The sequence below is a fragment of the Aotus nancymaae genome, unplaced genomic scaffold (assembly GCF_030222135.1).
Source record: "Aotus nancymaae isolate 86718 unplaced genomic scaffold, 86718_ANA_hifiasm-v0.15.2.pri h1tg000059l, whole genome shotgun sequence".
In the NCBI taxonomy this organism is placed as follows: Eukaryota; Metazoa; Chordata; class Mammalia; order Primates; family Aotidae; genus Aotus; species Aotus nancymaae.
In genome coordinates this window covers 71,826,992-72,864,457 of record NW_026988473.1, presented here as the reverse complement: position 1 = coordinate 72,864,457, position 1,037,466 = coordinate 71,826,992, and the positions used below count along the sequence as shown (strand labels likewise).

The window sequence follows — 1,037,466 nt, the reverse complement described above, 5'->3', positions numbered from 1 at the left end:
ACATACATACTTTTGGGACTTCATTTGCTTTTTTAAAAATTTCAGGTTAAAAGTGAAATGCTTGATAGTTCTTCATTTAGAGACTTTAAAATGCCAGTGGGGTGACTGTGGTAGTGTTGGCATTTAAAACAACATTAGCAAAATGGCTATTGCTATAGGTCTTTCTACTCATATACCTCTTTTCTTTTTCTTGCCTTTTCTGAGACAGGGTCTTCCAGCCAGACTGGAGTACAGTGATGCGATCTCGGTTCACTGCAACCTCCACCTCCTGAACTCAGGTGATCCTCCCATGTCAGCCTACCAAGTAGCTGGGACTACAGGCACATGCCACCACACCTGGCAAATTTTTGTATTTTTAGTAGAGACGTGGCTTTAGCTATGTTGGCCAGGCTGGTCTTGAACTCCTTGGCTAAAGTGATCCTCCCACCTTGGCATCTCAAAGTGCTGGGATTACAGTTGTGAGCCACCATGCCTGGCCCAAACTGCCAATATTTATAGGGTTATACTAAGACATTTATTTTGTGGACAAGGGCATTCTTGTTATATGTTCCCAAACAGAGAATCCTATGGGACTTTCCATTCGTTTTTAATCTTGCTGGATCTCCTGATTTATGCAAGGGAAGGCTATGATTTTTACATATAAATAATTCTAAAAAACTAAGATTCATACATACACATTCATACAACCCTATTTAGTGCCATGTGAAAAATAAGATACTGAGTGCTAATTCCAGATTCAGATTCAGAGAATTATATTTTTCTTACAAATCTATCTTCTTATTCTAAATTTGTTAGTCTTATATGTTTTACCTATTAAAATCCATTTTCGTGTACATGCATATATTTGGGACTTCATTTGCTTTTTTAAAAATTTCAAGTTAAAAGTGAAGTGCTTGATAGTTCTTCATTAGGTGACTTTCAAATACCAATTGGGTGACTGTGGTATTATAGGCATTTAAAACAACAGCATAAAAGCAAAGTAAAGAAGGAACAGAGCGAATCGATTTGATCTACACAGCCATGTGATGTATAAACCCACAAATCAGTGTTTACTTAGAGCGTTCACAGTGGATGATGGATTTAAATTATGAGCCATCGTTAAAGAGACTCAATGGAGGCAAATGGACTGTTGTCATTAACAGATAATGGGAGTGATGAAGAATATTCATTATATAAAAGAGAAGATATTTTAAGAAAAAACCGTTTTCTGTCTTAAGGATGATTATATAAGCCAAAAGGTGAGTTTTCTTAACAAACCAAAGGGAAGATTTTTAAGTTGCTGTTCACTTTAAGCAGTTTCTATTTTTTATGCTACCTAGGACCTTTTCATCTCCAGTTATATTACTGAATATAAAATATTGAAGGTAGGAGTAGTCTTATTTTACTATTGGAAAAACTGAGAACCAAATTTGCTTCAAGTCATCCGTTGAGTTTGTAGCAGAGCTGAGACTGATGCTCAAATGTTTAAATCTCTTCTAACGAAAGGCTCTTCACCTTCCCCATGAAATCATCATCTAAGAAAAATATCTTGCCCTGTGAGTTTGAATCTCCCATTAAACCTTGTTTAGTGCCATGTGGAAAACAAGATACTGAATGTTAATTCCAGATTCAGATTCAGAAAATTATACTTTTCTTACGAATCTTCTTATTCCAAATTTGTTAGTCTTACATGTTTTTCCTATGAAAATCCATTTTCATATACCTGTTTTTAAGTGTGATAATTGTGCTAAAGGGGTTGTGTTCTCCAGAGTTTTACATTGGAAAAATCTGTAGTAGTGTAGTTTCTAGGAAATGCTCATACTGTAATTTTAAATTGAAGTTCATAGATGAAAATCATAATTTCACCAGCTATCTAACCACCCAGGAAAAGTTGGTATCAAAACAAATGACTATTGTTCACTTCATTACTCACATGACCATAACTCGCATTTTGTCCAAGAGAAAAGGGTCAGCCTTTTGTGAACTAGTGAGACAGGAAGTAAATGAAATCTAGTATAATGAGATTGGCATTTACTTCAGCCACCTCAGGACAATGAGAACTCACTGTTATTTCTCTTCTAAATATCCTCTCTATTGCCCTAACTTTATTATTCTATTCTGTACGACTGTTTATTCTATTCTATACTATTATATTCTTTATTCTCAAAGGACAGAATTGCGACGACTAGCTAAACTAAGCTTTTTAAAGAGAAAATGCAGAAGACATCTAATACTTAGCAAAGAAGGGTTTATTAAAAGATAAGAGAAAAAAAGACCATGTGGATCTTTTATTAAACTTAGCAGAAAGTTTAATATTGTTTTAGAACAGAGACCAACAATCTGATGCAAATTGTTAAAATTCACATTTCAGAACTAGTAAGGGCAAGAAATGTCTCATAGGAGGAAAACTAGGAGGAAGAAAAGTTATCAGAGAAAGCAAAATTATTTAACACATCAGGACATAATAATGCATTTCTTTTTCCAACTCAAAACAGGCTCAAATATATGGCAAACTGGCTATTACTCTGGTTTGGAAGAATGTAAAAAAATGTGATGTTTGGCCAGATTTTAGGACACCTTTCACATTTTCACTGACATTAGAATTTTAACAAGCAGCTTTATCTTAGATTAAAATTATATCTAGGTTCTTTAAGAAATAAAGCATTGATGAGCTGCTATTTGACCTAGAGAAGACCCCGAGACTTAGATGAGAGCCAGCACTGCAAAATGTTCTAATATACATAGCAATAAACAAGGCCAGGATGCCACGCATTGCCTTAGTCACATACTCAATGCGTTAAAACTGTCGTTGCAAGGTCACATTTCACAACCCTTATGCTTCCACCCAGGGAACGAAAACCTTCTTAACAATTGCAGACATTGAGAAACAGATGTTGTCTCTGTTGCATCATAACAGTGTATCTATTCATTCACATCAGCATATTCACTTGAACTTAGTATCAATTTAGTATGACCGTGTAACTCATTTTAGTGTCGAGAAATATCCGCAGTGCATAAAATGGGAGCTTTGCTTATTTGCTTGAAAATTTACTGCAGCCAACACACTGGCTAAAGACAAAGCTGTTAAATTTTCTAGGTTTTCCTCTGCAGCTGAACCTCAAAGGAATGTAAAATACCTTCTTACCACGTGTATGTTGGAACGTGTCCTGGGACATACCCTGCACTCTGTGATTAGATGTGCTGCACAGTTTCTTCTTTAGGTTCCCAGGGACTATAAGGTTTAGGAAAATACAATCTCTTGAGTCGGCTTGGCATCTTTCCTGGCAGAACTGGGTGCCCACCAGGTGCAATTACACCTTTATTTAAAGATGACAGCTGTCTGCTCTCTGAAAGGCATTAGCAGAAGATTATCTTTTTTTTTCTCTTCTCATTAAAATTTGTTTTAACATCAAAGGTGGGAAGAGTAGAAATCACTTTAAAAATTTGGCATACAATTGGATGGCATGCTGAGAGTGTGCCAGTGTTACCATTCTATTCAGGCACATCCAATGGTGATGGAGTGAATAGGCTTCTGAGAGAGAAATCTGAAAAATTGGAGCCTTCATCCCTGAAATATATTAGGCTACTTTCATAAAAATGGGAATAATATCTACCTCTGCTTAATGGACAGGGATGCAGTGTGGCAAAAATGTGGAAGAGGGGAGGAGAAGTGTGGTAAAGAGAGAGATTTCCTAGGTAAATATTTCTTAGTAGGTTTTTTATAACAGAGATCAAACATTGTTGTAAGAAAGCAAAACTCAGGCTTTTATGAGTCACAATCCATTGTACCTGAAAGACTGATTCTTTAATTTTATTTTCTAGGCAAGTAGAGAAATACCTACAGCAAACCAGCACCACTATCTGTCTTTGTTCTGCTCCCCATAAAGAAAGTCTTTTGTTAAATCTAGTTTATGCTTTCTGAATTCCCCTTATACAATAGTAGTAGCATAAGTCTACTTAAAGTGATTTTTAATATAGTGGTTTTCCTCAAAAGCATTAAACCCAGGCGATATAATGTTCAGCAACAATGCAAATCACCAAGAGTGTGTTAAAGACTTAAGGTCCTCTTCCAAGAGCCCTCAAGTCTATATGAGGTGCTAGAACACACGTTCTCAACCACTTTCTTACTTCCATATTATCAAGTGTGAGATTGTCCTCCATGTGTTTCCTTGTTCATATTAAGGAGTATGACAGTTTTTTTCCTTTCTGCCCCTTTTTGAGGTCATGGGTATTTTTTTAAATTTATTTTTTGATTGACAAAGACTGCATATTTTATGGTGTACAACATGATGTTTTGATATATGTATACTTTGTAGAATGGTTAAATCAAGCTAATTAGCATATTCTACAGGCATTTTTGTCGCTGTTGTTGCTATGGCTACCAGCGTTGTTATTTCTAATACCTTCTTCATAGCAAATGAGACCAAGGCATTCCCAAGTGTGATCTTGAATTCAATAAAAACTAAAAAACTTATTAAGGCTTAGAGTTGAAAAGGAGTTTAGAAGTCATCCAGTCCAAATCATTCAGTATACAGATGGGGAAACTCAAGTCTAAAGAGGTGAGATGAAATGTAATAAGGATGAGAAGATTCTTAGGAACAATGCCCAAATGGGCAAATGTAAATAAATTTTAGTGTAGGTACCAGGTCTCTTTTAATGTGATAACTGAATTCTCTGGGTTTTAAAATATTTGCTGATCCAACCATCTGCATGATCACATTTCATCTATTTCTTCTTAGGATCTGAATTCCTAGGAAGTCTGTATTCACCTAGTTTTCAAATGCCTCAGCTCTCGGTCTGCATGCACTGTGGTGAAAACTACAAGGTATCTGTGACGCATGTTCTTGTTCTCCAATTCCCACTAAACTCAAAAAGCATTTCCATGTTTTCCCATTTTTCTATAATGTCCCTATCTTTTTTAAAAATTTATACATATATATATATATATATATATATATATATATATATATATAAGTTTAAAAAAGATAGGGACAACTTTATATTTTATATATATTTATATAAAATATAATACCATAATATATATATTATTGCACTTTAGGTTCTGGGGTACATGTGCAGATCATACAGGATTGTTGCATAGGTACATACATGGCAATGTGGTTTGCTGCCTCCATCCCAACATCGCCTATATCTGGCATTTCTCCCCATGTTATCCCTCCCCAACTTCCCTACCCCTCGCTGTCTCTACCATCGTCCCCGGGTCCAGCTGCACTTGCTGTGAAACTCTCAGTCCAGAGTGTTTCAGATTGCTGGTCTTTGTGGGGCTGGGACCCACCAAGCCAAATCACCTGGCTCCCTGTTTCAGCCCCCTTTTTTTCAGTTGAATGAGCAGCTCTGTCTCCCAGGCGTTCCAGGCACCAGTTGAAACAGCCACCCAGATTTGTGTGAGTTTTGTGCAGAGACCTACTGTGCCAGCTGAAGCAGCCATACTGGAAACTTATGGCGCTTTTCAGCCCAGGAATCTCCTGATCTGTGGGCAATAATAACTCGTTTGGAAATGTGGTGATCACTCACCCTCTGCATTGTTCTCACTGGGAACTGCACTCAAGAGCTGTTCCTATTCAGCCATCTTGGATCCACCCAGGATTCTTATATTTAAATTTAACATGCCAGGTTTGGGATTTTGGTTTTATTTTTGGTTTGTTTTTTGGCATTATTCTTAAAGCTCATAATTGTGCACAGTAAGATTGTAACATTCAATATTTATATAATTTTCAAATATAAAAATTATATATATTTTTGCACAAAAAATTAATAAAACATAATATATTCATTATGAAGTTTAAATATTTAGTTTTTATGTTTGATCTCTGAGGAGTCAGTTTTACCTAAATATTGTGTATACCATACATATTTACACACATGTAATAACTCCTGCTTAAAGATTTTTATTTTATTCAGCACATCACAATCTTCCTCTTTTGAAATTTTCAAATTATGTAAACTAAAGAATAATAGTAGAGATACTATAGGTGCACCTGGTATTTACCAAGGTGGGATATGAGCCATTTGCCATAAGCCCTGTCCTGGAGACCAGTGTTTTCATACCACCTGAAAACTGCTTTTCCCATCAGTAAAATGTAGATCAGATTTTTTTCTAGAAATGTTCTCTGAGAATCATTATATTTTGTGTTTCTATGTTAACTTTGACTCTCAGTAGAGTTGATAATTTTATAGTAGAAAGGATGACTAAAAATGCTTCAATAAACAGATATACTAAGATATGTCTATGGTATATTAAGTTGAAATGCCTTCCTGCATCAGCAGCATGAACATATATTTGCTGGCTGGACGTAGTGGCTCACGCCTATAATCCCAGCACTTTGGGAGGCTGAGGTAGGCAGATCACCTGAGGTCAGGAATTCAAGGCCAGCCTGACCAACACGGTAAAACCCTGTCTCTACTAAAAATACAAAAATTATCTGGGCATGGTGGTGCACAATTGTAATCCCAACTACTCAGGAGGCTCAAGCAGGAGAATTGCTTGAAGCTGGGAGGCGGAAGTTGCAGTGAGCTGAGATCAAGCCATTGCACTCCAGCCTGGGTGACAAGAGCAAAACTCCGTCTAAAAAATAATAATTTAAAAAAAGTTTTTAAAAAAAGAAAATGTATTTGCTTCAGAATACAAGACATTTTATTATTGATGTTTCTAAACCTATGCTCTTTACATTAAATTATTAGTCATTATTTTGTTTAAGAGTCATTCTTGGATTAAGTTAGATGCCACTGAGCTCTAATTAACAGAGCTTTTAGAAGTAGTTACTTGTTTTACAGGGTTTAAGCAGGTTACTTCACTATGTGGTACTGCATTTTTTCAATCAATTCCTACCACACTGCAGTCTTTCAAGTGATTTATTTTCAAAGCGTCTGCTTTCCTGAGATGGTGTCTTGCCCTCTGTATTTGGCCAAGCTGTCATGCATTCTGTAATGGGCATTTTAAAAAGTCAAGTTCAAATGCATTTAAAAGGCAAGATTAGCAGTTATGTGCTTGCATTCCCTGTGAGCACTATTTGCTTTGTGTCACAATGGGGTCATGAGTGCATGCTTTAATAGCGCTGGCGTTAGAAAATTACTCAGCAGTAGCTAGTGAGAGAAGAACACAGAAGATAATTGGGGAAAAAATATTTAAAAGATGCACAAAGCAGTGAGGCATTGATGCAAATCTCAATTCTGAAGACTAAAATTTCCTCTAAAATGTCTTCCTTTATTCATATTGATTCGCCTGTCAGGAATGTGTTTCCTAGGGCTAAAAAATATGAAAATGTGTGACAGTACAAGTTTCTTATCAGACTTGTTATTAGGTAAGAAAATCTCTGAGAAATCTTTTTAAGTGTCTTGTGTTGCAGAGGCCATGTTTGCAACTTGCTGATAACCGTGTAACCAACTGGGAGATGTAAGCGTATAGGCCAGAATTGGCTTTGCATTTCAGATATAGACTCAAAGTATTGTGTGAAAAAATACACTTTAGAGTAACTGCTAATTATGACAGATTTCACATGCACGTGCATTTTGATAAGGTGATTTCTGAAATTAAATTTTTGTTTTATTTTGACAAAAGACTTTAATGGGAGGTTTTGACTGGTAGACAAAGTCAGATTTCAAGATTTTTAAATAGCCTCTGTGCCTTGGGTTTCTCTTATAGTGATGGTAGAAAGTGGTTTGTTTATTTATTTATTTTAAATCTCTAATGGGATACTTGAAAAATACTGAGGGGCATAGTTACCTTGTACCTGTCTTCCAAAGCAGATTGAAACAAAATATCTAGTAATATATGTTATAACCATGTGGACACTGATAAGTCTTGTCTTTTGAGGCAGTTGCCCCTTTTCTTTAACCCTTATCTGCCAGTAACGAGAAGAGTGCTTCAAATTAGAACCAACAGATAGAGCCCTGAGAGCCACAGCTGCACCCTGAAACTATACTATGACTACATCTTCTCTTTTGTTCTCTAATATAAACTCTTTTCCTCACCTATTTCCTTGAACCTAGCTTTAACCCTGAACTTTGTTTTTCCCTGTTGGTTAATAACCCAGCTACAGACTTTAGGACCCAAGGTCTAATCCCACACTTGGCAAAAGCCTATTTGTTTGGATTTTTGGATTAATCTCAGCTCTGTGTTTGTCTGTTCCCATTTCAGCACTTGAATTAAACTTTTATCTTTGATTATGGGTTTTTCTTTGCCCCAGGGCTTAGAGGAGGCACTGAGGCACTGGCCCTTCCCAGTCACTGCCCTTCTGTGCTCATGGTTGCTATAACTCCTTGAAATGCAGAACTCGGTGACTTTATGGTAGGTAGAGGTTCTTTGTGTGAAGTAATGTTTAAAGTGGAGTCAATTCTCGTTATTTATGGTAGTTTTGTTCTATAAAGTTGCCACACAGACTGAATTAGTGAATAGCAAACCGTTAGCCTCAGATAGGCTCCTGTGAGCCCTGATCAAATTTCCATCAACCTTTTAATATATAATCTTGTACATGTGTGTTTCTCTTTAAAGACACCTTATTTAATATATATTGTTGATTCATTAACGTTGAACTTATTCCTGAAAAAGCTTATCATATATGTGTGTGTGTGAGTGTGTGTGTGTGTGTGTGTATTATCCACAAGACAGGAAGACAGACTTTGTTTTATTCTGACAAAATACTTCAATGGGAGGTCTTTAGAAACCCTAAACAGAACTTCATTACAATTGGGGCTCAGCTGGGAATGTCAACCTGGGGAGATGAATGTTTGGCTGCTCTTCTCATGACTGCAAATAACAATCAATGTGCAAAAATCACAAGCATTCCTATACACCAGTAACAGACTTAAAGAGAGCCAAGTCAAGAATGAACTGCCATTCACAATTGCTACCAAGAGAATAAAATACCTCAAGGAGAACTACAAACCACTACTCAATGAAATAAGAGAGGACACAAACAGATGGAGAAACATTCCATGTTCACGGTTAGGAAGAATCAATATTGTGAAAATGGCCATACTGCCCAAAGTAATTTACAGATTCAATGTTATCCCCATCAAGCTACCAATGACCTTCTTCACAGAACTGGAAAAAAACACCTTAAACTTCATATAGAACCAAAAGAGAGCCCGCATAGCCAAGTCAATTCTAAGCAAAAAGAACAAAGCAGGAGGCATCACACTACCAGACTTCAAACTATACTACAAGGCTACAGTAATCAAAACAGCATGATACTGGTACCAAAACAGAGATATAGACCAATGGAACAGAACAGAGGCGTCGGAGGCAACACAACATATCTACAACCATCCGATCTTTGACAAACCTGACAAAAACAAGCAATGGGGAAAGGATTCCCTGTTTAATAAATGGTGTTGGGAAAACTGGCTAGCCATATGCAGAAAGCAGAAACTGGACCCCTTCCTGCCACCTTACACTAAAATTAACTCCAGATCAATTAAAGACTTAGACATAAGACCTAACAGTATAAAAACCCTAGAAGAAAATCTAGGCAAAACCATTCAGGACATAGGCATAGGCAAGGACTTCATGACCAAAACACCAAAAGCATTGGTAACAAAAGTAAAATAGACAAATGGGACCTAATCAAACCCCACAGCTTCTGCACAAGAAACCATCATTAGAGTGAATCAGCAACCAACAGAATGGGAAAAAATTTTTGCAGTGTACCCATTTGACAAAGGGCTGATATCCAGAATCTACAAAGAACTAAAACAGATTTACAAGAAAAAAAAAACAAGGCCATTCAAAAGTGGGCAAAGGATATGAACAGACACTTTACAAAAGAAGACATACATGAGGCCAACAAACATATGAAAAAATGCTCATCATCCCTGGTCATTAGAGAAATGCAAATCAAAACTACATTGCGATACCATCTCACGCCAGTTAGAATGGCTATCATTAAAAAATCTGGAGACAACAGATGTTGGAGAGGATGTGGAGAAATAGGAACACTTTTACACTGTTGGTGGGAGTGTAAATTAGTTCAACCATTGTGGAAGACAGTGTGGCGATTCCTCAAGGACCTAGAAATAGAAATTCTATTTGAGCCAGCAATCCCATTACTGGGTATATATCCAAAGGATTATAAATCGTTCTACTATGAGGACACGTGCACATGAATGTTCATTGCAGCACTGTTTACAATAGCAAAGACCTGGAACCAACCCAAATGCCCATTGATGATAGACTGGACAGGGAAAATGTGGCACATATACACCATGGAATACTATGCATCCATCAAAAACGATGAGTTCATGTCCTTTGTAGGGACATGGATGAACCTGGAAACCATCATTCTCAGCAAACTGACACAAGAACAGAAAATCAAATACCACATGTTCTCACTCATAGGTGGTTGTTGAACAATGAGAACACATGGACAAAGGGAGGGGAGCATCACACACTGGGGTCTGTCAGAGGGAAATAGGGGAGGGACAGTGAGGGGTGGGGAGTTGGGGAGAGAGAGCATGGGGAGAAATGCTAGATATAGGTGATGGGGAGGAAGGCAGCAAATCACACTGCCATGTGTGTACCTATGCAACAATCTTGCATGTTCTTCACATGTACCCCAAAACCTAAAATGCAATAAAAAAGTGCAGCAGGTATTAATTTGGGGGGGATCACAAAACTTTTTAGCAAGTAGGTGATTTGCCAATATGGAATCCACATATAATGAGGCTTCACAGTACCTACTGTTTTTCTGGGTGTGGTAAATGGGAAGGAAGATCCTGTGACTTTTTATACTTTTAGTTTTTATTCTTCACTTACTGGTTTTGAACCAACTCCAGCATTTCTGTAAGAGAGAGAGATGCTTTTCTACTTTGACTAGTCTACCTTTTTCTCATTCTTTTCTTTCTTCTGCCTTCAAGAATAGAGAATAATAATTTGTTTGGACAGGGTGCGAAATTTTTATTGGCCCACATTTATTAATAGGTACAATTCTTGTGTGTAAAAGATTACACATATATCTATGTTCAGAAAAAAAGTTAATATGCCAGGACTGAGACAGCTCTCCTTCTTAGAAAAGTGTGCTTGCAGGCTTATCTCTTGGCTGGCATTTGGGAACCTTAAATTTCAGCAGAATTCTCACTACCCTAACTGATAACAATGACTGAATATTACAGAACTTTTGTGCATACAATAGGGTTTATACTAAACACCTGCTTTCTTTCTGGGACTCTGGAATTTCTATAAGTGCTAGGCAGGATGCCTATGCGATCAACCTCCAATACAAACCTTGGGCACTGAGTGTCTAAAAGAGCTTCCTTTAGAGACAACACTCCATGCAAGTCACAACTTGTTGCTGGAGGAATTAAGTGTGTCCTGTGCCACTCCACTGAAGAGGACTCTTGGAAGCTTGTGCCTGATTTCCTCTGGACTTCACCCCACGCACTTTATCCCTTTGCTGATTTTGCTTTGTATTCTTTCACTGTAGTAAATCATAGCTGTGAGTAAAACTGTACCAAGACCTTTGAGTCTTCTTAGAGAATTAGTAAACCTAGGGGATACTGGCACTCTGACACAATTTGCTTGCCTCTTACTTAGTACCTTCATCTCTCGTTGTCTTTCGTCCTTGGGAGGAAACTGGATACAGGACCTTATCCCATATTCTCACTCTCTCTTCCATTTCCTCTATGCCATTCATATGCTAGACCATTAATGAGGTTGCTGTCATCTTTGTTGTGTTTCTTTTCTCTTTGCCTTCCTTTCTCAATTTGATAGACTAAGGGTGATAAGTGCCCCAGATTTGGAGTCATTTTCTTCTAATCGTTGAAAGTTTCACTTGAGATTATTGCTTAAGTCTTGTGCACCAACCTAGCTTTACCAGAGAACCCCAAACTGGGGTTAGCCACTGACATAGCTGTTAATAGAAACTTCGCTCCCCTTTGCATATTGTTTATAATATTTCTCTGTCAGTTCCCTAACACCAAACAGAGGTGAATGGCAGGGCAGAATTAAAACATTACAATATCACTAACCCCCTAATATTCCTTGCTTTTTTCTCTCCTTTTTCTACTCAACCCATCTCTTCCCATCTTTTTCAAAAGTGGATTGTGGTAGATGTCATCTGTGTTGGTAGAATTAGCTTTTCCAAGGTATTCTTTCTTCTCTTAGTGATCTTTCCTGCATTCTACAACCTATCTCATTTCACTGAATCTCGTAATTCTAACTTTAACCTAGACAACAGGTTATATTCCTAGGAAAAATAGAATATACCTAATCAGCTGTTCTTTATTATGGTTTTATAAACTACTAGTGCCTAGTTTTTCTGCCAGTCTTTATTTTTTTTAATTCAGAATAAACATTTTGCCTGAGACAGAAATTTTAAGGTCATAAATGGCACACTGATGCTGATTCAGGAGCTTTTAGGTTTCTGTCAAGGTGATGGCTGATGATTTCTTTCAATTGACTTTATAGACTGATGTCTTTCTGAACCTATCGTATTCCAGAATTGACCATAAAATGTGGTGGTTATAATTTCTTCTGAGACAAATTCTCTAAATTTTAAAGTCACACTGCTTGAATTAAAATCCTGCCTCCACCAATGTGAGTTCTGTTGAGGTCTGTGAGGGGGGAACTAGGGGAGGGTCAGTGGAGGGGTGGGGAGTTGGGGAGGGATAACATGGCAGAAATGCCAGATATAGGTGATGGGGAGGAAGGCAGCAAACCACATTGCCATGTATGTACCTATGCAACAGTCCTACATGTTCGTCACATGTACCCCAAAACCTAAAACACAATAAAATATATATTTAAAAATATATAAAATGAAAAAATAAAATAAGAACAATTCTCAGGTTTAGTTTTTTATCTATAGGAGAAGGGTTACATGAGTCAATAAGATGTAAGGTGCCTAGGTCACAAAGTCAATTTTACATGCTATTAATAATTTATTATTATACTTTAAGTTCTGGGGTACATGTGCAGATCGTGCAAGTTTGTTCCATAGGTATACACGTGCCATGGCGGTAAGCTATTTTTGTGAATTGTTTCAGTATTGCCTATTATTAATACCTTTATGAATTATCATGCTATGGGAGCTTTGTCGGAAATGTTCACCATCTGCATCTAAGAACATTGTTTTTTAGAGTCACTGGAACATTTATCACATCAGCATGCCTTCAACTCCTACTGAGGATTTTTCTATAAGCAGTTCCCACTTCTCAGTGTCACTGTGTTTACCAGTTTGAGTTCTGTATTTCCTTCTAGTTGAAGTATACCTCGTTTAGTGCAACCTGGACTTCTTTTAGAACTATCAGCAGCCCTCACTTTTTGGATGTCCTTGACATACTGAAGTGAGAGCTAGATCTTATTGTTTTTTAAGCATAAGGTTTGTTTATTGTTTTTACTTTTCTCTATTTGCTTATATTTAATTTTTTGATGAGTTTCGCTTTCTTCTGTTTAATATTTATCCTATTCTTAGTAGGGATCAGACATTTGGGAATATAAATTCTCAAAATTAGTGCAGAATTTGTCTTCATGAAATTTATTATCTAGTCGAAACGAATGCACTGAATTTACTTGCCAAAGTAGTACACGTAAGGTGCAGAGTAGCATAAAATAAAACCGGAAAGGCAGGCAGGGGCTAAAACAGGAGCTCTTTGTTTAACTGGAGAGAAATGTCAAACTTCTGAAGTGTTATAAGCATCCTTCCTTTGTTCATTTTTTTTTTTTTAGATGGAGTCTCGCTCTGCCACCTAGACTGGAGTGCAGTGGCATTAGCTCACTGTAACCTCTGCCCCCAGGTTCAAGTGATTCACCTGCCTCAGCCTCCTGAATAGCTGGGATTACAGGTGCGTGCCACCATGCCCAGCTGATTTTTGTATTTTTAGTAGAGATGAGGTTTCACCATGTTGGCCAGGAGGGTCTTGATCTCCTGACCTTGTGATCGGCCCACCTTGGCCTCCTAATGAGCTGGGATCACAGGCGTGAGCTACCACGCCCAGCCACAAGCATGGTTACTTTAATTGCTATGTGGATGAGAGGAAGGCAAGTGAGGGAGTTAGAATTAAGTCAAGTCGCTATTGCCGTAGTTTCAACAACAGAAGTCTTAGTCTAGAACTGAAATAGAGATATTGCTGTGATGTGACAGTGAGGGCATGTTAGAATGAAGTGGAGACATGCCAAAGTTATTGTATATTGCAGGCAGAAATAAAACCACTGCAAATAGATTAGATATGGAAAGCAAAGGGGGGAACTATACCAGAGAAGACTTCCAAGTTTATTGCGTGAGAAATAACCTGGGTACAGGTGCCATTTATTAAGTTGTGGAAGTTTGGAAGAGAAACTTTTTTTTCCAAAAATTTTAGGGGTACAAGTATGTTTTGGTTATGTGGATAAATTGTAAAATGGTGAAGTCTGCGTTTTAAATGTACCCATCACCCGAATAGTGTGCGTTATACTCAACAGGTGACTTTTTAAATCCGTCATCCTGTTCCCATCTTCCCACCTTCTGAGTCTCCAATGTCCATTGTACTATTCTATATGCCTTTGCATAGCATGTGGCTTAGCTCTCATTTATTAGTGAGAGCATATGGTATTTGGTTTGTTCCTGAGTTATTTCACTTAGGATAATAACCTCCATCCATGTCGCTACAAAAGACGTAATTTCACTGGGAGTTGATTTTTAGAATGATAGTAAGAGTTCACTTTTAGATGCATACAGTTTTAATTGTCATACAATATTTAAGTAAATTTTAAAATAAGCAATTGGATATATCAATCAGAAGCTCTAAGATGAAGCTTGGACTAGAGACATAAGCTTGGGTGTCATCAACAATTCTGGAATTTTGGAAAAGAATACTCAAGAAGGAAGTAGAATGGAAAGATGAGAATGATGAGATCATTCACTCGTAGTGGATGCTCTGTTGTACTGAACAGATTGTTCCTTAAGGACCAAAGCACTCATTCCCCAGCTACTGTTGATGTTGGCTGCTGATTACTCATAGCTGAGTCCCCCTTCAGGAGCTGTGCCCACAGAAGGGAGTCTCTTGCCTGAGTCTCCTGCCTGGTGCAGCTCATATGCAATGATTAGACAATGTGGGAAAAAAATACTGAAGCTCCTTGCTTTCATGTGAGACAGTTCTAAAAGACCATCCCAGCTGCAGATAGCTATCGGATCACCTGAGACTTCTGGGGAACCCGAAGACTGCTGGTGCCAAAAGTAGTCTTAGGACACAGTCTCTGAAATAGGATTTTGTTGCTGGATAATCCACAAGTTAATGGCAATGAAAACTCCATCACTAGTAGTAGTTGGAATATGGATAGTTCCTAGCATGCTATAGTGGGCATTTGTTAAAATCTTTACCAGAATTAACTGGAATGGGCTTAGAGGCTTAGAGAAGAATTGAATGCACCTGTAACAAAAGCATAGGGATTTGGGAAGTTCAAAGGAAGTGGCTCTCTGAGTGCTATTGATATATTGATGCTGAAAAAAACAATGAAAGATTAGGAATGATTAAAGTGAATTGTGAACCCAAGGGATCTACAATTTAAGCTGAAATGTGAAGCTTAATCCTTTGGAAAGTCTTTAAAAAAGGGGTTTGGCCTTCCTTGGTCAAAGAAACCCTCATCTATGCATAACTGATTTTAGCTCATGTCCTTGAGGTTCCAGTTTCAGTCAGCTTATTATCTTCCCTTCCTGTTTGTCCTACAAAATTCAGACTGGTATAGTCAACCCCTAAAATCGTGTGAGACAAATTTCTTATAAAAAGTTTATACATATGCTTTTGTGTGTGTGTGTGTGTGTGTGTGTGTGTGTGTGTGTATTCATATTCCTCCTAGGTGCAGAGCTTCCCATAGGGTTGACTGAGGTCTCTACTACATTGCTTTTTCTCTTCCTTCCACATCATACTTCTCTTACTCTCTAAGAGATATTAGTTCTGCAAGCATTTTCCCTTTTCTTCTTTTATTATTTTCTTTTTTCTTTTGAATTTTTATTTATGTATAATCATGGGATATAAGTGCAATTTTGCTACATTGACATATTTCCTTGTGGTGAAGTCAGGGCCTTCATTGCATCCATCCTGGAGCAATGTGCATTGTACCCACCAAGAAACCTGCCATCATCCATTCCCCCGCCAACCCCGTGGGTTCCTTGTAGTCCATTATTCTAAACTCTGTGTCCATATGTACACATTATTGAGCTCCTACTTATGAGTGATGATAAATTTTACAAGCACATTCTAAAAACCACCAGCATGCAAACTACTGCCTTAGAGAACCCCAACTAAGATACCTTCTACATCTAGAGGTAGAAGAGTTGAAGCTTTTGGAAATGCCAAGAAAGGAAAACCAGAAAGGAAGAAAATGCCTACAAGGTGGGTTACTGCTCAGAAACCATAAAGAAAAAGTGTTCAAGTAGACGAGAGAATCAGGTAAAATGAGTATGAAAAAAGTCATCTGATGCGTCAACATAGACACCTTTGGTGACTACGGTAAGGAAAGTTCCTATGGAGAGGCAGCACAGAAAGCAAATTGAAGTGTGTTAAGTAGTCAGCAGGAGACATAGCAGTAAAGACCATAAACATAAGCAGCCTTATTAAGAAGCTTGGCTATAAAAAGAATAGGGCAAATGCTGAATGGAAATGTGCTATTAATGGAGAATGATTTCCTTTTTTAAGTAAAGCATGTCTGAATGCTGAAGTGTTAAGGACCCTATAGTATGGGAAGAGTTGAAGACACAGGGAAGAATGAGGAAAACGAATGAAATAAAAACCCAGGGGCTGGGCGCAGTGGCTCACACCTGCAATCCCAGCACTTTGGGAGGCCGAGGCGGGTGGATCATGAGGTCAGGAGATCGAGACCATCCTGGCGAACATGGTGAAACACCATCTCTACTAAAACGCCAAAAAAAAAAAAAATGATTTGCGCGTGGTAGCTTGCACCTGTATTGGAGAGGCTGAGGCAGGAGAATTGTTTGAACCTACGAGGCGGAGGTTGCATTGAGCCGAGATCGTGCCACTGCAATCTAGCCTTGGGACAGAGGAAGACTCCATTTCAAAACAAAACAAAGCAAAAATACAACAACAACAAAAAAACCTCATAAAGTTCAGAAGGGTTGCGATCCTAAGCTTACAGAGATGGATCCTCAGTAGGAAGGACACCTAATGGCAATAGTGAGTGAGTGAGTGAGTGATATGGTTTGGCTGTGTCCCCACCTAAATCTCATTTTGAATTCCCACTTTTTGTGGGAGGGACCCTGTGAGAGGTAATTAATCAAGGGGGCAGGTCTTTCCCATGCTGTTCTCGCGATAGTGAATAAGTCTCATGAGATCTGATGGCTTTATAAGGTGGAGTTTCCCTGCGCGAGCTCTCTTTTCCTGCCGGCATCCCCATAAGATGTGACTTGCTCTTCCTTGCCTTCTGCCAAGATTGTGAGGCCTCTCCAGCCACATGCAACTGTGAGTCCAAGTAAACCTCTTTCTTTTGTAAATTGCCCAGTCTCAGGTATGTCTTTATCAGCAATGTGAAAATTGGCTAATACAGTAGGAAATAAAAAGATGAATAAAACAAAAATTTAGGAAGTTTGTAGATTTGATGGCAGAAAAATATTTAAAAGCCCACATATCTTATTCATATAATTCAATGTGTGTCTGTGTGTGTTTGTGTATCTGTTACTATATTTACATATCTGCACCAAAGCATTTTATATCTTTAAAATAAGCCAGCAAAACAACAGAGTAACAAAAACCCTAATTAAATATTGTTGTCTCAGTTATTAAGGTGAAGTTTTCTTTCGTGATTTTTTTACCTACATTGATCAGTCCTCACCTAATCTAAATTTTTCTGATTTAGTTTATGCCGGGGTCAACAGACTTTTTCAATCAAGGGCAATATAGTAAATACTGTAGGCTTTGGGCCATGTGGTTACTGTTGCAACTACTTAGCTCTACCATTGTAGCATTAAAACATCAATAGACAATATGTAATTTAAATGAATGGGTTTGACTGTGTTCCAATAAAGCTTCATTTACAGAAACAACTGGCAGGCAGGATTTAGCCCGTTAGCCATAGCTCGTTTGCACTTATATTTGCTCGTGTTACCATTTTGCTCAGATTATTGATCACCTCATCTACCTGGCGAACTTCTGGGAATATAATTCAATTATTAGCTTTTCTTTGAAATCTTCTATAGCTCCCCTGATGATATTGTACCCCTGTCGTATTCATTACATTACCTCTATAAGACATGAGATATTCCTTTATGATGGTATTTATAATTTTGTGATGATTTGCTCATAGTCTTGTCCCTCAGAGTACTGTGATTTCCCCGTGAATGGAGACTAAATCTTATTAACATTTGTATCTCTAGCACAGTGCCAAGAGAGAGGGGGTGTCCTGTAAAGACTTGTTCTTTGAATGAATGAGTGAATGATTAAAAGTGAACCGCCATTCTTTCACTCAAAGGAGTTTTTCCTGCTAGGGGATGTTGACCTAGGGTGTGCATTAGGTTCAAACCTAGTATCACATCATAGGTGCTTTAATAGCCAACTTTTGTTTATGATCTACAAGTCTGTTACTTACATGATTAATATTTCTATGCCTCAAATGTTTCTGTCTTTAAAGTACATTTATCACAAAACCATTTTATTAAACAGGTACATTACCATTCATGATTTTGTGAAATTATTGAAAAACAAAATGTGTGGTTATATATTTTTTTCTTTGTTGTTAAAACAGGCAGCATGCTGAATTAACATACTCTATGAGAACTTGTGAAATAATAATGAATACTTATGCACTCTGTAAAGGCTTTGCATTCACTCTTCAGGACATGTTGAGGAAAGTACTATTATTACATGAATTTTAACAATGGTAAAACTGAGGCACACAGAGGTAAGATAATTCACACAAGGTTATACAGCTAATAAGAGATTGAGCCAGGAATCGAATTTATGGAGTCTGACTTGAGATCCCACATATGTTAAAAATTTTCTCAAATCTTTAATGCACTTAATGTCACAGCCTATACCATGTTAAATTCAAATGAAGTTAAGGCTCTAACTTAAGGAAATAAGGCTCTTCAGTTCCCCTCAAAGAGAATTGCAGCATGTCTTCTTTCTTCCACATTCTTTACCTTTTCGCCTTTATTCTTTCTGATGTCTTGTTTTTAGACTCTTTTCTTTCCATTTTTAAGTCCACACAATCCTTTTCAAAAGCACTGTGGCAGTCCGTTAGAAAAGTTATGAAAGCATTCATGTGCTTTGACCCAGAGAACCTACTCCTGGAAAAGAATTTAAGAGAAATAAAATGGTATGTGCACCAAGATGTGCATTACCATATTAAACCCAGCAACCATAACAACAAAAGCTAAATCAAAACTGTTGAGTAGCAAGGAATTGGTCATTACACTTCAACATAATTGAGTAAAATATAACAAATTTATTATAAGAATTACCTAGGAAGAACTATATTCAAATTCAATAAAAATTACCTAAACTACTGAGCAGCCATGTAAACTTGGGAAAGTGTTTACCCTATTTCAACCAATTTCCTCTCTTGAGAATATGCATAGTACTTATTCTTACATTGGCAACAGGTAGATTATTAAAGAGGTTAACATACGTGAAAGTGCCTAGCACAGTTCTTTGACTTTCACAACTACCCACTAAATTGTAACATCGTTGTTATTTATTTCTAATTAACAAACTAGAAATCATAAGAATATGCCTTATGATCATGATTATGAAATATAAAAATTGGAAGATGAACATGAAGTTATAAGAATAATTTCTTACATTGCTATTAAGAAAAGAAATCATAAAACGATAAGATAAACGTAAACTATATAGAGTTTTGGTAAGACTTTCTTAAAAAAAATACTTGAATTCTTCCGATATTGTTTTAAATAGCTGAACGATTTGAAAGCTCTTGAGGTCTAAGTGGTTTTCACAGTCAATTTTAGTTTTCATTACATTGTTCAAAATGGCAAATGCTTTTGAAAATAAGCAATAGAATGTTTATTAAGAAACAAAAGCAAAATTCTTTTCACATTTGCATTTCAGCAGCTTTCGGAAGGAATCTAATCAGAGAGGGAGTGGAACTTTGTTCTACTGACATGCCCTCCGAAACAAGCTCACAGTAGGTGGCCCCAGCAAGGCCCTTTTTATGATGACAAAGAAATCCCACAAAAATGAAAGCCTATGCAAACAAGAAAAAGGCTAAAAGCATCCACCATTAATGCCAGCTGTTAGCCGGTTGGAGAAACTGGCTGAATGACTTGTACTAATTGCAAATGTAATTTCTACAGATGTGGAATTATATATTTGACTTGTTGGACAGGTTGGGTACTAAAAATACATTTTTTTTCAAAACACAGAAAGATTAAAAAAAGAGCAGCTGCTTATTTCTCTTTTTTTCAACAAAATGTGGCTTATAAGGTAGCAATGGAAAATAAAGCAGAAGCATAAAGTGAAGCAATTTATAAAGGCCTCAGTAAAAAACAAAGCCATAGAACATAATGTTGATTATAATTTAAAGGAACTGTCAGTCATGTAATTGATTTTCTATGCCATATTGAGAAAACCATGGGTTTTATCATAGATGCCGCTTCTATACAAACAGACATCTCAAGTCTCTAGACAAAACAATATTCTGTATTGAGGTGCAGTGATGAAGAAAGGAATTGCCTGTGACAAAGGGAAAAAATGACTTTATATGGCTCCCTGTCAATAACAATGACAATTTCGTAGGTGCGCTTTTATTCAAGATGCGTTGTAAAATGATTTAAAAATACCACCCTGGACTAAAATCTTGCCTTCACATCAGTCCTAGATGAGTAGACCCATGCATAGTTGTTTTGCAGCGTCCACAACACCTTGGCCCATTAGGTAAGCTAGACCCACCCACACATGTGTGATCTGAGACTTAAAGTGCCCCAATCACTCTTATTCCTTCTTCAGAATCTTCTACAAACTATTGTGCAAATTTCTTTTCTCATTCCTTCTTGTTCTTCATTTAACTAGTTCAATCCCCATATGTAATTGACTCTAATCCTAAGACACCATTGTGAATGGTCTGTTTGAAGTCTTTTTTGCTGGTTATGTACTAATTGAGAACATAATCCCTGGTATTTATGTTTCCTCCCACAGACTTCCATTGTGTCCATGTGGGCTGCTCCCCACTTCTTGCCAGATTTTCCTCCACTAGATATCAGAAATTAGACATGCTAGCTTATGTGTAACAAGTAATAGGAGTCAGAGATGACTGCTTCTCTATTACCGAGTTTAGTAATTGTTAGTAATTTCTGATCATTAGTAAGATAACTTCAGAAATAATTGTAAATTTTTATTTATAGATTTTAAAATTAGCCAAAATCACTTGACCCGTGTGTAAAGTAGGATGATTTTTGCCTCTCTTTGAAATCTAAAATGGGACTAAATGAAAAATAATCATTTAAAAAATTGTGTTCTTGATTTTCAGTCAGTCTTACAAAGATAAAGGTGTTTCCAAGAGCTCAAATTTTTCAGCCAATTTATTTTTAAATGCATTTTTACACTGTCAGAATTCTATGCTTCAGAACTTTTAGTGATTGTAGAATATTGTGACTAAAAGGAACCCCATAAAGACCTGCTGGCCTTCTCTTAAGTACCTTTCTGGAGATGTAGAGGTTCAGATGCCAGACCCAGAGAAGTTTCTAGGAGCCTGGATTGAGTAGGTCTGCCTTTAATATGCCACTGAGGGATAGAGAAAGTATGGTGTTCAGAGATGATCCTTGAAACAATAGTCAAACTGAAATACTATTTGAAAACCCTAAGCAGACAAGCACAACTAGGTGTAAGGAAACTGCAGAGACTGGGGACACCTGGACAAAGTAAATGAGTTTGGTTGGAAGGCTGGAAGAAGGAATGGTGAAAAACCCTGAAATAATGTGGGAGAGTAACAGCCACTTTCTATAGAGCACGGTTAGCTTTGCTTTACGGTGGGGAAAGAGTTGGTAAGAATCCTGAGCCAATATATATAAATATATTCTAGACTCACCGCTTAAGTTTTCTTTCTCCCTAGATTCCAAGTCGAATCAGCCCCCCAATCCAATATGTGGAGCCTTCCTGTAGTAAGCACTTGTTGTTTTCCAAAGATGTCCATTTCAATTTTAGAACTCTCTGAAGTTCTAAATTTCAGTTTCCTCTTATTGAACTAAAATGGGCCCACTATAACTACCCACTGGTCCTAGTCTTTTATGCTATGCATAGCTATGATATAAATGTAATACCAATTGAACTGTTTTTGGAAATCAATAGGGCCCCCAAATTTAAGTAGTAGGAACATCTGAACATCCTAATTTAAAATCTTAATAGCCAAGGAAAATGGAAATGAGTTATTTTACTAGAACTGCAGAAAAGCTAATATTCAGATAATTGTTCAACCTTCAAATGTTTGGTTGCATTTAAACTTTCCCTAATAAAATAAAATACTTCTTAGAAGTTGAAAAGATGTTAATATAATTATCATCATTAAAGTATTTAATGGACACATCTTGAGACAGGCACTTAGCTGGATGTGTTGTAGAGGCTGGGACCTTGTTCTCGGTGACCTTAAAAAGTATCGTCAGAGCTATGACAGGAAAGAGCTGAAAGTTGTTTTCTATTGGAAGTCCATAATATATTTTGGAGCAGAAATGTAAAATATAGGGAAATATCATACTTTCTGAAGAAAATAAAAATGTGTTTTTCAAGCCTAAAGGAGTCAGTTAAAGTAGATTTGTCACTGTTTTCTTAAAATAAAAATGGGGCCAATAAAAAACACGTATTTAAAAATAATCAGAAGGCAAAAATTAAAATTATTTCAATTTTTTAATAAGAGCACTTTAATTCAGATACAAGCAACAGTTCCTCATTACTAAATAGCATCCTTTCCTTAGAAGTATGGGCTTAGGGGAAAACTGTTAAAAGGGCCGAGTGAAAACAGCAAGACAAAAACAGATGTGTTCCACCTGAGTTGGGAGAAGGGTACACCTTGTATTAGGTCACAGTTTTGCAAATGGTCTTTACAGAAAGATACCAGCAGATATCCTCGGGGAACCTGGACATTACTTTGAGTTAGCGTGGTCAGGCTTTCTGGCCCTACTTTATTGCCTAAGCCTTTTTTATACATGGCTTTGATACAACAAGCTGTGGCAATCCTCTTTCTCCATGAGGAGTGGCTGCTTTTCTTCAGGAAGCTCCTTTGTCTTGCGACGACACAGCAAGCTGGCGAGCCCTGCCAGCAGGGCAGTGAGGACAGCCCCTACCATTGCCGCCCCAAGGAGCCATGACCAGATCCGACTGGCTTGTTCCAAATAGGACTTAATGTAGTCTTGAAAAGAGTCTGGGTCTGAAATAGAAAGACATCCCATTGTTTTTAGTAGTGTTACCACCATTGTTGCTACCACTATCGTCCTCATCCTTTCACAGTCCTTTGAAATAGACACCTGCGTTTGAAGGCCAGCTCTGCTACTTACTACCTGTAAGAGCTTAGGAAAGTTACACCCAATATTCCAAAGCCTCAGTTGCTTCATCAGAAAAATAGGAAAATAATACCCCCCTTGTTGGAAGATTTGAATATATATAGATAAATCTGTAAATGATTCAGTGCCTGGTATATAGTGTGTACTCAAATGTTACCTATGATTTTTCCATCTCCTCCTGTAAAAAGCATCTTGCAACAATTCCAGTTATCAATGGAACACTGTTATATCATTAACCATTCACTAATCCAGTCTTTTAATTATTTGACGAACATTAACAGTAATGTTGACAAATGCTCAGTAATCTTAGAAGCCTCCCTAGAACTCCAGGGCATTTGAACAATCTGTATTCACAGAGGTCACAGTCTTAAATCTTGAAACAACAGATTTTGGCCCTTGGCGCTGTCCTCTGTCCCGAGGCTTTGCGGGTGAGGGGCACTCTTGGTTTCTGGGCTGCAGGGGCATAGGTGTGGGCCCTGTGGCGGCGCCCTGCGGCACGGACATTCTGAACCTCTGGTCCTCTGGGCCTTTGTTTCTCCTCGCGGATGCACGGGCCACGAAGACAGCGCTCCCTGGTGGAGGGCGGCGCCTGGCCTTTAAAGGCCTCAGGACGCTGAAAGTCTAGCCTGGAGGGGCAGGGCTTAGAGGACCTGATATATGTAAGAATAATAGTCCTTTCTGCATATGGCTAGCCAGTTTTCCCAACACCACTTATTAAACAGGGAATCCTTTCCCCATTGCTTGTTTTTATCAGGTTTGTCAAAGATCGGATGGTTATAGATATGTTGTGTTGCCTCCGACGCCTCTGTTCTGTTCCATTGGTCTATATCTCTGTTTTGGTACCAGTACCATGCTGTTATGGGAATATGGACACAGGGAGGGGAGCACTATACACAGGGGTCTGTTAGGGGGGAGTCGTGGGGGACAGCGCGGGGTGGGGAGTTGGGGAGAGATAGCATGAGGAGAAATGCCACATATAGGTGAAGGGGAGGAAGGCAGCAAATCACACGGCCACGTATGCACCTATGCAACAATCTTGCATGTTTTTCACATGTACCCCAAAACCTGAAATGCAAAAAAAAAAAAAAAAAAAAAATTCCACTATACTATAGGTTTATTGAAATAAAACCTCATTGTAACTTGAGAATCACCTGTAATAAATGAAATAACAAGTGGTGAAAAAATAAAATAAAAAATAAAGTAAAAAAATAAAATAAATTATAATATAAATGTTTTCATACCAAAAAAAAAAAAAGGATAATAGTCCTTCAGGTCTGCCAAAAACAAACAGCAACAACCAACCCCTGCCGCCGCCCACACACAAACTCAAAAGCCTTCAGTGAAACTGCATTGCAAAACATGTAAATAAATAAATAACTGTAAAAAGTGGAGAAAGAAAAACAGAATGAAAAGGGTAAAAAGGCGAAGAGGCAGAGCCTGAAGAACTTGTGGAAAAAGTCTGGATGCAGGTGCAGCGAAAGGCAAGGTGGAGCATTTCCTCCAGTGGAAGGGATGTCAGGTGTTAACAGTACTTGGGAACCCACAGAAAATTTAGATTGTCCAGAGTTAAGTGAAACATGCAATTCTCAAAAAGTTGATTTAAAAAAAAAGGTACAAAAAGAAAATCTTTATCTGACACTGACTCGAATGACAGCAAATCCAAGCAGGAAAGAGGTGCTGCGGACAAAGCAGGAGGCCTCACCGCAGATCTTGATCCTGAAAGAATAATTGGTTCTACAGGCAGCGGTGGAGAACGGACGTTTCTCCTGAAATGGAAATACTCACAGCAGGCTGTCTTGGTGCTGGCAAAAGAGGCAAATATGAAGTGTCTTGAAATTGTCATTGCCTTTTACAAAGAGAGACTAACTTGGCATTCTTGTGATTCTTGTGCAGAAGATGAAGCTTAATAATTGCTTGCATTGTGTCATGTATATAAATCTGGGTCTTGGCTTTTAATTTACAAGTGGGGAGAAATAACTGCATTCTAATGAAAATCACTTTTGATATGTTCATTTTAAAAGTAGTATTGGGAGAATTGGGTTTTGTGTGTGTGTGCTTTTTTTTTTCATCGGTACCACTGTTACTTTGAACAAATAAAAGCTTTCTGTAGTTGCTTCCTTTATCATAAAAGAACATTTGATATCGTAATGTATTATTTACTCTGCATTAGAGAACAGCATTTCTAAATGTTGGGGAAAATTTCCATAGTCATTACTCAGTCAGAACTTGTGTTTAGCCTAAGGACCATTCTGGGTTTTCTGTGTGTGTGTGTGTGTATGCATAAATTTCATATGTGAATGGTTTTTTGTGTTGTTGTTTAAACATTCACCAAAACGAAAATCATGGGTTACCCGCCCATGTTTTTGTGATGTCATCAGTCTGAGCAACCTAACAAAGAAATCACATCAAGTTAAATTCAAAATTTTCCATACCTTTCAAATTAAACAGATGATTCTAAAATTAATTGGACAGTTTAAATTGAATCATTTAAAAGCAACCAGATAAGAATCCCTATCTATACCTTCAGTCAGAGAAATGATCAGTTTGTTTGCAAAATTCCTAAAACGAATAATTTTATTACTACCAACAACCTCCCCAACCAGATGAGGGAACTAGACAGATCCTGCTGTGTTTTAATTATCTAAACAAGACTTAGTTTAATGGGCATTTAAAGATTCCTCTAACAAGCCATTCCTTGACAAAAAGTTGAAATCCATGTGCTATATTGACTGAAAGGTAATGATTCATGGGATGTGTAAGACTTGGCTTATAAGAACTCAATCAGATGGCTGGAGAAGTTGGCAGTTTAGAACCTGCTGCCATAAAGACAACAACTTTTGTCATATATGGACTTACACATTTTTTCTTTACCTTAGCTCATTCCTTACATGTAGACTCAGTCTACATGTATATACATATATATATATATATTTCTTTCTTTTTGGAAACTTCATGGGAAGTTCCCTTAAAAAGAAATATATATATATATTTTAATATATATATTTTTTAATTTAAATATATATTTATTTTTAAATATATATATTTATTTTTAAGAAATATATATATTTTAATATATATATTTTTTAATTTAAATATATATTTATTTTTAAATATATATATTTATTTTTAAGAAATATATATATTTTAATATATATTTTAATTTAAATATATATCTTTTTAAATATAATTTATATATATAAATAAATATATAAATTTATTTACATATTCATATATATGTATATATTTATATATTTATATATATTTATTTATATAATATATATGTTTATTATATATTATAAATAAACAAACTTATTTATATATATAAATTTAAAATATATATTTAAAAATATATATAAATATATATATTTAAAAAGAAATATGTTTAAAAAGAAATACATATATTTAAATATATATATTTATAGAAATATATTTAAAAAGAAATATATATATTATATATATTTAAATAAATATTATATATATTTAAATATATATATTTAATCCCAAAAAGATATATATTTATATATATATCAATATATATTTTTAATATATATATTTATATATATATTTAAATATAAATATATATATTCATATATATATATATCTTTTTTGGGGAACTTCCCACAAAGATTTATACATATAAAAAAATACTTTGTGGGAAGTTCCCTTGAAAAGAAAAAAAAATGTGTCTTTGACCATTTACCTTTTCCTTTCTCACTAGCTAGAATACAGACAAAATATTGGTGAGCCCTCAGGAACTGTATGAGCTGGAGTAAACCCTACACCTTGGAAATTACTGTTTTAAATATATATTAAAATTATTTTGAAAATGGGACTACAATACCTAGCTTAGATTGCTGTTAGTGACTTCAATACATAGTACATTTAAAATGTCCAACAAAAGGCAGGATACATAAAGGCTACGTGATAAATATTTTCTTGTTTGTTAAAGGCTTGGCTCAAGTGCTTTCACAGCTTTTAAATACTATTTCTATGTTTGTCCTGTTCTCCAGCGTCTGTTATTATTTCTCCACTTCAATTCATTCCAAGTGGGCTCTATTTTTACTGTTACCAAGGGACTGTCTTCGAAACACTTTTATTTCTCAATGGCTTTAAACTAAAATTCAGACTTTCTTTCTAAGCTATCCACTTTTGAGCCTCAACAGTGCACCTTTTTGTTTTTCCCCATGTTAAAATTTTTCTATCATCTTTCCCTGTGTGAAATTCTGTTCTTCTTGTCATCCATTCTTTTCAGAATAATTATGTAGATTTTTATTTGTTTTATGCTCTATCATTTCCAAAGCACGTTAACATGCCCATTTATTCACAAAACATGCATGAAGTAGTTAGGGGCCATTACTCTAATTTAAGAGTTAGGAGTCTACCTGCGGTAATTGAACTAGACAACCTATGTGTAGCCCTTGGTACAATGTCTATCATATAGAAAACAATCTACAACTGCTGTTGATTCTTATTGTGACAAAATGATAATTTCATCAATATGCAACTAAACTAGCTTCCATAGGAGTTTTTCTTTCCAAACTTGCTGCAACTGCTGACTCAGCCCCATTCTCTCCTCTGGATTCTCAAACTACTTTCTTTGCTGCCTTGTGACATTTGACACAAATGTCCATTTATTATCATATTTATTTATATATGTCTTACTTTCAGGCTTGTCACAAACACTGAAGAGGAAATACTATGTCTTATCTTTCATTCTCCTATTCATTTATTTAAAAATCACATATTCACTGAGATACACTACCTGCCAGAGGGGCACTCTGTCTCATTTATCTTTTCACCCTCGGCATCTGGCAGGTAAACAAATCATTTCGAGAGTAATGTTGTTCTGGTGAAAATGTGTAAAAGATACAAAGGGATCATGGAGAAGAGAACACCTACATCGGTCTGTGACGTCAGGGAAGGCACCCCAGAAGACTGTCCCATGGAGTAAAAGACTGAGTTAGACTTTGAGTGTATAATGTTGGTGGTGATCCATCCCAGGCAGAAAGGAACAGCATGCACACAGGTATACACATAGCCAAGCAGAGCTATTGAACAAATCCATGAATGATAGAAGTCTCATCAATTTCCATTGGCAGAATGGGACAGTGCAGTTCCTGTGAACATTGTTTTTCGTTCTCATTTTTGAAATCAAATTTCCCGATCTTAATACATGGGAAGAAGGAAGCTCTCAACAGAGAACTTTTCTGCTATGCAGAAAGCAAGATTACATTTATCACCAGCATTGAGGCCACAACCCTTCATTGCCAAAGCTGTTTGGTCTCACCTTGTAAATTAGTTACGCATACAAGAAAATCACCTGCTACTCAATTTTTTAAAGAATCACTAAATTAAATTATAAGAGAAAATGTTTGATAAATGGCAGACATCAGCTGCCTTTTTACAGAAACCACTTAAGTATTTATAAACATGAGTACCTGGATGACGAATCATAATCCTCTTGAACAAAATTATATCAAGAAATTTTAAAGAATTTGTTGGTAAGCTTAAAATTTAGCTATTAATAGAGATAAATTTTAAACTCATTGAAAGTACATCAGAAGCAACAATATGGAAAAATTCATAAAATAGAAAATAGGCAATTGCGGTTACTTTAGCTGTTTTGTTTTATTTTGTTTTTAGAGTCGAGTGTCGCCGTGTTGCCCAAACTGGCCTCACACTCCTGGGCTTAAGTGAACCTCTTGCCTCAGCCTCCCCAGTATCTGCTGTTGCTTATTTTAAACACAAACTTCTCTAAAATTAACTTTTAGAGAAATTTTCAAATTTACTCTAAATGCATCGCAAATAAATTTTATTTCTTTTAATTTAATTAGAAATAAATACCTTCAAGCCTCTAATATGACTCATTGAGCCTCCTCTCCCCTGGCTCATCCAGGAAATTTTGTTGCCTTTGTAGTAAAAACTATCCATTTGGTTACTAGGGAAGGAACAAACAGGTGGAGCATATGTGTAGAAGATGATATGGGGGTTACAGGGAACACTTTTCTCTGTGCAGTGATGGGGTGATGTAGTTTTGGATTAAATATTTGACACTTACTAGCTTTGTAGTTTAAAATTAATCATTGCATCCTTCTGATTTTCTATTTACTTACCTGTAAAACAGAATAAAAATCACCCCTCCATAGGATTTTAAAAATTAGTTTAGTTAACAATTTATATGCTGATATCTATTGCATTCAGATCTGAGGGCCAGATACCACTTTTGAGTTTCAGGCCTGTGTATCCAGCTTCTCAAGAGACACATTTACCATCCCATATAACTTCATTTCATGTAACAAAACCGTAAATGTTCTCCATGTATTTCTTTGCTCCTCTTGTTATTATATCAGTGAATTGTAATACCATTCATCAGTTTCACAGGCCGGAAAGCATAAAGCCATTCCTAATCTCCTGGTATATAAATCATTTGCCAAGTTCTGTAAATTTTGCCTTCAAAATAATGTCAAATTATTTCATGCTTTCTATCTCCTTTCCTTCCACCACCACTGCGATTTAAACTACCTTCACCTCTTCTCTAGACTTTTATAATAGCATTTCGCTGCCTTTCTGCATGTGCTTTGCTAAAATGCTAAAATGTTTTCTCCACACTGAAGCTGTGATAACCTTTTGAAAATTCAAATTTGATTATAACCTTCTTAAAATTTATCGATGACTTGCATCATTCTAACAATATGGCCCAAATTTATCATGCCCTTCTTTTCAACTAGTTAATTCTACCTGTCATATTGATGTCATCTGAAATATCACTTCATCGACCCCTGGAGATAGGCATATCTCTAAATAAATGACTTTTTAAGCAAGCAGTTGTTTAAGATATTTATCTTCCATTATAAAATTTGTGAAGATATTTAACTGAAATCTTGTCCCTTTCAATTTGAAAGAATTGAAATCTTGCTCCTCTACATTTTGGTTTTTGATTTTGGGAAAGCCATTTAAGTTCTCTGGGTATCAGTGTTCTCACCTCTATATGGTTGATTAATAATGTGTGTAAAGAATAAACAACTCGATACAGACACATAAAAAACACCTGGTGTGATAGAATACTTGAAAAGTGTTTTAAAATATATATCCAAAAATTACCTGAATGTTAAGAGATGTAGCATTTTTTCTACCAAGTTTCACTTATGTTAGTTAAGAGGAATGACACTTCATGATAAATATCACTTACACTCAAATTGATTATTTATTTCAGTCCATACCAGATCAATGTGATACTTAGAATGGAGATGCTTGCAAGATAAACTCTGATTTTGGGGGTTTGGGGGAGATTAAAACCCAGGAAAGATTCATACATAGAAAAAAATACTATGTAACTCTGGGAATGATGTGATTAAACATCATGCCTATGTTTAAGTATAGGATGGTTTTTATATCTGAGAGTTTGACAAATGGAGAAACAGAGTCAGAATTCAGGCAGAAAAAAGTGGCATATTCAAAAGTGTGAACCCATGGAAGTCTAGCATGTTTTGGAAGTGGAAACAGAGACTAAATCATAAAATCTGAAATGGAAAATCTTTGAAAAGTAATTGCCAGTAAGCTCCTTTCTTTATGTACTGTGGTTTTCATAGAAGAAAGGGAGGACATGTTACTTGAGATGTACAGGAAGCCCCTCCTCTTACCACACTTCCACCCTTTGCAACATTCTCGGTTCTTAGTGATCTTAAGATTTTCCAAAAACTGATCTCCTTTGTCAGCTGTATTAGCATTTAGTTTATTGGCTATAGTATTCAGACAAAGCAAAAAAGTTCAGTTAAAACCATTATCTTTTCAATTAATTGTCCCTCAAAGGGCAGAACAAGGTTGATGATCTATAGGCCCTCCTGTTAGCCCCAAATTATTTATGTACTATACTATATACCAGGTAAATGGCCTGGGATGATTTCTTTATACTCTTGAAGACTCTATTTCCTTATATATGAAAAGGAAAAAGAAGTAATAATACCTACTTCATAGAGTAACTATGAAGATTTAAGGAAATAATGCATAGAGCACATTGAGAAGAGTTCCTGGGAAATAAAAATTCTTAGTATGTGTTAACTATTATAAACTGGGTCAACTTATCTTCTTCGTGTCATTTTCCACTGTTCATACTACTCAAATAGAATAATTCAGCGTTCCGTAAATATACTGTACATTTTTCACCTCTATTGTTCTTGCTGTTCTCTTAGCCTAGCTTATTCCTGGCCCTTTGCTATCTCCCACCTGCCTACTCATTCTCAAGGCCCTGTCTTCTCTTTTTAGGATGAACCCTTCGTAGTTATGGCTGTCTCTTCAGCACTGCTTTGGGATTTTCTTTATGACTCTTTTACTGCACATAACACAGCCTGATGATTTTTACTTCCTTGCACAGTTGTCTGTCTTCTACGCTGGAGCTTCTTCAGGTCTGAAACTATGCCAGTCATGTGTTACTGAATTCGACCACAATAGTGAGAGAGTAAAGTTTCATTCATTTGTTTATCTTCTTTATTTTTTTTTATGTTTCATGAATTATCAATGAATACACTGAAACATCAATGCTTGTTAAATACCTCCTGCCCACAAGCCACACAGTTTTTGATAATTAACCCTTATGCATTAGGTGAATTGCAGTGTGATGAGATGAGGAGGACCTCCTAGAATTGAAGTCTTGCTCCTCCACATATTGGTGTTTGATTTTGGGAAAGCCACTTAAATTCTCTGGGTATCAGTGTTCTCACCTCTATCTTGAAAGAATAATACCTCATATATGGTTGATTAATAATGCATGTAAAGAATATGTACATAGTGGACTTTCAGATAGAGGCAAACACTACAATTGGTTCCTTATTTTGTCAGAAGATACTGACATGGTTCTATGCAGGAAGATTGTTTTATACTGATATCTTCTATGCAGGAATATTGTTTCATGTTGATATTTTCATCATAGAGCAATTAACATTATAATAGCTATTATTATTATTAACTATGCCTAAAATCAAGATTTCTGCAAATTTTCTTGGTAACCCTAGCAAGAAACTCCCAAAGACGATTCCAAAACTGCTGTATGTTTACCCTGTGCCACACTGTACTAGGCTCATTAACATATCATTCTCACAATAATTATTCAAGGTGTTCTGATCCCAATATTTTAGGTGAATAAACTGAGATTAAGGGATGCAGAGATAATTTCCCAAGATCCCACTACAATCAGTTGATAAGAGTCAGGGTCTCAAAACCCTTTTATTTTCCTTCTGATTCTACTGTTCTTCCCATGGTTGCTATGTACAAAACACCCTGTGTTAAGCAAAATGAATACAACTTTAAAGATCCTCAGAATTTGATTCCTATGATAATAAACTGGTAATAAATTAAGGATTGGAATGCGCTTTCCCAATTTAAAGGGTTCAGGAATAACATTGTAGAAGCATAAGGTTTTATACTATTTCAAAAGAAATTGGTAACACTGGATTCAGCAATTCCTCTGGAAGAAAGTAAACTTTACCTGAATCTTGTAGGTAGCTATAGTCATAGCCCAGATCTTTGGATGAAATAAAGAAATCGCCATTTCTGTAGAGTGGTATAAAAGGAACCATGTAGGATTCCCGGTTATGTCCAATGGGTGCATTAGCTTCTGGATAAACTTCTAGAAGAGGGCGATGCCTTCGGAGCCACTGCTCAAAAATACTGCAGAGGAAAGGGTTATTCAGACTAAGAAACATTTTGTGTAAAAGAAATATTTGAAATTGTTAAAGTAGAATAAGGCATCTATTAAAACCCCAAGACATGGAAAGATGTTGAATATATTCTTTATACTTCAAAAATATTTCATAAAATATCAATTCATTCTTTCAGGCCTTGAAGAAGTTCACTCGTTTGAAAAAATATTGAGGCTAGCTTTGGAAACATAATTTCTTAGGAGGTGAATAAAACACATTGAGTTTTGAACCCTCAGAATGCTGAAAAATAAAGGTAATTATTGGTTGAGGGACAGTTGAGTCTTAGTTGTAAATTAAATATATTGCTTGTCCCAAAGAAAGTTAGGCCAGAGAAAGAACATATAAACTAAATTGGAAACGTTGCTGGAATTTGGTCATTTTTCTTGGTTCCGGTGGGAGGCTTTCAATGATTTAAACATTTATGTTATGGTAGGTGAAGTGGAGGCTTAATGATTTTTGATGGGAGACAGAGCTTCCCTCCGATGATAGTGGTTTAATTACTTTGTTTCTCAGCATTTTCTGAAGTGAGGGTATGACCATACGATCAACATTCTGCCAACTGGACATATTCATTCCTTCAAAGTCATGACTTTGAAGTCAAGAAGATACTGACATGGTTCAGTATCTTTGAAGTCATGACTTTGAAACAGAGATAGTGACACAAAGAAGCAGGGACAATCAAAACCCATCCTAGAAATGGGCATTGCCAGTTGCTATAACAATATTCAAATCTAAATGTCAGGGGCAGCAAAGCCAGACTTACCAGCAAAGGAATCTGTTGCCCAGGAAGTGCCCTGTGTTCTATAGCATGGTTTTGATGGCTGTCTTAGCTGATGCCCTTCTCCCTTGTTCTCACCTGATTCTGAACATGCTGCTCCACAATTTTGTGAGCTACCCAATAGCCTCTCAGCACGTTCTTCTCCCATTTAAATCAGCCAGAGTTAGTTTCTGTTTCATAGAACTAAAAACTCTGACTAGAACAAAAGCTAAAAAATTAAAGGATTGAAAAAATCCAGTAAAAATGAAGTAGAAACTCAAGTTGCAGGATAATTTATAATGGACCATTAACAATATGACAAAGGGAATGGCTTTGCACTATCAACTCATATAACAGAAGAAAGAACACAATAATTGGAGTTGCGGAACTCTTCTTGTAGCCTCGCCCCGTGTTTTAATATGGCTGTATAACTCTAAGCAAATCACTAAACGTGGAGACAGCCTCCTCATCGTTAAAATGAGAGTAATAATATCTGTCCTACCTGTTTCCAACATGGTATTTTTTATTGAAGTTCTAAATAAGTAAGCTATCATTACTTAGCTCTACATTTTAAGCTAGCAGGTCAAAGGTTGGTACATGGTAGAAAAGGTGGTATTGAAAAAGAAGACTGGTCATGCTTCAAACAAAATGAATAAAATTTCAGAAAACCATTTTCAACATTTTGAAGTACAATAAAGAAGAGAACAAGAAAGCCAAATGGCAGAAGTGGTGATCATCTTTTCCATGACAGAAAACAATTTTGTTTATTAGAGGATCCGAACTTCAGATACTTGTGGTCAAAGCTGGTTTTCAGCTGTGAATTTAGTAAGGGATCGTCAGTCCATTGATAAACACTAAAAATCTAGTCCATGCAAACCAAATGCTTTCTAAATTAGTTCAATTATTAAACAAGTATTTACTGCGTATCTACTGTAGGTCACGTTACACATAGATCTGTATAAACATCTGAGTTGTTTAGGTTGCTACAAGAAAGATTTGTAAAATTTTATAATCTGTTTGATCTTCCTTTTCTTATTCTACACAATGGGAATCATATCTATGTCATGAAGGTAATGTGAGGATTAATTAAAATGACACAAAATACATAGCTTGACAAATGGTACATGAAAGGTATTATCTTTATTACAGCTCCTCTCTCCTCTTCTTCCCCCTCCTCAGTATTATGGCTATACTGAAGAAACTTTAAAGTTGGTGAGATATAACATATGCTGTAATAGAAATGCCAAAGCCGTGTATATGTGAGCAGTGCCTTTAGTGAATACTATGACAGGCAAAAATGAGAAATTACAATATTTAAGAAGGTTAATTTTTCTGTGCTTCAGTTTCCTCAACAGAAAATTTAGAAACTGGCTTAACAAATAAACCCCAAATTTTATTACAGTCCTGATTTTATAAATTAGTCCTTTTGTTTTAACTTCTACGATTTTCTTTGCTTCACAAAATCGGTACTTGTTATGTAAAACAGAAAACATAAACAAAAAGGAGAAAAGAAAAAATCACATGTACTTGCTCTATGCTTTTGTTATATCTAGTTTTTAAAATATGCATACACAACATTCTACATGTATTGTAGCAGAAAAGGAAATCGTATTACAAATAATATTTTAGTAGCCATTTTATTTGTACTAACCCATGTGTTTTTAATTGGTAAATTAATTTTTTTTTAATGAGAAATAGGCTGTCTGATAATTAACGTCCCCACCACCCCGTCAAACTTTGACTGATTTAGGAACAGCCTGTTATACAATGAGCCACTAGATAAGGGCTTGAGGCAAAAATTGTACCTTTCGTCAACTGAGGAAAATTACTACTGTAGTTCAATTTATAAATAATCTTGTTTCTGCCATGAAATAAAAATTATTTACCTAAGTAGGACAAGGACATCAATTCTCGGCACCAAAAGATTTAATGGATGAAGCCATTAATGTGCTCACCCACCTTATCAGCCTTCTCAAATGAAGGTATTAATCTTGATTAAGTTCTTCACCAGTGATTCTCAACTTCAGTTAATTTCACCAAACCATGTCTAGAATAGCTCACATGGGAATACTGATGTTTAACTTAGATAATTACATTGACATTTTGGAGGGGAGAGCTGGGTCATATTTTTAGCAAAACTTCATTTGAACTGAATCTAGATAGTTTTCTGAAAATCTGAGTAATAGTGAAATTCACAACAGAAAAATTAGAAAAAAATAAAGATGACCACAGATGGAAATATGGAGAGATGTGTTTTATAAATAAAAGCTGGCATGTGACCTGTTTTCGGGTCTGACACGTTAAGACCGGTCACTCTTATCCTTAAAATAAGAAAAAACTTAGACAAATTAATAATCAATAAATTTTCTTGGACCCAAGAGAGAATTGAAGTTACAGGGTAAACTGCCATCCTCAAAAGTGGAGAGATGGGTTCATCCAGAGGCACACAGCTGAGATCTGTTTACTAGGAGCAGGAGCAGCTAGATTCCTAAAATGGTCGGAACACTGAAACATTTCAATGAATGGCTGGAGACGGAGTCTAGACTAGTGATGATAGTGGGAAATTCCTGGGAGCTGCTGTCTTAGGGGAACTTCCGTATGTTTGGGGGCTTTGCCTCCAGGAACTCCACCAGGTTTTTATGGTGAAGACGTGAGAAAGATCCTCCCCTTGCTCTGTCACAGGGAGGAGGAGAATGACCGTTGTGAAATATGCCCAGGACATTCTCCGTATCAAAACCCTGTGATCCAGGGGAAATTATTGTTAGAGTTTTATCCCAGTTTCAGGAAGAGAATTCCTTTCAATCCAGCCTCTTTCAGTCTTCCTGTCTCACCTAAGGGGAAGTAAATGTAAGCCACAGGGGTCAAATAGAAATACTGCAGCCAGGGAAGCAACAGAGGGCAGAGGCAAGAGGTTAAAATAAATAAAAAAGCTGTACTGTGAAGATCACAGCCCCAGTACACTGTCTCGCTAAAAGACTAAGATTTAATTAAAATATTTGGAACACTTCCCCCTCTCTCATGCTTTACCACCATCCAACAAAGCTCTAGTATAATAACCGTGGCTTACAGCTAAAAGAGCTGAAAGACATAAACCGTCTCTAAGGAAGAGTATATAGGGGAACCCAAAATCAAGAATAGAGAGAAAAACAAATACACTAGAGAAACTTGAGGCCTCTGATCTCAAAACTGTGACAACTATGACAAACATGTAAACATTGTCCAGCTCCTTGCCAGATGAACATAAATCTGTACACTAAACGCCCATTTACCTCAGTTCCTCTTACCTAATAAAACATACGTGACTTTTAGTTAAAAATTATAAGGCACGACACAGAGAAGAAAAAAAATCTGAAGAGACAAAGCAATCATTAGAACCTAACTCAGATATGACATAGATTTTGGAACTATGAAACATGGAATCTGAAATAATTGTGAATAATATAAATTTAAAATAACTATGCATAATATAAAATTAATAGAATAAAATTTCTAATAGAAAAACTTAAGAATATGCATAAAAAACCATGAATAATGTAAGCAGAAAAATGGAAATGCTAAGAAAGAATAGAAAGGCTAGAAAATCAAGAACACTTCGACAGTGTTGTATATACCACTGGACTTGATATGGCCAAGAAAAGAGTCGGTGAGCTTGAGGCTAGGTTAGTAGAAACTTCCCAAACTGAAATACAAAGAGAAAAAAAGAATAAAAAATAACTAAGAATTGTGGGATAATTTCAGAAAAATATATGCATAATTGGAAAGCCAAAAGAAGAAAAAGTAGTCACAACAGAAGAAATATTCCCCACTAAAGGGAACTGGGGCTCCTTGAAGAAATAGCAGGCTCTATGGCTAGGGTAAGAATTATACAAGATGAGTATTGAGCGTCTTGCAGTGTCATAAAGTAAGGGTATGTTCAGCCAGGTGCGGTGGCTCATGCCTGTAATCCCAGCACTTTGGAAGGCCAACGCAGGTGGATCACGAGGTTAGATGTTGACGACCAGCCTGACCAAGACAGTGAAACCCCGTCTGTACTAAAAATATAAAAATTGGCTAGGAGTGGTGATGGGTGCCTGTATTCCCAGCTACTCAGGAAGCGGAGGCAGTGAATTGCTTGAACCTGGGAGGTGAAGGTTGCAGTGAGCTGAGATGACGCCACTGCACTCCAGCCTGAGTGACAGAGCAAGACTCTGTCTCAAAAAAAAAAAAAAAAAAATATATATATATATATATAGGATATGTTCAAAGAAAGGAAAACCACCCACAATGTTAGGGATATAATAAAAGGACAGAAAAGTCAACTGAAATAACGCCTAAAGGCTAAAACTGGAAGGGTTTGAGCCACAAAATAAGTTGTATAAAATAAATATAGAGGAGTCTATGCAGATATAATCTATAAATATATAAATTAATACATAGATGGAAAGAAATACATAAATCTATCATGCAAAAGAATTCATGTAATTATGTAGATACTCTGCCTTGAAGATACTATATATAACTCCTCACTCACTAAGTATGGGATGCACATAGTGACTTCTTTTCTGAGAGTACCGTACAGAAGCATGGTGAAATCATTTAACAGTTTGAGAAACTTGACAAACACTACCTCTGCCAGGTGATCAAGGTTAACATTCACAATGGCAAGTCATGTTAATAACATAGCCCTTTTGGGGTGATAGAGGTGTGATAATTTCTCTCTACGCATTGTAAGGGTCATGACCAACACTCCTATAACAAAAGATTAACAAGAGAAAAGCGTAATAAATTATTGAATCAAAGTTTTATATGACATGGGAGACTTCAGAAAAGAAGAACCAAAGGCCCATGGAAAATTGTCTATTTTTATGCTTAGATTTTATGCGATGGCCAGTGATGTAGAAATTTGACTGGAGACTGTGTGCAGCAGTCCCTCCTCCCAGGTATAGGGCAGGACCTTAGAAATGAGGGTTTTATGACCTACTACCAAACAAGGTAGATCAGAGAATTTCTTTATGGCCAGCTGCTACACAGAAAGGTGAGAGAAGGTAATAGTAATATTTTTTAGGGTTTATGGCTTGTTTTGGAAAAGAAGCATTATAGTTTTTATGATCTGCCTTGGGAAAGAGGTAGTTTTATGACTTGTTTCACAGGAGAAATAGGGGCCAGAGAAGGCCAGAGACTTGGTTTCTGAGGCCTTCCAATTTCCTTTAGTTCAAAATACTCAGCATGCCAAGGCACCATAGTTTGGGGTATGTTCTTGAGCACCTATACACCTTTGATCTGCTGTGAAGAAAATGGTGCTTTACCTCTATGGGTGTCCTTCCCAAAACACATGTCCCAGTTTAATCATGAGAAAAAGTCAGACAAATATCAACTGTGGGATATGTTACAAAATACCTGAGCAGTACTCCTCAAAGTTGTCAAGGTCATCAAAAAACAAGGACAGTCTGAAAAAATATCATAGGCAAGAAGACCTAAGGAGACAAGATGATCAAATGTAATGTAATATCCTGGGTCGTGGATCCTGAAGGAGAAGAAGATATTAGATAACTACTTAGTAATCAAAATAAAGTATTGACTGTGGTTGATAATAATTTAGCAACATGGTTCATTAAGGTTGACCAATGTTCCATACCAAGGTAAGATGATAATAATAGGGGAATTGGGTATAGAAAATGTGGGAACTCTCCATTCCATCTTTGCAACATTTTTACAAATAAAAATAATTATAAAATAAACATTGATTTAAAGAAAAGAACAAACAAAAAAGCCTTAAGATGGTTGGATATTTGGGAACTGATTAACACATCTACCACCACCATGACCACACATACAAAAAGTTATGTACACATATGTAATAGACCTATTTATTTATTCATTTATCTATTTCAAAAATGAATGAATATATCCTAAACATATATAATAACCTGACTGTGTGCCCAGCATTGGTGAAGTTTTCCACCCTATTGTACCTGGAGTCTAGTGGTGGAGATAGACGCTAACTAGCAATTTCAGAAATCAACTTATAGTTATGGACTGGCAAATACGGAAGGATGTAACATGGTAACAGGAGTTAATGGGGACGCCTCATCTTGCCTGTGGCCTGGGGAAAAGTCTTTGATGGTGCATTCTTCAAGAGTTGAAAAATGACTATTTAGAGAAATGGTAGCAGAATATTTCTGAAGGGCAGAATGGAATTTGGAAAGGATCTTTGATGGGAAGTATCAAGTTCCTTGACAAATTCAAGGCAAAAAGATGATGTTCCTTGACAAATTCAAGGAACTGAAAATGGACCAACATGTCTATGGGGAACAAGGAGCAAATAGCTCCAGATGAGGCTAGGAGGGGAACTGAGGCCAAATCATAAAGGGTAGCAGAGGCCATGTTTAGGGAGATTTGCGTTTTTTTCCTAAGAGAGGTAGAAAGTCACTGTTTGTTTGTATCTGGGATGGTGAATGATAGATAAACAGATTATCATTTGTTAAAGGCCACATAGATTTCATTGCAGAGAAGGAACTGAGGAAGAGTTGGTAAGAGTTGGTGGATATGCAGGCATCAAGGGGGATAAAGAAATCAGTGAGAAAATTATGTCCAGGCAAAAAGATGATGTCTGGAAATCCAAGCAGTACAACTGAGGGGCCAGGTACCACAGATAATGCCTAGTTTTCTGGCTTATGCTACTGAGCAAAATGTTTGTATTACCAGATACAGAAATTCCTGGAGAAGAATTGGAATATGAAGCGAGGATGTTAATGTCGTGATTCCGGATGTGCTGTGCTGCACGATGTTTTTGAGACATTCCAGTGGGGATGTCAAGTCGTGAGCTAGATATTTGGGTCTGGATTTCACAGTAAGATTGACTTTGGCATTGAGAAGTCACCAAGCTACGGGAATAGTGAGATAATGAAAATACAAGAGAATCTGGGGTTCTATTTCTTAGATGTCATCTTTCCGAAAGGCCGGGACAGATGACGTGACAATCACATTGTCTTTGGGAACTACAGCTTGAAATGCCTCTAGCCTCTCAAATTTCTAGTCACTCGAAATTTATTGAATTACAATTGTATAATAGGCCAGTGCTTTTCTGTGTTTTTTATTCTTTTTTATTCTTGGTTTCCTCATGTGGTACTTGTTTTGAAACACTTGTTGAAACAAACTTGTAATTTTTAAATGATAATAAACATCTCCCTTTAAACTTAATCCAATCAAACTCTCTAAACCTCAGTATGCTCATTTGTAGAAAGGGGATTGTACTATCTACTTTAATGTAACTATGAAAACAAAAATAAAATAAGGGAGTGAAATGTCAACTAACAATACTTAAGGATAAAATGAAGCAATGTAAATGATTGGCTCAGTTCTGAAAAAGCAGTAGCTTATGTTTTCTTCCCTTCTAAACCCCTCATTTTACTGAGGGAAAACAAAATTAGAATCCAGTTAGTTAACAGTACAATCAAGATCGGAATCAAGGGGTCTTGACTACAACTCTGTTGCTAGTAATAGTAAATACCCTGTTCTCTGTTTACACAGGGTGATGGGGGTTTCTGCAGTTTCGAGTATGCGTATGCTACTACCAAAGTCTGATGTATAGATTTTCTCTCTCTTCTAAGACACTCTGCTTGACCTTCATCTTGAATGGTAAGCTGTTTATCCAACAGACACCTGCATTAATTAGCATTAAACACCTTAAGTGTTCCTTTTCTCAGAAGACTCAGGATTGGCTTTATGCTCAAGGAGCAGCAATGAATACATTATAACAAGATCAGGAAAGGCTATGTATTATCATAATAAATACAACCAAGGAGATAATATGAAATCGTACTAAAAAATAAAATAAGGCATAGAAAGAGGAAGTAGTGAACAAAGTTGGCACAGGACTGAGTTAAGATGAGAACCCAGTTCTTCTGGCTGGCTTATCTGGGCTGCTTCTCTGACACTCTAGTGTTCCCTGTCTAGGTTTCTGTTCTTTCCTTTCTTTCTCTCTATGAGGAGGCTTCTGTTATTTTCTGACTAGGTAACTTGTGTTTCTTTCTAACTAATGCTTCTGTTACTTTCTGACTCAGCTTTAAGCTATGCAGATGGAGAATTTGTCAGCAGGGTGGGAAAGGTACAGAAAACAGATGCTACATTATCAGTTAAACAGGCTACTTACTTCAGAAATGCAGAATCACAATCACTCTTTTTTCTTTCACTGTGAGGGATCAAATCCAAATAGAGGAAGAGGTATTGTTTTCAAAGCAGACACAAGTACATTGGGGGAATAGGAATGCTGCCAACCAGCTGAAGAATAACAGCTTTTTCTTTTTTTTTTCCTCAGTGCCATGCACATAGTAGGTGCCAACTATTTACCCAATAACCTTGAGTTTATAATCTAAACCAGCAAATGAAGTTAGCAATAAAGCAATTTCTATAAAACAGACTCTTAATATATTGTTAAATCAAGGTTAGCCGAAAGCTGTCTCCTACATATTATAAGTTAAGCCTAAAGGTTTCTCTGTACATTGTGAACTATAACCTAAATGGAGTTGTAAACTGACTATAGTCTACTCTTGTGCCAATCACCGAGTTTTGGCCAATCAAAGGCGGCCGGCTGTTCAAACCGTGTTCAAATACGTCAAACACCAAGCTATAACCCATCTGTTTCTGTACTTCCCTTCCATTTTTTTAATGTTATTTTTCTTTTTCTATCCATAAATCTTCTTCCATCAGGTGGCTGTGCTGGAGTCTCTGAACCCACTCTAACTCAGTAGGTTACCTGATTCGTGCATTGTTCTTTGCTCAAAGTGTTTTAAATTTAATTCGGCTAAAATTTTTCCTTTTAATAATATCTTGTTTAATATTTGATTCCATTTTACAAAAGAGAAAACTGAGTCAAAGAGTTTAAGAATTTACAAGCAGTAGAAGATCTGGGCTTCCATTGTAAATTCCTGTGACCTTTATTATATCACCCAGCTGGCAGAGCTAGGACCAGAATCCAGGTGCTCTGTTCCACATTTAATGCTTTTCCACTAACATGCAAGAAATTAGTAATTAGGAATTAAAACAGAAAGGTAGACAAGGAGTTCATGTTTTGTTCCAAGCATTAACAAGCCTTTCACAGCTATGCACAGAAGTGAGAACTAGGCATCTTCTGTGATTTCACCTCACCTGACAAACAGACATTTGATTACAAAATCTCTCAGCATATGCAAGAAAGGGTGACTGCACAGTTGTGAAACACTAACATCAGTACTCTAAATACATGTGATTTATCTTTGTAGAATTGAAACCCTTTTTTATTCACAGGCCAGGAGGACCTGTAGACCAGCACTAGCTTAGTAGGGTACGAGGTGGCAACAGAGAAGTGGGTCAGAGGAGATGCCAAGAACATGAGATTATGGATCTAGGCCTAGACGTATCCATAATGACGAGCTTAGAGTACGCTCCTGAGGGGGGCCACAGAGTACCTGGAAGGTGACTCTGAGAGTGCTGAAAGGGTCCTAAACAGCTCACATTCACAACAGCCAGTGAAAGTGAAGGGAATTGAGGAGAGAAGTACGTTAGATCTTGTTGTGAACGTAGGAAGAACCTGCCAGATGAACATACAAGAGGGGAAAGTCCAATTTCCACAAATACAAAGGCTTATACAAGGCATCCTAACTTTGGCTTTGGGATATGGGAGTAAGAAGAGAAGCCAGAAATACAAAACCTCCTCCTAAGAAACCTTGTTTCAAATTCCTGGTGTTGATTTCGTGAGGAGAGAAGAGATAATCTCTGGAAGTCTCAGTTTGCTCTTGTAAAATGTGGATAATAACAGACTTCAAAGAGCTGTGAGACATAAATGAGACGAGGTGTACAGCGCACAAAGGACGGTGCCTGACCTGCAGGGGGCGCCCGCTCATGGTTTGCTGTGGCCATTATACTTGGCCGGAGTAGAACCATTAGTTCTACAGCTTACTACAGGAGCCAATTTAATTTCCTTAGACAGGACATTTTGGTTAGGTTGCTGTTTGGTCTCCCATCCAAGTACTAACCAGGCCAGACCCTGCTTAGCTTTCAAGATCAGATGCAATCAGGCACATTCAGGGTGGTATGACCACAGGCAAATATTTGCTATTTGGGAATTTTGGTGTAGCACAAACAAAGGAGACATCCTAAAAATTGATTCAGTAGGTCTGTGAATTTTATTTCTCATTTTAAAAGAAAATACGTGAATAGAGAATGTGACAATCCAAAGGTTAGCCTCATACATTCTGGAGCTAGATGATTGTGCTGGTTAATAATTCTGCAAACTGGGGCAAGCTACTTAACTTCATGTGCTCCGCTCTTCTTCTCAGGGAAGTGGGGATTATAACATGTTATGAGCTAAACTGTGTCCCTGTAAAATTCAAATATTTAAGTTCTAACTCCTAATACTTCAGAATGTTACTTTATTTGGAGATAAGATCTTTAAAGAGATACTTAGGTTGAAATGAAATCATTAGTATAGGCCCTAATCCAATATGAATGATGTCCTTAGAAGAAGAGGAGATTTGAGCATGGGCAGGAACAGAGAGAAGACTGTGAAGACATAGGAAAAAGATGGCCATCTACAAGTCAAGGGAGGAAGCCTTAAAAAAAAAAAAACCAACCCTGGTGACACCTTGATCTCAGACCTCAATTTTCCAGAATCATGAGGAAAAAAAAATGTCTGTTGTTTACCCAATCTGTGGCACAGGTGTATCACATTTTATTGCAATTTAGTTTGTTGCTTTATATAAATGCCACATTTTTACAAATTGAAGGTCTGCAGCAATCCCACATTGCAGAATTCTCTCAGTGACATTTTCCCAACAGCATGTGCTCACTTCATTTCTCTGTCACATTTTGATAATTCTCACAATATTTCAAACATTTTCAATAATACTAAATCTCTTATAGGGATCTGTGATCAGTGATTTTTGACGTCATTCTTGTAATTGTTTTGGGTGCCACAAACCACTTCCATATAAGATGGTGAAGTCTCGCGTGTGTTCTGACTGCTCCACCTACCAGCCGTCCTCCTTCCCTCCCCGCTGCCAATAGTCCTTCTGCCTCTGTTCAGGCCTCCCTATTCTCTGACACATAGTAATATTGAAATTAGGTCAATTAATAACCCTACAGTGACCTATAAATGTGCAAGTGAAAGGAAGAGTCACACATCTCTCACTTTAAATCAAGAAGTAGGAATAATTACCTAGAGGTAGGAATACTATTAGATAAATATTAGATAGACAAATATTAGAGGTAAGAATAATAATGAGCAAAGCATGTCCAAAATAATGAGGAATCATGCCCCTTCCTTAGGGGTTCTTTAGACTTTTATATTCTCCTACATCTTTTGCTCCTTTTAGATGAGCTCAATGGCCACATCTATGAAAACTTTTAGCAGTTGACATTTTCCTCCTTTGATTATCACATTTGTCATATTGCATTGCAGTTATTTGATCATGTGTCATTCTTCAACTATATGGGAAATTGGCTGAAAGTAATGATATTGCCCTATTGCTCATTATATACCCTGTGTGCATTACAGGACTGCTAGTGATAAACAATATGAATTCAACCAGTGTGGGTAACCCCCCATATAGGCACCGGGGAAGGAGAGCTAAGCAGATTCCTGTCACAATTAAGATCTGGAGATTATCTCAGTTTGTAGTGTTACTACTCACTTATTTCCTTTTATATAATCCTTTATATAACCATATATTAGTTTATAGAATTAGGGCTTGAAGATTATCTCAGTTTATAGTGTTACTACTCAGTTATTTCCCTTTATGTAATCCTCTATATATAATCATATTCTTAGAATGAGTGCCTAAAGAATATCGTATATGTGTATATATATATATACACACACATATATACACACACACATATATATATAAAAAACTGTATCTTAGTTCATAATCGGAGAAATGCCCAGAGTAGACACAGTACAGAGCGTGAATTAAGGAATAAGCAGCTTATAGTTAGAGGAATGTCTGGAGAAGACACAGTGCAGAGCATGATTTAAGGGAAAACAGTTATACCAGGACAAGAACTCATGGCCCAGGTGGCAGCGTTCAGTATCGTAAAGATACCCGCTGTATGGCAGGCTTGGGGCAAGAGCCACTCCTCCCGATAAAGGAGTTGTAGGACCTTGCTCCAGTTCTTGTGGAAGGCTGCCCTCAGACCTGCAATCTCACCTTGGTGACTGTGAACTTCATCAGCTCTTGCTACTGTGCTGCTCGAAAAGCATTCCCCTATAGAACTCATTGGAAGCTGCCAGAAGGTGGCAGTAACACTGACAGCTCTGTCATTGCTGCGTGACTTAAAGCATCCTCCTGTAAGTCTTAGAAGTAGCTTGCCGTAGATAGAGGTATTGAACACTGTACCCTCTTCACTGCTCATGGCCCACCTCCATGCCTCGGTGACCTAATGGGGGTGGACCCCTTGTTTTATTGCTCACGACACTATCACTATCCTTAAAGATGATTTTACTCACTGCCCTGCCCCCTAACCTATACACAAGAAATACACACACTTCTGGACATTCAGGGCCTCACCTGACTCCACTCATAGGTGGTGTGGCCCCTCAAGCCCAGCTGCGTTTTCCTTGTACTTCTGTGTCCTGTCTCTTTATTTCTCAGATCCTGCACCTCAGTACAGCATAAGGGACACCCCATGACCCTGTGGGGCCCTCATCCCTACAAACCGGGGGATTGAATTCATATTATTTATAAGGTTTCATAAACTGTATATAAAATACATAGGAATTAGGTATTTTTCCCTAGAGTCCTAAATTTTATCAAATTATTTAAAAGAATATGAATTAAACATCTTATGAATCACTTATTTAGTGTTTAGATATCAGAACCTGGAGAAGAAAGAATCTCAGAGATGCTGATGGTTTTAGTTTGAATCTTGGTGGATTGTACCATTCACTAATCCCCATCAGTTAGCACAGTGCCTGGCATGTAATAAGCATTGCACCAGTTGCTGGAAATACAAAGCCAAATGAGGAAATGTGCCTGTCTGACAAAGAGCTGAAGTCTGGTCAATAATTCAGCACAATGTGGTGTGAATGCCAGCAGAGAAGGGCCCTTCATGCCTTGGGAAAACAGAGAAAGAGGAGATAGGATCTGCTTAAATGAGGGATGAGTGGTGTCGGTCAAGGTGCTCCTTAGGCAACAGTTGAACTTAAGTTCTGAAAACTGAATAGCAGAGATCTGGGCAAATTAAGGAGGGAAAAAGGCACTGTAGGAGGAGTAAAGCACAAGCATGAAGGAACAGAGGTATATGTGTAGGTATATGTGGTTTAGCCCAGATAACGTAGGGCTTTGTATGAAAGGTAATTAGTCAATGTTAGTTTAAAAACTGTGAGAAACCATGGGTGGATTTTAAGCCATGGAATGACATAATCATGCCTGGTCAATGTGTCATTCAATCGACCAACAGCTGAGTTTGGGGGCTCAAAGGGAGCAATACAGTAGGAGATACACAGTCGACTTCTACTGAGACCACTGGGAAAAACTTGGAGCCTCTGTCTGGGTTTGAAATAACAGCATCCCAGGAGTTCTAATTCCTCCTGGCTCCTGGCTAATGATGGAACACCTTTGAGGAGTATCTGGAAATTTTCACTGAAAAACAGCCCTTTTAAGAGAACTCCACACTCGAAGAGTGGAGATTGTCAGGAATAAGTAGCTTCAAATGAAAATCCTGTTAAACACCTAAGATATTCAACTGGAGCCAACCTCAATTAACTATAATTTCGAGTATATAGTCTACAACTTCTTAACTTAGTTGAGAAAAGGGGAAACAAACCCTTGGGGAATCAGTAAGGGAGTTAAAATCAGATTAAAATCACTTAAACTAATGATGAAACTTACAGGAACTTAGTATAAGAAACAAAAAGACCTAAAGAATTAAAAGTTTAAGAAAGAAAGGCAGTTTCAGTGTTTTTTCCCCTCTTTTTCCCATAAACATTTAAGCGTATCATTAAGTGGCAGGCACCCTGCTATGAACTATTTAATGTGCACCCTGGATTGAGAGATACTGCATTAGGCAGAAATTGCACTCGAATCAAATGAGTCAGGCTGCACTGGCCACAGTAATCAGGATGAATCTGGTAAAGGTGTCCTAAAGGGCCAGCCCCTCCAGACAATTCTGGGTATAAATAGGAGGTCTGCTATTCACTTCCTGTAAAGTAGTGATAACAAAAATCACCTCTCTCCCTTCACTGAGTTGTCCATTTATTTATTCAATAAATATTTTATCACGTTAAGAGTCATGACACGTCAAGCTCCAGTGATGGAGAAGCACAGTCCCTATCCTCATTGATATCCCTCCATGCTGTGCTAAATACATACATAAAGCGTTAAGGCAATGTAAACAATGCTTTTAAAGATGTGTATAAAACCTGTGGGATTACAGCAGGAGCAACTAACCAGATGGGGAAATGAGGAAGTCTTCCCAGCAGGATGGTATGTAAATTGGATGAGTAAATTATGGGAACGGTATCACATAAAAAGTGTAGAACCATAGGGACCCTGGGCACTAATGAAATTGAAAAATGAAAGTGATTCGGTGTGGGATGCCATGTAGAGCAGTGCAGGATCAACAAAATTTGAGCCCAGAAAGGTGGAGGTGGCTCACACTGTGAAAGGCCTTATGGGTATCAGGGTGGAGAGTCTGGGCTTGATCCCAAGGATTAACGTGCACCTAAGTACTTTAGGTAAGGAGTGACCATGCCTGGATCTGAATTTTAGAACTATGATTATAATGGATGTGTGTATTATATTAAGTTATAATAAATCAAAATATAAGGCTTCTATTTATTGGAGATCATAGTATGCCATGGGAGCAAGAGTGACTAAGACAACTTTCACATATGACAAATAGCTATTACTTAAGATAACTAGGTTGCCTCTGTGTCTTCCAAAATGTATCTTCCTTTAACATAAATTATTATCCTCCTATTCCTCTCTAGAGTGATGCTATTGAGGCCTTTAGAATAATGTAAAATGACTGATCGCTTCAGTAATAATTTCAATTTATTGGACAACTGTCATGCATCCAGTGCTATGCTGAGAACTTTGATATATATCATGTTTATTTCTCTAACAAAACTGCAAGAAATGTGTTAGTAATGGTAGCAGCAGTGAGAGTTAGCTCATAGAATACTATATGCCAAGTCTTATTCAAGGTACTTAACATATAGGAACTCATTTGATCCTCAGAACAATCCTGTGAGGTATGTTTTATTATATTTATGTTTAACAGATGAGAAAACTGGAGGACAAAAGGGATAGAAAACTTGCCTAAGGTTACACAGCCAGTAAGTGTGACGTGGCAGAATCAAGATTTGAAACCGTGCAGTCTAAATATGATAAGTATTCTTAGCCTTAGTGAGGTATTGTATTACAACAGTATTCCCATTAAAACACGTATAAAAATAGGCAAACAAAAAGTGATGGTTCAGGCAGCTTTCTTCTACGTAGTTAGAAAATGGAGCAGTAGGAATCAAACCCGAGTCTTTTGTACTTGGCACTTTCCAGGACACCAGTGCTTCCAATTATGTATTTTGCGTGCACACCCCCCACCACACACACACCCTACAAGACTTGCCAATTTTCTTAATTAATCAGGAAAAAGAAAAACGTTGAAAAAAATCATAGAGTGGAAAACTATGTGGCATTTTACATTGGAAATAAAAACTTCATCTGTTCACTGCTTTACTCATAGAAAAGAGAATAGGGCCTGTACACAGTTGGTTCTCAATACGTATTTGATAAATAACTATCCCAGAGGGTTTTCAGAATGTATCCTCTGGGAATGAGGAGACTTTATTATGTGTTTCTTCAAAACATATATTCAGAAAATAGATACTAGGAAACTATCTCCCACAGGCAAGTACAGGCAGTGTATACGATAAAATGAGAGATGAAAAGCTTCAGAAAGCGGAGTTCTTCCCTTAAGGAATTTTTAGGAAACAAAGCCACTTAAACCATTTATATCTATTTATTTCTTTTTATATCTTTAATATTTAATCATTTATGTCATTTTTATATCTTCAATCAAAGACCAAGAACCTGTATCTGATGGGGAAAGGTGTTTTCAAGTGCTATAAAGTAAAAGTCATTATTCATGGTAGTAACAAGTGAGTTCAAAGTGAGCATATGTAGGACAGACACTCTCACATACCCAATGCTCTTGTCATATCAGACAATACTTTCTAGTTTCCAACATCCTCACTGAAATATTCCCAGTACTATGTCCCTAAGCCGTAAGCATCGACTTCTAATGTGACATTAACAGCCTAACCGCTCTCCCCCAACTGTGGTGGATTTCACTTGATTTTGAGAATTACAGTGGAACGGTTTATCATATACCTACTATCTGTACAGATGTAGAACTCCTTTATTTGGAATGACAACTCTTTGCCCCAGAAAAAAAGAATATTATTCCTTTTGCGCATGAGGCCCTTCAGACACAAACTCAAACACTTGTCGCCTTACCAGTAATTGACATGGTTTGGTAGGAATCCAGAGGAATTACTTGTCATGTAATCTACATGAAAATCTTCATGTAATAAGCTACATGATAATCTGCATATCTACACTCCAGGTTTCCACCTCTGCTTCAGAACATAAAATGAGAAAAATGAATGCTTAGTTTGGTGCTTATAGACTGAAAAAAAAAAAAAAAAGTGTTCGGGCAAGAACAAAATAGCAAAAATATATGAGTATCAGCCTAAAGTTTTTGAATTTATTCTGTATGTAATATATGTGCAATGGAAGACTGTTCCTATTTGAAAAGGGGAATTGTGTGAAAAAATAGTGCATAGAAAGAGTTATATGGAAGTGTTATGCAGAATGGATTTTTTTGTTGCAGAGATTCCAGGAAGGGGCCCAATACATGAGATGGGGCTAAGTACCTATGGCCCATACTAAATGTAAGAAAAACCTGAAGTAGGCTGGGCACAGTGGCTCACCCCTATAATCCCAGCACTTTGGGAGGCCGAGGCAGGTGGATCACCTGAGGTCAGGCGTTCAAGACCAGCTTGGTCAACAAGGTGAAACCCTGTATCTACTAAATATACAAAAATTAGCTGGGCGTGGTGGTGGGCGCCTATTATCCCAGCTACTCAGGAGGCTAAGGCAGGAGAATCACTTAAACTCAGGAGGGGGAGGTTGCAGTGAGCCGAGATCATGCCATTGCCCTCCAGCCTGGGGGAAAGAGCGAAACTCTGTCTCAAAGAAAAAAGAAAAAATCCAGAGGTAGTATCTGTAGATAAGAAAGCAAAGAAAGTAAAAAATATATGAACCCAGAGATGCCATCTAGGAGAAGAAAAATTCTCTATGAATTGTCTGTGAACTCAAATGCTTCTTTCCAAAGGACAGCAAATATTCTATGCATGACTAAGAGTATTTATGATGTACAATTATAGAAACATACAGCACACCAACACATAAATAATTTATGCGGTAATAACACTAATGTCATTGGAAATTTAGATAAGAAAAAGCATGATGTGTTCAAGTCTAGCCTAATGAATGAAGAAGATAATGTAAAACATTCTTCAGAGAGCAAATTCAACTGAAGCTGACAAACTGACATCTTAATCACAGCAAATGATCTGTACTGCTTGGAAAAAAGGAGCCCAAGAAAAGATTGATCTAATGCTAAAAAAAATAAATAAATACATAAATAAATAATATAAAGACTATTTTCTGTGTGTTTTGCCCAAAAATAGTAGTTAGATATTCCCACACGTATTTACCATTTATTTCCTTCTCTAGCCAAAATTTTCATCTACATAATATTTCCTTTTCTACTCTTCTAATCCTCTATTCCAACTGGAAAAATTGACAAACTAAATTATGCCTTTAAAAAGCTAGTGATCTGAACATCATTCAGTCTGGAGTTAAAAATACAAATTGCCACTTTCAGGAAAGGAGAAACTGATTATTTCTTTTTTATTAAATCTCCACTCTGGAAAGGGAGATAACATGGAGAAAAGGATTCGTATTTCTTGTGTTTAGGAACAATTTGTGAAAGAATGAGAGATTAGTGAAACCCTCTCTGAGGACAAACAAGTAACAGAGGGTAGAAGATAAAAAGAGAAAACTCAGAAACATTTCAAGAAGAGTCCAGAATATAAACATAAGGGACTTATGACAGTGAAAATTTTGAAATTTCTATTAAAATCCCAAGTTGATTAATTATTGCCTATCTTCCCCAAATGATTAGTAGTAAAATTCATTAAATGAGAAAGGCACAATTAAGAAATATCCAGTGTGATAGGAGCTATGAAGACATATTTCACTCCAGAGCCAAGTGGTGAAGGGAGAAGTATTCTGAGGGGTGGAGTGGATGTGGCAACTGTATATGCAAACTCCTCCTAGGGACCGTCTGACCAAGCTTATGTTTTTATCAAAGGTAAAAGGAATGAACTCCTTGTTTGAAGGCTTTCCCCAGCTACTTACAAATCTTGGCCAGTGAGAATTAATAATTGTTTTTATTTCCCATATTCCTGAGTTCTTATGATTTCTTTGTTTACTTTTAAAAGAGTCAGTGAGGGTCTAATTTATCATTTTTTTTTGTTGTTGTTGTGCCAAAAACATTTAAGAATCTGTAGTCGTTTAGAAGTTATTATTAGGTATATTCATTGGAAAAAGAATAGTTCCTTAGAAGCCTGATTATCTAATGGGCCTAGACTCAAAACTGACATAACTATCAATAAAGCTTGAAAGAATTAAATAGGCACTAAATATATAGATACCATTTACTGAGAAGAAAAGGAAAAGTGAACAGATTTTCCTGAAGGAATGGAAGAAAAATGTCACTTAAAAGTGATCTTCCTTACAAAGGAGAGAGGAGAGTTCTTAGATATATAAATAACATATTTGACACTTCAGAAATATTAGGGCTTGAGAAAACACTGTTCCTCCATATCCCTGCAAAGGACATGATCTCATTTTTTTGCTTGACTGCATAGTATTCCATGGTGCATATGTACCACATTTTCTTTATTCAGTCTGTTATTGAATGGCATTTAGGTTGATTCCATGTCTTCACTATTGTGAATAGTGCTGCAATGAACATATGTGTGCACGTTTCTTTATAATAGAATGATTTATATTCCTTTGGGTATATACTCAGTAATAGAATTGCTGGATTGAATGATATTTCCATCTTTAGGTCTTCGAGAAATTGCCACACTCTCTTCCACAATGGTTGAACTAGTTTATACTTCCACCAACAGTGTACAACAAATTTCCATGACCCAGGTTTACCTGTGTAACCGATCTGCACATGTACCCCTGAACTTAAAACTTAAAATATATATATATATATATATATATAGTCATCTAATCCAAGAGTTCGTAAATAAATCGCCTAGAGTTCTTAAAGTGTTTGAGGACTTGCCACCCAAATGGACTTTGGAGACTTAACCCCAATCAGAATTATAACAGTTCTACTTATATTCTTTTTACGTGTTGAAATGCCATTCACTGTTGAAATTGTTTTAAAATAGGGTTTCTGGATTTCCACTTCTGGAATGGCAGTGGGAGAAGCTTCATGGATCTTCTCCCTTGCAAAACAAGCATAACTGGTAGAAATTATGAAAAAATAATACTCCCCACTTAAAGTCTCTAGAAATTATTCTAAGGGTTCACAGCAAATGCTGAAACATTTATTCAAGAAAATCTAAAGCATTAAGAGCAGTGAGACTCTGTGGCATTTGAATCATGATCTTCTAACATCCTCTCACTTGTCAGAGATTGTGTTGAATCTATAGACTAACTTAAAAAGTATTGTCATGTTAATGATAGTGAAATCTTTCAATCTGTGAACAACGGATATCTTCCTGTTACTGTTTTCAGATCTTTCTTTCTTTCTTTCAATAGTGTTTTATAGTTTTCAGTATATAAGTCTTGTACTACTTTGGTTAAAATTATTCCTTAAGTAATCTATTCTTTCTGATAGTACTAAAAATTGTTTTCTTAATTTCCTTTTCAGTTTGTTTATTGCTAATGTTTAGACATACAACTGATTTTTATATATTGATTTTGTATCTTGCAACTTTCCTAAATTCATTCAAACAGTTTATTTGTGGATTCTTATGTTTTAAGACAATATTATCTGCAGAAATAGTTTTAATTTTTCCTTTCCAGTTTGGACAATTTTTGTCCTTTGTCTTGCCTAATGGCCCTGGCTTAAACTTTCACTACAACGTTAAACAGAGGTAGTATGAGCAAACATCTTCACCTTGCTCTTGACATTAGGAAAATTATTTGAGTTTTTATGAGTTTTTAATAAGTAAGTAATGTTAGTTGTGGCTTTTTTATAGGTGTTCTTCTTTATTAAAATGAGAAAGCTCTTTTTTATTCCTAGCTTGATGCATGTTTGTTTTTTAAATCATGAAAGGTACTATCTTTTTGTGCACCTATTGAGATGACCATAGCTTTTTATTTTCCCTTTATTGTATTGATATGATGTAATAAATGGATTGATTTTAATATGTTGAGCCACCTTTGTGTTCCTGAAATAAATTCAGTTTGGCTTTGGTATAAACATTTTTATATGCTGCTGTGCAGTTTTTCAGTATTTTGTTTAGAATTTTTTTCCATTTATATTTCCAAGTGTTATTCTGTAGTTTTCTCTTATGATTGCTTTGTCTGACTTGGCTCGAGGGATAATACTGGCCTCAAAGAGTGAATCAGGAAATGTTCCCTCCTATTCTATTTTTCTGAAAGGCTTTGATTAGTCTTCTTTGAACATGTGAGAAAATCAGTTAATTAAGTTATCTTGTCCTGGGATTTTCTTTGTTGAATTTTTCCTTTTTTTGGATGAGTAGCTTGTATCTTTACTTATTACAGGTATGTTTGGATTTCTATTTCTTCTTGAGTCCATTTTGGTAATTTTTATGTTTCTAGGAATTTGTTTATTTTATATGGTTTATCTAGTATCATTGCAGCCATGCAATTGTTTATAATATTCCCTTATAATCTTTTTCTCCTGTAAAGATGGTAGTAATGTCCCCTCTTTCATTCCTAATTTTAGTAATTGGAATCCCTTCTTCTTTTTTTTTCTCCGCCAGCCTAGCTAAATGTTTGTCATTATTTTTGTTGATTTTTTTTTTTTTTTTTTTTTTTGAAACGGAGTTTTGCTCTTGTTACCCAGGCTGGAGTGCAATGGCGCGATCTCGGCTCACTGCAACCTCTGCCTCCTGGGTTCAAGCAATTCTCCTGCCTCAGCCTCCTGAGTAGCTGGGATTACAGGCACGTGCCACCACGCCCAGCTAATTTTTGTATTTTTAGTAGAGACGGGGTTTCACCATGTTGACCAGGATGGTCTCGCTCTCTTGACCTCGTGATCCACCCACCTCGGCCACCCGAAGTGCTGGGATTACAGGCGCGAGCCACCGCGCCCAGCCATTTTTGTTGATCTTTTTAAAGAATCAGCTTTTGGTTCCATGGATTTTTTCCACTGTGCTTCTATTCTCTGTTTTGTTTATTTCTACTCTAATTTTTACTGTTTTTCTTCTTATTTGAGTTTCATTTGATATTTTATTTTCTTGTTTCTAAGGCTGGTGGTTATGTTATTAATTTGAGATATTGCCCTATTTAATGTAGCCATTAGTAACCATAAATTTCAAGTTGGGCACGTGGCTCATGCCCGTAATCCCAGAACTTTGGGAGGCCAAGGCAGGTGGATTACCTGAGGTCAGGAGTTTGAGATAAGCCTGGTCAACATGGTAAAACACTGTCTCTACTAAAAATACAAAAATTAGCTGGGTGTAGTGGCAGGTGCCTGTAATTCCAGCTACTCAGGAGGCTGAGGCAGGAGAATTGCTTGAACACAGGAAACGAAGGATGGCGCCATTACACTCCAGCCTGGGTGACAAGAGCAAGACTCCATCTCAAAAAAAAAAAAAGAAAAATTCTCTCTGATTGCCGCTTTTGCTATTCTCCATGTCTTTGGTATATTTTGTCTTTTATTTCATTTATCTCTAAGTATTTTCTAAATCTCTTGTGATTCATTCTTTAACTCAATTATTATTTAGCAGTATGTTGCTTAATTTCCCCATGTATTAATAAGTATTTCAAACTTCTTTTATTAGTTTCTAATTTTTTCCCATTGTGGTTGGAGAATATACCTTGTATGATTTCAGTCTTTTTAAAGTTTTGAGACTTTTTTTATGGTCCCACATGTAATTAATCCAGGAGAATACTCCATGTGCACTTGAGAAAAATATGCACTCTGTTGTTGGGTATGGTGTTCTATACACATCTATTAGGTCTCATTGGCATATAGTATTATGCATGTTTTTTCTTGCTGATTATTGGTTTAGACCTATCTGTCATTAAAAGTGGGGTATTAAGAAGTCTCTATTATAGTTGACTTGCAAATGTTTCCCTTCAATTTTTCAGCTTTTGCTTCATGGGTTTTGGGGCTCTGTCGGTAAGTGCATATGTTTATAATTCTTGTATCTTCACCAACTGACTTTTTTATCATTATATTATATCTTCTTTTGTCTCTTGTTAAAAGTTTTGTCTTAAAGTCTGTTTTGTTTGGTATTAGTTTACCTATTCAAGCTCTCTTTTGAATATTTTTTACATAAATTATCTTTTTACTTTTTCTTTTCAACCTATCTGTGTATCTAATGTGAGAGTTTCTTGTAGACAACATATATTGAGGTCATTTAAAAAAAATCCAGTTAGCCAATTAGTGTCCTTTCATTGCAGAACTTAATCTACTTACATGTCATGTAATTGCTGATAAAATGCCATCATTCTTGACATTTTTCTATTTGTTTTCTGTATGTCTTACGTCTTTCTTTATTGTTCTTCAATTCTTCCATTACTGCCTTCTTTTGTGTTAAGTACTTAATTCCTAACTGTCCCCAACCTTTCTGGTGCCAGGAACTGGTTTCATGGAAGATAGTTTTTTCATGGATGGAGGTAGAAGGAATGTTTTTGGGAAGAAATTGTTCCACCTCAGATCATCAGGCATTAGATTCTCATAAGGAGTGTGCAACCTAGGTCCCTCACATGCACAGTTCACAGTAGGGTTCACCCTCCTATCAGAATCAAATGCTGCCACTTAGCTGACAGGAGGCAGAGCTCAGGTCATACTCACTTGACTACTGCTCACCTCATGCTGTGCAGCCTAGCTCTTAACAGCCTGCAGACCAGTACAGGTCCATGGCCCAAGGGCTGGGGAACCTTGTTATATAGAGCATGCTCTTGTTTTTATGCTGTTGTTGTCCTACATTTTACCTGTATAAATTATATGCCCACCAACCTAGATATATAATTATAGCCTTATGTATTTTCTGTTAAATCAGATAGAAAAAATAAGTTACCAACTAAAAGAGAATTTAGTAATCTTTTATATTTATCTATGCAGGTATCTTTCACAGTGCTCTTTACTTTTTCTTGTGGATGAGTTACTGTTTAGTGTCCTTTCTTTTCAGCTTGAACTACTTCTGTTAGCTTGGTTGTAGGAAGTCTGCCAGTAATGCAGTCTCTCAGTTTTTCATTTACTAGGAAATTTCATTATTTCTCTTTCATATTTGAAGAATACTGTTGCCAGATATAGAAGTCTGGGATCATAGTGTTTTCTTTCAGCACTTTCAATATTTTAGTCCTTTGTTTTCTGGCCTTCTGATAAGAAGTCAGCTCTCTCTCCTCTCCTTCTAGCACTTGTGTTACATATATGTTGATATGCTTAATGATGTTGCTCAGATCTCTTAGGTTTTGATCATTTTTAAATTCTTTTTTTTTTAAATTTTATTCTTCAAAGCAACTAATCTCAATGGAATGAGAAGTTCAGGGACTTGTGTATTGTGATATAACTGACTGATAGTAGATGAGAAACTACGGCACATGTTCTTGGCTTAACCCAGGTACTTGCTCATTCCATAGAATTAAAAAGAAGACAAACTAAAAATGTGTGAGCTCTTTTTAACCACCAAAGAATACCTACAAGAGGATAATTTTAGTTATCAGACAAAACATAGCACCGGGAAAATAACATGTCCAAAATCACATGAATGGTAAATGGCAGGGCCAGGAATTAAACCAATGATCCTCTGGTTCTTAAGCCCATAAACTCCTAACTAAAAATAATGATATAATTAAATAAGAGAGAATAATTATTAATCAAATTAAGATAGATTCAGTGTAACAATAGTGGTATGTATTTTTAAGAAGTTACATATGGTTCTATCATTATGCATTGATGATTGTCCAGCAGCTATTCTGGGAAATTGGTAGAATGCCAGCTTGGAAGGATGTGGGGTTACAGGTAAAGTGTGCCTAGAATATTATTCTGATTTTAGGTAGGGTAAGTCCCTGAACAGGGGATCCAGGGATCTAAACATGAGCATTCAAGGAATTTCATGAACACTGGTTTGACTTTGGCTTACTGTTTTATTTCTTGGCCCTATTTCTTCCAACTGCTTATATATATATTATTAACCAAACTACATTAACTACTTCAGTGTAGTAATATTTGGTGTTATTTCCAAAGGGACCTAATTTAGTGTGAGATCTATTGTTCAGAAACAGGTGGTTGAGGTTATACTTTTGGGTAGTCGACATGTTTGGCATTACTTTCTCAGTGATATAAGTTTAAATAATGTCAATTTTCTTGGGAAAAATACTAAAAATAATAAGGCAAAATCCTAATATTCTAGCCAAATATTTTACATAACAGGGCAGAATTTGATTCTTAGTATGAGAAGGAAAGTGCTAAGCTTGCAAGGAAGATGTCTAGGATGTGTAAAGAAGAGATTAGGAGAATGCTATAAGTCATTGTGTTATTAGAATTTATTTTTGACACATCTGTGGTTATGTAAATGTTACTAATTCTAGACTCATTCATTTTGGGCATGAATGCAATGCCCATTATAATACTGATGCCCAGACTGCCATATCTGTTAATTCAGAATTTCTGTGTTTGGGGCTTGCACATGGGTATTAAAAAAAACACCCCTGGATTCATGCAGCAGGGATTGAGAAATACTTTTGCAATAGATTACCTATTTTGTTAGGTATGACTTAGAAAATGGCAAAAACAGACATAATAACAATGTATTAAGTAATTTCAGCTGAGTGAGGGTGGCAAGGGCACTGGCTCATCACCACTCTGCTCTGAAGGAATGGTGTTTTATCAGAACCTCGTAGTAGGCTTCTGGTATTAGATTTGGCACTGTATAATGGGAATAGATAGGTCAGCCTTTCTAAGGAAGTAAGCCTTATTGTTGAACCTATGCAGAGGCTTAGAAAACAGGCCAGTGCCTATTTACTTTGTTTACAATTAAATGTACAATAAAAATATTTTGTTTTTCTCAAATTCACCCAATATATGTCCACTTATATTTGTTTTTGCGTTTCATCATAATTTCATGGGAATTTTTTCCCATATATTCTACAATGTACGTTATCAAAAGTGCCAAAGAAGATGATCATAAATCTTCATTTTTTCAAATCTAACACCTAACTTTAAAATCTTTTCATACTTCACACTGAACCAGAAACAGACCCAATTTATTTCACTGTGTGTGTGTGTGGTTTTTTTTTTTTCTGTTTTGCACATTTTCATTTGGCCAGATGATGGCATATAGGTAAAAAGAGATTTCCTTTATTTTTACTTTAAGGAAAAGTTATGTCCATCAGGCTCTAACAACAACAACAAAAAATCAATTTTCTTTTTTGTTCTTGCCTGATTTGATATAGATAGCTAATATGAAAACAAAGTTTTTCTCCTTCTTTACCTTCCAGGTATCAGGTGTCATAATTCTTCAAGTTATAAATAATTTTAAAAAACATAAAATGTTTCTCATCTGTACTCAGACAGAATCCATCTGAGAAGAAAATTTTTCACCTTTCACCATAGCAATCAATATACACTCCATTGTCATAATGCCACACTTTCAAAATGAATTTAAAGGCATAAAAATAAATATTCTAAAATCAATTAGCATAATATTTTGAGACTTTTTATCAAAACACAATTGTACATTGTTCAATTTTATGAAGAACATGAATTTTTTAAAACTCCATATTCTCAAAGTACATTTGGGGTGTTGCTACATAGTAGGGCAGGAAAGACTCTGCATGAAATTCAACGCCTTCTTTGCGGAGTTTTTAGCATTTCTGTGTTCAGTAATTTAATAGAAGACTACAATAACCAAAGAAAGGTGAAAATCACTCAAAACTCAAATTATCTGGGAAACAAAGTTTGAGTCATTTGAAAGGGAAAGAACCTTAGCCAGCTGACATGCTGGCCGAGTGCAAACGTAGCATTTCATGGTGGTCTGCAGCAGTTATGCATCTTTTCTTTCCTGGTCTTTCTGTGTTTTGATACATAGCCTAATTCGTGTCTGTCTGTGTGTATGCATATACAGTATTTTTATATATTAATTTGTTTCATGTCTCCTTTCTTATTTCCTGTGTTATTAATGATATTTAATCATATAATTTAGAGTACAGAATGTTTATATAGGCCATGATAAAATTTAAAGTATATGTAACATCTCCCAGAGAATGATAATATAGCTATTAATCAGAAATGGATAATTAGAAATGGCTTTTGGGACATTTGTTACCTCTTTGTGGGGATAAACAAGAGAATCTTGGTTTGAAAAAAATAGCGTTGTTTGTTATCGTGTGAAATTTAACAATGTGTGGGAGGGTAAATGTGTTTCAATGCCTGATAGCCATGAGGTGGACTGTGCCAGTTTTTAAGCTATTGTTTCTAGCCCCAAAGATGTCCTACTATATTCCTCTTTGGGATTTTGGGGTTGAGAATGTGTAAACTGCATTTCTCTTTTGCTGGCTGAATCCCTGACAGACGCCACATATAGACTAAAACAGCAAAGGACTTGTTCCTTCTTGTTTATTTCAGTGACTGTTCTTGACCGTAAGAAAAGGAGTAGAGTCTAGCTTCTAAGCTTTCTTATCAGCACTCCCAGAATCAGCATTATCATTTCACTTAAGAAGTTTCAACATGCTTTAGACCGTATTCCCCATTCCCTCACACCCCTACATCCCCTTCTGCTCAAAAATCTGAGACCGAGTTCTGTAGAGCACTGGCATACACCTGGGCGATCAGTATCAACTAAAGCCTCTTCCTCAGGGGTTTGAATTCCTGCCCTGTGAGGCTCCTCCTCCAATATCAAGTGATGTGAGATATCACTACTAATTAAACAATGTCCTCTCTTTAGAAATATGAGTCCAGGTTTTTGAAGCCCTTCCCAAAACTGCTTGATTCTAATATCTCTTACCACTTTGTTATTTTTCCCCAGCACTAGGGGTGGTACTGCTTCGTCCACTGCCTATCTCTGTATTTTTTCAGTTTTTTTCCACTTTTGAATTTTCAAATATCTATTTAAGCTATTATTATTATATAAACAACTGACATTATTAAAACAACTAGCATTGTTTCTGTTTTTCTCTCATGACTCGACTAATACAAAACACAAACACACACACACACACAAGAACACACACATACCTCTATCATTTTGTGTAAAACTACAGAAAATAAAGTTCTTTATAGCTAGTTGAATGTGAGTTAATGTGATTTTTTTAATACAAAGTTAATAAAAACCTAGTAATGATAGAGTATACTTTGAAGGCATATGACATAGGACCATATCAGAAATATTTGATGTATATTTAGAATTAATACATTTTACAGAAGAAAATTTCTGTTCACAAATTTGAGTTACTCTAAAAATATTTGTAAGCTTTTCAGTAACATAAACACATATCAGATTTGAAATTAAAATTTAAAATTATATTCTTGATTTTATTAGCAGTATTTTAAGTGCTCATTAGCACATGTGCAGATATAGGTCATTGTCTTAATTACTCATATTTCACTCTGATACTATAGCAAACAATATGCAAAATTTTTGAACAATACATGGCAGTTTAATGATGTCAAATATGAGAACAGAAGTAAAATGACACTGTTTAATTAAAATATGTGACTCATTTTATCAGAAGATACTAAACCAGCAAATAATAATAATAATAAATATCAAAAATTACTGAAATGTATAATGGAAAAACAATAGAGATAATTAAACTAAAGTTCCCTCTTAGAAAAAATACAAATAAAATTAATAAAGGTTTAATTGGGCTAGTTATAAAAAATTAGAAGAGATAGAAGTTGCCACTATCAAGAATGAATGAGAGGCATCACTACAGAACTTACAGATACCAACAGGATAAGAAGTAGACATTGTGAATTATTGTATGCCACTAGTTTGACAATTTAAACAAAATGAACTACTTCTTTGAAAACCACCAACTACTAACATTCATTCAAGAAGAAATAGATTGGTTGTATAACATTAAATTTATTAAAGCAGTTGAGTTTCAATTTTAAATATTTTCTATAAGGAAAATTTCTAATCTAGCTGATTTTATTGGTGAATTCTACCAAGCATTTAAGAAAGAAATACTGCCAATTAAATATGAGCCCTTCCTAAAACTTAAAGAGAAAAGAACACTCATTTTATTTATTTATTTAATTTATCTATTTTTCACTAGATAGGTCATCAAGACAGAAAGTCAACAAAGAATGGATTTAAACTATACCCTAGAACAAATGGGCTTAACAGATACTTGTGAAACATTCTACCCAACAGCCACAGAATATACATTCTACTCATCAGCACATGTAACTTTCTCCAAGATAGATAATATGATAGGCCACAAAACAAGTCTCAATAAATTTAAGAAAACTGAAATTATATCAAGTACTCTCTTGGACCACAGTGAAATAAAATTGGAAATCAATTCCAAAAGGAACCTTCAAAACTAGGCAAATACATGTAAATTAAGTAATCTGCTCCTGAATGATCACTGGATTAACAATGAAATAAAGATGAAAATTAAAAATATTTTTGGAACTGAACAATAATAGTGACACAACCTCTCAAAACCTCTGGAATATAGCAAAAGTGGTGCTAAGAGGAAAGGTTACAGCCTTTAATGCCTACATCAAAAAGTCTGAAAAAGCACAAATAGATAATCTTGGGTCATACCTCAAGGAACTAGAGAATCAAGAACAAACCAAACCCAGCAGAAGAAAAGAAATAACCAATATCGGAGCAGAACTAAATGAAATGGATACAAAATAAATACAAAAGATAAATGAAATGAAAATCTAGTGCTTTGAAAAGATAAATAAATTGAGAGACCATTAGTAAGATTAACCAAGAAAAGGAGAAGATCCAAATAAGCTCAATTAGAAACAAAATGGAAAATATTGCAACTGACACCACAGAAATACCAAAGATCATTCAAGACTACTATAAACACCTTTATGCACATACACTAGGAAACCTAGAGTAGATGGATACATTCCTGGAAATATACAACCCTCCTAGCTTAAATCAGGAAGAATTAGAAAGCCTGAACAGGCCAATAACAAGCAGTGAGATTGAAATGGTAATAAAAAAAAATTACCAAAAGTTCTGGACCAGACAAATTTCACAGCGGAATTCTACCAGATGTTCACGTAATTGTTATGAATTCTACTGACACTATTACACAAGATAAAGAGCAAATTCTCCCTAAATCATTCTATAAAGACAGTATCAGCCTAATACCAAAACCAGGAAAGAATATAACAACAAATAACTATAGACCAATGTCCCTGATGTACATAGATGCAAAAATCCTTAACAAAATACTAGCTAACTGAATCCAACAGTGTATCAAAAAGATAATACAGTATGATCAAGTGGGTTTCATACCAGGGATGCATACACAAGTCAATAACTGTGACATACCACATAAACACAATTAAAAACAAAAAATCACATGATCATCTCCATATAAGAAGGAAAAGTATTTGACAAAATCCAGCATCACTTTATGATTAAAACCCTTATCAGAATTGGCATACAAGGGGTATGCCTCAGTATAATAAAAGCCATATATGACAAACCCACAGCCAACATAGTACTGAAAGAAAAAAAGTTGAAAGCACTCCCTCTGAAAACTAGAGCAAGACGAGGATGCCCACTCTCCCCCTTCTAATCAACATAGTCCTTGCCATGGAAGTCCTCGCCAGAGCAATCAGACAAGAGAAAGCAATAAAGGGCATACAGATTAGTAAAAAGGAAGTCAAACTGTTGCTGTTTGCTGATGATATGGTCATTTACCTAGAAAATCCTGAAGACTCCTTTAAAAGTTCCTAGAATTGAATTTAGCAGAGTTTTGTTATACAAAATTAATGTAAACAAATCAGTAGCTCTGCTATAGACCAACAGCAACCAAGCTAGGAAATCAGTAATTCAACCCCTTTTACAATAGCTGCAAAATTGAAATAAAATACTTAGGAATATACCAGACCAAAAAGGCGAAAGGCCTCTACAAGGAAAACTGCAAAATACTGCTGAAAGAAATAATAGACAACACAAACAAATGGAAACACACCCTATCTCATGGTTGGGTAGACTCAGTAGTGGAACATTCATTTTAAATGGTTAGCATTACCTAGATACCAATACTTGGCAGGGCTCTGTGTTACCTGAATGAAGTATTATGTAAGAGCAGAACTCAACAATACTAAATAAATACCTTAATAAAAACAGATTAAAAAAAATTTTTTTTCAAACAGTTATATTTGTAGTTGGCAAATTCTTGCCACCTGTATGCAATGCTTATAGGCTAAGAAGTCTACTTTTGCAACAGGTACTGAATTAACTACAGAGAAAGAAAAAGGATCTTCTATTGATAAGTAAAGAAACAGACCGTAAAAATTAGGAAAAATTCTAATCCAGCTGAAATGAGTTAGAATTCTGAAGCTTAAATTTGGAGGCATGACTAATTTGCTTATTTTGAGAGGAAATAAAGTCATGTAATATAGAAAAAGTAACCTGGATTTGGGATCAGAAGATTGTGGTTCAATTTACCACTTAACCACTTTGTACTTCAGAAGCATTTTCCAAAACACTTCTCAATTTTTTCATTTTAAAAATTACTGTATGAGACTGTTTCTATAATTAAATGAAATAACAAATGAGTATTTCCTAAATGTTGGTTTTCTTCTCATGCTGAAGCGTGAAACTCCTTAAAATGATCCTCGAGGAGCCTCATTACATCTCCAATCTTATTTCCCTGTACAATCTCCTTAGTTTAAACTAGTCCAGTTATTCTAATCTATCTGTTTCTCGAAATTCTTAGTTTAATTTCAGAGGTTTTGCACTGGCGTTTTCTGAATCAGTACTTTGTTTAATTTCAAAACACAAACTTATGTGGAGTGCAAACACCAGGTTTCTAATTCTCCAGGAAATTATTTTTCTATCCAGGTCTTCAAGGCTAAAATCATCCTTTGACTTGTAGTGGATTCTGTTTTTCTACTATATTCATTCATAAATGGTGCAGATTTCTAGGGTCTTTGATTATGTGGACATTTTGGTCGGTCTGAGCCTTGGATGGGGTCAAGTCTTTCATTTCTGCCCCATCGTGGGCTTTAAAATCCTATCCCTTAGGATATTGAGACCAAAACCCCAACAGCCAAGGTTAGGTACAGGCCAGCTTCCTAGCTCAGTACTCCTGTTTTTATTTATTATTTCTTTCTGAAATCAGATTAGCCTTACTGTTTTGAGAAATAGATATGCATGTAAAATATATTTTCCTATTATGTTTTTCTGCCTTTGTATTGTTGATCTCCAGGGAATTTTCAGATTCTTATAGTGTAATATCTTGCTAGAACAGAAAGCCATATATCAACTTTAATACTTGCACTTAAAATATCTTAAAAATAAATCAAATGTCTTCCTTACTCATAAAACATGAAAAAAATAAAAGGACATTGGAAATCAGAAAAGCCAATGTCCTCATTTTGTAGTGAGGAAGAAAGGAAAGATATGGGGATGGTGTAATTGAGGGCAATGCAACTTAAGAGTGACACTACTGCAGTAAAAGCTTTTCTCCCTCTTTTTTTTTTTTTTTTTTTTTTAAATGAGTTTGTGTCCTTTGCAGGGACATGGATGAAGCTGGAAATCACCATTCTCAGCAAACTGACACAAGAACAGAAAACCAAACACCGCATGTTCTCACTCATAAATGGGTGTTGAACAATGAGAACACATGGACGTAGGGAGGGGGACATCACACACTGGGGCCTGAGAGGGGGTTGCGGGGACTAGGGGAGGGATAACAGGGGGTAGAGGGATTGGGGAGGGATAACATTAGGAGAAGTACCTAAAGTAGGTGACGGGGGGATGGATGCAGCCAACCACCATGGCATGTGTATACCTATGTGACAATCCTGCACGATCTGCACATGTACCCCAGAACTTAAAGTATAATTTTTAAAAAAAAGCTTTTCTCAATGCCTGCTTCCCTCAACTCCATACCTCAACACTGAGTACTTACAGTTAATTAAATTTCAGTGATTTAACTGATATGAGCAACTGTCTGATTAGTATCTGGGGACCTCACAGAACAGGGATCATTGAGGTTAAGGGATTTCAAAATGTTATTTCCATTCTCCAAAACAATTTATTCCTGGTTTGGTAAAAGGAAAAACCCCATAATGTGAATCTTGAAGCTTGTCTGCTGTCTTTTTTACCCTGAGATACAGAAGCTGTGCTGCTGCTTTTTCCTGTGGGAAAGCACTTTAAACAACAACCCAAAAAAAAAACACACCAAAAAACAACTTTTTTTTCCCCAATAAATATATTTTGTGTAAGAACACAGCTAGAAAACTTCTTTCATAAAGAAAAGTTCTTTCATTTCTCCGTTGACTTCTCGAATTTGGTAATATTTCTTTCCTGAGTATTAAACAGATTCTTATCCTTACTGTTGTACTAGATTATTGTGACATTTTGCACTTGACAAGATATATCTTGGGCATGTTTTACTTTAGGATAAAAATAACATTTGTGTTGTGCATGCATGTTATTCTTTGTCCTCTGCTGTGCCAATCTGACATGCAGAAATTTGTTTTGATACTTCAGGAAACCCTTATGTCATCAAAATTACATTAATAGTCATATGATAAACAGGTATGTTATGAATAAGAGGTTTTCAAAATAGCATTTCCTATAGATATTTTATACATTAGTTATTCTTTCTTTTTTCCTTTGAGAAAATGATATCTTTTAGAATTAAAGCCTTATGTTTTATAGTACCTATTTAAACATTTCAACATGCTTTAATGTTTTATTCTCTTGTTTCTTCAGCAAATTTTACTTAAACTATAAATTCAGTTGCCTATCTCTTAAAATTAAAAAAAAATTGTAAAATACTTTTTTTCTCAAGTTTTGCTCCCTTCAAATAATTTGTTTTCTTATTTCTCTGTTTTATCATCACAATTTTAAAAGCTGGATCTGATTTAATATTTTCAACTTCAAGTCTGTCATCATTCCACTACAGTTTGACTTTCATTATTATTACGTGTTATGGGCTAAATTACATCCCCACAAAATTTGTATGTTGAAGTCCTAATTCCAAGTACCTCAGAATGTGAGTGTATTTTAAGATAAAGTTTTTAAAGAGCTTGTTAGGGTAAACCCTAATCCAGTATGACTGGTATCTTCATATGAAGAGGAGGTTAGGACACACACACACACAGAGGAAAGATCCTGTGAAGAACCAGCAAGATGGCCATCTACAAGTCAAAGAAAGAAGACTTAGAAGAAATTAACCCTGAACACACCTTGATCTTAGATTTCTAGTCCCCAGATTGTGAGAAAATGAATTTTTGTTGTTTAAGCCACCTAGTCTGTGGTATTTTGTTATGGTAGCCCTGGCAAACTAATATACCACCTATAAATAATGTTTTTGATATGATTATCAGTTACTTTCTAATTGATATAATCACAGAACCAAAACACAGGGGCTTTCAAGTAAGACAGAAGTCAGTTAAAGTCCTAATTTCAGTCAATTAATAGCGCTAAAACTTTGGGTGAATTATTTAATTTTTCTGAGCCTCAGCCTTCAGATTTTAAAAAAAGAAATATTAAATATTCATTTTTAAGGATTAAAGAGGATGGTTATATGGAAATGCCTTGTGTAATATCAAGCAGTTAAAATGAAACTCATGACACTACAGTTCTTTCCTGTTCTTCAGACCAGCATGCTTCCTAAATTCGGACTATTGCTATATTTAATGACATAAATAACGGATGATTTGTCTAATACTGTTTTCTCTAACTTTCACAAACTCTTCCCTTCTAGTTCTTATTCTCCTAGTCAGCCCCCAGCCTTTTAAGAACTGATGACCTTGCTTCACACTTGAATAAGAAAATAGAAGTAACTAGATCAGAATACTCTAATTTTTCCAAGAACAATACATGAATCTGTACTGTATCCTTTGTCTCCATTTAGGCATAAAGGAAGGTTCCTCCCAACTCATGGCAAAGGCTCATCTCTCCATTGGGCTTTAGATTTCACATCTCAAGTACCTTCCTGTGGCAGTTTTTCCCTTTTTCTCCTATGTCTCTTTCCCTGAATGTTTTAATTTTCTACAACATATAATCATTCTCTAAGACGTATCCTCTCTCTTAAAAAGAAAATCTCAAATCCTCCTTTGATCTCACATCCTCTTTCCTGCTTCCCACTTAAAACTGCTGCCTTTTTTGTGAAAACTTTTCAAAAGAGTTTGTTTAGCATCTGCTTCAGTCTGGCCCCTGAGGCTTCCATTCTACTGAAACTTTTCTGTTGCCAAGGGCATGATCATCCTTTTCTTCTTTGTTTATATTCAATATCTGTGACCTCATTCACTCCACTGATTTTAAATAATGCTAAATAATTAAATCAAATTTGAAAAATTAAATGATTAAATTATGAGAAGTGATTAAATAATGCTGAATAAATAATGCTAAAACTACCAAATACATGTATCTAACATGGTTCTCTCTTATGAGCTTTGATACTCCAGGATTCAGCTGACTGCTTGGCAGCCTCTTTTGGGTATCTATTTGCCCTATCATAAAAGACCCCAAGATGTTGAAAAAGTACTTCAATTCATTTTCTTTGCTAAATTTATTACTTATCCATCCTTTCTACTTCAGTAAACGTCTCCACTCTTCTCTCTAATGCTTCTAATTATTGGAGTAATGCTTGATTCCCCTTTTTTCTTTATTTTTAAAATTACTAACTGTATCTATATTATTACATAGTCCATTAACAAGTCCTGTTGGTTTTATCTCTGAAAATACACATGGTTCAGTTTTTTCCCAATAGCTCCATTGTCACCTCTGTGATTGAAATTGCTATCATTTCTCATTTGGACCAGTGCAATAGAGTAATCCATGTCACAATTGAAGTCCTTACTCTAACAATCTATTTGTCACAACAGCCAAGACAACTTTTAAAAATGTTGATCTAAAAATTATTTCAGTACCGGGATTAAAATAATTTAAAGTCTTTCCTCTGTACTTTTCTTAGGGCTCTGCTGTTCTCTGCTGATCTCTTCAGTCTCATATTGCACCAAGTTCCTCTTGTTTACCGTATTTAGCTTCGCTAGTCTCCTTTCCAACCTTGAAACAAGACAAGCTCTTTTTTTTTGCCATAGGGCCTTTGAATGTGTGCCTTCTGTTTCCTAAAAAAAAAAAACTTGTTCCACAGGGTTTTCTATGGCTTCCTCTTTTCCATGGCCCCAGTGTCAAGTTATAGGTCATTTCCTCAAAAACACCAGCTACAAGTAGCCTATCTCAACTGGAACCTTCTCCCAAGTAATTTTTAATAAAATACACAGATATTATATCACATCATTGTGCTTAATTGAATTTTATGCTTATTTATTTATTTTCTGGTTTGTTTATCTTTCTTCTCACTAGAATGCAAATATTTTAATGGCGGATTCTTTATCTAGTCATTGTGTGCTAAGAACGTTTTTATATACTTTTTAAAATATTAAAAATCAAAGCTGTAACTTTAGACAGCTACAGATATTAGCACCATTTTATGGCTGAGAAAAAGAAGGCTTAGGGAAGAATAAGCAGCTTGCCAGAGATTATGTAGCTAGATGTAGCAGCTTTGGGATTTAAAATGAGGCATGCCTGAGGCTAAAATCTATAATCTTAATCTCATGATTTACTGCCTCTTAGTCTCCTGATTTCTGGCCTTTTGATTTACTTTATAGCCCTGTTCATCCTTTGGATCTGATATTTGGTGCTATCTCAGTGAGTCTGACCTTTGACCCTGTAAATAATTATGATAAAGATCTGTCCTACAATTGTGCTGCTTCTGACTGCCTAAATATCCTCCTGCTATGTTAAGCATATTCCACACTGCCCCCAGGATCTCCCCGTCTTCAGGGCAAAAGGTTGACACACTCTTCCCTCTGCTTTGCAGAAAACTGTGTGCCTTCAGACACATCATACTCTTTGGTCCTCAATTTCCTTATTTGTAAAGTAATAATTTGAATTAGGATCTTGAAATTGTCTTTCAGATTTCAGCAATAATGATGACAAGTCATGTTTCTTATCCTTCCTTTAAGCTTTTAAAGTTATCAATATTTTAATGTAAGCAATTTAACTTTCCTAGTACTAAAATACATTAATCCTACAGAGAGCAGCTGCATTGTTGCAGGAAGGCTCTTTAGGTTGTTAGGTATAGTGCATGATGTCTTCATCACTTGATAGAAAGCAATTCAACTCTCTTAGATTAATATTTTACTCCACAACAAAGTGTTATTGATAACCCAGTTGATGCCTGCCTGCCTCAGAATTATCAATTACACAACACATTAGTCTAATAAGTATTTAATGAATATCTCCTGTGTGATAGGTTCTGTGCTAGGTGCTAAAAATGATCTATACATAGATCCTGTCTACAAAGAACCCATGATTTAGTGGGAGGGATAGACAAACCATAAATCAATCTAACGCAAAGTGGTGTAAGAGCTAAATCCAACAATAACATCAAAAAGAAAAACAGCTGTCAGAATATAGACAAGTATGACTATAATGGTGTAACTGCTCTTTGTTTTAGGGCATTAATTCTGCTTTAGAGAACAAATCAGGGAGCAGTTTTTAAAGCTGGTCACAATCCAACAGTGTGAAAAGAAACCCAGAAACAGACAGGTCCCCCTCTGCTAGCCCATCTGATTGCTAGATTAGACTTTAAGACATTTTTGCTGGTTTCCAAGTTTACCTCCCCACATAACCCTGAGATTTCTGCCTTTCTGAGTAAGCTTCAACCTTGCAATCACCAGCAAGGAGGCAATCTGCTGTTCATTCCTGAAGCCCCAGGGACCTTCCTTGCTGCCACCCTTCCGGTTGGACTGTTTCTGGCCTGCCAAGCTGGCAAGGCATCCAGTTTGAGGGCATGTGGGTTAGGACAGTTTTCTTAGCAGGATGGCCCAGGGGAGGCTTGGGGAGCAGAGTAGAAGGGAAACCTCATTGGCAAATACAGCCAAAATGTCACTCCAGAAGATGTAATCAATCTGTGCTGAGGAGTGAGGCAGGCTAGCCATCCCTGGAATGTATTGTTTCAGGTTTGCACCTATCCTAGATTCCCACACATTTAAGAGGCATGCTATGGGTTGATCAGTGAGGTGTTGCTAATACTGGAGAGCATGTAGAATACAGTTAGTAAAGAAGAAAAGCACTGTGTATTTTTTAAGCCCCTTATACTGCTCTCTTTAGAAGAGCTAGTCTTTGTTAATGTGTTATAGTTTATAAAATATGAACTCAGGTCTTTATGAGGGAAGTAGTAGTATTGCCACCTTTTTCTTTTTTTTTTTTTTTTTTGAGACGGAGTTTTGCTCTTGTTACCCAGGCTGGAGTGCAATGGCACGATCTTGGCTCACCGCAACCTCCGCCTCCTGGGTTCAGGCAATTCTCCTGCCTCAGCCTCCCGAGTAGCTGGGATTACAGGCACGCGCCACCATGCCCAGCTAATTTTTTGTATTTTTAGTAGAGACGGGGTTTCACCATGTTGACCAGGATGGTCTCGATCTCTTGACCTCGTGATCCACCCGCCTCGGCCTCCCAAAGTGCTGGGATTACAGGCGTGAGCCACCACGCCCGGCTTTGCCACCTTTTTCTAAGAGAAGAAAATGAGGCTTGGAGATCCGCAACTTTCCCAAGATCTCACAGAAGAAGCATGAAGCAGACCTAAAAGCTAATCACAGAACTTCTGACTCCAGATCTCATGATCCTTCCTCTTCACAGTTAGAATTTAGTATCTGGACTGTGAGCTCCTAGTGGTGGAGGTCAGGTTCTGCCTTTTCTACCTTGGTTTCACTTAGTTCCTAAGCCAGTGTCTGTCCAGTCAGGTTGACTCTTAAGAGCTGCAGCCACATCAGAGTATGTAAGAATTAGTGAAAACTGCTGGCCCGAGCTTCTGAGCATGCTAAATGGCAAATCTCCCCACCCTCAAATTTTGGCCCAGAGTTTGTCCTCTTCAGATTCTTCTTAATCCTCATTTCCCTGCCTGCCAGCCCTGAGCTTGCTAAATTTTTCACCAACTTGTTTGTAAAACAATGCCTCCTGCAGCAGTAACGGCACTGCTTGACTAATGTTCAGAATGATCACTTTTCCTGACAGTTCCTCCTGCCTTGTTGGGGGAAAAGTATACTTTCTCTGTCTATATCCAATATACACATTCCTTCTATTAATCCTCTATCTAAACCTTTTATGAAGCAGTGTTTAGTACAGGTTACTTAACCCCTCTGAACTTGAGTCTATTCATCCATAAGACATAAGATAATGGCAGTTAACCGATAGGATTTCTGTAAGTATTGATTGAATGAGTCAATTCATCTGATACACTTAGAATTTGGTGGGTAGTCACTGGGGTCTGTTGTGGGGTAGGGGGATAGGGGAGGGATAGCAGGGGGTGGGGAGATTGGGGAGGGGAACATTAGGAAAAGTACCTAATGTAGGTGACAGGAGGATGGAGGCAGCAAACCGCCATAGCATGTGTATACCTATGTAACAATCCTGCACGATCTGCACATGTACCCCAGAACTTAGAGTATAACAATAATAATAATAATAAAAGAATTTGGTATGTAGTAAGCACACAATAAACCTTAGTTTCGTTTTCAGTATTTTCGTAATGTTCTAACTATTGACGGTTGTCTGTAGCTTCTTTCAACCACACACTTCTGTACCTTTTGGTTTTGTTCTCTAGGCATTGACTGTTTTTATACCCAAATGTCACAAGTAAAAAATTTACTCATTCTTCAGAAAAACACCAGTCATAAAATTGTATTGCAAACGATAGTATCAAACAGCTATTCATCGAGTATCTTATGCTAGACATAGTGATAGGTGCTGCAGATTCAGGGGTTAAAGAGGACTACTCTTGTGGTCCCTATTCTTTGGTGCTCTTTTATTCACATCCAAAGATTCTGTCCTATTGAGTCACTATTGCTGAAGAAGTTACATTTTGCTTTATATTACTTAGTTATTGACATATCCGCCCTGGGGGAAACTAGGTGAGAATAATAGTAATTGCTGCATCCCCATGATGTAATATATCACATGACACGTAAAGGGTACTTAATGTTGAATTAACAGATGAATGAATGCATACGTGCAGAGGTGTGCTTGTTTTTGTCTGTATAAGCCATTCTTGAATAGGAATGTGTAAAGGAGGAAATAAGAAGGAGTTACTGAATACGTGGTTCTCACCGTAAGCAGGCCATGCTAAGCTGAGAGGGCGTTTCAGAGGCTGGAGGAGACAGACAGTAATACAGAGTGTGTTAGGAAAAATGCAGAACCTGGAGCTCAACTGCCTAATAAAACTCTTTGCTCAATCTATGAAAAATATAATTCTGGAAAATATGAGTCACCAATAATTACTTTAACAAAAATTAGATGAAAGGAAAGGAACACAATTTTAAGCAACTTTAAGAGTGTAGGCAAATGATAACATATCCCTCTCTACCCTTTTGTTTGTTTGTTTGTTTATGTGTACAGTTTTGGGAACTGGCTGTATTTTTGATATTGTTGCAAAAGTATACACATCCATTGCAAAATAGTTTTAAAATTTGTAAAACACAAAGGAAATAAAGTTTATGCTTAATTCTACCAACCAGAGGTCCATTACCAACATTTTTTTATACCCTTCTCACCTCTATTAATAGATAAATTTGCCTATGTGAATACACATGCATATGCTTTTGAAATGGAATATTATTAAATATCCTGTTCTGTAACCTTTCTTCCTTATTTAATAATACATAATAAACATTTAAAACCCAACAATTATAGACATAATTTTAATGGTTACTGAATTTTCATTGTATGCCTTTATAGTCTACTTTGAGAAATGACAGCAGAGAATACATTTCAACTACATTTCTTAGCCAGTTTGCTAGTTAACACACTGCAGTTGAACATTGTTATACTTTATTCATTCAACTAAACATTGTGTGCTGAGAATTGCCTTGAGCACAGAAAATACAGATAGAAAGATGTGATAGATAAAATGAGAGTTGAAATTATAATTCAAGATATTGCTAGGTAAACTAGACAATTATAATTCATAATAATACAATTCTAATATAATCTCTTAAGCTCTACATAAAAAGTCAGCCCCAAAATTCTTGGAGACCCAAAAGATTGGAGTAAGGACCTTGGGGAGGTAGAGAAAGCTGCACTGACAAGGTGATGCTTGAACTACCTCTTGACTTATAAATATAGGTGGAACCCCCAGCTGCATGTACATTAACAAGCCCCTTTAGGAAGGATACAGAAGCTGGTGTCCAGTGATTGGCCCACACATGCTAAATAATGTAGCGTGAATAGATACAATAATAAAAATGAATCTTCTAAAACATTAATACTACCCTGAAACATTTATATCAATTTACTGGGACCTCTAAGCCCCAGCAAAGCACTATATTGCTTTGACATGCCCACTCTGGAATCATCTGAAACCTACAAACTTTTGAGAATAATACAATTTTTGAAGAATAGGTATTCAAATTATTGGAGAATGATAATTATTGTAGCATGTTATTATTCAGTATCAGCTAGGTATTATTTAAAATACTCCCAACACCCTGACAAAGGTGATATTATATTATATCCATTATATAGAGCAGAGGTTCCATGATTGAGTCATTAACGGACTCATATCTGAGTCTAGGTCTCTCTGACTCTTTAATTCATTACCACACTATGCTCCCTACTGTTTACAGAGAACATTTAGATTCATGTCTTCTTTGATTTCTTTGACTGCTGAGTTGGTCAAGACCTGTTTAGAGACTCCCATTTTAGCAATGAAGAAAATAAGTCTCAAAAAAGCTACATGATTTATCTGAACTTCCAGGGATACTAATTAACGGATTATAAATGTAAAAAGGTTTTTATTCTACTGGCCCAAGCTGCCATTAACCACTCCCAACACATTGTTCTATATGGAAAAATTTCTGAAATGCTAGTTGTCAGAATAGAGCCCTCCAGTTAATCTCCAAGGTCCAAATGACCACCTTCACCAAAGTCCTCCCACACCAGTAGGTCTTTGTGCTATCAATAAGGAGGCCAGGCATGGTGGCTCATGCCTGTAATTCCAGCACTTTGGGAGGCTGAGGTGGGTGGATCACCTGAGGTCAGAAGTTTGAGACCAGCCTGGCCAACATGGCAAAACCCTGCCTCTACTCAAAACAAAACAAAACAAAACAAAATTAGCTGGGCGTGATGGCAGGTGCCTGTAATCCCAGCTACTTGGAACACTGAGGTAGAAGAATCACTTGAACCCAGGAGGCAGAGGCTGCAGTGAGCTGAGATTGCACCACTGCACTCCAGCCTGGGCAACAGAGAAAGACTGCATCTCAAAAAAAAAAAAAAAAAAAAAAAAAAACAGAGCCAAAGAAGTCCCTTCTGAAATTTTATCCTGGATACTCAACTTCCTCTGAAATAATAACATGTCTTTTCTTCAGAAGTCTATCTGCACCTGGGTTTTTCCATGCTCTTCACTATGCCAAAATATTTATAATGTAATCTATGGTGGGAAACAGCATAATGCGATTTAAATCGCTCAAAAAATCTGGGTTCAAAACCTGGTACCATCTTTTAGCATCCATTTAAAGAAAAATGAATTATTTTTTCTATTTGTCTTCACTTTGCTCATCTATAAAAATGGACTGCAATATCTTAATAATTGTAGTGAGAATTTCACATATTAATATGAAATATTATATGACAATATATAATATAAAATATTATATGATATTAATGTATTAAATTATATTAACATCTATACAAATGGACTACAATACTGCATATAATTGTAGTGATACAATTTCAGTTAATTGTAGTGAAAACTAACTGAAATAATATTGATAATAATTTAAGCTTATGAGCTTTTTGTTCACTGCTATAACCTTATTGCCTAGTATAGTGTCAGGAGCTCAATAAATATTTTCTAAATGAATTAATGAGTAAATAGATTCATTGAATTAATAAATAAGAATGAATGACTGAATACAATATTTAAAGGGCTTAAATATTTATTGGACACATATCATATTTCTTGACATTTTGCTGGATCCTAGCAATAAAACTATGAGCAAACTAGACGTGATCCATGCAGGACTAATGGGAACACTGTTAAGAAAACAGGCAAGTAAGCAGAGTACAGCATGATGGCAACGCACATGGTAGATAAGAGTACATATGAGGGTAATTTAAGTGTAGGAGGCACACATTTCTTCCTGAGACAGGTCACATCTACAGAAATAACAAGTGAAAAGTTCCTGTCACAGGACCTGGAACTTAGTAGGTTCTTAAATAGTTCTTAATACTTTCTGCACCCTCTCTCCACCATCCAAGTTGAAGAGCATTTGCAGACACAGTCTGCTTTGCTTGATGGCTATTGTAGTGTTAGGCTGATTTAAAGACCCAGATGCTGTTGTATTTAGTTTTTCCCAAATCTGATCTTTGTATAGAAACAGAGTAAACAACTCTTCAAACTATTCTCTCTTCTGGAATCATCAGTCTTCTCAAACTTTTCAACCCCTTCTCCATGCCAGAAAGATTTTTCTTTCTTTTTTTTTTATTTTATTTTAACAAACCTGAGAATAGCTTAGAGTCCCTTGTCAAACCTTAATCTGAATAAAGGAAAAAAATAATTTTAACTATATATAAATTGAACTTTTTGTGATTTACCTAATAATCATAACTAAAAGCATGATTATGCTATAACTAAAAATCCCACTAAAGACTTGCAATTGTACTAATGTATTCTACTGTCATTTCTTCAAAAGAGATTATCCAGTTGTAAAATCCAGAAAGGAACTTAGAGATTTAGAGTAATTCACTCTGTTTACAGATAATACTACTGTATAAGGAACAAATATTTATGAGTTTAAAACCATGAACAAACAACTGAATTAAAAAATATATGAAAAAGAATAACTTCTGAATAGCAAAAAGTACCATTAAAACACTAAAAATAACTAAAGAAAATATTTATAATGTTTATGACCAAAAGAACTCATTTTAAAAAATTGTAAACAACCTACACAATGCAATAATAAAAATCTCATATAAAATAGCAAAGAAAGTAAACAGAAATTTCACAAAAAGGAAATATTATTAATTTTGTTATTTTGTTTCTTTCTCCACTTTACATATTTTCTGAAATTTTTTAGTGATAGTATAAATTTTAGATAATTTTTCCCAATTGGGTCCTTTATGTTTTATTTTTATGTTTTGATTTCCAGCTTTTATTTTAAGTTCAGGAGTACATGGGTAGGATGTGCATGTTTGTTACATAGGTAAATGTGTGCCATGGTGGTTTGCTGCACAGATCAACCCATCAACCAGGTATTAAGCCCAGCATCCATTAGGTATTATTTCTGATGCTCTCCCTTTTCCCCACCCATAGACAGGCCACAGTGTGTGTTGTTTCTCCCTATGTGTCCATGTGTTCTTATTATTCAGCTCTCACCTATAAGTGAGAGACATTATATTATAGTGAAATAAGAAGGATAAAAATGGCATGTTCTTACTTATCTGTAGGAGTGAAAAATTAAGCAGTGGAACTCGTGGAGTTAGATAGTAGAAAGACGATTACCAGAGATTGGGAAGTGGTTGGGGAGTAACTGGGAATGTTTAGTGGACATGAAACTATAGTTAGAAAGAAAGAAAAATACCTAGTATTTGCTAGCACAACAGGGTGACTGTAGTGAAAATAATTTAATTGTACATTTAAAAATAATTTAAATGGTATAATCTTATTGTTTGAAACACAAAACATAAATGCTTGAGGTAATGGATAACCCATTTACCCTGTTGTGATTATTATGCATTGCATGCCTGTTTCAAAATATCCCATAGACCCCATAAGGGTATACTCCTACTATGTACCCACAAAAATTTATAATAAAAATATTTTAAAATATCAAGAACAGAGAGGATTATAAAAGTAGCAATAGAAAAGAAGCAAATACCATATAAAGGCGTATCAATGAGACTAGCATGGAATTTCTCAAAAGAAACTTTACAGGTCAGGAAAGCATGGGATGATACATCAAAATACTGAAGGAAAACAAACAAACAAACAAACAAACAAACAACTGCCAACTCAGAATACTGTCTCCAGCAGAGCTGCCTTTCATAAATGAAGGTAAGTTAAAGAGTTTCCCAGACAAAGCAAAAACAGAGAGTTGATCACTACCAGACCTGTCTTATAAGAAATCATAACATGAGTTATTGAAGCGGAAACAAGATAATACCAATTAGTAATACAACAATATATGAAAGGATACAGTAAAACATTGATTAAAAATATGTAGTAAAATTCAGAATGCACGACTGCTTTCATAATGGTGTGAAAATCACATATCTAGTGTGAAGGTTAAAATACAAAATTATTAAAAGTAACAATAGCTACAATAATTTGTTCAGGAATACACAATATTGAAAGATGTAACTATGACACCAAAAATTTAAAATGTATGCCAGAAGTTTAGTAATAGTGTAGGGTTTTATTTTTAATGCTATCAAAGTTAAGTTGTTGTTAGTTTGACCTGTGATAACTACAAGATGTTTTTTGTAGACCTCATAGTAATCACAGAGCAAAAATCTATAATAGATTCACAAGATAAAAAGTAGGGAATCAAATAATATCATTAGAAAAAATTAATCACAAAGGAAGACAGCTAAAGAGGAAGAAATAAATAAAGGATCTATAAATTTCACTAATAAAGTCCTTATAGTTCTATAATTACCTTGTATGTAAATGGGTTAAATTATGCACTTATAAAACAAGGAGTAGCTGAATGAAAAAAGAAAGAAAAAACCAAGACCCAACTATATGTTGTCTATAAGAGACTCATTTCACTTGTAAGAACATATATAAATTGAAAGTAAAGGGTTAAACAATTTCTATAGAAATGGAAGCCAAAACAGAGCAAAAGTAGACATACTTCTAACAGATAAAATAGATTTTATGTCAAAAACTGTAAAATAAGACAAAATGATTATCATATAGTGATATAAAGTCATCTTATCAAGAATATATGTACCCAATGCCAGAGTACCTATATATAAAGCAAATATTAATAGATATAAAGGAAGTGATAAACTATAATACAATAAGAGGAGGAGACTTTAATATTCCCTTTTTAGCAATGAATATATTATCTGGATTAAAAAAATTAATAGAGAAACATAGGGCTTACACCACATTTCAGACCAAATGGACCCAACAGATATGTAGAAAACATTCTAACAGCAACAGAAAATGCACATTATTGCCAACCACACATGGATTATCATAAGGATAGATCATATGGTTAGACACAAAACAAGTCTTAACAAATTTAAGATTTAAATCATCAAGTATCTTTTCTGACCAAAATGGTATGCAACTAGAAATCAACAATAGGAAGAATTTTTTAAAAATTCACAAAAACATGAAACCTCAAAAATATGTTTTTGAACAACAAATTGATCAATGAAAACATTAAAAGGGAAATTTAAAATCTTTAAAGAAGAGAAAATGGAAACACAAGTTACTAAAACTTATGGGATACAGCAAAAGCAATTTTAAGAAGGATATTATAACAATAAATGCCTACATTAACAAAAAGAAATATCCCAACTACACAACCCAATGCTGTACTTCAAAACACTGAAAATAAAAAGCAAACTATGCCTAAAGTTAACAGAAGGAAGGAAGAATAAAGATCGGAGAAGTAAATAAAAATAATTCAAAAGATAAATGAAGCTAAGAGTTAGTTTTTGACAAGGTAAACAAAATGGGCATACCTTTATCCAGAATAAGAAAAAAAAAAATAAGATGCAAATATATAAAATCAGAAATGAAAGGGGAGACATTACAACTGAAACCATAGAAATATAAAAATCATAAGAGACCACTAAGAACAATTATATGCCAATGAATTAGGTAGACTAGAAGAAAATGGATAAATTCTAAGAAACACACAATGTCTAAAATTGAATCCTGAAAAAATACAAAATCTTAATAGACCATTAATGAATGCAGAGAGTGAATCAATATGAAAAATTCTTCCATCAAAGAAAAGATTGGGACTTGATTGCTTTAGAGATCAATTCTACCAACATTTAAAGAACTAATACAAATATCTGAAATTCTTCCAAAATATTTAAGTGGATGGAATACTTTCAAACTCATCTCACAAGGCCAGCTTTACCTTGATACCAGAGCCAGACTAGGAGAGTATGATGAAATAAAATTACAGGCCAATATTCCTGATGAACATAGATGCAAAAATCCTCAAAAAATACTGAAACACTGCATTCAACAGTGTATTACAAGGCTGATTCACTATCATCAAGAGGGATTATCTCAAAGATGCAAAGATAGTTTAACGTACAAATTTCACAATTATAGTTGAGAAAAATCACAATAACAATGAACGGCAAAAGCTATATGATCATTTTCATAAATGTATTAATTGAAAAAGTGTTTGACGAGTTTAATATCCTTTTATAATACTCTCAAAAAATTAGGTATAGATGGAATGTACCTCAATATGATAAAGTCTGCATATGACAAACGCAGTGCTGACATCATATTTCATGGCAAAAAGTAGAACTTCTTTTGACTCATATCAGGAAGAAGACAAGGATGCTTACTCTCACCACTACTATACAACAAAATACTGGAAGTCCTAGCCAGAGCAATTAGCTAAGAGAAAGAAATAAAAAGTATTCAAATTAGAAAAGAAGAAATTAAATGATCCCAGTTTGCAAATATGGTTGAATATACTGAAAACCCTTAGAAATCTGCCAAAATTCTATTAAAAATAAAAAATGACTTCAATAAGGTCACAGAACACAAAATCAAGATACAGAAATTAGTAGCATTTCCATTCACTAACAATGAAAGAAAACAACCAATTTATATTAGCCTCACAAAAATATGTAGATCAAAACATTGCATTGTACTTAGGAAATATACACCATTATTTGTCAATTAAACATAAGTAATTTTTTTTAAATTTAGGAATAAATTTAAACAAGGAAGTAAAAGACCTATACTGAAAACTATAAAACATTGATGAAAGGGATTTAAGGAGACACAAATAAACGGAAATATATCTCTTGTTCAAAAATGGGAAGAACTAGGTGGGCGCGGTCGCTCACGCTGGTAATCCCAGCACTTTGGGAGGCTGAGTTGGGTGGATTACTTGAGGTCAGGAGTTCGAGACCAGCCTGGCCAACATGGTGAAACCCCATCTCTATTAAAAATACAAAAAATAGCTGGGCGTGGTGGCATGCGCCTGTAATCCCAGTTACTCAGGAGGCTGAGGCACGAGAATTGCTTGAACCTGTGTGGTAGAGGTTTCAGTGGGCTGAGATTGTGCCACTGCACTCCAGCCTGGGCAACAGAGCAAGCTTCTGTCTCATAAATAAATAAAAATAATAATTTTTAAAAGTAGAAAGAATTAATATTGTTAAAATGTTGATACTACCTAAAGCAATCTGCAGATTCAGTGCAATCCATACCAAAATTCTAATGATGCTTTTCACAGAAATGGAATAAACAGTTCCCTAATGTATGTGCAACTGCAAATGATCCTGAATAGCCAAAGCAATCTTGAGTAATAAAAACAAAGCTGGGGGAATCACAGAATCTGCCTGCAAAATATACTACAAAGCCGTAGTCATTATCACAGCATAGTACTGGCATAAAAACAGACACATTGACCAGTGGAACAGAATAGACATGCCAGAAATAAAGTCAAGCATTTATGATTGATTTTCAACAAAGGAGCATAAATACATAATGCATAGGCTCTTCAATAAATTGTGTTGAGACCACTGGATAGTCACATGCAGAATAATAAAATTAGATACTTACATCACACCATATATAAAAATCAAATCAAAATGGGTTCAAGACTTAAATGTAAGACCTGGAACTGTGAAACTGCTGGAAGTAAATGGGGAAAGCTCCATTGGTCTGGGCAATGCTGTTTTTGGAAATGATCCTCAAAGCACAGGCAATGAAAGCAAAAATAGACAAGCAGAATTAAATTAAACTAAAAAGCTTCCTGCAGCCAAGAAAAAAGTTAACAGTTGAAGAGACAAAAATAAAAATATAATTGATGTGTCCAAAATAAGGGACATAGAAAGAATGTGGTGTAAGTTAATAGATTAGAGCAGTGGTGTGCTGGCCATTATTTTAACAACTAGGTCTTTTGGAATAAAAGCCCTGATGTGTACCATTTGCCAATTTCATTGTATGAATACTCCCACCATGGCTGATTTCAGCCTACCAACTTGAGGTCGCTGAATGCAAAGTTGGAAATGGATATTCATAATTAGATTTTGGAGTGATAGTTATAAACAGCCATGACCTGAGCATAGTTTATGGAGGAGGTCATAACTGAAACTAGTCTTGAAGATTGTGTACAAACTAGATAGGTCCAGAAAAGTAGGCTACAGATTTGAGGAATAGTCTAAGCAGAACACAGAAACAGGAATAAATGTGGAATGTTCAAGAAAATACACTCAGCACACAGTAGTTGCCCAATAAATATATTTGTTCATAATTGAATGGCAGTCAATATACCTGTCTGATCAGAAAAATGAGTCTCCATAGGTAGAAACTTGAGAGGATAACTCAGATGCCATGCGGTGTTCTGTGGTAACCCACAGTTCTCTAGCTTTCTGCATAATGATAATTCAGTCATCAGAATCTTCATCAGCTTTGTTATGAGGGCTCGTGAGAAATTACCTTGATATTTGCTTATTATTTTTGAGTTATTTTTATAATTATGCAAATGTCTAATAGTAAAATAGAATTAATAGAGGATCCTAAGAGGGCAGAAAATTCTAATTTTCAAAGGTGGCAGAGTGGCTTTTCACAGCTGTATATCCACAGAATGATATTATCTCTACTAAAAAACTATGCCTCCAGACATTGAATTTAATGATTGTATTTTCTTTAAATATACATGGGCTACAGAAAAAACAACTTTTTTCTCTTATCTGGTATATACATACATATATATAAAATATATATATATATAATATATATATATTTATTTATATATATGTAGAGTTTGGTGGATTTTCTGGGGTCCCCAAACTTTTTCTGCAAAAGGCTAGATATTAAATATTTTCCACATTGCAAACAATGTGGTCTTGGTCACAGCTACTCAACTCTGACATTGCAGCCGGAAAGCATCCATAGACAATATGTAAATGAATGTCATGGTTGTGTTACAATAAAACCCCCTTATTTATAAACAAAAGTGGGAGACATCAAGGGTATCTAGACAAATTCAGACTTTTGAAAGTTTTATTTTTACTTGACAAATAATTATATGTATGTATGGGGTATAATGTGATGCTGATATATATATATGTGTATATATATATATATATATGAATGATTGAATCAAGCTAAAATATCAATCACCTCACATATTTATCATTTAATTGTGCTAAGAACATTTAAAATCTACTCTCCTAGCAATTTGGAAAAATACAATATATTATTATTTACTATAATCATCATGCTGGGTGGAAGACCACTAGAACTTATTATGAGAAACTAAAACTTTGTACCCTTCCTGGCTTATTTCACTTAAGGTAATGTCCTCCAGTTTCATCTATATTATGATAAATGACAGAATTTCTTTTTAAAGGCTAAATAGTATTCCATTGTATACATATACCATATTTTCTTTACCCATTTGTCTAATTGTGGACACTTAGGATGACTGTATACTTTGCTTATCGTGAATTGTGCTACAACAAACATGGAAATATAAATAACTATTTGACATAGTGATTTCACTTCCTTTTGATATATACTCAGAAGTGGGATTAGTGGATCATATGATGATTCTATTTTTAGTTTATTGAGGAAGCTCTATACTATTCTCCAATGTGCACTAACTTATATTCCCACCCAAAAATATGCATGTGTTCCCTCTTCTCCAAATCCTTTCCAGCATTTGTCTTTTATCTTTTTGATAAGAGGCATTTGAACAGGTAAGAGGTGATATCCCATTGTGGTTTCAGTTTGTATTTCATAGGCGATTAGTGATACTGAATATTTTTTCTTCTGCCTATAGCCATTTATGTTTCTGTTAAGTAATGTTTTAACTGACAGATAAAAATTATATATTATGCATAACATGTTGTTTGAAAATACAGGCATTATTGTTTTATTGTACTTTGCTTTATTGTGCTTCACAGATTTACAAATTGAAGGTTTCTGGCAACCCTGTGTTTAGCAAGTGTATCACTCCCATTTTTCCAACAGGTGCTCACTTTATGTCTGTCACATTTTGATAATTCTTGCAATATTACAAAGTTTTAAATTATTATTATATGTGTCATGCTGATCTGTGATCAGAAATCTTTGATGTGACCATTGTAATTGTTTTGGGACACCATGTACTCTGTCAATACTAAAAAGACGAATTTAATTGACAAATGCATGTGTTCTAACTGCTCCACTGACCAGTCATTCCTCTGAATCTCTCCTTATCCTTGGGCCTCCCTATCCCCCAAGACACAAAAATATTGAGATTGAGCCAATTAATAACTCTAAAATGGCCTGTAAGTATTCAAATGAAAGAAAGAGTTGTATGTCTCTCATTTTAAATAAAAAACTAGGGATGATTGAGCACAGTGAGGAAGGCATATTGAAAGCTCACATAAGCTGAAAGCTAGGCCTCTTGTGCAAAAGTTAGTCAAGTTGCAATTGCAAAAGAAAAGTTCTTGAAGGAAATGTAAAGTGCTACTCCAGTAAACACACACAATCTGAAAGATAAACAGGCTTACTGCTGATAAGAAGAAACTTTTAGTGGTCTGCATAGAATATCAAACCAGCGACAACATTTCCTTAAACTAAAGCCTAATTGAGAGCAAGGCCCTGACTCTCTTAATACTATGGAGGGTGCAGGAGAGGAAGCTGCAGAAAAAATGTTTGAAGTGGTAGAGATTGGTTTATGAGATTTAAGAAAAAAGCAGTCTTCGTAACATAAAAGTGCTAAGTGAAGCAACAAGTGCAATAGAAAGCTGCAGTAAGTTTTCCAGAAGATCTAGATAATAGATGAAGGTGGCTGCACTAAACAACAGATTTTCCATGTAGACAAAACAGCCTTCTACTGGAAGAAGATGCCATCTAGAACTTTCACAGCTACTACGGAGAAATTAATGCTCAAAGGATAATAAAGGATTAAGCTTCAAAGGATAGTCTGATGCTCTTGCTGGGTGCTAATGTAGCTGGTGACTTTAAGTAGAATCCAATGCTCATTTACCATTGTGAAACTCCCAGGACCAGTAAGAAATACTCTAAATTTACTCTGCCTTTGTTTTGTAAACGGACAACAAACCACACCTGTTTACAGTATGGTTTTCTGAATATTTTAAGACCACTGTTGAGAACTACTCCCCTGGAAAAATAATTTCATTCCAGATATTACTGCTCATTTATAATGCACCTAGTCACCCAAAAGCTCTGATGGATATGTACGAGAAGATGGATGCTGTTTTCATGCCTGCTAACACAGTATCTGTGTTGTAGCCCACGGATCAGTGAGTAATCTGGACTTTCAAATCTTATTATTTAAGAAGCACATTTTGTAAGGCTATATATTCCATAGATAGTGATTCCTCTGATAGATCTGGGCATAGTAAATTGAAAACATTTTGGCACAGATTCATCATTCTAGATGCCATTAAGAATATTTCTGATTAATGGAAGGAGAATAGAAGATTAATGTTAACAGAAGTTTGGAAGAAGTTGATTCCAATACTCATGGATGACGTTGAGGGGTTCAGCATATCAGTGATGGAGATAACTGCCGATATGATAGATACAGCAAGCGAACTGGAATTACAAGTGCAGCCTGAAGATATGACTGAATGGCTACAATCTCATGATAAAACTTGAACACATGAGGATTTGATATTTTATGGTTAAGCAAAGAAAGTAGTTTCTTGAGATGGAATCTACTCCTGGTGAAGATCCTGTGAATGTTGTGATATTGCAACAAACTATTTAGTATTTTAGATAAACTTAGTTGATAAAGCAGCAGCAGGCTTTGACAAGATTGCGTCCAATTTTGAAAGAAGTTTTACTATAGATAAAATGCTCTCAAACAGCATAGTATGCTACAGATAAATCTTTTGTGAAAGGAAGTATCAATTGATGCAACAAATTTCATTTTTGTCTTATTTTAAGAAATTGCTGCAATGACCCCAGCTTTCAGCAGCCATCACCCTGATCATTCAGCAGCCATCAACCTCAAGGCAAGATCCTCCACCAGGAAAAGTTTTACTTGATGAAGGCTCAGATGATTGTTAGCATTTTTTAGGAATAAAGTATTTTTAAATTAAGGTATGCAAATTGCTTTTTAGGCATAATGACATTGTACATTTAATAGTCTACAGTACAGTGTAAACATAATTTTAATTTTTAATTTTTTTTTATTTTTCAACTTTTATTTTAGAATTTGGGGAGATGTGCAGGTTAGCTACAAAGGTATATTGCATGATGCTGAGGTTTGGGTATGAATGAACCCATCATCCAGGTACTGAGCATAGTACACATTAGGTAGTTTTTCAGCTTTAATGCCCCTCTTTCTCTCTCCACTCTAGTAGTTTCTAATAACTATTGTTCCCATTTTTATATTCATATGTAGCCAATGTTTCCCTCCCACTTATAAGAGCAAACATGCAGTGCTTGGTTTTCTGTTCCTGTGTTAATTCATTCTGGATTATGGCCTTCAACTATAACCATGTTGCTTCAAAGGACTTCATTTTGTTCTTTCTTATACTATTCCATGGTGTAAATGTACCACACTTGCTTTGTCCAGTCCACCATCCATGGGCACCTGGGTTGATTTCATAAACATGACTTTTATATGCACTGGGAAACCCAAAACTTTGTGTCTCTATTTATTGAGATATTCACTTCATTGTAGTGGCGTGGAACTAAGACCACAGTATAGTGATGTGTGCCTGTATACATACATTGTGAATGGCCTATTCAAGCTGATTAACATTGCATTACTTCACATACTTATTTTTTATTTTTCATGTGCTAAGAACAGTTATAATCTTTCTTAGCAATTTTCAAGAATACAATATATTGTCATTAACTTTAGTCATCATGCTGTATAATAGCTCTCTTAATTTACTTCTTTTCTTATTTATTTATTTATTGAGATGGAGTCTCGATCTGTTGCCCAGGCTGGAGTGCAGTGGTGCAATCTTAGCTCACCACAACCTTGGCCTCCCAGGTTCAGGCAATTCTGCTGCTTCAGCCTCCCTAATAGCTGGGATTACAGGTGCGTACCACCACACCTAGCTAAATTTTTGTATTTTTAGTAGAGATGGGGTTTCACCGTGTTGTCCAAGGTGGCCTCAAACTCCTGAGTTCAGGCAATCCACCCATCTTGGCCTCCCAAAGTGCTGGGATTACAGGCATGAGCTACTACCCCCAGCCTACTTATACTTAACTGAAATTTTGTATCATTTGACAAACTTCCCTCCAACCACACCAGATCCATCCACTGGTAACCATCCTGTACTCTCTAATTCTAGGAATTTGACTTTTCTTTTGACTCCACAATTAAGTGAGACCATGCAGTTTCTGTATTTGTTTGCCTGACTCATTTTATTTCACATACTGAACTTCAGGTTCGTTCATGTTGTTACAAATGACAGGATTTTCCTTTTTTTATGGCAGAATAGTGTTCCATGGTGTATATATATCACATTTTCTTTATCCATCCATCGTTATCAATATTTGGGTTGGTTTTGTATCTTACCTTATAAAATGAATAATGTTGCAATGAACTCGAAAGTCGAGATATATTTCCCTTTGGATATATGCCCAGGAGTGGAACTGCTGAATCATGTGGTAGTTCTATTTTTAATTTTTTAAGAAACTTCCATGTTTTCCTGAATGACGATATTAATTTACATTCCCATCAACAGTACACAATAATTTCCTTTTTTTCCATAGTATCTAACACTTCTTATCTTTATCTTTTCATTAATAGCTATTCTAAAATGTGTGAGGTAATGTTAATATTATCTCATCGTGGTTTTGATTTGTGTTTCCCTGATGATTAGTGACGTTGAGTATCTTTTCATGTACCCATTGGACATTTGCATATCTTCTTTTGAAAAATGTCTATTCACATCCTTTGCCTATTTTTTAATTAGTTTTTCTGTTTTCTAACTATTAAATTGAGTTCCTAATATAGTTTGAATATCAACCCCTTATCAGAGGTATGGTTTACAAATATATTCTCCTATTTTGTAGGTTGTCTGTCTATCACATTAATTTTTTTTGGCTGCATGGAACTTTTTAGTTTGATATAATCTTATTTGTCTATTTTTGTGTTTGTTGCCTATGCTTTTGGGCTCATATCCAAAAAAAATCATTGCCCAGACCAAAGTCTCGGAGCTTTTATCATGTATTTTCTTCTAGTAGTTTCACAATTTCTAATTTTATATTTAAGTCCTTAATCCATTTTGAATTGCTTTTGGATACGGTATTAGATATAGGTCCAGTTTTATTCTGCTGAATGTGGATATCCAATTGTCCCAACATGATTAATTGCAGAGACTGTTCTTTCCCCATTGTTTTTGGCATCTTTGTGAAAAGTTAATTGAATGTAAATTATTGGATTTATTTCTGGGCTTTCAATTCTGTTTCAATGGACAATGCATCTGCTTTTATGCTATTACCATGCTGTTATAATTACTACAGTTTTGTAGTATATTTTTGAAATCAGGGAATGTGATGCTTTGTTCTTTTTGCTCAAGATTATTTTGGCTATTCAGGTTCTTTCATAGTTCCAAATGAATTTGAAGACTGTTTTTCTATTTTTTGTGAAGAATGTCTTGATATTTTGATAGGATTGCATTGAATATGTAGATTTCTTTGGGTAGTACAGTAATTTTAACAATATTAATTCTTCTAATCTATGAATATAGGATATCTATTTATTTTTGTGGTCTACAGTTATTTTTATCAATGTTTTATAGTTTTCAGTGTACATGTCTTTCATTTTCTTGGGTAAATTTACTCCTAAGTATTTTATTTTTGATGCTGTCATACATGGGGTTGGTTTCTTAGTTTCTTTTTCAGATAGTTTACGGTAAGTGTATGGAAACACTACTAATTTCTGTATGTTGGATTAGTATCTTGCAAGTTTACTCAATTTATCAGTTTTAACAGTTTTCCAGTGGATTCTCAGGCTTTTCTGTGTTTAAGGTCAGATCATCAGTAAACAGACACAATATCCTCTTTCTTTCATATTTTCATACCTTTTTATTTTTCTTGCTTAATTGCAAATTGGGTAGAACTTTTAATATTATATTGAATGGAAGTCGCTGGGTGGTCATACTTAAATCTTTAGAGTTCACTGAGTGGTTCTAGAGATTACAAATGGCAAAAATTTACACCAAAAATGGTATAAAAAGACGTCTTAAAAAGCATTCAATTTATCTTTTCTGGTAACATTTTATTCCAGCACTGTGCTTTTCTCTCTTATATATGGGTATAGGCGGTTGTGATGTTGGTATTGATATCAACATTTTGATGTTCATACACATTTTTATACACTGATTTCTAAATAAAACAACATACTTAGTTCTCATTATTTGAGAGTTCTCATGAAGTCAATGAAAATCTGCCTAATGATTTTCCTGGATAATGGTCACTTTCTTATTTGATATTATATCCATGTTCCTGTGGACATGAGTGAAGTGAAGATGTTGGTAAGTTAAGTAAAATCCTTAATTCTCAGTTTCACTTTCCTTATCTTTAAAACAGGAAAAATAAATCCTCTTATTTTTACTTAAGAGGATGATAGTATTATCTTAATGGGAGGTATAAATCTGTGCCTTATTCATTAGCTGTTGTGAGGAAATTACTGCAAAGGGGACAAAGAAAGCTCCGCAGCATTTTTCAGTCATGATTTGATGCTTTATTTTCTCCTTTCTTCTTGAAAAATTTCAAGAGTAGACAGCTGACCTTCCTCTGAGTACTTTCCTTTCTGCTATTATCACCTACAATTAAGTCTAAAACCTAATACGTCTAAGACATTACACATATAATGGAAGAGGGTTAATAAGGGGAATAAAAGCTCCAAGAGAATTAAATCACATTAAATAGGGCAGTTGGGCCATAGTGCACTCTGTCTGGAGAATTAATCATATACTGCTCATGCCAGTGGAAGAGATCAGTTTGTACTTATATGTGAGTGTCTTAGATTAGAAAAGAGAAGAAATAACAACACAATTTCCAGAAGGAAAAATATACTGATGACTGATGGAGTAGGTTAGTGACAGCCCCACATGGCCTTAAATTCCTGTATCAGTTATGTGTGTCCCTCCCCCTGCTTTTTCATTCTTTACTCTTCATCATTTTCTCCTGAAGCCTTTAGAAGGCGCCCTTGGGTACTGGAGCCACAAAGACTATCTGAAATCAAGCTCCTGGGAGTCCTACAGCCCCTACCTCAGGGAAATGGGAGTAGAAAAACTCATCTCTTTTTTTCTTAAGTAGGACAAACTAGGGTATACTTTACACTCTACCAAGATTTAGTGGAGTCTGGGATTTCAACATTGTACCCTAATTTGGCTTTTCTTCCTTTTGTACTCTGCCTAACCTGCCTTCTTACCAATTTATCTTTATAAATACTTTCTTTATTATACATTTGCATGCAAATACTTAGCCTAAGGTCTGTTTTGGGGACAACCTGATCATAGACAATAGACTACTGTAACTTCTTAGCTTTTATTTAATAACTTAAGTCACATTTGATAGGTACTGTCTACATAGAAATCCAATAAGCATGTAGTTTATAAAGAAATATTAACCAACCTGTCAACAAATGCATGGTGAAGAAGGAAGATGGGATCATTGGCAGATCCCTGTACCTGGGACATCGTTCCATTCATATAGATGTGCAAGGCATTGTGCATGCTGCTTTGAGAGGCATCTGCTATCCCAGTAAGTGGACTAGCAAATCCTGTTCATTAAAAAAAAAAAAAAAGTAGTGTTTACTTTAATGACTGAAAACCATAGTGAGTATCCCATTTGATTTATAACCATAATTTAAAGCCCAACTCAAAATATAAAATTAAAAATTAAATTTATTTCATATTGAGACTCTTTACATTCTGGATACCCAGTGTGTATTCAATAAATATTTGTGGAATTAAATGGCTTAAATGTAGGTACAATGGACGCTTAACCAGATAAAAGAGGCTGAGCCAGTTTGTGCTCCCTTCTGTTCCTTCTGCCTATAATTTCTGTTTCAATATGAACAAGTCATAAGAACATTTTATAATAACCAGCAGTCACTTTCACTTCAGTCTGTAACAACACTCAGAGCAGATCTTTTCAGCCTGTTATGTGTCCCATTGCTTTCCATTTCTGGAGAATAATTTTGGTTTCTGCTTCCAGAGAAAGCATAAAATTGTGACTTTTCACATTTTAATTCATCTTTCACTGGAACATCTTTGCTATAAGTTCATAATGTGTTTTATTTTATAAAACATTCATTTCAAAAATAATTAGAACTCCAATAAATGTTTCCATGTATTGCATCAGCAACAGTAATAATGGGAATATTTTAATAAGAGCTATTATTTTCTAAATGTTGAGTATGCAAACTGTTTATTGTGACATATGTTCTCTAACCTTTACAGCAATTCTGTTGATTAGAAATTATTATCCCTGTTGGAAAGAAAACTGAGATTCAGAGAAGGTCTGAGTTTACCAAGCTACCCAGATAGAGCTGGAATTTTAATCCACACCAGTTAGACACTAAAATATGAGCTCTTGGAATTTTGTGTTCTCTCTCATATGCCCATGAAGAAGAGGAAGATTAAGATAGCTTTTTAGTACCCACTCAGGCAAAACTGAGAGTTAGGATCAGAAAAAGATGTTTTAATAACAAAATTGAATTGTAAGCAGGAACCAAGTTGGGGGAATATGACGAAGGACACACTATTGAATTTCAGAATTTAGAAATGTCAAGCAAGTAGAAATTACGAATAAGATTATAATGTAAACCAGAGTTATAACAGAAGCAGTGAAACCATTAGGATTAGGGAAGTTCTAGCTTTATTTCATACAAGTAGAACTATTTTATTGGTAACATCTTCATTATTAAAGGTGCAGTTCTTAATTCTTGCCTCACATGCATTGTGCTCTCCCACTATCGTGGCGCATAGAGTTTCTGCCCCTTCGGGTAGTGATTTATTTCCCTCCTTTTACCTCCTTTTGAATTTATTTTATTTACTCTTGGAGACCATATGAATCCCTGACCCCTCTGGAAGATTAGCCTAAAAATATGCATGTCCCTTTCTTTTACACAGTTTTGTCTATGACTACTTCTGTAAATATACATATATGACACTTGATCTGTGTAGAGATTTTTCTAGATCTTGACATAATTTTATGTGACATTTAGAAGGATCTGACAAATTAAGTACTACATTATTATAGAGATGGAAAAAAGGGCTTAGAGGGGGCAAAGAACTTGTCTAAGGTAAAATAACAAATTGGAGGCTAAGGTTAGAGCAGATGTCTGTTTTAGTATAAAACTTATGCTCCTAAATACATGGTTTACTTCCTTTGCTATGTAGCAATAAATCACATCACTAAGGACAATGTTCTACACAGAAGTTGTCTTCAAGATTTTATCTTTGAGTAGCACTAAGTGAGAAATTTAAAACCACTTTTTATGTCTACTCTCACACTTTTTAAAGTAGGTCCCAAACTGAGTTTTTATTATTTAAGACAATTTTTTAAGTTGTTTATTTTTCATTGATTTGTAATAGTTGTACATATCTTTGGAGTACATGTGATATTTTGATACCTATAATGTATAAGATGTAATGATCAAATCAGAGTAATTGGAATATCAATCACCTCAAACATTTATCTTTTCTTTGTGTTGGGAATCTTACAAATCTTCTCAAGCTATTTAAAAATATATAACAGAATTAACTATTGTTAATTATAAATTTCCTACTATACTATCAAATTTTCTAAATCATAAATAATTTCAGAGGATATAATTCAAGAGTATTGCAAATAGTGTCAATTTAAAAATTAATATATTAGTTTCAAAAAATGTATCCTACTTAATTATTTGATATCATCATCCATATCAAAAACAACTTAAACTCTTCTCTGATAGTCTGTAACTTTCTGGAGTTACCTTTTTATACTTGAACTTGTATTTGTATACTATTTTGCTACACAATTACATCTAGATGTTATATAGGTTATGCTTAAATATTTTTAAAATATTGATGAGGATTAAGGAGATGTTCGTCTAAAGATACAAAATTTTAGTTAGATAGGAGGAGTAAGTTCAGGAGAGCTATCATACAACATGGGGATTATAGTTAATAACAATGTATGGTATACTTGAAAATTGCTGACAGAGTAGCTTTTAAATGTTCTTACCACCCAAATAAATATGTGAGGCAACAGATATTTTAAGTAGGTTGGTTTAGACATTCCCCAATGTATACATACATCAAAGTATCATGTGACACACTAAAAATATATAGAATTTTTATTTGTAAAATTTAAAAGGGAAAAAGAATAATTAGCCTACCAAACTTCTCTGTAACAAAAATAGGTATATAAATCCTATTGGGTCAAAGATAAATAACTGCCAGGAAACCTTGTTCTTATAAATAGCTAGATAAAGGTAAAGAAATTTTTATACAAATTTTACTTACTTTTTTGAACTCATTTGAGCTAGATACGCTAATAATGGTACAATCCAGCAAAAAAAATTAGTTTTTACAATTTGATCCATCAACTGACAACTCAACCAAGAATTATTTGATAAAAGCAATTTTGCAAATGATGAATTTATTTATAAACTACTCAACATGTAAGAAATTTGTTGCCTAGTAATTAAAGTTATGTGTGTTGGCAACACTAGTACCAATATTTTGAATTTCCCACTTGTTTAACACCCTGGAAGTGTTTCCCATTCTCGGAGCAGACTGTATTGAGAATGAGTTCAGGACAGGGGGAAGATAGGCTCTTCTTCTGAAACATTGTAGAAAGGAGATTTTGAAAGCAGAGTTGGTGAAGGAAAATCTTTAGGAGTCTTCTCAATCAGATTTATTTTGAAAAGTATACTTGGAAAGATGAGCTAAAAGTAAATTTTCTTAAAAATCTCTGCACCATGTATCCCTTATAAAGTCTTTGTGAACCTGCAGTAGTGTATCTATGCCACTTTGAAGATACTGCTGTAGAAAAGATTTTTAGAACTGAGTAGAACTTGGCTTAAATTCTATGTTACTTACTGGAAGTATGATCTTTGTCAAATTATTTATATTTTTTGAACTTCGGTGATAAGAGAGGAAGTAAATAATGTCCACTTATCAGTTAGTGGCAAAAATTAATTTTGATAGCAGGCATAAAAGCATCTAGTATAGATCTGGTGCTAAATGAATACTTCCTGAGTAGTAACTATCATTTCTATAATCATGTTGCATGTGATAAATGGGTGCTGCTAACCAAGGACATGGTGTACTCCCAGTGCAAAAGTGTGTCTTTTGCTGCAACTCCACACCATTAGGTATCACCCTGGCATCAAGCATCTCCTCCTTGCAAAACTGCATTTTCTGTAGAAACGTGCCTGCTGCCTGCCCTCATCCGATGTCAGGTGCTCTTAGGTGTCCTAGGAACTAGAATGGACTACCATTTGAAGAGCATTTTCAGCAAGGCTAGTGTTTCATTTCTCACTACTAGACTGACCTGACAGATGTTGCATCTAGAAAAGCTTCCAATATTATTGAGGAAACAACAGCTAAAGGAAAAGCACATGGAGTTTGTCAGAATACATTGTGATATGTGTTTAAAATAATGGAAAGGCCCAGGTTGAGACAAGATTCTTTGTGATATAGACCAGATTGTTAATATAATCAGTTGTAAACAGTTGTATTATAGTTACAATTTTAAATAAACTATGTATATATTGTCTCTTCAAATAGACTAGAAACACCTCAGAATTAGAGATCAAATTGTTTGCTTTGATTTTCAATAATCAAAATCAGAGCCTTGGACATCTTCATATTTAAAAGAAAAACAAATATGAAATACTTCTCAGCTGTTCACTTATATATCCTACAGAGATTGGAAATAGGAGAGATAAATTTCCATAAAACCTACAAGGAAATCTGGCACCTGTCAAATGACAAAACATAGAAAATGTTATGAATGACAAATAATATTATAATGTGAACAAATTATTTTCTATTTTACCTTTCCACAGAGTTCATTTTCTTGGCTGGTGAAGTCAAGTTGAAAAAAAATGGAAATAATTTCTTCAACATCGGTAGCTTCTCTGGCTGATATTTTACTGTTTTGCAAGAATCAGTCAAAGAGGAAATTCTGGGTACCCCAAAATAATGCCCATATACATCCACCTTTTCAAATATCTTTCATGTAAATAATCTAATTTGAATCGCAGGGCTACTTGTGATATGAATATTATCATCTCAATTTTACAAATGTGAAAACTACAGTTTATAGAAGTTATATAACACATAAATTAAAACTAGTAATTGGAGAATCAATGAATTGAACAATCGATTTCAATACCTGTGCTCCTTTTTGTATATGACAGTTGGGTAGTATTTGTACTAACTTACCCTTGGAAATTTCTTTGCACTATACCCCTGCAATAAATTGTCAGCTTGTCATTTTTAGCTACCAAATTACAGTAAGGTCCAGAATGTGTTATTACCTCAACCATGTCCAAGAATTCCTCATGAAAAGAAATTTTAATAAACCAATGGGGACCTTGTAAGTCACAGATGCCAAAACAGCTCAGTGTTCTTTGTGAAGGGCAGTAACAGCTCCCCCAAATTATGTTATGCCATAACATTTGCAAGCTACATTTCTATTGGAAATTAATAAACCCAGTTCGGTCGATGGCAAAAATACAATTTTTTTTTTTCTTTGAGAGGGAGTCTTGCTTTGTCACCCAGACTGGAGTACAGTGGTTTGATCTCGGCTCACTGCAACCTCCACCTCCCAGGTTCAAGTGATTCTCCTGCCTCAGCCTCCCGAGTAGCTGGGATTACACGTGCACACCAGCATGCCCAGCTAATTTTTGTATTTTCAGTAGAGACGGGAATTCCCCTTGTTGGCCAGGCTGGTCTCAAACTCCTGACCTCAGGTGATCTGTCCACCCTGGACTCCCAAAGTGCTGGGGTTACAGGTGTGAGCCACCATGCCCAGCCCTCAACAGTAGAAAATTTCAACTATTTGATTCTTTTTACTTCTTCCCTAATACTACTCTGAAAAGTTTTTGTTTGTTATTAATATTGATGCTTATCTCTCATACCTGGAGATTCAGATGTAACTGGTTTAGAATGGGACTCAGGCACTTGGAATTTGAAAAACACCCTGGGTTGCTCTAAAGCTTGACTAGGCTTGCACTAAACTGAATTAAGCTAAATTGGTGTCCACTCTCTAAACCTGAGTTCATGCTTCAAAACCTTTACCTCTGAATATATTATTTCCTTGTTGTGAAATGTTTACCTTCTGTATTCTGACAGTCCAAAAATGCTTCTGCCTTTAAAATCCGACACTATAAACTTACACCTGAACATATTTTCTTACTAGTAACTGTTCCATTTTCCTTTGAAAATTATGATTTAAGAAATTGAGCAACTACTGTGTAACAGGCACTGGCTAGCCATTGGCACATACATCACCTCATATACTTCTGTATCTTTCTTTTTAGAAAGGGAAGTTACAGATGTTGCACTTTAATCATACCTGTTAAGAGTTTGAAATGTGAAAAGGTGTGTAGTTAAATCGTCAGAAGAACAGAGCACAGTTAATTTATTAAATTTGATTTGAAGTGCATTTTACACCTATTTTAACATTTCATAGTGTTTCAGAGATTAAATTGGAGAAAAGAAAATAAAAAAGATAGAAAATGTACACCAGTGCATCTGAAGATTTTTTGAAAAGTGACTTTAGACCCACTGACTTACATCCCTTCAATTTACTCTCCTGTCGTGCAATTTAATTGAGGAATTAAGTCCACAGCTTCCAAAGGTTACACAAATTGTTTTAGGTGGCTGCAGTTGGTGTCTGAGTACTTTGAAAAGACTTGTGATTTAAACTACTTACAGAAGAAATACAGAATTGCAGATCAAAAGAGGTTTCTGGATCTAAGCAAGTCCCTAGATAGACGAGAAGCATTGACTTTCAACCAACTTCCAGTTCTCTCAAATAAAATGCTAAATCTACAGCCATAAATGTAATCAATTAGCATTTATGTTGATTAGAAAATACTTTCAATTTGACTCGGGAGATTTCTTTGATTATGAGGAATAGAGTGCCAGAGCAAATGCAGTGCTGCATGAGTGTTTCCTGCTATATAATTCTAGCATAGCTCAGGTCACAAAGGCTCCACATTATTTTGTGGTTTTCAAAAACGTGGTCCCAGCGTCAGCAGCATCACCTGTAAATCTGTTACAAATAAAAATACTCTAGCCCTGGTAGTGAATCACTGAACAGAAAGTCAGGTGGGGACCCATCATGGGTATTAGCCAGTTCTCCAGGTGATTCTAATGCACCCAAATGTTTCAAAACAGCTTGTCTCATTCTTTTTATGGTTTGCACAAAGACAACGATGAATCACAATGAGTCATAAGTCATCTCTATACATTCAATAAACTTTTTTGTGTGATTAAGGTGTTTATTATTTTAAGTTGGGTTTCTCCACTTGTTAACCTCCGTGTTTGTGTTTTCTCTTCCTTACTACTTAATTGCCACTTTACAACAAAGATTGGCGTTATTACTACACCTGTACCTACGTGGTAGGTGCTAGGCTGTGTTTCCTTAGGTTTTTATACAACTTTATAGTAACTCTGGTTTTTTGTTGTTGTTGTTGTTTGCTTGTTTTTGAGATGGAGTTTCGCTCTTGTTGCCCAGGCTGGAGTGCAGTGACATGATATCTGCCTCCCAGGTTCAAGTGATTCTCCTGCCTCAGCCTCCCAAGTAGCTACGATTACAGGCAGGCACCAACACGCCCAGCTATCTTTATAGTAGCTCTGTAAAGAAGCTATTATTTAACCAACTTTCAGGTGATGAAACTAAGGCCGGAAGAGGATAGGTGGTTTATCTAAGGTCATTCAGTAGTGATATAGTTTGGATATGTGTCCTCGCCCAAATGTCATGTTGAAATGTAATCCCCACTTTTAGAGGTGGGGCCTGGTGGGAGGTGATTTGATCATGGGGGAGATTTCTTATGAAAAATTTAGTATCATCCCTTTGGCACTGTTCTCACAATAGTGAGTGAGTTCTCACGAGATCTGATGATTTAAAAATGTGTGGCACCTGCACCTCCTACTCTTCACTCCGGCTCTTGCTCTGGCTACGTAATAGACGTGCTCTCTCTTTGCTTCCACCATAATTGTAAGTTTCGGCCTCCCCAGAAGACAGGCAGATGCCAGAACTATGCTTCCTGTACGGCCTACAGAACTGTGAGTGAATAAACCCTTTTCTTTATAAATTACCCAGTCCCAGTCTCAGGTACTCAGGTGTTTCTTTCTTTTCTTTCTTTCTTTTTCTTTTTTCTTTTTTTTTGAGACAGAGTTTCGCTCTTGTTGCCCAGGCTGGAGTGCAGTGGCGTGTTGTAGGCTCACCGCAACCTCCTCCTCTTGGGTTTAAGCAATTCTGCTTCGGCCTCCCGAGTAGCTGGGATCACAAGGATGCCCGCCACTCCTGGCTAATTTTGTATTTTTAATAGAGACGAGGTTTCTACATGTTGGTCAGGCTGGTCTCAAACTCCATACCTCAGGTGATCCGCCTCCCAAAATGCTGCAATTACAGGCACGAACCACACAGCACCGGGCCTCAGGTATTTCTTTATAGCAATGTAAAAATGGCCTAATACAAGCAGATAAGTGGCAGAGTCAGAATTTTGGCCAATTACCTGCCAAGCTTCCAACCTTTGCTCTTAATTATTCTGTTACAGTCTTTCAGTTAATATAAAGCCATTAGTTGCAATGAAATCTAAAATATACAATAGATGTTCTGTTCCAGTTATGATCATCCTTTTATTTCCCTTAATTCTTGTCATGTCCATTGGAATAAAAAGCTAAAACCCAGCTTTTTCATAATGTACTCTCTTGGGATATAAAAGGCTCTTTCATGCTGGTTCTCACTCTCTGAATGAGAACTGTATCAGCTTCCTATCACAGGACTCCAGGGCATACAGTCAAGGATAGGATCAGTCAGACTCCTATCTTAAATATCAGAGAAGGCAAGAATTTTTGATAGTGTCACCAAGATATTGTATAAGACCCAGCGCCCACATACTTATGGGTATTTTTTATTCTTATCAAATTTAATTTTTTACTAGGTTGTAAGAATTTGTAGAAGGATGTAATTTCATCCTAAATGTTGCTTCTCAAAGTTATTCTATCAGGCTGGGTGCAGTGGCTCATGCCTGTAATCCCAGCACTTTGGGAGGGTGAATCACTTGAGGTCAGGAGTTCAAAACTAGCCTGGCCAACATGGTGTCTCTACTAAATTACGAAAATTAGCTGGGGGTAGTGGCGCATGCCTGTAGCCCCAGCTATCTGGGGAGGCAGGAGAATCGTTTGAACCTGTGAGACAGAGGTTGCAGTGAGCCAGGACTGCCCCACTGCACTCCAGACTGGGCAACAAAGTGAGACCCTGCTCTTTGGATATGTTTAATTTAGGACTAAATATTCTGCTGAAACAACTTTTGTCCAGTTTGAGTCTCAAGTACTACTCTACTGTATTGTTTAGAATTTGGTTTCTATATAGGCCTTGAAAATTACAGTGTGTGCCTCAGCATGCAAGACAGTAACTTCTAGAAACTTTCACAATTGTGGTAAAAGGATGGTTCTAAGTAATTTACAGATATTGACTCATGTAATCTTCACAACATCATATGAGGAAGGTATTGTGATTATCATCACTTTGTAAGTGAGGGACCTCAAGCAAGGGCAGGTTAAACTTACCAAAGCTCATCCAACTAGTAAGTGTTAGTACTGGAATTTAAACCCAGATAGTCTGACTCTTAACCACTTCTCTTTAGCTGCATTTAAAACTCGGCTTTTTTATTTGGAACACTTGAAGACATGACCTCCCTTGCTGATGATCCAAGTTTTCTACCTTTCAGCTCTGTGACATTATCAAATTAGATAAATTCTCAGTTTCCTCATTTATAAAGTGTACATAATGATAAATACGGTATAAAGTTTTTAAGAGAAATAATTAAGATAATGGATGTGAAAGATTTTTAGAAGAGTAGGATTGTGGTGATGTTAACAGTTGTTATTAATTACAGAGGCTATCTGGTAATTTGTAAAGTTATTTCGTAAAGATATAGGAAAGAATTTGTCAATTTTCCTTTTTTATGTCTTTACTGAAACTCTTCCAGCTCGTTCTTGGTGATGTCAGATCATCAATGAAAGTTTCTCTGACAAGAAATATTTGGTTAGATTTCTTCATTTAATGACACTTATATTTGCCTCTTTTAATCATTTATTTTCTTTTGATTATAATTACTTTTTCACAATCTCGTTCTTAATTATACTGTAAGTTTCAAGAGAGAAGAATCTGTCATTAGTTATTCCCAGTATATTGCAAAGTATCTGTACACAGTAGATACTCTATAAATGTTTTTAATAAGTAGGAGGCATGTATTTCTCTTTCTGAAACATGTAGCCTTAGTTGCTGGCTTTTCAAAATTTAAAAAAAAGATGACTTTTTAAAAAAATATTCCCATACTGTTCTGAGGTTTATGTCTTTGAGCAAGATTGACGATGACTTTGAATCTGACCCTTACGTTTTTATGTTATAAGCTTTTCTCTCAATAGTCTCCTGATGGAATAATTAAGTGAATATAGAGAAAGCCCTGAACAACCCACACAAGAAATAGTTTTGGTGTTGTTCAGGATGGAGGAGATAACAGTAGATATTAAGATAGAAGAGACAGGTGATTCTTCACTCTAAAAAAGGTGATTAATAGAGATAATTATTCACCCATAAAACATGGAATAAATTTTTGGGAAATACCCTGGGGAAAGAAGAATGTATAATGATGATGGAAAACAGGATAGCATGACCTTTTTCCAGGTGGTAGAAAGTAGATAATTTGTAATAGCCAGTTAGATCAAGTTTGGAAAACACAATGACCTGCTATTTACTATCAAAACTGCCTCATTTTGATAGCTCAGCAGTGCTTACTTAGGTGAGATTTTCATGCTGTCCCTCAACTTTCTGAATACTCGATGGTTGTATCTGGACCTCATTCTGTTGAGGGCCCTCAGGATGCATCCAATCCACTGTAGACCATCTCAACAGCCACCAGAGAGAAGCAAGGTGACTAGTGTTCCACTGCAGAAAACACCTTTTACTTACGCCCCCGCAAAATACGTGCGTGTGTGTGTGTGTCTGCTCTTTGTATTGATAATAAGGTTTAACGTATAAACAGTCAGAAATAATTATGTGTATGTGCATATATAGAGTCTGATCATAGATAACATTATTATATAAGTCAGTATGGCTCACTGGAGGTCATAAACATCCCCACTTCCACTCGCAGACCTACTGAACCAAAACCTTTAGAGAAAAAACCTGATAATGTATATTGTTAGCCACCATCGCTTTGGATTTAGCAAATGTGCCTTTAGATAACAACTTTCTTTGACACTTCATCCTGAAAATGCAGAATTATATTTGTAATTAATAAGGTCTTCCCAGATTCCCTTATTTTTAAAAAGAAATTATTCTACAATCAGTGTTTTATTAATTAGCAAAATGTGGCCAACAGACCCCTTGAAGCCACGGAAGCTCTTCCAGAGAATTTGCAATGTCAAATGTATTTTCCTAATAATACTATGATATGATTTGCCTTTTTCTGTGTACACATTTGCACGGATGGTGCAAAAGCAATGTTGGGTAAATCTTTTGGTGTCTTAGCACAAATCAAGGTAGTGGTAAGCAACTGTACTGTAATTATTGTATTCTTTACCAGCCATTGACTTGCAGTAAAAATGAATGAAGGAATGCTAGTTTCACTTAATGTCCTTGAGGATGCAAAACAGTCTTTTAAACCAATCTTTTTTTACATGCCTTAATTTTCTGTTTGACAGAATGGAACATAAATATGCACTATTTATGCTGCATTCTGAAATAGGTTCATCTAGGGAAGAATCATTTGTGCCATTATTTGTGTCAGAGCTGAAATAATCGTGTTTCCCACAGGAAATCATTTTCACTTCAACGTAGAATTGAGAGATAAACTGGCTATTTAGACAGGCATTTGACAGGTTTCTTCTTAAGTGAACAAAGCAAGTCTGTCACTTAAAAAAAAAAGCTAATGATCCTTTTTTTTTTTTTGGCCAGTGATACAATTTGAATTTTCAAGCAAAATATAAAATTATGAAAAATTGATTCCATCACTGTGAGCTTGACAGAGTCTTCATACTTAAGGATATGTCTGGTGAGATTGGTGGTGATATTAATAATGTGATTTTGAATATTGTATAATGAGGTATTTTAACATTTGGAAGATTGCATAACTCAGTATTTTGCAAATGACCAACGCATGATATTATAAAATCACTAATAGGTAAAATACTCATTCGTGCTGCTAGACAGATCAATGGACTTTAATGTGGCAAGGACAAAAAATTCATTGACATGATTTCAGATTTGACAGTGTAATTAAACTCCGAGGAAAGAGTTTAATTGTGAAGTCTTAGTATCAAAAAAGAAAGGATCCACAATTACCTGAAAATGTTTTTAAAAATACTTGTCTCTATTCTGATTACATAGTTGTGTAAGGTAGATTCTTACCAAGTTCTTCAACCAAACTATAAATTATAATATATTGAATGTAGAAGTAGTCATAAAATCCAGATGTAGCCTGTTTGTAAATATAAAAACAGTTTCATTCCACTTACTATTTCTGAAATTACTATTAAAATTGTTATTTATACTATCATGTAACAAATTTATTTTTTAAATAATACAAATATGCAAAATCTTTTTGTTTCAGTTTTACAAATGAGAAGTGCTCATAAATATAACCCACATAAACAAAAGCTGGGAGAAATTTTTCATATTTTTAAGAGTTGTAAATGGATCTTGAAACCAAAATACTACAGATCATTAGTGTGAAAGATTATAAAGCAGTCCTATGTATGCATCAGATATTGCTAATTTGTCTTTGATACCCTGACGTTAGGCCAGGTGTGGTGGTTCATGCCTATAATCCCAGCACTTTGGGAGGCTGAAGTGGTGGATCTCTTGAGGTCAGGATTTCGAGACCAGCCTAGACAACATGGAGAAATCCCATCTCTACTAAAAATACAAAAAAATTAGTAAGGCATGGTGACACACACCTGTAGTCCCAGCTACTTGGGAGGCTGAGGCTTCAGAATCCTTTCAATCCGGGAGGTGGAGGTTTCAGTGAGCCAAGATTGCACCATTATGCTCCAGCCTGGGTTACAGAATGAGAATCCAGAAGTCTTTTAACTCATATTTGTTTAATTAATAAATGCATAAAATAGAATTATACATTTTTTTGCAATATGTATTGCTAGTGTGTAGTGATATTTTTCCCAACACTTACACCAAGGAAATGAAGTGTCTATATGTCTTAATGCCTGACTCTATACTTAGAAAAGGTATATTATTATTTTTACTCCGTAAAGATCTTCCTGGACCCTCAATTAAAGTTTTGGAAAATGAGATTATTCCTTTGTAAATAGCCATTTTCTGTAGCAGTGAGATCAAATCATAAAAACTTAAACGAAAGCTCTTTAGCATGGATAAATACACATCATGAAGACTGATAACCTATGCTAAATTATAAGAAAGGTTGAGAAGACTATTGAAGGTTACAGAGAAGGCAGGAGGAGAAAAAGGGAAACACTTTTTGTGTATGTAATAGGAGCTAGATGTACATAAATTTTCATAAAAACCCAAACGTAATTATTGAACAAATTTTACAAATGAGAAAGCAGATGCTCAGAATTTTAGAACTGATACTGAAATCCAGTTCTATATGTCTTCAGTATCAGTGTTTTCATTGACCTCAAAGAGCTCTGCACTAATCTGACAAGTTTCTGTCTCTTTTTCCAGTGAAGCTTCTTAAGATGGTACTTGACATAACATAATACCTGCACCTTTTAATTCAGAGCAAAGATGACACAAAGCTTACATAAATTCACTTTACTTTCTCTATATTCATACTTGATAAGAACAACAAACTGCATGCCAGTACAACTAGAGGAGAAGAGGAAAGAGGTAGAAGAATCATTTTAAAATGTACAAATACGTGAGGACGCATGCTTATTGTTTTTTACAGAGAGAGCACCAGTGATATTATTATTGCACTTACTGCTAAAATGTTACTGCGTATCAAGCAATAATACCCTCAAAGTTTAATCTAAGTTCTCTCTGAAAGAAATAGAAAACCGTGACTTTCTACTACTCAGATGTCTCAACAATGTCACTACTTCTGAAGAACTCTGTCTCTGCAAGAATTAAAATGACCCCTTATGTTCAAATAGTGATAATTTCTAGTAGGCTACTACTGCACGCTAACTAGAGAATTTCTATAATAACAACCAGATGTGATAAACATATTCTGGTCCTCTCAGCCTTCTGCTTTGGGAAATAAGACATTGATTAAGAGTTTGACAGAGATTTTCATATGTAGTAATTACACTTGACTTGTGGTCGTGTGTGTTATGTGTGTGTGTATTAAGTGTGTGAGTGTGGATGCGTGTGTGAACCTGTTACATAAATATTAACTCTTTCCTGAGAGCAATTCTGCCTTAGATAATTTAAAATATACAGAAATATCTGCAATTACTCACAATAGAACACTCCCTATTTTGTTTCAGAATTTTAAAAACAGTAATGTTATCTTCTGATGAAAGAACTACATTTAAAGCAAATCCACTTGGATAACAATACAATTGTCACTTGTTGAATTCCCTACATGTTTTAGGAGGGGTTCTGTTTGCTCTGAGAACTTGAAGAAAACAGAAAAAAGTTAGCTTTTGAGTAGAATGAACTTACAATGTAAGGACAAAGACTGTCTCCTAAATGTATTGGAATAATTACTTTGCTGAGAACGGTGCTTTAGTTTAATCAATGAACTATCCTAGGACTATTGTGAGGATTAAATAAGATAACGTGTGAGAAGTATCAGTGTCTGGAATTGGAATTTTATTGTTATTATCAGGATCATTGCCTGATCAGAATACCAATATGGTTATCAAGGTGGTAACTCTGAAGGATTAAGTAAAACAGACCTAGAAAGGTTTTCCTGGTCTGGATGAATCATTTTTCAAAACCCTCTGCCTCTCTTCTGCATCAGAGTACACCAAACTACTGAGTTTCTAATTCCCTTAGAATTGATGAGGAAGATACTAGGGAAATAATTTAGCTTTCTAACTATTAGAAGGTGTCGCCCCATGTTAACTATCCCCTTGGCTATCTAGCTTACACAATTAGTGTCAAAGGAATTTATTTTTTGAATCTGTGTGACCGTTTTTTTTGTGTGTGTGTGAGGTAAGAAAGTCCATTTCTCATGCAGGAAGAGTGAAAACTAGATTGTCTGTGGAGGCTTCATTGTGGTTGTCCAGCTAACTTTTCTCTGCAAATACAACACTATTCATGTTACAATTTCATAACTTCCATTGTTTCTCATTAAAGCCCAGAGCTCATTTACCCGTCTCTGGATTGCTCCTTAAATAATCCTTGCATGTGAAGTCGTGAGATACTTCCCAGTGAAGTGTTTGACAGTCAGTCACATTGAAACAAAAGGGGCTGAAGGGCTGCAGAAAAAAATTAAGGTTCTAGAGAATCATAATATCAGTTTTATAAGGGCTGTTATAAGAGAAATTACATTTTTACATGATGTATACCTTACTAGGACAAAAAAAAAAAGGACCAGTTGTTAGAAATCAATCACAGAGGGCCGGGCGCGGTGGCTCACGCCTCTAATCCCGGCACTTTGGGAGGCCGAGGCGGGCGGATCACGAGGTCAAGAGATCGAGACCATCCTGGTCAACATGGTGAAACCCCGTCTCTACTAAAAATACAAAAAATTAGCTGGGCGTGGTGGCGCGTGCCTGTAATCCCAGCTACTCAGGAGGCTGAGGCAGGAGAATTGCCTGAACCCAGGAGGCGGAGGTTGCGGTGAGCCGAGATCGCGCCATTGCACTCCAGCCTGGGTAACAAGAGCGAAACTCTGTCTCAAAAAAAAAAAAAAAAGAAAGAAAGAAATCAATCACAGATGTGTCAGACTCATCCTGAACTTGTTTTTCTTTCTGCCTTGCAGTTACCGAGAGCCTCTGATTCTATGTGCTAACCAACTCATCTTCATCCTCATTCTCGCTACTTCAGATCAAGCCTTTACCATCCATGACTCCCAATAGCTCACTGATTACCTTTCTGCATTCTGCTAATGCCACTAGCATCATATCTTTTGAAGTATAGGTAGGATAATATCAATTCCCTGCTTAACAACCTATCACAACTACTGTTGTCAATGGCAATGTTTCCAAGACAAGTTTTTCAGGCATACTTTTGAAGATATGGATGTTATATTATGTTTTTTAAACATTGAGTTTTCATGGTGATGACAGCTAATGTTTAATGTATTACTAATGAAATTATACCTCTTTGACAGTGAAGATTTTAAAGAATCTTAGAATAAACTTCAGTTTCTTAATTCTCTAGGGATTTGTGAGGTCTATATTGTGTTTTTTCCTTCAAGAAGATTGAGAGACGCTGGTATACATGGTATTTTCTAAACTCCTTACAACTCTTCTTATTTCCCACTACAGACTCACTATTCTAGCCACGCAGAACTTCTCATCTTTTGGTAACTAGTCTGACACTTTCACACCTCTATGTCATTGCATATGTTTCCCTCTGCTGGAAATGCCTCTCCTCCTCTTCTCTGCTCAGTGAACAGTTACTGATATTTCAAGATCCAATTCTATTCTCACCTCCTTGAGAAATATTTCTATTGTATCTGGGTTCTTACCTCATTTTATGTCAGTCACCATTTTGTGTTTTCCTTCTGTATTTGTGTGGTGTTTCCTGACTTGATGGTGAGCTTTTCGGTGGGATAAACTGTGTAAGTTATCTTTGTATTTCTTTGTACTTGAATAGTATACCATAATACCAGGTTCATGGATGGCTGTTTAAGTTGAATGAAATTAGATTTTGGTTTAGCCTCAGGAGCTTGCTATTTTCCCTTGTGGGGTAGGTTTTCCCTTGATGGGTCACATAGGGGTGTTATCCCAGTGGGCATCTTAGCATAGTGTGGGATGTTGGACTGAATATGCTGAGAAGTCTCTTCCAGTCATAAGTCTCCATGGTCATAAATTGCATTTGTTAGAAGGAGTGTGGTTTGAAACAGTGTATGATCACCCAAGATTAGCTTGGTCCTACCTATGATTAATTTGATTTTACACTATTATTGGTATATGTAAGTTTTACAATGAAGGTAGCTTTCTTTTATTTATTGATTTATCAGTCTGTCAATCAGTACTTAATAAGCACCTACTATAGGCAGCCACTGTGCTCAGAGTTGGAAACACATTATTAAACACCAACAAATTGTTCCTTGTTCCTATCTCCTTCTTCCCTTTTGGGTACCAGAAGATATCTTTGCTCCTGCTGTTACCTCATTTTTGAAACTTGCCCTGAAATCCTATCTGTCTCCAGAAACGTTTATTTTTGGGTCTGTCTTCATGAATTTTCTTTTCCATCCTCCTCTCCCTTATTTTCCACTAAAGTTAGGTCATTATAATATTTTCTCAGAACTCACTGTTTCCTTACTTTGTAAGCTAATTGCTAGAGAAGTTAATGATTGCTAACTAAGTTGTCAGTAACTAACCACAGCTTAACACAAGAGTGGCTGACCTTTGTTGAAAAAATGTTGTAGGTACCTTACATGTAATATATCATTTAATTCTTTGAACCTTATACATTATTATTATCCACATTTTATAGATAATAAGACTAAGAACCAGAAAAGTGAAATAATGTACTCAAGGTCACACTTCTAGGAAGTGGCTGAGCTAGGATCTAATACTAGTCAGTTTGGTTGCCTTTAAGCAATTCATTGAATTTCCAGGCCCCATGTGCCACTCTCCAACAGTGCTATTAGAAAACAAAACATACAAAAAAAAACAACTTTTGTAAACTGTGAAATACAAGACACAAAGGATGGATAGTCACAGATTTTCATGAGATAAAATTCCTGTTTGAATGTGGTAACTGCACAGGGGCCCCTATTTAACCTAATCAGAAGACTACTGCTTATAATACAGACTTATTTATTTATTTATTTTGCTTTATCTAGGAACATGAGGTCGGTCTCTCTCTCTCTCTCTTTTTTTTTTTTTTTTGGAAAGAGTCTTGCTCAGGCTGGAGTGCTGCAGTGGTGTGATCTCAGCTCACTGAAACCTCCACCTCCTGTGTTCAACCGATGCTTCTGCCTCAGCATGCAGAGTAGCTGGGATTACAGACATGTGCCACATGCCTGGCTAATTTTTGTATTTTTAGTGGAGATGGGGTTTCTCCATGTTGGCCAGGCTGGTCTCAAGCTCCTGACCTCAAGTGATCCGCCTGCCTTGGCTTTCAAAATTGCAGGGATTACAGGTGTGAGCCATTGCGCCCAGCCATGAGGTCTCTCTTATACAGTTCACAGATTGCACATCTTCACTTCAGTAGACTAAATCAGAACAGTTACTTTGTCCTAGGAATGACTGTGAATATTTTGTTCCATGGGAAGTGCATTACACACCTCTCACAAGACCAAGAGAAAAAAAAAAAGCAATAACTTGGAGGTTTAATCAAGAGCAACAATTCCACTTCATATGCATGTATTGAAAGAGCAGAGCATAATGGTGACATTTGCTCTTTTCTCAAGTCCTGCTCTCCTCACTGCTATACTTGACCACTACTTGTAGACCAAGACACCCCACATTCCTGCCCTATTCATGTTGTGAGATAAAATATGTCTCTCTGGGGAGCAAAAGTTTCTTCCAGATCTTGACCTTGAATTTCCTAGCCCGTGAAAGAAAACGTTATTCCTTGAAGTCATGGCTAATTTCAGGCCTAGAGCTGAAAGATGCTCTAGAATAATTTGCTTACCAGAGAGAATGTTTTAAAAAGGTGTATATGAAATGGAGACATAGAACCAGCTTGAAGGTATGCCATGAGCAAGTTCTGGAACCATTGACACACAAAGATAATTAAGCACATCAATGAGTTACATACCATTAAACAATGGAAAGCTTTTACTCCATACCATTAATAGATAGGTAGATAGATAAATAGATAGAAAGAATGGAGAATTCTTGCTAATAGAATTTTGAATATTGGCTAATAAATTTAAAAGAAGCGCTGAAGTTGAAAAATTAGAAATGTGTAACCATCAGTGGATGCTAACTGCAGGAGAAATTTTGATAAGAGGCAGGCTATTTACATAGTCTTAAAAATGTCTCCATATAGACAGGTTATTAGTTAAATGGGGAAAAAGTAATTATACAGTGGGAAAATTGGACCACATCTGGAGCAGGTGACCAAAATTAACATTACCAACAAGACAGATGGCATCATGTGCCTCCAGATGTGACACAGTCTCAGAAAGATACACAATCACCTGCGTAGAATTCTGGCTAAAGTGCATTACCTGGATCCAGTCATGAGGAAATATTAGACACACTCAAAATGAAGAACATTGTATTAAAAGAAATGTAGAGGAGGGAGGAGGAGGAGCTATATCCTCCAGAGCAGTCAATCACATAAAGACACATATGTACAAGGATATGGAAACATTTTAGACTAAAAAAGTCTAAAGAGCCATGAAAATTAACTGCTATTTGACCCTAGACTGGATTGTATTTTGGAGAGGAAAAATACTAAAAAGGATATTATTATATCTATTTTTAAAAACTGAAATATATACAGTAGATTTGATAAAGGCATCATATCAACATAGAGTTTACTGATGTTGAAAACTGTTCTGTGGCTATGAGTGTATTCCTCTTCTTAGGAAATACACACTAAAATATATGGGAGTAAAGAGTTACAGTCTATGCAATTTACCTTCAGAATGGCTCAGACTGGGAGAAAGAGAGAGAAACAGGATAAAACGTACATAGCAAGTAAAAGGGTAAAAGATATATTCATGGTTTTTTGTTACGCTTTTATCTTCACAGCATTTCTGTGAGCTTAAAATTATTGCCAAATAAGAATGTAAGGAAAAGTAAAAAATGTGCACTTGATAAAGAAAAGTTCTTCTTAGTAGCTCAGAATAATGATTTCCAACATTTTCTCTAATGACATGAAGTTTATACAACAGGCATGGATAAAGTAAGTTGTGGGTTAGGTACAATTGGAAAGTTTCTAGCTATTATTCAGTTATTAGATATTTATTGAATACCTACTATGTGCCAGACAATATGCTATGTTACATCTCTTTGCCTCTCACACATTTTGTCTACTAAAGTATGTAAGAATGAGAATAAATTATGGAAAAATTCACACACACAAATTATTTGCAGTAGCCACTTATTTGCAGCCAATCTGCTGCTCCCTCCTTACCTCTGTGTATTAGACTCTCACTTGAAAACCACTGACTGAGCTGACACATGTTGAGCTACTTTTTTTCTTTGACTTAAGGCCCTAGATAAGTGACATTCCCCTGCCTTATTTCTGTGACCAGTCCGTGTTTCTTAATGATAAAATGTATGTTTTGTCACTCATGGCTGAAAACTTTGCCTGAAAAAAACAGCAAAATATTCCAGTTCCCTTAAAGATGGAGCTTTGCTTTGCAACGTCATTAATATCAGCATTTGGAGTACTGTTGTTAATCTCTGAAGAGTCCAGTGGGACACCCAGTCCTCCCAGATGGTAACTTTCAAATTGTGTACCTTAGACTCACTAGACAGGCTCTGAGATTTCCTGGCACCATGTCTTGCCTTCATATCTCAAAAGACCAGACTGATATTATCCACTTTAAAGAAACTCTCAACCTATTGTTGATTACGGGAGTGCAATGGAAAGAACTTGGACTTTGGTACTGGATAAAGCTGGGTGCAGATTATCTCTGCCGCTTATTCATTGAGAAGCAATAACCAAAAGATGAATATCTGTTTCCTCTCTTAAAAGTGGGAATAATAAATGCAGTCTTCCTCAGGGGATGGTTATAAGAATGGAGTGAGAGAATGCCATACAAAATGTTTGACACAGTGTCTTGAACTATGGTGATTACTTAAAAAGGTTAATCATGAATGTTACTATAGAAGAATAAACATAATTTCTGTTTCCATGCTGGCAAACAGAATTCATCTTTAGGATGCGACTCTCCTTGCTTAAATGGATTCTGGGTGTAAGACCCTGAGATTATGATTTTGAATAAAACAGGAAAATGAATGAACGTAAAACCACTCTGTACAGTACAGTAACAAAAGTTAGGGTGTTAAACCATGAAAAAAGAAAAAGTTAAGGAGAAAGGATTACAAAAAAGGGGAACGTTTTTCTACATGGTAAGGTGTCACAGGCCTTTAAGGAGGTGGAATGTCTAGTATCAGATTTTGAGTTGTCTGCCTTGCCACAGTTAGTGCCTATGTCTTTGCCAAACTCCTGTTGAATTTGTGACTTGAATGAGTGTTTTTGTTTTTGTTTGTTGTGTTTGTGACTTTATTTACCTAATGCAAATTTTTGTGAATGGGATGGGTTTCTGGGTCAGCTATCAACAGAAAGAATGAATGGATGTTGAATGCAGAATGCAAGCAAGATGAAAGCATTTGTAGGAGAAATATTTAGGAGTTAGAAAAGATCATGAGATGTAATCTCTGATGGAGAACAGAAAACTTGAGGGATACTAAAATGGAGGCTTGGCCTGTGAGCTGTGTCCTTGCCACAGTAAATGAATAAACTTACCTCAAAGAGCCACTGCCTAGAATATTTTAAACAGGAGAAAACTAAAATACTAAAATGTAGGAAAGTACTATCAGTCCATAGTCTTATATCCAAAATTTTACAATACAAAATTGTTCTGAAAATGAAATTATTTTGTTTTTCTCTTTTAAGGAAAAACCTGATTACTCACCATTAGGTTGCCGATTGCCTGTATTTATTCTCATGATGAATATATTCATATATTTAAAGGTTCTTGTTCCTCTCCCTCCCCCTCTCCCTCCCCCTCTCCTCCCTCTCCCCTCCCTCTCCCCTCACCACCCTCTTCCTCCTCCTCTTCCTCCTCCTCTTCCTCCTCCTCTTCTTCCTCCTCCTCCTCCTCTTGTTCATCTTCATCTTTGACAGAATCTCTCGCTCTGTTACTCAGGCTTGAATGCAGTGATGCAGTTATAGCTCACTGCAGCCTGAAACTCCCGAGTTCAAGTTATCAGCCTGTCACAGCCTCCCTAGTAAACTGGGATTACATGCATGAGCCACCATGCCTGGCTTCTGAAGCTAACGTGCTGGATTATAACATGCTGACCAGTGTCAGCTAGGGTCATTGTCAATAATAGGTATATACAACACATATTCTTTGTCAACTCAGAAAATTCTGAACTCTCCAACACCTCCTAGGACTTTGGATAAGAGACTGTAAATATGAATTCAGAAAAAAAATTAAAAGTGAGTGAAAAAAAAGAGATTACCTTCCAGTGTATTTCTAAAGCTGAAATTGGCAGATTTGTCCATGGAACCAGATTCATATTGGGTCAAACTCAGGCAAAATTCTACATCAGCTGAAGAGGGGAGCCTTGGGGTCCTGGATTTGTCATGGTTTCCAGGATTGCGCCGTAAAGGTCCCTCAGGCGTTCCATTGCATAAAGTCTGATGGCTGTTGTACTCCTCCAATCGGCTACAGATAATCTGTATAAAACACCCTCATGTTAAAGAAATTGTCACCACCTCTGAGTCAGTAGGAGAAGGTAGAAATGTTGGAATTCCAGATTACCATTGTTAGACTTCCATTATTAGGAGATTAATATAATCACGTGTTCTTAATGACAGGGTTATGTTCTGAGAAATGCATCATTAGCTGATTTTTTCATTGCGTGAACACCATAGTCAGTGTACTTGCACAAACTTAGATGGTATAGCCTACTGCACATCTTGGCTCTATGGTAAAACTATTGCTCCTAGGCTACAAACCTGTCCAGCACATGAATACTATAGGCAATTGTAAGATAATGGCAAGTATTTGTGCATCTAAACCTATCTAAACATATAAAAAGTACAGCAAAAATACAGTATAAATTTTTTTTAATGGCATGCTTGTATATACAGGACACTTACCATAAATGGAGATTGCAGGACTAGAAGTTGCTTTGGGTAAGTCACTTAGGGCGTAGTGAGTGAATGAGAAGGCCTAAGATACTACCGTACACTACTGTAGACTTTATAAACACTATCTATATAGGCTACATTAAATTTATAAATATTTTTTCTTTTTTAATAATAAATTAACCTTAGCTTCCTGTAACTTTTTTAATTTTTTAATTTTTTAAAACTTTTTGACTCCTTTAGTAATAGCATTTAGCTTAAAACACAAATACCTTGTATAACTGTAGGAAATACTTATTATATCTTTAGTCTATAAGCTTTATGCTTTTTGATTTTTTACTTATAATAAACATAATTGAAATTTTATGTTTCGTTAGAAATGAAGACACAAGCATACACATTAGCATAGGCCTACACAGAGTCAAGACTGTCAATATCATTGTCTTCCACCTCCACATCTTGTCCCAGTGGAAAATCTTCAGGGGCAGTAGCACACATGGAGCTGTTATCTCTATGATAACAATGCCGTTTTCTGGAACACCTCCTGAAGAGCCTGTCTGAGGCTGTTCTACAGTTCACTTACTTTTTTTTATAAGTGGAAGAAGCACATTTGAAAATAGTGATAAAAATATAGTCAATTCATAAACCGTTAGCATAGTTGTTTATTATCAAGTACTATGTAATATACATAATTGTATGTACTAGAGTGTTATACAGCTGGCATTTCAGTAGGTTTGCTTACACCAGCATCACCATGAAGACACAAGTAATGCTTTGTATATAACATTATGACTGCTGTGATGTCACTGGGTGGCAGGAATTTTTCAGCTTCATTATAGTGTGGGACCACTGTCAAATGTGTGGTCCATCCTTGACTGAAATGCCTTGTGTGTCATATGACTGTATTTTAAAATGAACTGCTGAAGAAATTAGCTTTTTGAAGGTTGCAGAATAAGCCATAAAAGTTACAACCTAGAACAGGATTCTAGTGTTGCATCTACCACTTAAGAAAATGACTTAAACTGCATGGGCCTCATCTATCAAATGAAGATAATAACTATTTCACATAGTTATTGAAAACAAAATATTAAACACCTATTATATGTTAAGCACTGTGCTGAGACTGGTGTTGCTAACAATAGTCATTTATCTGTATATAAAGCCCATAGCACATGGCACCATCAACAGGAAACACTCAATAAACAGTAGCTTTAAAACATTAATCTATATTATATTCAGAATGCCATGGACTAGACATAGTTTCACTTTGTGCTCTTTGTTCATAAAATGTCCTATCATTAATGGTTTTTTTTTTTTTTTGATGTGCAGTACAATACTCGTGGTCAATCTTTTTTTAAATAAAAATTTCTCTGATTCTTTAGCCAGAAAAGGTGATTTTCATTGCAGAAATATCATCTTAAAAATAAGAATTCGCCACCTTTTTATATAAACAACTTTTAAAGAAAATATGGCACATGGATTGCTTCATTTAAATCACACAGCAATACTTTCCACTTCACAAATAAGGAAAATGAGACTCAGAGAGGGTAAGTGGCATTTCCCAGGTTATACGGCAAATTAATGGTACTGTTGTGACTGCAACCCAAGTTTTCTATCTTCATCATTAGTGTATTTTGTGCTTTTATAACTAGTCTAACAGAGTACAACATTGAACATTTTGCAAAAGTAGGTTCTAGGCTAAAATAGAGAGTTGTAGTCCTGTTTCTAGGTTGTGGATGATAATAGGATGTCCTTTGTTGGTTTCCCTAAACCCTGATTAATTTTTCTAAATAAATTGTCTTAATATAACTGGTTTGGGTATCTATTCCCTGCTGAGATCCTGACTGATGCAGGCATTATTTCCTACTGATCTTTCCCTTTCCCTCTCTCTCTTTGCAGTTTCTAGAACTCACCAATTACTCTTGCGCAACATGTTCTTGTACTGGTTATTTCTTCTGGGCAGACTGCTTTCCCCTGATACCTCCATGGGTAATTCAGATCTTCATTATCTTAATGAGATCTACACTAAACATCTATTTAATATCATATTCAGCCTTACTCATCCACTTTAGCAGTGTTGTATAGCTGGCTAGCACTAACTAGCAAAAGTTCAGTATATGCAATCCTTCTCAATATTGGAATGTTCAGCAATATCCCATCATTAGACAGAGATCTACTATTGTCAGAGTATTCACACCACAACAATTGGTGTGAATTGTTTGGTCAGATGATTCTGACCAAACAATTCGTCATCTCTCCCCACTTCCCGACTCCCTACTGAGAACAAGTTATTAATCATTTATTGTACACCACTAATTTCTGCTTTATCCATGCACTTAGCACCTTGTCACATACTATATAATCGAAAGAACTCCTCTCATAGAATAATTGATATATTGTTGCTGCATTTCAAACCAAAGTTTTAAAATGTCTAATATGTGTCAGGCATCATAGCAGACTACAAGAATACATAGTGAACAAGATAAATACAGTTTTTGTTTTGATAGAGTTTACAGTCTAATAAGAATGGTTATGAAGGTTAAGTGTATATATCATATTGTCTTATTCACTGATGTAAAAATTCTTTTTATAAAGTATTAGCACTTCAAGTATTGAGTACTTTCTGTAACTTACCTTCTAGTGGAGTAGGTCTAGGAAATGTGTGTGGGGTAAGACAGTAAAACAATATAACATTTTAAAACTCCTTTAACTTTTTAAAATAATAAAATAGTCATTATTTTATATTACATATATAAGGTATTATATATATTGTTTTACCGTCTCACCCACAGACACTTCGTAGACCTACTCCACTAGAAGGTAAGTTACGTAAAGTACTCAATACTTTATAGTGTTATTTTTAAATGAATTTTTAAATTAATGATTGAGGCAATGTGGTATACACATTTAATCTTTATAACCACACCTGTTAGACCATACAATCTGTCAAAATAAAAACTGTATTTATCCTGTTCACTATGTTTTCTTGTGTTATGTTATGGTGCTGGGCACATAGTAGACATTTTAAAACTTTGGTTTGAAATTCAGTAACAATAAATCAATTATTCCATGAGAGGAGTTCTTTTGATATTTCTGTCTCATCAATGAGAAAACAGGCTTAGAAAACAGGTTAAGTGACTTCATCAAACGCACATAGTTTATAAAGCTAGGGGAGTTAAAATTTGAATATAGACTGTGTGATTAAAAACTCAGATCTTAACAAGTATCTTAAATGAAACTTCCATTTCCTGATTTCCTGGCTACTCATTGCTATATATAAGCACTCCAGTCATCTTCCCCTGTCATCTCTTGACCAATGACTTTGTTATGAATCTTCAAAGACTCCATGTTATAAAATCCAATTACCCATGCAAGTCCTCGTGTTAACATAGCATTGTGCACAGTTGACCCGTTCCGCTTTCACAAAACACATCCCTCTATCTATTGATTTCTTTTCTTTTTTTTTTTTTTTTGAGACGGAGTTTCGCTCTTGTTACCCAGGCTGGAGTGCAATGGCGCGATCTTGGCTCACTGCAACCTCCGCCTCCTGGGTTCAGGCAATTCTCCTGCCTCAGCCTCCTGAGTAGCTGGGATTACAGGCACGCGCCACCATGCCCAGCTAATTTTTTGTATTTTTAGTAGAGACGGGGTTTCACCATGTTGACCAGGATGGTCTCGATCTCTTGACCTCGTGATCCACCCGCCTCGGCCTCCCAAAGTGCTGGGATTACAGGCTTGAGCCACCGCGCCCGGCCTCTATTGATTTCTATAATCGCATCCCCTTTGCTTTTGGCCTTTCTCTCTTCCTGTTACTACTTGGTGTCGTACTAGCGCTTCCTCATTAGTCTTACCTGTAAATGTTGTTGTGCTCTAGGCAGGACTAGCTATGCAATTTGCAGCATTGGGTAAATTTGGAGGCTTTTGCTGGGAGTGGGAAAATCAGTATTCACTTTCTCAATCTACAGGGTATAGGTGTCCCACAGTCTCAATCTTCAGCGAATAGGTAATTCCCTAGGGATTGAAACCTCCATGCTAAGACTTGTTTGAATAGGTGGATATATTAGTTCAGGCTGCCATGATAAAATACTGCAGACTGGGTGGCTTAAACAGCAGACATTTATTTTCTCAAAGTTCATGAGTTTGGAAGTCCAAGATCAAGATATCTGGTGAGGCCTCCTATGTCTTGCAGAGGGTACCTTTTCTCTGTCTTCACGTGACCTTTCTCTGTGCATACACAGAGAAAGAGGCAGCTCTGTGTTTATCTTCTTATGAGGACATCAGTACTATTGGATTAGGACCCCACTGTTATGACCTCATTTAACCTGAAGTACTTCCTTAAAGCCCTAACCTCCAAATACAGTCACACTGGGGATTAGGGATTCAATACACACATTTTTGGCAGACACGATTCAGTCCATAATACTGGGTGAGAGGCCCGTACATAATCACCTCTGCACCATGCTAAGGTGTAGCCAGCCTCGTCAGAGAAGACGTCTGATTTACCCTGAACCAACACATCATGGGACCAACACACAACCTCACACCTGTTCTTGCTTGCACCTAGGTTCCCACCAGAGATAGAGAGTGACAGTGGAATATCAACCTCTTTCCTCCCACCAACAGTCTTAGGGAGAGAGCGAGGAGGTAGAAATTAGATGATGCTCGTGGATGGGTAGTGGTAGTCAAGACTCATCCCAGGAAACCATCTGTCCTCAGGAGGCAGAAGGTCTGCAGGACACATATGAACCAAGCACATGCTGCATTGTCTCTCTAACTTCACTTATAAAACACAAACTAAAAGATAAGATTAATAAGAATTTCAACGCCAAGACCACAGATCATGAAACCTTAAATGTGGGGTCTACTTACGAGCATGGAGCATTGTGTGATGGGACTGTTTTTATCTTGTCAATTCTACCTCTAGAACGTATCTCGAGTCAGGTAACCATTCTCCATTTGCCCACATCCTGTGCGACCCTGCTGCTAAAGTCAGATAGCCTACTCTTCTCTGGATACTGCTTCTGCTTTTCCATTCTGTGACTCCAATTGTGGCTAAGCATGCCCACTCTTTGCCATACATCTAATATCCTACCCATTCTTTAAGGCCAAGGCAAATAATTTGTGAAAACAGACATTGTTGACTCTGACTTAAATAGTAACTCAAAAGAGGCTGACTCTGAATGTAAAAAATATTCAGGAATCCTTCACCGAATTGTTTTGCTTGTAGTTTCATTTATATGTAGATAGAAGAATAAACTATGGTGAAAATATGTGACTAATAAGCTAAAAATGGCTCTTAAATATAAATTTTTATTTTTCTTAGTGGTACATAAATTAATGCATCACTTAAATTCATTGATCCCTTAGATTTAATAAAATAATTGGGTAGTGAGATATAAATTCTAAGCAAAATGTGAAATGCAGGAGAGCCCATTGACTCTTCACCATAGGTACATGCTTCCATGGGAGGCTTGCGACCACTGGGGAGATAACGTTGTTCTTTACCCAATTTAAGCTTACTCATTTCAGTCTCTAATTGGCAATGATTATTACATCCCTTGTAAAAACTTATCCTTCGTGAAGACCCATTCATTTTTACATTGTTTATTTCTTTACTTTCAGAATCTAGTACAGTTTCTAGCACTCTGTAGAGGTGCAATAAATATTTGTTGGATGAATGAACAAAGTCAATGAATGAGCCGAAGAATCTCCTACCAAAAGTGTGTGTTGAGTGCTCATTTTTCTTGGTCATGTTGTTGGTACCACTTCTACCACAGAATAAATTTCTAGAACTTATTTTTTTAAGCATATGTTGAGTCCCTACTCTGTCCTAGGCCATAAGGGATATAGCTCTGTGTACATTTAAAACTGAACTTCTCACTGCTACCCTGTAGATTTTTATGATTTTATCTCTTTTTTTATGACGAAGATACCAAACCTGAGTGTAGAAGACTACAAAAGGCTAATAGGATATAAAGCCTCATGTTATGATTCATAATTCTGTGAACAATAGGGAAGGTACATAGAATAATAATTTAAAGATAAAATGTCTTCCTGGTCACCTGTTTGCATCACATTTGAAAATAAGACTATTTTATTGGTCTCCTGTCCCACTGAATTTGCTATCTGTAAGCATGTATAAACAAAGTCAGTCATCTGAAATAGAATTGAATGGGCAGTCCCCCATCACAGATGGCTGCCACTGTGTTAGATAAGAAATGCTTAATTTTTGGTTACTAAGATATAACTTATGAATTGATGCATTGTGTGGCAGAGAAAAAATTGGGCTTCATAATGCAGGTAGATGAGACTTCAATTCTGGCTAATTTTTCTTACTAGCCATTTGTCAATGAACGTGTTTTTTAGACTTGCTAAATCTTAATTTTTTTAACTGTACGATGATATAATATATGAAAAGAAACTATTCAACAAATAATTCTTGGCTCAACAAATATCAGTTTCTTGTTTTTCTTATACGTCACAACATTCCTCAATTCTTTTATCCATAAATAATTGAGAACTAGAACTGCTGAGTGACTTGCCTTAGGGTCATATGATGTTTGGAATAGAACTAAAGGACTAAAACACAAGCCTCCTGATTCTGAAGCAATACCCGCTACATTTATTATGACGTGTTAATGGTTTAGGAATGGTTGAATAAAAGTAACCTAACGTTTACATTGAATTTAGTTTGTTGGATGCCTTTATAATTTTGGTTAACTAGACAGTACATAGACGAAATCATTTTTGTTCTTCTTTGAGTAATAATTCTCAGGATATTTTCAAAAGATCCTGCTGCCTTAAAGACTCCTGTAGCCGACTCAGTTAAATTAGAGAGGCTTGAATGAAACTATTTTTGCTGAAATGCCAACTGCCAAGTGACTAAGTGTGTGGATTACTAACAAGGAGAAAATCTACCCTGGTTCCAGAAATAATTTAAAAAACTCTAAACCTTAGTTTTTACACTGCGTGTAGGAGAGGAGGTAGGCTTGGAAAAACTGTTAGCATTGTGCTTATGATCATGAAGATTCTAGTCAGAAAGACCTGGTTTCCAATACTGACCCTCTTAGTTCCACGACCTTGGGCAAGTTACTTAAGCTCTCTGAGTATCAAGATTTTTCATTTGCAAATGGGGATTTTATAACTTTCTATCAAAGATAAAATAATCTAACATGTATAAAGCACTTAGCATAGTGCCAGGTGTAAAATGTTAAATAATGACAACTATTAAAATTATTTTTGAAAACAAAACCATTGGGCAGGTCACCAAATTCTTTTTCACCTCGGATGTGTAACACTGTTTGAATATTCATTATTATAATATCTAATTTTGATGTATTATTTAAAAATATATTATTTCCACACATGGAACTCAAATGATATGTCATATCCTAAACAAGGCATACAAACACATTTTATTGAATTCCTTCACAGTAACGCTTTAAACTATATTACTCTAATTTTAGGGACAAAAATGGTCTCAGAGTAATTAAGTGACTTGCTTAGGGTCTTGTAGCCAAGTAAGTATGAAAATTCACTCAAATTTATTACTACATTATTCTGTTTTCCATTCCATTTAATCCTCTTACACACACACACACACACACACATACACACACAGCATTTATGGTAATTCTACCTCACTTTTTTCTCTTGGGAAAAAACAAAGGTCAAAGATTTTAAATAACTGGTCCAATGTCATCTACTAAATGGCAGGGGTAGAATTTGAGCCTGGATGTTCTGATGATAACTGTATTCTTTTTCTATTTCAACACAAGTGGTTTATAACATATGCTGGGTGTTGGGGGGACAATCAAGTATCTTAAGTCACAGGAAAAAAGAGGAGATACAAAGAAGAACAGATAACAGATACATTAATGAGGGAGGTGAACCTAAATACTGTTCTCTTAAATTCAAAGAAAAAACACTAAACTGCCAGCTATTAAAAGCGTTTGGGAGAAAATATTTTGTTACAGCATTAGAGGTTTATCTGGGGAAAAAAAATGTAAACCATATGACATTCCACAAAATCTTTTTCATAAAGAAAAAAGAGAAGCTGTTATTTCACTGAGCTGTTGTCATGGTTACCTAAAACCCATGACTCTCTGCTGAAATGTGACTTTTTTTCTTCCAACCGTTTGCTTCCATGTGATGTGCTTTTCACCTGATGAGTGAATTCCCTGGTCACAGTTTGCTCATGTCTATCAGCTAGGAAATGTTTTTCCTCTCTGTTTCAGTTCATCGTGACACCTATTCCTGATACCCTTTTTATTTTTATGCCTAGCTTATCTGTTGGTTGCATCACATTAGAACTAATTATGCTGAGCACAGGTAGTTTGTACTTAAATGTTATTAAGCAACCCTCCACCTACAAATACAAACAACTATTTTAATTGATGACAAACATGGCTTCTACTTTAAAACTTTGAGACGTTAAATGAATAAATGAGCAAACAATCAACAGACATGAATTAAGAACATAGGCTTTCCAAAAAATTTAATTAATCACCTGATTTTAATATATTTTATTTAATAGAAAACTCTGACCAATAAATATTATTAAGCACATTTAAATTACCCTCAGATATGTTGCAACTTGCTTCATCTTCTTTCTTGTATTCTGTCTTTCTTTGTATGCACACACAGACATATGGAACTACCAGAGAGAAATATATAAAATATGTGATATACAAATTTGGGTAAATGGCTGATACTGATATTGTTGTATCCTGGGCACTGGGAATCCAGTGCTATAAGAAAACTGCAGTTAACGGTCCTCGCAATCTACTCATGCAGAGTTTAATATTTTATCTATGTTAGCGTTGGAGCTAACATTTCTTTGATGTTAAATTTTATTAAATTCAGCATTTATTTATAAAGCCTGTTCCATGTGTATATTATAGTCCTGAGCTCTGTGGATGCAATAATATTTAGAAATGATCACTACCTTGGAGCAGCTGACAGGCTGGTAGATACAGACAGGGTTGAAAAGCATTACATGTAATGAAAAGTTACAAGTGCTGTGATATAAATCTGTAGAAAGTATAATGAAAGCACAAATGGGAGTGGGTCAACTCTACCTGAGTAGTAGAGGTGGATCAGTAAAAGTCTCAGAGTATTTTCATTATGATACAAATTAAAAGGACTACATCACCGTGTCTGCCCATTTTGTCTGGGGCAGGAGAATTTTAAGGGAATCAAAGTGATTATATATCAAATTATACATTCAGAAATTATGGGGTTATTTGACCCCTTCTGAACCTAAATGGATCCTTATAAATAAGAAATAACGTGGGTGACTTTAAAAGCACAGCAGTCAGAGCCAATTGGTTTTAGTCCTCAGATGTGTGACTCTGGACAATCATCTTACCGTTTTAGATTTTTCTGTAGTTTTCAAATAAAATGCACAGGCTACCCTAGATATCATTGCAGATCTCTCAGCTCAGAGCTAATAAATGCTATCAAATCTCTAAAATCTCAGTTTTGGGGCCAAGTAAAAAGATATCTGAAACCAATAAAAAAAGAAGGCTTTATGTGAAGGGGGCATCGGTCTAGCTGATTTGGAAGGTACTAATTAACTCAATCTAGAAAGTATTTGATCTCATCTCACACAAAATAGTCTATTTCTTAATTTAAGAAATCAATTTGGGCAAAGGCATTCAAATTAATGATGTGTTTATTATAAAACCTGTGTTTTTGTTAAGTGAAAGTAAATAGATACCAAAACAATCTCCATATTCATTAACTCAAGGATTCTCAGTGCTGGCTACACATTAGAGTCACAAAATGAGGTTTTAAAAATGCAGACACTTAAAGGCCCGGGGTGGTGGCTCAGGCCTGTAATCCCAGCACTTTGGGAGGCCAAGACGGGCAGATGACTTGAGGTCAGGAGTTTGAGACCAGCCTGGCCAACAGGGTAAAACTCCATCTCTACTAAAAGTACAAAAAATTAGCTGGGTGTGGTGGCGGACCCTTATAGTCCCAGCTACTAGGGAGACTGAGGCAGAAGAATTGCTCGTACCTGTGAGACGGAGGTTGCAGTATGCCAAGATTATGCCAATATCATGCCACTGCACTCCATCCTGGGTGTCAGAGCGAGACTCCGTCTCAAAAAACAAAAAAATACAGACACCTGGACTTCACAACTTCACAGAAGACCACTTGAATCTGAATTTCTAGCGAAATTAGGTGTGTGAAATCCTTGCAATATTAAAAAAAAAAAAAGGTTTTTGGAAGCTTCCTAGGTGATTTTGACATTAAGAACTCTGAATTAAATCAATGTAAGCAATTGATCTTAACTTTTTTAAGAACTTTGTAACCAGCAAGGCTGTGCAAAGGAACGGAAATAGTCAGTGTGAGGCAGGTTTGACGGTCAACCTCTGTCGCTGATAATCCCTTGACACTACTAAAACACAGTAGATGAGCAGCAGACGTTCGTTCATTTCACCTTTCTTATTTACACTGTGGTTTGCTTGTTCCCCTTCAGTCATCTTCCGTCCCCTCTGTTTTCTAATTTTTTTTTCGAAACCTGTTCCTACACAGCACTTTAGTCATAGAACAAGGTTGAAGTTGATAATTGTAAAATTTCAGTTCAAGGCTTACCTATTCGACATAAAATGTTTTTTTTTTGGTTTTGCTTTGTTTTTTGTTTTGTTTTGTTTTTTCCCAGACAGTATTACAATTGAACACATTCATGAAGAGGGAAAGAAAGGAAACAAGTTCCACTCAATAATTAATAAGTAATTTGGAAAGATGATACTCATCTAGTTCTGGATAGCATCTGGTATTACACATCTCATGTAATTAAAAATCAATGTGTATCTATCTATTAAGCTTTCTTGTGGATGTTGCAGCTTATTTTTGTAATTTTGACAGTCCTCCAACCTTTCTGGGCAAGTGAAGCCACATAGTTAAAGAAAGCTTTATAACTGACTGAAAATCCCATGTGCAATCCTGGCAGTTTTTTAAACCAGAACAGAGGATATAAGAGCTAGATGAGAGTTTGCACTTTAAGGTGGGAGTTCTGAAAGCCTATTGAAATATTTTTTTTTCCAGGCACATTTTTTTTTCTAGCCTTTCCTGCACAAAACTCATTACTTTTGGTAAGCAACTGACTAATAACACCAAAAATTATACAGTGGCCTTTTTAAAATAAATTGCAATAGACTCCATTGGGATGGAGTACAAACTTGGCTGGGCAGAGAAGGCCATCTACCTTTCAAAACTGCAGATTGTCAGAAATTGAGTGCAAGACTCTTCCCATCCCATTCACATATTGGGCTTAATTTCATAGAACATTGCTAGTCAAAGTACTGCATTAGAAATTTTTGGAAGACAGGCAGAAAAGCATTCATTTCACATATGGTTTTAAGAAGATAAATAATTAAACACACGTTTCTTTGGTTGCCCTTTGCTTCTAATTCAGAATGAAAAATTCAGAATAGATGAAATAGGAATTTAATTTCAAAATAGTAATCTTTCATGCTGTATCTAAAGTTTTCAAGGACTGAGAAAGAAAGCTAACTTCTGCAGGCTAAGGAAAAAGACAGAAGGAGCCAAATCATTTAGCTAAAGAGATCACAGCTGTCAAATCCTTGAAAATAGGTTACAGTGGTCATACAGCCAGACTATTGGAGAATAAATAAGATTTTTTGCTGCTTATTACCTGTGTAATCTTACGCAAGTTACAAAGTATCAAGCTTTACAACCGCTAAAATGGGGAAAGACTGATGATGAGCATTAATGAATGAATGCACAAAAACACTTGCAGCAGGGCTCACACATGCTAGATGTTCAACGAATATTAGCCATCCTGATTATTTACCTGTTTAAGCCTCAGGATCTTCATACTTTAAAAAATGAAGATCTAGCCCAATAATTATTTATCAAACATTCCTGATGAAAAGAATCACTATAGATATTTAGTAAATTGTGCCTTCCCAGGACCCTCTCTTGAAGATGCTGACAAAAGAGTCTGGGATAGGGCCAGGAATTTGCATTTTTCATTTGTACACCATATGAATTCTATTGTGAGTAATAATTTTATAATTCAGAAACATTAGCCTATATCATTTAATCATCCAAATATGCATTCATTCGTTCATTTATTCAATTCACAAAATACATAATGAGCTATTGTCATTTTTAAAGGCACCATACTGTGTTCTGGGAAATGCAATAATGAATCAAGTACTCTGTTCATTGCAGTTTAGAAACCTAGTAGAAGACATGAGACAACTAATCACACAAATATCTAAAGTGTGCTATAAAGTAAAAATACAAGGTACATTGAGAGTTCTTAACGGGGCATCATTTCTATACCTTGCTTGAAGAAGTGATTGTTAAAGGTTCCTCTCTGCTCGGACATTGTATATCCAGCACATCTTACCTGCCAAGAGGAGAAGAATGATGCTGGACTGAGTAGGTTAGGATTTGCTGGGTGCTGAGCTCCCATGTACTCATCTGTGCAAATGTCACACTTTTCTGCATCCCGCCAGTCCCAATATGGAATAGTGAAGTTTTCGTCTCCTGTCATCTTCTGGATTTCTTGTTCCCACCGCAACAAGAAGAGTCTGTGCCAAGGCAGAAAACCTGGTGCTTCATGGGCAAAATCAATGTCTTTCCAGATTTTAGATCCCCCAAGCAGTGCATCCATTGACACATAATAATGCATCCAGACAAAGAGGTCATAAATGTTGATGTCACTGAACATGGGTGTTGATCCGTTTTTCATTTGGCCATAGGTGCCTGTGGGGATGACATAGTCTGAGCTGATAGTATGCTTTGCTAAAGTGAGGTAGGCCAAAAATTTGTCCTTCTCTGGGACACTCAAATCAAAGATATTTCTTCTCACCAAGAGTCGTCTCTCTGTGCAGTTCGGTCCCCAAAAGCCAAACTTGCAGTTTCCACAGTCGAATCCCATGAAGTTGCCAGAGCACTGGCAGGTCCTATTATAAAAGATAGAAGGCCATGACTCCCGATCATCCACTCCTGTGAAGGGAAATTGAAGCCCAAGTGGTGCATTGGACAGAAGAATATTCTGACAGGCACCTCTGCCTGAAAGCTGGCCACAGGGACTCCCGTCACCACTCCACGGCGGGCAGCATTCCTTCTCCATCAGGTTCTTAGAGGAGACACAGGCTCGAGGGAAATGACCAGCAGACGTCTGAAAACTCCACAGCAGGCAGTACAAAACAGCCAGGAGCATTATTCCTGTAGGCTTCACAAGGTCTGCTGGAACTGGTTAATTGGAGTCACGGACTTCTCTTTCCAGCTACTCCTACAGTGACTATCACATGTCTTGGCTGAGACCTATATAATGCCACTCCCACCTCCAGCATCAAACACTTTCAGTCTTTATCTTAAGCTTTCATCCTCTGAAGAGCACATGACTGACTTTTCTTTGGAATTGGCACATATCCCACCAGTGGGATAGGCCTATGTTAAGGTGAAAAACTCTATTCACCATTAATAGTTTAATTTTTATGGTTAGAATATTAACAGTGAGATTAACTATAATAATAATGCCTGACCTGAACACACCCAGCTAACAGACTACAAAATTAATGATGATTTGAACTTGCAAATGAGAGGTAGTATCAGGAATAGAACTTCTTTTAAGAAAGTTTAGGAAGTATTAGAGATTATGGGTTTAAGGTTGTTGTTTCTCAGAGACCATAAATAGGCTACAACATTTCAAGAACTCAATTTGCAGAAAGAGATTGTCTTCAGAGTCCAAAGATAATTTGTTGTATATTATTGAATTTCAGTTTACTTATTTTCCCTGATAATCCTGATGCATTTTCTGACAAGTCCTAAGAATAGCTGACTTTGATAGCTAGGTGATCTTCATTGTGGGGCTATCCCACAGCAAAGAGCTCTTTCTTTCTCTCTCTCCTTTTCTTTGTGTGTCTCTCTCTCCAATGCTGTAGCCATGTGGTTTTACATACAAATTCTAGAAATTAGGAATTTATTTGAAAATGTTTTTGCAATGTGTTTTGTGCAAAGAAATTCTCAATTAGTGAATCAAAAAGAGAGATTTTTGCAACAAATATATTTTGATCATCTCAATTATTTCAGAAGTTTCTTCTTTGTGTGTACAGTGAGCTAAAAATACAACTTAACTATTTATGTTATTTTCCAATGAATAGTATAGATAATATGTAAATCAAACTTTTAATAGAAGAGAAGTATTTGTGGGCTGATGATATTAGAAAGAATTGCATAACTTAGGATAATAATATGCAAGTGTTATCAAGGGAATGCCCTTGATTAATTCCTCAAAGAGTGGGCATGAGTTGGACAGACAATTGAGAATAGATTCAACACCTGAGGCAGGGGAAACACTTGGAGGTAGGAGTTGTGTTTCATCTGTTGAGTTGGAGCATTAAACTCACATAGGCCTCCACACATCATAGGATATTAAACCTGGGACCAATCCATGGAGGAACTTAAAGACTTCGTGGTTTGAACTAAGGTGAGCCCTTTTGTGAGCTGAAGAGCGACAAAATGAGAGTAGTCAAATCAATGTTGCCCATCTGAAGCTTTCTTGTTTGTCCTCCTCCATACTTAAAGCTGGGTGGTCCCCTGAAATTAATGAAAAAGGGGAAGAAAGTGGAAGCTTTGAGGAGATCATCAACGTTTGGGCCCTTAGCTGAAGGGTTCTAGGAAAAGCCATCACTATTTTGATGACGCTGGAGTGTCAGCCTGCTCTGCTTTCTTCTCTTTTTTCTGGAGTTTGTCTCATTATTTAAGGAAAAAAAAAGAAAAAGTCAAGGCTACTCCATACAACTTTTTTGAGAACTAGAGGAGGCTTTGCAGTATATGGAGCAGTGTGTGGGTGAAGAGGAAGAGAAGTTTCCATGGAAATGCTGCCTCTGGCTGGGATCAGGAAGTCATCACATGATCTCCACAAGGAAGCTTAATCTTTTTTTTTCTCTCTCTCTCTTTCAGAGCCACAAAGAGATTAACACAGGGCTTCGTGTCCCTGTGGAGCCTTGGTTCTGCATTACTTGTAACCACATGTGGCATTTTGTAATTCTTTTCTATTTGCAGACAGAATTCAACTTCTTATGTTGAGTTTAATTAAGAATTTTGCCTTACACTTGCCCCACTATCAGACTTCCAGTGAAATAACTTAGAAAGTCTTCATCGTGTTCTATAAGGGCCTTTGTGTCTGCTGTCCCGTCTATTTTCATAATCTTTAGAGCCTTCTTAGAGGAATTACCAAAATGCACCTTGTCCTATTAATTTCCTTTACAGAGTTGATTTTCTTAAATAGACCTCTTCATTTGTCTGCAATAGAAGCTACTGTCTCCTCTGCCCTACATGTGTTGTAGTCTTCAGTGTTACTGCCAGTCCTGGGTTCCAAAGTACTAAATCCCACTTAGAGTGCTTCCTGACTCAGATGTACATTTTTTTTTTTTTTTTTTTTAAGATGGAGTCTCACTCTGTCACAAGGCTGGAGTGCAGTGGTGTGATCTTGGCTCACTCCAACCTCTGCTTCCTGAGTTCAAGCGATTCTTCTGCCCCGGCCTCCTGAGTAGTTGGGACTACAGGTATGCGCCACCACACCTGGCTAATTTTTGTATTTTTAAGAGAAACCGGGTTTCATCGTGTTGGCCAGGATGGTCTCAATCTCCTGACCTCATGAGCCACCCACCTTGGCCTCCCAAAGTGCTGGGATTACAGGAGTAAGCCACCATGCCCAGCCTAGATGTACATTCTTTAGGTGTCTTCAGGCTATAGGATTTGAAAGGGTCTTATCCTATTTTGGGAGACTTATTGTATGACCTGACATGAAATTAATGCAGTACTCCATAAAGTAGGATTAGGGGTTCGGTAAATACTCTGCAAGTATTTACTGAGCACCACCTATCAGACATACAGGGAGAGATGGGAATGCTAAGAATGACAAAAATATCACAATGGATATGGTCCCTTAAAATAATATTTTAATTTTGGTAATTTTAAATAATATTTTTAACTACATGTACTTTAACTTTTTTTTCTGGATTAAATTACTTTTTAAGTTGCTATAAGAGAAAATTAAAGAGAGAAACTAGAGAACATAACAGAAGTGCCTTTCTAGTCTCGCGAGGGGAGGGATAGTCCGGGATTATTTTATGGGAGAAGTGACATTTCAAGTGACACTTGAGGGATCAGTAGAAGTCTGTTTGATGAAGAGGAGAGCAGTGGGAGTGTGAGCTTTCCAGGCGGAGACAATACCATAAGCAAAGTCTCCAAAGTGGAAGGAGGTTGGTATATTCAAGGGATTTAAGGATAGTTAACCTGGCTGCAACCTCCAAAATGGTAGCGGTGTGATATAAGTATGATGGTGTATGTAGGGACCACCTCAGCGTCCATAAAGGCTTTGGAGCAAAGTTTTGGGTAATCATACATGAGTTTCAAACTTTTCACTGTAGCTATAGAGGTGAGAACAGATGTGGGGTGGAGCTAGACTAAATGTAGAAATAACAGTTAGGAGATTATTGATGTAAACCAGGCAAAAATGATGTTGCTTAGACCAGAGTAATGATCCCTGAGATGGACGTAAGTTAATGAATTTGAGAGATACGTAGGTGATAAATTGAAGAGCAGTAAGAAGAGAAGGGAAAGAAGATTTGCGGCTATAAGCTAGGTTTTTGGCTTGTGTCATTAACTCAAATAAGGAACAATAGAGGCTAAATGTTTGTGGGAATTGAGTATGGGTTCATTTTTAGATACGTTGAGTTTGAGTATAAACCAGCCACAATCACTGGTCCTCTATTTCTGGTATTTATGTAGATCATTCACTCACTCACTGGTTTTAACCTAGTCAATCTTCCTCTTTTTCCTCACTCAGATCCTTCCATTTGCTCTTTTATTTGGTGGTGGTTTGAATCCATTTTCTGGTTTTGTTTCTCAGGCTTCCTTTCAATTATAATAGCAGCTACCATTTGTTAAACTCAGTATCAACAGGTACCATTTAAAGAAAAAAATTACTGTGGAAATATGTAGCCATCAACTCTTTATATTTGAAGTTTAGATTCATTCATTTGTTCAATAAATATTGAGTATCTATTATTCCTAAGACCTTATAGTAAATACCTGGAGCATATAAGTTGTATAAGTCATTGACCCTTAATTTGATGTTATGAAGTCGGATTCTCCAATGTAATACACCAGGTCTGCCAGTTATTAGTTCTCAGGCCCCATGGGAAGAAAAAAAGTGGGGAAAGAGTTAGCATATACTTAATATTTGTTCAGTAATTTTGCTTATCACAACCTGAGTTTGCTCAAGTCTACCACACAGGGCTGTTTGGACTTGTAAATTATTTAATAGATATTAAACATTCAATATAAGGTCTGACACATATTAGGAACTTAATAAATATTTACCGTTTTCATTAAAGACCACAAATTTGGTGCCAATAGTGTTCATCACTACAGTGCTCTCAATACTTTTAGGCTATTTTTAGTCTTAAAAGCTTGGGAATAAGTATTTTATTGGCTATAATTAAATATTGGCCCCTCCTTCTCTCCTTAGCAACCTCAATTGCCCTTTTCTCCAGTTAAGACCTTATTCCTTAGAATATTGAACGTCTGCAATTACACTGAGATGTCATACAATTTGACATAGAATTTGGAAATTGACACATATTCCTTCTCGTACCAATAATGCTTTTCTTTTTTATTGACTTGCATAATTTCTGTGCATACTCTAAGATACATCTCAGGTGTTATAACTTCAAGAAAGCCTTTCCTGATCTTCAGACCTTCTCTAAAGATAAGCTGGGGGACTATCTTGTATTTTCTCATTCTACCCTGAATTCACCTTTGTCATGGCACTCACAACAGTGTATATAATCTACTGATGTTTCTCATGCCCTTTCTATATCATAAATCCTTTAAGAATAAAAATGTGGTTTCACACTAAATGCCTAGAACATTGCATGTCAAGTGTATCTTTAGTACATGTAGAATGGATGGATGGATGAATCAACAGTTCAATTTCTTCTTTTATTTTCCTCATTTTGTAAAATACATGTTCTAAAAATATTTCAAACATGCAGAAAAACAGCACTTATGAATTCTTTACACTTATTTAATAAATTTTAAAATTTTAGACAAATGGATTCATTTTTAAGATCACATAGTATCATTTTAGATGCAAGAAAGGCAGAGCTAGAGGAGGAATGGTAAAAGTATTGTGCTAATCTACCCTGTGTTAGCCAGACAGATTCCATTTTGCTGAGAGCCAGATAGACTCCATCTTGACCTCTGCCTCACCCCTCCTGCCACTCTTCCCTTAAGCGCATACCTGGGTCTTGCTACAGTGCTGGGTCATGCTGTACTTAGAACTACAGAAACATATAACCATTGTAACCACAGCCTGCTTGGCAAGCCCACTTGCCATTGTGAATGCCTCCCCCTTGACTGGTTATATGACAAGTATCAAATACCCACCTTGGTAACTGGCAATCATGGGAACCACTTGTGTATACCCTCCTTAAAAGTCAACAATCATGAGAACCTCCTGCCTCCTAGTTACCAGCCCCCTTATCTAACTTGCTTGTTCTGCTTCTGTAAACTCTGCTCTATAAACTCTGCTCCAGCTAGGATCCTCCTCCCCTACATGAATCAAGGTATAAAAGATAATCAAGCCCCTTCCTTGGGGCAGAGAAAATTTTGAGCGTTAGCTGTCTCTTGGTTTCTGGCTAAAAGTAAAGGACTCATAATTTGAAACTCAGAGCGTGGTGCTATTCCATCTAACTCTCCTGGGTATAACAGTATGAATGAGACTAGCCTTTATTTCGAATGAAGTATCACACAGGGCAGAACTTATGCATACATTCAGCATACAGCAGAGATGAGAAGGCCCAATAGGAGAAAAGACTGACAGAACAGAATTAGGGATGCATTATACCTTGGTAGAAGTCTAGTTAGAAGGAGGGGACTAGTATTTACCTAGGATTTATTCAACTGTAATTTTCATTCAACATTATTTATTGGATATCTACTTTGAGATAGACATTTTGCATACATTTTTTTCTAATTCAGTCTTCAAGCCTGTGAGGTACATATTATATCCCTTTATAGTTAAAGAACATGATGTTTATGCTTAAGATTAAACAACTAATAAATTGCAGAGCCATGTCTTTCTGCATACTTCCATGTCCCACAGATACTGTATTTCATTGTGTTATTTTCCATGTTAATGTGTTTTACTTGCTGATTGCATTTTACTATAACTAATCCTGCTTCTAGTTTTATATTTTATATGTCATACTTTCATGTTCTATATTCTCATATCTGTTCTGAAGGTCAGCTTTAGGTACATGGCTACATTTTTTGATAGGCTTCTAGAATACAGATGGATCTTTGGTCATCCCCTGCTCCACTGCTCCAGTTTCAAAATGTTCTTTTTAAGTGGCATACAATCTCACTCATGCACTGAAACACCTCCCCAAACTGATCCTCACAGGTTGTTGAAGTGTTAAGAAAATTGTGGCCACCACAATGTTGAATGACATATTTTTTTTTGCTTCAGTTGAACTGTCTATAATTGTTTTAAGGGTAGAGGATATTGATCTCCAGGAAGCCAATTTCCTGATTATGTATAATTCTACATGCAGAACTCATTTTGTCATCAGTTAACGCATATAACACTTGTAATTAAATTTATTAAAAATTATTTAAATAGCATTACCAAAGAGCAAAATATGCATTACAAGAACAACGAGAATAATCTAAGACACGTTTTAGGGAAAATGGGCTAGTAGGAAAATATAACTGTAGAGTTGAAGAGTGACTGCTGAGAGACAGCACAACTTCTGATGAATTCAGAACAGAGCTAGCTGATGAACCAACATGTAGAACTAAAATGTGCAAGCTTCACAAGTTTAAAAAACCCATTTGTAGTAATGTTACTAAACTGTGCAGATCATCTAGGAGAAATAGGAGAAAGCACATGGCTTTCAATATTTATCGAACATCAATAATGACACAAACTGTCAGTAAAATAATTCTCTCATCTCAGAGCTCAGAACGTGATGCCCCCAAAGGATGACTTCCGGGCGTGCTGAGTATTTTCAGTTGAAGGAGACTGGAAGTGCCACAGAAGCAAGAAGGTCTCTTTATACTTCCCCTACCCGCTTTTCTTCTTTGAAGTGGGTCATAGAAACCAGAACTCCTCTCCCCAAAGCAAGCCATAAAACCCGGGAAGGTCATTCTCTGTCCTCCTTCCTTTTCCCCAGAGAACCTTCATGTGACAGGTGGGTCTTCAAGGGGAGAAGACCTTGCTTGTTTACATTCTTCTTTACCCTAGAGGTTTAATTCTCGGCATTACAATCTCTATGTATCATAGAGATTATTAGACACTCAGGCACAACAGGAATTTCTTAGGCATAGATGAAGGACAGCAGGTTTTGAGTAGCCAATCAGAAACTGTGAATTGTAATGGGGACTCAGATTTGGGAAGTAGTAGTTTAAACTTTCAACGTTTAAAATATCTACCAAATTAGCAAAATTAACATACATTTATGATGAAAAGAATTAATCTCAGTGATTAAGCTTCAAGTAATATCTTTTCAAATAGATACACCAAATATTGTTATGCAAGACAGTGGCTGAAAAGCATGTTTACCTAAATAATATCATGCTTATTTCTCACTCATTTTTCTCCCAATAATTCCATTAATTGCCAAACTAAGTTTGGATTTATAGAGATACTTACCTGTTAACTTTAGCTTAAAGCTGCCTCCTTAACATATTTTAAGTTCAGATTAACGGTTTCTCCAAAAATAGTGAACTGAAACCTAACTAAATGTGTAAACAGACTGTAATCTTCTCTTGTGCCAAACACCAAGTTTTGGCCAATCAAAGGTGTCAACTGTTCAAACCGGGTTCAAATAAGGCAAATGCCAAGCTGTAACTGATTCGGCCGTTTCTGTCTCTCTCCTCCATTTTCCATAGTTCACATTCCATTTTCTGCGGCTGCACTGGAGTCTCTCAGCCTTCTCTGGCTCAGGAGGCTACCTGATTCACAAATCATTCTTTGCTCAAACTCTGTTAAATACAATTTGCCTAAAATTTGTCTTTTAACATGCCTAATGTCAACTTGTGTGCCTTCCTTGGAGTTCAGCCTGCCCTGCCTATTTTCCTAAGCTGATTTTATATGGCACTTAACCTGATGGCCTGTTGATTGTTCACAAGATTAATTTGCCCTGAAACATTGCTTTTTACCCTCTCACACTTTTAATTCTGAACAAATTGACATCCATTGTAGAAAACATTTATTTAGACCACCCAGGTTCAGGTAAAATAAGAGGCAGTGACTATTTTTAAGGTGTCAGAATAATATGCATTTCTTCCCTTCCTTCGTTTAATCAAACAACATTCAGTGTTAATTTTTGTGCCAAGCAATGTGCATGACGACAGAAAATAACAGCAACAAATGAGCCATGGTCTTTGTCCTGGAGTGGTTCACAGCTTGGCAAGGAAGTCAGAGAAATCAAGAGACAATTTTAGGACAGTTTATTAAGTGTATATTGTTTATAATAGGGAATATGGTATCAGTCATGGCCCTGGCAGGAAACAGCTGACACACTCAAGCTGTTTTTTTTTTTTTTGGCTTGTTTTTTTGAGATTGGCCTAACAAAGAGACTATTTACAATTTTGGGAGTAGGGTTTAAAGAATCAACAAGTGATCATGCAGTACCCTGGGCATAAAGAGCAAGGGCAATGAACAATCACTGGAATACGGAGAAGATCACTGTATTGACTGAGCCAGCTGTCAGGAACTGTGGACTTACAGAAAGATGCAGGCAACCGCTGGCTACATGTCAGAGAGAGATTTGAGAACTAAATACCCTGACCACAGAAGTCACTTTTCCCTGCCCTCTGATCTTCTAGTCGTGCACCTCTGGCGATGAAGCCAAGCTCAAGCCAGAGGAGCAAGAAGCCCATTGATGCAGTTCTCACAAGTCAGCCTCATGGGACCCAGAACACAGTGGAGAAGGGAGAAGAATAGGTCCAGGGGGCCAAAGGAGTGATATCTAACACGAATACCCACTCTATGCTTTTCGTATAATGTTATTCATCTTTGTAACTACCCTGTATGAAATGGTTACTTTAGTTTAGCAAATGAATAAAATGAGGTTCAGAAAGTTTAAATAACTTAATCGAGGGCATACACTGGCAACTGAGGGATTCAGGGTTTGAACTCACCAGTGTGGCTACATCTCTAGGTCTGTGTATTGAGATTTATGTGCAGGAAATGATGGGACCACAAGAGAAACATGTAGCCCATACTATCAGCAAATGGGCCAAGGAAGAGAAGAGTGCCAGGAAATTGCTTCCTAGGGAGAGATGATATCTGAACTGAGCTTTGAAGGAATATTGATATAAGAAAATAGATAAACAGGAAAAAAGGGACAGAAAGTATTGCCCAGGTAAAGGAGGCAGCCAAATACAGGATGACAAAATACATTTAAGACTTCAAGTAGTTGATTATGTTTGAAACAGAGAGGGCCTAAGGAATAGAAGATATGACCTCTATAGTAGCATTGTGAAAAGTTAACATAATTAAGGGACATTTAGATGAGTTAAAGATTTCACGGTTTATATCTCACAGTGTATAGGTATTAAGGTTAATAGGAACAAATGGATACAATTATTTTAGGTGAAAATAAGAAGGGAGGTAGAAAAATTTTTATAATAAGACATAATGTGCTTGCTTATTACTGAAACTCATCTTTTTCAGCATTGGCCCTGAATTCACTTTTGAGGTCTGTGCCAACAATTTACAGAAGTTTTATTATTATAAAATTTATAACTCTTACTACTGCATACAATAGAATAATTTTGTGTCATTGATGTGGCTCACAGCTCCATCATAAATCCTGCATATGTAAAAAAGTCAATAAGGCAAAGGCTACGAAGATATTATGAAGACTATTGTTCTAGAAATTCTGTAATAGTACATTTGTTATAATGTGGTCCCCATATCACTTACATATAAACTCTACTGTTTTTGTCAAACATGTCTCTTTCATCCATTAGCCAAAAATATAGCCTTTTATCTAGAGAAAATCATGATACATAGAAATATCAAGCAAACAAACACACAAAAAATAGCCCTTGAAACAAAGTAGACCATCATACAAAACTAAAGTTTTGTCATATATAAACTATAAAACTCATTTGTTGCACAGTTTCTCTTTAAGCAAAATAGGAATAGTAATATCACCTCATAGGATTAGATAATGTCTTCAAAAAAGAAAGCTTCTGCTTCCCAGATCCCCGAAAGTCCAGACACTTCACTTTGTATTTTATACATCACCTTTCTGGAGGACATGTCATTACTTGACTTAGGAAGGACAGGGTAAACAAACAGATATGGAATCCTATTTCTTTGAAGAATGCCATTAGTATTTTGATGGGATTGGTAGTATTAACATTTTAACAGTATTAACTGGAGTATTATGCTAATCCATGACAGGGAAGATCTTTTTATTTTTTTGTGTTCTGTTCAATTTATTTCATTGTTGTTCTATAGTTTTTTTTTTTTGTAGAGCTCTTTAAATTCATAAATTTATTTCTAAATATTTTATATTTTTTCGTATTGTTAATGAAGTTGATACCGTGATTGTTTTTCAGATGTTCACTGTTGATATACATAAATGATACTAATTTTTGTATGTTGATTTGGTATACTGTCACTTTAGTGAATTCATTTATAAGTTCTAACAGTTTTTTAGCTGAGTCCTTAGGTTTTTCTACATTTAAGATCCTGTCATCTTCAAACAAGAGAGGCCGCTTAATGTGTTTTAAAAAAAAAAACAAAAAACAGAAGGAATAAGAGCTAGTGTTCTATAGTTCAGTAGGATGAATAGAGTTAACAATAACTATTACATATTTCAAAAAAGCTAGAAGAGAAAAATTTGAATGTTCCCAGCATAAAGATAAATGTTTGAGGTGATACATATCCCAATTTACCTGATATGATTATTACACATTATATGAATGCATCAGAATATCACATGTACCATGAAAACATGTAAATCTATTATATGTTAAAAAATTAGAAAAAATTTTAAAGATATAGAATCAAACTACATCCAGTTTTCTTTTTATGGGAATTCTTAAAATTTGTTAGGCAATGATATAAAAGAATATACAGAATTTTGGATTATGAACTCTTTTTCCATCTCCCATTGTATCAATTTATTAATAAAGTTAAAATCTATATTTGTGCTACTAAGTTTTTATAATATTTTTATTTTACATGCTAAGAAAACAGGATAAGGGATCAAGAAACTTTTTCTTGATTCTTTGAGAATTTCGGAGTTGTAACTAGATTCCCAGGCCTAGACTTCTCAATTCATTTTGATCCCTTTATCACCTAAGGATCTTACATTTGTAAAGTGTTTTATATCATCAGATGAAAATTGCTACCGTACAGGAAGATACATTTATATCATGAGATCAATGGCACTGAGAATCAGAGAAAACATGTTTCATGCCATAAGCAGCAACTCTGATGTAGAGTGAATTTCTTGCCTTGTGTGAGTACAGAAGAAGCTAGAGAGGAGGCAAATGCCTCACATCTCATTTATTGTATGATGGAGTTCCAGGGAAAGAGAAACTTAGGAAAAATCCAGGTTTCAACATCTACATTCACTGTCCATCTATTCAGAGAAGCAGGAACTTCTACCTACATCATGTTATACACAACTTCAATTCCTTCCAATAACTATAAAACCAACCTGCTTCCCATCTTTTACTTTGTTAAGAGATGATAGTTTACTGTAAAATAGGAAGATATGAAGCACTGACAGCTTTCAGATCTACTTTTATCCTAACTGTATAACTCAGTTTCACTTCGTTGGGCTATAATGATTAAATACAAAGCTTTAGAAAACGCCAAAATATGCATAGGGTGAATTAAGGAAATCAGGGCTATTTCAGAATGACAGAACAAATGGGGGCTTTGCTTTGATTTGATTGCCTAGGACCTACCTCAGAGTTATGCTACCTTGACAAAGCTGTTACTTAATGGTTTCAAATTTTTCCGTCCAAGGACCGGCTAGCAGACTTATTTTCTTTATAAAAGTTACACAATCTTCTTTTAGTAACTACATTAAGAATACATAAGAGAAGATATCAGATTCAAGCTTGTGGTTATCAAGCTCCTTGGAATTCATGTTATTATTTTTTTCTAGATTATAAATATAGTATACATTTACAGAAACATGATCCAGACAGAAAACTGATCCAGATTATCACCATTTAAAAGTAAATGTAGCTTTTGGAAAAATATTTAAATATATATTAATTATTGAAAGTCAAATTAAAAAAAATTCTTGGTTTTAGAAATGAATTAAAAGCCAGTACATTAATTCTTAAATTTGAAGTACTTAGTTCCTAGGAGGTTAATAATCCATATATAGACTCTTCATGTTGGGATATGAGGCCTTGATGCCCATGTAGAACAGGAGATTTGGCCCTAGCCATGTAAGAAAAGGAAAATAGAAAACCTTGTAGAAACATGGCATTGTAAAAAGGCTGCCCTTCAGGGAAGAGTTAGATGGGAAAAACACCCACCAGTACAGGAAAGTTACAGCTGCAAATGATTGAAACTTTTATAGAATCATGGAACCTGAGCTCCCAATTTAAGAAGCACATTGCATTGCAAGCAGAATAAATAAAATATACTTGCCAGGCATGGTGGCTCACTTGTAATCCCCCCACTTTGGGAGGCCAAGGCAGGTGGATCATGAGATCAAGAGATTGAAACCATCTTGGCCAATATGGTGAAAGCCCATCTCTACTAAAAATACAAAAATTAGCTGAGCGTGGTGGCATGTGCCTGTAGTCCCAGCTACTCAGTAGGCTGAGGCAGGAGAATCACTTGAATCCAGGAGGCAGAGGCTGCAGTGAGTTGAGAGTGTGCCACTGCACTCCAGACTGGTGATAGAGCAAAACTCTGTCTGAAAAAAATATATATATATTCTCTTCTAAAATATTATAGTAAAACACAAATCTTAGAAACCTCACAGAAAAGAGAGATTATTCCTCCCCACCCCAAATTAGACAATTAAAAAGACAATAAAAGAAAATATACAATGTACTAAGAAAAAATAGCATCAAAACATAGAATTTCAGTTTAATGTATTATGATTTAAGAATGGAATTAAATAAAGGTATTTTGAAGGGAAAGGCTGAGAGTATTTACCATTCACAGCTTTTCAATGAGAGAATAACTAAACCTTGTACATGATTGTGGAGAAAAACCTCAGGAATAATAGTGAGCAAAAATAACTAATTAAAAACAACCTGCTACCCTTTCCCTCATCTCCTAGCAACGAATCACTCTAATCTCTGCTTCTGTGAGGGCTTGAATATTTTAGATACCTTTTAAGTGGAATCATGGAACATTTTTCTTTCTGTGACTGACTTATTTCTTTAACATAATGTTATTCAGGTTCATCCATGTGGTTGCAATTGGCAGGATTTGTTTCATTTTTAAGACTCAATGGTATGCCACTGTGTATGTATACCACATTTTCTTCATGCGTTCATTTCAATGGACACATGGGTTGATTTTGTATCTTGGCTGTTATGGATAGTGCTTCAATAAACAAGGGAGTGCACGTATGTCTTAATGATATCAATTTCATTTCCTTTGGATATATAGGATTGTTAGTAGTAGGATTGTTGGATTGTATGGTAGTTCTATTTTAATTTTTTGAGTAACCTCCATACTGTTTTTCATAATGGTGGTATCATTCTACATTCTCAATGTTCAGTTATGCAATATAAAACAGTTTTGAAAATCTGTTATACTATAACATAGTGCCTATAGTTAATGATACAGTATTATATACTTAAACATACATTAAGAGAGCAGATCTTAGTTAGGTTAAGAATTTCTACCACAATAACAAAACAGACACACACACATACACACAAAGGGACATCCATAAACTTCTGAAAGTGATGGATTCTTTTTTTTACCTTGATTGTAGTGATGGTATCCTAAGTGTATATGCATGTCTATCATCTTAAAATTGTATACATTAAGCATGTGCATTTTAATTTTATATCAATAATATCTCAAAAAACTTTAAAAAGCAATTTATAATTTCACTAGCAGGAAAATGGTGACTGTGTCCACTAGGCTTTCTTCAATTCTGTGGTTTATCTATTAAAAATTCCTTGAAATAACTGAAATGATGGGTTTCCCTTTGTAGTTTCCGGCACTCATCTATTTTTTCCTATTTTTAATTTGATGTTCATGTCCATGGAAACCTAATAAAAAACTACACAATAAATTTTCTTGTATAAATTTTAAAAATAAGTAAGTAAAAATGTGGGAAATACACTGACCATAAAAACAAGAGTGATGACAAATAATTTCAGTGGTTTAAAAATGATGTGAAACCACAACATTATACATAACACAGAAAATGACTTTAAAATTGTTATTAAGGATTAAAAAAAGCCATTATTACAGGTGAAAGAACCAATTCATTTACCAGATAGACATTTTCTAAATTTGTGTGTACCTATTTATTGCCCCAATCTAGAATACAAATGTAAAAATACCAAAATGTTAAAAGTATAAGGATAAAAAAAGAAAACTAGGAAATTATTCGCCAAGCTAAAGCTGTTATAACTTTATTGTTATTACGTAAGGTAGTCTTTAAGCCAAAAATATTTCTTAAAGATAATATCGTTTCTTGACAATAAAAGCTATAATTCTTTACCATACAAATTAAAGGCTACTAAGATTCAGTAGCCTTGAATCTTAATATTTATTATTTATTTTTCTCATACAAAATTTTAATTGTAGTGTTTCTGTTGTTTAATTCTAAATATTTAACAATTTTGTACCAGAAATAATACACATTCCCTAAATATTTTTACTGCTGTCAACAAAGCTACAAAATTGAACATTGATAGAGAAGCATCCAGAACTGTAGCACAAAATTATGATGAATCTCTCAGAAAGTGATACACCAAACTTTATTTGTTTAGTAAAATATAAAACATTTTAACAAATGGCCATCAACCTTGCCAAAAATTCAATATTAAAAAATACTGATTAAGCAAAATTATGCAGATGTGTTTTCTGGCCATTTTGAAATAAAAGTAGAAATTAATTACAAAAAGCCAAAGCCACAAACCACATATTTGTAAATATATAAATTATAAAAGAAGTAAAAATATATTTCACTATATGTTTAGAATTGAAAAGCATAAACTTTAAATATCAGAACTTGGAGAATGAACTTCTTTTTTGATAGGAACTCATAGCTCAAAGAACATATATTACAATAGAGGTAGAACTGTAAAATTATATTTTTTAATGTTAAATACACAATGTTAAAGAGAAAAGGAAACCAAAAAACATAGAACAAAAGAAAAACATAGCCGGGCATAGTGGCTCACGCCTGTAATCCCAGCACTTTGGGAGGCCGAGGTGGGTGGATCACGAGGTCAGGAGTTCGAGACCAGCCTGGCCAAGATGGTGAAACCCATCTCTACTAAAAAGAATACAAAAATTTGTCAGGCATGGTGGTGTGCACCTGTAATCTCAGCTACTCAGGAGGCTGAGGCAGGGAATTGCTTGAACCTAGATGGGGAGATTGCAGTGAGCAGAGATCATGCCACTGTTCTCCGGCCTGGGTGATGACAGAGTGAGACTCCTTCTCAAGTAAAAAAGAACAAAAGAAACGTAAGATTAATAATTTTTAAAATATTTTAAAGAGAATATATTTTTGAGAACTATGAAATAGATTTCTGAGAAATTTAATCAAGAAAATCAAGAGAAAACACAAATTAACTCTTAAATTATAAAAGCATTATGATTATAGATGCAGTCATCATTAAATAAAAATCATAAGAATTCTACCAAAAATTTTATTAATAAAATTATAAATCTGAGATGAAATGTATATATTTAAGGGTAAATACAATTTACAACATTGACTTTTAAGAAATAAAAAAATCTAAGTAAACCCAAATTACTAAAGAAATTTAATCAATATTAAAATGTTTATTTGAAAAAGCAACATTTCCTGATGGTTTTACAGTTGTGTTTTGTCAAAATATTTAGGAACACGTATCTTCTATATTAATCTGTTACAGACAACAAAAATGGAAGACGTCCCTTTAACTAATTGTATGAATCCAGTTTACCTTATTTCAAAACCAAATCAAGACAACAAGATAAAAGAAAACTATAGGGGACTATCACTTATGGCCGTGATGCAAAAATCTCAAATTTTTGCAAACAAAACTAGCAAGGAAATCTTTTAAAAAAGCACATGACCAACTAAAATTCATCTGTCCCTCTTCTAGTGATATAAAATTGGAAAATTCATTAATAGATTTTGGTTAAGCCACATTTAATGTTACTTTCTGCTAAAATTAAACAAAAACATGATAAAGGTGATTCTAAATGAATAAACTCACAAGGATATGCCTAAAAGAAGAGGAGCTCATACTCGTCTGGGAAGGTGAGATGTAAAAAGTGAACAGTGATGGTGGTAGTCCTGATGAAGCTGAACCCTACACTGGGACAATGAATAGCAACAAAGCTGTGCAATGTGCACTGCAGAAATTCTGAAAGGCTCAGGAATCGAACAGTATACCTCTGGAATGGGTGTGGATGGAAATCCAAAAACAATGTGCTTATTCTAAAGTCTTTTTACATGCAGTTTGCTGCTGGATCTGACACCCCAGTTTCTGCAAAGGTAGAGGTTGTTTCCATTGCAATACATTGCCTTCAGAAGCACAGACATACCCTCCAAGGAGGGCCTCGGTGCAGTTTCTCCTTTGAAGGACACAAGACACAGTGGAAGACAGGAGTATAGCTTTGAAAGCAGAGGAACTGGAAAACACTCCTCAATTGGCAGATCAGCTACCAAACCTCAATCTTCATCCTCAACTTAGTTCTTAGATTTCTGGAAGCTTTTTCTTTATTTTCTTTCCCTCCCTCCCTCCCTCCCTTCTTTCTTTCTCTTTTTCTCTTCTCTCTCTCTTCTTCTCTTTCTTTTCCTGTTAGTGAAGAGATTGAAAGTTTTTTTCTGAGAAGTCTAACCATCCCTAGAAAACAAGTAATTAAACAAATTACTAGTGGGTTTCCCAGTAAAATCATTCCTTCAGACCTCTCCATAATTAAGCTCGTAGATTATGGTCTACAAGACTCTTCCAGGTGTCCATATTGTCCAACAAACTTTATAGTGATTCAAGTTTAAGTATAAAAAAATGCCCAATTCCTGAAGAAATTTCCAATATTAAAGAAAGCAAAGATGTGGCAGAAGCTGTAAACCCTAACTAACACAAACAATAATTTATTTGGACAGAAACTCTTAAATTGGAAGCTTACTCCATCAAAATCTAAAGAGTAACATCTGCTGACTTCAGACATTTGGTTCTATAGGGAAGTGTGAGGCCAGCCTCATTTTTATTTATTTACAGGTAACTTATCAGTTTGAATCCTTACAATTCTTCTCTTCATAGGAAGGAAAAAATTTCATAAAGATCTTATAGGGGAGGGGAGGGACCAAAATGTTCAATTAGAAGCAGCTGCAGTCTGCCACACTCCTGCAAAGGAATGAAAGGGATGAGTGAATACAGCACCTTCAACTGAAATATCCAGGTTCTCGCACTGGGACTTATTAAAGAGACAACTTGCCCACCCAGGATCAATACAGAGCCAAAGGAATCCCCATACCCAGCCAATGGAAGTGGTAAGTGATTGATTAAAGTCTGTTTTGTTGCCTGGAGACCACTGGCAACCCCAGGAAATCATCAATCTTTGCAACCCATGGATCAGGAGACCCCCTTGTGAGTGAGCCCATGCCACCAGGGCCTTGGGGCTGACACACACTGCTGTGTGGAGTCTTGGCAGAGCAGCTGCTTAGACATGCACAGAGACTCAGCCAGCTTTACATATTCCAGGATTCCCAGCAAAAGGTGTCTGCAATTTAGGCAAGGTGGGAGGTCTGCACATACCCCTAGGAATGGGGCAGAATCCAGAGAACAGAGCAGTGCTGGCCAGAGGGTCACTGTCCCTCACAAGGTAAGATCCACTGGCTTGGAATTCCAGCCAGCCACCAGCAACAGTGTGGAGCCTGCCTGAGACTGGATAAAACCCCCAGAGGGAAAGGTGGGTGCCATTTCTGCTGTTTGGTTGACTTATCTATTTCAGCTTGAGAGCTCTGGAGAGTCCAAATAATCTGGACAAGGAAGGGTCCCCCTCAGCAGCACAGCACAGTAGCTTTGCCAGACTGTGGCCAGACTTCTTCTTTAAGCAGGACCCCAATCAATTACTCCTCACTGGGCAGGACCTCTCAGCCAGGCCCTCCAGCCACGCCTGCCCTCGCCTATTATGGACAGCTTTGATCTTTCCCTGGGATTAAGTGCCTGGGGGAGGGGAGGACTATAGTTGGTTGGATGACTCAGTCATTCCAGCCTGCTGGCTTTGGAGAATCCAAGCCTAAAGGAGCAGAGATCGTTTCCCACCACAACACAAACATTTTGTCAAGGTGTGGCCAGACTGCTACTTTAAGTGGGAACCTGATCTATTCCTTGTAAGGCAGATCCTCCCAGTTGAGGCCTCTTGCCACCTCCACCCATGTTCTACAGGGCTGACAGAGCTCTAATTTCTCCCTGGGACACAGTGCCTGAGGAGCAGGGAAGGCCACCACCTTGGCTGTTTGGGATTCTTAGCTGGTCCAGCCTGTGGGCCTTGGAGAGCCCAAACCAATTGGAGGCAGTAGGGGTCTCCAATACAGTATAGCTGCTCTACCAAAAAGCAGCCAGACTACTTCTTTAAGCACATCCTTGATCCCATTCCTCTTGACTGGGTGAGGCCTCCCAACAGTGATCTCCAGCCAATAAAACAGACTTCAAGCCAACAAAGATCAAAAAAGACAAAAGCATTGCATAATGGTAAATGGTTCAATTCAATAAGAAGAGCTAACTACCCTAAATATATGCACCGAATATAGTAGCACTCCGATTCATAAAGCAAGTTCTTAAAGACCTTCAAAGAGACTTAGACATCCACATAGTAAAACTGGGAGACTTCAACATCCTACATAGATCGTCAAGACATAAAGTTAACAAAGATATTCAGGACCCCAACTCAGCTCTGTATCAAGTGGACCTGATAGATAGCTAAAGAAGTCTTCACCAAAAAGCAACAGAATATGCATTCTTCTTATCACAACATGGCATTTACTCTAAAATTGATAATATAATCAGAACTAAAACACTCCTCAGCAAATGCAAAAGAAGTGAAATCATAACCAACAGTCTTTCAGAAAATAGCATAATCAAATTACAGCTCAATATTAAGAATTCACTCAAAACCACACTACTACATGGAAATTGAACAACCTGCTCCTGAATGACTCTTAGGTAAATCATGAAATTAAAGCAGAAATAAAAAAGTTCTTTGGAACTAATGAAAACAAGTAATGTATCAGAATCTCTGGGATGCAGCAAAAGCAGTATTAAGAGGGAAATTTATAGCAGTAAATGCCCACATCAAAAAGCTAGAACTATCTCAAGTTAACAACCTACCTGACATCAACACTAAAATAACTAGAGAACCAAGTGCAAGCAAACCCCAAAGCTAGCAGAAGACAAGAAATAACTAAGATCAGAGCCAAACTGGAGGAGACAGAGACACGAAAAATCCTTCAAAATATCAACAAATCCAGGAACTGGTTATTTGAAGAAATTAACAGATAGACCCACTCACTAAACTAATAAAGATGAAAAAAGAGAAGATTCAAATAAACAGAATCAGAAAAGATAAGGTGGATATCACCACTGACCCCACAGAAATACAAACAGACATCAGAGAATACCATAAACACCCCTGTGCACATAAACTAGAAAATCTACAAGAAATGAATAAGTTCCTGCACACATACACCCTCCCAAGACTGAATCAGTAATTGAATTCCTGAATAGACTAATATTGAGTTCTGAAATTCAGGCAGTAATAAATAGCCTAACAACCAAAAAACAAAAACAAAAGCAAAAACATAAAAGCCCAGAACTGGACAGATTTCTGGGGAAACCATTCCAAAACATTGAGAAGGAGGGACTTCTCCTCCCTAACTCATTCTATGAGACCAGCATTATTGTGATACCAAAACCTGGCAGAACTTCCAATACAGTATTGAATAGCAGTGGTGAGAGAGGGCATCCTCGTCTAGTGCCAGATTTCAAAGGGAATGCTTCAAAGTTTTGCCCATTCAGTATTATATTGGCTGTGGGTTTGTCAAAAATAGCTTTTATTATTTTGAGATACGTTCCGTCGATACCTAGTTTATTGAGAGTTTTTGCATAAAGGGCTGTTGAATTTTGTCGAAGGCCTTCTCTGCATCTATTGAAATAATCATGTGGTTTTTGTCTTTGGTTCTGTTTATGTGGTGAATTATGTTTATAGACTTGGGTATGTTGAACCAGTCTTGCATCCCAGGGATGAAGCCTACTTGATCGTGATGGATAAGATTTTTGATGTGCTGTTGCATTTGGTTTGCTAGTATTCTATTGAAGATTTTTGCATCTATGTTCATCATGGATATTGGCCTGAAGTTTGCTTTTCTTGTTGAGTCTCTGCCGGGTTTTGGTATGAGGATGATGTTGGTCTCATAAAAATATTTGGGGAGGACTCCCTCTTTTTGGGATTATTTGGAATAGTTTCAGAAGGAGTGGTACCAGCTGCTCCTTTTATGTCTGTCTGTAGAATTTGGCTGTGAACCCGTCTGGGCCTAGGCTTTTTTTGGTTGGTAGGCTATTAATTGCTACCTCAACTTTAGCCCTTGTTGTTGGTCTATTCAGGGTTTCAGCTTCTTCCTGGTTTAGGCTTGGGAAGGTGTAAGTGTCCAGGAATTTATCCATTTCTTCCAGGTTTAGTGGTTTATATACATAGAGTTGTTTGTAGTAATCTCTGATGATGGTTTGTATTTCTGTGGAATCTGTGGTGATATCCCCTTTATCATTTTTTATTGCATCTATTTGATTCTTCTCTCTCTTGTTTGTTATTAATTTGGCTAGCGATCTGTCTACTTTGCTGATCTTTTCCATAAACGAGCTCCTAGATTTACTGATTTTTTGAAGAGTTTTTTTGTGTGTCTGTCTCTTTCAGTTCTGCTCTGATCTTATTTATTTCTTGTCTTCTGCTAGCTTTTGAGTTTTTTTGATCTTGCTTCTCTAGCTCTTTCAATTTTGACCATAGGGTGTCAATTTTAGATCTTTCCTTGCTTTTCATGTGGGCATTTATTGCTATAAATTTTCCTCTAGACACTGCTTTAAATGTGTCCCAGAGATTCTGGTATGTTATGTATTCATTCTCATTTGTTTTGAAGAACATCTTTATTTCTGCCTTCATTTCATTGTTTATCCAGTCAACATTCAAGAGCCAGTTGTTCAGTTTCCATGAATACGTGTGGTTCTGAGTTAGTTTCTGAATTCTGAGTTCTAATTTGATTGCACTGTGGACTGAGAGACTGTTTGTTATGATTTTTCTTCTTTTGCATTTGCTAAGGAGTGATTTACTTCCAATTATGTGGTCAGTTTTGGAGTAGGTATGATGTGGTTCTGAGAAGAATGTATATTCTGTGGATTTGGGGTGGAGAGTTCTGTAAATGTCTATTAGGTTTGCTTGGTCCAGGTCTGAGTTCAAGTCCTGGATATTCTTGTTAATTTTCTGTCTCATTGATCTGTCTAATATTGACAGTGGAGTGTTAAAGTATCCCACTATTATTGTGTGGGAGTCTGAGACCCTTTGTAGGTCATTAAGAACTTATTTTATGTATCTGGGTGCTCCTGTATTGAGTGCATATATGTTTAGAATCGTTAGCTCTTCTTGTTGCATTGATCCTTTTACCATTACGTAATACCTTTCTTTGTGTCTTTTGATCTTTGTTGGTTTAAAGTCCATTTTATCAGAGACTAGGATTGCAACTTTTGCTTTTTTTTGGTCTCCATTTGCTTGGTAGATCTTTCTCCATCCCTTTATTTTTAGCCTATGTGTATCCTTGAAAGTGAGACAGGTTTCCTGGATACAGCATGCTGATGGATTTTGACTTTTTATCCACTTTTTCCAGTCTGTGTCTTTTGATTGGGGCATTTAGCCCATTTACATTTAAGGTCAATATTGTTATGTGTGAATTTGATCCTGCCATTTTGATGCTAGCTGTTTTTTGTGCCCATTAGTTCACGCAGTTTCTTCATTGTGTCGATGCTCTTTACCATTTGGTGCATTTTTGGAGTGGATGGTACTGGTTGTTCCTTTCTGTTTGGTGCTTCTTTCAGGAGCTCTTGTAAAGCAGGCCTGGTGGTGATGGAATCTCTGAGCAATTGCTTGTTCATAAAGGATTTTATTTCTCCTTCGCTTATGAAGTTTAGTTTGGCTGGATATGAAATTCTAGTTTGATGGTTCTTTTCTTTAAGGATGTCAAATATTGGCCCCCACTCTCTTCTGGCTTGTAGGGTTTCAGCTGAGAGATGGGCTGTGAGTCTGATAGGCTTCCCTTTGTGGGTAACCCGACCTTTCTCTCTGGCTTCCCTTAGCATTTTTTCCTTCATTTCAACCCTGATGAATGTGACCATTATGTGCCTTGGGGTTGCTCTTCTTGAGGAATGTCTTTGAGGTGTTCTCTGTATTTCCTGGACTTGAATATTGGCCTGCCTTGCTAGGTTGGGGAAGTTCTCCTGGATAACATCCTGAAGAGTGTTTTCCAGGTTGGATTCATTCTCTCCATCACATTCAGGTACACCTATGAAACACAGTTTAGGTCTTTTCACATAATCCTGTATTTCTTGGAGGTGTTGTTTATTTCTTTTTACTCTTTTTTCTCTAATCTTGCCTTCTCATTTTATTTCATTGAACTGATCTTCGATCTCTGATATCTTTTCTTCTGCTTGGTCGATTTGGCTGTTGAAACTTGTGTATGGTTTGCAAAGTTCTCGTGTTGTGTTTTTCAGCTCCATTAATTCATTTATAGTCCTCTCTAAGCTGTTTATTCTTATTAGCATTTCATCAAACCTTTTTTCAAGGTTCTTAGTTTCTTTGCATTGGGTTATATCTTTTAGCTCAGAGAAGTTTGTTATTACCCACTTTCTGAAGCCTGTTTCTGTCAAATCATCAGACTCATTCTCCATTCTGCCTTGTTCCTTGCTGGTGAGGAGTTGTGATCCCTTGGAGCAGGAGAGACATTCTGGTTTTGGATATTTTCATCCTTTTTGCACTGGTTTCTTCCCGTCTTTGTGGATTTATCTACCTATGGTCTTTGTGGTTGGTGACTTTCAAATGGGGTCTCCGAGTGGACATCCTTTTTGTTGATGATGAAGTTATTTCTTTCTGTTTGTTAGTTTTCCTTCTAACAGTCAGGCCCCCGCTGCTGTAGGACTGCTGGAGGTCCACTCAAGACCGTGCTTGCCTGGGGATCACCTACAGCGGCTGCAGAACAGTAAGGGTTGCTGCCAGTTTCTTCTTGTTATCTTTGTCCCAGAGGTATATCCGCCAGATGTCAGCTTGAGCTCTCCTTTATGAGGTGTCTCTTTGGTATACAGGGCTTGGGGAACTGCTTGAGGAGACAGTCTGTCCCTTATAGGAGCTCAAGTGCTGAGCTGTGAGCTCCATCATTCTGTTCAGAGCTGCTGGGCAGGTACATTTAAGTCCGCTGCAGTGGAACTGATAATTGCCCTTTTTCCCTAGATGCTCTATCCCGGCAAGGTGGGACTTTATTTATAAGTTCTTGTCACTCTGCTGCCTTTTTTCAGAGATGCCCTGCCCAGCAAGGAGGTAGTGTAGTCACAGTTTGCCAGCAGATACATTGCTGAGCTGTCGTTGGCTCTGCCCAGCTGCTGTGTGAACTTCCTGGCAGTTTTGTTTATAGGGTATAGTTAGAACTGCCTCGGTAATGGCGGTCTGCCTCAGTGATGGCAGACTGCCTCGGTAATGGTGGACTGCCTCAGTAATGGCTGACTGCCTTGGTAGTGGTGGACTGCCTCAGTAATGGCAGATGCCCTTCCCACCACAGAGCTGGACCATCCCTGGTCCAGCTGTGCTTGCTGTGAAACTCTCAATCCATAGCGTTTCAGATTGCTGGTCTTTGTGGGGGTGGGACCAGCTGAGACAGATCACCTGGCTCCCTGTTTCAGCCTCCTTTTGTTCAGCTGAATGGGCGACTCAGTCTCTCAGGCATTCCAGTCACCGGTTGAAATGGCATCCAGACTTGTGTGAGTTTTTGTGCAGAGACCCACTTCACTGGCTGAAACAGCCATGCTGAAAACTGTTGGTGCTTTTTTGCCTGGGAATCTCCTGGTCTGTGGGCAATAAAAATTCATTTGGAAATGTGGTGATCACTCATCTTCTGAGTTTTCACTGGGTTCTGCAATTCAGAACTGTTCCTGTTTGGCCATCTTAGATAAAAGATAGTATTTCAAGCGTCACTCCTCAGTTACTCTCCCATCATTGGGAGCTCTCAGTGTCCATTATTTCACTCTGTATGTACATGTGTACCCATTGTTTACCTCCCATTTATAAGTAAGAACAAGAGATATTTGACTTGCTGCTTTTGAGTAATTTCAGTTATGATAATGACCTCTAGCTCCATCCATGTTGCTGCAAAAGACATGATTTTATTCTTTTTTATGGCTGAATAGTATTCTATTATATATACATACAATACATTTTTTAAATCCATTCCTCCCTTGATAAATACTTAGGTTGATCTCATATTTTACAAATAGTCCTGCAATAAAGATGCAAGTGTCTCTTTGATATAATTTTTTTTTCCCTTTGGGTGTACATTCAGTAGTGGGATACCTGGATTAAATAGTAGTTCTGTTTTTAGTTCTTTGATCACCATACTGTCTTCTGTCAAATGTATAAGACTTATATTTAGGTCTTCAATTCATCTTGAATTAATTTTTGTGCATGATGAGAGGTATGGGTCTAGTTTCATTCTTTCACTATCCAATTTTGCAGGCATCATTTATTGAATAAGGTGTCCTTTGCCCAGTATATGTGTGTGTGTGTGTGTGTGTGTATTTACTGTGTCAAAGATTAGTTGATTTTAGGTATGTGGCTTATTTCTGGGTTCTCTAGTCTGTTCTGTTGATCCGTATGTCTATTTTTATACCAGTTTTATCATGTTTTAGTTACAATAGCCTTATAGTATTATTTTATGTGGGGTAATGTGGTGCCTCCAGCTTTGTTATTTTGCTCAAGATTTCTTTGTCTATTTAGGGCCTTTTTTTTTTTAGTTTCATATGAATATTAGAATTGTTTTTCTAGTTGTGTGAAAAAGGATGTTGAAAATTTAATAGGAATTATGTAAATATGTAGATTGCTTTGGGAAGTATGGTCACTTTAATAACATAAATTTTTCTAGTCTGTGAGCATGGGATGTTTTCCACCTGTTCATGTTATCAGTGATTTCTTTCAACAGTAATTTATAGTGGTTTATAATTCTCCTGATAGAGATCTTTCACCTCCTTGGTTAAATATATTCTTAGGCAATTTTCTTTAATAGCTATTGTAAATGGTACTGCCTTGATTTGGTCTAAAGCCAGATGGTTAGTGCCAAATCAGAAATTAACTCCCATTCACAATTGCTTTGGAGAGAGTAAAATATCTAGAAATATAACTAAGAAGGAAAGTGAGAACTTCTCAAGGAGAACTGTAAACCACTGCTCAAGGAAACCAGAGAAGGCACAAAACAAATGGAAAAATATTCTGTGCTCATGGATAGGAAGCATCAATATAGTGAAAATGACCATACTGCCCAAAGTAATTCATAGATTTTATGCTGTTTTCATTAAGCAACCATTGACATTCTTCAGACAATTAGAAAAATGGTTATAAAACTCATAAGGAACCAAAACAAACAAATGAAAACCATTATCCTCAGCAGACTAACACAGGAGCAGAAAACCAAATAGCACATGTTTTCACTTATAAATGAGAACTGAACAATGAGAACACATCAACACAGGGAGAGAACAGCACACACTGGGGCCTGTTATGGTGTTGGGGGAGGGAGAGGATTAGGAAAAATAGCTAGTGCATGCTGGGATTAATATCTGGGTCATGGGTTGATAGCCACAGCAAACCATCATGACATGTTTACCTGTGTAACAAACCTGCGTATCCTGCACATGTATCCCAGCACTAAAAATAAAAATTAAAAGTAAATTTAAAAACACCTCGAAGTAGCATAAGATAGCACAGCTTTTTCACATAATAAATGTGGAAGACTTTCAGAGATTACATTTATGGTAGGCTTTCCTGAAATACTGCTTTGGAAGATGTTCCTTATGCTTAAATAGTTCATCTTCAAATAAAAGCCATGTTTTATCTATTTATGAATTTCATTTTTTAATGCATCTTCAGGTAATATGACCTTATTGGCTTGTATAACCTCAATGAGGATTGAAGGAAGGGGATATGAAGGAAGAAGACTCAGTGTCTACTGCAGCATGGTAGGCAAGTGGCATTAGGGTTTGAAAAATAACACTGAAGTGGAAATGTAAAGGAAACAGTTTACATAAGTGATTGTAAAAGATGAATGAAAAATATGTTTTATGTGACTGAATTTTAGAACAGAAGAATCCATCATGTAGTCAGTAAGTTTGCTTATTATTACAGAAGTAGTACAGGTACACTATAGATTACTGTAAAATAAAGAAACTGAATAATAAAAGAGGAGAAAGTCATCATAGACCTATCATGCTTTTTCTCTTGTATAGTTTTCTGTTTATTTTGCTTATTTTTAAAAAATTGTGGGCATACAATATACATAATTTTTCTATCCTCCATTTCAAGCATTATGTTTTATGACATTTTTAATAGTAGAAAATCTATTTAGAAATATTATCTTAATGGCTAAATAGTAGTTCATAGTAGAAATCTATCCACTTCTACTTGATATAGTAAATATCTGACACATTTTATCATAAATTAGATATTTACATAGTTTCCATATTTGCCATGTTATAAACAATGGTACAAAAATATTTTTGTACACAACTTTTTATTCATTCATATTTTTAAGTTTTTAAATGGAGAGATATTATAATATGTCATAGTTGGATTTTATTTTTCTGGACACATGTTAATAATGTACTTTCTGCGAATTGCCATTACTGGCCTGTAATACCAGCTTTGGGTATTATCATTTTAAGGAATATTTGATAACTTTTAATAAATACCAAGGTTTTGAACCTGAGAACCAGGAAATTAAAGTTATTTTGGTGAATGTCTCAAATGCGGAAAATAGCTGATTTAAAGGAAACAATGAGGTCATAGAGTACTTCCTTATTATATATGTTAAGTGAAGAAAGAGTGGCAATGATTATAAGGACTCTACCATTGAGAATAGGGCTGACTTGTCCAGGCATTTAAAGAAAACAACCTACCTACCATTTACTGGTGTATCCCTGCTCTGCCTCACCTTTGAGATAAAATTGAAAGTCTACTTGAAAACTGTATTTAGGATATAATTATTAAATGCAATAATTTACATTTCTGAAAAGTAAACATTTGCTTGAAAAAAAATTAAGACTCTTATATAATTGACACCTTAAGTTCTTAAGTTTTGTACGTCATATGTCTCCAGGGGCATCTAATGGCCTGAGTGGTGAGTAAAGAAATTACTTATAATTTGACTTGACTGAAAGCTTTTTTTTTTTGAGATGGAGTCTCACTCTGCCACCCAGGCTGGAGTGCAGTGGTGCATTCTCTGCTCACTGCTGCAATCTCTGCTTCCCAGGTTCAAGCCATTCTCCTGCCTCAGTCTCCCAAGTAGCTGGGACTACAGGCATACACTACCACATCTGGCTAAGTTTTGTATTTTTAGTAGAGACTGGGTTTTATTAAATTGTCCAGGCTGGTCTTGAACTTCTGACCTAAGGTGAGCTGACTGCCTTGGCCTCCCAAAGCACTGAGATTATAGGCATGACCCACCATGCCTGGCTGAAAGCTTCCTAAATTAACATTTAAGGCAAACCAAATGACATTAAAATTTGAGGAGCTATGCCATCCAATAAAATAAATTTTAGATGACATGAAGTGTTTGATGTAAAAAATGAGTTTACAAATAAAAAATCAAAAGCAAGCATTTTATTGGCTCTAATTTAGAAAATTACCCTGTATTAATAAATGCAATAAGTAAAAAGTATACAAAAATTAATAGTTATGCACATGCATAAATTTAAAGTATATAGTGTAAAAATAACAGTATAATTAAAATTTTTGAAAATGTTTGTAATATGTTTTATAAAAAATCAATATATAAAATTAATTACTATTAAAAATAACAATTTCTCAAAAGCAGATGGATCAGTGGATATAAACATCATTTCATAGAAAAGAAAAAGAGAAGTAAAGGAAATATAGTTAATTCACTTAAAGACAAAATCACACTTTCAACCTAACCAATCTCAAGTTACACAAATCATTATGTAGCTTCATTATAATTTTTTAATCTATAAAAATTTTTTTTAGAGAAGATTAATATATTTTTTAAAAAGAAAATGTTTGTGAGACTGTTGTGATACAAGCTGTCTTAAATACTGCCTGGGGAAAGATAGAATTTGTCTGAACTTACTGAAAACAATCTTTCAATTAGTATGACAATTAGTATGTGAAATAAATACTTTTAAAGTCTCTGTAAAGGTATTAGTCAATTTTAGAAATATTTTCTAGGAAAACAAGTGATGAAATTTATTTTAAATTTTTAGTGATTTCCTGAGACGTGCCGACAAGGCAATCCTGGTGACTACACTTTTGGGAATCACTGCTATAGAGAAACTCTGTATTTCTACCTAAAGACATGTACGAACTTCTTCACTACAATATTGTTTGTTGCAGACGTCAAAATTGTAATTAAAAATAAAATACCAACCATAAAAACATGGGTAGTAGGTGGCAGTATAATTATAAAATATAACTTAGATGTTAAGAAGAATGGAATAGATGCTGAAACAATATTGCAGGATCTTGAAGGTGCGCTGCGAAATAAGATTCCGAAGGATACATATAGTATGCTATTTATTTAGCTTAGAAAAGCTTAAGATAGTGTATATGACTTACAGGTACACAGCAGCAAATATAGAACAAATAAAATGACTGAAAGATAAGAATAAAATTCATGGCAATTTTGCCCCAGAGAAGGATTTCACAATGAGACTGGAAATGGAGGCAAAGGCACTTAAACTTTATCCGTAAATACTTTCTATTATGAAGTAGGATTTGAAGCAAATACATAAAATGAGCATTTTCAAAACTTGGTGTTGGGAATAGGAGATAAATTTATCATTTCAAGTAATATTTAGCATTCATCTACCAGAAGCAGGCAGTTTTCTAGGTTCTGAGGATACAGAAATAAATATAATGCAGTTTAGATTCTAGTGGAGAGAGACAATCAGGAAACCAGTAAGTGACTGTAGTAACTAAACATCAGATGGGGATTAAGTACTACAGAGATAAATGAAAGCAGAGTAACTGAAACAGAAAATTTAGAATGAAGAAGATAGGGAAAGTGTTATGTATTATTTAGAAGAATTAGGCAGTGACAGGAGTATTTGAGAAAGGAAGAGAGCACAGGAAGAGCACTAGGTAGAGGAATAGCTCTTGTAAAGGGTTTGAAACTTGCATGTCTGAGGAAGAGCAAGAAGCCTCGTGCAATTTGAGTGGACGGATATAGGGAGAGAGGAGCAGGCGATGAGGTCAGGAAAGTAGGAAGTCATCAAGTTGTTTTTATAATTAACTCTTTTAATCAAAATGTAGTACATAAAGATATAAGTGAACAAATCATAAGTGTTTGGGTAGATAAGTTATCCAAAAAAAGACGTGGATTTATGGACACAATGGCCACCCCTGGCTTCACTTTGATAACCACTGGGGCTTGGTTTACTGCCAGCCCTAGGGGGTTGTCCTCTGCCCAGACCCATGGCCATCACTTGGCTAGAGCAGGGGTTAATTCTCATCCTGGTTAAGTCAGGAAGAGTCTCCACTCCTCCTCCCAAGGGACTGTGAGAACCATGATAATCCCTACCTGAGGCAGTTTAAGCTGTAGGGAGCCCATATCACTGAAGGTCATAGTAGCTCTTAGTTTGCTTAGCAAGTCTCTCCCCAAGAGGGGTAGGGGGCAGTCCGGCATGTACAAGAACTGATATATAATCTCAAGGCCTCCCACTGAACAGGTCCAAGGTAGGCAAAAAGCCTGCTTTTCCGTAGTCCAAGTTGCCCCAATTATGTCTATTGTCTTGCTAGCCAAAGGGGTCATGGGTTGTATCACCACTGAGTACTCTGTCCTGGTGTTGACCAAGAAATCGGTGCCCTTGCCCCTCACTGTCATTGTGACCCTGGGCTCTTTGGGGGCAATTGAGCCCAGTCCTGTTCAGTCCAGTGGCCTTTCCATTAGATTGAACAGAGCTGCTTCACTTTTGTCTGAAGCCTCAGGCTTAAGACCTCCCTGTTTTCTTGTGAACTAGGGGCACTTACCCTTCCAGTGTCCCACTTCCTTATAGTAAGTACACTGGTTACACTGCAGGTGTGGGCAATTAGACTAGGTAGGCTTCCAGGAGCCCCACTTTCCCCACCCTTTTGGGGGCACTCCTCTAATAGTGGTAGCTATCAAGTTAGCACTTCATCAAGCTTGATGCTCATTTCGTCTACGACTTTCTCTATGGCTTACTGCATCTCTGTTCACAAACACCTGGTTAGCTATTTCTAGTAACAGGATTTCTGCAAATCCTGCCTGCTTCTGTAGTTTTCTCCTAATGTATTCTGCACACTGACTGACTAATACCTTATTCACCATGTGTTGGTTTTTGGGGTTCTTAGTATTGAAATGAGTATACATGCGGTAGGCTTCGCATAGCCTCTTATAGAACTGTACTGGGCTTTCCTCTTCCTTTGAATAACCTCAGAGACTTTATTGATATTGGTAGCTTTCTGGGCTCCCTTTTTCAATCCTTCCAGTAAGGCCTCTCTGTACCAGATTAGCCTTTGCATGCCCTCCGGGTTGTTTGGATCCCAATGGGGGTCAGTCCCCGGTAGTTGGGCCTGGACATATTCTTGGGGGTTCTGGTAATCTGCTGGAACGTGCTCCTCCAACCATTTGGAAGCAGCTTGGAGTATTCTCTGCCTTTCCTCAGTGTTAAAAAGATACATAAACAGCTGGTGGTAGTCAGCCCAAGTGGCGTTATGAGTCTGGATAATAGTTTGCAGTAGGTCAGTGAGAGCTTGTGGCTTCTTATTTTTTCAGTTGGTAAGATCAGCTGAGGTGAACAGCAGGTACGTGAAAACACATCTTTCCACCATGTGGCCATCCTCATCCACTCCCGTATACTTCTGCTCTCTTACAGGTATCTGTACCCCTGCCTTGGGTTGCAGACCGGCTGATAGAGGGGGAGTTCCTCCTGGGAGGTGGATGGCTATGAGAGGAGTCCCTCTGCATTCTTTCTTGTCTACCCTGGGTGGTTTAGGGGTGTGCAATTCTAGCAGGGAAGCTGAGGTTTCAGGCCCGGGGGCAAGGACTCCTTCCTCCTGATAAGGGGGAGGTATCATCTGCAAAGGCTCTACTGCCATTGGATCTGTCAGGACCTTAGGAACCTGCATCCTTCCGGAGGTGGAGCGGGGTTTTTCCCTAGCTGCCTGCCCCTTTGCCATCGGTATGACTGCTTCCTGTCCTTTTAGTCACTGTAGGGGGTTTAGAACTAGCTGCAGCCATGAGTCTATATACAGAAATTGATCAGGGTGTTCTGGCTTGCATGTAATGTTATGCCATGCTTTGGAGACAAGGGACCTGTCTGAGCTTCCCTCTGAGGGCCAATCCAGCCCTAATGCTGCCCAGCCTACCTCTCATAAGGTCCTCAGCTTTCCTGGTGTCATAGTTACTCCATAATCTCCACTAAATCCCTTCTTGAAATTTTTCAGCATGGTCCCCAGAGAAGTAGGCTTGCTATGAGTATGACCCATGATTTTTGCATAGAAACAGTACTCAGCGGCAGTAAAGAGAGTCTTACTCCACCCTCAGTTTCTCCTGCCCTGCATGATGGGACACACTCTCTTTCACCTTTGCTTCAGGCCGGTAGGGCAGTCTCCCTCTTGGGAGTGTTTCAGACACAGCTTGGCATTGGAGAGTTTATGACCCCCATAATACCTAGATTGGGAGGATACTTCCTTCTAGCCATATGCAGATCACCCCTAATCCCAGCCGGCCCCACAGTATGCTCCGAGTTTGCGGTCCCGTCTAATGGACTTGCCACTCCCACATTTCATGACTGATGAGTCCAACTGGACCCCTCCAATCACTTACACAGTCATACACCTCCCACCACCTAAACTGAAACCAAAAACAAGACTTCCAAGGTTAGTTACAGAGAGAGACAGAAAGCTGAGTTCAGGAGTGCCAAATCTGGCATACGTGAGTGATCAGGTCACGCTTCAACCTAAAGAAGGTGGGCAAGTTTCCCAGAACTGGTCCTACCATGTTTCTGTCATCCAGATACTTCAGGCACCTATTCCTTCTTGGTGTGCAGCCACTGGGTGGATCCGCTCTGGGGGCCTACCCTGTTTTGCTCTGGTGAGGCGTTCCACCAGGGCCAATGCCTACCCAGGAGCACTCTCAGGACTCACTCATGTGGCCGAAGCAGACTGGAGTCCCCCACAGGATGCTTCTCAGGGCAAGGCAAAACTGCCTTGGAGGCTGTCCTGGCTGTCCACCAACTGCAACTGGCTTCACAGTTAGGGAACTAAATAATGAAGCAGGAAGACCTCAAACAAACCTCTCAAACACTAAACAGGGAGAGAAGTGGTAATTTTATTTGGCCGGGAACTGTGATGGCATAGATGCGTCAACAGCCAAGCTCCCTGGCAAAGAAAACTATGGCTCTTTTACAGCCTTGCAGTCTTAGAGGGTACATGTGAGAGGGTCGTGAGCATGGGGGACATGACTTAGGTGGGGGTTCTAATCGTGATTAAGCAAGAACAGTACCTTCTGTTGAAAATTACTCCATATCATATCCGTGATCTATAGAGAGGATTGTGGTTAGCAGTAGGGGGTTTAATCCCTTAGACCTGACCAGTGGCACCAACCGGTCCCTCCTCTGGCTGACTTTTAATTTCTCATTTTGAGATGCAATATAGAAGGCTAAGGGGGAAATGGCCTTAGAAGTTTGGCGGGGGCGGGGGGGGGGGGTCTCCTTCCTCACTACAATTAAGCAAAGCCTGATTATAGCCATCTGGGCAGCTTGGGCAGCTCTAAGGAGGACAGAGAAAATAAATGTTTGTTATTTATACTTGTAAATTCCTGTTTGACACATATCTGTAAAAAATCCTGGTTTCTTTCTCTCTCTCCTTTTTTAAACTGCCACCACAAAAGTCACAGGATGATGTATTGTAAGTCTGTAACAAATTGACAAACTATCTCTGTGTCTGTTACCAGTGGAGAGATTACCTCAGTCCTGAAACTCCCTTATGCCCCTCTCATCCCATATAAAACCCTCATTTTGTAAGCTTGGGGCTGCCTCAGAAATTCTGATTGTGACGAAGCAGCATGGCAGGTTAATAAAACTTGCTTGCCTGATTTTGGGTCTATTCTCCTTTCTCTCAGCTACCCTTTCACTCTGCTGGCATTCATTCTGTCCCCTGCTGTGCTGTGAATGGGGTACCTTTCACCACACCACGATTGTAAGTTTCCCAAAGACTCCCCAGTCATGCAGAACTGTGAGTCAATTAAACCTCTTTTCCATATATATTACCCGGTTTTGGGTATTTCTTCATAGCAGTGTAAGAATGCACTAATATAGTAAACAGGTGCCAAGGTAGTGGGGTGCTGCTGTAAGGAGACCTGAAAAAGTGGAACTGACTTTGGAAGTAGCTAACAGGCAGAGATGGGAAGAGTTTGAAGGGATTAGAAGAAGACAGGAAAACGTGGGAAAGTTTGAAACTTCCTAGAGACTTAGAGGGCTCAGAAGGCAGGAAGATGCTGGAAGGTTTGGAACACCCTAGAGATTTGTTGAATGACCTTGACCAAAATTCTGATAGTGATATGGACAATGAAGTCCAGGCTGAGGTAGTCTAAGATGGAGATGAGAAACTTGTTGGGAACTGGAGTAAAGGTTACCCTTGCTATGCTTAGCAAAGAGACTGGTGGCATTTTGCGCGCCACCCCCCCCCCAGTGATCTATATAACTTTGAAATGGAAAGAGATAATTTATGGCATCTAGTTGAAGAAATTTCTAAGCAGCAAAGCATTCAAGAGGAAGCAGAGCATAAAAGTTTGGAAAATTTGCAGCCTGACTATAAGACAGAAAAGAAAAACCCATTTTCTGGGGAGAAATTCATGCCTACAGGAAAAATTTGCTTAAGTAACAAGGATCCAAATGTTAATTACCAAGATAATGGGAAAAATGTCTCCAGGGCAAGTCAGAGATTTTCATGGCAGCCCCTTCCCTTACTGGCTCAGAGGCCTAGGAGGAAAAATTGGTTACATGAGCTAGCCTGGGACCCCCTCATCTTTGCAGCTGCAGGACATGGTACCCTGTGTCTCAGCTGGTCAGTTTCAGACATAACTAAAAGGGGCCAAAGTATAGCTTGGGCCATTGTTTCAGAGGGTGCAAGCTCCAATCCCTGGCAGCTTACACCTGGTGTTAGGCCTGTGGGTGCATAGAAGTCAAGAATTGAGGGTGGGGAGCCTTCATCTAGATTTCAGAGGATGCATGGAAACACCTGGATATTCAGGCAGGAGTGTGCTGCAGGGGTAGAGCCCTTATACAGAACTTCTGCTAGGGCAGTCGGGAAGGGAAATGTGTGGTCAGAGTCCCAAAACAGAGTTCCCACTGAGGCACTGCCTAGTGGAGCTATGAGAAGAAGGCCTTCTTCCTCCAGACCCCAGGATGATAGATCATCCAACAGATTACACCATGTGCCTGGAAAAGCTACAGACACTTAATTCCAGCCTGTGAAAGCAGCTGGGGGAGGGCTTGTACCCTGCAAGGTCATGGGGGCAGAGCTGCACAAGGCTGTGGGAGCCCATCTCTTGCATCAGTGTGACCTGGATGTAAAACATGGAGTCAAAGGAGATCATATTAGAACTTTAAGGTTTAATGACTGCCCTATTGCCTTTCTGAGTTGCATGGGGTCTGCAACCTCTTTGTTTTGGCCACTTTCTTCCATTTGTAACAGATGTATTTACTCAATGCCTGTACCTCCATTGTATCTGGGAAGTAACTTGCTTTTGATGATACAGGTTCATAGGCAGAAGGGACTTTCCTTGTCTCAGATAAGATTTTGGGCCTGGACTTTTGGGTTAATGCTGCAATGAGCTAAAACTTTGGGGGGTTATTGTGAAGGTGTGATTATGTTTTGAAATGTGAGTACATGAGATTTGGGAGGGTCCATGGATGGAATGATATGGTTTGGCTGTGTTCCCACCCAAATCACGTTTTGAATTGTAGTTCCTATAATCCCCATGTGTTTCCAAAGGGAATCTGTGGAAGGTAATTAAATCATGGGGCAGTTCCCCCATGCTGTTCTCATGATAGTGAAAGAGTTCTCATGAGATCTGATTGTTTTATAAGTGTCTGCCATTTCTTCTGCTGGCACTCATTCTCTCTCCTGCTGCTCTGTGAAGAGATGTCTTCTGCCATGATTGTGAGTTTCCTGAGACTTCCCTAGCTATGCAGAACTGTGAGTCAATTAAACCTATTTTCTTGGTAAATTATCCAGTCTTGGATATTTCTTCATAGCAGCTTGAGGACAGACTAATACAGGCTGCTAGATAGATTAAGAAAAAAGAATATTCAAATAAGCACAATGAGAAATGACAAAGATGACATTACAACCAATCCCATAGAAATACAAAAAATCCTCAGAGATCATTATGGACCACTTTATGCATACAAAACAGAACATCTAAAGAAAATATATAAATTCCTGGAAACACACAACCTCCCAAGATTGAACAAGGAAGAAAGTGAAAACCTGAACCAACCAATAGCAAGTTCCAAAATTGAATCACTAATAAAAGACCTACCAGCCAAAAAACTCCCTTGATGAGATGGATTCAGAACTGAATTCCATTAGATGTAAAAAGAAAAGCTGGTACCAATCCTGCTGAAACTGAGGCTCCTCTCTACTTATTCTCTGAAGCCAGCATCAGCCTGATAAAATCTGACATAGAACAACAAAAAAATATTTCAGGCCAATATGTCTGGTAAATATAGATACAAAAATTCTCAAGAAAATATTAGTAAACTGAATTCAGCAGCACATCAAAAAGTTGATAAAGAGCAGGATCAGCCCAGAATGAAAGGCTGGTTAAACATCCACAAATCAATAAATTTGATTTATCAAATGGAGAAGGTTAAAAGCAAAAACCATCTGGCCAAAAATAATCTTAATAGACATGGACAACACTTTTGACAAAATCCAACATTCCTTTATGATTAAAAAAAAAAAATCTCAACACAGTAGGCAGAGAAGGAACAAACCTCAAAATAACAACAGCCATAACAAACCCACAGCCAACATCATACTGAATGAACAAAAACTGAAGCCATTCCTCTTTAGAACTGAAACGTGATAAGGATTCCCATTCTCACCATTTCTATTCATCATAGTACTGGAAGTCCTAGCCAGAGCAATCAGTCAAGAGAGAGAAAGCAATATACATTCCAATAGAAGATAGGAAATCAAACTCTTTCTTTTTGCTGGCAATATAATTCTATGCCAGGAAGCCCTAAAACTTCACCAGAAGGCTCCTAGTACTGACAAACAACTTCAGTAAAGTTTCAGAATACAAAATCAATGCATAAAAATCAGTAGCACTTCCATATAACAATAATGTTTCTGCTGAGAGTCAACTCAAGAACATAATCTAATTTAAATTAGTCACCAACCTAGGAATACAGCTAAGCAAGAAGGTGAAATGTTTATACAAGGAGAACTACAAATCACTACTGAAAGAAATCAGAGATTACACAAATAAATTTTAAAAAGCCATGCTCATGAATTGGAAGAATCAATATTGTTAAAATAATCACAATACCCAAAGCAGTTTACAGATTCAGTGCTATTCCTTTTGAACTACCAATCTCACTTTTCACAGAATTAGAAAATGTATTCCAAAATTCAGATGGAACCAAAAAAAGAGCCTGAATAGCCAAAGCCATCCTAAGAAAAAAAAGCAAAGCCAGAGGCATCAGGCTACCCAATTTCAAACTATGACATAAGGTCACAGTAAGCAAAACAGTATGGTACTGGTACATAAACAGACACATAGACCGATGGGATAAAACAGAGAATACAGAAATAAAGCTATACCTACAACCACCTGATCTTCAACAAATCCCACAAAACAAGCAGTAGGTAAAAGATCCTAGTCAATAAATGGTGTTGAAATAACTGGCTAGCCATATACAAAGTAATGAAACTGGACTCCTAACTTTTACCATATTCAAAAATTCAAAATTAATTCAAATATTAATTCAAGATGGATTAAAGATATAAATGTAAGACATATAACTATAAAAATCCTAGAAGAAAATCTAGGAAACACTCTTCTTCACATTGACCGGGGAAAATAATTTTTGGCTAAGTTCTCAAAAGCAATTGCAACAAAACCAGTAATGGACAAGTAGGACCTAATTAAAGAGCTTCTAAACAGCAAAAGAAACTATCAACAGAGTAAACAGAAAACCTACACAGTGGAAAAAAATATTTGCAAACTATGCATGCTTCAAATGTCTAATATCTAGAATCTACAATAAACTTAACAAAGTAACAAGCCAAAAATAAATAACCTCATTAAAAAATGGGCAAAGGTCATGAATAGACAGTTCTTAAAAGAAGACATAGAAGCACCCAACAAACATGGAAAAATGTTCATCATCACTAATAATCAGAGAAATGCAAATTAAAACCACACTGAGAGAGCATTTCACATCAATCAGAATTACTATTATTAAAAGCCAAGCAATAGCAGGTGCTGGCAAAGCTGTGGAGGAAACACTTACACACTCTTGACGCCTCAGTTGAAAATTACTTCAGCCACTGTAGAAAGCATTTTGGAGATTTCTCAAAGAACTTTAAACAGAGCTACTATTTGACCTAGCAATCCCATTACTAGGTATATTACCCAAAGAAAACAAATTATTTTACCAAAAAGATACTTGTATGTTTATTGCAGCACCGTTCACAATAGCAAAAACATGGAACCCATCACCTAGGTGCTGATCAATGGTGAACTGGATAAAGGAAACGTGGTATATACTACATAGCCATAAAAAGGAACAAAATCATGTCCTTGGCAGTAACATGGATGTAGCTGGAGGTCATAATCCTAAACAAATTAATGTAAAAACAGAAAACCAAGCCCTGCGTGTTACCACTTTTACATGGGAGATAAACATTGACTACTTCAGTACAAATAGAGATAAAGATGGGAACAATAGACACTACAGGTCTACTGGGGGGAAGTAGAAGAGTGGAGCATAGATTGAAAAACTACCCATTAGGTACTATGCTCACTACCTGGGTGATGAGATCTGTCATTTTTCAGTTTTGGGTCATAGACTGGCTCTCCCTGTTCCTCAGCTTGCAGGTAGCCTATTGTAGGACCTTATGATTGTCTAAGTTAATACTTAATAAGCTCCTTTATCTATCTATCTGTCTTTCTGTCAGTCCATCCATCTGTCCGTCCGTCCATTCGTCCATCCATCTATCCATCCTCCCACCCACCCACCCACCCATCCATCCATCCTATTAGTTCTGTCCCTCTAAGAGAACCCTGACTAATACAGATGGGAAGAGAGAGTGGTGGAAAAAAAGAGAGATTGAGAACAGTGCAACACCCGAAATCTCCTTCTATGCCTCTTACCTCTTACCAGTCACTTATTACTATCCTTGTCACAGGTGACCACTATACTTTCACCATCAATTCATTTGGCCAATTTTTGATGTAGTTCTAGTTCATTCATTTTCATGATGTATAGTAATAAAATACATACAGCACAATTTCTTAATTCTGCTCTTACTGTTTTTATGTTCATTGTTCATTTGAGGAGGACAGCCTTTTCTAGTTTTTTACCACCATGAATAGTGCTGTGATAAACATGGTTTTTGTGAACAAAAGGGGCACATTTCTGTTGGGAATATGCCTAGGAATTACATTGGTGCAGCATATTGTTTACATAGGTTTCAGTCTCACTTACCACTTCTACCAGTGGTATATGGCACTCCTAATAACTTTACATTTTGACTTACACTGGAATTATTAATATTATTAAGCCATGCTGGTGGGTATATAGTGATATCTCATAGTGATTTCAATTTACTTCCTTCTGATAGACGAAATTGAGCACTATTTTATGTTTTTTAATAATTATGACATCTTCTTTTAAAAGGTAGTTATTCAAGTAATTTTCTTTTTTTTCTCATTTGATTTGTAGGTATTCTTTGTAGATCTTAAATATGTTATTGGTCGGAAATATAGCCTGTGTAAAAAATAGTCTCCTATCCTTCTATTTGTCCTTTTTACTCTCTTAGGGGAATAATTTGTTGACCAGATAACTTTAAATTTAATGTATCACAATTCATTGTTAATTTTCTTTATTAGTAATACATTTTTTGACCCTTTAATAAATTGTTGCTTAACTCAAGACTGTGCTAATATTCTCCTATGTTATCATCTAGAAGCTTTGCTGTTTTCTATTTCACTTTTAAATTTAAAATCCACTTGGAATTGTTGTAAAGTAGGAATTGAAGTCTATTTTCTCTCATATATAGTTGGACTCCTATATTTCATTTAAAATGTCCTCTTTTACTTTAATCATTTGCAGTGTATCTTTATCAAATATCAAGTGACCATCTTTGAAAATCTTTTTCTGGACCGTGTAGTAAGTGCTAGGGATCTGTGTAGCTTTTCTTGCACCAATGTCACACTGTCATAATTAAAGTGTGTTTTTAGTAAGTCTTGATATCAACAGAATTAAAAAAAAATTCTTCATGTATGTCCTGGCTGTTCTTTGTGTTTTATATTCTCATACAGATTTTAGAATAATTTTGTCATTTTCTGTAAGAAAGCAGCTGGGATGCTTTTCTGGGAATTATTTCCAATCCAGAGAACATTTGTAAGTTGATAAATTTACAATTCTAAATATTTCTGTCTATAAACAGAACATATTCATTGAAATATTCAATCTTAGTTATCTCAATCATGTGTTGAAGTTTGGTTATACGGGATTTTAATCTATCATTTAAGTATATGATGCCTTTTTACACTCACATAAATGTATTATTAAAAATAGTTTGCTCTATAGTCTTAATGTATGTGTCCCCTTAAAATAAGTATGTTGAAATGTAATCACCAGTGCAATAGTATTCAGAGTAGGAAGGATCCTTTGGAGAGTGATTATATCATGAGGTCTCTGCTTTCATGAATGATATTACTACCCTCATTAAAAGAAAAAAATCCTAATAAATGAGAGCAGTCTTGCTTCTTCACAATGTGAGGATGAAGAAACAGACCCTCATCAGACACTAAGTTTGCTAGTGCGTTTGCCTTAGACTTCCCAGCCTCCAGAACTATGAGAAATCCATTTTTACATTTTTAAATAAATTATCCAGTCTCAGGTATTTAGTTATAGAAGTCTTAGTAGACTAAGTTTGTTTTTTTCTTTACTGTCAACATATTATTTTAAATTTGATCTTATATCCACTGATATTGGTAAATTCAGTTATTAATTATATGTTCTAAATACATAATCATTTTTCTATGAATAATGACATTTACACTATTTTTATTACAGTTTTTGTACTTCTTTTTATTTAATGTGCTGGCAAAGACTTTATGTATAGTGCAACATATAAGCACATATAATTCATAATGGAACACATTCTAAGGGGAAATGTTTTTATTGTATTACCATTAATTATGCTTTTCAATTTGATTAGATGATCTTCATCAGATTGAAAACATTTTCTTCTCTTTCTAGTTTGCTAAGAGGTTTTGGGTTTCTTTTCTTAAAATGAATGCAGTTGTTATGCATTTTATCAAAATACTTTTCTGCTTCTATTGATTTTAATGTTTCTTTTGTCTATAAATGATGCAGTTTACTTTTTAAAGTACCAATTACAAAAAAAAAAAACTTACCTTTAAAAATTTTGAAAAACATTTAGTCATTATCATCACTATAAATAAGATTATTTTTATTACTTCTGGAAGTTTCCTCACACCTCTTTGTACTGAGTATCCTCCCTCGCCCCACTAACCTTTAGGAACAGCTGATTCTCTCAGTATAGTCTGTGTTTTCTAGAATGCCATGTAATTGAATCATATATTAATTATACATTAATCCATTCAAACCTGGCTTTTTCACATAATGTATTTTCAAGATCCATTTATGTTATGTCATATATCAGCAATTCCTTATGGATAGAGAAAATTTACTGTTCACTGGTTTATGAATTTGGGGTTGTTATTATTTTCTGACTATTATGAATAAAATTGCTGTAAACATTGAGGTACAGATCTTCATGTGGACACAAGTTTTTGTTACTCTTGGATAAAAACGGATTGAGATTGCTGGGCCATATGTTAAGTATTTGGTTAAATTGGTTAAACTACTACGTGTTTTAAAACTGGCTCTGTGACTTTCCATTCCAACCAGAAATATATGAGATCTCTACAACTAGACAATCTATTCTGTTCCATTGAAATCTATATCTATGCTACGCCCATGCCACACTGCTTTAATTGCTCTTTTCAAAGGATATCATAAAGTCATATAAGTTCTCCAAATTTGTTCTTATTTTAAAATTATTTTGATGATTTGAGGTCCTCTGTTTTTCCACACATTTCTAAAAAGTCTAATGTAGTTTTGATCAAAATTATGTTGTATCTATAGATAGATTTTGTGGGAACTGATATATCACCTATTTTAGGACTTTGAATTTGTGAACATGGTCTATTATTCTATTAATTATTTTATTTTTTATTTCTCCCTTCAATGTCTTAACAGTTTTTAGCACAAAAATTTTGTACGTTTCTGTACCTGTTTTGTTAGATTTATCCATAAGGATTTTATACATTTTAATATTATTTTGTAAATGATACTTTTTATTATCCAAGTAATTTTTGCATGTTGAGTGCAGTGTTGTGATCTTTGCTCACTGCAACCTGTGCCTCTTGGGTTCAAACAATTCTCCTACCTCCATCTCCCAAGTAGCTGGGATTATAGGCACCTACTACCCGCCTGGCTAACTTTTGTATTTTTAGTAAAGACAAGGTTTCACCTTGTTGGTCAGGCTGGTCTTGAACTTTTGACCTCAAGTGATCTGCCTGCCTTGGCCTCCCAAAATGCTGGGACTACAGGCGTGACATACTGGGCCTGGCCAATTTTTAAATTAGTATTAATAATTTTTGTGGTTCTTTGGAATTTTTGGTATGTTGTATCATGTCATCTGGTAAAAAAAAGATAAATTTTATGACTTCATTTCCAATCAATATGTTTTTACTCTCTGTGCTATACTGGCTACCATATCTGGCACAATCTGGAATATGAGTGGTGAAATAAGAAATCAGTGTCTCGTCCCTGATATTAGGAGCAAAGCATTCCATTTTTGAAAACTAATTATGACTTTAGCTATAGAATTTTTGTAGATACACTTGATCATTTTTTGGAAGTTTTCTTCTATTCATAGTTTTTAAAAAGGTTTTTTCCTTATTGTGGTTATCATAAATGGATGTTGATTTTTGTGAAATATTTATTTTTGCATTGAGATGATCACGTGATTTGTCCCTTTCAGTCAATGAGTATGGTGAATTTTAGTGTTTAATTTTTAAATTGTTTTCTAACCATATATTCCTGGGATAAAGTCTATGTTATGATGAGGTATTACACTTTTTTTGTGTTGCTGTATCTGATGTATTTGTTAGAAATTTTTGTGTTCCTGTGATCTAAATATGATCATATAGTTCATAGGCTCAATATTTTAAAATAAGATAAAGATGGAATCCTGGGCTAAATTTTGACCCAGAATCTGGTATATGATTCATTATAAACCATCACTTCATTTTAACAATATTAAAAAATGCATTACATTTATTATCAATTTACAGTTTAACGTTTTTTCATAAGCATTATTTTATAATATTGTCATAATAATCCTGCATAAAAATATAATTTTCTTCATTTTTTAGATAAAGCAACTGAAATGGGGAAGATAAAACGCCTCGCTCAATTTCTCACAATTTATTAAGTTCATTAGTACCTAGAGGTCTGCACTTTAACATAGCTATTAGCCTGAAACATAAATTTCTAACTCCAAATCAATTTTCTTAACCTCTTTGCAAACAGCTTGACTTTTAAGCTCCACTAGACATTTTGATGTAGATGGTTATTTTTGTGCTCCTGGTCACCCTGTTCCATACCCTCCTCCTTGTCACTGCTTACCTCCTGTCCTGCAACCCTACCTATTTACGCTTTGCATAATCTGCATACCAAATCCTCCACACATACCCCAACACGTCTCAATCACCACAGCTGTTAGACTTTTCCTTCTCAGCATCATGAAAATTGTATTTCATTGAATTTACGATACCATTCATTATTAGATGTACTGCTTATAAATTGAACCATTAATTTATATACTGCTAAGAGAGAAAAACATTATTGCAAATGACACTAAAATATCTTCTTACCACATTTATTGTAATTCTACTAGCAGAAAATTCAAAGTATGAAAAGGCTGTTTCAACTATCTGTTACACAACTGTGCAATAACCGACCCACAACTGAGTGTCTTAATACAAAAAAAAAAAAAAAAAAGTATCTTTCATGGTTCTGTAGGTTGACTTGGCTAAACCAAGCCATCCTTTGGGTTTTCTTAAGCATATTACTTCAAGCAATAGTAATGATAGCAGTAATTGGAGGGCACCATGATAGGCATCCCGTAGATGGCAGCTGATGCTACTACTGAAGGGGAGCTCAGCTGGAGCTGTTGAAGAGATTGCTACACTAGACATTGCTATATGTATAGGCTTCAAAGAACATGAAAACTTGGTTCAGAGAGGGAGCTTCCAAAGCATGTTCCAAGAAAGAGAAAGTAGAAGTTGCCAGTATAATTAAGGGCTGGACCTGTAACCAGCGTAGCATTATTTCATGTATCATCTATTAAAGAAGTTACAGGGTCTCCTAATTAACCTGAATAGAGAAACAGACTGCATTTTGATGAAAGTTTGGCAATTACAAATATGTTATGAATATAAATATGCTTCTGCGAGTTCAAAAAAATTGAAGTATATACATCAACTTTGTTAATAGTTATTGCCTCTGGGCCTAGAGGATTGAAAGAGCTAAAATTCTTAAAATTTAAATATTGGAATTATAACAGATTTTTACTTTTTATGATTTTCTCAATATTTTTAATACATTTTAAAGAGTATTAAAGAAACATGTTTTGAATTAATATTGACTAACTGCCCTCTCCCAATTTTCCCAAGGTTCCTCAAAGGATAACAAAAGGGAATAACTACTATTGGAATGAGAATTTATCTGGACAGTCCTCAATTTTTTCTGTTTTTCTAAAAAAATTTCCTTTAGAACACCACTGCTAAATGTTCTTCTTCACTCCTACACTGGAAATAATTCTTACAACAAGAGGTTGCTTCTCTAAACCATAGTCCTTAAATTTTCGGTAAAGGAATAATTCTTGCAAAGATAAAGGAAGGTCATGGGACAAGTTAGGTTTAAAAAATTTTTAATTGTTTGTATTATATGGGATGATAGGTGAAAGGAATTGTGGGATACTGGTTGTATTATTTTGCTATTTCAACATCTTAACTCTTAAGCAGTGAAATCTCTTTTTTAAAAGACTTTGTCCAGGTAAGGCCATGCATTAGTAAAAGTTCCTAACATCTGTCAGACAAATGACTTCCACTTCTTTTTGTGTTATATTTTCACCTAAGAGTACCTTGATCCCTCAAAAGGCTACATTCATTAAAAAGGGAAGGGATGATGTGGGTAAATGTAACAGGAACACAATTGATTCCTAGTTAGAGGAAAACATAGTGATGATTATTTCTGTGTGGCTACTATAGGCATCAATAATTACTATTAAATTAACTTTAATTCTTCATCACATTTTTAGTAAAACCTCATTGGGCAAAGAACTGTAAATTGGAATGAAGACTTTTGCAGACTTCACAGAGAAGTCTCTGGGAATTTGAAGATTGTCATGCTCCAAATCTGTCACTGAGGACTTTGTAATTGCCTTGGCTATATGAGTGATTTCATCTACTAAATGCTCTCTCCTTGGACCACACTATGTTTTGAACTTCTTTTCAAACAAGCTATTACAGTAGACACTGGACAAAGGAGAAATGGATTTTGCAGTGTTTACAGTTACCTTCTTTCCTGATTTTCTCACTCTATGTCTATAAAACTTCAGGAGTGCCACTTACCTTTTTATAGATCAGATTGACACTGAGTAAGGTATACCTAGAATTTGAGCCTGACTCTGTTATGACAGGCAATAAATCACCTAAAATGTCTTTTTGTATTTGATGAGCAGTCAAAATCACTCTTATAGGAAGCCGATGACAGAGATTATTTTTTTCCCCTCAGTTGGCACAAGTTTTCACACTCACACCAGTTTTAAATTGGTTACTAATGACCCAATTCAATCAGATGCTTATGATATTTCTTGTCATCAGCTTTGTGATCATGAAGAGGATATAATGTTAATAGTTCTGACATTTGTTTTCTCCTATCTTTTAATATACTGCTAAAGAAAAAAATTCTCTCTAATATTAGAAAAACTTATTTTACATTGTTTTTTATTCAAAATAAATGAGAAATTCAGTAACATTTCTTAATAATATTTTTCTTCTAAATTCCCAGAATTACACCACTAGGAAAAAGACATCTTAGGTAAATACAAGATAAATTTGTTAAACTTCAACTGGACCTTCAGTACTTCTATTCTTTTTTTTGCACAATAGATACTCTATACCTATCTCTTATACCCTTTCTTCTTCTTGGCAGATAACCTGGTTTATTAGTTAAGGTTTTTCAGAGAAACAGAACCAATATGATGTATACGTATGTGTTTTTATACACACAAAAACACAGTTGTATGTTTATACACACAAAAACAGATCTATGTTGTGTGTGTGTATGTTTGTGTGTGTACATATACACAGAGAAAGAGATATATTTTTTACTTTAAGAAATTGGCTCACGTGACTGTGGAAGCTTGGCTTATCCAAAATCTGATAGAGTAGGCCAGCAGGCTGGAGACTCAGGAATTAGTTGCAGTTAGAGTCCAAAGGCAGTCTGCTGATTGAAATCCTTCTTGTTCTGGTAGAATTCTCAATCAGTCTTTGTTCTAGTAAGGCCTTAGCTGATTGTATAAGATTATGGAGGGTAGATTGTAAAATTTTTTTCCCATTCTGTTGGTTGCTGATTTACTCTAATGACCGTTTCTTTTACTTTACAGAAACTGTGGAGTTTGATTAGGTCCCATTTATCTATTTTGGCTTTTGTTGCCCATGCTTTCGGTGTTTTGTTCATGAAGTCCTTGCCTACACCTATGTCCTGAATGGTTTTGCCTAGGTTTTCTTCTAGGGTTTCTATGGTGTTAGGTCTTATGTTTAAGTCTTTAATCCATCTGGAGTTAATTTTAGTGTAAGGTGTCAGGAAGGGGTCCAGTTTCTGCTTTCTGCACATGGCTACCCAGTTTTCCCAAAGAACTAAAACAGATTTACAAGAAAAAAACAAATAAGCCCATTCAAAAGTGGGTGAAGGATATGAACAGATACTTTACAAAAGAAGACATACATGAGGCCAACAAACATATGAAAAAATGTTCATCATCACTGATCATTAGAGAAATGCAAATCAAAACTACATTGAGATACCATCTCATGCCAGTTAGAATGGTGATCATTAAAAAATCTGTAGGCAACAGGTGCTGGAGAGGATGTGGAGAAACAGGAACACTTTTATACTATTGGTGGGAGTGTAAATTAGTTCATCCATTGTGGAAGACAGTGTGGCGATTCCTCAAGGACCTAGAAATAGAAATTCCATTCGACCCAGCAATCCCATTACTGGGTATATATCCAAAGGATTATAAATCGTTCTACTATAAGGACACATGCACACACATGTTCATTGCAGCACTGTTTACAATAGCAAAGACCTGGAACCAACCCAAATGCCCACTGATGATAGACTGGACAGGGAAAATGTGGCACATATACACCATGGAATATTATGCATCCATCAAAAACGATGAGTTCATGTCCTTTGTAGGGACATGGATGAACCTGGAAACCATAATTCTCAGCAAATTGACTCAAGAACAGAAAATCAAACATTGCATGTTCTCACTCATAGGTGGGTGTTGAACAATGAAAACACATGGACACAGGGAGGGGATCATCCCACATTGGGGTCTGTTGGGGGAGAAATAGGGGAGGGACAGTGGGGGTAGGGAGTTGGGGAGAGATAGCATGGGGAGAAATGCCAGATATAGGTGATGGGGAGGAAGGCAGCACATCACACTGCCATGTGTGTACCTATGCAACAATCTTGCATGTTCTTCACATGTACCCCAAAACCTAAAATGCAATAAAAAAAAGATTATGGAGGGTAAACTACATTATGTAAAATTCACCAATTTAAATGTTAATCTTATCTCAAAAGCACCTTAACATACACATCCAGCGTAATGTTTGACTGCATATATGAACACCGTGGCCCAGGCAAATTAACATAATAAATTAGCCATCATACTTGGTGTCTTACTTTTCTAAAAGCTTTCTTCTTCAGAGGAAGGAGATTTTCTATCCTTCAGAAGGTAATGCTCTCTTCTACCCTTACCCATGTTTTTTTATTTCTCTTACAACTTGTTCTTTTATCTGTCCTCCCAAACCCCACCTCCATCCCCTTATGACACCCTACATCAGTCCTTTTAGTTTTCCCAGAAATTCATCAGTTCTCTCCATTGATAAGCTTTCTTTTGACCTTTTCAGGGTAGCTATTCCTTGCCTCATTTCACAGCCCAACTCCCCATTTCTTGTGTTTTCCAATGTGACCGTAGTTCCCTTCAGCATAGGAAACCCCACTCTCACAGATCAGCAGTAGGTTCCTAGTGGCTAGAACAATGAGTTTTTCTTTGTTCTCGTTCTTTGACATTTCTGTGTACCTGGCTCTGTTATCTTTCTCCTCCCCGTTGAGTCTCTCCCCATTTGGATTTTCTGTAGTTTTGTCGTCCTCTAATCATTTATCTAGTTCTCCTTCACTTGGTTTTCTTCTCCTTGTCATCACTTATGTAGATTTTTCTCAAGTTCTATTCTCCATCTTTCCATTTAACTTTTTTCTTTTCTGCCTGGATGAATACATAAATTTTTATGGTTTTAAATATCTACTTTAAAAAACACATTTCTAAATGTATGTCTTATAAGTTATTTCATTCTCCCGTATTTTAGTTTCCCAAACTAAAATTCTGGGAGATAGATGTACACATTTTCATTTGCTCATTTTCCTCATTTAGATCAATAAGCATTCCAGCAAGATCCTAACAAAGAAATACTTCTTCTACTTGAGTCATTTCCTTCATTCTTAGTGCCCAGCCATAATTTGAAGCTTCATAATCTCTTCTCTGGTTATTTGTAAGTCCCACAGATCATTCCCACCTCCAGTCTCTCTTTTTACATCCATTTCTGTAATTTATTGGAGACTTCTTTCTAAATATGTGCCTAAACATGTCTCTCCTTGGCTTGTAATGATTTTTGTAATGCCTCTTCAAACTGTGCTCCATACAACATAAGCTCTATTTCTCTTTCAATTTATTATTGCCATGTGATAAGCTGATACATGCTTATTTTGTCATTTCATAAATAAGAAAAATGAAACTTGAAAGACATAAGCCTGTGCTTGCTCTGATATCTGAAGATAGACTTGCAAATATGATTATAGGTCTGATTTTAATTTTTTTGCTTATCATGTTATATTAATTCAAACTAAGACAACTTCTAAATAAATAAACAAATGCCATTGGCATCTGTCATGAGAAATGAGTGTCTCTTGACTAAAGTCAGTGATAATTTGAAGCAGTGGTTGTCAACCTGGCTGCATGTTAAAATCACCTAGGGAGTTTAAACTAATGTTGACGCATAGGTATCACCAGAGTCTCTGGGGGTGGGACTCTTACACAGGATTTTTTTGTTTTAAGATCCCTAGTTGAGTCTAATTAAAAGCAGAGTTGAGAACCAGCAGTTTTTCTTGACATTTGAAGTGTACATATTTGGAAGTGGTCCATAGGCTGTTATAAACACATATGTTTTTAAAAATCAAATTACTTAAAGCATAACAGAAGTGTTTAGTTCTCTATGCAAATGTATGGATTTCTCTTAGGAGGAAGGATAGTATTCAGAATTGGCAAACTTACTTATTGCAAAACAGTTTCTTTGTTTTCCCCCAGGTTTTTGAAGTATGATTGACGAATGAAAATTGCATGCATTTAAGGTGGATAAACTTATGTTTGGATATGCATATACATTGTGAAATAATTACAATACAGATAATTAACATATCCATTATCTCAAATAGCTACCATTTGTGTCTATGTGGTGAGAATACCTAGATCTACTCTCAGCAAATTTCAAATATACAATACATTATTATTAGCTATAGTCATTATGCTCTACATTAGGTCTATGAAACTTATTTATCTTTAAACGAATCTTTGCATCGTTTAACTAATATGTCCCCTTTTTCTTCACCTCCCAGCTACTAATAACCACCAAACTACTCTCCATTACTGTGAGTTTGACTTCTTTTTAAATTCCGCATATAAGTGAGATGATGAAATTTTTTTTCTTTCTGTGTCTGGCTTATTTTACTTAACATGGTGTCCTCCAGGTTCATCATCTTGTCACCAAAGATGGGATTTCCTTTTTTAAAGCTGAATCATATTCTGTTGACTAATATATTCCATATTTTATCCATTCAATTGTAGATGGACGCTTAGTTGTTTCCATATTTTACCTATTGTGAATAATGCTGCTGTCAACATGAGGGTGCAAATATCTCTTTGATACAGTTATTTTATTCTCATGGCTATATGCCCAGGATTGAGATTACTAAATCATATGATAGTTCTATTTTTAATTTTTTAAAGAAACCCCATACTGTTTTCCATAATGGCTCTAAACAATTTACATTCTCACCAAGAGTGTTAAAGAATTCCCCTTTCTCCACATTTGCCAACACTAATCTTTATTTTTTAAAAAATAATAGCCATAGTAACAGATGTGAAGTAACAACTCATTGCAGTTTTGATGGGCATTTCCTTGATGATTAGTGATGTTAAACATTTTTATATATACCTGTTGGTCATTTGTAGGTCATCTTTGAAAAAGTCTTTTTAGGTCCTTTGCCTATTTTAAAATTGAGTTTATTATTATTCTTGCTATTGAGTTGTGTGTGTTCCTTATATATTTTGAATATTGGCTCCTTATTCAGATATATGGTTTGCAATTTTTCTCCCATTCTTTTGGTTGCCTTTTTATTTTGTTGATTGTTTCCTTTGCTGTGCAAAGACTTTTAGTTTACTGTAATTTCACTTATTAATTTTTATGTTTTTCACCCGTACATTTTGTATAAAAAGAAAAGCATTGCCAAGACTCATGTTAAGGAGCTTTGCATCATTTTCTTTCAGAAATTTTATTATTTCAGGTCTTACCTGTAAGTTTTTAATTCAGTATGAGTTGATTTTGTGTAAGATGTATTACAAGGGTCCAGTTTTATTCGTTTTCACGTGGACTTCTAGTTTTCACAATATGATTTACTGAATAGACTATACTTTCCTTATTGTGTATTCCTGGTACCTTTCTCAAAAATTAGTTGACTGTATATGTGTGAGTTTATTTCTGAGTACTTGTTTGCTTTTCACAGAAGTCGTTGGGACTAACATGTTCCCCAGAACACCTTGGAAAATATTAATGTAACAATTTTTCTCGTAGGAGCACTATTGGCATTTTGAATCAGATTCTTGTGATGGTAGTTATTGCTAAGGAGCTGACTTACATGTTTCAGGAAGGTTAGCATTCCTGAACCCTGTTAAGTAAAATTTAGGAGCACTGCTTGATGATTTCAGTAATCAAACACACTCCCATAAGTCACCAAGCACTTTCAAGTCAGTGATGCCATCCGAGGTTGAGAACTATTTTGTAGCCGGTCACTGGGCCCAAAGAACAGGATGGTTAAGTTTGCCAATGGAATATTATTCACTGCAGCTCTCTGCATCTAGATCTTTCCTATTGTCTTTGGCCTGTTACATAAAGGATTGAACTTCGCTGGTATCATAGCTAGATTTGTCAAAGACTCATTCAGAGCGTTACCAAAAGCTACAGAGGCCCAAAGTTGTCAGAGAGGTTCTGTCTTGTGCAGATGATATAAAAACTCATCCCTCATGAGGACCATTGTACCAGTGATATGGATGAAATTGCCTGGGCCAAAAAGACCTTGAGATCACGTGAACTTTTTCTTTTCTTCCTCATACTTGAAACGGCCATCAGAGATATTTTTCTTAAATCACTCATCATATTCTGTCATTTTTCTACTGAACATTCCTTTATTGGTTTTCCATTGGTAAAGACTGAGAAATTAAGGTATAAATTCTTACCATGACTTTTAAAATAAATATAGCATAATAGCAAGTAGCCTTCTTCACATACCTTAGCACCGTCGCATGCATACACCACCTCTCCGTTTCTCCTTTTCTGTCAATTCCAATAACATGACCAACCATTTTCTGACAGAGTCTTACTATTTGCTAAACAAGCCATATACTTTACATCTCTAGGGTTTCGCTCTTATTACCTGGAATGGTCTTCTCAATTTGACAACCTGATGAAAATCCTACTTAATTTTTTATAAATTCTTACAATTGTTACCTCATCTGCATTAAGTTCTCCAACATTTCTATTTATCAGCCACTTTTCTGTTCGTGGCTGCAGACGCTATTATACCATCTGCCATAGAAATTCACCTTAAAATCTACAAAGTGGTGTGTATGGTAGACAAAATCTTTTTCCTTTCCCTGCATTCCCATCTGGGCTCTTAGAGGAGAGCACTTCTCAGATCGTGTTTCTTGTGGCATCATGCTAAAAGGCACTTTCCATCTTCTAGGAATCTCTTTATTGCCCCTGCCTATAAGATAACGAGTAAGTTAACATAATTTGTGAGACTCAGATGTATAGTGAGCAACATTGGAAATATACTTTACCCTTTTCCTTGCTCTGACCACCTCATAGATGAGTAAGAATATCAATAGAAGGACTCTTCTCTGTTTTCTGCTTCCATGTGGTATGAACACTTGGGTCAAAGTCCTGCAATCGCTTTCTAAAGGCAGGCCAAATATCCTCAATTACCCCAGCCCTCATCTCTCTCTCTGTCTCACTAGCTTTTTACCTGTCTCTATCCCTTCATCTGTTCTGCATTTCTCTTTGTTTCCTTTCTCTTTTCTTATCTCTGTGTGGGTTTTCTGTTAGTTTCTCTCTGTCTTCCTCTCTACTTAAGTAACTGGTGAATATGGAGGATCTCAATTATTTGTACCTGGCAAAGTCAGCTCCTTCCATAGGTGAGTGTTCCAGACTGAAAACGTGGGTGAATATATAAGGGTCCTAGCTGATGTCTATCTAAACCACATCTTCAATCCACTTTTACCATAAACACTGTGTGCTTTGGGGTTAGTAGGCGTATGCTTGGCCCGTTAAAATGTTTTCACTTTGTTTTTATTTTTTTGTTTCTAGTTTTCCCATTAGGAAGAACCAGTAGGACACCCTCCCACCTGATCTCCAGCATGTTGGGGTATTGGAGGGAGGTGGTTGCAGAAAGTATTGGGAAAAAGAATGGTAGCAGCCATTTTATGGTTATATTGATTCTGATTCTTTTAAAATGCAGGATAAATGAGAAAACTTGAGTCTTTCAGAGGGCAATTATTACAGAGGAAACCACATTCTAGTTAAATAAGACTCTTTTTGGATTAGACCAAAAAAATGAAATATTGATGGGAGAAAGATATCTGGGAAGGAAGGCAGCCTCAGTAAGATTTGGTGTCTGGATGTGACATGTTTGCAAATGTTTAAGTTTTGAAAGAATATAAGTGCATTTGAGATTCTTTACATGCTTTTTTTCTCTAATTTCCATTTTTCCAACAAACATCCAGATGTCTTTGCTATGGACTTTTAAAAATGACAATCTAAACTCTTTTAAGTCCTAGTTTCTGAAAACAAAATCCTGTTTAGCATAATTTTTGAAAGTACTATAATTTTTTTTTGCATTTTTCTAACAGAGAAAAAGCATGTGTAGTTGAAGAGATAACTGTGCGATATCCTTCTAAAGATGCTGAAGGAGTCAGAGTTGTGGAGAGAAACTCAGATACTATTTAAGAGAAATTATTTGGGTGGAGACTGAGCATATTAAGATATTAAATGGTTAAAAACCTCTGATTTGAATTTCTTTTAACTATAATGAGTCAGTAATTTAATTTTTTCACACTTAAATGTTCTTATTGAGAGGAGAGGTTTGATTTTTTTTCCCTGTGTGCCTTTATATTGTAAAATTGTATTATTTTAAATACTGTTTGTTTCTTTTTAATGGAGTTTGATCGGGGGCGGGGCGGTCTCACTTTGCTGCCCAGGCTAGTCTTTAACTCCTGGCTTTAAGCAATCCTCCTGCTTCAGTCTCCTAATGTGCTGGAATTACAGGCATGAATAAAAGGAGTGAATAAAAGAATACTTTTATTCTGCCTCATAGTGTTGATTGTCCTGTATCCCCTGGCCAGACACACTGAACTACATGGCAAGGAAAATTTCAGACAAAAAATGAAATTGAAATAAAATACAACCAATATTCCTTTATTGTTCATTTTAGACTCATCTTATTATAAACACTGGACCACCCATGCCTCATCCTAGGATAACACAAAGACTTACTGGTAGTAGAGATTAGGGAATAACACGATAAAGGGGACTTTGGAACAACCAGGATTTTTTGTTGGTCTTTTTGCCAATGTATGTGTACACACGCATGCGCGCACAGACACAAACACACACACTCACTCATTCACTCCTGGCTGACCATAGATGATGTTATTGTCTATTGGGATAAAATAACAATATTTGAGGAATGTCGAAGGAAAACGTTTCTCTAATATTCTCACTTCAGCTTGTCTGAAGAAATACTTAAGGAAATTTCTATAATGTCTTGCTATCTATCCTACCTTTCCCCTTACTTTTCCTTTTGGCAATAAAAACAAATGATTGGACTGGGAGAACTTGTCAATAGGCTTTGTTTCCCCTAGAGGTGGGTGCTCAGTATTCAGAAAGTCACTGCTTATGTAAGACATAGTCTCTTGTTTGAACTATATTATATTTGCTCTCCAGTGGGTGCACATATTATCTGATCTTTTCAAATATGCATTGTGTCCATGCAATTAATACATCGTCAGAAAAAGATCAATTCCCTGACCCGCCAGAATGTAACCTGTTATTCCCCCTCAGAATTTCACTTGCCTGAGCTGTCCACTTTTCAGGCAGTTTGGTGCACGACCAGGTGCCTTGCAAAATAGATGAAACTTGTGATATCAAACCGTGGTGCCCATCAGTATGCTTCAAGGTTTAGATTCAAGGAGAGAGTAAGATGGTCCTTTCACTACCAATTTAAATCCATACTTTCTAATTCATCATTCCAAAAATCCTAAATTTAGGGATAATCGAACATTTTCTTAGCTGTTAATAAACTTATTCTTTGATCTCTCTTTAGACTGCATTTGTGTTTGTTGTCTCCATTATTTGGGAACTGGATGAGAAGATGACTGAGAACAGGTTCTTTCTGCTCTCTCTGTAGTGATTGTGTCCCAGATACCTGCTCGGCTTACTCCTTTTCCTCATTCAGTCCTCTATTCAAATGTCCATTATTCAGAATATCTGTATCTGACAATCGCCTCTCAGTCCATGTGGTTATTTCTCTCTGGCTCCTTCTTTTGTTCTAATTTTTCTCATAGCACTAATCATGCTACCTAAAATTGTATTTTACATTGATTTGATTATTATATCTTCCTTTTTAAAATATAAATTTTAGGAATTCAGAATCTTGTATTTATAGTTGTATCCACAAAGCCTAGACAAAAGGATGAGACACAGAAAACACCATATACATATTTATTAACTGAATGATCAAAAAATTAACCTTTTGATTATGTATCTGTCTGATACATCATCAATACTTAATATTTTGAATTAAAATGCAAAATGCTAATGCTCTAATTTCAGGGAAATTTATTTAACCAAATTTGTGGTTTAAAAAATAATTCTAATTCTTGAAGATTGTTTTTTCTCCATGCATCTGATATAAAGAGAGCTAGTGACTCAGTCAACACGTTTTAACCTATGCTTGGCAATGTTCTGCTAAATAAATAAAAAGACTGCTGTGGTCCCTACGCCCATAAATTTTGCAGTCTAGCAAAACAGATAGCTCAAATAACTGCAATATAAAATCAATTTATGTTTCCTTATTGTGATTCTATGTAGATTTAAAAAAAAATTTGGTTACTCACCAAATATACAATTGATGAATTTTTTTGAATTCAAGGTCAAAAATAAATAGCAAATATTATATTACACATACTTGAGATAATCCTTGTCATTTTTCTTTAAACATAGAATAATTTTCAGTCTAACTTATTCAAATAAGTTATCAGAATGTTTCTCATGCAGAGATGAATCATATTCGTAAATATGTTAACTCTATAAATCCTTTCAATCAAGGTACAAACATTTTCAGAGAATTACGTTACCCTTCATTGTTAAATAAATGATATTAAATATCTTAATAATTGGACTAGATAATTTAGTGTGATTATATGTCTATCTTTCCACCTGCTCAGTCTCATATGTGGTGGCTAGTGGCAAACATTAGACATAGTCAAAATAAACTTAGAATGCCTCTAAGAAAGGTACACTCAAGGAGATGATTATCTTGCATTTCAATTCCAACAAAACTTGTACTTCCCAAATATTAGATTTCTCTTTTGTGAATAATGAATGGTGTAGTTAGCTTATGTTCAGGGCTGTGCAGCAGGTTTAACTCTTGTGATATTACTCTTATATTATCAACACCACTGTGTGGTCTTTGAAAAATGATCATCCCTCAAGTCTCCTTAAGCTCTACCCAGAATCGAGCTATCACCACTAGACTGTCCTATCACTTTGTTTTACCTTTGTTTCCCCTCAGAGTTTCCAATTTCTACCCTCAAATTTTGTTTCAAGTTTAGACTTTTTCTTGGATAGCTTATTGAGAGTCCCTCTCTGCTTTAGGAAGCTTGCCTGATACCTCACCCAATTGACTCTCGTCCCTGTCTACCCCCTTGGTTTTGATACCATCCATGTCTACAGACAACCACACTTATCTTCTTATCTATCCCTCTCCCTGCTTTGGGCATGAATTGTTGTAAATAATTTCTAAAATTATGATCTGATGAGCCAGTGATCTCATGGCAATATCACTAACTTGAAAAAGATTATGACACACACACATATATACATAAATGAGCATATATTTATATAGCTATTTAATATTATTGCTGGATGTGCATAATTTCATCTCCTGCCCTGTATTCCAAGGAAGAGATTGGATATACATTGTTGCATTGTAATTATTTCATAAGAATTCTGAATTTGAGTCCCTATCTCCCCACTGTTGCCTCAAAGCAAGTCATGATCAACACAGAAAAGATATCTTCTTCTTCCTGAGATAAATCTCTGAAAATTAAGGTGGGCAATGATTTGAAATGGAACTTAACAAGCTGGGAGCCCTATTTGTAGCTTCTTGTTGCTTCCTGTTGGGGAATTCTGAGTGATTGACCTCTCCAGACAGCCGGTGTAGCCAAACTGCCAAGGATCTATTTGTAAAATGGAAAACAACTCATTCCAAGAGGTAATCTGACAAGCTAAACTGATGGACAATGAAGAAAGTAGTTATAAGTATGAGAATGTGATCTCAGATTCCACAAAAGCAGCATTAAGTAACTTAAACTATGCATAGGTCAAATGATACACTACAAATGCTTGTCCTAAAAAGTCTTTGGCCATTACATCAATGTCCTTGGTTTTCTTTCCTCTTCTTCTACTTACTTTTTCTCTAATCCTTTCTTTCTGTTCAGTTCTAAAGTATGCAGTTTAACTGTCTTTTCTGACACCTTGCCATTTACTGTCTACTCATGCCTTCAATGCCAAGTGATTTTTGAAAATGATTTCCTAAACACAAGTATAATTAACTCCTGAAGGGGAAATATGTTGTGAGCTGTTAAGATCATAACTCTTTCTCAGCGTGGTAAAACAACCCTCTCAAGTTTTTGCCCTGTATATTCTCTACAATACCCGACATGCTGAACAGTAATGCAGGTGTTATACCCAAGCAAGTTTCAAACAGAAGCACCATGCTCTGAGTTTGTTGACAGTCCACCTTTAATGGCTGGTGTCCGAGTCAGCTAGAGCTCAAACCTCTCGGCCCAGAACAAAGGGCGGTCAACATTTTTATACCAGTTTAGGGTCATGGGTTGCTAAGCAGATTATTACAGAAGCAGAAGGAGCAGGTTAGGGGAAGTGGGGTGCCTAACAAAAAATTCTATTTAAAGTTGTTTTTTACTCAGGATGTGAGGTAAGCAGTTGCACAGTTGCAGGTACAGGATGTATGGGCCAGTGGGCCCTGTTTCTCAGAAAATTGGTTACAAAGATGCCAGGTGTCTCAGACCACAAGCTCTTGGAATGGAATGCCCTACATAGCTCAGGGTGGGCAAAATGGAGTTAGTGGGATTGTTTAAAATGTATTCATTACAGCCAAGCTAGGGTATTTCACAGGGACTTCATCATTATCACTCCAGGTTGTTATGGCCTGTTGAAACAGAGTACACAAGTACGTATTTTGTGGTGACTATGCTGTCTCTTTGCCTGAGTGAAAGGATGCCCCTGGTAATAGCTATTTAAGATTATTGCTGGAGTTGTATAATTTACTTATTATAATTATTCAGGGAAACAGTACTTGTAATTCAGTAATTCACTTTAACATCTGAATGCTTCTAGGCTTGATTAATGGGCCAATTTTGTAGTTATAGTAAGGCATTGTCTTTAATTTATTTTGTATGCATAACTATATGAACATATAGTCTTATATACCTATGTGTATGCATGTGTGTATGTATAAATATATGCTCATACATGTGTGTGTGTAATAATCTCTTTCAAGTTAGTGATACTGCCATGAGACCATCAGCTCATCAGATTATAATTTTGGAAATTATTTACAATTCATCCCCAAAGCAGGATCTACATAAGGTCTTTGGGCGTAGTTCTCAACTAAAGCCTAATTGTTATGTTTCTATTTGTATTTATATTTGTAGGTACATTGTAACTTTTTAAGGTATTATATATTACATAATGTATTATATTTACTTTAGTGTATGTTTATTTTTTAAGATATATAATCTATAATATATCTGCTATAAATTAATCTTTATCATAGGTCACTTTTTTTAGATGTAATGGTAAATATTTTACAGGCTTATGTTATTCTGATCCATTTTTACTTTTTATTTATCATCTCGCTCTGTGTCTTAGCTAGTTTTTTGGTTTTATAAGGAACTATAGAATTTTAGAGTGGGAAATCCAGTTTTAGAGCGGGAAACTGAACATCAAAAGACTAGAGCCACTTATCTTTGAAGCAGTCACATGTTTTGTGACTTGCCCGTAGGTTCTGTTCACCCAGCCTGAGTTGTCTGACTTAATCATGGGGAAGGCTTTAATTCACTTTTCTGCCCTACTACCCTCAGAAGACTGTTACTTCCTCTATATTCTGAAGATGGAAAAGAGAATGAAAAGAAAATAATGGAATGCAAATTCTTATTTGTGTGAACTGTGATGCCGATACCTCAAAATTTCTTTATAGCTTGATTTTTGGAGCAGTAATCTGGTGGCAGGGTCAGTCAAGGCAGTTTTAAATCTGCATGTGCCTAGAAGGCACATTTTTATTTAGATTATATGATACAAATAAAAACAGCAAGGACATCTTCTAAAAATGCTTTGTTTTTGGTTTTATGTAAAATGTTTAAAATGTCAATGTGTTTATAAAATAAACTAGTACGACTTTATAAAACAATATTTAATTTCACCTTGGGTTTTTATGTAGATTATTTAGGGACAGGTGCTAATGACGGAATGTGTTCCCTTTCTGGGTCCACTAGGAGGCGTAGTTTTAAGGGCAAGAACTTCCCAGCGCCGCACCCTCCTCCCATCTCTCTCCATCTGGGAGATTTAACTGTCTTTGTTTAAATTTTCGCTGGCGCTGGAAAGGGTCAAAAGTCAATCACTCCAGGGGAAGTTGTAAGGAACTTCTTTCATTGGCCAAGCCACTTGGAGAGGGTGTGAATTCCTCACAGGTTAAAAGTCCCTGTCTCCCTCATCCGGGCAGATTTTCGCTCTGGAGTCCCCTTCCACACACTCTCGTGGAAGCCTGTGTTCCCCTCCTAAACTCCATCTCTCTCTCAGTTCCTTTCCACTCAGTGTGGAAGCTGCTTGCCTCTCCTGATTTCCGTCTTTCTGGATTCTCTCACTCAGTGTGAGAGGAGCTTTCCTATTCTGGTTTTCCCCCTTCTGGGAACCCTTCACACTCAGTTTGAGAGCAGCTTTTCTTTCTCTCACTCAGCATAAGAGTTAGCTGTTTCTTTCTCTCTTCTCCTTTTTATCTTTCTCTACCTAAATAAATCACTTTTCTGCACAACTTTTTGAGTCTGGTATTTTACTTTAAGAGCACTCTGTGTCGTGGTCTCCTCTCCCATTCTTGAGAGAGTGATAGACCAAGAACCTGGAGAAATGTCCTCTCAGGGGACCTGAGGGCTCCCCTGAACCCCAAAACCCAGAAGCACTAAAGCTCCCCACAGATGATTTCTAGGCCTTATCAATAACCAAGCAACTTGGTTTATTTGAAAATAATTTGTTTTATATAAAATATTTTATATATATATATGCTGTTTTAGACAAATATATATATATTAACATGTATATCTTGTTTTTTAATATGGCATTAAAAAACATGTACATATATGGTGTTTTTTAATGTCTTTTTTTTTTTTTTTTACAGTACCAACTATCAAGGCTTGAAAACTAAGAGTACTCAGATTAACATTATTTTTAAGTAACATTTCGTTAATGGAGAGTCATCCATTATACCAGTGATTTTTTTCTTTTCCTCTTTCCTTCCCTTCCCTTCCCTTCTCCTCCTTCCATCCTTTCCCTTCCCTTCCCTCCCTTTCCCTCCCCTCCCCTCCCTTTCCCTTTTTCTTTCCCTTTCCCTTCCCCTCTCTCCATCCCTCCATTCATGCATTCCCTTCCCTCCATCCTTCCCTTTCCTCCATCCTTCCCTTCTCCTCCCTCCATCCCTTCCTGCTTCCCCTTCCCTTCCTTTTCTTTTCTTTCTTTTTGATTGAAAAATAATAGCTGTGTACATTTATGAAGTACAATGTGATGTTTCGATCTATGTTTATGTTGTAGAAAGATTTAATAAAGCTAATTAACTTATCTATCACCTCACTAATATTATCATTTATTTGTGGTGAGAATGTTAGAAATCTATTTCTTTAACAATTTAAAATTCACAATACAGAATTACTAACTGCATTTACTGTGCCATATCATAGATCACTAAAACTTATCCCTCCAGTCTAACCACAACTTTGTATCCTTTTATCAGCATCTCCACTTTTCCTACCCCTTGGCCTCCCTCAACCTATCCTCAGTCTGTTTTTATATCAGCCTTTTGAGATTCTACATAGATGGGAGATTGTAAATCTTTATCTTTCTGTGCCTGCCTTATTTCTCTTAACATAATGTCCTCCATTTCTATACATGTTGTTACAAATGACAGGATTTTATTCTCTTTTAAGGTTTATTATATTCCATTGTGTGTATACCACATCTTCTTTATCTTTTCAACTGTTGGTGGACACTTACATTACTCTCATATCTTGACTATTTTAAATACTGCTGAAATGAAAATGAAAATGGAAGTGCAAATATCTTTTTAACATACTGATTTCAATCTCCTTGGAAACATGGGACTGCTGGATCATATGGAATTATATTTTTAGTTTTTTGAGGAACCTACATGTATTCTCCAAAATGATTGTACTAATTTACATTTTCACCAACAGTATATAAGAATTCCCTTTTCTCCACATCCTCATCAACAGTTATCATACATATTTTTTTAGCAGCCATTCTAGCAGGTGTGAGGTGATATCTCACTGAGGTTCTGATTTGCATTTACATAATAATTAGAGATGTTGAGCATTTTTCATGTATCTGTTGGCCCTTCATATGTCCTCTTTTGATAAATGTCTGTTCAGATCCTTTGGCCATTATTACTAATTTTGTTTTCTATTGAGTATTTGAGAGATAAATTTTGAATATTAGCTCCTTATTAGATATGTGGTTTGCAAATATTTTCTTCCAATCCATAGATTGTCTCTCTACTCTGTTGTTTACTTTGCTGTGCAGAAATATTTCAGTTTGGTACAATCATGTTTGTCTATTTTTGCTTTAGTTGCCTGTATTTTTGATGTTGTATCTATGAAATCAGCGCCAAAAACAATGTTATAGAGGTTTTCTCTAAGTTTACTTCTAGCAGCTTTACAATTTCAGATCTTATGTTTAAGCATATGTTAATTTTTTTCCCAATGCTATTGGAGTACAGGTGGTGTTTGGTTTCATGAGTAAATTCTTTAGTGTTTTGTGAGATTTTTGCGCACCCATCACCTGAGCTGTATACACGGCACCATATTTATAGCTTTTTATGCCTCCCCTCCTCCCACTATTTCCCGTCAAGTCCACAAAGTTCATTGTATCATTCTTATGCCTTTGTGTTTCTCATAGCTTAGTTCCCACATATCGGTGAGAACATATGATGTTTGTTTTTGCATTCCTGAGTTAATTCACTTAGAAGAATAGTCTCCAATCTCATCCCATTAGTTCATTCGTTTTTATGACTGAGTAGTTTTCCATGTTATAAATATGCTACAGTTTCCTTATTCAGTTGTTGATTGATGGGCGTTTGGGTTGTTTCCTTGATTTTGCATTCGTGAATTGTGCTGCCATTAATGGGTGTGCAAGTATCTTTCTCATATAATGGCTTCTTTTCCTCTGGGTAGATACCCAGATGTGATATTGCTGGTTCAAATTTAAAATACATTTGAAGTTTATTTTTGGATATGGTATCATAGGAGGGCCTGATTTCATTTTTCTGCATGTGGATATCCAGTTATCTCAACATAATTTATTGAAAAGACTGTCCCTTTCCCCATTGTGTCTTCTTGGCATCGTTGTCAAAAATCACTTGATTATAAATTCTTGGGTTTATTTCCAGGCTTTCTATCCTGCTTTATTTATTGATGTGTCTACTTTTATGGCAGTACCATATGTTTTGATTATAATATATTATAATGCCTTAAAATAGATTTATATTTTGAAAAAAAGTTAGTGTGATGCCCACAGCTTTGCTCTTTTTGCTCAAAATTGCTTTGCCTATTCATGTTTTTTTTTTTGTTGTTGTTGTTCCATACAAGTTTTAAGAATTTTTCTTTATTTCTGTGGAAAATCACATTGGAATTTTAATAGGAATTGCATTGACTCTGTAGATAGCTTAGTTTGCATGGACATTTTAAGACTTTCTCCAATTTTATGTGACATAATGCTAAATGCTCTAGCCAGAATATTAGGCAAAAAAAAAAAAGAAATAAAAGTAATTCACTCATGAAGGGAAGAAGGAAAATTGTGTCTGTTTTCTGAGGACATGATCTTATCCATACAAAATTTTCAAGATTCCACCAAAAAACTGTTAGAACTGATAAATTAAAAAAAGTTGTAGGTTACAAAATCAATATACAGAAATCAATAGCATTTCTATACACTAACAACAGACTATCTGAAAAAGAATTTTTTAAAAATTCTGTTTACAATAGCATAAATAAAAATATTTAGGAGAAAATTTAACCAAGGAGCTGAAGATTTATACACTAAAAACTATAAAATGTTGATAAAAGAAAGTGAAGAAGATACAAGTAAATGCAAAAATATCCTGTTTATGAATTAAAATAATTAATATTGTTAAAATGCCCATAGTACCCAAAGCAATTTACAGATTCATTAAACCAATGATTTCTAACCTTAGATTTAAATGCACATGGGACTTCAACAAGGAGAGAAATACCCAAAAATTTAGACAAAATTCACATGGATATGCACTTTACTGTAGAAAAGGCCTATAATTCCATAGAGGCATACTGGATTATACTAGTTCATATGAACTACAGATACTTAACAGAAACCCCCAATTCTGAATTCTTAATATGATAGCAAGTTATTTCTTCCTCACATAAAATTTCAAGTTCATATGTAGCCCTACTTTTTGAAATGGTTACAGGTTTTTTTTAAATTTTTTTCCACACCATCTTATGATATTTATTGTTAGGTGGCCCATTAAAAGATCAGCATTTCAGCCAACATAGAGATGCAATTCCTTTAAAGGCAAGTCTGAATGTTGTACCATGCTTTTGATGGACTCCCCATTAATTAGAACTTAGAAATAAAATTCTCATTCTGGGTGGCCATGTGTTGAGGATAGAGGTTCTATTAACAGTAAAGGAAGTAAATAGTAGATATTAGGGACAACCAGCACTTTCTGGCACAAACATGCATTGTAATGTGTTTAGAGCAATAACTTTTTCCCTCAGTGCTTGGTATACAATAATAGAATTGTTAGTTTACACAATTTCTATGAACTAACTTTGATTTGTGATAATTGAAACAGCATCCTATCTGGTATGACACTTTAGCCTTAGATATTATTTCCCTACATAGGAATAGATATTCTAGATTTCAACTAAAAGAACAATTGTTTGACAGTGATTATCTTGTGCCACTCACATCCCACATTGTTCTACTCAGTGCAAGAAAAAGAGTTCTGAATATTAAAAAGAAATTTCATGCCAACTGAAATATATTTTTATATATCTGAAAGCACAAGTCTGAGATTTAATATGTCAATATTTCTAAGCTGTCATAAGAATATTACATAGATATTATTATTAATGTTAACTATTTCTATATGACAAATTTGGTGACCAGCCATCTAATCAAGACTATGGAGCATCTTTAATTTTGAACTTTGTAAAACCTATTTATAAATTCCATAGAAAATTAGATCCATTACTTTATAGACACACCACATGTCTAGCACAAAACAGCATTACTATTTTCCTCATTTGAAATACTTAGAATTAGATATCACTTATTTTTCCCATGAGGATGAAAGGCAATGTGTCATAATAAACATGACATATTAATTTAATATATGTTACCAAGAGGATTCGTTGTTAGATTGGGAATTAGAATATGTGAGTTTTCTTGCTTTTACTCCAAGAGATAATTTATATGTTTTTTTAAAAATCAATTTACAAGCGTTGTTTCCTAATTCTATTTCTATTTATAACTTTGTGGTCATGGATGGGTGATCCAGATTTCCAATTTTGTATTGTCGAATAATCTAATTCTTAAAAAAATCTAAGATTTAGTATCTACACTTAATTTTTAGGAGTATTACTTTGAAAAAAAATTTTTTTAAGAAAAGAAGGTATTGACCAAAACTTTCACATTTCAGTTGAAGTTACAGAAAAGCAATTTGAAATAAATTATTAAAATTTGTAGGGGAGAAGTTTCTTAGAAGGCAACAAAAGCATTTGTCCTGAAGACATTTGATGACCAGATAAATCATAGTGCTAGGTGCAGGAGATAACTTATCAGTCAGTCTTGGGTTTATGTCCAGTCTTGTGCTTGCAGTCCAAGTTTTCATCTATAACCAGGGAAGCAGAAAATGAGAGTATTAGATGCTGACAATACAACTAAAATTAGTTTCTAAAATGCTTTTGATCAATAACTGCATCATTGGTGTGAGCTATCTCCTCTAATAAGGGTAAACTAAACATTTGCAAATAGAAATACTTATGATAATACTACAAATACATTAAGATTTTATATAGTATTTGTGCATTTATGTGTTCTTGTAAGTCTACATAATTAACTTGTCCAAATAAAACCTCATACATTGATTTGTTAGGGTTGCCGTTAACAAAATACTAAAAATTGAGTGGCTTAAAACAACAGAAATTTATCTTGTGGTTCTGGTGGTAGAAGTCTGAAACCAAGATGCTGGTATGGTTGGCTCTTTCTGAAGCCAGTGAGGAAAGGCTCTTTTCCAGGCCTTTCTCCTTAGCTTGTTACGCCTGCCTTCATATTCACATATCATTCTCCCTATACACATGTCTGTTTTAAAAAGTTCCGTTTTTTTTATAAGGACATCAATTATTTTGGATTAGAGTCACTCAAATATTCTCATTTTAATGTGATTACCTTCAGAAAGACCTTGTCTCCAAATAAAGTCATATTTTGAGGCACTGCAATTTAGGAGTTCAACATGCTAATTTGGGGAGGCACAGTTCTACTCATAACAACTAGAAGGAGACCACATTAAAACTTCAGTTATTAATATATAAAGTTCAACTCTCTTTTCTGTAATCCACCCTTCAGTTCAGGCTTTCTAGTTGGTAGAAAATATACTATCTCTTTTTGCATGACTTTCTCTCTTGAAATATATGGTTTATGAACCCTACCATTTATTCAGTCCAGAAGTGCCAGTCTGCATGGGAATACCTCAGAACACAGACTTAATGGATTTGATGTATTCTAGTATAGTCTCTTTTTCCTCCTGGTGCCATTTCTTCCTTCACTGACATATATGCCATTGTTGTAAGGAGAACCCCCGACCCCCTGCCCACATAGAGAGGATGTCCGCATTGTCCACGACTCCAATAGCTTCTCTATTAGTCAGGCAGGACTTACCCAGCTTATACAAGGCAGGGCAAAAAATAAAGTCTTCTTCAAAGTGTGATGCTTGGTAGCCATATGGACTTTAGTAGTGGTGGCCATATGGACAGTTTGGTGTATCAAACTGATTGTCCCTGAGCATCTCATACTGGTGCATATCCCTCCACAGTCTGTGGCAACTCTTAGTTGGAAAATATCCAGAGGTGCCCTCCCTGTTGTTTCCAAAATCATTGTTTTTTACTTGGCCTTATATGCTGAATGATTATTTCCATATCAGTCCCTCAAGACCAAAGTAATGGGAAACAGAGATTTTCAGCCTTTTCCACACTTATTTTATTTTTGGATACTTTCTTTCTCCACAACCATGCAGCTCTGGAAGTGAGCCCGATTCACCTGCCCAGACTATTCCAAGTGCGTATCCCTTGGATGACCTTGATTTATTTTCTGCCAGAATTCTTCAGCCTAGCTGATTCAAGCCATGAGATCAGAGAGATTTTACTGAAATTGAGTCTCAAAAGAGAAAGATTGACCGTAAATATATGGTCCTACCTGGAAAAACTAAGAATAAAAAAAAAATTAAAGAAAGGTTGAAATCTAAGACCTATGTTTTTCTCTGAGGCTTCTTGGTTTCTATGTAGCTATTTTGAGCCACTCATCAATGATATGAAGTAAATAGACATTATCAATTAACTACCACAACTCTCCAAAAATAATCTATTCTACACTTTTTTGCTATTGTTCCAAGGACCCTCTTTCCTTATTTGACCTTAGCTAGAGAGAAGCAGTCAAGAGATTTTTCCTAGAACAATAAAATGAAAAGCCCCGCTCCATCAAAATATAATTTAAAAAATATTTATAGAGATGGCTTTCATACAAGTATATATTGAACACATTTCAAAGTGTATTTAATTCTCCAAGGGAGCCAGCAAGATGTTAAAGTAGGTTCAAAAAACATTTGTACAGACTTTTGCAATTAGCCAGAAGAGAAATGTATAAATACATTTTGCCAAGTTAATACACAAAACTGGCTAATATCATACATGCCAATTACACTATAACCTTTGGAGTTATCTTTTCTACTATACAAAAATAATCTCCATTTTCTCTAAAAAAATAAATTGCAAGTTCAGAATCTTTTTTAGTTTAATGAATTTACAATCATTTTTTATAGACTCTGTGAATAGTGTCCTAATCAGTAGCAAGAGAAATTTACTTATGAGTATATTCACCTTGAAAATAAAATAACCTTTAATTATGTGTTTTATTTAGCAAACGATTTTCACATTACTTTTTTAATGGCTATATAAGTTTGCATTTTTTAAATACTCTTAGAAAATTTGGGTAGGTCTATCATCTTTTTGTGGTGTTCCCATATTTTAGATATTTTTTTTTCTTAACTACTCTGAAGTTACATAATGCTTATCATAGCTTCATGAGAGAAATCTTTAAAATGATGTTTTCTCATAAAAGAATTAAAAAATTTTTCATTGCCTGGCATTCAGTTATATGTTAATATTACAAGCAACTAAGGTTATATATATATATGTATATATATAGAGAGAGTTTGTTTTTTCAGACAGAATCTCACTCTGTCACCCAGTCTAGAGTGCAGTGGTGCTATCTTGGCTCACTGCAACTTCTGCCTCCCTGGTTCAAGGAATTCTCCTGCCTCAGCCTCCAAAATAGCTGGGACTACAGGTGCCTGCCACTACGCCCAGCTAATTTTTGTATTTTTTTTTTTTAGTAGAGACGGAGTTTCCCCATATTGACCAGGCTGATCCTGACCTTGTGATCCGCCCACCTTGGCCTCCCAAAGTGCTCGGATTACAGGCGTGAGCCACCGTACCTTGCCAAAGCCTTTTATTTTATTATCCAATTGTATGACCACCTTCACTTTTAGCAATGTAGTGGACTATAATAAATAAAAAAATTTAAAAAAGAGTGACATGGAGATGGCACAGTAGGAGGCAACCTGCTCAGATTCCCCAACAACAAGAATTCTGTAGCCATCCACAGGTAAAAGTCTCTCTGCAGTAGCATTGGGATTTAAGTAGGAAGCTGTGAAACCCTAGTAAAGCAAAGGACCCAGGAAGACTGTTTTGAGATTGCAGAACAGCAACCAGGTTGCAGACTCATTCATTATGTTCTCAGGTTCAAACCCCAAATTACTTCCATTCTCCAAAGAGTTTGGCTACAGCATCATTTGGCCTTAAGCCTCTACAACCAAAACTATTTGCCAAGGGATCCAGAGGGAATCACAGACACCAGTGCCTCGCAGGAAAAGATCATCTTCCTGCTCACACTGATCTCTTCAATGGACCTGAAACTTGTCCTGTGGCTCAATTTCCAGCCCAGCACAGTTGAGGTTCCAGCTTAGAACTGTTCAAACAGTAACTACAGAGAGACTTTTCCATATGTTGCAGCCAGAATCTGAGCCTCCATAAGGGACTTACCAGCCTTCATTCCATAGCAGATCTTGACAGAGCCCAGTCTCACCTCTGGCATCTTCTGTTGCAGTCAGAAAACTATCTCACCTGTGCAGGGACCTGCTGGGAGACACATACTTGCCTGAGCCAAGGTGATGGGTGTAACAGACCCCATCCCATAGCAGATCTTGAGTGAGCCTGATCTCACCTCTCGCACCTCTTGTTGCAGTAAGAAAACTGTCAAAGAAACTATCCCACCTATGCAGGGACCTGAGGGGATATGTGCATGCAGTAGAGCTAGTGAAACAGGCTCATTGCCTGTGTGTCACAGCATATTGTGAGGGGGCCCTATTTTGGCTCCACCTCCTCTCTATATAGTCCTTCAACTATTTTGCCTGTGCAGTATCCTGCTGGGAAACTCATGCCTGCTTTATCCAATGAGAGGGTCTTGAAAGCCACCATCCTACAGGAGATCCAAAAAGGGCCCTTTCTCACATCCATTTGTTTCCTGCTGCAGTCAGAGACCTATCTCACCTGTGCCAAGACCTCCTGAGAGACACACAGCCATCTGAACCAAGGAGGTAGACTCCTCAATCTCCATTTCACAACACATCACAAGGGGGCCAAGCTCACCTCCTGCCTTACACACTGCAGTCAGGAACCTCTCCTGCCTGTTCAAGGTGCTGGTGAGATACATGCATCCATCTGAGTCAAAGAAACAGGCTCACAGATAGCCATCCCACAGCAGATCCCAAGGGGGCCCTGTCTTGGCTCTGGCCCTTTCTGCTGCAGACACCAGTCTCACTGCTGGAGAGACATGTTAGGAGATGCATACCTATTTGAACCTAGGAGATGGGTGCACCAATGTCTACCCCATAGCAGATTCTGAATGGGCCCTCATTCAGTTCCAGGCCTTTTCACTGCAGTTGGTGAACTATCCCACCTCTGTGATAAGTTTTAGTGAGATGGATACCTGGCAGAGCCAATGAAACAAGTCATCAACCTCTGTATCACAGCAGGTCCTGAAGGGGCCCAATCCCTGCTCTAACCCCTCTCACTGCAGCTGAGGGACCATTCTGCCTATGAAGGGTATTGCTTGGGGATGCACCTGTCTGGGCTGTTGGGAAAATCTCTGAGCTCAAGTTTTTGGCCAGCTTTCCCACAAAGCCAAGATACTCCCCTTGAGTTTTCCCCAAGTCCTTTTGGGCCAGAAAACAGTAGTAATCACAGAGCCCTTGCGAGACTCGTGGCAAACCTGTGCTTAGAGCACCAGACCACCCTCTAGGGTTTAGATGGCTGCAGTGGTGATAGGCTCTGGCACACAATAATCTGCTTGAAACCTCTAGAAGACCCAAAGAGAAGAATGGGCACAAGCAAAGCCAGAATTTAAAGGTTGAAATAAATACACAATACCTTGACATGCAGGCAATATCACATGTCCACAAGAATCAACATTAAAATAAGTATAATGTCACTAAAGCATCAAAACAAAATACCAAAGACTGACCCTGAATTGATGAAGATATGTGATCTCTTAGAACATAAAATCAAAGTGGCTGTTTTAAGGAAACTCAATAAAATTCAAGAAAACAAAGAAATAGCCAGAAACTCATTAGAGAAATTCAATAGAGTTAATAATAAGAAACAAACAACATTGGAGCTGAAAAAGACAATGAGCAAAATAAAAAATACAATAGAGACCATCAGCAGTAGAGTCAAACAAACAGAAGAATTAACTTGAACATAAGCTATTTGAAAATACATAAAGGAGAAAGAAAAGAAAGCTCACTGGATCTATTGGACAATATATAAAAAATAAGATACAATTTTCCAAACATGAAGAAAGATATAAATATCCTGGTACAGATAGGTGAGAGGCCACCAGTAGATTCAACCTAAAGAAGACTACCCCAAGATACATTATAATCAGACTCTCAAAGGTCAAAGACAAAGAGAGGATTCTGTAAGATGTGAAAGAAAAGAGGCAAATAACATATAAAATAATTCCAATACACCTGGCAACAGACTTCTCAGCAGAAACCTTGCAGGCCAGGAGAGAGTGGGAACATACAGTCAAGGTGCAATACAAGGAAACAGAAAACACTGTCGACCACTACTACAGCACCTAGGAAAGCTATCTTCAGAAATAAAGTAGCAATAAATACGTTCCCACATAAACATAAGCTAAAGGAATTTATTACTACCAGACCTGTCCTACAAGTAATGCCAAAAAAAGGGGGAGGAGGTTCTTCAAATTGAAAAAAAAATGATGCTATCATGTAACAAGAAAACTTGAAGGTATAAAAGACATTGGTAAAATAAGGTATATAGATAAAATATACTTACTTTAATACTTTACTACTGTAATCATTGTAAAGTGTATCTTTAGTATAAAGACTACAAAACTACTAAAAAAAGTATTTACATTTTTTTTTTATAAAATAAGCAGTATAAGAAACTGTAAAGTATAACATCAAAAATTTAAAAGGACAAAAGGAAGTTCAATGTGCATTCTTTGTTGTTTACTTTTCTTTGCATTCAAAGTTAAGATGTTATCAGTTTAAAATAATTTGCTATGACAATAGGATGCTTTTTGTAAGCCTGATAGTAACCACAAAACAAACACCTATGAGAGACACTAAAAATAAAAAGTGAGGAATTGAAACATACCCATTTGAGAAAAAACACTTTTGCACAAGGAAAGACAAAAAGAGAGAAAGAAAGGAAGAAAGCGTTTACAAAAGCACTAGAAGACTAGTAACAAAATGGCTGTAGTAAGTTCTTACATATCAGTAGTTAACCTTGAATAGAAATGGATTAAATTCTCCAATTAGAGGACATAGAATAGCTAAAATGATTTTTTAAAAATTATATGCTGCCTACAAAATCTTACTTCATCTGTTAAAAACATTGAGACTAAATGTGAAGAGATGGAGTAAGATATTCCATACAAACAGAAATCAAAAGAAGGCAGGAGTAGATATACTTATATCAGATGAAATAGAGTTTAAATCAAAAACTGTAAAAAGAGACAAAGAAGGCCATTATTTAATAATAAAAGGGTCATGACAGGAAGAGGATTTAACAATTATAAATATGTATGCACCCAAAATGAGAACACTTAAATATATACAGAAAATATTAATAGATCTAATGACAGAGACAGACAATATACAGGAATGACAGACACAATACAGGAATATCAGGAGATTTTATCACCCCATTTTTTGGCAATTGACAGATTATTCAGAAAAAATATCAACAAAGAAAGATTAGTGTTAAACCACAGTCTAGACATAACGGAACCAATAGACATTTGAAGAACATTCCATCCAGCAACCTCAGAATGTAAATTGCTCTCAACAGCTCATGGAACATTTTGCATAATAATCTATATGTTAGGTCACAAAACAAATCATAAGAATGTTTAAAAAATAAATTTGTATTAAGTATCCTCTCTGACCACAGTGGACTAAAGGAAAAAATTAATAACAGGAGGAATTTTAGAATCTATAAAATTCATGGAAATAAACAGCATGCTGTGCAATAGCCAATAGGTAGATAAATAAGAAAATTTTTAAAAATTGAGATACATAAAAACAATTTAACAAAACCTATGGGATACAGCAAAAGCTGTACGAATGACTAAAAATGTACAAATGACATGGTTTGTGTCCCCACCCAATTCTCATCTTCAGTTCTCACATGTTGTGGGAGGGACCCAATAGGAAGTAATTGAATTACAGGGGGAAGGTCTTTCCTGTGGTGTTCTTGTTATAGTATGTTTCACAAGATTTGATGGTCACTATAATGGGGAGTTTTCCAGCACAAGTTCTCTTTGTCTTGTCCACAAAATATATGACTTGCTCCTCCTTGCCTTCTGCTATGATTGTGAGGCTTCCCCAGCCACATAGAACTGTGAATTCTCCACTAAATCTCTTTCCTTTGTAAATTGTCCAGTCTTGGGTATGTGTTTATCAGCAGCATGAAAATGGACTAATACAATCAATGAAGCAACAAGTTGGTTGTTGCCAAACTAGGAAGAAAAGAGAGAAGACCCAAATACATAAAATCAGGAATGACAAAGGAGTCATTAAAAATTATACCTTGGAAATATAAAGAGTTATTAGAGACTACTATGAATAACCATGTATCAACAAATTGGAAAACCTGAATGAAGAAGGCAAATTCCTGGACACAACCAACTTACTAAGATTGTTATGAAGAACTGAATACCTGAATAAACCAATAATGAGTGACAAGATTGAATCAGTAATAGAAAAGTCTCCAACCAAAGGAAAGCTCAAGACCTAATGGCTTCCCTGCTGAATTCTACCACACACTTAAAGAAGAGCTAATACTAGTTCTTTTCAAATTATTCCAAAAAATTGAAGGGGAGAAAATTATTTCAAATTTATCCTAAGAGGCTAGCATTGCCTTGATACCCAAACCAGAAAAGAACACAACATAAAAAGAAAACTATAGGCCAATATCCCAATCCTCAACAAAATACCAGAAAACCAAATCTAACAGCACATCAGAAAGATTACTCCCCTTATAAAGTGGGATTCATTCCAGGGATGCAATGATGGTTCAACAAATACAAATCAATAAGTAATACATCACATTTATAGAATGAAGGACAAAAATCATATGATTATTTAATAGACACAGAAAAGCATTTGATAACATTAAACATCTAATTCATGATAACTCTCTACAAATGATGTATGGAAGAAACATACCTCAGCATAATAAAGGACATATATGACAAATCCACAGCTAATATTATATAAGAACAGAGGAAAGTTGAAAGCTTTTTCTGTCAAATCTGAAACAAGAAAATGTTGCCTACTTTCACCACATTTATTTAACAGAATAATGGAAAGCCCAGCCAGACCGTTAAGCAAGAGAAATAAATAAAGGACTTCCAAATTGGAAAAGAGGAAATCAAATTGTTCCTCTTTGCAGATGACATAATTTTATGTAGAGAAAAACCTAAAGATGCATTAAAAAACTGTTAGAATGAGTAAACAAATTTAGTAAAATAGAATGATATAAAATCAACATATAAATTTTAGTACCTTTTCTGTATGCTAATAGTGAGCAATCTAACAAAAATAGAAAAAAAAGCAATTCCATCACAATAGATATCAACACAAATAAAATACATATAAAAAATTAACCAAGAAATTAAAAAATCTCTACAATGGAAAGTTATAAAATATTGATGGAAGAAGTTGAGGAGGACACAAATAAATGAAAAAGATACCATGTTCATGAATTGGAAGAATTAATGTTGCTGAATTATCCGTACTTTCTAAAGCAATCTACTCTCACAAAATACCCAAGACATTCTTCACAGACACATAAAAAAATCTTAAAATTTGTATGAATCAAAAGTGCCCTATAGTAGCCAAAGCAATTTTGTGAAAAAGGAACAAATCTGTAAGCATCACATGATCTGACTTCAAAATATAGTACAAAGCTATAGTAACCAAAACAGCATGGTACTGGCATAAAAAGAGTAGCATAGAGAACCCAGAAATAAATCCATGCATTTACAGCTAACTGCTCTTTGACGAGAACACAGATGAGGGAAACAACAGTGTCATTAATAAATGGTGTTGAGACAACTATATATCCACACACACAAGGATGAAACTAGATACCTATTACCCAGTACTTATAAAAATCAACTAAAAAAAAATAGATTTAAATGTAAGATCCTGAACGATGAAATTCTTGGAAGAAAATATACAGAAAACATTTGTTTTGTGACATTAGTCTAGGCAAGCATTGTTTTGATAAAACCTCAAAAGCACAGGCAACAAAATGAAAAACAGACAAATAGAATAATATCAAATTAAAAACCTCTGCACAGAAAAGGAAAAAACAGAGTGAAGAGACAATCTACATTATCTACATAATGTGATAAAATATGTGCAAACTTTAAATCTGGAGAGGATTAATATCGAGAATGTAGAAGGAACTCAAACAATTCAATAGCAAAATATCAAATAATGACTTTAAAAAGGCCAAAACATATGGGTGGACATTTCACAAAAGAAGACATACAAACGGCCTACAGGTATATATAAAAAAAGTTCACCATTACTAATAATTAAGGAAATATAAACTAAAGCCACTATGAGATATAATCTCAGTCCAGTTAGAATGATTGCTATTAAAATGACAAAAATTAACAAATGAAATGAATGTGGAGAAAGGGGAACTCTTGTACACTATTTGTGGAAATATAAATTTATAGAGCCATTATGAAAAATAGTATGGAGTTTCCTCCCCCAAAATTAAAAATGGAACTAACATTGGATCTTACAGTCCCATTACTGGGCATATAGCCAAAAATAAATGAAATTGATTTGTCGCTCACCTATGTTCATTGCAACTGTATTCACAGTAGCCAAAATATGAAATCAACCTAAGTATCCATAAAGGAATGAAGGGATAAATAAAATATGGTATATTTACACAATGAAATATATTTAGCCATAAAAATAATGAAATGTTGCCATTTGCAGCAACATGGATGAGCCTGGGGGATGTTATGTTAAATGAAATAAAATAGGCATAGAAAAAAAGAATCTCTATCTCATCCATATGTAAAATCTAAAGTAGAGAGTAGAATAATGGTTACCAGAGGTGAAAAAGTAAAGGATATGGAAGGGTAAGAAGAGGTTGATTAGTCGGTACAAAGTTACAGTTACCTGGGAGGAATAAGTTCTAGTGTTGCATTTCACATTAAGGTGACTTTAGTTAGCAATCAAATATCGTATATTTCAAAGTAGCTAGAAAAGGATTTTGAATGTTTTCACCACAAAGAAATGATAAATGTCAGAGTTGATGTGTAATTAGCATATTTTTATGGGGTACAGTGTGATGTTTTAGTACATGTGTACATTGCACAGCATCAACAATATGTTGTATGTATTAAAACATCATACTGTACCCCATAAAATGTACAAGTATTGTATGTAAATTTAAAATAAATAAATTTTTTTCAAGAGGAAAAACTTAATTTCTCCTAAAGTATGTGCTGAACACAAAAATAAACCTATTTATCACGGTAGGAGTTTCATACAACAACTTGGCGACTTTGGTATTTAATGCCACCACCAATTCACTAAAGTATTAAATAATTGGTCCAAATCACTTGACCTATAGGTAATGGAACAGGACCACAAGCCCTGCTATCTAGGCTCCTAAATCCACAATCTTTCCCCTATACCATCTCAAACATGCCTTCTTGACAGTTCTCAAGGGAGCTTATTAGACGAGTGAAATTTAATGAGGTAATTATCAGGCATTTGGTCAAAAAGCTCTAATAGGATGCAAGTAATTCTGTTTGAAATGACTAAATGAGCATGAAAGAATGCCAACTATTTTAATTCCATGTAATGGAAAAGCAGTGTTTGCTGCTTTTGTGTTTTAAAGTGCACAATAGATATGATGCATTTGAAAAACAAAGGGAAGAAGGAGATGCCCTTAGGGTCAGCGTTAGAGTCATTGCAGCTGGTTTGAACAGATGAGCTTAAAAAAAAAAAAAAAAAAGCCGGGAAGAGAGTGTTGATGAAAGAAGTACAGCATAAAGATGCAGGATAAATCTGAAGTCCTTGATTATAATCATACTCTGCTACCACATCTGTATGGCCTTAGAAGATTAATGTGCTTCTTAGGCTCCAGCTCCTTATTGTGTAAATTTAAATGGGTGAGCTAGATGGTCACTAAGGCCCATTATGGCTTTAATATTCTGTGAACTCGTTTAGGAGTCAGTAATAGAGGCCTAACAATATATACACAGTAACATCATTTTCTTGCTTAAAAATTTCAATGAGTCTTTATTGTAGTAAAGCACTGTTAAGAATTTGCTTTATTTCTCTGAGTTGAAATTTTCTTCAATTTTGTGAATATTTAAGTAAGATGATGTTTAAAAGTGTATCACAATACTCAGAAAATGGCAAGCATTCAGTAATGCTTGGCTACTGTTATTGACTGTAGGATTTAGTTAATTCTTTCCATGACTTGCGTAATTCCCTTTGATCTGGATTTTGTCCATCTTCCTAGCATTGTCTGTCACCGTTATCTGCCTTACATATCATGCTGAAGAAACACAAACTGCTTATAGTTCTCTTCTGTTCCTTCTTATGCTCTCTCTCAGTAATACTCAATTTTATTTTTCTCCGTGAGGGAAAAGAATAAAGCTTTCATAAAATAAAGGGCATAGAAAGTATGTAAAAAGGACTGTTCAAAGGCCCAAAGTGATCCTGGGTGTTTATTTCTCATTCTTGACAAGTTAACATAAAATTTCTTACGTTGGTTTTCCTCTCTAGTCTAAAGATTTGACCCATGAAGTTGTGTTGAGAAGCCTATTATGGTAAATATTTCTGTGACATTAAATAAAACCTTTGTAGCAAACACACGTTATTTAATGACACAATTTGCATGAAAAATCAACAACTCTTAGCGTAATAATCTCTTTACACAAATCTTACAAATATTCTTGACTTCACTGATACTCTAATTATCAAGTGACATGTCTAGTCCCAAAGTAGAGAGTGTGCATAATCAGTCATTTCACTTCACGTGTTGTCACTAATCTTAATACCGTACTTGACAACTTCAAAATCTGTCCTCTCCTGTTGCGGGCAGCAAGATAAAAGGTCTAATGTACCTATCATTTAACATTTTGACTAATTTCTTTCATGATAAATTTAAAACTACGGCAAATGTTTTGAAGAAGGATTTTTCATTTATTTTAATACGGATATTGATATCAGCATTTAGATGTCTTTGACTTTTTCTGTCAGAATAATCAATTTGCTTGATTTTACCTTTCATGGTCCATTTAATTTCATATTGAAAGATTTCTTTTCTTGCCCCCCTACCACACTGTTCTTTGCAGTGATTACATCAAACAAGCATCTATTTTCCTATTTGTGGACACCATAAGACTACAAAGTTATTTATTTGGTTGGTGTTTGATGCTCCGTTCTCCTTCAAGTCCCCCCAAATGATATGATGTAGTTTATGAGATTATTTAGATGTAGTGGATCTAGACTTGGAAATAGCATCTTTTTCCTCATAGAACTAAATTTCAAGAGGAATTTAATACGTGGTTTCTTAGAAATGAACAACAAAATAGAAAATGCAGATACCTTGGAGATACTGCAGGTTGGGTTCCAGACAACCACAATAAAGGAAAAATCATATGAAAGTGAGTCACAAAAATGTCCTGGTTTTTCAGTACATATAAAATTATCTTTATATGGTACTATAGTCTAAAAGGTGCTCAAGTCTTTAAAAAGTACATACCTTCATTAAAAATACTTCATAGCTAAAAATGTTAATGATTGTCTGGGCTGTTAGTGAGTCATAATTTTTGCTGGTGAAAAGTTTTGCCTCAATAGTGATGGCTGCTGACTAATCGTGGCAGTGCTTGCTGAAGGCTGGGGTAGCTGTGTCAATTTCTTAAAATAAGACAAGGAACTTTGCCACATTGATTGACTTAACAAAAGAGTTTTCTGTAGCACTGGTGCTGATTGATAGCATTCTACCCACAATAGAACATACTTTAAAATTGGAGTCAATCCTCTCAAACCCTGTCCCTGCTTTACCAACTAAATTTATGTAATACTCTAAATCCTTTGTTGTCATTTCAACAGTTTTCACAGTATCTTCACTGGGACTGAATTTCATCTCAAGAAATCACTTTCTTTGCTCATTCACAAGAAGTAACTCCTTATCCATTCAAGTTTCATCATGGTATTGCAGCAATTTAGTCACATCTTTAGATTGCACTTCTAATTCTAGTTTTCTTCCTATTTCCATAACATAGGCAGTTATTTCCTTCATTGAAGTCTTGAACCCCTCAAAGTCATTTATAAGGATTGGGGTTAACTTCTGAACTTCTGTTAATATGATATTTTAACATTCTCCATGAATCACAGATGTTCTTAAAAGCATCTAAAATGAATCCTTTCTAGAAGGTTTCCAATTTACATTGCCTGGATCCATCAGTGGAAGAACTGCTATCTATGCCAGCTATAGCCTGATGAAATGTATTTCTTAAATAATGACTTGTAGGTTGAAATTACTTCTTGATCCATGGGCTGAAGAAGGGATGTTGTGCTGCAGCTTCTATATGAGCACTTCCTTCTTCACCCTACAACTTTATGTTACGAATACAGCTTCTTTCCTTAAACCTCATGAACCAACTTCTAATAACTTCACATTTTTCTTCTGCAGCTTCTTCATCTCTCTCAGCCTTTGTAGAATTGAAGACAGGGCCTTTCTCTTGATTAGTCTTTGACTTGAGGAAATGTGGTAGCTTTGATCTTCTATTCAGACCACTAAAACTTTGTCCATGTCATCAATAAGGCTGTTTTGCTTTCTTATAATTTGTATGTTCACTGGAGTAGCACTTTTAATTTCTTTCAGAACTTTTCCTCTGCATACATAGCTTGGTTAACAGTTTGGTATAAGGGGCTTTCTTTCAGTCTTTATTGGCTTTCTTCATGCTTTCCTCACAAAGCTTAATCATTTGTAGCTTTTAATTTAAAGTCTTGTAACTCTTTCTTTCATCTGAACACTTAGAGGCCCTTGTTGGGTTATTAATTGACTTAATTTCAATACTGTTTTGTTTCAGGGAATAAGAAGGCCAAAGGGGAGGGAGTGCTGGGGGAAGGGCTGGCTTGTGGAACAGGCAGAAGATACATACACAGCATTTGTCAACTGAGTTCACTGTCTTACTTGGGCATGATTTGTGATGCTCTAAAACAATTACAATAGTAGCATCAATATCACTGATCACAGATCACCATAACAGATTCAGCACCAATGAACACATTTGCAATATTTTAAGGAAAATGTGACACGGAGACATGAAATAAGTACATGCTGTTGGAAAAATGCTGCCAATGGACTTGCTTTGTGCAGGGTTGTTCCAAACCTTCAATTTGTTAAATACACTATATATATATGCACACGCACACACACACACATATATGTATGTACATACACATATATATGCATGTGTGTATATATATATGAAGTACAATAAAGCAAAGAAAATGAGGTATGCCTGTACCTAACACCCTAATCTAAACAACCTATGTTTCTGCCATGAAATGTGTGAAGCAAAGCAATATTACAGGAAAGAATATCTCAGATTTCCTCTTTGCCTATTATCTGGTTGACTTAGCCACTCCATTTTTGCTTGTTGTCAACTGAACAAGCAATTGTATCAACCATCAATGAATAAGTAAAGTTATTTTGAGAGACAGATGTTAAATTTTCATATTCCTTCTATTTACATACCTCAAGAAATAAACTTGACAGGTTCTATGCTCCAAATTTTGTCTCAGCATTAAAGCACCAGCCTTGAATGTCAGGTGCTGGATGCTTTTGCTGGATAAAGCTGAACCACTGACAGCCAAGCAATGATGTATAGACTAGAATAGTATTCAGGAAATACTTCAGTACTGACAAGACCATCAAGCTTAAGTTGAATATTTACTTTGTGTCAAGTTATTTTATTGTAAAGTAATGAAATAATTTGATTGCCATTTTTCAGTATTTCTAAGAGAAAATCAGTGGACTCACATGAGGTGGAGTGAAGTGGAGGGAACAAGCAAGATGTGAAAATTTGGACAAACTTTATAGCAGTATTCCAGGAGCAAATATAAACTTTCAGAGGACATTTCTGTAGGTTGGTGAGAAGGTTTTATAACCTTACGTACATGAGGGTTATAAAACTATGTGCTAATCTTGGTTGACAGAAAGTTCACAAGAATAGAGAAACAGGAAGAATAGAGTAGAATGCATTAAAATATGCTCAAATTAATATGAAAGTCTATTGAGTACATGACAAAAAGAGCATTTCAAATCACTGAGTTAAAATTGACTATTTAATAGACGGTACTGGAACAATTAGTCATTTGAAATATAATTTTGATTCATCCTTTGCCCTGTCCTTAAGAATACACTCTGGAACGGTCGGCAGTGTAATAGTAAAACATCACACCACGACGGTAGTGGAAGAAAGCAACATTTGTTTTATTCCCCTTTAAATGAAACATGTTAAATTGCAGTGCATTCCTCTTTAACACAGGTGTAGAGAATGGCATTCTAACTATGAATCAAAATCCAGATACGATTAAAAAATTGATAAATTTGAATACATATAATTTCTAAAAACATTTTTCATGAACAAAAACAAAACCCATTACAAATGAAGATAAAAGACTGAGAAACTGGAGGAATGCATTTGCAATATGTAATTGAATCATACAGGTGATAATTGAATAACGCAGGTTTGAACTGTGCAGGTCCACTTGTATGTGTATTTTCTTCTGCCTCTACCACCACCGAGACAACAAGATCAAACTCTCCTCTTCCTTCTCCTCAGACTACTTTATGTTGATATTTGTGTAAGAAAAGGAGACATTAGAACAGAAACCCATGTCTGTTCATTTGCATGAAAAGAAATACAGGAAAATTAAACAGAGTTTGATAACATTTAGGTGTTTCCAAGGTTTGGCTAATAAGAATAAAGGTGCTTGGATATTTTATATACAAATCTTTGAGTGTGTGCTTTTATTTTTCTTAAGTGAATCTTACTAATCCAATGGCTAGAATGCATCGTATGCTTGTTTAACTTTTGGAAAATGGAAAAACTGTTTTTCTAAGGGTTTATATTTTATATTCCAATTTGCAGTGTATTAAAGTTCTAGCCTGTCTCCAACACTTGTCACCATTCAACTGTAGATATGTTAGCAGTTGTAGTGCATTAACTTATTGTGGTTTTAATTTGCATTTTCCTAATGGCTGATGTTGAGTTCCTTTTTACATACTTATTTGCCAGCTTAATATCTTCTTTTAGGTGTCTGTTGAAATACTTTTCCAGCTTTAATATTGGCCTTGCGTTTTTACTTATTGAAGTGTTCTTTTTAATATAAGTTCTTTATGAAATGTATGTTTTGCAAATACTTTCTTCCAGTCAATGGCTTGCTTTTTTCCCTTGTCTAATGGAGTCTTCTAAAGGACAGAACATTTAAATTTTTATAAACATCTATTTATCCTATGATGTTTTATATTTTTATGTTCTATTAAAACACCTTTGCCAAATCCAAAATCTTCTATTTTTAAAATCTAGATATTTGATAGTTTTAGCTTTAGGTCTGTAATCTATTTTCAGTTAATTTTAATACATGCTGTTAGGAAAGGTTTCAGATTTACTTTGTTGTAAATAGTTTGGGGGCAACTTGTTGAAAAGGTTATCTTTTCCCACATTGAATAACTTTAGTACTTTTGAACAAACATCAGTTGACCACCAGGCCTGCTTTGCAAATGCTCCTGAAGGAAGCACTAAATATGGAAAGGAAAAACCATTATCAGCCACTACAAAAGCGCACTAAAGTACACAGAGCAGTGACACTATGAAGCAACCACATAAACAACTCTGCATCATAACCAACTAGCATTATGATGACAGGATCGAATTCACACAAAACAATAGTAACCTTAAATATAAATGGGCTAAAAGCCCCAATTTAAAAATGCAGAATGCAAACTAGATGAGTGTAAAGCTCCATGAGTATGCTCTCTTCAAGAGATCCCTCTCGCATACAAAGACACCCACAGGCTCAAATAAATGGATACAGGAAAAAGAACAAATGAAAAAGAGAAAAAAGCAGTGGTCACAATCCTAGTCTCTGAAAAAACAGATTTTAAACAAAGATCAAAAGAGTCAAAAAAGAGAATTGTATAATGGTAAAGGGTTCAATTCAACAAGAAGAGCAACTATCCTAAATATATATGAACCCAATACATGAGTACTCAGATTCATAAAGTTAGAGACCTTCAAAGAGACTTAAACTCCCACACAATAATAGTGGGGGACTTTAACACTCCACTGACTACATTACACAGATTTTTGGGACATAAAATTACCAAAGATATGGAGGACCTGAAATCAGCTCGGGATCAAGTGGATCTGACAGATGTCTATAGAACTCTCCACACAAAAATAAAAGAATATATATTCTTCTCCTCTCCACATTGGCAGTACTTTAAAATCGATTACATAATTAGAAGTAAAACATTCCTCAGAAAATGTAAAATAACTGAAATCATAACAGTCTTGCAGACTACAACACAATCAAATTAGAACTCAAGATTAAGAAATTCACTCAAAACCACACACCTTCATAGAAATTGAGCAATCTGCTCCTGAATGACTCTTTGGTAAATAATGAAATTAAGGCAGAAATCAAGAAGTTCCTTGAAGCTAATGAGAACAAAGATACGCCATACCAGAATCTCTGGGATGCAGCTAAAGCAGTGTTAAAAGGGAAATTTATAGCACTAAAAGCCCACATCAGAAAGCTAGAAAGATCTCAAATCAGCTGCCTAATATCACAACTAAAAGAAATAGAGAAACAAGGCAAAAAATCCCCAAAGCTAGCAGAAGACAAGAAATAACCAAGATGACAGTGAAACTGAAAGAGAGACACCAAAAAAAAAAAAAAGCAAAAACCCTTAAAAAAAATCAATGAATATGGGAGGTATTTGTCTTTTTTTTTTTTGTATGAATAATTCAGGTGTTTATTAGCAGCTTATCAGGTGGACAAAGTTCAAACATAAGTTGTAAATATCTTCCAGGATCTCAGAGATTTAGAGTCAAATGAGAGGAATAGTATGAAATTGGACATAGTTGACATTTTTTAAAAGAATAATTCAGAACCAAAAAACAAATTGTAAACAAAACCAGAAAACAAAAATCATGAAAGTCCCCATTGATGAAAGATGGGACAATCTGAATATAGAAAAGAATAATGCCTGAGATGGATTAAAAAGCATCAAGTATATAAATAAAAGTGATGAGTTTCTAATAGGAAAAAAGGTCACTAACTCACTGATCATCTCTGGAGATTTCTAGGTCACTGACTGTGATTTATATACATATATTTTAGAGATATGGTCTTACTCTGTCACCCAGGCTGGAGTGCAGTGGCATGGTTCACTGCAGCCTTGACTTCCTGGGCTCAATAGATCCTACCACCTCAGTCTCCCAAGTAGCTGGAACTACAGGCATGTGCCACTACACCCAGCTAATTTATTTTAAATTTTCTTCTTTTAAAATTTTTCGTAGAGATGAGGTCTCACTATGTTGACCATGCTGTCTTGAACTCCTGGGCTCAAGCCATTCTCTACCTCAACCTTCCGAGGTGCTAGGCTACCAAGTGTGAGCCACTGTACCTGATCCAACTCTGAAATTTGATAAAAAGAAATAAGATTTTTTTCTGCCTTTCCTATACAAACTGTATTTCAAAATAACCAAATAGTCAATGAGGAAATGTTCTTCTTTATAGAATTCCAGTTAATAAATGCATAAAGAATATTAAAATCAGGAAATTGCTGTTTTGCGACCACTAATGAAATAATAAATTATCTAGGTAACAGTAACCAATCGATGTTAAAACTGTTAGATGAAACACTAGGAATTTAATAAGAGGGATTAGGCTAAAGTCACCTAAAATGACTGATTAATCTTTAAATGATTAAAGTTAGGATTAAACCAGAGATGTCATTTATATGTTGTCTTTTAGCTCCTCTTCCATACTTCCTATAATTTATTCCCTGATGCTGAGGTTAGGCCCTGGAAGCAAAATTTCTCCTTTCATAGCTGGGTCACTGTTAGGTTCCACCAACAGAAGCCACTAGAGACTGAAGGATAAAAAGGGGACAGAGAAAAGGATTAATCCTTCCTCTTTTTTCTGTTCTTGTCTGGATTGCTCTAACAGTGGCACTTCCTCCTGGCGGCCGCAGTTTCTTTTTTTTTTTTTTCTTTTTAATTATACTTTACATTCTGTGGTACATATGCAGGTTTGTTACATAGGTGTACACGTGCCATGGTGGTTTGCCACATCCATCACCCCATCATCTATATTAGGTATTTCTCCTAGTGCTATCTCTTCCCTACCTCCCCTACCCAAAACAGGCCCTGGTGTGTGATGTTCCTCTCCCTGGGTCCATGTGTTCTCATTGTTTAACACCCACTTGTGAGTGAGAACATGAGGTGTTTGATTTTCTGTTCTTGTGTTAGTTTGCTGAGAATGATGGCTTCCAGATTCATACATGTCCTTACAAAGGACATGAACTCATCATTTTTTATGGCTGCATAGTATTCCATGGTGTATATGTGCTACATTTTCTTTATCCAGTCTCATATTGATTGGCATTTGGGTTGGTTTCATGTCTTTGCTATTGTAAACAGTGCCACAATAAACAACATATACATGTGTCTTTATAATAGAATGATTTATAATCCTTTGGGTATATACCCAGTAATGAAATTTCTGGGTCAAATGGTATTTCTATTTCTAGATCCTTGAGGAATTGCCACACTGTCTTCCACAATGGTTAAACTAATTTACACTCCCACCAACAGTGTAAAAGGGTGCCTGTTTTTCCACATTCTCTCCAGCATCTGTTGTCTCCTGATTTTTTAATGATCGCCATTCTAACTGGTGTGATGTGGTATCCCAATGTGGTTTTGATTTGCATTTCTCTAATGACCAGTAATGATGAGCTTTTGTTCATATGTTTGTTGGCTGCATCAATGTCTTCTTTTGAGAAGTGTCTGTTCATATCCTTTGCCCACTTTTTGATGGGGTTGTTTGTTTCTTTTAAATTTGTTATTTGTAGATTCTGGATATAGCCCTTTGTCAGATGGGTTGACTGCAAAAATGTTTTCTCATTCTATTGGTTGCTGATTCACTCTAATGATAGTTTCTTTTGCTGTGCAGAAGCTCTTAAGTTTAATTAGATCCCATTTGTCTATTTTGGCTTTTGTTGCCAATGCTTTTGTGTTTTAGTCATGAAGTCCTTACCTATGCCTATATCCTGAATGGTTTTGCCTAGGTTTTCTTCTAGAGTTTTTATGGCGTTAGGTCTTATGTTTAAATCTTTAATCCATCTGGAGTTAATTTTTTGTATAAGGTGTAAGGAAGGGAACCAGTTTCAGCTTTCTGCATATGGCTAGCCCGTTTTCCCAACACCATGTATGAAATAGGGAATCATTTCCCCATTGCTTGTTTTTGTCACATTTGTCAGTGATCAGATTGTTGTAGATGTGTAGTGTTATTTCTGAGGCTCTATTGTGTTCCATTGGTCTATATCTCTGCTTTGGTAATGCAATCAAATTAGAACTCAGGATTAAGGAACTCATTCTTGAGCTTAATCTGTGGTCCTCTGATGCAGATCAATTTCTTAGGATCAGTTTTTTTCCTCTGAAGCTTGCTTTCTTAGCTTTGTTAAGTTGGTGTAGAACAGTGTCATATTTTTCCACCCTACTCAGGTCATAGCATCCTGAGTCCTCTACTTGATGCTTCATGAATTATGATGACATTTTCCACCCTGTTTAGTGGTAACACAAACTGTTTCTGGCCATTTGTGAGCTTTACAGCTTCTTCCCCTTGCCCCTTTGTGGTGTTTCTTTCCTTGCTCTTCAGTAATTCTTCACACTCATGCACAGCCATTACTCAGCTGAAGATTCATGTGGAACTCTCTGTACATCTTACCTGCTTTTTATGTAGGCTGTAGTGAATTCCTGTAATTTTATGTTACCATGGTATCCGTTTTGAATATAGGTTTAATTTTCTCATACCAGAAGCAAAGCTTAGTTACTCTGAACACAATTTACACTTCTGTGCTTCCTCCCAGTTTTGCATTATAAAGGACAGATATCTGCCTTATACAACCATGTCTGGTGATCACCTCCCTGTGGGATATAGAGATACAGTCTACTTGACTTGCCCCACTGACTCCCACACTCCAGATGGACTGCACAGATATGTCTTAGTGATCACCTCTTAGTTACAGCCTGACCCCACGGAATGCTTGTTTCCTTGTTCTAAACCCACGAATTAGAACTCTCCACAGGAAAGTTCCTTGGGTAACACTCCAATAAAGGCCTTGGCCCCTAGGTCCCTCTCTCTCTCTGGCTCCCCACTTTCAGGTTGAGCACATGGCTCCTATGATCTTCCCATTGGCCCTTGTTGGTACTTCTCTTTTGTTGACCTATAAGTAATAAATGGCTTCTGTTATTTCATGTGTTTTTGTTCTGTTGCCTCCTCTGTGTCTCATTTGACTGACCAACCTGGATCTAACTTTTCTCCTGATCAAGACTCTCCTAAAGAGTAGCTATCTTGGTGGAAATAAACTGGACACAAATAAGATAAGATCTACAAGGGTATTTGTGAGTATAAACAATACATTTTGAAAGGAACACCTGGTCATGGGTCAGATAGTTAGGCATTAGGTTATTTGCCAGGATATAACTATAACCCTCAAAAGGCAAACTGCAAACACTGAAAACCATATCCCTTGGAGCCCCATGAGAGTAAAGCTACTGTTTATAGTCACTATCCAGAAAAAGACCTCAATACCAAATTAGAGCACATAACAGATCTCTTCACTCTATGCCACTCTCTTTGCTCTGATACCTGCCCCCCAAATTGTAGCCACCATAACCTCTTCATATTTCAATCCTCTCTCTTTGATAGATAGAAAGAGTGCCAGGCTTTCCCAGGACTCCAATTCCCATGCTGCAACTTGGAAGTTACCCAGAAAGCAACCTGGGATGATAGTAGGTTTCACCTTGTAAGTTTCACATCTCTTGGTGATTACTTGTCCTCAACTGTGGTTGCCAAATAACTGAAAACTTTTGTTTTATATATTACTTCCATTTCAAAAGTTGTTTTAGGTGAAAAGGAAAATCAGTCCCTATTATTCTATAATGGTTGTAAGTGAAAAGTTTATGGTTTAAACTAAGTTTCTCAACTTTTCATAGCTCTATTTTCTGGAAGTATAAGATAAAGGATATTATCAACGCCTTTACAGTGTTATGATAAGGATTAAATAATATTGACCTTGATACAGACGTGGTATAATGTCTCTGCTTTTCAAGGGTTTTATCAAATGTAAGTTTCTCTCTTCCACTCATTCTCCTTAATCAAAAATAAATTAGCATAATTTGAGTATGTACTTCAGCCGATATGGTAACATAATTCATTATTTTATGAGGAAGAAATAGAGGATAATCTCCTTAAAAGAACTGCCTGAAATAGCCAGGCATGGTGGCTTATGCCTGCAATTCCAACACTTTGGGAGGCAGAGGCAGGCGGATTACCTGAGGTCCGGAGTTTGAGGCCAGCCTAGCCAGCGTGGTAAGACCGTGTCTCTACTACTAAAAATACAAAACAATTAGCCAGATGTGATGGTGCATGGCTGTGGTCCCGGTTACTCAGGAGGCTGAGGCTAGAGAATCTCTTAAACCTGAGAGGTGAAGGTTGCAGTGAGCTGAGAGCGCACCCCTGCACTCCAGCCTTGATGGCTGAGCGACACTCTGTCTCAAAAAAAAATTAAAAATAAAAATAAAAGAAAATAATTGCCTGAAAAGTGTTGCAGCATAAAATACTTTTTACTATGTTTCGTTGGATTAGACTCATGGCTCTCACCTTTGCCCCCCAAGTTTTATAGGAATCAAACAGAATTAACCTGCTGAATTAACTCCCTGTGTTGTATGCAACAGATATAAAACTGCTGCTTTCACATATGAAAGCATTGAAGGCAGAGACTGTGACTATACCCATGTGTAGTTGCCAGACATGTGTATCCCCTTTTCTTAGTTGCCTCCAAAAATATATCAGGGCTGGTCTGTGTGTCCAATAGAATAAAGTGGAACTAAAGAAATGCCATCTTGTGACCCTGGAGACTTTCTCAAATAACTCACTCTGGCAAAAGCCAACTGCCATTGCATAGGCAGCCATATGGAGAGGTCCATGTCATAGGGAGCAGAGGTCTGCCATGCAAGTGACTTGGACTGGCTCCTCTAGCCCAGTCAAGCTTCCAGGTGACTACAACTTTAGCATATATCTGGCTGCAACTTCCTGAGTGATCTTGAGCCAGAATCACTAGCTACACTACTCTCAGTTTCCTAATATTCAGAAATTGTGTTAGATATTAAATGTTTATTGTTTAATCACTGATGTTTTGGAATAATACTTTATGCAGGCTAGATAAATAATACTCATTCTGCTACTGCAATGTGGTTGTTCTTCCCTAACAAATATTGAAAAACTTGAGAAGTAGGCAGTGGTTACAAGCTGAAATGATATTAAGAAGAGTGCTGGTTGAAATGTTGAGCATGTGTTCTTTTTTTTTCCTATTACTTATAGCAAATGAGAAATGGGGGAAGTAAATAAAAGGAAAGGCTAATATATGTTAAAAAAGTTGAGATTTCATAATTTTACATTTTTAAGCTTCCACAAGAAGTAAGAGATTTTAAAATTAAGACATGGCTTCTAAACAAACAAAATCCATGGTACTGCCAGGAAAACAAGGTCCAAAGATGCAGTAAATACCATGACTAAAAAGTATGTTTATCTTAGATCATTTGAAGGTGGTACTTCCACATACGCCTTTCCGTCAGGTAAGAGTCCCTCCAGAAAGACTGGACTTCTAGGAAGGTTACCTGTAGAGGTCCAAGGTAAAGCAGGGCTTATCTCAGAGAGATTTGTGGGTGTGGATTTTACCTAATGGAGTGAACTCCAAGAAGGTTCACAAGAGATTCAAAAAGTTTTTAAGATAATATATCAATAGAAACAATGCCATCTTGGGTGAAAATGGGCAGAAGGAGTATAAAATGAAAGACTTTTGGGCCTGCCAAATTTCTCCTAGCAGGAAAAAGGCTCAAAAGACTACTCACCTGCAAATACATACTACATCTCCTATAAAAGGGAGAGTGGTTCTGTGGACACAAGAACCCAGAAGGGAAAGCCAAGGGCTATGACTTCTGGGCATAAGCAGACTGAGACTTAATCAAAGAACTTGCTACATTTCCCAGTTGTGTCTCAGAATTGCTAGAAACCAAGACAACTATGTACCACTCATTTCCCTCTTTTATTGAAAAGAAATTGTAAATGTGCATGGAAGTGTGTGTTTCACATGTGGGAAGTACACATATCATTACAGCCAGAGGGAAGACTGTGGTGGTGTCAGACCCCCCACTAATCCCCACCTCCTTGTACTCGGGTCCCATGCATTTCTTTCCAACATGAGATTATGGAAGGTCTGTGTGTCTGATAGAGTAAAACAGAAGAGACAGTGTGAGACTTTGGAATCTATAGGACATAAAAAACACTGAAGATTCTCTTTCTCTCTCTGGAGGAAGCCATCTGTTATATTATGAAAAACTCTATATGACTGATTTTTTTTTTTTTTTGAGACGGAGTTTCGCTCTCGTTACCCAGGCTGGAGTGCAATGGCGCGATCTTGGCTCACCGCAACCTCCGCCTCCTGGGTTCAGGCAATTCTCCTGCCTCAGCCTCCTGAGTAGCTGGGATTACAGGCACGCGCCACCGTGCCCAGCTAATTTTTTGTATTAGTAGAGACGGAGTTTCACCGTGTTGACCAGGATGGTCTTGATCTCTTGACCTCATGATCCACCCGCCTCGGCCTCCCAAAGTGCTGAGATTACAGGCTTGAGCCACCGCGCCTGGCCTTTTTTTTTTTTTGAGACAGAGTCTCACTCTGTCACCAGGCGCCAGGCTGGAGTGCAGTGGCACAACCTCGGCTCACTGCAACCTCCGCCTCCCGGGTTCAAGCAATTCTCCTGCTTCAGCCTCCTGAGTAGCTGGGACTATACTACGCCCAGCTAATTTTTTTGTATTTTTAGTAGAGACCGTGTTTCACCACGTTGGCCAGGATGGTCTTGATCTCTTGACCTCTTGATCCACCTGCCTCGGCCTCCCAAAGTGCTGGGATTACAGGTGTGAGCCACTGCGCCCGGCCACGACTGATATTTGAAGCACATTCTCCAGCTGGTGTCAAACTTCCAGATGATTGCAGTCCCAGCTGACAGCTTAACTGCTACCTTGTGTGAGACCTTGAGTTCAAACCCTTCACAAATCTGCTCCAGGATCCCTGCTCCTCATAAACTATTAATATGGACAAAATATTAATTTAAGCTGATAAGTTTTGGGGGTATTTTGCTCACCAAAAATAGATAACTGGTATACCACATGTCCAAAATAATGGTATGTGTGTAACTGATCTGAGCATCACCCTGTGTTATTGTCTCACCTGATGAAAACTGAAGTGAAAAGCCAGGTACAGTGGCTCACACCTGTTAATCCAGCACTTGAGAAGCCGAGGCAGACAGATCACATGAGGTCAGGATTTCAAGACCAGCCTGATCAACCTGGTGAAACCCCATCTCTACCAGAAAATACAAAAATTAGTCGGGTGTGGTGGTGTGCACCTGTAGTTCTAGCTAGTTGCTGGGCAGGAAAATCGCTTGAACCTGGGAGGTGAGAGGTTGCAGTGAGCCAAGATAGTGCCACTGTACTTCAGCCTGGGCGAGAATGAGGCTCCATCTAAATAAATAAATAAGAATCCATTATGATCACTAAACAACAGTAGCATCTACACATGGTTTCTGCTACTTGATTTTCCCTGAGCTATTGTCTACAGAAGGACTGAAAGCACCTTGAACTGCTGTGTTGTGCAATGACTTATTGACAACTTACTATGTTAACTTGGCTTTTATCCTCCTTTGTTGCCATTCATACTTAGCACACATAGAATTATTTGTATTTCCCCAAAGTGTCATCTCTTTTAACATCTTTATATCTAATTTTTCCTTCTTCGTATTACCTTCTTGTCTATCTGATAAAATTCTTATCCTCCTTCAAGATGTTGATCAAATAATTTCTCTTCTAATACCTTCCATAGCAGCCTAATGAAAAATCAACTCCTTCCTTTGCCTATTAATGTGCCTTGAATATAATTCTTCTTAATGGTTATCCTACAACATCTTTATATTCCCAGTGTGTTTTATAGTGAGATACACAGAATATGTTATTATTAAGTATTTTACGGGTAAAGGACATAATTAACAAATGAGACAGCACTCTGAAGATATCTGGTGAATATGAAATAGATAAAAAGCTTAATAACTTGTAGTTCTGGAGTAAGGAGATGTCATGTGCAACTAGATAGGGACAATTATTACTATATTGTTTTTAAAAGTATCAGTACTACCCACTGGGGGAGCACTACACACTGGGGTCTGTTGGGGGGAAATAGGGGAGGGACAGCAGGGGGTGGGGAGTTGGGGAGAGATAACATGGGGAGAAATGCCAGATATAGGTGAAGGGGAGGAAGGCAGCAAATCACACTGCCACGTGTGTACCTATGCAACAATCTTGCATGTTCTTCACATGTACCCCAAAACCTAAAATGCAATAAAAAATTAAAAATACAAAAATACAAAAATTAGCTGGGTGTGGTGGAGCATGCCTGTAATTCCAGCTACTCGGAAGGCTGAGGCAGGAGAATTGCTTGACCCTCGGAAGCAGAGTTGCAGTGAGCCAAAACTGCACCACTGCACTCCAGCCTGGGCAATGGAGTGAGACTCTGTCTCAAAAAAAAAAAAAAGAAAAGAAAAAAGAAAAAGAAAAAAATTTTGTGGTATTTTTAAAAGACCAAGAATTCAATGAAGGTGGTACTCTTAAAAAAAAAGTATCAGTACCTTATAAATTTACAAATACTTAATATACCACAAAGACAGACCACTTAATTGTTTTACAAAATTGGACTTTCACTTATGAATGGGGAAAAAAAGCTGTTTTTTTTTTATTCTGAAGATTATACTGAGATTAGCTGAGTATAATAGGCATTGAGTTATCATATCTGTATTCATATTTCTAGAAATCATAAATTATGTTTCATGACTAGCGTATCTAATCAAAAAAGATTCAAAAAAGAAGACAAGCAATAGGACTTAGCCAAATGAAATCGCAGCCTCCAGCATACTTTTTAAAATGGCCCTAAGATAGTGCAGGACCAGAGGAGAGGGGTTTCAGCTGACTTCTCAACACACACTTACTAAACACCTGTGACATGCTGGAGCTTAATAATGAACGTGGATCCTGCCTACAACGTTCTTCAAATTGAATCTGAGAAATAAGAAAATGTGGGAAGTGACAGAGTAAAGAATACAGTGCTGTTTTAAAATATGTGACAAATGCATAGCAAATAAAAAGAGGGACGAGAATTTGCAAGTGTGGTGGATCACGAAGGGCTTGATGGAGAAGCAGACATCTCAAACAGACTCTAAAGGTTAGGTTCACAACCACATATTCAAGCCCTTATCTACTAGTTATAAGAATCAGCATAGCACAGGATTAAAACACCACATTTAGAGCCAGAAAGAACGGAGCTACAATCTTGCTTTTTGTTATGACTGATTATAGGACCGTGACTGTATGGCATTACCTTTCCACATCTCAATTTTATAACATATAAAATGAAGATAATAATAGTGCCATCTCATTTTATAATAAGAGTTATGTGAAACACCATTGGAAAATATTACATAAGCTGGCAAACAGGCAGCAACAAATGCATTGAAGTTATTATTATGATTATTATTCTTGTTGTGATTTTAGCTACTTGGAGACCCACAGAGACGAGCTGATCCCTTTACTCATACTTACTGCCATGAAAATATGATACTTGAAGTTGGGGCAGCATCCATGTCACCATGGGAAACAGCAAAGAGAATAACAGAATGTCGATTCAGCTTTCATTGAGCCTTTGAACCATACTGGCAGCATCTTACTGCCAGACTGCTTGCTATGTGAGAGCTGTAATCCGTGTATCTTAAGTCATCATTTAACGGTTTTTTTTAACCTGCATCCCCAAACACTCCTGATACATTGACCAGTCAACAAGGCAATTTTAGAGTGACTATCACACGGCAGGTACTATAAGACCTTACATGATTTTGATAGGTAGAAGTAATTTTATATTTGTTCTAGAAGATAATATTACAAAGACCCACTAGATTCTAGCTTGAAAGTAGAGAGGAAGCCAAGAACTTCATAGACTCAAACTAAATGCCCACACCTTTTATTCCCAAAATATCCATGACCATGACAGAATCTCGGTTTCCTCATTCATAAAATGAAAGTAAAGAAATATCTTACAAAGCTGTTGTGAGGATTAAGTAGTGTATGAAAATTTTCTTTCATAATGCCTGGCAGTAGAAATCACTTATGAATTGACATCTATTACATTATTAAAGCAGCATATTATTACCTAGGGAATTTTCTTGAAAACCTTTCCAGTTATTTAATATGTAATGAATTAGTCTCTTCATTTGAAGTATACATTCTTCCTGGATAGAGTCCAAATCTTCTCTTTATTTTTGGTCTTTTCCCCTATACCCAATAGCACAACCAACACAGCCCAACTCAGTTTTGTTTTGTGGAAACAGGATCTCACAATGCTGCCTGGTTTTAGTCTGGAACTCCTGGCCTCAAATGATCCTCCCGCCTCAGCTCCCAAAGTGCTGGGATTACAGGCATGAGACACCACGCCCAGTCACAGAGGACATGCTTGTTGAAATAACATTTTCAAACTAGCTGTAGGTAATGAACCATCATGATCTCTTCTCATATTGAGTCTGCTTCCCACTTTCATTACAGAGATGCAGATAACCTGAGAGTTGTTATTAAAACAATTCTATCATACCAATTTGTCCTTGGAAGTCAACATTTCTAAAAGCTAAATGGGAAGGCCTCACCTAAGCTTTTCCTTAACATATACGTTTGGTTCCCGGGTATAATGAAGAGAAACTTGCAAACTGTGAGATGACTTCATTGAAATAGCTCGTTTTGATTATAAATTAAGTGGTGATAATAAGGCATCCTAAGTAATAGCTTTATTAGCATAATTTTTGTAAGTTGTGTTAACTCTATGTGACAGAGTTGAATATAAATTAATGAATAATTTAGAGATAAAATGTTTCTGCTATAAATTATATTTCCAAGTTATTGAAGTTATGAAGAATAATAATTAAGGTCACAGGCACTCGGATCAGATAGAGCTAACTATTCCCAGCCTGATTCTATTTCCCATGGGATTTTGAGAAAAATATTAACTATTATCTCCAAGTCTCATTGTTCGTTTGTACAATGTTGATGATCATTGTATTTACTTCATAGAATTGTAATAATTAAATTTAAAAATGTACGGAAAATGTATTAAACAAGGCTGGCATACAATAATTGCTCAATAAAAACTGAGTAATCATCTTGAGATTTGCGAGTATAATCTGTACTTCAGGCTCTCCCGGCTTCTTAATTTCTGCGCTGCATTAACTTCAACCCCACATTCCATATTTGAGTTTCTCTCTAATATTGCTGACGTTATGAGGAAGGTCAGTTCTCATCATCACGTTTCAATTTGAATTTTGGGTCTGCTGAATGATTATTCTTTGCTATTAATTTTGGGATTTTCCCTTTATTGCTGCCTTGTATTAATTCAAGTAAAATCAAATATATTCTCCTAATTTTCTTACGTAACTAATTTAATCCTTATAAAATCCTATTGCCAAAGTAAGCCCTAACATTCACTTTTTTAAAAAAAATAACCAAATAACCAAAAATCTGTGAAACAACTGGGCCAATTCTATGTGGTCTGTAGTCATCGTCTACTTATCTGCTAATAATGATGCTAATGCTATCTGCAACCTCCCTCCCCAGCAGACACATGAGAGAGCAGCAGGGACTGTGATTAGATGACAGTGTTAATTTTTGTTTTCTTTTCTGCATTTTGAATAAAGAAAATGCAATTCTGTGTATATTTTTACTGCCTTATGTGTGCACAGGTTGCAGTTAAGCACCCATGTAAGACTAAAAGGACAGATTTTACCTTGCAAAGACCTGCTTTTGGCCTATTCTTAGGTTATAATTTAAGCAGACCAAATCATTTTGCAAGGTAGCTCCTTTGTTCAAGGAAGACCATATTTCATGTGTTCTTGCTATGACTTCAGTATCCTCATCTGTTTAAAGATAGAACTCGTGTGTTATCTATACAATAGGGTACTTATGATGGATAATTTAGAAAATCAATGTTAGCATGTTTTATAAATTATAAAACATGATACTTGGGTTACTCTGAATTAAACTGAGGCAACATGGCAATACAGAAACAAACAAACCTGGGCTCTAAAATAAAAAGACTTCAGTGGCTGACCAAACAAGCCCTTTTACCTCCCTTTATTTCACTGTCTCTCAGAAATGAGGCAAATGATAATAATTAAAATAATAATACCTTTTTACAGGTCTCTTATAAAGGTTAAGAAAGATAAATGCTTTTCATTTTTTTTCTTTTGTTTTTTATACAACATTGTTGGAAAGAAAAAAAAATACCTCAATCCTTATTCCTTTCTCTGTTTTATTTTTTTGGCTTCAGATGGTAAGAATATTGTGTGGCTTCTAACCCAGAATTCTTGTTAGTTTTGTTCTGAAAGAGATTCTGGCAAATCTGCTGTAGTTGACAGGTGGCAGTGTCCTGGCCGTGAGGAACACAAGGGACAGTGCTGACCTCTGGCTTGTTTGAACCAAGGGTCGTGGGTGATGATCGTATTAAGAACATACTGCTTTCCTCTAATACATTTCCAACTTTATCTGCTTGATATCCCTGTCAGGAGACTGCTCAAAGTGTTCAGTATGTGGGAGGCTTCCTCCTAGGTATGCCTGACAGAGGAGGTACTATATCTGGTTTCTGCAGAGCATAAGGTAGAAATAAAATTTGTCATGCTGCTGCCCTTTTAAGAAAGAAGAACTGTAAAAATTGCCATTTGTGTTAATTGCCTATTATAATAAAGTGATGAATTTTTGCCATAAAATTACTGAGTGTTTATAAGGTACCGGGTACTCCGCTAGTCCCTGGGATTGCAGAGGTAAGCCCCACCCACAGGTGGTCTTGAGTCCCACCTTCATGTTATTCCTAAATCAGGGAATGATTGGAAACTTGAGTTTTATATGCTCAGTTTAAGCAAAGGACTTGAGATGAGTAAATGTTTACTATGGGAAGGAAGAAAAATAAGGTCTGACTCTTGAGATCTCATAGTATGCTTAGAAGCCATTGTTTTTCACTGAGTGGAATTTAACAGGGGTTGAGTGGGTAAGAATGACCGGAACCTGAGAATAGACAGAGGCCATAGTAGGAGTAGACAGTCACGTCATGGGATATACTTTAGGCATCTATTTTATCACTAGAATCATCTCTGATACACCATACTCCCCATTTCAAATTCAAGACCAGTCGCAGTAACGTTCTTCTCAGGCCAATGCTTTAGTCAGTAAACTCACCTCTTGACTGACTATATTAATGTTTGTTTGAAGACCACCTCATTCTTTAGTAGGGGAAGACCTATGCCAGCCACAGCTCTTACTCTGCAACCCTCTGCTACCCTCTTCTGGTGGTAGTCTGTCAGTGCAATTAACCCTTCAAATCCAGGTGAATCTATTCTCTCTAGGTGTGGCTGGTAAATGTCAAATTAGGAAAAGTGACATGGGGCAGAAACTATAGCCAGACCCAGCTCCTGGCTCTAGAAAACCAAGTACTGTCGCATAATTTGACATCTTAAGGCAATGGCAAGAGATTTCATGTAGTGAGCCAGGCAAACAGTTTGTATCAGGCCAAGGACATGCTAAATTACTGTCATGCTTCCAATAAGAGGGTAGGCATGTCAATAACAATAAAAAGATTACTTTTAATTCACATTTTACCACTTAACATGCTGTGTTTGTTTTTAGTTTTTCTTTTGTCACTACTATATCCCCGCTTATTTTAGGACCTGACACTCATTAGTTGCCCGATAAATACTTTTAGAATAAAGAGATATCAGTAGGAAACAGACCTCATTCACTGGAATGCAGGTTGGAGACAAAATTTGCCAGTAAAAATACAATGAGGTCTCCCAGTCTGCTGCTTAGATGGTGAGGGCCAGGAACAGGGCAGTAGATATGAATTAGGTTGCCATAACTAAACCCAAATATCATTAGGGTTTGGAAACTGTGATTGATGGGTTTGCTTAAAGTTTTCAAATGTTATGGAATTTAAGAATCACCTGGGAGGCTTGTTTAGATGAAGATTCCTGAATCCCTACCTCCTCAAATTATAATTCCAGTAGGTCTGGATTGAGGTTAAAAATCTGGATTTTTAACAAGCACCCCCAAAATAATACAGAAGACTCTTTGGTGACACTTTAAGGAAAACAAAACCCATTTATAGTTCAAGATTACAATTGTTTTTACAGGTTAAGGGAGATTCTGCAGGTGGGAGTTTTGCTTGTGGAAAAAAAAAAAAGAAAGGGGGCAGAAGATAGAAACTAGTGAAGCCTAGGGGCATCAGATGATCACTGCATGCCCAATTTCAACGCTTATTACAATGTACTTTCTGCAGTCATGTTCTCAAAGATTAGATTTTAATATGTAGCAAGTGATTCTGATGCCCAAAGCTCAGAAGTCATACTTCAGAAATGCTGGCATAAAGGGAAGGAAAGGGAAAATATTTTATCTTCTATTATGTATATGTGCCAGACACTGTGCCAAGAGAGCTTGACACAGAGGTAGATGTTACCATTATGTTGCAGATGAAAAAACATGAGAATCACACATGGTATAACTCCATGAGGTCGCACTGATAGGATAGAGGTGAACTGTGACTCAGATAGTTCCCTTAGGTTATTCTATGATGCACAACGATCGTCCTGCAGCACACACATAAAGAAGATTTGTCGAATAGATACACGTGAAAATGATTTAGTAAACAAGTGAATGAATTAATAAATAAATGATAGCATAGTGAGCGTTAAAATAGGCGAATATGAGAAAGCTGATAGTTACTATGTGGTGTAATTCTGAACCCAGATGGTCATTTGAAGCACTAATATAGTAATCTGATATGATTAACCAATTCTAGGTTTTATGAAATTTAGTTTTTTCCATTGACATATTTTGTAGATGAGGTCAAGTTTATTGATGTTTAATGTGCACTGAATATAAACTCTTATGAACAATTTAGTTATATAAATTTGGCCAACTGTATGTGGTTTTGTAACCCCTTCTATAGTCAAGACATAGAATCTTCCCTGGTTTAGTTTTGGAATTATTCTTTCCAAGCCACTAGCTCTTACCAAAACAACAACAAAAAATATCTGATTCTACCCTTATAATGTCAACTGCGTATCTTATCTTACAGATTCATCACTAATTATTTTAGGGTTCTTATGGTTTAGACATATTTAAAATTTGAATTTAAAATTGTTTATTGCTAGTACCACAGCCTTGAAAGTCATTGCCAACTTAAATTTTCCACCTTAAATTAAGCACCTCTTTTGATGTATTTTAATAACACCATGGATAGTATAGAAAAATACAACTATAGGACTTTGTATATTAACTTTGTGTCCTGTGATTTTGTTAAACTGATTATTTCTAGTAGCTTTTGGGAGGGATATTTTTGGTGAATTTTACATAGACTATCATGTCATCTATAAATAAACACTCATTAGCTTTGCGCAGTGGCAGTATCGTAGCCAATGAGGTTTATCCGAGGCGCGATTATTGCTAATTGAAAAGTGTTCCCAATACCCCGCCATCACAACTTGAAATATAGTCGGCATTGGCAATTTTTGACAGTCTCTATGGAGACTGAATTATAAGAAACAAAAAACAAAACAAAACAAAAAATCACTCATTAATTCCTTTCAAATTTATATACGCTGTCTTTGTCTTGTCATATTGTTTTAGTAATGCTCTGTCTCCAGTACAATATTAAAGAGATTTATAAAGAAAACATATTTTTGACTTGTTTCTGAGTTTCAAGAGAGAAAACATCTAATCCTTTACTCGTAGGTAAGTTTTTTTTATAGAAACACTTTATTAGGTTGAGAAAATTCTCTTCAATTCTTACTGTGGTGAGAGTTTTTATTATGAATAAATTTTGAATTTTTGTTAAATATTTGTGTACATTAATTGAGATAATTATTACTTTTTGTATTTTCTTCATATACTTAATTAAATTCTTCTCCAATAATTTAATCTCCTATGACACAATGCTGCATGTATAAAATTAAACCTACTTAATGATCTTATACTTTAAAAAATGTATCAGGCAAATATTAGCCAAATTATAATCAAATTGACTTTGGAATAAGAAACACAGGTGGTAATTATGTGATTATAATGAGTTCATTCCAGTAAGAATATGTGATAATCCAGAATGGGTATATGCAAAATAATAGGCTTCAAAATACAAAAAGCAATACCTAATAGAATAAATAGACTATGCACAATTATATTTGTAGAGTCCTATGCTTCTCTCAAAATAATTCATAAAATAATTAGAAAAACGTTTTTAAGGATGTAGAAGATCTATACTAAGCTATCAGCGAACTTGACCTAATTGTTATTTATAGAACACTATAACAAAGAAAACATATAAAGCATTATTTCAGATGTGCACAGAACACATCAAAATATAACATATCCTGGACCTATACAACTATTTATAAATTAAAATGATAATCGTATAAATATGTACATCAAACACAATAGAACTAAATTGAAATACATAAAGAAAAAAAGAGAAAATCTTCAAATATTTGGAAATGTAAGTAATACATGGATAAAGAAGGAATCTCAAGAGAAATTTAAAAATATTATAAAATACATTGAAAGAAAAGTACAATATATTAAAATGCTAGATACAACCTAGAGGTAAATTTACAGCACTAAATACTAAGAGGAGAATAAAGCAACGAATCAATGGCCTAAGCCTCCAGTTTAAGGAACTATAATAAGAAAAGCAAATTAAAATCAAAATAAGGAGAGAGAAGAAAATAATAAATATAAGGGAATAAATTAATGAAATAGAAATCAGTACTATAAGACTAGAAAACTAAAAACAATTGAGAAAGTAAGCTGAAACCAAAAACTGTTTCTTCAAAAAGATAAACAAAATTAATCTCTGTTCAAATAGATCAGTAAGAAATACAAATTACCAATATTAGGATAAAAAAGACACTGCATATATTAAAGAGACAATACATTATATGAAAAAGCAAAAAATCTAAATAGCCAAACCATTTTAATAATTTTTTTGTAGTAAACACATAATAGAATTCAACATTGTAACCATTTTTAAGCGTATAGTACAGCAGTGTTAACTCTACGCACACTGTTGTGCGACAGATTCCTAGAATTTATTTTTATTTTGCAAAACTGAAAACACGTACCCATTGAACAACAGCTCCTGTCCCCTCCCCCAGCTTCTGGCAAGCACCATTATACTTACAAGGGTTTTACTACTTTAGACATCTCATCCAAATTGAAACATGAACTATTTGTCTTTTGTGACTGGTTTATTATACTTGGTATAATGTCCTCAAGGTTTATGCATGTTGTAGAATGTGACAGGATTTCCTTCTTTCAATGCTGAATGTTCCATTGTTGATGAGCATCGAGACAGCTTTCAGAAATCTTTTAGCTCATGTGAACACTGCTGTATTAAACTTTGGTGTGAAAATATCTCTTCCAGTCCCGGTTTTTAATTATTTTGGATACGTACCCAGAATTGAGACGGCTGGATTGTATGGTAGTTCTGTTTTTAGTTTTTTGAGGAACTTCCATACGGTTTTCCAAAGTGCTGTACCATTTTACATTCCCACCAATAGTATAAAAGAATTTCCATTTCTCTGCATTGTTTTTCATACTTGTTATTTTCTGCCTTCTGTTTCTGTTTTCTATGGTTACCATTCTAATGGGTATCAGGTGGTAACTTATTGTGGTTTTCATTTGCATTTCCCTGATGATTAGTGATGTTGACCATCTTTCCCTATAGGGATCGGCCATTTTACATCTTTGGAGAAATGTATGTTTAAGTCATTTGTCTATTTTTCCCCCAAGTTATTTGTTTTGTCGTCATTGGTTACTGAATTGTAGGAGTTGTTTTTAGATTCTGAATATTGACCCCTTCTCCGATATATGCTTTGTAAACACTTTTACATATTCCATCAGTGGCTTTTTTAGTTAGTTGATTGTTTTCATTTCAGTAGAGAAGTTTTAAAATTTGATGTAGTTCAATTTGTTAATTTTTTCTTGTTGCTATACTTTTAATGTAATTTTCAAGAAATTATGTCAAGTTCAAGGTAATAAAGATTTTTTCCTAAATTTTATTCTAGAAGTTTTATAGTTTCAAGTTTTACATTTAGATCTTTTCTTTTCTTTTCTTTCTTTCTTTTTTTTTTTTTTGAAATGGAGTCTCACTCTGTCGCCCAGACTGGAGTGCAGTGGCGTGATGTTGGCTCACTGCAACCTCCACCTCCTGGGTTCAAGCGATTCTCGTGCCTCAGCCTCCCTAGTAGCTGGGACTACACGCACGTGCCACCCCGCCCGGCTAATTTTTTGTGTTTTTAGTAGAAATGGGGTTTCACTGTGTTAGCCAGGATGGTCTGGATTTCTTGATCTCGTGATCTGCCTGCCTAGGCCTCTCAAAGTGCTGGGGTTACAGGGGTGAGCCACCCAGCCCAGTCATGTTTGGGTTTTTAATCTATTTTGAGTTAATTTTTGTACATGATATAAAGTAAGGGTTCAACTTGATTCTTTCATATGTAGATATCTTGGTTTCCTGACACCATTTGAAAAAGAGACTATCCTTTTCACAGTTTGTAACCTTGGCATCCTTTTCAAAGATCAATTGACCATATATGTGTGGGTTTATTTCTGGGCTCTCTATTCTGTTCCATTGGTCTATATGTCAGTCTTTATAGTAGCATCATATTTTTGTTCTGTAGCTTTATGTTTCGAAACCAGAAAGCGAGATCTCTAGCTTTGTTTTTCTTTCTGAAGATTGTATTGGCTGTTTGGGGTTCTGGAATTCCATATGAATTTTAGGATTTTTATTCTATTTCTAAGAAAAAGATGCCTTTGGGATTTTGATAGGAATTGCATTGAAACTGTAGATCACTTTGGGTAGTATGGATATTTTAACAATGATAACTATTCTGATTCATGAACAGTTCATGGTATTTATTTGCATCTTTAATTTATTTGATCAATATTTTATAGTCTCTGTAGTGTACAAGTCGTTCACCTTCTTGGTTAGTTTATTCCTAGAAAATTTATTGTGATACTATTGTAAACAAAAATTGTTTTCTCAATATCCTTTGTGAATTTTTAATCATGAGTGTATAAGAACAGAATTTATTTTTCATGTTGATTTTGTATCCTTCAAGTTTACTGAATTTATTAATTTTAACACTTTGCAGAATCTTTAGTATTGTCTATAAATAAGATTATTACAACTATAAACAGAGATAATTTTGCTTTCTCCTTTCCAATTTGGATGGCTTTAATTTTGTTTCCTTGCCTAATTATTTTAGCTAGAACTTCCAGTACTATGTTGAACAAAAGTCACACAAGTGGACATTCTTGCCTTGTTTCTCATCTTGGAGGAATAGCTTTTAGTTTTAACTGTTGAATATGATGTTAATTGTGGGCTTTTCCTATATGACCTTTATTATATTGACAAAATTTCCTTCTATTTTAGTTTTTTGAGTGTTTTTATTATGAAAGTGTACTCCATTTTGTCAAATGCTTTGTTTGCATCAGTAAGATGATCATGTGGTTTCTCCTCCCATTATTCTGTCTCTTTTTACAGTTTTTGACTTAAAGTCTATTTTGTCTAATGTAAGCAGTTAGTCCTGCTCACTTTTGGTTTCCATTAATTTGGAATATCTTTTTCAATCCCTTTACTTTCAGTCTTTGTGTATCTTCAGTGGTAAAGTGAGTCTCCTGCAAGCAGCATATAATTGTATCTTATTTTATCCATTCAGCCAATCTATATCTTTTAATTGAAGAACTTAATCCATTTACTTCAATGTTATTATTGATCAGTAAACACATATTCCTACCCTTTTGTTAATTTTTTTCTGGTTCTTTCATAGATTACTTATTCCACTATTCCTCTCTTACTGTTTTTGTCTGTGGTTTGGTGGTTGTCGCACTAAGCTTTGTTTTCTTTCTTATTTGTGTATTTCTTGTAATTTTTTTTCTTTGTACTTATCATGAAGCTAAAAGAGTCTTGTAGTTACAATAGACTATTTTTAATTAATAAGACATTAACTTTGGCCATATAAAAATACCATATAAATTTTCTTTCTCATAGTCTACAATTTATATTTTTGTGGCCTTCATTTACATCTTTATCTACTGTGGGTCCATTGGCCACTAATTGTAGCTATTGTTTTTGACCATTTTGACTATAAACCATGATACTAGAGGAATAAAAGATTTACATGGCTCATTACAGCACAAGGTATTCTGAGTTTGTGAACTTTACTGGTGAGCTTTATACTTTCACATGTTTTTATGATAGTAATTACTATTCTTTCATTTTTGGTTGTAACACTCCCTTAAGCATTTTGTGTAAGACCAGTATGGTGACAATAAATTTCCTAAGATTTTGCTTGTCTAAGAAGGTCTTTATTTCTCTTTCAGTTTTGAAGACTAGCTTTGCTGAATATAGTATTCTTGAGTACCATTTTTTTATTTTACCGATTTGAATATAGCTCCCTATTCTTTACCAGCCTGCAGTTTTCTGCTTGCAGAAATATGCTGATAGTGTAATAAGAATTTACTTATGTGTAATTACATGCTTTTATGTAATTACATCTCTTGCAGATAGTGTAATAAGAATTTACTGATATGTAATTACATGCTTTTATGTAATTACATCTCTTTTATGTAATTATATCTCTTGCAGCTTCTAGAATTCTTTGTTTTCAACTTTTAAAAAATTGTTTTTAATTGAAACATAATTATATATATATATTTATGGGGTACAGAGTGATATTTTGATACATGAATACAAGAGGTAGTGACCAAGTCATGGTAATTAGTATATCTATCATCTCAGACTTTTTTTTTGTATGTTGAGAACATTCAACACCCTCTTTTTCAGCTATTTGACAATATACAATAAATCATCATTAACTATAGTTACCTTATAGTGATATAGAACCTAAGAACTTATTTCTCCTATCTAGGTGTAATTTTATATGTATTAATCACCTCTCCCTATCCTCCACTTTCTTTTATTTTTCTTAGCACCTAATAACCGTAATTCTATTTTCTACTTCTGTGAGCACAACTTTACTACAGTACTATTCACAGTAGCCATGATACGAAATCAACCTAAGTTTCCATCAAGAAACAGAGGAATATACAAAGAAAATGTTATACACACACACACACACACACACACACACACACACAGAAACACTATATCTGGATACACACACACACTGGAACACTATATCTGGATACACACACACCCACACATACACACTGGAACACTATACAGCATAAAATGAATTAAATGCTGTAATTTGCAGCAATGTAAATGAGTCTGGATGATATTTTATTAAGTGAAATAAGTAAGGCACAGAAAGACAAATACTGCATGTTCTCACTCATATGTGGGAGCTAAAATTTGTCTTTGACAAATGACAGTTTGATTACAATATGCCTTAGAGAGAATCTTTTTGCATTGAGTCTAATTGGGGAATTTTTAGCTTCCTGGATTTGAATGTTCATAACTCTCCCAAATATTGGGAAGCTTTCAACCATTATTGTGTAAAATAGGTGTTCTGTGCCTCATTCAGTAATATGATGCTCCAAGTATTTGTTCATGTAATGATGTTTCATAAGTCCTTTAGACTTTCTTTTTTCTCTTTTATTTCTATATTTTTCTGACTTTGTTATTTCAAAGGACTTGTTTCCAAGTTCAGAAATTCCTTCTTCTGTTTGAGCTAGTCTTTTTCTGAAACTCTCAATTGTGTTTTTTATTTCATTCATTGAATTATTCAGCTCCAAGATTTCTGCTTGGTTCTTTTATATTTATTTTATTTTTGAACTTCTTATTCATATCATGAATTATTTTCTTGAATTAATTGAATTGTTTGTCTGTATTTTCTCGTATCTTGCTGAGTTCCTGTAAGATCGTTATTTTTATTTCCTGTTACGGCATTTCATAAATACTTTTCTAAAAAAATCTGTTTCTGAAGACTTATGTTTCTTTGGGGTGTCACATTTTCTTGACTTTTTATGTGTCTGGTGCCCATGTGTTGATATCTGCAAATCTAGTGGAACAGTCATTTTTCCCTCTATTTTATGGAGTACTTTTGTAAGAAAAGATTTTTCCCTGAAGATGGGTCCTAGGACGTCAGTTGGGTATGGTGCATTGCCTTTAATTGTGGATGGATTCTGTAGCATGATCTCCAAGCAGTTACTTCCATTGAAATTTTTGTTCATGATGTCTGTGATGGCCTCTGTGGTCTAGGCTATAGAAGTTTGTGATGGTGGTGGTCTGGTATTGCTTGGGACTAGGACTCTGGGCTGTTCATCATACTGGGTGCATATGAGTACAATGTGCCAACAGGCTGTGTGGTGGGCTCCCCGGGGGACTGGGCTGCAACAACATTGGCTGTTAGATTAGGCACAGGCATAGGCATAAGCTTTTTTCTTGTTATAGAGAGAAAAGTGAGATGTCACCTTCTTTCGTGTCTAGTAAAGGGTGTTCCAGGAGAATCTCTAATTAAGAATGGATTTGTTTATGGGAAGAGGATATTGGTATCTTATTTATTTATTTTATTTTATTTTATTTTATTTTTTGTGCATTTCCAATACTACTGCCATTTCTACTCTTTGGACAAGTCACTTTTTTTTTTTTTTTTTTTTTTTTTAAAGAGAAAGAGAGAGAGAATAGGAAGGAGGAAAAAGAAAGAGAGAGAGAGAGAGAATGGGGAGGAGGGAGAAGGAAAAGAAAGAGGGAGAGAGAATGGGAGTATTGTTTCTTGCCCAGGCTAGAATGCAATTTAGTAATGGGTATTGAAAACCTCTTTTATACTGATAATTATACTTAATAATGTAGTCAGGAAGGAATAAGGGAAGAAGATAACAAACAAACAGTCAACCAATATTTAATTTAAACCTATGAAATGCTATGCGATTACTGAGGAGTGATTTACTTCCAATTATATAGTCACCTTTGGAATAGGTGTGAGGTGGTAATGTATGTTTTGTGTATTTGAAGTGGAGAGTTCTATAAATGTTTATTAAGTTTACTTGTTCCGGGTCTGAGTTCAAGTTCTGAATGTCCTTGTTAATTTTCTATCTCGTTGATCTATAGAATCGTTAGCTCTTCTTGTTGCATTGATCCTTTTGCCATTATGTAATGTCATTCCTTGCCTCTTTTGATCTTTGTTGCTTTAAAGTCTACTTTATCAGAGGCAAGAATTGCATCTCCTGCTTTTTGTTTATTAGTTTATTTTTACTCTCTGTTTGATTGGTAAATCTTCCTCCTTCTCTCTGAGTCTTTGTGTATTGTTGCATGTAAGATGGGCCCGGATGCAGCATACCGATGGGTTTTGGCTTTTTATCCAATTAAAATATATATAAGTTTAATACCGGCGTTTGATGCTAGCTGGCTGTTTTGCCCATTAGTTGATGTAAATTTTTTATTGTGTTAAAGTTCTTTGCTTTTTGGTATATTTTTGGAAAGGCTGATATTGGTTGTTCCTTTATATGTATAGTGCTTCTTTCAGAAGCTCTTGTAAAGCAGGCCTGGTGGTGGTGAACTCTCTAAGTACTTGTTTGTTCGCAAAAGATTTAATTTTTCCTTCGCTCATAAAGCTTAGTTTGGCTGGTTAGGAAATTCTGGGTTGAAAGTTCTTTTCTTTAAGGATGTTAAATATTGGTCCCCACTCTTTTCTAGCTTGTAGGGTTTCTGCTGAGAGATCTGCTGTAAGTCTGATAGGTTTCCCTTTATGGGTAACCTGACCTTTCTCTCTGGCTGCCCTTAGTATTTTCTCCTTCATTTCAACCCTAATAAATCTGGCGATTATGTGCCTTGGGGTTGGTCTTCTTGAAGAATATCTTTGTGGTGTTCTCTGTATTACCTGGAGTTGAATATTACCCTGCCTTGCTAGGTTGGAAAATATTTCTCTTCATTACATTCAGGTACACCTATCAAACGTAAATTAGGTCTTTTCACATAGTCCCATATTTCCTGGAGGCTTTGCTCATTCCTTTTTATCCTTTTTTCTCCAATCTTGTCTTCTCGTTTCATTTCATTGAGCTGGTCCTCGACTTCTGTTATCCTTTCTTCTGCTTGATCAATTCGACTGTTTAAACTTGTGCATACTTCGCGAAGTTCTCGTGTTGTGTTTTTCAGCTCCATCAATTCACTTACATTCCTCTCTAAATTGTCCATTCTCATTAGCATTTCATCAAATCTTTTTTCAGGGTTCTTAGTTTCTTTGCATTGGGTTAGAACAAGTTCTTTTAATTCACAGAAGTTTCTTATCACCCACGTTTTGAAGCCTGCTTCTGTTATTGGAACACACTCATAATCTATTAAGCCTTGTTCCGTTACTGATGAGGAATTGCGATCCCCTGTAGAGGGAGAGGCACTCTGATTTTGAGTATTCTCTGCCTTTTTAGGCTGCTTTCTTCCCTTCATTATATATTTATCCCTCTGTTGTCTTTGTAATTACCGACTTTCTAACTAGGTCTCTGAGTGGACGTCCAACTTTTTGATTCCCAGCGCCGAAATCTGAGCAATCCACTGCGCCGGCCAAAACAGTGGTGCTAAGATTGATGGTGCTTTTCTGCCCGGGAATCTCCGGACTCTGCACCAAGAACTGCCGCTCTAAGGTGCCAGCTAAACTGCCGCACCGGCCACAAGAGTCGCCCTGGTGACCCGTGGGGCTCCTCCACTGGGAATCTCTTGGTCCATGAGCAACAAATATTCGTCTGAAAGTGTGGCGTCCTCTCGTTCTCTGCGCTTTCACTGGGAGCTAAGTGCCTGAGCTGCTAGTGATCAGCCATCTTGGATCTCTCTCCTCGATATTGGTATCTTATTAACTACCTGAGTAGTGGTGGTTAAGAACCAAATTATCTGGGTTGTCATTCTGGGGCAGGGTGAGATTGTTTTGGAGAGAGTTTGACCTAAAGTGTAGGTATACATATGAACATAGATATATTTAGTGTCTGTTTATGGTATGGACACTTCTTAAAGCTAGAGCCTTCTAAAACAACCTAGGCCAGCAGAACTCTAAGACAAAATATAGTGTCTGAAGAAAATATGTTGGTGACCCTACAACATTTAAATTCTTTGATAATCTCCAAAGTGCAGAAGCAGGCTCCAGTGTTGCAGTAGCTCCACATAAAGATAATGTAACTTACCTGGGAGACTTAATTTAGGAAGCATCCTAGCCAGCTGACTGGCCAAGCAATAAATTTCCCAACCTAGAGAAATGGTTGACAGTATATATCTTTGGTGAAATAGTTGAGGAGTTTGGCTGTATTCTATGAGTGGACTCTTAAAGGCAGAGACAATTAAATGAAGTTAGATACCATCAGAAAACTAGGTTCATGAAAAATATAGAATCCAACATACCCCTGGAAGATCTGAGCATGAAATTGAATAAGGTCAGGGGTGCCTCCTTTATATTACCATATCAGCAGCCACAAAAGATGATTTTTTTTCTCTCAATTCTTCTTCTTTGTCTCAGTGGTAAAGGAACTAGAAACCAGGATGGAGAGAAAACATGAAAGATATTTAAAGGCAAAGTCATCTACTTCTTTTCCAGGTGCTAAAACAGGGCAAAATGTTCAAAGACTAGATCAACCATCTTTGTCTTCTCCTAGTCTTCCAATTTCAACTCTTTCCTGAACTAAATGGAGAGAATGAAGATTTTGATATAACTATGTTTTAAACTGAAAGGAACCATTTTAATAACCTGATGTAAACAAAATGATTTTGTATTTAACATCAGCTTTCCTGAAGGGTTCTTCCACCTTATAGGGAAGAAAGGTTCACCATAACACACTGGGAAGAAATAATTTTAATTACATGTATTAAATAAACATGTATTTATATTAATACTTCAAATATTGGAGTTTCTCCAAGGAACTAATGACACTATTTTAATGTTTTTGTTCTCCGATAAAAATATGACCTTGAAGCTAAAATTTTGGATATGTATACTGAGAACTTGGAGGAGAATTAATTTATATGCAACTTAGCTAAGCAGTTTAAACATGAAAAACTTATTAACCATCATTCACTTAAACGGTTAAACCACAAAAGAGGACACAGAACACCTTGATTATACTTCCAAGGTATTGGTGTTAGATTGTTTCAAATAATTGTACCTGCATCTTATTTATCCTGAGAAGGCATATATTTTTGTTGGGCCTTAGTTGATAAATTCAACTTCACCTTTATTCACAGTATGAACTATTCTTTCAGCAGAGTATAGACATTTTGTGTCAATATTTCATTGCTGCTTACGTACAAGTATTTGGTAGTTTTTTTGAATGGACTAAATCTCCCTTTTTAGTCCTTGCATGCATACTTCTTATCTGAAAAAGGAACAAAATAATTGTAGAAATCTACTTGGTCACCTTATTCTGATGATCTAGTCCTATGACATGTCTTTCCATCTTCTCTCAGTAATTTAGAAGAAAGTCCGTATCCATGTCATCTATCAGATAATTCTTAGACAAAATATAGACATTTCATCTCTGATGACCACAGGTAGAGGCCCCCTACAGTCATGTTGGTTTCATAAATATCAGTGTTCATGCTGTGTGTGGGCTGATTCAGAGATTTCATACACCTACACTTCTATGCTAAAAATAAGAGGAAATGATTTGTTTCCTAGGCAACAATTTCATGGAACATGTATAGTTCTCCTTTGAAGGTGTCCTAAATGGTGAAGTTTACTATTTGCAATATTAACATGTTCACTTTAAAAAAATATATAAATCATGTACTTTAACATTCATAGATTGCTAAATTAGGCAACTATTAGTCAATGCCGACAAAGCTGAAACTTGTGTACAAGGCGGGCAGGTGTTCTCTCTGTATAAACTACGTAGAATATATAAAAGGGGATAGGGCACAAGGATAGAAGGAAGGAAGGAAGGTAGGAAGTAACAGAGAGGAAACAAGCAAGAAAGAACCTACAAATAAATACTAAACCCACAGGAGGATTTTCAGATTAAAACAAAATGCTTAGTATGATGATTGGTAGTTATATGTTCAATCCATGGTAACTTTTAAATTTTGTTAAAAACTATTATTTCAGTGTAAAATACTTAGGAAAGCACTCAAGTGTTAAATGTATCATGAAACATAAGCTCATTGTCTGTTATGATCAGGCCAAAGACACCAATGAAGGCAAGACATTGATAGACCAGGAAAGGCAAATCCTTCTTTTGTTGGCTTAAATTTTTATTAATATGTAGAGATACAGCCTAGGTAAATTTTACCCACTTTTGCGAACTATTTAGAACCTCCTACCTAGAAGGTTTTATATAGAGTATTTATATGCATTAACTCTTTAAATTCTGAGAACTCTCAAAGAAAGATATGATTGTTGATATTTTAAAGATACGAAACAGCTGCTCAGAGATTTTAAGTGATCATCTCAAGCTTGCACAACCAGTAAGTCTAGGATCTAGAATTCAAATTCAGGTCAGAACCTTGGCATTCAACCACACACTAACCCAGAGGTCCTCTGCTTTGTTTTTTCCCTAGAAGAGTAGATCTAATATTTCCCTAAAAGCAAAAAGCAGCTAATAGAATCAGACAAAAAAAGTTTAGATAAATCAAGCTATAGTTTATCGACTAGAAAGGAATCAAAAACATCTGATGCCCCAGGCTATGAGTAGGACATATGTCAAAATTATAAATTATTTTGTTACTGCTTTTTCTCCAGAGAACTTTAGAGCTAGGTTAATAACACAGTTTGATAAATACATCTAATAGCGTTTCATGGTGGTGGTATTTCAAATCTGAAACTTTTCTGGACTCATACAGATGCCTAGGAAACACAGCTGCTACAGAACAAGTTCATTGAGTACTCCTGGGGAAAGCCATATCCTGCCCCCTTTATTACTTCCTCCATCTCAAGTCTCTTTAAAAATAAGCCTCAGAAAAGGATCCATTAAAACAAGATGTGAAAAATAGCCCTTAAGTGAATTAAAACTCCATATTCAGTTAGTTGTATAAAACTGTAAAATTATTTCATTGTGTTTATAGTAGGCTTTCTTACTTTGACATAGTTGCATATTTTACAGGAAAAAGCTTATAATAAATTTTGTCTTCTTGATTTATTTTTTTAACTCTATATTGGATTGTCACAGATATGATAATTCTATATTAATAATGTGATATATTAACCAGGGTCATGTCTAGCAGGAGAAACATATGTAAAGAAATGATAATACATATTCTTATTTCATTTCAATTGAAAGGGTTGCAGAAGTAACAAATACAATGTAATTAGTGTATATTAACATGGAGATCTCACTTGGCCTGAAGAACTATGAATGGCTTCCCTGATAAAGTAATCATTTAAGCTGAGATCTAAAGGACAAGTAGGAAGGACTCATTAAATATTTTCACTTTACTTCAGTATTGTTCACCACATTTCTAAAAGTGATTTCAATTGTTTAGTGATATTCACATGATTGAGGCATCAGATGGTTTTTAAATTTAAAAACGCTACTCTGGAGTGAAAACGAGAATGCTATGCAGGAACACAGTGTTGGTATTCTAAATTTCTTGTTTCCAAATAACTGTTTTACAAAGACTACATGTAATTATATATTTGCCTTGTTTTATAGGAAATAGAAAAGAATTTTAGGGAAGTTAGCAGTGTCCATAGTAGTGTTGCATTGATGACGTGATACTCTAGTCTTGAAGTTGTTAAGTATATAAACTTACAGTTGGTTTTCAAAAAATTGGTTAAGTAAATGTTTATTTTATTGCATGTTGTCCAAATATGAACACCTGCATTGTAATCAGTTACATCATATGTACTAACAGGAATTGCTATTTATGATAGTTATTGTGTATGTCCTATAGGGAGTCTTTTGAAAGTCACATAAAATAATGAATGTGAAGAGCCATGGACAGGTTATAGCATTAAGCAAATAACATGTTATATTTGTGACATTCTTTTCCAATTTTCCTGTTGTTTAAATGTAAAAAGATGAGAATTTTAAAGTGTTTCAAGAGAATAATTTAATGGTGGATCAAAGTTAACAAGAAGAAAAGAAAGAAGATACAAGATAAAACTCTAAATAAGATAAATAGTTTGATAAAATAATCAGCAATGGATATCTTAAAGATTCCATTAAAGTTATGAGTAGCAGAGTAAAAGTGATTGGATAACTCAAACATGTAAATGTAACTAATGTCACTGAACTAAACCTTTAAAAATGGTTAAATAATAAAGTGTTACACATATCTTACCACAATATAAAAAAAGATAACATCTTATCTTTTTTATATTGCTGTAATATTTTTATGTTATGAATACTTTATCACAATACAAAAATTTAAATAAAAGCTTAATAACAGATTCTAGAAAAATATTAAAAGCATAATAAATCATTACCAGCTGTGGTTTTCCTAGGAATAAAATAATGTTTTGTTATTGGGTAACCTATTAACAAATTTCACTAGGAATGACAAATTACAATAAAATGTTATAAAAATTGTCAGAATTTAACATTTATTTTGTATAAAATAGCAATAGTTTGAGATATAGTGTGCTCATTGCAAAACAGCATTCTCATTAAAGCAAAAAACAAAACAAGGAAACTATTACCACCACTACATATCATTGTGAGTTATAAGGCAATGTGAATAGATAAAGGAAAATAAGAGGTGTAAAAATTAGAATATAAAATTCTCTGTAGATCTTGTAATTACTTACTGTAAAACAAAATTAATTTTTTCAAAACTTTGTAGAGTCAAAAATATTTGTAAAGGATAAAATAATTTATTAAGCTGAAAATTAATTTACAAAAACCAATTAGTTTTAAACATGGGGAGAAATGCTGGATATAGTTTACACCTAAAGTAAAGCTAAAAAAAGAAAAAAGTAAACTATCATGAAGGTAGATTCCTATTTCAAATAAAACTTAAAAGGTAGTCAATTTAACAAGTACAGGAGGACTCAATAAAGAACATTTTAGAGGACAAAAGGGGTACAAAAGAAGGTGCTGAGAAATGCAGACAATGCTTTGAAATATGAAGTGTTAAAATATAAAGACAATAATTCTGCCTAAATTGTTTAACATCTAACACCATGTCAGTAAAAATGTTTTGAGATTTATTTGTTGGTTTGAGGGTAGGGAGACAGATCTTTTTTCTGTTTTTTTGGTAAAGTAAACAATCAGTAATAGCAGAATTAAAAACAGATAAAAAAGATATATACAGAGGAGAGAATAGCCTTATTAGATGTTGTGTTAGGGTTCTCTAGAGGGCAGAATTCATGGAATATATATATATATATAAAGGGGAGTTTATTAAGTATTATTAACTCACATGATGACAGAGTCCCACGATAAGCCATCTGCAGCCTGAGGAGCAAGGAGAGCCATTCTTTTTATTTTTTTATTTTAAAATATATATTTTATTGCACTTTAGGTTCTGGGGTACATGTGCAGAACATGCAGGACTGTTGCATAGGTACATACATGGTAATGTGGTTTGCTGCCTCCATACCGCCGTCACCTATATCTGGCATTTCTCCCCATATTATCCCTCCCAAACCTATTCTAAGTTCCAAAACTGAAGAACGAGGTCTGATATTCAAGGGCAGGAAGCATCCAGCACAGGAGAAAGATGTAGGCTGGGAGGCTAGGCCAGTCTGTCTTTTCACACTTTTCTGCCTGCTTATATTCTAGCCGTGCTGGCAGCTGATTAGATGGTACCCACCCAGATTAAGGGTGAGTCTACCTTTCCCAGCCCATTGACTCAACTGTCAATCTCCTTTGGCAACACCCTCACAAACACACTCAGTATCAATACTTTATATCCTTCAGCCTGATCAAGTTGACACACAGTATTAACCATTAAAGATATTGTGTCAGAAAACTACAATAGTTAATACTGTATAATATGAACACACAGATCAATGGGCCAGAATATAAAGTCTAAACAGCAGTGAGAAACTAGAACGTCAGTAAAGTCTCAGCACTATTGTGATGGATAATTCTTTTTTGTCTGATGATGTCTGGTACATTATAGGATGTTTAATCACATCCATGGCCTTTACCCAGAAATGCCAGTATCACTCCCAAGTCGCAACAATCAAAAACATTTCCAGACATTGCCAAATGTCCCCCAAGGGGCAAAGTTTCCCTTATTTAAGACCTACTGATATAAAAATAGATCCAAATATAATTGGCTATTTATATACAGTAAATATGGCCTTCAAATTAGTAGAGACAAAATAGATTCTTTAATTATATGGTTGGTACAAGAGGATAGAATTCTGAAATAAATAAAAATAGATCTATACCTCACACTTTAGAGCAAAATAAATTCTGATAACTCACAGATTGAAATGGAAATAGAAATGGAATACAAACTAAAAAAGTCCTAGGAGAAAATAAACCACTTGATTATTTAAAATAATCTTTCTAAATATGAATCAAACTCAGAAGTCATATTAGAAAAGGTTGATAAGTTTTATTCCTTAATTTTAAAAAAACTCATTTAATCAACAAGATGAAGTCAAGAGATAAATGGGAAACCAGAAAAATAATTTCAACTTGAATCACAAGAAGCTACTTTCCTTGTTAAGAAAATAATTATTGTAAATGAATAAGGAAAACAGGATGAACTGAAAAGGAAAAGTAGCAAAGGGTAGGAGTGGTTGACAGAAAAGTTACGGCTGGCTCTTAAGCATATGAAATAGTATTTTGACATATTCATAAAAAAGAATTGCAAATTAAAATCCTATTGATATATAATCTTTCTTATGTCGTGTGTGCCAAGATCGCATGTGTGATGACATGCTGCACTGGTGGATGTAGAGGAAGTAAGCTGATCTTGAAAGATGGATATGTAGTTATTAGGAAAAGAAGGAGATAAAATGAAAAGCATTTCAAAAACATGTAATGTGTTTTTGAACTGCTGATGTGTAAACTAAAACAACTACTAAAAGAAATTTTGAAAATACCTTTCAAAATAACTGAAAATACCATTTGGATATATTCTAGAACATAATCACAGTTGTGGAAAATGGTGTATTTAATGACAATAGGTGTTGTTTTATTATATGTTAGCTTATCTGGAATAATTTATAGGCACTGGTAAAACATTAGAGTATATCACTTCAAAGAAATGCTGTACATTCATGAATCCACTATAGTTGTACTAAAAAATAAAAAAATAAGGTGCAGAACAATGTGCTTCATGTACTATACTCAATTTGTATAAAAATAAAGAAAACATATACATTTCAGATACATCTGAAAGGACACAGAAAAACAGGAGATATACTTACTTTTACCTATTAATGTATTATATGTTTTAAATGTTATATCATGTGCATTTATAAGATATTCACGATGAGTAAACACAATTTTTAAATGCGTTAAGGACATAGTGACAAAGCATCCACAGTCAGCACACAGGTATATCCTATGTGACTGCCTCTGTTGACTCTCGAATGGAATTACCTATCTCAGAATCACATGTTACCAAGGGAGGTGTCACAATTCTAGTCTGGGTTCTGTAGTAGGAAGGGACTCGCTAGAGTAAGTTTTGGCATCTTAGACCCACTCCTGGGCTACTTAAATGGCAGACTGATCATAAGCATTGCAGGAGAATGAAAAACATCCACTATTTTTAAAAAGATCTGTTTTATACTTACTATTTGAAAATAAATATTGAAGCATCTATCATCAGGATAAATCAAAACATGGTAGGACTTTTTGGCACTTTTAAAAGATAATTTTTAATTTTTTTTTGAATTTTTATGGGGTTGAACCTTAAGCATTTCTTTCTTTCTTTCTTTCTTTTTTTTTTTTTTTTTTTAATGTGGGAAATTTAGGACCATTAGTCATCCTGAAATAAATATTTCCTGGTGTCTGATGAATCTCATTTGCTAGATAACATTATTTTCCTACACTTTTATGTCACAGTAACCATATACTATCCACACTGCCATTTCTTGCTTGGGTTGAATACTGTTATGAACCTTAGTATACCTCTCCTGTAATGAAAATGTCATAACCTGAGCCTGATCATTTCCACTAGGGGAAAACAGGTGTTTGCTACTCTTTAGGGTTCTGGTAATTCAGGCAGAATTAGAATGACTCCATCTATCTGACTTCAAGGATCATCAGCCACCTCAATGCCATTGTTGGGTATGTACCAGGCTGCGTCTCAAAGAAGGTGATACTCATTCGAGGTGATACAAGAGATTCTTGTTGCCATTTCTTCCTTGAAGGAAGCTCTATGACTTAGTTATTTTCCATAGTCCCTGTAAGTTTGACTTTTAATTGAGATAATCCCAATTATCATAAAGAAGGAAGTAGACCAACCATTAGACAAAGTGAAGTTAAAGCAGAGAGGATAAGCAGAATAATTAAGGGAATGAGAAAGTATTCATTCATTTATTCTAAAAATATTTTTTACATGCTAACTCGGTATCGGGCATTTTCCTAAGTGTTAGAAATATTGAGATAGGTAAGGCTGAGTTGCTGTTCTTAGATGCTCAAATATTATTAGGGTAACTTTGATCAAAATTACTTTCAAAATTTCATAGACACTGCCGGAGGCTTCATCTACTGATGCTTTCATGCATTTTAAAAAATTCATCAACGGCTACGTTGTATTAGTCTGAATGTTGCTTTTTGATGATGCCGCTTTGATATCTACTGTAATTAATTACCACAGGATGGAGGTTCTTTGATTTCACAATTCAGCTTAAAGAGGAGAAAGGACTTTTTCAAAACACCTGAAAGAATTTTGCTATTACTCTCCACTATAATCCCACTCCTGTTTGCCAGTTACATGTTTTCGACTTTTAGTATATGTAACTGCACACGGTACTGTGGCGTTCTAACATTTAGCCTCAGGATCTTAAATTTGTGTTTTGTGAATCCTTCCAAAGTGCTTGTAATCTGCTCTCATGTAGCAGCATGGACGTTATCTTGGCGCTGGTCAGATCGTATTATCACTGTTTTCCCTGCAAAGACTCACAGTTAAATTTGAATTTCAGAAAAACACTCTTATTTTTAGTGTAAAAATGTCCCATGAAATCTTTGGGGAACAGAATTATGCAATTTTTATTATAAATGTATACCTTAAAACATTAATCTAGAATTCAAATTTAACAGCTTCCTATATTTGGTCTGGAAACCCTACTTTAAAGATGTATCATAGCCTGAAGATTCTATGATTTTATCTTTAAATAGCATTTAACAATAAAGGACATGATTTAATCTATAGCAATTAGAATTTCTAAAAAGTATTCAATCCTTTTATCAAGTACTGTAGTCTGGGTTACATTCTTATATCTATGTATATATATAATACTTACATATACTTATATATGTATAAATATGTATATATACATATAATCTGTTAATTTTTAAAACTATAAATCTTAATAGGTATTCATTTCAGTTTTTTCTCATGAATTCATGGGTTATTGAAATACATGAAAGGAAACTTTAAGATGTCAATTCATGTATTCATTCAGTAAAGAATTATTAGGGGGCTAAAATGTGGCAGAGGTGTTCTAAGCAGAGATGGTGACATGACAAAAAAATGAACATTCATAGAGATAGAATTGGCTATATGTTCATAGAAATGACATGAAATCATCAAAATAAACAGTAAATGACCAGTTTAAAATTGTGTGATGGTAGAAATTTGTTGTACTTTAGGACAAAGTCGATGTGACACATGCTTTAAGGCCAGGAATTTGTCAAGATATATGAGTGAGGTGGAGATTATTAAGCTTATATCAGGAAACCACTACTGTTTACTTATATACATTCATTTAATGTATTACTTACTTTGCCTAATTGGAAATTGACTGTAATACAAGATACATAATGATCAAATAGAAAAAGAGTTAGGTTAAATTTTTGAACTAATAATTATAGATCTGACAAAATTGAATTGAAAGCTCAAATTTAGATAGTACATGTTTCTAGCTGAATAGGCCAAGGTTTCTAGGGAACTTTCTAAATTGTATTTTTCAGATTACTTAGTGCAGGAGAGTTATATTTAGACTATGTTGCATATAAAACTCAAAGGCAGTTATTGGTTATTAACTTATCCCCCAGTAGCAAAACTTATCCTCCAAATACATTTCTGTTTTCTCTCTAGCACTCAAGAAGAGGAAGGAAATCCAGGTTTATAATCACTTAATTAGAGGAATAAGTGCAAGGCTATTGTAGTCTATCTATTTATATATCTCTAAATATTTAATTTATGGTGCTCACTACCTCTTGTTTATTTCTTTTCCTTCGAATGCATCATCAATAGCTTATTCATACCTAACTTAAAGGCATCTAAGTAAAAGACAATTGTCCTCGGATTGCTAAGGGGACGAAGGAAAGATTTTAAATCCAAGATTCTGAAAGGAAGTAATGATAGAAAATCAATTTTTCTTATCATTTAAAAGACTCATGAAAACAGTCCCTATGGAAACCAGACATGAGTCCATGGAACATCAAGAGATCAGAAGAGAGGTCTTGAGCTGAGACTCTGAGTCTTAAATTTGGAATTCTGACATAAATTTTAACCCTCACTTGAAGACAACATTTTTTTTTTTTTAATAAATTATAAGGTTTATTAGATTACTCAGTCCTTGGGTTTTGAAATACGTGCATAATTTTCTGTGGTATTTGCTTTCTCTTTTTCTCCCTTCTTACCTTCCTCCCTGTCTTCTTTCCACACTTTATTCTTACACTCTTTTTTCCTTTTTCTTTCATTCCTCCCTCCCTTCCTTCTATGTCTCAGTTTAAATTTTTTTCTCCTCTTTCTTCTTTTTCTGTCATTGTTCTTCACTGTTTTGAGTGACAGTGTGACATGTGAAAGGAAAGGAGATGGCAGGAAACTGACTTACCTTTTCTACACTCAAAATATTACTAAGAAGTGGGGAAAATAATACATTTCATTAAAAATTGAAGTGAGCGCAGTAATTGGAATATAGATTGCTTACATGTTCTAGGTAGTTCAGAGTAAACTTATAAATATGTATTTTTTAAATTTTATCACTTGCTTGAAGATATCCTTATATAATTATGCACAAATAAAATAGAAAAATTTGTGGTTGAAAATAACTAGAAAAAATTGTAATTTAAAATAACCATTAGCCACTGTATTTACAAATATAGGAAATCATTTAGAAAAATATTTCAAGTAAAACAATTAAAACTAAGATTTATGTAGAACATATTCAACTAGACTTTCAGGATCTTGAAGTTATTGCTTTTTGTAACCTCTATACATAGTACAGGGTGTAGCATAGAACAACTGCTCAGTTAATATTTGCTTAAGAAGTACATGGATACACAGAAGTACATACATAAACAGTTGAAAATAAAATCCAAAAAAATAAATATTCACTTAATCTTGAATTTACTGGACAATAAAATTAAATACTTGTCATTCTGTTTCTTTTGTTTCTACATAAAATATTGAACAAATGATCTTGTAATATTTTGAACACTATAATTCCTAATATATTTTTATATAGTGAATTGCTAATATGACTTTGCTTTTCAAATGTTTTCTAGAAATACAGTAATGTCTACTTGAGATTTTATAACAAAATTATTCTAGTATATGTGAATTAAGTATGTCAGTATTCAAAATTTACACAGTTTAAGTATCAACAGGGAAGTGTGTTTACAGGGTTAGGATGCAGCATAAGATAACTGGAAATAGCACAAGTTTGAGGTTCTAGGATATATGATTTTACATATTGGAGTTGTTATTTTAAAATTGTATGGTAGGCAGGGTGTGGTGCCTCACACATGTAATCTCAGCATTTTTGGAGGCTGACGTAGGAGAACCACTTGAGGCCAAGAGTTCAAGAACAGCCTGGGAAATTAGTGAGACACCATCTCTCCAAAAAGTAAATAAAATTAGCCAGGTGTGGTGATTCACATATGTAGTCCTAGCTACTGGGAAGGCTGAGACAGGAGAATTTCTTAATCCCAGGAGTTTGAGGTTATAGTGAGCTATGATTGTGCCACTGCACAGCCTGAGCAACAGAACGAGAACCTGCCTCTTAAAAAAAATATGGTAAGTGCTAACAACTTCACCTCTTCGGGTCTCATCATTTACTTCCCATGGCTGATATGAAGAATATTTAAGAAACATGTCTATGACATAAAGTATGCCTTAAAATTTTTACAAATGTGAAATGAGGGTATCCACTGTAAAAAAAATTCTCATTCTCAGAAGGGGCAAACAGAGCATTAATCATATAGAAGTGAATTTATTCTTTTGTTGAAAAACTGCTTTACTTGATAAAATGGTACCTACACTCATATGTATGTCATTTATGTGAAATTAATTTAAAACAAACACAAAGGGTGTAAAAAAGACTGAAGAGTGGTTCTGAATTTTGACAGTACGTTGGCATCATCTGTGGAACTCTTTAAACATTAACTGAGGCCTCACTTGATATCAAATAAGTCAGTGGTTTTAAAAGATCTCCCACGTGATTCTAATATGTAGCCAACGTTCAGAATCTTTGCACTAGAAAGCCTATGTATCTGAACTAGTTTAAGCTACTTTGGAATCTAGCTTGTGAAAATCTGGATTGATTGCTAGAGCACATTAATTTACTCATTAAAAATGTATTTGGTAACCACTGCATGTGAGCTACAATAGCAAATGCAGAGAATGCATAAAATATAATGCCTGCCTAAGAAGTTTATGCATTATATAAGGCAACCTGATGAAGCAGGAACCTGATGAATAATTACCATATAATAGGATACATCTTATGCTAGGGCTTTTTAGTAAAGTTTTATGGTAATTCAAAGAAATGGGGGGCCGGTCCTCCAAGGGAGTTGGACAGTGTTTCATTGAAGCTAATCTTGAAGGATAAACATGTATTCATTAGAGGTAAAAAAGGAGATTAATATTAATTATCTTTCAAAAAGATAAAAAGTCATGATAAAAATACATATTGTATTAGGGAAAGTCAAGTGGGTTATGAAGAGATTAGAAAAAGAGGTTGGGACCAATCATCAAACCCAGGTGCCATAAGCTTCAGAGGTTGAACTTTATCTTACGGGTACTGTGGAAATGAGAGTACAACAGCAGGGGAAAAAGGGGAATTAGAGATTAGTGAGAACTTCGTCTCTTTCTGAGTATTCTGAGGATATTCATTCCAGTGTAAGGTTTAGAAGGCCCACTGTTTCCCAGTTCCTGTGACTTGAATTATCAGGTTCAATTTGATTATAGGACTCATTTAAGTTGAATGATGACTGGATCTAAAAGACTTACTAAGTTATTATATGCTATTAACTAATTGTATGATTACTACTAGCAAGGCACTGTTCTAATGCCTTAGCAGGAGTTAACAGTTAATGATAATAATGACATTATAAAGTAGTTGTCATTAATTTTTCTATTTATAAATAAATAAACTAAGATACAGAAAGCTTAAATAATTAGTCAATACACAACTAGTAAGCAACATAGCCAAGTGTTAAATCCATGCAGATTGGCTTCAGAGATCATGCTTTTACTTACGTGCTACAGAATGTATTAAATGACCACCATGTACCAAGCTCTGCACTTTGCAAATGTAACTAACTTAGGTGTCACAATTAACTTATGGAACTAGAATTTTCTTCCCATTTTACAGATAAAATGCCAAGAAAGAGAACTGAATGATTTACCACTTCAACTATCACATGGGCTCTTGGTCTATACATCAGTGTTTCTGATAGATCCGTGTGTCTAGCCCAGCTCAACATTCTTACTAAATCTTAGAGAGGTATAAAAAGCAAATATTTAGTAATGTAAAGAAGCTCTCACTTCATCAATTTTCAAAATTCTGGCTTGCGTTGCTTACTACATAATTTAAAATAATTACTGGCTTTAGCTCAATGAACTGCTTCTAGGAAATGTAACACTGAAAAACAAAATAAATGTCCCAAATTACTAGAGTTATAGTGTGTTAAACATAATGTTGGATTTCAGGTGGCTCAGATTCCTCAGGACTAAATGTACTGTAAATAGTTGCAACAGCTGTATCTAAACCATTAAGGGCATAATTGTCTCATATATATAGTGAAACATTCCCAGGAATTCTATTAAGCAATGATTCTGAGGTTCTGTTAAGAAGGACAAAAACTTCTGTATACCCTACTTGGTCATTTACATGCAGTTCAGAATGCTGCTGCCGTTATATTTCATCTATTTTTTATTGTAAGTGAAAATTGTACTGTCTTTGCCAAAAGTATTGAAGAAGAATTACCATAAGATCTGGTCTTATAATTTAAATGCATATACAAATAGATGAGCTCTACTAGACTAGAAGGTAGTTTTCAAATTTCCAAGTATCCTGAAAAGTAGACTTTATGTCCCAGGCTATATGTCTAGTGTCTTGGCCATGCTAATGTGGGATATAAATAACTGGGAATTAAACTAATCATCATTCCCATCTTCATCATCATCATCACCAACTACCCTGTACCTACCACATTTCAAAGACTGTGCAATTGCTTCACATCTGTTATTATTTATCTTAACAGCAACCTCTATATAGGTACTATTATTCACATTTTAGAGAAACAAAACAAGAAATTTCCTATCAACATAAAAACAAAATTTAGAAAGAGATTTTCTTTTATTGTGTATGACCCTCCCTAGTAATCCAACACCATTATTCAAATTCTTGCCTACACATCTCATTGTACTGGAACAAGAGAGTTACATTGTGAGGAAATGTGAAGAAAAAAAGGACCACGATTTGCTGAGACCTTATAGCATTTTTGATTTCCAAAGTGACTTTATGTATAACAAAGAGAACTAGGTAATTTTTACATTACCTTTTAGATTTTGCCATTTCCAGAGAAGGAAAGGAGGTTGCAAGGTTCAGTAGCTTGTCTAGGACCTCGACTCAAGAAAGAGCCAAATTCAGTTTCTAAATGCAATCTGTTAGGACTGAAATCCAGTGGACCCTTGGATGAGTGCTCTGTGTCTTCACCTGGGATATAAGGGAAGTCCTTTGCCTCTCGTGATGAGACAGTTACTCATACACACACACACACACTACATTTTTTGTGCACAGAGTGAAGGTGAATATCTCTGTGTTTGCCGTACATGTGCCAAGAGTCTAGCTGGACAGAGGACTTCATTTTGGAAAACACTGACTAAAGGAGTTGTAGTTCCAAAGCACTGAGGGGCTAAATATTTTTCTTACTGTATTTTTTATCAAGTATCATGACAAAATTAAATATTCACAGGGCTTTATTTCTAGGTCTGTTCTGCCTGAAGAATAGAGATGAATAAATATAGGTTCATAAATAACAACTTATTTGAGTTAAATTTACATGTTATGTCTAAATCTTAAATTGAAGCTTTATATAAGTGCATAATATAAAAAAAGTTCCTGTTTTTGCTATAAAATCCTTTTTGAAGATAGTGAGTTTTTAGGGACCATGTATATAAGGGTGTGTATAATAGTACTAGCATTTAGTAACAGCAGCAGGAACAAAATCCTTTGAACAGACTAAATTTCTTATATCAGATGATTATATAACTAAATATTTTCTGGCAAACCACAGATGTTACTTTAGTCAATATGATGGGAGTATTTGTCATTTCCTTTTTTCTGCCCGGTTTTCATTTTCTTTCTTAATGACATACATGATTGCCTCATTAACATCTGGAAAGTAGGCAGGTTAAATTTAGTAAATAAATGAGATAAAATTACCTTCATTTGGGAGTTGAACAAGTTGAGATATGGTTAGGATTTGTCAAGCTCTACTTCATCTACCCCGATGTCTTTTCAGTTTCTAAAGCACAGCCAATGTTGTCCTGCCTCAGAGCTTCCACATATTGTTCCCTCTGCCTGTAAACCCCCATAATTTTCTTCCCACTCTGATCAGCCACCCTTTGTTGATCACATCTCTTAACTCACATAAATAGAAACATAAACTCACGTCACATTTTTTGCATAATACACTTTTTTAGGTCTTGATTTAATATTTCTTAGAATTATTTTTACTGTCTAATCAAAACAAGATACCATGCCCCCTCCTCATGTCCTGCTATTCTTTATAACTGTACCTTGTTATTCACTGTATTTCCCATAAATTGTGAAACATTAATTTATTCATGTGTTCCTTACTTTAAGCCTCACAAGGACAGGAGACGAACTGTATTTCATCCATCATTGCATCCCAAACACCTAGCCATTCCTGGTACATGATAGTTTCATAAATACTTAATAAATGGCATGAATGAATACATTAAAACATGTAAGCACTCATAAACACATATGTAATAACTTTAAGTTTTCTAAGGCCAAGCAAGTATATATATATATGAATATTTTATATATTATTCTATTATACTTTGTACAGTAACTGGCAAAAAATAATAGCAATAATAGATGCTTAATGAGTGTTCATTAAATTAATAAAAACATTCTTTTGGAAATTACTTTTTAAGCTACTTGTAACCTTTAATGAGTTCAGATAACTACATATTTGCAACACATTTAGATTTCTATAACCCCCTTGAAGTCTCGAACATGAGCTAGCTAAGTCTGAGAATCACAAATGCAAAAACACAATGTAAGAGGTGGTTAGATGTGCCCATATTAGGAAAAGGTGCTGTCACTCGGTAGTCTTTCAGACCGCCTGCAAGCATTAACATGATTTACCATCAATGTTGCCAACTTGGACAATGAAGGGCAGCATATAACAGGTGTAGCTCTATTTTCATAAATATTCACTTAAATATTCTAAATATTTTTTTAGAGGACTTAGGCTTTTACTCCAAGTGAAATCAGAAGTTACTGGAGGGATTCAATTTAAGGTAACTTCTTTAAAGGATCACTCTGGATGCTGTGCTGAATATAGCCTGTACTAGTTTGAAATCTATTTCTGTAAGGCAGGTAAAAGATGATAGTCGATTGATTCAACATGGTATCTGTGAAGGTGGTTAGAAGTGGTAAGATTCTAGGATATATTTTAAAGGTAGAGCTATCAGGATTTCATGACAAATTCTCACATATAAGACCGGAATGAATGAAGATTTCAAGTTTTAAGCTTGATCAATTCTGAGAATGAATGAGCTTTCCATTCTTTTTTTTCTACTGTTCTATATAAGAATTAAAGTATTTTATTCATTGATAGCTCATCCTAAGGCAAAAGTTATACCCGTGAGCCATTTTAATCAGGACTTACTTTTGGGACTTAAAACATTGCTCCTGTATTCCTTTTAATTCTGCCTAATTCAGCACTTTACAATTATGAGACAAAGCTATATTTTAAAATGTCACTGAACAATTTTAAGATTATATTATCATGTTTTCCTTCTCATCTGAAAATATTACTATTGTTAAACATAGAGAACGTCCTTCAGCTTTTTGTCTTTAGAGCATAAGAAGCGGATATATCTTGGTAAGCAGATATTACATTTATGGAGTGCTTTGTCATTTTTTGACATACTTTGACATGTCTTATCTCATCCCACTCTCTTCATAACACTGGGAGACAGGAGAGAAGGAAATATGTGTAGGAAATTGAAGAATTGAAGTGATTAAGTGACCAACATGAGAACTCCTTCTTTCCCATTCATTAATGTATTTTGATGCAGCTCCAACTGATGAAGAAAAATAGAAACTTGGAGTGCCCTATGCTTATTCAAAGCTAAGTGTCTCATACAAGGACTCAGATTTGACCTTATCTTTATTTTTAATTCCTCAGACAGTTGGATAAGCAAATCACTTTATTCATTAGACTTAATCACATCACCAGAATCATCTAGTCATGTTACCCTCCATTCTTCTATAAACTCCATTTTTTTTTGTATTTTCTCACCTATGCTATCTTTCTATTTGCTCCTCTATGCCATCTTTCTTTCTTTTTTTTTTTTAAATTAAGGACGATCACTCACAGCTTTCCTGGCCTCTCTCTAAAGTTCTAAAACTTGTTTTGTGAATTGCAATCAAAGAACTACAAAACATAACAACGATCCCATCGGTAGACATGAAAATGCAAGAAGATGCCATTGTAAAACTCAACAAGATGTAGTAGATACATCTCTTTCTTTTTCTTGTTAAATCCTGAAGCTATCAAACAGTAACTTACCTTATTGACAAGGGTCTGGTGGGAAATCTAACGAGCATTATTGAATGCATCAGCACCAGTCCCCTCGTCTAGTGCACTCATCTTTTAATCTTTCACCCAGCTGCTGCAAGCACCTGGTTCCTAAAATTCAGCTAGGGAAATACGATGGGAATAATAATAATCATATTACCGCAATATCTTTCTTTTCTTTAAATTAAGCCATGCAAGTAATTTATACCAATCTCCTTTTCAGAGGCAGAAATGAAGTCTTTTTTTTTTTTTTTTTTTTTGTATTTAAAGATAACAGCATATCTGACAATTCTGGGCAGTTATGGGGGTGGTGAAGGAAGGGGAGCAAAATCATTTGAGAAAGTAAAAGACATCCATCTGCCAACGAAGAAGAAATTTTAATGGACGTAGAAAGAATCGTTTGTAAGAAGTGCAGACAAATGAGAAATGGTATTCATAAGTAACATCATTAGAGGCCGTTCTTTCTAACCACTCACACCTCTGAATCATCTCGGGGTTCCCTGACTTCCTACCTCTCTCTACCCTCCAGCAGTGACGCCCCTTCTCCCAATCATTGTCAGGGGTTTAAGTGCCATAGTCAAAAAGAACCTTATTATCTACCTGTTCCCCCAGCTTCTGCGTGACACACCACCCACGCCTCCCCCGCACAGCTTTCCTCCTTCCATGGCTCTCGGAGGGAATGTGAGGAGCAGGAGAGGGAGCCCAAGGCTACCCTCGCCTGAACCCCGAAACGACGAGGCTTCAAGACTCTTATTCACCCACTGAGTCTTTGCCCTGGCCGTTCTGCCAACCCCCGCCGCGCGCTGCAGGAGTAGAAGCCAGCCCAGCGCTGCGCTTCCAGCTGCGTCTGCCCGAGCGCGGCACGTGCTCCCGGCGCTGGCGCGAGAGAGCGAGCGCCACCGCCGCGGGCCCCGCAGCCGTTCTGCCTGCTGTCACCGCTGCCTCCATCGCCGACACTAGCGCTCCAGCTGCAGCCAAGGCCGCTACGGGAGCGCAGGAAGCCCTCGAGGAGCGGCTGGCTGGGGGCGCAAGGCTCAGGGCGCGCACCTGGTAAGCACAGCGCCTTTTTCTTTCTCTTGGCTGTAGTTACCACGGATATAGGATACCGCTGGAGCCCCTCCCCCAGCTCAGGGATGGAGAGCAATCAGGCAAGGGGCGGGAGCTGAGGCTAAGAGACCCAGGAGGGCAGGTGGTGGGCAGGTGGAGGACTGGTGGAGCCAGGAACGCTACGAGGTCCTGCAAGTTTAGAAAAGTCACCCTGCAAGGACGTGTGCTGTGTGAATCAGACATAAATTTAAGTCAGGAGCCTGGGCTACCGCGGCATCGCTCCAATGGGAGGTTTATAAAGATCATTTTGCTTTTATTTGCATAAGTGAGGGATTTAAGTGGGCTCGTTTCCATAGAAAACGAACTAAAAAAAAAAGAGGAGGAAAAAATAAAGATCTGAGCCAAAGGATACGTTTGGATCTGTGTGTGTGTGTGTGTGTATGTGTTTGTGCGTGCGTCTGTCTGTCATACCGACACAAGTGCATGGAAGGCATGCATTTAGCAAGGGAGAGAGGCTTCTCTACCTTTGAGCCCCATTAGGTGTTTGGGGGAGCTAATAAGATCACTTGCTGGTGCTTCACCCCAACAAGAGGCAGCAAAGAAAGGACCCGATTGGGTGTGAATGTCAGTGTTCCATTTCTAAAAGGACTACAGTACTAGGAGGGAGAGGTTTTTCTAGAACTGTGGGTCATGTAAAGATGGTACACCTGCAACTCTGGACCTATAAACTCAAGTTCATGTACTCCTAGTGGAGCTAGGAAGACATGTTTACTCTTGGTTCCTTTATGGAACTTTGGCAGAGGATGATCTCTGTCTCCCCCTGCCCCCGCCCGACACACACACAGGGAGAGAGAGAGAGAGAAATGAAGAGAGAGGGGGAAGAGAAGGGAGCTGAAAATGACTGAATAGGCTGAGTAGGGTAGTGGAAAGAACAAGAACAGGTGGATCAGGTTTGACATCATTGTGTTCATTCAGTTCTATGCTAGGTAGCCCTGGGCTGGTCTGTAAAGAAATGTGACCTTGAACAAGCCCCTTAACCTTCAGGTACTCAGTTTCTTTACTGAAAAATGTAGAGATTCTTCTGCATTTGGGAACATGAAGTTCCCATGCAGTAGTGTCTATGTATGTGTTTGAGGATCTGCATACTAAGAAGTAAGAATACTCATAAAATATGGATAAAGAAAGCTTTAGGGGATTCTTCCTCAGAGTATTAAAGGCAGTTGGCAAGATCCTGACTGTGCTGTTGGGATAATGCATGCTGAGAGGTCTGTGGAAATGAGTGAGGAAAATCAGACATCCAGCCTGCATCTCAGTGAATTGGAGTTCTGAGAGCTGTTTAGAAAGGTTCAGATTCAGAGAGCCTAAAGTCATAAAGTCATATGTTATTATTAAGGTTAGTATTGAGGAAGAAGGTTTGATGGCAAAGAAAATAAGTGCCAATTCAGTTTAAAGATTAGGCAGTCAGGGTGGCAAGAAGGTTTTAGAGTAAAACATGAATGCAGTGTAATCTGGGCAGAGGGGTTAGGAAGAAGAAGGTAATGGATATTCCTCCTGAGACAAGGATGCCTATACTCCTAGGAGACAACTGGGACCTACCATGTCCTTGACACTTCTTCCACCTGTCTGAGGAAGGCACAGGTACCCTTTCTCAGTACAGAATTATTCTTAGAATTTAGGAATTTGCATCACAGGTGCTGAGATATGATGGTAAACATGTGAAAACTAAGTCCTGGGAGTGCCTCCAGCTCCCTTGCCATGTGAGCATCTGTTTGCAGAGCTGGTCTACCCATGCAGATTCACCCAGGAGTCTGTGTTCCTAAAGGAGCTCACTGTGCCACTTGGTGGCACCAAAAAGTTGCGCAAAGAACTCTGTTCTCTATAAATACAAACTACCACCCCTCCCTCCCCCGCTCTCTCCCCTTCCCCCCTTCCCCCCTTTCTCAGTAGCGGGGAGATTGCTGCACACGCCGCCCTCAGCTCGGCTGTTCTGCGCACGCTGAGTGGAGGGGATGAGCTTGAGATCATCTTGGGGGGGAAGCCGGGGACTGGAGAGGCCGGCTCTGCCCCGCTGATCCCCGTGGCCCAACTTTTCGGGGGGCTAGCTAGACCGAGTCTCACTGCTCGCTGCGCAGCCAACAGGGGGGTAAGCTTGCTAAGTGTCTGTGTGCCCAGGTGTCCCCTGGCCAGAGAAGGATTGAGGATCTATTAGCTTGCTGAGTAGCTCATAGTTTGGTTTGGGGGAGGAGGACGCGGGTGGAGCGGGGGTGGCCAAAGCCGACAAGATGCAAGTCTACTCCATTTGCAAACAGTCTTCATTAAACCTGTTGGGGGAAAAGACGCGAGCAATGGGGTGAAGCAGGGAAGAACTGCAAGGGTTGAAAAGGGGATTGATTCTGCATGCCTTTGGATCCGAGTTCCCGCTCTCTAAGACCAGGTGCGCGTGGTTTCGAATGCAGAGTGTTCTCCTGCAAACCACCCGAGGGCTCGGAATTGTGAGAAGCAAAGGTGGAGAGGGAAAGAGGACGGAGAATTGCTTTTCAATAGACCGGTTAGCGGCCGCGCGTGGCGCCTGCTACAGGAAGAGGGGGGACAGCGGGTGGTGCTGAAAGCACATCTCTTTCACTCAGGCTCTGTTGCCTCTCTTTGAACACCAGCCGGAGCCCTCCCGCTCTTTCCTCTCCCATGGATTTATCTTTCCCCTCGGACACAAAGCCTGCTAGTTACCCCAAGGCGGCAGCGTGAGCGGCATGCCAAGGAGGGAGCCCAGGCTGCAGCGACTTAGGGAAGAAAACCCAGGGCAGGCCCATGAGTGCGAAGGCTGGCCGGTGGCCGTGAGCCTAACCTGCGTTAGGACCTCTCGAGGGAAGCGACGGGTCCGCCTGGAGGGCTCTTTCACCTGTGCTCGAATTTACAGCTGCCCTGATTTCCCTTCAGAGCAGTTGCTGTGTGGAAGGGAAATTTAGGAGAGGATGACAAGCGCCTGTGCTGATTTAGACCTAATCTTGACGCTGCCTTAGCTGGACTGTAACATCGAGTAGCCAGGCAGAGAGGTTCTCCAGTACTTTACTTTTCAATAAGAAATTGATGCAGACCAGTGAAAAGGCAACTCCTCCTTTCCACCTTCTTCTCCATTCCCTACATGGTATTTTATTGTTCCGAGTTTCTCAAGACAAAGCTAGAGCTAATTTGTGTCGCTAATGCCACTGGCCGTTTGAAGCAGCCAAAGGTGCATTGACTGGGACTACGTGCAGCCCTTCCTCCAGTGGGGCATAAGCCGGGGTTTTCTGTGGAAGCCCTAGTTGCATGACATTCTTCTGTCAGCTATGGAGTGTTCAGGTATGCTACCTCTTGCTAGGTGTGCTTCTTGCTGTTTTCTTTATGGAGAGCAGGGAGTTTTCTCCTTTAATTTCTCAATTACCTCAATGTAATCACACATTTAAGAATCAGTTGTGTCTATTTCTGTCCTTTTTGCATGTTTACTTTCATTTAAAAACGCAATTGGTTTGGAACTTGAAAATACTGCTTTCTGAACTCATTGGGTGAATAGTGTGCATCCCATCAAATTTCCAGCCTTCTCCCGCTGAAACCTCGTCAGCACTCTGGACAGATCTTTCAAGGTTTCTTAGGAGAAACACTTCCTAAATAACAGCTTCTTTTAAGAGAAAAAGCTTTCCCTAGTCATTTACACTCCACATGATAAAATATACAATCCAGATATTTTAATTGCACCCCCTAGAGGTTTGTGCTATCACACGGCAATGTTTTGGCTGTGGGCTGTATGCTCACAAAAAGCCCAAACTCTTCAATGTTCACTTATGAAAGGATATGTTGAGATTATTTGGGAGAGGGGGGTGGTATTTGAATAATTCAAGTTTTTCACTTTATTTCCATAGATAGACACAGGCCTTGATTATCACTTTATAGTATACATGATGGACATGATGGCAAATACCCAGGGGAAAATTGAAAAATTCACTCACAACTGGCACAAACTATCCAGACTTTAGGAATACTTTATTAATTATATGCCATTTTTAGTTTTGGCTCTGATTATTGACATTGTTTTTTTCCTGATAAAATAACTTTTTTCATTAAAGATGCTTACTTTTGTGACAAGCATTTTAATAATTCTATTTTTCTTATTTCTTTCTAAAACTCATTTAATATTTTATAGGAGTCTTACTATATTGTATTCTACAGAATGATCATTTTAGTTAGAGAAACAAAATTAAGTGCCAGTAAAAGGTAAGTGATACTACAGGTAGAAATTGTGAAATGAATTTAATCATAAAAAATATTTTACTTATTTTTATACCAATTTTATCCAAGGTTTTCTATCTCATGGAATAAAGACAGACATATCTAAATATTCTATCTTATATATTCTTACTGTATTACATATGTACATATGAAGCATTTTTATGTATATCTCAGTTTAGATAGGTAGATCATGTATGATCTAACTTTATAAAATATTAGATACTACCTTTTGACATATGTTGATGTATATATGATATATGGTAAAGTTGATATGGCTTATTTAAAGGTTGGATTTACTAAAGATGTATTATGACAAAGCAGGAAGGTTCTGTAGTTTAGAAATATGTGCTATTTTTCATATTCAGAGAAATATTAATTCTAGTCTTGAAGCATCATTTACTTGTCATTTTAGTCAGTGAGTGAAACTTATGAGAATGTAAGAAGACAGGATCATCAAAAAAATATTTTTAGTTTATGATATATTTATGTAACCCCAGAAAAGAAACTTTAATTTTGATTTTTTAATTTTCAATTATTTGTAAATCAGATAATATCTTGGTATTCCTTTATCTTAGTTATTTAAAATGTGTTTCTGAAAAACATTAAGGCATAGACTTGCTTCCATGTCCTTTAAATTCATAGAAAGGAGATGAAAATCTATATTTTACCAGTCCTAATTATATTTGAACTATATATGACTTTTGTCAGAAGGACCACGAGGTGAAAGTCTTGGTTCACACTCATCCCTGCTCTCATAACTAGTATTTATGAAGCACATCAGGTATCATGCTAAGCAGTATGCATGTTATTTTATTTAATTATCATATCAACAATACAAGGCATTATTTGTTTTTCCTTTTCTGTTGTAAAAAGTAAGTTTTTTCTTTTACTGTCAAAGAAGAGTGCATAGTTATGCAGTGTTCACTGTGGGTCATACACTTCATTTTTATTTGTGCAATTCATTATACTCACTCCATGACATGTACTGCTATAACCCATCCCCCATTTTGAAAATAAGGAAACATTTCATATATATTTTTTTACTACATATGTAAAAGATAACTAATATAAATATGTGTATATATATATTACATATATATATGTACATATGCAAAAGATAGAGAGATTTAATTTGTTTGGCACTAAAACTTACCCTGTTTTCTTTGTACGAGCTGCTTTATGGTGTGACTAAACACTAAACATCATGGGATTATTTGATTGTGGTTTCCAGTGAGTTGTGGTATAATTGCAACTACAGGCCATGGCTCCAAATTGCCTGAGTTTGAATCTCAGCTTTGTGGCTTACTACTTGTGTGACCTTAGGCAAGTTACTTGAATGTATGTACCTCAATTTCCTTATTTTCAAAATGGGGGATGGGTTATAGCAGTACATGGCATTGAGTATGATGAATTAATTGCACAAATAACAAATAAAAAAAAGAAAACCAATAGGTGCGGAAAAGCACCATGGTACATATAGATGTATGTAACAAACCTGCACATTCCACACATGTATCCTATTTTTTTTTTATTAAAGAAGAAATAAAGGAAAAAATAAAATTTTAAAAATAAAATTATCTGACTCATAGAGAACAGTGTATAAACTATCAGTCCTATCAGGCCTTTGGATGTTGAGTTTTCTGCATTTCCTGTGTTATTACATTTAATGTTAAACAGCCTATGGATTGCCTTTTATTTTTATTTTATGAATTTAATAATAAAACATGAGGCTAAAATAGATTAAAGAAGTTGTCCAATGTCCCACAGTACAAACAAAGATGACAAAGCAGATATTTAAATATAGGATCATCTCTTTTGATGATGATGTAAAACTTAGACACATATCTCAATTTTTTTTTTTGAATTCTACTAATTTTGAGTCAGCAGTAATTTCTTCCTCTACAAGGGAGTGTGCAAAATTTATTTTTCTCATATATTCAAGAATATTTAAAAATAAATGTGAATGCTTGAAGATAATCAGAAATCAATACATAATTGCTGCCTCAAATATCTTCTTCTACAGTCAGACTGAAGAAGAAATGTAAAGGAAAGACTTAGATGCAAAAAACATATTTTGTGTATATATAATTCTATTGGTCTTGCAAATATATCAGATCTAAGAACAATTCCTTAATGATTAGTTGTTCACAATAATTCTTGTTTAAGCCATGGGCTTTAAAATTTTGAGTATAAGTGCTCTGAGGAAAATGAAAACTTAAAATTACAGTGATACTAGTGAGCAATTTAATAATGCAATCTTCTTACATTTATTACATTTTATGGAAGAATCATGAAAACTATATTTTCAAAAGTCAATTCGTTTTAATACATAGTAATGTAGAATTTTTCAAAGATATAGAAGTAAATAATACACTATTATATCATTTGTTTAAAAACACAAATTTGAAAAATCAATGTGTAAATTACTGCACAAAGTTATTGTTATTGTTGTAGTCTTGTTAAAGTTATAATAAACTTTGCATTTCATATCAAAAGCAGCCTTTGAATTTGAGAAGTATATTGTAGGATACTCTCCTCAAATTCATTTGTTGTAATTTGTGATACTTAGAACTATGCATATTTAATGTAAGTCAATATCAACCTTGACTTTCATTTTAAATTTGTCTTTCTCAAATTGAAATTTCTACCTTTAAAACAAGATAATACCGACAAATAACAGTGTGAACACTGAGTAAAGCAAGCCTATTTCAACCGTTTCCTTTTAGCATTATTTGGGCGTTTCAAGTAGAGGCTTTGTAAGGCTGATTTATCCAGGTTCTTGGTTATGTTCTTCTTTCATGATTATGTCATCCTTGCCAGGACAACTTTCATGTAAATTAGTGTTTTTCAGCTGGAAGTGACTTTGACTTACTGGAGACGTTTGCTAACATCTGAGTGCATATTTGTTTATCAGAGCTGAGAGGGGATGGCATTGTCATTTAGTGAACAGAAATCAGGGATGCTGCTAAACAACCAACAGTACACAGGACAACATCCACCCACAACAAAAGACTATCCAGTCCAAAATGTCAGTAGTGTTTGGATTGAGCAACCCTTATCTAAATGATGCTGGGAAACAGATTTTCTATATTTACTTGATTTGTTTGTATGTATGCTTTCTGATGAATTTATGGGCATTACATAAGAATTTAATGGAAAGCAGAATCTCCAAAATGCTTTGCAATCAATACGCAAGGTTTAAATAATCCTTTCATTTGCTTTTTGGGGGAGACCGTATAATTTGTTTATAAGTATGGTCTTTGGAACCAAAAAGAGTTGGAATCATGTCCTGATTCTGTCATTTATTATAGGTTTGATCCTTTGGATAAGATTCTTGGCCTCTAAACTTTGATTTCTAGAGGTAGTTACATAAGTAATAATCATACCTACCCTACAGGGTTATTGTGAGGCTTACATTAAATAATTGTTATACATTATTTAACAGAAAGAAGTCACTTGATAAATATTAGCTTTTAATAAGTAAGTGGAGATCAACTTACAGAAATGCAAAACCACAGTCTCAAGCATTTGATATTAGGTAATATAATATATACAATAATGCTTTACAGTCTTCAGAGGTATACTGTAAATAACAAGAAATCAGCTGAAGCCTACAGGATGGATAAAACTCTAAAATACTTGCTTGATAATTAAATTGAGACTAGTTAACAGTGGATTGTATCGTTTTTATTGTTTTGCTGCAGAAAGCTGTTGCAGGTCTTCGTAGACTACTAAACCACTTGTTTAAATGATTTACAATGATTTAGTGAGCTTTATTCTACTGCCAGAACTTTTTAATTAATGCAGAAAATTGCAGATTTCATCTTTGTACAATAGTGTTTTATGGCCCTTTTTCATTGAGGGGGTTTCAGTTAAAATACGGCCTATTCTTTGTGGGGCTAATAGTAAGGATGCTGCATTTTCTTGCTTACAAGGTCACAAATGTGTGATTGCGATAGCAATGACAATGGGGCTTTCCTCAGACTACAGGGTTCTCTGTATCATCGCACCTCAGAGTGTCTCTTATCTATGATATGAACTTGTTTTCAGAAAAATATGTCAAGTGCATTGATGGCATATTCAGTATTGACACCCCTGACTGTTGATGAAGAGGCCACTGATCAGGCAGAAGAAGTCATTTTAGCATTGATGTCCTGAGCTGTGTGATTTGCTTGTGTGGAGATTAAGTTATATAAGAGACATCTGTGCCAGAAAGATGGTCAGTATTTTAGAAGATTGTTGAAAATAAAAGACAGTTTGAGTTGTGAATCTGATTATAGTGTAGGTTGTAATTTATGGCAAAGTTTATCCATCAATATCTCTTTCTCATATTCATTTAGGATAGAATATGAGACTATGTGTTTACCTGATGAAAATACTTTTATACATATTAAAGTGTGTCTATTGTTTTCTATAATGTGGTAGTAATTAATTTACTATGCTAAGGACCCAGAAATATAACGTTGAATAAAGCATACTTCTGAAAATAGGTACTTGAACTAATATACTATGTAATGAAACTACTAATACATTTAACCACTTTTTAGTGAATTAAAAGTCACTGTATTATTAGATTGTAGATCTATAACATTTTAAAAGCCTTTTTACCATTGCATGTGTTAATGCCTCCCCATTATCTATAGCATAAACCTCCCCCTTTATTTCTACTGACCTATTATCCCACCATCTAAAAGCTATAACCTAAAGAAAAGAATGTATTTTCTTTGAGACTTTGGTTTTTAATATATGAAAGGGTGAGTTATTAGACATTTCTAGAAGTATAGCTTTTTGGTAGATGTGAGATCAAGAATGAAGAAAAGGCTCTTTACACTGAAAATAAAGTATTGTGGTATTTTTCCTTGTCTTTTCTTCTGTTAGACACTTGTTAAAATAATGAATGAATCTTGTGGTGAGATTACACGGGAGAAATCTTACCACAAGGAGAAATGGCCTTACCCAGGCACTTACCTAGAAGCAAGAGAGAGTATTGCTTGCTCACAGAAAGAATATTGGATAGTTCTCAGAATTTATGATGTTAATGAGATAGATCTTGGAGTGAAGTTGATATCATCTTTTAAACTCTGCATTCATCAGTTGTAAACTATGTTATGCCAGAAATATCATTTTTAGATAATTGTGCCACGAAGATACTTTCAAAAGCAAAATGCAACATTGTTCGTGATACTAACACAAATCTATAAATAACAATAATATCTGACAAGGAATTATTAAATATTGGTGCACACATTTAATTGAATACTATGCAACTGATAAAAAGAAATAAATGCTCTAAATGAGACTCTTGGCTCTGATACTCACTTGCTTGGGAATGTTGGCCAAGCCTCTGTATCTCCCTGAGCTTCAGTTCCATCCTCTGTGAAATGTGCATAAATTGCTTATTTTACAGTTTGTATTTATTTAATACAATTACATGTCATTTCATGTGAGACATTTAGCAAAGTGAACAACGCTCTGTGTATTTTAATTGTTGTTATAATTGCCCCCATCATCCAAATGAGCTGATAAGAAAGATATTTATATTATACAGAGAAAATAAAAATATGAGATTTTATATTAAAATTTTATTTAAATAAAACTATATAAAAGACTATGAGCTTAGAAAATTATATATAAGAGCTGATACCAAGTTGTAAACTGTGATTACAGTTGTGTTTTGAGTGACATTTTGTTGAACTGAAGATTCTGGTCTGCTTTGAATCATTTACTTTTCATGGGTTTCAGTTAAATGGAATCATTTCCAGGGCCCTCTCTCATTTCATGATACTATTTTCCCTAAATGTGCTACAATATTAGCTTGGTAATGAATACTGTAAGAAAGTATAAATAAAATTTGCCAGGTGAGCTTGGTGGATAGAGCAAACATTGCCAGGTGAAGGAAATGGGAATAATTTAGGAAGGGACTAGTTTTAAATATTAGCTCATTTGATATTCACTAAATCTCTTTGAGGCAGGTACTACTGTCACTCCAATTGCCAATAAAGGCATGAGGCTCAGAAAAGCTAAATGCCTAAGTACACACCGCCAATAAATGGGAGTGCCAGGATGCAAACTCAGGTCTATTGGACTCCAAGCCCATGCTCTTAACAATTCTACCATGAAGGCCGTTGGAACAACTGCTTATTAGGGATCAGAACCAGCATGCACAAAGCCATTGGAATGACACCGTGTATACTTGGATAAGAGCCTAACATAACTTGACTAGTAGGCTCCCAAGGAGGAATGTATGGAGGGAGGTAAGTTCAAAAGGGAGAAAGCTGCAGAAATTTAGAAAGCAGATCCCTCAGTTCCAAGGTTAAAAAATAATAATGAATATGAAATATATTGTATTACTTTATACATTTAGAAAACACAGATGAAGACAAAAAATAAAAGTACTATATTTTTACTACCCAGAGAACACTCTATTAATGCCAATGTATATGTTTGCAGTCTTCATGTGTGCATATAGGCCCACTCATATTTCTTGAGAAAAAGCATACTTTCCCTTTATTTCTGCATAATATAACATGAATACTTCACATTTTACTGCCTCTCTCCCCTCACTTCACAAAAGGAAGTTTCTGTTCAAAAAACAGTTCAGTCTCCTTTGCTGCCTTTTCCTTATTATGGAACCTTGGAATTCCCTGGGGCACAATCTCTGGCACTAGTTTCTTTTCTCTTTCTACTTCCTAGGTGATTTAATCCAGTTTCATGGTTTACAAAACGGACTTCTATATACTCACACCTTCAACACTTTATCTATTCAGACCTGTCTTCAGAATTCAGCCCTTACACACACCTGCTTATTCAAGGATCTCTTCTTGAGTTTCTAGTGTCTGCAATTTGATACATGAAAACTGAACTTAAGTTGTTTCTATTCACATCCTCGCCACAGCGTTCTCCACCACAGCCAATGCGACTCCATCCTTTTTCTGTGCTCAGGCTGAAAATCTTGGCATCCTCATTGATTTTCCTCTTTCTCCCACATCCCTAGTCAGCTCTGATAGCCAGTCTGTTCACTCTACCTTCAAAATATATTCATAATCCCAGCAGTTCTCACCACTTGAACTTACCATATCTCCAATCCAACCGCTGTCATCTCTCTCACCTAAGTTAGTGCGAATTTCCTAATTGCTCCTCGTTTTCTGCCTTTGAGCCCTTATTCTTGTTAAAATGTTATGTAGAATGTGTTCCTCCTCTGTTGGAATCCTCCCAGAAAAACGTTCTCATGCAATGTTAAAGCCAAAGTCTTTTAAAGTCCAAACAGGCTCAACATCGCCATATTATCTCTCGTTCTCCGTGCCTTCCTTTCTCTGCATTTTCACTTTTCCACAGACACAGGGGCCTGTTTGCTATTCCTCAGCACGCTAAACATAAATCTGTCTTAGGGGCTTTGTATTTGCTTTATCCTTTACCTGGAATGTTGTTTTTCTAGAGATCTGTGTGATTCATTTCTTTAATTCTTTTAGCTATTTACTCAAATGTTACTTTTTTCAGTTTATGCTTCTTTGGCCACATTACTCAAAATTTCCCACATCTCCACATTTTTTTTTGCTTCTAAACACTACCGCGTAGCGCACAATCTTTTACATATTTATTTTCTTTATTGTCTGGCAACCCCCCTTAGAGTACAGGCTCCATAATTGTGTGAATTTATGCCTATTTTGTCCATAACTGGATCATTGGTGCATAATAGAGTGTTGGTACAGAATAGTTACTCAATAAACATTTATAGGAAACACACGAGTGATGCTAATAGATTTGATGTATCCCTTTCAGGTCTATTTGGAATTTTTACTCTGAATTTCTTGTATTTTGAATGCACGTAAAATGACTTTCTATTTAGTCTTATAATAAGCTGAGTTATAGCACAGTTCGGTCACATTTCTATGTCATAATTTTTTAAAGTATTTTCCAAGTATCTAAATTCATAACTAATATCTGCCTCATCAAGTTCTAAAGCCGTAATGCTTCATAATCTGATGGACCATAATTTGTGGGTGGATATCAGGGCAATGTAAATACTCCTGTACCAGATAACCTACACACTTGTCCCTTCTGTGTTTGTATGTGCTGAATCACCTTTTTCCCTGGGATGCTCTTTACCATGTAGTTTGAAAGGTGACTCCTGCAAGATTCTATATCTCCAGGATGTTCGAATTGCATCTGGGTGGCCCTTCTCATTTACATAGACACTGGTAATATCTTTTCTTTAATTTGGTAGGAAGAGGCTGTGAGGCAGCAAGGAATAGTTAAAACAATGTGTTAGAAAGTCAACAGGCATAGACAAAAGTGATTGATTGGCTAGTTTTTAACGTATCAAAACCCATAGTCATTTGTAAAATAAAAGTAATATAATTCAAACATCCCAAATTCAAAAACTCAGAGTCTGAAATGCTCCAAAATTACAGCATTTTTGAATACTCACATGACACTCAAAAGAAATTCTTATTGGAACATTTCAAATTTCAGATTTTAGGATTTGGAACGCTTAAGCAATAAATAAATATAATGTGACTATTCCAAAATCTGAAAGATTCTGAAATCTGAATTCTGGTCCTAACCATTTTATGCAGGGGTTGCTCAACCTGTACCTACATTTTAGGGCTGTTATAAGGATTATTGATATACATATGCCACTGACACAGACTCAGTGAGAGACATAGCCATTGTGTCAGAAATCCTCAAGGTATAGAGTGCACATGGAATATAATATCTTCCATGCGAATCAGATGCATTTTTCTCTGAAATATATAAGCCTTGTATATGTCTTTGAAAATAAAGTGCCTAAAACATTATCTTTTGGCTTCTATGACACCACATGCTCTTATTTTATCTTACTTTTTGGGGTGCATCCTTTTCGTAGTTGGCTTTTCCCAAAACTGGCTCCTCAGGAGAGTTTACTTTGTAGCTCTACCTTTGTGATATTTATACTTCCTCTCCAGGCGATTTCATGCATTCTAAATATTTTATATATTGATGACCCCCAATTTACATCTCTAAACCGAAACTCTCTCCTGAGGCCAACCTTACATATCTACTTTTTTGTTTGAGATCTGTACCTGGATACCCCAAAAGACATCTGAAATTTAGCATTTTCAAAAGAAAATCATTAATTTTCTTCTGCCCCTCACCTGTTTATGTACTAATCTATCCTATCACTATTAATGCTGTCAAAATTTACTAGGTTCTCAAACTAGAAGCCTAGGAGTAGACTCTGATTCCTCTCTCTACTTTGCTACTCACATTTAGTCCATCAGCAAGTACAGTTGATTCTATCTGGAAAATATATCCAACTGTGACCACTTCTCTCCATATCCACTGTTACCAATCATAGAGAATCCACCACCACTTCTTGCTAGATTATTACCAGTTTCCTTAAAAGATTTCTCCAATTGATTATCCAGAAAAATGGGCAGGCAGTTAATCCTTTCTAAAATTAATTTTTATCAGTCGTTTGCTTAAATTTCCTCAATGGCTTCCTGTTGTGCTTAACATTAAAATTCTTTTTTTTTTTATTTTCATGAGATAGAGTCTCACTCTCTCACCCTATGCTGGAGTGCAGTGGTATAATTTTGGCTCACTGCAACCTCTGCCTCCTGGATTCAAGTGATTCTCCTGGATTACAGGTGTGCACCACCACATCTGGCTAATTTTTCTATTTTTAGTAGAGATGGAGTTTCACCATGTTTGTCATTCTGGTCTTGAACTCCTGGCCTCAAGTGATCCACCTGCTGTGGCCTCCCAAAGTTCTGGGATTACAGACATAAGCCACTGTACCCGGCCAACATTAAAATTCTTTATAAGTGCCTACAACACCCTACATGGCCTGGACCATTTGTCTTTCCATTTTCATCTTGTATCACCATCCCTCCCAAGTTCTTCATGTTCTAGACACATTTTTTATGACTGGCTTTTTTTTTTCATTATTCTGTTTATTTTTCTTGCCTTTCGTTAACCTTTAAGTTTAGGAGTAAATGTGTACATTTGTTTAATAGATAAACTTGTATCATGGGGATGTGTTTTACATATTATTTTGTCACCCAGGTATGACGCCAAGTATCCACTAGTTATTTTTCCTGATCCTCTCTCTCTTCCCAGCCTCCAATAGGCCCCAGTGAATGTTGTTCCCATCTAAGTGTCCATGTGTTCTCATCATTCATCTCTGAATTATAAGTGAGAACATGCAGTATTTGGTTTTCTGTCCCTGTGCTAATTCGTTAAGGTTAATGGCCTCTAGCTCCATCCATGTCCCTGAAAGAAACATGATCTCATTTTTTATGGCTGCATAGTATTCCATGGTATATATTTACCATACTTTCTTTATCCAGTCTATCATTGATGGACATTTAGGTTGATTTCATGTTTTTGCTATTGTAAATAGTGTTGCATTGAACAAATGTGTGCATGTTTCTTTATAACAGAATGATTTATATTTCTTTGGGTATATACCCAGTAATAGGATTGCTGGATTTAATGGTATTTCTGCAGTGGGGATATAAATTAATTCAACCATCATGGAAGACAGTGTAGTGATTCTTCAAAGACCTAAAGATAGAAATAATATTTGATCCTTATTTTTATTTGCATTCATCAGCTTTCAGCTAAAAGTTACCATGTAGAATACCAGCAGGTAAGGCCCACAAGTATAGGGAGCTTGTATACTTTGCTCACTCTTGAATATTCACTTCCCAGACCAGAATTATAGTGTATGTATACCATAAATATTTGTTAAATGAGTTAATAAATAGATGGGGTATGATAGGTGCCCAATGAAAGATAATGATGATACTTATCAATGCCTATTATTACACTTTGTTACATTAGTCTCTTCCACTCAATAGTGATTTTTTTTGTTAAATGAAATAAGTAACAAATTTAGCATAACTTCAAAAGGCAATATTTTAGTGTTTTAGTATGTATAATGTATCTCATATGTAGGGCTTTCATAAAACAACTTAAATGAATAAAATGCATGGGATTGATATTTCAGCTACACAAGTTTGATGGGATCAAAGTGATTGTTTTCTCATATCACTTTGATGTTCTTACATAAAAAATTAGTCTTGTTTTGTTATTTGTTTGCTCACTAGCATTCTGATTTAATAAGAAATTGTGCTTTTTTTAAACTTCAGATTTTTCTTTTTGTCTGCAGTAGAATTCACATTACCATGAGAATAATTATTTTAGGTCTAAGGAAATTGAAAGAAAATTTGGTAACATTCAGGAGAAAACTAACATTAGTTTTTATTTCTTCCCCTTTATCCACAACACCAGCTTTTGTGCTAAAACTGTTTTTTCTATATGTTTCCAAATGTCTCATTATTCTGGAACATTGGATTATTTGATAAAATTTTTAAAATTTAAGTATTTGGTGCTGTACAGAGGAAGACTTTCTCTGTTGCCATAGAAAACAGTACAAAGAGATAGTGAAAATGATGATAGGAATGATTAGAAATGTGATTCAAGTTATATTCATTTTGTGTCTGGGTTTGACTTTTTGTAGATTTGATGAGCTTTCAGACCATTAGTGTTCCTGTAAAAGTGTGACATTTACATACATTCCTGAAGAAACATCACCTGTTTTTGAAAGTCAGTGCTTAGGAAGTTAGTCACTTTAAAATAATTTGAGATCCTTGGCTGGCAGAGTTGATAACAAAATAAACCTCTTACACAATTCCCTTAAGTAATCAAATCACTAATTTGCCAGTTCTCTTTTACAAATTATGCTAGAATTTGACATAGAAAACTTGGGACAAATTTTCCTTCTTCCTAGGAATTTTAATTGAAATAGATGATGACATTCCTAGCTATCCTAAACTTTTACCTGGCAGAATAGTTACAAACATATATCCTTTTAGCCCTTTGAGCCTTAGTGATGTGGACTTTTTTTTGGATCAGGGCTGGAGGACTGATTACTGTGAATTTTATTACAAGACTCTGTAATTACTTTGAAGACTCTCTGGAGGACCAAGTGGGTTGCCAGAGAATTTTCTGTTCTCACCACCTAGCCACAGAATGCCCTTGAAAATTTAATAACAGAAAAGTCGTTTTAAATATATATAGCCCAATTTAATTTATAAATCATTTACGTAGTTGATATCTTATATTGATTCCCATAAGGGACAGCCTAGCACATAGTATCCCCATTTTTCAGGTGAGCAAATTCTGGTACTGAGAGGTTAAACAGTTTACTACTACTTCTTAATAGAAGAACAGGGATTAAAATGTGAATATTCTTTTTTCTAAAAGTTGGTGCTAATTTCACTGTTTCTTGTGCCTATTTGGGGGGCATTTTACTCTCTAATATCCCAACCTTTTCCTTTCTCTTCTACAGTACATTTACCATGAAACACCTACTTTTCCTCATTTGTTTTTGTTATATCTTCTACATTAATTCAACACAGTACTCATTTATTCCAGGGAAGATTGTTCAACTTGCTTGACGTTGCCTTGGGAGAGAGAACATGTGGAGTATTTTTGAAAAGATAATTTTGTTTTTGTAATTGCACAATTAATTACATGATCAATGCTAAATATTTCAAAAGAAGAGAAAGCATGATGAAAATTTAAAAACAGTTATTCACACTTCCATTACCGAGAGATCAATGCTGTTTAATCCTCTGGGGTGCATACGTCTTGAAGTTTTCTGTTCATGGCGTAGTTTTGCTTCTAGGATGCTCTCCGACCTCTGCCTGAGAGTACGGTTCTGCCTGCCACATACGAAATTTGGTTTTGTGTATTGCAGGTGAACAAATAAAGAATATTAATCTAAGCAAGGCAGGGTCAAGAAGCTACATCAGCTACTTCATCAAATCACGAAGGAAGCAGGCAATATAAAGTCAGAAACAATTTTTGGATTTTTTTTTGTTGTTGTTATCTGCATCATTAAAACGTTCTTTCTCTGCTGACATGAATCATAGAACTTCTCCAGACTAGTTACGCTTATGTTTGTTAAAGACCCATGTTATTTTTTTTTTCAGGTTTTGAAGATTATGATCATATGGATCATCTAACTAAATGGTACATGGTGACACAATGGTCCTTTAGAGAATACATCTGAATTGGTGGCTAATTTCTTGATTTGCAACTCAGCATAGGACATTGCTTGTTCACATCTATCAGAACTCTCCTGAATTTTCCCCACCATGCTATCTTTGTTAGCTTGAACTCCTTTCCTAAAATGGTCCTTCTGTTGATCCTGTCAGTCTTACTTTTGAAAGAAGATGTCCGTGGGAGTGCACAGTCCAGTGAGAGAAGGGTGGTCGCTCACATGCCAGGTGACATCATTATCGGAGCTCTCTTTTCTGTTCATCACCAGCCTACTGTGGACAAAGTTCATGAGAGGAAGTGTGGGGCGGTCCGTGAACAGTATGGCATTCAGAGAGTGGAGGCCATGCTGCATACCCTGGAAAGAATCAATTCAGACCCCACACTCTTGCCCAACATCACACTGGGCTGTGAGATAAGGGATTCCTGCTGGCATTCGGCTGTGGCCCTAGAGCAGAGCATTGAGTTCATAAGAGATTCCCTCATTTCTTCAGAAGAGGAAGAGGGCTTGGTACGCTGTGTGGATGGCTCTTCCTCTTCCTTCCGCTCCAAGAAGCCCATAGTAGGGGTCATTGGGCCTGGCTCCAGTTCTGTTGCCATTCAGGTCCAGAACTTGCTCCAGCTTTTCAACATACCTCAGATTGCTTACTCGGCAACCAGCATGGATCTGAGTGACAAGACTCTGTTCAAGTATTTCATGAGGGTTGTGCCTTCAGATGCTCAGCAGGCAAGGGCCATGGTGGACATAGTGAAGAGGTACAACTGGACCTATGTATCAGCTGTGCACACAGAAGGTAAGTTTCCTTTGCATACATTGAATATATATTATGCACTCAACAGTTAAACTTTCAGGTTTGGAAAGACTAAACTATCCTTAATTATTTTAGATATTTTGAATTGTCCCAGGTATACCATACGACAGGAAGGGACTGGATGGCAGATATCTAGAGAGGCATAGACTTAAGCTATAGAAGGGTGTATGTGGCCAACATTTGGTGAAATCAAATTTTGTCTTAAATTATGAATTTCATTATTTACTTCTGCTATATTAATGCTATATTGTACTTCTGCTGTGATTTCTTATATATTCGTTACTAGAGATTTTTAAGTCTCTATATCTTTATTGAATGCCTCACACTTTTGTCATTTCAAGATTGTTCTAGATGCCTATTGTTTCTAATGGTTAAAGCTAGGTATACGCAAATACACCTATGACTGAAGGTAGCAGCCCGCTCTTGCCTAGGTGTGTTGTTAGAGAGAATTCCCAAAAAGTTTACCTTTACATCAAGTTTTCAGAAGAATGTATGGTCAAGTCCAAAATGGAAATAAGAATAAATTAATTTTATCCTTGTATAGGACGTATTCGAGAAGTATAATTTTAAATAATTCAACACATTTGCTTTGAAATTTACTGCTTCTTTATGCTCCAAGAATAGTGAGGAGAGAAAGTACTGACTGATGATTTATAACAGTGAATAATAAGTAACCTTTGTTTTTTACGGTGTTTTAAAAATGCTTTGTATACATGATTTGTTGGCTCTTGACCAAGGCTGTTCGGAAAAGTTTTGTTTTGACCTACAGAGGTTGTGACCCAAAGGGGGAGACTCACTTGTTATGCAGCACTTCTAGAAAAAACAAAATGTGTATATTAAACACTATAGAACACTGAAGAAGATACAAAATACTTTTTATAAGTTATTGAATTATTATATTTGTTGAGATTTTAAAAGTCTGCAATAACATATCAATGTAGTTCAAATATTTCAGTCTAGTACCATGTGGAATTAAGTTACTTACCCCACTTCAGAGGTTAGGAATGTATTTATGCAACACATATTATTGTGCACAAATATATATGCAAAGCTCTTTGACAATCCTGTGAAGGATACTCCTTTGTTTTCTATATCACAGACCTCAGTGGGTTTGCAATCTGGCAAAGGAGAGGAGGCATGCACAAATACATATATAACCATAATTCAAGATGACACAATGTTACAAATCTAAGTCTAAAGGAAATGGATGGAGAAAAAAATCACCTCCTATTCTGTGGTTATGGGGGTCATGGTGGGAATCTTACAGAAAACAATGGAATTTGACAATTGAAATTTAACAAGAATAATACTGACAATTGATGAAAATTAGCAGGGATGGCTTTCAGTGAAAAGCATAAGAAAATATGATGAGGTGAGAAAGTAAAAATGTGTTTGAAAAGGCCAATTATAAGGATATGTTTTGATTTGCCTCAAATAAATCATACATTTTATTAGGGACTTCCTTCTAGCTTCAGAAGAGCAGGGCTTGGTCACTATGTGACAAACGCTAATTTGATTGTGCTCCAAGGGAAACTCTTAGTCATGACCCTTGGCTTTTACTAGTTTAAACTGTTGCTTTATCCTGAATTTATCCCAATGGCAATCTAATAACCTAATAAAATAAGTTATGATGCATTCACACAATGCATTATCATGTAGCTATTGAAATAAATGAGGCACTCTATTAGGTAATGATTACAATCTCGAAGATCGTCTTAGGTGGAAAAAAAACAAGGTGCAGTTCTGTATATATGACATTTTATTTTTTCTAAAAGGAGTTTTTATACAAACAATTTGATTAGATATTCATAGAATTATTCTCAGGGAAGAGCAAAATTAAGAGTTGCTGCTTCTGAGAGGAAATCTAAGTTAAGAGATAAGGTGGAATATTTTAATGCATACTTTTTATATACATACACTTTAAACTCTATATTAAATATATAATTTACCTCCTGAAATAATTACATGAAAACATTCTATTTGTGGGCAAACAAAAGACAATAGAAATTGCATTGCCAAATTCAGGCAAAACATTTAGGTTGTACTACCAGGATTCAGGAGAGAGCAAACCTTGGAATTGAACATTCAAAGGCTGGAAGAAATACTCCTTGGCTTACTGTTCATATGGTTGTGTCAAGAAATGTTTATCTTGCATTGATCCCAAGCAAGTACATGGATAATGAGGTTATGTTGTGTTAAGTCTTATGATTTATCTGTATAAGAACGGCATGGTAGGAATTTTCACAAGGTGAAACTCACCTCCGGGATCAGAAAAGTGAGAGTCAAACAGGATACAGCTCTGTTGGCTACCATGGAAACTCTCCAAGGTGATGCTTGGTTTTTGCAGCTTGGTTTTTCAGAAATTCTTGGTGGGATCTCCCATGAAATGAGTGTCAGTTATCATTCAGTCTTTTTCTCTGGCTGGGTTGAGGTGATTTTCTCTAGCATTAGGAGAATTAATCCCAGTATCTGATAATTTATCCTCGTGTTCTTCTAATTATTCTCCTTCGTTCAGTTAATGTTCTCTTTCCTGAAGAGTGTGGAAATTTCCAAATGCTTTCACATGAACCATTAAGGTCTATGAAAAGATGTAGTCCTATTTTTAAAAAACGTTTATCATCCTAATTGCCTATGTATTTTATGCTTAAACCTGACCATATTGTGTCACCGGTTCCACAAGATGTCCCTTCAAGAAAGTGTATGTTATTGCAGAATTCCAGAGGAGTGTACAAGGAAAACTGGGTTTCAGCTTCAGTGTTAATGTCTTACACTTGCTATTTCCTGTGATTTATGGTTTTAGTAGGTTATGTGACTGGGTATTTACTGTGGCTTGTTCTATTATACTGAAATTATGCCTAGAATTTCCAGGCAAAGAGATTCATAGTATAAAACAGAAGATGGAGAAAAAAAAAAGCATTTTTAAAGAGCAGATCAAACTAGCTCTTCAGCTGAGCAGAGGAAAGGAATATGCAATGACTCAGAAGAAAAATCATTTTTTTAAGGGAGTCACAACTCTGTCTGCACTAAGGAAATGTAAGGGGTCCTTTGTCTTAGTACCTTTGCAAACCTTGGTACATGTGCCCTTGATGACACAGGATTGATGGTGCTTGCCTGTTTAGCAGTGTGGCAGATTGCATGGATGACTTCCACTAATGGTGCCCTTGTATTCACATCATTTGCTTTTGACCTGATAATTCCCCTTCACTTTCATGTGGCGCTGACCATCTGACTACTTTGACCAATAGCACTTGGTTGATGTGAGAACTGTCTTCCTACTTTGTGTTGGAATCCTATCATCACCCTGTGAAGGATGAGAGCACCCAGGTTTTCCAAATGAGTGCATCTTAGACCACTTGACCTCAAACATGTCTTTTTGAAGGCAACAAAATTGCCTTCCTGACCCACAGCTAATTGCAATCACGTAATTAAGCCTAGCTGAAACCCTCAACATTACCTAGCTGACTACTATTGTGAGCAATAAAAAATGCCTTCAGGATGGAGTCCAGTATAAACATATTCATCCCTCTCACTTTAGTCTCCAACCCCCCTCCTCTCAAATAAGATACTACCTCTTAAACTTCAAAAGCAAAACGAAATAAATAACATGCATTAATATTCTTGAAATTTGAATGTGAAATAAAACAATAAATGCTGTGGGTAAGAAAGAATATTTAAAATGCTTTACCCAAACTTCTGTGGCCAGAAATGTGATAGTTTCCTTAAAGTCTGAATGTTTTAAATAGTTAAGCACTTGCATATATTTTATTATTATATGCTTTACCTTGATCCAGTTCAATGTTATCGAGAAAAGTAATTATTGTATTGCGTTTCTTACAAAAAAATCCATGTATATTGTACTTTTTGGCTGATTGACAGAATTTCACACTTCACTAGTTTTCCTGACTTTAGTTGAAAATCTACAGTATATCCACAGGGCCTATTAGAGTGCCCAGCATATAATAGGTGTTCAAAGACTATCTGCTGAATAGAGGGATTTGTGTTAGCATAGTACCTAGCTCGATATTTATGAATATATAGCATGTGAATAAATAGCAGGTACTTGTAAGTTTTTAGTTTTTCCTCTTTATAAAAACGAGGTGTCAAAATGACTCCCTTGATTAACTATGAAATCATGTTCATACTACACTCCATTTTTTGTTTTCACTGTTTCTTGAATTTATGATTTCTGTCTAACAATATAGGAATGTTAATTTGTTATAGCAAAAAAAAAAAAAACAAACACGTATCAGTGATGTTCTGGGGAGAAAAAGGTACCAATAAATTGTACTGGTAGATACATCATTAAAAATATTGTCTACAAGTTAACCTAGAGATTGCAATTTCAGGTTATGCTATGACTTCCCATCAATTATTTACTTAAAGATGTGATAACAATCCAGCTTTGATTGAAGGACCTTCAGTGTGATTCATAGACTATATGCTTGTTTGACTTCTAAAAAGTGGGAGTACGCTTTTTCCATCTTAGCATTTCTACTAATTATCACTATATCAAGGCAACAATTTAGCTTGGAAAAATAGTAAATGCCACTGTGGAAGCTACTGAATAATTTTTAAAAGGAATTTATTTTGTTTGTCCAGGAGTGGAATAGTGCTGAGAGCTGAAACAAATTTTGGGATGATCATGGTAATAATAAAGACCCATAAACTACTATTCATTTCAAAGAATTTTAACACTGGAAGGTCTGAGGCCAACATTTAATCTTCTGTATTTTACAGTTAAGGAAACTGAGATAGAAAGATGACGCAACTCTACCTTGCTTGTCAGATAATGAGTTGCAGAGTTGAGTCTTGGAACTCAAGATTCCTGTGCAGAACTTGGTTTCCACAACATTGTTGGAGACTGTTACTCAAGGTCCTTTTTGCCATTTTTCTACCTCTCTATTGCATTGTTTTATTCCTTCTCCCTTTATCTCAGTGGCAACAATATTCCTAAACAATTGACTGAAAGTTTTAATAGCTATCTGAAATAGTAGAAAGGGCAATAAATGAAGTAGTTCATCCAAAAACTAGCCTTGACAGGAGAATCGCTTGAACCTGGGAGACAAAGGTTGCAGTGAGCCAAGTTTGCACCATTACACTCCAGACTGGGTTACAAAGTGAAACTCAAAAATAAAAGTTAGCCTTGAGAAACAGCATGATCCCTTTGCTCTTGATCTGTAAATTAGATGAAGTGCTCCTTTTCCTGGGTTATATCGAAGATTTGCAGAAACTCTGAAAGATTTTCCTTTGGTTCACAAAAATTCTGAAAACAGATCCCCAGAAATCTTTGAAATTATGGATTTATTATATAATTGTATTGGTTATCATTGACCTAAAAATACATGAATTTAGAAGATGCAGAGACTTTTAGGGGAATTCTTCACTAAGTTGGATCATGAATCCATAATCTGGGAAACACAGTGGGCAACTCTAGTTGTAAAGAAATAGTTGTTCATATTCATATATCACTGTCAGAAACTTCATTGCTGACAGTGAAAGAAATACAGATGATCCTGGAAAGAGTGTTCAAAGGAGCACTCCCTCCTCTTCCCTTCCAAAAGCAACAGCCTATGGATTCAGTCAATAATTTCTAAGTGAGTTATTATTGCCTCTTTCAGAGAAAAACATAGAATCCACTGACATATCCCCATGTGACTTGGGCAGTATTTGCTGTATATTCAGATTCATTTCTGATGATAGAATTTCTGGCTTGGACTCTGGCTCACCTGTAAGACTCATGCCTGGGATAACATGCCACCTTCCTCTCTCTTAGGCACCACTGCGTCATCAATTGTTGAAAATACTAGAAATCTCTCACAACTACTCCATGTCCAGGATGACTAAGCTTAGTTAAAAGGAATTTTGTTTTCAGCAGATGTCATTGTACTGCTCCCCCATGATGCACAAATATCTCTGGTGATGTGCAAATGTGCACACTTTTACAGCGCTAAATAATCGAATGCTTACCTAAATGTGAAGGACATATCTGAGTATGTAGCCTGTCAAGTATTCAGTATTTACTCATTTTATAGATGGCAGCTGCACACATGCATGTTTTCCCTTCATCACCCTTATTCCAGATATCATTATAACCTTTTAGCTTCTATGTTTATAATGTTCAGCCACTTCTGTTGAAGTTGCTTCTGCATAAGGAAAGCTGGGGAATGAGAGGGCATGCTGTGAGATGTTTATGTTCCAATGTACAGCTTGAAACACATAAAACACAGAAAGAAAAGCAAATTATGCACAGCAAATTCTACTCAACATAAACCAAGCAAGCATATAAAAAGAAGTAAGAATAGAGATCCTCAAAACTCCAGAGGAAGTAGCTTGAAAATTTTTTTTCTTCCTTCCCTCCTCCTTTTCTTCCATCCTCCTTTTCTTTCAATTCCTTCCTCCCTTTATACCTTACCTTCCTACCCTCCTTCCCTTCTCTTTTTTATTCTTTGAGACAGGGTTTCTCTCTATTCCCCAGGCTGACGAAGAGTGGCATGGTTATAGCTCACTGCAGTCTCAACCTCTTGTTCTCAAGCAAACCTCCTCACTCAGCCTCCCAAGTAGCTGAGACTACAAGCACATATCACCACATGTGAATAATTTTTATTTTTTAATTTTTTGTAAAGATGAGGCCTTACTGTATTTCCCAGGCTGGTCTCAAACTACCAGGCTCCAATGACCCTCCTGCCTTGGCCTCCCGAAGTGCTGGGATTACACAGACATGAGCCACCACAACTGACATTGTCTTTCTTTATTATTTATCATTTTCCTTATCTCTTTTTAACTGGAAGGGTTTTTGTTTTGTTTTGTTTCATTTTGTTTTGTTTTTATTTTGGAGGCTCTTGTGTAAGCCTGGTCATTATCCTATTAATTTGAGAGTGGATAGATAAAATATGATTACATTAATAGTATTTTGGGGTTGGAAAAATAAGTTAAAATGACTGTGCTAACAGTAAGATAACTGACATGAGCACTAAGGATTTTACTCTGTGACTCTGGAAAGTCATTTCAACTCCTTGCATCATTTTTTTTTTTTTTAATACTGAAAGGCACTACAAAGAATGTTCTTACAGATTTCTTCCAAGGCTAAGTGTCTGTGACTTGCTATGCTCAAGCTTTTGCAGACTACAGTTGGGCTACATTAAATGTTGGACATAGGATGGGCAACACAATAAGGCTTCATCTCTACAAAATGTTAAAAGGAATAAAAAAGAAAAAGAAAACTAGCTAGGCATGGTGGCATGTACCTGTAGTCCCAGCTACTTGGGAGACTGTGGCAGGTGGATCACTTGAGGCCAAGAGGTTGAGACTGATTAATTGCGCTCAGCTTGGGTGACAGGGCAAGACCCATATCAAATGCAGCCAAGCAGGGGCTGTTCAAAGGAGAGTAGCCTGAATGGTTATGCGATTCGAAACCAGATCATCAGAGAATAAATTTAGTAGAGAGAAGACGATACATGGCAGGGTCCTGACGGCTACTTTAGGTATCTGATATATTTACATATTTTTATTTATTTAGGTATTTGTAAATTAGATGGGAAAGAGCTAGGTTCACTCTATATAGCCAGCAGTTGCCAGAGACAGCTAATTACTGAAATACCAGAGTAACAAAATATGGTTTAATTAATTTTTTTGATGTTGTTTATTAGCAAAACTGTTCAATAAAGGAATTACCTCGCTTAGGAGGTAGTGAGTTAGTTCTTTGTAACTCCTGTGCCCAAGCCTGGAATGGACAGTCACTTGGAAGTCTCTGGAAAAATGGACTTAAACCTCAGTTGAGGGAGGAACGATGTTGGATTATTTGTTATTTTGATAATTCGCAATGTTGACAGTCAAATGCCATCTCACATTTTATAACTCTGTGAGTTAAAACATAATCACATATACTATGTCTCAAAATTTGTTATTTTGTTCATTTATTTCATAACACAGTCTGATAAAATAGCCATTTCAGTACAATGGACAAGGAAAGTGATTTTTTTTCTGCAGCTAAAGTTACTGGCAGAGCAAGGATTTGGACCCAAGGCCAACTCTTTGGAAACAAATCTATATCTCATTCCTGTGCACTGAAGTAGGTGTGGCTCCAAGGAAAAGTAGAATGGACATCTCTTGGTTCATTTTCCTCTCCTGGGAAACTAACGAACAAACAAAAACACTATTTGTTTCCCTACTGAGAGTATCTTTTGGGCATATTTCTGTGTCTTTTTATGTAGCTTTGAAAGCAGCACCTTTCCTTGTTCCCATGGAATGGGTTAATTATAGTGAGAGGAGAACAAATTAAGGAGGAGGCCTGTGGCAACAAGTTGACCTCACAGGAGACCTCTTCGTGAGTCTGATGACAAGCACAGACTCTGCCTGGTTGTTTCTATTCACATCTCCATCACAGGCTCCACATTCTGTCCTTAGGATGCCAATAATAGCAGAAAGCAATATGATACAGAATTTTTTAAGAGCAGGAGGACATATTGTAAATGATGTAGCCTTATATATGAAAGACAATTCTTTGGAATTCATCAGGGCTGTGAGTTATGAAATCTCATTTTGGCACATTTGCAGATACTCCAGAAAGATTTATCAAACATTAAAATGTTGAATTGAGAAGATGCTTTGGCAAGAGGTGTAATAGTCAAATACATTTATTTTAAGGGACATTGTAAAGAGATTTCAGCCCAATGTTACAGTTACACATTGATTTTCACACACACACACACACACACACACACACACACACACACTGAGATTCTAAATAAAGAGATTATCTAGCCCGTGGGCTTTTTTCAAATAGTGGATCATAACTCATAAATGATTTGTAAAACCAATTTACAGGGTTGAAATCAGAATTTAATGTAGAATGCATTAAAATAGACTATAGTACAATATAAATATCAACATGTATTACATCATAGTAAGGTTAGATATTTTGTAAATTTTCACTTTAGTTACACATAGCCATATATAGCCTGTGGGTTACCATTTAAAATATATTTATTTTATGCCTTGCAGCTGGAAAATAAAAGTTTAAAAGTGACTTACTCAACTTCTTTTTTTTCATGTTATTCATAAATACTTTGCTAGAGAAATGTAACCCATTCACGCAAATTTATTCTTCTGTGACAATGTTTGATTTATATTTTCTGGATCAATGTCCTTTAGGTATTATTAAAAACAAGCAAAAATTTTAAGCACCCATGGTAGGAAATGATAAAAGCATTGGACAACATGTAAATCATGGATATAACGTTGGTAAATGGGATACACATCAGTAGAGGACAATAGTGTGGACACTAGCCAAGGAGTTGAGGGGAGTTTCTAGTCCCAGTTTTTATCAGTGATAAAGACAGTCTGGGAACATTTTAATTTTTAATACCCCAATATAGTACACTAAGAAATAAATGCCAAAAATATTATTGTTTTGACATTAAACATTTACATTTAACAAATTAACATTTCTAACCCCCCATACACATACAGAGACACACAGGTACAGGCACATAAAATATAATGTAAGGCATTTGTGCCATTTAAAAGATAACTTTTTGGCTATATAAACAAGTCATAGTGCATCACATGTGGTGTGTTGTGTAATAAGCCATGAGTTTAAATATATAAAGTGGCAATCTTCTTCCAGTTTTCTCTGAGTATTCCAACAATTATATGAATAATTTCATTTGATATTTAGTCAAGTCTAAAATTTAGACTTCTTTTGAGAATGGAATGCTTGGACAAAATACCATTGGTAAAATATAGTGCGGTAATGTATGAGGGTGTACTTTTAAAAGTATTGTAAAAGTAGTTAATAAAATGAGTAACCTACAGTGGAGCAGTAACAAGTTCACAGTTTGTTGCAAATATATCTTTGGAATCTGTTTTTTGACTCTTTGACATAATTTTTATTTAAGTAGCATGATGAAGTCAGGCAAATTTGAGTACAAATATTGATTAATAATCTTGCTAGTTGAAGGGCTTTGGACAAGTAAATTTGATTTCCTCATTATCAAATTGAGATAAAAATACCTGCCCTGTAAGATTGTTGTGAAAACTAAATATAAAGCACTTAGTATCAAGCTTGGCACATAGAAAATCTTCTAAATTTTCCTGCCAAGAACCTGTCTTGCCTTATCTTGGCTATGAAGAAAAAAAAGACCCATAAATGATGTTTTAATTCAGCTTTGCCTGGTTATAACTGACAACCTAATGGAGTGGAGAATTGGTCAGGAAAGTGACCAATATATGTAGTCAGCTTTGGATTCTTACTAATTTTCCTTTTACAAGTTAAGTTTGCAATTGCACAATAAAAGGTAGGGTGCTTATTGCTTTGGCGTAAGTACAAATACATCCCACACTTTCCTCCTCCAATTGCTGATGTATGTTGAGAGGCATTATGCTGTGGTAAGTTGAGCGAGATCTGGACAGTTCCAGAGCTGTGAACGTGGTTATCTTTGATGTGTGTGGGTGTAGGGGATGAAACTAGAGGGGATTAAAGATGAAAAGTTAATGCCATAGTTTAAGTACTTTTGAAGTTTTTTTACATTTTCAACAAGCATAAGCAACTTTTTAGTGAAAAAAGTAAGTGGAAGCAATAGATACATAACTTCTTTGTAAATTTCACACTGGGCATGCTCATGGACCTTTACTAGTCCAACTAGAAGCTTTGTTAATAGAAATAAGTGGTAGCACATTGAGGTATGCCATGGGCCTGAGGTTAAAACCAAAAGAAATAACGTGGACCCTAGTAAATGAAACAGGCAAATTACATTTAATTGCTATGTTAGTTTGAAAACTGATGCTATGCCAGATTGTTGTAGTTCCAATAATAATAAATATATAACAATGACTATGTAACTTTTACTGACATTGTAAAAGTTATTCTATAAAGTGATACCAAGGTAGATTTTTATGGTGTTATTAGTATATTATTAATACTACTTGAAAGTCAGTAGTCTCATTCATAGATGCAATGAAAAGTAGATAGAATAAAAATAAAATAAAAAAGATATTTCTGCATTCCTTTCCTCAAGAACAATAAAAAGATAATTATTTGTAATTTTAACAGTTTCTTCAGAAACTGTCTTCATATAGCTTTGGTCGTGTAACCTCTTTTCAGCTGTCATATATTTGACTTTTACTAGATTTGGATTAGTATTTCAAGCCTTGACCTCTCCTAATAAATTTAGAGACCCATTTTTGCTAATGAAAAATCTATTACTGAATTATCATGTGATAGCATTTTATCCTTCAGAGAAGTTGAAAAAATGTAAAAGTTAAGTAAGAGATCCTGAAGTACCTGACAGTTTGATTTTAGTTTTGTGGAATTAGAAAACAGTTACAAATGATGTTGACAATTAATATGTTTTCATGAAAGTGATTTGAGAAAAAAAAGTAAATATGTGAAGACAGAGAAATATTATACTCTCTGGCTATATTATTTGTAATCAAATCGAATTTGATTATTTACAGTTCTCAAATTAGTACACCCGTTTCTTATAATTTGGATGATTGAGAATAATTGATATTAATTTTTTGCTCAGAGGATATAAATACATTAAATAACCATAAATTCCTATGATATATTATGTTAAAACTATAGGTTTTATTAAAATTTATATGCTAAAAATCAAGCTCACAATATTATAGGAATTTGTATTTAAATAAAATTAATAACAGCACAGTCTCTTATGCATAATACATTGCAAAAAAAAAAAGAAAAGAAAAAAGGATTTGAGGGCTTGGTGGTACTTTAATTTGCCAAGATTTTGAACTTATAACCGAAAACTTGTAGCAACACTTGGTGCTTGGAGAGAAATTTTTGCACAAAATATAATTTTCAATGGAATGCGAATATTTACATTTCAATGTAAATATATAGTACATGAAAGCATACCAAGTAGAGCTTGACATCCATGTGATTCTATCACAAACAAATTATTTTATTCATTAGTCTACAAATATTTATTGAGTAGATACTCTGTACTCAGCTCGGTGGTAGATACTGTGAAAAAAGGGAAATTGAAGCACTTGCTAGCACATGAGTTTTCTCAGATATATACCAAGCCATGGTTTCATAATAATAGAAAATTTCCCCTTATAGAAAGAATATGTTCATATATAAGCAGAAACTCACAAAGTTATCTATATGGCAAGAGATAAATAAAATATGTATAAGGAGCTTTGGTTGAAATAAAAAAATCATTGTGTTGTCTTTTTGTTTAATACAATGTTATTCTATATCATTTAGAGCCCTGTAGATGGTCTAGTAATTCCTGTTTCTGTGCTATTGAATGGCTCTGATCTAATATGAATATCATCAGTACTTTTCCATTTGAGACAGGAAGTCTGAGTTGCACACCATTACTACCTTTTTTTAAATAAAAGAGTGAGATTTTAAATCTTTCTCATAGCAGATATAGGAAACAACTTTAAACAATAACCTATATGATCCATGAGAGGTAATTAAGATATTCTCTGGCTTATTTAACAAAAATGAAATAATTTATATTTAGGACTATTAGATCTCTGCTAACAATGATCTAAGAATCTGTGTGGAACAATGGAAAGACTTAAACACTTTTTATATTTTAACCACACTACATTTTTCTTGGTGTAAATTTAACATTCTTTGACTGAATTTATTCATAATCTCAAATGTTTCTTGGTATCTGCCTCTCTTTTGAAATTCTCAATCTTATTTTTGAATTTTAACCTCTAACTTTTTCATTTCTTTTGAGTAATCAATAGAATTGATGGCTGGATTGAACCGCTTTCACTTATTTGGAATATACCTTCTTTATAGGAGACTGCGTTATTTGTGACTTTAGGGATTAGCAATTTGGGTATGTTTGGATGGAATTTTTTTCTCCTAGCTTCAAAACCTGTTACATACTTTTGCTTTTACCTTCAGTCTGTCAATAGATGAAAAATTAATACTTGCAATTTAAAAATTTGAAGACGCTGAAGAGAGTATAACATTTGTGCCAATAACAGGATTTTAAAAATGACCTTTAGAAACACATAAAAGAAAAATGTAAAACTCAAGTTTTTATATATGAAATTCTAAAGTGGCCAAGAGTGGAGTTTTGTAAATTGTAAACAATTTCTAACCATAGGCAACTGAAATAAATTTTAACCATTCCCAAGAAAGAGAAGAAGTTCATGCTAAAGCAATTCAGCTTGAATATGTAAAGGTTTGTTTCCCATCCTTTTATAAAATAAAAATAATTTGGTTTCAAGGTCAGTGGAAAGAGTATTCATCTTGGAATTGCTCTGGAGACCATATTTTATTTTCCACTTTAGGGTGACCTTGGGCAGCTCACTTAACCTTTATGAATACACAGATCTTCGTTTGCAAGATGACAGATGGCTGTACCTGCACTTTCTGTACTAATGTGTTGTTACGATGGTCAGTTGAATAATCAGTTAATGCACTTTGTAAGTCTAAGGCTGCCTGATAAATTAATAATTAAGTGAACACTCACTATGCGCCAAGATCTATGTACTTGGACTATGCTTTTAACTTTTCTTACAAAATATTGGGTACAGTACTTTGAAAATGAGGTGCTAATCAAGACTTCATTAAGGGTGTCTCCATCACAACAAAAGCAGTGAGATTTTGATTGGCTAGGGGAAGAAGTTAAATTCCTTTTCACATTATATTTATGCTACATCAGTAATTAACAATATTAATAGGTTGTCAGATCTGGAAGGGGCAGATCTGGGAGTTCTAACAGTAGGAGCACTGAATATTGAATTCAGATACACTTGGGTTTAATTCCCAGGTGTATCTTATTTGCTGGTCCCTAACTATTTGCTATGGAAATGAGGAAAGTTCTCTAAGCCTGAATCACCACATTTCAAAAAAGGGATGATTATCAATATTGTTGGCTCATAGGACAGTTATGATCATTAATTTAGTGTAATACTTGGCACACAAAAAGGGTTCAAAAATGTTAGTTCCTGCTAGTGTGTGTTCTTTTTCCACCTCCTCGATTTTAGAAAAGAAACTCAGGCCTAGGAAATTTAAGCAACTTGTCTAAGGTCACAGAGCTAGTGTGTAGGAGTGCTTGCACAGAACGAGGCTTCTGGTGCCAGGTACTGTTGGGATAGTATGCTTAATATTCAGATAATTTTTATTTTAAGGCACTCATTCTCACAACAAATATATGTTTATTCTAATTGAAATATATGTAGACGTTAATATATGTATATGTATTTGTATTATACTCTATGGTTAAATAGACCAGAATTTGAACAAGTTATTTAACTTTGTAAATCTCAGCTTGATCAGCTGTAAAATGACTGACACTGGTACTGCTAGAAAACAATCACATGACACATACCAGGTGTCCAGGCACTTTCCAGAGAACATGCATTCATTAATTTATTTAAACTGAGTCACAGAAAATGAGAATAATGGTAGACAAACATCAAATATTTACGCAAATTAAATTAGTAGTATTTTTAAAAATATGTACACAATGTTTATGATTTGTAATATAATATGCAGTCAATAATGCTGTTAATACTAATTTCCTTATTATTATTATTTTTGGCCTACCCGTTATTTGCACTGTAACTTCTTGAGCTCTATATTTGCACCTTTGAATTATTCTCCTAATATTCCGGTGACTGAGAACAACTTAAACTATATGTGTTAAGTTAAAATAACTAGGATGCAAATAATATATTTTAAAACATACATGATTTCCAAATATAAAAGTGATTTAATAGCTAGATATTATTTAACATTTAGAAAAGAAACAAGAGAAGAAAATTTTTTAAATCACCAATATTGCAACAGAAATAAAACTTTTTAACATTTTATTATTTTAATTATCATATGCACGATTTTAAAAATTAGCTATACACATAATATTGAGTGTCTTTGCATATTTTTCATTTTACTGAGCGTTGTAAGGAGCACATTTTCTTGTGTTAGTCATACTTATTGTAAACATTGTTATTCATGGCATTATAATATCCTATCTTTTTTCCACAGTATTGCAAGTTTGGGGGCCCTTAGATTCTTTTTTATTTTTCACAATTCCAAAAAGCACATAAAGAAACATAAATGTGATGTTTATATTTTTTTTAAAAAACTTTTAGCTAAATAAATAACAAAAAATAATCAAAAAGATTAAATTATTGTACCACTTGAAAATACATTGACAATGTTTAAGATTTATTACTTATAACAGCAATATTATAAATAAGTAAATAATTGCTGGCATAAAAAGTTTAGGTAGTATAAGAACACTCATCTTACTACTGGCTTAAGAAACAAAACGTTATGCCTGTCCCTTCCCATGGATAACCCACTTTAAGTTGCTTTTGTAATAAAGTTTTTGTCCTACAAAATATAATTTTGAAGTTTGAAGTATATACTGTGTCCGTATATCCAGAATAAGATTGTTACTAAACTTTCGTCAGACCTCATCTCTAGAGTAAGTCATCCTTTAATCTTTCCTCATACATTCTAATCTTAACTCTACAGGTAATTTTTATTTCAACTCTTGTGATGATTTTTTAAATAATCTAATTGACACTTTTTATTTATATTTAAAATCATGTTTAGTTTTGCTTTCACCGTGGACTAGTTAGTCAAATACTCGTAAACTGGAGGGTGTTTGTCCATAGTATTAGAATATGTTACCTGTAATTCTGTGTTCTTAAATATAATAGGGCATAAGATCATAGAATTTTTAATCAGATCATTTGTTCCTAAGATTCTTAATTTTATAATAACTTGGGAATATCACACAACCCATTTTAAGGACTTAGTTTATATATATTTTAAAGAGTTATTCTTTAAATATATGATTGCTTTTATTGTTATTTTATTATCATAGGTAATATGTTCCAGGCATTGTGGTTGTATTTTATTTAGTCCTTTCAATAATGCCATGAGTTAAGTACTTTTAACTATCATTTACCAGATGAGGAAATGAAGGCACAAAGACATGAAATAAAAGAACATATTTATCACTGATAAATGACTGAGAAAGTCGACCGCACATGGCCTTAACCTTGCTTCTGTCTTGCTTTTTCTCCTTTTGCTGGAGACAATACTTCCCCAGGATGGATGGATGTTGATATTTTGAGATTACCGCAAAGCTCTGTAACCACTGATAAAGTCAAAAAGACAATAAATTTTATGAGAAGAAAAAATCATTTCGGCTCTCTTGTAAAGGCCAAACGTTCTGAAGATGCTTTTACTGAAAAAGAAATTTACTGGAAGAATTAGGGAAGAAATCAAATATCCAAGTTTTATCATTTAGGAAATACATTAGGGTCAGCTGATCAAAAAATAAGTTTCGTAATTGCACCCATTGTCATTTATTTGGAAAAAAAGATGAATTTTGTTGATAGATTTTATACTAATGTCATGCTTTCTGTGTTATTATTGGTGTCAATTTTAGAGTTTTTAAAGAAGACAATGTCTCTCTTTAAGAAAGAAGAAAAAACCTAAGTGAGAATAGCAAAGTATAGCAATGTAACAGGAGTAAAGAATGGTGGCGTAACACAACATAATCAGCTTCGGTTGTCTCTTTCGTTGCTTCTCCGGCACTGTCTCCCCGTAAACCCAGCATTCTTTAGTGTCTGCTACCCAGCTAACCACCTTACCGTGATTATTCAGTAAAGAAGCTTTGTAAACAGTTTAGTAGGAAATCGTGAATAAGGGATGTAAGGACTTTTTAATATAAGGCAATTAGGAAATAAGAAAAAGTTTCAGCATGCCTCATCCTTACCCTGCACAACCACAATGACGTCTATAAAATGTCATTAAGGATGCATCTGGAATAATCAAGTATACAGCATTCTGGTGTTGAGAAAATTTGAAGAAAGCTTCAATAAACTCGATGCTTAAATTTTAACATGTGTAATGTTAATGTCCAGAGTGCTTGTGATAGAAAACTAGAAAAGTATTCTATAGATTTCTTGAAACATATGCCATACATTATGTATGTGGCCTGCTATCAAATTATACCAGAGTCTGAAGAACAAGGCACTAGTATTAAGGAGACTTAAGTTTTCTATCAACCTTCTCACTGAGTATGGCTGAGTTAATTTATCTGACTTTGTCACTAATTATCATAGCTTATTTCCTATTGTATTGAATGATTCCTCTAAATACTATATTGACAGAATAATCCTAAAAGTTTTTTAAGTGTTTCTACCAGATAGCTTGTAGTTTTTCTTTTCTCATTAACATCTTAAGCTTATTTATATTACAAATTCTATAATGTTTTGATTAGAAAAAAATTCGACCACCTCGTTTAGAGGTGTACTAAGATATCTTTCCATTTTACATTTAACATAACATTACGTGTTTATTAAGTGTCACCAAACACTTTGGTCATGTGATATATGGCTAAAAATTATAGTACTTCTAATCTGTTTTTTTTTGTTTTTTAAATGTTTGTTTGTTTTTGAGACAAGGTCTTATTCTGTCGCCCATGCTGAGTGCGGTGGCATGATCATGGCTCACTGCAGCCTTGACCTCTCAGGCTCAAGTGATCCTCCTGTCTCAGTCTCTTTCTCAGTCCCAGAGCTGGAACTACAGGTGCACACCACCCCTCCTGGCTAATTTTTTATTGTTATTTTCTGTAGTGACGAAGTCTCACTATATTGCTCAGGCTGGTCTCAAACTCTTGGACATAAGCAATCCTCATACCTCGGCCTCCCAGAGTGTTGGTATTACAGCCATGAGCCAACATGCCTGCCAAAATTTGGTACTTAAATTGTTAAGAAATAGTAATAATAAAAATTTTATTGGGATAAGGTGTTGCATGGATATCAAGATGGGGATTTGGTGATTTTGATTCTAAGATAGTACCTTGAATGCTGTGTTGTCCTCCCGGGAAAAGAAATACTTCATCTCACATGGCAGAAGATGCAAGGAAAAGAGGACAAATGGGGGCCTAATTCATTCTTTTATAATGATATTAATTCTACAAATGAGTGGAGAGCCCTGATGGCCCTCTTCCCTTCCAAAGTCCCACCTGTTAACACCACCACAAGGGTGATCAAATTTCAACATGTGTTTTGGAGAATATATTCAGACCATAGCAGTGATATAAAATTTCTTTGGCATTGTTCATAGCAGTTGCCATAGTTTGAGTGCATGGATGTCAAGTAAATACATGCTGAATTATATTTATTCAATGTTGAATTTAAATATAGCCTAATGAATACAAAAATGCGAAATAATACAGAAGTGTTTCCTTTCAGGATTTAGATGTGATGGTCTTATTTTGTAGACTAGATCAGGGTGACTAATCTATGAGAGCTTCCTCAGTACTGCAACCCCAGGGGTTCCTTACTTAATGTAGAAGTGTGAAAATCAGAAACTTTGTCGTAAACTAATTTTATCTAATGAACCCAACTTCCTAATCTTCGTTGTTTCAGTAGCCTGTTTGGCACTGTAACTTAGTTACTAATTCTTTCAAGCTTTGAAAAATATTTGGGTGAGTAAGAAGATGTGGTGTGGCCTTGTGGGGGTGGCCAGTGAGCAAGCATCCAACATGAAACAGAAGGCAAACACCTGGAAAGGAAAACTTGTCCTCGGCTCTTGAGAAGGTGGAATGAAGCCCTTTTCCTTCTGTCCCATGTACAATCATTTGACCGTTCCTTGCTTCAATACCTCCGCTTAGTTACGTGGGTTACTTAAAGCATATGACTTCAGTAGGATGTGAGATACTGTGAGAAGGCAGAAAAAACTAATCAGAAGACTAATTTTCCAGGGTGAATTTCCCTGTTGCTCTGTAGAGTTCTCTTTTTTTAAAAAAAGCATTTAATTCGGAGGTAAAGAAAGAGTGATTAATCTAATGTATTCCTCTTCCTTCCTTCCAACAGCAGCCTAGAATATGAGAAATAATAGTAGATTGCACACACTTGATGACTCTCAAGTGTTAGTGTTTTTACATATGGAATCTCATTTTCCTATTATAAATGCAGATATAATTGTCTTTTATGGGAACCAAGGAAACTAAGATACAGAGAAAATAAGGAATATTACAAAGTCACAGTAAGCTTGAGACCAAATTTCATTTTAGATGTTTCTGACTCCAGTGACTCTTTCAGTGACATCATGCTATATTCAGTGTTTCAAATGCAGATGCTACCGAAGTGTAAAGTGTCTATATGAAACTCTGGCCGTCAATTCTACTCATGGAGACAACTACTACTGGCAGTTTCTCATTAAATTTTCTAGCTTTTCTCTGTATTTTTCACATTCAGTTTTTATTTAGGTTCGGGGGGTACGTTTTCAGGTTTGTTACATGAGTAACTTGTGTGTTGTGGGTATTTGGTGTACGGGTTATTCTGTGATCCATGTAATGTGCATAGTACCCAGTGGGTATTTTTCTGATTCTCACCCTCTCCTACCCTCCACTCTCAAGTAGTCCCCAGGGTCTATTGTTTTCTTCTTTGTGTCCATTGGCTTTCAATGTTTAGCTCACAGTTACAAGTGAGAACATGTGGTATTTTTCTATTCTGGAGTTAATTTGCTTAGGAAAATTATGTTTAACTTCATCTGTGTTGCTGAAAGGGCATGATTTGTTATTTTTGTGACTGTGTAGTATTTCAACGTGTATCACTTTTTTTTAAATCCAGTCCATTGTTGATGAGCGTCTAGGTCGATTCTATGACTTTGCTATTGTGAGTAGTGCTGTTGATGAACATATGCATGAATGTATCTTTATGGTAAAAACAATTTATATTCCTTTGGTTGTATGTCCATTAATAGGGTGGCTGGGTTGAATAGTAGTGCTGTTTTAAGTTTTTTGAGAAATCACCAAACTGTTTTTCACAGTAGCTAAACAAATTTATAACTGTACCAGTGTACCAGTAGTGTATAAGTGTTCTTTATTCTCTGCAACCTTGCCAGCATAACTTTTCACAATCCATTTATTTTCCTCCTTCCCTCTCTATCTCCATATCTTATTTAAAAATATTTGAACAAAAGATTGATTATTGCACCTTCCTTTGTGACTTAATTTAAAAAACAATAATAATATATCGTGAACAAATTTTCAATTCTGTCTGATGCATTTTGTAAGCATAGATCACTTCCAGGTCATTGCGTTGTACCTATGATTACAAACTTCTTTATAATTAAAGAGTGTAGAGCATATTGACTCTACATTCTTCATTTTTGCATTAACCGTTCTCACATTTTTACTCTCACTGAAGTCTTTAGCAATCTGACCTATCTTTCCGTTTCCATGTTGTCTCTTGTTGCTATCCTCAGCAACTTCCAAACAGAAGTTTGCTGTCCATCTCAGCTATCGAGCTCACAATTCATTGTCAGCCACCAGGACAAATCCAGTCAAGTGTTATCTCATGAACAGAGTTAAGGTTTCTTCCCGGTAATTAGAGACACAAATGGAGGTTTTCTCTTCAGACCAGAAAAGGATGGCTCATAATATTTTTTTCCTTATGCCACTACTCCCACATCCTCACATCACAAGATATGGGAGGGAAAATGAAGCCACCATAACTTGAAGATGACTTTCTCGAGTTTATTCTCACTACATCTCATCTTTGGCTTCTCCTGCTAACTAATATCGACTAGATTTGTGGCTCGAGGAAGATGTTAAGAGAGAAATAAATCTTTTTTAGTGGAAAACTTACCTATTAGTGGTGTAGAACTCATTTGATGACCTGTCATTTGAGATATTCACCTGTTTAACAGTCAGTTATGGTTATTTAGGCGGGTCTACTGCGAAGCAAGGCTGGGCCAAGGTGTGGATAATTTGTCATCAGACTGTGAAGGTCCAGTATTATATTGCAAGTCTTGATCCATATTTCAAGCTTAATGGCCAAGGAATTAGATTTTTTTTTCTAGTAATCCACACAGCAATTGAAAATGTGTCATTGAAAGTTGAACAAAGTAAAAAATAATATTTTCCCAATATTTTGGCCATAATATATTGTGATAGAATACAAATATTTTCTGTTATTTTGATCTTGAGATCTTTGAGCTAAAGAGGTGATATGGTATGTGTTCACATATAATCACTGCTGGTATTATATGTTTTATAAGCTCTATCTCAATTGAAAAATTCTATTATTTGAAAAAAATTAAAAATTAATTTAATGCTGAAATAAGCTTCTTCATTAATTTGATCATAATGATTTTTGCTATGAAGATCCTGCTATGAAAGTGTGAAATTAAAGGAGGCTGAAGATACCTTAAAATAGTGATGGCACAGTTGAGGGATCACTAGGCATATTCTCCTCAGTATCTCTGGCATGGCAGGGCCAGCTGTTTGAGTCTTTATTTGTGTAATGTTTCAGTGAGTATCTTTGGGATTAAAAAAGATACTTGGCATCTGATGAATAACTTATTTATTTATTTATTAAGATTGAGTCTCACTCTGTCCCCTAGGCTGGAGTGCAGTGACAATATCAACTTACTGCATCCTCCACCTCCAAGGTTCAAATGATTCTGCTGCCTCAGCCTGCTGAGTAGCTGGGATTATAGGTGTGTACCACCATGCCCAATTAATTTTTACATTTTTAGTACAAACGGGGTTTTACTGTGTTGGCCAGGCTAGTCTTGAACCTGACTTCAGGTGATCTGCCTGCCTCGCCCTCCCAAAGTGCTGGGATAACGGACATGAGCCACTGTGACTGGCCTCTGACCAACAACTTTAGTATTAAGATCATTATTTTAAAATTTATTTTTTATTTTTATTTATTTACTTTTTGTTTTTGAGATGAAGTCTCACTCTGTTGTCCAAGCTGGAGTGCAGTGGCGTGATCTCGGCCAACTGCAACCTCCACTTCCCAGATTCAAGCGATTCTCCTGACTCAGTCTCTCGAGTAGCTGGGAGTACAGGCACGCGCCACCATGCCCAGCTAAATTTTTTTTTAATTTTTAATTTTTAGTAGAGACGGGTTTCACTATGTTGGCCAGGCTGGTCTTGAACTCCTGCATCTCTACCTGCCTCAGTCTAAATTCCAAATCCACCGGACTCAGCCTCCCAAAGTGCTGGGATTACAGGCATGAACCACCCCGCCCCCTGCCTTAAAATTTATTAATTGACTCAACCTAAGGTAAAATATTAAGGAAATGATGAACACACATGGCTGGACAAGGAAAGACCCTGGTATGTCTGGGACTAGAGTTGTGATCCAATCTGTGTCACTACAGAATTTCTAAGGACCGAAGCAGCTTTTAAGCTCAACTTGACAGCAATGATCTATTGGTTTAACATTATAATAGGTGGGATGAGTCTGGGAAGTGGGGGAAGAGAGCAGAAGAGTGTTTGGGGTTTCCTTGTATAAGATGAAAAGCAGAGATAAATGAAAGGGATAACTATTTCTCCTGATGGTATATGAAACATTCTTTATCATTATTCCGGTATTCTGCATGTACCCATACAATGAACACGTGCACGCACACTTTGGATATACTTCATTCATGCCGCGTAATAGTGCAGGAGGGTGCAGTGATACTGTAACTGTCCAACTATGATACATCACTGTTTGGAAAAAAGAAAAACTGGAAGCTTGCATGAAAGTTACTTGGGGATGTCAGAAATAGACATTCTCGGGCCCCACCCCAGACTTTGTGAATCAGAAACTCTGGAAATTAGACATTTTAAACATTTCCTGCAAAGCATTTGCACCTACATTTTGATTTTTAAATCTAAGACCTAGTTCAAAACTCACTTCTTGCTTGAACCCTCCTGCAGCCCCATGATAAGTGATCCACTTCTTGACACAGAAAACATTTTATATTAAGGAACTTTGTGATGCACTGTCATGTATTACAGTTCCATTTGAGCACATTTTACCTCCCAGGCCAGACTAGTAAGGAAGGTAAAAAAGAGTAAGATACTTTTAATCTTTTATATTTAAATCTTGCATAACTCCTACCTTGTGGTAGATCATATTCATATTTAAATAGTGTTTAAATATTCATCTTTAAATGGTGAATACGGAGTAAAGGTTCTGTAATATCAAAATACTTGAAGTTTTGGTTAGTGTGTGGAGTGAATATTGGCTTCTTTAGGCTTTAAAAACCAGCTTTCACAAGTATAGAAAGAAAATGCATGAAATGAGCATTTACTAGAGTCCAGGCATGTGTTTACTTGAAATGTAAATGGAATAACTCCTATAAACCAGGCCCTATGCAATACGCTGGGGAAAAATATTTATCAGCCCCTCCTAGGACACTATCTATCACAAAACTCTGTTTTATTTTGTCATCATCTCAAATTCTCATGTCCTTTTAATTTGTTCTCTTGTTTATTGTCTGCCCCTTTCCCTAATCCATGAGATAGACTTTGTCCCATATATTAAATGCTGTATCCCAAATGACAGTGTCAGCCTGGTACATAATGTCCACTGAAATAAATACTTCTTAATGAGTGAGTGACTTAAAGAGTGAGTAGCATTCTGAGGAACATTGTAACCTCATCATAGGCAAAGAAACTGAGGCTCTGCCAACTTCAGTGACATGCCCAAATGATGTAGAGCCTAGAGTTTGCACTCAATTCTTTCTAGTTCTCAAATTGCATTTCTTAGCTCTACTGGCCATTTTCACATGATTTTTCCCCTTTTAACATCTCTGTCTCCAGTTTTTTCAAGGGATCACAGGAGTTTGAGCTGCAGGATTTTAGTACTGACTGCCTGAACTTGAAAACTTCTCAAAACTGTAGTGAGCTGTGTAGTTAATCCTGTTCTTGAAATGAATGCTGCGACCTTGCATACCACCGGCTCTCCCAGTAATTTTGGCATCTGCAGCCCCAGCTTTTGGAAGCATCCTTGAGAATCAAGGTAGCAGAAAGATAGGATTAAGGAAGCAGTTATCCAATGAGTTGCCAGTCCAGTGAACTGACAGCAGGAACCTTGGCCATGGGCTGATTTTAAGGGGCCTATGCAGGTGATAGAGTGACCTTGATAGTGATACTTTCTTTTTTACTTCTTCCTACACATTTTGTTTTCCATTTATGATGTTGAAGGAAGCAGAAGACTCATGTAGAACTTCCTAAACATTTCTCTTTTTGCCAGGACTCCAAATATCCACTGAATCCCTTTTGTTCTTTTTTTCATTAGCTTCAAAATATTGAATATCAGACTGTTTTAAGAACAAATCCATTTAGTATAAACTTATGAAATTGTATAAAGATAAGTATGACCTGGAACTTAGATGGTAAAATGAGGTGATTGTGGTGAAATATATTATGTGTGCTTTTTCATGGAGACTCTCACGGGGAATTGGAAAGGAAATAGGCTCGATAAACAGAAAATTCTGGATTTGAGCCCTAATTCTGCCACCATTAGAAAGCACTAATCTCAAGTCAGTTTTTTCTTTTTCCTGCCAAATAAGACTCGTTGTGATTACATGGAAGGATATTTGAGAAATAAGTGAGATAATGATTGGTACGGCCCTTAGGATCACGCTTGGAACATAGTAGATATTGCATAAATGTATGTCAACTTATTTTTAACATAGAATAGTATGTAATGAATGATCTAACACGGGTAATGGATCAATAATTCATCATAAACTGGATAGGCATGAAGCTGGAATTGATGATTCCTTCAGTTCTGTGTCTAGGCCATGCAGAACAGATTATATGGAGGTCTTTAAGGAGACTACCTACTAGTCTAATTGAATTGAGGATCATCATGGCCATAATTTGGCTTGGTTTTACTCCTCTAATAGTTTTATAGTTTTAATTCTCTGACTGTCAGCACCCACTGATCTTTAGTAATTCCAAGAGTCTGTCATTAAATAATGCTGTGGTCCACGTTCTTAGTGTGGACGTCTATTATTTCTCCAATTACAGGAAAGATGATGACTTAGCTTAAGAATGTTCCCTGTAAGTGAGCATGCTCTGAACCTTCTGTGGTGGTAAAGTGGATGCGACATACTATTAATGTTGGATTGTTGCTTAAAATGTTTTTTTTGGTGCTACAAACATGAGATTGGAAGTCCAAACACCTGGACTTCAATTCCAGTTCTGCACTTACTATTTGGCATTATCTGAGACTTTCACTACTGCCCTGTAAATAGGACCAGAAATGCTTGACTCACATGCTCATTATGTGGGTTAAATTAAATTAGATAAGGTATATTCAGCACCTGGAATAGTGAGAATTAACAATTGGTAATGCTTTGGCTTACCTCCCTGTCCTTCCTCCCTCTCCTTCCATAAACCATGCATGGCTGCACTCACCCTCTCTCTGCCCAGATTTTGCACTGACGAGATTATGAGGTACTTCCTCATGTTGCTGCAGCTGCAGTCCATAAAACAGAGCTCTTTGTATGTGTGAAGAAAATCGTAGTAAGGAGGGCATCCAGAGCCCTGTCACATCTCTCAGGCAGTACAGCGTCTTTCATTAAATCATGTGAATGATTAAACCAAGGGTATCTGATTTGCCTCCCTGTTTTATAGCAGAAAGTTTTGTTTACAGATTCTGGCATCAGAAATAATCTTCCCACTCTGAAATTCGGGAAGTATTTAGATGAAAGGATATGTTTGTTGTCCTTGTTGTTGTTGCCGTTTGGCCGAGTGTTGCTCTGTTGCCCGGGTTGGGAGTGCAGTGGCTCGGTGTTCTCAGGTCACTGAAACCTTTGCCTCTAGGGCTCAAGTGATTCTCGTGCCTCAGCCTCCAGAGTAGCTGGAATTACAGGCACGCACCACCACGCCTGGCTATTTTATTTATTTATTTATTTTGTATTTTTAGTACAGATGGGGTTTCACTACGTTGGTCAGGCTGGTCTTGAGCTCTTCACCTCAGGTGATCCACCTGCCTTGGCCTCCCAAAGTGCGGGATTACAGCTATGAGCCACCGCGCCCAGCCAAAAGAGTTTGCTCGTTAAATGATGTTTTTCTGCACGAAGCCTAGATAGTATGGGATAGTGAAATAGAGTAACTTTACAGTGGAAAAAGCTGACAAACACTACTACCAGGTGATCAAGTGTAACATAAACAGTGATATTGATAAGAATGGCACTTTCTTCTGTGATCTTCCTTCCCAAAACATATAACCCCAATGTAATCTGAGAGAAAAACATCAGACAGATCCCAATGGACGGACGTTCTACAAAATACCTGATTAGTGTTCCTCAAAACTGTCAAGGTAATTAAAAACAAGAATGACATGGTAATCGCTCACAGTTTTGAGGAGCCTAAGGCGGCACAACAACTAAATGTAGTGTAGTAACCCGGATGTGATCTCAGAAAAGAAAAAGGATACTAGGTAAACACTGAGGAAGTCTGAATTAACTATAGGCTTTAGTTAATAATAATGTATCAATATTAATTTACTGTTTGTGACAAATGAATCATATTAAAGCAAGATGTTAACAATAGGAAAAATTGGATATAGAGTATATAGGGGCTTTCTATGCAATACTCACAGTGGTTCTGTAAATCTGCAACTATTCTGAAATGAAAAGTTTATTTTAAAGTATTATCATTGTTCTTATTTATCCTTCAAAATTCTGGGCACTCTTAGGAAGCCTAACCTTTTATATAATCCCATAGCCCCATATCTTCCCACCCTCCCCATCACCATAGGTTGTATTGGCCTCTCCTGTCTAGTTCTTATTGCATTGTATGACCATTTTTTTCACAGGACTAAATGTTCTTCAAGGACAGGTCTTTTATTTCCACATCCCAGTGCCTCTCACAGCATTTGGGATAGAAAGTAGATAGACAAATGTGCAAGACATAGTCGGAAAAATTTTACTAAAGTAATTGAATAAATCAATGTTAGAATAAATAAATGCATTTTTTAATGAATCAACAACTGAAGGGGCAGAAATACTAAGCTCAGTAAATGACATCAGCTGCCTTTGTGCTGATATGATGTTGGAAAGAACAATAACTGAGGGACCTTGCCACAGTACGTTTAACAGATTATTGCATCACTGATATCATAATTACTGACAAGTGGCTTGTTTCTGAGGGGCAAGGCTCTATTCTGGGGATGGGGACTGGATTTAGTACACAGATACCTCTTGGTGTTAAGCACAGCTATTTTGCCTGTAGACACTGTATGTGCCCTGCATGTGAGCTTGATTCATTAAATCATTCAACAAATGTGTAATGACAATGACAGCAATAACTACCCTTTATTGAATAATTACTATGTGCCATATATTGTGTTAGATATTGTACTGATTGAGTCATGCAACAACCCTGAAATTTAGATTATTATTCATCCTATTTTATAGATGAGGAAATTGAGGCAGAGTGTAAGTAATTTTATTTAAAGAGCCTATCATGTGCCAAATAGTGGATATACAATTGGAAGAGCAGGAGGGAGGCACTGGAGAATGAGGTGGTAATAAGTAAGAACAGAGCACTAGTGATGGGCATATTGACCTAGACTTTTATCTAAATGCTTGGGTCACTTACGACCCCTTCTTTGTAGGAACTGAAAAACCAAACATTCTGTAGATTTTATTCTTAATCTCTTATTTCCCTTCAGGAATAGAAACTTTATGGTGAATACTCAACAAACACCAGGAAACAACTGTACATCTGATATAGTGCTTGTTAGAAAAAGCATATTGTGCTAAAGCGTTCAAGCGTGGCATCATATACACTTGGACTGAAATCCTGGGTCTGCCATTAGTAACTTTGTTACCTGGCCAGTCAGCTTCTGCTTCCTTTTTGTGAGTGGAAATTATCATTCTTCCTTTGAAAGCTTGTTGGAAGGATTAAGTCATAGGTGTCAAGTACTGGGAGCAGAGAAGGTATTTATTTGATAAATGATAAGAGGCATTTTCATCATACCTGGGGAGGTAAGTAAAGCACAGTAGCTGTTGGAAGGAGGAGGTGTGCTGAAGGCCAGCTTTCAATTTCTGTACACTTTGCTATGCCTTCTTTGAATATTAATTTTATTGAGTGAGTCTGTCTCAAGAATGACGTTCTCAGTAAAGTTTATTTTGTAGGGTCAAAAGTAGTATTAACAGATGAGTCTACTTATCTTTTATTCATTGAAGATTGCTACAGACTAGTGACATGGTAATACTCAGAAGTCCATTAGTTAAACCTTGATGGTCTGAGGGTCAGATCAGAACAAGGATGCACTGATGAATTTCTTATTTTTAGTGGTGTCAAACCCATGCTTAGTTTGCATATCTAGTCTCTTCTGTAGTGACACAATGTTAAAGTTTGAAGGGACTTGAGAGGTCATCCAATTTATTCTGATATCAACTTCTATGTAGTTACAAATGAGAGAATATAAAGAAAGCTTCTTGGTGTTTTAATGATAGTGCTAGCCTTGGTACTTGTATTTGGTAGTTAAAGTATGTAGCTTTTCTTTCTACCAAAAATTTAAAGTACTCTCATCATATACTACCATCGAAAAGTTTATCTGTAGGTGGCCATTATCCAGTTTGCACTGAAAAACTAAGTGGAAACAGTATTTACTTTAGGAAAATACGTTCCTGACTGTTTTATCTTATCCCACTAGAGGTAGACTTTGGTATGCATATACCAAATTTCAGGAGCCAATATGGTCTTCATTGACTTGGCCTCCAAAAGAAGCATGTCCACTAAAGTACACCCAGATGTATAGAAACAGCTGCATAATAATGGCTTACTGTTATATTTGCTAACTGACAATGAGAAAAACACTTAATTTCTGTAAATACTAGTTTCATTCTTTCTCAAACAGGAGATGACAGTTGCTTTTCAGGAATATTTAAGTAACTATAGACAGTATCTATAAAGGATTATGCACTGGTTAGCAAATACCACCTGTACAAAATATTGAAAATGTAATATTCTTTCTATAAGACTAATATTAAAGACAATAAGATTATTGTTATTCAAAGTCCTTATATAAAGAAATATCAGTATAAAAGTTACGTTTGAGGCTGGGCACCGTGGCTCATGCTTGTAATCCCAGCACTTTGGGAGGCCGAGGCGGGCAGATCACAAGGTCAAGAGATTGAGACCATCCTGCCCAATATGGCGAAACCCCATCTCTACTAAAAAATACAAAAGTTAGCTGGATGAGGTGGTGTGCGCCTGTAGTCCCAGCTATTTGGGAGGCTGAATCAGGAGAATTGCTTGCACCAAGAGGCGGAGGTTGCAGTGAGCCGAGATCATGCCACTGCACTCCAGCCTGGCGACAGAGCGAGACTCCATCTCAAAAAAAAAAAAAAAATTATGTTTGAAACAAATTTTATGAAAATGTCTGTCTATGAAAAACCATCATTTTATGCACATAGTATATACATATATGTATAACATATATAATAAATTTGCAAGATAAAATATATATTAGATATATGTTATATGTTATAGTAAGCACAAATATGTTTTATGATATATACAAATAAATATAACACATAACATGTGTAATGGTTTTATATATTTTATAATATATATTTATATTTTTTATAGATATAATTTATGCATATTTAGTTGGTTTTACCTTAACACTAGAAAGCTCAGCGCTAAATTAAATTTTTGAGTATAGTGTCTTTTTCCCCCTAGATGACTGATATATTTAATTCTCTTTCCTTTCAACTGAATTTTGATTGTTCCAATATCTGCCGTCTCCTCTATTAAAAACCACAGTTGATCACTTTTAGAAACAGGGAGGACTTCAGTTGGCAAACATACCATGCCTTCTAGAGCAGGAGAGAAAACAAAAGCAATGAGGTTAAATGACTTGCCCCCTAACTCACATCGTTAGCTAATGGTAGAGTCAAGGTGAGAACAGCCAGGTGCTGCCTGGTATTCTTCCAAGCTGGTTTGTGTAATCACACTCAAAGGTGAATGAGATATCATGAAGCTGTTTTCTATCAATAGCTCTTATCCATTTGGGAAGCTTTTCTAATGAAAAGTTCAATGGACATCCTCCAAAGTACTTGGCACACCTCCTGAGAAATGGTACTTAGTGCTACCCGTGCTTTTAAAATACACGCAGAAGAAAGTATTTGTCTATTTGTCTGTGTGTGGCTTCGGGTTAATAAATGAACTGGCCATGGCCTGATGAAAAATGAGGCCCTGAGATATCCACGAGGGCAGATGCATATCCAGAAAAAAATGTTTTGTTGTGAGGAACTACCTCTATTACCTAAGGAATATATCTTTCAAAACACTGCCAACAGACACCCATTGATTTCTTCTCAGTCGTGAGCACTGAGTGGCAGGAAGCAGCACAGTAAAACAGCCAACCAACAAATACCCAGCAAGTGCCACCAAGTGATACCATGAGTTACTTCACAGTGAAGGGGAGCGAAAATAATGAAGTCTCTGCCTAGAAATTTTTAATTGTGTGATCTGATATCATTGACTTTTGTATGAGAATTCACAGTTTATAAAATCATGTAACGTAGCAATCCTATGAAGTAGGTTTGTAAAATTTTATGAGTGGGTGCTCATTTCACCAAAGGATTTGAAGGATTTGAAGTTTAGCCGGGCTAAGTGATCAGTCCAAGTTCAAATAAGTGTTAAGTCACGTAATATTATGTAAACTCACATCTTTTTGCCACCTGTGCTCTTTCAAGGAAACCATGTTTTATTGTGTTTCCATATGATTCCATTGATTGATATAAGCAGCAAGCTATGGTTCTTAATAGGGTTCTGGCCACCCTATGAATCAGTCCTGGTGCAAGATGGACGAGTGAAGCTCACTTGAGCACATGCAGTGGGCACTGTGCCCACAAGAAGTAGGAAGACCCAGAACCAAGCATTCAAGAGTAATTGAAGCAAAACTTCGAATTTTTTAAAAAATTATTTTTAAGACTTTTTGTGAGTACACAGTAGGTATATATATATTTATGGGTTACATGGGATGTTTTGATACAGCATGCAATGTAAAATAAGCACATCATGGAAAATGGGGTATCTATCCCCTCAAGCATTTATCCTTTGAGTTACAAACAATCCAATTTCATTTTTAAGTAATTTTGAAGTAGTTATTATTGACTATAGTCACTTGTTGTGCTGTCAAATAGTAGGTCTTATTTATTCTATTTTGTTTTTGTACCCATTAATCATCTGTGCCTCTACCTCCCAGCCCCCACCACCCTTCCAGCCTCTGGTGACCATTTTTCTACTCATTATGTATATGAGTTCAATTGAAAGAGGCAAAAAAAAAACAGCCCTATTTTTAGGGAAAAATAAATTGAAGTAAAATTTAAACCAAGTTCAGGTCAGCTCAGCAAATTGTCTTTGTGCTTTTATAATGAGCCAGCACTGTTGACCAGTAACACAAATTGTGTTTTCTGTACCACGTGCTGTGATACTAACAGTCTTGGTATCTCTCCATGATCTCTACAGTTTTCTTTCCTTGAGTAGGCTAAATTTCTATTGAGAAATAGAGGTTGAGTTACAAGCAACAATTATGAAAAGAAAAGGGAAGATACCTGGAGTGTTATATGTGTGATTATGTGTCTGTGTATTTGATACATGCACAAACATATATATGTATGTCTATGTGTGCATGCATATATATATATATATATATATACATACATACACACACATGTGTGTACATGATAAGGGATGTATTTGTGACTATGTAGCAAATATCTCCAGAATATCTGACTTACTGATGTTGGCCACAGTGTCTTGTCTGAACTAGAATAAAAAATACAACCTTAAAGATTCAAATCTTTCCATAGTTCTCAAATGTAATGTACTTTATAAAAACTGGGAGATGACATGAATAAATGTTACCCAATCTCTAACCACTAGGGATTCACTTCTAGTCATTGAGCAAGGCACATGCTCAAATAATTTTAATAACCATCGGGCAGTGATAAGTGCTATAATAAGGTTAAACTTGTTAAGGAGTCACAAAAGGAGGAGCACTGGATTTGGACTTGGGTTTTAAAAACCATTTCTTAGTAGAAATGACATTTCCCTGAACCCCTAATAATAAGCAGGGTGTTGACATGAGAAGATAAGAAGCTTTGACAGTTTACAGCGATTTTTGCAGCCAGGAGCAAAATAATTCTTGCCTGATAGTAGTATGGGGCATGTCTGCCCTCATAGAGTGAAGATTTCAGAGTGCTTCAAAATACACAGAATTGTCAGGTGCGAGAGTGAGGCTTGGGGGGCCTGATATTGTATTACTCACTTTCTTCACCAACAGGATTCTGACCAATATACGATGCTCCTAACGTGCAATGCAGAGACCCATAAATCAGCTTGATTCCAGCCATGTGTGAAAAATGAAGTAGTACCCTCCCTCTTCTGGTCCTTTTAAAACTATAAAATGAAAAATAAGTTATTAGTTTCTTTCTAATATTCCCCTAAAGACAAGAGTATTTGTAGACATTTCTTCTCTATTGACCAAGTTGGGAACACACACGAGGAAAGCCTAAATATTTCCTCTAAAATAGTAATTGACAAATATGGAAAAATAATACACATGCTTAGCTTCCAATATTTGTCATCCATCTTAGTAGACTTATGGAACTCTTACATGTAGCAACTCAACATGTTGTCTTGAAGTCTGATCTAAACTGTATTACAAAGGGAGATAAATCTGTACCTGTCGACTTCGTCCACAGGGACTTAGATTCAGTGAAATATGGTAAATAGATCATATAAAATTTGAAATGAAGCAGCTAATGAATAATGAATGTTCTGTTGCTATCTTTGGATAAGCGTCTGCAAACATATGTTTTTTCAGGACTTTATAGGATGTTGATTTTATGCAGACTAGAAATTCTCTACCATCTGTAATGGGAAACGAGTTCTCTGAGCTGTAGCTAATAATAGATAGAGCACTGAGTGAATTTAGGAAACTATTCAAACAGTATGTAATGATTTCTTCACGTTTCTCTTTAGCATTGCTTCCTTGCTCTTTGATGATTTGGGCTGGCTGGAATGATGACATGCTACGGCTCTTTTAAAGCTATGTTTGGTCAATGTAGGTCTTTCAAATATGGTTCAATTTTGGGTGTGCTTTGAGTCTGCCTTCTGTTCATTTCCTTCTTTTTCATCTTAGGACATTGGCTATCAAAAGCTTATGTGCAGTGGTTATTGATTCTCTTAGTGAATCTGATCCTACAGAGAGAATAACGTATGCACTCAATGTAGAATCATAAGGTAATTGTATTTTTTACTTAGCATACATTGTCCCCAAAAAGACACCTATTTGCAACAATAAAGATTACCAAATAGACTCTCTCACCGTGCTAGGTTAAATGGTTCAGATCTGCTCATGGGAGCTTGATGTCAGAATTCACTGGAGTGGCCCAGAATGCTCTGACCTAAGGAGTGTGAACCAACCTCCTCCTGCTGGGCACCAATTCATTGGCATGATGAATTCCTGCTACCCCTACAGATATTTATTTGCAAGTATTATATGCAGATATGTTTTGCCTTCTTTTGCCCAAAGTTCCATTGCAACAAAGTCTACTCTTACTTTGCTGTTCATTTTTATCTTTAATTTCTTCTCCTTTTCTTGTAGATTTTCTACTTGTACGTTATTTGTTTCTTCTTTTTTCTCTTCCTTTCTTTACTTCCTCCCTCCATTCTCTCTCTTTTCTACCCTTTATATTTTTCTTTCATTGTAATTTTTTGATTTTGAAAAATGTATCTATTAGACTATGCATTATTGTTATCAGAATGGGAGACAAGATAACTTGTCCAAACTCCCATTCCAAAGCTAGTTTTGGAATCAAAGTAATTTGAGGTCAAATCCAGACTTTCTTCCCTTAATCATCCTGTGAAACAGTCAAATTTTTAATTCTCCATAAATGCAAATTTATTAACCAATGAAACATTTATGAAATAATATTGCTATAATGTAGATATAATAAGAGTAATAGCATCTACATAATGGCAATCCCATGAATATTCCATAAAATAATGTATGCAATATATTTAGCAGACTGCCTGGCCCCTAATAATAAATTCGGTTAATGGTCAAGATGTGGTAGACTGCTTCATGGTTGATGGTGGTGGCAGAGATCAATTATTATGCTTTATTTGATATATCATCCCAATTTCTTTGAAAGTACATTGCAGATTTCACATAATCCGTGTTGGGATGCCACCATGAATGAACAGACAATTTTGTGCAAAGCTCTGGTTATCAATAAACAGTTACAATTAATTCTTACATGTGGACAAGCTAAAGCATTCTTCAGCAACTCCTGCCAAGGTCTCTGCAATACAGACATTTTAAACTAGACACCACTGGACTAATAATGAAGATGTCATCTCTCTTGTAAGTTATTCCTACAATATTCATAACTGTGCTAGCCTGAACATCTTGATGAATACATCTATTTGTTTTAAAATTGTTTTTTAAAATTGATTTATCCTCAAATTTCAAATTAATATTGCACTACCATGTTAAAATAAGAAACCACCTGTAAATTACTGAAAGTAAAGCTCATGAAGAATTACAGTTGTAAAAAAGAAAAGAAAAGGAAAAGAAAAGAAAGGAAAGGGAAAAATGGCTAGTGTTTTAGGAGAAGTAAGCAGATGCACTTTGAACATTAGTTACAGTTAACTGAGGTTTTGTTTACTGAGTTTCGTGGGTTCCAAGACACTGAGTTTTCTTAGAAAATGGCCTCAGTTATCCTTGCACCATAAGTTATAAAGTAGCAGATACTGTTTCTACGAATGAAACCACATTAGATTAAACATAGATTTTCTTGTTACTCTTTTGGAAACCAAAGGAGAGGATGCCTTAGACCACTAAGGTTTCTCATTTTCTCGTATTTATGTGCCATCTTCTGCAGATATTAGCTTTGCTTTTGCAAGCTTATAGTGTGGGGTAATACATACGGGACTATGACATGATCGATTGCGAAGGGAAAGGAAGGAAGAAGCCCATGTTCTAATAACTGTTTTCCTGTTACCCAGTGGTATGGTTCCCCATGGTCACTTCGGCTCTCTGTGTTTCCACTTTCTCATCTACAAAAGAAGTTGTTTAAATCAATACTTTTTAAACTTTTAACAATTATAACCCCTTTAAGAATAACATGTGATGCAGAAATTTAATTGAAATTTTTACAGAATCCATCTACGTATTGTTTCAACAATTCTCTGCCACCCTAAAGCCTTTACTGTTGCATGAATTTTAGTCTAAGGACTCTTACCTAGGTGGCCACTGTTGTCCATGATACCTTCATAATTCTGTGATCCTTGGACATTTCAATTATTTCTCAAATAGCTCATACTCATAGGGTCTATTGGAAAGCAGGGATTAAATATATTTAACACATTCTCTAGCTCTGAATTTGCTGTAAGATTTGACCAAGTTACACAGTTTCTGTGGGCCAGCTTTACAGGGTAGTGTAGTGATAAAATCTTAGAATCTGGAATCCAAAAGATCTCAATACAAATCCTGGCTACTTCATATATTCACACTCTAAGGGAGAATATTCTGTGAGCATGCTTTTATTGTATATAATCCTGTATAATAGGTCATGATCTTGAGACTTTGAAAATTTACATTTAATAATTACTTGCTCAAACTTTACCAAAATTCTTTGTAACATATGTGCCCATATACATGGGTACATATATATGTGTATGTTCATATACATGCATTCATATAATATACATGCCTATATTATATATGATATGTGTGTATATACATATATAGAGTTATAGCTAATTGATATTTCAATGTGAAGACATTTATTGCAATTGTAAACATTTTGATTTTGTGTTTTTATTTTATGGCTTAGAGATCACTGCTCTTAGATCTTAAACGTTTTTGTATTGTGTGCAACTTCGCGTGTACTTTATTATATTACTTAATGAATATAATGGTCACGGTTTGAGTCCTAGTTTTCTTATCTATTAACTTGATGATCTTAGGTAAATTCCTCTATTTTTCTGAACTTTAATTTTCTCAGTGTGCTACTATTTGTCATTCAAAGAAACTTAGGTCAATTAGTGATTAAAACAAAGCTGAGTATAATTATCTAATTCTCAACTCCTTAACTATTTTCAAAATTGAAATTGGTTCATTAAACTTGAAAAGGTTAAGGAATACCAAAGAAAGGAAAGAGGTATGAATAAAGTCTCTGTAATTACTTGATTTACAATTTAGCAATATTCCATCTTGGTATGCTAACATGTCAACTTTGTAAACAAATTAATTCATTTATACTCTTAAAATTAATTTATAAAACCTGTACTTATAAATTTTAGGGTTTTTATTTTTAGGGTGGAGGAGCAAAGAAGGAAGAGATGCATAAAGGGGATTAGACATTTATATTATCTTTTATGAGGTGTGTAAAACAATAGGGGTAAAGGTAACTTAGGCTCTGGATTAGTTGTAAGTACAGAGGTATTGCTTGTCAGTTACGTTTTTAAAATTATGCTAAAGTGCCCTTAATTAAGAAATAAACTAAAGAAATAACAGAGACACGTCAAAATACAAGAATATTATTTAAAAACCTATGCATATTTATTGTTCCTCCTATCTTCTAAACATGATTTTTCTTGATTGCCTTTTACTGTAAATCATTACTTATGGATTGTTATAATAATTTGTAGTATAATGTGAAGAAACATTTTTTTTCCTGAGTTTGAATTAGAAGTAGCAAAATATATCAAGACAATAAAGTAGACCAAACTGTTTTCTCCCACGTAAGAAGTTATGAAATTTTATACTAGAGAACTTAACCTTACAATGAAACCAATAACAATACTATTGCGTTCTTTGAGTTCAATTATAATGAAAAGACTAATAATTAGGGAATTATCACTTATAATAGTTTTGGATATATACTATTATTAAAATCAAATTTCTACGACCTTGATGTCTATACAAACATAGCCGTGAAGAATAACATTTTAGATGCATAAATACAGACTATGCAGTAAAACAATTTTGCAGGAATAGTCCTTGTCTGTTTACATGTAATAGAGATAAACAACACCAGAGGCAATGTGTGATTTATGATAGAGATCTGAGCATACTTTAATTTTATTTTGAATATTTGCTTGATTGTCCAGCTCACCGTGACTCTTACTTTGGTTAGTAAAGTAAATGGTCTAAGTAGTAAACATTATATATCCTTGAGTTTACATGTCAGCACTGCATAGGAATTCTTTGCAGCACAGGTTCTCAAAGAGGAATTTTGGTCCAAAGAGACTTTCTTCTCTATGCAATACTATTTTTTCACAATTTCCTTTTTAATAAAGACTCAAAAAACCCACATAATTTTATTCCATATTTCTCCTCTTACAACAAAGATACCTTTTTTCTGAGTACATACCAATGGTATTAAAGTTTGGGATTGTATTTTTAAGTATTATCCAGGACTGTGTTTCTTTATTTGAAGTCATATTATAGATGCTTTACTGTTGTGAGTGATTAAATAAGTAAGGAATGAAAGGTTGCCACTTATACCATTCAAGTGAGGTTATTAATGACACAGCATTAAAAACAGGAAGAGAAACTCAGGATCCACAGTCTTCATTCAGTACCTTCTTTTACTTCTCACCTTGATTTCATAAGTCTTCTAACTTCCCTCCCTGTCTTCACTTCATAGTTGCAATTAATTTTGCATTCTGTCACCAGAGGTTCTTAAACATTGAGCTGTTCATCATGCTCTTCTGCTAAAAACCCTTTAATTCTTCCTCTTATACACTTGGATAAAACCCATGTGACCTAACAAGGCATAGAACAAACAAACCTTTATTACCTATCTAGTCTCTTTATACTTCCTCATGCATCATTTTCCTCCCTTCTTGTCTTGCATCTGTGCTTTCTTTATAAAAACCCTAAACATAAAATAGGAGCAGAATGATAATGGCAGTAATGAAAACCACTCTCGTTAAGTGATTATCAACAATGTGACCAATCACTGGATTTGGAGTTTCATCTATTCCTCCACTCAAAAAATACCCATGAACACATATCATATCCCTGGCACTAAACTTAGCAGAGAGATATACTGACACATGGTGTTATAGGTCAAGAAAAAGCAAACATTCACTACTCTCCTGGAGTCACTGTCTAGTTGGATGGATGGAAATCATCACTTAAGCAAATGCAAAATTTTATCTTTGCTGTGTGCTAAGAAGTAAAGGAAGCAAGTCCTGGAGATCCTGTGATAGGGGCATGCAGCCTAATAAAGAAGGGTGGGATAGGTATACTTGATGCAAGATTTTTTAAATGATTTCAAATTATGTCGGCAAAGTGGGAGAGAGAGCAGGACAATGTGAAGGTAAAGGTAATATGTAAAATGCAAAGAGCAGGAAGGGGCATAGATATGTGTAAACTCAGAAAAGGCCAAAGTGACTGGTGCACAGCGTGGGGAAAGCAAGGCATGAAAATAACTTTAGTGAGACAGGCAGGGGACAAATCATGAAAGCCCATCATTAATAGTTTGCTTTTAGGAGCAATGGGAAGTCATTGGAGGCTTTTAAGTGGAGATGTGACTTGATCTGGTGTGCATTTAGGTCCTTCAGCCTGGATGGTGGAGAATGGGTTAGGAGCAGGGGTCCAAGAGGAAGCAGGAAGAGAGTTAGAGTTAATGATTAGAGTCCAAAAGAAGGGAAGTCTGTCAGCTCATCTGAAAGAAGTGGGCATAAAAGGAAATATATTTCTGAAGTAAATGCATAACTTAATCTCATGTGAGCCTCAAACTACGCCAGGGTCTTATGAATCCCACTTTGCAGATCAATACAATTGAAACTTAAGTTATATCAATTTGCTTAGTCCCATAACAGTATGTGGCATAGCCAGGCCACAGAAACCAGGTTCTTTAATTCTAAATAACATCTTTCTACAATGCTGTTCTCTTTCCATATTCTGCAATGCTGTGCTTTTTACATGTTGTAACTTTTCATTTGCTTTTTTTCTCAACTTGCAATGCCTTCCATTGTATCAAATCCCTGGAAACCTTCTTCAGCGACTTCTGGTCTCTGCTAATATCTGTCCTCTGTGCTTTCATAGCACATTTTGTTTTCTTGTTGTTTTATTTCTTTCTCTACTAGACTATTAAATACACTCTTAAATACAAGGAATAGGGCTTTTATTCGTACAGTCCCAATGCCTAGCAAAATGACAAGAAGATGGTACGTGAGCAACAAAATTTAAATTAAATGAATGCTTGTGATAGCCAGCTAAGGCAAGCCTTCAAACACCCCCTAAACCATTTGTACAACATTTCTGGCCAGTGATCACTGAAGACATCCATCATTATCCTTGGTAATACATTATTGATCACCTCCTAAGTCCCAGGCACAGATAGAAATTCTTACTAATTTGCCGTATTTACTACTCACACAATCTCTAAAATTACTTATATTGTATCTATATTATAGATGAGGAAAAGCTGAGTAACTTACCTAAGGTAACAAGCTCCAGAATTCAACATTAAAGGCATTCTGAATCTAGAGATCTTTGATGTAGAATATAATATATGCATGCCCATCACTGTTACTTTTGTTGAGCCCTTTATAACTATCCATTGCTAGATGGAAAATTGCACCTTGACCTTCCTGACCCTAGCCTCACAAATTTTATATTTTTCCAAGACAAGCGAACCTAACACAAGCAAGTGGTTCTTCCTGACTCTTGTTATTTCTGCTCTTTCCAATTCCTTCCCAATATGAAATGTATAGCCCGTTTTTAGTACACAATGTAATGAATTTGTCAACTTCTGCTTAAATAAGGAGTCTTTCAACTAGCTCTGACAACAACTACTTCACATTTCTTTCTTTTATACTTAAACACATAAAACTTGGTAAAATATTTTAAAAACCAGTTGCAGAATCTTACTTGTCAGCATAAATCCAAAGATAGATTTCATCTATGTAAGAGTTTTGCTAAGTTGGTCCTGCTCCCAGCTGTGAAATCCCATAGTCAGAGAAGTCAGTAGCGTCCTGAGCCCAGAGGCAGTCTGGTCTGCCAGAATGTATTCCAGTTCTGGAGGTGGAATCATTGAATTTTCAATTGCATGTAACCCATATGCTGTTTCTCCTGGCTTCATAGTTCTTGATTAGACTGAGGAACCAAGAAGAGCTCTGTTTGAAGGACAATGTCTTTAAATAGAAGAGAGGCTTCTAGTCTCCAAAACATAAATATTTCATCCATTTGCATATGGGATTAAAGAATTCTAGATTTTAGTTCATGTAATCAAATTCCCTTTCTCACTAACCATACAAATGGCTTCCTCACAAATGCTTCAGAAAGAGGAGTATAAGTTTTAGAAAGATAAGTAACTTACCCAAGTCACAAAGCTGCATTTAAAACCTAGATCTAAATGATTCCAGAGCCTAAACTCTAAACTATTCTGATCTTACCTTGTGCATGCCCACTTTCAACGTCTTAGGACTGCTAAATTTTTCCTTTTTGTTTCAGTTTAAGCATCCTCAAATTCCATAAGCTTTCACACTTTTTTTTAATGTGTCCATATTTTGTACTCACCAGTGGTCCCGAATCATGGTTAGTAAGAAAGTATTTTAAAGAAGGAAAACCCTTTGATTCAAGTATAAGAGATTTTTGACAGAGATAATCAAATCTATAATAATGTGAGAAGTTCAATATCATTTAAATTGCAGCATATAAATGCCAGTATTAGAGACTTTAAAAATATTATTTGCATTTAATAATCTACCCCCATAAAATCATGCAACAAACAATTTCAAACTTGAGTAAAATGAAAAACCTACCTTAGACATCTCTCTTTGGGTTTATCATGGAGGATAAGAGATCATGCGGTCCACTCTCCTGCATCTAACAGAAAGTTGTTAAATATTCATTCAGAAAACATAGCATTTAGTACCCAATAATTTGCTAAGACCTCTGCTATTTGATGTATTTTGAATTATCTTTCTTCAATTCCCCGAACTCCATTAATTCTTTGATCTCAAGAGGACCTACAACTCATTATTGATCTTGCCTACCTTTCAACATTCAGTATCCTTCTCAAATGTTTACTCCTACCTTATTCAGCTTATATTTCCAGTTCAACTTTATAATCACTTATTGTGGCGTCTTTTTTTTCCTTTGTACATTGTACCTGCCACCATAATTGACTGGAACAACTCCGGCTTTGGCTAATTCTGCCTGTCTCCCTAATTTACACCTGTGCCTGAACTGCTGAACAGTGCTGAAGCAAACACAAAACACTACTGACTAGCTTTACTTAAATTTATTATCACAAATCTTTTTTTTTTTTTTCTTTTTTTTTTTTTATTGCATTTTAGGTTTTGGGGTACATGTGAAAAACATGCAAGGTTGTTGCATAGGTACATATGTGGCAGTGTGATTTGCTGCCTTCCTCCCCTTCACCTATATCTGGCATTTCTCCCCATGCTATCCCTCCCCAACTCCCCATCCCCCTCTATCCCCCCCTCTCCCCCTCAACAGACCCCAGTGTATAGTGCTCCCCTCCCTGTGTCCATGTGTTCTCATTGTTCAACACCCATCTATGAGTGAGAACATGTGGTGTTTGATTTTCTGTTCTTGTGTCAGTTTGCTGAGAATGATGGTTTCCAGGTTCATCCATGTCACTACAAAGGACGCGAACTCATCTTTTTTGATGGCTGCATAATATTCCATGGTGTATATGTGCCACATTTTTCCTGTCCAGTCTATCATCGATGGGCATTTGGGTTGGTTCCAGGTCTTTGCTATTGTAAACTGTGCTGCAATGAACATTCGTGTGCATGTGTCCTTATAGTAGAACGATTTATAATCCTTTGGATATATACCCAGTAATGGGATTGCTGGGTCAAATGGAATTTCTATTTCTAGGTCCTTGAGGAATCGCCACACTGTTTTCCACAATGGTTGAACTAATTTACACTCCCACCAACAGTGTAAAAGTGTTCCTATTTCTCCACATCCTCTCCAGCATCTGTTGTCTCCAGATTTTTTAATGATCGCCATTCTAACTGGCGTGAGATGGTATATCAACGTAGTTGTGATTTGCATTTCCCTAATGACCAGTGATGATGAGCATTTTTTCATATGTTTGTTGGCCTCATGTATGTCTTCTTTTGTAAAGTACCTGTTCATATCCTTTGCCCATTTTTGAATGGGCTTGTTTGTTTTTTTCTTGTAAATCTTTTTTAGCTCGTTGTAAATTCTGGATATCAGCCCTTTGTCTGACGGGTAGGCTGCAAAAATTTTTTCCCATTCTGTTGGTTGCCGATTCACTCTATTGACTGTTTCTTTCGCTGTGCAAAAGCTGTGGAGTTTGATCAGGTCCCATTTGTCTATTTTGGCTTTTGTTGCCAATGCTTTTGGTGTTTTGGTCATAAAGTCTTTGCCTACGCCTATGTCCTGAATGGTTTTGCCTAGGTTTTCTTCTAGGGTTTTTATGGTGTTAGGTCTTATGTTTAAGTCTTTAATCCATCTGGAGTCAATTTTAGTGTAAGGTGTCAGGAAGGGGTCCAGTTTCTGCTTTCTGTATATGGCTAGCCAGTTTTCCCAACACCACTTATTGAACAGGGATTCCTTTCCCCATTGCTTGTTTTTATCAGGTTTGTCAAAGATCGGGTGGTTGTAGATATGTTGTGTCACCTCCGACGCCTCTGTTCTGTTCCATTGATCTATATCTCTGTTTTGGTACCAGTACCATGCTGTTTTGATTACTGTAGCCTTGTAGTATAGTTTGATGTCGGGTAGTGTGATGCCTCCCGCTTTGTTCTTTTTGCTTAGAATTGACTTGGCTATGCGGGCTCTCTTTTGGTTCCATATGAAGTTTAAGGTGGTTTTTTCCAGTTCTGTGAAGAAGGTCATTGGTAGCTTGATGGGGATAGCGTTGAATCTGTAAATTACTTTGGGCAGTATGGCCATTTTCACAATATTGATTCTTCCTAACCATGAACATGGAATGTTTCTCCATCTGTTTGTGTCCTCTCTTATTTCGTTGAGCAGTGGTTTGTAGTTCTCCTTGAACAGGTCCTTTACATTCCTTGTTAGTTGTATTCCTAGGTATTTTATTCTCTTTGTAGCAATTGTGAATGGCAGTTCGTTCTTGATTTGGCTCTCTTTAAGTCTGTTATTAGTGTATAGGAATGCTTGTGATTTTTGCACATTGATTTTGTATCCTGAGACTTTGCTGAAGTTGCTTATCAGTTAATCTTATGTGGCTTCAGTTTACTTCCGGCCGATAACACAACTACATTTTATTAGTCAATTTACTCTCCCACTATCCAAAATGATAATAATAAGTTGTTTAACTATTCAAAGACAATGTCTCAGCAGCTTTCCTTTGAAACTCATTCTAGCTTTATAATTTGAAAAGCACTATTAAAAATTTGTGTCATTCATCTTTTAAGACTTGGTTCAGTGTTATTCTTAGAGTTCTCCAGGCCATCTAGCCAGTCCTTCTTCCATGCTTTAAGATTCCCCATTTTTTGCATTCATCTCAATGCATGCTATATTGTATTGCTTTTTAAATTTTTTCTGTTTATTTCTCTTCCTGCTTCACCCTGCTCTCTCTTTTAAATGACATTTCCTCATTAGGTAATTAGATTCCTAAGGATAAGAGTTTTAAGGACTGTGCTGTGTTTTATTTGTTTTTGATCTCAGGGTTTTTCAAGAAGCCCGACACACCATATCCCATATCGTACCGCAGTTATCTGTTTGTTGTTGTTGTTGTTGTTGTTGTTGTTGTTGTTGTTTTAGACAGAGTCTCGCGCTGTCTCCCAGGGTTGGAGTCAATGGCGTGATCTCGGCTCACTGCCACCTCCACCTCCTAGGTTCAAGCGATTATCCTGCCTCAGCCTCCCGAGTAGCTGGGATTACAAAGCACATGCCACCACAACTGGCTAATTTCTTGTATTTTAGTAAGAGACAGGGTTTGACTATGTTGGCCAGGCTGATCTCAAACTCCTGACTTCGTGATCCCCCCACCTTGGTCTCCCAAAGTGCTGGGATTACAGGCGTGAGCCACCGAGCCACGCCATCTGTCTGTTAATACCTTCCTCTCACCCAACTCCAATCTTTTCCTCCACAGTGAGACCTGTGAGAGCAAGGGTGGTGTAGCATGTAGTTGATTTCACTACCAGAATGATGCCTGGAACATTGTGAATAGTAAGCAAGTGTTTGTAGAAAGCATAGAAATACCTAATGTAGATGATCAGGTGATGGATGCAGCCAACCAACCATGGCACGTATGTACCTATGTAACAAACCTGCATGTTCTGCACATATACCCCAGAGTTTAAGTACAACAACAAAAAAAATAAAAAAGCGTAGCAAAGCAAGAAAAACGTAAGTTCTTTAAGCTCTTCCATTTAACATGTTTATGTTGAGGATATATTCTGTACTTGTCATGAGAAAATTTTTTCGGATAGTGCAGTGAACAAAAACACATAAAAATTCCTATAAAGGAAATGGAAAGTAGGACACTAGGAATAATAAATGAGCTCTAAAATGTATCTGGGTGAGAGAGCCTAGATCGAATGTTAGATAAGGTTCTCAGGGTGAGCCTTATGGGGAAGAGGACTTTAGAGCAATGTTCTGAAGGAGGTGGAGGAATGAGATAGGTGGCTCTCTTGGGGGGAAAGCATTCTGAGCAGTGGAAATAGTGTGGAGTCCTTGATAAAAATGGAAGCCTTTGGAGGGTTTTGAACAGAAGAGGGAGATTCTCTGACATATGTTAAAATATGTAAATAAGTGAAAATACAGGAGAATGTATCAGTGCCAAAATGTGCAATATATTATTTTATTTAACACTCATCTCTGTTGGTTCTGTGCATTTTAGTAATACATGACACATGCAAAGCAAAAGTTGCTCTTGTTGCAGATCACATATTTAGTAGATGAATAAAGGAACTAATGAACTTGAATGACAGGTTGCCAAGGGAATAGCCTATCAGAATTCATTATAAAAGATGCTTGTCTTTATGTGTGAATCAGGGGCAACAAATCTAGTTATTAGCCTTAGCAGCTTCTAATTTTTGTGTTTTTTTTTTTTTTAGGAAGCCAGGGCTCCCAAACAGAATTCTTCTGTGCATTTTACCTAAAGTTCTTGAATAACAAGATCAATTCACATCCAGTTTACTAAATATATCCACTGGCTCTTTCCCTTATGCAAATAACTTACACATTTCAGTAAAAACATGTTAGTTCTTTGTTATGACTTTATTTAAAGCATAATCCTCTGGAATTATTAATTGCCATTGACTGTGAGATCTTATATATTTTTTTAACCTAGATAACTGTAAGGAAAACATGCCAAAAATAGTTAAACTTGAAATAGAAATGTGTTTAATCCAAGAATCTTAGAAGACAATATTAGCTCCAGGCACTCACTTTATGTCCTTCCACATGCCTTTTAAAATGTTTTTATCAACCATATTTCCAGCTCTCTAGGGGGAGAAAATAGCTCACATATAATAAATGTAGATGCTTCCTCTTTTAATATAAGTAAAAATTGCCCTTCAGTTACAGCATTGAGAACAAATGAGATTTAGTGTTTTTGTTTTAAAAATGATAGTCTGTTTAAAATATAGGTACTTTATTTTCATTGACATAATTATGATTAATGTGATATTAAAGTCTTTGGATGACATTTTTAATAAGAGGTTGCTGATGTTAGGAACTTTTTAAAGTAAACTCTTTATTTTGAGATAATTTTAGACTCACATGCAGTTGTGGGAAGTGCAGAGAGAGAGGTCTCATATACTCGTTACCAGCGTTTCGTCCAATGGTTACCTTTTACAAAACTTTGTACAAGTTATAGCCAGTGTAGTGACATTAATACAGTCAAGAACAGCGCAGCTCTACCACCACAAGGTTCCCTCACGTTTCTAGTAGCTTTCACTTCCCTACTCACTATGTCCCTGACCCGCGACAACCTAATCTGTTCTCCATTTCTAGAATTTTGTCACTTCAGGAATGGTATATAAATGGAACTATACAAACATGATGTTCTTGGTTTGCCTTTTTCACTTACCATTATTGTCTGGTGATTTATATGGGTTGTTGGCTGCATCAATATCTCTATTCCCTGATAAGGATATACCATCCATTGAAGTTTAAACACTGACCAATTGAAGGATGCCTGATCTGATTCTGGTTTTTGATTATGATAACTAATTCTGCTGCAAATATTCAGTACTTTTTTGTGTGTAACCAAAAGGTTTCATTTGTCTAGGATAAATGCCCAAGAAAGTGATGGCTGGATTGTATGGTAGTGGAAAATGTAGTTTGGCAATTTTTTTTTTTTTCTCAAGAAACCTCAGGATTGTTTCCTGGAGTGGCTGGATTATTTTATATTTTCATGAATAATGTATAAATCACTGGTGGTGGTTTTATTTCTTTCTTCATTTTAGCCATTCTGCCAAGTGTACAGTGCTATCTCACTGTGGTTTTAATTTGCATTTCCCTGGTGGCTGATAATATTGGAATTTTTTATATGCTTTTTGTCATTAGTATATTTCCTATTTCCTTCAGTTAAATGTCTGACCAGGTCTTTGTGCGTATACTGATGGCAATTCTTTTTAACTGTTGAGTTTTAAGTCTTTATATATTCTAGATAATAATCCTTGTTGAATATGTGGCTTGCAAACATTTTCTCCCAGTCTGTAGCTTATTTTTTGTTGGTTTTCTTTCATTCTTTTACAGAGCAGCTCTTAATTTTCTTGACGTTTATCATTTTTTAAAATTATTAATCTTGTGTTTGGAGTCAAGCTTAAGAATTCTTTGCCTAGTCCTAAGTCATGAAAACGTTCTATATTTTTCCTAAAGTTTTAAAATATTTTCAAGTTGTACATTTAAGTCCATGATCCAGCTTGAATTATTTTCTGTATAAGACATGAGGCTTAGGTTGAGATTTTTTTCTTTTTTATTTGACTATTGATGATGACTTACTCCAACTCCACAGCATTTGTTGAAAATACTATTTTTCAACAAATAGTATGAATTGAGTTGTTTTAATACTTTTGTCAAAAATCAGTTGAGCATATTTGTGTGGTTTTATTTCTGAGTTCCTGGTTCTGTTCTGTGGATCTGTGTCTATTCTTATGACAGTATAACATATTGTGGGCTACTGTAATTATATAACAAACCTTGAAACCAGGTAGACTGACTTATTTTTCCTTTTCAAAATTGTTTACTTTTCTAGTTCCTTTACGTTTCCATATACATTTAAAAGCCTGTATACTTTGTAGATGTATACACCTTTGTTTTACTGATTGTAAATAGGTAGTTTTTTATTTTCATTGTCCACATTTTCATTGCTAGCATATAAAAATACATTTGATTTTTATGTTTATCCTGAATACTGAAGGTTTGCTGAACTCAATTATCAGCTTTGGGAGTATTTTTGTAGACTCCTTGGGCTTTTCTATTTAGACTATCATGCCATCTCCTAATAGAAACAGTTTTATTGCTTCATCTCTAACCTTTGCTTTACCTTTTATTTACTTTTATTGCCTATTGCACTGGCTAGAACATCTAGTGCTATTTTGAATAGTAAGTGGAAGGTTGGTCATCTTTGCCTTATTCCCAATTTTAAACTAAAGCATGTGGTCTTTCAACATGAAGTATGACATTTACTGCTGGTTTTTTGGAGATGCTCTTTATCAAGCTGATTAATTTTCCTGTATTCCTATATTCCTGAGAGTTGATGGGTTTTTTTTTAAATCAATGAATTTATGTTGAATTTTGTCAAATGATATCTCTTCATTCATTGATATGATCATGTCATATGCTATATATTACACTGATTGATTTTCAAGTATCATTTCAACCTTGCATCCCTGGAATAAACACGACTTAGTCATGGTGTATATACTGCTGAGTTCCTTTTTATATACTGCTGAATTCTACATAATGATATTTTGTTAAAAATTTTTGTGGCTGTATTTGTGAGGTAGTTTTTCCCTCCCTCTCTCCCTCCCTCCCTCCTTTCCTTTTCTGCTGTTCACTTCCCTCTTCTCTCTTTCTTTATTATTTTTCTTTTCTGTCCCCTTCTCTTTTTCTTTCTTCTCCCACCCCTTTTCTCTCTCTCTCTCTCTCTCTCTCTCTCTCTCCCTCCCCCCCTTTCTCTCTCTCTCTGTCTCTCTCTCTCTTTCTTTTTTTGGATTAGTTTTCATACCCAGAAATACTTTCTCTGGTTTTGGTATCATGAATATACTATATTCATAAAGCATATTAGGAAGTATTCACTACTATTCTCTTTTCTGAAAGAGACTGTGTAAAATATATTTGAACTCTTCCTTAAATGTTTGGTAAACTTCTTCAGGGAAACCATCCTGGCCTGGAGATGTCTTTTTTGAGTTTACATTATAAAGTCAATGTCACTAATAGTTATAGGATGTTGAAGTTACCTATTTCTATTTAGGTATTTGAGTAAATTATGATTGTTTATGCATTTCATGGAGTTGATTAATTTTCTCAGAGTTGTCAAATATGTGTTTGTAGAGCTATTTGTAGTATCCCCTTGTTATTCTTTTAATATTTGAAGGCTTCGTATTGATGTCCCACATTTCACTCATTATAGTGGTTATTCATGTCCTCTCTGTCTCTCTCTCTGTCTCTCTCTTGTTTTTTCAGTCTTCTTAGAGGATTGCCAATTTTACTGATTTTTTTTTAAGTAGCTTTATTTTCCCTATTTTTGGTTTTCAAGTTTATTAATTTTTAAATTATATTTATTGTTTTCTTCTTTCTGCTTGCTTTGCATTTATTTTGCTCTTTTGTTGTTTTTCTGAGGTGGGAGGTAATATTGATTTGAGATTTTTATTCTTTTCTAATAAAATCATTTAATGCTATTAATTTCTCAGCACTGTGTTAGGTGTGTCCCACAAATTTTGATATGTAATATTTTCCACTTACTTCAATGATTTCATCAAATTTTTTCTTGATACTTCCTCCTTAGCCTATAGATTATTTAGCACTATATTGTTTAATATCTATGTGTTTGAGAATTTTTTTTCTTTTAATTTATTTTTTATCATACTTTAGATTCTGGGGTACATGTACAGATCATGCAAGATTGTTGCATAGGTACATTCATGGCAAGGTAGTTTGCTGCCACCATCCCCCTATCACCTATACCTGACATTTCTCCCCACATTATGCCACCCTTCCCTCCCTCTCACTATCCCTCCCCAATCCCCTCCAATGGTCCCCAGTGTATGATGCTTCTCTCCCTGGCTCCATGTGTTCTCATTTTTCAACACCCGCCTATGAATGAGAACATGTGGTGCTTGATTTTCTGTTCTTGTGTTAGTTTGCTGAGAATGATGGCTTCCAGATTCATCCATGGCCCTGCAGAGGACATGAACTCATCATTTTTATGGCTGCATAGTATTCCATGGTGTATATGTGCCATATTTTATTTGTCCAGTCTATCATTGATGGGCATTTGGGTTGATTCCAGGTCTTTGCTATTGTAAACAGTGCTGTGATGAACATGCATGTTCATGTGTCTTTATAGTAGAATGATTTATAGTCCTTTGGGTATATTCCAAGTAATGGGATTGCTGGGTCAAATGGAGTTTCTGTTTCTAGGTCCTTGAGGAATCGCCACACTGTCTTTCTTTCACAATGGTTGAACTGATTTACTCTCCCACCAGCCTTGTAAAAGCATTCCTGTTTCTCCACATCCTCTCCAGCATCTGTTGTCTCCAGATTTTTTAATGATTGCCATTCTAACTGGCATGAGATGTTATCTCAATGTCGTTTTGATTTGCATTTCTCTAATGACCAGTGATGATGAGCATTTTTTCATGTTTGTTGACTTTATACATGTCTTCTTTTGAGAAATGTCTGTTCATATCCTTCACCCACTTTTTGATGTTTTTTTTTTTTCTTGTAAATCTGTTTAGTTCTTTGTAGATTCTGGACGTTCAGATGGGTAGATTGCAAAATTTTTTTCTCATTCTGTTGGTTGCTGGTTCACTCTAATGATAGTTTCTTTCACTGTACAGAAGCTCTGAAGTTTAATTAGATCCCATTTGTCTATTTTGCTTTTGTTGCCATTGCTTTTGGTGTTTTAGTCATGAAGTTCTTGCCTATATAGGCCTATATCCTGGATGGTTTTGCTTAGGTTTTCTTCTAGGGTTTTTATGGTGTTAGGTCTTATGTTTAAGCCTTTAATCCATCTGGAGTTAATTTTAGTGTAAGGTGTCAGGAAGGGGTCTAGTTTCTGCTTTCTTCACATTGCTAACCAATTTTTCCAACACCATTTATTAAACAGGGAATCCTTTCCCCATTGCTTGTTTTTGTCAGGTTTGTCAAAGATTAGATGGTTGTAGATGTGTGGTGTTGCTCCGAAGGCCTCTGTTCTGTTCCATTGGTCTATGCCTTGTTTTGATACTAGTACCATGCTGTTTTGATTACTGTTGCCTTGTAGTTTAGCTTGAAGTCTGGCAGTGTGATGCTGCCAGCTTTATTCTCTTTGCTTAGGATTGCCTTAGCTATGTGGGCTCTTTTTTGGTTCCATATGAAGTTTAAAGTGTTTTTTTCCAGTTCTGTGAAGAAGGTCATTGGTAGTTTGATGGGGATAGTGTTAAATCTATAAATTACTTTGGGCAGTATGGCCATTTTCTTAGTATCTTTCTGTTATGGATTCTATTTTGATTCCATTGTGGTCAGACAACACATTCTGCATGATTTCAAGTCTTTCGAGTTTGTTGTGGTTTGTTTTCTACCTTGGCATATGTTCCAAAGGCACTTGAAAAACACGATTGGTATTCTTTTGGATGGAGGGTTCTATCAGTGTCAATTAGATATTTTATTAGATATGTTTGTCAATATCCTTACTGATTTTATGTCTAGTTGTTCTATCAACTTTTAATAGAGTGGTTCAGAGGTTTCCCACTAAAATGTGATTTTGTCCATTTTTCTTTTGAATTTTATCAGCTTTTACTTCACATAACTAGAAGATTTGTTGTTTGTTGCACACAACTGTAGGATTGTGTTGTCCTTTTTATCATTCTGTAGTATAATGGCCTGACCTATCATCATTCAGATTTGGCAAGTACTTAGTTACAGTCATATACAGTGCTAGAATTGTTATAACTTGATTTATGTTGCATGGCCTTTGTAGTCCAAATATACCAAATACCGTTTCTTTTTTTCAGAAGTGCTCAGAGATGTCCTTCGGAAGTTTACCAGAATTGTTCTTTTCCAAAGGAAAATTATATTTTTCATGGATTTCAGAGATAAAGACACAGCTGTAATCAAATTGTGTGTGTAGAAAATAGGCCATTTTGTAGTAAAATTCTCCCACAGGGCTTATCATGCTGAGTGGAACTGTGAAACTAATACATTGAGTGATAATTAAAACTGTGTTAAAAATATGAAGCTGTAAGATCTCATACAAGCATACATTTACTTTGACTAGCAGCTATGTTCTATTGTTTCTCTGCTCTGTGAGGCCAGCCTTTCTTTCTTTCTTTCTTTCTTTCTTTCTTTCTTTCTTTCTTTCTTTCTTTCTTTCTTTCTTTCTTTCTTTCAATTATGGTTTTGATGACCATTTCTGAGGGAAATGTCAATTTCTGCAAAGCCTTTGGATGAAAAGTTCAAGTGAGGAAAGCAGCTATATGGTTCTTCCTCCATGCCCAGAGCCCCAGTATATAATCATTCTTATGCATTTGTAGATATTTTATCATTTGGAATTTCAAAATTTGAGCCTTGCTGGGTACCCTTCACATGTTGATACAACTCTCTATGCAGTTTTTTAATCATGTTATTAGAAATGAGAACTGGTATTTAGAAAATGTCAAATGACTTGCATCCTATAGATTGCAGCAGCTACCATAGTTGTCAAGTCCAGAGAATCTTTAATTGTCCTTACTTAAGAATATATTCTACAAAATGAGTGCATTAAAAATGTTTTATAACCTGTAGACTAAACACCAGTTCAATACCTTATACCATGTACCTACTGGCCTTATTTTAACTCATATGTTCGCCTTTGCTCTGTACAACCAATTCTTGGTGGATCTCTTATTTCATATCCTATTACATGTGGGTGCTATGATAACTGTCTCCTATGCTCTTCTCAAGTCACTCTATGATTTTTAAAATTTAGTTTCAGTGTCATCATTTTTCTCGGAATTTATCTAACCAGCCTCATGCTCACAACTCTCAAAGATTAGAAGCTCTATAGCTAGAGCATCATTTTGCTGATTTCTTTATCTCCAGTATTTGGCAATTTATAGGTATAGGTGTATAATAAATATTCTTTAAATAATTTTATTTTAGTCATGATCATGGGAAGGAAGGAAAGCATAGGTAAATGTTCTGAGGATGAACTGAGAGACAAGATATAGGTAAAGCATTCCCTGGAACAATTAAGATAACTAACACCATAACTTAGAGTAACAGGAAAGCTCTGTGGATATCAGTAGAATCTCACCCCTCCAGTCCTTGGAGATTCTTATGGAATCTCATACACGATTGAGGCAATGATTTTTTTAAAAAAAGCTTTCTGATATAAAATAAATTTAAAAATCGTAATCTGAGCTAAATCCTAATTATCCCAGGAACATCAACAAAGTGTTTTACTATTTCTTTTTATAATGCGTTAATTCAGTGGTTTTCAAAGAATGGCCATGGATAACTCTGATGTCTCCAGGACCCTCTCAGAGGATTCACAATGTCTGTATTATTGTCATATCAACACTTTATAGCAATTGTAAAAAACATTCTAATAATCGATTGAAAGTGATAAATAATAATATTGGGTTTTTGTGTCAGGCAGCTTACCAGGTACTTAAGCACTCCAGCCTGGCGACACAATGAGACCTCTCAAAAAAAAAAGAAAAGAAAAAAAAAAGCTCAGGTTCAAACTTAATTCAGCCTCCTAGATGCCAATTGCTTCCCTAGGCAATTTATTATATCTATCTGTGATAGAAGAACTTACTGTAACTCTTCAGATGGAGAAAGTGAGGTCTATAGAAGGTAACCACAATTTGAGGGCAGAGCTGAGGTACGAACTTCAGTTCAGTGATTCCTGGTTCTGTGTTCTTTTCACTTAAACATGCTGTCAATTAGGAATTTCAATTTTATCATCTGAAACTAAGAACCCAATTGTTTATGGCAAGGGGGAGTAAAAGAAATAATTTTTTCTATATAATATTTATGATAATAAATGTCCAAATCAGCCAGAACAAATGACTGTCTCTCCTTGACTCATAGTTTGGACAGCATTCATTTGGTAATCCACTCCAGTTTTTTGTCTGTAAATAGTATAAAGATCACAATTAACTAGATTAAGCTTCCATGTGAAATTTTTGCCATTTAAAAATTTAACTTTAAAGTATACTGATTCATTATTATTTTAGGCTGGACAGTTTTGAGTCTAGGTTTTGAAGTCACAAACTTGTACATATTGATGTTTCATTGAACGTATGTAACACTAGATAAATTACCTCATCTCTCTCAGCTTCAGTTGCCTCATATTTAATATTTGGGTAATAAGAAGGTTCATATAATGTTTTAATGCAATGGCATATCTAAAATATTAACAACGTGTATGGCATAAAACAAACATGCATATATTGATGAAGCCAAATGCAAGAAAGCATTGATAAAATGAGGTTGAAAAGGCAGAGATCACAAAGTACCTTGTGTGTGTAGATTAAAATCTTTGAGAAGAGAATATGGGCAAAAAATAGTTTCTAACCATAGATTTTTAAAAAATTCATTTTTTTCTATGATTAGGGACTATTTTAGGTTTAAGAAAAGTTGCAGAAATAGTTCAGATGATTTCTGTATATCTTTCCCTTAGTTTTTCTTAATGATCTTATCTTGCATCACCATTTGTCAAAACAATTGGTATGATAATATTAACTATATTACTACCGGTCATATCATTTTTATAATGGAAAAGCTACTAGAAAAAAATAAGAACACTTTTATTTAATTAAAATAACTTTTTGTGAGTGCATTTCTTAGATCTTTCTTAGATTTTAAATATTTCACTGATATGAGGTAGTCATTAACTTGAGGATATCAATAGTTCTTTGTCCTGCTAAATGCTCAGCAATCAAATTCACTAAGGACCCTTAGTTTCATTGAAAACATTGCCTAGATATAATTTATTTTTTGTTACTAATCAGAACATGTTTACCTAAATTTTAATCCTTATTTTTAGCCATTTGAATTGAGTAGATAATGGACATATTGTATTTGTGATTAATATTTCCAATGTTTTTAGCTGTATTTTTTTAATTATAAAATTAGGAGATGATTCTATAAATATACACTGAAGAATTAGTCTTTGGTTATAAGTCTGCAAAATCCAACCTCTGCACACTAAGACCGTTTATCTCCCAATGGTCATATCTTCAGAATCTCCCACACTTCTTTATCTGCAACATTTAAAATTGTATAGTCCTTTATTGAGTAAATAGCTATGCAATAAAATGCCTTAGATTTCCAAGCGTTTTGCCCTGGTTAGGCCAATGTGGGGTCTTCAGTAAGAATCTGGGAATTAGAAAGGACCATGACTCAATAGCAGCAGCGTTAAACACTGTGTTAATGTCTGTCTCACATGTATGTTCACCTACTTATTGATTTCAGCTCAAACCCCTATGAGGAAGTGATTTTTTTTCCACAAAAAAGAAGTTTAAGGTACTCCTCTCTCTACTACAGCGCAGAAGAGCCACAGGCAGGAATTCACAGAAGCATCAGACCTAAGCACAGAGAAAGTCAGAACCAGAATATTAAGCAGATGAGGCAAAAGGCAGCTCTTGGCAAAGCTGAAGGCTTTTCTACAAATAATAAGAAGGGTCCTGAAAAACATCAAATGGCACAGGATACTCACAAAACAGATCAGCAATAATCAGACATCTCTAAAGAGTCTGGACACAAATAAAATAGTCCCCTAGCAAGGATTAATATTTTTGTAATACTGGTAAAGTAGCGATTTGGAAATTTATGTCAGACTCACAGAACAGTTATTACTTGATATGTGTATTAATATTTAAGTTAGAGAATAAATGTGTGATTTCTTATTCCAGTACACATTTGGTTCCAGCATCTCAAAAAATAATTTTGCTTACATTTTAGAATCAAAAGTTCAATAAACCCTCCCAGCGATATGAATCATGTTATCGAGACTAGTTTGACCCTCCATGACTTGAGAGGCTCCTGTTGTTTTAAAAGACTGATTTTTCTCAGGGTAAACTAATAACTCATCACAGGAGAATTCCAAGGCCCTAATTCTCCTTTCACCTGCCTGTGACTTTTGCATTATTCATTAGGTTTAGATTATTTAAGATTTAATAGCTGAATCAGGAATAAAACTGTATTGCTGAATAAGAAGATGAAAAATTGTGGCTCTTTGCAAAATGAATTTTTATTAAAACTAGTACTGTTTTAAAGATAGGAGGAAGTAAATGAAGGATTTTGACACACCCTATAGTATTTATGTCTTCTCTCACACAGTAGAGTTTACAATCTAGAACACATGGACACAGGGTGGGGAACATCACATACCTCAGCCTGTCTGGGGGTGGGGAGTTAGGGGAGGGTTAGTAGGGGGTGGGGATATTGGGGAGGGATAGCATTAGGAGAAACACCTGAGGTAGATGATGGGGTGATGTATGCAGCAAACCACCATGGCATGTATATATCTATGTAACTAATGATGAGTTCGTGTCCTTTGCAGGGACATGCATGAACCTGGAAACCATCATTCTCAGCAAACTGACACAAGAACAGGAAACCAAACATCACATGTTCTCACTCATAGATGGGTGTTGAACAATGAGAACACATGGACACAGGGAGGGGAGCTTCACATACTGGTGTCTGTTGGGGGGAAATAGGGGAGGGACAGTGTTGGGTGGGGAGTTGGCAAGAGATAGCATGGGGAGAAATGCCAGATATAGGTGATGGGGAGGAAGGCAGCAAATCACACTGCCATGTGTGTACCTATGCAACAATCTTGCATGTTCTTCACATGTACCCCACAACCTAAAATGCAATAAAGAAAACTCTGCACGTTCTGTACATGTACCCCAGAACTTAAAGTATAATAAATAAATTTTTAAAAATACAAAATAAAAATTGCATACCCAAAAAAAAAAAGAAATATATAAATTGAAGTTGGGCATCCTGCAGTGAATCTCAGCTCTTCCACTTACTGGATGTGTGTCTTTGACAAATTACCTTCTCTGCACCACAGTTATCTCATTAGCAAAATGGAGATAATACATACCTAATAGTGAATGGGAGGATTCTATGACATAAAAGAAAGCTCTTTCTATAGTTACTGGAACATACAAGGTGCTCAAAATAGTAACTGCTTTTTTTTTTTTCTCTCCAACATCAACATTTTATCTTTTTAACATTTTTAAAATTTGATTTATTGACATAAACTTTATGCAATACATCCAACTCATGGCCTTGAGGCCACATGCGACTGCAGTCCAGGATGGCTTTGAATGCCACCCAACACAAATCTGTAAACTTTCTTAAGTCACTGAGTTTTTCTTTAATCTTTTTTAGCTCATCAGATATTGTTAATGTTAGTGTATTTGATGTCTGGCCCAAGACAATTCTTCTTCCATTGTGGCCCAGGGAAGCCAAAAGATTAGACACCCCTGCTGTATATAATTAATGGATACAACTTGATGAGTTTTTAGGTAAATATACACCCATGAAACCATCAACACAATCAATGCCATAAATATATCCATCATTTGCAAAAGTTTCACTTGCAGAAATGTGCTTCTTACCTGCTGTGGTGATTTACTTGGAGCTAGTCTCAAATTCTTGTATATGACATCGCTTCAGATATTCAAGATCTTCATAGCTGATAGCCAGTAGATAATAGTTCTGAAATTTAAATTTCTTCATTCGGAATGAAACTTTATTTTTGTTAATGATCTCAGTTTTTTTTTTAAGACTTTGGCTATTGATAATTTTCAAATATTTAAAAAAATTTTATTTTGAATCACCTGGGATAAATTTCTCAAATTTATTTAAAAATGTTCCTTCATTTTGATGAAGACTTGTTTTAATCTCTTCAAATGAATCTATTATTTGAGAATAAAATCCTGCTACACTCTAATTCTCCCCACATGAAAAATAGAATTTTATTTAAACTATTAGAAAATTAGTGTAACCTAACAGTTTCTCTCTCAATATTGACTAGTTTACTAGGGATGAAATTATTCATTTATTCTCTTTCCAGCAGTATTATTTAAGGGAAATATGCTAAGTATACAGGAAAAATCAGCATACCTAAGCATTTTTTTTTTTTTTATAGAAAAGCTTTGGAGGAAGTAAGTCTTCACTGGTGGTGTAAAAGAACTTCTACTTTTATCTCTGAAAAAAAATTGAGTATTTGTCAGATTTACTGCTTAATTACAACTGGTATAATATAAAAACTTACTCTGGATGCTCGATTCAGCAAACAATTATTGAGTGTTGCTTCTGTATATAATAGAGCGCTACTAATCCTAAAAAATATAATGTTGATAAACTTAGCATCATCAGCCTCCTTCTCAAATCTATTATGGGCAAAATTTACATAATAACAGCAATTATTGATTCATTTTTTTGCCAAGCCCTGTGTTCAGCACTTAGATTTTTAAATCAATTTCTTACAACAACCGCATTTATTAGACATTATTATCTCTATTTATTAGATAAAGAAAGGCTTTGGAATATAGGATTCAGGCCACCATAGTTCTATTTGAGAAGTAAAAAAAGTGGAAAATCAAACATCGCATGTTCTCACTCATAGGTGGGTGTTGAACAATGAGAAGACTTGGACACAGGAGGGGAGCATCACACACTGTGGTCTTTTGGGGGACGCCAAGGGAGGGACAACGGCAGGTGGGGAGGTTGGGAGGGATAACATGGGGAGAAATGCCAGATGTAGGTGACGGGGGGATGGAGGCAGCAAACCACATTGCCATGGTGTACCTATGCAACAATCCTGCATGATCTGCACATGTACTCCAGAACCTAAAGTACAGTTAAAAAAAAAAAAAAAAAAAGGAGCATTGAAGGAAGGAGAGAAATGGTAGATTCGCAAGATTCATGAGACTGAAATACACTCCAGCCATCTCTTATATTTTGTTTTAATTATTCTCACAGGCATAGTCTGATTCTCTCCAACTTGGTCACAATTTTACATCAGTTTTTAAATATTCTTTCAATTTAATCAGTCAGCATCTGCACACACTCAATGTATGTATTTTAAATTTTAATTACCTAGGAATCAAATTTATTTTCCTCTTCCTGAGCTTCAAATCAATAATCATTAACTGGAATCATTTCACTTAAAGCATCATTAAATTTACCAAATTAACTAATCAAATAGGTGGAACCGACTTAACAAATAAGCAATTTCACAAGCAGCCCTGTGCTAGCTGCAACCTGAATATTCATGTAAAAGTGTAAAACCAATGTCAGACCATAGCTCTCTGTTCAAGTGGAAGCTAGGCACATTATATTCATAACATGATTCTATTCTTACTATAACTAAGGGAGGACACGATTATCATCTCCATTTTATACATGAGGAGACTAAGACTGGTAGAGGCACAATTTACTTCTCAACATTTGGCTTCAAATCCTGATTTTTTTTTTTACCTCATAGTATGTTGGAATCAAAATGAGACCAACATTGTCATTTTAACAGATGTGAAAATGAAACAAAATGTTATGTAATACATTTAGATGGCAGTGCCTCACAAACATTCATGCCCATATGAGTCAACTGGGGATAATGTTAAAAGGCAGTTTCTGATTCAGTAGATCTGGGTTGGAGCGTAGGATTTTACATTTTCATCAAGCTCCCAGGTGATGCCAATGTTTCTGGCCCATAGGCCACTTTGTGGGTAAGAATGCTTAATTTAGAGCTTTGAGACACAGTGAAGGGTGGTCCTAGGTGGGAAGCATCAGCATGATGTGAGAGTTTGTTAGAAATTCAAACTCACTTGCATCCTTTCAAACTCCTTGAATTAGAATATCTGGAAATAGGACCTGGAAATCTGTGTTTTAACAAGACTTCAAGATAATTTTTGTTCACACTACAGTTTGAGAAGCATTAATGTAAATTGCATATTGAATTTGTATCAGAAAAAGAAATGATGTCTTCTCACTCCCTTATTGTATACCAGATTGTTTCTCTCAGTGCTGGAATTGGCTGCCATCAGGGTTTGTGAAACATGAAGATTTTATTCATAGTCCTCTTTCTTTATACTTTATGATATATTTGAGAAATTTTACATATTCACAAGCTTTAACTAGAACCTACCTGCAGAAGAATGCCAAACAAGAGATTATTGTAAGAATTCGTGCTGAAATTTGGTATGGTTTTAATGTAATACCATAAAATTGGGCACCCAAAAGAAAATCTATAGACAAAAAAATCATGATAGAATATAATACCTACAAACTGAAAGACAAATGATGACCTAGGGTGTTAAGGTGTTCTGAAATGATCTATGCTTGGAACTATGCTCTAATAATAATGACATTTACTCACATGGCTAATATAAACTTGAAATATAAGATTCATTAATTCATCCATTTATGCATTCATTCATACATACACCAATTCATTTTATAAGCATTTACTGAATATATATTTAAAGCATTGGGCTAGGATCTCTAAATATGGATTCATTCTCTCTCTCTCTTTCTCTCTCTCTCTCTCTCCCCCCGTGTGTGTGTCTCGTGGGAGCTAACACTATTTATTAGCCAACTAAACAGATGTTTTTCAATCTTTCCTTCCATATTCACATATACTCAAGAAGCTGGGAAAGCAAATGCCCACCTTCACAGATTCCCTCACAGTTAGGTATAGTTCTGGCTACTGATATTCAAGCAAGTATTTTCTGGAGATACCTACAACAACATCTGCTTTCTTGATAAAAAGACACAGGTTCTACTGGCATGAACCTTTATCATCTTTATCTACTCTTTCATCTTGAAAACAAATATGATATCTGTAGATATTATAGCCACTTTACAACTAGGAAATAAATAGTTTTGGGATAAAGGACAACATTTCTGGAGGATAAAATAGTAGAATATTAAGCATCTGAATCCTTCTACAAGAAATTGTTGATCTTCCTCCCATTTCATGTTATCCAAGCAATAGCTTTTAACTTAATCTTCTAATTTTTAGTTTTTTAAAAACATATTTCAATAATTTTAAATTTAAATAAAATTTGAAAAAATATAGGGAGCTCTTGTATAACTTTCACCCAGATTTCCTTGTTAACATTTCTCTTGTTTGGAAATAGTTAAGAGTAAGTTTCAGTTACGATACCCCATTACCCCTTGTATTAGTTTCCTTTGACAGCATTAACAAATTACAACAGACTTGGTGGCTTTAAACAGCAGAAAATTATTCTCTCACAGTTCTGGAGACAAGAAATCCAAAATTAGCCTCATTGAATTGAATCAGGGTGTTGGCAGGGTGGGGTCTCCTCCAGGGGGTATAGGGGAGATTCTGTTCCTTGCTTCTTTCAGCTAATGTTGGTTACCAATGTTTCTTGGCTTGCCCCCTTATTAATCCAATTTCTGCCTCCATCTTCACACTTCATTTTCTTCTTCTGTCTGGATTAAGTATCTCCTTGCCTCTCTCTGATAAGAGTATTTGTGGTGGTATTTTAGGGCCCATCTGAACAATCTAAGATAATCTCCCAGTCTCAAAATCATTAAGTTAATCTGCAAAGAAACTTGCTTGTCATAAGACAACACTTAAACAGGTGTATAGGGGCTATTATTCTTTCTACCACACTTCTTAATTCTTCAATATATATTTCCTATACACAAGAACAGTTTGCCACATAGGCACAATGTATCCATCAAAATCAGGAATAAGCATTGATGCAATATTATTTTTTAGTCCGCAGACCCCACTCACATTTTCCTAATTATCCCAGATACACCCTTTTTAGGCCCACTAGCCAATCCATGATCAGTGGTTCTATTCATGGTCATAGCTTTTCAATGCTTTCTAATCTAGAACAGTTCTTTATTTTTTCTTTGTCATTAAAGGTCCTAATATTTTTAAAAATTAGGCTAGTTACTGTGTAGAATGTGACTCCATTTGTAATATTTGTTATATTTAAGAATTGGTACATTTTTGGCAAGAATACCACAGAAGTGATATACACACTCTTCACAGAAGGTACACATGTTGATTTTGTTTCATTATCGATTATGGTAACTTTTATTGTCTAATTGATGGTGTATGTGAGATTTCTTCACTAGAAAGTTAATAAGTAGGTTATTAATAAATGATCAATATGCATTTATGGGAAGTTGCTTCGAGACTATTTGAATACTCTGTTTTTCATCAGTCTTTCACACAACAGATTTGGCATTCATTGATGAATTCTGCCTGAATCAGTTTTCACTGATGATTGTCAGTGATAATCTCTTAATTCTATAATTCCTTTTAGATTGATTAGGTGGCGTGGAAGAATTCCCTTCTAATTCCAGCATCTTCCCCTGCCCCCAATTTATATACATATCTATTTAAGTTTTTATATTAGTAAAATAACATTTAGGGGCCCAGATATGTGCCAGCATATTAGTAAAATTCTTATTATACTCAAAAGATTTTAACTGCCCGTTATGATTGTAAGAGTTAAAGAAAGAGGAAAGAAATATGAAAAATGGCTCAACAGTCAAAGACAGGTTTGTTTTGGAGAGTAAACATGAGAGGGGCTTCTGGATGATTTTGGTTAGGAATGCTGCCTTTTACAGACTGATTATTTATTGGTTTTAGGGTGAGGGAGCTTTTTACAGGCTTGAAATGTTTCTGTGGGGTGGGGGAGAAGTTTTATGGTAGGGTTGGAATGTCTCTGGTCACAGGGGAAGTTGTCTTCGGGCTGACATCTCTCCGGCTGAAGGGGAAGTTATCTCGGGGCTGGCATGTCTCTGGTCGGGGAGAGGTTTATCTTATGGTTAGAATGTTTCTGGTCAGAGATGTCATTTATGGTTTATGGTCATGCTGACTTTAGCCATTAGGCTGATGCCCTTTTGATTTAGGCGTTTTTTGATCAAAGGGAACTTTAAGATGGTGCTTGCCCAAGATGGCGATGCTCCTGCTTTGTCAATTATCACTTATTTCAATTTGTTCCAGACTTGGCTAGTGGAAACCCCTTCAACTGGTTCTTACGTCTTTTGGGCACGCTTCTAGAGTACTTCTGGCACAACAGGATGTTCCCAGATCATCTTACAGTTTCCCTGCGTCAGTCCTGGAGTCAGGTACTCTTCCCCAGGAAGCTCTGACTCCTTAGTATTTAGAAACAAATAAGTGGACATTATGTGTGCTCCTTGTGACCACAGTATAATTGCATGTATGTCCTCTAAAGAAAGTGAGATTTTAAAAAATCTGTTTATGCACTGATATGGAATCAACCTAAATGCCCATCAGCAATAAACTGGGCTAAAAAAAAGTGCTACATATACACCATGGAATACTATACAACCATAAAGCATAAAAACATCATGTCCTTCACAGCAACAAGGATGGAGATGGATGCCATTATCCTAAGTGAACTAACACAGGAATAGAAAACTAAGTGCCACATGTTCTCACTTATAAATGGGGGCTAAATGTTGAGTGCATAGCGATACAAAGAAGGGGACAGCAGTCACTGGGGCCTACTTGAGGGTGGAGAGTGGTAAGAGGGTGAAGATCAAAAAACTACCTATTAGACTCTATGCTTATCATCTGAGTGATGAAATAATCCATATAACAAACTCTCATGACACATGATTTACCTATATAACAAACTCGCTCATGTACCCATGAACCTAAAAGTTAAAAAAAAATTAAATTTTAAAAAGCAAATCTATATATACAAATATTATGCACATATGCATATATCTATATGTTTCTATATTTTATTTTAATTTTAACTGGAGCTCTATCATATTTGATCACTGTGCACACTGGTGCTTCCACTTGCATTCTAAAACTATCTCCTCTCCATATTCATCAGTCCCATTTTCAACAATGAGAAATATATTTACCACTACCCTAAATGAATTTCCTAATTTGTTCAATCCTGCCAGTGTTATCAAACTCCTCACCATTATAGCAGAAAGCAGTGTCCTTGACTCACATCCATACTGGGTGTACTGGCTAAAAGCTCACACAAAGGAAGGGGGAGAAGTAGGGGAAGGAAGGAGGTAAAAGAGGACAGGAAGCAGGGCGAAGAAAGGACACTTTGAAAACGCAACCCCAGGATTTCATTTTCCTGTATTAATGTGCTGACTCATAGCTGAGCCCTTACATGCCACTGCCCACCACCCACTTCCCACTGCCCACGTGTTGTATATAACATCTGAAAGCTGAACTTCCAAAAAGGGAAAGGGAAAAAGGAAGAATAATTGACCGGTTAGAACTGTTGTTTCCATACATGTGACAATCAACATACCAATGTGTTGGCCCAAAGTGGGCACTGACATATTGTTTCCTGTCTGCCCTGGGCATGCCAGCCCAAAGCTTGACAACTATAGCAGTTTAATTACTTTGAGCTTAATGTTGCTGCTAGCTGTCTAAGATAAATTGGTGTCTCTTCTTCCTATGTGCAGAGTAAGGCTACATTTCACAGCTTCCTTTTTAGTTACTTGAGGCCAAATGATGACATTTTAACCACTGAGATACAAGTAGGAGTGATATGTGCCATATCTGGACAAAGACAATTAAGAAGAAGCCATATGTCCTTCACCACCTCTTTATTCTTGCTTGATCAGTGAAAAACCAGGGGAAGCAAGGGCCATAGGGTGGAGGAAGCAGGGGTTCCTGAGTTATGCTACGTGAAGCAGAGCCATCCACATTGAGCTATTAGGTAGCTCAGAAAAAAGCATCCGTTTATGTTGAAGCCACTATACTTCCTATGATCTATTTATTACAGAAGCTTATTCAAGTTACACAAACTAACACGACATCTTAAGCTAATATTTTCTTTATATTATACCTGTTGAATGGTAATGCATAGGGTATTATGTGTACACTGAATAAGGTCACTTAATACATGTTGGGCATAGAGGAAACTCAAGAAAAGTTTTCCACAGGAGGTAATATCTACTTGAGTATTGGAAAAATAAGTATTAATTAAAGAAGCAGGAAATAAGATTATGTTCCTATTAGAGTTAACAGCATGTCTAAAAGTAAGGCGAATGAGGCAGTGGATATTGTGTTTGAAGGAAGTCAAGTTTCTTGATATGACTATAACTCAGAATGTGTGAAGGCAGTCATGGAAAGCTATATGTGTCATGCTGAGTTTCTTTCTGTGAACGGAATTAACTTACTTCAATAGAAAAATGCAAAGTATATACATACACTTTCTTTTTTACGTCATTTTATTTCTTACCAGGTAATGATGGTCTCATGTCTAAAGAAAAAGATGTAAAATAAATTATAATACAGAATTCATACTGCTGTAAACATCTGAGCCTTGATGAAGCTATTAACATAAGGCCGTGTTAATAACCATTAACATCTTTATATCACATATTTGATAAATAAAAGTTAAAAGTAATTTCAGCTCATTTGCTATACTCTATTTTATTAGTACCCGGGAGCATTTTCTTAATAGGAGTTCCAGGAGATGGATGATTGGTTTCAGTAAAGAAATCACTGACATAAAGATATTGTTTTGATGGGGAAATTAGATTTCATGTATTCCACAAGAAGCAGTTGGATCTTAATTTAGAGGATAATTGAAGAAGTTGTCCAGGCCTCATGAACCACATATAAAAGAAGCACCTAATTTGGTACGTAAAAGTATCTGCAAAAGGTTTAGTTTGGGGTATGAAAATACTGTCTCCAAGCGCTGGGTGGTGTCTCTCACATGCTTTGTGACATTTTTCTGTCTTGGTGACAGGAAAAATATAAAAAGAAATTTAAAATATAGATGTTTTAGGTTATCTCCTAGAATGCACAGTTGATGGGGACAAAGGTTAAGTGACTGAAAGCATCTGTGTTTCAGCCGCCTCATTTTCTCCTCACCTGTTGTCCGTTACTTCCATTCTGTACTCATTGCTATCGCTCCTGTTCAGGTCCTTGTTTCCTCCTGTCTATGCTAAATAGGTAGGAGGGATCCTTTGTCCTTTTGCTCTCTACAGTACTCCTTTGCTCTCTGCAATACACCTTCCACTCTGATGCTGAAGTTTTTTTTAAAAAAAATATAATTTTATTGTTACTACGTCTAAAAAACACCCTATCCTGGCTATCCACAGCCAAGAGAAATAATTAAAGATTTCTTGTCATATCATCTAAGCCCTTTGATTGTCTGACTCTTACATACTTATTTTTTAGTTTATTTTTTATTTTTTAAGTATACAATTTAGTGGCTTTTTAGGGTATTTATAGAGGTTGAAATTATTTTTACTGTCTTATATTAGAACATTCTTATCACCCTGAAAAGAAAGCTTGAACCCTTTATTTTATTTTTATTTTTTAGAAACAGGGACATACTCTGTCTCCAGGCTGTGGTACAGTAGTACAATTATGGTTCACTGCAGCCCCAAACTCCTGGCCTCAAGAAATCCTGCTGCCTTGGCCTCCTGAGTAGCTGGGACTGCAGGCTAGTTTTTTTATTTTTATTTTTGGTAGAGTTGGAGCCTCTCTTTGTTGCCTAGGCTGGTCTCAAGCTTCTGGCTTTCAGTAATCCTCTTGATTTTGCCTCCCAAACTGTTGGGATTATAGGCATGAACCACCATGCTCAGCCCTTGAACTCTTTAGAAGTAATTACCCCTAGTTCCTGGAAACCACTATTCTATTTTCTGTCTTTCCAGATTTGCCTCTTCTGTACATTTCACATAAATGAAATTATACGATATATTCCTGCCTGTTTTTTTAAACCCTCTCTCTTTCGTAACTCCATCATTCATATTCTTCCAGCTGACTAGATCTAATTGTAACATACTGTATTAATTTTAATTAGGCTATAGATTGACTACTGTATTGGACATTCAAAGTTAACAATGATTTCAGTATGACATATATTTCTTTCTGTATAAGCCTGAGCTGGGCTTTTTCACATAACAGTCTTCATCAAATTTTCAGCAGCCCTAAATCTTTCTATTCTGTTGCTCCACCATCAATAGATGGTTTCTCATCACATCCAAATTCTAATTCAAAGGAAAGGGCAGGCCTAAACATGACTCACATGTAAATTTGATGGTCACTCTATTTTTGCTCATAGCTATATTCTTCACTTTTCCCTTTTCTGTTGTGTAATCTAATGGATGACCTTGGTAGGTTAGGTATTTCCTTCCTCTTGGTCTGTCTTGGGTGCCTCTTCCATAGAAGTTGCATTTTCTCTGTTCCTGTAGCCTCAGGCAAATGGGCAATACCCTCATCACTCAATTCTCAACATGCATCCATCAGCAAGGAGCTTTAGCATTTGGACCATCATATTATCCCTTGCTATGACTTAAAAATGCCCTTGGAAACACATGTTGAAATTTAATCCCCAAAGAGTGTTGATAGGTAGGATCTTTAAAAGACGGTTAGAACACTAGGGCTTTGCCTTCATGAATGGATTAATGCCATTATCACAGGAGTAGTGTCCTTATAAAGCATTAGCTGAGTCCCTTCATTGCTTGCTCTCTCGTGAATTCACTCTTGCCTTTCACCTGTAGCAATATATGGCAAGAAGGACTTGTTAGATGTGGGGTCCTTAACTTCAGACTTCCCAGCTGCTGAAAGTTTAAGAAATAAATTTCTGTTCATTATAATTTATCTGTCTGTGGTTTTCTGTTACAGCAACATAAAATGAACTAAGACATCCCTCTATCGCTATGAGTGGTATCATATCATTTTGTTTTTACTCTTTAATAGATAAAATGCTCTTCAGAAGACTATATATATATATATATATAGAGAGAGAGAGAGAGAGAGAGAGAGTTATATATATATAGTTTTATATATATAGTCATAGATATAGTTTTATACATATATATATAGTTTTATACACACACACCTCTTCTTTAATGAGTTTTTATAATTTGTGGCTATTAAGGAATTAATTATGCTTGGCTTCTTGGATTGTCTGTCACTGTGTGAAAATTTCTTCTATAAAATATTGTCTCATTGAAACACTTAGATTGATCTCAATTTTATTAGCAGCATTTGCCTTATGGAGTGTATGACATTGAATTCCACACACACATTTTGCATTTCTCTTGGCCTAGCTGCATGGCCAGAGCTAGCTTTAAAAGATGGTGGAAAATACTATCTATATTCTGGAGGGCCATACACACAGCTAAAGATTATGGATCACGTTTATTCCATGAGAGAAGAAAAGAGTTGATATTAAAGGAAAACCGGAATTATCTGCCATAGTATGGCCTTTGGTCAGCCAAAATGATCTGTGTACACATCGTTCCACATAGGGAACATATTCATCTCATATCCAAAGGGAGACTTCAAAGTCTTGTCCGTGAGACTCCACTGAAGCTATGAATTTGAGGTTATGAGTACTCAACTTTACTAGGTCTATCTATGTTTCTTCATGACCCAGTGACTTATCCCCAAAATGCAACAGTAGAGTAGGAACAAGATAATCACACTAAAATGTTCATCTGACTTTTCAAATTTGTGGATATAGAGTTGCTCACAATTTTCCCTTGTTATTTTTGTGTCTGTGAAGATATGTAATGATGTCCCTTATTTAATTCCTGATATTGGTATTTATGTCTTTTCTCATTTTTGGTTGCCAGTATGACTAGAGTTTATTTTTTCAAATACACAGCTTTCTTTTTTAACTGCTTTTCTGTTTTCAATTTCATTGATTTATGCTCCTATTTTTTCTATTTGCTTGCTGTGAGTTTGTCTCTTCCTTTTCTAATTTGTTAAGCTTGAACTTGAAGTATTGATTTAAGGTCTTTATTTTTTAATAAGCATTTAATGCTATACTTTCTCTCTAAACATTTATTTAGCTGCATCTTACAAATTTTAATGTCTTATTTCCATTTTCTTTCAGTTAAATATTTTTACCTTGAGACTTCTTCTTTGACCTCTGGATTATTTTGAAATGTGTTGTTTAATTTCTTAGTAATTGGAGGTTTCCCAGATACATTTCTATTATTGATTTCTAATTAAATTATGTTATGGTCTAATATACTTTGTATGATTTTTACTTTTGTAGATTTAAAGTCTGTTGAATTTCCCATTATACGTTTTGTCATAGCGTAAGTTTCATGTATGCTGAGGGAATAATGTATATTCTGCTGTTTTTCCGTAAACTATTACATAAAATGTCACTTAGAGCAAGTGGGAGTTAGTATTTTTGAGGACTTCTATAAGCTTCCTGACTCTTTGTCTCCTTGTTCTATGAATTACTGAGGAGTATTGATGTCTCTGAATCCATTACAGTTGTGTATTTGTATATTTCTCTTGTGCATCAACAAGTTTTATGTATTTTCATATGTTGTTGACCACATACAAAATTAAGATTTTTAAAATATCTTCCCAGAGAAATGACGTGACTCTATAGATTTTTACTCCTGATAATATCCCTGGTTCTGAATTCTACCTTGTCTGATATTACCATTGCTACCCCAGCTTTCCTTTGATTGGTGTGTGTTTGTCAAATCTCCTTCCATCCTTTTACATTTATCGCACATAAGACTGTATATTTAATGTAGTAAAATGTACTGAATGTTTATGTCCACCCAAATAAATATGTTGAAATCCTAATCTTAATGTAATGATATTTGGAGGGAGGGTTTTTAGAAGGTAATTAGATCATCAGCATGAAGATCATGACTTAATTCATGAATGGGATTGGTGCCCTCAGAAGAACAGGCTGCAGTGTGAGCTAGCCCTCTTCCCCCCAGGTGAGGCTAGAATGGGATGTCTGCAACCTCGCAACAGGGCTCTCACCAGAAACCGTTAACACTGGCAACCTGATCTAATGCTTCCAGCCTCCAGAACTGTGAAAAATAAATTTCTAAGGTTTATAAGCCACCCAGTCTAAGGTACTTTGTAAAAGCAGCCTGGACTGAATAAAAGAAGTAGGTTTCTTACAGATAGGATATAACTATATGCCTTAGATTTTTATTCAGTCTAAATAAACTTTATTTATTTAAAAATGGCTTTTAAAAAATATTCATGTTCTAGTTCCCCAAACTACTGAGCAAAATACAGAATTTAAAATAGTTTTAAGTCTGGAGAATCTAGTCTATTTTTTCAAATTCCCTCTATGCCCTGCCTATTCTACTGTTACTTTCAGAAAAATAAAATGAAAGGTATCTTTGGATTCATCTAAAATAATGTGTTTGGATGGGAAGGTAACGTCCTTAATTTGCTTTTTGCTACTTTGGTGGCTCCAATGTCTGGCTGACAATTTTTAATTAAAATGCTTGGTGCCATATTCCCTTCTCTAGGTAAAGTACATTTTCAGGGCTGCTTAATATAATTTTTCAATCTAAGATACAAAATCTGTTCACTCTTTGAATCCATAAGGCCTCACATTATGAAATTTTCAGTCAACTTAGATTAAAAATTGCCTGTAGAGGGTGTGTCCCTGCACCCATCTGTGTAGTCTCCAATCTGTATAAACTAAATCTCCACCCCAGTGTCCTTCATCTCTTCTGAGCCTTGACTAAAACATAAAATATAAATATTTCTAAACATTTCCTGTTGAGCATAGACTCTCACAGGAAGGAGTTTTCTTTCCAAGTATTAGGAGAAGTTTTACCAAATACTGACCATAATGTGCTGAGAGTTTTCAGCTTTCCATGATGTGCTATCTGTATCTTCACAGCCTCTCTTACCGTCTCAAGACAATGCCACGTATTTTATATTCTTTTAGTGAAGCATTCCATTTTAAGGCACCAGAGTTTAAATTGTATAGAATAAAGGGTGGCATACCATAAAACATCCAAATTAAATTACAAGTGGTTTAAACAAGATAAAAAAAGTAAAAGCCAAAGCTAGAAGAGGTTGAACAGCACAATGTTCTGGGGTCTAGAATTTTTACATCCTATAATTCTGCCATCTCTAGCAGGTTGCTTTATCTGCACAGTTCTACATGGCTAAATAGCATAACAGTATTCCAGCCATACAGAAGATAAAAGGGACAACGAGTTTGTGACTTCTTCTATTGAAACATAACACAGATGTTGCAGACACTGCTTCTGCTCACATTCAATGATCAAAACTAACATAAGTGGCAATACCTAATTATATGGTTAGTTAGTGAGGTTGAAAAAGTAAATTTGATTCTGGCAAATTATTTTGCCTAGCATTTAATTAGTAATTTTATTTCTGTCTTGGCTCACTACAACCTCTGCCTCCAGGTTTAAGCCATTCTGCCTCAGCCTCTGCAGTAACTGAGACTACAAGTGCATGCCACCATGCCTAGTTAATTTTTGCATTTTTAGTAGAGACAGGGTTTTACCATGTTGGCCAGAATGGTTTCTATCTCTCGACCTTTGTGATCTGCCCACCTTGGCCTCCCAAAGTGCTGGAATTACAGGCGGAGCCACCCTGCCCAGCTGGTAAGTTTTTATTGAACCACTTCTCTTCATACAACAAAGATATTTTCTCCTTTGCCTCACATTAATTTTTTCTAGATTATTTGAGTCAGACTGTAAGATACTGTAGGTTAGAGTATATCTTACTCATTTTAGTATTTCTTGTATTTAGCAAGGGTTTGCTACAAAGAAGGCAGTTAATAGTGCTAATGAATATATTTATAATAAATAGTTAAATAGGCAACAGAATGAATGAATAGATGCCTTAGGAATTACTAAATAAATAAATGAATAAGTAACTAAATCAATAAACTGAAAGATTGATAAGTGTTTCGATATACAGATATGTTAGGGAATAAATGGATAAGTTAGAAAATAAGTGGATGGATGAGTAGATATATTAATTAATTAATAATTGTATGAATGAATGGTCAGCTGAACGCATGAAGAGAGTGGTAGAATGGATGACAAGGTGAGTGAATGGAAGGATTGAAGAATGGATACATGACTGTAAGAACAAATGAGTGTGTGGATAGAAGAGTAGATATTTGGAGGAAAGTAGGTGGATGGCTAAATCATTAAACTGATGGTTAAATGGTTGCATAAGAGAGTGATGGTGAATGGATGAGTGCATGGTAAACGGATTCTACATACATATGTACCTGAATTGACACTTCTGCCATATCACACTGATTTGGGAGATAGAAAAGCCTGGATTTTTATCATACCTCTGCTATTGACTTTCTGATTTTCATGAACTACTTATGCGTCTCAGTTTATCTATGCATCTCACTTTCCTAGATTCTAAATTCATATTATGATAAATGCCTTGCAAGTTTTTGTGGGGATAAAATAAGACATTATATAATGTGACTGGCACAAAGTATGTGCTCCATAAACAGTAACTGCTATTACAGTCATCATTACCATCATCAAATTCTCAGCCAACTCTAATTTCCTGCGCAGCATTTCACTGATCCCCGGGTGTACATGGAAATATATATGTAATCTTGGTTCTACCTTCTAGGATCTCCTAGTAACTCTGGGTAGACAGGCCGTATGCATAAAAGGATTATCACCATTAAAATGAAGGGAATGTTCAATGCCAGATGACAAATTTATGATAAAATAAAAAAAGAAAAGAATCATGAATAGTTAAGTAAGTCTTGGAATGTTATGTTGAAGTTTGGGAAGTAAAGAAAGGAATAATTTAATTAGCAGAGAGAAGGTGATAATATCTTGCCCATACTTCTCATTAAATTGCAAATTATCTGAAGGATCTCAAAGGAAAAACGAATAAGTAGCAAGAGTTCCATTTATCTGTGAGACAAATGAGGTCTCAAAACATTTGAATGAATGGCCCAAGGACAGACAGTGACTTTGACCCTGGCACAGTTGCAAATGGCAGCTTCAATTCTTGGCTGCTGTGTCTCTTTGGATTTGCCAGTGCTTTTAAAACAAGCAAAAAAAAAAATGCTGTAACATTTTTTTCTGAGGACAACTTGGCTGAGTTATTTTGACAAAACACAAATCACTAGGAACAGCTGAGCTGTTTGTACATTGGACCCATTTGTTTACCCACCTGTCTAGATGCTAAGAACAATATTCTAAAACAGTGAGTTCATATATGCTGCCTACTTTTGGTGTTCTCCTTTTACCCTACCTGGTTCCAGTGAAGCCTCCTTGATTTATTTAGGCTATTCTTGAAGAATTTCTCACCTAGAGATTCACAGGACCCGTACAATGATAAATCAAAAGGCCAGTGATATAATCTAGCAGTTATTTGAGGCCCCAAAGTCTAACACTGTGGGATTGCAATCCAGACTCTACCAGATGTTTGCTATGTGTTCTTTAGTATATGTGCTTCTTCCTGCACTTGTTTTCTTATCGATATCATGGGAATGATAATATCTGTCAAAAACTGCTTCATCCAGAATATTTTTTCATATAGTAATGGAATCAGAAATAATGGCTGACTTCACCTGAATTCACTGTTGGCTTACTGTTTATACTAAGGATAAAACCTTAAGGTCATTTGATTTTAGACCTGTGATGTTATTTTAGTTGACTCTGTTACTTCCATTTCTGTCAACTGCTGTGAAATGCAACTAACTCTACTAGGTCACCAGCGGTGATGGGGAATCTAGGATAAATCAACTCAAACATGTTCATCTCACATATTTTTCCAAGTTTCCTGAAATTTCTGTGTATTGTGAGCTTCCCAATTCATCTTCCTGCTTCCACACTTGCCCTACTACTACCTTTTCTTAAGACTATCTAATGCAATCCTTTTAAATTAGATAGCAGGTCTGTTGCACCAAGCATTAACCAGTCACTCAACTTAAGTTATTAAGCAGTCACTCAACTTAAGTTAGAAATGGATGTTCCTTCCTAGGAAACAATTGTCTTTGCCTAAAGGTGGTTTAGAAAGTAAATCTGAAGAATTTCACAAAGCCCTTTTAATAACCGTTTGTAAAAGCCTTTTGTAATAACCTTTATGTGCCTACTTCATTGTGTGTGTGTGTGTGTGTGTGTGTGTATGACACAAGCTTGTATCAAGTACTTAGAAAAGTGCCTGACACACAGTAATTGTAGTATGTGTTAATTACTGGATAATGTCTCTGTTCTTTTTATAGCCTTCAAGTCATTCCCAAACGCATTCATTGTAAATGTAAATTGACCTACATAATCAGGTCTCTACTACTTCTTTGACTGCATGCCTTTCACTTGCCCCATTCAATCATCTTACTCTGGGCAAATAGTCTTCTTGCTCTTTTTCAAACACTCTAAGCACAAGTCTGTCTCAGATCCTTTCCAAGTGCAGTTTCCTCTGCTGAGAACCTGCTTTACCCAGAGTCTGCATGGCTTGCTTCCTCTCTTCATCCAGATGTCTACTCAAATGTCATCTTATCACCCATGCCTTTGCTAAACACCGTATGTTAAACTGAGTTTAAAATGTTCTATGGAAAACAAGAAAAGAAAATCTTTCCAAATTCTAGCTGTAGATATACTTTTTGCTGACAAGAAGACTTTGCATTCGTGATTTATTCCATCTCATCTAAACATAGCATAAAGGAGTGTGATTTATAGAAATACACTGACCTCTTATCATGTTTCCCTCTTCCTGGCTAGGCAGTGGCTCTAATCCGGAGCTCTGTCTCTCTGACTGACTCAACTAAGGTCAATATCTGAATATTCTCTCAAATAACAAGTACAACTGTTATGTGGGGCAGGGGAGGAAGGATGTTAACAGTCTCTTACTTATTCTTAAAATAGAGTATCTCAAAACTGCTTCATAAAGAGCTATAAATGTCAGATGATTAGTATATTTTTTATCAATTCATACCTGTAGAACTGTTTACTTTAGAATTTGACATTTTAAAATCTAAAATGCAGATAAAAATAAAGTTATTTTAAAACATTACATATATTAATGTATATAAAGTTAATTATAATATGTTTATATATATTTTATTGTACTTTAGGTTCTAGGGTGCATGTGCAGATCATGCACGATTGTTACATAGGTACACACATGGCAATGTGGTTTGCTGCCACCATCCCCCTGTCACCTACATCTGGCATTTCTCCCCGTGTTATCCCTCCCTGACCTCCCCACCCCCACCTGCTGTCCCTCTCTTGTCCCCACCAACAGACCCCAGTGTGTGATGCTCCCCTCCCTGTGTCCATGTGTTCTTGTAGTTCATCACCCACCTATGAGGAGAAAATGCTGTGTAAGATTTTCTGTTCTTGTGTCAGTTTGCTGAGAATGATGGTTTCCAGATTCATCCATGTCCCTACAAAGGACACAAATTCATCATTTTTTATGGCTACATAGTAGTCCATGGTGTATATGTGACACATTTTCCTTGTCCAGTCTATCATCGATGGGCATTTTGGTTGGTTCCAGGTCTTCACTATTGTAAACGGCACCACTATGAACATATGTGTGCATGTATCTTTATAATAGAATGATTTGTAATCCTTTGGGTCTTAATAATAGAATGATTTGTAATCCTTTGGGTATATACCCAGTAAGGGGATTGCTGGATCAAATGGAATTTCTATTTCTAGGTCCTTGAGGAAGCACCACACTGTCTTGGTTGAACTAGTTTACACTCCCACCAACAGTGTAAAAGTGTTCCTATTTCTCCACATCCTCTCCAGCATCTCTTGTCTCCGGATTTTTTTAATGATCGCCATTTTAACTGGCTTGAGATGGTATCTCAATGTGGTTTTGATTTGCATTTCTCTAATGACTAGTGATGATGAGTAGTTTTTCATGTTTGTTGGCCTCATGTATGTCTTCTTTTGTAAAGTGTCTGTTCATATCCTTCACCCACTTTTGAATGGGTTTGCTTGTTTGTTTCCTGTAAATCTGTTTTAGTTCTTTGTAAATTCTGGATATTAGCCCTTTGTCAGATGGGTAGACTGCAAAAACTTTTTTCCCATTCTGTTGGTTTCCAGTTCACTCTAATGATTGTTTCTTTTGCTGTGCAGAAGCTCTGGAGTTTCATTAGATCATGTTTGTCTATTTGACTTTTGTTGCTAATGCTTTTGTTGTTTTAGTCATGAAGTCCTTGCCTCTGCTTATGTCCTAAATGGCTTTGCCTAGGCTTTCTTCTAGAGTTTTTATGGTGTTAGGTCTTATGTTTAAGTCTTTAATCCATCTGGAGTTAATTTTAGTGTAAGGTGTCAGGAAGGAGTCCAGTTTCTGCTTTCTGCACATGACTATCCAGTTTTCCCAACACCATTAATAAAACAGGGAATCATTTCCCTATTGCTTGTTTTTCTCAGGTTTGTCAAAGATCAGATGGTTGTAGATGTGTGGCATTGCCTCCAAGGCTTCTGTTCTGTTCCATTGGTCTATATCTCTGTTTTGGTACCAGTACCATGCTGTTTTCATTACTGTAGCCTTGTAATATAGTTTGAAGTTAGGTAGCGTGATGTTTCCAGCTTCATTCTTTCTGCTTAGAATTGACTTGGCTACAAACCTCTTTACATAGTAAGAGCAGTCTTTTTCAATGGTGCTGTATTTCACTCAAATTTGTACTTTTATTAGCCTCACAAAAAGTAATATGATATTCAATGCTTATCTTTTAACTGAATTTATGAACATTCACAGTATTGTCAGCTATTTCATCTTCAGTGAAAAAAAAAGTTTTCAATGGAAAATTTATTCCAAAAACTAGATTTAAAAAAATAAGTAGCATCTAGTGATTCTGCTCTAAACTACATAATTAAACTCTTATGGATAACCTATTTTACTATTATGTTATTTTTCCTTATATACACAAAAAGTGTATGTCAGAATAAAATGATAATAGTATATAAGAAAATTAGCCAAATCAATATAGAACATAGTTATTTGATTGATATTAAAAATTATGTGTATGTACTTTCTTCCTTTACATGTGTTATGTTGCATCTTAGATACAGAGTTAAACTAATGAGTAACCTTTGAAACAGATGCTGACATCTCCAGATTTATTGCATTTGGTTTTTACATGGTCAGGGATATTATTGAGACCTCCATGCTAGATGGTAAATGTCAAAGAATAATAATAATATAAGTTTATATTATTCACAACTTCCTATATGAATGAAAGGTCAGGAAGTCTTTGCTTAAGCCAATGTCTAGAAGGGTTTTTCTGATGTTATCTTCTGGAAGTTTTATAGTTTCAGGTCTTGATTTAAGTCCTTGATTCATCTTGAGTTGATTTTTGTTTAAGGTGAGAGATGAGGATCCATTTTCATTCTCCTACGTGTGGTTTGTCAATTATCTCAGCACCATTTGTTGAATAGGGTGTCCTTTCCCCACTTAACATTTTTGTTTGCTTTGTCAAAGATGAGTTGGATGTAAGTATTTGGATTTATTTCTGGGTTGTCTATTCTGTTCCATTGGCCTTTGTTCCTATTTTCATACCAGTACCATGCTGTTTTGGTAACTACGGCCTTATAGTATAGTTTGAAGTCAGGTAATGTGATGATGCCTCCAGATTTGCTTACTCTTGCTTTGGTTCTGCAGGCTCTTTTTTGGTTCCATATGAATTTTAGGATTGTTTTAATTTGTTCTGTGAAAAATGATGGTGGTATTTTGATGGGAATTGCATTGAATTTGTAGATTGCTTTTGGCAGTAGGTCAGTTTTACAATATTGGTTCTACTCATCCATGAGCATGGGATGTGCTTTCATTAAAAACAAAGATAAATAGGTGAGAATTAAACAAAGAGTTTTGCACAGCAAAAGGAACAATCAGCAAAGTAAACAGAAAACCTACAGAGTGGGAAATTATTTTTACAGTTTATACATCTGACAAAGAACTAACATCCAGAATCTACAAGAAACTCAAATAAGATAAAAAAAACAAACAATCTCATCATAAAGTGGGCTAAGGACATGAATAGACAATCTCAGAAGATATACAAATGGGCAAAAACCATATGAAAAGATGTGTAACATCACTAATGATCAGGAAAATGCAAATCTAAACCACAATGCGATACCATCTTAGTCCTGGAAGAATGGCCATAATCAAAAAATCAAAGAATAATAAATGTTGGTGTGGAGACGGTGAAAGGGAAACACTTCTACATTGCTGGTGGGCATGTAATCTGGTACAACCACTGTGAAAAATATGGAACCAGCCAAAATGCCCAATAATCAATGAGTGGATGAAGAAATTGTAGTATACGTATTTGCTGAAATACTACTCAGCCATTAAAAGGAATGAATTAATGACATTTGCAGCACCCTGGATGGAACTGGGGCCTATTATTCTAAGTGAAGTAGCTCAGGAATGGAAAACCAAAGTTGTATGTTCTCACTCATAAGTGGAAGCTAGCTATGAGGATGCAAAGGCATAAGAAGGATACAGTGGACTTTTGGGACTCCATGGAAAGAGTGGAAGAGGAGTGAAGGATAAAAGATTAAATTGGCTTCAGTGTATACTGCTCAGGTGATGGGTGTGCCAAAATCTCACAAATCACCACTAAAGGACTTACTCATGTAACCAAATACCTGTTCTCCAAAAGCCTATGGAAATAAATAAATAAGTTAAAGGTTAGTATTTAACTTTTCATTAAACATGCACCTCTGTTTTTTTCTTAGGACATTACTACTGAAAGGTTGATTTAGAAAATAAAAAAGCATTTTGATATAATTAAATGAATCCATAGTTTTAGGTTTATCTCACAAATGAATACACTGCAGTCAAGGAGTTCAAATTACCCTCTTACATTCATTGACAGACCTTCTTGACCTCTATTTCCTAAACATATTTCACATATGCCTAATACATTCATTTTCTACTTTTTTCCCTTGTGCAATAGACTAGCTTCTACACCAAGTACCAGATAGCATCAGCCACTTTTCTTAACACCCCAGACTAGGAGTTACCTGTCCTTAGCCACTCATGTCAAAATAAACTGTTTTTTCAGCAAATGTATGCATGCTACCCTTGAAAAAAGGATGCTTAGTTATATTGTAACTAAAAAGAGTTAGCTCGAAAGACAGGATTATTGTCTTTCCTATTTCACCACCTGTTAAAGTAAACACACTGTTAACTGTGCATTTATTTTATACTCTGTTAGATGAGATAATGGACAAAGATGAAAATACAAAGTAGACATCTACCAAAGCTATCCCAAACTCCTATAATGCAGTTATTTTTCCCAAATTAGAAAGAAGTTTTGTTACTTCTCACTTAGGTGAAAAAAAATATTTACAAGTGGATAGAAAGTCCAAGGCACATAGTTGGCCCTGCTCTGAGATTAGTGGGGCACACAGGTTACATCTGGTGCAGTTCCCTTAGAGTGTTGCCTCTATACCCATTGGTTGAAGCTGGCTGATGGACACCACATCCTGCAGAGGGCAAACGAGAGAAAGTATAGGATAAGCAATGTCCTTTTAGGGAAGTCTGCAGAAGCTCTACACATCATTTCTGCTTACAGTCCATTTGCAAGCACATAGTCCTCTACATACTTAGCTGCAAGTAAGGTTAAGAAATATAGGCAGGAAAACAACTACAAACTCAGCATTTAAAACCAATACTGCACCTAATATACAAGCAGCATTATGAAATAAAAGACAAGAAAAAAAAGAAAAAGAAGGAAGGAAGGAAGGAAAGAAAGAAGGAAGGAAGGACAGAAGGAAGGAAAGAGAAAAAGGAGGGAGGGCGGGCAGGCAGGCAGGCAGTCAGTCAGGCAAATCCTCAGGAGCCAGGTCTCAAAGCCACATTAAATTAAAGATTTCATTTTGAGTGGAATTATGCCCAAGAGCCCCTAAAATAGTTTCCTTGGGGTTTAATGAAATTATTAAAAACATAATAGTTTCTTTAAAAGATGAAAAGTCCCAGAGAAATATTAACTGAGGACACCAGCACAAGAGTAAACCAGGACAATTTGGGGAAAACTGGATGATGCGCTTACCCTAAATATTAAGGATAATAGCAAAAAAGAATTAACATTTATTTAGCATCTGATATATACTTGTGTTTAATCTGCGGTTTACTTTGTCTTCGAAACCAGTCAAGCATGTCAGTGTTATAACCCTCAATTTCTCTATGAATAAACTGAGAGGGTAGGTAAAAGATTGTGTAACAGCCAAAATATTTAAGTCTCGAAATCATGCTCTTTTTGTTCCATCGAACTCTCTCAAATTAATAAACAGTATCTAAATGAGTGCTTATCAGAAGATTGAAGAGTATTACAGGATTAGTTCATGCTTTAAAATTATCTTCCCCTATGGAGACGGTAATTTTTATTTTTACTTTGAATCATCTTCATTAATAGTTCATTCACTTTAATATTTAAACCTTGGTCATCTAGGAATGGATCTTAATTTTAAAGTATATTACTTAAGAAAATTCTCGTGCAGCAACATGCACACAATCCTAGTCAGGATAGTACTAATATAGATAGAAATTCTCCTCACTCTTTCTGATATGATCCAATTAGTTTTCCAGCAATAAATGAAATATTATATTGACTTTTAATACTGTAATGGCAATGCAAGTATTTATATGTCCATTTTTATTATAGCAAGTGGGTGAAGAAACAGGAACATGCTGTCTTCTACTGTGATTTTATAGTGAGTGATGTCTCAATCTCCATTATCAATCATTCCTTCATTTTAAGACTTCCTCATTTTTTTCTTATCTTCATCCTTCTTGTTTAGAACTGAGTTCAAGGTCCTTGTCATCTGTGTCCTGGAACTGTGGAGAGAACCTTCCAACTTGTTTTGTCATTCAATGCTTCAGCTCTCTAAAGTATTTCGACCCACACTGCTTTTTGTAAAATGGAAATACATACGCAGCCCTCCTCTTCTCAATGTTTATGGGATCCTTTTGTCACGTTCTTTAGTCTCTTCTCCATCTGCCTTCTGCTTTAGCCATAGTGTGCTGCTTACAGTTCTCTTGAATATATTAGTCTGAGGATGTGCTCTTAATCTGAAACACCCATTATTTTCTTAGTGATGTCACCTGGAAAATTCCTACTCATCTTTCAACAGTCCTCCTCTGAGAAGGCTTCTCCAGCTTACTTTGACAGAATGAGGTCCCATCCTTTCACATTTGCATAGTATATTCTATTTTCCTTGTTTGTAGCACTTTTCACCTTGAACTGCAATTATTATTACTGATAATTACTGAGCACATTTTAAATTCCGAACAGTGGACTAAATATTTTATGTATGTGCATATATTAGCTTTTTAAATTCTCACAATAACCCAATAAGGTATATAATTTTAGTGTCTCCATTTTACAAATGAAGAAATAGGCTCAGATTAGTTGATTGAGCTGAGAACAAAATAGAAGTTATTGTACCAGAAGCTTTTTTTTTTTGTATTACATTCTGTGCCTCTCCTAGGAGACTATGAATTCTTGAGAATAGGAACAAGGTAATATTTATAGTCAATCTCTAGCCTAGCAGAGTGCCTAGCATATGACGTATGCTTAATAAATATTTCTTGAATAAGTGAATACTTGTGACAAAATAATTCACTTAATTAGAATCAGTGTACCATGATAAATATCATCTATCACTAAGATTTTAATGTTATTCTCTGATTGCTCTACTTAGAAATTTTGTTAAGGGATTTGTATTCTGAACACTTCAGCTTCTACGTGCAAAGAGTGTGAAGGCAAAGTGTTAGGTGATTATTTATTCTGACAGAATTTTCAAGCTGAGGGGATCCTGTGCCAATCTGCTACTCTAAGCTTTGCACTTTCAGATTCTCACTTGTGAGTGGTATCAGGAATGCCTGAATAGAGGTTTGAGTTTCTGATGCTGTTTTGTGAAACTGATGATCTGGAGTTAGCAAGAGAAAATCAATTGAAATACAAATGCTCTTTCACAATTGGATTTTTTTGAAAAAAGTAATGTTTAACCAGTATCATTTAAGAACCTATCTTATAAGCAAGAACTTTAAAGAGATTCAAATGGTCCTCAACTCATGGTACATTCAGACTACTAACTAGTAACAAGGCTTTCAGATAAATATCTATTGTGCAAATCATGAGATCAAGGTAAGAAGTGGTAAGAAAATACTGAAGAGGGAGTGATTAATTCTGATGAGAGAAAAAGCTTTCTATAGTAGCAAGCAGTTGATCTAGGTGCTGAAAAATGTTAAGGTTTGGTAGGTGGACGGGTGGGAACAGCACTCTAACAGAACTCTACACACAATCGCAGAGAAGCAAAAAAGTTCAGGATAAATTTGGGAAAAGGACAGGAAAAAGGTGCGGTCAGAGTATAGATGAAATGTGGAGAAATTGGATAGAAAAAATAAGCATTTTAAGCTAATGAAGAAGTCGAGAGTGGAGAAACAAATGCAGCAAATTATTTTCTGTGTTTGTGGAAATGCAGGTTTTTTTCCTTACTTTTGTAATTATATGAGTTTTATTGTGTGCGCATTTATCAAGAGTTAACATACGTGGTTTACAAAATTTACCAATTTTCAAGAGATTATAATAAGACACGTAATCATCAACTGTTATCACTGAACCTGAGTAATCAGCGGAAGCTGTTTCAGTGTCATTGTTTGTATACATTAGTGATGAATGTACGACTCTAAAACATAAGCTGCACTGCTGGAAATATTTTGTGTGGCAGATTGAAAAGAATTGTCTCTGTTCTTTTTATTCTTGAAGAATGATAACAGTAAACTCCTTCTGGTTGTGCAACTGAACAAGTTACTCACCTTATCTTTGCTTTTGATTATGTCTGTATACTAACAATACAAAATGACTTGCTTGCTGACTTTGTATTACCATTGTTAATGCCCAGTGGAAAAACGTATGTGAAAGTGTTGGAGAGGCCATAAATCATTATAAAAATTGTCCACATCATTTTTCAGGAACTTAGTAAATGGAAAAGTATCACCATATATTTTATTAATTTGGAAAGAAAAATGAATCTTAAAGTCTTTTACATTGTCATTTAAATTTTAATTCCTAGCCGTTGCCATTGCAGCCTTTCTCCATTCACCCATCCCAGCACCTGTTCCATCATATACTGTACATACCACCAGGCTTTAAGGTTAGAACAATTACAGAAAACAGACTAAGCTTCCCAACAATGGTAACAAAATCAGCCACGTGGTTACAGGGCAGAACAAAGGGGGAATGACTAGAGCTGTCCACTACAGTAGCTACTAGCCACATGTGGTTACTGAAGTTAAAATTAATCAAAATTAAATACATTAAAAATTCAGTTCCTTTTTTGTACTAGCCACGTTTCAAGTACTCAATAGCCATTGGTGTCAGACAGCTCAGATTTATAGACCATTTCTGTCACTGCAGAAAGTTCTTTTGAGCAGTACTGGGCTCACACATTAGACCTGTTTGTATTACTAAATCATTGAATAAACGTTCATCCATTATTTAGTCTCTCTGGTCTTGTTTTTCTTTATACAACGTGTGATAAGAATAATAACACTCATTTTACTTACCTTAGGGAGCACACAAACGCTAAATGAAAACACTTTTTAGCATTCTTTTAAAGGAAACTACAAAATGTCAGGTATCACTGTATTATTTTGGAGGGCTCATGAGGTTGATGGCAAGCTTTTGAATTCTGAACTAATTTTCTTTAAGATATGCAGCATTTCACCTTAGATGGGACAGTTTTGGTACTGTTGATGTAGAAGGAACCACGTGACTGGTATTGTGCTTTCCCAACTCTTTCATTGGGAAGAAACAGCATTTTAGCTAACCTATGGACTTAAACTTAACCTTGAATAAAAATGCTGAGAAATGACCAGAATATGAACCTAATTCTAATGAAAGAACAGCAGGTTATAACCATTCTTTGAACAGTAATTTTATCTACATTATTTGTGAACCAAAAGACTGACATAAATGACATGTTAACATAAAACATAGTATGTTCTTTCCAGTGGTGTGTACAGAAGTTTATTCTCCTTGCTATGGTCAGAAGACTTGCAAATTTGGGTAAAATACTTCTCTTAAAACCTTGTAAGACAAGATGCTACATTACAAAAGTCCTATACAAATGACTGCTTTAGCAGTACAAAGCATTCAATTGTATCATTCTTTCATAATTTTTTCTTTCTTTATTAAATGATATCTTGGATTTTTTCTTCATTAATTATGTGATTCAGCAGCATAGATATTAGGATTAAGGATCCATCACAGGCAATGTTGATATTGTGGATACGAAGGAGATGTGCTTGTCTGATAGGGGCTGGCCAGAGTGCACCATGGCGCACTGCCTGCCGTAGTGCCTATGGCAAGGGCAGAGGAAACGAATGAGGGTGTGGCTCATGTGGTTTTATGGTTTAGAAGAGGTCAGTATATGTGACTTTAAGGAGCCACCAGAGTGTATATATTGGGCTTACATTTCTGCTTCATGCACCTTCTTTTGCTTCTTTAAAGATACTGTCTTAAGAAAGAAAATTATGTGATAAAATAGGCTGTTGCAATTTAAAGAAACCAATTAGTCATTTTCCAGGTCTTATTCTGAGATCCTATTATCTGCCCAATTCTATGTTATGGGGTTTTAATCTATTGGCAGAGATATGTGTGTATGCATGCAAGTGTGTACAGATGTTTATACACTGAAATGAGCGCATGAATTAAAAAAAAGTGAAATATTGATATTTGTTTCTAGATCCTTCCTCTTTTCTCATAAACCTCAATCAGTAAACAATAAACACAAGTCTTACAAACTTCAAGGTACTGTAACAGACTGCAATGAATTTGATCTGTAATATCAGGGTTTTTATTTCACTATCTTTGCAGCATAATAAAGGTAGTTCATTCAGAAACATTATTGCTTTCTTCACTCTCTATTCATTTTATTCATTACTTTAAAGATAGTTTAACAGTGTAGAAAGTTTAGAAAACAAATGGAAAAATCCTCCATCATCCAAACTCAAATAGAATAACTATTACATTTTATTGTTCTTACCATCTTCTCTCTATTCCTTTTAAAATATTTTTTACAGATAAAAACAATTATGGGATAATGGATAGAAGCAGACATCTGTTCCTGTTTTCCCTTTTTTTCCTCATTTAAGAAATGGAAGTGATTGCTCAAGGTTGAAGATAAATTGTTCTGATTTATTTTTAAAATGGATACCCATTATTTGATTTCTTCTATACATACACATTGAGAGTAAAATAAAAATACTGACATTATCGAAAACCCTGTTACTTTCTACATTAGCATTGCTGGGGATAAGAAAACGCTCTCTTTCTTCATTCACCTTTTTAACTTACTAATGGAATTTACAGGAGGTAGTAGGAGGTACTGAGAAGTTAATGGTAGAAATTTTTCTTTATGTTTTGGGATATGAATTTTGTATCAGAACATTCAACCAATATTCATTGAATGCATACCAATACCGTGTACTGTACAATTCACCGACAATGAGATGGTGGGAGAGGGAGAAAAACCCTGATCAGCCTCCGGGCCAGTTTATGAGACGTACAAATGAATAGGAATTACAATCCATCCAATGCTACTGAGTGACATTTGGAATTTCAGAGAGCTATACGGGCACATTGGAGAGTCCAGGAGGTCAGGAAAAGGTTTCAATGAGAAAACCTAAAAGATGTATAGGAGATTTTCAGAGAAGTAGCGGAGACTGGCATCCTAGGAAATGGGGACAGGGTGTGAGTTAGCCAGAAGAAAAAGCAGAGAGCATGCTGCATTACAGCGATGTGTGAGTGTGTGCATTTGTGTGTATGTGCGTGTGGTGAAAGAGAGCGAGATTTTGCTGAGAGCTGACACTTGAGAGATTGGCTGGGACATGAGTTATATGGAGAAGAGTGGCAGGAACAGAATTGCATTTCAGAAAGATAATTCTGCTTGAAGTGTCTTCTTTGTTTCATAAACTAAACAGTAGCCAGAACAGTCAATATGGAGCAGTTGAAAGCAAATAGACTGAATGAAACCCAGGCTTAAGAAGCGAAGTATTGCATAGTTTGTTTAATCATGTATAAATACACACTGCACACAAGCATACACATGCAGACAGACGCCCAGGTCAGAATCAGTAATTAGTAACTATGATGACATTTACTGGGCACTTAATATGTGCCAGCACTTGTACTTGAAATATCTTTAGCCTTACAACATCCCTGCACTATGGACATTGTGGTTTACAATTCATAGAAAGAAAACTGAGACTCGGGATAAACAAGTTGCTATTGTCTCTCCTCTGTTAAATAAGACAATATTTCTCTGACCAAAAACTCACGCTGTATCTACTATACTATGTTCCTTCTCTTTTGAACTGTCAATCCAAGGGAATAATATGAGCCATTGTTGAGGTTGATAAATGGGAAAAGCAAATGCAAGATACATCAGCTCTTACTGTCCGATGCAAAATAGAGAATTCAGCAGGCTCAATGGCACACAAGCCATCTAACCTGCACACTTGCAAGGAGGCCCAGAGTTTCCTGGTATACAAATGTTCTTCTCCTTTAACTTCTCATACCTCCCAACAGCTAATTAGTCAATACCTCATTTAACCCCAAATAACTTTCTTATACTTCAACCTTAGTTCTTACCTCATAGCTCTTCAATAAGACATTTTAAAAGCAGGGGATGTTCTGGAACCGGACTTAATTCTGAAAATGTTAAGCACTCTCTTTCAGGTTTGAAGTCAGCACAGTTTTTCCTGCATGGCAGAAATGAAATACACAAACTGCTATTCATTGCTTTAAAAACTAATGCATATACTCTCTTTCACACACACACGCACACATGCGTGCAGGCACGCAGGCACATGCATGTCTGCCATTTGAGAAAAAGAAATTGTCAAGTAAAAATTCCTAAACTGATTTTTCTCTGCTAAATAAATTTATTTCCTGGTTTTTAGTCTTTGTTCTTTGCCAACATTGGTGGTCTCAAAAAACTGGAGTATATTTGATTTGTGCATTTATACATGTCCAGTTTCTCTCATGAGTAGCATCTCCCTTGATCCTAACAACAAAATTGTGAATTGGAATCACACTTGAATTTGAGTCAGACATATGAGGCAAAAATTTTGTTCAGTGATAACAATAAAACTGGTTTTGCTACAAAATAACTTTTTGGGTAGGTACTCTCACAGCAAACGATGACCTAAATAGAGAGTTTTCCTGTAGTAAGGAGAGGATGGCATTTTGGACTATCTGGGAGGAGTCCCTGATAGCTTTTTAAATGATTTTTTCTAATTTCTTAGTCTTGCACTTCTGTTTGCCAGTCTAACAAAACTTTCACATGTCAAAGGATCTCACTTTATTAAAGCTTGTATTATTTTCAATGGTTTGTACGTTATTTTCTAGTTCTGTTTTTTATTAATATATTAGTGCAAATGTTTAAGAAGGTATTTTTGAGCAAAAAAAAACCTAAAAATTTCCCAGAGAATATCAATGGTATTGTCTCACAGTTTTTGACTTCTTTCCCTTTCTATGCGTATGTTACACACACACACACACATACACAGACACACATCACACAAATATCTCTTAATGTGCTTTATTTAGAAATATTTCAGTTACCTATTTTTTTAAATCAACAATACAGCATAGAACATATTCCTGGTATTTTTCTAAACACAGATATAAAATATAAATGAGAAAGAGTAGTTGTCCTTAATGGTGTCTAATAGATAACAAAGAAATTAAATATTGATTATAGTGATGCATGTATCATTTTAGGCTCCTAAAATTTGTTTCTAATGATTGTATTCTTATTGTACGGTATGGGTATTGAATACAGTTTTTGCTATTTAAAAATATCGCAATGAGTATCTTTGTAGATAACACTTTTCATGCATTCATAATAATGTTAAAAATAATATATTTCAAAAATTTCTGTAAGTTTTACCTTAACTTTCTTTAAAGTCAATGCTTTATTATTTTTACATTGTGTATATTGTAACAACTAAACTATTGCTTGATAAATTGCCAGTGAAACACTGTCTCAGTCTCAACCATTAATCTGGTCAATTACTTGAAGTATTTCTTCAACTAGGATAGTATTTCATAGTTGTATGTGCTACAATAAAATGTGTTCATTTAACAAATATTTATTTAGTATCCCTACCGTATTTCAAAACTGGGACACATAGTGGGTATGTAATGGGAATCGAGTAGAACAAAGTATTGCCTTCATACGAATTTACAGTAATGAAAGAGACACTGAACAGGCAAATGCAGTACAGTGTGAGGATTATGTTGACGGAAGATATCCAGAGCTGTGGGAGCACAAAGGCAGAAGAGCACAGCAGTAAAGATTGTGAAAGAATGTGAGCTAGTGGTGAAATAAAGTTGGTTCCCTCTGGACAACACTGGAGCTAAAATCCGGGTTTGATGCCTTAGCCGCTGTACTTTTATTATACAATCCTACACTTAGTCATCAGAAACTGCTTGTACGTCTAGGGGAGTGACTTCAGAGGACTATCAGAAAATAAAGTATCTGTATATTAACCTTAAATCCAGACAGTAAAGAGGAAGCAAAGCAAGATATTCTGGGCTTCATGTTTAGTCGGGTCACACGGTAATATCCTTCCAGATATAAAATTAGGAAGCGACCATATGTTTCTCATATGTTGCCTCTTTTGAACACAATTGCTCTTCTACTTTGCTCCTGTATTACTTTATTTGCACTTACCTTTGATTGCTCTTTTTCCTTCTTTGTACTATTTCCTTAGGTCCATATCTTATCCTTTTATTCTGCATTTTGAATTGTTTTCATAATTAACTTTATTTCTTTTGAATCTAACATTTGGATATAACAGGAGAGCAATAGCTCTCTTGATTTCATATTTTCTTTTGAAAATTAATCTATTCCTAATGGTGAAAATAGAAAAGGATATGTGCATGTGAGTTGGACAGAATACAGGAAATCAGGAATGGTATCTATGTAGTAAAGATTCATAAAACTTCTAGGAACTTTATGAAGTCTCAAAATTGACCCCTTGCATTTAGCCAGGTATACCTATGTTAACCAAGAAACATAATGCTTTCTTCCGTTAGGTGAATTTCATACAGGTGTAAAAGAAGGACGTAATATGACCATTTTATTTTTCAGTGTCATTGTTAAAAATTTATTTCTAGTCATTGGATGACAGTGGAAACTGAAAGCAGCATGCCATCCTTGACCAAAGCATGGAAAGTACAGCCACCTGTCTTTTGTGAACCACACTGAGAGCTTAATTAAAGAAACCTGCACCTGTCTCAAACTTCTTTGAATACCAATATCTGGTATCCATTAATTGCAGAATAAAGTTCTTAACACTTTAAAACACTAATTTGGACAGTAAGAATGTTTATACGAGTAGTTTTCAAAGTTAACATACAATTTAAAAAAACAGCTTTCTTGTCTTCTTTCTTTTAAGAAATGACTGTCATAAAGAAAGCCATTATGTAAAACAGATAAAACTGGAACTTCTCTGGCTGAGATGACATTAGGTTGTCCCAAGCTCCCCTCTCTTCTCCTCCACCTATCCTTTTGGCCTCCATTTTCCTTCCACTCTCCCAGTCACCTCTGAGGCATCTCCCAGGAATTTCAGTTTCTGCTTATCACATTTGAAAGCCAATGGCTGCACTATCCAGTTTTCCACTTCTGACTCCAGAGCTTGTTTGTTCTTATTTCAGTTGTTTCCAAGGGACATCTTCACACTGTGCAAATTATTTATATAATAGTAGTTTGAGGAAAGAAGTTAAGACTTTTTGAACCTTAAACATAGTAAATATTTATTTACTGCTTTTCCTTTAGCTCTGAAGAATGTTGCACGGTAAGTGGAGAGAAGCCCTGGTGAGCCCTCTCGCCAACCCAGAAAAGTGGAATATTTCTTCCAGTCATAAAGGATTATATTATTTTAATAATCAACTAAATCTATACCAACAGATAAGCGGTTAGTTAGCATATATAATACTTAGGGCAGAGGTGATGTTTGAATAATGAGTTCATCAGGCAAAGAGTGTGAAAGGGATAACAGGAAAAAAAATAATTCAAGGGCACAATGGTAAAAAGAACACATTTTAGATACTTAAACCTCCATGGTGTGTATTTGTAAGTACAACATTAGAGTCAGGAGGTGAAGCTTTGGGTGCCTTTATTGTCCTAGAGAGGATTTTGCATTTATCTCTATGTGGAAGGCATTGGCATGCAAGTAAATATGCTTTTTGGAAATGTTTAAAGTAACCAGAGTTAACTCAGCAAATATCTCAACAGAAAAAATGAACATACCCAAAATAGAGATTTCTATAAACATTAACATGCAAGAACAGCAAAATAGTAATGCAGGAGGTAAGATAAAATGGGGAAATTATTTAAGCCATGTGAGGTCTAATAAGTGATACAGTCAAAGGGAGTCACTTTTTCACAGTTCTCATTGCAACCTCTCATTTAGTCATACTATTAAAAGTTCAGCCTATCATGTGTTTCTGAGTTCTTTGTTTAAAAAATTCAATATGTTCAATCCATTTTTAAAGCCAAAGAGCTTTCTACTGATAGACTTGTTAGAGTCTTCAGTGAGTCTACCCATGCAAAGACTTTCCCCATAGGTAAACCTTTTCACTGATTAAAGCACAAAAAATAATACAGCGGTTAGATTAAGAATGCTCCAGGAGATAATGTTTCATTGACTGGCGTTCTGTCAGTAATGTGAATGCCATTCTGCTTTCAGTTTCTCCCTGAATCCTGTAGGGAGGCCAGATTGAATAAGTAACCCCCCAAAAATTTTTTTTGAAGACGTGAAAAGCACAAAACATAAATTGGTCTCTAAAATAATTGATTACTTTACATGGACAGATCCAGAAGAGATGACATAGAAACATTTTCAACTCTTTGTCCCCTTTACCCCCACTCTAATAGTCCTGAGTTTCTATTGTCAACAACTTTATGTCCATGGGTACTCAGTGTTCAGCCCCCACTTATAAGTGAGACATGCAGTATTTGGTCTTCTCTTCTTCCATTAATTTACTTAGGATAATAGCATCTAGCTGCATCCATGATGCTACAAAGAACATAATTTTAATGGGCACTTGGATTGATTCTATGTCTTTGCTACTGTAAATAGTGCTGCAAAAACATGCACGTGCATGTGTCTTTTTGGTAGAAAGATTGGTTTTGTTTTGGATAGATACCTAGTAATGGGATTGCTAGGTTGAATGATAGCTCTGCTTAAAGTTCTTTGAGAAATCACCAAACTGCTTTCCACGGTGGCTGAAGTGATTTCCATTCTCACCAACAGTGTCTAAGAATTCCCTTTTCTCCACAGCCTTGCCAGCATCTTTTGTTTTTTGACTTTTTAATAATAGCAATTCTTACCGGTGCGAGATGGCATCTCATTATGATGTTGATTTGCATTTCTCTGATGATTTGTGTTAATAATTTTTCCATGCTTGTTGGCCTCTTGTATGTCTTCTTTTGAGAAGTATCTGATAATGCCGTTCACTCACTTTTTAATGGGATTATTCATTTTTGGCTTGTTGAATTGTTTAAGTTCATTATAGATTCTGGATGTTAGACCTTTGTCAGCTGCATAGTTTGTGAATATTTTCTCCCATTCTGATAGGCTGCTTACTTGGTTGATCATTTCTTTTGCTGTGCAGAAGCTCTTTAGTTTAACTAGGTCTGACTTGTCAATTTTTGTTTTTGTTGCAATTGTTTTTAAGGACTTAGTCATAAATTCTTTCCTGAGTTTCATGCTAGAATGGTGTTTCCTAGGCTTTTTTTCTGGGATCCTTATACTTTGAGGTCTTATTTAAATCTTTAAACCATCTTGGGCTAATTTTTGAATATGGTGAAGGTACGAGTCCAGTTTAATTCTTCTGCATATGGTTAGCCAGCTATTCCAGCAACGATTGAATAGACAGTCCTTACCTGATTGCTTATTTTTGTCAATTTTGTTGAATATTTGATGGCTATAGGTGTGCAGCTTTATTTCTGAGTTCTCTATTCTATTCCATTAGTCTGTCTTTCTGTGTTTGCACCAGTACCATGCTGTTTTGGTTATTGTAGCATTGTACAGTTTGAAGACAGATGATGTGATGCATCTAGATTGGTTCTTTTTGCTTAGAATTGCTTTGGGTATTCAGGCTCTTTTTTGGTTCCATATGAATGCTAGAATACATTTTTATAGTTCTGCAAAAAGTTGCTAAGAGTAACATTGAATCTATAGAGTGCTTCGAGCATTATGGCCATTTTTATAATATTGATCGTTTCAATCAATGAGCATGGAATGTTTTTACATTTGTTTTGTGTCATCTATGATTTCTTTTAACAGTGTTTTGAAGTAATTGTTGGTGTAGAAATCTTTCATCTCTTTGGTTATATGTATTCCTGGGCATCTTGTGGGTGTGTGGCTATTGTAAATGGGATTGCATTCTTAATTTGGATCTCAGCTTGAATGTCATTAGTGTGTAAACTGCTACTGATTTTTATACAGTGACTTTGTATCCTGAAACTTTACTGAAGTTATTTTTCAGTCCCAGGAGCCTTTTGGTGGAGCCTTTTTGGTTTTCTAGACACAGGATCATCTCATCTACAAAGAATGATAATTTGACTTTTTATTTTCTTATTTGGATGCTTTTTATTTCTTTCTCTTGCCTTGTTGCTCTGGCTAGAACTTCCATTCTATATTGAATATGATTGATGAGACTGGGAATCCTTGTTCTATTTCTGAAGGAGGATATCAGGTTTTGCTGATTCAGTATGATTCAGTATGTTGTTGGCTGTGGGTTTGTCATAGATGGCTAATTGACAAGTTCTAATTATCTTAGTTAATTTCAGTCTTTGTTTTAAGACATTTGTAATCCAGCATATTTTTATAAGCCACACACTACTATCTTTCTTTAAAAAAAACAAGGGATCTAGAGCTTGACTGTATTGCATGAGAATGGTAGTTATTAAATTGAGTCATAAACTGGAAATTTGCAAAAAAAAAAGTACATAGATTTAGATAATTTCATCATACACACAAAAAAGGTAACTATGTGAGATGATGGATATGTTTATTAGCTTGGCTCTAGTAATCATTTTGCTATGTAAATGTATATCAAAACATCATGTTGTATACTTGAAGTATATTTAATAAAGGAATAATTTAATAACTAATTCTCCCACTGTGACCCAAACACACACATGCACACACACAAAACTTCATTGTTTCTCTCTTACTTACAAACACTTACTGATTCTCTAGCACCAAAATCCTTAGTTTGCCATAGGAAATTCCTTATAACCTGGCTTCTCTCTGTCTTTCTGGCTTCAAGTTTAGCCTGTTTGCTTCTACATCATTTGTTCTTTTCAAAGTAAACTTCTCATTTCCCCCTCCTGATAAAGTCCTTTCATGAGGTCATAGCAACAGCCAACTTATCCTTCAAGATGCAGCTCAAATGCGTCTTGCTTTAGGCCACACAACTTTAGGATCATCGATTTTTTGCCAAGCACTATTAAAGTACCCAGCATTTGACATTGATTATTCATGTCGATTATTCACAACTTCCTGAGGTAAGGTTTGTCATGCTCATTTCAGAAAAGAGAAACAAAACTGAGGGCCAAAACAATGCAGGGCCTGTGCTCAGTTGGTTGAACATGTAGGGAGAATGCGAATTTGTAGCTATGGATGCCAAGGCCCCTATCTGTGGACCGCTACATTGCGTACTGTAGTGTGTTAGAACAAAAAGAGAGATCTGGATATACAAATGATACTGAAACCTATATGTGAGGTAAAAGCAAATTCAATGTTATTAAAATCAAATCCTGTTCTTTTACTATTTCTCCTACACCAAGCTACTTTGTGTTGGTGGTGGGAAGGAAAAGGTTCTACAAGGCAACAAGAGTTCCCACTTGGGAGCTTGATGGTACATCATTAGCTGATAAGGAAATTATAGAGGAAGGCAAATTTTCAGGAGAGGACAATAAGCTTGGTATTTGTTTTGGAAAGTTATGAGTGAGTAGTAGCAGTATGCTTCCATAGATATGTACAATAGAAAATTAGTCATTACAGTCAGACCTAGACTTTCAAATTTCAGAATGAGGAGCATTTCTATGGTAGAAGAAATGGTGAAAATGAGTAAGATTATTGGATTGCTGCTAATTGTGAAGTTAATGTATAGAAGAGAGACTTGGATAAATTTCCCAAAGGATTATAAATCATTCTACTGTAAAGACACATGTACACGTATGTTCATTATGTCACTGTTTACAGTAGCAAAGACTTGGAACCAACCCAAATACTCATCAGTGATAGACTAGATAAAGAAAATGTGGCACATATACACCATGGAATACTATGCAGTCATAAAAAGGATTCTTTTTAGCCGGGCGCGGTGGCTCAAGCCTGTAATCCCAGCACTTTGGGAGGCCGAGGCGGGTGGATCACGAGGTCAAGAGATCGAGACCATCCTGGTCAACATGGTGAAACCCCGTCTCTACTAATACAAAAAAATTAGCTGGGCATGGTGGCGCGTGCCTGTAATCCCAGCTACTCAGGAGGCTGAGGCAGGAGAATTGCCTGAACCCAGGAGGCGGAGGTTGCGGTGAGCCGAGATCGCGCCATTGCACTCCAGCCTGGGTAACAAGAGCGAAACTCCGCCTCAAAAAAAAAAAAAAAAAAAGGATTCTTTTTATGACTGCATAGTATTCCAGAACACATGGACACAAGGAGGGAAGCATCATACACTGGAGTCTGTAGGGAGAAACTAGGGGAGGGACAGCGGGGTGTGGGGAGTTGGGGAGGGATAACATAGGGAGAAATGCCTGATATAGGTGATGGGGAGGAAAGCAGCAAACCACATTGCCATGTATGTACCTATGCAACAATCTTGCATGTTCTTCACATGCCAGAACAATCTTGCATGTTCTTCCTTTGCAAGGACATGGATGAAGCTGGAAAGCATCATTCTCAGCAAATGGACACAAGAACAGAAAAACAGAAAACCAAACACTACATGTTCTCACTTGTAAGTGGTGTTGAACAATGAGAACACGTGGACACAGGGAGGGGAGCATCACACGCCAGTGCCTGTTTGGGGGTAGAGGGGCTAGAGGAGGGATAGCAGGATGTGGGGGGATTGGGGAGTGCTAATATTAGGAGAAATACCTAATGTAGATGATGGGGTGATGGATGCCACAAACCACCATGGCATGTATATACCTATGTAACAGTCCTGCACTATCTGCACATGTGCCCCAGAACTTCAAATATAATTTTAAAAAAAAGAAGAAAGACTTGGATAAATTTTGTGTGATTTATAGATGTCTGGAGAACTGTTCTGGAACATAATCTTCACAAATGAAAGTTAGGTTTGATTAAATGACTACCATAAATTGTAAAACTGCATAGACATCGAAGGGAATTGCCTAATACATGAGAGAAGAGATAATATTGGTCTTAGAGTTCAGTAATTCTTCACTAATGACACCTATGTGAAGTACTGTTAGGCAGAGTGCATCAGTTAATCTCTAAGCCTCAGAGTAATAACAGTTATTAATAATAATAGCAATAATGTACTCTTATGGGGTCACTTGCCCTTTGCTTCCTGGGGAATTGTAAGGATTAAAGAAATGGCACCATATTAACAGAACAATTAGAGTTGCTTGCTTGATGGATGTGTTGCTCCAAAATTTTTGGCCTGGCCTTCTACTTTGTATCCTGCAGTTTATTAGAACAAGAAAATGCTAGATGTGAGATAACAATGATATGGAAGCATATTTGTTGAGATTCTATGAAAGCAAATAAAAGATTGTCGAAACCAATTCACCTCAAAACATCAAAGTAATTTCAACGTTCAGTTGTGTCATTGTTTTTGAATTTTAACACTGTCATTTTACAGGGAAATGATAAATCTAGGTCATCATATTATCCAATGAAAGATCTTAAATGCTTTACTAAGCTTAAAAGTCTTTCCATAGGGCAATAGAACCACTGAAAGTATTCTTGGGTGAGAGGCTCATGTTTGATTTATGAATATATAATTTTAGGAGAACCTTTGAGGGCCGTAAGACTAGAAACTGGTGTTGGGAGGGACGGGGAAGCTAGTCGTTACTACAATTTTCATGCCCAGAAGAAGGAACTAGATAATAGATGTCTTAACCTGGGATTTAGGACGAATGAGGTTGTTCAAATAATATTTCCCTCTGGTCTGTTTTTATTTTGAAAAAGACAAATCACACTAGAAAAGATTGAAAGAATGGTACAATATATACTCATATACCCCTCACCAAATTCACCATTTGTTAACATCTTACCAGACACTTCCCTTCCTCTCTTTCCCTCTCTCATTATTACGTATACATAGTTTATTTCTTTAAGTTCAAATGTGTTCTATTAGTTTGATTATTATTTTTGATATTTAGAGAGTTCCAATTTTGTTAATGGGATTGCCTTTTAACTGGCCTCTATATCTTTTTCATATGTCCCCATTAGACTTTGAGCATTTTCTTATTTTACGGCACATTAAGGTGCTCCAGGATCTCCTTGTACTTTTTTTTCCCCCAGACAGAAATCAGCCGTTTCTCAAAAAATCTTTGTTTTTTATTAGTAGAAAATGCCATTTAGATCTAAGTTCTGAGTCTTTACTGCTTCTTGCTTGTTTCTTTGTGTTTTGACCCTTTCAAAGATAGAATTGCGGAAAAAAATATTAGTGTGCCCTTACACATTGTCACATATGAGTACACATGCAAATGTGTTAATACTGATTGCCTCAAATGAAATTCAGCACTGCAAGGTTGTCGCTCATCTTCTTCCATTTGATATTTTTATTTCTGTATTTCTATAGTGAATATTCTTATTTATCAAAATAACTTTGTTTAGTCATTTTTTAAACATACCCAGAGTAGTTTCAGAATTGCATCACCAAGAGTATTACCAAGAAATCAACTAATGAAAGTTCAATATTGTTTTTCAGTTCTTTTTAGTTTTAAGCTATACTTCTCATAGATTTTATAGTCAACATGTTGTATTTCAAAGTTACTTGAATTAATTTTTCCCTGTGAATATTTTATCAATTTTGCATCATATTAGGATTATCTATATCTATTTTTATTACATCTCAGTTTTATTTTTTATTTTAATTGTGATTAGTAAGCCATTATTGTTCAAAAGATAAAACTGTAAAATGGGAACTCTTTCTCCCATCACTATTTCCATCCGAAAGTCTTCTTTTCCCCAAGCAAATGAAAAAAAAAATTGATTGTTCCTGGAGGCTGAAAAAAAATCACAAACCTGGGATGAGATCACAGTATGTGAGCTGATTACAAATCAGGAATAAATGGGCCACTTAAATAATGTTGCAAACAGACGCTAGATCACAAAGAAAGAAAATTAAAATTGGTTTCTTCTGCAGAGTTATGGAGTACATCTCCTAATGCCTGGACACTAATAGAAGACTGAATCTGATGCATTTGGGCAGGCATATTTAATTTTGTGTTAAGAGCCTGAAATTTAAAACTAGGCCACTAAGGTGTGAGAGAAATCAGTAAGCTTCATTGAATGATATTTGAGCAAGATAACACATAATATAAAAGACATTTTACAACCTGGCTCCTTTTATTATTGAATCCTTCACTCTTCATGTTACATACTTTGATCTTTCAACTACTGCTACCCCAGCCTATGTACAGTTATTTGCACATGGCCTCCTACTTCTCACTTCTGTACTTTCAGCCATTGTTTTCAATGCTCCTCTGACTCATTTTTTCAACTAGGAAGCTACTACTTCTTAATAGAAGTATTTTTTAGACATCAGGTGCTTCTTTTCCTTTTCTGTTTCTCAACATTTGTTTATTCATTATTTGCTAAATGTCAGGTGTGCTCATATTGTTTCACCAAACACATGCATACAAACGTATTAGAATATTATTCTAATAATATTAGAATAATTATTCTAAGTTTTGTGTTTGCTTATCAGTTTTAAAATGTGAGCTACTTGGTTTAGGATAATGCTAGTACATGAAGGTATCCAGTAAATATCTGTTAAGAGGCCAAGTGAGAATTACTAAAGAAGAATGATCATGATTTCTTCCTTTGTTGCCCACATATGCAGCTAAAATACACACAACTTTTAAAAGTTATTTGCTTCAATTGTTCTGGTATCATTTTGGCCTATTTATCTCTACTGTTATCCCCAGGACCCATGATAGGATAATATTGGTGCATCTGGTATGTTTGGGTTTTATGAAAATACAACTAATGTGGGTACTCTTGTATTACTTGATTAAAAATTATTTTGCATTATAAAAATAATTTAAATTAAGTACACTGGCACCAAAATTCTGGTGGTTAAAAACAAAACAAAATTGAGTAAATAATTTCGGCCTTCAGTGGTGACATTTAGAGAATGAAATTTGAATATATATTATGGTGATCTCAAAAGAAGAGAAATTATTTCAGACGTGCCAGAATAAAACAGAATTCTTGAGTCATCCACAGATGAATTAGTCATAAACTAAAAATATAGAATATGCAAGGAAAAAGGAAAATTATTGCAGAAGATAAAAAATAGAGCAATTGTGAATTTAAAATATACTGCAATCAAGAACATTTTAGGCAAATATCAGTAGTCCAGAAAACAGTACAAATTCACAGTTATGGGGAGAAAAGAGAATATGAACTAGAATCCATTCTAGTTCAGTTCTGGAACTAGTTAATGGAGATAGTTTGTTTGATACCATCTTGAAAGATGCAAACCTAATATAACTTAGGAAACCAAAAATATATGTAAGCTTTTATATATGTTGTGCTAACATATAGATGTAAAAACATAATCCAATTTTAATATTGGTTAAAAAAAGACATTTAAATAATTGACCTATTTAACTTGAACCCTGTTATGTGGAGGTGGGACAAGAAGACAGTGAGTAGATAAAGAACATTTGTACAGAGGACCCGGTGAATGAGAAAGACTGGATTTGGTTCTCCTACTTGCTGAATATGTAATTTTATACAAATTACTTGACTTCTCTGTGGTGTAGCTTCTTCTTTCCAAAACAAAGTAATAACACTTACCTCATAAGAATACTGTGTGAATTAAATTAGAAAGTATACAATAGTATTAGTATAATGTTTAACACTAAATACAGACTCAATAATTATCCTTTTCTTTTTCTCATTGAATATCATGCTCTGTCTCTTAAGTAAATTTTCTAAATAATGAATATTCAGTCCTTCATATGTCAAAAATATAAACAAAAGTCTTTACCACTTAAAATAACAATGTATTGTTTTAAAACACAAAAATCAAAATTACATTAAATGCTTTCTTCTCTTCCTAAGAGGAGTAAAATGTGATAAGGCTAAGAGCTTCTCATCCAGCACACTCCTCTTTATAAATAATTAGTTACCCCCAGCTTTACTGACATATAATTCACAAATAACATTAGTGTATAACATGATGTTTTGATATATGTATGATATATGTATGCATAGTGAAATGATTAAATCAAATTAATTGACACATGCATCACCTCACATATTTAATCATTTTCCTTGGTGGTGGTGAGAACATTTAAGATCTACTCTTGTAGCAGTTTTTAAGTATATAATAAAGACATTATTCTCAACTCTAGGCACCATGCCCATTTTGAATATTTGTAATCACATTTTATTTTAATTCAACTGTGCTGTCTAAAGTTATTGAATCATTACAACTGTTTGCCCCTTTGGAAAATGACAGTGATTATGTGAGATACAGTTTCATGCATTACTTCACGTGTTTGCCCACATAGCCACTGGCTTTGCTCACAGATATTAGTATGTAATTATAACAAACATCTCTTTTAATTTTCTGCTTCTATTCTGCGGTCAGCTTGAAAACCAGGGGACTGAATTTGCTTTAAAATTTGTCTATAAATAAGAAGTCCTCTATTGTATTTGAGAGCCTAGAGGGCTCTCTTGAAAGAGACATGCAGAGTCCAACACATTTGTGTTACAGAATTTGTTTGGAAACATTTTTTTTCCTTCTAGTTAAAATACTATATTTTGTGTAAATATCCAGCCATGTGAATGCTGGATAAGAGAAACATTACTATAATTTTTCTCATTTGGTTCATATGTTATAACGCTACTGATAAATGAAGCTATGCAAATTGTCACCAGAAAGAAGGCTATGTTGTCATTGTTTGTTTAGAAACTGAGAAATCTGCCAGACTTCAAAGTCATTATAAATGTTGAAAGAAGACAATTGTTAAAGAAAGCAAAGATAAATATTGTATTACTTTATCTACTTCTCAGACTATGAGTTTTTGAACTCTACACAGAAAATATCATTAATAATGTCATTTACAATTTATTTGATTTTAAGTACCGTGAAGGCAAGTATATGTGGTAGCATGTTTCATCCAAGAAATGAGAAGAACATTTCTACACATTAAGGTCAAAGCCATTTTGTCTCTATGAGCTCAAAGTAAGCTCAACACTCACATTTCTTAAAGATTCCACACCCAAATGAACATTTTTTAGATCATTTTGAGTATTAATGAGTTTTTTAAATCACTTTTCCCAATGCCATTTATGTGTTCTATAATAAATTGTAAATTATACCATAGCCAATACTGAATCTTCTCTTTCTTAGAAATCTTCCAACTCCAAATCTTTCCATCCTCCACTCCCTATACTTCAAAACCTAAAATAGCTTAGTACACCATTAGTGCTCAAAGTAATTACCGTTTAATAAATTATATCCAAGCTTTGCTCCTCTTCCACTGGTGGGCTGTTCAATTTTAATATTTCAATTGGTCCAAACAAAACTAAACGTCAGGGTAAAGTGATTGGGCTTTGTCAGTGCCTTTATATCTTGGTAATAGTTTATGAATAAATTAATATTTCTATTAACATTCATAATTATTTAAAGTTATCAGTTTAAAAGTATTGCAGATAGATATTTTAAAGTTAGCTTTTTATCCATCGAAGCTGACAATTCATATTTCCATCCTTTGTATACAATCTTTGTTCTTAACACTGTGTCTTGTTTTGTTACATCAGCTTTTCTTGCTTTATGTTAAAAGCTACTTTATTTCACATTGTTTCCCATGTTTTCACAGCTTTTCTTTCTTCGATATAGTAGTAAATAGAAGAAGGTAGGAGAGATTATAATGAGAAAGAGCTTGATGACCCAGATAAATCTTACTGCTATTGGCCTAATAGTCAAGCCTCTTTTTTCCTTTAACAAAAGTTCTAATTTGTTATGTTTTGTCTTAGGCTTAAAGTAACATGGTCATCTGGCTAATAATAATATTCACCATACATTGACTTCTTGCCAATTTTAGGCCTTTGGTTAAGTATTTATTTTAAATCTTTTATAACCACCCTACAAGGAAAGCGCCAGTCAGATTTGCAACCTGAAGCTTAGGGAATTTAAATACTTTGATCAACTCACATAGCTACTGGTGGCTGAGATACGATTTGAGCACAAGTCTCTCTGACACACTTTTCACAACTGCCTGTAGTCTTGTACTTGATTCCATTAATAATCAGCATTTCCTCTTGGCTCTCTATTAATAATTAGAAAAATGAACTGTGAGATTTACTTTGTAGAATAATATGTGACAAAAACATTAAAATAGATTTATTCTTTATATCATCTAAATGTTGTCAAAAGAGACTAGGATTAGTTGGGATTGTATTTAGTTTTAATTTAATTAGTCTTACCCCAAATAAACACTATACTAATCAGCCAGTCTTCTTTTTTCGGAAATCTTAGAATGTATCTTGTAAAAAAACTTTTAAGAAAAAATATAATTAACAGCAAACAATATATGAGCAACCTAAAATGTGTGGTTTATATATGACGGCTATTCATCCTGCAAAATGTGTATTTCTTTGAATGTCTTCATGAGGAGTATTTCTCTATTCATTCATCCATTGAGAAGCTACTTTTTGTCTAAGTGAAGGACTTTTGACCATCAGCCTCTGCCTAATAGGGGAAGTTCATATCTTGCACTTCATTTTCCTAAAGAAATCTTAATTTAGAGTCACGGTTGCTCATATTAACTGGAGTACTACCTTTGGACCTAAACAAGTAAGATTGATCATTCCTTCTCTGCTCCTTCTGAGCAATGTAACTTGCTCAGCAGCATTTCCTTACATGCAAAATAGAAAGTCAGTAATTGGAAGAGTGAAATTTTGTGAGTGAAAATTTATATATATATATATATATCATACACACACTATTATTTTTGTCTTCACCTATGTGATTTTTCTTTGCTATTCTAGACATTCTTGTCACCTTATACATTCCTTTTATTTTGGGCACTCTCTAACCTGAAAATTGACAGCCAACACAATTGCCATGGAAGATAACATGGGGTTGTGGAGAAAATAAAATCAGGGTCCAAAAATCTCAGCTCTGTTGTTAATGACGTTGAGAGCTTGGTGAAGTCACCCAATCTTTATATGTCCTAGTTTTCTCCCGCTGTATGGGGACATTAACACTTTGATAGCAGATTTATAGTGTTGATGTGAGAATTAAATGAAATTGCTAATCACAACAGTACCTAGCACAGTTCTTGGGACATAATAAGCTGACAGTAGGCAATTGACAGGTATTAATTTGCCCTTTCCTGTTCCTTCACCAAAGCTTTAGATCATAGAATCTGGCAAACTTTATTGTCTGTTGGTGGCATTTCTGTAGTCTAGTGTTTTTCTGACTTAGCTTTCAACTTATTTAAAAAAAAAAAAAAAAACATTTTCCTGAAATCCTACCACTAACTTACACATTTTTATTATAATAATATTTAAAATATGAAAGCATTACAGTATGAATTAGACACTAATGTTTGTAATGTGCATTCAATTTTAAGACCAGAACAAATTTTCAAATACAGTTTAAATAAAATTAGAATCAAATAAAATTTAAATGAAATCATTAAGTTATGTGACTGAGGATGTTATTTTTCTGAAATTCAATCACAACGTGCAACTGAATGTGGTACTGGATATACTTTTGCATTCATCATGCTTCTGCCTCACTACGCTGCGTGATGACTTGACTCTCTTTTCACTTCACTTTAATTATTCAAATTCTTTATTTCAGCCTTGGGTCCTGGTATGATTTAACCTTCACCTGTTGCAAATGCATCATTTACATATTGAATGTGCTATTTCTGTTTTCCTGAAGAAAACATGGCGAATACAGCAGCTTTGGGCACTAAAATGTGCAATACTTGGTTATTAGGATATCATCCAGAAGATAAGAGCTATTAACTTCGTTAGGTTATCTTTGAAATCGATTGACAGTTTGACAGATTCTTAGAGCTCATTGTGAACTCTATTATCAAAGACAGAGATCACAGTTTAAAAATCTTTCAGTATTAAAAGACCAATACAGGATTCTGGAAGGAAGCCTCTGGTCATTGTTTTGATGATTATGACATTATTAAAATAGTAAAAATTAGAGAACTGAGTTGTGTGACAGTGTGAAATGAAGATTTTTCATTTGCTTTTTTTTTTTTTTTTTTTACTTTTATGATGTTGAACCTCTTTTAAAAAGAAAGCAAATTATCAGCAAGATAAAGACATCTGATTATCTGTCTTTAAAGTCCTTTTCTTCTTGCTAGTTTCTTAGGATATATTTTTATTTTAATAGGCTCAGGGCTGGTTCACTTTTATATTTCCTTCAGTTTCTAACATATGTAAGAGATGTTCCAAGCCCTTTACTGAAGGAAGGAGTAATTTTATTCTCTGAAGAGTATTTTAAAAGATACTTTATTTTTACCTCTTGGAGTGATTTAGGTAGCCTATGTATAAGCAAATGAATGAATTAAGTAACATTTTTAAACGTGTGATTTCTTGGTTTCATTGTTTTGGATCTAGTGCAACAGTAATGGATAGAATTAAGATAGCAAAAGTTGACTTACGCAATTGTGTGTTGTTAGGCTGATTTACGACTCAAACTAAACAGCTCTTACAGGTAAGACTAAATTGAATATATGACGTGGAGTGATTAATGAGAACACTACTGAAAGTATTTAAATTTTTAAAAAGTGAAGAAATCTGTCCAAAGAGCAGCATATTCATGGATTTTGTGAGATAACATAGAATATATGAACAATTGGGAATGCTATTAAGTTTGTCTCAATACATCGATTTGAAGTTTTGTAATGAACAGTGAGCCAGTAGAGCCCCAGCTAATGTAGCAAAGACATGTCACCAATAGAACTCCAGTTTATGTACTTTCACTTAGACCTTCATTGCTGTTATTATTATTCTAAATTATGAGCCTGCACTTAGTTACATATTACTCGAGGAGGATAACATAATTCTTTACCACTGGCAAATCAAACCTATGCTTAGCCAAAAAAAAAAAAAAAAAATGCCCCAAAAATTTGAATTGCAGAGCTGAGGTATTTACTGAAAGCCTCCTAATTTTTTTTAGTTTATTAAAAGATAGGAAGTCTTTATTAATACAAAGTTTAAATGTTAATTACTTATGAGTGACCTTTCTGAATTGCCCGTTTGGAAGACTTGTCTCTGAGATTATTTAAAAAAATCTCAGAGAGTGTGTTTTCCAAATAAAATTGATTTATTAAAAGGTCATACACATGATTTAGAGAAATGTGGGTCAAGGAAAGAAGACAAATAATTGCAAATTAAATGTTCATAGTTTAGGTGGTCTTTAATGAAATCCTACCTGGCATTTTGGCAACATCAGGTCTTAAAGACTTTATTTAATGAATCAACAGAGAACTGAAGCTTCCACGTAACATTGTTTTGTCTAGAGGGAATTTTAATTTGAAGTGAGTCAATGTGATATGGAAATATGGGTAACCTTGGAAAATGTCTAGAGACATTTATAAAAAAATGATTTTTAAATTTAAACATTTTTTTCTTTTTTTTTAATTATACTTTAAGTTCTAGGGTCCATGTGCAGATTGTGCAGGATTGTTACATCAGTATGCACGTGCCATGGTGGTTTGCTGCATCCATCCCCCTGTCACCTACATTAGGCATTTCTCCTAATATTAGCCTTCCCCAATTCCCCCATCCCCAGCTATCCCTCTCCTATCACCCCCACCCCCAAACAGGCCCTGGTGTGTGATGTTCCCTCCCTGTGTCCATATGTTCTCATTGTTCAACACCCACTTATAACAGAACATTTGGTGTTTGGTTTTCTATTCTTGTGTCAGTTTGCTGAGAATGGTGGTTTCCAACTTCATCCATGTCCTTGAAAGGACAAGAACTCATCCTTTTTTATGGCTGCATAGTATTCTATGGTGTATATGTGCCACATTTTCTTTATGCAGTCTATCATTGAAGGGCATTTGGGTTGGTTACCCAGAGGATTATAAATCATTCTATTATAAAGACACATGTACATGTATGTTCATTGAGGCACTGTTTACAATAGCAAATTTATAAAATTTATTTCAAAAGAATTATTTTTAAATGACCAAAATATCATGTCCTAAATATAACAACCCTTAATACGTTGTTAGATATATAGCTATTTATCTCTCTATGACCATTCTGTATATACATATATAAAACCTGCTTATTATTTATGTTTTTATATAACATAACATCTTATTACTAACAGCAAATATAATTAAACTGGATTAAGTGCTCACTATGTGCAAGGAGCTATGCTAAGCATCACTTACACATATTATGAAAATTTCCATGTCACTAGCTAACTAATATGTGTATATACATTGTCAGATTTGATAGCTGTGTAGTATATTATTGTATAATTATACCATAACTTATTTAGCCAGTAAACTATTGTTGGTTTTATGTTATTTCCAAGTATTTGTGTTATATTTACTAACATAAGATGGTTTTGTAATAATCAAGTATTTTATGCATCCGAATTCATTTTGTCAGGATTTATAGTAAAAAGCATAATACTCAAACCAAAACATTTACATGTTCCTTCGAAATTTCATTATTTAGCTGTTGTACCAAAAGATAAAAAATAGAAAACAGGAGATTTTTGAAATGAACTGTTGAATTGTAAACTCAGTAATCCCATGCCGGTCTACATACCCCATCACACTTTGTGAGACTTCCTTCCCTACGTCCTTGCTGACTCTGGTTTTATGTGTTTCAATCTTTGATGAGGCTGGTCAGTCTTAAAGCCAGTCAGGTTTATTTTATTTACGGAGACACTCAGTTGTTATTCTTTCTCCTAATAGATAGGGTCAAACATTAGGATATCTGACGAACCATGCAGTGTGTTTTTACGGCATATATCATGAGTTATATATCAGAGACAGTAGGGAAGATATAAATAATACTATTATTTTGGTTCAAATGCGAACCATGAAGAAACTTCAAAATATTTCAGCCCACTTTCTTAATATACAGAAATAACAAATGACAATATAAATAAGGTGAGATGTGACATCATCCACAGTAAAATAATTTTCAGTTTATGATGTAGTTGGTACAGAGGAAGCAACAACAAAAATGATAACTGCATTTTATCTTTCCTAGGGCACTGTGTGAGGCTACAGATTCTCAAGTCTCTGTCTTTGTTCGTACTAATTTCTCAACCTGATTTTCCAGCCCTGCTATTGGTTTCTTCTTTGCCTGTTTACACTGTATTTATCACTGAGACCCAGATCTAATGTTAGTGTCTGTTTGCAGCTTCCTTAATCTCTCTAATTAGGATTATTTTTTTTAAATTTTTGTTCTTTCAATATTATTTCTCTATCTTTGTGTTCGTTCTAATTTTGCATGGTTAAATGTCAATAGTCATTTCTCTCATTTTTATACATATTCCTTAGAGTGGTATATATTTTACTAAACCGTGTAGCATAATCAGAACTCAGTATTACAGTGCCTGGCAAAGTACATAAAATATTTGTTGAATGAGTAAGATAAAATGTTTTATTTATAATGCCTTTCAGATAGCATACAGTATTTGAAACTCATTGGGGAATCACTAAAAATGACACAATTATTTTCAGGAGACAGTTTAAGCTTTTCATTTGAAAACAGTTGTGTATTTATCTGTAGCACATTGAATAACATTTTTTAAAACTCTCATTAAAAGAATGTCCTCCATTTTTATATACTTGTATATGAAATATAATTCTGTAAAATATACTTTATATACTTTCCACATTTATAAATAAAATCGGCAACTACAATCTCCCATTTCTTTTTAAGAAAAATCTACTACACTTTCTGTCATCTAGAATTTAAATGGTTCATATATGTATTTAGTTTTGTTCTCTACCATTAAGGAGTTGGCAATATGAGGCCTGGTGTGGTGGCTCACGCCTGTAGTCCCAGCTCTTTGGGAGGCCAAGCCGGGTGGATCACTTGAGGTCAGGAGTTTGAGACAAGCCTGGCCAATATGGTGAAACTTCCTCTCTACTAAAAATACAAAAAGTAGCCAGGCATGGTGGCAGGTGCCTGTAATCCCTGCTACTTGAGGGGGCTGAGGCAGGAGAATTGCTTGAACCTGGGAGGGGAGGTGCAGTGAGCTGAGATTGTGAGACTGCACTCCAGTCTGGGCGACACAGTGAAATTCCGTCTCAAAGGAAGAAAATAGTTGGCAATATGAGGTAAAATTATATTTGAGGGCCACATGATGAAAGTTGCTTTTTTATTTCCTTGAATAATGCATCAGATTATTTACTTACTTATTTATATATTTCTTAGAGATGGGATTTTACTCTGTTGCCCAGTGGTACAAACACAGCTCACTGCAGCCTCCAGCTCCCCAAGCAATCATCCTGCCTCAGCCTCTTGAGAAGCTGGGACTACAGGCGTTCATCACCATGCTGGAATATTTTTTATTTTTATTTTTTGCAAACCCAGGGTCTCACTATGCTGCTCAGGCTGGTCTCGATCTCCTGTCCTCAAGCAATCCTTTCTCCAAAGTCATTGGTATTATAGGTCACTGTACCCAGCACAGATTATTGTTTAATCTATCATTTTTCTTTGCTTAAATTACCACAGATGCTCCTTTTTTGGCGTGTCTTATTTTCCTTGAGCTTGAAAACCATAGATACCAAAAACCGTTTGGAGAGATGACAGTTTTTGTCTGCCTAACAAATTTGTTTGACTGTGTAATTTTGTTTTATTTATTTGAAACACCAGTCCGATCTAATAACCTTACTTTAAAGAAAACTTGGGAAATAGCCAAACTAGGATCCTTGGTGTGTTTAAACAAAACACAAGTGTTTGAGAATACAATATGTATCACTTATGCATGTAGTGATTCAGTCCAGATAAAGTGGGAAAATTTGTTCTCCTTTTTCTGAGGCCCCTCTTGACCAAACTATTTGTATCTAATTAGAAGCCACTTATAGAGCTTCACTATTAAGTAATACGTGCATTTAATTTGATATTATTTGTAACTTATTTTTAAAATGGAGAATTCGTGGTCCTCATTGACAAACATAAACTTAAGTTTACAAGGTCATAAAATACCTTTGAATAATGATACAAGATGCTAAGTCATGAAAAGGAACATTAAGAAACTCAAAATCTGTTGCCAGACATTTTGTTAGTATTAAGTAGGCCATTAGACTGAACAAAAGCTTTTCCTGATAAATTAGAATGTCCTTAGAGTTTTTATCTTGCTTTTGGATATACATAGGATAGTTGAAATCTGAAAAAATAAATTTCCTCATTAAAATTATTTAATCTGTTTTTAACTTATGTATTTCATTCATGTTTAATAATAAAGGAGACAAACTGTATGTGGTTAATTGTTTAAATCTTGCTTTCTGAAGCATATTTTTATATTTTTATTATTGGTTGATTAATATTTAACTAGTTTAGTAGTTTAATAAATAATTTCCTTTAAATGATAATTGAAAAATGTTCTTTAGTCTTAGTTGGGTATACCTATCCGTGGGATGGCAGGCTAACCAATAAGCCAGAACCTAAGACCTATCAGAGGTAGATTGGAGGGTCTAACTTTTGAGCAACAACAGTGCCATGATTTGGTTATTATTGTCCCAATTTCATATGATGAATCTGAACTTAGGTTTGTCTACTTAATTGAGGATTTCTTTGGTGAGAGAAAGAGCTATGGTATAAACTTAAATTTGTCTAAAACTAAATCTCTAAATCTTATATTTAGCTGCCAAAATACCAAAGAAATGAACTCTTGAATATGTGTGTGTGTGTGTGTGTGTGTGTGAGAGAGAGAGAGAGAGAGAGAGAGAGAGAGAGAGATATTGAATCTCATTGGAGAATCAGTAAAAATGATACTCATTTATTTTCAGAAGTTTTAAGCTATTCATTTGAAAATAGTCATGTATCTATCTGTAGCACATATAATAGCATTTTAGAAAAAACTCTCATTAAAAGAATGTCCTCCATTTTTATATACTTGTATATAAAATACAATTGCACACATACACACACACACATACACACACACACACACACACACACACACATATGGCATAGGTACAGACCTGTCTAAAAAAAAATAAGGGAAAAATAATTTCATCCATATACCTTACTATCCTTTTACTGCACTGATACCAGTCTACATTTTTAAACTATGTTGGTATATGTTGCATAGAAACTTATAAATTAAAACATAAAATCATAGGTCTACATTTGGAATATTTAATAAAATGTCTAAACATACACTTACTGAGCTGGACACAGCCTTAGAATTGTTTGAACTAGCCCTTCCAATGTTTTTTCAAACTCATTGTTGTCATTTTATCAGTGTTTGATTCAGCAAACATGTAGTGACCAAAAACTGCAGTAAATTTAAGGATATTTTTAAATGCTTTTGTGTTCTTGTAAATCACAGTAAAATCGCTATTTATTATAAAGTAATAGTATATAGAACTAATATTATTAATTAATAGTATATAGATTGTCAATCTGTAGATGAAGCCTAATGCATTTATGGTTTCATACACCCACAGCTACTTTTCAGAGTTGCAGTTAACTGCTGCCCACAAGTGGGGAGGCAGTATGAAGTAACCAGGGTCCACAGTAACCACAGATGAAGTAACTGTGGCCCAGAGAAACGATTTGTCCACAATTATGTAACTTGTACACACTTTCTTACAGTTAAAACCCAGAATTCCTAAATTTTGGTCTCACGTACTTTTCCCTACACCAAAATTTCTTATCAGTTTTGCTGATGTCTCCTTTGAGAATCAGATGCCTGTTACCTCAGAGAAATGCACATGTGCCCATCCATGTGAACTGCTGCACATAATCCTGAGGGTTCAAAACCTTTCAGGGTCTGCTCATGAACCCCTGGTAATAACACCTGCCAAAGCTACCACCTTAATTTCTATGTTAAAAACCAAGTAGTCTGGGAAATGGGGACAGAGTGGGCTACCAGGGCCTGGTCCTGACGTTAAGTGATTGGGGGAGTTTTTAAATCATATTTTTTAAAGTGTACTTTTCCCTTCATTTTAAGCAGGATCACTTGATCATAATAATGTGTGTGTATTAGTGGCTTCATTTGAGCTATTAATAATGTCCTTAGAAAATATTTTTAAGAAATGAGAATCTCACTGTTATTTCTTTAAAATTAGTTGAACACACACACAAGAGAATATAGAAAGTGAAAATCCTTCCTGTCTATAGTGGTGGCTTAACTTTGTGATGTTTTCAATAGTAAAAGCAGCCTTTAGCTAGGAGTTCATAAATACTGAGAAACATGATCTTCCTCCAGAGAAAGTGCCACCGATTTGGTGGATTCTGGTTGCCAAGAGACAAAGTCTGGTCCATTTAAATTAAGTTCGGTGATCTAAAAAATGCCAAATGTATGATAAAATGCTACCTCTGTGGTAGAAAATGTTTTGATTTTCTTTTACTTTTTCTTTCTTTTCTCTTTTTCATTTCTCATTCACATTGCAAATTCAAAATAATGATGCCAGATAGTCAAAACAACCTAAGTCTCAGGTTTTACTTCTAGAATACATTCTTTCTGCCAGACATTCCAAAGGCTTTAATTTTCAATTCTAGGGTATTTGGCTATGTGTAAATATCCCTAGAAGAATTAAAAAAAGACCAGCAGGAGGCGGGAGCTTCCTGGACTTTTATATTGACTTCCTTCTTTTTGGTACACCTTTAGTTTTTGAGCATTCAGTTAAGTTCATCCCAACCACCCCGGGAAAAAGAGGGTTTCTTTTTTATTTAAGATGTCATGAGGCCGACAACAAATTAGCATCGTATGCATTGAAGTTTTAGTCTCCTGAAAAGAAAGGCTACAAGAAAAGAAATTGGTCATAGCATTTTCCTGTGAATAGTTCAAACATGTAAATATTTGAAATGTAAATATTTAACTGTTAATTAAATAGTTGAAATATAATTCTCAAATATTTAATTAATTTATGTAGTCAAAATAGAGGGACTAGATTCACTCATTCATTGAACAAATATTTGCTAAATAGCTTCCATAGAGGTAAAGAGCCATTCTAGGCCTGGGATAAACAGTGAACAGAACATAGAACTGCCCTCATAGGGTTTACATTTTGGTGGATCTTAGATTGATATCATTTAAGGAATAGATTGCTTTGTTATTTAGAAGTCTAGTTCCAATGGAACATATTGTAAGATCTGGGAAAACAAATCAAAAACAGTCATTTTGAAATAAAATTAGTATAGATTTGTAGAGATACAGGTAAAAATTCTAGCTCCAATGACCAAAAGTTGAGTTGGTAAATAGACAAAATAGTCTTTAAGCAATTACAAATGTATATAGAAAGAGATAAAGCCTGAAAGAATGGAAAGGTCAAGTTGTATGATATGAACACCATCAGTAGATAGAAACTTAATGCCTGGATGATATCTGTGGCTATCATTTTAAAGCAATAAGCACTTATTTTACCCATACAATATTATCTTTTAACATGCTAGTGGTAATCACAGTGGGTTTGTACCAGTTTTCACAGCTCACACTGTGGAAAAGAAAGTATAATTTGAAATTTGACGTTAGAATAGTATGCAGGGGAGTCAGCCTGTTTTTTGACTTTAGAGGGCTTTGATTTTTAATAGTGGCTTTGCAGATTGCTCCTTGTGACTTTCTCTGTAAGACACGGAAGTAATGAATACATTGAGAGTTAAGAGAATCAAATAGGAAAAGGTGCAGGAGACACCTAACATATTGTTGTGCATATAATAGCTGGTCAGTTAGTGGCTGGTCATTTGTATTTACAGGACCAGAATTTGGATTTCATGTGCTTGGTTTAATCCTGTGCTTCTTTTTTTTTTTATTATTGCATTTTAGGTTTTGCGGTACATGTGGAAAACATGCAAGATTGTTGCATAGGTGCATACGTGGCAGTGTGATTTGCTGCCTTCCTCCCTTTCACCTATATCTGGCATTTCTCCCCATGCTATCTCTCCCCAACTCCCCACCCCCAACTGTCCCCCCCACTCCCCCGCAACAGACCCCAGTGTATAGTGCTCCCCTCTGTGTCCATGTGTTCCCATTGTTCAATACCCATCTATGAGTGAGAACATGCGATGTTTGATTTTGTGTTCTTGTGTCAGTTTGCTGAGAATGATGGTTTCCAGGTTTATCCATGTCCCTACAAAGGACACGAACTCATCGTTTTTGATGGCTGCATAATATTCCATGGTGTATATGTGCCACATTTTTCCTGTCCAGTCTATCATCGATGGGCATTTGGGTTGGTTCCAGGTCTTTGCTATTGTAAACTGTGCTGCAATGAACATTCGTGTGCATGTGTCCTTATAGTAGAACGATTTATAATCCTTTGGATATATACCCAGTAATGGGATTGCTGGGTCAAATGGAATTTCTATTTCTAGGTCCTTTACAACCATCTGATCTTTGACAAACCTGATAAAAACAAGCAATGGGGAAAGGACTCCCTGTTCAATAAGTGGTGTTGGGAAAACTGGCTAGCCATATGCAGAAAGCAGAAACTCAACCCCTTCCTGACACCTTACACTAAAATTGACTCCAGATGGATTAAAGACTTAAACATAAGACATAGCACCATAAAAACCCTAGAAGGAAACCTAGGCAAAACCATTCAGGACATAGGTGTAGGCAAGGACTTTATGACCAAAACACCAAAAACATTGGCAACAAAAGCCAAAATAGACAAATGGGACCTAATCAAACTGCACAGCTTCTGCACGGCGAAAGAAACAGTCAATAGAGTGAATCGGCAACCAACAGAATGGGAAAAAATTTTTGCAGCTTACCCATCTGACAAAGGGCTGATATCCAGAATTTACAATGAACTAAAACAGATTTACAAGAAAAAAACAAACAAGCCCATTCAAAAATAGGCGAAGGATATGAACAGATACTTTACAAAAGAAGACATACATGAGGCCAACAAGCATATGAAAAAATGCTCATCATCACTGGTCATTAGAGAAATGCAAATCAAAACTACATTGAGATACCATCTCACGCCAGTTAGAATGGTGATCATTAAAAAGTCTGGAGACAACAGATGCTGGAGAGGATGTGGAGAAACAGGAACACTTTCACACTGTTGGTGGGAGTGTAAGTTAGTTCAACCACTGTGGAATCCTGTGCTTCTTTGAGAGTGCACCTAGTGCACTTAGTTGCCTGCAGACATAGTGAAGGGGAAATTTTTAATGGACATGAAAAGACAGAGTTTTGCTCTGTCACCGAGGCTGGAGTGCAGTGGCCCAATCTCATCTCACTGCAACCTCTACCTTTCAGGTTCCATTTCTTTTCATGCCTCAGCCTTCAGAGGAGCTAGGATTACAGGCATGTACCACACCCAGGTAATTTTTGTATTTTTAGTAGAGTTGGAGTTTTGTCATGTTGGCCAGGCTGGCCCTGATTGAACTCTTGGCCTCAAGTGATTTGCCTGCCTTTGCCATCCAAGTTGCTGGGATTATGGGCATGAGCCACAGCAGCACCCAGCCAGTCCTACATCTTAGAACACTCTTGAGGTGTTTTCTGATTTTTAGATAAGTGTTTAAACAAACCCTTGTAATACATTACAATTGACTCAGTAAACTATTCTCTATGCCTGGAAATTTGGATTAGGAACCCCTGATGATGAATAGAATTTTGCTGTAGGGGTGTGATTTGTCAAATATCAGAGAGGACTGGACAGGTCAGCAATTTAGTTGTTAATGGGGCCAAGAGTAGTACAAAGTAAAGGTGGATGATGAGGTGGGACTTTAGGAGATGAAGCTATTTTCTAAGGAAAAGGAAAAAATAAAATAAAACAGGGGAAAGTGCTCAGTATATCTAATCCTCTCCTCAACTCTCAAAGAATAATAACTCTTTTCTTGGGAACTAAAACAACACTGGGACGCAGTGGCCATTTTATAGGTGTCAGTTATTTATTTATTTATTCATGAGACAGAGTCTTGCTCTATCGCCCAGGCTAGAGTGCCGTGTTGCAATCTCCACTGACTTCAACATCCTCCTCCCGGGTTCAAGTGATTCTCCTGCCTCAGCCTCCTGAGTAGCTGGAACTACAGGTGCACACCATCACGCCTAGCTAATTTTTGTGTCTATAGTAGAGATGGGGTTTCACCATGCTGGCCAGGCTGGTCTCAATCTCTTGACCTCGTGATCTGCCCACCTTGGCCTCCCAAAGTGCTGGGATTACAGGCATTAGCCACCATGCCCAGCTGGTGTCAGTTATTTTTATCATTATTCTTTTTATTTTAATCATGACACTATTGAGGTAATTAAATCCTTCCTGACTATCATCAGGCCAATCGATCACTTCTTTGCTTTGGTATCTATCTATCTTTCAACAGATAGATAGATACACATATTTCTACACATAGTATGTGTAGTTATGTACAACTACATAATTTTAATGAAAATACATGATCCTTATAAGTCTTCAGGCATTTTCCTAGATGAAATAATAACATTTGTGAGATATTCACAGCCTCCCTCATCCAAAATGATTTTATTAAATTTATTTATTGTATATATTTAATATGTACAAAATGTTTTGATAAGCATATATTATAGTGAAATGATTACTACAAATATGCAAATAAGTATATCCATCACTTTCCATAGGTAACTTTTATGTGATAAGAGTGCCTAAAATCTACTTTCTTAGAAAATTTAATTATGTAATACAGTATTTTTAACTATAGTTAATAATATTATAATGCTGTGCATTACGATATTAGGTATCTAAACTTACTCATCCTATGTAGCTGCAAGTTTGTACATTTTTGACTTACATCTCTCCATTTTCTCTTCCTCTATGTCCCTGGTAACCACTATTCTATTCTCTGTTTCCATGTATTTGACCATTTCTTAGATTCCCCATGTAAGTGAGATCATACAGTATACCTTTTCCTGTGTCTAGTTTATTAAAGTTAGCGTAACGTCTTTCAGATTCATTGTATTGTTGCAAATGGCAGGATTGCCTTCTTTTTCAAGGCTGAATAATATTCATTTGTATATATGTATAAAATAACAACTTATTTATCTATGGAGGGACACTTCAGTTGTTTTCATATCTTTGTTATTGTGAATGATGCTGCAATAAACATGGGAATGAAGATCTTTCTACAAGACGCTGACTTGTTTCCTTTAAGTAAATACCTAGCAGAGGAATTGCTGGATTTTATAGTAGTTACATTTTTACTTTTTCAAGGAAGCTCCATACTATTTTGCATAATGGCTGTTATCAATTTACATTCTCAAAAACAATGTACAAGAGTTCCCTATTCTCCACACCCTGGCTAACAATGATTATTTCTTTTTTTTTTTTTTTAATAATAGCTATACTAACAGGTGTGAGGTGATATCTAACTGTGGCTTTGATTTGCATTTCCCTGATGATTATCATTTCCCTGATGATTAAGTAACTTAAGACACATAAAGTATCTTGTCATGTGTCTGTTAGCAATTTGTATGTCTTCCTTAAATGTCTACTCAGGTCTTTTTCCCATTTTTAGTATTTATTTTTCTCTTTTTTTAATTTAAATTTTTTATGGGATATATATATATATATTCATAGGGTACTTGAATGTTTCAATACAGGCATACAATGCATAGTAATCACATCAGAATACATGAGATATTTATCACCTCAGGCATTTATCCTTTCTTGATGTTATGGATGTTCCAACTATACTGTTTAAGTTATTTAAAAATATACAATAAATTGTTGAGTGTAGTCACTCTTCTGTGCTATAAAATACTAGATATAATTCATTCTATCTAACTATATATATTTTTTTACCTGTTAACCATCACCACTTTCCCCCTATTCCCCACTACTCTTCCCAGTTTCTGGTAACCATCATTTTACTCTCTACTCCTTAAGTTCGATTATTTCAATTTTTAGCCCCAGCAAATGAGTAAGAACATAAGTTTGTCTTTCTGTGCCTGGCTCATTTCACTAAATGTGTTCCAGTTCCATCCACGTTGTTGAACATGACAGGCTTCCATTTTTTTATGGCTGAATAGTACTATCTTGTGTATGTATATGATATGTTCTTTATCCATTCATCTCTTGATGGACACTTAGATTGCTTACAAATCTTGGTTATTTTCAATAATGTTACAATAAACATGGGAGTGTAGGTATCTGTTTAATATACCGTTTTACTTGGTTTTGCGTATATACTTACCAGTGAGATTGCTGGATCATATGGTGGTTTTACCTGTAGTTTTCCAAGGAACCTCCAGACTGTGCTCCATAATGATGGTACTACTTTATATTTCCAGTCTTTTACATCCCTGCCAGCATTTGTTATTGCCTGTCTTCTGGATAAAAGCCATTTTAACTGGGATGAGATGATATCACGTTGTAGTTTTGGTTTGCACTTCTCTGATGATCAATGATATTGAGCACCTCTTCATTAACTTCGTTGCCATTTGTATGTCTTCTTTTGAGGAATGTGTATTCAGATCTTTGGTCATTTTTAATTCGGATTATTAGATTTTTTTCTGTTGAGTTGCTTGAGCTTCTTATATATTATGGTTATTAATCTTTTTTCAGATGTATTTTTTGCTAACATTTTTCCCTCTGGGTTGTCTCTTCACTTTGTTGATCATTTCCTTTGCTGTGAAGGAGATTTTTAACTTGATAGGATCCCCTTTGTCCATGTTTGCTTTGGTTTCCTATGGTTGTGGGGTACTGCTCAATGATTCTTTGCCCAGATTCACGACTTAGAGCCTTTCCTCAATGTTTTCTTTTAGTAATTTTGTAGTTTAAGGTCTCAGGTTTCAGTCTTTAATCCCTTTTGATTTGATTTTTGTATATGACAAAAAAGGAGTCTAGTTTTACTCTCTTTTTTTATGGATACTCAGTTTTTCTAACACCATTAATTGTAGAGACTGTCCTTTCCCTAATGTATTTTCTTGACTCTTTTGTCAAAACTGAATTCACTGTTGATATATGGATTTACTTCTGGGTTCTCTATTCTGTTCCATTGGTCTATGTGTCTGTTTTAATGCTAGCACCATGCTGTTTTGTTTATTATACCTCTATAGTATAACTGGAGGTAATGTCATTCTTCCAGTTTTGTTCCTTTTGCTCAGGATAACTTTGGCTATTCTGAGTCTTTTGTGGTTCCGCATAAATTTTAGGATACTTTTTTCTATTTATATGAAGAGAGTCATTGGTATTTTGATAGAAATTTCATTGAATCTGTAGATTGCTTAGGGTGTTATGAGCATTTTAACAATGTTTATTCTTCCAATCTGTGAACATAAAATATTTTTACATTTTTTGTATCATCTTAAATATCTTGCATCAATGTTTTATAGTTTTTATTGCAGTGATTTTGATTAAGTTTGTTGAGGTTTTGTTTCATTTGTAGCTAATGTAAATGGGATTACTTTAGTTCTTTTTCATGGTTGGCATATAGAAATACAATTTTTTTATGTTTTAAATTGATATTCCAAAACCTTACTGAATTTATTCTAAACGGTTTTTGATGGCATCATTAGGAGTTTCTAAATATAAGTTATCATCTATAAACACAGATAATTTGACTTTTTCCTTTACAATTTAGATGGCATTTATTTCTTTCTATTGTCTGATGGCTCTCACTAGGACTTCCAGCATTATGTTGAATAACAGTAGGGATAGTAGGCATCCTTATCTCGTTCCAAATCTTAGATGCATGGCTTTCAGTTTTTGTCTATTCAACAGGATAAATGACAGCTTTGGGTTTGTCATTTATGGCTTTTATTATGTTGAGCTATGTTCCTTCTAAGCCCAGTATTTTGAAGACTTTTTACCATAAAATAATGCTGAATTTTTATCAAATGCCTTTTCAGCATTGATTAAGATGATCATATTGTTTTTATCCTTCATTCTGTTGATACGATGTATCACATTGATTGATTTGTGTATGTTGAATCATCCTGGTACCCCTGGGATAAATTCCACTTGGTCATAGTGAATGATTTTTTTAAATAAAATTGTTTTCAGTCTCACTATTTTTAACACAACAAGATTTTACTTTACTTAAAAAAAAAAAAAACAACACAATGGTCTTTCAAGTGTAGTAATACTAAGACATTTTCAGGACTGAGGTTACAACAGATTCTACTAGTTTGCTGATCTCTCATTCACTTATAACGAGGCCAGCTTTGAAAGCAGCTATTACCTGCACATAAATTTTTTTTTTTTAAATAAAAATAAGAATGCTATACACTTATGTAGCACTTTGCCTGTCAAAGTAGATTTGTTCCTATTTTGCATTGGATAATGTGAGGTGCAGCAGATATTGTCACGGGCCTCTCAGAGAACAAAACGAACCTACACATTCTGCACATGTATCCCAGAACATAAAGTAAAATGAATCATGTTTTTAATGCGTTGTTGAATTCAGTTGCTGTATTTTGTTGAGGAGTTTTGCATCTATGTTTATCAGAGATATTGTCTTGTGTTTTGCTTTTTTCAATGTGTCTTTGTCCTGTTTTGGGATCAGGATATTACTGGCCTTATAGAATGAGTAGCACTTCCAAGGAGTTTGGAAATATTCCCTCCTCCTCTATATGTTGAAACACTTTGAGTAGTATTTGTATTAGTTCCTCTCAAATGTTTGGTAGAATTCAGCAACAAAGCCAGTTGAGCCTGAGTCTCTCTTTTTTTTTTTCCTTTGTGTTTTTTGGGGGGAGTACTGGGAGCCTCTTCCTTCTGACTTTGATCTTCTTACTTGTTGTTAGTCTATTCAGGTTTTAGAATTTTTCATCATTTGATCATGGAAAGTTGTATGTGTTAGGAATATACTTGTTTCCTCTAGGCTTTCCAATTTATTGACGTGTAGTTGTTCATAGTAGTCTATAATGATCCTTTGAATTTCTGTGGTATCAGTTGTAATATCCCCTTTTTCATCTGATTTTTAAAATTTCGATCTTCTCTCTTTTTATCTTCGTCTGGCTAAAGGTCTGTTGATTTTTTTTTTTAATCTTTTCAGAAAGCTATCTTTTCATTACATTGATTTTTTTGTATTTCCCCCAGTTTCATTTATTTCTGCTCTAATCTGTATTATTTTGCTATTTATTGTACTTATTTTGAATTTGCTTTGCCCTTGTTTTTCTAGTTATTTAAGATGTGTCATTAGGTTGTTTATTTAAAATTTCTATACTTTTTAAATGTAAACACTTACTGCTATAAACTTTCCTCTTAGCATTGCTTTCTCTGTTTCTCATAGGTTTTGGGATGTTCCATTTCCATTTTCATTGGCTTCATAAACTTTTAAAAGTTTCTTTTTACTTTCTTTATTGGCCCACTGGTCATTCAGGAACATTTTGTTTAATTTCTATGTGTTTTATGGTTTCTAAAGTTCCTTTTGTTATTGCTATCTAGTGTTATTCTCTGAGAAAATATTTGATATTATTTCATATTTGTTGTTCTCTGAGAAAATATTTGATATTATTTCATTTTCTTTTAATTTTGTGAGTCTTGTTTTGTGGCCTAACATATAGTCTGTCCTTGAGAGTGATCCATGTGTTGAGGAAAACAATGCATATTCTGCAGTTGTCGAATAAAATATTCTGTACGTATCTATTAGATCTATTTGGTCTGTAGTGCAGATTAAGTCTGATATTTCTTTATTGATTTCCTGTCTGGATAATCTGTCCAGTGCTGAAAGTGGGGTGTTGAAGTCTCCAGCTATTATTTTATTGAGATCTATCTCTCTCGTTAGCTCTTATAACATCTGTTTTATATATCTATGTCCTCCAGTGTTAGGTGCATATATATTTAAAATAGTTATATCCACTTGCTAAATTGACCCCTTTATCATTATATGACTTTCTTTGCCCCTTTTTTTAGTTATCATCTTAAAATCCATTTTATCCGATATAAATATAGCTACTCCTGCTCTTCTTTGAATTCCGTTGGCATGGAGTATCTTTTTGCATCCCTTTTTTTTCAGCGTATGTCCTTATAGGTGAAGTGTGTTTCTTGAAGGCAGTATATTGTTGGGTTTAGTTTTAATGCATTCAACCACTCTACATTTCTTTTATTGGAGTGTTTAGTCTATTGCATTTAATGTTGTTATTGATAAATAAGGACTTACTATTACCATTTTGTTATTTGTTTTCTAGTTGTCTTGGGGTCTTCTTTCTGTCCTTTCTGTCTTACTTTTTGTTAAAGTGTTTTTCTCTGGTGGCACGTTTTCACTTTTTTGCTTTTGTGTGTGTGTGTGTGTATATATATATATTTTAGGTTTTTTGATTGAGGTTACCATGAGGCTTGCAGGAAAACATAACTCATTACTTTAAACTGATGACAACTTAACTCTGATTGTAGAAACTAACAAAGTAAAAACTAATAAAAACTGTGCACTTTAACTTCATTCTTCTTGCTCTTTCACTTTTTGTTGTTTCTCTTTATATCTTATTATACTGTCTCTGTCTTTAAAAGTTGTTAGAGTTCTATTTCAGATAAGGTTGTCTTTAATCTTCCTGCTCTAGGTTACACACCATAATTATAGTGTTACAGTATTTTGAATTTGTCTGTGTACTTATTTCCAGTGAGGTTGTACTTTGAAATGATTGCTCATTAATGTCCTTTTCCTTAAGATTAAAAAACTTCATTTAGGACAGATCTGGTATTAGTGAAATCCCTCAGGTTTTGTTTGGGTGGGGAATTCTTTATTTCTCCATAATATTTGAGGGGTATTTTTGCTGGATATACTATTCTCAGATAAAAGGTTTTGGTCAACTCCCCCCTGCACCTCCTACCCCAGGTACTTTAGATATGCCATGCCACTCTCTCCTGGCCTGTAAGATCAAAATTTACAAGTCTGCTGCCAGATGTATTTGGTGCTCCTTTGTATGTTGTTTCTTTTTTCTTGCTGCTCTTAGAAGCCTTTCTTTATTTTTGTGATGTTTGGGAGTTTGCTTATTAAATCTCCTAAGTTAGTCTTATTTGGGTTAAATCTGCTTGCTGTTACATAACCTTGTTGTACTTAAATATTTACATATTTCTGTAGGTTTGGAATGTTCTCTTTTTTTTATCTCTTTCAATGAACTTCCTACCCCATTCTCACTATCTCCTACTTAAGGCCAGTAATTCTTAGATTTTCCGTTTTCATGCTATAAGTCTCGTAGGCATGCTTCATTTTTTTATTCGTTTGTTTTTGGTCTCCTCTGTCTTTGTATTTTCAAATAGCCTGTTCAAGCACACAAATTATTTTTCTCCTTCATTTATTCTGCTTTTGAGAGACTCTGATGCATTCTTCTGTTTGTCAGCTAACAATTATGTTCCAGAATTTTTGCTTCAGTATTTAATATTATTTTAATCACTTTTTAAAATTTATCTGCTGGAATTCTGAATTTCTTCTCTGTAATATCTGGAATTTCATGAAGCTTCTTCAAAACATCTGTTTTGAATTATCTGACATATCTCTGTTACTCTGGGATTGCTCATTGGTGCCATATTTAGTTTGGTGAAGTCATGTTTTCCTAGATGGTCTTAATGCTTTTGGATGTTTCTCAATGTCTGGGCATTGAAAAATTAGGTATTGATTCTAATCTTTGCAGTCAGAGCTTACTTGTACCCATAATTTTTGATACGGCTTTATAAGTATTTAAAGGGAATTGAATGTTGTGATCTAAGTCTTTAGTCGCTGTGTGTTTTAGGGAGCACCCCAAGTCCAGTAACACTTTATGCCTTGCTGACTCATAGAGGTGCCACTTTGGTGATCTTCAGTAAGATACAAGAGAATTCCCTGTATTACCAGGTAAAGTCTTGTTCTCTTCACTTACTTTCTCCCAAGAAAACAGGGTCTCTATTTCTCTCCATACTGAGCTGCCTGAAGTTGGAGAAGGGGTGTCACAAGCCCTCCTATGACTACCATTGCTGGGACTCTTCTGGGTCACACGTGAAGCTAGCACAGTACTGGGGCTTGCCCAAGGCCTGTGGTGACTACTGTCTGGCTGTGGCTAGTGTATATTCAATGCTTGAGGGCTCTTTAGTCAGAAGGCAGTGAATTCTGCCATGCCTGTGTCTTTTACTTCAGGGTTTCAGATTCCCTTCTAGCCCTGAAATAAGTGAGTCTAGAAATGTCATCTTGGAGCTACATCCTAGTATTGGGTCTTTATGAATTACCTTTGTGCTTCATTGTAGTATGGCTGAGCTGTTACCCAAGTTGCAAGACAAAGTTCTCTTTACTTTTCTCTCTCCTTTCCTCAGGCAGAAGGAATCACCCCTGAACTGTGAGCTGTGTTGCTGGAGTTTGGAAAGGGATGACACTCCCTTGGCTGCTCCAGCTGGTTTCTTAGTGAGTTACATACACCCCAAGTCCACCGGCTCCAAGACCAGCAAAGCACCAAGACTTCCCAGGAATTACAGTCCTTGTGGCCTAGGCAGCCTTTCAAATTTATTTAGGATCTCAGAGCACTTTAACTCATGGTGGTGGTGCTAGCCATGGCTCAGGTTCCCACTCCTCGAATGTGCAATTTCCCTTTGGCTAGGGCTGGCCTAAATCCTTCCTGCTTGGAGGCTGGCTGAATTCTGCCCTGCATTTCTTTGCCCTGTGACAAGTCAGCACTGAGTTCCAATGCAAAGTCTCAAAATAATGCACTCTCCCTCTCCCAAACATACATTCTCCCTCCCAGTGCCTTGTTGTGCACTGGGGAATGGGGAAGGGGTGGTGTAGACAGTTAAAGACTGTCTTTCCTACCCTCTTTCATGCCTGTTTTCTTGATATGAGGTTAAAGACATACTGTAATTGCTAACCTGATTTTGGTTTCTTATGAAGATGCTTTCTTGTGTAAACAGTTGTTCAATTTAGTGTTCCTGCAAGGGTAACAATTGCTGGGTGCTTCCCTTCAGCCATCTTGTTCCTTCTCCTCCCAAATGAATTTTTAAGAAGAATAAATGGCACAGCCACTATTTACCTAATTCTCAAATTTATCTTATTAACAAGAAATTTATTGTGAACATAGCCTTTCAGGATCGTTTCACAATTCTGTGGTAGTTTTTGTTTTGTTTACTTAAGTGAAAACTTAATTTTCTTCAGAAGATAAAAGACTATTTGGCCTTCAGTTTTGTAGACAAGCATGAGACTAAAAAACTGTTGTTAGTGAATATAATGTCTGTACAACAAAACCTCTAGTTATCAAGCCTCCTCCTGACTGGCAGATCTGAACTTAGAAGATGTTGGTAGTGGTGCTTTAAAGAACCTCCAAAGAAACCTGTTTGTAGCCTATATATATTGTCATATTATTTCCTAAGAACTGAAGAAATGGACTGTCAAATAATTGTTGAAGCTCCAGGCCAAAAGCCTAACATGCAAGTATTATATTAATGGAATTTTAAATTAATTAATGTATTATACATTGATAATGTATTTTTGATTAGATAATGAGAGAATATATGACTTTGCAAGACAATTGAATTTAGTTTATGATAGCTGCAGCAGCTCTAATAGAAACAGATATTCTCCATAATGGGGCAGAGGGGCAAGAATTGATCCCCTTCTCCTTCAATTAATTACATTTCAGCTCTGCACTAATTTATTCTAATATTACCTAGATATCACTGGGTTGTGAATGAAACCTATGCTGCACAGTTTTTTAAAAAGTCTTTTTTTTTTTTTGAGTTTTTATTTTGAGACGGAGTCTCTCTCTGTCACCCAGGTTGGAGTGCCATGGCACAATCTCAGCTCATTGCAATCTCTGCCTCCCAGGTTCAAGTGATTCTCCTGCCTCAGCCTCCTGAGTAGCTGTGACTATAGTCACCCACTATGCCCAGCTAATTTTTGTATTTTTAGCAGAGATGGGGTTTTACCATATTGGCCAGGCTGGTCTGAAAAAAAAAAAAAAGTCTTACAATTCAACAACAAAAGTTGGTTGCATTTTGTTTTATAAACCACCAACCTTATGTTACTTTAGGAAAGCTCTATAGGGCAGCTTTATTTCTGGGGAACTATGTCATAGTATATTTATTGATGTTTTATTTTCCTTTACTCCTCCTCTTTCTCATCCTCCACTAAATTTCTTTTGCTCACAGTATAATTAAAGATTAGAATTTTTTATTCTACAAAAAGTGGGTGGAAGTAGTCAAACCTAATGTTCAAAATATTATAATTATTGATTTTTCTAACTTCTGTAAAATGCGACCTTTTTTTTGTAAAATTCGCTAACAAAACCACTAAAAATCTTGTTAAGGAAACCTGAATTTTCTGAGTATTTCCTTACCCATACCTGAGCATTGATTGCTGAGAAAAGGAAAATTATTTTCCTTGAGTCTAAAGTGGAGATTGTTGATTTAATTTAATTGTTTAATTCATCATGCAGTTACTTACACATTATTTGTAGTAAGCCGGTAAAGTACAGATAAGATATGGATCCTATCTTGGGATTTAATGGAACAGAGAAACAGAACAGCAAAGATGTGTGCTGAGTCACAGGATAACCTTACCACCTGCTGCCACTGCCTAAGTCCAAGCTGCCAGGACTCCTCACTTGTATTATTCTAACTATTCTTGCTTCCTCTCCTGGATTCTGGCAGTGTATTCTCAATATAGCAACCAGAGTAAAGCTTCTAAATTCGGCCAGTCATGTTATTTAGCTGCTTAGAGGCCTCTGGTTTACTATCTTTGACCTCTTGCAAGAATATAAGCTCCATTAGGATAGGGAATTTGATGTGATTGGTCACTACTATCTCCAGTCCTTAGGAGAGAGAATGCTTGATGTATAGGAACTATTTCTTCATATTTTTTGAATTAATAATATTCTGCAAGCATGATGTCTCAAAGATAGAAATTTGAGCACCCTCTATCAGCCTTCAGAAGGTGATTGGAAACACGGAAGGAGGCAGATCAGCCACTCAGTGAAGCACAGCAAGTCAGCTTCAGCTTCAGGCTTTTTTGTGTTTTTGAGATGGAGTCTCAGTCTGCTACCCAGCCTGGAGTGCAACTACACTTCCAGTGTTCAAGCACTTCTCTGCCTCAGCCTCCTGAGTTACTGGAATCACAGGTACCTGCCACTACGCCTGGCTGATTTTTGTATTTATACTAGAGATGGGGTTTCACCATCTTGTCCAGGCTGGTCTTGAACTTCTCACCTTGTGAACCACCTGTCTCAGTCTCCCAAACTGCTGGTATTACAGCATGAGCTACCACACACAGTCAGCTTCAGCCTTCTAAAGAAATGTATGCTAACTGGAGACATTAAGACATATGACGTCTACATGTTGAGTGATTTATCAGTTAGAGCATTGGTAAGGCAGAGAATTTACCCTATATGGTTCAAATGAAGATGATTCTATGAAGGAACTGCATGTGGTGTATGATCAGGGTTAAAGAAGCTGAAGCAGGAGGAAAACATTAATACCCACTAGGGCTGAAGGAACAAGGAGAGAAAATAGTATGGTGTGCCCAGTGAGATATGGAACTGTAGGCCACATGCAGTGGCTCATGCCTGTAATCCTAGCACTTTGGGAGGCTGAGGCGGGTGAAACACTTGAAATCAGGAATTGGAGACCAGCCTGGCTGATGTGGTGATACCCTGTATCTACTAAAAATATAAAAATTAGCCAGGCATTGTAGCACATGCCGGTAATCTCAGCTACTTGGGAAACTGAGGCAGGAGAATTGCTTGAACCCAGGAAATGGAGGTTGCAGTGAGCTGAGATCATGTCACTGTACTCTAGCCTGGGTGACAAAGCAAGACTCAGTCTCAAAAAAAAAGTAAGAAAGAAGGAAAAAAAAAAGAGGTATGAAACTGTAAAAGAGGGGCCAACCAGTAGGAATTCTCATCAGAGAGGGATACGCTGTCTACCAGAGGTGCAGCTCTGACACAGGGGAGGGGAAGGAAATACCCTAAATTCTCTCTTCTACATTGCCCTCCCCTATTGCCTTCCATTAACCCAGCTGGAAGCCAGGCAGAAAGGGATCTCCACACCTAGAGCACTGTGCTCAGTCTGGGCGTTACCTTCTAGCATGGTCACTGACAAACAGTCCTATTTAATACAAATAATTATGAATGGATATTGTAGGAACTGGGGTTATTAAGCTTGGCAATAGATGATTTAAGGATTATGCATAACTGGCTACATAATTTGCAAGGTCCACTGCAAAATAAAAATGGGGGGGCATTTGTTCAAAAGTTATTAAATATATTAAGATAGCAATAGGGGAGGATTGAATCAAGCACATTGCTACTCAAAGTTGCAATCCCAATTTCCATGTCCACATATGTAGACCTGGGAACATGTCAGCTTCCATCAGGCATTTAAAGGACTGGCATGAGGACAACAGATCAAATAGGTAAAGATCAATCTGTATCTTAAAACAGTAAAACTCACATTCAAGGAAGATCATTTTGTCAAGTGCTTTCGTTTGTTTGTTTTAAAATAAGTTCAGCTGTTTCATAATAGAATATACTTTCTATAACTGGAATTGCCCATGCCTAAGTTAGCTACAATCTGTAAGAGATACTATAGAAAGATTCAATGTTAGGCAAAATGTTGGACAAAATGACCATTATGGATGCTTTCAACTCTGAACACTGATAAATCTATCATTTTTTAAAATAGTGGACTCAAATATTACTCTTCATTATAGACAGATTAGCCTGACCCACCCCGACACACACACATATATGCACACAAATATACAGCATATAAAGATCTCCATGTGACAATGCACAGAGATAGAGAGGAAGTCAAATGCTTTGAGGACACATGCAAGCCTTTACCTGTACCCTTTAGGAAGTCAAGGCCAAGTCAGAGCCTTGTCTTCTGGTCTAGCGTTATTTCCACAGAATATGAGAGAATAAAGCTCCTTAGGATAAGTCAACCCTTTTAAGAAGGTAACAAACATGGATTTGTTTGATGGGAATACATTTAAAAATGTTGCATTATCGTTATTTTAGTTATACCAAAGTAGGTATATTTTAAAAATGTATTATCTTGATGCAAAATACCTATTGAATAATGACATTGTGACTCGTACTTCACAGTCTCAACCTTTGAATGCTCTACTACGTTTCACTTGCTCCTGTTGGGGAAGTAATTTAGATACATGTTTCTCTGAACTTCACCAATACTTAACAGTATTGTGTAATACTTATTTGCGACTGCTCATCAACACAGCAACTGGTTAGATGCCGTTATTTTTACTGGTTGTATATTAAAGAAAATAAGTTCATACGTGGGTAGTAAAAAATTGTTACTGCCTAGTTCGTATTTGTAGGTTCCCCACCACCATTTCCCATAGAGGGACTTTTTCTTCTTCCCAAATAAAATTGTGCACAGATGCTAAATGCATAAGGCAAATAAAAGTAAAACCACTATATTTAAAGTAAGCACAGTGAGTGCACAGCCCTTCTAATTTACTTCCCCCTCACCTCCAATTTTAGCTTCTGAGCAACACAATGTGTAAACCAGTGATCCAGTTCAACTTCCTCAATTTACAAGTAAGGAAACAGAGCCTATAGAGGTTTAGTGACTTATTCAAAGTCGAATAGCTTATTAGAAATAGAGCCAGGATAAAAACAAAGTCTGTGACCCCCTCAGTGCTGTTCTGTATACACTATGCTACCTGGGTGGTACACGAATTAAATACTCACACTACCCATCATGTGGATAGAAAACAACTTAGAGTACTCCAACAATGAGGGAAAGTATCACTTTTGAGTATAAAATATCTACATGCTTTCTCATTTGTTTGTTTTAATGTCACATAGCTTATTTAATTATTCATTTTTTCATAGGAAGTGAACAGGAAGCACAGGATAGATGAATAAATAGAAAATGATAAATATACAGACACCAGACAAGCCAGGCAATTACAGTTCTGTGTAGGCGAAAGACTTGTTAAAAATGAATCTGTTCTCTCATGACTGCCCAGAGATTCCAGTCAGTTATCCTTATGCCTGGAGCAGAGCTTTACATGTAGTGGGGACTAGTCTCTTTTTATTGTTTTTAGAGGCCCTATGGGTAAATATTTAATCTCTTTCATCTTCTGGAAACACATCAGTTGCATGGAAAATCAAGAAGTGACTAGGAAAAACTATAGTCTTATTTATAAAGCAACATTTATTTTTCCCAAACATGACTGGATACATTCACTTGTTATTTTAGGGCATTTTGACAAAAGATTTAAACCTTAAAATTCAGGAGAACTTTGAATTTAGGTTTTTGGTCCCTAGCTACACTCTCTAGCTACAGGAAGGAGATAGAGACCAGTAATTTAAGAATATTTCTTGGATTTCAGATTGCATGATATTTTAGGACTTTAGCTCAAACAAAAAAATGTTGTGTTTTTAAAGTATTGAGCCCATTTATATGGTTATATATTGATGTGAACTGATATTTCAACTACTGTATTCTTGCTTGAAATATATTTAAATGTCTTTGATGGTTTATCATGTTCTTGCTTAAAACTGCTGCTGATTCAAATCATATAGGATATATCTCTTTGTCTAACCATTCGACAATTTTAGACATATATATATTATCTAAACATATATGTTTGAGAATTGTTCAGGTTTTTGTCTAATTCACTCCCTCTTCACAGTCTCAGCTAAAGAAAAAAAAGCCAATCAAAACTACACCCACCACAATGTAAAATGACATAACTGCTGTGGAAACAGCTTGATTGTTCCACAAAAAGTTAGATGGAGAATTAACATATGAAACAAAAATTCTACTCTTGGGAATATACCCCAAAGTATTGAGAACCAAAACTCAAACAAATACTTGTATATCAGTGTTCATAAAACAAGAGGACATTGCCTATGATAGCCAAATAAACTCAGTGTTCATCAATAGATAAATATATGAACAAAATCTCATCCTGTATATTCATACAATGTCATACTTATCCTTAAGAAGGAATGAAGTCTGATATATCCACAACATGGATAAACCTTGAAAATACAAGACTGAAATAAACTAGACACAAGAAGACAAATACTATATGATTTCAATTCTGTGAAATATCTGGAGTAGATATATTGATAGAGACAGAAAGTAAAGACTGCCAGGGTCTGGGGAAGGTGGAACTGGGGGATTGCTTAATGGGGATGGAGTTTTTATCTGAGGTGAAGTGATTTGGAAATAGATAAGCTGATAGTTACATAGCATTGTGAATATATATTATGCTACTGAATTTTACCCTTAAAATGGTTAAGATGGAAAATTTGATTATATATATTTTACCACAATTTTTAAAAAAGTATATACTCATAATCTAGAGGAAAAACACAAATAGCAGGAAAAGTCTTATTTGTCCTCAAAATGACTATTATTGCAGTAGGTGGGCTTCATGCCCCCGAGTTTTGGGTGCAAATATTAGATGAGAATGAATTTGTTATTATTGTGCTCTTCATTAGTGCTAGACACTCCTGTGGTGACTGGGATTACAGAGGTGAGTGAGAAAGGCATACCCTGTGCGTCTTGGAGATACCAGTCAGGATGGCCAAGAAACAACAAGCAAACATAGAAGGAAGCAAATGTAAGTCATAGGTGCCATCATGGAAACAAGCAAGAGATGCAAATAGCAAGTGTGTGTGTGTGTGTGTGTGTGTGTGTGTGTGTGTGTGTGTGTGTGTACTTGTGAGGATGAAGAGGTTGGGAACATCCTGATTTATGAAAAAGAAGCTTGTGATTCAGAGTAAAGATTTAAAACAACAGAGAAGATAAAAATTTCAGATTAGGGATGGCAGTGTATTCTGGCCACTCATTTACCCGGCAGTAGAAAGTGGAAAAGAAAGAATAATATGAATAGATCTGGGGACACTTTTTACCTCACACCAGCTACTTTGAGGGAGGAAGTAGATGAGCAAGGACAGGATGCCAATTTTGCTAGTATGTTACATGTAAGGTGAGTTTTAGATTGCTATTAAATGTTGTTTGGCTAGAGAAATCCAGGATTAATAGAACTATGCTTTATAAATCATCTATTTCCCACAAGACTTCCAAGGAAATAATATACTGAAGGCACAAGGACAAATGAGAAATGAAAGTTCCACTTTAATTTTAGTTGGGCTAGTGCCTGTAACTGCCATTGAAACTTTCTGAAAAATCTGGATTGATGTACAATATATAAATTTGGACTCGGTGTCTCTAAGAAAGGACTTCAGCCTCAAATTCCAAGTCTTACCACTAACAGGCTGCCAAGTTCAAAGTGATTAGAGTTTCTGACCATCAAAGTACTAATACAAAGCAACTAAGAATGCTAGATTATTGTGTTTCCTTGCAGTATGGAGAGAAGGGGGCGCCATATGCATATAGGTAAACTCACACTTTGTAAATGTGACTCATTCACTGGGCATTCTGAAATCTGAACAGTTTAATATCTGCTCTTGGTGAAGTTTAAGGTTGAACTGAGATATTAAGAGGATTTTTCACAGGCAAATAATAAGGGGATAATATGCATGTCAGTCAGAGAGAGAATATAACCAAAAATTTGAAGACCGTATTCCAATAATACCTAGAAAATGAGGTACTTTGTTAAAATAAGGTATAATAGGATAAGAAGCTGAAAATAGAACTTAAGGCCATACTACTTTTGAAAAACAGGCAAAAAAATTAGCCTCTTATTTTTATGCTTTGAGCCATCATTTTTAAGCTTTTGGAAAGACAGTTACCTAATCTGAGTTTAGGAAGATATATTCTGGGGCTGTATGGGAAAAATGTGGTGCAGAGGAAAGAGACTTCTAGCAGGGATGGTAGCAATGATACAGTCACTACTTATTAACCTAAGATGATAATTTTTGTTCATATTACCAGAAAAGAGACTAACAAGTTTTTTCTTGTTATGTAAGAAAACATGATGAATCATGACCATTATTTTCAAAATCCATCATGCAATCATAGACTTTTCAGATATAATACCTCCTATTACAGTTTCTAGGTAGAAGAGAGGGAGGAGCAGGTTTGCAAGATGGACAGTGTTCAGAAGTATTTTCATAGCACGTATAATTTTCTGAAATATGGAAACCATGTTTGTATTGAGTGCTAAAAAATGGACAAGTATAGATAAATACTGCCCCATATTTTCCCTCATTTTAATAACTATAGTTAATATTTTAGGGCATATTCCCGTTTCCTGTGGAAATCTTTTATAACCACTTTCACCAGTATTGGCTTATTCTGCATTTAGTCTCCTCAGATAGACCTTTTTCTAATCATGATGGGATTACACACAAATTATATCAATTACATACAACAGAGAGATAAATTGCTTTTAAAGCTTCCATTTATTAGCATCACCACTGCCGAGTTTTCTGCTATGAGAGTCTGTGAATATGTATATGTGAATAAACAATTTTATTTAAATCTTTAATAATTACCTGAATTACTAGTTTTCATATTAAAACACTGAAACAGAGAAGTTAAATGACTTGACCAGCTAGGAAATGACAAACCTAGGATCTAATCCTGCTTGATTCCAAAGCTCTGGTCTTCACGATTAAGTTATTCTGCTCTTCCACCTTGTAAATGGTAAAACCCTATACAAACGTTCCATGTAATTATAATAATTTCTAATATACACATGAGTAAATACAGCTGCAGAGAAATTGTGACATTTTAAAGTCATACAAATATTTAGTGAGAAGATAGAGCACTAGAAGCCTTCTAAAGTCTGCTGTTTTGATTAAATAGCATCTTGTTCAGTTTCACCATTCTCTCTCTCTTAGTCTTATTCTCTCAGTTTCTATGTCCAGATATGACACTACTAGCAGGTCTGGAAAGAGTGGGGCATGGAAGGCCAGAGGAGGAGGATCCTGTGGTCCCTTAATGGGGTGCTGGAACATGACCAGCTGAGGCCTCCTAGCTGTTAACAGGCTTTCAGGCAAACTCAGTGATGACCACTTATAGCTAACATCCACAGGGCTGACATTACATTCCAGACAAGCCTCTAGGCACTTTACATGTAGTGATTTAATTTTCATAACCATCCCCATATATAGATGAGGACATGTGGCCCAGAAAAGCCAAATAACCTATCTAAGGTCTTACTGCAGAAAAATACAATACCTAGAAATTGAACTTGGGCATCTGCCTCCATGCCAGCATTCTTCACCTGTTAGCCAAACTGCCTCAAATCCTCAAAGTAACTCTTTTTAACTGCTTAGAATAGCTAGGCAAAATGTAACCTGTTATTAGCAGTATGAGATGTTCAAACTAGTAATTATTTAGTATTTTAAAAATTAATAATAGTAACTGATTATCTCCCTAATTAGGCTTTTCTGGCATGGATTCATTATTGCTTTCAAATGTAGCATTATGTTTTAATCCATATAATGGCTTAATCTGTGGAGTTTCCATTATTTACTCAATTTTTAGCAGAGGAATATGGCTTTTAGTAAGATTAAGTAACTTCACAAGATCACATAGCTCTCATTTACTAAAACTCAAAATTTATGTCATACCTTCCAACTCTGAGTGTTATATTCATTATATAATAATTGAGGTTATTTCTGACACAGAAAATCCCTACATTTTGGCATATATGTATTTTCCAAAAACTTACCAACATCTGTTTATCATAGAAATGTAAGTTTTCTCCCGTCTAGAAAGTAAAATAGAAATGAAACAAATGAAAACAGACAAAAACAATGCAGGAATTTTGAATTTTTTTCTCACCCAGATGAAACAATTGCTTCTGTAATGCTGCAAATAACTAAGTAAACCATCTAGTAAGATAATCTCTTGAAAATAATTCTCAGATTTATGTATAAATGTCCTCAAAATTTTGCAAGAGCTAATAAAGTAATAATGTATGTCTCACATTCTAGAAAAATCACTTGAGAAATACTCTTATTTTACCTGCCCTCTCTTGTGAGTCTTTCATCAAAATAGACCAATATGAAAGCTGAAAATTCCCCAATGACAGAAACAAGAGTAGCTGAGATTAATAAGCCAGTAACCGTAAATGTTTCTGATGTACTTATCAGTACATACCAGTAGTTTTATCTGCCTAAGAGAGACACTGTAAAATTAATTTGTGTTTACAAAACAGAAAGAGACCAATATAACTCAACTTTCTCTTCTGTTACAAACTAAGTAAATTTAAGGGTACTTAAATAAATTTGAATATAATTTAAAAGTCCTTAACAGTTTTTAGATCTTGCCTTTTATTTGCTCCATTTCCCCTTGTTTCATTCTCTGAAACAATTAAAGTACAGTAAGATTTGATAGGAGAGAATATGTGTTTCTCCTTCTTGGCCCCCACCACTGCTCCCTGCCTTGTCACACTCCAGGATTAATGTTCTGTAGAAATAGAGACTGTATTTTGTTCATTTGCTCATCTCAGTGTCTGGCATTTAGTAGGTGACTCAAAAATGTCTTTTGAAATGAGCTTTGCAGAGAGGCTGAAAGAGACTCAAAGTCAGGTATCACTAAGAGGATCCTCCAGGTGAACCAATCCAATAAGAGGTCTCACCCCTTTTAAAAAAGTAACCTTGGCCGAGCATGGTGGCTCACACCTGTAATCCCACCAACAGTTTGGCAGGCTGAAACAAATAGATCACTCGAGGTCAGGAATTCCAGACCAGCCTGACCAACCTGGCAACATCCCGTCTCTACTAAAAATACAAAACTAAATCAGCCTCAGTGGTTGGCATCTGTAATCCCAGCTACTTGGGATGCTAACAGGAGAATTGCTTGAACTCGAGCAGCAAAGGTTACAGTAAGCTGAGATGGCACCACTACACTCCAGACTGTGTGACAGAACTCAAAATCAATAAATGAATAAATGAATGAATTAATGAATAATAAATAAATGAATAAAACAAAGTAACCCCTTTTCCATGTGGGCCTATCTTTTGCTCTTTGGCAGGCTCCTGCTTTCAGATCCCACATCAATATGGCTCTATAGTTGGGAACATGTACCCAGAGATGATTAATTTCCAAATTCTTTCCTACCTCATAATCATCTCTCCAGTGAGAGTGACTTATCTGCAAGGGTAATATTCTTTATCCACAAAGTTTCTGAAAGATCAACACGTGCATTATATAGACACAATTGGACTGAATCTTTTGATTGGGTGAAGATGTATGACACACTCATGCCTCAAATTAAATTCACAATTCAGCAGCATAATTGTATACCAATAAGAAATAACACAGTTTTTGACTAGATAAGAGCTTCTGTTTATGAGATCTTTTATATTAACATAATAATCTTAGATGTTTCACTAATAATGCAGCCTGATAGTTCTCCTTTCCAGTATACATTTATCCAATAAATACCTCTGCAGTGAATTGAATGGTAACCCCTACAATGATAAGTCCACATCCTAACTCTGTAAACCTGTAAATACGGCCTTATTTGAAAGCAATATATATACAGTATGTACATATATATTCTAGAGATAAAATGCATTGTGTGTATATGCATGTACATATATTATGGAATCCCACACCTATGGTTCACAGACTCCTAGGATTCCACTGAAGAAGAAAGGGGAGTATACAAGCTAAAGCTATTTACAGTATTTAAGAGAAACCAAGGGATAGCATATATTAATTGCAATAACGTAGTACAAGTTGTTGGAAGTCATGAGTTCATTTGATCTTGGGCAGAACAGTGACTCTAGGAGAGGATGGCATTGATTTGCTCTCACCAATTGGAAGTTGAGACTGAGGTTAGTTATGGCTTTGAAAAAATATAGTGGCAAAAATTAATTATAAATTAATTATCTTTAGTTGAGAAAATTCTTTTAAAGTATGAGCTCCTGAAGGAAAATAAAATAACTAGTCAAAGGAACCCTAGTCACTGAAAGCTTGGCAAGTGGAGCCATATGTATATACTACACACTCACAATGGTGTATAAATCACAATGCCTGTGTCTTCATTTTATCTTTCGTGAGGTCAGTCTAGTTGTACTTGTTAACACCTCATTTGTCAACTCTCTGCCCTCCCCTGAAATTTTTAATGCATCCTCTTCATCAGTTGGCTACTATACCCTTAATTATCTGAATCTACCTCAAGCCACTTTAATCATTTATTTCATTCTCAATGAAAGCATCTTCAATTCATTTCACATTGCTATTCCAAACCCTGAAATTCCTTCCATCTCACTCAGCATGAAATCTATAGTCTTTACTTGGCCAACAATCCCTAAAAAACTGTCACACTTCTTTTTTATGAATATATGGATTGTAAGCATGATTTTGTTATATCCTAATTTGCACAGTGGTGAAGTCAGAGCTTTTAGGGTATTCCTCACCCAAATAATGTACATTGTACCCATTAAGCAGTTGCCCATACTCCATGCTCCTCCCACCTGCTCAACCTTCCTAATCTCTATTGCCCATCATTACACACTCTACATCCATGTTAATGTTATTTTAGCTCCCACTTATAAGTGAAAATGTTGTATTTATATTTCTGTGTCTGATTTGTTTTACTTAAGAAAATGGCCTCTTGTTCCGTCCTCATTGCTGCAAAAAAAACACGCGATTTTGTTCTTTTTAATGGTTGAATTGTATTCCATTGTGTATATATGCCAAATTGTCTTTATCCATCCATCTCTTGATGAACACTTAGTTTGATTCCACATCTTTTCTATTGTGAATAATGCTGCAGTACACATATACAAGCAGCCTCCTTTCTGATAGAACAATTTATTTTCCTTTGGGCAGATAGCCAGTAGTGGGATTGCTAAATCAACTGGTAATTCTATCTTTAGTTCTTTCGGAAATCTCCATACTGTTTTCCATAGAGGTTGTACTAGTTTACAAGTTTGTCACACTTTGATGCTCACTCTATTCTTGTAATATTCTCCCTCTAAACTCCCTCCCATTTCTCCTCTTCTACCAAATCAGCCCTGTCTCTTGTTTTTCTTTGATGATGACAGAAACCCTCCAGCCTCAGGGTCTTTGCATTTGCTTCCACACCCCACCCCCAACAAACCAGAGAGTTACAGATGTATCCCTCTTTTCCCTCAGGTGCATGAATAAATATTACCATAAAAAGGAGTCTGTCTCTGGCTACCTTATCTAAAATAACACTTCCCTTGCTGCTGCTTGTCCTCTTACTCTGCTTTCTTTTCTTTTCTTTTCTTTTCTTTTCTTTTTTTAATTTCTCTGTTGCCCAGGCTGGAGTGCAGTGGCGCAATCTTGGCTCACTGCAACCTCTGCCTCCTGGGTTCAAGCAATTCTCCTGCCTCAGCCTCCAAGTATCTGGGATTACAGGTGCCTGCCACCATGCCTGGCTAATTTTTGTATTTTTAGTAGATATGGGATCTCCCCATGTTGGTCAAGCTGCTCTCAAACTCCAGACCTCATGATCCACCCGCCTTACCTCGCCTGGCCAGCTCGCCTGGCCACTCTGCTTTATTTTCATGTGTATTTGTTTATTTTTTGTTTGATGTCTTTCTTCCTTTAAGAGAATGTAACCTCCAGAAAAACCAGGGAGCAACTGTGATGTGCTCTCTGCTGCTCTTCCAGGTCTTAGAAATGGGTCTGGCACCAATAAATATTTTCTGAAGGAATAATTACGTTCATTTACTTCCTCTTCATTTAGCATTTGAGCACCTAATAATAATAATAATGGTTTTTGAATGCTCAGTATGTGCTAGATATTATGCCAAGTGCTTTACATGGACCACTTTCACTTAATCCTCACAAAAGCCTTTTGAAGTGAGCTGTTTGATCTTCTCTTCACAGATAGTATGTGACTCTGGGGAAAATTTTAAAATGTTCCCAAGGGCACATGTCTACTAAGTATCAAAGATAAGATTTAAACCTAGACATCCTAAACAGATCCCAAGTTCTTCCACCCTAAGTTATACTGGCATTGTACAAGATTCAAGAGGTAAACTCATTTAAAAAAAAATAAAAATAAACAAAAAAAAAAAAACCACTTTTCTCTGCCCTTAGGCAGTCTGCAGCCTAAGCCAGAAAGAGAAAAGCAGAATATAATCCAGTGGAATGATTTAAGACGAGGGGCATTTTGGGACCTTCTCAGAGGATCATCTAAATAATGAAGAATAAGGAGAATTTAGCCATGTGAAGAAATGTGGAAAAGGATGGGGACCACTCTGAGAAATGGGAACTCCTTATATAATTACAGAGTTATGAAAAAACCTGACTCAATTATGGAATTTATTTTGGCTGTTTGGCTAAGAGGTGGGAGAACAAAATTGAAGCATTTGACTTTTTAGCCCTAAGCTTGAGATGCATTCGGAGGAGGCAGCTTCAAAAATGTTAAGTAATTAAAAATAAACAACTCAGAAGAAATGAAAAGAAAATATCAGAGGCTATGAGAAGATTTCTATTGAGAGCAGTCAAGCAAATGATCACTTTTCAAAGCACAAGGAGTAGATGCACCTCCCTTCTAAACTGAGGAATATTGCTGAAAAGTTAATGCGAAGACTTGTGGCAAAATTCCCTGGCATTTTCAGAGCTCATTTACAATAATGCATAAACATGAAGGGGCATAGCCTTGGTTTTTAATTTCCCTGGCTCTGTTGTGTTCATCAGAGCAATTAGGGGAACATTCCAAGATGCTTCTGAGATCAAAAAACGGGAAGGCTGGAAACAATCTCAGGAAATGTCTAAGAGATTAGAGTCAGAAAGAACTAGGTTGGATTTCTACCTCTGGTCCTTCCTAACTTTGGAATTGTGTGTAGCTTACAATTATCTCAGATTTCTCTAATATAAGAAGAGAAAGAAAGATATCCACTTTATAGAATTGTTGTGAGAACTAAGTGAATTAATGTATGTGAAGAGATACAACATCAAAGTCAGTCAATACACAGTAGCTATGATTTTATTATTGTTATCCAGCCCCAACCATTTTTTTTCTATTGTCAAGGAAACTAACATACCAGAAAATGACTTGACTAAGCTCACACACGGATCTCATAAATTGCGCAGTCCATCAGCCTACCTCTAGGGCTCTCGCTATCTGTCTGCATCACCACCAGACGGTATATTTAGGTTCCATTAAAGATCTTATATCTAGGCTATAAATTCTATCTTATGTGTACCCTCTGTTTAGCATCCCCACAAAATAGTGGACTGCTTCAACTTCAACAACATTTACAGGGATCGAAGATGTGGTTGGAAGTACTAGGAATAACTAAAGTGACAGCGTGGGTTTCATAACATGGTTTTGACAGCATCAGTTTCCCAGAAAACCATCCCAAACAGGACTGGGCTAAATGGCTCTTCTCTGTACTGCTAGACAGATGCTTACCTCTATCTTAGTATTTATTCCATATCTACTGGATATGGAATATCCATTTAGTGGTCTTTTTTATAATGTAAAAATAGAAATGAAGTTTTAACCATCTGTGTATCTCTTGTTCATAGTACAATATGTCATATACAGTAGATCTCTAAAATTCAATAGAACTGAATATTTATTTTATTAAAATTAATTAATATGAGTTCCATACAGATAGTCATTGTCATGTTTTAATAGCATCAGTATAATTATGACTGTGCAGATTTAGATACTCAAAATGATTATTTTAACCAGCATGCTTTTGGGTATATAATATTTTCAGTTTCAGTTAAAAATTCACATAGATTCTTTGCTATTGTATCTGTTAAAATAGTCATCCACTTTACATATTTATATGTAAGCAGTGGTGTGTTTCAGTGTGTCACACTGACTTGCAAGAGTCAGTTGTGTCCATCTCTTCCCAAATCCATGTTCAGTGATTTCACATTGGTGGCTTGAAATTGGTCATGGTAGAAGTGCTTATGCCATGAAAATCAATGAATCTTAGAAAGCAAGGATTTTTTTTTCCTCTGAAACCAGGTTGTTATATATTTACCAGTACATCTGAATACTATCCAGTCTAATCTGTGTAGTTCTGCATTTATGGTTTTTATCAATCTAAGGTAGAAGCTACATCTAATTTTCTGTCTCTGCTTCGTTCTTTATGCTACCTGGGTACCCATAAATAATTACCAGCAGAGTCATTTATATATTTAGCAGACACTCATAAAATAAATAATTAACATGAGACAGTCTCTATATCTAACTTGTTATTCCTATGTTTTAAATCTTACATCTGTATAAATAGAAGTTGGGAGGATCAGCTTTGTGAGTGGATCAAACTCAAATTTCTGTGGACTAGACAAAAATATATCTGCAGAACTAGAAAACAATGTATTACCAAAATGGCATATAAATTTAATCAGCTGACAAAACTTTTGTACTGCTTTATTGAAGCAAAAAAATGTGGAATTAACACAGTCATTCAGATTTTTCTGGGAAAATGTAAGGCTGAGATTATTTTATACACATAAGTGAGGGATGGGTTGATTCCCACTTAACTTCAGATTCTTTTTCAGGGTAATACAAGATTATTTCAGGCCATTTCAGTATTATAAATAATTGGTTCAGGCCCCTAAATGGAGCTTAAATTTCAAACTGTATGTTATTATTATAAAGCAATCTTTGGTGATAAATCAATCCATTTCTTCTGCAGTTACTTAATGGTAGAAATATTCAAGAATGTGGATGTATTTCAAAATTACTGTTCTCTGCTCTTTTCCTCATAATTAGTAAATCCACTAATTATTTTATTTCTAAACTATCCACTTCCTAATCATTCACTATTTTTTCTCCAAATATATTTCTTCCAAATATAGTAAATGGGCAAGAAATAAATTTTACTGCAAAATTAATGTAAAACGATTCTGTTTCTATCCCATCTCAGGATATATGAGATAATATTTAACTGAGATTGATGGATGTCTAAATTTTAGCCAGCGCATTTACTGAAGAGACTTCTCTCCCTACCCTTTCCCTGACAGAATGCTGATGTTGCTCAAGATGAAATAATCTTAGAGAGCAATACATTAATTTGGCAGATATTCTGAAAGAAAGCTCCTGGGAAACTGCTGTAGATGTCATTAGGATTTTAAAAATCTAAGTTTGCCGAGTAGTGAAAACAAATCTAAAGATCACAATCAGATAAGTAGGAAACTGACAAGTAACAATAATGAGAATGTACACAAACACGTAACAAAAGCAAAATACATTTATCTCTTTGATTTGTTCATATACAACCTAAACTCTGACCCATTAAGATAAATTTAGGTATAAAGGGCATTTTTGGTAAGCTCTAGGCATGTTCATTCATCCATTATTCCATTCATCCCTTTATTTGGTAAGTTAATTATTAATGAGTAAACTAAGTTATGTATCAATCTAAAAATTACTGCAACAGTTTCTAATATCAAAATATTAGCAAGTCAGATAGATAAATGGATATATAGTTCAAATATAATATAACAAATGGAAAGAAAAATACTTCATATTTTGTGTGAACACCAAAGATACATAAATACCCAGAAGAAAAGGGAAAGTTTTATACACACACACATACACAAACATGTGCGTGTTTGTGTGTGTGTTTGTGTATATATATGACATATATGACTGGGTAATAGGGTACCCATATATATATTTGAGCACCTGTGATGTAGCAGCTGCTATATTTGTAGATTTTCCATAGTTTATTTCATAGTCTATTTTTTAAAATCTTTCCATTGCAGTCAGTATTATTTGCATTTTACAGATAAAGAAACTGAAGTTTTGGGAAATTAAGCCAACTGGTGTTTTGGCTGAATTATGTTCCCACTCCCAAAAAAGATATGTGAAAGTCCCAATGCCCTCTACCCCTGAATGTGACCTTATTTTTAATAGGGCCGTTACAGAGTCAATCAAGTTAAACACAGGTTATTACTTAGTCTGGGTCTTTATTCAATATGACTGGTCTCCTTACAAAAGAGAGAAATTTGGACACAGAGACAGACATGCACAGAGAGAAGGCCATGTGAAGATAGAGGATTGCGGTGATGCATCTATAGGCCAAGGAACACCAGAGATTGCTGTCAAACCCTCAGAAGCTGGAAATAGGCAAAGAAGCATTTCCCTACAGGTTTTGGAGGGAGCAAGGTCCTTCAGTTTGTTCTTCTTGCCTCCGGAACTGTGAGACAGTATTTCTGTTGTTCTGAGGCACCTGTTTTGTTGTGTTTTGTTAGAGCAGCCCAAGGAAACAAAGTTGGTCAAACATAGGGCTAGTAAGTAGTGATTCACAATCCTTCTTTCTTGGTTCCAAGGCTTATATGTTTTCTCCTTTACAAAGAAAAATATTTTTACTCAAACCTTTTAAGGATGAGTTAAAGCTTATAAGGTGGAAATCGAAAAACTTTGAGAGTTCAGGCTATCTCTAAAGGCCCTCAACCTTAGCACTGTTGACAGTTGGAACTGAACATATGTATTTTCCAGGTTGTCTGTCTTGTGCATTGTAGGATGTTTAACATCATCTCTGACCTCAACCTACTAGACATCGGCAGCACCTCTTGCAGCTAAGACAGTCAAAAATGCCTCCAGTTACCAAACGTCTCTTGGGAGGCAAAAAGATCCTCCAGAGAACCACTGCCGTCGGTAACTTGCTGATGTTCACCCAGCAACAGTGTTGCTAGCAGACTTATTTCATGCTCCATCTTACCTGATTAAGAGTAAAAGTTTCCCAAAACATGGTATTAAGAAGGAATGACAGACTTTTTGCAGATTAAAGGGAAAACATTTTATTATCAATTTTTTTGTATGCTGTGGCCCCAGGAGATGAATATTGGACTGTCCAGTATAAATACTGACTTTTAGCTATTAGTGCTAGAGAGAAGAGAAGGGCTGAGCCCTATGAATATTTGTATCAAAATTTTAAGTTTGGTAAGTGTCAATTTATACAACTGGATATTTTTTTCTTGCCTGTTAAGAGTTTCAGAGGAGTTTGAATTTCCTTTTGCAGTTCCTCAACTTTGTCTTTTTTAGAAGGGTGATTTCTTCCAGCCATAAAGGTTATTATTAAGGAATGATTTTTTTAGGTTTAGCCACCCATGATTGAACTTATGTTTCACCCTATGTTTCAGAACACTAGTTGGGCAGTTCGTTTGATTAGGGTATTTTGTTCTGGAGCTCAGGGTCTTGGATATTTTACCATTAAAAGGATCTGCAAGCTCAGGTTTTTAACCAGTTTTGCTCTTTCTGATGGTCAATTTTATGTGTCAACTTGACTGGATTACAGGGTGCTCCGATTATTTGGATGAACATTATTTTTGGATATATCTCTGAGGATGTTCCTAGAGATTAGTATTTGAATCAGTAGTCTAAGAAAAGCAGACTGACCTTCCCGACGTATGTGGGTATCATCTAATCTTTTACGAGGCCAAATAGAACAAAAGATAGAAAGGGAGCATTCACTCTCTCTCTTTTATTTGGGACACCATTTTTTTCCTGTTCTCAGATAGGACTCACACCATTGGCCCTCTGGTTCCAGGAACTACAACACTGGTTTTCCTCGGTCTCAAACTTGCAGATTGTGGGACTTTTTGCGTACATAATTGTGTAAACCAATTCCTTGCAATAAATAAGCCTCTTTATATTAATAAACAGATAGATAGATAGATAGATAGATAGATAGATAGATAGATAGACAGACAGATAGATAGATAGATAGATAGGTAGATTCTCCTATTACTTCTGTTTCTCTGTAGAACCCTAATACACTCTTATTTCCCCCTCTGCCCCATCTCAACCCTTGTTTTTGATACTTGCTGTTGTTTTATTTCCTCCTTTTATTCTAAGCCTTTCTCCATGTCTTCCTTTGGAAATCTTTGTTCTTATCCTGTTATTTATGATACAATGTCTTTTCCTTTTGAAATGTTCAGGAAAGTTTGAAACACTTCTCTGAGAATTGCCTTATTTATGTATGTCAGTGGTTAGATGCCTGCGTGTTGGAAACCGGGAAGCTTAGATTTGAACCTTGGCCTACCATCTGATAGATGTAGTTACTTCATCAAATTCATTAAATTCATCTATGAAATGGAGTAGTTATTGTGTTAAGTGATGTATTTGTTGCAAAACTTTCAGTACATTATACCTTCTCTCTAATAGACAGCCAGTAATACAATTTGAAATGCCTTGTACATTTCTTTGCCTGGAGAACCTCCTTCAAAATTCTAATTTTATCCAAGGGTTACTTTTCTCGGTTCTAGTGCTTTTTCCTCTAAAATATTCTAAAAAGTAATCTTTTTTACTACTAATATGTACCTTTTTTAACTTCTATATACCAAGCACATAACATAGTGCCTAACACTTAGGAGATGCGATAAATATTTGTTGAATTACATTTGATCACACAGATCTGGATTCTACGGTAGCTGTGAGAGATATCTCATTGTATAGTGTATGCCAATAAGCAGCAAATATTTTCACAGGAAAACCAATTTAAAATAGTTCAAATGTTGGCATTACTGTTTAAAAATGGCATAGATGTCAAAAAACCAAGTGATAATTTTATTGTGGTCTCTCGGACTTGTTTCTTTCCATTTTTGCCTTTAAAATAATCAGATTAGCTTGTGGGAAAAAATAATAATCATTACCAATATTAATAAACATTTTAGAGTTCATATTTTCACAATCCAGTTATGAAAGTTAATACTCATTGTTGATTAGCAAAATTTTTACTATATTATTTATAATGGTTTAACTAAGATATGATTATGATTATTGTGCCCTCTTTAGAGTTAAAGAGACAGCCGAAGGTTAAGTGATGCACTTGAGGTCACAAAGCTACACATTGAGGTTGAAAATTCCAGTCTCTCTACTGCCAAAGTTTGTATTAATCAGTCTTTATAGCCTAACTAGGATGTAGGGTTATCTCCTCTTTACTGATGAGGAAACTGTTTCACAAAGATTGTAATTATTTAATTCTGTGTTAAAAATCACTTTCCCCAATCCAAAACCATTGACTTCCACAATGAATAAATCAACTCAGTTTTTCTTTAATTAATTTAATTTTTCAGTTATTTTCTTAATGGTTTCAATAGTACTTATGATATACATCTCAATTTATCAGTCTACGACAAATTTACACAAACTTAATTCCAGTTTTATATATGTGTGTGTGTGTGTGTGTGTGTGTGTGTGTGTGTATGTGTGTGTGTGTATATTTTTAGCTCCAGAATTATCACAGTTGTCTACTCTCTTAGTTTAGGCTACTATAACAAAAATAGCACAGGTACCTTCAAAAACAGAAATTATTTTTTCTCACAGCCTGGATGCTGGGAAGTCCAAGATCAAGGTGCCAACAAATCTGTTGTTTGGAAAGGCTTCACTTCCTGGCTTGTTGATGAAAATCTTCACATTGTATTCTCATGCAGGGGAGAGCAGAGAGAGAAAAAGCATGTTCTTTCATTTCTCTCTCTCTCACTTTTGTTTTTTTACTCTTTAAAAATTACAATTTAAGTTATGGGATACATGTGCAGAATGTGTGAGTTTATTACATAGGTATACATGTGCCATGTGCCATGGTGGTTTGCTGCATCCATCAATCCATCACGTGCATTAGGTAATTCTCCTAATGCTATCCCTCCCCTACCTCCCATCTCCCAACAGGCCCTGGTGTGTGATGTTCTCCTCCCTGTGTCCATGTGTTCTCATTGTTCAACTCTCACTTATGAATGAGAACATGCAGTGTTTGGTTTTCTATTCCTGTGTTAGTTTGCTGAGAATGATGATTTTTAGCTTCATCCATATCCCTGCAAAGGACATGAACTCATCATTTTTTATAGCTGCATACTATTCCTTGGTGTATATGTGCTACATTTTCTTTATTCAGTCTATCAATGATGGACATTTGGGTTGGTTCCAAGTCTTTGCTATTGTGAACAGGGTTTCAATAAACATATGCGTGCATGTGTCTTTATAGTAGAATGATTTCTAATCCTTTGGGTATATACACAGTAATGGGATTGCTGGGTCAAATGGTATTTCTGGTTCTAGATCCTTGAGGAATTGCTACACTGTCTTCCACAATGGTTGAACAAATTTACTTTCCCACCAACAGTGTAAAAGCATTCCTATTTTTCACATCCTCTCCAGCATCTGTGGTTTCCTGACTTTTTCATGATCACCATTCTAACTGGCATGAGATGGTATCTCTGTGCTTTTGATTTATGTTTCTCTAATGATCAGTGATGATGAGCTTTCTTTCATATGTTTGTTAGCCACCTAAATGTCATCTTTTGAGAAGTGTCTGTTCATATCCTTTACCCGTTTTTTGATGGGGTTGTTTTGTTTCCCATAAATTTGTTTAACTTCTTTGTAGATTCTGGATATTAGCTCTTTGTCAGATGGATAGATTGCAAAAAATTTTTGCCCATTCTGTAGGTTGCCTCTTCTCTCTGATGACAGTTTATTTTGCTGTGCAGAAGCTCTTTAATTATATTCCATTTGTCAATTTTGGGTTTTGTTGCCATTACTTTTGGTGTTTTAGTCATGAAGTCTTTGCCCATACCTATGTCTTGAATGGTATTTCCTAGGTTTTCTTCTAGGGTTTTTATGGTTTTAGGTCTTACATTTAAGTCTTTTATCCATCTTGAGTTAATTTTTCTGTAAGCTGAAAGGAAGGAGTCCAGGTTCAGTTTTCTGCATATGGCTAGCCAGTTTTCTCAGCACCATTTATTAAACAGGGAATCCTTTTCCCATTGCTTATTTTTGTCAGGTTTGTCAAAGATCAGATGGTTGTATATGTGTGGTGCTATTTCTGAGGCTTCTGTTCTGTTCCATTGGTCTATATCTCTGTTTTGGCACCAGTACCATGATGTTTTGCTTACTGTATCCTTGCAATATACTTTGAAGTCAGGTAGCGTGATGCCTCTAGCTTTGTTCCTTTTGCTTAGGATTGTCTTGGCTATACAGACTTGTTTTGGTTCCATAAAAAATTTAAAGTAGTTTTTTCTAATTCTGTGAAGAAAGTCGATGGTAGCTTGATGGGGATAACATTGAATATTTAATTTACTTTGGGCATCATGACCATTTTCACTATATTGATTCTTTCTATCTGTGAGAATGGAATGTTTTTCCATTTGTTTGTGTCCTCTCTTATTTCCTTGGGTGGTCGTTTGTAGTTCACCTTGAAGAGGTCCTACACATCCTTATTGGTTGTATTTCTAGGTATTTTATTATCTTTGTAGCAATTGTGAATGGGAGTTCACTCATGATTTGCCTCTCTGTTTGTCTATTACCGGTGTATAGGATTGCTTGTGATTTTTGCACATTGATTTTGTATCCTGAGACTTTGCTGAAGTTGCTTATTAACTTAAGGAGATTTGGGGCTGAGATGATGGGGTTTTCTAAATATACAATCATGTCATCTGCAGACAGAGACAATCTGATTTCCTCTCTTCCTATTCGAATACTCTTTATTTCTTTTTCTTACCTGATTGCCCTGGCCAGAATTCCAATACTATTTGAATAGGAATGGTGGGAGAGGGTGTCATTGTCTTGTGCTGGATTTCAAAGGGAATGCTTCCAGCTTTTGCTCATTCAGTATGATATTGGCTGTGGGTCTGTAATAAATAGCTCTAATTATTTTGAGATATTTCCATCGATACCTAGTTTATTGAGAGTTTTTAGCATGAAGCGGTGTTGAATTTTATCAGAGGACTTTTCTGCATCTATCGTGATAATCATGTGGTTTTTGTCATTGGTTCCGTTTATGTGATGGATTATGTTTATTGATTTGTGTATGTTGAACCAGCCTTGCATCCCAGGGATGAAGCCGACTTGATTGTGGTGGATAAGCTTTTGATGTGCTGCTGGATTCAGTTTGCAAATATTTTATTGAGAATTTTCACATCGATTTCCATCAGGGATATTGGCTTGAAATGTTCTTTTTTTGTTGTGTTCCTGCCAGGTTTTCATATCAGAATGATGCTAGCCTCATAAAATGAGTTGGGGAGTAGTCCTTTTTTTTTTCTATTTTTTTGAAATTGTTTCAAAAGGAATGGTAACAGCTCCTTTTTGTAACTCTGGTAGAATCAGCTGTGAATCTGTCTGGTCCTGGGTTTTCTTGGTTGGTTGGCTATCAATTACTGCTTCAATTTCAGAACTTCTTATTGATCTATTCAGGGATTTGACTTCTTTCTGGTTTAGTCTTGGAAGGGTGTTTGTGTCCAGGAATTTATTCATTTCTTTTAGATTTTCTAGTTTATTTGCATATAGGTGTTTATAGTATTTTCTGATGATCATTTTTTTCTGTGGGATCAGTGGTGATATCCCATTTATTATTTTTTATTGTGTCTATTGGATTCTACTCTATTCTTTTTCTGGCTAGTGGTCTATTTTGCTAATCTTTACAAGAAAAACAGTTCCTGAATTCAGTGATTTTTTTTAAGGGTTTTTCGTGTCTCTATCTCTTTCAGCTCTGCTCTGATCTTAGTTATTTTTTGTCTTCTGTTACCTTTTGAATTTGTTTTCTCTTGTTTCTCTAGTTGTTTTAATTGTGATGTTAGGGTGTCAATTTTAAGTCTTTCCTGCTTTCTTCTGTGGGGTTTTGCTGCTATAAATTTCCCTCTACACACTGCTTTATCTGTGTCCCACAGATTCTGGTATGTTGTGTCTTTGTTCTCATTGGTTTCAAAGAACTTAATTATTTCTTCCTTAATTTGGTTATTTATCTAGTAGTCGTTCAGGAGCAGGTTGTTCAGTTTCCATGTAGATGTGCGATTTTAAATGAGTTTCTTAATTCTGAGTTCTAATTTGCAGTGTATTCTGAGAGACTGTTGGATTTCTGTTCTTTTGCATTTACTGAGGGATATTTTACTTCCAATTATGTGGTCAGCTTTAGAATAGGTATGATGTGGTGCTGAGAAGAATGTATATTCTGTTGATTTGGTATGGAGAGTTCTGCAGATGTCTGTTAGGTTCACTTGGTCCAGGGCTATGTTCAAGTCCTGAATATCCTTGTTAATTTTCTGTCTCATTGATCTCTCTAATATTGACAGTGGGCTGTTAATGTCCCCCACTATTATTATGTGGAGTCTAAGTCTCTTTGTAGGTCTCTGAGAACTTGGTTTATGAATCTGGGTGCTCTTGCATTGGGTGCGTAGATATTTACAATAGTTATCTCTTCTTGTTGCATTGATCCCTGTACCATTCTGAAATGCCCTTCTTTGCCTTTTTTGATCTTCATTGATTTAAAGTCTGTTTTATCAGAGATCATGATTGTAACCCCTAATTTTTTTTGCTTTTCATTTGCTTGGTAAATCTTCCTCCATCCCTTTATTTTTGAGCCTATGTGTGTCTTTGCACATGAGATGGGTCTCCTGAATATAGCACACTGAAGGTTCTTGACTCTTTTCCCAAGATGCCAATCTGTGTCTTTTAATTGGAGCATTTAGCCCATTTACATTTAAGGTTAATATTGTTATTTGTGAATCTGATCCTGTCCTTATGATGCTAGCTGGTCATTTTGCCCATTAGTTGATGCAATTTCTTCATTGTTTTGATGGCTTTTACAATTTGGTATGTTTTTGCAGTGGCTGCTACCAGTTTTTCCTTTCCATATTTAGTGCTTCCTTCAGGAGCTCTTGTAAGGCATACCTGGTGGTGACAAAATCTTCTCAGCATTTTCTTGTGTGTAAAGGGTTTTATTTCTCCTCACTTATGAAGCTTAGTTTGACTGGATATGAAATTGTGGGCTGAAAATTATTTTCTTTAAGAATGTTGAATATTGGCACCACACTCTTCTGGCTTGCAGGGTTTCTGCAGAGAGATCCCCTCTCATTCTGATGGGCTCCCTTTGTGGGTAACCGACCTTTCTCTTTGGCTGCCCTTAACATTGTTTCCTTCATTTCAACCTTGGTGAATCTGACAATTATGTGTCTTCAGGTTGCTCCTATCAAGGCGTATTTCTTCTGAAGATCTGCTGGAGTTTCCTGGAGGTCCATTCCAGATCCTGTTTGCCTGGGTGTCACCAGCAGAGGCTGCAGAACAGCAAAGATTGCTGCCTGTTCATTCCTCTGAAAGTTTTGTCCCACAAGGGCACCTGCCAGATGCCAGCCAGAGCTCTCCTGAAAAACATTCAGAAATTCTGAAGTTTAGTGCCTGAGAGGTGCTAGAACACAGGGTAGAAAATTGCAGTCATAGGACCAACGAGAAAGTACCTTAGTGCCATGGACAGACCTCATGATGAAGTCACTGCAGTGTCTGGGATATAAACATGGGATTCATTGTCACCCGTCAGGAAAATTTAGGACATGGAAAAACAAGAGGAGTACAGGAGCCAAGCTTTAATAGGCAAAAGAGAGGAGAAAGAGAAACAGCTTTATTTATAGGGAAAGGGGTCTCCAAGCAGAAAGGACTGGCTGGCAGCAAATGCGCCAAATTTTGTAGTCCAGTTTGAGGTGGCAGTGTCTAATTTATACAGGGTTTATAGATTGATTCAATCAGGTATGACATTTACATAATGCACATGGAAGGCTGGTTGCCCTATCCTAATGTTATTATGCAAATGGGCTGTTCAGTTGATCAGAGCCATCTTGTCTGCTCCTTACAGTACACATAGCTAGCAGAGAAGGAAAGATGAAGCTGCCAACTTGAAAATGTCTAGTCCTTAGTTCCTGCCAGCATTCATCCATGCAAGCTCCCAGCTTGCTTGTCTATGTCTGCTGCTCTACTTTACAGGCTGCTATTTGTTAGTAAATGATTTGGGAGTGCTTTTCATTAGAAATAAAAGCCACACTGAGGAGTCTTATACCATTACTATCTACCTAAGTGATTTCTTATTAACTCCTCTGCTATTCTCCTTTCTGGAGTAGTAACCCTAACTACTGTTAAGGGGTGTTGGATGGCGACTCTTTCTGTCTACTTCCTGCTGAATACAGGCATCAGGTAGAAAGAGCAGCTAGCTCTTTTTTTGGGGGGGGGGTCTATCTAAGGGTTCCTGCAAGAAAGGTGCTTCCATGCGTGGTTCAGTCTGAAGCACCATTTGGAGTTTGATTGCTGTCAGTCATTCTGATGGGTTGTGATATTGGTTTTCCTCTACCAGATGCTGCTGAAACATTAATATACATACAAGTAATATTCTTTTTTCAATAAGTGGCATTGGATTTGGGTAGCTAGAGTAGCGTTAGTGTTAACCTTGGCTAAATCTTTCCTGTAATTATTAATTCACTCATTACTTCCACAGATCATTTAAGATATGCTTAAACTTGCCCTAAGATTCTTCTTTTTAAATGAACAACTATACAGTTATTTACCATCCTTATAATCTTTTAATGACTCCACAAGCCATCTAAAACATGCTCAGACCTTCTAACCTATTCTAAACATTTCTCTTTTAAGCAACCAACTATTCTCTTTAGGACAAATATTTACCATACAGGATCTTTTCTCATGTAAAATATTTGGCCTTTATAACTTACCTTGCAGAGCCAGGGTGTGACACACCTGGTTCACTGAAAAAAATAGTAACTGTTATAGAATTCAGAAATATTCCTCATGATGGCTGTAATTTAAAAACCAAAGTTCTCAATGGATTTTTCTATAGAAGGATTTCTAATTATAATGAAATTTAAGTGGAATAATCATAATAGTTTTCCTGAGTTGTCATTTGATGTGTCTTTATAAAAAATATGCTTCAGAGGATTTAATATTGATTTGTATCTTTTCCTTTCTGCACATTGAATTGTGGTTCAGTAGATGGAAGATCAAAAGCGTAACAATTAACTTAGGCATTTAAACTGAAGCCTAAAGGGTTACAACTAGAGTCTAAAAATGAGATAAAACTAGAGCCTAAAAACAGGATAAAATAAGACTGGGATATACCTCATTTTATAGTGTATATATATAAATTCCAGAAACATTTATAAGTATATAAATAAAATATTATTTTAACAATGTCTTCTTTGTAGACCTTAAGAAAGATTAATTCATTTAAGGAGATAATGTGGAAATTTTGAAGTGTGGATATATTGTTCAATTTTAAGGACAAATATGGTGTATTAGTCTGATCTCATGTTGCTAATAAAGGCATATCCAAGGCTGGATAATTTATAATGAAAAAGAGGTTTAATGGATTCACAGATCCACATGGTTGAGGAGGCCCCATAATCATAGCGGAAAGCAAAGGAGGAGCAAAATCATGTCTTACATGGGAACAGACGAGAGAGCATGTGCAAGGGAACTCCCCTTTATAAAACCATCAGATCACCGGCCACAGTGGCTCATGCCTGTAATCCCAGCACTATGGAAGGCCGAGGTGGATCACCTGAGGTCAGGGGTTCAAGACCACCCTGGCCAGTATGGTGAAACCCTGTCTCTACTAAAAATACAAAAAATTAGTCAGACATGGTGGTGGCCACCTGTAAGCCTAGCTACTCAGGAGGCTGAGGCAGGAGAATCATTTGAACCCGGGAGGCAAAGCTTGCAATAAGCTGACATCACACCATTGCATTCCAGCCTCGGCAACAAGAATGAAACTCCAACTCAATAAATAAATAAAACCATCAGATCTCATAAGACTTATTCACTACCATGAAAATTGCATGGGAAAGACCCACCCTTATTATCCAGTTACCTCCCACTGGGTCCCTCCCATGAAACGTGGAAATTATGGTAGCTATAATTTAAGTTTTGGGTGGGAACACAGCCAAACTATTTCATCCTACCCCTCACCCCTCCAAAGTCCAGGGTCCAAAGTCTCATCTGAGACATGGCAAGCTCCTATGAGCCAGTAAAATCAAAAGCAAGTTAGTTATTTCCTATATACAATGGAGGTACAGGCTTTGGATATATATATCCATGCAAAATGGGTGAAATTGGCCAAAACAAAGGCGCTACAGGCCCATGCAAATCCAACATCCAATAGAACAGACATTAAACTTTAGAGATCCAAAATGATCTCCTTTGACTTCATGTCTTACATTCAAGTCATTTTGATGCAAGAGGTCAGCTCCCATGGCTTTGGGCAACCCTGCCCCTGTGTCTTTGCAGGTTAGAGCTTCCCTCTTGACTGCTATCATGAGCTTGTATCGAATGTCTGTGTCTTTTCCAGGTGCACGGTGCAAGCCATAGGAGTAGCTACTGTTCTGGGGTCTGGAGGACAGTGGCACTCTTCTCACAGTTCTACTAGGCAGTGCCCCAGTGGGGACACTGTGTGGGACTCCAATCCCACATATCCCTTCCACAGTGACCCAGGAGAGGTTCTCCATGAGGACCCTGACCCTGCAGCAAACTTCTACCTCAACATCCAGGTATTTTCATACATCCTTTAAAATATATGTGGAAGTTTCCAAACCTCAGTTCTTGACTTCTATGCACCCACAGGCCCAATACCATGTGTAAGTTGCCAAGGCTTAGGTCTGGAACTGAAACAGCTGGGATGCAAGGCACCATGTCTTAAGGATCCATACAGCAGGCAGACCCTGGGCCCTGGCCATGATACCATTTTTCCTCCTAAGCCTCCAGGCCTGAGGTGGGAGGAACTGCCATGATTGTGTCTGACATGCCCTAAAGACATTTTCCTCACTGTCTTGGTGCTTAGTATTTGGCTCCTTGTTACTTATGCAAACTTCTTCAGCTACCTTGAATTTCTTTCCGGAAAATCGGTTTTCTTTTCTACTGCATCATCACGCTGCAAATTTTCAAAACTTTTATGCTGTCATCTCTTGAATACTTTGCCACTTAGAAATTTCTTCCACTAGGTACTCCAGATTATCTCTTTCAAGTTGAAAGTTTCAGAGATCTCTAAAGCAGTGGTAAAATGCTGCATCTCTTTGCATAGCAACAGTGACCTTTACTCCAGTTCCCAACAAGTTCTTCATCTCCCTCTGAGATCACCTCAACAGGACTTCCTTGTCCATATCATTATGAGAATTTTTGTCAAAGCCATTCAGCAAGTCTTTAGGAAGTTCCAAAATTTCCCATATCTTCCTTTCCTCTTCTGAGCCATCCAAACTGTTCCAATCTCTGTTACCGAGTTCCAAATTTGCTTCTACTTTTTTGGGTATCTTTACAGCAGCACCTCATTCTACCAGTACCAATTTACTGTATTAGTCTGTTCTTACACTGCTAATAAAGACATATTCAAGACTGGGTAGTTTATAAAGGAAAGAGTTTTTTTGTTTGTTTTATTTTTTGTTTTGAGCCAGTGTCTTACTCTGGCATCCAGGCTGGAGTGCTGAATGCAGTGGTGCAATCTTGGCTCACTGCAACTCCGCCTCCCAGGTTTAAGCAATTCTCCTGCCTCAGCCTCCTGAGTACATGTGCCCACCACAATGCCCAGCTAATTGTTGTATTTTTAGTACAGATGGGGTTTCACCATATTGGCCAGGCTGGTATCCAACTCCTGACCTTGTGATCTGCCCACCTCAGCCTCCCAAAGTGCCGAGATTACAAGGCATGAGCCATTGAGCCTGGCCAGGAAGGAGGTTTAATGAATTCACAGTTGCATGTGGCTGTGGAGGTCTCACAATCATTATAGAAGGCAAAAGAAGAACAAAGTCATGTTTTACATGTCAGCAGGGAGTAGAGAGAGCATGCACAAGGAAACTCCCCTTTATATAACCATCAAATCTCATGAAACTTATTCACTGTCATGAGAATAGCATGGTTCTCATGATTCCACCTTCCACTGGGTCCTTCTCATGACACGTGAGAATTATGAGAACTACAGTTCAGGATTTGGGTGGGGACATAACCAAACCATGTCATATGGAAATACAAAATAATTAATAATAATAAACATGACACCAGCTGTTTGATCTTGAATTCAATGGAACTGCATTATTGAAATTATTAGGTATGCATAGGCTCAGTATTTATGAATATAATAAATAAATTTTAGTCTCCACACAATTTTATAAGGGGATGAATGAGAGGTGGAGTTCATTCTATCAATTCTTTATTTTAAATTAATTAATTTATTTATTTATTTTGATAGAGTCTCACTCTCTGTTGTTCAGGCTGGAGTGCAGTGGCACAATCTTAGCTCACAGAAACCTCCACCATTTAGGTTCAAGCGATTCTTTTTCCTCATCCTCTCAAGTAGCTGAGATTACAGGCACCACCACACCTGGCTAATTTTGTATTTTTAGTAGAGAAGGGGTTACCCTGTGTTGGCCAGGCTGGGCTCAAAATCTTGAGCTGAAGTGATCCATCCATATTGTAATCCCAAAGTGCTAGGATTACAGGTATGAACCATCATGCCCAGCATTTCATCAAGTCTGATTTGTATTTTGTATAGGATATGACAAATTTCCAAGAACTCCATAAGCAAAGTTTTGTGTAAATATTCTTTATGCCATTGGATTCATTCTTAAGTAGGATATGATTTGTATTCAAGTTTTTACAATAATTAGTTTGTAATTTTGACAGCACAATAAGGATTTTGTTTTTCTATTTTATATTTCACAAATCCTGAAAGTCTCCAATAGGAAATTGGTGTATTGAAGCCACAGTTAGCAAAAGCAAAACAAATGGCCAGTATTTCAATGAGAATTAGAAAAGTCTAAGAGAACTGAGTTCACGGATTTTCATTTTTTGTTACTACATTCTCCATTTATACTTGAACTGGCAACTCAGTTTTCATCTCTTTGAAGAGTTATTGCTTTCTTCTAGTGAAGAGAAAAGAAATGTACTTGGTTACTTGCTGTTCCCTATAACTGAAACCAAACTAACTTGGTTTTAAGTTTTCAGATATTTTTTGATGTATTAGATTGTTTAACATCATTATCTTATCACAGAAGATGTTTATCTTTTGCCATCTGCCACTCTACATTCTACAATTATTAAATTCATCAAATTCATCTCTTGTTGATCATCATACTTGAAGAAATCAAGGTGACAGATTTTTTGAGGACTAGTATAGTTGAGCATTGGTAACATTTTTACTTAATTTGTTTGAAATCATTAAGATAGTTTCAAACTTTTAAAGTCTCAAATCCATTAAGAATTTAACTTTTAAGAATATTTCTTTAGAAAGAAAATGAATAGAGTTAATACAGTCTTGCTTTCAATAATTTTTCTCTTTGAAGCTCACACTAAAAAATACATGTCACTTAATGTCCTTCCCCTGACTACATAAATCCTACTGAGGGACCAAAGAAAATGCCACCTGCATTTATGCCTTCCTGGACTTCTCTAATATCCAGTGTTATTACCTTTTACCATAATTCCTGTCATTTATTGAGTGTCAGTGTTGTGTCCTTCTTGACCTATATTAACTACTTATTTCACAACAATTCTATAAGATAGGTATTGCAGTTTCTTTTTTTTTCCCAGACAGTACACTCAGTCTTAATTTGTTTAAAGTTACACAAATAGTATGTATCTAAAAAGAATTTGAACCCAATCCAATAAGAATTTAAAGTCTAGACATTTCCCATCACACTTAATTGTTTGTACCTCTCCTTTGTCAGTAAATCATATTGTCTCTAAAACATTATATTTACTTGTGATTTCCCGATAGGATAGGAAATTTTTGAAGCCACTTGTCTTATCCTGATATAAGTCAAATGTTTTTTTGGGAAGCACAATGGATTAGAGTCAGAAGACCTCCTACCAAGTTCTTGCTCAGTATTAACTTTAAAATAATTCAGAAACTTTAAATTTAAGATGAGGAAAGAATTGTATTCTGGGATTGTTGTTTGAATGTAAGTATAATTAATGTATTTTATAAAGTTAATTCAGTGTATGCTATTCATATATAGAAATATAGCAATGTTTGATCCTATTCACAAAAAAGCTGATGAACACATATTTTTAGAATGAATAAATAATATGAAAGTGAGAGCAATATGCAAAATGTACATTTTTTTACTCACTTTTTTTCCTATTGGCATTGTCTCTTCAATGCATATTTGCAATTCTATTTTATTTATTCATGTGCTCTGCCTAATATTTATGCATTGCTTGCTCTTAACATTTTTGCTTCTATTGAAACTTTTTTTCTTTATATTATGCTTCTTTTCTCTCTTTTCCCTGCCTCATAGAGTTCTTTGTTGGTCATCAACCAGTCAACAATTGTATGCTGTCTATTCCATGCCTAGCACAAGATGCTTCTATTCTTGTCTAAGACTTGACTGGCTCATGTAAAATTCTCATATCATCTCCTCTCCAGTCTTTCAGATTGCAATCTCAAGTATTTCTCCAGAAATTCCCTGTGTTCCCAAACCACTTCATTAGAGGTTTATCCATTTTTATTTCATTGAATACATGTGTCTATTTCTACATAATAAGGCTTAGTGTTTAGCTTTTTCTTCCACCCCTACTTTCCATTCTCATGGAAATATTGAGTAATATTTAATAAAGACTGAAAATTTGATACAAAGAAAGAACGGTGATTTCAGCTCTATAGACAGTCTGCTGAGAGCCGCGTCGTGCTAGAAGCAGAGTGTCTGATAATGCTTGCCATACTGATCATTTCATTTACCAAGGTAGATGAAAGGAAGATAAAATAAACCAGTAAAAAATCTTTATTTAGGAATTATTTTATATTAATCCAGGAAAAATATGCTCATATAAATAAAGGTGATGAAAATGTTGGAAACATATGGCTGACATTATAAAGGAAAGGGAGGGAGACTGGTTACAGCCAGATTTCTCACCGGCTTTTTTTAATGTGTGTGTTTTTCTTACGTTTATTTATTACTCTCAATTTCTCTTTTAGAATTTGCTGTTTTTCATTGTTCATTTTTCTAATAGCATTACCATGCTTTTTCTTATTAATTATTATTATACTATCCATATCTAACTTAAAGGCTTAAACTCTTTAATGGTTTGTCTATTTAAAATTTTTCCAATTTAAAAAATTGAGTTGTTTATTTTCTTATCGTTGAGTACTGAGATTACTTTCTATATTTTGGATACAAGTCAGATTTGTGATTACCAGACACTTCCTCCCAGTCTGTTCGTTTTTACAGAGAAAAACTTTACATTTTAATCTATTTATTCACTTTGCACTCATGACCCCTTTTGCTACACTTATATTTAGAGGGTCCTTCCCAGTTAAATATATATACAAACATTTTCTTCACATTTTATATTTTATTTACAGTTTCCATTGTATTTCTTATCCTATAACTGATATCTAAATTTGTATACAACAAAATTCACTTTTTGAAATATATTCTCTCTTTAATGCTTTTGACAAACGTACACATTTTCATCACCAAAACTAAGTACAGAAAAGTTTCATCCCCCCCACAAAATTGCCTAAATATAATTTGTGCCAATTTCTTCTATACCCTGCAATTGCTGATCTTATTTTTTTTCCATAGTTTTATTTTATCCAGAAAGTCCTAAATGGAATCACATAGTATGAAGCCTTTTGAGTCTAATTTCTTTCAGTTAGCAGAATACATCTGGAATTTATCCAAGTCGTTCCATGAATTACTAGTTTGTTCCTCTTTATTGATGATGAGTATTCCATTGTATGGATGAACTGCAGTTTGTTAATTCATTCATTTTAGAAAAGACAGTCCCATGAGCGCAGTCTTTCTCCTACTTAGCCGCTTAATGGACTTTGGGCCTCGAATACTTTCTTACCATCCATATCTAACTTAAAGATAAAAAGACTGCATGCCCCCTATGCAGGGCTATCACCTTGTGTGAGAATACCTTTCTCTGTTTCTAGGCCAGTATAAGCCACTTTGTTCTGCTTAAGCAAGTCACTTGGCACTTGGCCAGCTGCACTGTAGGGAGGATATAGGGACTTTCTACAGCACTAGAGGAATGTGCATGGGCAATTACCCTGCATTCATTGCTGGGAGAGACCCCCTGGCCATAGGGTATTGAAAAATACTCTCTGAGCGAATTTTGCTCCGTTTCCTCTCTATATGAGTGAGTAAAGAGTTGTTCCATCCCGTGCTTGACTGTCTTGTGATTCCCATGATAACTCCATTACCAAAATGCAATGGGCAGAAATATTTGGAGTCCTCTCCAGGGATTGGTAACTGGTGCCTGCTGTTCTGCTTACTAATTCACCTATTGAAGAACATGTGCACTTTTTTGCTTTTTCCAAGTTTGACAATAATATATACCTGGCGTAAATAAATAAACACTGTGTAGATTTTCTGTGAACATAAATTGCTATTTCTCTAGGATGATTACAGTAGGATTGCTGAGTCCTATGATATGTTTTACCTTTCTTCCCTTTCTTTCATTCTTTTTTTTTCTTCTTTTCCCCCCAGAGTCTCTCTCTGTTGCCTAGTCTTGAGTGCGGTGGCACTATATTGGCTCACTGCAACCTCTGCCTCCAGGGCTCAAGTCTCCCACCTCAACCTCCCAAGTTCCAAGTAGCTGGTACTACAGGCATGTGTCGTCACACCCAACTAATGTTCGTATTATTTGTAGAAACAGAATTTTGACATGTTGCCCAGGCTGGTCTCAAATTCCTAGGCCCAAGCTATCCATCTGCTTTGGCCTCCCAAAGTGATGGGATTACAGTCGTGAGCCACCAGGCCAGGCTGATATATTTCTTAATAATAAACTGCTTAATGAAACAGATAAATATTTCTCTTTCCCAAATGTCTATACCATTTTGTATTCACACCAGTAATGTATGAGAGTTGTCCTTGCTTCACATCTTTGCCAGCATTTCGTTTCTTTTTTTAAATTTAGTCTTTCTAATATTTGTGTGAAATTATCTAATTGCTTTTACTTTGCATTCATCTAATGTCTAATGATGTAAATATTTTTGTGTGTTAATTTACCAGGGTAATTGGCATATTCTTTACCTCAAACACTTGTCAAAATCCCTTTCTTCTTGTTACTTTAAAGTATGTAATACCTTATTGTTGGCTATGTCACACTACTGTGCAATAAATCACCGGAACTCATTCCTCCTGTCTAAATGTAACTTTGTTCCAGTTGACTGACTTCTCCCTCCCTTCTTCCCTACTACTCTTTCCAGCATTTGTTGACCAGTATTCCACTCTCTACTTCTATGAGATCAACTTATTAAGATTTCAAATATGATTGGTATCATGCATTATTAGGCCTTACCTGCTTGGCTTCTTTAACTTAACATAATGTCCTCCAGTTTCATCCATGCTGTTAAAATAACACACTTTCATTCCTTTTTTATGCCTGAATAGTATTCCATTGTGTTTATATACCACATTTTTTATCCATGTTTAGGGAATCACAAATTGTGCTCATATATATTGGTGAACTTAATCAGTGTTTGTGTTCTGACTACTCTACTGACAGGCCACTCTTCCTTTTCTGTCCTGCTCCTTGGGCTTCCTTGGTGTTTATAGACAGAACAATATTGAAGTTAGGCCAATTAATCATCTATAGTTTCTTCTAAATTTTCAAATAGAGGAAAGAGTCACACGCCTCTAACTTTAAATGAAAAGCTAGAAATGATTAAGCTTAGTGAGGAAGGTATGTCAAAAGCCCAGACAGACCAAAACCTAGGCCTCTTGTACCAGTTAGTCAAGTTGGGAATGCCCAAAAAAAAAAAAAGTTCTTGAAGAAAATTTAAAAAAATGCTACTCCAGTGAACGCACAAATGATAAGAATCTGTTACAGCCTTATTGCAGATACATAGAAAATTTTAGAGGTCTGGACCAAATATGCCTCAACATTCACTCAAGCCAAAGCCCACTTAATAGAAAGGCCTTGAATCTTTTCAATTCCCTCAAGGCTGAGAATGGTGAGGAAGCTTCAGAAGGAAAGACTGGAGCTAGCAGAGTTTGGTTAATAAAGTGTAAGGAAAGTAGCCAGCTCTATAACCTAAAAGTGCAAGGTGAAGTAGCAAGCACTATTGCAAAAGTTGCAGCAAGTCATCCAGATCTAAGATAATTGATAAAGGTAGTCACACTGAACAATACAATTTCAATGTAGACAAAGAAGATTTATACTGGAAGAAGATGATATCTAAGGCTTTCATACTAGAGAGGAGAGGTGAATACCTGCTTCAAGGCTTTAAAGGACAGGCTGACCCCCTTGTTAGAGATAATGCAGCTGGTTGAAGCCAATGTTCTTTTATTGTTCCCAAAACCCCAAGGCCCTTAAGAGTTCTGCTAAATCTACTCTGCCTGTGCTCTAAAAATGGAACAGCAAAGCCTGGATGACAACATATATGTTTACAACATGCTTCACTGAACATTTTAAGCCTACTGTTCAGAACTCTTAAGAAGATTGCTTTCAAAATATTACTGCTTTATGACAGTGCACCCAAGAGCTGTAACAAAAGTTATAAGGTGAATGATGTTGTTTTCATGGCTGCTAAGATAACATCCATCCTGAAGCCCATCGATCAGTGAGAAATTTTGAATTTCAATTTTTATTACTTCAGAAATATGTTTTATAAGGCTATAGCTGCCATAGACAGTGATTCCCATGATGAATGTATTCAAAGTAAATTGAAAATCTCTTGGAAAGGATTCAACATTCTAATTGCCATTAAGAACATTAGTGATTCATGGGAGTGGGTCAGAATATCAGTATTAACAGGAATTTGGAAAAAGTTGATTCCAACTCTCATGGACGATTTTGACGGGTTCAAGACTTCAGTGGAGAAAGTAACTACAGATGTAGTAGAAGAGTAAGAGAACCAGAATTAGAAGGTGAGCCTGACAATGTGAACTTATGCAATCTCATTATAAAACGGGTGGATGAGAAGTTGCTTCTAATAGATAAGCAAAGAAAGTACTTTCTTGAGATGAAACCTGCTACAGCAGAGATGCTATGAGCCTTAACGAAATGACAGTATTTACACTATTACCTAAGTCTAGTTGATAAAGCAGCAGCAGGGTTTTAGAGTGTTGACTCCAATTATGAAAGCAGTTCTACTGTGGGTACAATGTTATCGAACAACATTATATGCTTCCAAGAAATTTTTCATGAAAAAAACAATCAATTCACATGGCAAACTTCATTGTAATTTTAAGAAATTGCCACAGCCACCCAAACATTCAGCAGCCACCATCCTGATCACAGGATATTCATTAGCATGCTTTAGCAATAATGTATTTTAAAATTAAAGTATGTCAATTTTTATACCTTATGTTATTGCATACTTCATAAACTACAGTGTGGTATTATAACTTTTATATGCACTGAGAAAGCAAAAAATTGTGTGACTCACTTTACTGTGATATTTGCTTTATTGTGATGGTCTGAAACCAAAACAACAGTATCTCCCATGTATGCTTGTATATCCTTAATATTAACCCCTTTTCAGATGAATCGTTTGTAAATACATTCTTCCATTCTGCAGGTTGTCTCATCACTCTATTGCTTTTTTCCTTTGCTGTGCAGAAGCTTTTTAGTTTGATATAATTTTATTATTTGCCTACTTTTTTTTGTTGCCTGTGTTTTCAGTCTTTCTTTTTTTATTTTAAAAAACTCCTCCTTCCTTTATTTATTTATTTATTTATTTATTTTATTGCATTTTAGGTTTTGGGGTACATGTGAAAAACATGCAAGATTGTTGCATAGGTGCATACGTGGCAGTGTGATTTGCTGCCTTCCTCCCCTTCACCTATATGTGGCATTTCTCCCCATGCTATCTCTCCCCAACTCCCCACTCCCCGCTGTCCCCCCCACTCCCACCCAAAAGACCCCAGTGTATAGTGCACCCCTCCCTGTGTTCGTGTGTTCCCACTGTTCAACATCCGTCTATGAGTGAGAACATGCAGTGTTTGATTTTGTGTTCTTGTGTCAGTTTGCTGAGAATGATGGTTTCCAGGTTCATCGATGTCCCTACAAAGGACGCAGACTCATCGTTTTTGATGGCTGCATAATATTCCATGTTGTATATGTGCCACATTTTCCCTGTCCAGTCTATCATCGATGGGCATTTGGGTTGGTTCCAGGTCTTTGCTATTGTAAACTGTGCTGCAGTGAACATTCGTGTGCATGTGTCCTTATAGTAGAATGATTTATAATTTTTTGGATATATACCCAGTAATGGGATTGCTGGGTCAAATTGAATTTCTATTTCTAGGTCCTTGAGGAATCGCCACACTGTCTTCCACAATGGTTGAACTAATTTACACTCCCACCAACAGTGTAAAAGTGTTCCTATTTCTCCACATCCTCTCCAGCATCTGTTGTCTCCAGATTTTTTAATGATCACCATTCTAACTGGCGTGAGATGGTATCTCAATGTAGTTTTGATTTGCATTTCTCTAATGACTAGTGATGATGAGCATTTTTTCATATGTTTGTTGGCCTCATGTATGTCTTCTTTGGTAAAGTGTCTGTTCATATCCTCCACCCACTTTTGAATGGGCTTGTTTGTTTTTTCTTGTAAATCTGTTTTAGTTCGTTGTAAATTCTGGATATCAGCCCTTTGTCAGATGGGTAGGCTGCAAAAATTTTTTCCCATTCTGTTGGTTGCCGATTCACTCTAATGACTGTTTCTTTTTCTGTGCAGAAGCTGTGGATTTTGATTAGGGCCCATTTGTCTATTTTGGCTTTTGTTGCCAATGCTTTTGGTGTTTTGGCCATGAAGTCCTTGCCTACGCCTATGCCCTGAATAGTTTTGCCTAGGTTTTCTTCTAGGGTTTTTTTGGTATTAGGTCTTATGTTTAAGTCTTTAATCCATCTGGAGTTAATTTTAGTGTAAGGTGTCAGAAAGGGGTCCAGTTTCTGCTCTCTGTATATGGCTAGCCAGTTTTCCCAACACCACTTATTAAACAGGGAATCCTTTCCCCATTGCTTGTTTTTATCAGGTTTGTCAAAGATCAGGTGGTTGTAGATATGTTGTGTTGCCTCTGAGGCCTCTGTTCTGTTCCATTGGTCTATATCTCTGTTTTGGTCCCAGTACCATGCTGTTTTGATTACTGTAGCCTTGTAGTATAGTTTGATGTCCGGTAGTGTAATGCCTCCCACTTTGTTCTTTTTGCTTAGAATTGACTTGACTCTGTGGGCTCTCTTTTGGTTTCATATGAAGTTTAAGGTGGCTTTTTCCAGTTCTGTGAAGAAGGTCATTTGTAGCTTGATGGGGATAGCGTTGAATCTCTAAATTACTTTGGGCAGTATGGCCATTTTCACGATATTAATTCTTCCTAACCATGAACATGGAATGTTTCTCCATCTGTTTGTGTCCTCTCTTATTTCATTGAGCAGTGGTTTGTAGTTCTCCTTGAAGAGGTCCTTTACGTACCTTGTTAGTTGTATTCCTAGGTATTTTATTCTCTTTGTAGCAACTGTGAATGGCAGTTCATTCTTGATTTGGCTCTCTTTAAGTCTCTCATTGGTGTATAGGAATGCTTGTGATTTTTGCACATTGATTTTGTATCCTGAGACTTTGCTGAAGCTGCTTATCAGTTTCAGGAGATTTTGGGCTGAGATGATGGGGTCTTCTAGATATACAATCATGTCATCTGCAAATAGAGACAATTTGACTTCCTCCTTTCCTAATTGAATACCCTTTATTTCTTTTTCTTGCCTGATTGCTCTGGTTAGAACTTCCAGTACTATATTGAATAGGAGTGGTGAGAGAGGGCATCCTTGTCTAGTGCCAGATTTCAAAGGGGATGCTTCCAGTTTTTGCCCATTGAGTATGATATTGGCTGTTGGTTTGTCGTAAATAGCTTTTATTATTTTGAGATACGTTCCGTCAATACCTAGTTTATTGAGGGCTTTTAGCATAAAGGGCTGTTGAGTTTTGTCAAAGGCCTTCTCTGCATCAATTGAGATAATCATGTGGTTTTTGTCTTTGGTTCTGTTTATGTGGTGAATTATATTTATACACTTGCGTATGTTGAACCAGCCTTGCATTCCCGGGATGAATCCTACTTGATCATGGTGGATAAGCTTTTTGATGTGCTGTTGCAATCAGCTTGCCAGTATTTTATTGAAGATTTTTGCATCTATGTTCATCATGGATATTGGCCTGTAGTTTTCTTTTCTTGTTGAGTCTCTGCCGGGTTTTGGTATCAGGATGATGTTGGTCTCATAAAATGATTTGGGAAGGATTCCCTCTTTTTGGATTATTTGGAATAGTTTCAGAAGCAATGATACCAGTTCCTCTTTGTATGTCTGGTAGAATTCAGCTGTGAACCCATCTGGACCTGGGCTTATTTTGGGTTGTAGGCTCTTAATTGCTGCCTCGACTTCAGACCTTGTTATTGGTCTATTCAGGGTTTCAACTTCTTCCTGGTTTAGGCTTGGGAGGAGGCAACTGTCCAGGAATTTATCCATTTCTTCCAGGTTTTCTAGTTTATGTGCATAGAGTTGTTTGTAATAATCTCTGATGATGGTTTGAATTTCTGTGGAATCTGTGGTGATATCCCTTTGTCATTTTTTATTGCATCTATTTGGTTATTCTCTCTTTTATTTTTTATTAATCTGGCTAGTGGTCTATTTTGTTGATCTTTTCAAAAAACCAGCTTCTGGATTTATTGATTTTTTGAAGGGTTTTTTTGTGTCTCTATCTCCTTCAGTTCTGCTCTGATCTTAGTTATTTCTTGTCTTCTGCTAGGTTTTGAGTTTTTTTGATCTTGCTCCTCTAGCTCTTTCAATTTTGATGATAGAGTGTCAATTTTAGATCTCTCCTTGCTTCTCATGTGGGCACTTATTGCTATATATTTTCCTCTAGAGACTGCTTTAAATGTGTCCCAGAGATTCTGGTATGTGGTGTCTTCATTCTCATTGGTTTCGAAGAACATCTTTATTTCTGCCTTCATTTCATTGTTTATCCAGTCAACATTCAAGAGAAAGTTGTTCAGTTTCCATGAAGCTGTGTGGTTCTGGGTTGGTTTCTGAATTCTGAGTTCTAACTTGATTGCACTGTGGTCTGAGAGACAGTTACGGTTTCCATTCTTTTGCATTTGCTGAGGAGTGATTTACTTCCAATTATGTGGTCAATTTTAGAGTAGGTGTGATGTGGTGCTGAGAAGAATGTATATTCTGTGGATTTGGGCTGGAGTTCTGTAAATGTCTATTAGGTTTGCTTGGTCCAGGTCTGAGTTCAAGTCCTGTATATCTTTGTTAATTTTCTGTCTCGTTGATCTGTCTAATATTGACAATGGTATGTTGAAATCTCCCACTATTATTGTGTGGGAGTCTAGGTCTCTTTGTAAGTCATTAAGAACTTGCCTTATGTATCTGGGTGCTCCTGTATTAGGTGCATATATATTTAGGATCGTTAGCTCTTCTTGTTGCATTGATCCTTTTACCATTATGTAATGTCCTTCTTTGTCTCTTTTGATCTTTGTTGCTTTAAAGTCTATTTTATCAGAGATGAGAATTGCAACTCCTGCTTTTTTTTGCTCTCCATTTGCTTGGTAAATCTTCCTCCATCCCTTTATTTTGAGCCTTTGCATATCCTTGCATGTGAGATGGGTTTCCTGGATACAGCACACTGATGGGTTTTGGCTTTTTATCCAATTTGCCAGTCTGTGTCTTTTAATTGGGGTATTTAGTCTATTTACATTTAGGGTTAATATTGTTATGTGTGAATTTGGTACTGCCATTTTGATGCTAGCCGGCTGTTTTGCCCATTGATTGATGCAGATTCTTCATTGTGTTGATGCTCTTTACCATTTGGTGTGTTTTTGGAGTGGCTGGTACTGGTTGTTCTTTTCTATGTTTAGTGCCTCTTTCAGGAGCTCTTGTAAAGCAGGTCTGGTGGTGATGAAATCTCTGAGTACTTGCTTGGTCACAAAGGATTTTATTTTTCCTTCACTTATGAAGCTTAGTTTGGCTGGATATGAAATTATTGTAAAAATCTTTGTTCAGATCCATGTCATAAAGCATTTTTTTTCCTGTGTTTTCTTCTAGTATCTGATAGTTTCAGGTCTTACATTTAAGTCTTTAATCCAATTTGAGTTGATTTTTATAAGTGGTTTGAGATAGGATTTTACTTTTATTCTTCCACATGTGGGTATCTAGTTTTCTCATCTCCCTTTATTGAGGAGACTGTCCTTTCCCCAATGTGTGTTCTGATACCTTTGTCAAAAGCAGTTGGCTGAAAATGCATGGATTTATTTCTGGGTTCTCTTTTCTATTCCATTGATCTATATGTCTGTTCTTTATGCAAATACCATGCAAGCATGAATTTGCAAGTATTCCCTGTACTTCCTTTTTTTTTTTTGAGTCATCTCGGAAAAATTGATATTATTTCTTCTTTAAAAGCTTGATATAATTATTTGGCAGTGAATATATCCACTGCTGAACTTTCTTTTCATGGGAGACTTTTTATTACTGAATCAATATCATTACTCATTATTGGTCTGTTCAGCTGTTCAAGTTTTTTATTTCTTTATTATTCAACTTGGCAGGTTGTGCATATCCATAAATATATCCATTTCTTCTAGATTTTCTTTGTTAGGGGTATAGTTTGTTTATAATAGTCTGTAATGATCCTTTGTATTTCTGTGGTATATTTATTTTTAATCTAAATTCTGTTATGCTCTGCTGTTATCTTTATTGTTTCTTCCTTCTGTTACTAGTTCGGGGTTTATTTTGTTCTAATTTTTCTAGCTTTCAGAAATGCAACTTTTGCTTATTTCTTTGAAATATTTCTACATTTTTCGTATAAATGTTTTTGCTATAAACTTCCCTATTATAACTTCTTTTTCAGTATTCCGTAAGATTTGGTTTGTTGAGTTTCCATTTTCATTTGTATCAATATTTTTCAAAAATTTTTCTTTGTAATTTCTTCATTGATCCACTAGTTGCTCAGGAGCATGTTGTTTAATTTTCATGTATTTGTACATTTTCCAAGGTTCCTCATGTTATTGATTCCTAGTTTTATTATATTTTGGTTAGGAAAGATATTTGATATAATTTTAAATTTTTTTTTTTTTTTTTTTTTACTTCATATATGGTCTGTCCTGGAGAATTTTCCATATGCTGTTGAGAAAAATATACATTCTGAGGTTGTTACATATATTTTTCTGTCAACGTTTATTAGGTCCATTTGCTCTACAGTATGGCTTAACTCTGTAAAGAAACTGATATTTCACTATATCTGGTTGATCTGTCCATTGCCAAAGGTGAGATGTTGAAATCCACTATTATTGTACTGCAGTAAAATCTTTTTCTTTAAGTGTATTAATGTTTAGGCACTCCTATTTTAAGTGCATATATACTTATACTGGTTATATCCTGTTGCTCTGTTGACCCTTCAATCATTATATAATGAATGTCTTTGTCTTTTTATGGTTTCTTTAAATGTTTATATTTAGGCACTCCTATTTTAAGTGCATATATACGTATACTTGTTATATCCTGTTGCTCTATTGACCCTTCAATCATTATATAATGAATGTATTTGTCTTTTTATGGTTTTCAGCTTAAGCTCTAATTCACCTGCTTTTGCTTTATTTTAGTTTCCATTTGTGTGAAGTATCTTTTCATCCCTTACTTCACTTTCATTCTACATCTGTCTTTATAGAGGAAATGAGTTTTTTGTATGCAGCATATAGTTGGGTCTTTTTTATTAATCTATTCAGCCACTCTGTTTTATTTTGATTGAAGAATTTAATTCATTTACATTTAAGGTAATAACTGATAGTTAAGGGGTTACTACTGTCATTTTTTTACTTGTTTTCCAGTTGATTTGTTTATCCTTTTTTCCTTCTTTTACAGTTTTTCTTTGTGATTAGGTGATTTTTTTCTAGTAATATGCTTTGATTCTTTACTTTTTATTTAATGCCTCACAATTGCTGTGTTTTTCCTCTCACAGCCATGGTTGGGAAGGGTAGTGTCAGAGCTTCAGGACTGTTTATTAAAATGGCTTATTCTAGTTTCTATTTGTGCAAAATATCTTTTTCATCCCTTACTTCCTTGTGGTGGGAGGGGGATGATCTTTCTAGTTTTCTATTTGCCATCTTCTTCTGTCTCCCTCATAATTTATATATTTTAAATATTCCCTATCTCTTAATAATAGCTAATATATAAAAATATAAAGGACCTAAATGAGAAATGATTGTAGTCTCACCTTAAATTATTACGAATTTGTCTTTCAGAAGGCTCACTTTAATAAAATGTAAAATTTAAATTATTACTAATTTGCATCATTTCTCTGTATTGTAATTTTTAGATGATTGAATTTATCTTATTATATTGTATTAGTGCCTTGTTTCCAGTATCTTGAAGTGCTTTGCTTCTTCCTTGGTGATTAGTTTTATTTTTTATTACTCTGTGCATTTATGATCATATATCTTCTGAAACATGTAGCTCTCATTAGTCTCACAAAGATTTCCAGGAAATACCTTAACAATGCTAAATAATGTTAATTTGTTCTTTTCTGTCATTCTCATTTTTTTTCTAACTGAAAATGTAGGTTCATCTATTAGCTCAACGATAATTGGATTTATAAGTTTCTGTGTGATATAATGGAAACAGTGCTAGTTTTTTCCCTAACATCATTACTTTTGTGAACTTCAGCATGTTACTGAATTCTATTGAACTTTTTTTTTCATCTGTTTATAGGGCGTAATTATTTCTAACGTATTCTCTTCTTTCTGTTATGGGGTTACATGGTATTTAAGAGTCTAGCAAATAACTTCAATAAGTTATCTAGTTTGAAATTATAGCAATTTGTTCAACACCTATACATTCCTTTTCAGTATACACAGTATTTTATATAACTCTGAAGAATGAAAATATCACTTGAATAAAAGCTTCCTTAATATGCTAATGTCTTCCATGATAATGTGGATTTACCTGATTTAGATGGATTCTCTCCTTTCTTTCATTTCCATATACTAGAATTTGCCTTCCATAAATATTCTCTTCACTTCCTGTTCTTCATCCTAACTCTGCAACTCAAGTCTGATTTATGTTCTCCTGCTTCACTAAGATGCTGCTGCTGCAGGTCACTAACCACCATGTCTTGCTGCCTTCCTTCAGTCCTAGTTTATCTTTATTTGCACTATGGCATTTAACACTGTAGGGTACCTTTCCATTTCGGAATCATCATCTTTCTTAGATGCATGTAGGTCTCCTCTATTTCCAGTGACCACTTTTCTTTCCTCCAGTAGGTCGCAGAGGCTTACGTATAAATGCCTAAGCTTTGATATTAGAACTGATTTTAAGTTCTTATTATGTGTCCCTTTAATAGTTATATAACTTTGATCAAGTTGTTTAATCTCTTTGCTGTAGTTTCTTCATCTGAGAAATGAGGATAATATTTTATTCCAGTCTAACTGTGTTGTTTTGGACATTCGTTGAGATTATGTGCATAAAAGCTAACTCAAGTCTAACTCTCAGTAATGTTAGATGTCATTGATACATCTCTTTTTAAACATTTTAAATTTTATTTTTAATTGACTATAATAATTGTACGTATTCATTGAGTACATAGTGGTGTTTTCAATACATATAATATGTAGTGGTCACAACACACTCATTTAGCATATCCATCATCCAAAGGTTTAGCATTTCTTTGTATTGGGTAGGAGTATTCAATCTCTTATTATTGTTATTATTATTATTTTCAAACAACCTTTCTTCCTGTTACTCATTCATTCCATTCTGAGCAAAAGCTCTGGCGTAAGCTCTCTGTTCCTTCTTTTCACTCGGTTTGACAGCTTTACCTCCCGTTTTTACAAGTATATCCATATCATCCCTCTCAGCCCAGACCTCTCATGAGAGCTCCATTGTTAGGTTAATTTTTGAGTCCAAAATGTCATTTTGTAGATTCTTTGCTGTAATCCATGTGTTCACAATGGAACACGTAACATCCCTTGTCAAACATCAGCTCCTACTGCCTTGCTATCCCATCTTTTAGTTGGTCTGTCAGAGTACAAACTATGAAATCATCCTTAACTCTTTTATGTATTACTTAGCCCTAGATAAAGTATGATGCCAAACACCATGTTTTCATTGTAAACGTGGATTTATGATTAGCTCTTTTTTTGTTTGTTGTCTGTGTCCTATTTAAAGTTTTTGTCATTTCACAATTGGGTTTTTTCAGTAGCTTTTCAATGGATCTCTCTCACACACCATTCTTGCCTCTAGTCACCCTAATGAACCATTTCCAGAAAAATATTTTTTAAATACTGTTTTCATTCTGTAACTTTAATGCTTGAGACATAAACTGGCTTCATTGTCTAGTGTATTATTAGGTTGCAACTCTGGGACTTCTCTGTATTTTAGTGTTTTCTCCATTTGCTCACTCACATGGGCCCTATGATTCAGAAAAATCTAATGAAAACCAAAAAATAATTTATATCCATATCTGTCACTCCATTCCCTGTAAAGCTTTGTCCTATATCTAGAATAGCCTCTCATCTAGTGAAGTATTTCTTCTTTTCTACCCTTTCTTTGTGGCCTAACTAAAGTTCTAACCTCTCCCTAAAATTATTTCTTCCTTTATCTTTTTTCTTACTTCTATTAGAAAGACAGAATGCAAAATTGAAATCAAGAAAAAAGGAGAATCTACTTGTTTATGTAATTGTGAAAAACAGGGATATAGTAGGGGCAACTGACAAATATAACCAGGGACCTTATACTGGCAAATCCACTCCCCTACACCTATTAATTCCCCCTTTTGCGGGGTGAGGTAGGTATTGTTCTCTCTTTTCTTTCTTCATGAGGTTAGAACCATGACTAATGACTACACTTGGCTCACATTTTTGCAGAAAATAAAAATATTTTTCGAGGAATAAAGTGATTCTCTGTCAACTTGAGTTTAAAAAATATATGCAAAAGGCCTGATGAGCAGTTTAGATAGCATCTGACTCCCTTAAGCCAGTAACTGAAGTTAGGAGGCTGAAGAGTTATAAATCTAAAGTGAAATTATACTTTATTGAACAGAAATTATTATATGTTACACGTTTTAAAAATTTATGCCTTACAATTTATGAAGTAGAGTGGATCATGTACACACATCAAATAAACAGAGAAGCAGAGATCTATTTCCAGGAAAGGGGATTATAAACAGGCATTGCACTGCTGGAGTTCTTGGAAACTGGACAGGTACCATCTTTGTATTAATAATAATGAGTTTTTATTAAACTTAAAGCACATCCGTGTTTCTTTCCTTTTTCCATAGCTCCCTACATAATTCCATGAGCTCATAACCCAGTGTAATCTCGAATCCTTGAAATGTTTCTAAAACTGATTTACCCTCTCAGTGAAATAGGAATAGATAGGACTTCCATTTCCAGGATTCTTCTCAGCCAGAAGCGTCCCCTGGAGTCTTGGGCAGAATTAAAGATATCTTGGGATTAAAGGGAAAAGGGAGCCACCTTGGCTACCTCCATCTGCTTCACAGCAAAATCTGCTATTCCTGTGTGTTAGGTAATCCTAAATGGTTTTTACATTCTAGTATCTCAAAGGTATGATTAAAGGATTAGTGTGCAGGAAAAACAGCAGACATTAGTGCAACAGAGTTGAAAAAAGCCAATACTTTAGTACTATCCCGGGATTTCATCAGCAGCAAAATGAGGACAGGAGAATTAGACCATAAGTGATTTTATTAAAACTCTGGGGAATCCAATCAAGATGGTCTAGCTATTAAGTTCCCTGATTACAGGGGTTATGTCTGTTCTAATTTGCTTCGTGAAGTGCCTACATAGGCAATAGAGATAAGGACCATGTTTTTAAGAAGTACTAAGATGTTATTACTTTGGAAAAACTACTGAATACTCAGCGTAGCACCATACCTAATGAACAGTTTTAGTTTTAAATTTTTAGGAAGAATTCTTGGCAATAGCTGAATTAACATTTGTCAGGTGTCTAACTGAGAATATAAGTTAGGAGCCATAGGTGTTAGTGAAACATGGAGAATAGATGGTTTTTATTGAGGAGTGTGTCATAGTTGTGGCAAATGCCAACAACCAAGAAGTTAGTAGCAAAATAAGAACTCATAAAAATGTGTGTGTCTAATAATAAAAAATACTACTTTAGCCTTATTTATATGTCAGACTCTGTTATAAGCATTTTACACAAAAAATTGCAGTTAATCCTCATAACCACCTTATAAACAATTTATAGATGAGAAAAAAAGGCCTAGAGAGATAATGCAACTCACCCAAACATCCAAACTAGTAGACGGCATAGCCAGGATTTGAAATCAGCTTTGATTAATTCAAGTAAAGTTCAAATTTCACCTAATTTCAGAGCCATTCTCATAAGACCTCTTTATGATTGCTTACTGAGAAGAAGAAATTATGAGGGAGCTGAGACAGAAACTAAACTTTGTTGAGTGTCTGTTCTGTGCCAGACATTGGACTGGTGATTGGTCTACTGTATCTGATATGATTCAGGAAACTGATGCTCAGAGACATTTAAATAACTTGTCTAAGATCATGTATCTAGGAAATTGCAGATACAGGAATCAAACTCAATCCATATGTGGCAAAGGCCAATGCCCTTTCCAAGTATTATGATCTCTGTGACAAGAAAATTAATTTAATCTTGCCTAAGGATTTAGGTACTTGCACCTGCAAGTTTTGTTCAGGTGCAGAGGACTGTATTAGTTAGCTTGAGCTGCTATAACAAAGAACTCACAGACTTGGTGGTTCTTAAATAGCAGAAATGTATTTCCTTACAGTTCTAAAAACCAGAAGTCCAAGATCAAGGTGTCAGTAGGCCGTGTTCCTTCTGAAGATCTGTCTCCTTCACTTGTAGATGGTCATCTCCCTGTGTCTTCACATGATCTTCCCTCTGTGCAAGTCTGTTTCCTAACGTCTTCTTATAAGGACCCCATTCATACTAGATGCTAGATTAGGGAACACCCATACTTTTTTTTTTTTTTTTTTTTTGCCTTAGTTTACTTTTCAAAGACCCTGCATACAAATACAGTCACATTCTGAGGTGCTTGGGGTTAGGACTGAAACATAGGAAGTTTCTATGAGACACAGTTTGGGCTATAACAAAAGCCAACAGTGCTCTGATATGACACTGAGAAGTTAATAGAAACTTCTTATGGAAAAAAGCAAAACAAAATGAGTAAAAGTAAACAGCCCATGTAGGGTATAGTCTTCACTTCATCAGTTTCTTTCAAGTTACTGTCGTCTCTCACCTGGACTACTGACTACATTAACCTCCAAACTTCATTTTTAACCCCACGTAAAGTAATAATTTGCCAGTGTTTTTCCCTTAAAAGGTTATATAGCATAATTCCAACAACATTATTTACTTTGTATTCCACGGGAATGACAAACTCTATCAAATTACATTAAAAAGTGATCCTGCATATTGTCAGTTCTTCATTCCACGATGAACATCTGAAATCAGGCCTTTGTTCATATTAAACTGTCATTGCAATACTGTACCGTGTCCCTCTGGAGTGCCACTCTACTCTCTTATGCTGTTACTGCCGGTGTAATCTTACTTGCAGTTTAGTTCATGTTATTTGCCTTCTGAAACCCCTTCTATTGAACCTCTTCATGTCCTCGTTAGGGTCTCCCCATTGTAATCTTAGCCTACTCGTCCTCCCATCATATAGCCTCCACGTAGGCAGACTGGATATTAACCACATACTACCCACCTTAATCTCCTTATGCTCTCTTTACTCCATCTAGAATGCCAAAGTCCCCGCCTTCTGCAGGGTCCATTTAAATTACACTTTATGAACAGAGCTTTTCCTAGTACAGCAAAACAGAAGTAATAATATTTTCCACTCTCCATCATTAAAACTTTCACCTTTATTTTACTGGATCTTTTTAAAAAAGGAATCTCTATTATAGCCAGTTAATTCAGTGGTCCCTTCAAAATCATGGAGTAACTGAAAACATGACAGATCACTGACTAGAAGAATTTTAGGATATTTTATTGGCAGAATCCAGTTGTGCTGGAACCAGCTCATTTAGGCAATTGTAAGAGAAATGTTAAAATTTTAAGGCTCTGTTGTTAAACACAGCCATTACTGAAAATTAAATTATATAAGCAAGAATTAAATAAACTATAATAAAATAAAAGTTAAATATCAGACAATTCTAATTAAAATAATTTGTTTTGATGTATTTTACAGTTTTCTATGCTCTTTAGGCTATTTTCAGATCTAGTATCTATGGGGTCAGTATAATGTTTATTGGTGTGTTGTTCCCTTCCCTGAGTTCATGTGTTCTCATCATTCAGCTCCCACTTATAAGTGAGAACATGCAGTGTTTTGTTTTCTCTTCCTGCATTAGTTTGCTAAGGATAACGGATTCCAGCTCCATCCATATCCCTTCAAAGGACACGATCTCATTCCTTTTTATAGGTGCATCATATTCCATGGTGTATATGTACCACATTTTTAAAATCCGGTCTATCATTGATGGACCTTTGGGTTGATTCCATGTCTTTGCTATTGTGACTAGTGCTGCAGTGAACATACGTGTGCATGTTATCTTTATAATAGAATGATTTATATTCCTTTGGGTATATATCCAGTAATGGGATTGCTGGGACAAATGGTATTTCTGGCTCTAGATCTTTGAGGAATCACCACATCATCTTCCACAAAGGCTGAACTAATTTACATTCTCACCAACAGTGTAAAAGTTTCCTATTTCTCCACAACCTTGACAGCATCTGCTATTTCTTTATTTTTTAATAATACCACTCTGACTGGTGTGAATTGTTGTCTCATTGTGGTTTTAATTTGCATTTATCTAATGATCACTGATATTGAGCTTTTTTCATATATTTGTTGGCCACATAAATATCTTCTTTAGAGCAGCGTCTGTTCGTGTCCTTTGCCCACTTTTTAATAGGGTTGTTTTTTTTCTTGTAAATTTGTTTAAGTTACATGTAGACTCTGGATATTAGACCTCTGTCAGATGGATAGATTGTAAACATTTTCTCCCATTCTGTAGGTTATCTGCTTTCTCTGATGATAATTAGGAAGAGCATCAGGAAAAATATCTAATGCATGCTGGGCTTAATACCTAGGTGATGACTTGATAGATGCAGCAAACAACCATGGCACAGGTTTACCTCTGTAACAAACCTGCACATCCTGCACATGTGCCCCAGAACCTAAAAGAAAAAACATTTTTTAAATTGTCCCTATGTGTACAAAATCAATACTACACAGTCTTTGACATACTGGTCACCATATAGTAAAAAGACAAACATTAAAATTTATAATTAGAGTAACGCAACTAGTAGCACAACAGAGATATACATAGTGGATAAATCTATTGACATTTATTCTATTTGAATTTAAAACTGAGAATTTTTAAGTGTTTATTATTTAATTAAATAATAAATCCACTGCATGTTAACATAAATAACATTTTTATGAAAATGATTATATTTCCCCAAAAAACAAAACAGTTTACTAAGTGAAATGAACTAGTCACAAAATAATGATAATAATTATATAACAAAACAATGTAGGAAGTAGGCCTAAAAATTCACTCTTTAAGGTTTCTTAGAATACATATAATTTTGTAATCGAGGAGACAGATTTACAGTAGAAACGTGATGCTAGCTATATGTGAAATTTTAAGAAAAAGTAAAAATAAGTGAAATTAATTTTAAGAATACATTTTATTTAATGCAACATATCCAAACTATTATTATTTCAACATGTAATCCACTTATTAATGGGATATTTTACATTCTTTGTTTTATATCAAGTCTTTGAAATCTATTTTGTGTTTTACACTGGTTGAACATGTTAATTTGGACTAGCCACATGTCCAGTGTGGCAATTGGCTATCCTACTGGAAAGCACAAGTCTAAACTATAGAGGAAAGTCACCAATCCTGTAATGCCTGAGCACAGCATAGTTGCCCACTCTTAAATGAGACTCAAAATTTGGCAACAATGACAGCACAGCCATTGCACTACATTTTAATTTTTTTTTCTCATTTCTGAATCCAAAGTGAATTCTTCCTCTCAGTACTGTGTTGAGACACCGAGTCCTTCCAAAGGGAATCTGGCTACAACAGAATCCAGACAGCACAGATCTAAACTGGAGAAGGTGGTGGCAGGCCAGGGAGCTGCTGTCAAAGAAGCAACTTCTTTTCAGCAAAAGCTGTCAAGCTTGAAGAGTTTTGGCTGTGCTGTAGGGGATTTTCTGCCTTCAGCTGGTGATGGGAGAATTTCTGCATTGTCATTAGGTCCAGTTAGAAGCGAGGATCACTGGTGACTAGTGAGCTAAAATAGGCAAAATAAATAACACACGAACCCACCCGACCCATTGGCACACGGTTCCATATAGAGTTGTGTCCTTTCTGGGAAAGTGGAATTACTTTTAATGAGACAAGCACTGAGGGCTTCAGCTGTGAATTTGACAGCATACAAACAAAGCAGAAGGAAGCTGAATTCTGCAAGCTTAGAGTGGGAATCTGGGTCATAGCTTCTGTCTCAACTTTTTATTTTCCTCTAGGATGAATAGCCAGGGGAAAAAATTGAGGAAGACTACAATATTTTTAAGAAGATCAAAAAAGTGATTTTGTTTTTCAGTTTGTGAATCTCAAACCATTTTAAAAAATAATAACAACTTGAAATATTGTAAAAACTTTAACACCAAAATCACTGTTTTTGTCATTTTCTATGGTCCTTCTGAAGTCCCTCCCTCTTCAGCAATGATACGGTTATGTAATTAATACAAGACAATATGTTTGTGTATTTTTAAGAGACCCTTTGTATTTCATAGGTCTTTGTCTATAGAAAAGCTGTAATTAAGCATTGTGTATTTTGTCGAGAGGCCCTGAGATTTAAACACCATCTATCAGCAACGTGAGGATTGAATCATTTAGTGCTAAATCACATACATCTATAATCTTTTGGAAACTCAGCAAAATACTTATCTATTAAATAATATGTTTGCTGAGACAAATTCAATTTAGTAGCATTTGGAATTAGTTTCAAATGAAGCATTTAGTAGATGGTAGAAGTGCCTTTGGAAGAACCGCAGGACTCAATTGAGCAATTTTTACCCAATGTCTTAAGAATGGCAATATATGGAAGGCAAAGAGCATGGGCTTTGCAATTTGACAGAATGAGGGTTGAAATTTCAGCTCTTCTATTTACTAACTATAAATTATTTGGCAGATGCTCTCAGCATCAACACCTTATTCAGAAATATGGGGAAAAAAGCTACTTAGGTTGGTTGGTTTTAATAATAACACATTTGAAGTAAATAGTGCAATGATTTATTCACATTATTAAACTTTTGCCAAATAATTTTACAATATCTAGATAAATGTCGAAGATGGTGATGATGATGATGACTCTTAAAATATCATGTATTCAGCGCTTACTGTGTGCCATGCCCTGGACTAAGTCCTTTACCTAAAATACGCCCTTCTAAAAATGAGCAAACAAAACTCAAATTTCCACATTCTCTTCTAATCACCACCATACTTTTGGCTCTTGTTCACTGCCAAGTGTCTCAGAAAAGTTGTATAAATATATTGTCTTCACTTTTTTTACTCCCATTCACACAAGCCTACTCCTATATGTCTTCTACTATGTTGCCAAAATTAGTGGATTTTTTTTTCACTAGACATATTACTTTAGTTTTCAACAGAGTTAATGTAAAAAAAAAAGAATGTAAAAACACTTTCTTTTCCTGATTTGCATAAAAATACATTGTCTTGGTTTTTCTTCTTCATTGTCTTTGTGAGCTATTTCTTCTCAATGCACACGTATTCGAATTTTTTAGGGTATAACTCAGAGCTCTTTCCTTCACCTTCCACACTTTTATCTATTATTGTTGATATCCATATTCTGAGGACTCCCAAATAGTTCCAACTCAGACTTACATTCTCTGAGCCAGAATGTTCTTATTTAATTTCCTACTTGGCTATTTCACAGAAATTTCAAAATTTCTTTCCAAATTTGGTTCTCTTTCAGTTTTGTCTATATCAGTTCATTCAATCCGATTCTATGAACTAGAGTTACCAGAGGGAATAGATACATTTTAAGAATCAACTTTTGATTCCAGGGCTCAGGAATCTACCAATCCAAATGAGACACCAAAACTTGTTGTCCTCAACATGTATGGCAGTTAAAACTGTCATGTATTCTACTTTAATTAATCTGATTTCCTGTGTTTTCTACCATATCTAAGTTTATTTGATCAACATGTACGTTTGTTCTTAAAATCGAACTTCTTTCTCTAGCTCCATACTTGATAGCCAGAAGAAAAGGTCACCAACTTAGCATATCACTCAGCAAACCACTTGGCATGTACTTTCATGACAGTAGTCAGTTGTACTGGTTAGTATTCTTTTAAATAATGATTTATACATATAGTTCAAAATACATGAGTGGGGCTAGGCATAGTTACAACGTAAACTTATAACTTCTCTGCATTTATTACATAATTATACTAGTACATAATTATGCTAGCAATTTGTTTTCTGCTTAATTTACTGTTAAAGAGTTCATCAAATGTTACTTACATAATCAATTCCTAGAGTAATAGCTAAAGCAAATTTTCTAAAAGAGATCCTTCTAGTACTTCCAATAATAAACACCTTGGATAAGATTCAGTAATGCCATGCTTTATGCTTAACGCTGTGCTACATGGGTTGTGTTATAGAAAGACGCCAGGGTAGGATTAGAAATAATTGGGCCATTGGCCAAAATGTGGAAATCTGTTTGTTAGCAAAGTTTTCATCTCCATGACATTTACAATTCAAGGTACTTTGATGAAGGTTCATGATAGATAATGATAACTTTGTAATCCAGTCCTTTAGCTTTAAAACTTTCACATCAATTATATGTTCAGGTTCCTAAACACCTAAATCTCAATTATGTAGGAATTTTTAGGAATATTTCTTGAATCATTTAACTTTCTTCTCTCTTTCCACAAAAATATGTATACACATTACTTGCGTCATTTAACTTTCTTCTTTCTTCCGTAAAAATATACAATGTTTTTGTTGTAAAGATAGAAATATCTATGTTAAAGAACATTGTCTAGTAACAGGAGATAAATATAAAAGCATGAGTGTAATATAGAGTTTAGAATGTTCATTACACATATGGCTGTAATGGGAAAAATGTCATCAAACAAAAGAACATCTTTATAAAAATATTAATAAAATAAGAAGAGGTGTTTCACTGTCAGGCTTTTCTCATTCTTGACCAGTTTGGTTAACCACTAATTTAAACCAGTGGTTTGGTTAAACTAGTGGTTTGGTTGCCCACTAGTTTAAGCCACAACCCCCTCAATATGGACAGTAATCTCTTGATGAACACTTCTGATTCACATTAAAGGACACTAGGTAGAGACGGGGCACTGCTTATACATATTCTTATGGTATGATATCATGCCAGACTAACGTCACAACTCACATGAGAAATAGTTGAGTTTTACTTCAATAGTAGTTGTCAGTAAAATGAACTGTGTTTACAGTAGCAACAGGATATTAGTAGTTAAAGCCATTTGAAATATACTTTAAAATAATTGATTATATCGAGAATCTTAATTTCCTTGTCCGGAAAAGATAATTTGGACCAACTGAGATGGAAAATAAAGTTCTAATGTAGAGGGTTAAACTTATTCCTTTTCTTTGCAAAGATTTCATATTTCCTGAAGTGAATACTTTCTGAAAAAGTATTTTCCACATTCTTTTAGCATCTACTTGGGGATGTGCTTAGAAAAATTTATCTACTCTTCCAATTTCTTTTTGGTCTAATTTTCTGTACCACTTTTCTGTACAAGGGATACGTAAGTATATATGTGATGATATATAGTTAAATAATTGCATTAACTACCCTCTATGGGCTCACACTTTTAGAAAGTAGGATATGTAAATACATCCAAAATAGAATGAATATATGACATAGGCAACATATATAATATAGAATATATATTTTAATTTAAGCCTAATTCTGAGGCATTTTAGAAATCCCATGATAAATACATTATTGGCTGAGCATGGTGACTCATGCCTGTAATCCCAGCACTTTGGGAGGCAGAGGCAGGGAGACCACAAGATCAAGAGATCGAGACCATCCTGGCCAACATGATGAAACTCTGTCTCTACTAAAAACACAAAAATAAGCTGAGCATGGAAGCATGCCTCAGGAGGCTGAGGCAGAAGAATCACTTGAACCTGGGAGGCAAGAGTTGCAGTGAGCTGAGATCGCTCCAGTGCACTCCAGCCTGGCAACAGACCAAGACTTCATCTCAAAAGAAGAAAAAAAAAAAAAGTTTAAAGTTGGTTATGTTTCCTAAGAAAACATTTTAGTACCATGGTTTATATTTTTAACCAAGTTATCATCATCAAACAAATCATGAGTGTAATCAGCCTTGTTATAAAGGCAAAGGATCCACACTTGCAAACTTTTTTAGCAACTATAAATTACAGGAGTTATTTAATCACTGTAATTAAAAAATGGCACTATGGAGAAGATGTGGTCTCCATCCTAAAGGAGAGTAGGGAATTGCATCTGTTCGACATGAAAAAAGGTTTTCCATGCAGAAAGAACGGCATTAATAAAAATAAATACATGAAAATATGGAGGGTGTCTAAGATACAAATGAAAGAGAATAGTAAAAAATGAGAAACAAAACATAGTGGTTGGTAGTGTTTGGGAAAATGAAAAATAGGAGATGATAGAGGAAATAATATACAAGCTTGTATACAGTAAATGGGGGTCTGATTTATGGAGAGGGAAGGAAGAAAACTATGAAAAAAGAAAAAAAATCAGAGAAAAGAAAATTATTTGCATTTTTTTTACTATTAATCTATTAGTTTGATTTTGATTTGATAGTTGTCTATAACACACAAGAGATTGATGAATTTAAACAATATATTTAATGGCTATTATGCCAGAAAGACAGAATGTCTCACTGGGTATACCTTGTCTGTGCTGTTATACTTTATTATCTTTATCTTAAAGTAGCCACTGTAACAAAGTTGTTAATGATACTGAATGTGTACCATCTGAGATACAATTTAACTGTGGTTTAAAGTACTAAAGTATGATTCAGTGCCTTTTAACATGCAGTTCAAATAAACACCTTTCTTAGGTTAGCAAAAATTTTTTATTTTAGTTTAGTTTAGATCCAGGGGGTTCATGTGCAGGTTTAATACGTGGGTATATTGTCTTCTGGTGGATTTGGGGCTTCTAGTGTATCTATCACCCAAATATGTACATTGTACTCAATAAATAATTTTTCAACTCTTACTGCCTTCCTACCCTCTCTCTTTTAGAGTCCCCAGTGTCTATTACAGAAGAAAGTTTTAAAGTTACTCTTTTTTTTTAAATTGTATTTTAGGTTTTGGGGTACATGTGAAAAACATGCAAGGTTGTTGCATAGGTGCATACGTGGCAGTGTGATTTGCTGCCTTCCTCCTCATCACCTATATGTGGCATTTCTCCTCATGCTATCTCTCCCCAACTCCCCACCCCTCGCTGTCCACCCCACTCCCCCGCAACAGATCCCAGTGTGTAGTGCTCCCCTCCCTGTGTCCATGTGTTCCCATTGTTCAACACCCGTCTATGAGTGAGAACATGTGGTGTTTGATTTTCTGTTCTTGTGTCAGTTTGCTGAGAATGATGGTTTCCAGGTTCATCCATGTCCCTAAAAAGGATGTGAACTCATCATTTTTGATGGCTGCATAATATTCCATGGTATATGTGCGACATTTTTCCTGTCCGATCTATCATCAATGGGCATTTGAGTTGGTTCCAGGTCTTTGCTATTGTAAACTGTGCTGCAATGAACATTTTTGTGCATGTGCCCTTATAGTAGAATGATTTATAATCCTTTGGATATATGCCCAGTAATGGGATTGCTGGGTCAAATGGAATTTCTGTTTCTAGGTCCTTGAGGAATCGCCACACTGTCTTCCACAATGGTTGAACTAATTTACACTCCCACCAACAGTGTAAAAGCATTCCTATTTCTCCACATCCTCTCCAGCATCTGTTGTCTCCAGATTTTTTAATGATCGCCATTCTAACTGGCGTGAGATGGTATCTCAATGTAGTTTTGATTTGCATTTCTCTAATGACCAGTGATGATGAGCATTTTTTCATATGCTCATTGGCCTCATGTATGTCTTCTTTTGTAAAGTATCTGTTCATATCCTTCGCCCATTTTTGAATGGGCTTGTTTGTTTTTTTCTTGTAAATCTGTTTTAGTTCGTTGTAAATTCTGGATATCTGTAATATTCTGATATTCAGAATGCAAAAATTTTTTCCCATTCTGTTGGTTGCCGATTCACTCTATTGACTGTTTCTTTCACCGTGCAGAATCTGTGGAGTTTGATTAGGTCCCCCATTTGTCTATTTTGGCTTTTGTTGCCAGTGCTTTTGGTGTTTTGGTCATGAAGTCCTTGCCTACGCCTATGTGCTGAATGGTTTTGCCTAGATTTTCTTTTCGGGTTTTTATGGTGTTAGGTCTTATGTTTAAGTCTTTAATCCATCTGGAGTTAATTTTAGTGTAAGATATCAGGAAGGGGTCCAGTTTCTGCTTTCTGTATATGGCTAGGCAGTTTTCCCAACACCACTTATTGAACAGGGATTCCTTTCCCCATTGCTTGTTTTTATCAGGTTTGTCAAAGATCGGATGGTTGTGGATATGTTGTGTTGCCTCCGATGCCTCTGTTCTGTTCCATTGGTCTATATCTCTGTTTTGGTACCAGTACCATGCTGTTTTGATTACTGTAGCCTTGTAGTATAGTTTGAGGTCCGGTAGTGTGATGCCTCCCACTTTGTTCTTTTTGCTTAGAATTGACTTGGCTCTGCGGGCTCTCTTTTGGTTCCATATGAAGTTTAAGGTAGTTTTTTCCAGTTCTGTGAAGAAGGTCATTTGTAGCTTGATGGGGATAGCATTGAATCTGTAAATTACTTTCGGCAGTATGGCCATTTTCATGATATTGATTCTTCCTAACCGTGAACATGGAATGTTTCTCCATCTGTTTGTGTCCTCTCTTATTTCGTTGAGCAGTGGTTTGTAGTTCTCCTTGAAGAGGTCCTTTACATTCCTTGTTAGTTGTATTCCTAGGTATTTTATTCTCTTTGTAGCAATTGTGAATGGCAGTTCATTCTTGATCTGGCTCTCCTTAATTCTGTTATTGCTGTATAGGAATGCTTGTGAATTTTGCACATTGATTTTGTATCCTGAGACTTTGCTGAAGCTGCTTATCAGTTTCAGGAGATTTTGGGCTGAGATGATGGGGTCTTCTAGATATACAATCATGTCATCTGCAAATAGAGACAATTTGACTTCCTCCTTTCCTAATTGAATACCCTTTATTTCTTTTTCTTGCCTGATTGCTCTGGCTAGAACTTCCAGTACTATATTGAATAGGAGTGGTGAGAGAGGGCATCCTTGTCTAGTGCCAGATTTCAAAGAGAATGCTTCCAGTTTTTGCCCATTCAGTATGATATTGGCTGTTGGTTTGTCGTAAATAGCTTTTATTATTTTGAGATACATTCCATCAATACCTAGTTTATTGAGGGTTTTTAGCATAAAGGGCTGTTGAATTTTGTCGAAGGCCTTCTCTGCATCAATTGAGATAATCATGGTTTTTATCTTTGGTTCTGTTTATGTGGTGAATTACATTTATAGACTTGCGTATATTGAACCAGCCTTGCATCCCCGGGATGAATCCTACTTGATCATGGAGGATAGGCTTTTTGATGTGCTGTTGCAATCAGCTTGCCAGTATTTTATTGAAGATTTTTGCATCTATGTTCATCATGGATATTGGCCTGTAGTTTTCTTTTCTTGTTGAGTCTCTGCCGGGTTTTGGCATGAGGATGATGTTGGTCTCATAAAATGATTTGGGAAGGATTCCCTCTTTTTGGATTATTTGGAATAGTTTCAGAAGTTACTCTTTAACAAATCCTGTTTCCAGTGTGTGCCTTGTAGGGCCAATGTAGGCAGATGCTTCCAGATCCCAGCTGATGCAATTCAGTTCAAATAGTGTTAGTGAAAGCACTAGCTTTAAACAGTATTTGAGGTTGAATTATTAAAATCTGTTATGTACTCAGGGAAATGCTGGGGTCCTCAGGGGGAAAATAACAAATATTTTGATTGTTGTGCACCTCTGTTCATGTTTTAAGTGAAATATTTTATAATAGCTTACTAGAGTGACACCCCCTAGACACAATGTGGCATCCCAGTTGCTGGTCACATAGTTAGTTGGGCAATTATTTTAATGTGGAAATAGAAGTTGATTATTTTGTACTTCTCATTTAGTCATTTATTCCTTTATTCAACATGTTTTAGTTCTCTAATAGGTTCCCTTAGCAGTACAGAAGTGAGTAATATTCTTTTGTAGCAAATGGCAGAATTTTTTGTTATTTTCTAACCCGTTTTTTTTTTTTTTTTTTTTTGAGACGGAGTTTCACTCTTGTTACCCAGGCTGGAGTGCAATGGCGCGATCTTGGCTCACTGCAACCTCCGCCTCCTGGGTTCAGGCAATTCTCCTGCCTCAGCCTCCTGAGTAGCTGGGATTACAGGCACGCGCCACCATGCCCAGCTAATTTTTTGTATTTTTAGTAGAGACGGGGTTTCACCATGTTGACCAGGATGGTCTCGATCTCTTGACCTCATGATCCACCTGCCTCGGCCTCCCAAAGTGCTGGGATTACAGGCGTGAGCCACCGCGCCCGTCCTCTAACCTGTTTTTTAGGGTTTCTAGGCTGTTGGTATTTCATTGTGTATATATACAACACATTTTAAAATTCATTTATCTATTGATGGATGTAATTTGGCTTTTGTAAATAATGCTGCCATGAACATGGGAGTACAGTTAAAATTCACTGGAAATATACCCAGAAGGAGCAGTGCTATATCATATCATCCTGTTTTTAGTTTTGCTGAGGAATTTCCGTGCAGTTTCCTATTAATGGGTGTGCTAATTTACATTTCCACCACCAAGAGTAGCATATAAAGAACTTCTATGAGTTCTATCCCTAAAACAGGATAAAAATGATAAAGCAGAGAGAAGAAAATTACTTTTAAAATTATCTGCATAAACTCTCTCCTTTCAATGACTTTTAAGTATGCGAATTTATATTTTTCATTAAATGTATATTTTCATATTCTTAAAAGTCAAATAATGCAGAAGGGCTTAAGGTGAAAAAATGTTTCCGTTTTTCATCCTTTTATTTTCACCTCCACTGCTCTAATATGAATATGTATTTTTAAAAAAACTACTTTTAAATGACTATAGACACTATCTCTTACCTTGTACGTCTTCTTATTCCTTCTTTTATTATAATTCTCCCATTATATTAGCTACCTCCTGATTATTTAACTTCAAATAATTCCCTTAATCACATATATTTTATTTTCTGTGTATCTTGGCTTCCAAATTGGGAGTGGATGATTTTAATGGTCTTCCTCTTTCCCTGTATCTACCGCTCAGCCTTCATCATCTTTCTCTTTAATTGTCATCATAAAAGTTGATAACAAATATATTTCATTGCATATTGAGTTTTCCATTTGTGTATAGGTGGATTCTTAAATTTGAAAATCAGTGATTGACATTTGCATCATTATGCCTGTAAATGGTGTGAGCTACAAGTGAAGATATTGGGCTATGATTATGTTTTCTCCACAGAAATCCAAGTTATAAACCCTCTGTTACTTAATGATGAACAGTCTACGGATTCCTTCTTACTTCTATTCATTGCTTAAAATAAAGTCACGTGTTAGTTTTATACTTTATACCACAGCTTGCTTTCTCAGTGACTTGTTTCCCTCTATTGGAAAAATAAATAGTTGCTTCCTTAGCTTTTCCCTCATTCTACATATCACTTGAAATGTCTTCCTTTCTTCTTTGAGACGCCTGTAGACATTTCTTTTGCTACACATTTTTTCATTATTTTAAAATGTGTAATTCTAGAATGTAGTGTTTCTTTCAGCTATCGGAAGGTGTCAACAAACTATAAAACTAACTTTTTATGAAGTATGAAAGTTATATACTTTTATAAAGTATAAAACTAACACTTCAGTCTTTTCCATTTTCTTGGAAGACATATTCTTATTTGTCTCCCAGCTTACAAAGGATTTCTTTTTCTAAATCAAAATTATATTCCATAGAATTTTTATGTCACACACGTATTAAAACTGTTTCTTATTCAAATGTTTAAAATAGAGTTTCTTTTTTAGAGAAGCTTTTGATTCACTGAAAAATTGAATGGAAATTTTTCATATATATCCCTGCCTTTTTTAATTTTAAAGGGTACTGCTTGGGATTTGCTCTGGGAAAATAATATTTTCTTCTGCTAGTATAAGCTTATTTTTTTAGTCTAGTGTTCAGTAATAGTTTCATTTGCTCCACTGTTTGTTTTAAATGCTCCAGAAAAAAAGTAGCTAAACACTGTCTACAATATTCTTTGAATTTTTTTAAAATTATACTTCATGTTCTGGGAACATGTGCAGAACATGCAGGTTTGTCACATAGTTATACACGTGCCACGGTGGTTTGCTGCACCCATCAACTCGTCATCTACCTTAGGTATTTCTCCTAATGCTACTCCTCCCCTAATACCCCAAACCCCAATAGGCCCCTGTGTGTGATGTTCCCCTCCCTGTGTCCATGTGTTCTCATTGTTCAACTCCCACTTATGAGTGAAAACATGCAGTGTTTGGTTTTCTGTTCCTGTGTTAGTTTGCTGAGAATGATGGTTTCCAGGTACAGACATGTCCCTGCAAAGAACATGAATTCATACTTTTTTATGGCTGCATAGTATTCCATGGTATATATGTGCTACATTTTCTTTATCCAGTCTGTTATTGATGGCCATTCCAGCTGGTTCCAAGTCTTTGCTATTGTGAACAGTGCTCCAATAAAAATACGTGTGCATGTGTCTTTATAGGAGAATGATTTATAATCCTTTGAATATATTACCCAGTAATGGGATTGCTGGGTCAAATGGTATTTCTGGTTCTAGATCCTTTAGGAATTGCCACACTGTCTTCCACATGGTTGAACTACTTTACACTCCCACCAGCAGTGTAAAAGCATTCCTATTTCTCCACATCCTCTCCAGCATCTGTTGTTTCCTAACTTTTTAATGATCACCATTCTAAATGGTGTTAGATGGTATCTCGTTGTGGTTTTGATTTACATTTCTCTAATGACCAGTGATGATGAACTTCTTTTTTATATGTTTCTTGGCCATATAAATATCTTCTTTTGAGAAGTGTCTGTTCATATTCTTTGCCCACTTTTTGATAGGGTTGAATATTCTTTATAATTTCAGTAGGTACAATTAATTGGGTTCAGGTGACCTACCAGATAGTTTAAATACATTATATACAATATCAAAAATATCTGAATGTTAAGCAGTTTTAACTCAGAAAGCTGAAATTAAAAAGACTATATAAACTGAACTCAAGTTTCTCTAATAACAAAGTTCTCTTCACTATTTCAAGCTGCTTCTGTATTACATATTATATAAACAAAAGCAGCGTTAAAACAAAGCTGTTAGGAACAAAGTGCTGAAGAATCTGAATTTGTTAGGTATCTTTTCCTGTTTAACAGTGAATGTATTGAAAATAAAAGTAAATAAAGAATAGGAAATTCTCAATAAATTCACTTCACAATCACTATACCTAATTTCAAATTATTTATGCAAATGCCTCCGCATTAACTCCAAACATGAAATGCAAGGCATTCTGTTGAAAAACAGAGTTAGCTAAAAATAAATCAAAGAATAATAGATTTCTCAGATTAGTGTAAAACTGGTAGTAATTTAGGCCCATTGGCACATTTTTTGGAAAGTGCCCTTTAAACTTCGTTAATTGCAAAATAACTAGATTGCCCACCTGCCATCATGACAGAGGCTTCTTATTGCTTTTAATTCTGGAGAAGAAGAGAAATGCAGCTGACCCACCAATATTTTTGGCTGGGACTCAAGCTGATCTGCTCTGCTCTGCCCTTTGTAGTTTGTTCATAGAGATAGAACTTCACCAAAATCTACCCTCAAAGATTATGGATTTCATTTGCAGCAAGGTACCTGTGGTATGATAGTACACACATCAGGGCAGGAATCAAAAGATGTATGTTCAAACAAAGATCCTGACACCTACTATCTATATTTGAACTTCAGTTTTATCAGCCAAGGGGAGATAATGTTAACCTTTAATCACAGAGTTGTTGTAAGGAGCAGTGAGCTGATATATATAAACTGACTTTGCCAAAATCAAATTGTTATGAAGTTATTTTTTTAAATATGTATTTTATTGCATTTTAGGTTTTAGGGTACATGTGAAGAACGTGCAACATTGTTGCATAGGTACATACATGGCAATGTGGTTTTTTATTGCAGTTATAGACATATAGCGAACCCTATGCAATTGAATGTTCAGTGCTCCTTATTAATTTGATATCTACTCCTCCTGATGAGATTCCAGTTCCTAAGTCTAGTTGATTTTTAGGTCAGTTGCATTCTTACATGTTGTACAGCTTGGTTATCTTATAATAGCCTCTTGCATTCTTCAAAGCAACCCCCCTCATTTATCTATTTTGAAAATTCAGAATATGAGCCTTGTATGAAATATAGAGCCTTAAAATGTTCCAAAATATCTAAAATTGGAGAATTGTCACTTCGAAATGGAAAAGAGAAATGCAAGTGTAATTAGAATTCTGAGAGTCTTAAGAGTCAGCCTTAGACAAAGAGAGGCAGCAGAACCTTTGCTACTAGATCTGTGAATGGAGTCCAGCCCTCTACTTACTGCTAGTGTAACTCCAGGCAAATGTGGACCTAACTGCTTTATCTGTTTTCTTAGGAATGTATGGAGTGGAGCTCATAATATCTACATCAGTATTTTATAGTTAGTGATAATTAAATCACATATATAAACGTCCTGGTGTCCTGGCATATAGCAGTCAATATTAATCCCCCTTTTCATTAATTTTAAAGGACTACCATTAGTCCTTAGTCCCTTAATTTTGCAAAGGACTTTGGATTTTTTCATCCTTATCAATAACTTCCCCATGGTTGTATACTAAATCTTAATCAAGGATCTCAGTTTTTTAATTAAGACCAAACCACAATTTCTTATGGTAAGTATATACTATACTGAATATTATATATAATATTCTATAAAATATTTATATGGCAATATCTACACTATATAAACTACATGTATTATACATATGTACTATAACTTTAAAGACAAAAATCTGTATCAGTAGGATGAAATTATCATCAATGAGAAGCAAAGGAAAGTGATATAGAATGCAAAATAAAAAATAGCAGATAAATATCTTCCATCAACTCACATATGGACTAGGAGCTCTTTTTGAGTCATAAAAGGATGGTGAATTCCTTGCACTTTTTGTATTATTCCCTCATCTAAGTGAAAATATAAAAGATCAATGCATGTATAATGTAGTTCAATTGTAATTTAGCCAAAATAAGCAATTCAGCAAAAGAGCAAAAACTGAAATTCAGGTCTTTGAGTTCCAAGTACCATACCAATGACTTTCATGCTCCTAACACCTTTATTTTGATTATGCCCAATTAATGCAACACTCTCATCTTACTATCCCTCTGCTCATCTATGTTTTCACACAGGCAACTATGGAGAAAGTGGGATGGAAGCCTTCAAAGACATGTCAGCCAAGGAAGGGATTTGCATCGCCCATTCTTATAAAATCTACAGCAATGCAGGGGAGCAGAGCTTTGATAAGCTGCTGAAGAAGCTCACAAGTCACTTGCCCAAGGCCCGGGTGGTGGCCTGCTTCTGCGAGGGCATGACGGTGAGAGGTCTCCTGATGGCCATGAGGCGCCTGGGTCTAGCTGGAGAATTTCTGCTTTTGGGCAGGTAAGTGACGTTGAGAAAATTCACATGGAGTTAATACCAAGAATTTGGCAGCAACGAAGGGTAGCATTTAGTATACAATAAAAAAATCTTTCAAGGCTTAATCTGTGCAGTGGAAATAGAGCTTACTTTTCATAAAGCACCTGTGCCTGGAGAAAATCATGGAAAATAAGTAGACCGCCATGTGCTGATTAATAATGACAGGAATCAACAAATGAAGATGATGCTCCTTTCAGTCCTAAAAAAGTGACTGTAAGGAAATGAAAGGGATTTTTATATGCTTGAGTAATTTACTTGGAAAGCAAACATGTCTCAAACTCATAGCTGATTTTAAAGCTGATTTTGAGAATGATTATATGAGCTTGGTTTATAATGTAGAATCACAGAAATTGGGGTTTGGAAGTGGGGAATTACTTTCAGAGCTCATTTTTAAAGCATTAGAAACTTGACTTTCTATTCTATATCACAATAGTGTCGTTATCTTGCCTGATCACCTACATTGTTTCTAGACAAGGTACTAAAACATGAGCTTCTACAGAGATGATTGACACAACTCATACCATTCCCTGTTGTTGTTGCTGAATCAGTGTATTAGTCAAATTCTCCAGATAAACAAAACCAAAAGTATATACATATAGAATACAAAATGTGCATATATGTGTGTCCTGCACACATGTATATGTGTATGTATATATTTGTGTGTGTATATATATAAGATTTACTACAAGGAATTGGTTCATGTCATTAAAGAAGCTGAGAAGTCACAAGCTGCAGTTGGCCAGCTAAAGACCCAGAAGCGCCAATGTGTGTAGTTCCAATTCAAGTCTAAAGGTCTTAGAACCATGAGAGATGATAACATTAAGTTCCAGTCTGAAAGCTGGTAGCCTTGCAACTCAGATGAGCCAATGTCTCAGTCCAAGTCTGAAGGCTAGGAAAGACCAATGCACCATCTCATGCTGTCAGGCACAAAATTACCTCTTAGCCTTTTAATTCTATTCAGATCTTCAGTTGATTGTTTGAAGTCCACCCATAGTAGAAAGGGCAATCTGCTTTACTCGGTCTACTGATTCAAATGTTAATCTCATCCAAAACACTGTCATAGACACAGGCAGAATAATATCTGGTAAAATGTCTGGGCACCTGTAGTCCAGGCACTAGACACGTAAAATTAACTATCATAAACTAGTAAGACAATACCATAGATTTGAATGTGTGAATGAAATGCGCTTCTGAGATGGTAACACTGGAAGTTATCAGTGGTAGGGAAGCAGCTTCTTCATTCCATATCTTTAAAACATTATTATATATCACATATATTTTTATTAACATGTATTCAATTTAAAGAACAGCAAAACCTTAGAAACTTCCGCATCTTTCTCAGGGCTTCTGGCCAAAATAGAGAGCCAACTCACTTGTTAATAACTTTTGATGGCTCATTAAAGGAAACATACTTTCTTCATTTTCCAAATGCTTAACTGATCTTCTGTGATCAGACTTAGCTCCAGCTGGGATACATTTTAGGACAGCCATTTCATGTACCCTTATTTGTTTCTGTCCAATCTGATGGCAATAGATTGATGGGGCTATATTTGTATGAGGCCACACATCCTTCAATAAAAATGATACTGAATGAGATTCCTTTTTTATCAATGTCATGCATTTTGTCAAAATCATCCCGAGTTGGCAGGAATGATGCAACAGTTAGTTTTATACAACCCACGAATATGCCAACTGCCAATATTCTTATACTGTATTCTGAAGTGCAGTGTTACAACTGGGGTAAAAAAGAACAGAAAAGACAAAAATCTGGCTTTAAGGAGTTCTGTTTTTCTGATAGGGAAGAAAGAATTCTACGACTACTGTCTGCTGCATTTGCCAGCATTAATAAGACAAATCAGCAGCATTTGTTTTCAGTCATATGGTATTTGCCAGAAAGTAAATGTTCTTTGATCTCAGGTACACAACGTAAATAGATTGGTTATTATGATATTCGCCATGTTCCATCTATAATTTTATTTCCAGAAGCATCACAAAACTTTATATTTTGTATATTTTAAAATTTATTTTATATGTAATAAACAGTGTGTTCACTCCATATCATTTAGTTCATGGAATACTAAATTTATAGCCTTCAGTTAGATTTTTTTATCCCCCCATTAACTGGCTATGTAATAATCTGACATTTACCTGAACACCAGTTCATTTCATTTTGAGCAATTTTGTTAGAAAACTCTTCCTTACTCCATTTTTTAAAACTATCTCTCTGTAGTTTCTGCCTCTTGGTCCATATTCTTTTCTTTAAAAGTAGCATGTGATACTCTTTCAAATATTTGAGAACAGCAGTGTGGTCCTCAGTACTCTCCAACTTCTTTCTGAAATATAACAATTTCGTCCAACTATCTTAGTGAGATGGCACTGTGGGTATTAATAAAACCATTTATCATAACCATTTATAGAACAATTTATAAATGCTTTGTGCCAATTACTATCCTAAGCACTTTACATGTATTTTTTCATTTAGTCATTCATTTGACAAATGTTGAATGTTTACAGTGTTAAGGTACTTGAAATAAATCAGTGAACAAAACAAACAGTAATTATTGCCTGTATGAAACTTATAGGTAAGTTAGATAGAAGGTCATATAAGTTATGAAAAAAAAAACCACATCTAAGAACAACCTAAATATTGAGTACTATTCTATTTTATACACATGGGCTGTAAGTAAGACTCAGTAAATATTGACGTGTGAAATGGAACAAAAAAGCCGAAGTTCATAGTTATATGAAAATATTTATGACATTTACTAACTCTGATTTTACAAATGAGAAAACTGATACCTCCAAAATTTGTATGACGTGCTTAAGGTCACACAATTACCCAACTACCATAACTTATAAACCAGTGCTGTTTTCTTCTAACTTGTCTTCTGTAGAGTAGAAACAGAGGGAAAGATATTATTTGATAGCAAATCCTCAGTTCTACATAGAACCTGGGTTTATTTTTTTTAAATCCTAGACAATTCAAATTTTAATTTTAATTAGTATTTGATATCAATGTTACCTCCTAAAAATTTTTATTTAGCTCACCGTATAATTCCTTTTAGTGTTCTCCTCTTACTCTGTTTACGTATGTTCTCCAAATCTCTTTTTGTTCCTTCTCTTCCCCAAAGCAAATGTGAATAAATGGCCTTAGGAACTAGAAATCAAAAAAAAAAAAAAAAAAAGACTATATTTAGAGCCTCCTGGAGGGTCCACATTTAATAGCTATAGTTACTTATAAATATCTCCATCTGCCGTAGGTCAACCATGTTTAATAGGTTATTCAACTTAAGCGCTTGGCAGGACTAAGACAACTCTGCTGCTGAGACAACCTCACCCATCAACACATCTCACTGTCTGTGCTGCACATCAATAGAATGTTAGAATGATATAGACCTAGCCACGAGGTATTTCCATTTGAGCTCTGGGTACTCTGCTGTCTCATTGTCAATAAAAATATCCCGTTCAGGTCCCTGAAATAGTCTTGCTAAACACTTTGGCCCTGAGAGCAGATTGAGATCAATAATCTGAACATTAATGGTGTTTCTAAGGAGACTTATTTTTCTAGAATGAATACACTGTCTTAGTTCTAGATCTGGGAAAGAATTACTTGAAATAAATTATTTAAAAGTTAGAAATTTAAATAAGACTTGGAAATAAGAACTAGCTTTTAGCAAATTAACTACTGAAATATAGTTTTATTTGATCTACAATTAACTTTATTTGAATAATTTGAGAATCTCTACTCTTTAACATGATGATTACAAGGCCACAGAAAGGAAATGTACTTAAATTTCAAAAGTACTTGGGAATTATAAGTAGCATTTCTTAGTGAGAGGTCAATCTACATCAATATTTTTTTCAAAATAGAAATGATCAGACCTTACTGTAATAAATATCTTTGCCAATGAAATTGCAGTTTTGCTAGTAAAACTATGATAGTGGCCATTCCCCAGAGGTAAATATATACATTTTTTATTTTTTGAGATGGAGTCTCGCTCTGTTGCCAGGCTGTAGTGCCGTGGTGCGATCTCAGCTCACTGCAACCTCTGCCTCCTGGGTTCAAGCTATTCTCCTGTCTCAGCCTCCTAAGCAGCTGTGACTACAGGCACCTGTCACCGTGCCCAGCTAATTTTTGTATTTTCAATAGAGACATAGTTTCACCATTTTGGCCAGGATGGTCTCGATTTCTTGACCTCGTGATCTGCCTGCCTCAGCCTCCCAAAGTGCTGGGGATTACAGGTATGAGCCACCACGTCCAGCAAGCAGTTTCTTAAAATAAGACAACAATGAAGTTTGCCACATCAAATGAGTCTTCCTTTCACAAAATGAAATGGTATTTGTCTGTGGCGTAAAATGTTGTTCAATGGCATTTTACTCGCATTAGAACTGCTCTCAAAATTGGAGTCAGTCCTTTCATATTCTGTCACTGCTTTGTCTACAAGTTTAGATAATATTCTAAATTCTTTGTTGTCATTTAAACAATGCTGATAGCACCTTCACTAGAGTATATTCCACCTCAAGAAACCACTTTCTTTGCTGATCTATAAGAAGCAACTCTTCATCAATTCAAGATTTATCATGAGATTGTAGGAGTTCACTCACATCTTCAGACTCACCTTCTAATTCTAGTTCTCCTGCTCTTTCCACCCTATATTCAGTTACTTCCATGGCTGGAAGTATTGGAACCCCTCCAAGTCATCCATGAGGGTTGGGATCACTTATTCTAAACTCCTGTTGTTGATATTTTGACCTTCTATGAATCGTGAATGCTCTTAATGATACCTAGAATAGTGAACCCTTTCCCCAAAGTCTCCAACTTACTTTGCCTATATCCATCTAAGGGATTACCATCTCTGGCAGTTATGGCCTTATGAAATGTATTTTAGAAATAATAAGACATGAAAGTCAAAATTACCTGTTGATTCATAGGCTGCAGAATGGATATTGTATTAGCAGGCATAAAAACAATATTAAATTCCATGTATGTCTCCATCAGACTTCTTGGCTGGCTGGGCACATTAGCAGTACTATTCCAAAGGATTTTTGTTGTGTACATATGCGTGAGTAGTAATTCTCAATAGTAGACTTAAAATATTCAGTAAACCATGCTGGTTGTCAACACCCAGGTTTTCTTTTTTCATTTTTAGAATATAGTCATACATTTATCATAATTCATAAGATTCCAAAGCTTTTCAGAATGGTAAACCATTATTGGCTTCCACTTCAAGTCACCAGTTTTGTTATCTTCTCATAGAAGGGTTAGCCTGTCTTTTGACAATCTGAAGCAAGGCCTTGACTTTTCCTCTATAGCTAAGAAAGTGTTAAATGGTATCTTCTTCCCAAAAAAGGCTGTTTTGTTTACATTGAAAATATGTTGTTGAAGCTTCTCTATCAGTCTGTACTTGCTGCTTCACCCAGCACTTTTATGTTATAGAGACTGTTTTCTTCCTTCAACCTCATGAAATAACCTCTGCCAGCTTTACACATCTTCTGAAGCTTCCTCCCCTCTCTCAGCATTCATAGGATTAAACAGAGTTAAGGTCTTGCTGTTGACTAGATTTTGGTTTACAAGAATGTTGTGGCTGACTTGATCTTCTGTTAAGATGATGAAAACTTTCTCCATATCAGCAATAAGGCTGTTTCTCTTTATTATCATTTCTGTATATTCACAACTTGGCTGTTTTTTGCAACAGGCCTAATTTTTGGCTGATATTTTCTTATACTGTACTTTCCTTACAAAGCATAATCATTTCTAGCTTTTGATTTAATGTGAAAGACTTACAGTTCTTCCTTTCACTCAAGCATTTAGTCATTGTAGGGCTATGAATTAGCTTAATTTCAATATTGTTGTGTCTCTAGGGATAGGGAGGCCTGAGGAGAGGGAGAGAGACAGGAGTACAGCCAGTGGGTGGGACAGTCAGAACATACCACCCTCATTACTGTCTTACATGGGCACAGTTTGTGATGCCCCAAACCAGTTACAATAGTAGCATGTTTCTAACACAAATAAATAATAAGTGTCTGAGGTGTTGGATATGTTTATCACCCTGATTTGATCCTTATACATTGTATACATTTATGGAAATATCACAATGTATGCCTTAAATGTGTAAAATGATCATGTAAGTTGAAATAATAATACAAGAAAAAAAGATCACTGATAACAGACCACCATAACAGATATAATAATAATGAAAAAGTTTGAAACATTGTCAGAATTACCAAAATTACACAAAATGAGACCATCCCATTGGAAAAATAGTGCCAATGGATATGTAGGACACAGAGTTGCCACAAACCCTCAATTTGTAAAAAATACAATATCTGAGGAGTACAATAAAATAAAGTGCAATAAAAAAGGCATGTTCATAATTGTTATCTACTGGGCCATTCAATGTCATTAATTTGTAGTATAGGATAAAAGTTAACAATAGGAATGACAGTACCTTTGCTGAGGCCATTGGGAAATGTCAGATATGAAGTAGAGTGTAGACAGGAGTTCAGTTTTGGATAAGTGGAGTTCAGGTACATTTCAAAGATAAAAGTAGTCTACTAGATAGGAGAATATGTAAGTTGGGAACTCAGAAGAGATATATACACTGTAAACAGAACTGAGACAATCATCAGAATGATATCAAATCAAGGAGGTGTTTGTTAAAATTAAGAGAGGAATTCTAAGAAATTATCTTTGAGAGACTTCAATATTTAGGTTGAAAAAACAATGAACTGTAAAATGGAAACAGGAACAGGCAAATCCAGAGACACAGACAGGAAACCAAGAGTGTTGTGTCATACAAGTCAGTGGAAGAGAATATTTAAAGACAAGACCATAAGTGTCAACTGAATTTAGGAGATCAAGTGAGAATAATACTGAAATGGCCTTTTGGATTTTTTTTAATTGCATTTTAGGTTTTGGGGTACATGTGAAGAACATGCAAGATTGTTGCATAGGTACACAAGTGGCAGTGTGATTTGCTGCCTTCCTCCCCATCACCTATATCTGGCATTTCTCCCCATGCTATCTCTTGCCAACTCCCCACCCCCCACTGTCCCTCCCCTATTTCCGCCAACAGACCCCAGTGTGTAGTGCTCCCCTCCCTGTGTCCATGTGTTCTCATTGTTCAACACCTGCCTATAAGTGAGAACATGCAGTGTTTGATTTTCTGTTCTTGTGTCAGTTTGCTGAGAATGATGGTTTCCAGGTTCATCCATGTCCCTACAAAGGACGCAAACTCATCGTTTTTGATGGTTGCATAATATTCCATGGTGTATATGTGCCACATTTTCCCTGTCCAGTCTATCATCGATGGGCATTTGGGTTGGTTCCAGGTCTTTGCTATTGTAAACTGTGCTGCAATGAACATTCATGTGCATGTGTCCTTATAGTAGAACTATTTATAATCCTTTGGATATATACCCAGTAATGGGATTGCTGGGTCAAATGGAATTTCTATTTCTAGGTCCTTGAGGAATCGCCACACTGTCTTCCACAATGGTTGCACTAATTTACACTCCCACCAACAGTGTAAAAGTGTTCCTATTTCTCCACATCCTCTCCAGCATCTGTTGTCTCCAGATTTTTTAATGATCGCCATTCTAACTGGCGTGAGATGGTATCTCAATGTAGTTTTGATTTGCATTTCTCTAATGACCAGTGATGGTGAGCATTTTTTCATATGCTTGTTGGCCTCATGTATGTCTTCTTTTGTAAAGTATCTGTTCATATCCTTCGCCCATTTTTGAATGGGCTTGTTTGTTTTTTTCTTGTAAATCTGTTTTAGTTCTTTGTAGATTCTGAATATCAGCCCTTTGTCAGATGGGTAGGCTGCAAAAATTTTTTCCCATTCTGTTGGTTGCCGAATCACTCTTACGACTGTTTCTTTTGCCGTGCAGAAGCTGTGGAGTTTGATTGGGGCCCATTTGTCTATTTTGGCTTTTGTTGCCAATGCTTTTGGTGTTTTGGTCATGAAGTCCTTGCCTACGCCTATGTCCTGAATGGTTTGGATTTATAGAGGTGGAGATAATTGACAATTTAACAGGACATGGCTGAATGGAGTAATAAAAGTAGATTAACAATTAAGTGGCTAAGAAGTAAGTAGAAGGTGAAAAAATGAACCCATGACATATAAGCCTGTATTCTGGGAAGTTAAACTAATAAGGGATAAAGAATGAAAACTATAGTTCACCTTTGAACAACATGCCTTTGAACAGTGCAGGTCCCCGTATACACAGATTTTTTTCAATTGATCAACTTATTTTTGAGATTCGCCATAATTTGGACAAACTCTCAGACAAACCATGTTGCCTAGGAATATTTTTTAAAAAGAAGAGAATGTGTCATAAATGAATATAATATTTACAGATACAATTTTATCATTTACTACCATAAAGTCTACACCAGTCTATTATAAAAAGTTAAAATTTATCAAAATTTATGTGTACAGTTATGAGATATTCCTGATTAAGAGAAATGTAAACAAAGTAAAGATGTCCTATTAAATCTTACCTGCATAAAATTAACTGTAGTACATGTTGTCCTGCTGGAATAATTTCAAATCCACCTCCTATTGATATTGCAATGATCTCAAGTATTGTGAGTTCTGCTTAAAACACAGTTTGAGGCTAATCATCTCTGTGAGCAGTTCATTTTATCAGCGAATCACACATCACAGTAAAAAGTGATTGCTCCTGGTTATTGTATATTTTTCATTGTGTCTGGGGCAATACTGTGAACCTTAAATAACACCATGGGACCCAGAGTGTCAGCAGTGATGCTGGAAGTGCTCCCAAGAAGAAGAGAAAAGTCATGACATCACAAGAAAAAGTTGAGTTGCTTAATATGTACTGTATATTGAGGTCTGCAGTTGCAGATGCCCTTCATTTCAAGATAAACAAATCCAGCATAAGGAAACACCAATGTAATGAAAGAAAAGGAAATGTGTGAAGTCATCCCTGCAGCTATACCAGCAGATGTGAAAACCTTGCTGTTTTAGGGAAATACCTTTTTATGTCATTTTGAAAATGCAGATTTTATGTAGGTTCAGGATTGGGTATACAGAGTTCAATATGATTCAAGAAAAAGCAAAGTCATTAAAGGACAACTTAATCAAAAGGAAGATGAAGGATCTAAAGCTAGATAATTTAATGCTGGCAAAGGATGGTTGGATAATTTTAGAAAGATATTTGGCTTAAAAATTCTCAAGGTAATGAGAAAAACAACTTCTGTTGCTCAAGAAGAAGCAGACAAGTTCCAAGACACCATTAAGAAAACCATTGAGAAGAAGGGATATTTGTCTGAACAGGTTTTTAATGTGGGTCAAAGTGCTCTATTCTGTACAGAAAAATACCACAAAGAACATTTATTAGTAAAGAAGAGAAGTGAGCACTAGGATTTAAGGCAGGAAGGAATAAGCTAACCTTCCTGTTTTGTGATAGTACGGTCAGGTTTATTCTGATCATGACTGCTCTTATCTACAAAGTTGCTAATCTCCTAGCATTGAAGGGAAAAGATAAAAACACCAGCTACCAGTCTTTTGGTTGTACAAGAAGAAAACCTGGACAATGAGAACTCTTTTCCTTTATTGGTTGTATCTGACCTTTGTCCCTGAAGTCATGAAGTACCTGGCTAGTAAGGACTGCCTTACAAAGTTCCTTTGATATTGAACAATACCTCTTACCCCCCAGAACCCCATGAGTTCAACATGAAAGGCATCTGCTTGCCCCCAGACACAAAGTCTCTAATTCAGCCTTCAGATTAGGGGTCATAAGGACCTTAAAGGCTCATTACACACAGTACTCTATGGAAGAGATTGTCAACACTTTGAAGAGTGTCTGAATAGAGAGAACATCATGAAAGTCTGGAAAAATTATACCACTGAAGGTATAATTATTGTTATGGGAAAAGCCCTGAAAGCCATCAAGCCTGATACAATAAATTCCTGCTGAAGAAAAGTGTGTCCAGATGTTATCTGTGAGTTCACAATATTTATGTAGAGCCAGTGAAGGAAATCATGACATCGTGGGTATGGAAAAAAAAAGGTGAGGGTGAAGGGTTTTAGAATATGGATCTGAAGAAATTCAAGAGCTGACAGACATCACACTACAAGGATTAATGGAAGATGACTTTGATGGAAATGAGTGCTTTTGGACCAGTGCTAGATGAGGAGGAAGATGATGTTGAAGAAATACGGTCAGAAAGCAAACTGACATTAGATAATCTGGCAGAAGCGTTTCCCTTATTCAAGATGGTTTTTGACTTCTTTTATGACATGGTCCTTTCTATGATACAGGCACTGAAATTAAAGCCAACAGTGGAAGAAGGGTTGGTACTGTGTAGAAACATTTTTAGAGAAATGGAAAAGCAAAAAATTCAGACAGAAGTTACAATGTATTTTCTTAAATTTAAATTGAGTGTGCCTGCCTCTCCTGCCTGCCTTCCACCCCATCCGCCTCTTCCACACCTGCCACGCCTGAGACAGGAGGACCAGAACCCCTTCTTCTCCTCTTTCCCATCAGCCTACAGCGTGAAGATAATTAGGATGAAAACCTTTATGGTGACCCACATCTACTTAATGAATAGTAAATATATTTTTTCTACCCTATGATTTTCTTGATAACATTTCTTCCTCTTGCTTACTTTATTATAAAAATACAGTATATAATACATACAGCATACAAAATATGTGTTAACTGTTTATGTTTGTAATGATTTGGGTCAACAGTAGGTCATTAGTAGTTAAGATTTGGGGGATTCTGAAGTTATATATAGATATTTGGCTGATAACATGATGTTGCCTTTAACTCCTGCACTGTTCAAGGGTCAACTGTATATTTTGAGGGAAAATTAGATCACGAGAGATTTTTTTAACATTAATGTTTTTTTTCCAAAAATGCAATTTATGATCATGATTAATAACTAAAATGGTGAACAAAATGTATACTGAAAAGTACTTGTATTTCTATATAGGCTAATGGTATTATTAAATCATTTGCTATTTGATAATATGAATAAAAACAGCATCATAATGTTTTAATTTGTATTTTTAAAATTATAAGATAGTAAATATTTTCACATGTCAATAAGTGACATATCTCTCTACTTCCTTAAAGCTACCTATCCGTGTACTGAAACCATTTTTTTCTATTTATTTCTGCTTATTGATTTGTAAAAACTACATAAATTAAGTAAGGTAGCTCATTGGCATATGTTAAAAATATTTTTACTCTTGTCATTTAATTTGGACTTTATGATCTTCAGGCAATACCAATCATTATAATTTTTAGATGTTTTTAATTTTATGATTTACAGTATCTGTATATTCCATGCAAAGATCAGTTGTTTATTTAATTGGTTAATTTGGGGATCCAGGTAGGATAGATAATACAATTAATGAAACGTGGGTAATGAATAGTACAAAATCCGTAAAAATGTGGGAATGAGTGGCATTTTAATTAAGCCCAGGTGGAGGAAACCAACTGAGAAGATGTGCTACAGAACTAGAATAAAAATTTAAAAATATGTTGGGGCAGATATAGCTTAAAGATTTAGAAATAAAAAATCACTTGATGGCCATTCTTCCTAAATTTGGAGGCAAGTGGAGAAGGATGTGTGTGTGTGTGTGTGTGTGTGTGTGTGTGTGTGTGTGTGTGTAGTGTAAGGGGTGTGGCAGTAGGTTGAGAAATAGTAGAGATTGGAAAATCAGGAAAACTATACTGCTAATAAGTGATTTCATTCATTATATTTTAAAGATATTACTCCACCTGTTATTAACAATGAGGAGAGGAGAGAAAGGTTTGGTGTAACTATAATGCAAGATACTCTCTTTTTTTTTTTTTTTTCTGGAGTCTCATCCTGTCGCCATGCTGGAGTGCAGTGGTGCCATCTTGGCTCACTGCAGTCTCTGCCTCCCGGGTTCAAGCGATTCCCCAGCCTCAGCCTCCTAAGAAGCTGGGACTACAGGTGCACACCATCACGCCCGGCTAATTTTTTGTATATTAGTAGAAACGGGGTTTCACCATGTTGGCCAGGATGGTCTCGATCTCCTGACCTCATGATCCACCCTCCTTGGCCTCCCAAAGTGCTGGGATTACAGATGTCAGCCACTGCACCTGGCCAATGCAAGATATTCTTAAAATAACAGCAAATTTAACATTTGTAACTGTAGCGTCACATAAAGTATTGTAATAAATTCTCACTGTTAGGGATTTAAGGATTCATTAAACAATAGCCTTTTTCTCAAATTAAATACCAGCAAGAAGTCATGGAGTTAGTATATATTAGCTAAATGAAAATCAAGTCTTTGTTCTGTGACCAAATACTCTTCCCTAACCCCAGAGTCACAGGCAGGGCTGGACAATCACAGGCCTTTTCTGCTTTAATAGATGGCTTTCAGAAGGACAACAGAAAAACTCTTAGGTTCAGAGAACAGACTGCTCCATAAAAAGAAGAGATAGAGTCATACACACTCAACCCCTTCTCCAGTTTCACCAGACAAGTAAGTCACTATTCCCAGAAGAGATAGTAGGGAGATGGTGGAATGAAGATGTGTGTTTTCCTTCCATGCTTCTCCCTCTTGGAGCATAAAAATCCCTCTCCAACACCCCTATTAAAATGTAAAGAATGAGATATTTCTTTTATTTCTCACAAGTCCCTTCTGAAGTAAATAATATTAACTTAACTTTATAGCTGAAGAATTTGAAACTCGGAGACATTGCTTATCTCTTTAAAGGCAACTTGGCTTGCTAGACATACTGCTGAAATTTAAATAATAGCAGTTGCCTTGGGAGGTGCTATAGGTCTGACAACTGAAAAAGGACAGGGGGCCTTTGATGTAACTGGATGGAGAAGTATTCCTGTGTGCAGGATGAAACCAACCCAGGACTTTGAAGCCCTCTTTTAATACTAGCTTGTGCTTTAAAGTAATCTTCATCTCAAAGTATCCTGATGGCTTTGAGATTAATTGCTAACATTTGTTTAGATAAGTATTTAAAATTTTTTGATGATAATAATAGCTTTTTATAGAGTGCAGAGTGATATTTATTTAGTAAGCATTGTTCTAAGTAATTGATATTCATGTATTAATTTATTGACTTTTTATGGCAGTTCTATTTATAAGGTATTATTATTAACTTCATTTTATAGCTGAAGAAACTGAGACACACAGAGACAAATAATTTGCTCAACATCCCAGAGGCAGTAAATAGCAATGAGGATATTAGAAGGTAACCTGTATCCTAAACCATTCTGGAAAACCATCTCTGGATCTTTGATAATACTCAATTTCAGTAATACATTTGATCCTTACAGTATAAGATAATATATTTTTCTCTATTATCAAGATAGATAATTTTACCAAAGGAAAATATAGACTTAAAGATGATTCTGAAAAGTTTTCTTTTTTAAAAAAGATAAGATTAATAAAACCAGGAGCGATTACACTTTCTGTAAACAGGAAAATTCAATAATTAGATGGACTGTTCAAACTGCACTACTGTTTTCCCAAGCAACTAAAGTTTTTGGTGAAACTTTAGTTTTTACTAAACAGAAAGGTTTGAAGTTGTTTTGTAAGTGTGTGTAAACATCTGTGGAGAAACAAAGGCAAACTGAATACTATTCTGTGCTGAATCCAGGTGAAAGACATTTGCTCTTTATTGTCCTCTAGATTTTTTTTATTTGAAGTGGAATCTCACTCGATCATGCAAGCTGGAGTGCAGTGGTGCAATAACGAGTCACTGCAGCCTCTGTCTCCTGGGTTCAAGGGAGTCTTCCACCTCAGCCTCTCAAGTAGCCAGGATTACAGAGATGGGTTTTGCCATATTGGCCAGGCTGGTCTCGAACTCCTGACTTTAAGTGATCCACCCACTTCGGCCTCCCAAGGTGCTGGGATTACAGGTGTGAGCCACTGCACCCGGCTTGTTTTCTAGAAGATAGATGTGATTTGGTGGAATTAACAGAAGATGTGAACTCTCATACACAAACACACACACACACATATATATACGTATGCATATTTCTATTAGTTGGAGGGCATTGTGATAAATCATACTACAACAGTGACTGATAAACTGAGGTGCATCAGCTGAATTCTATTTTTATAAGATGGTTTCATTGGAACACAGTCACAGTCATTGACATAATGTCTATGGCTGCTTTGGGGCTATAATGGCAGAATTGAGCAGTTATAATAGAAATTGTATGTCCCATAAAGGCTTAAATATTTACTATATAACGTTTTACAGGAGAAGTCTGTTACCTGATCCAGAGTTGTTTTAATCTGTGGAGATAAATATGCCTATTTACATAGCAGTATTAAGATTAAACTTTCAATATTATTCAAAAGTAGTCATGGTTTGCACCTACTCGCTTTTTTCAGTTCTTCTTGAGGTATAAGGGCTTCTGATGGGTTATGAGAGCAGAGAGACGTAGGAGTGTTGGTTGGAGTTGAGGGTACAGGCTTGAATGCCATGATTCTCAGTGGAGAGAAGACCCAGAACAAAAGAGCTTTTTTGACTTCAGCATCCTGGAGCATAACATTCAAAGCAATTGCAGCAGGCACTGCATTTGAACTACCTCCTTATTCAATCCTGAGTGATTTAATTTTATCTAAAATAAAAGAATGTGCTAAGTTTGGTGAGAAATGTACTCTTTGGGTATAGATATTAATGTTTTTAGTAGTTATTTTTATACCTCTCATTTGCTAAATTGTATCAATGACATGGATTAAAAATGCTTCTTTTCTTTTCCCTTCGTCCCATTGTCCCCACTTTGCTCAGAGTTATTTTTCTAAAAGACAAATTGAATTGTGTCATCCTTCTGCATAATGATCTTAGTTGACTCCCCCTTGCGATCATATTCAACTCCATAATTTGGCATGCACTACATGGCCTAAAATCTGCCAGTCACTTCCCGTTATGCTCAGAGGTGAGATTTAAAATATTTAACAACTAGTAAGATGCAGATCCAATCAACAGATGCAAATCATAATCAATAGGCTAATTCATGCTGATGCATACCAGCCCAGTATCAGAACTGCTAACACTTCTGCACCTTCCCACTGCTATATCTTCACTTATTCTGTCTCAAAATGCTGATAATTCCCTGATCATATCTAGCTTGCAGTGTAACCTACACTATTTTCCCTCTGGAATGACTTCCCTGTCTTTTATCTATATACTCAGGTTTATCATATAAGACATTTCCCAGCAGTTTGGAAGGCATCCTGAACTCCAGTAGGACTTTCATAGACCTCTTAAAAAATTCCTGTGACTTTTCATTAATTTTGTTTTCTTCTATTTCCTCTTAAAATAGAACATAAGCTTCTTGAAACTATGGGTAATGGTTTATTAATCTTCAGACCTTTCATAGCTAACATGCTATAGATGTTTTAGAATGGCTGAAACTGCGGAGGAAAAAACAAAATTGGCAGTTATGTAGAGGCAGAAAAAGGGTTCTCTTAACTACAGTCAGCCTAAGTAAAAGGTAGAATTCTCAAACCCTAAAAGAAAAAGAAAAATACTTTTTCTTTTTCTACAAAAGAAAAAGCAGACTAAATGCATGTTTCTCTGAAAGGAAGCCAGATAAAAGTCTCTTGGTGAAGAGCAGAAGTGACTGCCTAGGACACTCTTCCCATGAGTTTATAACAGGTGTGTTTCATAGCATTTCTTACAGAATTGTGATCTTCTGGTCTTGGCAAAACACATCTGAAGAAATGAGCACTTTCTAAGAGGCTGAAACATGTATTTAACTAATCAATCATTTGCAATAGGAAAAATGAGATTATTAGTAAAGAGGTGAGACAAGGAAGACCAGATACATACTCGGACACATGTCTATGCTGCTTAAAAGGAAACCTTCATAGGTTTTATTTCCTTACAAAGGGAAGGAAAATAGATTTAGTTTCTTCAGTACTCTGACTTCATATTATTAGACTTGCCAACTAATAAAGTGAATGTTGATTAGATATCATCAGTCATTAGTTCAGAATACTTTAAAGCTTTATTGTCTTTTAATAGCTTATTAAGTCATGAATACAAGTCTTTATTCTTCAAGATGATTTAAAGAGACTCTCTCCATTTACATTTTTGTACAAGCCAAAATCTTTTTTCTTACTTAATTTTACTTTTAAAAATTTGACAATTTTTTTTGTACAAAAAGTTATTTTTTAAATTGTTTTTGTCATGGATACGTATTTGTACATATGTATGGTGTACACATGATTTTATTTACAGGCATAGAATGTGTAATGTTCATGTTAGGGTTAGGGCATTTACAGTATCCATCACCTCAAGTACTTACCATTTCTATGTGTTGGGAACATCTCAAGCTCTCTCTTACAACTATTTGAGAACAAATAATATATTTTTGTTAATGATAGTCTACTTTGCTATCAAACGTTAGAATTTTTTTCTTCTATCTAATTGTATGCTTGCATCTGTTAACCAGCCTCTCTTACTTATGCCCTACCCATGTACACACCCTTCTCAGCCTCCGGTATCTACTTCCATGCAATCAACTTTTTTTTTTTTTTTTTTGGTCCCACATATGTGAGAACATGTAATATTTGTGTTTCTGTGTTTGGCTTATTTAACTTAACATAATGAACTCCAGTTTCATCCATCTTGCTACAAATGAAATGATTTTATTCTTTGTTATGCCCAAATAGTATTTCATTGTGTTTATATATACCACATTTTTATCAATTAATTCATTGATGACACTTAGATTTATTTCATATTTTGCTTTTGTGAATAGTGCTTTAATAAACCTGGAGGCACAGATATCTCTTCGATCTACTGATTTCTTTTTCTTTAGATACATACCTAGTATTGGAATTGCTGGATCATTTGACAGTTTTATTTTTTTCTTTTTTGAGAAAACTTTATGCTGTTTTTCATAGTGTCTATACGAATTTACATTGTTACCAACATTGTATAAGAGTTCCCTTTTTCTTGCATTCTGGCTTGCATCTGTCATTTTTTGTCTTTTTAACAATGGCCGTTCTAACTGGGATGATGGTACCTCTTGGGTTTTAACTTACATTTTCCTGGTGCTTACTGATGTGGAACACTCCTTCATGTACCTGTCTGCCATTTATAGGTCTTTGAGAAATGATTATTGATTTTCTTTGCTCACTTTTTCATGCAGCTATTTGTTTTTTTTGGGGGGGAGGGGAGAGGTGTTAGTTTTTTTTTTTAAGCTGTTGTTTGAGTTCCTTGTATATACTGAATATTACTCTCTTGTCAGATTAAACATTGTGCAAATATTTTCTTGCATTCAACAGTATGTCTCTTCACTCTGTTGATTGTTTTCTTTACTGTGCAGAAGGTTTTTAGTTTAAAACAGTCTCATTTGTTTATTTTTGTTTTTGTTTCCTGTGCTTTTAATGTCTTAGCTTTAAAATCTTTGCTGGAACCAATGTCCTTAAGTGTTTCCTCTGTGTTTTCTTTTAGTATTTTTACAGTTTGGGGTCTTACTCTTAGTCTCTAATCCATTTATGATTTTTATATATTTTGAGAGATAGGGGTTCTGTTTCTCTCTTCTGCATATGGATATCTAGTATTCCCAGCACTATTTATTGAAAAGGATGTTTTTTCTTCAGTGTATATTCTTGGCACCTTTCCCAAAAATATTTAGCTATAAAACACATGGATTTATTTCTGCGTTCTCTATTCTATTCTGTTGGTCTATGCACTGTTTTTTGTATCATGCCATATTGTTTTGGTCACTATATTCTTATAATATATTTTAAAATCAGGTAGTGTGATGTCTCCAGCTTTGTTGTTATTACTTAGGATTGCTTTGGTTTTTGAATCCATACAAATTTTAAGACTTTTTTTTCTTTTACTGTGAAGAATATTATTGGTATTTTTACAGGAATTACATGACATCTGTAGATTGCTTGGAGTAGTATCATCATCTTAACAATGTTAATTCTTTCTATCTATGAGTATGGGTTGTCTCCATATTCAATTACGTTCTCTTAAATTTCTTTCATCAGAATTTTGTAGTTTTCTTTGTAAAGGTCTTTCACTTCCTTGGCTAAATATATTTCTAGATATTTTATTTTTTGTAGCCCTTGTAATTGGAATTGCCTTCTTGATTTTCTCCTTAGCCAATTCATTATTGGTGTATAGAAATGCTACTGATATTTTAATTTTAATTTTGTATCCTGCAACTTTACTGAATGTATTAGGTCTATGAGGTTTTTGGTATAGTCTTTAAATTCTTCTGGATACGTGAGATCATGTTGTCTATTTAGTATCTGTGGTATTGAGTAGGTAGGGCACTTTGGCTCTGAGTGTGTGCAGTAGTGTAGTATGATTTATTTGGGTGCAGGCAGTGTCAGTATTGTCTGTGATTTCCTAGTGACTTAGGATACAAGTGGTAGTGAAGGGTGTGGTGATGTTTTGCTGGAGATAGGAACATCGGCTAAGAAAGTCCTCAGTCCCCAGTAGTGGCAATGGCAGGCTAAATGTGCCTGGGCCTCACCAAGCACAGCATTCACTGGCACCAATGTTAACAGGCCCAGGCTAGCTGATTCTTTGGCCTTCAAGCAGCTTGCTGAGGTGCTGGTAGTGGGTTGGGCAGGTGGGTAGGTCCTCAGGTCCCTGAGCAGTGGATGTCATGTGGGTGATGGAAGTAGCAGTGACAGAACAATCCTCTGGCTCCCAAGCAGTCCAAGCTGGTGTTGTCAGTGGCTGCTATCTCTGGCCTGCAGGTGGTATATATGGATAGATGCCAGCTATGGTGGTAGTGGCAATTTGGCTGTACTCATTCTCAGTACCATGAAAGGTGGTGATGGGGCAGGGCAATCCCCAAACCCCCAAATGCCAAGGACATGCTCAGGCACTGAGGGAGGGATACTTGAATGGGGTGTGACTATCCTCAGGCCACACAGAGGTGCATGCTGATACTGGCTGTGGTAGGCAGGGGCTGAGTGATGCCTAGACTCCTGATAGAATGCTTGGTTAGAGAGGCAGTGGCTGCACTGTGGCTCTGCTTCTGGGAATGGTGGCGTTGCTTTCAGTGACAGAAGCCATAGGCAGGAGGCTGGGAGCTCAAGCTTTAGTCCCAAGTGGCGGCTGTAAGTGGAATAGCCCTATTTGCATGGCACTTGCAAATGCATGATGGCTGCCTTGCTACTTGTGGCAGTAGGGTTGCTGCCAATGGCTTTTACTTTGGCACTGGCCACGGCATCTGACAACAGTGTCCATCTGTGGGCAGGGGATGTCAGTTTTACTCCAGGAATAAGGAGATGCAGCATACAGACTAGCAATAACTGGGCTCTCAAAATGGTGCCTCACTGTAGCTGTTTAGGGCTTGGGGTGTGTATGGGATCCAGCGTGATATGATTTGGCTGTGTCCCCACCCAAATCTCATCTTGAATTCCCACATGTTGTGGGAGGTAATTGAATCCATGGGGGCTGGTCTTTCCTGTGCTGTTCTCATTATAGTAGTCTCATGAGATCTGATGGTTGTTATAATGGCGAATTTTCCTGCACAAGCTCTCTCTTTGCTTGCTGCCATCCATGTAAGATGTGTCTTGCTCTTTCTTGCCTACCATCATGACTGTGAGGTCTCCCCAGCCACATGGAACTATAAAATCCAATTAAACCTCTTCCTTTTGTAAATTGCCCAATCTTGGGTATGTCTTTATCAGCAGCATGAAAACAGACTAATACACAGTGTGACCTCCCTTTCTGGAGCCATGATGTCAGAGCTGTCTCCAGGTAGCTCTCTATGTTAGTCTCACATCCAGTGTGGATACAATGGCTCTGGCAAGGATTGCCGGAATCCATGGTGTGGACCATTAGGGGTCACACTCCTTCTCCACTCTGGGAAGCCTCTCCAGGCTCCTGGCAGAGAAGGCTGCCTCACTTCCCTCTCCTTTCTTGCCTTAGGTGTTTTCTGTTACTTCTCTTTTGAATTCCAGCATTCTTTCTAAGGCAATACATTCAAACTGTGATTATCCATTTGTTTGGAGTTTTTTTTAGTTGTGTTTTTGTTTTATGGAGGAGGCAAGTACCAGATGCCTCTAGTCAGCCATTTTGAAGCCTCTCTCTCTTACTTTTTTAAAAAATATATTTTTACGGATACCATATTGCTGTAAGGGAATGCCAGAAGAATATTTTCCAAAATTCAATCCCCAAATCAAATCTTTGTTTTCATTTGCCTTTTCCTCTTTGATGCTTTGCAATGTGTCCATTCATTCTTTTTAACATGTAGCATTAATATAAGTAGGCATTATGCTAGTGCATACTTTTTTTAATCTTTCCATTATTTGTTTTGTATTTTTCTTTCCATTATCTCTTTTGCTTTTTGTAGGTTTTTGTTGTTTGTTTTGTTTTTCCTTTTTTCTTCCTTCTCTTCTCCCTTCCTCCATTCTCTTCTTACTTTCCCCTCAGGTTACCATTGTGAACATGGACAGTCTCTTCCTCACATTTCTCTTTACCTTTATGATTAATGATACACAGATTTCTCCTCAATGTGCACTTTTGTTTGTGGATTCTGATTATGCTAAATTTGCCATTTTTCGCCTGTACATAATCAAATACATTTTTAGAAAGTATTTTCCACCTTCTGCATTCCCTTTTATGATCCAGAACACTTCTCTGTAAACCAGCAAAGGTTTGTTTTCTTGTTTTATGCTTTTATTCATTTAATCCAACTAGAATTTTTTATGTTAAAATCTATGCGGTAACAGGTTCAGCATTATTTTAGTATTATAGTTAATACTTGTAAGTTATGCCGCCCTAATTATTTTTTTCATATACTTTTATTTTTCTCTTAAATATTTGTTGGTCTTTAATAATGTTTAAGTTTTTTTTATTTATAAGATTAAAGTTTAATTATTAGTATTTAAAGAGCTAAAATTTTAATGATATTAAATATTCTAATAAAAAAGAGAATGTATTTTACTCAAATTTTTGTTCTGCCATAAAGACAGATTGCTTTATAAATATTTTGTAATTTTGTTAGTATTTTTTTATCTTTATTTGTTCATTATTAGAAAATCTGCTTGATGTTTTCAGAATTCAAAATTCTTATTTAATATTTGTAGTTTTCTCCAGAAGTTTTGGATATCATAGATGCACATTATTTTATTAACACAACATACCTGGGTCAATTTCTTTCCATTCCTTATACTAATGATATTATTTTCTTGACTTAGTACATTCACTAAAATTTTTAAATCACTGGTGTATAATAATTGTGAAAACAAGTATTCTTTTTATGGGATTAGTTTGTTATTTTACTACTTAGAAATAAAATTTTGTATTTTTGTTTTTATCAATTTACTTTTTTTCTTCTTCTTACAATGTCCTGTCATGATTCTGGGTTCTCATATCTCCAGATCCAAATAAACACTTTAAAGAAAAATACATACATGACCGAATTAGAACAAATAAGATTGGATGAGAATTAGGATCCTAAGTGGTGAATGTACAATTAGCTATATCTCAGGTAACACTTTAAACAATTATATTTGGACTCTGTTTCAGATGGTAACTAAAGCATACAAGTGTGTCTTTCTTTCTCCTCTAAAAAAATCCGTCTAATTTACTTGCCATTTATTTACAGTAAAAACCACAGTCTTATAATATTTTATCAGATTAACACACACCTCCTCTGCCTTTCCCACTCACGTCCTGCTCCTCCTCTCCTGTCTCCCTTCACTGCAGCCACAAAGGCCACCTTGCTGTTCCTAGTCTTATTTCCATCTCAGGGCCTTTGCACTTACTGTTCTCTTTGTCTGAAACAATCTCCTCCAGGTATCTACATCACTAGATTTGTCATATAAAATCTTCATTCAGTTGTCACCTTCTCACTGAAACTTCTCCGACCATCATATGTAAACATGAAACATGCCCTACCACTGATAGTCTCTACTCCCTACCCACTTTATTTTTGTCAACAACATGTGTTACCTTCTAACATGTAGCATATTTGCTACATAATTTATTTATTTGGTTCATTGTCTCTCTAGTCTATGCTAGAAGATAAGCTCCATGAGGAAAAGTATTTGACTTGGTTTTTACTGCTCTATCCTATGTCACTATAAAAAACACCTGGTACAAAATAAGCAGCTAATGAAATAACCTTAAATAAGCTGAAGAAACCTTAATCCATATTTTAGCGGATAGGATTTTTTTTTAGTTTCTCATTTAGAATCCTGGAATCATATAGCAGATCTGAGAGAAGAAGCAGATTTCAAACCACCAGCCAAGTGAGTACTTTTGTGCTCTGGTACAAAATAAGCACAGTCAGCTGTTCAAAGTGTGTTAGGGTGAAATGAAAATGGTGTAAGTAGGGGAACTAGCTGACTCTTCATTTGTCCTAAAACAAAGCCTTACATAGCAAGAAAAACATATTTGTAGAAAATTAAAAGCTAAAAGATCTAGAAATCTCCATGAAATATGAGGTATAGAAATCTCTGTGAAATATGAGTATGCATGTAAGGATGTGTGACTTGACATCCAGAAAGATGAGGCGTGCTGAAAGATTAAGGGAGGAAAACGTAACATTGCTGATGTGGAGTAGTGCCAAATGAATTCCAGTAGGTGATCCTAGGAGAGGGCGACCGAATTACAGGAGAGGTGAACGGCACTGCCCTTAGCACATTGGTTACATTATTTGTATAGGTCTTGCATTTGAAGTTATTTACATAGAGGTTTGTAAATAACTGGTGTTCAGATGTCCTCGTTTCTCAAGCAAAATAAAGATATTTGTCATTTGTATAAATTGCTTATTCAGCCTGAGAAGACAGTGCTATTTTTTAAAAAAACAATACTCCATTACAAATAAACCTCTTGCTTCCTACAATAGATTCTTGCTCTAATGATATGACAAAAAGCATTTAAGACATATTTATATTTAATATGGCATCTCAAGATATTGTTATAGTTTGACACTTCCATTGTTACATTTTTGCAGTTTCTACAGCAGGCTGGATTATGTAGCAAAACAACTGAAAAAGTTGGTGATTACCACTCCTGTGGGAAAATTTTATTTCTAAAAGTCTACACAATCTTGTGATTTTTAGGTAGATAAAGGGAATATTTTTTGAGCTTAGAATTTGTTACCATGCATTATGAGGCAATATCATAAACATAACAGTACTAATTCTTTATATTTATTTAGTGCTTTAAAGGCTACAAAATGCTTTTTATGGGCATTATGCCATTTAATCCTTCTTGTCCAGTAAATATATGACAGTCACCAGTGACAATATGTCCAGATGGTGGAAAACAGACATCAGTTACCCAAATACACTAGTGACTACTAAATGCAGGTCGGTAGGCCCTTTGAAGGTTTTCATGAAAATTTCAAAAGTCCAAAATATAAGGAAATAAATAATTATTTATATAATTATTTGTACATACATGTGTGTCTGTGTATTTGTAGTTGATGACTGCCTTTATTTTAAAAATGACTTCTCATCACTTATTCCTATATAACTTAAGACCTAAGAAAAATAGCACATATGTACTAAATCTTTAAACTTTGGTAAGTTCTATGAAGAAACTATCTTTTTATTTTGGTAAGTAAAATACTCTTTCTTGAATTAGATGACAGTAATTTATGGTAGTTTGTTTTGCTTAAAAATTGCTAAAACTAAAAATTGAACTGTCAATACTCTGTTGGCCCTACATTATTTTGAAATCACAATGGTCTCTATAAACTACCATTCAGGGCCTTCCCCAGTTGTGTATATGCCTTTAAGGATATTATTCTACAGGCAAAGCGATGAATTTAAACATCAGCTTAACACCTAGAGTGAGATTAATCATTTTCTTTTATATGAAAATAATTATTTCTTCTTACGTAACCCAGTGATTGTCCAAATAATACAATGCATTTTGTTTCTAACTCAGAACATAAGTTTGGTTCATGTTTACAGTAATGTTGAGCATACCGTGTGTTAACAAGTGAAATAAAATACAGATGACTGAAAATATTTTAGAAAACATGTAGTATCGTTTGCACTAAAACCCAAGCCACCTTAATTTCTTTGAGTGTTCCTTCAGAAATAGGCAAACAGTGATAATCTCTCTTGTGGTTTAGAGCCAGTATTTGCCCCAATTTATTTTAATTCTAAAAGCTGTAATCATTTGAGTCTAGCTTGTCTTTCTACTTCCATATTTTTAGAGATTTATTCATATTTACAACACAAAGCAGCTTTCTAGCATTAGTTTTACCCCACTTATGATTTGTGTTGTCAATCTCCTTTACAAAGGAGGTCCACACTGTATGTGGAATATCTATTCCCTCTTCTTAATAAAAGTCATAGAAAATGTTGATTTGCTGATTTAAGACATAACTCATTTCTCAAGATAATTAAGGTGGTAGAGTGGCAAATAGGGCAGTAAGACGGCCTCTGGTATTTCTGAGCAGATGGGGCTAATGCAAATATAGTGCCCTTAGAGGAAAAACTGAAGGCAACTGATAACATGGATGAAATAGCAAAATTGTTTCAATCTTATTTGAGTGATGCTCACAAAAACAATGCAAATCAACCAAGAAAAACACTCAGTAGTTCTTGAGAAAACAGCAAACCTTAACTCAAAAAAAAGCGTTCAGAATCCAGTGTAGCTGATTTTACCCTGTTAACTGAAATAACTGTCACGATCCTTAGCATAAATTGAATATGTAGGTAATAAAAATACTGACTTGCACGTGAGAGAGTAAGGAAAAAGAAAAAAACAGGGCAGACCAAGGCACTAAGCAATGTGCAGGATACTTAGTTGCAGACTGCATGCTTAGTAAAGTTTTCACATGAGCTCATAAATATTAACTCATCTGTGTTACATATCTAAGATTAAAACACGTTTAGATGTACAAATATGACTATGCATGCTGTATGTAACTCTGAAAATGAACACGCAGTACAAAATATGACTCATAAAAGATGATGGGATTTAAGAAACCTCAGTTTGTCATATACGTATGCACACCCGTCTACACACACACATACCCATATTTGGTACTAGTAAATGATTTAGAGCAGGGTTCCTCCCCAATCCCCAGGCCATGGGCCAGTGCCGGTCTGTGGCCTGTTATAAACCAGGCCACACAGCAGGAAGTGAGCAGCGGGCAAGTGAGCATTACCACCTAAGCTGTGCCTCCTGTCAGATCAGTGGCAGCATTAGATTCTCATAGGAGCACAAACCCTATTATTAACCGCACATGCAAGAAATCTAGGTTGCATACTACTTATGAGAATGTAATGTCTGATAATCTGAGGTGGAACAGTTTCATCCTGAGACCACACCCCCACCCCGCCCCACTGTCCTGTGGAAGAATTGTCTTTGATGAAACTGGTCCCTTGTGCCAAAAAGGTTGGAGGCTACTGATTTAGAGCTTGCTAAATAAGCTACAGTGCTTGTGTATGGGTTGGTGGGGAGGAGAGCAATTCATCTAGAAACTCAAAGGGATAAAAGAATCTTTCCATGTAATCTACTCTGCGGTTCCTTAAGTGTTATCAAAGATTGCTAATATCCTCAGTCCTTCTACTCTGCCACCAGAAAATTCTGTGAACCCCACAAAAGGCAATCAGAACCGCTTCCAATAATGACAGCAGATTGAACGCTGACATTTAATTTCATGTTTTTTTCTTAATGCTTCCAAATAGAATAAAGAAATATTGCTCTTACATCTTACAAAGACCAAAAGAATGGAGGAAGAGATGGTAGCAATACAAATTTTAAAAACGGACATGTGATAACTAATTTACAAAGAAGCCAAATTCTCAGTCAAGGAGCGATCCAATATGCAGTATAAAAACCTCCGAAAGCTCAGAAATCTGTGATAGCAGTTATTTCTGGAAGCTGGAATGGTGGTAGGACCACAAGAAGCAAGAATAATTAAAGGTTTCTTTATGCAATAAGCATCTCCAGAATACCATCTAATTGGCCAAAGAGTTGAAATTTATACACAGTACAGGGTAAAAAAGGAGGATCTCTGGATTGAAGGACCCAACACCAGGTGAGAGGCAGGGCACTATACTAAAATGAAGAAATAAGAAAACTTTCACAAACTTAATGTTGACATTCCAAGTTCTCTTCTCCAGTTGGGATCCTAGAATGCAGGTAGCCAGATCTTTCTCTCTAAGCAGGAGAATAGGAGTAACTTCTTCCCTGAGACACATGAGACCAGCTCAGTATCAGTGATGACCCAGTATCAGTGAGCATTCTAGTCAGTAGTACTTCCTGATGTCAACTCTACTGTAGACAACCCCATTCACAGACACAGTCTCGAGTCTTTTTTAAAAACCCCTAACTTTAAATATGAAGAGACCATTGTATATCACTAGGACATCTGAGCAAAACGTCTAACAGTGAAGACAGAGCAATAAACTTAAAAGACTGAAGGATATAGAGACTCTTCAGGGAGATGGAAAGTTATCGAACTAATAGTAATATCCTCAAACACAAAACAAAAGATACTGCATCCTTAAAAGTGGAAGAAAACATTGCGCAAAGGAATATAAAAAAAGGTCTTAAAATGAAAGCACACATAATAAATAAAACATCTAATAGAAAAGTATGAAGAAACAAATTGAGGAAATATCTAAAAATGTAAAACAAAAGGGCAAAGGAATAGTATAGAGGTGAGAAAACAAGAAAATGAGAGAACTGATCTGGGATTTCCCAGCATTTAAATAAGAAAAACTTGAGAAAGAATAGAGAAAATGAATTGAATAAATTATTTAAATCATGTTTTGAGAAAAATCCTCAGAACTGAAGAACATGAATTTCAAGATTGAAATTACCCTTTTAATTCCTCAATGGTTGAAAACTGTTGAGGTACATTTTAGTCACACTTCAGAAAACTGGCGAGAAAGAAAAGATACCTCAAGTTTTCAGAGAGAAATGGGGGAACAAAAGGGGAGGGAGAGAAAGAGGGAGGGAAAGAGAGAGAGAGAGAGAATATGGATTGAAAGGTTGAAAGGATTGGCAATCAGTATCACAGAAAAATTAAAGACTTAAAGGGAAAGATGTGCCACATTCAGGCATTGGAAGAGTCAATATTCTGAAGAAGGTAATTGTATTCCAGTTCCGGCTGCTGCCATGCTTTCACATCTTGTACCAGCTGAACTGAATTTGTTTGAGTTCTTAAAATATGCCAAGCTTTTCTCTGCCTCAGTATTTGCACATGCTATTCTTTTAATTGGAATGATCTTCTTACAGTTTTTAGCTCAGCTAATTCCTACTCATCCATCAAATATCAGTGTAGATGTCACTCCCTCAGTGAAGTCTTCCCTTGTTACCTAAAATAACTTCACCTGTTTTGCATGATTGCATATTATCCTGCATCTTAAAATCATTGCCTTTGTGTAATTTGCAATTAAATATTATTTGGCATTTTTATCTACATAACATCTATCTTATTCATGAGATCATAAACATTACTATGTATAGTACAGTGGCTACAACACAATCGGTTACCTATCAAAGTATGCATCATCTTGTGCTGAAATTATTCATTTAATTAATTCTCTTTCCAACTAAGATATAAATTCCAGGGAGCACGTATTATATCTATTTCTTCACCATTGTATTCTCAGTGTCTGGCACTTACCAGTTGCTCACAAAATATATGGCATATGAAGTCACTTAAATGATTTGATCCAAACAATAATCTGGGAGAGTAATCATCTCTTCTCAATTTTATACGAAAATAATGTATAAAAACTTCCACTGAAATGATTTTCCATGAAAGAATCATTAAAAAGGATTAAGCATAGCTGTTTGATAATCAAATTTAAGTAGAAAATTGGGAACTCCAGTATTCAATAATTCATTCATCACCAAGAATGCACTGAGGGCCTGACTCTTGTCTCTCATCCAAAAGGGTTAAAAGGGTATGTTGGCAAATGCACTGGTTATCTCATGTAGAGCACAACTCTTTCTCTACAGCCTTAACAGGGTCATATCTGAATCCTTCTCCTAACCTGGAATTTTCTCACCAGCCATCCTAATTAATCTAGCTCCTTCTAACCTGTAAAGCCATTCTAAGGATCCAAGTCGTTTTGTACCACACCCACTGTATCTCTTGAAGACCGTTACTCATTCTTACTTCCATTACTGTTTTCACTAGGAACATTAATACCTTCACTCCACTCTGCAATTCGTACCTGTGTTTTAAGGGTGTTTTTCAAGTTTAATTATCTGTGGCTTGAGGAGACTCTGGAAACATAGGTTCAAAATTCGAAGTGATTTATTTTCCAGACTAAACTTGATCCTGAAAGAAGTAGAATTGTAGACGATTTCAAGCAGGGGAAATTCAGGAGCAAGTCTTGTATCTAAAGGATCATTCCAGGAGTAATGCGGAAGTGAATCAAAAGGAAAATCACACTAGAGCTTGGGAATATCAGCTGACCTGTCCAGAGAAGAGCTACTCAGGAAAGTAGTATCGGAGAAGGAACAGAGATACTAAGGATATGGCCTACGCATCATGGGGGAAAATGGCATTGAAAGCTGAGCCTATCTTTCTTTGGGGCTGGTATGGAAACATTTTAGAACTGTGACCCTTTCTCCTCCTACCTTATCCCTTTTTCTTCTTTTTTAATTGTTCTTTTTTTTTGCCCCTCAAGAAAATGTCCAAAGATGCAGAGAACAAAAAATAAGGGAGTTACAAACAACCCTTTTAATAGAAAATAGGAGGCCAGTAAATTGAATAAGCCCAAATTCTTTGCTTCACTTCTCTCTTTTTGATGACTTCCTTTCAGAAACTTAGAACAGCTCTTTTCAAGCAGTTTCTCAGGACGGATAGTTAATTATCTTGTTATTTATGGACATTTTAACACTGATGTAGAGACCTTTTGGGAATTCAACTGAGGTCATTGATTATTACCTTGGCTGACAAACTTCCTGGCTTCAGTGATGTGTATCTGTAGGCAGCACCCTCAATTTGTATATATTTCTAAAATGATATCTTATACATCTGAATAAAAATAATTTTGCTTTGTTTGTATGAGGGTATATTTTCTAGTGCCCGCAAGGAAAATGACTTTCAACAGGAATAATTTTTGTGCTTTTGTCAGCTTATGCAAATTTTAGAAAAGCTATTTTTTTGGTGCTCACTGTATTTTCTACTCATAATATATGTTTAGGAATCCATGCCTCCAAAGGACACACTTAGAAATATGTCATTCTGTTTCATAGAGGAAAGTGGGATGGTTACAAAGCAGGTCATAGGGGGATAACGTTTGGAGTCACACATTTACTAAATATTTTGTATGTGTTATTTCCTTTCATTTTCATTACAAATTGGCAAATTGAAAAATGTTTTCTGCATTTCTGTGGGTTAGCAAATCAGTCCTCCAAGAGGCAAAGCTATTTGCCCAAGATTGCAGGGTTACTAACTGTGAAAGCCAGGTTCAAATCATAATTTTTCACATTATAAAGTGGTTTTTTCTAATATCTCTCTACAAAGACCAGCAAACAAGTGAACACTTTATTTTCAAAAGGTACCAAGCTCAAGAAAGAAGAATAGAAATAATAGGAAAATAATGTTACTGATTATATTTACAATGTCTTATTATGGATGAATCTGGAAACCATCATTTTCTGCACAATGACACAAGAACAGAAAAACAAACACCACATGTTCTCACTCATCTGGGTGCTGAACAATGAGAACACATGGGCACAGGGAGGGGAACATCACACTCTGGGGTCTGTTGGGGGGTGGGGTGCTAGGGGAGGGACAGCGGGAGGCAAGGAGGTTGGGAAGGGATAACACTGGGAGAAATGCTTGATGTAGGTGATGGGGAGATGGAGACAGCAAACTACCATGGCATGTGTGTACCTCTGCAACAATCCTGCAAGATCTGCACATGTACCCCAGAACTTAGAGTACAACACATTAAGAAAAAAAATCCAAGCCAAAAGAAAAAAAATTAGTCCGCTATGATTGGAATATGTCCTTCAAAGTCCATGTATGGAAAACTTAATCCCCAGTACAGCAGTGTTGAGATGGGGGACTTTAAGATGTGATTAGGTCATGAGGGCTTTGAGCTCATGAATAGATTAGTTCCATTATGATGGGAGTGGGTTACTTATTGCAGGAATGGGTTCCTGATAAAAGGATGAGTTCAGCCCCTTTCCCTTTTCTCTCGCACACATACTTGGCTGCCTTTTTGTCTTCCAACATGGTTTAAAGCAGCAAGAAGGCCCTTGCCAGATATGGGCCCCTCAACTTTGGACTACCCAGCCTCCAGAACTGGAACAAACAAATCTGTGTTCTTATTAAACCGTCCATTTTCAGATAATCTGGTATACCAACAAAAAATCAAGACTAAGTCCTTAAAAAGGAATTAAGTGATCCACAGAAACCCAGATATATTTGCTAAGGGTGATTTATGAAAATGTACATTTATTTTCATTTTTAACAAGAATTAATAGCAAATCATGGTATTGCATTAACAACATGAATTCTTTATTTCAAAAAATGACTATTTAGATAACCTTTTCAAGATATTCTCAAAACATCTGTGCTGTTATTAAAGTTATATAAATGTGTGAGTTTAGATGAATTGATATCTTCATGTTAATTTAGATTAATTCATTATTTAAATAATGTTATGTATTAATAGCAACTGGAAAATAATCTTCAGTAGCATATCTACTGCACAATCTAGACAAATATGTAAATTTATATAGTCATTTTCAGTTGATAAAGTATTTTCATATTTTGATACACTTCCTCTGCTCCAGGGGAGAAAGCTGGAATGTACAGTGTTGTGTGATTTAGCCAAGGTCACAAGCTCAGAAATGATGGCATCAGGCCTCAAATCTATTTATTTTTATTCCAAGGTCTATGCTCTTTCCACTCTATTAGGACTGCCTTTCTCTCTTTGGAAACATTCTTATTAATGATTTGTATGAAGTCATGAAAATGTTGCTTTTGAAATTTGTCCTTCACATAGAGCTGGAATTTTAAACTAATGTGACTAATTATAGAATAGGAACTGGACAGAAAAAAATTCCTTTTTTTATGAAAAAGTTAGACATATTCTAGAAAGTTGAAATTTAGTAAGGACAAATATAAACTCTCATAATAGATTCAATTAATGGATTCAATGACTTTGGGGGTCCTGTCCAACCATAACAACTTTTCAAGTCTACAAAATAATAAATGCTGTCTTTTTATTTTGTTTCCCGTTGCGTAAAATCGAAATCCACAGTTACTTTTAATATCTTCTACTGATTTCATTAAATATTTATATAAATGGTGATTTAGAGATGTATGTTTATTAGTCAGCTTTATTCTGCAAATGAACCAATTTGTTAGAGCTACTTTCAGAATAATAATTTGAATGGCAGGAATGAATAATGTCTGCTGCATATATAATAAATATATTGGTCTAGTATCACTTGCAAAGCAATAATTCCCATATAAGTGTTTAATAATAAGAAGAAAATTTTACAAATATCAAAGCAGTCCTACATTTATAAATCTAATCTTGCTACTAAAAAGAACATGACTTATGCACATATTAAAGATGTATTCATCATTCTATTTCTCCAAGTTTCCTGAATATAATAATTTTTCTTTTTTTTAGTGTCAAAGCCAGTATATCATCATTTATATAGTTTTAAAATATAAATTGGGTAGTACTTTTGCACAGAATGGAGGCATTTGAGAAATGTCACAGGCTGATTATTTTTCTGTCATAATCATGATACAACCTGTTGCTGAATAAAGCCAGCAGTAATGGTGGCAGGTAAACCAAATGTGATAACCCAACTAAGACATAAAGAATTTCATCTGTCCTTCAAGGCATTATAAAACAGACTGCAACAGATTCTTCAGCCAGTTCATTTATTTTCTTTTTATTTATTTTTTATAATAGTGGCAGATTTATAGTTTGTTATGTTTATATTTTATAAACTATCTTTTCATACCAAAAAGGAACTGAAATTTAGATTAAGTAATGAAAATGTTAGCAAACAATTTTTGCAACATTTAATAAGCATTCAGTGAGTACTTACTACTTCTATGTTACAATGACTATGAAAACGAAAGAAACAGACTTAGGGAAGCAGTGTAACATGTTGGCTAAAAGTAATAGACTTCAAAGTTTAACAGAGCTCAGCTAAGGTCTTAACATGGTGGATTATCAGCATGAGATCTCAGCCAGGTTACTTAATTTATTTATACCTCATTTTCCTCATGTGCGGTGATGATTATAAATTAATCTCACATTTTTGTAGGAAACAAAATATATAATGGACTTAGTACATGCCTATCATAATGTTAGCACCCAATAATTTAATAAATAGTTTAATATTATCATATCTCCCTCAAGGAGATTACAGTTTGTTTTCTAACACATTCAGAGTGATTTTGAATTTTTGTATGTTGATTGGCTGGTAGATATAAAAATACCTTATACTAGTTGATGCTATTTTTATAAATATTAGTCAAACAAATTAGAAATCAATGCAAAAATTTAAGTATGGTTAAAAAGATTTACACTTTTTGAGTTGATATCACATGATGATGTTAAACTGGAAAATAATTTTTTAGGGTTTGGGAATTGTCTCAAGTAAAGCTAAAAATTGGATAGGTCCACAAGTTCAAGGTCATCAAAGAAGTCTAATGGAAAAAAATCTAGGTCCTTGAGGAATCGCCACACTGTCTTCCGCAATGGTTGAACTAATTTACACTCCCACCAACAGTGTGAAAGTGTTCCTATTTCTCCACATCCTCTCCAGCATCTGTTGTCTCCAGATTTTTTAATGATCACCATTCTAACTGGTGTGAGATGGAATCTCAATGTAGTTTTGATTTGCATTTCTCCAATGACCAGTGATAATGAGCATTTTTTCATGTGTTTGTTGGCCTCATGTATGTCTTCTTTTGTAAAGTATCTGTTCATATCCTTTGCCCATTTTTGAATGGGCTTGTTTGTTTTTTTCTTGTAAATCTGTTTTAGTTCGTTGTAAATTCTGGATATCAGCCCTTTGTCAGATGGGTAAGCTGCAAAATTTTTTTCCCATTCTGTTGGTTGCCGATTCACTCTAATGACTGTTTCTTTTGCTGTGCAGAAGCTGTGGAGTTTGATTAGGTCCCATTTCTCTATTTTCTTTTCTAATATAGCATGTAGCACCCTTAATTGATTACTTACAGATTTTGATATGTTGTGTTTTTTTTTGTATTTACTTCAAAATATCTTCTGATTTTCATTTTGATTTTTGTCCTTGACACATGAGTTATTGTAAATGTTTTATTTAGTTTCCAAATATTGAAGATTTTTCAGATATTCTTCTGATACTGATTTATAATTTAATTATCTTGTGTCCAAAAGTATACTTTGTATGACTTGAATTGTTTTAAATTTCTTAAAGTTTGCTTTATGGCTTCAAATATAGTTCATCTTGGTAAGCGTTTTGCATGTCATTCTATAAATTTCAGTCAGCTTATGTTGAGTAATGGGTTGTTCAAGTCTACTATATTCTTATTTTCAGTTAACTTGTTCTGTCAAATTATTGAGAGAGGGACATTTAAATTTTGACTGTGGTTGTGAATTCTTTTTATTTTTACAGGTTCATTCATTTTTGCTTTATATATTTTACAGACCTGTTATTAGGTGCTTACATGATTAGGATTATTCTACCACTTAACGAACTGACACTTTGATCCATGGTAATGTTTACTTCAATTCTGGGAATGTTTCAATTGTTACTGTTTTTCATTATGGGTTGTTTTTTTCCTACTATTCTGTATGCCTGGTAACTTATTTAAATTGGAATTCAGATACTGTAAATTTTACTTTTGTGATTATTGTATTCTTTTTATCCTCATAAATCTCTTAAACTTTGTTCTGGGATGCAGTTCAGTTAGTTGGAAGCAGCTTGATTTTTGCTGTTACTATTTTACAATTGATTAGGTAGGACTACAGCTGTGTTTAATATATATATCGATATATTCTCCACTACAGAGGCAAGAGCCTTCTGTGTACACTACTGTGTCTGTGAATTATAAGACTTCCTACTTAGGTTTATGAGTACAGGCACTAATCCATGCTCTGTGTATATACTGAGTACTCTTCAATCCAATACTTTTAGACTGTATATTTTACAGGCTCTGATGGTTAGCTCACATTCAGGTAGTGATAAATTATCTGCTAAATATTCAAAAAAGACCCTCTGTGGATTATCAGAGTCCTCTTCTCCAGGCCTCTATCTTGTAGATGTGAGAAGCCTTTACGTCCCCAGACTCCTGTTGCAATGGCCTGGAAATTCCCTTATGGCTATGGGCTAGGGCAATTATAGGGTTCATCTTGTTTGTTTCTCATTTCTCAAGGATTACTCCCCTACATTATTCAATATTGAATTTTTTGAAAACTATGTTTTATGTATCTTGTCAAGTTTTTTAACTGTTTCAGAAAGGATGGTATATCTGATTTCTATTACAACATTGTAGTCAGAAGTCAGAGTCTAATAGTATTAATTTTGGAATCATTTAGTAATTAAAAGTACTATTACATCCAGTAAGCAACTGGAATTTAGAAAGCCAAGTCTTGTTTTTCTTTATCTTTTGAATTAATGGTTAAATAGGAACAGTATTATTGTAAAATTGTTTTCAGGATACAGAGGTGGAGTCAATTGAGATGAAATAAAAAGAGCATATTTCTTTTCTAAAAGGTTATGAACCACTTTATTCATCATTGTAAATTTCTACCTAAGCCTGAAATTATCTAGGTGATTCAATATTTTATATGAATCTTTATATGTTATATGTAAAAATATATGTATACACATGTGTGTATCTACTTTGCTTAATTTCTAGAGATATGGATCAATACAAAACGTTCAGAGTCTGTTGCACTTTATCATGAAACTGTTGTGATATAAAACTATGGCTTTTTGAGATATGTTTAGAAAAAACTGCACTCAAAGAAGCTGGAAAAACTAGAAGTCATTCCATTAATATGAGCCTCAAAATGTTTCAAGCATATGGCATAATTTTCATTGGTATTCTTTTTTTTTTTAAATGAATTATAGAAAATAGAAGTAAAGTAGATTGTGGTAGAATAAGTCAGACTCAGGCAGACTATAAAGTGGTACTCAAAGTGTACTGATTGAAACATCTTGGCAAACCTGGTGAGAGAACTAAAAAAGCCCAGCCTGGGGTGTTCCCCTTTGTGCTATTCCATTAATCATTCATGCACTTAGCAGAGAGCATTTAGTACCCCCTACCTGCAAGTCACAGGGATACAAACATGAATAAAATGTCAGCAACTTGTTGGAAGACTAAAGATGATGTTTAAAAGATTTATTTGTGACACAAACCTGGTAAGAATCACCAATTTCTTGTGGAAGAAATTCAGAATTTTGGAGGACATTCGAATGCTAAAGCAATGTACTGAAATGCACAAATAAAGAGAAAGTATTAAAATGAGATAAACACAAATCTTCTGGAGTTAAAACAAAAATCAAATATAAATATGAAATCGAGGGTGAGTGAACGGAAGGTAAGACAGAAAGATCAGGCTTTATAGAAAGTAGGTTAAAAAAAGCTTATAAAATATGAATGAAACAAGTATAGACAGAGATTGAGAGGCCATTATTTAAGTAATTTTGTAGCTGTGAAAACTATGTTCAAAAAGTTTAAAATATGTGTTTCCGTTTCCCCACATGCAAAATTGGGTGTTTAATATTTCATTCTAGCTTCAAAAAGAGTATTTTAATTCCTGGAGCTCAAAGTTTTCTGTGTTAAAACCTGCGTTTTGGGAAAAAATGTAATTTTGCCTTTCATAATGAAAGGTTTTAATAGATTTCTTTGCATTTTACTATAAAGAACTTTAAGGCAGAGACAGTGTCAGCCATATTTACATCAACAATAAGAGTTTGTTGATTGAAAAATTGTTTGATCTCTTCCACTTACTGAACAATGCAGAACAAATGACATCTCCTAGTCTTAGTTGCCTTATCTCTATAACACATGCATTAGAAAATAATTAAATCAAAAGACCTAGTTCAGAACCGTCTTTTCCATTTCTTACACAATCCTAAGCAAATAATTTAACATCTCCAGGTATTAGTTGCTTTATCTCTGTGACAAATGTGTTGGACAAGATTCTCTCCAGCTGGAACGTTTTATAATTATAAGATTGTTTTTAAGACATAACTGAACATCTCTCATGAATATGGTTTTTGTGGTTGATGTATCACATATAATTATCTCAAGTTTGTGGGGCCTCTTCAGAGCCTTATCACTAAAATGGCTTTTCCTGCTGAGCTAACTTCAATATATATGAATATTTGGATACTTTCTCTTGGATATTTATGAAATTGCAATTGAAATATATATTTACTTTGGCAGAAAATGGTTAATATTGTATGTAGGTTATCATTTCAATATTGTACCCTTCAGACTGATAAAACAGAACTTCTTGAAGCAAGGGAAATTAACTTCACCTTTCTCTTGTTACCACTTGAAGGCAGTAACATTAACAATATCACCAAAGTGGCCCAGAGTGTACTTGTTTAATGTGAGTCTTACATAACTGTCCTAATTCTACCCTCTACACTCTAAAGAAAAGACTTTTTTGGAGGAAAGTATGTCATCTCTGGCTGTTATCTCTGATATGTGCTGTAAATTTGTACCACTGGGCTCTGGGTAATTTGGCTTATGGTACCTCTGGAAAGGGACAGGCATTGGACCTGGACGGATAGAGTATGATTGGAGAAGGAAGGACATTTTCATTTATTGTGTGCCTGTGATATGCTTTATATAAGTTATCTCACTTAATACATAAAATAGTACATAATTTAGTATCATTGCTTCCCATCTTGTCATACATATAGTTTGTCCTGTAGATATGAAGTTACAGAGACAGTTCTAATTTTGAGAATTCATTCTACTTTCTTTCTACAAAGTAGGTCCAATCTGTAAAAGTGCTATAAGGGTGATACCAGACCAAAAAAAAATGTTCTTCTCTACTTCTAACAGAGGCCTGCTGGAATTTCTTCTTCTCTCTGTGTCTAGAAGAACCCAGGGTTATAATTTCTCTACAGCACAGAATAGTAGAGAATACTGTGGATTCCGTAAAAGGTCTTTGTTGTAAAATAGTCAAACTTAGTTTCTGTTTCATGATTCAGCTTCCCAAAGTCTTTGTTTCCTTATATTTTAGATTTCATATTATGCCTTTAATTATCTATATCCCCTTTCTCCACTCTGCCACAAAGTCTATTAAAGTGTATTCAGAATGTTTTTCCAAAAACTATTCTGTTATTTGTCCTCAAAGGCACCAGCTTAGTCTCAGTCCTGCTGGAAACACATATTTGAATATTTGAATTCTTGTCCTTCTAAGCGATCCACCCCCAATGTCATAAAGGCATAGCATCTTGATGAAAGAACAAAATTGGTGTTTCTAGAATAATGGATTGTCTGTAGGAGGAACCTAGAATATTAGAGCATAGATAATTTTTGCCCAAACCTTATCTAATAGAATCTTTATATTTTTTCCCTGAGATGGTCTTGTTTCTCTTTTAAAAATGAATAAACTCTGTTAACTTGTTAGTGGCACAGCCAGATTTCCTAATTTCAGTTCTGTTTCTCTTAAATAGTGACATAATTTTTTGAACTCTTTGAGCATAAGGAGACTATTTGCCAATATTGACTTCCTCTTTGGACATAGATGGCAATAAATAGATTAAACAAAACTCATATTCAATGATCTTTATTGGTATTGGTCATCTTCATACTGACATATATATTTATACTTCACAATTAATTTAACTTTGAATATTTAATATGATAAAATCTCAATGACTGACACAAATACAACTTCTCAATAAAAGTATTTTCCCTTCCTCCCATGCTGTGTGTTTATTGGAGCAAAGAGCAGGATTCATGTGCCTGTTGATGCCGGTATGCTTACTCTATCAGATCCCTGGCTGATCTTCCATATCTACTCGCTTCTTAATTTACTCCCTGCCTTGCTGGGCCCCACCATACCTTGCTAATCTTATTTATGAGCACTTACTTTTTTCTCAGCTGTTTCTTCATGTAATATTTATGTAGCTACAGACGTTTGTACAGAATTGATGTTTGAAAATGATTCATTCCCATGTTTTTATTTTGCTAATGTCACCAGAGACTAATTCTCTTTTATTCCTCTTCATATACTCACTCATCTTTCAAGAACCAGCCCAAGTTTTTTCATCAAAGCTTTACTGAGCTATTCAAACCTAATTATTACTGGCTTTTACAGATATCAGTGTGACTGCCGTACATAGCACCCTTCCAGTAACTCAAATTTGCTAATTTAGGCTGCAATTTTTCCAAACCATTTTACTCTTAAATCTTTCTCATACTTGGGGCCTAATCTCTAAGAATGAAAGTCGTCATGTTAGATGCTAATCAAAGCACAGAAGTGCTACTTACTGTAACAGCTTTCACAGTTTTTATCCTCAGTAGTAGAGGCCTCTCTAGCCTTTATTTCTTGTAAGGGAAAGTCCCTGAGTAGGGCAGTCTGATAAAATACAAGATATCAAGTCAAATTCAAATATCAGGTTTAAGAAACACATTTGTTTAGTATCAGCCATCCCTAAGATTGCATGAGATATACATGCTAAGTTAACTAGTTTTCTAAAATTCAAATTTAAGAGATATTTGATATTTTTATTTACTAAATCTGGCAACCCTATTCCTGAGGAATCTCCTCAACATTTTATTTTTGACATATTAACTGCATTATACCTGGCCTCAGTTTATCTTGATTGAATGTCCTTATATGATGTCATATCTTACATGTCTGTAAGTTGCCTTGTTTTCAAAGTACATGTAGTATTTTATTTCTTCCCCCAAATTGCCCAAGTATATGTTTACTATCTTTACCAGTTAATAACTTGGTTGTTTAATATCACTGGGTTTCCATTTTCTAGGATATAACAGAGTTAATCATACCTACTTTGATGAACGGTAAAAATAATTATCTTTACCAAGATTAAATAAGATGAGCTACATAAAGCAAAGTGCCTGGCTGACCAAAGGAAACGAATGACCAAATGAACCTGTATAACCTCTACCCTCCTCTGCCACCATCCTAATTGACTTGCTTAAGACTGAAAAGCCATATGATGAAGCTGAGAGCTTACACTTTATTATTATTATTATACTTTTAGGTTTGGGGTACACATGAGAGCTTGCAGGTTTGTTACAAAGGTTACACGTGCCGTGGTGGTTTGCTGCATCCTTCACCCCATCATCTACATTAGGTATTTATCCTAATGTTAGCCCTCCCCAATACCCCCACCCCCTGCTATCCCTCCCCTAGTCCCCCTATCCCCCGACAGACCCTGATGTGTGATGTTCCCTCCCTGTTTCCGTGTGTTCTCATTGTTCAACACACACGAGTGAGAATATGCAGTGTTTGATTTTCTGTTCTTGTGTCAGTTTGCTGAGAAACGATGGTTTCCAGCTTCATTCATATCCCTGCAAAGGACATGAACTCATCCTTTTTTATGGCTGCATAGTATTCCATAGTGTATATGTGCCACATTTTCTTTATGCAGTCTATCATTGATGGGTATTTGGGTTGGTTCCAAGTCTTTGCTATTGTGAACAGTGCTGCAATAAACATACATGTGCATGTGTCTTTATACTTGAATGTTTTATAATCCTTTGGGTATATACCCAATAATTGATTGCTGAGTCAAATGGTATTTCTATTTCTAGATCTTTGAGGTATCGCCACACTGTCTTCCACAATGGTTGAACCAATTTACACTCCCACTAAAAGTGTAAAAGCTACAGCTAAGAGCTTATTAGAATAAGCCTCTAACTTGCCCCTTAGGGGGGAAGGAGGTCTGATGAAACATAAGAAAATACAGTGACTTATCACCTCCTTTCCTCCAGTTAGATATTCCCCTATCTCCATGATAAGACTATTTTTCAATTAATTCCTCTATTATAAGAAATATATGAGATAATGCTTTGTTTTTAATTTGAATCAGTTGCTCTGTGTTTTTTCTCAGAGACTTGTGAATTAAAAAAGAAAGGAAATGTTTTTAAGGAATCTAAAGTTAAACTAATTAACAGTCTCCACACAGAAACAAACACATTATTCACAGATAAAGGAAGTGGATTGTTAGACTATGTTCCTTCTTCCCCATGGATACACAAGAATGTTAATTAGTGAAACATAGATGCCAATAAATGCCAAACTGTCTCTCATAAATCTTTGTGAAATACGAAAAATAAAAATATATCCTGGGAAGCAGAATGAATTCATGTTCAGAGATTATAGTTCGAGGTACATGATTAGTATTCATGAACATGGAATGAGCAGCATTCAGAGATTTCTGCCAAGCCAGGATTTCATCTAGGAAAACTTAGAGATTGAAAAAGAGAAGCTGGTAAGGTAGCTAATTTTGATGTTATTTTTATTATCATCTTTCTTGCAATGATATTTTTGATTCCAATATAACATGTTGACACCAAGTAGTGTCATATGTTATGGTCACTAAATTAAATGTGCCTTTGAGAAATTGTCACCTCGTAATAAAATCTATGGAAATTTACTTTTTCACTTCACTAAAGCTGTTTTTCACAGTCCATGGTATTTGAATATAAAGATCCATGCCATTCTCTGCTTATCTGTTCCTGTATAGTGGAAACATTAAAAATAAGAATCCAAATGCACATAGTTTTAGTGTTCTATTTATTTCTTTGAGCATCTGTAAATTCTATTAAATATACAGTTTACATGGTAAATACATACCCTGCATGTTGCAACTAAAATTCTATGACTATAACGTACTTATATATGGTATCTAAGGACAGCCAGATTTTTTTTTTTTTTTTTTTTTTTTGAGAAGGAGTTTCACTGTTGTCACCCAGACTGGAGTGCAATGGCACATCTCAGCTCACCGCAACCTCTGCCTCCTGGGTTCAAGCAATTCTCCGGCCTCAGCCTCCCGAGTAGCTGGGACTGCAGGCATGCACCACCATGCCCAGCTAATTTTTGTATTTTTAGTAGAGACGGGGTTTCACCTTGTTGACCAGGATTGTCTCAATCTCTTGACCTCGTGATCCACCCGCCTCGGCCTCCCAAAGTGCTGGGATTATAGGTGTGATCCACTGCGCCCGGCCCAGATTTTCTTAAATCTTGCTATTATAGTTAGTGATTAGAAAATAATGTCATCTCAAAACTTATATTCTAGTAGAAAATTCAAATATGAGATATTAAGTAACAAGGTTTAAATACATATGTGTATGCATTCTATGTAATACTATATAAAATGTCTCTGCTATAAAAAGTTGCCAGTATGTAGTATATATACCATCATATATACAATTATTAAACAGTAGATATCATACAGTGTAACCAGTAAACATTCTATTATAGATTAACCAGTATATAGAAATTTATAAATGAATATGCTACCAAAACACATGCTATGAAATGTTCAATATGCCAATTTGGGGATTAAAATTATCATTCTGTAAATGATAACAAATAGAAACAAATGTTCTAAGGTGTTATAAAACTGCATGACAAGTGAGAAGCAGCTTGTTAATTGGATAGTAGGTACAACTCAGCTTCTCTTAGCACATTTTTATTCAAATTGTATAAAACATCTTATTTGAATTTTGCAATTCATTAATTTTAGATGCCTAAAAATGGTAGTTTATATGAGGAAAATCTGGTGCCAGCACTCTGTTTTGTGAAACACTAAGTGCAATTTGAATATCAGATCTCTCTTTTGGTGACAGACTTGCTTAACAGACTGATGACCAATGATAAGTTGTAGTTTGAATGTTTCTCCAAAACATGGCTTATCATCAATTGCTCCTGATTCACAGGGCTCAACAGTGAATGCTTACCAAGTGGATCCTTTTCTTATTCTCCCACTGGTACCAGCCTAAGTTCAATCTTAATTGTTTCCCATTTGAGCAAAAGTCTCCTAACTGGTTTCTCTTTCTTGTCTCTTCAGTTTTCAAAATAACATTCCCACTGTAGACAGGATAAGCTTTCTAAAATAAAATAAAGTGACAAGATTTTATTGAATGGAAATTATAGACTAGGGACAGCGTCGAGTCTAGAATAGGTTTGTAGCAGAGTACAAATTCAGTAACATGCTTCTTTTTGAGAGGATTTCAAAGATCCCCTTTTTAAGGATGCCAGGAGGTTTAAGATAGCTTTTAGATATTTTCTGAAATTCTGATATTATCCATTCATTTATTAGTTCAATAAGCATTTTTTTTAGTACTGTTTATGTCAGGGATTATGGTAGACAATGAAGATAGAGAGGTAAAAGGCAGTGCCTTTACCATCAAGAGATAAAGAGTCCAGTGAGAAATCCATGTCAACCTTTACTTTATACAACACACTATAAAATGCAAATATACTTTAGGGAAAGTAAAACCTTGTTTTGCCTGGACAAGTTAGGAAAGACTTTACAAAGTACATTTGAATCAAATCTTTTAAAATGAGAATCAATGTCTTGAAGTTCTCTTTTAAAATTTAAGCAATATTTTACAGTTAAGGGGTAAAGAAATGAAGATGTGGAGAGGTAACAATATTATCTGGGGAGCAACTAGTGTATTAGAACCTTAACACATGGAAAGAATACAAGTATAAAAAGATGGGCAAAGACAAAAGATAAAAAGACATTCTAAAACACTGTATGCTCACATGATTCCCAGAATGAGGGTGTTGAAAGGAATAAAAGTCACCAGAGATGAGATAATTAGGTATATATCCAGCTCCATTTAAGGTAACCTCAGTATTGTCAGCCACAGAGCGGTATCCTCTCCAGCATCAGTCAGTTCCTGAATGCTGCTTTCACAGTTGAGATCAACTGCCTGAAATATAAAGGATATTTTCCATATTATTTCCTTGACTCTAGAACTTGATTGAGTACACAGAGAAACCAAAGGAATTAGAACCCATTTGTTAATAATTAAATTGACCATTAAATTGATAATTAATGGAATAATTAAAATGAACTTGTTAAGTCAATGTTGAAACATCTACTGTATTTCTTCCAGAGGATTTAAAATAAAGAAAACACACCATATATTTAGTAAATTCTTACTAAATAAATGATTGAGAATTCCTGGAATTTCTGAAACTTCAGACTGTGAAATTTAAGGATCATCTTAGAAAAACAGAGATGTATATGCTCTACTCCTCCCTGTGGACCTACTGAATCAGAACCTCTGTGGATGAATCTCAGCTTGTGTATGTTTAACAGAGGTCCATAGATAATTTTTGTGAGCACTTCCTGCTAAGAACCACAAAGTTCTTTCTTTACATTGTACAGATGAGAAAACTGAGGTCCAAAGGGATGAATTACATTGTTCAATGCCATGGAACTAGTAGATGTAGATATAGAACTGGGATTGGAATTGTTACCTCCTTTCCAGTGCTGTTGGCAGTACTTGACAGCTGCTTCTGGAAGAGTCTCGCCCTAGATATCTGGGGCAGAGTAGCAAGTCAAAGCTAGTTACAGAAATAGAAGCCCTGATCAGAAATTTAATATGTCAATGTCAATAAAGGAAGAAAATAAAGGGAAGATTCTACACCCAAAAGTTCAGATAACTGTCAATTAGGGGAAAAAAGTCAGAGAGATATATTTATTCAAGAGATTGATGGGTTCCCTCACTGCAAAAAATCAATATTAAGTACATATTATGTGCTAATCACTGAGAACAAAAGGAAGGAGAAGACAAAATATGAACCATAAGACTTACTAAGTCTTTAGAATTTTTAAAAGAATGCTTGATTAGAAGAGTGAAGAGTCATAGTCAAATCAGTACTGTTCCATTTGCCTTGACATTTGGTTTTGGTTTTTGCTTTGTATTAGCAAAAAACTGAAGATGGTTAAACTGCTGCATTTTTGGGGGAAGGAAACCAACATTTAAAACATATAATGTATTAAGAATCAGTATTTTTTGTTTTTCATAATTATATGAAGAAATATGAGCACTCAGGTGTTGAGGCATGTGTAAGTCGAGTGATACAGCAAAAACTCTGATGCCAGCTTTTTACAAACTGCCTACAAGGGTGGCAGCAATCCCTCTAACACATGCATTTACAGTAAATAATCTGTACAAAAATCAGTGAATTTATTACAATCACGCTTTTGGCATAAGAATTCTCTTTTTTAGTTTTTTAATCGGTATACATTTAAGGGGTTACAAGTACAGTTTTTCTACATGGATATATTGTATAGTGAAGTCTGGGCTTTTACTATAATTATCACCTGAATAATGTACATTAGACCCATTAAGTAATTTCTCATCCCTTACCTCCTCCCACCCCCGCCATGCTTCTGAATCTCCAGTGTCTATTATTCCATATTGTATGTTCGTGTGTATACGTCATTTAGCTCCCATTTATAAGTGAGAATCTGTTGTATTTAACTTTCTGTTTCTGAGTTGTTTCACTTATGACAATGACCTCCAGTTTCATTCATGTTTCTGCAAAAGACATGATTTTCTTTATGGTGGAATACTATGTATGCACTATAAATAGTAGATATACATTTTCTTTATCCAATTATGTGTTGATGAATACTTAGGTTGATTCTATGTCTTTACTATATAGAACTTCTGACTTTTGTAAGCTGAGCTGGACTTCATGAAGTCTTAAAGCCTACACCAGAAGAAATGTTTTTCTTAGTTCTTTTTCTTTATGTCCACTCTTTTAAATGTTGATCCATGAGCTCTTATCACTGTCACTGCAGGAAATGAAAGCAAGGATAAAATCAATGAAACCCAGGAAAAAAATAGAATCTATCTCCCTGAAACTGAAAAGAGATATCCTAAAGCATCCTTCCACATCTCCCTTCTCCACACTTGTTTCTGCTTGGTCCAGAGAAGGGATTTCCTGCAGCTCTGGAACATTCTTGATCTTTATTGCATCATCCACATGGGTGTAACCAGAAAAGAGTTAACCTCTGCTCAGCATACTAAATTCTCTGGCCCCTGGCACCATGGCCTATATAAGCTTTTCTCCTCATAGAGGTTACAAAATTTGATAATGTATAACTAGTAAATAGCAGGACTAGAATTTAAATTCAAACTTAAATAGAGAAAGGTGTGCCTCTGAACCAACGTGCCTTCCATTTCACCATACTTACTACCTCTGTGAAAGAAATGAAATCATCCTATTATGTGGGTTTCTCACCTATGCCTCACTCTCACCTGTGCCTCCCCCATTGTCCTCTTACTACCCTCTTTTAACTCATACAATTTAGGTTTGTGGGTATAGTTAAGATTCAGTTGTTACTTAATTTGATGCCAATAACTCTAGAATGGATGATTATTTACAGTAGATACATTTGTTTCAACTAAATTGTTCTGTTCAATTCTAGCAGACTGCTGGCAATATCGAATCCAACATTTACAATGTCTCTCATACTAGAAAGAACCTAGATGCATGAAACTTATTAGGCTGGTGCAAATTAATTTTGAGAGTGCCTCTCAAAAAGTAATTACATTAATTTTAATGGCCAAACAGCAATTACTTTTGCACCAACTTAATAGTAATCTATAGCTTCAGCGAGGCGCAAATAAGAATCACATCTGGAGACATACAGGAACAAACTCATCTGGAGACAAACTGGCCAAAGGTGGCCAGTTTCTCAGTATCTACATGGCAATATAGTTTTCTTATTCCCCACCAGAAATCTTTTATACATTTTAGGAGAAAATTTTAAAATCTCAACAAGTTTACAGAATCCCCAAATCTGTGGAAGTGTCACTCAAAAATCATGGGTTTAATGGCATGCCTCTGAGCTGTCATTACCTCAGTGCAATATAGCCGATGACTCTGGGTTTCTAAAAAACATACCTGAAGCATATAGCATGTGTCAATAGAAACAATTCTACATGTTTTATTTTACTGTAGTGGGCATTTCATTTGAATGGTATGCCCTGAAAAAGCTAGATGCTGTTTAAAAGCTCCCACACACATATATTCCTTCTATTCATGTAATAATTTGCTACTAATAAAATTGCAATTACTTTCACATGTATCACACTTGATCCTCATAGCCACACTGGGAAGTAGCCTAGCAGGTATGATTTCTCCCAATTTATGAATAAGGAATGTGTTGCTTAGGGCTATTGAAGCGGTTGTCATTGCCATTAGGAATTAATAGAGGAAGCACTGAAATCCAGCTCTCAACTATCAAAACTTGCTCTTTCCATCACATCATAATGTCCCTCGACCAATCCATTAAGAATGCCTCTCCTTACTAGTGAATCTAATGAACAGAATAAAACAGTCATTCATTCATTTATGAAATATTTGCTGAGAACCTGCTACATTTTGTGCAATGTAATTGGCATTAAAGATTTAAGGTAAATCCAATATGATTCTTATCCTTTAGAAACACAAAATGTACTGTGGGAGATGGATAAGCAAAAATTTTGATATTGTTTTGCGAGTAATCTAATAGGTTTCTTTTAAGTACCGTAGAACCATGAAAGATTTACGTAACTCTGCCTGTGATTGTCAGAAAAGGAATTGCTACGACAATCTCCTTTTGTTCAGAAAATTACAGAGCCCACAAAAGCAGTAGTGTTTTGAATTGAGAGTCCTAGCTAAGAACTGCACTAGGTTAGGAAGTAGGAGATTGGACTTTAAAGAACTAATTTTTAGAGCAACTTTGGCAATTTGCCCCTTTTTAAGCTTCAATTTCTTCATCTGTGAAAGAATCAAGCTACTTGAAAAGTAAATTCCCTGCCAGCCCCAAAGTTTTGTTAATTTATTTTTTTACTTTTCTCCCAGATGTGCATAAACTCCCTGTAGTGCTGTTTCAGAAATTGCTTCTTAGATTTTCTTTCATGTCAGGACCTCATTCATGATGTGGGTTTCTCCTTTCACTGGAAGGTTGGTTCTCATTTCCACTGCCTATTGGCCCACAGAGTCTGTTGTTTGCCAGCAAGTCTGGGATCAAAGCCCAGACTGTTTCAATTGGGATTATTGATATGTGCTTTACTGCATTATCCAGTATTTAGTCTGAGCTGAAAACTTTCTAAACTATGAATGCCATTTTCATTTCTGTAGGTGAAGGATAAGAAAAAGGAGAAATCTTTTGACTTCTGTTATTGTAGAACTGCTCTGACCATGGATACATAAAATAGCTAATGTTGTTCCAGGGAAACTCAAGACTGGGGGCCATATATATCCATGTGGAAACTTAGGCTGAAAGCATATCTAGTTTCCATTAAAAATGCTGAGTGTGTTATTTAAAGTTTGGGATATCTTTACTGTATGAATTTCTACTTCTTTGTATTACTTATTTCATTGTCTATGTATCCATATTATCCATATCTTACTGCACTCAAAATAAAAAATAATTTGTGCATATGCTTCTACACTTTCCATGCACTCACATACCTATATCAAAATGTATCACCTGTAGAATAATATGCATAATTCGCTTGAAGTATACATATATAGACAGCTACAAAAATGATATAATAGTACATATACTGCTTTGTGGTCCCTAACGTAACTGTTGTTGATAAATTGCTGTGTTAAATGCTTAGCTTTAAATCTTCATTTTTAATGTGTTTAATCATTTTTAAGGTTCTGCGATACATTACTTAGAAAATTAATAATACAAATCCAATTTTTACAATTATAGGCAGCAATTCAATGAAAATTCTCATGTAAAAAATATGTGAACACTTTCTTAGTAGCTTTTAAGAACAATTTCTAAAAGTGCCATATACTTTTTAAGTTAAAGTTCATGTACTTTTGTGAACTGCTGGTGTATATTATAAAATTTCCCTTAAAAAGGGCACAAGAGTCTCTACTTTCATATCTTTACTATCATTGGATACTAAATAGAGATTTATTTTATGAAAACAAAAGCCTTTTTTTTAATTTACATTATACCTTTTCACTTAATACACATCTAGAGCTATCTTAGAACAGGTGCCAACATGGCATGTTTTATTCCTTTCGAGTCTTTCCTGGTTTGTCATATAAAAAAGGTTCCACTGTTGCACACTTTCTTTGATGTTTTCATTAGGTAATGAAGAGCACAGAAACACTCATGACTTTCACTCATTGTCAGGAATTTCAATCCCAAGTTTCTCTCAAACATTCCTATCTGCAAAACAACAATTATGACCATGATAAATAACTTTTTACAACACCATAGGCTTTTCAAATATTTTCTTTTTAAATATTTTATCTTTATTTTTCACACCAATGTTGTTAAACCTGTGGAAAAGACATAACTTTTAAACTTAATAATGTGAGATGAAGATGGTTGTTCTTTGTCCTGCCTTGATCACCACCCCACATTTACCAGCTTTTCATTTAAGACATTTCCTTACAATAAGCCTTGTAGAATTTCCTTGCTGTGTTGTAAGGTCCAATTTATTCATTCTACAAAAGTGTTTTTTGTGTATAATACTGAACTTAGGGTCAAGAATTTCTAGCACCAAACAGAGTGCTTTACACAAAGTATTTAATAAAAGTTTTGCGACTAGGGTGAAAGATTAATTGGACATAATGCTGGCCCTCGAGGTATTTTTCAGACAAATGGAGAGGATACGAGAAAAAAAACTGAATGATATTGTCATATCCAAAGATAAGATTGATTAAAATCAGAGCTGAATATCACTCGGCACTGATTTAGGTAGAAGGGAAACTGGTAGTCTCAGAAAGATAATCCATCAGAAATTGACACTTGACCTGGGACTTAAAGAACAAACAGGAGTTTGCTATTTGCTAAGAGGAAGGAGAAAGAGCAGACAGGAGAGCATGGGATTCCAGTCAATGAGAAAGAAGCATGAGATGAAGAAAAAACTTAAAATATGCATAGAAGGAAAAATCAGCATTGTATTTTGCCATGTGTCATGATAGTCATGACATATTAAGGGTTATTATTTTCTATGTTTATTCTTGCTTCCCAACTAAATATAAAGGGAAGTGAGGTGAGAGACAGAGAGAGAGAATGAGACAGAGTGCATTAGAGAGAGATAGGAAGAGATCAGGTTTCTTACTGCTTGTTTTTAACAACAGCAATTCATGAAACGGTTTAAAGGGATACAGTAAATAATATTTACAAAATCTAGATAAAAATTATCAGAAACCCATCTTAATTATCTTATACCAAAATAGGATCCTACATTGTGACAGGTAAGATAATCCAACAAATTTAGAATCTATTTTAAAAAGCAAAAGAAGAAGTCATTATTAGCATTGTAAAATTAATGTTGCTGGACTTACTAAATTCTAGTTTCTGCTGCTTACAGTTTGTCTTACAAACAAACCTTAGAATAATTTAATGGTAAGATTATTTGTGCTATTGTTCAAGATATGCTTATTATATCTGACATTTCCGCAGGATTTTTTTTAACTGAGTTGATAATTAAAAACCCAGTTTTCTCATGTTAAACTCCTAAATTCTGCAGAGATGATATCCATGTTTGTACAGTCTCTGAAAGTAATTTGGTATACATTAATTCAACAGCAAACGTTTCCTGGGTTTGTGGTTGTACACTGCATGGTAAGAAATTATCCAGGTTCTAAGAATGTAATAAAATTGTGTGTGTGTGTGTGTGTGTGTGTGTGTGTGTGTGTGTGTGTGTATACTATGTGTATATATATAATGTGTGTATATATGTATGTGTGTGTGTATATATACACACACACACACTGACACACATATGTTTGGGTGTATAATTTCCTTCCATCTTCCATCTATGTCATTACAAAAAGAAATACAGGCACCTGTTTCTTTTCACATCTTCTCTAGAGAGTAGTATTACCTTATGATCTTCAGAGAAGTCAACTTATGACAAAGGAGAATTATGTAAAGATCCTAAGATTTCAAGAGCATTTTTATCAGTTTACCAAGTTCAAATTGTTCTAGACTATTTATAAGACATGTATAATGTAGGACCAATGGCAGATATGACTTCTCATGCTTAATGAAAATTAGTCACAAAAATATCATGGTACTTAAAAAATAATTACATTCCTTACTATTTGTTCCTGGCTTTTTTATCATCATAAATTTTCAAAGAAGTAACCATATTGAATTGAAGTCAAATGTTATGTTCTGATCTAATCTTCACTAAGTAATGTGGGGAATGTCATGTGTATATTTTAAATTATGTCTTCCGTAAAATTTAAAAGAAATGGCTACTTTTTATAAAAATTTAATTCATTTATTCAGCATACATTATTAAGCATCTATTATTCCAAATAGCATACTAGGAGCCAGAAGTATGATATTAAATAAGATAGTAATTTTCTGTTAAAAAGGTGTTTAATGGTTATTTGAAATAGATGATTCCTAGGAACAAAAATAAAACAGAAACTAAAATGCTGGAAACAATTCAAATGCTGACCTTGCTTTACTTTCATTAGCTAACCACACGACTGATTCCTTGAAACACATTGTGTTCATGGAATGAACAAATAAGTTGTCTTTGCGACGACTTATTTTTAATTACATTAGAAATGCAAGTGGTCCTGAAGATCAGTAATAGTGTTTATGCTAGCAGTAACAGTACACTAGGCAATTTAATTATATCCTTCAGAAGACTTTTCTGGACCAATTAGTTGAACACATTTTCACTGAGTAATTCTTTGTAGTCCATTTCAAATTGCTAATATGTTTCATTAAATAAGTAACAATCCAGAGGGTTCACTAATTGTTTTTCTTTTTTACCAAGAAAGCTTCTAAAATGTCTCTCCAGGGCTTTCCTACACAACAAGGATATATCCAACAATTAAAACCTTTGTTTTCTCAGGCTAAGGGACCCACTATGATAACCACATTGGGAATATAGCAAAATGGTTAAAAACATAAGCTGAATTCCAGAACTCAATTCAGCTGCTCACTAGAGAAGTGATTTCTGGCAAATTATATAGCCTCTTTAAGACTTTATTTATGCATATGTAAAGTGGAGAGTACTAATATTTCATTGATAGGGTTGTCATGATAGGTTGAACACCCATCACAGAAGCTTACATTAAGAAATCTGTTCAATATTTTATGTATTATTAACAGTAATTGGTTATTTCTAATGGCTTCACAGATATCTTCAAATGGAAAGCAATCCTTTCACTATCATATTTGCTCTTCCTTTATATGTGATCCATCCTAGTTCTCTGTTCATGGTCAACTTATTTTCCCTTTTCTTACAATTGCACAGTCTACTTCAAGTCTTTTCTTTGTGATGTCCTTGAAATAGTCACAACACTGCTGCTTGGCCTTGGGTAGCCACCATTATGTAGCATGGAAGTAATTGGGGTGTGAATCTGAAATTGGATCAGAATCTAGAACCAGCTGTGTAACTTTGGCCAAGTTGCCTGACCCTCTCTGGGATCCTGCTTTCTCTCCTGTGAAATAAAACCCCTTTCAGTTCCATATGCCCTGATCTCTTGTAGGATTTCTACAGATGGAGGTCCCAATCTATCTCCATATAGTCTCATGTTTATGTAATGGGAATTCTACCATCTTTCCACATGTTCTAGCGATGATTGTTAAAATGCTCTTGTGTATTCTCATCTGAAATTTCTGTAAGTTCTATTATTGCACTTTTATCTTTCACTGGAGGCACATAGTGGAAATTCTTACTTATGTAATAGACCGTGAAGCATTATAATCACACCATACCAGAAATCTCTAGGCTTTACATACATAACTATCTTAGCTATTTTTTTGCACTAATTGGGCTCCAGACTCATGAATAACATTGGATGCTATGCATAGCCCATCTAGGAGGAAGATTTATTATGAAATAAAGATACTATTTGGCCTAATTATTTAACCAAGCAGACAAAGTAGGCATAATGACCCTCTAGTACCAGGATATGATGCTTCACCTTAACGCTCCTCCGTCATCATCTTCTTTATTGCTCAGGCTTGAAACTATTGAATATCAAATGCATATACTTTATTTCCAAGTTCCATTTAATTTACCTCCATGATGCTCCTCACATCTATGCCCATCGACTCACCTTACTTTACGTTCTTAACATGTCAAATGGAATAGATTTCTAGCTGATCACCTTGCCTCTAGTGTTTCCACCTTGATTCATCCTCTAAATGTCTAACAGAATATTTTCTTAAATAGATTTCATTCAAAAGTCTGTGATCTGACTGTAACGCAATTTTCCAGGCTGACTACACCCTCCCAGATCTGCCAAGGAATTTTAAGCCGTGGTAAATAATTCAGATTGATAAGAACAAAAAGTGCCCACAGAATATTGTTACATAGGAAAGTGGAATAACTCATATTATTAGAAACATTTTAATTTTAATGCAAATAGTGGCTTCAATATGGGGTAAGATTAGAGGCAGGTAGACTATTCAGGAAGTTATTGCTCTAGTCCAGGTGAGAGATGCTGGTGCCCTAAAGCAGAGTAGTGGAGATGGGAGTGCTTAAGAACAGGCATGTTCCTGACATATTGAGGATTCTAAACCATTACATGAATTATCTCTCACCTTCAGTCCTAGCATTTTTGGAGGCTGAAGCCTGAGGCAAGCGGATCACATTAGGTCAGGAGTTCAAGACAAGCCTGGGAGACATAAAGAGATCCTGATTTATATACAAAATTAGTCAGGAATGGTGGTGTGTGCCTGTAGCCCCACCTTCTCAGAAGGCTGAGACAGGAGGATCACATGAGCCAGGTTGAGGCTGCAGTGAGCCATGATTACACCACTATACTTTAGCCAGGGTGACAGAGCAAGACCCTGTCTCTACAAAAAAAGAAAAAAAAAACTTCTCTGTTCTTTTCTTTCCCAACCTATCCCTGCTTCTTGCAATTCCTCCTTTCTTACTTGAGTGCTTCCCAACTCCAGTGTTGACCCTCCCAGTAGGTTTGTCCTGAAAAGTTATATAATGACTATATCATAAAATATAAGCTTTACTGAGAATCCCAGAAACACATCCTAATTTTTATCGCCACATTAGAAATATTATTCTTAGATCTAATTAAAACTCTTCCCAATACTATTATTTCTATTCCTGTGTCTTATAAAAAGAAGAGCCTTCCTTGGACTATGTAAAATATACTGTACTTTAAATGCCAGATGGACACTACAGGTCTACCATCAATGAGTTAGCCTCATGCTTTTTAACCTGAGGTCTAGAAATATGTAGCGATCCTTAGATGTTCATTTTAAAACCCACTAATTCCCTCTAATTATATGTCAAAATTTTATGTAATGTATAAATCTGGAAAGCCTGTAGCTTACATCACAGGTTAAAACTAATTGAGACAATGAAAAAAAGAAACAGTTCATATATATGCTTTCTTGGTGCTATAGAAATCCCTACCTTAGGTTCAAGTTTGGGCTAAATTATATACCTGAGTGATACTCACTTTTAAGTTCTGTTGTGTTTTCAGTTAGGATTGATATGACTTACTCTGTCAGGTGTCAACTGCTCTGTAATATGTATCATTACTTTGGAGATGAGTCTAAACAGAAGCGTATAATCTGTGACTCTGAAAATGAATGGTGATCATAAACATAAGGCTAGTGCTATATTCTAAATAATATAAGAAATAGATCATGATGCTGCATATTACAAGGCCCATCTTACATAATTGACACTTTGTAATTTTAAAATTCTTTTTAAATACATGCACATACTCTAAGTCTATAAAAACACAGATGGTTTTGGTATGATTTCATAAAAGTCCACTAATAATTGCTTTAAGAAAAGACAATTTAAATAGCAGTATTTCATCATCAAAACCATGTCTATTTTTTTAATTTTACATTAGGTTCTGGGGTACATGTGCAGATCTTGCAGGATTGTTGCATAGGTACATACAAGGCAATGTGGTTTGCTGCTGCCATCCCTCCGTCACCTACATCTGGCATTTCTCCCATGTTATCCCTCCCCAAACACCCCACTCACTGCTGTCCCTGCCCTAGACCCCTCCCCAGCAGAACCACTGTGTGATGTTCCCCTCCCTGTGTCCATGAGTTCTCACTGTTTAACACCCACCTATGAGTGAGAACATGTAGTGTTTGATTTTCTGCTCTTGTGTCAGTTTGCTGAGAATAATGGTTTCCAGATTCATCCATATCCCTATAAAGGACACAAACTCATCGTTTTTTATGGCTGCATAGTATTCCATGGTGTATATGTGCCACATTTTCCTTGTCCAGTCTATCATTAATGGACATTTAGGTTGGTTCCAGGTCTTTGGTATCGTAAACAGTGCCGCAACGAACATACGTGTGCATGTGTCTTTATAATAGAATGATTTATAATCCTTTGGATATATACCCATAATGGGATTGCTGGATCAAATGGAATATCTATTTCTTGGTCCTTGAGAAATCACCACACTGTCTTCCACAATGGTTAAACTAATTTACACTCCCATCAAAACCATGTCTCATCCTTTTCATACCCCTTACCAAATAGCACAATATGTTGGGTGGGACACACAATATGTGCAGACTAAATAGTGATTGAGTTGTATAGAAAAATTCCCATCTTTAAGATATCCTTTTTACAATGGAGAAGTAGGCTGGAGCTTTATCAGACCAATCTCTAGAAATACCCCTAGTTGTAATGTTACTGTCATTTCTTTGATACCAGAAATAATAGGAGTCCTGTCATAAACATGTTTTGCTTTTTGAACACAGCATATTAATCGCAACTCATAAAAAAGAGTGGTTTTCTTGGTCCCACATCACCCTACATGTTTAGCTTTTCTTTTCTATTTAGAGATTGGACACCAAATATGCTAATTCTGGCCTATAAATAGCCTAAATTTTAACAACAGAACAAATGTCTTAAATTCCTCATGACTGATATTGCCCATGTAAGATTCATACATGCAGACTCATCAATGCATCTGGATATTATTTCTAGAGCAATAATATCTGTGAGATATTTTCAGGCCCCCACTAAGAAAACAGGGCTATTGATTTTAGTGTAAAGGTCAACTTTTTAATGCCATTACAATAATTTTTTTAAAAAAATAGATTGTTTGTAAGAAAATTGAGTGGGTGCTGAGATAAAACAACCTGAAGGTAAGTCTTATTCCTGGGATTCCATATTCTACCCAACATGTTCTCCCAACTTTCTTTGGTTTCCAATCAATGCCATAAAATTCATTTTACCCTTTTTTTTAGCTAAACTAAAACGGGATGTTACAAATTATTGAGTAAGAAATTAGTGACATAAAAGCCCAGAGAAAACCAAATGAATTTACAGAGTACGAGGTAAACACTGGTTAAATGAAAGAATATAAACCTCTAACTAGAAGTCAAACATGAATTAGAATTGATTTCATTTCAATTCTAATTATGCCACAAACTCGTAAGCTTTTAAAATATTGACATAGTGTCTTAAAATAATTTAAATGACCTTTGTTTAATAGTACGTGCGCCAGGTACTTCAGTATATATTATAATGTTGGTCATTTTTTATGTATTCATATTTTATATTCTAGAACATATAATAGAAACAAAAAAGGCTGTCCTCGTCCAAGTTATCAATAAAATTTCCATTTATTGAGTCCTTATTATGTGTCAGGAGACTTGCATTTATCAGTTTTCTAGTCAAAGGAACTTGGAAGTGGGTGATGGTATCAGTTCAGCATTAGCAGTAGCAGCACAGCGTTTGCTGAAGCTTCGTCTTCATGTGTGAAGTTGAGAATAAGAGTAAACGAGACAAAGCTGCTCTTCTAAAGCATCTTATTATGTTTTCCTAAATCTGTGTCTTCAACTCACGATTCTCCCCTAAAGTGTTCACCCGCATATTCAGCTTCTTCTATGACATTTCCAGTGATTTTTTTCATAGGCATCTGAAACTCAGCCAGTGCCTTATCTTACCATTGATACTTCCTCCTGTCTTCCTCTTGGTTTGAGTCTTGAAAAAATGAGAGTAGATATAATCTTCTCTTACAGCTTTATTCCTAAATTTTAATTGAGGAATAAATCCTGTTCATTCTCCTGGTTTAACTTCTTTTCTATGTGTTCATTCCTCTGCATTCACACTGCCACTGTTAGCAGACTTTTATAATCTCTTGCCATTCCAATTGCCTAGTATTTTCTGCTTCCATTTCCCCTCCTATGATTGCAATTCATCTTCCACATTGCTGCCAGTGATCTTTCTAAAATTTAATTCTAACTGTTATAAATTTCCAGAGGCTCCCAATTGCCTGCAAGATAAAGTTCAAATTATTTGTCATTGCATTTAAAGCCCATCATATGCTAGCCATCGCCTTCCTCTCTAAATCTGTCTTCTGCTGTGTTCCTTTTTTCTCCTAAATGCTCCAGATTTACCTTTCCAAAATACGGTATATATCATGGCATTTCCTACCTTCAAACCATTGCCTCTGTTGCCTAAGATACCCTACTCCTTGTCTTTATTCCTCATTTGCACTTCATGCTTTTTCTCCTTCTTTTATTCTAGGCATCTTGTTCTCTCATACTATCCTGAGAGTTGATTTACATGTCACATACATCAAGCCTCATATATATATTTTTTAAATTAGTTCTTATACCTTCTCTCCTAGTACTATTCTATATGTTAAAAAAAAAGAAGAGTTTCATGCTTTATCTAAATTTGTAAATATTTTTTCATAGAACAAATATTTCCATCCAAGGTTGCTGTTACAGAGTATCTTTAAAATTAATTCATGCACAGTATTTTTTTAAAAATTAATTTATGTATTCAGCAAATATAAGAGAATTATGTTATTCAAATAATTCAAAGTTTGATGGGACAAACACAAAAATTGATAAACAGTGCAGTGTGATGTTCTGTGTTTATAAATAATATGAATCATATATTATGAATTAATTGGTAGATAGAAGAAAATATGAATTTAGAGGAAAAACAGCATACAGGATATGGGAGAATACTTAGAAGTTGCCTTGTACAGGCCGGGTGCGGTGGCTCATGCCTGTAATCCCAGCACTTGGGAGGCCGAGGCAGGTGGATCACCTGAGGTCAGGAATTGGAGACCAGCTTGGCCAACAAGGCGAAACCCTGTCTCTACTAAAAATACAAAAATTCAACAGCCGTGGTAGTACACACTTGTAATCTCCCAGCTCCCAGCTATTTGGGAGATTGAGGCAGGAGAATTGCTTGAGCCCAGGAGGCAAAGGTTACAGTGAGCCGAGATCATGCCACTGCCCTCCAGTTTGGGTGACAGAGTGAGAGTCTCAAAAAAAAAAAAAAAAAGAAGAAGAAGATGATGATGCCATGTACATTGTAGATGGTCAATAAATATTTGTTGAATTTTGGGAAGCTGCAAGTACATTAATATTATTACAGCCTATACTTTACCATAAGAAGAAGTGGAAGAAAGGGTCATTTGAACTGGTTAACTTCATATTCACTAGCTATTCTGTAGGCTTTGGAATGCCACTGGTGTGTAGTTTGAAGAGTTAGACAATTTCCCTTCCATTTTTAATATAGTATCACAAATAATCAAGAGACTTCAGTCATTCTAAAAGATAAGGTTCATAAAAGGTTTTAGAAATGTTTATGTATTCTGAGTATTAAAACATCAAAAATGCTAAACATAGTGTACTTGAACAAAAAAAGTTTCAATTTATGACAAAGATAAAAATCATTATATATTGGCAGGTACATTAACTTACAGATAAGCCTTACCAAATAATTCATTCTTAAATTTTCATTTAACATTTTCTTTCTTTTTTTTTTACTTTTATGTTATTTAAATTGAACTTGGCCTCCAGACCTTGACAATTTATCTCATCACCCACAATTTCCTTCTTGTTAAACATATTATTCTCTACTTTGTGGATTGCCATTCACCTGTCATGCACAGATTAAATGATTCTAGGTAAAAGGAACTCTAAAATTATTTCCCTCATTATCCAGATGCTGGAACTGGAGACCAGAAAGAACTTTCGTAAGTTAATACCTGGGTCTGGTTTAGAACATGATCCTCCTAATTTTTAGCCTAGTGATCTTTCCTGTTAACTATATTAACGTTATTGTTCAAAAAAGATCCTGGATTCTTTTTCCAGGATTACTCACCCTCCTTAACAATACATTCCCCAAGAGGCTAATGAGAACATTGCTGCCCACAAAAATAACAGTGGTTCATGGGAAAGGAGGTACAGTATCTCTATCAACATATCGGTTGTGGAGGCTTTCATCCTTCACTTAGGATCTCACAGGTTTTCTTGCCTATGAAAGTTATATCTAACTACCCACATCTTCTACTTAATGTATTTTGCAAAATAGCTTTCCATATACAATTTAATAGACCCCTTTCTAGTTTCCCTAGCAACTAACAGAATTTTGAAAACAGCATAGTTGCTTTAAACAGAATTGGAAATTAAGAAGCATTTATATTTTAATCTACTTCCATCATATAGTCACATTTCTAAAGACCTCAAATATTTTAACATATTTTTAGTAATTTATCCTTACTACTTTTACTGCCAAGTTGGGCTGTGTTTCTCTTCTCAGTTAGAAGGGATGTCATAAAAAATATCTACCTTGTGGAATCAAATATGAAATGATCATTTCAATACTTTTGGTAAATGGAATTATTAGATAACAATATAATTTGCTTGTGTATAAAAATCCTTCTCACCATCCCATTATTTTCCATGTGCTTTAACACCTCACATGGCCCCTGGCTTCCTCTGACTCTATTCTCACTGTCTTTCAATCCCTCTCAGGATCCCTGAGTCTAAAAATCTTCATATTTCCTCTTACAATGTTACTGTTATGATTGATCTGCTTTGTTTCTTCTAAAAATATACCACCTAGTTTATTGGGTTATATCCAAAGGCCTCATCAGTTTTATTTTCAAAACAAAGTAAAATATTTTTAAAAAGTTATTCTGGAGCTAGCCATTTATATATGATGGACTGTTTTGATCTAAGGAGCAAAGAAGAATAAGGAGATGTTCCTTCCAAAGTTAGAGTGCTCAGTGGGTCTAGCTGGTAAGCCAGCAGGATATAAAGAGTGGTGTTTTAGGGCAACATTTATAAAACAACCATTTTGCCAACTGCTGACAGAGGGATGAATATAGTAAAATATCTTCCCTTGGGAAATTGGTTGTGTAATGATGAAGACAGGCATAGATCCAGCCTATGTATTGACCTGCCTACATGACTTCTCCACTTGGATATCACATAGGCATTTCAAATGTAACACATCCAGAAAGAAACCACATTTCTATACCTTTTCTCCCGAGTTGTCTTTGCTCTCTTCTTTTCTTTACCTCCCAAATGTAATCCAACACCTAATGATCTATCCTTAAAGTCAATCTTAAGCATATCCACGCATCACCATCATTTATATTATCTTAACCCAAGTCATGAGATCTCACCTGGGTGGCTATAAGAGCCTTCTGTTATTCCAGTTCCGTCCTTGTCACAGTCCTATTCATGTACCACACAGGGTCTTTAAAAGAGAAGACTCTTTAAAATCTGTAGGAAATCATGCCGTTTTCCTAATTAAAATCATTTGATACCTTCCAACAACTCTTCAAATAAATCCTAATGCCTTATCATGTCTCCTATGGCCTCTACCAATAACCCTACTCACTCCACAGTCTTTCACATCCTCTCCTTTTTAATTTTTGTGGTATAAAAAATTCCATTTCTTTTCTGCCCTGGGTGTTTTTTAATACTTACTCCATCCTCTGCTCTGAACAGTACTGACCTCTGCTCACCAGCTCTGTAAATGAGTGCTTCTTGGACATCAGATCTCAACTCATCTCTTCAGAAAGGCATTTTCTGATTGTCCTGGTTTAAAAGACACACATAGAAACACACACACATACACACACACACACACACACCCCACAATATTTTAAAATAAAGATTGCTTATTTCCTTCATTCTATCAACTACAATCTATAATTAGTATGTTTTATTTACTTATTTACTTGTATATTGTCAGTCTTTTCCACCTAACAGCCATCTCCAAAGGGCATCTGAAATATTAAAAGGACTTACTCTATATTTTGAATAATATATACATTACTTCAGTTTTAACTCATTCTACAAACATTTATAGAGTGCTGCTTATGTGCCAGAAGCTCTTCTTGTCCCAAAGTCCAGCAGTGAGAAAAGCAAACAGAATACCCTGCCTTCATGATGCTCACATTTAAGTGGAGAGTGGAAAGTGGATAGATAATAGACACAGAAGATATGTAATGTAAAATAAATAAAGCAGGAAAAGGTACATTAGAAGAGTGTCTGTGGGAATGATGTTTTAAAGTAGTCAGGAATAGTCTTACTGAGAAGATGATACCTAAGAAGACTTAAAGATGAGGCAGAGGGAGCCACGCTGGTACGGGAGGAAGCCATAGAAAGAGCTCTCCAGACTGAGGGCAGAGCAAGAACAAAGGCTCAGAAGTAGAACATGTTCCACACATTGCAGAAGTATCAAAGAGTCTAGTTGGCTGACATGAGTTGAAGAAGATGAGTTCAAAAAGCCAAAGAGAGTTGATTGGTTAATGTAAGAACTATAAGCACTTTGGCTTTTGGAAGCTTTCAGAGGATTTGCAGTGTTAGCTAATTATATCAAGTCATGGCAAAGCAATGCATTAAACATTCTGTGAGCTCAAAGGTACCACCTTAAATTCATTCTGGGTGGTGCGAGGGAGCAATGTCAACAATGACTTCTTGGAGAAAATGATAGCTGAGATGAAATGACTCTTAACTATCAAACTCCTATTCACATTCAGAACATATGTGCAGTGTTACCTCCATCACCTGCTGCTACATCTTAAGGATAGTTCCATTTCATTATGCTGTATGTTTATCATCTGTTTCTTAGACTACAACCCTGTTGGTCCTAAGGGCCATGTCATATTCATGTACCTGGCACAGTGTATGGCAAGTATTTCACATCTCTTGGACACATGAGTATAAAAGCAGAGAACAGAAAATGTATGCTTCCTCTTGGTAGTTCTGGACTAGCAGATTTTTGCACTAATCAAGTGGGCATCCTATCTAATGTGTTAATATATGAATAGGTAACATTTATTATCTTTGGAACCTGAGCAAAGCAGGAAAGTGCTCTTACACAGCAAGATACCAGCTTGTTTTCTTTCTGGTAGTTTACTTTCACCCTCCTGCAGATAAATGGTGCATAGTCACTGCTATTGTTGCTAACCATGTCAAAAATGGCAAAACATGGATACTCTTTCTTTCTTAACTTCTTTATAGAATGTTCAATAAAAATTTGAGGCTTCCCTTCATCAGTCATAACAGGCTTTTCCTAAACACTTGTTATTTACAAATACCTATAGTAGGAATGACTAATTGGGTCAAAAAACTGCATGCTTTGATGGCATAATGTTGTGTCTATGAGGATAATACATCATTTTCCACAATGTTTTAAACATTATAAGTACACAAATATTCTTAGATATGATTGTTCATCTGCCTAATTATTTTAACTATAGATGTTTTGAGGTCAAAAGAAATAAGACAACAATCTTTATTTCATATTTTTTTATTTGTATTTCAGTGACTTAAGTCCATTTCTTCTCACTCTATTCATCTCCAAATCAAGCTTCAGTACAAACTAACCTTTCTTGTTTAAAATGTAAAAAAGCATTTGGAGAGAAAGATCATGCCCTCTACATTTAGAAATTTACTGGAGTAACTGCCCAAACAGAAAGAATGAAATTCTGCCAAAGTCTGTAATTTGTTTTCAAAACTATTTATTTGAAGGTCGTTAATTATAAAGGAACTTAATTGCAATTTTGATGGTACTAAGTAACCAAAAGCTTATTGTGGGATCGTTTCAGTTGAGATAGAAAGATAATCCCATACACTCCACCTCCACTGACAATCCTCTGCAGAATACATTTGGAATATTTTAAGAGATCTGTTTAATTCTAGTAATTGAAATGTTCTGCATTTTTAGTGTGCTAGTTAACATAGTGTGCTAAACTGAATATAAAATTTTATACCATAACATCTCTTGAGAATGGTTTCAAAATGTTGGCTGAATTCAGGTCTTTTTCTATTATTTATGTGCCATATAGAGAGCTGTAAATATATTTCAAGATAAATTTACAAGAAGAGATTATGTGATGGATAGAACAGTTAAATATTTGCAACACGTGACTAGAGATTTACATTCCCAAAGACGGACAGCCCTGTATCTGCTAATCGGGTTTATGGACTTGCCTTGTATTTTGTAATTCTACAGGGAGAAATGAAATCCTACATTTATGGAATCATGTTTAAAAGCCTTCATTTGCTAATCCCTCAGTTACCTTCATTTATAAAATGAATAGTTACTACCCATTACAACACAGTGCTTATTCAATAGAGTGGGAAGGAATAGAATACACTGATCAAGAACACAGACTTTGCAGTCTGACTGTGTTCTAGCCAGTCAATCTCTAACACAGCTCTGCAATATTAGGTTCTTTACTTAGTCATTTGAGCCTCTATATTATGTGCTGGGTGATACATATAACACAAAATTACTTCCATGATTAAATATGATTTGTGTTAGAAGCACTTAGTGTAATATGTGGCACGCCAGTATGTACAAACTGAGTGAGAAGAGTACGTTGATCAGTTAGTCCTACAGTGGACATGTAAGTGGAGGAGAGAAAAAGTGTGCTTCCAACCGGTATTTATGAACTAGCAGATTTTCACTCTAAGAGACTGGACATCTCATCTAATAGATCAGTATGTAATTAGGTCACATTGCATTGTCTTCGACACCTGAGCAGTATATGAGGTGCTGTCTAACACAAACAAGATATATGCTTGTTTTATTTCCAGTAGTTATTTTCTACCCTACCTGCTACTAAAAGATTTCCTAGAGAGAAGGATATGGAAGGTAAATTATGGCCACAGTGGTATAGTGGTAAATGTATAAAAATTGAGCTTGATTTTTCAGCATTATGAGAAGCTGGGAAGACATTCATGTAATCGGCTTCTGTAAGCTGCTATGAGGCTGTCATCAGTACTCCACTGATAATGGGGAATTATTTTTTCTTCTGTGTATAGAAGGACTCACTGCTAGCAGACTTATGGGATCAAAAGATGGAATGTGTTTCCTATGTGCCAGTGGATAAGATGCTTTGCAAGTACTAACCTATGTAATCCTCCTAAAACCCTGAAAAGTGGGTATTTCCATTCATTTTATTGATAAGAGAACTAATGCTAAGATGTTTTCTAAGTGCATACAGAAAGTATGCACTTAGAGTCTTCTGAGTATGCCCTTCTGAGTCTTCATCTATCATCTGCAGCCTTAGTCACATGAATGTCCTCCATCCAAGATGAGTATGGATACAGTTGCCTTCATTTTCTAGAGAGAGACAAGGAGAAAACAAAACTTTCAAATTAAAAGTCAAACTCTTGGGAAGTAATGGTTAGTATTTAATAGACCTAACTATACATATATTTGCTGCTCAGACTATGACATTTGCTTTTTTGTTTCTCGTCTTTGCATTTGTTCCAATTATAGCTCTGACACAACTACTTACCTGCATTATTTTTATTTTTTCTTATTAAAGTAGTGTGCTAGTGCCTGTAAAATTTTAAATAAACACCTTGTATGTGATAAATAGGTAACACCTAGAGTGATAAAATATGATTTCACAGCAGTTCAATCACAATTTATATGGACAATGAGGAAGATACCCAAAATTTAATTGTTGTTCAGTTGTTGATGGGATTCTAAAGATTCAGGTCTGACTCTAATTAATACATCACTAAACAGAAGTTCTTTATGTTGAGTTTGATTTGAAGATGTCCCAAAGTTACCATAAGAGGGGATAGTTAAACCCCTAACATTATGGGAAAATGTTTTCACTCTCTCTTAAAAGTGTGGACACGAACAAAATATTTAGAAATAATTGACTTAATTATCACTGGTTAGCATGGTAATTTAGAGTCCAGCCTTTGAGTCAGGCAGATTTTAGTTCTGTATCTAGCTTTGCCACAATCTAGCATGGTGATCCTGAGCAAATAGCTTAATCTCTAAACTTCACTTGTCATCTGTCAGAAGGAAACAGTATTTTTAACTAATATGTTTGTTGCAAGGATAAAAATAAATAATACCTGTGAAGGGCTTCACACTCTGCTTGGCATATATAGTGAGTGGTCTATGAATGAGTTCAGCCATTATCACTATTGATGTTTCCTCTGAAACCTGCCAAAACCACAACCAGTCAGCTCTGGACCATGTGAATTTTAATTCACATTTTAATTATTTGGGCAATATATTCATGAAGACCATTTTTCCTCCATAACACGGTGAAACCTAAAGCTTTCCAATATTCAGAGCACAGAAACTTAATGCTGCATTTATAACTGGGACCATCTTAAATAAGGCAATGCATATAAAGTGATATGGAAGTGTATGACAAAAGAAAAATGCAATTAGTAAAAGTTAGCTATTGATATGGTTTGACTGTGACCCCACCCAAATCTCATTATGAATTCCCATGTATGTGGGAGGAACCTCGTGATAGGTGATTGAATCACAGGGGCAGGTCTTTGCTGTGCTGTTCCCATGACAGTGAGTAAGTCTCATGAGATCTGATGGTTTTAAAAATGGGAGGTTCCCTGCACAAACTCTCTCTTTGCCTGCTGTCATCCATGTAAGACATGACATGTTCCTCCTTGCCTTCCACCATTATCGTGAGACTTCCCTAGCCACATGGAACTGTAAGTCCATTAAACCTCTTTCTTTTGTAAATTGCCCAGTCTCAAGTACACCTTTATCAGCAGCGTGAAAACAGATTAATACAGTAAATACAGCAATTGTTATTGTTGTTATTATCACTACTAATTTTAGAAGAACTGTCATTTTCTTAGTAGAAATTTGTTTTCTTTAAAAGCTTTTAGACTTAATAATATACATATTAATAAATACCATGTGATACAGTAACAAAATCTGTAAAGAATCAAAATTATAATAAAAATTATAATTTTATGAATCACAATACTTTTCAATGAATAAATGCAAAATTTATACCCAAGAAGGATTAGCATGTGAGGAAGGCTTGGAAATCAAGTGTGTGAATCCAATACTGTATTAATATGATTCTCAGTCTCCTGCTGTTATGCAGCAACGCTGTGGACAGCCACATTGCTTGTGATTCCTCTGCTCAGCATGGGATCTCTGCTTTGTTAGTTTGTCAGTTTCAACAGGTGTCATTTAGCAAAGATGTGATTTAATCCATGATTCTAGTTCCCCAGTGGTGGCCAGAGGAGTTCTGTGGTCAGCACCTTAATGTCTCCCCCTTGTTCATGCTTAGCAGGAATCGAGGAACCCTTCAAAAAGTCACAGAGCAGAACAAGCTAACTACTTGCTTTACAAATGAACCTGGCTGGATGCAACCAGGGAACCATTTGTGAGTATCAAATGTATTTACGGTCACTGGAATCATAGCCAGGAAAACCAGCCTGCTTGGAAATTCTGAGCAAAGGACTGAACCATGCCTTTGCATCCTTTAACTTACATACAAACATAAACATGGGAATAGAGGTCTGAATAGAGTAGTTTAGGTTCTGAATATAAATATGAACAAATGAAAGATGTGTGCCTGTATAATAAGAACTCTTGAATGTGTCTAGTGAGGTCCATCTCCATTTATGAAGTGTTTCCAGTTTTTTGCTGCTGATTCTCAGAGCATATTTTGATACTCTTTAGAGTCAGACATGCCCAGTGATGATAATCACAGACATGCATCTTACAGATGTTGAATTTTCTCTTCCCCTTCATTCTTATTTTCTTAACCACCTCCGCTCCCACATGCTCTTCAAAATAAGCCACTGCACAAAAGGATACGCCAAACACAGAAGCTTGGTTGTTTCTCTACTGTCTAATTTATGTGTTTTTCCAGCTCTGTATGCCATATGTACAGCTACTAAGAAAGATTAGGATCAGCCTGAGGTTATTTTCAATAATTTAAAGATTTCTTAGTGGAAAAAAAAAAAGCCATGTTTAATGACTACAGAAATGAAATGTGTGAATAGATCAAAGGAGGATGCAAATTTGTCTCACACTTGAGATCTGCTCCCCTTGGTAATGGGATTTTGCTTCTGAGAAGTTATGTTGAGCACTTTTTTCTGTAGGAAAAATATACAAGATCTGGCATGGTGGTCCATACCTGTAATTCCAGCACCTTGGGAGGCTGAGGTGGGGGGCCAAGAGTTTGAGACCAGCCTGGGCAACATAGTGAGACCCCCATCTTTACAAATTTTTTAATAAAAAATACTGAATAAATAAATATACAGATACCCCTTAAATGCAAATTAATATTTTCCAACTTTCAAAGACATTATGTACCCTCAAATATATTACCTGAATTAACTTTTATCTGTAAAACTCTGGAAGGTTCAGTGGTATTCTTATCCCAATTTTTTCAGATGAGGAGACTGACTTATCCACAAGTGAAGATACTCTCCCAACGTCATAAAACTTAAAGGCAGCTTGGTCAACCTTATACAGGGAGGCTGAGAAGAGGAGTGTAACGTCATGACTATAAACTCATGCTCTCAACCATCTATAATGGAAGTTAGAAATAAATGAATAAGCACTTGTTGCATTTATAAATATTTTGCAAATTTATAAAGATGCCCCAATGGAAGTAATACAGGAAATTATTTGATAGAAAAAGCATCACAGTGTAGTATAAGGCAGCCCAGCATAATATTTAAGGGTATTCCAGCAGCGAAGACAGCTATTAAGGATATGATTGTACAATTAATTGTTATCATTATAAGTGCCACAAGGAAAACAGGATACCATGAGCCCTCCATCTTCTTTTATTGGGGAGGTCAAGAAAGGTTTCTGTGGAAGAATGGAGATCTGAAAAATGAGTGAGACTTAGCTAGAGAAAAGGGGCATGGGGAGATCATTCCAGGCACAGGGCATAGCTCTTGATTCTCAGGAGATTAAAGAAAAACTAAAATGACTGGAATGTAGTGAACAAGAGGGAGATGGGGCACTAATCCAGGAAAAAGGAATGGGACCAGAGACTAGGGCAGTTACCATGACAAAGAACAGGGGAAGGATGCAAGAGACATCGTGGAGTTGGAATTCATAGACGTTAGCAACAGTGTTGATGTACGAGGTGAAAATGGATCATTTGAATCAGATGATTTGTGGTGTTTGCTTTTTGGTGACTAAGAACCCAAATAAGGAAAAATTTTAGCTGCAATGTAGAACTTAGGAGGAGGAGCAGCAGTTCCAAGGGTGATGAATCTCCTGTATAGCTCTGTGCGTGGGTGGGTATGAGGGTGTGTGTGTGAGTATATTAATTTCTTTAATTCTGAAATTAGAAAACTTTGATGTCATTTCCTCTTGCTTCTGAAAGAGCACAGAACAAAATCCTGTTATTGAAATGTTCAGATAATTGGGGGTTTGCTAAATAGCAGGAAAACTGAGCACTTCTCCAAACTCAGAACAGTGCTCCTTCCTCCCTAGTCTGTTGCAATATGATCTCTATACCCAGCAGAGCCTGATGTATTCCAGGCACTAAAGAAAAAAAAATACGGCAGATGCTTATTCTGTTTAGAGCAAATATTACCATGCTCGGTTCTGCCAGATGAAGAATTGAAGGAATAGCAACTTCTTGCTAATCCCAAACAGCTGTGAAAGGCTAAGTAATTCTTACAGGGTTCCTATTGACAGCTGTAGCAGCTTAGCCAAATGCTTCATGTGTTCGGAAGCAGTTGAGAACAGTGGAGAGAACACAGGCTTGAGATCAAGAACCCAATTTAAATCCCACGTTTACCACTTTCTGATTAATGTGGTTGCTTAAGCAAACTGCTCTCTGAGCATCAGGTTCTTCTTCTATAAAAGATTTTTGTGAGAATTAAACTCAATAATAAATCATGTAAGCTATTTATCATACAAATTGCAGCACTAGTCTACATAGAGTAAGCACTCAGTAAATGGTAGCTCATTTTATTTAAGCCAGAAGGGCAGTGGGCCAAGATCTTCCTTCAGTAGAAAACACTGAAACTGTTATGTAAAATATATTTGAACTTCATGAAGCCTAAGTGAAAATTTTCTTAGTGATAAATAACTTGAAACAACTCCTCTCCCCAATTAGAGAAACATTTTTATTAAAAAATATCCCGATCATTTAAAAATAGGACCTTGCATTGATCATAAGTTCTCTGGGCCATACTTTCTTTCTTGATATTAAAAAGCGACTTAGACTAGACCAATGTTGTCTGGTAAAAATATAGTGTGAGAAAAATCAAATATAAGCCTTATTAATTGTTTTAATATTTTTAATAACATAAAAATGGAGCAGATGAAATGTTTTTTATTTTATCTATTTAAAATATTACCATTTTAACATATAAACCAATATAAAATTATTGAACTATTTTGCTTTCTCTTTTGTTACTATGTCTTCAAAACCATGAGTGTATTTCACACAGCATTGTGATTATTAATAGTAGATGTCAACTTGATTGGATTGAAGGATGCCTAGATAGCTGGTATTGTTTTTGGGTATGTCTTTGAGGGTTTTGCCAGAGTAGATTAACATTCGAGTCAGTGGAATGGGAGAGGAAGACCCACTCTCAATGTGGATGGGCCCCATCCAGCACCATGAGAACAAAGAAGGTCAGAAGGAAGTGGGAGAAGCTGGCTTGCTGAGTCTTCTGGCTTTCATCTTTCTCCCATGCTAGATGCTTCCATCTGTTCCTCCTGCCCTTGAACATCACACTCCAGGTTTTTCAGCTTTTGTACTTTTGCACTTACACCAGAGGGTTCCTGAGGGCTCTCGGGCCTTCAGCCCCAGACTAGGCTCCACTGTCAGTTTCCCTACTTTTAGGCTGTTGGACTTAAAGACTGAGCCACTGTGGGCTTCTTATTTCCTCAGCTAACATATGGTACATTGTGGGACTTCAACTTGTGATTGTGTGAGCCAATTCTCCTTAATAAACTCTCTTTCATATGTGTGTGTGTGTGTGTGTGTGTGTGTGTGTGTGTGTGTGTGTATGAATATGTATATATATATAAAATATCATAGGATATATATATATATAATAGGATATGGATATATCCATATCCTATTCGTTCTGTCCCTCTGGAGAACCCTGATGAATACAAGCATGTCTTAATTCCTACTGGCCACATTCAAGGAGCTAGAAGCTACCATACTGCACAGGCTGGGATATTTTGTTCTCTGTCTATGGTGTTAATTATATATTAAGCCATTTGTTTTCTGGTTTTATCAAATAATATTTTTCATAAGCACCTGGGTTTGCCATGTAGTAAGAGGTACATGTCTGATTTAACTGACTAAAAAATGAGGAAAATACATTTAAATTACTTGGCTACTGCTGAGTGGCAATATGGTCATATCTGTCCTGGAATCCATTCTGAGGCTAAATGACAAATGTCCCTTTGTTATTCCATTTCAAAGTGAGTACATTATCACGTGATTATATTTAAATTAACATTCTGATGAATTCTACTAATACATGTGTCATAAAAGATTTAAATCATTAGATGCCCCCAAATTGTAACCTATATAAATTTCTGTCAATAATACATTATTTTCTAGAAGCAAATTCCTGTTACTCCTTTCATGTGAGAAAATTCTGTTCAGTTTTGGTGACACATACCATCCATCACACAGTAATAAAACAAATACATAAGCAAGCCATCAATTTCTGCTTTCCACAAGGTTAAAACAGGAACTATTTGGTTATATCATCAATTAACTAAAAGCAACATTTTTTCAATTGATCCTCTAGTAATCAACTTCATGTTTAAGGACAGTTTAGATTCACTAAAAAATTGACCATATAGTACAAAGAATTCCCACATTACCTCTCTTTCCTCTGACACACACAGTTTACTCTATTACTAACACCTTACATTAGTGTAGTATATTTGTTAAAATTAATGGAACAATATCAATAATAATTACTAAGAGAATGATTAGGAAGTCTATAGTTTATTGAGATTTCCTTTGTTTTTATCTAATGCCTTTTTTCTGTTCTGGGATCACATCCAGTGTACCATATTACATTCAGTCATCACGACTTCCTTAGGCTCCTCTTGCCTGTAATAGTTTTTCATACTTTACTTACTTTTGATTACTTTGAAAGTTTTGACGAGTATAGGTCATGTATTTTTTAGAATGTCTCCAAATTGAGATTTGTCTCATGCTTAAATTACAGTTATGTGTTTCAGAGAGGTAGATCACAGAGGTAAAATACTGTTTTAATCATATCATATCTGGACTGTATACTATCAACAAGGTTTAACACTGTTAGTATTGACCTCAATCACCTAATTGAAGTAGTGTTCACCAGGTTTCTCCACTGTAAATTTACTATCTTCTCCTCACTTCCATACTTGACTTTTTTTTTTTATTGTACTTTAGGTTCTGGGGTACATATGAAGATCATGCAGGATTGTTGCATAGGCACACACATGGCAATGTGGTTTGCTGCCTCCATCCACCCGTCACCTACATCTGGCATTTCTCCCCATGTTATCCCTCCCTGACCTCCCCCCTGCCGCTGTCCCTCCCTTGGCGCCCCCAACAGACCCCAGTGTGTGATGCTTCCCTCCCTGTGTCCATGTGTTCTCATTGTTCAACAGCCACCTATGAGTGAGAACATGCAGTGTTTGATTTTCTGTTCTTGTGTCAGTTTGCTGAGAATGATGGTTTCCAGATTCATCCATGTCCCTACAAAGGACATGAGCTCATCATTTCTTATGGCTGCATAGTATTCCATTGTGTATATGTGCCACATTTTCCTTGTCCAGTCTATCATCGATGGGTATTTTGGTTGGTTCCAGGTTTTTGCTATTGTAAACAGTGCTGCTATGAACATATGTGTGCATGTGTCCTTATAATAGAATGACTTGACTCTTTTTTTTTTTTTGAGATGGAGTCTTCCTCTGTCTCCCAGGCTGGAATGCAATTCTCCAGGCTCAGCTTCCCGAGTAGCTGGGACTACAGATGTAAGCCACCACACCTGGCTAATTTTTGTATTTTTAGTAGAGACAGAGTTTCACCATGTTGGCCAGTATGGTCTTGATCTCCCGACCTCGTGATCTGCCCGCGTTGTCCTCCCAGAGTGCTGGGATTCTAGGCGTGAGCCACTGTGCCTGGGCTCATACCCTTTATAAGGACGTCACTCTGCATGGCCCATACTTGGCTGTGGAGATTTTTGCTATCCCTCCTATAAAGTGGAGCATGTACATAATTTGGAATTCTTACACATGGTTGATTATGTCCTCCATTTATTAATTTGTTCAATTTTTTATTCAAATCAGTCTGGACTTGCAGATGTTAATTTTATACTTAGAATTAAAATCCAACATTTTATTTTGTTGCTCAAAATGTCCATCTTTGTCCATTAGGAATTCTTTCAGTTGATTCTTGTGCCTTTTTGACATACTGCCATCAGTGTATTTTGTCCTTGCTGTTGCTGTTACCGTTGCTTTGTGAGGGCTTCCTTACCTAATGGTACTACTCCGTGCTCCCAGCTCACCTTTTATAGTTTGTGCACCTGAATCGGCCATTTCTTGAAGCAGCACTTGTTCCTTTCACTGGAGAATGATAATAGAAATGAAGACCTAGATTGGGGTGTTACATATACTTATTACTACTCCAGTGTCATTTCTTTTAGATCCTTACAGTTGGCAAAACAAAGAAATAAATGTGTGTATAATGACTTACGTACATACACATATCATAAATATCTCCATATGTAACCATCTATATCTATATTGAGTTGAACATGAGTTCTTATTATTGTCCCCAAGTGTAAACAGTTAGCAGATGGTCAATCTCACCTCCTTACTGTGCTAATCCACAAACTCCCACTCCAGAAGTGGAAAACCTGTCTCCCACCATGAGCTATTCATTTACTTCCCTGTTTGATTAAGGAATATTTGTATATCAGAATCAGAATTGTTACCCCATATCCCTATGGGAAACAAATTTATTGCCTACAGCAGAGTACTTATATGCAATTTCTTTAGTCTACTCTTAAAGATTTCATTCATTTTTAAAGTTAACTTAGGCAAGCAACTCCTTGGTAAGGCTATTTTATCCACGGAGGTTTGAAGGGAAATACAAAACAACAAAAATGTATTCTATTACATTTCTGAAGGTCCAAAGTATAAAGTGTGAAGGTATTGTCTGGGCTACATACCATCTGGAGCCTTGAGGGGTAAATCTGTTTTCTGGCCTTTTTCAGCTGCCAGAGGCTATCTGTATCCTTTGGTCCATCTTCAATCACTCCTTCTCATCACCCCTTCACGTGACCTTTTCTTCACATGATGCCAACTTCTGTTATCCCATTTCTCTCCCCAATCACTCTCTTGACTCCATCTTATAAGGAGCAGTATGATGACCTTTAAGGTGTTGCTATTTTAAAGTTATCTTTTTTTAAAAAAAATTTATATGTGGTAAATACATATAACAAAAATGTGTTATCTGCACCATCGTTAAGTGTAAGATTCAATGGTATTAAATTCATATGATGCAAACATTACTACCATTTATCCCCATAAATCTTTTTATCTTGTAAAACTGAACTCCATACCTATTAAACAGTAACTATCCATTCTCTCCTCCCACCAGCCTCTGGCGACCACCTTTCTATTTTCTGTCTCTATGATTTTGACAACTCACAGTACCTAATATAAGTGGAATTATATAGTATTTGTCTTTTCTGTGATTGGATTACTTCATTTAACATTATCTTTTCAAAGTTATCCATGTTATAGGATATTAAAAAAATTCCTTCTTTTTTAAGATTGAATAATATTTCATTGAATGTATATATTGTGTTTTTCTTATATTTCTTATTGGATAATATTTCATTGTATGTATATATAAAATAATATTTTATCTATTTCTTATCGAATAATATTTCATTATATGTATATATTATGTTTTCTCAATGGGCACTAGGGTTGCTTTCACATTTTACCTACGGTAAATAATACACTTTGAACATGGGTATAAAAATTATCTCTTTGAGACCTTGCTTTCAGCTTTTTGGGTATATACCCAGAAGTGAAATTGCTGGATTATATGGAAATTATATTTCTAATTTTTTAAGACTCCATAATACTGTTTGCCACAGCAGCTATACCATTTTATACCTTTATAAATAGCATACAAGGATTCCAATTTCTCTACATCCTTACAAAACTTGTTATTTTCTGTTTTTTTTTTTCTTCACGTAGTGTTGCCATCCTATTGGGTATAAGGTGGTATCTCATAGTATTGATTTGCATGTCCCTAATGATTAATTATGCTAAACATCTTTGTTTTAACTTTTATTTAGGTTCCGGGGTACATGTGCAGGTTTGTTAATATAGGTAAACTAGGTCTCACGGAAACTGGGTTCACAGATTATTTTGCTACCCAGGTAATAAGCATAGTATCCAATAGGTATTTATTCTAATCCTCTCCCTCCTCCTACCATCCACCCTCAAGTAGGTCCCAATGTCTGTTCTGCTTCTAGTATCCATGTATTCTCATTGTTTAGCTTGTACTTGTAAGTGAGAATATGCAGTATTTGGTTTTCTGTTCCTGTGTTAGTTTGCTTAGGATAATGGCCTCCAGTTCCATCCATGTTGATGCAAAGGACATTATCTCATTCTTGTGTAGGCTGTGTAGTATTCCATGGTGTACATATACCACATTTTCTTTATCCAGTTGACCATTGATGGGCATTGTGGTTGATTTCATGTCTTTGCTATTGTGAATAGTGCTGCAATGAATATACGCATGCGTGTGTTTTTATCTTAGAACAATTGACATTATTTTGAGAATATACCTAATAATATGATTTCTGGGTAGAATGGCAATTCTGTTTCAGTTCTTTGAGGAATTGACACACTGCTTTTCACAATGGCTCAATTACACTCCCACCAGTAGTGTGTAAGTGTTTGCTTTTCTCTGAAACTTTACCTGCATCTTTTATTTTTTGACTTTTTTTTATAGTAGCCATTCTGGACCAGGAATGGTGGCTCTGGCCTGTAATCCCAGCATACTGGGAGGCTGAAGACCGGGTTGCACTGAAGTGTGATTATAACAATGTACTCTAGATGTCTCAAAAAAAAAAAAAAGAAAAAATTATATAGCTATTGTGACTGGGATGAGATAGTATCTCAGTGAGTTTTTTATTTGCATTTCTCTAACAATTAGTATGTTGAGCATATTCTTATATACTAGTTGGTCACATGTATGTCTTGTTTTGAAAAGTATCGTTTATGTCCTTTGTCCATTTTTTAATGGAGTTGTTTTGTTTTTGCTTGTGAATTTGTTTAACATCCTTATAGATGCTGGATATTTGACCTCTGTCAGATGCATAGTTTGCAAATGTTTTCTTCCATTCTGTAGGTTGTCTGTTTACTCTGCTGATAGTTTCTTTTGCTCTGTAGAAGCAATTTAGTTTGATTACAATTGTCCATTTTTGTTTTTGTTCAGTTGCTTTGGCATCGTTGGTCATGAAATCTTTGCCTGGTCCTATGTCCAGAATGATATTGCCTAGGTTATCTTCCAGTGTTTTTATAGCTGGGGTTTTACATTTAATTCATTGATTCATTTTGAGTTGATTTTTGTGTGTGGTGTAAAGAAGGGGTCCAGTTTCAATCTTCTGCATATGGCTAGCCAGCTATCCCAGGCCATTAATTGGATAGAGTTGTTTTCTCATTGCTTCTTTTTGCTAGGTTTGTCAATGATCAGATGGTTGTAGGTGTCTGACATTATTTCTGGGCTCTCTATTCCATTTCATTTGTCTATGTGTCTGTTTTTGTACCAGTACTATGCTGTTTTGGTTACTGAAGCCCTGTAGTATAGTTTGAAGTCAGGTAATGTGATGCCTCTAGCTTTGTATATTTTGCTGAGGATTGCTTTAGCTATTTGGGTTCTTTTGTAGCTTCATATGAATTATAAAATAGTTTTATCTAGTTATGTGAAGAATGTCATTGGTAGTTTGATAGGAATGACATTTAATCTACTAATTGCTTTGGGCAGTATGGCCATTTTAATAATATTGATTCATCTTATCCATGTGACTCTTTTCATGTGTGTATTGGCCATTCCTATACCTTCTTTGTGTGAATGTCTGTTCGTTTCTTTTTTTCCTTTTTATTGAATCAGATTGATTTTGTTGTTGAATTTTAGGAGTTCTTTATATGTTCTGGATATGAGCCCCTTATCATATACATAATTTGCAAACATTTTCTCCCATTCTGTGGGGTTTTTTTTATTCTGTCGATAATGTCTTTGTATACGTAATTTAAAAACATGTTTCTTAAGTCCAATTTGTCTATTTTTTGTTGTTGCCTCTGCATTTGATGTCATATCCAACAAATCATTACCAAATCCAATGCCATGAAGCATTTTCACTAAGTTTTTTTTTCTCTGAGTTGTATAATTTAAGAATGATATTTAGGTCTTTCATCCACTCAAGTCAATTTTTACATATGGTGTTAGTTAAGGGTTCAACCTTATTCTTTTGTGTGTGGATATCCAGATACCCCAGCATCACTTGTTGAAGACTACCATTTTTCCTTCTGAATGGTCTTGACACCCTTCTGAAAAACCATTCAACTATATTTGTGAAGGATTGTTTCTGGGTTCTGTTCTACTACATTAATCTAGATGCTAAAACCACACTGTTATGATTACTATAGCTTTGTAGTAAGTTTTAAATTGAAAAGTGTGAGTCCTTCCACTTTTTTTTCCCCAAAATTGTCTTAGCTATTTGAGCTCACTTGAAATTCCATATTAATTTTAGGAAAAGTTTGAGAAGTATTGGTGTTAGGTATTCCTTAAACAGTCGGCAGAATTCACTCATGAAGCTATCAGACCCAGGGCTTTTCTTTGTGGGGAGATTTTGGGGTTCCCCGGGCTTTTCTTTCTTGGGAGATGTTTTGCTTACTGACTCATTCTCCTGACTACTTACAGGTCTATTAAGATGTTCTACTTCTTTGTGATTTAGTCTCAGTCGGGTTTGTGTTTGTAAGAATTTGTTCATCTCATCTAGGTTATCTAAATTGTTAGTATAAAATTATTCATAATAGAGTACTCTTTTATAATCAGTTTTAGTTCCCTAAAATTGTTAATCATGTCTCCACTTTTATTTCTGATGTTAGAAATTGAGTCTTCTTTTTGTTTGTCCATATACCTAAAAGTTTATCAATTTTGTTGATCTTTTGAAAGAATCAAGTTTGGTTTTATTTATTTTCTCTGTAATTTTTCCAGTCTCTCTTGCTTTTCTCTTTAAGTTATATCTGCTTCAATCTTTATTATTTCCTTCCTTCTTCTAGCTTTGGATTTAGTTTGTTTTTATTCTAGTATCTTAGCTGTAAATTTAAGTTGCTGATTTGAACTTTTCTAACTTTTTAATATAAGTGTGTGTAACTATAAATTTCCTCCTTAGCACTGCTTGCTCTGCATCCCACAAGTTTTGGTGTATTGTGTTTTCATTTTCATTCATCTCTACGTATTTTCTAATTTCCCTTGTGATCTCTTTTTTGATTCATTTGTTAAGAATGTGTTATCTAATTCCCACAATTTTGCAAGTTTTACATTTTTACACCTATTACTGATTTCGGGTTTTTTTTTTTTTTTCACTTTTTTAAAAAAATGTATGTATTATACTTTAAGTTCTGGGGTACATGTGCAGATGGTGCAGGATTGTTACATAGGTTACACGTGCCATGGTAGGGGTTTGCTGCATCCATCGCCCCATCGTCTACATGAGGTATGTTTCCTAATGCTTTCCCTCCCCTACCTCCCCACCTACTGCTGTTCCTCCCCTAGCCTCCTAACCCCCAGGTCCTGGTGTGTGACGTTCCCTTCCCTGTGTCCGTGTGTTCTCATTGTTCAACACCCACTTGTGAGTGAAAACATGCAGTGTTTTTCTGTTCTTTTGTCAGTTTGCTAAGAATGATGGTTTCCAGATTCATCCATGTCCCAGTAAAGGACATGAACTCATCGTTTTTTATGGCTGCATAGTATTCCATGGTGTATATGTGCCACATTTTCTTCATCCAGTCTATCATTGATGGGCATTTGGGTTGGTTCCAAGTCTTTGCTATTGTAAACAGTGCCAAAATAAACGTACATCTGCATGTGTCTTTATAACAGAATGATTTATAATCCTTTGGGTATAGACCCAGTAATGGGATTGCTCGGTCAAATGGAATTTCTAGTTCTAGATCCTTGAGGAATCACCACACTGTCTTCTACAATGGTTGAACTGACTTACAATCCCACCAACGGTGTAAAGGCATTCCTATTTCTCCACATCCTCTCCAGTATCTGTTGTATCCTGATTTTTTGATGATTGCCATTCTAACTGACATGAGGTGGTATCTCAATGTGGTTTTGATTTGAATTTCTCTAATAACCAGTGATGATGAGCATTTTTTTGATATGTTTGTTGGTTGCATAAATATCTTCTTTTGAAAAGTGTCTGTTCATATCTTTTTCCCACTTTTTGATGCAGTGGTTTGTTTTTTTCTTGTAAATTTGTTTAAGTTCTCCATAGATTCTGGATATTAGCTCTTTGTCATAAGGGTAGATTGCAAAAATTTTTTTCTCATTCTGTTGGTTGCTGGTTCACTTTATCAATAGTTTTATTTATTTATTGTTTTTACTGTGCAGAAGCTCTTAAGTTTAATCAGATCCCATTTGTCTATTTTGGCTTTTGTTGCCATTGCTTTTGGTATTTTAGTAATGAAGTCCTTGCCCATATTTATGTCCTGAATAGTATTGCCTAGGTTTTCTTCTAGAGTTTTTATGGTGTTAAGCCTCATGTTTAAAGCTTTAATCCATCTAGAGTTAATTTTTGTATAAGGTGTAAGGAAGGAATCCAGTTTCAGCTTTCTTCATAAGGCTAGCTAGTTTTCTCGGCACCATTTATTAAATAGGGAATCTGTTTCCCATTGCTTGTTTTTGTCAGATTTGTCAAAGATCAGATAGTTGTAGTTGTGTGGTATGCTTTCTGATGCCTCTGTTCTGTTCCATTGGTTTATATCTCTGTTTTGGTACCAGTACCATGCTGTTTTGATTACCGTACCCTAGTAATATAGTTTGAAATCAGGTAGTATGACATCTCCAGCTTTGTTTTTTTTTTTTGTTTGTTTGTTTTTTGGTTTTTTTGTTTAGGATTGTCTTGGCTATGCAAGCTCTTTTTTGGTTTCACATGAAGTTGAAGGTGGTTTATTTCCAATTCTGTGAAGAAAGTTATTGGTAGCTTTATGGGGATAGCATTGAATCTATAATTTACTTTGGACAATATGGCCATTTTCATAATATTGATTCTTTCTAATCAATAAGCATGGAATGTAATTCCATCTGTTTGTGCCCTCTCTCATTTCCCTGAGCAGTGGTTTGTAGTTCTCCTTGAAGAGGTGCTTCACATTCCTTGTTAGTTGTATTCCTAGATATTTTATTGTCTTTGTAGCAATTGTGAATGGGAGTTCACTCATGATTTGGCTCTCTATTTGTCTATTATTGGTATATAGGAATGCTTGTGATTTTTGCACATTGATTTTGTATCCTGAGCCTTTGCTGAAGTTGCTTATCAGCTTAAGGAAATTTTGGGATAAGACAATGGAATTTCTGAATATATAATCATGTCATCTGCAAACAGGGACAATTTGATGTCCTCTCTTCCTATTCAAATACCATTTATTTCTTTCTCTTGCCTGATGACACTAGCCAGAACTTCCAATACTATGTTGAATAGGAGTAGTGAGAGAGGGCATCCTCGTCTTCTGCCAGTTTACAAAGGGAATGCTTTCACTTTTTGCCAATTCAGTATGATATTGGCTGTGGGTTTGTCATAAATAGCTCTTATTACTTTGGAGATACGATCCATCAATACCTAGTTTATTGAGAGATTTTAGTACAAGGGTGTGTTGAATTTTGTCAACAGCCTTCTCTGTGTCTATTGAGATAATCATGTGGTTTTTGTCTTTGGTTCTGTTTATGTGGTGGATTATGTTTCTAGATTTGCAGATGTTGAACCAGCCTTGCATCCCTGGGATGAAGTCAACTTTATCATGATGGATAAGCTTTTTGATGTGCTGTTGGATTTGGTTTGCAGTATTGAAGATTTTTGCACCAATGTTCATCATGGATATTGGCCTGAAATTTTCTTTTTTAGTTGCGTCTCTGCCAGGGTTATGGTATCAGCATGATGTTGGTCTCATAAAATGAGTTAGGGTTTTGTATTGTTTGGAGTAGTTTCAGAAGGAATGGTTCCAGCTCCTCTTTGTACCTGTGGTAGAATTTGGCTGTGAAACCATCTGGTCTTGGACATATTTTGGTTGGTAGGCTATTAATTGCTGCCTCAACTTCAGACCCTGTTATTGGTCTATACAGGAACTCAACTTCTTTCTGGTTTAGTCTTGGGAGGGTGTAAATGTCCAGAAATTTATCTATTTCTACTAGATTTACTGGTTTATGTGCATAGAGGTGTTTTTAGTCATCTCTGATGGTCGTTTGTATTTCTGTGGGATTGGTGGTGATATCCCCTTTATCATTTTTTATTGCATCTATTTGAATCTTTTCTCTTTTCTGTTAGTCTTGCTAGCAGTCTATCTATTTTGTTGATATTTTAAAAAAAAACCAGCTCCTGGATTTACTGATTTTTTGAAGAGTTTTTTGTGTCTCTGTCTCCTTCAGTTCTGCTCTGATCTTAGTTATTTCTTGTCTTCTACTAGCTTTTGAATTTGTTTGATCTTGCTCCTGTAGTTCTTTTAATAATGACATTAGGGTATAGATTTTATATCTTTCCTCATTTCTCATGTGGGCAGTTAGTGCTATAAATTTCCCTCTAGATACTGCTTTAAATGTATCCCAGAAATTCTGGTACATTGTGTCTTCATTCTTACTGGTTTTGAAGAACGTCTTTATTTCTGCCTTCATTTCATTATTTATCCAGTAGTCATTCAGGAGCAGGTTGTTCAGTTTCCATGAAGTTGTGTAGTTTTAAGTGAGTTTTTTAATCCTGAGTTCTAATTTGATTGCACTGTGGTCTGAGAGGCTGTTATGATTCCCATTCTTTTGCATTTGCCGAAGAGTGTTTTACTTCCAATTATGTGGTCAATTTTAAAATAAGTGTGATGTGGAGCTGAGAAGAATGCATGTTCTGTGGTTTTGGAGTGGAGAGTTCTGTAGATGTCTATTAGGTCCACCTGGTCCAGATCTGAGTTCAAGTCCTGGATATCATTGTTAATTTTCTGTTTCATTGATCTGTCTAGTATTGACAGTGGGGTGTTAAAGTCTGCCACTATTATTGTGTGGGAGTCTAAGTCCCTTTGTAGGTCATTAAGAACTTGCTTTATGTATCTGGGTGCTCCTGTAATGGGTGCATATAGATTTAGGATAGTTAGCTCTTCTTGTTGCATTAATCTCTTTACCATTATGTAATGCCCTTCTTTGTCTCTTTTGATCATTGTTGGTTTGAAGTCTGTATCATAGAGTCAGATTGCAACCCTTGTTTTTTTTTTGGTTTTTTGTTTTTGTTTTTGTTTTTGTTTTTTTTTTTTTTGCTCTCCATTTGCTTGGTAAATCTTCCTCCATCCCTTTATTTTGAGCCTATGTGTGTCGGCATTTAGCCCATTTGCATTTAAGGTTAATATTGTTATGTGTGAATTTGATCCTGCCATTTTGGCACAGCTGGTTGTTTTGCCCGTTAGTTGATGCAGTTTTTCAGAGTTGATGTTAGTTGATTGTCATTACAGTTTGGTATGATTTGCAGTGGCTGGTTTAGTGCTTTCTTTAGGAGCTCTTGTAGGGCAGGCCAGGTGGTGATGAAATCTCTTAGCAGTTGCTTGTCTGTAAAGGGATTTTAGTTCTCCTTCGCTTATGAAGCTTAGTTTGGCTGGATATGAAATTCTGGGTTGAAAATTATTTTCTTTTAGGATATTGAATATTGGTCCCCACTCTCTTCTGGCTTGTAGGGTTTCTGCTGAGAGATCCGCTGTGAGTCTGATAGACTTCCCTTAGTGGGTAACCCCTCCTTTCTCTCTGGCTACCCTCAGCATTATTTCCTACATCAACCCTGGTGAATCTGACAATTATGTGCCTTGGGGTTGCTCTCTTTGAGGAATACCTTTGTGGTGTTCCCTGTATTTCCTGTATTTCAATGTTGGCCTGCCTTGCTAGGCTGGGGAAGTTCTCCTTGATAATATCCTAAAGAGTGTTTTCCACTTGGTTTTGTTCTCCCCATCGCTTTCAGCTACACCAACCAAATGTAGATTTGATCTTTTGACATAATCCCCACCCAGCTTGAACATCCCAGTTTGAGCTCAGACTGCTGTGCTGGCTGCAAGAACTTCCAGCCAGTGGATCTTAGTTTGCCAGTCTTCATTGGTGTGGGATACACTGACCCAGCTTGCTTGGCTCCCTGGCTTCAGCCCCCTTTTTCAGGGGGAATGTGCGGTTCTGTCTCACGGGTATTCCAGGTGCCACTCAACTAAAATGGCCACCCAGTTTTGTGCTGGAAACCCGGGGTGCTGGTGTTGTAGGCGCCAGAAGGTGTCTCCTGGTCTATGGTTGTATAGACCATGGGAATAACACAGTATCTGAGCCAGAGTGCCGGAGTGTCCAGAAAAGTCCCTAATGGCTTCCCTTGGCTAGGAGTGAGAGTTCTCTGGCCCCTTGCGCCTCCTAGGTGAGGCTATGCCTCATCCTGCTTTAGCTTGCCTACCTTGAGCTGTTCTCACTGTCTCACCATTCCAATGAGATGAACCTGGTATCTGAGTTGGAAATGCAAAGATCACTCATCTTCTGCTTCAGTCTTGCTGGGAACTGCAGACTGGAGCTGTTCCTATTTGGCCATCTTCGCGGAACTAGTCTGTTTACTGATTTCTAATTTCACACTTTTGAAGTCAGAGAAAATAACTTTATATGACTTCTGTAAAAAAATCTATAGAGACTTAATTTCTGGTAAAATATGTATGTTTTATTCTGGAAAATGTCCCATGTGTACATAAAAAGAATATCTATGTTGTTTGGTAGAGTGTTCTTCTGTATAGTTACATCTCTTGGTTTATTTTGTTGTCTTTATTTTCATCCTTATCTTTTGTCTTGTTGTTCTATCCATTATTGAGAATGAGGTGTTGAAGTCTACAACCATTATAGTAAAACTTTCTCTCTTAGAATCTGTGAGTTTTTGCTTCATATATTTTGATCGTCTGTTCTTGAGTATGTAGATGTTTATGTCTTCTTGTTGTATTGAACATATTTTCTCAATATGTAATGCCCTTCTTCTCTCATTAACACTTTTATATTTAGAGTCTGTTTTTTCTAATAGTAATATAATAATATTTTTTGTCTTTTCATTTGTATTTGCATGGCATATGTTTTTTTGTTCTTTCACTTTAAGTCTATTTGTGCCTTTGAATCTCAGTGGGTCTCTGGTAGACAGTACAGATTTGGATCAGTTGTTCTGTTCATTCTGCCAATCTCTGTCCTTTGATTTGAGAAATTAATCTATTTACATTTATGGTAATGAATGATAAGGAGGGACTCATTTCTGTCATTTTCTTTTTGTTTCCTATATGCCTTGTAACTTAATAAATCCCTCATTTTCTGTATTAATATCTTCCTTTGTGTTTATCTCATTTTTTATTGTGACAAATTTTATTTTTTATTTTTTTAGATACTCTATAGCTATTTTATTTGCGGTTACTATGGGGATTACATTTAACATCTTACATTTTATCATTGTAATTTGAATTTATACCTGTTTAACTTTTATAACATATAGAAATTCTGTTCTTTTAACAACTTTGTCCTCACCCCTTTGAGCTGTTGGTGTTACAGTTACAATTTTACACATTGTGAGCCCAAACATATATACCAATAACACTTTAAACATATTTGTCTTATAAATTATGAGAAAAATAAAATGTAGATTTACTAAACAAAGTTAATCCTAGCTTTAATAATTTTAAAGTGTTTGATTATGTAATTAAGTCATGTAGAAAACAAGAAGTGGCATTGTAAACCATTGTTGCAAAGTTCTTATTTTTATAATTATGGATATATTTACCTTTAGTGACATTGTTATATCGTCTATGGAATTGAGTTATTATCTAGTGTCCCTTAATTTAACCCTACAAGACCCCCTCAAGGCCTATTTCATGTAGAAAAGATTTGGTGCTAATTAATTCCTTCAGCTTTTGTCTTAGAATGCCTTAATATCTCCTTCAATTTCTAAACTTTTATCTTAGGTTCAGGGGTACATGTGCAGGTTTGCTATTTAGGTAAACTCATATCATGGGGGTTATACAGATTATTTTGTCACCCAGGTATTAAGCCTAGTACTCATCAGTTATTTTTTCTGATCCTCTCCCTCCTTCTCCACTCCTCTCCCTGGTATTCTCCCATGTCTGTTATTCTACTCTATGTGTTCATGTGTTCGTATCAGTTAGCTCTCACTTGTAATTGAGAACATGCAGTATTTTGTTTTCTGTTCCCATGTTTGTTTGCTAAGGATATTGCCCTCCAGTCAAATCCATGTTCCTGCAAAGGACATGACCTCATTCTTTTTTATGACTACATTATATTCCATGGTGCATATGTACCACATTTTCTTTATCCAGTCTATCTACCATTGATAGGCATTTAGGTTGACTCCGTGTCTTAACTATTATGACTAATGCTGCATTGAACTTATATGTGCATGTGTCTTTATGACAGAACAACTTATATTCCTTTGCATATGTACCCAGCAATAAAATTAATTGGTCAAATGATACTTTTGCTTTCAGCTCTTTGAGGAAGTACCACACTGCTTTCCACAATAGTTGAACTTATTTACATACGCACCAATAGTGTATAAGTTTTCCTTTTTCTAAGGAACCTTGTTATCATCTTTTATTTTTTGGCTTTTTAATAATAGTCATTCTGACAGGTGTGAGATGGTATCTCATTATGGTTTTGATTTGCATTTTTCTAATGATCAGTGACATTGAATTTTTTTGTTATGCTTGTTGGCTGCAAATATGTATTTTTTTTCTTATGCTTATTGGCTGCAAATATGTATTGTTGTGGATAGTGTTTATGTACTTTATCCATATTTTAATCGGGTTGTTTCCTTTTTACTAGTAGATTTGTTTAAATTCCCTATAGATGCTGGATATTAGACCTTTGTCAGATGCACAGTTGGCAGAAATTTTCACCCATTCTGTTGGTTATTGGTTTACTCTGTTGATAGTTTATTTTGCTATGCAGAAGTTCTTAGGTTTAATTAGATCTCATTTGTCAGTTTTCATGTTGATAGTTTATTTTGCTATGCAGAAGTTCTTAGGTTTAATTAGATCTCATTTGTCAGTTTTCACTTTTGTTGCAGTTGCTTTTGGTGTCTTTGTCATAAAATCCTCGCCCATTCCTGTGTCTAGCATGGTATTGCCTAGGTTGTATTCCAGGGCTTTTGGGGTTTTACATTTCAGTATTTAATCCATCTAGAGTTGATTTTTGTATGTGGTCTAAAAAAGAGGAACAGTTGGAATCTTCTGCTTATGGCTAGCCAGCTATCCCAGTACCATTAATTGAATAGAGGGTCCTTTCTCCATTGCTTTTTGTTTGTCAGCTTTATCAAAGATCAGAAGGCTGTAGGTATGGCATTATTTCTGGGCTCTCTATTATGTTCTGTTGGTCTATATGTCTGCTTGCATATCAGCACCATGCTTTTTTGGTTACTGTAGTCCTGTAGTATAGTTTGAAGTCTGGTAGTGTGGTGTCTCTGGCTTTGTTCTTTTGGCTTAGAATTGTCTTGGCTATTCAGGCTCTGTTTTGGTTTCATATAAATTTTAAAATGGTTTTTTTCTAGTTCTGTGAAGAATATCATTGATAGTTTTATAGATTTAATGGTATTCCTATCAGTTACTTTGGGCAGTGTGGCCATTTTAATGATGTTGATTCTTCCTATTCAATGACATGGAATAATTTTTTATTTGTTTGTGTCATCTCTGATTTCTTTCAGCAGTGTTTTGTAATTCTTCTTGTAGAGAGCGTTCACATCCTTGGTTAGATGCATTCCTAGATATTTTATTCTTAGGGAGAAGTTGTGAATGGGAATGTGTTTCTGATTTGGCTCTTGGTTTGATGGTTGTTAGTGTATAGGAATGCTAGTGACATTTTAATGTTGGTTTTGTAGCCTACAATTTTGATGAAGTTATTTATCAGCTTAAGGAGCTGCTGGGCCAAGATTATGGGGTTTTCTAGCTATAGAATCATGTCATCTGCACACAGAGATAGTTTAACTTCCTCTCTTCCTACTTGATGTTCTTTATTTCTTTCTTTTGCCTGATTTCTCTGACCAGGACTTACAATATTACAGTGATTAGGAATGGTGAGAGAGGGCATCCTCATCTTGGGCCAATTTTTAAAGCAAATTCTTCTAGCTTTTACCGAGTCAGTATGATGTTGGCTGTGGGTTTGTCCTAGATGACTCTTATTATATTGAGTTATGTTCCTTCAATAACTAGTTTATTAAGAATTTTTAACATGAAGCAGTATTGAATTTTTTGAAAGCCTTTTCTACAGCTATTGAAATAATCATGTGTTTTTTGTCATTAGTTCTGTTTATGTGATTCATCATATTTATTGATTTGCATCCCTTGAACCAATTTTGCATCCCAGGGATAAAGCCTACTTGATCATGATGGATAAGCTTTTTGATGAGCTGCTGGATTTGGTTTGCTAGTATTTTGTTGAGGATTTTTGCATCAATGTTCATAAAGGGTATTGCCCTGAAGATTTTTTTTTCATTGTATCTCTGTGAGGTTTTTGTATCAAGATGATCCTGGCTTCATAGAATGAGTTAGGCAGGATTCTCTCCTCAATATTTTGAAATAGTTTCAGTAGAAATAATGCCAGCTCTTTTATATACATCTGGTAGAATTTGGCTGTGAATCCAATCTGATCCTGAGCTTTTTTTTTTTTTTTTTTTTTTTTTTTTTGGTTGGTGGGCTGTTACTGATTCAATTTCAGAGCTCATTATTGGTCTGTTCAGGGATTTGATTTATTCCTGGTTCAGTCTTAGCAGAATGCATGTATCCAAGACTTTATTTCTTCTAGATTTTCTACTATGTGTGCATAGAGGCATACACAATATTTTCTGATGGTTATTTGTATTTCTTTGGGGTCAAAGGTAAAATCACCTTTGTCATTTCTAATTTTATTTATTTAGATCTTCTCTCTTTATTAGTCTAGCTAGCAATCTATTTTATATATTTTTTGAAATAACTCCTGGATTCATTGATCTTTTGAATGTTTGTTTCTTAATCTCCTTCAGTTCAGCTCTGATTTTAGTTATTTCTTTTCTTCTGCTAGCTTTGGAGTTGGTTTGCAGTTGGTTCTCCAGTTATTTTAGTTGTGATGTTAGGTTGTTACATCAAAATCTTTCTAGCTTTTTGATGTGGGCATTTAGTGTGATAAATTTCCCTCTTAACATTGCCTTAGTTATATCTCAGAAATTCTGGTATGTTGCATCTTTGTTTCCATTAGTTTCAAATAACTTTTTGATTTCTGCCTTAATTTCATTATTTACCCAAAAGTCATTCAGAAGCAGGTTATTCAATTTCATGTAATTGTATGATTTTGAGTGAATTTCCTAGTCTTGATTTCTAATTTGATTGTATTGAGGTCCGAGAGAATAGTTGTGATGATTTCAGTTCTTTTGCATTTGCTGAGGGGTGTTTTATGTATTATTATGAGGTCAGTTTTAGAGTATATACCACGTGGCAATCAGAAGAATATATATTCCATTGTTTTGGGGTGGAAAGTTCTGTAGATGTCTGCCAGGTCTATTTGATTCAGTGCTGATTTTAGATTCTGGATATCTTTGTTAATTTTCTGCCTTAATGATCTGTCTAATGCTGTCAGTGAGGTGTTAAAATCTCCCACCATTATTGTGTGGGAGTCTAAGTCCCTTGGTAGGTCCCTAAGAACTTGCTTTATGAATCAAGGTGCTCTTGTATTTGCTACATGAATCAAGGTGCTCTTGTATTTGCTACCTATATTTTTAGGATAGTTCGCTCTTTTTGTTGAATTGAACCCTTTACCATTTCTTTGTTCTTTTTGATCTCTGTTGGTTTAAATTCTGTTTTGTCTGAAATTAGGATTGCAATCCCTGCTTTTTTTCTGTTTTCTGTTTGCTTGGTAGATTGTTTTTGTTCCCTTAATTTTGAGCCTTTTTGTGTCATTGCATGTGAGTAGGTCTCTTGAAGCAACCATACATTGGGTCTTGCTTCTTTATCTAGCTTGCCACTCTGTGTCTTCAATTGGGGCATTTAGCCCATTTACATCCAAGATAAGTATTGATATGTGCGGAAATGATCTTGTCATCACGATGTTAGCTGGCTATTATGTACACTTGTTTGTGTGGTTGCTTCTTAATGTCACTGGCCTGTGTACTTCAGTGTGTTTTTGTAGTGGCTGATAATGGGCTTTCCATATTTAGTTCTTCCTTCGGGAGTTGTTGTAAGGCAGATTTGGTGGTAACAAGTTTCCTCAGTATTTTCTTGTCTTAAAAGAATCTTATTTCTCCTTCACATATGAAGCTTAATTTGGCCAGATAGGAAATTCTGGGTTCGAATTTCTTTTCTGTAAGAATGTTGAATATTGGCTCTAATCTCTTCTGGCTTGTAGGGTTTCTGCGGAGAAGTCTACTGTTAGCATGATGTGTTTCCCTTTGTAAGTGACCTGAGATTTCTCTCTAGCTGCCAGTAATATTTATTCTTGCATTTTGACCTTGGAGAATCTGATGATTCTTATGTGTCTTGAGATGATCTTCTTGTAAAGAATCTTACTGGAGTTCTCCGCATTTCCTGAATATAAATATTTGCCTCTCTGCTAGGTTGTAAAAGTTCTCATGAATGATATCCGGAAATATGTTTTCCAAGTTGATTCCATTCTCCTCATCACTTTCAAGGACACCAATGAATCTTAGATTTTGTCTCTTTACATAATCTCTTATCTCTGAAATTTTGTTTCCTTCTTTTCATTTTTTTTCTCTATTCTTGTCTGTCTTATTTCAGAAAGCCAGTCTTTAAGTTCTGAGATTCTTCCTTCAGCTTGATCTATTTTGCTTATTACTTGTTAATACTTGCAGTTGCATTATGAAATTCTTGTAGTTTGTTTTCCAGCTGTATTGGGTTGTTTACATACTTTTCTATACTGGCTATTTTGCCTGTCAGCTCATGTATCATTTTGTTGTGATTCTTAAATTCCTTGGATTGGGCTTATGTACTACTGCATCTCAATGATCATTCCTACCCAATTCCAGATACTACTGATTTCAGACATCTTAGCCTGATTGAGAACCCTTTGCTGGAGAAGTAGTGCAATCATTTGCAGGAAAGAAGGCACTCTGCCTTTCTGAGTTAGAGTTCTTGTGCTTGTTCTTTCTCATCTTTGTAGACTGCTGTTCCTTCAATCTTTGAAGTTGCTGTCCTTTGGATGGGTTTTTTGTTTCTTTTATCCTATCTGTTAACTTTGAGGATTTGATTGTAGGTATAAGGTAGGTCCAGTTGATTGACTTCATTTCTCGAAGATTTTAGGGGACCAAGGCTCAGCTTCCAACTCCTGGACTGTGTGTTCTAACTGTAGGGGACTTGTAAGTGTGACTTTCCTCCATGGATCCTTGAGGTTAGAAACCAACTATACTGGGTAGGGGATGGGGGAGCCATGGTGCTTTTGGATCATTGGTCCCTAAACTCCAGTGGGAGGTGCCAGCCAAAGCATTTCATAGGGCTATGGAAGCAGGATCCATTCTTGTTCACATGTGCCAGTGGCAGAGGTTAATACTTGCAATTACATTATGGTGGTGTGAGTGGTGGGGTGCACACTCATTGGCTGCAGCAGGGTGCTAGTGGGTGATGAGGTTCCTGCCTCTGTATGGCATTTTTAGCAGTGGTGGAGGCAGAATGACTGGAAAAAGACACCCCTTATTGGTGACTGTGTGTGTGACTCCACTGGTGGTGGTGTTAGCAAGGGGGTGGGACACTGGTGGACACAGATCTGTGTGCACCCCCTGTGGCTGCTCAGGGGTAGTTCCGTTCACCATACTAATTGCACTCTGTTGGCAGTGTTGTTGCAGGAGCACAACACTGGTGGGGGTGAAGCTGTCAGGCTCTGTATTCACAAAGGTTCCAACTGCAATGGCAGAAGGATGGGGGAAGTGAGGTGGAATGCACTCCACCAGCAGCAGAAGCATGGCAGGGTGCACATGCACACGTGTGCTAGCAGGGCTGAGAATGCAAAAATCTGCCTGCATACACGTGCACCGGCAAAATGATGTGGAGGGTGGCTGCAGTCCCAAGAGAAGCTGCAGTGTATCTCTCGAACTTTCAAAGGATATTTTTGCCAGGTGTGGAATTCTTGTTTGACAGATTGTTTCTTTCTTTTAGTGCTTTAAATATATATTTTCCCCAGCTCCTGGTCTCGAATATTTCTGGATGAAAAATCTGCTCATATTATTTTCAAGGACCCCTTGGATATGATGAGCCTCTTATTTGATTGTTTTCTCTTTGTCTTTTTCATGAAAAGTTTGATTTTAATGTATCTTGGTGTCAGTTTCTTTGAGTTACTTTTACTTGAAGTTCATTGAGCTTCTTAGATGTTTACATTCACATCTTTAATCAAATGTGTGAAGTTTTCAGCCATTTTTTTCTTTAAATATTCTCTCTCATCCTTTCTCTTATTCTTCTGGGCCTGCCACAGTACATAGGCTGTCTAACTTGATATTGTCCTGCAGGTCCCTTAGTCTCTTTTTACTCTTCTACCTTTTTTCATTTTGTTCCTCAGACTCAGTAATTTCTATTGTACTATCTTCAGTTTTACTGATTTTAATGTATAATATACAATGTATAATTTAGAGTTTTATAATTATACATATATGCATGTTATATATGTAATATATACATATTGTGTATATATGTATACATGTATATATGTATATATTACATATAACAAAGTTACTATATAACTTCATATTTATTCAACATTTATACTTTATAGAAACCCACAAAGAAAAAATAATATAGTACTATGTGAGACATATTAATTCTACTTTATATTTTTTATAAAATCTTGTCATGCTGAGGTTTTACCTCTGATTTCATAACCACAAACACCATATAAATAACTGCCTAGTGAACTCTTGCGGACTGAGTATGACAGCACAGATGTAGAAAATGAAAAGATATGAGACCCAAAAGCCTTGAATTATAATGTAGACCCTTTCATTGATTTTCTGTCTTTGGATGAGACAGAAAATCTCTGGGTTCTAGTTTGTCATCTGTAAATTCGAGTATTAGAATACATGATTTATAAGATATCTTCCATTTGTGACCATTCATGACTAGTATTCTTTATTCTAAATGGCAATTTTATTGAAGATGAAACTGGAACTGGAATAATAAGAAACAGTGTCAAACTGTTAGAATGCTAAATAATAAGGCTCTTTCCATGTCTGTTGGAAGCAAACATTTCTAAATCTGTGAGTTTTCATAAATCACCAATCCCTAGATGGGTAGAATGTAGGGATAGACAACGGCTGCTAGGAGCAGATACAGAGAAGTGAATATAAGCCTTGCTCATGAAAAGGACAATCAGTGCCAACCTCTGTTGTATAGAGTCATATTTTTTTATGGCTTTTGTTTCAGTAAGAAATTTAGGGAAAACACCACTGGGCCTGTCGTTAGCCTGGCATAGTATCCTCGTTTTGGCATTCATTTGCTGTGCAACTCTGTGTAAATCCTCACATTTTTTAAGGTACAGAATTCTCACCTTGACAGTGAAAGTGCCAGATTCAATATTCTCAAGGGCAGCTTCTACATTCAAAATTATTTAATTCTCCCTTTGGAGGCAAATGGGTCCTGGTAAATGTCAGAACTACTTAAAGATCATAGAGGTCATATTTGGGCATAGAAAAAATCTGCTGTATCTCTAACTCGTGAACTGTCTAGGCATACTATAATTACATAAATTATTTTAATTATATTTCTCTTAGCAGGTGTAGACATAGAGTTTGCACAAAAATCATGCTAACATCTGTTATTGTTATTTAAATATAAAATGAAAATACTGATTTTCTGGATACTTATATTTCCATTGTGATAGGATACTTTTCACATAAAGAAACTCATTTTTTTTCCTACCATATGATTAAAAACTCTTCCTAACTTATGGTTATGGTAGGTCTCATCTTTAAACCATAACTTTATATGAAAGGATTAATTTGGTCAATTTCATGTTAATATTGATGATGTTGTTGTTCTACTTCATATTTTTTCTGTTTCAGATATATTAATTTCTGGTATCTTGTACCAACTTCTCTGAGACTCTGTTTTCTGAAATTATTGGGAGAAGCTAGTTACAATTTGAATTCTTGAGAATCCTGAAGCTCATCTTTGATGAGATATCTTCTGTTTCCAAATGCCTTATTGAAACATCTAAATACACATCTGCTTCAGTTTCTTATAAGAATTGTTAATCCATTACATTTCTCTAGTGTTTAGCAGGACTATAGAAGGTTTTTCAATATATTTCATTTGAATCTCAGTAATTCTAGAGAAAGTGGGGATTGGAGATCTGTGTTCTGCATATGAAGAGAGCAAGGCCTACAGAGGTGTTCTAAAATTGTTTAGAGCTGCATCGCCTATGAGTGATGACCCCAAAATAAGCTGAAGTCTTTAGGAGCACCTAGCCAGAGGACAGAGACAATTGATTTGGAGAACAGACCAACCCCTACTGTAGTATAACTGCAGAATTTGATATCAGACTTTGACAAGTTGTATATTTTGAGTTTCCTCATCTTTGAATTTAGTAGGAGATAAAAAAGTAAAAGAATATGATGATACTTAATATGTATGAACATACATATATACAGACCCTCACATATGCACTTACAATTTTCAAAAACTAACATCCAATAATTGTAGAGTTTTCTATAGAAAATGTAGGAATTGATAAGGCTATGTCTAGGAGTTTAATGACCACCATTGAGAATCTCAGATATATATTAAATTGCCTACCTGAGAGTACTGGTTCCCTTCCATTCTGGTAGAATATCCAACATTGTTTTCCTACCACACCTGGCAGAGTCAATATGCCTACATTATAATGAATAATTAATGATTTTCTTCAACTTTTAAGTTCAGGAGTACAGGTGCAAGATTGGCAGGTTTCTTATATAGGTAAGCATGTGCATGATGGTTTGCTGTATAGATTATCCCATCACCTAGGTAATAAGCCTAGCATCCTTTAGCAATCATTCCCAATGCTCTCCCTACACCAACACCTGCCCTCATCTTGACAGGTTGTGTCATTCCCCTCCCTACATCCAGTATTCTCATCATTCATCTCCCATTTATAAGTAAGAACACTCGATGTTTGTTTTTCTGTTATTACATTAGTTTGCCAAGGATAATGGTTTCCAAATCCATCATGTCCCTACAAAGAACATGATCTTGTTCCTTTTTGTGCATGTATAGTATTCCACAGTGTATGATAGGGTTTGGTTTGTGTCCCCACCCAAATATCATCTTGTAGCTCCCATAATTCCCACATGTTGTGGGAGGGACCCAGTGGGAGATAAATGAATCATGGGTACGGGTCTTTCCCATGCTGTTCTTGTGATAGTAAATAAGTCTCATGAGATCTGATGGTTTTAAAATGGGAGTTTCCCTGCAGAAGCTCTTTTCTCTTGTTTCCCATCATGTGAGATGTGCCTTTCATCTTCTGCCATAATCGTGAGTCTTCCTCAGCCATGTGGAACTGTGAGTCCAATAAACCTTTTTTCTTTTGTAAATTGTTCAGTCCCAAGAATGTCTTTATCAGCATGAAAATTGACTAATACAGTATATATGTAACATATTATCCAGCCTATAATTGATGAGCGTTTAGGTAAATTCCATGTCTTTGCTGCTGTGGATAGTGCTTCAGTGAACGTAGGTGTGCATGTATCTTTATAATTATTTATATTTGAGTTTGTACCCAGTAATGAGATTGCTGGGTCAAATGATACTTCTACCTCTAGGTCTTTAAGGAATCACCACTCTGTCTTCCACAATGGTTGCGCTAGTTTGCATTTCCCCCAACAATGTAGCAGCATTCCTTTTTCTTCACAATCTCACCATCATCTGTTGTTTTTTGACTTTTTAATGAACGTCATAGTGACTGGTGTGAGATGGTATCTCATTATGGTTTTGATTTGCCTTTATCTAATGATCAATGATGTTAAGCTTTTTTTTCATATGTTTTTTGACCACGTGTATGTATTCTTTTGAGAAGTGTCTGTTCATGTACTTTGCCCAGTTTTTGATGGGGTTGTTGTTTCTTGTAAATTTGTTTAAGTTCCTTGTAGACTCTGGATATAAGATTTTTGCCAGATGGATAGATTGCAGAAACTTTCCCCCATTCTGTAAGTTGTCTGTTCACTCTGATGATAGTTTATTTTGTTCTGAAGAGACTCTTTAGTTTAATTAGATACCATTAGTCAATTTTTGCTTTTGCTGCAATTGCTTTTGGTGAGTTCATCCTGAACTCTTTGCCTATGCCTCTGTCCTGAATGGTATTGCCTAGATTTTCTTCTAGGGTTTTTATAGTTTTGGGTTTTGCACTTAATTCTTTAATCCATCTTAATTTTTGTATATGGTGTAAGGAAAGGATCCAGTTTCAATTTTCTGGATATGGCTAACCAGTTCTCCCAGCACTATTTATTAAATAAGAGATCTTTTCACCATTACTGGTTTTTGTCAGGTTTGTCAAAGATCAGGTAGTTGTTGGTGTACAGGCTTATTTCTGAGTTCTCTCTTGTGTTCCATTGGTCTGTGTGTCTGGTATCTGTTCTTGAACCAGTCGCATGCTGTCTTGGTTGCTGTAGCTTTGTAGTATACTTTGAAGTCAGGTAGCATGATTTCTTCAGCTTTGTTATTTTTGCTTAACATTGTCTTGCCTATTTGTGCTCTTTTCTGCTTCCATAGAAATTTTAAAATATTTTTGTTATAATTCTATGAAGAATGGCAAAGGTAGTATAGTGGGAATATCACTGAATCCATAGATTACTTGGGACAGTATGGTCATTTTCACAATATTATTTATTCCTATCCATTAGCATGAAATGTTTCTCCATTCATTTGCATCCTCTCTGATTTATTTGAGCAGTAGTTTGTAGTTCTCCTTGAAGAGGTCCTTTACTTCCCATGTTAACTGTATTCCTAGGTATTTTATTCTTTTTGCAGCAACTTTGAATGGGAGTTCATTCATGATTTGGCTTGTGGCTTGCCTGTTGTTGACACATATGAATGCTAGCAATTTTTGCACTTTGTTTTTATATCCTGAGACTTTGATGAAATTGCTTATCAGCTTAATAAGCTTTTGTGCTGAGCCTATGGGGTTTTCTATATATATGATCATGTCATCTGCAGAAAAAGATAATTTGACTTTCTCTCTTCCTATTTAAATACCGTTTATTTCTTTCTCTTGCCTGATTGTCATGGCCAGAATTTCCAATACTATGTTTAATAGAAGGTGTGAGAGAGGGTATCATTGCCTTGTGCCAGTTTTCAAGGGGAATGCTTCCAGCTTTTGCCCATTCGGTATGATATTGACTGTAGATTTGTCATATATGGCTCTTATTATTTTGAGATATGTTCCTTCAATACCTAGTTTATTGAGAGTTTTTAATATGAAGGAACGTTGGATTTTATCAAAGGCCTATTCTGCACCTATTCAGATAATCATGTGGCTTTTGTCTTTAGTTTTGTTTATGTGATGAATTACATTTATTAATTTGCATATGTTGAAACAATCTTATATCCTGACAATAAAGCCAAGTTGATCATGGTGGATAGGCTTTTTGATGTGCTGCTGGATTCAGTCTGCCAGTATTTTATTGAGGATTTTGCATTCATGCTCAACAAGGATATTGGCCTGAAGTTTCCTTTTTTGTTATGTCTCTGCCAGGTTTTGTTATGAAGATGATGCTGGCCTCAAAATGACTTAAGGCAGAGTCACTCCTTTTCAATTGTTTGAAATAGTTTCAGTAGAAATGATACCAGCTCTTCTTTGTACCTCTGGTAGAATTCAACTGTGAATCTGTCTGGTCCTGGGCTTTTTTTGGTTGGTAGCTTATTTATTACTGCCTCATTTTCAGAGCTCATTATTAGTCTATTCAGGGATTCAGTTTCTTCCTGGTTCAATCCTGAGAGGGTGTATGTGTCCAGGAATGTATCAGTTTCTTCTAGATTTTCTAGTTTATCTGCATAGAGTTATTTATAGTATTCTCTGATGGTTGTTTAAATTCTTATGAGGTCAGTGGTAGTATCCCCCTTATCATTTCTGATTATGTTTATTTGATTATTTTCTTTTTTCTTCTTTTTGAACTAACTAGTGGTCTGTTTTATTAAGTTTAAAAAAAAAAAAAAAAGGTTTTGCCTGTCTTTATTTCCTTCATTTCCATTCTGATCTTGATGTTTTCTTGTCTTCTGCTACCTTTGGTGTTTGTTTTCTCTTGTTTCTCTAGTTCTTTTAGTTGAGATGTGAAGTTTCTAACTTGTGATCTTTCTAGCTTTTTGATGTGGGCATTTAGTGGTATAAATTTCCCTCTTTACCATGCCTTAGCAACATCTCCGAAATGCCTCTTTATTCTTATTAGTTTCAAATAACTTTTTGATGTCTGCCTTAATTTTATTATTTATCCAAGAGTCATTCTGGAGCAGCTTGTTCAATTTTCATGTAGGTGTGTTATTTTGAGTTAATTTCTTAATACTGAGTTCTAATTTGATTGTGCTGTGGTCTGAGAGACTGTTTGTTATTTAAGTTATTTTGCATTTGCTGAGGAGTGTTTTACTCCCAATTATGAGATCAGTTTTAGAGTGAGTGATATATGGTGATAAGAATGTATATTCTGTTGAATTTGGGTGGGGAGTTCTGTAGATATCTATCAGGGCCACTTGATCCAGTGCCAAGTTTTAGACCCTGCATATTTTTGTTGATTTTCTGTATCAATGATCTAATATTGTCAGTGGGCTGTTAAAGTTTCTCAATTTATTGTGTGGAAGTCTAGGTCTCTTTTTAGGTCACTAAGAACATGCTTTATGAATACAGGTGCTCCTGCATTGGGTACATATATATTTAGGATAGTTAGTTCTTGTGAAATTGAACACTTTACCCTTTATGTAATGCCCTTATTTGTCTTTTTTGATCTTTGTTGGTTAAAATCTGTTTAGTCAGAAAGTAGGATTGCAACCACTGCTTTTTTCTGTTTTCCATTTTCTTGGCATTCCTTTTCCTCCATCCTTTTATTTTGACTATGTGTATCTTTGCATGTGAGATGGGTCTCTTGAAAACAGCACTTACAATGGGTCTTGGCTCTTTATCCAGTTTGTCATTCTGCATCTTTTAATTGGGTCATTTGGCCTATTGACATTTAAGGTTAGTATTGTTATATGTGAATTTGATACTATCATCATGATGCTAGCTGGTTATTTTTCCGACTTGTTTGTGTGGTTCCTTCATAGTTTCACTGGTGTGTGTACTTCAGTGTGTTTCTGTAGTGGCTGGTAATGGTTTTTGCTTTCCATATTTAGTGCTTCCTTTAGGAGCTCTTGCAAGGGAGGCCTGATGGTGATGAATTCCCTCAGCATTTGCTTGTCTCAAAAAAAAAAAAAAAAAAAAAGCATGTTTCCTGATTTATAAGGTTTAGTTGTGTGGATATGAAATTCTGGGTTGGAATTTCTTTTCTTTAAGAATGTTGAATATTTGCCCCTAATCTCTTCTGGGATGTAGGGTTTCTGCCGACAGGCCCACTGTTAGTCTAATAGGTTTTCCTTCGTAGGTGACCTGGCCTTACTCTCTGGCTGTCCTTAACATTTTTTCTTCCATTTCAACCTTAGAAAATCTGATAATTATGTGTGTCTTTGGATTGATCTTTTGGTGGAGTATCTTACTGGGGTTCTCTGTATTTCCTGAATTTGAATGTTAGCCTGTCTTGCTAGGTTGGGGAAGTTCTCACAAGTGATATCCTGAAGTATTGTTTCCCACTTGGTTCCATTTTCCTTGCCTCTTTTTTGTACCCCAGTCTGTCATAGGTTCAGTCTCTTTACATGATCCCATATTTCTCAGAGGCTTTGTTAATTTATTTTCATTCTTTTTAATCTAATCTGGTCTGTCTGTCTGATTTCAGAAAGAGTTTTCAAGATCTGAGATTCTTTTCTCCACTTGGTCTATTCTGCTATTGATACTTGTGAGTGCATTTTGAAGTTCTCTTGTGTTTTTCATCTCCATCACATCAGTTATGTTTCTCTCTAAACTGGCCATCCTGGCTATCGGCTCCTGTATTGTTTTATCATGATTTGTTTTTTCTTAGCATTGGCTTACAACATGCTCCTTTAGCTCAGTGAAGTTTGTTATTACCCACCTTCTGAAGCCTACTCCTATCAATTCAGCCATCATCTCAGCCTCAGTCCAGTTCTGGGCCCTTACTGGAGAGATGTTATAACTATTAAGAGGAGAAGAGGTACTCTGGCTTTTTATGTTTTCGGCATTTTTGTGTTTATTCTTTTTCATCTTTGTGGGCTAATCTACCTTTGATCTTTGAGGTTGCTGACCTTTGAACAGGGTTTTTGTGGGTGTTTTGTTGTTGTTTGTTGATGTTATTGTTGTTTTCCTTTTAAGTCAAGCCAGTCTTCTATAGGGCTGCTATGGTTTGCATAGTATGGTCCACTCCATGGGGGACTCCATGGTCCACTCCATATGGGGGGTCCACTCCAGACCCCAGTTGCCTCAGTTTTTCCCATACCTGGAGGTATCACCAGTGAAGGTTGTAAAACAGCAAAGATGGCAGCCAGTGTCTTTTCTGGAAGCTTGGTCCCAGGGATACTGACCTGTCGCCAGCCTGCATTCACCTGTAGGAGGTGTCTGGAGATCCCCATTTGGAGGTCTCACTCAGTCAGGAGGAACGGGATCAGGGACCTGACCAGAGAAGCAGTCTGGATGATTTTTGGTAGAGCAGGTATACTGCATTGGGATCAACCCTTTCTCATCAAGACCACTTGTGTTCTCCACAGCCTGCAGCTGGAGCAGCTGACTCAGTTGAACCACAGAGATTATGGCTACCCCTCCCCCTGGGAACTCAGACCTATTTCAGGCAGACCCCAACCCACTGCTGTTGGCTGCCTGGGATTCCAAGCTAGTGGTTCTTAACTTGTGAGGTGCCATGTAAGTAAGACCTGCAGAACAGTACTGTTTGGCTCCCTGGATTAAGCTCCCTTCCTAGGGATATGTAGGAATGCCTTTCATGCTTTGCTAGGAATCCCAGAACTAGAGTATGTAAAACTCCCAATGTCTGTGCCTGAGTGGCTGCTCTGCTGAGACTCCACACAGCTCTGTGTATCAGATCCACGCCCTGGTGGCATGGGCTCACTAGGGGATCTTTCGATTCATGGGAGAGGTGTGGTTTCCTGGGCAAGGTTTTACAATCACTCACTGCTTCCCCTGCCTTGGGATGGGGGTTCCTTTGCCTTCCTGCCAACCCAGGGTGAAACATGCTTCACTTCTGGCTTTTCTTCATTCTTTGTGGGGTTAGGTTGTTTGCATAGTCAGTCCCAATGCAAGAAACTGGATATTTCAGTTGAAAATGCTGAATTCACTCACCCTTTTACATTCTTCTCCATGAGTGCTGAAGACCACAGCTGCTTCCAATTGGTTATCTTGGGTAAATGAATAATTAATTTTAATAAAAAACAAAAATCAGTTTCTATGCAGAAGATGGTGAAACAATTATTAAAATTGTATTTCTGTATGTTTTTAGTCCAATATTCTGTGTTACTCCTTGTTATGTGATCTTTCATTTTCCCTCGATAACCAGTTAGAAAAACTGCACTCATTTTTTTCTGACCACAAATTCTGAGAAGTAAAATGTGTATATTCTAGTGATTTTTTCTTATCTGGTTGCACGTTAGATATGGAAGAACTACTTGATACTGTTCCATGTTTAGGAAACCACTCTGTAGTCCTTACACTTTACTGTGTATGTCTATCATCCAGAGAGTCTTTTTAAAATTTAGAAGTACATGTCCAGCCTAGAGTTCAGAAATATTCTAGTGGGGTCTAGTAATCTGGTAGTTTGATGAGAACATAAGTAAGAAGCTTCATGTTTATCAAAATTCAGGCATTTATCTTGGTTCTACAACTACTCCAAGTCTTAGGTCAGTTTCAGTTATATTCTGTTTATCTGATGTTTAAGTCTAAGGAATGTGTTACCCAGTTTGTTATGCTGTGTTCACATCAACATGGTGAAAACCACATGTATATGAATAAATCATTAGAAGCTTGTGGAAAACATTTTGAAATCGTACTCTAACATGAGCTGTGTTTTTGAAAATGTTTTGAAGCCTTAACTCCTCACCACCAGGAAATGGGAAACCAGGTTGGCAGCCTGTGGTGTTAATGAGAAACAGAAGGTGATTAAAAATGAAATTTTCTCATTAAAATAATTAGAGAACAGGGTGTCTTGCTTATGGAATAACAATATTATACTCACTCACAGTGTACGTACTTTGTGAATCTTGTACATTTCAAACTCAATAATAATATATAACATTTTTAAAAATTCTGTTTGAATTGGATAGTCTCTGTACCTGAACGTTTCAGTAAGAAACATAAGGTCTAAATGGTATGCCTCATTGATTTTTAGATTTTTATGGCTAGGTTTCTTGACTTCATTAAATTTTTAAATTTTGATATTGGCAACAGCAGCCATAACTTCTTTATTCTCTACTTCTTATTTATTTATTTATTTATTTATTTATTAGAGCAGAGTTTTGCTCTTGTTGCCCAGGCTGGAGTGCAATGGTGCAACCTTGGCTCACCGCAACCTCTGCCTCCCAGGTTCAAGCAATTCTCCTGCCTCGGCCTCCTGAGTAACTGGGATTACAGGCATGTGCTATCATGCCCAGCTAATTTTGTATTTGTTAGTAGAGATGGGGTTTCTCCATGTTTGGTCAGGCTGGTCTCGAACTCCCGACCTCAGGTGATCTGAGGTCTTGGCTTCCCAAAGTACTGGGATTACAGGCATGAGCCACCATGCCTGGCCTATTCTCTACTTCTTACATGCTATTTTTTTTTCTGCTTACAACCATTTTTGATGTGTGAATATATGGAAAATAGCTATTCTAGCATATTAACAGTCTCTGTCTTTGACTATAACAAGAAATCATAAACTCTGATAATTTATTTTCCAATTTTAGTGTATGTGCTGCTGAAGCGAGCACAATTTATTTTCATTTAATAACCAGTTGGTATATGATGAATGCAGGTGAACATAAATCACCTCATATTGGGAAAAATTGTTGGCTTAAGCTCATGGGTTTGTCTCCAAAAATATCCCATTTCTGCCTCAAGAAAATAAATTGTCCACTATAGTATAGGAATAATTTGTATATGATATCTGGTATTAATCCTGTACAAATGTAATACTACTATACTAAAATCACACTAAACAAAGATTCCTTAGGCACCATCGCTGTTGTCCAGCACATTTTTGCCCAGTAGTAAGAAAAAAGGCAAATTGAAGGGGAAAAAACTATCTTACAGTGTTGTAGAAGTTATCGTGGAGGTCTATATGTATTTCAGAGGAGACACACAAAAAATGTATTATTAACCCAGTCAAAGCTGTGTGAGTAAGAACAATGATGATGCTGTTCCTAGAATGACAACACCTGAGCTAAGGTGTTTGTTCAGCCATGTCAAAGAGGTCAAGGGGGAGCAGAGGGATTCCAAGGATTATCAATCCAAGGATTATTTAAGGATGATTAGCAAAGGTTGGAACCAAAGGGGGCCATAATGATCAACATTTATTGTGAGCTTATTACATGCCACTCAACAAAGAATTACTACTTCTAGTTTTTACTCAAACTTCTGAGGTATGTGGTCTCAGGTTCATTTTAAAGATGAGGAAACTGAGCCTGTGCCCAATGTCACTTAAGTAGTAGATGGGGCTTTGTAGAAATGCCTACTTCTTGAATGCCTCAGGAATTTTTCAGCATGAGCAGAAAGTGAATAAAAAAGCTGAGGTGGGTTTGGATGCTGGAGGCTTTATCACTAGAGCCTACCAAGAGCAGCTCCTCTCACAGATGACATTGTTACTCTGCCAACAATCTGTGAGGTGCCATACTGAGTGTTGGAATGAAATTGAGGTACTTAAGTTTTCCATCTTCTTGGAAACACAAGATTGGTACAGAAAAGAACCATAGGAGTTAGAAAATATGAAGAAAATAAAAGATAGAAGTTATAAGATCTACAACAAGGCAAAAGCCCAAATGAACTGCTCAGACTGAGAATGTTATAGAAATCCAGTGAAGAGTAACGAATATCAGGCTGGGCATGGTGGCTCATGCCTATAATCCTAGCACTTGGGGATGCTGAGGCAGGTGGATGGCTTGAGTCCAGGAGTTTGAGACCAGGCTGGGCACAATGGTGAAACCCCGTCTCTATGAAAAATACAAAATTCACTAGGTGGGGTAGCACATGCCTGTATTCCCATCTACTTAGGAGGCTGAGATGGGTGGATGGATTAAGCCCAAGGGGTTGAGGCTGTAGTTAGTTGTGATTGTACCACTATACTCCAGCCTAGGTGACAGAACAGAACAAGACCCTGTCTTAGTTAATTTAAAAGAGAGAGAGAGAGAAAGAAAGAAAAAGAAAAATCAGGAGAGGTGAGTGGTAGAGCAAAAGGAAAAGCTTTGGGTGACCATAACCCTGGGTTAAAATCTGGCTTTTCCATTTCTTGACTATATAACCTGTGAAGTGGCTTAACAATTCTATGGTATATTTATTTGTTATCTGTAAAATATCTTAAGAATTATAATTGAGTATTAATGAAAATAGTCTAGTAGAGACAGGCGTATACTTTCGCTTCAATCAATGTCAGTCATCCTTATTAATCAATGTACTCTAATAGACTTTCTTATTTCTGAGTAAGCATATAGATACATACTCTGCAGTACGTAAGACTTACTTCAACCTTAAACTCAATGTTTGCCAAATGTCTTCACTTTGAGGGTCTCGAAATGCCTCTGATGGAACTGTTATGGGTTTATTCTTGAGTCAGGAACAACCCACAACAATCCTGAGTTTGGATTCTAGTACCAGAGCAGTGCTAGTTCGTGAAATGAGCCACCTTTATTTCCTTTTTATAAAGGCAGCATGCTGCAGTAAGGCACATTCTACCATTTTTGCTGTGAAGCCTTAATTTCCTAAAGCCTGACTTGAGACCAGGGACACCTGCCTTTCAAGGTTCATGCAGGGATCAAAAAGTGGGGTGTGTGAAAGGCATAGAAATGTGCATTTTTATACCATAGGTGCTCAATACTTGTTCCTTTTCTTCTCTTCCATTCCTCACTCCTGGGTTTCAGTTGCAAATGCTGTAAAATAAAGGGGTGAGGTTTTATGATTTCTGAAGTCCCCACTAGCCTGTTTTGCAATGGCTGCTGAATATCTACTTAAAGTAAAGGTGACCTTGTCATAAATTATGGTTTGCTGCACAGAATGTCTTGGTGTTAATGTCTCCCTATCCGTTTGAGATGTATTGCTATTAGGGCCTCAGTATCATTTTTTTTCCTGTCATTTTCCCCTCTGGCTTTTCATTAATATTATTCACTTGAAAATACTAAATGTAAATCAAATTGCTCTCATTTGGCTTTCCACCACAAGAAGATGCAAAGTTATTTATCTAACTGTGGTCTCAGATTTTTAAATTTAGACCTTAGGAAATGGGAGGTATGTGATTAATCTGCCTTGTAAATTACCATATAGGGTGGAATTTTACTAGTATGCTTCTTACATTAACTTCACAAATCTGTGGACAGCTGCCTTGTTCAGCAACCTTAGTATCATTTCAGTATTTTCTTGAAACAACTTTGAATTTTGCTTTTGATGTTTGCCTGACTAGTCAATACAAGCTTCATTACCACTGGCAATTAACTGCAGCTCCTTCTAGCATGTATAGCCAAATCTCTATGTGTGGTCAATCATCTAAAGCTAATTAGAAGTATTTGCTGTTTCTGGGGCTACAATCTGCCATTTTTGTTTAGTGATTCCTTGTGGAAATTTGTTGTTAGGTTTCTGATATAATGCAATGTGATTTTATTTGCCTCGAATCTCCTCCAGCCAGGCTGTTTTGTTCACTGATAATTTGGATCCTGGTAAAATGGCCTAAGGCTTATCCTGAGGCTTTGTAATCATATCTCTTTCACTGGCACTGAATCCTGCAAGCCCATTCAGCCTGTGAGAGCCCACAGAAGAAAAGATACAATGCCTTGTATGAGGAGGTCACCTTTGAGGATCATTTTGGGAAAGGCCTGGCTCTGTCATTTCCAATCATCCTGAACTTATCCAGCAGTGAGACAAATTATTTGGCATGGGAAGTAAATTGTGGATGTCCTAGATGTTTGAAAACTGAGATTGAGATAAAGTTCCATTATGCTCAGGTTATGAAAATATCATCTGCCCTCTACTTTCCCCTTCCCCCAAGAATCTTGTACTGGTAAAACCTGAACATAACATGAGATCTATTGTGTACCCAGCTTGGTGCCAAGTAGTGGCAGCTTGAGTGGATATTTTCTCTTGATATTGTCCTCAGGGCTTTATACATTTACTTGCCTACTGGATTCTTACAGAAGAAGTGAGATAGTCCATCAGCCTTTTTGCTTAAAACTGTGGGTCCTACTGTCATAGCCCATGCAAGGACAGCTTTGGGGTTTCTATAAAACAGAGCTGTAAGCTTGCTGGCGTTACATGCATCTTTTCAGAACTTGGTAGTGTTTATTGGGGGCCATATCCTCTCGACTACCAGTCCTTGGTGCTACTTCTGCATGAAGAGGAGCTGACTGGGGCTTCCTCCTTGCATTTTTTTCTGCTTCATCTATTCTGACTGGGATGAGGGGACTTAGATGGCAGAGCCTATCAGAACTGTAGAAGGAGCTCTGTAATTACTTGTCCAATTCCCAGACTGCATCCATAGTCCCAAATGCGCTTGTTAAAAATGCATTCCTCACACCCACAGATTCTCAAATAGAAAACCTGAGGTAAGGACAGAAATATGCCTTTCCTGCAAACTCCCAAAGAGAAACTAAGATAGGTGTTTCACAGAGGTCATACTTGGAAAAGACTTTCTCTAGGTAACATGATTTCTCCCTCTCCTCATCGCTTCTTCATAGAAAGAAACAATAAATACCTGAAGAGTCACCACGAGAGGGTATTAGACTCTCGGTTGCTAAGTATTAGCTGTCCTTTGGTTAGCGAGTTAGAGGAGGTGGTAACACTGGATGGAAAGAACATTGGATGAGAAGTTAGAAATTTGGATTCCAGAATTGACTCCACTCCTTAGTATTATTGTCTCTAGCCATTAACTTAAATTTCCTACGTTCTTAAGTTTCCTCTGGGAAATAATAATTTTGATCATATTATTACTGCTTATTTCAGAAAATTGTTTTGAGGATCAAACAAGATAATGGCTATGAAAGTGCATTATAAAGTATTATGCAAATGTACAAAATTATTATTACACCTTTCTAGAATTAGAAATGATCAGAGATTGAACTCCATGACTGCCTAGCTCTTCTGCAGCTCTAATCCCTATTATTAGAGAAGGGGTAACACAAATGTCATTCAATACCATGCTTTTACAGCGATTTAAGAGTCTATAAATATCTACGGCACAGCCTAACATTCCTTCCACTTCACCACAGTTGAACATGCTAATCAGATGGCAGTGGGGCTTGTTTCATGAAGTTCTTTTACTGGGGCAGTTATCTTCCTGGGCCACTTTCATATTGTTTTAAATGTTTGCTTTTATAACAGGTGTATGTTCCTGTTGGTGCTGGTCTACATTTCTCTGACTCCATTATCCTCACAGGTGGATGTACTTCCTCCAGGAAACACTCTCTTAACCCTCCCACCCACATACACCTTTCTATGGGTACTCTGTACTTACTATTAGAGAATTATCTCACTAGAAAATAAATAACGTCATAGTATAGATTACGTGGTGGTCATGGTCTATACCCTGCATATTTGCATGGCACATTGTATGTGTTTGATAAGGAGTGAATGCATGAATGTAAGAATAAATGAACAAAAGAACCCATGTATAGGCTCAAATATTTACAGTTTGTGAATTGGAATTGTAAAGCTTTCCTGGCAGGAGCAATAAGAATGTCAGAAGTCTCATCCCGACCAAATGAAGTTTAGCAAAAAGTCTAATCACTCTAGATCTAACCCTGGCAGTGAGGTTACTGTGTTGCTACACCTACCAGAAGCCAGTGCCTTGAAGTTGTGCATTTCCACGTTGCAATATTTCACTCTCTGAACTGTACTGGTTCAGTTGGAAAACTGAATTTTTGCTTCAGTTTTCTACTCTGTAGTTTGATTATCTTCATGGTATTCCAGACCAGTGATGTAAGCTGGTCCTGACTAGCCACACTGATAATGATTACTTTCTTTCTTTTTTTTTTTTTTTTAATAGAGATGGGTTTTCACCATGTTGGCCAGGATGGTCTCAATCTCCTGACCTTGTGATCCACCTGCCTTGGCCTCCCAAAGTGCTGGGATTACAGGCATAAGCCACTGCGCCTGGCCAGTACTGATTATTTTCATCATAAATACCATTTAATTATCTACCACTGAACTCCTCCTAAGATGTGGTTGCTGCCTAGTTTTCCAACTCTTGGTCTGCCTTCTGTTTTTCACTAATTAATTGTTACAGGTATAGTGATTCTTCTCTCTTGGACCCACAGTATACAATCCTAATTTGTTACAGCAATGAACTTTCTTAAGACAGTACGCAGGAGGGTACCACCAATAGACCCCATTTGGCCTGTGACGGAACCATATTCTGCTATATCTCAGATTGCTCCACCATCCTCGCTAAGGCTTGACTCTGTGGCTAGATTATCTTCCTCCAACCTGCCAAGTTCTTTACTCTTGGGAGCAAATTCTGTCTGATGCTAGCTTCCTTCGCCACCTACTGGTCCCTGACGCTGAGATCTGAGCATGCCTTGTGCACATACTGGCTTTGGTTGAAGATGTACTAATGATAAGAGAAAGAAAAACTACTTCTGATTCTCAGGAACCCTTATTAGATTACATTTATTATTTTTGTTAAGAGCATGGAATCTAGAGTCAGATTGCTGAGGTCCTAATCTCAACTCTGTCACTCATGGTAGAGTAACTTGGGCAGCATTCCCGTGTGTTTCAGCTTCCTCATCTTTGAAATGAGTATGGTAATACTACCAACCTCTTAGGGTTACTGTGACAATTAATAGTTGAAACAAGTGGAACACTGAGCACAGTACCCAGCTGAATCTTAAACATATATTCTCTAAAAATGTATGTATTTCTCTAAGATATATTTAAATCTTATTAAAATATTAGTTGAACAAACATCCATGAGTCAATAATAAGAAAGAAAAATAACTAAATATAAAGAAATAAGGGAGGCAATAGAAAGCTATTGTTCCCCATGGCAGAATTTGAATTTGTGTAGAAAGAGTGAAAAAAATGGAAAAAAAATTACCCTTTGGTAAACACCAAAAAATAATAGTTTTAGTCATCAATAAATGCTAAAATTAGTGTGTGAAAGTAATGAGAAATAGGATATTTTCATATTCTCTAAGTATCATTCTACAATGCACTTAACCATTACATAGTAAAAATAGTAACCTTATAGTGGAGAAACCTGATAAAAATAACGTTAGCCAAGTGATCAAATTGAACACTAACATAATGAGACAAATCAATATCATGAACTTCTTTATATTATGTCCCGAGAAGGCTGAAGATAACTTCTGTTGTGTTCTTACTATAGAGGCCTAATCTACACATTAAAGATAATCAGGAGTAGCATGGACCAAACCAAATTGTGCTATATGCTGTAAAACAATTAGCCAGTGTATTTGTCTATTCTCACACTGCTATAAACAACTGCCTGAGACTGAGTAATTTATAAAGGAAAGAGGTTTGATTGACTCACAGTTCCACATGGCTGTGGAGGCCTCAGGAAACTGACAATCATGGTGTAAGTAGAAGCAAATATCTTCTTTTCACAAGGTGGCAGAAAAGAGAGGTGTGAGCCAAGGAGGAACTTGCCAAACACTTATAAAACCATCCAGTCTCGTGAGAATTCACTCACGATCACGAGAAAAACATGAGGGAAACCGCCCCCATAATCCAATCACTTTCCACCCTCCACACATGGGGATTACAATTGAAGATGAGATTTTGGTGGGGAAGAAAGCCTACCAGTATCAGCCAGTATTCTTCAAAAGTCACGACGTCATCAAAAACAAGGGCTGAAAATCTGTCCTAAATTAAAATACATGTAAGATGATAAAAGAAGTAAATGCAGTATATGATGTTGAATAAGATTCCTGACTATAGAAAACTTTAGTGCGGCAATTGATAAACTTTGAAAAAGGTCAATGGATTAGTTAATAGTTGAGAAATGGTGTTCGCTGGTGTTGAAAAATTGTACTTGTTTATGTAATATGTCAACATTTGGTGAATTTGAGTGAAGAATGCATAAGAATTATTTGTACTATAAGTGAGATTTTTGTAAGTCTTAAACTATTTACCATATGCCAAGGAGAATCGTACTTCTAATTCTATGAAGGTTACAAAAAGCAAACATAGGGCTTAGAAGTCCAAGTGGTGATAGTCTAGTAAAGGATATGAAATGACAATGTAAAAAATGCTATGCACTATGAAATATGTATTTTTAATTTTATGGAAATTTTGGAAATAGAAAAATTTTCTACTGGAAAGTGAAAAATATGCTTCAGGAACAGGGCAGACTTTTAGCCCCACATTGAATGACATCTGAAACTGGAGCATGTAAAGATAGGGGAAGAAGAGAGTGTAAGAAATGCATGACCAAGAGCAGTTAATTTCAATGAAAGGTTCAAGACTAGAGCTTTGGGTATTTGTAGAAGGCTAGCTGGGCGTGAGTACGAGATTTCATTAAGGAGAGTCTTGAAAGCAATGACAAAATGTCATAATTTCATTCAGCAGCCCATAAGACGTCATAGAAGGTTTTTGGGCAGGATAATGTCAAGATTAGTAAGTAGAGAGGTGTAAGGGTGACTGTGTTAGATGAGGTGGAAGGATCAGGGCGTAATCCGTTGACCACTTTATGTTACTTAAACATTCAACTTTAAGAGAAGAAAAAGTAGTTCACAGGTATGTGCGTCGCTTTCTTAACTGTGAAACAGCTGTTCGTGTTTAAATGGACTGATTAAGAATCATGAACTCAGAGATCTTCACATTTGCAGAAGCAGATGGTGGAGTTAAAGAGTCCTTCTAATACGTTTTCTACCCAGCTGTGCCAACAATAGATGGGCAGTTTTAAATAAAGGCTTGGATGTGCATACATATTTAATTACAACAAAATTTAGGAAATGCAGCATTTCAAGTGCAATTCTGTAATCTGAAGACATCATTTTTCTGTGGTTCTGCCCATTGATTTTTCCACAACATTTATAAATTTTTATTTATTGCAGGAATGTTGAAACACGATTCTTAGGTTACCAGTTTTGCATTGTATAACCAATCTTTTTTATACTCTGTTAAACCACATATTATAATAAAATAGATTTTATAATTATGCTAAAGTACAAATAATATAAAATACAGAAACATTTCAAAACTTCCTATGATTTCAGTCCTTTAGCAAGGCTCAAGCTGTCTTGCTTCAAAAATACTCTCTTAGTAACATAATTTTAAAAATCTGTTTTCACTAGATGAAATTTCACAATTGTCTTTATTTTTGTTTATTCATTTTCACATATGTCTTTTGCAAATATTGTAACTATGAATTGTATATTTGTTGGAAAGGTTCATGAACATGATAATTAATTATGGGATTGCATAATTAATTCATTAGTTTCATTCGTAAAGTTTCCAAATATAACTTGATGACATTTAAAATGTTATTTTAAAGCTGAATTTCAGTTTGTCTTTTAAATCTGTTTAAAAGGATCCTGTATCTTGTAGTCGAGATAGATGTGAAAGAAGAGGCATGATAAAAGTCTCTGGCCAGGATAAGCCTGCTTAAAATCATGACAAGCTCCTTCCCTCCCTTTTTATTTTCCAAATATATGGGGAAAAATAATACAAAATGTTCTGTACAAGGGTCTTACGTAACAATTTTGTTGTAGGCCCTCTCAGTACTGGCACGTCAGTATGGAGGACAGATCACTATACTTGGGCTTCAACAAATCAATAATTCTTGTTCCATTTATAAGCATTATGGACTCTCTCAGGTTCAATTATCTTATTTTTGAAGCAAGAAAGATCTGAAAGAAAACTTAGCCCATAAAAGATGTTTCATACATGTTACATGATCCTGAATTTTATTACTTTTAATCGACATTTAAGTGTTTATTGACTACCTACTGGATTAAGGCAGCAAGCCTCCCAGAGGAAGAAAACATTCTTGACTTCAACATAGCTGTGGAGGCTGGACATCCAGGGTCAATTCGACTTTTGCCTCTACCTATGAAAAGGTTGAGATCTAGACGTGTGTCCAGATAGCATTACACTGTTAAAGGAGCCATCCACAATGAAATCTATGTCTGAGCATAAGTAGTAGTATCTTACGAGAATGTATCATCTTCATTGAGGACATGAGATCTTCTCACAGTGTGAGCTTTAAATTGCAAGTACATCTAGGTCTCAACACAGTATATGTGATTCAATTTTTCTTTCTTTTTCTAGTGACCTTCATTTTCCTAATCCTAGATTCCATAATCAATTTATTTAGATAGCTATTGGTCTAGCATTTAATCTGATCTATCCACTGCATGTATGTCCTAGATGAAGGGACAGACTTGGAAGCTGTGTGACAAGGCTGCAGAGGCACGGCATGGGGACCTTAGCGTAGGGGTCAGACCTTTTCCTACAGTCTTCTTGTCAAACTGAGCTGCCTCATTTTCAATATATTGACAATAACAAGTTCAGTATCCCTAGCATAATAGCTACTGATACCATGAAAGGGGCACTTTAATCTTGTCATGGTGTATTATAGTATTACCATGCAAAGATTTAATGGCAGAGAATCAGTGAATTATGCAGTCTCCTCTTCAATTCCCATCCTACAGGGAAATGTGCCTGCGTAGACCAGCCAGAGGCACTGTGAAAAATGCCAGCAAAGCAGGACCCCATGCCCCTCATATTTGTAACAAAGTTGTAAAGGAAGTCAGGGAACATTAACTCTACTATGTAATAAGAGACATTTCATGGTTGAGTAGCCTTTTTAGAAAAGGTGGGGGCTCCAAAATTCAGCTGCTATCAACCTGTCCTGTGTTTGAGTTGACTAAGACCTACAATCTAGCCACTTGCAAAGAGATATAGAAATCTGGGAGAAAATAGCTTATTGAACATTCTGAACTTATCCTTCTTTACTTGTGTAAGGGTTGGATAAGCATAAAATCAATTTGCACATTAAAACACAAAGATTCTGCAAAAGTCAGTCTCTGTATCCAAAAATAAAGTTAATTTCATGCTAACATTAGGGATATGTTACCTTCAGGAAAGTATTTTTTTAGATTTATTGCATTTCTCTGTACTTGAGGTTGATCTTATTATATTTTGTTAAATGTTAAAACTTGAATAGTCATCAGAAATCATAGGGTTGAATCCCTTCCGGTTTTACTTTTTTTTTTTGAGACGGATTCTTGCTCTGTTGCCAGGCTGGAGGGCAGTGGCACAATCTCGGCTCACTGCAACCTCTGCCTCCCAGGTTCAAGTGATTCTCCTGCCTCAGCCTCTGGAGTAGCTGGGACTACAGGTGTGTACCACCACACCCGGCTAATTTTTTGTGTTTTAGTAGAGATGAGGTTTTACCACGTTGACTAGGTGGTCTCAATCTCCTCACCTCATGATCCACCCACCTGAGCCTCCCAAAGGTGAACAGGTTTCTTTAAGGATATAAATAGCATGACCACAAATGATTGTCTAAATGAGTAGAACTTTGAGAGTGCTTAGGAGTGTTGTAACTCTGGGAGAACAATTGTGAAAGGAAATGTTGCAGGAAAACTAGGCCATATGGTTGCTCCAGCATAGAAATAATTAATGTTTGTGTCTTTTGAATTTTGTTATCAATTTCAGTAGTACACCACCTCACGATCCTGGGAAAGGGCCTGTGGCTGTCTGTGCTTGTAGTATCAGTAGTGTGAAGGACAGTGTTAACCCAGTCAGTGTCCCCTGAACAGTCTGACACTTTGACATTATGTCTTTGCAGGTTTAAGAATAAAATGAAAGGACCATGAATTATTTTTCAGTTATGAACTAATGGAAAGACAGAATGCACAAACAGATATCAATGCAAGTGTGTGGCATTGTTCTTAGGTATACCTTGTTCTTAGGTACACCCTGGGGCTGCCTACCTGCCCAGGATATCAGGCATGAAGGCAGCAGACCTATTTCAGATCCTGTATACCAGTCAGTGGGAAGGAAGACCCAACCTACTTCCAGGATTTCCTTGGCTCGGAGACTGGGGACTAAGCTCACTCCTGGGCAAGTTATTATTACAGATTGCTGTGTGGAGAGAAAGTTGGCAAAGATGATAGCAACAGGAACAAAGTTTTACCAGTGTGAAACCAAACAACAAGGTAATGGGCACAGAAAGTGTTTATCCTGAGAACTCGTTGTATTTCAATTTCAGCAAAATGAATGCTGGCAAAGCTACATTTTTAGACAAAATTTACTGACCACAAAGTGCCAGAGAAGCTGAGAGATTTCATTTCACTGTTAAAGTAACAGCTATCTTTGGGCAAATGAAGGAAAAGCCCATGAGACAGGAGTGAGAATGTGGTGAATATCATCATTTTAAAAAATGCAACTAAACTTAATGTATTTCTTAGAGTTATATAAGATGATTTCATTAAAAATGAATAACTCAAGTGTTATAAAAGCAGGAAAAGCTTAAGAGAGTTTTATTTTGAATTGAAAAAATCAAATGTGGAATCTCAATAAAATGAGACAAATTTATGAGTAGATTAGAGAATGTATTTAACATTCTATTATCTAATTCAATACTAATTTAGCAAACCCAGAATCCATCTATGATGTCTCTTGCTGATCAGCTAGCACAGCTATCTAGTTACCAAATATTGTTGACTCTATTTCTAGAATCCATTTCCAATTTTCCATATTCATTGTCAATAACAAGCACTTAATAAATGCATAATTGCTTGCCTTTGTTTAGAATTTACTGTACCGAGTATTTGTTTTGAAGAAAAATATTACACAGAACTTTGCTACTAGCATCAGTGACAGACAGAAAATGTTAAAAATATTCTATAATATAAAAAGTTACAAAGTTATAGCATATTAAGTAAGTGTAACTGAGAGAGCTTATTATTTTGCAAGAAAAAATTTAAAACAGATATTTGGATCAACTTATATTGTAACTCTTTCCTGAACTTCAGTCATTCACTTATTGGAAATAATTGGCTATAGTGAATAATGTTGCAAAAAACACGGGAGAGTGGGTCTCCAGAAGTAGGATTGTTGGATCATATGGTATTTCGGTTTTTCATTTTCTGAGGAACATTCCTGCTATTTTTCATAGCTACTATGCCATTTCGCATTCCTCCCAACAGTGTACAAGGGGTCTAGTTTCTCCACATTCTTGCCAACACATATCTTTTAAAAAATAATCATCTTCTTAATAGGTGTGAGATAATATCTTATTGTAGTTTTTATTTGCATGGCTCTGTAATTTGTGATATGGAGAGTCCTTTCATATATCTATTGGCCATTTGTGTGCCTTCTTTGGAGAAATGTTTATTTGCTCATCTTTTATTTATTTGCTATTTTGCTACTAAATTGTAGTAATTATCCCTCTAAGTGAAAAAAGAGTGATTTTATAAATATAAGTTAATCATAAAAATACATGACTATTGAAATAAAAATATTCATCAATAATGACCTAAAATAATCTTGTATATTTCTAGCAGCCCTACTGGAAATACACAAGATTATTTTAGGTCATTATTGATGAATATTTTTATCAATAATGCCATACTTTTGTAAATACTGTTCATGGTCTTAGAAATGCCAAACAAGCAGACAGCAGGAAACTAGTGATCTAGAAGCAGCAAGAAACCTGTACGGTAAGGGGTGGGGTTGGTCATAGACCCTCTTTTTTCTACAATTCTCTCACTACTTGCATTTTTGTTTTCATGGATGCCAATTGCCCTTCTCTAAAGTTTACTAATGTTCTTGCAGTCCCCTAGGACAATAAACAGTTGCAAGAATAAAATTTATACATGTTCTTGAGAAGTTTATCTGCTATTATATAACATAGAGAAGCAGAGAAAATGTCTGTAGACCTGTGGATCAGCTCTCAGAAATTTTAATGTGTAACCGCAAAAACTGCTATTTTCAGCTTCTTAATTTTCACTTGTTAATGTGTCTAAAACCACCATAGCTTAAATAACAGCTTGCAACTTCTGAAAACAGAGAACCTCATAGAAAATTTGCTGGATTCTCAAGGTATGCTGTAATAAGACAACTCCTAGCCTCCAAGATGCTTAAATTACAAAAGGAGAGAATTCAGAGCCAGGAATGTGGCTCCCATCCCTCACAATGCATAGTCTGAGGAGTATTTGATTTCACTGAGTCTCATATTTCATATATATAAGATGGAAAAAAATATTTATCTCAACATGTATATTTTTTTCAGGATTTCCAGAACCTTCCCAAACAGGTAAGAGAATTATATATATTTTAAGTTATTCAATGACCGACTCTTTTTAATTGGCAGCTGTTATACTCAAGGTATTATCTTAGATGCTGGGGATAAGCTGCTAAGCTGGATTTGTTTCTGCTTTCAAAAAGCTTCTAATCTAGTGATGAGAATAATGCATGAATCAGTACTCTGAGAAACTACACATTGTAGTACAAGGTAGAGCTCAATCCTATAGAAAATGAATTTTTTTCCATTTGCTGTTATAGTTAATTATTGGTAAATAGACTTATTGCATCATGTCTATAAAATTCATTTAGCAAGATCAATAGAATGGGCTATAATAAAAGTACTAAGGAAATTCATAAATAAACAGAAAATGCACTGATGAAGCAATCACTGATTTGAAAGTCTTCTTTGGCAAGAATCTTAATTTAAGGCATCTGTCGGGGCTGCCCAGTCCTGGAAAACTATACCCAGGACAGGACATCCTAAGTCTCTATGGCAGAATGAGTTCTATCTACTTAGAGAAGTGGGCAGTGGACAATCAAGTGGATGGAAGGAGACCTTGTAATCTGAGCCAATAAAATTTTGCATGGTAAAGAGTATTTTTCACTCCACTAGCCCTTACTCAGAAATATCTTTATCTTCTTTCTTCATATAGTCACACTTATCCTGAGTATTTTTCACTTTAATTCTCTGAACAGTAAAAAAAGAAACTTTGATATCAGAAATATCTTAAATTTATGATCCTCTTCTCTAAATTCAAGTGTCCTCATCTGAAAAATAAGGCGATTGTATTTATTTTTACGAGTTGTTGTGAAGGTGTAACAAGATAACATTGACAAACTGCCTAGTGCCCCCAGCACAGTGTGTGGCACATCATAGAAGTTCAGCAAATGACACTTCCTTCCCCAGAACCAAGATTTAATTATATCTTGTTTTCAAATGTTGCAATTTTTATTTTATATATTTATAACATTTATTAATAACTCTACAACTCAACTTATTCCTTTGGACGTAGGTTCATCCATTTGAAAAACATTAATTGATATTTCCATGGGCTAGCCACAAGATTAGATTCTTTAAGGGTAGAAATTAATAAAATAATCTTGCCTTTGGGGAATTTTCAGTCAAACGGAAGAGACTACATTTCAACAACTGGTTTTGATTTAGTTTGCTAAGTTCTATGATAGAGAAATGTGCAGTGTGTAGTGAGGCTCAGAGAAAGGAGTGGTCAAATTTGGTGATAGGTAGAGATGTTTCAAAGGGGAATTGGATGAATAATTATTGTGTCAATTAGTGAAAAGGGCACTAGAATGTAATCCAAGAGACTGTAGACAAATCTTACTTTTGTGGTCATTTTTGCATGACATCTCTTATGCTGAGACCATTGACTTAGTGGTCCTAGGTCAACTTAGACTGCAGTTGGAACACACACCCTTTTTACAGCATAGAAGAAATGAATTCTGATAGCTGTTCAGAAAGTCAGAAAATTCATTTTTAAACACACTGTTAGGTTATCTAGGATGAACAAAATGGATGCTGTGATTGTTTCAGTCAACTACTCTTGAGCAAATCTGACCCAGCTTAATACTGTGTGGCACTGATCTTTCAGTTACTTTCTGTAAATATAGGTCATGTGGCTACTCCATGCCAAGAACATTGTAAGGCACTGGGGATATTGCAGTTAACAGCAACAAAAAATAGTCCCACCAATAATGTCTTTCCTAGTCTCAAGAGTGACAGGAAGACAAACCGAAATATTCCAATGATGTTGGTGTAACTTGGCAAGTGATACTCAATTTCTTTCATTAAATATTTGTTGGACATTTGCACCATTATGTAGAACTACACAGAGTGATGTGACAGCATAGAGATATAATTGGCCTGCACTTACATGTTCAAAGAAGGCTTCTTGGAGGAGGTGACATCTAAGGTATATTAGAAGAATCAAAGGTGGTTTGTGTCAGGCCATATGAATGCATCTTTCAAGCAGCAGAATAATACTGAGCAATGCCACAGGGCTACAAAATAGCATGATGCACGTGGGTAGTAGGAAGCAGTTCAACATTACTAGAGCCTCATGTATAAGGGTGAAGTGGCGGACGATGAAGCTGGAGAAGTAGGCAGGAATGAAATCAGGAAAACATTGCTCATATGATGTGTATCATAAAAGACTTTATCAGATTTCTGGAGCCATTAAAAGAAATGCTAATTTTTATGAATGAGAGAATTTTCTGTTTTAGTAATGCATTAATAAATTGATCTTAATAGTAATTACTAACGAGAAGGATGATGTTTATGTTTGTTTTTTTTATTATACTTTAAGTTGTGAGATACATGTGCAGAATGTGCAGGGTTGTTACATAGGTATACATGTGCCATAGTGATTTGCTGCACCCATCAACATGTCATCTGTATTAGATATTTACCCTAGTGCTATTCCTCACCTAGGTGCCCCCCTCCAGCCCCCGACAGGTCCTGCTGTGTAATATTCCCCTCCCTGTGTCCATGTGTTCTCATTGTTCAACTATCACTTATGAGTGAGAACATGCAGTGTTTGGCTTTCTCTTCCTGTGTTAGTTTTCTGAAAATTATGGTTTCCAGCTTCATCCATATCTCTGCAAAGGATGTGAACTCATCCTTTTTTGTGGCTGCATAATATTCCATGGTTTATATGTGCACCATTTTCTTTATCCAGTCTATCATTGATGGTCATTTGGGTAGGTTTCAAGTCTTTACTATCGTGAGCAGTGCTGCAATAAACGTAAGTGTGCATGTGTCTTTCTAGTAGAATAATTTATACTCAATGGGTATATACCAAGTAATGGGGTTGCTGGGTCAAATGGCATTTCTGGTTCCAGATCCTTGAGGAATCACTACACTGTCTTCCACAATCATTGAACTAATTTACACTCCTACCAACAGTGCAAAAATGTTTCCATTTCTCCACAGCCTCTCAAGCGTCTGTTGTTTCCTGTCTTTTTAATCATTGCCATTCTAACTGGCATGAGATGGTATCTCATTGTGGTTTTGTGTTTCTCTAATGACAAGTGATGACGAGCTTTTTTTCATGTTTGTTGGCCGCATAAATGTTTTTTCTTTTGAGAAGTGTCTTTTCATATCCTTTGCCCACTTTTTGATGTTTTTTTTTTCTTTTTTTGGTAAATTTGTTTAAGTTCCTTGTAGATTGTGGATATTAGCCATTTGTCAGACAGACAGATTGCAAAAACTTTCTCTCCATTCTGTAGATTGCCTGTTCACTCTGATGAGTTTATTTTGCTGTGCAGAAGCTCTTCAGTTTAATTAGATCCCATGTGTCAATTTTGGCTTTTGTTGCCATGGCTTTTGGTGTTTTAGTCACAAAGTCCTTGCCCATGCCTGTGTCCTGAATGGTATTGCCTAGGTTTTCTAATAGGGTTTTTATGGTTTTAGGTCTTAGATTTAAGTCTTTAATCCATCTTGAGTTAATTTTTGTATAAGGTGTAAGGAAGGGGTCTAGTGTCAGTTTTTTGCATATGGCTAGCCAGTTTTCCCAATATCATTTATTATATGGGGGATCCTTTTCTCATTGTTTGTTTTTGTCAGGTTTGTCAAAGATCAGATGGTTATGGATATATGGTGTTATTTCTGAGGCCTCTGTTCTGTTCCATTGGTCTATATATCTATTTTGGTGGTAGTACCACGCTGTTATGCTTACTGCCACCTTGTAGTATAGTTTGAGGTCAGGTCACATGATGTCTCCAGCTTTGTTCTTTTTGCTTAGGATTGTCGTAGCTATACAGGCTCTCTTTTTTTTTTGGTTTCATATAAAAAAAATTTTTTTTTCTAATTCTGTGAAGAAAGTCATTGGTAGCTTTATGGGAATAGCATTGAATCTATAAATTACTTTGGGCAATATGGCCATTTTCATGATATTGATTCTTCCTATCCATGAGCATGGAATGTTTTACCATTTGTTAGTGTCCTCTCTTATTTCCTTGAGCAGTGCTTTGTAGTTCTCCTTGAAAAGGTCCTGCATATCTCTTGTAAGTTGTGTTCCTAGATATTTTATTTTCTTTGTAGCAATTGTGAATGGGAGCTCACTCATAATTTGGCTCTCTGTTTGTCTATTATTGGTGTATAGGATGCTTGTGATTTTTGCACATTGATTTTGATTCCTGAGACTTTGCTGAAGTTGCTTATCAGCTTAAGGAGATTTTTCCACAATTTTAGAGGAGTGGTTTAACAACATCATAATTCTGCTATTCCACCCTCCAATAAAGGCCCACACCAGAGAAAGGTAAAAACATAATACCAAATATGGTTGCAGGCTAAAGGCACAGGTGTTAATTGTTAGTAATTCTCAGCCAGGCAATGAAATCTTGACTGAATGTGAACCAAGAGAATATTCCATTATTTGATGTTTCCTTCTCACTGCTTTGCTAATTAATTTAGAAATGTGAATTGACCAAATACCCAGTGACAGGCCATGTGTTCAGTTTGTGAAAATTAGATATCACTAGTCATTTAGTCACACCTTACATCCCCAGTCTGTTTTTCTGGAAAGAAATTAAGAAGTAATGAGGTGTGTCTTCATAAAAGTGAACAGTCTTTCAAATTTGCATCCAGTACTGTGGAGAACAAAAGCTGTCTTTTCCTTTGTCAATTTCTTTTCACATATTTGATGATCTTGGTAAAAGAGGATGTTCTCATCTACATTCACCTTGGAGGCATAAAAACTTCATTACTGAAAGTGAGTTCATAGATAAGATGTTTTTCACTCATTTCCAACCGTCAGTGACTAGATGGAGACTTATCCAAATGGCACAAAATCAGGTTATGGATGTGCATTTGTAATAGTATGAATCTGGAGAGGTTTCTTCTTGTTTGGAATAATTATTAAAATTTACATTAACAGTATAAGCATGCATGAGTAATGCCACTTATGATAAAAGATAATGCTATAAAGAGTAATATTAAACTGTGTTTTTGTAACCACCAGATACTTGGTAAGCATGAGAAAATCAATAAGAAGAGTATTCCCGCTTTTGTACAGTTCCCAGTGCTATATTCTTTAGTTAACAGAATCAATAAAATATGAAATAGTTCATTCTTAGTTTGAATTTTCTAATGATGATGCTGAGGTGGCTTCAATGACAGGATGCCACCCCTTCCAGGGACCTTTCTCAACTTTGTGCTCCCACCAAAAAATATTGAATTTCTAGAAAGGAGACAAATTAGTTGTTGCTCTTTTCATGATGAAAATATTCACTGTTATGGCCAACCATTATTGAGTTTGCTTTTGTGTCACTGTCGTGGAGCTAAATGTTTACATGTATTCTTTCATTTAATCTCCCTAAGAATACTATTTTACGGTTCTATTATTCCCAAATTTGCACCTCTGGAGAAGAAATTTCAGAAAGGTTCAAGAATGTACTTAAAATCACACAAGTAGGAAAGTGGTAGAGCCAGGATTTGAAGCCACATATAGAAATGCCACATGATGGCTAGCCCACATTAACCACTGTGTATTTATTTTTAAATTATGGAAAAACCCATCTGAGATACTGTGAACTTTTTACAGGATTTTGTTGCCCCTTACAGGGACTGGTTTTGTGTCAAGCAGTATAAACTCAGTATAGGCACACATACACAGAGTAATGATTTTCCTACAAACTTGTGTGAGTTTGTCCATAGAAATGGCCTTTGCGTGGGGCATATAACAATCTTCATGGAGATTAGACAGAAAGACGCTCTCCAAAATTATTTTTAACTTTTTCTAACATGTATTGAGTTCATTTTGGGTAAGCTGGATATGTCTTCCTATTACAGAGAAAAAAAAATGGCCAGTAGCTGATTTTTCTGCATTAAGGATGTTTTCATTATTAAGAAGGATGTTTTCATTTAAAACTATCTTGACTATAATTTGTGGGGTAAAGCTTTATAGCCTTCTTTACCCAGTTGGTGTGAGACACAGGATTGTGAACAGATTTTTAAGGTAAAAGGCAGCCCCTTTCTCAGGTTACCTTGTACCAGAGGCTGAGCGTGGCCTTTTAGCAGATTATTTACATGTAAGAAAATGATGATGCTCACTGATACCTTCACTTAATTGTCTGCTAGGGAAAACATATCTGTACTAAGCTATAAATATAAATTCTTTTCACTCAAAAATTTTTCCAGAGTCTCTTATCTTAAAAGTTCACAGCCACTCACTGACTGTCAAAACAATATTCAAATAAAGGGCTTAGATGGTATATAGTAGAGACCCTCTATTTTTCCTGTCTTCCATGCATATCTCTGTGATTTTTGTACATGACATAGATTTATTCAACAATATCAATTGGATACCTCCTAAATTCTAGGTTCTGTTTTAGGTTCTAGGACTATAGCAGTGAGCAAAATAAATAATAGAAACATATATACATATATATACGTATGTTTCATATGTATGTGTATATATATGTGTATGTGTATATGGAACTCACATTTTAGGGAAGAGAGTCGAGCCATAAAATGTTTCTATACAACAAAAGAAAATCAAAAGAAACTATCACCAGAGTAAACAGACAACCTACAGAATGGGAGAAAGTTTTTGCAAACTATGCATCGGACAAAGGTCTAATATCCAGCATCTATAGGGAATTTAAACATACAAGGAAAAGAGCAATAACCTCATTGAAAAATGGGCAAAGGACATGAACAGGCACTTTTCAAAAGAAGATAGGAATGCAGCCAATAAACGTATGATAAAATGCCCAACATCACTGATCATTAGAGAAATGCAAATCAAAACCACAATGAGATACCATCTCATGCCAGTCAGGATGGTTATTATTAAAGTCAAGAAATAACACATGCTGGTGAGGTTGGGAAGAAAAGGGAACCCTTATACACTTTGGTGGGGGTGTAAATTAGTTCAGCCATTGTGGAACACAGTGTAGCAATTCCTCAAAGACCTAAAGACAGAAATACCATTCAATGCAGCAATCCTATTACTGGGTATGTACCCCCAGAATATGTAAATCATTCTGTTATAAAGACACATACACATGTGTGTTCATTGTAGCACTATTCACAATAGAAAAGACATGGAATCAACCTAAATGCCCATCAATGATAGACTGTGTGAAGAAAATGTGGTACATAGACACCATGGAATTCTATCCAGCCATAAAAAGGATGAGACCATGTCTTTTGCAGGGACATGGAGGAGCTAGATGCCATTATCCTTAGCAAACTCTCACAGGAACAGAAAACCAAATACTCCACGTTCTCACTTCTATGTGGGAGCTAAATGATGAGAACACATAGACACACGGCGGGGCCTTTCAGAGGGTGGAGGGTAAAAGGAGGTAGTGGGTTAGGAAAAATAACTAATGGTTACCAGGCTTAATACCTGGGTGATGAAATAATCCATATAACAAATCCCCATGGCACAAGTTTATCTATGTAAAAAACCTGCACTTGCACCCTAAACTTAAGAGTTAAAAAAAATAAAATTCAAAATAATAAAGTATGTCATGATAAATACTAAGGAGAAAAATGTGAGAGGGAAGGGAAATAGTGTTTGACAAGGGATAGAATGAGGCAATTTTAGACAGCGTGGCCAAACATGCTTCACTGAGAATAAAAAAGAGAAGAAGATGAAAAATTTAATCAAATCTCACTTTCTCAGTGAGATCTTTTACAGAATCTGTGACTTGAGAAAGGATTCCACATACATGTTCAGTTGTTAGCCAAATGTATACTGTGAGGTAAGCCTTCAGTGTATAAAGGTGATTTAGACTTTGTGCCTTCATTCACATTATAATAGGAAATTATAGAATAATTTGATGCAGAATATGTAGCTATAGAGACATCGAAATCAAAATGAAAGCTAAGAAGATAGAGAAGTAAACTGAGTCTAAGAGGAATTCAAGAAGGTTTAGAAAAGAGGCAGTCTTTGAACAAAGGATTAAAAGTTATAATGGCTAACAATAATGTCTCAACTTTTCTGTCAGAGAACATTTTAATAAAATATGTTTCCTCCTCTTTTTAAATTATATAAGTAGTATATGAATACATTTGCACTGTAAAACTTTGAAACAGAAAGCATAGCGTCAATGTGAATGTTATGCACCACTCTTTGATTCCACTGTCTCTAAAGCTTGGATCATCTAATCACTTTGTTATACTGAAAATAGAGGGAGGAGTATGTGAAAGAAAATCACTTATTTGCTCTACAAATACACATTTTAAAAGGTTTACTATATTGTAAGTAGTGTGTTAGGAAAATTGAACACCAGAGTTAAGATGATATGAACTTTGTCCTCAAAACCGTTGTAGTTTTGTGATTCCAGGCAAATGGAATCACATATACAGACACTGACTAGTGATAGAATATAGCACCTTCAAGTGATTTGGTAAAATCAGAAAATAGAATATATCTTATAGAGATAAAACTCTGTCTTATGGAGAGTTTTAAAATTAATTCTGTAAAGGTAAACGGGCTAGATTATAAAGGATCTTGAATGCTAACTAAGGCATTTAGATTTTAAAAATATTTTCTATGATGAGCCTGTCAAAATTATAAGCCAAAGAATTGTATTATTGCATGTTCATAGATCTGTTGCCTACATAAAAGTCTTCTCAATATTTTTATATATTTTCTTATAATCCTTCTGCTGTATTAATAGATTCTATTTTAATTAATAGTACATAATTGTCTTTATATCTATAAATAATTATAGAAAATATGAAAACCTAGATGTTTTGAGCAGAACACAAGAGTACATATATAATTTAACCATTTAGTGAAAAATGTGAATGTTTTGATGAATTTCCTTCCAATACTTTCCGAAATGTATATATACCTTTCCTTGGTATGTGTCATACAGACTTACTCTTGTGCCATGGACATTTTCCTCTGCCTTTAAATATTATTCAGAAGCCTAATTTAATAGCTTTAGAACAACATTCTGCTATATGAAAAGATTTATTTTATTTACTTAGAGTTAATTTAGTGATGTTTCAAGAAATGGGCTGAGAGTTAAACCAGGCTAATCTTTGCATTAAATTTACTAGCAGGATGTTTAAAGGAATTCAATCTCTGTAAAATTTAATTTCTTCATCAGTAAAACGGAGATCAAAAAGAGATCCAGTATATAGGGTCGTTATGAAAATCAAATAAAATATCGAAAGCGTTCCAAGAGCCTGGTGCTTGGAGACATTAACCATTCAATAAATAATGTCAGCTACTATGGTCATTAACAATGTTAACAAATGTCATTTATCTATAATACAATATTAACAACTATTTGCCTATGTTTCAGTGTTTATAAAACAATCCTAGCCTACACAAAGACTAACAAATGGCTTTTTTTAAGCATATAACTCTCAATGGTCATTATTTTGATTGTAATGAAGAGAACTGATTCCTATTTAAGAGGCTTTATATAAAGAAGGTCATTTTTTACTGAGGTTCCCTTTTCTAAAGAAGAAAAACAGTTGCATTCTTTAGCTTTGCTAATAAGGTATAGACATACATGATAATTTTCTATCTTACTAAAGAGAAAGGACATTGGAAATACAAGCAACTGGGCTGGCTTATTTTTCACAATTAGTTTAAGTCCCTTGAGTTAGCCACACCTGAACCAAAGTGCAAAGCAAACCAAATATAACAGTGGGACATCCTAAAGGCCTTAGAAAAATGAGTGAATTTATGATCACTAAGGCTCATACAAGAATAACAACTGTCATGGTGATTTTTCCAAGTAACTGTTAAAAGAGCATGGTAAGTACTTCTCAACTCAGGCCAAAGTTTCGACCATGACTTTCACATAACAATGGGTTAAATATAACCGAGTCTCAGTTCCCCTACTGGAAAATGGGACTAATGTCACCAATGTCACCTGCTGCAGTGGGTAAATCTAGGAATTAAATGGTTTAACATGCAAGCCACTTTACAGTATTTGGTACAGTATGAGTGCTCCAGAGATACTAGTCCCCTCCTGATTTCTTTTATTACAGTGGTATCTTAAAGTCATTGACTAGCACTCTGAAAGCAGTAAGCAGTCAATACAGATCACCCAGACAGACACTACAGAGAATGCCCAGGGAATACAGCTTCATTTGTCTTATTTGAAACCTCCTTTGAGTAGTCCTCATTGGGGCCAATTAAATCTCCTTTCTACCTGCTGATCAAATGTGGGTCCTTTCCTATCTCAGTTCTCATCCTAATTACCCACCCACCACCCTAATAATAATCACCCTTCAAGCAGAAATTTACTGACAGTTCACCATATGCAATACACTATGCTAAATGCCCTCATTTAAACCTTCCTGGCCTACTCTTTTGTACTCTTCACTAGCCCTCCAACACAATTCATGCTGTTTGCTATCAAGCACCCACCCTAGGGAATCTACATCTGGCCTAAACCATTCCGAATTTGGGCTGGTGCTGGCCAAAGCTGCCCATGACCGTCCAGACCAAACTCTTATCCTTACAAAGTCTCATCCTTTTTTTGCCATAGAGTTTCCTTTCAGAGTAATGCTCTATTGGTAGAAACGTACATTTCTTTTTTCTCCCTATTTTTGTGAGAAAGTTCTGTAATGATAGAAAGTCATAGAATTCAAAAGCTGGAAGGGATTCTAGCATGAATCTAATTCAGTGTTTCCTAAATGTGGCTGTGCATCAGAATGATCTGGGGCTCTTGATAAAAATAGAAATCCTCAGACCCAAACCCAGATAGTCTAATTCTGTTCTTTCAGCAAACACCATGGGTTATTCTTATATACAACCAAGTTTTAAAAACACTGATTTGATTCTTCTTCCCACCAAAAATAAAACTGAGCAGATTCAGGCACGAATTGTATCTTTTCTCCGCTCTATCTTTATTTTCTAATACTGCATACCTGAAGCAGGAAAACATAGTTGTCACATAGTAAATACCTGTTGAAATGAAAATAAAATCACAGTATGCCTTCAGCATTACTTATGTGTGTGATTATGTTTTCTCAACCTGGTTCCAGAAAACAAGGATTTGAGGCAGCTGACAAAAATTCATGTAAAACTCATGTAAAATCTCTCTCTATTCTACTGATCAGGAGAGGAGGATTCTATTGTAGAATAATCCAGGGGGACCAGCAGCTCTGCCTGCTTCATAGATAACTTACAAATCAGTAGCATCCTCCTTATTGAGAATTATATAGCTTATTTTTTATTTCATGAAAAAAAAATGTCATCAGGGAGGAGTATTAAAATATACTTGATAGACCTGCATTCCAGTCTGAGTTCTCTCACTTCCCACATGCACTATGCCTAGCCCATGGTCTCTTTCTAGGTCATTCCTGAAAAATGTACTCAAATGTTCTCTACTACTATTTCTTCAACTACAAGATTCAATTCAATTGCTCTTTTTTTCACAAATACTAACCGAACATCTATTATGGTATGTAACAGGTACTGTTTTAAACGCTGACAACAACCACTGCCCTAGCAATGCTTTTATATACAAGGCATAATGATGTCTATTTCAGAGGATTTTTATTAAGGTGAAATATACACAAAAGCGTTGTATATTTACAGTCATTCAATAAACTTTAATTCTCTTCCCCACTTTTCATTCTCGTCAAGTGATATAAAGACCCCCAAAATATTTTTGTGAAAATAATTCTCTTATATGTCCCTTTTGAAAATATATCCTACTTTCTGAAGAAAACTCAGTCAGAGGTTAGGGTCAAAAATAGGTCTTTGGCCTGTATCTAGGTTCTCATTTTTCATACAATGCTAGTGGAACTCACAGTCTCATTTGGGATTTTTCACATTGACTTGTCCTCAAGAGAAACTAGCAGTTTCCATCTTCAGAGTTCTGGCTGCAGCTGTACTACAGATGAACTCAGTACACATCACAGGAAACATGATTCCAGACTAATTCTGATGAGTCCGAAGCTCCTTTCACAAGTGTGTTTAAGGGCTTTATAAAGTGACTGTAAATGCACTTGCAAGCAGCAGAGGCAAATTCATTACCATCTAGGAAATAAACTGCAACTACGTCTCAAAGAAGAGATCATAGGGATTTGGATAACTGTCCAGATTTGTAATAATATATGGTTATACCTGTAAACTATAATATATGCCCTAGATTTCCATCACTTTTTAAAGAATGTCTCCACCACAATAATTTTCCTCCATTTTTACCATGAATGAACACAATGGCTTCCGAAAGATAGATGTAGGTATCGTATTTTGCAGCTGACCTGTCTGCTGACCACTCTACCCACCACCTTCATGCGTGGCTAATATTAGGGATGCCTTTCCTACTCAATGAGAAACCTTCCTACCCCTCCCCTTTCATGTATCACTGTCCCAATGGGCCCTGAAAACCCAGGACATGGTCTATATCCTTTAGAAAGACAACCACAGCCTCTTAGCCCATTGTGACTTACCCAGCTTCTAAGTTTCTCCAAAAGTTATTCTCTATGCCACTCTGTCACTAACTAACTAAAACAACAAAACAAAACCCTAAAATACATGTCAAATTAGAATTGAAATATATGAAAGCTAAAATCTATGTTCTCTGTGCAGGAAAACATCGACCTATTTGACATCTAAAAAAACATTCCTGATAAGTTAATTATGGCCCATAAGATTGGTAAGTCTTAAAATTTTACAAATGTCAATCTTGTTTCTGCATAGTCTTTGAAAAACATTTTGCTCTCAATTGAAAGCAAAATATATGATTTTTTAAATTTCATGAAGAACAATGAAAAATTTGGGAAATTTCTAGAGATAATTGGAATAATTTTTTCTTTTGTAGCATTTTAATTATTTAGGCCCCAAATGAATTTAAGTCTCTTAAAATGTCCCTTCATTGGAGAGTACCTTTATACGCTGGCAGGGACCAATAGAAACACACATACTTCCCATTGGAGAAAAAGATTATTATTCTTTCTTGTTTGGAATGTCTGCAACATCATATTCATGTCTGTGACACTCTAATCTTTGAGTATACAACAAAACATACCTCTGCTCCTTGGAGAATAAAAGAAGATGGGTAAACACTCTTCATATAACAGCATCATTTCTGCCTGTCACTATGTAGCAGGTATAGAGAGATCTTTTTCTGTATGTGTCCTTCCTAATACCAAAGCACTAGTCAGCATTAGTTCAGCACTTATTATGTGACATATGCTGTGTAAAAGCTTTATAATTATCAAACTTGTTCATCTTCATATAAACATTAAGTGGTAGATAAAATTACTATGCATATTTTACACATAACAAAAATGGAGGTGTGCAGAGACATGAAGTTATCTACCCAACGTTCTGACTCAGTATTTTCAATGCACTGTAACAAACTATGAACATCCCTGGGAAGGAGCAAATTTTATTAATATTTATTTAGAGACCCCTTAGCTACTTAGCACCTGGTTTTTAATACATGATTAATAAATATTTGGTTTTTTAAAGTAAATGCTCACTGTGACTACGAGGCACAGTATAGCTTTCTGGTGTGTAATTGCAAGCTGTGAATATTCCAAAATTGTGCCATAAACCTACTAATATCTACCCAAATCTAGAAGGGAATAGATGCAGTTATTCCTCTTTCTAAACTGGAGCCTACCTACACTTGGCATAACCACAGAACTTGACCAAACGGAAGAAACAAACATCAGTGAATACCAAAGATACCACATAGGAAAAAGAATGTATACTTGTCAAATACAGTAAATGGAAAAACAACAACAATGGGTTTTACATTATTCTTTATATTATTCACAGCATGTTCACAGATAAAATTGCATCTGATTCTAATGCCGTTGCTGAGATGGTGGCAAGGCAAGTTATTACTCTGAATTCACACGTGGCCAAATTGACAACTGTTCAATGTTTAGGAAACAACTGTCCAACTATCAATGACACGGTCCACGACTCCTGACTCCCGACTCCAAGTCTATTTTCTGTGTGGATTTATGGACCTCGAACTATGAACAATATTCATTCTAAGACCATGTTAGTCCTAAGATGACCATGTTGCCTCTGCTATAATTTTAAAATCCTACCGTACTGCCATGCAAGTAAGATGTTAAGATAATCATCTTGGTTATACACTTTCAGACTCAATTTCACAGAGAAGCCCCAGGCTGTCCTCATACTTTCAGTGCAAGATGAAATAAATAAAACTCTAATGAGACCACAAAAAACATGTTAAATAAGACATCATTTCTCTACCAAACAATAACAAACACCCTAGACTGCAGAGAATGCTGGCTCTAACAAGCTTCTACAAGATATAGATCATAGGACCACGAGCAGTGACTCACGCCTGTAATCCCAGCACTTTGGGAGGACGAGGTAGGCAGGCAGGAGTTCGAGACCAGCCTGACCAACACGGAGAAACCCCATCTCTACTGAAAATTCAAAATTAGCCAGGCATGGTGGTGCATGCCTGTAATCCCAGCTACTCGGCAGGCTGAAGCAGGAGAATCTCTTGAACCCGGAAGGCAGAGCTTGCGATGAGCCGAGATCGCACCATCGCACGCCGGCCTGGGCCAATAGTGAAACTCCGTCTCAAAAAATAATAACGGTAATAAAAAAGTAAGATATAGATTATCTCTGTTTGTAGTATATACATGGGATGTCCTGGAGGTGGGGGCACTTCAGAAAGGGTGATTCAAATATTCAACTAAAATAATGGACCTCAGAGCAGTCACACAATATGTTAACTGTTTACAATATATTACTGAATCTAAGCACCTTGTTGAAAAAGCCAAGTTATATCTTGTCATTTATAGAATTATTTATACAGGACAAGACAGAAGGATTTTAGGCTTGCAAGGGAAGTTCTCCTCTGTCCTCCAGTAATTACTTCTATGCCTTCTGTCACTGTGCTTTATATACTCATTCATCAAACACTTACTGAGAAAAAACTCGTATGCTATAATGGGTTCTTGAGATGCAAAATGAGTGAGACATAATGCTTGCCTTAAAGGAATTCAGTGTAGGAGAGTGGTCAGGGAAAGTGTAGATTACCATTATTAGACTTGCTGTTTTGAAGTGGAATCTCTCTCTCTCTCTCTCTGAGTTCTCACATTGACTAGTTATACGGTTTTTTTTTTGGAAAAGGCTCTAAACTTTGCTTCCTTGTTCTTTGAAATGTCAATAATCTGAGTCAGGGGAGGAAGTATTTTTGTAGTGCCTATTATTTGCCAGACACTGTAGTACATGCTTTCAATGTATTATTGCATTTATTCTTGCAGTAATCCGAATCCGAAGTTATTTATTATTCCTATTTTATAGATGAGGTAACTGAGAAACTGAGAAATGATATGACTTGTTCATGAGTATTTCGCTAACAAGTGCTTGGTACAGGCTGTCAACTCAAGCAATCAGAGTAGAGAATTACATGTCAGCATGAGAACCGTGAGTGCTAGAAGCAAAGGATTTCTAGGCTAGAAGCTTCCCTTTGCCATTAGATTAGATGTGTTCCATTAGAAAGAATGTCCCTTTCATTTGTTCCTCCTGACCCACTCTTCCTTTTTCCTTGCCCTGGCCAGTGCCCTGGGAGCTGACACAAATGGATGATGGCATCAGTAGGCTCCGTTGCCTTTGGCTGTGGGAAGACTCAGTCAGTGGAAGGTACCAGCAAGAGGATAGAGGGAGGAAGTCGAGTAAGGCCAGATTATTTATGGCTTTGTTGGGTTTCCTTACTGTGGGACTGTCTGTGTTCCTTTCACAAACTCTGCTGTCAGAGCCCTTCTTCATTCAAACCTTTCTATCCCTGGGTCTCTTTAAGGCCATTGCCCCCTTCCCTTATCCCTTTGTTTTAGGGTTGGTAAATAGGCCCCAGTAGTGCACTATCACTAATGATTTCATTGCACCTTGCTGGTACCTTTATAAACAGTCTCTTTATTCATCTTCCTCAAACTTCCTTAAATTATTTTAATCCGAGTATCCTGTCTATTCCCTCCAGGGAATGAGATAAATACCAGTTTTATAAAGCACTAAATGATCAGCATTCTTGGTCCCAAGTCACCCTTAATAGTCTAATTTTTCAGCATTTACTGTCACATGGGCCTTTGTAAATCCTCATACTTGGATGCACCTTCTTTTTGTAGAAATTTTTCATATCCTGTTTCTTCTACGTGGAATGCACCTTCCCAATATCACTGCTTCCTTCACCCCAGCAAACACACATGCACACACACACTCAACAAACCTACCTGCCACATATAACAGATCTCATTATTTTTCCAGTTAATTCATAGAACTAAAAGTCAGAGACTGCCTTCTTCAAATTTTTCTTGAACAATTTTGATCCTTTAGAGCCCTATTATTATGGAGCAATTTATAGAAGCATATTATATTTTCCTAACAGTGATTATGGAAAACAGTTCTGAGCAACTTAAGTGACTTGTTTAAAAAAACTTTAGTGACAGCACGATGATTTAACCCCAGGTCTGCTTGAATTCATGCCTCTTGGACTCTCCCTAGCGAGGCAGGCACAGGCAACACTGTCCTGCATGCTGCTCAGCAAAGATTTTTCTGTCAGGGCCTAAAAATACAAAGGGCTTCAATAAAACTTTCTAAAGGACGTGCGGGAAACTATTTTCTTCTAGACCTTTCTTTTCCTATTTTGCTGTCAATACGTTCTTTCCACTCACTACTTTTATGAAACCAAACAAAGCAACACTTTCTGTGGTGAACACGCTTGCAATTTTGCAAGTGCCTTATTTTTGAACAGATGAAGGAATAATGGCTGTCTTCGGGGAATCTTACTTGAAACCTCTTAGAATGCAGTGAGGCACAATAATGAGAAACATTAGCTCAGGTAATTCAGCTCCTGGGGTAGTTTAATTTGAAACAATTGAAGTTGTGAATGCGAATACCCAGGATTTTCCCTCTGGTTTGTGGAGAGGGAAGCAAAGGGGCCTTCAACAGGAAGCTGGAAGAGGCGGCTTGGTAGGCAGCAGAGCTGCGACTTGCTTGCTTTCCAGCTTCCTCCTGCCAACTCCAGCGGCACAGTTGTTTCCTATTGAGAACAGATTCTGCTTGTTCAGTGCATGTTTGTGAAGAGGGAGATTTTCAGACACTCAGATATAATGCGGCATTCACACATTCAAAACTCAGCTAAATTTGCCCCCAGGGCACATGGAGATGTTGCCAGAAGCACAAGCTTGCCCGGAAATGGTGATGGAAATACAGCCTCTGTTGACTTAGGGTGAGTCCAGGCAAACAGCTCAGCCACCTAGTGCCACAGATTCATGTCCAGAGCATGCTGGCTCCAGCTCTGACCCCTCAGGATGGCACTGAGGTGACCTCCTCTCAAGAGCATTTCCTTGGTTAGTTCACTTTAGAGAGGTGGGTTGGGATTCAATTACGGATAAGTCTTTTCCTCATTTTTCTCCTCAGTGTCATTGCCTACTTTCTTCCATGCCAGTGACCCAGTGAAATTGATGGATATTGTAAATCAAGTCATGCCATATCCTTACTTAAAAGATTTCCTATTCTTTAGAAAACAGTACAGACCGCTTACCCTGGCTCTCCATGATCTGACTTCTAACTCACCCTTTAGCTTCACGGTCCATCCCCTTTTTCTCCCCTCCTGCTACTGCTGCACAGAATGTTTCAGAGGCCCTGAACATGATCTCTTATGTGACTATATCTTTGCACATGCCACTCCTTTTCTTGTTAATTTCCTCTTCCCTTGGTCCATTTACTGGTCCTTCCAGATCACTAAGCACCTTCTCCTTTGGAATGCTTTCTCTGAGGTCTGCTTTCTCCTGCCCTGCCCAGAGTACCAGAAGTCAAGGGACTTCTCTTGAAAATAATACTTATCATTTTCAACTTTATAAGATGGCATCAAATATAGGACACATTTTATATAAATGTGAAAATATGAAAATATTGGGCAAACCAGAACTGATTAAATATGATATTATTTTTTATGTACTTGCTTCTGCCATTAGACCTTTTACAGATAAGCGTTTAATCATTCACACCTGTAGCTTCGTTCCTACCACAGTGTCTGGTTCATATTAGGCCCTTAGCAAAATTTTTTCCAATAAGCAAAAGAGATATTATGGGTGATGAGCCAGGTGGCGTCTCTAGAGTGTTCAGATGTGATCCACAATCGAATTAGGAAAGCCAGTCTTACTATTCCTAAAATCTGGGAGCTAGATAGAGAAAAAGCTAATTTTCCTATACAAATTGTAAATCAATTTAGAAAAAGTAAATTGTTTACTAAACCCTGAATGTTTCAGGCTTAGTGTGTGAGGAACTTTTACATACACTGTCTAATGTGATCGTCACTAAATCCCTGGTGTAGATGTGGCCTTAAATGTTTAGAGATGGAAACAAGCTCAGAAAAGGAAAATGGTTTGTAAGGTCAAACTACGTGTTAAGTGGCAGAGACATGGTTCAAATACAATACTCACACCTCAAAGTCTTTAGTCTTTATACTGTGTTGCTTTGCTTCTTCCCTATTCCTCTCAATATTCCCAAAATATGAGATGTCTACAAGAGATTTGTAAATACAAAAAGTACTAAATACCATGGAAACTCATGCTGACAAGATTATTTCCTGTTTTATACAACCTTTTAGATCAACTCAAGAAGACAGTCTCCGTTTGGTGCTGGGACACATTTACTTACAAAAATGCGCTAAGGTATTTTTACAATAAAAGGGGAGCAAACCTGGGACTCAACATGTTGGCAAGCAGGAGTATCTGCTTAGAGTGAATCACTGTTTTCTTGTCATCGTATTTATTTTTAGCCTATCTTCTATTTATGGTAAGCTAAAAGCAAGTTTGCTCTTATATTTATAATAGTGACATAGTGTTTTCTTTAAACATATTTAAGTTTTTAAAATATGGAATATAAAGAAAACTTTGAGGAAAATAGTAATGCAAGTGGTTTCTCAAATAAGGTAAAAGCCATGAAGGTGATAAAGGAAAGACTATCATCTGGAAAATCAGAAATGCCTTCCAGTGACGGTGACAAGAGTAATTATAAGTGGAGGCTACCTCCTCTTTCTTTGATCTGTCACTGCTTGATGCCCTTTGCTCAATACAGGAGTACAGTTTTAATGATATAGTATGAGGTTAGTTAAAGGCATAAATAATCTATAAGTCTTGTACTTCTCAATATCCTTTCTATCCAAATAATCCTAAAGAACTTATATATAAGATGAAAATAACAATTTTCATTAGCTGGGCACAGTCATCCTTTGGTATCTACAGAGGATTGGTTCCAGGACTCCTACAAATACACAAATTCACAGATGCTCAAGCCCCTCATATAAAATAATGTAACATTTGCATATAACCTACACACACCCTCCTGTCTACTTTAAATTATATCTAAATGATTTAAACCTCAAAATCCTATTATCTTCTGGAGGTCCCATGGCATAGAAATTTGAAGTGATGACCAACACACTCAGTCAGATGCAGAGAAAAATATATGGACAAGTGTTATATATGAGAGAGTGGAGTAGTCATGGATAGGGAGACATCTCTATCTCCCCTCATGTGGTGGAAAAGAGAAGAATGTCTACATTTACAGTGACACCGTCCATTTATTTAACTTGGATATGCTTATATAGAACCTACTAAATCCTAGGCACTGACCTAAGTATTTTTAAGTATTAACTTAATCCACATAATAGATATATTTGATAGGTACTGTAATATTTTGTGGATAAAGAAACTGAAGCACAGTTAAGTAATTCATCCAAGATCACATAGCTAACGGGAGGAGTGAACTCCATACACTCGAGCACCAATACCACACTCTTAATCACTAAGCCAGGATCAATCTGATTATCCACAAGTGTTCCCTTGGAGAGACTCAGAAACGAGTTGTGCAGAGTGATGCAGAATCATTCCTTGGATGACTTCCAGCAAAAACAAGACAGAGAGAGAAGGTTCTACTTCATTTATCCTCAAACATTGCAATATGTATACATGTCAGTCAGCAATAAAGTTAACTATAAGATTCTCAACTTTATGAACTTTTTCTAAACAACATCAATGATTTGTCATTTTAACTAAGTACCATCTCTTTTAATAAGATACTGATTCTATTCACAATTACTGATTCTTACACTAAGCTACAAGCCGAAGTATAGACGTTGAGGAATTATAAGCATTCATGTCTTGGAGAATTGGTACACCCTGACTCACAAAATTTTAAAAAACTACTCAAAGGCAGAACATTTCTGCCTTTAAATATTTTTTTTATTTTGCAGGTCAGGTTGTATAATTTTTTTTTATTTTGTGAGTCAGGTTGTATTTTCTGAGAGGATTCGGTTGATAAGACATGAGAAAAATCACCGTAGAAAGCAGTTTTAACGTGACCATCCATCCAGGTTTATACCTAACACCAAGCATAATTATTAAGAGCATCTTCCAAAATTTCCTGTGTTGGGTGATAAATTATATTGCAGGGCTACTGGAAGAACATTTCACGTTAGGGACTTCACTCTCCAATGTGGTGGAGGATAGCAGTACAGAGATGAAAGACGTATTTGCTGCCCTCAAGAATTTCACAGACTGGATTTTACTCTTCTTTAAGGGAGGTACTTAAAAAGAAAATCAAAATATGGTGCAATAAATGCCAGAACAGAGATGTCCTGACAATGCACCTGGGTAGTGGAGCTGAGGTACTAAATCTTGAGTGAGGGAGGGTTAGGGCTTAGGGACTGCTTCCAGGAGGGGTAACTCAACTTGACCTTCAGAGATCATAGATACGGATTAGTACTTGAAGATCTGATGGAAGACATTCAAAATAGAGAAGGACAACAAATGAACTTTGATTGGTTATGTTAGGCAGGTAGTAACACATGCTTATCAAGAAACAAAGGATTTGGAAACAAAGTATCAGATTTTGAATCCCAAGATTATGAAATTCTGGCTGTGTCTTTGGGAAGTTAGTGAATCTCCCTGAGTCTTAGTTTCTTTATTGGTATAATGGAGAGTTGTGATAATCTAACACGTAGGGTTGTGGTGAGGCTTCAGTAAATTAATATATTTAAGCATTCTAAAAAATGTGTGATACACAGTAAGTGCTTTAATAGATTGGGTTAATAAATTTGAAATATGTATTATGAATGTCCTAAGTTGAGAGAGGAAGACAGATTCTTGGGTGACAGACCCAAGGAGTTTGCACTTGATCCTAAGGGAAATAATTATTGAAGGGGAGTGACACATAGAGGAGTGATAAGATCAGATTGCATTTTTTAAAGATTAATCATTCTTGGCAAGTGAGCAGAGGATGGACTAGAGATGAGATTAGCAGAAAGCAGAGAGAAAAGATGTTATAGTCGATGATGAATGGCAGCAAGGAAGGAAAAAAAAAACGTTCTCTACTAAGGAAACATTTTAGGCAGCACCACCTAAGTCTATGTCAAAACCTTTACCTTCACTGTGCTACAGTACATCCTCACCACAAGAGCTAATTAACCAAAATAAGGTGTGGGGATGAATTGTGGGCCTTCAAAACAGTGATACTTTCAGCATCTATTTTTAAAAGATACATTTAGAGGTGACTGAATGTTAAAGCCAGAAAATAACTAAAGGAATGGTCTAGTCTAATAGTTCTCCAGCCTGGCCGCTATTCAAGTATCTTGGGGAGATTTTACAAAATACCAATCCTTAGTACCCACACTTTGTCAATTAACTAAGGGTCCCTAGGGGTGCAGCTCAAGTACAGCTGAGTCTTCAAGCTCATCAGGTAATTCTAATGTGCCTCCAGGCTGAGGATCCCCCATTGGTCTCATCCAAACCCCACACTGAACCGAGTAGAAAGTGAGTCTCAGCTATTTTACTTCCTTCATGATGTGGGTAGTTATTGTGGTAACTGTCCTACTGTAACATACGTAGTTTCTTACATACTTACAACAATATTAGAACCTCTTGAACATTTGATATAACATAAAATCATATAATATGTTTATGCTGATGCTAGAAATGGTAAGATAAAATAAGAGACAAAAGGAAAATTACAAAATAAAGGAAAAGAGGTAGAGGGAAAGTTTATGCAAATAATATGAAGTGAGACCATTTATTTATTTTACAGACCAAGGGAAGACAAGGCTTACTATTGTAGGAAAAACTAGTGTCCTTCCAGAGTGGGTGGGGAAAATGGTAGTTATGAGAGAACAGAAAAAGTATAGAGAGAATAAGAGGAAGAAAAAAAAAAATCCTCCATGAAAGCAGAGGCTCTGCCTGATTTGTTCATTTTGCATCCTCAGCACCAAGGACAGCACTTTGAAATAGACTAGTCCCATGTTTTATTTAAGGTCTAAATAAACGGAAGAAAGGAAGGCATGGAAAGAGGGCAAAAGGGTCAAGCAGAGTTACTCATCCATGTTTTCTCCTTGGTCCATTAAATCGGGCTGAACAGTCTCAGAGATGAGAAAATAATTTTCAAAATGCTCGATTCCTCCCATATAATGGGCTTCTTTTTCTGGCAGAAATGGCTTTGAATTTCTTTGACAGAGGAGTTATCAATGGTTCTCATCCTAGGTTTGGTGTTTTATGTAGACAGAACTTTTACCAAGGCTCTGTGTGTAACAATGTGGTTTCATTGGAGAGTAAGTTCTGGTTTTAAAATCAGACTCTGTTCCTTACCACCTCACCTGGGGCCAGATCCTTCACTACTTTTAGCATTAGTTTCCTTAAAATTGGTATTGCTATGGGTTATTGTTTCTGTTTCCCTCAAATTTATATGTTGACATCCTTAGCCCTAATGTGATAGTGTTTGGAGATGAGCTTTTGGGAGATAAAGGGGATTAGATTATGTCATGGAAGTGGGACCTCATAATGAGATTAATGCCCTTATAGAAAGAGAAAGACACAAGACATCTCTTTTCCTCCATATGCATGCACCACAAAAGGGCCATCTGAGATATAGTGAGAAGACAGAGGCCTGTCTGTAAACCAGGAAGCAGACCCTCACCAAACAGTGAAGCTACTAGGGCCTTAATTCTGGACTTTCTAGCCTACAGAACAATGAGAAATAAATGTTTGTTATTCAAGAAACCCAGTCCTTGATATTTTTGTGAAGCAGCCCAAACTGACTAAGACAGGTATATTTCAGGCATTGGAAGGGTTTATGAGGTAACAAACATGAATTTATTAGGACCTTAGCATACTGTCAGTGCTTACAAATGTTAGACATTGCATTGTGGTACTGCATTTATTGTATTATTATTTTAAGGATTATAGTTTGATCCATCCCGTTGTACACTGGGGAGAGCAAAAAACCAGGATGTGAGAAACCACACAATTAGGATTTGGTAGGGGTAGGTTCCATTTCACTTGTTGTATTAGTCTGTTCTCATACTGCTACATATAGAACTGCCAGAGACAGGATAATTTATAAAGGAAAGAGGTTTAATTGACTCGCCATTCTGCAAGGCTGGGGAGACCTTAGGAAACTTACAATCATGGCAGAAGGGGAAACAAACACATCCTTCTTCACATGGTGGCAGGAAAAGCCCCTTATAAAACCATCAGATCTCATGAGAATACTCACTTACTATCACAAGAACAGCATGAAAGTAACCACCCCTATGATTCAATTACCTACCACTGGGTCCCTCCCACAGCATGTGGGGATTATGGATTACAATTCAAGGTGAGATTTAGGTGAGGACACAGTCAAACCATATCGCTTGTCCTTTGCCCAACCTTTTGTTTCAAACTAAAAACTCCTAATTTAACTTGGTTTGGTCTGGCACGTAGTCCCCCTGTGATCAAAGATCGGAAATTAAGTGTTTTAGGGTAACATGAGATGCCTCTATACCATCTGTCGGGTGTCCAATACTATCCCAATATGACAAGTTTCTTTGCAAAAGATTGCAATTATTATTCTTTGGAGTATAGTAAAATAAATCAGAACTATTGTGACTGAAATGAGAAGTCTTCTTTCTCTAAATATTTGTCTTAGTGATCTTGATTATTCCATGGGAGTGGAGAGGGTTTACAACATGGAACAGGAAGGGATTATCTGGGGAGAAGACCCAGTCCTTTCTCCAGGTCACAGACATCTACCAATGCTTTAGAGTTTATATATAGCAAGATTTTAGACTAAGTTCTTCATTTTGGGTTGGCCATGTTGAGAAAATATTTTCTAATTAAGTCAAAAAACCTATAGTATCTCCCAATTTAAATCATGTTTAGGTAGTCATTTGCTAGGCTGCCATAACAGAATATCACAGATTGAATGGGTTAAACAAGAGAAATTTATTTTTCCATAGCTCTGAAGGCTGGAAGTCTATGATCAAGTTGTGTAGCAGAGCTGCGTTCCTCTGAGGCCTCTCCCATTGACCTACAGACGGTTGGCCTCAAGCCACCTCCTCCTGTGGCTGTCCCTCTGTGCATGGTGCCCCTGGTGTAGATTTCTCCTCTAATAAGGACATCAGTTATATTGGATTATGGCCTCACACAAACAGCCTCATTTCAACCTAATCACCTCTTTAAATACCTTATCTCCATATGTGATTACATTCTAAGGTCCTAGAGGTTGGGCTTCAACATATGAATTTTGGACAGACACATTTCAGTCCATAACACCTTATCAATGAGTCTTCAATGGATGATATGATTGTGACCATATGAAATGGTCCTAAAATATCTTTCACATTACTGTCAACTATGGTACTTTCCCAGAAAGCCAAGTAAGCACCAAACATTTAGGAGTAGCTGAATTTCTTTTGGAGATCATAATAAATGTAGGAATTTTATTGGAGGGTAATTTTGGTGACAACTGTGAGGACTGAGCAAAGCAGGACTGGAGAGAAAGAGAAGGTGCACTGTGAAGCAGTTGCAACAGAGATCTTTCACTGATCATTTGAAACTCTCGAGCTGGATAACCTTTCAGAGTAGTCCCAATGTGAGGTAATTTATTCCTTTTTGTACCTCTATATTGGAAGATTGCTTCCGTGGATGGGGAATACATCAAATAAGGCAGACTCCTTGTATCTACCACGGGTTATATACTGCTAAGATCTAGTTACTTCATTGTAACTAGATAGTGGGTAAACTATACTAACCCCAAACCAACAGAGTGAATGAATGCCCTCTTGGCTAACGGGACACCAGACAACCTTAAAAACTGAGTTCCCTACCATAATGGGAAGGGGGCTCAAATATAATTCATTTACCCCTTCCTTTTTGGACTTTAGACATAACCACTGGCTGGCATTGATGTTAAAAGACACTCTTTGTGACAATAAGATACCCATTTATAAACATGACCGAAGTCTATGCCAGACAGGAGTTAAGTTGCGTAACCCAGCTGAGCCAGTACGTTGGTTAACAGCCTTCCTTGTCTTAACCTAAACATTCCTATATGCTCACTCCAAGTTTTTAGAAAAGTCTTACTTCTTTAACCAATTGCAAATTAACTAACGCACCTGTGACCTGTGCCCCCTGCTTTAAGGTATTCTACCTTTTTGGGACAAGCCAATGTATAACCTCCATCTATGGATTTATGACCTTGTCTGTAACTTCTACTTCCCTAAAAAGTATGAAACAGAATCATGGCCTAACTATCTCTACTAGAAATAGCTTCTCCAAGATTCTGGTTGGTTTCTTTTCCATGGAAAATAGACAAAGGTTTGGTGGAACAAACTACAGGCCCCACTTCCGAAGCTGACCTTGAGTCCTCAACTGTTGCTATTGTTACCTTCTTCAGTGCATTCTAAAGTTCCCTCGCTCTTGACAAGAACTTTGACTATGTAGTCTTGATTGCTTACCTAATTGTGACCCAGAATGTCATCCCTGAGGGGTCTAAGTTCCTGATCACCACATCCTTCTTAGTTCATGACCACAGTATTTTGTCAATTTTCTGTCAAGATATGTCAAGGAGATACCCAGAGACAGCCCAGTGATTATACTCTTCGCTGTGTGCGTAAAAACTGTGTATCTGCAGCCCCACCTCTCTCTCAGTCAAGATGGTGGTTTCTTTCCTTGCTGGTTGACTTCTGTATTCAAGAAGCCTGCAGTGGGTGAGTGGCAGCTAAATCTAAAAGGTTATTGGGAAACTCACTGTGTCCCTTGCTGGAAGCATTTCCTCCTTTGGAACCAGGACCTCTGGAGCCCCAGAACCCAGATTTGTGAAGGTGAAAAGCACAAATACCCTAAATGGGACACTTGGAGTGACGGTAAGTGGGACCACTCATATATCCATTGTCTTGTTCCTGCACAAATATATTCTGCCGACTAGAGTCACAGAAGCACTTCACTGGTTAAAGCTCTTTACTTCATCTTAGAAAATGGCACCCCATCCTTGCAGGACACTGTACCTAAACCAGTACCTCAGTTGTAGTTTCAAGAGCCTGTCCCGTTGCTGGATAGGTCTAGCAGCTTCTGCTAGGTGCCAAACGTGTAGAAGCAGTGATTCCCATGTACATGTGACTACTGTCACACTTCCTTGGCTGTTACATGAGTCCCTTTGTCTCCTGAAACATTATAAGGGATGCCATGGTGGGAGGTTACTCTATGTGCTGCTATAGTGGTTCTAGCTGAGGCCCTGTGGAAAGGAAAGGTAAATCTTTACATGGAATATGTGTTGATTTCAGTCAAAATAAGTTATTTGTCCTTTCAAAGTGGAAGTACAATGCAGACAACATGCCAGCAAATAGCTGGTTGGTCTCCTTGAGCAATTGTGCCATAGTGGGGACCCAGCTGTTGTCTCTGTTGCTTCTAGATTGTATTTCTGAAAGTGGCAGTAACTGTATCAGTCATGAGATCCCATGCTTTCAGATCTTTAAATAACCCGTAGCTACTCTCTTCTTGAGTCCATCATGCTATCAATGGGATGCTTGATAACAGAGGATGGCTGATTTTAAGTGGTTGTTTGATGCCTCCTGTGTAGTAGATGCTCACTGATTAACATGCAATACATAGATCTTCACACTCTGGCCTCTCCCATAGGCTCATATACATACCTTTTCCCCAGCCTTTCTTATGGCTCCTGATTACCTCTTATCTATTTTATTTTCAGGCCTCTCCCTAATCAACCAGCCAAGCCATTCAACTCTGTCCAATAATTCCTACTTATTCACTTTAGTCCACTTTTCTACCCACATGCAGTGGATATTCACCAAAGTTTTAATCATTTGGAGCATTTCCTGTTACCATTATCTTTCAGGACTCCCCTGAGGTTTATGGTATAATATGCCTCAAACTGCACATTGTCATTTCCAAATCACTTTTGCTGTAAGCATACACAGAACTTGCTCATTCATGAATCAAGCTTACCCTTTGTCTTCTCTGACATCGAGTCATAGGAGACTTCTCATGCAGCCACAGGTGTTAGCTCTGGGAGAAATGCTGACCTAACAGTATTTAAGTCAGTATTTAAGTGACTGGCTTTAGATCTGGACTCTCTGCTCATGCACCAAACTAGCGTTCACTGACCTTGCTCATGCTGGATCCACATGTACCATGTTGACATCTTATAATAACATTCTGCTGCCCTCTCCAGAGTTGCCTCTATTGGAAGTAAGAGGGTAGCTTTTGTACTTGTACATATACCCTTCACTGGAAGCAGGCTGCCCCCGTGGAGTGGGAGTGCACAGGGCGAGGCAGCTTCCTAGCTGCTTTTAGATGATGGAAATGCCCAGAGAGAGACTCAGCTGTGAGTGATCAACAATCAACACTCCTGGCAGCTGAAGGAATGGTTGCTTTGGTCCTGAAGAGAAATCTTTCTGGCATCTCGCAGTGTCTACTGCACACATTTTAAAGGATGTAAGAAAGAGATGAAGCCTAGGAAGTGGGAGAAATTTGGTAACTCTAAACCCTGATTGGGATCTGATTCGATGATGAGTTTTTCATTCATATACTTTTTTTCAAATGCTGTAGTGAAAAGTTAGGTTCAAAGCCTCTGTCTGTACCTACAAGTCTAAGTCACTCTCACAGCTGACCCAAGTAAGGAATGTAAATGTAGAACACACTGTCATCCATGAGTTTCTTAGAGGCCATAAGTAAGAATGACCCTTAGAGAATAACTAATACAACTCTTTCATTGTCAGAATGTGAGATTAATACAGAAGAATTATCTATTTGTTTTCTAAGTCTAAGATTTCTGCATCTGTAAACTAGAAATAACAGTAGTCTCGACTCATACGTTGTAACCATTAGTAAAATCCAAAACTACAGAGCTAGACAGTGGGTGGAAAGGGCATTTGATCTCAAGGAAAATGGTTATAAATCCTCCACTTTGTTCAATCCACCATACATTCATGATTTCTACTTTTACAAATATTATACTTCAGTGAACAAGACCATTTTTTCATTCATTCAGCCTGTATATATTGATGTCTCCTCTGTACCAGGAACAATGCCAGGACCTGGAAATTTGACCATTAAGAGTACCTGCTTTCAGTGATTCTACAGTCTAACTGGAAAGATTCACATTCATCAAATTATTACAAAGGAAATAAAAACATATTGCCATACTAGGGACTCAGCCGTGGTCTCTGTTGCTTCTAGGCAGACCCTTTGATGGTGGCAGTAACTAGATCAAATCTGGAGAATGAGATCCCATGTTATTGGATCCATACATAGCCAATAACTACTTTCTTCTTGATCCCATTGTGCTAGCAATGTAACAAATGCTCTGAAATAGAGGATGTGGTTTCATGAATTTGCATAATAGTGGAAGTCATGGAAGATTTTGCTAAAGTAATGTGCGCAGCAGATATGAAGCATTAAGGGAGTGAATTTATGGGAAATATGTTTTTAAGTATTTCAGACAGAGGAAACAATATATGCTGAGAAGCTTTAGAAGAAGAGGACATGACACATATAAAGAATAAAAAGATTATTCTAGCTGGAATGGAGAGACCAAACAGGAGCATGGCATAAAGAGAATCTGCAGGGCAAGCAGGGCCAGACTATTTGGGGTCATGTTCAGGACTTTTGTCTTTACCCTGAGAGAAATGGGAAACCACTTTTTATTCAGGGGAGTTAATAATCAGATCTTCATTTTTAAAAGTTTCCCTAGCTACCCTGTGGAGACTGGATTGGCGGAGGACAAGTCTGAATGACAGTAAAGAATTATGAGTCTATTGCAGTTGTCCTGATGAAAGAGGATGATAACACGGTTTAACTGTGCTAGCAGAGCTGGAGAAAAGCAGATGGGTATGAAAGGAACTTAGTCAGTAAAACTGACAGAAGTTGATACTGGATTACATATGAGAAAGATGATGTCCAGGATGACTTTCTAGGTTTTTGGTTAGCACAACTGAATGGAAGTGGTGCCAAGATATAAACATAAAAGCATTCTCAGGCAAAATGTGATTATATATTTAATGAGGTTGCTTTCATACAAAGAGAAATCTATTACTTTAGAGCCTTTGTCAGTGTTATGATCCTTGATTTTTGAATTGTGTATCCTTTAAGAAATTAGTAAAAGTTATAAAACCTCTGTCTAGACAAAAGCACTTCCCCAGTCACTCACAATTTTGCATGTATTTTATGGGTCTGTTTCATCCAAGTAAATTTCATATCACATGGCATTTACGTAGTCCATGGCTCTGAGGCTAGAAAACCACTAAATCTTTATTCTATAACATGTACCTTGTGGCTACACTTGTACATCGTAGTACACAAAGTTGGAAGATAAAGAACATGACTTTGCATTGCTGCTACAGTTATCCATTTATAGTATTTTACTATCGGTTAACACATGAGTATTGAGGGAGCACTTGCAAAACACTATCCTAATCTCTGGAGAGAATCACAAAACATAAATGATCCTCTGGGAATCCATACAAAAGCACATCAATCCTAATGACTGAACCAAACACGAGGGTCCTACGGCACTACTGTCAGGAAAAAGTGCCTCATAGAAAAACTGCCTTCTGTCAGCTGCTCTTCACATTTATGGCTTTGTGTGAACCTTAGGGGAAAATGAAAAATTTCCTTCCCCAGGGGAAGAGTCATTTGGATGCAGCTGCATTTGAAAGAGAATTGCTGACTTAGAATCTGATTTCATGATGAACATTTTATAAAAAATACTATATATAGCAATTATATACACTACATACTGTATACACATGAGACATAAATTATATGCCAAATCAGCTCTGTGCCAATCCGGAAATACTGAAAAAATGATATGTGCTTAAACTGCAGCTGGCAGGCTTAGAAAGAAAATAATTTTAAAGGAAAATCACATACATGGAGATATAGCATCGCCTTCTCCAAAGAATCTTTTAAAATTACACAATCATTTGATATGAAATTTAATTAGTCTGCTTTTGGAGTTTAGTGATAAGTTATCAAAGATTTCTTCCATTTATCTTATTCAGAGGTAATAATAACACCAATGCATGTTGAGGGCTTACCGTGCTAGCATTTTACGTATGTTATCTCATTTAATATTCATAATCATTTTATGAGATAAGTAGTATTATAAAAGCCATTTTGCTGAAGAATAAACTAGAGTCAGAAATGTTACATAATTTTCCCAGCAGGGCTTCTTTATCAAATATCAAATGTCATAATCCAGGCTTGTCTGACTTGGAAATCCCAGTTATTATCTTACAGATGACCACTTCACCTAAACCACACATCCCACCAAGGTGGACATAATGATTATTTAATGTTCAAATCGTGTCATCCTTAACCACGGAAGGGAGACAGGGAAGTGTGGGTAGAGAAGGGCGGGGACCCTGATGAGGGCTCCACCCTTGGGCCTGTGTCCACAGACCCGAGTGACGAAAGGCATTCCTGTTTTTATGCCTAAATGTTGCATTTTCCATGACCACTCTTGCCCACCACACCCCCATTCTGTGCCCATAAAATACCCCAAACCCTAGCGGGCACAGAAACAAACAGCTGGACATTGAGAGGAACAGAAGAGCAGAAGAGCACACCCACAGACAGATGCCAGCAGAAGCCGGCAGGCCATCAACAGTAGAATTCAGTCAGGAACAGTAGGAGGAGAGCCCCACCACTGGGTGGCTGGACTCCAGGGAATGACTACCTTCCCACTCCATCCCCCTTCTGGCCTCCCCATCCATCTCACTGAGGCTACTCAATAAAACTTTGTACCTATCCTCCAAGCCCACATGTGATCCAACTTTTCTGATACAACAGGGCAGGTACCCAGGATACACAAAGCCTATCTTTGTGGTAAGGCAGAGGGTCTAACTGAGCTGATTCCCACAACTCACCTGAAGAGGGCAAAGCTGAAAGAACAAACACACACACACCCACTGAGACTTCGGGAGCTGTAAACACTCAACCCTAGATGACGCAGATGGGATCTGAGCCCAGAAACGCTCCACACAACCTACCCTCTGCATGCTTCCCCTAGGGCTTTGAGCAGCAAAACACAGAAGAAGCAAACCACACCCCTGTCTCGGGCCCTGCGAGTGGGATAAGGGAACAACACTCCCATTTCAATAACGCAACTACCAAAAATAAGTGTTGAATCCTTGAAAACTCAATTACAGATATTCTTTCAGGACCATTGTATTTGAAGGGTACAGAAAAGCCCCAGGAAATATTCAAATATAAAAGTGAGTTTAATCTAAGTCTTCTTGTTAGACTCATGAATGTTTCTTTGGCAACGGGAAAGATAAAACTACTTGGGATTTGGAGGACTTTGTCAAAAAGGTCATAGTTATTTCCTAAAAATACTGACCTGAGGCCAATCAAAGCAGTAATATCACACAAAGTAGAAATGTACTCTTGTGTGAAAAGTTCTTTTTAGTGAATTTCAGTATTTTGCCTTACAAAGCAAGTAGGACAGCTCCACTATATAAATAATGGAAGTACATACTTGGAAGATGGCTGGGTTAAGAAATGATCAAGCAATCTTCTTTTCTTCAACATCTAAGAACTGCACATTTTAAAACATCGACTTATTTTTACATGTTATGTAATTATTTCTAGAGCTTATTAAATTTCAGACAACTCCTTTTGGTCTCCTCTGAAAATGTATTTGATGGAAATGAAGAGACACACAAGCTCTTTGCTATTTTCTCTCTCTCTCCTTGTCAGATGTTATCCCTAGAGAGCTGTGAATAAACCCTCTGAATTATTCCAAAGCTTTTGACCCACACACATAGCTTACCTCTCTCAAATCAGTCATTAAATTGGTATAAGTCCAAGTTTTATAAGGTCAAGTTCAGAGCTTATGTAAGAGTAGGTGCTTCACTGAGGAGTTAAAAAAATGCTTCCGCTTGAAGATCTTAGTTTTTCATACGGTCACCTCCTTCAAAAATTATCTTTGTGGTTGGTGCCCGTTAGCATTCCAGCATATACATACACAAGAGAAATAATTAATGTGTCCCAACAGTAATATGTAATCAATACCCTAACATGGTACTGTAGTCATAAGCAATCATATCTATCTAATAAAAGAAAAACACCCGTAACACTGCTCTCTAAATAGCCAAGAAAGTACATTCCTAAATCATCTTCAGCTGTAAGGTCATGATAGTTTTATGAGTGTCCAATCATGCATTTAAAAGCATCTGGGGCCCTGAAGAATTAGAGATTTTTTTTTTTTTTTTTTGGTTCAGTTTAATGCTTGTTCAAGCTCATTAGCCTGGTCTCATAAAAAAAAAAAAAATAGTTCTCTAAGAAGGACAGAACTGGAAATGAAGTTATGCCTGCTGCTCTTTCCACCTGTATTCCGTTTGGTAGTCTTCATTTAAATTCACACCACATCACTCACACTTCATCACATCCTTGCATTCACCTCTGCGGTTTTTTGTGTGCTATTCACTATATCTGTCTACGCTGCTGTCTCCTGTTCCCATGATCTAGACCATTCTCCTCCTATGCTAATCTCTTACAGAAATATAGAAGGTCTCTGTGTAAAAGGTAAAGTTAACTTTGAGAAAACATAATACACAGGAATTTGATTTCACCAATCTGATAAAAGGAAATAGATCATTTAATAAAACTTAAATTCTAAAATTAATTTGTAAAGAAAGTATCTGATTATACAATATATCCCCATGTTCAATCACTCTGGTAGTTAGATTTATTGAGTTCTATGAAATGGGTACTATTATCTCCAACTTGCAGATTAGAAAACTAGGCCAGAGCATTTAGGTGACTTATTCAGGTCAAAAAAGAGTCAAGATTAAAGCATGTCTGTTTTACTCCAAAAAGAGTGTTCTTAATCATGACATTTTTCTATCTCCTCAGGACTTGCTTAGAAAGTTCACATTTATCTATTACCCGGCCTGAGATGTCCTTCCTTCCCTCTCACCATCAAAATCCAATCATACATTAGGAATGTGCTTTTCCCACATCTAACATTTCATTCCTTAGAAAGAGATCAATTAGTGTGGCTCTAGCCTTTTCTCAGAGAAGGAAGAGTGACTTATTTGGTAAATTTTGAAAGTGGAACTAGGCTCAGCTCATCTTTAACTTATTTCCTTGGGGAGTGATAATTCTTTCAGAGAAAGAGCTGTCAGGGGTTCTAAGTCTTACAGGGGCAGCCCATCCATATGGAGACATGAGCCCAGTCTCGTGTGCAGGGGTCAGTTTCAGCAAGCCCACTTGACATTAGACTAAGCTGCCAGCCTAATGTCATCAGTATTTATGGTGAATATTTTTTCCTCCACCTTTTGTTTCTCAACTTGTTCAGAATCAGACAGGAATGAGACGGGCAGTTTGAGAGCCTACCCAGACTCCCGGGTTCTGCTTCCTTGAAAGGCTTTTTCCAGACCCCGTCAGAAATCACCTTTCCCTTTCCTGTCTCCTCAATACTTTGTATTTCCATACTAGCCTTTATACATGATCATTTATATTAGTGGAAAATTCTACAGCTACCTATACGAAACTATGAAGCTCAGAACTGTTTTTCTCACACATTTGTAAGTGCTTCTCCCATAGGACCTAACATAGTGTTTTGTAGGTAAGAGGACCTCAAAAACATGTGTATTTAATTGAATTGAGTCTATGCTATGTAATCTTTTGTGTAGCTTCAAACTTTTTTTTTTTTCATTTATACTTTCCTTAATTCTGTAGTCTGTTAAAAGCCGTAGGAGATACAAACTCCATTTTCTCCTCTCTGCAGTAGACCACTCAGTGCAGTGATTCAGGCACAGTGGAGAAGCTGCAAAATTGCCCGCCTTCTGAGTGACAGTGAGCCAGTTAACTGTAACCATTAGGAGAATTGCCTGTTTGTTTCTCCTCATGTTCACTCTGATTATTCACCCTGTGCAAGCCTTCAGGATGGAGGCATAGAGGGTGGCCTGGAATTACGAGAAGGAACTTCTCGTCTCAAAAGTGGCAATACCGAGTTTGAAGCTGTGACATCTTCAGGAGTAGCTTGGAGCCAGCTGCCATGAAATCTATTTTAGGCAGGAGGAAACCTAGCATTTTTAATTGAAAATGGAATCTTGTTGCATAGCTTACAGTTTTACTCCAAATGAATATGAGCCTGACAGTGTTTCTGAAGCAATGAATTTAACACCTAGCATCTTAAGAGCTCGTGCTTATTGCCGAAGCACTAATTAATCTTTACAGATGAGAGACTAAGTGACTCATTAGAGGTGACAGAGAACATCGGCGATAAGACTTTCGGATGTCATAAGGGCCTGTGGCGGGGAGGGGGGGGCTGGATTCTGTTCATTCAGCATTATTCTTTATTTGAAGCTATTCTGTAGTTAGTCATATTCTAGTTCATTCATTTACTCACTCATTTATCCATTCAGGCATCTTTGCCTATTCAATCAGCTTTTATTGGGCACTTACTCTATACAGAATCCAATAGGAATTGCTAAAGACAGAGATAGGCAAATCGCTGTTTCTGCAGTTAAGGATCCCACAATGAATAACAGATCAGAGAATGATTAGTTTGGTACCTAGTGATGAAGGCTATAAGGTAAGGGAGCTAAGAAAGGATAAAAGAGGTGCTCTAGCCATCCTGGGGTCTAGAAAAATCTCATAAAGGAGATGAGGTTTGAGCTGAACATTGAAACCTTAGCAGGAGTTAACAAGAAACAGAAGAAAATGGTGTGGAGCTTCCAGTGTTTCTGGGGCAGAATATTTCTCCGGAGAATGGTATAGCAGATTAGGAGACTGAGCACCAGCTAAGGCCAGATTTTGAATTGCCCCATAGGGAACTGTTTCAAAGGGGAGGATCATGTCATAAAATTTACACTATAGAAAGTTTATTGTAGAACCAGATTGTTGATGGTCTCATAGGAGAAGACTCATGTTTAAGGGACAGAATCCTGATTAAATGCCTGGTTTTGCGGAGGGTAAAGTCATAGAAAAGAGAGAGGAAATGGGTGAGAACTCAGGATAAACCCTAAAATTCCAGCTTAAGTATGTGGGAGGATGGTAGTATTTACAGCAGTGTTAAAAAATACAAGATGAAAGCAGATATTGAGATTGAAGTCTGTGAAATACCCAGATTGCAGAGAGCAGACATAGAAAAGACAAGGTGAGAAGTCTGATCAGAAGGTATGAAATAGTCAATGATATAGAGATATTGGCTAAAACTTTGCATGTAGATGAAATCTTTGCTACATGCAACCATATTTTTAATTGCTTTGACCGCATAGATAGTGGTTTTTACTTTCAATAAGAAGGTCACTTTGTTTGTTCTACATGGCTGAGTAAATTAACTGTATTTTTGAAATACCAAACATCAAAATTATGACACATTTATGCACTATTGTCAGGAATATGGAAAAAAGACCATGTGACTAGATACAATAATTAAATTATTTTAAAATGTTACCCTTTCTCCAGTGATCAAGAAAAAAATAAGCATATGGTTATAGCAGAAAAAGTGTTTGATTCAAGCCCCTATTTCACTTTATCAGAAATACATTATCCTCTCCTGCACCACCTTTTGTGCTGCTCTCCTCATCCAGGTCCCTTCCCTGCCCGTCATTCTCTGCAATTTGCAGGGCTGCACGTTATTTTCCACCCTCTCTTCAAGTGTCAGTGGCAACTTATTTAGAGAAGACCTTCAAGTGTGGGAGCCTCTTTGTGCTCTGCAAACTTCAGATATCAGACCAAAAAATTGATCCATAGCCTGGTTTAAAATTGCTTCTCGTCCAAAGTCTACCTATTTGGGTTCTATCTAAAGAGTTAAACCAAACCACTTACCAGAAAGATGAATAAAGACGTGAAGTTTAAATTGAATGTGGAGTCCACAATTATAGAATTTCCTTTACATTCTCAGTACAGGTCATACCTCTGGCCAAGAAACCGTGTATGGCCCCCTCTCACTGCCAACCTCAACGTCAACCTGATTTATAATAAAAGAACACTTTCCACAACACATCAGAACAGCTTTTATCTCTGTCTGCGACTGAAGTGACAGATCCTTGATGGGAGGGACCTTGTCATTCTTTTGAAGCACCTTCACACCTAGTGTGGCATCAAATCCAAAATAGGTACCCTCAACAGTTTCTGGAATTTAGTTATCTACTAACGATGCCAAATGATGATGATTATTAGGAACTGTTTTCTTAATAAATTATAATTCATTTCAGAATTCACATTTTAGAAAAGATAGAGCATCATGAATAAAAATATCACTGTGGAGTTATCCATAATGTCCTATTTTAATGAATGAATCTATTTTATGACATTACTTTCTTTGTTCAAGGTTTATAATATGCTGGAACTTCCAGAAATGATGGAGTTTCTTTCCTCCCAAAAAGCAAATGGATTTCTGTTCAGCAACAAAATGTGGACAATTAAGTTAGAATCAAATATTCTGAGTCATGTATCTGAAATTCAGAATAAAGAAAGTTTCTCATATTGTAAAACCATTTCTGTAATAAAAAGAGTTGATTTAATCACAAAGCGGAAAATAGTAATACTGTGAAGTCTCTGTTATATATGCTCAGTTGTGTTCTTATGTATCTGTGTTAAAAGATTTACTACCAGATAAGAATCATCTCTGTGTTACTAGACATTTTTATAGATTTTTGTCAGCGCCTCTCTTGCTGTGTTATGTGTTTGTTTTTATGTTATTTACCCAGCTGGAGAACAAGCTCCTAAAGGACGACTTATTTTGATTCCCCAGTACCTACTATCACAATGTCTAGCATAAGGAAGGAACTTTAAACATATCTCTTCAATAAAGGACAAAACAAAATAGAAAAAACTGTTTTTCTAGAATAAGGAGATCAAGCCTGTTTATACCCTCCGGCTTAGTCTTAGATAGTGTCTGTTGGTTATTTGTATCACTATCCTCCACAGCCTAGCCTCTGACTTCTTGCCAAGAACAGTGCACAGGTAGGAAGTCAGTCAAGGTCATGAACAGACGTCAGACACCCGAAGGCATGGGCATGACCTCAAATCTGAGCAGGTAGAAGCAAAATAGAGGTGGGGATCAGAGAGTGATCTGTGAAAGCTGAATCTGGATGAAAGTGAGAACAATAGTGTCTGAGGGACTGTCTAAGAGCAGCACCTAGAGAGGTTAATGGGTGACAAAAAAAATTAGACAGTTTATTTGCAGTGTAAAAGTTCCTCACACCAAAACCACAGGGGCCCAGAATAAACCATGCTTTCTTAGTATTTATACTGTTCCTTTCACCTGTAACATACTTTCATCACCTCAGTTCTTCTGCCATTTCTTTATGACTTACACATGTCAGTTATTCTCTACAAAGTCTTCAAACACCAAAACTACATTGGAAACACTTTCTATAAGGTCATATTGTCCTTTGGGCTGCCAAACCCATCACAGTGTCTGGGTATAGTTCATTCATGTGTTTTGCTAGTATGTCTGAAAGTTGAAGTTATTCCCAATACCCAGAGCCTAACACAGTGCCTAATACAGAAAGGCGTTTGATAAATATTTGTTGAATGAAATGAAGAGGCATGTTTTGTTTTTACAAATGGCAAGTAAACTATTAAAACATTGAGTAGTCTATTCAATATCACAGTTAGCAGTATCTAGTATTTATTTATTCAACAAATATTTATCAAGTTCCTATAAAGTGCCAGGTACTGTACTAGATTCTGTGAGCACTATATTATTAAGGTTTTTCTCATCTTACAATGACTTCTTTCATTTGGTGTCTGTTTTAAATGGGTGCTTTTAGTATTTTAGCATTAATGATAACAATAGTGCAGATTTGGTTCTTTTGTCTCATTTTGCAGCTAATGAAAACATGTCTCATGGAGGTTAACTAACTGTTCCAGGTCTAATCTCCTCATAAGATAAGGAGTTAGAATCAAACCCAGGTCTCTCTGATCCAAAGACAACTATTTCCCTACTATGCAACTATGAATATTTATTTATAATTAATATAATTTTCTAATTTTGTGAGCAAATAAAATAGAGAGGTTGTGTTCCTCTTTGATGTCTTTGACATTAGTGAATAAATATTTGGATGATTTTGTTTTCTTTGGAACTTGTCTATATAACAAAAATTATTCTCAGGACTAGTGAAAAATTTACTTAGCTAGATCTCTCTATGTATCTTAGTTACTTTTCACTAGGCTATATTTAATTAGGAAAGCAAATAAACTTTATTACAATTTAAGAAATCCAACTTTTAGTCAATATTTTATGGATGCTATTGAGTTCTGCACTGAAATCCACAGTATATTTTTCTGAGTTCTTATCTGGGCTTCATAGGGCCAAAGCATCAGAAAATTAGTTTTTTTATTGTCCATTTGCACTTTAATTATAGTTGTAAATATCCTGATACCCCAATAGTGGGAATAAAATTACTTAATAAAATGTTAAGTACAATTAAGGAAAATTGAGATTATGTAATAACTAGATGTTAAAATGTAAACTTTATTTTATCTATTATTTAGTGCCTTCAGGACATCTATTTAACCTGATTCTGAGTTTAAGCATTTAGTATTCACGTCCAGTACTGAAGGAAGATCTTTATAGAGCTTCACTTTTACAGGTCTATAATCACATTTACCACCCTCTTCACTTTGTCCACAATCTTTCCAAAGTGCCCAAGCTTTCTGACCCCTTAATGTGAATGGATATTTAAATGTGAAACTTGTGAATGTATGTATGTGAATACATGTGGTGAAGGAAAGAAAAAGATTAAAAATTATATCAAGGCTAAAATTAATTATTTGGGACTTCAGAAAAAGCTGTGTTGGGGTGGAAGGAAGATTCTAATTGCAGCAGAGTTCTAAATTTGATTCTCAGTACCGTCACTATCTCATAATCTTAGTTAAAATGTTTGAAGGCTCTTGACCCTTACTTTTCTCATAATGAGTTTAGTAATACTAATAGTTAACTAGCAGGAGAACTCTGATGAGTTAATTAAATAATGTTGCTGACAGAGCTTTTGTAAATATAAAGCACCATACAGAGATACATATAGTATTGAATTTAAAATTACCATTTTTCCTAGTGTAGCCATATAGAAATAGGTTTAGATGCAGAGCATGTATAATTCATTTTCCTCCATCATGTAGGCATATGGGGAGAACATATTTTTTAATGATGAACTTCTGAATGATTTTCTACTGTCAGAAAACGTGAATCTAGCATTGTACCAGAGCCTAATATAGATGATGGGGTGGGGTGAAGGAAGGCTTTGGAGAGGAAATAGCCAAATGAATAAATATAAGCCAGATGAAATGCTGGGAGTAGGGAGGGCTTGGGAAAGGAAATAACATTTACAGTCTGCCTGAATGGAAAGTACAGGAACTCTCAGATGAAACTGTCCTCTGTGGGTTTAGTAGAGGAGATAAATCTTAAAACTGTAACAGGAGGCAAAAACCGGTCAATGCCATGAGAGTCTGTATTACGCACTTTCACGCTGCTGATAAAGACATACCTGAGACTGGGAAGAAAAAGAGGCTCCACATGCCTGGGGAGGCCTCAGAATTGTGGCAGGAGGTAAAAGGCACTTCTTATGTGGTAGCCACAAGGAAAATTAGGAAGATGCAAAAGCAGAAATCCCTGATAAAACCATCAGATCTCATGAGATGTATTCACTACCATGAGAACAGTTATGGGGGAAACTGCCCCCATGATTCAAATTATCTGCCAGCAGGTCCCTCCCACAACATGTGGGGATTATGGGAGTAAATGTCAAGATGAGATTTGGGTGGGGACACAGCCAAACCCTGTCATTCTGCCCCTGGCCACTCTAAATCTCATGTCTTTACATTTCAAAACCAAGCATGTCTTCCCAACAGTCCCCTAAAGTCTTAACTCATTTCAGCATTGACCCAAAAGTCTACAGTCCAAAGTCTCATCTGAGATAAGGCATGTCCCTTCCACCTATGAGCCTGTAAAATCAAAAGCAAGCTAGTTACTTTCTAGATACAATGGGGGTACAGGTATTGGGTAAATCCAGCCATTCCAAATGGGAGAAATTGGCCAAAACAAAGTGGTTACAGGGCCGATGCAAGTCCAAAATACAGCAGGGCAGTCAAATTTTAAAGGTTCAAAATAATCTTCTTTGACTCCAGGTCTCACATCTAGGTCATGCGGATGCAAGGAGTTCTCATAGTCTTGGACAGCTCGGCCTCTGTGGCTGGCACTAAGTGTCTGCAGCTGTTTCAGGCAAAGAGTGCAAGCTGTCGACCAATCTACCATTCTGAAGTCTGGAGGATGGTAGACCTCTTCTCATATCTCCACTAGGCAGTGTCCCAGTCACAGCTCTGTGTAGCGGGGGACTCAAACCCCAAATTTCCCTTCTGCACTGCCCTAGATGAGATTTTCTATGAGGGCCCCACTCCTGCAGCAAAATTCTTCCTGGGCAACCAGGCATTTCTATACATCTTCTGAAATCTATGCAGAGATTACCAAACCCCAATTCTTGACTTCTGTGTACCCACAGGCTTAACACCACGTGAAAGCTACCAAGGTTTGGGGCTTGCTCCCTCTGAAGTCACAGCCCAAGCTATACCTTAGCTTCTTTTAGTCACGGATGGAGCCACTGGGACACAGGACACCAAATCACTAGCCCGCACATAGCACAGAGAATCTGGGCCTGCCCCACAAAACTGTTTTTTCCTAGGCCTCCAGGCCTGTTATGGGAAGACCTGCCATGAAGACCTCTGACATACCCTGGAGACATTTTCCTCATTGTCTTGGGGATTAACATTTGGCTCCTTGTTACTTATGCAAATTTCTGTAGCTGCCTTGAATTTCTCCTTAGAAAATGGGTTTTTCTTTTCTATCCCATTGTCAGGCTGCAAATTTTCTGAACTTTTATGCTCTGCTTCTCTTATAAAACTGAAGGCTTTTAACAGCACCCAAGTCATCTTTTGAATGCTTTGCTGCTTAGAAATTTCTTCTGCCAGATACCTTAAATCATCTCTCTCAATTTCAACGTTCCACAAATCTCTAGGGCAGGGGCTAAATGCCACCAGTCTCTATGCTAAAAGATAACAAGGGTCACCTTTGCTCCAGTTCCCAACAAGTTCCTCATCTCCATCTGAGCCCACCTCAGCCTGGACCTTATTGTCCAGATTGCTATCAGACTTTTGGTCAAGGCCATTCACTAAATCTCTAGGAAGTTCCAAACTTTCCCACATTTTCCTGTCTTCTTCTGAGTCCTCCAAACTGTTTCAACTTCTGCCTGTTACCAGTTCCAAAGTCACTTCCATGTTTTCACATATCTTTTCAGCAACATCCCACTCTCAGTACCAATTTAGTGTATTAGTCCTTTTTCATGCTGCTAATAAAGACATACCCAAGACTGGGAAGAAAAAGAGGTTCAATTGGACTTACAGTTCTACGTGGCTGGGGAGGCTTCAGAATCATGGTGGGAGGTGATAGGCACTTCTTCCATGACAGCCACAGGAAAAAAAATTAAGATGCAAAAGCAGCAACCCTTGACAAAACCATCAGATATCCTGAGACTTATTCACTACTATTAGAACAGTATGGGAGAAACTGCCCCATGACTCAAATTATCTCCCACCAAGTCTCTTTCACAACATGTTGGAATTATGGGAACACATTTTAGGATGAGATGCGGATGGGAACACAGAGCGAAACGTATCAGAGTCTATGCCTCTAAACCTTGCTTCAGCACCAGGCACTTCCACCTCAGTTATGTTTCCACCATGCCTTCTTCAAGCCAAAAACCTTAAGCTCACCCTTTGCTCCTCTCTATTTGTAACTCCTCGCATCCAATCCAACAGCAAATTATATTGTGTTTGCCTTCAAAATATACCACTAACAGTTGCACCTCTTAATTCCAAGCCATCTTCATCTCTTATCTGGATTACTATATTAGATTCCCAATTAATTTCCCGAATTTCATTTTTGATCCTCTCTAGTACATTTTCCACAGAGCAACTGGAATAATCTTTAAACATGAATTAATCATATAACATCCCTCCTTGAAACATACCAATGGTTTCATATCATTTAGAATAAAATGATTTACAGACAAAATGTTATTGTGTTCCTCTCTACCTATTCAAAAGAATCTCTTACTAGTATCCCTTTTGCATATTATGCCCCAGCCACACTGTTCTTCCTTCTATTCTTAGAACATATCAATGCTTATTTCTGCATTAAACCCTCTGCATTCATTGTCTTCTGCCCAGAACATTGTTTTCATAGACCTCTACATGACTCTTCTCATTTTCTTTGGTCTTAGTTCAAATGCTGCCATTTCAGACAGCAATTTTCTTACCAGTCTGGCTGCAGTGCCACAGTCCCCTCCATCATTATTATCTACTCCACTGCATTTACTATTTTATTTCAGCATATATTGCTATCTAAATGTATTGTATATCTATGTGTATGTGTGTATATTTGCTTTTTCTGCTAAATTCTCTAACAAAAGCTCCATAAGACTAAACGCCCTTCTTGCCTCTTGTTGTCATATATTGCCAGGACCTAGGCATGTGCTTGACACATAATAGTGCTTATTAAATACTTTTTCAGCTGTTAAATTTTTTCATATACAATAAATTTACATTTATCCAAAGTAGATGTTGAATTTTACACAAGAGCAGAAAGAGTTCCTTTTAAACTACCAACTACAAATTAATTTATACAGTAAATTAATTTCTAAATAAAGCTTTTCAAAATATTCTGAGAGAATATTAGTGAGTTTTGAGGACAAAGAGAATTGACAGATTCATCTGATAATTCCATGCATAGCAAATCATTAACATGCTTTAGCCAAGCAGAAGGAAAATAAATACATAAATAAAATCAACAGGTGCAATATAACATGCTAAAGTAATAGAAGATGACTGTGTGCATAGTTTGCATGATGTACCATTAGGCAGTGTTTTTGCTGGTGACAACACAGTGGGAATGACTTTTTGGAGAAGGAATAGAGTGCAAACCAAGTAATCAGAGAACATCAGGGATTCACAAATGCCCATACCCCATGAGGGCATTGACAATGCCATTAATGAACCACAGTGTGAAATTAATGCACTGCCTTGTGGGGACAATGATCCCCTGAGACCTGCCTGTGGTGGTATTATAGCTATGACTCATTGTCAGCAATTATTAGAAGGAAAAGTGCCTTGAAAATAGGATAGAAACTTTATTAATAACATAACGCTGATATAAGCTGGGAGGGAAGAATCTTGTTTTATGAGTTAAGAAATTAACTATTTAAGTTGTAATGAAATTGACATTATTGAAAATGTTTAATATGAAATGGTTGCCTAAAATGTCAGCTGATTAATAAAAAGCTATTCCATTTAAACACCAGTAAGTTATTGAGCACCTATAATGAGCCAGGCATTGTGAGAAATCCAAAGAAATAAAAGAATGAAGGTAAAGAGAGGGAAGAAGGAAGAAAGGAGGAAAAAAATCCATATTTTTTTAATTCATAGAAATCACAAATTAGCTATAGCATACACAGGTAAACACCTGAATATACCTGTCTTACTATGATTAGAGAGAACTGCATTAACAGAATATAAACAAAGCATCATAGCAGATATATGAAAAATAAATTTATTATTGAGAGAAGGGAGGATTGGGTAACTGTCAAAAAGTAATTAATGCCAGAATGTATCCTTCAAGGATAAGTATGATTTAAACAGAAAAAAATTGTTTCAGTTGTTGAGTAACTGATATTCTAGTGGTAGTTGCCATATAGATAAGTAGGCAGGTATCTCACTGTCCTGTGTATTACTGATGCACATGGTTATATTCAAGAACATACCTGATTATAGCCACTGTTTGCTTTTTTCTGGTTTGAACTGTAAGCTTAGCACTTTAATTAAAATCATTATTTTCCAAGGGTAGGTAGTTGCTGAATATTTATATTCTGTTCACAAGAAAGTTGCATGATGCTGTTTGACATCTCACAGGCCCTGCCTCCTTAGTTCAGTCACCTTCCCGGTGTCCTAATAGGCATATACTGATACATGGAAAGTAGATGAGCCTGGAGCTCAGGCAGAGATCTCTGGTCTGGATACAATAAATTTCAGAATCAGTATCAATAAAGATGATTGTCACATCCGTAGGGAAGTAGGTTATCTATTGGAGGTCCTGACTCTGTTATTTTAAATCAGTTTATTGGATCTAAATCAAACAGTAATCATAATTTTAAAATTCTACTACAAATATTGGTAATCTTGCTGTTTTATGTGAACACTATATTTTTCATAGCTAAATGTATAGTAGTATAGTTGGTGGCTACAATTTGGATCATTCAATCAGTAGGACAAGGAATAACCATAAAAATGGTTTTCCACTTTCTCAGAAAAAGAGCATACAATATGAATAACAAAAAGAAGGTCAGGTACAGTGGCTCACAACTGTAATCTCAGCCTAAAGGAAGAAATTACAGGTGTGACACCTCCTTTGGGAGGCTGAGGTGGACAGATCACAAGGTCAGGAGATTGAGACCAGTCTGGCCAAGATGGTGAAACCCCATCACTACTAAAAATACAAAAACGTGCCTGATGAGATGGTGGGCGCCTGTAATCCAAGCTACTCAAGAGTCTGAGGCAGGAAAATTGCTTGAACCCTGGAGGGGAGGTTACAGTGAGCCGAGATGGCACCACTGCACTCTCACCTGGTTGAAAGAGCGAGACTCCATCTCAAAAAAAAAAAAAAAAAGAGGATGACGATGAAGAACTCAACCTCATGAGTTTGTGGACAGTTGGGGAAATATGATCCAGAAATGAACGGGAAGAATAAAACTTCAGAAGAGTACTTCCAAACCAAATAGCACTGGCTTACAAAAGCTAAGAGAAGAAGGAATTTCAAAGAGAAAGGGTTCAATAGAAGTCAACGAGAAAAAAGTAAATTGCAAAAAAGAATGTCAGCACTTAACAAAGCAATTTCGTAGGAAGTTTCAAAGAGAAGATGACTTTTAGAAGGCAAGGAATTGATATAGAAATGGAAATACAAAATGTGCTCCATTAATACAAGTTTGAAAGTAAACAGAAAAAAATGTAATATAACTCAGGAGGGGATGAGAGCAAATTAACTTCTTTTTAAAACAGATGTTGAGAATTGTATAAATCTGAACATCCTGGAAAAGGGGAAATTCAATGAGAAAAACTGAAATGCTGACAAGAGTTCTGAGAGCAAGTCCACACATGTGTCTTGAATGGAAAAATCTGAGGTCTAGAGAGACAAGGAAGACATTGACTCAGACACAGAATGAGTCATGACGATATCTTACAAAAACCACAGAACACTGCATAATTCCTGCTGTAATTGTCTCTCATCTATAGTTCTCAACTACCTTTCTCACATAGAATTTGACACTGTGATGAATTTCTAATTTTCCTTTAAGCAAGTGATGCAGGCCTTTTTATTTAAGAGACCCTGTAGTCTTCTAGCTCTAAAATATGCAGACACAAACACATGTACACACACACACACACACACACACACACACACACACACAAAATAATCCTTTAACAATCCCCTAAGGTCAAGTGGGATATTTGCATACATCATGGGGTACTCCATAAAGAGTGGATCTCATATTGTTACTCCTCCTTTACCATATTCCTTATATAATTCTTTCAGCATGCTTTTCAGACCATCAGAAAGGCCCTAGAAGGAAAATGATAAGGGTGACGTAACAGAAGGTGGACGTAGACATGGTGAAACATCAAGGTGTGAAATATTAGTTTGATGTTGAGAATGTCACTGAAGTAACCCTCATAGATTACCAGCACAACATCAGAAGAACAGACTGCAGTCAGTGTAAGATAATTAGTGGTTTAATAATTGAAGTTGTATCAACTCTCAGCATTTTTGTCTTGTTTGTTTTATTAAACAGATTAAGAAGATGAAGAATGAGGAAGGTGAAACTAAGGTTTAAGATATAGTGTATTCATAAATAGAATGGTGCCTTATTTCAAATAGATTTGTTGACCATGTGGTCAAGCTTTTGTCTTACTGAATTTAATTAATATAAATCAAGTATGGTGAAGCTAAGTGACAGCAACAGAGATATTGCTGAGATAATGACACCTGCTGTTCAACTATTCACCCTCCAGAGCTGCCAAACTAATTCAATCTAGCTTCCTCTCAGCTTCTAAATTAAAGGGACTCATAAATGTATTTGAGCGCCAGGATATTATTATATGTGAAGCTAACGAACTTTGAGTCAACTTCCCAGTAACACAAGGCAATAAAATCCAGATAGATTGACACGCAGTATATAGAGACTTGTTTCTAAAATATAAATCTGACCATCTCATTGCCTGTTTACAACACTTCAGTGTATTATCATTGTTCTTAGGACAAAGACTAAAATCTTTAAAGTGGCCTGACTTTCATATGATGTGGAGTTTGTCTTGTACCATTATCCTCCACATTCTCTGTACTGGCCTTCTTTCACTTTTTTAAATGAGTCAAGCTTCTTTTTACTGCAGAGCTTCAAATGGGATACTTTTTCTTCCTGGGATATTGACTTATCTGGCTAATTATTACTGGCATATTTCTTCACCTAGTTAATTACCACTCATCTTCGGAGCTGAGATTAAATGTTCATTCTTCATGGAATTCTTTCTGGCCCCAGAGTTGATAAAATCCATTTCTTCATTATCTTTCTTTCCATTGTGGTCATCAATTTGTAATGAAAAAACTATATTATTCAAATTTGGCATTAGTATTTTTCTTCACTCTTATGTCATCAAAGATATATTTAGTGGGTATTGTACCTAAGTTCAATGACTGGCATGCAGGATATGCTAAATAAATGCAAGTTGAATAGGTGAATGAATATATGAGAAAATTATGGAGGAGAAAGAATGAGCTAATTGCTAAGCTGTGTTGAAAGGTTGAGTACTGATGGTGAGCAGATGACAGTTTGAGACCAGCCTGGCTAATATAGAAGGACCCCGTCTTTACAAAAAACTAACAATTAGATGGACACACCTGTAGGTCTAACTACTCTGGAGACTGAAATGGGAGAATCACATAAGGCCAGGAGTTTGAGGCTGCAGTGAGCTGTGATTATGCTACTGCACTCCAGCCTGAGAAACAGAGTGAGACCCTGTCTCTAAAAAAAATTTCAGAAACAATGAATAAAAATGTATTATGTTTATAATCTTAGTTCCACATTCTTTTATATATTGTGATTTTAATTTGTTAAGTCAGTTTTCAATACTATCTATTAATTCCAACGTTTTAAAATGTGTACAGCACAATTGTTGGTAACTGATTATCTGACTGTAGCAACAACATTCCATGTACTGTGATAATATGCATTATTAAGCTAAAAATCTGCCAATTTCCAATATTCAATGAGTCTCTTTCTTATAATTAAATGTTCAATGTAGCAAATCAAATGCAAAGATGCAGCCTAATGATCAATGGTAAATTAATAATCACATGTCAACACCTCCTTATAACATTTAATATTTTTGTTGTTGATGCAAATAATAGAAAATTCATTGTAGACTGGCTTCAGCATTAAAGAGGGTTTATTAGTTTATGTAATTAAAAAGTCCAAAGTGGTTAGGTTTAAGGTATAGGGTGATCAGGATTCTGGCTCCATTTCTTTGTAATTCTCCATATTTCAACTTCATTCTTGGGCTAATTTCTCTTGTTGTAGAAGAATCACTGTGGCAGTCACCAGGCTTACAACCCCATATACTATTGTCCAGTGAGAGAAAGAGACTATCTGTGTCCCACAATTCCCAGCAGAAGTTCTGACTAGGCTAAGAGAAACCTAAGTGCTAAATATATTGACTAAGTTTACCTAAACTAATAACTAAAGCAGAGAGACGAATTACTCTGGTTGACAGACACCAGTGTGGACCCTCTAGAGTTAAAACATAAATTTACAAAAGGAGAAGACAGGAGAGAATATTGGGAAGAAAACATTACCCATTATATTGCGAGTCAGCACTTCTAGATAATGCTGTAAATGTACCACTGAGTAAAAGTTATGACATGTTGTATATATACCTTCTAGTCACATAAATGCATATAGTAAAATTTACTTGACATTTACATAAATACAAATATGAAATTATAGGTCGCCCATCAAAAAAGTGTAGAGTTCTTAGTTTACCATACAACCTTTCATCCTATTGCTCTAACTGTACTTCCACAGCTTTCAAGTATTTTTTCAAGCACTTAGGCAATCAGAAGAGATTATATTTTCATTTCTCATATAATTAGCTGTTCTACAACTTCAGATGAATTACTGAGTTATTTCAACAAAATGACCATTTCTTGTCCCCATTTGACCATAAGCATTAAATGCAGTGCCTTGCACATAGTGCTACATAAATAGGTGTTCATTAAATGAATGAATTAACTTCAAGTTTTGAAGATGCATTAAGTTATCAAGACTATAATTTTTACTTTAAAAGTATTTTCATTATATAGCATCTTGAAAATAATGGAGTCTTTGAATTGAGGGATCCATTGTGTCTCATGCACTTATTCATTCCAAAATTTATCAACACAATTGAAAATCTCTTTCATTAATTTCATAAATAATTACTTAGTGTTTACCATTTGCCAAGCACTGGAACATAAATATAATAAAGATATGATCCCGCCCCCATGGAACTTCAAGTGTATACGGGGTGGTGGTGGAGGTAGAGGTGAATAAAGTATGGCTTCTCATTGTATCTCGAACGATACCATAGGCAAATAAGAGGTGCCTGATAAATATTTGTTACCTTTACAAATAATGCATGAAAAACTGAATAAATAATGCCCTTTGAAGAACTTTACAACTCACTCCCTTTCTCTGGAAGTGCTGAAAGTGGGGCTCTAATCAATCATGGTTATAAAATAATTCAATTAGAAGAATAAAACACTGAATTGTAAACCGAATTGTTTGAGAGTGTTATAATAAAATCCAAGACATTAAATTTATCATTAATAGAAGATAATAATTTTATGATGGCAACTTCCGTAAAGGATAAAATACTTTGACTATCCTGATGATCCCTCTTGCTGAGTTCTCTATTATACCTAACCTTAGGGTTTTTATCCAAGAGTTCATGAAGCCAGAGCTGCAGTTCCCAGCATTGGATGTTTATCACTCTCCAAATACTATGATTCTCTTACGTGTGAGAATGCTTAGAGTCTCAATTATGGCCATCTGTTATTTCTGTACTTCCATATTCAATCCTGTATTTAACCTTCTACATGGCCACATTGGACTCCCAGTTTTTCCTTGTTGCTAATTCAAAAAACATTTATAGAATACCTATTATATGTTAAAATCTTTGACTCTGTTTGAGAAACATGGGACAATGAGTTCAAGGTTTTGAGTTAGGATGACATGAGAGAAGTCTAGACAGAGCAACTAACTAAGGAGAAATTGTAAGCTTTATTTTAAGTAGAGAGTTTCAGATGAGCATAGGGCCCTCAGATAGACCTATCTAGCAAATAGTTATAAACCTGAGACAATCTTTTCAGAGTTTGGAAGCAGTGGGAGCTACGGCTAAGATGGCTTCTTACCACCACTTATACATGCCATGAAAATCTTCAGCTTTGTGCCCGATAGTCCCTTTATCTGAAAAAATCTGTTTTTGCAGCCAACACAAAACTTGTAGATACATCAAAACGCAGTTTAAGTCTTTTCTTTAAAGCCTGCTGTCACTATTTATATTCCTGTAAATACCCTTAGAGTTCAACTCCTCTTAATGTGTACCTTATGATATTTGCCATTTGCTCATATATAGCTTTGGGTTGTTCTAAATTATTCTCTATATCAAAATTGTATTAACCCAAAATACTCGAATTTTCTTGAAGACAGAAAATATTGCATCTCCTATCCTCCTTGAGCCTAAACCCCAGCATAACCTCCAAAGATCCTTCCTCATTTAAATTGCCAGCATATCTTTCTCTTCCTTATTATAGCAGTCTTTCTTCTTTAACAATTGCCTCACTCCTTCCATTTATTCAATATTAAAGACACCTGCTTTACTGACAAACAATGAATTAAGTGCTAAGACTATGGAACTAAAATAGTTTCTTGAAAAAGAGAAGCACATAGAAAGGGCAATAATTTCTATTGGGGAAATGCACAGTACTGATATTTTGGGCCAGTGTTATTGGCGGTTCCTCTGGATCAAGCTGTCTAATAGTTGTTGAATATTTTGATCTAGAGCACAGGAAGAATAACAAGGCTAAAAATAGATATGTAGAAGTCATTAGATATAAATGGTAATTGGAGTCATAGGATGAAATCCAAAAGGGAAACTGTAAAAGTGCCACAGAGAAATATCAAAGACAAAGCCCTAGGAAACATTCATATCTAAAGTTGGTGTGTAGGAGGAAAGATTCACCTGGAGGACAGAGAAGAAGAAAACAGCCTGGTGAGGGGAGTCTTAGGAGAGTTTGATACTATAGAAGCCATGGGATGAGTGATTTTCCAGGAGAAAGCAGTCAACTATCTAAAATGCAGCAAAAGTCAGTGACTCCCAACACTCCCTCTCACACCCAAATACAACTCTGAGTGATTCTTCACTTGACTCTGACATTTCTTAGATCCAATATACAAATAAGATATGTTGGTTCTTCCCTCTTACTTGTTTGAATCCTCTCAGTGCTTCTCTCTATATAGGTCTAAGCCTCGCCCTCCCATATGCTTGTTCCAAACACAACCTATAACATAAATGTTTGGTAATTATATACTACAGTATGGATTTTTTTTCCAAATTGCATAGTCTCCCCTGGTCTGAAATTACAGTTCACTATGAACCATTTGGCCTGCCTGTTTCTCTATGTGTCTCTTATAGTCTGAGTTCATGTTTTCTACTCAATACATCTCCCTAAACACATTTTTCTCTTTTTCTGTCTCTGAGATATGACTTATGCTCTAACTGGACATTCACGTATGAACAGCCAGTACATTTAAACTATTTGGGGGCAATAGAAACTAGAAAAGGAATTTTGTCAGACTAAAAAAGCATAACAAATGAATTTCTCAATTGCTCGTAACATGTAGCATCCTCATTAGATGATCACATTCCCTTTACCAGTTCTACAAAATACAGATTTATTGATAATATCTGAATTAAATATCTCAGGCCAGACTTCTCTACATTTCATATTATATGTGTAACTATGTTTGTGACATATTCACTAGACTGTTTCACAAATGTTTCAAAGTTAGCATATTTAAAACTGAACGTCCCCCAAGAAATCTATTTCTCTTTAGTAAATGGCACTAAGCACTCAAATCAGAAAATTCTGAGTCATTGTAGATTTGTTTCCCTTCCTCATACTCTGTAGAATATTATTCACATAACCTAGCATCTTTGGCCTCGTAAATACATCATTTCATACTTCAGTTTCTTATTTTCCACCCTATAATCACTTCCTTGCTTCAAATCATCACTTCTCACCTGACTTATGGAAATGGCCTCCTAAAAGCTTTAAATCTATTTGCAAAGAAGAGTCCTCTATAAAATAGTAAAAGTTAGACAGTGTCATGCTCATGTTTTAAATGTCTATGAAAATTAAGTGGCTGGAATTTTCCCTACATAAAAAAAAATGTGGATTCATGCCTCTTTGCCTTCATCCATGATATTTGCAGTGCTGCAAATGGCATCTCCATTTTTGCATCTGACAACTTTTGCAAAAACTTCAAGACTCCATACAGTAACTTTTCTGTTGTGTTTACCACTGCATCCTCAGCATATAAGAAACTCAACATATAAGGATGCAGTTTACCACTGTATGCTCAGCATATGACAGGCACTTAGTACATATTTGCTGATTAATTTCTTCTGTCTCAGTCATGACCATTTTACTTTTTAGTACCTTTCAGTTTTTCCAGTTATTAGCAATGTCTTTTTAAAACATTATTGCTATAATTATTATGTATTATATAAATATGACCTAGAATTTTATATTTTACTTTGAACATTTTTTTCCTGGATGATAGCATTTACTCCTATCAGATTTGAATAAAAATATTTCTGCTGTATTCAGCAAGAGAGTTTTCTCCAAACTGTCCTTGCTTTATGTGCATTTCACCAATTATCAGCTCTCTGCCATTTTAGATTTGAGACAAGATATCAACTTGTAAAAAATAAAATAACTTTTCCTCAAGACATGGGCCCAATTTTTCATGTCTCATTTTCTATAGGTCTTTGTTATACAACTTATTCCATTGTATTTAGATTATATTTTTCCACAGTCTTTCTTTTCTTCAAGTGTTTCTTTCTTCAAGTCTTCCACCAGAGTGTAAGCTTGATTTAAGACAGAAATAATATGTTTGTCATCAAATTTGACTTAAGCCTGAAACATAGGAGATGCTTAATAAATGTTGATGTACTTAGACTGGACTGAATTTGGTCCACTATTTTCAAACTCCAAAAGGATTTTCTAAGAATTATAAATGTCAATTTTTAAGCCTAAATATGGGTAACATAACTCAATGTTACCTATTATCAGTTTTATCATGATATCACTGGATTTTTAAAACAGTGGTGGCCAAGGACTCCAAGATATTCTTTAAGATGCCCGAGCATTTTAAGACTCCTAAGAATGAAATGAATTAATGATGAATCTCCATTATGCAGAATTTGCTGCTGAAATTTTACATGTCAACATTATAAATTTCTTGATTAATTAGAAGCTTTAAGTTTTGTGTTTAAATCAAGATATTTTAATGCAGTATAACATACAATCAAAAGAGCACAAAAAGCATTATGTGTAGTACATTGAATTTGCATGAAGTTAACAATTTAACCAATGAGATCCAGAAATAAAATTTTACCAGTGCTCCAGTGAGCAAGGTCCCAAGGTTCCAGCTTGCTTTTTCCAAGTCTAACACACTCTTCAAAAGGAACCAATATTTTAACTTCCAATATTGTGGGTTACTGTCTTTTTCAAAATTTTATGTAAGTGGAATATGTATAATCTTCTCCTTTCCATATATTTTCTTTAACTTGGTATTATATTTATTATATTATTTCATTTTCCTTAATGGAACAGTAGTATGTTCATTTTCATTGTTGTCTACTACTGTATTATATAAACTGCAATTCATTATCCTTTCTACTGGCAAGGAACATTTTGGTTGTTATTAATATGAGGCTATTTCAAATAGTGTTATCATGAATGCAAGAGTTCAAGAAAGAGGAAAGAAACACGAAACATGGCTGGCAAGTTTGAGACAGGTTTACTTTAGATAAAACCTGAGAGGTGCTCATGGCCAATTTTAGTCAGGAGAGCTTTCTTTTACAGACTAAGATTATATATTGGTTTTAGTTATTACGAGCTTGGAATCTTTCTGTGTGTGCAGCAGTTTATGTCGGGGTTGGAATCTCTCTGGGAGGAGGGGAAGTTATGTTGGGGCAGACATCTTTCTGACCCAGAGAAGGCTTATCTCAGGGCTAGCATGTCTCTGGTTGGGGAGGAGTTTGGAATATTTCTGTCTAGAGATGTTATTTGTAGTTTGTAGTAGTACTGACCTTAGCCATTAAGCTGATGCTCTTTGAATGTAAGATGGTTTTTTCATTAAGGTGAACTTTAGAATGAAGGGTTTGTCCAAGATGGCGATGCTCTTGCTCTGTCAGTGAACATTCTTCTACATGCATTTTGGTGTGTGTTTAATAGCATTTCTGTTAAACATACCTAGGGCCAGAGTTGTTGGCTTATATTGATGCTTATATTCAGTTGTAGTAGATATTGCCAAATAGTTTTCCAATGCGGTTATACTAACCTATGCTCTTAAAATCAGTGATTGAGAATTGCAGTTGCTCTTCATTTTATACTGTACTTTGTCAATTGTTTTTAACTTTTTGTCATTCTTATGTATAAATAGTGCTATTCATAGTGGTTTTAGCTTGTGTTCTCCTAATGATTAAAGTTAACCACTTTAAAAATTTTTACTGGTCATTTTAAATCCTATTTTGTGAGGTGTGAAGTGTTCAAGCTTCCTGACCACTTATTTTTCTATGGGATTTTCTAATTATATATTAATTTGTATAAATTATTTATATACTTTAAATGAGTCCTTTTCAGACTATCTATAAGCTGTCATTTTTGTATCTGCCATCTGTATACACAACACACACACAGACACACACACTCTCTCTCTACAAGATCTTCTAATTTGTGGTCTACATTTTTACTCATTTAGTATTATCTTTTGATGAAAATAAGCTATTAGTTATATTATAGATACCTTTAACAATTTTGACTTTAACAGTTCTTTCTATGCCCTTTGTGAGCAATCTTTCTTATCCAATGATGAAAATATCTGCTTTTGTTATTATCCAGAAGATTTATTATTTTATCATTCCTATTTAGGTCCACAGTCTATCTTGAATTGAGTTTTATAAATGATATGGATTAAGTATCAAGACTCTTTTTCATAAAGACATACAATTCATAGAATCATTTTTTATTAGAACATTTTTCCTACTTCTTTGCAGTGTTGCCTTTGTTAGAAATTAAGTGTCTCTATATATGTGGAACCGTATTCTGTTGGTCTGTTTATCTATTTCTACAAATTATATATAACTTTCTAAAGCCTTAATATCTAATGGTACATTTTCAAATAAACTTTATTCTTTATTAAGGTTATCATGGCTGTTTTTAGACTTTTACATTTCCTTATAAACTTTAGAACCTACTTGTAAATATTCTCTCCACCTCAACCCCACCAAAGAAAACTCACTGAAATATTGACTGAGATTACAATCTATCTATAATCAACAATTAACTGTACATTATTGGTTCATCCAATTTATGAATACAGTATAACTCTTCATCAATTAAAGTATCCCATAATTTATCTTACATGCATGAATAGATCTATCACATATTGTTTAGATTTATTTCTCTGTATTCAGTGGTTTTTAAGTGGTATATTTAAATTTTTATTTTGTATTTGTTTTGGATATATAGAAATTAAATGAATTCATGTAGGCCAAATCAGTATTCACCAGATGTTCTAAATTCCTTTGTTATTTGTAGTAGTGTATCTGTAGTATATCTATAGACTATTTCAGATCTTCTAGGTTAAATAATTGTATTATTCTTGGCTAATGACAGTTTACTCCTTTTTATTTCTTTTCTTCCCTTATTGAACTTGCTAGAGCATTCAATAAAATAGTGGAAAAAAGTAGTGAGAGATCTTTTACTTGTGCTAGATATCAGGAAGAAACAGTTCAACATTTTGCTGTTGTATCATCTTTACTTAAAGACTCTGCGTAGATTAAGGAAGTCCTCTTTTTTAGCTAGGTTGCTAAGGACATTTTATCAGAATAATGTTGAATTTGTCACGTTTTCTTTAATTTATTGACTGCATTATGTTATTAATGTGGTATATTAAGCTGACCAGTTTTAGAAAACTAAAATAACTTTACATGTATATGCCACATTTTCTTTATCCATTCATCCACTAATGCACATTTAGGGTATATCTACATCTTGATTGTTGTGAATAATGCTACCGTGAACATGAAGGTATATGTATCTCTTTAAAATCCTGATTTTCATTATTTTGGATATATACCCAGAAATAGGATTATTGGATCATATGGTGATTTAATTTTTAACATTTTAAGGAAGCTACATACTGTTTTCTATAGTGGTTGCCCCATTTTGCTATGGATAAACCCTGAGAACATTATGCTAAGTGAAACGGCATAATGTTTGCTAATGACAGGAAGACAAATACCTCATGATTCCACTTATAAAAGATGTCTAAAGTAATCAAACTGATAGAATCACAAATTGAATTGTGGTTGCCAGGGGCTGGGAGAGGGAGGAGGGAAATGGGAAGCTACAGTCAAGAAATACAAAGTTTCAGTTCTGTAAGATGAATAATTTCTAATGATCTGTTGTGCAATACTGTGCTTATAGTTAACAATATTGTACTGTACAGTGAAAACTTTGTTAACACAGACCTCTTGTTATCTGTTTTCACCACAATAGGTTTCCATTTCTGGGGTAAACCAAAGTTGGATAATAGTATTAGCATTTATATACATTGCTGAATATGTTTTCCTAATATGTTATTTGAGATTTTTTCATTGATATTTTTGAGAGTTTGGCCTATATTTTGTCTTTCTTTTGAAACCATTTTAATATTTAGATATTACTGTTTTTCTGGACTTACAAATGAAATGTTTCTCTTTGCTTTGTTTTGAAAAAAAATTGTTGAGTGTTCATGTTATTTCTCCTCTAAAGTATACAATAATTTGTTAGTGAAGTTGGTGGGCCAGACTCTGTGTGTGTGTGTGTGTGTGTGTGTGTGTGTGTGTGTGTGTGTGTTTCTGGGGAGGTTTCCAATAAACTTCCATTGATTTAAGAGATAAAAAATTATTCTGTTTTTATATTATGTTTGTTTCTGTTTCATTATATAATATTTATGTAGGCATTTGTCTATTTTATCTAAATTTTCAAATTTATTTCCATAACATCTTTCACAATAATTTTGGCTGCCCTTTTACAATTACTTTTTAATGTATGTTTATAATTTGTGCATTTCTCATTTTTCCTTCATTATTTTTGCCAAGTGTTCATAAATGTTGATCAGTTTTATCAGTCTTTTCAAAGAACCAATTTTGACTGTTTTTTTTCTACTATACTTTTTCAAAGCAATTCTACGTAAATTTTTATTTTTCCATGACCTCTACATTTTGGGGGTTTAATGTGCTGCTTTTTCTCACTTCCTGTATTTTACTTTCAATAACTTTGCCTTTAATTCTTAGCTTTACTATGATAAGCCTGGATATGAATTACTTCATATTCATTCTGCTTGGATTCATCATACTTATTAATCTGTGTCTTAGTGTGTTTCATACTGGTTGTACCATTTGGTTTTAGAAATACTCCATCGTTATCTCTTCAAATATGATTTTTACTCTATTCTCTTTTTTCTTTCCCCCCTGGAATGCCAACTATCTGAATTAGATGTTTTCATCATGTTTTATCCTTTTCTATATTCAAAAATTGTGTTTTTCCATGTTTCAGTCTGGATATTTTCTATTTCCCTAAGTTTTCTAAACTTCATTTTAGTTGTGTTTATTCTGCTGAAGCTGGCACATCTATTGAGTTCTTACTTTAAATTTTTAATTGTTTAGTTTCTTAAATGTCTCTTCTTTTTTTTATAAATTACTGCTTTCAACTAAATTATCTGACTTTTCATCTCTTCTCTTGAATATATTAATCAGTTATTTTTAAATTCACTCTTGATTCTAATGATTGGGATGCGATTGATTTCATTGACTGTTTTTCCTGGTTATCAATCATTTTATTCTTTTCTTTTTATGCTTTATATGCGTGTCCATTTACTACTGAATGATAGAAAACCTGTATAAAAATTGCAGAGGTAATCTAGGCTACATCTGATGGTATGTTCATTCAGAGAGAATTTGCTGTTGCTTGTTTATAGTAGTTAGAAGAGAGGAAGACCATTTTAAGCTAGCTTGATAGAGGATTTGAAGCAGTTTCCATTTCTGTTGGAGGCTGACACTTTTTGTCTTTACAACTAAAATGTAGCTTTGGGGATCCCAAATAAAAACTCAAAGTGATCACAATGTGCAGTGGTTTGTTTGTTCTCAATAAAACTTGGGCTGAAATTTGATTCCCAGTGTGGTAGTGTTGGGTGGAGCCTAGTGGGAGATGTTTGGGTTTTGAGGGGAAATCCCTGATGAATGGCTTGTTGCTTTTCTCTCTCTCTCTCTCTCTCTGTCCCTCTCTCTCTCTCTCTCTCTCTCTCTCAAGAGTGAGTTCTTGAGATTCTACTGATTCTCGTGGGAATGGACTGGTTCCTGGAGGAGTGAGTGATTGTAAAATCAAGACATCTCTCAGGTTTTCCCCTCTTTGCATGTATCCACTTCTTTTTCCACCTTTTGTGTTGTGATACAGCACAAAAGCCCTCACCAGAAGTCAGAGCTATGCCCTTGATCTTCTCAGCCTGCCAAATCAAAAGCTGAATAAGCCTCTTTTCTTTATAAATTACCCAGTTGTGGGCATTCTGTTATAAACAACAGGAAATGGACTGAGACACAGGGGCTTTTTCTTCTTGGGGATCAACAATTACAATTATTTTTTCTTCAATTCAGTGTGACTGCCTAAAGCTCTGCTCATCTTTCCAATCTCTTAGCCACTTCTGAGCTTTTCAGCAAATGTGTACAAATTAGCAAAGGGCTCAAGGGATAAAATAGTACCAATACCTGCTTCAAACGTCTGTGTTTCTCTTTCCTCCCAGATATTCACTGATAAGATTTTAAATGTAATATTAACCCAGAACTCAAAAACTTTCAAAGCTCACCTAGTGTTTCTGTTGTCCCAACATTTTAGCTTCTTAGCAATGAATTCAGCTTTAATGAATTGTCACATACTTCAAAGGGAAACTGTTTCCTCAGTATATTATTTTTTCTCTCTTTCCAGGATCATGGTCCCCTCAGTATTGGCTGACTAGATAGCTTTCTGACAACTTAAACAAATTAAATAAATTATTCAGCCCTTCTAGTTGTCTTCAAAGGAGGGCTTGTCTAATCTATCATAGGCAAATATGGAAGTAGCTGTTCAGTTTCTATTACGTGACTTAAAATGTAAATCTACTTGGATTAATTATTGAGCTTATGATACCTAAATTTTTCAGGAACGTAGGTTCTAACTTTTCTTTCATTTCTTGTACAGTGATTACTTCTAAAATTTAATGTCAATCCCAGTATAATTTTTGATTGTTTACTCTTATTTTATAGCTGTAAGTTTTATTTGGAAACCATAGTAAGTAAATGTGAGGAGTTCACAATAGACTTGGTTTCCCTGAGTGTCGTGGGGATATTTTGTCAAGCAAAAACATGTTGCCTCAAAGTGAAATATGAATTGCAAAGAGTCCATTCTGTGTTTATGTACAGAAATCAAGGTCTCCCAAACATTTTCTAATTGCTCTTTTCCTTGTTATTAGAGAGACTCTTACTAACAATGACAGAGCACTGAACAATACAGAGATAGACATTTTATCAGAATATGAATTTAATGGTTTAAGGCAGTTCTCTTTTTGCAGATTCAGGTAGAAGGAAAAAAGAAAGAAAACAATTCCAAGAGGGGTGTGTATGTGTCTGTGTGTGTGTGTGTGTGTGTGTGTGTGTGTGTGTGTGTATAAAGAAATTAAATTAGCTCTTCTATCTACATTTTCACGTACGTAACTTGGGACACAGATTTGCGTTAAAGATCATATTTAATAAATTGTTCTAGTTCAGTTTTAATGTATAGATTTAGGTAGAATGAGTTTAAATCTTGTGTGACCCTGGGCAGTTTGCTGCTTTTCAAGCTACAGTCTCCTCATGTGAAATGTGAATATTTAAAATTATATACTTCAGTTTCATACATATAGTCTTTCCTTAGAATCTGTGGGGGATTGATTCCAAGATCCTCTGTAGATTTGAAAATTCGTGGATACTCAAGTTGCTTTTGTAAGGCCGGCCGCCTTGCTGAAGAGCCAAATGGACACACTTATCTCTCTTCATGCTGACTCCCCACCCACACTCCTATCAGGCCTCTCTATGCTAGCTTCCCACACACTCCTATCAGGCCTCTCTATGCTGACTCCCTACACACACTCCTATCTGGCCTCTCCATGCAGGCTCCACACGCCCACTCCTGCATTCCTCGCTCAACCCTTTCAAAAAAATTTAAAAAGCCCGCTGGAGATCTGTCCAACAGCAGTTTAACATTGACCTCCCCAACCAGTCAGCCTACCAATGAAACTGTCTGCTCTTTGTTTCCCTAACAATCAATCAAACTTCCCCACCAATGAACCTGTCTGTTCTTTGTCTCCTTAGCCCTGCCTAACCGCCAATGGCTACTCGCCCCATCGGTATCTCAACTCCCCTTAACCAATGAAACTGTCTGCTCTTTGTTTCCCTAATAATCAATCAACTCTCCTTACCAATGAAATTGTCTGCTCTTTGTTTCCCCAATAACCAATCAACTACCTCCACTTCTTATAAAACCCCATGCCCTGAGAAGCCCATTGTGACTTCTCTGGCCCCTTCTTGGACCACAGAACCTCGCCCAAGAGCTGAATAAATTGGATTCTCATTTTTTCTCACTGGCCTCAGTTTCCTCATTTCGACTCAGCAATATACCTTACAGCTTTTATAGTAGATCAAGTCACTATCATATAGAATTTGCATTTAGCCTACATACATATACTTGTATACTTTAAATAATGCCTAAATTACTTATAATACTTAATACAATGAAAATGCTATGTGAGGCGGGACACTGTGGCTCACGCCTGTAACCCCAGCACTTTGGGAGGCTGAGGCAGATGGATCACCTGAGGTCAGGAGTTTGAAACCAGCTTGGCTAACATGGTGAAACCCCATTGCTACTAAAAATACAAACATTAGCCAGGTTTGGTGGTGCATGCCTGCAGTCCTAGCTACTGAGGAGGCTGAGACAGGAGAATTGCTTAAACCCAGGAGGCGGAGGTTGTAGTGAGCCGAGATTTTACCACTGAATTCCAGCCTGGGCAACAGAGTGAGATTCCGTCTTAAAAAAAAAAGAAAAGAAAAAGAAAATGCTGTGTGAATAGTTGCTATACTCTATTGTTTAGGGAATAATGACAAGGGAAAAACATCTGTACATGCTCAGTACAGACACAACCACCCATTTTTTTCCAAATTTTTTTTTTTATCTGGGTTGGTTGAATCCACACATGTGGAACTCAGGGATATGCAGGGCCAACTGTATATGTAAAACTCAGCAGGATATATGCATAAGCATATATTGCTTAGGACAATGCTTGGTGGAAAACAAACACTACATACATAATCATAGTTAGCATTCAGGTAATTTACACATTTGCCTGACTCTACGGCAGAAGGAAATGATCATTTTTCTCCTTTTTATTTCTCATATATATCACTCTACAGAGAACTGAGGCTTATCAAGTGCTGTGTTACTTGTTAGATTTTGCTAAGTGAATCAGTAATGTTGAATAATGCAGGAAGTCTGAGGAAAGTATGAGGAAAACATAGATTTGAAACTATGAAGTCCTTAGTGACCTGTCATGAGGTAAAAAGAAATAAAACAAACTCGGAGGTGAAGTCTATATTTATTGATATCATCTTGAAGCCTGCCTTACTGCTTAGAATTTAATAGGTGTTCAATAAACAATTACTGATTTAATATTGCACTTAGCACTGTGCAGTTACCTTGATTGTGCTCTCAGATGCTGTTTGGCCTTCATAAAAGAGGGAATTAAGAAGAGAATAAATATATTTGGAAAGGTGAGTGTTATCCTAACACAGGCATGCAACAGAAAACTCTAAGCACTAGTCCCACTGATAAAAACTTACAAGCTTAACAGAAGGAATTAGTCCAATTCAGTGGAAGTCCAATTCGGTGGACTTTATAGCATAAAAACTGGAAGATTATCCTAAGAAAGGAAACTCCATGAAAAAAGTAGAAAAGGTTATATGAGCTGTGGATACAATAGCTCATTCAAAGTGTTTTCTCTGTTGAAATGGATCATACTGCTTACTAAATTGTTGCACATTTTATACAATAGCCTCAATTTTTGCATTTCTCCAAATAGCTATACTATGATGAAATAAACAAAAGACTGGATAACACACAAAATAATTGATCTATTTATAAAGATACTTATCACCTTCTCCTCTTTTAAGGATGCTTATGATGAGGAAGCATCACTGGAGGCACAAGACATTAAACCAGAGGAGATAATGCCTGTCATCCTAGAACCAAAATCAAGACAGGATGGATATTCCAACTATTCTCAGAGGTTTCTGTTACTCTCTGTTATTTTCTGTAATCCCCAGGTCTTTGTAAGTTAGTCTATATTGACTAAACCCAGAAAATTAGGTCAGACCACCTAAGATTTTATCTCTTCAGAAATCAACAGGCACTGGCCTTCTACCTGAAGAAATGCAGAATAGAGGTGGGAAGTGAGTAATACCTTTCCATTGCTGTATAACAGATTATAACAAACTTAGCAGCTTAAAGCAAAATGCATTTAATATTTCACACTTTCTGGATGTCAGGGTTCTGGGTATGGCAACTGGGTTCTCTGTTCTGGGTCAAACAAGCTGCAGTCAGGGTATTGGTGAAATGCATCTCTTTTTGGAGGCTTTGTGGAAGACTCGGCCTTCAAATACATTCAGGTTTTGGCTGAATTTGATTGTCTGTGAGTAATAGGCTTGAGTCTCCATTCTGGTGCTGGTTGTTTGCTGGAGGCCTAACTTATTTCTGAGAGGCCACCTGCATTCCTTTTTCTTTTATCTCCTTCCATCAAGAAAGCCAACAATGGAGATTCTCCTCTAGCTCTCTCATGTCAAATCCCTCTCATTTGAATCTTTTTTTTTTTAAATCAGAAATAACCAGTCCCTTTTCAGGACTCACCTAGTTAGATCAGATTCATAGAGGTTAGTATCCCTATTTTAAAATCAGCCTGTTTGGAACCTAAATTACATCTTTTTAGAAATCCCTCCAGAGAAGCACCTATATAGATAAGTGTTTGATTGAATAACTAAAGATGTGTATACCCCCCAAAGATCAGAGATATTGGGTGCCATCTTAGAATCTTACCAACACATTTTCAGCATATACTCTGATCCTGGTTTTCTAACACATCTCTTAAATAAAATTCATCAAGCATATTTTTCTGCTGTCATTACTGTATGTCATTACTTAGCAGGCTTTATGAAGTATGAAATGTGCTGGAGTTTTGGAATTAGCAAGATCTGAGTTTATCTCCTCTACATTTGCTGTGGGGTTTTGAGTAGGTTATTTAATCCCTCAGATTTCCGTAGTTATAAGGCTATCTAATCCTCCAATTTCTTCAGATGTAAAAACTAGGTCTAATAATGATCTCTAAGGGCTGTAGAACTTTAGAAAAAGTCATGCAATGGAAATCATCTTATGGTATACAGGTGGCAAATTTGAAGTTCTTGACATTTTCCCTTCTTTTGAATGTTCTGATATCACTCTTCCAACATACCTCTACTTACTTTTTATGAATCCTTTGAAATGGGAAATATTGAGATTTATACACCCTAGAAATAAGTTGATTTTCAGTTGATAACATTATCTTTTTCTCAACAATTCTAAATTTTGATTCTTTTTGGAGTTAATTCATTAGTGTTGGCTGGGGTATATTCATAAGAACCTTAATTTAAAATTTCAAAGCCAAGCACAGTGGCACAGGCCTGTAGTCCTAGCTACTCCAGAGGCTGAGGTGGGATGACTGGAGTTTGAATCCATCCCAGGAAGCAGAGTGAGACTGTCTCTAAAAAATTAATAAAATAAAGTAAATAGAGTCTCAATAGTTTTCCTTGATTTTCACTAGTGTATAGAGATTTGAGACTTCACACTTCTCCTGGGATGCAGGGAGGAATATTCTATGAAAACAGTCAAGTAGTCAGTAGACTCCCACTATTAGAATTTTTTAAAATCCCAAAATATCTGTTAAAATGCTATTGGTAAGAGATTTGGCAGGATGATGATTACATGTGGGTAGAACAGCAGTTTCCATAATAATTATGTGGGTTGCAAACAGATTATGAAAAAAAACACACTGGGATGCAGCCTAATGAATATATTCATTAACCTTAATAGCATCAGGTAGGGAATGGAGAGGACCATTCTGAAGCAGGGAATGAACTCAGCCTTTCGGAGTCATTTTATAAGGCACATTTGACAGTGTTGTTTTCTATATTAAAAAATGAGTAGATATAGTTATCCAAAAGGAAATCCGTGTTATTCAAACTTTTCCTTTTAAAACCTAATCTTTAACAGTATTAAGTATGTACTGAGCATTGTAATAAGCATTAAGGATACAGATATGTGCAAAGTATAATATTTATAGTCTACTTGGGGGAAACAAAAATAAATGTAGCTATCTTTAATACAATGACAATTATAAAACTACAAGCATCATGTTACCTCTATGAGAGCAGCAATCTTGCCGTCCTTGTTCACCACTATATCCCCACGTTTAGAATATTAGTTACACAATACTTGTTGAGTGAATGTCACAGTATTTTAGAAGCAGAGCAGAAGGAATCATCAAGCTCGGAGGAGCTTTTTGATAAGTTGCATTCAAGCTAAATCTGTCTGCTTGATGAAGTACATTTTATCAAATCAGAAAATATGCGAGGAGTTAAGAGAATGGCACTCTGTGCAGAAGGAATAGCATACTCAAAGGCTTAGGAGTGTGAAAGTGTAGCTTATCTGAGGAAGAAGAATCAATGTGTTATGTCTCTGATGAACAGGATGTGTGTGGTCCATCTCAGCAGTACCAGTTTCATCATGATAAGCAGAACTGATGATTTCGGTGGACAAGAATAACTGTGTGGGCCTAGCATGCCCCACACATAGTCACATTTCCTGACACAAGTTTAATGACCGCTAACTTCTAGGAACAGTCATTCAGATTCCAACATTTTTAGACTGGTATTGTTCCTTTGGGTACAGAATGTACTTAATGTTGTTTGCCTATGGCAAGTAGCACCATGAGATGCCTTCCTAAATCTCCATGGACTTGTAGTATTAATAAATAACCATGTTGCCATTTGAGAGTTCAACTAGTGAAATCCATACCTGTTGTATATAATTAGGCTTCCACGTAAATAAATCAAGAGATTATAAATGTAAGAATTAAGAACTTAGAAATATCCAGAATACTAATTGAAGTGATCAGAGAGTAATCTTAGGGAAGCAAGACAAGAACGTAATTTTCAGTAAATGTTAATTCAGTGACCAGAAATTATTTCTACCATTTATGAAACAATTGAGTTAAATAAAGGGAATGTTTAGTCTGAAGGATAAATGAGAAGAACCCAATGGACTGGAAGTTGGCAATGCCCATTCAGGCAGGTCATGCCTAATGGACCGTTGACTCCCTGAGGGCATGACCTGGAACCTACCAGTGTCTGGCACAGAGGAGGCATTCAAATGCTTAGTGAATTAATAATTTGAAATGAATAAAATACTGAGACCATTACTAAAGGATCACCCTAATGCAATTTTCAGTGCCACATGTATTTTTCTGTTTTCCATAGCAACAACTTATAATATATATTGATTGGAAATGAAGAAAGAAAGAGAAAGAAAAAATTACATTGTCTGCATTTTATGGATTTAGATTTTATTAAAGGATATAGATTTTTAAATTATTTAGCATCTCTACCCTAACATTCCACAATCCTTAGACTTTCATCTTCATAATTGTCTAAGATTTATTTTGATATATTCCTGTTAGCATATAGCACTCAGGAGCTTTCACATTCTAGCAAAAATAGATTGTGATATTAAGCCTATTGGTCATAAATCCTACCATAATTATTTTATAACTGTAACCACTGGTCTGCTTTATATTTCATAAATTTAATATAAAAAATGATAAAAGTAATTCTTAAGTTAAAATACTTTTACTATAAGCATACATTTTTGAGTGCCAACAGCCTTGCACAGCATACAGAAACATACATAAATAAAATAGAGTCAGTTAATATAGTACTGGAACCACAGGTAAGAACACTGTTAATTTGCATTTTGAACATTCAAACCAGTTGCATCTGGAGAGAATATGTAGAAATCCAGGACAAAAAGAAATATGAGCAATTATATAAAAGTAAAAATATCACAGATCCCAACTCATATTCATTTTCTTCCTTATTCACACAAAACCTGTTCTCTTCCAGTAGTGTCCAACCCAGGACATGGAGCTACATGCAATGTTGTTATTCTCCTCCTACAAACCATTAAAATGCCCCTTTACCTTCTATGTCCCACATGTTTAAAGGTTCTACCTTAGGATTCCTTATAAATAGGGCTCTTCATTTCTAATGCCACTTCCTTAATTCTATTCTCCATTGGCTTCCTTGACCATTGCAACATATTTTCTAACTTGATTCCCTAACCTTCTTCTCCAGCAGCTTTGATCTGTCATGCAAACTTTTAGCAGAGTTCATCTACTTCTCATCATCTCTTTGTATCATTTCCCCCTTTAAAAGCCATCACTGGCTCCCCATTACCTATATGACAAAGTTGGAAATCTTTAGGATGGCACAAAAGAACATTCACAATTGGTTCTCTTCAGCTCACCTTCTCATTACTTCACTGACCTGTGAACGCTACATAACTGCAATGCTCTATATTCACTATTCCTTGATTAACAAATGTTTTTTCAATAGATAGAAAACAGTATTTCAAAATGCTCATCTCATTCTATTACCCACACTTTTCAAACTTAGTTCAAATATTATCACCCTAAGAAGTGTTGGTCAATTATTTATTGATCTGGTCTACCACTGCATTTAGGTCATACCCATAATAATCATTTGTATGTGGTCATTTATTTATATCTATCTTCCTTTTCATCCCTCCACTTGACTTGTGAACTGCTGGAGCATAGTGTCTAAAACCTATTTAACTTACATTTTATCTCAGTTTGAACACAATTTCAACACATAATAAATGCTGTCAATTGCATTTTCTTCAAAATATTCACTGTTCCTCTCCATGGGACAAACCTTGGATGCCTGTCTTATTCAGGTCAGGTTTAGCCATGCGATTTGTTAAGTCAGTGAAATACGAGCAGAAATAACATGTGCCACTTTGAAGCAGAATCTTAAGAAGCATTGTATGATTCCCCTATCATCTCTGTTTTTCCTTCTACAACAGTGGTCCCCAACGTGTTTGGCACCAGGGACTGGTTTCATGGGTGAAACTGTTCCATCTCATAAGGAGCACACAACCTAGCTCCCCACATGTACAGTAGGATTCGCCACCTTATGAGAATCTAATGCCACTGCATTAGTTCTAACAGGAGGACAGGTAATGGTCCGAAACCTGGGATTTGGGGACCCTCTGGTCTACAAGACTGGTATGTCCCAGAAACAGACTATTCTTTTAGACTTCCTCTTCAAAATGAAGATGACATAGAACAGAGCCATAGGCCATCTGCTATGAATATAAAGGCTGAATTAAACCTCTGTTCTATACCACAGAGATAATGGGACGATTTATTGTGACAAAATAATTTAGTCTAAGATGGGTAGATATTTAATAAATGTTGAAGAAAAAGAGGAAGGTTATAGAGGCCTAGGAAAAAAAAATAATTCCAGAGTCAATTTTGTTTTAAACAAGAACTATCTGTTGAAAAGAAGGAAAAACTAAGCTTTCATGAGTTTCTAATTATGAGAAATCATGAGAACTAGGGTTGAAAGGAGAAAGGGAAAGAGTAGATTGTAGAGAAGGAGAGTATATTTTTGGTAATGCAATCTTGGGAAGAAATAAAAGTGATTTCTTGCTAGATTAGCATGTCCTTAAGATGTCTGCAGGGAATATTTAAAGGAATCTAAGTATCTGCTAGTGAGGTGTTTTGAGAATCCAGTACATATGTATAAAGATTTATCCTTTAGTTAAACCAAGCTAAGTAAGTTAAGAATGCTTTTTCTAGGCCAGGCACGGTGGCTCACACCTGTAATCCCAGCACTTTGGGAGGCCAAGGCGGGTGGATCACAAGGTCAAGAGATCGAGACCATCCTGGTCAACATGGTGAAACCTAGTCTCTACTAAAAATTCAAAAAATTAGCTGGGCATGGTGGTGCGTGCCTATAATCCCAACTACTCAGGAGGCTGAGGCAGGAGAATTGCCTGAACCCAGGAGGCGGAGGTTGTGGTGAGCCAAGATCACGCCATTGCACTCCAGCCTGGGTAACAAGAGCGAAACTCCGTCTCAAAATAATAATTAAAAAAAAAATGCTTTTTCTATTTTAAATGTCCAAGTTGCTCTGCTTCTATAGCCAAAGAATGACTACAAACCTGACTAAAACAACATCCAGATTAAGGCTATATGTAATTACAGCCAGTTCTTACTATTCACAGTAATGTTCTGTAAACATGCAGCAAACACTAAATCCGTGACTAATGACCATGACTCCTAGAGGTAATACAAGCTTAGGTTGCTGTGAGCCTTTGGTCACAACATGTTCATCAACTAGTCAAAACAAAACCTTGCTTTTCGTATGTTCCTTTTAAAGACACCTTATTTAATATATATTGTTGATTCACTAACTTTGAACTTGCAGCAACAGGACTTTATTCATGCATCTTATTTAACATATATATTGTCTATGTACAGTTATCCCTAGTCCCTCGACATTTACAGAACATTGGTTCCAGCACACTTCCTCCCCTCACGCCACCAACACCAAAATCTAAAGATGCTCAGCTCTCTTAAATCGGATAGTTTAGTTTTTGCATGTAACTTATACATACCTCCACTATACTTTAAATCATCTCTAGGTTATTATCCCTGATATAACATATATGTTATATAAATCATCATTATACTGTCTTGTATTTTTATTTGTATTATTTTTACTGTTGTATTACTTTTTCCAAATATTTTCAATTAATTATTGATTAAATCCATAGATATGGAACATACAGTTATTAAAAGCTGACTGTATTTTCTATGTATATTATGGCCATCTTGTGCTTAGAAACACTAGATAACACATCAGTATTATTCTTGAAGGTCAAGTTAAACAGTAAAATCACCAACAAAAAACACAAATATGCAAAAGACGGCACTAAATACATAGTGAAAAGGACACTTGTTTATAGTACGAGAACTGAAACAAGAAAGCAGAGAGTCACTGTTTTCAGCCTCACATGGGGACATGCACTTCAGAAGTCTCAAATGTGTGCCACTCTGTGCATGCCCATGAATGACTGCAAAAATGCCACCAATATTCATTCTGGTATTGCAAAGAAACATCAGCAAGTAGTTAAATTTCTAAATGCAGAATCTGTAAATGACAATGATCCACTGTATATCCAAACAACTGGAAAGAAAACAGTCAAATGGATTATGAGGAGTTGGGCAAAATGCCTGCTAGTGAGAAGAGGGAGAAACTGGATGGATAAATAATAAATCCAGCAAAGTGCCTTAAATGTGGTCGATTTTCAGTAAATGTTAGTTTGTTTCCTTGTTTTTATCCCTTTGTTTTCTCTTGCTTTGGTAAAATACATGTGACCTAAAGAATTAAAACAGTACCAGAATGTTGAAGGCCCACTCTATCAAAGTAATAGAAAGCACTAGGTGGTAGAAAGGTTTTTCGTAGCATTTCATTTTACTGCTGAATTTACTAAATCATGCTTAGAGATGCTCTGCCATCTTAATGTAAATCTTAAAAGCATGTTTATGTAAAAATGTTAATATTTAGCCAGTGTTGAATTATCTTTTATGGGATTAACATAGCAGATATTATCCAAAAATTTAAATAGAATGACCCTTTTTTGTCACATAGATATTGGGATTTTCTGTTTCCACACTCACTTCTTTATGATTTATATTTTGCTATTAATTGGAAACATCTGAAGCAAAAATTATTTTAAACTCATAAATCTAACTGATAAGACTAATAATAAAACATCATAGTTTTCTAAATTTTTAAACTTACAGAAAAGATATATACCTAAAAAAAAAAAAAAGAGAAAGTACATGATGAGGGATGACTTAATTATCACTCTCATCCTGACAGTTTTCTTTTATGGAAATATCACCTGCAAAAAGGTTTATCAAGACAAACTTTTTACAATCCCCATTAAATTCAGTGAATGAACGGTGAAGGGTAAATTGGAGCCATTATAATCTTACATTTTTTATGTAATATTCATAATCACAGTGTTACATAAGAGCGAGCTAATGTTAACAAAAGGAGCAATTTAAATTCCCACTTCCTTGGAGAATGGGGCTCTGCTTGACAAACAGAGCTTCCTGTCCCCTTTGCAACACGCCCACGCAGCTCCTCGAGTGCCAATGAGACCCACACTCTCATCTCAGTGATATAATAAACCCTCCAAAACAGAGGAGAAAATGAGGCAAACAAGCCCACTTCATTTCAACTTGTCAGCTTTAAATAAAATCTTCTGGAGCTGAAAATGGGAAGCTTGAGGGAAGATAATGTGTGAAGTAACCAAATTCAACACTGGGACAAAACATACTACGGTCCTACTTTTTTTCTTCATCTGCCACAAAAAGTTTTTTAAATTTCACTATAGGTAATTTTTAATGAAATATCTTTTTGTCAAGGAGGACTTAAAGGAAGAAAGCGCTCCTTTTGTTTATTTTTTCCCTTCTCTCCCCCCCACTGATGCCTTAGCTAATATCTCAAGTCATCTCAAGCCCTTATGATGTCTTAATGAGTAATCTGTGACCTTTGGAATAACTCCCAATTATCAATATTTATGTCAGAGTTGGTACAGCTGAGCATACTGAAAAAGTGTGTGCTTTCTGTATAATTTAAGTTAATTATTTACATAATACTTTCTTGGTGCTGATTTTTTATGCAAAATATTGGACCATGCTTTCTGCATAGAAAAAAAAATGTTAAGGGTAAAAATGCATTGAAAGGAAAGTAAAAGTAAATTAACATTCTGTGAAATGGAAATATTTGAATATCACTGAAATAAGCAGTGATTGGTAGTGCAAATCTCTTCCTACATCCTCTCCCCAGTACCCACTGCTCTTATCCCCAGCTCACTTCCTAATACTTTTTTCCTGCCTTGCACTGAGGAGTCTCTAGTCTGTTAGTCCCCTTAATTCTGTCCATATTCCTTCTCTTCTCTCTTCGAGGTTACTTGTGATTTAGTCAAAATTTCCCTTTCCTCATACCTCCTTAATGAGCACTTACACTTCTTCCGGGGATACATAGTAGCACTGGGTTCCAGCAGACAGGCAGCACAAGCTGTGTATATCCCAAAGCCAGTGAAGAGGGGCAAGTCAGTGTCCTTCTTTCTTAGATGCTCTAGGTTGTACCCAAATTTTATGCAAACATCTTTTCATAAGTTTTGTTTTTACTTCCAATACTATGCTTCATATATTTTCAAAATCATTGTAAAAGATTTTTTCTTATTCATTACACTCTCCTATAGCATTATAATATGAACCCTCTGATTTCAAATCGTTTTATCTTAAAATTCCCAAATAACTTTGAGTGATCAGTGCAAGAACGATGATTACGTTGAGGAATATGATCCCTTCACCATTTTTGATGGCACACTGTTCAGAAGTTCTTTTGGGCACTCTAATATAAAATGTGATTTCAGTTGTACATTTTTAATATATTTTACAAATTCCATGGGATGGGAAAGAGTGTATGGACTACGGACTACAAAGATTTCAGTTTGAGGCTTGGCAAATCAACATGTGATAGAGTGACCATAATCAGCAAACAGTTTTTGTAAACCTCTCTATTATTCACTTGTAAAATACCAACAAAAATGTTGTGTCGCAGGATGATTAAATTAATACTAGGCATGTTTGGGGGATATTTTTGATTCTTATTTTATGACCATTATAATTATTATTATAAAGCCAAAATAGAATGTATTTAAAGTTAACTTGACCTGGCTATTAAATGTCTATTAAAAATGTTAATGATGATATTATGCAGCTTATATATATATATGTGCACACACACACATACATACATACATATATATATACACACACACACACATATACATATATACTATATTTTGCAACAAGTAAAATTCTGCCAGAAGCTCTAGGTTATTCTCTACAGTTTAAGGTAAGTGAGGCTAGTGCCTTTTAGCAATCTTAAACCCAAAGTATTTATGGTTTTATTGTAGTTTTTATTCTAACAAGCTGCTATATCAATAATCACCTCAGTGTAATGTAGGACCATCATGTGGTCTGAAGTGTCAAAAGGAAAGCAAATGGACTCATTTGCTTAGGAGATATCTGTTCTAAGCTGAGGGGTTTTTTTGTTTCCCCACAGTGATGGCTGGGCTGACAGGTATGATGTGACAGATGGATATCAGCGAGAAGCTGTTGGTGGCATCACAATCAAGCTCCAATCTCCCGACGTCAAGTGGTTTGATGATTATTATCTGAAGCTCCGGCCAGAAACAAACCACCGAAACCCGTGGTTTCAAGAATTTTGGCAGCATCGTTTTCAGTGCCGACTGGAAGGGTTTCCACAGGAGAACAGCAAATACAACAAGACTTGCAATAGTAAGCAGATTTATTGTTTCATTTAAAATGCATAAGGCTAAGGCTCCAATGTAAGTTAACCATGTCATGGGGATAGTGGCTGTAATTTGTTAGAGGAGAGGACTCTTACATAAGCAGAGTAGATATTGCCATTTATGGTGATAAACAGGTTTTAGTTTCATTAGGAAATACATATCAAAGCAAGCATTTAGTAGTATTTTATGTGATTATTAGATAAATTCTATTTGTATCATCCAAAAAATTGAATGTGTTTCCATACGGCATTGTGCTAAAAATGTGAGCTCCAGAATGGGACTATTTCTGACATCCTTGAATGCAATGACTACATTCTGCTCATTTCTATTAACCAGAGGAGTTACCACAGTGGAAGCACATAGTAATGGTTTTATATAAGTACAAAGAATGAATAAATGAGTATTGAAGGACAGATCCAATTGCTACTTCCATCAATAAACCATAAAATAGTACCAGGGATTTGCTATATATAATTGTCATGATGTTTCAGGAAACGTAACAAAAGTAGAGTAATTCATTCAATCATTCAACAAATAAGAGGCTAAGAAGGTACCAAATATTGCTTTAGTTGTAAGAATACCAGGATGGAGAAAGCTAGTTCCTGCCTTCAAAGGTTTACTCTCTTGGAATGGACATAGTAATGCCAAGAAAAATTGCAATTAAACATTATAATTGATATGATAAATAAGAGTTTAAAATTAGAGTTTGGGTTAATATTATTTGTAACATGTCCAAAAGGAATCTTGACTCTAATAATCAGGTAGAGCCAGCATACATTGTCTATATCTATATCTATATTATCTATATTATCTCTCTAATATCTGTGGCTGCAAATGTTAAAGTTTGTTAAAATTGATAAAGGATTTTTTGGGGGAGAACTGACTTATCCTACATTGTGTAATAAGAAACCCATATGCATTTGCATAGGAGGAAAATGCAAATTGAACATGAAACATGTTCAAATTTTTGAATGATATAAATGTTAATAAATTACCTAAAATCTTACTAGAGTAAATACTTGCTCTGATCTGTTGTTGTTAGTTGGTGATACAGGTGCCTTTATCCATGGTGCTGGAATATCAGAATTCATTAGAGCAGTGGGCTTGAAATCCTGGTCCATGGACTAACTCTAGTCCACAGAGAGTTTGTCACAAAACAGCAACAAAATGGTAAAAATAGAAACAATGTGGTGAGCTATTCATAAAGCTTTCTCCCTCTGAGGTCATATTTATCCTGTGTTTCTGGTATCAGTTTGTTCTTTTAGGAAATAATGGAAATAGTAAATGGTGCTTTGTGATTGTTTTTAAATATAATTGCTCTGTAACACAAGCACCCAGCAATCCTATATCAGTTCCTATTTGGGTAGAAGGGGAAGGGAAGAATGCTAGAGTGTGGGATAATATACCTGTGAATGAAATCCAGAAATCATTGCAACATAGTGTGAGAGTATGTTCGCTTCTTTCCCACTTCAGATCCTGCTATGTCCAAAATCTTCAAATGCTAACTCATTTCCTTTGTTTTTATTTTTTATGGCAAAATATGTGAGAAGAAATAGCATTGTCACTTATGGCTCGTAATTTCAAATTTGTATCTAATTTAGTATTTTAACAGTTCTATCTAGTTTCTGAAGAAAACAAATTTGTTTCCTCTAGAAATTTGGGGAGCATATGTCCTTCTGTGGTCTATTCTACGTTTGTGTACTTATTAGTATGTGTAGTTTCATTGGCGGATTTATAAAAGGTAAGCAGTAGCTCTGATCTCATCTCCAGTTCCTCTTTATGAGGAATTAGTCACAACACTAACCAGTGTATTTAAGGGAATTTTTCCAGTTGATCTGCACCCTCTTTCTTTACTAATTTCTTCTTTTCCTACTGCTTTTTGTCAGAAATGTCTCCTCCTAAAAATAGTTCTTTGTTTCTCTGACTCTGTATTTGCTGGAAGTCCTGATTAAATATAGTCTTGAAAACTTTAATTGATTTACATGAAAATATCATTTCTATGGAAACCATTCTGTAAAATCCTTCCTTGACCTTGCTGCTGTAGCTCTCTGTCTCTCAAGTGAGCACCTTGGTGTGATCTCTCTGCTCAGAATCTGTTCTTTACTGCAGTCATGGAAAGCACCATTTTAGTCCCCCAACTTGGGATCTTATCTGACAATAGATGGCATTTGGTACATAAGCATGGACACTTTATATATAGTACCTCTGTTATACTTCTGAATGAGGGATGTATATTATTATCCTAATTTTAAAGCTAACAAAAGCATGATTTAGAGACAAAATAACTTCCTCCAGTCATGTAACTCCTAAGCACTGGAACTTAAAATTGAATTCAGATTTGTCTAGAGCTTATCCAATAGGCTAAACAAATTAAATATAACAGATTTAATAATCACCATCAAATCTACATTATGTAATAGTCAATATATAGCTCAAAGATACAAGGAAAAATAATTCTTAGAATTATTTATGTCTTACTATGAAGTGCAATAAAAGACACTTAAATATTCACTACTCTCTACTTTTGATTCCAGTTCCTTATGTAATCCAATGTCCACTGAGCATTTCATCCCTATCATGTATGAGAGTTTAAGTTGCTCCACCCCCTTGTTAATACGTGTTTTTTCTTCGGTATTTTTTACCATCTGTGAGTGTGTAGTTCTATCATATTGTGATTTCATTTGGTTTATTTCATGATGTATTTCAAAGTTAAGGTCATTTTCATATGTTTTTGGAAAGCTGGTATCCTATTGTGTCTGTTCAAGACTTTTGAACATTCCTGAGTTTATTTTTTTAACATCTATTATAAGAGTTCCTCATAGAGTATGGATATAGTCCTTTGTCAGCTATATTTATTATAAAATTGCCAAATCAGAAGTTTGGCTTTTTTATTATTTTTCTGTATCTCTTATTTGCTACTTGTTTTCTTTTTGTCCAATTTGTTATTTAGTTCTTTATTCTTCTGTCTTTTCTGCTTTGTTTTGTATTAATCAACAATATTTATTATTCTATTCTCTCTTAACATTTTTTGTTTCATCTCTTTGTATAATTTATTTGGAGTTTTCAATAGAAATTACCAAATGAGTCCTTAGTTTAAAACAGACTATTTTAAGTTCTTATTCACATTCAAGAAGCTTGCAAGTATTTAACTCTTATACCCCTTCACAATCTTTTTTGTACAGTTGCCATATAGTTTACTTTTATATATACTCTATGTACCAAAGGACTCTGTTATAATTGTAGCCATAGATGATCAATCATTTTGTAGTTATTGAGGCTATTATTCTTCATTCCTTCTTGTACTTCCATGCTTTCATCTATCATTATTTCAGCCCAAAGAAATTCCTTTAGTGCGTCTTATGTACGCAGATCTACTGTCAAGAAGTTGTACTAAAAATTTTTCTGAGAAAATTTTTATTTCATCTTTAATTGTTAAAACGTATTTTCACTGAGTATAACATTCGATATTGGCAGGTTTTGTTTTGTTTTCTTGCTTCATTCTTATTTTTTCTTAAAAAATGACATTTCATTTTCTTCTAGATTTTGTGATTTCACTGAGAAGTTAGCCATCATTCTTAATGTGTTTTCCCTGGTGGCAATATCACAATATGTCTTTTTAAAAGAATTTTAAAATTGTATATATATTTTTAAGTTTTAGTGACCATGATCAACTTTGGTGTAATTTCCTTTATATATTACTTTCTTATGGTTTCCAGAGCTCCTTAAAGCTGTAGAATAAAGACTTGCATCAGTTAAAAAATTTTTCCCTTAAACATTCCTTCTGCTGCATTTCTCCCTCCTCTCCTTCTACTACCCAATTACACCTCTGTGAAGCCGTTTGACCATGTCACACATATGACTTATTTCTGGATAGTCTTTTCTCTTTCCTCTCTATGATTCAGAAAAAAAATTTGGCCTATATCTTGAGGAAAAGGCCAACTAAAGTGTAAGGAATCTTCATTCCTCAAGTGAGCTTTTCTTATAAATATTACAAAACAATATGAGATCTAAATCTCCCTCTTCAAAATCCTGAGCCTCTCATGTAGCCTCCAGAATCAGCAAGCGAATCATGGGAGAAAATGTTCCCATGCTTTTAGGGCTCCTGGAATTTATAAAATGTCATTTTAATAACCAAAAGCATTACTGGTTCTTCTTTTTCTAAGGAGTATCTTATACTGGGATGAATTACCACTTGCTACCCCTTCCTTAATTCATGTCTTCTGCCAGAAGCTGCATGATCTTCTTTAGAAATAGGCTCATTACAAGTATAACTAATAAGGATGAAGTGTAGTAGGGTAGGCCCTTAATTCAATATGATAGATGTCTTTATATAAAGAGGAGAAGAGACGTAGACACAGAGAGAAACACGAGGAGAACACCATGGCATGGCACAGGCAGAGACTGGATTGATGCAAGAGCAACCCAAGGAATTTCAAGGACTGATGATCATCACCAGAAGTTAGGAAGAATTCTACCTAGAGTCGCAGAGGGAGTATGGCATTGCTGACACCTGAATTCAGTCTTCCAGCCTCCAGAACTGGGAGGCAATCAATTTGAACTGTGTTGAGCTACCCAATTTGTGGTTCTTTGTAATGGCAACCTTAGAAAATTAACATTCCTGCATTTAAACCTAGAGAGATCCTCAAACTGAATTCTGCAGTCAGAACCTGCAAGTATTCTAGACAATAAAAGAAGCCGATGACCCCTTGCTTCCTCGATGCTCTTCCCTTTCTGTCAGTTCATTTTGTTTTTGTTGCTTCTAGATATCTTCACTGCCTTTAAACATTTTGACTTTTGCATTTCTTTCACCTTTTCAAGTGCGCAGTAAAGGAGTTTTCGGTTGCTTCCTTCTCCATCCGACCTAACACCAGCTCTTCCTCTACTCTTCAGTCTTAGTTGTTGCTACTCTTGAAACTCTAATGTTGTTGTATAAATAAAGCTGTCACTTATAATGTCTAAAATGTGTGTAGCTTTGTTAATTTTTGTTTTCATTCTGAGCATTTAAAAACTTAAATCAATATATTACTATGGCCCTTAAATGTTTTAACTACATGGTATTATTAGAGTCCAGAAATACATATTATTTACAGTGCCCCTGATTTCAGTATGTTTTATTTAAATTGCACAAATATGGAAGACCTAAATTACAAATTAAATTTAATAATACTATATTAAAAGTAATAAGAATATAAATTTCCTCTAATTGTATATTAGTACATTAGTACATTAACAGTAATACCGTAAGATACAAAGAATTAAGTTAAAACTGTTTCCTAATAATGATGTTATTCTACTTTAATGATGATTTCCTTTACAACCATACTGTCACTCACTGACATTCATTTATTGTCTCTTTTCTATAAATTTTCTATAATTATAGGAAAATTATAATTTTTCTATAATTTTCTCTAATTTTTCCCTGTCATCTACAGTAGGTTCCAGAAAAGTCACTTAAGATCTCACCTAAATTTCCTAAGGGCATCTCAAACTTAAACATCTAAAATTAACTTCATTTTTTATCTTCTATAACCACCACCTCAAACTTCAGGTTCCTCCTTTTTATATCCCCAGTTTAAGTAAATGATATACTCATCCATGCTGTGTCTCAAGGTGTAGGAGTGAGTAGCCCTCACCTTTCATCCACACAGCCAACTGGTGACAAAATAGTGTTCATTCTACTGTTTCAGCATTTTCTACTTCTGTTCCCTCCTTTTCATTGTTCACATGTCTATACTACTGTTTTCAGTATAATTTTTATTATCCCTCACCTTAAATATTAAAACCTCCATATCTAATGTTTTTGATAACAGCTTTTTTCTTCTCCACTTGATGCTAAAAATTAGTTTCAGAGGTCTTCACCTAAAGAACAAATCTCATTAATGTTACTTCCATTCTTAAAGATCATTCGTGCTTCTCCAATGTCTGCAAAAAGAAGCCAGCCAAGCTCTGCTCCAGTCAAAACTCCTCAAATTGGTCATTTATGTTCTTTATGCCTCATCTTCTATTTCTTAAACTCATGAAATCTGTGTTCCAGCCACTTCACAAATCATGACCTTTCATTTTAAAATTGCATGCCCGGTTAAGTTCCTGTGCTGCTGTACATGCTAAGTCTTGTTCAGTGAAAAGTCTACTTCAAAACATTTGTCAGTACCAATGAATCTACATTCTCATGTTTCTAATCGCTCCAATTTTCTGTTCTTACTTTAACTTTAATTTGCTCACTTTTCACTTCATTTATCTTTTGTCTTCTTTTTGCTACAAAGAAACCCAGACACTGAGAACAGATATATTCCCTCGTTTTTTGTTCCCCGCAAGTAACTACTCATACAACCATCTATATGTGTACCAAACTACTATCAATAAAATGAAGATTAAATAATGTGTTCAGAGCAATGAAAAAGTACATTGGCAATGAGGTTTCTCTGGGTTGTAGCAACGTCATTTATTGATCCAGTGGTGTTTACTAGGTTGTGTTTATCTTAAAATTTCATGTACTGTTGTGATTTTTGAACTTCTCTACATTAATGCTTTACTGTAGTAAGAGGTTACCTTAATAACCACTCCCCCCATAAAAGTGACCCTTTGGTCGCTGTAGTCAAAATAAATTTCTTCCCGTGTAACATTCTTCCACAGCACTCTGCTGTACACACTCCCACTCCCCTACAAGCTTTTTGCCACCATCATGCTTGTTTCTCTCCCTTTCTTTCTCTGTAATCTTTCCCTCCTCTCTTCTCAGCATTTCTACACAGCAAGGTAAGTTTCCCTCCACTTCATGTGTAGAGCTATTTAGCTGTTTCTTTGTTTACTTGTATCTTTCAAAAATTCTACCCTTGGACAGAGACGCTCACCTTTTGAACCCCAAACTGCTTTGGGATAAAGTTACTTTGCCATACAGAAAGTAATTTACTGCAGAGAGAAAAATGATACCATCTACAGAGGCTGAAGTAACTACAGTCAATAGAATGTTTTCTTGCTGTATTACATTAACAAATAAGTAGAATTTTTCATATTATTAGACCAGCATGTAAACATTTATATTCATCTTTCTCCATTAAATTATAAATATCTGAAAGAGAAGAGCTATCTTTGTCATCTCCGTTTTCCAAATCTCTATCACAATGCCTTAATATTATACAGCAAGCATTTTATAAATGTTGTTAGATAAATGTTATTTTATTTCTCATAGTGTTAAAAAGCTGGAGGACCTAGGACCACAGTCCCCAATTTGTGGGCTGACGGCACTGTGGGTCACTGTAGATACTCAGTGTGGGTCTAGAATCCTCATGTAACTGAGCATTGTTCATGGACTGAAATATGCCTTGCATATTCTTGTGTGTATATACAAGCTGTTGCAGTTACAAAATTATAAATTAATTTAAGAATTACTGAAATCATAGTTGTTTACTGCCATATTCTCTAAATCAAAGGTACAAAAAGTACAAATAATATTTGTAGAATGTGTGCAGTTTTTGACATTCAAAGGGTTTTCTATATTCTAAAAGGCTGGTCTCACTGGCTTGGAAGTGCTTCTTTTTCTCTTATAGTAAGTTTCCATCTAGTGTTGTCTACAATATCTCTGACGAATATGTCTCACCAGTATTTGAAGTGGGTTAGTTAGAGGATACTTCCTGCTGCATCAGAATGTTGTCTTCTGCCTATGCCCTTTGAAATGTTCATTAATGGCTTAGCCATTACTCAGAACAATTGAGCATCTTTCAAACTTAAAATCTGACTTAAAAAAGTTTACTGAAAGAAAATAATTGCCTGGGAGGGAATACAGGAGCAGTACTTTAAGGGCCAAATAAAATAAAATTAAATAACTGCTACAGCTAACACCCAGATTAGAGATTCCTCATCCTTGCACAACATTAACATTTTCAAGATTGTATTTGGAGAGAACAGAAATCTAGTGTGAGAAAAGGATTCCATGGTTACATATATTGGGGATTATTCCCTATCCAAATTTTAGAGACTCAGTGTACATCAACAGGTTGGAAAATGACAAATTCTGCTGTGAAGAAATAATAAAATTATAATTTTAATGTAATTATAAAATTATAATTTCGTCACAGTTTTTCATAGCAGAAATTTTATCTATGTTATATATATATAAAATATTACAAGAGTAGATGTGTGTGTATATATATACACATACACACCTAAATATATATATGTGTGTATGCTTGTGTATTTGTCCATAGTTTCTGGCTCATAACTCCCAGTGTCCTTGTATAAAGTTTTGTTATAATATTAGGGTCTTTTAGGCCTCAGAAGCAGGCCTCAGAGGTAGACCTCAAAACTAAAAATATATTTTAATCTTTCCTTGTCGTTTTAGCTTTGGGCAAACTATAAAGAAATTATCCGACCTACTTTATCTTATTGTAGATCATAAGATCTTCCTTTCAGAAGGGATCCTGTTCTATATGCTGGAGGAAAGAATGCCACACAGAAAGGCTGATATAATTTAGATATTTGTTGCTGTTCAAACCTCATGTTAAATTGTAATCCCCAGTTTTGGATGTGGAGCCTGGTGGGAGGTGATTGGATCATGGGGGATGTGTTCTAATGAATAGTTTAGCACCATCCCTTTGACACTGTTCTTACAATGGTGAGTGAGTTCTCACCAGATCTAGTTGTTAAATGTGGCACCTTACCTCTACCCTACTCTGTGTTTTGCTCCTGCTCTGGCCATGTGATGTGCCTGCTTCCACTCTGCCTTCTGCCATGAGTAGAAGCCTCATGAGACCTCCCCAGAAGCAGATGCCAGCACTATGCTTCTTGCACAGCCTGCAGAACCATCAGCCAATTAAACATTTTTTCTTATAAAGTACCCAGTCTTAGGTGTTTTTCTATAACAAAGTAAGAATGACTTGACACAGGAAATTGGTACCAAGGAGTAGGACATTGCTATAAAGAAAACTGAAAATGTGGAAGCACATTTGGAACTGGGTAACAGGAAGAGGTCAAAAGAGTTTGAGAGGCTCAGTAAAAGATAGAAAGATAAGGGAAAGTTTACGACTACTTAGAGACCAGTTCAATGTTAGTGACCAAAATGATGATAGTGAAATGGACAGTGAAATTCAGGCTGATAAAGTCTCAGATGGAAATGGGGAACTTATTGGGCACTCATGAAAAGGTCATCCTTGTTATGCCTTATCAAAGAACTTGGCTCATTTTGTTCGTGCACTAGAGATCTGTGGAAGTTTGAACCAAAGAGTGATGATTTACAGTACCTTGCTGAGGAAATTTCTAAGCAGCAAAGTGTTCAAGATGTAGCCTCACTTCTTCTAATGGTCTATGCTTAGAAGTGGGATCAAATAAATGACCTGAAATTGAAACTGGAACTTATATTTAAAGGAGAAAAAGAGCACAAAAGTTGGAAAAATTTGCAGTCTGACTACATGGCAGAGAAAGAGAGATTTTTCAGGTGATTAATTGAAGCAGGCTGTGGAGCAACCATTTGCTAAAGATACTTGCCTAACTAAAAGAGAACCAAGTGCTATCCAAGATAATGAGGGAAAGGCTTCTTAGGAATTTCAGAGACCTTTGTGGCAGCTGCTTCAATTACAGGCCCAGAGGCCTAGGAGGAAAGAATGGGTCTGTGGGCCTAGTCCAGGGCCCTGCTGCCCTGTGCAGCCTCAGAACACTGTCACCCACATCAAGGCCACTCAAGCTTTAGCTGTGGCTCAAAGAAGAACAAGTATATCTTGGACTGCCACTTTGGAGAATGTAAGTCTTAATCCTTGGTGACTTCCACATGGTGTTAAGCCTGTGGGCATGCAGACTTCAAGAGTGAAGAATGCCTTACAGCCTCCGCCTAGATTTTAGAACTGTATGAGACAGACTAGGTGCCCAAGCAAAAGCCTGGTGCAGGGTTGGAGTCCCAGCAGAAAACCACTACAGGGCAGAGTGGAGGGAAAATGTGAGCTTGGAGCCCTAACACAGAGTACCACAAGGGAACTGCCTAGTGCAGCTGTGAGAATGGGGCTACCATCATTCAGACCCCAGAATGGTAGATCACTGGCAACTTACACCCTGCATTTGGAAAAACCACAGGCACTCAACACCAACCCATGAGAGTAGTCATAGGGGTTGAACGTTGCAAAGCCACAGGGACAGAGCTGCCCAAGGACTTGGGAGCCCACCCCTTGTGCCCTGGAAGTGAAACATGGAGGCAAGAGAGATTATTTTGGAGCTTTAAGATTTAATAACTTCCCTACTGGGTTTCAAACTTGCATGGGTCCTGTAGCTCCTTTCTTTTGGCTAATTTCTCCCTCTTGGAATGGTTACCCAATGTCTATGCCCCCATTATATCTTAAGAGTAATTAACATATTTGATTTTACAGATTTATAGGTGTAAGTGACTTGCCTTGTCTCAGATGAGATACTGGACTTGGAACTGTTGATTGAGTTGACACAGGAATGAGTTAACACTTTGGGGGACTGTTGAGAAGAAGTGATTGTATCTTACAATGTGAGAATATGAGATTTGAGGGGCCGGGGCAGAATAATATAGTTTGGATATGTCTCCTCTCTGAATCTCATGTCAAATTGTAATCCCCAGTATTGGAGATGGGGTTTGGTGGTAGGTGACTGGATCATAACATAGGTTTTCTAATGAATGGTTTGGCACCATCCTCTTAGTGCTGTTCTCATGGCAGTGAGTGAGTTCTCACAAGATCTAGTTGTTGTAAAGCATGGCACTTGCCCCACACTTCACTCTCTCTCTTGCTCCTGCTCTGGCCATGTGATGTGCCTGATCCTGCTTCACCTTCCACAACTCGTGAGGCCTCCCCAGAAGCATATGCTGGTGCTATACTTCCTGTACAGCCTGCAAAACAGTGAGTCAATTGAACTTCTTTTCTTACAAAGTACCCAGTCTCAAGTATTTCTGTATAGCAATGCAAGAACACCCTAACACAGAAGCCAAGAAGAATCTATACTTTTTGTCCATATTTTTAATGATTGTCAGTCATGTCTAATTAATGACATCTCTATAAAAAGTCCACAAAGAGAGAGGGTTCAGATAGACTCCAAATAACTGAACTAATGGAGGATGGTGCACCCAGGGAGAGCATGGAAGCTCCGTGCCCTTTCCCCTATACCTCGCTGTAGACATCTCTTCATATGTGTATTTTTAATATCTTTCATGATAAACTGGTAAATGTAAGTTTCTATGAGTTTAGTGAGCCACTCTAGAAAATCAGTTGAACCCAAAGAGAGGTCATGTGAACTTTACCTTGAAGCTGGTTGGGCACAATTTCTGGAGATCCAGACTTATTACTGGTGGGAAGGGGGAAGGTGGTCTTGTGAGACCAATCCATTAACCTGTGGGATCTGACACCATCTCCAGGTAGATGGTATTAGAATTGAATTGGAGGACACTCAGCTGGTGTTTCCTGCTCAACTGTCTGCTTGCTTGTTCATGGAGAAAACCCTATATATGTGGTCACAGAAGTCTTCTGTGATGATTGTTGTTGAGTGAGAGAATAGAAAAAATACAATTTGAGTTTTTTAACTTTCAGAACTCTGAACTCACATTATTATTTAACACTGGTTAGCACCATACTTCAGGAAATACTGTACTGGAACAATAATAGTAACAGACATTGAAGAAAAATATTGATAACATGATACTAATGCATGTGGTAAAATATCACAATCAGAAACCCATTTGTGTTTTTATATCAGACAAAATTAATTAGTATTTCTTGTGAGAGTATTGGCATAATACCTATTCTTGGATTATTTATATTTTGATATGTTTCATTGCCAAAAAAAAAAAATTTGTCCATGTTGGAGTCAGCATTAAAGAAATAGAACATAAAGCCATATCAAAGCCCCAAACATGAAAGTTTTGAGAGAAATAATTTAACACATTTCATATTTGAATTCAGAGTTTAAAAAATGAGAGTAATTATCCATTCAAGTAAGTGTTTAGTGCAGGCAGTTTTTGCTGACGAATATCCACTGTCAAAAAATACTCAACGAGATCCCCGAAGAAAACACTCGATTTAGAAACAACAATTTTCTACAAACTCCTAAGGTACTTGAATTTGAAACCAAGATATATTAAAGATGTTTAAAATACACCAAATTGAGACCTGATAAGCTTGTTGAATCAGTTGCTTGAGGCAGACAGGTGCAATGTAAAAAGCACTGGTGTTATATCTAGAAGACTGATACAAACACTCAAACTGTAACCACTACTAGGCTTTTCTGAGTTTCAGTTTCTTCAAGATAAGGATTTTTTATTAAGAATAATACTGAACTTACGAGATTATCATGAGGCTTAAAAATGATGATGTAGGCCGGGCACGGTGGCTCACGCCTGTAATCTCAGCACTTTGAGAGGCCGAGGTGGGTAGATCACGAGGTCAAGAGATCGAGATCATCCTGGTCAACATGGTGAAACCCTGTCTCTACTAAAAATACAAAAAATTAGCTGGGCATGGTGGCGCGTGCCTGTAATCCCAGCTATTCAGGAGGCTGAGGCAGGAGATTGCCTGAACCCAGGAGGCGGAGGTTGCAGTGAGCCAAGATCGCGCCATTGCACTCCAGCCTGGGTAACAAGAGCAAAACTCCATCTCCAAAAAAAAAAAATGATGATGTATGGGGAAATGTCTGCTTCTTATGAAGATGAAGTAATAAAGATGAAATTTACTCTCCTGCTTGAAATAACAACAGCAACAAAACCAGACAAAATACAGAAAATGAGTTTTCAAGACAATGGACCTCAAACAATGAAGACAGTTAATCTCAAGAGACAAGAGATACATCCCTTCTGAGGTGCAAAAATGGAACTGAGTTCAAACAAAGGTAGAGTTTATAGAGCACAGAAACAAGAGGAGAGAACTGCATGAAGAGAGAATGCTGGACATGTGTAGATGCCCCCTCCTGAGTATTCAGCTGAGTATTGATCAAACATGCATGTGAGGATGCTGCAGACCCGGGAAAGAACCACCTAAACAGAACACCGTTCCCAGCAATCATATGGGAAAGGAGTCAGACTGGAAAAAACAGGTAGCTCAGACACTGCAAACAATATTTTAAGGACATATTCTAGCATTAAATACTAGGAAAAAAAGACACAAACCAATGACCACAGAGTCCACCTCAAGAAATTTGTTAAAAAAAAAAAAAAAAGCAAATTAACCACAAAGTAGGAAAAAAAATGAAATAATATATCAGATAGAAAATAAGTGAAACTGGAAACAGAAATACAATGGAGACAATTCTATAAAACTAAAGCTTGTTTCTTTTAAAGGGTCAATAAAACTGAAAAACCAAATTGATCAGAAAAAAAAGAAAAGAGAAACAATACAAATTACCAATATCAGGAATGGTAGACACAACATCACTACAGATTTTACAGATAGGACAAGGAAAATAAAGAAATACTATGAGCAACTTCATGACTTAGTCAATTTAGCTAAAATGAAAAAAATCCTTGAAATTAACATAGTACCAACGTTCACCGAAGGATACAGAGAAAATATCAATGGTCCTATATTTGTTAAACTGAATTTATAGTTTCAAATTTTCCCACAAAGAAAACTCCAGGCCCAGATTGGTTTCACTGGTGAATTACTGCCAAACATTTAAGAAAGAACCGCTATTAATTCTATGTAAACTCTACCAGAAAAGTAAAGAAGTAGAAATACTTCCTAATTCAATCAATGAAGACAGAATTACTGATACCAAAACCAGACCAGGATATCCCACGGAAAACGAAACAAACAAAAAACTATAGACCAATGTACATCATATAGACCTCATGAACATTGATGTAAATTTTTAAAATCCAATTCAGTATGTTTAAAAAGTATAACACATTATGACCAAGTAGTGTTTATCTTGAAATGTAAAATTGGCTTAATATTCAAAAACTGATCCATGAAATTTATTGTATTAACAACATATAATGTTGTTAATAAGAAAACCTATTATAATAATTTTTGATGAAATGATCAGCAAACTAAAATTATAAACTCTTTTTTTTCTTATTTGAGATGGAATCTCGCTCTGTCTCCCAGGCTGGAGTGCAGTGGCACAATCTCAGCTCACTGCAACCTCATCTCCCAGGTTCAAGAAATTATCCTGCCTCAGCCTCCAGAGTAGGGGGGAGTACAGGCACACACCACCATGCCCAGCCAATTTTTGTATTTTTAGTAAAGATAGTCTTTCACCATGTTGGCCAGACTGGTCTCGAACTCCTGACCTCAAGTGATTCATCCACCTCAGACTCCCAAAGTATTGGGATTACAGACAGGAGCCACTGTCCCTGGCAGAACTTTTTCAATCTATTAAAAACATTTTTCCCTATGATCAGGCAAGGAGGCTGACTTTCCACACTATAGATTCTAGTCAGTTAAATAAGTTAAGAACAAAAAAAATTATGTCTAGATGTTAAATAATGGAGTAAAACTCTATTAATAGATGACATAATTGTCTTTCTAGGCAAGCAATGGTGTTTACAAAATAAATTCTAGTGAGTTTATTATATGTTTGTAACAGAAGATAAGAATTATACAAAAATGAATTTCTATATAATAGCAGTAAACAATTAGAAATTAAAATTTTAATACATTAGTATCCTTTAATGGATATCCACATGTGGAAAAATAAAATTGGATCCTTACTTCACACCATATACAAAAATCAACTCAACATGAGTTAAAGACTTAAACATAAGATCTAGAAACATAAAACTACTGGAAGAAAACATATGGGAAAATCTTGATAGTGGCCTGCACAATTATATTTTGGGGGTATGACCCAAAATACATAGCAACAAAAACAAAAATAGACGAGAAATTTAATCAAACTAAAAAGGTTCTGCATCGGAAAGGAAACAATCAACAGAGTGAAAAGACAACCTAAAAAAGGGAAGAAAATATTTGCAACCACATATCTGAAAAAATCTAAAACATAAAAGAAATGCAAACAACTCAGTAGCAAAATTAAAACATACATGCTTACACACAAATAGCATAATTACACATTTCTCAAAAGAAGATATACAGATGTCTAACAGATAAATAAAAAGTGCTCAATACCGCCAACCATCAGAGAAATGTAAATCAAAACCACAATGAGATATCATCTCACACCTGTTAGAATGGCTACTGTCAAAAAGATGAAAGTAAAGAAAGGACGTGTTGCCATGGATGTAGAGAAAATGGAACCCTGTATTCTGTTAGTAGAAATGTAAATTGGCACGACTATTACCGAAAACAGGATGGAGGCTCCTGAAACATTAAAAATAAAACTCCTTATGATACAGCAATCCTATTTCTGGATATATATCCAAAGGAAATGTAATCGGTATATCAAAGAGGTATCGGTACCCAATAATCATCACAGTATTAGTCCCAATAGCCAAGATGTGGAAATAATCTAAATGCCAAAGGATAATCTTTATAACAAATGCACTGAAAAATTTTGTGTATCCACATGCCCCCTTCCCCACCAAAATTCAGTCTATACCTTGCAATGTAGAGTTATGTGCTATATAACATTTCAGTAAATGATGGTCCACATAGACAACAGTGGTCTCATAACATTATAATGGTGCTGAAAAATTATTGTTGCCTAGTGACATCATGGTGCAACATATTACTCATGTTTGTGGTGATGCTATTGTAGATAAACCCAGTGCATGGGCAGTTGCATGAAAGTATGGAACATACAATAATGTACATGACATAATTTTGAATATAATAATACATGTCTATTACATGTTTATGTATTCACTATGCTATATTTTTATTACTGTGGAGTGTACCCTTTTTCTTTTTTTTTAACACATCTACATTTAATTCTTAAAACCAAGAAACAAACAAGAAATAGGATTATGTTATATTCATTGGTCTACAACTTGCTTTCCCCCAAGCTTAACAGAACACCATGGCCATTCTGCAGGCCAAGCCAGTAAAGTCTAACATTTGTTATTATTATTATTATTATTTTAATTGCATTTTAGGTTATGGGGTATATGTGAAGAACATGCAGGATTGTTGAATAGGTACACACATGGCACTGTGATTTGCTGCCTTCCTCCCCATTACCTATATCTGGCATTTCTCCCCATACTATCTCTCCCCAACTCCCCACCCCCAGCTGTCCCTCCCCTATTTCCCCCGAAAGGCCCCAGTGTGTGATGCTCCCCTCCCTCTGTCCATGTATTCTCATTGTTCAACACCCACCTATGAGTGAGGACATGTGGTGTTTGATTTTCTGCTCTTGTGTGAGTTTGCTGAGAATGATGGTTTCCAGGTTCATCCATGTCCCTACAAAGGACACGAACTCATCGTTTTTGATGGCTGCATAGTATTCCATGATGTATATGTGCCACATTTTCCCTGTCAAGTCTATCATCGATGGGCATTTGGGATGGTTCCAGGTCTTTGCTATTGTAAACTGTGCTGCAATGAACATTTGTGTGCATGTGTCCGCATAGTAGAACGATTTATAATCCTTTGGATATATACCCAGTAATGGGATTGCTGGGTCAAATGGAATTTCTATTTCTAGGTCCTTGAGGAATCACCACACTGTCTTCCACAATGGGTGAAGTAATTTATACTCCCACCAACAGTGTAAAAGTGTTCCTATTTCTCCATGTCCTCTCCAGCATCTGTTGTCTCCAGATTTTTTAATGATTGCCATTCTAACTGGCATGAGATGGTATCTCAATGTAGTTTTGATTTGCATTTCTCTAATGACCGGTGATGATGAGCATTTTTTCATATGTTTGTTGGCCTCATGTATGTCTTCTTTTGTAAAGTGTCTGTTTATATCCTTTGCCCATTTTTGAATGGACTTGTTTGTTTTTTTCTTGTAAATCTGTTTTAGTTCTTTGTAGATTCTGGATATCAGCCCTTTGTCAGATGGGTAAGCTGCAAAAATTTTTTCCCATTCTGTTGGTTGCCGATTCACTCTAATGACTGTTTCTTTTGCTGTGCAGAAGCTGTGGAGTTTGATTAGGTCCCATTTGTCTATTTTGGCTTTTGTTGCCAATGCTTTTGGTGTTTCGGTCATGAAGTCTTTGCCTACGCCTATGTCCCAAATGGTTTTGCCTAGATTTCTTCTAGGGTTTTTATAGTGTTAGGTCTTATGTTTAAGTCTTTAATCCATCTGGAGTTAATTTTAGTGTAGGTGTCAGGAAGGGGTCCAGTTTCTGCTTTCTGCACATGGCTAGCCAGTTTTTCCAACACCATTTATTAAACAGGGAATCCTTTCCCCATTACTTGTTTTTGTCAGGTTTGTCAAAGATCAGATGGTTGTAGATGCGTTATGTGGCCTCCGAGGCCTCTGTTCTGTTACATTGGTCTATATCTCTGTTTTGGTACCAGTACCATGCTGTTTTGATTACTGTAGCCTTGCAGTATAGTTTGAAGTCCAGTAGTGTGATGCCTCCAACTTTGTTCTTTTTGCTTAGCATTGACTTGGCTATGTGGGCTCTGTTTAAGGTGGTTTTTTCCAGTTCTGTGAAGAAGCTCATTGGTAGCTTGATGGGGATAGCATTGAATCTGTAAATTACTTTGGGCAGTATGGCCATTTTCATGATATTGATTCTTCCTAACAATGAACATGGAATGCTTCTCCATTTTTTTGTGTCCTCTCTTATTTCATTGAGCAGTGGTTTGTAGTTCTCCTTGAAGAGATTCTTTACATTCTTTGTTAGTTGTATTTCTAGGTATTTTATTCTCTTTGTAGCAATTGTGAATGGCAGTTCATTCTTGATTTGAGTCTCTTTAAGTCTGTTATTGGTGTATAGGAATGCTTGTAATTTTTGCAGATTGATTTTGTATCCTGAGACTTTGCTGAAGTTCCTTATCAGTTTCAGGAGATTTGGGGCTGAGATGATGGGGTCTTCTAGATATACAAGCATGTCGTTTGCAAATAGAGACAATTTGACTTCCTCCTTTCCTATTTGAATACGCTTTATTTCTTTTTCTTGCCTCATTGCTCTGGCTAGAACTTCCAGTACTATATTGAATAGGAGTGGTGAGAGAGGGCATCCTTGTCTAGTGCCAGATTTCAAAGAGAATGCTTCCAATTTTTGCCCATTCAGTATGATATTGACTGTTGGTTTGTCGTAAATAGCTTTTATTATTTTGAGATACGTTCTATCATTACCTAGTTTATTGAGGGTTTTTAGCATGAAGAGCTGTTAAATTTTGTCAAAGGCCTTCTCTGCATCCATTGAGATAATCATGTGGTTTTTGTGTTTGGTTCTGTTTATATGGTGAATTACGTTTATAGACTTGAGTATGTTGAACCAGCCTTGCATCCCCAGGATGAATCCTACTTGATCGTGATGGATAAGCTTTTTGATGTGCTGTTGCAATCGGTCTGCCAGTATTTTATTGAAGATTTTTGCATCTATGTTCATCATGGATATTGGCCTGAAGTTTTCTTTTCTTGCTGAGTCTCTGCTGGGTTTTGGTATCAGGATGATGTTGGTCTCATAAAATGATTTGGGAAGGATTCCCTCTTTTTAGATTGTTTGGAATAGTCTCAGAAGGAATGGTACCAGCTCCTCTTTGTATGTCTGGTAGAATTCAGCTGTGGACCCAGTTGGACCTGGGCTTTTTTTGGGTGGTAGGCTCTTAATTGCTGCCTCAACTTCAGACCTTGTTATTGGTCTATTCAGGGTTTCGACTTCTTCCTAGTTTAGGTTTGGGAGGATGCAAGTGTCCAGGAATTTATCCATTTCTTCCAGGTTTACTAGTTTATGTGCATAGAGTTGTTTGTAATAATCTCTGATGATGGTTTGAATTTCTGTGGAATCTGTGGTGATATCCCGTTTATCATTTTTTATTGCATCTATTTGATTATTCTCTCTTTTCTTTTTTATTAATCTGGCTAGTGGTCTATTTTGTTGATCTTTTTGAAAAACCAGCTCCTAGATTTATTGATTTTTTGAAGGGTTTTTTTGTGTCTCTATCTCCTTCAATTCTGCTCTGATCTTAGTTATTTCTTGTCTTCTGCTAGGTTTTGAGTTTTTTTGATCTTGCTCCTCTAACTCTTTCAATTTTGACTATAGGGTGTTGATTTTAGATCTCTCCTTGCTTCTCATGTGGGCATTTATTGCTATATATTTTCCTCTAGAGACTGCTTTAAATGTGTCCCAGAGATTCTGGTATGTTGTGTTTTCATTCTCGTTGGTTTCGAAGAACATCTTTATTTCTGTCTTCATTTCATTGTTTATCCAGTCAACATTCAAGAGCCAGTTGTTTAGTTTCCATGAAGCTGTGCGGTTCTGAGTTAGTTTCTGAATTCTGAGTTCTAACTTGATGGCACTGTGGTCTGAGAGACTGTTTGTTATGATTTCCGTTCTTTTGCATTTGCTGAGGAGTGATTTACTTCCAATTATGTGGTCAATTTTAGAGTAGGTGTGATGTGGCCCTGAGAAGAATGTATATTCTGTGGATTTGGGGTGGAGAGTTCTGTAAATGTCTATTAGGTTTGCTTGGTCCAGGTCTGAGTTCAAATCCTGGATATCCTTGTTAATGTTCTGTCTCGTTGATCTAATATTGACAATGAGGTGTTAAAGTCTCCCACTATTATTGTGTGGGAGTCTAAGTCTCTTTGTAAGTCATTAAGAACTTGCCTTATGTATCTGGGTGATCCTGTATTGAGTGCATATATATTTAGGATCATTAGCTCTTCTTGTTGCATTGATCCTTTTACCATTATGTAATGTCCTTCTTTGTCTCTTTTGATCTTTGTTGCTTTAAAGTCTATTTTATCAGAGACAAGAATTGTAACTCCTGCTTTTTTCTGCTCTCCATTTGCTTGGTAAATCTTCCCGCATCCCTTTATTTTGAGACTTTTTGTATCCTTGCATGTGAGATGGGTTTCCTGGATACAGCACACTGATGGGTTTTGGCTTTCTATCCAATTTGCCAGTCTGTGTCTCTTGATTGGGGCATTTAGCCCATTTACATTTAGGGTTAATATTGTTATGTGTGAATTTGATTCTGCCATTTTGATGCTACATGGCTGTTTTGCCCGTTAGTTGAGGCAGTTTCTTCATTGTGTTGATGCTCTTTACCATTTGGTATGTTTTTGGAGTGGCTGGTACTTGTTGTTCCTTTCTATGTTTAGTGCCTCTTTCAGGAGCTCTTGTAAAGCAGGCCTGGTGGTGATGAAATCTCTGAGCAATTGCTTGTTTGTAAAGGATTTTATTTTTCCTTCACTTATGAAGCTTAGTTTGGCTGGATATGAAATTCTGGGTTGAAAGTTCTTTTCTTTAAGGATGTTGAATATTGGCCCCCACTCTCTTCTGGCTTGTAGGGTTTCTGCAGAGGGATCTGCAGTGAGTCTGATGGGCTTCCCTTTGTGGGTAACCTGACCTTTCTCTCTGGCTGCCCTTAGCATTTTCTTCTTCATTTCAACCTGGTGAATCTGATGATTATGTGCCTTGGTGTTCCTCTTCTTGAGGAATATCTTTGTGTTGTTCTCTGGATTTCCTGGACTTGAATATTGGCCTGCCTTGCTAGGTTGGGGAAGTTTTCCTGGATAATATCCTGAAGAGTATTTTCCAGCTTGGATTCATTCTCTTCATCACATTCAGGTACACCTATGAAATGTAGATTAGGTCTTTTCACATAGTCCCATATTTCTTGGAGAATTTGTTCATTCCTTTTTACCCTTTTTTCTCTAATCTTGCCTTCTCTTTTTATTTCACTGAGTTGATCGTCAACCTCTGATATCCTTTCTTCTGCTTGGTCAATTCGGTTGTATGCTTCACGAAGTTCTCGTGTTGTGTTTTTCAGCTCCATCAATTCACTTATATTCCTCTCTAAATTGTTTATTCTTGTTAGCATTTCGTCAAATCTTTTTTCAAGTTTCTTAGTTTCTTTGCATTGGGTTAGAACGTGTTCTTTTAGCTCACCGAAGTTTCTTATCACCCACCTTCTGAAGCCTGATTCTGCCATTTCATCACACTCATTCTCCATCCAGCCTTGTTTCCTTGCTGGTGAGGAGTTGTGATCTCTTGTAGGAGGAGAGGCATTCTGGTTTCGGATGTTTTCATCCTTTTTGCACTGGTTTCTTCCCATCTTTGTGGATTTATCCACCTGTCATCTTTGTAGTTGTGGACTTTCAGATTGAGTCTCTGAGTGGACGTCCAGTTTGTTGATGATGAAGTTATTTCTTTCTGTTTCTGAGTTGTACTTCTAACAGTCTGGCCCCTCTGCTGTAGGACTGCTGAGGTCCGCTCTAGGCCCTATTTGCCTGGGGATCACCTGCAGCAGCCTCCGCGCTTTCAGTGGGAGGTGCAATCGTTAGCTGCTCCTAATCGGCCATCTTGGATCCCTCTGACAGTTCTTCACTTCTTTTATATTGCTTGAAATTTTGGATGCAGGAAAGATGAAATTATTAATTGATTCGTACGCAGAGACCTGCCTCCTCCTCCACCATCACATGGAAGCCACCAATGGCTTCTCCGAAGAAGCTCCCTCTGACCACGCCACAGCTTCTGCTCCCTCCTACTGTGCTGCCGCTCCTGCTGGGTCCTCGCAGGAAGCACTGAGTGTACCCTTTCTACTTATAAGAAATAAAAAGTTAACTGTAAAACATCCTCAGGCAAGTCCTTCAGGAGGTGTTCCAGAAAGTGTTGTTATCATAGGAGATAACAGCTCCATGTGTTATTGCCCCTGAAGACCTTCCTGTGGGACAAGATGTGGAGGTGGGAGACAGTGATATTGATGATCCTGACCCTGTACATGCCTAGGCTAATGTGTGTGTATGTGTCTTAGTTTTTAACAAGAACATTTAGAAAAATGAAAAATAGGAAAATATTATGGAATAGGAATATAAAGAAGAAAATATTTTTGTGCAGCTGTAAAATGTGTTTGGGTTTTAAGCTAAGTGTTATTACAAAAGAGTTGAAAAGTTAAAAATGAATTAAAAGTTTATAAAATAAATGTTACAGTAAACTATGGTTAATTTGAAGAAAGAAAAACTGTAACTTTTATAATTTAGTGTAGCTTAATGGTATATTGTTTATAAAGTCATGGTGGCATACGGTAATGTCCTAGGCCATCACATTCCCTCACCACTCACTCACTGACTTGCCCAGAACAACTTCCAGTCCTGCAAGCTCTATCCATGGTAAGTATTTTATTGAAGGATACCATTTTAAAATATTTTATGTCATACTTCTACTGTACTTTGTCTATATTTAGATATGCAAATACTTACCTTTGTATAACTGCCCACAGTATTTAGTACAGTAACATGCTGCATAGGTTCGTAGCTTAGGCACAACCAGCTATATCATATAGCCTGTGTGTGCAGTAGGCTATGTATAAGCACCCTCTAAGATGTTCACACAATGATGACATTGCCTAACGATACCTTTCTCAGAATATATCCTTGTCATTAAGTGATGTATGAATAAGTATATAAAAATTAACTAAAAGTCAGTTTTAGCTAGTTATGATGGCTTGTGCTTATAATCTCAGCACTTTGGAAGGCCAACGCAGGAGGACCACTATAGGCCAGGAGTTCAAGACCAGTCTGATCAACAAAGTGAGACCACACACCCCCCTCCATGCCTCTTTACAAAAAATAAAAAATAATAAGTCAGATAGTCTGGTACAGTAGTGCCTGCCTATATAGTCCAAGCTACTTGGGAGGCTAAGGCAGAAGGATTGCTTGAGCCCAGGAGTTCAAGACTGTATAGTAAGCTATGATTGCACCACTGCACACCAACCTGAGTAATAGAGGAAGAACTTATCACAAAAAAAAAGAAAATTATGGATGTAAATGTGAAACCTAAAACTATAAAATATATATAAGAAAACATGAAAAATCATTCATGACCTTACATTAGAAAAGGTTTCTTATATATGACACCAAAACACAATCAGTAGAAGAACAAATGACTATGTTAGACTTCATCAAAATTAAAAACACTTTCTCTTTAAAAGACTCTATAAAGAGAATGGAAAGAAAAGCCACAGATTGGAGGAATTTGTATATAATTTACCTGTATTCAGGATATATGAGAAATTCTTAAAAAATAACAATGCAGTTCTTAAAATGAACAAAATTAAAGGCCAATTATTTTATTTTTATTTTCTGTGGTTTATATGTTTATAGGATACATAACCCAGTAAGTGTATAGTGCTATCTTATTGTGGTATAAATGTTCATTTTCCTAATGATTAGTGATACTGAGCATCTCCTATACTTATCTGCCATCCATACATCCTCTGATGAAATGACTATTCAAAACATGCTTGTTCAAAATATTGATGAATAGTCATTTCACCAAAGAAGATTTAAGGGTGGCAGATAAATACAAGAGAAGATGCTTAATATCATTAATCATTAGGAAAACAAAAATTTAAATCACAATAAGATACCACTATGCACTTACTAGGATGGAGAAAATTACAAAGCCTGGTTATAAGTGTTGGAAAAAACGTGGAGAAACTAATGTTCTCATGTACTGCTGGTGGGAATACGAAATACTGTAACCATTTTGGAAAATAGTTTGGTCGTTTCTTAAAAAGTTAAACATATACCCACTGTGTTACACCTGGCCGATGTTTCTAATTTTTTGTAGAGACAGGGTCTCACTATGTTAACAGGTTGATCTCAAGCTCCTGGCCTCAAGTGATTCTCCTGACTTGGCTTTTCTGGCTACTTAGACTCACAATTATTTTGATTTTTGCTGTGTTGTTGGGTGTATTAACTGGTCTTTGCTTTATGTTAATGAGTAATATTCCATTATTATTCACCTTAAATTAAGAAATAATGTACAAAATGACGTTATTTGTAATAGCCCAAACACCAAAAAACCTAAATATTCACCAACAGGTGAAAGAATAAACAAACTGTGGTATATTCATATAATGGAATATTACTCATCAACATAAAGCAATGACCAATTAATACACCCAACAACACAGCAAAAATCAAAATAATTATGAGTCTAAGTAGCCAGAAAAGCCAAGGCAGGAGGATCACTTGAGGCCAGGATTTCGAGATCAACCTGGGTAACATAGTGAGACCCCATCTCTACAAAAAATAGAAACATTGGCCAGGTGTGATGGCACATACCTGTAGTCCTAGCTGCTTGGGAGTCGGAGACAGGAGGATTGCTTAGGCATGCAGTGAGCTATGATGGCCCCACTGCACTCCAGCCAGCATGAAAGAGTGAGAACCTGTCTAAAAAATAAAATAAAATAAAATGTAAAAAGCAGCAGCATGATTTTTTTAAAAAGTGCATACTGTGTGATTCGATCTTTATGAAACTTTAGAAAATGCAAAGTAATCTACAGTGACAGAAAGCAAGTCCATGGTATCCTGGGGATGGGAACAAGGGGAGTGACGGATTACAAAGGTGTAGGAGGAACCTCATGGAGGTGATGGATATGTTAATTATCTTGATTTTTGTGTGGTTTCATGAGAGTATACATATGTGAGAACTTATCAAAATGTTCAGTGTCAATATGTCAGTTTATTTTATATCAATAGTACTTTAATAAATCTGTTCAGAAATGTTGAAAGGACAAATATCTGTTTGTCCTTTTATACATATATGTATCTACAAAACATAAAATGATCCTCTGCCAGACTTATTTCTCAGGCTTCAAAGAATTCTAGCAAATAACCAAGTCCCTTATCTGTCATACCTTTTGTGATTTTTATGCCTATAACCAAATAGGAATTTACTTTACAAAAGGATGTTCTTCTCCGCCTGCTTTTAATCCCTAAGCTTATCCCTTTTGAGCTGCTCGGTGAATCGTTCTCTCCCAGTCTCTCAGATGGCTCAGGTAAGCCATGCTGTGAAATGAACAGGAGTAAGAGCTTTGGAATGAGCGCCTGTGTTAAATTCAGCTCCACCATTCACTCACTCTGTAACTGGGGGCCAGTTACTTAGCCTTGCCTTCTTCATTTATTCAATTTAGACAATAATTATATTTTAGAGTCATTATGAGAATAAAATGGCATGATATAGGTAAAGATCCTATAAAATGATCTCAAGAAATGTTACATTAAAACTTTATACTTATAAAATTACCACAGTAGATTGTGCTTTAGAAAATATTTGCCTTTAGAAAATAGATTGTGCTTTAGAAAATATAGTGGAAAAGAAATACAACATGTGGTATTAGTAAATATATTTCCCAATAATTTCCAGCCTAGGAATAATTTGTCCCATATTATTAGAACATAATATTTAATATATAAAAAAAGAGGCTTCCTCTGCCTTTTCATAGCCTTATTCATCATATGCCTGCAGGTGTTTTAATGCAATATACCTGTCTTATAACAGGTGCCATTCTCTAAGCCATTATAAAAAGCTAACTTTAATTTCAATTTTATGGCTGAGTGTCAGATGCTATATATAAGTTTACCCACAACACCATGACAAATGTGTGGGATGGTTTTTGCCACAGCCCTCATGGTTGGCCTGGTGTTTTGACATTTCAGTAATTGCCAGTGTCACAACCTTTAAAAATTACAGAGAACTTACAACCCAGTCCAGATGGCTACTAAATAAAGAAGCTGCTGTCCCCACAGCTTTGACGTGGTACTGAAGACAGGAGAACCTTCTATCAAAGATATGGTCACTGAGAAATGATGTGAAAGAACTTGACTTTTAAAATATAATAATTTACATTAGTAAATTGTCATTAAGCCCTTTGCAATACGGGACAATCCTGGAGTGGAATACAAGGAAAATATATGATCTAGTACTTGACTTCAGTGTCTCTACATTCTGCTAAGGAATAAAAGATATACTAAAAGATTAAAACTAGAAGAATCATTTATCCCTTCAGCAAATACTTAGTGAATATCTACTACATATCAGTGGACATTTTAGATGCTGGATTTACAGAACTAAACACAAGAGACAAAAATTCTTGACTTCATGGAACATACATTCCTGTTAGGGGAGACAAAGTAAAGCAAAATAGATGAGTGAAATATGTATTATATTAGATGGTGATCATCGCTAGGAGAAAAATAAAGCAGGGAAATAGGATTTAGAGTGTTGGGGATGGTGCCCTTTACAGAAGAAAGAAACTTTGTATAAAGCCCAGAAAGAGAGGACAGAGTGACCCAAGTGGGTATGGGAGAAGATTCTTTCAGGAGAAGGAAATCACAAGAATAAAGCCTGGAGGGAACTGTCAGAGGTGAGGAAACAGATGGGAGACCAGTGTGGCTGGAGCAGACTAAGTCGGGGAAACAAGTAGAAGATGATGTCAAAGAGGTCACAGAAGGTGAGATCTTGGAAAGCCGTGTGGGCCACTGTGCTGACTTTGGCTTTTACTCAAGTGAGACATGAAGCCACTCAAGGACACAGACAAAGACAGGACTCACAAGGGCCTTTTTTTGTAACAGATCACGTCAATTGCCATGGAGCTTACGACAGATTGTCAGGTTATCAAGTATCCCTGGAATGTGTGACTCAAAGAGTAAGTCATGGAAGTCTGTGGACAGGAGAAATCAGTTCAGGTCAGAGTTTCCACGGATAATTGGAGGAGACAGCATGGGTGTCCTGTGGGCAAGTGGGTTTTGTATGGGTAAGCAGCGTAGCAGAGAGAGTAGCCTGAGGAAATAGGGAAGTGGAGCTAGAGTAGAAGAGTCCATTATGAAGAGATTTTCAATTTGTCTGTGCTCAGTGAAGAAGGCGTTCTAATTTACAAAACCTCTATCTATGGAAGGGGTCTCAGAATTTGCCTGGTATGTTCACAGACAGAAATCGATTAGAAAGATTAAAGCAAGGAGAAAAGACACAATACAGAAGTAGAGATAAGGTGGGATAGGTAAGGTGCACCCGGGCTATAGATATGTTTGAAGCATAACCAACATATTTGAGTTTGAGAATGAATAGCAATACAAATTTGTTGGGTATTACTGAGCAAAGCCCTGCCATGGAATTCTACTAAAGAAGGTGTGGTCATTTGAAGGAATTTTATGTTAAAAGAATTTTATCACTACCAATAGACCCAGTGCAAATGCCTTTTTAAGGTTAATTCTTCCAGAATAATAGCCTTCAGATCGAGGTATCAAATTCCTTCAGGTGCTAGACCTTTGGTATGGCAAAGATAGGCTAGATGTTCAGCAAATCCATTTCCTTTTCCTGGACACATAGGAAAGCACCGTTTGCAAACCTACTTTGCAGTACTTGACTAGAAGTAGTCAACAGAATATGAGCCATAGTGATGCATGCTAGAGGCCTGCGTTCCAAAAATTCACAAAAGAACCTGGTCTCAATCTGCCTCCTACATTCGTGTGAGTAGGGAAAAAGGGATCCAAAGATGGCAAAATCATGCATTAGAAAGAACCTGACTCCGTGAGTCACTTAGAAGACTCAGGAGCACTTCACAATCTACATTAGATTATGATATAAGCAAGAAATAAACTTTTGTTATATTAGCTACTGGTTATTTGAGCTGTTGTCATAGCAGCTATTGATAATTACCCTGACTTGATACTGCTCCTGATGGACAGCAGCAGGCCTTTGTCATGATGTGTAAATGCCAATCTACACCAAAGTGATTGCAAGGATTAAAGGATCCATCTGTTACCATGGTGATTCCCACTGACACTGCCAATTCAATTTATTTCAGAATAGATCCAGGATATTTGAACTGTTGCTTGCAAAATATTTTACTGAGTAGCTTGAGGGTTCATGACTATTAGAGCAGATATTAAATATAACTTAAATGGCACATGACTTCTTTTCAATGAATGAAGTATTGATACAAATTCAAGGCATGAATTCAATTTCTTTCGTATCTTCTTTATCTAATTATCATTTTTTAACATCCATTAAGCAAGATCCTGAATGGTTTTAAGAGTTACAAGAGAGGATGCCAAGATTAGTTAGTGGTTAATCTCTTCCATCAGGTATCTTATAATTTATCTGAAAATACTTTCAATACAAGGTTATACATGATAAGTAGAAAATAGTTGAAATGTGACTTAAGGGCTCTATGCATTTGAAAATTAGCGAATGCATGCATCTGGGAAATTAGGGCTTAATGAGATAGCTAGCCTTTGAGGTGAATCCTGAGGTTTGGTTGGACTGTGAGAGAGGGGGTTAGAGGCACAGTATTGCAAGCTTAAACAGTTTGACAAACTGAATAATGGAGTTGAGAAAATACATGTTCCACTCAGTGTCATATATCGTAACAAATAAGGCTGGCAAAGAAAGTTTGAAAATATTTTTTAATCATGCATGCTAAACCATGATGTCGGAAATTTTCTTCTATAACTTAATTGTTGAAGGTTTTTGAAGAAAATGATGTAATCAAAAACCGCCTTTAAAAATTTCAATCTGACAGTACCATTCAGGGTTTACTGGCTAAGGGAGAGATTTCCTTTATTTTATTGAACTACTAGGAATTTGAAGGTGTCATAGAAGTTATCGTTAGATGAGAGAAGAATGAAGTAAACTTGGTGATCCTCTGTAAGGCTGAAGGAAAGGGAGAAGGCAAGGGTGACTTAAGGATCCAATTTTAGGTGACTGAGACAATTTTGCAAATAGAGAAGGAAAATGGCTAATTGAGACACAGAAGGTAAGTTCGGCTTAAAATAGTTCAAATTTGAAGTGTACACATGTGGCTGTTGTACAGGCAATTAGAAGGAGTATGACTGACTTCTTAATGACATGCAGTGGTAATGAAGAATCCCTGGTGCAAAATTGCTAAGAGTGAATAGAAGGCTAGAAACTGTCCCTAATGTGCATCTTTCAGTTAGTAACTACAGGAAGAGTTGGGTCCATCACACCTAAAAGTTTTCCACAAAGAAATATAAGGTAAACTCACATATCCCATATATTAATAAATGCGATAATGTGATTAAATTGATTGATTTGCGAGTGGTGGGTTTATGGAAATGAAAAGTTATCACATTGTAGACATTATAGTAAAGTGGTTTTGCACAGGCTTTGGCATTTGACAGACTAGATTTATATCCTGACTCTGCCAGTTAATAGTCCTGTGACACTGGACTAATTGCTTAAACACTCTTTCCTCACTTTCTTCAGCTGTAAATTTGAGACAATATTAAATGCCTACCAGATACAGATCTTATGAGAAGAACATGGAATAGTTCCTAGGAAGCACTTAACACAGTATTAAGTCAGCTCGGGCTGCCCTAAGAAAATAATACTGACCCAGTGGCTTAAACAACATTTTTTTTTTTCTCGCAGTGCTGGAGGCTGGAAGTCTGAGATGAGGATGCGAACATAGTTGGGTTCTGGTGAAGGCTTGTCTTCCGGCTTATAGACAGCCTGCTGTTTGCTATGTCCATACTTGGCAGAGAGGAAAAGAAATCCAAGGCATGAATTAAATTTATTTTCTATCTTCTTTATCACGTCTCTGGTGTCTCTTCTTTTAAGGACATTAACCCTATCATGAAGAGGCTGCCCTCATTATCTCACCTAAACCTAATTACTTCCCAAAAACCTCATCTCTAAACACAGTCACACTGGGAATTAGAGTTTCTTCAACATATTGGGGGCACTTGAGGGGGAGGTTATTTAGTTCATAACACATAGTCTCTGGCATTTAGTAAAACTCAATTAATTACAACATTATTAGGGATATTTATTCTGCACATTTTTCTCTAGCAGTTTCACAGAGCTGGTAATCGCCAGCACTTCAGAACACATTAAATCATGTAAATCTAAGAAAGAATTCAACCAAAAATGACATTGTATGGAGAAATGAAACTCAGATAAATGGAAGTCACAAATTAGGAGTCACAGTGGAGAGAAACAAAGAAGTCTGTGTATTTATAAACTAAGTGCAAACTCATGTTGCCAGAAGGTTTCCGATTAGACTGTTTTATATATTCTGCTTTAATCGGCATGTGTTATATCTGTGAAATTCTAGCAAAATATAAAAGCAATATTTAAGATTGTTTTATAGTCTAAAACCCCTTATAGATACCATAGCTATGTAATCCATGGAATTACACAAAGCTGTGTTTAACAGTAATGCTTCTCTACCATTTTCTGTCTCTGTAACCTTTAGCAAGTTGTTAAATCTCTCTATATTTGGTGTAACTTGTAACAGCTGCTCTCCAACTTACAAAATTGTTGGAAGTATTGGCCAAGAAGTATGTCTGTGAAAGTTTAGTGTGAGGTAATCTGGTAAAAAAAATAAGCTAGCCACGTAAGACCTCTCTATTACTTGTGATATTCCTTAGTGCTCACTGCCTGTTGACTCTGAATTCTACCTGGAATTTTTGTGTTTCGGGAAGACAAAAGAGAAGAAATCATTATAGCTTTCTCCTTTGACCGAAACTACAAATTCTCTTTTTTTCTAAGAAGAGTTTGGGTTTGTGTTGTTGCTATTTGCTTGTTTGCTTTTTTTGTTTTTATTTTTTCTTTTTCAACTCTTATTTTAGAATTGGGGTACATGTGTACATTTGTTACAAAGGTATATTACATAATGTTGAGGTTTGGGATGTGGTTGGACACATCACCCAGGTAGTCAGCAAAGTACCCAACAGGTACTTTTTCAGTCCTTGCCCACCATCCCTCTCCCTCCAATTAAACATTCCCTCTAGGTTACAGCATCTTAAGAGTAAATTGCATGGCCTTTTCATGCCCACAATTCTATAGGATAATGCTGATACAATGCTAGTGCTTAATAATTTTTAAAATATGAATGTCCAATTGTGACCCCTGGAGAAAAAAATCCACCCAATACTTCTTTTCTAAGGATTTTCTTTAGAAAAAAATACTCTTTTGTGTAATAATTTGGCTAGATTCCAGGACACTTACTGGGCTACCTGTGATGGAGTGCAGAGGTACTATGGATTCAAAATCAGGGACACAGGTATAGCCTTTTCTCTCTTTCCTTATACATTCTTGCTATGGAAATAAGCTGAAGTGGGACACGTTCTTATCTGGAAGCAGACTTGGCCATTTTGTTCTCTGTTTTTTGAGTGAGGTAGAAATCCTGGCTCTCTGGATCTTTGGCACCCTTGAGTCCTTCAACCTGTTCCTTTAGAGCTGCCAAATCTTACTCGTATAAGATTTGCATCTAAGGCTGCAGAATAGGTCCATTTGATATAACATTTAGGTTTACTTTATTCCAAATGATGACAGTTTGAATAATAAAAAGGCATTTTAATTTCACGTATGAGATACAGTCATTGTTTGGTAAGACTGTATCTTATAAGTAAACCTCATGCAGAACAGTGGCTATAGTTTTATAGAATTCTGTATTCCTAGATCCTCTAGCAATAAGATCATCTTAGTTGTATCAAAATCTTACTTCTGTTTCTAGCATAGAGGAAAATTAAGTCTGAAACATAGTAAATAACTTAAAAGGGAGATTTTTTTTAAATCGTGGAGAACTAGCCTTTATTGAACCTCACATGAAAAAATGTGGAAAGCAAAACTGATGTTTTATGTGGTTATCTAAGAAGTACATAGCAAATTTTCTGCAGTAGGGGTTCCCTGGATGCTTTCATTTTTTAATTTTTATTATTTTACAGACAGGGTCTTGCTCTGTCACCCAGGCTGGAGTGCAGTGGCACCATCATTAGCTCTCTGCAACCTCAAACTACTGGGCTCAGGAGATCCTCCTGTCTTGGTCCCACAGACACTGGGATTAGAGGCATAAGCAACCCTTCCTGGCCTGAAATTTTTAGTTTCTTCTTTCAGTTTCCCTGTTGTCACTGTTCCTTCCTCCCATGTTTCTCATTCTCTTTGGAGTACATACATAAGTAGGCATGGCTCAGGGGTTTCTCTTATCCTCTCAGGCAATATTTAATTAAGTTTATTCAGCAGACGAGAGAGGGAAAAAAAATTCATCTGGTGATTCTTTCTCTAAACAGAATTACCAGATTCAACTAGTCACAGATAACTGGAAGGTATTCTCCTTTGTGAAATCAGGTTCCAGGGTGCGAGACATCTGCTATTCCAGATCAGGAGAAGCACTAGTGAACTGAATTTGATGTTTCCATTTTCTCAGATAATTTGGCTCAGGAAAAATTTCGGTCCATGATTCTACTTTGATTTAAAGTTAAGTAATTTGCCTCTCTTGGACTGCAGGCCTTCATACAAGCCCATCAAACACTGAATAGAGCCAAGCTACTTGTTATTATGAAAATCAATAATTGAATTAGAGCTTAAATAATTAGTAAATATGTATCCAGTTGATAGTAGGTGGCTTTTCCAAACAACATTTTTGACTCATGACAGGGATTTGATTGCAATCACTAAAAAACAATTTTAGCTTGACTTTTTTAAGATAAATAAATGAAGTAAACAGTATTGGTTTAAAGAATATTGCCCACCCCCACCACCCAGATGTACTAGTAGCTACAAGACCAAATTTGGAAAATTGGCACAGGTCCATAGGCTTCCAGGAAACAGGAAACTCAGCTTTTAGCAATTTGGCCGGAATATGTCTACATTTGCACCTTATCATGAAAGTAATCGCAAATAAATACTGGCCATTCTTTCGCTTTACTTTGCTTTCTCCAGATTCCTGGAATACAGCTGCCAATTTACTGAGCCTGGGTTACATTCCCATTGCTTGACAGCAGGGAAAAGAGACCATAGGAGAATAAAATCTACTTCGGTTTCCCAAAGGAAAGAATTATGCAGCTTTCCATAATCTACATAAAATAAGGGGTCCATAAAAATTAGGAAAGCAATTTGTATTCTATGCAGCCCAATCATGAAGATTTCTATAGCTTAATTTGATAATTGAGGACAATATAAGTGGTCTCTGGCTGGGCACGGTGGTTCATGCCTGTAATTCCAGTACTTTAGGAGGCTGAGGCAGGCAAATCACCCTAGGTCATAAGTTTGACACCAGTCTAGACAACATGGTGAAACCCTGTCTCTACTAAAAATACAAAAAATTAGCCAAGCATGGTGGTGGGCACCTATAATCCCAGCTACTTGGGATGCTGAGGCAGGAGAATCACTTGACCCTGGGAGGTGGAGGTTTCAGTGAGCCAAGATCACACCATTGTACTCCAGCCTGGGCAACAAGAGTGACTCTATCTCAAAAAATACATATATATATATATATACACATATATATATATGTAGTCTTAAAATCATCATCATAAGTAACACTTAATAAGCAGCTGCTTGCTAGGCTCTGTTCTTACCCACACTCTCCTTATACTATCTCATTTTATGCTCCCATCAAATTTTATGACATAATTACTATTAGTGTCCTTTTAACAATAATGCAAGAAATAATGTTTAGAGAGAGTAAATTACTTGCCCAAGATTACACAGCTAGTAAGTGGCAAAATAGTTTCAAACCTAGGTTATATGGCTCTAAATAAACTAAACCATATGCATATGCATGAGATTAACTTCTGTACTGCAATTTTACAGATTTTAGGACACAGTAGATTCCTAACAAATAATACTGAAATCTCTACTGACTAGAATACTCTGGCACGCAGTTGGTGCTTGATACATACTTGTTGAATAAATAAATGAATATATATTATGATTTGATTGAAAGACCACATGTCAAAAGGCAGGTGTCTGCTGCCCCCACCCCATCCGTCCCTCCTCATAGCTCCCTGCAGCATACAGTTCAGAGCAATGTGCTGACCTGGGTGATCCCATAAATAATAGCAATTGAAGTCTGGGTTATCTGAAATATATGTATATTCATAATGGTAAGGTGGGGATAGTGTATTTAAGCAGTTGGTTACTTCTTTTTAAACATGATAAAAAATTACAAAATGTTTCTTTTAGGTATACTGCAGAAATTTAAGAATACTGCAGATAGGACAGTCGAAAGAGTCAAATTAAACTGGGTTTGATTTGACTAACTATGTTTTAGCTTTATGACATTTAGCATTTTATTCTAACTATCTGAGCCCAAATGTTCTCATCTAAGCAAGGGTAGAAGATGATGCTTGGCTTATGTGTTTGCTATGAGGGCTACGTGAGGTCATGAGTGCAAAGCACCTAGAGTGTAGCACCTGTGGGATACTTTCCTCTCCTATCTCTTCTTTAAGACCTACCTTTGAAATATTTCAGAATAAAATGGCTTATAGAAAATAATTATTGTCATGGTTGAAAATAACATTGTTGTGATTTTAAAGGAATATCTGTAATCTAAAAAAATTTGTACCACTGGTACAATAGCCACTACACTCAGAAGAGGGAGCTTCATAAATACTTTTTTGATAAAAATGATCAAATATTAATCATTTTATACAGCTCTACTTTCTACCCTAATCAAATCTCTTGTATTAGAGATGATGATTAATCTCCCATGTGTACAATTTGTGAACTCTGCATTTTGTGGTTCAATTCTTTGTAGGTTTATATACGCAATGTAATTCATTTTTGCAATTTTCTACTTCATTTCAATTACAGTGCTTATTATAAGACACAGAATTCTCATTTAGCATGCTCATTATTTTTAATTAGAAATAAAATCTTAAAGGAACTTAAATTTTTTGCATCTTTTATTGTCGGGAGCATAAACTCTAGAACATTGTGTGAATAAATAAGTATAGTAATTCTCAAATTTTCAAAGATGGAGAGTAATTATACAAATACACTAATAGTGATCTTGTGTATGTAAATTGTACTAGATGTACAATAGAAACAGCAAGTTTCTAGCATTATTTGGTACGTGTTGTGGGGTCATGACTTCCATATGTATTATCTCTAATTCTCACAATTCTAAAAGAAAGTATTATTTTCCTTCTTTTCAAAATGAGAGATCCCTGAAAACAGAGTAATTTTCGATTCTACCTAGGAAACTGTATCAGGGATTCATCGTAGAGTGACCACTAGATTGTATTTTAACATATGATAAGAAGCTCATAAGACAAAAACGGGAAAGCCACATCTTCAGGAAATATAAACCACAGTTAAAATGCAACTCACGGAAAGAATGGTGCCAATAAAGATGAACACACAGGGCCAAGTGGGAAAAGTCCGGTCTAGGAGTTTGGTCTTAATATCGTGAGAAGACTCTAATGCTATGGTTTTAGCCACAAGCTCTTATTTTAAATAATATCATAAGCATTAGCCCTCATGTCCCTGTGGAATTCTTCTTTCATTGACACACCATATGGAAGTTCCACAAGATACTGTAATGTGAATGAGAGATATGGTATCTGAAATAACATATCCATCAAAGGGCTGCCAACCGGCTGTTCATGGTGAATCATTTAAATTTAAAATTTGATGTTCTGCACGTAGAAGTGTGCAATCCTTGTTGAATTTTTCAAGCTCCCTGAAGAAGCCTCTTCTTTCTGCAGCTGCTGTGTTCATTTGCATTTCAGTAGGAGCATTCAGAGGTCAACTGCCTGTATTTCAGGCACAATTATAAACTGGAGATACTGCAAATATTAGGAATTGGTGTCTCTACAGGCATGTGGATACAGCTCTGGGTTTCCAGTATCGCCATGCTGCCTGACAAAGAATAGGCACATATAGTATTAGGCATAGGATGAATGATTTATATGATATCATCAGTTACTTGAGCCCTTTCATAGACTATTCTGTTTTTTTCTTCCCTACAACACTAGTCACTGTCCAAGCCCTAAATCAATAGCTAGTCCTTTATTTTATTCAACTTGATCTATGTTCCAAAGAAACTACCCGCACCTTCATCGTAACATTCATTTCTCTGTTGGGCCCACTTTATGTTAGATTCCATACAGTTAGCCTATTCCACCTTCATCCATCGTAAGTATGATCCACTGGTATATTACTGACAATGTTGAGCAGTGTTCTGGTTGCTGGAAATACAATAGTAAACAAGATCAATATGTGTCTGATCCACATAGAGCTGATTTTCTACTCTGAAGTCATCTCTGAATCTCATGATATGTTTAGAGGCTTTTGCACATAATAGGCATTTAGCAAATGCAAAATGAAGAAATGGATGGCCTAGTCTAAACCATAGTGTTAGAAACTATGGAAGATCCAAGATAAACATGACAAATGTGAGCCTTCAGGGAGTGCATACTCTGTGGTGGGCACAGACAAGACATAGATAATTCGAACGCATGGCAGAAAGTATTTGGTGTTGTGATAGAGATATAAACACAGTTCTGTGGGAGTATATAATGGCAAAAGATTAATTCTGGCTGGGAGGGATGTTCTGCCCTTCTGTCACAGCAGAAAAAATATTACGGTGTCATCCACTGTGCACAACTGAAATCTATTTGCCATGTGTATACAGAATGAGTAGATTCACAAAATAGAGTAGGGAGAATTTGTTCCACTGCAGTTTTTTTTCATTGTATTGTTATAATATGTTATTTCTATGGTATGTTCGGATTTACAATCACCTTCCAAGAAAACACTTGGATTCCTTCCCTTATATCTTCCTTCCTTTTACTATCTTTCCCTTACTAATGGGTAAAGAAGAAATAATTAGGGCAATCTGAAAGTATTTTAGTACCTAGAAAAATAACTAACATAAGAGTTAATTCAATATTTTTTTAAATAAACTGCTGCTTGTTTTATTACTCTATAGTCATAAGTTAATTTGCTAAAATTATTCTTAAATAATGCTTCCTTAGTCTCTCATAATGAAAATAGCACTACTCAGGAAATTAGGAGGCAAGTCATCTGAGGCTAGCTGCTACTAACTAAAGATATGCCTTTAGGGAAGTCCTCTTGGTATTATTTTCCTAATCTGTAAAATTAGTTTATTGGACCAGATTAGGTGGTCACAATCTTGGATGAGACAGGGTCCAGAGCATTTGCCATGTAAGAATATGGAGCCAGGGTTTGCACATCTTCTGATTTTTCAAGAGAATCCACAAAGCTAGGTATTAATATGAAATTTCCATAAAATGGCATTTAGGCCAAATAAAACCTATCTAAAAGCCAAATCCAGCCCAAGGGCTCCCTTTCTTCAGCTTGTAGAGTAGATGCTCTCTGAAATCTCTTGCATCTCAGACATTCTTTGATTCTGCATTGTTAAGGCATTCTGATTTTCCCTTGTCCAGAAGCTACTAAGCTTCAAAGTTCTGATTTCCCAGATGAATTGAAGAGCATGTTTTGAGGGGCTATAAAATTAAATCGTAATCACAGACTGGAGGGTTGTAGTTTCCGCTGATCCTTTTGGAGGTTTCTGATTTGTTAAAACAATATGAAAATCAGGAATGAATGTTAAGTGGTCTAAGGCAAGGATCCAGTTTTGAATAAAGGGAAAAAGAAGGAAGAGCAGCCCTTTCCTGCTTCCATTTGCTCTCCACACTCTGCTGTGAGGCAGATCCAGCCAGAGAGCACCTGGCAAGTCTGGATGGCACAGAACCTCATGGCTAGGTTAATCCTGGCTCAGAGCAGACCCTAAAAAATAATCCTCAAATGAAGTAAATGCAGCTGAATGAAGTCCTCTTCTTCGATGCGTTATCATGCCAACTAATTAACATGCCTACCGTTTACTGGATAAGAAAAGAAGTTTGGATAAAACAAACTATTTTGTTATGTGCACTTAAAGTTTGCCTAATAAGATAAAACTCCTTTGATTACCACAAGCTTCTACTGCTGAGCCCATACCTTGTATGTTGAGTTGGATTTTTTTTTATTTGAGAATACAGATTCTATCTAACTTATGTTTCTGTCAGCAGCATTCAGCACAGTGTCTAACATGCAGTAAGTACTCACTAAATGTCTTCTTAATCAATGACTTAATCTCTGCATGATTCAACTAATAAATTATTTAATGGGCCAGAATTTCTCTCTAGGACCAAAGCAGCAAGAACGAAAAACTATAATTCAATGAGTTCTAATCTAATAAATCATTTAAAGAAAGATGGTATCAACAATCTGAGTTTAGAAATGCAGCCAGAAGATCAGCAATAGTTTCTGGGCTCTATACATTACTCTCAAATCATTGTATACAATTGCCTTATTCTGGACATTTCAAATAAAATGTTACATAATTTTTGGTGCTGTTTAAATCTAATGGAGAATATCAATTTTTTTTTAAGTATAGGCAAACAACCTGGTTAGCTTTAGTCTGCAAGTTCTTACTTTCCTTCCTAGGCTGCACCTCCAATTGTCAATTTTCAAAGCCTTAGCAATGCTATCACAGTTTATCACACATATGCCTCATTGAGCGGTCAGTCTTTAGCCCTGGACGTTGTTCCATCGCATAATTTAGTTCTCAAAAGGTTAGTATGCTGACTAAAGTCAAATCAATGCCTATACAACTCGGAGGGGGAACTAGGAGTTCACACTCGGTGTTAGAGGACCACTTTCTTAGCAATCCCTGACTCCCTGCCCTACTGTCTCCCTGTCCCACTACGGGTTCCAGTCTTTCCCTGCCACCCCCTGGTCCTCTGGCTGGAAATCTGAGACTTTAGTTTTTCACCTCTGTTTCTCACTTTCTATCTCTGAGATCACACTGCCATGGGAACCAAGTGGGGAAGGCTAGAGAAAGGAACAAAACAACAGAGAATTCCTCCTGACACTTTTGAGATACGGTCCCTTTGGTCACAGAGAAGGGTTTCCATCCTTAGAGTTATAAGCATCCACCCAGCACTGTTGCCTTTCCCACTATCACTTGCTATCGTCACCTTGCCAGGCTTCCCTGGGGGCTTGAACAGAAGAAAACAAAACACAAAAATAGAACTTTCTCCACTCTCCCTGGTTTGTAGGGTGCTGTTTCTACTCCTCAGACTGCAAATAAAGGACTTCTCTTGGAGATTTTTCTGCTTGCATCTGGTACACAGTTCCATGATTTGGGCTGCTTTTGAGTCCAAATCTGAAGATACTGATGAAAAAAATCCAAGAAACTCATGCATGATTTAGCGGTGTTTTGAGTTCTATTATTTTTCCCCAATCCACTTTTTACTACTTATTTTTCAGAGTTCTCACCTAGCTGCCCCAGTTCTGTCCAGGGTTTTTAGCTGCATTCAGTGGGAGAAGCAGAGTAGACTGTGCTTACTCTCTCTTGATTGGATCAAAATTTTTCCCATGTGGTTTTGTTAGATGATGAAAATACATGAGAGTGCTTAACAGGATTCTCTGATCCAGCTAACAGATCCTTTTGTAAATTGGCATTGCTATGTTTAGTTTTGTTTAAACAAATGCTGTTCTACAAAAGAATGTTTTCTGCCTGGTAAACTGACTTGACAATAGGAGAATGAGACTTGTTATTGGATCACATTCTTTGAGGCATCCTGTCATCCACTTGGCCTCATTCATGTATTTAACATATATTAATAGAGCCAACTGTGTGTCAGGTGCTATGCTAGGTACAAGGGCTACATCTGTGAATAACACAGAATCTTTGTCTCTAGGGAGCCCATAGTGTCCTGGAAATCAGTGACAGATCACTACCCATGTTACAAGACAGTAAAACTGAGCCTTAGATCCAGGTTAGAGATAGGTTATGTAAACAGGCAATTTCTGTACTGAATGTTTAATATGTGATAAAAATCAGTACCAGTATTATAAAAAAAACAGAACAGAAACTTAATTATGTATTAGTGATTTGTCACCTCTCAATCAATGGCACTCTATCTACTTACTAAACTGAATACTTGGACTCATCCTTTATTCTTTATTTTCCCTAACACTCCACATTGTATCCATTCTATTCTCTGTGCTTTCAAAATATACTCAGAATCCTACCCTGGACTAAGCTACCATAATCTCTCAACATTCTGTCACAATATTTCCTGTGTTTTCCCCTTTTCCCACTCTTGTTCTATTTTCCATGTAGCCAAGTAAAAATTTTCAAATGAAAATCAGATTCTAAGGTTTCTCTGGTAAAAACACTCCAAAGCCCTACCTTATCCAACCCCTGTCTCTCTTGCCTCATATCCTGCTTCTCTTCCCCTAAGTTTCAGCATTTAATTTATTCCTCAAAGAATATATTAGACATATTTGCACTTGCTAACGCCTCTGGCAACATACTTTTCCCTGATCTTCATATTTTGAATGCAAAGAAATAAATCAGATTATTATTAACAAAACTTGGGTCCTGGACCAGGTAACATAAACCAATTTATTTTATCAAATGCTTTGTTAGTATAAACTTGATTAAGTATCATCTAAATCTGCTAGTTAGATAATATTTTTGCAACTATTTTTTCATGCAGAGAGGTTAACTAACTTGCTAGTAACCATGAACAGCGAGAAAATGGTAGAGCTATGATTGTAACCTTCTGTCTGCTTCCAGAATCTGTGCTGCTATATGCTATGCTCTGCTGCTCTTAATAGGTGAGAGGCATTCTCTACCACAAAGTGTGATGTCATCTTGCAGATTCACCCCTTTAGCTATGTGTAGAATTATGGAGGGAGTGGAGATAGATGGGGACCTAAGCCTTGAGAGGTAAGAGGCAAGAGAATTCCTTAATTTACTAATATCTTCCCCACTTCTATAATATTGAGACTAATGTATTAATAATTGTCTCTTGCAAATGTAGATACCAACCACCACTGGCCCCAATTTTTTTTTTTTTTTAAAAAGCTAAGATTGCCAGCTATTTACAGTAACCTTGATTTTTTTAGTTTCTTAATCTATAGTGGAACAAGCACTTAGCTCAATGGGTTTTATGAGATTAAAGCATTTTTCAAAGTCCTGATTTTGTTAGTACACATTTCAACAGAGTTCTCTCAGCTACCTGAAGAAGGTGAAAGATCAGCCATGTGCTGCTTTCTTTGGTGGAGAAAGATGACTGGAAAGTAGGTGAAATGGCACTGGCAGAATTTAGACTTAAATTTCTGACTTGAACCCCTGATCCTCATGAATGCTAAAACAAATTATGATGTCTTTCTGTAAAATATATAAGCATCAAAATGACTTAATAAGAAATTATAAAAGTTAAACTTCCATTTGTTCTCTTATTATATTTTGTTGGTTTTCCAATTATTATTATTTTGGGGGAAAAGAATTTGCAATCACTTAGGCCTTGGGATGATAAGGAAAAATAGTCACCAGGCACTTCTACAAGCTCCTAATGCTCCTCAAATAGGCCAGTTGTTCTCAGATGCTCAATAATAACAAGTTATTTAACAAACTGTGAACAAACATGCATGCTTCAGTTTTCAAGCTCTTGCTTTTGCTCAGCTTCTTCTGTACACACCTGGGCCCAGGTCTTGCGCTGTACTAGCAGGCATTATTTGAGAGAACAGACACATGGAACTGTCCAGGAAAAATTCAATCTTGTTACTATTTGTTTTCCCTAAGTCTATCTCTTATTTAGAATAATTTTTAAAAAGGCAATACAGGAATTTCTTCTTCCCAAAGAATAACAATATAACAAAAAAACTAGTCATAACATTAGAAGTTCCTGTCTGCTTTTGTTTTTTACTATCTGAGTGACCTTGGAAAATTGGCTTCACTTGTCTACAGCTCAGTTTCTGTAAATGCAGAGTGTGGATGGTTTCTGCTGTGCACGTCTATCTTGCAGTGTTGAGGCACATAAACTGATACATGTACAATTATGTTGAAAAGTGCCAAGCAAATGCAAATTGTCAATATTGTCCCTATTTAATTCAATAAATAGTACAGCAACCATGCCCTAAACACTGTGATTTAATTTACAAATTAAAAAGGGTCAAATTTGCCTTTGTCCCAGTTGTTGTCTATTGTGGACAAGGCATAAATAAAAATCAGGAAAAAAGCTAAATAATTACTTCCTGAGAGTCTAATGGGCATCACCTCAGGTGAGACCTTTCACTTACTTTTATACTCTAAAGTCTTGACCAGAAATATATAGTGACTCAAGGTTATTACAATTTATATTTTGATAGAGTTACTACTTATGAAGCATCTTGTGCCAGGCTCTGTGTGAGGTACTTATGACTTTCTATAACATTTAATTCTCGTATCATCCTTGTAAAATATGGATCATCATTTAGAAGATGATTAAATTAAATTTTAAGTAATTGAAGGAACCTGTCCAAGTCATAGAGCCAGGAAGACACAGAACAAGGATTCAAACCTAGATCTCCATACCCTGTTCATAAGATAAGTGTGGCCTCAGAGACTACCACTGAATACGCAATCTTCTGGAAATAGAATCAATCAAGTGAGTAACCTATTCTCTGTTTAGCATGTTAAACAGAGAAAGGTAGGTTTAAGACTGACCTAGGAAATGGATGTTTCAAATCTGCTTCCTTTAAGTATTCCCACATTTTAACAACAAGGTATATAGAGTGTCAGAGAGAGGCATAGAGAAAATGACACAGAGTTCAAAGAAAAAAATAATTCTAATATCTGCAATCATGGTGGTCTTCATGAAGAAATGTTCTTGGATCCTTTAAAAATGGTTAGCAGCTAACAGCACAATGGCAGGATCAAATTCTCACTTATCAGTTTAGATCCTGAATGTAAATGGGTTAATGTCCCTATTTAAAAGGCATAAAACGGCAAGTTGAATAAAGAAGCAAGACCCAACTGTCTAACAACACCCACAGGCTAAAAGTAAAGACTTGGAGAAAAATCTATCAGGCAAGCGGAAAACAAAAAAACAGCAGGGGTACCTTTGCTTATATCATGTAAAACAGACATTAAACCAACAATAATTTTTAAAAAAACAAAGAAGAACATTATATAATGGTAAAAGGCACAATACAAAGAAGAAGACTCAACTATCTTAAGTGAATACATACACAACATTAGAACACCTAGATTCATAAAACAGGTTTTTAGAGATCTATAAAGAGATTTAGGAAGCTACAAAATAATACTGGGGAACTTCCACACCCAACTGACAATGTCATATGAATCATCAGGTCAGAAAACTAATGAAGATATGCTGTACTTAAACTCAACACTTGACCAGTAGGAGCTAATTACACATCTACAGAACATTCAATCCAAAAACAACAGAATATATGTTCTTCTCATCTGCACATGGCACATAATTCTAAGATAAACACATGCTCAGGAATAAAGCAAGTCTAAACAAATTCAAAGAAACTGACATCACACCAAACACACTCTTGGACCACAGGCCAATAAAAATTAAAAATCAATACCAAGAAAATCTATCAAAACTGTACAGTTACATGGAAGTTAAATAATGTGCTCCTGAATTACTTTGGGATTAAAATAAAATAAAGCAGAAATCAAAAAATTATTTGAAGCTAATGAAAACAGAGGCACAACATACCAAAATCTTTGAGACACAGCTAAAGCAGTGTTAGGAGAAAAGTTTATAGCACTAAATGCCAACATCAAAAAGTTAGAAAGATCTCAAATTAACAACCTGACATCACACCTACGAAAGGAAGAGAAATTAGAAAAACAAAAGCAAAACACCACCAAAGGTAGCAGAAGATAAGAAATAATCAAAATCAGAACTGAAATGATTGAAATTTAGATGTGAAAATCCATACAAAATATCAATTAAAACAAAAGTTTAAACAAGATAGGCTGCTAGCTAGGTTGATGAAAAAAAAGAGAAGATTCAAATAAACACAATTAGAAATTACAAAGATGACATTAACATTACAACTGATCCCACAGACGTACAAAATATCCTCAGAGACTATTATGAACATCACCATGCACACAAACAAGAAAACCAAGGAGAAATAGATAAATTTCTGAAAACACACAGCCTCTCAAGATTGAACCAGGAAGAAATAAAAATTCTGAACAAATCAATAACAAATTGTCATATTGAATCAGTAATAAAAAGCCTACTAGCCAAAAAAAAAAAGAAAAAAAAAAGTCCTGGGCCTGATAGAGTCAAAGCCAAATTCTACCAGATGTTCAAAGAAGAGCTAGTATCAGTCCAAAAATTCAAGGAGGAGGAACTCCTCCCTAACTCTTTCTACAAAGCCAGCATCGTCCTGATGTCAAAGCCTGGCAGAGACACAACAATAAAAGAATACAACAGGCTCATATCCCTAATGAACCCAGATACAAAAATCCTCAAAAAAATACCAGCAAACAGAATTCAAAAGCACATGAAAATGTTAATTAACCACCATCAAATAGGCCTTATTCCTGGGATTCATGATTGGTTTAACATATGCAAATCAATTGCTGTGATTCACCACATCAGCAGAAGTGACAACAAAAGCCACGATTATCTTAATAGATGCAGAAAAAGCCTTCAATAAAATTCAACAACTCTTCATGTTAAAAACTCTGAACAAATTAGGCAACAAAGTAACATACATCAAAATAAGAGCCATCTATGACGAATCCACCGTCAACATCACACTGAACAGGGAAAAGCTGGAAGCATTCCCTTTGAGAATAGAATAAGACAAGAATGCCCTCTCTTACCATTTGTATTCAGTGTAGTACTAGAAGTCCTAGCCAGAGCAATCAGGCAAGAGACAGAAATAAAGGGCATCCAAATAGAAAGAGAGGAAGTCAAACTATTTATCTTTGCAGAGAATATTAATCTATTCTAAGAAAACCCCACAGATTGCACCAGAAGGCTTCTAGAACTGATAAACAACTTCAGTAAAGTGTCAGGATACAAAATCAACGTACAAAAATCAGTGGCATTTTTATAAACAAACATATAACGTCCAAGCTCAGAGCAAAATCAAGGACACAATCTCATTTACAATAGCCAAAAAAAATAAAACGTCTAGGAATACAACTTACCAAGGAAGTGAAAAATCTCTACAAGAATTACAGAACACTGCTGAAAGAAATCAGAGGTGACACAGACAAATGGAAAAACATTCTATGCCTGTGATTAGGAAGAATGAACATTGTTAAAATGGCCATACCACTCAAAGTAATTTACAGATTCATTACTATTTCTACAAAACCACCAATGTCATTTTTCACAGAATTAAAAAAATCTGTCACAAAATTTATATAGAATCAAAAAGATCCCAAATCAAGCAAAAAGAACAAAGCCAGAGGCATCACACTACCCAGCTCCAAACTATAATACAAGGCTACAGTAACCAAAACAGCATGGTACTGATAGAAAACACACACACATAGGCCAATGAAACAGAATACAGGACCCAGAAACTAAGGCACACACACTCAACTGATCTTCAATGAAGTCAACGATAACAAACAATAGGAAAAGGACTTCCTATTCAATAAATGATGCTGGGATCACTAGCTAGTCATATGCAGAAGATTGAAATTGGACTCCTGTCATTCCCCATATGCAAAAATTAACTCAAGATGGATTAAAGACTTAAATGTAAGACCTAAAACTATAAACCCTAGAATAAATCCTAAGAAATACCATTCTGAACATTAGCCTTAGCAAAGAATTTATGATGAAATTTCCCAAAGCAACTGCAACAAGAAGAAAAGTTGACACATAGGACCTAATTAAACAAAGGGCTTTTGCACAGCAAAGGAAACTATCAGCAGAGTAAACACATAACCTACAGAATTGGGGAAGATATTTGTAAACTATGTATCTAACAAAAGTCTAATATCCAGAATGTGTAAAGAACTTGAACAAATCAGCAAGCAAAAGACAACCCCATTAAAAAATGGGCAAATAATATGAACAGACATGAATCCCACTACTGAGTGCATGGCCAAAGGAAAAGCACCCATTCTATGAAAAAGACATATGCCCTTATAAGTACATGACAGTGCTGTTCACAATAACAAATACATGGAATCAATCAAGATAACCATCAGTGGTGGACCAGATAAAGAAAATGTGGTACATATACACTATGAAATACTACACAGCCATAAAAAACAATAAAATCATGTCCTTTGCTGCAACGTGGATCAAGCTCAAAACCATTATCCTCAGTGAACTAATGCAGGAACAGAAAACCAATTACCACATGTTGTCCTTGATAAGTGGGAGCTAAACACTGAATACACATGAACATAAATATGGAAACAACAGATGCTGAAGACTGCTTGAAGAGGAAGGATGGGAGGGAGCTATGGTTTGGAAAGCTACCTATCAGGTACTATGGTTACTACCTTGGTGACAGGATCATTTATACACAAATTCTCAGCAACACAATTTACCCACATAACAAACCTGCACATGGGTACCCCTGAACCAAAATAAAAGTAAGAGAAAGAAAATGGTTAAGACTAGTATTAGTATAGGATAGGGAGAAATAGAAGGGGAGTTTAGAGAAGACAAATTGTTAATTTAATTCATTCACCAAATATTTATTATTGACCCACTGTGTGCCAGACATTGTTCTAGGCATGGAGTAGAAAATAAAAAAGAAAATATCCCTGTTTTTATCGCGCTTAATATTTTAGTGAGTGATTGAGACAGACAATAAGCAAGATAGTAAAAATAAACAAAATAAATCTATAAAATATTCAACATAGGTTAGGTGTTGGTAAAGGGAACATAATGTCAGAAAAGAAGATAGGGAGTGCTGGTGCAGGGGAGGTAGAAATGAAATTTAGATAGGATATTCAGAGAAGGTCTCACAGAGAGAATTATACCTGAATAAAGACAATAATGGGGAAGGAAACATGCTCTGCAACTTCCGAAGGAAGCTCACTTGTGTGACAGAACATACTCATATGCAAGTTATGTGAAATGGATTTATTACTTACAGATAGGCAGCAAGAAACATCAGATGCCTAGGATTCATTGCCAGCTGCTCCCCCAAGGCTTAGAAAGTTGCCTAGGGTGGACGGAGTCTCAAATTCATGTAACCCACTTGGATAGCAGATAAGGGACCCTGGAAAGCAGCCTGCCCTGGGCATTATATCCTGGGGTCACATGGCTTACTGTGCTAAAGCATTGAAGGACATTCTGTTCTGGTGACACTGAAATGGAGCCCATGTTTTTCTAGCCAGTCTCTCTCTTTATCAGTAAGTTACCTTACCAGACCATCATACAGTTGCTGTTGAGAGCTACAAGCAACAAAGGGAGGAAAACCTGGTCAGTCCAAGGCCATTTGGAGAATGTCCTGCACAAATCTTGTAGGTAGAGCATTCCAGGTGGAAGACACAGCAATTACAAGGACTCAGAGGCAGGGGCATGCCTAGCATGTTTGAAAATGTGAGAGAAGGTCAGTATGTCTAGGGTGTAATAATTTACAGGAAGAATATTAAGAGATTGAGTCAAAGGAATAAGGGGTAAAATATCATGAGTCAGGTTCCTGTATGTGTTTGAAGGCCATTGCAAGGACTTTCGCTTTTACTTTTAGTAATAAGGAAAAAGTCACTGGAACGTTTGATCAGAGGATTGTCATGATCTGACTTCTATTTAAGGGAATTATTATGGCTATTGTGCTGCAAACAGGCTGGGGTGCAGGGAAGATGGGCAAAAGGAGAAAGGAGGAAACCAGTTAGAAAACTGTCGCTGTTTACAATAGCAAAGACCTGGAACCAATCCAAATGCCCATCAATGATAGACTGGACAGGGAAAATGTGGCACATATACACCATGGAGTATTATGCAGCCATCAAAAACGATGAGTTTGCGTCCTTTGTAGGGACATAGATGAACCTGGAAGCCATCATTCTCAGCAAACTGACACAAGAACACAAAATCAAACACCGCATGTTCTCACTCACAGGCGGGTGTTGAACAATGAGAACACATGGACACAGGGAGGGGAGCAGTATACACTGGGGTCTGTTGGGGGGAAATAGGGGAGGGACAGCGGGGGGTGGGAAACTGGGGAGAGATAGCATGGGGAGAAATGCCAGATATGGGTGAAGGGGAGGAAGGCAGCAAATCACACTGCCATGTATGTACCTATGCAACAATCTTGCATGTTCTTCACATGTACCCCAAAACCTAAAATGCAATTTAAAAAAAAAGAATTAAAAAAAAAAAAAGAAAACTGTTGCCGTAATCTAGACAGGAGAAGATATATAATGAGTCTTGTAGAAGTAGATTAGTGCTAAATATTCTAATTCCAGATAAATTTTGAAGATAAATCACCTAAGAGTTGTGAAGGTATGAAGGAAAAAGAGTCAAAAGTGACTCCAAAGTGTTTGACTTGGCGACTAGAAGAATGGAATTTCCATCAGTGTGAGGTAAAATGTGGAAATATAAATCCAGTCTGTGTGAGGAAGGAAACTGTAAGATTTGCCTGGAGTGTAGCCTGGGACCCATGTCTAGTCCAGAAATGGAAGCAGGATTCCCATCTTGTATTATGTCAGGATGAACTATGCCAGGTTCTCTAGGGAGACTCTCTACTAGGAGAAATTGAAGGTGCCAGTATTTGGGCCAGAAATCAAGAGGGGATAATAGGCCTCTACAGTTTGGAAAGCCACCAAGCACCGTGCTGTCTTTGGAGAGTTGTCACTGTTGGTTGTTGTTGTTGTTTAAAAAAAAAAACACCTTTCTTAAAGAAAACATTTTTTCCCCAAAATGATAAGCTCTGGCTTTACTTCTGCTCTTTCTTTCACCTTTTTTTTACCACACTCTTCCTATATGTCTCAACCCTATTCATTCTAGGAAACAGATTTCACTTCCGAGATACTTTTGTCCATAATCATGGCCTCTACCACAGGCAAGGACATTTTCTCCTGTCACTGGGATGACTGCATTCCCTCTTAATGGCCTTGGACACTCCTTTATACTCTTACAGCAGTTTTGCGCTTTATACTCCTGTAGCCGTTTAAACCTTTCTCCACAATGTGGCCAGATTGGTCTTCCTAAAATAGAAATATGATCATGTCTCTCATGTCCCTCCCTAGCTTAAACACTTCAGTGAGTCCCGAAGGTCTTATGACAAAATGCAGCATTTCTTTTTTGAGACAGAGTTTCCCTCTTATTGCCCAGGCTGGAGTGCAATGGCACAATCTCTGCTCACAGCAACCTCTGCCTTCTGGGTTCAAGAGATTCTCCTGCCTCCGCCTCCAGAGTAGCTGAGATTACAGGTGCACACCATCATACCTGGATAATTTTGTATTTTTAGTAGAGATAGGGTTTTGTCATGTTGGTCACGCTGTTCTCAAACTCCTGACCTCAGGTAATCCACTAGCCTCGGCCTCCGAAAGTGTTGGAATTACAGGCATGAGCCACCATGTCCAGCCAAAATGCAGCAATCTCAACATGGCTTATCTCTGCCTTCCTCTACCATTTCAGTTCTCTCTTTTCTCCTACCTCCTACTCTCTGTGTTGGTCATTCTGATTTCCTTAAAGTTTCCCAAACATAACTATCTCATCTGTTACTCTTCAAAAATGCATGGAGCACTTTTTCCCCATTTGTCCGGCTGATACTTACCCTAATCCTCAGCTTCAGAGACCTTCCATATGTGAGTCACCATTCAGCCGTGTCTCAGCACTTGTCAGACACATTGGAATTGCCTGCTTAGGTAGATGCTCAGTTGCCCTCTGGACTCTGAGTAAATGAGATCAAGCACGTCGTGTCTATCTTGTTCAGCATGATGTCCCTCACTCAGAGCAGTTAGAAATCACAGGCACTCAGTCCATATTCGTCAAATCAAATACCAATCACAAACTTGAGTTCCTTAATGAAATGTCCCCGAGGACCTTCTATTGGAAAGGATATATCCCACTCCTTTGGGCCTCTATAGACTTTAGCTCCACGTATTTTACAGACTTATTATCTTCTACCGTTCCCTGTATTTACGTAATTTATCGCTGTTATTGGACAAGTTTCTTATGTGCAAGCTCCACGTTCAAACCATCTTTTTCTTCTCTCTAGATGATTAATTACAGAGGTTTACGTATATTCTGACTCCAATAAATGTTTACTGAATTAAATAATGAATTAAAGGAGTTTGAATGTTATATTTTATAACTTTCAAATAGGCCAGTTTATGGAGAGCATATGCTTTGAGATTAGAATTACTGGGTGATAAATCTAAATAGATAAATTTATATCAGATGGTGGAATATCTAGTATTGCCAAGTAAGAGAACATAATAGTTTAGAAACTGGAGGTTTGTTGAAGATTTCTGAACTGAAAATGTATAATATCACAGCTGATACTAATGAAATTAATCTGTCCTTAAGAAACATTTTGTGATACAGAAATACAGTTCTATCCTGCATTCACACCTAGAGTTTGGTTATGGAAGAAACTGGATCTTGCTACTGTTGGGGATTCAGATCTTTTTTCAGCATTTTGGAAGAAAAACCTGAATACAGAAGATAACTATTAGGCTCATTATGTTGGTACCTGTTTCTCAGTATTACCCTGGTTCTAACTCTGGTAAAATTGCTCCAGAACATTCTCTAATTCCAGGTAACCCATTATTCAGTACCCAGGGATGTCTTGAGAGTAGATTTATGTCTCAAAGCTGTGCCTAATTTGTTTCCCAACAGGTTCTCTGACTCTGAAAACACATCATGTTCAAGATTCCAAAATGGGATTTGTGATCAACGCCATCTATTCGATGGCCTACGGGCTCCACAACATGCAGATGTCCCTCTGCCCAGGGGTTGCAGGACTCTGTGATGCAATGAAGCCAATCGACGGACGGAAACTTTTGGAATCCCTGATGAAAACCAATTTTACTGGGGTTTCTGGAGATACGATCCTATTCGACGAGAATGGAGACTCTCCAGGAAGGTATTGATACAATTATCCTCTAGACAGTAGAGGCAGAACAACAGCCAACACTTGATCCTGAAATGTCTTTTTCTCTCCTTTGTGGTTAATCTAGGTTTCCTGGCCAAGTTTCCCCTGCCCTGACATCCCAAATGAGCAAAGATAGAGAGAAGAAGCCCCATTTCTGTGACCAGGAAAAAAGCATTGGTGCTAATGTCCAAAATGTGCTTTGGGAATCATCATCATATTTCAGAGACCTAAACTAAGAGAGAGCAATCTCACATGATCATAGATAAATAGAAATTATCTCTGTGGTTTCTCTGTACATGCCTGTCATGTTATTCCCTGTATTTGGCTATTATCTTGTGTAACAGAACTATTCTGAAACAGGAACAATTCAATTTCTGATAATCCAGAAATGGGGCTGAGGGTCTGTTCTGTTGTTTTCTGTTCCTACAGCGAGTGAGTTATAAGTCAGATTTTATTTTATTATTCTCCTGCTGGAGCACTTTCTCCCTTGTTGAGGACTAAATTGTTCTTTTCTCTGAAATTTGACTTTTCATTATTTATAGAGGAGCTTGAGGAAGATAAACTCATAATTATAAGTCAGTTCCCAGTACTGAGTACTGGGAACTCAGTTATAAGTACTGAGTACCCAGGACTTACCAGAATTCACATTTATCTTCTATTCCAAATTCTTAAATGGCTCTACACAGTCATTTAAGAATTATAGACACTTTTAATCTATAAGGAATAATGTCACTGAAATGATATTTTGAGTGGTAGCAGGGCTGAGTCTTTACACAGCCTTGCATCAAAACCATCAGGGTCCTTCGGTCTCTAAGTGCTCTTCTAGCAATAGCTCATACTTAACAACTGTGCTTGGAAAGCTGTCAATACACGCTATTGTTGACCCTGCCAAGAGGTTTCATGAGTCCTCAACAATTCACACCACCTGTGCCCACACGTTCTGTCAGCAACCTTGGTTTAGCACACTTCTATATTCTGAGATGAGCTGGAGCTTATCCCAAATGCAGCTGTTACTATCTCATATGCCAGACTTGTAAGTGATAGTTCCAGGTGATACAGCCAAGTGAAAACCTAGATTTTTTTTTTCTATTCTGCAGACTTGAAGTATTGCTACAACCAGGCTGTTTGCCAAAATAAACTGACTTTTCACATGTTGTTTTCTACTTTTTGGCTGTTCAGTATATCCATGAAGAAAAAAATACAAGCATTTTCTCAGAGCCAAACAAAACTTCACAATTGTAAATCTTTTAAGGGTAGGTTGAACAATGAGCTCAGTCTTGAGGCTCTGGTCAAGGCCTGGGCTCAGATATCTGCATATCAATTTGTTACTCTCCTGTGCCTCCCTAGAGTACTGACATTAGCTTGGGACTTGCTGATAGGATTTGATGACTGTAGCTCCACCAGTTCAAGAGTTTTTATGTCAGGTACCCAACCCATTCCACAAACCAGACAGGGAGGAAATGCCTCAGAAGGTCCAGCTCTACCCAGTGGGAAACCTTAATGGATCAGGCCAAACATCACTGCCTTATTGATAATCCTCCAAATATGTTGTAAAAGGTTCTTAATCTTTTTTGGAACATGAATCCCTTCGAGACTCAGATAAAATGTATATATATTCTTTCAAGAACAATATACTTAAAATTTTGCAAATAATTTCTGGGAATACAGGATTGCCCTGAGTGTATCCTTGTACTATTAAGTTTGGGTATAACATTAACCCATTAATAAATGATCAGAGTTGGCCTCTGAGGGCATGAACCAGACTCAGGAAAAGGTGATTTACAACTTTTTCTTTCTTCCAATAGTCCAGTTACATTTACAAAAAATACATATAACTAGCATATATTGTATGTTCTGAGCCAAATACTAAGCCAGGCGCTCTACTTTTTAATCCTGTGAGGTATGGATTGTTACCACTCTTTTTTCCAGTTAAAGAAAACCAAGGATTACAAAAGTTCAATGACTTGCCCAAAGACACAGTCTAGTAAATGATAGAGTCAAAATTTTTACTCTGTCTCCTGGGCTTCAACCTCTATCCCTACACAGTAGCCTGCCAATTAGTCAACCAGGATCAAAATGTTTAAAACACTATATGTCGAGAAATTTATCTGTAAACATTAGGTTATTTTTGTGGATTAGAAGCCTTCTGCTGGATCAAAGGCATTCCAGGCTGGGTGAGAAACCAAAGGAGCCTGAGTGATAAGGAATCCTCTCAAATTCCAGAGTTAAACGGGGGGGATCCTAGACAGAGGAAGCTGAGAGAGGTGGCAGCTGACTCCGGCACACCCTTGCAGACTGTTGGAACGTATGTTTTAATCATTGTTGTTAAATCTCACATCTGATTAGCCTACCATCAGTCCCAATGCTCTAATGAAAAACACGGTGCCAGGTGTTACAGAATCCAGAATTTTTGAATTTACAAAAGCTTAAACAATCATATAATGTCCCTAACATAATATGTAACAGCACTCCTTAATAAACACATTAATATTTCTGCAGCAAAACATATAAGTATTCACTTTAATTGTGATAAACAGACTATAAATAGTCTCACGTTAGATCCAGTCAGATTTCATCACTAGATAAAGTACAGTGAGAGAGCAAAATCGTGTTTTGCTCTCAAGTGACTTAGGAAAAAAACCGTAATTTTCAGAGCTTCAACGATTTTACAGTTACAGTAAGAAATATGGACATTTACTATTTTGCCATTAACAGACTAGATCATCAGTCATCAAACTATCATCTGCAAAGCAGGGCAAATGGAGTCTCCTGCTTGTTTTCATAAGTAAGGTTTTTTGGAACACAGTCACACTCATTCATTTAGGTGTTATAGCTGCTTGTACACAATAATGGCAGAGGTGAGTAGAGACCATCTCCAAACTTAAAATATTTACCATACATCCCCTCACAGCAAAAGTTTGCTAATCTCTGGCTTAGGGACTCCATTGAGAATTAAAGTTTAAAGCGTGTGGCTGCTGCCTGGAATTGACCATAATTAGGCAGAGGAAACGTGGACAGCCAATGTCAGACTGAGTACAACTGACTAATTAAACCAAGAAATTAAAACATTATATTGTGGGATTTGTAAGTATATGGATGCAAAATATTTTAAAACAATGGTAAAAATGAAAAAGAGTTTGAAATTGCACAAGGCCAAGTTTCTTACATTTTACACTAAGTGACTCAATATTAACTTTAAGAAGAATAAAAATGCATATTGTAATCCCTTGAGCAACCACTAAAATTTTAATACAAAGAAGAGTATTTAAAATAGAGATACAAAAAAAAAGAAAGAAAGAAAGAAAGATTAACCCAAAATAAGGCAGGAAAAAAAGAACAGAGGAGCACAACATATGTGGTAAATAGAAAATAGAGGTTAGAACAGTAGAAGTGGCAGATCATGACTCGGTGTGCACACTGATTCTTAATATATGGCCCTGCTCATAGAAGGTTCAAAAAGAAACAGATGGTCTGTTTCAATGTCCAGATTTTCCTGGTAAAACTCCTGAGTGTCATAGAAAGAAAGAGACATGCCCAACGTTTCCCTGTCAATTAAATAACAGGACAAGGACATTATGCAAATCTCAGGCACAGTCATCAAGTGAAACTTTACCTTAGATTTTTTTCTTATATTACATTTGAAATGGTTCAATGCATTAATATATAGTATAAAAGTGTTCTATTATTGGGTGCCATTCATGTTTTTGGTCAAACTAAAGCTTTACTCGGTGATTATCCAAGGCTAAAGGCACAGATCATTGTAATTGCTTTGGTGAATGGACCAGGGCTTGGGAGTATCTATTATGCCAACCCACAGATAATTTAGCACATGTTTAAGAATTACACTTTTTTTTTTTTTAACCAAAGCACTTTAGCATCAGAATTGTCGATTGAGAGAGCCTTAGGAGCCACATCAATGCAATACTCTGCAGCCCCCTCCAAGTGATTTTTCACTTTCTCTAACAATCATGTTCCAATTTCTTGAATAAACCCCTGACTATCATCTGAAGACCACCTACTCGAATTTTCAGAGTTTTAGCCATTTAGAAAGTTCCTTATTTCTGTTCGATTGAACCCTGCCTTTCTCTAGTTTTCCTTAAGTGTTTTAACAAAACTTTTTGTTGTTGTAATATATTTTATTTTCATTTTGAACAATATATAAAATGTATTTTTAAAATTATTTAGAATATTTAGGTTTAAATTGTGTCCAGTTAAGGAAGAGCAGACATAAGAAGGTAGAGAGTAAGGGGAAGGAAGGGACAGGTATTAAAGAAGACAGATTACATAAACAAATACACTATGCTGAGAAAAACATTTCAGAAGCAGAGAAAATAGAAACCAAGAGGTGCAATGAGAAAGAAAGGCCAGAGGAGGAAGGGGGAGAGAGAGAGAGAGAAGAGGAGGAGGAGGAGGAGGATTGAGGAAGAAGAGAAGGGAGGAAGAAGGGAATGGGAAGAAGGAAAAAGAGAAACTGGGCTGGAGATTTATATTAAACTATCTTGTGACTGGAATGACACACTAATCTTTGCTTCTGACACTGAATATGTGCCACTTGGATCTTTACTAAAGCCATCAAAAACAAATTAGATAACTGAATTACTGTTATTTGCTGGAAAACAAAATACAGTCTTCTAGATTGACTCACGGCTGAAGATTGCAGGAAGTCATTATGTCTTTTGATTCTTACCTAAAAGTTACATATAAGTATGTTTTAAGCATTCACTTTTTTCCCCTTTTGATAGAGAATAAAAGCTATATTCTATCTCTGAAAATTAAATGGGCTCATACCAACTCACAAGTGAAGGGGAGAATATTCTTTTGCGGTGATATATTCTCATCTATTTATTTTTTTAGTGTACTAAAAAAAGATTTTTAAAGCAATGTTCTATTTTCACTGCTATAGCCATGAGTGATAATACCTCTCTGTGTTTGTCTTGTAGTAAGAAACAATAACCAGAAATCTAAAGGCTAATTCCAAAGGGAGCGTTCATTACCGCTAATGTAATTATAACAAGTTTATTGAGTTGAACTGAAATTAAGGTTTAACTTTCCTTAAAACAAGTTCCCTGACAAATGTGATATTTTCCAATCTATAGATTTTTCATGTTTATTTTTCAAAAATTCTGGATCCTTTTACTTTTTACCATTTGTCATACATAAAGAGGCATGGATATAGAGAAAAAGGACTTCAAATATAAATTGGTTCAAATTTTTACAATATTTAAGCAAGGAAAATACAATCTCTTAGCTCTAGCCAGGATTTGGAGCAGTGCCCAGGATTTGGAGCAGTCTAATAAAGAAGGAACCACAGACTTGAAATCTAAAGGCTTAGTTTAGGTCCTGGCTCTGACAGTTACATACTCTGCAATCTGTTTGTATTAATTAACCTCACTGAGCTTCAGTTCCATTATCTGTAAAATTAACAGTTTGAACTAAACTTTTCAGAGTTACGAATTGTTAGAAATGGGATTGACAGCTCATTTTTTGACTGAGGAGTGACACCCTCATATCTCTTCATATTAGCAGCAAAGAAACAAGACTGACACTGACGTTTCTCTTTCTCTCATCCTATCATCTTCAAAGGTTATTTGGTCATAGAAAGTCACCCTTCGAATACTTAAAGCCCATATATTTCAAGTAGCAAATGACATAATACATGAGTTATTTTTACCTCAGTGCTCTGTATTCTAATATATCAACTCATAGAATGCACAGAGGCCATGGGATAATTGTGACCGAGAGGGAAGGAAAGTATCCTATAAATTGGTATTTTTGATGTAGAAGTAGAATTTAGACAGTTACCCCAAATTGTTACTGATTGCCAACCAACACTGCAGGAAAATCCTCGAGTTACTGAACAACCAACAAAACAAGAATGAGGTTATATTCTTAAAAAAAAAAAAGCTACTATAAAAAAATGTGATTGGGAATCAAAACAGAATGGCATCATTTTATAAGAGGTTTCAATAGATTGATGCCAGTTTTGTTCTGAGTATTTCTGTACAGAACACTTGTTTGAGTATAGTAATCTCGTCACTTGAATCCAAAAGCTAGAATATTTTCCATTCCTATCAATTTCCAGATAGCTACACATGCTAAGCATGGGAGGTTGGAGGAGCCATTTATATGTCTGTCTGTCAGCACTGTAAGTCCTGAGGGGATAAAAAACATAAAATACTATGTGAACACAGTGTGTACCTGAGTCATACCTATAGAAACTGAGACAGTGGTAGTATTGCTTATCTAATATCCTCAAACTGGAAAATTATTTCAGAGGTTCTTCTCTAGAAATCAGCTTAATTATAAGAAAAGTCTTGTAAGTAAGCACATTCTCTTTTTATTTGTCTATACACATACTCAAAAAACAATAGGTAGCAAAGGCTGAGAACTCACAAGGAACTTCTCTCCTCCAGCATTTTTACATTGCATGAGGTGCTTTAGAAGCTATTTTCAAACTTTTTTAAATGTCACTCTTGAAATTATCTTTATATAATGAATTTAGCCATTGATGATGGATGAAGTAAGAAAGGTAAAATGAGGCCTTCTCTAAATTACCCCTATATCCTCTAAAGCTGAGAGTAAGATTAAAGATTTACCAAATTTCTCACTTGGTTGGTCAATGTAAGTTTTATCATTTTACATGAATAGAGACAAAAACCTTTCTATCTTTTGCAAAAGCCTAACAGTAGCACATGTTTAAACTTCTTAAAGTTATTTCGAAACTGTCTTTCATCCTGCTGAGGTCAAGTCACCTTCTCACATGGGATTACTTTCTATTTCAGGTGTGAGCTTGAAAGTACAAAAATGGTCTCTGCAGAGAAAGTGAAATAGGCAGATTTTTTTTGTTGTTATTCTAAGTGTACTGTGATGGAAAATTCCAGTGTTACTTATATGACATTTTGGGGAATAAAATATATTGCCTTTTCATAGCTGAATATTTATATCTTTAGCTGAATAATTATCATGTTCTTATTCCTAAGGTATGAAATAATGAATTTCAAGGAAATGGGAAAAGATTATTTTGATTACATCAATGTTGGAAGTTGGGACAATGGAGAATTAAAAATGGATGATGATGAAGTATGGTCCAAGAAAAGCAACATCATCAGATCTGTGTGCAGTGAACCATGTGAGAAAGGCCAGATCAAGGTAAAATGGCATCTATGTTTCTTGCGTTTTTGTTGTAAAGTCAACTGTGTTAATGATCATTGGATATTTTCTAAAATTTTAGACACTTACTTTACCTTTTATATTGTAAGCTTCTAATGTCAGAAATTCTCACTCATTCCTTGTGAAATCTCGGGTGCAATTCATAATAGTCTTAGTAGTTGGTTTGATGGAACCAATTGATGAGCCATATTTGCCCACACCCTTTCTACTTAAGCCTTTAAAGACATGGGTTCCTGGGAATAAAGTGCCCAGTTAGAAAAGGCGTTCATTCTAATTTATTTAATAATTATTCAATACGGTTGAGAAGACTAGTTGGCCTGGGCAGCCTACACTGAAGACGCCCAGAAAACTCCATAGTGACATTGGTTTGGAATCAGACACTGCAATGGAAAAAGCAGAGACACTGCGAAAGTAAACAGAGATAAAAGAGAAGCCAAAACCTGGTAAGACTGAAGAGATAGCAGAAGAGGAAGAAACTGTGTCCCCTAAAGCTAAACAAATTAGAAAGAAAGCAGAGCCTTGTGAAGTTGATATGAATTATCCAAAATCCAAAAAAGGCAAAAAAGAAAGAGGAGCCATCTCAAGATGGCATTGCTCCTAAAACCAAGTTTGAGAAAGAAAAAGGAGCCCATTGAAAAGGAAGCTGTTTCTTCTAAAACCAAAAAAGTTACAAAAAATGAGGAGCCTTCTGAGAAAGAAATACATGCTTCTAAGCCCAAGAAGATGAAGAAAGAAAAGGAAATGAATGGAGAAACTGCAGAGAAAAGCCCTAAAATGAAGAATGGATTTCCTCCTTCCGAATCTGACTGTAACCCCAATGAAGGGGCCAATGAAGAAAGTAACAGTGAAATAGAGCAGGAGATACCCCTGGAACTAAAAGATGGTGCTTTCTCTCATTTTCCCATATCTGAAGAAACTATTAAGCTTCTCGAAGACCAAGGAGTGACCTTCCTATTTCCTATACAAGCAAAGACATTCCATCGTGATTACAGTGGGAAGGACTTAATTGCACGGGCACAGGCAGGAACTGGGAAGATACCCTCCTTTGCCATCCCTCTGATTGACAAACTTCATGGGGGACTGTAAGACAGGAAGAGAGGTTGTCCCCCTCAGGTACTGGTTCTTGCACCTACAAGACAGTTGGCAAATCAAGTAAGCAAAGACTTCAGTGAAATCACAAAAAAGCTGTCAGTGGCTTGTTTTTATGGTGGAACTCCTTACGGAGGTCAGTTTGAACACATGAGGAATGGGATTGATATCCTAGTTGGGACACCAGGTCGTATCAAAGTTCACATACAGAATGGCAAACTAGATCTCACCAAACTTAAGCATGTTGACCTGGATGAAGTTGACTAGATGTTGGATATGGGATTTGCTGATCAAATGAAAGAAATTTTAAGTGTAGCATACAAGAAAGATTCTGAAGACAATCCCCAAACATTGCTTCCTTCTGCAGCTTGCCCTCGTTGGGTGTTTAATATTGCCAAGAAATACATGAAATCTACATATGAACAGGTGGACCTGATTGGTAAAAAGACTCAGAAAACAGCAATAACTGTAGAGCGTCTGGCTATTAAGTGCCAACAGACTCAGAGGGCAGCAGTTATGGGGATGTCATCTGAGTATATCGTGGTTATCAAGGATGTACTATCATCTTTTGTAAAACCAAGAAAGAGGCCCAGGAGCTGTCCCAGAATTTGGCTATAAAGCAGGATACCCAGTTGTTGCATGGAGACATTCCACAGAAACAAAGGGAAGTCACCCAGAAAGGCTTTAGAAATGGTAGTTTTGGAGTTTTGGTGGCAATAAATGTTGAACGCTCATTAGACATCCTTGAGGTTGATTTGGTTATACAAAGCTCTCCACCAAAGGATGCAGAGTCCTACATTCATCTATCCAAGTGGATGGGCAGAGCTGGAAGGACAGGGGTGTGCATCTGTCTTTATCAGCACAATGAAGAATATCAGTTAGAACAAGTGGAGCAAAAGGCAAGAATTAAGTTCAAACGAAGGTGTTCCTTCTGCAACAGGAATCATAAAAGCTTCCAGCAAAGATGCCATCAGGCTTTTGGATTCCGTGCCTCCCACTGCCGTTAGACACTTCAAGCAATCAGTGGAGAAGCTGATAGAGGAGAAGAGAGCTGGGGAAACTCTGGCAGCAGCACTGACCCATATTTCAAGTGTCACATTCATAGACTAGCACTCCTTGATCAACTCAATTGTGGGTTTTTGACCATGATCTTGTGGTGTGTAAGTGAAATGCCAAATATTAGTTATGCATGGAAAGAACTTAAAGAGCAGCTGGGTGAGAAGACTGATTCCAAAGTGAAGGGAATGGTTTTCCTCAAAGGAACGCTGGGTATTTGTTTTTATGTACCTACCGCATCAATAACAGCAATACAGGAGAAATGGCACGATTCACGACACTGGCAGTGCTCAGTGGCCACAGAGCAACCAGAGCTGGAAGGACCACGGGAAGGATATGGAGGTTTCAGGGGATAACGGGACGGAAACAGAAGATTCGGAGGACAGCGGGAAAGCAATAGAGGCCTGAGAGGACAGCAATCAGGACGTGGCAATGAAAGTAACAGATCCCAGAACAAAGGCCTGAAGTGGAGTTTCAGTAAACCATCTGGTCAATAATTAAAAGATTTGTGTAGCAAAAAGAGAATGATATTTGGCCATATAGAACCGAACATTATTTTTCGTCCAAAGTTAGAACACGTTATGCTTCCTTTTGACCATTTGCTGAGTCCTTGTCTCTTTCAGACCCAGACAAGCTCCATCTAAATTATTTCATCTGATCATTATCATTTCTAACTTTATTGCTACTTCTTCCTCAGTTTTCCTTTTGAAAGGTGTATGAATTCATTACATTTTTATTCTAATGCATCATCTATAGATTAAAAGATAAACTCAAGCATGTATCTGGCTATACTTTGTGAGTTCACCTGTCTTTATACTGAAAGTGTCCCTTAATAGTGTCCTTTCCTAAAATAAATGCCCTAAGGGAGTGTAACAGTCTCTGGAGGACCACTTTGACCCTTTGGAGGTTAAGGTTTCCTCAGCCAACTGCCGAACAGTTTCTCATGTGGTCCTATTATTTGTCAACTGAGACTTAATACTGAGCAATGTGTTGAAACAGGATTTCAAACTTAGCTGGGTTGTACTACAGTCTATACCAGCGTATGCTCTAGATTTGGAAGATACAGATTACCTATACTTACGTACATTTTGATCTATTTTTAGCTTCTCATTATAAGGTGATTCATGCTTCAGTGAATTCTTCACAGAAAGTATATATAAAAGTGTATTTTAATAGAAAGTCAGGGTCTTTAGAGAATTTCAAATATATAAGGTGGCTCCATAGCTTTCTTTGTAAGATTGCTGGATAAACAGTTCTTAAATGATGATGCACTCCACTTCTTCCTATTGGAAGATCAACATTATTTACCAAGAAGGACTTAAGGGAGTAGGAGGCACAAATTTGCATTACTGAAGAGTATGCTAAAAACAACAACAAAAACAAAAATCACTGGAAATAATCAAATGCAGAAAGGTAATAAATTCGTAACTGGAGAGCAAAGAGAAGAGCCAGTTATGATTTGCATGACGAAGCACTGTTTTAATGGTGAAAACTTCACAGATCACTAATGTTTCTAGACGTTAACTTCAAGTGGGCAAGCTGGGTTTTTAGGTAGTCAGTGGCCTAGTTCCTAAAGCCACAGTATAGCATCTGTTTGTTAAACTGAATCTCAGTTGAAAGTTTGTTTTAGCTGTTTGGAGGTTTCCTTTTAAGACACATTGTCTGTGGTTAAGTTGTTTTGAGGGAATTGAAGAATTTGATGTAGCCCCTGGCCAGCTAACTCTGCTTGATTTCTCAGATATTACTTCTCTGGGAAACATTCTACATAGCACAGGAACTTCAGAGTGGCATTTTCTTTATGTACTGGGAATCCTGGAACATACTAAGCTAGGAAATTTAAAGCCACGTGGTCTAGCTTGTTTTTATTTAATTACTGTGAACACCTAGAATATTTCTAGGTCCTGGTTTTTCTTGCTTAACCCAATGTTTATCTTTAACTGCCCCTCATTTGATCACCATGTACTAGGGGTTCTGATAGCCAGTTCAGCTCCTAATCCTTTTTCAATTTGAATTTCATTTCCGTCCTTGAATCCTAACTAGATGTTTCTTGCCCTCTGTTCTTAGAATTCTTCTGGCTTTTATTCCTTGATCTACTTACCAGCTTTATCACTTTACCGTTATTCCTCATGGCTTCCCGTCAAGCCATAGGTATTAGGTGACAGTGTAATTTATTAGATTCTAGTTTTGCCCAAATACTGGGCATGCTTTAATAACAACTGAACCATTTCATTATTTGGATAGGCATGGGTACCTTATCAAGCTGATTAAAAGGATATAGTACCCATCCACCAGAAAAGAACAGCTAAAACCTTGTTGTGGATTATGGGTTTAAAGAAAAATAATCAGGCATAAATTAAGAGTAAGAGGGAAGATTAATAGAAATTAATAGTTAATATTGATGAGGCAAAAATAAATAAGACACCCTTTATCATCAGAAGATTTACAGTCTAAGTGAGGAAAAATATGGACACTGAGAAGCAACATCATGTAAAATGTGATGACTTCATTAAGAAAAGACGAGGACTATATAAGTTTGTACAAAAAGGATAGAGGGATTTCTTCTTAATAAAACGTCAAACATTGGACCATAAAAAAATGAGTATGATTTCAGGGAGAAAACATTTACATAGAACAATAAAAGAAAAGAGACAAAAGTGGTCAATTGAAGATTGTCTAGCAACAAGTGAATAATCTAGTGTGCATTGTTCTAAATGGTTATTATAAAAGAGAAAGGTGAAATAAGTTGAAACCAGATTTGTGGAGAGTTTTTAATATCATATTAAATACATTGCACTTAATTTTCATTAAACAGGAGTCAGAGAAGAATTCTGACCAAGACGCTGGCATAAGTTGAGCTGTGGTAAGGAAGATGAATAGAGTTATAACACAAGACAGAAAAGACAAGTTAGAAGGATGCTGTGACAGTTGTAACAAGGCCTTGAATTAGGGAAGAAACAGTGAGAATGAAAAGGAGCCAGAAGATATATTTGGAGAAAACATTACAGACATTGATTCAATCAGGCTGACTACCAATTTGATGTCAAGTTGCGCAAGAGAAGTCAACACAATCAACTTCAATTCTAAGTGTTAGTAACTAAAAGGTGGCATTGCCAGGAATAGAGAAATGGGTATGGATTTAGAGAAAAGGTAATGGGTTAGTTTGGGGGAAGGTTGGTTTAGGAATACCCATCCAGTGATTAAAAGTCCGGTCTACTGCAATGAAAAATAAGGCCAACAATACAGATTTAGGAATCAATTGAACAAAGTTAAAGTTGAAGTTATTAGAATATATAAAATTACAGAACTTAAAAATGTAAATAAAAAATAAATATAGACCAAGAATATACCTTGGAAAATTTCTGCTTTCAAAGTGTAAAAAAGGAAGAAGCGGTAGAGGCTGAGCAGCAACACGTGCAGAGCGACAACTAGAGAGCACACTGTCATATGAGATGGCAGCGTAAGAGAAAGGTCAAAGAAGGGGAACAATGAAAGACAGACATAAAAACTGAGTCCCTTCATCTGGGCCTGCCAGGTTGAACAGAATATAATGGCAATTGATCAAGATGAATAAAGAAAATGTAGTATAGCTACATAATAGTATACTACTTAACCATAAAAAAGAACGAAATCCTGTCATTCACAGCAACGTGGATGGAACTGGAGAACAGAATGTTAAGTGGTAAGCCAGGGACAGAAAATTAAATGTCACGTGTTCTCACTTACATATGCAAGATATAAAATGTTGATTTCACCGAAGTAAAAATGAGAACAGAGAATACTACAGGGTGGGAAGGTAAGGAGAAAGAGAAGGATAGGGAGAGCTTTGTTAAAGGAAGCAAAATCACAGCTAGGTAGGTGGAATAAATTCTAGTGTTGTTTAGCACGGTTGGATGAATATAGTTAACAGTAATCTATAGTTTCAAATAGCTAGAAGGAGGATACTGAACATTCCTAACGTAAATAATAGATTTTTTATATGATGGCTATGCTAATTTCCCTGATCACCATACACTACATGTATCAAAACATCACTATGTGCCCCATAAATATGTACTATTATTATGTGTCAATTGAAAAAAAAAGTGTAAGAAAAAGAAGTATGTGGTGAAAACTATGTAAAGGATAATTCGGTAATGTGAGGACATTAAAAAAATTACTCTTGGGCTAAAGAAGATCTGACCACATTTACAGGAAATGAAAATTCAACGAAGGAAGAGAAGACAAAGATGTAATACAAGCAGGGAGAGGGCAGCATTGGTGTGCAATGCCAGAGGGAAAAATGATATCAAAATAATGTGCTTGCTCATCAAACAGCTCTTGAATTACTACTACACCACATTTCAGGTAGTGCATTCCCAGAGCTGTTAGAGTTGGTCTTTTCAATCAACCTTACCTTCACTCTGTTTAGAAGACACTTCTTATGTTTGTTCATCTGTGATTAAAGACTGAAAATGTAATACTTTAGTACTGATGGTAATGTCCTCAAAGGGTAGCTCTGAAAATTTGGAAAGCACAAGACCAGAAAAAAGAAAGATAAAGTAAATGAAGATAAAAATAAATATATTAATATCTGCCAAATGTCTCAAAACATTAGGTATCTGAAATTTTCTGTATGTCTTATTAGGGTATACAGCAAGAGCTGGTAAACTATGGCCCACAGACTAAATCTGACCTACTGTCTGTTTTTGTAAATAAAGTTTTATTAAAATAGAGCCAGACTCATTTGTTTATATATTGTCCATGGCTACTTTCCAGCTATAGTGGCAGAGCTGGCTAACTGAGTAGCTGAGTTTCAATAGAGACTGTATGGCCCAAAGCCTAAATATGTATTATTTGGTCTTTTGCACAAAAAAACATTGGCTAACACTTGTTGTATCAAGGCAGAAGAGGTTTGCATCTTGGCCAATTATCTTGCAGTTAAACTCTTTATGTGAGAGGTTTAAATTCATGTACAATTATTTATACACCCACCCAGAATATCAATATTCATAATTTCCAGTGCTTCCTGTAGAAAGATTACACAGTGCAAATTACCATATAATTTTTGTTCGTTTTTGATCCTTCACAGCAATACCTTTTGAAATGTGACTTCCAAATGCTGAATGACTGATTTGAGAGATTTCTTTATATATACTTTTCTACCCTGTTCTACAGGGAATAATTTATGTAACAGAAGAATTTCATTCCCTATTATCATATTTTTAATTCTGGTTATTTTGTAATAATATTTGTTTAGTCCTTTTTTAAAAATCCCAAACTCCATTGTCCTAATCCGATATCATTTTCACTCTGTTAAATATATAATTTACAAGATTTTCTTAATATGGTTTAAGGTTGTAACTAAGCAATTTCATTCATAATATCAACATCTCATGGCACTGTTCAGAGTTTGTAAAGTTAGTTTCCATGAAAGGATTTAGTCTAGTAAAGGTTCAGATACATTATATATTGTTATTCATAAAGAAAGCACTGCTGGCTGGGTGCAGTGGCTCATGAGTATAATCCCAGCATTTTGGGAGGCTCAGGTGGGAGAATCTCTTGAGCTCAGGAGGAGTTCAATATCAACCTAGGCAACTTAGTGAGAGCCCATCTCTACAAAAAAAAAACAAACAAGAAACAAAAATAACTGGGCATGGTGGCACACGTCTGTAGTCCCAGCTACTTAGGAAATTGAGGTGTGAGATTCTCTTGAGCTGGGGAAGTCAAGGCTTCAGTGAGCCAAGATGGTGCCACTGGACTCCAGTCTGGGCAACAAAGCAAGATTCTGTCTCAAAAAATTAAATAAAAAAGAAAGCACCACGACTTCCAAGATGTTAAATTGACATGAAAGAGAATTGTCACTACCTTCTGTTCAAAAGAAATGTGAAACAAAGCATAAAATGTGAAAACATGAAACAGATAAGTTCTAAATAATCAGAGGAAGCCATATTAAGTTGTCACTATTGATTCAAAAAGAGATTGTAATATTGGAATTTTTCTTGGAAAAGGGCATGAACTTATTTTAATAAAAACCTGAAATTCGCCGGGCGCGGTGGCTCACGCCTGTAATCCCAGCACTTTGGGAGGCCGAGGCGGGTGGATCACGAGGTCAAGATATTAAGACCATCCTGGATAACATGGTGAAACCCCGTCTCTACTAAAAATACAAAAAAAAATTAGCTGGGCACGGTGGCACGTGCCTGTAATCCCAGCTACTCAGGAGGCTGAGGCAGGAGAATTGCCTGAACCCAGGAGGCGGAGGTTGCGGTGAGCCGAGATCGCGCCATTGCACTCCAGCCTGGGTAACGAGAGCGAAACTCCGTCTCAAAAAAAAAAAAAAAAAAAAAACCTGAAATTCACAAACCAATGAAAACTGAACCACAAGAAGTCAAAATATTTCTAGTGGAGGGAAATGCAGCTGCTTTTATTTGCCAATTCCTTCTAAGTCTGAAAGAGACTTCTTCAGCTTTGCAATATGCCTGTTTGCATTACAAAATCTAATAATTGTTCAAGGATAGTTTTGCCAAGTGTGGTAGACCTTGAAAATGAAATTCTTCATTTCTATCTATGGGCATATGTGCATATTATTAAGGAAATAGGTAACATTATTACAGTGTTCTACACTTCATAAGTCACTGTGATGTTTTATATAATCCTAAGAAAATCCTGTAAGTAGATATTATTATGGTAAAAGCAATAGGTCCAATTAAAAGAAACTGAGCATCAGCTGGAGGACTGTTCAAGGCTACACAACTACTTAGTGGCTACAAGTAGGACTAGAACCTGCTGTCACTTGATTCCCAAGCCAGCACTCTTTCCCCTGCCTCTTTCAAAATATCACACAGTCTATCTTCCAATAAGACTCAGTATTTACAAGCATGAGCCTTCGAAGTCCAACACATTTTGTTTGATCCCTCATTTACCCTAACATGCTATATGAGTTAGCTATACCTTAGTTTTCTCCCCCAAGAAAATGAATAAAATAAACCAGCTACTTCATACAGAGCCATTCTAGTGTTTTAATGGGATAACAGTGTGTGATGTGTACTAAAGAGCCTGGAAATAGTTGAAATTATTATGAAGAATACTTTAATCAGGTCCAAGGAGCAATTTTGCCTCACTTATTTAGTTACTTTAGGGAAAAGATATTTCAGGCCCTTATTCCCTACTTGTATTGTTGTAGTTTTAAGAGTCAGTACAAGAAATACTACAAAATGTAAAAAAAAAAAAACAGTTGTCAGCTTACAGTTATATTTGGCTATATGTATCTAGCTGATGTCATTATCAAGGACATTACTAGAGTCAGTATCTAAGACTAGGAATATAAAGTGTAATCATTACTATGTCTGATTATTGCTGAGTATTAATCACAGTTTTAATTATTTAAAAGAACATTTAATGAATGCTGTCTATTCCACAGAGGCTTTTCATGCACCAATGATAGGGGAGAAAAGGTACATCTATTTTGGAAGAATAACGTCTGTGACTCTTTCAACTGTTAAATTACTTCAATTATTTTCCATCACCCTAAAAATATCAGGTAGATTAAGAGGTATGTAATAGTCTCAATGACCTCATCTACCTTCAAAGAAAAGAAAGCTACTGGAATAGGAAAGAATGGGTTGAGCTGTTGAACCAGATTTTTGGTAGAAAGAGATCAAGAGATATTCTCCAGAAAAACCTTCATCTTTTGCCTTGTTCTACCCAATACAAATTCCTAATTATTTTTATCAACATGGATAGATTTTAGAACATTAGGAAATATACAGTGTTTTTTGCTCACAATTATTCAACTAATGGAGGGAAGGAAGCCTTGATAAATCCCGAGAGCAGAAGTTCTTAACTTGAGGAAAGGAGAAGCAGAGCAGATCCTGGGGCAAATTCAGTTATGTGTATGTACATATGAGCATAAGCATAGCTACTTAATTAAATACAGGTATCCAAGGCTAATTATCCAAAGACCTGCATTTAATTTAATTCCTTACCCTGCCACCAACTAACTTTATGATGTTGGACTCATTGTTTAAACTCAGCCTCAGTTTAATTAAAAATTAAGAATACTAAAAATTATACTGCTTATCTGATAGAATTTAAAATAATATAAGCAAAAGCCCTTTCTGCTTTGCGAAACAGCATATTGGAATATGGAATTGTTGGATTTTTATCTATGCAAAAAAATTAATCTAAATTTCAAATATTTGTCTTAGGTGATCCGAAAGGGAGAAGTCAGCTGTTGTTGGACCTGTACACCTTGTAAGGAGAATGAGTATGTCTTTGATGAGTACACCTGCAAGGCATGCCAGCTGGGGTCTTGGCCCACTGATGATCTCACAGGTAATCTATCACAATCTCACACGTATAAATTAACTGAAAGAAGACACAGGCATGGGAGAGGGGGTCACATCTCCACGTGTTACTTATCTTGGGAAGTCTTATTTATGAAACAAAGAATTTCTTTGTGAACACAAGCCTTCTCAAAGTCTGAGCTACTTATTAAAATCTTCAGATCTCCAGGAGAGATCTGCCTGTATGCCCATCCTCATTCCAAAATTAGAACAGAATTCCTAGCTTGTCTACTGGGCATTCTTCCTTCATCCCCAGGACATTCTCAGAGGTTCCTCAGTAGGGTCCCAGTTAGGTGTGTCATTTTCGGGGAAGAGAAAGAAATTTTAGCCAGGAAGTGATGAAAGTATGTCATGACATGTCCAAGAACAAAAAATGTAGCACCCAATTGGGCAAAATGTCACCTAAAGTTCTTTGCTTCTCTTCATTGTTTTTATTAATTGAAATCAGGAGGCTCCAACTAATAAATTTTCAAGTATTGTTGGCACAGGGCAAGACTTGATTTTTTTGTTTTGTTTTGGTTCTGTGTGCCAAAAGATGTTAAAGAATATGCCATTGTGTTTCCAGTCTATATTTCATAGTCCTTTCTAATTTTTACAATATAAAAACAGAATATGATACTTTTCATACTGTCTTCAAATTTTTCTTCAATAAATATGTATTAAATTCACTCATGCTTATTTGCCTACCACTAAAATAAAAATATAGAAATCAAAATACTACCTCTATCTTAATCAAGTTTACAGATTAATAAAGAAGGCAATAAGTTAAAATATGATAATATAATAAAAGGACATAGATTTATAGACGCAGGAGCATGAGGAGAGCACCCATGAGCTGAGTCTGCAAGAGAAAGAGGAGGAAAGCTTGCAGGCAGAGGGCCCATCATGTGGTATGTCAGGTTGTCTAGTGGTTTTAGAATTTAGATGGATTTAGCACAAAACTTCTAGAGGCTAGCTCATAAGGTCATCAGTGTTAGATTCCATCTCTCCCAAGACAAATGATTTTATTCATAGTAATTGTATTCACTTATTTCAAAAGCCTGGTTATAAAAAATTCCATGATCCTGGATCTTTCAAGACAGCTCACTTTTTTTTTTATAATGATTGATATGTATACAGAAGACTTTTCCTTTTCTTAAAAAAAATCTGATTTAATAAAACACCAAATTGCCTTGTGATAGCATTTGAATCCTATTTTTGCCATTAGACTACGAGCTTTCTGATGCTCTTATTCATCCTGTTTTCCCCAGAGCTGACTCAGTGCTAAACACAAAGCCTTCAATAAATTTTGTTGAATAGATGAACTATACTGTGCCTATGTGCACACACACAGTAAAAATGTCAAAAAGAAAAAAAAATACTATGATTGGTTTTCTTGAAGGAGGGTAAGGAGAGCAGTATTGCTGATCTTTTCCTTATTCTATTTCTTTACCTATTTTTCTAATTTCCAAGTGGATTATTATGAAAATGAAAAGTTGTCTTGTATCATGGACTAACTTGCATGGCTAAACACCTTGAGAATGAATATACAGATGTAACTTTTTGCACCATGCTTTGCAAGTCTATGCTATTGAGAATGAACACAATCTGTTCTTTCATTATTTCAACAGATAAATATTTTATTATTACTTTTTCCATTATAATGTTAGGTTCTAGAGAAAATGAGGTGAAAAAATGGCAACGGTTCCTGTGTCAGTTGTTCCCTACATCCTAGTCCTTATACATCTCACCATCTTGTGGGGAATGAGACATAAAACAACACATGCACGTGGCTGGCCAGCTATTTGTTTGCTAATGAGCTATTTGTGTACCTCACTGACAAATTGCGTATCAAGTCAAAGAATAGGAACGATAAAATGGAAATATTAGAGAGGTCATAATTTACATTTGTGGCCATAAAATTTCTCTCTAAAGAAGTGAAAATTAGCTGAGACCTAAATGATAAATATAAATATTTAGCCGATAATGACTAAGAAGAGATTTCTGTCTGAGGAAACAGCACATGTGAATGTCTCTATATAAGTAAGCAGGTAGGAAAATGTTGTCAGAAGCGGTAAAAAATGTAGCAGGGGCAAGAACCTACGCAGCTAGGAGAACATGTTCACGATTTGAGTGTTTTATTATATAGACAATGAGAAATAACTGCAGGATTTTAATAAGAAAAAATACATGATTATAAGTATATTTTTAAAATATTCTGGTTACTGTTAACAAAAAATAATTTGGGAAAGGATAGAAAGTGGAAACAAGAAGACAACTTGGAGAGCTGCAGACAAGAATTCTTAGTGTCTTTAACTAAATAGTTCATTGGAAGATTTGAGATATACTTTGGCGTAAAATCACCATGACATGCAGATAAACTGGATGATGAAGGTGCTAAGGAAGATGCCAAACTTTCTCTTTTGAAGACTAGAAAGACAGATTATTTCATAAAGATCAATTGTTTAATTACAGAAAATATCAGAAATGCCTTTGAGATTTTCAAGGGCTGATTAATAAATTTAGACCTTAGTTTGTGCCAGAAAGTGTAATTTGGATTAGGAATACAAAGATATAGTCTAAGTTCCTAAGAAATGTATAATCTTGCAGAAGAAAAGCATGGAACCAGGTAGCAACAGTGTTCTTGGTGCTGTAGGTGAGGAATGAACAAACTGTTATGGAAGGGTGGGGGGCAAAACTAACCCTGGAGAATCTGGGAAAGTTTAATCTTGAAACAAGAGTTGAAGCTTGCTTTACAAAAAAAAAAAAAAAAAAGTTAAGAAGGTACTTGAAAGAGGAAATAGCTCTTTCAGAATTATTAACATCATAAGCTAGGAAGACTGAGGAATGGCTAATAGGCTATTGGTCTGCCTCATATAAAAGGTGCACACATCTTTATACACTCTGTGTTATCTCAAAGATGTCCTATCTATAGCGTAAACACAAATCTAAATCTTTGCACTGTTAATTCCATCTCATCCCTCTTTCCAATCGACTTTCTTGAGTAATAAATCTTTCTTTTATCTTCCTCACTCTTGATTTATCAAAGCAATTTGCCTCCCACCCTTACCATGCTATCAGAAATATTTTAGCGAAAGGTATCTGTGGCCGCCACATGGCCAAACTAATAGCCCCTTGTCAGTCCTTACTTTACAAACATTTCTGCACGATGTAATGAGCTTGATGCTCAACAGTCTCCTCAAGTCTTCTCCTTCGCTAGCCATACAACACGGTTCCTCTTATCTCGTAATCACCACTTCTGGGTGTTTCGTTGTTGCTGCTGTTGCCTCTTCCACTTAGTCCAGATCATTAAAAACGGATGCTTCCCAGGCTTCCATCACTAGCTCATTGCGCTTTTCCCTTTACACAGTCTCTCCAAGTGATGTCATCTACTTTGATGGTTTTAATTATTACCTGCATGCTGTGGATTCCCAGTTGTACAGCCCAGCCTGTATTCTTTTCCTCAGTTTGAGGATCACGAATCTAACTACTCGCAAGACATCTCCACTTGGTTAGTCCTCACTTATTTCAGTCCAGTATATCCAAACCTCATCATTTCACCATTGTGCCCCAATTAACAATAAACCTGCTTTTCCATTCTCTGGGTGGATATGGCCACCCAAATCCAGTCTCTTATTAACCCTAATGCTTTAAATTGCCAAATCTTCCTAACCACTTTTCCTCCTCTCCTAGTATAACTCTTCACTCAATTAGGTTCTCATCATCTCATATTTAAATATTGCAGTAACTTCCCAATTTATTCCCTTGCCCCTAGATTTATGCCACATGCCTCTAAATCCACTTTTCATCTTGCTATTTTTTAGACAGAATTCAGATTTTTTTTATGACAAGAATTACACAGTTTATTATTTTGAGACAATTGTTGCAGACATAAATATTTAAAATTTTCCAAGCAAAGTACTCTTAACAAATTTTTTTAATTGGAAAGAACCAATGACTTGGATCATAGCTCACACGAATTTCCAATTAAAGTGGACTCCATTGTCCCCCTACATTTTGCAAACAATGCTTTGTATAACACTTCTTTAAAACACTAAAGGAGACAGCAAGCTGAAACTTTTTTCAAAGCATACAAGAAATGGTGTCATCACATTATTTGAAGAAGGTGCTAAGGGGAGAAGATGATCTTGCTATTTAATAATGTACCCTAAATACAGATGTGTCTTTTTTATTTCCTCGCTCATATAGGAGAAAGTAATTATCTTTTCTTCCCAGCTTAGGCTTGTGGCTGAAGTCCTTGTAACAAGACACAAACTAACAAGAGAAAAGCATATATGTTTATTTAATGTAAGTTTTACATAGGGAAAGGAAAACACAAAGAAATAGGAAAACTTGTGCATTTTTATGCTAGGTTTGATAGAGAAGTAGTAAGTCATAAAGAAGTATGATTAGATGAAAAAACATGATCTAAGGATAGTTAGCTGGGGAGAACTCAGCTATCCTGTTTGTTTAGATCGCTGTCAGTGACCTTGCGTTTTTAGAGATATACAGATGTTCACTTCCTCTGGGGACAGAGAGAGCACCTGTCAAATGAGAGTTTTATGACCTGCTTTCAGGGGAGACAGTGAGGGAAAGGTAAGAGTTTCTACTGTTTTCTCAAATGCCAAGGTGCCATATTTTGGGGTAGTGTGTTCTGAACTCCATCACTCAAAACTTACCACTGGTTTTATATCTCTGTATAATATACTCCAAGCTTTTCAACATGACATACAAAATGTCCTGTCTTTTCCACAGGCCTATGATCTTTCTAGTTTCAATCACCACAACCTTCCATCTTTCATTTTACATTCTATTGTCAAAGACTGCTCATAATTCTCATCCACACATGATGCTGTTTTATGCCTCCCTGTATGTACATATATATATTGTCTTCTCTGCCTGGAATGTGCTTACCCCTCTTTCTTTACTTGAGTAACTCCCACTTACCCTCCCTTACTCTGCTCAGGTGTTACCTTCTCTATGAAGCCTGCTTTGATAGACTACAAAGTTTCCTTTTCTGTATTTCCAAAACAAATTCTGCTTCCCTCTTTAAATCATTTTTCAAACTAGGTTTTAAAGACCTGTATACATATCTGCTGCTCCTACGGAAATGTTAGTTTCTCATGGACAGAGCTGTCTTTTAAACATATTTGTAATCTCAGCACCTAATACAATGCCTGACATAGAGTAAGCTTTCAGTAAGTACGTGTCAACCTCCAGTAAAATGATGGAGAGTGTTACAAATGAAGATTAAAGTAGGTATTAAGGCCAGCCTGTGAGGAAAGTGTTTAACTAATGAGTTCAGAATTTATCCTATAGACAGTGTGGGGTCAGTGGAGGTTTTCACACAGAAGAATGAAATGATTCTCTGGCTAGGTGAATACATGTGAGTGGGTTTATGTGTGCGGGAGGTCTGGGTGGAGAACAAATCCCAAACCTAGAAAAGTCTGCATTGATATCATGTGAAGTTTAACCTCTAACTGGAATCTACAGCACTTTTCTAAAGAGCCTATAGCTGTGTGCAAACTCACCTCAGTGACTCTGATTCAAAGTAACATATCACTTGGAATTGCTAGTTAGAAGAATGTTCTGATGGCTTCAGCTGTTCCAAAGCCTGCCACAGAAAGGCTTGGGGCTAGCTTTAGGAAATACTGCAAGCCTTTCTTCTATACACTTGACTTATAGTTATCTTACTGCAGCCTATAATGTGACAGCTCAAGTCACCTTTGGGTCAGTGCCTTCGCTGTGATAATAACCAGTACATATATAATGCTTTCTATGTGACAGCAACTGTTTGCAGCATCTTGGAAATGTTATCTCATTTTATTCCAACATAATCCTATAAGAGTATTAGCATGGCTAAGAGATCTGAGCCCACCTGGAATTAAGCAACTGTTCAAAAAACAACTTAAATTAGCAATCAACTGACATCGATGTCTACCTATATATTTAGCCATATATTTTTTGTATGTGAATATATTTTTTTCATAGGAAAACATCCTAAATGAAGGCTGCTTAACATTAAGATGTTTACAAGTGGTAGGATAGCAGTTCTTTTTACACAGAAATACACGTGAGTGTATGTGAGTAAACATGTATGCAGATTGTTGAATGATAGAATGTATTTTCATCAATAAAGTTATTAAAATTATGTTTAAGCCAGCCATATTCTCAACAGCAGTCATAAATTCTTAGGAACCAGTAACCAGGAATTAGGAAGAGAGATAAAGAGAATCTGGTATAAAAACCGAGAAGACATGAAAGAAATGAGATATAAATGGAGAATGAGGGGAGAACACGTCCCCAATTCTACTTATTTTCATTGAGGACAGCAAGCAGTTTTTCTTTGTCTTATAATTACCGAGTACCTACACTAGCAGTGATTAGGGTAAAGAGGATCTCTGCCCTCATGGAGATTCTTTTTCCAAATATTGACAAGTAATAATAAGATATTGAGTATTGACAACAGAGAAGACCACAATGGTGGGAGATCCCATAACTGTAAAAGCTAACTTAGGTGATATTTACATTGCCTCTTCAATGAATTGTGAGCATGCAAAAATTGGAGCAATGATGGGAACTGGCCGAACTAAAATGAAAGAGAAGAGTGTTGTGGACAGAGAACACAGAAACCGAAACGAAACTGAGAGTGTAAGGGAGAAATGAGGCAAGAAAGCTAAACAAAGGTCACCTTTTGGAGAGCCTTGTAAACTACGGTAAATATTTTAAAGTTTATCTTAAGGGAAATTTCAAAACATTCATTCATTCAGTCATCTAGTCCTTTATTCAATACACGTATATCTAGCAGTGTTCCAGGTGCAGGGGAGGAAAAATATCTTTTCCTTCTACCCATCTTAGGTTCATTGGCTGGGGCCCCTGTAACTAAAGAGAGATTAACAAAATACAAGCATACACATATATTTGACGTAAGTTTTATGTGACACTGGAGTCTTCATAAGGAAGTGACCTGAAGAAGCAGTTAAATCTGGCTGTTTGTATGCTACGTTTGATGTAAAATGAAGAGTTGTAGAGAAAGGAGACAGGACAAAGGGCATGAGTAAACACAGGTAAACTTAGCAAAACCTGTTCTTTCAGATTCCTCTGACGTAAGGATGCTCTTTTCCTTCAGGTTTTTTTTTTTTATTGCATTTTAGGTTTTGGGGTACATGTGAAAAACATACAAGATTGTTGCATAGGTGCATACGTGGCAGTGTGATTTGCTGCCTTCCTCCCCTTCACCTATATCTGGCATTTCTCCCCATGTTATCCCTCCCCAACTCCCCACCCCACACTGTCCCCCCCAACTCCTCCCCAACAGACCCCAGTGTATAGTGCTCCCCTCCCTGTGTCCATGTGTTCCCATTGTTCAACACCCGTCTATGAGTGAGAACATGCGATGTTTGATTTTGTGTTCTTGTGTCAGTTTGCTGAGAATGATGGTTTCCAGGTTCATCCATGTCCCTACAAAGGACGCAAACTCATCCTTCAGGTTTTAAAAGGCACCTCTCACATGAGGGTCTTATGACCTGCTTCAGGGGTGAAGGGTGGGAAAAAGACAGAAAGTCTTTCTGCAGTTGCTGTTTCTCAAATTCCTTCAGCTTAAAATATTCAATATGCCAAAGTGCCATATTTTGGAGTAGAGTGTCGTGAACCCCATCTCAAGCAATGTTCTAAATGCTGTAAATATTTCTATGAACAAAACCGATAAAAGTATCTGCTCTTATAATGTTTACATTCCAGTGGAGAGATTAGTTTTAAGCAAGGTAATTATGTCCAGGAATATTCAAGAATTGAATATGAAAGAAAACGCACTGGGCGCATTGGCTTATGCCTATAATTCCAGCACTTTAGGAGGCTAAGTCAGGTGGATCACCTGAGGTCAAAAGTTCAAGACAAGCTTGGCCAACATGGCAAAACCCTGTCTCTACTAAAAATACAATAATTAGCTGGGCATGGTGGTGCGCGCCTGTAATCCCAACTACTTGGAAGGCTGAGGGAGGAGAATCACTCAAACCCAGGAGGCAGAGGTTGCAGTGAGTGGAGATCATGCATCTGCACTCTAGCCTGGGCGACACAGCAAGACTCCATCTCAAAAAAAAAAAAAAGAAAAAGAAAAAAAGAAAGAAAAATCAAATGCAATCATGATGGGCCATTTTATAAATATTATTTACATAGTCACAATGTAAAGAGTAGATAATGTATAAAAACATGAAATGGAAGGATACAGATTTCAGAATAGCAGCAGCATCTGGTGGGAAAAGAAAGGGAGTTAGATGGCAGTTACAAAAGAGGTTTTAGTTATAGCTTTAGTGTCTGTGTGTATTATCTGAAACATATATGACAAAATATTAACATTTTTAATACAGACTTTTTATTTGCTCCATACCTTTTATATTTGTTCTCTGCATATTTAAAAATTTTATAATTTAAACAATTCATAACCTATTTGAGCTATTTAAATATTTAACACTAAAAGATGAGATTTCAAAATATAAGACTAAATTGAGAAATATAAAAAGAGGATAAGAGAAAACCACAGTAAGAAAATTTTGCAAAAAATCAATGTGAATCTGCCAGTGGTTTGGGAAAGGATAACGTAGTGTGAATCAAAAGCAACAAAGATTTGATTAGGAATTAAAATCAGTAGAAAGAGGTCATTAGTTCTCTGAGGAAAATGTGGTCTGGTTTGAGAGACAAAGGAGTAAAAGTAGTAAAAGGCAACAATTTGGGCTAGACACTCAGAGAATTATCTAAAAAGCCTTTGCTAAGACGCTTTTTCTGGAACACCACTCCCTGCCACGTATCTGCAAAAAGTGTCCTAGAAGGAATCTTTGATTTGTTTTTCATCAAAGAATTTAGAATGGGATATAAGTAGTAAGAGCTCTACAGATCTTTAGGTCCCCAGTCCAAAGCCACAGAAACACTTCCAGGTGGAGTTTACCAGATGCTGCCAACCTTCCAATAAACCAAGTACAAGGAAAGAGCAAAACTGTTGTGTCTTTCAAGAAGTAACTAGGTGGGAAGCCTTAGGACAGGAGGTTAGCATTATCTCCTGCTTTTCAATCATAAAGAAATGTATCTTATGTAAGTGCAGAGCTATAAAATGCTTCCATTTGATTCCATTTTATTTCTTCCAAGGCAATACATATCAACAGCTTAATGTCAATAAGGACATTCTCTAGGAAGTTCCTTTGGTTCCCTGAGTTACCTAATTGCTTTGGAAGTCGGAACCTTTGTCTCTTCACTTAAGGGGAAAGAAAGCCTCAGAGTTAAACAAAGAGATGTTGGTGGGAATCAAGGAGGGAGCAGAGGATGAGCTCCAAGAGGTGTAGCCACTGGCAGGTTTTATAACTCCAGCGTCTGAATTGCTCTCTTTTTACCAACGTGCATTTCATTTGTGGTCCTCAGTTTGTTCTACTTTTCCTGGCACTTTTCTTTAACCTTTTAATAAATAAGCACGTTAAATAAAAACATGGGGAGGATTACTCTTTATTTCTAATTATTATAACTATCTTAAGCATTATCCTTTTGAGTCCTATAAGGTAGATATTATTATTCTACAGTTGAATTAAACAAAACTCAGGAACATTCTATTATAAATGGACAAAATCACAAAACCGGTGGAAAAGTAATCCCGGGTGCTATGATTCTGGGGTTTTTATGGTATACCACCTGCCTCTCTCCACAATCACATTTTAGAGCCCCATATTTTCAGGAAATTATAGAAGGGAAAAAATTCCAGCTTCAAGCTGGTCACATGTTAATTATCTCCAGGCTGCTCTGATATTTTTTATTCCAAATGTGCTTATAATGTGCTGGCTATTTGACTACTATAATTAAACTTAGATGAGGAAAGGAGGTAAAAATTTTGCCATGTATTAAATATTATTTGTTTCCAAATCTTTAGGGGAAATTTCTTATGAGGTTATTTAAACCTATTTCTTTTTTTTTTTTTTTTTTTTTTTTTTTTTGAGACAGAGTCTCACTCCATCACCAGGAGCCAGGCTGGAGTGCAGTGGCGTGACCTCAGCTCACTGCAACCTCTGCCTCCTGGGTTCAAGCAATTCTCCTGCCTCAGCCTCCCTAGTAGCTGGGACTACAGGCACGCACCACCACACTCAGCTAATTTTTTTGTATTTTTAGTAGAGACGGGGTTTCACCATGTTGGCCAAGATGGTCTCGATCTCTTGACCTTGTGATCCACCCGCCTTGGCCTCCCAAAGTGCTAGGATTACAGGTGTGAGCCACTGCGCCTGGCCCTTAAACTTATTTCTTATGAGAAATAAGTTTAATTTATTATTACAATTGTAATAAATAGTTCTTGTTAATATTGAAACTGGAATAAACTTTCAGAATGCTGCTCTCTAGCTTCTTGGTTTGTAGATTAGAAAGTAATCTGAACAGGAACATATACTATACATCTGGCTCTCCTATCATTTATTAATTCATTCAGCAAAAAACATTTTATCAGTTTTTTACTCTGTTTTTAACACTGTGCTAAGTTCTGATGATACAAATATAAATGGAAGGTACTAACCTTACTTAAATAACTGCATTAAGATTATACATACAATACATACAATAATTGAACCAAATGCCAAATGTAGTGGTGGCATAAAGGATGAAATTATTCATTAGCAAATATTTGAGCTTCATCTAGGTGCCAAACATAGCACTGGGCACAGTGGTGATTGAGCCCCAGTTCCTACTCTCAAGTATCCCAGAGCCTAGGCAGAGACATATGCAAATAAAGAGGCAATTTCAATACATTAAGTATCCCTGCCACAGCGTAGGTACCAATTTAATGTTTGTATAGTGAAGGAATAAAAGAGATGGGAAGAAATGCGGAAATGAATGAAGGAAGGAAACAAAGTGCTAGGATGGGAGTAAACACTGATGAGGGAAAATTAACCAGGTCTTAGAAGTTCAGAGGTAGCTTCTGGGTGGAAAGGGAAGTCATGTATGTGAAAATAAGAAGTTAACCAGGTAATACAGGAATGAATGTTCAGGCAGAAAGAAAAACCATAAGGAATGATACATGTCATATTTAAGGAATGTGTGTGTCTCCAAATACTTTTTCCAATATAACCTTCAGAGCAAGTGTAACACTATTTCACGGTCGCTTTTCCATCAAAGCCTGTATTATAGGAGCTAGCCTTTCCTAAATACCAAACATCATAATGGTGATCGGCTGCAAAAGAAAGCGACTGCCTTCTTTCACAATAGAATTCCCAGGTCTCTAAGCACTTTTTAGGTTTTCCTAGATAAGTACACTACATTACCCAGTCACCAGTACAATCTAAGGAAGTTGAATTTATGACAAATGTAGTGTAACAAAGTACAGCTGAGAATTTGGGCTGCATACAATACACATCTGCAACAATTCATCTTTATTTTCTTCTAAGAGTGTAGTGGTTTAAATCAAAAGGTTTTAGTGTCAGACATACCCATGTTCAAATTCACACTCCACCAATGACTCATTGTGTGACTTAAAGCACATAAATTTTTATCTGTGAGTTTCAGCTGTCTTTTCCATAAAATTGAGATAACGGTAGTAACTAGTTCATAAGATTATTAGAGCAATCATGTAACATACAAATAGTTTAGTACCCATTAACTGTTCAAGAATACTATTATCACTCTACTGTTAATAAAGCTTTTTTAAAAAGCGAGAAATTACTAGAGAGATAGATGAATTGATTTAAGAATGAACAAAGAAAATTTGGGGAAAGTTTTAACCTGTGTTTATTAAATGTCATCTACATTTGAAAGTAAGAGCCTTTAAGTCAATGACTATCTAGGCCAATCCATGGCACACAGTAGACAATTTTTGTTGAACTAAACACTGTTATAAACATCTATTTTGACTTCCCTTATATTAGCTTCTTATCCCTTCTGATTCTAAATGAATAAATTATAGGTGACTTGGAAATTAATGGTGACTTGGAAATCCCAGAAAACCATAAGCCATGACAATACTAAATGGCATCTAACATTTTTTTTAATCTTATCATTGTCCCTGATAAAAAGGGTTTCTAGTTTCACTGATCACTTCATTATACACTTTTGATATATTCATCACTGGCAAAAATAAAAAAAAATAAAAATAAACCTTCCCAAAAAGGATCTAGCATCTATTGCCAATGATATTTTTACACCTATGTGTTTTAAATAAAACTAAGGCTATTGTGTTGAAGTGCTCCAGAGCTCAGTCTTGATACTCTTTTCTGTCTACACTGGCTTCATTAGTCATCATACCCAATTTCATCCAGGTCATTAAATATCACCTATACAGTAAAGATTTCTGATGTTAAATATCTTGTCCAGATCTCTTACCTAATCTCCAGACTTAAAAATTCTACTGCCTACTTGATATATTTATTTGAATATCTAATAGATAAATTCTGTACTTCCGTCACTGAAATCTAGGTCTTTACCTTCTTGGTCTCCCAGGCGGCTTTATCCTTACTATTACATTTCACCTGATGGTAAACCCATTCTTTCAGTAGCTAAGACAAAGAACTCTGGAGTCAATCTGCTGACTTCTTCCATATCCTTTAGTCAGCAAAGAAATCCCATTGGCTCATCCTCCATATCCCAAATTCCACCACTTCTCACTACCTCCAGTAGAAGTGCCTGACAATCATCATTAATCATCTTTCTACTGAAATAACCTCCTAACTTTTCTCCTTGATTCTACCCTTGCCCCTACTTACAGCCTCTCCTCAACACTCTAGGCAGAGACATCCTGTTAGAAAATAAACCGGGTCATGTTACTGCATTGTATTAGAATCTACAATGGTTTCCCGTTTCATTCAAAGTAAAAGCCAAAGTCCTTACAAATTCCTGTTCTGTATGACCTGGCCCTTTTTTATGTGTCTGGCTTACTCTTCCCTTCACTTCATCTGGTTCTTCCTCCTAACACATTGGTCCTTTTGTTCTTCCATTAAAAGGTCACAAAGCTCTTATACGAGGATAATTTCCCTAGCAGTTCTCTGCCTGCAAGGCTTCACTGCAGATAACCACAGGACTATTAATCTTCCCTTCCTCATGTCCTTGCTCAAATATCTACGCTGAGCAAGATACACCCTGAGCAAGGGTTAATACTACAGACTACCCTCCCTCTTACCCAGTTCTACCGCTGCTTCTCTCTACTTCCTATATAACCTCATACTATTTTATATTGTTTGTGTATTAATTTATTTTTGCTGATCATATATTGTTCTTTCAGCTAGGATATAAGCCAAAATACAGAAACTTTTTGTATATTTCCTAGGCCAAGCTCCTAGGACATAGTAGATATTCAATGAATATTTGCTAAAGCAATGAATACAGGCTGGAAGGAAAGAAATCCCCATGTATTGAGTACCTGTTACCTATCAGAATAGGGAGTTTGTGTTCTATCATCTAATCCTCCTGACACCTCAAAAAGGATGGAATCCCTACTAAGTACCCATAAAAATTTAAATAAAAATAAACTTTAAAATAGGTTGAAATCATGATCTCCATTTTACAGAAAACTGAGTTTGAAAGTTGAAAATATCCGTGCTTGTGATGACACAGTAAGCAGCAGAGTAAGGCTCAGACCCTGTTCCATCTTTCCATAAAACTAGTCCTTTTTCCTTGACATGATGCTGCAGGAAATATGAAAATCACTGGATTCTAACAGGATCTCTAAAATGCAATGAAAAATTTTGTGTACTGTTTTTTTTTTTCAAACAATAAGCTTTATAAAGTTGTTTCAGTTAATACTAAAAACAACAATGTTGTGTTTTGGTTCTTTTAAAATAAGATGCCAAGGTTTACTCAATGATAAATTCTAAAATGCCTTCTTACTCTTCCAATTTCTCAATGTTCATTAACTTATAATAATATTTTTCTTCCATGATGAGTCAAAAAGACAGTATATTTAAACTTGTAAACACCACTAGCCAAAGAGGAAAAAAAGTATTGAAAGCTCCGCTTTTAGTGGAACTTATCAAAACAGATCCCTCAAAACAACATAAACCAGTTTTCATCTTGCCAGAAACCACACATTGAAAAGTGTACACCATGTTCTTCTTCACAATCATAAATTTGTGATCTGACTAATGCCATTGTGGTCAAAAAACACTCTGTTAGGGCAGACTGAAGACAATAATATGGTTTCATTGACTTCAGTTTTTGGTCAGTGTAGCTTACCCCAAATGAATGATCATATTTTCCCCCTTAGACTATAAAGCATCATGATGCATTGCTAACCACTGCATGATCTAACCTACTTGGAAAATGCTTCATAAAGCATTGATATAATATTATACGAGTAATATGAAGCAGATAAATTCCTCCTATCTTGACACCTCTTAAAAATCCATTAATTGAAGTGATGAAAAATTCAAAGCATTATGTACTGCCTTGTACTTACAAACAATTTAAGACAACATAATACTATTTACATTGGGCAGTATGTATCTAAACAAGCTAGAAAGAGAAAATAGCCTGGCTTTTCCCCAGAATAACATAAGACAATCTAATAAAACTGATAGGCAATTTAGCAGATGTTGACTCACACCGTTTTATGTACATAACTTCCCCAATTCCTCTTTCTCTCACTTCATATTAGCCACTGTTGGAGTTATTGTATATGGTCTTCACACTAATCCTTGAGATGTAGACAGATAGGTATTATCATCGTCCCCCGAAAGCTTTTGCTTATTTCCCATCTGAACCATCAGCAATAATTTCCAAAGACATTGTAATGGGATTTGTAAGAGAGATTGTAACGTCTCTTGTGACACATTACTATGCTGCAGAGTTTTCCCTCTGCATATCTGATTTTTGCATTTTGGCTGTTTCCTTTACATTTCTTCTGCTTTTCTCTATGGGTTTCTCTTTCTATCGTTCCTTTCAAATGCTCTTCAGTTCCAATAGAAAATACTCTCCTTAACTGAAAATAGATGAAATAATGGTCCCTATCTCATGAGAACATTGTAGATATTAAAGAGGTAATTAATATAAAGTGTTCAACACAATGTCTAGCAGAGTAAAGTCACAGAGCCTGAGCATTTGAACAATACATTATTTTAAAGGAACAATTACCTTTCTACCACCAGAGTGTGGACCAAGTACTATGAATGGTGTAGGTGTTCAAGAGCGAAATGCTATAGCTGTGACATGTGAACAATGTTCAATCTCTTTAATGGGTGGAACGAAGCATTAATCTTTCCTCTTGTACACTTTTCTTAGATGTGTGCCCTTTGTTCCCATATTTTCTTTCTGTAATAAACATGAGCATTTGAGTTAGTTAAATGTATGCCCAAAACTCAACTGGAGAATACTCATAATATTATGATACTTAAAATTTAGGAACAAATAGGCCTGGGAAGAGAAAGAGGAGGTAAAATCTATGGGAGAATATACATACAATTTTGCAACCTGCCCTAGGAAAGGTAATGTAATTTCAGGTCTTAGAACTGTCCTGGTATGCCTCAATGGAAAAGAAAATCAAGAGTATCTGGGAACACAGAAGGAATATAGTGGAGCCTGGAGAGTGGTTAGAAAATTCTGAGTCATAAAATCAGAAAGCTTTTGAACATTTGGGTGGAAGACCAACTACAGGAGGAAAGTGCTTTTTAGTATGCATCTTATTTGCAAAACAAGCAATTTTATGTCTGACTAAAACTGCAGGATAGGGATCTTGACAAGGGTCTGGCAAGCTAGCAAAGGTAAGTAGAAATGAATAGTAAAACCCAAATTATAGCGCTTATTATGTGTGTAAAATTCCACTGATACTCTATTGGTTTTAAAATGATGATTTTCATGTTTTATTTCAATAAAATACAGAAACAATTTTAAGCATTTTATAAATTTACTTTTGAGAAATTGCTTCACTGACCTTTTTCAGGTCATTGGTCTTTAATTTCTCACCTGTGAATTCTTCTACAAGGGTTTCTCCAGATTAAAACCCTAATTATAGATGAGAAGTCTGTATTATTTTCAATTTATGTATGAAAAAATGGAGACACAAATAGAGTAAAAGGCTCTTAATGAGTAAAACGTTCTTAATGTTATGTATTAAAAAATTGAGACACAAATAATTAGAGTAAAATGGCTCTTGTACACAAATATTTCTATAAATAGGAAATATTTGTGTGCAAGCTGAAAATGAAGTGCATGTCTCCTTATTCCTTACTTGCCCTCTTCTCTGTTAATGATTCATTCATTCACCTTATTTAACTGCCTATTGTATGACAGGTACTATTACTAGCACTAGAAATACAACAATAAGCAAAGATACAGTCTCCTACTCTCAAATTGCTCAATCTACCATGTCAAACAGACAATACTAACACACAGTTAGTAGGAGTGCAAGTGCTATGACGGATATAAGCCCAGGGAGCCATTTGACCACATAAAAGGAACCTATCAGGCTCAGGTAATCAGAAAAGTCTTAATCATCAAAGAGAATCTGGGAAATAAAAGAATAAGGAGAAATTAGCTAGTGAAAAGGGACACAAGAAAAGCAGAAAGGGAGAGAATTATTCCAGTCAGCACACTTTGTTATTTAAATTCACATGCTGTGTTTTTCCACTCTTATTCATGTGCAGTATGACCGGAAGTCATATTTTCAAAACTGTTCCCTAGAAATGTGCATCTGTGATCACATTTCCCTTTAGTACTCTGCAGTACTATTAAATCGTTTTTTATGTTTTAATTATAAAATAAATCTTTGCACACAATTTCAAATTCCCCTATAAAATATAACCAATAAAAAAATAAAAACCATAGCTCTGAATTTTCAGCTCTGTGGAGGAATGCTATTAAGGGAATCTAAAACAAGCTGTGTAATAAATCTTGAAGGGTGGGGAATAGGCTCAGTCCAATGACCAGTGAATAGCTATGAGTCCACTCTGTAGTGAAGTTGGGAATGTCCCATGGTCAATCATTCAGAACATTTTCTATGCTAGAAAACTCTAGGAACCCAACAACAACAACTGATCAATCAGTATCTCTGAACAGAAATTCTCAAGACACACAGCCCAGAATGAAAATCTTAGTGAAGGGTTTGAACCAATGAGATTTCCCAAGAGGAAGCATGGCTTTATGTCAAGATAAAGCTATCAAATATTTATGCCACCACTAGCCCCACCTTGCCCATGCAGCCATTGTTAATTAATCATGATTCTGTTTCCTACTAAGTAGACTCAGGACCTCTTTCAGAGGAGTAATTAACCAAGTTGCCTCCCATGATGTAGCAAAGATAAAATACATAAATTAACTAAATAAGCTAGTAGATAAATAGCCACAGAGTTTTATCTCAGTTCCAGAAAGTTAACATATCTAATTAAACTTCATACTGCCCCCTCTGAAAAATAGAGATAATGATATTTACCTCATAATTTATTATGAAGATTACATAAAATTTCTGGGATAGCACCTGACACATTATAGGTATTCAATAAATGTTAGTTTCTTTCTTTTTTTTTCATACTGACATAAAGAGGAATATGGCAGCTTCCTGTTGAGGCAGTTACCAATAAAGCTTGCCTAACATCTTGGATAAACACTATATTTTTATTGAAGAAAGCGATCATGCCATGTTTTGTATCATGCTAAGTTAATGGCAAAAAAAATCAATCAACTCTAGAATATGCTTTCCTTGAAGAAAATTTGGGATCTTTTCTATTTTTGATTTTTTCTATCCTAAAGTTGAAAAAACAAGTTACAATTAACAGTCTTCTTAAGAAAAGTACATCTATCTGACCTTCATAGTTAGATGTCATTTTTTAAAGAGAGACTTTACTGGTTACTGCCTCACCCTTTCCTCTATGCATGCTTCCCAAATTCAATGAATTACTCAAAATTAGATTAGTCAATCAATCATGAAAAAATGCCCCCAGTGACTAGTCAGCATGAGGAGTATTTCTAATGTGAAACATGTCACATCCTTAGGCAGAAGGAAGTTTTTGAGCTGCTTATCTAGTTTTGCCCTCTTTGGGTTCCAGAAACTTGACTAAAATTCAGGTGTAGTTAACCGACTTTAGACTTCCATCTAAAACAGTACAGAATAGTTCCATACTTCTAAAGGCAACACAAAAGTTTGTTGAAAATGACTTATCCACATTCTATAGAATAAGAATTCTATATTTTAATTGTATAGAAAATATATTAATTTATAAATTGCTATATTAACCATATGAGCATTATGCTCAGTATTGAGGACCCATTTGTGTGCAAAAGAGAAAAACTCCCTATCATCAGTGTGCTTCTAGTCAAGTAGAAAAGACAGTCCAACTACCCCCACCACAAAATAGATTATAATTATAGTAAGTGCTACAGAGAGAAATGAGTTTCCTCAGTGTCTCACATCACACACACACACACACACACACACTTCAGATTCTCCTGAATTATGAAACTATGGAAGTGATAAAAACTTTAGCAAAGTAAAGAGAAACTATTAGAGGAGAATCAGGGATATGAACACTACAGAAAGAATTCTGATTCTGTATGACCCTGTGATCTCAGATCAACATCCATGAGCTCCAAATCCAGAGAGGTAAAGAAAGGAGGAAAGGCAGCAAGATGGCTTATTGGTGAAATAGATGGAAAACAAGTATGATGCTGTTAGTCACCAGTCAACACCTTGTGCTCTGGGCAGATCTGTTGCTCACGTATCAAAGGGTAGGCCCACAATAGTCCCTTGTCAGTTCTGTATGCCGATGTTAGTTTTAACAGATCAGTTCTGTACAATCTATCTTACATCTTCCTTCTCATTGTATACCTGAAATGAACTAACCAGCAGCTGAAGGCACATACATCTTATTCTCAGAGATTCTAAATAGCAACTTCCTTTATCCAAAATACACAGGAATTATGGTACTTAATAAGAAGGTGCTGTTCAACCCAACTTACAGAACACCAGGCATCTCTTCCTGAAGAGACACTTGGAACCGGGTTTGAAAAATGCAGCAGTCTAGGAACTAGTAACTATAGGAATATTAATAGTGCAAAACTGACAACCAAACACTAAACACGAGAATCAGCTGTGAATGAGCAGTCATATCATTTTTAAGGGTCCAGAAAATCAGTAGATTATCCATTCTGCTATTAGACTTACAGGAAACACATTGTGAAGGAATAGGATGAATGTGGACAGTATAATTTTGGCAGCTCACTTTCCCTTTTTAAACAAAAAAAAAACCTTGTATTTTTCAATGAATGTCAGTTCAAGCTATGAAAAGATAGATTATACAAGAGAACCATAGACTTATGAATCAATTATAAAAGGGAAGAAAAGTGAATAGCTACCTAAATAGATGTTATTAGAAAATGTACCGCAGTTATATAATCCAGGGCTCATCTGCATTTCTAGACAAGAATATAGTATCACGCATTTTCCGAGAACCAGAGAAACTGCAATATGCCTGTTAGGAAGGAATTTCACTGACATAATCAAGACTATTTAATTTAAAATATAATAACATATGCTAAATTGATTAAAGTCATAATAAAACTATAAAATATATGCACTTTAGACTCCTAGGTAACCTCTACATACATTTTCAGTAACTTACCATTACAGCAAGAATGAAACAGGGATAAAAACTAAAATGATTAATGGAAAAAATGCCCAGGGATTAGAAGGAAATAAGGAACCTAGGAGCAATAACTAGACATATTTGTACAACAGTGCACATAGTAGGGGTAGTTATCACTGCAAATTTAAATTTATATCATTATAAGTTTACCATTATTCCAAGATTCTGAGATTTGGTAGACCTTGTTTCATGTTAGATAGTATAACATCCCTAGGCCGAGTGCAGTGGCTCACACCTGTAATCCCAAAACTCTGGGAGGCCGAGGATCACCTGAGGTCAGGAGTTCAAGACTAGCCTGGCCAACCCGTCTCTGCTAAAAATTAAATAATTAGCTGGGCGTGGTGGCTCACGCCTATAATCCCAGCTACTCAGGAGGCTGAGGCAGGAGAATTGCTTGAATCCAAGACACAGAGGTTGCAGTGAGCCGAGATCCTGGCATTGCACTCCAGCCTGGGCAACAAGAGCAAAACTTCATTTAAAAAAAAAAAAAAAAAAAAAAAGTATAATGTCCCTTATTCGAAAGAAAGAAAGAAGGAAAAGAAACATATAATTATCTAATGTCAGAAGAGATACCTGTGGATCTGAAGCTTGAAGCTTTGTGCAAGCTATTTGGGTAAGAATTTTTAAAAATAAAATAGAACTGATATTGTTAGAGGAGACTATGGTGGGTCATTCGATTAACACTTTCCTTTGCCTTCTGATACAATTCCTTCCTTCTGGCTGATGCTACATCTTCCCTGACATATTCTCTCCCTCTCTCATTTCTTAGTATTGGTGTTACACCAGACTGTTACGCTTTGCTCTCATCCACCTGTAAGAATGTCCTCGCTGACTGTGTTTATTTCCATGTCTCTTATTTTCAGCTTCTATAAACAGATGTTTCCTAAAGCTGTAACTTCCACACTGATAGCTCTTCAAAGCTCACAAGTCAGTCACTACAAACAGCATGCTCAAACTGGAACTAGGTATCATTCCCATGAAATGTGATCCTTTTCTTCTTAAACCCTCATCTTAGTTAACAGCATTGCTGTCAGCTACTAAGCCTTTCCTCTTGATTCTTCCGTCTTCTTTATAATTTTTTTTTCAATTCCAGTTCTAAATATCTTTACCAACTGATTGTTTTCTCTAGTACAGTGACTTAGTTTTCATCTTTATCATCCTCGACTGTCTCCTTGTGACAGTCTTCTCACTGGTTTCTTCATTTTCAATCTCCACGTGCCATCACAACCTCCTGCCTTTCCAATCTATCTCCCTACCACCACCACCAGTCCTAGCCTTGAGACAATGTAGTTTATAAAAAGGCTTAGGTAAGGTTAGGATGATTGCATCTTGGAGTTATCATATAAGGTAGTCACACAATGGGTAAGAATTTGGCTTGATGATCTCTAAGACTGAACTGAAAGCCAAGCACCAAAGACTAATATAGCGTCACTGAAGTTGCTTAATCAAAATAAGATTTCTTTGCCCCACCACAGTGTATTGACTCAAAATCTTCTGAGTTTAGACCCGTGAGTTATAGTTTGTAGGCTTCCCAAGTGATTGTGATACTCATCGATTTTTTGGAAACTCTAAGATCTTATTCAGTTATAAGACTCAGCAATTATAACCGTTTAATCGGTCTAATTTGCTCTTCTTAGGCAATAGTTACAACAGTATTTTTACAATGGCAGCATCACACTAAACCTAAGGCTTTCTAATTTACATTAAATTAAAAAAAATTCATTTGAATGTATGCATTCTGATAAATTTGTGAAAATAATTACATCACCTTACAGGCAAGCCTCGTGTACATTTTTTAACACATGTATCTAATGAGTTTTCTTTATTTACACACAGATGTTAATAAGCTGAACATGAAGAGCTCGAAAATATATCTGATAAAAATAGCAGTAATGTTATTCTATGCAAAGTATTTTGAAATTAGACTTAATTACATTAAGATGAAAACAAGGTTTAGCAGGACTGTAGGAAAAAATTGGGTAAAACTAAAGTCCTTAAAGTCATTGTTTTTCAGTTCTTTTATAGTTAATGAAATGATTCCTGCCCCACATACATACATAACATTTCCTATATAAGTAAATTCCTGTAGGCATTAGTAGCTTATGATCTAGCAGTAGAAACAGATCTCTATATATTTAATAAATTTTATTGTTAAATCATTAATATAAATGAACTATTATGAAATAATAAAGACAGGAATGGGATATGCCCGGTGGCTCACAGCTGTAATTCCAGAACTTTGAGAAGCAGAGGTAGGTGGATCACTTGTGGCCAGGAGTTCTACTAGCCTGGCCAATATGGTGAAACCCTGTCTCTACTAAAAATTAAAAAAAATTATCCAGGTGTGTCTGTAATCCCAGCTACTCAGAAGGCTGAGGCAAGAATTGCTTGAACTCAGGAGGCAGAGGTTGCAGTGAGCCAAGATCGCACTACTGAACTCTAGCCTGGGCAACAAAGCGAGACTATGTCTCAAACAAAACAAAACAAAACAAAACAAAACAAATATATATATATATATATATGTACATGCATGATTAATACTTTATTTTGTAAAAGTCTCTCCAAGGAGCAATTTTGTGTATATAAGCCTAAGCTCTATGGCATACTAAAGTATCAGAAATTGAAATCCAACTTCTATAGGAAGCACATGGGAACATGGATGACTAGAAATATGGATACAGGTATATTAATGAGCAATGAGAGATGTATTTTTTATACTTAATGAGGTTATATATCAAAAGTGTTTTGTATTTAGTTGTATTTAGTCTGAACTATCCACAATTTCTAAAATTAAATGTATTTTGTTTCCATTTTAAATGTACAATTATTTAAAGTAAGAATACATTTTCCCATAGAAACAATTTTGCAAGGTGTGCTGAAAATCCCAGGCTAGCTCATAACTCATATTAAACCTATTATGACTTTAATTATAGTACTAATAATACTATCTAAGATCTTAAAGCAAAACAGCAGCAGGGCAGAAATAAGACGAAGAAGAATTCCATTCCCTTCCCCTTCTATCCCCTTCTCTTCCCTTCCTTTTTTCCCCTTCCCTTTCATTTCCCTTTCCTTCTTCCAGTTCCCTCCCTTCTTCCCTTAGAAGCGGCGTTAGACATAGTTTGGAAGAACTACATGCTTCCTTGCCTCCCCTACCTCCCAGTAACCATTGATATTCAAAGCCACTGACTGTAACACTCTTGATCATGGGATATGACAAGTTAATAAGAAAACTTTACCCCTTCTCAACAAGGATTTGGTTTACCTGCATATATCAAGGAAATAGATACATAAAGGAAGCTTAAACAAAGAAGATGTTGATATGCATACTTCACAGGTAGTGGGGAGTGGAGCCCCCTCTATTTTTCTCTTCCAAACCCAAAACACATTTTCTGTCCTTCAAGTTGCCTTAAGCCCAAAACAACTGCTGGAGTTCTAGCCATCATGTTTATATTAAGGGCAGCAACAGAAGAAAGTAAAGAAGGGAAAAAGGTTACTTCTACCATGAGTTTATTTTCCTTTTAGGAATCCTCTCTTTACATGTTATTGGCCAAAACCTCCTCATATGCCACATTTTACGGCAACTGTTGATGAAAAATGCAGTGTTTTAACCGATGCCTTTACCATCTCAAATGAAATTAGAGATCTGTTGCTGAGAATAGAGGGCCAAATAGATACTGACATGCAATTAGTCATTTCCGCCATATTCCTCACATTTCCAATACTCCAGATTACTTGCCTCCTTCCCTACTTACTCAGTGAAGCTACCTCAATTCTGTTTTCTTTAAAAGTCTAACTGACAGGAATGATCCTCCTAGAACAATGGTTCTCAACTTTGCTTGCACATTAGAAGCACTTGCAATAGTGTTAAAAAATCCTGATGCCCAGGTCATGATCAGACCAATTAAGTCAGAAGCTCAACCAATGGGACACACAGGTCTCAGGATCTTACATATATATGCACATACACACACACACTCACATACACATATAGTTTTATATATATGCACACATATATAGGTGTGTGTGTGTGTGTGTGTGTGTGTATATATACGGTGTCTTGGTAGTTCTAGTGTGTAGCCAACTTTGAGAACCACTGTCCTATAAAATTGTAAAAGAGGACAGATAACCCAAATGATGCTATATTCTGTCACTTTTTTCTGCTATACGATTAAGACATATTTTAAAACCTGCATGCCGTAAGTAAGGAATTATTTTGAGAGTGGTGCACTTCCCTTGCCTGCCAATGGTTTCCCTTTGGGGTCAGTTTTCTTATAAAAATGAACATCTTCCTTTTTTAACAGAATCTTCTGTAACATCTAAACCACAAGGTTCTCTGAAAATTCCAATTCTTCTTTACTAGTGTTGGTCATATTTATACCTTTTTCACTTTTCACACATTCCCACATCCATTCACTCTATATGGCTCTAAAATAAGTCTTAAATGTGTCCACACCTTTATCTCATCCAAAACCCACACAGCAACCAAAGAAATGTTTAAAACACACACACACACACACACACACACACAAATCTGACCCTGGCATTGCTCTACGTAGATCCTTAGACTAACTCCCTATTGATCTAGGACTCTCTGAACTGCAAAATCCCCCTCCTGCCTACCTCCCAGCCTCATCTTAGGCCACTTGTTACACTATCATATGGTGGTTTATTTTCATGCCTCTCTTCCTTACAGTTAACGTGTTTGCCAAGTCCATGAAATCCCCAACTCCATCAAACCCACACATTTATTTGCTAATTCCTATTGTAGGAGGCCTTTGCTGCTTCCACAGACTGATTAAGAGTCCATGTTATACTTGTTGATGACCAATTGTTTAAAGGCTCCTGATTAATTTTATATGAGGGCTGGAAACATGTTCTTCATTATTGTGTTTTAGAGCCTAGAACAGTTCCTATCATAGATCGTGTATGTGTTCAGTAATATCATCATAAAAATTTCCTGAATGAACACACGAAACAATGAGTAGCATGAGATTCTGAAATTAAAAAGGCAGATGGGAGACAGACTGAAATGGTCATAAACAGCTGCTTGTAACTTAAGGATACGTGACCCAAGTCAACATCTCTCCCTCCTTTACCGTATGTGTTTGTGTCTCTGCAGGTTGTGATTTGATCCCAGTACAATATCTTCGATGGGGTGACCCTGAACCCATTGCAGCTGTGGTGTTTGCCTGCCTTGGCCTCCTGGCCACTCTGTTTGTTACTGTAGTCTTCATCATTTACCGGGATACACCAGTAGTCAAGTCCTCAAGCAGGGAACTCTGCTACATTATCCTCGCTGGCATCTGCCTAGGCTACTTATGTACCTTCTGCCTCATTGCAAAGCCCAAACAGATTTACTGCTACCTTCAGAGAATTGGTATTGGTCTCTCCCCAGCCATGAGCTACTCAGCCCTTGTAACAAAGACCAACCGTATTGCAAGGATCCTGGCTGGCAGCAAGAAGAAGATCTGTACCAAAAAGCCTAGATTCATGAGTGCCTGTGCCCAGCTAGTGATTGCTTTCATTCTCATATGCATCCAGTTGGGCATCATTGTTGCCCTCTTTATAATGGAGCCTCCTGATATAATGCATGACTATCCAAGCATTCGGGAAGTCTACCTGATCTGTAACACCACCAACCTCGGAGTTGTCACTCCACTTGGATACAATGGATTGTTGATTTTGAGCTGCACCTTCTATGCGTTCAAGACCAGAAATGTTCCAGCTAACTTCAATGAGGCCAAGTATATCGCCTTCACAATGTACACGACCTGCATTATATGGCTGGCTTTTGTGCCAATCTACTTTGGCAGCAACTACAAAATCATCACCATGTGTTTCTCGGTTAGCCTCAGTGCCACAGTGGCTTTAGGCTGCATGTTTGTGCCGAAGGTGTACATCATCCTGGCCAAACCAGAGAGAAATGTGCGCAGCGCCTTCACCACATCTACCGTGGTGCGCATGCATGTAGGGGATGGCAAGTCATCCTCCGCAGCCAGCAGATCCAGCAGCCTAGTCAACCTGTGGAAGAGAAGGGGATCCTCTGGGGAAACCTTAAGGTAAAAGTAGTGGGGGCTTAGAGGGGTGCTGACCCCTAGAGCTGATGCAGAGGCGTGTGTTTCTTGGGTCTTTTAAATGGGAGAAATTTGAGTAAATAAAACCACGGGAGTCAGGGTCCTCGGGGAATGGACCTTCTCATCAAATGGTATTTATGGGGTTAATGGAATGTGGGTCCAATTACTTAGGGCAAGTTTAGAAACATGGAAGTTAAAATCTCTAATAAAGCAGAGTTAACAGCATATAGGGAGTGAGGCTGAGAGGTAGACAGAGCAGAGTTAGATCGCAAAGCCAAGGCAAGGCCCGTCAAGTCCTGAGGGAACAGAGTTACATTGTGAGATAAGTTCTAGTTCACCAGAACAGATTAAAAAATGTATTACTAACAAAGATTCTACTGAGAGCAGAATGCCAAGAACGCTACACATCAGACTGCACTTGCCTCAACCTTATTCAAGCCAGAAGAGTGCTTAAATGCCCATCTCATTGAGGCACAAGAATGTAGGATTTCTATTTCAGCTCTTAATGGGCAAGATGAAATCTTTGGGAGAGGTTGAAGCAGCTGAAAAGGACAAAACAACAAACTGACTTTGCATATAATTGTCCTAAACAACCAGTCAGTTTCCCAGTTCTCTGTGGCCTATAGTCTCATGCCACCCCACAGTTATCATAGGGAGTAGTTATTCGACCATTTCAATCTGAAAAGAATCTAGAGCCAAAAGCCAGTGATTTCCTCCCAGGTAAGGAACTGCTTTACATGATAAATGATCCCAAAGCACTTCAGAAGGCAAGATGATGTTATCAGTGGCTCGGGAAGAAATGATGAAGTACCAAAAAGGCCACACAGATTGATGATAATTGGGACTAAGGACCACCTTTATTTAAGAAGTACACATCAAAAGGGCTGATCGAGACATCAGCGCTGCTAACTCTACTGAAATTTAACAGTATTTTTTAAAGCTAGATAAATAACTGGAAGATATGTATCTTTTAAATGGAAGCTACATATCTAAATAACGTTGCTTGAACTATTCTCCTATACCATCACTTAGCCTGCATGGAAGTCCTACTTTCTGTCAGCGTTAAATCTTCAGAGCATGACTTAGCCTGATGGTGAAGATACTGTGTCTGCTGAGGTTTGAAAATAACTCAGAGGATAGTTGAATTTTATCCACAGGGTCCAATTCATTTACATTATTAACTTGTACTCTTACCTCTTTCAGTTCTTTTCCACTTCCTTTACACTTCTCATCTCTTTTTACGTACATCGTACGAGATATTCAATTAAACTGTAATTCGTGTCTTCTTCAATAAATCCTGGCAATGGTGTGGTCTGTACACAGCAGGCCTTTCATATATCTAACCTGCTGGCCTATTTTCCATCTGCCTTCCTGACTCCTCTATGAAACGTTCTTTTTCTGAAATTTCTGCAACATCAGCCTTTCCTTTTGGCTAAGAAAATTTATTTTTCAGACTTTTGTTTTATCAGCTTTTCTTCAAGTCCTATCTGTAAACAAAATCTCCCAGGAAAGCCCAGTATACAAAACAAGCACGTTGAGGGAGGGAGGGAATTGTGAGTCTATGTCTAAGCACCTAAAAACTCACTAAAGAAAGCTCCTTAGGGAGAGAGCATGGAGTGGTGGCCGAGAACACAGGCTGCAGAGCCGGATTGTTTCAGTTTGAACAACAGCACTGCTGCTTCGTCTCTCTGCACCTTATTTCTAACATCTGACACACTGAATTATAAAAAGTGAAGGAGATAATACATGTAAAGGCTGGCACATAGTAGGCACTTTTCTAAAAATAGCACAGTACAATGCTAGAGGACACTGGGATTAAATACTGGCGGCATCACTTGCCAGCTGTGGAACCTTAAGCAAATTCACGTAACCTCTCTATGCCTTGTTCCTCGAAAAAACGGAGATAATGGAATGCGTAGTTCATAGACTGATTGTGAGAACTGAATGAGTTAACATGTGTATAGTGTCCGCCACATAGTAACCACTTCTTAAGTATTTGCTATTTTAATTAACCAAGTTAACCACTGTCAGTCTTCTTTTACTCCTGACAGTTACTGTATCAGATACACAATCTGGATGATCTTAATAACAAAGAGAGCATTATAAATGACAGAAGAAATCTATGGAGACATTGATTATACAGTCTGGGTTTTCCAGCTCCTTGATATTCTGTATAGCGCACATCCTTTGTTCCAATTTAAGCAGAGCAAGCTCCTTAGGGGTGGAGCCCTGCTAATCACAGTGCCTCCAATACCTGACTGTACCTTGAAGGGTGCTTGGCACATAGAAGATGCTCAATAATGATTTCTGGTATGTTTGTTGAATACATTTGGGAAGGTAGTTATGTGGTAGGTATTTTTTTTGCTTATCTTCAAATGTGCACAGTCTTGCTCCCCACTTGTCCTATTAACTTTTATAAGATTGAGACAACAGTGCCCTGTATTGCAGATATCTCACTCATGTGGTCACCAGGTTCTACTCTAGACTCGGATCACTGACCTTGTACTTTGCTATAGTTATAATAGTTCCCTAGTAACATTAGTTAATATTTTCAACTATTTCATTCCTAATTTAATAAACAAAGGAGCAAACAAAGGCAACACATTTTACTGATAGTGCTAATAAGTAGAAAACAGAAATTCTAAAGATTTTTGTTGCAACGTTTTAACTTGTTTTTCCTACAGGGCTATGTAGTGTTTTTTGTTGTTGTTTTTTTTTTTTTTTTTTTTTTTTTTTTTTGCTGGATTTTGCAATCTGTGCATTTGGATGTTAAAATCTCAAGGGTAAGGAGAGAGTTTTGGCAAGTGTTTGGTCTTCTTTCTGCAATCTTGGCAAATCTTGATCTGTCTATGTGATTATAGCTGAGACAGGCTACAATCTGATTATATAGAGATTTCTTTTTTTGCCATCAATCAAAATATTCAAGCTAGGACCTGCTTTTGATATGGAGAAGAAAAGGGGGCAAGTCAAGCTATATTCTCTTATATCACATGCGTCTGATACCTGCTCTTTTTTTTTAAGCCACAGTCCTTAGAAAGAAATGCAAACTACAATTCCTTTCCTCTATAGCTTCCATGAGTTCCAAAACTAAATATTTATTCTCTGTGATACAAAATCAAGATGGTTAGCATATTTATTACATTGGAGGATATAGTGAATTATGTAGGGATTCATCTCCCATTTGATGATTAGTTGTATAAAAGTCACTGTATATTGTATTGTCTGCCACACTACAGCTTAAATAATGGGAAACAAATAAATTCAGATGTTTCTAATATTTTCACATTTTCCTCTGAATCACTTCCATGAGTTGTGCTTCTCAGACTTGAAAATCTTAATACACCATTGAGCCCACCTCTTGGGATGTCAGGTGGACTTAAATAGGTAAATTAAGTCTCTGGATGTAGGTATTTGGGGAGAAGCATCCACCCTGCTGGATCCAGCTCTGTTCTGCTGCCCTCCATCTTGTGTATGAAGAAATAGACTGCTATAATCTCAGACTGGGTATGCCCGCTGTTTCTGGGTAGGGTCTATGTGTGTCCCTTCCTCATGGAATGGCAGATGGCAAGGGCTCTCCATCTTAAAGAGGATACTGTGTATCTCAAAATAAAGAATATAACAGTATCTAAGGTTAGAGTAACTATGTCTCCCAAAGTTAGCACAGGCTCCTGGAAAGGCGTCTGTACAGAGATGGAAAATGCAAAGGCAGCATACTAGTTGACAGTTCCGGCTTTGGAACCACACGTGGGTTTCAATTCAGCTATGAATTTGAATAAGGCACTTTAGGCTGTTTTCTCAACTGTAAAATGGTAGATAATAATTCCTATTTTGAGTAGTCAATAAGGTAATATTCATTAAGTGTTTAGTACCAGCACATAGAAAGTATTCAGTAAATGCCACCTAACCTTTTAGAATTGTGTCTGCAAGTAGTGGAAAGCCTATTTTCAAACACTTATACTCTTTGGGGTTCATTTTCCTTATGTTATAAAAAATTTTGGAGGGAGATTGCTTCGGGTGTTGGTTCAGTGATGCAAAGGCAAACACTTCTGCCATTCTCTAGACCTGTTACTAACGGTTGTAATACAATTGCCATGGCTCCATACATTACATCCTTTCATTAGGGAAAACAAAGAATTGCCCTTTTGTCTCACTGAGCCAAAACTGTCTAATACAAGAGAATGTGGGCAAGTGACATTTAGCCTCTTCCACCTCTATCATGGAAATGGAAAGAGAAAAGGGGGCGCCAAGTGTTTGTTAGATAATCCAGTGCATAGTGTCTAAAATGTTAGTACCTAGTAGTAGTCATGGTGGTAATGGTCATAGAAGGAGGAGGAATGGAACAGAGAAGAGGGCAAAGAAGAGGAAGGAAGGAAGATGAAGTGAAGCACAAAGTAAGAGACGGGCAAAAAGGTTCAAATCAGAGTAGTCCCCCAAATGGTTCATTTACTGCCCACCTGTTATGTTCTGCCACCTTACAGAACTTTACCTTTCATATGTATTACTAGTCTAATATTTCTTTTTTCTTTTCTTTTTTTTTTTTTTGAGATGGAGTTTCGCTCTTGTTACCCAGGCTGGAGTGCAATGGCGCGATCTCGGCTCACCGCAACATCCGCCTCCTGGGTTCAGGCAATTCTCCTGCCTCAGCCTCCTGAGTAGCTGGGATTACAGGCACGTGCCACCGTGCCCAGCTAAATTTTTGTATTTTTAGTAGAGACGGGGTTTCACCATGTTGACCAGGATGGTCTCGATCTCTTGACCTCGTGATCCACCTGCCTCGGCCTCCCAAAGTGCTGGGATTACAGGCGTGAGCCACCGTGCCCGGCCCCTAGTCTAACATTTCTAATTGAAGCAACAATCCTCCCATTCTTTACATGAGGAATTTGAGCTCCTACACGGTGAGAAGACTTACCTATTATCTCATGACTAAGGAGTAATGGAGCCGTTTTTAAACTAACATCTTAGCTGATAATCACTAAAGCTGAGCATATATGGACTGCCTTCTTTGGAAAATTAGTGTATGAGTTGAAAATTAAATAGCTCAATGAAAAAGAAATTATTTGGTCAAAAACGTAAAAAAAAAAACCTCTATTCTGTTATTGGAGATAAACACTGAGAAGTCTTGCACTCGGTGCAAGTAGTAGAAAACTATCATCCATTTGTTCACTTTTTCTAATTACTTTGCAAACTTATACACAAGACCGTTTATTTTTCCAAGTAACCCTCTTAACATTCTGAAGAGCTAATGCTCCAAAGAACTTACTTTAGAAAACACCGGCCGGGCGCGGTGGCTCATGCCTGTAATCCCAGCACTTTGGGAGGCCGAGGCGGGTGGATCACCAGGTCAAGAGATTGAGACCATCCTGGTCAACATGGTGAAACCTCGTCTCTACTAATACAAAAAATTAGCTGGGCATGGTGGTGCGTGCCTGTAATCCCAGCTACTCAGGAGGCTGAGGCAGGAGAATTGCCTGAACCCAGGAGGCGGAGGTTGCAGAGAGCCAAGATCGTGCCATTGCACTCCAGCCTGGGTAATGAGCGAAATTCCGTCTCAAAAAAAAAAAAAAAAAAAAAAGCAAGCACCATCATAGACCCAAGAGAGGACAAGTTTAGGGGCCTGAAGAGTAGTTCATGTCTTCGGTGAGAAGCGGGCTAGAGGAAGCAAATTTCCACCTCTCATCATGGAGAAAGAATCACTTTGAGCTCTCTGAGCACCTAAGGAGACAACAGAGGTAATTCTAACAGATCCAACAATTTTCTGGGAAGTTAAATTGGCTCAACCTAGAGCACAAATAGAAAAGTGCCCAGAGTCAGTCATTCAATTCATTGAAATAGCAAAAGGAGATTTTTATTTAAATGGAAATGACTCACTACAGATTTTTTTATATGGAAACGTGCTATTTATGCCATCAATGTATAGAGGTCCCTGTGATTAACATTTTGGTTCTAGACACTAATTTCTAGCACAGCATGGTGCAGCACCAAATCATTGTCAAGCAGATAATGCCAGGCTTCCATTTAAGGCCTTCACTTCAGCTGCAAATTCACAAATGAACACAAGGCCAGTTCTGACCTAAATAACGCATTAAATCTGATGAATCTAAAGTTCTAGCTCTACAAGATTCAGAATTTCCAGGCACATGGAACTGGGGTTCTAAAATGCAATGGGCCTTTTGTGGCTAAATTAATGACAGAGACCTACAGCTCAAAGCTATAAATTTTCTCAGAAGGAAAAGCCCTCCCTTGGGATTCTAATCAGTGGCAGAATCATTAGTGTTGCCTCCACCTTAAGTGAAATTTAGAAAGTGCCATTTGCCACTTCTGTTTTAATTAACTAATTAACTTTGCTTTAATTACCATTGTCATGAGGGCCCACTTTGACTATCCGCTAAAGCAACTGCTGGTCTCCCCACGTTCATTGGCTGAATTGTTATTATTATTTTTATTTATTTATTTTTTTTTGAGACGAAGTTTCGCTCTTGTTACCCAGGCTGGAGTGCAATGGCGCGATCTCGGCTCACCGCAACCTCCGCCGGGTTCAGGCAATTCTCCTGCCTCAGCCTCCCGAGTAGTTGGGACTACAGGCACGTGCCACCACCACGGCCAGCTAATTTTTGTATTTTTAGTAGAGACAGGGTTTCACTTTGTTGACCAGGATGGTCTCGATCTCTTGACCTCGTGATCATTGGCTGAATTATTATATGCCTAAAAAAAGGGTTCATTTGTATGAATTCCAATATACCTCAATTGTTATCAGAGCTTTCATAATTTCCAATGACTTACATTTCTTTCAGGCATTAGTAGTCTGCATGAAGTGATGTTCATGCTATTTCTCTTTCTTTAGAGTCCTCCACCTTACCTTCTATCTCACCAGGTCCTACTTATCTTCCAAGGCTCAGACACCTCAATAAGACCCTATCATATTTACCCATCTCACAGATTTTCCCTCATCTGGACTTTTAGAGCATTTATTGGGTATAGCATACATTTTACACATACACTCACCCTTTCTTTACTTGTTATTTATTCACAGAGATTAAGGACTCAGCAATGCCAGGCACTGTGGTGTTATGCCCTTGGGATATAGGGATTGCTTGTGTACATATGTAACATTTTCACAATCATCTAATGCTGTCTTCAAAGTATTTATATCTCCCTTGGTGCCTGGCACAGTGCTTGACCAGCAGTGATTAATAAAGAATATACAGAAGGACAGGTGGATTAGAGATCTGTTGGGAAGCAGCTCATGGAGCTCACATTTCCTTCGCAGTGAACAAGATTACTCATTTTGTTGACCTGATGGGCCAGATTTTATCTGATAATGCTTGTCCTAAGAATACAAGAAAAAATGCTTTCAAAAATCAACTTTTTTTTTTAAATCAAGCTTACATTGAATGCCTACTCAGCAACATCAATAACTGTCCCAGATCCTAGGGATACAGAGATAGATTTAAAAAAATATATATATATTTGAGAAGCCCTCAGTCTCCCAGGGAAGGCAGGATTAGAAAAAGTAAGTTCAATAAACAATACAGTGCCATGATAGGAGCCTACAGGGGCAGAGAGGGGCCCAAAGGTAGAAATAGTAAATTCTGTCAGTAATTAGAAATAATATTTTAAAGATACTAATTCGAACATGAGAAATTAAGTGTTTTAAACCCTGTTTAGAAGACTTCAGAGCTTCTCCACCAGGTAGGACAGAATAGAGCCAAATTTATTTTGCATAGTGGGAAAGGGCCCTTGCCAATCTGACTCCTTCACCTTTGGCTAGCCTTGCTTCCGGCCACCCCCTGCCTGACTTTCCACACTGACCCTTCACAATTTCTTTGCTTTAGGGCATCTAGGGAGGCAGTTACCTTGGTAGCTACCCCATCGCACCCCCAACTCTCACTTGGCCAACTCATATTCATCTTAGATACTGATTCTGCTGGAAAGCCTGTCCTGGCCTTTTGAGAATGCATTACGTTCCCTTCCTTATGATCCAAATGAGCCATGTGCTTCTTGCTACAGAGCATTTATCATCCCATGTTAGAACTGTCTGTTTAATTTCAAGACTCTTTTACCACCATCGCCAGCCCTGTCACACACACACTATACTGTGAACTTATTATAGAGAGGAGCTGTAATTACTCAGTATCTGTATCTTTGGCACCATGCACAGTGCCAATCACATACTCAATACTCAAAAAATGTTTGTTAAGTGAATGAATACATGGAGAAATAACTAATGATGTCTGAGCTGCATTGGCATTTTCCAGTGAACAAGAAAAGGCTAAAGCTAGGGAGTAATTACATTTATTGAGCGCTTGCTTTGGGCCAGACACTGCTCTAAACTCCTTAAACTTATTGAATCTTTTCATTTCCAAAACAATCTCTGGGGTAGGCATTACCTCGCTTATTGTACACACGAGGAAGCTGAGGTAAACAGAAGCGAATTGACTAGCCCGTTCAGACAGTGTAGAAGAGGAAGGATTAGAATAAAAGGAAGCTAGCTTCATGGCCCATTCAGGTAACCCTAAGCTGTGTTCCCCATTCCAGCCCTTATGACAAACCTGACAGCCCTAACTGAGAAAACCTGAGATTAAAGAATGAGGAATAGAACTCTTCCTAAAGGAATTTCCTTGAATACTGCTTTCTGCATCTTTATTGCACTGTATACTTTTGATTCCATCATATCTTGAACTGAACCTAATTTGATATGCTTTTTATGTGTGAATAGAGTACACAAAATCCTCTGAGATAAAATTTAAACCTTAAGAACTGCCTGAAATTTGGTGGTGATTTTCAAATAGCTATATAGATTTTATGAGAATAAAATCTGACTGACTTATTTTTATCATTTATAATAGTTTTACAGGAATTATGAGGAATCAAACTACTTTTATGTGTATATTTTTATTTACCAAGTTTTTATTATGAACTTTTATGAGGTTTTCATAAACCACAGTTTTACTCTGCCTCTATTTACTAATTTTTCCCTCCAAGAAGTCCCACAAAGTTCTAAAAAATAAAATTTATAAATATACATTTAGAATTATGCTTTTTTTTTTTTTTTCCCTAAGACGGAGTCTTGGTCTGTCGCCAGGCTGGAGTGCAGTGGCGTGATCTCAATTCACTGCAACCTCTGCCTCCCAGGCTCAAGGGATTCTCCTGCCTCAGCCTCCCATGTAGCTGGGACTACAACTGCATGCCAGCACACACAGCTAATTTTTGTATATTTAGCAGAGATGAGGTTTTACTATGTTGGCCAGGATGGTCTCTATCTCTTGACCCCGTGATATGCCAGCCAGAGGGTCAGTGTTTCAAGTCATCTAACCTTTTCCCACTCTCTCCCCGAGAACAAAATTACAGGAGTGCAGTCTATGAAATCTCAGCAGCAGAAATTGCAGCCCTTTCCCAAACGCCACCTATCCCTTAGCACAGTGGCATTCATCAGGTGCTGACTTTGGATAATAACAGTGAATGAGCAACTGCAGAAACCCTCACTGGAATGGCAGCTCCCAAAAGCAGTGAGAACAGCAAGCTGGAACTGGCCATGGTGTGAAAGTGGGCCTGTATTTACAAACTCACCCGGCCAGAAATCTCCTAGAGCTGAATCACGAACCCTCACATAACTACTTTTCTTTGGAGGGAGTGCCTAATCTGAAGTGAAATTTCATGAAATACACAAAGAATCCTGATGATTCCCACTTTGGTTCAGTCCAGTGTAATTTGACCAGTGTTTAGAATAATCACTACATACTGAGTACATCGCTGAGTTCTGGGAGAATAAAGATAAATAAGACACAAAGCCTGCCCTTTGGAGAAGCTCACAGAGTAGTGGGGGAGATGAATTCATACACAAATTGGTATTTTAGAGTATGGAATGATAGGGAGAAGAATGCACAGAGAAATCAGAAGTCACTGAGGAGTGAACTGAGTCCAATTTGAACATTTCTGGAAAGGTGACACTTGAGTTGAATCTCAAAGGATGATTAAGCCACGTGATAACCGTGGAATACACTGTACTGGTAAACAACAGGAGCAGCAGCCCAGAGGTAGGAAACAACAGAGTGTGTGCAGGGAATCACCAGCATGTAGAATGTGTGTCTGCAGGTAACAGGAGATGAGGCTCACAGGGGAAGCGCAGAGGAGGATCCTCTATTGTGTCCTTATAAGCCCAGCCTCAAGGAGCCATCAGCCAACCACCTTCCAGCTCTCCAGTTACCTTTCAGCCACCTCTTTTCCCTTTTTAATACCCACTTTAGACATCCAGTTCCATAATACTCATGACTACCTCCCCAACACCAACCTGATACCTACACATACCATACGCAATTAAAACTTCCCCTCCTCTCTGCTAGAGAACTGATAAATTAATCTGTGCTATGATGATAATGATTAATAATGGCTGGCTTCACCCTTTATGCAGTAAGCACTTACTGAGCAACTACTTTATGACAGGTACTGTGCTAAGTACTTTTATCTATTATTTCATTGGATTTTCACATAATATTTTAAATTAGAAACTATCATCCCCTATCCACATATAAAGAAAAGTTAATAACTAAAGCACATAGAGGCTCAACAGCCTTTAGTTAGTGAACTTATAGGTGGTAGAACCAAAATTTAGGATTCAAACCCAGGTCTACATGTCTTCAAAGCTCTTTTTGGTTCCAATATTGCTTTTCTGGTGAATTCATTTTCTCAAGCATGTATCTCATTTTGTTCTCATTACTGTTGATAAATAAGGTCATGATGAATGCATTTCTGCTACATATTTTGACCCAGATTTTTAGTCTCAGAGAAATAACCCTAAAGGCCATTTATTTATTTATTTTGTATACAGGCAAATCAGTCTAAGTGACCCTGATGGAACAAGGTAGCCGTTGGTGTCTCTCATGTTGTAACTTGGCAGAAGTAGTGTGGTACAGGGAAGTGAGCCTTGTCAGCGAAGACATGTATTCTAATCCCGACTTTGCCATTTACAAGCCAGGACCCTAGACTAAGCACTTAAATCCTCAGAGCCTCTAGAAAATAAGGACGGAAATATTCATTTTGCTCTATATTGTGGTCCAAGGGCCATGGTGGCTCACACCTGTAATCCCAGCACTTTGGGAGGCTGAGGAGGGTGGATCACCTAAGGTCTGGAGTTCAAGACCAGCCTGACCAACATGGTGAAACCCCGTCTCTACTAAAATACAAAAATTAGCTGGGTATGGTAGTGGGCACCTGTAATCCCAGCTACTCAGGAGGCTGAGGCAGGAGAATTGCTTAAATCCAGGAGGCAGAGGTTGCAGCGAGCCGAGATCACACCACTGCACTCCAGCCTGGGAGACAGAGTCAGACTCTGTCTCAAAAGAAAAAAAAAAAAAAAGAATGTCTCCCAAAGTCCAGATCCATGAAACGTTAAGTTTCCTTTTCACAAATCATAGGTTCATCATATGACCCCACCTCATATACAGTCCTGGTGACATAATCTAAGAGTAGGTTACATGACTTTATTCTTTAGAACGCTACTGACATGGAAATATTTGACCTCAGGAATTCTGTCTGAATTACTAGGAAATCATTGCTCTACCCTGGGGACCCATGGCCCTCCAAAGTTTCATTACATTTTTTAGTGTCAGTTAACAAGTCTCTGCTTAGCTGCTTTTCTAGAAGTCAAACTTTCCTCAGGGTTTAAAGGTGGTTTGTGAGTTTTAGCCATTTCTCTCATTCCTGTTGTGGTTTGGCAGTTCATTTATGATTCTTCATTAAAAATCTGATTTTTAACTTGGTCCAGAGCATGTGGATTCATCTTTACTTAATTACGCAGAAACTAAATGATGATTCACTGCAATAAATTTTATGCATCACATAATATGAAACTGTATTTGGTGAGGCATGTGTGTGCTCATGTTTTTCACGTATATTTAGCTGCAACATTTAAAAAAACAATTGAAGAACATAGTCACAGCATCTCTGAGGTGCATAAGCTTTCTGCCTGGCCTTGTTCTCTGGCATCACGACAGCACATTCTGGGGAAAAGAAGCTGCCAGAGAGCGTGACTCCCCCTCTGCTGAGTTAAAATGGCACAGCCAGAAATACAAACCAATAATGCGGTTTTCTTTCATTTATTTATATGACTTTTTGGTTTGAGAAAAAAAGGAGAGACCACGATTTGGTAATCAAAGATGTATCTGTCATTGGCCATGCCCTTCCAAAGCAAAGAGTAACTGAAAAGCAGAAAGCATGCTGAATGTAATAAGGCTCCCAGTGAAAAGAATAATTACAATCAGCATTTGTTAAGTAACTCCCAGTCATGTATGAGACAGCATTCCATGCACTTTACATACTACTCTTTTATGGAATAAAGCTTCCCAATGCAGAGTTTCGGATTCAGTTGGTCTGGGGTAGGGCCAGAGAGGTTGCCTTGCTAGGGAGCCTCCAAGTAATGCTGACACTGCTGGGTTAGGAATCACAATACAGATTCACTTGGAGAACCATGGACTTACCTCTTCTAAGCTCGCAACAGTGATATGAGTCAGATGTTATTATTATTAACTCTGTTTTAAAGTGAGAAAACTGAAGCTGACAGAGGTTAAGTGATCTAAGATTACGTAGCTGGTTAGGGATGCAAATAGTCCTGAAATCCAGGGTTGTCTGAGTCCAAACATCTTGTTCTTTCTACAATACCATGATTGGTAAGCTTTCAAGAAGGTATGTCAAGTGGGTAATTGTTTCCTCCTTCCTGTTTGCTTCATATTCAGACTTTTGTTTTGCAGATTCATTCAACTCTAGGACATTGCTGGCTCACCTGAGGGGAAGGTAATCACACTGCTATTGTAAGAGGCTTGCTATTGGTTGGGTTATTAAGCATACTCTCCACTCTGCCCATCTGGTAAATTCCATAGCAATCTCCGAGATTATTCTAAAAGTGTTCGCCCAGCTTCTCCACTTACGGCTGACCTCACTAGGAGCCAATGTCCAATCCAGGAGACTCGTTCCGATTCCTGTACATTCGGGTCCAAGCAAATGACTGTGTTCATGTCAGATGCAGCAACACAGTTAATTAACAGGGAATTAGAAAAGAATTTGGGATCTAAGTTGGCTAGCATAAGCTGGCTAGCATATAAATTGGCTAGCATAAGTTCTCAGCATCAACAAATAGAATTGCTGTAAAAACAAATGCTAAATTAAACAAAGAAATCTTATTAAATCTTCAGTAACATGAATAAAACAAAGGAAGTAATAGGATAGAATAATATCAACCTGAAATCCTCTTTAGTAGCCAGAGTGATGGCCCTCAAACGTGGTCACATGCTATTCCCTGGAACCTGTGAATATGTTATGTGATAAAAAAGGCTTGCAGGTGCAATTATATTAAGGAAAGATGATCTTGGATTATCCAGTGGGCCTAATGTGATCACAAAGGCATTATAAGAATGAAGTAGGGGTGCCAGAGTCGGAGAGACACTTGAAAGTGCTACTCTGCTGGCTTTGAATGTGGAGAAAGAGTATAGAAGGAAGGCCAAGGTATGCCAGCAGCCTCTAGAAGCTGAAAAATACAAGGAAATGGACTGTCCCCGACAGCCTCCAGAAAGGAATGTAGTGCTGTTGCATACCACGATTTTAGCTCAGTGAAAGCCATTTCAGCCTTCTGATCTCCAGAACTGGAAGATAATAAATTTCTGTTGCTTAAAAGCCACTAAATGTGTGGTCAACTGTTAAAGCAGCAACAGAAAACTAATGCACCCTTCCTAAGATCTGGAGACCAGATGAATGATCCTGTCCTAACCACAACACTCCTTGAAACGTAGACTATCATGGCTTAGACAAAGGAAGAGGAGATTTTCGTCTTCCCTACCCAAAACTCCCATGAAGTTTCAGACATCTTATAAGGTTTTACTCTGGTCATATGTATCACACGGAAAGTCACCGTATTCCCCCGTCCCCATAGCATGCATCTTCTACCAGAGATCACTGGGGACAAGAACATATTCATTCCTTGGTTGGCTCTCAGTAGATACTCAGTAAATCGCTGTCATGGTAATACAAGGGGTAAAAATGAGAGCAAACCCTACAGATTCCTCCTACTTATATTCCTCAGGAATAAACAAGCTCCTGCTGTGTTAAACCAGCCATCTGAACTTTCCCCTATGCTGTGTCCTGTTCACTTCACTCTGGATCCCACTGGTCTTGATTAGAAGCCGAAGACAGCAGGACCACACTCGGCCCAATAATGAGAGTCAGGCACACCAGACAGTGTGCTCTGGACTGAGGCGGACACATTGTGACAATGCAGAAAAGGCACACAAGGAACATCAGAGGAAAATGAGAGGGAACGGGAGCTATGAGTGAACTGTGGACACATCTCTCAGGAACTGCCCAGCCACTGGATACACCCGAGTGTATAGCTTATTGCTGGAGAATGAACCAGGACAAAAGTAGACTTTTCTCCAGCAAGGGCCTGGCGGTGTGGCAAAACAAGAACCAAATGTCCTAGCCCAGATGGACTAGCAGGCACTTTTCCCTTTCATTGATTAACTAATGAAAACACGAGAAAAACTGATTTCATCATTCACTCAACAGAAGTCCAACTTCAGGATTTGTTTTAGTCTAAAGGATGTTTAGAATGTTGATGGTACTTGAGAAAAACCAAGCAAATTGACTTCAGTGGAAAAAAAAAGACACGTTAGCAGAATGCTAATGTGCTGAACTGAAGCTAAGCAGATGCAGACTTCTGATGTCTTGGCTGTCTTTTTCACCTTCAAACTCCAAATCCCTACATCAAAGCACGTTATCTAATTCCCCCCTTGGACATTTTCAGAGGCTTTTGTTTAATTGCATTCACTGCACAGACACTGCTTTGTGACTGTATCTCCAGGGAAAATAGTGCCAGACAGACTGCAAGTTGTGGGCTGAAAGGAGCAGACAGCTTTTACACTCCGGGGCATTTCTGACCATCCTCAGTAACGGTAGTGAAGAATCAGACCTTGTGTGTCAACCATCTATGGACTCTTCTCCTCCTCCTTTTCTTCCCCACTCAACCCCTAACCTGGCCCCCAGCAGTCAGCCGACTGGGTCCCTTTCCTGGCCACTAGGTGGCAGGCGAAGTTCTTTGGGGCAACTCCAGCGAGGGAGCCTTTCTGCCCAAGATGCTCTCAGCTTGTGTAGCAATAATCAAAGACTACCACTGTGGGTTTGCACAGAGAACTCAATGTAAGCAGCAGAGACAAACTTTTGCAGAAACAATGGTAACAGTAGAGGCGCTGATTTCCAGATGTACCAACTGAAGAAGATTCCAAATACAAATTTCCAAATTTCATCTCTTAGTTTGCACATTACCATTAATGTTACATTTCCATACCCATAAAAATGATATGACAGTCCAGCCACGGTGGCTTATGCTTGTAATCCTAGCATGTTGGGACACCAAGGTGGGAGGACAACTTCAGGCCAGGAGTTCAAGACTGGCCTGGATGACATAGCAAGACTCCATCTCTACAAAAAACAATTTAAAAATTAGCTAGCTGTGATGACACACAGCTGTCATACCAGTGACTCAGGAGGCTGAGGTGGGAGAATCACTTGAGCCCAGGAGCTTGAGGAGGCAAGAGTGAGCTCTGGTCATGCCATTGCACTCCAGACTAGGCAACAAAGATCCAGACCAAAAAAAAGTAAAAAATAAAAAGTGACATTTAAGAGTTGGAAAAAAATCAGAATTGTTTCCTAGAATGTTGACGCTAGATTTTAAAAGCGTATATCTCACATACCATAGAAGACGTCTTGCCTAAATATCCTCCTACCACTCACTTTTGACACTGAAAATGCCATTACAATTCAGTGAGTGGTGTTTGCAGTGTTTATTCTTCAGAGTCAAACTACCAAGATTTTCCATTGATTGGTGATGTACCATGTGCCCATGTGTACTATCTGTTTAATCTAATTCACTTCTTACAACAACCCTGTAAGAAAAGTTTATTAGACCCCTGTACTGATGAGGACACTGAAGTTTGGAGAGGGAAAGAAACTTGCCCAAGGTGGCGAGTGGCTAAACTAAGGTTTGGATTCAATGGTTGAGGTTAACTGTAGCTCTAAAATCTACTAAAATGTGCACTATCTCTAAAGCTTGACCTTCTGAATAAGAATCAAATCTGCCTCGTCAGTGCTTACTCATCCCATTTCTGGAGGGAGAAAAGAATTGTGAAGGGGCACATAGCCTTTTACTATGAGAGGAAATTAGTATGTCAGAGTCGGCAACATTTTACACCTAAGTGAGTGCTCAAAGCAAGTATGAAGAACTTGAAGTCTGCTGGTGGGAGGTAGATGAGAAAAGAGACCAAGAATGAAGTCAGGCTGTTTTTGCAACTATTACAGGATTCAAAGTCAAGTTCTTTGGACACTCCAGCTAAAATCTAAATAGCCAGAAACCACAGAAGGCAAAGTGGAGTGTAGGAAGGATGTAGAAAGGAGATGATGGGGGCTAATGATAACTAACTTCCGGTGAACATTTACGATGTAGCAGACACTACTGTCAGTACCACATAAACATTCATCCAACGATTATAACAACCCCATGAGACAGGTCATATTAGTGTCCCTATTTTATAAATAAGGAATTTGAGACGTGAGGTTAAATAAATTGCCCAAGGACAGATAGCTGGAAAGGACTGGACTTGGAGTTCAAATCTAAGCAGTTTGTCTCTAGAGACCATTAGCTTAGCTACCAGAAATTATACACTAAGATTGTATTTGAAAGACTGGTAAAGAATTTGTAAGAATCAATGAAAGATCAGTATTGAGAAAGATGTTTGAGAAATTGTCATCATTACAACTTGATTTCAGTTACAAATCTTCCTATTTAACCCTCTTGATAAACTGAATAAATAACTATCCATTTCCCACTTTTCCTTTGTATTCCCCCCATCCCTTATTAGTTTCTCTTTCTGGAAGACTTAAAGCCACTGTCTGAAGTACTCCTCTGTATCATAATCCGGTCAACTTCTAGAGACAACGTGGTTTGGTCATGAAAGCAAGTGTACACGAGAAGCACATTTAAGTTTCTTAGCTGAAACGTCTGCATAAAGCAAACAGGGCTGACTTGGACTGAATTGGTACAAGTAGTTGGATATGTTTCCTAAAGACAGATACAGATGAAGTGCATGGTTTCATTTTATCGGTTATGATTTATTTTTATTTCCTTTCTTCAAATGATGACCACTTCTAAAGCTGTTGTGGAACCTATATTTTAGAAAGTGGTCAGGTACAGCTGAAGTGCACCAGCTATTTCTTAAGTACCTACCTAATAGAAATACTTAGGTCAATTTTTAGAATTAAGTGTACTTGACAATCTGAATAATTTTTTAATGTTTAAATCAGGTCCTCAGAAGAAAATATTATTTTGATCGAGAAATTAAGTAATGATTTTATCATCACTTCTCTAGACCATGATTGAAGTTTCTTCTTCTCCTTCTATTTCCTCTCTGGATCAAAGCTGTAACTTCAACCTAACTGCCCAAACCTGTGTCATCCATAACATTTTGCTTGCTCTGACCCTTCACATCCAGTCAGTCATTTCTCCTACTAATTTGACCTTATCTTTTGAATTTTCACAATATCTTCATGGACCAGGTTTTCATAACCTATTGTCTGAACTGCTAACATAATGTTCTAAATCTCTATCATTGATCCACCACCCTGTCCCAGCAGCTACCAGAATCATCTTCCTACAAGTGAAAATGTAATCACATTATTCAATACTTAAATTAATTTCAGAGAGTATACATGCCTTACAACATAAAAATCTAAAACTCTTTCATGTGGCTCAGAAAGTCTTAATCACCTGGCTCTTGATGACTTGGCCTTCCCAATCTCAGGTCGGACCACCAGTCGGCTACATCAAACCCCTAGAGCGCCCCCCTCCCCACCACCACCAGTGCTTCTCCAGTCAACCTCCAAACACATACTGCAATACAGTGCCTACTGCATATGGTTCCTAAATACAACATTTCTTTTGTTGTTGTTTTATGTTTTTTGGGTTTTAGGTTTAGTTTTTTCATTTTGTTTTGTTTGTTTTTGTTCTTTGAGACAGTATATGGCTCTGTCACCCAGGCTGGACTTCAGTGGCACAAACAACACCATGGCCTGGGCTAAAGTGATCCTCCTGCCTCAGCCTCCCAAGGAACTGGAACCACAGGTGTGCGCCACCACGCCCGGCTAATTTTTGTACCTTTTGTAGAGACCAGGTTTCATCAGGTTGCCCTACTTTGTCTTAAACTTCTGAACTCAAGAAATCCACCCTCATTGGTCTCCCAAATTGCTGGGATTACAGGCATGAGCAACTGTGCTAGGGCCCCTTGGCCATTTCTTTGTTTTATATTCCTCCTGCCTCTACTAATGCCTGAATTAATCTCCCTTTCTATTACCTAGGAAACGCCTTCTTACTCTCCAATTCCTAACACAAATATTCCACTTATTTTATCAACCTTATTTCCATTGGATTCTCTGGACCTCCCATAAAACTCATCAGGTTGTATTGTACTATTGATTTGTATGTTTTTTCCCTGTGCTTGACAGCAGATTTCTTGTAGGCATTGCTTTCTTTCTCTCCACCCTCAGCAACTAACTCGGTGCTTGTTTTTATCAAGTTCTCTGGTAAATATGTGCTGGATGACCAGCAAAGATTTATTTCTGGAGTCTCTGGTGAAGGCTTAGCTCCTCCCTTAACGTGAATCAACACTCAAGAGTAGTTCATTTTCCAAGAGAATAACTCAACTTTCAAAATGTTCCACTAGTGCCTGGTAATACACTTTTAAACATATTAATGTCTCCACTGGAAACGTAGAAGGTAAGTGCTAAGAAGATTTAGATCTGGCATGTTGTAATGCTATGAATGATATATTTTAAAGCATTTAATTTTGAGGGAAGAATTGCTTTGCAGTGATTAATTAAATGTTTTGGCTCCATAATAATTGAAGTATATTTGTGGAGCTATTAAAGACTATGTCTGGATGATTTTGATGAACTGCATCTAAAACACTCCCTTTGTATAATGAATTGATATTTTTGAATGCTGTGATTACAGTGGATGTTTTTAATTTGCATGTGATGTTAGTGGTCCCATTTGTTCTCACTTCAATTTGATTTAAATGTTTTTGATTAATTGTTATGAATTTTCTGAATGGTAAGGTAAACTAAGCAGTTTTATTTTCAAAATTCTGTCTCAAGCAATGTTCCTTTTTATTTACATTAGTCTTGCTTCGCAGTGGTCTTGCTGCACCGTATCTGGTGCAAGCAAGTCCTGTCTCCTTCAGAACACATTTTATATCAGAGGAAAGTATGCCTCAGGCATAATTCTGTGAGTTAACAGCTCTCTTCTCCCAAGCAGCATTCCTTTGGTTAAGATGAAAGGAATAAGAGGAAGATAGGAATATCCTTTTCTCTAGCTGTTTGGCTAAAAGAAGTTTTCTACCTTTCCTCATTCACTGAGACACATTTTTTTGGCCTTACTTTCTATGTCCCAACTCCCTCCCCTCCCCACCCCCAACAAGGTATTTGTAGTTCTAGTATTTTCATTAGTTTGTTGTCACAAGGCTATATCTGGTGGCTGGTTAAAGAAGAAAACATATGTATCAAGTTCCTATAAAGTACTGCATGGTATTACATATTATATCTTACTTCATTTGTATAATGGCCTTGCAAAATAAAATATACTAATTTCTATACTTGTGAAATTGAGGCTCAGAGGGTTGAAATAATTTATCTGAGACTGCATGTTCAGCTTGTTACTGAGCTAGTGTGAACCCATGGCTGCCAGCCTACTCCTCGTGCTCTTCACACTATGCCTTATTATAACCTCCATTGCTCCTTAGCTGAAAAATATTTGCCTGTTGGTTGGTCTCAAAAGAGGGAATCAGGTATAGAAGTTAAACTCTCAAGTGATTAAAGGGACTCATAGAGGAGACAGTCTTGAGTACAAGAATAATGGGAGTGTTTGAGTTGCTTATGTAGGGAAAGCATTCCAGCAAGAAATAGATAAAAGATACGGCTTGGGGCTACTTGAGGTTGTCTCGCTCTCCTAACTGAGAGTATATTCCCTAAGGTCCATCTGTGGTCCTTGACTTCTGTCTAGTTTTGTTCTCTTCTTTGGAGAATTCAACCATCCCATCATTACACTTTCAATTCTCAGGTATCTGCCTTCCTTGAATCCTGGTTGTGAGTCTACAAATGACAACTAGATAGCTCCACTTTCATACCTGGAATCACCTCAACCTCAACACATCCAAAGCTCACTTTCTTTTATATCAAATAAATCAATTTGTAATAGTTTCTTTCTTCCCACATTTCTATTAAATGCAACAAGTTTTTCTACTCCTACTCTGAAAATGTAATCACGTTTAATTTTTCCTGGTCCTCAATTTACCCATTTTTAATCAGATATTAGATAAAACTGGTTTTTTAATGTTTTAATTTTGTATCATTTAATTTCCACAATTGCTATACAATTGAATATCAAATATCTATACATCTGAATTAATACAAGAATGAGAAACCAATACATCTGATCAACTAAAAAATGTTCAATGCCTCCCCATTTCTGTTGAAAAATACACTACTGGGAATTCTTCATAGTATCTTCAGCTTGCTTTTCTTACCTTTTCAATGTAACCTTATGCTCCTCCTCAGCATTAATCTTCTGCATAAACCAAGCTGCTTCATCACCCAAATTGTTGTTGTACATTTCTGTTTCTATGAAGTAAATTCATTGAATTTACATAAATTTATTTATATGAATTTCATTAGCATGAAGTTTCTCCCCACTCATCAAGCTTACACCATAAAGTCTTTCTTCACTATTTAGTCCACAGAGGTTTTAAACACATAGGGTCCATAAGACTTTATCATTCACTGAGATGGCTATAATCATGTATGTTTGTGTGTGTGTCTGTGTGTCTGTGTATATTATATACACATATATAGAGAGAGAGAGAGAAAGAGAGGGAGAGACAGCGCGCACGAGAGAGAAACATCTTTCTAAAAGGAACAAAGTTCCATGTAGCCAAATTTCAAGCAAACCGCAACAAAAGTTTTAATATACATACTTATTAAACATAAAGCAAAAGTCATGGTAAGAGAGGACAGTTCTGGGGAACTTTGGCTATAATTTAATTCCCTGACTTTATTCATTAGCACATTCAATAATTGTTCATTAAGAATATGCTATGTGCCAGCAACTATTCTATGCTTTGAGGATAAAATGATGGATAACATAAAATCTCAACCCTCAAAGAACTTCAACTGTAGTCAGGGAGAATGCCAATAAAACATAAACAAATACATAGTATTAATTGCCGTAAGGAATAGAGAAGCAAGATGAGTTATTACAGTGAAATGGATTTGGGACTAATTTTAGATAATTTTTAGATAGAGTGTCATGAGCAGCCTTCTGAATAAGTTGAAGAGAAGGAAGAATGAGTGAGAAAATAAGACACAGAGAGTTCTGGGCGGTGGAGGTACGTGTCCCAAGCAAAGAAAGCAACAAGCGAAAAGTTCCTGAGGCAGGAAACAGATGTTCATTTCAGGGGACTAGGAAAATTCCATTGTGATTAAAGTAAAATGAGAAAAGGAGAGAATAGCAAGAGAAAAATGTGACTGGTATTCAGGAATCAGACTAGGTGAGGTATAGATTTTTTTTATTGTCCTGAATGTGACAGGAAACTTCGGAAGGTTTGAGGAGTTACATGATAAGATTAACATGTTCAAGAGATCTTTCTGGTTTCTGTAGATAGAATAAAATGTAGAGCAACATGAAGAGAAGTGGGAAATTATATGTTCATTGCAAAAGGATAGGTGAAAAATCATAATGGTTTCAACTAGAATGTACAGGGATAAAACTTAATAATTGATTGGATATTGCATATAAAGAAAAGAGAATACTTAAAGATGAGTGCTAGGTTTTTACATTTGTGAATGGAGGATTTGGACCTGTGTAATTCAACCTCGAGGGGAAGAGGTTTGAAGGGTAAAATCGACAACTCAGTTTGGACATGTTTATATTACATCCTATGAGCTCGCAGGAAATGTCCAGGCTGGAGAATGAACTAAAAGTGTTGGGGAGGGGGAGCCGTCTGCATCTGATGATAATAGAACTAAATAAGAATAATCTGGATTGGGGGCAGGAAAGGTAAAGGAGAATAGGTTTGAAGAAATATGTGTTTTTGGACTTGTTAAATTTAAAATTTCTAAGAGACATCTTGAACAAGTCCAAGAACCTGCTAGAAAACTGGCTCAATAATTAGGAGAGTTTGGGATTTGTTTGGAAGTACAGTTTGGAAGAATCAAGGACAGAGCCCAGAGACTAGTTAAATAAAGGAAAGTCCAAGAACTGAGACCCAGATACATGTGATAGCATGACAGGAAAAGAAAAAAAAAGTGTTTCAAAAATGAAGCAATGCTCATAGTTCCAGTTGCAGATGAGTCAGGTTAGATAGAGTTATGAGTCATCACTGGGTTTGGAAACTAGATGTTGGTCGAGGGTTTAGCAAAAAGCAATTTCAGGCCCCATCTCTTTGAGGAAATTCTTTGTCTCCCAAAGGTCCAGGTAAAGATGGAAATCAATGTTCATTAGTCAAACAGAACATTCTCATTAGTTGGCTACTGGATTCTATAGTGTAAACCTTGATGCAACGTGCAGACCACCAAGATGCAGGTGTGATACTCATCGCCAGGGATTCTGTTGATAGCAAGAGCACCGAGACCCTGCGGTAGCCTCTTACGGCCTCCCCTTGTGATGGGTTTCAGTTCTTGATAGACTTCTTGCTTGCTTATGCCCAAGTTTAATGTTCTGAAATCAACCACATTTTATAACCACACATTTTAAGCTGGGGAATGTAGGAGCAGGCAAAGGAGCGCTGAGGCTTGGCAGCACTGTCATGACACTCCTACGCTAGGACTGTGTTGCCAAGTGCAGATCCAACTGGGCCCTGAGAAGTGTGTGATGAACAAGGCCCCCTAGAGGGCAGCAGAGCCTCACAGGAGTGGGGAGAAAGCCCGAAACAGAGGTTAGTGGGGAGTTTCACTAAAGGAGACACAAGGGGGCAATGCACACATTGACGGAGAATGAAGTTAAGCTTGGTGAATTGAAGGAAGTCCATAACACAAAAAGTAAAGTCTAAGATGTGTACCAGGCAGCAAACACAAGGCCGGGCTAAGAAAGAAAAGAGTAGACATAAGTCAGTCACAGGAAAGCAAGGCTCTCTGCTCAGTGAATGTTACTACCCAAGCAATCGTAATAAATAGGTACCATTTCATCATTTTCCTAGTCTGTTTTGTGTTGCTGTAACAGAATACCACAGACTGGGTAACATTATTTAAAATGAACATTATTTCTCTCAATTCTGAAGACTGGGAAATCCAAGAGCATGGCATCAGCATCTGGTGAGGGTCATCCCATGGTGGAAGGGGAAGAGACCATGTGTGTGTGTGTGTGTGTGTGAGAGAGAGAGCAAATGGGAGATAAACTTTTGTTTTTATCAGGAGCCTACTCACCCAATAACTAACCCACTCCCGTGATAACAGCATTAATCCATTAATGAGGGCAGAGCCCTCACAACAATCACTCCCCAAATGCCCCACCTCTTAATACTGTTACAATGGCAATTAGGTTTTCAACACATGAATTTTGGTGACATATTCAAACTATAGCAACCATGTTGTCTGCTATAGGCTAGATAATAGGTTATGCCCTGCAGCTGTAAACATGAACAAAATACTATCCTTCCCCCAGGTAACTTCTCTCTTCATAATAGAATCAGAGTCATAAATAAATAATGTTAGTAAAGAGGTATATGTGACTTGATCCTTTGTAGGGGACACTGTGGATATATAAAAAGGGAGATAATTATGAGAGAGGATAAGAAAGACCTCAAAAAAAAAAAAAGATAACATGATGGCAGGATCCATAGGGTTTTTATTTTCCTCTTCTCTGATTTCTCTCTGTCTTCCCTGAAATAGTATTTTTTCTTTCTCATTCATTTATTCTCTCATTCAGCAGCATATTTTTTTAAATTATTGAGTCGTGCCATGTCCCACTCACTGTTGTGGGCACTGGGATACATACATGGTCCCTGCTTTCAGAAACCTTATGCTATTGTATTTGTGGTGAACATGACAGTCACAAGCAAGGCAGTCAGCTTGCACCCATTTGTTTCTTCCAACTATACCTTCTACACCCTACCCTCTTTCTACGCTTGAAGGAGAAAGCTTAAACCTTCAGCTTTACAAGGCCCCATGTGAGGAAGTAAAGTAACAAAGAATATCATGTCTTTTCATTTAATCAGCTCTTATCACTTATGCAGTTAACAAGTAGTTGCCATGCACAATGTGCCAAGCTTGTTCCTCTCAGGCCAAGGTCAGTTCAAATTTCACCATAGCATTTTCCATTTTAGTTATAGGAGTTTTATTTTCTCATTCTAGGACACATAGATGTTCTTTAATTATTTATTTTTGAGACAAAGTCTTTCTCTGTCACCCAGGCTGGAGTGCAGTGGCCCAATCTTGGCTTCCTGCAACCTCCACCTCACAGGCACAGGTGATTCTCCTGCCTCAACCTCCTGAGTAGCTGAGATTACAGGCATGCACCATTACACCTAGCTAATTTTGCATTTTTAGTAGAGATGGGTTTTCACCATGTTGGCCAGGCTGATCTCAAACTCCTGACCTCAGGGGATCCACCCACCTTGACCTCCTGAAGTGTCGGGATTATAGACATGAGCCACTATGCCTGGCAAGTGTTAGTATCTTTTCCATGAGTTTAGTGTTCTCTGTTTGTCTACGGCAACCAATGTTTATCATCCCCATTGGATTCTAAGCTCTTTGAGTTGAGAGGCTGTGAAATGTATTTTCTGGTTGTCGACTAGAAAACCAAGCACTATGCCAGGTATCTAGAAAATACACAATATGTGTCTAAGTATATTATTTACAAACAGAAGAATTGAACCTGGCTTTGAATTCTGACATCAACATTTATAAACTTTGTGACCTATAGACCTCTTTTAAATAGGATCATCAGTACCCCTCCCCAGGGTTGTAAAGAGACAATGTTTGAAACAATGTTTTAAAAGCTGTAAGTATAGTGCCCGGTACATGTGCTTGCTCTTCCTCTTTCTCTTCTTTATTCTTTGCCCTCGTCTTGATTTTTTATTTTTGAGTTTTCTTTTCTTTTTAGTCATTCCTTGGGAAATTTTGATTATTTTCTCCAATCTAGTATTCTACAGTACAAACCTCAGAGTTCAACAGCCCAAATATGAATCCTGGCTTTGCCTCATCTAACTGTGTGACTTTCAGCAAGCTACCTAGCCACTCTGTGCCTCAGTTTCTTTATCGGTGAAAAGGGGATAATTGTCCATAGGTCATAGTGTCTATATTAGTCCGTTCTCACACTGCTATGAAGATGCTGTCCGAGACTGGATAGTTTATAAAGGAAAGAGGTTTAATTGACTCACAGTTCCACATGGCTGGGGAGGCTTCAGGAAACTTACAAACATGGCCAAATGTGAAGCAGGAACCTTCTTCACAAGCAGCAGGAGAGAAAAGAGAAAGCAAAGGGGGAAGAGCCCCTTATAAAACTTTTGGCTGTCACAAGAACTCACTATCATGAGAACAGCATGGGGGAAACTGCCTTCTCACAATCCCATCACCTCCCTCCCTCCACACATGGGGATTACAGGGCCCCTCCATTGTCACATGAGAATTACAATTTGAGATGAGATTTGAGTGGGGCCAAAGAGCCAAACCATATCAGTGTCTTTGTGAAATTAAATGCTAAAATCTATGTAAAACATTAATCCTCTAAATTACATGGTATTTCTTCCATTATTCAAATAGAAAATTTAAGACAAAGTTATATGTTATTCATAATAATACAGCTAGTAAGTGATATTGCTGAGATTCAAATTCATGTTAATTAACTCCAAATCTGCTGCACTTAATTACCATTATATATTGTCTATCTCTGGCAAACTAAAGCCCAGTCAAGTTAGACAAATCTGAAGAGCTAAGGTATATCTATCTATATGTATCTTTATATAGGTATATGTATGTGATTATGTGTGTATATAACATGTATGTCTGTGCCTATATATTTACATATGCTTATATATGTGTGTGAGTATATATATACATGATACTACTTAACTTCATGTATTAGCTTATCACACTCTGACACGACAAACTCCTGGATATCTATAATAGATCACAATGTAACTCTTAGTTTAAGACCTAGAAAATACTAAGTACTTAAGAAATATCAGTAAATGTTTCTTTGGGTATTTTGCATTGTGAAATTAAAATAATCTCACTTTCATTTATTGTGATAGACATTCGGCAGTGTGGAAATCTGCTTAGAAATGACAAAATTAGGAAATCCATCTGTTGTGATTATGTGTGATTCTAATTAACCATAAAACATTATCCAAAACCAAGACAAATATAATTCTTTATTAAAATAATACCTTTAAGACATGTGATGAAGAATAGAGGGGAGTGGAAAGGTAGTCTCTAGTCATAGACTTGTGATTTTAGTTCCCCCCTCCCACTACCACGGAGTGCAGATGATTCCTTTGGTGCCCATGTAAGTGCACAACTGACACTAGCTACCTGTAATTCCATGTCCAGGACTTCCTAGAACTGCTTCTTTCTCCATGGGTGTTATTCTCACTCTTGGGCGGCTGCAGCTACCAAAATTAAGCATGATTCCCCTCCATTCAGTCTTCACGCCCTTCATGTATACAGCCAAAAGGAACATCCCAGTCCCCTTCTTCCACCCATATCTCATCTTGCTCTTGTTAAAATCCAGTGATTTTCAATCCTGAAATACATGGGAACTAAGCTTCTTTGCAAAATGTAGAAACTTTGTTTGTTTTTAAGTAGTCCAAAGACAAAGGAATGAGAAAAAAAGGAACAAGTTTTATGTGTTGAGATTGGACAGGAGGGGTTAAAAGGGCAGCAAAGGTAAAGGAAGAAGACTAGAGGAAGAAAGGAGGGTGGCAAACAGAATGATTTAGTTGAGACAAGAAAAACTGGTGAAAGAACTTCTGTGTAAAGTAGAAGGAGGAGGCCAGTTATGATGTAGATAAATAGTACTGCCTTGTCTTTGATAAATGTCCCTGCTTTTATCATTTTCACTTGCTGAGTTGCTGCTCTACACTAGGCCCTCTCCCAGATGCTTGTTAAAAGAACAGATATAGGCTGGGCATGGTGGTTCACACCTGTAATCCCAGCACTTTAGGAGGCTGAGGTGGGCGGATCACCTGAGGCCAGGAGCTGGAGACCAGTCTGCCAACATGGAGAAACTCCTTCTCTACTAAAAATACAAAATTAGCCAGGCGTGGTGGCGCATAGCCTGTAACCCCAGCTACTCAGGAGGCTAAGGCACGAGAATAGCTTGAACCTGGGAGGTGGAGATTGCAGTGAGCCGAGATCGTGCCATTGCACTCCAGCCTGGGCAACAAGAACAAAACTCCATCTCAAAAACAAACAAAAAAAGAACAGACATGTTCATGCCCCCGTAAAGTTTATGTTGTAGCGAGACAGACAGTCACTGAACTAGTAGTCAAGCAGATATTTAATTTTAATATTTAACAACTGATATGAAGGAAGAGAATAGGCTAGGCCCTACTACAGGTTAACAAGGGAGATAGGCTGAGATGAGGTAAAGAGAAGAACATCATCTGTTTCTATATCATTTTCAAATCCAGCCTAAATCACAGCAGCATAAGTTAGGGTGTGTGAGAGCAGACAGGTCATGTGCTAGGTCCAGATGAAGGTAAGAAAATCAGAGATGCATTCACTTAATTAATGGAGATAATATTGGTCACATCTCATATGAGGAATCACAGTTTCATAAGTATTAGGGGACATGTGGAGAAAACAGGACAAATATTTTATATCAAAGCTATCTGAGAAAAGCCTGGCTAGTTATAGAAGTAATTAGTATAGAAAAAATAACAGATATGAAAGCAACATTATGAAACAACTACTAAAACCAAGCATTTTATATAAACTATCTTACCTAATCCTCAACATTTCCATTTTATATATGGAGAAATTCTAACTCAGAAAGCACAACCAACCCTATGAACATAAACACAGTTAGTTTATGATTCCCTTATGGGGCGAAGGTAAATTCTGGTATACAGGCAGATTCAGGCTTTGTGAGACCTAAAGTTCATTCTTCTTGGGGAGCTTTATTTAAGAAAAAGATTACAAAACGTGAATACAAAAATAGAAACAGGGTCTTGCCAGGGGCATCTATGAGGGACTCTGATACTCCATGAGCTTTATAGCAAATTTGCTTCCATCGAGCACTACTGAGGTTTAAGCTCCATCAGTCCCTAGACTGAGAAAATCAAGTTGCTGGTGCAAATTGTAATCAATGTTAGTATCACAGAGGAATCAGTCTTCCTATCCATCAGGGTAGAAAGGGCTCAAGAAAGAGTATAGGCATTGGCTCAAGCCAAGGAGATTATGGGAAAAAAATGGTAAGGTTTGAAAAATAGTACAGTACCTATCTCCCTTAGGCCATTTAAAGACAGAACTAGGTTTAACAAATAGTACAGCTACTATTTGTAGCCAGCATTTTAGTGAGAAGTAATTTACATCATAGTTGACCAATTCAGTAACCTGCGCAAGTCACATCATCTCCTGTGTCCTAGTTCTTCTTCATTTGTAAAGTAGGAATAATAAAAGTAACTAACTCGTAAGACTGTTGCAATGAATAAATCAGTAAATTCAGGGACTTAGAATTGTGTCTGGAATATTCCAGGCGCTCAATAAGTGACGGCTTTTATTATATTCGTTACGTAGCTTCATCTGACTTCACAGTTTTTCCAGTTGTTCATGTATAAAAATGTAAGGAAAAATCTCCATTGAAAAACTACTTATGTCTCTTTAGAAATAAGAAGTTATTTGCCTAAAATTTCCTCAGTCCTTTAAGACAGAAACTAGCAACTTTTAATTAATGCCATAATAAAATGTTTCCTATGGAGAGTCTTCCTCTAGTTAACATTTTGTTCCTCCCTAAAAAGTTTTCCCTATTGAGGATGTTGTATGAGCTTGTGAAGCACCTTGGGACCGATTTTAAAATCTGTATCTTCCTGAATTTCTATTGATTGTGCGACAAATAGCAATGTTTAAGGAAAGTACACAACAAAATGGCAATGACTTACGATGATTCATACCTTCATGCAAGTTCTCATCATGAGTAGGATTAAAATACACCTTTTGGGAATTCTTTAGAAGCTAAATGAAAGGCTTCACTCGATACAAAATTTAACACATTTCCATAATACTGTGGTGCTGTAATTTACTAAACTATTTTCCATTGGTTGGTTTGTTCTTGTTTTGTTGAGTTTATTTTTTTCTATTTTCTATAACATTGAAGGAAAAAATCTTTGTGAAGAAACATCTGAGCTTATGTTGAATTAGTTTTTTAGAATAAATTCCTAGAATAGAATTACTGAGTCAATAGAGCTGAATTTTTACTATTTAATTCCTTATTTGCATTGCCTCCTCGCTTGTCACCATCTGCCTTTACGTTATTTTCATAGAACACAGTGAAATATGTTACCTGGCCATTTCTCAAATCATTTTGCAACTTATGTTCACTTTGCCATTAGTTTGTGGAGCTATTATTCATGCTCAATTTTTGTTTTTAATCTGATTTATCCGAATGAATCAAGTTGACATTTTAAGTCTGGGGAAAAGATGTTTTTCTGTGCATGGAGACCACAAGATCTGATGGAGTATGTAGTAAGTCATTTTGAGGGATGAGATTGAAGTAGGGAATTACTTTGTAACACTACTGAATAATATTGAACTTTTTAAATTTGGCTTTATCTTTCCCTCTAACCTGAAGATCCACAATGACTTCCCTTCTGCCTTTATCTAGAATTTTCTTCTGATCAATTTGACTTCGAAGGCTGACTTGGCCTTTCCTTCAGCTCTCTTTGTAACACTTTGAAGTTGTTAAAATCTTCTACCACTTCATCCCTGTCTGTCTTCTGCTATCACACTGTATCCCACACATCGAAACTGACTGTCAGCTCTTCTCAGTGATGCCCGTTTTACAGCCTTCAGATTTTTGGTGTATTTCTGTCTAGGAAAACTTCACCCAGAGAAATGCCAGTCTGTTTGCATGTTAGCAGGGGGCCTGGAGAGTGATTTATTCCACTTGGCTGTTATGTAGTCATATTTGACCTTTAGAAAAACAAGTTTATATTGTGCTCGAAGCCTAGCTCCACCAAGTATGCACTATTAGCTTCATGTATGACCTTTTCAGTCCCTCAAATGTGACATCAGATTATTTAAATAAGGGGATTTTTAAACATAAAACGAAGAAAACAGTACGTTGTTAATAAAGACCATGAGATTTGGAGGTAAAACATCTGGTTTCTGTCGTACTTCTGAGACTTACTAGCTGTGGGGTCTTGCCCAAATTGTGAAGCTTTCTGAGCCACAGTTTCCTTATCTACTGTATGGGGATAATTACACTGCTGAGTTTGTTAAGAAAATTAAATGGTATAGGAAAAGTTTTTCTAAAATAATGTGAATGCTATTCAAAAGTATATTACACCATAGTTTCTCTCTTCACTTTATGACTGCCAAGATCCAAAATTAGGATGGTCCTAAAAGGAATGTGGCAATAAATCTGTAGAATAAGATGCAGTGTGCAGCATTCTACCTCATACATTTTCCCTAAGATGTTTTAAATTATAAACCATGTTTCTGGGTGATTGCTAAAGATATCACCTAAGGCTAGATGTTTGATCCAAACTATGCCTGAGGTCCAAAAGCTGAGGTCTTGGCTGGTGTTCAAGGAACCAACATGGGAACAGAACTGAATGTGTTCAAAGCTGTTATAAAGCTTTGTGTTGGTACAAAGGGGAAGTGGATTCAATAACTACAGCAAAGTCACGATTAAAAACTGAAGTCAGAAAAATTCTTTCCGAAGCCAGAAAGGCAACAGGAAAGAGAGAACTAAGAAATAAAAAAATGGCTCCAAAAGTTGCTATAATTGGTCTCAAAGAAGATGGTGCCTGGAAAAGAATTCCTAACTCATCACTGAGTAGAGCCAGGACTATTTGCATATGGATCTGTCACTGACTAATAAGGAATAAGCACACAAAAACACTGAAGTTTATTTACTTGTTTTTGTGTGTCACACATTTTTTTTTTTTTTTTGAGACGGAGTTTCGCTCTTGTTACCCAGGCTGGAGTGCAATGGCGCGATCTCGGCTCACCACAACCTCCACCTCCTGGGTTCAGGCAATTCTCCTGCCTCAGCCTCCTGAGTAGCTGGGATTACAGGCATGCGCCACCATGCCCAGCTAATTTTTTGTATTTTTAGTAGAGACGGGGTTTCACCATGTTGACCAGGATGGTCTCGATCTCTTGACCTCGTGATCCACCCGCCTCGGCCTCCCAAAGTGCTGGGATTACAGGCGTGAGCCACCGCACCCGGCCGTGTGTCACACTTTCTTAGTCGAATTACACAGAAGATCACTGAGAAAAGTTTTTGTTAAATATGTATAAGCCAGTGCCAATTCTTCAATATATGTGAACAAAAGCATTTTCAGAGTAGTTATAAGGCTTCAATGCTATGAGCTGAATCATTTCCCATTACCGAATCAGTTTCAGAATGTAACACTAAACGCACAGTAACTAGTTATGACTGTAATTATCGCAGCTTTCAGGAAGTGAACAGGAGTGTTTGCTCCATGATTATGAGGACCAACGATTTAGGCTTTCTTTAAGTGTGGATTATTGAGAAAATAATACCTTGCTTTACCCAATCTACTTCTCTTTTTTTTGCTCAATCTAACTTATAAACTCTGAATGTTATCTTATATAAATGGTACATATAGAAAGGAACATTATTTAAAAGAACACAAACATCTAAGTAAAACTAAAGTATTTGTTAGTAGTAACTTACTTCTTTAGAGTCATCATATACATACACACTCACACACACAGAGAGAGACACCCAAAATTTATAAACATTCAAACCTAAGTAAATGCTATAAATTTTGGAAACTCTTTGACTCAGTTTTGGTAGAAAAACTAATGAAACCAAGTATACCAGCTAGAAAGAGTTCAGCCTCAGGGAATCTATAACCAACTCAAAGTGGCTTAAATGAAAAGCAAATTAATCTCACATAAAAAGAACTTCTGACAGTAAAATGTCTAATTCAGTAGCTCAAAGGACACAATAGTTCAAGGACCTACCTATCTAGACCTTTACAGTCTACCATTGAACCACTGGACCACATTTTGTGAAATGTTGGCTTAGCTTCTCATGCCTGCCATATGGTTGGAACATTGTCATGTATCACATTCAGACCACTGTCCACGGCAAAAAGAGACCATTTTCCAGTGTTTTATTAATACTAAAGAAATCATTCTTAGAAGTCTCCAGAAGACCCTCTCTCATGATTATTGGCTAAAACTGAAATGTAAAGTTGCAAGTGAATCTGATAATTACTGTTATCATCTTAGTCTAATCAGTGTCTACATCCTGAAGGTAAGGATGGGACAGCTTGTTAAGAGGAATGTGAAAATCCAAAGGAAAGGCAAATATTTTTAAAAATAAGTATCTTCCATATAACTGTATTAGTCCATTTTCATGCTGCTGATAAAGACATGCCTGAGGCTAGACAATCTACAAAAGAAAGAGGTTTAATCTGATTTACAGTTCCATGTGGCTGGGGAAGCCTCACAATCTTGGTGGAAGGCAAGGAGGAGCAAGTCCCATCTTACAAGAATGGCAGCAGGCAAAGAGAGAATGAGAACCAAGGGAAACAGGTTTCCCCTTATCAAACCAACAGCTCTCTTGAGACTTGATCACTACCAGGAGAACAGTATGGGGGAAGTTCCCCCATGATTCAATTATCTCCCACCAGGTCCCTCCCACAACACATGAGAATTATTGGAGTACAATTGAAGATGAGATTTGGGTGGAGACACAGAGCCAAACCGGCTCAGTCTGCCCTTGGTCCCTCTCAAATCTCATAATGTCATTTTCAAAACCAATCATGCCTTCCTGACAGTACCCCAAAGTCTCAAATCATCTCAGCATTGACTCAAAAGTGTACAGTCCATAGTCTCATCCAAGACAAGGCAAGTCCTTTCTGCCTATGAGCTTGTAAAATCAAAAGCAAGTTAGTTACTTCCTAGTTACAATGGGGGTGCAGGCATTGGGTAAATACATCCATTCCAAATGGGAGAAATTGCCCAAAACAAAGGGGCAACAGGTCCCATGGAAGTCTCAAATCCAGCAGGGCAGTCAAATCTTAAAGTTCCAAAATGATCTCCTTTGACTGCATGTTTCCCTGTTTCACATCCAGGTCACACTAACACAAGAGGTACCATCCCATGGTCTTAGGTAGCTCTGCCCCTGTGGCTTTGAAGGGTACAGCCTCCCTCCCATCTGCTTTCACAGGCTGCCGTTGAATGTCTGCTTTTTCAGGCGCACTGTGCAAGCTGTCGGTGGATCTACCATTCTGGTGTCTGGAGCACAGCGGCCCTCTTCTCACAGCTCCACTAGGCGGTGCCCCAGTAGGGACTCTATGTGGGGCCTCCAACTCCACATTTCTCTTCTGCACTGCCCTAGCAGAGGATCTCCGTGAAAGCCCCGCCCCTGCAGCAAACTTCTGCCTGGACATCAGACATTTTCATACATCGGAGATCTAGGCAGAGGTTCCTGAACCTCAATTCTTGACTTCTCTGTACTTGCAAGGTCAACACTACGTGGAAGCTGCCAAGGCTTAGGGCCTGCATCCTCTGAAGCCACAGTCTGAGGTTGGTGTTGACCCTTTTCAGCCATAACTGGAGGGGCTGAGATGCAGAGCACCAAGTCTCTAGGCTGCACACAGCTCAGGGATCCTAGGCCCCACCAACAAAACCACCGTTTCCTCCTAAGCCTTTGGTTCTGTGATGGAAGGGGCTGCCATGAAGACCTCTGACACACTCTGGAGATATTTTCCCCATTGTCTTGGGGATTAACATTTGGCTCCTCATTACTTATGCAAATTTCCTGGAAATTTATGATTTAATTCTTCTTTTTGTCAGTCATTTATACATGTCCTCATTCAATAAATATTATTACATATAATATTATATGTATCAGGAAGATAGCAGTGAAGCATACAGTTCAGAACCCATACCTCCACAGAGCAATCTGTGCATTCTATCACAGATTCCACTGGGAGAAAACACAGAATAAATAAAATAAATAAGTAAAACATAAATTATTTTATATAACTATTCTTGATGAAAGCAGGAAATGGTAACAGAGAGAGCAGAATGGTAGTTGCGTTTTTAATAGGGTGGTCATGGCAGGATGTATTGAGAAAGTGACATTTAGGCAAAAATTTGAAAGAAGTGAGATTTGAGGACTTTTTAAGGAAAGAATTAAAGGCAGAGGAAATGGCCAAAGCAAAGACATTATGGTGGAAGGATATCCGGTGTCTTCAAGCAACAAAAAGATTGTTGTAGATGAAACAGTGTGAGCAAGGGAGAAAAGCTGAGTTCTGGGATTAGAGAGGCAGTCGGGGAGTGGAAGATAAGTGTAGGGATTTGTAAACCATTATAAAAATTCAGGATTTACTCAGAGAGATGGGTAACTAACTGGAAGTTTTGAGCAAAGGAAGGATATGAAAAGATTTCTATTTTTACAGGATATTCTGCTGGCTGGCTGGGGGTTGGAATGGGTTTGGTCGGGGTTGGGGAAATTTAGAAAGGGAAGAAGCAGAAACAGTCTAGGAAACTATTATATTTTTAGAGGTATTGGTGGCTTGGGCCAGGATAATAAAAATACGGGTGAGAAATGGTCAAATTTTAGGGATGTTTTGAAGATGGAGCCTGCAGTATATGCTGACTGATTACAATGTACAAATGAAAATATGTTTTTTCCTTTTTTCTACAATTATTATTAGAGTTAATCTCAAGACTCTCTACATTAGTTACCGCTTTCTGTAAACATCTTTAATATTTTCCAACTTCCTTGATCTCTTGACCAAAATGGACAGAATGTCTTCGTTTTGTAATTGTTATTAAAAACAAAACAAACATAACAACAACAAAGCCCCATGGAGATTTGATAATCCCTAAAGTTACAATTCAATTTCTTTCATTTTTTCATGCATGTATTCTCTGAGAAAATCCTGGTTGAGGGCTTACATAATGCAGGCACTATGTTTAGGGTTTATTCACCCTGATCAGTTTTCTTTAAGTCTCTGGACTTCCATGTTTATGCTCAAGCTTAGTCTTAAAACTGCCATCCTTACTGCAATTTTGGTATGAAAATCCCTTACAGCATTTTCTGTAACATTCACGTGACTTGTCACATGACTATAGTTCAAATGTCACTCACTCAATAACTTTAACCTTTCTTTTGGCATTTTCTTGGCCAAAAAAAACTCTTTTCCTCCCATATCATTTTTCTCTGCTCATACAATACTTCTATTCTAAATAATAGAAAGTATTTGAGGAAAAAGAGAATTTAAATTTGCTTTGTAAATGGGATGCATCTATATTGGTTTAAATAAGAGGTTTCCTTGAAGAACACACTGCTACCCACTTACTCCCCAGTATTACCCTCCTGCCTCATTAGTGGCCATTCCATATTGAGTTACTAAAATTTACACATAAGACATATGTGAAATATGCAACATTTTCCAACTCCCTTTCACAGACTTCCTAGAGAAATCATGCTGTTTTTTTCTATGAATAGTTTAAAGCATTATAGCCTAAAATAAAATAGGCATACAGTGGTTTCTACAGACAGGAGAAAATATCTCCCTGTGGTTTTCACTAAGCAGAATGATAGCTAGTTTAGGAATGGAGAATGAGCTTAAGTGCTCAAAAGGCTTAGTACCATGCTCCTTCAAGAGGTAGACTACAGGGCATAGTAGACATCAGTGTGGAAGAGAAAGTGGCAAAAGAAAATTATTTTTCAAGACAGTTTTATCTATTGGAAGGAACAAAGCCTGGAACGGGATAAGCCTATGACAAAACTGTGGAGTAAGGGAAATGTGCCTCTGGTACCTTTAGCTTTCTCATTTACTGTCTCTTTCCCCCTCCATTCTTGAACTCTCTAGGAACCTTAGGCTCTTTTCCCATTCATTTTTAACCAAATATGTTGTCAGAGAGTGCAATATCTATCAGAAAATATGTCTCAATATTCCATGGGATATTTATTCACAACAGCATTTGTGTCATGAGTGTCCTCACTCACGGAGGATGGAAAACACTTGCTTCTTGGCATCAGAGAAAGGTGAGGGAAGGATTAATCAATGGAAACTTCCTAGCATCTTACAAATTGTAGCACAGTTGCAAATTCTACTTCTATATAATGCTCTTTGCTTCATCCACTGACCTTTCCCTTCCAAATCATATAGAGGCCCTGTCTATAATTCCTGTTTAATGATAAACCCTTCTTCATATTCAACCTCTTCACTAAACACTTATTTACTGTTGTTTTAAAAAAATTAAACTGAAACCTAGTTCCCGCCTAAGGACATTCCTACCCCTGTATCTCTCTCAAATAAAGTTACTTACTCTTCTGTATCACGTGTTCCATAGGAGAGATGGAGGTCAACAACTCAGCGCTGCTTCCAGACACATTCCATACCCTCACATACAAAAATGTGAACACTAAAACTCTGATTCAATTGAGATTCATGAAATCTCGTTATCCCCGTATCTTTTAGCTTTGTTTATAAACTATTTACTGCCAACTTCTGGGTAAAGAACTTCTGTCCATCCCAAACTCTGCTACCATTCTGAGTGAATTTAGTGCTTGTATAAAGGACAGATGGGTACCAAACTTCTTTTTTCCCCTGAATTCTAATACATTTTAATGTTGATATTCCTGGTCACTCACTCAAACTTTATCAGCCTCACATAAGGCATCATTATTTCCAATATGAAACTCTCTCCTTTTCTGCCAGTTTCAGGCATAATTCTCCATCTATCTGCTATTTCACCTAATATACACGTTTATTATTTAAACTGCTTTATTGTAGGGATCTTTTACTTCATTCTGTACTCATTTATACATTCTGGGTCACGTAGCCAATACAGAAATGTCAGTAATCCAATATTCAGTAGATATTGATAAGAAAGAGGAATTGAGGTGAAGAAATGAAATTTTGATCCAAATTATAATGGAAAAATTACATTTACTATCCAATCCTAAATTATTTTTACCCGCCTATCTCTTAGATTTACCAGATGAACATGGGCTCTTGTGCAACTGAGTAAAGAGGAGCTAGAACTTCCTGGACAAAAGAAGGTACAAGAAGAACAATAACAACAGAAAATCTTTAGGGAAGATAACGAAACCTCATTTTAGAACAAGTCATTCTGACACTTATGAAAGCTTTGTGAGAGTTTTTTATGCCAAGCTTCTGGCCTATAAACTAAAGTGTCAAAGCTGTACTGGGCATAAATCTAGAAATCTAGAGTTATAAGAAAACCATCAGATTGAAGAGACTTGAATTCCATGTCTAGCATATATAAGGCACTCAGCAAATTTTTTTTCCAGTAAATGTTTTAAGGGAATGCTTACATTAACAGCGTTACAAAAGTTTTTGGACAGGTAGAATGAACATGCCTCAGCCTCCTCTCTACTGTCTACGTAGTTTACCTATTCTGAGTATTTTCAACCATTCTCACTGTTTATTTGCAACTGCCGGTATGCTGACAGCTTCCCTGTGTATAACAATCCTCTAACCTCCAAATGTTTATACTCATGTGTCTACTGAATGTCCTCTTGGATGTCCCACCAGCATCTCAAACCAAATATTCCAAAACGAAGCTTTTTATTTCCTTCTCCAAATATACTTCTTCTATTGTATTTTCTTAACTCAGTTAATTGTACCATCCAACACAGTAACTGGGGTAGCATTCCATACTTCTCCCTATTATGCTCATAATTCAATAAATCCTACTCATTTTTGCTTCCTAAATTGTCTTGAGACTGTACTCTATTTTTCTTCTGTATTATCACTTCCCTAAGCATTAGCTTATCATGGCTCACATGCATAATTGTAGTAGTATTTATCTCTAGTTTTGTTCCTTCAAGTCCATTGCATTTTATCTAAATGTCAACTCTGATCCTGTTTTATCTAGTATAAAGATTTCACAATGACATCTCATAATCAACAATTAAATTCATCATTTTTATATACTTCTCCATCTGCTTTCCTGTAGACCTCCTATTTTATACTTATTACAATAAAAATTACTCAGCAGTGTTTCCCAGTATACATAATACGGCTAAGTCTCCTTACATGTTTGCACTTGATTTTCTGTTCTATCCCTACTCATCTTTTCACAGTGCATGTCTACTCAATTTTTCAGATTTCTCTTAGGTATCGTATCTCACTGAAGTCTTCTCTGCCAATCTAGTATGGGTTAAGTAGCCCTTCTCGTGTTTGTTTCTATAATAGAACTTCTTACATTGTTTGGACATTATCTGTTTACATTTTATCTTCTCACTCAAGACTGCGACCTTATCAATGACGTAGTCACCCATGTGCTCTTTATCACAGTGCCCAGCACATGGACTGTTTAGTAAATGGTTTTGAATGATGTGAACTAAACCTGCATGGTACAGGTATAGGGACCTAAATGAAGGAAGAAAATTTAAAGTCCTATCACCAGATCTTCTACTGGCTGTCCTTGATAACTCTGCTAATTATTTGCAACATGGGTTCAAGAAGAGAAAAGGTAAATATGAGCTTTTGTAATTTTGTTTTTAAACATACTAACATTGTTAATTATAGGAAAAATGAATGGAAACTAGCATGAGCTTTAGAATCAGAGAAACCTGATTTTTCACCTTGGGCTCCCTGATCTTAAACCACATGAGCTTAGGCTTATTGACACTGATCCTCAGTGTCTGTCCTTTCAGAATGAATATAATAGCACCTGCTTTGTGTGGACGTTTTAATAATTTACAGTAGTGTGCAGAAAACAGCCTAGCATGCTTAACATTTTGTCATTATTACTTTATATTATAACTTTGAATATAACTATAGTATATTAAATATTTCATTTGAAAAGTGAGTTAATACTTGCAAAGCACTTAAAACAGTGCCTCACAAGTATGAGTGGATGTGTGTTTTAGTGTCTAAAAGATATATGAATTTATTATGTAAAAGAAATGAAATTTAATTGATATTTCATGAACTATAAATTCTGAAAAGCTTAAACAATTTTTAATTGATAATTCTATATTTCTAAAATAAACTCAACTGGAAAAAAGTGTTGAGTTGTTAAACTCAACAGTAGAGACTATTAAAGGTATTAGTAACTTTGAACAGTACATTATTGGTGAATGGGATAATGAGCAAGTGAATGAGATAATAAGAGAATGAATAAAACTGTGGTCTATTTAAATATCTGGTGAATATAATTACAGTTACAGACAGTCAAGAAAGGTCCTATCCGAGAGCAAAGATGAGTCTCCCACTCTGTATTAATGCCATTTTCAGCTTTCATTGGACACAAAAACTGCTTGAAAGTTCCAAAAAGTCTAAGATATTGCTCACATTTTTAAAATGTTTTGATATTGTTTTGTATTTTCATTATTTTGTTGTTTTTTGTATGTCAGTGAAAGCCTTTACCAAGGGCAGTTAGCTTTTGTTTTTGGTTTTTGTCTTGTTTCTATTGTTTTTCTAATCTTCTAGGTTCAGGGGTACATGTGCAGGTTTGTTTTATAGGTAAGTTGTATGTTGCAGGGGTATAATGTGCAGATTTCATCATCCAAGTAATAAGTATTGTACCTGATAGTTTTCTGATCCTCACTCTCCTCCCACCTTCCACCTTCAAGACAGCCCCAGTATCTATTGTTCCCTTTGTGTCCATGCGTACTCAAAGTTTAGCTTCCATTTATAAATGAAAACATGAATTACTTGGTTTTCTGTTCCTGCATTAGTTTGGTTAGGATAAAGCCCTCCTGTGCCATCCATGTTACTGTAAAGGAAATGATCTCCTTCCCTTTATGACTGCATAGTACTCTATGATGCATATTTTCTTTATCCAGTCTATCATTGATGGGAATTTAGGTTGATTCCCTGACTTTGTTATAGTGAATAGTGCTGCAGTGAACATACACATAAATGTGTCTTTATGGTAGAAAGATTTTTATCCCTTTAGTTATACGCCCCATAATGGGATTTCTGGGTCAAATGGTAGCTCTGTTTAAAGTTATTTGAGAAATTGCCAAGCTGCTTTCCACAGTGGCCAAACTATTTCCATTCCCACCGGCAGTGTATAAGCATTCCTTTTTCTTCACAGAGGTTAGAGATTGATAGAATAGGATGCTTAGAATCTATTCTATGTTTCATAAACAGAGGTCACCTGGAAGAGTGTGTCTGTGGTCATGAGAGAAAGGGAAAGAGAGAAAAGAGCTTATAAGCATGAAGACTGTAGGTTTCTTAATTCATTTGCGAAATATTTAATGATTAATTCACAATTAGCCTAACAGAAGGTATTCAAAAATATGTTAACGATCCCTTTGTAAGGAACTGAATGACCACCAATAATTTATTATTCTATCAATATTCTTTTAAGCTGTAGAGCAGTATTTTGGTTGAACAATTCACTTCACAAATAAGCACAAAATACTTTGCATTGAAATGTGGGTCATCATTGACACGTTGCAAACCATTGCTACTTCTAAGGTATTTTCTTTGGTAAAATTAAGTCTACTCTATCTAGCTTGGTCTGATGCTTTACCTCTTTTGACAAAGTCCCTTAGTTCTTTTCCTTTCTTCTTTATGCCCACATCTAAAGATGTCTATCTTGTGTACATAGTTCTTCTTTCGTCCTCCTACTGTTAGGTAAGTTCTATCAGGCAGGATCTGCAGATTACTTATCTTTATATCTGTAGTGCAAAGTCCATTACCTAGGATTTAATAAATGCTCAACTAATGTCTGCTAAATAGGTAATCCATTAAATTCATTTGGCTTGATGTAATAAGCCACTTTTCTTCAAATATTAGATACTTTGACATTTTGGAAGGGAAAAAAAATGAAGAGGAAGGCCTCTGCTCCAGGATCAGTAATGATCTTGACTTTGTTGCATTTTGTTTCATTTTATTACTTTTGAAACACCAGGAATACAAACAAAGGATTTTGACTGTACTGAGGTGAACACGTCTCATTTAGTAACTCCCTTTATCACTGCCTATTGGATACAAGGAACATGAATGAAGTGGTACCGTACCAGGCTCTAGCTTAATTAGCAAAAAGGCAATAAAGCCTTAAGAGTCTTGGGCTCCTGCAAGCTCTACTGGTGATTTTCTCTACTGATGAGGCATGTGACTTTCATGAAGTCAGCTGAGTAAATCTAGCTTTCTTATTTGGCAAATGGAAACAACAGCTCTCTTTTAACAACCTCATGGAGTTGAACCAATGAATAAAAAAGGTGATTTCTGTGGAATCATGTTGGCTCAAAAACTGTCATTGAGGTACAAGAACTTATCTTGATGCACCACATAGAAGAGTAATGCTGGGAATCTCATCACTTATTTTAGATGGAGTATCTAGTATCTTCCAAGGGCAGTGAACTGCCAATTACAATGCAAAAGCTGTTTGAGCCACACTCTAAAATGGAGGCCTCCCAATACTGACAGTCAAACTTCAGCTTAACGGTTATAGAAACTTTTCATGTCCAAAGAACATGTCTTCTCACTTCTGTTATTACCAACATCTAACAGCATCCAGAATGGTATCAGTCAATGAGGGCTTGTTCAAGATAACAATTAGCTTAAAAACTTGATAATGGGGCCAGGCACAGTGGCTGATGCCTGTAATCTCAGCACTTTGGGAGGCTGAGGCAAGCGGATCACAAAGTCAGGAAATTGAGACCATCCTGGCTAACACAGTGAAGCCCTGTTTCTACTAAAAATACAAAAATTAGCTAGGTGTAGCAGCGGGTACATGTAGTCCCAGCTACTCAGGAGTCTGAGGCAGGAGACTTGCTTGAACCTGGGAGACAGAGGTTGCGGTGAGCTGAGATGCTGCCACTGCAATCCAGCCTGAGCAACAGAGTGAGACTTAGTCTCAAAAAGAAAAACAAAACAAAACAAAACAAAACAAAAACCAACTTGGTAATGGAAGGCAACACATTACAATAGCTAAAGTGTGGGTTCTAAACTTAGACTCCCTGTATTCAGAATTCAGCCCAACCACTTACTAGGTATCTTGATCAATTTACTTAACCTCTATAATCTTAGGTTTCTTCATCAGTAAAATGAAAATAATAACAAAGCCTCTGGCCCAGGGCTGTTCCCAGGATACAATTTAGGTAAAGTTCTAGCATATAGTGTCTGACATATGGTAAGCACTGCATAGATTCTAATGTATTGATTGATATTCATCTTTTTCTAAGATGCTTGAAATTGCACTCCTTTTACCATTGAATATTAAATGTGATAAATTCACAGTTTAATTGGCAGTGTGAAAGAATGGGGTACATGCAGTTTAACCAAAAAGTAACAACATCAACGCTGATGCTGTCTGGCCATATGCCATCACAATCAACTCATAAGTATCACAGGTTGGTCATTGCACTAAGAACAGGAACCCCTGTTTTGGCACAGGGTGAATCTCCACAGTCACGGCCCTTCCTCAGCCTGGCAGTTAAGCACACAATCACGTCTTTCTGTTTGCTCCTGTCCTTGTTCATGCTCACCAGGTACAAAGACAGGAGACTGGCCCAGCACAAGTCGGAAATAGAGTGTTTCACCCCCAAAGGGAGTATGGGGAATGGTGGGAGAGCAACAATGAGCAGGTAAGCAAACTATGAGTGGTCTGAGGTGGTGTGAAATAAGTGTATGCAAGCTAGAGGAACAGGTGGCTCCCTGGTCTGGGTCCTCACTTAACTGTGCATCCCAGACAGTGTGTCCAACTTGGGCCACTACTGGTTTTCCGTGTGTGTTTGCTTTGTAAAACCTATGATGTCCTCATGTGAAGTAATGGGAGCCTCCTGTCCCAGATGCTGCTGTTTCCCAGGGCTGTGCGCTTTGCATGTCTGAAGCCTTAGCTCACAGTCAGTCCTCCTCTGGGTTTTAACTTATTGGTCAAATGGTTCTGGAGTTTGCAAAGTGGAAGAGATTGGAGGAAACTCATATTCCAGGGCTATTCAATCACTTAATAAAACAAATGCAAAAGCTTAGAACTGGTTTTAAGGAAAGGACTACAATTGAGGGAAGACTCCAGCCCCTGATCCTGGACAAGCCTGAAAATTAATATGACTTACTTTGAAAGTAACATCATCTCACAGCCAAGGGCAAATGCCTTGCCAAACTAGTGGACTGTAGAGACACGTGGCTTTTCTCAAACTGAAATCAGGAAAGCTAATCCTCCTCTAGCTACCATAGCTTTGCATCTCCTTTACTTCCTTGTGTTGGTGATGAGCATTCTCTGTCGCTGTGCTATGCATGTTCCTTTACACTAGGCACTCCTGACTGAGTTGTACCTAGTAAACCAGAGTATTTGGAACTATAAGCATTAGCTAAGCTGTGTTGCATGAAATAAACGTGCTTTATTGCATGGGACTTGGTTTTGAGCAAAGAGCTCTGGAGAAAAAGACAGTCAAGATTGACATTAAACGGTTCCAGAATGTTGAAGGAGTCTTGAGTTGAGGAGTCACTTGCCATGACTTAACTCTCCACTTCTAATTTGTTGTGGCATTTCCCAATCCATCTGTGGTGTAGGGATATGGAAGGAAACTTTAGCAAATCATTCTGGATTGGAGAAAAGGAAAAATCCAGTAAGTAGAGTGTGTGCATATGCGTATGCATGTGCTGAGAGCAGAGCTTGAGACCTAACTGCATAACAAGAAGATAATCCTGTGGAAATTTCACCCCAAACATCGTGTTTGCTTCTTCAGTGGTAGGCTCCTTCCTGTTTTGAAAATAAAGACTAAATTTTTCCAAGGCCCACCACATTGCACAACTGCTGGAGGACCATTCACGTTGCAGTCTATGAAATGGTGTCCAGAACTATTCAGCATACAAGTCTGAGCAATCATTCATAACAGCCCTGGCCAAAAGCTTGGCCAACTTTGTCCATGGCTCTCAGAGACAGAGCAATGATAGTGTGTGTACATGCGTAGGCATTTATGTGTGCACACTGGTGTATCTGATGGCCTTATGCCAAAAATCGCTCTGTATAGCTATCTTTGGATCTCAGTGTGTCTGCAAAATGAGCCTCAGAGGATCATTTTGTGTGAGTGACTCAACAGACCGCTACTGGGGCTTCTATTTTCCTTCCACTTAGATATAACAAAGTAGCATAATTCCTGTCCTTGAAAATTAGGCAGACAGCACCAGAGTAAGCTGGACAAGGTGAAAGTGACTTCACCAAATGAGGGCTGAAGGGATGTTTCCAGAGTGACTTCTAATTTGAGGTATAAAACTGGAGTTCCCAAACCTGGCAAACTTAACTGACTATCAAACAGACTGAGGCAAAATATTGGGCAATACAATGTAAGAATCTGTCATGTAGCAAGTTTCCTAGGTCATCTCAATAAAGCCAGTGCATGAACTAGTATTTTAGAGTAATCTGTTTATCTAGGAGATGACATGGGGCTGTTTGTGGCAAGCTTTTGGTTTCAGTTATGCTATGCAATGCTCTTAGCAGTGCTTAGTGAATGCTTAGAACTTCAGATCTGATCATCACAGAAATCAGATTTGCTCAAGGCTGTCTTGATTGAGAATGGGGGAAAGGGTCAGAGAGGGTGCTACACAGAGAGTAGGAGATCCCAGATAAACACACCAGGCTTCCTTGGGTCAGGTCCAGATCTACAAAGGTAGCCATTTGACGTATCTCCAGAAAGAAAGGTCTGAGTTTCTCTACAACAGCAAGATATCATTTAATTTTTGCTTTCTCTCCTGTTTGGATATAGCCAAGGTAATGAAAAGGCTTATTACATTGATATATCCTTGTGGAACAGAGGGGAATCATGCAAGCTACAATAAATACAATTCTGTTGGAGCAACCACCTCAGCCACACAGATAAGCAGAGTTAATTGGGAACAAATGATCTTCCCTTCCTAATATCTCTTCCTTCTCATTTCTTTAGCACTATATAAAAACACACTCTCTCTCTTGCTCACACACACACACACACACACACATACACACACATGAGACAGAGAGAGAGAGAGATGAGAGGAGACATGTAGTACTTAAGCTTTCCCTGAGGGAGTAGAAAAGGCCTAGAGACATATGAAAAGAGAGGCCAAAATTCACAAGGCCTTGGTATCTTTTTTTCCAACTTCACATTTGTTCATATAAATACAGACACACATGCACGCACACACATAATATTTATCCAGGAGGAGTAAGTTTAAAATGAACATTAAGAGAAAAGATGTCAGAGAGCAGATCACTGTGATGGAAACAGTTTCTAAGTAAGGGTTTGGAGTAGTTAATCCAAACTTGCTTACACGGGAACTGAATGGAAGGGCTAGAGAAAGGTTAACTCTATGTAGGCGAGGCTTTTATAGGTATTTTTAGGGTCAATAAATAAGGCTTTTTTTTGGAAATTCATCCCCACTCCACCCCCCATTGCTTCCAGGAGTCAAAGCCAAGCATCACATTGACTCTGCAAACATCTGGGACCCTTCTGTAGCCATTACTGAACCACCAGTTCCAGGGAGGGGCTGAGGGGAGCTCAAACAACCACAGAAAACCAAGAGTGTCACTCCACATTTCATTGGCCTGTTTTCTATAATAAAAATGTAGAATGGATAGTACCCTATGAATTCATGCCTAGGATGATTATCCCAGAGCCAAGTTGCCTGGTGGGAAAAGAAAGCATTTCACAATGTTTACAGCTGAAGCAGAGCAGAGCACATTTTCTGAACTGTAACATTAGCAGGGCCTTAGACAGATGCTCCCTTACTTTTGCCCTCCTCCCTCAACCCTCACGCTGAGAAAGGAATGAGAATGTAATACTTGCCCATAGCACACTAGCTTCCTGAAATACGTTTCTGTTTTCCCTTTATGTGAAGAGGCTTTTTTTAACCTGATGTCTGAATATAGCATAACTTGTCATCTTTTCATATTTTCACAGTGCACAGTCTAAGTGTGAGTCAGAGCAGAATCCTCCTGATTGCAGGAGAAGTGAAAAAGAGTCCTAAACAGGGAGGTGGCTCTAAGAACTGGAAATTCTCTAAACTCTGTTACTGTGTGAGTTCCTAGCAAGATGGTCCAGCCTTAGGAATGACTGAAACCTCAACACTGAATGTTATCTTCTGTCTCAGCAGGGGCATGGCATTGGAGTACTCGGAATCTGTTTCCTGATGTGCTCATGCTGTAGCTCATGTAAGAGAAGAAAAGACATTCTGAGCCTCCTAGTATCTCTTTGAGAAACAGCTCCCTAAGTCAAATGAAATAGACAGACCCCTAGTCCCCCTCCAGTGCCGGAGGAAGGAGGGTGGTATGGGTTATTTCTGAACAAAAAAGAGAATTATTATTGTTATTCTTTTGTGATATAAACTATCTCAACTATTGACTTTCAATCAGTTGAGTAACTGATTTTTATCTGCGATATGCAGCATCTAATTCTAGTAGGTATAATTGTTTAATAAAGCCTTAGAGAATTTGGTAAGAGTAATGTCATTATAGTCCATGTTAAATGAGTAGGACCTTGGATAGCCCCAAATATAATGTCACAAGACATTACAGGATTACCTTTCATTCATTCAATTATTTCTTTCTTCAGGTAAAGCTCATTTATTAATCACCTATTATGAACCAAGCACTCAAAAGACTCTAGAGAAAAATGGATGACCAAGATATGACTAATGCCCTTGAAAATCTGCAGTCTATTGAGAAACAGTCAGAAAAACAGATAACTGCAATGTAATATAAAACCCTCAACACAGGAAAGTTTATGCCTTAGGTTAAGTCCCCATTCTTATCATACACTATAGTTCATACCAGTATAAACAGAATTAAAAGTAATACAATAATACATAATAACAGATCTAAATTGAGTATTCATAAAGTATAAGGCATATAGTTATATACAATTTAAAGTCCATAGATGAGAAAGATTCTGCCTTTCCAGTACAGACAGTAGAAGCCAGCTGTTTTTTTAGAATAGATTAGAATTTCTACAATAATCTTCACTTTATTTATCTCCAAAGTCAATTTCAAATTAATATTCTAACATATTCTAAAAAAGAAGAAGACTTAGTACCATTGCTATGATTACCATGTATCAGACACTATACTTGTCCCTTCATGTATGTTATGCATTAAGCTCTCCCAAGAACATATAAAGAAAGGATACATTTTTCTTTCCATGCTACACACAGAGAAATAAGGCTCAGGGAAATAAAATAACATACATAGTAGAGCAATTCCATGAAAAATCTAAAATCAAAGGAACTTCAATATCTGGTTCTGGCACTAGCCAGTATGTGACCTTGAAGTGCCATTTAAACTCTTCAATCTCCATTTTCTGTAAAATTCAGATCATGATATAGCACTTCTCTTACTAGGATGCTGTGAAAATTAAATGAAATTATATAAGTACAGCATTAGCATACTACTTGACACACAGTAGGCATTCAATACATTTTAGTGTGTGCTCTTACTATCCAAGGCCACCCAGTTTGTTTTTTATGTATTTACTATTTTGTCTTGTGTTTCTCTACCCTGCCACCATGGTCATTTGCTCAAAAATCAATTCTCGAAAAGTAAGTGAAACAAATAATAACAAGAAATGAATAAATCCAATGATATAATTTCCCTGTCTTAAACTTCATGTTCTGCCATAGTTGCCTATAAAAGCAGCCAACATTTATTGAGTACTTAGAAACACGAGACACTGTGTCAAATGCTTTATCTGCATAATTGTTCATTTAATTTTTGAAAAAAAGTCATTGGTAAAGCCTGTATTAGAGCCCAACTCAGTCTGATTCTACAGTTCACGCACTTTAATCATTATGTTATCAGCCACCCAGGAAAAAATACAAACTCATGCACCCAGAATAAAAGGCCCTTAATAAAGTAACCCTGACCTAACTATTTGACTGTTATTCCTACTGTTTTGGTCCATGTTCTCCTTTCCAGACAACCCAGATATCACACAATTCTCCAAGCATGCTGACTATTTTCTGCAACAGCACATCTTAAGACATGCTGCGTTTCTAGCTGGATTATCCTTCCTTCCTCTTTCTATCCATCTTCTCCAACTCCCATTCCTGCTCTACCTAGCAAACCTACTCAGGTTTCCAAACCAACTCTAATGTCAATTCCTCCCTTAAGCCTTTTAAATGTCTTAGTCTAGATAAACTCTGCCCAACTCCATAATTCTAATGTATTTTACCTTTACATCTGATATTGCTTATTATTTGCTTGCCTGTGTCTTCTCATTAAACTAGAGGTTTTTAAGTCCACACACACAGAAAAACATGTATTGTTCACTTTTAAATCTTCAGTACTCAACAAGTGAAGAGTCTATTGATTCAATCAGCCACTCAATAAAAGTGCCTGATAGGCTTTGAGTATGTAGGCAGCACTGTTTTAGGGACCATGGGGTGTTTGGGGAAGTATAAAATAATCTCCACCCTAAAGGAAATGACATTCTAAACAAAGAAATAAAACTTACTCTGATGGAACCTGCAAAAGCAATAGTCTACATTAAGATTTTATACCTGTGATACCAATAATAAAGCCAAGATTTGGATGGTGGTCAGGATTGGACGGAAGCAGGGATGAAGGTATGGCTAACAATAGTGTAGCCAACTCATATGCACGTATGCCTTTCTTGAAAATTCTCAGTGAATAGTCACATAAAAAGTGGGTAAGTTCAACAGATATTAGTTTAATTTGTTTAACTTATTTGACCCTGAAACCATTTATTCATGAAGCACCTATTGTCATTCTTATTTTCTATACCACTTGTAATTTTATAAAAAATATATCAAAAAACAAAGCATCAAAATTATGTCTGAGTAGCTTATAATAATCTTTGAAATCTTATTATAAGCATTTTCCCAAAGAAATCTTTTGTAATACCAGCAAAAACTTAAAAGAGTTGCTAATATTTGGTGATTGGAATATAAATTTACTAGCCTTATTAAGTACCACTAATATTAACCAGCTTTCTAATTATCTGCTTATTTTTCTAAAAGAATTATGAATTACTCAGAGTATATTCTATTTTTATATTATTAAATTGAACAGTCTCTTTTTTTTAGCATGTAAAAAAAATGTAATACATAAATGTAACAGGAATACTTGAATTCTGTGACTCTCATCTTAGTTTCTGCTCAATTCTCTTCTTATCTAATACCCTTTTTACTGAAAAAAAAGGAAGAACTGGTCAAAGCCTTGTGTGAGGCTGCTGTCCTTGCCTGTGAAAAACATATTTTATAAATAGACATATATATGTACACACACAACTATATGCACACATTTATGGACAAACATACAGTATTTTGTAGATAATTCAGTAGTTATAAACAGTATATTTACATATATTTTATTTGAAACAATAGATTTCCTAGCATGTAATTTTCTGTGAAAAGGAAATCAAAATCATTTCTAATGGAAAAATCCCAAGCCAAAAGGGGAACAGCCTGACATGTAGTTATCAAGTCAAAACTTGTATGCTCTAGATGGGGAAGTGAATTTTAAGGGATACTTTCTACTTTTAGTCTCACCTAAAGATAGGGATAAAATCTTGGAATCCTGTCCAACTAATCGTACTGGCATTTCCCATTATGTATAATGGTAATATTGAAATGTAGGCAGAAGTTACTCAGCAAAGCTAAGTGCTCTGAAAATTTAAATCAATCTTTTTATCTAATCCCATGTTTAATGAGTTGGTTTGAACCAATTCTTCAACCCAAGGACTATTAATCATTTTTAAAAACATTTTTGCCACTGTGTCCCACTTTGCTTTTACACTATGTTTTTACACACAGTCTTCCCTTCTAGTATCAATAGCTCATCAAAAATCATGGCTTTAGCAAGATGTTTATACTTTAAGTATTTTCTACTTTTATGCTCACAAGTTCTTTGAATCTCTCTAATCCTCAATTTTGTAGTTAATTTAATAGCATACATATGACAACACACATGCACAGATATTTTTAAAGAATAAAAGAATTTAAATGAGGAGATCAGAAACGTGTGTGTGTATACAGAAGGCAATATATTACAATTTAAAGAAAAAAGTAAACATTAATCAGGAATAGCTGTATGTTTGTGTACATCTACCCAATTAACTTTCTAAGGTCCAGAAAAAGGAAAGATTTCTGTTGTCTTTGAGAACCAAGAAGATTGATATTAAGCAAAATAATGGTGTCCCTGGTAGATTTAAATTTGTTTTAATACTACAAGGATACAGTGCTCAGCATCCCAAGAATTCCACAGGAAATGGGACTGGAACTAACTGATAGTAGTGACTTATATCTGTGGCGTGTGCCTATTTTATCCAATTTAAAAAAACCACTATAACCAAGAAATTTTCTTCTTAAACCAAGAGACTTCACTAGATAATATACATATTGGTGGTGAATCTGCACCCAGGATTCAAGCCTCCTAACTAACGTACCCTTCATACATCAGATTTAAGTCTCAAGCTTCAGCTGAGGTGCTCTAAGATAGAAAGGAGTCTTTTTGCCTAAACAGAAATCATCTTCCCAGCACCCATTCTAAAAATCCCAGGACAGCTCTTATCTTACTGTCCCCCAGGATTCATCTCAGCAATGTTGATACAGAGCTTTAGAATGCATCAGATTATTTTATGGGCAAAACCTGGGCCATTGCCATTTTGGATGCTCCACAAGGGCATGTCTTGGCAGCCACTTGGTTCATGTGTGTATCTTGGCACTCAGCACATAGACAATATGAATGATTCTGGATTTAGCATCAGATTTGGGGCACCGTCCTGCCATTTACTTTGACTTGGGCAACTTAGTTTAGTTCCATAAGACTCATTTTTCACATCTACAGTGCAGGTTCATAATACCCGTCTATAGCAAACATTCAAGATGGTATAGTTCACTTTATTTCACCAACACTCCCAGCTTACCTACTCTGTACCAGACACCATATTAAGCACAGGAGATACATGTAGCATCTGCCCTTGGAATGCTCCAGGTTTAGTGTGGGAACAGACTTGTAAAAAAGTAATTAAAAATACTATTTGATAAGTGTTACCTTAGATAGCTGTTATGAAGGTGAAATATGATGACATTGGTGAAAATAACTTGTGAGCTGAAAAGTTCTATTAAAATAGAAACTATTATCATTCCTGGATTCTCCTCTTCTTTGCCACCAATCCCAATTCCATGTTTTATTCAAGGTTTAAATCAAGCTGAATTCCCCCACAAAGTCTTCCTGACTGCAGAAGCTTCTAGACACAAAACAGCTGTATCTGGTTTTGTTCTCTATTTGCTAAATTGTAATCTGAGCTTTTTAGTAATTGCTGGAAAAAATCATTTCCTGTTATGAAAAAAAGTACAAAAATCTAAAATTCTTTCTAATCTTTGTTAAGGCATCTCGGCTGAGATCTAGGGCTTAAATGTCAGGATGAGGAACAGTTTAATGGAGTTTTTATTGTTTTATTTTTAGTTGACACTTAATAATTATACACATTTATAAGATACAGAATGTTTCCTTATACATATACAAAGTATAATGACAAAAACAGGGTAATTAACATAGCGATAACCACAAATACTTATCATTTGTGTTGTGAATATTCAAAATCCTTTCTTCTAGCTTCTTGAAAACATACAACAAATTACAGTCAACTGTATTTACCCTACAGTGCTGCACAACACCAGAGCTCATCCTCCTATGTAGCTGTAAGCTTGTATCACTTTATCAACTAATATCAGTTCATTTAGTTTGAGGCTGTGTGCAGGTAACAGAATTGCAAATCAAAATAAATAGTTTGATTCGAGAAGGAAATCTCCGTGATAGCTCAACACAGTTCCGAAGCTTGGCACATGCTCCCATGTCATATTCTCCTTTGTTAAGGTGCTTGCTTTTTATAAGGACTCGGGAAGTAACAACTGTGCTAGTACCATTAAGCACTTTGATAACCCACACTGAAAGAACATGTAGCTTTTGAAAAGGCCTCCTGTTGCTGTTAAACCAAAGACTAGTTAAAAGAGGACTGAATGAGTGGTCCTCCTCCCACCGGGAATTTACTAAGGATTGAATGCCTGGTAAGAGATATTCTCTGGAGGAATTATCGTAGAAACCTGCAACCACTGCTACTTAAGAGAGAGGTGAAAACCCACAGCACTTTGGACTGTCGGAGGAGTTTCGTGGGATTAGACATGTAGAATTAGTTTCCTTTCCATATATGCAATACATGCATTAACTGAGATTTGCTTATCCATGCTATTTTAACCTCCCCAAGCTTTAAGGCCTCGTTAATACCCACTTTATTTGCAAATTCTTCCTTGAAACTTCTTTCAGTGAACAACATTTTCTCTGAATTCTTCTAATACTGATAAGAAAAACCCAAAGTCTTTTTTTTCACAGTAGTTTTCCTATCAGTACATTCCTTTCCATCCTCATTTTTGTCACACTTGTGAATATCTTAACGCTGTGTTCCTGTATTGTTAAAACAATGTCTTGAGTATACCCTGGACACTACCATTTTGCATATGCCAGTCTTCTTTATTTCTCAATGCCTGAAGGGCTAACTAACTTAACACATATCACTTAGGCCTTAATATTTTACTAAAGTAGGACCAAGACTCGGGCCAGACTAGGAATAAGGCCAATGGATGAAGGTAGGGTGAGGGTTTAGAGAAGATTCCCATGGTGCTTGCATTTAAACTGTTTTTGTTTCACTTGGAAAAGATCAAACACATAAAATAATAAGTGACAGCATAAAGTATCATTGAAGAATAACACAGAAAAGAATCCATGAGTATTTCTTTCTTCATTCATTTATTGATCAAGCATGCACATTACATATGTATCTAATAATTAGCCTACCTCTCGTCTAATATATTAGACCACCTATGTGTTCCAAGCACTAGTAAAAAGCCCAAGGTTAATTACTAATTAGTTATTCAGACAGCAAAATAAAGAAGACCCCCGTAGGTCAGGTGTGGCCAGGAAGAACTTCTATAGCAGACAAAAAGTCAAAACTCTATCTTCTGATGCCTTAAGTCCTGCTCCATCCCCACACAGTCACAAATTGGAATACTTAGACATTCCTTGTGGATTTCTGGACTTCTGTCATTGCTACCAATTATTTAATGCCTAGATGTAATGTCTCCTGCAGGCAGCTAGCTTTCCCTGACCACTCCCCTGGGAAGGTTATTCCCTCTTGTGAAGTTCTGAGTCTTTCATTATCTGACCCTATAAAAGCCCAATAAACTGATTACTTGTTCCCATGCTCCGCTGCCATCCCTCACTCTCCTTGCCCTTAGCAAACCCTTCACCTGCCTATCTGCTTCCTCATTCCAAGGTTGTAGGGAAAGGAAAAACAACCTCTATCAAAATACCATGAGTAACTCATATCATTAGCCGCCTTCTGTATGTATCTTCTCTCTTGAATTAAATTTGACCCTCTTTGAGGGACATCTCATGTATCAGTAACTCTCTGCCACTGTATCAAAAACCATTGATGAAGCAAAGTCATTTGCAAAGGTATCACATATCATTTGATACCAACGTTAGTTGAAATACGAAGATTTTCAAAATAATGCAGAGTTAAGTTTATCCCTGCAATTACAACATTCCTATTTACTGGTATTCCAAATAAGTCAGAGAAAAAATGTGAGAATTAGAACTATTGGGGTAGAAATTAAATGTACTATATATAGGACAATTGTCTTTAATTTCACCATAGCATGGGAAAGAAAGGCTAAGAACTGCCATATAATATTAATTTGTATGGCTGTGGCATCAATTGCCTCCATCATTAAGGCATCCAGTTATTATCTTTGACAAAAGTTTGTCTTTAATCAATTTGTGCTCTTTAAGTTAGTGACCAATGAGAGATGTAGGATGCTTTCCTGAGACTATGAAGTATATGATTAAGAAGTACAGAGACCTAGGGTGAGTAAGAGACAATATAAACCAAATAAATAACTTTTCTACTTAAAACACATATCCTCTTCAAATACCATCCAAATATTTTCTTCCATAGAAAAAGTAGAGCTAATTTCAAAAATAAAATATGAAGTCATAGAAACTGGAAATGGAAATCATGATATGCCTTTAATTTAGTGCCACATTCCATTTTGCTAGATGTGTAACTTTGGGCAAATCATCTAATATGATTGGGCCTCAGTTTTTTTCATCTTTGAAAGGAGAATAAAGACTTTTACCCTACTATCTACCTCTGACAATACAGTGTTCTTCAAAGTGCTTTACAAAGCACTCTGCAAATATACAATAGTATTACTTTGATAATTGGGTCTATATTAGACTATTCAATCCGGAATTCATTTCCATTTCCTCAAGTGTTTTCCTCTATACATACATCTCTAATGCATTCATCATGGCTCCTTAAATTGTTTTTGTTAGCAAGATAGCCATTTTCATTCATTTAGGTTGTAACTGGAGAAATGTTTGTAGATGATTCTGCATTTTCATATATTATAGTATGTTTCTCAGTATAATTTCCAAGATCAAGATGTCACAATTTAGGCAAATCTCAGAAATTCTTCCACCTATATTGAAATGTCTAAACAATATCAAATTTCTCTGTATCTTCTTAAAAGACTACCATACTTTCTAACTCAAAGTCAATTATGGAAAGTAAAATATATTGATGAGGATTTTTTTTTAATTAACAAAAAAATGAAAGTGCAATTGCAAATTTTCCACTCATATCAATTTGTGAGATTCTTTTATTGAGCTAATAATATTCTGATGTCATTCTGCAGGTATCATTTGCTAGGATCATCTGCCAATGATGTATCAAATTAAAAAAAAAAAAAAATCTCTGTGGGCCAGGCACAGTGGTGCACGCCTGTACTCTTGGCAATTTGAGAGGCCAAGGTGGGAGGACTACTTAAGTCCACAAGTTTGAGACTAGCCTGGGCAACAAAGTGAGACCCCCATCTTTACAAAAAATAAGAAAATTAGCCAGGCATGTTGGTATACACTTGTAGTCCCAGCCACTTGGGAGGCTAAGGCAGAAGAATTGTTTGAGCCCAAGAGTTCGAAGTTGCAGTGAGCGATCATCGTGCCACTATACTCCAACCCAGGCAAAAAAGCGAGACTCTGTGTGTGTGTGTGTGTGTGTGTGTGTGTGTGTGTGTGTGTGTGTGTTGTGTGTATCTTTTTTTATATTAGAAACTCACAATTACATGAGACCTTCCTCCCAGCTATGCCTCAACCCAAAGTTCACAAACAAGAGAGGTTCAGTAAAAAAGATGATTTTAAAAAAAGCATTTAATTATCTTTAGAGGATATATTTGATTACTCTGATACCTTGAAACTCTGCAAGTTATGAAAACACGAATAAACCATGTAACGAATGAGAGAGGAAGGATTTAGTTTAGTTTAGTTATTTTTTTAATTCAATGAAATAAAAATAAGAATTTTAATTGATTATATGCCAATAAAACCTTTAAAAACTCTGAGAAAAAAAAACTATACCAATCATTCAATAACTAATATAAGCACAAAAAATTATAAATTCCATAGATATTTGGATGGTCACTTTTTTTCTTTATTAATGTTTGCTTCCTAATGATGGTGTGCCATGCAGAATACTCTAATATCTGCAGGTTTGAGTAGAGGATTAATGAAACTGGGAGAGGTCACTGACATGACATTCTGAGCCTGCCTGAAATGAATAAATTTGCTAAGTGTCTGACATGGAAGGGAAAGAGAGGAAGAATAAACCTCTGAGAATAAAGATAGAAAGTATCATTTTGGCAGACCCAAAATGTAAACAAAACTAATGAAACAAAAAAACTTAATCCTCAAATAACATTATTGATATGCTTTTTGTTTTTCAGAAATAAAAAGCAAATAATTATAACAGAGATAACATTAGATGATATCATATTATATTTTGCAAAAGGGTGAAATGGTACCCGGAAGAGAGGAAGAAGTTACTTCTGGCCCCCTCATCAGATGTGGCAAATCATTTCACCTCATCCTTTTTTCCTTCTCCTTTTCTAATGTACAAAATACTCAGTGAGGGAAGGTGACATGCCATAGATGGGTAACGAAAATTCCCTTTCATTTTTCTTACCTCAGCCCCCAAGGACAAACATATAATATGGATGCTGAAAAAAGACTCAGCCTAAATAATAAATATCAACTGAGTGGAAGATTTAATGGTAATGAATAACCCCTTGCATTTGCAGAAGGGCTATACTCTCTATATAAACTACCCTCAGATGTATTATTATTCTTTTGGTTTTTCCCAGCGGTCATGCTAGGTGGGCAGGGAGATTTCTTTCTTCCTTTTTTTCCCCCCAGTAAGGAAAGAAGCTCGAAGGTGGCAAGTGATTTTCCCAACATCATTCTGAGTCAGATCCTGGACTGAGAATCTGGGTCCTTTCTCCTTGCCACTATTACTACTGCCTCGATAAGATTTCATCACTGAGCAATTTCACTAAGACAGATATGAGTTATAAAAAGTAATTATTTTACGATTTTCATGGTAGATATCAAGCTTTGTATTTTAATATTTAGTTAATGAAATTTTTTAAACCTGTAGACATTGAGTATTATTGATTAAAGGGAGGTATATAACAAATAAAAATAGATCCATAAGACAAAATAGAGTTATTAATACTGAATTCTTTTTAAAACTTAATTCTAATAGAAAATAACTCAGTATGAATTTTAAAAATGAAATGCATTTTATCTACTCTATTATTGGCCCAAGAATATTACTGAGCATCTACTGTGTTCTAAACAATGCCTGGGTACTACTGGGCATATAGGAAACAGCAAACCCTCTGACGGTGCCTACATAATGTCCCATCCAACAGGTGACATAGACATATAGCAAAGAGTTATTACACACCCGAATGCAGGGGCTACAGGAAACTAGCCTAGCAGGGTCAGGAAAGCTTTCTTTAAGACAGACAATTACGGTAAAATATAATAAGAAAAAAAGAGGATACGCTTAAGCAAAAAGGAATGTAACACAACAAAAAAGCATTTGAGGAAGAAGGTTAACTGAGAATTTAATGGGGTAGATGTGATTACCCAAGGAGCCAGGTTAGGGTGAGAAAAGAGGCCACAGATCATAGAACTGCAGTGTCTATGACAGTTGGTCAGGTAAAGGAAAAAGAACCTGACATGTTTTATGGCTTGCCAAATATTTTACTTTGCACTGAATTCTCTGTTCCTTAAATCAGGGTTCAAAATGGCATTGAGTACACTTTTTATTTTCTGAAATGTATTCACATAAAATACAAAAACAACATCCTTAGACACCTCTTTACCAGCTCTTTTCACCTACATTGTCTCATTTAATCTCAAAACAACCTTAACCAAATGAGACCCTGTCTGCTTCTTTTCAAGGCTTAAAAAGATCATTCTTTTCCAAGCATCTAAAATGGCAGATCCAGAGTAAGAACCGGGTTTTCAGATCCCTTTTCTATTGCAGTTTCCATGATACCCCACAGGGCCCTGTTCACTAATAAGGAATCCTATTCATCCATCAAATGCTTATTAAGATTATGCTGAGTGTCACTGAACAATATAGATAAGATCTCCATCTTCATGGAATGTACATTCTAATAAACAGAATAATGTTGTGAGTAGGTTTTTGTTTTTTTCTTTCTCAAGAGTTCTCATTTACTTCAGGGGAAAAACCCTTTCACATTCTAAAGAATGAAATGAAGTACTCAGATTTAGACTCCATCTCTCTGCTTGTCTAGTGTTTTTTGTGTCCACCTTCACTGTTACTCAAGTGGTCTGGTGTTCTCTCTCCCTTATGGCCATGGGCACCGTAAGCAAAGGCACAGCCAGGAAAGAGATGTCAACACTTTGTACGGAATTGATGAATTAGGATGGTTTCCTCATCACACATTCACCTAAAGGGTTTGCAACATGCTCATGTTGCATCATGTTTTGTGGCATGGCTACAGTGATTCCAAAGACTGTTACTGCTAACATCCAAAGTTATGTTCCATCATGTTCAACTAAAGGCATTCCAGAGAGAAAAGAAAAAAAAACTTTTTAAAAGCAAATCTTTGCAAAACCTCTCTCTGCTAGGACCAAGATTGTCCCTAGGGTATAAGTTGGCTGAATAAATTGATTCCAAGCCCATGCTTCGTATTAAAAGGGGGGTTAGTGACCTGGGAGAATAACTGTACTGTTCAAAACACCTGTTTGTTAACCTTCTGGTAAGAGAGACAGAGTGCAGTTGGCAACCATCCTCACAATCAAATCCCATAAATAAACTGGCCTATTTCTTCTCTGCCATGTTCTAGAAGTTAGTGGACACCAGGGAAAAAGAGATATAATACTCGCAAGTCAGGCTAAAGGAAAAATGGAAAAAATAAATCCTGAAACCACTAGAAAGCAAAACCAACTGTTTGGCCGCACCCACTCTGCTACTAGAGATGCACAGCAACCTCCAAACCTCAAAATGATTCGTTCATCCTTTCTAGGAAGGGCAAGGTGGGGTGGAAGCAGCTCATATTCCAAGATTCTAAAGGACATGAGGCTGCAATATACTGGGTAGATTAAATGGAAAGAAATTGCACAGGAAGGAGCAGAGAAAGAGAAAGAAAGACCATGAAGTAGAAAGGAACAGACGAAGAAATGGGAAGCAGTGTGAAAAGAGGCAAGAAGCATGTCATTACAGGGGCTGCAGAAATGGCGGTCTGTTAGTAAGGGAGTCGGTTTCTCAGGCAGAGCGGATCCTGCAGGGGCGGTCAGGTAGGTGGATTCCAAATGAGGTACAGGGCCCCTGTGCCTCAAAAGCAAGCCAGCCCTCCAGCAAAAGGGGCCAAAGGGAGTGATGGGGGTCTAGAAAAAAAGGACAGCTTTCTGCCGGTTTCTCAGTTTGTGAAAGAATCTGAGAAACAAAGTGCTTCAAAATTACTTTGGGAGCAGAAGGACAGAGTGTTTGTCAAAAGCATAGATCCCTGGAACCCAATCCAGACAGAGTCTCCTGGGGTCACAGCTTATGTCTTTGACAAATGCCCTAGGTGAGTCTTACACAGAATTTAGTTTAATAACCATAGGCTGCGATGATAAAACCACAGTCTTCAACTTCTTTTGTGGTCAAGCTGCTCAAGGCTATCTGTGGGTCACAGCCCTAGAACAGAGCTGTCTCAACTGAAAATAACAGATGCCTAGTAACGGAGATCTCGGATTACTTTGTGATGGGGAACTACACCAGGATCTCTTCATATAACATTCCCCGCCAGATGCTGTGGCTCACGCCTGTAATCCCAGCACTTTGGGAGTCTGAGGCAGGTGGATCACTTAAGGTCAGAAGTTCAAGACCAGTCTGGCAAACAGTGAAACCCCAACTCTACTAAAAATATGAAATTAGCTATGTGTGGTGGCACATGCCTGTAATCCCAGCTACTCGGGAGACTGAGGCAGGAGAATCACTTGAATCCGGGAGGCGAAGATTGCAGTTAGCCCAGATTGTGCCACTGCACTCTAGCTTGGGCAACAAGAGCAAAACTTCATCTAAAAAAAAAATTCTACCAGGCGTGGGGTGGCTCACACCTGTAATCCTAGCACTTTGAGAGTCTGAGGCGGGTGGATAACAAGGTCAGAGGTTTGAGACCAGCCTGACCAACATGGTGAAACCCCATCTCTACTAAAAATACAAAATCAGCTGGGCACGGTGGTGCATTCCTGTAATCCCAGCTACCTGGGAGGCTGAGGCAGGAGAATCACTTGAATCTGGGAGGCAGAGATTGCAGTGAGACAAGATCGTGCCACTGCACTCCAGTTGGGGCAACAAGAACAAAACTCCGTCTAAAATAAATAAATAAATAAATAAATAATTCTCAAGTGTCAGACCACATCCTCTGACATTACGTGAAGTTCCTGAAAGAAGGTCTGTAGCTTTAGAAGCTACAGTGTCAGCTTTTAGTGGTAAGGAGAGTATCTTCAGGTGCTATGGCTGAGGCACCAATCACATCTTGAAAGTGGCTTTCAGACCCCACGGTAGAAGCACAAAGGAGAAAGAGGGAGAAAGGCCTTTAAAAAAACGTTTCGGTCTGGCAATGTTCAGCAGGATCCTAATTTGAATCACTCTACTAAGTGCCGGAAGCATTATACAGCACTCTCACTCATCAAATTGCTATTCAAGAATAGGCCTCAAAGTAAATTTGTGAGGTGAATTTCTGTGAAGGAAGTTCTAAAGAGAAACGTATATTCATTAAATTTTTATTTTCCAGCAGGTAAGGCAGCCTAAGTAAAACTGTGTTCAAAATCAGGAGTTCAGACAGAAAACCCTAGTTATATATAACCACCTCCAGAATAAAGGCTGAACTGGAACCACTGTTTACCTCCTTGTATTCCCTGACTTACCCTTTCCCTCCTGTCTGATGACTGCTGGTGAGTTTGGGTCCTAATGGTAATGTTTCCCTTCAGAGGCCACTAACTCTAGGAACCCTCCGCCCTGTACCAGGCACTTTGCATACAGCCAGGAGACTGCAAGTCCTTGCATCCATGTGTGCTGCTGCACTCACAGGTGGGCTGAGAACTCCAGCAGAATCCTGATAAACACTCCTTCATCCTGACCAGCATCTCCTTTGACACATTTTTATGACAATGATAAACTACTGAAGAGAAAGCAGGGTTTAACTCAAAACAAGCAAATGGAAGCCACTTCCAAGGTCTCTTTCCATGATGTCCTTTGATGCAGTGTTTCCTGAAAGAATGAGAAAAGTCCTCATCCTTGGCCCATGAGCACCCACCATTGGGGAAGGGGCGTCCAAACTCCCTGGGCACCTCGCTGAGTCACCTCTCCTTTCCCTTCTCTCCGCAGCTCCAATGGAAAATCCGTCACGTGGGCCCAGAACGAGAAGAGTACCCGTGGGCAGCACCTGTGGCAGCGCCTGTCCATCCACATCAACAAGAAAGAGAACCCCAACCAAACGGCAGTCATCAAGCCCTTCCCCAAGAGCACGGAGAGCCGCGGCCTGAGCGCAGGCGCGGGCGGGAGCGCAGGGGGCGTGGGGGCCGCGGGTGGTGCGGGCTGCTCAGGCGCCGGCCCCTGCGGGTCCGAGCCTCCCGACGCCGGTCCCAAAGCGCTGTACGAGGTGGCCGAGGCGGCAGAGCAGTTCCCGGCGCCCGCGAGGCCACGTTCGCCGTCGCCCATCAGCACGCTGAGCCACCGCGCGGGCTCGGCCAGCCGTACTGAGGACGACGTGCCGTCGCTGCACTCGGAGCCCGCGGCGCGCAGCAGCTCCTCGCAGGGCTCGCTCATGGAGCAGATCAGCAGCGTGGTCACGCGCTTCACCGCCAACATCAGCGAGCTCAACTCCATGATGCTGTCCACCGCGGCCCCCAGCCCTGGCGTGGGCGCCCCGCTCTGCTCGTCCTACCTGATCCCCAAGGAGATCCAGCTGCCCACGACCATGACGACCTTCGCCGAAATCCAGCCTCTGCCGGCCATCGAGGTCACGGGCGGCGCGCAGCCCGCGGTGGGGGCGCAGGCGGCTGGGGACGCGGCCCAGGAGAGCCCCGCGGCCGGGCCCGAGGCTGTGGCCGGCAAGCCAGACCTGGAAGAGTTGGTGGCCCTCACCCCACCGTCCCCCTTCAGAGACTCGGTGGACTCGGGGAGCACAACCCCTAACTCGCCAGTATCCGAGTCGGCCCTCTGTATCCCGTCGTCTCCCAAATATGACACTCTTATCATAAGAGATTACACTCAGAGCTCCTCGTCGTTGTGAATGTCCCTGGAAAGCGCGCCGGCTTGCGCGCGCTGAGCGGAGTGGAGTGGAGCTCCCAGTGTTCACACACACAGTGGCAAGCATAGTCGCCTGGTTACGGCCCAGGGGGAAGATGCCAAGCGCACCCCTTGATGGAAACACGAGATCAATAGTGCTATCTCACGACAACCGACGACAAATCTTTTGGCAGATTTTCTTCTAGTGGCCTTAGAAAACGTGGGCTTTTAAGAAACACTGCTGGTATCTTTGAAGGCTGACAAGGCGTCTGTTCCAACAGTTCCAAGTGCTTTGCTCTAGGGAAGCAGTGCGTGTGAAACAGCGTAACGGAGGGTGAAGAGCATAGTGAATAAGCAACTGTAAAAAGTTTTATTTGTTTACTTTAATTATTTTCCCAGAAGAGTCTTTGATTCACCAAACATGAATGTACATTTTCTAACAAACTCAAAATCTGGGACCAAAACATCAACTTTTCTCTTTCTTTTTTCTTTTTGCTTTTTTCTTTCCTATAAAGACCTTGAAAAGCAGTAACTTGGGTCCAGTATTTACTGAGGCATTGTGAATGTGTCCCATGCATAACACAGTACTGGATAGTGAGTGCTGCGTTAATGTACTACGTAGGGCTTCTACCAGAGACTCTCCTCTCCAATTTGGTTGTGAAATACTCTTCCAAAAGCCTGCATCGGGAATTCCACCTACTTATTTCAGATTCACCTCCATTAACCAAGAAAACCAGTGGAAGATTTCTTGACTATTTCACCATGTTGCCAATCAATACTGGAGTAGCAAAAAAATATTTTCTGGAATACTGTTTTGTAATTCCCTCACTGGGGTGCATTGTAGCTGGAAATTCTCTTTATATTGATCATTCTTGAGCTCCAGCCCGGCTATCTCTTTCAAGAAAAATGGCCACTCCTTAGGAATGCTGTTCCAATTGCATTGCCAACTAAAATATTAAAATACGCATTGGGGTTTCTTCATTCCTTTATTTTGAGAAGCTGATGCACAAAGAGCGCCTTTGTTCTTTCTGAGTCCCACAACTGGAAGAGTGGTCCACAGACCCCATGAAGACATTGTCACAATTTTGAGAGACTGTTGTTGAAAGGATTAACACAATCTTAATACACTGAAAATTTTAAACTGTGTCAAGTCAGCTTAGTGGAGATTTAGCTACGCCAGTGAGCAGTGATTTTAACTATTCTTGGCTGCTTAAACAAGGCAGCTATGAACTATGACAAATGTAGATTTTTCAAAGCAATACAAAATACTAAAAAAGAGGAACCTTAATGAATATTAACCACACATTCTTAGCCATTCCAAAAAGAGGCAAAGCAATTCTTATTTTCTTTTTTAAAATAATGATTAATATTATTTTGTGCACTTCATACTGTCACTTTTTAAAACTGCAGAAAAGAGATTCAGCGTTATAATAGAAACATGTGTGCTTTGATAGTCTCAAATAGGTAGAATTCATAGTTCAAGACCTGAATCCACTGTCATCTCTTTCCTCCTCCCATTGCAGCTATCCTCAGGTACCAAATGTTTTGATTTTTAAATATGGATAGTAATAAATGGAGGAGGTGTCCTATAAATTTAAAGTTCATTTGACCCAGCCTTATACTTAAGATAGCCTTATGAAAAAGATTTGCTTTGAGGCAGAAGTATATTTTTGGCAGAAAGAAAAATAAATAAAACTTTTTCTTTTAGTTCAATATCCTTATTTTGGTAAGTATTTTTTTTTTTAATTTCACATCTACTTAAAAGAAAATAGACTGAGAAGGCCAGGCGCGGTGGCTCACGCCTGTAATCCCAGCACTTTGGGAGGCTGAGGCGGGCGGATCACGAGGTCAAGAGATTGAGACCATCCTGGCCAACACGGTGAAACCCCGTCTCTACTAAAAATACAAACAAATTAGCTGGGCATGGTGGCACGCGCCTATAGTCCCAGCTACTTGGGAGGCTGAGGCAGAAGAATCGCTTGAACCCAGGAGGCAGAGGTTGCAGTGAGCCGAGATTGCACCATTGCACTCCAGCCTGGGTAACAAGAGCGAAAATCCACCTCAAAAAAAAAAAGAAAGAAAAGAAAAGAAAAGAAAAAAGAAAATAGACTGAGAAATAGAAGTCAATCCATTGATATAATTTATCATTCTTCACTTTAAAAAATTCTAATAAATATTCTGCTTGTTGAGTTTTCTTTTCTGCTATTTGTTCTTACTTGAAACCTTAAGTCAAAGCTACCAATACAAAATATTAAAGCTAACATTAATGTACTAAAATATTAATTTAAAAAATCAAACCTCCCATGCTAGATTTGAAAATAACATCATCAAGAGGACCCTGACCCCAATTTTATAATGAGGCTTTTAAAATGTAAGTGAAATCTAGCTAAGTTTCATGGTTTCTTTAAGAGCAAATGTCTGCCTCTACCTGAAAAATAAATGTAAATCTTTTAAATAATTAATACCCTCTGGATCCTCATCAAAAGGATGGCATTCACCTGGGGATTCCTATCTTGACATCTTAGGTATTAAAAACCTTTCTCAATATGCTCTCCCTACATTTTAAAATTTGTTTCATAAAATCCTTATGTTGATTTTCATTCTATTCCCAAGTACAATACGTTTCACTCTAGACCAATAGAAGAACATGTTTAAACTTTATCCATGGTCAAATTCATTTTCTATCTCTTAAAAAGTACACTACCTTATAAGAAACTCCATTAGAAATTTAATGCAAGTAAATTGCCATCTGATAATTCCACATACTATCATAATCAACTGTAGTAATAAAAATGATTTATCAAATTAGAAGAGAACAAAATATATTTTTCTCTGTATTTCTATAACTTTTGCCACTTCATTGAATACACTGTATATTGGACATAAGATTATTAGCAATGCATTCTTGAGATCTTTTATTTTGGAATGATGCTAACTCTGTCTCTTTGCCAATTCTAATGCCAGGTTCCAAGTAATAACTCTACAGTACAAAGAGAACTGACTATTCATTCTAGGGCTATAGGATATGAACTTCACAATTCATTTGGGTACATTCTCATTGAATTTCCTTCAAAACAATCTGTTCCTGGTGCCCAGTGATAATTCAGTCGGGACCAGCATGACTAAAAGGATGGGGATATGCTAAGGCTCAGCAAAGTGACCCTAAAGGAGAGATATGTCCCATGATGGAAAGAAGAAGACGTGGTTTAACCAAGCTAAGCAGTCCACTTGTCCTGTTTTGGGAAAGGAGTGGAGTGGGGGCAGCCTAAGAAGAACATATCTGGATTGGGAAGAACTGTTTTTCTGGGCTAGAGACGGGGAAAAGAAAGGGAGTATGGAAAGACAAATTGTAAGAGATTTGACTGAAGCAAAGAAAAAAAAGCAAGTCCCCAAATGTGCTAATCCTTGAAAGTAACTGTCATTCCCAAACTACTGCTGTTACCAGCAAGTGATCAGGAGGACTAGGAGCTATTTCTGACTGTAAATGAATTGTATAATGGCTCTGCTGCAGTTCTGTGACTTCCAAGCCAGGAATTAAACACTCTTTTTAAGAATAACTAAAAACAAAAGCATTTCCTATGCTAGTCTCCTAGTAAAATGTACATGTTTTGGAGACTTCAAAGGTATTATCTGAGTTCACATTTAGCAACAGCTTATTAATAACCCTCAAGCTGTCAGAATCTCTATAGTTACCATTTACAATTTTATACTGTGAAAAAAATACAGATCAGTGAAAGCATAGAGATAAACCAGAATTCACTTTGAAGAGGGTCTGAGGCCTGGGAGATTCTCTACTGTCTATTGAAGAATGAGGCATGTATAAAATAGTTGGTTGAATTTCACTGATCTTCCCAATGTGAACAAATATACTATGTATATTGTGTGTATTTCTAGAAATCAATGGCAGCTGCTGATGGTGTTGTAATTAGAAATCTATATAGATTATAGATGTTTTAGAAAGATGGTGCCAATCCTAAAAGATTTGTGTGGGTTAAAAGTGCTTGTACTTACTTTTTTCTGCACTTATAACTGATTTGGTTTTAACATTGTGTGCGTGTATCTGTTCTTTCTCTGTTGTGGCAGCTTGTACTATTAAAATAATAGCGAATGTTAAATTATTTTGATGTGAATTGCAAATGTTTTTTTCATAAAGTTTAACATTTTTATCAGCATTGTTTTGCTTTGTACTTGTATAAATATGTTTTATTTTAGCACTTCAAAATATACTTGCCTGTTTCTCGGTTGTCTAAATCATGTTGCAGTTGGTGTTCGTGAAGCCAGTTACTTTTCAAAAAAACATTAAAAAAACTATAATATGATTTTAAGATCATTCACCTCAAATGTTTAGAATGTTGTTTTAATAGTGTTTTCTAAGATGAAAAGAGCCATGATACTAATTAATCTTGAATATTGGATGATCTATACGTTTGAATAATGGGGTTTACAAAGTCAGCAGTAGACTATAGATTTAAATGAAACCAGATACCAACCACAAACTAACCACAGATGCTGTCCCCAAAGACATCTACAAACAACTGTTATATCAAGAAGGACCTTTTAAGAAAAAATGTAGGAAATATGCATTGTTTATGTGTCTAGACATACAAATTATAGAAATAGTTTCATAATTATCTGTGTTGATAGAGGTAAGATTACACAGATAAAATAGAGTATTTGTGTGAGTATACATGTGTGTTTTTACAAACATACGTATTTATATAGACATTTGACTTTTGAGTCCATCTGTTTGTATGTCTGTGTGTATATATGTGTTTGTGTGTATATGTATGTGCATATTACATAATTTTTCCAGAAAAAAAATTTATTGGTCAAATTACTTTTTACTTCAACTGATTCTTAAGCAAATATACATTCCCTTAACACAAATTATTGAAAAATTCAGAGGAGAATATAGGGTAGATGCTTGCTGTATGGAAAAGAAAAACAAGGTATATTTAAAAATGTATCTGCTCTATGCTTCTGACATTGTATTATTTAAACTCATAATGATATATATACATATATTATTATACAAAATGTGTTTGATCTTAACAAAGAAAGCCATTTTATCTGTTTTGTCAGACTCTTCCCTTCAGTATCTGTTATTCTAACATGATGTGAGTGGTAATATAGTCACATAAAATTGAGGTTGAAGTGACATATACAAACCATGTACAGGAAATTACCTTCTAAAAATCAAAGGAGGCTTATCAGACTCCATCGAATTATGGAAGGCCATTTAAAAGCAGTGGATACAATGGAAATAGCATTGAATTAAAAGTCAGGATCTCTTCCCCTTTCACCAACTGACTTTGGATAAATCACTCTGATATCTCTACAACTTGTTCCTCTTGCTTTAAATGTAGATGTGAGTTACAATAATCTGTGAAGTTTCTATCATTTCAACATTCCTGAAAAATGCTCAAAGTAGCCATGATTAGTGGCAATGTAGTATTTAGTATACAGGTAATATTCAGCAGGAAGCTTAAATTTGTTCTATCAATGTTAGTTATGGAGCTTAACAAGTTCCTGTCCAACTTAAAGTATGTATCATGGAGGAAACCTATCGGGGTTTGAACTCATATGCAACCTTGGAATTGTCCATCAAGGACAACTTAGTAAGCTGATATTGAACACCACAGAGAGAATGCTTTTCCTCTGTTATAATTCCTGCTGACTATTGGCCAAGTGTTTGGTTATGCTGTACATGAATGATCAGTTTTAGAACACAAGCAATTTTCAAATATTTACTTTGTATGATAGCTAGGTAGATAGGTAGGTAAGTAAATAGATAGGCAGAATTATATTAATGAAACTATCTCCATAAGCAAAAGCTTGATATTTATATTTTCTCTCAGTATTTTGAAATTCAGAATCAGTTTATGAGTGATTTTCATGAGTGAAATTCATCTCACTCTATTTACTACCTTTAGGTTATTATATTAGTAGATAAGTTCTATGAAGATAACTTTTAAACCCATCTTCTCCAGCCATCCTTAGAATCTTAAACCAAAAGGTTTCCAGGAACATTTAACCTCCACTAGAATAAATATTTAAAATCACTGTTACTCCAGGACAAAGACATTTATTTTTGCCAGGACGTAAGTCTCTCTGAGGTATCATCTATAAACAGGCTAGCTATGTAATGTACATATCAGACACTTTGGCTTATTTATGTTTAGCTTGTAGTTTTATTCATTGACATAAAAAATAAAGCTTTTCAAACTATCATATTTCTAGGAGATAGATATATTACAAATTATACAAATTCTATGTCCATGAAAATGATGTAATATAATAAGTTGGCTTTTCTGAACTGCTGAATAGATGATTCAAAAAAGTTCTTAGAGTCTTAAAAGTTTGGAAAATGCAGTAATTCCAAGTTAAATGGCTATCTGCACTTCAGAACTTACCAAGTTTTAGTATTCTAATATCTACTGACTTTGCTAATGAAGCTGTCTTCTCAGAGTACAGTTATATGAAAGGTATTTTTGAAATGCTATGATATAAACGTTATAATTTATACACACTTTTTCTTTCAGTTTTCAAAATTCATTGCCATATCCATGATGATCTCCTTAGCCCTTTAGAGAAGTAAACAGAAACTGATATAGTTATAACATTATCTTCAGGAGCCATTTTACTGAACCATGGGAAGTCTTGCTCAATTTTATTATTCTTTCTCTTCCCATTGTTTGACTTCTCAGACCTCTGTCAACACATTTATTTTACTTTCATGGGTCAAGCTGAGGTATTTCTTTTATATTTTATTTTCTTTCCTTTTGGTTCAAAATGTTGGGTAGTTTCGTTAACTCCAACAGCCTCAGATGAAGCAATATGTGAGATACAGCATTAATAGATGTTGCCTAACCAGTGAAATGTATTCCAAAAAACAGCAGAAATTTATCAGCATATTATCCAGAATCTATTTTTAGAAACTCTATCTAATTTAAATATATGAGCAAAACTACATGAATACATCTATAACACATACCATACAAATGCATTTCTACTCCTGAATATTATAGATAATGACTTTAGCTCTTTACTTCCCTATGTGTGTGGTACTCTCTATCACATATTTTCTGAAGAGTTCAAATCCCATCATTAGCCCTAGTAATTCATCTTACTTGTCAAAGAGGCATGAAACAATCTAAATGTATACAGAGAAAAAAAAAGATCTTGTTCTGGGAAGACATGTACCCACTCATAACCTGAGAAAACAAAATTAGGAGAATATGCTAACTAGCTCTATCCAGCCAGTATAAAAGAAGCCAGTGGAAATGCGTTCTTAGTCTTTGTATGCCTATTAAAAAAAAACAAAAAACAAACAAAAAAACCCACCGAAGTTGGCCAGGTGACTCATGCCTGTATTCCCACCACTTTGGGAGGCCAGGGCAGGCAGATTGCTTGAGTCCAGAAGTTCAAGATCAGCCTGGGCAACATGGTGAAACCCTGCCTCTACAAAAAATACAAAACTTACCTGAGCTGAGATTGTGAAACTCTGTTTCAAAAATCAAACAAAACAAAACCAAAAATAGAAAGGAAGAAAAAGAAAGACAAGCACAAAAGTCAATTCCTGAAAAATAAGATTAAGATACAACCATTTCTGATTGATAAATGACACATCAGGACCATAAGAAAAATGTGAGTGATGACCACAAGGCAAAAAAAAACAGACTTAAATGCCCAAATGAATTAAAGAAAGTTAAAAAGCACTCAGAAAAACAATAATGCAACCACATTCTTAAGTACGGTATTTGCCAAACCAGTGCCATCAGTTAACCAGTTCTGATATATACAAAGCATTTAAAGGAACATATGATGAACCAAAGCAGGTTTAAGAATATTAATGTCCAGTAAGAAATAATTAGAAACAAAAGTCATTAAAAGGGTTAAAAGAAATATTTAAAATTGATAAAAATCTACACAGAAGATAGAACAGCCATGAACCTATATGTAGTTAACAATAGGGCTTTAAAATTTATAAAACAAAGATTAATGGAAATACAAGAGAAAAAAAATCACAATCACAATGACTATCTCTAATATATTTAACTTGCAAATACATCAAGAAGCCAAAAGAAAAAAAAATATGTAATCAAGTAACAGAAATATCAAGAATAATCAAACAAATTTATGTAGAGGTTTGTTCCTATTAACAAAGGACATCCTCTTTATCATCATTAAAACATTCTTAAACATTAACTTTGGATTAAACCAGGAAGAAAATGTTAACAAATTCCAGGAAACAAAAATTACACAGGCTACATTCACTGACTAAAAGATAAGAAATCTTACATTTTATAAAAAGGTTATCCAAAAGAAATATGTTCACTTACATCTCTCTTTTAAGATAGCTTCTAGAATGAAGAGAAAAACCTCACTAAGATCATATCCTATTTATAAATGAACATTGGTGACAGTCCTATACGTTAAATCTGTAGAACAGCCAAAGAGTACTCAAAAAATGTTTTATCATAAATGTATATGTTTCTAAGAAGACTGAAACCAAATTAAACATTCAACTAAAGATGTTGAAAAATAACAAAAAGCGGATAAAATACAAATAATCAATATTGATTAAATCAAAGTAATACAAGCAAACATTTAAAAAAATTAAAAATATTCATTAAAACTAAAGTCATCTATTTGAAAAGACCCACATATTAACATTCATCAAATCTAATCGAGTAAAATAAGACACTAGCAAAATTAGTAATAAAAAAGATATATATATGGAAATATAGACATATCAAATTTCTAAGTAGAACTTTCTGTTAATACATTTGAAAATACAGGTAAAATGAATATTATTCTAAGAAAAATACAATTACCAAACTTAAAAAGAAGTTAAAAAAATTTAGATCACAATGAAAGAATATTATAAGAGAGAATTTTAAAATATCATACTCTAAAAAGTGTAAGCCTAAATGTTTTACAGGTAAATTTCACCGTGACATATAGGGAAATATTTACAGTTTATTCATGAGGCTTTCATAACTTTGGTACACAAATAAGACAAAGATGGAAATAAAAGGAAATTACAGTCTAATCTCATTAAATCAAATTCCATTTTATCAAATATCAAATATACCTCATTAAGATTTTTTAAATCCTCAAGTATTCATATATTAAACTGTAAAACTTAATAAACTATTAAATACTTTATGAAGGAGTGTATTTTGCCCTTAGATTGTAAGTTTTATTCAAAATTAGAAAAATCTATTAATGTTTTACTCTTAATAGTAAATTAATATATGCCAAAGAGAAAATGTAATATATAACATAAAAACATTTGATAAAAACCAACACTAATTTCTGATTTAAACAAAATAAATAAGCAACTAAAAACAGAAGAAAACTTTCTGAAGGTAGGAAAAAAACTATCAGAAACCTATAGCAAACATGATACTAATAACAAAATATTAGAAGAATTCCCATTAAATCAGGATTAAAAGAAGTATGTCATATATGCACAATTTCTAAAATAAATATGTAAGTTTTATCCAAAAGAGGTAATTTTTGAGAGTTAAATATAGTGTTAGTGATATTTAGAGAATGACTTTACCTGGGAAAACTGCTTATACCTGGACCATTTTGAACAAACTAGGACAGAAGCCCACTTTAACTTATTCTATTGAATAAGCATTTAACCTTTTAGATAAAATTCTTTTTTTTAATTGGCTAAAATGTTTTTTTTTTAATTATTATTTTTTTATTGCATTTTAGGTTTTGGGGTACATGTGAAGAACATGCAAGATTGTTGCGTAGGTGCACACGTGGCAGTGTGGTTTGCTGCCTTCCTCCCCTTCACCTATAAGTGCTTAGCACAGCATGGAACATACAGTATGTTTTTTCTTTTTTCTTTTTTTTGCTTGAAAACTTTACTAAAATAAGGATTAAACCTGAAAAAAGAGCAATGAGAATGCTAGCCCTTTGCATAAAATCATCAAGAAAAAGGAAACAGGGAGAGAAAGAGAGGAAAGGAAGGAAGGAAGGAAGGAAGGGAGGGAGGGAGAGAGGGAGGGAGGGACAGTATGTTTTTTCAATGCTAGCTGCTTTGGTAATAATAGTACTAGTGGTAGTAGCAGTAATAACGGTAATAGTAGTGGTGTTAGATGTTTAGATCTAATTAATAAAATATTTACAATATAAAACATAAAACACAAGTGACAATATTCCCATGCAAAATTAGTTATTGCTGCTTTTATTTTTTTGCATATATGCATCTTTCCCTAACAATTGAAACACACAAAAAAATCCCAATCGCTCATATTTTTTCAACAAATATCAGAAATAAATGTAATAAATGACTTGATATAGTCATTTACAACCAAATTAGATTAAATGAAAAAGTAAATGAAATTGCTTCTGATTAGTAAGTAATGAAAATACATAAATAATACTCAATTACAAAAAAAAAGGGAGCTATTGTGGAAAAGGCCTGATGTGTGAATCAAAATACTTAACACTGGAGAGAGGAAAAAAATAAACTTTAGAAGAATATAAACTACGTTATGTATGACTTTGGTGAAGAGACTCCTTCAGTTCTGGAACCCCCTTCATTTAGGTCAGCCCCCTTCTTTTTTCTTTTATAAGTTGAAACAACTGCCTTACGTAGATCAGTATTACCAAAAATTCCAAAGTTATTCTAAAACATTAATGCCAATAAGGCAGTACAAGCATATATTTTAATTTCTCTCCTTTTTTTTTTTTTTGTTTTGGTAAGAGCATTTAACATGAGATCTACCCTTCTAAAAATTTTTAACTACACAATACATTATTGTTAACTCTAGACACAACGTTGTACAGCAGAGCTCTATAATCTGTGGGCCGTTGATTAGTGAACCCCTGTCATAGAGACATGTAATCTGTGGTATTTCTGTTGAATGAAATACAATTTCATTTCCCATTTACTCAACAGCATAAGTGAAACTTTGTACCCACTGATTAGCCACTCCTCCTTTCTCCTTAACCCTTGCTCCTGGCAACCATCATTCTACTCTCTTTGAGTTTGATGGTCTTAGATACCTTATGTAAGTAGAATCATGCAGCATTCATCCTTCCATGACTGGCTTATTTCACTCAGCACAATTTCTTCCAGGTTCATCCATGTTGTCACATATGGAAGATTTCTTTTTCTAATAGTATTATTGCCTTTTATTACAATAATAATCCTTTGTATGCATATACTTTATTCATTCATATATTGACAGGCATTTAGACTGTTTCCACATCCTAGCTATTGTGAATAACTAAATATATATAAATATATATATATTTATATAAATGTAGTTATATAAATATATATATTTATATAAATGTAGTTATATAAATATATATACTATATAAATATATATAATGCATATATACACACACATGCACATACCTACATATATCAATGACTAAAGATAACATAAGAATAAATCTTATATAATATGTAATTGTTATATAGAGAGATCAAAAATAAATTTTTAAGCTTAACGTTCTTAATCATTACTACCTAAAAATTATGACCTTTTTAATCCTAAGGGATGTTGTGAGATTACATATCTCTATGAAAGGGATTCACTAATCACAGACTGAAAAATACATTTTTATATTATCCCTATAGTTTAGCTTAAAAATTGCTGAACTTTATAATAGGAACAGAAGCTTTAAATTATATCCACCTGAGCAATAATACTTCACAAGCGAGAAAAAGACATTTTATGTTGTAGTTGAGATAAGCTTGAATAATAAGTACCTCAATCCTAGCTCTGCCTCAAAGCCAAAGTACAGAGCCAATTTTACTAATACTCTCACTGCAAACTGCCCCGTTAAACTTGAGGACTCAACATCATTCTTAAGCAAGCTATTTATTGTTATAATACTCTCCAAACTTTTCCTTCTTGAAAAGTATGCAGATGGTCAGCAGAAGATCTGGGATTCAAAACTATCTCAGAATCCAAGCTCCAATAATCATTCTAGCACATCTTATATCATGAGACATAAATAAGATGCTTCCCTCCAAAACTGCCCATACTTGAGTCCTAGGCCTCATTCTAGGGCCAGGAAAGAGATAGGACCTTAAGGAGAAGAGCAAGCATAAATGTTCTGGTGTTCGCCAGGCATAGAGCAGGAGAAAGTGGTAGTATTTCATCCCGCAAACACAGAGCACCTTGCTCTGGGACGTGTCATCACCTGAAGGATAGGAGCCATTGTAACAACTAAGAGGCATCCAACCTAGTTGTTGGAAGCTGTTAGGGAAGTTTTCTAGAGAAGGGTGATGCTGGAGGTAAGATTTGAGGGACTACTACCCACAGGATATTCTAGATAGTGGAAACAGCATGTGCAACAACACGAGTGTGAAATGCAACTATCTGCAATAAACAACCAGCGGTTTGGTGGAACTGAAGTACAGAGTTCTTATAAGTAAGTATTAGGAAAACAGCAAAAATGGTTAAAAGAAACGTTAAAAGGCTTATGTGCTTTGTCAAGAAAGTTAGACTCTATCTTTACAGTGACAGGGAGACTTCAAAGGGTTTTAAGAGTCGATTGGCATGAGCGGATTTTTTTTCTAAAATATGATTTTGATAGTCATGAAAACAATGCAGTAGGGGATGGGAAGCCAAGCCAGGGTAGATGATAATCTACTGGACTTGGGAAGTAATGAGAGCAAAAAATGTGCAGATGGTGAAGAAGCAGTGAATTCCGAAAATTTTCTGAATGAGGATTAATATAAATTGATATAAACAGAGTGTGATGGAGTGGTCCAGGATGCTACCAGCTGTCTGCTGACTACCTGAGAGTAGCATAAATTGGTGAGCTGAGGTACAGGTTCGTGTACAAAGTTGAGATGACTGTAAAACTACAGCCAATATGTCTAGTGAACATATTAGATATACAGAGTTCAGACGATCATAAAACTACAGTCAATATGTCCAGTAATCAGTGGATAATGGAAGTAGAGCTCAGGAACGAGAAAGAGAATGAGCAGGAGACAGCACACCCAAAATGATTACTGAAAATATGTTAATGAATACATTATATTTACAAAGACAGGAGCAGGGTTAGGGAACTATCTAGGGATTAGCAGTACTAGTAACAATATGACATTGCCATGACCCCCAGCCCTGAAGGGGTAAGGGGAGAATTTACTTAATGGGTTAGAGCTACAGCTAAAGGAGAGGGTGACCTAAACACGCTATGGTCTTGGGACTGGGAAATGCCATATTTCCTGTCTTCAAAGCTGCCCTCACATCTCAGATGGACTGCCTAGAAGTATGGCAGTTGACTGCATGAGATATACTTAGCTAGGAGAGGGTAGTCATTAAACTCTCATAGATTGTCCCTTGTATAGAAGACTGCCCCATTGCCAATGCTTGGATCAATGGAGCATTATATTTTTTAAGTAACACTGACAACTGTATATCTAAAAAAAGAGGTTGAATTGGTTCATGGTTCTGCAGGCTGTACAAGGAAGCATGGTTGGGGAGGCCTCAGGAAACTTACAATCATGGCAGAAGTCAAGGGGGAAGCAGGCTCATTTTACATGGTCGGAGCAGGAGAGAGAGAAGGGGGACGTGCTGCACACTGTTAAAACAACCATATCTCACAATAACTTACTCACTATCACAAGAACCGCACCAAAGGGGAAATCCACACCCATGATCAAATCACCTCCTACCAGGCCCCATCTCCAACATTGGGGATTACAGTTTGACATGAGATTTTGGAGGACACAGATCCATACCATATCAGTAAAACCTGTAAATTATTAACATTAGAAGGGACCATGGAGCTTATTATTTCCGTATCTCTGAATATTCATAGAACTAGGAACTAACACTATGATGGGGACATATGAAACTAGAATAAACACAATTATAAATTAAGGAATTCATTGTGTATTAAACTTAAGTAAAAAAACACTAGCATTGTGCTTAGCAATATTGTGTCTGAACATGTATTTGTTTCATTTTCACATCTTTTTTAGTTAGAGACGAGGTTGCAGAGACTATTACTGATTTGCCCAATGCCAACATTAATTCATAAGAGAGTCAGGACCAGGAAGAAAGACTGAACACCTGCCATGAGCCTGTAACCTGAAATGGAAGATTAAAATGTCATTTATCTCATGCAAAAGCCCTTGTGGATTAAACCGGAGGCCATTGACTAGCTCTCGTTCTGGAGGCTTTCTGCTCCAGCATGCTGTTTCTCTTTGGTTCGGCACCCTGCTTGCTCAATGTATAATTGCATTAGCTGCCAATGGCAGAAAAGCCCACGGAGACATTTACACCTAATTTGCCCTCTTGCTGAAGCCATTCTCCTGCTTACCATGCTGACAGGTGCTTGAAAACCATAAATGGATAGGATTCTGGAGAGGCAGAACAGACCAGCTGGCTGGCCAAGGTCAGGATGACACCCAGGTTCAAATGATTCTACAAAATTGGAATAAGAATTGGAAATCTTTCTTCCTTCCAAATTATTTCCTGGAGAGAGTAATTCAGGATGGTCCCAAATAACTTCTCGCTTTTTTAAAATAAAGAATATCATGTGCTTATGCAATTGCCAATTTGGAAATATTTGCAGCAAAGGAGTGAGACAGGGTATAGAGCAGCATTTCTCTCAGCATTCTCCAGAGATGAGTCTGGCACAATTCTGGCTCAGAAGCACTGGCCAAGAGATTGTAGCCACTGTTAACATCATCCATCTGTGTGGATAATATGCTAAAAATCCGTCCTTCCAACAGATGAGCAAGGCTGCATGGGATAATGTCTAAGTGAAAGTGGTTGCTGTTCAAGATTATACCTTTCTTTCCCTACTTGGTCCACTTTGATTAATTTATTTTCACTCAATCTCACCATCACCCGCCCCTCTGCTGCTCAGGAAGGACACTCAAAGAATCAAGAGAGTCACTTAGAGTGCTAAGAGATATGCAGTTATCTGAACCAGGCAGACCCCTCAGTATAAATTCTCCTTGCCATGTATCTAGCTTTGATTGAAATGACAAACTACATCTGGAAAGAGAATGGCCAGAGAGGTAGAAGAGGGAAAGGAGGGACTTAGCAAGCCTTGAGACAGCATTTTTATTTTAAAGTTTTAAATAGGTTTGTGAATTCTAGTCAAAATTCTTGGTAAATGAAATAAAAAGAAGGTTGGCCTAGGCTTTCCAGATGACTAAGAATGGGAAAGTTCATACAAAAAGCAATGGACTTGTAATCTCCCCAGTTCTGTTACTTACTGACATTCTTAGAATCCTTACCAGATGGAAGTCCTTCTTTGCAAGATAAATGGTGGCTGAAGCAAAATAATGCTTATGATTAATGTCATATATTAGTTGTTAATTATTATTAATCCCCATGATAAGGAGCTCCATTCTAAATAAGATTTGCATTAGCTTTTTGTTAGGAATGTGATCATATAGCCAATATGCTTTAATGCTACATCTTCTAACTTCTGGTCCTGATGTAAGGGCTACCTTCACAATACCACATTTGCTCCTTCGTTTTATTAAACTCAGCTATAACACAGCATTTGTAAAGGAAGTTACCACTTTCAGATCACAAAGTAACACAGCTAAGTGTGTTTGCTTCTTAGAGAAGCACAGTCATGCAATTTAGCATTCCTCGTTCTCTTCACCGTGTCTGTATCTCCACAGGATGGTATTGGATGACAGCTGCTTTGGGTACATAGGTTGGAATATAAGAAAATAGTGTCAAAGTAGAAGTACTTTTAATTTGAATAAATATTGGATCAATAGCAAATTAAAAGGCAAATAGACAGACAGTGACCTAGATTTGGTTTCAACAGACCTGGATTAAAACTGGCCTGTTACTAACTAGCTGTGAGATCTTAGACCGGGTAATTTAATTTCCCTGAGTCATAGTTCTGTTTTCTATAAAATGAAGAAGATAATTGTGTCTAGCCTATTTTGGTGTTGCTTTGAAGCCAAAATAATATATATATATTTTTTTGAGACAGAGTCTCATTCTGTCGCCAGGTGCCAGGCTGGAGTGCAGTGGCACAATCTCGGCTCACTGCAACCTCCGCCTCCCGGGTTCAAGCAATTCCCTGCCTCAGCCTCCCGAGTACAGGCGCACGCCACCATGCCCAGCTAATTTTTGTATTTTTAGTAGAGACGGGGTTTCACCACGTTGGCCAGGATGGTCTCGATCTCTTGACTTCGTGATCCGCCCACCTCGGCCTCCCAAAGTGCTGGGATTACAGGTTTGAACCACCGCGCCCGGCCTCAAGTAATTTTATAATGTATACAAATGCCTTTTTAATTATAAAGGATTATGAAAAATACTAGCTGTTGGCTGTTATGCTAGGCACTAAAATACTAAAATATTTCTGTTCAATCTTCTACCATCTCCATTCTAGTTGCTTAGTCAAAATCTAATCTCGACTTCATTTTTCCTTTCTTCCTTTTTCATGTCTTCATAGCTCTCATTTGATTTAATGTCAAAATATGTAGCGAATTATGCAAATTTACTGAATTTATTTATTAGTTCTAAGAGTGTTTTGATGGAGTCTTTAGGGTTTTCTATATATAAGATCATGTCATCTGAAAACAGGAACAATTTCACTCTCTCCTTTTTAGTTTGGATGTCCTTTATTTCTTTCTCCTGCCTAATTTTTATGGCTAGGACTTCTAGTACTATGTTAAATAGAAGTGGTAAAAGTGGGCATCTTCTTGTTTCTGACATTAGAGTAGAAGCGTTTAGCTTTTGTTTGTTCAATGTGATGTTAACCATGGGTTTATCATACATGCCATTTATTATGTTGAGGTGCATACCTTCTATGCATAATTTGCTGAGAATTTTTTATCATGAAAGGATGCTGGATTTTGTCAAATGCTTTTTCTTTGTCTATTGAAATGATCATATAGTTTTTGTCTTTTTTACTATTAATATGGCAAATTGCAGATATTGATTTGCACGGGTAGAACTATCCTTGCATCCCTGGACGAATCCCACTTTATCATAGTAAATGATCTTTTCAGTGTGCTGTTGGATTTGGTTTGATAGTATCTTGTTGAGAATTTTGCATCTAAGTTTCATCAGAGATATTGTTCTACACTTTTTTTCCTCTGTTGTGCCTTTGTCTTGTTCTGAAATCAGGGTAATTCTGACCGTGTAAAATGAGCTTGGAAATATTCCTTCCTCTTCAGTTTTCTGGAATAGTTTGAGGAGAATTGGTATTAGTCCTTTTTTAAATGTTCGGTAGAGTTTTGCAGTAAAGTCGTCTGGTCCTGGGTTTTCTTTGATAGAATGCTCTTAATTACTGATTCAATTTTCTCACTCATTATTAGTCTGTTTAGATTTTTTATTCCCTCATAATTTTATCTTGATAGTTTATATATATCCTGATATTAATCTATTTTTTATATTATGAAATTTGTAGGTGTTTAGTTGTTCATAGTAGTCTTTTATGAATCTTTGTATTTCTGTGTAATCAGTTGTAATGTCTCCTTTTTATCTCTAATTTTATTTATTTGAGTGTTCTCTCTTTTTTACTTAGTCTAGCTAAAGGCTGGTGGATTCTATTTATCTTTTCAAAATATCAGCTCATCGTTTCAATGACTTTTTGAAGGATTTTTAGTCTCTATTTTGTTTTCTCTGCTCTGAATTTTATTATTTCCTTCCTTCTACCAATTTAGGGCTTAGTTTGTTCTTGTTGTGCTAGTTCCTCGTGGCATGACATTAGGTTGTTTATTAGAAATCTTCCTTTTTGAGGTCGGTGTTTGTCACTAGAAGCTTCCATCTTAGAACTACTTCTGTGATGTCCCATGGTTTTTGGTATGTGTTTCTATTCTTGTTTGTGGTGGGAATTTTTTTTTTAATTTCCCTTTGGTTTCCTTATTGAACCATTGGTTATGATCCAGCAATCCCAATACTGAATGTATCTCCAAAGGAAATGAAATCAGTATGTCAAAGAGAAATCTCCACTCCTATGTTTATTACAGCCCTGTTTATAATAGCCAATACATGGAATCAACCTAAGTGGTGAAAAATGGACGAACTGGTAAAGGAAATGTGGTATATATACATAATGGAATATGATTCTACCATACGAAATAATAAAATCCTATCATTTGTAACAACATGGATGAACCTAGAGGACATCTGAAGTAAAATAAATAAGCCAGACATAGAAAGACAAACATCACTTTCTTCTTTCTGCTTCTATTATCAACTTTTGCTCCCAAGGTTTCTTATATAATCTCCCTGGGTTTCATTTATCACATATGAAACCTAGGGGAAAAAATTGATAATAGAAGTAGAAAGAAGAAAAGGGAGAGGTTGGTCAATGGGAACTAAGTTACAATTAGGTAAGAAGAATGCATTCTGGTGTTCTAGCACACAGCAGGGTGACTATAGTTAACACTAAGGAGCTATGTATCATAACACAGCTAGAAGACAGGTTTTGAATGTTCTTATCAAAAAGAAATGATAACTGCACAAGATTATGCATATGCCAAGTACCCTAACTTGATCATTATACAACATATAAATCTATAGAAGCATCAGATTGTACCTCATAAATAGGCACAATTCCCATGTATCAATTAAATGTGTGTGTGTGTGTGTGTGTGTATACAGAATCAGAACACTTCACACCAATCTACTACCACCTGGTTCAAAATACTATTGTCTTCTGTCTGGATTTCAGCAATAGCTTTTTAAAGAATCTCTTTGCTTCCACCTTTTCCTCCCTGTCCCTTGCACTAGTGTATTTTCAACACAATAGCCAGATCGATTTCTTCAACATATAAGTCAGATCAAGACACTCTTTTGCTCAGAAGCTTCCTAGACTTTTATTACAGCAAAAGCCAAAACTTTTACAGTAACCTAAAAAGCATTTTATTTCTTTAAAGCTGTCTAGCTAATGAATTAAAACATATGTCTCAACACAACTCCTGGTCTCTGAAGACTACCTAAGAAAATGTGAAACCATTTACCTCCATCTCCTACAGGGCTTGACCTAATCTCAAGTCAGTTCCCTTTCTTCTGTTTCCTCCTGGCATCTTTACAAAAATTGGCTTTAAACTAGGATCTCTAAGATTCAGAAACCAACCTTTCAACATAGGCGCCACCTGGCATTCACCTGCAATTCTCCAAAAGTTAGGGGAATCACCTGATAGTCTAGTCAAGAGAGGAAACAATATGGATTCTTATTCTAAACCCAAAAGAGACCATTCTACAATGTTAGGACTTTGTTTATGCGCGCAGTGTTCACTTTGCCCTAACTGCTTTTCCTTGTCAAAATCTTAACAACTATTTAAGGCCGAGTTTAGATGTTACTGCCTTCTTAGATTCTCAACTAATTCATCCAGTCAATAGTGGTTGTTACTTCCTCTACCCCCCACCCCCATAATTTGTCTTTCTAGTATAGTCTGTACATCATTTTCCACACATCTTAACCGGCTAGTTATGTCTGCTAAGTACCGATGAATTATCACTCCTTGAAGACAAAGTAAGAGTAGCTAATTATAATATTTTTTTCCAAGCAAATAGAAAGTGGGTCCTTCAAAATTTAAGGATGAAAATTGAAGGATATGGAAGAAGGCAATACTTTCCCGCAGGGTAAAGTACCTTTCAGAGAGAACTGGGCTCTCCCTTTCACATCTCCTACCTTCTATCTCTAACGTCAATGTTGAAGTAATAAGCTGGCTGAGTGAGATGCTCATTCCTGCAATCCTTTTGGCAGGTGGAAGCAGGAAGATCATCTAAAGCCAGGAGCTTGACCAGACTGGGAAACATAGTGAGTTTGTCTCTTCAGAAAACTTAAAAATTAGCTAGGGATGATGTTATATGTGTGTAGTCCCAGCTACTCGGGAGGCAGGAGGATCTCTTGAGCACAGAACTTTGAGGCTGCAGTAGCTATGATCGCCTTACTGCACTCCAGCTGGAATACAGAGCAAGATCCTGAAAACTGTAAACTAGCCTAATGATTCTCAAAAACAGATTAAAAAAATTCTTCAGCAGAATCATCTGGGGGAAATTTTAAGCTACTTCTTAAATTTTCTAAGTTTCTAAGCTACTTCTCTGGAAGTCCCCAGAAGTTCAGATTAAGTGGATCTAACCAAACATCTAAGTATGTGATGCAGTATTAAATGATCAGCACATTTTAGAGTAATTTGTTTACAAGCTAATTTCAATAATTTTGAGGGAAAACAGAGGCTTAGAAGCAAAATAAAAAAAAATGATATAGAAAGTATCACCTCAATATGACACAAAAAAGATGATGTAATTAGAGGGTACAATTTCCAGTTTAAGGTCATTTTATTTGTTTTGTCATTATATTCACTAATAACCCTCAAATAAAATTTTGACTTATGCTTAGGTCACCATCATGGAATAAATATCTGGGCAAAAGATTATGGTATTCTTTCCTTTAGAAGTTATGCTTCTCAGTGGAAATCAATAATAGACATCCTAGTAACTATACATCAATCTCTATGTGCTTGTTTACCGTGAGTTTGTTCTAGGAGACACATTCACCACCATTATGTCAACAAAATCAGCTTCAATCTGTAAACCTCCAGATCTTGAGAAAACCAAGTAGACATTTACCCTATTAAAGACCTATATATTAGCCTCTGGTCAACACTCCACTACTTTTTTCTCATTCATCTTTCGTGAATACATGAGAAATGAAACGTAGAGGGGATCTGGAATCCTAGATACAAGTTTTGACTCTGTTATTTGCTCTGTGATATTGGTCAACAGTAAGTATCATTTATGTGTTCTATTCTTGTGTTCCATATATTGTCTTCGACACATCATCCTGTTTAATTACCCCACCAACCCTGTAAAAAAGAAGTAATGTATGGCAGATATTTCTAGATTCCTCCACATTAGCAATTCTCTCCTTGATCCTTAGAAGGAGAATCCCAATTTCATTAAAGGGTCTTGATGCATAGAATATAGACAAAATAACTAGAGCTCTAACAGCTGTCTTAGACTGTAGGGTGATTTTAAGTATAGAAGTCACTTGCTAAGGATGCAGAATAGGAATAGCCTGGATTCCTGATGATGGGAGAAGCCACTATACCTTCTCTGGCTTTTCTGCCTGTGTAAGTTTTTTATGTAAGAAGGAAATATGCCACTGCTATTTTGGGCTTTCTTTATATACTCCAAACATAATCCAAACTGCTACAAAATTGGATTCATTTTAAATTGAGGAAACAAGGTACAGAAAGATTATGTAACTTAAGATCACACAGCTAGCATGTACTGAACAGCAATGCTTGGCCTGGCAATACTATTCCAAGACCAAAGTTCTTTATCATGTTTTATGACCTCAAAAAAGATATTAATACTTTTTATGCTTTATGTTTTATATAGGAGAAAACTTTATAGACTGAAACCTTTTATGTGTTAGGCAATGTGCTGGCTATTGTCACAAGGATATACGTTGCTTTGTGTGTGCTTTAATCTCGAGATTCCCTGTATCTATAATTTAGATGGTATCTAAAAATTAAGAGATAAGTAAATTATCTCATCTTTTCATCTCTGTGAAACTGAAACCAAAAACCATTTTGTACAATCTAGCAGGGAACACTTGTCAATACGTAACCAAACACTGACTGACATCTTTTCTCCAAGTCAGGCCAGTTCCACCAGAGAAAATCATCTCTTCATCTTTGATAAACCCTCATATACAAGATTCAGAACAAACGAACATCACACTTGTTCTTTTCTTCTGATTCCTTCTTAAAATCACTCACACACCGTGGAAGTGTTATTATTAGAACCTCAAGACCCATTAGAAACAAGATAAAAGAAAATAGCTCTCCTATCAGGGAAAGAGATGAAACGAGAGAGAGAAACATTTGTTCTCCAAGAAAGACTTGTTCTCCAAACGCAATTCCACATTATGGTTAAATGAAGAAGAAACACGCACACACTTACCCATACACCACATCGCACCACACACACACACACACACACACAGACACACACACACAGAGAGAGAGAGAGAGAGAGAGAGAGGAGATGGGGTGGAGGAACACATAAAAACAGAGCAAGTAAAAACAAAAATTAGAACATTTTGGAGGGAAGGGTTCAAAATGGCTGACTAAATGCAACCAGGATGAGCCTCTGCCACAAAGATAAAATCAGAATATCAAGTAAATATTCACACATTGAAAAGAGTTTTTGAGAGAGAACACTAAAATTCAACAGAGAGGCAACAGAAGACACCATGAGTGAAGAAGGAGAGAGCAAGGCTGCCTGTTCAGCATTGCCAGATGCCAGAACCAGCCTCTGGACCTGGACCCAGATCCAAGGAAGGGATGAGTGAAGGAACCTCAGGGCATAACATTCCTGCCATAGACCTCCGAGATCCTAGCTACAGGAGAGTTCAATGACCCGTACAGACCTTTAGACTGGCAGACAAAGCTCACTGGTGGCCACACAGAGGCACTGCTCAAACTCATGTGGAGCCCAAAAGGCTTCCAAGCACCGTGTAGCTATGGCAAAGCTCAGCTCTGGGCTTCCACCCACCAAGACTCTGTGTTCTGCTTCTGCACCTGGACTGGGGAGTCAGCAGGCCTGGGCACTCCCATGTGCCCAAAGACAGGCTCACTACTACTGCTGCAGGACAAAGATACATCCAAACCACATGCCCCAAGACTTCGAGTTCCTCCCAAGACTGCCATCCTGACCATTCCTGCAAGGGGTGTGGAGTAGGGGATGGGGGAAGGCACAGCATAACCATTGCCCCACTTAAGTGCTTTGTTGGTGGACTGGGAGCAGTTCACTCCTTCCTATCATAGAGAACTCCTGAGCCTGAGAAATCAGTCTAAATCTGCTGGCCTAGTCTCAGTTCCCCAACACTTGAGAGCACACTGTGCTGGGGCATGGAGATGATATGTGTGATATGATCTTGAGTCAGGGAGGAACCCCCACGGTCAGAGTAAGGGAAAAATGCAGCACGGGTTCATGCAGTGGCATGGGAAATGGGCGTCCCTCCCTTTCCCTTCAAATGGACTATGATGGGTAAGTCCTAAGAGTCGTGGTTTCTGTTTCACGGTTTCAGCCCAAAACACCTGGAATGACTAAGTGATCCAAATGCAGAAGGCTTAAGTCTAGCCTAAGCATTCTGGCCTGCTGTTAGGAGCAGAAGGTTGGGGGGAGATCTGCTGCATCAGGGGTGTGAGAGCTGGGCCAGTCCCACTGCTGCCTGCTGGGCTGAAAACCCCAGGTCAACCCACTTGCCTTAAGCAGACTCTGTGGTACAGGAGAGGCTCCTCAGCCCCTTTGCCCCAGGTGCCTGAGAGCTGTGCCTATAACCCGGACAGGACTGGGTCCTGTGCTCACCTCAGAGAGCATGATCACAGGTTCGCCTGTCCTAGCCCCACCCAGACTTGCTTCCTCTAGCTGCCTGGGTGGCAGAGCACAGGACAGGGACCGCTGGAAACCTCAGGGTCCAGCCCATTGGCCAGGATACCCTGGTACTTGCCCTCATTAACAAAGGTCAAGTAAAAGTCCCACTGCCACCACCACAACTAACTCCCATCTGCAAGTGTCACCTACTGGCCCGAAGGTCAACCTATATGTCTCATCACAACTTCTGCTGAGACCATTATACAGCACTCAGACGGTTCTTACTTGGAAGTGCCACCCACAGGCCAATAACATGAACTGCACAAGCCAGTATAATTCCTGTGGACACGCACATGCAGCAATGAGAAATAAGAGTTCATGTCCTTTGCATCTATGTTCATCATGGATATTGGCCTGTAGTTTTCTTTTCTTGTTGAGTCTCTGCCGGGTTTTGGTATCAGGATGATGTTGGTCTCATAAAATGATTTGGGAAGGATTCCCTCTTTTTGGATTATTTGGAATAGTTTCAGAAGAAATGGTACCAGCTCCTCTTTCTATGTCTGGTAGAATTCGGCTGTGAACCCATCTGGACCTGGGCTTATTTTGGATGGTAGGCTCTTAATTGCTGCCTCGACTTCAGACCTTGTTATTGGTCTATTCAGGGTTTTGACTTCCTGGTTTAGGCTTGGGAGGAGGCAACTGTCCAGGAATTTATCCATTTCTTCCAGGTTTTCTAGTTTATGTGCATAGAGTTGTTTGTAATAATCTCTGATGATGGTTTGAATTTCTGTGCAATCTGTGGTGATATCCCCTTTATCGTTTTTTTTGTTTTATTTTGTTTTGTTTTGTTTGTTTGGTTTTTTTTTTTTTTTTTTTTTTTTTTTTTGAGACAGAGTTTCGCTCTTGTTACCCAGGCTGGAGTGCAATGGCATGATCTCGGCTCACCGCAACCTCCGCCTCCTGAGTTCAGGCAATTCTCCTGCCTCAGCCTCCTGCCCTTTATCATTTTTTATTGCACCTATTTGGTTATTCTCTCTTTTCTTTTTTATTAATCTGGCTAGTGGTCTGTCTATTTTGTTGATCTTTTCAAAAAACCAGCTCCTGGATTTATTGATTTTTTTTGAAGGGTTTTTTTGTGTCTCTATCTCCTTCAGTTCTGCTCTGATCTTAGTTATTTTTTGTCTTCTGCTAGGTTTTGAGTTTTTTTGATCTTGCTCCTCTAGCTCTTTCAATTTCGATGATAGGGTGTCAATTTTAGATCTCTCCTTGCTTCTTATGTGGGCACTTATTGCTATATATTTTCCTCTAGAGACTGCCTTAAATGTGTCCCAGAGATTCTGGTATGTGGTGTCTTCATTCTCGTTGGTTTCGAAGAACATCTTTATTTCTGCCTTCATTTCATTGTTTATCCAGTCAACATTCAAGAGAAAGTTGTTCAGTTTCCATGAAGTTGTGTGGTTCTGGGTTGCTATCTGAATTCTGAGTTCTAACATGATTGCACTGTGGTCTGAGAGACTGTTGGTTATGATTTCTGTTCTTTTGCATTTGCTGAGGAGTGATTTACTTCCAATTATGTGGTCGATCGCAACAGCACATCAAAAAGTTTATCCACCATGATCAAGTAGGATTCATCCTGGGGATGCAAGGCTGGTTCAACATACTCAAGTCTATAAACGTAATTCACCACATAAACAGAATCAAAGACAAAAACCACACGATTATCTCAATCGATGCAGAGAAGGCCTTTGACAAAACTTGACAGCCCTTTATGCTGAACACCCTCAATAAACTAGGTATTGACGGAACGTATCTCAAAATAATAAAAGCTATTTATGACAAACCAACAGCCAATATCATACTGAATGGGCAAAAACTGGAAGCATTCCCTTTGAAATCTGGCACTAGACAAGGATGCCCTCTCTCACCACTCCTATTCAATATAGTACTGGAAGTTCTAGCCAGAGCAATCAGGCAAGAAAAAGAAATAAAGGGTATTCAAATAGGAAAGGAGGAAGTCAAATTATCTCTATTTGCAGATGACATGATTGTATATCTAGAAGACCCCATCATCTCAGCCCAAAATCTCCTGAAACTGATAAGCAACTTCAGCAAAGTCTCAGAATACAAAATCAATGTGCAAAAATCACAAGCATTCCTATACACCAATAACAGACTTAAAGAGAGCCAAATCAAGAATGAACTGCCATTCACAATTGCTACAAAGAGAATAAAATACCTAGGAATACAACTAACAAGGAGCATAAAGCACCTCTTCAAGGAGAATTACAAACCACTGCTCAACGAAATAAGAGAGGACACAAACAGATGGAGAAACATTCCATGTTCATGGTTAGGAAGAATCAATATCGTGAAAATGGCCATACTGCCCAAAGTAATCTACAGATTCAACGCTATCCCCATCAAGCTACCAATGACCTTCTTCACAGAACTGGAGAAAACCACCTTAAACTTCATATGGAACCAAAAGAGAGCCCGCATAGCCAAGTCAATTCTAAGCAAAAAGAACAAAGCGGGAGGCATCACACTACCGGACTTCAAACTATACTACAAGGCTACAGTAATCAAAACAGCATGGTACTGGTACCAAAACAGAGATATAGACCAATGGAATAGAACAGAGGACTCAGAGGCAACACAACATATCTACAACCATCCGATCTTTGACAAACCTGACAAAAACAAGCAATGGGGAAAGGATTCCCTGTTTAATAAGTGGTGTTGGGAAAACTGGCTAGCCATATGCAGAAAGCAGAAACTGGACCCCTTCCTGACACCTTACACTAAAATTAACTCCAGATGGATTAAAGACTTAAACATAAGACCTAACACCATAAAAACCCTAGAAGAAAATCTAGGCAAAACCATTCAGGATATAGGCGTAGGCAAGGACTTCATGACCAAAACACCAAAAGACTTGGCAACAAAAGCCAAAATAGACAAGTGGGACCTAATCAAACTCCACAGCTTCTGCATGGCGAAAGAAACAGTCATTAGAGTGAATTGGCAACCAACAGAATGGGAAAAAATTTTTGCAGCTTACCCATCTGACAAAGGGCTGATGTCCAGAATTTACAACAAACTAAAACAGATTTACAAGAAAAAAACAAACAAACCCATTCAAAAGTGGGCAAAGGATATGAACAGATACTTTACAAAAGAAGACATACATGAGGCCAACAAACATATGAAAAAATGCTCATCATCACTGGTCCTTAGAGAAATGCAAATCAAAACTACATTGAGATACCATCTCACGCCAGTTAGAATGGCGATCATTAAAAAATCTGGAGACAACAGATGCTGGAGAGGATGTGGAGAAATAGGAACACTTTTACACTGTTGGTGGGAGTGTAAATTAGTTCAATCATTGTGGAAGACAATGTGGCGATTCCTCAAGGACCTAGAAATAGAAATTCCATTTGACCTAGCAATCCCATTACTGAGTATATATCCAAAGGATTATAAATCATTCTACTATAAGGACACATGCACACGAATGTTCATTGCAGCACAGTTTGCAATAGCAAAGACCTGGAACCAACCCAAATGCCCATCGATGATAGACTGGACAGGAAAAATGTGGCACATATACACCATGGAATATTATGCAGCCATCAAACATGATGAGTTCGCGTCCTTTGTAGGGACATGGATGAACCAGGAAACTATCATTCTCAGCAAACTGACACAAGAACACAAAATCAAACACCGCATGTTCTCACTCATAGGCGGGTGTTGAACAATGAGAACACATGGACACAGGGAGGGGAGAACTACACACTGGGGTCTGTTGGGGGGAAATAGGGGAGGGGCAGTGTGGGGTGGGGAGTTGGGGAGAGATAGCATGGGGAGAAATGCCAGATATAAGTGAAGGGCAGGAAGGCAGCAAATCACACTGCCACATGTGCAACTATGCAACAATCCTGCATGTTCTTCACATGTACCTCAAAACCTAAAATGTAATAAAAAAAAGAGTTCATGTCCTTTGCAGAGACATGGATGAAGCTGGAAACCATCATTCTCAGCAAACTGACATAGGAACAGAAAACCAAACACTACAAGTTATCACTCATAAGTGGGAGTTGAATAATGAGAACACATGGACACAGGGAGGGGAACATCATACACTGAGGCCTGTTGGGGGTTGGGGGAACTAGGGGAGGGATAGTATTAGGATAAATACCTAATGTAGACGATAGGTTGATGGGTGCAGCAAACCACCATGGCACATGTATACCTATGTAACAAACCTACACGTTCTGCACATGCACCCCAGAACTTAAAGTATAACACATTTTAAAAAGATAAGGTTCCAGAGACCTCCATCTCCCATCTCTGTAAGAGACAACTAGCCTGCTCACACACACAATACACTGTTGCTACAATCTACAAACAGCCAGCATTTAAGAAAACCACCACATGAAGGCTAGTTATAACCAAGAATTTATACAAATCTTTGGCCCCCTAAAAGCACAAGGAAACAAAGAAAAAGAACCCCACTCAACATACACAACAGTCACACACTCAAAGTGGAAAAAAACTCATCCAAATGAATGCAAATTCAAAATAAGAAGTTACCGTTTTTACAGATAAGAAGGAACCAGCATAAAAACTCCAGTACCATGAAGAAACAGTGTTGTGATATCCCAAAAGGACCACATTCATTCTCTAGCAATGGATTCTAAGAAAAATGAAAATTCTAAAATGAAAGATAAAGAACTCAAAATATGGATGGTAAGGAAGCTCAATGAGATCCAAGAGAAAGTTGAAAACAAGCACAAATAAATCAGAAAGACAATCCAGAATATGAAAGACAAGATACATATTTAAAAAAAAAAAAAAAAAAATTTTTGGAAACAAAAAATTTCCTGAAGGAATTTCAAAATACAGTAGAAAGCTTTATCTGTAAACCAGACTGGGCAGAACAAAGAATTTCAGGTGTTGAACACTGATCTTTCTAATTAATCCTGTCAAACAAAAACAAAGAAAAAAATCAATGAGCAAAGGCTTTGAGAGATACAGGATTATGTAAGGCAAACAAACCTACAACTTTCAGGCATTCCTGAGAAAAAAGAAGAGAAAATAAAAAGTTTGGAAAACATGCTTAGGGGAGTAATTCAGAAAATATTCCTGATCCTGTCAGAGGCATACATACCCATATACTATAAATTCAGAGAACATCTGAGAGATACTACACAAGACAAACATCACAAAGTCATCAGACGATCCAAGTTCAACACGAAAGAAAATATCATGGTTAGAGAAGTCAACTAGACAAAATGGTCAACTAGACATAGCCAGGAAGTGCCACTCCCACTGAGAGAGACCAAAATATTGAGTAAACCAAAAGACTTCCAACAGGTCTTCAGAGAGAGAACACAGAGAGGCGACTCAGACATGGAGGCTGAAGAGGGAGGAAGCTGGGAATTCTGTGTGGAGTTGCTGAGTGCCAGGATAAGTTCCTGGACCTGAATGGCTCGTAGGAAAGTGGTGAGTGGAAGTGGTGTTGGGGCAGCTCACTCTTACTGCAGACCTCTGGCATCCTAGCTACAACAGATCCCATGACCCGCATAGAAATTTGAATCAATAGGAGAATCTGCCCAGAGAGCAGGCAGAAACAGAGCTCCATCCTGCATGGAGACCCGGGGGTTTTGTGGCAAGACAGCTGCAGCAGAACACACCATAAGTGCCCATCCCCCAAGGTTCTGCATGTTCCTCGAAGTGACTCTAACACTAGCTGACTGGCAAGCAGACCAACAGAGACAAGGGCAGTCTTTTCTGTGGAAATGAGGGACATCTGTTCTGCAGGGCCCATTCCAAGGTCCCTGCCTGGCCACTCCTGCAGAAGTGTGTACATAGCACTCTACCGTCCAGCCAGGGTGCTTTACCAGTGGCACCCAGAGCAGCCATTGCCCAATCTCAATGGACCAGAAGACAAAGCTACAGGTTTAATCTCAATGCCATAGGGTTGCACTGCACAGCCTGGGAATATCAAGCTGAGACCTGTAGCTGGTGCTGAAGCAGGGGAGGAAACCAACTCTCAGAACACTGGGAAGGGGTGAGATGTGGGTTTGTGCAACAGCACAGGAGCAAGGCATACCTCCCTTGACAGGACTGGTCTTTAGGATGCAGCTAAAGCCGTGTTAAGAGGAAAGCATACAGCACCAGACACCTACATCAAGAAGTCAGAAAGATCTCAAATTATCGATCTAACACTGTACCTCCAGGAACTACCGAAAAAAATTAAATTAAATGAACCAACCCCAAACTTAGCAGAAGAAAAGAAATAATTAAAATCAGAGAAGAATTGAATAATATTGAGATACAAAAATTTATACAAAAGATCAATGAAATCAAAAGTTGTTACCTCAAAAAAAAAATCAACAAGATTGACAGACAGCCAGTTAGATCAGTAAAGAAATAAAAGAGAGAAGATCCAAATGAATATAATCAAAAATGACAAAGATGACACTATAGCAATATATAGAAATTTAAAAATCTTCAGAGACTACTATGAACACCTCTATGCATACAAATTAAAAAATATAAAGGAAATGAATAAATTCCTAGAAACCATATCCAACAGCACATCAAAAGTTAATTCACTACATCAAGTAAGCTTTATTCCTAGGGTGCAAGCCTGGCTCAGAGCAATAAATGTGATTCACCACATAAACAGAATTGAAAATAAAAACCATATGATTATCTCAAAAGACAGAAAAATATTTTAACAAAATTCAACATATCTTCATAATAAAAACTCTCAAGAAAATAGGTATTGAAGAAATGTATCTCAAAATAATGATGCATTGTAAATACATTCATATCCAACATCATACTGAATGGCCAAAAGCTAAAACCATTTCTCTTGAGAACTGGAAAAAGACAAAGATGGCCACTCTCATCACTTCTATTTAGCATGATACTTGAAGTACTAGCCAGAGCAATCAGGCAAGAGAAAGAAATAAAAAGACATCCAAATAGGAAAAAATAAGTCGAACAATCTCTCATCATGAATGATATGATTCAATATCTAGAAAACTGTAAAGACGCTACCAAATGGCCCTTAGAACTGATAAATGATGTCACTAAAGATTCAGGATACAAAAATCAATTAACAAAAATCAATAGCTTTTCTATACACCAAAAATGTTCAACCTGAAAGCCAATTCGATGAGGCAACCCCATTTATCATAGTTGCAAAAAATAAATACCTAGGAATATATCTAATTAAGAAGATGAAAGATCTCTATAAGGAGAACTACAAGCATTGCTAAAAGAAACCATAGATGACACAAACAAATGGAAAAAAATTCCATGCTCATGGATTAGAAGAATCAGTATCTTTTAAGTGGCCCTACTGACCAAAACAATTTACAAATCCAATGGTATTCCTATCGAACTACCAGCATCATTTTTCACAGACCTTGAAAAAAAATATTCTAAAATTCATATGGAACCAGAAAAAGAGCCTGAATCGCCAAAATGATCCTAAGAAAAAAGAACAAAGCTGAGGGCATCACATTACCCAATGTCAAACTATACTACAAGGCTACAGAAGTAGCTTTGGGCTACCACTGTAAAACAGCATGGCCCTAGTACAATGATAGACACGTAGACCAATGGAACACAACAGAGCACCCAGAAATAAAGTAGCATACCTATAAGTAACTAATCTTCAACAGTCTACAAAAATAAGCAATGAGGAAATGACTCCTTTTTTTTTTTTGACAGAACATTGCTCTGTTGCCCAGGTTGGAGTGCAGTGGTATGATCGCGGCTCACTGCAACCTCTGCTTTGTGGTTCAAGCAATTCTCCCACCTCAGCCTCCCAAGTAGCTGGGACTACAGGTGCGTACCACCACACCCAGCTAATTTTTCATATTTGTAGTAGAGATGGGGTTCACCATGTTGGCCATGCTAGTCTCTACCTGCCTTAGCTTCCCATAGTGCTGGGATTACAGGCATCAGCCACTGCACCTGGCCCATGAGGTGACTCCTTATTCAATAAATGATGTTGGGAAACTGGGTAACTATATACAGAAAAATGAAACTGAACCCCTACCTATAACATATACTTAAAAGGTAACTCAAAATGGATTAAAGCCTTAAATGTAAGACTTCAAACTATAAGAATCTTTGATGAAAACCTAGTAAATACCCTTCTAGACATTAGCCTTGGCAAACAATTTATGACCAAGTGCTCATAAGCAACTGTAACAAAGGCTGATATGTAGGACTAGTTAAACCAAAAAGTTTCTGTATAATTAAAGAAACTATCAATAAAGTAAACTAAGAACCTATAGATTGAAAGAAAATATTCATGAACTATACATCGACAAAGGACTAATATCCAGAATCTGTAAGGAACTTCTTAAACAAATCAGCAGGGAAAAAAAAAAAAAAATATATATATATATATATATATATATATATATATAAAATATTTTATATATATTTAAACATAGGCAAAGGACATTGACATTTCTCAGAAGAGGACATAGAAGTAGCCAACAAGCATATGGGAAAAAATGCTCAATATCACTACTCATCAGTTAAATGCAAATCAGTACCACAATGAGATATCATCTCACATCAGTTATTAAAAAGTTTGCAAAAGAAACAAACAGATTTTGACAGGAATGCAGAGAAAGGGGAACACTTAGACACTGTTGTGGGCATGTAAAGTAGTTCAGCCACTGTGGAAAACAGCATGGAGATTTCTCAAAAACTGTGAATTAAAACTACCATTTGACCCAGCAATTCAATCATGAGTATACACCCAAAGGAAAATGAATTGTTAAACAAAAAAGACACCTGCACTCATATGTTTATCACAGCACTATTCACAATAACAAAGACATGGAATCAACTCAAGTATCCATCAATGAATGAGTGGATAAATAAGTGTAGTATATATACACCACTGAATACTATGCAATCATTTAAAAGAGAAAAGATCATGTCTTTTGCAGCAACACAGATGGACCTGGAGGCAATTCTCCTAAATGAAATAACTCAGAAACAGAAAATTAAAAACCACATGTTCTCACTGGTAAGTGGGAACTAACCAATGGATACACATGAACATATAGAGGGAAATAACAGACACTGGGGACTCCGAAAGAAGAAAAGGTAGTGGGCAGGTGAGGGTTGAGAAATTACCTGTTCAGTACTATGTTCGCTATTCAGATGATGGGTATGTTAGGAGCCCAAACCTCACCATTACATAATATATCCATTTATTCAACTTGTACATGTACACCCTGAATCTATAACTATATATATATATATATATATATATATTTTAAAATTTACACCATACACCACTCTATGTTTACATACAATTAAAGCATCAAGTATTTCTTTTAAATGAAGCCTTATAAATAGGCAGGCATCAAAAAGAATGAAATCCTATGATTCACAGCAGCATGGATGGAACAGGAGGTGATTATGGTAAGTGAAATAAGTTAAGTACAGACAGACAAATAGGATACTCTCTCACTCATGTAGAACTAAAAAAGTGAATTTCATGATGATAGAGTAGATTGGTGGTTATTAGAGGTTAAGAAGAGTAGGTAGGAGATGGAATAGAGAGGCTGATTAATGGGCACAAATATTCAGCCTAATGGAAGAAATGAGACCTAGTGTTTGATAGATCAGCAGGGTGACTATAGTTAACATTAATCTATCATCTACTTCAAAATACCTAAAATAGAATACCTCAAATGTTTCTAGCATAAAGAAAAGATAAATATTTAAGATGATGGATATCCCTATTACCCTGGTTTAATCTTTATACATTATATAAGTGAATGGAATAATCACATGTACCCCCAAAATACGTATATCTATTATATATCAGTAAAAAAGCAAGAAAAATAATTAATCAGCATAAAAACAACTTCCTAAATGTAGAAGCAAAAATAATACCACAAAAGTAGGGAAAATACAGTGGATATCATTATAAAAAGTTTAGAATAAATGCAAATGACAAATAAGAAAAAACTTAATTTTATGAGAAGTATAACAAGTACATATTACAATAATAATCATTCTAAGAAATTAGCAAACATTTAAATGAAATGTTAGGCAAAACACCATTAAACAGTTACCTTCATATACTGCTGGTGAGGAGATACATATACAGAGCTTCCCTAGAAAGAATTTTGACAATGGCTAATTATCCAAGAATTAACACCAAAATTTATAAGCAAATATGTTTGTTGTCATATTATTTACTGTATGACCTTTGGCTTTCTCGTAAAATAAAAGCCACTCTAAAATTATAAAGTTTTACTTGCATTAAAAACGTTAATTAAACAAAGTGTAGAACAGGTTTTCTTGCTCCGCAAATGATTTAGTAATACTAGACTCATCAGGGGAAACATGAAGTTTCCCAAAGGGACTACCTGCAGGTGCTCTAAAATTCTTTAGAATGTGAATGTTCTCAGATGATGACTAGAACAAGTGTCCCATTCATTTATTCATTCATTCATTCATTCATTCAACAGAAGGTTTATGATTTCCTACTATGTGTAAGGTACAGTGCTACGCACTGTAGATGCAATGGTGAAAAGAAACATGTAGTTGTCACTCTCTTGGGCCATCTAATCCAGGCGTAAAGATAAACAAATGAAACAATTACACAAACAAATATGAAAGCTGCAAACATAAAGATACGTGTTTTGAATAACATGTCAGTCAGGGAACAGACAACAGAAGAAAATAAGGTAGTAACAAATTTTTATTTTATTGTGAACTTAGCAGAAATTTTATATTCACAAATTTTACAGTCTTGGTTTTAACTGTTCATGATATGCTTGAAAACCTCTTATACTTAGCTAATGAATGAACCTTCACCTTGGCTTTGTTGTTCTTTCTTTAAACATTTGAAAATTTGTGAAAATCTCTGGAGTTGTCCCTCATAAACCACAAGAGTTTATCCTACAGACAGTGTTTCTCCCAGGATTGATCTGGAAATTAAGGCTTTAACTGCCTTTGAGTGCTATAAAATTAGGATTTGTTGTACTTAGGGCTCTATCATCTGCACCCAGTATCTACTATATAATGGGTGCCCAATACATGATTACTGATTGAACAGCTGGGATAGTTTGTTTAGAAGAAGTAAAAGGAAGCTCTTAGAAAGTGACGCATGACCTTGTCTACTTGTCAGAACCACCTGGTGAGCTTAAAAGAAAAACATAAATTCCTTGCTGTCCTTTCTTGGCATTTGTGAATAATGCTGCAAGGAATAACCAGCATAATTTTTGATAGTACCCACTCTTACTCTCAAAATGTACCAATTTCATTGGTAAATTATGTGCTTTCCCTATATATGCCTGAATATTAAATATAAAATGACAATAAAAGAAATCAAAGATGGGTGTCATTGGGTGTACCTCTACCAACACACACTTTGGAGTCAGACAAAGCTACATTCCAATCCCTGCTCTTCTACTTACTAGTGGTACCATGAGTTAAGAAAAAAACTTCCTGAAACTGGCATCTTTGGCAAGTTACTTTACCTCACAAAGACTCAGTTTGATTACAGGATGGAAATAATATTGGTGCCTTACTCATAAGGGTGTGGTGATTATTAATATGGGAAGAATGTTGCTATGCCACAGAATAAAGAGCAGGTAGATAAAATGGCTTCCCTCTAGTATGTACATGGAGTTCCCAACTCTCTTTTTCCCTTAAGTAATGATATGAGATCCACACCCTCGGAGGGAACCATAAAAAATGGTTCACACATGACACACTTAATGCCTTGTGGGAAAATACTTTCCTCTCACATCACCATTTTGTTTAACATATCTGGGTTATAGCTTCTTTCCAAAGAACTAGCTGTTAACTTGAAGGATGACACATGCACAAAGCCTTCTTGTGTTATTCAGGAGGAAACAAGATAATTTAAATGGTCCAATTTTGCCTCTTTGTAGCTTTCTTTTGTGATTTGTTTGGGGATGCTAAAAAGGCCAGATTCCTCAGCTGTAGCCTTTCAATAACTTGTCGGCTTACATTATCTGTGAGATGAACTCTACCTCTTATACAATGTCTGCAAGTTTTGCAGCCTGCAGGTGAGAAAGCAAAAGACAGCAAGAAAAATGGGATGTGCTAGGAACTTCTTTCTTCCCAAGCCCTGCCCTCCTCAATCTGCCAGAACATTCTGCAAGGCTTCTTTCTTGTGAGACAAAGTTCTCAATTCAGGTTTGTGGAATAAGTAGGATTGTGATAGGCAGGAAAGATTCCAGAGGGAAAAAAGTTATCAAGATACAGAAGGACTAGATGGATTTAAGGAAAGTGAATAATCAGTCCAGTGAAGGTGGAGTATAAATGATGTCAAGCCTTAATTGGGAAAAGAGAACTGAATGCTGAATGGGGTTGATCTGTCCTAGCTGAATAAAAGCTGTCCATTTCAAGTAGAAAATATGCTCTCCTATTCCTTTCATCTTTATTTAGAGAATAGCATCCAATCTCAATCTGGAGTTCAAAGCTCTTCATGATCTGCACCTCACACAGCATTCAGTTCTCATTTCTCAATTTATGCTTGACATCAGTTATACTCCACTTTCACTAAACCACTTCGGTCCAGTGTTCAGTTCTCAAAGCAGTCAGCATTCTACCTCCCAAAGACCCAGTTTCATCAACTACAGGATGAAATAATATTGGTGTCCTACTCATAAGACCATAGTGATTATTAATAATATAGGAAGAATATTGGTATGGCACAAAATAAAGAGCAGGTGAATAAAATAGTTTCTCCTCAATATACTCCAATGGTGTGGGTCTCATTTCATAACTTATGGGAAGAGGACAGTTGGGAACCCAACCCATGTATGTATTGAGGAGAAATCTTATTCACTTGCTATATACTTTGGGAACAGTGTAAAAGACAGCTAGACATGTGAGCCATCCAGTGGGCCCCATATGATGAAATGAGGATATACAGAATAAAGCAGTAGCATGGGGTTTCCAGTACAATAGGACTTAGTACTTAGTGACTGATTAGATTCAGAAAATTAAGAGGAAAAAAGAAGTCAGATGACTGACTGCAATTTTCAAGTTGGATTGCTTGTAAAATGATGATGTCCTAAAACACTTTAGTTGTAGACCATTTTGATCTCATGTAAGCCTCAAATGGGAATTTATTATAAATAGAATAACAGCTAATAGTTACTGAGCATCTACAGTTCTGGGAACTATTCTGAATGCATTATAGCTATTATCTTATTCACCTTCTCTTTATAGTACTGGTAGGGTAGGTACTATTTTCATTTAAGCAGGTTATTTTCATATCACCAGACCGTTTAATCAATGTCACAGAGCTGGTAAGGAGGAGGGGTAGGATTTGAATCCAAATAGCCCAGTCCAGAATGCTATCTTAGTCAGTAGTCAACATTGCCTCCCCATGGTTAAGGTTTGCCTCGCAAAATACCAAACCCTTAAGAGGACTATAGCCAGCCCTTAGGAAGGGATAAAAAGAAAATTGAAGAACTCGTGGCAAATAAAGCAGTATTCAGCTTTGATCTCTCAGCTCTGCCTCACCAGTCACCTGGTGGAATATGGCGAAGGGAGGAACATGGCAACCCAGAGTTTCTAAGTTTACATGGTTGAGCTGTAGCTCCCATGGGTCTCTCACTGTTTCTATCCCAACTTTACCCTTATTTACACTCTCATTCTCAATACAATGCCAAATCCCTAGCAAAGGAAGTGTGACTGAAGTGTGAATAGATGCCCAACTCAGTTCAGCCATTAGAGCCGAAGGTCCCCACTAACACAGCTACTTGAGGGATGATCTCTGATATGAGGCAGCTATTCCTTGGCAATGACTGTAAATTGCACAGTCTACCCAATTTTTTTATCATCAAACATCCTTGGACTTGAAATTTAAGAGGCCTGGCCGGGCGTAGTGGCTCACGCCTGTAATCCAAGCACTTTGGAGGCCAAGGGGGGCGGATCACCTGAGGTCGGGAGTTCAAGACCAGCCTGATCAACATGGTGAAACCCCGTCTTAAAAATAAATAAATAAAAAGAAGAAGAAATTTAAGAGGCCTAAATTTAGATTTATGTTTTACAACTACCATTAAAAAGTTATTTGTTCTCTCTGGGTCTTGATTTCCTCAAAAATAAGATATCCATAATTATCCTTGCACAGTCTGCCGCACAGGGTGATCGTGAGGTGAAATGGAATAACTACTAGTACTTCTAGCACAGCTACGACTAATAATCTGCTTATCTTGCATGAGCTCTATTTTAAATGTTTTGCATATTATTGACATTAACTCTCTCATTGACCCTATGATAGAGATGCCAGTTTATTCCAATTTCACAAATGAAGAAACAGAATCATAGAAGATAAGAAAGCATGCCCAAGCTCACACAGTTGTAATGAATACACTATGAAACACAGCTTTTGAATCTGTTTTTAACCACTCCTTACATGAAAACACTTAGTAACCTACAAAGCACTATACAAACACATGAAATTGTTACTACCGTACCCACTGCATTTAACACCAGAAAACAATGTTTGAACTAATCAAATGATATATGATTGGGAATTTGGATTTTTGTTCCTATTTAGTACTCTGGTTTTGCTCTATTTCAGTCTTTGAAGAGAAGATACATATTAATTTTGTCTCTAATTTGTTTCATGGGAGTCTTTTGGAAAACATTTGGTTTGGCTCTCATGACAAATATGTTGAAGCCTCCACGATAAATTAATACTTTGTTGTGTTCATTGGGTTTTATGGCTCATGAAATTTGTGTAATTTATTGATGCCTTGGGGTGTCAGTTTTATTCAGTTCTAGTTCCAAAGTAAAGTCCTATAGAAAAAGAAAAGGAAAGGGTGAGAAAAACGATGACAGTGGCTGAGTCAAAGAACAAAAAGCCAAAAGACCTAGGCAGAGGGCCAGGGAAGGGAGAAAAATCTTGGTCACTTCCCAAAGGAGCATGTTCTCTAGGAAGAGATGTTAATAAGTAAGATTTTATTTATAGCTTAGAAAAAAATGAAGGGAGGTGTGCTTAGAATATGTTGCGACTCAAAGAATGTTAGTACAGGACATATGGTGTAGCTGGACATTCTGGGAGCTGTGGCTTAAAACCTTAGTAAAGGGCAAGGGTCTTCACGAGGAGGCCCACCATTTTTCTAACTCAGTGATTGTGTGTACAACAAATTCACCTCTTTCTGTTCTGCTTCCAGCTAATTCAGTTTATCAATATATGTGAACCAAATGCAAATTACAGGTTATCTTTTTGCACCCGTTGAGATAGCCAAACTTTGATTCAGATGTTTGCTTGGGTCCCATAAGCTATTTCTCAAAGGACAATTCAAGGTGACCACAGTGTTTACTTAGCCAAAACTATGTGAAAAAAATATATTCTAGGAGAAGAGAGTGTGACCTGAGTAGACACACCAAGCTATCCAATATCATTCACTAGCCCTGACTAATTATGGACTTACAAAAAAAGATACAACATAGCACAAAGTACAATAGTTTTCTTCACAATATTTGAGCTTTCTTTTGAAATATCAGACTATCCAAATAAACAATGAAACATATAAAACTAAAAGAGAAACTGGTGTCTAAGGAAACACTTCATGGGGCAGTAAAGAGAGCCAGTACTGTATGAATTCAGAGAAAAACGAGCAGCATAATAGAAGAAGGTTCCCCGGAGAGCTTGAATGTTACCTGGGCCTGGAAAGACTGCTGGGTTTGGATTGGGATGGGTAAAGAGCATTCCATATAGGAAAGAGTGGAAAGGTGAGATTTCTTTGATTCATAGATTTATTTTAACTGAAACTCTCTTATGTTCCAGGTCTTGTAGTTGAATGTGCTTGAGTGCTCCATAAGTTCCTGACCAATGAATAGATGGAGAGTCTGCATAAATAAGAGATACATTAAAGAACAGTAGAAGATAGAAAATTGAGATGAGGCCATAGTATAGAGGAGCTTGAAAGCCAGGTGACAGACTTGCAGAAACAAAACTATTAAAAGAACTTAAATTAAGAAATGTCATAATAAAATAGACATTTAAAGAAGATGAACCGAGCTGAAATGTATAGCCAGGAGGCAGTTGTAAAGACAGCCAGAAGAACATGGCCACAGACTAGGTGTGAATTACTGGGGACCTGGTCCAAGTTGTTGGCAGAGCACAGAGAGAAAAACTGAACGAATGATGGTCTTAGTCCACTTAGGCTGCTACAACAAAATGCCTTAGATGGGGTAATTTATAAATGACAGAAATGTGTAGCTCAAAGTTCTAGAGACTGAGAAGTCCAAGATCAAGATGCCAGCAAATCAGTGTCTGGTCAGGGCTTCCTCTCTGCTTCATAGACAGCACCCTTTTCTTTATCCTCATATAATACAAGGGGCAAACAAGCTCTGTGGGCCTCTTTTAACAGGGCAGTGATCTCATTCATGAGGACTCTAACATGACCTAATCACCTCTCAAAGGCCCCACCTCTCACTATTATTGCATTGGGGACTGGGTTTCAATTTGTGAATTTTGGTAGAATACAAACATTCAGATCATAGAAACAACATCCTAAAGGCAGAAGACCAAAGAGAGTAAGTGGTATTTTTGAAATGTTGATGCCATAGCTAGAGGTGATGCATAAATTGGAGACAGGGTAATTGGAAAGATAGTATACTTGAGCATCTTCCTAAATGTGATGTGATGATGATAGCAAGTAGTAAACTCTTAGAGCCCTCATTATACCTCTGTTAATGACACACAGTCAGGCCATTTACTTTACTGTCCTTTTCTGTTTCTTTCCTGACTTTCTCATTTCTTACATCTGATTTTGAAAGGATGCAAAGAAACAGGTCTTAATATCAAGCTTCCTCACATCTTCAGTGAATGACAAATCTATACTTGGAAATCATTGTTAAGAAAAGGATTGTTGGCCCAAAATTGAAAAGCACTCCAGCATGGCATGTAACGGTGTAACAGCTGGCTGTTTCCCCTAGAATACATGATTATTTTATTGGCATAGTGTTTTACTAACTGGGGCTTCTTTTAACAGAAGCTGCCACACTGAGTTAATGGCTCTGGCTGAGCAGGTGAGAGAAATGGGGAACAATGCCCAGTTACCTAGGACTAATGCCAGTCTCATTTCACCCCACACCAAGGGAAGCAATTGCTTATGTGTTTTTCATCTAGAGTAAGGTGTGCTCCCAGAGTAGAGCACCAGGGACATATATCCTGACTATAGCAGAAAAGCTCACTTGGACCAGATTGCTTAAAAAACAACAACAACAAAAAGTGTGTGTGTGTGTGTGTGTGTGTGTGTGTGTTATTCACTGTAAAAGTACTATTCTCTTCTTCTAAGAAACAAAAAACACTTTCCCCTCTTATGCCTCTTTATTTCACCAGAGTAGAAGATGGCAATATGCTATTCCTTTTGGTCCCTGTTTTAAAACTCTCGGTTTTATTTTACCATGAGAAGGTTGAATGTCTTTATCAAGAGCCTGACCCAGAAAAATTGTGCCAGAAACAGCACCTGGGAGACAACAAGGGATCTATGTTAGGATTTTCCATGCAGTTCACTGTCAGTAGCATTTTTTTTTCTTTTATCTTTTGAGCTGAATAGCTTTAATCCAAACAGAACTGGGAAAGCATGACAGCTGAGCTGTGGTTGATACTCAATAAATCTGATTGAAAGATGGGGAATTTAATCCTGCAGATGTCAAATTTCTACATGATTCCTCTCAAGTGGGATTCCGGGTCCATAAAGTCAAAGCGGCTTGGGGGATGGTTTATTTTTCATTTTACATTAAAGCCTCACTCAGATTCAACTTCATTGCTGGAGGGAAGTAAGAAACTGCATGATGCTCTCTCCATCTTCAGGTTTTCGCAAATCTTAATCCATCCTCGGTGCCTGAATTAACTGAAACCCTGCTTAACAGCTCAGCAAGGCCTAAAACACAGAATCTGAACTTTGCCATTTGAGAACCTCCATAACCCTACTCCACCCTAAATTTTAACTCTACCCGTCCTCAGCACACTGGCTGTCTCACCAGCTCTCTGCACTTCATTGTGTTCTTCCTGATACATGGAAAGCCCTTGCCTTTTAATCCCAAACGTTTACATTTAATCGTTATTTTAAAATCCAAAGTGTGGAGATGAGGGGATGGGAAGAATCAGCACTTACTACCTGCCAAATACTATGCTATTACTATATACTTGATATAATTACCTCACTTAATCTTTCCAATATCGCAATGTTGGTGTTACGATACCCATTTGAGAAAAGAGGTAGGTGTGGCTCATTGAGTTCAGTAACTTTTCCTTGATAGAATAGTTAAGATTTGAAACCAGTTTATCCAAAGCTGCAACTCATTCTCCCTGACGCTGCTTATTTGACTTTTATTAGCCTATGCCCAGAATCAGCAGAATCAGCTCTCTCACCTGGCTCTGCTGGTGGCTGATCACTGCACGCTGACTTTGCTCTGCACCACTCCACTCCTTCCTTCGCAAACTTTCAACGCAAAGCCTCTGCAGAAAATACCCTTTCTGCTTACATCCCCTATAGGTGTTTTAGAGCCTTCTCTTCTTCTCAGTATCCCCAGGCTTCCAAATGAGTCTGTCCTTACTGCTTTCTGGGTTTGTGCTCTTTCAGAGGCCAACCCGAGGGTGGCCCCAAACTAAAACATATCTAACAGTATTTTTAAAAGTTAATAGCCACTTAGTGTCAATTTCATGAAGCATCAAGCACAGTGGTTTTCTAGCAAATTCCTATTAAATATAATAAATACAGAAAAGAGTACTTATCAGAAGTGTAAGCTGAACACAGAAGGGCCCGTTGTGCTTCCTTTCTGCCTGCCTCTCCCAAAGACTAACCACGCTCCCTACTTCTAGCATCCTTGATTGGATGTGCCTTTTTCTGTGCTCTCTATAAATGTAATAATACAATTTATACTATTTGTATCTGGCTTCTGTCACTCAATATTAGGTTTGGGAAATTCATCCACATGGTTGAAGCACTTGTAAAGTGACCATTCTCAGTGCTGTTTAGTTTTGTACTGTCTTGATTTACTTAGGTTTTTAGTCTCAAAAATTATGAAAATGACTTATTTTCAAAAGTTAGAATTCCACATAAGCAATGAGGGAATTTTCCCACATTGGGAAAATTTGCCTTAAGGGAAAAGAAGCCCAAAAGCAGATAACTTGTTAGGATTTATAGGTCATTTGATCCAATATTTTTCAAACATTTTTGCATCCAACCCTTACTGGTGGTGCAACCACTCACAAGTCAACTGACCTTATCTGTAAAACAGAGATGATACCTACTCCAGAGAGTTGTTACTCAGATTACATGATATGATATTTGTACACATGTCCAGTAGTATGTCTGACATACAGTAAGGACTCAAGCTTTATTAATATTTTAAATTGACTAGGTAGTTGTGTTTATATGACCGACCTGAAGCAAGACTTTTGACCATCACTGTCAACTAGCAGTCAAAACCGGGGGGCAACACGGATGTGTTATACAGACAATTCCTCCTCATTTCTGAGCACCTGGGTTCCATTACTAACCTCCACTCTCCCACCTAATGTACTTTAAAGCTTGACCCTTTTATCTCAATGGTCTCATCAGTTAAATGAACATATTAAATATTTGTGTGTGTGCCCTTGTGTATGTGTGTATCTATATGTATATATACTTATACACCTCATGAGATTGTTGTGGTAACATACTATATTCAGAGGTACTTTGTAAAATAAAATACTTTAAAGTCCAAATGATTCATATTGTTATAGAAAAGACCATGAACCACCTATCAGTTTTCACACCACAATTATCATAGAGAAAAAGCACTGGGGTATCACTTAGGAGAGAAGTGGAGAGGTTTTAATCAGATTATTAATAGCTACACATTGTAGAGAACCTACAATATGCCAGTCACTGCTAAACATTTTACAATCACATACACTGACTTCCTAGTTCCTCACAATGACCAGGATTTAGCATTATTCCCTTTCTCACGTGAGAAAATTGGGGTTCAAATAAGTGAAGCATATTATCTAAGGTCACTTGGTAATGGGAAAGACCAAGGCACAAGCCCAAGTTTATCTGGCTCCAAGGCCCATGCTCTTGGCACCACATGGCCCTGCCTCAGCAATGTGAAATAACAGATGCTGCCCAAATTAAAACTACATGGAGTTATGATTAGCACATTGGCATGGGCTCTTCAGTGGGTGGGACAGATGCTGAAATTAGGCGGAAGTAAGTGTACCAACTGATGGGAACCAGGACAAACAATCAAAGAACATGCCTATGAGAAAAAACAAAATTAGTTTCTCTCAGAATGTTAAAACATTTTGTTTAAATAGAATCCTCATGTCCTTGTTATGAGGAACTGTGAGAGATTTAGTAAAATACACTCAGTGAGACAACTGGGAACGCTGTTAAAAGTTACAGTGCTCCTGGTTCTGGGAAGACTCCACAGGTATAATGTGACCTTTAAATGGAATTCATTTAAAGTGCGACCCTTCAGTCCACCAATGTCCCAATGTCCCTTTTGTCCGTTTTAAATTGCTTATAAACCTGTCACATAAATTGTTAAAGGAAACAGTTAGGAAACCTTTAATCTTCTTGAGTAATATGATATATGGAATACCGCAGGGAAAAAACAATACAGATGTTTTATTTGGAAATTGTTTTCTTTTTGTAATAGGAGTAGAACTGCAGCAACTTTGTTAATTTACCTAAGGTTGAGTTTGAAAGGAGAAGAGAACCTAGTCAGTTCTATCCTTACTACCATTTAAAAAGTCCTTCCTGAAAATACCATTAAAATGGATACTTTAAAAAATGACAGGGATCCTCTAATACAACCTGTGTTGTATCCCCCAAGTAAATATTGAAGGAAGTCATTTTCTACCCTTCTCCAAATAGTAATTCAGCCATTTTGTGTTTTCTAATTATAAACATAATGTATTCTTGTAATAAATATTTTAAATGTGCCAAAAATGATGTAGAAAAAAAATTATTACCCAAACAACGAACACTGTTAGAATTCAGATGAACATTCTTCTGCACAGATATCTCTTGTCTCTACCGTTTTTTTCTCTCTTTCATGCACACCCTCACACACATCTGTGCATATGCATAATCTTATATACATGGAATCAAATACACTAAACATTTTATTAATCTTCTTCTTTGCACATTTCCATAGATATCTTTCCAAGGTTTCTATCCTCATGTTTAGTGGCTACTTAGCATTTTATTTTATGGATGATGAGGCATATCGATAGTATTGATTAAATATCCTGGAATCAGAGACAGCAGTTTCTGTCAATTCATAACAACTTATTTTCTCTCATAAGAACTTAAGTTCCTACCTGTAAAAGAAGCTGACTCCAGTAGGTAGTCCACCTAACTGGTATTCCATAGAGAAATATTCTTTATCTAAACACAAGTATTCTACAACCTATCTTGAATTTTTCTTTCCTGTTTCATGTGTTCCATCTTCCCTATACCCTAGAATGATTCACATTCAGTACTGTAAGAGGTGCTGTTTTATTTACTTTGTAAACAAAAATAATTTAAAGTCCAGATGATTCATATTACTATAGAAAAGGCCATGAACCACCTATCAGTTTTCACATCACAATTATCATAAAGAAAAAGCATCGTGGTATCACTTAGGAGAGAAGTGGAAAGGTTTTAATTAGATTATTAATAGCTACACATTGTAGAGAACCTACAATATGCCAGTCACGGCTAAAGAAGAGAGAACGAGAGAATACTTAATTTAAAACTCAGAAGATGTTTATGGAGGAGGGCTTTAAAAGAGGAACTTGATTTTGAGGAACCAACAGCATTGAACATTTGGTATGACATAGAAAAGGCATTCCAAAGCAGGGAACAGCACCGATACAAGGCACTGAGGCAGGACAGAGCACTTCATCAGGTGAGACTGGTCAAAGGGCTACTTGAAGGGAAGTGAAAATAGCAGGCCGGGACCACATTATAAACAAAAGGCATACATTGGGGGCATTTTGAGGGGAAGAAGGAGAGGGGTAGGTAATGAGAATTTTTGAATGTTTTGAGTGGGAGGAAGATAAAATAATAAGAGCAAAAGGATTTTTTTTGGCTTCCCTTCTCTCCCTTTACCCTCTTTGCCAGTTTTAGAGTGGTTTGGAAAAGGAGAGTTACTAGATGCAGAAAGACCATTTGGGCTATTAACAGACCCGAATCCTGCCGGCAGTACTACAATGGGCAGGCAGTGGGAGGCAACACGGTGCAGTCACTAAGACCCTTGAGGACCAGAGTACCTGGGTTTGAAACCTTTCTCAGGGTTAAATAGCTTTGTGGCCCCGGAGAGTTGCGTGATTAAATGTGTTAATGTTTGCATATATGGAGCACTATACGTCTTTGATTAAAGGATTATAAAGACATAATGAATGCAAGGGACATTTCAGAGGTAAAGTCAGTGGGACATTTAGGGGAAAAGCTTTGATGTTGTGAGACAAAGTAAAGATGACTCCAGGTTCCTAAGAAGCAGCAGAAAGAGCTGGGGAACAAGCAGGCAGCAGGTTTGCACAAGGGGACTAAAGATGCTGTCAGATTCAAGCTAAGTGGATTTTGAGATACAAAAAGGAAATTTACAAAAAATATGCAACTGAAGACTTGAAACAGAACATGAGACTCAGGAACCCAAGTAAAGGTATAGATTTTGGAGTCATGAGTTTCACATATCATTTGGCATGATTGCTGGCTTGAGATGTGTTAAGGTGATAATTCTAGGCTTACAAAAGATATACCGCATGCATTTCTCCAATAAATATATCTAATATGTGCATAGTAAAATTATAATTTTAACATTGGTCCTGTATAACAGGAATCCATTTGTAACATAACTTAAAAATCTGTTTTAACCTCCAAGTAAACATTGATGATATTGTGTTTCTGACACCCAACCAATCTGTTAATATAAATTCCAAATGATGATTTTTCAACAGAGCTGCATAAAACAGTGACAAATGCTGTACTCAATGAGCCTCAAAGCAATTAAAACACAAATATACTGGAGAATCCCATTGCATTTAATCATTAGAAAAATAAACAAAAATGCACTGATGATGAAATGAATTTTATAAATCAATTATGATTTAATTTTTCTGAACAGATTTTGAAAGCCACAGATCTTTGATATGACATAGTTATAGGTTAATTGTTAAATACTGACAGAATTAGAGGAATATAATGGGGACAGTACTTGGCCAGGGTTTAGAAAGACTGGGTTTTGTTGTGCTCTTCAAATTTTTGCTCAAATTATTTGCTTCTCTGAACCTCAGTTTCCTTATTTATCAAATTCCACTAAAAATATCTTTTCTGATACGATGATGAAAATAAGAAAGATACTGAAGTAGAAATTACAGTAGTCCTCCCTTATCAGTGGTTTTGTTTTTTTTTTTACGGTTTTAGTTCCCCTTGGTCAACCTCGGAGCAAAAATACTAAATGGAACACTCCAGAAATAAACAATTTATATGTTTTAAGTTACACACTGTTCTGAATAGAATGATGAATGAAATTTCACACCGCCCTGCTCCATATCACCTGAGATGTGAATCAAACCTGTCCAGGGCATCCATGCTGTATATACTCCTGATGATTAGTCCCTTAGTCAATTTGGTTTTCAGATCCAAAAACACAGTATATGTGGGGTTCAGTGGCTTCAGGCATCCACTAGGGTTTTGAAATGTATTCTCTGAGGATAAGGGAGGACTACTGCATTGTAAAGTCTGCTGAGCAGTTTTGCTGTACACATGCAGATACCAGTTGAGATTGGTCATTGGTGTTTGTGGCAAAGAGAGTGGCCCTAAGTGCCAAGAAATCCCATCACAGTCTCCTTATCATTTTAATGTGTTTAACTTACTGTGCATCATAGTCTGGATCTTAGCTTTGCAGGCTCAGCACAAGGACAGGCCCATTTCTCAGTGGTAGAGTCCAATATACAAGTGAATGAAATGGGGAAAAAAACAAACTTTCAATGTTCTAATCTCTAACAAGATATAATAATCAGAGAATCGAATACTTAAAATAGAAATCCCATTACTTTTTCTCCCTTCTGACAAACTTTCAAGAGAAGACAGATGTTGATCGTGTTATTTAAAATATGGAATTAAAGACATGAGGAATTACAGTTGGTCCTCTAAATCTGTATCCACAGATGCAATCAACTGCAGATGTTTGGGGAAGAAACAACAACAACAAAAAATACAACAATAAAAGTAATACAACTTAAAAAAATACTGTATCACTATTTTCATAGCATCTACATTGTATTAGGTATTATAAATCACCTAGAAATGATTTATAATATACAGGAAGATATGCATAGTTGATATGCTAGTACTATGCCATTGTATATAAGGGACTTAAGCATCTGTGGATTTTGGTATCCATGAGACTTCCTGGAACCATTCCTCCATGATACTAAGGGATGACTGTATATAGAATCAGAAGTGTAACTATATGCCAACATGTTCTAGGCACCTCATAATAGAGCAGGTCTTGTCTTGGTGTAAGGTTTCTACTCCCCTTGGATGGCAATTAGATGGCTATGACTCAAAGTTCACGTCTGTGATTTTACTTTTCTAACCTTTAGTGATAGATCAAACATCATTCTAAGAGCTCACCTTTGCAATCATAGTTTACTGTAGCCTTGCTCTTGGGTTCAAACAACACTCCAGCTTCAGCTTCCTGAGTAGCTGGGACTACAGCCCAACTAATTTTCCATTTTTATTTTTAAGGAAATAGGGTCTTGCTATGTTGTCCAGGATGGTCTCAAACTCTTGACTTCAAGAGATCATCCCACCTTAGCCTCTCCAGTAGCCGGGATTACAGACATGAGCCACTATGCCCAGCTAGACCATTTTTAATATGTATTGGAGTCAGAATTATCCAAAAAAAAAAAAAACCAATAGGAATACATACAAATATACGTGTTTGCCTATGAATATACATAAAGATCTTTATATGCAAGATCTTTATATATATTTATATATTAATATATTTTATGTTTATATATTATAGATAAAAACAGTAAATATAAATATATATTAAAATATATTATATATGTTAAATATATATTCATGTATTTCTACAGATATTTTTATGTATAAAGATATATGTATATATATAAGATACATAGATTTTTTATGTCTAGATAACTTACATATACAGACACCTATATCTTTATATATAGAAGGATATAGAGATAAAAATATAGATATGTAAGATATGTAGTTTTTTATCTCTACATATCTTACATATATAGATACATATATCTTTAGATATAAAAATATCTAAAGATATGTAGATGTGGATATATATATTTATCTTTATATATATTTTAAAGATATTTATATATGAGTAATTATTGAGACTGAGAAGTCCCAGATCTGCTGGCTACAAGCTGGGGGTCCAGGAAAGCCTGTGTTGTAGCTTCAGTCCAAACCAAAAGGCCTGGGGACTAGGGGAGCCAACAATGTACAGTCCCCATCCAAATCCAAAGGCCGGAAAACCAGGATCACCAAAGTCCAAGAGCAGGAGAAGATATATGTCCCAACTTAAGTAAAGAGAGCAAATTCACCTTTCCTCCACCTTTTTGTTCTATTCAAGCCTTCAACAGATTGGATAAGACCCACCTGCATTGGTGAGGGCAGATCTTTACTCAGTCTCTGCCTAGACTCAAATGCCAATGTTTTCTGGAAAGATCGTCACAGACAAACTCAAGAATAATGCTTTATCAGCTATGTGCTTAAAAACTTAACTACTAATACCCTCCTATTAACCAAAATCCTTACTGATAACATAAACACTGATTAATTCATATTTGTATGTTATATGTATTATATGCTGTCTACTAATACTAAAGTAAACTAAAGAAAAAAGGTTGTTAAGAAATCACAAGGAAGACAAAATACATTTTTAGTACTATGCTGTATAATCAATACCCTAAGTTCATGTCATCCGTTTACAAAATGAATCATCTGTCTGAAGTGGCTGCCGACTGCAGCTGGTAACTCAGTCAAGTTAACATGCAAAATTAACCATCGTAACAATTGTTATAATATTATCTGCATCTTCTAGATTTTAAGGTTTTTTTGTCAAAGACTTGCACATAATATTCTTATATGGGTTTGCTTCAATTTCTTTAGGAAATATATCTCTGGATATACAGTTGACCCTTGAACAACATGGGTTTCAATTGTGTAGGTCCACTTATAGGCAGACTTAAAAAAATAAATGCATTTAAGGAGTTTTTAAAGATTTGTGACAATTTGAAAAAACTTACAGATGAAACATAGCATCCTAGAAATACTGAAAAAATTAAGGACAAGTGATGTATGTCATGAATGTATATGACACATGTAGATACTAATCTTTTTTATCATTTACTACCATGACATATACACAAATATATTATTAAAAGTTTAAATTTATCAAAACACACACAAGATCATTTACAGATCATACAAGGCATCATTTGCAGTTCAGAGAAATGTAAACAAATGTAAATATGCAGGATTAAATTGTAACTGCATAAAATTTACTGTAACACATACTGTACCATTGTAACAATTTCATAGTTATCTCCTGTTGCTATTGCAGTGAGTTCATATCCTAAGTATTTGCTTAAAATGCGATGTGATGCTAATCATCTCCATGTAATCAGCTTGTCTCTCCAGTAAATGATGTATTACAGTGAAGAGTGATCTCTTGCAGTTCCTGAAAATTTTTCATTGTGTTTATTGCAATACTGTAAATGTTGAATAACACCATGGGGCTCAACAAAGTGGCATACTGAAGTTAGAACTCCTAAGAAGCAGAGGAAAGGCATGAAATACAATGAAAGTCAATTTGCTTGTTACACACCATAGAGTAAGGTCTGCCACTGCAGTTGGTGGCCACTTCAGATAGAGGATTCACGTAAACAGATCACATAAACTTATGATATTCATTAAAACAGTACAGTAGTAAAAACGTATTTTCTCTTCCTTATGATTTTCTGTAGCTTACTTTATTATTAGTATATAGCATATAATACGTATACTGACTATGTGTTAATCAATATTTATCTTGTTAATCAATGTTTATCTTATTAGTAAGGCTCCTGGTCAATAGGAAGGTATTAGTAGTTAAGGTTTTTGAGGTGTCAAAAGTTACACATGGATTTTTAAGTGTGAAAGATTTCGGTGCCCCAACCCCCACATTGTTCAACGGCCAACTGTATATATTTTTTCTCATTTCTAATTTCAACTGCGTTTTTTTTTTTCTCTGTTTTGCTTAAGCTTTAGTATTTTATTGGCCTTCTCAAATGACAATTTTGGAATTCATTTTTCTAATATATTTATTTTTAATTCTGTTAATTTGAAAAGTTACTGATTATGCTACTTACATTTTAGATAAATTTTAATTGCTTTATCTTCTAAATTAGTGTTATACATATTAGATTTCTTTAGTCTTTTTATTCTTTAATAATGAAGATATTAAAATTATGACCAGGTGTGGTGACTCATAGCGCAACCCAAGTATTTTGGAAGGCCAAGGCAGATGAATGGCTTGAGCCCAGGAGTTCAAGACCAGCCTGGAAAACATGGCAAAACCCATCTCTACCTAAAGAAAAAAGGAAAAAAAAAGTAGCTGGGTGTAGCGGCTTGCATCTGTATTCCCGGCTACTCAAGAGGCTGAGGCAGCAGACTGATTGAGCCCCTGAGGTCCAGGCTGCATTGAGCTGATAACACACAACTGCTGTGCTCCAGCCTGAGTCACAGACAGAGGCACTGTCTCAAAAAATAAAAATTATAATAAAATAAAATAAATAAAATTACGCATTTTTTCTGTTAATTGCTTTAGCTCTCTCCCAAGGGTTTGGTTTGCAGTATTCACATTTTGTCTTCTTTTTTATAAGAATTAAGTAATTGGATTTTTATTTCTACCATCTTCTAAAGGTTACAAGTACTTTTGTTATTTTATTATTTATTTCTAATACGTTGGCTTTCTAGCAGAGAATCCTTTTTCTACCTTTGAAAAAATTAAATATGTTTTGTAGCTAAGTACATGACTACGTGTGTTAGTTATATTAACATGTTAAAATGTATGTGCTCTCTTGAAAAGATGAAATGAAACCTCTGTGATATGCTAGTTACTTCTATGAGTACTGCAGAAAAAGCAGAGAAAACAACAGACAAAAGTGTCTGACTCTAAGGAGCTCACATTCTAATTTAAGGAAAACCACAATAATATACAACAAATAAAGACAACATGTGTTAACTTAGAAGCTGATAAGTTGTGTGGTATTAGAAATATTTAATAACTTGTAGAGATACAGAAAATTCTAAGTCTAAAACACTGAAATTTATTCTCCAAGTCAAATAATAAATAATACGAGTTGTGTGAATAATTATCTATTAGATCATTCTTGTAATTTCAAAATAGTTTACTTCAGAAATCGATGGTGGTATCTTTTGCTTAATTCAGCTGTTGGATAAATGCTTGCCTTTTTCTGTGTCACATTTTGACAGATTTTGACAGAGAGTACCACATTTGTATTTTTAACGAATACCTCCATTAAAGTTAAAAAATAACCTCAAGTTAAAAAGTCCCTCAACAAATATAACATCATTGATACTGCTGAATTCTCTGAGTATCTCTTTAACAATAGTTATATTCAAAATATGTTTATGCTCTTTTAATATTACTGGAGAGTTTAATATATTCAGTCTCAAACTATAGTAACCAAAACAGTGTGACACCAGCATGAAAACAGACCCACAGATGATTGGAGCAGAATAGAGAACCCAAAAGTAAATCCATATATCTAAAGTTAACTCATTTCCAACAAAGGTGACAAGAACATACATTGGAGAAAGGACAGTCTTTTCAATAAATGGTGCTAGAAAACCTGAATATTCATATGCAGAAAAATGAAACTAGGCCCCTATGTCTTGCCATACTAAAAGAACCAAAATAAATTAAAGACTTACATCTAAATCTTCAAACTATGAAACTCCTAGAAGCAACAACATTGAGAAAACACTCCAGGACACTGGTCTGGAAAGAGATTTCTTGAGTAAGACCTCAAAAGCACAGGCAACAAAAGCAAAAATGGATAAAAGGGATTCACATCAAGCTAAAACATTTCTGCACAGCAAAGGAAACAGTCAACAAAGTGAAGAGACAACTCACACAATGGGAGAAAATATTTGCAAACTACCCATCTGACAAGGGATTCGTAACCAGAACATATAAGCAGCTTAAATAACTTAATAGGAAAAAGTAATCTGATCAAAAAAGGGCAAAATCTGAATAGACATTTCTCAAAAGAAGACACACAAATTGCCAACACACGTGTGAAAAAATGCTCGATATTACTAATCATCAGACAAATGCAAATTAAGACTACAATGAGACATCATCTCACTCCAGTTAAAATGGCTTTTATCCAAAAGACAGGCAATAACAGATGCTGATGAGGACATGGAGAAAGGGTATCCCTCATACACTGTTGGTAGGAAAGTAATTTAATATAGTAAGAATGAAGAAGAGTATGCGGACTCCTCAAAAAACTAGAAATAGAACTACCATATCATCCAGCAATCTTATATATATTCAAAAGAAAGCTTGATATATATTCAAAAGAAAGGAAGTCAATATATCAAAGCGGTATCTTCACTTTCATGTTTATTGCAGTACTATTCACAATAGCCAAGATATGGAAGCAACCTGTGTCCATCAGTAGATAAATAGATAAAGAAAATGTGGCATAGCTACACAGTGGAATATAATTCAGCCATAAAAAAAAATAATGAAATACTGTCATTTGCAACATGGATAAAACTGGAGATCATAATGTTAAGTAAAACAAGCCAGGTAGAGAAAGACAAATACTGCACATTCTTGCTAATAAGAGGGAGCTTAAAAAAAATTGAACTTAAGATAGAGAGTAAAAAGATTATTACCAGAGGCTGGAAAGGGTTGTAGGGAAAGAGGTATAAAATGGTGATGGTTAAAGGGTTAGATACAAGAAATAAGATCTAGTGTATGGTAGCATAATAGAGAGATTATAGTTAACATTCACTTATTCTTATATTTTAAAATAACTGAATGAGTGGAATTGGAAAGTTCCTAACATAAACAAATGATCAATACTTGAGATGATGGCTATCTCAATTATCCTAATGTGATCATAACAAATTGTTTGCTTGTATCAAAATATTACATGTACCCCAAAATTAGGGCACATGTGATATTTTGATACAAGCATACAATTTGTTATGTGTCCACAAGATTTTTAAATAAATTAAAAACATATATATTCATGGCCTCTACTTTTTACTAACTGAGGAAAATTATTTATTAGATTTTGTTAAGTATTTACTAGAATGTAATTTTGCTATCTTGATTTTATTATTATTTTTGTATTGCTAATTCATAGTGCCTTGCACATATCAATGTGCCAATTTTCAGGACTCAATAAGCAGAAAGGAATGGAAAACATTATTTTGTCTTTCATGTTTATCATCTTACAATAAGCACATTTTCATATAACTTGTTAAGTTACCTAAACCTTTGGAAATATTACTTTGTTTTGTTTCAGGAGTATATTATGTTTCTTCATTTCTAATTTCACTTACCTTTTATGAATTCTTTGTTTTGTTTTATACATTCAGTTACTTGAACTGTTTATCAAATTAATCTATCAGCTTTATTACTGATACATCTTTTATGAAGAGAAAGGGAATACTGGCATCTCTGTCAAATATATTATTTAGAAAAACCAAATCTAGCTAAAAATGTAATTTTCAAATATTTAATGATTTCCATTTTATAACTTCCATCAAGGTGAACATCTAAGACCTGATACAATTTCCAAACCATTTCTGCAGCTAGAACACAAGAGCTGCCAATTTGGCTGTCGCAAATATTCTTCCAATTTACAGTTTCTAAATCCTCATACTATTTAATTCTCCTTGATATTTATGTATCGACTAGAAGTAAATATAAAATTTACTGAGAAAAGATAATTTTAAAATAATTAAAATGACTTACCTAATTATCGCATCATCCAGAGGAACTTTTATTTAGAGACAGTACCAATAAAAACATCAAAAATGTTCAAAATTTTGACTGAAACGCCACTCTCTTTCTTTAGTATTATACCATTTGCATGAAGATTTAATAGTTTGCAAAGTTCTCAGTAATCCCTCTTTTCTCAGTCATAAATAATAAAACTAGATATGTTACTTCATATAAATTCTCTAACAGTCCACAAGATCAGCATAAACCATAAAAATAATTCTAAGTCATGAATTTTACATCTTAAGTAAACTTTTTAAGTGAGTAAAATGGTTGAATAGTTGAAACATTGTTGATGACTGAATTTTTGAAATATTTTTAAAGCACAACACACAGAAAAGTGCACAAATTACAAATTTGTAGCTCTGTAAATTATCACAAAAGAATGATATTATCAACATTTTCTGGAAGTCTTCCCTGACTCTCCAACATGAAACAGAAATGCCAACCTTAACATCCCCCAACAACCCTGCTTCATTTTTCTCCATGACACTCACTGCCGTCTGTCACAGAATATATTTCCTTCTTTATTTGCTTAGATTCTTAAAATTGCCATCTAAGTCTCCCTGCTTCCAGTCGTACTGTCTTGGTTCTTATGTTCTCAGAACTTCATTTTGCCAGTTCAGTACTGAAATAGCCACACTGCTTTTTGTTGTTACTGTTGTTGTCTTTATTAAATAAGATGCTGTCATATCATTTGGTAACTAATATAATTGTAATTGTGCTAAACAGCAAGATTAATAACAAAGTTATTGTATTCATTTCATTGGTTTACACTGATTGGTTTGAGGAAATGACACTTGAAAAGTGTAACACAAAGCCTAATGCTTGAGGTGATAGAGACTTCATTTCCCCTGATGTGATTATTACACATTGTATGCATGTATCAAAATATTCCATATACCTCATAAATATGCATACCTACTACAGGCCCACAAAAATTAAAATGTAAAATTAAAAAGAAATATTTGTCATTGACAATAAAAAGTGCTAGGTATTTACATATTTCTCTCAGAAAGGTACTTATGTTCTGCCTGAAGTTCATGGTTCAAACAAAGCACATATGCAGTTATCAATGAGGAAAATCTCTTAAAAGACAGTGAAACAATCTCATATGAATAAGCAATTAAAAATAGAAACTTAGGAATTATTCTTAATCAGTTTTTATAAAGAAACAAAATATATGTAAAAAAACCATATATAAGGGCATTTTCAGACACAATACTTAGCATTTCAAAGAAAATAATATAGATATGAACATATTGCAATCCAAATTAATAGTTCTGATATTCTATTCTGAATTTTGTTTATTTAAATTTAAATCTGTTTGTTTAGTATTTTTAAGTGGTAAAACACAAAAACAGAGAACAGTACATAAAATATAACTCTAGAGCATAGTATAGAACTATAAATTAAGGATCATATCTAGGTCAAGATACATAAAATTGGCAGCATACCAGAGTCCTCATGTATATTTTCTGATCATATTAATTTTCCTTAGCCCTAGAGTTAACTGAAATACTGGCTTTTATGGAAAACTTTAGATAGTCTAGCTGTTTTTATTTTTTCCAGTTTTCATTTTTGCAATGATAGCAAACCACTCTACACTTAGTAGGATAGAACAACTGCCATTTTGTTACGTTCATGAATTCTGTGGGTCAGAAATTAAGAAAGGATAAATGAATAACAGGGTAACCCCTACTTTATAATATTCGGGGCCTCAACTGAAAAGACTCATAGTATGGGGATGACTTGAAAACTGGAATCTGAAACATCTCAGACCCATTCATTCACATTTCTGATTATGTACACTGGTTATCCGCAGGAACATTAGCTGGCCCTTTTTGCCAGAACACTTACACATAATCTCTTTATATGATTACTTGGGCTCCCTCAAAGCATGTCAGCCGGGTTCTAAAAGTAAATGTCCCAAAAGAAGTAGGTAGAAGCTATATTGCTTCTTATTACCTTACCTTGAGAGCATCGCTTCAGCCACAATGACAAGCCAACCTAGAATCAAGAAGAAGCAACATCTCTCAATGGAAGGAGCATCAGTTATGTTCTAAGAATATCACATGTGATTTAATGCAGCCATCATTTGAAAATACAATCGGCCATAATCCCTCCACTAATCACAACAATTAATATCTTTGCCACACGCAAAACATACACACCCTCTCTCCCCAAGATCCTCGAGTCATCCCATTACTGCATTAGCTCAAAGTCTAGGATTTTATCATCTTGACAAGGTCCACATATGGATTAGACTCTTCAGGTGTTATTCCTCAGTTATAATTCCTCAAGTATTGTTGTTTTATATTTGAAAACCAGTGATCTAAAAAGACATGTTATCTGCCACTCTTGCATCAACATGCAATGGAGGGACAGGTATAGGATAACTGTTACAGAAACTCCTGTTCAAAAAAGGGAAAAACAAGAGGCACGCAACAGTTATCACTCCACAGAAATTCTGAAATCACATGTTGCTTGTTCCTATTAGGCTTCATCTGGAGCTCCTTGTTCTACCTCTGAATCATATTCCTTTTATGTAATAAATCACTTGTGTTTGTAACTGAGAAGTTTCCTCAGCCTGACTGCTGGAAATTGAAATATGGAGTTCCAACGGCTCTTTTTCTCTGTCTAAAATGATGCAAGAAGGAAGGAAGGAAGGAAGGAAGGAGGGAGGGAGGGAGGGAGGGAGGGAAGGAAGGAAGGAAGGAAGGAAGGAAGGGTGAGAGGGAAGGAGGGAGAGAAAGAGAGAAAGAGAGAGAACGAGAAAGTAAGAGAGAAAGAGAAAAAGAAAAGAAAGAAAAAACTGTTGTGGATTTGTGTCAATTTAGTGAATACGTAAGTCATGTCATCAGACAAAAGCCATAAGAAAAAATAATCTCTTTGAGATAAGTTCTTCTCCACCTTAGCATACCATAAGACCTCTCTCAGACAATGCCTTTAAACTTTTCAGAAATCCTATTGGAGAGGATCTTCTAGGCATCCCATCCAGAGGGTCTGTCTGTCTGAAAGTTTCTATAGGATATTGCCTTGCATCATTTTGAGGTCTTAACAAATAATCCCACAGCCCTACCCTAATTCTGATCTTTAACTAGAACCCATTTCTTAAACTCCGAATTGCTTGATTTTTGGAGAAACTGGAAATGACATACAGCTATAGTTTTGAACTATACAAACCCTGGTTCCTTAAGACTTACTTTTTTAAGTTCATTTTTCTTCCCTCACATTTCTCAAGGCAGTGAGAGAAAGTCCAATGGCACTTTCAACAGTCTTCCTAGAAACCATCTCAGCTAGATCATCAAATTCATAAAGTGTGTGTTATCTCTTTTTCCCCATTGCCACAGGTGATAGTGTTGTTAAACTTTCCACTCTTAAGTAACAAGGGTCCCCTTTTCTCCAGCTACCAATAAAATGTTGCTTACTTTCCCTCAGGCCTTCCCTGATAGCCCCCTCAAAACTCTATTGTCTTTGTGAACTCTCTTTTTCAAGTTCTTTTGGCTTTTGCCTGCTTCGCAGTCTCAAAGTCAATGATAACTACTTAGGTTTTTGTTATGGCAGCACCCAAATTCTGGTACCCAAATCTCTCTCAGTTTTTCTGAGATAACAAATGACCTCAAACTTTATGACAGAAAACAATCATTATTTTATTATACTCATAAACTTATATACTGAACAGAGAGTAAAATGGAGGGAATAAACCCAAGTATATCAGCTGTTACAGCAGGTGTGAGACGGGTCTCATTAGAATACACAGCAATGGGAAAAATATCTATTTTTTGATAAACTGGGAAATTCACAAAGGGTATTGTAGCGACAGATAGTTTCTACTCCATGATGCCTGAGACTTCGGATGGAAGACTTAGTGACTAGAGATGACTCAGTAGCTGAGAGCTGGTATCTGAATGCTAACTCACTCACATCTGGATTTTGCTGGCCATGTACTGGGACCTCGTACCTATATACGACCACCTAGAAACAATCATTGAATACTGCTGATTAGGCTTTCTCATACACAGTGACTGAATCCCAAGAGTCAAAGTCCCAAGAGAATAAAGATGAGTGGTGTCACCTCTTCTGATCTACCTTCAGAGCTCAAACAGCATCACACAGTTGTCACAGTCCAACCAGTTTCAAAGGAGAAAACATAAATGTCACCTATCTATAGGATATATGTAGCATTGAAGGAAGAGCGTGAGTTGGAAAATATTTTTGTGGCTATCTTTGGAAAATATAATCAGACAATAGTATTTCAAAACTAAATGTACCATAATTTTGATCACTGAATCTCATAGGAAGCCAGCAGAAAGAGGTGATACATATAAACCATAAAATTTGAGAACAGTTCACTACAGATTGTTTACAATCATTTGATAAGAATATAGGAAAATATGAGAGATAATGTGTTATCCAGGGCACAGTACTGTTTCCATCCTTAAGTTTGAAAAGCAAACCTGGTTTTGAATTATACCATATCCATTATGTCTTATTCCTTTTCTTCAAAAATTTTAAAAAAATTTGTTTGCAAATTTGTCCATGTTCTTGCATGTAACTCATTTATTTATTCTCATTATTATATAAGAGTTCTCTTTTATAAAAACACCACAATTTATATACCTACTTCCTGTTGAATATTTTATTTCTTTCTTTCTTACATTCTTTTTTTTTTTTTTTTTTAAAGTTGTGGTCATTGTGAACAATGCCATTCTAAACATTCTTGATGTATCCTAGTGCTTTAGGATATAGACCAGGAGTGGGATGACTGAGTCATAGATCATGCACATCTTCGGCTTTACTAGACAATGCCAAACCATCATCCAGCGTAATTAAAATCATTTACACTGCTACAAACTGAAATAAGGCTATATTTTTATCCACGTCTTTGATAATATGTAGTCTTGTCAGACTTTTCTATTTTTGTCTATTATTCAGACATAGTAGTTTCATTTATTTTCTTCTGATTACTAATAAGATTCTGTATTTTTAAATGTTTATTGGCTATTTGAATTTCCTATTTAAAAGTACAAATCTTCTACTTAATATTCTATTTAGTTTCCTATCTTACTCTTATCACTTTTTCAGATGTCTTCATGTTTTCTGGGTACAAGCTATTTGCCAGTTATATATGATGCAAATATCTCTTTATGCCTTTTTTCACTTTCCTCAAGGTATGAATATTTCACCCTATGGTTAATTTTTATCTGCTATCCTTATGCAAAATAATAATAATAATATTTTTTTAAATCTTGACCTACCACTGGGTCATAATGATATTTTCTTATGTAATCTGAAAGCATTATAATCTTCCCTTTCACATGTAAGTCTACAAACTATCTAAAGTTAGCATATTTGTTTCATAAGTAGTAAGCATCTAAATTTATTGATTGATGAATACTCAATTGTCTAAAAGTATCTATCAAAAATGTCTTTTCCCCATTGCTCTATATTTTAATGAGACTCACCACATATTTGCTGTGACAAGTGATATACTTGGTTTTATTCTATTTTACTCTATGTTCACTATGTAAGTTTTTCTTCTTATTTACTTTTCCAATTTAATTCAATTGTAGTAGGTTTTTATTCACAATTTTCCTTTTTACATTATGGAAGATTTGCATTCTCTGAAACCATCATTACTCTCTATTTCCTGAAACTTAAATATCCATCTCTATAAATCTATGATTTCACTATTATAAAAAAAAGATACCAATAATCTTCTTTATTTACATTCCACATTCCTCTTGACTTATTTCCAATTGTGTTAGGATAAACATTTTGTATTAGGATACACATTTTAATGTATTTTACTATCCTAAGCTTTATCTTACTCCCTAAATAAAAAGTTTAGAAAGCTTTTACATTTCTCCGTTGTCTTCTACTTTCTGAATACCTATATTTCTTAAGATAACTTAGAAATATTAAAGAAAACTGATTATCAAGTTTCCTGTAGAGTATGCCTATATTAGTTTAAGAGTCCTTCTTTAAAATTTTTCTTATTCATTACCAGACTACAATTATCCATTTACACACATCCTTACATGAAAGTAAAGAGAGAGAAATTGATTCATTGCTCCCCACCTCATTTTCTCCTACAGCTCACTGGTCTGTTCTATTTCTTGCCTCATTAGAACTCTTTAAACAATATTTTTATTAAACATATATATTCTACAAATCTTTGAATATCTGCAAATTATTTCCTTTCACTCTGAGAGATAAATAATGTTCTAATTGTGTATGAGTTTAGTGTAGCAGTCACTTTGTCATCTAAAAATGTTATGCTCGGGATCCAAGATGGCCAGATAAGAACAGCTCTGGAGTGCAGTCCCCAGAGAGAACAACACAGAGGGTGAGTGGTTACTGCATTTCCAAACAAGCTCTTACTGTCCACAGACCAGGAGATTCCCAGGCTGAAAAGCGCCACAAGTTTCCAGCATGGCTCTTTCAGCTGGCGCAGGGGGTCTCCGCATGAGGAGACAAATCTAGGCAGCTGTTTCAACTGCTGCCTGGAACATCTGGGAGACAGAGTGGCCCATTCAACTGAAAAAAAGGGTGCCGAAACAGGGAACCAGGTGATCTGGCTCACCAGGTCACACACCCACAAAGACCAGCAATCTGAAATGCTTTGGATTGAGAGTTTCACAGCAAGCGCAGCTGGACCTGAGACAGTCCAGCTCTGCTGGGGGAAGGGTGTCTGCTACTACCGAGGCAGTCCACCACTACTGAGACAGTCCACCACTACAAAGGCAGTCCACCATCACCGACGCGGTCCACCATTACCGAGGCAGTCCACCATTACTGAGGCAGTCCACCATTACTGAGGCAGTCCACCATCACCGACACGGTCCACTATTACCGAAGCAGTCCACCATTATTACTGAGGCAGTTCTAACTATATCTCTATAAACAAAACTGCAAGGAAGTTCACACAGCAGCTGGGCAGAGCCCACAGCAGCTCAGCAATGCCTCTGCAAATAGACTATGACTAGGCTACCTCCTTGAAGGGCAGGGCATCTCTGAAAAAAGGCAGCAGCATGTCAGGAATTTATAAATAAAGGCCCATGTTCCCAGGACAGAACACCTGGGAAAAAAGGTGGTTATGAGTTCCACTGCAGCAGAATTAAATGTACCTGCCCAGCAGCTCTGAATGGAACAACAGAGCTCGCAGCTCAGCACTTGAGCTCCTGTAAGGGACAGACTGTCTCCTCAAGCAGCTCCCTGACCCCTGTATATCCAAAGAGACACCTCATAAAGGAGAGCTCAGGCTGACACTGGTGAGTATCCTTCTGGGTTGAAGATAACAGAAGAAGAAACTGGCAGCAACCCTTAACTGTTCTGCAGCTGCTGCAGGTGATCCTCAGGCAAGCAGGGTCTGGAGTGGACCTCAAGCAGTCCTACAGAAGAGGGGTCTGTTAGAAGGAAAACTACAAAACAGAAAGAAATAACTTCATCATCAACAAAAAGAACATTTACCCAGAGACCCCATCTGAAAGTCACCAACTACAAAGACCACAAGTAGATAAATCCACAAAGATGGGGAAAAACCCAGTGCAAAAAGAATGAAAACACCCAAAACCAGAATGCCTCTCCTCCTCCAAGGGATCACACCTCGTCACCAGCAAGGGAACAAAGCTGGATGGAGAATGAGTGTGATGGGGAATGAGAAACAGGTTTCAGAAGGTGGGTAATAACAAATTTCTCTGAGCTAAAAGACCATGTTCTAATCAAACGCAAAGAAACTAAGAACTTTGAAAAAAGGTTTGATGAAATGCTAATGAGAATAAACAGCTTAGAGAAGAATATAAATGACCTGATGGAGCTGAAAAACACAACACAAGAACTCCTTGAAGCATACACAAGTTTCAGTAGCTGAATTGACCAAGCAGAAGAAAGGATATCAGAGATTGAAGATCAACTCAATAAAATAAAATGAGAAGGCAAGATTAGAGAAAAAAGAGTGAAAAGTAATGAACAAAGCCTCCAAGAAATATGGAATTATGTAAATAGACCTAGCCTACATTTGATAGGTGTACCTGAATGTGATGGAGAGAATGAATCCAAGCTGGAAAACACTCTTCAGGATATTATCCAGGAGAACTTCCCCAACCTAGCAAGGCAGGCCAATATTCAAGTCCAAGAAAAACAGAGAACACCACAAAGATATTCCTCAAGAAGAGCAACCCAAGGCACATAATCATCAGATTCACCAGGGTTGAAAAGAAGGAAAAAATGCTAAGGGCAGCAAGAGAGAAAGGTCGGGTTACCCACAAAGGGAAGCCCATCAGACTCACAGTGGATCTCTCCACAGAAACACTACAAGTCAGAAGAGAGTGGGGGCCAATATTCAACATCCTTAAAGAAAAGAACTTTCAATCCAGACTTTCATATCCAGCCAAACTAAGCTTCATAAGTGAAGGAAAAATAAAATCCTTTATGGACAAGCAATTACTGAGATACTTTGTCACCACCAGGCCTGCCTTACAAGAGCTCCTGAAGGAAGCACTAAACATAGAAGGAATGACCAGTACCAGCCACTGCAAAAACATGCCATAATGGTAAAGAGCATTGACACAATGAAGAAACCGTGTCAACTAATTGGCAAAACACCCAGCTTGCATCAAAATGGCAGGATCAAATTCACACATAACAATATTAACCTTAAATATAAACGGGTAAATGCCCCAATTAAAAGACACACACTGGCAAATTGGATAAAGAGTCAAGACTCATTGGTGTGCTGTATTCAGGAGATCCATCTCAAGTGCAAAGACACAAATGGACTCAAAATAAAAGGATGGAGGAAGACTTACCAAACAAATATAGAGCAAAAAAAAAAAAAAAAAGCAGGGTTTGCAATCCTACTCTCTGATAAAATGGACTTTAAATGAATGAAGATCAAAAGAGACAAAGAATGGTATTACATAATGGTAAAAGGATCAATGCAACAAGAAGAACTAAATATCCTAAATATATAGGCACCCAATACAGGAACATCCAGATACATAAAGTAAGTTCTTAATAACCTACAAAGAGACTTAGACTCCCGCCCATTAATAGTGGGAGACTTTAACACTCCACTGTCAATATTAGACAGATCAAGGAGACAGAAAATTAACAAGGATATCCAGGACTTGAACTCATATCTGGACCAAACGAACCTAATAGACATTTACAGAACTCTCCACCCCAAATCCACAGAATATACACTCTTCTCAGCACCACATTGCACTTACTCTATAAATGACTATATAATTGGAAATAAATCACTCCTCAGTAAATTCAAGAGAACAGAAAGCATAACAACCAGTCTCTCAGACCACAGTGCAATCAAATTAGAACTCAAGATTAAGAAACTCACTGAAAACCACACAACTCCAAGGAAATGGAACAACCTGCTCCTGAATGACAACTGGATAAATAATAAAATAAAGGCAGGAATAAAGATATTCTTTGAAACCAGTGAGAACAAAGATGCAATGCACAGAATCTCTGGGACACATTTAAAGCAGTGTCTAGAGGGAAATTTACAGCAGTAAATGCCCACATGAGATGCGAGCAAAGATCTAAAATCGACACCCTATCGTCATAATTAAAAGAACTATAGGAGCAAGATCAAACAAATTCAAAAACTAGCAGAAGACAAGAGAAAACTAAGATCAGAGCAGAAGTGAAGGAGATAGACACACAAAAAAAGTCCTTGTAGGACTCTCATGTAGGTCTCAGAAATTAACTCCATTAGACAAGAGGCTCATCCATAGCTCTTTCCTATATAAGTCCATCTCCATTCCTGACTTCTGCTTATATGGCTGACGGGATCCATCAGTCATATTCCCAGTCTCTTCTATGAGGCCACCATGTAACTGAATTCTCTGACTTTTTTATTCTTCCAAACTACCAGCAAAAAGTTGATCATTGATCCACACACCCTTGGTATTCTGTGCACAGCATGCTTCCCTGCTTCTTTTTTTTCCCCCCTTTTCTCAGCATGCTTTCCAGACAGAGAAGCTCCTAATTTCAGCATCTTTTACAATTTGGATAGGCTGAAAACTTTCCAAATAACAAAGTTCTGATTCCTTTTTCCTGATAGTTCTCTCAATCTATTTCTTTTCTCTTTTATTTTAATAAGCAACAAGAAGAAACTGGGTCATATCGTCAATACTTTACTTGGAAATCTACCTCAGTCAATAACCAGTTTCATTACCTACAAGTTCTGCTTTCCATGTAATTATAGGACATGATTCAGTCAAGCTTTCTGCCACTATAGAACAAAGTTCTGTTTTCCTCTAGTTTTGAGTAACAAGTTCCTCATTTTCTTCTGGCTTCTCACCAGCAGCACTTTAAATGTCATTTTTCTACCAAGAATCTGTTTATGATGATTTATTTACATGTTCTCCAAGACAATATAGGTTTTCACTACTGTGATTCTTACTTCCTTTGGAGTCCATAATGGCAGAGTAGTCAATATCCATATTTATACCTACCATCTATTTAAGGCAATCTAGGTTTTTGCAATCATGCCCCTCAAAGTTCTTCCATCTTCTGCCCAGTGCCCAATTCCAAAATCACTACCACATTTTTGGTATTTACATAGCAAGATCCCACATCTAGATACCAAAATCTCTGTTAGTTTCTTATTGCTGCTGTAGCAAATTATTTTTTAAAGTAACACAAATTCATTATCTTATAATTCTGAATATTAGGAAATCAAGTTTCCAAATATCTGGGTACTGTGGTTTGGCCTAGTTTACATACAAAATTAACCATTGCACATAATAAGAGATTTGAGGTATTAGGAAATGAACATCTTTGTAGATCCATTATTCTGTGTACCACAGTGATGTTATAGAAATGTAAAGAACAAAAGGAGCAAAATAAGCAGACAAAATGACTCGAAGGGGAACGTGAGGTATAAATAGAGTTGTGGAAAAGCATTTTATGTAGATATAATTTGCAACAGTGTGGAGAGGATAGATGGGAAGGCAGATGTCAAAAAAGTGGCAAGAAACAAAGCTTAGAGATGGCCAAATTATATACATAAGGGGTTTGTCTTCATAAAGGATTTTTATTTTTACCCTAAAGTAAATCCTTAGGTATGGATGGTGAGAATACCTGTACTAAGTCATTGATGAGTTCAAATAGGGAAAGATGAGCTCATCATTGTGCTTGAGAAAGACCCTTCTGGTACCAGTGAAAAATCCTGACTTCTATGGAGATCTATTGAAGGTAAGGAAAAGACAAACAGCAACAGAATCAACACTGTAGCAATGGGACTGAGGGAAGGAGCTCAAGGCATACTCAATAAGACTTAATGATTAATTAAAGATGATAAATCATTAAAAATATGCCTACAAGCACTTGAAAGAGTATGTTCATGTCTAAGACAGAAATGTTATTATAAGGATAATTGATTATATTATTAAAGACAATGTAGGCATCTGGCAATATTTTGTTAGAGTGATGATATTTGATTATATTCTAGGAAAATGTCATGGTTGATTGGTAGGAAATGATGGTGCTTTCTCATTACTGTAAAGTCTCAAGGGAATTTTAAAGAGTCTGTAGGTTAAAGACCTGTCTTTGGTAGTCCCAAGGCAGGAGTAGAAAGCAGCATTTCATGATGACCCTAAGAATGAAGATTAAGCAATAGAAGTCTCCCAATCTTCTAAGAGAGATGAAATGAGAAGGAAAATCATGGTTAGGATTAAAAATCTTAATAATAACGACAACCTTTGTTGAGTATGTTGTCAGGCTCCAGCAAAAAAATTTGCATATGTATGGTTTAATCTTCGTATATACCTGGTATAGTATATATTTGCTGTCAGTATTACCGTATTAATGATGAAGTAATTGAAGTTTAAAAACCTGATGTCTTACCCAAAATCACACAGTAGAAAAAGACAAGTTCAAACTCAGACCTCTCAGACTCCGAAAACTGTTCTCTTAAAAGAGGCAGGTTTCATCTCTATTGATAGTCTTACTTGGCATAAGCATGGAGCAAATAGCAGCTATGGTATAATATACAAGAGGCACATAATATACAAGATACAAAGAAGGGAACAACAGACACCTGGAAATACTTGAAAGTGAAGGGTGGGAAGAGGGTAAGGACAGAAAAACTGCCTACGAGGTACTATGCTTATTAACTGGGTGACAAAATAATCTGTACACCAAACTCCCATGATGCACAGTTTACATATATGATAAACCTACACGTGTACCCCTGAAGGTAAAAGTTAAAACAAAAACAACTGTACAGCCTAGAGACTCAGAGTTGCTGCTCCAAGTGCCCAGTAGCCAGCTCTGTGACACTGAGCAACCCTTGACTCTCTCTGTCCAACTTCCCTCACCTGGAATTAGATCTATGTTTTCTACCCACCAACTAATGAACCAGTAGAGCAAAGTGTTTACCCTCTGGTGATTATTCTTTTCACCATTCCCCTCTGTAGGAGTTTGGGGCTCTGATTCCCCTTCTTCTTGTGCCACATTCCATATCCCACCTGGTAGATGGTGACACTGAAGCTGAAGTATGATTTGATTTGCAAACTATTAGACACAGGACCTCTGAAGTCCCTTCTTGATCATAAAGTCTACTAACGAGCTGCAGCTGAATATACTTCCTTTTTTTTTTTTTTTTTTGGGAAACTCTAAGTATATTCATCTGTGAAAAAGAACTTCTATACCGAGACACTTTTGAAGTTGCATTTCATTTTGTACAAAGGAGAAATTTCACGGAAAGAAAAAAAATAAGGCTGGGAAGAATTCGTTCTCTGTGGGAGAGGTTAAAGAAATTCTAAAGTGTCTTAACAATGGCATGCAAACAATATAGAATCATTCCAGACTTTGGGACATTTTCATACTCTGAAATTAGCTACAGAGAGTGGATGAAAGAAAAGGAGGCTTCCTGTAGTGAATCCAGACAAAGCTATTTGATACTCACAAAGCTCTTTAGTCTTGACTCCCCCAAAAAACATATTGTTTATTTGACTTAGAAATTCAATTTAATTTAACAACAGCTGCCAGTTACATAGAAGTTGCAGGTGGACTTTTAGAGGTAAACAGTGCAGTACAGAAACTATTATGTGTGGGAATCATACCCTGTGACAAGCTAAAAAGCAGTATCTTCCTTTAGCAGCAGCGTATGACAGGGTTTGGTACTGTGAAAACAACTCAAGTTCCTCATAATTGGGAAACTGCCTCTTTTGCACAGTCCATCAGACACTCACTTGGCTGTACTTAATGGAAGATGATGATGGAAAGCTACAAAAGTGCCACTGGGGTGACATTCCATTTAAAGTCACCCCAAACAGACATCTTGAGCTTTCCAAGGGGAGGCATAAACACCCGGCTGGAAGCAGGCAAGATGATAGCACAAAACGTAACAATTCAGAAGAGAGTTCCACAGCCCAGTAGCTGAGGGATGAGGCTCTGTGGGTAAGCAGAATCTTTGCTGTTTGCAGATGGATTTTGTGTCCCTCTCACAAGACCTTTCTAAACCCTGCCTGCTCCCTGGAGAAAGAGCTCAGAATGTGAAAACAATGTGAACTTTTACTGACTGAGAATTTATGTAAGCAAAAATAAGGATTGGAAGGAAAAACAAAAGCCTTTGTATAATGGCATGAAAACAGGATAAGAAAACAGGAGCATGACTGTATTTGTAACCTCTGACAATTTTAGCCTCTATTTTGTCATCAATGAATGAATGGCCTTAGATGATGTAAAAGTTAGCTCTTGAGGGTAGTTTCTGTAATTGTTTATTTTAGTTGAAGAGAAGAATTTAAGGGGGGGAGGGATAAAATGAGTTAATGTTAATAAATTAGTAGATCTAAGAAGTAAAAGGGCCTAAGCTGATTATGATAATTGTTGTTAACAAGACATTCTACCTACGACCCCCTTTAAAAATAAATAAATACATTTAAGGAGTACAAGTACAATTTTGTTACCTCGATATATTGCATAATGGTGAAGTCTAGACTTTTAATATAGCCGTCACCTGAATAATGAACCTTATACCCATTAAGTAATTGCTCATCCCTTAGCCTCCTCCCATCTTCCCACTCCTCCTAGTCCAAAGCCTATTATTTCACACTTTACGCCCTGTGTACACATGATTTAGCTCCCACTTGAATTTGTTTCCTTAAATACATTCTGTTATCTGCTCATCACCTGTACATTGTCTCAACCATTAAAAAACTTTCCCATGGATTCCCTGTCTTTATTCTTATCATTTTCCAGTTTGTTTCCACACTGCAGCCAGAGATACATTTTCCAAAATAAAATTCTGTTCATGTCACTCTCTTGCTTACCAATCATAAATAGTTCACTGTTGGCCTCAAAAAAGAAAAAAACCTCAAAGTTCCTAGCATGCTGCATAATGCATTTCGTGACATGATGTTAAGGGAGTTCCATTCAAAGTTGCAGGACTAGAGAACAAGCCTCCAAGGACTGAGGTGCTCTCAGAAAGTGTTCTTGGGACAGAGAACAGGAGTCATGTATTAAAAGAGGTGCACAGGAACTAGCGAGAATGCCTAACATAAAACTGAAGGGTTGAGAACAAAAGTCTAAGGCCCAGAAATAAATTCAAAAAGTCTGAAGCAGAACAAACAGAAATGGTGCAAAGACTGGGGAAGGGAGAAGCTTTGGAGGAATGTAAAGGTGGAGTTCTTCACAAACCTGCTGCCCTAGTGCCTTCTGGGGACAGCAGCGATGATGTAAAGGAGCCAAGAGGACTGCAGACTGCACCCCTTTCCAGCCTCAACTCTTGCCACTTGCCTTCATCTATCCTGTCCTCCAGCCACGCTCAGCTCCTCTGTGGTCACTGAAAAATACTCCATGCTCTTTCACATGACTTCACCCATGCCTTTCCATTCTGGAATAGACATGTTTTCTTCTGCCTAATAAACTTATTGAATCTCTAAGACTTGGCATAGATTTCAAACACTGACTAGACCCTTCCAGAGGCCCTGAAATAGTTCATTGTCCCTTCCCTATGTCTCCACAGAACTTCATACATACCTAAAGGGTATCAAATAGTATATACCCTTATTGCTTGTTAATGTGGCCATATCCACACCAGATGGTGAGTTTCTGGAGGATAAAGACATGCCTTCTTCAACACACTAAGTGTAGGAGAGAGAGACCAACAGACTAAGATCCATTAAAGACAGTCATCTTTCTCATAAATGAAATCGCAGCACTAAAATAGAGCTCTATATTAAGTAGCATTATTTTTCTGACTTCAAGTGACCTCAAGTAATCTTTTCTTCTGATTACAGTTATACCCATAAGAGGGACACCTGTGTGGAAAAGAATGATAAGCTAAAGACGCAGGGATCAAAATACTAGAGACATGGGGTAAACAGCAACCTGCTTTCAGCATCACGTAGAGTTTAAAATTTGGTTTTAGGCTGCCTCCCACAGCAAGATGATGTAAGCTGCCTAGTCTGTCTTCCTGTCAATTTTGATTGGCAGGGTAGGGGGGATAAAAGGTAAAGGGAGCTGGACTTGGATCTGGCACTGCTTACATCACACCAACACTTTCCTTTGGATGAGAGGCTACATATATAGAAAGGTGGATTTGGGAAGAGAAAGCATTTGGAAAACATATTAAAGCACACATAATAAAAATTAGAACATTACAAATAGTCCCGTAACAATTAAAAATAGAAATATTACCAAAGAAATAATAGGTATAATTTTAAAACCAGAAGATATAAAACACAAAACAAAACAAAACAAAGTGTTGACCACTTTTATTTAACATATTAATAGCATTAGAAATTGTAGCCAGCAAAATACGGTAAGAAAAAATGAATCAAGAGCATATAAATTTAAAAGGAACACAGAGTACTATCTTTATTCACAGAAGACATGATTGCCTACATAGAAAATTCCAAACAATCTCCCAAAAAAAATTCTAAAAATTATGAGTGAGTTCAGCAAGGTTGCAAATACAAAATCAATACTCAAAAGTTAATTGCATTTCTACATACTAGCAAAATTAAAAACAAAATGGTGTTATATTGCTCCAAAGAAAACAAAGTACTTGGGTATAAATATAAAACTCTTGTACAAGATGTATGTGATAAAAATTATAAAATACTAATGAAAACAAAAAAAGATGACCTAAACAAATAAAGAGATGTATTGTATTTATGGATTGAAAGACTGAAAATAGTAAAGATATGAATTCTCCCCAAACTGATCTATAGTTGTAACAAAATTTCTATTAAAATCCCACTGAGAATTTTTGTGGATATAGACAAAATTATTACAAGACATGCACAGAAGTTAAAGGACCTAGAACAGCTAAAACAATTTTGAAAAAGAATAAAGTGAAAGAAATCACCTTACCTACTGTTAAAACTTATTACACAACCCCGGTAATGAAAACAATGTAGTTTTGGCAGATGGATAGATGCATAATTCAATGGGACCAACAAAAAGCTCAGAAATAGCCCCACACGAATACCACCAACTGATTTTTGACAAAGGTCCAAGAGCTAATTTGGTGGAGCAATTATAGACTTCAAAAAGATATGCCAGATTAATTAGACTGGGGGGGGAAAAGCACCTTAATTTAAAGAAGAAAGAAAAGAAGAAAACATAGGAGAAAATCTTTAGGACCTAGTACAATATAAAGAGTTCTTATTCTTAACACAAAAGCATGCTCCACAAAATGTGAAACTGATAAATTTGTTTTAAGTAATAAAACTTTTTCTCTGTAGAAGACCCTCTGAAGGAGATAAAAAGACAGTAAGATACAGGCTGAGAGAAGACACTTATAAACTACATATCCAACCATGGAACAGTATCTTGAATACATAAAGAATCCTCAGAACACAACAGTAAAAAATCACAGAATCCAACTAGAAAATGAACAACAGACATGAAGAGATGGTAATAAACATAAAAAGATGTTCAATATATTTAGCCATTAAAAAAAGACAAATTAAAACTGCAGTGAGAAACTACCAGACATCTATCAGAATGACCAAAATGAAAACTTGTGGTACCAACAAATGCTGATGATTCAGAGACACTGGATCATTCGTGCAATGCTCATGGGAATGTAAACTGGTACAACCGGCCTGGAAGAACAAGATAGTTTCTTATAAAACTGGGTGAAAGGTATATGGTATTTCCTGGACTTTTTTTTTTTTTTTTCTTTTTTGGCAATCTCCTATAAATTATTACAAAGCAAAAATATTTAAAATATATATTTACTGTTACATTGTGTGTGATCATGTTTAAACCTTCTTAATTGACTTCCTATTGTGGAAAATGAAGATTTTAACTTCCTTTTATTCTCCCTTTCCCTTCATCCCCCTCTTCCCCCATTATAGTTATTATGACAATTATTGGCTAAATCTGTGTTTAGTATTTGTGTCATTATGGTATTATAAATACTATTCATTGACAGAACAGGTGGCCTATTATCACATTTATTTTCTTGAATAAATTCCTACTTGTACTCGTATTAAAATCACCTCTTTTTTCCATTTGTTTAGAGTAAATATATAGCTATACCTTTGCCCTACTTTTTCAACAACTATACGCAATTTTATATACAGAACACCTGTCAGATAACCAATTCCATTTCCCCCTTAGAGACTTCGCTGACATTCCCTGTCCTACACTCTGCTCTGGACGCTGGTCTATACAGGTCCTGCTGCATGATGGAAGACCTGAAAATTCTGTCATCATTCTGGGAATTCTCCGCACTTGCCTCCTGCGTTTGTACCCTACTTCCTCAATTTGATGTTGCCCCGTCTTGGTTTACTTCCTTGTTTTTTTTGGCAGTGCATATATCTAGCAGCTTTCTGAGAAGACATGCATCCAGACAAATATTTTATATGGCCGAAACTATTTTAAATTTGCCTTACACCCGATTATTTAGCTGGGCATATGATTCTACACCGAAAAAATTTTCTTCTCAAAATTTAGATTAGTATATAAGAATAAAAAGTTAATGCATTTATCTATAATTTTTTATTCTTAACATAAATAACCTTAATTTTATACATCTTTATATATACTGTTTTTACTGTCTAGATCAATTTAAAATGAACCTTTATCATTGGTATCTGTAAATTTATGATTATTTCTTTTGGTGAATTCTCAGTGGGTCTCTTACACTAGGAAATTTCTAAGAATTTTTCCTGTATTATTTCTTTGGTAATTTCCATCTTTTGATTTCCTGCTCCTGTAGTTCCCAAAGTCCATTGGTTAAATAACACCTTCTAAACTGATGCCCCAAATTATATTTCATCTATTTTTATCTCAGGTCTTTTTGTTTTGTTTTTTTGCTGTACTTTGTGGATGATTTTAATTGACTTTATATTCTAAACATTTTACATTTTTTAAAATTTTGGATACCATATTTTAGTTTCTGATAACTTCTTGCTTTTTGAATGTTTTTTTAAAATCTGGATTACAACTCACTGATACAATATCTTACTGTATCTCTGTGGCTATTAATTACAATATCTTTCATTTTTTTCCTACTTCTTGCATTGTCTGTGATTTTTCCAAGTACCTCTTTTCTTTCTGTTTGCTTTATTTCTGTCTTTCATTTTTAAATATGCCTTACAATGTTCAGTGATTGTTTCTCATTCATATTTAAAAGAATGAGAGCTAATTGAAAGTTTCGTGCATAAATTCAGGGCTTCTCAACTGGTATATATCACTCTATACTGACCAGGAAGTATTTTAGACTTTTTACTACAATTCACCAAATTTCAGTATATATAGTCCTCTTCTCTGAATCAGTTATGTTTTCTTTCACTTTTCCTCCAGAGGACAATCCTTTAAACTTCTATGGGGAGATATAAGTCAAGCTACTGATATTTTGAAGTTGGTTGAACAAATGGATCTGGGATGGGAAATCTTACCTTCAACATAGACTTTAACCTAATGCCTCTGATATGCTTTGGATGTTTGTCCCCTCCAAATCTCATGTTGAAATGTTACTTCCAATGTTGGGGATGAGACCTAGTGGTAAGTATTGTATAATGAGGGTGGACCCCTCACGAATGGCTTAGCACCATCCCCTTGGTGATGACTTATTGCCCAGCTCACACACGATCTCTTTAATAGAGTGCGGCACATCCTCCTTCTCTTTCTTGCTCCTACTTTTACCATGTGATACGCCTGCTTCCCCTTCACCTTCTACCATGATTGTAAGCTTCCTGAGGCCCAAAAGCTGAACAGATTACTGGCACCATGCTTCCTGTACAACCTGAAGAACGATGAGCCAAATATACCTCTTTTGTTTATAAATTACCCAGCCACAGGAATTTCTTTATAGCAATGCAAAACCTGACCAATACATAACGTTTGAAGTACAGAGCTTTACTGTCTTGTGGAGTGTTGCCAAATCCATAGCCTCTCTGTTTCAGTCTCTCAAGAAAATATATCTGCAGTTTTTTTCACTCGTGGAGGAGTGGGCTAAGTCCTCCTGTGAAGACTTTAAAATAGTTCTCCTGTTGTCAGCCCAGCCAGAAATCTCAATAATTTTTTTAACTTGGAAAAGAAAAAGAATCCAATTAACTCTGCTCCTATTAGGTCTCTGACACTATGTTGCCACAATATTTATATTATCTTATTTAATCTCCCATACCTTACAAGATACATTATTCCTATTTTACAGAAGAGGACGCTGAAGCTCAAGTGACTAATTAAGTTTCTCAGCATCACACTAGAGTTCAACATAATTTATTAATAATAAATTTGATAGACTATTGGGGTTCTTCACTCTTTTTATCAAAGTTTGTGTAAAAGTTCCTAGGTAGGGCATCAGAGTATTAGAAATGTCCTTGTGTATCAGCTGATGTGGATGGCTTCTTAGATGTTCATGGACCTAACACACATGATCCTGCCTTGCTGATTCCCTAGGGCAAATGCATCTTTTCTAAGTTGAGTGACAGCAATGGCTGCCATATAGATAGCATACAGCTATCCTTAGCTGCCCTACACAGGCATATGCTCTGCGGTCTGCAAAACATTCTGGAGGGTGAATCATCACAGGACATGAGAACTTGCTGTTTTCAGAACCCATCAACCTTGATCTCTTTCCCAGGCTAAGGAAATCTCTCTAAAATATTTATACCACTGTCATCTCTACCTTTCAGGACATAACATAATTTCTATACATTTAAGGCTTTTACAGAAAAATAAAAAAAGGTGATAGATCTAAGAAGCTTCTGTTTTCCACTCGAGAAAATGATGAGGAAATGAATAAGCCTCATCAAATATTTTTTGAAATGGGAGATGGAAAAATTATGGCAAACAAAACAATTTAATATCTTATCAATTTTTCTGACACATAAATACTAACTTTGAAAATCTGATCATTTCAGTGAACTCTGTACAACACCACTGGTTTTAAAATTATGTCTTTTTGTTGGTTGTTGAGGCCACTTGCATATACAATATGAATTGCTTTTTTTCTTTTTAGAGCTTTTCTATTTCTCTAGACTTCCCTTCCAGATGTCTTATGATGCTGTGTTATGACTGTTTTTTCTCTGAATTTCTTGAAATCCGATTCCTAAAGCAAACTTCAGGCTATGCTTACTCTTTGCTGCTCTTGCTATTACAAACTAACAACACGTGGCAGCTTTCTACAGCCCAATCTCTTTCACTTCACTAAATGTTTAGGCCTCAAGTGTCAGTTCCCCCTAGATTCTTTCCCTTTCTCAGGAACAAAATTATCAAAAAGACAATCAAGAATCCGTTACTATTTTAGCTGAAGGAATGCTTTTGCAGATGCCGTGGGATTGGCTTTGTGTCCGTCGTTGGTTGGTGTATGGCAGATGCACCTGACAACAATAATAGCATATCCTGAGAATGACCCTATAGTCTAAGAATAATATGTGTTCAGAGCTCTGAGCTAAGGAATCTGGGAGTGGCCAATATGAAGATTGATGTCCTATCTATGAGGAACACCTGAACCCTCAGTCCATCCCACGGAATAGACGCCATATAGAGGATTGAGGCCCTTTGGGCTTAAATGAAGGCTGCGAGGTGGAGGTTGCTAAGGGGAAGGTGCTAAGTGAAAATGCTACATAAACTTCATACTTTTTACAAGCTGTTGCAGTTCTTCTGTCCAGCCTGCCACTACTGGACCGCCCTGCATGTAAGTCCCCTCAATAAACCCTAGGTCTTAGTCACTGGCTTTAGGTCTCTTCTTTGGCCTCTTAAACATGATGCTATCCTCACTGAAGTAAATAGGGGTCGAGCATGACAGTCAAGACATGTTTATTTCTGTCATGGGTCTGTGCTGCATGTACAGCCATTATGATGTCACCTCTGTTCCTCTCCTGCTATGCCTGTGAAAGTGTATGCTAAAATCTAATTGGAAGATTTCCACAGTATACACACTTTTATATACAGTGGAACCCTGCCTCCCTGTAAGGTACATGGTTGTGCTTTGGTCAAGGATAGACCGAGGTGGATATCCAGGCCTGCATGACTCAGCAAGTTTGGGGAACAGGTGTGCCCCTCCATCAGGTACATAACCTGTTGGTGTAAATTCATACTTGGCTCTGAGCCACTATTGTCTATAAAAAGTATAATTGCCCTGCTAATGCTGTACAGGGCCCTTGGGGCTCAGCTTGGTTCAACATGGTTTTGGTGCTGGTGCTCAAAGAGAGAGCCAAAGCGGACCGTTTTGTAGATGGACAGAAGGGAGCCACAGCATGGCTCACGCTGGTGGCCAGAGAGAGAAACAGTCAAGCTGCTGACCATGAAGGCAAGAGAGAGCCGGCCATGCAGCTGTAGGCATGGGGGCAGCAGGAGCCATAGAGCCGGAGCGGACGGCCAAGATAAAGGTGCACAGTGTAAAGAGCTAGTGTAAGTAAGCTGTTAATGAGAGCTGCTGCTGAATAAAAAAATTATTCACCTGCCTATGGCCCCCCAGGTGCTCTTTCTGCCCATCCATCCACTCCCTCAGACCCAGCATAAGCTGGACCTGGATCCCAGGATCTAACAATTGGCAATGTGAATGGGATGAGGTGAATGGGTCTCAGTTCCTGAGGGCTCCCAGGTCAGGTATGAGGCTGCAGGATGAGCTGTGGTACCCAGTGGCAGTGGTGCTGCTTGGATGGGCCCCAGTGGAAATATGGGAGACAGTGGAGGGGTCTCTTATGAATGTGGAGAAGGCGCTGAAGCACCTGAAGTGCACAGCATTGAGAAGAAGCATGGCTTTACAAGCAGAGTCAGGTGGACGTTTGTAACTGTGCTGTAGGATGTGCATGCCCAGCCCTTGCGAGATGCAGTACAGGAAGGAGGAAGAACCTCCACTGCAGGCTCGCTCAGTGATCTACCAGAAAATAGAGCAGGAGCAGCTGGTGGGCCCCAAGGGTGAGCCAGAGACCCCCTATTGTGGTAGAACACATTACCTATGGTTCCTGTGTCCCTGCTAAGTTGTGGGAGTTAAGCACGTAATGTCAGCAGTCATGTACAGACCTAGTGCAAGTCATTTGGAAGAAGGACATTGCTGCATGGCCCAGTCCTGCCCAAGCGTTCTAGTTCAAAGAGTACCTGCTGCAGCTGGTGGGAGTGTAAAGCCTTTTCTATCTGATAAGAGAACTTGTCGAGATGTGCAGCCTCTGGGGGGCACCGGAAAACCAGAGCGATCTTGGGACTTGGCAGTCTACTGGTCCCTGAACCCAGACAAATGTTCAGGCAAGGCTGGATTTATTAATGGCTATGAAGACCAGTCAGTGAAAGTGAAACCTGTGTCTTTGCATCTTGGCATCAGCCGCTTGGCTCTCCACTTATGCGTTGTGTATGTCTCTCCCATACCTGAAGGCATTCTGGGGCTGGATGTTTTGCACGGCTTGGCAGCTGTGATGTCTGTCATGGACCGTTTCACAACAGAACTGGGACAGTCCACAGAGAGCCAGGAACAGTTTGCCTTCAAGGGCAGGCAACAATGAACTTTCACAGTGTAGCTGCAGGGCTACTGTATGGCCCCACCATATGTTGCGCTTTTGTTGATAATGTTCTATTAACCTCCGATTCTCTTGCAGGTTTAAAAGTGGCAGTGCCCCCTCTTACCTGGAATTGGGGTGATACGGTTAAGACATCCTTTCTGTGTAGTAAACTAAGGCTGCCCATTTATACGAGATGCACATGTAACCACAGCTATTTTTGGCTTGGACCTATAGCAGTTCATGGAGTCATTGGAAGCACTAGTGGGCTGTTAGTTTCAGCTGTGGAAGGGAGCTGAGCTCTGGTGTTCATCAATAGAGAAGCAGTTAGTGATAGCGGGATGGTTGTGTTCCTGGGTAACTATCCCCTGAACTGGGAAGGCAGTTAGTGATTGCATATGCTGCCCTTCAGGCTCATAAGAGCATGGCAGGATGGGTTAAGTCATCATGCAGACAACTTACCCAGTAGCGGGATGGGCGCGTTCATGGGTAACTGCCCCCTGGACAGGGACGGCGCAGACATCCACTTCAGTGAAGTAGGGTACCTACTTAGAGCAGCAGAGTACGCCGAGTGCAAGTCCGTCAGCAGCACAGTAGGCCTGTAGTCGCAATGCAAAATAAGGCACCCCTAGACCCTGAGCCTTCTCCATTAGAAATGGTGTGCCCCCATTTCTAACAGGGCATGGTACACAGCTAGGTCTGGACTGCTGATGTAGCCCAGCCTAGTAATGACACCATATGGCTTGAAACCAGGTGTAGGCAAAGTTGCCAATAAGCTAAACTCAGGGCAATGTGGATGGTAATCACCAAGAGGTGACACCTATGGTAATCTGCACCAATAGCCGGGCAGTTTAGCAAAGCTTGTGTAAGTAACAGGCCTACATGCCCAGAAGCTTATGTACGTATCAGGCCCGAGTGCCCAAAACTTATGTGTCAGCCCTATGTGATAAGCCCATATGTATATACTGGGCCTGTGTGCCCAAAGCTTTTATGTATAACCTGTGTATCCAAAACCTATGTTTCCCTCGGCCTAGGGGGTGGAGTGTAAGGTACATGGATGTGCTTTGGTCAAGGATAGGCCAAGGCAGATATCCAGGCCTGCAGGACTCAGTGAGTTTGGCGTGCAGGTGCACACCTCCATTTGTTATATAACCTATTTGTGTAAGTTCATACTTGGCTCTCAACCACTACTGTCTGTGAAAAGTGTAACTGCCCTGCTAACACTGTACAGGGGCTCTTGGGTCTCAGCTTGGTTCAACATCGCTCTTGTGCAAGCACTGGTGTCCAGAGAAAGAGAGAGAGCCAAAGCTGTCTGTCTTGCGGACAGGGGAGAGCCACAGCATGGCTAACAGTAGTGCCCAGAGAGAAAGAGTTAAACTGCTGACCCTGAGGCAAGGGAGAGCAGGCAGGGCAGCTGCAGGCTTGGAGGTGGCAGGAGCCACAGAGCCGGAACAGACGGCCAAGAAAAGATGCACAGAGTAAAGAGCTAATGTTAAGTAAGCTGTTGATGAGAGCTGCTGCTGAATAAAACCATATTCACCTGCCTACATCTCCCCTCCTCCTCGAGTGTTCTTTCTGCCCATCCACTTACTCCCCTTGGACCACAGCATGGGCTGGACCAGGACCCCCGGATCTAACACTCCCACGCTACAAAAATGTGCTGTCTTTGGAACGGGTTCACCCTTAAGCCACCAGTTTTGAGATCAACCCAGAAAGTCTCAGTAATTTTAATAAGATTAATATTGATTGCCTGATGTGCTAATCTCAATTTCACAGGTGAATGTGAACATATATCTTTTCTGGTCTTTTTTATTTTCTTTTTTAGAATTATAAAATACTTGATATTTTTCTGTCTTTACATTACTCTGTATCTTATTTTCTCTTACCTTCTCCCTAGCTCAGTGCTGTTAACTGACAAAAAAATCTATCTAGTAGACCATACATTCTCAAAACTCATAATGCATGAGGAGAACCCGTAAAGCTAATTTACATATGTTAACTCAGCGACTTCCAAACCCCTTTTCCTCCTGAGCTCAGTTAGTTGGTGACAAGGCCCGAGAACTGGTATTCTGCAGACCACATATTGAGAAGAACTATTCCAGACAAGCAAGTTTCCCCTCACTTTAGTGAGATGAGCTACATTGTCCAAGTTTCATCATTCCGATATCTTAGGCCATTGTCCAGAAACTCAGATGATTGCCAATACCATCTCTGGGGCCAAATGTTCAACTCCACGATCATTTTTCTCTTTTAAAGTCTATGGATAGGAGGAAATGCTGAACATACCACCTGGGATCTAACTTTTCACCCAAACCTCAGAAGGCATTCTATTTTCAAATATCACTGAGTCAGAAAGAACAAGAAATGGTTGACAGTTTCGACACAACTTATCCTTCCCTATGCAATACATGCTTGGAAAAAACAGGACATCTCCTAAAGGATAAAGATGTTTACATTTATTTGCACCTAAATGAATTAGTAGAAAGTTAGTAATCACTGATAATGTGTCCCTGCCTCCTATGTTCAATGGCAAGACTTATTTTACCCAAAATTATTTAAAAATTATCCTTACTGGAGCATGTGTTTCTCCGGATTCAATTTATCTCAATCAGTGGTTCTAAACCAAGTGCAATTTTGATGCCAGGGGACATTTGGCAAAGTTTGGAGACATTTGTGTTTGTCATGAGTAAAGAATGGGGGAACTCTCGGCATCTAGTGAGCAGAGACCAAGGATGCTGCTAAACATATTACAATGTACAAGACAAACTCCTGCCACCAACAAACAGGAAATGTAAACATGCCCAGATTGAGAAACCCTGCTATATATAAAACCAGCATCATATCATAAATATGCAATAACTACCATACACTATTTTTATTCTTATTAAAAATATACATCACATTAGGTCAGTGTCATAACGTTTCAAAATTCATTCCGATGACTCAGCTTTTGGCTTCCTTATATAACTTTTTATCCCATACATTACTTTTTTTACTTTTTCTGTATTAGAAGCATTATCGTGAACATCTGTGTTTTTGTATCTCCAGCAACTATTTAGCGGAACAGCATCTCAGCTGCTGCACGTGACGCCTATCAGCCAGCCAATCATGAACTCCCAATAATCCTAAACACATGGGTGATAACAGGGCCCAGAGGTAAGCTGGTTTTTTTCCACTGAGAATGACACGCTTAAAATACACAGGAATACAAGCGCTTTGTAACTAAGTTGTCCACTATTGTCTGTAAAAGTGAGTAAGCTGTCCCGTGGAACTACTCTAAAGAGAAGGGTTACACATTTCTACTGCTGCAAGCTGCACTGAGTTCTTTATCTTTGAATTACTCAGAATATTTTCACTAAAAAACTTTTGCAGTTCATAATCATTAAAGACTGATACATGTTACTAGTAGCCAAAGAACACAATACGATAAATGTTTCTTTCTTTTTTTTTTTTTTTTTAGATGGAGTCTCACTCTGTTGCCCAGGCTGGAGTGCAATGGTGCAATCTCGCTCGGCTCACTGCAACCTCTGCCTCCTGGGTTCCAGCAATTCTCCTGGCTTAGCCTCCCGAGTAGCTGGGACTACGGACACATGCCACCATGCCTAGGTAATTTTTGTATTTTACTAGAGACGGGTTTTCACCATATTAGCCATGTGAGGGACAAGCTGCCTCAGAAAATCGCTGCACACAAGCTGACCCACCCCCCCACACACACACTCTAATTGCTCTGTAGCTACATTCCTGAACTCCTATCTACGTGCTACAATGAAGCAAAACCTGATTACAGCTATCTGGGCAGCTCAGGGGAAGACAGGGAAAACAAATGTTTGTTATCCGTACTTGTAAATTCCTGTTATACACATACCTGTAATATCCTTTTTAAAAAAAAAAAAAACTGCCACCAGAAAAGTCACAGGATGATGCATTGTAAGTCTGTCAAAAGTTAACAAACTATCTCTGTTTCTGTTACAAGCTGATAGATTATCTCAGCCCTGAAACTCCCTTATGCCTCTCTTACCCTATGTAAACCCTGCGTTTTATAAGCTTGGGACTGCCGCCTCTGATTGTTACAGGGAAGCCCAACAGGTTAATAAAACTTGCTTGCCTAACTTTGGGTCTACTCTCCTTTCTCTCAGCGAACCTTACAGGTCAGGCTGGTCCTGAACCGCTGATCTCAAGCAGTCCACCCGTCTTGGCCTCCCAAAGTGCTGGGATGACAGGTGTGAGCCACCATGCCTGGCAGAATAAATGTTTTCTTCACTGTTGATATGCTGACAGAGAGAAGAGAGAGTCTCCCAACTGCTTCACGTCTTCCTTTTGGAAGAAACTAGCTTGAATGTGTTCACAGTTAGTTAGGACTTACCTCTGGTGAGGAAAACAGTTGGTATGCATCCCTTAAAGTTCTGAAGCCCTTGCCTGAGTCCACTCCATAAACAGAATGTTTTACAGCAGGACTACTTAAAAGGTGGCCTGCCTTCCAGCAGGACCTGTAGCTTATTAGAAATGCAGATTGTGAAATCACATGACTACCGCAGGTCTCAAATTTCAGCCTGCATAAAAATCACCTGGAAGGCTTGTAAAATGAAGAGCCTTAGGTTGCCCCCACGAAGATTCAGCAGGTCTCAGATAGGGCCCAAGAATTTTCTTTTCTATCCAGTTCCAAAGCTGTACTGCTACTGCTGCTGTTCCTCAGACCACATTTAGAACAGCTCTGTGAGAACATCACTTTTTTTGCCTATTAATCTTTATCTTATCTGACATAAAGCTCAGCTGCTTCAGTTGCAAATAAAAGAAACCCACCTGAAACGCGCTTAAAAAACAACATTGCAATTTAGAGGTTTGAGGGTTTCAGCTGTAGCTCAATTATATTGCCAACTACCTGTTTCTTTCCAAGTAAACCACCTCTTTTTGAATATCGCTGAAAACTGCGAAGCTTTCAGGTCTGGTGTGGATGTGTTTACTAAAGTGGTCACTACGCAAATTTGTCTTTAACCATACCCTTATAGCATTTTAGCATATTTTAGGCCTCCAGTGAATATCAAAAACTGATCTCTGTCATTCCTCCTGCTTTGAACATGCTGTTGTCTCTACCTGAAAATAAATTTTTGTCTACTCATATATCCCTTGTATCACAGTAACTCCCAAATGTCAAGAACCCTTATGTGCTAGGTAGAGAATGGAGAACAAAACAGCCACAGTGCCTGCTTTAAAAAGCTATAATGGCTGGGTATGGTGGCTCTCGCCTGTAATCCCAACACTCTGGGAGGCTGAGGTGCACAGATCATTTGAGGTCAGGAGTTCAAAACCAGCCTGGCCAACATGGTGAAACCCCGTCTCTAAAAAATAATAATAATAAATAAATAAGAAGCTTTAATAATTTTCTAAGATGCTTTCCTACCTCCTACCCTTATTCCCATTCCCTAAACCTACTTAGGAACACTTGCTAGTACCATCCTGCCTCTTATACTGTGTACCCCATTTTACTGTGTATATGAAGTAAATAGAAAGGCATACATAAGTATAAAGTATAACAGATTTAATAAAATAGAAAGAGATGACTGAGAGAACGTGACAATGTGGATATAAAGGCCATGGGGATTTTATAACTTAGATCAGGATCCTCTGAAGTGATCTTATTAGGATACTCCGATTTCGAAGTGTGAAACGCACAGGGTAATAAACATTAGGAAAGCATAAAAAAAACTCATAAAAGAAATTGCATTATGTTTTATTAAATCAAAGTTTAAAAATATCTGATTATGCCTTGAAAAATCAATAACATTATATTCTTTTTTAACAATACTCTTCTGTCTTGGGATAGTTAACTCTATTTACTGTATTTTTCCACATAAACAGAAAAGAAAGCAAGCCACGAGGGCGTGTATTAGAGATGTATGCAGTTGAGTCAATCCTCTAGAGGACAGAGTTGATTTATAACTCCATATGATCCATTTGCTTTATTGATGGTCTTTTCTCTTTCAATCCAGCATGGTAAAGATCTGTCAAAGAAAACAAATGACTCAGAGTCCACGTGCTGTGTGGGTGTATAGTTTATCTTTCATCCTTCATGTTCTTCCCTTGTGCGCATCTGACAGTGTCTCTCAAGGTTAGCGAAAGAGTGAGCATACACTGCTGAGCAAATTGGGCGTAAAACCAGAAATGTTTTTCAGAAAAAGTACAGCAAAGAAGCCATCTCCTGCCTCCTGCCCCCAATTTATGATGTCTTTAAGATTTTTCTTTTTTGTTTTCTTCATCTCTCAACTCATTAACTTTGGCGTTGGCATAGCCAAGATGATTTTTTCTTTTTTTTTTTTTTTTGGTTGGAGACAGGGTTACGCTCTGTGGCCTAGGCTAGAATGCAGTGGTGTGATCAGAGCTCATACATACCAGTCACACTACTGGGGAGTAGTCCTAGCTACTCCAGAGGCTGAGGCTCAAATGATCCTCCCACCTGAGCTGCTGGGAGAACCACGGGATGTACACCAGGTCCAGCTAATTTGTTTTTTCATTTTTGTAGAGATGAGATCTGGCTATGTTGCCCAGGCTGACCTTCAATGTCTGGCCCAAAGTGATCTTCTCACCTTAGCCTCTCAAACTGCTGGGATTACATGTGTGAGCTACCACACCCAGCCCAAGATGACTTTTTATGGTTGAATTTTTATGATTTCTTTTTTTTTAATTGCATTTTAGGTTTGGGGGTACGTGTGAACATGCAGGATCGTTGCATAGGTACATACATGGCAATGTGGTTTGCTGCCTTCCTCCCCATCACCTATATCTGGCATTTCTCCCCATTTTATCTCTCCCCAACTCTCCACCCGCAACTGTCCCTCCGCTCGTTACCCCCTACAGACCTCAGTGTGTGATGCTCCCCTCCCTGTATCCATGTGTTCTCATTGTTCAACACTGGCCTATGAGTGAGAGTATGTGGTGTTTGATTTTCTGTTCTTGTGTCAGTTTGCTGAGAATGATGGTTTCCAGGTTCATCCATGTCCCTACAAAGGACACAAACTCATTGTTTTTTATGGCTGCATAGTATTCCCTGGTGTATATGTGCCACATTTTCCCTGTCCATTCTATCATCGATGGGCATTTGGGTTGGTTCCAGGTCTTTGCAATCATAAACAGTGCTGCAATGAACATTCGCGTGTGTGTGTCCTTATAATAGAATGATTTATAATCCTTTGCATATATACCCAGTAATGGGATTGCTGGGTCAAATGGAATTTCTATTTCTAGGTCCTTGAGGAATCGCCACACTGTCTTCCACAATGGTTGAACTAACTTACACTCCCACCAACAGTGTAAAAGTGTTCCTATTTCTCCACATCCTCTCCAGCATCTGTTGTCTCCAGATTTTTTAATGATCGCCATTCTAACTGGCGTGAGATGGTATCTCAATGTAGTTTTGATTTGCGTTTCTCTAATGACCAGTGATGATAAGCATTTTTCATATGTTTGTTGGGCTCATATATGTCTTCTTTTGAAAAGTGTCTGTTCATATCCTTTGCCCACTTTTGAATGCGTTTGTTTGGTTTTCTTCTTGTAAATCTGTTTTAGTTCTTTGTAGATTCTGGATATTAGCCCTTTGTCAGATGGGTAGACTGCAAAAATTTTTTCCCATTCTGTTGGTTGCCAGTTCATTCTAATGATTGTTTCTTTTGCTGTGCAGAAGCTCTGGAGTTTAATTAGATCCGATTTGTCTATTTTGGCTTTTGTTGCCAATGCTTTTGGTGTTTTAGTCATGAAGTCCTTACCTATGCCTATGTCCTGAATGGTTTTGCCTAGATTTTCTTCTAGGGTTTTTATAGTGTTAGGTCTTATGTTTAAGTCTTTAATCCATCTGGAATTAATTTCTATAAAAAATAATGATAGTGGTGGTGATCTGGTGGCTTTGTCAAAGGCCAAGAAAGTTCCATGATGTTGAGTTATAAACAGCGTGTCATGCTGTTTGGGTCATTCACAGCTGACAGATGGGTAAACCACAAGCAAAGGAAATGAAAAAGACATCTGCTGATTAGTTCTGTAAAAGAGAGGATTAACATTTTGTGGGATAAAGCACATTCTTACAATTTTGGACACCTCAATAAGAAAAAAGGAATGCAAAGTACCAAAGAAATTGTATGAAAAGTGTTTAGAAAATGAAGAAAATAAACGGGAACAATTTACAAATGTAAAACTGCTGATTAATACCACAAACATCACAAAATTCAGAGAAATAGCAATATTCATATTAATAAACACAATCTTCTCTTCCATTACTTACTCCTAATTGTAGATGCTATAGGGCACTTTTATATATAGCAAAATAGCTCTGGTCCTGCAGTTTTACATTATTATACTAGGTAAACTGCATGGCAAGCAGTTAGGAATAGAACTGACAGTCATTGCTATACTTAACAATTACTCAGCTTTTTACAAAAAGACTGCAAAGCTCATAAACGCTCACTAAACCCAAATAAAATGTATTCCCATTTCGATTTTCCCTTTTCTATATCCTCAAGTTGCCACAGGCTACTCTGATGCCCCCTTATAGAGGCAGAGTATACCAAGGGGTTGGAATGGAAAGGGGCAACAGACAGAAATGATGTGGTTAAAATGTTCTATAATTGCATATTTTAGTAGTCAAGCTCCTCAATGTGTATGCCTAGCACGAGGGTTGGATTTACTGTAGGGCATATAAACAAGTTGATGATGATTCTGGAAGAAGACCTGGAAGGAGCCCAAGCAGGTGAGGAGCCCTGAGACTTAAGATTAGTCAGCTTTACAGTAAATCCAACCCTCGTGCTAGGTGTACGTAGTGAGGAACTTGACTATTAAAAGTCAGTAAATGTTTTGAGAACCTGTACTAGACAAATTGGGGGGATTTATGAAGCACATGGTATGGTGGAAGGAAATCTTTTTATTGGCACTTTCATCTTGGGATTTTTATCTATGTAAATATAGTACCTGTTCAAAAAAATAAGTAAATATTTGTAAATAAAAATTTTAAAAGAAGCCTATTAGACATGGTTCCTACTCCTAACTTTGATAAGTTTTCTCAAATTATGCAGGGGTGAAAGAAGAAAAATAACTGAGCAGTTTAAGAACCCTCAGGAAATAAACTAAGATACATGATAATACCTATCAGAATATCTATATCTATGAGAATATCTATGAGACATCTATAAGAATATCTATGAGAATATTGGAGCATTGAATTCAAACTTAATTCTAAGCAGAAGAGAAGAAAAATGAAACCACATAGAGGTATGCAGGAGGAGCTATTGTGGCATTAGAAGTTCGATCCAGTCACAAAAGTCCATTTATAAACTCTTGTGTAGAAGGAGAGCCAAGCCATCTCAGGTTCTAAGTAGGAGTTCTGAAACTGGAAAATCAGACAAGGCCCAGTTGAATCGGCTGGACCAAAGTGACCAGAGGGGAAAGTCTGCCTTTAAGCAAACTCTCATATGCAACCTGCTTACCACGCCCTCACTAAACAAGTCAAGTGGTCCACTACAAGACAGTTCTATACCTTGCAGGAGGTAGCTTCACACCATAGATTTGTGACAAACTTCCTCCCTCAGCCCTTTGTGAGTCCCTGACCTAGACTTATGTGAACGTAATAAAGTAATTGTCATTTTAAGCCACTACACAATTTGTTACACAACACAGTAGCCAGAACACTATTCTTCATCCATTTATTTCTGAAGCAAGATACTAAGTATGTTGAATATAAATTATTTTGAAACAAGTTAGAACATTTTTGTCCAAAGGTCTGGAGGAATTGGCATGTTGTCAGATGAGTGGATAGATAAATAACATAACCCTCAGAAAGTAGCAGTTGCCATAACCTCCAAGAAGCAGAGTGTGTGCCAGTCCTCCTATACAGCTGCAATCGAGCCATGCTGAGCTCCTACAGCCTCTCCAGCCTTGCTGTGAGCTCTTACCTCTAACCTATGTGCGTGTTCTCCCTTTTGCCAGGAAGTGCGCTTCCTCCTTTCTCCTACAGCTTCTTGTGTGGTGTTTCCTTTCTACTACGTTTCATTCCTTCGGTCACTTCCGTCCTCTCATCACCACCTTCTTCTTTATCTAAAGCTACTTGGCACCACTTCCTCTAGCAAACGTTCTGTATCCAACTCCATACAGAGTAAGTGCTCTTACCTTCTATAATTTCATAGCCCCCTGATTTTTCTCTTTATGAGCAATCACCACCTGCAGGTTAACTGCCTGTCTGCTTATCTCTTTCACAAAATTATAAAATCCCTGAGGACAGGGACAAAGTCAATTTTACTCTGGTACCACCAGTGCTCTAACATGAGCCCGAAATTTAGCTCATAATGTGTACTCAATATTTACTGACTAAAAGAATGAATGAACTATAATGTGTCCTTTACTATTGCAGGGATTCACTTAAGTGACCCTTTACCCCACTTCAGTTTTGGTTAGTATGCCTTATGCACTAAATATTTGTGTGTCCCTCTCCCCATCACCCCACTACAAATTCACATGTTGAAATCCAAACATTCAATGCAATAGTGTTGAAAGATAGGGCTTTTGAGAGATAATTAGATCATAAGGGGGAACCGTCTTAAATGGGGTTAACACCCTTATAAAAAAAAAAAAAGACTCCAGAGAATTCTCTTGTTCTCTTTTTACTGTCGGAATATACAAGAAGTCAGCAGTCTGCAACCAGGAAGAGGGTCCTCTCCAGAACCTGATCATGCTGGCACTCTGATGTTGAGCTTCCAGCCTCCAGAACTGTGAAAAATAAATTGTTATTGTTTAAACAATATAGTTTATAGCATCTTGCTATAGCAACCCAAGCTAAGACAGTGTGTATTGGCCAAATGGGACTGAATTTTTATTCCATTTTCAGAGAAGAAGGGGAACCATTCTTTGAACCAAATACCAAGACTTGGGCCAGTGAAAGCCATTGGATAATATTTATATTGATCTGGTTCCTAATATTCTATGACCAACTATAAAGGGCTAACAATAAAGTGATATCCACCAATTCTGTTGGAAGTAGTATAACTTGAGAAGAATCTGCCCACACTGTCTTTCAGGACATTTTTAAATTAAGACAGGGCCAGTGTGGGGCTGTATCCTGCCCCATCTCCGCAATTTAGGCCTTCAGGTAGCTGTGGAAAAGCAAAAGACCTGGCCTACAAAAGCATGGCCACGCTGAACCTGACCGAGGCTAGGCAACGCAGCTCAGCAGCATGGGAAGGATGCAATCCATAGTCAAATGACCTGACCCAATTTCTGCTCTGCAACATGCTTCCCATGGATTGGGGAAGCTGTACTCATTGATTGCTATGATCTGAATGTTTGTGACCTCTCCAAATTCATAGGTTGAAACTTAGTCACCAATGTAATGGTGTTGAGAGGTAGGACATTTTGGAGGTGATTAAGTCATGAGGGTAGAGCCCTAAAGAATGGGATTTGTTCCCTTATAAAAGAGGCCCAAGTAAGCTCTTTCACTTCTTCCATCATCTGAGGTCAGAACTAAAAGGCATCATCTGTGAACAAGGAAATGAGTCCTTACCAGGCACCAACTCTGCTGCTACCTTGATGGTGAACTTCTTAGCTTCTAGAACTATGAGAAATTAATTTCTGTTGCTTCTACGCTACCCAGTTTTTAGTATTTTGTTATAGCCTCTAAACAGATGAAAACATTGATAAAATGAAGAAAATGGTAATAGCCACATCGCTAGAATGTTCTTGAGATAAATGAGCTAATGAATGGATAAAATGTAAAGACTTAAAGAAGCATGGATAAGACATGGTAAAAACATCAGTAAAGGATGAAGGACATGATCTCTATTAATACAGCAAATAAGTAGCTCAGCCATTTACCAATGACCTTGAACAGGTCACTTTATCATCTTTGGATCTCTCTGCTCTAACACAAAATGCAGGTAAAAGTTTTATCTACCCACATATATTAACAAATGTAAAATGCTTCATCCAGAACCTAGCATACACTAAATTCTCCTTAAAGATTAATGGAACACTGGTATGTATTCTTAAATGCCCTTTGAAAGTTTGGAAGAGTTTTGTTTGTTTCTAAGAATTAAAGGAGGCTTCATGATGAAGGAGGTATGTTGTCTGTGTTTTGCTTTATTTTATTTTATGTTATTTCATTTATTTTTTGTTTGAGACAGTCTTGCTCTGCTATCCAGTCTGCAGCGCAGTGGTGTGATCTCAGCTCACCATAACTTCCGCTTCTGAGGTTCAAGTGATTCTCCTGACTCAGCCTCCTGAGTAGCTGCGATTGCAGCTGTGCACCACAATGGCAAGCTAATTTTTGTATTTTTAGTAGAGATAGGTTTCACCATGTTGGCCATGCTGGTCTTAAACTCCTGGCTTCAAGTGATCTGCTCACTTCAGCCTCCCAAAGTGTTGGGATTACAAGCCTGAGCCACCACTCCCAGCCTGTTGTCTTTGTTTTAAAAAGTAGGTAATATTTGGACATAGAAAGACAAGGAGAAAAATCTTGGAAATTTTTTCTAACCTAGAAAATTAAACAGGTACACTTTGCTGGCTGGCACCATGGAATATGGTAGGCAAGAAGCAATGGGGTGGAGGGAAGACAGAGGTAATCTGAAGACTTCTGGTCAGTCCAACCCTTGGCATTTCACAGACTGGGACCCACAGAGGCAATATAGGAACTGAACCAGACCCTTTATTCTGGAGAAATTTCTAGTAGATAATTAAAATTCAATTTTTACTGCTTGGTCTAGTCTGTTAAAGAAAAAAAAGGAAAAAAATCAGTTTTAAAATTGTTCATAGAATAATCTATTCTGCTGTTTACAATTGGAAAGGTAATTACCTTTCCTAAGTCAAGGTCTTACAGACACACACACACACACACACACACACACACAATTTTACCTAGTAATTAAAAGAGAAATACTATCCTACCTTTTTGACTTTCCTACTCCACCCACATCCCCCCAGCCAAAGCAATTTCAGCCACTCTAAGCCAAAAAAAAAAAAAAAAGCTGATAGAAGTGTAACCCAAACAAATTATTAACAATAGCAACAAGATAAGTGTTCATTGCATATCCCAATAGGCCTAACCAGCATTAAAATGATGAAGAAAGCCTCATTCTGTCTCACTGTCAACAATTCTACTCTAAAAACAAAATCTGTTAAAGATAAGAAATTTTTTTTTAGAAAGTCAATAAACAAAAGGAAAAAAAAAAAGTTCCCTGCAGAGTATTAGACTGTTTACCACTGTGAGGGAGCTACCCTCTGAAGAATAAAGGCAAATTGCTGGCTTTTCTGAGCCTCTTTGATAGGAGAGAGAAGAAGAATTAAGACAGCTGCTCTCGTCTTAGTTGGACAGCCTGCTAAGAGGAAACTGTGGGTGGTGTGTCTGCTGAGTAAGACTTCTCAGAAAAAATGGTTCCTCCAGCTTTCAGGTCTCTGGAGGTCACGTGACAGGCACTCAATCTGAAGACTTTGGAGTCAAGAGCAGCCCTGTCCCCTAGTCCTACCACCTACTGCTTTCTTATATTTCCTGTGCTTTGGGGCTTTTCACCTGAGAAATAATTTTCCCTTGAGTAAAAACACACCCTCCCAAATGCCAAATATATTTTGGGGAAGAACTAGTGCAGGAATCGCCCTTTGAAACTTAGAACAGACCTCACTGAAAAATAGTATATTCTTGCGACTTTAACCTACGACCTTCCATGCCGGTTCAGCTTAAATCCTCTGTTATCTCATTGTGGAAATCTCACTTTTGTAGGGTTCCTCTAATTTTCTGGAAAAGCTTCAAATATTTGCTGTTTGTATTCCTCCTTGTCCTTCGAGATTTCTAAGGTAGTCTAGCCGCTCCCTTGGACTAGTCCAGATTTGACTTCCCCAAGCAATGTAATTCAGAGAGCTCTTCAAATAAATGATGCTATGATCCTATCTGGGCATCACCCCAGGAGGCAAGTGTCAGAGGTGCCTCAGACTTCTGGACCCAGGCTCTTTGCACTTACTACAAAGCCTTACTGTCTCCAGAACCCTTCTTTTCTGCCTCTCCATCCTGTATTTGGATTCTCTTGTCCCTGCTGACCTCCAATCTCCTTCATGCCCATCAAGTCTTGCTAGCAGGAAGGCTAAGATCAGTCATTTACGTCTTGGTTTGAATTTGAATCCCTATATTCACTCTCTGTGAGGAAGGAGAAGATTTTCTCCTGACTTGGAGGATTTTAGACCATTCTTATTTATAGGACCAAGAAGTTCAGTTTAAGAGGAAACCTCAGAATTACACCATAAAAACATTTGCTCACTTGGTGCAAGCATAAGGCAGATATTAAATATGGTAAAACATGGGCTGGAGAGAGTCAGAAAATTCACTCCTCCCTATGCCCTGGGTCCCTCCTCAGCAGGGCCAGCCAAGTTTTATTCAGCTGACAGTAAACCAGTCCTGACATCCTGTTCTCATGACACACTCAGGCCCTTCACTGTCTCTGTGAATTCCTGACTGTCTTTATGCCAGTTGGAAATCCTGCTGCCACAGAAACTAAAAATGACTCAAAAGTACTCACTCTCTTCCTTCCCAAATTATGTCTCTGCACAGCCTGTTCTGTGACCATCACATGACTCCACATTTGCTTATCTGTTTTTATCTGCCATCAAGGCCTGCAGATCTTTCTCTGGAATCCTTTGCCAACTCACTCCTCTCTCTTCTCTCCACAGCCTGGTTCTAGGATAGACAGCAGCAATTTCTCACCCCAAATGCCTCATCTGGGCTTGCAGAAGTTAGTCCAAAGACAGATTATGAAATCTTCTTTTTCAGTTCTTGGTTGTCCCATCCCCTTCGAAACTCTTCTTCCAGAGGGAGAATTATGCAGGCACAGTATGTAGGCACCCAAGTATTGTCTTATGTGAGTTTTAGTGTTACTAATTTAGCAATACAGTATGACCTAAGCAGAATAGGAATTAAGGCCTAAGTATTTCTTAATCATCTATAAAATATTTTTCTCTATTCCCAATATATTGTCCTAGTTCAGGCCTTCATCATTTCTTTCCCTGAAACTAGTTTCCTGAGGAGTCTTGTGCTTCCCCTGTGCCTCTTTGCTCCTCCTGCTCCATATGTCACACCACTGCTGTAATCCACCAAAAATGCAAGCATGACTATTAGTGAATCCCCTGATTAAATGCCTTAGCACAAGTAGAGTAAAATTTCAGATCCATAGCATGATATTCTGTCTCTCAGGAGTCATCTCCTGCTCTACCCCACGTTGCACTTCAGGCAACAGGAACTATAGACATGATAGTGTTTCTTGACCACTCCGTGCTGAGCCTCTACTTCTCCTGGATCCTCCTTTTAGAATGGCATTCCCTAGTTTCTTTCCTGCAAAATTTCTATTTATCTCCACTCAGGCATCATTTAATTCAGAAGAAAAATTTTACATAGACCTATTACATCCTACATGTAATTCCTTTACAGTATTTGCCACTTCATAGTTTTATTAACGTGTTTTCAGTTATTTTTCTATTTATAAGGTGTATTTATAGCAGACAATTTGGAAAATATGGTAAAATATGAATAAATACAAAGGAAATTATTCAGAGAGAAATATACTAACATTTTGAGTTATATTTTCCAACATTTGGTTCTATGCGTATATTCACATTTTTCGCTATCTTGTTCTCTTTCACACAACATACCTATATAAACTCAAATGTAGGTATGGCAAATCTAATGTATTTTGCAACTACTTTTATATTTTACTTAAAAACATGAGTGTTGTTATATCCTTAAGGGTTCAGAGAGTAAGCTTTTTGAGGAACAAAAAGTATGTGTCCGTATGTGTGTGGGGGCCGGGTATGTGCATGAAAGAATGTGTAAAATAAATACATAAAAACATCCAGCTGAGTGAATGGTATGTAACAGATTCTAAATAATTATTCATTGAAGTAATTTATTAACGACAATGAAGGAGACATGGGAGAAGGAAAGAATATGAGATAAGCTGGAGCATGTGGTCAAGAGATAAAGAGAACACAGCCCACCATTTGAAGAGCATTTATAACTTCTAACATTTTTATGTTCTCTATATGTAATCCTCACAGCACCCTTCTATTTTATTTTATTTTTTAATAGAGACAGGGTATTACTATGTTGCCAAAGCTGATCTTGAGCTTCTGGGTTCAAGTAATTCTCCCGCCTTGGCCTCCCAAACTGCTGGGATTACAGGCATGAGGCACCTCACCTGACCACAATAGCCTTCTGAAGTAGCTATAGCAATTATTTGCAAATCAGGAAAGTGAAACTCAGAGAGGTTAAGTGACTTGCCCCAGGTTGTGCACTTTAAAAGTGGCAGAACTAGTTTTTCTAATTAATGAACTATGTATTTACATGACTTTACACAGCTTCTGGGAAAAAACAGCAGCAACACGATCCCTGCCAAGGTCTCGGAGCCTGGAGTGGTATCCACACTGCCTGGTGTGGTACCTGGCACAGGGTGCTAAAACAGTGATTGTCAGCAGAACTAAAAAGCAGAAGAGAGAAAGAATAAACAGTAGACAGTAGTGAGGATGCTGGGTAAGGCACCTCAATCCACTCTTCCCAATCCTCACTATGCTTGCCTGATATGAAAAAGCCTCCTAACTGACCTGCCTCCCGTCAGTCAACACCCTTTCATCCATCTTCCATAAACACAAATTGATCATGACAAGGGGTGTATTGGTTCCCTTTGTTCTTGGAAAAATATTCAGAATAGTCTAGCTTAAAAGATTCTTCATGATGGAACACTTCTTTTCCGTCTCTATTTCTCATTTCTCTTTCTCTTGTGCATGCCACTCAGGCATATTCGATACCTCTAAATCCCTGAAAGTGCTGAAACATTCTTTTCCCTGCTTTTCCTGGATACCTCTTATTTTGATAATTTTCTTTTTTCACTAATTGTTACTAGTTTTCTATTGCTGTGTAACAAATTACCACAAACATAGCAGTTTTAAATAATACAAATGTATCTCACTGTTTCTATAGGTTAGAAGTCTGGCACAGTGCGGTCGGTTTATCTTTTCAGAGTCTCATTAGGCTAAAATCAAGGTAGTGTCCAGGGCTGCAGTTCTCAGCTGGGGCTTAGGATCTTCTTCCACACTCACTGGTTATTGGCAGAATTCAGCGCCTTGTGGTATGGGAATGCAGTCCCTATTTCCTTGTGCATCGTCCTCTTTCTCTTCAAGCCAACACTGGTGCATTGATAATCCTTGTGCTTTGACTCTCCAATTTCCGCTTCTGCTTTCTGTTTTAAGGATTCATGTGACTACATTAGGCCCATCTGGATAATCAAAGATGCTGTCTCCATTTTAAGGTCAATTGCTTTGTAACATTACATCTACAAAATATTTTTGCCATTTAATGTAACCTATTCATGGACATAAACAACAGAGAGTGAAGTCCATGGGAAGTTAACATTCTGTCTATCACAATTATGACATCAATTTAGCTTAGGGGCCCGTCTTATTAGATTCATGCTCATCTATTTCTCTGCCTCCATTTCTAGAGTAGAAGCTTCATAAAGTCAGCGACTATGTCTGTTGCACAAATGTGATGTGTTGGAGCTGGCTTATACCAACTAACAAGTGCCTATTATTAAACGTTCAGGAATTTTTTAATGTGTTTGTTAAACATAGCTATTATTTAAAAAAAACAAATTGTATTTTCAAAAGGTAATAAATGTTCACATTCATTTTGTTTATTGGCATACTGTTTACTATGATTTATTCTCTTGAAGCTATTTTCCCTGATTGTCTCTATGGTGGAAATACTATTTATTGATGTGCTACTGCACATCTTTTCAACTTCCTGTTCAGTGCTATTATGAGGCTGGTGCAAAAGTAATTGCAGTTTTTGCCATCACAATACATTATATTGGTAGCTTGAAATTGACAATAGTGGGTGTATTTATACCACATAAATCAACAACACTAGTTGACATCTTGATGTATTATTTCATTGTTTAGACTTAAGGAAATTTGGTGAAAATGTTAACAGCACAAAGTAGGACATGTTTATAGCCATTACAGAAAACCTTAAAGAAATATTATTCTTCCAGTATCTAAAACCTATGATTCAGCAAAGAAGCAGATCATGATATTGACAAAAAAAGGAAGTTACCGCTTACTACCTGATTTTACTTTCATTTTAGTTATTAATACAAAAAAGTAACATTCTTATGTGAACTATATTCATTCATCAGTTACATCCATACATTGGCTAAAAATACAATAGTTTAGCAAAAGATAAAAAAATTCTGTGGAAACAGATTGGCTATATTAAATTTAAAATAAAGAATAAATTGTACACTATACATTCTTTACATCAATGTTTTATATTAAAAAGTATACATTTATGTACGTGTGCATAAGCATACATTTTATACCATCATGAAACATTTACCAGCTCCTCATATACTCCTAGAGCTCATCACAATGCCTAGCATAGATGGGGTACCCAATAAATGTTTGTTTAATGAATGAATTTATAGAAGCCATGGTCTACATGATTGACCAGAGAACACAAGCTGGGTGGAAAGAGAATAGAGGCCAGAGGAGAAGCAACAGTTTGGGGAAGTTGGGAGGAGTCCAAGAACTAGAGGTCAGTTGAGAATTTCTATAAGATTCTACAGAAGTTATAAAGTAGGACAGCTAAAACAAAGAATTAAAAGAGCTCTGATGAGACAAAGCATCTTAGGAGTTAGGGAAAGCTAGGCACTCACCATGTGCAAGGCCCTGCACTATTAGTCCACTTGAAGTTAATCTTTTATAGTCCTCACAAAACCTTCATTTATTCTCATTTTGTAGGTGAAGAAACTAAGTAATTAAGATTAATCAACTTCTAGCTGACTCAGCCAGCTAGAAGAGGGTGAGGCCAGAGTGTTCTGAACCCAAAGTCTGCACTCTTGAGGGCTACACTATTGGAAGTGGGAATAAGGTTATGAGTTGTAATGCAAGAACTTACTACTCACAGTGTGTTCTGAGGACCAGAAATGGGGATTTTTGTTAGACTGTTGATTCTCAAGCCCTACCCCAGATCTACTGAATCAAATCTGTCTTTGTGTGTGTGTGTGTGTGTGTGTGTGTGTGTGTGTGTCTTTTAATGCCTATGCACCTCAACATTTGAAAACCACTGGTTTAGGAAGCAGCTGTATCAGCAGGTGACCACATTGCAGATAGTCATTCAAGTCAAAGGAGTCAGGAAGTACTGGCAGATGTATCGTAAGATTGAAGTTGCCTAAGTAAAGTGTGGGTGGTTCTTCTAGCATGTGGCATATTAAAATCACCTAGAGACCTCTGTAAAATACCAGGGCATTAGTAATTTAAACGCGATTCCAATATATAACCAAGGTTAAGAACTTATCAGGAGCAACACATTAGCCATTCCTCTTAGATGTGTACTGTGGCCCCTACTTATCAAAACAAACAATGAAGCAAATGTCTGCGGATCTGACTTTAGAGGCTGAAGCATCTCCTCCCCAGGATTATAATCACTCTTCTACCTCACAGTGGTTTTCTAGCCTTGCTCTTTGCACAATAGCCCTGCCTTCCAAACCCAAATACAGACTGGCTCATAGGATTTTACATTTCATGTGCCCCACACCTAGCACACCCTCTTTTCCCTTTGCCACCAGGCCACATCCTTTCCTTCCTCCAGCCCACATTTATTTCTAGCCTTTAAAATAATTTCTTAGTGTTAGCCTTCTATTCTGCTCACATGCATCACACCAATCACCAGGATCAAATTATACCACAGATCCTTGGATAAGTTGTACAAAATAAACAGAAGAATTTTAGGGAGGGTACACAGTACTATTTGTTCAAATCAAGTATTCTCCTTTAAAAAAAATGCCACTAAATCTAGTTTCCTCTATCTGGATCCTCTGCTGTGCAGTAACAATACAAGGCCCACAAAAGAGGGCTGAGTTCCTTCCCACACACACTGGTTTTTCTCCAGTAATAGCTTGTATTCTGGTCGACTACTGGGCAACAATAGTTGACTCATGCTGGCTAGCTCTCAACACAGGTCTCTGAAAAAGATGGGAAACAGGGCAAATTGATGCTTCCGGTTTTCTCTCAGTCTGAACCTCTCCACAGTTCAGATTCACATATGGACTTCTGTTACCAACCTTGTTTAATTGCTTTAAAAAGTTCCCCTGTCTCCTTTTGGGTGACATGAAGACTCTATAAGAACAGCAACAGGAACACGTAAGAGCTTCCTGTCACATGTGAAAGAGATGGATTAGATCTTCTGGTTTAGTGACTTCCTCTTCACTCTCACCAGCTATTGAACGTGTGGCCAGTTACCTTGACTGGGGATGGAATTGATTCTTTGGACTTTGCTCCATTCTTAACAGTATTCCAATGCTGCAATTAGATAGTGGGCTGCATAGACTGAAAAAAATGGTCTTGCTAAGTGTAGTGGGAATGGTTCCCAGGTTATCCTTTCATCGTAAGAACTCACTAAGGCATGCAAATCAATTTCATTTATTTCCTCTTCTGTTTCTCAGAAAATAGCCCTTTTTTAGCAGGGTGGTGATAGGGAGGATGGTGACAGCTTATAGAATTTAGAAAGAGAAAAGATGTTTAAAACAAGCAAACCAAAACAGTCTCTAAGAAGGAAGTCAAGCAAAATTCTTTTTGACGCTTGAAAAGTTTAGTTTTGATTTAGGACCACACTTGTACTCTGTTACTTAAAATTCCCTGTGTTTAGGTTATAACTTTTAGGAGCATAGATACACATCCTCATTCGTTGATTCATGCATACATACATTTAATCATTAATTCATTCATTTATTCAGTAATATTTACTGGATATTTGATAGAAACAAATGATTCAGGATAAACAAAAATAAGACGTGTTCCCCAACCTCAAATAGCTCAGAATCTAAAGGAGCAGAAAGGCATGTATTTAAATATCTAAATTGTCTAAAACGTATACAGGTGCTAAAATGTAAATCTCTAGAAAATACAGTGGGAACCCAGCAAATTATCATAATCAACTCTATAGGGGGAGCAGTAGCAGAGTGGAAATTTTTTCTTAGTAAAGAAAGAAAGAACAGAAGAAAATCCCAGAAAAGAAAAAAAGCGGAGCTTCAAGACCAATTTTCCATAATCAAATAGAGGTGCTCAGATTTTGTCTAGTGCTGTCATTTATATGAAACTGTTAATTGGGGTAACCCCTCTGCTCAAGCTAAGGCTACTCAGAACCCCCAGCCCACAGTCGAAGCCTCTCCTAAGAGTTCTATGAATCTCTGGAGGACCTGGGTTTCTTTTGTTACTTCTAGTTCTGAGCTCCTGCTCCCATAAATCAGTTCTATTTATGAATTATTTTATCTTACTTGAATGGTGCCCCTGACTTACACCACTTCACTCAGATATGGACTTTCAGGTTTTTTCCTTGATCTTAAAAAATCATCAACAATAAGATCATGAGGTTATGGTGCTTGTAACAGGAAAATCAGTGTAGGGAGCAAAGGACCAAATCCCTGTGTGAACCAATCCTCTATTTGAAACAATCCACCCTTGTCTTTTGTCCACCCAGGCACAGTGGCATCACGTGCTCTTTCTTCATCACAGTGGCTTCTCTCTTTCTCTTCCCCATGCTCTTTTTTAAAGTGGGCTTCCAGGATTGCTCCTAGCAACTTCAAATTCTTTTCATCCCATGCCGAGTAATGCAGTACTTACCAGCTCCAATCCCAAAAGTCAGCTCAAGGACCCTTTTGCTTATTCAAAATCCTCTGGTGTTTAGCTAATCCTTGGATGGTACTTTTGTTCCCAGAAGAAATGCTTCTGATATTAAGAGACAATTCTCAAAAGAAGACAACTATGCAGCCAACAAACATATGAAAAAAAGCCCATCATCACTCATCATTAGAGAAATGCAGATCAAAACCACCTTGAGATATCATCTTATGAAAGTTAGAATAATGATTATTAAAAAGTCAGGAAACAGCAGATGCTGGCGAGGATGTGAAGAAATAGGAATGCTTTTATACTCTTGGTGCGAGTGTAAATTAGTTCAACCATTCAACCAGTTCAAAGACAACGTGGTGATTCCTCAAAGATCTAGAACCAGAAATACCATTTGTCCAACCAATACTCATACCATTACTGGGTATGTGCTGAAAGAATTATAAATCATTCTATTATAAAGACACATGCACAAGTATGTTTATTCCAGCACTATTTACAATAGCACAGACTTTGAATCAACCCAAATGCCCATCAATGATAGAATGGATAAAGAAAATTTGGCACATATATACCATGGAATACTATGCAGCTATAAAAATGAAGAGTTCATGTCTTTTGCAAGGACATGGATGAAGCTGGAAGCCATCATTCTCAGCAAACTGACACAGGAACAGAAAACCAAACACCCCATGTTCTCACTCATAAATGGGTGTTGAACAATGAGAACACATGGACACAGGGAGGAAAACATCACACCTCAGGGCCTGTCAGAGCAGGGGAGATAAGGGGAGGGATAGCATTAGGACAAATACCTAATGCATGCAGGGCTGAAAACCTAGATGATGGGTTGATAGGTACAGCAAACCACCACGGCACACGTATACCTATGTCACAAACCTGCATGTTCTGGCCATGTATCCCAGAACTTAAAGTAAACTTTGAAAAAAAAGAAATAATGCTTCTAATACAATCTACTTTTCTTAAAATGTGCTTATCAATTTTCTCCAAGCAACATTGCAACCAATACTCTTCGTATTTGAGGATGACATTACTATTCATCAGAACCCACTTTCTTTTCTTCCTACTTTTGTTCTGGCATTCTTTGGAGATGGTTTAGAAGAAACCCAGTTTCATTACTGTAGAGGTATGCCTCACTTTGAACTCTAAACATTGTTAGTCTGATCATGGTTTTGTTAAATCTGGATGTCTTAAGTCTTTAAAAACTCCAAACACCAGAGGGACAGGGATTACTCACCGATTATAGTATTAAAAGAGCCACTGTCCCTGGGTTCACTTACTTGTTCTATAAACATTAATCACGCACCATGCATTAAGTAAAACTTTGTTCTGCTCTAGAAGAGCTCACAGTCTAACCAAATACAAATTCCAAAAATGCTTTAAGTAAAGGCAGCATCTTTGGAATTCATTAATAGCCTCTCAAGGGGATGGCTTTAATGGGGAATCTTCTTTTGGAGTCTATTTTCTATTCATTAGTTAAAACATTGGTCCTGTGCTTTGCCACTGTGCCTCATACATGTTCTATCTCCTGTGATGATATAATGGAGAAAATTAGGAACATCTTTTGAAAATAAAAAAACATTTGTAGAAATATATTATAAGACTTTTCCCCCTAAATTGTGACTTAAAAATTCCTCTTTCATATACTCATATCGTCTACAGCATTCTATAGAATGTTATAATTATATTATAATTGTTACATTACAATTATGCAATTAATTGTCTGTCCCCTCTCCTAGAAGTGAGCCCCTGGGGCGGGTTATGATTTATCCAAATTCATCTCCTAGTTTAGTGTTTGAAACTGTTGATGTACTCACAGAAGACCTGGTAAAGAAAATGAAAAGGTGGGGGAGGGGGAAAGTAAGTGTGAAAAGTAAGCCTCATTAGCGTGAGTCAGATGATTGTGCACAGTTGCTTCTATTTGGCATCTGGGAGGCTCCTGTTCAGTCTTACGTGGAATTTGCAGATGGCGCAAGGACCTCAGCTGTCAGCTAAATTAGGATAAGTATTTTTTAAGAACTGGGATTAAATGCTTTTTGTTAGATAGGCAAATAATACTGAAGTCTTGTTAATATTTTATGTTAAATTTATGACCTGACACTCCATAAACATCATGGCTTCTAGAAACAATACTGAGATTCTAACCTTAGATTTGTTTTTGTTTTTTTTCTAATTTAAAATGTTATCAATTTGTCATATCTTAGTGTTGAATTTTGTGCCCCGCAAAATTCAGATGTTAAAGCCCTAACCCAAGTACATCAGAATATGACTGTATTTGGAGATAGGAACTTTAGGTGATTAAAGTAAAATGCTGTCAGGGTAGGCCCTCATCCAGTCTGACTGGTGTCCTTGTAAGTACTGGAAATTCAGACAAAGGAAGAGACACCAGGTATGTGTGCATGGAGAAGAAATGCCAAGGGAGTAGGCAATGAGAAGGCAGGTATCTGCATGCTAAGAAGACAAGCCTCAGAATAAACCAAACCTGCTGACATCTTGATCTCGGACTTCTTGCCTTTAGAACTATGAAAAAAAGGCTGGGCATGGTGCCTCATGCCTGTAATACCAGCCCTTTGAGAGGCTGAGGCTGGTGGATCACCTCAGCCTGACCAACGTGGTAAAACATCTCTACTAAAAATACAAATTTTAGCTGGGCATGGTGGCAGGCGCCTGTAATAACAGCCACTCAGGAGGCTGAGGCAGGAGAATCACTTGAACCCAAAAGACGGAGGTTGCAGTCAGCTGAGATCATGCCACTCCACTCCAATCTGGGCAACAAGAGCAAAACTTTGTCTCAAACAAACAAAACAAACAAAAAACTATGAAAACAACTCATTTCTGTTGTCTCAGCCACCAGCCTGTGCTATTTGGTTATGACAGCCCTAAAAAACTAATACACCTAGCACTGATCTGTAGCTACAATCATTGAGGCTAATCCTGGCTCTTCCACTAGCCAACAGTTACTTTTAAAATTTTAACTTAAAAATTTGAATGAATATCCATCATGGATGACACTACAAAAAAAAAAAAAACAAATAAATAAATGAATGGCATGAGTTGTAAGGTACAAAGATCTAAAAAATTGCAAATTAAAATTTAAAAGTAATCTACCTGTATGGTCCTGGATAAATCTCTTATCTGAGAAGACTCTGAGTTGTCTCATTTCTAAAATAAGGCTGTTGGAAAAATAACTTATTTTATCCCTTCAAATTTAGGAGCTTGAAATTTACTGTTAAGTATATCACTGATGGTGATGATGATGATGATGATGATGACGGCAAAAGGCAAAGAAATTCAAGGCAGAATTTTATCAGAAAGTATAGAAAGACAGTAGAAAGCATAGGCTCTCTGCTCTTCCTGTTTGACAGAAAGCCGCATCTTCTTGTGCATCACTGGCTGAATCCCTGAGACATCATGGTGTATGAAGGCCGAAGTCAACGGATTTGGTCGTATTGGGTGCCTGATCATCAGTGCTGCTTTTAACTCTGCTAAAGTGGATAGTGTCACCATCAATGACCCCTTCATTGACCTCAACTATGTAGTCTACGTGTTCTAGTATGGTTCTACCCATGGCAATTTCCACGGCACCATCAAGGCTGAGAATGGGAAGCTTATCATCAATGAAAATCCCATCACCATCTTCTGGAAGTGACATCCCTCCAAAATCAAATAGGGAGATGCTGGGGCTGAGTACATGGTGGAGTCCACCAGCACCTTCACCATCGTGGAGAAGGCTGGGTCTCACTTGCAGGGAGGAGCCAAAAGGATCATCATCTCTGCCCCCTCTCCCCATGTTCATGATGGGCGTGAACCACAGAAGTATGACAACAGCCTCAGGATCATTAGCAATGCTTCCTGATGACGTTGGCCAGAGGTGATAAGAACTACCAACTGCTTATTACCTCTGATCTATAGATGACCTTTGCCAGAGGTGATAAGCACCGCCAACTGCTTATCACCTCTGATCTATAGACGACAACTTTAGTGTAGTGGAAAGACTCATGACCACAGTCCACACCATCACTGCCACCCAGAAGACTGTGGATAGCCCCTCTGGGAAAGTGTGATGTGATGGATGCAGGGCTCTCCAGAACATCATCCCTGTCTCTACTGGTGCTGCCAAGACTGTGACAAGGTCATCCCTGAGCTGAATGGGAAGCTCACTGGCAAAGCCTTCCATATCCCCACCACCAATGTGTTGATCATGGATCTGACTTGCTGTCTTAAAATCTGCCAGATATGATGACATCAAGAAGGTGGTGAAGCAGGTATCAGAGGACCCCTTCAAAGGCATCCTGAGCTACGCTGAGCACCAGGTTGTCTCCTCCAACTTCAACAGTGACACCCGCTCTTCAGCCTTCGATGCTAAGGCTGGCATTGCTCTCAATGGCTACTTTGTCAAGCTCATTTCTTGGCATGACAATGAATTTGGCTACAGCAATAGGGTGGTGGATCTCATGGCCCACATGGCCTCCAAGGAGTAAGACCCCTGGACTACCAGCCCCAGTGAGAGCACGAGAGGAAGAGAGAGGCCCTCACTGCTGGGGAGACCCTGCCGCACTCAGTTCCCAGCACATTGAAAATCTCCGCTCCTCACAGTTTCCATGCAGACCCCCTGAAGTAGGAGGGGCCTAGGGAGCCCCCACCTTGTCCTGTATCATCAATAAAGTCCCCTGTACTCAGCCAAAAAAAAAAGTAAAAAGTATAAGAAGACCTTACAATCAACAGATGGCACATGTTTGCATTGACTTAAAGATGTGATTAGAAACCAATAGTGTTAGTCTGAGGTGAGAAAAGCTACAAATCTATAATGCAATTGTATTTTATTACAATAGGCTAGGTTGTGTTTCATTTAAAAACAACTTCCAAATCTCAACATCACATCCAAAAAATAATTGATTTATTTCTCTTTTTCATCGTAAATTTCAGGTCAGTGCAGCTCACACTAGTCAGGCACCCACACTGATAAGGGTTTAATCTTCAACAATTACTTTGGCAGAGAAAGAGATGGGAGCAAATTAAGCACAGCTCTTAAAATTTCTGCTCAGAAGCAGCTATATGCCACCTTCATTCAGATTTCATGAGGAAGAGTAAAGCATATAAGTATGCCTAACATCAAAGTGAGTGGGAATCCAATTTTTTTTTGAGACAGAGTCTCATTCGTGGTGGCAGTCGCCTGTAATCCCAGCTACTCAGGAGGCTGAAGCAGAAGAATCACTTGAACCCGCGAGGCGGAGGTTGCAGTGAGCCGAGATCACACCACTGCACTTCAGCCTGGGCAACAAAGTGAGACTCTGTCTAAAAAAAAGAAAACAAAAACAAAAACAGCCAAACTGATGAAGGATGCTCACAAAATTTGATTGTGTTTATGGGTGAACATAATTTAGAAATGTATCAGACCTAGTAAACTCTGCTTGGAGCTTGAAAGAGTTAATTTTACCACAAGAAAGAGGAGGTGGAGGAGGAGGAGATTTACCTCTTAAGAAATAAACTTATAGAACTCTTTACCTCAAAAGTTGCTACAGACTCAAAAATGCTTCATAAAAAGTCAAATTAGTATATGAAATTGATTCCATGTCAACTGAGAAACTGAGAATTAAAAATTGTAAGATATCTCAATGTCCCCAGTTGCTGAATTACTCCGTTGGGGTTTTATTTGTTGTTTTGGTTGGTTGGTGGTTGGTTTTGTAAACAGGTAAGCTTGGTATTAACACAATGTGCTAATTTAGTGGTGACAACATTACTGAGTATCCATAAAAACAAATATAATGTGTCTTGAAATTTGAATTTTCTGTCAGCCCATGTTTTACCTATTCAATCTGTGAGAGAAGACAGTCCCACTCTGTAGCCTAAAATGTATTGGGGCTAAAAAGTCCGGGGAAGCCACCTTCAAAAGTGTTTAGCATATCAATTGCTCTGAATGCCTATTAGGTGCCGTCTCTCTGCCAGGCACTTTTCATGCACTATCAAGGGTACGAACCTGGAGATGCAAAGTGCAGTGATCCTGAACTGTTCTGAGACTTGCAGGGTCATTACTGGTGCACGTGTGACATGAAACTATCCTCTCTCTCCTGGAAAAAATTAAGGCTGATCAAGTCACTTGTGGCTCTAATCTCAAACACAATATCAAACCGCCTTCCTCAATGATTACTTAGATAACAAGGGAAGATTATAAAAGCATAAGGAGATGCCCTTTTGATTACTGATCAAATCATATCCATGAACTATGAACTTGGGGAGAGTTCTTTTAGTTTCGAGTCCTCATCCTTAGAGAGGGAAGTAATCCTTTTAATAGGCCTTTGAAAAATTTTAAAATCTCAAGCAGAAGAAGTCCCAAAAAACATAAATACGATACACACACACACACACACACACACACACACAGAGACGGACACACACAAACACACACACACACTTATCTTGAAATCCCAAACTTAAATCATTTGTCTTACTAAAAAGAAAAAAGCAATTAGTTTGTGTGGCAAAGGAAAGAGAGTCTCTTCTGATCATTGTTAAAGAATCCTGGAACAAGGGTTATTGGTTCAATTTTACAGATGAAGAAACTGAGGTCAAGTAATCAACACAAAATCCAAAACTGATCTCTATTCACTTTCACTTTCTGAAGCCTCATATCCCTCTTTACTTGTCTACCCAGCTCAAATCCCTGCCTTTTCCTGCTTGCTGACAGAATTTCTGAATCCAGGATCAGGGAAGTCCCCAGTGAGCTGCATTCTCAAGAAATGCTGATACACACCTCCCCACCCACAGGCTTTCCCCAGACACTTCATTTCTTTCCTAAGAAGTTCTGGGAGACATTTACTTATTAATCTTTGTATCAGGGTTTATATTTTAAAACAAAATTTAAGACGGTGATTGCTTTTGATGAAACAAGGTATTCTTTGTGTTGGGAACAAGGAACTTTCATAGGAAAGAAATGTAAGTGAAGGCTTTTCTGGTGTCCTTGAAATCACACCTCCACACTATCAGCCTTCATTGAGTGATGGCTTTACTCTGATTTTTCTGATTCGGATATCAGAAATCTACTATTCAAAGATGATTACCCTTCAGAAAGACCCATAAATTAAGAAATTTAAACCAGAAGAAAAGGTTTCAATACTATAGATCATGCAGGGAATGATTTCAGACACTTAATCCAACCACAGGGTTTAAAAGCAGAGAAAACCCATGAGTACTCCTATTGTCTTTGGCTCAGAGATGAGTCATCTACTTTCTTTGTTTTTTTCTGTCAGTCACTTACCCTGTGGCTCTCTTCTCATTAAAACTCCCACAGATGTTTCCAGATTGGGTATTGCACTCTGGTGTCACAGCTCACTGAATCTCCACATCGTATAGCGTATGATCTCTTTTAGTCGGTGCTCAGAAGCATTTGAACACAAGACTGGCATAAGGATAATCAGAACTGATCAGAGGCAAATCTGCAGCTAAAGACATGGTCTCCAAAGGAAATAGATGCCTACCAAAATTTGCCCTATACTTCAGGTAAAGAAAGACAGGAAAACAAAGAGAAGCTACTTTCCAGCAAGTTTTGATCCTGGCCCCATTTTCCCATGGCTACGTGGCACACCAGCAAACACTTCAGTTGAATTTCCTTGCTGGTACTTGTCTCTCTCTTTGTTTCTTTTTCCTCGGTGTTGCAACTTGATTACGTAAGGCTCATCAACTCACTTACATAAGCATAAATGGGAATTTTTACTAAACACATTTCCAAAAAATATTCAATAGTGTTCGTTGAAGTGAATTATCTAACATGAAAAGTGAAGCAGCCGTGAATTAACTAATGTATGAAAAACACTAATTAACCCGTCACTATCATCACCCTTCAATTCTAGCCCTTTTAATATTCAGAGAGATATTTAGAATATTCCTCTTTTCTGAGAGCTCTACATACATGTAGAAAGCTAAATCTAATAGATGAGTCTAGAACAAAATATAACCTGGCAATGGGACTTTCTTCTGCAACTTTTCGTTAGATGTCTGGGCTCTAGAGACTACAAGTTGACCCGCAGCTCAACAAATTTCTGTAGATATTTACTATGAGCCATTGCATGTATCATAGATGAAAAAAAGTCTCAGTTCCTGCCATTGTGTTTTTCACAGTCTCTCTTCACAGGAAGAGAGAAGTAAGAAGTAAAATAATCTGTAACTGTACTGGTGACTCTAGAAGGCAGACTCTTTGCCAAGAGGTATTAAAAATAATCCTTAGAGTGGAGCGTGAAGTGGACTGGTGCTTCCATCATGTTGATAATGTTGTGATTTGTTTCTTAAATGTAGGCGTGTTCAGTTTGTGCCTTCATGTGCTCTTTTCTGCATGCATTTCTATATGGACTTCGCATGTATTCCGTATTTCTATATTCTCCATACACTATTTTAATTTTAAAAATGTTTGAAAATACCTTACATGAATTACATATTTTTAGTTCTAAACCCAGCACTATTTCCCAATACCATGGGAGTGATATATTTACTACTTACCTAAGCATGTTTTTAGACAAGGGATGATAAAAACAAATGAACAGCAACAAAAACAATGTTTCCTGACCGAAGTGCTACAGTGTGCCATGTGCTGATCAGGCATTAGGCCTCGAAAGCCACAGTGTAGGAAAGAAGTGTCTTGGCCATGATAGCTCTCAAACTGAGACTTACAGCTGGCTGTGCTGTGCTCTTAGGCACAGCATTCAGGGCGGGAAGGGAGTGAGGAAAGAAGAAAGAATTTAAAGATATTCAGGTGAAATATGATCTTTCCATTTAATTACTAGCCCACACCATTTACTATTATTTTCTGCTCATCTGTTTCACATATTCTGCCCACCTGGACGGCCCAAGAGAGTACTCAAATTTCCCAAGAAGTTCTAGGCTCTTCTATTCTCACTGCTACTCTGTGCATTTCAAACTTTCAGGTCAGCATCAAGCTGTAAGAGGAATCACCAAGCAGCCTCCCAGATCTCCAAGCAGCTGTCGCGTGGTAAACACAAATTTATAGTCCAGGCTAGGTAGTGCCCACACCAATAAAACTAAGAGTCCGCTATCTACCATTATGGAAACTTATGGAAAGGCTAGTGGATTCCTCATTAACCTTTTAAATAATCCCAGTCAGCACCATCATCCTTAGTGCTGCAAATTGACCCACAGCTCAACACATTTATAACCAAAGGAGTAAAAACAAAAATCATAACCAGTTTTTACTGTTTAAGATAAAATGGCAACTTTAATTGTATTTTAGGAGATGATAAAATATTTTCTTTTGGTCTTATCTTTTTCATTCCATCTCCACCCCTACCTCCTTACCTCCTTGTCCCAGCCATCATCTCTGCTCCTGATTGCTATGTCACTATTAATAACGCTGTGGTCCCCCCATCTATGAGGCATTAGATGACAGTGCTTTTATCTTACTCATCTTGCCTGCACACATCCTAACACAGTGCTCAAACAGTCACTCAATAAATATGGGTTAAATAATGAAGAAAAACATGTAAAGACCAAACTATATGAGATTAAGTCTATTCCCTAGAACAAAAGAATTAATTTAATCTGCTGGAAACTTAGAACTTGCTATAAAATGTTAGAAATGGAAAAAATCTTATATCTCCTTTAATATAATCCCCTGATTTAACAAGTGAGGATGTAGATACCCAGAAAAGTCAGAGAGACAGCTGGGAAAAAGCCTCCCTCCAGGAGACACGCTAGGTTCGCCGCGCCAGGAGCAGTGTTTTCTGATTAACTTTCCATTCTCGTCACTTGAAGTTTCGGTATTGCCTCGGCCAGCCACCCAAAATGTTCCCATGATTGTTTTTTTCTGATTTGCTTTTTGTCAGTTAAGTGATGCGTTTTTTGTTTGTCTGTTTCATAAGTCAGACTTCCCAATTACTGTAGTGCCCTCTTTTCAACCTTCCAGCTACTTCTTATTCGTTTTAAACATTCTCTAAATAGCCTACCTTCCAACCATTTATTCCTGTTTAAGAAAGAACACTGTTAAAAACTGTGTATATTAAAAGAGGGATTGGAAGCCCTATCTCCAAATGTGATGAGAGTTAATAGGGGAGAAGGAAGAAGGAGGGAAGTGTCCCAGGCTGGTGAGGAAACTCACCAGAGCCTGGAGAGCTCCAAGTCAGACAGGACACACATAGGAAATCTTGATAAGCAGCCCCCAAAGATACTTTCTGCAAAAGAATAAAAATAAATGAATGAGAGGGGTCATCTGGAACATCTTTCCAAAATGTAAGCAGTGTAAAAGTGAAACAAGGTCTAAAGCTGGTAAATTCATTCAAATATTTATTTATTCAACTAACATTTAAAAAGCATGTTTATTTTTACCAAATTTCGTACCAGATAACTGGATTATAGTAGAAAGGCATCCCTCTTCAAGGAGTTTAGGTTAAAGGGGAAAAAAGGAATGTTAGATAAAATTTCTCAGATGTATTGATGTTGAGCAAGGGTCTAGGTTTATTTCAAACTTGCAATAAGAGTACTAGCTTCAGAGAAAGCCAGTTCAAATCTTCCTTCTGCAAGGAGTGTCTTTATACTAAAAAACAAAATGAACAAAAATGACAAAAAAAAATCTATTTTGATAAGAGTGTTAGTCTAGGTACTAGAAAGGAATGTCTGTTAAAGTTTTTTTTTTTTAATCTAGTTACAAGATTTTAAGTTTGTAATCCTGTCATGCATGTATTAGTTTTGTAGGCTAAACTCTAACTTCACTGATTGGGATGTTAATCAGAAATATTACTAATTGGTAAAGAATGATTCTTAAAGTATCAAAAAGAATTAATATTTTGCTCAGGTTTGAGACGTATTTTTTTTCTCAATACCTAAAATTTCTCCCATTAAATGGTGAGACATGTGTATTGAAATTAGAACATATATGGTCTATCACGAATACAGATAGTGACCAAAGCTTTTTGTGACTGATAAGAATTATTAGTAAAGGTGAAAAATGACAGTATAAAATGTTAATGTTTGTTTCATCAAGTTACAAAGATAACATGGTCAGTGTCCTCACTGGGAGAATGTCAGTGGTTTTCTGTTCTTTCCCGCAACCTAGATGGAATAGTCTCTCAACTGACATATTCTCTTCGCTCTGACTCTCATACTCAGGTATTCTTTTCATCAGGTTTTCTTTTACTCTGCTAGTGGTGAAAGTTCTGTGTGGTCAGAGAGACGTGGTTTTAACGTCTGCCCCACCACTTAACCAGGTTTGGATATTGGAAAGCTATTTAAAGTTTCTGAACATTAGTTTCCCCATTTCTAAAATGGAAATAATTTTCCAACTAATAGAATTATTTGACGGTTACAAAAGATAAAGTATGCAATGTGTTACTCTCACCAAGTAGGCATTCAATAAATTATAATTACTTTAATTATGTCATCATTATCACCACCACCATCATCATTATCATCATCATCATTTTTTCCAGCCATTATGAGTGTTCTTTGCCCATTGCATGAAGTAGACATTAAAGAATCTTAGGTTTGATTCCTAAGTTAAAAACTTAGTAGCTTTGAGATGAGGGGAGATTAATGTTCTCATTTGAATTTCTCATCTATAAAATGAAAGCATTATTAAAGATAAAGTAAGAACTACATTACTGTGCTATGGTGACAACTAATTTAAATAATATGAGTAAAGTGTCCACTATTATATGGAGTAGGTTCTCACTAAATAACATTTCCTTTGCCCAATAACAGATTTTGGCCAATGGAGAGCATTCCTGTGCTGTAAGTAAACATCAAATAAAATAAAACTGGCATCAAATTTGTTGATTTGTAAGTTTCATTAGTGTGAGGCAGTCCCCTAGGGTCTGCTCATCCCTGGAGAAGGTGATCAAACCACATTACAGATCCTGCAAAACTGGAGACAAGATCAAGATCTCTCATTAAGATTCATTCACCTAAGAAGTTCCATCCCATGAAATAATGTTTCTGGTTTAAATCAAGTATAAATATATTTAAAATAAATGAAAATGACAGTATGTATGTGTAGTAACTGAGTTCCATGTGTATGCCTAAAGGGGAAAAAGATAAAGGTTAGAAAATTCCAGTGAATAGAGTAAAGGGGAGAGTTTCATTTGAGGTCCAGTTGGCTGCTAAGCACAAGACTCATTTGTCATGGACAGGCATCCTTCCTCACCATTTCTCTGGCTCACCCCCACACTCTGTGCGCCGAGATCTCTGCTCCAGGCTCCAGCCATTATGAACTACACTCTATTTTCTGATGATTATGTGATCCTGAATTTCAATGCCTCAGTACCTTCTAGTTCCTCTGTCGGAAGTGGCTCTATACCCCTTTCACCTACCTTTCTTCTCTACCTACATACCTTTTATAACTCAGATGAAATGTCAACTTCCTCTAAAAGCACTTCCTTCTTGCATTTCATCAATCCCCTCCCTCTGTGTTTCTTTGGCTTCTATCTCGGCCTTTACTGTTGATATCCCATGCAACATATTTTCTTCTGTAACTCTTCTAAGTTTTAGAACTCTTTGAGTGTGGGCACTTTGTCTTATTTGCCCATTTATAATTTTGTTCTTCAAGGTGCAGCTCAGCTCAAATAACACAGCTCCACTGACACTTACCTGTGAAGCTTTTCTAAAATAGCCAAATAGCTACGCTTTACACTTGATTTTATATCCCAAGTCTGCCATTTATTATTTATCATTTTTGGTCACTCACAAACTTCAGTCCTTTTTTTAAAAAATCTCATCTGTAAAATAAAAACATGGCATTTATCTTAATGCGTAATTGTAAATGGCCAACAAAACATATAGTGCAAAGTATCTAGTGTCTAATAGATGCTCAAGAATCCTAGTAATTATTTCTATTCTTCTCAGAATGTTTTGGGCATTTTTCTTGTATCAATTATTTCACACATTATGCCACATTTTGCCTTGTGTTATTAGTGTCTATGCATTTGTCCTCTCCTTGTCATTGGATTTTAGATTATGTTCAGATGTTCTTTCTTAAGCCTTTGTGTCTGTGTGTGTGTATGTGTGTATGTTAGAAGAATTTATTTATGGCATAAACCCAATAAATGTGCACCGAGGTTATCATCAGAAAAGAGGGCCATGTCAAGATTTAAACTAACGTAGGTAAACACAAGAAACACACAAACATTCTAAGAATCCTATATAAACAAGCACAAAATATATCTCAGTAAATATTAAGGTACCATATGAACTATAGAATATTAGAAAAACACTAAGAATTATTATTAGAAGTAGGATAAAATTTGAGTTAAAATTGTGCCTGTTCTACAGTTACCATCAAGAGTTCATTTCATAACTTCCTCCATTGCTTTCTTTCTGTAAGAAGTGAGAAAGGATGACTTCCTGATGAGAGAAATTAAGCTCATGGGTCAATTTTCACCAAGAAATAATGTGATAGAACCACACACAATTCTGTAATTATTCTTTCCTAAGCATTGCAAGGTTCTAGGCATAGCTAGTGTAAGCAAACAGAGAGAGACTGCAACATGTGATCAATTATTCATGTATACTAGAGAGAAACTTGACTTTTGTCAAGTTCTAAATTTGAAGGTATGCAGCAAAAAAAAAAAAAAAGGGGTGTCTTAACATATTTTGTGTATTTCAGATACACAAATATTTTTTCCATCCCATGGGAAATTGACAAAAATAAATGCACCAAACTGTTTCCCTGTACGATGGTTCCCTCTTATCTATGGTTTCTCTTTTTGTAGTCTTAGTTGCCTATGGCCAACTGCTATCCGAAAATATTAAATAAAAATTCCAGAAATAAACAATTCATAAGTTTAAATTGTGCACTGTTCTGCGTGGTGTGATAAATCAGGGGCTGTTCCACTCTGCCCTATCCAGGGCATGAATCATCCCTTTGTCCAGTGTTATCCACCCTGTATGTGCTTCCTACCCATTACTCACTTAGGTTATCAGAGCCACTGTCACATTATCACAGGTTTGTGTTCAAGTAACCCTTATTTTACTTAATAATAATAATAACAACAACTTATTAGTTATTGTTGTCAACCCCTTATGCCATCTAATTTATAAATTAAACTTTACCATAAGTATGTATGTATGGGAAAAAAAAAACATAGCATATGTGGGGTTCAGTAATATCTATGGCTTTAGGTATTTAAAAAGGATCTTGGAACATATCCACCAGGGATGAAAGGAAACTATTGCATGTAATGTTTACCTTTGTATTAGTATTAAGATCTTGTTCCAAAATTCATTTCTCAGGAAGTTGAATTTTAGCTTTGAAGTTGTTGACTCTTGTGTATTTCTAAGAAACTAAAAGTTACCAAGTGGTTACTAAGTAGAATTAAGAATTGGGACTAAAATAACGAATAAAGACAACTAAATATGTTTCATGCCCTCATTTTTTTTTGAAGGCTTGAAGCTAAAAGTTGCTTTTTTAAATAAAAGAGTTCGTGTTATGACCCTAGTTGAAAATACTTCCATCATTGCCATTTTACTCTGCAGAGCATTAAACTAACATGGAATCTAGGTTGCTTCTAATTATATAAAGATGGGAATAGACAGAGTCTTTTCACATTTGGAGCTCTCCTGCCTGCTCTAGGGACTTCTATTCAAATAAAATGCAAGAGTATTTGTGTTAGTCCGTTTGCGTTGCTATAAAGGAATACCTGAGGCTGGATAATATATAAAGAAAAGAGATTAAATTGGCTCAAGGTTTTACAGGCTCTACAAACGTGGCTTCAGCATTTGCTTCTGTTAACAGCCTCAGGAAGCTTACAATTATGGCAGAAGACAAAGGGGGAGCAGGCATGTCCTCATGGTGGGAGAGGGAACAAAAGAGAGGGCAAGGGGGAGGGCAGAATGCTCATAAGTAACCAGTTCTCCTGTGAACGCACAGTGAGAACTCACTCATTACTGCAAAAAGGGCACCAACCCATTCAAGAGGGATCTGCCCCTTGACTCAAACACTTCCCACCGGGCCCCGGCTCCAACACTGGGAATTACATTTCAACATGAGACTTGGAGGAGGTGCACATTCAATCAATATCAGTATTCAAAAATGTTTACTTCTTAAATTTTTAAAGATTCTAATAATCAACCCTAACACATCTAGGGCAAAATGTGTCTGCAGAGTACTTGCTTTTTATATATACAAACCCATTTCTTCAATTACAATGACATATGAAACACCTACTATATGTGAGATACAGTACTAGTTGCTTTAAAGATTATGCCTGTTGGTCTGAGTGCAATTCCTCATTCCCCTCTCTCACCGGACATACACACATGCACATACACACACACACACACACACACACACACACACACACACACACACAAATTCTGGAGCCAATAATCTTAGAAAAGATGTGGCCAGCTAAATCTACCACCCTATTTTTCTTAATAATATCCTGATATGGTTTGGCTGTGTTACCACCCAAATCTCATCCTGAATTGTAGCTCCCACAATTCCCATGTGTCATGGAAGGGACCCAGTGGGAGGTTATTGAATCATGTGGCATGGTCTTTCTCATGCTGTTCTTATGATAGTGAATAAGTCTCACAATGTCTGATGGTTTTATAAAGAGGAGTTCCCCTACACAAGTTCTCTCTCTTGCCTGTCGGCATCCCTGTAAGACGTGACTTGCTCTTCCTTGCCTTCCACTATGATTATGAGGCCTCCCCAGCCATGTGGAACTCAAAATTTATTAAATTGTTTTTTCTTCTTGGTCTCAGGTATGTGTTTATGAAAATGGACTAATACAGTAAGTTGGCAACAGTAGAGTGGGGCACTACTCAAAAGATACCAAAATATGTGGAAGCAACTTCAGAACTGGGTAACAGGCAGAGGTTGGGAGAGTTTGGAGAGCTCAGAATAAAACAAGGAAATGTGGGAAAATTTGCAACTTTCTAAAGACCTGTTGAATGGCTTTGAGAAAAATGCTGATGGTGAAATGAGCAATAATGTTCAGGCTGAGGTGGTCTCAGATGGAGACAAGGAACTTACTGAGAACTGGAGCAAAGGTGACTCTTGTTATGTTCTAGCAAAGAGACTAGCAGCGTTTTTCTCCTGCCCTAGAGATTTGTGGAACTGTGAACTTCAGAAAGATTATTTAGGGTATCTGGCAGAAGAAATTTCTAAGCAGCAAAGCATTCAAGATGTGATTTGGGTGCCATTAAAGGCATTCCATTTTATAAGGGAAGAAGAGCATAAAAGTTTGAAAAATGTACACCATGACAATGCAATAGAAAAGAGTATCTTTTTTTCTGAGGAGAAATTCAAGCTTGCTCCAGAGGTTTGTGTAAGTAATGAGGAGTGAATGTTAATCTTCAAGACAGTGGGGAAAATGTCTCGAGAGCATGTCAGACGTCTTCACAGCAATCCCTCCCATCACAGGCTGGAGGCCTAGGAGGCAAAAGTGGTTTCCTGGGCCAGGCCTAGGGTCCTCATGCTGTTTGCAGTCTAGGGACTTCATCTGCTCCAGCCATGGCTGAAAGGGGCCATTGTAGATCTCAGGCCATGGCTTCAGAGGGTGCAAACCCCAGCCTTGGCAGCTTCCACATACTGTTGAGCCTGTGAGTACACAGAGGTCAAGAATTGAGGTTTGAAAACCTCTGTCTAGATTTCAGAGGATGTATGGAAATGCCTGGCTGTCCAGGCAGAAGTTTGCTGCAGGGATAGGGCCCTCATGGAGAACCTCTGCTAGGGTACTGTAGAAGGGAAATGTGGGGTTGAAGCTCCCACACAGAGTCCCTACTGGGTCACCACCTAGCGGAGCTATGAGAAGAAGGCACTGTCCTCCAGACCCAAAAATGATAGGTCCACCAACAGCTTGCACTGTGTGCCTGGAAAAGCTTAAGACACTCAATGCCAGCCTGTGAAAACAGCCAGGAGGGAGCCTGTTCCATGCAAAGCCACAGGGGTAGAGCTGCCCAAGACCATGGGAACCCACCTCTTGCGTCAGTGTGACCAGGAGGTGAAACATGGAGTCAAAGGAGATCATTTTAGAGCTTTAAGATTTGTCTGCCCCACTGGATTTTGGAATTGCATGGGTCCTATAGCCCCTTTGTTTTGGCCAATTACTCCCATTCGGAATGGCTGTACTTACCCAATACCTGTACTCCTATTGTATCTAGGAAGTAACTAACTTGCTTTTGATTTTACAGGTTCATAGGTGGAAAGGACTTGCCTTGTCTCAGATGAGACTTTGGACTGTGAACTTTCGAGTTAATGCAGAAATGAATTAAGACTTTAGGGAACTGTTGGGAAAGCATGATTTTAATTTTAAAATGTGAGGATATGAGATTTGGGAGGGGCTGTGGTGGAAGATATGGTTTGGCTGTGCCCCACACAAATCCCATGTTGAAGTGTTAAGTCCTACACTTCGCACATGTAGCGGAAGGGACACAGTGGGATGTAATTGAATCACGGGGGTGGTCTTTCTTGTGCTGTTCTCATGATAATGAATAAGCGTCACAATATCTGATGAGTTTATAAAGAGGAGTTCCCCTGCACAAGCTCTCTCTGTTTGCCTGCCATCATCCATGTAAGACAGGACTTGCTTCTCTTGCCTTCCACCATGATTGTGAGGCCTCCTCAACCATGTGGAACTGTAAGTTCATTAAACCTCGTTTTCTTCCCATTCTTGGCTATGGCTTTATCAGCAGTGTGAAAACAGACTAATACATGTCCCAAGATGTAAAATTATTTGTTCAAATGTGCTTTTAGGTACTCATTCACTCTCATCCATCTCCTCATCCATCTTTCCAACAAACATTCATCTAATAGTCGAAGTTTTTTAAAAGTATGCATAGAGTACCTGCTGTGAGTTACGCACTTCCCTGTGGGTTGCAAAACATATATTGTTCCCTTTCTCAGAGAACTTGTAGTTGGATAGAGGATATAGACATAAATCAGTTAGTTACCTAAATACTTATATAATTATATATTTAAATGTGAGCTATTATAGAAAGGAACCCTGTGCTATGAGAAAGAACAACAATAAAGTCTAATTTAATTTGGCAGCTTGGAAAACCTTTTTAAGGAAATGGCATTTAAGTGTATCTCTAAGAATAGTTAGCAGTTTGTTAAATGGGAAATGGCAGGAAGAGAATTCCAGGAAGGAGTTCTTGAATTGCATAAAGGTGAACAACATTGAACAAGGTATGACCCTTCGAGAAACTGAAGGAGAGTTAGTGAGGTAGAAATACAGTAAGTAGAGGGACAGGTAGAAGGAAGCAGTAGCCAGGTCATGGAGAAACCACAATGTCTTTAAGAAGTTTTAGGCCTTTTGGAGGAACCAAAATACCCTTTGGTAGTTTAAGACTTACTTCATTGAGCTGCTGTCTGTCTCCAGTGTGGATACACTTCTCACTCCCCTCAGGCTACAGTACCTTCTGCTGCTCTGACTCTACCATAAGGATGTTCTCTTCATCAAATTCCTACTCCAGCACCTGTGCTGGGCCACCTCCCTCCCTCTTGGGTTCTGAGGCCGTCATCCTATAAAGATGCCTTCCCATCCCCCTTGGTCTTTGCCTCCCGCTCTGTGCCACAATTGGCCCCCTCCCAGGACAGACACCTACAATGTGCTCCACGTAATATTTTTGGACTCGATTATTTAGAAAAGAAAAAAAAGAAAAAAATATAATGAAGATAAAATAAATGAAGTAAAGTATGGAGGAAATGAAGAAAAATAAGAACATCTTAAAGATATGAGAAAAACGTAGGCTTTGGGGAATAATACTAAAGTCATGTTTTAAAGAGACCCCAAAGAGTACCCAGTTTAGTCATCACTAAATCTGGCAAAATCTTGGGATTTACCTGGAGGACTTTTAAAAACTAAGAATCATGAATGACCTGATGGAATGGGCATTATTCAACCTCTAATAACCTGTTAATGATGCATTCTAGTGCAAATGTTTTCAGTCTCCTCTATGCAATACCCTGCAGTTGCCTTGAACTTTAAAAGACTCGTGTGCTTGTGTGTGTGTGTGTGTGTGTGTGTGAGAAGTGGGAAGAGTGTGGGAAGGAATACATCTAGTAAAATCTCTTCACTTCCACTGCAATCAGGGCAAAATAGAACTCCAAATATATTTTCTGTATTTATCTTTCATGCAGTATTTTATTAGAAGGCTTTTCTGTTTAAAAACAGTGTGAAAGAATTGCACTACAGTATTTTGCTTCCCTTAATCACACATCGAAGATAAAAAGGAAACTAGAGAGTCTCACTACATTTGGTCTTCACTATAATGAAGGCAAATACTGAAAATACTCAAGGACCTTTTTTGAAATACAAGTATTCTTCAGTGCAACAGAAATTGCTCCAATTTGCCAATCTTCCTTGATGTTGTATCTAATAATACATATCATTTAATAATACTTTAAACATACCTAGTAATAACTTTAATTCTTTTATAGAAAGGGACAATTCAAAAAACTCATTTATGCTTTCTGAAAGAAAACACCTGACATTTTGAAAACACAAATGTTTACAGAAGATTTGTGGACATATTATGATGAATATTGTAGTTATTGTTACTTTTCAATCACTGGGCAGATTAAATACAAATACATATGAAGATTTTCAGGTCACAAGAACATTCGTTACATATTTATCATGAGCTCTCAGTGGTTTCAGTACCAGGCAAAAATAATCCAAAAATGGTCAACTCTCTAAAGAAGGAGTTCATATTCTATCCGGAAAGACACAAAAAAGAGAAAAAAATAATGCAATGATATCTGTACAAGTATAAAGATAGAGAGGGAGGGTTCTATGGAGCCCATAAAAAGGCATATAAGCCAGTGTGGGAGTTTTAGATAAGGCATTCTATAGGAGGGGAGGTTTGAGCTACAAAGCTTATTCCTACTGATTGCTTTAAAGTTGCCTTTTGATGTGGCTTGGATGAACTTCAGCATATAAAGTTACATTTGTTGCATTAACTTAATACAAGATCATCTAACAAGACTATGCCTTCTTTAGATAAGCATTAGTGGTCAGATTTTGAATCATGTCATCATTTACTCCTCCCATACTCCATTTAATAAGCATTAATAGTTCTGTTTTTGTTTTTGTATTTTTTCATGTCTATTATAAATTTTGGGAGCTTTTCTGGTGTGGGAGAAGGGAGAAAAGATTTGGAGTTAAGTCTAGATTTTAGAATTGGATCCTCCACTTGTTAGTAACTTGACCTTTGCAATCCATGTAAATATTTACAGTTGCTTCATTTGTAAAACTGACATAAATATATATTTCTAGCTAGTTGTGTATTACAGAATTAAGCAATATATGATCATGTTTTTGTTATGTTTAACATGTTTTACAGATGTTAAGACTCTTTGATAATAAAGTGCATACTTTCTTCATTTTAAAATAATGAACTATTTTCTCAAAATGATGACAAGCTGGTTCTAAGTAGTAGTTAATGCATCTGTCCTGGCAAAGTGGTAAGTGGCCAATCTATGCAAATGTTATTTACAAAGATATTACAAATCTAGTATACTTCTTAGAGGAGATGAGTGTGAGAGATTAGCCAATGTTGATAAACTAACAAATCATCATTTTATAAGTTTGAAAATGTGTAAATCATTCCAAGCTAGAGGAAATCAGACAAAGCTTCACAGATGAGTAACATTCGTTCTGCAAGGCAGATATATTTTCAACCAATGGAACAGTATAAGAAAGAAACAGGGATAGAGCAAGATGTCTTTGATTGTTAGCAAATTCTCATTGGAACATAGTCAATAAAAGCATACATATTTACATATGAACTAGGATCCCAGCCTTAATGTTAAGCAAGAAGTTTAGATTTTGTGCAAATGACAATATAATAGCATATTTGAATAACTGAGTGACAGACTTAAATCTGAAACTTGGGGGAATTAAAATTATTCTTGTAAGAGATTTGGTGAGAAGAGAGAAACTGCAGGATTGCATAAAATTGTCAAATGCAGACTACCTATTAAAATCTACTTTAAAAATACTGTTCACTCATTCAACACACTTTTATTAAGGATCTCTTATGTTCCAAGCAAGATGTAAGCTAATTCCTTATTATCAATTTGTTTTCATGTCATTTCCTATTTTATGGGTATTATCTTAAAAATAAAAATGACTGCCCATAATCTTGATTTCTAAATACTGTTCTCCGTGAATTGAAATGAGCACTCATTGGAGAAATGGCTGACTCTAGGGCTGGAGCAGGGAAACGACAAGATGAGTCTAGAACATCTTTTAGCAACAGAAAGTGTGAAGAGTGTAAAGAATGATAGGGCTTGTCAAAGGACACAGGGGCCAGCTCTAAGTGGTACCCTTGAGCAAACCTAGAAAAATTAGAACATTTGTGGGTGCAATGGCTCACATCTGTAATCCAAGCACTTTGAGCGGCTGAGGTGGGTGGATCACCTGAGATCGAGTCCAAGACCAGCTTGGTCAACATGGTGAAACTCCTTCTCAACTAAAAATACAAAATTAACTGAGCATGATGGTGAGTGCCTGTAAACCTAGCTACTTGGGAAGTTGAGGCAAGAGAATCGCTTGAACCCGGGAGACAAAGGTTAGAGTGAGCAGAGATTGTGGCATTGCACTCCAGCCTGGGCAACAAGAGTGAAACTCCATCTCATTTTTTAAAAAAATTAGAATATTAAAATAATGATAGCAAAGGAGTATAGCCCTCAAATAAATAATTCTTAAGCTCATACTGTTATAAACTAACTAACTAACTAACTAGATAAATAAATAAATGGAAAGTTTTTCCTTCCAGTGGATAAGGAAATGGATAAGGAAATATGAAATTAGCAAATTACAAGTTGTCAACCATCGTAATAATTGATTCAGGCAAAATATGTAAATTCATGCTAAAGCTAGTGGGTAAAAGTTTGAGGAAATATAGGATATTTACAAATATACAAAGTATTTCCCATGGCAACATTATGTAAAAAGTGGAAAAAATGAAATTTTCAGTAGAAAAATGTAGCAATCAAGGAATCAAAGTTACCATCACAAGTAATGTGATAAATAGATACCATATGCCATGCTGATACACAGAAACATGAAAAACTCAAGAGATATCTACAGTTAAATGACCTATATTCTTCAAGAAAATTTCAAGATAAGCCAATTAGGATATAGGAAGCTGAAAAATCACATCCTTTTCACTGAAGCAATGAGAAAAAAGTAGAAAAAATATCTACAAATTCTAATTCTATTTGAGCCAATCAGAGAACTAAGATCACAAAGCAATCAAGGAAATTGAATCCTAAGGAGTGATGGGTTCCTGATGAGAGATGGGACACATGAAATATATTACATTTGGCAGCACACAGAAGGAAGAGATGATCACCATAAAAGCAGATAGAAGAATACAACTGATATTTTAATAAATTTCTAAAACCTAGATGTAGATAAGAGTGAGTTTAATAGCCTAGGAGTCCCAGATACATGGGAAGTCCATTCTTTCTGTTTGTTTGATTTACTGCCCCTTGCAGAGCAGGGATATCCCGCAGGCAGTGTGCCCAGAGGAGCCCTCACTAGTTCCTTTCCATGTGCATCCATCACGTGTTCATGAGAAAGACTGGGGATGGGGACAGAGACCTGAAAGAGCTCTATTACTGACATGGGCTGCTGGGCCTGCCTAGGTGTGTGGGTGGACGAGGAGCACTTGGAGAAGTCCATTTGTACTCCAGGCTCTGCATGAGTGTAAGGTGGGGATTGGCTGCCTGCCACTTGGGAATAGAAAGGAATACTGCTGAGGCTTCTGTGGACAGGAACTATGTAAGTCTGAGGCTGCAGCAGGAGAGCCAAGAAAATTCTGCTCCCACCACAAACCTTACTCTCAGTAGCAAACATCACCAGCCTATCACAAAAGGAAAGGAAAGGGGGCAGAGAGAAACCACCGATGTGGTATAGGAGTAGAGGCTTACAGAAAGCCAACGGTAGAACAGGAAGTCTAAGAAAAAGCCTCTAGCACTCTGGGTCATGCATTCAGCACAAGATAGAAGTAGTTTGCACGAACGAAATTGGAAGTCTGTGGTACACAGAAGGAACCTAGCCACCAAAAAGCCCCAAACCAGCTCAGCTACAGGCTAGATGTACTCAACCCTTCCCTTCAAATTCCCTGATAGAAGTAAAAACAGAAAACTTCGAGGCATAAATTTTAGTCACCTAGTCTCAGTTTTATTCATCTGTTTTCAATTACTTCCTTTTACTAACAATGTCTCACATTTATCTAAACATTATGGAACACACAAAGCAAGTGAAAGGACGTATATTCAAGAAAGAAAAGAATGAAGAGAAGCAGACATGGAGACAGCCCAGAGACTGACTGTCAGACAGGATAACAATGACTAATACGCTGAAGGAATCGGGTAGTGGAAAAGGTGAATGCATGCATTAAAAGATGGGAGGAATTCATACTGAAGGATGAAAGTTTAAAAAGAGTCAAATGGAAATGTTGAAAATAAAAACACAATATCCGAAATGAAGAATTACTTCAACAGGCTTTTCAGCAGAATAGTCAGAGAAATGGAAAGCAGCAATAACTTTGAAAATAATTAAAACACAAAGAGGGAAAAAGAGCTAAAAGGCAAACAGAAGCATGGAAGAGTTGTGAAACAACCAAATCATTGAATATACACATACTTGGAATCTCAGGAGGAGAAGAAAGAATGAAGCAGAAGAAATATTTGAAGAAATAAAGACCAAGACTTTTTCAAATATAATGAAAGATAATAAACCAGAGTTCCTGAAGCTTCAGAGAAACCCAAGCAGCAGGAAAAATTTATTTTAAAGAGATTTCAATTATATATTAAAGAGATTTTTAAAAAATTAAATCTGTTCTATATACCCACATTGCAAATTATATTTCAAAGGCAATTATATTTTAAAGATATTTTTAAAAATAAAGTCTGTTATATTTACCCACATTATTATGATGTCCAAATGTCTTTGCATGTCTATGCATGTGTACGTGTGTCTGTGTGTTTTGCTTCTGAAGTTCATCTGATATCATGCTCAGTTTGCCAGATCTTGCTGTAACATCTCATTTCATGCAAGTTGACTGGCAGTAATTTATCTCAGCTTTTGTCATCTGAGAAGCATATGCCTTTCTTATTTGCAAGATGTTTTCACAGGGCATCACTGTGGGTGGAGAGTCACTGTTTCTGTGTTTGCTTTCCAGATGTCAAATAAGCAACTTTATTGTCTTCCGGCTGGCATAGTTTCAGAAGTGAAGTCTGCTTATTTCATATCTTTGCTTCCTGGTATAAATTGTTTCTTTTCTCTCTGATTGACTTCAAGATTTTCCCTTTACCTTTGTTTTCTTAACCGTTTGACTATAAGAGCTAGAGTTTTTCTTCCTATTTATCCTGAAATCCTGAAATTAATATGTCAGATAATACATTCCATTTATTTTTTGAGGCTAGCATTATTCTAGTAGCAAAACAAGATAGTCTTTAAAAAACAAAAATTATTAATATTAATAATGTAAAAAATGAGCAAGTCAAATCAGAAATATATTTTTAAAAAGAAATACATATCATGAACAAATTAGGGGTTACTATAGAATTCAAGGTTTGGGGCCTGGCGTAGTGGCTCATGCCTGTAATCTCAGCACTTTGGGGGGCTGAGACCAGTGGATCACCTCAGGTCAGGAGTTCAAGATCAGCCTGGCCAACATGGCGAAACTTCATCTCTACTAAAAATACATAAATAAGCTGGGCTGGTGGTGCATGCCTGTAATCCCAAATACTCGAGAGGGTGAGGTAGGAGAATTGCTTGAACCCAGGAGACGGAGTTTGCAGTGAGCCGAGATCGCACCATTGCACTCCAGCCTGGGTGACAGAGCAAGAGTCTGTCTCAAAAAAAAAAAAAAAAAAAAAGAAAGAAAAATGATTCAAGTTTTGTTTATTATTTGAAAAACAGTCAATCAGTAACTGCTATACTGTCATTGGACTAAAGAAAAGTCATATGATTATCCCATTAAATGCAGAAATAGCAATTGACAAAATTCAACATACCTTTAAGATTTAAAAAAAAAAACTAAGTAAAGTAGATATATGGCTATCTGGGTTATTTATTTATTCCTGGTGAACTTTGTTACTTTGCTCCTTTAAAGAATTTGTTCACTTAATCTATGTGGTGAAGTTTTGACAAAAAGCTGTTCAAAACATTTTCTTATATTCTGCTCAAGTTAGAACAGAATATAACTTTATGCTTCCCCCTGCCCTTTCATTTCTGACGTTAGTAAAATGTGCTATCTCTTGCTGTTAGAGATTTACCAAATGTGTTGAAGTTTGGCAAGAAGCAGTTGTTGGTTTTACTAGCTTTTTTTCTATTATTTTACCAATTTAATTTTGTTCATTTATTTTTTTTTGTCTTTATTATTTGTTTCCTTTTTTTTTTTTTTTTTTTTTGAGATGGAATTTCGCTCTGCTCTATTGCCCAGGCTGGAGTGCAATGGCATGATCTTGGCTCACTGCAACCTCCACCTCCCAGGTTCAAGCGATTCTTCTGCCTCAGCCTCCTGAGTGACTGAGATTACAGGCACGCACCACCATGCCCGGCTAATTTTTTTTGTATTTTTAGTAGAGACAGGATTTCACCATGTTGGTCAGGCTGGTCTCGAACTCCTGACCTTGTGATCCACCTACCTCACCCTCCCGAAGTACAGGTGTGAGCCACCATGATGGTCAATTTGTTTCCATTTCTTACTTTGGGTTTAATTTGTTCTTCTTTTGCTAGTTTCCTTTAGACAGCATTATTGAGATATAATTGATATACAGTAAAAAGTATATATTTAATGTATGCAACTTATGAATTTTGAGACAGCATATGCTCCTGAAACCATCATCACAATCAATGTAATGCATGTATCCACCACTTCTAAGAGTTTATGTCCCATTGTTTTATTGTTTGTGAATTTCTTTTTTGTGATAAAAACGCTTAACATAAAATTTATCCTCAACAATTTTTCAGTGCATAATATAGTACTTTTAACTATATTATGCCATAGTGCAGATCTCTAGAACTAATTCATCTTGCATAACAGAAGCCTTATATCAATTGAACAACAACTCCACATCACCCTCCCGCTCTGGTCCCTGGTAACCACTATTCTAACACCTGTTTCTGAGTTTGATTATTTTAGGTACCTCATAAGTGAAATCATGTAGTATTTATCTTTCTGTGACTAGTTTATTTCACTAAGCATAATGTCATTCAAGGTCATCCAAGTTGTGGCAAATGGCAGAATTTCCTTCTTTTTTAAGGCTTAATAATATTCTATTGTGTGCAAAAAAAAATCACAGGTTTTCTATATCCATTCATCTTTCAATAAGTATTTCAGTTGCTTCCATAACTTAGCTATTGTGAATGATGTAATAAACACAGGAGTACAAATATCTTTTAGAGATTCTTATTTCAGTTCTTTGGAGTATATGCCCAGAAGTGAGATTGCAAAATTATGTGGTAGTTTTATTTTTAACTTTTTGAAGAACCTCCCTACTATGTTTCACAGCAGCTGCATCATTTTCCCTTCTCAGCAGCAGTGTAAAAGTGTTCCGAGTATTATACATACGCACCAAAATTCAACTTTTGTTTATTTGGTAATATGCGGTGATACCTCATTTCATTTGATTTGTGTTTCCTTGGCATTTAGTTATGCTGAGCATCTACTCATATAACTGCTGACCCTTTGTATGTCTCTATCAGGGAAATATCTATTCGGGTTTTTGAACATATTTTAATTAAGTCATACTTTTTTTGCTATTTATTTGTAGTAGTTCCTTATATATTTTACATAATAACCCCTTAGCAGATACATGGTTGGCAAATCTCTTTTCTCATTCTGTAGGTCACCTCTTAACTCTGTTGATTGTTTCCTTTCTTGTGCAGAATTATTTTTGTTTCATATAGTCCCACTTGTCTATTTTTGCTTTTATTTCTTGTGCTTTTGGTGTCATAGCCAAGAATTATTGTCAGGATCAATGTCATGGAGTTTTCTCCCTGTGTTTTCTTTCAGGAGTTATGCAGTTTCAGGTCTTACATTTAAGTCTTTACTCCATTTTTAGCTTATTTTTGTGTATAGTATAAGACAGGGAGCCTATTTCATTCTTTTGCTGTTGACACCCATTTTTCCCAACACAATTTGTTAAAAAGACTATCTTTTCTCCCTTGTGTATTATTGGTATTCTTTCAAGTATCTGTTAACTACTTACGTGTGGGTCTCATTATTGGTTCTATATTCTATTCAATTGTTTTATATATCTATATGTATGTCAGTTTTAATTACTGAAGCTTTGTAATATATTTTGAAATCAGAAAGTATGATAACTCTAGCTTTGTTCTTTCTATTCTAGAGTGCTTTGACTATTCTGGATCTTTTGTGGTTCCATTTGAATTTTAGAATTGTTTTTTCTATTTCTCTAACAAACGCCATTGGGATTTTGATGGCAATAGCATGAAATCTATAGGTTGCTTTGGGTAGTAAGGGCATTTTAACAATATTAAGTCTTCCAATCCATAAACATGGGATTTTTTCTCATTTGTTGGTGCCTTTAATCTCCTTCATTAATACTTTGTTGTTTTCTGTATATAAGTCTTTCACTTTCTTGGTTAATTACTGCTATTTTGTTCTTTTTGATGCTATCATAAATGAGATAGCTTTTATTTTCTTTTTGGATAGTTCATTGTTATTGCCTAAAAATACTACTGTTTTTTGTAGGTTAATTCCATATTCTGCAACTTTACCAAATTTATTTATTGGTTTTAACAGTTTTTTGGTGGTCTTTAGGATTTTCTACATATAAGATTATGTGACATTCATATGATCTCCATTATTAGTTCATTGGCTATAAGTCTTTAGCAGTTGTTCTAAAGATTATAAACATTAGAACAGTATAAAGTATAAAGATTATAAACATTTATAACAGTACCACAAAGTATTCGAGAAAGTATATGAAAGTATACTGTTGTTAGTTTTTTACCCTATATGTGAAGCACAAAAACATGATTTAAAGATTGATCATGATAAAAATACATATTATAAGCCTTAATGCTACCATCAAGCAATCGCAACACTGGTACTGTTTAGCCCTATCAACGTTATCCAGTTTCCTCTGTTTTGACAATTTTGAGAGCAGCACCCCAGTCCTACTTTGCTAATATGCAATATTCTATTTTGTTTTGTGTGGATGTTGCCATGCACTACATTGTGCCTCTCAATTCATATGTTGAAGCTGTAACTCCCAATATCATGGTAGTTAGAGATGGAACCTTTGGAAGCAATTAGGATTAGATTTGTGTATAAGGGTAAGGCCTCTGTGATGAGGTTAGTACCCTTATAAAAAGAGAGATGTCTCCCTTCTCTCTCTCTCTCTTCCTCCTCATGCACACAAAGAAGAGGTCATGTAAGCACACAGCCAGATGGTCATCACCTACAAGCCAAGAGAAGCGGCCACAGAATAAAACCTACCTTGCCAGCACCTTAATCTTGAACTTCCCACCCTACAGAAATGTAAGAAATAAATTTTTACTGCTTAAACCCCCATCTATAATATTTTGTTATGGGAGACTAATACAGGTATTAACAGAAATCTCCCTAAATGAATGGAATTACACTTTACAGAAAACCTTTCCATGTTACATAAGGCTAAATATAGACGAATGTAAAACTCTTCCTTATGTCATTTGCCAATAACTGCGGAAAATGATGTTAAGGAAGAAAATACTAGTAAATTTAAAATTAGCAGAAGATTTTTAAACGTTAATATGATAAAGAAAGCTATTTACCGCAAGCATAAACCAGTGGGCTTCAAGTTCAGGGGCATGTAAATAAATATGGTTACGGGAATTACTTGTGTAACGTTGCTCTAGTATTCTGTATGGTAATCTAGAGAAAGAAACTCCGTCATTAGAATTTCATGTTGTTGATGATTTAGAAGGGTAAGAATTTATATTTTTATTTAACTTCCCTACAGTACCTGGCATTGCATTCTGCATATTTTAACTGCTCCTTAATATTTGTTAACTCTATTTAATTTTATTTCTTTCAATTACACATTGCTTCCACCTTGTAATCTTTTTTAAAAGGCACAACACTGTATTACAGTGTTCTCGTTCTATATGAAAATATAGAACAATAAAGCATACTTAAGATAACAGAGACCTTGGATGGATTCCATTGTAGAGAATGTAAGCAGGTCATTTCACCTCTTCAGAGTTCTGTTTCATCTTCAGGAAAACAACATGGTTGGCAAGATGATCCCATAATCTCATGCATTCATTCATTAAATGACACTGTTTCTTAAGCACCTGTTTTATTACAAACATTAAACTAGGCACATGTAATAAATCTCTGGCTTGATGAAACTTTATAAAACTAGGTTTGTTTAGACTTTTTTTTTTTTTTTTTTTTTTTGAGATGGGATATTGCTGTGTCACCCAGGCTGGACAAGCTGGAATGCAGTGGTGTAATCACAGCTCACTGCAGTCTAGACCTCCCAGGATCAAGCAATCCTGTCGCTTCAGCCCTCCAGTAGCTGGAACTACAGGTGCATGCTACCACACTCAGCTATTTTTTTCTGCATTTTTGTAGACAGGGTTTACCTTTGGCTCAGGCTGAACTTGAACTACTCAGCTCAAGTGATCCATCTGCCTCAGCCTCCCAAAACGCTAGGATTACAGGCATGAGCCATCATGCCTGGCCAGAATTTTTTTAAAATTATTATTTCATCTCATTGCATCATCAGAAACCTTATCATCTTGCAACGCAGCATATGTTAGGAGAAAATGATTATGGCATATAGGATACTGTGAAGCCAAGACTGGAAGGCTGAAAATCACATTATCCAGTTTGCCTTGAAGTTGAGATTCTGGATACATTTATGTTTCAGCAGTCAGACACAGAAGCATGAAATCTGAATTTAAATGGAATTAAGTAGGGAGAAATGTCAGGTGTGAGACCTCTATCTTGCTGGTGTGGGTCACAGAAAAACAGAGAGGGTATAGAACTTGCTGTAGCAGCAACCTCTCGGTTCAGCAGTCAGATTCCTGGTTATGACGGAAACAGCAAAACCCTTAGAGACAAAGTTCTGTTATGTGGTTTTGCAAGTGATTTTTGGAAGTTCTGCCTAAAAGTCTTTATTTCATTTATTCCCCAAATTCTGTTAGCCGTTTAGCACCCATTTATAAATTTCTTTCTGCTGAAATTAGCTACCGTAGTCAGTACTCTGCAACCAAACACTGACCAACAGAACTGACTAATAAAAGAGAAAATATACTTGGGAATAATTGTAGAATAGTCCAAGTTGAAAGTTTCCTGGCTGATCTGAAATTATTAGTGAACTGAGAGATGGTTGCGTAAGATGGATTTCTTTTCAGTAGGACTTCTCAAAAATTTTAAATGGTTATGTTTTAAATTTTACTATATAGCATTTCCCCAATGTATTTATTTTATTTTATTTTTTTTGAGACGGAGTTTTGCCCTTGTTACCCAGGCTGGAGCGCAATGGCCCGATCTCGGCTCACCGTAACCTCCGCCTCCTGGGTTCAGGCATTTCTCCTGCCTCAGCCTCCTGGGTAGCTGAGATTACAGGCACGCGCCACTGTGCCCAGCTAATTTTTTGTATTTTTAGTAGAGACGGGGTTTCACCATGTTGATCAGGATGGTCTCGATCTCTTGACCTCGTGATCCACCTGCCTCGGCCTCCCAAAGTGCTGGGATTACAGGCTTGAGCCACCGCGCCCGGCCTCCCCAATGTATTTAACCAGGAAGTTAACTGTTCATTTCAGAGGAAATCTATTATCAGCTGGAGAAACACAGAGTTTGTGAAACACTGGTCTCATGTATTACCCAGTAATCTCAGCCAACAACTTTTGCTCTTGTTCCAAGTCTATTTGTTCCAAGCAATCTATTTAGACTTTTATTTTCCATACATCTTGTTGTCATGCTATAGTAAGTAGTTTTCTAAAGAGGAATATCCATCTTCAGCCAGTTGAAAAGAGTGTGTATTCTTTCATTGTAAGTTGATGACATTATTTGCTTGGACAAATTAATTTCTTTTCGGCCTGAATAGAATAGTAAAAATGAGATATAAAGGCAACACCAGTTTATTTCAAGAGCTGACAGAAATAAAAGTGAAAATACTGAGATGATAAATAGATTTTGTCTTTATTTTCCAGTTTTTGTGTAGATTGAAATGAGTTTAAGGGGGGTAAGTCTTGTAAAAGTCAGAAGGAACTCCGAGTGTGTTTGAGATGAGAAAATATTTAATTACAACAAAATCTTGGGCACTGAGATCAGCCTTAGCTGTACAAAATTAATGACACCATAGTGTAATGTGCTAAGTATTATCATTTTCTAGAGTAAAGAGAAGTTAATTTAGCCTACAGTGGTCAGGAAAGTAATTGCAGAAGATACGATGTTCAAGTTCTAGCAAGCTTATTACAACTCGAGTTGACTAGGGTAGAGTGGAATGTAGACAAGATGATTGAGGGTGGGCCAGTGTGATTGAAGACCTGGACATAATTTCTACAGATCTAATGAATTCTGAAAAGCATAATCAAGGCTCACTACTTGACTTTGTATCACAAAGTAAATCAAACCCGTAGAAAAAAATAATATCAGTGTCAGTATTATGATTAGTTATCATGAATAAACTAAGACAAAATTGTTAAAATTACAAATCTGTAAAATGTTAGAATTAAAAGGACCTTTTGAAACTAGGTTATTCAAATCCTATGCCCATCTTTCCACCTACAATTTAGTTGGGTTTAATGAACATTGTATAATGGCAGCTGCTGATGTCCTGCCCGTATTCTCTTTGCTACCCACTGCCCCAACCCTTCCAGTTGCTGGAAGTAGTAGTGTTGCCTGCCACCCACAGTTTCTCCCTTCTATAAAGAACTGTCCTTGGTCACTGGCAGCCTCGTTTCTCAGGAGGTCAGCTAACCTCACTGTCTATCCTTCCCTTGGACCTTGGACAAAAAAAAAAAAAGTGACTGATGCAGGAGTACAAAAGGCCACTGCCTTACTCCAAGGGGATATTTACACTGTAGTAGACTTTTCTCCAGAGATTCTGTGAAATCAGAATGAAGCTAGTCTCAAGCTGAGACAGTATTTTGTTAGCTTTTTCCCCTGCCCATCTTGCTGTCTCTGCTGACCTCCTTCTAAGAACATGGAGAATAGCTAGGGTTGTATTAGTGGAGCAGTTGGATGCTAACTTCAATAATCTGGGAAGCCCCTCTGGGAACAAGATGCTTAGGCTTCTGTATGAATGAAAAGGAACTAGCAGGAGCAAGAAAAAGACAATGGATTAGGGGAAATTGTTAAAAAACAAAAAACAACAGTGTTGAAAAACTGAGTAAGAGGAAAAGCAAAAGAAGCTGTGATCTGAGAGGTGGTCAGAAGTCATATAGGCCACGGTAGGAAATTTGTGTATATATCTATATATATACTTAAAACATTGCCTGCTTTGTGAGGATGGAGTTTAGAAAAGCAGGAGTTGAAGCACAAAGACCAGTTAGGATGCTAATATAATAGTCCAAATGACTTCAATGCACATAGAAATGCTGCAAAAGGAAAGATTCAGGACGTATGTGGCAGGTACAAATGATGTCACTTGCTACCGATTCGGGCATGGGGAGTGAGCAGAAGAGAGCAATCGAAAACAACTCCTAATGTTTTGGCTTCGGCAACTGAGTAGATAATGATAGCTTTTACTGAGATGACGGAGATTATGTGAGAAATATATTTGCTGAAGGTGGATGAGAGTTAACAGTTCTTTTTTGGAAATGATAAATTTGAAATGCCTATTGATAACCAAAGTGAAAATGTCATGAATTTAGTTGTGTATGCAAGTCTGGAGCTCGGGAAAGATGTGAAGATGGAAATTTGGAAGACATTAGAATACAAGTAGTTCTTAAAACACTAGAACTGGAGGATACTTCCTATAGGTAAAAATGTAAGTAGGGAACAGAAAGAAATCTGAGACTCAGCACTAAAGTATATCAGTAATTAGAGGTTGAATAGGATAATTGAAGCCAGAAAAGGAGACAGAATGAGGTCTCAATGAGGCAGAAAAAGAAATGTGTGGTGTCAAGGAAGGCAGAATAAATAAATGTTTCAAGAGAGCAGAAGTGACTGCTGGTCAAGAGTTCCTAAGGGCTAAGTCAATGGCAGAAAGTAACCACTATACTTGTTGTCTTGACTAGAGCTTATTGAGAGTAGTAGTGGAAACAAAGACCAGGGTGGGAGTATGCTGAAGCGGGAGTGAGGTGGGTGGTAGAGACACGGAGTCAAAGAGGTTCATTTGTGCTTCTTTCTATGTAACTACTACAGAGTCTGAATGATAAAGCAAATAATTTGATAAAAAGTAAAACAGCTGAGGAGGGAGACACTAATCAAGATCAGAGGATTTGTGAAAATAAAAAAGAATGGAGTCAAGAGTTAAAGAAGGGAAGGGGCCTTCAAAGAAATAGCATCTCATCTCTTAAAAGAAAAATAATAATTTCTAAATTCTCCTTGCTAGTATGTAAAATTACCATGCATTTTTGTATATTGACCTTACCAGTCATTTTTACTTTTATGTTTTAGTTTGAATAATTTCTATGGACATCTTCCAGTTTACTTTTTTTCTCAGCTGCATTCAGTCTACAAATTTTCAATATTCTTTACCTTATCATGTTGTAAAATTTCTAGCAGTTTCACTTGATTATATTTATTGTTTTGATCTCTATCGTGAAATTCATCTCTTTATGCATGCCATCTTCCTTTTTCTTTAGGTCCTTTAATATACGAATCACAGTTATTTAAATGTTTCTGTCTGATCATTTCAACTACAGTTTCAGCTATCTGACTTACCTCTGACTCCGATTTTTCTTGCTTCTTATTTCTTAACAATGGGGTCATTCTTTCTTGTTTTGTGGTTATAGAACATAATTGTTACTGAATATTGGTAATTGTGTGTGGAAAAGCAGTAGATACAAAAGTAAATAGCATTTACACTTGGAAATGTGTGTACCTCTACTTCTGAGCTGAGTCAATCTAGTTAGTAGTTAGGCTATGTTTGGTATTTGTTTTTGTTATTGTCACCTGAAGTGTGCCACACACTTCCAATTCCTCCAGTGATGGGATATGTACATCGTGCTTAGAGTGGTTCCTTGGGTACCAGAACGTTTTTTTCAGTGTTACTGCTCCATCCTCTGCTTTCAGCCATTTCCTACCACAGAGAGAATCTCTTGCCACTCTTTGTCCTGGTCCGTTTGTAGAAAATTATTGCTGGTTACTCAGTTTGAAGCTCTTTGAGAGATGATGAGATCCTTGGTTCTTCTGACCTAGTCTCGGTCTTAGACAGATCCTATACAACTGGGCCTTGAAGCTTTGGCTTTTCAGCATTCCTGCCCCCTTCTCCCCTTGGATCCTGCCCATACTCCAGTTGCAGCAGACCTCTGCATTGTATCAGTCCAGGAGCCTGGGCCCAAAAGTTTTCTTTCAAATTTCCTAGAAGCAGAGATATTTTAATTCTGCCCTTCTCCCAGAAGGAATGAGTCTTTTTCTGGGTCCCGGAGGAAGAAGGGTTTCCTACCTTTTGTGTTATCACTGTCACATAAGCAGAGGGCCTTTTTTTGGCCCTAGGCGTTGGAGAGGTTGTTGCCCCTTTCCCAGTCACTTAGGGATTTGTTTTATTTGAGCCACGATTCCAGAGAAGTGAGTAGTAATTTGCAACTTACCCCAGTAAGTTGCAATCAGTCACTATCAGCACATCTGCACACTGGTGCCACCAAGGGTCCCGCCTCCAGTCTTCTGCCTGAATACCTCTGGAAGCCTGTGGAAAAGGACATGTGAGCTAGGGTCAACTCCTTTTGTGTTTAGGTTCTCACAGTTATGAATAAGCTATCCCACACATTGCTTTAAAGAATCTGGTAAACTTATAGCTGATTTTTTCATACCTGCTTTTAGGACTGCAATATTTTCCTCTCATGTTCTGTCAGAAATGAAATAGTTCTTTTGTTCCATCTCTTCTCAGAGTGGAATCAAGAGCTAAAGAAGAGAAGGGGCCTTCAAAGAAATAGCATCTCATCTCCCATAACAAAAGAAAAATAATAATTATTTCTAAATTCTCCTTGGTAGTATGTAAAATTACCATGCATTTTTGCATATTGACCTTATGAATCATTTTTATTTTTGTGTTTCAGTTTGAATAATTTCTGTGGACAGAAACGAAATAGTTCTTTTGTCCCATCCCTTCTCAGAGTGGTATGTCATTCACTGGAATTCAGTTGGTTTGCCTTACAATGTCAGCTCTCTTAGGATTTCAAGAAAATTTTTATGATTTTGTAGATCATCTAACTTTTTCTCATTGTTAAGATGGGAAAGACATTTTCTTGTCACATTCCACATCTTGAGCAGAAATGGACATCCTCGTCTACTAATTTTAGCATCAGTTGGTAATTCTTGCCTGAAAGTTATTACTATTGAGATCACACATTTTTCTAATTTCATTATCATTTCCACATTTATTAATAGATATTCAAAAGCTTGTGTTTTGAAAAAATACAGGTGAAAAAGCACTGTGGGGGAATCCATGAGTAATGAGGGTGCTCCACACTGCGTTTCCTGAATTGTATGAACTATGAAAGATAAACTTATTTACAGTTGAGGAAATACCTGGGAAATATTTTCCAGAAAATTCCAGTAAGTTTTCTTAATTCTGCCTCTTCATCAACATGTAATTAAATTCCACAGTCATTATTTCAGGGTTTACTAATTGCCTAACATTGAATTATGTACCACGTCTGTTGATACAAAAGAAAATGATTATCTGTTCTCAAAAATAGTTAACCTTTACTCAACACTTACCTGTCTCAGGAACTCTTCTAAATGATTAATAATTATTACCTTATTTAATACAACAATCCTATGTGTTGTGCACTTACTACTTTTTTCATTTACAGTACAGTTAACCGTAGCAGAGATTCATAAAAATTAGGTAGTCTGTGAGAGACAAAGTTGAGATGTAAACCCACGCAATCTGATTGTAGAACCAATGCTAGCTACTATGCTCCACTGCCTCTAAGTGTGGTGGAGTAAAATGGGCTTGAGATTGGTTCTCAGTTAGATCTGGGTTCTAATCTTGGGAACAGTACTTAACATATGTGTGGCATATGGTCAGTTTCTGTTCATCTCTCTGGTTTCTTATTTAATCTGAAAAAGAGAGAAAATAATACCAATGTCCTTAAGCTAGTCTAACAATTAAAGGAGAGAACAGAATGCTAAAAAAAAAAAAAAAAAAAAAAAAAAAAAATCCAGTATTGTGTCTGCCATGTTAACTTAATCCTTAGTTTTCTTTTCTTTCCTTTTCCATGAAGGCTCTCAGTCTGGCACAAATAAAATATGTTTCAGTGTGGCAGTGGTATGTCAAGAGATGTACAAAGTACTCTCCTAACACAGAATAATGAGTTCTTCTCAACTGGAGAGGAGGTTAGAGAGAGGTTCAAAGGGCAAATGAGCCTGCAGTGCCATAAAATGCATGGCCTAACCTGTCTACTTGAAAAGAAATGATAGCAATCACAATTTAATGCCAACTTCCTTTTAATCTTCTGAAAATACTCCACTCACATTAGCAAATGTAGCTACTACACGAATCTTCAAGATAATTTTTAAAAGTACTAGACCTTTGAAGTAGAAATATTTTTGCCACAAACTGTGGGTTCTGACTCTGGATTTTGCTCTCTACTGTCTATAGACATTTTCTCCGCCAATTGTGTAGTCTTAAGAAACTAATAGATGGCATTCGTGGCCCCTTGAGTTGCTTTTTTTTTTAAAACTTGCAAAATATCTTCAGGTTTCTAAAGTAATCTTCCTATTCTGCAAAGTTTATTTATTCTAGAGACATTCACGGTCATTCTAGGTGGTAAGAAAGGCATTGGAGATATAATAGTGAGAGTTACTAAATTCCCTGCTCCAGAGGCACGTGAAGCTAGAAAGAAGAGATGTTTTCTTGGGGTGCTATGGATTACAGACTCTTCTTCCTCCAAGTCTCCATCTCTAGACAAACACCAGTAAAATATGAGCAAGCCTCACATTTCAGTCACATTTGACAATGTGCATAAAATTCTTGGAAAATAAAAAAGAACAGAGCAACATTACGGAGAAATCAGATCTCCTTTATCTGGCCCTGAGATTATTCTTGCCTCTGGTTTGGAAAAAGCTGCAGAATCAGAAAAGCAAATGTGCCTAATCCTGCAGAGAAAAAGAAGAATTGGGAGGCAGGAGAGAGCAAAGCTAGTTGGTTCCAGGTCAGTTTAGATGGGAATATGAGCCATTTGATGCAATCCGAACCTAAAACTAACACATTTCCTCTTCTGGTCAAGTGAAGTTTCCTCCCTTGAGATAATATGTTTTTTAAGAACTCCTACGATTTAGCTGACTGAATCCTTAAGGAATGAATATTAATCAATTGAGTTCTTTAACCATTAGCTGTCAGTGTAATTTGAAGAGTTATATATAATTACTTCAATCATTCTTGTTCCAACCAGATTATGTTCCTTCTTTTTTTTTTTTTTTTTTTTTTTTTTCTTTTTTGAGACAGAATCTTGCTCTGTTGCCCAGACTGGAGAGCAGTGGCACAAGCTCGGCTCACTGAAATCTCTGCCTCCCAGGTTCAAGCAATTCTCCTGCCACAGCCTCCTGAGTAGCTGAGATGACAGGCTTGTGCCATCACCCTGGCTAATTTTTTGTATTTTTAGTAGAGACAAGGTTTTACCATGTTGGACAGGTGGGTCTTGAACTCCTGACCTCAAGTGATCTACCAGCCTCAGCCTTTTAAAATGCTGAGATTATAGGCATGAGCCAGCATGCCTGGCCCATTCTCATTATCTTCATTTTAAATCTTTGACTCTACTGTACTTAAAGAGAAATGAAAACACCTTGGCATAGAATTTCCTATGAGCAGTTGTAGTGCAGTTCCAGGAGAAATTCTTCCCCACTTTAAAAATTCTATACATTCTACATCCTTTCCACCTTAAAATGAGAACACTGATTCATGATCAATAGTTTTCCTGTTTGCACTCTTAGGACCAAAGGCCCACATTTATAAGATGGCCAGCCAATGTTAGCAGTTCATTCTGTGAACACAGATTAGAGTTTTTCTCCATGCACAGCAAAGGGACCTCTGCAGACACTAAACCCTAAAAACTCTAAGTCCTTACTCACCAAGATCATTATTAACTAACCCAGAGCCCTGGACAACATAGCTATCTTATCCCCAAAGGTTTGAAATTAGGAGAGATGTGAGTCTCTCAATTTGTCCAAAGAAAAATAAAGTTGCCTGTCAGAAGGAAGATGTACTGATGCTTTAAGGGGAAGATAATGATAGAACCAGCTCTTTCAACATTTCTAAGTAGATTTAGGAGAAAGAGGTTGGTTCCATAACCCAGAGACACGCATTCCTCTCTCAGCCTCAGAGCTAAAGACGGAGACTGTACTTGTCCTTCAGAGTTATGCTAACATTTTACAAGAAAAGTGTCACGGCTTCAACAAACCGTATATTTCTGAAAGTAAACAATGGGAGGGAATTAGGTTAATTTTAGAATTTTTATTTAAAAACTAATAGAAGTAAATGTCTTTGTCATAATGTGTGTAGGGGAAGGAGCAGCAGTAGGGAAGCACTGCAGTACTAGGCTGTAAGGTCTGTGCTCTTGATTTCCAATTGTCATTGCAAGAAATGTATTGATTTTCTCATGCTTTCATGTTTGCGAAAGTTGCCACCTTACATACTACACGTGATATTAGAACCACACTCTAACCAAATGAGCTAACTGGCCTCCAACAACTGGGTGATAAATGCACATTTAACTTCTACCTAAATGAAAGTTTGACTACGTAGTTTTGCTTTTTAAACTCTGTGGACATTTGATGCTTCCTCTTAGTTACTTCATCAGTGTCATACATGGCTCATTAAAAGCCATTTTTATTCAATAAAAATATATAAAATATGTGTTTGGTACAAGGATTCTGCTAGACCTCTTTTGAGAAGTGGGGCATAGAGATAAATGAAATATAAATTGCATGTATAGATACAGATAGTGAGATAGATGGAGATAAAGTGACATGGAAACGATGGAGAGGAAGGTGTCATTGTTGCCAGGTGAGCTGGATAAGAGAGAACCTCAGGGTTAGAACTGACTTTGGAAGAATGTGTAGGATTTGAACATGAGAGATGGAACACTGCCACCAGAAAGAAGAGTCTGAGTAAGGACATGGCCCGTGGGGCTGAGGTATAGATTTGAAAGGAAATATTGAAGATAAGTTTCAGTCCAGGAATACTGAGCAAAAGGCCTGGATTTACCTACCACTGAGAACTACAGTTATAATCATTGTTGAACAATTTGGCTCTATAAAACATGCTGACTACTTTACTAGTTCTCTTTGTCTGAAATTCTTTCCCATCTTCCTACCTTCATCATTATCCCTGTTCACTATTTCTACCTAATTTTTATCCATTATCAGCCTAAATACCACTTCCTTAAGGAGACTTATAACCCATCTGAAGTTAGAGCTTTTAAAAATAATTGTTTACAATGCCCTATGATTTTCCTGCAGAGCAGATATGAAATTTTAACTACATCATATTTTAATTATTATTTTCCCTGCTAGATGATAAGCTTCAGGAGGGCAGGAATAATTTTCATCTTACTTAATTCTATATCTTCAGTATCTAGCAAACTATCTGGTTTATAATGGGTGTTCAGTACGTATTTCTGGAACAAATAAACCAACTAAATGAAGATATGAAGACAATTAGCAATATGATATGCTGAAAGTAAAGACTTTCTGGGTTCACAAAAGCATAGGGGTGAGTAATGACAGTACTGTTTTCAACCAGGGTTTAGCTGATAGAGAAGTCTTTAAAGTACGTGCCATGACAAGTATGTAATACACATTTGGGGTGGCACCCCAATATAAACAACAAAATAATAGCTTCATATATCAAGGACTCATTGGATGCCAGGTTATATATGCATTACGTCATGCAGAGATGAATAAGACATGATACTAGCAACATCATTGATAGGGGAAAATGATAATGAGTAATGCAAATAATTATCTATAATTTAATGTGCAAACATTATCTCTAAGATGCAAGTAATTACTGAGAGTTTCAGAAAACAGAGGGCATGGGAGAAATTAATTTTGCCTATGGGAATCAAGGAGGGATTCAAAGAGGTGACATTAAGCTAGGCCTTGAGATCATTCAGCAGGTAGATAAGCACAGAGGGGTGTAATTAAAGGCATTATTGAGAAAACTGTGTAAAAAAAGACATAAAACTTGAAAAGTGCTTGTCATAGTTCAGGAACAAATATCTATTGCGAGAAGAAAGTGAATAGGAAGTACTCTAAAACAAAGGTAGAAAAAGTGATTTGGGGCCAGATTGTGAAGGTCTTGGCATAGGAAGCTAATGAGTTTGGACTTCCTAGCATTCTGAAAACAGTGTGGGGACTTACAAAGCGTTTTTTTTAAAATAAGAGAAAGATGAAGTGAGATCAGATTTATAGTTTAGAAAGATTGCTTGCTTTGATCCAAGATCTGAGAAAAGCTTAAAAGAGGAGATCGCTATCAACAAAAGGCTGCACTTGGTTAGCAATTCCTGTAGGTCTCTGTGCAGAATGAATATCATGTGATCTTGGCATTGAAAGGCGACTGATTCTGCACCGATCATTCACCCACGCTTCGGCACAAATATTACAACTACCCTTAGCACCACCACTACAAACTGGGATTAAATGTACAGTCATGTATCCTCCCCCCTTTCTTATGTTGGTTTAGTGAAAATCCCAATGTTCACCACTGTTTATGAAGTATTTCTTCATGTCTATTTTTCCTATAAAATTGTAAAATCTTAAAAGGTAGAATACAAGTTTCGCATACTTTGAATCCTGGCTAAGGTTGAGTATAAAATAAGAAATTAATATGTTTATATGGATTTTTTAATTTCAAGAAGAAAATATGCTTTTAGAATATATAAGCAACACTTCAGTGTATAAACCCACCCCTAGTGAAAACCACAAATGGCACTTTGTTTTATATATTATCAAATATGCATGCACAAACTTTTTATTTTTCCCTTCGGAAAATGGATTTGTCATACTATGTATATTTTTGATTACATAATTATTTTTTCATTTAGACTGTCATGGATAGCTTTTCAAATCAGTATTGGAAAATCTAACACCTACTTTTAAAAATAGCTGTACAAAATGGCATAGTATGAACATATGACAATTTATTTAACTTCTTTTTTATTAATGGTTAAGGTATTTAATTGGTTTCTAATTATGAATCTCACAAATTATGCTGACATAATTATTATTTGAATTCTTGCACACTTTCAAGTATTATTGTTTTACAGGTTACCATATCAGTATTGCTAAGTCAAATTATGCAGGCTTTTTTGAAATTATTTTCCAAAAGGAGTGTGTAAGTTTATACCATTATAAAAGGTTTATTGAACTGCCTATTTTCCCAAACAGTGCTGTTCAACACAGGAGCCACTAGCCATATGTAGCTACTTAAATTTAAAAAAATTAAAAATTCAATTTTTAGTAACATTGGTAATATTTATTTATTTATTCCCAAATAGGATCTTGCCCTGTCACCCAGGCTCTGCAGTGATGTGGCATGATCATGGCTCACTGCAGCCTTGAACTCCTAGGCTCAAGGGATCCTCCCACCTCAGCTTTCTGAGGAGCTGGGACTACAGGTGCCTGCTGCCATACCTGGCTAATTTTTTTTGTTTTTTTGGTAGAGATAAGGTTACTATGTTGCCCAGGCTGGTCTCACACTCCTGACCTCAACGAATCCTCCCACCTTGGCCTCCCAAAATGCTGGGATTACAGTTGTGAGCCACCATACTTTGCTGGCAATATTTTAACAAACCAACAGCTATGTGTAGTTTTTGGTCACTATAAAGAACACCACAGATACAGAAAGTTCCATTGTCATAGAAAGTTCTATTGGACAGTGCTACCTCAAATTATTGTCAACATTGGGTGTTATGAATCTTTATGGATCTTTTGGGCAATATGAATTTTTCCTTTTTTTTTTTTTTTGTCTTTGTTTTTTTCTTTTTTTTTTTTTTAGAGACAGAGTCTCGCTATGTTGCTTAGGCTGGCTTCAAACTCCTGGGCTCAAGTGATCCTCCCACCTCAGCCTCTCAGGTAACTAGGACTACAGGGTCCAACACTGCAGCAGCAATATAGTACATTATAAAGGCCTCATTTTAATTTTGGTTCTTATTCAAACGTAAGCATTCTTAAAGTGTTTACTGATTATTTCTGTTTCTTTTCATGTTAAGTGGCTGTTCATATTCTTTCTTCATGTTTCTTAGGATTGCTTGACATTTATTATTAATATGCAAGACAAATATTTATTAACTGACTCAATGTATCTATGAGGTAGCAGAGCAAAACACAATTTAACATTACCATGACATTATTTGACCCACAAAAAGGGTTTTGAATGTATAATAAGCAATTGCTTGGAAAGAAATGCCTCATAATAAATTATAAATTATGTATTTTTCATCAAAACAATTTTCCAAATATAGATTGTCAACACTTGATTAATAAATTTGAGATTATTAATTGAAACTAACAAAACTGCTTTTCTAGATAAATAATAAAATACATCTAGTTCATTTTAAATAAGCACAACTTTTTCCCGGTTTTCCTTACCTAGGGAGGTTTACTGAATTGAGAGACAGACTGCATTAAGTCCTCCAATGTTTGAAAAAGTGCTTTACAATAAAGATGAGGTTGTAAAGCCCTCTCCCCCAAAACATAAAAAAGGGTACCTCTACATGCTGTAGATATAAAAATGTAGAAGGAATCAAAATGTAAATGAGGTTTTTCATGCTTTTAGTTTTAATGATTATAATTTAGTGCTAAGAATTTACTAGCAGCTGGCTGGAAGACAGAAACAATAGCCATTTCAATGTTTCTACAGCACTTTATAATTCCCCAAAAAATTTCACACAAATCACTCTTTGGGCAAAAATAAGTGAACAACAATAAAGAAGTTGAGAAAAAGCTTTTAAATGCAGAGTTGGAAGGTTATAGGTCTAGGTTGCAGGAGCCAGAAAAGCTTTTCTTGGAATCTTAGAAGCTTTCTTGGTACCGGCCAAAGCCAATATACTACTTAAGGGAGGCTTGCTTAGATTGGCCCTGATGGTGAACAACAGAGGCGTTGCCACCCAGATGTCACTGGGCAGCTTAGAAAGCAATGGTGTCTGAAGACTAGAAGTAGACCCTGAGAACTGGGGTGCACCCCCAAGGAAATTAGGAGAAATCAGAAATGAGTTAATGTCTGAGAGTAATTCCAAATAATGGGGATTAGAAAAAATGGGTCACATAACCTACAAAGAAAAATATAAAGCTTTTTTGACCTGTAAAATAATGATGATGGCGATGTCAATGATGGTGATGATGATGAGGAATGATGATGACAGCCACCTATGCTAAGTAACTGTATTTAATCTTCACAACAATTTAAAAAAAAAAAATGTTGCTTTGACAAAACTGGCTCAGAGGTGTCATAAGTTGCCAAAGCTTAATCACAAGCAGACCCATGATTGTAACTCAAATCTTTTAACTTCAGATTGTATGACCACAACCTCTCCTATCTCCGGGGAAGTGAAATAGCCTGAGGATCTGTCTATATCTTTAAGCACGACTGAAATGAGTGACAAGACTGTTCTTTAATAAATGAATATGTACAGGTTGAACTCCAAGATTCCAGACACTGCAGAGAAGCAGTTTTGAACTCTCTGGTGGATTGTGTTTGTATAAGGAATAGAAGCTTCTCTTTAGGGGTGATCTTATCACTACACAATGTCAAATATAAATGTGTTTTCAGCCTCTGCATTAAACTCACCTTGCCACCTTTTCGTCTTTGCTCCCCTCACATCAAATGCCTCAGCAGCAGCCTCGGATTCTGCATTTTTTAAATCCCTCTGTTTTCAACCAAAATGGAAAAAGTCGTGTTGGGTATATATAAAGGAAGAAGAACAGCATGATTTCACCTAAGAAGAACTGAGGCTAGCCAGTGATGAAAATCAAGAAGAACCTGCAACAGAGGGTCCACCCTTGTATTGGGGGAGGGGTGGGAGTCTAGTCTCACAGTGAGATGGCATCACCACTTCGTGTTGCTAAGACCGTCTCTTAGCAAGAGTTTCTGATATGAACCTAATATTTTATTTTCTTTGAATTCCCTCAGATGAGATAAGGATATGTATCTGACTGGAGTTGTGGGAAGACTGAATGTGATGATTATGTAAGCATTAATCTTGGAAGATGCAATAATAAGAGGAGACTTTTTGAAATGATGGTGAGTCATTTTCTCCTTACAAAATTTTCTGAATTCTCTTTTCTCACTGGTAAAATAAGGATACTAGTACTGTACTGTTGCTGTGACAATGAAAAGAGATGCATATGCAAAGTGCCTGGCTTATAGGAGGTACGCAGGAAGCAGAAGGTGTTAACATAGCTGTTTCTTCACTAGGGCCTGCCTGTGTAGTGAGAGGATTCCTAGGAAACATCTCTGGGACCCCATCCCCAATTTTCTTCTTAGCATCCTCAGTGATTTACGTGTAGATACTAACAACTTACTAGATTCCAGATCCATTAAAGGGGAAAGGTGTACATATCCCAAATGCCCAACTCTAGGGGAATAATTATATATATTTTGAGGATTCTCTTTGATGGCATATTCAGTGTAATTATTACTAAATTTAGATAATAAAATATATTACACAAAATAATAGCATGAGTTCTACATAACAGCAATGTAAACAAACACATGTATACAGATAAAGTCTGTTAACTCTATAATAGCAGAGACATTAGTGTGGGTGTGTAGTGGGGGTTGGGGAGGGTGTTAGTTCTGTGAGACCAGGGACATGTGTGTATATATAAGAGTATGCTTGCCTATGCATTGCAGCATTGCAGTTGTCCAGTAGGGTGCATGGCACAGATAAATTAGTCAAATAATGTATAAAGGGGAGGAAAAGGAACACAGAAAAACAAAAACGGTTCTCTTAAATAGAGTTTAAATTTTGTTTTAAAATTTTTCTGTACTGAATTTACAATATAAAGCAGGCAATAAAAATTGTAGCCTCCTAGAATAGAGAGAGTTATCATTTGGAACACAGAAGTATATACATGTTAGCTTCCCTCCTACCCCATCTCAAAGAAACCATTGTTAAGAGTTTTCTGGTTATCTGAGACGTTTAAAATATATATATACAAACATAAAATTACACATATTCTCTTACCAGGTGACTTTTGTTTCACATCGTGTATTTTGGCCACCTTTCTGTGTTTGTATTTAAAGCTTTTATTCTTTTCTTGACAACTCCATAAATATTCCATAGTATAAGTATTCCTAAATTTTCTTAACCACTTGCATATTACTATTCATGATTTTAAGAACGCTATAATTAATTAACCTTTTTTGTTTTTTCTTGAGATAGAGTTTTGCTCTTGTTGCCTAGTTTGGAGTGCAATGGCACAATCTCGGCTTACTTCAACCTCTGCCTCCTGGGTTCAAGCTATTCTCCTACCTCAGCCTCCCATATAGATGGGATTACAGGCATGCACCACCACGCCCAGCTAATTTTTGTATTTTTAGTAGAGACAGGGTTTCACCATGTTGGCCAGGCTGGTTTTGAACTCCTCACCTCAGGTGATCCACCTGCCTCGGCCTCCGAAAGTGCTGAGATTACAGGTGTGAACCACTGTGCCCAGCCTATAATTAACCTTTTATTCATGGAATTGTAGAGTCAAAGCACTACAGTAACTGAAAATTTTGATCAATATTGACAAATTGCTCTTCAGGAAATGCTGTTTCTATTATTGTACCTATCAACAGCACAGCAAAGTGCCTATTTTCACACATCTTTATCCAAACTGTATATGATCAATCTATTACATTCTTATCAATCTTATAGGTAAAATTAATATATATTTTAATATGCATCTTGAAGTATTGATCAGAATTAAAAGTATTTTATTTCATTTAAACTACTAATTAGTATCCCTGGTTCATTTTTCTATTGGGTTTTCTTTCTTTGTGAGTAAAGAACATGTACTTGTTCAAAAGGAAGTCTGAAATGAAATCACTAAAGACTCTCATTAAATTTAAGTTTTTTCCCTGGGAGAAGCAAATCATTTACAGTTAGGAGAGTAGAAAAACTCTGAGTAGGAGCAGAAAGAGTAAGAATTCAAAGTTGACAATTATTGCTAAAGCTGGTTTTGCCCTTATTCTTTGCTCAAATGCAGAGAAGGACTTCTGTTCATGAGTACAGACATCTTAGACAAAAACCAGAGTTGAAAATTAGGACTCTCAATTTTCCACTGGGAAGGGCGGGTTCCACATGTGGTTGAGATACTTCATCTTAAAAAACAAATATTAGTTTATACATTCAACATGTAATTGCCAGTTAATGAGATTACAGCAGGATAAAACAGATGTGGTCAGTGCCACGTAATGCTGAGGAGAAAAACAATTCTCTCTGTCTTCAGTGGAGGTTGAAGGATGGGGGCAGGTGGATGAATGGGGTGAAGGTAAATAGGGATGAATATACAGACTGATACATTTTGAAAAACTTATCAGAATGGGGAGGGAAAGAAGATACAAGGCTAGTGAACATGTGTTCCAGTTATTATTTAACAAACATTATAGTAAAACATTAAATTATTCTTTACCTGGTTAATTTTTTGTTACTCATTATTTAGCAAAGTTAATGACTAAAAACCCTTCCTACATTATTTTTTTCTTATTTAGTTAAGTTTTCTTTCAGTAAAACCTCCTTTGCTCTCCTCGCTCCATTTGAGGGATGCTGAATTTGCATTCATTGAGTACGTACTTCTGATAGCAGTATTGTTCTATTTAGCTATAGTAACTTGTTGGAAAAAAAGCAATAGATGCTTTGTGCTTTCCATGTTTGAATAAACCCATTTCTGTCTATTCCTAAAAATGTCTATTCCTTAAAAATGTTTTTAAATGTTCTATGGATACCCATTTAAAATATATTTTTAAATGTAAAACTGTGATATCAGGATTTCAAAACTAAAAGAATAAACATAGTCAAATTCTCTACTTTTAGGGAAAAGAAAGCATGACTCAAAAGTTTTAAAATATTTCCCCCTATGAAAACATTCTGTTCCTCTCTTTCACACCCTTCATTTGTACAAGAAAAGATGAAGCAAGGGAGAAAAAGAAATGGAAATTAACACTGAGTTTAGGTGGCATATGTATTCCTACGGGGCATATGAGGGCTTTATCAGCAGCTACAGAAAACACTTCCTCTTTTCAGTGTTGACTAATACCTGGAAGCTTCACTGCACCTTTCATCCTTCACCTTCTGAAGCCACTCACCTCCTCTTACTTCCCGTAGTACACCCATGGGTGTTATGGCATCCATTTTGGGCAGTAGTTACCCTTATTTCAAAACAAAGAATGTTAAAAATTACTCATCAGCAAGTGAAAGATCTTGCCTTGCAGTTTTGTGATCTACGCCAGATGGCTTAGCTTCTTGACTCCAAAGCTTTCCCTAAAGTAAGAGATATTTGTTTACTGTAAATACTTCTTGAGTTGCTACAGAGGGCCTTTGCAAAGGGGAAGCAGAGGTTCAAGATAATGCTAGATTTTTCTTGTCTTGGAGGATAAGAATCTTTCCTTTTATGTCATAAAGTTAAAAATTGGTGCCTTCGGTATGTGTCATACTGACAGAGCATGGGAACTGGACGCTGACCAAGGTTTAAATGGTGACACTGCTATTTACAAGCTGTGGACTCTCTACAAGATAAATAACTTGCAGATTATTATACTATGTCAGGGTTTACGAGGATTATATTTTTTAAGGTCATTCAAAATATCTGAAATAGCAGATGTTTGATAAAAGTAGTTTTCTCTCTTTTCTTCTGAAATTCAAATAACTAATTTCAAATGGCTGGAATTTTAGTAAATCTTTATACAGGGGAATTACCGCTCCTGAATCTCATTCAAACATTTTTCACAATTATATTCTTTCTTGATTATTCTAAACCACACTTTACTAGCACAGAAAAAATTAAGTCAAAGACTCACTGAGAAAAAGTGGTTTGCCCGAAATCACCAGCTAGCTAATTGTAGAGTGTGGCCTGAAATCAGTTTTCATGACTCCAAGGTAGGGAATGCCAAAAGCAGTCTTTCAAAGATGGTGTGTGTAGTCCTTCCCACATTTTTACTTTAAATTATTAAAACAAAATTTTTTTGTCAATGACAACTTCAATTTTCCCTAACTTAGTAATATTACCTTTATAGTTTCTAAAGAACATATATTTTAACTAGCTCTGAATTATCTTACATAATTTGTATTTTATTAATCGCAACAGGGTCCATTGGTATGCACATACGAGAAAGTCATGCGTGAATAGGAGACATACTCCCTATTAATATGTGTCTTTGATACATTTTGCTTCCTCCACTTCATAAATGAACTTCACATGGTCTGAATTTGGAAACCTGGATATAAAGTTGTTTGTAGTTTTTTGCTTGCTATTCTTTTCTTCTCAAAAAAAACTGGGAGTTTCTTGAAGGCCAGAGAGCAGATTCTTAGAAAAAATACAAAGAAGACCAAGGTTTTTTATTTTGCTGTTTCCCCTTTCCTTTTTCTCAATCTCTGGAAACCTCCACACTTGAGGGCCCTTCTGCTATGATGTTCTCTCTGGGCTTTATCTAAATTCAAATATTTTACCATTTTATCTAGTATCACTAAGGGATTTTGTGGGGAAAAATAATCTTAGCTAACTTTGAAGTTAGAAGTGATTTTTTAAAAAAATTTATTGGTGGAGAGGCTATAATGCAGGCATATTTTGTTACAGTTCTCAGAAGTATTTGTATTTTAACCAGAGGCAATTAAATTCAATAAATCTTTATTGAAGCCTATTCTAAACCTGAATAGTGTCAGTTACAGGACTTTTCCACCATGCCTACCACCTAGAAAATGCTCAGGAAGACAGGTAATAAATTAAATGAAGCATGAAGCCAATATGGTGATGAAAGCAAGTACACTGTGCAGCTGTTGTATAGAAGAAGGAATGATTAAGAATACTTGGTGTAACAGGGAGGGCTTTCTCAGTGACCCAAAGGAATTCATCATGAAAGTGAAATTTCAGACATCAGTAATAAACTAGTAGAAAAATTGCTACCCCCAAGCTAAATTTCACTGTTCTGTCACATTGAAACGTTATGCAAACAAAATAGGAAATTTCATGACTCTTTGCCAAATTTTTCCCTCTGCCTAAGGCACCCTACCTAAGTCAGTTTCTTTTTCTGTCTCTCTCTGTCTCTCTTTCATTTTCCCCTCCTCTCACTTCCTCTGTCTCTTGCTAGCTAGCTCTCGTTCTCACTCTTGCTCTTACTCTAAAAGCAAAACATCTGCAACCATCATGGACTAGCTATAACCTCTCCTCCTCAGATTCAAATCTCTTTCTTGCCTTTAGAAGAATTAATGGTTTCCTTCTTCAGGCTCTCCTCACACATATCTATAATTCACAGCCTATATCATATTCTGTATTAAAGTTAGTACCACTCAGTTTAGTAGTAATAAACCTTTACATTTCTATTATAACTCTTACTGTTTACGAGGTACTTTCATATATATCATCACATGTGATCCTGACAACAGCTCTTTAAGATGAGAATTAACTTTGTTTCATAATAAGAATATCTAAACATCAGAGATATGACCCAAGATAATACATTTAGTAAGCAGCTGCCAAAGTTAGGTCTTCTAACACTATAAAGTTATTTCGCTAGTGTAATTTGGAGACAATATTCTTTGCATAACATCTTACACATTGAGAACTTCATACACTGGATCTGAATGGAGAAAACAATAAGCTACATATTCTTAAACTTTATAGTTTCCTTGCCTCTTATGTTTAACTACCCAGCAATTTTTATTTGTCATACTCTTTTAACATTTCTCTTCAAAACTGCAAGTTCTGTTTTTGTTCCAGAAATATTCTGTGGAATTAACATGTCCATAGAATCAAACTACTTGAGTTTTATTTTAAAGTATATTTATAAAGGTCTTTCTGCATGTAGATAATGTATTGGATCTCTTTACTCAAGTAATTAAACTATACTGTTATTATGTATGACTGGGAAATTTCCTTTAAAAAACTAATTTCAATTATTCACTTATTTGTGGGTTTGGGTTTTTGCCCCTGCTACACGGAATAACTAAATCATAAAATTTAAAATAGACTCAAGTTTAGACAGAGTATGTCTTGAGCTGTCATTTAATGGAAACGGCTCAGAGAAGTTGCTACATCTAACTAGTGGCAGAAACTTTCCTAGATTAGCTAACACTTATGAGGCAGGAAGAAATTTGAGTCACTATGTAGCCAATTTTCCATACAATAATGAGTGTCATAATCTCATTATAGTAACCCTTTCTAAAACACTAAAGAAAAGGTACAGCAAATTAAAAAAAAAAAAAAAGTAAAAGTAAAAAAAATAGGACTTTGGAGAGGCATTTCTCCATGGCATTCCTATAGATCTAGTGTTAGGCTATCTTTAAAGGTTGTTCCCATAGCAAAGTGCTCCTTGGAAGCTAGAAATAGTGTCTCCATATAGGTCAAAGGACAGATTTATTTGCTGACCAAGGTAGCAAAGATGAGATGTTTCCATTTTCTTCCTGGAGACATTCCAGTGTAATCAAGATAATGTCCGTTCCAGAGGAGAGGTGGATAGGTCTGCCAGAAATCCCTATATAAAACTAGGATATCCTCATCTGTGAGTTCCTCAGCTGTGACAGACATTCACAGAGTGATCATTTGTTACCTGGGTCCATGTCTGCATTGCTCCTGCTTCTTTTAGTATTATTAAATAAATATTATTTAATATTGTGAACTCCATGTACAGACTTTTATTAGCAGCAAATATTTCCTCATTTACACAAACCATAATTTTTTGCTCAGTGCTATATAATTTTTTATTTTCCTCTACTACAAATACACATTAATGAACATCAATGTTCTTAATTTTGTCTGTATGTGATTTTTAATAGGATAGCTGTACAGATGTGAAATTATCTAATGAAATGCTAAAAATATTATTTGAGATTCTTATTTTAGTTTACCAAAATGCTTTCCAAATATTCAAACCAAGCTGTGTTCTCACTAGCCATGTTACAATGTGTTTTCATAACTATAATCTTTCACTTCTCCACCACTCAAGGTTTTAGCTATTCTGGATTCTTCACACTTCCTCAAATTTCTATAGGGCTTTTCAACATAGTCTTTCCTTAACTTTAAACGCTGTTGGCATACACAACTCTTACCCTGCAGAGCTCAGCCTATCACTTTCTCAGAGAGTTCTCTGACTTCCTAAACTACCATACGTTATCACTATGATACTGACACTTACCTTTGTGATACTCATCCCACATGGAACTGAGGTTTTATTTCTGGCTTAAATTTAAGCTGCATGAGAGCAGAGGTCTCATTTGCCATGTTCATTGCTGACTCCCTGCTGCTAACACAGCTTAGCATGGCGTAAGTAAACATGCGCTTGTGTATATTTCTCAAATGAATGAATCCTTCTTAAGTAAGTGAATTTTTTTTCAATGTTCACAAAAATCTAGTGAGGCAATTATCCCTAATTTGACTTGTAATGAACCACAGAAATAGTTTGATCTTCTCAACGTCCAATGAGTTGGCAACAGAGACATAATTATAAGCCAGGTTTCTTGGCTCCTAGCAGATAACTTTTTCCAATATATGTTTCAGATATTTTGAGTATTTCTGTGATTTAAAATGACATTTTTATGCAAATTGGATTCCAGGGAGAATCATAGACATTCTCTAAATATTTATTGTCTCTGTGTCTATAGAGATATAGAATAATACCTCTGAATCAATAATTTCTCTATCAATGGATTCAATTTAACAAAATCAGAAATTATAACCACAGAGGGAACAGTTTGTTTTTTCAGCCTTCTAGGGAACTGTGTCAAACTTAGTTCAGACAATTAGATGATAGTTTAATTTTGACTTTTAGACATGTCATGTGAACCATGCGCAGATGAGTTTTTCTTAGTTAACTCTTTCAATTATGCAACAGATTTGTTGCCTACAACTTTTAAGTTTCTTGAAAAAAAATCAAGAAAGACAGTCCAACATGGGACACTAATTTTTATCTATTCCACTTTATTCAGGTTCTAAGCAACTAGAAAGTTCAACTTGTGGTAATGTTTCTATACCCTTTTATGAGAGAAAAATGATAAGTTGACAATAGAAAATTTTAAAAAGCATCTCATTATATGACACATTGTGGTATAACAGTATAATGAAACCTACCAGGTTCAACATGCTGCTCAACCTATAGCACAGAACCACATGCACATAGTAACGTGCATTAGGAGTGGCCACACTCCAGTTTCAAGGGCCCCTAAGTTCTCTAGAAGGTTAGGGGCTGTTTAATCCAGATTTCTGATCAGTGTCCCAATAAATTGAGAATATTTGCCATGAGCCCAAGAAATGGGACACCAATTTGGCATATGGTCCTGCAGATAGAAACCGTCTCAAATGGCTATGACTTAGGGATGGCTGAAGTAAAAAACCATTCATCAAATTTTAGACTCTAAATTTACTTGCTTTCATTGTATCATTCTTTCTTTCTTGGTCCTTGTTCTGTATATCTTAACTTCTCTCTTATGAACCTCTTTTCTTAAACTTTTTTTGTTAAATTTATGTTAAAGTATCTTCAGCCCTTTCTTTTCTCCTTTTCCCCTGCATGATACAGGCTTTCTTTGGGTGTTCTCTACCCTTGTAATGTCAGCTCTCCTTTATTTAGTGATGACTAATAAAAACCGTGTTAGCTAGTACCTAAGGTAACCTGAACACTTTGTAAATATTCTCATTGTCTGCCTATTTCTTCAAGAGAGTAGATGATCAATAAATATTTATTGCATGATTTAGTGACCATTCCCCTGAGTCTTATACCAATATTCCAGGCTTTTACCAGACAACTCCATTATTATATCCCACGATGTACTTTTTTACAAAAATACCCACTCTACTGTTATTTTCTCTTGCTTAGTAGCTGCAACACTTACCAGTAGGTATTCCATATTGGATAGATATTTACTGAATAAATAAAGTTTTTAAGGTTAAAAAAGTATTATTTTATTATCCATGGATGGCCATTTATTCTATCCAGAATATCTCTTTAGTCTGTGTACAAGTAAGGCAGTATAGTATACTGGGAAGAAATGGGTATCTGACGTTTCATAAATTGAAAATCAATAAAACTTTCTAGTTGAGCTACTTATTAACTGCATGATGTTTATTCAGATACTTAATCTCTTTGTTTGGAACACTTTTTCATTTCCAAAATGAAGTAAATAATGCCTGCCTTATAGTGCACCTGTAGGGATTAGACAGTGTGAATATGTACATATTGTCTATAGATAATAGACACTTAATAAGCAGTAACTATTATTATAAAAAGAGATTATACCCATACCTGCTGCCTCTCTCCATGCTCTCACCTTTAATTCAATTTCTTTGTTCTTCCAAGTTTATTAATAATGCTGTTCTCAGAACTCTGTACCCTATATCAGTGCAAAGGCCTGTTAACATTATAGAAGTCAAAAAAGGAAAAAATATATTAGAAATTAAAAACATAGGCAACCTAATAACAGTATAAATTTGCATTCCTTGACTTCTCTCCTTCTAATCTTAACTAGATGTTAAAATGAGATCAAACCCAGCACTGGCAAGCTGGCAAATGTTTGATAGAACATTTGAGGCTGAAGGCTTAGGCAGAATTTCCAGAGGAGAGGGCTATTGTGCAACACTTATGGATAGGCAAAAAGTATAAGTTACAAACAAGATATAATATACATATATGGAAGCATACCAAATAGCATAGCAACTAATCTATTAACAAATAATTAAATACCTGAAAAGTTACAATGAAGTTACATTAAGAGATTTCAATTACTCTTTCAGAATTAAAAGTTGTAACAGACAAAAAAAAAAGCAAGGTCATAAAGAGACTTAATACAATCACATTGAGTGTGTATCACAACCTGTTGAGAAGTAAAATGTAATTTTTTATATATTCATTTCATAAAATTTAGCCATTAACTTCGCCACAAAGAAAGCATTAATAAAATGGGCCAGTGCGGTGGCTCACGTCTGTAATCCCAGCACTTCGGGAGGCCGAGGCAAGCAGATTATGAGGTCAGGAGATCGAGACAATCCTGACTAACAAGGTGAATCCCCGTCTCTACTAAAAATACAAAAAATTAGCCAGGCAGGGTGGCACACTCCCGTAATCCTAGCTACTCAGGATGCTGAGGCAGGAGAATCACTTGAATCTGGGAGGCGAAGGTTGCAGTGAGCAGCCAGCCTGGGTGACAGAGCAAGATTCCGACTCAAAAAAAAAAAAAAAAAAGCATAATAAAATCTTAAATATTGGCAATTTATATGTCAGATTCTCAGAACAAACTACTAACATAAAAAAATAAATTATAGATAAACAACTTGTTATAAGAAAGTCACATTAATAATCTACAGAACAAGCTAGAAATCAAATCTAAATTATAAACTTTTTTAATACAAACGAAAGAAGCACTTTATATTAAAACTTGTGGGATGCAAGTTTGTCTCGAAAACTTAGAGCTATGTCTTTAGTATTTAAGAAAAAGACTGAAAATGAGGTGCTAAGTACTATGTTAATAAATTAGGAGAGGAAAAATAAAATGAGACAAAGTAGGAAGAAAAAATTAGAACTAATAAAAGATGAAATTAACAAAAACAAACAAAATTATCAGGGTAGATGAATACATCCAAAGTCTTTTGTTAAACAAATATCCAAATTTAGATCCATCAAATCCTTCATTAAATGAAAATATACAATTTTGTAAGTAATAAAAAAATTTGAAAACAAAAACAGTAATCCTAAAACGTATATGGAGGGGAAAAAATGCCTGAGAAAAGTTGAGAAATATAAAAAAAGAAAAGTGAGGGAACCTGCTTTAAACCTAATTACTGAAACAAAACAGCAAAATACTCCAGAATTTGGTATTACAATTTAGAAGGAAAATAATATGTATTTGATAAATGGTTCTAGTACCACTGACAAGATGAAAGGACAACTTATATATCACATTATATAGAAAACGAGGTTTTAGGTGTTTCAGAGACACAATTTAAAATTAAAGGATAATTATTTGAAATATTTCAACCAATTTTAAAGAACTTGACATATTTAAATTAAAAAATGTTTGAAGTAACTCAGAAAAGAATGGATGTGTTTGAGGAAATGGCCAGGTTGGACATGGCAGGACCGACATTGCTGGTGGAAATGTCATTAGCTAAGTCTGTTCTGGACGTTTAATCTAGCAATGTCTATTGACCTAGCAATTAGTTCTCATCACATTTCTATAGAAATAAACGTATCTGTAGGAAGGATATATGTTCAAAAATTTTAATTGCAACATGGTTTGCATTGGCAAAAAACTGGTAATGCTAAAATACTTGGAAACAATCCAAATGTTCATTGATAAGAAAACAGTTACAGACCCCAAATCCTATTCAGTGATTTTCCATAAATGAATTCAATTTCTTGATGTCAAGGGATCTATGTAATATATTTATAAGAATGTAGGAATTTTGTTAAGAATGAAATCAGGTTAAGGAGAATTAATGAAAGGAAGAAAATTTGGCTGAAGAGAAATGTATATAGTATGTTCCCATTTCATGAAAATAAAATAAGCCACAAAAATCCATATATATGTTCATCAAAATAAAAATAACAGCACCTTCGCTGTGCTTATTCTATGACACTATTGTTCTAAGCATTTCACATAATAATTTATTTAAAACTTCATTACAACCCTATGAGATAGATTCTATTGTTATCCTGGTTTTACAGATGGAGAAACCAAGTCACAGAAGACAAGTAAGTTTCCTAAAGTCACACAGGTAGAAGGAGTCAGTGCCAGGATTCAAACCATGCATTCTGGTTCCAGAATCTGTGCCCTTAAACAATACGTGCCCTGCTGCTTATGCATATATGTAAATGGCTGCGTAAGTTTAATAAAAGGGAAGGATACACACCAGGGAGTGAACATATAGTACCTTGCTTAGAACGGTGTGTACGGTAAAAAAAGGAGGGGAAGGAAGTTAAGGAAAAGAACAAGGGCAATTACAACACAATGGCAAAATGCACTTGGTAATGTTAAGTAAAATTTAAGTACTTAAATTTTGTAAGTAAAATGTTAATGTTAAGTAAAATTTATAGAATTTTATGTCTCCATTGTATCATAAAAATATAAATAAAGTTAAGTAGAAGAAACAAAGACAAGAAGGGAGTAGGCATCAATGAAAATGAGGTCTTTCATTCCTCAGAGTTCTGTTACCTTATAAACTTTATTATTTTTATATACGATGGAGACACAAAATTTATAAAATTTATAGAATTTTATGTCTTCATTGTGTAATAAAAATATAAAAATATAATTATTATTTTTATATACAATGGAGACATAAAATTTATAAACTTTATAAAATTTTATAGACAATAAAGGAGTCGGCATCAATGAAAATGAGGTCTTTTATTCCTCAGAGTTCTGTTACCTTAATCTTTAGTATCTGCAGCAAAGTTATTTATTCAGATTCTATCTATCTGTCTATCTATCTGTCTATCTATCTATCGATCATCAATTTATCTAAAGGGTGCTATTTAAAGTGGAAGAAGAGGCCAGGTCCAATGGCTCACACCTTTAATTCCTGTGTTTTCAGAGGCTGAGGTGGGAGGATTGCTTGAGGCCAAGAGATGGAGGCTGCAGTGGACTATGCCAGTGCACTCCAACCTGGGCAACAGAATGAGACTGTCTCTAATAAAAATGAAAAATAAAGTGGAAAAGTCATGTACAAATGAGCCTTATTTCTGCAACTGATTATGCAAATAACGTATTTTAAATGTTCCCCTATTACTACTTGGGTAAGTTAGCTGATCCTTAGAAAAGAAATGCAATCTCTCAACTGGGAGAAACTGATAGTCCTGACCTTTAAACCTGCCATCCTTAAACCAGCTGCTGGCCTGGCTTTGCTCTCTTCATGCCAAGACTCTTTACAGATTTGCTCTTTTAGAATTTACCTTGTTTGACTTCATGGTCCCTCTCAGCAATAGCCTTATAAGGAGAAGAGGAGCCAACTCACATTACAAAACTTTGAAGATAAAATGCTGTTGACATAGGGTGTAACATCCTATTGCCCAACGTATGTTTATAACTTGACTTTAAGTTAGCAAGCTGAATATATGTAAAGTCATCCAGGGTCAATTTTCATAGCTTCCAAACTAATCCACACTAGCATATTGACATAAAATCCCCGATGCTGCTGGGGCTCACTAGATCCCTTGTGCTAGATGAGTATCTCTGAAAATGAAGTCCCTATGTTAGATGAATATCTCTGAACATGAACAGTATGAGCTAACAAATATAAAATTTAGCTGGGCACCGTGGCTCAGGCCTGTAATCCCAGCATTTTGGGTGACCAAGGCAGGTGGATCACTTGAGGTCAGGAGTTTGAGACCAGACTGGCCAACATGGCAAAATCTCATCTCTACTAAAACTACAAAAAATAGCCAGGCATGGTGGTGGGTGCCTGTAGTCCCAGCTACTTAGGAGGCTAAGGCAGGAGAATGACTTGAACCTGGGAGGCGGAGGCTGCAGCTGAGATTGCACTACTGCAATCCAGTCTGGGTGACAGAGTGAGACTTTGCTTAAAAAAAAAAAAAAGAAAGAAAGAAAGGCTCTTCTCCTGCCTGCTGCCATGTGAGATATGCCTTTCACCTTCTACCATGATTATGAGGCCTCCCCAGCCACAGGGAACTATGGAGTTTCACCATGTTGGCCAAGATGGTCTTGACCTCTTGGCTGCATGATCCACCTGCCTCGGCCTCCCAAAGTGCTGGGATTACAGGCGTAAGCCACCACGCCCAGCGGTGAAGATATTTCACACACTATAGAGAACAATATAAACCCAGAGATCACTGCTCTTACCAGTTAACTGGTATTACAAAGCACCAGTGGCAAGACTCCCCTCACCCTCAGCTGTCACTTCTGCTGGCCTCAGTGACTCACATGACGGTGGGAGCCAGACCTTCACCCTCGAGGAGGCTGAGTCCCTGGTCATCATGCCCTTCTCAGGCCAGAGTTGCATGATCTGTCCATTTGCAGTTACAGTGAAACAAAGGAACACCAAGAAGCACCCAAGCAGATCACCCGGGATCCACAGGGATTCCTCCTTGCCCCATTGTGTAACAGCTTTATTCCTATTTATACTCAGGGTCAAACACCTGTACCAAGACAAGGGTGCCAAGACCCTTCTTCTTTTTTGTTTTTTAGACAGAGCCTGCCTCTGTTGCCCAAGCTGGAGTGTAAAGGTGAGATCTCGGCTGACTGCAACCTCCTCCCAGATTCTCATGTCTCAGCCTCCCATGTAGTTGAGACCACAGGTGCACACTACTACACCTGGCTAATTTTTGTATTTTTAGTAGAGATGGGATTTCACCATGTTGGCTGGTCTAGTCTTGAACTCCTGAACTCAGGCGATCTGCCTGCCTCAGCCTCTCAAAATGCTGGGATTATAAGCATGAGCCACCATGCCCAGCGACCCTACTTGATGGCTAGTCCTGGACACAAGCAGCTCAGAACACCCAGGAGGTAAACATTGCTTATAATTTAATGCAGATCTGTTTCTTTTTCTTTTTTTTTTTGAGTTGGGGTCTCGCTATCTTGGCCAGGTTGGTCTTCAACTCCTGGCCTCAAGCTATCCTCCTACCTCAGCCTGCCAAAGTTCTGGAGTTATAGGTATTAGCCACCATGCCCAGACCTTTAATACAGATATTTTTGGCAAAAGTGTGCACCCTTGTAGGACTGGCATCTCTAACCCTGCAGAGCCCAGAGTTGCAGAGCTGGCAAATACAAAGTCTCCCTCTGGGTCACTGGAGTAATGGTAAGTGGGATCACTTTTCTTTCCACCCCTTGATTCCTGTACTCCTTTTTTCTTCTCTATGGGGACCCAACGCCATGTAAAGGTCTTTGTTCAGGCTGGGCATGGTGGCTCATGCCTGTAATATCAGCACTTTGTGGGACTGAGGTGAAAGGATCACTTGAGCGCAGGAGCTTGAGACCAGACTGGACAATGTAGCAAGACCCCATCTCTGTTTTAAGAAAATAAAAAAGAAAACAAAAAGGGAAAAAAAAAGAAATATAAAATTTATCATCTGTTGACCCAAATGCTTGGCAAAGGAAAATTTGCTCCCAATAAACCTCTTTTTTTTTTTTTTTTTTTTGAGATGGAGTTAAAGCTGGAGAGTAAGTAGTCTCCGTCAGCATTAAATAAATATTATTGAGCACCTATTATGTGCCAGGAATACAGTAGTGAATAAGACAGACAAGTCTCAAGCTGCATAGGGTTTATATTCGGGTAAAGCACATACATAATGCACAAGAAAATGCAATAATTCAGGCAGTTTTAAGTATTACCTGGAAATAAGTAAGGTGATGAAAAATAAAAATGAAACTTACGCCTGTCAACAGACTGAATGGACCATTTCTTGACCAAGGGTATCCCAGAGAAACCTTGAAAACTGAGTTATCAGCCACAATGGGATGGGAAGTTGGACACACCTTGTTAAACCTCCTTGGTTTCTAACCATCATTTGCTTTTTTTCCTAAGGGTTAAAGCAAGCTTGCCCAACTCACAACCCATGGGCCACATGCAGCACAAGATGGCTTTGAATATGGCCCAACACAAATTCTTAAACTTTCTTAAAACATTATGAGATTTAAAAAAATTTTTTTTTTTGCTTGTCAGCCATTGTTAGCCATTGTTAGTGGTTAGTGTTAGTGTATTTTATGTGTGGCCAAAGACAATTCTTCTTCTAGTGTGGCTCAGGTAAGCCAACAGATTGGACCACCCCAGGTTAAACAGAAACCAGCCCATTGGAAGTACTCACTCCACTACTGAAATCAACTAGTGCCTAATGCTTTCCCTTCTTTTTGCAGTTTCAACAAGACAACCAACCAGCATTCCTTCCTGATGAGAGACCATCGACCATCGAGTTGTCCTGGAAGTCTACAGGAAGATGAGTAGTGAGGGTTTTTGTGTCCTCTGCTTTACCTTTTGACATGAGAAGGCCAAAAACTCCACCCTCAGATGGTACTTATGGCTTATCTTTTTGCACATAGGTCCCACAGAGAGGCATGGAGAAAAATTGCACATGCGTATTTTTCTCCTTTCATAAATATTCATGACTTCTCCTATAGTTTATTGAACATGTACATTTGGCCACCTCATTTAGGATAAATCCCTGTCTTATTCTTTCCACTCTCATAGTATCTGTTTCTGGCTTCTGGCCAGAGGCTACACTTCCTGGCCTGTCAGAATGGCCACCCTCCAGGCTGCAACTCTTTATGAGAAACAAAGCTCTCTTTTATATATTTATTAACTTCCTCATTCTTCAGCTGACAATTATACAATCAAATAGCTGGAAAAGGCCACCATAGATACTATGGTCAGTGGAGGCCTTTCTGGGAAGGTGAAATATTGATCAGTGAGAATTTCACAAACAGTAAGAATGAGCAGTTTTTTGAAAAAACAACGTGAATTATTTCAGGCAGAGAAAATGGCAAAGTGCAAACAAAGATAACGAAGAGAGAAGTCTAGGGGGTTGAGCAAGTTCCTAGGATAGTGAACAACTAGAGGAACAAAGGGATAGATGGGGCCAATGATGTAGGGCCTGGTGGGATTTTACTCAAACATGATAAAAAGGTAGCCTATTGAGGAGTATTAAGCAAGGGAATTAATGATTCACATTGAAATTTAAAAAATCAAAGTGATGATGGTAGACTCAGTCAGACCCACTAATCAGATACAGGGTGAGAGACAGAAGAGGGAAGGGCCAGAGAAGACCCTTAGGTTCCTGGCTTGTGCATTAAATTCAATGAAAAGAAAATGAAATTAGAAGGTAATTGCTATAGTCCAGCAAGAAATGATGGTGTATTAGACATTAGAGTGGTATTGTGGAAACAGAACAAAGTGGACACATTCACGAAGTTTGTCCTTGTTTCTTCAGTGTTGCTCTTACTCGTGTGGCCTATGGCTTAATCCTCATCTATCAGTAAACAATGCTTCTCAAAATTTTCATTTCAAACACTTGTTTATTTAACAGAAATGGTGAAGTGAGAATGAGATCAAATAGTAGAGACCATCTCAGTAATTCACAGTTTCACAGATGACTCAATATGTATCATATGTATAGTTCGCTTGTAAAACCTTTGTTTTTGATTTTATATTTGACTTCATCAATAATTAGACAAAATTTCACTCTCTTAACTCCATTCTAACAATCTGACTTAAAGCCAGAAGTCTTGCTGGTTATCAGCTTTCTACTTACCAGCAGTATTTTTATTAAAAAGTCACTTATCCTTTCTGAGCCTCAGTTTCCTTATTTATAAAATGGGAGTAATAATATCTGAAAGATGACTCTCAGATTGACATAAAATGTGAATGCACTGTGCAACTGTTAATAAGTTATTCAAATAGAAAGCGTGATTGTTATTCTTCTAATGTTATAAACTCTTATTTCATCACATTAAAAAAGTTCACCTATTTTTTTAGATCTTAACTGAATAAACCTAGAACATTCAGATGCTTGATGTACAATGGTAACACTAGTGAGCCACAGTTTATAAGGGCTCTGCTTTCTGTAATTTTTCCATTCTCGCAATTGTGTCATAGTCATCTAACCACACAATCACACTCTGCTCATCCCTCTTTGCGTTGTGATAGAGGGCACATATTTTCGAGATAGCTGTCAGTGAGAGATCTCAGAGTGGAAAATTATTCTAGTGCAGAGGTTTTCAGAGTATGCTCCATGGGCCTATGGGGATCCTTTCAGGAGTTTTCAACATACCTCATTTTCAATTATATATCTGTGTAATGCTGGTTTTTCATATTCTTCAACTAAAGCAACATATTTCAATAGATGGAATGCAGAAATGGATAAGATAGCACTCTTTCGTTAAACCAGACGTTAAAGATTTTGCATATCTATAAGGCGATGTTGCTCTTCCCATTTTTGTTTTGGAACTATAGCTGTATTTTCAAGAGTGTAACTTTCATTTTTTATTGTTAAATGAATAAGTTAATACTCTTTTTTTTATGTTTCATTTGTAATAGGGTAAATATTATCAGATATTGCCCACATAAACAAAAGCCCTCTGGGGTCTGTCCTTTAAGAATGCAAAGGAATCCTGACAACAAAACTTTGAAAAACATTGGTATAGTGCAATCAATGAAACTGGGCAGCATTACCAATGTAAACCTGTTATTTCTTTTCTTCCACCGTAATGGTAAGGTCTAACTAGCTGAGTTCTCTTGTACAGAAATTTCATTATTCTCTTCTTCTGCCTTTTTTCCTGCTTAGCTTCCTATCTTCTTTCCTTTCTTTTACATGTTTTATTGAGAGACTAAGTGAGTAAACACTGACCACGTTCTGTGATGAACCTTGATGTACAAAAATAATGCAGTCCTGCTGTCAAGGAGTATGGAGCCTTGTGGAAAAGACAGTCATTCACTCAGATAATTGTAATGAATTATGAACGCAGGAGCATGAAGTCATAGGAGCGAGCGTTTTGACATCTGCCTAGAAGATTAGAAATGGAGTACAGTACCCAGGACATCACAAGGCCTGAACAAATCATTCAGCCTCCTTTTTATGCTTTGAATCAACCCATAATTTCAAACAGAAGTTTCCCCACTGTGGCCTCCGTGATCGTGCTCTGCTCCCATTTCTCTTCCAGAGAGCACCTGCCATAGGGATGCCCTTTGCTGACAGCTTCCAGCCATCATGACTTCAGGATTGACCTCAGCTCTCCAATCAAGACCAACTGCTAAATGTAGCACAGGTATCGGGCCTGTCCATGTGGGCTTAAGCCAAGCTCCCCTATGGGCAATCTTTGCCCCAGAGTTCCTTGCTAGGCTGGCCGAGACTGTCTCAGAGGTGTATCTCTAATTCTTCTTTGCCCTAGTCCTCTTCTCTTCCTTCTTTTCACAGGTGTCAGAACTACTACCCTGTCATCTGAGAGATTCTCTTCTTATTTCTGTTTCTTCCTACCTTTTCCTTTCATAGGCATTACTCTCTAATAAATTCTTTGAGCCTCAATTTTGTCAGAGATAAAACAGAAATCAGGTAATATTTCTTCATACAATTGTGAGATGATTAAATGGTATAATATTAATATATGTTTGTTATTTTGGTAAAAGGCAAAGTGGCAAATAGCATTATGTTATCATTACTACTAATTACAGAGTTATACACAATAGCAAAAAACATTGTACAATCAAATTCTTCCTCTAAGATCTTTCTTTGTTTTGATATGCATTCCAGCATAGAGTTTTTCCAATTTATTCATGAGGCAGAGAACATAGAAATCATACTATTCTTTGCCAAATGCTATGAAATACAGATAAATTTCTATCAGTCAAGATATTCATTTATTTAACAAATATTTGAACACTTATTGTGTTCTAGGAATTATTCAGAGTGTTAGGATTACATTGAATTGGATTTGGAACCTACTGTCTAAATAATAAGGAAAATTTTCTAATAGAAATATACACAGTAATACATGTAGTCAGATCTCCACAGAGATCTGTATTATCTTATTTAGTCTTCTCGAAGCCAGGTAAGGTAGTCGTCACTGGGAATGTAATTACAAACATTTTATAGATGATAAAACCAAGACACAAAAATAAGTTAAATAACTTTCTCAAAATTAAACACCTGGTGAGTGTCAGAACCAGACTTCAAATAGAGGTAGTTGGCTGAAGTCATTGCATTAATGTCTCAGCCAGTGATTCTCAAATTTTAATGTATATCAGAATCCCCTCAAAGGTAATTGTTAAAACACAAATTGCTGGGATTTACCCAGACATTTTCTTATTTGGTATATATGGGACTCAGGAGTTTGCATTTCTAACAAATTCCAAGGGTATGCTATTGTAATTTGAATATAGTTTGTCCACTAAAATGTACTAAAATGTACCAAATTAGAAATTTGGTTACCAATGCAACAATGTTGAGACGTGGGGCCTTTCAGAGGTGATTAGGTCATAAGAGCTCTGTCTTGATTAATGGATTAATCCAATCATGGATTCATGGATTATAGGCTATCAAGGAAGTGAGTTAGTTATCATGAAAGTGAATGTTATAAAAGCCAGTTTTTCTGTTTCCCGTGTGCTTCCCCACCTGGTGATGCCTCGCACCACCTCAGGGCTCTGCAGAGTTCCCACCAGCAAGGAGACCCTCACCAGTTGTGGTCCCTTGACCTTGGACTTCCTAACCTCCAGAACTGTAAGAAATAAAGGTCTTTTCTTTATAATTACCCAGTCTCAGTTATAACAACAGAAAATGGACTAACACAGATAACTGGTACAAAGAAGTAGGGCTGTTGCTAATAGTGAATACCTGAAAATAAGGACATGGCTTTGAAACTGGATAATGAACAGTCTGGAATTTGGAGGAGCAGGCTAGAAAAAGCTTGTATCACTGTGAATGGAGCATTAAGGCTGATTCTGGTGAGGGCTTAGAAAAACAAAAGCTAGAGGAAGTCTGAAACTTCTTAGAGATTATTTAAGTGGTCATGATCAGAATGCTGATAGAAATATGAACAGAGAAGATTATCATGGTAAGTTCCCAGATGGAAATGAGAAACAAGGTATTGGAAAATGGAGTAAAGGCCATTGCTGCTATAAACTGGCTAAGACTGTGGCTAAACTGTCTGTGTCCCAGGACTTTATGAAATGCAGAACTTAACAGTCATAAACTAGGATATCTGGTGGAAGGAATATCTAAGCAGCAAAGCATTTAGGCTGCTGAATGGCTACTTTTAACGACTTGCAGTAAGATATAAGAAAAAACAGGATAGAAAATTTAGAAAATTTGAAGCCTGGCCATCTTAAGAGTGAAAGGGGTGTTTGAGTATGGTCAAGAGTGAAAGGGGTGTTTGAGTATGGTCATGATTGCTAAAGAGATCACCATGAATAGAATGAAGCCAGAGGCTATTGTTTATGACAATGAAATTAAAAACCCCAAAGGCATTTCAGGGATCTTTGAGGCTGCCACTTCCTCATAGGCCCTGAGCTCTGAGAGGGCAGAATGATTCTGGGGGATGGACTGCTGCCCAGGGCTGCACTGAGTCTCTACTCCCTGCATTCCAGCACACTGCTCCTCAGCCACCTCAGCTGTGGTTCAAGCAGCCACAGGTGCAGATTAACCTGCAGCTCTAGGATGTACAGGTGGTAAACCACGTCAGTATCCATGTGGTACTAATTCTGCAGGTGCACAGAATGCAAGAGCTGTGGAGGCCTGGCAGCCTCCATATAGATTTTGAAGAATGTATTGGACTGCCTGGGGGTACAGCTACTGCAGACAGCTTCCAGTAGGGCAATGCCAAGTGAAACAGTGGAAATGGGGCTGTTGCAGAGACCCCCGCTGAGGGCAATGCTTAATGGAGCTGTAAGAGTAAGAGTGCCACCAAGACCCCAGAACAGCAGAGCCATCAGCAGCAATGCAATACCTGCTTGGGAAAGATGAGGGCACCAGTATGCCTTGAGGCCTCCCTGAATACCCCATCCCCCAATGTGCACAAGATGCTGGACATGGAGTCAAAAAGATTATTATCCAGCCTTAAAATTTAAGTCTGCTCTGCTGGATTTTTGACTTGCTTGGGCCTGTTACTTCTTTCTTCTGGCCTATTTCTCTCTTTTGAAAAGAGAATGTATACCTATACTTGTCCCACCAAAAGAATCACTTTTACGTTGATTCTACAATTTTACATAGAAGTGAAACCCCCACCTCTGCAAAAATTATAACTGAGGAAATTGTGAGAGTGAAAGAAATCACACCTGATTCCATCTTGCTTCTAACTTTTAAGCTATCCTTTCTGAGTCTCCTGGAAGTAGATAACTTGTTTTGATTTCAAAAACTCACAGATGAGACATTAGACTTTTGAGTTGGTGCTGGAACAATTAAGTCTTTTGGGACTACTCGGATGGAATGACTGTATTTTGGATTTTTAGAGGGCCATGAATTCTGAGGGCCAGGGACAGAATGCTGTGGTTTGAATACAGTTTGTCCCCCAAAAGTGTTGAGATTTGGGACCTTTGAGAAGTGATTGGCAGTGCCCTCATTAACAGATGAATCTATTCATGGATTAATAGATTAATGGATTAAGGAGTTATCAAGGGTTAGTTATCATGATGGTGGGTCTGTAATAGGTACTAGTTTAGCCATCTCTCATGACCTCCCTTGCCATGTGATGCCCTGTACTATTAGGACTCTGCAAAGAGTCTCAACCAGCAGCCCCCATTCAATGTGGCCTCTTGACCTTGGACTTACCTGTCTCTAGAACCATAAAAAAATAAGTTTCTATTTCTTTTAAATGACGGAGTCTCAGGTATTCAGTTCTAGCAATAGAAAACAGACTAAGACAGAGGCTGATGCCGCTGGTCCTAGGCTACAGGTTGAGAACCACTCCTAAGTAATGCTGCCTCTGTATAAACCTACTTCTAATTATGGCAGCCTAGCGACAGACTCTGTTTTGTACATACACTCACTTTTGCTTTATGTAATTTTAATATATACTGAATTTTTGGGAATGCAACCTCCCGATAAATCTTCAATGGAAAATTATACTTTGTTCTGGAAATCTGACCAATAATTGTCTAACATCAACAACCCTGGTACGGTGTTTGAGTGATTATTTGATAAGGTATTTGAGTTATAACTCATCAGAAAACATTTCTGTTCTCAGAAAAATAGTTCCTACCACTTTTACCATGATTCTACAATTTTACATAGAAGTGAAACCCTCTTTGCAAAAATTATAACTGAGGAAATTATGACAGTGAAAGAAATCAGACATAACCGACTTGAATCTTGCTTCTAACCTTTAAGCTGTCCTTTTTCATTCCTGGGCATAGGCTGAAGAAACTTAGGAAAGTAATTCAGTTGACTCTGAAACAAAATTGATAATAGCCCTTTCCCAAAAAGACCCCCTTCTTGCCTGGGGCCAGTCTGCCTTTGCAGGACGAACAAATTAGCTACAAGATTAGAAATTACGGTGTAGGGGTCACGCAGCCTCTGGCTCCAAGAGTCTGCATGCTCTTGCTTCCTAAGTTGCTCCTGGGGATAACATCTCTATTGTAATATCTAAGACCAGTGGTTGAGATATTTTGCAGACCCTACACTCCATGGATCAGCTGGCACCACCCAGACGGGTAATCAGGTTCAACCATTTCTGCCATCCCACCCAGGAACAGAAGATAGCAAGAAAACCTCACTTAGACCCCTCATGATTCCATCTTTAACCTGACCAATCAGCACTCCCTACTTCCCAAGGCCCTATCCGCCAAATTAGCTTTGAAAACTCTCATCCCTGAATGCTCTGGGAAACTGATCTGTGTAATAATAGAACTCTAGTCTCCACCCACAGTTGGCTCTGCATGAATTAAATTACTCTATCTCCACTGTGATTCCTAGTCTTGATAAATTGGCTCTGTCTAGGCAGCAGGTGAGGTGAACCCATTGGGCAGTTACAGAAGTATGAAGAGCAAGTATCTCAGTGTCTCCTTATGTTTTCCAATACATTCAAACTTGAACATTTTACATGATGGAATATATCTTAATATATTAGAAATGTACTAAAAATATCTGATTTCTTCTTTATATTACATTTGGTATTACATTTCTTTTTATTAAATGGTTTATATATGAATTTCATTTCAGAATAGTAAAGGATTTGGGATCTGATCAGTTTGAGAATCAATTTTGTGTGCGTGTAGGTGGAATGGAGAATTAGTATTTATTTTTGAGTGAGAACAGTTTGGGGATTATTAGGTTAGTGGAAATAAACTAAACCAAAAATCAATGTGCCTGAGGTTTATTCTTAAATCTCAGTAAGTGGCAATATGACATTCAGCAAGTGATTTAACTCTGAATCTCCATTTCCCAATTTTAAAATGAATCCATCAGACTAAGAGGTCTCCACTATCTTTTTCTATTATTCATTCATTGAATAAAGACTGTTTTAAACATTCTTTACAATTAAGTGTGTTACTTTGATTACGTTAATCAAAGAAATTTCCACCTAAACTGGCTCTTCAATATTGATGACCTAATATAATTTTTAATGTTTTAACAGTCAGTGACACACTTTCCCAGAGATTTAGGAAGGCAACTTTAATCTGTTAGGATATCTTTAAACAGTAAGTGTGTTAGCTTAATTATACAATGTCAGCTTTTAATTCTAAGAAGGTCTATAAAACCTAAAAGTAAGGTCTTCCCTGACCCTCCCCAACTCCCAGCCCTGGACATTGGAAGTTTGTGCCTCCATTGAAGAGTATTTTCACCTTTGAGCTTTCAGGGGCAACTCATTTTGCCTCACTGAAACTGGATTTCAGACTTGGAAACCAAGATAAGGATATTACTCTCTGGATAAACCAGAATCTAGGGAGATAAAAGTGAATAATTTTGATCTACTCTCTTTGAATGTTTATAATCTGGTGAAAAATAAAATGGACACATGGACCCAGTGCAGTGGCTCACACCTGTTATCCCTGCAGTTTGGGAGGCTGAGGCAGGCAGATCACCTGAGGTCAGGAGTTCGAGACTAGCCTGGCTAACATAGTGAAACCCCATTTCTACTAAAAATAAAAAAAATTTGTTGGGCATGGTGCCGTGCACCTGTAATCCCAACTACTTGGGAGGCTGAGGCAGGAGAATCACTTGAACCCAGGAGTTGGAGGTTGCAGTGAGCCAATCGCGCCACTGCACTCCAGCTTGGGTGACAGAGGGAGACTTCGTCACTGGGAAAAAAAAGGCATATGAATATTTATTTGTGACCAGTGTAAAGGGGGCAAAAATTCATATGCCAACGAAAACGGGGACACATCAGGTCTGTCTTGTTCATCACTGTGTCCACAGGGCCTGATACCGAGTAGGCTCAGGGGCAGCAAAGAGCCCCAGTTACCAACAAAAGCCAGGAAAGAAAGGGAGGCTCTTACAGAAAAGAGCGATACTTAAACTGAGCAAGGAGGCACCTGGAAATAGTGCTACCTAATAATTGTCGGCAATCAGACTGGCACACTCCAACGGTTCATAAGACCAGACTTCTCCCATCAGCTAGCTTCCTTCCTCACCCTTCTCACCCTGGGCAACCCGCTGCCTCTCGCTAGGTCGCCTGCTTTTCATCTGTAACATAGAAGATGTTTAGCAATACCACTTCTGAGAGCGCCCTGTGTGTGTGTGTGTGTGTGTGTGTGTGTGCCGGGGGAAAACCCCTACAACGCTAATACACCAAAACTGCACGTTTGCACAATTGAGTTCTGTTGTATGCAAACAGGCAAACAGCATTTACCGGGAAACAAAACCAAATCAAGCACATAAAAAGGTAGGGAGAGTTGGAAAACGGAAGGAAGGTAAGTTCTCAAACAGCTAGAATAGTGGATGTTAGTGAAGTTTTTCAGAGGAAAAAAAAAGTTGGTAATGAGGCAACCGGACCTGAGAAGAAAGACGAATAGCGAGTAAAACACAACTCCACTTGTTAAATCTCTCCTTCTGTCGGCCTCTGTCACCTGACCCACCCCATTACCCCACCCCCACCCTCTTTCCTTCCCTCCCCACGTTACTGCACAGGAACGAAGTCTGGGTCGTGTGCGGACCGCTTGTGGCTCTTAAATCCTCTTTTTGTCGCCCTGACAGTGCAAAATTTTGAAACGTCCTTCGGCAAAGAAATCCGTCCCTGGGTTCTTCCCTAGTTCAGGGTCCAGGCGCAGCCAGGTGAGGGGCGACGTGCGCTCCCAAGCCCCGGCTCCAGCGGCGGGCGCGCGCCTGGCGCCCAGCCCCCAACCCCCCGCCGCTCAGCGGCCCCGCCCCCGCGTTTCCGGAGCGGCGTAGCTATTTCACGGCGCGCGCCTCGCGGTGGACTGACCCAGAGACCGCAGCGCTCGGCTTCCTGCTCGCTCTTCACCTCCTTTCCCAGCCCCCGGCAGCATGGGTGCTGGGCCCGCCTCGCTGCTCACCGCCCTCCTGCTGCTGCTCTCCGGCGACCGCGCGGTGCGCTGCGACACACCTGCCAACTGCACCTATCCTGACCTGCTGGGCACCTGGGTCTTCCAGGTGGGCTCCAGCGGTTCCCAGAGCGATGTCAACTGCTCGGTTATGGGTAAGCCGCCGGCTCGACAGTCCTCCGGGTCGCCCTTCTGCCCTTGAGCCCCTAACGCAGCGCCGCGCCAACCACCGCTTCTCCCCAGGCAGACGCTTGTGGGTGCCCAGAGCATCTTGACTGGATTCGGGGACCCTTGGGGACCTTCTTCCCCGCCAGGCCTGCGAAATTTATCCGCTGAGAACGTCTAACTCCACACTCTCTTGGTTATCTTGGGGACTCAACACTTCTATCAAGAACTTTTTTATCCTTCCCATTAATTTTTTTTTTTTGGCTAGTTTGTTGGTATGAGAGATACTTGGGAACTGGAATCTTTTGATTCCCCAGTCGGATCTGTCAGCATTATTTTTAAAATGTATTTTTATTTTTTATTATTGTTGTACTAGTGAAGACAGAAGAGCTCAAAGACGCTCGAGGATATAGCAGGAAGTGTTCTCTTGTTGTTAGATTGTGGGAAAGGGCCCTTCTGCCCAGCGATTTTGGTTTGAGCATGTGTTGATGAGTACTAGAAAAAGTCTGTACTGTTTCATTCATTGCAGAGAGGTAAATTTTTTAAAATAATTAATAACAAAATTTAACTCTGAACCTAGTAACTATATTTAGAAATGCCCAGAGTCATGCACAATGCGTGGTTCATGGAAGGCTCTCAATAAATACCTAGTTTTTGAACATACTGCGGATATTCCATATACTTTCGGATAACGTGGTTACTTCTAGAACAAAGAACCTAGTGAAGGGGGTGGAGTGGAAAAAAAGAATCACTGGTCAGAAGAGTCACACTGTGGTCTACCCAAACCCTCTTATAGCCTGTGATTTTTGCAGAGTCAGTGAAAAATCAGCTGTAATTTTCTTGTCAGCAGCAGGCTGGAGTGCAGTGGTGCAATCTCACCTCACTGCAGCCTCCACCTCTGCCTCCGCCTCAGCCTCCTGGGTTCAAGAGATTCTCCTGCCTCAGCCTCCGGAATAGCTGGACTACAGGCGCATGCCACCATGCCCGGCTAAATTTTTTTTGCGTTTTTAATAAAGACCGGGTTTCACAGTGTTAGCCTGTATGGTCTCAATCTCCTGACCTCATGATCCGCCCGCCTCGGCCTCCCAAAGTGTTGAGATTACAGGCTGAGCCACCGTGCCCAGGTTTTTTTTTTTTTTTTTTTTTTTTTTTTTTTTTTTAATTTGAGTTTGAACGTTGGGGCAGAAAGAGATCAGGATTTGCACTACCCTGTCACATGCAGTCTCCCATATCAGAGTATTATTTTGAAACAGGAAAAACTGTTTAAAGTATAGAACTCTCCAGATGGACACAGCTGAACCATTTTCAGTCAGGCTCTGCCTATAAAATTACGTTTGGCCTTAATCCATGAATTAAAGGCACCCACAGATCCCAGTGCTCATCTATGAAGCTTAAACGTTTCATTCCTATCAGTACAAATTAGTTTTATAGGATACAAACCTCTGTTTTGCTAAATAAACTTCGGAAGGATTCATCTTATGAGATTCTAAACTGTAGAGCCATTGAGGAGAAAGGTAAAACATTGCTTCTCTGAGCAGATTATTTTGTGTCTTCTCCTGGGCTTAGCACAGTGTCCTCCTTAGGATCCGAGTCTGTTTATTTATCTTTTTGTTGTCATGCCTTTTATTCTTACATTTCTCACTTTTGAGCAGCATTTTGTCTTCTCCCTGTTTCTGGAAGCCTGTAATTTTCAACATTCCCCATTTTCTTCTTTTCTTCAGTGGAAAAAATTTCTTTATTGTTGGGATGCTTTGGAAAGGTACTGTACTTTTTGGGGGCTCCCTTCCTGCTGGGCTACATGGCATCTCTCTCTCTCTTTCTTTCTTTCCTTTTCTTAAGACAAGGTCTCACTGTGTTGCCCAGCATGCAGTGCAGTCCAGCAGTCCTAGCACACTGCAGCCTCCAACTCCTAGGCTCAAGCAATTCTCCCACCTCAGCCTCAGACTCTCAAATAGCTGGGACTACAGGCGTGTACCACCTTACCCAGCTAATTAAAAAATATATATATTTTTGTAGAGAAAGCATCTCACTGTGTTGCCCAAACTGGTCTTGAAGAACCGATCTCAGCCCCCAAGAGTGCTGGGATTACAGGCGTGAGCCACTTCTCCTGGTTGCATATCTCAAATTTTGAGAACCTAACTTCACAGTCTTGCCTGGGAGCAGGAGCTGTTTGAAGCAACAAGATGGAGACTCTGGTTTCTTCACTAGGCAGATTGTGTTCAAATTGGGTAGCCTGAAAGGAAAGCAGCACAATTGTAATAGAAATTGGGGGATTCTTTCGCCCATTGAAATCCAAATAATTTTTCTTTATTGTGCCTTTTTTTTTTTCCTTTAGGACCACCAGAAAAAAAAGTAGTGGTGCACCTTCAGAAGCTGGATACAGCATATGATCACGTTGGCAATTCTGGCCATTTCACCATCATTTACAACCAAGGCTTTGAGATTGTGTTGAATGACTACAAGTGGTTTGCCTTTTTTAAGGTTAGTTTTGTTGGAAGTTGGATTTACATTTTCAATGATTTGATATCTGAAACCTCTTCTGATTAGTAGAGCCTCAGAATTTTAATTTTAGATTAAGAAGATAACCAGAATTGGCACCACTTCTCCAAGAGTAGTAGCTGGTATCATTTTGCCACTTCACTTAAAATTATGATTTTAGTAGGTTTAAGATATACCAAGTCTACATTTGAATATGTACAACAACTATATTTAAAATTTACATAAGTATGACTAAATTCTTATTTTCATTATTACTACCACTTTATTTCTAAATGTTGCCATACTCATTTGGCATTGTTCTGAATCTGTATATAAGATACAGAGATTACGTAAGCATTTTGTTTTCTTGCAGTTACTATGTTACCCCGCTTATCACTACCTGTTGGCTATGAGAGATTGACCTAAATGATTCATTAACCTAAATGTACTAAAGATGTTGAGATGAGTAAATTTTTTTTTTTCGATTAAACTGAGAGAAAGAGAGAACCTAGGAGTTACTCTTTAGGCTGGTTAAAGTAAAAGGTAGCCAAGTCAACCAAGTTTGTTTTTTTCTTTCACTAGGAAAGAACTATTGTTCATTCTCGTAACACACTGCTTCCCATTGCAGTCATACTCAGGGTTAAAATAGTTTAGCACAAATTGCAGTCCATCCCATTTATTCATCTCAAGCTGGAACTTTTCTTGTAAGCTAAATTTTGGATGCATAAGCCTGAAACTAGGCGTTTCTCATTATACATAGAGAATAAATAAAGACAGAATTTTTTGTGGAGAAAGGTTTACAGCCTTTAAAACATCTGGAAAGAAGTGGGAAAGTAGGTTTATAGCCTTTAAAGCATCTGAAAGAAGTGGGAAGTAGGGAATGACTGTTAAAGATGACAAGACAAAGCACCAACAAAGGCATAGTTCTAATTTTGTTATAATTTCACATGGGAGTTGTGGTTTGTCATGAGGTTATGGCGGTCCAAGCAAGCTTACCATATTTCTTAGAATAATAACTCCCAGAAATATTTTTAAAATAAGGACCTCTCTTTAATATGGAAAAAAAAAAGATAAAAGGAGATCAAGAGGAAGAGGTTGCCTCTCCTCAGCTAGATTTGCTGGTATGATATTCAGCTGGTAGAAACCAGTTTGTCCATCCTGGCTGTTGATGGTCATCAGTCCACTGGAAACCCATGCTTAACCAGTTGTTAACTATTTTTAGTATCATTTCCACATACTATGTATTTTTTATAAAATATATATATATAATAGTGTCTATATAAATTTTAAAAATTGTATATGTGGTGTATTTAACCTGAATATAATCTTTGGTGTGTATGTTGATGAGCCTAGGCCTTTGCGGACCTCTTACAGTTACTCCGTCACAGCCCTTCAGCGGTTCTTTGCCTTCAGATTAAGAATCAATTGCCTGTGGAAGTTATGTTCCCATGAACCATAAACCTTGTATATAATTTTCTGTCATTTTCTTTTCCTCTGTCTCTATCTCTTCTTGTTTGACACACAATAGACAGTGAAATTATTACCAAAAAAAAAAAAAAAAGAATGAAGTGGAATTCAGTTGGGAAATAGGTTAAATAAATTATTTAGGAGATGAGGAGTAGATATAAATAGATGAGTACATAGTTGATTCATTTGACTTAGAAAACTTATCATGCTTCAATTCTGCAGAATTAGAGAAACTGATGGGGAAACTCCCAAAATCATTATTTAATTACCAGAGATGTAATAGATATAGACAAAAGCAGTTTTCTTCTTTTATTATTTTTTCATCAGTTTGTTCTTAGCTTAAATAGTGGTCCAAAGCTGGTAGGGACAGAGGGAATTAGCTGATGGCTGAATGAGGAATTGAATCACTTCACGCATTTCTTGTGAATCATGATGTAAGCAGATTTGGTGTTTTGCCATAGACTAAGAACATTAATCACATTAGGTCAATAGAAAATCCCCTTTTAAAGCCAAATAAAGTTGTATGTGTTCCCACCTATAAGTCAGAAAGAGTTAATATATATGCCGTTGGAGGATAGAACCCTGCCATCTGCATGGCATTGGTCAAATCCTTATTCTTTCATTAGGAATAACAATAGGAAAAATACTCTTGCCCTACTGATTCCAGGATATGTATGTTTTAAAGTGCCCATTTGACAGAACCATTATCAAGGGCATGTTTTCTTTTTCTGCAGAAAAATCAACCACTCTGGTCAGTAGTTAGGTCCTGTGACAAAGACCTTAATTTTTTTAGGCAGAGTAGAATAATATAATAGGATACTTGTTTTTGAAACTTAATATAACCAGATAGTTCCAGATAAACATAATTTGCAAAGTGATAAAGTGCCATGTTATTTTAGTAAATCCAACTGCAAGAGTGATGAGAAGCAGAGTTTAAAAAAGAAAGGTATTAAGATGGAGTTGACTTTGAATAATAAAGTCACTTACTGTTGGTGGGTGACATTTATTAATACAGAAAGTTTATGGATTTTACCACAAGCATCAGGGTATTTCCTGCAGCTGGGGAAACAGTGCTTGAAAGAACACATAACTCAAGAAAAATGCAAGCCCATTTAATAAGTAATGCATGGAGAATCGTTCCTACAGAAAAAGGACTTTTACATTAAAATTTATTTTTGTAAAAGGAGGAAACATCAAAACTTGAGTAGTATTTACTATTTAATTTTAAGTGTCTTACATAAACAACAACATAGCCTACTCAACCTACTGCCATTACAGAAATATTTGACAAATTTTTGCCATACTTACCTGCCATCATTATTCTATGCACTGATATCCTCCAATCAGTCGGATTTTCATGCCTCTCCAATGACTCATGGGACCCTCCCACTTGCTTCATTTTACCCTGTTCATATGTGCTTCAGACATGCTTGCAGTAAATTGTTGTTCTTGCTGCTCAAGTTTGTTGAGTGGTTGATACATGCAGGTTATTTGTATACTATGATATATATAGGTTTTGTCCATGGTTCCTGGCTCATAACTCACTCCCAAGACCCTTGTTACAGAAACCAGAATCTCTCTCTCTGATCTCCTACCCTCCTTTCATCTGCCCATGGGACTCTAATCTGATTGTGGGTTCTAAGACCCTCACACCAGAGAGTGTTCTGCCCCATATCATAGAAAAGCAACACTGCACAGAGAGACCAAGAAGAATCTGAACAGACAGGCCTTGTTGGGTAGATCATACCCTTTTTAGCTAATTACATTTCAACATGGTTCTCCATGCTTTAATCATGTCTATTCAATGAAGGCTCCATAAAAGCCCAAGAAGAACAGATTTGAGGGAATTCTGGAGAGCTAAACGTGTAGGGGCTGACAGGAAGGTGAAGAAGAACTGATCATGCTGGAAGGGTGGTCCACCCCAACTCCATGGGGACAGAAGCTCCTGTGCTTGGGACGCTTCCAGACCTTGTGCTATGTATCTCTTCAAGTGCCTGTGTATTTATATCCTTTTAAATATCATCAGTAGTAAATCAGTAAATGTGTTTCCCTGAGTTATGCATGCCACTCTGTCAAATTAATTGAACCCGAAGAAGGGTTTATGAGAACTCCAACTTGAAGCCGATCTGTCAGAAGTTCTGGAGGCCTGGACTTGAGACTGGTGTCTAAAGTAGGCAGGCAGTCTTGGGGACTATGCCCTCAGTCTATGGAATCTGAAACTATCTCCTGGTAGATAGCCCTGGAATTGAACTGGAGGGCACTGAGCTGGTGTCTGCTGCAGAATTGATTGCTTGCTTGCTGATGGGGAGAACTTCCTACATATTTTGGGGTCACCGAAGTCTTTTGTATTGATTGTTGTTGCTGACTGAGAGAATAGGAAAAAGCACAGTGGGTAGTTTTTCCATACTGCAGTATTCTTTTAGGTTCCTGCCTTTACCTTCTGCTGCCCTCAGCTTCCTGCAGCTCACCAGGAGAGACCCAGCTTTCTCACCATTCTTGTTAGGCATTCCACCTCTGAATCAGTTGTGACACTGGTAGCTCCTATTGCTAGAAACTTGCTTTATTAAGTTCTGTTTTTTCAGGACTCATCTGAAAAAGAAATATTTTTATGATTTGAGATTTCTAAGCCTTTTTAAAACTTGGTTTTAATGGCTGGAGAAATTGCGGGTGGAGTAGTGACATATATATATTTTAAGAAGTACAAATTTGCACTTCTTGAAAGTACCCACAGGCAACCTCCTATATAAAAATAGAATACATATATATATATATATATATATATATATATATATATATATGTCACTACTCTATCCCCAAGTTTTAAAAATGTTTCCTTTTCAGATGAGTCCTGAAAAAACAGAACGACACACACACACACACACACACACCCCAAAAAAATATATATATACACATATATATATACACACATACATATGTATTTATGGATGTGACTTCAAGCTAGATAAAAGTTTGGAAGGAAAAAAACTTTGACATCTAAAACTTTTTTTGCATAGTTTGAGGAGCAGGAGGCACTAGGTATGTTTTTACAATATTTTTTTTTGGCCTGGTGCGGTGACTCATGTCTGTAATCCCAGCACTTTGGGAGATAGAGGCAGGCTATCACCTGAGGTCAGGAGTTCTAGACCACCTTGGCCAGCATGTCAAAACCCCGTCTCTACTAAAAATACAAAAATGAGCCAGTGTGGTAGTGCGTGTCTGTAATCCCAGCTACTCAGGAGGCTGGGGCAGGAGAATTGCTTGAACCCAGGAAGTAGAGGTTGCAGTGAGCCATTGCACTCCATTCTGGGTGACAGAGCAAGACTCCCTCTCAAAAAAATAACAATAAAAAATAATAATGAAAGATTTTTTCCTACTCAGCATCCTCTAGGCATTTTATTATCTGAGCACTTTATAGGGGTACGCATTTGATTGCAAATGGGTATCTAAGCATTTGAAGTAACCTTATGTAAACTAATAAGTAATTAGGCCTGTGGCAAGATGGAAACATTCTTAGAGGCATTCAAATTCAAATTTCTTTTAAAACACTGGGCTCGCCAAAACAAAAGATAGTACTACAAGCCAGTTTCTAAGATTATCAGATTTTAATAGCATTTACCCTTTGGCTGTACTTGGCAAAATCTAGCAAATTTGCACTTCTTTAAAGTACCCACAGGCAACCTCCTATATAAAAACACAATACAGGCTGACGTGGTTCATGCCTGGCATTCCAGCACTTTGGGTGGCAGAGGGAGGCAGGTGGATCACTTGAGATCAGAAGTTGGAGACAATCCTGGCCAACATGGTGAAACCCCATCTGCACTAAAAATACAAAAATGAGCCGGGCAGGCATAGTGGCACATGCCTGTAGTCCCAGTTACTTGGGAGGCTAAGGCAGTAGAATCACTTGAACACTGGAGATAGAGCTTGCAATGAGCTGAGATTGCACCACTGCACTCCATCCTGGGTGACAGCATGAGACTGTCTCAAAACAAAACACACATACACAATGTAGCACCACAAAACAATATTATGAAAATGCTTAATATGTCTGACTTTATGTGATGGGTGCATATGTGGTTATTTTTTCTTTATGCTCTTACGTGTACTTTGTTCATTTTTAATGATGATCATGTATAAAGCCCCTCTGCAAAGCATCTTCTCCACCAAATTGCACAGAGGCAGGAAGTCCTGTAAAACAAACTAAGCTCCAAAAAATGGCCTTCTCCTGAATAGGCTTTTCTAACCTTTTACTGTTTCTCATTTTACTTTCTCTGAGGCAGTAAAAGAAACTAACTCTACAAGACAGCAGTAGAGAAGGAACTCAGATTCTGTTTTGAAGACTAAGCTACTCAAGGGCTGAGGAAGTATGTAGAGGGGAACTAGACTCATTATGGCTGGAAATTTTATTTGGTGATAGTGAAGCAAATCTTAGCGCTTTCTAGTTGAGCTCTTGTTCGGAGCCCTCCAATCTTAATAGAACTATAAGCTAAAAAATTGACCATCAGTGTTTCTAAAGTGAGTGGCTACTCAAAACAAGAACACTTTGGGAGGCCTGGGCTGGTGGATCACCTGAGGTCAGAAGTTGGAGGCCAGCCTGGCCAACATGGCAAAACCCCTCTCTACTAAAAATACAAAAAATAGCCAGGCGTGGTGGTGCACACCTGTAGTGTCAGCTACTCAGGAGGCTGGGGCAGAAGAATTGCTTGAACTCAGGGGGCAGAGGTTGCAGTGAGCCAAGACTGCACCACTGCACTTCAGCCTGGATGACAGAGTAAGACTCTGTCTCAGAAACAAAACAAACAGAAACAAGAACGCTATGTTGAGAAATCCATACTAGAGGATTTAATTCTTCACTTTGTGTGCTAATGGTTAATAAATTTCAAGCTTATGGCACAGCTAGAAATGTCAACTGTGTTTCTACAATAAAGGATTTGGGAATATTGTGCCATTTTTTCACTGTGCTTTCTGGGTTAATTATTAATATATGACAATTTTAGAAGACTTGTTATTGAGATATGTGTGCTTTTAAAAATAGATTCAATATATCAAGCTCAGCATTTTGTCTTTTTTTTTTTTTTTACAACTTGGAGTTTACTTGTAAGAGTATTCAATGGAGGGAAAGTATGAGAAGTTTAGTACTGAGTGCATGCCTAGCTATTTTATGTCTCCTTTCATGATGATGCTTAATCTCAATATAATGACTCAGTACCATTGTAAACTCTTCATAGGATGTCACTGATTTTATCAGTCATTTGTTCATGCAGCTGGGAACTGTGGGGATGTATGATTTGCCACATCTGAGGAACAAACTGGGTGAGCTCCATTGAAAATTTCTAACTTTCTTATTAAAAGCAAGCTTACCCTCTTCCTGGTGGCTTATGCAAAGTAATGCCTATTTATTCATCAGAGGGAGACTGGAGAGATTATGGTTTTCTTATGGATTTCTTGCTTGAGCCTGCTTATCTGCTATTTCTAAGTTGCCTGCACTGTGAGTAATTTTCTACTTTAGTATGTTCTGTTTTCATATGTCAAATTAGCTCTCTCAAGAATGATACTTGTAACATAAGTAGACATGAACTGAAAAGGGTAAAGACCCAGCTAAGAAAAGGATTGACTCAAGTTCAGTTCACATTTTTAAAGTAGTTATGCTGCCTTAGGTTGCTTATTCTTTTCCTGCAAAGAATTCCTCAAGAGAGAAACATGTGAGGCCACAGCAGGTTAGATCTGTCTTCCACAGAGAAGGTGGCTTTTTCAGAGAAAGTGACGTACTCATCACTTATCTCTGCGAGACATGATCCGGTTCTGTAAAATTGGCTTCTTTTAAGAATGTAGACTATTCATCGAGGAGAAGATAATCTTATTCACTCTTTACATTGTCTTCACATTTTCAGAATAGATGTTTAAATCATTGCTCAAACTGGATCCATAAATACAGATATCTAAGATTTTGATGAAAAAATAGGTGATTATAAAATGAAGTTAATAGACTCTTACTCTTCCTTACATTTTAACGTAGTATTCTTTCCCCTTTTCCTTCCTCTGTTACTTGGCTCTTAAATACCGGAAGTGAGATATGAAAAAGGGAACTGGGGACAAGTTGTAAGCACCATAGGCTTATCTTATATCAGCATTTTCCAGACTTTATAATGGACCAGCAGTGGCCCACACATGTGCCAGGTAGGAATTGCTCATCAGTTGTGTCACATTATCTTAACCTTTAGCAATGTTCCATACAGCCATTAATAGCAGGTCAAAGTGAGCATTAAAGTTGAAATTAATAAGCTGTTTCTTCTCAGTTCTTTTTGGTAGTTGAATAAATATAGAATGTATTAAATAGTTTTCTTTATTTCAGAACTTCTCAAATCTGTAATATACTGTATGGTGGTAGCTTAGGAGGAAGACACAATAGGAAACATTTCTCAAATAGGTTCACCTTTTTTTTCCCCTCAAAAAATAAGCTGTTCTCAAAATGCAGTTTACAAAATTTTATCCTTAACTCTTCACTCTTTCTCCTAGTTAAGGAGCTATCTCCACCAGTAGAAAAGATACACCCTGGTAATTTGTTGTGTAAATGGGATAAATAGTCTAGTACCTAGTCATGTGGATTCAGGCAGCACTGAGCCTAAAATGAAAGTTTGTAAGGTATACCTGTTAATGTATCTAAGTTACCATAATTTATCCTGTTTCTTAAGTATATTTCAAAAATATATTCGTTTTATTCGGTGGCAGTTACCGTCAAATGCATGTGCTTCTAAAGCATGTTGGTTGCATGTGCAATACACGTCGCTTAAGCATTTAGCTTCAGAATGGCATCTTTCTTGTGAATGTCTTAACATTTACAAAAAAATACCAGCATCTCAAATATTAGTTCTGGTATTTTTTTTTTAACTTACAGAATTGATATGATTAAATATTAAGAGACAATATGATCCTTGTTGGCTTATAACTCTAGTTTTTATTGTCTTGTAGTTATTAAATAGGACATCTATTGAGGGACCCTTTAAAAACCACATCCATGAACAGACTTTGGGGCTAAGAGGCAGAGCAGCCTGCGACAGTGTGGACCTACCTGTAGCAACTAGCAAAGGCCTCTAGCAGCTACAGTCCCTTCTGGAGTCTTTATTTGCATGCAAAATGCAAAGGCGTCCTGGTGACCTACCTCCAAGGCAGCTGCCCTCCTGAACATTCCCTTGGAAAACAGTAAACATCATTTTGAAATGTGAACAACCAGAGACTACCCAGGAAAAAGGAAAAAATAAATATTCTGGAAGATGCAAAATCTTGGGTGGCTTCACTCAGCTTTTTAATAAAAGGAACAAAATACAACACATTATTCTTTTTCTCTTTTGAAATCTCTTCAATTACAGTGATTTTTTTTCCCCTAAAATTATCAGGATTTGAAGTGTCTGTTTTGTTTTATTCACAGTGTAAATTTTATTAACTGTTTAATTGTCTCTGTCTGAGTGTCTTTCCTTTCTCTGATTACCTTGAGGAACCCAAGAGGCTATTGTAAGGAGAAAATAAGGCCCCTGGATCTCTTAAGATTCCCAGATATAAGTTATTGAAGGGAAGATGGTCCTATGGAGGATTTATTTAAAGAAGGGAAAAAAGACGCTTTCTCAGATATGTCAGACTGCTATAGTATACTTCTGCAGGCTATAGACCTCTAGTATCTCTGGCCAGAAAGATGGTATAAGTTACAAAAATTCTGTAAGGTAGATATTACTAATTCCATTTTATAGGTAAAGAAAAGTAATCTCTTACAGTGCTTAAGCTCACAGAGTTTCTAAGTGTAAAATGCTAGAGCTTGTCTTTCAAGCCTAAAGACTTCCTTGGGGCTAAATAATGAAAAAAGCAATTTCACAAATAAGTAAATGATATTTAGAGGCACATTTGGATCTCCTGGTAAATTCCAGTCTGTGAACGTCATGAATATTAGTTTAATGTTACTTGGGCTCATGTCGAACTTTTAAGAGAACAATTGCCTTGCAGCTTAGGTTTTCTTAGCTATTAGGTTACTGACTTTCTTGCCTAAACCAGGGTTTTTTCGTTGAAGACAAAAACTTACCTTCTCCTTCCCTTTGTAGTTTTGGAAATTTGTAGAAGAGCTTTGTAAACCTCAAAATAAGTACAAACTAAGTGTCCTAATCAAGTTTCCTAATCTTAATTACACTATTGTTCACACTGATTGCTATCTTCTAGCTCTTTCCAGCCAAATAATGGACTCGTTATCCTGCTCTGTTGGTTTAGAGCTGACTTCTTTCAGCTTTGGTAAGCCTGAGATTATGGGGTTATGCCTAATTCATATTGTCTGGGTGGACTTTCCTCTTGCATTTCTGCTTGAATAAAAGAATTTTTCTCTAGATAGTTGTTTATCATTATTAATTCAGATGACTCTTCGTACCATCTGAGAGTTATACTGTTCTGCTATTCTGAGAAGATATATTTCATAAAGATGAATTAAGAATACAGTGGACTGCTCCCACCTGGAAACTTTTATCCATCTCACCTCTGGACCTGATAAATTCTTTATCACTCAGGACCTTGATGTCACCTTTTTCTGAAACCCTTCCCAGCTCTCTCCATTAGCCTAAGCAACATCAGTACCTTGGTTCCCATTGCATCTTACAGGTACCTCTGCTTACATGCTATGCTGTAATGGAATGATTTGGTAGCATTCTACCAAATCATTCAGCTCCTTCCAGATTGAAAATCTGTATTTTTCTCTGTATGTTTTCAACACCTAATGATAGAACTTTGTAGGTACTCGGAAAATGCCCCACACTTCTCTTTTCTTTTTGTAGACTTTTCACAAGTATTACCAGCTTTCAAAGAATTAATTTTGTAGGGTTCTAGAAACACAAATCAGGAATGGTGCTATATACATCTTTTTTGATTCCCTACTCTAAAGAATATTATCAGGTTACCTTACTCCAGAGTTTTAAAGGAATTGCATGTTTCAAGCTGACTTTCAGGAGGTAAATATAACTAAAGCAACTGATATGTAAAAAAAAATTTAATTGGAAGACAATGTGGCAATTCCTCAAGGATCTAGAACCAGAAATACCACTTGACTCAGCAATCTTATTACTGGATATATATACCCGAAGGATTATAAATCATTTTACTATAAAGACACATGCACACGTATGTTTATTGCAGCACTGTTCACAATAGCAAAGACTTGGAACCACCCCAAATGCCCATCAATGATAGACTGGATAAAGAAAATGTGGCACATATACACCATGGAATACTATGCAGCTATAAAAAGGATGAGTTCATGTCCTTTGCAGGGACATGGATGAAGCTGGATACCATCATTTTCAGCAAACTAACACAGGACAGAAAACCAAAAACCACATGTTCTTGCTTATAGGTGGGAGTTGAACAATGAGAACACATGAATATAGCAAGGGGAACATCACACACATGGCCTGTTGGGGTGGGGAGGCTAGGGGAGGGATAGCATTAGGAGAAATACCTAATGTAGATAACGGGTTGGTGGGTCCAGGAAACCACCATAGCAAGTGTGTACCTCTGTAACAAACCTTTACATTCTGCACATGTATCATAGAACTCAAAGTATAATAATAATAAAAAATAGAAAAATTAGCTAGGTGTGGTGACTCCTAGATTTTCTTCTAGAGTTTTTTTTTTTACAGTTTTGGGTTTTACATATAAGTCTTTAATCCATCTTGAGTTAATTTTTGTGTAAGGTGTAAGAAAGGGGTTCAGTTTCAATTTTCTGCATATGGCTAGCCAGTTCTCCTGGCACCATTTATTAAATAGGGAATCATTTCCCCATTGTTTGCTTTTGTCAGGCTTGTCAAAGATCAGATGGTTGTAGATGTGTGGTCTTATTTCTGAGATCTCCATTCTGTTCCATTAGTCTATGTGTCTGCTTTTTTTTTTTTTTTTTTTTTTTTTACCAGTACCATGCTGTTTTGTTACTGTAGACTTGCAGTATAGTTTGAAGTCAGGTATCGTGATGCCTCCAGCTTTGTTCTTTTTGCTTAGGATTGTCTTGGCTATATGAGCACCTTTTTGGTGCCATGTGAATTTTAAAATAGTTTCTTCTAATTCTGTGAAGAATGTCAATGGTAGTTTAATGGGACTAGCATTGAATCTATGAATTACTTTGAGCAATATGGCCATTTTCACAATATTGATTCTTTCTATCCATGAGCATGTAATGTTTTTCCTTTGTTTGTGTCCTCTCTGATTTCCTTGAGTAGTGGTTTGTAGTTCTTGAAGAGATCCTTCACTTCCATTGTTACGTGTATTCCTAGGTCTTTTATTCTCTCTGTAGCAATTGTGAGTGGGAGTTCATTCATGATTTGGTTCTCTGCTTGCTTGTTGTTGGTGTATAGGAATGTGTGTGGCTTCTGCACATTGATTTTTTTGTATCCTGAGACTTTACTATAGTTACTTATCATGTTAAGAACTTTTGGGCTGAGATGATGGAGTTTTCTAGATAAAGGATCATATTATCTTCAAACAAAGACAATGTGACTTCCTCTCTTCCTGTTTGAACTTTATTTCTTTCTCTTTCCTGATTACCCTGGCCAGAACTCCAAATACTATGTTGAATAGGAATGGTAAGAGAGGGCATCCTTGTCATCTGCCAGCTTTTGAAGGAATGCTTCCAGCTTTTGCCCATTCAGTATATTATCTGTGGGCTTGCCATAGAACACTCTTATTATTTTGAATTATGTTCCTTAAATGCCTAGTTTATTGAGAGTTTTTAACATGAAGGGATGCTGAATTGTATTGAAGGCCTTTTCTGCCAATATTGAGATAATCATATGGTTTTTGTCTTTAGTTCTGTTTATATGATGAATTACATTTGTTGATCAGCATATGTTGAACCAGCCTTGCATCCTGGAGACAAAGCCAACTTGATTGTGATGAGTAAGTTTTTGATGTGCTGCTGGATTTGGTTTATCAGTATTTTATTGGGAATTATTGGATCATAGTTCATCAGGGATATTGAAGTTTTCTTTTTGCTGTATCTCTGCCAGGTTTTGGTATCAGGACGATGCTGGCCTCATAAAATGAGTTAGGGAGGAGTCCCTCCTTTTCCTTTATTTGGCATAGTTTCAGAAGAAAGAGTATCAACTCTTCTTTGTACCTCTGGTAGAATTCAGGTGTAAATTAATCTGGTCCTGGGCTTTCTTTCATTGGTAGGTTATTTATTACTGCCTCATTTTCAGAACTTGTTATTAGTCTATTCAGGGATTCAACTTCTTCCTGGTTCAATCTTGGGAGCGTGTATGTGTCCAGGAATTTGTCTATGGTAGGACTGTTCATTTCCTGAGGAAGCACTTTCCAAAGTTCATGGGCTCTCTGTGATTTCTGTCCTTTCAAAGGTTACTGTTTTACTTAAATAGGATTTTGAGAGTCACGTCAGAGTAGGGTTGGAATAACAGCAGTGGTCATTATTAGAAAAATGTCTTACAAATTCTTAAATTCTACTTAAATCTTAGCAGAGAGTTGTAATCTGGGATGTCGTTTGTAAACAAAGCACATAAAAAATTTTGCTGTGGGCCGCCCACGGAGCCATAGGGCAGCGACGTGGGTCCCAGGGCAGTGGCCCTGTTGCACTCACCTAGGTGCTGCCTTTAGTCTGTGCCGTTCCTCCACACACCATCAGAGGCTGCTGCTGGCCTGGACAGTTCCTATCAGCCTGGGGCACTGCAAGCCTCCGTGCTGCCGAACCTTTCCTTCCACCCACTGCCAGCGTGGCTGCGCGGTTTCGGCCTCTATGCCTTTTTTGTTAACTTTTTGTAAGCATACACCAGATTGCCTTGTTGATCTCGCATGACTGGGCAAGCTAAGAGCTCCCCTTTTAATGCCGCTTGCTTAAGATAAGGTCCCTTAAATGTGGTATCTGTTGTCTTTTTTCTTACCTATTGGAGTAGGGGGCTCAGGCAAAATCTAGGTTTCCTCTTTGTTATTTTGGCCTGGTGATGGTGTTACTGGGACCCATTGCCCTTGTGCATGATGCTGTTTGAGTTCTCCCCACTTGTTCTGAGAGCTTTACCTCTAGGATACTTTCTGCAAGGAACCATGTGCTTCGGGAAACAACAGTTTGCATTAGGTCCCTTAATTGAGCCTGCAAAACCCAGGCCCCACAAGCCTTAAGCAGCTATTTCAATACTTTTTACCTGTTGAGTTGATAGCTATTGTCCCATGATGAAATCCTAGCCTGAACAATCCCCCTCAAACTTGATAATCCCAAGCGGGTACCGATAACTTACTGATTACTCACTGACTGCACAGTCAGTCTCTTTTCACCTCCATTTTCGGGGTTCCGTCATGATCCTTGATCCGTTACACCTCTCCTCACATGGGGCACTGCTGTCAGGATCCAACAGGCAGACCCTGTCCCAGCAAAAGATGAATAAATTCACTCAGACATAGATTTTCAGTGAAAGAGTGGGCTGGGGTGTCCGGGCCATTCACTCAAAGTAGTTAATGGCTGCCCGCCCTGACTCGCTGGCCATGTGGACTTTTATTTTGTATAGATCAAAGGACAAGGGTCTTGGATAAACACCATTATTAACTTCTGCCAACCCCTCGAGTGGGAGGCAGTCAAGCGCAGATGGGCAAAGGTTAGTCTTCGGACAACAAGTTATTTGTATTCCCCTGTTAACTGCCCAATGAATGCTTCAAGCCTCAAGATAAAAGAACTAGCTGCCTTCGGCCCATTCTCTCCTGAAGCTTTTACAAAAACCTCTCAGCCTTCCAAGAAGGTTTGCAATTATTCTATAATGTTTATAATTTTGCCAACCACCCTAAATGATCCACCACACTCATCAATGATAGACTGGAAAAAGAGAACGTGGAACATATACACCATGGAATACTATGCAGCCATAAAATGGAACAAGATCATGTCCTTTGCAGGGACATGGAAGGAGCTGGAAGCTATTATCCTCAGCAAACTAACGCAGGAACAGAAAACCAAACACCACAGTCCTTACTTACAAATGAGAGGTGAACAATGAGAACACATGGGCACAGGGAGGGGAACAACACACACTGGGGCCAGTCAGAGGCAGAGCATTAGGAAAAATAGCTAATGCATTCTGGGCTTAACCCATTAATGCCTAGTGTTCCATTTTTGGAAAGCTAAGCATGTGGAAGTTCTTTATATCCTGCTGCTCAAGGTCATGGCCGAGGTCTAATTTTTCACACTCAAAAAATTACAGCCTCTGGCATAAATGGGTTAATACCTAGGTGATGTGTTGATAGGCACAGGAAACCACCATAGTATTGGTCACCTATGTGAGAAAGCTGCACATCCTGCATATGTATCCCAGAACTTCAAATAAAATTATATATATATATATGTATATATATTTAATGTGGAAATTAAAAAAATATTAATAGGTTCTTTTGTTTATCTGAGTAATTTTGCATCAATGTGCTTTTATTAAGGGAGAGAAGATTCAGTGGGTACAAAATTGCAGATACATGTGTCAGAAGTTCCCACAATATAGTAAGGCTTAGCATTTTGTGTCATAATTGTCTGTCTGTATTTCTCTCTGGTCTTTAAAGTTCATTAGGGCAAAAATCAACTCTATTTTACTGTTTGATTCCCTATGTATTACGCAATATGTGACAAATAATAAGCCTTCAATAAATATTTGTAAAAGAAAGAATTTGTGTAATATATCATTGTGGTATGGTTTTATTGATGTGTTTTTTGAAGTGTTGTTACCTTTGTGCCTTTAGAGGCTATGGTGGACTCTCAGGCCGTATATGTTGGATGATTTAGTGGGAAAGAGACTATACTTTTATATTTTATTCTATCTATTTATGTTTTAATCTTGTGTGAGCCTATAGAGGCGAAGATAGGACTCAGAGTTAAAAACAGTAATGTTCTAACTTTCAGAAATGCTAAAAACAGAATTAGCTGTCAAGGGAAATCCTGAGTGTTATGACTGCAGTGGTTCCCCAAAGCCTGGAGGACCAAAGCTTTGAGATACTGCACGGCGTGCCCCACCTCTGTTGGGTATAGTGAGGAACATGAGTTGAGGAGTGGATTAGATGAACTCGAGGATTTTTTTCCAACTTTACAGTTTGAGTTGATGAGTGTAAGTGAGGAATGAGCCCAGGGTCTTTGACTACTTTGCCAAGTGCTAAATTGCTGTTTTTTTAGCTAATTGTGGAATGTATATTTTGGTTTTAATGGATTGTCTTTTTAGCACTGGAAATAAACAAATTTATGACCCTCATTTTCACATGTAAACTTCGAGTTCTTACAGTAAAATGCTGGAAGTTGCTTGGCTATAACCACTGTAACAATTTCCTGGCAGTTCTGCATTTTATTACAATTCAGCTATTTAAATAAATGGTTTAATCTAGTAATGGGCAGAAAACTATAGCTAATCCTTGGAACTGACATAGGGGAGTTGGTTTCTTTCTGAGGAAAGATGTGACATTTTCTGATGAATTTGGCAAAATACCAATTCAGTAAAATTTGCCTGGTTCCTTTTTATTGCCATCTAATGGCTTTTACTCACATTGTGGACCTGATGGCAAATGGAGGTAATTTGCAGATATGTAGATCTCTACAGTAAACAAAGGGCAAAATGGAATAAACATTCTTTGTTTTTTAATGTTTCTGGAATATAATATTTCCATATTTGGTTAATCATCAAATCATTCAAGTCCATGCAAAATACTTTTTTCTGAAATGATAAATCATCTTGTTGGATTAGACTTAGATGTCCAATTTTTTTATTATGTATTCTAAATTATGTATAGGTACATTTTGAAAATTATATTTACATGTATTACTGTACTAATATATTGATAAAACATGAAATATCAAGTGATTGAATAGTTGATTTATTAATGCCATAAAATTGTGCCCTACCCAAAATATATTTCAAGAAGATATCATTTGAAAATAATGTAAAATATTCCTTATTATAATGATTTTGTTGCCAAAAGTAATGTTAGAATCTCTGTTACTGATCATTTTCATGACTGTAAATTTTCAACATTTGATGACAAAATTTTCTGATGTTTTAAAATCTTAAAGAATTTCAGTAGATTTGACACATTTTTGTTAAAAGTATGAAAGAGTCACAGCCTTAGAAGAATTTAGAATAATTACCAGTTGATGTTAGGGATGGTAATTTTAATAGACACATTTTAACTGAAACATTTGCTTTATTGATGACTAGGACTAAAAAGAATGTCACAGTGATGGAACCATTTTAAAACCTCTGTTTCTAAAAGCTTCTTTTAGCATGTTTGACAGAACTCAGGATAGGGTAATTATAAACTTTGCCATTTTCTTCTGTTTGCATTGGCATAAATGATGCCGGGCACAGTGGCTCACGCCTTTGCATCATTAGTATTTGCAAATCTTTGTTTCTTTGCAAGTATATTGTCAACTGCTTGTTCATTTTATGAGTATTAGCCTGATTAATTCAGGTAAGATGCTCACGTGGGTTTAAGCAGGCAGATGTGAAGAAGGGAATATGCTGTGCCTTAACCGTCGTATAGGTACTTACTGGCACACTGTACGTGGCAGATGAATAGCCGATACTGGATCTCAGTGGGCACACCAATGTTGTTTTACATGTTAAATAATAGTGGAAGTTTTCAATTTTCTATTTATTTATTGAGACAGAGTTTTGCTCTTTTTGCCAAGACTGGAGTACAAATGGCACATAGTTGTAGCTCACTGCAATCTCTGCCTCCCGGGTTCAAACGATTCTCCTTCCTCAGCCTCCCGAGTAGCTGGGATTGCAGGCATGTGCCACCACACCAGGCTAATTTTTGTAGTAGAGATGGGGCTTCACCATGTTGGCCAGGCTGGTCTTGAATTCCTGACCTCAGGTGACCCACTTACCTCCGACTCCTAAAGTGCTGTGATTACAGGCGTGAGCCACTAATTGCCCTGCCAATTTTATTTTTATATTAGAAATATAAATGGGAGTTACAATACTTTCCGATATTCCATTGGAAACTACTGGTTGAAAGGATAGGTCCCAGTGTCAACTGCCCAGTTGGCAGTTTTGGAGAGAATATAAGTTCACTGAAGGCGTGCATGAAGCATCCTTCATGGCAACAGAGGGTAGTGTTAGTATTGTCACTTGTTTAATATTTCATAACTGTTTAACTCTTCAAACTTCAGTATCATCTATATCTTTCATAGCAGTCCAGTAGAGTAGTATCAGTTATAGGTATCATTCCTACTTTCAGATGAAGTAATTGGGGCTCACTAGTAGTGACTTGCTCAAGGTTACATAAATGATAACTGACAGAACTGGATTTAAAGGGCAGAATCCACTTTACTAAACTGCCTCTGTCTTCTAGCCAAGTGTGTTACGCAAAGTAAGTATTCAAACATTGGTTAAGTATATTATTAATCAAGAAAACAGCAGAACAGGTTTAAGCAATTTTTTTCATTCTCCTCAGTGTCAAAAAGCAATCGAGTAAAAGATCCAAGATAAATAACTTCAATTCCAAAAAAGAACTTCGATTCCAAAATTTCCCTATGACTAAGTTGATGTAATTGGATAGTTGACAAAATGAGTGGGAAATTGAAGGGGGGTATTTTGAGAATGTGTGGCAACTTAATGGTAATTTTGAAGAAGCAAATGGATAGTTATTGAATTATAGTAGTTTTCTAAACTTAAGTGTTAGGGCTTGAAGGTTCTTCAGATTTTATGAAATTATTTGTTGCAGTAGAAATTGGCATAAATGATGCCAGGCGCGGTGACTCAATGCCTGTAATCCCAACCCTTTGGGAGGCCTAAGTGGGGAGATCGTGAGGTCGGGAGATCGAGACCATCCTAGCCAACATGGTGAAACCTTGTCTCTACTAAAAATGCAAAAATTCACTGGACGTGGTGGTGGGTGCCTGTAGTCCCAGCTACTCTGGAGGCTGAGAAAGAAGAATTGTTTGAACCCAAGAGTCAGAGGTTGCAGTGAGCTGAGATCACACCACTGCACTCTACCTGGTGACAGAGCAAGACTCTGTCTCAAAAAAAAAAAAGAATGAAATTGGAATAAATGAATGGAAACTTAAATTATTTCATCTATACAAGGCAGTCTTCAAAGATTGATGTTTATATAAATGAAAACCCTCAGAAAAAAATTTTGGCTGCATTTTAAGCTGGATAGCAGGGTTAAAACTTCAACTTCTAAATTGGTGATACAATGACAGAAATCACAAAGAAGTATTTCACAGAAAAAATGACATACCCCAAAAACATTCAAATCAAGAAAATCACAGGGCTACAGTGGATGGTCCCCCTTAAGTTAAGGTACTGAGTACTTGGCTTCCCCACTGGTAAATGCCTCTCTTCTACTAAGTTGTTGTCATGCAAAGTAGCATTGCAGCTCTGTCCTTTTACAGAATAATTTCAGGTTCTAAAAATGATATATTATTTCAGATTCATATGCTACAGAATAGCATAAAATAAAATTATTTGTATAGGATTTAAGCTATAATAACAAAAACAAAGTTGTAGTTTTTTAGGATTATTCTTATATAAATAAAGAGTGTGTCTATATTAGAATTACTTACTAGCTTTATGAATTTTAAATAAGCAGCTTGGGCACGGTGGCTCATGCCTGTAATCCCAGCACTGTAGGAGGCCGAGGCAGATGGATCACCTGAAGTCAGGAGTTGGAGACCAGCCTGGCCAACGTCGTGAAACCCTGTTTCTACTAAAAATACAAAAATTAGCTGGATGTGGTGACACATACCTGTAATTCCAGCTACTCCTGAGGCTGAGGCAGGAGAATTGCTTGAACTCTGGAGGCAGAGGTTGCAGTGAGCTGAGATTGCGCCACTACACTCCAGCCTCGGTGACAGAGCAAGACTCTGTCTCAAAAAATAAAAATAAAAAAATAAGAAAACCACAGTTGTAAAGATTTGCAATTAGAAAGCCTGAAGGGAAATTTTTGGAACTTCTCGGTCAACCTAAATTTACAGATAGGGAAGCAAGTTTGGAGAACAGCATTTGTACTTCTGAAGTTATACTGTGATTTGGACTTACAGGCTTTGTGATATATTGGCATCACCACACCTCTGTTAATTATAAACTTATCTATTCTCAGTGTCTTGTTAAATGTTGAAATGGGACTTGACATTTGTTGTTCTTCCTCTTCTATTATTAATTTATTCACTCATTCAATAATTAATTACTTCCTAGTGCCACATAGTTTTCTAGGTACTGAATAAACAAAAATCCTATTGTTATGTTTTTGTGGAAAGAACCACCTGGGAGACTATTGTGAAAAATAAATGAGTTAGTATCCATAAAACACAGCCCATGAGATCATTCCTGTTTTATTTATTTAGAGAATGGGTCTGATTCTGTCACCCAGGCTGAAGTTCAGTGGCTCGATCATTGCTCAGTGTAACCTCAAACACCTGGCCTCAAGTGATCCCCCAACCTCAGCCTTCCAAAGTGTTGGGATAAAAGGCATGAACCACTGTGCCTGGCCATTGCCCCTGTTTTAAAGATCAGGAAACTGAAAGTTCAGAGAGGAAAGTGACTTGCTGAGGGTCACACAGCCAATAAGTAGCAGAGCTGTTTCCTCTCTAGGCAGTCTAGGCCTGAAGGCATTGTTCTTTCTTTCTGTTCTGCATCAAAAAACCCTAGGCAGGAATGGTAAAAAGACTGAAACAGCCAAGGCAACATAGGTACCTGAATAGTGTGAAAACACCGGTCAGGAGTGCTAGAAATTTTAGGCAGCCCTTAAAAGGCCTTGGGTAACAATTTGAACCTGACTCATGAGTCAGTTAATTCTCTGCAACTTTTTTTTTTTTTTATTTAAGAGAATACAATGGATAAAGCAATGACCTTTGAAACATGTGAACCTGTATTTGAATTCTTTCCTCTCCATTTAATTTTGCAGAGTCACCATTTCTTCATGAGAAAGAAATTTTATCCCAAAGAGATTATTGTGAGGCTCAAAGAATATTAAGTGGAAGCTCTGTGGGTTTTAAAAAAGCCTTTTCTGTCATTTCTGGGTATCTCCCGTCAGTGATTTTAGTAATTGTTTACTTCTCTGGCTCTCTATGAGAAGACATGTTGTAGGAAGAAGCGGTGGATGGCATTGGGTAGAACACTTAGTTCTAGTTCAGCCACCTCCTTAAGTCTCTTTTTTGTCCCCCAAGACTCTATCATTTCTGTGTTCTCTTGAACCTGTAAGATTTGTAAGTAATCTGTACAATCATTATAAAATATGAAATCTCTGCCATTGTGGCACAAAAGCAGCCATAGACAATGTAGAAATGAACGGGCATGCTGTTCTCCAGCAAAACTTTATTTATAGAAGTAGGCAGCCTTCTGCAGTTTTAGTTTGCTCACCCCTTTTTTATGGAACTCAGGTTTATCATATAAAATTTATACAATATTCCTTTGAATAAATTATTTACCTAATACTTTTTACGTTTGGACATTTTGTAGGACATGTTTTTTGTTTTTTGTTTTGGTTTTTAACATTTGTTATACTGCAGTGAATGTCTTCCTGTGTAAAAGCATTTTGTTTGTGTATGTGTGACAATTTCTATAAAGTAGCTCTTAAGAACTCTGGAAACATGATCAGACTGCTTCCTCAAACAGCAGAGGTGGGAGAGAGTATCTGCCTAACCCTACTTGGCCTACCTTAACAGCATACAACCCAGGAGAAGAGAATAGGATCAAGAGCCAGTGCCAGAGAGTATGAAGTTTAGGCTGCATCCTATGATGTTACCACATTAGACTGGTTTTCATCTATCAAAATAGAAGTTTTACATAGTTTAGTATAAAAAGTTATGTTATTAACCTTTTCACACAACACACCCTTTCATATTGCTGCCCAGCAATGTCCTGGGCCTTTGTTTCCTTGTTCTTCATCCTGAGTTGGGTTTTAGCAAGGACTTGAGTAGTTGGGAACTGAACTCATGCTAGTGCAGTCATTCTTCACCAGAAGTAGACATATGGGCTTCAGAATATCATGAACCACTGGCCGGATACAGTGGCTCACACCTGTAATCCCACCATTTTGGGAGGCTGAGGGAAGCAGATCACCTGAGGTCAGGAGTTTGAGACCAGCCTGGCCAACATGGTGAAACCCCATCTTTACCAAAAATACAAAAATTAGCCAGGCGTGGTAACGCACACCTGTAGTCCCAGCTACTCAGGAGGCTGAGGTAGGAAAATCACTTGAACCTGGAGGTGGAGGTTGCAGTGAACCAAGATCTTGCCAGTGCAGTCCAGCCTGGGTGATAGAGTGAGACTTTGTGTCCAAAAAAAAAAAAAAAAATCATGAATATCACCAAAGATAAAAGCAAGATGTGGATATGAGTAGCCCAAAGTAACATATCCTGTGCTCTATAACGTAGTGGTGAATCCCATAATTTAAGTCTTGTTTTTCTGGATTCTAAAGCCATACATTTTTAACTCTTCCCCTAAATTGGGTTTGAATTCAGAGAATGAGATACAATAAGGTAATTTTAACTTTCAGTGTAGTTTAGCCTACACATTCCTCTGGGGGTTGGCAAAGTATAAGCATCTTTTGTAAGTAAAGTTTTATCGGAACACAGCCTAGCTCATTCATTCATGCATTCCCTGCACACCTTTTAGGTTGAGTAGCTGTGACTGAGGTCTTCCAGCCTGAAAGCCTAAAATATTTACTATCTGGTCCTTCAAAAAGAGGTTTGCTGGCCAGGAGCGGGGTTCATGACTGTAATCCTAGCAGTTTGGGAGGCTGAGGCAGGCGGATCACAAGGTCAAGAGATTGAGACCATCGTAGGCAACATGGTAAACCCCATCTTTACTAAAAATAAAAAAAAAAAATTAGCTGGGCATGGTGGTGCACACCTGTAGTCTCAGCTACTTGGGGGCTGAGGCAGGAGAATCACTGGAACCTGGGAGATGGAGGTTACAGGGAGCCGAGATCACACCACTGTACTCCAGCCTGGGGACAGAGCGAGACTCCACTTCAAAAAAAAAAAAAAAGGAGTTTGCCAACCTCTGCAAACAAGTGAAATAATGTGTATTAGAGTACAGTAGGAGTCCACAAACTGCAACCTGTGGAGCCAAAACCACCCTACTGCCTGTTTTAGTAAATAAAAGTTTTATAGAAACATAATTGACTGCTGTGCCAATTTGTTTGTCTTGCTTTTAATGGCTTTTGTGCTACAAGGGCAGAGTTGAACAGCTGCAAGAGAACTAAGTGGCCTGTAACACATAACATATTTGCTGTCTGGCCATTATAGGAGGTGTTTACCAAACCCTGCATTTGATCATGAAATCCCAGAATGTTTATAGCTTCGAGGATTTTTTTTTCTAGTTTCCTTATTTCACAGGCGAGAGAACTAAAGCCTAGTAAGATCTTGCCCAAGGTTCTACAGATAGTCTTTTCTATTAAATTAAGTCAGAGCTTGCCATTGTCTGTGCCCAAGTCTCTCCTCAGAGATTTAGCACAGCATTTTCCCTTTCTGTCTCCCACACGCTGCGCAGTCATCCTGGATCACGTGTCCCGCCTCCATGAGGAGATGTTCTAACATGAGGGTGACTAGACTCTGGAGCCAAAGCATCTTAGTTCAAATCCTGGATCTGTTAAATTAATAGTTATTTTTTTAGTTTTAACATCAAAATAAGACAAAGGTTCACATTAGTGAAATAAAGTGTAAAGAGTATATTTAATAATCAGGTTACTTTAGCCCTCTCATGATCAGATTATGCCAATAAATTGAGAGATTGACAGAAAAAAAAAGGATTCTGTTTCTTTCTATAGGTAATGCTCATCATTTGTTTTTGTAGTTTCCTGGTGTGGACCTTGTCTGAGTGGAAAAGTGTAGTGATAGACTGAGGAGAATTCTGTTTCTGCCACTTAACAGCCCTGTTGCCTTGGTAGGAGCTCCTTAATTGTCTCTGAGCTCTTTCTGTCTTTGGTAAAATGTGATTATTGTCATCTGCATTCTCATAGTCTTTTTGTAAGGATTAAGTGAAGTCATTTTTGAAAAATGCTTTGAATGTGGCAAATCCTTTTTTTTTCTTTTTTTTTTTTTTTTTTTAGTTTTTTTCCTTGCCCTTCATTCCTAGAAGTGCTTTGTTATATACATTTTGTTTGGTGGCCAACAGTGCTAACCACAGAGAAGTTTGTACCTCCTCTTTTTCTAGAATAATTCTTTGAATGTAATCTGTCAGGGCGAAGTTTTTATTTTGATTAACAAAGGGTGAATAGGAGCATATTTACGGTGAATGAGAGCCAGGGAAATGGACCTGAAATTTGAAACAGATTTTACTTGGCTTTCTTTTCCCTTATTTTTTGCAGTATAAAGAAGAGGGCGGCAAGGTGACCAGCTACTGCAACGAGACAATGGCTGGGTGGGTCCATGATGTGCTGGGCCGGAACTGGGCTTGTTTCACCGGAAAGAAGGTGGGAACTGCCTCTGAGAATGTGTATGTCAACAGACCAGACCTTAAGAATTCTCAGGAAAAGTGAGTTGTTACAAGTGAGACATGTGTTTTGTTTTGTTTTATAGTATATATGAACATGTGTATACATTCTTGGAATTTTAGTTTGATTCTACAAAATTTATTGGGCTTAGAAATATTAGCCATGCTATGTAAACTTTACTGGAAAAATAAATTGACCAATATAATTGAGAGTATTTTTTCAAAGTATTCCAAAAGTAATGGACCAATGTTTACTTTAAATGAAATCATGTAATGGACCACAGAATTGCAAATTACTAATAAAGAAAAACATTTTATTTGTTGCCATGTAATAACGTGTTGCATGATACATGTAGATACATATGTTTATGATGTAAGAAGTGTAGGTGATACTAATTGAGCAACTTTTAAACAAGACCATGAATAACTGAAATCCAAGTTCTTAGTATTTACACAGCCTATTGGTCTGCGAGGACCGTCCTAACAAAGTGCTACAGACTGAGTGGCTTAAGGAAGGTTATTTTCTCACGGTTTTGGAGGCAGGAAGTCCAAGATTGAGGTGTTGTCAGGTTTGGTTTCTTCCAGGTCTTCTTGACTTGCAGATGTCTGCTTGCTTACTGTGCCCCTAAACAGTCTTTTCTGACTGTCCTAATCTCTTCTTATAAGGGCATCAGTCATATTGGATAGGGGCCCACTCATATGACCTAATTTCACCTTAATTACCTCTTTAAAGCTCTGTCTCTAAATACAGTCACAGGGCTTCGATACAGGGGTTTAGAATTTCAACATATGAATCTTGAGGGGGACACAGTTTAGACTATAACCTGCAGTTAATGGTTTCTGTTAAATTAAATCTGCTGTAACTAACAGTGAACCACACAAACAGGAGGTTTCAAATAAGACTTCATTAGTTTTGGAAGGAAAAGATGAAATGTTGTTACCTTACCTGTTTGATGTAGTTGTAAAAACCACTAAAAATGTACATGTACAAATCATCCCAAGCCAGGCAACACTAGCAATGAATGACTGCAGCACAGAGGTAAGAGAGATGATTTAAAGCAGAATGAATTGTCTGCACAAGTGCTGAACAAGATCTAGACTAATTCATCCCCTTCATTTTAAGTTTAGGTTTAAAATAGCTTTGTTTGGCTTGATCCTAGAGCTACACATTTCCTTTTAACTTTTTTACTTTGCACCTTACCATTTAGGATATGCTATGTACTCTTTGTACTCTATCTGATATTCCAGACAATTGTCTCATTTAGTGAAGCTCCCAAGCAGAGTGCTCAGAGTCTACATTGCCTCACCTGTGAAATGAGTGTGTGGGATTGAACTTCTGTTGAGGTCTCTTTCAGCTATTAATGATCTGTTATCCCATAGTAAGATACATTATTTTTAATCTCTTTGGATCTTAAATACCGAAAATAATAGTATTTAAGACCTAGGATGCTATCTTGTTATTTAATGCACATATCAGCACATGAGGTTTTGCTAGATGCTATGGTAAAGTAAGGGAAGTAGAGCTGGCTACTGCTCCTCAAATACCTACAGTCAATGAAATATTGACTCTCCCTGTCAGAAAATATCTCAGAAGTATTTATTTTACAATTTAAAATTTATTCTTGTGCCTAAAGAAACAATGAAACAACTGTAACTTGTTTTTGTTGTTGTGTTAGTATAGTCATAAATATGATAAAGTTTTATAATCTGCTTGATAAAGTTACCTCTCTGGTTTTTCACGCTTTGCAACAGGTGGGAAAGAACTTTGATAAAAACATGAAAATGTTATCAACCTGGTTGCACGTTTTTCTGGTTATTTTCAGTGTGCTCAGGTTTTTCTACCGTATCAAAATTCTCTCTCTACACACATGATTTATAAGAGAAAGAGTTTGCAGTATGTCTAAAATGTTACTCAGGTTAGTTATATCTTGCTCTGCATAGTTGAGTGTTTATGGAAATCTTAGATAGTGAGTCACTCGCAAACCATAGAATCTTTTTAAATAGGAATAATATGGTGAGTTCTGTAATTCCTAGCATCTAGCACACAGGTATGATAAATGTTTGAATTAAGTGAATAATTAACTCTCTGAGTTTTTCTGCTTTGTAAATATGCTCTTTGTGTGTTAAGTCTATTTACATCTGTATCCAAGCATTTGGCGTAAGGTAAACCAATACAGCTGAGATTTTAATGTTACTGTGAATTGCCTGGGGATCTAGTATAAAAAAGTGCATATTCTGAATCAGGTGATCTGGGCTGGGTACCTGAAGTATGCATTTTTAACAAACTTTCAGGTGCTGCTGCTGATATTGGTTCAGGAAATAAATTCTGAGTAACAGGTATAAACCAAACTTCCATAAAGTATAATTTGTTTTTATATCATATGGTTATAATGTTTGCATGCTGCATATATGTTGCATACAGGTTTTGCTGTTCTTTTTTTTCTTATTAAAAAGGTTATAAAGGTACACTGTAGAAACTGTAGGGGGTAGGGGAAAGTTGGGCATCTCATGTCACCACTCAAGTCACAATGTTTGGCATTGTAAAAAATATGTTTATAGTGTGTACATGCACGTGTGTGTGTATGTGTGTGCACACATATACATATATACACATACATATACATTACTATGCATATATAATATACATATATATTACTGTGTAAAAGTTGATAAATCATGACTGTATAAACTTTGATTTCCTTTTGTTATATTTAATGCGGTTGTGAGCATTCTTCGCTATTATTAATCTTCTAGACATTTTTAATGACTATATTATATAGAAAATGAAGTGTTAATCAGTCCCTTAGAAGATTTATGTAGATTATTTACAATCTATTAGTAGTTTTAAAGTACTTCATGGAAAACCCTTATACACGCATCTTAGTTAACTTGAACTTCTGTTTTTAGAGAAGACATGTGAGGCTATTCTGGGCTATTGATACATATTGCCAATTACCTTCCTGAAAGGTTGTACCACTTTCCACTTAGGCACAGAGTGCAAATGCCTGTTTTAATTACTCTGCATCAGTAAAGATGGTATCTGAAATGATCTCTTTTTTGGGGACAGGTATTTTAGTAGGCTTTACAAATATGACCACAACTTTGTGAAAGCTATCAATGCCATTCAGAAGTCTTGGACTGCAACTACATACATGGAATATGAGACTCTTACCCTGGGAGATATGATTAGGAGAAGTGGTGGCCACAGTCGAAGACTCCCAAGGTAACAAAGCACTTCACTTTATCATTAATAAAAATATGAATGCTGAATACCATCCTCCCCCGTAACCAGTCCTACTGGGGTTGCTCACCATTTTATTCGTCATCCCATTTGTGACATCTTTATGTGATCTGTTAACCATCTTCCTCTCCTATTGATACGTATTCTATCACTCTCCAAGTCCTATTTTTGAGTTTTTCTTTCCTATGTCTGTTGTTTCCATTGCCCCCTTTCCATTTTCTACACTCTGGCATGGAGCTGTGTCCTGTTTTCACCATGGTATGAATTAGCCTCCTGCCTGTAACTGCCTGAGGGGTTCTTCCTGCCTGCTGCATGAAGAAAGACCATGGCAGAATAGTAGAGAAAGAGCTTAATAGACACTAGGCTGGCCACACCACATGGGAGATGGAGTTCATATTCAAATCATCTTGTCCAAGTTCATAGGTGGGGATTTTTCAAAGGCAGGTTTGAAGGGTTGGCGGTGGCCAGGTAACAGGTGCTTGCTGCTGATTGGTTGGGGTAGGTGAAATCAGAGGGGGTCAAAGCTGTCCTCCTGTGGGCTGAATTGTTTCTAGGTGGGGCCATAGGAGTGGGATTGCTGGGTCCAGGTAGAGCCATGGGTGTCAGACATGCAAAAATAAGTAAATAAATAAATATTTACGTACATACATATATACATACAAACAAAATTTAAAAAAAAAGAAAACCCTGAAAAGATATTTGAAAAAGGCAGTCTTAGGTTCTACAATAATGATGTTATTTGCTGGAGTAATTGGGGGCATGTCTTACAACCTCTGGAATAGTGGCTGACAATCTCTCATGTCTGTGCCTTAGCAGGACTCAAGGTCCTCTCTTTCCCACAGCCCGATGGCCTTCATTAGCTTCACAAAAGCAGTTGAGTTTCAGGGCAAGGCCCATTGTCATTTAACCTATAGCCAAAATGACTTCCAAAGTTAGCTTGGTCCAATAGCCCAGGAATATTTAAGTGGAAGGCAAGGAGTGGGGTGGGTTAGCTAAGATCGCTTTCACGTAATTTTTCTCACTGATAGAATTTTTGCCAAGGCAGTTTCATGCCTAGTATCTCTTTGGTCCTCTCTCTTTGGTCTCTACCTCTCCTGGTCCCCATTCTTAGCTATTGGATGAGGTGCTTCTAGTTTTATCCTCTTATACCAAGTTCTGAGAGACTGATTTGAGTAATAATAAAACTCCAGCTTCCCATACAGCCAGCTCTATGTGAATTAAACTCGTTTTCTATTGCAGTTTCCCTGTCTTGACAATCAGCTCTGTGTAGGCAGTGACCAAGGAGAACCCGTTAGGTGATTATGGGACTGTGTTACTGCCCACTATTTAATGTATAAATTTAGTCTGGTATCCAAAGCCATCTAATTATGACCATAACTATATTTACCACCTTGATCTGCTTTCAAACAATATGACACACAATTAATGGAAACTTTCATTTTCATTTGCGCTGTTCCCTTTGCCTCAGATAGCCCTCAACTTGCCTACGGTAATTGTCAATTTGCCACCTACAAAAAAAACCTCAAAATCTTCTCTATGTTTTGATGTCCAGAAAAAAAAGTTATTTATCAGTGTGGCGTATACTCTTAACCCATATGCCCCATGGTGTATTTCTTAGTTTGACAAACTATACCATAATACTTTGAATCTGTCTAGTCAGAAATTTAGGGAATTAAAAAAAATTTATTTCTCCAAACCTATAGCTGGACCTAGCTTAGAATCTACATCTACCTAATATAGTTCCTTAACATTTGCTAAATGGCCAGGGATAAGTCCTATAATGCCATACTCTGCTTTAGGATCATGTGACTAAGGGGTAAGGAATTGGAAAGCAATGGGGAGCTTGCAGAAGTTGAAAAATTATATAGGTAGGTTATTTTTCCTTAATACATTGACATATTCTCCAATTCTCAGAGAATACAGTGGTTGATCCTCTAATATCTGTAGAGTTCATGGTTCAAATTTGTGTTACTTGAATAGGCTACTAATTTATTAGTTTTTTTAATAAAAACGAAAACACTTTGAAATGTGAGCATTCCCTTATCCCCCTCACATGCATATGACAGGGCATTGTGGCTCCTGGCTCCTTTGGTTGCCCGCTGCCCTGCTGCCCGAACCCCTAGGGGGAGCATGCCAAGGGTCAGGTGCAGAGGCCATGGGGTGTGCTTTTGGGTTCTGGCCCCACAGCAGTGTCTAGGAATGGGTGTCGAGGACTCCCAAAGCCCAAGTGAACATGTATTAGAGCGTGCTCTTTGAGCTTTCCCGTCTGCAGATGGTTTGTGTTAATCAGCTCAGTAGACCCTGTGCCTTATGGCAAAGACAGGGGGCCGTTATGACAGCCTGAGTTCTTGCCCAGTGTACCAGAAGAATAGATCACACCTGGGCTGGAAGGATGAGTGCAAGGTTTTATTGCGTGGTAGAGGTGGCTGTCTGCGAGATGGCTCTCAGCTGAAGAAGGGGAATGGAGTGGAAAGGTGTTCTTTCACTGGAGTTCCCCTGTTCCTCTTCTCCGCTGGGTTCAGATACCTCTTCCCTCCTTCTCTGCCGTGCTGCCCCACTGATTCCCACAGCTCTGTGCCGCTCTGTTCCTCCGCTCCCATCACAGCTGCTTGTGTCTGTGCCCACTAAGATATTGGGTTTATATGGGGGAAGGATGAGGGGTGTGGTGGGCCAAAAGGCACCTTTTTGGGTGCAGAAACAGAAATGCCTGTCTTCACTTAGGGCCTTGGGTCTCGGCCTGAGGGTGGGGCTTTTGCTGAGGAACTGCCCTCTTCTACCCAGTATTTTGCTGTCTCCTGGCCATATCAACATTACTGACTTATTCATCTGCAGACTAGTAATGCTAAGGTGAGGCATTTTTCCTATCCAACTGATGGCATCCTCCCCTAATTCTACCCTTTTCTTAAAAGAATCTTTTGCAGTATTTCTCAAAATTTATTCTAGGGAATTTCTTGTCTGTGAGATGCTCTAGTTAATCAAAATTGGAAAGTGGAGTATATCATATCCCCTTCTCATATTCACAAAAGCGAAGTCCTAATGTGTCTGTATGAGATAGGAGGCTGCGACCTACTCAACCACAAAAATCCAAACAAGCATCAAGAGGAGAAGTGTTAGCACTTGAATGTAGGGGACTATGGCTCCTGCCTGAAAGATGTGAGCCTCAGTCACAGCTCCTTCACCGCCTGTCATGCGCCATGTTTCTGAGGCATATGGGCACATTATGAACTAGAACACTTTGAAATGTGAGCGTTCTCTTATCCCCTTCTCCCTTCTCCCTCCAGCCAAACACTTTTGTTTCAGAGAAGAGCTGGCTTTATGAAGGACTGTTTTTATGACTAAAACTTCATAGAAGGTTTAAGATAAGGAGATAGAATTGAGTGAAGTAGGAAATACTACAGCAGATATTATAGTCTGGCTGCCTGATTTTCACTAGCATTTTTGTATATAAATTAGTTCTGTTATAAGAATCCAACGAGATAATAGAAACTGTCTAAGATTCTTAACTTGAGATATAGGGAGTCTGTGAAACTGCTGCAATTACAGACAAAATTTATTGTTTATGAGCATTTCTGAATCTAGATCTTTCACTAGATTTGTAAAGAACGTAGGCCAAAAGATTAAGAGCCAATCATGTATCATGTACTTAAAATGTTTGTAATTCTCACCTCTTCATCCAGACTCCTCTTTTTCTCTCTTCATTTTCACATTGTTACTGGAAAGGGGTCTTGATCCAGACCCCAAGAGAGGGCTCTTGGATCTCATGCAAGAAAGAATTTAGGGCATATCCTTAGTGCAAAGTGAAAGCAAGTTTATTAAGAAAGTAAAGGACCGAGGCGGGTGGATCACGAGGTCAAGAGATGGAGACCGTCCTGATCAACACGGTGAAACCCCGTCTCTACTAAAAATACAAAAAATTAGCTGGGCATGGTGGCGCGTGCCTGTAATCCCAGCTACTCAGGAGGCTGAGGCAGGAAAATTGCCTGAACCCAGGAGGCGGAGGTTGCGGTGAGCCGAGATCGCGCCATTGCACTCCAGCCTGGGTAACAAGAGCGAAACTCCGTCTCAAAAAAAAAAAAAAGTAAAGGAATAAGGAATGGCTACTCCATAGAAGAGCAACCCCCAGGGCTGCTGGTTGCCCATTTTTATGGTTATTTCTTTATTATATGCTAAACAGGGGTGGATTATTCATGCTTCCCCTTTTTTAGACATATAGGGTAACTTCCTGATGTTGTCATGGCATTCCTTTTTTACTTGAGACAGAGTCTCACTGTGTTGCCCAGCTGGAATGCAGTGGTGCAATCCTGGCTCACTACAACCTCCGCCTCTCGGGTTTAAATGATTCTTCTGCCTCAGCTTCCCAAGTAGCTGGGATTACAGGCATAAGCCACCACACCCAGCTAATTTTTGTATTATTAGTAGAGATGGGATTTCGCCGTGTTGGCCAGGCCAGTCTTGAACTCCTGACCTCAGGTGATCCGTCCGCCTCGGCCTCCCAGAATGCTGGGGTTACAGGCATGAGCCACCGCACTGGGCATTCTTAAACTGTTATGGCGCTGGTGGGAGTGTAGCACTGAAGAAGACAGAGGTCACTCTCATTGCCATCTTGGTTTTGGTACATTTTAGCTGGCTTCTTTACCATAAGCTGTTCTATCAGCAAGATCTTTATGACCTGTATCTTGAGCTGACCTCCTGTCTCATCCTATGACTTAGAATGCCTTAACTGGCTGGGAATGCAGCACAGTAGGTCTCAGCTAGCCAGCTCCTGTTCAAGATGGAGTTGCTCTGGTTCAGACACCTTTGACAACACCATTAAGCCTCAGTTCTCACATTCTTTTTATTTTATGTGTGTGTACATTGATGCACAAATCTCTGCCTTATAGGATGGCAGAAAAAAGGAACTTAATATTGAAATGACTGTTTTGTACCAGATAATTTCTTTAAACTGTATCAGCATCTTATTTAATCCTGTTAATGACATAGATGTTATCATCATAACAGCTGCCATTTTAATAAGGGCTTATCAGAGAAAGGCACTGTTCTAAGCACTTTTTACCCATTATTACATTGAATTTTCATAACAACCCATTGAGGTAAACATGATTATACCCAGTTTAATAGAAGTGAACTGTAGTTTCGTAATGTTAGGTTCCTTGCCAAATGTTACACAGATAGTAAGTGATAAAATTATATGCCCTGAAATTACATTACGCTGCCAAACTTAAATGTCTTTTTTATCCTTTATATTACTATATTCTTAGGTTTAAACAGGAAAATTAGTTAATACATACTGGATTTTGTCCACAGTTCCTGGCTCATAACTCCCATAGCCCTTGTTACTGTCTTTTAATGTTGGGGCACATTAAGCCTCAGAAGTAGGCCTCAGAAAACAGAATCTCTCTCTCTCTGTCTCTCTCTCTCTCTCTCTCTCTCTCTCTATTGTCTTCTGCCCTCCTCTTACCTTCCCAGGGTAGGACTCTAACCTTGGCTCTTAAGACTTTCATTTCCAAAAATGTCCTGTCCTATACTCTAAAGGAAGGAACGCTGCACAGAGAAGCTAAGATGCTGAACAGACAGGCCTTGCTGTGTTTAGATCATACCCTTTTTGTCTAATCACCTCTCTACATGGTTGTCATGCCTATTCAATGAAGTCTCCACATAAGGCTCACAAGGACAGGGTGCAGAGAGCTTCCAGAAAGCTGAACATGTGGAATTTCATACCCGGTGGCGTGCTCAGGGAGGGCATGGAAGCTGTGTGCCCCTTCCCCCATACCTTGCCCTACTCATTTCTTCATCTGTTTTTTCTGTAGTATCGTTAATAATAAGCCAATAAACAGTAGTTAGTATTTCTCTGAGTTCTGTGAACCTCTCTAGCAAATTAATTGAACTCAAGGAGGGTGTCATACGATACCCCCATTATAGCTGGTTGGTCAAAAGCACAGGTAAACAACTGGGACAGTCAATTGGCATTGGAAGTAGGGGGCAGTTTTTTTGGATGGAGCCCTCAGCCTTTGAGATCTGATGCCATCTCCAGATACATAGTGTCAAAACTGGGTTAGAGGACACCCAGATAGTATGCACTGTGGAATTGATTGCTTGCTTGATGTGTGGGGAGAAACCTACATGCCTTTGGTCACAGAAGTCTTTTGTGTTGATGGTGTTCAATGAGAGATTTTAAAAAAAATGAGTTTCTTCTTCTACGTACACTCTCAATGTGAAACCACAGAAACTATTTCCATTCAAAGTTTGTTTGTATCTTAGTTTTTATTTAAAAATCTCACAATAAGTGTCCAAGCTTTGTTTTCCCTCTCATCCTATATATAAAATTACCTATGAAGCATAGATTTTTTTATGAGCCTTGATTATTTAGACTTTGTTCAAGTTGTGTGTTTTACAGCATTACTGTAACTTCTATTTGTTATAGTAATTTTTGTATATATTATGTCTCTTAACATTGTTTTCCATATGGTTAAGGACCATCTCATATTTATCTCTGTATCATATATATCTTCAACCAATGTGACTGTCTTAGGAAAGAAAATTAGTGAAAAATTGAACTAGCATTTCTCTAGTCTATACAATTGTCAAAGTTACAGTTGCTATTCATGAATAACAATTGTTGTTTTTCTCTTTTTTTCATCTCCGTTCCATTTTGTCATGTATTCTTAACCTGTGTTATATCTAAGAGAAGTTGTGAGAGACAGGACCACCTGGGGATACGTGTAGAGGGCATGAAATAGCCCTTAAAGAATCTTTGCCATTGACTAAATGGTAGCCTAGTAAAAAACATCTGGTAACCACTGAAAAATTGGAACGGTGTGGTAGGACAATGCCCAGATGAATAAGAAATTCAAATAGTTTATAGTAACAGAAAAACTAATTTTTACCACAGTGCGACTGTAGTACCGTAACAAGAGATTTGAAGGAGCAGGGAGAAAGAGGAAGTGAGTTTTCGCTGGGGGCTGGTGAGTGGAGGCTACTTTATGAGCAGTTTTAAAAATTAGAAGTTAAGGAAAAACTCTTAGGGGAGTTCTAAGTGGTGAGCAACAGGTACTTTTGGTTACAGGAGGGAGCAGCAGCATAAAGATATAGAACAGAGAGGGCATTTGGCAGGCTTGGGGAAACTCCAAGAAGTCTAATGTGTCTCAGGCTGTGATGGTCTCTGTGTAGGGGGTGTGTGTGTGTGTTTGTGGTTGTATCTATGTATGTGTCAAATCTCTTATGCAGAGCCACTATTAGAACAGTTTTCTCATTTCCCAAAAATGTCTGTTCGTTCATGGGCCTAGGCAACTCTCCTTTGGGTGTCTTACAGCCATATAGGGTGCGATTCTGTAATGAAACAGTTTTATCTGTTGTTTACAGAGCTAGTCAGCGTACGTTGCGCTTATGTTACTGGTTAAGGGTGTCCAGGTTCTTGGCGTTTCAAACAAAGAAATGGACAAAACACACAAATGAAGCAAGGAAAGAATGAAGCAACAAAAGCAGAAATTTTTTGAAAATGAAAGCACACCCCACAGGATGGGAGCGGGCCCACGTAAATAGCTCAAGGTCCTGGTTACAGAGTTTTCTGTGGTTTCAATACCCTCTACAGGTTTTCCATTGGTTATTTGGTGTATGCCCTATGTAAATGAAGAGGGTGGAGTAAAGTTACAAAGTCATTTCTGGGTATGGACCCTGTGTTAATGGAGAAGATGTTACTACTGGGCTGTGTGGCCTCTGTAACTGAAGAGGATGGAGTGAAGTTACAAAGCCATTCACATTCCTATCATTGCTGAAGTGTTTCCATTTTATTTAGTTCTAGGAAGTCAGTGTGAATTGGCCTCACGTTCCCTGCTTCCAGACCCTATTCTCCTGCCTCACATAGACCTTTTTATTTCTTTGCCAACTTCACTTTTACAGCCACGCCGCTACCAAAGTGTCTGTCTCCTAAGTCAAATATCAGTGATTCCTCTGTTTTCTGTAAACCCTTTGTATGTCTTCTTCTACTGCTTCTACTTCTCCTCCCTTTCTTGGTCAAAAGGTGGCTCATACTGTAATCCCAGCACTTTGGGAGGCCGAGGCAGGTAGATCATGAGGTCAAGAGATCGAGACCATCTGGCCAACATGGTGAAACCCCATCTACCAAAAAATACAAAAATTAGCCAGGCGTGGTGGCTTGCACCTATAGTCCCAGCTACTTGGGAGGCTGAGGCAGGAGCATTGCTTGAACCCGAGAGGTGGAGGTTACAGTGAGCCAAGCTCGCACCACTGCACTCCAGCCTGGCGCCTGGCGACAGAGCAAGACCTCTGTCTTAAAAAAAAAAAAAAAAAAAACCTTTCTAAAGTGAATAAGAATGCAGCTATTCAGGCATACTAAAAATAACATCACAGTGATATATAAAACCAGTGTCATTTCACAAGGGAAAATTATTAATACTAGATCCTGAAAAAGAAACAGTGAATGAAAGCCATTTACACAACTCTGTTGTATAACTGACAAATTGAATCACTCATAGAACAAGTACTCTTTGGGTCCGAATCTAGATCCTAGCTAGTGTGGTACGTTAAATTATAGAATTATAATAGAGTTTAGGAAATCATCCTCAAAGGAAAGACCATATGTTGATATCAAATGTATATTTCCTTTCTAGGCCCAAACCCGCACCACTGACTGCTGAAATGCAGCAAAAGATTTTGAATTTGCCAACATCTTGGGACTGGAGAAATGTTCATGGTATCAATTTTGTCAGTCCTGTTCGAAACCAAGGTAAAGAAATCTCCAAGTTTTTTATTAATTTGTTCTGAACAATTTATTGAACATTTTCTCTGGGTTTGATTTCGGGGATGCCTAGATGGAATGGGCATGATCCTCTTTATTACAGAAATAGAAAATAGGTGGCCAATGAATTATTCTTTCCTTTCATATTCATGACAGACTTTGGCAAAAAGTTATCTTTCCAACTGAGCTTAACATTTCTTCAGTACTCTTCTCAATGTATTTTTCAGGTAGCTAGTGACAATCAGAGTGATAGGTAAGACAAACTTATTTGCCCTCCTGGTAGGAAAGATTCTAGTAGAAGCAAAGAATTGTGTACCATTCTGCAAGTGGGTTGTTGGAATCTTTCTTTGCTACCTGTCCTTCTCTTCCCCCACCCCCATTAATTTAGTCATTAATTACTATTTGAACCCATACAATAATTCCTTAAATTTATTTTCTGGTAGATTTTTTTGTGCCGTATAAGGACTTTTTAAATCACTTTACATTAGAATACAATATGTGATAGTAAGTATTAACCCAGCTTCCTGCGCGATGGCATGAGTGCAGAGCCAGGTTCATGAAAAGTATTCCTATCATTGAATTTTACTGGTTATTTTCAGAAATTTGATACAATGTGAGTTGATTTCATAACGTGTCCTCTAACTGCACTTGATGGCGAAACATCTTGTTATCCTGAGTGTTAGCCAACAATGACTTGAATGCCGTACTCAGGTTTATTACTTCTAAGCCCGTTTTGAAGATAATACTATGGATGACTGATTTGTTACTATAAAATAGGTTTAGTATTTGGTGTCTGGAAACATTCTGATTAGTGTCTCCTGGGAGGATTATAAATCTATAGTACCCAAAGATAAACTGTTCTTTTTCCCTTTGCTAAAATTTTAGTGATAATCGGCCTGTGCCGCGTCTCACTATCATCACCTGCCCTTCAAGCTCCCATCTCACTGAATGCTTGCAGTGTTCTGAATGTACAGCGCCCCACACAGGGCTTATAACAGCCAATGAGCAACATTTCTGTTCTTCATCAGCCACCAAGGGTTTCATCTCTTTGCTTTTCTACCAGTTATTCTGGCTCACTTCAGCTAAAGAAAGTATAGGTCCTGAAATCCTTCCCTACCTTAGTTTCCTGGGGAGGGCTTCTTTGAAAAAGTGTAATTAGAAATAAGAGAAATTTGAAGATAATTGAGAAATGAATGGAAAGTGAAATTGAAGGGTTGATGTTAAGAGATTGCAAGTTACCCTATCACCAAATAGATCTTTTATGCCTATTTGAAAAAATTAATTAATAGTACATATCATGTGTTGACTTGATCATTGAGGTCCTGGCACATGGTTGGCATTGCCATAATATAATGTGAGCTACTGATGTTGTAGTGTTGCTTCTGGTGTTGTTTACAGAAAATCTAAAATATGTTAGGAATTTTTTTTAATGGCAGAGGAAATAGAGACTAATATGACATAGTCCTTGTCCTGATGATTTACAGTTTAGCAAGACATACAAGCAGTACATTAAAGTAACAACTTTAATGAGACAGTTTTAAAATTCACTGGGCACATACGAGAAGGTAGCAAAGTTTAGCAAACCCTTCCCGAAAGACATTATTGACAAGTTGTATGAGATAATAATTCAGCAAAAGGAAACTAGTTACTCTAAAGCCAGATTATTTGGCATTGGTTTTCTTATGGCTTGGTAAACGCTGTTATTCGCGCCAGTGTTCTTTGTTCTTTGACCGTTTTAAATATGATTGGTGCAGAGAAATGGCAATTTCAAAACAGAGGGCTTTGATGGATTAATTGCTTTTGAATTGATCCCTCATCTGTAGTATCTTGTCAGGTACTTGAGAAAATGATATACTTAGAGGTTCCTCTTTTGACTTGCTTTTAGTTTTCTATATTGTAAATTGGAGAAAAAAGTATTTTCTCTTCATACCAGTTGGACTACTTGAAAATTCCCACTAGCTATGCCAATGCTAGTATTCTGTATAACCCAGAATTCAGAATTAGCTGCAATAAAGGGAATTCACAGCTTTCTCTAGTGAGAGAGCAAATTGAAATTAAAGAAAAAAGAAATAGTGGGAGGACAAATGAGGTTTTACCTTTACACTTGAAAACAGATTTAAGAACAAGCCTTATAGCTAGATTTATTAATACTTTGAGGTATGAGAGGGAAGAGAAGCTTAGAAATAGGACAGAATGGCTTTTCTTTGTTCTTCTCTCAGCTATGCTGTTTTTAATCTATTACTGTATTTTTAAGACAAGGGAAATGTCTCTCCTGGGTCACATTAATTAGAAAATACAGAGTATTTTCATAATGTGTAAAGTCTAGACCATTTAAGTCTTGTTTCAAAACGGTGTTTATACTATTTGAGCAGGAAGGCAGAGACCTTAAACTGTTCCACCCAATTCCTTTTACACAAAAGATTTAAAAAAAAAAAATGTCAAAAGGTCAAGTGCCCAGTGTTGCACAATTAATGAAGGACAAAACAGGAAAGGAGGGGAAAAAAGAATCCTGACTCCTGATTCCTAGGCCTGGTTCAGTGTGTTCTTCTCTGCTGAAAGGAGCTGCTGAACATAGTTATACCATATGAAAATAACATCTATTTGAGATTGTAGAAATTTGATTACTTCAGAACTCTGGCTGGGCTAGATTTACTTTTTATTCTTTATATCTTTACAGTCTTCTTAAGAGATAAATGGTTCTTTTAGAATCAGATTGGCCTTGCCTTTTGAAATGAGGCATTAATTACCGTGATAGCTGACACATTCTTCTGGACAAGTCAGGGGCTTGCTGAAGATTATCTTTTTTCCTCATTCCTGTGATTGTCTGTAAATAGAACATATTCTGAGCCCTTGAATGCACTTGTGACATTTCCCTCCCACAGTGATCGATGGTCAGATAATCAGAGTACCAAGACTGAGAGAGATTGTTTCCATGGCTGCTATAGGCCGAGAAAGCTGGATGTTCAGAATGGGACCCTTTCCAGACTCTCTTAGGATGTTATTTATTTGACATTGGTTTCCTTTCATGGGGTGCCAAGGTCTATTTGTAAGACCTTGTCTAGTGTTACACAAAGGTTGAGGGGCAAAACAAGAAAGGAGGAAAAAAAAAGAATTCTGACTCCTACTTCAGTGTGTTTTTCACTGTTGGAAGGTTCTGCTGAACATAGTTACATATTCAGTGTACAGTGTGCAATGTTCTTTGTCATTCCATCATTTGAAGGATGGGTCCCATGGATGGTATCATCTGCATGGCTTTGAAAACAAAAGATGGAAGTTAATTTTGCTCTGTCTAGTGACTACAAGACAGGGAGAGAAAATCTGAACATTTGTCAAAGTAGATACAGACCTATAAATTAAAAAGGACACTAACCCTGCATTAAGACACATTAAGTCACTCGTCCCTGCTGTCTATTAGTTGTTTGTCCTTGGACAGCTCATTGCTTCTTTCTGAGCCACCTTTACACATTATCAAGTGAGCAGGTTGAATACTAGATGAATTCACAGGGATTTCTTCCAAGTGCTTCTTTTCTAATCTTCATAATTTAAATAGTTTCTCATTAGCAAAAGCAGTGTATGATATTGTCAATCTGAGAATTTTAAGGGGAGAATTTTAGGGAACATCAGAAATGGTAGTAGTTAAAAGGTTATAGGACTCACAGACTGACTGACTTCTATGTATAACTTCACATGGTGGAAGGGATGAGAGTTCTTTCTGGAGTCTTTTGTATTAGGTCACTAATCGCAAAGGCTCCACCTCCTAAGACCATCACCTTGGGGACTGGGGTTTCAACATGATTCTGAAGAGAACTAAACCTTCATCTCATTGCATTAGAAGTATCTGAAAGCTCAGCCCACATGTATTCCTCCACAGTTTTCTCCCAACCTGATAGCTCAGAATATGTAGACATAAATCCTTTCATCACTATCAAGAATATTGTCAAAAGATTCTCAGAAGTTATGAGGGTTGTTTTTTTTTTTTTAGCTTCTAAAATATTCTCAAAGAAAGTCCCATGAACTTATGTTTGTCTTTTGATGAAAAAGGATGAAATCTTAGTGGTTGCTCTGATAAGCTCAACAATGCTTGTTAGTCGAGTCTTCTTATTGTGCTTATTCTTATGAACAACAGCATTCAGTAAAAACATTAATGTATCTGATTCACTAAGGTTTTTGCGTGATTCTCTGTGAGGCTTCAAATGACTCTTGGATTGTGTATCTTTCTTTTTCATCTCCAGCATCGTGTGGCAGCTGCTACTCATTTGCTTCTATGGGTATGCTAGAAGCAAGAATCCGTATACTAACTAACAATTCTCAGACCCCAATCCTGAGTCCTCAGGAGGTTGTGTCTTGCAGCCAGTATGCTCAAGGTAAGTGATGCATTACAGATACCACTTTATGAGCTATTTACCTATGTGCAGCTGGCCATTGTTGGCAAAGGCAAAAGGATGGTGCAGTAGAGAAAGCACAGTGTCTATAGTCAGAAGACCTGGGTGTAAGTCTGGCTGTATCACTTTTTAATGGATGGTTTCTCATGGAATACACTGTACCATCAGCAAAATGTCAATAGTTACTATATATTGAGTGAGCTCTGCCTCTTATATATATTGCCTAACAATGCTCAAAACTCTGAGAAGTAGTAAGTATCATCCCTATTTATGGATGGGGAATAGGAACAAATAGATTTTCTAATAATTTAAAGGTCTTACAGCTTTTAAGCATTGGAATTTCACTTCTAATCATCGTCTCCAAAACCCAACTCTTATTAAAACCATACTATCACTGGTTTTTCTCTGGGAGAATTTTAAAATTCTGTAGTTAGGGCTGGGCAAAGTGGCTCATGCCTATAATCCCAGCACTTCGAGAGGCTGAGATGGGTGGGTGAATCTCTTGAGTCTTGGAGTTTGAGGCTAGCATGGGCAACATGGCAAAACCCCATCTCTATTAAAAATACAAAAAATAAGCTGGACATGGAGGTACAGACTTGTAGTCCCAGCTATCCAGGAGGCTGAGGTGTGAGAATCACCTGAGCCTGGGAGGTCAAGGCTGCAGTGAGTCGAGATCATGCCACTGCACGCCAGCTTGGGCAACCAGAGTGAGTCCCTGTTATGAAAGAAAAAAAAAATTCTGTACTTAGGCTTTCAGAACAGGCTGTATGTGATGTATGTCAAAAACACAGCTGTAATTGATTGAGGGAAAACATTACCATTTTAAAGATTTATGCTGTCAAGCCCAGATTTGACCACTAGGAATTTCCCAGCTCACCAGTGAAACTGCTGATGAATGGTTATTTTCCAGTGAGCCTTTTATTCTTTCTAAAATACTTACTAAATACCAGCTGTGACTTCTAGGCTCTAGGGACTATAATATGTCAAGGCAATCTTTATCCTCATGAAGCTTACAGTTAAGTGAGAGATAGAGATTAATTATAACAGTGTGAAGAACAGTAAAGAAAAAGTACAGAGTTATGGATGTGTGTAATAGAGCCAGGACTGCAGGAGGAAGGTAAGAGGTCATCTGGGAAAAGACTTACTTGAGAAAGAACCAAGGTGTGGGGTCTGGCTGCTTAGCAGTGGCCATAATACCTAACGTTTACTATTTTTACATCAAGTAACTAATTTAACTCTATGAGGAAGGACCTACTGCCATCTAGATTTTACAGGTAAGTACGCAGAGGTACAGAGAAGTTAAACTCTTCACACAGCTTTGGCTTTAAACCTATGTAATCTTCAAGGCCTCGCCACTTAACCACTATGCCATAGCTGCATCTCTATTAGGTGCTAAGTAAATATCTGTCAATGAAAGTATAGTTAGCTAGCTGGAAAATGGATGGATGAAGAAGTGACACGTAAGCTAAGAACACCTTTCAGGAGTAACATGCAAACGATGGAGCAAAGAAGAAAAAAATAGAAAATGGGATAAACCTTTTTCTACTAAGGGGTAATAACCATATGTGTTATTCATCTTCAGGCTGTGAAGGCGGCTTCCCATACCTCATTGCAGGAAAGTATGCCCAAGATTTTGGGGTAGTGGAAGAGGCTTGCTTCCCCTACACAGGCACTGATTCTCCATGCAAAATGAAGGAAGACTGCTTTCGTTATTACTCCTCTGAGTACCACTATGTGGGAGGTTTCTATGGAGGCTGCAATGAAGCCCTGATGAAGCTTGAGTTGGTCCATCATGGGCCCATGGCAGTTGCTTTTGAAGTCTATGATGACTTCCTCCACTACCGCAAGGGAATCTACCACCATACTGGTCTAAGAGACCCTTTCAACCCCTTTGAGCTGACTAATCACGCGGTTCTGCTTGTGGGCTATGGCACGGACTCAGCCTCTGGGATACATTACTGGATTGTTAAAAATAGCTGGGGCACCAGCTGGGGTGAGGATGGCTACTTCCGGATCCGCAGAGGAACTGATGAGTGTGCAATTGAGAGCATAGCAGTGGCAGCCACACCAATTCCTAAATTGTAGGGTATGCCTCCCAGTATTTCATAATGATCAGCATCAGTCGTAAAAGGGAATTGATATATTCACAGACTGAAGACTTTCAGCAGTAATTTCAGAAGCTTACAAATAGATTTATATGAAGATTTTTGTTTTTAGAATTAAAATTGCCCTTATTTTTAATATGCTTTTCAGTCAACCACTGGGCACTTTTTTCTAAGTATTCAATTACGTGGGAATTTTCTGGAAGATGGTGAGCTGTGAAGTAATAGAGTTTGCTTAATCATTTGTAATTCAAACAGATGCTATTTTTAAAAAAATCAATGTGAAAACAAAGACCTATTTTTAAATTGTACCATCACAAGAAAATATGGCAATACTTATCAAAACTTTTAAAATAAATGCTCAAGTTTTTAAAATAAAAATTTAAAAATAACTACATTATTGAGTTTATGTTTACTTCAGAAAATTTTTGTCATTGATTCAGTAAGACTCATTTATGTTACCTACGTAAGCACTTATTTAAGAAGGAATCGCATTTGAAGGTATTTCCATTAAAAATAAAACTACAAACAATGATGATAGGGAATATACTCAGATAATGCCTAGTGAATCCTAAAATTATCCTTGGATATTTGATGAGCCAGATACTTCAGAGAAAATAAATAAGAGTTTTGATAAAATCTGGATATTGGTGAAGTTATTTTCTACGATGTATATTTTGTATTTGGGAGTATTGGTTAATCTTCAGTAGGTGAGCAATAATAACTTAATGAGTAAAATATTAGCAGTTTGGATTTAAGAAGATTTTTGGAATCTCCCGGATATATTTCACAGTGGATATGAAACCTCTATGCTAAGTAACGGACGCCTTCTATTAGAAATTGTATGACAGGAGAATAAGGCAGTCAGAGCTCTGAAACATAAACAAGGACCACAGCCTTTTGAGCTGGAAAGGACCATAAAGCTCATGTACTTTAACCTCTTTGCACAGATAAAGACTCCGAAAGAGGACAAGTGATGTGTCTGAGGTCACACAGCTGGCAAGTGATGGAGTCATTCTTAAAACCTAGATCTTCGAAATCCAATTCTCCTTGAGCACCTTCAGGCACTGAGTCTCAGCATTTCTCACCAGAGTATCTACAGTCACAAGGGATTCTAGCTGCATACTTGGAAATTTCACCTTAGCATTTTGAGTTTCAAAGATTTGTGTGAAACCCATGTATTTTCTGCATTGCAATTAACTACAATGATGTTTTTGCCCTCCTTGAACTGCAGTAGGGCAACAGGAGTATGCACCATTTAAAGTTTGGCTTCTTGGGTCTCCTGGCCTGCTGCCACATGCCTTTAATCTTTTCACCACGTGGTGACACAGAAACAGACACTGGAAGGCCTAGCCAGGGTAGGAATCATTGGAAGGCCTCCAAGGCGATGAGATACATTTTCTTTTTATTGTTACCGATTGAATGCAATTATTGTCCTATTTTGTGCCCAGCCTCACTGCTATGTGAACATACAAACTTTTGAAATCAGGTATAATGTTTTTTCACTAAAATTCATAAAGATACTATCTGTCAGTTAAAAAACACAATTCTGTTTAACATGTAAGCATGAATTCCCTAGTTTTCCAGCTGGACAGCAGTTGGCTGACACAGAGAACAACTCTTCCTGATATAGAGTGCCTGTGATTTTGCACAATTTTATGAGGGCCCTGACTGGCTCTGAAGTACATTTATTGCTGGTATCATTCATTAAATGCTTTAGGAAATATTAAATGGCTAAATACTGGTGTGAACCAAACTGGCATGGGAAGTCAGATCATATAACATGTTTGGTTGAGGGCAAGCAATGGTTTGAAGAGGCCCTAAGTTTTCAGAGATTATGAGAGGGATTGCTCAGAATAAGAACTTAAGTTAGACTACATTTCAACTTGGATTTATCTGCTATCAAAAGTCTGCTTTTCTTGTTTCTCTAAGACAGAAAGATCATTTATATCATCCATGTTGCAGATTTCATCAAATACAGTGACTAAACGGAATATTAGGGTTCTGTAAGCCATGCAATTAGATTATTAAGCTGTACAAAAAGCAGTTGGTGTCAGTATCTAGAACTCATTATATTAATGCTAATAGAACACATACTCAGAGTCTTTTGACAAATGGAGCTCTAGAAAAAAAAATGAGATGGGAACTCTGGCTGACCTCCCCAAAGACATTCCCAGATAATCTACAAGGATAATATACATAGATGATGCCACAGATCATGAAGAAGAAATATATTTAGCTGGGCAGTCTAGCACAAGCATAATATTGACTCTGGAGCCTTAGTGCCTGGATAAGAGTTCTGGCTCTGGATCTTATTAGCTATGAAACCTTAGGCAGTTTCCTTATCCTATCTGTGCCTTCATTTTTTTTTTTTTCTGTAAAAATGGATACAATGGCATAGATATCTCTCACTGTCTGAATTACTGACTTTTTTTTTTTTCTGAGTCATGTTCACTGCAGCCTCAACTTCCTGGGCTCAAGCCATCCTCCCGCCTCAGCCTCCTGAATACCTGGGACCACAGGCACATGCCACGATACCCAGCTAATGAATTTGTCCTCTCCAAACCCTTGCTATTGCAACAAAGGAAAAAAATTTATTTGCATTTGCATTTTTAACAGCATTACTTGCTATCTAAGCTTAGGCCTTTCATCATTCCAAATGGAGATGCCAAAGATAATTAAAGACAATGCAGTTTCCCTGTCCATACAAACCTGCTCACAGAACTCAGGAACTGAAAATATTTGGATAGTAAGGAATATGCATACATACTTCATAGAGTTCCCTGAGGGTTAAATGCTTTCACATATACATGCAAAGTATGTAGAACAGTGCTTGGCATGTAGTAAGGAGTAAATACATACTAGCATTATCTTTTTCTGAACTCAAATTGTAAAATAATATTTTGCTATGAGGAAGCAGCTAAGATGTATTCTATAAATAAATAAGCTCTACTATGAAAGGATAGAGAAGGGTTTCTGAGGGTTATTTTTGTTTTTTGTTTTTTGTTGTTGTTTTTTTTTGTCCATAATCAAAACTTTATTGAAAAACTGACACCAAAGTTCACTGTTGTATACCTTAAAAACCAAATATAATTACATTATCTTTGTAGATTAATTAGAATTATGGAACTTATATGATAAGGCTTTCTGTGAGATAACACAAATTCAGGAAGCTGTTTGGATCATTAGTGTTGCTTTCTTCTAAATGAACACGCTTCTGTGAGTCTGGCCTTTCCTCCTGTAGGCTGGCACAACCCTGTTGAACAACCTACACAAAGAACCACCGTCTGAGCATGGCTGAAAACCATGGTGATCTTGTAGCGACCTGGACATTTTACATCCATAAAGCAAGAATTTGGACTTTGCACTAGGCGTTTCTTTTTATGTTTTTTCTTTTCCTCTTCCAAGGATGGATGTAGTAAATCTCTAGCCAAAGGCATGTTGATCCTCTCGCAAGCCCAGCCCTTCCAGACCTCTCAGCCGACACCGCTAACCTGTTTTTCTTTTTTTAAAGAGAGAAAAGAACCTACAGAGGAACACTAGCACAAGGACACCCACAGAGAAAAGCAAAAAGCTTTATGAATTAGGGATAAGATTTTAATTTTATTTTTTACTATAAAATTTTTACATCCCCCACCTTTACCATTCTTGTGTTGCTGCCTGCGGGAGGAGAACAAGTCAGAGAGGTGATGGAGTTTGGATGACTACCGCAGAAGTGAGTAACAGGACCCAGCCAGGGAAAAGTCATTGCAACTTTGAAGTCAAAAAGACTAAAGTTAATCTAAAGTCTTAAGAATTTGATTTTCCTATTCAGGTTCTAAAACGCATGAAGATAAAGTAAGTATAACAGATTCACATCACATGAATGCTGGAAGGTTATCTAGTTCACCTCTGTTGCTAACAATGGGCCTTGAGAGGTAAAGTAACATGCCCGAGCTTCCACCTAATAAGGATAAATCTATGCCCCAATACGTCCAGAACTTTCTGCTATACTTGCTGCCTTCCAATTAAGAAAAATGGCAAAATAATTTTTCCATTCTTTTTAAAAATTGTGAGACCAATAACCTTACCTTGTTCTTTAAAATCATTTCCAAGATTTGTGCCACCTCCCAGAAATCCTGTTCCCATTTCTTTGGGGCAGGTACTCTAAGTGCCAATCCATGTGTGGTGGTTTGGAAGGTTTAATATAACGGTTTTCTTCTAAGTATAGTGATGTTAATTTATTTATATCTCTTAACTCTAATTAAGGTTTCCTTTTGGTTTAAAGGTAAGTAGAAAATTCCTGACCAAGTTTGGGGAGCTTTGGATATATCAGAATCTTCTCTGATGGGAAGCACATGGACTTAAAATTGTGTATTGATATTGGATCAGTTACTGGGTCCAATAAACTATTAACTGTAAAGTATTGACCTCATTGAATTTCAGTTCCAACTAAAAGTTTTTAGTACAAATTTGCGTGAAATTGCCTGGGACATAAAATAATTAAAACCTCAGCAGACTTTCTGGTCATGTCATACTATGTCCTCCTAGTGATAGCAAACTAGAATTGCAGGAGATAAACTAAGGCAGAAAATGCAACACATGCCTTTTGTGTGTGTGTTTTCCTTTTGAGAAGTCCATTTTTTAAATATCCCTTTTCTTTAAATCTCTTTTAAGAGTTAGTAGAAGAAATTTAACCTCTTCTTTTCCAACTTGGGGGATGTGATGCTGATGCAATACTTTGATTTTGAACTTTATGTTCTAAAAGACAGTTTGTCTTCTTGAAATTCAAGTCTGTAGGGTGGTTAAATGGGGAAAGAACGTAATAAATTTCAGACTTCCCAGGTTGAGAAAAAAATAGCAGACTTCTTTCTTCCTCTAATGCAAGGTCTTAAAAAGATTGAAATCCTAGCAATCAATTGAGAGAAATGTGTTAGAGAAATAGCTTTTCCCTGAGGAAATGAGGGAAATGCCATAAAGCTAAGGGTTGTACATTAAAGTAATCATTGAGATGATTTTTTCCTGTAATGTACTTTCTGGACCTTCAAAAGTATTGGATAGTTTCAGTGTAGATTAAGATAAATGACAGAAAATAAGTGCTTTTAGTATCAGATTTTTATAACCCCATTCTCACTTTTTTGGGGGTTTCTGAAGAACTAAAAGTCTGCTTTTCTTTTAGATTAACTATTTCTATGCCACTGTAAGAATTGAGCACTATTCCCAAGAGATAGTAGATGCAATCCTAGTTCGGGAGGCTAAAATTCAGTTGTGTGAAAAGGATAAGCCTATGGAAAGAAAGTAAACAAAAGAGCATTGTGCCACTAGAGAACCCAGAAATAAATTCATATATTTTCAGCCAACTCACAAAGGTGCCAAGAACATACACTAGAAAAAGGACGCTTCAATAAATGGTGCTGGGGAAACTGGATATCCATGTGGAGGAGAATAAAACTAGATTCTTACGACTCACCGTATATAAGAATCAACTCAAAATGAATTAAGGGCCTAAATTAAGACCTTAAACTGTACAAATAGTAGAAGAAAACATAGGAAATGCTCGAGAACTTTAGCTTAGGCAGATTTTATGGCTAATATTTAAAAAGCATAGGCACACAAAAACAAAAAAATAGACCAACGGAGCTCTAATAAACTAAGAAGCTTCTGCACGGCAAAGGAAACAACCAACAAAGGGAAGAGAACCTGTGGGATGGGAGAAAACATTTGCAAACAATTCTTTCGACCGGGGACTAATATCTGGAATATAAAGGAACTCAAACAACTCAGCAGCAAAAAACACAAACATACAAAAAACCCAAATGATCTCACTAAAAAGTGAGCAAAGGATCGGAATAGACATTTCTCAAAAGAAGACATCCAAGTGGCTATCAGGTATATGAAGAAATGCTCGGCATCACTAATGATTGGGGCAATTAAAATCACAATGAGACATCATTCCAGTTAGAATGGCTATTATAAAAAAGACAAAAAGTAAAAAGACCCTTGTGAATATGTGGAGAAGAGGGAACTCTTATATGCTCTTGGTGGTAATGTAAATTAGCACAGCTGTCATGGAAAACAATATGGAGGTTTCTCAAAAAACTAAAAATAGAACTACCACATGATCCAGAAATTCTACCACTGGGTATTTATCCAAAGAAAAAGAAATCAGTGTATCAAAAGGATATATATACACACTGTGGAATACTATTGGGCCTTAAAATAGAATGAAATCCTGCAATTTGCAGCTATATTGATGGAACCTGTGGTCATTATATTTCAGACTTCTCAAGTTGAAAAAAAAATAGCAGACTTCTTTCCTCCTCTAATGCAAAAGGTCTTAAAGAGATTGAAATCCTAGCACTCAGTTAAGGGAAATAAGCCAGGCACAGAAAAACAAATATTGCATGTTCTCACTCATATGCAGGAGGTTAAACAGTGGATCTCTTGGAGGTAAAGAGTAGAATAATGGTTAACAGAGGCTGGAAGGGTGTTTGGAAAGAGGATAAAGAGATGTTGGTTAATTGGTATAAGCAAACAGTTCAAAGGAATAAGTTCTAGTGTTTGATAGCATAGTAGGGTAACTATAGTTAATGATAATATACTGTATAGTTTAAAACAACTAGGAGAGAAGATATGAAATGTTCCCAACACATAGAAATGATAAATGTTGTAGATTATGTATGTGCTAAATACCCTGATTATTACACATTTTATGCATGTATCAAAAGATCATTATGTACCCCATTGCACAAATGTATATCAAATTTTAAAAATAGCATTATGCCACAAAAATATGGTCTTTGGAACCAGAAAACGCTGATACTGAGTCTTTGCTCCACCAATGTTTGTTACTTGACTTTGTTCAGTTATTGAACAGAGATCTCTAGTAGTCAGGGTCTTTGCCTGCTCAACAGCAATGCTAATATCTTTTTTCAAGGGTTGTGGCAAAGTTTAAAAGAAGCAATGAATGTTTACATATAACTTACCTTGCTTTAAAAAAAAATTTAAAGTGCTTTGTGAAAGTTAAGACATAATGCAAAATAAGTTAAAAATAAGTGAGCTAACTGAATTAAAGGGAAGATAAAGGTAGGAAAGTAGGATATACCCATGAAATAAAAGCTATAGAATCTAGTACGTTACCTGATACATGGGGATCACTCTTCAACACTGGTTCTCAACTAGAGGTCATTTTACCCCTGATGTTGTAGGCATTTGGGGTTGTCATAATTGAGGCAAGGATGGGAGTGTGCTACAGCACTTAGTTGGTAGAGGCCAGCTATACAGCTAAATACTCTACAGTGCACAAGACAGACCTCCACATGAAGAATTAACCAGCCCAAAATGTCAATAGTGCTGAGGTTAAGAAAGTCCTGTCTACAACCTGCTAACTCCATTATACACTTTCCTGGCACCAAATGAATGTTATATACTTTGGAAGAGGGAAAGAATGCTGAGGGTTAAAGTAATCCTGGAAGCTTCCAAAGAGGATCTGGAACTTGACCTGAGCTTTGACAAAGCAAGAGGCATAATAAAAGGCATGGGAGGCCAAGAGAGTGTGGGAAGATAGAAGCAATGAGAGAAGATTAAGACACTTCCCTTCAATTTCAAGGTGACAGATTGACCCCATTCTGCAGTAATCCTCACCCGATAGAACCTACTGACATGACTATAAAAGGTGTAAAATGTATTAAATACATAGCCATAATTTATAAGAATGGAATGTCTTAATGAACCAGAAATTGTAATAAACCCTTATAAGAAAAAGTGAGGGGAGCAAATGGCAAGTTATTTTGAAAATTGAAGGCCCAAACGTGGGAAAATTCTGCCATAGAGGATGAGATCATTCGACTCACCAAACATTTCATCAAAATAAGGATAAAAAGGAAAGAGGTAGATTGTGACAAGATTACTTAAAGCATTGATTCCTTCATGCCTGCTGGGTTATGAGCTCCTTTATGACTGATGAAGACTACGTATCCTTTCCCCAAAAAAGTGCACATACTCATCCCATATTTGCATAAAATTCTGGCAGGCTAGTGAAAATGTATAAGCCCCAGTACTGGCAGTAAACTTTTGTGTGTATGGGTGCCTCTTCCCCTAGCCAGTAGCCATTCCAAAATGCCAATACTATTACTATTTAATATTTTCTTTCAATTATAGGCTGGGAGGAACCATTGAAAAACCTTGGCTAGTGACATTCAGGGTGGCTGGACAGGTTAGATAACTCAGCTTTGAGCCATAATCTCATTCGAGGTCAGACCCTGTTGGGAAGCTGAGCTCTCCATTTGTTCCCTGAGCCTTAGTGGCTTTCTCAGTTCCCAGACCTTTGTCTCAGTTTCTCTTAGGTTGAGATGTAGTCTTACTCATGCAATCATTGTCTCTAGAGACAAGACTCTGACCAGTAAAATCCCACCTGGGAACTATATTCCTTCTGCCAATGAAGAGACTTTTTTCTGATGCTCATTACCTGCCTTCAAGAATTGTACATTTTGTGCAGCACCTGGATTCCCCATCACTGTGCTCCTTCTATTCCCAGGAGCAAACATTATCTTCCCCTGCCCCTCCCCTTGAACCCAACTGCTGCCTCCTTACATTAGCTGTCCCCTGCAGCAGCTTCACCAAGTGGATGCTTTGTTTTTGACCCAGTTAGTTTTGTCTTTATTGGTAATAATAATGATAGCTGCCATTTAACAAGGTCTTACTTTGTGCTAGGTGGTACGGTAAGCTCTTTGCAAACAATGTCTCATTGAATTCCTGGTATAGATTTTGTTTTACACATAAGGAATAAGACAAGCTAAAGAACTCATCCGTTTTTATTGGGATTTGGAACTGGGTCTCTTTGGTCTAGCACTACAGCACTTAACTATATTTCCCTCAAGATGTTCTTCCTGTGCTTTTCCCAGGAGTTTGTTGATTTTCAGGTCCTGGTCACTTTTCTTCTTTCTTATCTTTTTGTAAGTAACTATCGTAATTGCTCAAGTCTTGAGAAATAAGAAGACACCTTCAGCATCTTAAACTAGGATAATTAAAGAAGGGTGGCCTCATAGAATTTAAGTCAGGAGGGAGGTGGTGGGCAAGGGATGGCAAGCTCTACTTTGAAGAGGTTAAATTTCAGCTGACCACCGCTAAAGGAGTACAAGCTTTTCCTTTCAATAAGTGTCTTACCAGAAATGTGATAGCAATTTTCAGGAAGAATTTGGCAGACATAATGTTTAGCAGATTTGCAACAAATGCTATAAGCTCAAATGGAAGATTTTTTTTTTTTTTTGGCAGCACACTCAGCCCTCCAAGGGAGAGTGGATTATTTTGTTTGCAAGTGCAGTAGCAAGGGAGGTATTAAGGACAGCGACATTCCTTTCTGTATAAAAAAATAAATAAAAGAAGAAAGATTGTTGAGCGCCTCTCTGCTGTATTTAATGTACTTCAGGATGTTGGTAGAAAGATATCAACCTAGAATGAGTTCACAGAATACATTCAGTTTCACAGAAAGTTTGAAGTCAATCCAGGCACTCAGTGATCTCTTTCTGTATATTTGATCTACCCGTCTGCTGGGCTTTTGAAGTTTTGGATGATAACAAATAAAAAAAGAATAGCCCCAGAAGTATTTGCATGAACTTTAGTTGAATTCAGTTCAGAGCCCTTTGGCATGAAGAGTACTGACTTTGGCAAGCATTCAGGAAACACTTTTATGGGAAGCTTCTCTGTTTTTGTTTTGGACCAACTTTGCACAATTAATGACAACATCAATTACAGTTATAAAAAGTTGGAAACAACCTAGAGGTCCAACAAATAGAAAATAGATCATTTATAGTACACAAGCTTGACAATATATTATACAATATTAAAACTATGGCACTAACATAACATTAAGAAGTATTTATGTTATGTTGTGTTGTGTTATGTTATGTTATGTTATGTTAATGTGGGAAAAATGATGCTGTGTTTTGTTACGAAAAATGCAAATGGATATGTTAGTGCCTTCAAAAGGGCAAGAGAATTATGAATGCTTTAACATTCTTCTTTCCTTTATTGTTTCTCATGAAAAATAGCTATTCTGTAAACAACAGAAAATGTAATAAAAATTTGCATGATCAAGGAGGCCTTAACACATAAATAAGCTCAAGTTTCTCTCTCCTCAAAAAAGCTACTATATTAGTCTGTTCTCACGCTGGTGTGAACAAATACCTGAGACTGGGTAATTTATAAGGAAAAGAGGTTTAACAGTTCAACATGGCTGGGGAGACATCAGGAAACTTAAAATCATGGTGGAGGGCTCCTCTTCACAGGGTGGCAGAAGAGAGAATGAGTGCAGAGCAAAGGGGGAAGCCCCTTATAAAGCCATCAGATGTCATGGGAAGTCACTGTCACAAGAACAATATGGCGGAAACTACTCCCATGATTCAGTTATCTTCACCTGGTCCCACCCTTGACATGTGGGGATTATTACAATTGAAGGTGAGATTTGGGTGGGGACACAGCCAAACCTTATCAGCTACCAACTCTTCAATTACTGCAAATATCACATTACTCTTTTCTTAACATGTAAGTGTCTTCAACAATTTTTTTGTAAACTTCTTACTTTGTGTTTCCTCCTCAATCTGTTGAAATTCGCCTTCTTCCAGGTCACTTACTTGAAATTGTTCACATCAAGATAAACAAAATCCACCTTGTTGCTGGAAATAGTTTTCTGTCTTTCAGCAGTTGGTATTTATTTGTTCACACCTTCCTTAACCTTGCAATTCCCAGATTTCTATTTCTTTGCAGCATTCTTTTCAAGCTCCTGGTGCTCTTTAAACTTTACTTTTCCTCCAGGTCTGTATCAGTCCCTTTTTCCCATCTTTACACATTATCTCTTAGTGAGCTTATTCATACTCATATATGTTACCTATATGGTGGTGAGCCTCAGATCTAGACTTCATCTGCAGAACTCCTGTATTATTTATCTATTGCAGCATAATAGATTATCTAAAAATGTACTGGTTTAAACCAGCACACTTTTATTATCTTACAGTTTTTGTGGGTCAGAAATCCAGGCAGAGTTCCTCTGGATTTTTTTTGCTTCCTGGGGTCTCACAAGGTCATAACCAAGATATCAACCCATAGTCTTCCATTCTGAGAAAGAAAATAAAGCAACAACTTTTTATCCTAGGAATGTGAGTTCCCTTAAATTATCAGGCCAAGAAAAGCATTTAAAATGTGGCAGCAGTCATATCTCGCTACCCCTTGAGCTAAATCACTATCTCTCAAAGCTACTTGCTTTGCAGGCTCTAGAATAATTGACACCAAGTTGCCATAAAATGCCATACATCCTATAGTTCAACAATGTATAGCCAATTGCTAACTAATGGTTATTTCTGTGAACCAATGAGAATTCCCGACAAAAAATTTTTTTAATTATTCCTTCTCCTGATTCATCCTTTTTTTCTTTAAAAACTTGAGCATCTCTTTTGTTCTCCAGAGCACTCCCAAGGCAACTTGAAAGTGTTTCCTGGGCTGCAGTTCATAACCTTTGTGCTTGAATAAACTCTCTTTAAACTAGATTTTGAATTTTTGATTATTTTAGGTTGAGAGTTTCTTGGTGTCTATTGACCAGATGTGACTCTCAGGGCTTTGCCATATGGGCCTCTGTAACACGGCAGTTTGCTTCATTAAAATGTGCAAGTTGCCGGGCGCGGTGGCTCACGCCTGTAATCCCAACACTTTGGGAGGCCGAGGCGGGTGGATCACGAGGTCAAGAGATCGAGACCATCCTGGTCAACATGGTGAAACCCGGTCTCTACTAAAAATACAAAAAAATAGCTGGGCATGGTGGCGCGTGCCTGTAATCCCAGCTACTCAGGAGGCTGAGGCAGGAGAATTGCCTGAACCCAGGAGGTGGAGGTTGCGGTGAGCCGAGATTGCGCCATTGCACTCCAGCCTGGGTAACAAGAGCGAAACTCCGTCTCAAAAAAAAAAAAAAAAAAACTGTGCAAGTTATGAAAGCAATAGAGTGTACTTGCAACATGGGATTCATAATCTCTTGTAACCTAATCATAAAAGAGACATCTTCTCAACGTTCCCATATTCTGTTGGTCAGAAGCACATTACTGAAGGAGGTAGTATTACATGAAGCCTGAATATACCAGCAGGTAAGATCATTGGGGGTCCTCATAAAGGCTGCCTATTATAATTCTAAACCCTGTATCTCATTCACCACTTGTACACCAAGGTACAAGTGCTATTAGTAAATGCAACATGCACAAGTCTGAATACATCATTTTCCTAATCCCAAAGACAGCTCATTTCCTTCTTTTTAGTTAATGGCATCTCCATTTACCAACTTTTCAAAATCAGAAACCTCTATATTATATTTAATCTTCCTTACCCCCAACATTCAATTAATCATGAGCTCCTATGAATTCTAGTTTCTAAATACTTATTACAGCTGTCTCTCCACATGTGTGTCTTAACCTGTCATGATCTGAACCAATGTCATCGCTATGGCTTCCTAACATACCTTCCTTCTCCCAGCCTTACTCTCTTCCAGTCCTCAGCACAGCAATGGTGACAATCACACTCCTGCTTAAAATTCTTACCTGGTTTCCCATAGCTCAGAAATATTTCAAGATGGATATGGATAGTGATTCTTAAAATGCACGTTGAATAAATTTGTGATTTCCACAATTTAGGCTACAAAAATTTAAACTCAGGAAAACCTTTCTTAGCTGCTAAGAATATGTGGAAGTCGAGTGACAGAGTTGTGAGGGGTCTAGCTTCTATTTGAATAATACGCAAAATCTCTATATAAGTGGTGTAGTGTCAAATCTCAGATATGGAGGATGTAAACTCAAAACAGTTGTATTAGTTTTCAGTACCACTACCGATTGCTCTTTGAACATTATCTTTTTGGAGGGCTGTAACCCTTGAAGATATTTCAATTCCGTTGTATAACTTTCCAGGCATTTTCACATATTTGAAGTTTCATGGCAGTTCTGAGAAACTCAGACCTATTTATTGTAATATTTCTATCTCCAAGAGCTTCTGGTAGCTCACAGAGTGCCAATATGAGGATGGGAAAATGATGCCCGTTCCTCCTGGTGGAGCCAGGGACCCGAACAATCAGTTCAGAGTTCTAACTCCTCCCTAGACTATATGAAATTCTAGCTGCCTGGAACTTAGAGACTGTGTGGTCTGCTTTAACAAACTTCCTCTTCGTTTTTCTAATCTGGCCACGGAGTAGGTGTAAATAAGAGTGAAAATGATGCTTTCTAGTCAGTTGTAACATGGCTGGTTATCAAATATTTCAAATATTGCCCCAAATGCTGTCCCCAGAAGGTGGTGCTGTTAGTTCTGGAATGTTTGTCTTGGAGCTGTCTCTCCAGAAGCAGACCTGGATGGACCAAGTACAAACTGGAGGTCAGTCATTTGTGCTTATTTCAATCTGTGCTGTCCATGACTTCAAAGCATAAGTCACTGGATTCTCTGAAAATACTTCCCATCCTCAAATTCATTTTGACTGGATTATTTTTGAGGCTTGGAAAACAGTTGAAATTTGTTATTCTGACAGCTCCATTCAAAAATGAGATGTAAAAAATGACCTTTTTATAGGAACATATGGGAAAGAACTATAAAAACCCTTAAGATTTGGTTTGGCAGAGACATCTTTCTCATTCAAAAATGAGTAGCATTTTTGGCACTTGCTGTAGTACTTTGTAGCTGGCAGCTGAATTATCTTGGCCTCTGCCCAAAACTCTGGACTGAAAAGCCGATCTTCAAATCTCCTGTTTAGTTAAAGAAGAATTTAAAACACTCAATGGCCATTTACATGTCAGAAATAAGACATTATATTAACCTGATATTGAGACACTGTGCCTGCCTAAATGGATATGACAATAGATAAAATGACTACCTTTTGAATGGCAGTGCATTTATATTCTTCTTCAAAACAGCCTGTCAATAGAACAGATTTTAACAGCTAATTTTACAGATATAAAAACTGAGGTTCAGTAGACCAAGAGCCTTGCTCAGGGTATTTGGAAGAATCAGTATTTGAGCCCACAGCTCCAGAAATTTAACCTATTCTCTTTCCATTATGTTACATTATTTTTAATGTGTATTTTCTGAAATGCAATGTAGTAGGCCTTGAGTTAGTATCTTTTCCTTTAAATGTACCTGCACATTATACAACACTCTTAGCCAATAATGACCTAGGGAGTTATTTCTGCCTTCTTTAGCATTAGTACTTTTATACTCTTCTTAAAGATAATTATTCTACCCATGACTGGTCTATTATAAAACAGGGTGGTCTTGGTAGTTTACAAATATGTCCAAAAGTAGATGTATCATGGTCCCCTAAGTTAGCTTTACTCATGTTCTTTTTTTTCTAGAAAATTTTGTTAACCAGGATCTCATGCTTCTGTAAATTTATCATCCTCTAACCCATAGCCTCATATTATTTAGTGTTCTGGGACCGCCAAATGTAATCTTTACTATTAGACAAAGGGGCATGGTCTCTCTGATGTATATTGAAAGCCCATAATGTTAACTCACTGTCTTTCAATTTGATAATAATTCTGTCTTAATTCAGTCTTGTACATATTGCTTCCTATTATCTTCCATTCTTTTTCTTGGAGAAAGTCAAATGGAAGAGTCAAATGAAACACTCGGTTACCAGTATGAAGCAATCTACCACTTCAGATGTAAGTTGGTATGGAATAAAAGGAAGTATGGATGCCGGGGAAATAAAGTAATATGATCTAGGAAGTATAGATATTTAAAGGGGACATCTTCTAAGGTGATGGAACATAGCTGCAGAAGTCTCCTGGGCACAAATAGGGACAGTAACATGGTTCTAAATTTTGGCTAAATGTTCCCAGTGAGTTAGTGCCTGGGTGAGGTAGGTGGGCATAGTGTATCATGATCCAGCAAAATAATCGCTGAGCATGGTGTCTAAACCCAGGAAAATGGGTCAGGGGTCTGTGGGGGAGCTAGAATACAAACTAGGATGATATTAAAGGTTCTGGGAAGGAAGAAAGGCTGCAACTTTGCATCTGGGTTTATTTCTGTATATACTGAATTTTAATAATAAATAGACCCACCTGCTGTTGAGAATGGAATCAGTGGGGAGAATGGAATCAGTGGGGAGAAGATCTTTGTTTTGGTAATGTCATCATCTGTTGGTAAGGGAATCTTAAGAGGAAGGGCAAGATTGGAAACAGTGATATCAGTTAGGAAGTTATGGGTATCTTCAAAGCACTGTCCAAGTCTCACCTTCATCTCGTCAGACTTTCCCACCCAAATTTCTGTAGGATACACTACCCTTGCCAAATCATTTAATGTTTATTTTCTGTTTCTGTATCATACTTAATGATATTATAAACTTTGATGAATTTAATTAATTTTTTCTTAGTTGTCTCATTGCATTAGGTTCATAATAAACATGCAGAATAATACATGAATGCTTTTCAATGAACAGTAGAAAGTAGGACCAAATAAAGCATGGCATAGCAGAGAAATGGAGGCCTAGCATATTATATACAGGAATATAGATATGTCAAAAAAGGGGAAGGTTAACTGATTCCTATAGCAAAGTATCATCAGGTATATGACTGAAAAAAATGTGTATACAGGTTTTTTGTTTTTTTTTTTTTTTTACTATTCTTTTTTTTCTAACTTTTAATGCAGGGGAACATTTGCACGTTTGTTACATAGGTAAATTTGTGTCATGGGGGTTTGTTTTACAGATTATTTCATCACCCAGGTACTAAGCCTAGTACTCATTAGTTATTTTTCCTGATCCTCTCCCTCCACCTTCCATTAGGGCCCAGCATGTATTATTCCCCTCCATGTGTTCGTGTGTTCTCATCATTTATCTTCCACTTATAAGTGAGAACATGCAGTATTTGGTTTTCCGTTCCTTGCTAAGGATAATGGCCTCCAGCTTCATCCAATTCCCTGCAAAGGACATGATCTTATTCTTTTTTATGGCTGCATAGTATTCTGTGGTGCATATGTACCACATTTACTTTATCTGTTTTATCATTGATGGAAATTGAGGTTGATTCCATGTCTTTGCTGTTGTGAATAGTGCTGCAGCCAACATATGAATGTATGTGTCTTTATAATAGAACAATTTATATTCTTTTTGGTATATACCCAGTAATGAGATTATTTGTATAAATTTAAAGGGTACAACTGCAATTTTGTTACATGGATATATTGCACAGTGGTGAGGTCTGGGATTTCAGTGTATCTGTGATCCAAATTATATACGTTGTACCCATTACCCATTAAATAAATTTTCTCTCTCTCTTTTTCTCTCTGTCTCTGTCTGTCTCTGTCTCTCTGTCTCTCTCTCTGTCTCTCTCTCTCTCGCTCTCTCTTTGAGCCAGGGTCTCAGTGTAACACAGGCTGGAGTGCAATGGCATGACCATCTCCACCTCAAACTGAGCTCTGAGCCTGAAACTCCAGAGCTCAAATGATCCTTCCATCTCAGCCTCCTAAGTAGATGGGACTACAGGCCCATGCTACCACACCTGCATAATTTTTGTATTTTTTGTTGAGACAGTGTCTCACTATGTTGCCCAGGCTGGTCTTGAACTTTGGCCTCCCAAAGTTCTGGGACTACAGGTGTGAGCTGTCGTACCCAGCCAGGATTTGTTTTCCTTTGAGTAGATAACTAGAAGTGGAATTGCTGGATTAAATGGTAGTTCTTTTAGAAAATAACAGACTTTTTCTTACTGTTTTGAATGTATTACTCATAGAGGCAGGCTCTGAGACGTTGAAGAAATCCAGAACATAAAATTAAATTACTAAATAATACAAGGAATCAAACAGAACATGAGTTATTTGAAAGGGTTCAAAAGAATATCCATGTTGTCAGGAGCTGAATTTATTTAAACACAATACACCAGAGTAAAAATTTTGGATCACTAAAAATACATGAGTATGTATGTATATATATATATATATTTATGTCTACATATTTATGTGTATATGTACATGTATATGTATATATGCGCACCTGTGTCTGTGTGTGTGTGTGTGTGTGTGTGTGTGTGTGTAGAAGAGCAAGAGAAAAGAGAAATTGAGAAGCGAAGGTTGATCACCCCAAAAAAATTTAAGTTTCTGTCATCAACTTGCAAGTGGAAACTGGCACTGTGCTGGAATAAAGATGAAACTTTTTTAAAAAAATTAGGCTTTCTCCCAGTTGCAATTCTTGGAATGTAGAATTTGCAGCACATGGTTACTTTTTCTGAATGCCTGTGCTTTGGAGATATTTAAACTCAAACTTCATGTATCCCTTGCAATCTGATCGTGCAAATACTGAATACCTGACTGATCACTTTATGAACCTGAAGCTGTTTTATTCCAAGGCTTGGCATGCTGTCAGTAACTCAAAAGTCCACAGTCCTGTCATTAAGCTAGATTTTGTTTCATAAGAGAAAAGAGGGAAAATTATGCTTTCTGAAAATAATAGCATGTAGGTTAACTTTGGTCTGAACCCTTTAAAATCATCAAATGGTTTCAGGGCTGTTATATATTTATCTGAGTTATTTTGAGCCACACATATAGCCAATTGCTTGTCACATGATTATTTTTGCTCCTAATTTCACTAGCAATACTGAGAGGTGATAACCTTTATATCACAAAGTATTCCCTATTTTATCATCTGAGTGATCTTTATGAAAACCAAGTCTGTCTAAAATTGTGTCTAAAACTGCATTAGTTTAAACCTTTAAGGGATTACTAGCATCTTTAAGTTAAAATTCAGCCTGAGAAATCAGTGTAACATACAAGTTAAGAGTGAAAAGTGTTGAATCAGATTGGCTAACTTCAATTCAAGGTTCTACTTCATACTAACCCATCTGTATTTCAGGCTCCGGGTTCTGAAAACTGAGGAAAATGATTGCACATACCACATACAGTTGTTGCATATTAAAGAAGATAATTTAACTGAAGCCATTAAAAGATTGCCTGTCACACAGTAAGTGTTTACTAAGTGCTAAATCGTATCATCATTGACACAGAATGCAAGGCCCTTTATGGTTGGGTCTTTACTTGATTTGTAATTTCTTTATGTGTCAATAACTCTGTTGGATTTCTCCATATATGATTTTGTCCAATTTATACAACAATCCTGTTGGATAGATATTATAATCCTTGTTTTCAGGCATCCAAAGTAGGTATTTCACGTTACCGTCACCATCATAATGATATTTTTATTCAACAGGTATAATCAGTTCAATTCAATAGAGAGAATACGCCCTTCATATGAGCCTCAGTAATTTAAATATAGGACATCAATCTGTGGAGAGGGGTGTGTGGTGGGGGAGAGACAGAGAAAGAGAGAGAGAGAGAAAGAGAGAGAGAGAGAAGAGGGGTGGGCAAGATCTGTTAACAGAAGCAGAGTTAAGAAATGGACCATTCAGTTCTCAAGTCCCAGACTCCATTATCTTCTTGAGACACAGCAGAACTGAAATTTTTCTAAATTTTCCCCATATTCTTATAATGCAATTGCTGTTTTGGCTAAAGATACATTTCCTTGAAAATTAAAAATCCTCACTGCTGCTTCACTGCTGGTAGCTGTATAGGAGAATACAGAGGATTAAAGTCTACACTTCTCTCTCAGAGATAAGGTGATGCATGGGCTTCGAGCAAAGGAATAAGGTGTGTTGTGGGTAGGACAAGAGACAGAGCTGCTAGTTCTGTGTACCAAAGAGTGAAGGGACAGCCTATTCAGGACCTCAAAAGACCCCATTCATCCTTTCCTCAGTTCAACAGATGTCTGGTCACTTTAAATTTTCACATCTGAAAGTTGCTACTGAGAGGACTCTATCAATAATAGTGAAAATTTCTGTGAAGTGGACCTGCAGCGTCCTCTTCTAACCATGAATTTTTAATTCTATCTACCTGGATATTTTGCTACATGACTAATTCATATGCCTGGTAGGTGGAAAATGCCGCCTATGAGCTAAATGCCGAGATGAATACACAGAATTGATGAGTTCTCAGACAGAATCATAATAATGCTAGAACATGGCCAGGCTACCCGGCACCCTGAGGCTGTTCTTGAGGTCAGCAGGGATCATGAACATAATAACCGTAATTCCTGTTATTATTACCAGACTCACATTCTTACCCATAAATTTCCATTACAAACTCATTGTTCTGCTTGGTTCCATACAATGTGTTCTTGAATTTTATGTCAGGAAAAGAGTTAAGGTCTAGACTTCTTTATGAAAGTCATATTCTAAACTGGACATTGGTTTCTTAAATAGTTGTTAGTGGCTCAAAACTAAATGATATTCTTTTTTTTTCTTTCTTCTCATTTAACTTTTCCTCATTCATTATTCTATTCCTCTTTGTGTGTGAATGTTTTCATTAAAAAACAAAGACACAGTAATGTTTTCTTAACTGATTATTAGCCTATTTGTGTCTCTATAATTAAATACCCCATTCTTTTCAGTATCACAGTGTTGAAGTCTAAGATTTTTCACGTTTAAAATTGAAAAGTTTATTTAATTAGTATTATTCATTTGAAGTGTTAGGCCTATCTATCCCCTTGGGGATGTTCTGGTTTTCTTACTTTAAAAATAGATATGGAAAGATAATTGATGTACATGAAATATTTTGATACAGACATACAATGCATAACAATCACATCAGGGTAAATGGTGTATCCATCACCTCAAGTATTTATCTTTTCTTTATGTTATAAACATTCCAGTTATACTTTAAGTTATTTTTAAAGGTACAGTAAATTATCATTGACAGTAGTCACCTTGTTGTGCTGTCAAATACTAGATCTTATTCATTCTAACTATATTTTTGTACCTATTAACCATCCCCACTTCCCTACCCCTACACACTACTTTTCCCAGCCTCTGGTAATCACCATTATATTTTCTATCTCCATGGCTTCACTTGTTTTAAATGTTAGCTCCCACAAATAAATAAGTGAGAATATGCAAAGTTTATCTTTCTGTGCCTGGCTTGTTTTACTTAACATAATGTTCTTGAGTTACAGCCATGTTGTTACAAATGATAGGATTTCATTCTCCTTTAAGGCCAAATGGTACTCCGCTGTGTATCCATTCTTCTGTTGATCAACACTTAGGCTGCTTCCAAATCTTGACTATTGTGAATAGTGCTGCAGTAAACACAGAAGTGCGATACTACTTCAACATACTGATTTCATTTCCATTGGATAAATACACAGTAGTGGGACTGCAGAATCGTATAATAGTTTCATCTTTAGTTATGTGAGGAACCTCCGTATTGTTCTTCATAGTGGACATACTAATTTACATCCCCACCAACACTGTGGAAGTGTTCCCTTCTCTCCACGTCTTTGCACAGCATTCATTATTACCTGTCTTGAATAAAAGCCATTTTTGCTGGGGTGAAACAATATCTCATTGTAGTTTTGATTTGCATTTCTCTGATGAGCAGTGGTGTTGATTACCTTTTCGTAAACTTGTTAGCCATTTGTATGTCTTTTGACAAATGTGTATTCAATTATTTTGCCTGATTTTAAATTGGATTATTAGATTTTTTTTTTTTCCTATTGAGTTGTTTG

At 36.5% G+C, this 1,037,466-nt stretch overlaps 4 protein-coding genes, 1 long non-coding RNA gene, 1 other non-coding gene and 1 pseudogene across 12 annotated transcripts; 5 read left to right on the top strand and 2 right to left on the bottom strand.

Annotated features, from left to right (window-relative positions):
* Window positions 1-22,682: 22,682 nt before the first annotated feature.
* On the bottom strand, window positions 22,683-126,942 carry TYR (tyrosinase). The gene is made up of 5 exons (XM_012444868.2): window positions 126,045-126,942; window positions 113,026-113,242; window positions 91,157-91,304; window positions 32,914-33,095; window positions 22,683-23,299 (listed from the first exon to the last, which is right to left on the bottom strand). Exons 1-5 carry the CDS (start codon window positions 126,861-126,863, stop codon window positions 23,073-23,075), a joined length of 1,593 nt encoding a protein of 530 aa, XP_012300291.2. The 5' UTR covers window positions 126,864-126,942; the 3' UTR covers window positions 22,683-23,072.
* A 98,635-nt stretch (window positions 126,943-225,577) lies between these two features.
* LOC135270366 (U4 spliceosomal RNA) lies at window positions 225,578-225,718 on the top strand. Its single transcript, XR_010338514.1, has one exon. It is a non-coding gene; the product is annotated as a U4 spliceosomal RNA (small nuclear RNA).
* A 28,561-nt stretch (window positions 225,719-254,279) lies between these two features.
* On the top strand, window positions 254,280-805,324 carry GRM5 (glutamate metabotropic receptor 5). Of its 5 annotated transcripts, none has more exons than XM_012444850.3 (10): window positions 254,280-254,314; window positions 271,555-272,415; window positions 460,718-460,967; window positions 646,818-647,053; window positions 697,234-697,480; window positions 704,470-704,638; window positions 714,991-715,117; window positions 739,807-740,746; window positions 783,489-783,584; window positions 801,738-805,324. In XM_012444850.3, exons 2-10 carry the CDS (start codon window positions 271,755-271,757, stop codon window positions 802,642-802,644), a joined length of 3,633 nt encoding a protein of 1,210 aa, XP_012300273.2. In that variant the 5' UTR covers window positions 254,280-254,314; window positions 271,555-271,754; the 3' UTR covers window positions 802,645-805,324. The 5 variants fall into 5 exon arrangements, with proteins under 5 accessions (XP_012300273.2, XP_012300272.2, XP_012300274.2 ...); XM_012444849.3 differs by lacking the exon at window positions 254,280-254,314 and adding an exon at window positions 256,332-256,454; XM_012444851.3 differs by lacking the exon at window positions 254,280-254,314 and adding an exon at window positions 256,663-256,745.
* LOC105711887 (nucleolar RNA helicase 2-like) lies at window positions 704,826-707,301 on the top strand (annotated as a pseudogene).
* A 140,623-nt stretch (window positions 805,325-945,947) lies between the features above and the next one.
* On the top strand, window positions 945,948-965,266 carry LOC135270134 (uncharacterized). The gene is made up of 3 exons (XR_010338385.1): window positions 945,948-946,081; window positions 961,836-961,989; window positions 964,635-965,266. It is a non-coding gene; the product is annotated as an uncharacterized LOC135270134 (long non-coding RNA).
* Window positions 965,267-971,829: 6,563 nt separating this feature from the next.
* On the top strand, window positions 971,830-1,017,324 carry CTSC (cathepsin C). 3 transcript variants are annotated; one of them, XM_012444823.2, is made up of 7 exons: window positions 971,830-972,059; window positions 974,405-974,550; window positions 998,323-998,489; window positions 1,001,515-1,001,670; window positions 1,010,316-1,010,431; window positions 1,014,676-1,014,807; window positions 1,016,408-1,017,324. In XM_012444823.2, exons 1-7 carry the CDS (start codon window positions 971,888-971,890, stop codon window positions 1,016,908-1,016,910), a joined length of 1,392 nt encoding a protein of 463 aa, XP_012300246.2. In that variant the 5' UTR covers window positions 971,830-971,887; the 3' UTR covers window positions 1,016,911-1,017,324. The 3 variants fall into 3 exon arrangements, with proteins under 3 accessions (XP_012300246.2, XP_012300249.1, XP_012300250.1); XM_012444826.2 differs by lacking the exons at window positions 998,323-998,489; window positions 1,001,515-1,001,670; window positions 1,010,316-1,010,431; window positions 1,014,676-1,014,807; window positions 1,016,408-1,017,324 and adding exons at window positions 981,243-981,327; window positions 982,082-982,191; window positions 982,984-984,377 and having other exon boundaries at window positions 971,873-972,059; XM_012444827.2 differs by lacking the exons at window positions 998,323-998,489; window positions 1,001,515-1,001,670; window positions 1,010,316-1,010,431; window positions 1,014,676-1,014,807; window positions 1,016,408-1,017,324 and adding exons at window positions 981,243-981,327; window positions 982,984-984,377 and having other exon boundaries at window positions 971,888-972,059.
* Window positions 1,017,325-1,020,072: 2,748 nt separating this feature from the next.
* On the bottom strand, window positions 1,020,073-1,020,415 carry LOC135270133 (small ribosomal subunit protein eS27-like). The gene has a single exon (XM_064365386.1). It carries the CDS (start codon window positions 1,020,365-1,020,367, stop codon window positions 1,020,113-1,020,115), a length of 255 nt encoding a protein of 84 aa, XP_064221456.1. The 5' UTR covers window positions 1,020,368-1,020,415; the 3' UTR covers window positions 1,020,073-1,020,112.
* Between the last annotated feature and the right edge of the window lie 17,051 nt (window positions 1,020,416-1,037,466).

Excerpts from the sequence above, each read along its gene's own strand:
- TYR (XM_012444868.2), bottom strand. The coding sequence starts at position 126,863 with ATGCTCCTGGCTGTTTTGTACTGCCTGCTGTGGAGTTTTCAGACGTCT. Across the intron at positions 113,243-126,044 it reads CATTCTTCTCCTCTTGGCAG|ATTATCTGTAGCCGATTGGA; the intron begins GTAAGATGTGCT and ends TGTTTTATACAG. Across the intron at positions 91,305-113,025 it reads CTTTAGAAATACACTGGAAG|GATTTGCTAGTCCACTTACT; the intron begins GTAATCTCTTTT and ends TTTAATGAACAG.
- GRM5 (XM_012444850.3), top strand. The coding sequence starts at position 271,755 with ATGGTCCTTCTGTTGATCCTGTCAGTCTTACTTTTGAAAGAAGATGTC. Across the intron at positions 460,968-646,817 it reads GAATTTCTGCTTTTGGGCAG|TGATGGCTGGGCTGACAGGT; the intron begins GTAAGTGACGTT and ends GTTTCCCCACAG. Across the intron at positions 647,054-697,233 it reads ATACAACAAGACTTGCAATA|GTTCTCTGACTCTGAAAACA; the intron begins GTAAGCAGATTT and ends GTTTCCCAACAG.
- CTSC (XM_012444823.2), top strand. The coding sequence starts at position 971,888 with ATGGGTGCTGGGCCCGCCTCGCTGCTCACCGCCCTCCTGCTGCTGCTC. Across the intron at positions 972,060-974,404 it reads TGTCAACTGCTCGGTTATGG|GACCACCAGAAAAAAAAGTA; the intron begins GTAAGCCGCCGG and ends TTTTTCCTTTAG. Across the intron at positions 1,001,671-1,010,315 it reads CACAGTCGAAGACTCCCAAG|GCCCAAACCCGCACCACTGA; the intron begins GTAACAAAGCAC and ends TTTCCTTTCTAG.
- LOC135270133 (XM_064365386.1), bottom strand. The coding sequence starts at position 1,020,367 with ATGCCTTTGGCTAGAGATTTACTACATCCATCCTTGGAAGAGGAAAAG.